Source organism: Schistocerca americana, chromosome 3, assembly GCF_021461395.2.
Source record: "Schistocerca americana isolate TAMUIC-IGC-003095 chromosome 3, iqSchAmer2.1, whole genome shotgun sequence".
Classification (NCBI taxonomy): domain Eukaryota; kingdom Metazoa; phylum Arthropoda; class Insecta; order Orthoptera; family Acrididae; genus Schistocerca; species Schistocerca americana.
The window spans coordinates 585,516,314-586,559,006 of NC_060121.1; the positions used below are offsets into that span (position 1 = coordinate 585,516,314).

The 1,042,693-nt window shown below is 43.2% G+C and overlaps 1 protein-coding gene, 1 long non-coding RNA gene and 2 other non-coding genes across 4 annotated transcripts; 3 read left to right on the plus strand and 1 right to left on the minus strand.

The window, feature by feature from the left end:
* Window positions 1-3,894: 3,894 nt before the first annotated feature.
* LOC124606242 lies at window positions 3,895-245,758 on the plus strand. The gene is made up of 4 exons (XM_047138216.1): window positions 3,895-3,979; window positions 33,427-34,123; window positions 34,169-38,269; window positions 245,540-245,758. Exons 1-4 carry the CDS (start codon window positions 3,932-3,934, stop codon window positions 245,668-245,670), a joined length of 4,977 nt encoding a protein of 1,658 aa, XP_046994172.1. The 5' UTR covers window positions 3,895-3,931; the 3' UTR covers window positions 245,671-245,758.
* A 9,414-nt stretch (window positions 245,759-255,172) lies between these two features.
* On the plus strand, window positions 255,173-596,952 carry LOC124605697. Its single transcript, XR_006978671.1, has 3 exons — window positions 255,173-255,357; window positions 566,938-567,031; window positions 596,871-596,952. It is a non-coding gene; the product is annotated as an uncharacterized LOC124605697 (long non-coding RNA).
* Window positions 596,953-938,915: 341,963 nt separating this feature from the next.
* Trnat-ugu lies at window positions 938,916-938,990 on the minus strand. Its single transcript has one exon. It is a non-coding gene; the product is annotated as a tRNA-Thr (tRNA).
* Window positions 938,991-939,392: 402 nt separating this feature from the next.
* Trnat-ugu lies at window positions 939,393-939,467 on the plus strand. Its single transcript has one exon. It is a non-coding gene; the product is annotated as a tRNA-Thr (tRNA).
* Window positions 939,468-1,042,693: the final 103,226 nt, after the last annotated feature.

Sequence of the window (1,042,693 nt, forward strand, 5' to 3'; positions counted from 1 at the left end):
TGCTTCAACGGACGAAAATCTGGTTCCTTCTAAAGAAGATCTGACCGTGGGGAACAGATAAAAGTTACATGGTGCTCGGTCAGCCGAATAAGGTGGGTGGTCCAACAATGGGACGCTGTTCTGCGCCACTAACCTCTTTAATTGTAGAGCCGTTGCGTTATCTTGATACAAAACCCATGACATGTTCACCCTCAATTCGGGTCGCTTTCATCTCATTTGCTCACGGAGTTGAGCAAAAACTTCAAGGCAGTGATTTCGATTAATAATCCAGTGAAGATACAAAATTCCGTGAGTATCGAGAAAACAATCATCCCTTTGATCTTGATTTGTTCATTCGAGCTTTCTTCGCTCCCGGTGAAGCTGGGCCTTTAAGTGGATGGCATGGTGCTTAGTTTCTGGATCGGAAGTGAAAAACCAAGATTCGTCAAATGTTATCACTCTTTCAAAAAAAAAAATTAGGATCATTTGCTATGGTATTCAAAGTGTGTATATGCTTTTTTCTTTTCTTTTCTTTAAAAAAAAGGAAGAATACACCGTCATTTAATTGTATATTGGTTTATTTTTCTTCTGTAGAATCTAAATTTGAGCTTTTACGCCATAAGAACAATGTTCTTAGACCTGTAACTCGTCATATCTGGTAAAGTCAGCCTGCTTTGGGCTGACTTTAACTGTTATGACATGTTGATGGTCTAAGAGCAATGTACTCGATAATGGCGTAAAAGCCGAAATCTAGATTGTACAGAAGAAAAATACTGTAATATACAGTCAAATGCTGGTGTATTCTTTCAAAATATATTGTGTGGGTGTCGCTCAGCACCATTGAAACGTTTTTCGTGCTTGAAGTGTTAGTTAAAACATTTTCACGAGCTTATTTTGTTGGATTGTGAGAATTTTCGACACCAGCTTGGCACACACTTTCTCATGTTAAATTGCTTATTGCCTTACGCATTCCTTGTCAATTCCTACAGATTCTTCAATCGATCGAATCCTCAACGGACGTTCAGGTAACCTACATTTTGAATAGTTTCATCTGTTTATGTTGAAGGGCGTCCTGGGTGTGAGTCACTTTCAACTTTTTCACGGCCATATTGGAAACGCTTGAACCTGTCAAAAAGTTTCATGTGCAAGTTCACGACAATTCGTTGCTGTATTATTATTACATATATCATTTCTCCGAATAAACCAAATACAGCACTTACACATACGAAGATCACGATCACCCTGATTCATCTACAGATACCAGGCATTCCGCATTCGACTGACAAAGCTTCACCTCAGTCTAACATACACTTTTGCAATACTCAGTGGTGTGACAGTTGTTCCCGTTTGAGAGCTGGAACGACACTAGTGCTCCAAGCCGTGGAAAGCAATGACATTTGTCGTAAGGATGATGTGTGTTTTATTTATTTTTCTATGTAATTAATAAAATAATTGAAATATTTTTCGTTACATGCATTTCTAAAGGAGCAACGGGCATAAATATTCGTGAAATAAATGTAAAAACAACCGAATTGCACTGATTCAGTGACATAAGCTACAAATTACACACGAGAAATACCTTCGAGTACGTGCGTAATTGCAGCTTATTTCGCTGACAGCAGTAGAATATAAAAACATATTTCATGCATGAGACGCAGGTATTTCCGTTGTTGTTTGTTCTTATTGTGATAGACACTTTCGTTGACTCATGAAAAGTGTTTTATGAAGTCTAATGATTCGTCCTTTTTTCATTTCACTCGAGTTTCTGATAAACGAATGTTTTTGTAAATGTAATTACTTATGCTTCAAAAGCGAATATCTTTAAGATCTTGCCGGTTGTGGCACAGATGTATCAACAACTGTGGAATTGGTTTCTTCCCTGTTGTGAAAAAGTTTTATTGCTTTTTGACGTTTTATAATGACGTCGATGCGATTTTCCCTTCAGCTGCAGGTGTGGTGGCGTATTTGTTGCGTCAAATAATGTGGGCATTACATTTCATTCATTGATTTGGCTGGATGTGTAGCGAACAAAACTTCTGGTGTTAAGTGGCAGTTTTTTTATTATTAAAAGGAAACGACACTCTTCAGTAAGTATCCGTGCGTCACAGGAGAATTGCAAATAAACTGCCCTGTAATCTACGGTTTCACACCTCCCAGTCTCCTTAGGAAACCAAAGAACAGTAAATTTGGTGTCTTTTTTAGTTATTGTCGATTTTTGTGGCACTAAATACGCTCCCTATTGTAAAAACTATGTTACAAATGAGCATAAACGATAGTATTCACACTCGTCCGATATCGTAGGCTGAGTGTCGCTTACTGGCCGCTTGGTGTGCTGCTGTCGAAGTGGTGACAAAAACCGGACATACTTTAGCGACTGTTGTGTTTGACTCTGGCTTCACGCTTCACAGCGACTGGTCGTTATCTTTGGCGCATGCGTACTTACTCTGTGACAATATCAGTCCCGTTGTTTTTTATAGCCACACCTCGTAGATGAAAAGATGCACAAATCTGAAGCGATATGTGCAACAGTAAACAGACCCATTAACTACAGAACATGAAAAGACACTTATTCAGGAAGAGTTGGGCAAATAAAAATAAATATGACACCAAAATAAAAGCAGCAGAGAAGAGATTCTTGGGGAGATTAAACGGCTGTAAAAGACGAGATTTAATGAAGATGTTCGAAATGAGCTGAATGTGCGTGGGGCGCTCAATAAGTAACGCATCACATTTTTGCTGAAAGCAGGGTGGTTTTATTCATGGTTCCAATACACCGTTTTATTCCCCACTCTTTTCGCTGTAAAACCCTATTTTTTAATATAACCTCCGTTCATTGTGACGGCCTTACGTCACCTTACTGACGCGACCTGTATGCCCGCATGGTACCATACTAATGGTCGACGTGTGATCCAACGTCTTGCTGCATCAATAACCTTCCCATAATCCAAGTACTGCTTTCCGCAGAGTGCCTCCTTCACTGGGCCAAACAGATTGAAACCGGAAGCTGCGAGACCCGGGCTGCAGTCTGGGTGAGGAACAACAGCCCAGTGAAGTTTTGAGTACCTCTCGGGTGCACAGACTTCTCACGGAGAAGCTCGTTTGCATTTTTGTGGCGACGAACACATTGCAGGAGTCACGTATATGGGCAGCCGGCCGGCACACGGGAGATCTGACAGGTTTGCGCGACCTTTTTGCTGTGCGGCAGACGTCTCCTCTAACGACTCGCTGTGCTTTTGTTCCCTGCCAGGTCTCGGTAGCGTAGACGTTCCACAAGCGCCTACGAATATATGCGATGCTCTGGTTTTCCGCCAAAAGAATCTCAGTGACAGCTCTGCCTGGAACGCACCTCCGTTGCAGACACCATTTTGAAGGTTGAATATAACCCCGCCGTCTATTGGAACTTCATGAAACTGCAGGAGCTGAACCGGGAATATTCCACAATGTCCCACAACAAAATCCGCGTTTTTACAACCAAAATTACCTCAGAAAAAGAAAATGCGCTACATTACTTATTGGACGACCCTCTTGCTTGCAATTAATGAGGAAATAACAATTTCAAAGAGAAATGGAAACTACGTGTGAATAGAATAAAAAGCCAAAGATTACCGATGAGAATCATGAACTACAACTGAAAGAAACAGCACGTAGGTCGACCAAGGAAACGAGGGACATAAACTTGGTGTAAACAGTGAGAACTACTCTTCGCTGTTGATCCGTTTCCTGCAAGTACTAGACTGTTTGCTGGTGATACACGTGCCGGGACGCAGGCGAACGTGAGAGCGGTTGAGGCAGCATGGCTGTGAACGGTTGTCGATGTAGGAGGACGGCGGCGGAGGCCGCGCGGGTTATAAATACGGCTCAAGGGCCGCAGAAGATAGGAGCAGCAGCAGCGGCAGCGGCAGCAGCAGAGGCGGCAGTAGGCAGCGCGCCGCCCGCCCGTGCTCACGTCGCCATGGCTGTCGCCGAGCCCCAGGGGCTCTTCGTCAAGTTCTACGTGGCGGTGAGTCGCCGCATTGTGTGCTCTGCTGTGTAGCCCCTCCCACACTAGACCAGTCGGCAGCGAGCTGCCTGCGCGCCAGAGAATCACCGCTGCGGAGTGGTGCCGGTTGATCCTCTGACGCAGGTGGTCAGTCCACGCTTCTGCGATATCCTATTGTCCTCTTACGCTGAGGTGACAAAAATCACGGGATACCTCTAAATGTCGTGTCGGATCTGCTCTCGCCCGGCGTACTGCAGCAACTCGACGTGGCATGGATTCAACAAGTCGTTGGAAATCCCATACAGAAATTATCAGCCATGCTCTGTAGCCGTCCATTGTTGTGAAAGTGTCCCCGGTTAAGATTTTAAGCACGAACTGACATCTCAACCATGTCCCATAAATATGCGTGAGATTCATGTCGCGACATTTAGGTAGCCGAATCATTCGTTCGAATTGTCCAGGACGTTCTTCAAGCGAATCGCTATCAGGTGACATGGCGCTTTGTCATCCATAAAAGTTATATCGTTGTCTGGGAACACGCATTCCGTGAATGGCTGTAAATGGTCTCAGAGTAGCCGAACATAACCATTTGTAGTCACCTGTCAATGTAAACACAACCCACACTATTATGGAGCCACCACCAGCTTGCACAGTGCCTTGTTAACAACTTGGGTCCATGGCCGTGGGGTCTGCGCCACAGTCGAACCCTGCTGTCAGCTCTTACAGACAGAAGACGGGTCTCATCTGAACAGGTCATGGTATTCCTGTCGTCTGTGGTCCAACCGATATGGTCACGAGCCTAGGCGATGCCGTGCTCATAGCAAAGGCACTCGCGTTGGTAGTCTGTTGTCATAGTCTATTAACGCCGAATTTCGCCGCACTGTCCTAACAGTTACTTTCTTCGTAGGTCCCACATTGGTTTCTGCGGTTATTTCACACGGTGTTGCTTGTCTGTTAGCACTGACAACCCTACCCAAATGCCACTGCTCTCGGTCGTTAAGTGAAGGCCGTCAGACACTCCCATGTCCGTGGTGAGAGGTAATGCCTGAAATCTGGTATTCTCGGCACACTCTTGATACTGTGCTTTTCAGAATTCTGAATTCCCTAACGATTTCCGAACGATTTCCGAAATGGAATGTCCCATGCGTTTAGCTCCAACTGCCATTCCACGGTGGAAGTCTGTTAATTACCGTCGTGTAGCCATAGTCACGACGGAAACCTTTTCATATGAATCATCTGAGCACAAATGACAGATCTGCAATGCACTGCCCTTTTGTACCTTGTGTACGCGATTCTACCACCATCTGTATACGTGCATGCCACTGTCCCATGACTTTTCTAAATTCACTGTGTGTTCACACTTTATGACTGTTTTTTACTTCTCCCCACACGGAAGCTGGTGTTTGTAGGAACGTCTGTATTCGTGCCACCTCCTCCACCTGTGGCTGGGACGAACAACGTGATCCATTAGTACTGGGACACGGCAATTTCGAAGAGGGCTGTATTTTGTCCGGCAGCGGTTTCCTGAGCAGGAAGACTTCCAAACAATATAAATATTTTTCGTAGGACAACATATTACTTTTTAGCTCAGCATTTAAAAGTGCATCACATTCGGTGGAACGCGTTAACGCATTTCGTCAGAAAAAATCCTCTGTCTGAATTAATGAAGCATAAGGCAGCAGTGGCGTTGCGACTGAAGAAGGTAGGCCAGTGCTTATCGCCTCGATGATGATGTGGTCTATGCGGTACTGCCATTAGAAATGCAGGGTGAGTCAGGAGGAAAGGTACCTGCTTTGAGGGGTGGCTGAATAAAAAAGTCATATGAACATAATGATGTACTGTTCTCAACTGTTTCCGAGGAAAGTAATGAAAGCAGTGGGAAACATAATAATTGCAGATGACAGTAAACGAAACATTGAGATGTAATGACTTGTGTTTAATGGTGCACATTTTGCATGGGGGCTTAATTATTATTAAATTTGTAAATCATTTTTTTTTTATTTTTCGTAGCTGTATGTCCGATTACGCTGTGTCTCGTAAACGGTTGGCCCTGACTAGTAATTGTACGCAATCTGACTGCATAGAATAACAACAAAGAATGAAAGAAAATTTCCGTCAACACAATTAATTAATTAAGTCCCCAGCAACTATAAAACCAACGCAACAACAAGCACAAGAGTAACTGTTCTGTGTGTGGAAGTGTGATTCAACGTACACATCTGGCACGGTTCTTCTCCAATAAGACAAGAAATTTTAAATACCTTTATACTGAAGTAATTAAAAAAAATAGAAATACTATAATTGCGCAAGAAAACCAGAATTACACTCTAATACAAGAACACAAGCCAGATGCTTGTTGACTGAACCTGTAATGACGCATTATTTAAGACACTGAGATAATAAAAGAAAAGGAAAATTTTTTTTTCTTTTACCTTCATATATTGACGAAAAGCACTCTAATCATTACAATATATCTCCACACCGACTCGCTACTACCACATCTCATCAAGAACTGACTACTGCCACATCTTGACAAGCACTCTTCACTACGACATCTCAGCAAACACTCTCTACTACGAGTTCTCAACAAGCACTGCACTCCGCTACTTCTCAATAATCACTGCCAGTGGAGGCGGCGAAACAAAACTCTCTGGCGCTGTGGCTCAGTGTAGCCACCTTTCAATTTCTCCACAGAAAATGTTGAAGTCCACCGTCAACTGCAATGCATTTTGCAGTTCTTGTAGACAGCCGCTGTGTAGCTGACCTGAGCTCATTCTGGAAGGCAAGCCGGTCCCGGATCGAAACCTCCTTTACTTGACCATATGCTTGTCAAAATACGAGCGCCAAGTTCCTCTTTTATATCCACTCTACGCTTGTAGTGCGCTCTTTAGCCAACCCCACAAACAGTAATGTAATGAAGTCAGAAGGCGTGACCTTGGTGGCCAAGAAATGACTCCAGCGACTCTCCGCTAATCAGTGAGCAAGTGAAATGCGCATCGAATTGATAAGCAAAGACAATACTGCGTATCCTAAAGTCGCATTGGTTGTATTCGCATGTGAGTGCTGGTGAAGGACACGCGACTAACGCCTGTGATTTGCAAACAGCTGTAAGTCGGATACGGATAAGAAAAGGGGATATCTTCATTTGAAGTTTTTGTTCAGAATCAGCAATACTACCACTCCTCAAACTCAAAGCATGTACATTTCCTCCTGACTCATCCTGCATAGAGTTACAATAGAAGAACGCGGATCGAATCACAGAGACATTGAATGTTCTATCTTGCGCTGCAGGAAGCTGTCAACTAATTTCACTTAGGCCGAAATAGCAAAAAAGAAGCGTCCGTTGTAATTTAGGTCACTGAATATGGTTCTCACTTTCCGCTGTACAAATTCACTACGTTCTTTAATACCACCTAATAACGTCGTTGTTACTGTTGAGATCTGTTATCGCATCGACATTTTCAACAGCAATGTTGTGTGTATCTAGTCTAATGTAGCAGTAAGCCTGAACGTACGTTTCGTTTAAGAATGCAGGGTACTTGCTCAGAGGGCTAATACGCTATAATCTCAATTCTATGAGTAATTTTTGTTTATTTTGATATTTTGTAATCTTGCATACAAGAAAAACGCCATCGTAGCAATTTTGTAATTGTGTTTGCACTGCGCGGTCGCCAAGGCAAGATGAGCGTTTTTATAAAGTTCACTATTTCTCATCTGAGTTACGTTTGTCTTTCCCTGAGTTCCTGTTGAGCTATCAGTTGCGTTGCTGTGTGCTACGGAGCGCCTGCTTTACACATCAGCGTGTAAACCGAAGCAGTTGACGGAAAACGGGCCGCGTGCCAGCAGACGGTACACATCCGGCAGATACGACATGACATGCCGTACACCCTGCAAGCTGCTGGGCTTGCACGGAACGCTACTGCGGGTAGGTTATTGGCACCAGGGAAAAGATTATAATGCCGCTATAATCTCGAAAAACAAGCTGTTTATGGTTGGAAGGAAGACTTACTGTAAAAGAAGAAAACGTCGTGTACAGAGGATATAAGGAAAGATTGAAGCTCTGCATTTTACCAGTGATGCACAAAACTTCTCACATTTTTCTCCGGTACAGGACCTGTGCTGACACTAACCCAAGAACTTAAACGTCATTTACACTTTACGTGGTGTGCAAAAATCAACTTTTTATACTTTTACTGGAGGTAATATTGGTCAAACATGAAAAAAATAAACATATGTTCAGAAACAGAAGCTTGTTGCAATATGAGTTATTCCGTTCTGTAATATCTAAATGTCCGGTGGCATTATAGGAGGTATTCCATACGGTTACTCAAAGAATTACGAAGTTGTTTGGACACCGTGGCTGTATTAAGTCCATAAGTCAGATGGGATGCTCCTGTAACTTTGTTGGTGGGCTTGGTATGCGCAAATGAGTTTGTCTCCATAATACCAGGACTGCAGAAGGTTAAGACAAGGTGAAGGGCAAAGTCATGCTACTGGAATTCCTCTACCGATCTAGACACCACTAAACGTTTGAATTAATTACTGCCGTGCGAGGTGTAGGAAACAGAATACTGCCTCATCACGTACAAACCACATCCACTGTCTTGCTAAGAGGTTGACGTTCTCAAATGGGCCCCTGTTATTTTTCGTGCATAAAAATTATTGATAAACAACACCTGTCAAAGTATCTGGAAATGTGTACTGCCTTGTAAATGTGCTATCCATACACTGACACTAAACCGAACCTCATGTCTTGCTTCAATGATTACTCGATGTTTCTATCTATCTACATGTTGTTATAGTGGTAGGTGCAATAGAAGAATATCCTAAGTAACTGAGAACTGAACATTATCGACGCGAGTACCATACTCCTCATCTGAAATGTACATATTGAAACACATAACAAAACATATATTCGTCTTGACGGCGCGTTATCATCTTGTGTGCGGCTGCATTCACTCGTCCGAACTCTTGAGAAACTCAGCTGAATAGCTGCGAACAGATAGCGGATAATGGGCAAGGACACTACAAATGTAGTGTGCGACACGTGGGAATTGGGCCTGGGCAGTAGGCGTGCTCGGATGGAGGCGGTTAAGACACCGTTTATGAGAAGCGGAGCGTCTGGGTTCGAGACCCGGTGCGGCTCAAATTTTCACCTGTCCCCGTTGAATTTTATGCAATGCCAATACGCAGCTGAGATATGTAAATTTCTATTTAATTCTTATCTGAAATGGTATTTCTTTCTGGAGATATATTTACAGGACTAATCTCTTGTAAAAATATGGGGCACTTTTTTCTAAAAAATACTTGACATAGAGTACTCGAGAAACTAACCTCATCAGAAAACTTGATCTTTTTTGAGAGCATGCAGTACGTTGTTGATGCAAATTACGAAGCATTGTTACCTAGTGACTCTCTTTACTCCAATACGGTTTCTATGTAATCATTTGTACGATTGAGACACTGAGAAAACAAACACCCAGACCGCGCGGAGTAGCGTGGAGTTTAAGACGTCATGCACGGAATGCGCGGCCCCTCCTGCCCGAGGTTCGAGTCCTCCCTCGGGCATGGGCGTGTGTGTGTTGTCCATAGCGTAGGTTAGTTTAAGTTAGGATAAGTAGTGTGTAGGCTTAGGAACCGATGACCTCAGCAGTTTTGGTCCCATGAAACCTTACCACAAATTTCCAATTTCCTACAACATATGTAAGTCACCCTAGATTATTCACTGTTCTCGCGCTCTCTTCGCGCAAACTATTAGTCCTAGAGAAAAAAAGAATGGGAACTTTTCTGTAAAAAATTTATTGTAGTTTAATTTTATAGTGCACAATGTTTTCACTGATGGGTGCGGTTTCAAGTTATTCAAAAAACTGCAGAAGTAGTGTTAAATGTATTGTATCTCGGAAACCATTGGGATTAGGGCTTATGTCCATAAGAAGTTTTTTTTTCGTTACCTCTAATACTATTACCCATGCAAGCATGCACCTCCTACCTCACCATGTATTTTCACATTCAGAGGAGAAAGTTGGTGACTGAAACGTCATGAAAAGATATCACCGCAACGAAAAACGCCTTTCTTTTGTTGACTCCCAACCCGAATCAATTATCATATCCGTGACACTTTCTCCTCTGTTTCGCGATAATAATACAAAACGAGCTGCGCTTCTTTGGACTGTCTCGATAACCTCCGCCAATCCTATATGGTAAGGATCCCTTACTACACAGCAACACTCTAGCAGAGGACGAAGGAGCGTAGTGTAGGCAGTCTCTTTAGTTGTGTATTCTAAATGTGCTGCCCATAAAATTCAGTCTTTGGTTTGCCTTCCCCACAAAATTATATGTGTGATCGATCCAATTTAAGCTGTTCGTAATTGTAATTCCTAGGTATTGACTGTAGTTGGACAAATTTGTGTGATTTATCGAGCAATCGAAATTTAAAGAATTTCTTTTCGTTCTCGTGTGGATGATCTGAAACTTTTCCTTATTCAGAGACAATTATTGCTTTTCAGACCATAGAGTTATCGTGTCGAAGTCATTTCTGCAATTGGTTTTGATGTTCATGGAAAATGACGGCATCAACCCAAAACCATGCAAGTGGGCTGCTCAGATTGTCACCTAAATCGCTTGGATAGATTAGGCACTTTCTTGGGGAACGACAGATATCACTTCTGTGTCACTCTATGATTTTCCGTCATTTACTACGCTCGGTGACCTTTCTGACAGCACATAACGGATTCAGTCGCACAACAGAGCCGATACTCAATTGGCACGCAATTCGATTACAAATTGGCGCGAACATCTTAATTAGTTTGGGAGCTACAACACGTTGAAGTTGTAGCGTACCTTTTGAGACACTTTGTACTTTAATTTCTTTTTTCCAAACGTCCTGTGTGACTCAGTTATCAACTGCCATCTCGTATACTGCGACTCCTTGGAGCGGCGGTCGCGGATGATAACCGACGAGAGAGGAAGCGCCGCACGGGCATATAGACGGCGGGGTGCCGGCGCGGCGGTCCCCTGGCGTGACCCGCGCGCCCGGAATGCGGCCGCACACTGACCTTCGCAAGCGCTATTTCTGCGGCCTCCTCACCTGGCAGCAGCCGGCCGCAGCTGACTCACCCGCTGCCTGCCCACCGTCACTCTGCCCAGTCTTCGTTTCTCTCCGTTCCTCCGTAAAACTGAAAATACAAGAGAATATCAACGGTGTAGGAAACGGTAGATCGCTACTTACCGTAAAGACGACTCGTTACGTCGCTGACAGGCACACTTAGACACACAAAGGTTTCGGCCACAGCCTTCCTCAGAAAAAGAGAAACACCTACCACTCATACACACAAGCGAGCACACTTCTCGCACACATGGCCGTCAACTCCGGCAGCTCCTCGTATGAAACTTCGTGGCAGATTGAAAAAGTGTGCCGGATCGAGACTCGAGCTCGTAACCTTTGCCTTTCGCGGGCAAGTCGCCTACCGACTGAGCTAAACAGGCACGGCTCACGACCCGTCCTCACAGCTCCAATTCTACCTCCCAAGCTTCACACAAGCTCTCCCGTGGAAACATCCCCCAGGCTGTGGCTAAGCCATGTCTCCGCAGTATCCTTTCTTCCAGGAGTGCTGGTTCTGCAAGGTTCCCAGGAGAGCTTCTGTGAAGTTTGCAGGGTAGGAGACGAGATACTGTCAGAATTGGACCTGTGAAGACAGGTTATGAGTCGTACTTGGGATGCTCAGTCGGTAGGGCACTTGCCTGCGAAAGGCAAACGTCCCGAGTTCGAGTCTCGGACCTGCCAGGAAGTTTCAGTACTAGCAGAATTGTTTATACGAAGGGAGAATTTGTGCTGATAGTTTGCTAGTTCCTTGGGTGTACTTGATGTAAGTGAGACCGTTGCGAGAGCAGATTCCGAAACCGTTTACATACAGCGAGATGGAAATGTCTGTCAGATCACTGTCCGCGAGATTTTTCTGTCGTAGTTCTGTGCGTGAATGAACAGGCTGCGATGGCAGAGCGTCAGGCTTTTGCTGCACTTTTATCACATTTAGTGGCAAAGAAAATACTTAAACGATCATCTTCGTGTGAGATAAGAAAGCGGTTTTTGTATGGGATGATTTCGGAACGTATAAGAATCTCATTGTAGAGCTTGTGATGGAAAATCCGCAATATCGAAATTTTACGAGAATGATAGCGATGGAGATGGCCGAAACGCTCTTTATAATTGGACCCAAAATTACCAATCTAGATACCACTATCCGTAAACCCATTAGTGTTAAAGACAGACTTCTTGAAACCCTAATATTTCTAGCATCAGCTATTATCTTTAATATGTGGTAAAGTAACGATTATGATGAAATAACATCGTCAACTTTTGTAGTCCTGTCGCGTCCTCAGTTGCGTGTAATACGGGATGGTGATAATTTTTACTTTTAGACCGGCTAATTACAACTGAATGAAACAAAATTTTCGTGCCATACGCGTTTCGCCTTTATTCTGTGTTGGGCATCTTCAGTGACAGGTTCCTTGGATGTTGTTCTACATGTTGTGTTTTCGTTCCATTTTTGATACTGTTCTTCCTCTTACGATTGTCACATGAAAACACACAACATATAGAACAACCACGAAACCTGCCACTGAAGATGCATTGCAAACAATAAAGGCGAAACGCTTACGGCACGAATATCGTGGTTCAATCAATTTTAATTACACAGCCAAAAAGTAAAATTTATGAACACACCGTAAAACGATCAAATAGAATTACAATTTCTTCCTGATACCTATAGAAGTTCAAAAAGCAAATACGGATGATACATGTATTTGAACGTTTTTATTTGGATTGACTTACGGAACCATTCGTAAGTTCCTCAACGTCTGGTCTTTAACACCTAACAAACTGATATAATCAATAAATACCATGTCATATAAATTTACGAAGACAGCTGAATTACTTGAAGTTAAATGGCAGTTTTCCGAGTTTAAATACTATTACTTTCAAACATTACTTCACTTCTTCTTTGTATTAATTAACCTACGTTATAAAACAACTTTGCCTGACTCGTTGAATTGCGGATATTCTGTTAAATTTCAGCCAACAAACTTTGCTTCTTATCCCAGTGCCTGTAGTTCAGTAACCGTACATTTCATAACGCTGGCCTTTCCTAGTACAAACTAATTAAGTACGCAACGCTGTCCTGTGTCCACTTCCCGGCAGCTTTTTTCGTTATTTTTTCGCCGACACGTCGCTGACATTCGCTCGCAGTGCGTATCCATTGCGACAGTAGTTTCTAATGTCCCGGTAGTGCCGGTGCACGTTATAAAGCAGGTCGTTGCGGTGTTGATGTGACGCAGTGGATAGTGCAATAGTCTTTCATTTGTATTTTCATATTACCGTGGGATAGAGTCTCTTCATTGACAGTTTTTATTTTAGTCTATTAATTCTATATATTATGTCTACGATGTTTTTATATATTATTGGCTGCGTAGCACTGTTTAAGTCTACAACTTTTGAAATAGGGTGACTGCTCGTGAACTTCGTTTAGTAGATAAAAAGGGCGATTTCGACACTCAGAAACACGTCACGGCCACATATTATGGCTCAAAACACGCAGTTTCGTGGATACTTTTATTTGATGTGTCTACGACTATGGCAAAATATAGTACCAAAGTGTGGTAGTGTACAAACTGTGAAATGCGACATAGCTCTGGGACGCAATACGGCCGCACAGCGCTGTCCGAGTAGTTTCAGCTCTCCCTACAATGCCGGTGTAGTTTTTCTTTGAGAGCTACAGCGAACAGCTCTCGATAAATGGAGGTTGCCGTCTACACGAGAGGTCTAAATTCACAGCGCGCCGCGGCTACCTGATATCTCGCACCAATCTCTGACAGCTGACTCTCTGCAGGAAGAGTGGGCGTTATTGCCTTAACATAAAATTGATGACATCGTTCACAGATCGTCCCGTCGTTTTCAAGCTAGTATTGGTGCCAGAGGTGGCCACACCCCATACTATGCACGTTAACAGTTGTCAAAATGTGTGTGCAAATCCGTTAAGTTGGAAAAAACAAAGAACATTTTTGTTTACCGTTATGCATGTTGCAGTTGATCACGTTCTGTATTCTTTACATTTTTTCTACTTTTCTATCGCCTTTTTATACTGTTTTGTGGCAAAATAAACGCAACCTTACAAAATTTCCGTTTGTTGCTTCAATTTTGGACACCAATGTATTTTGTCAAGTATGGGAAGGGAACAGGCTGTGCCCTTTCCAAGGAACCATCCTGGCATTTGCCCGGAGTGATTTGTGAAAATCAGAACTTAAATCAGGATGGCCGCAGGCCGATTTGAACCGTTGTCCTCCTGAATGCGAATCCAGTGTGCTAACAACTGTCCGTGGATGTGTTGGTACCGTTCTTGCTGTTCGTCGTCTTGACCAATCCTGAACTGGTACTATTGTACCGTCTGAGACGTATAAACAGCATGAACTCTTACCAATTGTGGCTGACTCTACAATGGATCGGTACTCGCTTGTACCTAGAGAATGAAAACAAAAAGTTACCGAGCGAGCTAACACAATGGTGAAACATTGGACTTGCGTTCTCAAGGGCGATGGTTCAAATTAGCGTCCAGCTATACAGATTTAGGTTTCCCGTGACTTAGCTAAGGTGATTGCCGAGATGATTCCTTTAAAAGGGTACAATTGATTTCCATCTTCGTACTTCCCCTATATGAGTTTGACTGTGTCTTCAATTACGGGCGACGGGACGTTAAACCCGAATCTTAGTTCTTTCCCTCTTCCCAATTTGTGCCCTTCAGCCAGCACAACATAACATTGCATACGAGTCGCTACACACATGATTTTTTGAATTAGAAGAGCTGTTGTGTTAGAGCACGAGTGGATAACCTGCGATTGATTTCAGTCCGGCCTGCGGAAGTAATCTCTGGGGGAGACAGAGAGAGAGAGAGAGAGAGAGAGAGAGAGAGAGACAGAGACAGAGAGAGAGAGAGAGACGGTCGTATTGTAATAAGTCCAGGACGAATTTTTTGTTATTTCCACCGGCGCTTGGCTCGCCTCGGGTTTGTAGCTCACGTCAGAGACCAGTGAAAGTTTTGCACACACTGCGCATGTGCAATGCCATTTCCCGTTCTGAATTTGAATAACACCCGTATGACCCGCCCGTGGCAAAAAATGGCGAATAACTCCTAACTACTTGTCGACTGGGATTGCCTATCTCGTTGCCACATTTTATTTTTCTATTCTTTCTCGTATTGATAAAAGTAAATGATTCTTGTCCGCTGTGGACGTATTAGAACACTGCAGCTGTTGATTGAAGGTAATTTTATAGACGTCTATTTTTCCATGATGACGTTTCAAGATGTCTGGCATTCCATTTTCAGATATTTATATTTATTTACGTCTCGTGAATGTTGTTTCTTTACTAGCGGCATTACAGAATTTTGCAATGGGAAGTTTCTAATAATCTAGAGTAAAACGTCATAGGAAAAGAAACAATGTTCACAACGCGTAAGTAAATGTAAACATCTGAAGACGAGACGAACATAAAATGGATGTTGTTGTGGTCTTCAGTCCAGAGACTGGTTTGATGCAGTTCTCCATGCTATTCTATCCTGTGCAAGCTTCATCTCCCAGTACCTACTGCAACCTACATCCTTCTAAATCTGTTTAGTGTATTCATCTCTTGGTCTCCCTCTACGATTTTTGCCCTACACGCTGCCCTACAATACTAAATTGGTGATCCCTTGATGCCTCAGAATATGCCCTACCAACCGATCCCTTCTTCCGGTCAAGTTGTGCCACAAATTTCTCTTTTCTCCAGTACTATTCAGTACCTCCTCATTATGTGATCTACCCATCTAATCTTCAGCATTCTTCTGTAGCACCACATTTCAAAAGCTTCTATTCTCTTCTTGTCTAAACTATTTATCGTCCACGTTACACTTCCATACATGGTTACACTCCATACAAATACTTTCAGAAACGACTTCCTGACACTTAAATCTACACTCGATGTTAACAAATTTCTCTTCTTCAGAAACGCTTTCCTTGCCATTGCCAGTCTACATTTTATATCCTCTCTACTTCGACCATCATCAGTTATTTTGTTCCCCAAATAGCTCATTTACTACTTTAAGTGTCTCATTTCCTAGTCTAATTCCTGCAGCATCACCCGATTTAATTCGACAACATTCCATTATCCTCGTTTTGATTTGTCTCAAAAACGCGTGTTTTGGGACATAATTTGTTGGCGTGTAGTGTAGGGAAAGGGGTACCCCCATAAACATTCGAGTCACGAACGCTTTACGAACTTCCAGCATGCTGGAATAGCTGTGGATCAACAACTTCTGTTAATCAGTACAACGAAAAACCAGTCCATAGTTGCAAAAACCATGTCAAAACGTTTTCCATTTTCCGAAATACCATTTTTGATTACGTTACGATGATTTGTTAAAAAGTCCCGGCCGGGAGCTAGTCATCGAGTGAATAAAAAAGTAAAATTCGCAAATTGGGACTGTTTTTTCTTTGTACTGACGAAAACTTTAGTTTTCGCGTTATGCATTAGGAGCACTGCTGTCGCTTTACATGACGAGGCGGCCCGCGAGCTTAAGTGAGCATGTGAATCAGGCCGGCTGGTCACCAAAGGTTGCCAAGCCTGTCTCGGAGAATACCCCCCTGCCATCACGGCGGAAGGGACATTTCGGTGTGTAATGTCAGTTGGACATGTTGTGCAACCTTGTACAAAACGTTGGTGTAGGATGAAAGACGCATGATATAAGCGCATCTGGTTGCACTGGCACTGGCCTTTCTAGGTTTACCGTAGTTACACTGAATCACTTCAGGGTTGTTCCTATGAAATGAAAAAGACCCATTTCCTTCCACATATCTTCCAATCCAAATTTATACGCCGTCTCTAGTTTCATCGTCGTCGTTGGCGGTACCTGAACCCATGCCGGCCGCTGTGGCCGAGCGATTCTAGGCGCTTCAGTCCGGAAACGGGGTTCCGGTACGGTCGCAGGTTCGAATCCTGCCTCGGGCGTGGATGTGTGTGATGTCCTTAGGTTAGTTAGGTATAAGTAGTTCTAAGTTCTAGGGGACTGATGACCTAAGCAGTTAAGTCCCATAGCGCTCAGAGCCATCTGAACCATTTTGAACCTGAAACCATAAAGTGAAAGCAGTGTATGTTTGATGCATGATGCTTCACAGCTTGCATAAACTGTATAAAAGTCTACTGACACACCTAAGCTGCATTACCGATTACCTTTTATTGATCAAAGCTATAGTAAGGGGTTGGAACACTCCTGTCTTTCTACCGAGCGTGCAGCTGTTCCTTGCATAATCGGCTTTTCGCAGGTAGTCTGTGAGTTGGCGAAGCCAATAAATGTGAAAGTAAGAAACCTTATTGTGGTGACCGACTTCATCTGTAGCTTAGCCTGAGGTCTAGTTTACGCTGGAAGGAGACAGTTTGGATGTGAGTTCGTAAAGCCAAAGAAGAGGAAAGCAAAAAACTACCTGAAGTGTCGTGGGATCCTCAGAAAACTCTACACATTCCATCTCTGCACAAGTGTTCCTCCGCCCAACTGTTACAAAATCGGAAGCAGGCATTTCACATGTTCAGTGGTACATGAATAACTTCAGTCCCACCGTACTGGCCTGTTCTCTCGAAAACGCTGCATCCTATTTTTCGCGGGCAAAATGCGTTTAAGGAAAATCACTAAAGGTGAACTGCTGGTGAATTTTCCATTACGTAGAAGTTGATGAAAAAATAGGCAAAATGAAATCCGTTTCAGAATTTCAGATAGTAACAGGGTTTAAGTAATGTTGGATAAAGCTTTGGAAACTAAACATTTTTGTCTAAGTAGGAGTGTTTATGTGTCGCATATGTGTCACATTTGTAAGCGCCAGTGTTTTTCTCGTAGGAGTTCTATATGATAGTAAAAGCTCACAAAAACTGATAAAGCTGACATTCGTATGTCAATGATTTACAAATTCAAACTTAGATAGCCGATACCGGCTGGTTAATTAAGTACTGTATAATCATTGGTGTTGCTTACGTTGTACCATCAATATATCTTGTAAACAATGATGTTTTCTTTTCCGTTGGGTAATGAAAGGTTGTATAAAATATACATATCATATGAAGTTTGACAGCAATAAGAGCAAAACTACGTGACTGAGGGTTCAAATGGCTCCGAGCACTATGGGACTTAACATCGGAGGTCATCAGTGCCCTAGAACTTAGAACTACTTAAACCCAACTATCCTAAGAATATCACACACATCCATGCCCGAGGCAGGATTCGAACCTACGACCGTAGCAGTCGCGTGGTTACGGACTGAAGCGCCTAGAACCGCTCGGCCAACGCGGCCGGCGTGACTGAGGGCGATGACTACAAACAAATAAGGCTCTCGTCCAGCACCACGTCCACGGAAATTACACTCAGAGTCACCGTGAAATTCTGACGGTGTATGGACCAAAAATGCGACATCGCGTCCAGCGGTAGTGAAGTTGGGCCAACTGTTCGACAAATACTGCTCAGACGTGGCTGACGCTGATCGGCAAGTCCAGATCTTGCATCCTGCCATATCCATCTTTTCGGCGAGCTGAACAAGATTTTCCAACGTTGAGGACGTTCACACAGCGTTCGCAAATGCCTCTGTGAACAAGGAGACGATTTCTATCGTCGAGGATCTGAACGATTGGTAATACGTTCCGACCGCTGTTTACAGACACTTGGTGATTATGTTGCAAAATAGTGTCAAGTACCTGTATCACTTTAAAGTGCAGTCCAGTATTCAATAAGTGTTACTTGGTGTGCCATAATAAATTGCAACTTACTTTTTCAAGTCCCCTCATACATTTTAAAATCCCACCGCACAATTTTCGTTGACAAAATGAAAATATAATAAATTAACAGAAAAGAAGTAAGGCTGCTTCTATTTAAAACCCCGTCGTAGATATGGTGATGTAACGTCGCTGTTAAGCTCACTACAGTATGGGGAAATGAGTACTGTGAATGGCCTATTGCGATATGGAACAAGGTGGAGGGAAAATATGGCTCTACATTCATATAGAGAATTATTATTATTATCATAATCATGTGTGGTGACAGCAACCTCTCAAAATAAAAAATCAAACAAAGGTAATATGTTCTAAATCACGTACGACAGCATATTTCTGAATGGAACTCGTGCTTAAGCTTACGTTCTTGAGCATTTTGGTTTATTTTGTAAAACAAATTCGAACATGAGCGAAGCTACGCACAACAGTTTTGAGGTCAGGCACACATACACGTAGCACTGTAGCGTATTTTCACTCTAACAGAGATGCACTTACGTAACAAATTTCCACGGCTAACACAGTCCAAGAGCCAGCCTACTAAATTGGTCTCTGCCCGCAAGCAGTTGGAAATGTTTGAGCACACTGCAGCCTCACTCGCATTGTCACGTCGGTTGCTGCTCATAGATGAGTCCCGTGTACGGGACGGCCAGGTAACCTGAGTGTCTGATGCAGCTGTTGGCACAGCTGTTTGCTGCCAGAGGCAGGCTCGCGATTCTCTTGTTTTGTTCACTCAAGGCCGAGGCGAGTGTGCATAGTATCTACAGACTGAAGAGCTATATGTTGGAATTCACTCGGCTTCTTGCTCTAGCATAGGAATCAATCTTCAATCGCAAGTTGTTGATATCTTCTTACAGCTAGTTCAGTATCATTTGCCTTAAGTGTTCTATAGTAGAAACGTTGTTCTCTGTTTTACGATATGTTACATACAAGGTGATTCAGCTGCCCCTTCCGATGTCGTTTTATGCAACCCGCAATGTTATAGCTGGCTTTCAGAAACCACGAGGGAGGTTTTCAAATTCTCTTGATCGCTACGCCCAGCCTATTAGACATACGGAAAAAGTAAGCAAGGCTCTTTTGTATGAAATTCAAAGTAGTTTAATTTTCGTACTGGGATACGCTTTCGCTAGAGGCCGTAGTTTTCGAGTTATTCTAGAAAAACGTACAAAAGTGACTTTTAATGGACGCCTGCTCCCACACTCATCTCCCACCGGTCAGGATTTCTAGTATGTTGATCATGGCACTCCGTCATACCAGAGTACAAAAATTTATGATTGCACGAATTATTTCCCACATTGGACGTTTTCTGATCTTCATTAACTGGCCTTATTACGCCATCGGCATAGTCGTGCATCTACAAATTGTAAAACTGACGTTTGTGTAAATTTTATGTAACAATTTTGTGAATTTTAGCAGTATAAAATAAAGACGTACATTGTTGTATTCGTCAGGCAGGCCTTCTGAGTACGAAACTACTGTGCGTGTAAGGGTTAAGTCAGGATTGAATTGACAACATAATTAGTTTTAGCATAACGTTTACAAATGTCGTATTTCTTCCATTACCCTCACTGGCATGTGTAAATTAATAACGTTAACAAAATAGACGACAATGTTACTCGCCGCGTAGTAGCCCAGTTAATAGCCCGTCTTCGTGAACACTTTTTAGTGCATTGGTACATGATGGATTATCTTAAGTTGGAAGACAGCATTCCTTTTAGTACAGCCAGGCACCACAGATTATACACTATAAATTATTCGTTGCACTCTCTTGCTTTATAACAGTGAACAGAACTTCATTTATAAAAAGTCAAGAACTTTAGCAACATCCATGCCATTCGTAATGAGGTGTGTACGCAGTGACTAAGTGAGAAATTTCTATATTTTGTTGCAATACCATTTCGATAACGACAACTCCGTAGACCAGAGTCCACAAGTCAAATCACCCATAGCTGCGGCAGTCTGGCGGTGTTATACGGTGTAAACAACCTCCAAGTGGGCCAACGGAAAGGCACGTGGCTTTTTGCTACAAGCAGCGTGGGTGAAAGTTTGGCTGCGCCCGTGCACAGCTGCCGTGCTGAGGAACAAGGGCGACCGGCAGCCATTCGCTCGTTCCGTTCCAGCCGACCACGGCGGCTTAATTTGCTGTGCGGACAGAGCAACCAGCGGGCAGCAGGTGTGCTAGAACTCCTCACTCGTTTGCTGCGGACTTATTCGCTCGTCTACATAGCTTCAGATACTCTACTTGTGTAACGGACGTAATGGAAATTGTTACCGTTTTATTGCACCCTCATCGGCTGGCATCGGTAGCGTGAAGCGATTGACTGTTGAAATATATTAAGCGTTATTCAAAGAGTAACTCTGTGACCTTAGTATATACGTTTCTCTGTTGCCACGGCATTGTCCATTCTAACGTAATATCAACAACAAGACTAGTATGGATGTATGTACCTGATTAGTTATCCATTATCGGGCGAAATGTTGCATTGGCTCAAGTACTGGACTCCCGCCTTCTGGAGGAGCAGGTTCCAAATCTCCTAGCAGCAGCCACAGTTTGGCCTTACTACATTCGCCGGAACGGTTCTGCCCCATCGAAGAGATGCTAAACTCTAGCCCTAAATTTTTACGCATTCCCGGTTCACGAGCACCAACTGGATCCTTCTGCTACCACGCACGTATGGTTCTTGAGATTCTATTACGTAAACATGGTTTTTATGGTCTATTACGAAAGGTAAACACTGTTGTGGGAAACAAAGATTTGACTACAGCAAGCAGGTTCAAACACATATAGGTTGTAGAAGCTACGTAGAGATATAGGGGCTTGCACAGCTTGGAGAGCTGCATCAAACCAGGCTTCGGAACTGAAGACCACAACAACAACAACAACAATGTCTTCCACACTCTGCGTCCGACATTTGCGATATGGAGATACGCGTTATTGTGAAGCAGCAGCACACTTGTCCACTCCAAAATGGCTGTTTTCGACAGACATGGTGCCCCATACGCATTCTTCATTCTCAGACGGATGTCTACCGCTGTTTGTGTTTGTCCTTTGGCATACAAGAAAAGAGTAACAGCACGTTGGTCCTGTTTGAGCGCATTTGGTTATAACGTCGTCATTGTTCACGTATCTGTCTTTCCCACATACGCGTCGGAAAGACGCGAACGCCACGTTAATCGCTTACCTATCCTCGCTAACGGAGGACATTTTGAACGTTTCCTGTAACAAAGTGTTTGAAGTCACGCTGGTACGTTCTGTTGCTGTGTGTTTCCATTCCACGATTAATGTGATTTGAAGAGAAGTAATAAAATGAGCTCTAACATGGAAAGTAAGCGTTTTCGGACACATGTCCACATAACATATTTTCTTTCTTTGTGTGTGAGGAATGTTTCCTGAAAGTTTGGCCGTACCTTTTTGTAACACCCTGTACACCTGCATCGTAGTCGCACGCACTACGTTGCGTACACGCTGCAGTAACGCCCACAAACGGAAACTTATTGATCGCCCCTTATGATATTGACCATTTCCTGTAATATTTTTGATTACTCACGCTGCCCTGAGAGAATGAGATTTTCGAACGGTCTGACACACTCCAGTGTAGTGAAGCGATTCACGCGTTGCTGAGCAATGCATTAAAGTGAATGTAGGCTAAGACCGTCAGATGTTTTGGCAAGGCTCAACAGACATCCGATTTAGTGCGTTACATAACGGAAAGGAGAACGTGTTTCCTTGCAGCCCGAGAACATTGTAAGAGAAGCAAATATTCGTAGTTCCGTACCTGCATGCACTGCAGCATCCAGCATCCTCGCAGATACGATGCTGTATTAGGTCATGAAGCAAATGGCGTGATTTTCTCGGCCAACAGGCGCAATATCCTCATGAGAAAGTACTGAAAATTAAATTGTGAAGTACGTGATCAGTTTTCAGACTTACCGTTCGTGTTTCTGACTAGAGAATGTGGAGTTTCCAAGGTAAAAATGGTGTGGTCACTTTAATATTAACAGGAGAGGCTGAGGCTTGGGTGCGAACAGTACCTTTAACTGCAAGATATATGATCTATATGGGCTCTTTTTTGTTTCTCGTTTCTATTTCTTTCTCTCTTCACCTTTTATATTCCCAAAAGTTTCTTTTCACATTGCATTGACGGGATGAGATTGTTGGTAACTATCAAAGACGCGTAAGAGAAAGATAAAGACATATTTTTACCGTTATCAGTGAATCGTCTTTGTCTGCTCCTGAAAACTGCACACATAACTACATTTAACTATCTACAATTCAACATAAGGTAATTTGCCTCACGGCGGCCTTGCTATGCATTTTTATTTCCAAAGGAAATCAAAAAGTTATCAGTTTATATGTGCCATTTCGTACTACTACAAGCAGTGAGAAATATTTGAAGTTGCACGGACAGAATGAATTCCCATCCGCTTTCGTTACGTGAGTTGCGTTTCGCTTAAACAGCACAGTTTGTAACGCGTGTTCCCAGTAATGCAGCCCCATACAATCAGTGAAGAATGAGACACAGAGGCGATGCAGAGGAAACATCTTGTTGTTTGAATCAGAGGCTTTCACGTGTCACTAAGAGTCGTTATTAACGCGAACGTTCATTGTACACATGCTCTCGCTCGTCCATTTTGGTGACAAATGCGTGCAATGTACTGGTGACACAGTGACTGCTAGCGTAGAACGATGTGTAACAACCATACGCTTGTTAGCATTTTAAACTTTCTAGGTGTGGTTCTTTTGTAGAGTTGCTTGTATGTACGGTTCAGCCTCGTTTTGTTTAACGTATTCTGTAAAAGTAGTGGACCAACAAGGAGACGGTAAGAACGTCGCCTCGCCAATCTGGTTCATATTGACAGCGTTCGTAGGGCACGACTAAGACTGCAACATGTGTAAATAGGAAGACGCAAATTTCAACTGTTTTTGAGAAAATTAAGCTTTAAAATTATAGGCGTGCTAATGATGTACGTTTTTTAGCGTCGCTACTGTTCACGAGGTCCGCAGCCGAGTGAGTGAGCACGTAGTCTCATATGCGCTAGGTCTCTGGATCGAATCTCCTTCCCGTTCACGCAATGATACTTTTTTCCTAATCTTTAACATGAAAAAAGGAGAAAATGTTTTCTTTTCGGCGGCCGGTGCGGTTCAAATGGCTCTAAGCACTATGGGACTTAACATCTGAGGTCATCAGTCCCCTACACTTAGAACTACTTAAACCTAACTAACCTAAGGGCATGACACACATCCATGCCCGAGGCAGGATTCGAACCTGCGACCGTAGCAGCAGCGCGGTTCCGTACTGAAGCGCCTAGAACCTCTCGGCTACAGGAGCCGGCATGGGTTCAGCTACCGCCAACGACGACGATGAAGTCACTAGAGACGGAGTATAAATTTGGATGGAAGATATGTGGAAGGAAATGGGCCGTTGTGGCCGATCGGTTCTAGGCGCTTCAGTCCGGAACCGCGCTGCTGCTACGGTCGCAGGCTCGAATCCTGACTCGGGCATGGGTGTGTGTGATGTCCTTAGGTTAGTTAGGTTTAAGTAGTTCTAAGTTCTAGGAGACTGATGACCTCAGATGTTAAGTCCCGTAGTGCTCAGAGTCATTTGAACCATTTTTGTTTTCTTTTCCTTAAGGAGATAAGAACTATGCACGAGAACTTTCAATCAAATCGGCGCAATCATTTTATTTACTTTATTGCATCTACAAGTGTTACAATTATAATGTAAAACCTATGCAGCATTGCCCGAATCAGGATCATACTGATCGTAGAAACATGGAAAATAATAATTATCGCGACATACAACAGATGTAAGGAACGCCAAATTTTTACATGACCATAGTTGTTTTTTTTTTTCCATCTGTCTATTGCCAAACAAGCTTAGTTTACATTCGTTAACGGTTCTCGGTCGTCCGACAAATTCGCGGCGTTACCACGCATGTCGAAGCGTGGCATCAAATATTGGTGCAGATAACTAACAAAAAAAGTGGTACCGGCAGCGAGATTCGATCGAGAGACTTCGCGCTTTTGAAGCTAAGCACCTACTAGTTCGTCTGCGAACTCACTGCATGTTAGTGACCGTATACGAGTAAAGTATAACAGTTGAGAGTTGCGCCTTCCTGTTTACAGAAGTTGGAGTCCTAATCGTACTCTGCACACTTCGTCAATACGAATCAAATCGATGATGGGAAGTTCGAAACGCCGTCTTGTAAGCACGACAGACCGAAAAGTACTAACAGGAAGAGTTCCCCTGCGGTAGGATTGACTTCCTGAAACCATTCAGGCTATACGGTGACATAGGTTAAGGTTGCAGTTATAACACCCTGCAGCCATTCACCCTGGTGGGCCCGTGATAGCGAGTAATCGACGAAAAAAAGTATCGAAATGCAGCATGTTGCTCTACAGCTTTAGAGAATAAGTGTTATGTAGGCTGGTTGTGTAATATAATAGTTACAGTTCAGGCCTCACATGCAAGTGTTTGCGGGTTCGAATGTCACTAAGTGCTTTGTATATTTTTATTTTTAAATCTTTATCGAAATTACTTTAATCATTAATTTTATTTGTTTTTTGTTTTACATGTGTTATTTTCTATTTCTTTGTCGCATCATTTTGATCACCATAGTAAATTTTTTAATTGTTCTAATTTCTTCGTCCTGCAATTCTTTTTCCTCGGATCCTTGGTGCATGTGATTATAAATATTTCCCTGTTTAAACTAATTTAATTTCGTCCATTTCATCATCCCATATTTTCGTCCATGCATTGTATTCACTGTTTCTATACCTCATTTTGCTAGAATATCGGTTTACTTATAATTTCTCTTTTTCTTTAACATCATCTGTGTGTGGTTCATGGTGTGGGTTCCTGTTGTCATGTCCTAGTTCATGAACCACGGCCAACGTATGAGTGGCCAAGTAAGTGGTCTCGACAGTCGGGATACCAGTTGCTTTGGAATAAGGCTGGGCATCTCTGACATATTCTGAGTCGTGGTCCCCTTTGTGCTCATACGGCAAAGACTACCAAATCCACTGGTCAGTCCCTCAACCGTTACGGGTAAAACTCAATGGGACTCGGGGCAAGTAAGGCTAGCAACCTGCTTCCCTGGTACTTTAAATATGATGCTGGCAACAATCAGAGCAAAATGCCTCTGACCATTGGAGGTGACGGAGTCCCACCTCTAACTGACAAACCAGGGACTCCTAAGATACGACTTGGCAAACAAATGGTAATGAGATGGGGAGCTATTAATATCTGTGGGGGCTACTCTGGGAAGAAGGTAGAGCTGGCAGAGGCTGCAAGTAAGATGGGGCTGGACGTTTTAGCTGTTAGTGACATTCGGGTAAGGGGTGAGAAAGAAGAGGAAGTGGGAGAATACAAGGTCTACCTGTCAGGAGTCAAAGCAGGAATAGCACAATGTGGTGTAAGGCTTTACATAAGGAAAGAAATGGAACCCAGCGTAGTTGCAATAAGGTATGTAAACGAACGACTGATGTGGATAGATTTGACAGTGTCTAGCAAGAAAATTAGGATTGTGTCAGTATATTCGCATTGTGAAGGGACAGATCAAGATAAGATGGATAGTTTTTAAGATGCACTCAGTGATGTAGTTGTTAGAGTAAAGGACAAGGACAGTGTTCAGCTCATGGGTGATTTTAATGCCAGGATTGTAAATCGAACAGAAGGGTATGAAAAGGTTATGGGTAAATTTTGAGAGGATATGGAGGCCAACAGGAACGGGAAACAACTCTTGGATTTCTGTGCCAGTATGGGCTTAGTAATCACAAACTCCTTTTTCAAACATAAGAACATTCGCCGGTATACTTGGGAAGGCAGGGGAACCAGATCTGTCATTGACTATATAATAACAGATCAGGAATTCAGGAACGCTGTGAGGGACACGCGTGTATTCAGGGGATTCTTTGATGACACTGATCATTATTTAATCTGCAGTGAAATTGGTATTGTGAGGCCGAAAGTGCAGGAGGTCAGGTCCATATGTAGGAGGATAAGAGTGGAGAAACTTCAGGGTAAGGAAATCAGGCACAAGTACATAACAGTGATCTCAGAAAGGTACCAGTTAGTTGAATGTAGTCAATTACAGTCATTGGAAAAGGAATGGACAAGGTACAGGGACACAGTACTAGAAGTGGCTAAAGAATGTCTTGGAACAGTAGTGTGTAAAGGTAGGATGAAGCAAACAGCTTGGTGGAATGACACAGTCAAGGCAGCCTGTAAAAGGAAAAAGAAGGCGTATCAAAAATGGCTACAGACTAGAACTCAGGTAGACAGAGAAAGTTAGGTTGAAGAAAGACACAAAGCCAAACAGATAATTGCAGCATCCAAGAAGAAATCTTGGGAAGACTTTGGAAACAGGTTGGAGACTTTGGGTCAAGCTGCTGGAAAACCATTCTGGAGTGTAATTAGCAGTCTTCGAAAGGGAGGTAAGAAGGAAATGACAAGTATTTTGGACAGGTCAGGAAAACTGCTGGTGAATCCTGTGGATTCCTTGGGCAGATGGAGGGAATATTTTGAAGAGTTGCTCAACGTAGGTGAAAATACGATCAGTAATGTTTCAGATTTCGATGTACAATGGGATAGGAATGATGATGGAAATAGGATCACATTTGAGGAAGTGGAGAAAATGGTCAATAGATTGCAGTGCAATAAAGCAGCTGGTGTGGATGAAATTAAGTCGGAACTCATCAAATACAGTGGAATTTCGGGTCTTCAATGGCTACACAGGATAATTGAAATGGCCTGGAAGTCGGGACAGGTTCCATCAGACTGGACAAAAGCAGTAATCACACCAATCTTTAAACATGGAAACAGAAAAGATTGTAACAACTACAGAGGTATCTCTTTAATCAGAGTTGTGGGTAAAATCTTCTCAGGTACTGTTGAAAGGAAAGTGCGAGTATTAGTTGAGGACCAATTGGATGAAAATCAGTGTGGGTTTAGGCCTCTTAGAGGTTGTCAAGACCAGATCTTTAGCTTACGACAAATAATGGAGAAGTGTTATGAGTGGAACAGGGAATTGTATCTATGCTTTATAGATCTAGAAAAGGCATATGACCGGTTTCCTAGGAGGAAGTTATTGTCTGTTCTACGAGATTATGGAATAGGAGGCAAACTTTTGCAAGCAATCAAAGGTCTTTACATGGATAGTCAGGCAGCAGAGTTGACGGTAAATTGAGTTCATGGTTTAGAGTAGTTTCAGGGGTGAGACAAGGCTGCAACCTGTCTCCACTGTTGTTCATATTATTTATGGATCATATGTTGAAAACAATAGACTGGCTGGGTGAGATTAAGATATGTGAACACAAAATAAGCAGTCTTGCATATGCGGATGACTTAGTTGTGATGGCAGATTCGATTGAAAGTTTGCAAAGTAATATTTTAGAGCTAGATCAGAAATCTAAGGACTATGGTATGAAGATTAGCATCTCCAAAACGAAAGTAATGTCAGTGGGAAAGAGATATAAACGGATTGAGTGCCAAATAGGAGGAACAAAGTTAGAACAGGTGGACAGTTTCAAGTACTTAGGATGCATATTCTCACAGGATGGCAACATAGTGAAAGAACTGGAAGCGAGGTATAGCAAATCTAATGCAGTGAGTGCTCATCTACGATCTACTCTCTTCTGCAAGAAGGAAGTCAGTACCAAGACTAAGTTATCTGTGCACCGTTCAATCTTTCGACTAACTTTGTTGTATGGGAGCGAAAGCTGGGTGGATCAGGTTACCTTATCAATAAGGTTGAGGTTACGGATATGAAAGTAGCTAGGATGATTGCAGGTACTAGTAGATGGGAACAATGGCAGGAGGGTGTCCACAATGAGGAAATAAAAAAAAACTGGGAATGAACTCTATAGATGTAGCAGTCAGGACGAACAGGCTTAGATGGTGGGGTCATGTTACACACATGGGAGAAGCAAGGTTACCCAAGAGACTCATGGGTTCAGCAGTAGAGGGTAGAAGGAGTCGGGGCAGACCAAGGAGAAGGTATCGGGATTCGGTTAAGAATGATTTTGAAGTAATAGGCTTAACGTCAGAGGAGGCACCAATGTCAGCACTGAATAGGGGATCATGGAGGAATTTTATACGGGGCACTATGCTCCAGACTGAACGCTGAAAAGCATAATCAGTCTTAAATGATGATGATGATCATCATCATCATCATCTGTGTTATTTTGTCCACAGAGCAGGAAGAAGTTTTGTTTCAAGTGTTTGTTTGACGATTACCATCCAAGAAAATTAGCATCTTGAACTGAAAAATACATTTTTGACAGCATTGCACAGTCAGTATAATTCGATTATTTCGTCTTTTGTTTTTAACCGATTGAATGCCATTTTGTAATGTATAAATATTATGATAGATAAATAAAATTAGTTAAATTCACATGGACAAAGATTCCAACTGGAAAAAGAATGATGCGAAAAAAATTAAAGCCATTTAAAAGGACAATATGGTAATTAAAGTGATGTGACAAAGGAATAGAAAGAAAGATCATTTTAACCAATTAACTGAATAAATGATGATTAATTTCGATAAAGATCTAAAAATATAGTATTTCAAGTCAGTTAAGCATTACGCTGCGCAATCCGTTTCTATACATTTTCCTCTTTTAAAGCTACAAGAATTACGCGGAATTCCGTTTCTTTTTTTTCCGTCGATTACCCGCAAACGAGGACCCACCAGGGTGAAAAGCTGCACGATGTGATGCCTGCGACCTTGACCTACAATACTGTATAGATGGTTTCAGAACAGGGGATCCCACCGCTTGGGACCTCCGTTGTGACTGGTGTAGAGCTTGGAAGGGGACGCGTCGCATAGGTTGCCTGGCGCGCTGTAGAAGACGGAGCCACGCCGCGCTGACAGGTGACCTTGCTCTGCGCCAGGACACTACGGACGCCCGAGATCCGCCTAGCGAACCGGTTCACTGCCGAATATCCCGCAGCTTTGCACGGTGCGATCTGATGTGAGCCAAGCTTGATATTTTTCAGCAGTTTGCGCCGTAAACGCTACGTGTAAATACATACATGGTAAAGTATTCCGCAGTTACATAAAGCGAAGGGCAGAGGTAGAGACTTCTATATGAACATAATTTTTCTTTTATCGGTAAATGATGGCATTGTTGGACTAGCAAGCGCAGGAAAAACTATGCGTCAAGTTAGTCTCTCAGCATGGATAGTCTGTACCTAGCACAGATGCGTATGAATATGGAATATGCCCTGTGATTCGCAGCTGAATGAGAACATAAGCTGTTCCTCGTGTCTAAGTGTAGCTCTCTTTGCGCTAATATGTACGCGTAAAACAAGTTTCAGTTACGGCAGTACTTTTACTTAATTTGTTGAGGCACTTTAGTTAACATAAACTACTCTCTATAAATCCAGTGGAAATGATGTGGTAGTTTATTTTTCTCGAAGACATGAAAAAAATCCAGAGCGTGAGTTCCTTTGGAATAGTGGTGCGGGTCTCAAGCGCTAACAGTAGCTGTCGGCAGAAGGTTATCCGTCACCGGTGTCGCGGGCCAAAACAGTTTTGTTGCTGACATCCACACAAGGTAATGCACACCAGCTCAGCTGAATTATTGTGTTAATTAAATGATAGGACATAGCGCTGTGTGCTCATCCTGTGGATTTCCCGTGATAGCTGACGTTACGACATTCCTTTAGTGCCGTTTTTATCGCGTAAATAGTCGCTCTTTACGTGACTGATATATACTTCATGCGTGAAGATATGCTGGTACAAGGTACTTGAGAAGGAGCGATACACGATTTAAATTATTTGTAAATAAGAAGTTGACACAGTAGTCGCAGCTGAGATGGTTGTTGCTTCGAAAGGTTTCCAACTCCAATCAAAGTGCAAGTGGCCTCGAATTTTGTCAGTATTTTCTCCACATGCAACCGTGCGTTACGATATTTGGTCTGATTATGTTCTCCACGAGGTATCCACCCAGAAAGATGCGACGTGCCACAGTAAGTCAGTCAATGGTGTCGTGGGTTCCAACCCGATCTCTGAAAGTTTGCACCTATACCGACGCGCAAATTAACTGAATCGGATTACGCATCTGCAGCCATGCCTCGTTAAGGATTAATTGAACTTCTGATAACTAAAACTTTAAGTGGCGGAATCAGGAGCGCGCGGAGATACTACGCTAACGATTGTATCATTCGTTGTAATTCTGTTCGACGATAATTTTGGTTAATTAATTACAAAACAGCATGACTTGTACGAAATGGTGGCATGGAATTTTCATGGAACAGCATAGTGCTCACGAAACAACTTGCTTATGGAGCAACATGGTGCTAGCCTCACTTGCAACGATATTTTCTTGTAGAAGGTTGGAAGAACGAAGGAAGTGAGAACGTAACGCCTCGTCGTCCCCCGTGTCATTAGCAACGGGACACTGCCTGAATTATACAAGGATGAGGGGATATTTCCGCCGTAGCATCTTTAAAGGCGCCATTGAAGAATTCACCAGAAAGTATGGGTCACTTAGAACGTCTGCGGAATGCTCGTAGTGTTGTAAACGATGCTCGATTATTAGTATCCGTAACTGTCACGCCATATATCACTTCTTGTGACTGTTCTCATTACGCAAGTAGTTAATAGTCTGGTTCGGTCAGCTTCAGGCCCCTAACCTACCGACGGCTAACTGAACTAATCTGAAAAAATTAACGTGTTCGCTATATACAGAATTTTCAAGCTACGTCATACTCCCCATACCGAATTACAAACCGACTGAGGTGGCTTAATGATTAAGATGATGGACGCATTCGCCAAGATTAGAACTTAGATCCCCGTCGCCTGACCACGCTAGTTTGTTTCGCCCCAACTACCTGAGACGTAACGTGCTTAAACAAAATCACGGCCAGTATGTGCCTCCACTTCCTCGTCTAATAGGAGACTGTGATCTGTTTTATTATTACTTCTGTTTTGAGCTATACGGAATGTAGCACCTAAAGCTAGCACCCCTCTTATTTCCTAACGGTTCGAGATATCGAAACGATGTTTTCGGCGAATCGTAATAGGCAGAGGTGCACGTAGTTTTGTTAACACTCTTGTACCGACCGAACTGCAACCATTGACTTGAGTAATGTGTTTCGCATTTATGCAGCTCTCAGCAGAAATGTGAATGGAAGCCCTGAAGAGATATGTGTACTTAAGAAAGTATTTTTAATAAAACGATATAATACAGTTAACGGCATTCTAAAGCTTGTTAAAACTCGAGTTCAGTGTCATAACTCTCGCAAATTTCGCATCGGAATTTCCACACAAGTATCCGAGTAATGCGGGTAAGGTGAAAGGCAAGACGTTCGTAATCGGCTGCAGTACAAACACCGCCAATTCGGGCTCTCATGTCGAGCTGCGTCGTTACATGCAGCAAGAAGGGGGCCAATGCTGCTAAGATAAAACATATTTCCTCTCGACCCTACTTATGTGTTAGCTACGATTGTTGTAGATGGAACTACATGCTAACTTCTAGCGTATCATAAAGGGCATCTGAAAACTGTTTCAAATGAGAGTACATACTTATTTTTAAGTGAAGAGCTTTTGTGGAAACAATAAAACACTCGAAAGGCTTGATACAGTGAAGGAGCCCGGCACGAGAGCTCCAGAGAGCGGTGTTTACGCTGCCTTGTCTTTCAATTTGAGCACACTTCTCGGATATTTTTGCGAGAAGTTGCGATGCCAACATCCACAAGCGTTATATCACTGTACCCGTGTTCTGAAGATCTTTCGAATGCCGTTACCGAATGTATACAGTTCCATACAGTTCCGCTAAAAAAATATCATTGCTTCTTCATCTCGTTTGATACAAGAGTTAATAGGAGCTCCCTTTGAGTACCTTCACGTGCCGAAAATCTCTTTTCGAAATCTTGAAGAGTTCGCGAAACAAAATGGGATGCAAGTTTTAGAAGATCCTCCGAATAGAGGGCGTTCCAGGAGGAATGGTCGGTATTCAGGGGTCGAGCAGGAACGATCATTCGAAGCGAAAATGTCTATTAAGCACGGGCTCTAAAATGCACACCTTAAGAGCTGTGAGCACTTCTTCAGAAGGAGAGATGTGTTCCACAGTAGCGAAGATGAGCAAGTGCTCACAGGTCTTGATGTACGCATTTTAGAGCCTATGTTTACTAGATTCTTTTGCTTCTGATGGTCGTTCCTATCGTATCTCCGAATATGAACCATTCTTTCTGGGAGCAGTGAACAGGAAATTTGATAGTGTGTGATTGAAACATGCGATCTATTTAATTTTTTTGTATTCAAGTTTTCCTCGATTTCATTTTGTGGATTTATACCAATCCGCTTTGAGTCTAATGAGTCATTATCAGAATCAGTTTCTTTCCACGATAGAAACACGTCAGTTCTCCATTTGGCGCTCATTGGGGTCACTTAAAATCAACTAGCGTGCCTGCTAACGCATCGTACTTTAAAAATAAAAAGGAAGCACTAGATGACGACTTGACGTGATACTTTCGTAACAAGATACTAGTTCTGATGGTGACTCGTTAGAGTTGAAACCGATTAATTGACATAAATCCATCAAACGAGATGTGGCATTAGCGAACATAAGTGTTTATGAGCAAAGAGTGCGGCACGTAGTGCAGCGTTTGGTGTTTGGGTTCCGCAGACTGTGAGCACGGTGCCGCGCGCGCGCCCCCTGTCGGCGCCCCGCAGCCGCAGCATGGACCGCGCCGTCGAGATGGCGGCGCTCAGCCAGCCGGTGCCGCCGCGCCACCGCCGGCCCTCGGACGAGCTGCTGCCCGACACCAAGAAGGACGCAGCCGCCAGCGGCGGCGGCTCCGGCAAGCGCTGGTCCCTGGGCGGCCTCTTCCGCCGCCGCCGCAAGAAGTCGGACGCCCCGGACACGCCCCCCGACACCAGCTCCGACGACGAGGACGCGCGCGGCGGCTTCCTTTCGCGTCGGCGCTCTCGCCGTGACTCCAAGCACGGCTCCACGAAGAAAAAGCTCGTTGGCACGTTCGACCACGTCGTCGTCAACCCTCTGGCGAGGCCGCCGCACCCGCCACAGGCGCAGCCGCAGTCGCAGCAGCAGCAGCAGCAGCACAAACAGGACCAGCGGCAGCAGGACGAGCAGCACGAGCGCGAAAACGAGCGAGAGCCGCAGCAGCAAGCGCCGGCCGTGTCTCCTACGCTAACGCCGCAAGACGTTAACGGCAACGCGTCCCCGCGTCTCGGCGACTCCCTGTCGTCACGGTCCTCGAGCAAAGACTGGCAGCCGCCACAGCAGCTGCAAACGCAGCAGCACCGCAGACAGGAGTCTAGTGGGTCGGGCTCCGTGGAAGGAGGCGGCGGCGGAGGAGGAGGTGGAGGTGGAGGCGGTGGAGGAGGACCAGGAGGGGGAGGAGGAGGAGGAGGAACGGCGACTACCACGCGCCGCGGCCGGCGCGACCTAGTGAAAGCGCGGGTGGAGGCGAGCAGACTTCGCGCGTCCGCTGCCGACTCCAGCTCGGACGAGGCCGGCCCGGAGCTGCAGCAGCAGCGGCCGCCGCGTTCCAGTGACGACAGCCTGTCCCTGAGCAAACGGTCGCGCAGCGCGCGCACCGAGCGCTACATCCGCCGGCTGGAGGCCGGTCGCTGGCAGCAGCACCAGCTGGAGTCGCCGGCCGTTTCTGCGACGCCCAGCCCCGCGCACAGCCCGTTGGTGCGACCCAAGCTGCTCAAACCCGTCACGCCGCCCGCCGACGCGGCGACCTTCCCGCCGAGTGGCGCACTGTCCGGCGGTGGCATCAAGGCGTCTCTGCTGCTCCCGCCGGGACGCGGCCCGGTCGGCGGTTCGGCCAGGGTGCTGCGCGGACCTTCGCCCGTCCGCACGTCTGCGGAGTCGTTGCTGCTCGCCCAGCACCACTCCGCAGCCGGCGGCACCTCCAGGCCGGCGTGGCACCACGCCGTGCAGACCGGCAGTCACGACAACATCTACGGCCGCGCCGCCGCCTACCACCAGCAGCCGCAGCCGCAGCAGCGCAGCCAGTCCTTCGACAGCAACATCCACCGCGCGACGGCACCGTCGCACGGTCACCAGTTGACTACGCAGCTGAGCGCGCCGACTACTGTGACGGGTGCCGACGACGTTATGGTCGTTCAGTTTCCCATCGCGAGACCTACCGGACTGTTACCCGCGCGCTCCAGTTCCGTCGGCAACCATCACCACCACCCCGGACACCATCACCAGCAGCAGCACCAACACCAGCACGCCGGACAGTCGTCTGCTTTCCCGACAGCCAAACAGGGGCCGCCACCTCCACCTCCTCGCGATCCGCAGAGGAAACTGCCGACCGGCCCGAGTGGGCAGCCGGACGTGCCGCGGCCTATGTCCTACGCGTTTGAGAGTGGGACGGACTACGCGCCACACGAGAGATTCAGACAGTACTTCCAACCGGCCCAACACGGCTCCAATTTGCAATCTTTGGGCACTGTGTGGGTGGGCGGTGGTGGCTACCAGAGAAGGTCCGGCTCTGACAACCAAATTGCAGTCTCGTATCCACCACCACAGCAGCAGAGGTTGCAGAGCTTTACTCCTACACCGACGTCGAGACCGCGGCCCAACTCTGTGACACCAGACGGCAACGGAGCTCCCGGAGTACTGAGACCTTTGCCGTCTCCTCAGAATGTCGGCCACAGAATGGTACCTCGCACACCCACAGAACAGTGCACTGCCACCTCGAGACACGTAGCACCTCAGCAGTCTCACCAACAAGTACAGTATTTTGCCGACCAGTACCCACGGAGTCGCAGGCCTATTCACGTACAGTACAACGGCTCGAGTGGCAGTTACGAACAGCCGTACCTCAGTGATTCTCAGGTTATTACGATGCCCACCAGTAAGCAGCAGCTGCCCGAACCTCGTCGTCATCCCGCTATTGTCAATGCGACAGACTTCTGGCGCCAGAAGGAGCAAGAGGCAGCTACTGGAAGACAACAGAAACTGGCATCTGCTTCTGCAAAACCACCTTTGCAACATTCGGCTTCGTCGTCTGCTGCCAGGAGTGACCGGTCCAGGTCAAATAGCCCACATCACAAGGAGAGGACGACGCCGGACAAGTCTTTCAAGCTCAGAGTGCCAAGTGCATCGTTCCCTTCACGTAGCACGGAGTCTGTCAGTTCCCTCAGTGGCCAGTCAGATCTCGCCAGTCCTGTGCAGCCAGCCAAGATTTTCACCAATGGTCCAGTTAAAGACAGTTTGGAAAGTCCCAACGGGACAGATGGGCATGAGAAGAAGGATACATCCCCATCAAACAACTTTCGGCCACTGTCCATGGTGCTGGAAAACAGCGAGAATCAAGACCGCAGTGGGTCATCTCAAGGTAGAGATGCCAGTGTACAGAAAAATCAGACGAAACCTAATCCTCCTGCTCCACCACAGAGACGTTTCTCGAGACAGAGTTCCACATCGAGCATTGAAGCTTCAGAATGGATGGGTCCTGAAGATGCCCAGGACACGAATTCACAGAAAAAGAGGAGATCGACCAATCTGGAGGACGCCCTTTCAGAACTGGAGGCAATCTACAACAGTCTGCGCCTGGGAGACGACGACCTGTTAGACCGCGCAGAGAGGCGTGATGCCGCTGTGGCACGTCAGCAGCAGCTGCAACGACAGCAGCGATGCCAACAGAATGGCGATGCACCCATCTCCGTGGCCACACCGTGGGGTCGTGGAGCAGAATCAGACTCCGGCTACAATTACGGCCACGACTCCGCGTACGGGGATAACGAGTTCGGTGGCGGCAGGCAGCGGCGAAGAGCACCAGGGCCCCGCAAGTCCGGTGTGCCCGACATCGTGACGGACGACATGGCGTACCGCAGGCTGAACCCCAAGGAACAGCGCAGCAGCGCCACTGCATCACCGCAAGACTTCAGCAGCTACATTCAAGCCACTCCAGCTCTAGCCGGGGTGACAGACCTCCCTCCTGCCGGCGGACGCCCAGACACGACACTGGACGACGTCGTCTTCCGCAACATCCGCCACACTAACAACACTCTGCGTGTCGTCGAACCGCAGCCACCGTTCGGCATACCGTTGGGACCCGTAACACCGGCTCCGAACAGTGACTACTTACACGCCACACCTTCCGAGACTGCTCCACCTACTGGCTATAGACCTGCTTCGAAATCCAAGAAGATACCTGATGTGGTCAAAGACGACCTCGCTTACCGAAATTTGAGGAAGGATTCGCACAAGGATGCTGCAGGGCTCCCATCGAATGATACGAAAAACGAGAAGAAAAAGCGCGCCGTTAGATCTCTCTCTGCTAACCTTATGGGGTTGGTGAACAGAGACGCACTGCTCCGCGTACCTTCGGCTCCAAACGATCGAGATTTCGAGAAGGCACAGAGTCTCTCCGACCTATCGGACCCACTGCAGACGGCCCAAAAATCTGCCGAGAGAAGAAACCCCGCAGTGGTCGCAGGCTCTAAAATGCGGAATGCCGCTTCGCCAGTGAATAAGCAGCAGAGTGATCCCGGTAGCGACGGCAGACGCAACAGCCTCTCAGTGCAGCAGTGTGACCACCACGACCGACACCACCGCCACCACCAACGATACAACTCCGCAAGTTGGGTGGAGCGCGCGATGCTCGACGTTACTTCCACGGCCGCAGGTGCGAGTACCAGCACCGAGACACTGACGGACAGCCGGGTGAACCTGGAAGACGCGGCAGCGAGACGGCGCAGCTGGCAACAGCGTCTCAGGGTGTTCGTCCCCGCGAGCGGCAGTGCCGAACAGTCGACGAAACAGAGCCCGTCTCCGCAAGATATTAGTGGCGGGAGGCTCCCGTTCGGCAAGCCACCTCCGTACACGCCACCGCCCCCGGCGACCGAGGGGAAACGCCACGCCGGAGCCCCGGTCGACGAGAACAACCTGGAGGACCTGCTGAGCGCACTGGCCCACGAGGCGCGGGCGACGAGTGAGAAGTTGGACCGCGAGCTGAAGCAGCTGGGCGACTCCGCAACCAACCTGAAGCTGGCGGCGCCACCGCCTCTGCAGTCGCCCAAAGCGGTGGCGAGCCTCGCCGTCAAGGAGCGACGGTCGACTCCGGCGCAGTCCGGCAGCTCGCAGAGGTCTCCCTCGGGCGGGCTCGACGATAGTGCCGGGGTCGGTTCCACTCCGGCAGACCACAGCCTGCTGCACAACATCCTATCGCGACACGAAGCCGAAGAGCATCGCGGGAGCCGCGGCGCCGAGCGCGCGACGGAGACGGCGACGGTGGAGCTGCGGCTACCGCCGGAGGAGAGCTGCGAGATCCGCAACCTGTCGTGCGACGGCAGCGTGCTCATCTCGGAGATCGTCCGGCAGGGGCGGCGGCGGCAGCGGCGGCGCTGCGTCGAGAAGGACGACAGCGACGACGACGAAGACAGTGGTCGGGACCAGCTGGTGCCGGACGTGGCGGGGGCGGGCGCCAGCGACGAGGAGGCGGACCTGGAGGTGGCGCGTGCCACGGCGGCGGCCGAGGCAGGTGAGCAGAAAGGGCTGGCGCTGCGGCGCTGGCTCCTCTGGCCGCAGGCAGCCGCCCGCGACTCCACCGAGCTGCTGGCCGCCGTGGGCGTGCTGCTCGCCGGCCTCTCCTTCCTGCTTGCCATCCTCTTCGTGTAGGGCGCGCGCGTGTGTGTATGTCTGTGTGTGTGCGCTACTGTTATCTATCTGGCTCTCACCTGGCACACCAGATCGTCTGTGCAGTTCTGTTGGTACCCGAGCGTCTGTATACAATTGTTTCGGCATCTCCTGTTCTGCCGACGATTGGAGTACAGAGCTGTCTCGTGTTTGCAAATGGGTAATGCGCGGCCAGTTCAACGTGGCAGTAGGTTGTGGGCACAAATAAACAAAAAATGATACGTGGATCAAAGTAACGATGTGATCGACAGCCGAGCACGGAAGGTGGCGATGCTGTATATTTACCACGTGCAGCGTGCGCAATATGGAACCATCTCCATTCCAATTGCATTCTTCAAGTCCACGTGCAGTATTCACTTAGCGGGATTGTAACACCGAGCGAGGTAACGCATTGGTTAGCACACTGGAAACACCGAACAAAGTAACGCAGTGGTTAGCACACTGGACTCGCATTCGGGAGGAAGTCGGTTCAAACCCGCGTCCGGCCATCCTGACTTGGGTTTTCTGTGATCTCCCTAAATCGCTTGCAGTAGCTTCTTCTCTAATTTCCAAATAATGTACATTAGAAAAAACAACGAGCGCAATGCACAACGCCAAACATTCGGTTACTCTCTGAGGTTGGTAGTGCAGTAAACGAGGCAGTACAACAGGCCCGACCTATGAAGGCATCTTGTGCAACCCTAGTTCGACTCCCTCATCCAATTACAGCTGCCACGTTGAAGAGTTCGCACAATACTTACTTACACGTGAAGTCACTTGCAAATGTACGTTTTTCATTGTAATGCAAAACGAGACAGCCGGATTTGCAACTAAAATGAATGTTTGCTTAGTCGGTGACGTTTCGGGTTGCGCCCATTCTCAAAGCAACCAATGTTTGTCAAGTAAAATGTCCGTCAAAAACTGCATTATGTAAAGTGGGCACGTATGTGTATGATTCCAACTAATGTTCGTTAACGAACATTACTTGGGACCGTACATATATGTACGCAATTTATTTATTGCTATTTCTGACGGACGCTATACTTGCAATCATTGTTTGCTTGGAAAATGGGCGCAGTCCGAAACCAGTAACCGACTAAATAAACATCCATCTGAGTTGCAACTCTGGCTGTTTCTTTTTGCGTCACGGTCTAAAAAGTGGTTTCTACCCCACTATACCCAGCGCACTGGAATTACGCAACGGTGTTTTTCACTTATGTTTACCGCTCCGCGAGACACTCTTTGTTCCTTAACTTCTTCCCGATGACAATGCCAGCAGACTTGCACTGAAGTTCTAGTGCAATATGGTGCTCAAAAGTGGCGGCGTCTACGTGTGTTTAACTCCAGGTAGTAATCACTGTACCAGCCGCCTCGATCGCTGTCGCGCACTGCTTACTGCCGAAGTATTTGCTCTCAAGTAGCTTTGCTGACTACTTGACTGCGCAGTTTGTGGCATACACGAGTGCTTGTTCCCTGCCTTCAGTTCGTAGTTCCACTCTACATCACTGCTCTGAGTTTCGTTTGTTCTGCACATTCGTTCCATGACTTCTTTCAGTTACAAGACTAAACTGCTCGTATGATTTTGTCTGCGCCATAGTGTTTGCATTGTCTTCTGACAATGTCCCATCGTTGTGCGGATCTCTGTCACTTTCCAGAGGGTGACATTCCAACTGCATTCCTGCTCGCGCTTTCTGTTGACATCAGCGAGTGTTCTCATCTCGTGTCGAAATCTGACCTGTAAATGTTTCGCAGTAATTCCCTACTGGATCAGATGTTAGAGTATATGGCGTCCACATGAGGTTCATGTCATTCATAATTAGAGCTAACGATCACGACTATATCACAGGTGATGCATAAAATCAGTATTCTCTACCTTGCAACTGCGAATATTTCTTGAATCTGAATCACAAGCATCTAACACTCGTATAAATAGATAATACGTTTTATTCAGTACATGTGTGGTTACTCTGTACCAAGTATATCTACAGGACCGTTTCGCTTACGGCTGCCTGAAGTAGTTTTCTTGTTTCTGAAACTGAGCTTTTCAGTTTTTCCGCGTTCTTTTCTTTTGACGGTTGAAAGAATTGGTTATTGTACAAAATATATATGTATATATACACGCACAGCTCATTTGTTATTTCTGATGTCGAAACGATGTTCGCGTAAACTTCTATCACGAAAAAGGCTCGTGTAAATCCCCCACATGTCACAGATCAGACTGAAGTACTACATTGTTTTGAATAAACAGTGACGTACGATTTGTTTGTTTCACTCAGAAAGAAGTCAGATACAAAAATTTGAAACAGTTGTGATTTTCAAAATTTTACATTTGGTGATAGGTACTACTGCTATACCGCAATGTATCGTACGAACATCTAAATATTGTAACTTAATGGCGCTTCCCACATAACTTGTTTGTTTTACTTAGAGGTAGAAACAAAACGTAATGTAACAGACACCTCAACTTAACGTGGAACCGTGCAGTCTCGCGCTCGGAGAAATAGGTGCAGTTGATGTAGAGCACAGATTTTGTGACTAAAAAGCTGCTTATTTTCATAATACATACATATTGTGGTTGCATTGCTAGTCTATTCATCCAAACTGTTTCTATTAGCGATGGTAAAGGATGGTAGCATTAAGCTCGTGCTTTGTATTTGAGCGGAGTTCTTTGATTTCCGAAGCATCCCAATTATAGAGCGGCTGAAACAAGTACAAAAAAAAGAAGGTAATCGTTCTGTTTGTTATTTACGAAGAAAGCACAGTGAAACCGTCTGTCACTCGGCGTCGCCGTCCTTAATACTTCATGAGGGTGGAGGCGCAAGAAAAAAAAGACAGGTAGGAAAGAGGAAAATCCAAAAAACCGAAATCTGATTGTCTAAGATTTGCGCTAGGAAAAGTATTTTAATAGCCATAAGGTAAGCGAGTCTCGCAGGTGGCTTTCAGATATTAATTGCAAGTAGACATTAAAACATGGTCTTCAGTTTCAAATTTACGTGAAAACGATCTGTGTGTAATCTCATGTTTAGAGATCAATTTTTTTTTACTTACATCTACTTACTACATAATATCCACTACACAATTCACAACGTGTTTCACATTTCTTCAAACCATCTGAAACAGTGTGTTACATTTGCCGATGTTTTATTTCTGAACACAGATATTTTTAAGCAATCTGCAAATATTTTAACCATCTTGCCCGATCTCTGGTGCCAATATTGCTTTTCTGTTTCTTTTCCGTGCGAAAGCTGTTGTTCGCTGTACGACGTAGACAGACGTATGTTCTGTGCTTTCCAAAGTTGTGTTGTTTCACATTCTGATCGACAAAGTTCGGATAATGCTCAACGTATTTCTGAAAGGACGCAGAACTAAATGACACTTATCTGTTTCAAGAAAACCAAAACCAGACATTAAGTCATCTTGTCGTAGTCCTATCTCCTCACCAACTCTCGTAGTTCCTGGTTTTGTCGTGTTCTAACCAAAATGCAATTACGTCCCAGTTTTGTCTTCTCTCCTTTTTAAATACTGTCCCAAAGGGGTCAGTTGCGATCTTTCTGTTTTATCAGTACGATATATTTTCCTTTCAATTATTTGTGCGCTTCAGACAGAGGCAGCTGGAACAAACACGTGATTAAAACAAAACTTTATTTTCATATATTATTTTATCTCACCGTTGATAGTCATTGTGATGGTGCTATAATTAAGACACCCTGTGCATATTGCTTTTGTGCAAAAGTTCGTGAGTATATTTTTAAGTGTGTATAATGTTTCTTGCGTTGCCTCATTTACGCGTAATGATGCCTATCTTATTTAATTTGCAGTTCGTGGCGAAAAGATGAAGATGGCACGAAATTCATCAGATGTATTCTTATTGTTACGCTCTTTGATTTACTTTTGAATATTGTGTTAATGTATTAATATATGTATAAAATTGTGTTAGTTTGTTACAGGCATGAAGATTGACATTTAAAGCATACCAACTTGAAGACAATTTTCTTGCATTGCTTAATTGTTGCATTTCCATGTCATGTATTTTTGTAAGACAAATGGACATACTTTACGATTTACTTTTGTTGTTGTTAGAGATTGACACGACTTTAGCTGCACTTAATGCACTGTAAGTTTGGATGCATGGAGCATGCCTGTAAATAACAAGTTAGTTACGAGTAACACTCTAGCTATTTGATCCTTTTTGCACTAAGTTCTATTCAGTTTTTAATAAGGAGAATAAAGTTGAATTGAGCACTCATAGACATAATAGTGTTTTATTTCCTCACCTCACAACTTTAACATGTTTCTGGTGTGCTGTGATTTAGTTAGATATCTCGGAATGGGTGAAAAGAGTTTGGTGTGTTCAATGTTGCGCTTCGCACGCACCACTACAAACATGGTACTTTACTTTCCTGCAAAATTGTTCCGTAGTTTTTATAATATGTGGAAGAAATTGTACTTTAATTGCTGTAAGAAACCACGTCAAAACAACAGGTGTCTGTAGGGCTCCATGTTACTTTATTATTGGGCATAGTTGCTAACAAAATTATTTTTCTTGATGGTTAATCCATCAAAAGAAATTGAATATTTTGTTAGTGAAGAAACTGATTTAATATACATTCTTTGATGGTAAACGCTTGATGTCATGTAACACGCAATAATTGTGTGTGTGTGTGTGTGTGTGTGTGTGTGTGTGTGTGTGTGTGTGTATGTATGTGTGTGTGTGTGTGTGTGTGTGTGTGTGTGTGTGTGTGTGCATGGGTGAGAGAGAGAGAGAGAGATGCTAGCTGTCCGGTGGCCGGTAGCTCATTGTTAACCATCTGGTAAGTCTCAACATTATCATATTTGTTTGTGATCAGAAAAACATTATTTGCTGTGTATGCCACCTTGACATTACAGTGTACCGGTCAACCGTATTCGTTTATAATCGTGTGAGATATCCATAAAGGTAAATACAAAAGAAGATACGTCATTTCAATAAAAGTTTTGGTAATGGAATATTACATCTGAATATGAGAATATTTTAAAGGCAAATTCACACCAGTAGGCGATTGATTTAAGTTACTTCTGTAACTTTTATTTCAAACATGTGGATCCCATACATAAATCTGACATAACTGACTAGAATTGTACGCAGACCTCAATACCGAAAATTATTTTGAAGGTTAAATTATTTTCTCTCTTGATACATTGACTCATCTGTACGCGTGCAGTAGGTTTCTTCTACAGTCTGGTGGTAGATGTGATCCGTCGAAGTTCGATTTCTTTCCGATCTAAGACCTGGAGTGAAATGGCAAATAGAACCACAGTTCATTGTGCTTGTCATAGACTTGTCACGTGCCTCCACCGTTGCTATCCACCCCTTCCCCCCCTCCCCCCCCCCCCCCCCCACACACACACATACACAGTCACTGGGAGAATCCCCAGCAGTACTGATCGGGTCATATGTGGAATTATTAGAGACAATGAAAGTCTGAAGTAGGCCAGGGGGCTTAGCTAAGGCGACAACTCGCGATAAGCAGGAAATTCGAGTTCGAATTAATGTCTGGGTCAAATTTTCTATTATTAGTACGTATTCATCACATTTCAGGTTAAGCATGTCTGAACATTTTGCTGTGAGATCTTTTCACATCATTGTATCTTCACTGATTTAATCCCCATAGATTCATTCCTCAAATTTCAGTGCATTTATTTAATTTCATAAATTGATAACCACCCGACTTGCGCGCAGTGGCATTCAACAAAAAGTAAAAGCGACGCCGTCGCGAGAGAAGGCGGCGAGGGGCCGCCCGCCGAGTAGGCAGAAACAGGTGGCGTATCAGATCAATTAGATATTGATCATGTCTTTAAGTTAATAACAATTCCATTCTACTTCAGTTGTTTCAAGTGCTTGTCAGCCGGCGCGTGGTGGTCATAACAACCTGTGAAATCAGGATCAAGAAGGGAAATTCAATACAGAAACCCTTTACTTACGAATAACAGACGCAGTAGTCATTCAGTTCAGAGTGCATAAATTAGACGCCAACAGGCAATACAAATGACAATTTACACTATGCTGCATTTTAAAACTTTTGGAACAATGTTTTATGACTGTAAGGTGATATTTTACGTATTTTTCATACTGATTACAAATCTGATTTTGGCTTTTTTTATCGCGTCAGATTTTTATACACATCACGTCTGAGTTTTTTCTGATATCACATTTGTTCTAACAGGTATTTTAAACTCCATTAGAAATAAATTATTTATTTTGTAACCTTGTATAGAATCACTACACATTGCATTAGAGCAGACAGTGGTACATATTCACTTAAAAATGCTAATAATTATTATAAAACATACGAATAACAATTTAATTTCCCTTCAGTGATCTCACAGCATCTAGTTCTTTCTGACACGGGGCAAAACGTCTCTTCCTGGGTTGTCTCCCTTCATCAGTGCCATCTCTCTTTAGCATATAACTAGTCAGCCATCATTTTGCATTCCACCTTCCTTGGTATCTCTTCTACGTCTTCTTAATGCCCTATTGGAACCCTTCTACTTGTTCCTTAGTGACATCTCTAAGATTAACGGAGAAAAAATTCATATGTGAATGCGGAATATGGAGCCTCACACTCACATTACATCCTTATTTCATGAAACCCTGCAACATTGATTTGACCATGGATTTATAATTTGGACGTCTGTTGTTGCAGAAAAAATCTACCACTACTTCGTTAAATGAAACTCAAGTCCTTTTTTTCCTCTGCCTTCATTGTTCTTTTAGACAAACTGTCTTTCATTAAATGTCTATCTGCGGCCTCGCAAAGAGCTCTTCTTTTAGCTTCTCATGAGATACTTTCGTAAGTTCAGGGAACAGTCTAAATCTTTTGGAAGTGCTTTGGTAAACTGTGTCATTAATCCAAATTTGATGTGAAGAGGAGGTAATAGTATGTTGCTTGGTTGCACAATTGGCTCATATATTATAGCCTGTGAACCGAGTGCGAGGGTTTTTCTTTCGGGCTAGTTAGTTACTTTCCAGTGGTTGTCTTTGGCTCGGATGTCCCTTTAACAAATGAAACACGACATTTTTGTGTAGCTAGATTATTGTCCAAGCATCATGCCAACTACTTTCAAATCCCCATATATTGTTCAAGAATGTTTTTCTGCGTCCTCATATTTCAAAACAGCTTTGAGGTTTTCTTACGCCTTCTTGTGGTGTATTGAATGGGCTATAGGTATTGAGCGAAAAAAAATTTCCATTATGTAAAGGAACACCTTATAGACTACTCTTTGATGAGTCTATAAACAACCTCTACAAAATTGGGCCACAAGAGGCGTTAAGTAAATTCAGTAAACCGTCAATATCACAACAGAAAGCTATATGGTTGGCTTCTTTAAATAATTTTATTAATTCCTTTTCTGTGTTGCTAGTCCAAGAGAATGGTACTCCAGGTAATAGATGAAGTTTTACTTTCCATCTTGACACAAGCTATTCGGCGGCATTTTTTGTCACTTTCAAGTCACGAGTCAAATCATTTAGTTCGTTATGACTAAATAACTAGTGCAGAATCTTCTTCTGGCTTGTAATCATCGCTTTGATTTTCTGAGCTACTCTCCTGTTGCAAATCTTCAAGAATGGTAGGTGGAGTTGGATAGGGGGAGATTCACTATGCGTAACTCGTTGTAAGACCAAATAAATAATAGGATATTTTAAATCCTACTTACTTTTTGCGTTACGACCTTCAACGATAACCATAAAAAATAAATCATATACATGGTGTTGCGGCTCGCTCCAGGCCATTGGGAATTGCCGAAGGTGTTGATTTCCTCTTAGCACTTTTCGACAGTCTCAGTCCCTCCACATATGTACGGCATACCGTTTGCAGTGCCCAGCTTTTGTCTTGATCACCAGAGCAAGTGTGGCCGACATTTTTCACGAAACTATTAACTTCCTGCCTCTTTTTAGCAGTTACGTAGCTATCACAAACATAGTGAAATCCGTTAGGGCTGTTCAAATACTTATGAGAACTTATTTCTGAGAAACTGAAAAGTACATTTAACAGCACAAATATAGCGTCGCAACACTATAGCATGTCAGCAATGAACTAACGTTTCCCGCTTAATAGCCACATGGGTGTGACAAGTTGACCAAATACTCTATTTTACTAAAATAAAATTTCTCTTACTTGCAATAAAATTTCTCTTATGGAACTTAGGTTTAAATGAAAAATGAGGCTACCTGATTTGCGAAAAAGCTGTACGCGACAGGAAGGAACCTAGTAACAGATCTGAAATTAGTGCAAAAAAGTACTAAAGGAACAGGAAAAACTATGCAAACATCAAAAATCATGTTGCATAGGGTTATTGAGCTACTGCATGTGGCGAGTTAGACAGAAAATTACCATGACATGTGGTGAAGAATCAGCATTAAATAAGGAAATGAAATTACAGTTTATGATACAGTTTCGATGAATAATTCGACAAATTACTGCACACTGTGTCTTAATTTTCAAGTGAGCTAAAGTACTTAGCCGAACTAGCCAACAAGGAATTGTCTTGGATAATTCTGTTAAAGTCTTGGACAAATTTGTCCCAAACGACCAGTTGTACAGAAGTTTTTCTTGGGGAGGTCCGAGAGAGAAATCTAATGATTCACACGGGAAGAGGTGGCACCGTGGTTAACACTCTGCACTTGTATTCCAAAGGACGGAGTTCAGATCCCGGGATTTACGTCTTCCATGATTTCCCTCAGTCTCCTTTGCTTGCATGTTTTTTTTTTTCTTTTTTTGAAAATGCCACAGCCAGTTTCTTTCATATTCTTCCCCTAATCCGAGCTCCGCTTAGTTATCGACGGAGAGTTAGACCATAATTTTTCTTCTTTCCCTACGTAGGAATGAAGTAGTCAAAAGCAAAAACTGAATTTACTATCAGAAGCGTAAAATTTACCACCTCGGTGTGCATACGAATCTTAGGTCACAGCGTCTTGTATCGCCTGCGGTTAGAAAGGAGTCTAGAGACAGGTTACCGAAAAACTTATTTGACGGGGCAATAGTTTTTGCTGAATATAGTAGGTGAACAGTGCTAAAAAACGTTTCGTAGAGGATAATATGTCTTATAAATTCGTACAAAATTATTCATTAAGTGAAAAATAAACACTGAATGCAGAAGTATCGGCTAGTTGTTTGGTTGTAGATATAGTTTCAGCTAAAAAATTCCTGAGAAATTTCTTTATTTGGGCCGCGTGGGATTAGCCGAGCGGTCTTGGGCGCTGCAGTCATGGACTGTGCGGCTGGACCCGGCGGAGGTTCGAGTCCTCCCTCGGGCATGGGTGTCTGTGTTTTTCCTTAGGATAATTTAGGTTAAGTAGTGTGTAAGCTTAGGGACTGATGACCTTAGCAGTTAAGTCCCATAAGATTTCACACACATTTGAACATTTTTTTCTTCATTTGGTTTTGTTGAACAATATTTTGAAAGTGGTATTGGCAACTATTCGATAGTCTAGCGAAGATGTGTTCATAAATTGTGCTTAATTAGGAGCAGTGATCAACTTACTCTGCAGAAAAGCGCCCCTAAGTAAAGGGTAGTTGACTATGATATGGACAAAGAAACAAGTCAACAAAGCGGACAGACGGTGTACTTTGTCTGTAGATATAGGAGGAGTAGATGAGACACTTAAAGAGGTAAATAATAAATACTGATAGGCTGCCTTAGTCGTCACCTGCACGACGTGTATACGAAATCTGGAGCTAGATCTACATGACTACTTGGCCAATACACGTTTAGTATGCTTTCAGGCTCTTTTTCTTTGTATTACTGTGCAAGAGACAGGAGCGAAAATCATTACCTTTCTTGATTTTTCGTAACTACAGATGTCTCAGTAGAAATCTGAACGGAAGTCCAGAAAGGAAACTCAAATAATTGAGTATCATGAAACAGTAACCGATGATAAGTAAAAACACTGCCCTACACACACAATCACGACGTCATATCGGTCTTACACTGCAGATGCACAGTAATGTCCGACATCTCAGGGGAATGCTGTAGGGCTGCAAGCGTAGAGGAGTAATGGACAGGGGACACTGCTCCGTAGTCTGCGGCATAGGGTTTGGGTAGGACGGGAGAGGTGCTCGGATAGGCGACCTCTCACGTAAAGCGGGGAATCCGGTATTCGAATTCCGTTCCGGCACAAATTTTCATCTGTTGCCGTTGTGTTATGTTCCTGCCTCAGTACAACAACAGTCGGAAATTTCTTTCGTCAATTAAAATTGTTGATACACCTTGTGACCTCGAGTCTCTAATTTTACCTACACAGTCTTTTCGCGATATATACACTATGTGATCAAAAGTATGCGGACACCCCCAAAAACATACGTTTTTCATATTAGGTGCATTGTGCTGCCACCTACTGCCAGGTACTCCATATCACCGACCTCAGTAGGAAAAACGTAGTGGGGAGTGACGAATCACGGTACACAACGTGGCGATCCGATGGCAGGCTGTAGGTATGGCGAATGCCTGGTGAACGTCATCTGCCAGCGTGTGTAGTGTCAACAGTAAAATTTGGAGGCGGTGGTGTTATGGTGGGGTCGTGTTTTTCATGAAGGGGGCTTGCACCCCTTGTTGTTTTGCGTGGCACTATCACAGTACAGGCCTAAATTGATGTTTTAAGCACCTTCTTGCTTCCCACTGTTGAAAAGTAATTTGGAGATGGCGATTGCATCTTTCAACACGATCGAGCACCTGTTCATAATGCACGGCCTGTGGCGGAGTGGTTACATGACAATGACATTCCTGTAATGGACTGGCCTGCATAGAGTCCTGACCTGAATCCTATAGAACACCTTTGGGATGTACTGCGACGCCGACTTCGTGCCAGGCCTCACCGACCGACATCGATACCTCTTCTCACTGCAGCATTTATGAAGAATGGGCTACCATTCCCCAAGAAACCTTCCAGCAACTGATTGAACGTATGCCTGCGAGAGTGGAAGCTGTTATCAAGGCTAAGGGTGAGCCCACACCATACTGAATTCCAGCATTACCGATGGTGGGCGCCACGATCTTGTAAGTCATTTTCAGCCAGGTGTCCGGATACTTTTGATTTTGGAAATTTTTGGAATTTGTGGTAAATTCCTATGGGACCAAACTGCTGAGGTCATCGGTCCTACTTAATCTAACTTAAACTAACTTACGTTAAGGACAACACACACACCCATGCCAGAGGGAGTACTCGAAGCTCCGACGGGGGAAGCCGCGCGAACCGTGGCAAGGCGCCCGAGACCGCGCGGTTACCCCACGCGGCATACTTTTGATCACATAGTGTATACGCAGAAGCAAGTAACATATGGGTTGATTCTTCTTGGAACGTAAGCTCTCGAAATTTTAATAACAAACCACACCGTGGCGCATAGCCATTCTATTTTAAAGGGGATGGTCAACATCATGACGCTTCCTTCCTTTTTAGACACATCTGTGACGAAACGCGCAGTTCTTCTTCGGATCCTGTCTGTGTCATCTATCAGGTCTATATGCTGAGGCCGGCCGCGGTGGTCGTGCGGTTCTAGCGCTGCAGTCCGGAACCGCGGGACTGCTACGGTCGCAGGTTCGCATCCTGCCTCGGGCATGGATGTGTGTGATGTCCTTAGGTTAGTTAGGTTTAAGTAGTTCTAAGTTCTAGGGGACTGATGACCTAAGATGTTAAGTCCCATAGTGCTCAGAGCCATTTTTTTTTTATCTGGTGAGCATCTCAGATTAACGTGCATTACTGAAGTACGGACGAACGAGGACTTTAGATCCTACTTCCTTTGTAAGAGCACTGCACTTCCTTAAGATTCTTCCAATGTAATCTCCTGGCGAAGTTCCACTAGCGTGCGTGGCCTACGTCGATAGACCTTATCTTTCACAGTTCATCACAAGTGAAAGTCCATAGGTGTTAGATCTGATGACCGTGGGGGGAACTCAATGGGCCCTCTTCGTCCAATCCATTCCCCCGGAAAATTGTCATCCAGGAAAGCTCGTACAGCTAGGTGGTAGTGTGGTGGCGCCCCGTCCTGTTGGTAGAAGACCTCTTCATCAGCTCCATAAAGCTCACGTATACCTGGCAAAATTGATGTGCATAACATTTCCAGGTACACCTTTCCAGTGAAAGTAGCATCAAAGAAAAAGGGTACTACTAAGCCGCTAGTCCACACCACACACAAACCCCTGGTAGATTCGCCGCTTTATCGACATAAACATTCAGATTTTCCGGTGCCCAGTACACATTGTTATGCCGATTTACGGTTCCATTAAGTTTAAATTGTTTCTCATCACTCGACACTACCGTCGTCACAAATTGTCCGCCATCAGTTACCATTTGCTTTGCTGATACCATTCGCAAAACTGCATTCGGCGATCAGGATCGTCATCATTATTCGCGTGCAGTAATCGTGTAATGCAAGCTTTCCGCTTTGCAGCTTTCACAATTCTTCGTACACTTGTACTGCTGACCCCCCCCCCCCCCTCCTTGATGTGCTCATTGCGTAGCAGACCTTCTGTGGAGCCGGCAGGTGCGACCGAGAGGTTCTAGGCGCTTCTTTGTGGAACCGCGCGACCGCTATGGTCGCAGGTTCGAATCCTGCCCCTGGAATGGATGTGTGTGATGTCTTTAGGTTAGTTAGGTTTAAGTAGTTCTAAGTTCTAGGAGACTGATGACCTCAGATGTAAAGTCCCATAGTGCTCAGAGCCATTTTACCCGTTTTTGAACTTCTGTGGAGAATTAACAAACGTTTCCAACACGACAGCCGACGAAGCAGGACTTGTGGCTGTACGCTGTCTTCCTGATCTTCCTTTGTGAGTATCACAAATTGTTCCACGCAATTCAGACTTGTCAGTGATGCGTTTAATTGTTAGGCGTGTTGGCGGTTCTGTTCCAAACTCCGGCCTCCACTGACGTTGCACTTCAACTGCATTATCAATCTTGAAAAGCCACTTCACAGTACATTTTCGTTGCTCGAACGTCAAGCGTGCTCCAGCCGTCTTGTTTTCTCAATACCGAGATGAAAGTCTAACATCCGATGAGCCGAAGACCATACTACATCACGCGTCCGGCCATCCTGATTTACGTTTTCCTTGATTCCCCTAAATCGCTCCAGGCAAATGCCGGGATGGTTCCTTTGAAAGGACACGGCCGATTTCCTTCCCCATCCTTCCCTAATCCGATGAGACCGATGACCTCGCTGTCTGGTCTCCTTCCCCAAACAACCCAACCCAACCCATACTACAACACGCTCGTAACTCAAATCGAAAGAAAATATCGATAACTCGATAGAGACTCTGTATTCTTCAATTAAATCAGTGTAATACAGGCAGTGGGTCAACGGCGGTGTGTAACGCAAACAATCCAGTAAATCATCCTCTGCTCTGTTCCCTCACCAAAAAAAAGTGATGTCACACCGATGGCGGTGAGAAACGCCCTGCTTAATGTGTTGTATATCAGTTAGGTTTCTTTCAGAGTATGTTGATACAATAGCTCCGTACTTAAGTCATACCTAGCCGAACGCTCATCAAAAGAGCCGTACCTAAAGACTGGAAAGTTGCACAAGTCACACTAGTCTTCAAGAAAGGAAATAGGAGTAATACGCTGAATAACAAATCCATGTCACTAATGTCGATTTTGCGGTAGAATTTTGGAACATTGTGTTCGAACAATATGAATTGCTTCATAGAAAACGATTTATTGACAACGAACAAACCACGGATTCAGAAAATATAGTTCTCGTGAAACACTACTATTCCTTTCTCCTCACTCAGTAATGAGTGCTATTGGCAGGGGATGCCCAATTGATTCCACACTTTTAGATTTGAAGAAGGGTTTTGACACCCTTCCTCAGAAGCGACTTCTAAACGAATTCCGTTCTGTGGAACGTCTTCTAAGTTCTGCGAGTGGATTCGTGAGTTACTGTCAGAAACGTGACAGTTCGTGGTAAATGGCCAGCAGTCATCGAGTAAAAGAGAAGTAAATCTGGCATTCCCCAATGAAGTGTTATAGAGGTACTGTTGTTCTTGATCTACATAAACGATATAGGAGACGAGCTGAGCAGCCCTTTTAGATTGTTTGCAGCAGATGCTGTCGTTTACTGTCTAGTAAAGTCATCAGAAAATAAAAACCAATTGCAAAATTATTTAAACAAGATATATGTAGGGTGCAAAAAGAGTGTGAACCGTGAATTTACTTTCAAAATCTTTTCTTAAAGAATTTACTTTATTTACTAACGATTCATCAAGAACATTAACACATTTAATTACACTAGGTGAGTGTGGAAGTAGTTGCCAGGGAGCAACTGATGAAAATGAAATTACCTTTAACAAATGGGAATTTTATTCATAAAAACCTTTTCAAAAACAGATTTAAAATTCATAAGCAGAAAAGCACCCTCGAATTAACAAGTTACAATTTTATTTAGAGGCAGAAAGAACAATATTGACAGTATGAGCCTTCGGGCTGAGAAGCTTGCCGCTCCCTTTCAACACGGCCGTAGTCATGACCGCTCACAACCACCTCTGAAAGACTACACAGGTGCAAATCTGCAACACACCAGATTACTTTAAACTAAAAATTTTAACAACTCACACAAACACCCCATAAGAGGAATGGAAATGGTGCAAACACTCACACTAAGAAATTATTTGCCACCGAAAGTGCAGACTCAGATGCAGGAACTCAGCTCCGACCGGGCGACCACTAGCTGAGTCCTGTTACTGGCGGAGTGGCAAGACTCTCATTTTCTGGCTTAAAGTTTGATCCAAACGACAGACATACTCACACTCCGACGACAGACAGTCACTAACTGCGAACAAGAGACAGACCAGCAACTGGTGACGCGAGACTGACCTAGCCTCACCCCGACTGCCCAACTCCGATTGTTTTTTTTTTTTTTTCTTTATTGTGATTTCATTCCCCTGTCCCATATGGGCAGGGGAGGGCTGTCAGCGGCACAATCCACCGCTCTTCAGCTGAGTGACATGACAACTAAAACAAGAATAAAATGATACATACATAAGGAGATAAAAAGGGGGAACATAAAACAGAGTAAGGGGAGAACATGGAGGTAAAAATACACTGACATTGAGTCGTTCATGGGGGACAGTTAAAAAAAGAGTCACCAGAAAGTTAAAAAACACAGTTGGCGATTTTTAAGACACAGAGAAGACACTGAATGCGCATGCACAGGTTAAAAGTCGGCCACAGTATTAAAACCACTCTGGAACAACACACTTAAAACCCACTTGGAGCATACACGACGAAGAATAAAACTGCCAGGTGGGACTTGCCGAGGGAAAGGTCAGAGAGGATGGAAAAGGAGAGGAGAGCATGGGGCAGCTGGGGAAGCGGCGGGATGAAGAGAGGAGGGGCATCAGTGGGTTCACGAAGAGGCAGGAGACACGTGGGGCAGGAGAGGAAGAGGGAAGACAGGGCAGGAGGGAGCGCAGACACACTGAAAGGAGGCACAAGAGATGGAGGGGGAGTAGGAGGGGGAAGTCGCTCAGAAGGAGGGAGGGGGAGGAGAGGGAGCCCTGAGGAGGAGGCAGGAAGATGGGGTTAGAGTTGGTAGGATGGGTAGATGTCAGGGCGAAGCTCATCATCCAGGAGGGTAGACGGTGGAAGTTGTGTTGGGAAAGAAGGTGGAGGGTGTGGAGATGGAGAGAGAGTGGGACACAACAGTAAAGGCGCGGCAACTGGTTGGGGGTGGAGAGGAAGGGAGACACAAGGGGGTGAGGAGGATCAAGGCGGCGGACAATATATAGTGTGCGGATGTGTTCGAGGAAAAGGAGAAAGTGGGGGAAGGGGATGAGGCCGTAGAGGACGAGCGTGGGGGACGGAAGGCGGATGCGGAAGGCGAGGCGGAGCGCATGGCGTTCGAGGATTTGGAGGGCTTTATAGAACCGGGGAGGGGCGGAAATCCAAGCGACGCTGGCATAACAGAGGATGGGGCGGATCAAGGATTTGTAGGTGTGAAGGATGGTGGAAGGATGCAGACCCCACGTCCGGCCGGACAGGAGTTTCAGGAGGTGGAGGCGGTTGTGAGCTTTGTTTTGGATGGTAAGGAGATGGGGAGTCCAGGCGAGGTGGCGGTCGAGTGTGAGGCCAAGGTATTTGAGGGTAGGAGTGAGGTGGATAGGACGGCCATAAATAGTGAGGTAGAAATCATGGAGGCGGAAGGAGCGAGTGGTGCGGCCTATGATGATCGCCTGGGTCCTGGAGGGATCCCAACTCCGAGCTGATAGCGCCCCTTAAATGCACGTGAACAGGCAACCTTTCCTCTTTCCCACCGGAGGGAGACACCAAAGCTGCGATTGCCACAGCGGCGCCAGCGCCAGAAACGGAGGGCGACTGCTTCACACAACGCGCTGCGGCGCGCACTTCAAAACAGCAATTTTTTTTTACCAGGGCTCAGTGTGACATCGTCCACATGAGTATTAAAACTAATCGACTAAATTTCGGTAACACGATAAAGCAGACAAAATTTAAAGACTGTAAATTCCACTAAATATTTAGGGATTGCAATTACCAGTAACTTAAATTGGAACGACTACATAGATAACGTTGTGGGGAAAACGAACCAAAGATTCCGATTTATCATCAGAACACTTCGAAAATGCAGCACATCTACTAAGAGACATTGCCTAAACTAAGCTTGTACTTCCTCTTCTAGAGTAATGGTGGTACCGTAGGAGCCGGATGAGATAGGATTGACGGAGACATAGAAAAAGTTCAAAGAAGAACAGCTAGTTTTGTATTATCGCGAAGTAGGGGAGAGAGCACCGCAGATATGGTACGCGAAGTGGTTCAAAATGGCTCTGAGCACTATGGGACTTAACTGCTTAGGTCATCAGTCTCCTAGAACTCAGAACTACTTAAACCTAACTAACCTAAGGACATCACACACATCCATGCCCGAGGCAGGATTCGAACCTGCGACCGTAACGGTCGCGCGGTTCCAGACTGTAGCGCCTAGAACTGCTCGGCCACTTCGGCCGGCTACGCGAAGTGGAGTGGCAGTCAGTAAAATAAAGGCATTTTTCATTGCGGCAGTATCTTCTCATGAATTTCCAATCGCCAAGTTTACGGTCAGAGTATGAAAATATTTTGTTGACGCCCACGTACATATGGAGATATTATCATCATAATAAACTGAAGCGCCAAAGGGACTAGTATGGGCATGCGTATTCAAATACAAAGAGATGTAAACAGTTAGAATACCGCTCCGCGGTCGGCATCGCCTATATAAGACAACAAGTTTCTGATGCAGTTGTTAGGTGATTGCTGCTACAACGGCAGGTTATCAAGATTCACGTGTGTTTGAACTTGGTGTTATAGTCGGCGCACGAGCGATGGCACACAGCATCTCCGAGGTAGCGATGAAGTGGGGATTTTCCCGTACGACCATTTCACAAGTGTACCGTGAATATCAGGACTCCTGTAAAACATCAAATCTACGACATCGCTGAGGCCGGAAAATATTCTTCAAGAACGAGACCAACGACGACTGAAGAGCCTCTTTCAACGTGGCAGAAGTGCAACTCTTGTGCAAATTGCTGCAGATTTCAATGCTGGGCCATCAATAAGTGTCAGTGTGCGAACCATTCAACGAAACATCATCGATATGGGCTTTCGGGGCCCTAGCCCCATTCGTGTATCCTTGATGACAGCACGACACAACACCGACATTGGACTACTGATAACGGGAAACAAGTTGTCTGGTCGGACGAGTCTCGTTTCAAATTGTGTCGAGCGGGTGGACGTGTACGGGTATGGAGACAACTTGGTGAGTCCATGGACCCTGCACTTAAGGAGGGAAGTGTTCAAGCTGGTGGGAGCTCTGTAATGGTGTGGGGTGTGTGCAGTTGGAGTGATATGGGACCCTCGATACATCTAGATACGACTGTGACAGGTGACACGTACGTAAGCATCCTGTCTGATCACCTGCATCGATTCGTGTCCATTGTGCCTTACGACGGACTTGGGCAATTCCAGCAGGAGTATGCGACATCCTACACGTCCAGAATTGCAACAGAGTGGTTCAGGAACACTCTTCTGAGTGTAAACACTTCCGCTCTCTACCAGACTCCCCAGACATGAACACTATTGAGCATATCTGGGATGCCTTTCAACGTGCTGTTCAGAAGAGATCTCCACCCCCCTCGTACTCTTACGGATTTATGGACAGCCCTGCACGATTCATGATGTCAGTTCCCTCCAGCACTGCTTCAGACATTAGTCGAGTCCATACCACGTCGTGTTACGACACTTCTGCGTGCTCGCGGGGGCCCTGCACGATATTAGTCAAGTGTACCAGTTTCTTTGGCTCGTCAGTATATAATAAATCAGATCTCGCACGTTTTGTGTTCGAGAGTGGAACAGTAGAGAAATAACTTGAAGATAGTTCGGTGAACCCTCTGCCAGGCACTTAATTCTAAATTTCAGAGTAATGATGTAGATCTAGATGTAAATACATAAAGCCTTTGCCGTAATCAACAAACTTATGGAGTAATTTACTGCTGCAAAAAGCGCGTCCCTCCAGACTCTGAAATAAATGCGTTGCGAGGGATGAAGACACCTTCGTTGATGAACGTGAATTCCTGAAGTACTGCGCCAGCGCACTCAGCAGTACGTGCGTCGCTCGCCAGCAGCCGCCATTCAGCTGGGCTAGCCGCAGCGCCGCGCCGTCCTCATTCCAGCTGGGAAAAGCGGCGCGCCCGGCCGCTCTGTCCGTTCGCATTGCGCTGCCGCCGCGTATTTCTTTGGGACTTTTTTCTCGTCTCGAGCGGCTCCGCTCTCTACCTCCTCCCTGCCGCCGCGCTCTCCCCGGCTGCACCTGGTCGACCACCGCGACACTCCTGTCTGCTCACCATCCCCGTTTCTCTTTCTCCGCGTCTTTTCCACACACCGCGCAGACACATCTTCACACAAGATGCCTCAGCGTTCCCACCGCAACTACATTTGTGTCAGCCTTGGCGAAGAAGTCGATTTCATCCACTTACACCACTTTTCTCTCTCGTTACACTCGTATATTTATAGCAGTAGTCTGCACACATAAGAGCAATGCTATCCGCTTGTGGCATGAGGACCTGCTCCGCAAAAAGGTCTGGTCCTCGGAGTCCCGTTGTCATACGTCCAGCTGGCCCGATCGTAACTCTAGGGGGCAACCCTAGCACGTCCGTGCCGAGTTCGGTGTGTCGACTCGTCGCAACATCTGCGCTGGACTCTCAAAGGACTCCGTATTGTGTGCGGTATTCTAAGGGGCAGTAAAATGAAAACAGAACGCCCGCCACAACGGGACCTCGGAATGGTTCCGTACAAAGGTAAGCACCACACACGTTAAGATATTTATCCCGCTGGGAGACGAGACGATCAATTACTCTTTGAAAGTATCGGATTCCCTGTGTCTCTAGCGGTGACACTAGAATGGGGAACATACTTAGCATACAACTTTCTATTCGGTTTTGCTACTGCTTTAATATCTTTATGAACTCCTTTACTTTCTTCATTCCAAAATAGCATAGTTGCCTGATTACCTGGAAATGAACTGCTAAGTTTCCCATAAATGTCGGTGAGGTAAGGAATTTTTAAGAGAAAATTTCCGTTGCTGAAACAGCCTGTCACTGAGTCTTTCCTCCTTTATCAAACAGAATACCTGCTTTGTCAGTTAATGGATTCTTTTTAGTACCTTACCCATTGAAACTCATCGAGTATTACTAAAAAAAGGAGCGATCGAGTGTGTTCAACAACTATCTCCTCACAAGCACTTTAAAAAGCCTTGTATTTATAGATTTTGATTTAATTGATTCTAAATCCGTTTGCAGTATTTCATGAAGACTTACGCTAAGTTATTTTGGGCCCACAACCCTCCCCCCCCCTCCTCCCCCCGAAGTATCATGCAGTGAGTTCATATTGTCTCAGGAGCTACAGCTTTAGCTTTTGCCAGCACTCCACCATGAATTCCAAATACTGACCTAGCTTCATCTGTGCATACTGCAGTGCACCTGTTCCATGATATCCCCAAGTACTGAGCATGTCAAAAAGTATTTCAGCTGTAGCTGTTTTCAGTATCGGCTCACAGAAAAGAAATTCCTCTCGATTGGTAAACTCATCAACGCAACGAACTAAGCAATCAAATGAGCCTCTTTATGAGTACCACTCACTTCGCCCACTTGAAGTGCAAAACCGTTGTTACGCAACGTGTCGATAAACTGCTCGAGCAAACAATCAAAAATGATTAAAATTTTTCGGTGCACTGCGTCGTTAGAGAAAAAAATACTATTCAGCTATTGGGTAAATGAGTCAGCAAATATAGTTCGCGAGATAAGCATGTGAACCATTTCCGGTGGATTAATAACCCCTGATTTGGTGCACTGGTCAGCCTGAGTGTGGTTTTTGTGCAATTTTCCTCGTTCGTTTAAGCTAATGCTGGACTGGTCCCCAGTCTCCGCTTCTGAAACTACGAAACACAACCAGTTAAAATATGACGAGACTCAGAATAAAGCTAACACAGTCGGCAGAGTGATAGCGCACAAGATTTCTATCGGTCGGATTATCTGAAGACTGTTTTGACAGAAAGGGAATACAGCCACAAAATTAAATTAAATAAATTTACCGTACCATGAAAATAGAGGACCTAGTACGACGAGATAAACGCTATGAATGGAAGACACTCTATGAATGGAAGAGACTTCAAGGGAATTCTGAGATATTGCCTTCAACAACGACACAGGTGGGTTGCTTGTCCACATTTCTCCAACCTAGAATTTGTTCCGCCTCCAATTGTTTACACGTTAATTTTCAGACCGTTAATTTTCTCCTCCACTAACCGATTAGTGTTGAGTGATTAAAATTCTTTTCAAAAATGGGATTTCCAAACATCCTTTTATTCGCTTAGTGCCATCACATAGTTGCATTTTAGCGTGCTAGGCCAGGAATTAATTTGCAAGCAAAGTTTTCGAAAGAAACACAAAGTAATAATCAAGTTCTGGATGACGGCTAGTGATTTCAGTCCAGGTCTGAAACTGTAATCAGAGTCAAGGTGCATAATGTTACGGCTTGTTGATGTCCAATGAGCAAAACACTGAAAGTACTTAACACTACCGTCGAGGTTTCTTTCCTTTTTTGTTATTTCATCCCGCTCACCCCAAATTTGAAAGGGGTGGGTTGTCAGCGGTAGAATATTCCGCTCTTCAGCAAAGCGAATTAAAAAAAATCTAATGAGACTTAGAAACAAAATGAGAACTGTTTTTTTTGTTTTAAATTAAAAGTCAAGGTCGGACAGTTAAAAAACAAAATATATACATTTTAAAACCACATCGCAGGAAGATAAAATTCTTCTGATTAAAAAAAAAATCACTGAAACAATGCACTTTCACTTAAAATCTGAAGGACCTGCACAGGTTGAGAAGTACTGTCGAAGGACAGAGTATTTTCCATAGGATAGAGGGGTGTGGGTAAAAAGATAGGGTTTAGTTAGGTAGGAAATATGGAGGTGAGAGGTAGAAGCTGTTTTGGATGGTGGGAAATACGGTTCATAGGAAAGACAGAGGGTGAGGAGTAGTGTGTTGTGTGGGTAGGGTAGTGTTTACAAGAGGAAAGGGATGGCGATGGATGGAGAGGAAAAAGGAGCCCTGATGTGGAGTGGGATAGGTGGGGAAGAGTTAAAGTTGGTAGGAGAGATAAATATTTGGACAGACTGTCGCTGCGATCGCTGTGACATCGACCACGGCCGCGGAAGAGCAGCTCTCGCTAATTACTGGGGAGAGCCCCGCCGAGCTTTGTAACTGCACGCTTTGAAATCGCCTCTGCCTCTCCGTTCATCCCAATCTCCGCGTCTCTTCATTCGAGAGGGCTGCCGGCGTTTAACGGATAAACTACTTTGCCGACTTCCTTCCTTGTTCCGTTGTACTCTTGACATTTCCTTTCCTTCTGCAGCATGCTGGGGCTAACGTTCATCAGTGAAGAACTTGTCATTGTTCCACAGGCCCTAGGTTCTTGTAAGTCCGTTTCACTTTTAAGCGGTACAAGGTGCTTCCATGCTTTGTCTTCTCAGCCACTCTTACTCTGTCTCTTCCTTTTTTCAAGACTAGCAAAAGTCTTGTAGAATTATACTGTAGTTCTACTGTATATGCACACACTATCCTGCACGTTAATGTGATCAGAAAGACATATATATTACCATCGGTGACCGTGCACCTCTCTAGAATGAAGTGATTATTAAATCAAGACCCTAAGCTGCCGACAGGCGTTGATATACATCAATGGGGACAGTTGAAAAAGTGTGCGCCGACCGGGACTCGAACCCGGGATATCCTGCTTACATGTCAGACGCTCTATCCGTCTGAGCCACCGAGGGCACAGAGAACAGTGCGACTGCAGGGATTTATCCCTTGCATGGTCCCCATGAGATCCACGTTCCCAAATTAATGTCCACACACTACATTCGTGCACACGCATTGCCCAAACTATTATGGGACTGTGTAAGATTGTCTGCCGCGCGTAATGAGTGTCATGGGCAGGGGCACTACGAATGTAGGGTGTGGACATTAAGATTGGAATGTGGGTCTCCCGGGGAGCGTGCAAGGGGTAAATACCTGCAGTCGCACTATCCACTGTGCCCTCGATGGCTCAGATGGATAGATCGTCTGCCATGTAAGCAGGAGATCCCGGGCACGAGTCCCGGTCGGGGCACACATTTTCAACTGTCCCCGTTCATATATATCAACATCTGTCGGCAGCTTAGGGTCTTGATTTAATTATCATTTCAGAAAGACATATGGCGACATGATAACTCCAGTGCTGTTACCAGCTGCACAAGATTTATCGCTTGTGGATTCATGGTGAAAACGGCGCGATCAAAGTGGTCATTCGGATTCTCGACTGGATTTAAATCTGGAGGTTTGGTAGCCAGGGGAGTACGGTAAAAACGTCCTGGGTATATTCGAACGACGCATGTACACAGTAAGCTGGGTGACATGTTGCATTGTCCTGCTGGAAGATGGCATTGTGCCGAGGAATAACAAGCTGCGTGTAGAGGTGGGACATGGTTCCCAAAGGAAAGATGCATACTTGTGTTGATCCATTGTGCCTTCCAGAACTACGAGATCACCCAGGGAATGCCACAAGAACATTCCCCAGACCATAACGCTTCCTCCTCTGGCCTGGATCCTTCGACGATTGTTTCAGGATGTTTGCTTTCGCTCCGATGGTGCGTAAAATGTGGTTTGTCTGTAAAGATCACCTGTCACCACTCAGGGGACAGCCAGATGCCGAATCCGCGTGCAAATTCCAGCCCTCGTCGCCGATGTACAGCAGTCAGGATGTTTGCATGAATCTGGCGCCTTCTTCGGGGACTCACAAGAAGAATCGTTTGCGGAAGGGTCGTTGAGGAGACACTGTTGGTAGCCCCTTTGGTTCCTCTGGGTGGCCAGTTGCCCAACAATTGCACTTCTATTCGCCCTTGCACAGCTTCATAGCCGTCTTTCACCCGTGTTATCTACGGCCCGTGGTGCACCACAATAATTGCTTCAGCGCCAGTTTTAGATAGCGCTATTTTGCCATGCACTGCATTCTTTAACCACGGCGACGCGCGAACAGTTTACGAACTAGCTCTTGTAGACGTCAGATAAATCGCTCTGTTTCCGCAGTACGACGACTGCACTGTTTTCCGCATACCCCCGGCATGCTTTGTTTACCCTCCACTGATAGTGCTACCAACTGACGTCTGTAACTGGTTATTGCATTTTCACGTCGAAAATAGGCGGTGGTCACATTCGTGTGGCTGGACTGTGTGTGTTAGCATTATTAAATGCAGATGTTCTTGCAAACAGAATGTACGTTATCCACTATCGGACAATCTGTTGCAGACTTAAGAACAGGGTGTTAAAAAAGTGCCAAATATTTTGAGAATGCATCCAGAAACATTTACTTCCTGTTTTATTTTTATTGGACTTATTTTTTTCGTTTGGATTAGTGCTATCACATTTTAAGATAATTTACACTTTTTTACACCTTGCGTAATTTTTCATATTGTTATTGTTACTTACAGCGATTTCAGTATTATTTTGCCACGCGCGAAATTAATTTCTTTCCTCCAGGAATGCCAGTCCCGTAAGGTATACATGAAAAGTTGCGTGGAGTTTGGAAGGTGGAAGTGTGAGTGTGCGAGCGGCTCCTAACTCGTGCTTCCGTAGCTCAGTCGAACGAGCCCTCGTCCACGAAATGCACAGCTCTCTGGTTTGCGGCCCCAGTCCGGCATATAGTTTTGATCTGACAGAAAGTTTCAAAAATTCTTTATCGATTCGGCGGAATAATTAAAGAGGCAACATGCTATCTATTTTACTTACTTAATACAGGAAGGTCTGTACGTTAACTGTTTTTAACATCACGGAGTATACCACATCCACCCACATCTATATACCAGTATTTTGTTGCATCCTGATTGCTATAGCACACTAGTGCGGCGGTGTTTGCCTGGAGGTAGCTGCTTCGAGTCCTGGTTGTACAAAAAAAGTCATCTGCCGTATTTGGCCAGCAAGCTAAGGAGAGGCCGTAGCATATGATTTGTGTTCGTTGATCTGTGCTCCAGTGTTCGTCACCACATTTGAAACTCTCACGTACTATATCAGAAATTAGACAGCATAAATAGCACATGAATTTTGTTACTTGGGGAGCAAAATGACAATGGTCGAAGTAGATAAGATGTGAAAGGAAAACTGACAATAGCGATGATAGCACGTCTCAAAAAGAGAAATTTACTAGCGTGGACTGTAAATTTCAATGCTAGGAAGACATTTCTCAAGATATTTGCCTGGAATGCAGCCTAGCACGGAAATGAAATGTGGCTGATAACAACTCAAACAACAAGAGAACAGAAGCTTCTGAAATACGGTGCCAAATGACAATGCTTAAGATTAAATCAGCAGATCCGGTAACTAACGAGGACGCACTGAATTTCATTGGCGAAAGAATAAATTGCGGGACAACCTGAGTAAAAGAAGGAATCGATTCTTTGTCCCATTCTGTGAGACTTGAAGAAATCATCAGTTTAGTAGTTGAGGGAAGTTAGGTTAGGTAAGGTTAGTGTTTAACGTCCCGTCGACAACGAGGTCATTAGAGACGGAGCGCAAGCTCGGGTTAGGGAAGGATTGGGAAGGAAATCGGCCGTGCCCTTTCAAAGGAACCATCCCGGCATTTGCCTGAAACGATTTAGGGAAATCACGGAAAACCTAAATCAGGATGGCTGGAGACGGGATTGAACCGTCGTCCTCCCGAATGCGAGTCCAGTGTGCTACCACTGCGCCACCTCGCTCGGTGGAGGGAAGTGTAGGGAGTAAGAAATTGTAGGTGGAGACCAAGGCTTGACTACATTAAACGGTTTCAAGTGAATGTAAGGTGCAGTAGTTATGCAGAGTTGGAAGAGGCTTGCAACAAGACAACATGGGGTGAAGGTATTTGACGGGGAAGTTACATTCGGCAGGCCCATAGTAGTGTTCAACAAGTGTAACCCGAGTTTCTTTTCCATGCGTCGCTATTACCAACGCAAAAACGAATTACAGTATACACGAATTGGTTATTCTCACTTAAACTAAGCATTTACGCTTAAAACGCACTTCACGGGGAAATGACTACAACCGTGTAAAAGGTTTCTGTTAACAGCAACGTTATTAAATTTCGCAAATGACATTTCAAGTTTATTATGATCTCGCAAGAGAGCACTGCTGACATCATGGTGATTCACGCAAGCTAAAAAGATATGGTTAGTGTCCACTTCGTGCCCTACACATGCCGAGTATGGTTTAACACCAATGCTGCGCAGATTTTTCTTGGAATATGTCAGACTTGCGATGGTATTTCTGAAGCTGCTTGTACGTCGATATTTGTAACAGGAGTAACGCAGTAGCGGTGATAATTGGAGACATCTTGCCATAACTTTATAAGGCTTTTTTCCTAATTCGACTTTGCCCTTTGCAATAGATAATTCATTTTAATGACTTATAATTTAATTGAAACGAAAATAAAGCCTACGCGTAAGACATATAGTATCCGTCATTGGGGAATAAAGTACTTCGTATTCTGCAACAAAATTTTTATTTTACATTCCTAGCTGATAGACTTTATCATGCATCATGCCAAACAGCCGCCGCAGACAATGGCCATGTTGTATATCACCCGAGGTTTTACTTACACAACTTTTGCTTTATAGATTCTCCTTTGAAAGAAATACTCAAGTGTCACGCGAAATAATTTATATGGAAATTAGTTTTTCTGTGCCTTCTTCAGGCATAATTGCAGCTGCTTTTGCTGGATGACTGGTGTTAACAAAATACACGTGGACTGGAGGCCCGGTGAGGGAGGCAGAATGTCGTGTGGGCAGGTTAAGAAGCGTAATCGGTTTTCTTCCTCCTCACGCTATAGTCCCATTCCTCGCTGAGGGTGAGAATTCTGTCTTATGTGTAGGAGGCTGCAGTGGATGTCTGTGTAGAATGGTGTTATGTTCGTGTTGTACGTTAATGAGATGCGAGAGAAGCTGATACCTGGTGCCTACTGCTTTCCAACAGCACTAAGGGAGCCGCCGAGCTTAACGTTCCCATCTGACGGGCGTACCACCATCGAAAGTATGAAATGGCCTGAGACGCCGTGGAGAAGTTTGGAATTTAATCCAGAACGTTGGCTCGAAGTCTGTCCGATCGCCACCACCTCTCCCCTCGCCGTTGAATCTGCCACTTTCGAGTCGAGCTCCATCAGACAGACGTAAATAAGCGACCCCGACTGCGGAAGTGGTGGAATGATGCCATCGTGCAGTCCTAATCACTGACAAGTGGATGAGTTTAATAACCGTAAAGTGGTAAATACGACTTCAAAAATGGTTCAAATGGCTCTGAGCACTATGAGACTTAACATCGAAGGTCATCAGTCCCCTAGAACTTAGAACTACTTAAACCTAATTAAACTAAGGAAATAACACACATCTATGCCCTAGGCGGGAGCCGAACCTGCTACCGTAGCAGTCGCGCGGTTCCGGACTGAAGCGCCTAGAACCGCTCGGCCACCGCGGCCGGCCTTAATGATCCGATCCGAGAGATAATGCTTCTATCCGACTTTTGCGCCAAACTGACTAATCCTTGCATGCTGCTTTCCTCATTCCGGCTCTATATGTTACAATTTCCAGTGGGTATCCTTGAATGAAACGCGTTTCGCCTTGCAGGCAATGTCTCACCAGAGTTGTAAATAGCAGTAACTGCTGATATAACTGCACCTCTGGATTGTCTGTAACTCAGCGTACTAAATGTAAACTGGAACTCAAGGTTAAATAAGTAACACTGACGTATTCAGTCGTGACGTTTGTTTGTTTTCAAGGAACGTGATACGATACGCACGCTCACATACTTCGAGAACTGAGTTTTCAGTGCACGCAGAAATACGGGGTCAGCATTAGATACGTTCAGCAGGACGCCGAGCTCGGGTTGCGTGCGTGGCCACAACTCGTCCTTCTGTCTGTCAAAAGCGGCTCGCTCACGTTACAGCTGTGGTTCGTCACGTCGCCGTCAGCGTTTCCGCGTCCCCCCGCCGTCCGTCGTGACCGCTCAGTGTTTTTTTTCGAGTGACTTTAACGACAGCTCGGTGAGACGAAATATGACACTCTAAAATCGCGTACAAGGTCGCTAGCGATTGCTGAAAACTTCTCGCAATACGTGGACCGCTATATACCTAATTTCGTTCAGAGGGGGAGGTTCACGATACTGGATGAGGTAAGAATGATGTACTACTTCCGTAGCGACTTATTAAAGTTTTACAGGCGATCGCATAAGAGTTGAGAAGACCACGATTGCTGACTGATGCTGACTTTTGAAACTACACAGGGTGTCCCAGGAGGAGTGGTCAATATTCAGGTATGTGGTAGGAACAAGCGTTTGAATCCAAGAACTTCATATGGACATATAACCTGTTGTGAATGTCTTCCGAGACAGAAAACACTTAATGTGCATTGTTATTAATTTTCTGTATTGTTCAATGCATTGTTAGGTTTTCACATGTACACAAGTACAACAATTAGTAAATATTACAACAGGTGTTTCACAAACTATCAGTTGAAAAATACCTGTTTTTACACATCCACCTCTAAGCAGTATCGTACACGTCACATTACAGCTGTCGTACAGTTCACAATACATGTTCAAATATCCCGCTATCAACTTCAAAGCATTTGTGCACACTCTGAAGAATATGTAGTGCTCTTTTATCCGAGTGTCTCTGCACACTCCCTAATCAGGGTAGCAGCGTTCGTGATGCAGCCAAGTATTTCATTTCGCGTATTCATCTTTCGTTAGTACACCTCGGACTTCATCCAAACACATAAACAAAAATCTAATGGCGTAAGGCCTGGCGATCTTGGTAGACAGGTAACTGTACTGTGAAGACCAATCCAGCGCTTGGGTAAGTGCGGGTGAGATGTCACCTCACACGTCTGTCAAAATGTGTGCGTCTCGGAAACCACTCGCAACAGGGAATATGTCCATAATAAGTTTCCTGTTTGGAATGAGTGTTCCTGTCATATTCCTGAACATTCACCATTCCTCCTGCGGCACCTTGTGTATGAAAACTGTTAGCTGTTGTGTCTTCGAAATTTTGTCATTCATCGGTACTAAGAGTAAGCATGGACAGCCCAAACTAATTTCAAAGTAAACGACCTGCAGATAAAGCTGTGAGACAGCAGATAAGCTACAAAGTCCTCCGTGCGAATGCGGACACTAGAATAGAATGGTGTACCCAGGTAGCTCTGTCGCATTCGGTATGACATTCAGTTGTAAAGAATGTAGGAGGGTAACAGCGTCATTTTAATGGTCAGACTACGTCGCAGTTAATTAGGTATGTATTTACTTAGTTATCTGAATTTTTGTGGACCAGGTGTAGCGGTCCATAACCAACTTAGCAAAGGAGTAAATAAACATTGAAACTGCTATAAGTGCACCTAGTTACTTAAATAGTCACATAAATTATAAGGAGTTTATGGATATACACAAACAAAAGCTGAAAGAAGCGAAAATGAGCGTAAGGAATCAATGCATAAAGCGTTCAGTGAGTTTGAAAACAGTTTCGCCGACCGATTCGACTAAAAATCCTACCAAGTTTTGATCTTGCGTGGTCGCTCTGTGGACATACCGGCACCGAAACGGAAGATGACAGAGAGAAGGCCAGAATTCTGAATTCGGTCTTCTGGAAGATCAGAATACGATTCCTTGATTCAGTCGTCACACTTAAGCTTACATGGCAGATAATGAAAGCAGTTGACACGGATGGAAAAACAAACAGATGATATATCTGTGATAGTCTACAGATATTATGCGAAAAAACTTGCTCCGCTTCTAGGCGCAGTTCATCACACGTCGCTGGAGCAACAAAGCGTACCTAGCGACTGGGAAAAAAGGGATCGGTCTTGCTTTCAAGAAGGGTCGTAATTCAACTGCACGCAATGTTATAGGCTTACGAGTATATCGCTGACATCAACCTATTAGGGAATTGTGCTTACGTATTATGATGGTTTTGGAGAACGAGAATCTCCTCTATAAAGTCGACATGAACACAGCAAACAGAGATCTTACGAAACTTGGCTCGCTCTGTGTATCAGTGATATCCTGAGAGGCGCCCAGGTTGATGCCGCTTAACTAAACTTGCGGGAGGAATATAACTCCACACTCTCGTTTAGTGAACAAAATGTGAGCTGTACCATCACACCATTGTCGGCAAATCAGTGGAAACAGTAACTACGTGAGAGTAACGATCAAGAGTGACCAAAAACGGAAAGAGCACGTAAAATAAATTGTAGGAAAAGCAGACGCCAGGCTAAAATTCACTGGTAGAATCTTAAGGTATGGAATTCATCAACGAAAGAAGTGGCTTACAAAACACTCAATGGACCGACTGTTGAGTACAGCTTATCAGCCTGGAAACCCTGACCAGGTTGGATCAATAGAAGAGATACAGAAAATTTGACGCAAGGTGGTGCGTTTCGTCACGAGATCGCTTGGTCGGCGCGAGAGCGTTGCGGGTATTCTCAACAAATTTCAGTGGCAAACGCTGCAAGACAGGCGTTGCGTATTACGAATAAATTTATTGTTGATATTCCGAGATTGCACGTTCCGGGAAGCGCCGAGCAACATATTACTTCTTGCCACATGCGTCTAGAGAAATGGCCGTAACGAGAAACTCAAACTCAAATAAATTGGAGCTAACACGGAGGTTTAGCGGCAATCATTCTTCCGACCCGCCATTCGCGAGTGAAACAGGGAAGGAGGAAAACAAAATGGTGGCAATAGTACCTTCCACCACGCACCGCAAGATGGTTTGCGGATTGTATGTGCCGGCCGCAGTGGCCGTGCGGTTCTAGGCGCTTCAGTCCGCAACCGCGCGGCTGCTACGGTCGCAGGTTCGAATCCTGCCTCGATCATGGATGTGTGTGATGTCCTTAGGTTAGTTAGGTTTAAGTAGTTCTAAGTTCTAGGGGACTGATGATCTCATATGTTAAGTCCCATAGTGCTCAGAGCCATTTGAACATCACCAAGACGTACGGGCTGGTGCAGTGGCAACACGCATAACTCTGCACAAGGAAGTAAAGTCAGGGTTTAGCGACCAGTCGACGACGAGGTCATTAGACACGAGGTACAGTCTCGGACTGCGGAGAAAAATCAGTCTGCTTTTTCCAAAACAACCATCTTTGAATTTGCGTTAAGCAATTTACGAAAGCCACGGAAAATTTACATCTGAATGGCTGGACGAAGATTTGAACCTACTTTCTCCCAAATAACGAGTTCAGGACTTAATCACTGTTTGATTCTTACATCAATTAGCCATAGTTTCGACAAGTAATTACTGCAAACCACCAATCAAAACAGCATTCAGTATTTTCATAATGTACGTTAGCATGAAAGCCACATAGTTTTTGACTGGATACTGCCAAGCAAGTTCTGAATTCTACACAGAAGAAAACGTCCGCAGTGAGCTAGCCTCCTCCAATACTAGGCAGTAGAGGACTATAAACGCATCCTATGCTGTAATAAATCACATTTTTGCTGCTACTGCAATAGTTAGGATGACCAAATTTCAAAGAGGAAAAACCGGGACACTTGTGTTTATACATTATCCTTAATTTCATTACTGCACTTTCGCTTGCCTTTCTTGTCAGTTATTGTGATATTTTCAAATCGATAGTAGGCCTATGACAATGCGGCATCTGAAAACCCATAGCAAGAATGTATCTTCAATTTGTGAATTGTAAAGGAAATAATAGGTACATTACACACAAGTAAAGTTCTTTTCCTCAGCAATACAAAAGACAAATATTACTTTTTTACTGAATGGCCAGAATACGTTTTCTGAATCGGTTAATCACTTACTGTTCTAAACAGATACAATTTGTTACTCCTAAAAATTATGTAATATTACTAGTCTGTAATCAGATACAAATAATACATATCGTCATAAGATTTACCTATGCTATATTTAAGAAAAGAATGAACTGAATCTAGCAGTTCCTTGTTGCAAAGAAGATAATCATAAAATTCTGTGCAAGATAGAATGAAACGAGTATTCGCAATAGCAATAGATGTCATTGTACCGAAACTAGCACGACCTTTTTAGTCATGCTGGTACTTGTTAATCAAAGTGAAAAATATTTCTACCGAAGCATTTGTATCTGGCAGACATAACGCAAAATTAAAATTTTTCTCTAATTTTCCAAATAAATATTGTAAATTTCGTAATTTTATTAAACATTGCAGTCAACCTCTCTTCTAGAGTCACTTTCCTCGCTACCCAAACTTTCATACGCTGTTCAATTAAGTTCATAACATGTTCAAACTCATCGAAAAATGAATTCTCATTCAAAGCAGACAGAGTAATACCGTATTGAGACAACAACCTAAGAAAATTCTGAACCTGAGTAGAATCTGAATGTTTGAATACTGACCAGAGATCCAGGTTTTTATGTAATTCAGGCATTTATCAAAAATATGTTTCGAATTATCTAAAGAACTCTTTTCCTGTAATAATTCCTTGTTCCGCAAGATTATTCAACGTTTATTTAACTGATGATGTTATGAATTTGTTGACCTACCTAGATATTAATTTCTGTATAAGACTGTCAGTCAAGTTATAAATTTCAACGAGCGAGATACTTTGACTCTCAGTTTGTTCAGTGGTAACAATAAAAACTTCTGAGCTGCCAAAAATCTCAACCAGAATGGGGAGAAGAAATTTAGTAAAATTTGAAGGCAGTTGTCAAGGAACAAGAAGTGTGACTTACGTCCTTCGAAAATATCCAGAACTCTCTGCAAGGTACGAAAACAGGCAACGTTTTTGCTGTTACTTAACAGGGGCTTTTATTTGACACCAGTAAACTGACAAAATTCTTTTAAGGCATGGGTTCAACAGCATATGTTTCAAAAAATTCGTAAATTTTGAACAAAATCACCTCAACCTCAATTCGCAGCTCGTCTGCTGCTAACTGAACACTGTTGTGCAGAACGTGAGCACCACAGCCACAGCCCACTCCAAGAAGCGATTTATTTAATTTTGCTTGACGTTTCTGGCAAGTATTACGGTTGGCTCCACTACAATTTGTATTTTCTTTGTCGGCAGGAAATGCAATTACTTTGTCCTGTAAACCATATTTTGTCAAAATTGTCTCAATAAAGTGAACTTGTGTATTCGCTGTTTCAGTTGGCACATCGCTATCATCCACAATTTTGACTTTTATGCCCAAACGAGGGATGCAATATCGAAATATTAATGGATCATTTTCATTGCTTTGTGATTTTATGTGCCAATCATTTTATAAACGTATTTTGCGTTTTGTAATTCATTAGCTGTTACTGTAAAAACATGGCGGCAAACACGTTAACAACAGTTGCTTCATTTTTTTTGTTATAGCACAACAATATTTACGCCTGCCGAAAACGTTACGAATCAAAATAGTACAGACATTTGAGCGAAGGCCGTGACTGTGATAGACGGCATGTTGCGCATACGTACCTTCTTCAGCATTAAACTGAAAAAACTGTACTCCGTCCTAACAGACCATGAAGGCCCACAGGTGCCACTGCATGCGTATATGGAGGGGCCTGTGGTCAGCACACCGCTCTCCTGACCGCGTGTTCGGACCGGAACCGCTACTTGCCCATCTCGTAGCTTCTCAATTGGCCTCTAAAGACCCGAGTGCACCTCCCCTGCCAACAGCGCTCGGCAGACGGGATGATCATCCATCCAGGTGCCAGGTGCTAGCCCAGCCCGACAGCACTTGACTGACGGGAACTGGTGATTCCTAGCAAGGCCGTTGGCCACCTTCTTCAGCAGCCAGTCTTTGTTTGGGCATTGCTGGAGCCTTTCTCTTAAAAAAATGAATTCATCTTCTTGCTACTTCTAGATGCCGATGACGCTTCTTTGTTCTTGCCTCTTTTGGCAATGATCATTTACGTCCGTTCTCCCGCCGTGACCTATTGAAAACATAGATCTGCATACCGTATATTCAACTTTACTATTTATGCCACCTTTCTCCAAGAAATGTAAATTCTTTCTTTAATGTTTCATTAAATGAACACTTCCTTTGGCCATTTTCACCAGACACCACATTTTCCGAGTTTAACATTCAGTCACTGACTACTAACAACAGCAAGTACACTAATAACTTCGTCCGCACAATTGTCCGACTTTCATTTCCAATTCAGAACTGTTGGTGTTGGTGGTTCTGAAAATCGTTGGACTTTAAATTTTGTCACTTAATGAGTGAAATCTGTCAACAAAGCGCCGCACTTTGGTTTGACTGCAGACTGTTAGTTCAAGCGTGCATAGGCGTACAAGCTAAACAATTTTCAATAAGCACTGCTAACATACGTTACATCGCTCATATTTTTCGCAAAATTATCTTTAATATGGCTGCAGCCCCGGTTGGAGAAGTGGTTTAAGTGATGCCCCTTTACGCCTTTGGTTTTGGTTTTACTTGTCTCGAGGGTCATAAAGTGGAAGGGATAGGTAACAGCTGGTTTTCTTTTCTGCATATCTCTTACTCTTCCTTTAGAAATTAGACGAGTTTGACTACTTGCGGGATATTGTGAAAATATATGTTCCTACAGATATTTAATTAAGTAAGACATATTACTGCACGTATTTTGTTTCTCGATCAAAAACGGTGAGAATTATGTGTCCCGAATGATTTTCTCGGGATAGCGGGACTGTTCCGGCAGAAACGGAACGTCCGGTCAGCCTGGCAATAGCGGCAGACGAAGACCGTATGGAGCTGTGGCTCCGATATTATAAGGCTGTTTTATCAATAGGGGAGAGAGCCATTTAATAGTTGATAATATTCTCCTATATTAGCAACGATGTATTCGTGTTCTCGACGACTAGCGTCTGCCCTAGCGCACACACACTAATTAGAAACTCCAGTGTTCCAGCACGATAGCTGATGCCAGAATCATCAGCGAATATTTAAATAAGAAAGACGACATCTCGCTCGGCCAGTGGTCAGGTAAATTCTGTAATTTAAATGTTGTAAGCCAGCCTCCGTAGCCATGATGGCTACCGCAAGTGCCGGCCGATGTGGCCGAGCGGTTCTAGGCGCTTCAGTCTGGAACCGCGCGACCGCTACGGTCGCAGGTTCGAATCCTGCCTCGGGCATGGATGTGTGTGATGTCCTTAGGTTAGTTAGGCTTAAGTAGTTCTAAGTTCTAGGGGACTGATGACCTCAGATGTTAAGTCCCATAGTGCTCAGAGGCATTTGAGGCTACCGCAAGCAAGGGGAGGAGAGATTATGATGTAAAGTTCCTTATAACCAGTCTTTGCGCCAATCACCTGGATTAAAGACCAATTCTCTTCGCAGTGTCTCACAAAATGAAGACACTGGACGCTGTAGATGGTGACACGGCCGTCCGCCGGATTGGAACGTCACGCATGGCCACCCCCTTGCTGCCATTCGAGGGGAGCGGCCTCTTTGCCGGCGCTGGTTTCTCCCTCTCCCTTAACTTCATCCGTAACACAAACCCAACACTACGCTATATTGCACGAGTACTCATCAGTCATCCGCTCGACATAGATACACAGTTGACACTTCGTTAGAGGTCGGAGAAAGGCAATGGCAAACGGCCTCCACTAGGACCTAGCCTCGAATGGCGATGCAGGATTCCGGCACCTGCTCCCCCGCGCTAATTTCCTGAATATGGGAGTACTTTGGCTTTTTGAAATATTATAAATATCCAGCAAAAGGTTAATCACAAAAATAGATGTTGATGAATCCATTGTGGACCGCAGGAGCATCTGGCGACCGAGTGTCATCACATCCAGGCGCAGCAACTGTGTCTGGCAGCACACCTGTCGTAATTTAGTCCAAAGTGAAGTAGCTGAATATTAAGGTATCGTTTCTTTGAACCTGTCCTAATTTAGTGCAGGCACTGTAGATGAGATTATGAGCTCCTTAGATATCGCTGGTTGCTGGTTAAAAGTTTCAAGAAAGGACAACTCTGAGAGTCTTACACTGCGAACTAGATACCTCCGATTTGCGAGTGACATGGGGAAGATTTGACAATTTATTCAGATGTTTATTATTGATTCAGTGATGAAGACGACTTGAACGTTGGCCCCAAGTGGAAGAGGTTGCGCTCGCAGCAGGAGTACTCTGTGTACCTGCGTTGTGTCGCGCTCGTAACTGCGAGCAGTGGGGTCTGCGTTATGTTGCCAGAGCACTCCGCGGTGGCGGGTTGTGACTTGTGGAGATAAACGGCCGTTTAGGTGCTAATGGGTCTGTTATCTGGATAATACAGTTCCTTTTTTTTACGAGGATCTACACGCTGCGTTTCTCTTTGTTTGCTGTTCTGCTGAATGACTTTTAAGAAACCCATTGTGCGCAGTCTCTTTCCTACCGTGTTTCCCATGTGTCGAGTACGCATCGTACAAGCCTTGTTGAATTCGATTTAACCAGTATTCTTGCTTCTTGCAGCATCAAATAGCAACTAAACCCGCATTCAAAAGGAACACAACATAATTCTAGATTATTTTCATTAATCTGTTTATGACGGTGTAACGTTCAAGTAGAACTGTTTCTGGAATCAGAAAGATAGTTCATAAACTCTTTTTTATTTTCTTTGGTCGCAGTTAATTTTTTTGCGTAAGGATTTCTTTTTTGGTCAAATGTTTTACCGAAGCGAAAATAGGACTCCGTAAAAAAATCACGGTGTGTTTCTGTCCCAAAAGTCGTGAGGCTACTTTTGCAAGAAAGGATTTAATTGCTTGAAATTAATCGGCGTAATGAAAGAAATTTAAAGGAAAATCGAAATACTTCACGAACGGGTGGGCGAACAGCTGCTGCCTAGCTATGTAAATCAAATGTCAAAGATTTATCTCTTCAAGGCCTATCTATTTTGCGCATAAAAAAGTTACATTAGTGTAATCCTGTATTTAACAGCCAATAAAGAAAAAATTTGAAAGAAAAATGTTTTGAAAAAAGAAACAGTCAAAAGTTTTGTGAAATGATTAGTCTAGAAGTACATTATTAGAGAAACATGATGCGCCTTTGAATGGTGCTTGAAATCACCTATAGAAAATGAGATGTCTATTGAGAATTTAACATTGAATCTTCTAATTTTAAAGAATACTAGACGATGTCTATTTGGTGGATTATGTATACAGTTCAGTCAACTATTGTGTCGCCTCGATAGATTTGTATGTCTGTGTCCGAAGAAGTAAAAGTGTTCCAATTATTTTTCACTCTAAAAATTTTTCAGTTGGCAGTCCTACAAATATCAGGAAAGACAATACATCTAGCGCAAGAAGTAATGTCTCCTTTACAAGCGCTGTTGATATCTTTGTTCTTCGTCACTCATTTCTACCGGTTAAAAAAGTGGATATTAGCAATACAAAAAATTCGAACCGCAGATCGGAGAGCAGTTCCAGCCGAACTGCAAATTTTGTATAGTGTTCTCTCTATGTCACTACATAAGCGTGAGCGCTCCAGTTGCTACGGTTCTTTGTTTCTGAGTTTAAATATTGAAAAACTTGACTTTGCACAACAATGTCAACCACAGTTTCGCTGCAGTGTTCGAAGTGAAAATTTTCAGGACCTCTAGGAAGTACTCGGTGCTGTTGTATGGCTACGACCTATTTCTTTGACCTGTATAGCAACAGAGGAAAAAAACATTCAGTAATTGTAGAGTCCGAAAAATTTTTCGCTAGAGAACCTACAACTAACAAAAATAGGAATGCGTGGGATAAAAGAAGTGGTAAGGCTCTTCCCACTGCGTAGACAAAATTTTTCTTACTCACTAACGTTTGTCAGTAGAAAAACGATAATCGAAAAAAATGGAATAAATTTGGAACCTTAGATCAGATAGCACTTGCAGACCGTTACAGAATTTCACTAAGTACTCTCCTTACGTCAGAAAAATATGTAAGTATCTCAGCTGCTATGGTTAATGATTTGCATAGAAATAGCAACTCTGTCGGAAAAAAAAACATTTTACTGCTCGACTTTACAAAGAAATAGTATTTCAGCTAGTAAAACATTGTAAACGCTTTACTTCGCATGGCGATAGTATCTCAATGTCAAACCACAGTAGACTACACGATCTACATAACAGACCAGACAAACATCTTGCAGTACTATCTAAAATTCTAAGTTGAATATTGAACTTAAAATTCTCAATCGGCGCCTCATTGGCTGTACACGATTTCGAGCATCGTTTAAGGCCCGTCAAACGTTTCTCTAATAAATTTTATATCGTTATATTAGACAAACCATTCCACAAAACATTTTCTTGGATATTTTCTTTTTTTCAAATTTTTTATGTATTCCTCTTTATCCTATTCGCAAATCTGGGACCTGTTTCCGCTTCCAGGAAATGTAGGTATCCAAAGTGAAGAATCAGATTCACGCTACAACAGAAGAGAGTCAGAGGTGTGGTTATTAAAGGAGTACAATGTTTTTATCTTGCTATGCCGTCATGATGGATCACATTTTCGACAGGCAGCGCCGTACCGATAGCGTCTTTTCCAGGGTTACATCAGTCGGCTCTCAGTGCTGGGTCGAAAACATAGGCTGAGACTTTTCTGTTATTTCCTCAACGTCCACACATAAAGCAGTGCGGATCCTAAGTTGCACTCTATCGTTGGGTTAATCGTTTGTCTGACTATACGAGATACCTGCTCTTGCAGTGGGCGCCAACCTTTCCGAAAGCATTACGCCTGGTCAAGACCACACGTAAAACGATAACGCCAACGAAGTTTAGCACCTAACTAAGCTTAAGATGAATGAATTTATTTTTGATCCCTTATATTTTTAAAATGTAGAAAGAAATAAAATAACATACACATTTTTTTGAAGTAAGAAATAATGAAATAGTGAAATAATTCATACGCCTCGTTTCTGTATTCGGTTTTGTCCCTTCTAGTTCACATCGTAAGCTAGGTTCTTAAGTTCATTCTCATTCTCGCTTTTGTTTTCATCCCAGGTGTTGCTGCAGCCCTCTTTTACACTTGTATGATATGACGGAGGAATCAGTATTTTGAAGATATTCCACCGTCATGCACTAATGATAGTATTTGAAAACTTTCGACATTTATTTGCTACTTACCTAATAAACATTGTAATTTTGTTTACTTTGTTGTGACGAAATAGTGATAATCAAGAAGATTTTTGTGGCTCTGAGCACTATGGGACTCAACTTCTGAGGTCATTAGTCCCCTAGAACATAGAACTAGTTAAACCTAACTAACCTAAGGACATCACAAACATCCATGCCCGAGGCAGGATTCGAACCTGCGACAAGAAGATTTTTGTGAAAATAATATAGTACATAACTTAACAATAGTCTAAACATTTTTTTTTTAACCCATATGGAAACTTCATTTGACATCCAGTGTGACAAGACTTCCAGAGCACTTCAAAAACACTGAGGTGCGTCGAATTTGGTTGAACAAAATAATTATTTATTTATTTATTGCTTATTTTGCCTGACCAGATTAGCACCTTAAGGCCATGTCTTAAATCTGACCAGGTACAACACACACAAAGGATATTACAAAAACATTCACAGGAACAGTAATAATAATAATAATAATAATAATAATAATAAATAATTGACACTAATAATGGTAATAATAATTGACAATAATAATAAAAATAATCGTTAACACTGATAATAATAATAATAATAATAATAATAACAGTCATAGTAAAAAGCATTAAGAATGACATAAATTAATTTGGCACCTTTGGAATATATGTTCAGTATTACAGAAGCGAAGGGGTAAAGAAAGAGGAGAAGATTAAAATGACTGTGACATGACTGTTAGGAAAGAACAGAATTTAAATAAAGAGCTGTGCCAACCTGTGGGAGGGAAAATTTGGGGAGACAGGGGGGGTGATGAGGGTTAGCTGCATAGTAGTACATGGAAGAGGTAGCTATTGCGGTAGAAGGTGGGCCGTTAACTGTCTTTTGAAGTTTGGTAGGAATTTAATTTCTCTAATTTTTTGAGGAAGATTGTTCCAAAGTCGAATTCCTAATAAAGAGAATGATTTAGAGAACATGGCAATGCTATGCGATGGTACAGAAACGATTTTGCTTTGTTCATAATGATTATTTCTGCTGTGCTATTCAGACAGTAGTGTAAGAGTTAGAAGTTAAGTAAGAGGAAGTGAAATAATTGAGAAGACGAGCGAGCGGACATAGGGTATGATAGTCTCTACGCTTATCGGCGCGCATCCCTTGCATTTTTCTAAAGCTCCGGAAACTAATGTAACTGGAATGCCATCTCTGCATCGGTCAGAGTTCCTGGGATAACATTAAGTCCATTTGTAAGTATACCTCACAAAAATAACTTTACGTGGCATGCTCAAGAGTGTCAAGTGCAAACAAGGCTGTAAATACAGGGTGTTTCAAAATGAACATACCGGTTTTACGGCGTTTTAGCATTTATTCTGTTCAACTTACACTTGTAAATAATATACCAAATGAAAGAGCAACTCAAACAGTTTTTTTCGTATACCTGCGCACGGTGGGAAGAGTATGGAATGACAAAGAGTGACTGAAAAACGTGCTGAAATACACTCCTGGAAATTGAAATAAGAACACCGTGAATTCATTGTCCCAGGAAGGGGAAACTTTATTGACACATTCCTGGGGTCAGATACATCACATGATCGCACTGACAGAACCACAGGCACATGGACACAGGCAACAGAGCATGCACAATGTCGGCACTAGTACAGTGTATATCCACCTTTCGCAGCAATGCAGGCTACTATTCTCCCATGGAGACGATCGTAGAGATGCTGGATGTAGTCCCGTGGAACGGCTTGCCATGCCATTTCCACCTGGCGCCTCAGTTGGACCAGCGTTCGTGCTGGACGTGCAGACCGCGTGAGACGACGCTTCATCCAGTCCCAAACATGCTCAATGGGGGACAGATCCGGAGATCTTGCTGGCCAGGGTAGTTGACTTACACCTACTAGAGCACGTTGGGTGGCACGGGATACATGCGGACGTGCATTGTCCTGTTGGAACAGCAAGTTCCCTTGCCGGTCTAGGAATGGTAGAACGATGGGTTCGATGACGGTTTGGATGTACCGTGCACTATTCAGTGTCCCCTCGACGATCACCAGTGGTGTACGGCCAGTGTAGGAGATCGCTCCCCACACCATGATGCCGGGTGTTGGCCCTGTGTGCCTCGGTCGTATGCAGTCCTGATTGTGGCGCTCACCTGCACGGCGCCAAACACGCATACGACCATCATTGGCACCAAGGCAGAAGCGACTCTCATCGCTGAAGACGACACGTCTCCATTCGTCCCTCCATTCACGCCTGTCGCGACACCACTGGAGGCGGGCTGCACGATGTTGGGGCGTGAGCGGAAGACGGCCTAACGGTGTGCGGGACCGTAGCCCAGCTTCATGGAGACGGTTGCGAATGGTCCTCGCCGATACCCCAGGAGCAACAGTGTCCCTAATTTGCTGGGAAGTGGCGGTGCGGTCCCCTACGGCACTGCATAGGATCCTACGGTCTTGGCGTGCATCCGTGCGTCGCTGCGGTCCGGTCCCAGGTCGACGGGCACGTGGACCTACCGCCGACCACTGGCGACAACATCGATGTACTGTGGAGACCTCACGCCGCACGTGTTGAGCAATTCGGCGGTACGTCCACCCGGCCTCCCGCATGCCCACTATACGCCCTCGCTCAAAGTCCGTCAACTGCACATACGGTTCACGTCCACGCTGTCGCGGCATGCTACCAGTGTTAAAGACTGCGATGGAGCTCCGTATGCCACGGCAAACTGGCTGACACTGACGGCGGCGGTGCACAAATGCTGCGCAGCTAGCGCCATTCGACGGCCAACACCGCGGTTCCTGGTGTGTCCGCTGTACCGTGCGTGTGATCATTGCTTGTACAGCCCTCTCGCAGTGTCCGGAGCAAGTATGGTGGGTCTGACACACCGGTGTCAATGTGTTCTTTTTTCCATTTCCAGGAGTGTAGTTTGAGTTTCTCACGCTTAGCCCCAAGAAATTTTCCAGCGGTAAGTTTATGGGCCTTTCTTTTTCGGTGAATCAACTGTAACTGATGTTACGTATCTTGATGTGCTACAGCTATGGCCCGTGCCTCAGTGGGAAGAAGCTGAACGACACGTCTTTATTTGGGAGCAAGATGGTGCGCCGCCTCACTGGCATAACTCAGTACGCGACTGGTTAAACGACGTTGTATTGGTCTCAAGGGGGCCGACTGACACAGCATTTTATGCATGACCTCCACGTTCACACACGATCTCACGCGATCATGTGTATGTGACTCCGATACCAGCTGATCTATCCGACTTTAGAAACAGTGTTATTGCAACAGTTACTCCTGACACATTGATCAAGGTTTCGGAACAACCCGCCTATCGACTCGATGTGTGATCGGTATTCACATTGAATAATTGTAAGAAAAACTGCTTGCGTTTCTCTTTCGTTTGATGTATTATTTATAATTATAAGGTGAATGTAAGCTACAATGACTTAAAAACCGTATATTCATTTTGAAACACCCTGTACTGTATAAAAATCTGATTTGCAAATAGTTTTCGTTTAACTTTTATACTCCAAAAACAAGGAAATATAAAAAAAGGAATTGTGAGAAACGGCGTGTGGTATCCAGAATGAATTTTCCTCTGCGTTGAAGTGTGCACTGGTTTGAACTTCCTGGAAGATTGAAACTGCGTACAGGTCCGGTACTCAAACCTGCGATCTTTGCCTTTCGCTAAAAAAGTGCTCTACACAATGAACTACTCAGGCACGACTCCCAACGGTTGGATATGACGAGCTGGCTTAAGTAAAGCAGTGAGGCCAGACCTTGAGTCGTGTTTGGCTAGCTCAGTCGGTAGAGCATTTGCCCATGAAACACAAAGGTTCCACGTTCTAGTTCCGGTCTGGCACACAATTTTAATGTGCCATTAAGTTTCGATATACGGTATGTTCTCCTGGTGTTTCTCGGCTAACGCTAAAAATTTGACGATTTATTTTTCAACCTGTCCGACGGAAGGAAATTAGGGAGTTTAATATCACTTAGGCGACACGGACGTTAGAGACGGAGCACAAGCTGTAATAGGATAAAAGTGAGGAAGGAAATCGACCGTAACCTCTTGAGACGGAACCGTCCTGCCATATGGCTTAATCAATTTAGAGAAACCACGGAAAATCTAAATTGACATTGCCGGAAGGGGATTCGGACACGTCTCGAAATGTAGGTCCAGTGGGTTTTTTACTGGTCCACCTCCGTCGTTCGTATTCAGAACAGATAAACCACTAGTAAAAAAAAAAATCCGTGTCAACAACTAATACAGCATCGTTGATACAGATCTCCCGTTTTCCTCTTACGTTTTTGTTTCTGACCTCGATGAGATTGTTCCTAGCGAATGAAGTAGACTGAGAAACTACGTAGCTTTAAACGTGAATTTGCTACATGAGAAGAACGACATCGCGAACTGGAGTCCATCCTGGAAAATCAACCACAGCTAACGCAAACGCTGGCTATCGTAGGATCCGCGAGAAGAGCCAGGAATAGAGACGCGAGTGGGCCGCAGGAAGACACTATTCGTGACTGCTGACGCCATGCGCAGACCAACAAAAACCCTCCAGGGTCTGCACTTCCAAGTGTCGACACCGAAGCTCTGCGTCCTACGACTTCCGGCAGACCTGTCTTGTCAATAGGACGCCCGTCGTGCGACAAATTACGCCCTGATGCGTCTAGCAGGCCGGAGTCGCAACACCACAAAGGACAGCAAATAACGAAATGCTACCAATTGTGCGCACACATATACGGTGGGAACAATACAGGATTACATTTTAAGGTGACACGGGGTAATACAGCGTGCGAAAATTACTACACAGGACGTATGGCGGCAACAATGGCTTTACCCCAGCTTGGCACCAACGGAGCTTCGATGAAGCGGAGTCATTCCACGCTGCTACAACTCTGAGGTAGGGTTTATCAGCCGCAGGGGCTAGAGAGTAGTTATGTGCCAATTTCTCAGCAACCCACGATTAGATGTGTTCATTGGGTGAGAGATGTGGAGAGCGTGGTGGCCAGGGCTACGGTGCAACAACCCCTGCACAGACGCAGGTCAGGACAATAAGGGCAGCATGCGACCTCGCTTTATCTTCTTAGAGGCTTCGAAGAAGGCCTTAACAGGTCAGAAATGTAACGGCTGCTGTCCAGACTTCCGAGTGTGTGAACCAGAGGATTGTGTACCCAGCGGCAACGTTTACTCTCACGACAGGTGCTCTGCTGGCGAACGCAGTGTGGCAAAGTTCGCTCTCTTTGGAGTCTCCAGAAACGGATACGTCCATCGTGAATCTGTATGCATAAACGTGACGCTTCTGAAAATACGACGTGGCGCTACTGCATCCTGTATTGTTCAGCACACCGCTGCGGGCACAGGTCTCTCTGCAGTAGGAATGGCGGTTATCGTTGGAACATCCGTTTTTCGGGTATCTCAGGTTTTTTTAACGGCAGTTTGAACTGAGTGTTACAACCGCTCAAAATAACCGATTTTGAAATAACCGATTTCGGTTTTTAGTTCCTATTATGTCCCGTAATAAACGTAGGAATCGAACGAAGACTGAAAAAAATTTGACTCCCTCATTTTCGAGATCTATAGAATCAAAATCGTAAATTAAATAGGCAAATAAAAACTTAGTCCGTCCATCGTTTGCTGCTTTTCTGGAAAATTGGTAAATGGCTGAATACTACAAAACATTGGCAGTATTCGCCTACTGACACAATTTTTTTTGAAACTATGCTAATAAATCACGTTCTAATCGAGGATCATACCAGATCTGGGAATTAGGAATTTCAGTGCTGAACGGTGAAAACTGAGGTTGAAAAATTCTGCCGGCCGGTGTGGCCGTGCGGTTAAAGGCGCTGCAGTCTGGAACCGCGTGACCGCTACGGTCGCAGGTTCGAATCCTGCCTCGGGCATGGATGTGTGTGATGTCCTTAGGTTAGTTAGATTTAATTAGTTCTAAGTTCTAGGCGACTGATGACCTCAGAAGTTAAGTCGCTTAGTGCTCAGAGCCATTTTTTTTTTTAAATTCTACTTTTCGTATTAATTTGTTTGTTTTTCAAAGGCTACAAACTGATAAACACATATTACGAAGACACAGGAAACAGATCAGCTACTTTCAATTTTTGCTATAAACCATGAATGAGTTGTTAAGCTATAAGTTTTCTCCTTGTATGATGTCGCAAGTTTCTTGTGGCTCCTTCCGTTCTTTACCTTTTAAGGGGGTGTAGGACGTCAAACGGGCCGGCTTGCAGCAGGAGAGGCACCACAGGACATTTTAATTTCCACTGTCTATACTTTTACAAATGAATTCATAAAACGTTGTCAGCATGACCAGGAAGGATTCAGGATTCACACTCATACCAGTGGAAGTTCAAAAACATAGCAAAATAATTTACTTACATGTGAAATTTCATCATTTTTTTACTCACTATTGGCTGCATTTGTTGCTACAGGTACCCTTTTCTTCATAAGTAAGAGACATTCTTCGATGAATTTTGTACAGCATACAAACCATACTTGCAGGTGTATGAAACTCTATAATTTATTTAATTTATGAAAAAATGAATCAGCTGTTACATTTTAAACTTCATGTTTGTATAAACTCAAATTTAATAGTTAATTATCTCAATTTTTATCATATTTTTAATAGAATTGGAAAATTCTAGTTGCATGTACCAGTAAGTATGTTTTCTATGCTGTGGAAAATTCATCGAAGAATGTCTCTTGCTTATGAAGAAAAGTGTACCTGTAGCAACAGATACACCAATAGTAAATGAAAATATGATGTACTTTCACACGTAAAAAAAAAATATTTTGCTATGTTTTTGAACTTCCACTGCTATGAGTTTGAATCCTGAATCCTTCCTGGTCATGCTGACAAAGTTTTATGAATTTATTTGTAAAGGTATAGACAATGGAAATTAAAATGTCCTGTGGTGCCTCTCCTGCTCCAAGTCGGCCCCTTTTGACGCCCCACACCCCTTAAAGGAAATGGAACATTGTACTTCACTGGCGCGGCACCGACGACGATAGCGTGAAACTGTCACATAGACAGACGGGGCAAGTCTCACACAATGCATGTACACGCGTACCGTCCTATAGGCCACACCACGTGGTAACAGGTACATTATTCTCACAGTAATGCTGTACCAATTTCGATGCCATGTGTTTGATGCTCATTCCTGTCGGCATTGTTATTAAAATAGCGTTGATCGCTTTTCCCATTTTTTAGACTAACGCAATATTTCAAAGGAATGGAAATTTTACGAAAAAAATTACTCGTTTTTTTTAAAAAAAAGGTCTATTAAAAAACCAAAAATTTTAGCAATGCTGCTACGGCTAATTGAATTCCGGTTTTTTTACCCAGTCAGTAGTAATAAATAAAAAGAAACACCCGTTACAACCGAGACCAAGAAAATATCGAAAATTACCGGTATAGGTTTTAACCGGTCGGTTTTTCCCATCTCTTCTCAGCTGCCGCTTCAAGACAAGTCGCGACAATGGCCACCGTGCTGACAATCGTAGTCTAACTATCCGTCTGTATACCTTTCCTGATGCAAACAAGCCTATTTCCTGGCTCGAAGAATGCTGCGTGACTGTTCCTGCCTGCACAGCCTAGGGAACAAATGGGTCGTCTCGGTCGCTAGTCACGTGGAGTAAAGGAGATCGGTTTGAGAGTGGCCCTCCTGAACTCATCGATTCGAGATTAGCATGACAGACGTGAGGCCTCTACCAACTGCATCTACAATATGGTGAAAAAATGAACTGCACTCTCGGTACGCCACAATCCTGGCGCTATTGAATTTCTATACACGCTGGTAAACATTTCTCTTTCTTACATGACTCGCGACACTGTCATCTCACAAACAAACAACATTCAGATGCGATTTCTGAATAGAAACACTGTACGTAATCTTTCCTTACACAGGGTTTAACGGGTATAAATGCAGATATTTCTAGATGTGGTACCTTAATGTACGTAAAAATCAGTGTGTGGGTTGCTTTTTCTCTGCGTCGGACACTCTTCTCACAAACACGTTACAAACTTTACGACCTGATATTTTCTGCACTAAGTGGACTACGCCTGTCAGTATAGACTAACAGTGTGCACACTTCAACACATGACCTTCTACGCATGGGAAAACATTAATGGCTTGCTTTTGCCACGTGTACTTGGATGTACTAACCAACCTAAAAACATACAACTTGTAATAGCTATAATTATTATTCTGAAAATGGAGTAAATACTGATGTAATGTTGTTCAGTACACTGTCCTCATTCGCAAGTAGAAATCTCTGCATGTATACCCATTACACCCTGTGTTCAGAAGATAGATGACGTTACTGCTATCTATTTAGTGTGATTACTCTAAGTGTACTACTAATACATTTTTCATGTCAGTTTGAAGTTTTTTGCACGCCTGCTTCATAGTGTTGCGCAATTTTAATGGCCGGCAGTTTATGATTATCCTCGTAGTAAGTGCATTGCGTTTTCGTCCATTACCACAGCAGTGCATTTGAGGACGTTGTTTACTGCATTTCATTCGTCAGTCGTTCTTTAGCGTGTTGTGTTGGTAAATATATCTCGAATTTACCAGATCTCGGAACACTCGTACTATTAACACTTTGCCTTCCGCACGTCTCGTACAAATTTATTCGCTTGGCGCCGGCAGCGCTAATTCGGATTACTTGACTTGTCGCAGGCCGTTTTCGACATTCTCGGGAGATAATAAATTGTTGTGTTTTACTAATCTCATCGTCAGTTCTCATAAGCTCTCAACCCTGTTCCCCTACTTTCGTGAAATTTCGAAGATATACATACGTAAATAAATACAAATTTTGTTTGTTTCATATATTTGTTTATTTGCATTGTCTTTGATACTTGGTATTTCTCTTTCATATGACATGCAGCAAAACAATCTCCAAGATGTAACGCAACTCCACAAGACTTGCACATTAAATTTGTTGTGCCTTTCTTTTGTTTTTGGAACATACATGGCAGTTTCTTCGTTTCCGTTTATTCGTTTCGGAAATAATTAGGCGTATTAGTTGGTGTTGCTTTATGTGACCGGCAAGTCTGTCAACCGGATCACGATGAGACGTACGCAATGTAGTGGCGACCTCCAAGTTTTGGTCCCCGCATTCATCGTAAATAATCGTATAGTCTCTTTCGTCTGCCATGATGAAAGGGCACATGTACTTATAAAAACAAAAAACTTGATGACGTGTGTAACTTACTGTTACCTAAACAAAACTCCAACAGAATGCAAAAGATACTAAAGTGCTGTCGCCGGCCACGCGCGATACTATGCTCACGACACCACCGTGGTGTCGCCGTCCACTGAGCGATACTATGCACACGACACCACTGTGATGTCGCCGGCCGTTGACCGCTATTTCGCGCACGACACCACTGTGGTGTCGCCGCACGGCAGAGTGTTAACTAGCTAAAGCCAATGGCAAGTAGGGAAATAACAATACTTGTGGCGTGTTATTTTCTTTTGAAGTGTAACAGAGGATATGGGGACCGCACGAAGCATTTCTGCCAATTATGGAGAGTGCAGTCTCGGAAAAAAGCACAGATATAAAATAGTTTTTTGCCGTTTCAAAGAGGTAACCATGTCGAGGTTAGTGACTCACCATGTTTAAAAAAAGATAGGAGTTTAACACCTTCTAAAATGCTATCAACCCAACAATAAGCAGATGGTAAAAAATGTAAAAGACAGATAACCATAAGCAAACGTACCTGTTAAGAGCAAATATAAATAATTTAAGGAATGATATTTTGCGCTTCACTGGTTGATCGTCACATAGTAGGTAATCACTATTGTACTTTTCTAAGACAGTTGCTACTGAGGTTATTTATTTGCATCAACATCCGAATTTAGTGAAGGTATGTCTGAGTTCAAAGAAAGCAGGAATATGTAGCAGAAATTCTCTTCCATTCACTGCATATGATTTTACGTGTCTCGTGGGTTGAGGAAGGTGGCATGTATTAAGAACTCCTGCCAAAGAATGTAAACATAGCTGCTCACATTTATTGCCAGTACCTCACTCACCTTATATCATCAACTGAAGAAAAACAACTCACAAGACTGTATCAGTTGCGGCTGAAAAACGACAACGCACGCTTTCACGTCGTTAATATGGCAAATTTAGCACCAACTACTTTAGCTTTTATATTACCCAGTTACCCGATCTTTCACATTTCTCATTATGTGAAAACATTCGCAGGCACATCCCCAAAACGAGATTATTTTTCAAACTTGTCTTGACAACTTTGGATCTCCAAAGAAAAGCATTCTCAGAGATTTACAGATAATGAAGAAAATTGTATCAGTGATAAATTTTCGTATCCTCACCGTGTGGAGAAAAGAGAGGAAAAAATCATCATAACCTACAAATGTACGGTAAGTTTTCTGGCGTCCAAACATGTAAATGATTTCACAAAAAATAGAATCGTCAACAACCCTGTAAGACAGTCAAATAACAATCCAGTTGGACAGCCAAATACATACCGCTGTCAATCAATCCGGCAAACCTCAGTAATTATCTAAAAAATGTTTCAATCAACTTAACACAATAATAATGTGCAGTGAAAGCCGCTGACTTTAAAAACAGTTACAGGGGCTTTATGTCTGCGGTGCGTGCGCTCAGATAAGCTGTTGGATGAAAGGGACACTCAACTGATCGCACTCCCTCTCGATTTTCTAGAGAGGAAAAACTGATGAGTTCTTTTTTTTACGATGTTAGCTTTGGATGGCGCGCCGTGCTTTTGATCGAGCGAGGAGGCGCAGCGACTGGCGCACTGGGCTCGCATACGGGAGGACAACGGTTCCAATCCCCATCCTGATTTAGGGTTCCGTGATTTCCCAAAATCGCTTAAATCAAGTGCTGGCTGAGTTGCTTTGAAACGGCACGGCTGATTTCCTTCCCCATCTTTCCCTAATCCGAGCCTATGCTCCGCCCCTAATGGGCTCGTTATGGACGTTACACTTACATTTCATCATACAGTCGGTATTATTACGATGTTCGTGTGCTGAGTCAACGCAATGCAAAGTGTGATCGTAAAAATAATAAGATTCCATTAATAGCAGTCACTTGCTATTCACTCCATACACTCAAAATCCCTGACTTTAGGCCACAAAATGCTGTGCATTCAACATTTTGGGAGAAATGTATGCGTTAATCCTGTGTGTCATGTTGGCGCAGCTGTGTAACTTATCCCTCACTCTGCCCTTAAATCCTAGGACACAGCATAATGCCAATACGTTCTTTTGAGCAGCACTTGTACTTCAGATATTAGCAGATATCTTTCTACAGCAGGTATGTGTCCATTTACGTACTCTGACAGAATCATTTGTGAAGTTATATCGCTCATGTAAGTAAAATTTGGGTTTTAAGTTACAGAAGCATCATAGAGTAACTCAAGTTCTATTAGGACTAAGAAATAAAAAGATCGCACGTAACACATGTCACCGAGGACGGGTTCAAATTGATTGTTGGTAAATATGAAGCGACGCGAAAATTCAACAATTGTTGAAAGCGATGACTTCGATATTTTTACAAATTCTGTAGTTTTTAAATGAGTTTCTTCTCGAATACAGCCAACCTCATGATTCCTTACACCTAAACGTTTTTATTTTCTAGCAGGATCTGCAGAAGCACAATATATATTTTAAAGTAAAAACCCTTTTATAAAATTACTTTTAAAAACTTATTCGCTATACATTGTATGCCCCGCAACATGACAGTTTCACAATAACATTTCTGTACCATGTACTGCGTTGCGAATGGTAAAGATTAATCTAACTAATTATGCAATGTATCCATTTTACTGTTTTACCTGTTTTTATCATTTGTATGTCACCACGACCCGGCTAATGCGAACAGAGTCGACATAATAAATAACGTGACTCGTGGTAATTTTCAGTTTTTATTTTATTTGTCACTAAGTCGAGACGATACACAAGTACGTTATGAATTGCCACATACGTGTCAAATCTCTCACAATTTTAATTTTATTCAGTGTCAAAAGAGAGAGAAGGGGGGAGGGGGAGAGAGAAAGTACGTTGCAGAGAATTCGATGCCAGGCACTAGAAAAAAGTGCATGCCGCTGGTCGGTGCAGATGTAACACACTGGTCTCGCTCTCCAATTGTCTCGATCTCATTTCACTATCTCTGCTTAGGAACATATTGAGAGGATACGCTGACAGAGTGCATGGCCAATGATTTCCCTCAACACCAATACGGGGACTACCTGGTGGTGGGTTTAGGTCTGAAAACTGTAGCCAGAAGTAAGCTCGGTGTCCGACGTTGTGGTTCAAATGGCTCTGAGCACTATGGGACTTAACATCTATGGTCATCAGTCCCCTAGAACTTAGAACTACTTAAACCTAACTAACCGAAGGACAGCACACAACACCCAGCCATCACGAGGCAGAGAAAATCCCTGACCCCGCCGGGAATCGAACCCGGGAACCCGGGCGTGGGAATCCGACGTTGTGTTTTCGGTGTTTTTTTACGAATAACGTAAGAAATGTTCACATGTCTGCAAATTTCTGTTTACAGTCATGTGTTCATAAATGTATGGAGGGATTTATTAACCACAAATAGTCACCCGCTTTAAAGAGCAGACGGTAGAGAGTGTAGGTCAAGTACTAGACAATCATGTGGCACTCTGCCGCTCAATTTAGTAATTGCAGTAAAGTGGCGGCCAGGTGCCAGTCGGTTGTAAGGAACTAGAGCACTATGATTTGTCGACGGAACAGAATGCCACAATCAAACCTATCAGGTTCGGTCCTGCCCATGAACATACTGTGGACGAAGCAGTTCAGCTTGTTGGTATCTCATCACTGACTAAACAACATAGTGTAATCACTGACAGCGATGTAAAATGACGTAATGACAGCGATCGTAAAAAGATCTTAATTGCGATCGACCGGAGACGAGTGTCACGCCTTATCAATGGCAATCAGTCGAATACCTCACAACAGACCCTTTGCTAATTGCAGCATATAATGCTGCACATCTTCGACCTAGCGAGGTGGTTTAATGGTCAGCACACTGTACTCGCATTCGAGAGGACGATGGTTCAAGCCCGCGTCCAGCCAACCTCATTTAGGTTTTCCGTGATTTCTCTAAATCGCTTCAGGCAAATGCCGGGATGAGTCCTTTGAAAGGGTACGGCCGACTTCCTTCCCTAATCTAATGAGAGCGATGACCTCGCTGTTTGGTCCCCTCCTCCCCCCCTCTCCCTCCCCCCCCCCAAAAAAAAATCAACCAACCAACCAAACACAAACGGACAGTAACTAAAGACGGTATTGCACGACACATCTATTGTTTACAATTAAATCTTCGATGAGATTCACGTCGGGTGATCTGGACGGCCACATCATTGGCTCGGATTGTCCAGAATGTTCTTCACACAAGTCACGAACAATTGTGTCATCCATAAAGATTCGGTCGTTGTTTGGGAACATGAAATCCGTGAATGGCTGCAAATGGTCTCTAAGTAGCCGAACATAACCATTTCCGGTCAACTATCGGCTCAGTTGGACAGGGGATCAATCCCATTCAATTCCTTGTAAACGCAGTCCACACCATATGGAGCTCGTTGACAACTTGGATCTCTTCAAGGAGTCTGCGCCACACGTCGAACCCTACCATCAGCCCCCAACAACCGAAATCGGGTCTCATCTGACCAGGCCACGGCGTTCCAGTCGTCTAGGGTCCAAGCGCTATGGCCACGAGTCCAGGACAGGCGCTGCAGGCGATGTGCTGTTAGCAAAGGCACTCGCGTCGATCGTCTGCTGCCATAGCCCATTAATGCCAAATTTCCCCGACTGTCCTAACGCTTATGTTCAAAGCCGTCAGCCACTAAATTGTCGGAGACGAGATGTAGTACCTGAAATGTAGTATTCTCGACATACTCTTCACACTGTGGATCTCAGAATATTGAATTCCCTAACAATTTCGAAATGCGATATCCCCTGTGTCTTCCTCCAGCCACCATTCCCCCGTTCAAAGACTGTTAATTGCCGTCGTGCCGCCATAAACACGTCGGACACCTTTTCACATGAGTCACCTGAGTACAAATGACAGTTGCGCCAATGCACGGGCCTTTTACACCTTTTGTACGCTATACTACCGCCATCTGTATGTGTGCATATCGTTACCCCGTTACTTGTGTCGCCCCAGCTTTTCGGAGCAGGAGGCTCGTTTATGACGTTGAGTGTGAGAGTTGATATTTTTGTAAAACTGCTTTTTACTTCTGAGTGGCCAAGGTTCGTATTTATTAAGCACTTATTTTGCAGCTGGTATGAAACTGCATTATGATTCTACCGAGGTATGTTGGTTTTATGTCGTGCTGGGCCGCGCGGGATTAGCCGAGTTGTCTAGGGCGCTGCACTCATGGACTGAGTCCTCCCTCGGGCATGGGTATGCGTGTTTGTCCTTAGGATAGTTTAGGTTAAGCAGTGTGTAAGCTTAGGGACTGATGACCTTAGCAGTTAATTCCCATAAGATTTCACACACATTTGAACACTTTTGCCGTGCTGGTATAAGCAAATCTTTATCTACGTTTCCGGTTCACAGCATTTTAGGCATGGAGGACACAATTATGTATGCAGCGTTTGCCGTGAAGTGTCCGCCTTAGTCGTTAGGAGAAGGTCAGAACGGCGACGTAATACCAACAGTAGGAATTAGATTCGACCGTGGGTGGGAAGAAGGGGTGAAGGGAGAGACGTATACTCCCTGTTAAAGGACTTGAGCCCCGAAGATCCTCGGGAATTAGGAACTTCGTCAGAAAGGATGTGCCTTGAGAAGCTGCTGTCGATCGTACCTGACGAGAGTCGTGCAAGTGACACAGTAATGGGGGAAGCTATTTGACAACAGTGCGACCGCAAAGTTGCAAAACGACTTTTACGGGCCTCAGTGGTGGCGACCGTCACATCTTCTCTGGCGCTTGTGGCTGTTCTCTCAACACTATACTTCCTGGCATGCTCAAATAATACAAAAGATGCAATCAAATCAAATACGTGCAGTACTTTCACCAATGAAAGTGTACGTGCACATACCGTAAGTAAAATTATTATCAAAATTACGTAGAAACTTGAAAACTCTGAATTAAACATTTATAGACGTACCTTACTATGGTGCAGTGTATCTAGGGGATCATACAGACACCTCCATACACACGCTTATCCTTTCTTTGCTCCTTTCCTTTTCTGCAACAATACTCTCTCATTCATTAGGTACACAACTTTTCTCAACAGCGATACTGAAATATAGAGTTTTCATTTGCTTTAGTACAGTATTTATTTAAAAAATTACTCACTGATAAATTTGTAGAATGTATCGTGCAACAGCCAGATGAGTCCGTCGTCGCTTTGGCCTGCCGCTGCTGCCGAGTTTCGTTTCGTCAACGCAACTACAAAAGTATTTTATCGATATTGTTGGCCATGCGTGGTTCCCACCAATACATTCATGTTTATTGAAATAGGAGCAAAGAGAAGATCGCCAGATTGTTGTGTGTTCAAGCATCAATGCTTTATAAACAGTTAATTGACAATGAAACAAAATTTCCTCAAAGCAGGCAGCTGTATCAAAGCTGTGATTATTTTCCTCTTGTAATCGTTTGTGATTAAGATTCGATTGTCATCTTTCTAACTGAGTTGCTACAGAGACAATTTCTTTTCAAAGAGTTTTCAGATACGGCCTCTGTAGGGCTAGAGAATACATTGAATATACACTCCTGGAAATTGAAATAAGAACACCGTGAATTCATTGTCCCAGGAAGGGGAAACTTTATTGACACATTCCTGGGGTCAGATACATCACATGATCACACTGACAGAACCACAGGCACATAGACACAGGCAACAGAGCATGCACAATGTCGGCACTAGTACAGTGTATATCCACCTTTCGCAGCAATGCAGGCTGCTATTCTCCCATGGAGACGATCGTAGAGATGCTGGATGTAGTCCTGTGGAACGGCTTGCCATGCCATTTCCACCTGGCGCCTCAGTTGGACCAGCGTTCGTGCTGGACGTGCAGACCGCGTGAGACGACGCTTCATCCAGTCCCAAACATGCTCAATGGGGGACAGATCCGGAGATCTTGCTGGCCAGGGTAGTTGACTTACACCTTCTAGAGCACGTTGGGTGGCACGGGATACATGTGGACGTGCATTGTCCTGTTGGAGCAGCAAGTTCCCTTGCCTGTCTAGGAATGGTAGAACGATGGGTTTGATGACGGTTTGGATGTACCGTGCACTATTCAGTGTCCCCTCGACGATTACCAGTGGTGTACGGCCAGTGTAGGAGATCGCTCCCCACACCATGATGCCGGGTGTTGGCCCTGTGTGCCTCGGTCGTATGCAGTCCTGATTGTGGCGCTCACCTGCACGGCGCCAAACACGCATACGACCATCATTGGCACCAAGGCAGAAGCGACTCTCATCGCTGAAGACGACACGTCTCCATTCGTCCCTCCATTCACGCCTGTCGCGACACCACTGGAGGCGGGCTGCACGATGTTGGGGCGTGAGCGGAAGACGGCCTAACGGTGTGCGGGACCGTAGCCTAGCTTCATGGAGACGGTTGCGAATGGTCGTCGCCGATACTCCAGGAGCAACAGTGTCCCTAATTTGCTGGGAAGTGGCGGTGCGGTCCCCTACGGCACTGCGTAGGATCCTACGGTCTTGGCGTGCATCCGTGCGTCGCTGCGGTCCGGTCCCAGGTCGACGGGCACGTGCACCTTCCGCCGACCACTGGCGACAACATCGATGTACTGTGGAGACCTCACGCCCCACGTGTTGAGCAATTCGGCGGTACGTCCACCCGGCCTCCCGCATGCCCACTATACGCCCTCGCTCAAAGTCCGTCAACTGCACATACGGTTCACGTCCACGCTGTCGCGGCATGCTACCAGTGTTAAAGACTGCGATGGAGCTCCGTATGCCACGGCAAACTGGCTGACACTGACGGCGGCGGTGCACAAATGCTGCGCAGCTAGCGCCATTCGACGGCCAACACCGCGGTTCCTGGTGTGTCCGCTGTGCCGTGCGTGTGATCATTGCTTGTACAGCCCTCTCGCAGTGTCCGGAGCAAGTATGGTGGGTCTGACACACCGGTGTCAATGTGTTCTTATTTCCATTTCCAGAAGTGTATTTTGGCATTATTGCTGAACAGTGCAGAATTTTTGACCAATCTTCGAATGTATTCCCAAAATTTTCTGAACATATTGTAAAAGCTTGCTGTGTCTTGCACAGTTTTGATCGTGACCGAGGAGGATGAGATTAGTGTTTAACGTCCTGTCGACATCGAGATCATTAGAGACGGAGCTCAAGCTCGGATTAGGGAAGGATGGGAAGGAATGCGGCCGTGCCCTTTCGAAGGAAACATCCCGACATTTGTCTTAAGCGATTGAGGGAAATCACGAAAACCTAAATCAGAATAGCCAGACTTTAATTTTCTGCAGCTTATCTGAAATTCCTGACACTCTACGTTGCTTATCGATGGATGTTTGTCAGCTTCAGAGATGAAATCTTCTGTAGTAACTCTCATCTCTAGCCACCAATATGACATACACGACTGTACTACCAATAACAGTGAGCACCCGTGAGCGAACTTTTAAAATGCGGTGTTATCCGCTGCGTGGTCGGTCAGCAGCACCACCGAGATGCGTTTTATGAAGGCTGTTATTCTTTTAAAATTTATTCACAAGATGCTCCTTTACACACAATTTGTGAATACTACAAGTATGTATTTTGTGTGTGTATGTGTGTGCCGTACAATGTGTTTGTAGCACGGTGTTGAGAGGAGGTAGAAACTCGGTGGCTGCACGTAGTCTACTCACGAATGACAGCAATGGGGCGCCACGCTCCCACGGACGGATCGCCATCAACCGTGTCCTCATGGGACATGCGGAAAGGTTTGGTGTTTGACCCAGGACGTTGGCGCAAAGTCTGGTGATCAGAAACATTATGCCCCTACCTTTCCTACCCTTTCCGGCTAAATACTGACAGTGAAAATTGTTTCCAGCACCAGGATTCGAACTGGTTTATCCCAAGGGTCGAGCGATACAGTACAAGCGTGCGTTAGCGACCTCTTTTTTTTAACATCTGAGTCCGCAGCTCGTGGTCGTGCGGTAGCATTCTCGCTTCCCACGCCCGGGTTCCCGGGTTCGATTTCCGGCGGGGTCAGGGATTTTCTCTGCCTCGCGATGACTGGGTGTTGTGTGATGTCCTTAGGTTAGTTAGGTTGAAGTAGTTCTAGGTTCTAGGGGCTGATGACCATAGATGTTAAGTCCCATAGTGCTCAGAGCCATTTTTTTAACATCTGAAGTTGGTATATTTGTGTGATGTCCTTAGGTTAGTTAGGTTTAAGTAGTTCTAAGTTCTAGGGGACTGATGACCATAGATGTTAGGTCCCATAGTGCTCAGAGCCATTTTTTTAACATCTGAAGTTGGCATATTTGCCACCACGTATTACAAAACTTTCAGTAGCGCCAAACATACATATAAATTGTATCGTGGCCAGAGTATAACTAATTACAGCAATAATATTCAATCATTCAATCATTTTGTCTCTATGAATAATCATAATTGTCTCATGGCACGTCAAGGTTTCGGGCTGCTCCTCGCGTTCACCGTCGCCCAAGTGCAGATTCAGTACGGTGAAGGAGAATTCCCGTGCCGCGCGAAGAACAATCGTTAGCTTGTGTATCAGTTGTTCCGAGCTACAGCTATAAAAATGTTTCCTCCGGGACGGATTCGAACCGGAGACCTATGGATTTCTACTTACAGAACCTCTACAGTCCACCTAAATTCTTCAAGTGTTTAGTTCGAATTTGATTTCTTTCTGAGTACTTTGTCATTTTCGTTCGCAATTACTTGCAGTGTCACATGACCAGCGTGTGATGGATGACATTTCACGGTTCTGCTAAGGTCTTCACGGATACGGTAGCGGCCTCGGGGCCCACGAAGTCGCCACCGTACTTTGCCCTTAGCAGCTATCCTCTACTTGTTGCCATCATGCACGTTCCACAACAATAAATTGAGCAGCTACGTTTCTCTTATCCTCCACCCGACTTTTGGAAATGGATGTTTAGCATATTTGCAAATTGTACTTTGTGATCTTTTAATGAGAGTGTACGAAAATACTCTTTTTCGATGTATGTTTGGAATTCCTGTAGGCTGTCATCTCGTTTCTTGTCAGTAATGTAATTGATATAATTCCCGAAAAGCCACACTATGCCTCTGTTTTTCACGTAGGTATAAGCTACCTGATCTGGAACAAACAGGTCGGAGATTTCTACATATTTACTATCTGTTCGTGCTAACAAAGTTTCACTTTAATGTTTTTAATTTTATGTTTTGTAATAGATTACCAGACGGCTTGGAACCCCCGGCTAATGCAGGCATTGCCTAAGTTGGTGGTCACGGTACCACTTTTTTTTTTTCTTTTCATGAGTTCACTTCACTCTTGCTTAGGATGTGGAAAACGAACACTGGTTCTCTGCTCCCCGTCCTGATGCCCCTATGTAAATGGCCAAATATAGGAAAGGGGATGGGTGGAGACAAGGTGGGCAAGGACCGAAACACGACACCTACCCCGCCTGTCACTGTGCTGGTCCCTCACGTGGACATGGTACTAAGTTGGTTTTTTATTTCATTTCTTATTTTTCATGTTTATTCATTTTTTCTCTTTATATTTGTTTAAGAAAATAAAACTTGATAGACATAAATTCCACAATTCCGGAACTCAAAAGAAAACAAATGATTTGCCTACGAAGAACACAATGAGAGAAGGGAAAAAAAGAGAAAACATAGCTATTCAATGCGTTGACGATTAAAGAGAAGGTGAAACATATTTGCGAATGAAGCACGATAACGTTCTCTTTCACTGTATGTTGGCGAAAAACACGGAGGTCGAGGTAGTTGCCACAGCTGACTACATAGTGGGCGCACTCGTACTGTCCGAGCAGCCATACGAACGAATTAGTCTTCGTCCGAGGGAGGAGAGCCAACCACGGAGGCGGATGAAGGCCGCTATTGGAAGCGTGATGACTAACATTTAATCCAATGCTTCGCCAGCGGAAACGCTTCTCAGAGGCTCCCTGTGTAGGCGGCATTAGATGCGACGTGGTTTCGCGTGAAGCCGGCCTTAGGTGCGTCGTGTAATACCGGCTTCCTGCGGACATGTAACGTGGCCACACGAGCAGCCATTTTCTCTCTTTCTAAACGATGAGAGCACTGAGCGCAGCACGAGCCCAGTATAGCGTTTAACCCACAATATGTGGAAGGCGCAGTTCAGGCCAGTGTATGGTTATGTGATGTTTTGGGGGCGTTTTTCATACCGTGACATGGACCTAGTCGTTCAGGTTATCGTAAACACGAGTCAGGATATTTATTTCAAAATTATCGATGAGCAAGTATTGCCCTTTCGTTTGCAACTTTATGATGAGCATTTTGTCTGTAGCGGAACAACATCCCTCTTTTAGTTAATTTTCCTAGTCGTAATAACCGTGTGCACACAAAAATCCAATAAAAATTTAATCGATCTGTTAATCAAAAGTGAATTCTGGCCAATAATGTTGAAACAGGGGAAGAAACCCGATCGCTCGCAAATGAAACGAGTAAAAATACGTTTTTAATTTTGGAATAACTGAAGAAATTGATAAAATGTGACTGTTCCCAAAATTTGTAAAATAGCAGCCCCGTTTCTCGTAGGACAATCATTAATACTCAAAAACACGAGCAGACAAGTTCGCTCAATGGTTCTGGAGTACTGGAATATGATATGTACTTACATATAAACAAACCTTAGGCAGAACACAAACTTTATTCAGTACTCTAGTACTGACCAAATTAGAGCTTTGCCGCTTTAAAAACGTTTTACCAGCGAAAATCTTCCTATTGTGGTATGATTGGTCGAAGCTGACTGGCGTAATGGCAAACACTTTTCGACGAGCATGTTTTACCATCACTTCGAATAAAATACTGCATAATCGGCCCAAACATACAAAAGAACAACTATATGCATAAAACTGGTAATGCCAATTTATATACAGCGTATCTCTCTAAAGAGTTGTCCGGCGCATGTTCCCTGGTGTTTTGAGGGATATTTGCAGTTTCGTTTTTGTATAGCTCAGCCGGAGTCAGCCCAAACAGTTATTACTCATCACGTCTTTCATGCGACGCCCGTTGTCGATGGAAAGCGTTAGGTTATTTCCCGTTACAAACAAAGTGATTTTTAAAGCGGATGTTTTAGGGGCCCATTCGATAAAGTGCGATGTTTGTTTTATCGAAATGTGTTGACAGGCACAGCAAAATTCGAAGAATATCCAGTACTCCTGAAGCGCCGTGCATTCAGCGCTTCTGAGCCTCTGTTGGATTGCTGTTTATTCTTTGTGTTTTAATGTCCCTGTTAATACATATCGATAAAACAAATATCGCACGAGACTAGCTTGAAAGCGCCATATCGAATGGGCATGTAAGAAAATCCGCTTTAAAAATGATTTTGTTTATAATGGGAAACAAACTAACGCTTTCTGTTGACACTGGGAATCACATGAAAGACGTAACGAGCAGTAATTAGTTGGATTGACTGCAGCCACAAGACGCAAACACGAAATTGCAAGCCAGAGAAAATGATCAATACGACTCTTAGGAAAGATATCAGGTATATTAAGACAAACCAAAAAATTAAAATAGGATATTTATTATTATTGTGGGAATTCAAGAATGTGCAATGTATGTAAGAGCTAAAAGAATTTAACGTGGACAGCCACCATCCATTTATTAGTTTGCTGTAAACGCATTGCACACTAGATTCAGGATTTAGTGTAGCCTTTGCATTACTGGGAAAATTATTGAGATGGTTTTGTTACTACATTACGTGAAGTGGGTAATAATGAGAAAACCTGCGTGTAACTTAAGCAAGTTACTTTCAACGAATGTTTATTAACCATGTAAATTCCACATGGTTTTCATTAGTGCAAGATGTCGCGTATGAGTGAGTATGGTAAGTTTCATACAGTTTTACACAGATGGAAAGTTTTAATTTTTCATCACGTCCTTGAACAATTACAAATACAAAAAAATTATTTGTTCTAAAAAAAGGTGCGGAATGAAGGGTTAATAAATTATTTAAAAAAACAAAATCGGGAGAGGAAAGACAGAAATTTAGTTGTGGAAAACGGAAGTCATTGCTCCACGTTGGCGGCCCATAAAACGTATTCCATTGATGGTAATTTTTGTTAATGTCGATGTAGTTTTCCTCTTGAAAGTGATGGCTATTGTGATGATTTGGTAAAAAAATGCATATCCTCTCTTTACTGATTGACCCGTTGTTGGTCGACGAAGTACAACATACGTAATTCGTAATGTTTACTAAAGCCACTGCATCTTCGTAATGAACACTTGTAGCCACTGTTCGAAAGTTGTATTTGAATATGATACACAGTTCGGAGTATGTTCACTCGCTAAACCTGCCCTTTTACAGTTACCTCCCTCAAATTTATCGACGATACAATAGCTCATTATAGGAGGTGCTCCGAAATATTGGAATTTTAACCTAGCTGTCCACGTTGTGTTTCGAAGAAAAGTCCCGTTAATAGACCTGTCTCTGTACTATTACAATGTCGCGGCAAAATCAATCCAGGACGTTTAACGTTTAAACATACTTTGTACATTATTTTTACAGCCCATAATACACCGGAAAGCAGTCTATATGTCCGCGGTTACCAAATCGTCACAAACGATACTCGCGTTCGAACGCACTCCAGATTTCCGAGTAAGTCGCAGCGTTCGATACAGTATCGAGCGTGTTCGTAAAATTTTACTCGCGCGGCGCGAGTGCAATGGATACGCAAGAATATAGGACCTAGCCACAAATAGGCTATGGGTCAAAAAATTTCACAATTTCGAGAAGTTCTGAAGGAAAGAGCATTAATTCCTACCACTGCGCAGACTACTGTTATGTCTGAACAAATTTACATACCGAGTCTCATACAGTACCCCTATGTATAGATTATATAAACATAATTTTATTCTGATTTTTAAGTAAGGGTAACAGACAAAGATAGTGTTGCCATTCGTCTCTATGCAAAGGGACCGTCACCGTTATGGACCTCCTTGTCCCGACATGACATGATTTTGTCCAGATTTTGAAAAATACTAACTTGACTCAAATACCATCTGTAGCACAACATGTAAATGAAGCTCCACTTAGTTTTGTTTATGTCAACATGTTCATGTTGACAAGGTCGTCTCACAGATGGCGTTGCACGCTGCGTATCCTATATCTACAATGCCGGCACCTTCTAATCTAGCACCATCGTTTGAGAAAATACCAGAGTTCTCCAGTAGTACGGCGCTGAAACTATTTATGCAGCGCCACGCGGGAGAATCGGGCAGTTCCCCTTTGACTAGCGATATGATAAGACGATTATTTCTAAAAGTAATGCGAGCAATGAGTGCAAGTTAGTAATGTCTGAAGTGAGAAGAGTATAGTGACGAGTTCTTCGATGACTAAAGTATTGTTGTCGACTGTTTACCGTCTAATACTCTTATCATAGCTTACGAAAACGCCTAAGGACAGAAAGAGCAAGTGTCACGTCTCATATGATGACACAAAAAAGTGGTATTTTGTCAAGACAAGTCGTAAGAATCAGGAAGCGTTGTGTGAGATTTATAGCTGTTTCATCTCAGTAACTCACGAAGAATCATACAAATAGATTCGCTGTAGTATCGACTTCAAAGCCTGTTTCTACATTCGTGATTAAAGAAGATACCCAGGAAGAAATGCTCGTTGCTGCTGCAGAACTAACAGCAGCTTATAAAGTTGTCAAGTATCATCAATCGTTCAGTTATCCTGACTGTACTATAAAACTGAATGCCGCAGTGTATCCCGACTCCAAAGTCGCCGCAAAGCAGTCTACAACCAGGACCAAAGCTACAGCGACTGTTAAAATATTCTCCCACCACACTCCATGTCGAAATATATAAAACTATTTCAAGAAGTTTCATTTTAAGGCATTGCCACCGACGCATCGAACCACAAGGTTGAAAAGATGTTTAAGATATTTCCTTTAGTTGTTTAATACTTTACTCAAATTGACGGAATCCGACAGAAACTGCTGAAGTTTGATTCGCTGAATCGAAACATCGGAGACCATTGAAAAGTTTTGTCTAGATTTTTTAAAGAACTACATATTCTATTAGATAAATTAATCGCTGTTTTTGGAGACAGTACCAATACCAACTTCGGTGGGTTTCATCGATGGCCAGCAGAATGTGTTTCACCAAATTAATGAAGGACTAGGAAAAAAATTTAGAAACGAATTGGATGCCCTGCATAGATTCTCCACAATACTGTATCAGGCGCTGCTGGAGTTTTCACTGTCGACATGAAAATATTTAGCCTGCCGTTGTGGCCTAGCGGTTGTAGGCACTTCTGTCTGGAACCGTGCGACCGCTACGGTCGCAGGTTCGAATCCTGCCTCGGTCATGGATGTGTGTGATGTCCTTAGTTACATTTAAGTAGTTCTAAGTTCTAGGGGATTGATGACCTCAGATGTTAAGTACCATAGCGCTCAGAGCCATTTGAATCATTTGAAAATATCTAATTATTTTTCAATACACACGGTAAGGACAGGGAAGCTGAAATAGTTCTGATTTTACGCTGATGTCAATCATCATAGTCTTCTAACTAACTCAAAATCAAAATGGCTGTCGTTAATACCCGCCGTTGAGAGAATTTTTAAGCTTTGGATTCCATGAAAAAAATTTTAGACGCCGGAAGACAGGCCACCTAAAATAATTTCAGATTTTTTCAGTAGTCTGACCAGTGAAATTACTTCATGTTTCTGGTGTCAAACTTGGCTCAAGAATAAAGTCTCGAGAATTGAAATAAGAAATATATTAACCAACACTCAGAGATGTCTGAATGAAAGGAAGACTGCTAGTTTTATTGTTATGCAAACCAAGAAGAATTTGAACAAATTAAAGCATGAGATCCCTAGCTAAGAAATAATTTGTTTTCGAAATCTGAGGATGAGACAATGGCTTTCTATACCACAGCATATGATTGCTTAGATAAATTGGCTATTTACTTTAATAAATATCAAATATTTGATTGGATGTGATACTATCGGAAACCCCAGATTTGGTGGTGACTGAAAACACTATCATATACCTGACTAAAAATGGTGTGAAGATTTCAGGCGACAGTTGTTTTCAAGAATATACATGTCTAAAGAGCTTTTTAGAAACTGAGACTGACTCGGAAGAATGGAAAAAAGGTGGATTTACTTTCTGAAGGAAATCGAAAAACCTGAACGCTAATGCCAGCTACTAAAATTATTCCCGCACAAAACTCACTGTGGAAAAAGTATTTTGCTGTATTCTGGTGGACGAATGAAAGAAATCGACTGGTGCCATGGACTCCGGAGCCAATTTTACAGTGCCAGTGTAACTACAAGCTGACTTGCATGGATTTTTTTAAACAGGTAAAACGGAAGAAAGACTTGCCAAGAAAGGTGAAATGTTCCAAAAAATATAGTGCCGCAACAAGTTCCATGTAATTCTATTCTAAATAAAAAGTATTTGTATTAAATAAATTTTTTACTTCGTTTCTACACCCCCATCCCAGGATATTCCGATAAGGTCCCAAGTAGATATTTTTAACTCTAGACAAAGACGAAAAAGGTTGTATTGCAAAAAAATATTACGTGATTGAAACCAGTATAATATTTTATTTGTTTATGAGAGAGGTTAATGATTTCCCAAGCAGGTTGGAAATGAGCTGTTTATATACTAGAACAACAGATAAAAACTTTATCACATTTCAATCAGTTAGGAAAAAAGACGGTAACATTCACACGAAACAATCAAGACAATTAATGAAGAATTAAGTACAGTACAAACGAAGTGTATCGTAATAATGTGACAGTAATTTTTATCACTAGACTGAATTACAGCAGCAAGAACCGCCTTGGAGATAATACTCTCAGACGTTGCTAGATCGCCAGGTCGTGGGACGAGTGAGGACTCAAGTACTGGACGGGATCGTGATTGCAATCTTTTATTTACACTAAAGTCCGATCCCGGGAGCTGAGTGGTCAGCGCGACAGAATGTCAGTCCTCAGGGCCCGGGTTCGATTCGCGGCTGGGTCGCAGATTTTCTCCGTTCAGGGACTGGGTGTTGTGTTGTCATCATCATCATCATCATCATCATCATCATCAATTCATCCTCATAGACGTGCAAGTCGCCGAAGTGGCGTCAAATCAAAAGTCTTGCACCCGGCGAACGGTCTACCCGACAGGAGGCCCTACTCACACGACATTTCATTTACACTAAAAAAAAGACGCTCGACAAAGGAATCATCCGAATGGGACGGAAATCGGTAGCTGTCAGAATACTTGGATGATTTATTCAAGAGAACGAGCTTCACAAATGGAGCAAGTCAATAACGCGTTGGTCCACCTCTGGTCCTTTTGCAAACAGTTGTTGGTTGTCCTCTTGGATGAATCATCCAGTTTTTCTTTTGTAATCATTTGTTTGTACATCTACATCAAATCTACCGACTTCCATCCCATTCGGATAATTCCTTCGTGGTGCGTCGTGTTTTTTTCCAGAGAGTGTTTATTAGCTGCCGTTCTTACGCATGACTTGCACTCTACAAGGTACTTCAGTCTGTGTTTCACAGAAATTTTTATTGATAAAATCCATAATGCATTAAAAATGCTGAAAGAGGTCGTCGTGATAACAACAACAAAAGTCACTAGATCGCGCTTGTTTGCCCAGTGGGGAGATAGATAATCTACAAACAGAATCCCCTTTGCATCTCAGAACACTCATGTCCTGACCTTTCCAGCCGAAGGAATTGTCTTTGCTTTCTTTGGTGGCGGAGAGTCAGCATGCTTTGATTGTTGTTTTGTCTCTGGGGTATAGTAGTGCACCCAAGTTTCATCTGTGATCACAAACCGGCGCAAAAAATCTTGCTCGTGTCTCTTAAAACGGGCCAAACATTGTTCCGATATGTCCATTCTCATGCGTTTTTGGTCCAGCGTCAAGAGTTGCGGCACCAATCATGCAGATAATTTTTTCATTTCTAATTCTTCAGTTAAAATGTGGTATACGTTTTCAGATGACATCTGGCAAACGTGAGCAATTTCACGCACTTTCGATCGGCGATCCTCCATGACCATTTTGTGCGCTTTTGCAATGATTTCTGGAGCAGTGACACATCTTGGCCGACCACTGCGCGGATCATCATCTAAGCTGTCCCAAACAAATTTAAATTCATTTGTCCACTTGGCAACTGTTGAATATGAAGGAGCACAGTCCTCCAGTGTATTCTGGAAATCGGCATGAATGCCCTTTGCTTTCATACCTTTCTTTACGAAGTACTTAATCACTGCTCGAACCTCGATTTTTTGCACCTTTGCGAATCACTGCGTGGGAACAACAACAAAGCCACGTCAGCACCAAAACTCTCTTCCATGAGCACTGACGTGGCACGTGTTTCCGGGCAACAGTCCAATGAATATTACGTGAGCAACTCGTGTTAGCGCTGACCTCTCGTGGTGATTCCGAGAACTTTTCACACCTCGCTCGTAGTGCACGGAAGTCTAAAATGACTTCACTGTGAGCCGGCCGGAGTGGCCGAGCGGATCTAGGCGCTACATTCTGAAACCGCGCGACCGCTGCGGTCGCAGGTTCGAATCCTGCCTCGGGCATGGGTGTGTGTGATGTCCTTAGGTTAGTTAGGTTTAAGTAGTTCTAAGTTCTAGGGGACTGATGACCACAACAGTTAAGTCCCATAGTGCACAGAGCCATTTGAACCATTTTTTTTTTTTTTTTTTACTTTACTGTGGAGGGAGAAAAATGCAATCGCACAGAATGTGTATCTCAAATCAGCACATCTCTGTTCTTCTCAAAGATGGCTTAAAACTATAACAATCGTTTAAAATCATAGTAAATATTACTCTTCGTAAACAGTGCCTTACAGTTCAAAATATATGTGGACGATAGCAAAGGTTATTGTAACGCAATTTGTGATTTTAATATGCTTTAAAATGTCATCACTGAACACTATGTATAGGTGCTTTGGTAACAGTTGAATCTTGACTGATACTGAATCAAGTCTTATAATAACTGCTCTCCCAAAAAATATATAGTGCCGAAATTGTGAGATCGGGACACCTGTGAACGCGTAGCTCCAAAGGACCCAGACTTCGACGAGTGATATTTCGAGCCACCTTCACTACGGAATTTCCGCTCTCAGTTAAGTCTCTGAAATAAAAAAGGCAGCTTGCCATCGCTTTCTCGTTTTTCGTGGTGGATAAAAATGACGCAGTAATGATTAATTGCATAACAATACATCTTTGCTATCCTGCGCAACCTTTAAAGAATGGCATCATACGAATCGCTAGAAGCTGTTGTAATATATCTTCAAGTGTGTGTAAGATACATTAGATGGGAAAGTAGATGGACGTCAAAAAACCATCCTTTACATTCAAAATGTGTTATTCTATGAGTATCTGTTATATGTAATGATTCGCCATGGCCATGTAATGTTTCTTACAAATTTTTATGCTTATGTAGGTACCTGATCAGAGTATCCAAACACCTATTACTGTACATCAACAAGGGGTGCGTTCACCCTGCGCCTTTATGACGTCTTGAACGCTGCTGGGGACAGTTTGAGTAAGGTATCTGACTGTCTGTAGACGAATGGCAGCCCATTCTTCCTCAAGAGCGAACCCAGAGAAGGTAATGATACTGGACGCTGGTGTCTGGAGCGAAGCCCATAGGTGTTCCATTGGGTTCAAGTCGGGACTCTGGGCAGGTCAGAGCATTTCAGGATTGATACTGTCCACAAATCATTGCCTCACAGAAGTTGCTTTATGAGAGAAATGAAATGAAATGATCGTATGCGGGGAAGTTCGGCCGCCGTATTGCAAGTTCTTTTTTAGCTGACGCCACTTCGGCAACTTGCGAGTGAATGATGATGTAATGATGATGAAGAACACACAACACCCAGTCATCACGAGGCAGAGAAAATCCCCGACCCCGGCGGGAATCGAACCCGGGACCCCGTGCGCGGGAAGCGAGAACGCTACCGCAAGACCACGAGCTGAGAGAGTGTACTGTTATGCTAAAACAAACCATCATCGTCGAACTGTTCCTCTACTGTATGCACTCCGCAATACCTGCAAAATATTTTCGTATCATTGTTTATTTAGCGTTTTCTTAAGCCCAGTAAGCGACCACACCCCAACCACGAGAAATACCCACATACTGTAAAACCACCGGCGGCCGGGGTGACCGAGCGGTTCTAGGCGGTACGGTCTGGTACCGCGCTACCGCTACGGTCGCAGGTACGAATCCTGCCTCGGGCATGGATGTGTGTGATGTCCTTAGGATAGTTAGGTATAAGTAGTTCTAAGTTCTAGGGGACTGATGACCTCAGAAGTTGAGTCCCATAATGCTCAGAGCCATTTGAACCATTTGTAACACCACCTCCTCTGTACTTCATTGTTGGCAGAAGTTCTCCCGGCGTTCGCCAAACTCAAACCCTTCCTTCGGATAGCCACAGAGCAGAGCGTCATTCATCACTTCAGTCCAGTGACATCGCTCTTTGCATCACTTCAAGTATCGCTTAGCACTGACTACACACACGTGTGTCTTACGAGGAGAGCTGCTAGACTAGTTTAAATTATTCTTTTTAACTCACTACGGACAGTCGTTGTGCCAGATGGACTGCTGGTTGCACTTTGGGACTCACTGTGGACTCTCCATTCGCAGATTTTATACAACCACCGTTTTCAGTGCTCGACGGTTACTACCCAAGGTCTGCGTGTTATTGGTTTAGATGTGTTGGTCTACATCAAAGTAACATCACCTTCAGTCGACTTGGCCGGAAGCATTGAAATGTCCAAGATGATTTTTTTTACTCAGGTGAAATCCAGTGACTAGCCCACGTTAGAAGTTACTGACCTCTCCTGAACCACCGATTCTGCTGACAACACAATATTTCTCTCCTCCTCTTTTACTGGCGGGTCTGCCTCTACATCTACATTTACATGGATACTCTACAAATCACATTTAAGTGCCTGGCGGAGGGTTCATCGAAGCACCTTCACAGTTCATTATTATTCCAATCTCGTATAGCACGCGGAAGGAACGAACATGTATATCTTTCCGTGCGAGCTCTGATTTCCCTTATTTTATCATGGTGATCGTTACTCCCTAGGTAAGTCGGCGTCAACAAAATATTTTCGCATTCGGAGGAGAAAGTTGGTGATTGGAATTAAGTGAGAGGATTCCTCCGCAACGAAAAACGCCTTTGTTTTAAAATGATGTCCATTCTAAACCCTGTATAATTTCAGTGACACTCTCTCCCCTATTTCGCGATAATACAAAACGTGCTGCCCCCCTTTGAACTTTTCCGATGTACTCCGTCACTTCTATCTGGTAAAGATCCCACACCGCGCAGCAGTATTCTAAAAGAGGACGGACAAGTGTAGTGTAGGCTGGTTGGCTCTGAGCACTATGGGACTCAACTTCTGAGGTCATTAGTCCCCTAGAACTTAGAACTAGTTAAACCTAACTAACCTAAGGACATCACAAACATCCATGCCCGAAGCAGGATTCGAACCTGCGACCGTAGCGGTCTTGCGGTTCCAGACTGCAGCGCCTTTAACCGCACGGCCACTTCGGCCGGCGTAGTGTAGGCAGTCTCCTTAGTAGATCTGTTACATTTTCTAAGTGTCCTGCCAATAAAACACAATCTTTGGTTAGCTGTCATTTTCTACGTGTTCCTTCCAATTTAAGTTGTTCTTAATTGTAATTCCTAGGTATTTATTTGAATTTAGGTCCTTTAGATTTGACTAATTTATCGTGTAACCGAAGCTGAACGCATTCCTCTTAGCACTCACGTGGATAACCTTACACTTTTTGTTATTTAGGATCAATTGCCAATTTTCGCACCATACAGGTATCTTTTCTAAATCGTTTTGCAATTTATTTTGATCTTTTGATGACTTTACTAGTCGAGAAACGACAGCGTCATCTGCAAACGACCGAAGACGGTTGCTCAGATTGTCTCCTAAATCGTTTATGTAGATAAGGAACAGCAAAGGGCCTGTAACACTACCTTGGGGAACGGCAGAAATCACTTTTGTTTTACTCGATGACTTTCCGTCACTTACTACGAACTGTGTCCTCTGACAGGAAATGACCGCTTTTGTGGTACAGTGTCAAAACCCTTCCGGAAATCCATGAATACCGAATCCATCTGAAATCTCTTGTCAAAGCGCTCAAAATTTCGTGCGAGTAAAGAGCTAGGTGTGTTTCACAAGAACGATGTTTTCAAAATCCGTATTGACTGTGTGTCAATAGACCGTTTTCTTCGAGGTAATTCATAATGTTCCAACACAATATAAGTTCCAAAATCGTGCTCCATATCGACGTTAATTATGTAGGCCTATGATTTAGTGGATTACTCCTACTGCCTTTCTTGAATATTGGCGTGACTTGTGCAACTTTCCAGTCTTTGGGTACGGATCTTTCGTCGAGTGAACGGTTGCATATGATTGTTGAGTATGGAGCTATTGCATCAGCATACTCCGAAAGGAACCTAATTGGTATACAGTCTGGAATAGAAAACTTGCTTTCGTTAACTGATTTAAGTTGCTTCACTACTCCGAAGTTATCTACGTCTCTGTTCCTTATGTTGGCAGCTGTTCTTGATTCGAATCCTGGAATATTTACTTCATCTTCTTTGGTGAAGTATGTTCGGAAGGCTGTGTTTAGTAACTCTGCTTTGCCAGCACTGTCTTCGATAGTATCTCCATTGCTATCGCGGAGAGAAGGCATTGATTGTGCCTTGCCGCTAGCATACGACCAGAATCTCTTTGGATTTTCTGCCAGGTTTCGAGACAAAGTTTCGTTGTGGAAACTGCTATAAGCATGTCGCATTGAAGTCCGCGCTAAATTTCGAGCTTCTGTAAAAGATCGCCTGTCTTGGAGATTTTGCGTTCTTTTAAATTTGGCATACTTGTTTCGTTGTTTCCTCAACAGTGTTCTGGCCCGTCTTGTGTACCAAGTGGTTCAGCTCCGTCCTTTATTAATTTACTATATCTCTGAATTCAAGCCCCATATGGTCTACACTTACATTTATAATTTGGAAGGAATGGAGATTGTCTCTCACGAAGGCGCCAAGTGAACTTTTATCTGATTTTTTGAATAGGTATATTTTTCTTTTGTTTTTGGATGATTTGGGGTTACAATGTTCAATCTCGCTATGACAACCCTGTGCTCACTTGTCCCTGTATCCATTCTGATACTCGTTATTAACTCTGGATTATTTGTTGCTAAGAGGTTGAGGGTGTTTTCACAACCTGCCTCTGGTAAAATCTAGTGCACAGTTCCGTATAGCAGTGCCCAGACACTTTTGATCAGGTATTGTACATTACAACAGTTTGAAGGTTCCACGATGCCGTTCATGAAGCGTAAAAATTACTGGTAAAGCTGCACTCGTCACTGATCGCTGAAATGAGTACACCTTCTTTCTTTAATGTGTCAGCCCTATTCAGCTACGTTTTAAATCGTGTATGCAAAGAATACTGCTCCAGTCCGCGTATTTACCTAGGGCTAGAGATCTCTTCCTCCTCCTATGCCTTGGACTAAGTACACAGTATGTAAATCGTATTGAGTTACTGTGTACGCCGTGCACGCCGAGAAAGCTGCTACGGTGCGCAGATTTACCTAACGCTATGTATCTGATCCTGCTTGTATTCAGTCGACTAACTCTTCGGCCACGCGGGATTAGCCGAGCGGTCTCAGGCGCTGCAGTCATGGACTGTGCAGCTGATCCCGGCGGAGGTTCGAGTCCTCCTTGGGACATGGGTGTGTGTGTTTGTCCTTAGGATAATTTATGTTAAGTAGTGTGTAAGCTTAGGTACTGATGACCTTAGCAGTCAAGTCCCATAAGATTTCACACACATTTGAACATTTTGAACTCTACCGTTTCGTCAATTCCCCGAACGTGACGAGGCCATGATACAAAATCTCTGTTATTTGATAGTAACATTTAGTGTACAACACATAATCCGGGAGTAAAAGTAAACAACAGCGCATGGTAATGAATGACGCCGTTGATGCTTCTTTGTACCGTTCAAATCACTAATTAGAATGATCATGGTATTTTCAGAACGTAGCAACCTCTCGAACAATAGCCCTCTGTAATTACAACGAGGAAACCTTCCGTCCCACTGAACGCTAGTGTTAGTTCCAGAACGAAAATAATACGCGAAAAGGAATTTTCTACGAGACTCGATTTCATTAATGACGCCCAATTGTGCCCCCTCCACCCGCGCTGATTAATTACACGTATCTGGTAAATTTGTCAGTCCGTCGAGCAGAGGGAGCGGTTGGGGGAGCCGATAAGTTTCCATACGACGGTGTTCTCGAGTGTCAGAGCGCGGAATAAGCTGTAACTAATGAGGCAGAGGTTTCTCGTAGAATCCGATGAGCCGCGGCAGACAAACTTCCCGTCAAAGTTCGCTGAGTGTAACCAAACATAGCAGTTAACTGTTCAAACAAGAGTACACGGAGAAGCAAGCGACAAGGCGTGATCCCTTAAATAGACACGGATGTTAGGAGCTTCTCTCAATTCGGACAAGTAAACGTACCGGGAAGCTGCTTGGGACACGGAACGTCTGCCCACGGGAGCAAAGGCACGGTGCCCACGTAACCAAATTGCGTCACGCCTGGTAGTTCTTTCTTACTTTCTAGCTGAAAAAGTTGTGTCTTTAGAAAGATCTCAGATTTCACTGGCAAGTCTAGTGTACACAACTGATTCTGACTTTTTTTCTGAACTATTCGAATAAAGACGTGGAGCAGAACGGAAATCAAAGGAGACATTGAAAATCCAATATTAAAATGATTCTTGAGGCAAGACCAGCCTGAGCGATTCTCTACGTTTCAGCAATGTGTATCCGTTCTTACCATTTCACTCTAAATATGAAATTATAGATGGTCACAAAAATGAAGAATTATGTCACATAACCAATGCTTCAAGTCAGCTCTTTGGGCAAATAAATAAATAAATAAATAAATAAATAAAGGTGGGTCTCTGAGTTCAATACAAACTTAGGAATGTGTCTAGATAGTAACAATAATTTCATGTGACTCAGTGGTCTGGTGCAAGTCTTTCTATTGGATGCCACTTCGACGTCCTGTGTATAATTAACCTACCCTGTTCTCCAACTGAGGAAAGGGGACGTACATTTTAACAAGGACACTTTGTTTCTGGCAGTTCCTCACATCATTGAGAGATAAAGGCTAGATTAAAACGAAGACTGAAAAAACCATGGCCCGACCGAGATTCGTTGCTGCGACCCCTTGGTTTCGGCATGCGCTTCACCGCTGAATCACTAGAGCCGGCAGGTATGTGGCGATATGGTTTTGACAAGTGGGTTTGTGAGTATCGAATATATGACATATTGTAAATGGATGTATCTATTGATTACGTTGACATAGAAGTTTAAATTTTTCACACCGCCAAGGGATCGTAGATCTTAGTATGTGTCGTAAATTTCAAGTTGATACCTCTACCCTTTCCTGAGAAAAAAGGACAGGCAGAAAGACGGACGGACGGACAGACCACAAAGTGATCCTAAAAGCGTTCCATTTTTACGAAGTGAGGTACGGAACCCTAAAATGCTGTTTAAAGGTGTATGAGAAAGTGATACGAACCAACATTTAAAAGAGGTGTGACAGACAGACCTCTAACTTCTCTACGGAGGCAAAAATCTGTGGATAAATAACACGTTGGCGAATTCTGTGTCATTGTTCTTGTATGACTTCTAGAATATAGTAGGACATAAATTTAAAGTTAAAACAAGTAAGGTTTGCTGAAAGTTCTGTACAGTGACCTACACAGTATCGGTTTTTCTCAGCATATCTGATACTTTCTGGATTACGATGTCAAAAGATTCAAGTTGTCGTTGTTTTATATAACGGCAGGTTACAATTAAGTAAAACGGAAATTTGTTCAGTATAACCTTTTGAACCACACTTTTCTTCAAGAGCTGAAAATATTAACGCAATCGTTGCCAACATCGAGGGAAGCTTTTCAATTAATATTAGTACCCAGAGGCGGAGAAATATTTCGACTGTACACGTAGTTTACGAAACAGTTTTGTCTACCGATATACTGAATGGAAACTGCGAATCTTTTGATAGCCATTCGAGAGCTATTGGAAAGAGGAATACGCTCTCTCCTCGCCCTTCTTTGGGTACTATGACTTGTCGAAATGTTGACTCGATATTTTCAAAGTTTCCGTCACCGGACAAAAATTAGCAGACATAGGCCTAGGCGTATAACGTCGCCTATGGTCTTGATATTTGGCTCACTGCGGCGAGGAAGACAGTCTGAAAGTTTTTACAGGTGTGTCAGTCCAGATATAGCCACGCACTAATGATTGTATGATGTTGGACTACCAAACTGCGGGAATAAGATTTACTTGCAGCGGTCTGCTAGTCGAAGTCTGAAAGGATCCCCGAGTGTTTGTCACACCAGGACCAAGATTAATATAAACATGGATCGTACACGTGCAGCCCTTTTAACATGACTTGTCTTTCAAGACTGTACAGCCGACATGTTAAAGAAATAGGTTTCATTCGTGAACTAATATTGTTCATAATGTAACGCCTCACATCTCATTTATGATCTTTGACTGTCAGAGACTGAATGGATTTTCTTTTGGTGCATTTACTGTTTTTTTGTTTAATACTTCTTGTTAATCTTAAAATCATTTGCATGTGTTTAAACTGAGAAAATCTAATGAAGTTTTGCTGTAATCACATCCTGTGAACCGGTAAGTAGCGAGTTTTGATACAGCAGTGGGAGAACGGCAGTTATGACAGTTGTTTGTAGGGCTGTGTTTGTATCCGACTCGAACTGTTCGAACAGTTTACGTTGCAGTTCGAGAAATCTCAGGTTCCGTTCGATCTTTTCGTCGGCCTGCGATCTAGTGACTTTTGTTGTTATCACAACGACCTCTCTTAGCATTAATCTACAAGGAAACAACATTGCAAAATAAAAAAAGTTTCAGCGATGTAAGTACTTTTTTCTATTCCGTTCCGAGAACTTTTCAAACCACCTTCGTAGTATATTACGCCTTTTTCGTGTTTGTAATACCATTCCTGTTTTGTTTCGTGGAAATCGAGAATGTTTCCCTTCTGACGTTTCTAAGGCTTATCTGATCACGCTGCAAAGACACTGAAATGCTGGGGGCTGTCGTCTGAAATCATCACTAGATATGAAAATAATGTCGCACTATAGTCAGAAGGGTTTGTTGAGCTGTTTTATCGGTTCTGTTAATTCGCTCGAACTGATTCATGCCCAACATTCCCTTGTGAAAATAAGTTTTTTAAATAAAATAATAGATAAAAAGAATACAGAATGCACAGATCACATCCCTTTAGAGAATGGAGGAATCAACGTAAGTGGAGACAAAGGGTAATCACGATATGTGACAGGAGCTTGGTATATTTAATTTGAACGAAAAATAATAAAACAAAAAAATGCAAGGCGGTCTCACGATCTGATACGGTGATCGTCAAACTGCGGCCCGAATCAAATGCGTCCCGCTGTTCACAGCAACTAATAGCCTAATCAAAAAAGGCCAACTAACGTTAACATGAAAAGTTCAATTTTTACTTTTTTGCGTTTTCTGAATCTGCAGACTATTACCTTTTAATAGATATATAATTTATTCAATTCCGAAGACTACAACTATTTTTAAATTTTTTTTGAAATGTGTTCTACATGGGCGTGACCCACTGTGGCGCTGTTAAACTGCTGTCAAATGGTGTTATTATTAACGTCCGTGTTCATCAGGTACATTTTAGTGATGTGAGATAAAGTATGTGTTGTGGCTAACCTGTGATGGTTCAATATATATCGCTGGTGTGATTGTCGATTGTTTCATGTTTATTTACTCTGTCGTTATCTCGAAAATATTCGTAATTAATTCTGTTTCTTGAGTCTCTGTTTTGTTGAAGTATAATAATGAGTAAAAGTAAAGTTATTAGAAATCCTCTGAAGGCTTTTAAGAAAAGGAGAAATGTTGGAAAGCCAAAGGTATGTGTTATTACCGTAAACAATAAAGACGATAACCAAGTGAGTGAACCTAACCTCTCAAGTACACCTCCCCATAGCAGTCAAAGTGGGAAAGAAAATACTTCACAGAAGAAGCTTGGTTCAATGAGTGAAAACTATGAATGTTTTATGGGCGAATCGGATGTGAATGAAATATTTGATATGTCGGTTCTCAAAGGAATTTTTTCAAACTGTGTAAGATGTATTCATTGTAGTGAAGTTGGTCTGGAACTCTCCATAATAAAGCACGTAGGACTCGCTAGTGAAATACAACTGAAATGTGATAAGTGTTCATACATGACCACCTTTTGGAACAGTGTTGCAGTAACTGCAACTGAAGAAAATGGTAGCAAAATCTACGAACACAGCAACGAGCGATGCTTGCTTTAGACAAGGAACGCCTTCGGGCTGCAGACAGGGCTGTAAAGAGTCTAGAAATACAAGCAAGAGTAAACAGGCGGAGGAACAAGAGGAAGCTGGAGGAGGAGTTTGCAGAGGATGAAGATAATCTATCCTATGGACCTGGAATGCACTAAAAAGTTAATCCAATCTTTGTCGCTCGATTCCCAAAACTTTTATTTTCTCATACTAATTACATGTTTTCTAAGGATCTCCCAAACATATTTGTTTGAAACTTTCATGAAATGTTACACAGTACCTTCTGCATAATTTAACACAGCCTTTTTCCAAAAAACTGTATATTTTTGAATATATAAATAAAAAATTGCAAAAAAATGTTGTGAATTTTCATTACAATTGAAAAAAAATCATCTTTAATAACTGAACTAAAATTTTGTAAAATCCCTGTGTTAAGTTGTAGCCCATATTCCAATAAATAATCTGTAAAAAGTTCAACTTCCTACCTCAAATATTTTGTGAGGAAAGATGTAATTTATAAGCGTTATTTTAACATTGCAAGTATAGGGCGTTCCGGAGCCCCTTAAGAGAGTAGTTTTCCTGCTCAGAAATTAACAAAAACACTTAGAGCGACAGTAATATTGCAAAAAGTGTTTAATTTTGATTGATGTTTGTGAATTCGGCCGTGAACTAAGTACTTCAAAGGCAGAAGGGTAAGTGGCACGGCCACTGTGGTGTTACAGGACGTGAGAGGGGGAATGTTTCGTTGTCCGTCTTCCACTACTGACAACTCACGGCCATGCGAGAGACTACCGATGAGCTACCATGGTATAATTTTCAAATCGTAAATGCGCATTACAGAGACGATCATCTTCAAATGTTCTTGTTTGTAGCATGAAATATGAAATCAATTTTATTTTAGTACGACACAATGAGTAGAAGGAAAACGACATTCAAAACATTTAGTAAGCATTTGTGATCGTGTCTCATAGTGTACAATGCCTTTAAAAATAAGTGCAATTATCGTTATCAGTGATTAATCATCTCTTCACAAATCCTTCGTCAGGCAATTACAGCGTCACAACTGTGGAGTCGCTGAGTGTTGCAGCAATCTGAAACAGGGAACAGTCGACACGAAGTGTCCGAATGGGGCCGACTTCTAACGATCGCGTCCTTACCCATGGCTACTGTATTGGCATTTCGTAACATACTATTTTGTGTAGGTTACCAATTTCTAAAAAGATCGCACTAATTTTGTGTAGGTTACCAATTAATAATCAGATCGGTGCATATGCGGCCCTTGGTGCCTCCCCACAATGTCAGTACTGGCTTTTGGAAAGAGGTTTGACGACCGCTGATCTAATACGTGCAGTCACAAACCGTCTGAAAGCTGGAGCGCAACTACCACGCCAAGCCGTGAGAAAGCAGTCACATGCGTTTCTAATTATGTTGTTTCTAATTATTTTCTACTTAATTGACTGAATAGTTGTTATATTTTTGGGTTATATGCCTTAGTAACTTACCAAGAGACACTAATTATCGTGAAATACATACAAAAACTACCAAAGCACTCTGATTCAATGACAGAAGCTACAGCTTATTCATGAAGTAATACCTTCAAATATGTATATATTTGTACCTAACGGCCCTGAAAGCAAGAGAATATAAACACACATTTCATGCATGAGAAGGCTGTATTTATTGTTGTCTGTTGTTATTATCACATACACTTCCATTGACATTTAAAAAAATTTATGGAGTCTAATGATTCGTCCATTCTTACACTCCACTCGACTTTCTAATGTACAAATATTTTTGTAAATGTAATCATTTTTGCTTCAAAAGCGAATGTGTTGAAGACTCCTGCCGTTTGTGGCTCAGATTTAGCAACAGTTGTGGAGTTGATTTCTTCTGTGTTGGGAAACAGTTTTATTGGTTTTGACGATTCGTTATTACGTCTGTGTGGTTTCTCCCTTAAGCTACAGGTGTGGTGGCTTATTAGGTACGTTAAACAATGTAGGTATTACATTCCAAACAAGTTTCCCATGTTCCACGTTCACTGATATCTCACAAAGCGTAACGAACAAAACTCTTCTTTGTTGGGTTTATATACGACGTCTTTCTGCAAAAGGTCAAGTCTTCTGGTGTTTACCAGCAGTTTTTTATTATTGAAGGAAAACGACATTGTGCAATAAAAATATGTATGTTACAAGAGAATTGTAAAAAAACTGTCCCGTGATGTATCCTTTCATACCCCGCCCCCCCCCCCCCCCCCCCCCGAGACCGAGACCTTAAGAAAATAAAAAATGACAAATGTGGTGACATTTTTTAGTTATTGTCGATTTTTACGGCACTGCATACACTCCCTATTGTAAAAACAATGTTACGAATCAGTATAAACGTTAGTATTCGCACTCATCCGATATCGTATTCAGAAGTATCGCTTGCTCGTCGCTTGGGGCGCTGCTATCGCTGTGGGTGACAGAAACGTCATAATTCCAAAACCACCGCTGAACTACAAAGGGAAACGCGTAAACAGGAGTGTTAGACGAAAAAAGAAAAGACACTGTATTTTATATTTTCGAGTGCGGTACGGTACCGAAAACATACTGGCAAACTAAACGAGACAAATTCTGTACACCAAGTCCATTAGTCAGCTATATGTGCATGCACAACTTCCCAGGGAAGCTGTTTCTCCCGTCGTTCCCGTTACTTTTCTGATTACATGCTCTCACGATCCTAAAAATTCAAACGAATTGTCAATAATTTCTAAGAAACGTTCTTCAACTGGTCACTTCTGCCTGCATCGACAGTCCATTTTATTGGCCGTTTGTTAGAGCTTAGGAGAAATTGGACCTACCCTACACCAGTTACGGCAACCAGTAAGCTTTAGAAGAGACATCATCTGACGTCGAACCTCTTTCTAATGTTTCCCAGGAATTTCAGAAAGTTAAGTTTTACCACAAGTTGAACGTTTCCTGTTACACAGAGAAAGCAGAGAACAGACCGTATGTATGAAAGAATGTGACGATAGACTCTATCTTGCTGTTGGTTTCCTGTGTTCATTTCTCTGTTTTTTAACTGCTTGTGTTGTGGCACGGGAGGGTTTTTTTCCAATTTCTTTATCTCTAGTTTCATTTGTGGAAAAGAGTAGTAAGATATTGTGGAGATTCATCAGTGTAATTTGTCCTCCTTTAGAAATGAAAGCAGCATCACAGCTTTAATAATAAGAGTGAAAATAATGAAATCCAAAAGAATATAGTGTCTACAGATTTGTTTGTGGATACGTTCTGACTTCAGCAAACACATTTTTTCTTCTTTTTTACCTAGTTTCGTTGAAGTTAAAGCATTATCAGTTTTATTATTTGCTTACAGGTGCTGCAGTTTTTACACCTCTCCGTACTTCGCATTATAGCTGTTTCCATTCTACAGTTGTCATTTTTAGAAGTTTCATTATTGTCTTCAATGGGCAGCTGCACTTTGAACTTGCATTGTCTCACTGTAGACGGTGCAAGTTTAAATGACAAAATGTAAAAGAGAGACAGCTATAAGTCAAAGTGCAGAAAGCTATAGACGCTGCACCATGTGTGAGAGCAGGCTTCCACAGCCGTTGTCACATTCAGTAAAATTCTTCTGGCTATGTGGCGGCATTTTCACTGTGTAAAATTCTTCGACGTTTCGGCCGCTACTGCAGATGGCCTACTTAGGGTGCTTTTGCGAGAATGCGGTCACATACCTAGAAGAATTTTATTGACTACAACATGTGTTAACAAGAAATCGTATATAAAAGTGATGCTGTAGCTTCAGCGTCACTTCAATATGAGAAGTGTTGTTTCGCCTGTCGTGGTCTCACAATTCGAGCTGGTTCCTTCCAGAAATGCTTGCGCTTTCCCTGACCCCACAGTTGTGCAAAACGTTTCGTCACAGGACGCATGCACCAGTGCCAAAGCCTTCTGTTTACAGAATATGAATTAGTAGCGAAAAATCAAACACAGCAACAATTACTTTTCCGTAACTGTTACGTTTGATGCACGATGGAAAAATTATGCTTTATCTGCTGTTGAGCTTGTTTCACAATCTTTTATCCAATTACGAGCACATATTCATATTTTGCAGTGAGTTACAATTTATTTTCTCTAATTGGAGTGGTACACATAGACATATAGACTTATTTCAAGCGCGTCTGTTCAGTCTGGAAATAAATACAAAAAAAATGATCACAGAGTTTCCCAGCTGTACAGGCTCGAATTCTAAACTGAGTACTTCGAGATAACAAACGAATATTTAGTTTTTTTGTTCACATAGACAACTTACAGTTTATAGCAACAACTTAAGTATATAGTAATTCTTCGAAGTAACTATCATCAAGTTGACTGGTGCTTAATAATGAATCTTCTCCCACGAGCTCTAATACCGTATCTGAAAATTCTACTGCGCTAATAATTCTTCGCAGGGGAGATCACAGCTCTCTGTAGTTCGAACGATCCAGTTTCTATCCATGGCAATAAATTACTTCCAATTAGGCTGACGCTTGTTACAATTTTTTCTCTCTACGTTCGTTCGGCGTTGCTGGAACTATATCCAACGCCGATGTAGTAGGTAGTTATTTGTCATCAAACATGTGCTTCACAGACATTTCTCACTCAAAGCCTTGTGCTGACTGAAATATGTATTTCCAGCAATTGGTTCCTCATCTCAAAGTATCCAGTTTAACAAATTTCTATATAATTTTCATCCTAACGATTTGGGACAAACTAGGAATGTTTTGGCGCGAGAGCAATACTCATAGTGTTTTGAGAAATATGTAACCCTAAAGCAGATATCATTTAGCACGTATAGTACATGAGTAGATAGACATGATTCCTAGCATGATCAGAATCATGGCTCTTAAAGGGTAAGTAGCAAAAGATGCACATTGTAAAGATTCCATCAGTGGGCAGCAAACCCAGAAAAAAATCGGTGCGCAGAGGGTCTGATGCTGTCTACACTCAGGAAACCTTATTCGCCATGACCTGTTATAATTTCTATCACTTCGTTTTATTTACCTATGCTGTTCAACTTAAAGACCGTTCTACACTTTATCTATTATGCAGCAGTGGGTGCTGCAATAAGTAAATACGTGTACTAAACGCCAATGTAATTTATATTTAATAATTCATGTTGCCAGAATTCCACACTTATACTTTTAATTTGCAGTTGCAGGTGAGGAATGAAAACAATGGTCGTATGGAATAATTTTGACCCGACAAACTAATCTCTCGTTTCGTTTAACTTTATCTATCTATGTGTAAATGTCGGATGTCTGTTAGCATTGTATACCTGCGGGGCAGTGCAGCAACTGCGGAACAATCCTACTTTTTTCCTATACAGTTTTTAGTAAATAGTACTGTCCTATTTATTACGTTTTCTTTTTGTTATTACGGGTCGAGTATTACTAACAAAACATGTATTCTCACCTGTGGCTTTGCATATAGTCCAGTTTGAAAGTATTTACACTGAAGCATGTTGCATGCTAGTATTGTTAAACATATTGTACCCCTACCTCACAAGAGCACGAATTTTTTTCTGTGTCAGATGTCTGTCATTTCGCATGAGCCTGTCTTGTTTAAGTGAAGCCCTTGTTTTTACTGTGTTGTCTGCACTTTCCACGGATCAGTAGCGTATAGAGGAACGAGTATCTTCCATTAGTTACTTAATATCTTTTAAACATAATGGGATCAATAAGATTCTCAGAACAATATGTGGAAGAACTCAGAAATGCATGAGAGAGTCTTATAAACATGGTCAAACACGTCGGAAATAATCTTCGTTGATCTAAACCGTATTGTCAGAAACATTTGTAGTTCACTATGGCAACTGACAAGGGGACCATATGGTAATGCGATTTTTATATTTCTGTTATGTTTATGTTACGGGAAGATCAGAACTCGAGTGTCTTTCACAAAAGTCTTCTCCAAGGAAGATGCAGTAAATATTCCAGGATTCTAATCTAGAATGACTGCCAACGTAAGAACTTAGAAGTAGATATCTTCGGTGTAGCGAAGGAGGTTAAGTCGCTTAATAAAGGCAAGGTCTCCAGTCCAGATTGTATACCAGTCAAGTTCCTTTCAGAATATGGTGATACAATAGCTCCATACTTAGCAATCATATACAACCGCTCGATCATCGAAAGATCTGTACTCTAAGATTGGAAAGTTCCACAAGTCACACCAATACCCAAGAAAGAAAATAGGAGTAATCCGTTTAATTACGGACCCATATCACTAATGTTGATTTGAAGCAGGATTCTGGAACATATTCTGCGTTCGAACATTATGAGTTACCTAGAAGAGAACAATTTATTGACAAATAGGCAGCACAGATACAGAAAATATTGTGAAGCACAACATGCTCTTTATTCTCACGAATTAATGAGTACTATCGACAGGGGATGTCAAACTGATTCGATATTTTTAGATTTCCAGAAGTCTCTGGACACCATTCCTCACAAGATACTTCAGATCAAACTGCGTGCCTATGGAGTATCGCCCCAGCTGTGCGACTGGATTCATGAGTTCCTGTCAGAAGGGTTACAGTTCGTAGTAACTGAAGAAAAGTCATCGATTAAAACGGAAGTAATATCTGGGGTCCCCGGTGAAGAGTTATATGCCCTCTGCTGTTTCTGGTCTACATAAACGACACAGGAGACAAATTGAGCAGCCCTCTTAGATTGTCTGCCGTCTTGTAAGTCATAAGATGATCAAAACCAATTGCAAAATGATTTAGATAAAATATCTCTATGATGCCAAAAGTGGCACTTGACTCCAAATAATTAAGTGTGTGAAGTCATCCACATGAATACTAAAAGAAATCCGCTAAATTTCGGCTACATGATAAATCACACAAATTCTAAAGGCTGTAAATTTAACTAAATATTAGGGATTACAATTACGAATAACTTATACTGGAGCGATCACATAGCAAAGATAGACTTCGATCTATTGTCAGAACACTTAGAAAGTGGAAAAGGTCTGCTGAAGAGGACACACTCTCTTTGCAGTGCGATGTGGGATCCCCATAAGATGGGAATGATGTAGGACATCGTAAAAGTTCAAAGAAGGGCAACTCGTTCTGTAGTATCGCGGAATAGGGGAGAGAGTGCCGCAGACACGATAAGTGAATCGGGGTGGAAGTCATTAAAACCAAGGCATTTTTCGTTCCAACAGGATCTTTTGGTGAAATTTCACACACCAACTTTCTCCTCCGATTGCGAAAATATTCTGTTGGCGTCCACCTACACAGACAGAAATTATCAGTATAAAATAAGAAAAATCAGAGCTCGCACAGAAAGATTAAGTGATCGTTTATCCCGCGCGCTGTTCGAAAGTGGCACGGTAGAGGAATAGCTTGAATGTGGTCCGATTAACACTATGCCAGACACTTAATTGTGAATTGCAGCTAATCACGTAGATGGGAACTTAGATGAAGGCAGTTCGATGAAACTCTCAATAATTCTCAAGGAAATCGTCTTTGAAGATTTGCAACCGTTTTTAATATGCTAAAGCATCGTCGATTTTTCTCGACAGGCCGTGTGTCTGTGTGGTAGAATGCTCGCCTACCACGCGTGTAGCGTGGGTTCAATTTCCAGTCCTGAAAGAGTTTTAATTAAAGGTGCAGTTTTCATTAATATTTTCCTGAAGTTAAAAATAAATGACGATTAAAAATAATTTATTTTTAGTGCTGTCTTTGAATTCAAACAATCTTCTATAAAATATTAGTGATCAAGAATTTACGATTGCAACGAAAACTGAATTTTTGTGTGCGGTATGTAAGTAGAAATAAGAAGATGTGCATATTTGATGAAAATACTAATTATATACTTGTTAATTAGCATATATTTAATGAATTTTATATTTTAATGGCATAGGTATTCGAACTGAACGAAAGAAAACGAAAAAATGAGTGAAACGAGACTCGAACATGCGATTAGCAGTCTAGAGCGGTAGTGATTTTTTCCATCTTTATGGATTTTAAACTCCAAGAAATTGCTAATACAACCTCTGTCTAAAAGTTTACATCAGCCGAGAAACGAAACTAGATCTTTGCGTGGCAGGAGAGCGTTTTACCACATAGCTAAGCAGCCTGTTCAAGAAAATCGACCGTGCTTTATCATATTAACGCCGATCGGAAAACTTCAATCGATTTTCTCGAGAATTTTTGGGCGTTCTAAAAAACTATTTTGGAAGATGTATATTTGAATTCTGAACTTCACGTACCATAAGTATAAAAAATTAAAAAAATCCGATTCCTGTACAATCCCCTTGTGAGACACGGTCGTACCACGAGTTTGGTAACGCAGTCGGTATGAGAACAGCATCTGGCAGTTCTGTAGCATAGGCTGCAAATCTTTTCGAAAGTTTTATTGGAGTAGCTTTTCGGACGACGGGTACTTGGTTGCACTGATGCTAAATATTCTACGTAATAATTTCTTCCAGATTGTCCTGTACAGACCACCAGATATTCGGCATTCGAATAACGACATATTCTGTCTAATGAACATCTGTATAGCAGTTAGTGTACAGCTGTTGTGTGCGGAAGTGCACTGATTGCCGCTATATGAACCTCATAACGTAAACAAGGCGAAATCAAATCACGAAATAAACGTAGTAATAAAGGACGAGTTTGAGAATGGTGTTTGCTTACTGACATGAGAGACTGTCTGTGATATAAGCTACTATCTCTAAAAATTACCTCTAATGTATGAAACAGAATAATGCAAAAAAACTGCTGCAAATCATAGCATTTCAGTTATGTAATGAGGTAGAACCAGGAAAGACTGTACGAGATTTCCTATGAGAAGTTCGGAACCTAGCTGCTGGTCAAAACTAAAAACAAAGCCACCCTGCCATCCTGAAACAGCCCTTCAAGTCGGAGACAAAATCGATACCAACTATACAGCTCTGTAATATACAAGGTGCGATAATTTGTATTCAAATCCTGGTCCTACTTTACTGACAGTGAATTGCTGTAGTTCTCCAAACAGGTCCAGAAAAATGCTGTGGCGTTGTCTTTGTGACTTTCGGTACGCCAAGGTCAAACACCTGAACTGATCTAGGGCTCGAAACGGAGCGAATACGAGAGGAAAAAGAAAAAGATCAAAGCAACACAGAAGTAGAAATATCAAAGAAAACTAAATCGAGTACATGCGGTTTTAATAGAAAAAAAAGGGTAGTAACCAGAAAAGTACGTGGTAACCGGGAAAAGGTGGTGATCTCAGCTGAATAAATTATCGCTTGAAAATAGTTGTGAGTGCGGAGGAGATGTGTCGCGGTATGAATACTTCTAAAGTATGCGTGCAGCTTCTTATTTAAAAAGTTCAAGATTGGCGTTTCCCGTCTCCGGTCTAAATTGACTTGACGTTTACTTTTAATATTATCATGGTGTAAGGTGCACGTTATTAGTCTGAGCTACAGAAATTGAAGACAAGCAGCATTTGTTGATCCCAAATACCTTGGCGTTACTGAGTTTAAATCGATATTTGCTGCTGTTGAGAAGGAAGCTTTCGGGCAGAAAAGGCGGCTTGTCGGGTGAATGTATCCGCCGTAAGCGTGAAGCAAGTGCCCCGTTTGCTTCCAGACTGTAATAACGAACGGGTAAATTTGGCAGAGATTCTGAGGAAAACCGAAAGTAAACTTACGAGTTTTGTGACGATGATGAAGACATCGTGGAAGGAATACATACTGCAGGGGCAGTCATAGAGTTTTAATTATCACCACGAAACATATAAGGGTACGTAATTAACGCTTTGCTTGCAGATAGATGCCTGTAGTCTTCGTACGCATAGACATCCTCGGAAACGTTGAAACTGTGTCGGGCCAGTTGGCATACTACGTTAGCCCCATGGATCTGCCCCATACAGCTGCAGTATTTCCAGTGCTGTCGAGAACGAATTACCGCACACTACTCCACCAACGTGCTGCTCCATTTCCACCAACGTGCTGCGCCATTTACACTGAAGAGCCAAAGAAACTGGTCACCTGCCAAATATCGTGTAGTGCTCCCTCGAGCACACAGAAGCGCCGCAACGCGACGTGGCATGGACTCGACTAATGTCTGAAGTAGTGCTGAAGGGAATTGACATTATAAATCCAGCAGGTCTGTCCATAAATCCGTAAGAGTACGAGGGCGTGGAGATCTCTTCTGAACAGCACGTTGCAAGGCATCCCAGATATACTCAATAATGTTCATATCTGGGTAGTTGGTTGCCAGCGTAAGTGTTTAAACTTAGAAGACGCTCTGGAGACACTCTGTAGCAGTTCTGGACGTGCTGGGTGTCGTATCGTCCTGCTGGAATTGCCCAAGTCTGTCGGAATGCACAGTGAACTTGAATGAATGCTTACGTACGTGTCATCTGTCAGAGTCGTATCTAGACGTATCAGGGGTCCCGTATTAATCCAATTGCACACACCCCACACCACTACAAAGCCTCCACCAGCTTGTCCCCTGCTGACATGCGGGGTCCATAGATTCGTGAGGTCGTCTCCATACCCGTACACGTCCACCCGCTCGATACAATATGAAACGAGAGTCGTCGGATCAGGCAACATGTTTCCAGTCATCAACAGTCCAATGTCGGTGTTGACGGGCCCAGGCGAGGCGTAAAGCTTTGTGTCGTGCAGTCATCAAGGGTACACGATTGGGCCTTCGACTCCGAAAGCCCATATCGAAGACGTTTCGTTGAATGGTTCGCACGCTGACACTTGTTGACGGCCCAGGATTGAAATCTGCAGCAATCTGCGGAAGGGTTGCATTTCTGTCACGTTGATCGATTCTGTTGCGTCGTCGTTGGTCCAGTCCTTGCAGGATCTTTTTCCGGCCGCAGCGATGTCGGAGATTTGACGTTTTACCGTATTTCTGATACTCACAGTACACATGTGAAATGGTCGTGCGGGAAAATCCTCACTTCATTGCTACCTCGGCCTCCCATCGCTCGTGCTCCGACGACAACATCACGTTCAAACTCAATTAAATCTTAATAAACTGCCATTGTACGAGCAGTAACCGATCTAACAATTGCGACAGACACTTGTTGTCTTATGCAGACGTTGCTGATTGCAGCGTCATATTCTGCCTATTTACATATCTCTGTATTTGAATGCGAATTCCTATAACAGTTTCTTTGGCGCTTTAGTGTAGTTCAGACTGCTCTGACGGTATAGCACGGTACTGGAGCGCGGAGATTTCAATGTGTATCAAGACTGCAGGCATGTGCCTCCAAACAAACAAAAAATTTTTTCACGTTCGTGACTAAAGCTATCCTCCGTATACCGCGTGTCTCTCTTACGAACCGTCAGGCACATTTGCTCTGGTATTTCGAGCGATATTTGCAATTTCATTTTTGCATTGTGTAACTGGAGTCAGCCCAAACAGTTACTGCTCGTTACGACCATCATGCGACGCCCCAGCGTCAGTTTGTTACCCACTGCGAACAAAATTATTTTTAAATTGGAATTTTACGACCGCATTCGATAAAGCGCTCCCAAATTAGTCTAGTCCGATATTCGTTTTATCGATATGTATTACAGGGACAATAAAACACAAAGAACATACACCAGTCCAGCAGTGGCTCAGTATGGCGCTGTCAACAAGGGCCAGGTAGAAATAGCGGTTGTCGTACAAAAATAGCTCTGACCACTATGGGACTTAACATCTGAGGTCATCAGTCCCATAGACTTAGAACTACTTAAACCTAAATAACCTAAGGACATCAAACACACATCCATGCCTGAGGCAGGATTCGAACCTGCGACCGTAGCAGCAGCGCGGTTCCGGACTGAAGCGCCTAGAACTGCTCGGCCACAACGGCCGGCCGCGGTTATCGTTGTACTAACCAATTTTCAGATATATCGCGTTTTTCAACGCCAGTTTAATCTGAGTGTTAAAACTGCTCAAAATAACCGATTTCCGAAATGCCCCATTTTCGGTTTTTTATTCGTGCTATTTCCTGTAGTATACGTAGAAACAGAGCAAAGACTGAAAAATTTCAAGCCCCTCAGTTACAAGGTACGTAGAATCAAAATATCAGATTAACCAGCCAAATCAAGTAAAACTTAGTACGTCCACCATTCGCTGCATTTCTTGAAAAGTGATAAGTGAATGACTCCTACCAAAAGCCACCGTTCTCCTATGATGTAATGTTTTAAAGACCTACTCAAAAAATCATGTTGTAATCGGGGTCATGTCGCTGTTTGGACATTACGAACAGTCTGTGTTAAAAGGGGAAAACTGGCGTTGAGAAATGCTATTTTTCGTGTTAATTTGCCCCTTTTGCAATGGCTACAAGCTGATACAGGCATGTTGTGCAACACAGGCAGCAGACCAGCTGCTTTCACTTTTCATCGTAAGTTTATTGTGGCTCCTTCCTTTTTTAATCTTTTAAAGGAAATGGAGCATTGCACTTCACTGATACCACCCTTCGTGAAATACTTCCAGACTAGGGATGGTGTGATTCTGTAACACAGCTGATGTCCGACTGTGACAGCGAGAAACTACCACAAAGCACAGATGGGGAAAGTCTTGCGTTTCTGGATGAGGTATCGAATATATTGCTTCCCCCTACTTATACCTCCCGAGGATATCACGAATGTAAAATTAGAGAGATTCGAGCGCGCACGGAGACTTTCCGGCAGTCGTTCTTCCCGCGAACCATACGCGACTGGGCCGGCCGGAGTGGCCGTGCGGTTCTAGGCGCTACAGTCTGGAACCGCATGACCGCTACGGTCGCAGGTTCGAATCCTGCCTCAGGCATGGATATATGTGATGTCCTTAGGTTAGTTAGGTTTAAGTAGTTCTAAGTTCTAGGGGACTGATGACCACAGCAGTTAAGTCCCATAGTGCTCAGAGCCATTTGAACCATACGCGACTGGAACAGAAAAGGGAAGTAATGACAGTGGCACGTAAAGTGCCCTCCGCCACACACCGTTGGGTGGCTTGCGGAGTATAAATGTAGATGTAGGTGTGTGTACACGAGTACCACCCAATAGACCACGCCACATGCTAACAGGTACATTATTGTCTAAGCAATGCTGTAACAATTTTTCTGCCATGTGTTTGTTTCTTGTGTCTGCCGGCTTTGTCATTTTAAAGTAGCACTGATCGCTTTTCCTTATTTTCTGTAATAACACAATACTTCAAAGCATTGCAGTTTAAGGAATAGAAATTACTCGTTCTTTAAAAAAGGTTTATGAAAGACGAAAAATTTAGCACTGCTGCAAAGGCTAACTGATATTGCGGCTTTTTATCCCGTCATGAGGAAATAATAAAAAAAAAAACATCTATTATAACTGAGATAAGGTTTATGAAAGACGAAAAATTTAGCACTGCTGCAAAGGCTAACTGATATTTCGGCTTTTTATCCCGTCATGAGGAAATAATAAAAAAAAACACCTATTATAACTAATAAAAAAAAACACCTATTATAACTGAGATGGACAAATCCCGAAAAATACCAATTATTCAGGATTAAAATATCGGTATCTGTTTTAAACGGTAGGTTTTTCCCATTCCTAGGACCACGCCGTGGCTGTCGCTGCTGCAGTACCGGTTATTCTTCTAGATGTACTGTCACTGTTAATACATATAGAATAAACGAATATCGCACTACACTGGGACTGTGCTGTCGAATGGGCATGTAAAATTTGGCTTTAAAAATCATTTTGTTTGTAACGGGAAACAAACCGACGCTGTCCGGCGACACCGGGCGTCACATGAAAAACGTGGTTAGCAGTATTTGTGTGGGCTGACTCCGACTACACAATGCTTAAACGAGATTGCTCAAAAAATGGTTCAAATGGCTCTGAGCACTATGGGACTCAACTGCTGAGGTCATTAGTCCCCTAGAACTTAGAACTAGTTAAACCTAACTAACCTAAGGACATCACAAACATCCATGCCCGAGGCAGGATTCGAACCTGCGACCGTAGCGGTCTTGCGGTTCCAGACTGCAGCGCCTTTAACCGCACGGCCACTTCGGCCGGCAAACGAGATTGCAAGTATGTGCTGAAACACCAGAGAAAATGCGTCTGACTACTCTTGGGAGAGACTCCCTGAATAGTGTGGAGCGTAATAATCGCAAGTTGATCGGCTGTGTTTTCTGGAACGTCCGCATCATTTCATATCCACTTTTAAGCAGGCTCAGCACGTTACTTAAACGACTTGCGCCACATATTCTCGTTGAAACCCACATTCTCGTTAACGGTTGTTCCAATTAGGTCTTCTTCATTTTTCCGTAGACAATACTAGACACCGTAATAAGAAAATGGTGCAACGGAGCCTGAGCCAAGAAAAAAAAAAAAAAAAAAAAAAGAAGAATACACTTCAAGACTACTGACAAAATACGAAATCTTATAGACTAGCGATACGGTGATGTTAACACATTGTATCGAAATAACTGTTCTTCCTCAGTGGACGTGAACGCTTCCTATATTTTTGTTTAAAAGTTACGTACCATTATTTAACGAAAAAGCTGCAGCCAGAAATGTGAGAAATAAATAAACCTTTCGGGCTTCGGCCTCTTCAAATATCGCTCGCAAGTACAAATATAAGATTTATTCATCTGTCTTTTAGATATAAGCGAATTTTGCAGACCATTTAACACTGGAAAGAGGTCAGGTGATTTATGAAGCTTGACGTTCCGAATCAAGTTTGCGCCTAGATCGATGTCCTCTCAAGTGTTCCATATTTGTTTTTATCTCCGTAAGTCTGACGGATTCTTATATTAGTAAGGGATTTTTAATTAAAATAAAATCACAGACAGTGTCATTCTCCGACGTAGTCTTTCTCGTGGGAGTGAAACCGTCTTTCGCACTCAAAGTGCAGTCTGATTCTAAATGAAATTTCTGTATATTAAGTAGAATTCAGTTATATTTCATCACTGATTACTGGCTATCGGAAACATATTAACAAATTTTTCCCTTGGAATGTAGTGTAAAATACTATAGATTACGTTATAAACTTGTATCTGTGGCGTAATGCAGAAATATTGTTTTATTTTTATTGTACGCTGACCGTCGAAGATACTGTACGAACAAATATGAAATAAAATATGATCTTCATTTTGCTGTGCGACTTGAGAGGAAAATGTAGCGTACCAAAAGGAAACTGATTCAACTATGGAGATTAGTAAGACAGCAAAAATGAATAAAATATTGTCATTACCTTCCGTCGCTGAACGCGACTCCACGACGTGAATAAAGTTTGTCAAGAAAAGTTTGATATTGCTTCCTAAGTAACGAGATCGTATAATCAAGTAGGCTATTGAAAAACAAATGTGTGCCGCAGTTTAGTAAACGGCAGTGGCTATGCGTTAAGTGGACTTGCCGATGCTGTGTTTGCACTTCACTATCCAGCAATAGTGATTTCGATACGGGTTCCTGATCTCGCTCTCCCCTTCACTACTTCCCGCAGCCTGACGGTGAGAAACCGAGCTTGTCAGTCTCTCATTTTGTCACTGGGAACGTGCGTAGTGGTCATGTTCATAACCAATCACTGTAAACGATAGTCGTAATGGGGCACGGTACCCGCAGAATCTTTCGGAGGATTTAAAGGCGCTGGGCTCGCATCCTGGAGGCCCAGACTTCGATTCCCCGTTCGGCCTCCCAAACATAAGTTTTCCGTCATTTTCTAAATTGCTAAAAACAAGTGACAGGTTGGTTTTGCCCGAAACCCAGTCCCAACTTGTGCCCGTCTCTCGACTGACAAGAAGTCCTAATATTCTGTCCTTCCGTGTTCTGTTGGCAAAAAAGAATGAAACGTTATTGTAGGATGTTGGAGACCATTTCCCACGACCACAAAAAGACTTTTAATAAGCACTCAATCGATACCAACGGGTTGTTAGCTGACCACCAAAGTTACTCGACGCTCTTCCACTTGATAATTATTTAAGCGGCTAGTTAACTGCCAAAGTCTGCAAGCTTCCAAGAATATTTTCTTGAGTTTTAAGTACTTGTGGAGGTATTATAGTGGGAGAGATGTGGGTCAGGTAAACATAGGGCGATACCTCACACCTAGCGATAACGCGGTAAGTGACAAGTAGTAGCCGGCCGCGGTGGCCGAGCGGTTCTAGGCGCTTCAGTCCGGAACCGCGCGACTGCTACGGTCGCAGGTACGAATCCTGCTTCGGGCATGGATGTGTGTGAAGTCCTTAGGTTAGTTAGGTTTAAGCAGTTCTAAGTTCTAGGCGACTGATGACCTCAGACGTCACATAGTGCTCAGAGCCATTTGAACCACTTGGGTCTCGCTTCCCACGCCCGGGTTCCCGGGTTCGATTCCCGGCGGGGTCAGGGATTTTCTCTGCCTCGTGATGACTGGGTGTTGTGTGCTGTCCTTAGGTTAGTTAGGTTTAAGTAGTTCTAAGTTCTAGGGGACTGATGACCAAAGATGTTAAGTCCCATAGTGCTCAGAGCCATTTGAACCATTTTTTTGAACCACTTGGTAAGTAGTAGCTATCTAGTGAGCATTCTGGCGGAGATAACAATCTCATCTCAAGTTCAGGGGTATCAGACTAATTCAAGGTCATGATATAAACCTATGTATGCGGTACATTCAAGGTCATGGCGTAATCTCATGTTGGTACATACAACTCAATATGCCGACCCATGCATCTTGCTTGGACAGTGAGATTAGTGGGAAAATGAAAGTCATCGTCTTACTCACCTTATCTCTCTCAGCCAGTGGGAACGCATTAAAATGGCGGAAAACCCCATTCAGATTCAAGCTACCCGCTCCCTCTCATCCTTTTCCTCCTCCTCATCCTTCATAACCAGAGCAATAGTGTGGAGCACCAAACAAATTAACATATGTTTTATAAATAACATTTTTTTTGCAACACAGTGTTTTACAGTAAGTTTTGTGTGTTAATATTATTTTCTTTTATGTCTTTATTTACAGAGCTATTTTACAATAAATAATTCTTTATATATGAAGACAGTAACTTGTTCTCGAAAGAACAATTACTGTTGATGACCGTGCAGCTTTTCCCTGGAATAAATGATGACTAACTGACAACCTCAGCTGCCGACAGGTGTTGTTGATATACCTCGATGTGGACAGCTGAAAATGTGTGCCCCGACCGGGACTCGAACCCGGGATCTTTGCTTACATGGCAGACGCTCTATCCATCTGAGCCACCGAGGACACAGATGAATAGCGCGACTGCAGGGACTTATCCCTTGCACGCTTCCCGTGAGACTCACATTCCCAACTGTCCACAATTCTACATATGTATTGTACCTTATAGACATTTGCCCACCCACTCATTACTCGCGCACGCTTTGGCGATTCCCAAACTCTTACGGGACTCAGTGCCACGCTGGTGAATAAATATGACTGGTATCCGAAAGTCACCTTAGGTTGTCAGTCATTTGCATTCTGCACATTGAAGTCACCAATTTCCCAGGATGTTTTGAATGTTTACCTGGCATTGCTTTCTCCCACTTACTCCAAACATTTAAGAGGACAGCGGCCGTTAGGTCCTACATCGTTTTTATCTACGGTTTTTCCATAATGAGATACACATCCTTCGCCTGCATTATATCTCTTCTGCTTGAACTTCATTGTGAGGCGCATCTCAGCCCCTCCCGAGAAGACCTCTTCGTCTGTTCTTCTGTCCTTTCACGACAGGCTTCTAAGATAGTGACAGACTGCTCGATATTACCTGAATAGCAACCAAGATTATTACTGTTATTGTTGTCATTATTCATCTTATTATTATTACTTGTACAAATATAAATGAAAGAAGATTCATATATACACCGTCAAGTCTTCAACAGCAGCCATTCAGAAATAACTTCATAATTCACGCGTTACATGAACATAATGGAATGTGCATGCACTTACCATTACATTCGTGAAACATGCTAAGTACAACAGTTTTGCAAACTTACGCATCTCTGAGTCAGGTGAGTCATGGGGTATGTACCCAGGATTCTGGTAGGAGATATGAGGATCACTAAGAATATATATATATATATATATATATATATATATATATATATATATACATATATATATTGTAAAGGAAGGAGGGAAGATTGGCTTCAACGTCCTGTCGACATCGAGTTCATTAGATACGAAGCACAAGCACGGACTGTGTTAAAGAAGGGAAGGAAATCGGTCGTGCCCTTTCAGAGGAACCATCCCGGCGTGTACCTATTGCGATTTAGGGAAATCACGGAAAATCTAAATTTGGATGGCCGGACGCGGGTTTGAATCGTCGTTCTCCCGAATGGAAGTCCAGAGTGCTAACCACTGCGCCACCTCGCTCGATCCTCTGGCTGTAATCTCGTAAAACTCTTAGCGCCTGCCATTGTAGCTGTCGCTTGCAATTAATTTTACCTCTCTCTTTCAATTATATTCCCGCAGCAGGCAGCCACTGACAGCATGAAGCATCGCCCTGATACTTGTTAAGTGAAACTGCAACTTTTTCTTGGTGTGTTATATTCCGTTAGTGACAGGTAGCGCCGATTGTCCTTAACTCAAACGTTCATAGTTCGAGGTCTAGTGATTAGCGTTGCTGCCCTGCATCAGGGGGTCCCGGGTTCCATTTCCGGCAGGGTCGGGAATTTCTCCGTCTGGGGACTGGGTATTTATGTTGTCTTCGATATTTCATCATCATTCGGGAAACGGCGCGACTGGAAAGTGAAAGACTGGGAATTTGTACGGCCGCTGATAACTACGCTGTTGAGCGCCCCACAAATCAAAATCATCATCATTATCATCAAAATACACGGTAGTGCCGCCGGTGTTCAGTGTGTTCCCCCGAGCTGTTCACTTATAAGAACCACTGAAAATCAGATTGCCCCTGTAAGGCGTTAGTTAGGCAACCTGCAAGTGGAGCTGGCTACCCATAGCCGTTGAGTAATATAAATTCCGTACAGTGGGCATCGGATTGGTTGTGCGAAGACAGAGAATGCTTGACTTCTACAGATAGATTTGATTCAAAGGGACCGTCACGAAGCGCTTTTTAGCGTGTTTGGCAGAGAATCGTTTCGGAGAGACTGACAAACACCTGGGGGAAGCGACAGGAGCAGACGGGCGCAACCGTGCCGCAGCGCCGGCGCGCCTGTGACACCGAGCCCGCTCGACACGCTGGAGAGCCTGGCTGCGTTCGCACTCAACGCACACACCGCGGCAGGGCAACTGGACTCCCCAGCACCTGCCCACTCAGCGCGACCGAAACTGGAAACCGGTTGTCTGTGAACGGCTGCGTGTGCAACGAGCGTTGCTCCGAAACATTCTCTTCCTATGCTCACTACGCCACAGTCGCCCCAAATTCTAGCGATTAGCTGGGGTTGCCTTTCTGGACACAAGGAAACCTTCAGTAAGGGAACAAACCTTTAACGTAAGACGATAATGGGGAACCTGTGGATATGGGGGGGAAAAGCAGATGTTATGGGAACGTGTTGGAGAGGAATGGGAAGGAGTTTGGCCGCTTCCTTTTCAGAGCTACCATTCTGGTATTTCGCTTGACCCTAATAATGCCAAAACATTTTCAATAACGGGGGGTGGGGGGGGGGGTTACATTTTTTTTTGCCCACCACAAAAAATACAAAATCAACTAATTTCGTTATTTGTTATAAACTCTGTTAACAACATACTTTTTAAATAAGTATTCATGTGTAAGTAGCATCCAGAACCTGAAAACAACTTTTAGCGCAATCTTTCCATAATGTGTACACCGAGGGGAGAAGTACTTTATGACCACCACAAAAAATTTAAAAAAGATGTTAATTTTCATTGACTTCTATTCATGACATGCTTTTTAAAGACATGTAGATGAGTAAGTAGGGTTCTGAATCTGAAAATGTGAATACGAAATTTGTCGTGAAGTGTCACGTTCACTGATAACACTTATATTTTTTGGTTTAAATTTTATTGAAAAATTAAAAACTATTTGGAGTAGGAAATCATTAAAATAACCCCACCCCACCCCTTGGTATTGCGAGGGTTAAGTTATTTAGAGAAAACGTAGATCTGGATGTCAGACGGAGATTTGAACCGTCGCCCTCACGAATGCGATCCACGTTCGGTGGGTGTGGACAGTCGCTCCCGTTTGAGAGTGTGAATTGAATAGTGTGGAAGAGCAATGAGGATTAAAGTATCGGGATAGGAACAGTGAGGTGGCGAAATGCATAGCAGCCTGTGGGATTTAACGTACTGCTAACTCGATTATTAGTACAGAAATCGTGACTCGTTCTCTATGTCTGCTGTTACCTAATCTTACAGCTAACGGTTAAAAAAATGTAAATTTTTGATCCTAATGTTTGGAAGACGTTGGGCATGCCTTGCCTCTACTATTGCTTATTAAGAGATACGAACAGAACAGTAAAACATAAATATAATGAAGCGGTGTTTTATACTATCTTTACTTGATTACTATACCTAGGAAAATGGGGGTGTGCGTTCGCACCACAGTCGCCTTCATCATTACTGAAGACACTAGAACCGTATTCGTGACGCGTTGAATTCAAAACCCGTCAGACCGCCCTCTCTTCTTAATAAATCACTTCAAATCAGTGTCACGATAGTTCCTTGAACAGCCTGTGGCTGAATCCTTGCTAGACAGTTCACCATCACAGCTACTTCTCTGACTCTAAATGTCGACGGAATATTTTTCACTTACAGAACAGTTTTTTGATGTATTATTTCCAGTTACGGACAAAAATATTTTATCTCAGTTGAATAATGTCGGTCTGTCATTGTCATCTTCAGACCACTGTACTTATTTTCTGTTTTACTTTTTCAAAGCCCTTTGACTCTGTCATACATCTCGCTTGGCACCTGTTTTACAAGATACGACAGAGTCTCAGCAAAAATCTACAGTGTTTTTTTTTTTTTGTATTTATTTCAGTTATTGACCATAATATATAACATCGTTTAGATTTTGTAAATTAAGTACAGTGGTGTGAAAGCAGTCATCAAACACCGAAATTAATATCTAGATGTAAAATACTGTGCCCCGTAACTGTAATAAATACAAAAAAGTGTTGCTAATCACTGTGGATTTTTGCTGCGACTATGTCAAGAATTGAGAAGCTTAAAGAACAGCGGTACCTGTTATCAGTTTGCATCATTAAATCTTGATTCGTGCGAAACTCAAAAACACAAAACGCACTCGATCCCCTGATATGTTGACGTAGTCGCAGGCAGCAAATTGAACTGAAAAACCGGTTATCGAACCGATAGACTGCAATATCGCCGCCGGAAAAAATCGCAGACTTGCCTTTCTGATTTACAGAAAGATACTAGCTGCCTGGACGTCCTCAATACATCAACCCGGCACTTTCTCAGAAACACTGCGCAAGACAACGCAGTAGATTGCATCACTCTTTTAGAGCCCCTATTGGTACTCGTTTTGCGCCTCAGGCATCCTTGCGTCTTGTACTAGAGTGTCGTTTTCGTCTTCAGTCAATCCGAACATTCTCGTGCTGGCCCACATGTTCAGTTTATTTTATCCTAATCGCAGTGTTTTCGCGAAAACATTTTCTTTAGTATCTTAACTAAGTTCTCTCTTGAGTTTCTCTGCGATCCCCCTTTTTCCTGAATCATATGAAGAGACATAGCTGCAGAGCTTTGTCTGAAAAGAACAATATTATTCAACACACCCTCTGCTGCCTTGAGTAGGGAATAAAAGATGCAGCGTTGTACCGTCACCGGGCTCCACAATGAGTAAAAATATTTTCTTCTTGTCCCCCCCCCCTCCCCGCAGCAAGTGGTGGGGGCTGCGTGTCACTAGGCACTTATTGCTTTAAGTAACTAAAACCACTGTCTTTGGAAGTTCAAGTCTCACAGGGCACCCGTAAGCCTCCAGAAGACGCACAACTTATGGTTTTCCTCCCAGAAGCACCCTGAAAATACGTGACGAACATAAAAGGTAATAGGATTTTCGATCATACCCAGAACCAAAAAAGGATTGCAGGGGTACCGAACCTCTCCGTTACTTAAGCGTTTCAAATGCAAGAGCTACAACACGTGTTAACATACTGTTTATTTTAAATGTATCTATTTTTTCTCGCGGTTTGCTGAAGACTTGTTACACACCAAAGAAAGACATACGGTGATTAGTATACAACGTAGTTTTTCAGCAGCAGCAAATCAGTTTCTTCTTCTTCTTCTTCTTCTTCCTCTTCTTCCTTTACCGTTTTCTCACGAATATGAAATGCCCATTATCTTGGAAAAACATTGTACATACTCTTATTATACGTGCTCTTTATTAAATGAGATAGCCTAATTTAAAGAAAGAAGTGAACAAATACAGCCTAATTTAAAGAAAATAGTAAACAAATACAATTTTTATCCGTAACTGGCATATGTAATTGTTAAGCACAGTGCAGCAACTTTCTCGGAAAAAAACGTCGTCCACATACACAAATTACTAAACAAAGTACAGATCTGCAGTTAAACTTGGAGAATGATCCAGTCACATTAATGTGACCACTGAATATGTTCGACGCCAGCGAGCGTTAACCACTCACAGAGAGCAGGTGGCAACATTAGCAGTGAAGGGTATATAAACGATGTAGGGGGGACGCGGTAAGCAGTGCGGAAACGGAGCGATTTATCTGACGGTCGTAAGGGTGTGATCATTGAATTTCGGGGTAAGGGTGGAAGCCTTTGCGAAACGACTAAGTTCGCGTGCCGCCGTGGTTAAAGTATACCACGGATGGCGAAATGGCGCTAGGGCTACCAACAGTGTGTACTCACCGACCGTTCAGGCAGCGTTGCTGCGTATGGGCCTATACTGCAGGCGCCTGGCTCATGCAGCGATGCTGACTGCTGTTCATAGGTGACGAAGGCCGTGATTTCCTCGCCAGTGCCGCTTCTGGACGTCCAGTGAGAGGCGACAGGTGGCCTTTGCAGCTGAATCACGATTTATGCTCCATTAGACAGATAGCAGCTGGTATATACGTCGTGAAAAGTCTGAAGGCAAAAAAAGGAAGGAGCGTTATGGCCTGGGGAATGTTTTCATTTCAGTCCCTGGTCGAGATCGTCATTCTGAAAGGCACAATGGATCAACACAAGCATGCATCTACCGTTGAGGCCCTGTCCACCGCTACATGCTGTTTTGTTTTTCCTCGGCACGATGGCATCTACCAACAGGACAATGCGACGAGTCATAACAGCTCGCAGTGTAGGTGCGTAGTTCGAAGAGTACCAGGATGTGTTCGCTGTACTCCCCTGGCCACCACACTCCCCGAACTTAAACTCAATTGATAATCTGTGGGCGCACCGCGATCGGGCTGTTCGCGCCATAGTTGCTCAACTGAAGTCGGTATGGCTCCATACCCCTGTCGGTACCTTCCAGAACCTGACTGAGTCTCTTCGCTGACGTCTCCTAGCAGTCCGCGCAGCGAAAGGTGGTTATTCAGCCTTTTGACAGATGGTCATATTAATGTGAGTGGACAATGTACGTGCCGTCCAGTACTTTCTGGAGTTTCACACCATAAACCGTTTTCTCGTGACATGGAGCATGGGAATAGCAGTCAACTACAGCGATCATTAGTTTCAGTATGTTACGTCTTCTAGTTTTAGGGAAGAATGGTGGAAGGCTGAACTTCAAAGTTCCGTTGATATCGAATTTATTGTGGACGGAGCACTAGCTGAGTTTTACAGTGAACCGGGTGTAAATTGGCTACGGATTTGTCGAAGGAATGGTCCCGTCATTGGTCTGAACTACGTAAACTACTCCCGAGGAAACCAGATCGGGACAGTGGGACAAGATGCTGAGCCTTACGCCTCTCTAATACCAGCCCAGTGTCTTAACTACTGTGCCAAATCACTTGATAAGTTTAATTAGCGTTTTCTTCCTCTAACGGGGTTTACATATACTGGGACAGCTGTTTTCAGCAGAAGTGACGCGCCTTTTACCTGCGTAGTGTTTCGCGTAAACGTTTGTTTAAGGATATTGACAGTGAAAAAGAGTGGGTTAGTCTTCCCTATTAAGTAGTGCTGAAACCCCCAGACGTGAGAACCCTGGTTCTCATCGTGCCTGAACGTCCGAGTGCTGAGGCTTCGTGATTTTTTATTCCAGTTAAGACTACAGTGCGTGGGCGACTCATTACTCCAAAACGGAATGAAGAGCCCTGCCCCCAACAGTTGGTTATCGCACCTTCAACTTCTTAAAAAGCTGATGTGCGTATTTTCTTTCTGTGTCGCAAGTAAAGGAAGTAACCAGAAGGAGCAGAGGTTCTACGATATTTCTCCGCTAAATAAAAGTTTTCAGAGACTCTCTTCGACTGGAACTAACCCTATGCATCTAGAGGCCTTCCACTATTGCCAGTGCTTCCCAACATGGTTCTTTATAGGTAAGAGCTCTGAGTAAGGCATATGGCCACCAGTATCAATGATTTTCGTTTGGTAACTCATTGGACTTTCAGGCTCATTTCCAGTACATACATATCAAACGTTAAAGCTGTAGGAACTCCGATGACGCCCTAACGGTTGAACGCATCGTTCGGATTCCCTCTAAGCATGTGGTTTTCCCTATATTCTTTTTCACGTTTTGTTTTTGGTGCACGTTAATTCATATTAGAGGTTCCATCTAAGCAGTTCTCTCGGTACTCTTAAACTTTTTTATCAATAACAATTCAAAATCACGGTGCTGAATATCCTTAATGAGCTCAAGTTAAAAAATAGATAAAAGAACTATCCAGAAAATATCATTATAGAAGTGGGTATAGAGCGTATACGGAGTAAACCGCCTAAAACTTGCCCCCGGAAGTGCGGAAAATGAAAGTGCTGTTGATGTGTGGTTTTCACGGAAGGGACTGGTAGTCAGGGACTCGTATTGTTACCCAGTCAACAGATTGTAATAATACTTAGAAAGTATATTTGGTGTGCAAACCTACACTTTTTTAATGGAAGAATGCCTGTTGGTATTAACAAACTAAAAGTAGTGTAAATTAGTTTGTCTCGGTAAATTAGTATGTCAGTGGTGTTTGTTGCAGGATTCTAGGGCGAGTCGTTTACGAGATATCGTATTCTGAAAAGTTCCCATGCTGACACACATGGTAGCACACACTAAAGGGCAACACAAGTGCATACACTAGTTGGTTCAAATGGCTTTGAGCACTATGGGACTCAACTGCTGAGGTCATTAGTCCCCTAGAACTTAGAACGAGTTAAACCTAACCAACCTAAGGACATCACACACATCCATGCCCGAGGCAGGATTCGAACCTGCGACCGTAGCGGTCTCGCGGTTCCAGACTGCAGCGCCAGAACCGCGCGGCCACTTCGGCCGGCCATACACTAGTTATGTGGATACTGACCAGTAACTAGACAACTGACCGAAGTGATCACCGGCAGTTGCAGTACGTGCTTCCAGTCTGGTATGAAACGACTACTGCTCACATGTTATTATTTCAGAGGAGATGTCCGAGTAGGCTGCAGTAATACGTCGTTGCATATCATCGACTGTAGTTGATACGTCCTTGTAGACAGCATCTTTCAGCTTTTCCCGGAGAGAAAAGTCTATAGGCGTCAAATATGAGGAACGGGTCGGCCAATGCCCAGTGCAACGTTTAGGAAACAGCTTGTGAAGAGATGCTGACTTCGTGCACTATGGACTGTACAGCCATCGTGTTGGTACCACAGGTTACTGCAAGATTGCAGAGGAACGTCTTCTAGCATTCGTGGAAGATGGTCTGTTAGGAGGCTGCGATATTGTGCGCCTATAAGCTGATGGTTCACTAACCCGTACCACACTTTTACACCCCATGGACGCTGACATTCCACCTGACGAAGCCAACGAGGACTGTCAACAGACCAGGCGTGTTTCGGCTGTTCACCTGGCTGTGACTGGTAAATGTGGTTTCATCACTAAACAAAATATGTGATGCATGTGGAGTATCAAGTCTTAATGCCCATGTACGGAACTCCACACGATTCTCATAATCCTTTCGATGCAGATCTTGAAGGAGAAAGATGTGACGGGGACGGAACCTATGTCAATGGAGAATGCGGTAGGACACTTGCCTGACTCATGCCATTTGCTCATGCGATTGCGCAGCAAGATCATTAATGTCCCCTCCTCTGTCGTCATTTATTTCCGTCTGTTACGTTGTCTACATATTACACTACCACTTTTACGTAACTGATTGAAGAGACTGATAAATTTTGCTGAGATGGTTGACGTCTATTGGGATATCTTGCCGCATGCACGCTGCAAGAACGATCTGCATTCTTCCTACACTCTCCATACACCACGAGCATGTTTGAGTTTTCTGTATCAGTAAATTCCATCGCCCACTCACTCCCAACTGCTTGGACTGTCACGCACTGACTAGCAAGTCACACAGAACGAACATACATGCACACTGTAAGCAAACGTAACAACATCGTACCCAGTAACTACGGAGTTTGAATGGCTCAAACAAGTATCAATGTGGAAACTTTTCAAAATAGGATATAACGTAAACAACTCGCACGAGAATCCTGCAATAAGCACCCTGACATTCTGACTTAACCTACTTTTACTTTATTAATGTCGATAGGCATTGATTCATTTAAAAAGTGTATGTTCGCACAAAAAGTACACTTTGTAAGTATTATTACTATATTATTACAATCTGCTTATTGGATAACAGTACGAGTCCCTGGCTGCCAATCCATTCTGGGAAAACCACACATCAATAGCACTTCCGATTTCCGCAATATCTGCGGTGCAGGTTTTGGGTGGTTCGCCTTGCATTATAACTGAAAACACGATTAAATGAGCCACAATACATTCAGAAGACAATAAAAATCCGGTATGACTTAGATAATCGGTAATACATTTACGGTGCTGACCTATATAAGTACTTTTCAGAACATTAACGTGAATGAATAATTCATGTAACTCATTTATTCAGATCATATAACACTTAAACTGCTCTATAATCACGTTAATTCATATTAGACGTTCCATTCAAGCAATTCTCTCGCTAGTGTTAAACTTTTTTATCAATAACAAGTCAAATTCACGGTGCTGAATATCCTTAATGAGCTGTAGACATAAAAAAATTCCTACGGATATCACATGCAGTGATTCAGAATAAGCGGATTATCTGTAAATAGGAACAAGTTGTTTACATAATTACAGAATAATACGAAGTATAATAACCTTGAGCTCCGGAATTTCTAGCTCTTTCCGTAGTTCTTGTTCACTTATGTTGTATATTCGCTCTTCCGTTTTAAATAAATCAGACTCCGCAGTAGCAGAAACGCTCTCAATGTGCCCGTGGTCATAAACCGAGTCCCACACGTATATTCATTTGAATACCAGTACTAATTCCGATCCTGTCTGTGGATCTTAGGGAATCTCCGACGAACACTGAAACATGGAGTGCTTTTTGTCCATCACTATACGATAATCGTCCACGAGCCTATAATACCTGGAGAACAAAAGAATTATTTTAGAATGATTTCTCTGGACGAAGGGAGATATGTGTGCACTGAGCAAACCGTGCAGCCTTGATGTTAGAAGACAAAGAGACGAAGTGCGACTTGTCGCCCCAGATGTTTACTGACACTAATTTTTAACGTCATTCTTCAAACTGAGGGAAGATACGGCATGTATCGTTTGCTAAAATTGGGAATATATTTGAAATAGGGTTACGTGAGTAAACTTCGTTGTACCTTTTGAAAAATATACACCAGTAACATTTGTTACATGTTCTGCAGCATGGTATGAAATTTTGTAGCGTAATGTGCATCTTCACTCTTTGGTTTGTCTGCTGTTTTTGATTGTCCAAGTACAAGGTTTTTTTCCGTAACCCTACAGCATGTCCCACGCCCCCTTTTCTTTTTTTGAACAAAATATTTCTCCGTTAAGATTTCTGCGGCGCATTTTATCTTTTCACAGTGTGTCCAGTTCTCCTAAAGAGTTTTAAAAGTCATAAATGAGACGCAATACATATATATTTCGAGTCCTTTTTTTTATTTTCAGCTTTCATCATTACGTAACTGATGACAGCAAAGTTTGGCAGTAATTAGTTTCTAAGCTACAGCACCATTTAGTACATTGAGTGTTTTGCGTTTCCTTCATGATTATGAGTGTGAATAGAAAATACCGGTTGGCTGTAATTAAAGTGCAGCTGCTCACTGAGGTCCAGTGTGGGCTGTAATTGGCGTATGACATCGAAATTTGGTAGATATGGTAATGCTTTAAAGGGGAACCGATTTGCATTGGAAATAATAGTTCCAGATTCGACCACCAGGTGACAGTCTGACAATGTATACTGTTTGTGTGACGTATGACAACCAAGCTGTCGTTTGACGAGCGATAACGTGAATGAACAGTATCGCTTTCGAGAAGAGAGACCGTACGCTGTTAGTGGAATTGTTTTATGTGATCGGCAGGAATTACAGTGCTACATTGAGGGAGTATCGCCGACTGAAAGGTCTGAGCACAGGCCCGATGTCATTATGCGATTTAAAGAAGATGCTAACGAAATTCGAAAAGACGGGTGAGCTCGGCATGGGACCTGCAAGAGGAAGGCGTCCTAATCCGGTGGAACTTACTGACGAGTTTGTTGTTACTGTAACCGACCATGCAGCACGTGTCCCGGGTAGTGCTAGTGCTAGTGCAGTGTGGCGAGAATTGTCCGTCCCATGGCCAACAGTACGGCAAGTTTTGCCGTCTATTTTACACTGGTGCCGGTATAAGATCCAAACGATGCAGCAACTGAAACTCATGACCCGCAACAACGTTCTGAATTCTTCTCGGTTTCCGACACGAATTTCCGACACTGATCGGGCAATATTCTATGGAGTGACGTGGTACATTTTACACTAGAAGGTGCAGTGAAAACAGAGCTGCCGAATTCGGGGTCCTGTTGAACCGTGCGTTTTGCACGAAGAGCCATTGCACTCACTCTATGTGACTGTGTAGTTGTAGACCGTATAGTGTGGATTCGCAAGCACCTTTCTTCTCGGTCCGATATTCTTTGAAGAGAGTACACCCAGAGGGCCTGTCAAGTGTACCGTGACGTCCACTCGTTACCGCCACTTCCTTGTACAGCATGTGATTCCCGGCTTTGGAAGCGTGCAACTGTGTGGAAACCTCTGTTTTCATGGAAGATGGGGCAACGGCCTCATGTCGCTCGACCAGTCGAAGATGTGCCCAGCGAAAGGTGTGCGTAATAAAATCTTCCAAGAACGTGTTATCCCCAAATGTTTTCCGGATGCATGACCTGCATCTGTGTGACTTTTGGCTCTGGGGATATCTAAAAGAACACTTTTACCAGGGATACTTTCGGCCTTTATACATGAACACGTTGCTCAGATTGCACTGGAACTGCCTTGAGCAACTGTTAATCACGTCGTTTTACAAATGCAGCATCTCGTCGACGTCTCCGGTGCTCACATTGAAGAAATTGTGCACGCGGTGATTAATAATAAAATCCAACATTATTTCTTCCTCAGTTGTTTATGGAAAAGTTTCTATGCGTCTTTCTTGCATTCACAGCGCCAGATTTACACCTGGTGGCCAAAATTTGAACTATTTCTTTCCAGCGTAAATCGGTTCCGCTTTAACACATTAGCATATCTACCATATTTCGTTTCCATACGATAATTACTGCACCCACTGGACCTCTGCGAGTAGTTGCAGTTTAATTGTAATCACCCTGTAAGTCGATATAGAAGATGAAACAATCTTACACTGTGGCCTTGTTTCGCAAACACACCCCTTTGCCGCATCCCCGCAGTACCAGCAAGCGACTTTGATAGAGAGAGTGCACGTAATCGTCTTTCCTCTGTTTACAGCTCGCGCTTTGCAGGAAGCGAGAAAGACCTTGTGGTACCGATGCCGCCACTTTCGGAAGTGATCCTACTAACAGCACCTAACAGAAAGCACACTTATATACGTCGAAAGAGCACAATTGACTTTTCTACTCAACATATAAGGACAAATTTTCGTAAAAGAAAATGAGAAAAGGTCATTGTACGCTTTATAACAATACAGTTCCTCGTATTCCTCGGTTAAAAAGTCCACTCGATGACGTGAGCCGCTACGTCGGTGTTGTATCATTACGGTTATAATGTCTTTCCTATTATGCACGCTGTGCGTCTTGTTGATTTTGTAAAAGTGTACTACAACGTTGTTTCTCTTCTGTATACCCTGATGTTCAAATAAAGTGTTTATTTTTACAGAAAACTGTATTTGCAAATTTTTATTCCCATACACTATGACAGTTTTCAGCCAATAGAAAGAGTTTTTCTAATTTTTTTTATTTCTCCTAATCAGCAGCTCAGAGCACCAAACATACTGCAACTCATTCCGAGGAATACAAGCCAGGTAAGTAATGAAACAGACTCGAATGGACACTTAAACCTCCTGCGACTTCTGGGTTCCCGTTCCACGAGTTCCGAATCCGGAACAGGCGGCAAGTACTAACCTATCTTACTTCTACATGTGCCCTATCCCTTCCTGTGTTCACTGCCCTTGGACTATCCTTAAATACGTGTATGTGTACGCCTGCAGCCTGCACTTGCTAGCGCTTCCCGCCTGCCTGCAGATGGTCCCCCGTGATCTAACCGGCAGTTGTTGTCCTTGCTGTTATAGGTGTTGTGTAACTGTGCTGCTGAGCGCACCTCCCCCACTTTCCGTGTGCTATACATCTTGTCTCTCGCCTGTGCAGGTAAAGACTCCGCCTCCATCTCTCTTAACTCTTTCTCACACACACACTCTCTCTCTCTCTGTCTCACGCTTGTGCATCGTGCTTGCATCCTCTGCACTTCTCTGACTGTAACTATTTGTGTGTCTCATACATCTGTGTTGGATCGCCTTATGGCGCTCGTGAATTGAGGTGTACGTATTGTGTGATCACTTAATTATGACCTCATAGAGAATACCGCCTAGGAACTGTTTCCGCCTCGTTACAACAGTGATCTGATGGCACGGTGTTGCAACTAGATATCAGTTGTCGTCAGCTTCCGTGGTCACCCAACGAGCTTGAAAATGTGCATTTATTGCCTGCATGGACGTGGAGAATTTGAAGACCTTTTTTTTTTTATTTTTTTACAGTGTTCAGTCTAGATCGCAAATATTTTTTCTACACTCCACCAATGTCTGTAACAAAGTGCGCTTTTCTAACCTTCCAACAACCTCCGGTACACGCTGTTATCAACCGTGATTATGTCTACCTAACTTATCGGGAAAGGCATCGATTCCCAAGGAAATACACCGACATGATGTGGAAACAAGTACGACTAATCGTTAATAAGACAAGTGATTACACTGACGTAATAGCGAAAGATTACAAACGTCCACAATTACAAAAATTAATTTTCAATATTTAGTCGAACTTGTCATTAATGAAAGAAAATGCACTTTGATAAAATTTTAATTATGTGAAGAAATAAGATGGTCACCCGTTGTAATGTAGACAGTTTCTTCCTGAAATGGTCATAAAATCAGTTAGTCAAATCCAAGTACCATTAAAAAACCTTAGAATGCTGTTAAGAACTTAAAGAAGAAATCAAAACTAAATGAACTGTTGCGTGGCACGGCAATAATAATCTTTACTGTTACTGATTTTGATTAACCACCTCTTCATAATATAATTCTGTATCAAGGTAGTCATAATTAAAAGAAATTGTTCTAAACAACAACAAAGTAACATAACAACTCTCAATATATTATAAACAAAACAACTCTCAATATATTATAAACAAAACATCGATTTATCAAAAACGCAAAGTAATCAGTATGGTTGAGAGAAACGTAAAATTCATTATGATTTACCAGAGTCAATAGTTTTCAATATATAACTTTCAAATTTATTTTATAATTGTTGTAGTTCACAGTCTTTGATTATTTACCAAGAAATGAACTTTTAATTCAGGAGAAAATTTAAGTATACTGTTGGGGTAAATTAGCTTCTTTTATTAGATTTTTTCATCCATGAAGTGATACTCGGAACTAAGAATAATGGGAATGGGCCCTGTTTATGGTGACAGCGACTTGGGATGATGGCCACGATAAAATTTTGATCAAGTTTCACACAAGTATTTTATTAAGCCATCTACAACAACTATAGGACAAATCTTGTTCAAAACCACGTATATGAAATGGTTTAGTCTTACTTCCTGCGAAGCCGATGTTGCTGCGTGTTAGTTCTGAGGCAACGATTACAATAATTATGTCTCATCCTCGACTTGCACTTTTTCCTTGTGCGCGCTCTGGCCAAACAGTGCCCTTCTTTTACAATCTGCTTGAAACCTCCTCACAAATCGTGAGCGTCTGTGTCGCATTGCCTCTCACAGCCACGAGGCACTGCTGCACGCATAGCCACTGTGTCGCAGCCACACACGCTTTTGCGTCCTTTCGCTCGCAGTTAAATCACGTCTGTCCTGTGCTCTCCACTGTCTCCCTACTTTCTACGCGTGTTCCGGAGATAAGGCGAGTTGGTACTACAGACTCAAGGCTGTATATGGCTTTGAAGCTGGCGCCGCCATATTAGTAGGCCCGAAACAGTAGCAAACTACTGTTCACTACTGCTTCATGTTCTTAATTTCTGTCGTGTCCATGCAACAGTTGTTTTAAATATACAGCGTGCTCCACTGATCGTGACCGGACCAAATATCTCACGAAATAAGCGTCAAACAAAAAACTACAAAGAACGAAACTTGTCTAGCTTCAAGGGGGAAACCAGATGGCGCTATGGTTGGCCCACTAGATGGCGCTGCCATAGATCAAACGGGTATCAACTGCGTTTTTTTAAAAATAGGAACACCTATTTTTTATTGCATATTCGTGTAGTACGTAAAGAAATATGAATGTTTCAGTTGGCCCACTTTTTTCGCTTTGTGATAGATGGCGCTGTAATACTCACAAACATATGGTTCACAATTTTAGACGAACAGTTGGTAATAGGTAGGTTTTTTAAATTAAAATTCAGAACTTAGGTACGTTTGAACATTTTATTTCTGTTGTTCCAATGTGATACATGTACCTTTGTGAACTTATGATTTCTGAGAACGCATGCTGTTACAGCGTGATTACCTGTAAAAACCACATTAATGCAATAAATGCTCAAAATGATGTCCGTCAACCTCAATGCATTTGGCAATACGTGTAACAACATCCCTCTCAACAGCGAGTAGTTCGCCTTCCGTAATGTTCACACATGCATTGACAATGCGCTGACGCATGTTGTCAGGCGTTGTCGGTGGATCATGATAGCAAATATCCTTCAACTTTCCCCACAGAAAGAAATCCGGGGACGTCAGAACCGGTGAACGTGCGGGCCATGGCATGATGCTTCGACGACCAGTCCACCTGTCATGAAATATGCTATTCAATACCGCTTCAACCGCACGCGAGCTATGTGCCGGATATCCATCGTGTTGGAAGTACATCGCCATTCTGTCATGCAGTGAAACACCTTGTAGTAACATCGGTAGAACATTACGTAGGAAATCAGCATATATTGCACCGTTTAGAATGCCATCGATAAAATGGGGGCCAATTATCCTTCCTTCCATAATGCCGCGCCATACATTAACCCGCCAAGATCGCTGATGTTCCACTTGTCGCAGTCACCGTGGGTTTTTCCGTTGCCCAATAGTGCATATTATGCCGGTTTACGTTACCGATCTTGGTGAATGACGCTTCGTCGCTAAGTAGAATGCGTGCAAAAAATGTGTCATTGTCCCGTAATTTCTCTTGTGCGCAGTGGCAGTACTGTACACGACGTTCAAAGTTGTCTCCATGCAATTGCTGGTGTATAGAAATATGGTACGGGTGCAATCAATGCCGATGTAGCATTCTCAACACCGACATTTTTGAGATTCCCGATTCTCGCGCAGTTTGTCTGCTACTGATGTGCGGATTAGCCGCGACAGCAGCTAAAACACCTACTTGGGCCTCACGATAGCAAACATCCTTCAACTCCCCCCCCCCCCCCCCCCCCCGTCCCCCCAATAGCTGAACGCTTCCTGTTTCCTTATATATATATATATATATTTTTTTTTTTTTTTTTTGTCATCAGTCTACTGACTGGTTTGATGCGGCCCGCCACGAATTTCTTTCCTGTGCTAACCTCTTCATCTCAGAGTAGCACTTGCAACCTACGTCCTCAATTATTTGCTTGACGTATTCCAATCTCTGTCTTCCTCAACAGGTTTTGCGCTCTACAGCTCCCTCTAGTACCATGGAAGTCATTCCCTCATGTCTTAGCAGATGTCCTATCATCCTGTCCCTTCTCCTTATCAGTGTTTTCCACATATTCCTTTCCTCTCCGATTCTGCGTAGAACCTCCTCATTCATTACCTTATCAGTCCACCTAATTTTCAACATTCGTCTACAGCACCACATCTCAAATGCTTCGATTCTCTTCTGTTCCAGTTTTCCCACAGTCCATGTTTCACTACCATACAATGCTGTACTCCAGACGTACATCCTCAGAAATTTCTTCCTCAAATTAAGGCCGGTATTTGATATTAGTAGACTTCTCTTGGCCAGAAATGCCTTTTTTGCCATAGCGAGTCTGCTTTTGATGTCCTCCTTGCTCCGTCCGTCATTGGTTATTTTACTGCCTAGGTAGCAGAATTCCTTAACTTCATTGACTTCTAAGTTTCTCGCTGTTCTCATTTCTACTACTTCTCATTACCTTCGTCTTTCTCCGATTTACTCTCAAACCATACTGTGTACTCATTAGACTGTTCATTCCGTTGAGCAGATCAGTTAATTCTTCTTCACTTTCACTCAGGATAGCAATGTCATCAGCGAATTGTATCATTGATATCCTTTCACCTTGTACTTTAATTCCACTCCTGAACCTTTCTTTTATTTCCATCATTGCTTCCTCGATGTACAGATTGAAGAGTAGGGGCGAAAGGCTACAGCCTTGTCTTACACCCTTCTTAATACGAGCACTTCGTTCTTGTTTAATTCCACTCCTGAACCTTTCTTTTATTTCCATCATTGCTTCCTCGATGTACAGATTGAAGAGTAGGGGCGAAAGGCTACAGCCTTGTCTTACACCCTTCTTAATACGAGCACTTCGTTCTTGATCGTCCACTCTTATTATTCCCTCTTGGTTGTTGTACATATTGTATATGACCCGTCTCTCCCTATAGCTTACTCCTACTTTTTTCAGAATCTCGAACAGCTTGCACCATTTTATATTGTCGAACGCTTTTTCCAGGTCGACAAATCCTATGAAAGTGTCTTGATTTTTCTTTAGCCTTGCTTCCATAATTAGCCGTAACGTCAGAATTGCCTCTCTCGTCCCTTTACTTTTCCTGAAGCCAAACTGATCGCCACCTAGCGCATTCTCAATTTTCTTTTCCATTCTTCTGTATATTATTCTTGTAATCAGCTTCGATGCATGAGCTGTTAAGCTGATTGTGCGATCATTCTCGCACTTGTCAGCTCTTGCCGTCTTCGGAATTGTGTGGATGATGCTTTTCCGAAAGTTAGATGGTATGTCGCCAGACTCATATATTCTACACACCAACGTGAATAGTCGTTTTGTTGCCACTTCCCCCAATGATTTTAGAAATTCTAATGGAATGTTATCTATCCCTTCTGCCTTATTTGACCGTAAGTCCTCCAAAGTTCTTTTAAATTCCGATTCTAATACTGGATCCCCTATCTCTTCTAAATCGACTCCTGTTTCTTCTCCTATCACATGCTTTTAATGTCACCAAATGTTGTTTTGACTTTCCTGTGTGCTGAGTGTGTCCTTCCGACAATCATATCTTTTTCGATGTCTTCACATTTTTCCTGCAGCCATTTCGTCTTAGCTTCCCTGCACTTCCTATTTATTTCATTCCTCAGCGACTTGTATTTCTGTATTCCTGATTTTCCCGGAACATGTTTGTACTTCCTCCTTTCATCAATCAACTGACGTATTTCTTCTGTTACCCATGGTTTCTTCGCAACTACCTTCTTTGTACCTATGTTTTCCTTCCCAACTCCTGAGATGGCCCTTTTTGGAGATGTCCATTCCTCTTCAACTGTACTGCCTACTGCGCTATTCCTTATTGCTGTATCTATAGCGTTAGAGAACTTCAAACGTATCTCGTCATTCCTTAGTACTTCCGTATCCCACTTCTTTGCGTATTGATTCTTCCTGACTAATGTCTTGACCTTCAACCTACTCTTCATCACTACTATATTGTGATCTGAGTCTATATCTGCTCCTGGGTACGCCTTAAATCCAGTATCTGATTTCGGAATCTCTGTCTGACCATGATGTAATCTAATTGAAATCTTCCCGTATCTCCCGGCCTTTTCCAAGTATACCTCCTCCTCTTGTGATTCTTGAACAGGGTATTCGCTATTACTAGCTGAAACTTGTTACAGAACTCAATTAGTCTTTCTCCTCTTTCATTCCTTGTCCCAAGCCCATATTCTCCTGTAACCTTTTCTTCTACTCCTTCCCCTACAAATGCATTCCAATCGCCAATGACTATTAGATTTTCGTCCTCCTTTACATACTGCATTACCCTTTCAACATCCTCATACACTTTCTCTATCTGTTCATCTTCAGCTTGCGACGTCGGCATGTATACCTGAACTATCGTTGTCGGTGTTGGTCTGCTGTCGATTCTGATTGGAACAACCCGGTCACTGAACTGTTCACAGAAACACACCCTCTGCCCTACCTTCCTATTCATAACGAATCCTACACCTGTTATACCATTTTCTGCTACTGTTGATATTACCCGATACTCATCTGACCAGAAATCCTTGTCTTCCTTCCACTTCACTTCACTGACCCCTACTATATCTAGATTGAGTCCTTGCATTTCCCTTTTCAGATTTTCTAGTTTCCCTACCACCTTCAAGCTTCTGACATTCCACGCCCCGACTCGTAGAACGTTATCCTTTCGTTGATTATTCAATCTTTTTCTCATGGTAACCTCCCCCTTGGCAGTCCCCTCCCGGAGACCCGAATGGGGGACTATTCCGGAATCTTTTGCCAATGGAGAGATCATCATGACACTTCTTCAATTACAGGCCACATGTCCTGTAGATACATGTTACGTGTCTTTAATGCAGTGGTTTCCATTGCCTTCTGCATCCTCATGTCGTTGATCATTGCTGATTCTTCCGCCTTTAGGGGCAATTTCCCACCCTTAGGACAAGATAGTGCCCTGAACCTCTATCCGCTCCTCCGCCCTCTTTGACAAGGCCGTTGGCAGAATGAGGCTGACTTCTTATGCCGGAAGTCTTCGGCCGCCAATGCTGATGATTTATCAAAATTTAGGCAGTGGCGGGGATCGAACCCGGGACCGAAGACGTTTTTGATTATGAATCAAAGACGCTACCCCTAGACCACGGGGGTCCTTAAATAACGTAACTATCCGGCGAACGGCCCAGACACTTGGATGATGTCGTCCAGGACATCGAGCAGTATACATAGCACACGCCCGTTGGGCATTTTGATCACAATAGCCATACATCAACACAATATCGACCTTTCCCGCAATTGGTAAACGGTTCATTTTAACACGGGTAATGTATCACGAAGCAAATACCGTCCGCACTGGTGGAATGTTACGTGATACCACGTACTTATAGGTTTGTGACTATTACAGCGCCATCTATCACAAAGCGAAAAAAATGGTCCAAATAAAACATTTATATTTGTTTACGTACTACACGAATATGTAATAATGGGGGTTCCTGTTTAAAAAAACGCAGTTGATATCCGTTTGAAATACGGCGGCACCATCTAGCGGGCCAACCATAGAGCCATCTGGTTCCCCCCTTCAAGCTAGACGAGTTTCGTTCTTTGTAGTTTTTTTATTTTATTTCGTGTGATATTTGGCCCGGTCACTATCAATGGACCACCCTGTATAAATATTACAGTGCTTTCGTGAATAACACTGTCACGGAGCCATTTTCAGATGTTTTTCTGATATTAAGAGACCTGTTTGATTCAGTAATGCGACGTATTTGGTCTCGTTAATGTAACTTTCTTGTTGTTACACGTTTCGAATACCCAAGGAGAGAAGTATGTGTTGTGGAATGGCAGCTTTCGCAGTCCAGCATTTTCCTTAACCGGAATGACGAAAGTGTTGTTCCATGTATGTCCTCCTCCCGAAAAAAAATCTGAGAATATGTTTTGCCATCACAGCTTTCAATCAGAACGCTCTTAGAGTTGTATTGATAGGAAATCTATAATCAAAATACAGAAATAGATCCGCTACAGCAAAAGTAAACAGCGGAACTAAAATATACGTATATATCTACGTCTGAGTCGCATGTCTTCAGATCCGGAGTTTATGGCGGCCAATCGAGACCTCTGGGTACCTCAGAGCCAGAATGGGGTCCCCCAAGTGCTCCTCCAGGACACCAAATGCTTCGATAGGATCGAGCTCCGTCATGCATGAACCATATCTTGTCGAAATCAGGGTCACTTTGGATAATGGGGATGAAATCATCTTCAAACCGTTTACGTACCATTCGGTAGTCAACGTGCCATCAATGAATATCGCACCGATTATTCCGTGATTGAACATTCATTGCACACAACACAGTCGCCCGTTTAGGGTGAAGAGACTTCTCGATCGCGAAATGCGGATTCTCAGTCCCCCCTCAAATGCGCCAATTTTGCTCACTGACGACCCCATCCAAATGAAATTGGACAACATCGCTAAACTAAGTCGAATAAACCATACTAATTCCCATCATGCCCCGCTGTTAAACCGTGCAGTTTGAACTTTCTAACGCAAACCTTTCAGAAGTTATGACGATTTTATTTCATATAGCTCAATAACTGTCACCCTGTATGACGGGTGTTGTTGGGTCGATTGCTCTTGTGATGTTTAATCAGCTGTCCCTGATGTTGTCTGTTGACAGATATCAGGCACCGAAGACGCTCTTTCTTCGAGTAGCAACGATATGGTGTAGCAAAAAGTAGCTCCAGCCCTGCGTTGCTGACCAATATTAAGCCCAGTATTGATACGCTTTATCTGTGGCTATTTTAGAACAAACCAAAAATGCAGTCTTAAGGCAGATGAGGAGACAGATTTATTTCATTTCATTCCCCATCACGGCCAAAAGTTCGTTACAGTGTGACTGATTCACTCGACAAGCGCTGCACGCTCCACGGTGCTGCTCTCGCGCTTGTCACGGGGTCAAACTCCCTGGTTGTTTAGATGTTAATAATTCAGTGATCACTCAGTGTAGAATTTGTTTTTGTGTGTGTATGTGTGGTTCCTGTGGACTGTGCATGCTGTCTTATAATCTTCTGCCACATGCATAATCTCATAAAAAGCACCACCCTGTCTATACATTGCCTCGATTTATCCTAACCCTACAAGGTTTTTCTTCCACATCACCTTCAGTGACAGTGTCCATAAAAAAAGATCAACATCTTGCGCGCACTATGGTCCTTAGATTCTTTGTCACAGCTTTTGGATACTACGAGTTTCTGTTTATAGACAAACTGCGAATAAAAAGCCACCAGAGGTAAAGTGCCATCAGTTGTTCGTCCCAATTATACACGAAGTCGTAAACTGAGCTGTCACAAACCCCACTTAACATTTATAGAAAAGATGCTCTTCGAACGGTAAGTTGTAGTCGCAAGTTTTGAGCATGAAGTATGTCATTTCTTGCCGTAAAAAAAAAAAAAAAAAAAAAAAACAGTTATACTTACCAGTGTCCTCCGTGTTTGCCATACTTCGTCGGATTTTCATCAAACGCAAACGGATGGACTAAAATATGTGACCGAAAACAAACAGTGTCTTCTTAGACAGTCCGTCTGCTATAGTTCTGGACTAAGTGAAACCAGTTTTTGAACCACACTGCTGTTGTTTCTCCCTATCCTGTGCATGACGAATTTAGGAAATACCCCTTTCAGAGCAACGGAAAACCACGACACTAGCTGCATCCTACACAAGCTGAAAACCGACCACATAATAATGGAAATTTATGTTACATGCTATCACGACAAAAATAACGAGAACAGTCAGAATCGTTTAACCTCGTTCCATTGTAGCAAAAGTCACAATGAGCTAACGATAATTTCTTCTTGTAATAAGCATAACCGAACTGCTTCAGTTTTTTGTCAATTGTTTACGTTCTTCGTTTATTTTCGGTTTTTGTAACGGGTTGTTGCATGTTAGATGAGAGTAATGAATTGAGTATAGCTTGCAACTAACTAAGGAAATGTAGCGTAATCGGTGTTTTGTAGATAGCTAATTAAAACCTGAAATAATGTGCTCGACGACTCAAGCAATGTGTTTGCTTACGGAAACGGAGGAAACAGTGCCTCCTGAGACCAAGTTTTGGGGCTGCATGTGTAGCCATTGCCAGCCTTCAGGCTTTACTAACGCGTGGAACATACTGTAGCATTTAACCTACTGCTCTCATCGAAGTACAACTAAGTTATTGATAAGGATCTTAGATTAGCTGCGTGTGGCCTTCAATCACCGACTAATATCGATATAACGTGTCACCATGGTCGTCTGCATGACATATATAAAATATGCACTGTTTCTGTTGTAAGAATCCAGCAGTAAAAAAATAATTCACTGTTTCTATTGTTAATTTGTATGCAAGAAGCCAACAGAGACGTCTCCTAACAACAGACCAACAGCATAACGACGCTATGTAATGATGGAAGCACAGAATAAAACATATGCACAAACTTAGATTATACAATCCTGCCAAAAACAATATTTACTGTCTTTTTGTATATGGAAAGTTGTACTAGAAAAACTCTTATGATGAATTAAAATTATCAACTGAAGACATGAAGTCTGCAAGTGAGTTCGCAATCATTTTATGTTTGGCACTTTTATTTTCTCAAGTCCGTCTTGATCACACAGATTTCTTTACACTTTGTTACCGTTTTCGGCTTACCGCCATCTTCAGATATTGTGTAAGCGACCAGGTTGAATTAGTTAAGACTAGCTAGAGTACATAGTAAACCAGTCTCGCCAATACAAAGATTAAAATGCAGTATACAATGTCTTTAGTTAAAAATTTTTCTTTCACTAAATGAGCGTCTGGCATTAAAAACATATTCTGATATACTATATGTGAAATTGCACTCATACCTGAAATCCATAAAAAGCACATACTGGCATTCATAAAAAGCTTGTATGTTACCTAACCAGGCTAAGGGCTGTATTGTATAGTACTTGTGCTTTTTATGAATTTCAAGTATGAGTCCTAATTTCACATATAGTATATCAGCATATGTTTTTAATGTCTGACGCTCATTTAGCCAAAGGAAAATTTTTTAACTAAATACATTGCATACTGCATTTTAATCTTTATACTTGGAATTCTTAAAAAGGTTGTATGTTACCTAACCAGGCTAAGGGCTGTATTGTATAGTATTTGTGCTTTTTATGGATTTCAAGTATAAGTCCAATTTCACATATAGTGTATCAGCATGTTTTTAATGTCAGACGCTCATTTAGCCAAAGAAAATTTTTTAACTAAAAACAGTGCATACTGCATTTTAATCTTTGTATTTGCGACACTGGTTTACTATGTACTCTAGCTGAAGTGCCCTCTGTCGGCATTAGGTTCCTGTATAAATACCTGACGCAGTCTGAGCATTATCAGCACGTATCATGTACTGACATGTTTAACTTGACGATGGTTTTTTATTGGAATATTTTAACGGTATGTATGGCTGCTATACAAGGCTACAAATATTTCATATTTCATGCATAATTAATACTGTGTATATTTAGTCTTAATAATTGAACTTGGTCACTTATACAATATTTACATTTACAACAGATCTGAAGATGGCGGTAAGCCGAAACCGGTAATAAAGTGTAAAGAAATCAGTGTGATCAAGACGGACTTGTGAAAATAAAAGATGAATTAAAGCACTGCACTGGTTTTTAGTGAAGCATCACTGAAAGTTGATGAAATTACAGTTCATTTTCTGTATTCTGTTTGATCTTTCTGTACGTGAAGACATTTGTGTCCACATGTGGAATTTAGAACCGTAGTAAAGAGTCGGCGAAAAAAGTTCGCTGGCAGTTGCAGCTCAACGAGTCATGTAATGTGGTTTAGTACACGTCTCTGAGGCAACACAGCACTGTTGTCACGGCGCCATAGACGACTATTCTTCGCCGATGAAATCTGTGAACGATGCGCCGAACTATCAAGCATCTCCTTTCACCGACTCCACAATAGGTATAAGCAACAAACAATTTCTTCTGCAGTTTTTTTTCAAACAGCCTAAAAGGTTTATTAATTATCACATTGTTTATCAGTTCCACCGCAGATAAATGTGTAGCCATTTGCAGTGCTGCTAGAAATTAGGAAGTGGGATATCATATAGGCCTATAAAACGTGTTTATGTACGATCTAACCGAAATCACTTCCACACAAAAAGTGAGTTTGCCAAGGCGTTACAGTAGTAGTGCAATAAATAGACCACGTTTTAAAGACATGGAATTGTAAATTAAATTTCCATGAAGATTCTGTTGTATCAAAAATTACTGAGGAATGCTAGGTGATTATGCCCATGTGTACACACAGGCAATTATATAATATTTGTGGAAATATTTTCTTATATAAAAATTAATTTTCAAATACAGCTCTTTACTTACTGTATGAAGTCGATATCTCTTTCTGCCCTTCTCGTCCAGTACCCAATCTTGGCTTGGGTAAGATATCTGATCTCCGCAGTTGTACCTTAAACACATACATAAAAATTCATGGAGTTACGTTCCGTCTTTACAAATCAATGAAAGGGAGTTTGTTTCTTGCCTCACACGTTTTGCTTGTTTTATTTATCAAGCATCTTCAGTGTTCTGCAATACGTATATGATAAAGCATTATACAGTAGTCACAAATATGTTGGTATGTAACCTTTTCTCGTGTTATTCTTTGTTATTCTTTTGCAGCACAAGTTTCGTGAGCTTAAATTATCATTTGGTGTTACACTACGGTTTCCAATGTTAATAGCCCTTGCGTGTCGTCCTGAAGATGTATTTACTCGGTTTCCATACGCCAGATGGCCGATTTTCGGCGTTTTTCCACCCCCATTGATTACAATGAAGTGTTGTTGCACTTGCACTTTTCGCTGTGTACTGAACGTCTGTGCGTTTACGGTGTGTACTGTTGCCAACTATTGCTGTGTGTTTATCTTTTATCTTTTGTTTGTGTTGTGTATGTGTGGTGTCATACAAACTGCCTGACAAAAGAAGTGAAGTGCTCGGAAGACATGCTCACATGTCAATGTAACTTTGTACATGAACATGCCATCGGTGGATAGCTGTTTTATTAGATTTTCAGTTCTCTGAGAAGAAAGACCACCGAAGTGTATTAGTGTTATTCGTGTTTAGTGTTATTATCAAGCTTGGTAGGGTGTATAAGGAGTGTAAACAGCGTCAGATGCTGAGTGATCACTGTGAAAGACACGGAGAGGCCAAATACTCGTTTGAGACAACGTTATCAGCACCTGACAGAGATGGAAAGGAGCCTTAGTAAGTGTGTTCATTTAGCCGGCCGGTCGAATCGTGCCATATTCAGATGTGACAGTGGCCCAATGTTGAACCGCATGAGACGTGAGGACAAGCGTACTCGTCGTCAAGATTCCCGTCGACCATGACTGACCGCCACAAAGACGAGCGCCATATTGTGCACCAAGCCATTCAGGAAAAAGTAATGAAACCCTTGCAACATGTCAGCCTGCACCATTGGTCGGGGAGTAGCAGCAGCCGAACAAGGAACTACCGCCCCATGCGTAGGCTGCCGTTAATACCACAACATAGACGGCTGTATTTGAAGTTGAACCGTAATGGGGAAGCATGGACTGTTGAAAACTTATGTCGCTTTGTGTTCAGCAATGAATCACGGTTCAGCGCTACCACTGATGACCATCTTTGGCGAGTATGGCGGCGACATAGGAAGAGGTACCATTTTTCCAAAACTGTGGAGAGGCCTGGCGTTGTGGTGTACTGTCGTGAGGCGTACTTTCAGTTCACGGGTGGTAGTGATGAAGAAACTCTGACAACAGTACGGTACGTCACGGATATCCTGCGTATTCGTGTGTTACCTCTTACGCGACACTACTTCGGTGCCATTTTTCAGCAGGATAATACTCGTCCACGTACGTCACAGTCCCTATGAACTGTCTGCGCGATGCCGAACTATTACCGTGGGCAGCAAGATCCTAGATATGTCCCCAACAGATCGTGTGTGGGACCAATTCGGATGTCAATTCCATCGCAGTGCCAATACCTAGGACGCGAAGAAACAGTTACGACACTTGTGGACCAGATTATCTCGGGAGAGGATACAAGGGCTTTATGATGCCATTCCAAACCGAATCAGTGCATGCATGCAGGCCAGAGGGAGGGCAACGTTGTACTGATAATAGAGCTCAATATGCCAAGTACTTTATTAATCTGACTAGATGTTGTGATCACTTCTATAACGTCACATAGTTTTTCAGCCTGTGAATTTCCGTTTCCCCCTTCCCTTCTAGGGGCTTTTTTTTTAATATATATATATTTCACGCAGCGTACAAAAGATGTCGGCAAAATTGAGAGACGCGTGTTTCTAGTATGTTGACATCACGTTGAAGGTCCTTCAGTAACAACTGAGGCGCTGATCATGAATCTGTGCTGCGAAATGTACGTTGCCGAAGTAAATACGCTATTGAAAAGACAGTAGACAGTTTTTACTATTAAGCATTGCATTCATTTCGCTTTAAAGACTGTGACTAACATGAAACACTGTAGTGTACCTGACCGTCTTCTGCAGTTACTGTTATAACAAGCAATATTTTACTTTTTTCCATGCTAAGCACATGTCAAATAGAAAATGTTTTTTCACCAGAGACGCTTCCCTGTGTTTGTAAAGCATCATCAGTGATGATAATGGAAACGTTTGGAATACATGAACATTTTTGATATTTCGACTGAGGAGCTAAAACCATTTTTGGTTCAGAATATAAAGCTTTTTACGAGTTACCTACATAGTTTTCTGTTGTTTTCCGTATGCTTTTCTGTACTTGCCAGCAGAGGCCCAAGCCGCAAACTTGCATTGCACGCTCACAGGTCAGTATTTCCGGCTTGAAGAAGGCAAAATATTACCAGTGATTGTTCAGTGTAGGTTTCCGACTACGCATTCAGTAAGGCGAAGGTTCTAATACCAGACAAGGCATCCCGTCGTAGGTTTTCCGAGGCTGCGAAGTCTACCCAGTCAGTGGCGTAGCATGACTAGGATAACAGGCGGACAGGGCAAACTTCTATTTTGCGTCCCCCCAATCCCCTACTCAGCCGACGTCGAAACGACATCACAAGGAAGTAAAAGGTGTACTATCCAATAGTTATTTTTGTATGATACAGTTCACTGCACGGAAAAACATACTGCCTAAATTCCCATTGTTTGCAACAAGAACATGATTCGTTAACTTTGTTTCGTTGATGTACGAGTACATTTTAAAGCCGCAAGAAACAAACAAAAATATACTATGTTATAAAACAGCTATCATCCACTAATTTAAAGACTTTTTTCAGCTCATTTTATTTTTCCATGCCATTACTGGTTTCGAACTTTCGTTCGTCTTCAGTTGGTTGCATTGCAGCATGAACTACTAATCAGACGTTGTTTTGTTTGCCATAGTGCTCTATTGAGGAGGTTCGAGTCCTCCCTCGGGCATGGGTGTGTGTGTTTGTCCTTAGGATAATTTAGGTTAAGTAGTGTGTAAGCTTAGGGACTGATGACCTTAGCAGTTAAGTCCCATAAGATTTCACACACATTTGAACATTTTTTTCTATTGAGGAAATATACTTACTTATAAATATTCATAAAAGAAAGGTAGATAAATGAAATTTGGAAATTGCGTAATGGCTGTTTAGCACCAATGTAATGGCTGTTTAGCTCCAATACTTACAATAGATTTGTTTTAATAAATTTGAAGGCTTGAGGTTTTGTTATTTTTCCGTATCCCATGCACTAGTATCATCGTAAATGTGTCCCGGTGTCATAGTGACTTCCACGACATCACGAAGTAAAAAACTGGTCGCCATTGGCACTTCTTCAGCGAAATATCTAATTTCAGATACACTCCACGTGTTTACCATGTACTGACGGCTTACAGAGATGGTATAAAACAAAGGTATACGCTGTTTACGTTGCTGTCGCAGATGAGTTGAAAGATATGACTTTAATATAAATAATCCATGTGTTGCAGAAAATAATTAAACACAGTTATTTTAAAATATCATATGAAATATTTTTAAAATAAAAAATTATCCATTAAAATATCTAATGAAATATTTTTAAACAAAAATACCTCTTATACTTAACGTCTGTTACATACGTAATTGTCACACATGTTCTACCGCTACCGCCCCGGTCCGGACACCGTCTGAAGTAAGCTTACGGTGTACTCAACGAATATGATGAAAAAGAGTGTAAGAAGATCTTACCGCCTAACTTTACTGTTATTTATGCCCGGCAACAGCGTGAATAGAGCACATGTACAAGAAAGAATCATGATAATATGGGGGACCGGAATCTACACTTTCGTAAACAGTTCTATAAGCTCTGATTATTTAACAGCGCGCGACTCACCGCTTTGTTAATATAGGATTGCGTGAAGCGCTTTTAGAATTTGTTAAAACTGATGTCTACGTGGAGCGTTCATACTGACAAAAAACGTAAACATAATCTCAGGGATTGTATTTCGTGTTCTCACACGAAAATATTGCTGCAGGATATCTTTACTGTAGTGAAATTTAAGTAAAAGAAATATTTTAATGAAAGAAAGTATTTCCCTTTTTTAAACACAATAACGTTAGTCTTGCCGAGAGCGGCCAATATCTGAACTTAATTGAATGTTCCTAGTTTTTACCGTAATACGACACAAATTAATATATTCACTTTCTTTTCTTTAATAATTATGGAGCGAATCTTTTACAGCGTACGACGGAACGTAATGGAATCATAATGAAAGTATTCCCACGCAAGATGTCTGCCAAGAATGGTCGATTGTTCGGCCAATCTTGTTGTTTATACCGCGTGCTGAAAACCTTACAAATAATATTTTTTCTTCAGCATGAAGGTCACTACTCACATTAAAAATGCACAATCAGCATAAATTACCATATATTATTTAAAATTTACAACTTACAAAAGGAAATGGCTGCCGTAGCATGCGTTATCTTCGAGACTAGAACAGAGAGTGAGTAATAACGCTGGTCTTTTTAGTTTCTTTCGCCAGCGAGATCTTATACAGTTATCTCATAGAGTCTGTTTGTGCCGTTATTATTTCATTTCATTATAAATTATCGTTATGACAGCTAATTGCACGCACATTTTCAGAGTTTTTTTTTACAATTTTCATTTTACTTAGTTTTGTGTGTGACTTGTCGTCGCACGATTTAATATTTCGTATCGTGTATCTGTACAGTGTCCCGACTACCATTTTCTACACAAAAAAGGATGGATATACAACGATACATAGAGAGTTATGGTATTTTCCTGCAGGATCAGTAAACCCATTTTAGCTTCTCTAGCAGTAGGTTGGTAGTAACAATGGGACTACTTCCGTGAAAATTGTGCCTGAAGTGTAACATTCCTCAACACTATAAATCATTCGTACATGGTGCGTAAGAAAACATGTGAAATCATTTTCCCGGGAAGACCGAAAGCGGTCCCACAGCGCCAAAATCACTTTCTATTGGTATCTAGTTTTTTAACACTTTCATCAATGCCTTAGTGTTTTGCACTATTCCACTTAAAAAACCTAAAATTTGAAGATGGGTTTTACACCAAATTTCATTTATACTTAAACCTAGAATTTCTAATGGGTTTGCTATTTACATTAGTAAGTCCATTTTGAACTACCAAATGTTACATGTACAACGCGAAGATTGACCTCGAGATGTCTGCAGTTAATGCTGCAGACATACGAAGCATTAACATGTTCTTGCGACGACCTTCACTAGACATACATACCTTGTAGCATTTTGGTGTTCTTTCCGTTTTGATTGTAAATTCAATCTCAATCCCTTTTATTTACTGTTGCGAGCGCTTTCGGTCATTAACTCACCACCAAACAACTGATGATAAAAAACGGTCCTCAGACATAAAATAACAATATAGTTATGGCATACTAGAAAAAACGGTCCCCAGACATAAAATAACAATATAATAATGGCATACTAGAAAAAATGAAAAAATACTTGAACAGGACTTACATTTGAGGCAGCAACAACGTAGACATCGAGTTAGTGACTAATGGTGTCTGTCAAGTGGTGAGCAGAATCCTCCTGATTGAAAAGCAGAGTCCTGGAGTTATGAAAGCTAAGCCACGTCTCCTTGCCTCACGTGCAATGTAACATAATACAGCAAGGAGTTTCTACTAGCAATAAAAGAGTAAAAAAAAACACGAAGAAATATTTTACAATTTTAGAAGGTAGAAACGGTTTTAAAACTAAGTGCCTGTGGTGTAGTGACTATGATGTAGCACTGGTATATATCAAGTAAACAAATCAAAGCGCCATCTACGTTGCTTATATAGTGTGCGATGTGGCTAGCAATGTAGGTAGCATTTTCGTATTATTCTCGATGTATCAAAACCAATAGGGTACTTCCCACTGACCTAGAACCATTAAATTTGGGGGGATGTAAGGTTTTACGCTACAAGTAAAGGACAAAAATCAGTAAATTGTTAATTTGTTGTTATATCACACAAAAAAAATTTTGCCGTTTTATGTGAAAGTCTGTGCGTCTGTTAAGACCCCCTTTTTTCACGGACGGTAGGAGTATCAAGTTGAAATTTATGTCACAAATTCACGTTCCCATGCCTATGTAAGAATTTTAAGCTTCTCAGCCATTGCAATGAAGAGATACGGCCATTTGTGTCACATAGTTTGATATCACGCGAGCATCGATAACAGGCACAAACTGTCGAAATTCTCGATTCTCGGGATGGATGAACAGTCTACACTAGTGTCCAAAATTAAAGTAACAAAAGGAAACTTTGCAACGTTGCGTTTATTTTGCCACAAAAAGGTGAAGGTGAAGTAGAAACAATGCAAAGAATATAGAACGGAAACAACTGCAAGATGCACAACGGTAGAGAAAAATGTTCGTTTCTTCGAGCTTAAGGGATTTGCACACACATTCCGGCAACTGGTTAATGTGCTCAGTACGGGGTATGACCACTTCTGGCTGCAATACAGACCTGAAAACGACAGGGTATGCTATGATGTCATCAGTATCACAGTAACGCCCGCTCTTCCTGCAGAGCTGCTCACAGTTTTGAAGGGTGGTTGGCGGATGCTTACGCGAATCAGGCCGTCTCCCTAGTGCATCCCAAACATGCTCTAAGGGATTCAAATCGGGAGAGCGAGCAGGCCACGTCATGCGTGCAATATCTTCCGTTTCCAAGAAACCATAAACCACCCGTTCTCTATGACGTCGAGCGTTATCGTGCATCAATACGACGTCTGGCCCACAGCACCTTCCAACAACTGCAAATGAGCTCCCAAGACCTCGTCACGTTACTTGACAGTAGTTGAACTTTACCGATTCACCTGTACAATTTCACAAAGAGGGGTACGAGTGGTAAATATAATCCCTGCCCATTAGTGATCCTCCTCAATCTCGGTCTCCTTCCACACTGTTTGGGTACCGAAGTCGTGTTCCACGTTTCCTCCAGATGCGAATCCATCGAGACTGACTCTCCAGACTAAATTGGAACTCATCTGTGAAAAGAACATTGGCCCACTGTTCGGCCGTTCAGGTGGCTTGTTGACGACTCCACTCTAGACGTTCCCTTCTGTGAAGACGCGTCAGAGGGAGACACACAGAAGGTCTCAGACAATGAAGGCCAATCAGTCGAAACGTTCTGCACAGCACACCGTTTGCCTCGATACAACACGTGCAGTGGATGCTGCGAGCTCACATGCCTGATGCCGCGTAGTACTAAGGTGGTACTGTCGTGCCCTTATAGCCAAATAATGGTCCTCTCTTCTGACACGTGGTCGGCGCTGCGTTGACTTCGGGATACAGTTTCGGTCTCTATAAATAGTCGCCACACCCGAGGAATAACAGAACGATTCACGTTAAGCCATCGGACCTCATCAGTTTGCGACTGTCCTGCTTCCATTCTTTCTACGGCCCTTCACCGTAGAGAGCCTGGTAGGCGTCTTCTCTGTGCCATACTGCACTGTCTGTGACTGTTACACGGTGATAGTATGATTATATCTGAAATTAGACACAGGACTGGGAAATAGCGGTTTGTTGCTTTAGTTGTGGACACCAGTGTATACAGCTAATTAAGTTCGTACAGAACCCTCGATGCCCTAGTCCCACTCACACTTACCCGGGTTCTTTATGGTGTCGTGGCGTTATTATACTATTAATCTTCAATAGTCGTCTGATGATTCTCTACCGACCTATAGCGCTCACAACAAAAAATAAACGCACTGAGGTTTGTTTCTTTTCGCATATTACTAATTTTATCTTACATGTAAACATGGAAAACACATTCGTTTTATATGATTGACAGGCTTCTAAACACAATATCTACACTATCTGATCAAAAGTATCCGAATAGTTATTAGTGGACATTAATATAGGGTGTGTTCGCCCTTCGCCGTTATGACGGCTTGTAATCTACTGGAGATACTTTCAGTCAGGTGTCTGAGTGTGTGTGTGTGTGTGTGTGTGTGTGTGTGTGTGTGTGTGTGGAGAAATTGCAGCCCTTTCTTCCTCGAGAGCAGAAGCCAGAGAAGATAGCGATGTTAGACGCTGTGGTGTGGTGTGGACTGGTGTGTAACTCATCCCAAACGGGTCCATTGATTTCAGGTCAGAACTCTGGGCAGGCGACTCAATTTCAGGTATGTTACGCGTAAACCATTGCCACATAGATGCTGCGTTATGACAGGTTGCATTGTCATGTCGATACAGACACTCTTCGCTCCGAACGGTTTTTCTGCTGTATTTATTATAGAAAGACCGCATTTAGCGTTTTCTTAAGCGCAATAAGAGAACCACCACCTCATCACGAAAAACGCCACTTCCGGCCTACTTACTGTTGGCACTACTCGTGAAGGCAGGTAACGTCCTCCAGGCATTCGCAAAACCCAAACCTCTACATCCGATCTACCGTTATTCTAAGTCCTTCACTGTTCAGTGGCGTCGCTCCTTGTACAACCTCAAGCGTCGCTTAGCATTGACTACAGAAAATACGTAATTAATAAGAAGTTGCTCGACAACACCCTAGTACAATTTTTTTTTTTTTACAACCAACCTCGGCAATCTTCTACGATCCTCGTCCATTAGTAGTACATGAGGTCTGCCTGGCCTGGGTTTAGCTGTGGTTGTCCCTTCGCGTTTCCACTTCACAGTCACATCAACAAGTGTCGCCTTCGGCAACTTTAGAAGTACCGAAAGGTTCCTGATGGATTTCTAATACTCAGGTGTCATCCAGTGACACCTTCGAAGAGTCTTTCTGCTCTCCTGATCGACTCAGTGTTTTGCTGCTGCTGCAGGAGAGCTTCTGTAAAGTTTGGAAGGTAGGAGACGAGGTACTGGCAGAAGTAAAGCTGTGAGTACCGGGCGTGAGTCGTGCTTCGGTAGCTCAGTTGGTAGAGCACTTGCCCGCGAAAGGCAAAGGTCCCGAGTTCGAGTCTCGGTCGGGCACACAGTTTTAATCTGCCAGGAAGTTTCATATCAGCGCACACTCCGCTGCAGAGTGAAAATCTCATTCTGGAAACATCCCCCAGGCTGTGGCTAAGCCATGTCTCCGCAATATCCTTTCTTTCAGGAGTGCTAGTTCTGCAAGTTTCGCAGGAGAGCTTCTGTAAAGTTTGGAAGGTAGGAGACGAGGTACTGGCAGAAGTAAAGCTGTGAGTACCTGGCGTGAGTCGTGCTTCGGTAGCTCAGTTGGTAGAGCACTTGCCCGCGAAAGGCAAAGGTCCCGAGTTCGAGTCTCTGTCGGGCACACAGTTTTAATCTGCCAGGAAGTTTCATATCAGCGCACACTCCGCTGCAGAGTGAAAATCTCATTCTGGAAACATCCCCCAGGCTGTGGCTAAGCCATGTCTCCGCAATATCCTTTCTTTCAGGAGTGCTAGTTCTGCAAGTTTCGCAGGAGAGCTTCTGTAAAGTTTGGAAGGTAGGAGACGAGGTACTGGCAGAAGTAAAGCTGTGAGTACCGGGCGTGAGTCGTGCTTCGGTAGCTCAGTTGGTAGAGCACTTGCCCGCGAAAGGCAAAGGTCCCGAGTTCGAGTCTCTGTCGGGCACACAGTTTTAATCTGCCAGGAAGTTTCATATCAGCGCACACTCCGCTGCAGAGTGAAAATCTCATTCTGGAAACATCCCCCAGGCTGTGGCTAAGCCATGTCTCCGCAATATCCTTTCTTTCAGGAGTGCTAGTTCTGCAAGTTTCGCAGGAGAGCTTCTGTAAAGTTTGGAAGGTAGGAGACGAGGTACTGGCAGAAGTAAAGCTGTGAGTACCGGGCGTGAGTCGTGCTTCGGTAGCTCAGTTGGTAGAGCACTTGCCCGCGAAAGGCAAAGGTCCCGAGTTCGAGTCTCGGTCGGGCACACAGTTTTAATCTGCCAGGAAGTTTCATATCAGCGCACACTCTGCTGCAGAGTGAAAATCTCATTCTGTTTAAATATGAATAATGCGAACTGAGCTTGTTTATTTTTGATGCCAAAATAGGCTATAATTAAAGGTTTTAAGAAAACAGATCCAAATTATGTTTTGGAAATATATTTAAGGAAAATCTGAATGTTAAGACCGTTCGTAATAAAACCACTGGTTTACAGTGTGCCGGCTGCTCAAATAATAAGACATATGCCACAGCTTATTGTAAGAGGTTTATAGACAACTATATTTACTAAGTAATGATTTAGTTTAATGTTATTTAAATAGAAGATAAACCTAACACCAAGACTTAGAATAACATCATATTATTTATCATCGGCGAACTTGCCATCGTTTGAGACCTTATGCAGCGTTACTATGTAGACAGGCACATATTAGTCGGATCCATATCCCCGTCGAGTCATCGGTTCACCTGCCAACAACAAGGAGGGGGAGCTATTTAGAGGATACGCCATATTGTTTCAGATGCTGGGACACTGTAGCCCAGTGGCTTTATAATGAACATTGTCATCAAAAATTTGAAATTTGTTTTCTTAAAATCTCTACTTGCAGTCCATTTTGGTATCAAAAATGGAAAAGCTCAGTTCGTATTATTTATCTTTCAACAGATAGCGCTGTGTTACCTCGACTTCATATCTCTATTATTTCAGTTTGCTTTCATTTATTCAAAGTCAAATTTATAATTATGTGTTTGGAATTTTAGTTTAATATTTCATATTTTATTTTCATATTTTTAGTATAAATGAAATGAAGTGCAATTCGTAACCAAAAGGTAACTAGTGCAGGGGGCGCCTTTTATTATTTCTGACATATACTATGACTGGCTGCCTAGGCTCGTAAACAGCAGCCTCAGTGTAAACTGAGCTAGAGACAGTTTCAGGTCCTTTTAGCATCTTTGGTATATTATACAGCCTTCCGAGTTTACATAATTCGCTAATAAACGATATGTTTCCCTTACCACGTAATCGTCAATCTGTACAACTGCTAAATGCTTCTAGATATCATCAATTCAATTGTCTGACCCCTATATTTCCTTATTCCTTTTAGCATTGAAAATGGCTTGCTGTAGCTGAAATCTAGATATATCTGCAGTAAAATACAGACTGATACGCAGCGGTTTGGTGCGTTCCTCCCTTATTATAATCATTTCACAGCCGCTGAGCACAACGGTTGCTAATGAAATCCAACCCGATAACGTAATTTTTCTGTAAATAATTTTGTTATTTTCAAATTGAATAACTAATTGAATGTTTTTAGCCTTGCATGTGTGACAATAAATGAAGATTATGCGGAAAGTATGTCTGGCTGATTCCAAAAATTAATATCCCAATAAATTTTTGAATACTGGGACAGGATTAGCAACGCAGCGTAACATCAACATGAGGTGAAGCCGCCATGGTACTGCACGTAGCCCAGTGACTGACAGCCTAAGTATATAAATAGAGGGGCGGGAAGGAAAGGGAGGGGTGAGTGAGGAACTAGTGATTACCAGCGGCCTAGGGCACACAATGCAACTGCGACAGTATAAAATTTGCAAAGGATCGGAACTTCAACCCGGTTTTGCCGTTTCTAATGAGCCGTTGCCTTAACCGCTTCAGCCATCCGGACACGGTCCCTGACCGACCAAAATTTCCAACTTATCGCACGCTGCAATGCAGCATCCCTCGTCCATTAACCCGCTGCTCGCAAATTATTGATTCCCGTTGGAGTTCGGACTCTATTAATGGATTTGCGTTGAAGAAAATGTCATTGAGCCGTCTATCTATGCCCGGCAGAACAGACACTCTTCATACACACTGAGGCGACAGAATTCACGGGATTCCTCCTAATGTTGTGTATGGCCCCCTTCTGCCCGTCCTAGTGCAGCAACTCGGCGTGCAGTGGACTCCACAACTCTTTGGAAGTCGACTGCAAAAAGCAGTGAGCCATGCTGCCTCTATGGTAGTCCGTAATTGCGAAAGTGTTGCCGGTGCAGGGTTTCGTGCATGAACTGACCGCTTGATTATGACCCATGAATGTTCGACGACATGCCGGGTGATCTGGGCGGCCAAATCATTCGCTCGAGTTGTCCCAATGTTCCTCAAACCCATCGAGAACAACTGTGGCCCGTTGACATTGCGCATTGTCATCCACAAAAATGCCATCGTTGTTTGGGAACACAAAGTCCATGAATGGCTTCACATGGTCTCCAAGCAGTGAAAGTAACCATTTACAAACAATTATCGGTTCAGTCGGACCAAAGGGTCGAATCCATTCCACACAGGCCACACCATTATGGAGCCATCACAAGCTTGCACAGTGCGTCTGCGCCACAATCGAACCGTAGCATCAGGCCTTACCAACTGAAATCAGGACTCATCTGATCAGGCCACGATTTTACAGCCGTCTAGAGTCCAATCGATATGGTCACGAGCGCAAGAGAGACTGCTTTGCTGGCGATGCCGTGCTGTTAGCGAAGGCGCTTGCATCGGTCGTCTGCTGCCATAGCCCATTAACGCCAAATTTCGCCGCATTGTCGTAATTGAAACGTTCGTCGTAGGTCCCACAGTGATTTCTGCGGTTATCACAGCGATTTCTGCGGTTATTTCATGCAGTGTTGCTTGTTTGTTAGCACTGACAACTCTACGCAAACGGCGCTGCTCTCGGTCGTTAAGTGAAGGCCGTCGGCCACTTCACTATCCGTGGTGAGAGATAATGCCTGAAATTTGGTATTCTCGGCACAATCTTTACACTGTGCTTGTCGGAATAATGAATTCCCGAGCGTTTTAACATGGCTGCTTTTTTCAGTGACCGTTTACAAATTAAAGTAAAAGTCATGGGGTGTATCGGAAGACTACGCACACTGATCTGTATTTGCACGCAGACAGCTGCCACCACCCTTCACAGAGGAATGGTACTTAAAACTCTAGTACATAGGGCGCGCACTATCTCTGACACAGAGAGTCTACCCCAGGAATTGGAACATCTGAGAACTGTATTTCGAAAAAATGGGTACTCAGAGTGGCAGATTCAACGTGCTCTCCGCCCAACCACTGCAGCACAACCTCTTGAGATGGATGAAGTCACGAGGGAGGAGGTAGGCACTGCATTTATTCCATACACAGGCGCACTCTCGGGGAAAATCGCTCGCATTCTGAAGAAACACCGGGTCGGAACTGTGTTTTGTCCTCCAAATAAAACTCGTGCACTGGTGGGGAGCGCCAAAGATGACCTCGGTTTGAGGAAGGCCGGCGTGTACCAGATTCCGTGTCAATGTGGCAAGTCGTATATTGGTCAGACGATGCGTACCGTCGAGGATCGATGCCGTGAACACCAGAGGCACACTCGCCTGATGTATCGGAGCAAGTCGGCGGTCGCTGAACATTGTTTGTCGGAAAATCACGCCATGGAATATGACCGCACGAGGATTCTGGTACAGACGTCGAGATACTGGGACAGCGTTGTTAGAGAGGCCATCGAAATTCGCACCAATGACGACCTCATAAACCGTGACTGTGGCTATAATCTTAGCAAGGCTTGGGAACCAGCGATCGGGTTAATAAAGAGTAAATCGAGCAACGTATAGTTGTGACGACCACGGCGGACAGAGCCATCACTCCGACGTCATCTCAGACGCCGTCGCAATCTGTTCCACCGCGCGACCGTGGCGCGGGGCGCGGACGGCGGAGGGAGCGCGCCGCGGGCGGAGGGTATTTAAATCGGCCGCCGCCGCGACCGAACCCAGTTCCCTCTGAGCAGCCATAGCGTACGGATCTCCGTGCCGGCACGTTCACAGGAGCTCAGTCCGTCAGTTCACCTGATGATGGCGACATGTATGATCGCCGAAATATTGTGCCCGTTGGACACTATAGACCGGCAGCACACCCGTGGATATTTTGACTAAAGTAAAAGCAATTAAAGCCCTCGGTCGCAAAATATAAGTCTTTTGACCAGGTTTCAACACTTCCGTGAGTGCCTTCACCAGAAATTAAATAGTCTAATTGGCCTATAACATAGGTACAAATTAATGGGGAAAAATGTTTTGCATAAAAGTGTAAGTACTGACTAACAGCACAAGAAAGAAACAGCACTTACATGTCACGTATAAGAAATATCAAGCGAGACAGGCTTTAGTCACAAAAATCTAAAAAGAATACATGGAAGGCGAGCCACTACGAGCTGCTAATACCTACAAAGCCACAGGTACCCTTTCTCGCTTGATATTTATCTTATACGTGACATGTAAGTACTGTTTCTTTCTTGAACTGTTAGTCGGTACTTACACTTTTGTATAAAAAAGTTTTCCCTTAAATTTGTACTTACGTTATAGGCCAATTTCAATATTTAATTTTTGAAGAAGACACTCATAGAACTGTTGAAACCTGGTCAAAAGATTTAAATTTTGTGACCGAGGGCTGTAATTGCTTTAACTTGAATTCCCGAGCGATTTCCGAAATGGAATGTTCCATGCGCAGTCTGTTAATTCCCGTTATGCGGCCATAATCACGTGGGAAACATCCTCACGTGAATCACCTGAGTACGAATGGCGGCTCCGCCAATGCACTGCATTTTTTATACTTTGTGTGTGCGATACTACCCCCATTTGTATATGTGCAGACAGCAATCCCACGATTTATGTTACCTCATGTATGTATACATTTCTGAGATAAGCTAGAATTCGGGAGCAAGGTTGTGGTACAGCAAGAATAAAAGTTTTGTGGTTTCACAGCTGCTCATATTGTAAAAAAAGTGTAACTGGATGTATCAAACCGACATTTCGGCCACGGCTACTGTCGCGTTACTCTGGCGCAGCAACAGTGGCCAAAACGGGTGTTTCATACATCTAATCCAGTTATTTGACAACATGACGCAGCTCTGCGACCACAAAACTTTTGCGCTAAATTTTCTTTTCAAATGCTACGAGGTGCCTAATACACCATAGGCCTAGTGAATGTGTGGAAGGTGTAATTGTAGCCAGAAATGATTGTGATTTTTTTTGTGACCAGGACATTTATGGCAACATTCTCAAAAATGGTTCAAATGGCTCTGAGCACTATGGGACTTAACTTCTGAGGTCATCAGTCCCCTAGAACTGTATTACGAATGTGCTGTAGACACTCTAATCTTCCAAGATGACAGCAGCCGTGTTTACAGGGTTGCTGCTCGTGTAGGTCCCTAGATAGCGGAACACTCAGCCACCCGATCGATTCAAATGGTTCAAATGGCTCTGAGCACTATGGGACTCAACTGCTGAGGTCATTAGTCCCCTAGAACTTAGAACTAGTTAAACCTAACTGACCTAAGGACATCACAAACATCCATGCCCGAGGCAGGATTCGAACCTGCGACCGTAGCGGTCTTGCGGTTCCAGACTGCAGCGCCTTTAACCGCACGGCCACTTCGGCCGGCTACCACCCGATCGAGGCTCCACTAGTCCGATATATCACCTGATCGTAATTCCATAGAAAATGTCTGGGACTAGCTGTAATAGCGAGTGAAACTTTACAGTCGGCACACCCAATCTTGGTTGGTCTACGGGAGCTACTCGTGAACGCATGGCTTCAATTGGATACACCGTACCTAAAGAAGCCTGTGGATTCTCTCCCTCGCCGACTCGACGCCATTATGAAACCCAGAGGCGGTGTTACATGGTATCAGCGTTGACTAATTTTTTAGCTGGCGTGCTTATGTCTGGAGAGAAATGGATGACAGTTTTATCAAACGCCAGTAAACCCCCGATTGTTTGAAGAATCTAACTGTCATGTATAAAATAGCTTCCTGAGTCTGACTACTCTCCATCTGAGTTAAGGTGTTAAATATTTAACGTTAAACTCATAAGCGAGGAAAAAGTTTAGAAAAGGTTGGAAATTATGTTTAAAGTTTGTTGCAAGTAGCTAAGTGCTCACATTATCAAACGCTGGATGAGTTTAGTGTGGGTAATTTGCGCTCAATTTTAAGCAGAAGCAACTTTTTCGCGCATCTCAGTATTATCTCTCCGGAACGATGTGTCGAAAACTTACACAATTTTGTAGGTAGGGTCAGTGGTGTATATGGATAGTGTCTGTTGTGCCGGACGAAATAACACTCTTCGGCACAGTGTTGGGTTCTTAGCTTTCCTCCAGAAGGAGGGCGAGATGATACCACAAGACATAAAATATTAAATCACTTTATTACAGCCGCCCGCTGGTGCCCGAGCGGTTCTAGGCGCTTCAGTCTGGAAGTGCGCGACCGCTACGGTCGCAGGTTCGAATCCTGCCTCGGGCATGGATGTGTGTGATGACCTTAGGTTAGTTAGGTTTAAGTAGCTCTAAGTTCTAGGGGACTGATGACCTCAGATGTTAAGTCCCATAGTGCTCAGAGCCATTTGAACCATTTTGTAGTCTGAGAAAGTTTCGTAAAAGTTTGAAATTGCAGGTAAAGTTTGTTTCAAGTCATTAAGTCGATAGTAGTCAAAAGTTTTTGCTCAAGAACCAATACTGACATTGTCGGACCGCATATGTGCCAATCTCATTATTAACTGGGAAACTACATAAATCAGGACGTTGTGAGCCCGCAGTAGATTAGTCATAGTAAGAGTGCAGAAGTGGGCCGCCACTGGCCGCCAGCTCCCACGTACACGCCGTCAAAAGTCGGCACCATTCGGGACACGTCTTGTCGACTGTTATCTGTTTCAGATTCCTGCCATCATGAGAGACACCAAAACTGTCCGACGAAGCGTCGTGTTATCTGAATGAGCGGATGATCAATTGATTGACAACAGTATCCGCCCTTACATTTAAGTGCATTACGCAGTGTGAGACACAATCACAAGTGTGCACTAAGTTTTGTGACTAGCATTTTTCTTCTACTCACTGAGTCGTATTACAACAGCTTTAATTTAATTTCACATTCCTTGCTACAAATACGAGGCGCATTTGAAGATGACCGTCTCTTTAATGCGCATTCAAGAATCCATCTTATTTCAGATTGTAATTTGTAACATACCGGATGATCTGTACAAGTGGCGCACTCTGTCAGCTGTCAGTACTGAAAGACGGACAATAAAAGGTCCTGCCTCTCACATCCTCTGACTCTGCAGTAGCCGCGCTACCTACCCATCTGTACCCATAACAAGTGACCAACTTAGCATACCTCACGGGTGAATTCATCAACATCGATTAAAATGTTACTATCACTGCAAATATTTTTGTTTCTTGCCGAGCAGAAAAATTACACTCTTAAGAAGCTCTTAACGTTAGGTGGAGTCTTTGGATTCGGCTGTTAGTTGCTAGGAGCAAATTATTATGCAACACAACTGAGAACCGTGGGCCGCGCGAACGCTTGTTTCAGGCGGCACGCGGCTCGCTGGCCCCTGCTTGACGACCGCTGCACTAAGGGCTCCCTTTGTCAAATGCTGGGGGAGTGTTGTGTGGGTATTTGCGCACGGTGAGTTACGCCACCTGAAGACAAGTTTCTAACTGTAACATTTGTCCTGTTGTATTAAATCTTTAAGAAAAGCTTGTACCTCTTAATGAGCAGATTATGACAGCACTTCAAATTTTTAAATATGGCCAATAATTACGCGTAATATTCCAAATCAAAATGTTGTTGATCCTGAAAATCGTTAGGTAGGCAACCTGCAGCTGGAACTTCGAACCATGAACCATGAATAGGGGTCGCCGTTTACTCGTAGGAATATAGACTTTTTTTTGGTGTGCGGCTAGCAAAACCATCCTACGCTTCTTTTTAATCAAATACCCGATATATGTATAACGACATTCCATTAAATTTTAGTGGTGTAGCCAGAAACATCTTGTACGAACGGTTTCCTAACGACAGTCGTGTAGGGTAGGCTGTGCTCTCCTCAGACTTATATCTGATAGAATTTTTTTTTTTAATTTATGGATCCATTGCAAAGAAACAGTTTATTCAAAAACCACTCCATAAATTGAAGTATTGCTCAAGGTACACGGCGGCGGCTCACAGTGATAGCAAACGTCTGGTGTACTTCTGTAATGGAGAGATTCTACAAGACGTCTGACCGCTAGCATCAAAGCATTCTCAGAAGTTTTTATATTATATGATTGCGATAATCCCTACCAATATTGCCACAGAACTAGAACGATAATTAGATGGATTTTACCGTTCGTTGTGGCATCTCCAACCCGGTGGTGGCGTGTGTCACACTTTTTAGAGACAATCTTGCATATTCTTACGATGTTTCTCAGGCCCTACCTGAAAATTACGTTGGCGTTCCACTGAAGTACACTGCTGCGATTTACGGTAGAACACTATCTGACGTGGCCTATTTCATCGACCAACCATTCGGCAGAGAGGAAGCAATCCTGGCTCGGCGTGACTCATGTCGCCGCCCCGTGATTTAGGACCACCTCTTCCGCTGTGCATACCTAACGGTACTCAAAACCCGAACGCAGTGTGCATTGTATTGTAATAAGAGAACAAACCTGTGCCGTCGTAACACAGGACCTGCGAGCGCTGGCCCTATTACACGTGTTGGCCACCTGCTCGTCTGGCGCTGCTCGCACCCGACAAACACGTGTAAGGACCACTGTTTTTCATCCCCCTAGCGTTCCTTCACTTGTAATGACTGCCTGAACCTCATATCACAAACAAAACACCAGCGTCACTTACGTTTTGAGTTTACACTGTTACTGCGTTTACCTCACGTTACTCTAACAGGGAGAGTCCACGACGAATTTACTTTAAACTTCGTACACTTTTAGTAGTCTATTAGGACAACATAATACGCGAGAAGTAAGGCATACTACGACGAGATTGAGAAAATCGCAAGAGAAGTTTTGTGCGTCAATGATGAACCGATGCGTTGCGACATTGTGCACGAGATGTCGGCGATCATGTGGTTAGCGTTCAAGCTCAGTAATCGCTGGATCGCCGGATTGAATCCCGCTCATGGCTATTTATTTTAATTCAAATTTTCTTTTAACGCTAGTCATTATGTCATACCTATTACATTTCAGAGGTAATATAATGAAAAGACACGTGTATTTGAACGAACTTTTGTTGAATTTCCAATGTTATTTGACTATTTACTAATTTTCATTATTACAACAAATATTATGCGACTATTTCCTTAGGCAACCTTATCAAGCTCCTTCAAACTTTGTCATGTCTGACTGACAACGAACGAGAAATTTCTTCTTGTGAAGCTGATTTTATAATATATTCTATCGTACATCGCCTACTTTTCAGCACCGACATTCACGGAAATGTTGCGTTACGCATGGTTTGCATCCAAAATGTCGGAAGAAAGAGAAATTTTTCAAAATGTCAGCGAGCTTTTTTTTCCTTAGAAACTCCTAAGATTCCTCGTGCGTGCGGGAAAACGGCATTCATTCAGTGTAAGAGACGCCTTTTTAATTTGTGTTTCCCGTGTCAGTGCGAAAAATATCATCCTGCAATTAGTAATGTCAAAAGAACAATCGACGTTTGATTGTACATTACTCTCATATTCTGGCATACTGTAACTCAATGTATTATTGCATAAAGCTATTTACGTTTTTATTTATTGATGTTTGTCTTGGGCTTTCCAAGCCTGCCCCTCGACCTTGAAACCTGTGTACGCACATCGAAGCGTGTAGGTACAAAACAATTCTCGGTACATTACCCGATTGCAGGTATAAGGAATTTCGGAAAGGTATAAGGGATTTCAGAAATCACGAGAGGCATACGATTTCAGTAAAACTTTGTGCTTTTGGTCGTTTACTTGTCGATACTTATAAATACAATACTTGTGATAATAAAAATAAACAAACAACCAAATAACATTGAAAATTCAATAAAAGTTCATTCTAATACACGTGTCTTCTCATCATGTTACCTATCAACTTTTAATATGTATGAAATAATATGACCAGGCTGAAAAAAATATAAATTTAAAAAAGTGAGCGGAACTCGATGCAGCGATCCACCGATTACAGAGCTCTAACGCTAACCACGTGACCGCCGCCACCCCGTGCTCAGTGTTGCAAAGCACCGGTTCATCACAGACGCGTTAAAATTCTGTTGCGATTTTCTCAAAATCGCCTAAGCATTACGCCTTACAACTTGCACATTACGTTGTCCTAATGAACTGCTAAAGGTGTACAAAGTTTGAAGTAAATCCGCGATCCGAACGTAGTGACCTCCCCTTGTGAGTACCAGTTCCAGCGGTATTTAACTCGATTGTAGATAACTAATGAAACCTTTACTCTCTCACATTAGTGGACGAAACAGTCGTGTGACTCATTTTGGAATTTTTGACAGTGTTAGGGATAACTGTGCAACACCCCAGCCGTCACTTATCTGGTTTTGGTGTGTGTTCACCCCAGGTAATTGACTAACAGATCAACAGAGAGTGCAAAACTGCCGCAATGTCGGATAACGCAAAGAAAGTAATAAGGCCCTGTGACTCTTGATTGAACTGCGGTGGCAGTGTTGAGATTAATTGATTCAGAATTGATCCCTTTTAATTAAAAAGGGGTGCACATTGATGTAATATTCAGCTATTGAACACCAGATGCAAATGTTGAACATAAAATTAATTAAGAAAGTGACTTGGGATTTCAACTACTTGATTGAAAACAGATGCAGTCGATTAGCACAGATTTATTTTAACTCACGACCTTCAGTCATCACATTACATGACTCTACTAACAGGCAGTGGTAATAAATTGCGTTTGCGTGGAGTAGAGCGCGACAAATCAAAAGAAATTCCTATCGACTGACCCAGGCGTAATGCGAAGTGCGAGAAGAATTCTGGAGTACACGGCCCATGAAACTCTCGTGGAAACTTTGCCGAGTGATCCAACAAATTAATCAGTGGCCGGAGCGGGCGCAATATCACCGAATTCAGCGTGGCGGAGCGGCGTCGTTGTGTGGACGTCGGCCGACCTCGTGGTGCTGCAAGGCTGCGCTAGTCTATTCACTCCTAGCTATCTTGCTCGGTACATAGCTGAACCAAAACTTGCTGTCTCCAAGCTCAATCGTTCCTAAACTGCAGAGATGCTCACTCTTTCTCAGGTAAGCTGAGTCAAGAACGCCACGTCCGTACTCTAGGCAAGCTGGGAACGGAAGACCTTTACGGAGACTTCGCACAGTCCGCTCTTCGCCTCGGTTTCCCCTCCAGCAAAATCACTTACGCCAATTGCAGCGCAAGTCGCGTTAATTATGCGTCGCTTCCCAGCGACGACCAATGCCTGCTCTGGGAAGTGAACAAATTCCCACAAAATTTCCCTTCCTCTTAACTTCTGTTATTTAGCTCCTCCCAGGCGGAATTCTGACTCCCCTCGGCCCTACGTTCCCATTGGAGGCCGGCGTATTTCATTCTGTCGCTCTTCACCTGATTTACTTCAGACTCTGCGGACCGTGAATTCAGCGTGAAGTTGCTATAGTCACGAACACGCATATTTTTATCTCTGTTGACCGCTCCACCGTAGCTTTGCGCGGCTTTCTCGCATGTTTCACTGAAAAAGGGACAACGGACATTTATCAACAGGCGTACAAGTTCTCTGTTTTCTTTCCCGGTACACCAGCATGGGGTCAACCACCAATGCTGTTACTCATGTTAAGGCGGCTGGAGATCGCGCCCCGTTACCGCTTTCTCAGAGCTTGAGCCGCCCTAAGCTGCCCATTGTCGCTTCCCTTAGCCACTCCCCCGGCGACCACGGTCAATTCTGAGTACTTCTCTGGGATAAACTAGCCTCCAGTAAATCGACGCGTTTCCACAAAGTTTTCATGTCGAGTGAATTAGTTTAAAACCATCACCCGACATTATTTATTTCAATACGTCCATACTATACCCTCTACAAGTTGCATTGTGCCTTGTCAGTCATTTTTTGTTCAGCCCTACTGTTCACTCAACGTGAGTTAGGTGATCTTTAATGACTTCATGTAAGGGGCATAGTTCTTGCCATCTTACAACTGTAAAGTCAACATTCAGAGCAGCCTGAACAATAATACGGTCAATTTAGTAATAAATGGTTCAAATGGCTCTGAGCGCTATGGGACTTAACATCTGAGGTCATCAGTCCCCTAGAACTTAGAACTACTTAAACCTAACTAACCTAAGGACATCAGACACATCCATGCGCGATGCAGGATTCGAACCTGCGACCGTAGCGGTCGCGCGGCTCCAGACCAATTTAGTAAGAGGCTAACAAGAAACGCTGGTAAAAGTGAGAGACCCAGCCTTGGTGCTAGTCATTCCTCTCATCCACGACATGTTTCATACATAATGGTAAGATAAAAGCTTCTTCACTGAAGCAGTCAAATACTTATTTATTTCCTCTGATTCCATTCATGAATGGAACTGAAAGAAGAAAATAAGGTCGCATGAACTATTTTCCACTTTTCGCTCAACAACATTTTATTGTGTAGAATTTGGATGTAATTGCACATTAAATCCTGTAATACGTTATGAGAAGAGAGAGGGTCTGCAAAATATATGAAGAATGGAAATGTCAAACGTTCTAGGTGCCATTTTTTTCACTGAGTGATGTCGTGTTCTCGGTACCTTGTTGCATGTGCATAGACTTGTTCCAAGTGTCGGATGATAGAGAAAATGTTTCAACATTCATCACTATCTGGGGCAAGCAGTATTTACGTGTGGAGTTCCAAGCTCCTTGCGTCACAGTCTTTTCCATTTAGTCTAGAGATGGTTTGAAGTGAACACAGATTTTCCAGCTGCGACAGAGATTGTACGATTATGGAGAAACGAAGAAAGGTAAAAATGCATTTGTTGCGCAAGATTTACACGATACTATTGAGTGAGCTGTAGGTAAGAACTCACTAGTTGTATTTCCATTGGTTACAGTTGACTTCATTTATTTTAAAAATGCTACTGAAACACTGACGTCAGTTCAGCCGTGCGTGATCTGTAAATGCAGAATGATCGGAGTGTCTTATGCTCATCTATCTTAAATAGCTGTTAAAAATTCTTGCTCTGAAACAGAAAAACGCAGAAATGTCAATGTATTTAAAAGAATAGAGACCGTATGCCTAATTGTACTTTATCTGACAGACGAATCATGTTTGTCAGTTTCAAAGCACAAAGGCCTGTTGACGTCTTGCCATTTCTTCATCAAGAGCACAGGGAGTTCTAAAATAAACTTCGGAATATGAATTTCTGCAAGAAACATATGTCAGTACTGAAAGATTTTTTCGTACTGGTTAAAACATTACTGCTTTATTCTGCTCTACGTGAATTATCACAGACAGAACATGGTGCCCCAGCATTAATGAAATTCGAAACAAAAACTTTCTTATTGGCACTTGAGACTGGGTCGGGTCGGTGGTATGGAACGTAGAGCTTTCTTCATGGAGCTGAACAGCATAAATCTGTGGTATCAAATTGCCTTCACAGTTGTTTGGTACAAATTAGTTATGTACAAAAAGAGATATATTGTTTTTTGACCCTCCTGAAAAACGTAATATTTAGCACTTGGAACATTTGGAAATCCCACTCTCCACATTCATTATGGCTAAGGAGCAAGACAAAATTAATCCGACGCACTGAGGTTAACTGAAATTATAGCGATACCTGGGTCTGATTAACCTAGTAATAACATTATTAATGTTGCATATCATGAAAAGGTTTCTATTTTGTGGTAATGTTGTGTTTTATAGATAGTATCAGAGGACGTATTGTTATTTAATTTTAGCGAGTTCTAAACAGCTCTTCATTTCCGTTTAGCGAACGCATCTTTTCCTAATGGTACTATTAATACGTCATTACATTGCTACTTGATTAACTTAGTTTCATGTCCATACGTAACTGCAGACATACCGACCGAAAAGTTTAATTTTAGATATTGGCTCTCTGACTGTTCGGTCTGTGTGGGCGTCGGTTCACATCGTAAATGGTCCTCTGTTACAACGCGCTAGGACGTATCGCCGTAGATCAGAATTCATATCGTTCTTCTCCTGTTATTAACGGTGTTCTTTTTTATTCGTTAAGGCCTGCAGCGTGAACCACGTTGAAATACGACATTTTACAAGAAGTCAGTTCCAGTAGCTGTAATCTAATATTTATTTGCTTGTCGCTAGATATTTCTGCGGAACGAGTTTGGCTTTCTCACTACCAGCAATCTGAAAACACGAATTCGATCCGGAAAAGCAATATTCCTAGAATTTTCGAACGCAGGAGTCTTCTAAATCCTGTCGCTATAGGATTCCTACACGTCTTGGCAGATATTTCTTCTTCGTACACAAGGCGTAGCACGAATTTCTCATGAACAACCAACATGGGATTTCTGTACGAGAATCCCGCTGCGTAATCTTTTCTTATATAGAAAATGTAGAGTGCGCTACTACTATCTACATCGACATTTACGTACGTACTCAGCAAGCCACCGTATGGTGTATGGCGGAGGGTGAAGAGTGCCGTTACTACATGTGCGAGGGAAAATCGACTGCCTGTACACCTCCTTTTGGGGCCTAATTTCTCTTATCTTCCTGGTCCTTAAGCGGAACGTACGTTGGCGTCAGTAGAATCTTTCTGCAGTCAGCTACAGATGCCTGTTCTTTAAACTTCCTCAACAGTGTTTCGCTAAAAGAACGTCGTCTTCCTTTCAGGGATTCCCATTGAAGTTCACGAAGCACCTCCGTAATACTTGAGTGTTTCTCGAACCTACCGGTAACAAATCTAGCAGCAGACCTCTGTCTTCCTTCAATCCGACCTAGAGGGGATCCCGAACACTTGAGGGTGCTCAAGAATGGCTCACATTAGTGTTCTATAAGCAGTTTCCTAAGACTCTCCCAATAAAGTCGACCATTCGCCTTCCCTGCTACCGTCCTCGTGTGATCTTTCCATTTCATGTCGATTTGCACCGTTACACCTAGATATTTAATCGACGTCACTGTGTCAAGGAGGATACAATTAATGCTGTGCTCAAACATTTCCTACTCATGTGCATTAACTTACATTTTTCTGCATTTAGAGCAAGTTGCAGTTCACCGCACAAAACAGAAATTCTATGAATGTCATGCTGTATCCTCCTGCAGTCAGTCAATGACAATACTTTCCCGTACACTGGAACATCATCAGGGAACAGTCGCAGACTGCTGCTCACCCTGTCCATCGGGTCTTTTATGTATACTGAGAACAAAAGCTGTCCTATTACACTTCCCAGGGGCATTCGAGACAATACCTTTGTCTCCGATGAACGTTCGCCATACAGGACAATGTACTGTCTTTTATTACTTAAGAAGTCTTCGAGTCATTCACAGTCTGGGACCTATTCCATAGGCTCATACTTTGGTTACAGCCTGCAGCGTGTCACCGCGTCAAACGCTTTCCGGAAATCTAAGAATATGGGAATCTGCCTGTTGCCCTTCATCCATAGTTCGCAGTATATAGTACAAGAAAAGGGCAAACTGAGCGATTCTTTCGAAATACGTGACGATTTTTGAACAGAAGCTTGTATGTCTCAAGGAAATTTATTATACTCGAACTTCGAAATTGTTCAAGAATTTTGCAGCATGCCGATGTTAAGGATATGGGCCTGTGATTTTGAGAGTCCGTTCTTTTATCCTTCTTATGTACAGAGCAACTCGGTTTCTTCCAATCGCTTGGGGCTCTGTGCTGGGCGAGAGATTCGCTATAAATGCAAGCTAAGAAAGAAACCAGTGCCGTAGGATACTCTCTGTGAAATCTATATCCGTCGGACCTGGCGACTTATTTACTTTCAACTCTTTCATTTGCTTCTCGACGCCCTCCATACGGAAGTCAAGCAAGGGCCAAACGACCATGTGTCTGTACGATCCTTTTATGTGAATGGTTCTTTAAATGCGAAATTTAAAACTTCAGCTTTACTTTTCCTGCCGTGAAACGCTCACCATTTGGTTATCAGAGAATGTAGTACACTTTATGCCAGTTTGACATTTGTTTTGGTGTTTGTAATTTTAAATGCCAGCAGTCACCTAAGGAGTATATTTTTATGGCACGTTTTGCTGCTGCGCCAATGAATAAATATCTCATGCACTGAGCCGGCCGAAGTGGCCGTGCGGTTAAAGGCGCTGCAGTCTGGAACCGCAAGACCGCTACGGTCGCAGGTTCGAATCCTGCCTCGGGCATGGATGTTTGTGATGTCCTTAGGTTAGTTAGGTTTAACTAGTTCTAAGTTCTAGGGGACTAATGACCTCAGCAGTTGAGTCCCATAGTGCTCAGAGCCATTTGAACCATTCTTTTTTCTCATGCACTGAACCAAAATACCATCAACTTAAAATAGGCATACATGTGGAATCAAAATGTCGAATTAAACCAAGCATTGCGACGGCTCTGGCGAAAGTTAAAGCACTATAACTTTTTTTTCTGGCTACTTTTTTGAACGTCAAAATGAAGATGACCTGGCTACCTAATGCCAGTTTCCCCGCCAACTGCTAACTACACAGGAGAAATTTAAATGCGTACTCCTAGTTAGACGATGCGTGCTCTTGACTGAACTTCAGTTAATCCTCTAAAACGCATAATGGGAAGATCAATAAATGTGACTGGTTACAATTATTTGTATATTTCAGCCGATATTCGTGACAGCCAATTTCAAATCCAAACTAAACTGTAGCATTTAAAGAATGTGTAGAAAATACACTTATTTCCAATCTGACTATCGCAGTTTTATTATCTGCACATTACGGGTTTCGGCTAATGTCACCCATCTTCCGATCATTCTCGTAGTTACATAGGAACGAGCTTAAAGGAAACACTTCCGAATTGAGTAAACATTACCTGATCGAAAGCTATTAACGGACATTAATGTGGGGAATTTCCACCCTTCGCCTTTACGACGGCTTGAACTTTGCTGGGGACACCTCCAGTGAGATGTCTGAACAACATTGCGTTCTTTCTCAGGAGCCAAAATCAGGGAAGGTAGCGATGTTAGACGTTGGGGTCGGGAGCAAAATCGACGTTCGAAGTCCCAGAGGCGTTCTGTTAGGTTCACGTCAGGACTCTGGGAAGGCTAGTGCAGTTCAGGAACGTTATTATCTCAAACAATTGCCTTAAAGACGCCGCTTTGCAACAGGGTGCGGCCTCATGGAGTACAAACAGTCGTCGTCTCTGAACTGTTGATCTGCTGTAGCAGTACTTGGCGTTGTAAAATGTGTTCATATCTATCTGCTTTTATGGTTCTCTTAAACGCGATACGGGAACCACACCCTAGTGCCTCTGTACTTCACTGTCGGTGTTGACTGATGGCAGGCAACCTTCTCCAGACGTACACCATACCCAAACTGTTCCATCCAATTTCCACACGGTATAGCGTGATTTATCACTCCAAATCACTCGTTTACACTCGTCCACTGTCCAGCGGTGTCGCTGTTTACACCACCTCATGCGTTGCATAGAAATGTGCGACTTATGACGAGCTGCTTCGACCATTGTACTGTCTACACAGTCATTGTGTTAGCATGACCGCTGGTAGCATTTAGGAACTGACGAGTGATTCCTTACGCTGATTTAATATTTTTCTTGCAACCACACTTCGCAGTCCTCGACGGTCGCTGTTCCTCAGTACACGCGGTGTGCCTGGTCTTGCTTTAGCTGTGCTTATTCCTTTGGCAAATTCTCAGTCACGTGACCAGCAGTCGAATTGGGCAGGTTTAGAGGGTTTAAAGCATCCCTGGTGGATTTTTTACTTAGGAGACACGCAAATTACTCGTCCACTCCCGAAGTCACTTGATCTCTCGTGACGGACGCATTCTGCTGTTGTTCCTTCTCTACTGACAACATACTCTTGATCAGGTTATGTCTCACAGTGAAACTGTTAGTGTATCCGGCAAGAGTGCTTACTCTGTAACTGTGTTTCATATACTCATGCAGTGCACTCACCTACACTCACCGAATACACATACGACACAACTCTCGCATGTCCGCAAGGAAAAGTGCCATTACGTACCGCGAAGAAAACCCCATTCAGACTAGACCAGTGGTTCCCATCCTGGTCGTCATTACCTTCTGAGGGGTAAAAAGAAATTTTCTGGCGGGTAAAAACCAAACGATTCGATTATGTTTCAGTCAATTACTTTCAAAACATCATTACTGTTATTACGATTTTGTAAGACTCTTACATTGTTTATACAAGTTATCAATAATTACTTTTTCTCAATTAGTAGCATTAATACAGTGTAGGTTACAGGTTCCTCACATAGTCCACGCACTACACACATATCTTGTACTTTGTTCCGTACATCGCCGACGATAAAAGCGAGACATATACGTTACGTATTCTAAATATCTTATTACTCGCTCTGAAGCAGATAAATGAATTAACTGACAGCACACCACAGCAGTAACTTCATAAGGTCTACTATAGTACTGTACACAGTATTATTATTATTATTATTATTATTATTATTATTATTACTAGAGTGGTTAGACACACAGCGTTAACAGCCTGAAGTCGTCCAATTTCTACCAGTTCAGAAGTGAGGAGTGCAGCTATCAAGTGATTGACAAACAGTGGGTATAGTGCACACATCTGAACCTGTTTGATTTTAAATGGGGTTGCACTGTGTAGGTCAAGCAAGTGCCGCCATGGAGAAGAGTAATACAGGGGAAGTATGTTTTGTAAGAAATTTCTACCCTCGCTGTGGATGGTTAGCTTTCTTATCTGAGAAGGAGTTCTGGGTAGCACTTGCGATGCACCACGAATTCCATTGTCATTTAGTCTACAAAACACAGACACACACACACTCACACACACACACATATACACAAACTAAACATCATTCATCTTCAGAATTTTAAAAATGAAAGTGTCCCAATAAAAGTCTTTCATTCTACAGTTTAGTTAGGTGCTTAAGTTGGTGATAATGTGCGGAAGGAGGGCCAGACAAGAGGCGGCAGGAGGAGTGACGGGGGAGGGGCGAGGATACTAAGGATACTGGTACTAGCTAGTCTCTGGTTGCACTCGGGGGTAACGGTCTAAGAAAAATTGGGAACCACTTGACTAGACGGCTGAACCTACTCCTGGGGTACTCTGTATCTACGACAACTATGTGAAGATGCTCGAAATCAGTAATTTTGAGATAATAACACCGCGATCGAAAGTCTGACGTGTATTACCTAGTAATAAGGCCCGTGTGTCAATCCCTACTGACAAATATTTCGCATCTGGATAGGGAGTATGTGTTTGTGGTGTAAACTTGAACCTGTGCTAGTTCACAGCAGAGAGCCCGGAGGTGGCGGTGTTTAGCTGTCGCAGCGGCAGGGCGGAAGCAGACTGGGACAGGACGCGAGTTTAATTAGGGCGCGCTGTGTGTGGCGCCGCAGCCTGGGATTGCTGCCCGCGGCGGCTCGAGGCGGGCCAAAGGTCAGGAGACGCGGCCGCCTCGTGTGCGCTGTCCGCGACGCTCCATTCGCCGAGCCTGGCTGGGCTTGAGGACCCGCGGGCTGGCGCCGCTTCCGGTTACAGCAGCGACCCGCAACGCGGTCGTCGGCATGCTTACCACTGCAGCTGAGTAATGCCAGTACGCGCTCGATAAATAATGTGAACCGCAACAGTTAGAAATATAGTGTGAGCCAGCTAAGACACGTCTTGCAGAATACAATGGTGAGGCGAAACACGAGCTTAAATACCGTTTTGGTCCAACTTTGGAAATCAGTACAGCAGCGATGCTGCGTGGCACGAATACGACAAGTGCATGACATACAACAGGCTCTAGATACCGGCAGCCAGGTTAATGCCATATTTCTCTGCTTTCGAAAAGCGTTCCACTCACTTCCGCACTGTCGCTTGCTACATAAAGTGCGCGCTTACGGTCTATCCGATGACATATGCGGTTGGATAGACACTTTTCTAACAGACAGGCAGCAGTATGTCGTACTGAACGGGGTGACTTCAACAGAAACAAGCCTAACTTCAGATGTGCTCCAGGGCAGAGTAATAGGTCCTCTGCTTTTTACGATTTACATAAACGATCTGGTTGAAGGTATTGACAGCGGCATTAGACTGTTTGCCGATGATGCTGTAGTATCACACGAAAGTTCTGAGCAAATCAATGAGGATTTGCAGAAAATTAATGCGTGGTGTAATGACTGGCAGTTATCTCTCAATATTATAAGTGTAACCTACTGCGCATAACAAGGCGAAAATCCCCATTAATGTACGAGTACAAAATAAATGCCAAGTCTTTGGAAGCGGTAACATCTGTCAAGTATCTGGGTGTGACTATTCGAAATTATCTCAAATGGAATGATCAGATTACACAAGGAACGGGTAAGGCGAACTCTAGATTGCGGTTTATTGGTAGAATCCTGAAGCGATGCAGTCCTTCAACAAAAGAAAAAGCTTACAATAAGTTAGTTCGTCCAGTCTTAGAGTATTGTTCGTCTGTATGGGACCCTTACCAGTTGGGTCTGATTCAAGAGATTGAGAGGATCCAAATAAGAAAAGGCAAGATTCGTGACTGGTACATTTAGCCATCGCGAGAGCGTTACAAATCTCATAGAAAGTTTGAAGTGGGACACACTTACAGATAGACGGCGCGCTAAACGGAAGGGGCTGCTCACTAAATTCCGAAATCCGATCTTCACCGAGGATGTAGAGCATATATTATTACCAACATCTTTCAAATCGCGCAATTATCACCATTCAAAGATAAGGGAAATAAGAGCTCGTACTGAGGCGTTCAGACGTTTCTCCCTCGCGCGATCCGCGAGTGGAACAGAGGGGCGGGGGGGAATATGACTTTGGCGCGAATTGTGCTCTCTGTCACACACCGCTTGGTGGCTAGCGGAGTATATACGTAGATGTGGAAGTCCGTAGCAGGTTCCCGAAATTATGTAGCACTAGAAGTTTACGCAAATGTCACGCAATTACCGTAAATAACGGTCAGTGGTTTGTGGAGGTGCAGCTGGTTCCCAATGGCGACTCATGTGTGTTCCACATTACTAAGTTCAAGCAAATTTGGTATACAAGACAACAACTTCAGCATCGTGTTCCTCGAGCCATTGTAGTACGGTTGTGGCCCTATGACGTGGACAGTTATCCTGCTGGAAGAAGCCATCGTCGTCGGGGGAGCCACCAAGCATGGGAGGATGTAGGGGGTGATCCTCAATAACCATCTCGTACTCCACAGCCGTCGCGCTATCTTCGTTTACCACCATAGGTCCGATGGAAGACAGCAAAGTAGTTCTATACCATGAGAGTTCCCACCATCGGGCCACGGCCGTTGGTTTTCTGTCTCTCATAGTAATTCGTAACATGGAGTTCGGCTTGGGCGCTGAGCAATCCCCCATTCTCGAACAGTCTTGATGTGTCTCACTGACACTCGCCAAACTGACTGTAAAGTTTCAGTTTTAGATCCATTCGAAGCTTCGTCTTGAAAACTTCTTTACTTTCTAAGAGCGCTGAAGGTCATATCTATGCTTATACGTGTTGACTTTTTGTGTTTAGTGTACAGAGCTCGGAAATATGGCACTAGCCATTCAGAATTTGAAGAACACCTCCGAGAAGAAAACCACCACCCTACCACAATAGAAACACAATGAAAATAATCAGGTTCAGCAATAAAATACATCTCCTAAGAAAACTCATAAATTCAAAAGACAATCAAAGAAAAGGAATCCCTAATAAATCAACAAGCAAACATTAGCAATGAAACGTTATTTAAACTAATAAAACATATAGTACATAAATAACAGTCGCTCTAGCCACAACAAAAACAGAGTCACATATACCAGGCAAGATACTCTTAATCACCCACCACAGTACCATAGTAAAGTAGCTTGAACAAACTAATAATTTGCGCACATACAAGTTAGGACGTATCATCTCCCATTACACAAACACAAACGCGTGTGCAGACACACACACACACACACACACACACACACACACACTCACAGAAGAATAGCAGACGCTTCACAAGCACAAAAAACAAATGACGATCGCATACTGCAACATCAAAACAAAGTTACGAGGTGTAAGTGCATCCACGCAATATGAAATTGCAGTTTACTAAAACCAAAATCCTATGTGTATAAGAACGTTTCGTGTGAAGCACCAAACATAAAATCGTGAGTAATAACAGTTATTTTATACTGTTTAACAGCATTAATATGAAACATGAGAAATGTTTACTGTCTTGGGAAATAGACTTGTAAAACAGCCACATTGTTATGGTGAGCACTGAAGATGCTTTAAAATAAAGTGAAACGCATGTGGTCTAAATAAGACTCATTTCTTATGAAATGAAAACCGCAAACAGCTGTATGTAATATCCATTACTTTGTATCACAACCAGTTTCGTAGCGTAAAGCAACTTCTTCAGTTGCGTACATAAATTACGTCATGTGAGACCCAGATGTGGAGATGGATAGAAGACCCAACATTCACTGTCCAAATAGCAGTGATCTGCCAAGTAATCGTACTGTTAGATTGTAAATACGCTGAATGGTGGCAGCAACATCTCCCTAAAATAGAGCCACGAAACCGATTGTAGTTCCAAATAAAGGCTCTTACATACAGCTCTGTGCGGTTTTCATTCCACAAGATTTACATTCACGGCTTCGGTTGCCCTGTACACAAAGTTGTTTACAAGGCGTTTATTACAGTCGCAAACTACGGTATATAACCAATAATACTTGTCTACTCTTGAGTTTATTTTTTTTTCCTATTGATCTACTGGTAACAGCCGTCACTTGTATTCAGTGCTAAATTTAACAGCAACTATGTTTCTCATGCGGAAGAGCGACAAACAAATGCCTGGTTTCTGTAGTGAATTCGAATCAGACTACAAATTTGTGGATACACTGTAAACAGATTTGGACAAAAGACCCGTGACTATTTTCGTAGAAGGCCGAAGGCTACTGTTAATTATTATCGAGAGAACATTTACGAATTTCGACTGCACTTGCCAAGACCTGTAGGTGTGGAACTAGACTTTCGTTTATGGCTGCAGTGAAAACAAAAGTTAGAAACCAAGTCAACTTGGAGACTGAATTGCGATGTGCGTTGGCCGACACCAAATCAAATACAAAGAAGACTCGTTAGAAAAAGCCGAATCATCTGTCTCAATGAATCGTCATTTCTTGGTGTAGTAGAATAAACTTACAAAAATAACCGAGATGTATTTGTTTCATCATCTAGTAAGTGTTATTTGACATTCGTTAATTAAATAAGAAAGTTTTACTTTTTTGAATCTTAAGTTTAGTTACCTGCCAAACTAAATTGAGATGTTAGCTGCTGTATGATTTTGTTCACGGCTAATGGCCTAGGAATTCGAGAACCATCTCTTTGAGATCCTGCCCCCCCCCCCTGTCTTCCCCCCACCCTCAATGAGTTTGTACAGCAATGAGCTGATCGTCAAAATCCACAGGTTCAGGCCCTTGCATTCCGCACTGCCAAGCGGGATACCACATCCCGTGTTGATGTTCTGTTCACCTCCAATGGACGGACGCCATACGTAGTAATCGACCCCTAACCCGCCACGCACTGCTTACAGAAGGATTCCCTGTGCAGTTGTGCTTGCATTGTGGTCCCGCATATCTCCTGAAGGCTTGCCTCGCGGTGCACAGTGCACAGCTTAGGGACATGAGCGCATCCCTTGCATGCAATTTCCTACCAGGAACCAAGTGGAATCCAATTTATTCTTGTAGTAAATGTCTTTATACCAATAGAATGGTAATCCCCGGATTGCTCTGTGAATTTGATCAGCTCAAAAGATGTATAATTACCCCCCAACTGCTATTTTCATGAAGTACTGGGCGAGCTCAGATGCGCCTGCGTTTATGCAGTACAAACAATCGCTTTGCCGTGTGGTTTGCCGCGTGTACAGGCGCAAGTGACTTTTCCATTACCCATGCCGGCTTATTTTTCCTTTCTCTCTCTCTCTCTCTCTCTCTCTCTCTCTCTCTCTATTTCTTTCTCTCTCTCTATTCCCCTCTCCCTTTTTCCTTCCCTTTCTGATTTCGTTATATCTATATGTATGAACATAAGTCGATTGTGCGCCAGTGTTAAACCGTCAGGGCAGACACAACAAACGTTTTAAACGTTGTAAACAGCAATAATCATTATATAAAACAACGTTGCCCTCCGTGTCAGTTTTGGCTTTCCTTAAGGTGCTTTCTTTGATTTCTCAACTAGGAAGATGTGTGCGTCACTCCCAACTTACCTCAAAATTAGTTCCAAATACGCAGCGCAACAGACTTAAAGGCTCACCTTTTCGAAACTCCGCAGTCACCTCCCATTGCGACCCAAAAGATTGAGATTTGGCTCAAAGGTGTGCACAACCTTTCTCTGTAATGGTGCAAAAGCGTGGCGACCTGCGACGTCAGCCTCGGGGTCGGCCACGCTTCGAACAGCAAGGCACTGACTCATGCGAAAAAAATTGCCACAGTTCGGAGGTTCATGTGAACTGTAACGTGGGTTAAAGATGCCACATTGACACCAAATTTCACCATAATTATGTCCAACGCCATTGGTATTTAAAAAAATTAATGTTATGGAGTTTTAAAGTGTTAGGCCTTCAGCCGATTTGAATTTAACTTATTTATTTCAGCCTAACTAAAGAACTGTTTTAAGATAAGGCTTGCCTGTTAAATTTCTGATTATGGTTGCGTTTTAAGTTATTGGCCTTCATCCGTTTTTAAAATAAAGTGGCTTTCAGCTGATAATTAAGTCCCAAGGATTGAAGCTGTTTTTTTTTATTTTTTTTTAATTGGGATCTTATAATATTTGATCAAATAATAAAGTTGTATGTTCGAGTGTAACTGAAAGTATTTATTTTGGCCCCTTTCCACAATTTATGCTATCTGTCCTGTCCTGCGGAATTAGCAGCGCGTTTCAAGGTCCATACCTGAAATCTGCTGTTATGCATTTTTCCCTTGTAGGACTTCTGAAGATACCTTAGGAAGGCGATAAGCGTCAATAAATTCTATGCTATTTTTGTAACCTGGACCGTTTTTCTTCATGGAAGTAAAACAGAGTTAGTTGTTAATTATTTTCTGTCGCGACAGCCAGCGGTGGGCTCGCTTGTTTTTGCTTACATGCACGACTATTTAGTTCAATTTTACACCATTTACTGTCGCATTTTATAAACGTGGGATCAGATATTACTGGAGCACGACTGAGGCTGTGACACGACTAACGCAGTTTTATCCCATGTCCTGCTGGTAGCCTGCCCACAGGGACAAATGCAAACGATCGTTGGATAGAGATTGATAGTATCCTAAGACGTACTCTGAATACAGGCTTTAGTTCATTGCTCAAGCTTTCTTGCCCAGAAACTGTCACAGTGTGACAGTCACCTGCACAAATATCTTGGATCTCGGCAGGGTTAAGTCCACAACATTTCTGGCAGTGAATAGCAACAAAAGTAAAATAGCGCTAATTAAGTAGAACCGAATTAAATGAGCCGATGCTGAGGGAATTAGAGAGTGAAAAGACACAGTGAAAGTAGTACATGGATTCTGTTATCTGGGCAGCAAAATAAGTGACTACGTTCGTAGTAGAAAGGATATAAAATGCAGACTGGCAATGGCAAGAAAAGCATTTCTGGAAAACAAAAACTTGTTAACATCGATTCTCAATTTAAGTGTTAGGAGTCTTATCTGAAGGAAGTGAAACGAGGATGATAAACAGAGAAGCGAATATATCTGAAGTGTGGTGCTACAGGAGAAGGCCGAAGGTTAGACGGGTAGACCGGAAAACTGACGAGGAATTACTGAATATAAATAGAAGAGACAGAAATTTGTGTCAGGACTTGACTAAGGGAAGGTATCGGTTGATGGAAAAGATCCTAAAGCATCGAGGAATCGTCAGTTTGTTAATGGAGAGGGATAAAAGTTGCAGAGGCTTGTCTTCAGCAAGCACGTTCAAATTGATGTGGGTTGCGGTAGTTACGCAGCAATAAGGAGGCTTGCGCAGTATAGGCTAGCGCAGTGGTAGTCAAATTACGCGAATCAGTTATTTGTGCGGCCCGCGATTCTCAGCGGTATTTTACAAGGCGAGTGTGAAAAGCTCGGTGAATGGTTTCAAAAAATAAAGGAAACACGATTTACAAACAAAATAGCGTTACTGACCTTCAAAGTAATCATTTTTAGCTACATCACACTTCCGACATCGGTTGTAAAGCTGGTGGAAACTGTCAGCAAACGCTTCTTGTGGAATCGCTCGAAGCACCGTGGCCGCGCACTAGGTCTGCGAAGCGCCAGCTTTTCAGAGTTAATTTAAGGAGGGAGGGAAGGAAACAAAAAGAAGTCAGCGAGCGCCAAATCTGAAAAATAAGGAGAGTGTTGATGAACAGTCACCCTGCGGTGAGCGAGAAATTTGAGAACTCAGACGATGCGGGTATCCAGTGACGCGTGACCACGATGCCCCGAGCGGTTCCACAAGAACCGTTTCTCGGCAGTTTCCAGCAACTATGCAACCCAAGTCAGAAGCCTATTGTAGCTAACTGTGATTGATCTGGAGGCCAGTAGAGGTATTTTATTTGTACATCTTGTTTCCTTTATTTCCTGAGATCATTCACCGAACTTTTCAGATGCTCCTTGGTTGACAATATGTACTTAGTAGCTAGCAGCCGAAATCAGAAACGTCAACTAACGTTAAGAGATTCCAAATACTTTTCCTATTCAGTAACAGACAAAAATACAGAGATATGCTTAATTTTCGATCGACGAAGGTCTCGGCTGTGAGCTGAAGAAAGTTTGCCGCTTATTACAAGGGCAAGAGAAGTAAGTAGTGCGGCCACTGCGGAGTTGAACGATATCAGAGGAGGAATGTTCTGTTGTTTGTCTTAACTCACGGACATGCGCGAATTGCACCGATGAGCTGCTATGTTAGAAACTTTGAAACAGAAGTAACATGCGCGGTCTGAGGCGCCTTCCCACGTTTCGCGCGGCTCTCCCCGTCGGAGGTTAGAGTCCTCTCTCGCGCATGGGTGTGTGTGTGCTGTCATTAGCGTAAGTTAAATTAAGTAGGTGTAAGCCTAGGGACCGATAATCTCAGTAGTTTAGTCCCATAGCAACTCACCGCAAATTAAAATTAAAAGTACAGAAGTAACATGGATTCGTGAATATGAATTACAGTCCTCTTAAAATGAGATACATATTTGTTGCAAGAAATATTAAGTTATGTTGAGGTTGTTGTGATACGATAATAGGAGTAGAAGAAAAACGACATTCAAAAAAATCAGTAAACGTTTGTCACAGCGTGATTCTTGAAATTTTCCCGGCGCAAATAGTGTTCCTTGATGTTTTGGGGCTGCAGCAGGATGGCGTCGACTTATTTTCACGTTACTTTGGCTGATAACCATTCAGACATCTTCCGAATGGTTGTCAGCTAAAATATCGTGACAGGAAGTCGAAGTCATCCGGCTACAATCCCAAAACGTCGTGGAATATTTGTGGTCTGTCTCATACTGCATAATCCATTTAAACAGAAGTACAATTGCTGTTATTAATCAGTCTTCCAGTCATACAGACAACACCGCTTCGTCAGACATTTATACCGTCACAACTTTTGGATTGCCGGAAAAAAAATGGTTCAAATGGCTCTAAGCACTGTGGAACTTAACATCTGAGGTCATCAGTCCCTTAGAACTAGAACTACTTAAAGCTAACTAACCTAAGGACATCACACACACCCATGCCCGAGACAGGATTCGATTGGAACCTGCGACCGTAACAGCCGCGCGGTTCCGTACTGAAGCGCCTAGAACCGCTCGGTCACAGCGGCCGGCAGAACAATCGATAGGAAGTGTTCCGAATGGGCCGGCGGCTAACTTTTCTCGTCCTTACCATAGCTAGTGTGTTGGGAGCTCACAACATACCAGTTTACCTAGGTTACGGATTAATAATACGATCGGCACCTTTGCGGCCCGAGATGCCGCGCCACAACGACAGTATGAGTATTGAGCAAAGAACTTTAACGACCGCTGGGCTAACGTCAAGAACTGCATCAAACCCGGACTTCGAACTGAACACCACCGCAACAACATTTCGCATATCGGACCTCACAGGACGCTACTTATATTCCGCAAAATGTTAGTGACCTGAAGATAGTGCGATACAATTAAGAACAATATTAAAGCTGTGTAGTCGTGTGTTCTGTCATCGTACTACAGGATGGACAGCAAAAAAAATTGGCACCATTAAGCACTGCAGATTGTCTTAAACTGCGTTCTACGAGCAGAGTTATCAGCAAAATGACAGCCATCTGCTCAAGTATCTTGCATTTCGCTGGGATTACATTTCACAAATCGGTCGCATGCGGGAAACGATAGGACACATCTTTTTTTCAGTGTGTTGGTCATCTTGACATAGGTTGATACAACCAAACAAAATATAAAAACTCTATAATCGCTGGGATTACATTTCACAAATCGGTCGCGTGCGGCACAAGGTAGGACACATATTTTTTGTTCTCAAACTGTTATTGATCTGGACACAGTTCGATACAACTAAACAAAAGAAGACAGCTGTATAACCCTAAGTTCTGTCAACAAATTGTAGGATGCAGCAACTCAAACATTGTTCCCATTAAGCACTAAAGCTAGAATGGAACTGTGGCGTTCGCTGAGAGTTTCGGCTTACAGGGGAAACTCCCTATCCCACCCCCCTCAGATTTTGTGGGCAAATGGCCCAGTGGATAGCCCGTCAAAAACTGAACACAGATGAAGGACGAAAACAGGAGGAAGGTGCACTGAACTGTGAAAAAAGAAGCAAAACAGAAACAGTGAATGGTGTAAGGTCAAGATGTGCAACTTCGAGGGGAGTGCAAGAACCACGGTGTCGTGGTTGTGTGATCACGGTGTTGGCTCTTCCTCGTGCCCTATTTTTTTTTTTTTCTTCATAAAATTATGAACTTTCAGTCCAGTCATTGCCGTGTATGTTCTTCTTCTATAGTCTTGGCAATTGTCATACTATACATTGGTTATAGAATATGAGTCATGTGGTCAGAATATATTACCGTCACACGTAAATGTGATTAATAGTGAGAGCAGGTGAGATGCCGTATAGACTTCTCACAGAAATGAAAACAACAAGTAAAACGACTGTGGACGATGTTACAAAAAAGGAATTCAGGAGTGTTAGCTTCCAAACCGGAACGCAAAAGTCATAACACGTGGTACTTGTATAGAACAAATAGGGGGTACGCACGTTTGGAGGTCCCTTCCTTACTCCTCGCTGTTGCAAGTGGACATTACACCACGACACAGACAAATTTGAATACAGCGAACGTACACATTAATGACCGGACGGAAAGCTTATAATTTTATGAAAACATGGGATATAATGGAGATCTGAACACGGGTCTCGTCCTTCGCAGTCCAACACCGTGACCACGTAACTACGACGCCATGGCTGTTCAAACTCGCCATATGTTGCACATCCTCAGTATGTACCGTTCACTGTTTCTATTTTGCTTCTTTTTTCACATTTCAGTACATCTTATTCCTGTTTTCATGACTGATCTGTGTTCAGTTTTTGACGGGCTGTCCACTGGAAGATCTTACCACTAAATCTGAGGGGATGCGATGGGGTTTCCCTTGTTAACATATTTCTAATCGAAGATTCACCGTTTTTCATCTGTAGCTAGACGCCGCTAATACACACACACACACGCACACACACGCGTGATGAAGAGCGTACGGCACAGGCGGGTGTGCGAGCGCGCCCGCACATCCGGAGACGTCAACAACGTAGTACGAACCCGGAATTTCTCAGTTATTTTTGGCGCAGGGAAATGACAGAACCGTGACTGCGGTATCAGGAAATGAAATGTGTTGTCAGCGGGACGGATCAGCGGGGCAGATCTGCAGGCTGCCATCGAAGAGATATCTGTGTGGTTGGATGTCGAGGATAAATGCTGCGGAACACCAACCTAACGTATCCAGACTCTGTAGTGACTGGTCACAGACCTGCCAATTTCAGGAGAAACTAACGCTTGTGGTTCATGCTGAAAGTTAGTGCGTTCACCATGCGAACCCAACTTAAGAAAAAACTGAAAGAAAAAAACAGCCATTCGAGAAGCATTTCATTTAGTTTCACAGACAGAACACACCTCCATGAATTTCAAAGCAACTAAGGAATAACGCAAAACGAAAAAAAGGACGATATTTCCAGTGTGCTTTAACAGTAAGATAATTAAGTTTTTGCGAACTGGTGGCACTTCCCAATATTCAGGTGATAGTACAGTAGCGTAGTACAGTTGAGAATCCAGTTAAAGTTAGCGAGGTTCGGTGCGAAAGACATCGGTCCTCATAATATAATAAAATAATGGAATAGATGATAATAAAATGTTGAAATGCGTGGCTTTTTAAAATGTATTGAATTAATGAGATTAATTTTTCGGCATGAATGACAAGCGCAATAAGCTGAGCTATGCCTGGAAATAAGTTCGTATTAGTTCACATTATTTTGCAGGGAGAAGTAGTTCCTTTCTCCGCTTTAGATTTGTGCTTACCATTCTTTATAATGTTACGTTTGGTCGCCGTGTTCACCTTTGAAGTCTTGACCGTGTTCCCATTAAGCTTATCGGATCTTCGTAATTTTCCAAAGTACTCAGGTGGGCTTCAGTTCTTGTAATTATTGTACTATTTGAAATAACAACTCACACGACCTTTCTGTTGATAAAACAATACTGTATTTTTCTAAACGGTGCACATTTGAAATACATACTCCTCACTTATTCATAGCGACCCCAAAATGGCGTCTACAATTACTCGCTAAAAATGGCGTGCTTCTCACTCGTTCACCATCTGAGCGCGAATCCTTCCTTCCTCCTACTGGTACCAGAAAAAATCCTCTGTTATTTAAGAACTGAAAGTCAATAAATACATGACGGTAGGCATAGGCTCTATGATGGGCTACCGCTTCATCTTCTCTCTTTGCCTTTAACGAAGACGAAAACATAAAGGAAATGCAAAAGGTTTATCACAAATGCCCCCCCTACTGTATACTGTCGGAAATAAGTTTCTTTATTTAGGGAGACAGTATGCAGTAGCCTTATTAACCTTGGGGCTCATAGTTCAGTCACTTGGTGCACGTCAATGGAGTTTTAATACCCTTATGCTACTACAAGTATATCTACAAAGCTCATTTTCTCGGCCATTACAAATTCATACACATTCACATATACTTATATCACGTAATTACATTCACATATATTCATATTACATATCGCACGTCCATGGCGTAGTCTCTTATTTCTCCTTACATTTGTTAAGCAGTATTACCAGGGGGAAAATGTTACATTTCTGAAATTGTCCTTTCACTATATTTTAATAATTGTTTTTCTCCTTGGCTTTTGGTTCATTAGCCATTCTGAGAAGCTGTCCTTTCGACACACGTTATCTCATTGTTCGCTGCACTTACGGCCAGCAGCAGCTCATTGTTTAACGCGCCCGACGCAGTTAACGCAAGCGCCACGTGAGCAGCAGCACTGCCCGCGCCCACACTGTCATGTCGCTCCAGGCTCGTGAAGTCGGTGTTGTATATGCCCTCCAGTCCGCAGACTGGATACGACGGATTCAGCTCCAACCGAAGAACACCAATACCTCGTCTCGCGCCTGGGCGAGGTTTTCGTCCAGTGACATTGAAGGTAAGAGCCGCACTGCAGGATACGGCATTATCTTCCGTCGTGCATTATAGTTCAGCGGTTCTCACACCTCAACTCGTGGTTGTACGGATTTCCTCTGATATCTCCGTCGCACACGCATCACACTCTCTGTATTCACTTAGCTAGACTGTAGCGTTTACTCATATTACGGCTGAGCCGTTATTTTCAACATTATTAGGCCTTAATATTTTTGTATCACTTCACACGTGCGAGTATTTTACTCGTCCGTCGCGTTGCACTTCACATACATACATAAGTTGTTCTTCTTCAAGTATAAAATCTCACATAAAATTGATAATAGTGCATACATAGACACAAACATTAACAATAATAGAGTTGGCACATAAATTTACAATTCACATTCACATTTCATATACGGACTCCATGACATGCACCCTCTTACACACTAATATGTAAATCAGGAGGTATCTTTCATTTATTCTGAATATTGGCATTTTCTGTTCTTGTCTTGCAGGACAGACCTCCTGCGCGTTTTTACGTCCACAACTACACATAGAAAAGAAGAAAAGAGTACATACATACATACATTTTACATAGACATCGACATTAACAATAATATAGTTGGAAAATAAATGTCCAATTCACATTCACATTTCGTATATGGACTCTATGTTAAGCATCATCTGACACAGCAATAAGTAAATTAGAAGAAACCTTGCACTTGTTCTGAATGTTTGCTCTTTCTTGTTATTGTCTTGCAGGACCGACCTCCTGCGCGTTTTTAAATCCACAACTACAATAGAAAATACTACATACATATTTTCATAGACATCGACATTGGCAACAGTAAAGTTGACACATAAATGTACAAGTCACATTCACATTTCCTATATGGGTTCCATGTTAGGCATCATCCATCTTACACACTAATAAGTAAATTAGAAGGAATTTCTCATTTGTTCTGAATTTTTGCTTTTCTCTTGACTTGCAGGCCCAACCTCCTGCGCGTTTTTACCACCACAAATACACATAGAAAATACGTTCCAGCACTACTCACTAAATGGAAAACAGGATTTGCTAAGGTCTGCTTCAGAGATCAAGCTGCTTCTAGGATTGCTATTTGTAGTGCGTCGTTAGTGTACTTATTCTATCCTTGGCATTTGATAAATCTTCATACTATGTATAATATTTACAAGTGCTCGTTTGTGAATGAGTGTGGAGAATGTTTTATCCCTTGGCAATCCTGCTTGTTAATCGTCGTAATATTCCACATTCGTGAACACATATTTCAAGCCATATTTCTGCCTTATTGATTCGACGACATGTACATGTTTACCTTTGTGACGTGTGACCGATAATTTTACCGATTTTTGTCATGTGTAGCTCCACTCATAATTCATTATCGCTAAATAAGAACGCGCATGTGCTAAAATAATGCTTTCGCTCCTGCATGCGTCAAGAACTCAGTGTAGAAAATATTGTTTCACTGCATTTTGTGTTCATTCCTCATACGAATCGTGTATCATATTTTCATTTATATTACCCTTATAGTTTCTCGAGCTGTAACAGTTAGTCGCTAAGGAAATATTTTTCATACTAGGTTGTTTTACATTCTGATGTCTGTGTAGCAAATCACCTTGCTATGGTGTGTTTTAAATGTTATCATGTACCATTGTTACTATCGACTTCACTGTTTCTTCTATACTCCTTACTGCTTCTTCGTGATGTTCGTTTTCATAATTACTTACCGTACATGCATCATCATACTTTGCTTTCCACACTCATACAACCATTCATTCTAAGACTTAAAACTATATAGTGTATTCTTTCTTACGTCGGCTTCGTGGCTCTTTCCTAGGTACCCTTGTAATATTAATCTTCATATTCATCGCCATATACCCATATAATTATTCATTAAAAATATTCCACATAAATCGCCATTTATAATCATGTACTACCTACAGGGTTCTCACACTAGAACCACCGCACTATTTATTTCTTCCCACAACTATAAATAAACTCGTATTACTCTAATACACTTTCATTCCCTTCCTAGATTCACTCCATGCACGGTACGTCACCACAAACGTAGATTAACTAATTAATACCTTCAATCGAATCTAATAAAACCTTTCACTCTCTCTACTTCAAAATATTATCCAGCAGTGAAATTTCATTTATTTCTCCATATTGCTTTTGTAAACATACAGTACTTAACTCAGTTCTTTTGTTTTAAGTTCATGTAATTACGTTGTGTGCGTATTGGTTGGTTTTTGTATTTACTTAGCTTATCTCCCGTGTGTTGTTCAGTTCATGTGTACAGCTTTATTTTGCTGATTATGCTATAAGGTATCGTGTAATTAATAGCAACTAACATAGGTGAGTTCTGTAATAACAAATTTGTGGATATGTATTCTCCCTGTACATTAAGCTCACTACTTCTAATGTTGTCTGTAAAGAAGTGTAGTTCTACGATATGTTATTTTATAGTTTACGTCCCAGTCACACGCACGTCTCAGTCACACGCATTTTTCTATGTTTATATCTCATTCTACCTTTCACATCGTCGCTCACTTACGTGTTATATGTAAGTCGCTTAGTTCTTAAGTCATGTGCTAATCGCGTTCTTTCAAGTGAACGTGTTGTTACTTCCCTTTTCAACTTGTCTTAATCCTGTTGTATATAGTCGGATAGGTCATTTCCTGTGTTTATTCTCTTCTACGTTGAATACTGAGAAATAAGTATAACTATGTACGTTCAATGGATTGTGTTAAGTTCACAAATTTAGCGTATTCTACTCTCCTTATAGTTTACTTGCGTCAATGCGCTCATTTTCTTAAAGCTTCATATGCTTAACTTAATGATATACTCTTAAGATTAGTGCTCTTTACAGTATAGTCGCCGACTTAGGAATAAATGTCTATTCGTTTAGTTTGTGTTGCTCATCTACGTCAGAGTAACTAGCTGATAGGTACCCCACTTCGTGTCGCTTCCGTTTTGTACAGCTAGTTGCGCGGTGTGGATGCCGATTCGCTTAAATTCTAGAATGGTTTCCGTCGCGGTGCGCAGTGTGTCTTTGCGCATCGTACAGGGGACACTGAACTCAACCCTGCTTTTTGCCTACTTGGCCCCTACGATCAGCTGTTAGCCGCTTCGTATATAATTGAGTAAGTACGCTCTGCTTTAAGCGCGGCTCAGTATACCTCATCGCTCATGCCCCTCGCTTAAAGCTCGCGCGCTGTGAATTAAGTCTTAAGAAAGTACAATATCAAAATACAAGGAAAATTTATTTTCACTAGGCTGCATCTCACTCTCTGCATGTTAGATAGTAAAAGAAAATTGAACATTCTTCATTGATTAAGCAGGATAGTAGAAGAGGGAGAGGGCACCGGAAATATAAATATTGTACCCCCTAGCTGGGGAGGAACCGGGCGCCAGTCGGTTTATTCGTCACCAAGAGCGACAAACCTCCTACCTTCTTGACACCTTCATACCAAGTGTGCAATAAAATAATAATGAACGGTTCACTACAAGTTTATCTACCAACAAGAAAAGACACTGCAAAATCACACCACATATGCTAATGGGTATGCTGGCCTGTAATTTTATAACTTTAGATTTACTCCCCATCGCCGTTACGATCTTACAGTTCTCTACAGGTAGTGTGGGAACATTTACTTCCCTCGCTATCTCTTTGAACAAGCTAGTAGACATTAGGCTTGTCGACGCGCCAGTATCCAAAACAACTAGTACATCTATGTTTCCCACCTTTACCTTTATTGTGGCTTGAATAATTTCACGTACCTTGCGTGTTGTTTCTTTCTCTTCGATAAACAAGTCTTCTTTCATTTCTGCGTCCTTATCATGCCTTAAAAATAGATTCCGGATATGCTGTATGTGTAGGTTTGTTTCAGTGTCTGCTTCCTCCTTTCCGTTCCTGTCCGTTTTAGTGTTTAAGTCGCTCATATTAGTACTGTGGCAAACCGACAGTTCATTCCCTTCTTCCTCTAGTCACGCTCGATTATTATTTCCTGGGGCCGGTAAAGGTATTGTTTCACTTTCTGCCGTCACTTCTACTATGTTTACCGTATGTTCGCGTGCTCGCCAGTTCGTGTCCCGGTTGTTTCGATTTGACTGTACGGGCTGCCTGTAATCTCTCGGATCCCTGTGTCGCATATTCCGTTCCTGGTAATTTTCATTTCCTTGTCACCTATTGTCGAAGTTTTCGCTCGAGTTTCTATTGTCTCGGCCATTACCGTACCTATGGGGCTGATATTTAGTTTCGTACCCTCGGTCACCCTGTGGCTGATGGGTAGACCGATTGTACGAATTTCCGTTGCGGCGCGGCGGTGCATACGGATGCTATTCATTCATACGCACACGACCGTTATAATTTCCAAAGCCATTGCCGTTACCGTAGTTCTTCCCGTTTGGGTTGTGCCCATTACCGTTACGATAACTAGGCGTGGCTTGCCCATCCTCATGAATCAGATCTATTGAGTCGAGCACTGAAAGAAAATACTCGAGATCATATTCGGGAACAGTTGTTAATTTTTCCCTAACATTTGCAGGTAACTTGTTCTTTAAGATTTTCAGTACATCTACATGAGATATCGGATTATTCCAGTAACGGGTCTTGTTTAGGTATTTTTCAAAATAGCTTCTTCGCCCCCCGAATTTTGAATGATATGGTACTGGGTTAAATACCTCTCGTCTTAACCTCTCCTGGATAGCTGTTGACCAGCATTTATCTAAAAATGCATTCTCAAACTGATCATATGTCTCGCAAAGTTCTGACATCTCCGTAGCCCACAAAAGGGCATCACCCTCGGTGTGTCCTACGACATATTTAATCTTTTGAGCTTCTGTCCAAGTCCCGGGCAGTACATTTCTAAAGGCTCGGACAAACACTACCGGGTGCTTCGCTTTTTCTCATTTGAGAATACGGGAAACTGTCGATGTTTTAATAAGCTCTCTTCCATTAACAACGCTGTCCAGCACGGCGGAACAACATTTCCCTGCGGTGATGGTATATTTGTTTCAGCAAAGTTTTGCCCGCTGCTCGCGTCGCGCGTCGACATGCGGTCGCGCGGCGTGGGTTGGGCATTGTTGTCCGCGCCACTGATTTCTCCCACTGGCGGATGGCTGTTTATCGCTCCGCTTACCGCCCCCGGCGATGATATTACCGTACTTTGTTTGTTAACTATTTCGTCTCTTAACCGTTGTTCTAACTGTCTGATATCATGTCCTACGCGTTTTAAGATCTCTTCTTCCTTGTCCCCCATTACTTCCTTTACCGTTTCCACATAGGTACGCTGTTCACGTACGCATTTTTCTGCGAACGTTGTATTTTCGTCCTTTGCATTGCTCTTTACCGATTCATAAAGCTGCACAATGTCTGAGTTGATCCTCCTGTGTTCTAACTTGAGTAATCCTACCTCCAATGTGATTTTTTCTACATTTTCTGGCAGGTCGTCACAGAAAGAATGTAGCTTCGCTACTTCTGATTGTACATTGTCTAAGTTGACCTGCGTATTCTTTTGTATTGCCTGTAAATTCTCTTGGGTTTCTCTAATTCCAGATAGCTCCTGTCGATACGTGTGTGTTAGTGTTTCAAATTTTTCGCCCATTATGCCTTTTAATTTCTCACCCATATCGTGAGCTGAAATTTGTACTTGTTCATTAATTTTCCTATCCACCTCCGTGGAGATTTGTGAAATCTGCTGTGTGAACTTTGTGTCCAGACTATTGAGTTCTGTGCGCAAATTTTTTACCTCGTCTGAAATGTGTGTCATGTTTGTATTCACCTTCTCGATCTCGGACTTTACTGTGGTCATGTCTGCTTTCATATTAGTCATGTCTGCTTGTATCGTTTGTAAACTTGACATTTTGGTCTCTAAACCCGACATTTCTGAATTTATGTCTGCTTTCATTGCGTTCATGCTTGTTTGTATGGATTCTGTTAAGGCAGGAAATAAGGCTTGCATATCTTCCGTATTCACTTCCGGCCTACGCCTGTCAACATCTGCGTCTGTACTACGCGTACTGCTCTCATTTAAAATATTCTCTTGCCTCGAGGTGCCATTAGTTACGTCTACTGTAATTAACGTATTGCTTGTAGTTAAATGTTCTGTATTCACGAGCGTCGAATGCAACAATGGCATGTCGCGCCCAGCATCCAAATAATCACCGCTAAACGGTTCCAAACCACTCATTGTTGCATTTTGCAAATGAACACCCACTACATTGGCATTCTGATTTTCGAATGACATTTCCTTATTGTTTTGACCCTCCATTATAGAAATCCTTATACCACTGCAGTTATCAAAATAAAAAATTTCTTTTTTAAGATTTTACTTCCGCGCTTCTTCTCACGCGAAAAAATGCATATACAGTTGTATGTAATTGTAGTCTCAACTGTTCTTCAATCAATATGTTTTCCGTACTAATAAAGAAATGTCATTATCTCTACTTGACTACCATAGCGTTAATCTCTGAAGCTTTAGGTTCTGGAGTTTAGGAAATAGGTGGATGGATTTTCTAATAGGTCTACTGGGAACGCATTCTCCATATGCATTGCGCGGTCCTACTTGATTGTTGTCTTGTAAATGGTACTTCCTCTATTGTGCTTTGTTGTGTGCTCTTGGTGTTGTCGCCTTCTTCCTTCTAATTTATTTATTATTTCCTTTTGATAGTATTTCTTCAGTATCACATCACTGTCTCCGTCACATCATCAGCGTACATGGAACATAAAGAAATTGTTAACATACATGTATATTCATTTTCCTAACAATACTAGTACTCACAGTTTTGCCCACTAAGTATCGTGCCTGTCACCTGTCGCCACTTTATAATATAATAAAATAATGGAATAGATGATAATAAAATGTTGAAATGCGTGGCTTTTTAAAATGTATTGAATTAATGAGATTAGTTTTTCGGCATGAATGACAAGCGCAATAAGCTGGGCTATGCCTGGAAATAAGTTCGTATTAGTTCATATTATTTTTCAGGGCGAAGTAGTTCCTTTCTCCGCTGTAGATTTGTGCTTACCATTCTTTATAATGCTACGTTTGGTCGCCGTGTTCACCTTTGAAGTCTTGACCGTGTTCCCATTAAGCTTATCGGATCTTCGTAATTTTCCAAAGTACACAGGTGGGCTTCAGTTCTTGTAATTATTGTACTATTTGAAATAACAACTCACACGACCTTTCTGTTAATAAAACAATACTGTATTTTTCTAAACGGTGCACATATGAAATACATACTCCTCACTTATTCATAGCGACCCCAAAATGGCGTCTACAATTACTCGCTAAAAATGGCGTGCTTCTCACTCGTTCACTAGCTGAGCGCGAATCCTTCCTTCCTCCTGCTGGTACCAGAAAAAATCCTCTGTTTTTTAACAACTGAAAGTCAAAAAATACATGACGGTAGGCATAGGCTCTATGATGTGCTACCGCTTCATCTTCTCTCTTTGCCTTTAAAGAAGACGAAAACTTAAAGGAAATGCAAAAGGTTTATCACATCCTGAAACAACCGCAAAGTAAGTAACTACATTACGTGACACTGGAGGAGATTTCAGTTGTTATTCCCGACAAGTGACGGCGAATACCTTATTTCAACATGTTTTCTACGTACCTGCAACTCCGAGTAATCCCATAAACGAAAGCTGCCAACGTGGGCTGTCTATAACTACGGCTCCAAGTAACTCCATAACCAAAAGGCGTCGAAGTGACATATGTATATGTGCGACTCCAAGTAATTCGGGAACTAAAAGGTGATCCGGAGACTGTGGACGACACTGGACAGAGAACAGCTGGAGACACATCGGCAACACCACTGAACTGGGCGGTTACGGCTGGGTGCGCGCACGTTGACGGCCGGGTCGCCGACATCAGGAGGGCCACAGTCCTGGGTGACTGCAAGTTGTTTTGGCAGCGTAACGTCGTGCGCTGTAGAGATGGCGCTCGTAATTCAACCAACTGGATCGACCTCTCTTCCAGTGCCTTTCCCATACACGCACGAGAGCCGACGGGTGGCCCGAGCAGCTCGGAAGCTCCCGGACATTTTATTTTTTCATTTTCATTTGTGCGCCATCCTCTCGATGAAGATATGGTAACCCTGACAGAAGGGTCAGTCGCCCCTTGGGTGGGGACTGTGCGAAGGACTGGTATCTGGTCCACATAAAACTCTACATTAGTAACAAAACAGAACGGAAGCCAGCCGGAATTTGAGATGATGACAAAGAAAAGGGTAGAAGATAAATGATTTGGAATCAAAGATGATATAAAAAATGAAAGAACAAGAACTTCATACAGAGTTGTCTAGAAAGGAAATTAATGTTTCTGCAATTACAGAGACAGAGAAGAGAATGCAAGGAAATAAAGGCACTGATAAATATGAAGTTATTTATAGTAAGTTCGATGTGAGAAATAGCTAGGACAGGAGTGTCAGTATTAATAAATAGAAAATGTAAGAATAAAATAATACGTTACGCCATTAAAATGAAAGAATTTTAACCCTTTGATGAAAGTAGATAGTGGTGCGGAGAAATTGGCATTAGCGACAATATTAGGCTGTGAAGTGTAAGTGGCTGAGGGATGTGACGGCCTAATGATAATTCGACAGTGACATCAACCTATTATTGATCACAATTACTAGACTGTTAAGTAACATTCACCTATAACAATTATTTAAAAGGGTACTGTAATATGGCCAAAATCTTACTGGTCAAAATTACTAAGAGAAATAACGATCCAAGTAGTTCACTATCAGTGGAACTATATTACAAGTCTGACACTTCATAAGTAGCTCTAACTCAGTAATAACTGCTATCAGAGAATGTCACCAAGTTAATACTAAAACCTTAATCTACGAGGCACAAAGTAATATTACAGTATAAATTAAATTACGCAGAATAAATGAAACATTATCAACCATATACAGCGCAAAACTGGCTTATGCCAAATATTACACTAAATCAAAACCTTCCTTGCATACACATGTGTCATCCGACAATATGAATAAGGGCAGATCAGAAGAGGAAGAGGTCCGGCCCGCCAGGATAGCCGAGCGCGCTAACGCGCTGCTTCCTGGACTCGGGTACGCGCGCTGGCCCCGGATCGAATCCGCCCGGCGGATTAACGACGAGGGCCGGTGTGCCAGCCAGCCTGGATGTGGTTTTAGGCGGTTTTCCACATCCCAATTGGTGCATACCGGGCTGGTCCCCACGTTCCGCCTCAGTTACACGCGTCGCAGACATTTGCAACACGTCCGCACTATTTCACGATTTTCACTAGACGCAAACACTTGGAGTACACTGATTCCGTCCTGGGGGGTATGGGGTGGCGGCCGGAAGGGCATACGGCCATCCCTAACACTAACACTGTCAAATCCGTTGTAACCACGCCGACCCTGCGATCGCTGCGGGACTATGGCGTAAGCGAAAGAAAGAAGAGCAAGAGGTCCCTAACATAGTTATATCTCAATCCTGAAACGTATCGTAATACCAAAGTCCGAACGAGAGAGTTTAAAAACACTGTTCCATCAGTACAAACGTGAGGCCTTCCCACGAATAGTAACGATGAGACTGAACAAGGTAGGCAAGGTCACTGTACTAACGATATTGCAACTGCAATCGCCGGTAGGACACTGGTGTGAAAAACCTAAAGACGAAAGCAACTTTCGCATCATGTATCACGGCCAAGTCACAGAGCTCGGTGAAACTGCTACAGTAAGGTAACTGAAAGAAATGCACAATGAGACGAGCGCAAACCACACTTTTATTCAATGACCGTAATTAAACGTAAGTCATCGCGCGGCTCAAAAATGGCTCTGAGCACTATGGGACAACATCTGTGGTCATCAGTCCCCTAAAACTTAGAACTAATTAAACCTAACTAACCTAAGGACATCACACACATCCATGCCCGAGGCAGGATTCGAACCTGCGACCGTAGCAGTCGCGCGGTTCCGGACTGAGCGCCTAGAACCGCTAGACCACCGCGGCCGGCGTCGCGCGGCTCGTGACGGTCCACTGAACGTTACAAAAGGTGTAGCACGGTTCTTAACGTGTTCAAGGATCTGGAGGTCTGTACGGCCATGCAACATTATGCCTGCTCACACCATAGCACCTGGACGAACAAAACTAACATGTTCCACTGCGTTCCCGGGTGCATCACGTTTCCCCACCACGGTACAATCACCGCCCAACTTCACTGCCATACTGTCTATGCATGACCATGCGCGACCGCTTCGAACTGCGCAGGTGCGGGACTCTTGTAAAGACAGGATATTCGGCGAATGGACTGGTGTGTCCGTTGCCCCGACTTCGGCCCCTTCGGCCCCGTGTGGGAGACGTAGGCCTACTGCAGCGCGTCCACAAACACCAGCGACCATCCAACAGATGTCAGCCGTGCTCGTGAAGGAGTGGGACGTCCCCACTACAAGAATTCCTTAACAGTTTTGCGTCCAACATGAGAGCACGTTGCACAGGCACCTGGTTCCATCCTTGCTGATCACACTCCATACAAAGAACCGTGCGACACCGTTTTTAATATTCAGCGGACCATATAAATCGCTATGACATCAGTATAACTGTGATCTTTGAATAAAAGCTTGCCGCGCGGGATTAGCTGAGCGATCAAGGGCGCTGAAGTCATGGACTGTGCGGTTGGTTCCGGCGGAGGTTCAAGTCGTCCCTCGGGCATGTGTGCGTGTGTGTTTCTCCTTGGGATAATTTAGGTTAAGTAGTGTGTAAGTTTAGTGACTGATGACCTTAGCAGTTAAGTCCCATAAGATTTCAAACACATTTGAACATTTTGAACAATAAAAGTTTGGTTCCTATTAGCGTCGTTGCTTATTTATGTCAGTTACGTTCTGCATACACTGTGACAGTTCTGGTATGTATGGTCCCAGTTTCATCGAGCTATGTTACTTGGCAATGACACATCATGTGTGTGCTATTTTCTTCTTGATTTTCGCACACCATTGTAGACAGTGAGCAATTAGCCGCCAAGTTCCAAGAACAACAAGCACACAACTAAAGCAATCCGCTGTGGTAAGCCACGAAATTCATAACGAGTAACAAAGATTGCTAACTGCACACCGCAGTGCTTGAAAGCTTCGTTGAGCAATCCTATGTCCAGAGCTCACATCTCTAGTCGCAGTGGCGACCGTGCACTCCGGGCGCAGTCTTCCTGGGAACCAGCAAAGCACCTTTCGGCTCGCTCTTACTGTGTTTGGCGCCGCTCTCCCGTTGTCGACAACTGAAAATTTCCCGCTCTGGCATACGTCTCCAGACGAGGCTGCAGCGCTGCCCCCCACCAGACTCCGTACACCGAGGTACAGGGCGCGCAAAATGCCGCGGCCGCCAGATGCGCAGTCGGCTGCAGAAGCATGGGAAGAGCGGCAGTGGTGCCGGCTGCGGGCAGACGCTGTAGGCCATGGAATATGCCGAGTGCTGCAGGGGAATTGCCGTTCTAAACTGAAGCCTACGTTCATATTTTTTGCAAATATTAAGTGGGTCCCCTCCACGCCGACCATTCAAAAAGATCTACTGTCACCTCTGCTTTCGTTTTTTATCTAAAAAGAACTTGCCAAAATCCTATTTCGATATCCGAAACCGTTTATCAAATATGAAGAATGTTGCGGATATTTCACTCTGGCTTTATCGCTGCTGCGGCGCGATCGCAAATGAGTGTGCTAAATCAGATCAATTTTCTCGAGATTGGTGACAGATAGATACCTCTACGCCAAAGAAACTGGTATAGGCATGCGTATACAAATACAGAGGTATGTAAACAGGCAGAATATGACGCTGCGGTCGGCAACGTGTATATAAGACAACAAGTGTCTGTCGCAATTGTTAGATCGGTTACTGCTCGTACAATGGCAGGTTTTTTATTATTTATTTTATGGCCTTCATTGGACCACTGTAGTCAAAAATACAAAGTTATAAACAATTTGTTACACAGGGATACAATTTGGCTCAACAATAACTTAATATGATATTTAAGTAATATAATTATTAGCGTTTATTCTTATATGAAAAGTGTTTTACTCTTCTGTCTGCCCAATATTTCTTCATTCTTTCAGATATTTTCTTTCTTTCTTCATTTGAGACCACTCTGCCTGTACTCCTTTTATTGATTTTCATTTGTAGTCTGGTTTGCGGGTCTTGCGGTATTCTGGTTTTCTCTGTCTTGTTTTTTCGGTCATCTACTGTAATTTGGAGTTCTTTTATATCTTCCTTAGTTTTTGTGATCCATTTAATGTCGCCCTTGCTATTCCACAATTTTGGTATTATTTTTTTTTACTAATTCTGTTTTCTGGAGTTGTCATCAGATGTCCAAAGAATGAGATGCGTTTCTTCCTGATCGTGCTCATGACTGGTTCTATTTTCTTATATACTGTTTCATTTGATGCTATTCTCCAATGTCCATTTATTTTGTAGTTTATTTATACATGTCCTAATTATTCTTCTTTCTATTTAGTATTCTGTCAATTTCTGCTGTATTAGTTGTTTTGAAGATAGTTTCAGCTGCGTACGTTATTTCTGGTTGTGTAACTGTTTTATAGTGTTTTAATTTTGCATCTATAGATAGGCTTTTTTGTTGTATGTAGTTTTGGTAATGTAATTTGCGTAGTTCAGTTTTTTTATTCTATTCTGCCATGATGGCTTCTCATTTAGATTGTATGTTATTATTTCGCCTAAATATTTAAATTTATCGACAATTTTGATTTCCTGTTCTCCTATTGTAATTTTGTTTGCAAGTGGTGGATCAGTTAGCATAATCTCCGTTTTTTTCAAATGATATTCTAAGGCCTACTTTCTCTGCTATTTCTTGTAGTGATTTCACTTGTTGCCTGGCTTCTTGAACGGTGTTGGCTAGGAGAGCAAGATCATCAGCGAATCCCAAGCAGTTTAAGCTAATATCATCTTTTGCACCTCCAATTTTTATCATCTTTGGATTGTCCTTGTACCATTCTCTCATTATGTATTCCAGTGCACAGTTGAACAGTAATGGTGATAGGCAGTCACCTTGTCTTAAGCCTGTTTTTATGCGGAATGGTTCCGAAATTTCTCCTCTAAACTTCACTTTTGATTTGGTGTTGTTTAGAGTGAGTTGTATTATTTTAATTAGTTTTGGATGGAGTCCTAGATTTCTTAAAATTTTTAATACTGAAGGTCTGTGGAGACCTTCTTAAAATCTACAAATGTTATTGCCAGAGGTTTGTTCCGTTTCTTGTAGTATGCCATAATCAATTTTAAACTAATTATCTGCTCTGCACAGCTTCTCCATGGTCTGAAACTTCCCTGATATTCCCCTAACTCCTGTTCTAATTGCTCCTTGATTCTTTCATATAGGATCTTGGATAGAATTTTGTATGTGCAATCTAGGAGAGAGATTCCTCTGTAGTTGTCTGGGTTGCTTTTAACTCCCTTTTAGTGTAGTTGGTGGATGATACCTGTGGTCCAGTGTTCGGGGAATCGTTCTGTTACCCAAATTTTTGTTAGAGCCATGTGTAAGGAGGTTTTGACTGTGTCACTTGCATATCTCCACATTTCAACAAAAACCTGATCTTCTCCACATGCCTTATAATTTTTTTGTTCTTTAAGAATTTTTTCTACTTCTTGGAAATTTGGAGGGTCTAGTTTGTTAGGTTTGGTTTTTACTGGGGTATTTATGTTGATTTGTAAGAGTTCTTTGGGTTCCTCCTGTCGGACGAGTTTCGTTTCAAATTGTGTCGAGTGGATGGATGTGTACGGGTATGAAGACAACCTCATGAATTCATGGACCCTGCATGTCAGCAGGGGATTGTTCAAGCTGGTGAAGGCTGTGTAACAGTGTGAGGCGTGTGCAGTTGGATACGTCTAGATACGACTCTGACAGGTGACACGTACTTAAGCATCCTATCTGACCACCTGACCACCTGCATCCATTCGTGCCCATTCTGCATTCCGACGGACTTGGGCAATACCAGCAGCACAATGCGACATCTCACACAGAGTGGCTTCAGGAACACTCTTCTGAGTTTAGACGCTTCCGCTGGCCACCAAACTCCCCAGACATGAACATTATTTAACATATCTGGGATGCCTCGTAACGAGCTGTTCAGACGATATCTCCCCCCCCCCCCCCCCCCCATCGTACTCTTACGGATTTATGGACGGCCCTGCAGGATTCATGGTGTCATTTCCTTCAGCACTACTTCAGACATTAATCGAGCCTATGCCACGTCGTTTTGCGGCACTTCTGCGTGCTCCTGGGGGGACCTACGCGATAGTAGGCATGTTACTATTTTCTTTAGCCCTTCAGTGTATTTTGTAAACTGCACTAAACGTAAAATCATAGCGACCCCTATTTTTCATTCAAACTTTTTAGAAATTTTCGCAGTATCTTACTTCCATGTAAATCTCACAATAATTATGAGCATTACGAAATGATGGTCACATCATCATGAACCTGACATATAAAACTTTAAGTAAAGCAAAAATGATTTTTTTTACCGACTAGGTCCTCTAAAATCGTTTGAGAAAGATTGCAGGGTGCGCGCCTCGATTCTGTCATCACTGACCGGCCGAAAGGTGGGAAAAAACGACCACAATGTCCTACTAGTATTCGGGGCCGCCGCCTGAAGTTGCCTGCAGCCATCGGCCACTGTTCTACCAGGCGCACGCTCCAAGATTGGCGGCTCCGCCGGAAGCTGACAGCTCAGCAACCAACCACTTGAGAACAAGCACGCCGGGCGGCGCGCCATCATGCATCGGGTGCCACATACAATGCTGCTGCCCACGGCGGCGGCCGGCGCTGACTTTAAAACGTCCTGCACTCGTTCAATATTTATTGACAACACTAATTTATGAAATTTTCAATGTGCTAAAGTGGCCCTCACCCTTTCATAGCTATTGTCCACATTGACAACTGGCATCGCGTACAAGGCTAAGATGCCGACCACCTAAAGGAAAACGCGTTCCGGAATTACTTTAGCTAGAGCTGGTAAATAACAGAAAACAACGAAAACAAGGAAATGGGTCCGAGAATGACTGAAAAAAGAAACAACTTGTCGTAAGTCAATTTACTGTGCAAAGTAATAAGCACAGAACGGGAAGATATCAAGGCTATTTTCGGATGAGTCCTGCATCTGCCGAAAATTTCATAATGTCGATACGACATTACGATAGAGAAGCGAAATATTTTAATGGGAGACCCAATCGCACTCGACAGTAATTCAAGTGAAACTTTGAAATATCCGGTGACAAGCAGGTCATTCAAATGCTTGACTTTTATTGCTGCAATTATCAGCAAAAACAATTAGTAAAACCTTCATAAGGGTACTGTATGTCCATCTTTTCAGATATGGTTGCGGGACTCGGTTGTTCGATACAAGATGTCAAATGAAACACCTTTCAGCCGTCTTGTTTCCAAACTTATTTTATTTGGCTACTAGTCACGGCGACTTAGTACGCCATCTTCAGGCCCCTGACCGACAGATGATGGTTGAAGTGACCGCTATAGCAAGCACAAATCTACTGATACCAGTATTGTTGGCCCCTCTTTCGACCAGAACCAAGGTGGAATCTTCCTACAGGTTGGTCAAGGTGTGAAATGCAATATTTTGTGGTTTACTTATCCTAGGATTGGGGACAACTGTGTAAGTTGAAATGACATGTTTAATGTTGCAATATTAGCACAAAAATACACGCTTTTACACAGTTTTCTTTGTGACAACAAAGAAACAGTTGTTAGGATAATGCATCTCGTTACCATCAAAAAGTGAAATAATCCTAAACACAACAATGTTAAATATTATCCTAAACACGACAATATTAAAGTTTAACCAGAAGTCTCTGTATAAAATTTTTCCTACACTTACATTATGATGTTGGTCAGTACTACGAAAATCGTCCGATTCCGGTTCAAAGTTCGGTACTATTTTTAGGATGACAATCAAGTCTATGGTGGATGGTTAGCTATGTGACAAATTGAGCAAAAGATTACCCAAGGTCGCTCGAGTTTACAGTGGACTCAAGCTGGTGAACCAACAAGTTTACGCCTCTGCACGCGGTATTTACCTTAAGCTGCCATGAGCTGTCGCCTGCTAGGCCGCTCTCTTCCGCTGAAATTCCTATAACACTGATTACACCTTTGCTGAATTTTCCAGTAGAAACTTTCCCTTTGTTTCTCGTTATGCGAGAGAACATGTACCCATCCCTAGTTTTAGAATATGGCAATATACAAGAGCATGGTTGGAGCAGAGTGCATATTATAATGCCCTCTCAGTTCTCGCAAGAACAATTAACTAATTGGCTGGTTCGTTTCTCCACAGTTGGAGCTAAACGATGCTACAGCTAATTTCTAGCTGGATATCAGCCGCTGTGAACACAGTGTTCACACAAATTACTCCTCTGCGTTGTACAGAGCGTTATGCGCTCCGTTCTGCACTTGACGCCAGTTCAGAGAAGAGTCCCCCAAATTTCTATCTTACTCATAGCCGAACTGTCTCCCCAACTGGTTTCTTTCGTTCTTCACGTCACGGCTTTTTTCGATCAATAGGAGCGTTCCTCTTATTTTGTGGAAACTCTCTGTACCAATCGCAAGGTCCCTACCATTAAACTGCATCGAAACTTTGGCTCTTTCCTCCTTCCTAGCGCGTTTCCACCAATCGGACTTTTGTGCCCGTTCTAGACTCCTAAATACGTACATTGACTCTCTCACGCGTGTAGCACTTGCTGGACACGTGATCGAAAATGCGTCACTGATCTTGTTTCGTATCCATTTGGAATTCCGAAATGCAGTTTTCTAAAAAGCTTTCTTTCCTGTCCTCCCTCAGATGGGCCGTTATTCTCTCTCTCCCCATCTGAGTCACCTGGTCGGTCATTGGACACCCCTTTAGTTTCCGTGGCACCCCCCCCCCCCCCCCCCTGCGCGACCATGCCTCTGCCCTTGTCCCTCTGAATTCCAAACTAAAATGCCTCTCACCTTCCACTCAAACATGCATTAGGAACTGTGTGTTAATTACCACCGATTGAGTGTTATCCCTTTTTGCGTTACATACTGCTGGCCAAATTTGCTCATTACTGCTGAATTAAGTCAGGTGTCATATTCACGTTTCCGTTGCGATGTATAAAACTCTTTATGTAAGGTGCGAATCTGACCTTCATTTATTCTGCCACCTTACAGAGGGCCTGAAGATGGCGTAATAAGTCGCCGAAACTGGTAGCCAAATAAAATAAGTTTGGAAACTTGACGGCTGAAAGGTGTTTCATTTGAAATCCTTCATCAGGTTACTTCCATCACGACCCTGAATGTGCTCGACGACTGTGATAAGACTTTCAAATGAGAGAGCACAGCAATCAGTAGTCCTTTTCTTGCAGGTTTTATTCAGCAGATCTAGATTTCGGCTAGTGCCTAGCCAGTATGAATGCACCATTTCATAGTATCAATGCATATTCCACGACGTCAGTCCCCTGTTGTTCTGGCTTCTGTCACAGTTCTTTCAAGAGCAGTCTGTACTGTGACAGAAGCCAGAACAACAGGGGACTGACGTAGTAGAACATGCATTGATACTATGAAATGGTGCATTCATACGGGCTAGGCACTAGCTGAAAGCTAGATTTGCCGAATAAAACCTGAAAGAAAAGGAGGACTGATTGCTCTGCTCTATTATTTGAAAATAGCAAAACTGTTATTGAAACCTCTCTGTGTTCTGTAATAATGTATTCATGAAATTAACGTAAAATATTTTTTACATTTTGTGATAGCATGGGGACGCTGAAATGTATTTCGCAGTCACCGCATATTTATGGCGAGGCCTACAACAGGGTGAAGGCTTTCACGACCTGGTGGTGTATCTGCTGGTAACCCTTTCGGGATGCGAGGTCGTGGTTCCAGAAACTCTTCTGTTCCTGACGTTTCGTCCAGGAGTGCGCTGGACATCCTCCGAGGCGCTCGTCCGCTTCCTTGCCGACTCAGTGGAGGAGCGCCTCTGAGGATGTCCGGCTTAGTCCTGGATGAAACGTCAGGAACAGAAGAGTTTCTTGGACTACGACCTCACATACCGAAAGATTAACCAGCAGAGGTCTACAATCTTTTCACTACAATAAACAAAGCAGTCCCTCATTGACTACCGTAAAGTGGTAAATTCGACTACGACTGCGTAAGCCTATTAAAACTGTTTGGTGTTAGAAGCCTGTTAAATGACTGATTGAAAACTTGAATCTTATGCTCAAAGACGAAATGAAAACAAACAGTGAAAACTAACGCCGTGTAGCTGGTTCATGAAGCTATGCCAGCATCTGAATGACGAATATTGTCAAACCGTCAATTCCCGAACTCACACGTTCAATAAGTATTTGACAATACTGAAAATATTTTGGGTCACATCAATACTGATCTTCGGTGTTTCCAGTATGCCCTCTGATACGGTCAGTATTTTGATGGCGTGACAATATTACTGAACGAGTGAGGGCCCTCTAAGTCGCGGCTGGTCCGCTGTTAGTCACACACAAGACTCCTTCCCTGGCGTCGCTCTCTCCCGCTCGTCGATGGGCGGTAGCGCCGCTCTCGGCCGCGGCAGAAAGACGTAACTAGCCTTGTGACAACTAAGTTCAGTCACTGGGGCCGCACCTAAGGGAGTGTTATACGACCATTACTTCTCACGGGATACTGTAGACGAGGACGTGCTCAAAATTAATACCTCCGAATTTTTTATATGAAACCCCTTAAGCTTTTTAAATAAAACAAGCTTTGTTAACAGTCTACATCTTTATTCTTCCTGTCTACGTAAGCTCACCGGACAAAAAATTGGTCACACCAGTGCACACGCACAGACGAATCGTTAAGCCTTCACAGATGGCGCAGCGACCGTGTCACGTACTCAGCGGCGAGCGCACTGCGTGTATTTTGGAAATTTGTGGAAAGTCCCTATGGGACCAAACTGCTGAGGTCATCGGTCCCTAGGCTTACACACTACTTAATCTAATTTAAACTAACTCCCGCTAAGAACAACACACACACACACACCCATGCCCGAGGGAGCACTCGAACCTCCGACGGGGGGAGCCGCGCGGACCGTGACAAGGCGCGCAGTGCGTGTATATGAGCATAAGGTAGTAGGGATCAGTGATAATTTTGTGTTTCAAGCAGACGTTCAAGGTAAACGTGGGTAAATGTGAGGATCTGACTGAGTTGCAAAAGGGGTAATCGTGTTTGGCCGTGCCCATGGCCGTACGATGTGTGAAGTTACTAGACTTGCTGCGTTTCGCAGCGGACTGCTCAACGTGACTACAAGCAGTGGTGCTACATGTGTGGCCACGAAACACGACGTCATTCAGAACTGTGGTCGGAAAAAGATCCTGACAGTGTGACGGGAGACGTTTTTCACAGCTTCTGGATGAAAATCGGTTCCAAACCCCGACAGGAACTGCTGCAGGCTGCAACCTTTTAGCGGGGTAACATTGCGACAGAAACTGCATGCAATGAACATTTGAAGACGGTCACATCGCAAGAGGCCATTGCTCACACAGGCACGTAAAGAGAACAACAGGAAAGTTCATCGGGCTGGATGAACATGTGACTGGTTTTCTGAACACACTACTTAAATCTCGTTTGGCATGCAATATCACCCGACTTCAGACCCACAGAAAATTCATGGGACGTGTTGGACCGCGAGTAAAATGCCGACATCAGCATCCCCACAATTTAGTGGAACTGTGCGATCAAATCCTCAGCGAGTGGCTTAACGTGAATGCGACGAACCTGCACAGCCTTGTGGACTCACATCCTAACCAAATCCAGGCGGTTACCAAGTCCACGGGTGGATCTACACGGTATTAAATTATGCTTGTAATGATTTCTCCAGGGGTGTCTAATTTTTGTATCCGTTGAGCTCATTTATTTCCCAACATAGTCACCCTGGCGGTCAACACGTTTCTCCCAACGAGAGACCAGTTTGTTGATACTCTCACTGTGAAATGTTTTACTTAGTTGACGTAGACAAAACCTCAGATCAGCTTGTTTAAAAAAAAAAAAAAAGTGTGTAATCTCCTAAGGGACCAAACTGCTGAGGTCATCGGCCCCTAGACTTATACACTACTTAAACTAACGTATGCTAAGAACAACACACACACCCATGCCCGAGGGAGGAATCGAACCTCCGGCGGGAGGGTCTTCGCAATTCGCGACACGGCGCGTCCGCTGCGAGCTTTATCACTGACGTTAAGATTTCCTTCAGATCTCCAAAAATATGGAAATTACTTAGGGAGAGATCGGAACTGTTTGGAGGATGTGAAAGGACTTCCCAGTGAAACTTCTGCAGCGTACTTAAAGCAACCTTGGCAAGATGTGGGCAGGCATTTTATTGGCAGGTTCTCACCTACACATTTTAGCTACTTTTGTACACTGTCGCCGCTCGTAGCACTGTGCAAACTTTCCAACATCCTCGTCATAGAAGGCAGCCGGCTGGGCTTTCCGCCAATTCTCTGGTGTACAGAACCAAGTGACTGAGTTGTTTGAAGAATTGGATACCAACCTCTATGACGTCATAAGATTGGCGGCAGTATGTACAAGAAACGCTTTTTCCAGCCTTTTTCCAGAGGCTGAAGGGCTGACTCTTTTCATCAGAAGCTATTTACGACGCAATATTGGTGCCAAGTGCACTCTGCATCACTTCCACCACTATTTAGTTTATTATTACACTACCTGTTTAGCACGTTTTCGTGAGCCAGTGAAGAAAACAAAAGGTATGCCATCTGCAATTCGAGCGAAGAAGCAACGCATAAGTCTAAGCGTGATAATTACGAATGCCTTATCGCACGACTCAGCTGTTTTTAGTGTTGTTATTACTGAGGTAAGAAGTACAAGAAGACTTGTAAAGGTAATGATGCCGTTAAACAAATGTTTTACCAGAACCGAGGGAAAGTTTCGTGAAGCAATGTTTCGCACTCATGCTAATCCTACCAAAAACCGTTGAAACATCTCGCACAGTCTTGGAAGAGACTCTCCCACTTGCCAATATGCAGTCAAAAATTTAGAAAAATATTTAAACGTAAGGACTCTAACTGGTAAGTTAGAAGAAATTGTAGAAATGATGGAAAGGAGGAAATTGGACATCTTGGGACTTGCTGAGACTAGGAGGAGAGGAGTTGGTGAAAAACCACTAAGTAAAGGATGTAAACTGTACTGGATAGGGAATGAGAGGGGAAGAAATGGAGTGGCAATAGTGGTCAGAGAGGGTCTGCAGGAGGAGGTGGAAGGTATCAATGATCGAATGATAAAAGCCAGAGTACGAGTGAAAGGAAAAAGCATTGAAATCATCCAAGCATATGCCCCACAGGTGGGGTGTACAAAAAAGGAGGAGGAATTTGAAGATGACATGCAAAAGCAGCTAAATGGAGGTAATCAGATTATAATAGGGGACCTCAATGCACATGTTGGCACAGACAGGAAAGGATTCGAGGAGATAATGGGACCAGAGGGCTGGGGGAACCGAAGTAGAGAAGGAAAATTGTTGCTAGAATTCTGCAAGAGGAATGGGCTGGCGATCGCAAATTCCTGGTACAAGAAGAGAAGTAGCCACAAAATAACTTGGTACAGTGGAGACTGGTCCCAAACTTCAGTAGTAGACTATGTACTAGTGGATAGGCAGATGATGAGCAGCCTCACAGATGTTAAGGTCATTCCATCTGAGGCCTTAGACAGTGACCATCGGCTGTCGGTAGCCACCCTGAGAGAGAAAAAAGATAGGAGGACAACAGACATACAGGAGAAAAGGTTGAAGACATGGATGCTGAGAGAGGATGAACGGAGGACCCAGTACCAGACACTGATCAGGAAGAAGCTGCCAAAGGAAGATCAGAGAACAGTGGAAGAAGAATGGGGAGATTTTAAGAGGGCTCTAGTTGAGGCAGCTGAGACTGTGTGTGGAAGAACTAGCACAAAGAGGAGAAGTAAGGAAACCCCATGGTGGAACAACATATGTAAAGAGGCAGTACTTCGAAAGAACAAAGCCTTTAGAGAATGGTTCCAGACCCGAACAGAGGAAGCTAGGGTAAAATATAAGGAAAGCAAGAAAGTGGCACAGACCATAGTAAGGGCGGAGAAGAAGAAGTGGATTGAAAAATGGACAAGAATGTTAGAAGAGGACAGTGAAGGGAACAAAAAAGTACTTTACACCATGGTAAGAAATAAGAGGAACGACAGAAGCGAGTGCCTGAGGATCATTGATAATAATGAAGAGTTGTGGAGGAAATGCATGAGCTCAAAAAGATTTGGAAGGAGTGCTTTGAAGATCTGTTGAATGCCGCCAAGCGGGTAACTAACAGCGATGGAGAGCCTAAGGCAGCAGACGATTTAATAGTGGGGAAATTGGTGATCTAACTTGGAATGAAGTGGAGAAGCCATAAAGAGGATGAAAGGGGGCAAGGCACCAGGTTGGGACGAAGTAACAGTGGATATGATACGAGCAGCAGGAGAAGTAGGAACCCAGTGGCTATACAGAGTGCTGAGGGTGGTGTGGAAGGAGAACAGAATTCCGGAGGATTGGAAGAAAGGAATTATAGTCCCGATCTTCAAGAAAGGGGATAAAAGGAGATGTGAGAACTACAGAGGAATCACCCTGCTATGCCACTGTGGAAAAATCTATGAAAAGATCCTGGAGAAGAGAATAAGAAGCAGTATTGAAAGTAGACTGCAAGAGGAGCAGTATGGTTTCAGACCGGGAAGATCAACAACAGACCTCATATTTGCGGTAAGGCAACTGCAGGAAAGGCACTATGAGTACGGGAAGCACTTAATCATGGCCTTCTTAGATATTGAGAAGGCGTATGACAGTATCTATAGGGACAAGCTCTGGGATGTGCTGAACGCAAAAGGGATAGATGAAGAGATAACACGAAAAGTCAGAAAAATGTATGAGGGAAGTGAGAGTTGTGTGAAAGTGGGGAGGGAACGTACTGCATGGTTCAAGCTGGAAAATGGGCTGCGACAGGGAAGTGCACTTTCGCCTTTATTGTTTATTATTGTTATGGATGAAATCCTACAGCAAGTATCAGATGCAATTGGAGATCATAAAATGAAAGCAGTGCTTTTTGCCGATGACCTGATGTTATGGGGAAATTGCGAGAAGGAGGTGCAAGAGCAGTTAGATGAATGGGAGGCGACGGCAGCACAATATGGAATGCATTTCTCTGCAAAGAAAAGTGAAATAATTGTCACAACAAGGAAGAAGAATAGGCCAAATGTGAATATAACTTGTGGAGGGGAAAAACTACAAGTGGTAGAGAACTTCAAGTACCTGGGAAGCATGATTGAAAGTGAGGGGGGAAACGCAATGGAAATAAATGAAAGGTGCAGAAAAGCAGGGCAGTTCTTCAAATGCATTAGGGGGCTTATTTGGAGCAAGGAGGTGCCACAGAAATCCAAGGGAATTATATACCGAACCTACTTTGTCCCCATATTGGCATACGGAAGTGAGACATGGCTAATGCACAAAAGCGACAAAAGTAGAATACAGGCTAGTGAAATGAAGTTCCAGAGGAGCAGGTTGAGTGTAACAAGACGAGACAGATTGCGAAATGTGTATGTGAGGGAAAGACTAAAGGAGGAACCAGTACAGGACAGGATAGAAAAATCAAGACTGCAGTGGTATGGACACATGAAGAGAATGGATGAGGGAAGAATTCCAAAGAGGATGTTTGATCTGCAATTGGAGGGGAAGAGGCCCAGGGGAAGACCAAGAGATAGATGGGTGAAGGGAGTGAAGGAATGTGTGACGAGAAGAGGAGAGAACTGGACGAAGGTGGAAGAGGAGGAATGGTGGAAAGACAGAACACGATGGAGAGGCTTGTGTTCCCGACAGACCCAGCCAGTGGCTGGAAACTGTCCAAGATGATGATGATGATTTCGATATAAATAAAACGAAAAGTTGTCATTAGTCGTGAGGAGTCTCGTAGTTCAACATGGCGCAGACGGTTATATTCCAGAAGCTTCGAGTTCGATGTTTGGTTGTTTCGCTATATTCTACATCGGTTTCATATACACTGCATTCCTCAATATCTCTACTCACAAGTCATATACATTCTGTAACTGCACAAGTACTGAAACTTTCAGCTTGTTGGCTACACCTATGTGTAATTCTCTTTCTCCGTAGCTTTGTCCTTTTCAGCCATATGTCTGTGTAACAAACTACTCAATAATTTGCGTGTGATCCAAAATAACTCCGCATTCAAGAGAAAAGTAAAACTTTTCCAATTATTGTTGGGAAGAGTTTTTGGCTCCTCCATTTTTTGTTAATAATCAGCCAACCACATTCACATATTATGTTTTTTGAGGTATTACTTATCACTTTTTCTTTTTCTGTAAGGATTCTGATCATTTTATGCAAGGGCTCTGAAGACCAAGTTATTGTGAGTCCTAGAAACATCAAATGATTGCGACAGTTGTGAAAGAAATTCTATTAGCCTAGTTATTCCATCCTGCTTGAGATTAAATTTTAGAAACAAACAGGGAATCAAGCTGTCTCTTAAAAAAGCAGCAGAAAAATGCGCAAATGGCAGATAAAACTTAAAATCCATCGCTCTGCGTTTTCTCAAACAGAAAGCTAACAATGACGACTAACTAGTTAAATTCCTACTGTCAAGTCTTAATATTTCCGTATAAATAGCCGCAGCACTTGTAGAACACTATTAACAATATTATGCTGCAATACGGAACAGTGATTCAGGAACACTGAAAGCAAGCACCATTACATTGCTGTGATAGTTTCTGCGTGTACCGAAGTCATCAATGAAATCAAAACAGCGTAATCTACGTGTATTTATATTCCCCATAAGAAAATACTAGTAAGAATATATTACCCACTGAACGAAACATACGCGTTTCTAAAGATCATTTAGGTTAATAAATTCATCTTTGGTTCACAAGATTTAAGCCTTCTAAAGTTCTCATAATTCGGTCTTTCATTTTCTGTACTATTCTTATAAGCTTTTTACAGACTTTGAAGTTCGCCTACTGAAGTAGAAAGTTTTCTATCCTTTCAGCTACTTCTGATTAAGAATTCATTACCCTTACATTCAGCTGCTTTGGTCCCTGAGCACTTCCTTCGAAACGAATAAAAACTACAAAAAGAAGATATTCGTAACTCCTGAAAAGATGAACTGTCTACTTTCGCAATTTGCGTTTACACAGCAACAGTTATCTCTGTTTCGTAACAGTTTTACAGCTTGAAATGAGCAACTGAATTAAAATTTCATTCGAAGTACCCCCTAATTCTTTGACAAGCCGACAGGCATGTGAAGTTCCCCTTTGCTTACGTATACGGGACGCGAGAAGACGATGTACAGAATGACGTGGATCACGTGGTGGAGTTTATTATTTGTAAGCTTGCTTCGTCACAGAAACACCCAGATTGGGATGCAACATACATAAACTGAAGTAAGAACGAAAGACACTTCTTTCGCTCAAGCTCTATATTCACCGCTTTTGTGGCAGTATGTTTGCTCACTTCGATTTGCTGTACCTGCCTCAGGGGGCTGATTTGAAACGGATTGAACATATTGAAATGAATTAGTATGTCGATAGGGATGAACTACTAAAGATACAATGACTTGAAATTGTACCAGTTCAGATCGATAAGGCAGGCTGAATCTGCAGTCCAGTGAATATGGAGCGAATGGAGCGACAATTGAAAAATTCGCCAGGCCAGGGCCGGATCTCATATTTCATGTTTCTCTCCAGCAATAGAGTTGACCGTCATGCTACCTGAGTACGCTTCTAGGGTGGACCCAAAATTTTATTATGACTAATGTTTACATCTTTGATTTCCAAACACTGTTATCAGTGGTACGTGGGAATAGCATTACTGGGGGAACAGTGAAGGCAAAAAGTCGAAATTCGGTTTCAGTTCCCAGTGTGATACCAAATTTCAACTGTCACTACATACTCGTTATATGTGCAAATTACCTTGAAACGGGAAAAAGGAAGACATAAAAGTTAGAGTACCAAATCCCGTTGACTGAGAGGACATTAGGGGCGGTATGAGGTCTCAGATGGACAGGAACAACGTAGAGAATTGGCTTTTACGTTTAAGGAACTATCACTGCCGTCTCCTGCAGTGATTTAGAGAAACCGAGGAAATCTTAAACCAGGAGGGATATAGGGTCTCGAATCCTGATTCTCCCAAAGGCGAATCTTGACTCGAACCGCCCAGACTCTTCCAGTTGAGTAGTTGGAGCATTTCTTGCTCATCGACATAAACCGTATCTCTCTGTTTCAGCATCTCTTGCTATTCTTGCAGAAATAGTGCACGTAAGAGTTGAATACAGAGAAAATGACTTTACACAATCATTTTTCAGGAATCATGTTACTAGTCCTGGAGAATCACTGCAGTTGGCCTGCCTGATTGACTGCTGTCTCGATTGGGACGCGCGATCGTTGCTATTAACTTCGGAAGCAAAGCAGAATTAGCCACCGACTACTCAGATGGACGAGCACTGCAACAGAATGGCAAGCATCCCGTCCGACACTCGCAAGTAGAAACCCTTTGAACTGGTCAGCAATGTTAACGACCGGGTGAGGTATATAGAGGAGTGAGTTTATATCTCCATTTAAATTTCAGTGTTGGAGTTTTATGTGGTTTCCCTGACACACTTCACGTGTTTGGATGCTTCTTGTTTCTTTTCTACACCGACGTACATACTCCGCAAGAGTGGGGTACACCGCGAATGATTCCTACCTGGTTTCATCTAAAATGTCCCATTCAGTGGTCAGAATGAAAGCGAGCCTAGTGCTCGTTTATTCTGAGTAAGTCTCAGTCAGTTAATTTAGAAACTGACGAATATTTAATTCAATTAAAATTGAAGTGAACTCTTGACAAGTTATTTCATTAATTAACATTCAATCAAACTCAAAATAAAGATTCTCGTCTGAACACATAAAATAAAATATTAAAATATCAAACAGTTATTGAGGGTGCTGATAAGTACATGGTTCTGTAAAAGTTGGGTGTGTTACACGAAATAACGATGGATTCACAATTGAGAAACTATTGAACATTTATTTACTGATTAAACAATGGAAAATCCAGGATGGAATGAAACCATATTATGAGAAGGAAATTTGCTACTCACTGTATAGCGGAGATGCTGAGTCGCAGATAGGCACAACAAAAAGACTCTCACAGTTGAAGCTGTCGGACACTTCAACAGCGGATACACACACGGCCACGCACCCACCCCCCCACACACAAACACATAGCCGACCGGAGTGGCCGAGTGGTTCTAAACTCTACAGTGTGGAACCGTGCGACCGCTACGGTCGCAGGTTCGAATCGTGCCTCGGGCATGGATGTGTGTGCTGTCCTTAGGTTAGTTAGGTTTAAGTGGTTTTAATTTCTAGGGGACTGATGACCTCAGAAGTTAAGTCCCATAGTACTCAGAGCCATTTGAACAAACGCATACACACACGCACACGCACACACACACACACACACACACACACACACACACACACACACACACACACACACAAACGCAACACATCTATTGTTGACGTAGGCCCATGGCCGAAAGCTTTAATTGTGAGAGTCTTTTTGTTGTGCCTATCTGCGACTCAGCATCTTCGCTATATGGTGAGTAGCAACTTTCCTTCTCATAATATATTTACTGATTAAGTTACACGAACGATTCCAACTGAACATCACAATCACAAGGGAATGCTGGTGCTTGGTACTCTTCATACAACACAGCACGCACTTCATTAATCGTACCTCAATGCAGGACAAGTAGAAGGGATTCGTCAAAGCAACACGCACACGCACATTCAACCAACAATCCACACAGAAACAAGAACAGAATCCATAAAGATGATTGCTTACACCAAACGTATAAGCAATATGCGAGGGAGCAACTACAATGCGCAACAAAATTGAAGGATCACTTTTTCGAGACCCCGTCAATGTCCCCCATTGCGACGCGTGTTTGAAAATTGGCTCAGAGGTGTCTACTCCATCATCTGTAATGGTGCAAAAGCGTGGCCCCAGCCATGTCACCCTCTGACTCGGCGACGCTTCTAGCAGCAAGGCCCCCGCTCAGAAGTTCGTGTGAGCTATAAGCTGGTTTAATCCCGTCACATTGGCACTAAATTGCTTCACAGTTCTGCACAACGCCGCCGTGGACGTGTAGTACGATGGAAGCTGGTCACAGCCCCTCTTACCCACATGTGACCCCGTCTTTTGACTTCTCTGCAAAGTAGGTCATAACCGAGACACGCAGCGTCGAAACCGCGCGGTTTTCGTACAGGTGGTCGAGGAAAACATTTCAGACACATCGCCGCTCAGAAGCGACGTGATAAGGCCTCAGGAGGTGGCATAAAGGGCATCAACGAAACGACACTTTTCCCTGGTGCATATATTCCCACTCATTTTGCGGTTGAAGACGACAGTTTGCAGTGCGATGACCAACAGAAAGATGTGTTTCACAGCCTTTGACACTTCTGACACCCTCGGACGTTTCAGCGCTTCTCTATGGACTTTGTAGTGCTGTGTCACCACTGAATGTGATGGCACCACGTTGGAGTGCACCACAATCGCAATTTTTGCTCTTATGTGCAGGTTGGAACCACTAGGGACCGTTCAAAACCATTCGCCAAAATCTGAACGTGACCCGAAGCAACAAAGAGTGTTTACTCTGTTTCAGCACTCCTGTTTTCCTCCCTCCTGTGGCGTGATCACGCGGGAGTGCAACATTAACATGTGCGCGATTAAAAGGGCAAAGGTTCCCTCTAACACGCACCCCCCACTTCCCAAAATCCGGCAACACCCACCGTGCCACTCACGCAGGTTTGCCGAAGACGTTACACATGTGCCTGTCAGAAACTCCGACACTAATTCAGCCTGGCGGTTCCTCTAGCACCCCACACAAGGAGTGTCGAAGGGGTTGCTTAACTCTCAGGCGCTAGAGCAGCCTCCAGGCTGATTTGGTGTGGAAATTACTGGAGATGCATTTCTAACGTGCTGAACAACGGTGCATGGGTAGCACCGGCATGTTTCCGAATTTAGGGGTTTTAGAGGGATCCTTTGCCGTTTTATTCAGGCACATGTCAATGTTACACTCCAGCATGATTCGCCACAGGAGGGCAGAAAACAGGAGGGTTGAAAGAGCGTAAGTACTGTTTGCTGTTTCGGAGCACGTTCAAATACCGTCCAATATATTTGAACGGTCCCTAGTAGTTTCAGCCTCTACACGAGAGCAAAAAATGCGGTCGCGCTGCACTCCAAAGGGGTACGATCACATTCAAAGGGTACATCCCAACAATATCCTAAGAGAAGGGCTGAAATGTCCGCAGGAGTCAGGAGTGTCAATGTTTGTCAAGAACATATTCGTGTTGCACATGACACTGCGAAGTGGTGTTTTAGACCGCGAAATGTATGAGGATCAACACCTCCGGGAAGGTATGGTTTCATTGACGCCTTTTATGCCACCCCTCTGAAGCCTTCTCTTGTCATTTCTGAGAGGCGGTGTATGTGAAATGTTTTGCTCGGCCACCCATACGAAAACCGCGTGATTTCAACGGTGGGTGGCGCGATTCGGACCTCCATCGCAGGGACGTCAAAAGAAGGGGTGAAATGTGGGTAAGAGGGGAAGTGACCAGACCCTTCATCATGTAAACGGCTCACAGTTGCTTTGAGAAAAATTATGGTGTAGTATGGTACTAATGTGACATAATTAACGCACCTTACAGTTCACACCGACATCTGAGCTTTGGCCGTTTTTCGTACGTACCGACAACTTGCTTTTGATGCGTCGCCGAGCCCAAGGGCGACGCCACGCTTTTGCTCTACTGCAGAGGAAAGTTGTAGGCGCCTTTGAGCCTAATTTCTGACTTATGCGTGGCAATGGGATTCACTTAAGTGTTTTCGATAAAGTGATACTTCATTCTGTTGCGCTGTGTAGTTTTACCGGTCAACCACGTGGTCAGTAACCTGCACAGAAATTCCCCACTTCCGGCGTACAAAAAATTCGGTAACACCTGGAACAAAAGCAATTTCGCACACGATATAAAATGTGGGTTGAACAACGAACTTGAATAAGTTATTATGGTGGGTTGAGAGCTCATGACGTATCGAGAACGCACGTTGTACAACTCAGATAAAAAAAGGCAATGTAAATCACAAAACTCGCGAAAGATATCCGTGTGAAATAAAATCACACTCACGCGGTATATTACTAGAAAGGTCACAGTAACAGAAGATGGATTAGCAGCGCTGAAGGCTCAATAGACAGCATGAGAAGCACGTGGCTGCTAATACCACCTCTCAATCTACAAGAAAGGCGAAACTAGCGAAATGAAATAAAATCGATCAACAGAAAAAGAAATTCCAGTACATACATACGAAAACACACAACACATTCTCACGTAAGAGATACACACCAGCTGAACTGAGATGTACTTTGGTTACAACACTCTTCCGGTGAATTAAAGAAACAGAACATTAATAAACAAGATACCACTTCCTAACTGAAATAAATTCTGCAGTGTGATTCGCAATGGTTACACTTCAAAGAAACATTATCACTTCAACTAAACTAATTCTTATACATTTGACTTTGTAATTTACATTACTAGAGATGAGCTGCCAGAACACCCTCACTTTCCGAAGCCCCAGAGCGCAGTGCCGCTCCACTCTACCGGACCGAGGCGAGGTCCACAAGTAACATTGGAAATGTTCAGAGGAAAAAATGCCCCATCCACCTGTATTACCCTATGCAATAGCTGCTGACAAGTGCCCACTGCTGTCTCTTTGACCCAGCAGAACTCTGCATAAAAGTTGCGCAAACCCCACTAGCATTCAAAAAACCTGTGCCCATGTATCAGAGCATATAGAAGCATCACACACAGACACCCCACGCACTCTCTCTTCCAGACGCCATACGGACAAGAAAAGAAATATAGCATTAGGAGTAGACATGTAGCATGGATACCTAATAAACGTGGTTGTAGGAGTATATAGACACGTTTAGGTGTGTGAAACGTTAAATATAAATTGAAAAATGAAAAATGGCAAGACTTGAACAATGAACTGCCGCTGTGGCTGCCTAATGAAGTACTCTGTTGTTTATCTTTCTTTGCAGTTCAAAACAAAGATGCACCGACAATAAGAGATCCTAAGAAGTCTCGGAAAGCCGAAGTCATCTCAACAGAACCAATGCAACGGCTGAGAGAGACGTTTCTATCGTAGCAATATTATCGATTTGCTTGCTTATTCCTTTTGTGTATTAAGCGAGCGATAAATGTCAGTAAGTCTTTGTACACGGCTTAATCTCTCTTTCTCATGATCCGGATGTGACATATGCGATGGTGGCAGCGTAATGATCGTACGGTCTTCTTGGAAAACGTATCCAACAGGATTTCACAAAAACTAAGCTGCTTTTCTCTCGCGGATGTCCATGTAAATTCCCCAAGCGTTTCTGTTACACTTTCATTTGGTCTAAACCGTGCTGTTACGATCGCGTCTCTGAAATCGTCCACTTTGAAAAGGACACCAAACACTGATATAGATTCTAAAAAATGGTCATACCACCGTCTTGGTGGTGTACAGTAAGATTTAGGTAGAGTGGGGTTCGGGCTGGGGGATGTACAGTCGTGGCACTCAGTTTAACAATTATTTAATTTAACTGCAAGGGAACAGAAATCACTACCCACAAAATAAAACATTTCTGTGTACCGTAAGGATCTTTAAACAGAGCTCCACACAATAAATACCCAAAATGTCTTCCATTAAATCTAACCTTGCCCTTATATATATAACCGGGCAACAACATAAAAAATATACGATACTTGATCCTCAATCATAATCGGCCATAATATCTGAGACAACTTCCACAGTGAAACATACGATGGCAAACAACTTTCAGAGTTAACTAGTATAGTGGACACCACTATTTTCGTAACCAGATACACTATGTGATGAAAAGTATCCGGACCCGTGAGTGAAAATGACTTACAAGTTCGTGGCGTCCTCCAATTCTGGAATTCGGTACGTTGTTGGCCCGATCTTGGTCTTGATGGCAGCTTCCACTCTCGAAGGCATACTTCAATCAGGTGCTGGAAGGTTTCTTGGGGAATGGCAGCCCATGCTTTGCGCAGTGCTACACTGAGGAGAGCTTTCGATGTCGGTCGTTGAGACCTGGCATGAAGTCGGCGTTCTAAGGCATTCCAAAGGTGTTCTATAGGATTCAAGTCACGACTCTGTGCAGGCCAGACCATTACAGGGATGTTATTGTCGTGTAACCACTCCGCCACAGGCCGTGCATTATGAACAGATTCTCGACCGTGTTGAAAGATACAATCTCCATCCCCGAATTGTTCTTCAACAGTGGGAAGCAAGAAGGTGCTTAAAACACAATGTAGGCGTGTGGTGTGATAGTGCCACGCAAACAAAGAGGTGTGCAAGCCCCCTCCATGAAAAACGCGATCACATCATAAAACCACCGCCTCCGAATTTTACTGTTGGCACTACACGCCCTCGCAGATGACGTTCACTGGGCATTCGCCATACCCATACCGTGCCATCGGATCGCCACATAGTGTACCGTGATTCGTCACTCCACACAACGTTTTTCCACTGCTCAATCGTCCAATGCTTACGCTCCTTATACCATGCGAGGCCTAGTTTGGCATTTACCGGCGTGATGTGTGGTTTATGAGCAGCTGCTCGATCAAAAAAATCCGTTTTCTCACCTCCCGCCTGTCATAGTATTTTTAGTGGATCCTGATGCAGTTTGGAATTCCGGTGTAATGCTCTGGATTGATGTCAGCCTATGACAGATTAGACCCTCTTCAACTGTGGCGGTCTCTGTCAGTCAACAGACGAGGTCGGCCTGTACTCTTTTGTGCTGTACGTGTCCATTCACGTTTCCACTTCACTATCACATCGAAAACAGTGCACGTAGGGACGTTTTTAGAAGTGTGGAAATCTCGCGTACAGACGTATGACATAAGTGACAACCAATCACCTGACCACGTTCGAAGTCCGTGAGCTCCGCGGTTCCGTGGAGCGCCCCATTCTGCTCTCTCACGATGTCAAATGACTAGTGAGGTCGCTGATACGGAGTACCTGGCAGTAGGTGGCAGCACAATGCACCTAATGCGAAAAACGTATGTTTTTGGGGGTGTCCGCATACTTTTGATCACATAGTGTAGTTACCACAACAATGTACACACAAGTCTCTACCAGACTACTTACACAAACGTTCTTGTACAATAATACAACAATTGATTATTCACATAAAACAAGATGGTTTCGAGGCAGAATTTTGTCAACAACTGGCAACACTCAGGGCGTTAGTTGAGTCGAAACGCTTTGGGATTAATACAGTCAAATCGTGCTCACAGCGGCCGGCCGAAGTGGCCGTGCGGTTAAAGGCGCTGCAGTCTGGAACCGCAAGACCGCTACGGTCGCAGGTTCGAATCCTGCCTCGGGCATGGATGTTTGTGATGTCCTTAGGTTAGTTAAGTTTAACTAGCTCTAAGTTCTAGGGGACTAATGACCTCAGCAGTTGAGTCCCATAGTGCTCAGAGCCATTTGAACCATTTTTTTCGTGCTCACAGCGTACGAGGTATAGCCAACAACCTGAACTGCTCTCGCTCAAAGCGCACACACTCGCACTTGTCTGCACTACCAGTAAACAGCCACAACTCGTCACACGACAACCACGGACTTTCGCGCACGGTTTGTAGCTAGGGACACACCCAGTGCTCCGCTCGTGTACAACACAGTGCACTGGATCAACCACGAAACCACAAGCGTGATCCACCACTTGCAAAAGTACTCAGGTAGTGCTCCACTTGATGTGCAGAAACACCTTTCTCCGCCTCGACTGTGACGGTTGTCCGTCCTGCTGTGAAAAACACCCTGGCTGGGAATACCGCGGCGCACCAGCTTGTTGAAGCCGTCGCTCAGGGCTCTGCCCAGAACTCGCTCGTTCGTCTACGTGCAGTTGACTGACTACAACACCTTCACGCCCAGCTCAGCTCGCGTCTCGCTTGTCCACTGTGGAGACTGCGCTGGCTGATCTCCGGAGTATGTTGCTGATTCCATTTGCTGCAGTTGACTTGACTCATCCCCTCTCATCAGCCATGCTTGCGACCATCTCGGCCACGATGGCGCTCGAGACGCAAGCCCTCGCCGTACACCCTCTGGCGGATCCAGCACGATACTCCGCTCTAAATGACTCTCTGGAAGCAGAGAAAACAACCGTAACTTTCGACACGGCGCACACGTAATTTTCTTTAAACATGTATTGACTTCCAAAAAATCTGTTTCTTTCATTTGACTTCCCTAACACTGATTTTACGCTATAGTCCAATTTCATTTTGCTTTTTAGTATTTATTACTCCAAGCTACTCATAAGATTTGAAGCACTCAACATGTTCGCCACTAATCTTGTAATCAGATACTGCCGAGTTCTTTCTCTTTGGTACAGACATCATTGCTATCTTAGTCTTCAGTCCGAAGACTGGTTGATGCAACTCTCCAAGCTACTCTATCCTGGGCAAGCTTCTTCATCTCCAAATAACTACTGCAACTTACATCCTTCTGAATCTTCTTTTTGTATTCATCTCGTGGTCTCTCTTTCTGATTTTTAGCCCCCACTCTTACTTTCAGTACTACCTTGGTGATCCCTTGATATCTCAGAATGTGTCTAATCAAACGGACTCACCTTTTACTCAAGTTGTGCCGCAAATTTCTTGTCTCCCCGGTTCTTTTCAGTACCTCCTCATTAATTACGCAATCTACCCATATAATCTTCAGCATTCTTCTGTAGCACAACATTTAAAAAGCTTCTATTTTCTTCTTGTCTAATCTGTTTATCGTCCATGTTTCACTTTCATGCGTGGCTACACTCCAGGCAAATGCCTTCAGAAAATTCTAATACTTAAATTTATATTCGATACTAACAATTTTCGATACTAACGCTTTTCTTGCCACTGCTAAATCTACATTTTATATCCTCTGTACTTCGACTGTCATCGAATATTTTGTTAGCCAAATACCAAAACTCATCTACCGCTTTTAAATCCGTGTTTCCTAATCTAATTCCCTTAGCATCTCCTGATTTTACTCGACTATGTTCCCTCATCCTTGTTTTGCTTTTGTCGATGGTCATCTTACATCCTCCTTCTAAGACGCTGTTCACTCCGTACAGCTGCTCTCCGAAGTCCTTTTCTGTCTCTGACAGAATTACAATGTCATCATCAAACCCAAAGTTTTTATTTCTTCTCCCTGAACTTTAAATCCTCCTCCAAATTTTTATTTGGTTTGCTTTACTGCTTGCTCAATGCGCAGATTGAATAACATTAGGGAACAGGCAACAACCCTGTCTCACTCCCTTCTCAACCACTGCTTCCCCTTCATGTCCCTCGACTCTTATAACTGCCATCTTGCTTATGCGCAAGTTGTATAAAACTTTTCGCTCCCTGTATTTTTACCGATGCTACCTTCAGAATTTTAAAGAATGTGCTCCAGTCAACATTGTCAAAAGCTTTCTCTAAGTCTACAAATGCTACAGACGTAGGTAGTATCTTCTAAGAGCAGCCTCGCGCCCTAAATTTCCCTGGAGTCCAAACTGATCTTCCCTGTAGTCGCTTCTAACAGTTTCGCCATTCATCTATAAAGAATTCGTGTTACTATTCTGCAACCTTGACTTACTAAACTGATCGGTATAGGCGTTACGTTACATTTATGTACATTTGAATAGGGCTGCTTCCATTATACCAAGTGGAAATTTTATCCAAGTCTTTCTGCAACTCGTCACCACCGTCCAACGACGTTAGCTTCCTGTAGGAAAAACGATCGTCAGCGAATAGTCTTCTAATACTTGTGATACTATGTGATAAATCGTTCATATATACTGAGAACATCAGAAATACTATTACGCTTCCTTGGGGCACATCCGATGTCACTTTCGTGTTTGTGGAGCACTCGCCGTCCATTACGAAGTATACGGTTGTATCAGCCAAATATTCGTCTTACCATATATTTGCGAACACAATTCGCATGGTCATATCTTGGCTAGTCGTCGATGGTGCACCGTATGGAACACCTAAGGTGCTTGAGCAAGCTTGTATAAATTCTTCACGCGTCCACACGTTTAAGTATGGTTGTACAAACATTACTTTGCTTACCAGAAAACGACCATGCGCTGGCCTTGGCAGCTTTTTGGCTTGTGTAAAAAAATATAAAAAAAAGAGAGAGTGATAATAAGTGGAGTACACAGTGGTTAAGGAAACAGAAATATTATTCCCATACTAACTGTTTCCTTCCAGGCATTGCGGTGTCTCAGACTGGTTGAATGGAAAAGGAAGAAAACAGAAAGCATACGTTTCTAACATGGAATTGGATGTACGTCCTAATCTCCCCCACCCTCCCCCCGGTCTCTGCCCATATCTTCCTCATCCTCATCCTCCTCCTCCACCACCACCACCTCCACCTCAACCTCCTTCCACTTCTCTCTGTCCATCACCTCACTCCTCATTTCTACGTTCATCTTCTCCACCACCCTCTCTCTCTCTCTCTCTCTCTCTCTCTCTCTCTCTCTCTCTCTCTCTCTCTCTCTCTCCGTCTCCTCCAGCCCCCTTACTCCATCTCCTTTCTGCTTTGTACCTGTCAACACTATGCCCTTCTGCTGTTCCCCCCTCTCTGTGACACTGAACCGTGTTTCTTGTTATTGCATACTCAGATCTGTTGTAGTATCGTAATCATAAGCTGATAAGCCACAAGTGTAACTTTCCTGTTTGCTAACAACGTTTCACTGTTATATATTTAATACGAATATATTTATATACTATAATATTGAAAATATAAAACCTACGTACGTCAGAATGTTCATTGGAGTATTGTGTAAAAATTTAAAATAATCGATCAAACACTTTTCGAGGCTTTTGATAAAAATGTTTCCTCTTTACACATTTCATATTTCTTTATATATTATATACACCTGCGTTTAAAAAATAGCCACATAAAAACACGTGCACAATCAAATGCAAAATTGTGTCATAATTTTCAAGCAGTCAATGAAGAACTTACACAGATTTTACGTTTTGAACAAGAGAACAATAGCATTTTTTATAGATTTCCCCAGTACTTATTTCGTATGTATTTATACACTGAAGAGCCAAAGAAACTGGGACACGTGCGTAATATCGTGTAAGGCCCCCGCGAACACGCAGAAGTGATGCAACAAGACGTGGCATAGACTCGACTAATGTCTGAAGTAGTGCTGGAGAGAACTGACACCATGAATCCTGCAGGGCTGTCCATAAATCCGTAAGAGTACGACGGGGTGGAGATCTATTGTGAACAGCACGTTGCAAGGCATCCCTATACGCTCAGTAATGCTCATATGTCCATGTCTGGGGAGTTTGGTGGCCAGCGGAAGTGTTTAAATTCAGAAGTATGTCCCTGGAGCCACTCTGTAGCAATTCTGGGCGTGTGGGGTATCGCATTGTCCTGTTGGAATTGCTCAAGTCCGCCAGAATGCACAATGGACATGAATGGATGCAGGTGATCAGACAGGATGCTTACGTACGTGTCACCTATCAGAGTCGTATCTAGCGTCCACCAGCTTGAACAGTCCGCTGCTGGCATGCTGGGTCCATGAATTCATGAGATCGTCTCCACACCCTTACATGCCCTTCCGCTCGATACAATTTGCAACGGACGTCCGACCAGGCAACATATTTCCAGTCATCAACAGTAGTCCAATGTCGGTGTAGACGGGCGCAGGTGAGGCGTAAGGCTTTGTGTTGTGTGGTCATCATGGGTACACGAATGAGCCTTCGACTCCGAAAGCCCATATCGATGATGTTTCGTTGAATGGTTCGCACGCTGAAACTTGTTGATGGCCAGCATTGAAATGTGCAGCAATTTGCGGAAGCGTTGCACTTCAGTCACGTTGAAGGATCTCTTCTCTCGTCGTTGGTCCCTTTCTCGCGGGGTCTTTTTCCGGCCGCAGCGATGTCGGAGATTTGGTGTTTTACCGGATTTCTGATATTCACGGCCCGCTCGTGAAATGGTCGTACGGGAAAATCCCATCGCTATCTTAGAGATTCCCATCTCTCGTGCGCCGACTATAACACCACGTTCAAACGCAACTAAATCTTGATAAATTGCCAGGGTAGCAGTAGTAACCGGTCTAACAACTGCGCCAGGCACTTGTCTTATAGAGGCGGTGCCGACCGTTGCATCGTGTTTTGCTTCTTTACGTCTCTCTGTGTTTGGATACGCATGCCTACACAAGTTTCTTTGGCGCTTCAGTGTATATTATACGTGGCGATCTAGTAGGTACGTAAAAACGTATTCCAATGCAACACTGTGTCAATATGTGAAATCAATTGATGAAGCACGTTTGAAATGTAGATTTTGAACACACGAACGTTTACATTTTTATTTATATAGATGTAAATGTTAGTTTGTACAAAATCGTAAATCTTCGGAAGTTCTTCATCGATTGCTTTGGAATTTAGACACAACACTGCATTCGAATGCACCCATGTTTTATATACCTACTGAAGAGCCATATATATTAATAAATCAAGTCACATCACTGACAAATGCTTGCACACGCCGTCTTGCACAGCATTCCTATTCTTAGTACACACACTGGAGCTTAGACTACTTTTTCCGATCCTGTAAGAAACCGACGTCAGCGATATTGGTGTGTAACTCCATGCATCTGACCTTTTACATTTACTTCTCACCCTTGCCGAAATAATCGGATGACCGGTTTCTTAATGAAGAAGTCCTCGACGAATCGCACAACTCTTCGTTGCTTCTGTTTCTCACTACTGGCGCACGTGTTACTGAAGAAGTAACTCTTTTGATTTACTAATGTACTGCGATGCGATACTGCAGTGCCTTACAAACAAGCACTGCTCGACTACAACCGTTAAGAAACACATGAAATGTTTCCGCAATTGCGAAAATGATCAACCATCAGCTGTTTAACGCAGGAACGACAGCGAAAGTTTCTACCTGACGGGGACTCGAACCCGAATTTGCCGCTTTGGCCGTCCGTGCACGACTGACGACCAGACCCAGGCTTTCTGCGTCACAGTCTCTACTTGTACACACATTTTGTACAGGTGAGGACATTTTAATTTTAATTCAATAAAATTTTTCTGTGTTTATGACCGCTTTGTTAGTATATGGTTCAAATGGCTCTGAGCACTTTGGGACTTAACATCTGAGGTCATCAGTCCCCAAGAACTTAAACCTACTTAAACCTAACAAACCTAAGGACATCACACACATCCATGCCCGAGGCAGGCTTCGAACCTGCGACCGTAGCAGTCGCGCGGTTCCAGACCGAAGCGCCTAGAACTGCCCGGCCACCGCGGCCGGCTATCTATATATATCAAGCAAAAACACTCTGAAGAAGGTCGCTTGCGACAGTGACCGGAACGTCGATAGTTTTATCTATATATGGACAATGCGGTCACAAACCCAGAAAAATTTTATTGAATGTGACTGAAATCCGTCCGAACAGACCTCGCAAGGCGCAACGGCAGCGACCGACCGCCGTGTCGTCCTCAGATGATAGGCGTCACTGGATGCAGATGGGGAGGGGGCGTGTGGCCAGCACAACGCTCTAATTCCCTCAGCATCACCCGACTTAATTCGACTACATTCCATTATCTTCGTTTTGCTTTTGTTGATGTTCATCTTGTATCCTCCTTTCAAGACACTGTCCATTCCGTTCAACTGCTCTTCCAAGTCCTTTGCTGTGTCTGACAGAATTACAATGCCATCGGCGAACCTCAAAGTTTTTATTTCTTCTCCATGAATTTTAATTCCTACTCCGAATTTTTCTTTTGTTTCCTTTACTGCTTGCCTAAGAAATAATTTTACTGTGACCAATAGTATTAAAACGATTTGAGTGTCACTAAAATGGGGAGACTGGTTTGTCTCAAAAATGAGCTACCGAAACCTTATGACCTGAATGTAGGAGTCACTGGTATTTGTGCCATCAGTAAAACATTTGGAAATTTGTCCCCTTTACGATGATGTGCTTAATGGTATTCTTCACAAGCAATGATGTGATAAAGCCAATGTCCTTGCTGCAGTGGCGACACTGGTTCCTGTCTGATCACAGAAGTTAAGTGCTGTCGGGGTTTGCTAGCATCTGGATAGGTGACCGTCCGGGTCTGCCAAGCACTGTTGGCAGGCGGTTGCACTCAGCCCTTGTGAGGTCAGTTGAGGAGCTACTTGACTGAGTAGCGGCACCGGTCACGACAGCTGACAACGGCCGGGAGAGCGTTGTGCTGGCCACACGCCCCCTCCCCATCTGCATCCAGTGACGCCTATCATCTGAGGACGACACGGCGGTCGGTCGCTGCCGTTGCGCCTTGCGAGGTCTGTTCGGACGGATTTCAGTTTTAGTTTAGATGTGTCACAACAATACGACCACCGACTTAACAGCGGTTGCTACACAGCTCAAACGCAATACAGTGGCGATATCACGTCGCATGGTTTTGACATGTCCTCGGTAGGTTTCCAAAGATTTCCAGCACCACAAGTTCACATACAGATCAAACAATTTCAGTGAGTCTGGGCCGTTGGTCTGTGAGCGCAGTGCTTCGGCCCGATAAGCAACCGTAATTTTTCTATCGGGTTCATATCATGCGAATCTGGCCTTGTGATACGGACAGTTATCCTTCTAGAAGATGCCATCAATCAGGATGCAGCTGCTCGGCAGTAATATTCAAATCCACAGCTTTCATGGTGCCTTCGATTACTACCAAAGTTCGTATGGAAACCTAGATGAATGTTCCCCATAGTAGCTGCCTCCACCGGCCACCGTCCGCATCGCAGTTTGTCATTCGAGCGTCCGTTCGCCCGTTCGCCTTCCTGTCGGCGTATCCAGACGCGACCACCCACCAGAGGCTCAAGATACGTGATACAGCCGACCAAGTGACACGTTTCCATTGATCCGCGATCCATTCTAGATGATCCCGTGCCGACTGCGGTCGTAACTGACGACGTCGTTGGGTCAGCGTGGGAACACAGTGTGGTTGTCTGCAGCGGAGCCTCATGTTCAACAATGTGCGCTGAACGGTGTGCTCCGAAACATCGGTGCCTGCATCAGCGTTGCGCTCTGTTGTCAGATATGCCGCCGCCTATCATGGTTTACAGAGCGAGCAAGCTTTCTTCTTCTGTGATGGAGCGTGGACGGGCAACACCATGTTGCCTACTTGTCGTTTCACCATCCTTCAACCACTTTCTGTACAACCTCAGGACAGTAGGGCGAGAACAGCCGACCAGCTTCGTCGTTCCAGAGATGTTCGTTCGCAGCTGCCGGGTCATTACAATCTTTTTGTCATAGTCTCTTATGCGAGTGGATTTCCCAATTTGCAATCTGTATAGAATGATTTCCCATTTGTCTCTGCTCGACTTACGCCCTTCTCATACCTCCTCACGTGGCCGCAACGCCGCCAGACGGCTTTCAGTCTCGCAGATGGTATCACCAGTGCATAATGTGCACAACATATTCGAAAATGAAAAATTTTGCTAATGAAAAAACACTCTAAGAAAAATCCCACTGGGAATTTTTACTCGTTAAATAGCCTTTTTAAGAAATACTGAAAATGCTAAACAGGCACATAAATTACAAATACGAAGGGCGTTCAATACGTGATGCAACACATTCTTTTCTCGGGCAATTTCGATTAAAAAAGGCGAAATTTGCTGTGGGACACCGTGAAATATTGTCGCCTCAGTAAGGTGCCTCGCGTGCTGGCAGGCCGCACACAGTGTGACTCCTACAATGTTGGAACGTGCGGACACTCCCATTCGAACAGATCGACCGAATACAATCGAACACCTGGCTGCACCACTGGACGTCTCCGTTGGTAGTCCACCATTTGGCGTACTGAGAGGTGCGTGCCCGGATCTCGCACCTTCCGACTTCCGTCTGTTTGGCCCAAAGAAGGCTGCACTCCGCAGGAAGCAGTACGTGTGTGACGGGGAGGTTGCAGCTAGACACTGGCTCCGACGTCGGCCAGTAGAGTAGTACCAGGCGGGCATACAAGGCCTCCCAGTAAGCTGCCATTGGACGGGGATTATTTTGAAAAGCAGCGTTTTGTAGCCAGAAGTGTGGGGAGTGATATGATGTATTGAAAACCTGAATAAAACCGACCTGCTTTCAGAAAAAAAATATGTTACATTACTTATTAAGTGCCTCTATTTCTGACCTGCAATGTTTATTGCCCAAGTCATCGAAAACTTTGAAGCAGAAGTACCTGTTTCTGTCCTTACCTTTAATTTAACTCACGAACAGTACATCGTCCATCTAAGAAGTTTCGAGACTGATTTTATTCCTGGTGTACAAGCGAAGTCAGCGCAGTAACAACGATTGTACCTTGAACTAACAACTGTAAAAAAGACTTATATTTTCGGTCCATCAGCTGAGAGCAGGCAGGATTAAGTAGCGGACGTGCGGCCGTAGTGCGTCAACGTTGTCACTGTCGCAAGTCGCAACAGCTCTAAATCAGATGTTCAAGACATTCTCCAGAATGTTGTGAAGAAGAGAAATATTGTGTGCGAAGTGTTTCCCGTACACTTTGACTCCCAGAAAAAAACAACGACGCGTGGATCATGCCGCCATTTGATTGAAATGAAAAACGCGGAAAATTCTTTTTTGGAAAAAATCATATCGGATGTTATCAATACAAACCTACCAGGAAACTAATAAGTGCAGAAAGGGTTTCTGGTGGTTCGCCAAGACCGAAGAAGGTGCGGATGTGACGCGCGAGTTGAACAGCATCCCAAGGAAGGAATTTTCTGACAGTTTAATACCGTTGTGAACATTCTGTGTTTTACTCAAGTGGGAGGGGGGGGGGGGGGTGAGACTATGAAGAAAACCTGAATCATTAAAGATGCAATCTTAACGTTTCCTCCACTTTTTATTGATTCAGTCTCGAAACCGTCTGAACTGACGGCGTTTATAGATGTACAAAATGGACGTCGGAGGTCAGTAGAGTACCACTAGCTGACCTAAGCAGGTCGTTGTGAACGTGGTCCACTTCAGTATTCATTGATCATGCGTCAGGCGTATAGACGATTGTTATTCGTATTAGTGCAGTGTACTTTTGTTTAAACATTAAAGGGATTAAAGCTAATGAAAAGAAAAATGTCAGGGCGTAGTGTCTAGAGAGAGATGCTGCAACTGTTAGGAACCTGTATCTGATTATTTGTTTCCATCACACATGCGTTTTAATTTATGCGATTACCTGCTTGAGCCGCAATAGGCCATCTTCTCAGCCCAGTTACAGTGTAAAACGTCAACTTTCTCTCGAGTACGGCTGTCTTGACATTCAAATATGAAAATTCTGTTTGTTTTAACTTGAGACAGCTGAATATCTCGGAAACGCTGCATCTTACGAGAAAAATGTTCTAGCTGAAAAGTTAAGCCGGCCTGTGTGGCCGTGAGGTTCTAGGCGCGTCAGTCTGGAACCGCGTGACCGCTACGGTCGCAGGTTCGAATCCTGCCTCGGGCATGGATGTGTGTGATGTCCTTAGGTTAGTTAGGTTTAAGTAGTTCTAAGTTCTAGGGGACTGATGACCACAGCTGTTAAGTCCGATAGTGCTCAGAGCCATGTGAACCATTTTGAAAAGTTACTATCAATAAAGGAAACATCTGTCTGTGCTAAAACAGGCTACCTTCTACCCAGCACTCCTGCGTGGGCGAGATCAACTGCATATTTTCAAACGCAGAGTTCTTTCCCCCCCCCCCCCCTCCCATTTTTTATTGCGTGTTCCGATTCTAAGCCAAAAAATACATAGGGTTCAGTCAAATGATTGTTTTCGATCCGTGGTAGATGCCGCTATAATCGACAAATATCAGTGTTCCTGTTTACGCAATTAAGTACCGAAGCATTTGGTTCTCCATTTCATCTACAATGTAAATGTATTCGCAAATCTTTGTGTTCTAACGGTTGGTATTCGTGTTCGAAATGTGATTTTGTGCTGCAAATTTGGCTGTATAGTGCAGTATGGTTAGCCGTTTCAATTTATGGTTAGAAACTACGTATAGCGTGATCCAGGAACAACGACGTGGATTTTGAAGTTTTTCGTTACCATCGGGATGTTTGCCTGTTGCAATTGGGATGCTTGACTTCGGTGATTCCCCTTGCCTGTCACCATTAGTTCTTGCAGTCTCGCCATAAATTAAAATTATTTTTATCGTTCCTGCAACAGATACAACATCTATTATGCTAGCTGTGCCGTAACAGGCTACAGGGAGGAGAAGTACCGGTACGTTCGTTGTTCGTGCTTACAAAGGGCCCAGAGCTGCAGTGTAGCGTGCCGCATGGTGGGACGCTGAGCGATGGGGCGAGCGCGTGAGTGTTTACACGACGTGTGTGTATCCACGGCAGGTGCGCCTGTCACTACCGCTTCACGGACATTTTACTTTATGACATTGGTTGTGGTTTGTGTTTCGCCGGTAGCTGCGTAGCGGCTAGCGCGCGAGTTACGGCGACTGAATGGAAATACACACAGAAATCAGTCACCCTGAGGGTGGCCACTGAAATCAAGCATTCCGCTGGTTTGGCGACTCACCAAGTCAACCACGTATGGAACAGAAAACTGTGTTACCATAGAGGTAGCTTATTTGCCGGAAATATCAATGCCTAGCCACATTGTTTGTACTGTACAGCCACATTTGCAACACTCAAGTGACTTTCGAACTTCAGTATCAACCGTTAGAACATAAGGGTTGATATATACATTGCAACTGAAGTGTAGAGCCGCGCTGAGTGGCGCGCGGTTAGAGGCGCGACGTCACGAAGCGGGCGGCCACACCCGCCGGATGTTCGAGTCCTCCCGCGGGCATCGGTGTGTGTGTTGTCCTTAGCGTAAGTTAGGTTAAGTAGTGCGTAACTCTAGGGATCTATGACCTCAGCAGTTTAGTCCCACAGGAATTCACACAGATTTGAACATTTTGAAATTTAGAATCAAATGCATCGGTTCTTAATTGCGTAAACAGCCGCACTTGATATTTGTCGGTTACAGCGCCATATACCACGAATGGAATACAATATCTTGAATAAACTGTACGTATTTTTTGGCGTAGATTCGGAATACGCAATAAAAATGGGGGGTCCCATTTGAAAACACAAAGTTGACCCTCTCCCCCACGCAGGAGGGGTGCTTAGGAGATGGCCAGTCGTAACGCAGACAACGTCCCCTTTACTAATATAAACTTTTCACGTTGAACGTCTTCTTTGTACTATGTGCTGTTTTCGAGACATTTAATTGTCTCAAGATAAAACAAACATCCTCTATATTTACATGTAATTGCCGGCCGCGGTGGCCGTGCGGTTCTAGGCACTTCAGTCCGGAACAGCGCTGCTGCTACGGTCGCAGGTTCGAATCCTGCCTCGGGCATGGATGTGTGTGATGTGCTTAGGTTAGTTACGTTTAAGTAGTTCTAAGTTCTAGGGGACTGATGACCTCAGATGTTGAGTCCCGTAGTACATGTAATTAAAGGAGAATTTCTCGTAAAAGTACAACTGGGGGAAGGAATTTTAAGTGAGATATTATAGAAGCATCCTGGAAATTAAACGAGCAGATAAAGTTCGAAGTGGAACCGAAAAGCTCACAAGAAGAAAAGTAGACAGGAACGACTGCCAAGGCGTCCAGAGACTGTTAACTCGGCGCTGGAAATGACGGTTGTGGGATATTTTTTATTCTGTAGGTACTAATGATCGATGTAGCGCCAGTGACTTTTCTGCCAGATACCAGACGATCTGGTGACGGGGCGGAGGGAGTCCCGTTGTGAATACTTAGGAAGGAATTTTCAGCCCTGGCATTTACCTTGCAACCAATGGAACCTGTTGAAAACCTTGGCCAGAACCGAGGGACGGCAACTGCTTTCAGTGTAATTCTACGGCGGTATGTCCCAGATAAAAGTCTAAAAGTCGACGACTTGCTCAACACGTGCACTGTAAATGCGTGTATTGCTGCCGATCCCAAGCGATGCGGCCTGCGGCGATTGTTGTCGTGTGTAAGCACGACAGTCGGATGTCGTGTTTTAACTGTCGCTATAAACTTCACGGCTGCATGAATTACTTGTGTAAATCTCAAATAATGAGCACTTCTGCAAAACAGCTTGTCACCCAAAAAATCAGTAAATGTAACTCAGTATTGCTAACGGCCACTAATTATCACTTTTAGTGGGTAGCAGACAATTGCAATATGGTGGTAGACAAAGCAGAACACAGGTGGCAGCAATCAGTACTACGGTAGCAGACGAAGAAAAGAACTGAATGGTAATTACCATACGTATATTCATTTCTATCAGCGTACTCACACTCAATTTCAGAGGCCATAAGAAAGTGCAAAATAGAATGTTCAAATGTCTGTGAATTGCTAAGGGACGAAACTGCTGACGTCATAGGTCTCTAGACTTACACACTACTTAAACTAACTTATGCTAAGAACAACACACACACCGATGCCCGAGGGAGGACTCGAACCTCCGGCGGGAGGGGCCGCGCAGTACGTGACATGGCACCTTAGACCCCGCGTCCACACCACATGGCGTGCAAAATCAAACAGTGGTTGATATTGCAATGAATCAAGACAATGCTTCAATTAAACCTAAGAAAATCCAGTTTAAAAATTTAAAAGAAGCTGCTTGTGTGCATTGCAGCCTTCAGTTATTAAAGTAGCCAGAAGTTAATTTCTGGTCGGGTAGAGTATTAATCCACACTGACTAGGGTACTGATAGGAAAAGAAAATGACTGTGGTTAATTTCGTAAGCATAAGGAAAACCAATATAGACGTATTCATTGTACTTTTCGTTCAGTAGAATGTAGAGCAGACAGTATGTGAGACTGTTGACAATGTTGCAGCGGCGTCACCTCTCAGCAGCTTGCAGACCGAGTCCCGCGCCGCCGTTCTTCTTGAGCGAGATTTCTCGTCGACCACTTTCCCTCCTTCTCGGCATACACAGGAAACTGCGCTTCTTGCAGGTAGTGTGTGAACATAAGTGTAACTGATTCTGAAGACCACCTTCTGAGGTCACAGCACGATGTAAATATATGTTCTGCAAATAAACAGGAGTTTTGGAACTAAGTGTTTTTCATTAACCGTAATGTCAAAATCCGCATCCGTTTCCGACCTCCAACTAACTGTGAGTCTTCTAATATCACTGGGATCTCATGATTTCCATAATATCACTGGGACTTCACGCTTTGCAGATTCATTGAAGCAAAAAGTGTTTCTGTCTTCTAGTTGATAATGTTATTTTCGACATTAATGTCTGTTATTTCTGAGAGTAGTTAGTAACAATACGCTCCATTCGTATCACTATCACCTCACACTAATGTATTTTTTCAAATGCATTAATGTCTGTTCGACAGCACATATAACTAAAGACAGAATATTGGCTCATTTGACCTACAATTACGGAAAGAGTAAGTATTAACGCATTCGAAGAAACATTCTACTCATAGTATTTGTCTAGAATGGAACCAACGATGGAATGGTCGTGATTTAGTAATAAAACTACTGTATAATACTTCGACGATAGTGTCAGAGTAGTAAGCTGCTGAAATTTTGTTTGTCCGCTCTGATCTACGTAATGTTCTTTTAATATGTAGACGGATTCAACCCTGACAAGGAATGCTCAGCTAGGGTTTCATGTGGTTCGTCATGTCAGTGGAAAGCGTCATTTTGGTTCTCATTACTAATATAAAGTTTTTAAAAACATAATTTTGTTATAAAACAAAGTTATAGGATTTACAGTCCTGTGAGTTTTTTAAAAGTACGAAGTTTCAGTGAGATTAACTCCCATCATTTTCATCTTTTCGACGACATCACTAGGCTGAAAACCCAGTACATTTAAATTAGCAATAATTTACACTTTAAGTAAATTTTCCTTGTAATGGGAACGAAAACGACGTTTTCTCGTCAGTTCACGTAGAGGACTTGATAAATAATCTTTGTTTATACAGATTAAACGTACACCTCACAAAAGAGAAATAGAAAACATTTCTCAAAAACCAGAGAAAAGACATATGTCGGCACAGTCACGTGAACAGCGAGAAGAAATGATACAATGAACTGAGACTTCACAGCGTACAGACATACGTCTTGTACATTTCTAGTTACCGAATTGTACATTCAGGTAAGGCATGTTTTGATTGCAAGTTGTGCTTCCATTGAAGCTTTTGGATGGCCAGAAAGGAAAGAACTGTTAAGCACGGTAACCAGATGTATCACAGAACGAAACAGATTTATGAAAATGGTATAGCAATGTTGTTTTGTGTTATCTACGGAACTTTCGTGTATTTGTAGTTCATAAAGAAAACGTGACTCAAGCCACTGGTACATAGTGTGAATTTCAGTACAAGCTTTAAGAATCAATAACTGTCAAAAAAAAAAAAAAAAAAAAAAAAAAACAGAAACGATGATAGTAAAATGTGTCAAGAAATGAACGGTGAGTCAGTAAAAGAGTTCTGTTTCTTTATGTTATTTCTTGCAAATCAAAGTCGACAGCACAATGCTAATGGTCCCTCAGTGATTCAAAGAAAGCGTTTACACACCGCGCCATAAACTGATGTATCCCATTCAAACTCACAGGTTGTTCAGTTGTCTGGGATGTACGCTGTGCCTGTTATAAATACCCCTTTTTCAGGTTCACAGGAATTTACTACTAAATAAGCTTTAAATTCCATAACAGAATGCTCTGTCCAGGTCAAAACCCCCTTGCCCAGTCAACCTCTTAGAGGTAATCTTGTTGAGACATCGGCGAAAGGCTTGATAATGCCTCCCAACCAATAATGGAAGACCTACTTCAAACAAGGTTGTGTATCACATTTTTGTCAAGTTGAGCTTTCACTGGAATGACGTGGAACATCACATGAAACATGTTACCACAGCAACGGATACCTTTTTCTCTTTACAAGCTGACAACCCTGGAAGAACAGCGTATATCAGTGCAAATAGCGGACGTAGCTAGTGTAAGTTTCATTTCAAAGGAGACTGTATCATTTAATAACTACTCAGAAAGAAAAATAGATCCATCAGATTGGAAGAAAAATGTCAATAAAAATAGGAGGAGCACTGGAAAATCTTATATTTCTGAAGATGGTAAAGAAATGCCTGAAAAAAAACCTTTATCTAAAGTTGCACGTACAAGAACGTTGTAAATCATTATAATGTAAAAGTTGTACATCAGAATAATTTGCTTGGTCTAGCCGTTTGATTGAGCAAAAAAACAACCGGACGATAATACTTCTGTACAACTATCTTATTTTGAAGGATATTTTACAACAGCTGGGCGTAAGTGTATTGTTTAGGGACAAAGCTTTCTGACTTGGGGCGGAATTTTTCATTACTAAGGAAAAAAGGAAGAGTAATGGATGTCATCATCCGCATTCACTTCTTCTTCCCCAAGCGAATGTAATCGCTTCTTTTCGTCGTATAAATGACGTGGCGCAACAAAACGTTCACCAAACATTTAATCTGAAACTGGATTAAAGCTAAGAAATGAGCCGAAGCTGATAGTATATGTTGCATCGCTGTAGCGATGGATTATTCATTACACAATAAAGTTTCCGACATCGTACTTACTCCTATGAGGTCTTATTTTTTTCCCTATGAGGAATCGCGCCCTGAACTTTTTGTCTGTAGATCACGTACACACTACGTCAGTAGCAAATACAGGCCATTCTGTCTATCGTTGTCACACACTAGTGCAGTGTTGTGGAATGCGTCCATTACAGAGAAGCTGGATGAATATTTGGAAACCGTCTTCAGGAATATTTTTCGTATTACATTTTCAGGCAAAAATCGAAATAAATTTACGGCCTACGTGGTGTGTTAAAAGATTAATTTAAAGTAAATACATACGTGTTTATTTCAAGATCATTACGATTTCATAACATTAAATTTATAGACGACAGTTGAAGAACCAGAGAGTGAAGGTACAAGGAGTGTTAAGCATATAGGCTGCAAGAAATGCATCAGAATCAGAGAGAATAACAGTACACTGTAGGAAGCTCAGAGAGTGGTGTCATAGGTAGCTTGAGCAAAAGCGACTACCATCTGCAGTCACATGGACAGCTGTATATGCGTAACGTGCCGTTACAATATAGTTGTGACTGTACACAATTTATGACTTGTCTGAAAAATGATTACAGGGGCAATAACTGGAATGAACAAAGTGAATCGCGAGGGATGGGAGACTGGCCTGTCTTAGGTGGTATACGGAAATTAATTGCACAGCCTGTATACACAACGAGTAGTCGCAAGCATTCCATGAGGTTTCGGATTGTCAGCCAGATGATGTCAACATCTTGCCACGATACTGTCAACCATTCAGCCATTTTCCGGTGAGGGTTACACGCTCGCCTAATGATGGCTGAATGGTCGACAGCCGATATATCTCGGTAAGATGTCGACATCATCCGGCTGACACATTCCCTGCTGACTCATCTGATCGTAAGGTCTGTCGCGTCCAGGCGCAGGTCCTATCTCCAGCGTTGAATGAAGGTGTGGCCTGGATAGCCCAACCAGGACGTTGACGAAAATACGATCTGAGGTCAATTAAGTTACCTTCAATGGATATGAGGGAGAAAGTCTCCTAGGATGCTTAGCACAGGTGAATTTAGAACGGAAAATACTATTTTCGATACTCATTGCCATACGTGAATGTTGAAACATGCATTATGATTTTACATGCAGCCATGGAGCCATTGACTAATCAATTTTGAATCTGTAAGGTCTTTGTTTACTGGATTTATTGCTTCCAAACAGTGGCAGGCAGGAAATAATTATGGATACGTGATTAGCCAGTAGCATCACTCATCCACTTACAGAATGAGACCTCTCCATGCTACCTGGTCTGGTCTGCATTAATTTTAGGATGCCGAGTTGACAACTTATCTCGTGTTCTGCAAATCCCCCAATTTCTTCTTATTGATAACCGCGCGGAGTGGCATCTGTAAGTTTCTCATCAAGGCTCCCATTCGCTCTGGTAGTGTTGTGTTCTGAACACTGCAGCTCCTGTATTTTGACATTCTCATATGGTCTGCCATTAACTACACCCATACTGCAATCTTCTTGTGTAAGAAACTTGGTGTTTCAAAGCATTGCCGGGTGTTACTCTTGTTGCAGAGATAAATCTTCTATGGCGTTCCTGGCACGTGCTGAAGTTTTAAATTGATTGCCATGAAACTCAGATTTAGTTCAAAATTTCATCACTCTCGACATTTTGAACAGCACAAAGAGAAATAAGACAGTAACATATAACATCCATTTAATTTATTACTATAAATGTAACTTAGTATTAACCTTTTACAGTATTTGTGTCTGCAATCGTGTGAATGATGGATTTTGAGCATTTGGACTATTGGATTCTTCTCCGAAACACTACGTTATTTTATAGAGAGTATAGATCCTACATTCGGAGAATACCTTGTGAATGTGAACCACAGACCAATAGATATCATCACCAGCCTAAAAAATTTTCAAATGCATCAGCAGCCTCCCACAGAAACTAATAATTGAGGAAAACTACCAAATGCAGTAAGCTATAGTTGAAGGAAAAGCAATAATGAATTAACAGCTTTCTGCAACAGAACTCAGTTTCTGCCCTCAAGGAATTGTCAAACGACCCAAACACACACACACACACACACACACACACATATATATATATATATATATATATATATATATATATATATACACACACACAATCCTTCACATAGATCAAAGTAGTGTTAACCGCAACAGTTTAACAGCTCTATTAATAAATTTTCGATGTAAATTGTAAATAACTTTCTACTTTAAGATCTCTATGGTTTCAGATGGCAAATTGTGAAATAAAAACAGCTATAACGCAAAAGACAGAAATCCACAAAAACTAAAGCATCAGTTAACAAAGTACAGGCCTGTATAAAATAAAAAAGTGTTTAAAAACTGTTCTACATGAGCAGGTAGTGAAAAGCAGTTTTATTATTATTTAGCAAAAAAATTAAAAAAAAGAACACTGATGTTACTGTTATTTCAGCGAAACTTGTCTGTGTAAAAAGAGGAAAAAAATATGTTTTTTCATGGCGGTAACCACCCAAAAACAAATTTAGTCTTTTATAATTATATTCAACACATTTCACACACAGTTAACTTCTGGGATTAGATATAGGATTCTAACACTGGTTACGTGACCATGGTCAGTAACTATCTTTGAACATACTAGGATTAAATTCCAAAATATGTCAGATTCGTGCATTTTTGGAAATCTAATGGGACAGTACATTGCTGATGGCGACATGCGTTGAGCTACGACGGTGAAGGCGTTCACTCATATTTCGCAAGTGTGGTTTTACGTATAAGTTGGTCTAGTATAATTCTTCCTTCCATGTCAAAACACCATAGTGCGCGGCACAAACACTCCGAGTTGCAGCCTGCGAGGCTGATTTGCGGAAAAGCTGCAGATAATTTAGCCTCGCTACCGCCCCAAGGCACTGACAGTCTAAGGCCAAGCGACAGACTGTCTGGCGTACCTCTGTTACTGCGTTCACTATCCGCCCTTAGCCTTTTAGTCTGGCGTGATAGCCACCTCCTGCTCACAGGGGGATTTCCCTCCAGCTTTTCCTGCCCTAAGAACACACTTCTACCTATCGATCCAGATGCTTGTACCAGTAATTTTTTCATTCATAAACGACACAAAAAATATTCATCATTATCACAAATAGTGAAAAGAAATATAAATATTGACGAACAGCCAATAATAATTCAATAGTAGTTATATTAATGACACAATGTGTTGGTGTTAACAAACAGCAAAGTCACATTCGGCAGACGTACACAACCGAGACATCACTCTAGACAAAAGAATAAAATGGCACATGTATAACTTCTTCAATACGTCTGATAATGTAGACTAACTACCAGAATTCGCGAAAAATGAGCTTTTCCATTTGCCACTTAACGAAAATAGGTGCGGCCCATGTGCAGTCTTTTATTCAAAGCGCCGTCAAGACAAATCAGTTAGTGTAAATATTAGCAAACCTTCATGTTTCTGGAATCTGAAGAGATTACTTATTGGCATGAGTCGCAAATGAACAATTAGCTGTTTTGGTCATTTTCACGACATGAATCACAAATGAAAAATTAGATATTGCCATTTTCAGTACCCTTAAAAATGGCCACATAAGTAATTACAAGCGTGACAAAAATGCATGATCAAGCACTTTGTGCAAGCATACCTATCGTTCGCGGGATAATTTTCCGCAAGCATAAGGACACTGCAAGCTGCTTGACACTCGATCGGCTTTCAGTCATGCAAGCATACCGAAGTACAAGTACGTGAGTGTGCGTGCCGACCGTGTAGGCTTGTTCAAATGGTTCAAATGGCTCTGAGCACTATGGGACTTAACATCTGAGGTCATCAGTCCCCTAGACTTAGAACTACTTAAACCTAACTAACCTAATAACATCACACACATCCATGCCCTAGGCAGGATTCGAACCTGCGACCGTCGCAGCAACACGGTTCCGGCCTGAAGCGCCTAGAACCGCTCGGCCACAACGGCCGGCTTAGGCTTGTACAAGCAAGTGTTACTTGTAAGACTATCTTCGTACCGACATTATGTCGAGCAACATGAAGTACATCAATCGCAAACTGCCGCCAAATTTGTTCGAGTGGACAAAAGCTATTCCTGCTTCAGCAGCGTTAAACTGGAAACCTAACACGTTAAGGCCAAAAGGGATGTTTCGTACCACACACTTTCAACAATATGCAAAGCCGTTGACTCTGTAAAGATAAATTATCACAGAACCAACTACAGGAGGGGAAAAAAGTCGTGGGCACCGAGTGTAATTAAAATGACGCTATTCCAAGTGCTGCAGTGCGAGCTGTATACATCGCAAGACCCTGAAACATCGTAGGTGTGTTCATTAATCGGTGCGTTGGCGGAGTATGCTGAAAAAAAAATAGTTCCACCGACTGCCACCAGGCGAAAATATGGCGCTGTAAGCAGTAAGAAAGTGATATGTTTCCTATTCTGACCTCACTGTGCTCTTTGTCACTTGATAACAGGTGTTGATTTCCTTTGTGAAGTGTAAAGGGTTAAGAAAGTTGAAGTTTTCTGTACGAAACGCAATGGCTGTTAAGAAGAAAGACCGTGCACTGCTGGCGAAGTTGTTCGTAGGAATATGGCCGACAAAAACAGCTGCGAAGAGGCCCTATGACAATAAATAGGTCAAATAATATGATCAAGAAATTTAAAGAAACTGAAGAATTAGGTGGTGCAGCAGGGAGAGGGATGCAGCCCATTTCCATGGCATTTGTTGAAGAAGTTGCTGCAGCTACAGCTGAACGTGCAGCATATGCCTCAAATCCTGCAGCCAGTCCTCGAGCTACGTCACGGGAATTGTTTCTCCAACGGTCAACAGTTCAAAAGATTTTGCGGCATGAAGCCTCAAGACACGCTACATGCCGTGACTTTGCTCTTCGTTTATTGGCACGCATGGAAATGGTTGACATGGCCAGTGATCATAGTTTTCACGGTCGAGGGACTCTTAACTCTTCACGGTACCGTAAGTCACAGAATTTTCGCATATGAGGTCCTATTCCACCATATGTTGTGCACCAACATCCACTGCATTTAGCGTATGTGACTATCTGGCGTGGTTTCACAAGCTCCTTGATTCCGATTCGTTTTTCTTCGACACCCCGGATCTGTTACGTCGTCAGTGACACCTGCCCTTGAAAAGGACCTTCTCGTGCGACACGTGATTCCAGCTTTGCAAGAACGCAACTGTGTCCACACCACAATTTTCATACAAAATGGGGCGACTCCACATGTCACTTGCCAAGTGAAAGATTTGCTTGGAGTAACCTTCGGTAACGACCGTCTCATCTCTACATCTCTTGGCAATTTCAAGATGTGTAGCCTTCCGTGTGACTTCTGTCGTGAGAATACCTGAAAGACTGTGCCTATCAGGGATGTATATCGTGTCTATCAGGGATATATCCAGACTCTTCCTGATCTGAAGAACAGCATAGTACGACGTACCGCTCTGATTACACCGGATATGCTGCTAGCAACTGTCGACCGTGCTTTATGACAGATGCAGCATTCTGCTGAGTTGGAAGACCATGTTGTAACTTGTGACCATATCCTAGTAAATGTGCCACGTGCTATCACGTCTCCTCTCCTCCTCTTGCACCCACACTACATTCTGACTGATTATAGCGCCACATTTTCATCTCGTGGCTAGAAGTGGCACTATTATTTTTTCAGCACTTTCCCCGAGCGCACCAATTAATGAACATACCTACGGCGTTTCAGCGTACTGCGATGTACACAACCCGGGACCAGCAGTCGGAACACGGTCAGTTAAGTTTAACCTCCTGGTATTTTTTATTAATACGGAACAGGAAAAGTTAGTAAATTAGTAAACTATCGCGTATTACAAATTTGTACAGATGCGTATTGACGTTTACGTAGTACGTTCACCATTCGAGAAATGTTGGTGTCAGTCTTTTGTGTGGTGTTATAGCTTCCAAATGGTTCAAATGGCTCTAAGCACTATGGGACTTAACATCTGAGGTCATCAGTCCCCTAGACTTAGAACTACATAAACTTAACTAACCTAAGGACATCACACACCTCCATGCCCGAGGCAGGATTCGAACCTGCGACCGGAGCAACAGCGCGGTTCCGGACTGAAGTGCCTAGAACCGCTCGGCCATACCGGCCGGCTTATAGCTTCTCTCACAGTTGTATCTTGCTTATTAGTCGAGGATGTTGAGAAAAATGGATTTAAAATCTGCTTCTCTATTTCCGCTGAAATAGTAATACCAGTCGTGTGGATGCGTCTTCAGCTCAGAATGAGTTAATGTGTTTTTTTTTGTTTTTTTTACTGGTGTTCACTCCACGTATCGTGCTGCGTGTTTCCTACTTGTACACAGCACGAAGGCAGTGCCGGCCAAAACAAGCAAGTTCGTTGCCGAAGTTCCACATATTCAAAGCATGTACTGATAGTTGCACAAGCATACCCGGAATGTGTGAAATCAAAGGAATTTATGCGTGCGTGGATATAAACCTTGGTCATACGTGCTTTTTAAGCTTGCAGTTACCTGCGTGCTCACCATCAGGTGTGTATACACCCGCGGACCGAGCGGCTCATTGGGACGACATTGTTTCGAGCTGTTAAGTGTCGACGAGCAAGGAAGCAGTTTGGTTTACAGAATGATCAGCTGTGGTTCTCCGCCTCGGTTTTCTCCCCCGAGCAGGTCGCGAGCATGATGCTCACTAGCGTACACGCTTCTTCACGCCGCGAGCGCAGACAGCACGTGGGCCATGCAGCCAGCCGACCGCGTGGTGGGGGAGAGCGCGACGTGCCGCCATTGGCGCCGCAGCCGAAACGGAGCGCTCTCATTGGTCGCGCTGCTGCGCCAGGGCCCGAGGTGCGGCGCAGCTGCCTCGCATGCCGACAGTCTGTTGTTGACCGTTGCGATGGGAGGGCTTGTGTGTGACCGTTGAGTGCGCTGGTTGAAGTTTTGTTCGGTAGCTTTTTGAAATTATTTCAGTAACCGGTAGGTGAATCTTCTTTAGGGCAACAGTTAACTTGTAGTGATCGTGTGTGCCTGTGGCTACATCCATGAAGAACAAGCAGACGGCGGCGGAAGGTGGCGGGGGCACCAGAAAAGGTGAGTCTGCGATCAGCTGAGCGAAACGTAACCTGTTGGTATGAGCGATAACTGCACACATATGTGACAGTGGTAAGAAGAGTATGTTATCTTGCTGCCGTATCTATAGTGAGAATACTATCCATTTTTTGTTTTATATAATCTCATAAATCAGTGCATGGCGGGCGCCGATTAATTTGGTTTCTGCGGAAGACAACCAATATTGCTATAACATTTTCGGGATGTTGCTGTTGCAAATTGATTGATCTCGAGATAATGAACTACGTTTACTTAACACAGAAATCGATTATTTTTAATACCGATATTAAGGCTCTCTCAATATGACTGTTTCGTAAACAAACTTGCGATTTTGGTGGTTCGACGGAAGGAATAAATGTTTTTTAGATTGCGATGAAAAAGTGCGTTAATATTTTATATTTTTACCTAACGGAATCCTGAGATTTTGTACTAAATTTTCCTACGTAATATCGTGCTTCGTATCTGTTAGTTTGGCATGCATCGCGATTATGTACTAGCTATGGTGAAGTGTGTGCGTGTAAGTAGGCAACGATTATTTCCGCCACCACAGCTGGAGTTATTCTGAAATAGAATATGGAGGTATATCTGGAAAAGAGAGAGGAGTAACAGTTTTGTTATTTGATTAGCAAACCTCAGTCGTGGCTAATACTGTGATTTGTTAAAGAGTAAATATTTTCATTTTGGAGGGAAGGCTGATTTTCTCGTTCACCGTGATTGGCCATTTTTAAGTTTACTTCGGCAAAGCAGTGACTTTTTCTATGCCCTTTTTGTGCATGCATTGGCTAAGTGTTTGTTTTTTTTTCCTGCTTATACAGCTTGTAAATTTCTCTGGTACGATACATTGAATGTTCATTGATCTGCTACGTCATAAACGGAGTTACTTTTTTAGTAATTCCTATATTTGCACATATGCAGATTCATTACAGTCGGCATTATTGTAAGAAAGAATCACAGGATATGGCCAACGAATGGTCGGTTTTTCCCCATTGGCAGTACGTGGTCATTGTGTCCGTTCTGTGTGTGAAAGGACAGGAGAGCTCTCTTGTCCCATTTCATTTAGAACTGCAGGTTGCTGTACTCTTCGCGCTGTGAAAACATTCGCCCGCCAGGCCGCAAGTGCAGTAATTGCGCCGGAAACGAGCGTTGTGCAACCCTCCCTCGCGTGTGATTTTGCAGTTACGTGGCCACGGCGGCTTCTGCTTTGGCTTTGCAGCTAACTGAGCTTCTCCCCTGCACCGCCGTTGCTGTTACGCAACGTGCGACCGCTTGCGACCTTGTGCTTCCGCTGTCCACAAAAACGGAAGGACGCTCTGTTAGGTGGGCCGCAGCTCCGGCCTAGGACCGTGCCACTGAGGTCCAGCTGGAATGCGGGCGGCGTTTCCTTCTCCTGCTCGCAGCATCTTTCTGCCGCTGCTAAACGAGACAGGAGTCTGATGACGATTTCCCATCGTGGGCAGAAATGTCAACGACAAAATACTGCCGTCTCCCTATCACTCGAGTTAATGCGTACTCGATCGATACAGCAAGGATTACCAAAAAACAAATAATCCAAAACGTGCAAGGTTTATACTGTTATGTACTGTCTCAAAAATACATTTCACGTCACATTTGACAGTTCAGGTATTTAGGTGTGACGGTCGTGTTTGACAATCACCTTTGCTTGCAAAATTTAACAACTACTCTTTACCTTTTTGTCAAGTTTCTAACGGCTCTCCACCCACGATGTAACGTTGTCAAACGCTACTGCGTTTGTCAAATATTTCAACTGTGTATGGTGCGGTATGACGAATTTATCAAACATAGTGTCAGAGAGAAATTATGACTGACGGAAAGTTCGACAAAATTGCGGGCCTGTTTGTTGTTTCGCCGCATATCTTTGGTGAAAAAGTGTTTAACTGCAGTTTCACACTGTTAGTTTCCACAACTACGGGACTACAATCAAGGATCAAAACAAAACAGCATTGGCAATTACCACAATGGTAGAGATGTCGTGCCTTTTCCCAGCTGTATATTACACAGGAAGAAGCTAAGAAAACCGATATTCTCCTCGAAACAATAAAAGCGGGAGTGGACCCACGTCGTCGTATTTTAATGGTCATTAGGGGACCAAATAGAGGAGCATAAATTTTCACATACTAGTCTCCTTTTTCAATGTGACTTCCAAGTATATCAAAACAATTCATTAAAAAGTTAGTCTCCATTCGGAGGAAGGTGATGTAATCATCATGTTCCTACTGTAGCGTTTCCTTTAACATGTTTTCATGTGGGTATTTCTCATGTTAAACCATTCCCTGCATTAGCAACCTGTCTTCTTCTGCTTCTTCTTATTCTGTCCCAGAGTCAATACTAGAAACATTTTATCTGCATTTGTAGACATTCCACTTCTGTGAAAATACAGCAAACACGATTAGCCTCTGCTTCGAAAATGAGGTTAAATTGACATACTTGTTGAATCGTGTCCGGGATTTTTGACAAACCCGCGGATAAAAGCGAAATTGACAAATAACTTTGGTCATGTCCGGGGCTTTAATAGTTCGCATGACTATCCCATAACCTTGGATAGTTTTGTTGCGGATACGAAGTGTGACGCAGCTTAAAGCTCATTGTCAATTATACATTTTAGACGCTGTGGTGTTTTTGAAGCATTTTACATTTGGGGTACAGCGGTGACATTAATGTAACTACGGAATGCACGATGTCAATAATAATAATAATAATAATATTGCTAATATTGCTGTGGCGCGTAAGTTGGGTTCTCCGGTCAACGGTCAAGACAGATTATAATCTTCACTAGAAAGAGCGACGGCGATGACGTCATTTTCCAAAGCAGTAATGCGAAATTCGCTAATCCCGTAGTATCCAGCCTACTGTGCAGACAGTGATTTCATACTGTGTAGCCACGATCGTTGAGAGCTGTGCACATCTATGCATATTTAAATACATAATGAAGAGAGATATTTAAAAGTTCGCTTGTAAACTGTCAGCTGCTTGCATTAGTCTGAGATACTTTGACGCTTTAAAAAGCACGTTAGGCAGGAAATAGAATCTGCGGTTTCGTCAGGCTGTTAGTCATGTTTTTCTCCGATTTGATACGTGGATAGTCTTGAAGCAACCTATAACTGGTGGGAACAAAATCCACTGTAGAACAGAACACTCTTTGCTAGTAAGTCACCCTGTATCTGCTGCAGTACGTAAAGGTATGAAACCGTTCTTGAGGGTGGACGCTCCCATGGTCTTCGATCTCCGCCGTGCGGAGTGATGTAGCACGTGGCACACGTCTGTCAGGATGTCACAATAAGCACCTCGTTTTCATTTAGCGGTTCTCTCCTTGTGAGACTCAAAGGACGCGGCGACTCTCAGCAGGACTGCGCAGTGTATGATAATTTGTTTCTCATTATGACGCTAAATTCCATGGCTACATCGTGTAATTCCTGTGCGGGGGCGTGGTACAAATCAAACAGGTTGGAGCTACACCATAAGAATTTCAAGTAAGGTCTTTTCGGGCGGCAATAATAATTATTGGAAGGTCATTAAGTAATATTGATCTTCATCTAATCATGTTTTCGTGAAGACTGGTGTTAACGTTACAGTATTTTGACAGCATCTTTACAATATGATTTTTAATATCTTCCATCATTATCAAAACTTCTTTTATCAAAAAATAGTGGAAATTGTGAATATATACTAACACCAGAAACAACTTCCGCAAAGACATGAACGTATTAACATTAGTGCAGAACAGAGTCAGAAACATAGGTGCATATGTATTCAACAACCTGCCACAGCACATTAAATGTCGTGTAGATGATGTGGTGGAGTTTAATCGAAACTGAATTGGTTTGTTGGCCAACTCTTCTCCTGCATTGAAGGGTATTTACGTGACCTTATAAATTCAGTGTTTGATTATTTTATAACTAGAATTTGCTCTGTAGTGAAATCATTTTTAGTAATGTCAAGTCATTTCATTGTGTTGAACATACGTTAAATAAATTGTACATCCTTAACTTCTCTCTGCATACCAAAGACCTAGTTCTTGATGAGAAGGGCCGTCGAAGGTACACAGTCACTGTAAAGAAACTTTTAAAGGTGCAGAGACTACTGCATGATAGATGTAAAACAAGGCAAAAGCCTATAGATACAGAAAAGCTGAATGAAACGCGTTTAGCTTCAAGAGAGCAGTGCCTGAAGACTTCAGTGACAACCATAACAGGATATTGTCAAATGATCTTTCACAAACTCCGAAGAAATTCTGGTCGTATTTAAAGGCTGTTAGTGGCACCAAAATTAGCATCCAGTCACTCGTGGATGAGAGAGGAATTGAAACTGATGGAAGCAAAGCAAAGGGAGAAATTGTTAGCTCTGTTTTAAAATAGTTCTTTGCAAAGGAAGACTCAGAAGTATTGCCCCAATCTACTCTCGTTCCATTGAAAAGATGAGTGAACTAGATATTTACATCGGTCGCGACGAGAAACAGCTGAAATCTTCAAAAGCTCCAGGGTCTGATGGAATCCCTATCAGATTCTATACTGACTTTACGACTGAGTTAGCTCCTCTTCTAACTACACCCCATCGTAGATCCCTCGAACAGAAAACCATTCCCATTACTTGGAAGAAATCGCAGGTCACACCCGTCTGCAATAAGGGTAGCGAAAGTGATGCACAACAGCTACCGCCCTGTGTTCTTGAAATAGATTTATTCGGAGCTCAAACACAATGAGATACCTTGAACAGAATAACCTCTTCCATGCCAACTATTATGGATTCCGAAGATACTGATCATGTGAAACGCAACTCACACTTTTCTCACATGACATATACTCGCTTTCTTCGAGGTGATTCATCATGTTCGAACACAGTATATGCTCCAGAACCCTACCGAAAACTGACGTTTGTGATATAGCTCTCTGATTCAGCCAATTACTCGTATTTCCTTTCTTGTGTATTGGTGCGACTTGTGCAACTTTCCAGTCTTCGGGCACGGCTCTTTCTACGGGCGAGCGGTTGTAGATTACTAAGTATGGACTATTGTATCAGCATACTTTGAAAGTAGGCTGACTGGTACACAGTCTGGGCCGGTGGTCATACCTTTCAGTGTTTTAAGCTGCTTCGCTACCCCGAGGATATCTACTTCTAAGTTTCTCATGTTGGCAGTTGTTCTTAATTCGAATTCTGGAATATTCACTTCGTCTTGTTTTGCGAAGGAATTTCCGAAGAAATGAAATAATTCTGTCTAGGAAGGAAAGATGACTGTCCAATGGATCGTACATTCTCACATGTACTTCGAAGGTTTGTGGCGAATAGGTGTACTTGTAAAGAAGACTAGTATAATGTAATGCACTGCGTTACAGTTATTGGAAGGAGAATGAATGAATCGCATGCTGCAACTAAAAGTTGATGAAGCAGGCCATACAGCTGACCACGGCAAAAGCTTGTGACGCTACCACATCATTCGGTTTGTTAGTGTTGTCGGGTAACGAAATCCAATTATATGACTGGGTGCAACTCTGGACCTGCATGATCCTCTAACAGAACTTTTCGAGTTAATGTGTCTAAATTTAGATACCATTCGTGGAGTGGTTGGCAGAGGACGTAGTGAGCGCGGATGCCGTACGTCAATTTCCTGCTCGATCCTCGACTAATTGACCTAGCCATGAGGAGACCTTGAGCCCCGAGCCGCCTTGATTGCGGCGTACTTACGCTCTGCTGCTTTTGTGAAGGGACTGGGTCGTGGCTATTAAGTCGGGTCATCGATATTCCAGCATGTAGTTACCTAGTCAGCGGTGCTCTTCCTTTCTTATTTGAGCGACACGACACGGCTGATAAAGATACTGAGGCAGCTTCAGCTTTCTCACCCATACCTGTATAGCCCCTGTCCATTAAAACAGATAACTTGCAGTTCAGGGCCGAGCACTTGACCAGCACAATGTAAGCAGTTACTAGAGTGCTTTGATGCTTCCCATTTCGTCCTTATCTTCTAATAGTATCATCTTTACGTTACTACTACGTCCAGCACTCCCTATCTCTATCTCTTCCTACTATAATTACCCTTCACTACACTTTCCGGCGCCAAATTTACTACTTTTAGATGCTGTAGCAAATTGTCGCTGATGCGTGTCTTTCTCTTGTGTGTTCTATACATCAGTTTTCTCACCTTTGACGTCTGATGCTAGCAGTTATTACTGAAATTTTCCTCACTTGTGCCAGCCTACGTGTCTTTCTTGTTTCGGTCATCTTTCCTTCCTAGACAGAATTCCTTCATTTCTTCCGAAATTCCTTCGCAAAACAAGGCGAAGTAAATCTAAGCAGCCCCATTAGATTGTTTGCAGATGACGCTGTTATTTACCGAGTTGTAAAGACATCAGTCGATTGAAACAAAATGATTTAGACAAGATATCTGTATGGTGCAGAAAAGTGTCAGTTGATTCTAAATCACCAAGTGTGAAGTCATCCACAGGAACACTAAAGAGTGTTCGCTAAAGGCCAGTTATACGATAAATTACACCAATCTAAAGGCTGTAAACTCAGCTAAATACTTGGAGATTAGAATTACGAATAACTTAAATTGGAACGATGACATAGATAATGTTGTGGGGAAAGCAAACAAATGACGTGGTTTATTGGCAGAACACACAGAAAACGCAACGGTCTACTAAAGAAACTGCTTACACCACGCTTTCCCGCCATTTCTAGAGTATTGCTGTCCTGTGTAGAATCCGCGTCAGATGGGACTGACAGAGAACATCAAAAAAGTTAAAAGAAGGGCAGCTCGTTTTGTATTTTCGCAAAACACGAGAGAAAGTGTCACGGACATGATATGTGAATTGGGGTGCAGTCAATAAAACGGACGTTTCTCGTTGTGGCAGAATATACTCGTGAAATTCCAATCGTTGCGGAAGCATTCTATTGGTACCCACCAAATAGGAAGAATTGATTATCATGATAAAGCGAGAGAAATCAGAACTCGCACAGAAAGATTTAAGTGTTCGTTTTTTCCGCGCGCTCTTCAGAGAGTGAAACGGTAGAGAAATAGTTTGAAGATGATTCGATGAACCCTCTGTCGGCACTTAAATGTGAATTGCAGAGTGATCATTTAGATGATGTTTTTAAGCAAGACATTGTTCTTTCTTTCTACTACTCACTAGCTTCGCCTTTGCTTCGATTGCCCTTAAGCCATATTCTGTGCTAACACCTTATGCATACCGAGGTATTAACCGGAGAAGAGCAAGGGATAAAAACAAAAGATTCACAATACTATTACGAGCAGGTAAGCCGGTAGAAAACTCTCGCCTGTTTGGATCTTCTGCATCTTGTGAGTCGCTGCCGAGATAGTGACGTTAATGTAGGCATGCGTCACCACGTCCTTGCGGCATCACCACCTGAACACACACGCGACCTGTCCGTGCGCTAGCGAAGTGAAACAACGACCGGTTCATTCTCAAATTCTTTTGCTGCTCTGAGTACTCCAGCACAGATGAACATTAAGTCGCACTGAAACTGTTAGGGAACTTAAGACAGATTTTCAGTAGTGAAAGATTAACTACGAGAACACGGCTAGTGCCATACCGTGGTTTTCCAGAACCTTGGACTCAGTGGAAGAGGAGTAAAAATAAGCGAACACGTGTCTCAGCTTAATCGTAGATACTCGACCACTTCCGAAAAAAACGAGAGGCAAAGTTTTTTGAGGTATTTTCCAGGTACTCTGTGTGCCTTTTACCGCGCAATATCCTCAGGTGAAATGGTGACACAGTGATTAGCGTTAGAATTTCTTATTTTCGCGCCTCGTGTTCTAAACCCGATTAGTACTTGTATTTTTGTTTTTCACGTGTATACTCAACTCTGTAGTAGCCGGCCATGTTTCCGAGCGGTTCTAGGCGCTTCAGTCCGGAAACGCGCGACTGCTACGGTCGCGGAATCGAATCCTGACTCGGGAATCGATGTGTGTGGTGTCCTTTAGTTAGTTAGGTTTAAGTAGTTCTAAGTTCTAGGGTACTGATGACCTGAGATGTTAAGTCCCATAGTGCTCAGAGCCATTTTTTTCTGTAGATCACTGCGCGAATGTTTCCCAGTCTGTTTTGATATAACGTTATCGTTATTCGTCTACCATTACCATATGTCACATGAATTAATTTAAAAATATTTTAGGTGGAATTCCTGTAATGTATCAAATTCATAAACCGTTGTAAGCGCCATTTATCAGAAAAGTTGATCCGTTTTGCAAGCTTTGCCTTAAAATTATTGCCAACGCGCGAAATCTTCACCAGTGTTAACGACGTTTCTTTCCGGAGTGAGATTCATAGGAAGAAATATCACTACAGCAAACCTCCATTCACACGATGCTCGCGCTATCCGGAATATCTTTGTTTCGAATGTTTCTACGGTCGGTATTATCCAAATTAATGTACAAAATCTTAGAAAGGAATAAACATATGAACAAAATATAAGAATTCATGTAAGAATTGGTATGAGAATGAAATACCGGATGATGAGAATTTACGAAGGTTGTAGTCCCTCAACAAAGAATAAACACATGTAATATATAATAAATGTGAAGCTTTCTGTGAATTCCACTTGTAATTTTACAAGTAATATAACGCCCTTGTATCCCCTAATTTGTTAAGAATTATTCGTGTAGTAACCTTCTGCGAACATGGGTAGATAAAAACAATTAAATAAAATCAATAATTGTTTCGAACACACGGTGCAAGATTAACAAACTGCGACGCTAACCACTGAGCCTCCATTTAGTCTGAGTCGCTGAGGATATCACACGGTAAAATGCACGTAAAGTACCTAGAAAACTTTGAACGTCGTTTTCTTTGAAGCGGTGGATTATCTACTGATAAGCAGAGTTCCTGGGGAATAGGGTGATGGCACTAGTCGTGCTCTCGTCGTCGGCTGCAGCAACCCTGCGAAATGAAACTCGTAACACAGGACGTGATGTTGAACGATTCTCACAGAGGTACACTTTCGGACATCAGTGTGGTAGGAGTTAAAGGCGAGGTAAAGCTATCAAGAGCTGCGTTAAAATCCACCTGAGCGAGAAACGTTTGGTCTGCGACAGCTGAGCAGCAGGGCGCGGCTTAACTTGCCGCGCGGAGCTCGCAAGCGCACGGGTGGCTGGCGTGTGTGTTCAGGTGGTGATGCCACACGGATGTGGTGACGCAGGCGTACATTAATAAACAGCCAGCTGCCTCAAGGTCAGCCTTCCGCTGCTATTAAGTTCGCTGTGTCTCCGGCGAAGTGTTCAACTTACTCGGTTGCTGCTTTTGTCTAGACTTTTCAGTGTCTGCATTAAACGCTGAATATGGCATTTGCCACAGATGAAAGAAAGTTGTTAGAGGGCATATGTGTTGCTAATGTAACAAAAAACAGCTTTAGATGCAATACCAATTCGCCAGGAGCGGGTCTCAACAGCCGGGGTGGACTGGATTATATCAATCACCATTGTCAAGGAAGATTCGAGAAATCCTTGCTAACGCGATTTTTTTGTTAAACGCGATACTAATCGGCACGTCACGACGACGACGACGACGACTACGACGGTTGTCACTTGTGACACTAGACGAATGGAAAACTGTGGCGTGGTCGGGTGAGTCCCGATTTCAGTCGGTAAGAGTTTGACAGGATTAGAGCGTGGTTATCCACAGAGATATGGACCCAGACTGACAGCAACGCTTTGTGGAAGCTGGTGGTAGCTCCATTATACTGTCGGCCGTTTTTACGTGGAATGGATTGGATCTCTTAGTCCACTGAACCGATAATTGACTGGAAATGGTTAGGTTTAGCTACCTGCACACCATTTGCAGCCATTCATGGACTCAATGTTCCCAAACAACGATGGAATTTCTGTGAATGACAATGCGCCATGTTACTGGGACACAGTTGTTCGCAATTCTTTTGAAGAATATTTGGGATAATTCGAGCGAATGATTTGGCGACACAGATCCCCCTTCATGAATCCCATCGACTTTGAAAGGCTTGTAGATTCCATGCCACGTCAAGCTGCTGCACTTCGCGGGACAAAAGGAGGTTGACACTGTATTAGGCGGTGTACCATGATTTTAGTCGTTTCGATGTATTGCCACGTGGTTTGGTGTGGCGACAGTAACCTCAGTGTTGCATGAACATGGTGTCGGAAGCAGAGGGTCATCCTCCGTGGAGAAGGCAGCACGATACGTCTGCTCTCTGGCTGTTCCTTTGTTGGCATCCCAGTTTGTGTCACAGGCGCGTTCCTCCCACAGGAAAGGAGGATTCACCTTTGTCGAGTGTTTCTAGTAAGGTCGATTTTACAAGAGGCCCGAGACTGACACTAATTTTGTCTTCGTCACTGCATTGAATTAACGGCCTTGGTCTCTTTTCTTGTTCTAACAAGCCACCAACACGCAGCCGAAGGCTTTGCGTGAGCAACTGTGCGTCACGCTGTTCCTCTCTGCTGTCTCCCTCGCGCAAATCACTGACAGGTTGAAAAAAAAAATACATTTGTGTCTACTGCCTCAATATCACACTATCAGCTGTATGGCGACGTGTCGAAATACATTAACGGAATAAAAAATCACAACACTAAGGAGGCGGTGTGCTACTTAAACGAAACTTGATATCTATTCGGATTTCACGCCAGTCGCTTAAAAAAGAGTTGCTAGCATCGTCACTGTGAGGATACAAATCATTGCTTTGCATACTTGCTGTAACGGTTGTGAGCGGTAGTTACCTTTGAGATTGGTCATGGTGAGTAGATATTCGTCAAGAATGCCTCTAAGACAGAAGACGTCATTATCAACACCCCGCTGTTTGAACGAGCCACGAGCTGGATGTTCTTTCCGCGATATTGCTGAAAGACTTCGTAGGAGTGTAGCTACTGTTCATGACTGCTGGCACCGGTGCTCACGGGAATGTGCGGTCGCAAAGAGACCGGACGCCGGACAGCCACGTGGCACTAGAGGGAGGGTCGGCCATCGTGTTCGACGTATGGCTCTGGCGCATACTGCATCTGCAGCAGCAATTCGAGCATCAGTTGCCACCACAGGGACGCAACCAACTATTAGGAATTGGTTAGGTCAAGGATTCCCGCGAGCCAGATGCCCTGTATTGTGTATACTGACCCCAAACCACTGCCATTTGCGACTTCAGTGGTGTCGAGCGAGAGCTCATTGGAGGGCAGGGTGAGGGTCTGATGAAAGTTGATTCTGCCTGAGTGCAATGTGTTGGTTAAGAGGAGGCCAGTGAAGGGCTTGCAACCAACCTGTCCGTGTGTTAGGTACACTGAAGATACACCTTAAGTTACGGTCTGATGTGCTACTTTGTATGACAGCAGGAACACTCTTGTGGTTATCTCATACACCGTGACTGCATCTGGTGGTTCGACCTACTGTGCTACCATTCGTGAACGGTTTCCAGGGGGTATTTTCCAACAGGACAACGCTCGCCCACACATTCAACCAATGAGCTCCACAGTGTGTCGACGTGTTGCCTTGGCCTGCTCAATTAGCGTTCGTTCGAGCACATGGGATATCTACATCTATACTCCGCAAGCCACCCAACGATGTGTAGCGGAGGGCACTTTCTTCCCTTTTCTGTTCCAGTCGCGTATGGTTCGCGGGAAGAACGACTGCCGGAAAGCCTCCGTGCGCGCTCGAATCTCTCTAATTTTACATTCGTTATCTCCTCCGGAGATATTAGTAGGGGGAAGCAATATATTAGATACCTCATCCAGAAACACACCCTCTCGAAACCTGGACGGCAAGCTACACCGCGATGCAGAGCGCCTGTCTTGCAGTCTGCCACTTGAGTTTGCTAAACACCTCCGTAACGCTATCATGGTTACCAAATAACCCTGTGACGAAACGTGCCGCTCTTCTTTGGATCTTCTCTATCTCCTCTGTCAACCCGATCTGGTATGGATCCCACACTGATGAGCAATACTCAAGTATAGGTCGAAAGAGTGTTTTGTGAGCCACCTCCTTTGTTGATGGACTACATTTTCTAAGGACTCTCGCAATGAATCTCAACCTGGTACCCACCTTACCACAATTAATTTTATATGATCAATCCACTTCAAATCGTTCCGCACGCATACTCCCAGATATTTTACAGAAGTAATTGCTACCAGTGGTTGTTCCGCTATCATATAATCATACAATAAAGGATCCTTCTTTTTATGTATTCGCAATACATTACATTTGTATGTGTTAAGCATCAGTTGCCACTCCCTGCACCAAGTGCCTATCCGCTGCAGATCTTCCTGCATTTCGCTGCAATTTTCTAATGCTGCAGCTTCTCTGTATACTACAGCATCATCCGCGAAAAGCCGCATGGAACTTCCGACACTATCTACTAGGTCACTTATATCTATTGTGAAAAGCAAGGTCCCATAACACTTCCCTGTGGCACGCCAGAGGTTACTTTAACGTCTGTAGACGTCTCTCCATTGATAACAACATGCTGTGTTCTGTTTGCTAAAAACTCTTCAATCCAGCCACACAGCTGGTCTGATATTCCGTAGGCTCTTACTTTATCAGGCGACAGTGCGGAACTGTATCGAACGCCTTCCGGAAGTCAAGGAAAATAGCATCTGCCTGGGAGCCTGTATCCAATATTTTCTGGGTCTCATGAACAAATAAAGCGAGTTGGGTCTCACACGATCGCTGTTTCTGGAGTCCATGTTGATTCCTACAGAGTAGATTCTGGGTTTCCAGAAATGACGTGATACGCGAGCTAAAAACATGTACTAAAGTTCTACAACAGATTGATGTCAGAGATATAGGCCTATAGGTTTGCGCATATGCTCGACGACCCTTCTTGAAGACTGCGACTGCCTGTGCTCTTTTCCAATCATTTGGAACCTTCCGTTCCACAAGAGACTTGCGGTACATGGCTGTTAGAAGGTGGGCAAGTTTTTCGCGTACTCCGTGTAGAATCGAATTGGTATCCCGTCAGGTCCAGTGGACTTTCCTCTGTTGAGTGATTCCAGTTGCTTTTCTATTCCTTGGACACTTATTTGGATGTCTGCCATTATTTCATTTGTGCGAGGATTTAGAGAAGGAACTGCAGTACGGTCTTCCTCTGTGAAAGAGCTTTGGAAAAAGGTGTTTAGTATTTCAGCTTTACGCGTGTCATCCTCTGTTTCAATGCCATCATCGTCCCGGAGTGTCTGGGTATGCTATTTCGAGCCACTTACTGGTTTAACGTTAGACCAGAACTTGCTAGGATTTTCTGTCAAGTCGGTACATAGAATTGTGTTTTCGAATTCACTGAACGCTTCACGCATAGACCTCCTTACGCTAACTTTGACATCGTTTAGGTTCTGTTTGTCTGAGAGGTTTTGGCTGCATTTAAAGTTGCAGTGAAGCTCTCTTTGCTTTCGCAGTAGTTTCCTAAGTTTGTTGTTGAACCAGGGTGGGTTTCTTCCGTCCCTCACAGTTTTACTCGGCACGTACCTGTTTAAAACGCATTTTATGATTGGACGATGACTCCGTCATTCACAACAGGCATGGCACTCCATCGTACAAAGTAAAATCCGGCAGATATGCGATACACTGCATGCACGTTTGCTTTCTTACATTCAGTGTTGTGGTCGTTATTAATATACCAGCATTTCACATTTGCAGTGGCTTATCTCGCGTTTACGTTAACCTGTGATCTTGCAATGTTAAACACTTAAAGGTGTTTTAGGAAAATGTATTCCAGAAATTTCATTGTTATATACTAATAATTTTTTGATGTAGCGATTTTTTTTTTCCTTCAGCGTATTCATATCAGCGCAAACCACGGCTGAGCGCTCGATGCGACGTGCCCTTCGTGTAATGTTTCCCGCGGCTGCTTTGAATCACAGCGGCCGCCTGCTGATGCGCAGCTGAGGTCTGCTGTTTGGGGGCGCGCGGTTTACGTTAGCGCGCGCCGCGCGGCAGCTGCAAACAAACGGCGCGCCTGCGTTGTGTTCCGTGTTGCGCTGCCAGCTTGGCTGTGGTCCCGGATTTCCCGATCCTCACCAAGGGTCACTCGGTGCGGCCACTCCTAGCATGTCTGGCGTTAAGGGCAAAATCCACGCAAAAAATTTCTGTTTTCTTCTGCTTGGCAGACATCACGCAAATTTAAAATTTGGCTAGCTGCATGATTCATTGTCTGTTATGCCGTGAGATGCCCTTCCTTATATCCAAGGACAATGCATTGAGGTGACAAACCACGGAATACCTACTAGTATCATGTCGGACCTCATTTTGCCCTGTGTAGTCCAGCAGTTCGACACGCCATGGATTCAACAAGTCGTTGGAAGTCCCTTGCAGCATTATTAAGCCATGGTGCCTCTGTAGCCGTCCATAATTGCGAAAGCGTTACCGGTGTCGGATGGGATTCATGTCGGGCCATCTGGGTGGCCAAATCATTCGCTGAATGCTCGTCAAGCAAATTGCAAACAATTGTGGCTCGGTGACATGGCGCACTGTCATCCATAAAAATTCCACGGTTATTTCGGAATATTAAGTCCATGTATGGCTGCAGATGGTGTCCAGGTAGCGGAAAATAACCAGGACCCAGTCCATTCCATGTAGACGTAGCCCACGTCATTATGGAGCCACCGACAGTTTGCACAGTGCCTTGTAGACAGCTTGGGCGCAGGGCTTCGGGATTTGCACCACACTCAAACCCTGCCATCAGCTCTTAACAACTGAAACCGGGGCTCATCTGACCAGGCAACAGTTTTCCAGTCGTCTTGGGTCCAACCGGTATGTTCGCAAGTCCAGGAAAGGCGCAGCAGGCGATGTCGTGCCGTTCGCAAAGGCACTGTCATCTGTCTGCTGCCATAGTCCCTTAACGCCAAATTTACTCGCACTGTCCTAACACAATCGTTATTCGTACGTCCCACATTCATTTCTGCGGTTATTTTACGGGGTTGCTTGTCTGTCAGCACTGGCACCTCTAAGCAAACGCCGCTGCTGTGGGTTGCCAAGTGAAGGCCTTCGGACACCACGTTGCCCGTGGTGAGAGGTAATACCATATTTCATATATTTTGATGCCATTTTTATATTTTAATCGTTGAAAAACACGAATGTCGAAGCGCGTAAGGCCATTTTAAAAATGAGTGTGGTCAAGACATTTGAAACTTATGGTCCATACTACCACCAGTGAAAGTTGTTTACCCTGCGATCTTAGCCACCTCAATACCGTACATGTATTCCATTGCTAGAGGTGTCAGAACGATTTAATCTTAACAACTTTAGATTCATTCGTTCACGGACGGTCCCTTACATCAATCTGACACATTTATCCTGCTCCATCGACCCTGAAAGTTCGCACCATCAACATGGAATCATCCTGTATATACATACATACAGCAGCGCCGGCGACTGTGATGGATGATGTTTCCGGACTCAGGTTCCTATCCTCACCTTGTTCATCGAGATACCTTCTAAAGCCCTTCGAAATTTGTCGCAGTAAATTTGAAACACCCTGTGTATAATGTCGTAGTTAAAGTATAAAATTCAGTCATTGCGTTTTGGAAGCTATTCCGGTAAATTAAAGTGAAATAAAGAGCATCACAACCTCTGTACTGCAGACGAGAGAGAGAGAAATGTGAAGAAATTGCTTAAAAATGTATTAATACACAGCCATGTGAAGAGAGACTTATGCTTCAGACTATTTTGAAAAAATTTTAATCGTGGAAAAGTTGTTTATTTCACTGGTATGTTCTTTCCTGCATTGCTGGTACATCAATGAGAGTAATGGCTGAGAATGGAGACGGGTGGTTCGTTGTGAAATATTTGACACTTCCTACGTGAAAAACCAACAGCTGTTTACATCACACACATCCAAGGACGTCCGGGGAATGTATTCATGAAATCTGTATTCAGCACGCCAGGCGAACACCGGTGCGTGCCTCCGTGACAGTAAACACTGACGATGGAAACAGTAAAGCCAAGCAAAGCGTGTGCCTAGACACACAGTATAGCATTGCATTTAGTGATGCAGAGCCCCACATGGGCTACACGTTCACGTTGTTTGTCTTAGGGTTTCCTTCTCCGAGGAGAAGAATGATATTATGGACTGTTGTAACACGTATGACGTTTTCCGTCTGTCATGATCATGCCAAAAGCTTCGTGAATTTGCTTTACAAACATAAACTGTTCAGCAGAGTCCACACTACACATGGCGTTTGGTCGCTGTGCATGGATATGTGAAACCATATTTCGTTGAAACATACATAATGGTTTGACCCGTCCTCCTTGCCACTATATTTAACGGGCACGGCAATTCCGAAAGAACAGAGAAAGCGGAATGTCTACGACTTGACGATTTCGCCCATAAACTTGTAGGTTCTATCAGCAATCAAGTATTACGGAGATGCTTCGCGAACTAAAGTGGGAATCCTAGAGGGAAGAAAACACTGTTCTCGCGAGGGACTGTTGAGGAAATTTAGAGAACAGGCATTTGAGGCCACCTGCCGATCGGTTCTACTGCCGCCAACATAAGGCTCGTACAGATGTTTGTAGATGGTAGTTTTTCTCTCTCTACTAGCGAGTGGACCAGGAAAGGCTGGTGGGGGTACAAGATACCCTTCATCATGCACCGTACGGTGGCTTGTGGGGTATTTATGTAGATCAGACAAGGAAATGATAGCCTGTTGATGTAGTTTGTGCGCACGAAACCATGAAGACTGAAATCGCCGAACTGGTTAGCAGCAAGGTAGACACGAAATAAGGTGAGTTCGGAGGAACACTGTCCCATAATATGAAAGAGAACAAAGCTGACACTTCATATCGGTGCAGCATCTCGAAGCTGGGATGGTCGGTTATTACGCACATAGAACATAATTACTCGGTGTACGAACTTAATTAGCTTCATATTTATTTAATTTTTGTTTTATTTTCTCGTCCTTTGATCATTCGGCACAGCGATATAGGCCACTTCAGATACATTAAATATACATAAAGTATGTACAAATTACGATGGGGTTATGCGAGGATAGGGTACGAAGTCGGCAATGGCCTTGTCCCAACTTAGCAACTACGGAAAACCATGGAAAACCGAAGTCACGATGGCCGGAAGGGGTACGAACTTAGTTCCTTTCGAATGAGAGTAGGATGCATTAACACTGTCGGTACACGATTTGGAAAGAAAACCATGTGTGTCTTGTCTACATGGAGCTTACACCATGCACAAGAAATATAACGATACAGCTGGAACATGAAGCTTCGTTACATTGCACTTCTGAAAAGTACAATCACACACAGAAATACCACTGGAAGACATTTATGTTATATCATTTAGATATTTATGTGGTATCGACGTTTGTCTGCGACGGCTTTTGAAAGCTCGATTTTAACTCAAATTCGATGCAGATTCAACAGCGAGTGGATTTTATACCTTTGTCTTAAAGGTTTATGCTTTGTCTGGACACGATGACGAGCTTACACAGACTTACTTCGAAGGCGAGCCTTAAGTGAGACAAACGAGTACAGAATATAGCTGCAGACAGCTTCCGCACTGCGTCGTGGTCCGCCGCTGGCGTTATCGCCAGCTCGGTAATGGGGAGGAATTATCACCTGCTGGCGTGACCCGCCATCGCGTGCAACATGGCGGCGGTCTGGACTGGCGCTTGCGCACACACCAGCGGCATCAGTGTTCTCCATGGAGGCCTGTGTAACTGCCGTTTACGGGCACGCAGTGCAGAAGTATAAAATACAAAAAATAGTTTCGATCCTACTAGTTGTTTAATTATAAGATCGTTAATAATAATTTGAATAGTCTTTTAAATACAGGTCTTAATGTTACCATTGTATTGTATGAAACTGGGGACCTAGAAACGACGGAGAGGCTTCGTCCCCGCCGCAGCCCTCAGTGGTTCACAACCCCACAACAGGCTACAGCAGTCCACTCACCACCCCACCGCCGCCCCACACCGAACCCAGGGTTATTGTTCCGTTCAGCCCCCAGTGGACCCCCACCCCCACCCCCTCCAGATCGACTCACACAAGACGAGTGTAACCCCAATGTTTGCGTGGTAGAGTATTTATAGTGTACGCGTACATGGAGGCAGTTTTTGCGCAGCAATCGCCGGCATAGTGTGAGGCAGAACAAGGGGAACAAGCCATCATTCGCAGAGGCAAATGGGAAACCGCCTTAAAAACCATTCACAGACTGGTCGGTACACCTTCCCGCATGGCTAACCGGCCGGGCTAAATCTTACCATAATGCTAAGTAAGCAAACTGAAATCTAGCCTTTCCTTACCATTTAGTCTTCTAGCCTAGTGCACAAATATAATAATGTTCGGTTCGGCGGCTACATACGAAAAGGTGCAAGTGTGAGCATGTGCTATGGAAACGATAGGCCCGTTAGGTAATCAACAGAAAAGCCCACCCGGTTAACCCTGCAGTCTAACGCACTGCGTTCTGGGTGGGAAGGCGTGCCGGTGCCCGGCACTGGGGGCAAAACCGCACAAACTGGGTTCAGTCTGGGGCGGCGGTGGGGTGAGTGAACTGCTGTAGCCTGTTGTGGGGTGGTGAACCACTGAGGGCTACGTCGGAAACGAAGCCTCTCCGTCGTTTCTAGTCCCCAGTTTCATACAATACAATCAACAGAAAATTTAATCATTCATCATAAGAAAATTTGAGACACTGAAATATGGTGGTTACAACTGGGTGTCTTTATGCCTCACGATGGCTCGGTATAAACACAGCCAAACAATTAGATAAATTGGAGAAGAAAGAGGAAGAATTCGGAACGAAATTGGGTCGAAAAATAAAGATGGGATTTGAAAGTTGAGAAACGTAAGTGTACCGAAAAAACTAGGGATGGATATAATGAGTGGTGGATTACATTTTATGGATAACAAGAAGAAGAAAATCTTCTATCACAGAAGTCGAGAAACCCAAATATCTCGTGGCTTATAAGAGGTCAGGACACACACAAACACACACACACACACACACACACACACACACACACACACACAGACAGACAGACAGACAGACAGACAGAGAGAGAGAGAGAGAGAGAGAGAGAGAGAGAGAGAGAGAGAAGCCATTTAATTCAGCGGAAAGGTACCCAAAATCAACTCCAGAAGAAAATAAAGAAGAAAGAAGAGAACAACAGAGTGGGGGTCGGAAATAGCCTACTTTACTGGGACTGAGCCCAGCGAGCAGCATATTACTTTCATTGCAGGCCCTGTCACGAAATAACAAAATAATCTGTGTTGCCCGATTTCACAAGACTTTATCCTCTCACATGAATCTGGATATAAACTAAGGGAGGATTTCAGTTTACGCATAGAACTAAAAAGTTCTTATTTTCAAAAGAGCCATCCTATTTTTAAGTGCGTTAACATACAACTACGGTGTGATTTTTCAATTACCTTTAGAATCAAAGTTTCCGTTCACCTTTCACAAATGTTCAATGTTTTTCCAGTGGACGCACGAAATCATCTGCACAAAGTCGACCCATAATTTTGCTAAAATGTCTCGAATTACTGCATTCACTGGTGTTGCTGTGCGGCGACTCAGTTCTCCTAAAATCGTTGGAAGGGGAGGCATATAGACAGAATGTTTCACAGATACATAAAAAATTATACAGCATGAGGTGAGGCGGTCGTGGAGACAGTGGTGTAGTGCGACATCGGTACGACCCGTAGGATCGATCCACCGTTCAGTCCGTACTCTGGACGAAAATCCCAACGCACACCTGTTAAGTGAATTACAGAAGTTAGAACAGAAAGCGCAAAATGTACTTTGTTGCTTTGTTATCGGAATCTCGACGTTCAATGGGTAATGGACCAGAGAGGCCCCTACCGGGAACTTACAACTGGCACCAAGGCAGACTTTGTTTCGATGAGTAAATTAAAAATATGTACCCCTAACTTCTGTCTTCGTTCATATAGAAGATGTAGTCGTGGGAAATAGGTTGAATCTTTTGGATCAGCTTATGTATCCGACAGAAGTGATGATTTTGGAAACATTACCTCGAGTCTTTAAACATTTAGGAGAAATAGGGAAGGAACGTCAGTCCGCTTCTTAATCCTTTTTGGCCTATTTCGTACTGTACTTGAAAAATGGGATGCTCCATTCCGAGGAATGATAATTTTTCGATCTTCTGAAATGTAGCAATATAAAATTTCCTCCAGAAATTAAAAGTTTTTCTACTTGTAATCTGAGTGGTTTTTTAAATAACCTACTTATTTCTCGTCTTAATCATCCATAAAATAATTATTGTCGTGTAGCATGTTACCCTGGCGAAAGCCTTTCAGCTCGCCAGCACTGGCGCGGACTGCGTACCAATTTCGATACTCGTCCAACTCCAGTATCTTCTCATTTGGCCTCACGATCTTGCGTTTACCCGTCCCAGACCTTCTCCTGCGGCCGCCCATGGCATCACCAGTAGCTATCGACGCTAGCTAGCTAAAACACTCCGTAGATGGGAATTTCTGACAGTTTAATTTACTTTTCGCTTAATAACTGCAGTGTCTGGTGCTCAGTACGTTGAAAGACACTACTAGTGATCTGATCTTAACAGGTCAGCGACGTGAACTGCTTTACTGGCGGTTTACTTTCTTCTGGCATAACTGCTTACGCTGTTGCACCACGTCTATGAGAAACCAATATGTCTTAAGATTGTCATCACCTACCTTGAATTTGCCGCTGCCTGCCATTGTCGATTGTTTGCGAATGCGAAATGTTGCCATCCAAAGTTGTGCCCGGTTCCGCCCTGTATCAGACCACCACGCGCATGTCCTATCACTGTTCTACAGTAGTCACTGTGGCCACGACCTTTTCTTTTCCTATGTTTCCATTTTGGATTTGACATCGCGCCAGAGTTCTGTTCAGCAGCGGCCTCTGCACCTGTGCACCATTTGTCTACACAGTCACAGAATAATACACACAATGGCTGCACAGAACTCCGTTCCTTAGCAAGAAAAATTGGAACATATTACGAAATTTGGCTCTCACGAACACTTGCAACGGGAGATCACGACGTTCGGATCACGGATTTACTTCAGAGTCTGTACACGTTTAACAGTCCATTAGGACAACATTATGTGCAAGTAGTAAGACGTACTACTTATGCGATTTCGAGAAAGTAGCAAGAGGAGTTCTACGCATCATGATGTACCGCTGCGTTGCGAACCTGTGCACGAGATGGCGACGTTCATGTGGTTACCATTCAAGCTTCGAAATCGGTGGATCGTTGGATCGAGTGTTGCTCATTTTTTTTTTAATTGTATATTGTTTTCAACATCAGTCATATAATTTCGTACACATTACATCTGAAACTTAATATGACGAAAGACACCTGTATTTGTAAGAACTTTTATTGTTGTATCGTTGTTTGCTAATTGTTGTTATTACAGCAAATATTACGGAACTTTTATTTCTATAGGAAAGTTAAAAACCTTATCAAGCGCCTTCATTGTTTCATATTTGACAACGAACGACAAACTACTTCTCGTGAAGATGCTATTGAAATACATTCAATCATATATCGCAAATTTTCGACGCCGATATTTACGAAAACATTGCTTTACGCATGGTTTGTGTCTAAATTGTCGGAAGGAAGAGAGGTGTTTCAAAATGTCTACGAGCTATGCTTTTGCTTAGAAACTCCGAAGATTTCTTGTGCATGTGGGAAAACTGCATTCGTTCGATGTAGTAGGTGCGGTTTTGAATTACGTTTGCTGTGTCTGTATGAAAAATATCGTCCTGTAACTTCTGATGTCAAAAGCACATTAGACGGTTAACCGTACGTTACCCTCATATACTAACATACCGTGACTCACTGGAATAAAGTTATTTGCACCTTTATTTCTGTGTGTTTATTTTGGGCTTTCCAAGTATGTCCCTCGTCCTTGAAACATGTGTACGCGGATCGAAGGATCCAGGTGCAAAGCAGTTCTCGGTATCTCACCAGATTGCAGGTATAAGGTATTTCTGGAACCACGACAGGCATACATTTTCAGGAAAGCTTCATGCGTTTCGTCGTTTACTTCTCGATAATTACTGCTATAAATATAGTATTTGTTGCGATAATAAAAATTAGCAAACAACCAAATAACATTAGAAGTTCAGTAAATGTTCATGGAGATAAACGTGTCTTTTCATCATATTACCTTTCAAATGTAGTATGTATGACACAGTGACTAGTATTGAAAAAATCTAAATAAAAAAAACGAGCGGGACTCGCAACGCAGCGGTAAATCACTGACGCGTACACAGTAACTTCTCTTGTGATTTTCTCAAAATCGCCTAAGTAGTACGCCCAACTACTTAAGCATTATGTAGCTCTAATGGACTACTACGAGCGTACAAAACTTGAAATAAATCCGTGATCCGAACGTCGTGGTCTCTCCTTGTTACGCGGTAATGCGTGCAACTGCATACACTTAAACTGTAATAACGACTTTAGCCCAATGGTCAGTCTCCCAGTCAGGCGAAGGCAATCATACAAACAGAAAAGTTGATGTGGTGGTAACGAGACGAGACCAGCCGTTTGGTGGGCAGTTTGAAAAGACGCTGGTATGATTTGAATTCATTCAACTCATCTCCTATTCATGCTGATGCCGGGACGTTACGGCAGGAAAATGTCGCAGCAGCCAATGTTCTGCACAACGCTTCTTCAATCCAAATTGTGCTAGGGAGAGAGAGAGAGAGAGAGAGAGAGAGAGAGAGAGAGCCCTCACTTTGTCTTTTTGAATGGGAATATATAGCGTCAACACTGATGATTCATTCGTAGCGGTATACAAGGCGAACACGAAATCCATCGAAAAAATTTGGGTGAATGTTGAGGGATATTTCCTGTGCCAAGCGACCCATGGTTTTTAGTGACTGGTTACAGGATTATTGCAGTTCGTTAGATTTCTTAGCTCATTCGTCTTTGTATCAGTATTGCACTGAAAATGTATAGAAGACGGTGCAAGTGTCGACAATATGCGCTTTTGTTTTTTTTGTAAACAAACTTGCTCCATTCACTAACGGTAATGTCCTCTTTACTCTTCGCCCTCAAGCTTGCAGTCAATACATCTAGGTTCCATTCTGGAGTTTTCCGTCAGGGATAGGTTTGCCGATGAATGGTAGGCCGACACGCACCTTGCCTGGGTTGGCTAAATACGTCTCAGGTGCGGCACGACGAAGCTATGCTCAGCGACCGCAGCCACTTCCCTCTACTTGTGCGTCTCAACTTACGTAACTCCTCATCGGTAAACATACCACACTTCTGCGTACCGCTACTAACAAGCGAGTAACACAGAGAAACAGACAGAACAACTCAACTCGCCGAAAATGAAATAAAATGTTCCAACTGTCTATGTATAATCCGCAGGACGCAGAAACTGGAAGTCTACTGTCTTCTAGAAATCAATATATTCAGTAAAAGTTCACAGGTGCAATTAACATTTTTGGAATTCATTAAATCGTAATCAGGATCCGACAAGTTGAGAGTCAAAGTATTGCTAATTATCGCTCGATCTGATGACTACAGTTAATTGCTCTTCTTAAGCGGTGAATAATCTACGCCACTTGGTACACGGCTTTCGACAATATTACGGACGGCATGCAAAACAAGATATAGATTATGAAATACAGGACTTCCAATGAATTCACTCCATGAAAGTTCACTCTTACACATTTGCATAAAGAATGCACGATAACTAATTCGATCGAAAAACACGCAAGTCAGTCGTCTTGATAGCCATCCCTGGTTCAGCGTACACGGAGCGGATAGAGCAACGCCACATTCTGAAGCGTAGCAAGATAATTCACGGGCGACTGACGAAGATCGAATGACCTACATAACTCTACAGTGATCCTTTTTAGATGCTACTCCGAAGCGGACGGCAAACGAGTACCTGTAGTAACGACGCCCTAAGCACCTACCAAATCTCATATCTTTATTATTTGAAAACTAATAACGGTTCCAATTTTTCTTTAGCAATACTTCGCTCTGTGTATGTTCGATTACACTTTCAGTTAGATAACTCTCAAATTAAGCTTCCAAAACTCTTATAACGGAACTATCTCTATGCTACAGTCTGTACCACTGTCGGGTTACATGATTTTCTTTGAATTCGGTACAGCTTCATTACTTCGAATAACGTAGTACTGTAGTTTCATTATTGTAACGTATTTCTAAGGGCTGCTTAGTGTATCATGTTTCCACAGTTTTGGTACAACACTAGAGTGTTTACTTAATAATTCGAAAAATAAGAGGTAATTTCACAGAAACCTCTGCATTTTGTTTTTGTTTAAAACTGAAATTAATTTCAAAAGTACACCTTCATACTTTTAATAATGCGCGCTTTTGAAATTTTAAAAAAAGCTAATTTTTGTGTAAACTAATCAGTGGATTGTGCTGAAACTCAAAATACGACAGTGGTATGCTTCTACATCCTCTGGCAACGTATTGTGACATTTGTATATTTTATTTCACTTTAAATTATTGTGAAATGTTTTCTCAGAGCGCCTGTGCTCCCGTTACTTCGTAGCCACACCGCTCGCTTTCCCAAAATTTGTTATGAGTTTGTCGTGCACACAAGAGAAATTGAAGGTGCTACAAAATCGATTACCTGTTAACGTTCCGAAAAACTGTACTGAGCACATACGATATTCAGGTACTTAATCTCAAATCCTTCCAAAATGCATAGTTCTCAACGCGAAATAGTATGTCATGTGTCAGACGCGAGGGTCAAGTCATCCTGAAATATACATGGATGTTATTCTTTCAACTATCGACCTACTAAAGAATAAGTGTTTGAGGAAGCCCCGTGAAAGTCGGACGTAGTCGATGTTCTTTTCCTTCAGACTGAGCAACGGGGATTTCGATTCTAAATTACACGTGGACTGCACGTTTCTGTAGGCTTACAATACAGATACAGGATTTCCAGCGCAGTGAAAACTGTAGTTACAGTAAACCAGATAGTATTATGCAACAACGTTTTGATGATAGAGCGTTTCATTTCATCCGTAGTCAGTATACTGTTAGTAGCTAAAATGGTACTGTTAATGGAGTAACATAACGACCAGTGTAACTGCAAGCTTGGACGTCATAACCACACCTCTGTCTCGCCAACGACTGCTGCGCAGACGTGGGCTGCTGCGCAGACATGGGCTGCTGCGCATATCTGTGTTGGAGCCGTGCCATATGGTGAACGGCTTAGCGAATTCGGCAGATTGGTTCCCTGACAGCAGTATTTGAGTATTGACAACTCGTAAGCAGCTTCCCGCGACGTGACAGCGATGAAATTGAATACGCCCACCGTCGAACATTTAGTGAAGTTAATTTCTGATAGCTCGTGTTTGTCTTTTCTTCTCTGTTCGTTCCGTGTGGAGCACGCATTGCACTCGGATACAGTTAGCTCACAGAATAATTACCCCTGAACCGCTATTCCTTTGCTGAATTAATTTCCTGCTGGCTGCTTGCCGCACGCTTCCATTCAGCGAGATATTCGGCGACGCGTACTACGCGTCTGACCCCTCCGCGCCAAGTGTGTCGGTGACCCCGTTCGATAGCGCAGTGAATCACGAACACTTGCGGGCCTGTGTCACCGCGTGCCGTGGCCTGGAATCACCTCAGAGCTTCTCAGAAAAAGCTGTTCGCGATCTCTTCGAAATGCCGCTTTTATTCTCTCCAATAGCGTATATCAATTCTGTTACCGCATTACTGCTGTCGGAAGGTGGTTAGCGTTTACTGTGTGATAGTCGGCTCCTATACAACGTGATATCTGATACACAGTTCGATGTTACTGATGTAGTGGCGTAGTGTTTCGTAACGATACAGTGGGAAAAGTGTTGTTTTGCCCTCAGGTCAAGCAGACGTCAAATTAAATCTATCTGAATTATTATGTGGCTACGTGTGTGGAGCAGTATTACATACTCTATAAAGCACAGCAACCCTGTGTGTGTGTTGACTATCGCAAGTAATGATAAGAAATAGCCTATCCATGAACAACTGACTTACTGATCTGTCCCCATTTGGCCGTGATAGACGGTAGCGAAGCATCGCGGCATGGACTTCGCTGTACATAGAAAGAGGTGGGGGCGCAGGGAGTTTCCCTGGTCCATAACCGCCCAACCACAACCCACAGTTCCACGGGACCACGATGCGCCTATGTTCTTCTCCCTTAATGATGGGGACAGGGGAGCCTGTTCAACATACTTTAGCTAAGAATCCCAGTAAGCTTGGAAGGGTACGCCTGTAGCCAAGTCACCTGGGAAACGTGGAGGGCTCGTACAGGCGCCATCATTACGGTGAAGTGTGCATTTCGGTGAAATTCTTCTGGGTGTAAGACTGCGTCGTGATAAAACTGCTGACGTTTCCGCCGCTGTCAGAAGCAGCTTTCATCAAGGTGATGAAACAAATGGGTACACACATGCAGACTTATTGCTCCTGTATCGTTCACTTGTGAGAGATGTTTGCAGAGGTGTCAAGGTTACGGATCAGTGCAGGCGATCTTTTTCCACGATTCCAGCGTCCAATGGGAGAGTTCTTCCTCCCGTGACTACCTGTAATCTACGATAACGTTTGACGCAGTGGTGGTGGTTGGTATGGCTGCTCAACTGTTACTGTCTTTGTTCTTGTTGCCGTCGTCCATTACTGAATTTTGGTTTGCTGTATTGTGTCCGGATTGTCCGCTGCTACTACACGCCGTAGTCGACTGCAGCCCCTGACGTCCACGTGGTGGTACCCGCGGTAGTTAGCTGCCAGTAGCCCAATATATCAGTGCAACCGAGGTGCGTGTAAAGCCCGCATAACCTCAGAATAGGGGTAGTCCACGCTCAGTGCAGCTACAATCTAGCAGCGATGAAACTAGCTGTTACACACCTCTCCATTCTCTCACTCTCACTGTCATAACTTGAAGTTGTCTTTAATCCTTTGTTTTCTATTTGTGTTCCGGTTCCACATCTGAGTGGTTAGCGTGTGTGACTGCTACAGGGGTGATCCATATTTAATTCTCCACATCGCCAAATATTTTTGCGAAAAAACTGTAGTCCTTTTCAGCATCATGAGTGAAACGGAAAAGTAACTCGAAGGAGAGTTAGTCAACAGCCAAGTGTTTGATGCCCATATAATACCTAACGGCGCCTTAAGACCATTGAGTGCTGTATCACTAAATGAGAATGGATCTCCCCAGGTCTGCCTGCTAAATCCTTCGTGCCTCGCCAGTTAAATGAGACTGACAGTAATATTTTCCTCATAGGCCACGTGGGACTGGAAACTACGCCACTCACATCTGGCTGAGGCCAAATGCCATTTTGCGTTGACGACCGAAGCTGATGGATAAGGACAAGGCGTAAATACCACAGAGACAAAATCTATCATGTGTACTACGCAAATAACAAGTTTATTTTCATGTTTCTGATTTCCAAACTTTATTGATTTTGCAAAGCAGGCCAAGAACATGAAAATCTATTTTTTTTTTTTAATTCTTGGTTTCGCTTTTTTTCTGATGACAGATCTTATCCCAGTTTTCATCACAATAGCACAACACACATTCTCTCACCCCTCTTTGTGCTGATAACTTGCACATTACAAATACCAGGTTTTCGTGTTTACGTCGAATGATGGATAAAGCAAGGAAGCGTGTAGGTACTTCCTCTTCTTTCACTGCCTCCATTTTGTGACGTAAAACAGCTACACTTCCCACCTTAGTACTTCCTTCTTCGTCAACTGCTACAGACTCGGGCCCGTAATAGAATCATCAGAAAAAAATTCATCACTGCTATCTTCTAAACACTTAAGCGCTTCCTCTTCAGTCGACTTCCACTACACATCTTGCTGAAAGTAAAGAACTTGAAACAGAAGTTGCAATCTGGGCTCAACTTCATTATTGGTTATCCAGCACCCTACATTATTGGCTATTTCCATTAACGAATCCGGTTCAAGCTAACAAAATTATTAAAAAAAAGTACGTCCCATGATGGCAGTTACATACACTATGTGATCAAAAGCATCTGGACACCCCCAAACACATACGTTTTTCATGTTAGGTGCATTGTGCTGCCACCTACTGCCAGGTGCTATATATCAGCGACCTCACTAGTCATTAGACATCGTGAGAGAGCAGAATGGGGCGCTCCACGGAACCGCGGAGCTCACGGACTTCGGACATGGTAAAGTTACCGGGTGTCACTTACGTCACACGTCTGTACGTGATATTTTCACGCTCCTAAACACCCCTAGGTGTACTTTTCCCGATGTGATAGTGAAGTGGAAACGTGAAGGGACACGTACAGCACAAAAGCGTACAGGCCGACCTCGTCTGTTGACCGACAGAGACCGCCGACAGTTGAAGAGGGTCGTAATGTGTAATAGGCAGACATCTATCCAGACCATCACACAGGCATTCCAGACTGCATCAGGATCCACTGCAAGTACTGGGATAGCTAGGCAGGAGCTGAGAAAATTTGGATCTTTTGGTCAAGCGGCTGCTCATGAACCACACATCACGCCGGTAAGCGCCAAACGACGCCTCGCTTAGTGTAAGGAGCGTAAACATTGGACGAATGAACAATGGAAAATCGTTGGGTGGAATGACTAATCACGGTACACAATATGTCGATCCGACAGCACGGTGTTGGTATGGCCAATGCCCGGTGAACTTTATCTGCCAGCGTGTGTAGTCCAAACAGTAAAATTCAGAGGCTTTTGTATTATGGTGTGGTCGTGTATTTCATGGAGGGGTCTTGTACCCCTTGTCGTGTTGCGTGGCACTATCACAGCACAGGCCTTCTTGCTTCCCACTGTTGAGCAATTCGGGGATGGCGATTGCATCTTTCAACGCGGTGGAACACCTGTTCGTAATGCACGACCTGTGGCGGAGTGGTTACACGACAGTAACATCCCTATAATGGACTGGCCTGCACAGAGTCCTGACATGAATCCCATAGAACATCTCTGGGATGTTTTGGAACGCCGACTTCGTGCCAGGCGTCACCGACCGACATCGAAAGCTCTCCTCAGTGCAGCACTCCGTGAAGAATGAAGAATGGACTGTCATTCCACAAGAAACCTTCCAGCACCTGGTTGAACGTTTGTCTCCAAGTGTGGAAGCTGTCATCAAGGCTAAGGGTGGGCCAACACCATACTGAATTCCAGCATCACCGATGGAGGGCGCCACTAACTTGTAAGTCATTTTGAACGACGTGTCCGGATACTTTTTATCACATAGTGTACACCTAATGTACACATGCTATGTCGCCATGACAATGTAATGTCACGTCAGTAGCATCTGGTTGACATTTTCTGTTACGTACACGAAGGTGACAAAAGTAATGGGAAACCACGTAATGCAGCAACTGGACGTGGGATGGACTCAAGCCGTTGGAAGTGATGGGATAATGCTGATCCATGCTGCCTCTATAGCCATCCATCGTTAAAAAAGTGTTGCCGGGGTTTGTGCACGAACGCTCTATTATGCCCCATTAATGTTCGATGGAATTCATCTCTGGCGATCCGAGGGGCCAAAACATTCGCTCGAACTGTCCAGAATGTTCATCAAACAAATCGCGAACAATTGTGGCACGGCGACATGACGCATAGGCATCCACAAAAATTCATTTGTTGCAATACAACAAGTAGCAGAACAAAATCATTTTCAGTCAATGATCCGTTCAGTTGGATCAATGTACCCAGTCCATTCCATGTGTACACTGCCACCACCAACTTGTCGACAACTTGCGTCCACGTCTTCGTGGGGTCTGCACCACAATCTAACTCTGCGATCAGCTCTCACTAATTGAAGTCGGGACGTACCTGACCGGGCCATGGTTTTTCAGTCGTGTTGGGTCCAACCAACATGGTCACGAGCCCAGGAGAGGCGGGGCCGCCGAAGGCGTGCTGCGAGACAGCGCGTCGCTCGTCCGCTACCACAGTCCATTAACACCAGATTTCGCCGCACTGTCCTACGGTTACGTGCGTCGACGTCCCACGTTGATTTCTCACGCAGTGTTGTTTCTCTATTAGCGCTGACGCTAACGCCGCAGCTCTCGGTCGTTAAGTGAAGGCCTTCGGCACTGTGTCGTTCCAGCTGAGAGGTAAGGCCTTAAATGTGGTATTCTCTGCCTACTCTTCACACTGTGGACCTCGGAACATTGAATTACCCAACGATTTCCAAAATTGAACGTACCATGCGTCTGGCTCCAGCTTCCATTCGACGTTCAAGCCTGTTTATTGCTGTCGTGCGGTCATAATCACGTCCAAAAACTTTTCACGTGAATCACCTGAATACACATGACACCTCCGCCAATGCATTGCACTTTCATACCTTGTGTACTCGGTACTACCGCCATTTATATGCATTTTACCATCCCATGACTTTTGTCGCCTCAATGTATTATGGTAAATGTTTTTCATATGTAGGTAGACAAAGGGGTTTTGGAAAGAGAAGTTGTTTCTATTTCGATAATAACAGAAAATTTACCAGGTTACTCGGAGTTCATTGAATATATAAGTTGTATGTACGCACAAACGTAATTGAATATGGGTATAATCCTACAGTATTTATATTTCTGGTCGTAAAAAATATTCGCAGAAAACACAAATTAATTCTTCAGTACTGTTATTACTGTGACATGAGTAGTTCCTATTAGTCTTGTAATACATTGTATGTGTTAACGTAGGCGTGTGTTACAACCGCGAACTGTTGTTTGCGGCGAAAATTAACACGCCACACACATCCAGATGTGACTGTCAGGCTTAAATACATTTAATAGCTTAATTTCTGGATGAACTGAGATAAACGTTCTACCTTGTTAAGTAATATTGCGCATTACGCTACACATTGTTAAATGTATCCCCGCAGATTTGATGGAATACACCTAACTGCAACCATTAATTAATTAGTCGCTGTCATTATGCTAGCATTCTGTCCAGCCGTGAGCGGTATAGAGAAGAGAAATGCTGCGAACCATAGTAAATGCAGACGTCAGTCCGGCTTTAATATTATCTAATAGCGGCAACTTTATCGTTTCCGAGGCCTGATGAGGATGGCGTTGAAAAAACTACTGCCCTTCTAAACTTTTTTCTACGCAATGATAGTGTTGATGGTATCCTTGGCTGCAGTTTTGTCAGGTATATTTTGGGGCTTGATTCTTTGTCAGGCGATGATAGTGTTTTTTTGCATTTAGTTCCTCTGTCGGATAAATGCATAGAAAACTTCACCTTCAACACTTTTGCGGACAGTAGCTACGGTGAGGATAAGAGCCATGTTGGATCCATTTTCTTGGAATTTCTGTATGATGTTGTTGATACGTATTAGGCACTGAATCGTGGACAACAAGTGAATTTATTCCAGAGTCAGGGACAAGAGCAAGACCAAACACAACGGTCACCCAGGTTAGCCATTGTATGGTCATATGTCATCCAGACCCAATTCAACCTTTTTGTTACGGAGAACCCAGTCTCTACAAGGACGTCAACAAAGCGGTGGGGGGAAAGTATAACCGAAGTATCTGAATTTCGTTTTTCCACTTTAAATGATAAACTAGTTTCGAACTGGAACTGTAACGGAAATTTAGGATGGAAGTTATTATTCCTTAGTCAACACAGTATACTGCAACAGATAAGTTAGAACGCATAAGATGGATTGTGGAGAAACACTTTTCTTTTACGGATGAGGACCTTCTTCCAAAAAATGGCCAAGGCTCGGTTCATCTGTGCATTTAGGATAGATTTTCTGTAAGCCGGGTGTGGAGAGCGACCACTTTGGAAGTATGAGTTAAATGGACAATCCGACATGATGGTATTTCCCACTCAAGTATCGATACGTGCACGACATGACAGTCGGCTGAAAAAATAGGGCTCTTGGCTATAAGGGAAAGAGAACTGAAGAAATGCTGAGTCTCATAGTCAGTTGCGTAACTTAGTATCAGTTCTTACAAAGTTTACAGAAGGTGGTGTTCATACTGTGCTTGGTTGATATAAACTAATTTGAGTAATTTACCCTGTTGGTAGTAAATCCAAAAACTTCGAGGGACACATACGAAGTGGTTCTATTATGGTGTGTAATACCTCCTATGTGTTTGTAAAATAATCACTGGTTCGGTAACCTCCAATGCGTATAATACACTGAGGTGACAAGTCATAGCGATATGCACTTATGCAGATGGCATACACATGGTATACAAGGGCAGTGCATTGGCGAAGCCATCATCTGTACTCAGGTGAATCATTTGAAAAGGTGTCAGACGTAATTATGGTCGCACGACGGGAGCTAACAGACTTTGAACGCATAATGGTAGTTGGAGATAGACGCACGGGAATTATTAGGAAATTCAATTTTCCGAGATCCACTGTGTCTAGTGTGTGTGCCGAGAATACCAAATTCCAGGCATTACCTCACAGCACGGACAATACAGTGGCCGACGGCCCTCAGTTAAAGACCCAAAGCACCGGCCTTTGCGTAGAGGCATCAGTGCTAACAGACAAGCAATGTTGCGTAAAATAACAGCAAAAATCGATGTGGGACGTACGACAAACGTATCCGTTAGGACAGTGCAGCGAAACTTGACGTCAGTGGGCTATGGCAGCAGACGACCGACGGGAATAGCTTTGGTAACAGCACTACATCGCCCGCAGCGCATTTACTGGGCTCGTCATCATGTCAGTCGGACCCGAGACGACTGGAAAACCGTGGCCTGGTCAGATGAGTCTCGATTTCAGTTGGTAAGAGCTGACGGTAAGGTTAGAGTGTGGCACAGACGCCACGAAGCCATGGACCCAAGTTGTCAGTAAAAAAAACTGCACAAGCTGGCGGTAGCTTCCATATTTGTGTGGGCTGCGTTTACATGGAATGGACTGGGTCCTCTGGTCCAACTGAAACGATCGCTGAATGGGACTGCTGGTGTCACTCACATAGCCCGACGCAAACCCCATCTAACATTTATCGGACGTAATCTAGAGGTCAGGCCGTGCACAAAATACTGCACCGGTAACACTTCGGCATGGCTCAATGTTTCTGCAGAGGGCTTCCAACAACTTGAGTCCATGCCACGTCGATTTTCTGCCACACAGCGGGCAAAAGGAGGTCCGATGCGATATTAGGAGGTATCTGATCACGCTTGTCACCTCATTGAAAATCAGGGGAGTCGATCCTTCTAGCTTACCTGGGCCACACTGGAAGAGGACGAGTATTTTTGGGCCGCCCATAATGTACGTAATACTAACAATAACCACCGAGTGATAAAAGAAGAAATCAATGAGAGATTAGCGTCGTATGACGGGCGTTTGAAACTGAAAATATTCAATTTATCATAACGTTACATAATCGATTTTTTTTTTACCAATAGTATGCTAGATGGTCACTTTTTGTTTTGGCCCGCATTCGGACCGCGGGTTGGGCAACCCTGGTGTACATCAGCCTCGTAATAGATCATTTGACACCACTATCCACTGCCGCATAAAGCCTTTCCTCTCTGGCAGGCAGCCTGCTCGACTGAGATGATCTCGAAAATCGTGGAAACACTGTACCTGTATTTCACGTCTGCGCTCTGAGAAATTACGTTTAAGTCTTCGCTGTCTCTCGTCCCACCATCTGCCATCCATTTTAATTAACCACATATTTTTTAAGCACTGGTGATTTGCTAACACGCCAATTTCTACGGTTTTGTTCAAATGGTTCTGAGCACTATGGGACTTTTAACATCGGAGGTCATCAGTCCCCTAGAGCTTAGAACTACTTAAACCTAACTAACGTAAGGACATCACACACGTCCATGCCCGAGGCAGGATTCGAACCTGCGACCGTAGCGATCACGAGATTCCAGACTGAAGCGCCTAGAACCGCTCGTCCACACCGGCCGGCTACGTTTTTGTCACGTTGTTAGACCGATGAGTTCTATCTATGACTAGAGCTGTTGTGCTGACTGTCTTATCCACGACGCATGCGAGTTTTACTGCACACAGTATGTGTCATATGGTTTTACTAAGAGTATTTCACGCTCCTGTTCGGTTAATGGCTGAAATATCAGAAGATTGAGTATTGCTGACCCTGCCACATGCCACTAAGCTCACGCAGTAAAGTTTTAGTTCGCCGAGAACGCTCCAGGCCTTTATTGCTCGGTTGTATATTTCTTTTGCTATACATCCGGTGATAATATCCATCATTCGACGTCAGTAATACATTCTGATAGCGATTGTTTTCCTGATTAGGGATAGCGACAGATAAATGAATAGTTCGTGACACCATTTTAAATGATGGAAGGAATGTTTTGAGGAAGCGGAATTTAAGTCGATGTCCAATTTCGTAGATTCCGTGAAGGAAATGCAATAAAAAAGATTTCGATAAAACAGAACTGGTGATTAAAAATTGCTTTACCACGGAAATGAAATAAATACATACCTATTAAGAACGCAAGAAACGTGTACGGCATTGAACTTCTACGTGTCATAGATTGTGTGTGTTACGTATGATGAGAAAGTTGAGATCACTATGGAAGTTAAAACTTGTAGCATCTTTCATTTAAATATGTACTTCATGATCAGGAACATATCTACCCATTAGAGTGGAGAGTTAATTTTGATTTACCGTGTATGTAATGTAATCTGTCTCGTTTCTTCTTTGGTAAAAAAAGAAATAAGAATTTTGACAGTTTGAAATTGAGCGTTGGTTTATCATTGGTCACTTTAATAACATTAAATATGTTAAATCCAACGTGGAGTGGCAGATACTTTGTGGCTACTGGCTGGAGTCTAATCTTGTTCGCGTTATCCAACTTTGCGGAAGAACGAGTTTAGTAGCAGTAGCATCTTCTGATCTGTGATGCCTTTCTGCACGGGTAACATGGGTGTGCATCAGAAACCATGAAAAATTAGCGAATATTTTGCTAGTATTCCTTAAATCGGTGGTCGCTTTTTAAAGGCGCAAGGCTTGGGTTAGACGGATCTACGAACTGCACTTTTAGGTTTGATGTTTTTTTTTTAATACTAATTACTGATATGTTGAAATATATAAAATCAAAGTTACCGCTGATACAAAAGGTATCATCAAAGAAACGTACGTGTAATTATAGATTCGGCGATTGATTATAGGAATGCAGTCCATGGGCCGTCGGAACCGGCAAGCACAAATTAATGTAGGCGCCCTGCTCGTGTTGGAGAGAGTGGGTAGGCAGACCTTGCCCTGTTTTAGGATCCTTTATCGCTAGTTACTTTAGCTGCATGCAGTTAAGCGGGTCAACATACAGCTTACCGCGAGCTGTAGAACTGCGTGTGCTCTCTACTTTATTTGGACTCATGCCGAGTCGCGCCAGTCGCTGAAAAACACTCGCTCACATATATAGTGTAGCTGGCTTATAAATTCCCGGTACAGATCAAGAGGCATTCTCCATAATGGCTAGGAAGGATGTGTTTTGGAACTGTACATATTGTTCTGTTTCCTCGTTGCTCCATTCTGGTACGTTTACACCTTCAGTTATTCCCTTTTTGTTGTTTTCTTTTCATTTTTTCATTCCTTCGCCAGATACAATTAGTAGGCGAATAAGAACAACGTTATTTCAGTATAGAGTGGAAAACATTCGTGTAGCAATCTTCTACAGATGTGGACAGATAAATGGAAAGCAAATATAAAAATAATAATCGGGTTTCGAACACGTGGTTTCAAACTGTCAACCCACGACGCTAGCCAGCGCTTCAGTTGAACCATTTGCTTACTAAACTGCACATAAAGTACCCTTAAAACTTCGATTGTCATTGTCTCATAATAGGTCGAATATCTACGGATAATCTGAGACATGTGTACGCTTATTTTGCGCACTCCTCCACCGGGAGACGTTTCTGGGAATCACTTGCGTGGTCTCCTTGTTTGGGGAATACAGCCGAGTGAAGACCTCGACATCAGCCGACAATGCGAATGGTACACTCCCCTTCCTTTTCACAGCACAAATTAATACTTCGACAATGACAGGTTGTTTACCTGTCGAAATATCGGCCGTTGTCTACGTCTTTACACAGCTGCATTCCCTTATGTTGTTTGCATATTGAAGTTATTACTGCTAAACTGAACAGGCCGCGAGTGTAGAATTTTTGTCTCTTTTCGGTTAATCTGACGTTCGAATTGCGAGCTAGATTTATTGAAGGTTGATCTTTTTCGGAAACACGTCGTCAGTGAAAAATTGTACACCTTCATGATATCTTGCCAAATATGTTTTTCTTACGTGCCGTCAGCTGCAAATAGCAATTAGTTTTCGATGGCTTCTCCGGTATACTAGCGAGTGCTCGTGTCTGATCAGACGTTCCTCCTAATGTACTTATTTGTGTATTGTGTCGCAAGCAAACAATAAACGTCTACTGGACTTTCTAATAACGTTGTAACGAATTTGTCAAGTGGCGTAAATGCGTACAGGGAGAAATGCATTCCTTTTAGTCGGAGGAAACCTCGACGGGCGCAAATCTCTTCGTTCCGTGCTCGGTAATGCTTCACATGCCTCGGATGCCTGCCCTGGTGAGTGGCCTCCCCCAGCACGACCCCTGGAAGAGGAAAGTGACGAGTGCCCAGCAAATAACGGGCGGGGGTGGGGGGGGGGGGGGAGGAGGAGGAGGAGGAGGAGGAGGAGGGGCCGGCCGCGGTGGTCTAGCGGTTCAGGCGCTCAGTTCGGAACCGCGCGCGACTGCTACGGTCGCAGGTTCGAATCCTGCCTCGGGCATGGATGTGTGTGATGTCCTTAGGTTAGTTAGGTTTAAGTAGTTCCAAGTTCTAGGGGACTGATGACCTCAGAAGTTAAGTCCCATAGTGCTCAGAGCCATTTGAACCATTTTGAACAGAAATCATAATAAAATATTTAAAAAATAATTAGTATCGAGAAGATGTCGAAGAAGGAAAAACGCCATCTTCTTAATTTTCCTTCGCGGGGCACTTAGCCTTCCCTCGAAACAAAGTTCGGGAAACTGTTGTGTATAAGATGGTATGAATGCCAGAAGACTGTAACAGTTTGCAGAACGACCTGCAGAGGACTGCAGCGAATGGCAGTTACCCCTGAAAGTCCTCGTCGGTGGCTGTGCTGTCAGCGGGGCAGATTACTAAGCGAAGGGACCCGAGTTCGATTCCCGGCCGGGCACTGGATGTTGTGTGGTCCTTATGTTCGTCTCGTCATACTCACATGGCACTTCTGAAGCGGCTGAATGGGCACGGCCCAAAAGCCAACTGAAAGATAAAACCTGCACGTAAAAGAATGTATCAGTATGCATACACTGGAAAGGAAATTCAATACCGTAAAACTACACTATTGATGACAAATTGCTGGAAACTGTAATCACCGTAAAATATCTTGGAGCATCTGTCCGGAGCGACATTAAGTGGAATGCCCACAATAGTAGGGAAACCAAATGCCAGAAGGGATTCATAGGACGAATTTCAAAGAAGCTCGTCCAAGGTGCTTGTTCAGTCGATTCTTGAGTATTCTTAATCAGTATGGAATTCTTGCCAGATAAGACTGACCGGTGAGGGAGAGGGGGACATAGGGTGAGGGAGAGGGGGATGGGGAGGGGTCCAACGAAGAGCGGCACGTTTCGTCACGGGTTCGTTTAATCGGCGCGAGAACGTTACATACATGCTACTCCAGTGGTAGACGCTCAAAGAGGATTTGTGCATGCCGGAGAGATTTACTACTCAAATTTCGAGAGAGAGCTTTCCAGGAAGAGTCGGACACCACATTACTTCCTCCCACGTACATCCCGCTAGATGTCCACGACGAGAAAATTCGAGTAAATGGAGCTAATACAGAGGCTTACCGACAACCATTTTTCCCATGCGCCGTTCGTGAATGAAAGAGGAGAAAGGGAGGAGGGAGGGAAAGAGATCAGTTAATGGTAGCAGAAGAACTCTGCTCCATACGCCTACAGGCGGCTTGCGGAGTGTTGTAGATAGATGTAGAGGCCATCATAGTGTGGCTGATGTTCTCTATTTACAATACTTTATATCAGAGACGCGTTTAACATTTCTTTGTCATCGTGATAACCTACTGTTGAAATAATCATTGTCAATATGTAACTGACGCATTTCGTAATATTTCAACCACTCGGATGAAATGTTGGATAAGCTTCACTGCCTAGCGTAACAAAACATACAATGACATCGCAGTTCAGAAAAGCTCGCCCATCAGGAATCTTCAGTTTTCCACCTGACAGATGCAGAAACAAAGCTGAAGGCTAAGACATTCCGCCATCGCTTTGTTTTCTGTAGCCACCAACATATTTTTCTGAGCTTAGAATTATCGTCACCCAGTCCTTGTGACACGGTAGAACCAGAAGTCTGTAGTTACCGAACATAAGGGCAAAATGGGCAAGGCTAATATTTCGTATGCTTTTTCCGTCTTCATACTTAAGCAGTTTGGAAAACGAAATGCTGAAGTAGCCCGATGTTTTTCAGGAGATATCGAAATTACTAAAGATAAGTACATGAAGTACCACAACATGCTTGATGTGGCTGAAATAGCATTAAATAACACATTAAAACACGCCTAAGTTTATGAGGGATCTTAGGGAGCGTGACTTTACCTCTAAAACTATGGCCGACTGTCGAATGAATGTGATCAAGGTACTACACGGTAACCAGTAAAGATCTCCGGTAATAATATTTCTATCTGACAAGACTCCAAATGGTGCCTAATTTTCTTATATCGTGATCCATACAAACTTTTTACATTTTAACAATTCGGGTAGTAAGCTTCCGAGGAAAATACAATCAGTTTTCGCATATTGAAACTAAGTATTGCTGATGTAGCGTCAAAACACGCAGAAAACAGTTCGTCCGAAAAAGAAGACATTCGTTCTTGAAAATCAGCAGAACAATAAATAAGTTGTTAGTCTTCCGTGTGTTGACCAGGGGAGGGGGGGGGGGGGGGGGATGAATGACGAGAAGCTGGCCAAATGACAGGTCATTTACTTATTTTTTCCCCATGTAGTCTTCACTTCGCAATAAAGGTATTAATTATGCGCTACTCTCTCAACGGCCACTTTAATTCCGTAGTTATCCAACAGCATTTCCGGTTTTTTTTCTAGTTTCCTTTCTTAATCTGAGCATTGTGATGCGGCGTACTAACAACAGTTTTCTGTTTATTTGGGTTGTTATTTAACAGAGTAGAATAGTTTGATTTAAAATAACGAGCTAATTATTTCGTGTAGTTCCAGACAGTATCAGTTTCAGTTTTAATAGCTGTCATTCCAAATAGGAAGAACTAAGTGTTGTTACTAGTTAATTCTCACCTCTTAGTTATCTGATGAGTTAGTCGCGCCGCTATATGTTGGTTTCTGTCTGGTGCGTCTCTTGCTGCTTTGCCTCCAAACAAAATTTACGGTTTCAGTACATACGAAATTTTATTGTTATCCCATTTTTTGTTTTGTTTTGTTTAGTAGGGGACTACTGTCTAAAGGGATATCTACCTCTACACCGTACCAACTGTTGATCGACAAAGTCGCCATTCTTCTTAATTATATGTCGCACAGCACGTGATTTTTACAAAATTTGTCTGGCGACATTATCACCCGAAATAAATGCCAGTCTGCTCCCTTATTCCAGAAGATTTTTTTATAGACTGAACATAAGATCTTTTTACACCAGCAAGAAAATGCAACATCAGATGTGCTTGAAACGAATGCCAGTTTCATCCATTGTTTTTCACGAACTCGCTCAATTTCGATGACTCTCATCTCCATAATGCATTTTCAGTTTTTGTAGAAATTTTGCTAAAAATGTTTTTATGTCGGCTGATGTAATCTCCGTATATTTTGTAATTTCAGATGCACTGTTAATGTTGGAAGCAGAATGACGACTGTGTTGCAAAAATGGTAGTATCTCTCTGTAACAGGATTTCGTGAAGAGCAGTTGTATACTGCTATCAGATCGTTTACTGTATGAGGTACCGTACTCCTAACTTTCAGAACAATTATACATATGAACACCACATTAAAATCATTTAGGTTTGCCGTCTGAGTTATCGGTCTTTTTAGCGAACGACGCGCGGGCTTCGTCCTTGTTTTACTTTTTATCCATCGGAGCAGTATGGCGAAGGCAATTTAATTTTTAGTTCTGGACCTCCGACTCTGAATGGCGTACTTGATAGACTTTTCTCAGTGTCCCTGTTTTTAGCTGTCTTCTCTTGGATTGGAATTGACGTGTAGCCGTTTCTAACTACTCTCTTTGTCTTCGTCTTCCACAATTTTGACGTGGGCGCGTGTGACCCTAGTTGTTTTAAGACAAAACCAAACCACATTAAAAAAAAAACTGATTCATCACTATTAGAAGTCAGTAGCTACATTTTGTTCGCCTTGGTGTGTAATCAGACTTCTCGAATAACGCTACAACATTCGAGGAACCCTACAAACATTGTGCCATCGGGATTTCATGTGATCAGTAATGCAGAACAAATAAATTGTTGTGCATTATATAAATATTTGTTCGTTGACAGCATCACAGAACTGATATTAAAGTAAGTATTTCTTCTTGAGACATAACGATCTGAACACAACGTAAGTAAATACCATTTCGAAAACATATTTTAACCGTAAAACGTTTTGCTTTACAAATAGCCAGTCTCACAGACATCTCATTTCATGAAGTATTTCAACATTCGTAGAACAGCGTGGTTAAAAAAAAATTCTCACCGGGAAAAAAATTGCGGTGTAATATTTTCTTCCCGATCTGAATGCCTCCGCTGCCCTTGAAGTATCTGTGTTAAACCCGAGCGTCCCAGGGGAGCCTGTTAAAAGGGCTTCACCCATTGTAATAGTAGTTCGGGAATGGCGACAGTACGCAAAGATTTTTTTAAAAATTTACTACTGAAATTCACCTACGAGAAGCATTAATACCGAAGTCGCTACGTTTGATACCTTCTGGCGTTTGATGCGGTTGTGGTCAATTTCCAGTCATTGCTGATAAAAACAGATAACAGATAAAAAGTAACGCGAAGTACTCATAAGTTTTACAGAAAAAGAAAAAGGTTACATTTTCTTGTCATAGACTCCCATGCGCATGTCCAAATGGGACATTTACATTTTCTGTAAACCGGCCGGTTCTAGGCGCTACAGTCTGGAACCGCGCGACCGCTACGGTCGCAGTTTCGAATCCTGCCTCGGGCATGGATGTGTGTGATGTCCTTAGGTTAGTTAGGTTTAAGTAGTTCTAAGTTCTAGGGGACTTTTGACCAAAGAAGTTAAGTCCCATAGTGCTCAAAGCCAGCTGTCACAGTAAAATATTTGTGGGAAGGGGGGGGGGGGGGGAGGGAAGGAGGAAGAGGGCTGTTAGTTCTCATAGTAAAGTCAATGAGGTGGCACATCAAGAGCCGTGACAGGTAAATACGAATGTTAAATTGAGATCCATGACAGGTCTAAAACTAGCACATTCGTTATTGTCTCTGAACGTTAATTCGACCATAGCGGTTAAGCAAGCCACAATATCCTCTGTAATGTACAGAGCACCTAGTCCAAAACGCAGAGAGAGAATCTGTACTGAGGCAGGGCAACCGAACGGAGTAGCCCAACAGGCATACTACTACTACGCCGTGTCCAAGGAATAGAAAAGCAACTGGAATCACTCAATAGAGGAAAGTCCACTGGACCTGACGGGATACCAATTCGATTCTACACAGAGTACGCGAAAGAACTTGCCCCCCTTCTAACAGCCGCGTACCGCAAGTCTCTAGAGGAACGGAGGGTTCCAAATGATTGGAAAAGAGCACAGATAGTCCCAGTCTTCAAGAAGGGTCGTCGAGCAGATGCGCAAAACTATAGACCTATATCTCTTACGTCGATCTCTTGTAGAATTTTAGAACATGTTTTTTGCTCGCGTATCATGTCATTTCTGGAAACCCAGAATCTACTATGTAGGAATCAACATGGATTCCGGAAACAGCGATCGTGTGAGACCCAACTCGCCTTATTTGTTCATGAGACCCAGAAAATATTAGATACAGGCTCCCAGGTAGATGCTATTTTCCTTGACTTCCGGAAGGCGTTCGATACAGTTCCGCACTGTCGCCTGATAAACAAAGTAAGAGCCTACGGAATATCAGACCAGCTGTGTGGCTGGATTGAAGAGTTTTTAGCAAACAGAACACAGCATGTTGTTATCAATGGAGAGACGTCTACAGACGTTAAAGTAACCTCTGGCGTGCCACAGGGGAGTGTTATGGGACCATTGCTTTTCACAATTTATATAAATGACTTAGTAGATAGTGTCGGAAGTTCCGTGCGGCTTTTCGCGGATGATGCTGTAGTATACAGAGAAGTTGCAGCATTAGAAAATTGTAGCGAAATGCAGGAAGATCTGCAGCGGATAGGCACTTGGTGCAGGGAGTGGCAACTGACCCTTAACATAGACAAATGTAATGTATTGCGAATACATAGAAAGAAGGATCCTTTATTGTATGATTATATGATAGCGGAACAAACACTGGTAGCAGTTACTTCTGTAAAATATCTGGGAGTATGCGTGCGGAACGATTTGAAGTGGAATGATCATATAAAATTAATTGTTGGTAAGGCGGGTACCAGGTTGAGATTCATTGGGAGAGTGCTTAGAAAATGTAGTCCGTCAACAAAGGAGGTGGCTTACAAAACACTCGTTCGACCTATACTTGAGTATTGCTCATCAGTGTGGGATCCGTACCAGATCGGTCTGACGGAGGAGATAGAGAAGATCCAAAGAAGAGCGGCGCGTTTCGTCACAGGTTTATTTGGTAACCGTGATAGCGTTACAGAGATGTTTAATAAACTCAAGTGGCAGACTCTGCAAGAGAGGCGCTCTGCATCGCGGTGTAGCTTGCTCGCCAGGTTTCGAGAGGGTGCGTTTCTGGATGAGGTATCGAATATATTGCTTCCCCCTACTTATACCTCCCGAGGAGATCACGAATGTAAAATTAGAGAGATTAGAGCGCGCACGGAGGCTTTCAGACAGTCGTTCTTCCCGCGAACCATACGCGACTGGAACAGGAAAGGGAGGTAATGACAGTGGCACGTAAAGTGCTCTCCGCCACACACCGTTGGGTGGCTTGCGGAGTATCAATGTAGATGTAGATGTAGACGCAAATGAAACTTTGTGAAGGCCCAATTCACTTGTGTCTAGAACATGTTCAGCTGGCGTCTTAGGAAAATTCTTGACCGACTACGTCAGCTCAGCCACTACGCCGTTCGTAAAGCCGTCGGCACACGTACCGTGATGTCGAACGTTAACGCTGAGCGTGCCAAGTTCAACGTGATGCTGAACGCTCAGGAACGATGCGACTTGTGCATACGGTACGTGGGCCCCAACGTGGTATACGCGATCGCAACGCACTCCAGCGGCAGTTGAGGGATGTTTCTAGTACTTCGTAAATCACACTGTTTACTCAACGTGCGTGCGTAAAATTCCCACGTTAGCTCTATTAAAACGCACATTTCCTCCATCGTCCACGAAAAAGAAAGTACCATGTCCAATCAATAAGGACACAGGCTTATAAAAGTTACATTACAAACAGCGCGGTACAAATTTGGAATACTTCTCTGCATACGATAAACATTATTTCATCATTCCCACATTTTAATAAAACCCCAAGGTCAGGCTTACTTGATCACTGTTTCTACGCAGTAGCAGAATCTTTGCAACATGTGAATTACGAAGCGTAAAAGAAAAAGGAGAAAAATAACTTTATACAAGTAGCGCAAGCTGTCCTGTAGATTAAACCAATCGAACAAAGTAACCCCTCAAAAAAAGATGAACTTATATTTACATAACATCAAATATTATAGCATATACTTACATTAAACTAATAAAGTATCAGAACCTAATAAACGCGAATGTTAGGAAAAAAAAATTTGGAAGTGTTAAGACGCGAACCACCGCCCCAATAAAAAAAAAGTTTTTCCTGGACAGAGACGCTACCCATTACGCTAAACCCCAGACTCCCTTCGTTTAATTACCGCTTCCTAAAACCGTTAATCGTAGATAATTACGTTACTAATAGAAATTTAATTATAACAAATTGTACCAAAAACAATGCGCTTTTGGTGGATCTCCAGTGTGACGCTGCCTTCAAATAGCCTACTTACATAATACGCAGGTTACAATAATTCTTTTGCCTCGAATATGATGTTTCTCATAATTTTATTGGAACGAATCACACAACTAACAACGGGTTTTCCAGTGATTCTCAATTTGCTGGTGCTCAGAAACGGCATATATACATATAGGCTTGAAATGAACGCCAATATGGCGCCTCACAACTCCGTACTGAAGGGAGACGGCGTGCGTGTGACGTAGGTGGCGTTGTGCCATCTCATTGGTCAACGCTCAGACGCACGCTCAGAATACCTGGCATGCCAGATATTGCTCTGCACGTTCGGAAAGACTCCCGAACGTGATATTCCACGCTATGACGTCAGAAACTCGGCACGCTCAACGTTCGGATGCACGGTCCGTGTGCCGACGGCTTAAGCATCAGAACCTGTGACAAAAAGCGAACACTGGAAACCTCAACAGAAGACTAAATGTCTTCCTACATTCTGTGTAGTGCTGCAGTAGATAGCGGAGTGAAGGCAGTCGGAAACATCATACGTAAGTATGTATCTGGCGGACGCGCGCCAGCAGAGGCAGGAGCGGCGAGCGGCGAGCAGCGCGAAGCACTTCCGGCCAGTGCACTTCCGGGGTCGATCGCCTCGCCTCGGCCCGGCCCCGCTGCCACAGTCTTTGCTCTTCGTGCTCGGTGCATTATCGACTGCAAGCAGCGTAGCCCAGTATCCCTGCGTTTTCGCAAATGCCCACGCAAGTTTTCTGTGGTGCTTCCTCAGTGTGCGGTCCCCCGCCATTTTTGTCAGGCATTTCTTACTTGTTTCTTATTTACGATGTTTGGGAAATAGTGTAAATGTGACTCGTGAAAATCTGTTTTACCCTGTAGGAAAATAAACGGTAAAAGTTTGTCTGATTTTGGGATAACTAATTCGTTGCAGGCAAATGCTGAAATCCTTCGTTTCAGCTCGACGAAGTGACTAATCTCTGGAAGTTAGTGTTTCCTCGTATGTATAGCATCCATGAGGTTCTTGACGCGATCATCTAGTACGCATGACGACTGATTAGCGTTACGCTTACATTGTGTCTACAACTTGAAGAATAGCATTATCAATGTTGAAAACGATCGTGCCCGTGAAACGCATATACAAAGTCGGGTCGATAGTTCAGTACTCTTGGTTTGAAACTATTTGATGCAAACATTACTTGCGTCACTCAGAGCTGCAGATACCTTCCGTACGAAGTAGAACCTACGAGCGTTGTACCTTGATTGCAGCTTGAGGCGATCAGTGTAGCGATGCGCTTAAATCAGCTACGACTTCTTCGCAAGTAAACAGTAACAAATCCAAAAGTTTGTTTGTATACCGCTTTCCATTTCCAGGCATCGTCTTAAGGAGGCGACCCTCCGCCTGAGAACAGGAACATTAATCTATTAAAATATCGTGTGACGTGTAGTACAAAGGAAGGGACTAATTAGCATCTGGACGTACGTGGTCATATTGTTGTAAAGTCCAGACCAGCCGGGGTTAGCAGCTCAGTAACCAGTGAGCCCGCGATTCTTTAACGAATCCAACTCCCATATATGTAACAGCATCAAACAGCTGATTATTTCAAAAGAGTTAACGTGTTAAATAATTGACGTTAACCATGCAAACAAGAAAAAGTTTGGAAAGGCTTAAAATGAAGCTTAAAGTTAGATGGAAACAGTTAAGCGCTCTCATTCTCAAATACTGTATGAATTAAGTCTGGACATTTGCGAGCCCTCATTTACGCTGTCTCAAGGTAAACACAGTTTGTAACTACAAAACTTCTCTAACCGCGTTAAGCTTTCAACGTAAGATCATACATCTTACTGTTAGTGAGAAGATGATGACGGCATTTTATTTATTTTTTAATTCGTCCAATAATAGCAAGAAATATTTAAAACTTTTTTCCGCCGGAAGACGTTAAATACCGAACCTGCAACTGGTACCGGTTCGGGCGTAGCGATTTAGTAATACAGATGTGAGACATTGCCCACAGTTACCAAGTTGTCATTCGTCGTTTTTTAGGATCTGAATGAATGAACCGTCCATTTTTGTCATTTTTTCAGAGATGTTACAGGCAGCTGTTGATAATTTGTTTTTCTTCCAAGGAATAAGGGTTGTGGTACCGGAAACCATGCCGAAAGGATTGTGGTAGTCGATTTATATTTAGTGTTCGTCCCATAGCCGATTAGTTTCCGGTAAAACTGAAAGGATAAACCCTACATTATTTTATTTCATTGCAAGGACTACAACTATCTAAAGAGATATATACGCATACAATCTTCACTTGAGCTTTATTCTCTTTAATTTTCCGAGAAAATTCGAGATCGCTTTAAAAATCACCGTTCAAAAAAATACTCTTAAGCACACTTAAATGCACTCAAGTATTTAAAAATATAGCTTATCCGTTTTTCGAATGGCGATGTTTTCTTTAGCGAGATCCGAGCGAAATGCTTCACTTACCAAACTACTATGTACTTCACACTTCTCGTACACTTTTGTCCATAGAACTTTTCTCTTGATGATGCACTTTGCTCCCTTTCTTCTTTCCTTCTTGCCTCCCTTCAATCGTGGTTTATACCAAGTTACATCATCTACCACTGTTTGAAACAGTAAAGAAAGAGAATGAAATTCGTCCGCCCCTCCCTCCTCAAAAATTATATCCACGTATGAAATATCAAGCAACATTTGGAATATGATGCACCGTTTCTAATCTTTCGTCGAATATCACAGTCATTTGGAATTCAGATGCCATTTAATTTTGCTGTTGCCTATCGTTACTCTTCATTATTTTCTAGCCAGACGTCCTTTCAGAGGATGTTGGATCATGCGCTGTCTTCACTATTGCAAAAGAGAACCTCTTTCTTATTTCTGGAATCTACTGATGAACTAGCGAACTCCTACTGCTTTGTGCCTGTGACATTCCACTGTAAACCTCCGCCTCCCATCCCCCTCATCCCAGTGTCATCGTTCACCAGATTTCACTGAGCTGAAACCTCAAAGCGTTTTTCACATGTGTTTCTCATGTTGACACAGTTGTATGTTGTTTGATTCTCGTTACAGATTTTCGGGTGTCGATATCTGGTATTTACTAATATGATTCCCTACGCTATTATTTTGTTACAGACAACGAAAAGTAGTGCGTGTTCTTTTCTGTAAGCGCCAGTGAATGTAAGTTGCTGAAAGGTTCTCTCTTCCAGCTCAACTTCTGCTGAGGAATTGCATTCAGCCTCCAAACTGACGTCGTCTGGCTGATGGGCATCTCACCGCTAAGGCTCGCGTAACGCAGAATCGTGCTGTATGGACGCGGCCGCGGCCGCGATGCTATGGAGGCAGTTTCCCGTTGCTGACGTTCCGTTCCGGGCGGCTCATCGATTCATGCAGCAGCTTTCACAGGCGGAGCCGATGCCGTCGCCTCACCTTTCTCTGCAGAAACAGGATCGCCCGGGTTGACCTACTCACCTACAACGGGGTCCTGTATGGGCGCCGGCGACTGCGTTTTCTGCCTCCTCAGACACACATTCTGGTGTACTTGCAGGTGCTGGACGCGGAAATTGTGCCGAATACTGTATTATACTGAGGCTCCAAAGAAACTGGTATAGGTATGCGTATTCAAATAGAGAAGAAGCTGAGTAGCACAGTCACCGTGGTGTAGTGGCCATGGTAGTAGACTGTTGCATGGAAGTCACCTGAACAGTAAAATTTTAATTTCTATATTCGGTTCGAGTACATTCTAAAAGTATCCACAAATGTCAAGAATCATTGTACTGGAATGTTCTGTAATTGCATATATACCGAATGTGTTTTGGCCGGAGGCAGTTCCCTCCGCGCTCTTGTATGAGCAAGTGCTGAATAAACCTTCGTTAAGTGAAGTTAGTGTTCGTAATTCATCTAATTACACCTCCTTATACGTGACAAAACGTAAACAGGCATCTCCGATATAGCGATGAAGTGGGGAATTTCCCGTACTACCATTTCACGAGTGTATCTTGAATATCGGGAATCCGGTAAAACATCAGATCTCCGACATCGCTGCGGCCGGAAAAAGATCCTGCAAGAAGGGGACCAACGACGACTGAAGAGAATCGTTCAACGTGACGCAAATGCAAGCCTTCCGCAAATTGTTGCAGATTTCAATGTTGGGCCATCAACAAGTGACAGCGTGCGTGTCAGCGTGCGAATCAGACGAAACATCATCGATATGAGCTTCCGGAACCGAAGACCCACTCGAGTACCCTTGATGGCTTGATGACTGCACGACACAAAGCTTCACGGCTTGACTGGAAACATGTTGCCTGGTCGAACGACTCACGTTTCAAATTATATCGAGCGGATCGACGTGTACGGCTAGGGAGACAACCTTGTGAGTCCATGGACTCTGCATGTCAGCAAGCGACAGTTCGAGCTAGTGGAGGCTCTGTAACAGCGTGGGGCGTGTGCAGTTGCAGTGATATGGGACCCCTGATACGTCGAGATACGACTGTGACAGGTGACATGTACGTAAGCATACTGTTTGTATCCATCGAGCATTCCGACGGACTCGGGCAGTTCCAGCAGGACAAAGCGACATCCCATTCGTCCAGAATTGGTAGTGTGTGGCTCCAGGAACACTATTTTGAGTTTAAACACTTCCGCTGGCCACCAGGCTCCCCTTCATGAACATTATTGAGCATATGTGGGATGCCTTGCAACGTGCTATTCACGAAGAGATCTCCACCCCCTCGTACTCTTACGGATTTATGGACAGCCCTGCAGGATTCTAATGTCAAGTCCCACCAGCACTACTTCAGAATTAGTCGAGTCCATGTCACGTCGTGTTGCAGCACTTCTGCGTTCTCGTTGGGGCCGTAAACGATATTAGGTAGGTGTACCAGTTCCTTTGACTCTTCAGTGTATTACGAAGAGGTCTTGTACGCCGTTTTTTTAAGGCTTTCCACCACATGGTTAGGAGCATATATTGTGTGCTCGTGAAAATTCAGCAAGAAAGTCGCAAAAGATCTGAAATAAAATGGTAACCTGTTTCTGTACTAATTTTTCATGTTATACACTGCCGGAAAAAAATGAAACACTCACGGACTACGTTCAGTGGTACACGGGTGAAATGGGCGCATACTGAAGGTTTATAATGTTAGCGATTCATTTGTCATGGCCATCAGAAGGCATGTCTGTGCACCCTTAGTTTTGAGTCTGAGCGCAGTAACTATGCTGAATTTAGAGTTGAAGAGCGTTCGCAACATTCATTCTAGAGTACAAACAAGCGCCACCGCCGAGTACGTACTCCTGTTGAAGAGCTTCAGCCATTTGAGCGATGTCGCCTTGTGGGCCTGTGGGAAGCTGGACTGCTTCTGGTTTTGCAGACAGTGTCGCTGCTTTCAACCGTGGTGTGTGGAACATTGCCACACCTACACTCCAGCTTCTGGACGTCCGGATAGTAGAGATGCACTTCCAGATCGACGCATTGTGCGAGGCGGTGTTGGCCGACCAACATCATCCAAAGACGAAATAGTGTAATGTTGCACCTGATTCCACACCACACCACGACGCGACACCGCTACATCACGAAGCGTGAATATTCTGGTGTCGCGAAAGAGTTGAGTGGAGAGTGGATTGATGTTCTGTTGCTTTCAGTGACGAGAGCAGGTACTGTGTATAAGAGTGTGCTATGCGTACACGCGTACGGCGTAGACCTATTCTAGATTGCATTAGCTCACGACACACATGTCGCATCCCAAGTCGTCATCAGTGACAACCTGCGGCCACATATGTTATTTCTGCAGGATAAAGTAACTAGTGCCCGCTACAATGTGCAAGTTGTTATCCATTTGCTGCTGCCATTTCTTCGACCGGAAGCTGCTGTGCTTTCTCAGCAGGACAATGCACTTCTACATTACGACTGCTGCTACGCAGTGTGTTCATAGCGGGATACAACTACTGCCCTGGCCAGCAAAATCACCAGGTCTGACTCCAATCGATCATGTATGGGACGTGCAGTGGGAACTTACTCGCCTTCCAGACGCTGTGACAACCGTTGCCGAATTGCAGCAAAAGGTGCAAGATGATCGTGGCTCTCTATAACAAGATGCAATTTGACATGCGAGGAACGCACCAGCGTTGCCGCCAGAAGGGCTAGCTGTGTACTGATGCGACTGTTTGAACACTCTTTTTCTGTGTGCTGGGTGTTTTCGTTTGTTCTGAATTAGTCATATACTGTTACAACTATAAACTATCTGTACACCACTTGCCAATGAAATGACATTGTCATTAAAGGCAGCTTTTTTGTGTTATTTATGGCAGGGGGAACTATTTGTAGGGCATGCCCGTGGTTCAGCATTCCATACAGAATTCACGTAAAGTGTCATTTATATGTGGTACTAGTGTTACTAAAAATATTCACCCGCTAATTTCCTACTGAGGGTGAACTGCGGTAGTGGTAATTACACAGTGCTCAACTGCATTTAGTTGCACGTGTTATCTATATATGATCGAATGAATGCTGCTTTCATTTGGTCCAACCACTTGGCAATCGCAGTTCGTGCAGGAGACAACAGCACGGCCCTACAGGTCTTGTGGTAGAAGCTTAACCGAACACCAGAAAGTACGAGTAGTCCTCGGAGATGACACACTACACATGTGCCGCACAGGAAGGCAACTCTGCGAGCGGCAGGTGAAACTATACCTTCAATAAAGTAACTTTCGTGATTGACAGATGGCAGTGGTTGGCGGCTCTGTTTCCGTCTTGCAGACACCCTCGATTGACAAGACTCCTACAGAGCAGTCAACACGACGAGCAGGTGACGTTCGAGGAAGAACTGCGATTGGCTGGCCGCTGGCCTCTACCAGTTAGCGCGCTAAAACGTCAGTCATAGTTACTGTAATCGAAGTATAATAGACGGTCATGGATTGTTAGTACACAAGTTTATTATACCATGCATAAATTTTATTTCTTAAACAAATAATGAACTCTTTTCAGGCACGCCGAATATTACCTGACTGTTGCGTAACACATAGCGTTGAGTTAAGTGTATCGAAGGAATGGACACTGGCTGCGAGAGGCCATTGATTTAAATCAATGGGAAAAGTTGAAAATTTCTGCCAGACCAGGATTCCAACCTGGGTCTCCTACCTGCTAGGCAGATGCTCTGACCACTAAGCTATCCAGATACAGTTGTCATCAGAACTGCAGCGTCCCCCGTCAGACCCAAATTCTCAACTCAGCCACACACTAATGTAGTGCCCCTTGCCCATTATCCTCATTGCTTGCGACATTTCGCCGGTTTCCGTAATAGTTGCGGGCATCTGGTGGCCAATTATCTCTTCACTCCAGATGCAGGATAATTTGCAAGGGATACTACACTAGTAGTGTGTATCTGAGTTGAGAATTTGTGTCTCATGGGAGGCGTGCTAGGTTAGTCCGTGCAATTGCCTGTCAAATTGCTCTCCGTCAGGGGAGAACGAATTTGTACCTTGAGCAAGCAGTCTAGGAAACCAAGGAGAAATTTAATGAAGCGGAATAAATTTCAGGGTAAAGAAATACAAACTTCGAGCATTGCCAATGACATAGTAAGGCTTCCAGAGACATGAAAGGACTTCGAAGAGCAGCTGAAGAGAATAGATAGTACCTCGAACAGGAATTATAAGGGGAACAACGGAAATGAAGTAAAGGTAACTGAATATAATCGAATTAAATCAGGCGAGACTGAAGCAATTTTGGAACAGAGAGACTAACAATAGTAGTTTTTTGCTCTATGGACAGCAAACTGTGATACCGAGGTAGAGGACATTATATGCTGACTGCTCTAGAAGGAAAAACATTTTTGAAAAAGAGGAACTCATTATCTAATGAAAATTTAAGTGTTAGTCTTTTTTTGAGGTATTTGTCTCTGTACCTTTGTACGGAAGTGAAATATGGACGATAAGCAGTTCAGACAAGAAGACAAAGGAATCTTTTGAATTTGTGTGTTATAAACGAATGCTGAATATTGGGTGTGTAGATTAAGAGGATTGGACAGGATAGAGTAACGTGAGGAGCTGCAGAAAAGTAGTCTTTCGAGGGAAAGCTACAAAAATAACTGCGAGAACCAGTTTAGATCACAGGTGAGAGACAGTTTTCTCTTAAGCACCCCCAGGTTATGAAATAACGAGAAAGCCACGTCATTGTCAACATTGAGCAAGCAACTTAGTGTGGGGGTGAAGGATATTTCTAGAGTCACCACCATTTTCCCCTTCTTCGTTTCCGCTAGCGGATGTCGCGTGGGAAAAATGGCTGTCGGTAAACCTTCGGAGAAGCTTTAGTACCTCCGCTAATCATAACGCCTCTTTCGTAGGAACAAACGGTTCTGTAAATCATGTCATTGTTGTGACAGCACATGCGAAAATAGTGAAGGGGCGGCCCAAGTTTGGTTAGAGGCGGTGCGCGGCTGGCCGCGGGTTATTTCTGGACTGCGCGCTCAGTAATCACAGCGTTATCTCCGGCGCCTGGCGCTCGTGGCACAGAAAGGGGTGGGGGGGGGGGACGGAGATGCGTGAGCGCACGTCACACCGATATCATCGTGACATTTAATCAGGAAATAAAGCAGGCGCCGGCTGGGAGAGGCTGCGTTTTTGTTCGTTCGTTAAAAAAGTTTTCGTATTTGCCGCTATTATGTGGCAGATGTCTTCAAGCGTCGTCGAGAAAATGCAGATGTTCTCGTGAGTAATAATGTTCACTTTATCACTATATATATATTAGTAAATCTTTTTCTGCATCTACATTCTCCGCAAGCAACCGTATGGTGCGTGGCGGAGGGCACCTTACCACTTCTCCTGCTGCACTCACAAATTGAGCGAGGGAGAAACGACAGTCTGTGTGCCTCCGCACGAGTGCTAGTCTCTCTGATCCTATCCTCGTGGTCCTTGGCGGCAGCAGAATCGTTCTACAGTCAGCCTCAGATGCCGGTTCCTTAAATTTTCGCAACAGAGCCCCTCGAAGGAATGTCGCCTTCCCGCCAGTGGTCCCCATTTCAGTTCCCGAAGCATCTCCGTGATACTTTCGTGTTGTTCGAACGTACCGGTAACAAATCTAGCAGTCCGCATATGAACTGCATCGCTGTCTTCCTTTAATCCGATCTTGTGCGGATCCCAAACATTCGAGCAGTACTCAACAATAGGTCGCACTTGTGTCCTGTATGCGGTCTTCTTTGCAGATGGACCTCACGTTCCCGTAATTCTTCCGATAAACCGAATTGAGCCATTCGTCTTCCCTACTACAATCCATACATGCGCTTTCCATTTCATACTGCTTTACAGCTTTACGCCTAGATATTTTATCGGCGTGACTGTGCCAAGCAGCACACTGCTAACGCTGTACTCCGACATTATGGGTTTGTTTTTGCTACTCACATGCATTAACTTAAATTTTCCAGCATTTAGAGCTATCTGTTATTCGTCACACCAACTAGAAATTTTATCTGTGGTCTGTATTGTTGTAGTTAACTCGTACATTGTATTACGAACGTTAACTGGAGCCACAATTTCCACCTTCATTTACGGTAGTTATTGTTTCCAATGATCTCAAGGGTCAGAGGAAGAAAGTGCTAATCCTCGGCAGCGGCATTTTGAGTTAGTGTACTTTATGCGTCAGTTATATGAAGAGATTAGAATTCAACGGAAATAAAGACCGGGCTGGATACCTACAGTAAGGAAGGCTTCAAAGCAGTCATAATTAGTAAGTCACCAGATGAGAACCCTACAGATCTCAAATCATGTACACCAATATGTGACATGTCATGCTGGCGAAGGTCGAGGGGAGCTAATGTGCAAGTGCCTACATGCTTATAAAACTCTCAGGGACATAAGCTCTCCACAGTTTGGCTTCAGAACAGCAAAGTCAATAGATGATCCCATCAACCGTGCACTTCAGATAGTCAGAAACGCGACAAATAAATACGCAATGGCCATAATGATGGACGTTGCAGGGGCATCAAACAACCAATGGTGACCCACAATGTTTAAATGAAACGTAACTATATTGTTCCACAGACATTTTCAAGTCTCAAACATCTATGATGTATACACGCAGACTGAAGCGATGAATGAAAATGTGTACCAAGGCTGGGATTCGAACCTATGACTTTTGCTCACAAGACAGATGCGCTCACCACTACGACATCGTGGCAGAGATTTCTGGAACTATACAGTTCAGTTTGGTTAAAACAACTAAGCCTGTGTTTCAGGAGGGTTTCCCATTTCATTCAGTGCTGAGCTACTATTCCAGTTCAGTTGGAGAGCCTCTGCTAGGGAGAACATCAATTGAGCTGAGACGTGAATAGGAATCTATAATGAAGAGGTAGGCGTGCTAGGGTAATCTGTGCACTTCTGGAAGGCCTCTGTGTCAGGGAAGCGTAGTGGTTAGCACACCTACCTAGTGAGTGAGGGACCGGGTTCGAATCCTAGCCTTGGTTCAGATTTTCATTCGTCGCTTCAGTCTGCACACATATATGAGTCACAAATGTTCAAAAACATAAATGATTTGGAGCTACACAGTCTCTGTAAAACAGCTACTGTGCAACATTTTCTTAGACTGTTGCAGATGGACAAGCGCAAAGTAATCAAGAGGGTTACCCAGGGCTGTCTACAAGGGCCTATCTGTGACACTATCTTCTGGGACATAAATATTGGACCACTCCTGCATTTATTGGATGGGGCAGTAGGCCAGATCGATTTGTTGTTGTGTGCAGAAGATCTACTGGTAATGAGCTCCATTAAAAGAGAAAGCCAAGGAACGCTACAAACCGTTAAGCAATGGTGTTACAACAATAAATTCAAGAGTGAAAAGCGAAACAACTTACACACTACTAAAGGACACTCATCAGTTAAGATCAGGAAGATAAACATCAAAATTATTCAGGAGTCGTAACACAACGTCGTCGGGTGCACGTAGACCAGAAACCAAACTTTAATAAGCGCATAAGACTGACAAAGAAACAAAACATAAAAAATGCTTGACAAATTGACAAGGTGCAATTCAGATCTCTATAGACAACCACTACTAATTATCCGGACTTACCACTGCCCTCTCTCTGAATCAGTACTATGCTTTGCAACGAGCTCATGGGCACAAAAACTGACCTTGTTCGCAAACAAGACCTCGTTCGGACGAGGACAGAGAAGTGTCGTGCTCCGACTGTCGGGGGCTTACGGCGCCACCTCAGTGGAGGCACTGTGCGTGCTGCTGGGAATATACCCGATAGCTATTACCGCCAAATACAGAGCCGCAACATACTGGTTAAGAATGGGGAGACTAGACCAGGTAAATGCAATTACCGATGTACCGATACAAACTAAACGCCGACTGAAAAGCTTGCGGACGGATGTAAGGCGAGGTAGGTGGGACGCAAGCTATAAGGGATGTAGTCTGCACGATTTTCTCCCCTACTTATGGGGACGGCTAAGAATAACACACACCGATCCCAGCCGCAGTATGGTGCATTCCTTAACTGGACCGTACCTTATCCCACGCACTTGCACCGCGTGAGTCTGACAGACACCTACCTGTACACGATGGAAAGAAGGCTCCCCAGAGCAGTCTTCTCCTGCGGGCAATACAGGAACTTCAGAAAAACACCACACTTTGATTACAGTTACACGGAATAACAAATGAGAAATAAAGAACAATGGAATCAACTGAACGCACTAACAGACAAAATATCCAAAGCAACATGTGAAGAGTGCATACGACCTTACAGACGGCGAGCTTATACGCAGCCCAGACAGATTCCAAAGGGTAGAAGAAGAAAGCAACTGACAACTGACACTGTAACTTCCAACTTTCAAGTTTGATCGACTAACAAAAAATGAAGGAAAAATAACGCAACAGTGCACACTGAACTTGTAAATAAGTTGAGATACTGTAAGGAAGTACATGCGTATTGTCGCATAAGGCAGTATAAATAAGTACATACATTAGAATAATACAGGAAACAGTCTGACTACCGCTAACCTGCTACCAACATAATGTAAGGAACTCTGACTGGTGGCCAATGACTCTAAGAAACTATTCCGAGGTACTACCACCAGTCACAATCGGTGACAGCACTAACTCATCTAATGTATATCCTATCTTGTGTTTTATTATTTTAAAAAAAACCAATTCATTTATATTTTCTGTTCACAATTACTCAGTTTCAAAACTTCTGCAAATAAAAACAATAAAAAAATGTTATAAAAGATGGCCGCCTCGACAGGGGCAACGGTATGATCGTGTGTGGGTGCCGCAGGGAGCTGTAGCACGTGCCCCTCACATTCCATAACCCACCGTAGCGGCTAAGTGTCAAACTGAAGATCCACCGTAAGAAATCATGTGGGGAGTCGTTACAAATAAATCGGCAAGTAGAAAAACTAGTCGAACAACACTGCCTGACAAAAAAGTGAAGCACCCACAAGGGTTCTAAATGTAACCTGCCGGGTTGGGAGGGTACGTGCTGTTATTTCAGTGATTACAAAGTAGTCAGGTTTACAAAAAGCAGTAAGAGACCTCCTAACAGTGCGATGCTCCACCCCATCTGGCCAGGAGCATGAAGTGATTCGCTTGGAAACGGTGTCATTGCATTCTCTTCCGAACCAAGATGGCCCACAACGTTGTAACGGATCCTTGATAACCTCAATGCTAGCGTAGGATGGAGTTGATCTCCGAGCTGGTCCTACACGTGTGCCATAGGGGCAGATCAGGCGATTCTGCCGACTACGGGAGCACTTCAACATCACGCAAACGGTTCATAGACACAAGTGTCATGTGAGGTCGAGCATTGTCCTGTTGAAAAATGGCACTAAGAAAGTCTAAGACAGTGTCAGGTAAGAGGAAAGGACGCAGGATGTGTGTGGGATACCGCTGTATCGTCAGTGTGCCTTCAGTCTACATCTACATTTATACTCCGCAAGCCACCCAACGGTGTGTGGCGGACGGCACTTTACGTGCCACTGTCATTACCTCCCTTTTCTGTTCCAGTCGCGTATTGTTCGCGGGAAGAACGACTATCTGAAAGCCTCCGTGCGCGCTCGAATCTCTCTAATTTTACATTCGTGATCTCCTCGGGAGGTATAAGTAGGGGGAAGCAATATATTCGATACCTCATCCAGAAACGCACCCTCTCGAAACCTGGACAGCAACCTACACCGCGATGCAGAGCGCCTCTCTTGCAGAGTCGGCCACTTGAGTTTGCTAAACATCTTCGTAACGCTATCACGGTTACCAAATAACCCTGTGACGAAACGCGCCGCTCTTCTTTGGATCTTCTCTATCTCCTCCGTCAACCCGATCTGGTACGGATCCCACACTGTTGAGCAATACTCAAGTATAGGTCGAACGAGTGTTTTGTAAGCCACCTCCTTTGTTGATGGACTACATTTTCTAAGGACTCTCCCAATGAATCTCAACCTGGTACCCATCTTACCAACAATTAATTTTATATGATCATTCCACATCAAATCGTTCCGCACGCATACTCCCAGATATTTTACAGAAGTAACTGCTACCAGTGTTTGTTCCGCTATCATATAATCATACAATAAAGGATCCTTCTTTCTATGTATTCGCAATACATTACATTTGTCTGTGTTAAGCGTCAGTTGCCACTCCCTGCACCAAGTGCCTATCCGCTGCAGATCTTCCTGCATTTCGCTACAATTTTCTAATGCTGCAACTTCTCTGTATACTACAGCATCATCCGCGAAAAGCCGCATGGAACTTCAGACACTATCTACTAGGTCACTTATATCTATTGTGAAAAGCAATGGTCCCATAACACTTCCCTGTGGCACGCCAGAGGTTACTTTAACGTCTGTAGACGTCTCTCCATTGATAACAACATGCTGTGTTCTGTTTGCTAAAAACTCTCCAATCCAGCCACACAGCTGGTCTGATATTCCGTAGGCTCTTACTTTGTTTATCAGGCGACAGTGCGGAACTGTATCGAACGCCTTCCGGAAGTCAAGGAAAATAGCATCTACCTGGGAGCCTGTATCTAATATTTTCTGGGTCTCATGAACAAATAAAGCGAGTTGGGTCTCACACGATCGCTGTTTCCGGAGTCCATGTTGATTCCTACAGAGTAGATTCTGGGTTTCCAAAAACGACATGATACTCGAGCAAAAAACATGTTCTAAAATTCTACAAGAGATCGATGTAAGAGATATAGGTCTATAGTTTTGCGCATCTGCTCGACGACCCTTCTTGAAGACTGGGACTACCTGTGCTCTTTTCCAATCGTTTGGAACCTTCCGTTCCTCTAGAGCCTTGCGGTACACGGCTGTCAGAAGGGGCCAAGTTCTTCGCGTACTCTGTGTAGAAACGAATTGGTATCCCGTCAGGTCCAGTGGACTTTCCTATGTTGAGTGGTTCCAGTTGCTTTTCTATTCCTTGGACACTTATTTCGATGTCAGCCATTTTTTCGTTTGTGCGAGGATTTAGAGAAGGAACTGCAGTGCGGTCTTCCTCTGTGAAACAGCTTTGGAAAAAGGTGTTTAGTATTTCAGCTTTACGCATGTCATCCTCTGTTTCAATGCCATCATCACCCCGGAGTGTCTGGATATGTTGTTTCGAGCCACTTACTGATTTAACGTAAGACCAAAACTTCCTAGGATTTTCTGTTAAGTCGGTACATAGAATTGTGTTTTTGAATTCACTGTACGCTTCACGCATAGACCTCCTTACGCTAACTTTGACATCGTTTAGGTTCTGTTTGTCTGAGAGGTTTTGGCTGCATTTAAAGTTGCAGTGAAGCTCTCTTTGCTTTCGCAGTAGTTTCCTAAGTTTGTTGTCGAACCAGGGTGGGTTTTATCCGTCCCTCACAGTTTTACTCGGCACGTCCCTGTCTAAAACGCATTTTACAATTGCCTTAAACTTTTTCCATAAACACTCAACATTTTCATTGTCGGAACAGAAATTTTCGTTTTGATCTGTTAGGTAGTCTGAAATCTGCCTTCTATTGCTCTTGCTAAACAGATAAACCTTCCTCCCTTTTTTTATATTCCTATTAACTTCCATATTCAGGGATGCTGCAAGGGCCTTATGATCACTGATTCCCTGTTCTGCACATACAGAGTCAAAAAGTTCGGGTCTGTTTGTTATCAGCAGGTGCAAGATGTTATCTCCACGAGTCGGCTCTCTGTTTAATTGCTCGAGGTAATTTTCGGATAGTGCACTCAGTATAATGTCACTCGATGCTCTGTCCCTACCACCCGTCCTAAACATCTGAGTGTCCCAGTCTATATCTGGTAAATTGAAATCTCGAACTAAGACTATAATATGCTGAGAAAATTTATGTGCATGTATTCCAAATTTTCTCTCAGTTGTTCTGCAACTAATGCTGCTGAGTCGGGAGGTCGGTAAAAGGAGCCAATTATTAACCCAGCTCGGTTGTTGAGTGTAACCTCCACCCATAATATTTCACAGGAACTATCCACTTCTACTACACTACAGGATAAACTAATACTAACAGTGACAAACACGCCACCACTGGTTGCATGCAATCTATCCTTTCTAAACACCGTCTGTGCCTTTGTAAAAATTTCGGCTGAATTTATCTCTGGCTTCAGCCAGCTTTTTGTACCTATAACGATTTCAGCTTCGGTGCTTTCTATCAGCACTTGAAGTTCTGGTACTTTACCAATGCAGCTTCGACAGTTTACAATTACAATACCGATTGCTGCTTGGTCCCCGCATGTCCTGACTTTGCCCCGCACCCTTTGAGGCTGTTGCCCTTTCTGTACTTGCCTGAGGCCATCTAACCTAAAAAACCGCCCAGTCCACGCCACACAACCCCTGCTACCCGTGTAGCCGCTTGCTGCGTGTAGTGGACTCCTGACCTATCCAGAGGAACCCGAAACCCGACCACCCTAGGGCGCAAGTCGAGGAATCTGCAGCCCACACGGTCGCAGAACCGTCTCAGCCTCTGATTCAGACCCTCCACTCGGCTCTGTGCCAAAGGTCCGCAGTCAGTCCTGTCGACGATGCTGCAGATGGTGAGCTCTGCTATCATCCCACTAGCGAGACTGGCAGTCTTCACCAAATCAGATAGCCGCCGGAAGCCAGAGAGGATTTCCTCCGATCCATAGCGACACACATCATTGGTGCCGACATGAGCGACCACCTGCAGATGGGTGCATCTTGTACCCTTTATGGCATCCGGAAGGACCCTTTCCACATCTGGAATGACTCCCCCCGATACGCACACGGAGTGTACATTGGTTTTCTTCCCCTCTCTTGCTGCCATATCCCTAAGGGGCCCCATTACACGCCTGACGTTGGAGCTCCCAATTACCAGTAAGCCCACCCTCTGCCACTGCCCGGATCTTGCAGACTGAGGGGCAACCTTTGGAACAGGACAAGCAGCCATCTCCGGCCGAACATCAGTATCAGCTGGAGATAGAGCCTGAAACTGGTTCGTCAGACAAACTGGAGAGGCCTTCCGTTCAGCCCTCCGGAATGTCTTTCGCCCCCTGCCACACCTCGAGATGACCTCCCATTCTACCACAGGTGAGGGATCAGCCTCATTGTGGGCACTATCCCGGGCAGCCACAGTCGTAGTCCGATCGGGGGATGCGTGGGACGAGCTGGCCGTCCCCGACAAACCCCCATCCGGACCCCCACAGTGATGCCCATTGGCAACAGCCTCAAGCTGTGTGACCGAAGCCAACACTGCCTGAAGCTGGGAGCGAAGGGATGCCAACTCACCCTGCATCCGAACACAGCAGTTGCAGTCCCTATCCATGCTAAAAACTGTTGTGCAAAGAACGTCTGAACTAATCTACAGAGAGCACAAACAAATCAACACAAAATTTAAACAGTTATTAAAATACAAGATTGCCTAGTAAATGCAGTAATGCTGCTACTTGCGCACTGCTGACACACTGCTTGGCGGCGGAAGGAGACTACGCGATTTTACACTATTCAGGTACTAAAACGCGATGCTACAACTCTCAAATACTATAATACGCCCGAAATGTATGAATTTGAACAATGCGAGTACCAAAAACACGCAAAGAAATTAAGAATTAAACTATGTAACAAATGAGTGGGCTAGGAGTATACGACTTTCTGCTGGCAGCTGCTTATCTAACGGCGGCAGGGCCGTGACATGTCATACCCAGTGGTTCTACACGTGAGGAGTAAAGCTGCTGCGCCACTCTAGAACATGGGAAGAATGGAACATTTTCCCAGGTCCCTGCCGTGCGGGCTACGTTTGTCGTGCGGGATAGTGTAGAACACAATGCGACGCCACTCATCAGCAGTCCATGCTACGGTTCTGCTCGACTCTACGAGCAGTCTTTTGTGTTGTGTTAAAGGAAGACTATGCACGGAACGGTATTTCCATAGTCGGGCTGCTGCTGTTTTGGGACCAATTGTGCGGGACGACACGGAATGTTACGGGGAGTTCATAACCCGCTTTCGGATGACAGGCACAGGTGTGAAGGGCTTATGACGAGCTTTGATACCGACCCTTGCTCATCGAAGTCGGACGTGGCCAACCGGGACCTTGACGACGACTATAGCTGTCCATGCAATTTGGCGTGGGGCCATTGACACATTCGAATGCCTCACAAATCTGGACGTTGGAAGATTCGACCAGCCAGCCTAATCGGGACCCACTCACTCGGGCGCTGAAACGCTCTCACACGACAACGTGACATCCTTCACAGTGATCACTGAACTCCTACGTCGTACGTCCCACATTGATTTCTTCAGTTATTTTACGCAGTGTTGCATGTCTATTAGCACTGACAAATCTATGCAAGCGCCGCTGCTGGGGTCGTCAAGCGAAGGCCACTGCGGTGTCCGTTGTGATCGGGAATGCCTGAAATGTGGTTTCTAGGCACACTCTCGACACTGTGGATCTCTGAATATTGAAATCTCCAACTATTTCCGGAATGGAATGTCCCATGCGTCTTGCTCAAACTCCAGTTGCGCGTTCAGAGTCCGTTAATTCCCGTCGTGCAGCTATAATCACATCGGATGCTTTCCGCGTGTATCACCTGAGTGCAGATGACAGCTCCGCCAATGCACTGCCCTTTTATACCTTGTGTACGCGATGCTACCGTCACCTGTGTATATGCATATCACTATCCCGTGGCCTTTGTCACCTCATTGCACATGCAGGGTCAACTGACAGGACCTGGGTCAATCACCTGTTATCGTTACGTGATCTGCATGTCGCCAACTTTACTGGGGTTACTGTCTTTCCACAGACGACTGTGTCATCTGCGGACAGCACGATCGTTCTTTTCTTTTGCGTAACACATCCATCACAACCTCTATAAAGATGATTACGTGGAATGTGGGTGGTAAGTGTGATGGAACAGCCTCTGGTCTCCGACTGGGACAGGACCTTTATGCCTGCTGGGCGGCAGCGCTGTGATGCGTGTTAGGTCCGATCCGGTGAGCGCAGCTATGCCGTGCTGCTGCTGGCCGTGAAAAGCGGAAGGCGAAAACAGAAAAAAAGTCTACTGCCAGTCTGCCACACGTGGGCGAAGCTCGCGTCGCAGCCCGGCGCGCTGCACCGGCGCTGTGTGCAGAAACTGCGCCGCGCCGTGAGTCACCGACACCTACCGCGCCCAACCTGCCCAGTCCGGCCGCCAGTGGCAAGTGGCGGGCCGGCTGGCTTTTGTGCGTGGGCGCTGCTGCGGAGAACGGGTTCCCTGCCAGCCGCACAAAAAGCCTGCATTCCTGTCGACGGATCCCTGCCCCACCTTGCTACCATTGCCGGCTGTAACTCCGGCTTGCCTCGCGTACACCATGTTCGGCTCTTTCGTTTGTGTGAGGTGACATTGAAAGCCAGTAGTCATATGCTTAGCGCCGCAACTACTTACTCTATTCATTTGCCATCAGCAGCTTTCATTCCATCCATCCATCCACCCGTCCGTTCATCCATTTTTTCCTTTGGTGTGGGAGCCACGATGGGCCACTGCTTTTAAGGGGCCTGCATAAAATTTGGTTGACACGACGTCTGCAGCTGAACACCGTGGAAGCAGATAATGAACCACTTCAGTTGTAACAGATTTATTTGTTCAATCACGAAAGGGTTTCGGGCGACTATAAGCCCATCTCGAGGCGCATAGACGCAGCACACTGGAGACCAGGCAGCGGACTGGTGACAGCCGCACTTGAAGCTAAGATACGGAATGATTGGAAATCGGCTAAAAATGGTTTTTACAAGCATTTCTGGGTTCCTGATCATCTGGCAGCGTATTACAATGTCTTGAAATTGCTCCAAACAGTTTTACTAAAAATTGAAATTCCGTGGACTAAAATGTGTCCTCACTTTGTAGGCCTCCGTATTAATTCTCAGTTTTAAAACTTTACTCCACAGAACAGTCAATGTACATTTTGAAAACCCCGTTTCCTGATCAGTTCGCACATCTATTAAAAAGATAAGGAAATGCAATTGCTGTATTCTTCAATAAAATCTTTGTAGCCTGCGGCAACCAGAATTCACCTGTCCAAACCATGACCCACTTACGATAAAATGTTAATTTTCCCTCCTCCTAAAAAAAAAAATAAAAAAAAAAAATAAAAATAAAAAATAAAAATAAAAAATAAAAAAAATTTGCTGGATTCTGAGGCCGTTATTCAAGACCTCCGTCGCATCCGTAATAATTTTCTAGGCGCTCTTTTCGCCGGTGCGCGAAAATGTATGGCAGCTGGGACGTTCTGTGAAAACGAAAAACTCAACACAATACCGTGCCTATTCACCCTAGTGCTCCCAAAACTAGTCGTGGACGATGCGAGTTAAGCAAAGATGGGCTCCGTCTTCCTGGAACACAACATCGCCACTGTTGAACAAAGATTGTACTATGGGATGGGTCGCATCAGCCAGAATGGTTTCAAAATCGCTGGCAGTAATGCCATAATGCAGAGTAACCATGGGAGTCCATGGCTGCCCAAAACATCACCGGACCCCCGCCATTTTTCACTCGTAGCATAAAGTAGTCTGCGAGACGTAGGACGGCGTACGCCAGATGTATACTCAGCCAGAAGTTGGGAAAAGGGTGGAACGTAACTCATCCCGCCAAATGACTTTCCTACAATTGCTTCGTAGTCCATGGTTCATGGTTTCGGTGCCACATTTACCTGTTAATGAAATTTGTGTCACCGATGAGTGGTTTTGAATTTTCAGCTCGCTCTTCAGCTCCATGCTTATGCAGCTCCCGTAATGTTCAAATGCTGACAGGATTCGCAAGTGCGACATTAAGTTCTGCAGTGACTTCAGCAGCTCTAGTCCTCTGATTTTTGGTCACAATCGTCTTCAATGACAGACCGTCACGATCACTCACAACACACTTCCGGATGTTTTTCCCTTATCCGTTATATGATGTATAAGTCATCGATAGTATTCTTCTTGAAACGTCGAACACTTAGGCTGCCTTGCTTACAAAAGCACCCATAATACGAGCACCAACAATATGCCCACCTTAGAGTTTCCTTAGCTCCGACATAATGAGCTCGAGATCACACAGAACACTGCTCTGCCCACGATTGACACTTGGGACGTATTGAGGACATTGCACAGGTGCCTTTCGTGATAAAACACAACAGTGCAACCTGCAGACTTGGCAGCATCTGCGTTTGTGTTCAACCATGTATTTAATTAGTAAAATTTGATTATTAAATCATGTCATCCAATAAAATAAATTTGCCCCTTGTTCCACTTTGTATGTCGCTCAGCAACGGGTTAGTTTTTCATTCTCTTGTTCGATTTAATACTTTAGGGGAATATAAACAAGCTTATATAAAAGGGCAGTTACAATGCAATTATCCTCGCAGAAAACCGCTTATCGCTTCCAAGTTAATGGTGATGTTCTCTGGCAACCAACTCTTGTGCCCCATCCAAGCATTACCATTCTTTTCTCACTTTCTGTCATCCCAAATTTGGCTCAGTCACCGCGCAGCCTCTCTCCAAAAACCATTTTCTACGTTGTTTAGGCTTGATTTTAACTTTCTTTAACTCATAAATTTTCAAGCCACTGATACACTACTTTCTACAAATAGCTTTACCATACGAACCTTGTCTCTGTCGTGGTTTTTCCGCACTGTAGATTATCTTGTGGAGCTTTTCTTTCTTCCTTATTTTAAGAGTGACGGTCGAGTGATGTTGATCAATTCACTGAGGTGAGGTCTCCTTCAGGGCAAGTCAGATTTGGCAGATCGACACACAGCCACATCATCGATGGAAAGCATGTTGCGTGATGGATTCCATTGTGTCCTCGGAGTCTTTCGCGACGGCATATATGAATAAAACGTTCTAGGTTTTCCAGCCGCGTCAATTCGAATAAAATCGTCGAGCTTTCGATGGCCATCTCCACCATCGTCGTCAGTTCACTGACTGGTGAACTCCTGACGACGATGGCGGAGAAGGCCATCGAAAGCTCGAGGATTTTATTCGAATTGACGTGGTTGGAAAACCTAGAACGTTTTATTCATATATGCCGTCGCGAAAGACTCAGAGGACGCAATGGAGGACATACTGAACAGCAATTGTTGCCCCATGGCTGCACTGTTTTCACTGCCGATCTGGTGGCTATATCTCGTGCTCTTGAGCACGTCCGTTCATGCTATGGGGAGTCGTTTCTTCTGTGTACTGACTCCTTGAGCAGCCTAGAAGCTATCGACCAGTGCTACCCTCGTCATCTTTTGGTAACGACCGTCCAGGAGTCCATCTATGCCCTGGAATGGTCTGGTCGTTCAGTGGTGTTTGTGTGGACCCCAGGAATCCCAGGTAACGAACTTTCTGACAGGCTGACCAAACAGACTACTCGGAAACCGCTTATGGAGATCGGCATTCCAATAACTCTCCTGCGTTCGTTTTGACGCCGTCAGGTTTTTCAGGCTTTGGAGACGGAATGGCATAGTCTCAGTACGCACAACAAACTGCGTGCCATTACGAATGTGTGGCAGTCCTCCGTGCGGGCCTCTCGCAGGGACTCTGTGGTTTTCTGCCGGCTCCGCATTGGCCACGCTTGGGCGACCCTCCTGCGTCGATGCGGCGCCCGGTTGACAGTGGCCCTTATTCTGGTGCACTGTCCCAGTTTGACTGCCCTGCGTCGAAATCTTCGGTTACCGGACTCGTTGCCGCTCATTTTATCTGACAACGCCTCATCGGCTGATTTAGTTTTACGTTTTATTCGTGGGGGCGGGTTTTATCATTTGATCTAAGTTTTAGCGCATGTCTTTTATCCCTCTGTGTCCTCCACCCTAGTAAGTCCCATAGTGCCATTTCTCCACCCTAGTGCTTTTAGGGTGAGGTTTTAATGTGTTGCAAAGTGGCTGGCTTCTCCTTTTTATTCTCATGGTCAGCCAGCCATGGTAATCTGTTTTGTCGTTTTAATCTCTTCTACCTGGTTCTCCCGTTTCTGTGGTTTTCTTATCCCTTTTGTCCATTTAAGTGTTTGTTGCCCTTCCGTTGTTCTTGTGATTTTTCCGTTCTATCCGTTTTATGTTGTTTGTGTTGCTTGTTTTATTCTCATCTTTGTGGCATTGTTTTATTCGGAACAAGGGACCGATGACCTAGCAGTTTGGTCCCTTGACCCCCTCTTTTAAACCAACCAACCAACCTATTAGCCAACTACACTCATGGTCATAAATTAAGGATAATTGCAGAATGTGGTGCCACACAACGTGGTACCGCACAAAACTGGTGCTAATAGGATAGGCACTTAGGGAACAGAGACGACACCGATCTGTAAGTCCGCCGGCCGCGTTGGCCGAACGGTTCTAGGTGCTTCAATCTGGAACCGCGTGACTGCTACGGTCGTAGGTTCGAATCCTGCCTCCGGCATGGATGTGTGTGATGTCCTTAGGTTGGTTGGGTTTAAATAGTTCTAAGTTCTCGGATACAGATGACCTCAGATGTTAAGTCCCATAGTGCTCAGAGCCATTTGAACCATTTTCTGTAAGTTCACGGCATTGGTGATAAGTTGAGAAAACCGTCCCGTAACACAGGTGCTACAAAACGCCACTGTTTACTGTGCATGTACCCCAATATCAATATGGGATATGATCACTATGCATACGTACACAGGCCGCACAACGGGTTGGCATACTGTGGATCAGGTGGTTGAGCAGCTGCTGGGGCATAGCGTCCCATTCTTGCACCAGTGCCTGTCGGAGCTCCTGAGGTGTCGTAGGGGTTTGAACACGTGCAGCGATACGTCGACCGAGAGCATCCCAGACGTGCTCGATGGAGTTTGGGTCTGGTGAACAGGCAGGCCACTCCATTCGCCTGATATCTTCTGTTTCAAGGTATTCCTCCAAGATGGCAGCTCGGTGGGGCCGTGCATTATCATTCATCAGGAGGTAGGTGGAACCATCTGCACCCCTGAAAAGGCAGGGGTTGGTATCTGGTTCCTGGTTCACATCAGATGAAAACCTGGCGAGAATCACTGTTCAGGCTGTAACTGGACCTTGCAGGTCTCCAGGCGAATAAACCATGTCTGTTCAGTTGTCTGCAGATTGAGTGTCTGGAGACAACTGTTTCAGTGGCTGCGGTAAGGTCCCGAGCAAGGCTACCTGCAGTACTCCGTGGCCGTCTGCGGGCACTGATGGTGTGATAGCGGTCTTCTTGTGGTGTTGTACACTGTGGACGTCCCGTACTGTAGCGCCTGGACACGTTTCCTGTACTGCTGGAATCGTTGCCATAATCTTGAGATCACACTTTGTGGCACGCAAAGGGCGCGTGCTACAACCTGCTGCGTTTGACCAGCCTCCAGTCGCCCTATTATTCAACCCCTCATAACGTCATCAATATGTGTTCTTTGAGCCATTTTCAACACACAGTCACCATTAGCACGTCTGAAAACGTCTGCACACTTACTCGCTGCACCGTACTCTGATATGCACCAACACACCTCTGCGTATGTGGACTGCTGCCAGCGCCACCGTGCGACGACCGCAGGTCAAATTCACCGCATGGTCATATCACGAGGTGATTTAAACCCGCGTTATTTCACCATTTATCAGCATCATCCTTAATTTATGAGCTTGAGTGTAATTACAACAAACACTTCTACACAAATACATACAATCTCAAGTTATTACATTGCTGTATAAGTTAGTAGTGTTATTGTTTTGTTTGTTGGTATTCCTGCTGCTATAGGGTTATTCATAGGTTATCATTTTTTATTCGTAGTTCATTGGTTCTATTTGAGTTTACATGATGGGGTTTTGTCATTTGCTGATAGCGAGGGGCGTGGTGGACGCTAGAAATTAGAGGGCCAAGTGGAGAAATGGGAACATTTCCGACATATTCTTCCGTCTAACTACAGTAGAGGGGTGACAGCAACGGAGGCAGCCAGAAACATCTGCGCAATGTATGGGGACAATGACACTGGACGGAGCACCGCAAGAAAATGGTTTTCTCGTTTTAAGAAGGGTCGTTTCGACTTCAGTGACTCTTCACCTTCAGGAAGAGCTTCAGGGTTTAATGAAGATAGTTTAAAAGCATCAAACCACAATGGCCCACGTCACTGTACTCTAGAGCTCACAAATACGACGGCTTACGATCATCTCACCATCCCACGACATTTTCATGCAATGGGGAAAGTTCTAAATTAGGTTGTTTGGGTACCACAAGCTCCAAGAGAAAAATGACAAAAACATCTCTGTTTGCTCGTCATCAATTGGCTCGTGAACAACACTGACCCTTCTTATCCTATGTAGTTACCGGTGATGAGAAATGGTGTCTTTATATTGACACAAAGAAAAGAAAGGAGTGGCTGAGCCCAAACAACTCCCCGTGCGGAGAACTGCACGTGGTCGAACTTCGACGTTGTAGTGTACTAGGAATTGCTTCCCCGAGGTGCAACTGTCACTGCTTACATTTATTGCCAACGACTGAGACATCTCGCAGACGTTGTTAAAGAGCAACGACCAGGAAGCGTGCATGAAGTGATGCTGTTCCACGACGACGCGCGCCACATTCTGCTAGGCTGGCAGACACTATACAGGAGTTGGGTTGGCAAGTCATTGCGCCCCCGCCTTATTCACCTGATCTTGAGCCCTCACATTTTAAACGGTTCCACTCTCCACCGAACAACCTTCAGGGGACATCCTTTCCGGATGAAAATGCGATCCGAATAAGACTCGACGAATTCTTCGCCTCAAAATCACGTGATTTCTACAGTCGCGGATTCGAAACGTTACCCCAGCGTTGCCAGACTTTTGTAAATAGCGAAGGAGAATATGTTATTGATGGCTAAAGTCTCTATTGTGTGTATCTGTTCTGAGTTATGGAAAAATATGAACTTACGCACCAACCTAATTATAATGGGTTCGTTGCCCTAAGTCGAGGTTTCAGGTTCTTTGGAAAAATTGTGAAGGTCTACCAGTAACATTCAGATGTTATATGATGTACTCTTTGCTGCTCTTCTCCGTAGTTACATTGAGGGGAGGGCTTCCATCCCCATTTCAGCAGCAATGCTCCACATCTTCCCCAGTCAGTTCTTATCCAATTCAGCATACACCAACGCCGCAGAATTAGATGGAAACCTGCTGGTCACTCCCGGGGAATGATGCATCAGGGAAGTTTGTACCCGCAATTGATATATACATGAATCTTGCATGGTGAAATGAAGATTGTGCAGGCTGACTGTTGCACGCCCCGGTAGTCTTCTAGACCTCAATCACTGGGGTTCTGATCATGATAACTGTGAATGAAATGCTAATTCTTGTTTTGTGTTTTTTAAATTCCTTTCCACATGTTCAGCAATGAAAGTAAGTTTCTTGATGATGGTGGTGGAATACTACTAACGACCGGTAGCCGGTGTGTGTTTGTGGGGGCGAATCCATTCCTTGATGGGGTGCATTGCTTGATTGAGCTGTGTGTGCCAATCATTTTAGTGTGAGCAATGTTTAGCCAGGGACAACAGCTTATTCCGAGCCTGATCATCAGAGGGCTGCTGCACTGGCATGTCAGGGTTTTCCTGTTAACTTCTGCAGTGTATGGTTGAGTTCCGATTTTTAACTGCCACATTCCGGAGATGGATTTTGTATGTCGGTGACCTGTCTAGGGTTCTACTCAGATATTTTGTAGTGATCCAATATTGGAGAGTTCCAAGCTTAAGTGTGATGTTAGGTTTGTTGCTCAGTTGTTTACTATTAGGTGGAAAATTGGTACAACAGTGGAAAGAATGATGTCTGAAGGATTCGCGCAACATTTTTAAGTCCGGTGTTAGTGTAGCTTGAGCGTTCCGAAAGCTTCAGTGCTGAACGATCAAAACATCATCTGTGTAAATAAATTTCTTAGACTTTGTTTCTGGGAGATCGTACGTATAAAATTAAAAATGTATAAGGTCCAAACAGAACCTTGAGAGATGCCATCATTTTTAGGATTTCATACTGCAGTTGGTAAAACCGGATCACTTTGACCGTCCATCTGACTGTCAGACTGTTGAAAAGCTCTTTTCTCAATAACAGGTACACAGATCAAGTTGAAGTTTTTGCCAGATTGCAAGGTCTACGGTCCCTTCATTGTGTAAAAAAATTAAAGCTTCTAAATCAATGCTATAAAAAACGTCGTTCATTTGTCACATATTTTGATACTTGCAAACACTCCCATCAAAACTTGTAAGTACTTCCTGGTGACCTAGAACCATGAAAGTTGACAAGAAGCAAGGTGTCACAATTTAAATCGAGGAAACAGACGAAAGTTTTTATTTGTATTCATCACACGAAAAAAATAATTTTCTGATTTTTATCAAAAATTAAAACACTCGAAAACCATGCAATTCCTTGGGCTCTTATCTTGCCAGTATCAATCTCGATACATCAGTGTCGATAACGAGCAAAAATCATAGATACTGTCGATTTCTGGGATGGATGAACTGTCTCTATAGATAGGTAAGTTTGTACGGAACCCTAGGAACGCGAGCCCTACTCCCACGTGACCATATTTTTATTTTGAGCTATTTATATTTTTTAATTTTTTTGTTAACTCTTTGAGCTGTCTGAGAACACCTAGAAGTACCTATTCAGTAAATGGTGTCGAGTTATACGTGAAGATCATCTAGCGCATTTCCCCACCATCACTTGCAGAACAAAGAGACTCTATGGTTTAAGCCTCTGAACTGGACTCGCAATATACCAAAGTTCAAACCTGCACCCGGCCACCAGTTTCCCACAGTTTCCAAAAATCAGTTTAGGTTCCTTTATTGAGACGATACTAATGTACAGTGAAGTTGGAAGGAAACATTCAATCACTCTTTTCTTACTCGTATGACATAATTGAAAGCAAGAAAAAGACAGTCGCATTTGCTTGCAACAATGTGATTCTTTTGTTTCATTGCTGATCAATGTAAAGCCCTAACAAATGAGACATGCACGCTTCCACACTTTGGTGGCTCCGTCTGGTAGCTGAAAACAACACACACATTATCGTACCATGGAGAACTGTTACTTTCTCTTCTCCCTCTCCGCATCCAGAAGGCCAACGAATTGTGTCGGAGAGCGACAGTAAACGGTTACTAGACTGTAGTACCAGTTCCTCTGCATAGCCTATGTTGAAACTAATAGGTCCCCCATCAGGGCGTGTGAACGTACACTGTGTCCAGCCGTGCTGTCCTCCAGTTTCGCGCTCGCTCACGATATATCAGTTTCACATGTGCGATCACTGAGCTTAGGAAATTCGCTCCTGTCTTGTTCGATGAAAGTGTCTCGGAAGACACAACTCAGTATTTAGGCTGTCATTTTATGATCTTCGGTTTCAGTGCCTTTGTGGTAAACGAACAGTTGAACAGGCGACTTGGATCTGTCTACTGATAACCAAGAACCAGATATGTTTAATAGTTTTTAACAATTGAACAGGTATGATTTCGCTTTCGAATTCGTTGAACGTTCGCACTGAAGTGACGCGTGTTAGCGTTCTTTTGCCGAGGGATCCTTTCTCCAGACAACCATCTGGCAGCCAAGTCATGTTGGAAGTAGGAGGTTTGCTGCAGGTTTCGGAGCGGAAGCTATAGGCGGACGCCTCAGTGCCGCAGCAGGTGTCAACAGAGGAGCGGTGGTGCGATCTCCTTCGGTGCGGCCAGTGCTCCCGGTAGCCAGTGCGTGACCCGCGGAGGACGCCTTGCGCAAGTGGCGGTAAAATTAGTGCGCCTTGTGTCCGGCACGAGAGAGGCGCGAAGGCGGCGCCGCTGCCGCTGCCGCACTTCCGCTAGGCCGTCACGTCGCTAGAGTGCCCACCTCACCCGTCCCATTGTCGTCGCAAAGGAGACTTACTCTGAAAATAACACGTCTGCAGCAAGTTCCTCAGGTGCTGAAATTCAAACGAAAGAGCAGCACAAAACCAACACTATACTGTCCATAGTTTCTCATATACATATGAAATTATGGCAGATCTTGAAAAAAAAAATTGAAGTCGAGGAACAGGATAGGAAATTTTTTTGACAAAAAAGCTAAATCAAATTTTACTGCACCTAAGTCTAAGTGCCAGTGGTAAAATTTTACCATCATAGGCAAATGTTGGATAGGAACATTCACAAGCATACCTCTAATAATACTTCAATTACCAGCGATATAAATTGCGAGAGATGACATGTAGAAATTAATGGAGACCTGGAAGGCAAAGAATTCATGAAGAAACCGTTCAGTGCTGACAGAGGTAACAGATAAAATAACGTTGAGCGAGAGAAAGAGGTTTTTGTGTGTGTGTGTGTGTGTGTGTGTGTGTGTGTGTGTGTTTTGGGGGAGGAAGGGGGGAGGGTTCACACAGGTACGTTGAGATGCAGAGGTAGGTAGACAGGTCCCAATCTGGTGAAAGTCTTTTGAAGCCACTGCGACTGCTTACTTGCGCTTTTCGGGTACTAGCAAAGGTAATATATTCTCAAGAGGGACGGCGTTCCTTTACACGTCAATCATTTGTTAGGTGTCTTCCAGTTTCTGTCTTCCCTTAATGTTTCTACCCCTCTAATGCTCCGTCTAGTACCAAAGAAGTTTCTTTATATATATTTTGTTGGTCGTCTACGTTAACCATTTAGCCAGAGAAGTGAGTAATAACAGATTTGGTATACAGTATCACATACAAAACACATACACGTTACAAATTACATTAATTCCTGGTAAACTTCATGGTGCAGTCTGTACTTCCACACACTCAACACAGTCCATACCTCACAACTTCCTACACCGGAACCTTTGAGACTGACTTATAACTGAACATACTCTGCTTACAGAAACTGGGCAACACTGACATAGTCCGTCGTGGTCAGCTGTCGAAACAAGTCCGTCACAGATGTAGGTTGAGGAATTCCTGCTCTGATCAGCGCCTTAAGAAACTTGAGGCATTGTCTGTCATAGCGTGAACATCAAGTATCACATGGTTGAGGTCTGCAATCACAGTTTGGTGGTCTTCGCAGTATGGAGGTTGCTGAACCTTCATCCTGTAAAGATGTGAAGGATAACGGCCGTGACCCGTCCGCATGTGCATTATGGTAGTGGTATTAGGTCTAGATAGCTTGATTTTGGAGAAACAATTTTTTCACGGAATTGCAATGAAGTCCCATGCTTCTTGACAGAGCGTGGGGGATCGATGCGGGAGACCCGCACCACCGTACTAGGCTAGGTCCCAATGGTGGTGTTTTGCCGTTGCCTTCCTCCGACCGTAATGAAGATGAAGACGACAGAACACCTCCCAATCATCTCCGGGCAGATGAAAATCCCTGACCTTGCCAGGAATCGAATCCGGGGGCGCGTGCTTGGGAAGCGACAACGCTACTGCCGGACCACGAGCGGTGGATTTGCTCGGAATACTCGGCTGTATTGCATATACGAGTAAATGGAGGTTATTCCATGACATGTTCATACCTGTCGTGTCATTCTGTCAGAGTCCATCACATGTTACTTTTCTCATATGTTCTGTGGAGGGCTTCATTTGCTAGCTCATAAGTCCACCTAATTTTCAGCACTCTTCAGCAGCACCATGTAACAAATGTTCAGATGCTCTTACTTTACGATTTTCCCACACTCTGTGAGTCACTTCCATACACTGCTGTGATGCAAACGAGCATTCAAAGGTATTTCTCCCTCGCATTAAGGCATGTGTTTGATACTAGTAGACTTATTTTGTCTAGGAAGGCCCTCTTTGCCTGTTCTAGTCGGCTTTATATGTCCATGTCGCTTAGTGCGTCGTATACTATTTTGCTTCCAAGGTAGCAGAATTTCTTCACTTCATTTACAGCTTGGTAGTTAAATTTGATCCTTAGCTTACCCCTGATCTCGTTTGTCCTACTGCTCATTACTTTCTTTCCAGCCAGGAAAAATATAAGGTGTTTACCATGAGACGATCGGTTTATCTACATTGAGATACCTGCTAATAACGTGTCGGGCCTCGTTTTGCACGGTGTAGTGCAGCAACTCGACTAGGCATGGACTCAACAAGTTCCTGGAAGTTCCCTGCGAAATACTGAGCCGTGCTGCCTCTGTAGGCGTCCATAATTGCGAAATTGTTGCCGGTGCAGGATTTTGTGGAAGAACTGACCTCTCGATTATGTCCCATAAATGTCCGAGGGGATTCACGTCGGGCGATCTGGTGGCCATACCATTCCCTTGAACTTTCCAGAATGTTCTTCAAACTGCGAAAATTTTGATCCAGTGACATGGCACATTTTCATCCATGAAAATTACATCGTTATTTTGGAACATGAAGTCCCTGAATGGCTGCAAATGATCAATGCTCGGTTCACTTCGACTATAGGACCCAGTCGGTGTCATGTAAACACAGTTCTCATTATTATGAAGTCACCAACAGCTTGCACAGCGCTTTTTTGACAACCAAGGCCCATGGCTTCGTGGGGCCTGCGCCACATTCGAACCCTACCATCAGTGAGCCATAGTTTTTCAGTCGTCTGCGGTACAACCGGTATGGTCACGAGCCCAGGGGCGGCGCTGCAGGCGATGTCGTGTTGTTAGCAAAGGCACTCGCGTCGGTCGTCTCCTGCCATCGCCCATTAACGCCAAATTTCGCCGCACTATCCTAAGGGGTACGTGTGCCGCACGTCCCACATTGATTTGTGCAATTATTTCATGCAGTGTTGCTTCTCTGTTAGCGCTGACAACTCCGTGCAAACCCGCTGCTCTTGGTCATTACGTGAAGTTCGTCGGCCACTGGGTGGTACGTGGTGAGAGGTAATGACTGAAGTACGGTATTCTCGGCACGCTGTTGACACTGTGAATCTCGGAATATTGAATTTCCTGACGATTTTCCGGAATGCAATGTACCATGCCCGTAGCTCTACTTACCATTCTGCGTTCAAAAACTTATTTCTCGTCGTGCGACCGTAATTACGTCGTACACATTCTCCATTGAATCATCTGTGTACAGATGATAGCTTCGCCAACGCACTGCCCTTCTATGTATGCGATGCTACTGCCATATATATATATATATATATATATATATATATATATATATATATATATATATATATATATATATATATATATATATCGCTATCCCGTGACTTTCTCACCTCATTGTAATTATAGAAATAGATACGTGTGTTTCAGTCGTGAATTTGTTCCCGGAAATGGCGTGTCAATAGCACTCCGTCGCCTCGTCGGTCCATCGGAATCTGTAGATCCGTCGCCTATTGCCCACGAGTCTTCGGCGGTAGCTGCTAAAGCACCAAGGACAACCTCGCCGTGCAGCAGCGTACAGCGCTTTAGCAGCGGGTGTCGACCCCTTCATTCGACAGTGAGCTCCTTTTGTGTGAAGCCTCCCACATAGACCTGCCCGGGGTCGTTGAACTCGGATGGCTCAAGTACGTACAGCTCGTCTGGTGCGCCACCGATATAGGCCAGGCAGTAAGGCTTGATTAATTCCTTACGTCTGACCTGAAGTAAGTATTTAGGAACTTTCGCCAGAAGGCTAGGACTTCCATGAGCAAGCGACAACTTGTCCAAAAAGACGACCTACTGGACACCAAACAAAGCAACATCTGGCGCTGCGGTCTGGAACCGCGAGACCGCTACGGTCGCAGGTTCGAATCCTGCCTCGGGCATGCATGTGTGTGATGTCCTTAGGTTAGTTAGGTTTAACTAGTTCTAAGTTCTAGGGGACTAAGACCTCAGCAGTTGAGTCCCATAGTGCTCAGAGCCAGCCAAAACAACATCTAAAAACAAGAAAAACCAAAGATACTGTGTACCCAGTGTAATATCCTTTCCCATTTGGCTTATCAATGTGATCTGATCTCTCTTAAGTTCAGTCGCCCATCCGAAGCTTGTATCACTTTCATGTCCTTATGCTTGGGTCAGATTTCGTGGTTTTCTTTTGTGTCGAACCTTGAGAAATGTATATTGTTTCTAGACAAAAAATTGCCCTTTCTTTCAGCACTTGTCTTCTGATGATAATTACAAATTTTTACAGTCCACCACCTTTATTTTATTTTGTAGCTTGAGGTTTGTACGCACAGATGGAAAACGAAGTTTAGTGTCCATTTCAGGTGTTTCAGAAACTGTGTGAATCGTGTGCTCTTTTGCGATAATCGTTTTCTATTAGCAAATTCCATCCGTCACTTTCCTGATTGGAAGATGCTAAAAATTTGTTTCATCAGGTAGTTATTTTTTAAGGTTGTTGCTGTAAGAACATAGGGCCTAGTGGTGTTGTTCTGTTTCTAAGAGTACACAGTATATTAGTTCGTATTGTTGACATATCTGTAACTGTTTTCTAGTCAGATGATATGCCTGAACCGCCATGAAAAGAGAATACTAGACACTTATACGAATCGTAAACTTCAGTGAACTTTTAATACATTAGAGAAATTTAAGCGTAGATTCGATTCGTATGTTATTACACAATTTGCGGCTAGACAGTCACGCACTTCATCCTCAAAAATTACAGTTAAATAAAATTCCATAGGCTGTCGACGTGCGTACAACGGGCACGACAAATGCGATACACCAATGTCATTCAGTTTTAAACCATTGGCAGAATAACACAAAACATTACAATCATTTATCACTATTGCGTAACTCATTTACATACAAAAAGCGAAAATATCGTAACGTCACATTAAGTACCATGTGGAGTGGAAAGATAAACACAAAGCACAAAATTGAATAAATAAAGTCGTTCATGGACCTCACAGTTTTTTAAAACGATACTTTTAAATTGTTACGTTTCTACTTTCAGTATAATATCTGACAAAAGAAGTTACTTTTACGAAGAAGTTAGTGTATTCTAGCATTGCATGTCACAAAAACTGGGTGCAGTTCCAATATAGTTCTTACTGAAGCCATTTCATACAACACGAATCACCTGCCGTTTTTCGTCGTCGCGCCGTTCTCTTACAGCTCTGTTTCCAGATAGGTTCCAGAAACATGCACTTATTTATTGCCCAGTTCGTGTCAACAACTCCGCCATTTACATTGGCCTTTTTGCATAATGGACGCATTTCTGATACAGTCTTGCTTCGCATGGTCCAGATTGCAAACTCCAGCCCATTCTTGATATTCTTCCTCATCACTGCCAGACTACGTAAAGAAAATATTTTTGTCAAAACATAGATTGCACAAATGAACAATGAAGTTCCTTTGTTGCTCAAGGAGATGAGTTGCAGTAATTCTCAAATTCATTCAAATTATAATGACATTGATTGAGGTCTGAGATTGTTGGGAATTTGCTTTCACAAGATTCCTGCTTCAATTACGTTTTTGTTTGCAGTATTAGTCACGAAACCTTTAGACAGTGAGCTGTATACTGTTTTAAGTATGTTTACGTACCAAAAAGTCACCATTGATGAGAAAGATTTAAGTACGCCTTCGTTAATTCCACACGGACTTAAGATTTTCTCCTATGTTTATGGCTTTATACTGTCGCATTGTTTACAAACGCTAAGAGAATTTAAAAAAGCTGATGACGCATTGATTCACAATGTATATTCTCATAGACCAAGAATGTTCGTTGGGGCGACGTATCATTTGTCACCCAGCAAAGCAGCCTATCGCTTGTGATGCACAGGTTTCTTGATAGTGTTTCCAGTCACATTCTGTCAAGGAAATCGACGATTTTCGTATTCTGTGACGTAAGGCTTTATGTATTTTGTTCTGTAATAGGAAAGAGGTCAACAATTCGGAGAAAACACAGGATTCTACAAGAAAGACGTTGACATAATCGCTTCTTTAATCTGAGAATGTGTTTACCTAGCCAGATACTTAAGGACCAGCAGGAAAAAATGACGATAAACGCAGAAAAAAATATTGAGAACAGGAATTCAAGCGCACAACTTAATCGTGCCGTAATTAGAGTACATTATGTAAAGGGTGCTTTTGTCGTGGTAGATTGATTTACAGCATTTTTTCAATCTCATCCAGCTACACTGCTGGCCACCGCAAATGCAACACCAAGAAAGACAAGAGGTAGCACAACAAAATTTATTTTGTAGATAACATGTTGACCAAGTATCAAATGATTACGTTTACTGACGTTTGTGACATGTGGTTCCTGCCAGAATCAGTAGCCAGAGTAGCCGCCATTGTTGGAGATCACCGCTGCCACACGTCTCGGCATTGAGTCAAAGAGACGTTGGATGTGTTCCTGGGGTACAGCAGCCCAAGCAGCTTCCACACGTTGCGAAAGATCATCTGGTGTGGCAGCTGGGGATGTAATCTGGGTCACTCGTTGAGCAACCATGGACCGCATGTTTTCTATCGGCGAAAGATCCGGAGAGCGAGCCGGCCAGGGAAGCAATTCAATCTGGTTATTGACGAAGAACCTTTGGACAATGCGTGCCACGTGTGGTCGCGCATTGTCCTGTTGAAATATGGCTGTAGCCGAGCCCTGAAGGTAAGGAAGGACAACTGGCTCCAGCACCTCGGATATGTAGCGCCGGCTATTTAAAGTACCGGCAATGCGTACTAGAGGCATGCGAGAGTAATATCCAATACCTCCCCATACCATAATACCCGGTGCAAGACCAGTGTGGCGGTGCATAATGCAGCTGTCCAGCATCCTCTCTCCAGGGTGTCTCCATACTCGAAACCGACCATCGTGGTGCTGCAGACAGAAGCGTGCCTCGTCAGTAAAGACAACGTCATTCCATTCTGCCGTCCACATCCGTCTGTCATCACACCATTGGCGACGGAGACGTCTGTGGTTCTGCGTCAATGGTAGACGAAGCAATGGACGTCTTGCGGACAGACCACTCTGCTGTAAACGGCGTCGAATGGTACGCGCAGACACTGGATGATGCGTCACAGACGCAATGTGCTGTGCTACGGTTCGGGATGTCACTGAGCGATCCGTCACTGCCATGCGCACAATTTGCCTATCAGCACGTGCAGTGGTGCACCGAGGTGAATGCGATCGACCACGTCGGTCCGTCGTACCCTCCTGCATCCAACGGTCACATATCCGCATTACAGTTGTTTGGTTTCGTCCAACACGACTAGCGATTTCTCTGTATGATAATCCACAATCTCGGTAAGCCACTATCCCTCCTCTGTCGAACTCGGATACTTGATCAAAAGATGTTCGCTGTTGTCTACGAGGCATAACTGACCGTCTTGTGAAACAACCACAAGGTAAACACACGTGCCGAACGTACACTCGTCGAAATCGCCAAGCCTTAAATGGCGCTATGAGGTGGCGCCACAGGCGCGCGTGACGTGCGTCTGCGCTGAAATTCTAATCAGTTGCATATATCATCGCTGCAAACTCATGGTGTAAATTTCACTTGATTCGGATGCTTCCTACAGGGTGTTGCATTTACGGTGGCCACCAGTGTACATGAATCTTATTAAAAGGATCAATTACAAATAAAAATTTAATGATTTTTATGTTACACGTGCAAATGATATTTTAAACAATGAAGCACCACAGACATCGGTAGGTAATTTCGCGGTAGGTGTAAGGTGATTCCTAAAGTTATTAATATATGCAGTTAGGTATAATTAACTTTATTTTTTGTAAAATATAATCTATCATAAATGGTTAATGTAAAATAAGCGCCGTTTTTTAACTTTTAAAATTAATTAGAAGCAGAATTAGCACTTACCGCAGCACAGGTATTGTGAATCAAAATTTCTTGTTCAGTGTTTGAAGACCCATTTTGCATTCCTCTTGCTTCGCCCATCTTCAGTATGCAGCCGTTCTCCAGTACCGCGATACCAGCCATCATAATCCCCCAATGGTTGCTTCTTTCGGCTTTCTCTCTTTCGGAGACACACGGAGCTAACGTTTCCCCTTCGTTGCCCTGGATAGGAGTGAGACACTGTGTCCTCCCGTTTCTTTATTTACACCGGTAGTGTCCTTGGTTTTCTCCACCGGCGCTGGTTCCTTAAGGATGTGTTGAAGGAATGACGTTTCATTTGATCTAAAATTCGTGTTGTTTTCTGTAAGCGGCGATAGCTTCTCTTGAGATGGCTTCTTTCTTTAATGGAATAATTCCAGTTTTCTTACTAGCATTAGAAATATTTTTCTGCCTCAAGGCCAGACGAAAGCTGGATTTAGGATTGTATAGATGGCAGTCCTATGGGTTTTTTCTGCTGGGTTTCCTTTCTTACAAGAATTTAGTGTATGCCAAGTGTGATCGGTGAAATTTGTAAATTCTTAACTGTAGGAGCTGCAGAAGTAGTATGCGCAGGAAACATGAATAAGATGATGCTGTCCTCTTCTCCTGTGCCAGCTGTATTATATTTCGACTTTAGTACGACACATGGAAGTTCATAAACCGGCCGTGTGGGTGGAATGGGACTTCACCTTCACTTCTGAAATTTTGTCTTTCCTTTTGGCGTATTCTGACTTTAAATACGAAGAAAGTATTTTAAGGCAGGTAATTTCGTGACATGCCCTAAGGAAAAAATATTTACGTGGACGTGAAGCTAGTTATGTAGTCAACTAATTTTCCTCAGTAAACTGTGGTCGTAAAGTGCAAAGAAACGGAGCTGTAAGGCAAACCAGTGAGCCGCTAAAAATTTCCTTTGAGTATCAACCTGTAGCTTTCGTCACGTAAATAACAAAACTAAGTGCAATACTTAACGAATTACTAACATCCCTGGTCAAGAAAATACGTAGTTTTGCCCTTATCTTAACTGGCTATCTCAAGTACTCAGTTATAGTACTTATGGCGGACATCGATGCAAACACTTTCTGTCTCGACTTTGCTCCAGCACCTTTATCAACATCATCTTGTCATAATACCAACAGTGTCGTCTCAAGCAGCTAAAAGCCAAAGTGGCTGGTGTGGTCCCAATGACTTAACAAAAAATATCATGAAATTACCTCTACCACGAAAATTCTTCCCATTTGTCACATAATATATCAGCGTGATAGGTAATAGAATATTAATTGTCAGTAATATTTTGAAAATTATTTTTTTTCTAAATTTTCCAGGACTGCCGACAGTCCGCAGTGCTGTCGTACCTTAATTTCAAAGAATGACTCAAAAGACCCGTTTGATTTTATCCTGCAACCATGCGAGGATAAACATGTAGCACTTCTCTTGCAGCAGTAGCGGTCGTCCTTCAAAAACCATCTCGACACCACAACAAAAACTAAAACAAATGTAGATTAGGTCTGCAATGAGTCACGGGAATTTAACTAGAAATGTGTGACCGAGGGCTGTAATTGCTATTAACTTTAATTTGTAAACGGTCGCTGCCTACACAGCCATGTTTAAAACTTTAACAAATTTCTTGTTTAGTTATTTTATTTAGAATGACTTCGCCTTGTGTTTTGCATGCATATTTATTTAAAGCTCGAGTCTCGACACGAGAATCCAATCGTTTCTTCGTACAATAAGAGGACTCACAGGAGCAGCCACAATTGGAAACGCTCTCGACCCCATCCCAACCAGTACGAGAAATGACAAAAGACAGAATAACTCGTAAACAAAGTGCTACGACACACACTCGCACCAGCTATATGCGTCTTTTCAGGAAAAATACAATAAATTGGAGCAGAATTGAAATGGATACACCACCTTGAGTTCTCGGAGTCCTTCAGCAACCTCAGGTGCAAAACACATAGTTTCACTGTGTAACAAGGTTTTATTAAACTGGAATATTCGGTATTACGTATTGTTAACTTCTCGCTCGTATCCAGAAAGAAAAAAAAGCTGCATTTCCATACTGGAGGACTGGTACGGAACAGGGAAAATAGGTAATCTTTCCATTCTGCGAAGTAGGAAAGTCACGTGATCTTGTCTGTGGTTATGACTGAGTCACATGACGTCAGCTGCGTTCCTGGAAGGTGAGTTGTACACGTGTGAGGCGGGCTTTGTTACAGTCGGTGACGTTCTGCCTTTCGGGACAGGTTTGTGACCCCTCACACAAGCTTCGTAGAAAGCACTACTGGCCAACAGCAGGGAACAGAAACGTTTTAACCTGAGATCAAACAAGTAGCATTATCGGTTACAACTTTTAAACCAGTCATCAGGCTTTTTGTCTTCATCGCGAAGTTTTTTGAACAGAATTGCCGGTTTCGGATATACAAGAGCCATCTTCAAAATCTACGATAGAAGCAAAAGAGAGAAAGATTACTGTCTACTATAATAAGAGATTAAAAACAAAGGAGAGAAAATGTAAACATGATTTACCTCTCATTCTGTTGCACTGCGGCAAGACATAATCGTGTAAAAGTAATTCAGAACTGCTACGCATGCTTCAACAAAGCTGTCCAGAGGTAGCTGATGCCTGCATAACGTACAGATAATTATAAAAAGTAATTAAATGATGATTGATTTAAACGTACCGTACTTTAAAATATTATCAGTTGTATTTAACGAAGCAATTTGTTGTATATATTTAACCATCTGAAAAATCTAATTGTTGAAAGGTGGCTACACTGAGTCACAGCGGCAGAGGTTGCGCCAAAGAGTTTTATTCCGTCGCCTCCACTGGCAGTGCTTGTTCAGAAGTTGTGGTGGTTAGTGCTTTGCTGAGAGGATGTTGATAGCTGTACTATTTGAGGTCATGTCGTGTGCAGTTGGTTTGATGGGCTAGACAGCAGATGTTGTTCGAATGGAGATGTTGTAATGATTAGAGTTAATTTTTGTCAATATATATGAAGGTAAACATTTTATTTTTTTTAATTTCCGAACTAACAATGCCTCTTGGTCACAGGTTCAGTCAACAAAGCATCTGGCTTGTGTTCATGTATTAGACTGTAATTCGGGTTTCTATGTGCAATTATAGTATTTCAGTTTTATTTAATTAATTCAGTGTAAATGGTATTTAAAATATCTTGTCTTATTGAGGAAGAACCGTGCCAGATGTGTACGTTGAATCACACTTCCACACACAGAACAGTTACACTTGTGCTTTGTTGTTCGTAGTTTTTGTTTCGTAGCTTTTATAGTTGCTGGGGACTTAATTAATTAATTGTGGTAACGGAAATTTCCTTTCATTCTTTGTTGTTATTCTATGCAGTCAGATAGCGTACTAATACTAGTCAGGGCCAACCGGTTACGAGACTTCGTAATCGGACAGTCAGCTACTAAAATTAAAATTATTTGCATTGTATTTAATTAAGCCCCCATGCATTGTCTTCTGACAGTTTTCAAAGCTGGTAAGAATTCAATTAAACGTTCAGAAATAAAAATTGTATACAGAAATCATTCTAAAAGTGAATACATTGTCATTGCAGTAGAATTAATACTATGAACAAAGAAGATGGAATAAACTTAGATAACATGTGTATTGGTCTGTGTCTCATATTCCAAAATGTACTGTGATAAAATTTTCATTTTTATATCAATTTCCATGCATTATCAGATGACCTGAGTCAGTCACACAGTAACTCCCGAAAGTCCAAATGAACAGTCCAAAAGCAGAGTCTCTCGGCTCACTACAAACGTGTTTTCCATTACGCCTGGAGGCAAAGACGATGGAAATACTGTACTTATTTTATTGACCAGCGTGACAAAAACATCCAGAGGTTCTCTGAGCGCTGAAAGGCATGTGACCCCTACTAATTGAACACATTTGGTGCGTATACAGATTTTGCATCATTTCTGCTGGGCTACGCACAGTGTACGCAGGAAGTGCTTAAGAGCACCTATCAGTTATTTCGCGGCCGTTTGTTTGTATTATGTTTTCGGCACCAGTTTCATCGTTGGCGCCAATTTAATCTCTGGTCGCACTGAGACCTGATGTGGTGCCTAGTGCGAGCAGAGATTAATCTGTGTGCTTCCGTTATTTCTTCAGCAGTCAGTTACTTTGCTGCCCGAGCCATTGTTGAAGATTGTCGAAAGGCAGGACTTCTTTTTGTAGGGAATTAACGTGACAAGTGCATCGCGATCATTTATTGCGACGTACTTAGTGAGCTTCTCGTTCATTGTAATTCAGTTCAATGACTGTCGTGAAACTTCTCATTATCAATAAGCGGCTCACGCACACTTGGCACCTTTTACTTCCTCAATCAACGAACACGGCAACTTGCCCAAAAATGCTCGTACTGTCGCTACCCGAACTGCGGTGCTGGCAGAAAACTCTTAATTTTTCTCATCCCATTCCTCGCAACATATCAGTAAGCTATATTGCACATTCTGGATAAATTAAGCCAGAGTTCAGTTACATTTTTACTAAAAAATTTGTTGAAAACTTAAATTGTTCTAAAAACCCTATTTGATCGAAAGATGAGTAAAGTGTTTCAAGAAATTATTTTTAAGCTAAGCTTGGTACGAAACACACGTCACTTCTGCCGTTGAACGCTTTCGAATGAATACTCGTCTTTCTTTGGGTTTCTCAGTTCTTGCTAGTAATCAGCACCAACTCTACTTGTCCGAATTCAAAAGCCATTACACTTACCAAGTTACAAAAATGTCATAAGGCGAAAGAACTCTAGCATGCTTTTGCCCTTCTCCAAATCGCAAAAGACTCATCTACTCAAATATATGTACACAATCTTGCAGCTGAATGGCAATTTCGGGAATTCAGGTAGCGGGATTGGTGGATCCTTCCTTGTTCTTTACTCAGTTGCGTTTTTGCCCGACCACTATAACGAGAACGTGATTCGTGTCTTTCGGTTGAAATATTGCACAAAAGTTATCAGGGGGGAGGGGAGAGAGAGAGAGAGAGAGAGAGAGAGAGAGAGAGAGAGAGAGAGAGAGAGAGTTGGCTGGACGCATGCATTTACATCGTATTCCGCAAGCTACCTAACAGTGTGTGGCAGAGAGCACTTCTGGTATCACCGACTGATCCACCCCTATTTCTCTGTTCCATTCGCGAATGACGCATGGGAAGAACGATTGTCGGCAGACCTGTGTATTGGCCTTAATTTCTCGAATTTTATCGTTCGTGTCATTTCGCGAGATGTGTGTGGGAGGAAGTCATACATGATCCGGTCACATTAATGCGACTACTTCTCAGAAATCTGAATAGTCACCTTCATCTCCGCGGACGTGTAAGAAGAATGTCAGTGAGGCTCTGGAAGGTTCCAACAGTGGTAGTGGAGCCAACATGGCTCTAAATCCCTATCAGCAGCGCTATGTTTTACGGATGACGATCCATGACGCCCAGAGTCCGATCGAAGTGGTCCGTTGTATTCTCGATTGGGTTTTAACCCGGGGGGCTCTGTGGTCAGGGGAGTACGGTAAACTCACAACGGTGCTCTTCGAACCATGCACATACATACGTGACGTGTTGCATTGCCCTGCTGGTAGATGCCATCATTCCGAGGAAAAACAAACTGCATGTAGGGTAGGTAGATGCATACTTGTTGATCCATTGTGCCTTCCAGAATGACGAGATCACCCAAGGAATGCCACGAAAACATTCTCCGCACCTTGACACACACCACTCAAGCCTGGACCCTTCCGACGATTGTTCGAGAGCCGTGCGCGCCATCGTCCAACTGTCCGATGTAGGATAAAACGTGATTCATCTGAAAAAGCCACCTGTCGCGAACTCAGAGGACGTCCAGTTGCTGTGTCGATGTGCAGTTTCCATCCTTCGTCACAGATGAACAGCAGTCAGCCTGAGTGCATGAACCAGCATCCTCCTGCCGCGGAGGCCCATTCGCAGCGACATTCGCTGAACGGTTGTCGAGCAGACACTCTAGATAGTGCCTCGGCTCGTCTGCTCAACATTTTCATGTCTATTCGCAAGTACGCATCCCTCAGCCGTCGTTCACCTCTGTCATCTATGGCCCGTGGTGCATTCAGTTACCTCGGCGCCGGTTTTGGGCAGTGCCATTTTCTTATGCAACATATATTTCAACCACAATAGTTCACAAACGTAGCTGTTTTGGAAATACTTCCACCCTTCGAGCGCTATATAAATCGCTCCTTTCCAGCATTACGACGACGACTGCTCTGTTTTGCACGGTCCCCTATCCACTTTATACATTTTCCTCTGCTAGTGCTGCCACCTGCCGCCTGTGAGTGGTTATTGCACGTTGACGTCTGACATAGGCAGTGGTCGCATTAATGAGACAGGCCCGCGTGTGTTGTCCGACGTTTCCCAGAAGAGCCATCTCGAAATTTCAGTAGTAAGGCTTTCCCTTAAAAACTACGCTTCGTGTACCATCTGCCACTGGAGTTCGTTGGGCATGTCTGTAACGCTCTCGCACCGACTACACGATTCAGTGACGAAAAGCGCCGCTCTTCGTTGGATCTTCTCTATCTTTTCTTCCAGTTCTGCTTGGTGAGGATCCCAGATTGATGGCCAGTAATCGAACATGCGGCTTGTAATCCACCTCCTTCGTGGATGAGATACGTGTGCACAAGGAGACACCAGCTGCAGAACGTAAATCGCAAATAATGGCAGTCTGAATTACTGTATCCCAAACGCTGTATTTCAGAGATTTTCGACAGCAAGGCCTGCTTCTGGTTTGGAAACTACCTGCTTTTTGTGCCTCGTATTTGCAGCCAAGTGCGACAAAAGGCGCCGGTGTCTAGCGGGACGCTCTCGGAACGACCTGGTTCTGCGGTCCCGCCAGAGGGGCCGCTCAGCCTGCGGAGTCCCAGAGTAACCCGCGCGGTAATTGGCAGGAACACGGGGCCCATCGCTTCTCAGCTCGGCGCGCGCCTTTCCTCTTCCCCCTGCTGCCTCTCCCCCTCCTCCCTGCCGGCCTCCCTCTCTGTCCCCCCTCCCCCTTCCCCTCCCCCCTCCCTCCAGCCCCTCCACCTTCCCACCCCATTTGCTAAGCCGCCCACCGGGTCCCTGAGAAACGCGTTGATTCTCATTTGCAGCCGTCTTGAGGAGAGCCCACCCCCTCCCACCCCACCCCACCGCACCACAGCCCTGCTCTCGCCTTACGTTAAGCCATCAGTCTGGCGTTGTTTCCCGTGCTTTGTCGACATGGCTCCGCTAATTCCCAGCTCCTTAATTTTGGTCCGCTGCACTTCCATCCCCTAGACGTTTGTTTCTCCAAATGTGTTTCCGTAACGGCTGAAACTGGTGACGGCCGTAATCTTAATGGAGATGGATTCTGTTGTAAAAGTGAGCTGGAGGTGTAGGCCTCCCCGGCAGCTGAAACGAGAAAGGGAGGCATGACGACTATTGGCGGCAACACGCGTAATCCGTTCCCCAAAAGCATTGGCATGCACTAAAACATTGGTCATGCCGTTGCCAGAAACGAACCGCACCTATGTTAATGGACAGATGAAGGTCCGAAATAAGAGGGGCAATTCAATAAGTAATGGAACACATTTTTTTTCTGAAATCAGCTTGTTTTTATTAGGATTGCAATACATCATATTACTCCCTACTCTTTCGTCTGAAAAACCCTATTTTTCAACATAATCTTCGTTCAGAGAGTCTGCCTTATACCACGTTATTCGGAGGTCCTATATGCCCGCATGGTACCACTCTGCTGGTCGATGTCTGAGCTTTTGTCTTGCTGCATCAATAACGTCCACATCATCCACGTACTGCTTCCTATGGAGTGTGTCCTTCATTGGGCCAAACAGATGAAAGTGGGAAAGTGAGAGATCCGAGCTGTAGGATGGAGAGGAGGAACAGTCCAGTGAAGTTTTATGAGCTCCTCTCGAGTACGCAGACTTGTGCGAGGCCTTGCGTTGTCATGGACGAGGAGAAGTTCTTTCGCATTTCTGTGGCGACGGACGCGCTGAAGTCATTTCTTAGATTTCCTGAGGTTGGCACGATACACTTCATGAGATGGTCGTTGCACCATGAGGGAGGACATCAAACAAAGGTCCAGAATACCGTTGCCATCACGACACCGACTGAAGGTGCGGCTTTCAACTACCACTTTCGAGGAGAGTGCTGTGGCGCCACCCCAAGGATCGCCTGGGGAAGGCACCCACGCTATTGCCAGGTGACGTTTGTAGTCGCGCCGCACAGCGTTAAGACGTGGGGTCGTGATGAGAGCTGCAGCTACCGCTACTGCAGAGTCACGCCTGGTAGCGGTGTCTGGCACCTAAGCACGACTCCGCGCAGCCATTTTCCTACCACTCTTGGCTCCGACTCCTGGGACACTGTACATTGTCACAGTATTAATAACAGGTCAACCATTTACACAATTTCGTGGTCCACCACGTCACGGTCGCTCTGTGTCCGGTAATAAAAGATGAACTATACACCTCGCAGATGACCTGAAAGAGAAATTCTTTCTGAGTACGTTTGTAAAATTTCTGGCCATAGGTCTGCCACGTTATCAAAGTGAAATTGTGTATTGCAAGTTTTCATTATAAAAACATTGAAATGCTACCCAGAATGTTAAATTACAAGATGTAACCGTTTCCTCGTACACGGAATTGAAAGTTGTGTTTATGCTGGCACTAGTCAGTACAATCCTTGTGGATATTATGCAGATTGCTGTTTATTGCCTTTTGCACTGCGTCTTTGGTAGCCTCAGTTAGGGCCTGTCTAGTGAGACAACTGGCCACTATAAGCAATAACTAACATCACCAGCAGCAGCATCGTTATTACGCCAACTTATACAGTGGGCTTGCGCAGATGTAGGCAGACTGCGCGAGTAGGTGAAAATTGTGAAAAATAAACTCACTACCTAGCTGTTGATGTTCCTGCCTGTTTTTGACAGCATTGTTTGGATGGTCATTCGGTCCGAAAAACGTGCTACCAAATTCTACACCGATGGTCATTAAAACGGCTGCTCCGTAAAAGGCCATACAACAAGCGTCAAACTACCATGAAGTGTACTGCATTTTTGTATATCCAAATGAAGAGCATTTCAGCGCAACCGCCGAAAATAGACTTGAGTACCACCACCTGCATTCTATCTACGAAGAAAGACTGCACAGCGGTTTGCTAATACGTAAATCACATTTGAATGTTGTTTGCGAAAAGAGAGTGTTGTTAATGGTATTAGTCTACCAGAACATCAGCCGGCACTCTTCGGCAGAGATGGTGGTCTGCCGAGCCTGAGGTTTGTCGTCTCGCAGTGGTGCTGCTTGCGCTCATCGGCATTCGACGAATATGACGAGAATATGGAATTGATGACCCCAGTAGGGTCATAACGCCGTTTAGGATCTCAGTGTCCCACGCGACTAGAGTTACAGATGACAGACATACATTGATCAGTCAGAACATAATGACCACCGATCCAACAGCCGGTATGTCCACGTTAGCATGGGTACAGCGGCGACGCGTCGTGGCATGGAAGCAATGAGGCCTCGGTAGGTTGCCGGAGGAGTTGGCACCACATCTGCGCATACAAGTCACCCAATTCCCGTAAATTCTGCGGAGAGCTCAGACACCACATCCCAGACGTATTCGATCGGGTTCAGACCTGGCGAATTAGGTATGGGGGGGGGGGGGGGGCGCAGCACATCAATTGGAACTCGCCAATGTGTTGCTCAAACTACTCTATTACACTCCTGGCCTTGTGACGTGGCGTATTATCTTGTTGAAAAATGTCACAGCCGTCGGGAAACATGACCATTGTAAGATACTCCTAGGCCGTCATGATGCCTTGAACGAGTTCCACTGGATAGTTGGTGCTAGCTCGAGCTGTAAACTCTACACGTATGCTAAGGAATAGATGCCTGTCTTTCTGGGGCATCAGGAATCCTGGCATCGGCCATCATGCCAGGTGGCCTTTGCTGTGGCTGGGTGGCGCCCGTGGGGAGAGCCCCTGATCAGAGTGGCTGGCATTAGGGCAGATGACCCATAATGAAGTGGACTAAGTCATCTCTTGCTGGTGACCATACGGCGCCAGCAGTCTCTAAGAAGGGCAAGATCGAGTACAATGCTGACAGATATGACCATAAATCGTTACCCTCCCACGCTACACCATGGAAGGAACTTAGGGATACAGAAAGAAGAGAGCCATATTCGCCTCAGTAAAGTCTGTGGCAGAATGGACGGGGACTCCTATCTACGGATTCTCAATTTTTTGTTAAATATCTTGAGGAGAAGTTTGAAGAAGTGACAGCGCTATCCAAGATGAGAAGCAGTGCGGTCTCCATTCAGACAGCATGTCCAGTGCAATCCCAGGCATTATTCGCTTGTAACTGGCTGCGTGATATTCCTGTCTCCGTCACTCCCACAAAAGCCTCAACATGGTCCAGGGGATTGTTTTCCATCGTGACCTCCTCTTGCAGTCTGACAACGAGCTCCGCACCAGTCTAGAGTGGCGGGGTGTCCATTTCATCTGGCGCATTTGCAGGGGACCCAAGGACAACATGGTTGCTACCTGTGCCTTCATCTTGGCCTTTGGGGGTGATTCATTGCCTGAAAAGGTCAAGGTAATGGTTTACAGCTGTGACTTTAAACCATACGTCCCTCCCCCTATGCGATGCTTTAAGTGCTGGAAATTTGGGCACATGGCTTCCCGCTGCACTTCCAGCGCCACATCTCGAGACTGCAGACATCCACTGCATCCATATACTCCATGTGCGCCTCCTCCCACTTGTATTCTGTGGAGAGCAGCACTCCCCCCTGCTCGCCAGACTGCACAGTATTCCAAAAGGAGCGGAAAAATCATGGAGTGCAAGACCCAGTACTGGTTGACTTAAACAGAGGCTAAATGTAAATTTGAATGATTGTACTCCGTTTGGTTGACGTCCACATATGCTGCAGCTATATTACCATCGCTATCACAAGTTGCACCACAGTCTGTCCCCCACGAACTGTGGGCACTCCAGGCATCCAGAATACATCCGCCACCTTGGTGGTAGAGGCAAAAAAATCTCCTTCCGTTGGTCCCAAAGTACCTACTTCAGGAGAAAAGCCCCCCTCCCCCCTGCCGGAGAAGCAACAGCCTCCTCTGGCTCCTCTCATGCAGAAGGGGTCCCTTGGGACCCTCTCTCCCAAGTTCTCCACTAATGCCACAGCAGACACTCTCCAGTGGCTAAAGGAGTCAAAAGCTTCTTGACATAGAGCCTCACGGTCTTCCTCCATGCCCGAAGCTACTTTGGAGAAGTCCCCGCCCCCTCCCTCCCCCCCCCCCCCAAGCAAGCACCTGAAACGAGAGGGCAAGCAAGCAAATAAGTCTGCTAAGAAAAAGGACCCTCAGGTGGCCCCAACACCACCACTCCCTACCAATTCTGCATCTGAGGATGAGGTGGAGATATTAGTGTCCCCTGAAGACGTGGATCTCACTGAAGCCTCATTCACAATGGGAATGGATACAAATACTCAATCGGTGGCAGCAGGTACCCTGAGGCGTAACATGCTTCTTTGCATGCTCCATGTCTTCCCAGCCTCACGATAACCTCATACTCTAGTGGAATTGCGGTGGTTTTTTCCACCACCTAGCTGAGCTATGGCAACTATTAAGCTTTACACCTGCTTTCTGCATTGCCCTCCATGAAATACAAACCCCTGCCATAAGCAGCCATAGGGGATATTATAAGAACCGTAACGACTATAACAGTGTCCGATAGTCCTGTACTCGGTATGCAGTGAACCTGTGCACCTTCAAAACCCTCTTGAGGCTGTGGCTGTCAGGATAAGGACGACGCAGGAAATAACTATCTGCAATGTATATCTTCCTCCAGATGGTGCAGTACCCCTGAAATCATTGGCTGCTCTGACTCATCACACTAAACCATTCCTACTTCTGGGAGATTTTAACGCTCATAACCCCTTGTGCAGTTGCATCGTGGTTACTGGTCAAGGTAGAGAGATCTAAACTGCTCTGTCTCAACTCGACCTCCGCCTCTTAAATACTGGAGCCTCCACATATTTCAGTGTGGCTCATGGCACTTAGTCAGCCATTGATTTATCCGTCTGCAGCCCAAGGCTTCTCCCATCTATCCACGAGATAGCCCACGATTACGTGTGTGGTAGTGACCACTTTCCCATCTTCCTGTCACTCCCCCAGTGCCATTCCCCCAGACGTCTACCAAGATGGGCTTTAAACTAAAGTCAGATCGGGAAGCTTTCACTTCTGCTGTTATCGCTGAATCTCCCCCACATGGTATCATCGTTGTGGTAGTTGAGCGGGTCACTAGAACGATCCTTTCTGCGGCGTAAAAGTCAGTACCTTGGTGGTCGCTGGAAGTCGCTGAGGCCATTAAACAGCGTCGGTGAGCCCTACAGCGGCACCCGTTCTGGAGCAACTAATAAATCCTATATTGCTCCGTTCCCGCGTTCGCCAGCTTATAAAAAGACGGAAAAAGGAATTTTGGGAGAGGTTCGTGTCGATCATTGGGTACCATACGTCACCTTCCGAAGTCTGGACGAAGATCAGACGTGTTTGTGGGTACCAGACCCCGACAGTTGCCACTGCCATTAACATCAATGGCGTGTTATCTATGACGCAAACGCAATTGCCGAACACTTTGCTGAGCGCTATGCTCGAAACTCCTCGTCGGAGAATTATCCCCCGACATTTCGCATAGTCACATGGAGGATGGAGAGAAAGCCCTCTCGTTTACTGAACGTCACAGTGAACCCTATAATGCTCCATTTACAGTGTGGGAGCTCCTCAGCGTCCTAGCACATTGCCCCTCACAGCTCATGGGAAAGACAGGATCCACAGTCAGATGATCAAACATCTCTCGTCTGACTGAAAGCGACATATCCTCGTCATCTTCAACCAGATCTGTTGCAATGAAGTCTTCCAAACACAATGGCGGGAGAGCACCATCATTCCACTGCTCAAACCCGGCAAATACCGCTATATGTGGATAGCTATCGGCCCATCAGCCTCACCAATGTTCTTTTTAAGCTGTTCGAACGTATGGTGTATCGGCGCTTGTGTTTGGTTTTGGAGTCACGTGGCCTAGTGGCTCCATGCCAGGGCGGTTCCCACGAGGGTCGCTCTACCACTGATAATCTTGTGTCCCTCGAGTCTGCCATCCGAACAGCCTTTTCCAGACGCCAACACCTGGTTGTTATCTTTCTTGGTTTACGAAAATATTACGACACGACCAGGCGACATTATACCCTTGCCGCATTATATGAGTGGGGTCTTCGGGGCCCTCTCGCAATTTTTATCCAAAATTTCCTATCGCTCCGTACTTACCGTGTCCAAGTTGGTGCCTGGCATAGTTCCCCCCCCCCCCTCCCCCCCATATCCAGGAGAATTGGGCCCTGTGGGGCTCTGTATTGAGTGTATCTCTATTTTTAGTGGCCATCAACGGTCTAGCAGCAGCTCTTGGACCGTGCGTCTCATCTTCTCTGTATGCGGACGACTTCTGCATTCGTACTGCTCCTCCAATACTGGTGTAGCTGAGCAACAGGGAGCTATCCACAAGGCGCAGCTATGGGCTCTAGCCCACGGCTTCCAGTTTTCAGCCGCGAAATCGTGTATCACGCACTTCTGTCAGCGTCCTGCCGTTTATCCAGAACCAGAACTTTACCTTAATGACGTTCCACTGCAATGGAGACATATCGATTCTTAGGACTAGTTTTCTACACCCGATTGACGTGGCTTCATCATCTTCGTCAGCTGAAGCGGAAGTACTGGCAGCACCTAAATGCCCACCGCTGCCTGAGCAACACCAACTGGGGTGCGGATCGCTCTACGCTGCTGGAGCTCTACAGAGCCCTTTTTCAATCCCGCCTTGACTATAGGAGTCTGGTTTATGGTCCGGTGGCGCCCTCAGCGTTGTGTTTACTCGACCCAGTGAACCATTGTGGCGTTAGACTGCCAATGGGAGCTTTTAGGATGAATTGGGTGACCAGCGACCTGGGTGAGCCCCCCCCCCCCCCCCCCCCCCCTGCGGGTTCGGAGGTAAGAATAGGCCCGCGGTATTCCTGCCTGTCGTAAGAGGCGACTAAAAGGAGTCTCAACCTTTTCGGCCTTACGTGATGGTCCCCTCTCGGGTTTGACCTCCATCTTTCTAAATTGTTCCGAAGAGCGAGCCACTTGGGGAAGGGCGCCTTACATGGTGCACTGTATTTGTCGTGCATTGAGACCTTTAGCCTGCTTTCTCGTCGTTGCAATGGTGTCCCGCTTGTTTTCCATCTCTTGGGCGAGGATACGTCCCTGGGTGCGATTACCATGCTGCACTGTGCAGTGTTGCTTTTAGCTGCGACGACGACCTCATACGTTTTTGCACCTAAGATCCAGCATGGTAGCCAGTCCGTTGTGGTGGGGCCGCCATGTACCCTGTTGGTTGTAGCCCCCTGACAACACAGGGATCGCTCTACTGATGCCTGCGCCGTTAACTCCCCACGTATGCCAAGGAGTAGATGCCCATCTCCCTGGGGCATCGGGATTCCCAGCAATGGCCATCCTGCCAGGTGGCCTTTGCTGTGACTGGGTGGCGCCCGTGGGGAGGGCCCTTGGTCGGAGTGGGTGGCATCAGGGTGGATGACACGCAATGAAGCGTGGCACATCTTCTCTTGCTTGTGACCAGCCACCAGCAAAGCGTTCGAGGGCCCATTTTAAAGGCAACATTTATGACCCCAAATCGTTCCCCTCCCTCGCCACACCATGGGAGGAACAAAAGGCTATGAATGAGAGCGACAGGTATTCGCCCCGGTATCTCGTCTGTACCAGAGCTGACGGGGAATCGTTTGTGTCTGTGAAGCCTCAGTTCTTTGTCGAACATTTAGAGGACAAGTTCGGGGAGGTGGAGGGCTTGTCCGAGATGCGATCAGGGTCAGTCTTAATAAAAACAGCATCCTCTGCCCAGTCACGAGCCTTGCTCGCTTGTACGAAGCTGGGGGATGTATCTGTTACTATCACCCCACATAAATAATAATAATAATAATAATAATAATAATAATAATAATAATAATATGGTCCAGGGAATTATTTTTCACAGAGATCTCCTTTTACAGTCCGATGACGAGCTGCGCACCAACTTAGAGCGACGAGGGGTCCATTTCGTCCGGCGCGTCCACCGGGGTTCGAGGCATCACCAAGTTGCAACCGGTGCCTTCATCTTGGCCTTCGAGGGTGACACGTTACCTGAGAAGGTCAAGGTGATGGTATACCGTTGTGATGTCAAGCCCTATATCCCTCCCCCGATGTGGTGCTTCAAGTGTTGGAAGTTTGGCCATATGTCTTCTCGCTGTGCTTCCAGCCTCATTTGTCGCGATTGTGGTCGACCGTCCCATCCTGATACTCCATGTGCCATGCCTCCCATCTGTGTCTACTGCGGGGACCACCACCCCCCTTGCTCACTGGACTGTAAGATTCTCCAGAAGGAGCGGAAAATAATGGAATATAAGACAGTGGATAGGCTGACCTACACTGAGGCTAAGCGTAAGTTTGAACGACTGCATCCAGTACGACTGACGTCCACTTATGCCGCCACTGTCGCTCCTGTTGCAGTTCCTATAGCTGCACCACACACCGTTAGCTGTCAGAGCCAGAGAACCGCACCTGCCCCCTTGATGGTGGGGGGTACTAAACTCCCTGTTGCTCCTGCTCCACCTACTTCAGGAGCAACACCCCCTCCAACCATCGGGGACGTCAGTTCCCCCTTCCCAGCCGGAGAAGCGTAAGACTTCTTCGGCTCCTCTCGCCAGGAAGGGGTCCCTTGGGGACCTCCCTTCGCAAGTTCCGACCAGTACCAAAGCCGACAGCCGCAAGTGGCTCAAACACCCGCCAGTCCCTGGTTGTAGGGACACACGGTCGTCGTCTGTCCCTGAGACTGACCCAGTGACGGCTTCCCAGCCTGAACCACCGAAGGCACAGCGACAGAAACAGAAGAAGAAGAAAGTCTCCAAGGCTAACGACATTGCGGTGGCACCCATCCCACCGCTTCCTACAAGCTCTGCGTCGGAAGATGAGGTGGAGATTCTGGCGTCCGCTGAGGACCTCGATCTCGCCGGTCCCTCCAACGCCATGGAAAGCACTAGCGCAGGTGCTCAGAGGCAGCAGGTGACCCAGTGGCGTAATCTGCCTTCCCAGTCCCGTCACGCCTTTCTCAGCCATGGCCAATACCATCCTCCAGTGGAACTGCAGCGGTTTCTTCCACCATCTAGCTGAGCTCCGCCAGCTTATCAGCCTTCATCCTTTCCTCTGCATTGCTCTGCAGGAAACTTGGTTTCCAGCAATGCGAACCCCCACCCTCCGTGGCTATTGGGGTCATTATAAGAACCGAGCAGCTTATGAAAGGGTGTCTAGTGGCGTCTGCATCTATGTCCTTAACTCTCTTCACAGCGAGTATGTCCCTCTACAAACGGCTTTAGAGGCTGTCGCTGTTAGGGTGTGGACGCCACAGGCTGTTACCGTCTGCAGTCTTTACCTTCCACCGGATGGTGATGGTGATGTCGCGCAACATGAGCTGGCTATGCTGCTGGCCCAATTGCCGCCACCTTTCTTGTTACTGGGCGATTTCAATGCCCACAACCCTCTATGGGGTGGGACTGTCTCCGATGACCGCGGTCGTGCCATGGAGCATTTGTTGGCTCAGCTCGACCTTAGCCTCTTGAACACCGGTGCTCCCACGCATTTCAGTGTGGCCCATGGCTCGTTCTCGGCCATCGATCTCTCTCTTTGCAGCCCTGGACTTGTCCCATCCCTCCACTGGAGGGTGCATCCTGACCTGTGTGGTAGTAACCATTTTCCCATCTATTTGTCACTGCCCCAGTGGCATTCTTCTGGGCGCCTGCCCCACTGGGCTCTCCACAGGGCTGACTGGCCGGCTTTTACTTCCGCTGCAACCATTGAGTCTCCCCCACAGGGTGACATTGAGGAGGTGGTCCGTGTCTTAACCACGTCAATCATCCCCCGCTCTTCTGGTCTCCCTCGGAGGAAGGCTGTACCCTGGTGGTCGCCGGCGATTTCTGAGGCTATTCGCGACCGTAGGCGGGCAGTCCAGCGTCATAGGCGGCACCCATTTCTAGAGACCCTCATCGCCTGTAAGAGGCTCCGTGCCTTGGCCCGTCGTCTTATTGCACGGCGTAAGCAGGAGTGCTGGGAGAGGTATGTCTCATCCCTGGGCTCCCGTGTCTCCCCCTCGCTCGTGTGGTCCCGGATCCGGCGGATTTATGGATACCAGACCCCTATGGGTGTCCCTGGGATCTCCTTGGACGGCGCTGTCTGCACGGACGCTGCCGCCATTGCTGAACACCTTGCTGCGCACTTTGCTAAGAGCTCTGCGACTGCAACTTATCCCCCCTCCTTTCGCTCTCTCAAGGAGCGAGCCGAGCAGACGCCGTTATCATTCCACACGCGTCGTTCTGAAAAATACAATGCTCCTTTCAGCGAGAGGGAATTCCTCGCTGCCCTCGCCGATTGCCCTGATACAGCACCAGGACCAGACTGCATCCACGCGCAGATGCTGAAGCATCTCTCCAGGGACTGCCAGAGACACATCCTCACCATCTTTAACCGCATTTGGAGCGAGGGCGTGTTCCCGTCGCAACGGCGAGAGGGTCTTATTGTTCCCATCTTGAAACCCGGTGCGGACCCACTGGCGGTGGGCAGCTATCGTTCCATTACCCTCACCAACGTTTTGTGCAAATTCCTCAAACGTATGGTGGGGCGGCGTTTGTGTTGGGTCCTTGAGTCGCGCGGTCTCCTTGCTCCATCCCAGGGTGGCTTCCGTCGGGGCCGGTCTGCTGCGGACAATTTGGTGCGGCTGGAAGCTGCTATCCGTACGGCCTTTGCCCGACGTCAGCATCTCGTTGCTGTATTTTTTGATCTGCTGAAGGTGTATGACACCACATGGAGGCATCACATCCTTGCTACGTTGCATGAGTGGGGTCTTCGTGGTCGGCTCCCGACTTTTCTTCAAACCTTTCTATTGCGCCGCTCTTTCCAGGTGCAAGTCGGTGCCGCCTCTAGTTCATCTTATACACAGGAAAATGGGGTCCCGCAGGGCTTGGTGTTGAGCGTCTTATTTCTAGTGGCCATTAATGGTCTGGCTGCAGCTGTGGGGTCGCCGGTGTCTCCTTCTTTGTATGCCGACGACTTCTGCATCTGCTTTAACTCCACGGCTATGGGAGTCGCCGAACGCAGGTTGCAAGTAGCCGTTCGCAAGGCAGCATCATGGGCTCTGACTCGTGGTTTTCAGTTCTCTGCAGCCAAGACTCGAGTTATGCACTTCTGCAGGCGTAGGACAGTCCACCCTCATCCTGAACTTTACCTCGACGGCCACCTGCTTGAAGTGGTGGACACTTGCCGCTTCTTAGGACTCGTCTTTGATGCCCGGCTCATATGGGTTCCTCATATTACTCAGCTGAAGCAAAAGTGCTGGCGGCACCTCAACGCCCTCCGCTGCCTGAGCCACACATCTTGGGGTGCGGATCGCTGCACGCTGTTGCGATTGTACAGAGCCCTTGTGCAGTCCAGGCTTGATTATGGGAGCCTGGCCTATGGGTCTGCATCACCCTCAGTGTTGACATTGTTAGACCCCATACACCACTGTGGGGTTCGGCTTGCAACTGGCGCTTTTCGTACGAGCCCCGTGGATAGTCTACTGGTGGAGGCCGGGGTTCCCCCGCTGCGGATTCGCCGCCATCGACTGCTCGCCGACTATGCTGTCCACGTGTATTGCTCGCCAGGCCATCCCAATCGTCGCCTGCTTTTCCCTGTCATGGTCCTCCATCTGCCCAAACGGCGACCTAGGTCTGGGCTTTCCATAGCTATCCGCGTCCAGTCCCTGCTGTCGGAACTGGGGTCATTTCCTCTTCTGCCTCCCTTCCGGGTCCGTGCACCTACGCCTCCCTGGTGTTCTCCCCGTTCGTCCGTCCGTCTGGACTTGGCACAGGGACCCAAGGACTGGGTTCCGCCTGTGGCCCTCCGTCGCCGTTTTCTTGCGCTCCTCGCCTCATTTTCAGGCTGTGAGACTGTCTACACTGATGGTTCCCTGGTTGATGGTCGCACTGCCTACGCTTTTGCTCACGTTGCCCATGTTGAACAGCGCTCCTTGCCGGCTGGCTGCAGTATTTTTACTGCAGAGCTGGTGGCCATATTGCGCGCTCTTGAGCATATGCGTTCCTGCTCAGGTACGTCCATCGTCATCTGCAGTGACTCCCTGAGCAGCCTCCAGGCCATTGACCACTGCTATACCTCTTCTCCTCTGGTGTCCTCTATTCAGGAGTCTGTTTCCGCCATTACCCGTTCTGGTCGTTCGGTGGTCTTTGTTCGGACGCCAGGTCACGTTGGCATCCCGGGGAACGAACGTGTTGACAGGCTGACCAAAGGGGCGATCGACGCCCCAGCTTTGGAGATCGGCCTCATGGCTCGCGATCAGCAGTTGGTGATGCGCCGTAAGGTGCTTGGGATGTGGACTGCTGAGTGGCGTGGCATGACATCCCCGAGTAAACTGCGGGCTGTTAAGGAGACGACCGATGTGTGGCACTCCTCCCTGCGGGCTTCTCGCAGGGACTCTGTCATCCTGTGTCGGCTCCACATCGGCCATACCTACCTGACGCACGGCCATCTTTTGCGTCAGGAGGATCCCCCCCTGTGTCGGTGTGGGTCCCGGCTGACGGTCGCCCACATTTTGTTGGAGTGTCCCCGACTGCGCACCCTCCGGCAGTCTTTTAATCTCCCGGGCACTTTGCCTTTGGTTTTATGCGACGATGCCTCCATGGCTGACGACGTTTTAAATTTTATCCGTGGTAGTCCTAGTTATGGTTCCATTTAGGGAGGTCCTGCACCTTTCCGTTTCTGTGTCTCTTGTCCTCGAGTGTCTCGTCATTGGTTGCTGTTTTGGTGTGTAGTCGGATGGTTGACTCTTTCCCTTTTTTTTTTGTTCTCGTGGTCAGTCAACCAGTCTCCGGCCATCTTCTTTTCTTCTGTTTCTTTCTGTCTGGTGTTCATCTGTACTCTTCTTGTCTGTAGTGTTTGTTGCCGCATTTGTGTTCTTTTAGTGCCTGGGGGGGAGTCTCCTTCCCCCTGGGGTTTTACCTGCTCCGCAAATTATCGTCTCGCCTGTTTTTGAAAAGGGGGACTGATGACCTCTGTTTAGTCCCCCTTAAACATCCCAACAACCACCACCATCTGGGTGACGCCAGAGTCCCTCCATTGAAGGTTAGGCGTTCACAACTACTCGCCAGTTACGTTGCACAGATTAGTAGTTGTCCAGAGCATCCGAATTGCCGTGTTCTTTGCCCACCTACGGTGGTTCATCTCCCGAATCGGAGAACCAGGTCAGGGCTTACAATTGCGGTTCGCGTACGATCTCTTCTGTCTGAAGTGGAGTCCTTGCCTGTACCATCTATGCTCGAGTTCCATTCCCGTAAACCTCCATGATGTACACTTAGGCCAATCCTTTTCCTGGACCTTTCACAAGGTCCTAAGGACTCAGTTACCCCTGAATCTCTCCCTGCCACTTTCTCTCGATTCTTGACATGTACTGGGACCATGAAGTGGTTTACACCGGCAGCTCGATGGCTGATGGTCACGTTGGCTTCACGTAAGTTCATGGAGGACATACTGAACTGCACTCCTTGCCAGATGGCTGGAGTGTTTTCACTGCAGAGCTGGCGGCCGTTTCTCGTGCTCTTGAGCACATTTGCTGATGCTCTGGCGAGTCGTTTCTTCTCTGTACGGTCTCCGTGATCAGTCTACAAGGTATCGACCAGTACTGCCCCCGCCATCCTTTGGTAGCGACCAACCAGGAGCCCATCCATCCCCTGCAACGATCCAGTCGTTCCGTGGTGTTTGTGTGGACCCCAGGCCACGTCGGAATCCCAGGAAATGTAGTTGCCGAGAGGCTGGCCAAACAACCTACACGGAAACCGCTTCTGGAGTTTGGCATCCCCGATTATTATTACGCCGCAAGGTTTTTTTAGGTTTGGGAGATCGAATGGCATAATCTCATTATGCACAGCAAATTGCGTGTCATTAAGGAGACTACGAATGTGTGGAAGTCCTCCATGCAGGCCTCTCGCAGGGATTCTGTGGTTCTCTGCCGGCTCCGCATTGGCCATACGTGGCTAACACATGGCTACCTCCTCTGTCGCGAGGACCCACCTTGGTGTCAATGTGGCTCACATATGACTGTCGTCCACATCTTGCTGGGCTGCCCACTTTTAGCCCCTCTGCGGCTGACTTTTAACCTTCCCAGCACCCTACCTTCGGTGTTGGGCGACAGTGCCTCAATAGCAGATTTAGTTTTACGTTTTATTCGTGAGGGGGGTTCTTATCGTACCTTCTAAGGGTGGACTTTCAGCCTTCCCTCTGAGGTCGCCACCCTCCCTCCATTTTAACTCTGTCGCACTTACTTTGCATTTGTCTGTCTTTTTCTTTTCGCTACATGTGTTCATCTTGCCTTGTCTTTTTGGGGTGGACATTTTAATATGTTGCAGAATGGCTGTCTCACCCTCTTTTATTATTGTTATCAGCCAGCCCAGACCATCTGCTCTATGGTTTTAATACCTGCTTCTACTTTTTCTTGTGTTACTTTTTTCCCCCGTTTTTTGTTCGTTCCATTCGTTTCATTTTTTTTGGTATGGTTCCCTTCTCCCCCCTTTTACTTTGTCAGACGTGCTTCGGGTGTTTTTGTACCTTCAGCCTTGCTTGCGGTAGGAAAAAGCGACTCATGACCCTGTAGGTGGTCCCTTTATACCCCAAACCAACCAACCAACCAACCAGCCGATGTATTTACCGCTAGTCTCACAAGGGGAAGGCCTCAGACACGGGCAACCGATTCGGCTCATATTTGGCAGATCGCTTGTGTACAACCTAAAACGAAGGAATCTAAGATATTTTGGGTCAATACCCCAGCGTTTTTGAGAAAATCGCCCCTAAAGGTTAGGACGAGCAATCGACTTAAAATTGGCGGGATCGATAGATAATTGTAAATAGAGCATTTTTCATCATCAGGTATGGGGGCCGAAAACGCATACTTTTCCAGAAATCGAGGTAAGAAACTTTTACAACTGCCGCTTCTGTACCCACATGGTAAACGCTTTTCGCCGACAGCAGCGATAGTCGTCGGCGCGGTAGCTCAGCGTGTTCGGTCAGAGGGTTAGCGGCCCTCTGTAGTAAAAAACTGCGTGAACGGCTCAACACTAAACTTGAACGGGTGTCAAGGGACATCCGCACCGAACAAATGAATCGAACAAAACGGGAACAATAAAAAAAATAGCGCAACGGCCAAGGTAACTGTCTGGGATTCGGAGAACCCGGGTTTGAATCTTGAAGAAACCTAGCGGATGTTCTTCTTTACGTTTGTATTTTTCCATATCTCAGTTGATAGGGATAGGAGGGTTAATAAGGTAAGTAAATCAATAAAGAATGATAATATTAAGGTAGCCAAATAAATTTCTCAAACGCTGAGAAACAAAACTGCCTGCTTCCGGTAGGCGCTGATAATGTATCTGTCTTGCAACACTTTTACAAACCAAAACACAGCGTCGGTAACTTCCCGCTTGCTATCGTCTGTGACAGGCTCCCAACTATATATTACAGCGCGAGTCGAAGGGTGTACATCCACCATTATTCAGGTTATGCACCTGAAAGATAAGACATCAAACAATAACTAGTTACTAAGGCATAAACAGACGAGCTACTGACTACAAACTACATACGGTACTCGTCATATGTTACTTACGGAAGACCACTGTATTCATTCACAAAACGTATTTCATTCGGCGCATTGACGATGGAAAAATCACTACATGTATCCGCGAGGTTCGCGGTAGCCTAATGACGGAAAACAATTCTTTCCGATTGACTTCTATTAGGCTCATACTGGACACCTTCACTCTTCCAGGTGCACAACTATGATACGAGGAAGAGGCAACCGGGACAACATTAACTCTCCCCGCGTGCATTCCGTCCCGTGCCTCGCTGTAAACAAGCGTCGCGCAGTTGGCTATCTGTGATCCCTCGTGAGGAATTCGCAGCACTCTTACTCGGAGTTGTTTTTATGTGACAAGGCTTAAAAGTTTAATACTTTACTAACTCGTGGCGTTTGGGAAATTAGTTTGCCTACCTCATTATTATCATTACTTATTGATTGACTTACCTTATTAAGCCTCCTATCCCTATCAATTGAGATATGGAAAAATACAAAAGAAAAGAATAACATCCGTTAGGTTTCTTCCAGATTCCAACCCGGGTTTTCCGATTCCCAGCCAGTTACCTTGGACGCTGTGCTATCGGCACTGTCGGCGAAAAACGTTTACCATGTGGATACAGAAGCGGCAGTTGCAAAAGTTTCTTTCCTCGATTTCTGGAAAAGTTTGCGTTTGCGGAACCCATACCTGATGATGAAAAGTGCTCTATTTACAATTATCTATCGATCCCTTCAATTTTGAGTCAATTGCTCATTATAACCTTTAGGGGCGATTTTCTCAAAATTGGGGGGTTGTTGACCAAAAATATCTTAGAGTCCTTCGTTTTAGGTTGTACACAAGCGACCTGCCAAATATGAACCCAATCGGTTGGCCGTGTCTGAGGCCTTCCCCTTGTAAGTCGATGATGGCACTCACAGATTTCTTCTCTATCCTGTCATCTTTCTACGGTTTTTTTTTTCAAAACAACAAAATTTTATTTATATTTCAACCACGAATTATTATTATTTTAAAAAGTATTATCCTTTGTCAAATGTTGTAGATAAAGACAAAATGTACTACCTTCTTTAAAATATCAGGTAATCGGTCTTCAAATTTGCGATGAATAAATTGTAGGGAGACTGGCACGCGATTACTCTCTGCCAGCTACTGTTGAACGACACTGGCGTAGAGATGAAGCAGCGTGGAATGACATACCCATATCTTTTATCCACGCTCGTTTCGACTCTATGCTCTGCCGGATTAGAGGCATTGTTGCTACCAAAGGTGGCAACTCTGTGTACTGTATTTCGCTCCCTTTATCCTCCCGAGTCACCTACTGGTTATGCTATAAACACACAGCCAGTAAAATTTGGTTTTTTGCTGTCCTTCCTGGTGTTACAATTTTAACGGCTAGCAGAGAAATAATGTCGCAGTATTTGAGTGAAGCTGAAGAAAAAAAAGAGCCTTTTTCTGTTAACGAGATTCAGAAAAACTGAATAAGGTTGGTTAACTTATCTACTGTTGATAGTTAGTAGTCAATATGCCCGTCCACAATGGTAATGACACTGCTAGCCACACGGAAAATGATTTAAATCCAAATAGAGGTGTTTTGCAGGATATGCTTCCTGCAACCACTTTAGAAGGAAAACAAAGACAGAGGTTGAGATGGTCAGATGAAGTTAACCGACACCTCATGTTCTGTTATTACCAAGCAACAAACTTAGGAATCAACACAACTGGATACAGATCACAAGTATAAACAACATTTATTACCAGATACCTAGAATTAAAATTTTTAACAGAACAACAACTAGCTGATCAGATCCGTGTAATAATAAAAAATAACAGGATACCCCAGTGAGAATTAGAAAACATCAAACAACAAGTACAAAAATTACTGGAACAAAATAATGTGCAATCAGAAGAAGAAGAAGAAGAAGAAGAAGAAGAAGAAAATACAGTAATGGCCCAAACATCCCAGAGCAAACAAACCAAGAACAACACGCATCAATTAAACAATCAGAGGAAAACGAAATCTTAAGACAGCCACCAGAACAAGCATAAATAGAACACAAAGTGACACACATGTTAGATATAGAAGAAAATTTTCAGCTGACATATATAGAATACAAAGACACAAATACAGACATTAGACCATTGTTACATAGACCACCAAATAACCCACAAGTCGAAACAACAATAACAACTATCAACACAATCATACACAACAAAATAAATGAAAATACAACTATGGAAGACTTACAACTACTCGTTTATATAGGAGCACTCACTACACTAAATATACACGCTAGGCGGAGGTCAGAACCAACCAACACACACAAGAAACCCACAAAACCAACATGGCAACACAGGCTACAGATCAGAATAGAAAAACTGAGTTAAGACATCAGACAGTTAACACAATTTATAAGAAATGAAATGTCATAAAAAACGAAAAAGGTTCGGTAAAATCACACAACAAGAAGCAATAGACCAATTCGATGAAAAGAAGCAGAAATTACAAGCATTGGCCAAACGACTTAGAAGATACAAAAAAAGTGCAAATAGAAGGAAACAAAACCAAACATTCATCACAAACCAAAAGAAATTTTACCAGACAATAGATAACACACACATTAAAATAGAAATCCACCAAACATAACAGACATGGAACACTTCTGGAGCAACATATGGTCAAACCCGGTACAACATAACAGGCATGCACGGTGGATACAAGCAGAAACAGACACATACAAGATGATACCACAAATGCCTGTAGTGATAATTTTGCAACATGAAGTCACCCAAGCAATTAATTCTACTCACAATTGGAAAGCCCCTGGAAAACATAAATAGCAAATTTCTGGCTAAAGAAATTCACCTCAACACATTCACATGTAACTAAATTATTTCACCGGTACATTGCAGACCCATACACATTCCCTGATACACTTACACATGGAATAACTTATCTGAAACCTAAAGATCAAGCAGACACAGCAAACACAGCTAAATATCGCCCCATAACATGCCTACCAACAATATACAAAATATTAACTTCAGTCATTAAACAGAAATTAATGACACATACAACACAGAACAAAATTATAAATGAAGAACAAAAAGTCTGTTGCAAAGGAGCACGAGGGTGTAAAGAGCAACTGATAATAGATGCAAAGGTGACATATCACGCTAAAACTAAACAAAGGTCGCTACACTACGCATACATTGATTACCAAAAAGCTTTTGATAGTGTACCCCCACTCATGGTTACTACAAATATTGGAAATATACAAAGTAGATCCTAAATTGATCCAGTTCCTAAACATAGTAATGAAAAATTGGAAAACCACACTTAATATCCAAACAAATTCAAACAATATCACATCACAGCCAATACAGATTAAGCGTGGAATATACCAAAGAGAGTCATTAAGTCCTTTCTGGTACTGCCTTGCTCTGAACCCACTATCCAACGTGCTAAATAATACAAATTATGGATACAATATTACTGGAACATACCCACACAAAATCACACATTTGCTATACATGGATGATCTAAAACTACTGGCAGCAACAAATCAACAACTCAACCAATTACTAAAGATAACAGAAGGATACAGCAATGATATAAGTATGGCTTTTGGAACAGACAAATGTAAGAAAAATAGCATAGTCAAGGGAAAACATACTAAACAAGAAGATTACATATTGGATAACCACAGCGACTGCATAGAAGCGATGGGAAAAACAGATGCCTATAAATATCGAGGATACAGGCAAAAAATAGGAATAGATAATACAAATATTAAAGAAGAACTAAAAGAAAAATACCGAAAACAGAATTGACAGCAAGAAACATGACCAAAGCTATAAATACTTATGCTATACCAATATTGACCTACTCATTTGAAGTAGTGAAATGGAGTAACACAGACCTAGAAGCACTGAATACACTTACACGATCACAATGCCACAAATATAGAATACATCACATACATTCAGCAACAGAAAGATTCACATTAAGCAGAAAGGAAGGAGGAAGGGGATTTATCGACATAAAAAACCTACATTAGGGACAGGTAGACAATTTAAGAAAATTCTTTATAGAACGAGCAGAAACTAGCAAAATATACAAAGCAATCACTCATATAAATACATCGGCTACACCACTGCAATTTCATAACCACTTCTACAACCCTTTAGATCACATAACATCAACAGATACGAAGAAAGGAAATTGGAAAAAAAACACTACATGGCAGGCACCCGTATCATCTAACACAGCCATACATCGATCAAGACGCATCCAACACATGGCTAAGAAAAGGCAATATATACAGTGAGACGGAAGGATTCATGATTGCAATACAGGATCAAACAATAAACACCAGATATTAGAACAAGCATATTATTAAAGATCCCAATACCACAACAGATAAATGCAGACTTTGCAAACAACAAATAGAAACAGTAGATCACATCACAAGCGGATGTACTATACTAGCAAATACAGAATACCCCAGAAGACATGACAATGTAGCAAAAATAATACATCAACAACTTGCCTTACAACATAAACTAATGAAACAACACGTTCCCACATACAAGTATGCACCACAAAATGTACTGGAGAATGATGAATACAAATTATACTGAAACGGAACCATTATAACAGATAAAACAACACCACATAACAAACCTGACATCATACTCACCAATAAAAAGAAGAAATTAACACAACTAATCGAAATATCCACACCCAATACAACAAATATACAGAGGAAAACAGGAGAAACAATTGAAAAATACATCCACATGGCTGAGGAAGTCAAGGACATGTGGCATCAGGATAAAGTTGACATTATACCAATTATACTATCAACTACAGGAGTCATACCACACAATATCCACCAGTACATCAACGCAATACAGCTACATCCAAACGTATATATACAACTACAGAAATCTGTAATTATTGATACATGTTCAATTACCCGAAAGTTCCTAAATGCAATGTAACATATACCGTACAGTTAAAAGGAAGTCACGCTTGATCAAGGTCCGCCTCACATTCCATTTTTGACCAGACATAACGTCTGAGAAAAGAAAGAATAATAATATAATAGCAGGAAAACGATCTTTTGGTCTTGCTGTCTCTAGGGAAAAGATCCTGAGGTCTGCATGTAATTCTGTTTATAAAATCTAGGTTAGTCTGTTCAATCAATTTACGTTAGAATGATCCTTTATCATTGGTAAAAGATGCATTTCGCAGAGGAGACCAGAACAGTAATATATCGATGCTGAATCGGCGTCTGTGGCTGGTGATCCGTTTGAAAACGGTACATATCCGGACTTTCTATCCGATTTATTTTCCCAGCTAGTGGTATGCCCTCTGTGAACTTTCAAACTGTCATAAACTTCGCCCGTTTCGTTTTTGCAACCGTACTTTGTTTTAACTACTAAATTGTCCGACTAATATTAAAGTTGACGTTTATTATTGATCTGTTCTGGACGTGTAGCTAATCGCCGGAAGATTGTATCTGTCTTCATTATCTTTCCAACTTCATAGTCTCAGCAGGAATTTATCTTTCGAGCACCACGTAAATAAGACGTGTTTCTAGAACTTGAGGTTTTAATGTAATGAAAACATTTAAGCATAGCCTTTATAAGAAAACGCCGTAAATCGTTTTACATCAACGCAAATAAAACTTAGATCAAGAGGGAACAAACTGCATGACACAGATAACTAGTGAAAAATTTTTTAATGCCCGAGTCACTTTCTATGAGCAGTTGGCTTGGGCGTAGGGTTGTCATCCGTCCCCCATATATCGGGACTGTCGCCGTTATGGACCTTCTTGTCCCGACATCCCCTCAATCCTCAATTTTGTCCTGATTTTGCAAAATACTGTTAAGAGTTTGGTTCAAGTACTGAAGTAACGCCATCTGTTAGCGCACATGTAAATGCAGCCTCAGATAGTTTTATTTATGTCAGCAAGCTGATGTTCTATCTCATTCAAAAAGAAGATGGCTGTCGCTAATGCCCACAGCTGAGAGAGTTCTTAAGCTTTGGATTCCATTAAAACAAGTTTTTGACGTCGAAGACAGGAGACCTAAAATAATTGCAGATTTTTTTCAGTGGTCCGATCAGTAAAATTTACTTGGCGTTTCATCTGCTGTCAAACTTGGCTCTGTTTGAAAAAAAAATGAAAAACATGAAGAAGAATAAAGTCTCGATAATTGAAATAGGATATATATTAACAGACAATCAAAGATGTCTGAATGAGACGAAGACTGCCAGTTTTATTGGAATGCAAACAAAGATGAATTTAAACAAATTAAAGAATGAGAACCCGGACTTAGAAATAATTAATTTGTTTTGGAAATTTGAGGAAAAGACAATGACTTTCTATACCATAGCATTTTATGACTTAGAGAAACGGGCTATTTCTGTTAATAAATTTTAAGTGTTTGATTGGTTGACGCCATCTGAAATCCCAGATTGGAAACACTATTATGTACCTGACGGACAATTGTGTGAAGATTTTAGGCGACAATTGTTTTCAGGAATATATGTATCTGTAGAGCTTTTTAAAAAGTAAGCATGACTCGGAAGAATGCAAATCTAAACACTCGGTGGAAGAAAGGTAGATTTCCTTTCTTAAGGAAACCGAAAATCCTGAATGCAAATTTCAGCTGCTAAAATTATTTGACTATTTGTTTTCTATTCCCACAAACAACGCCAATATGGAAAGAGTATTATCGGCGCAATGGATTGACGAAAGAAATAGACCACTGCCAGGGACTGTGGAATCAATCTTACAGTGCAGTTTAAGAACAATCTGACTTTCATGGAGTTTCATAAATATGTGAAAGGAAAATAAATACTTGCTGGAAACGTTAAATTTTCCGCAACCAGCTACATATACCGCAACAATTTTATGTATTTTTCTAAATAAAAAGTAATTATATTAAATAAAGTTTTTAATTCATTTCTACACCCCATCACTGTGTCCCGACTAGGTCCCAGTTAGATACGGCAAACCTAGTTGCGCTTTAACACTGCGTCCGTCACAAACATACAGAAAAACTTAAGGAATGTCTAGTAAGACTGCCAATTGTTGTCAACGCCAGTGGAAGGAAATGCACACTGAAGAAAGTAGCGCATTCCAGAGCGCTACGCAGCGTTCCGGCCGCTGCCTGTGTAGAAATATAGCGTTGCTGGAATCTGTGCACTTGCCGTGGTGCTGGCCGCCACACGCTGTATCATTCTCCTTAACTTTACACAAGAAAGGGTACGAAATCTTCGGTAGCATACTTCTGTTCGCTTGTCCTTAATGAGCTTTCACGACTAGATGGAATGTAATAAGACATTGTTAAATAAATCATTCAAGTCAGTTTGCGCTACCCCAACTCCAAATACGCCCCCCCCCCCCCTCCCTCCCCGTCTCCGGCACCCGTCCGCGCTGCGGTGTCTGCGGGACCGTTACTTACGCCGTTGTTAGCGGTAAGAAAGATGATCAGTTCATCGCGTTGGAAGCCGTGTTGTGCGACGCCGTAGAGCTGTTTAAGGGAAACCGAATATGGTGATACCGTTGTCTGGAACTGGTATTTATTTCAGGCGGTAATTTCCTTGGCAGCCGGTCGCGAGTCCCGCTGCAGCCGCGGCGACCCGCAGCAGAAGACTCAGCAGCTGTGTGTGGAACTGGCTGGGCGAGGGGAGGGCGCCCGCCCCTCCCTTCAGGCGACGCCTTTATACGCTCGAGAAGGGCCGAGTTCAATTCCGGATTGTGGCAGTAGGCTGCAGCCTTCTAAGTGGTTACGGAACACAGCTGTATCAGTTCAGCATAGACTCGTAGTGCAAGTTGCGTGTTTTGGTATCTGCATCAGCAGTGAAGAGAGAAAGTACTGTGAGCAAAGCAATGGTCGGCTGCATTTTCACTACATGTGGACGTCACATCTGAAGAACAGAATTCGTTGGTTAGTATGATTTCCTGAACTTCTCCGAAGTGAACCTCTGTTATGTGAGAGCCCCTTTACAGTGGTTGCGCGTCTGACTGAAAGAGTTTTTCCAGCTTCGCGAACATTCGCCCTATTCTTAACAATTTATGACCGTATTTTGTTATACATGTATCAGCTTGAAGTATATGTGTAGCTGCTTCCAGAGGATATTGTTGTTTGTGTTGTTGATATGAGATGAAAAGGAAAAATACGTTCCAGACAGTCAACTCTGAAATACCGTAAGGGGGATGATAATACTCATTCACTGTGTCATATTCCATCTTTCCATCTTTGACTCCTTCGGCCAGTTGAAAAGTAGCGGCGAAAATTTTACATCCCCAGGATGTTGGGCTTATTGTGTTGCTCTTACGAGGTAATTTCTGTCGTATCTTGTTATCAGAGTTGGAAATATATGTTTATATCTTTTCGTTTGAAGTTTTGGCAATCTGATACGAAATAATACCCAGAAATTGGAGTGTATCGAATATTTTATGTTTGTTTTTTGTGCTATCAGCGTTTTGCATTTATTGTGTGTTTCAGTGTGCCTTCTATGGAGCTGTTACAGCCATTCTCCAATGGCTGTTTGTTTTATGTTTTAATTTCTTGTTTGCATTTATCTTCAGAGGGTGGTAGTTAGATTGCATACCTTGCGAGACTAGCGTTTCTGGAAGAAAGACTAGCGGATAAGTGGCTTAGCCGCAGCAAAGGTTATTGTTTCCAGAATGAGTTATTCCTCTGCTTTGGAACATGTGCTCATTTGAAACTTCTTGGCACATTGAATCACCCATTTCGCCAACTATATACATTATACATTGTAACCTACTGCTGAAGAGATAACGTTTGCATACGGAATGAAAAGGGGTCTCATAACTGCTTCTTCACGCACAGCATACTTCACTGTCAATGTAAGCTCCAATATGCTGCTTACCTCCACAGGCTACTCTGTTTTCCACAAGTGACTTAATGTGCTTTGCAGCTGGTAATTGATGCGTTTGAATTGTGAAAGAAATCTTCAGACTTCTCTTTGGTCATATAATCCCCCAGTTGCTGAGTTGCTGAGTTGCTGTGATGGTAGACTTACATTTTCTAAACCCATGCTGTGCCTCATTGAATATATTATTCTCTCAGCTTTCGAGATACTTTCCACATGTATAGATAATAGCAGTTGGCTCATAATTACCAGAACACTTGTCAACACCCCCTGTAAATGGGTACAACCTTATTTTTTTCCAGATATTTAGGAAAGATCCCTTTCTCCTATGTGGGTTTATAAAAATGAAAGCTCTCGCTAAACAAGAAGTACAACATTGTACTAATTTAGTAGACATTCCATAGGTATCCTCCATCCAATGGGTTCCTTAAACTTCACCCCAGATGTTGGTCTCCTCAGCATTACACCCTGATAATTGACGCCATCTGCAAATTGTCTATACATGTACGCGGCCATTATTGTAACACACCTCGAAGCATAACTTACGCAAAAAAGATAAATTTTGGTCTCAGAATGCCAGTGGCGGCATTCACGTGCCCATAGCACTTCCTCGTTTCTGAACAGTAGAAACACGAATTTGGTTAGAGATATCGAAATGGATACCGAACATCGTAAGTTGAGAAATCCGATCACTCGGTTTGTGCGTTCAAAACGGTATTAATGCCACTGGATATTACCCAATGATGCTATTGTAAGGACAGCACGGACTGTCTTCAAAATAATGATGTACTATTCTTACGCCACAACCTGGTACATTGCCACGTTCACACATGTGGAGGAGGGGGGGGGGAGGCGGTACTAACTGTTGATTAATGTTCTGTGGTAATTTTGGGAAAACCAGAAGTGCGTGGCATTGTACTGTCGTAACACCGCGCTTGCCCATATGACACCACCTTACACTTCTGTTGAAAATCATGCGTCCAGAAAGTCATATGTGGTATCGTTTTAAGCCCTTGGTAATGCTTTTTGCTTGTGAAGTACTCGCGAAATAATCCCGAAGGATGCATATACCGAAATATTCATTAAGTGGTTTTAGTAATTTCACTGATTCACAAGTAGTGAATGGGAGTGCATTGTTTAGGGAGTATTACCGTAAAGCGGGAATTTGTATTAATTTCTCCGCACTTCTGAAGGCCAACGTAGTTACTCCGGCGATTCCCACCAAAAAGTTACGAGTCATAATATCACTGGTCATTGTTGCCATGTCTGGTTACTTACATATGTCATTAACAACATAAATTCAGGAAAGGTGGAGACAGAAATATCTTAACGTTTTTTGGTGCCTGTGTAGAGGTGCTTCGCTATGTTGTCTGGCCAACATTGCACACTGGCGATAATTTGCAAAAAATCACAACTATATCGGCATATCGAAGATAAGAGTCCAAGTGATACAACTATCATAGAGGCCTTTTCCATAAATGTTTAAGGTACGTATTTGCCCTGTTGTAGTGTCAAGATTGCCTTCTGTAGTGTTCTAGAGAACAAAGCAATACTGATATATTTTTAAAACCAGACACTTACTTGTTTTTGCTTATCTCAAAGAAAGAATGAGTAGGGCACTCACTACAAAAATTTTCCAGAATTTGTCTTTTTGTTGTGATATGAGCAGTTATGTACTTGTTTTGAGATGTTGTCAGAGCCACAATCCATTAATAGGAACAATAATCTTGTAGTATGAAAAGGAAATAATGGTTTACGTCATTAATAAGTCATTCTTCTGTTGCAGGTACGTGAATGTCGCAACAATTTCCCTACGAGCTTACACTTGGTGGTGAGGGGTGAGTGAATATATCTATATCCAAACGGTGGTAACTCCATCTTCAAAAACGTTTCAATCGTGGTAAATGCGTTTTGAAAAATCCTTACCATAAGATGATGTACAGATTCAAAAATGGTTCAAATGGCTCTGAGCACTATGGGACTTAACAGCTGAGGTCATCAGTCCCGTAGAACTTAGAACTACTTAAACCTAACTAACCTAAGGACATCACACACATCCATGCCCCAGGCAGGATTCGAACCTGCGACCGTAGCAGTCGCACGGTTCCAGACTGAAGCGCCTAGAACCGCTCGGCCACACCGACCGGCTTGCACAGGTTCCTCACACACATTTCTCTATGTAACTGCTGCGTGCGAGCAGCATTTCTGCGGAACGGTAAGTGTTGCTTTCCCAGGATGCGTAACGTACTACTGTTGTGCAACTCCTCGCTTCGAAGCCCCAAGCGAGCGTGATGGCGCAGCGATTAGCAGACTGGACTCGCAATCCGGAGAACGACCGTTCAAATCCACGTCTGTCCAACCTGATATAAGTTCGTGTTCAGCGATTATCGTAAATTGCTCCACGCAGAAGCCGGGACGGTTCCTTGAAAGTGCACGGCCGACTTCCTTTCCCATCCTTCAAACAATGCGTGCTTGAGCTCCGTCATTCGCGATGGAACGTCAAACCCTAATGCCCCTTACATCCTTGGAAGGCATAATTAAAGTTAAATTCTTTATGAACAGCATGAGAGGTTACGAAGTTTTCTTACGCAATTTCGGCAACTGCTGTATTTAAAAACTATATTTACTCAACACGTAATGAATGAATGTTGGCATTACACAGACATAAGACTACGAAGCTCTACGAGAAAAATTTCATGTCGTATTCATGAACTTTAATGGCAAATCAGTTCTAATCTGGGCAGTGGCGGCATTGCGACGAAGTCTCGCAGCAGGAGATTCGCTTTTGAGCATATAAGCAGTAGAATAGAAGTTTGTGTATATAAAACTTTTTCTGCCTTACGGCAGGTTTTGTCATGGAGAAAGCCTCGTCAGAGAGTTTCACCGCATGAGCGTCTAGGGAAATGATTCCAGTGGTGGTTTCCCGTTGATGATGAAATGATGATGACAACACAACACCCAGTTCCCGTGCGGAGAAAATCTCCGACCCAGCCGGGAATCGAATCTGGGCCCCTTGGCGTGACAAACCGCCGCACTGACCACTCGGCTATCGGAGCAAACCTTGTGTATATACTTTCATATAAATTAAAAACGTGTTTGGGCCGTAGAATTACGTGTTACGTCTCTTATAGAGATAAGACGATGAAAAATATAATACGGAGTAGATGGCTGTGGTAATGGGGGGATAATTCATGCATACTGTCCGTCTCAGGGTTCCTGGAACCAGTGCAATCCGACCCCTCGAGTCGCACCTCGCGGTACGATGCGCTTGAAGTCAGAGCGCTGAAGTGGAGGAAGCACTTCAGACCAAAGTTCTCCTTACTTGTTAGGACGGACCTCGTCTCTTAACTCCATTTTTATTCTCTTTTGCTTTAGCACCTGACACCTGAGCAAGTTACCAAGTACGTCGCAATGTTATAGATCAAAAGTCTTGTGAGCGGTCACAGCCGATGTAAATGTATTAATCATTTTCCTGCATTGGCAGTGCAAAGAGCCCCAGAGGACAGCATCCTGATTTTTGTGAAGATGGAACCGGTTTTACTGACTTCTCTATTATTTTTCGCAAAACTTCAATCCGCGGTTCTTCGGAATATGATCATAAACAAGGATACAGAATATCGCACTTAAAAAAGAGAGAAGAATTTTATTTCTGTATTGGAGCGAGAACTTGTAATGGCTGTGACATCAAGTCGAGTTATAAGTACGGCCCGCAGAGCCATGGATTGACATCTGCGCAGTACCGGTAATAATAATAATTTCTTCGCAAAAAAAAAGCCTTCGTCTATTTCCTAATCCGCAGGTATGTCTGCAGATACCCGTTACTATAATGTATTTCTGGTACATAGTTAAAGATAATAGCCAGTATTACGATTTTCGTCTATTTTGATTGAATCCTATGGGTGATGACTGCCAGTCATCATTATTATCCGTTTGGAGGCTACATTGGCTTCAATGCGCAGTGTCTTGGAAGAGGGTACGTCGGTTATTGGCATCTTTCGTGGCTCTACAGTTCCATGTGAACCTTGGTCTCTTCAACAATTCTCCTCCAGTTATGATGATCCTATACACTACTGCCCATTCTCTCCAGGTCCTCCACAACTTCATCTAACCAGTGGTTCTCTGTCGACCCCGTCCTCTTTCGCCCCCTGGATTTCCAGATAATATCCTTTTGGTCAGTTTAGCGTCATTCATCCGTGCATCGTTCCTCGTGCCCATATGAAAGTGTCTGATGCTGTTAATTTATATTTGATTTCATTAGAGGTGTGATTTGATTTTGCTACTGTCGATCCCAGATATTTAAACTGCTAAACTCTCCCAAAAATGTAACTGCTCGAAGTTATTGATGACAACAGCTCTCCTAAAGTATTTTCCCAATCGCCATTATTTTGTTTTCTTCAGTTCAGTATTCAATACCATATTCCTACTGGTGTGATAAAGTGCTATGAAAGTCTCCTCCATTGCCTTAATAGTTCTTGCAACTATATTTGTATCATCGGCATAAATATCTGCACTTATGCAGGGGCAAAGATTGTAACAAAAACTTCTGCCCAGTTTTCGGTACAATTACATGTACTTCCTGTTTCCATCATTCTAGCTGCTGCCTTACGCCGAAGTCGTATGCCGTAACGGAGGTCACTTAAGCAATTACCAAGGGCTGCCACGAAATGACATGAAGTCACTCGGTCCATTTTAACCCTTGCTTTAAGGTCTGACTCCTATAAAATTAACGAAATTAAAAAATGGACCGTGTGCTTAAATGTATTGTCAGGTACGCAATGCAACTCTTAGTACCTAGATATGCCCGCTACGATGAAATGATTTAACATCACGGTGAACTGACGTAAATTTGATAACAAACTACCTGAGATATGCGAGACGCCATAAAAATTTGTATCATGGTTTCGTGCGTCTTAAGAATGTTGAAGAGATGTTTTGTAGAACTTTCCTTTGAAAACCAATTTCCGTAATTACAGCAGGAAATTGTGGCTCATCGAACATACTAAAACAGGCTTGGATCGCGGGGAAATGTAGCAACACACGAGGAGGTACTGACAATGAGCTTCTCAGAAGATAGACTGAAGAACGACAATATCACATTTATGGCATCCATAGACTCGGAGAAAGCTTTTCACAGTGTTGACTGGAATACACTTTCGAAAATTGTGAAAGTAGAAGGGATAAAATTCAGGGAGCAAAACGTTATCGGCATCTTGCGCAGAAACCAGACTGCAGTTACAAGAGTGGGTTGTAGGCTATCGGCAATGTTGTTTAGTCTGTGCAGTGAGCAAACAGCAAAGGAAACCAGACGGAGGGAATTGAAGTTCAGAGATAACTTCGAGGTTTGCCGATAACATTTGCGGTGTAACCGACATGCTGTGGATAAATGTTGCCAGAAGAAAATAATTCGAAGTCAACATTATTGCGAAATATTAATTTTGTCAATGGTAGCTGAAATAGGTGTTCTTGAAGTTGGGTGGGCGAACCCAGTGTTTTCAGTGTAATAAACTTTGACAGAACTTACACTGATCAGCCGGAACATTATGATGACTTACCTAAAAGCCGGTATGTCCAGTTTGGCACATATCACAATGGCAACGCGTCGTGGGATGAAGGCAGAGAGGTCGCTGGAAGGAGTTGACACCCCATCTCCACTCCCAAGTCACCTAATTCCCGTGAATTCCGGGGAGGGGGGTGATGAGTTCTAATGTCACGTTAAACCACATCCCAGATGTGTTCGATAGGGTTCAGATCTGGCGAATTGGGGGGGCCAGACGGCAATTACAACTACGCACTGTCTTCCTCGAACCACTTCATCACTCTCCTGGCCTTGTGACATGGCGCATTGTGTTCTTGAAAAATGCCACTGATCGTCATGAAGGGGTGTACGCGATCTGCAACCAGTGTACGATACTCCTTGGTCGTCATGATGCCTTGAACGAGATCCATTGGACCCACGGATGCTCACGCGAGTGTTCCCCATAGCATAACGGAGCCGCCGCCAGCTTGTCTCCGTCCAGCAGTACAGGTGTCAAGAAGCTGTTTCCTTGGAAGTTGACGGATTCACAAACACCCGCCGGCAAAATGAAGAAGGTATCTGGATTCATCAGACAATGCAACGCTCTGCAGCTGCGCCAACGTCCACTGTCGATGGTCACGTGCCCATTTCAGTCGTAGTTACCAGTGTCGTCGTGGTAACATTGGCGCCTACATGGAGGCGGAGGCCCGTAGTTAGGCGCGTTCGGTGCACCGTGTGTTCGGAAACACATGTACTCTGCCCAGCAGTAAAGTCTGACGATAGTTCCGGCACAGTTCACCGCCTGGCCTGTTTTACCACTCTGTCCCGCATAGGAAGTCCGACATCTGTGAAGAGGGTTGGCCGCCTAGCTCCACGTTGTTCGGTCGTGGCTTCTGCTTGGTTCCGCCACGTGTTGAAACTCACAACACTCTTCGAACACACAAGTCATGCAGTGGCCGAACCGCTCGTGCCGAGCCCCTGGGCCTTCACAATCTGCCCTCGGTCAGACTCAGATGATCACGCGCCTTCCACGTACGGTACGCCCACTGACACTATATGCACCGTACGTGTGTTTGACTAAGCACTCATTCCTCACCAGGTGACGCTTCTATCGCCTGGACTGGTTTATATCGATAGTGGGTCGGTTGTCATAACGTTCTGGCTCATCATCGCGTCTTCATTTCGATGCTTCGCTGCAGATGACCCCTCCTGTAAGATTGCTAAGTGAAGACGGGCCAGAGAACACCATGATTCTCAGGAAACGTGTTAAGTCGGTCAATGGTCGAGTTGTAAAATTTATTACGTCACACAGCGTTGTAAAGATCTTGCATCGTATTGGACCTCCTGGGGTCTTATGTACTCATCCAATTTGTGTTGTTGCTTATAGTAAATTCTCTAATTACAATTACAGAATTTGTTGATAATCACAAAAACTGTTTTCATACGGTGGATACAAATGAAATGCATGGAATAAGATACAAAGATAATTGCAAGTCTCCTGTTCTCATCGAAAAATAAGTGAAATGATACGAATGAACAATGCTGACTACATTTTTGTTCATTACACCGAAACTACATTATCCAAAATAATCCTACAATGTTTCCTGTTTCAAATATGAGTACACCAGTTTTTAGTGTGAACAGATTTTCAATATGTAATACAGCTGCCCAAGTAAACACTGTTTACGTTGTTCATCTGGTTTCTTTTTATGAATTACGATAAATACGAGGTATTTAGATGTTATGTTAACCAATCGCTCAGTAACATGACAGTATGATAAGCAGAGCCGGCCGGAGTGGCCGAGCGGCCGAGCGGTTCTAGGCGCTTCAGTCTGGAATCGCGCGACCGCTACGGTCGCAGGTTCGAATCCTGCCTCGGGCATGGATTTGTGTGAGGTCCTTAAGTTAGTTTACTTTAAGTAGTTATAAGTTCTAGGGGGACTGATAACCTCAGATGTTAAGTCCCATAGTGCTTAGAGCCATTTGAACCATTTTGATAAACAGAGTTGTTACAGGTTTCAAACAATATAATTACAATACATTTGGTACCTTTTTTGTTACTCGATTCTTCGTACATGAAAAGCTATCATTGTAATGAAACGAATTAACAATACATGTTCCTACAAGTGTATGGGAGTATTATTAGTGAGTACACTAAAATGAAGTGGTGGGAAAATTACGTTACAGATCCCAAAAGGCGAAATTACTTACATGGGTCGTATCTAATGACGTAATAGTTAATCATGCAATCCAAATTAACTCCGAAATCGTAAGAAAAATACGTGTTATGTTTCACATTGCAGCTTTAGCAGAGACCCAAAGGAATTGGAAGAATAGTTGAAAGTAATGGTCAGTATATTGGAAAGAGTTCAAAAGATGAACATCAACAAAATTATAACGAGGGTAGTCGATGCAGTTGTTTTAAACTTGGCGATGCAGAAATTGTAGTGAGTCAAAGGTTTGAAATACAGCAAGCTGGTTCAGTTGTGAACGTCGGTTGAAGTAGGAGTGCGGAGATCGTCTTGGACAAGGTGGACTAACAATGAGATCTGCATTCAGTCATGGAACTGAAGACTGCATCATGATGTTGATTAAATGGGTGTTCATCTGCCTCTTAGTTTGTCAACGAGGTCCTTATTTAGAAGACACAAGTAACGGGGCAGGCACAAGTGTACCGTCAGAGCTCCGGCGTATCGAAAGATGTAAGATTGTTTACACAGTATACAGGGTGTTACAAAAAGGTACGGCTAAACTTTCAGGAAACATTCCTCATACACAAATAAAGAAAAGATGTGATGTGGACATGTGTCCGGAAACGCTTAATTTCCATGTTAGAGCTCATTTTAGTTTCGTCCACCTACGCTCAATGGAGCACGTTGTCATGGTTTCATACGGGATACTCTACCTGTGCTGCTATAACATGTGCCTTTACAAGTACGACACAACATGTGGTTCATGCGCGATGGAGCTCCTGCACATTTCAGTCGTAGTGTTCGTACGCATCTCAACAACAGATTCGGTGACCGATGGAGTGGTAGAGGCGGACAAATTCCATGGCCTCCACGCTCTCCTGACCTCAACCCTCTTGACTTTCATTTATGGGGGCATTTGAAAAGTTCTTGTCTACGCAACCCCGGTAACAAATGTAGCGACTCTTCGTGCTCGTATTGTGGACGGCTGTGATACAATACGCCATTCCCCAGGGCTGCATCAGCGCATCAGGGATTCCATGCGACGGAGGGTGGATGCATGTATCCTCGCTAACGGAGGACATTTTGAACATTTCCTGTAACAAAGTGTTTGAAAATCACGCTGGTACGTTGTGTTGCTGTGTGTTTCCATTCCACGATTAATGTGATTTGAAGAGAAGTAATAAAATGAGCTCTAACATGGAAAGTAAGCGTTTCCGGACACATGTCCACATAACATATTTTCTTTCTTTGTGTGTGAGGAATGTTTCCTGAAAGTTTTGGCCGTACCTTTTAGTAACACCCTGTATATGTAGAGTCAGTTCTTCCCAACATGTGCAAAAGAACACACCATTTTGATCCTGCATCTACTATGAATTAAGACAGAAGGAATTAAAGCCATTTAGCTGACAGTGTGTATTGATTTATATCAATAGGGAAAGTTAAAAATTTGTGCCGGGCCGTTTTTTTCCAACCCGTGTCTCCAGCTTACTAGGCAGCTGTGATGGTAACTACGCCATCCGGGCACAGTGGTCGCCACAACTGCGCGGACTACCCAAGTACGCGTCACGTCAGGCCGAGGACAGCCCGGCCATCGAGATTTAGGTTTTCCGTGATTTCCCTAAATCGCTCCAGGCAAATGCCAGGATGGTTCCTCTGAAAGGGCACGGCCGAATTCCTTCCCCATCCTTGACAAAATTCGAGCATGTGTCCAGTCTGTAATGTCGTCGATGTCGACGGGACGCTAAACCCAATCGTCCTTCCTTCCTTCCTTGATTGCTTCGAATTCTTACCGGACTCTGCGAAATGCCGCTAGTAATGAAGATAGTGGCCAAGGGGCACTACATCAGTAGTGTGTGGATATACTGAGAATTTAGGAGTGACGGGAGGGGTGCTAGGGTAGTCCGTGCAGTTGCGATGATCACTGTTTTCGGATTGCGTAGTGGTCAACGCATCTGCCTAGCAAGCAGGATACCTGGGTTTGGATCCCAGTCCAGAACATCTTTTCAAACTTGCCCCTTTGATATAAATGACTCCCCACTAGCACGTAATGTCTTTCATTCCTTTGTGTCTTGGTTTATGCAGTTTTAGTAATAGTGAATGTGGAAAAGACTCACGGTTGCGGACCCCTTGCTCCTGTCCGCGTAGACGTTTAGTAGCCACGGAGGGAGGAGAGGGCCGTGTGCTCAAGTGCCGCGGTGGCCCGCACTGGCGCGGCGTCCCACGCTCGAGGGCAGCCGGCCACGGCTTATTACGGACGAGCGCGTTGGTGGCCGCTGCCGCCCACGCAGCGCCGCCCCCACGCCGCTCTGCCGGCCACCGACAGCCAGTGATTTATGAAATCACTCCACGTCACCGCAGCAGTTTGTCTCGGACGTCTTGTCATCGGATCATTGATTGGCTGTTATTGAATTCACACTTTCTCCGAAATCGTTATTTCAGAATTCTGCCACCAGTGCGGACAGTCATATCTTCTCGTACCAGTTTCTGTAGCATTAAAAAAGTGTGAAGGCCGCTCTGAAATAACAGACCCTTTTGACAGTTCTGTTTTTACCCAGACATGTTTCTGCACGTAAGTGCTATCTTCAGTGTGATTTTTGTTCATTTCCTTTCTGAAAATTTATTGCTACACGTTAACTTCTTGTGTAGGTTATAAGAATTTTTCGCTGGAAATTATTTAATACGGAAAAAGAGTGATTATTTAGATATCGAGCTGCAAGAAACACCTTGTCCTATCCCTCACAAGGAAAACTGTATACATGGAAAAATGTTTGCTAACAAATCTTCCCGTGTCATCAGCTACTTCGGATTGTTTTACTGTAGTGTTACAGGCACCATCATCATAGCATATGGAACAGAGCCGTTCACATAGTTACTCGAAAGTTAAAAAATAAGCTAGTGCAGTATTTACGTGAACTCCGCGTGTGACATTGTGGTGTGTTATATATCACTTTACCCCCCACTTTCTCTAACAAATTGAAGGCAGAGATGATGATGCCGCACCGTGTGGTCTTTGAAGAGTTTGACTCGAATATACTTATAGAGACTAGAAGAAATGTACTCGCAGTTGCGAATACGAACAACTGTCAGCTGCATAAGGGAATGACAATGCAAATTTGTGCCGGATCGGGACAAATATCCCGCTTTGACTATCCGTGCTACATCCAAATCTCATGCTGTCGTTCGTGAGTCACGAAACTGTACTCGTATACACATTAATTCCTGGACAGGTGAGTACATTTTAAATGAAAGTCGCTGTCTGGTATCGGCGGATAAATACGATATTGCAGTGGCTGCGTTGTTCCTTCATGGCCGAAGGAATATTCCATCGTTCTTCTAAAATACAGGCACTGCGACACCGTCTAATCTACTTCAGGCGCGAATCAAGCAGTCAATCTGAGTATTGATTAATCAAAGCTCATCATGAGGATATAGGTGAACAGTAAGATCTGTGCACAATCAGAGCAACGGAGAGCGCCCAAATTAGTCTCCTGAGCTGAGGCGTATGCCGCACTGAAGATCTGCAGACGGGAGAGGGAGAGTATGAAGCACTAAAATCAGGAGGAAAGGTTTCACACGTGATCAAGCATCAGTTAAAAATAAAAGTTACAAGATTATACCAAAAAGTCACTTCAGGGTTGAGAGAGACAGACAGACAGACAGACAGACAGACAGACAGAGAGAGAGAGAGAGAGAGAGAGAGAGAGAGAGAGAGAGAGCGCCACTGGATAACGACAGTGTAGCATGATGGCGTGTTACCTAGCGTGTAGGTCGTAGCTTCTAGCTGTGTCAGTCACATGTCGGCCGCCGGTTGTATTCCAATAGCGTGAATCGCGTACGTCATTTGCGTTTCGCGAATAGTAAACGACGTACTCGATTTCCAAGGCTCTCACAACTACGATCATGTAAGTGCGTGAGGTGTCTGGGCCCGACTGTCGCAAATATGGCGCCTACAAGAGGGCCTCTCTGAGGGTACTGTCTATGCAGCCGCAACATGTTGATTCCACCAGGTCACAGACAAAAGTGGAGCTGAGTGCCCCTGCAGGGTCATGTTTAAAAACTCGATCCCTGTTGTAAAACAGCAGACTGTCATAGTATGCACTGTTTGCTGTAGACACCTTAAATGGTCGTTCCTACAAAAATATCTATCTTGCTAGCGAGTTCTGAGGAAACACTCCACATCTGTTAGGTTGCCATTACCTGGCTGTTCCTACCTGCTAACCACCTCCCAGGTAGGTATTCGTGCGCTCTTAGCACCTTCTTCAAATAAAAAAAGGCTGTGGAATGGGCACTGTGCGACTTTATTGGTTATAAAAGAAATAGTTGTTCTACCAAAAATTGTTCGACTGCTCTTGAGCCCCCATGTACGAGTGTACATATTATAAATTGAAATAGCCAAATAACATTGTTTCTGGTATTCAGAATGCGTGGCTGGTTTTTATGATTCGACTACGCTCTTGCCTACAGGCCAACCAGACGCATTTCTCGCGATTCCGCTCGGTATTTAGTCGCAAATGTCAATTTAACAAATAAGCAGGAGCGGTTACGCGGCGAAAAAACAGTGTGCACGTTTTTTATTTAGCGTATGGCTAATACAGACATATCGTGAAATTAAATTACATATTCATTGAGCCGTGTGCGGCTCGTGTTCGTGCCATTTATTGCTTGACATCCTGTCTTTGCGGTACTGCCGTCCCATTCCTTATTCGATTTACTGGCGTCACTAAGTTGCTGGTTTACCTGCCCGTGAGTGGCAGCAGCAGCGCTTATCGATAAGAGATCTTTCCTACTATCTTTGGAGCGACCACTAGTATTTTCCTGGTCGTCGTGTGTCAGGAGTACAGTCGGGACGGAGCAGCAGTGAGGTCTGGACAGCCATGACTCGCTCTACCGTCGTCTCGTGGGATGACGTGTATTTGGTCGCCGACCCCTTCTGGGTTCTCCTTGTGTGTCGACTTGTGTTTCGTCCTTGTTGTTCCACTGTCACTGGTTTTAGTATTGTTCGAGTTGTTTGTGGAAGTGTTTCGTGGAACCGTGAGTAGCTTGTGTGGTTTTGACTGAGCAGCTATTTTAATGCTGTCTGCGTGCTGCAGGCAGTCAGTCGGAGCAGGGAGGAACTCTGCGGCGCGGGGGCCAGGCCAGGACTGCTGGCGGTGTGCACGCCCTGTCGGATCGTGAGGCGCTAGCTGCGAGAGCGCAAAGTTCGTCGCCCACTGAATCTTGATGCTGAAGTTGAGTGATCATTAACCTCTTATCAAGCCTCAACTATTCTGACATCTCTTCGTTCATTTGCTGGTTGTTGCTCCCTGGGCCGTTCGGGCCGAGCTGCTAGTCCATGCTGCTGCAAACGACGTCGAACTGTTCGTGCAGATGGTTGTTGTCTTGCAAACGTCCCCATCTGTTGACTCGGGGATCGAGACGTGGCTGCACGATCCGTTACAGCCATGCGGATAAGGTGCCTGTCATCTCGACTGCTAATGATACGAGGCCGTTGGGATCCAGATCGGCGTTCCGTATTATCCTCCTGAACACACCGATTCCATATTCTGCTAACAGTCATTGGATCTCGACCAACGCGAGCAGCATTGTCGCGATACGATAAACCGCAATCACGGTAGGCTACAAACCGACCTTTATCAAAGTCGGAAACGTGATGGTACGCATTTCTCCTCCTTACACGAGGCATCACAACAACGTTTCACCAGGCAACAACGGTCAACTGCTGTTTGTGTATGAGAAATTGGTTGGAAACTTTTCTAATGTCAGCACGTTGTAGGTGTTGCCACCGGCGCCAACCTTGTGTGAATGCTCTGAAAAGCTAATCATTTGCATATCACAGCATCTTCTTCCTGTCGGTTAAATTTCGCGTCTGTAGCACGTCATCTTCCTGGTGTACCAATTTTAATGGCCAGTAGTGTAGGTCGGTCGCACTCGTCTATTAAAGTACTGATTGCAAAGCAGTGAATATTTCTTGTTATTTTGTTGTACAATATTGAAGCTGTTGTTGGTATTTAATGGCTGCAAGGAGGAAATAGCACATGGGAACTGGGTAGCATTCTGGCCTTGGCAGCCCATTATTTTGACACAGACGGACTACAGCCAGTCTGCTCAGTTTCTGGTGACAGAATGCCTCGGAAATGTTTCTCGAATATGACCTTTCAGAAATAGTTTGTGTGAAACTGTTGGTGGTGGCTGCTGCTGCAACTACCTTAGTGGTTTGTTGTTAGGTGACTTTGATGCGTACGTATATCTGCAATTACTCCTATTTTGTAGTTAGTGTAGCGACTACATTGAGGATTTTGAAGTCTTGCTACAACAAGCAAGTAGTTAGCACTTTGTGCTGAAAAATAAAAATATAAATAAAAACGAGTTAGGAAGAAGGCGTTGAACTATAATTACGCGCCGTTTGACAATAGGTCTAGTGGAAAGTGATAGTGAGATACGGTTTAGTGATGATAGGACTTAAGTGTGTGTGTGTGTGTGTGTGTGTGTGTGTGTGTGTGTGAGAGAGAGAGAGAGAGAGAGAGAGAGAGAAACGTGACGCAGGCCGCTAACGTGAAACGTCGTTAGGTGTAGCCTAGGTGGTGTTCCCTGGCAGCGCCTCACAAAAATGAACCTTAAGTAGTCTCCACATTAACTGCTGGCATTCGCCCATAAAGACTGGCCAGCAGGTTTGCCTACACTGCGCAGTTTCGCTGTATGTTTGTCTGGACACAATACCTTCTTCTCGCGCACATTCCACACACCTGAAATAGTTCTGGTAACAGGGAAGTAACTTAGACGGCGTCACATTGCAAGCAGATACAAAGAAGAGCCCCTTCTGTCCTTACGCTATTTTTTTTTTTGCCTCGTAATTTTCTTTGAAAGAGAAAATCAACAAATAATTGCTATTCGAACAAAGTACCTTGTAGAAAAGAGGGCCTTCAGTATCTGTTGTCAATTTTTTTTGTATGTTTAAATGTGTTAAACATCCAGCAGACGGTGCCATGAAGCACTATTACTAGTCAGTGAGGGTAAAACTTGGCACGCACAAATACGGAGATGTTAGTGACATAGAGGCTACAGCAAGATATTATTTCATTTTGGTTTCGCTCTTTGCTTTCCATTTAGTTTAGACTGTAGGCAATGCTAAAGGCACAGAAACGCAACAAAGCCCGTTCCAGTGATCTTCTGGGACTCTTTGTCTTTCCGTACCTCAGGCGCGAGTAATACCGGTGCGGGAGGGGTTAGGGATGAGAGAGAGAGAGGGAGCGAGAGAGAGAGAGAGAGAGAGAGAGAGAGAGAGAGAGAGAGAGAGAGAGAGAGAGGGGGGGGGGGGGCGGGAGGATCTTACAGCCCGTCGGCTCCCGGCAGAGATCGTAACCAGCCAGCTAAGCTAAGATCACAGCGAGATTTGACTTGTAGAGCAGCCTAGGACGTCGGTCAGAGTTAGGTTAGAGATTATTTTCCTCCGTGTTCGCAGAGTTTGTTTATAGAAGGAATGTTTCTCTCTGCAGCAAATTGTACGCTATTGTGAAGAAGTGTTGGGAGAGGTACGTGTCGACCATTGGGTGCCATACGTCACCTTCCTAAGTCTGGACGACGATCAGACGTGCTTTTGGGTACTAGGTCCCAACAGGTGTCCCTGGCGTTAACATCTATGGCGCTCTATCTGCCGACGCAAACGCGATTGCGGAGCACTTTGCTGAGCACTACGCTCAAGCCTCTGCATCGGAGAACTACCCTCCAGCTTTTCGCTACCTTAAACGGCGGGTTGGAAAGAAAAGTCCTCTCCTTCACTACAAGCCACAGTGAACCCTATAACGCCCCATTTTCAGAGTGGGAGCTCCTCAGTGCCCTTGCACGTAGCCCCAACACTGCTCCTGGACCGGATCGGATCCTTTGTCAGATGATTCAACATCTCTTGTATGACTAAAAGCGATATCTCCTCGTCATCTTCAACTGGATCTGGTGCGATGGCGTCTTTCCATCGCAATGGCGGGAAAGCACAATCATTGCGGTGTTAAAAACCGGTAAAAATCCTCTTGATGTGGATAGCTATCGACCGATCAGCCTCACCAACGTTGTCTATGAGCTGCTGGAATGTATGGTGTATCGGCGGTTGGGTTGGGCCCTGGAGTCATGTGGCCTACTGGCTCCATGTCGGGGCGGCTTCCACCAGGATCGATCTACCACTGATTATCTTGTGTCCTTCCTGTCTGCCATCCGAACAGCTTTTTCCAGATGCCAACACCTGGTTGCCGTCTTTTTGACTTTTTTTTTGGTTATCAGTCTACTGACTGGTTTGATGCGGCCCGCCACGAATTCCTTTCCTGTGCTAACCTCTTCATCTCAGAGTAGCACTTGCAACCTACGTCCTCAATTATTTGCTTGACGTATTCCAATCTCTGTCTTCCTCTACAGTTTTTGCCCTCTACAGCTCCCTCTAGTACGTAAAGCGTAAGACACAACCTGGCGACATCATATCGTTGCCACACTGTACGAGTGGGGTTTTCGGGGCCCGCTCCCTATGTTATCCAAAGTCGGTGCTTCTCATAGTTCCACCTATATTCAGGAGAATGGCTTTCCGCAGAGCTCCGTAATGAGTGTGTCTCCATTTTTAGTGGCTATTAACAGTCTAGCAGCAGCTGCAGGGCCGTCGATATCACCTTCTTTGTACGCGGATGACTTCTGCATTTCGTACTGCTCCTTCAGTACTAGTGTTGCTGGCGTCGCCTACATGGAGCCATTTACAAGGCGCAGTCACGGGCTGTAGCCCACGGCTTACCGTTTTCAGCCGCGAAGTCGTGTGTCATCCACTTGTCGGCTTCGTACCGTTCATCTGGAACCTTAACTTCACCTTATTGACGATCCACTCACTGTAGGGGAGACGCATCGATTCTTAGAACTGGTTTTCGGCGCCCGATTGACTTAGCTACCTCACCTTCATCAGCTTAAGCGGGAGTGTTGGCAGCACCTCAGTGCTCTCCGCTGCCTGAGCAACACCAACTGGGGTGCAGATCGCTCTACACTGCTGCAGCTCTACAGAGCCCTTGTTCAATCCCGCCTTAACTATGGGAGTCTGGTTTACTGTTCGTCGGCGACCTCAGCGTTGCGTTTAGTCGACCCAGTGCTCCACTGCGGCATTCGCCTAGCAACGGGGGGCCTTTAGAACGAGTCCGGTGACCAGTGTCCTTGTGGAGGACAGAGTCCCTCCATTGCGGATCCGACGTGTGCAACTGCTCGCCAGTTAAGTTGCACACATTCGTAGTTCTCCTGAGTATCCGAATTACCGTCTCCTTTTTTCACCAGCGGCAGTTCATCTCCTGCATCGGCGGCCCACGTCAGGGCTCACGATTGCGGTTCGCGTGCGATCCCTTATCCCCGAACTGAAGTCCTTCCGTTTACTACCTTCGCTTGAGGCCCATTCACATACACCTCCATGGTGTACATCTCGGCCGAAGCTTCGTCTGGACTCCCTAAACACCGCCGCTCTCCGCTGTCACTTCGCTCGATTCTTTACGTGTTCGCGGGCTCTGAAGTTGTTTACACCGACGGCTCGATGGCTGATGGTAATGTTGGCTTCGCCTGTGTATATAGAGGCCATTTTGAACAGCATTCCTTGCCTGCTGGCTGCAGTGGATACACTGCAGAGCTTGTGGCCATATCTCGTGCACTTCAGTACATCCGTTCCTGTTCTGGTGAGTCTTTTCTTCTATGTTATGACTCCCTGAACAGCTTACAAGCTAACGACCAGTGCTACCCTCGTCATCCTTTGGTAGCAAACATGCAGAAGTCCATCTCTGCCCTGGAGAGGTCCAGTCGTTCGGTGGTGTTTGTGTGGACCCCAGGACACTTCGGATCAAAGGGAACGAACTTACTGACAGGCTTGCCAAACAGGCTACGTGGAAACCGCTGCTGGAGACAGGCATTTCTAAAACTGACCTGCGCTGACACCACAAAGTTTTTCGGCTTTGGGAGACTGAGTGGCATAACAGTATGCACAACAGACTGCGTGTCATTAAGGAAACTGCGAATGTGTGGAGGTCTTCCCTGCGGGCTTCTCGGAGGGAATCAGTTGTGCTTTGTCGGCTCCGCATTGGCCATACGTGATCCACACATGGTTACCTCCTCGGTCGCGAGGACCCACCTCATGTGTCTCTGTGGCTCCGAAATGACAGTTGTCCACCTCTTGCTGGACTGCCCACTTTCTGCCGCTCCGCGACGGACTTTTAACTTTCCCAGCTGCTACTTTCCTACTTTCTCTGTTGGGCGACAATGCCTCAACAGCAGCTTTAGTTTTACGTTTTATTCGTGAGGGTGGGTTTTATCATTGGATCTGAGTTTTAGCTGATGTCCTTCGTCCCTCTGTGTCCTCCACCCTGGGGCTTTTAGAGTGGATGTTTTAATGTGTTGCAGAGTGGCTGGCTTCTTCTTTTTTATTCTCATGGTCAGCGAGCCATGGTAATCTGCTTTCTTGTTGTTAATCTCTTTTCCCTGTTTCTTGAGTCTCTCTGTGGTTTTCTTGTCCTGTTTTGTCCATTGTAGTGTTTGTTGTCCTCGTCTATCTTTGTTCTTTTGGAAAGATAAGGAAAACAAGTGTTTGAAATGTTTGACAAAGGCTTGAGATTGATGCAGACATTTGAGAAAAACTCCCAAATAAAAGGACAAGTGAGGACACGAGGGTATTGGTGTTCGGCGCGAGAATTGCGGGCTTTCCAGGTGGGCGCGTCGGCTCGTCTTCGGCCTCCAGCTGGGTGTGACCTGACTCTGGTATGGCGATTGCGTTGCTCCGCGCTCGGCTCACGCGGCTGCCGGAGCCCATCTCTTCCGTTTTTTCTCCCCTCTGAGCTGAGCTGCGCTGCGCTGTCGCCCCTATTTGGTTCCCAAACAGTCCTCGGCCGGCAAGATGAGGCTATGCGAGAAGCAGTGACGTTCATGGCCTTGTAGTCCGAACATGGTGTACTAACTCCATCATTCTCTTTTTCGACTTTATGTACTTAGTGTTAATTCCAGAGAACGAAATCAACATAACAAGGACTAAGTGTTTTTTGCTTATACGTTCCGTCGTTTTATTTGACTCATAGCTGCTCCTTTCAGCTTGGCGCTGCTAGATTCGTCCCGGCAGATGCAATGTAAACAATCAAAGCTAAACACTATCCCTTAAGCGCTACATGTACATCACCATATTGTACACTTACGTACGTCCTGATACCGTGCTGATCTCCTTTTTCCCGTCGTAGTGTAGCAACTTGCCGTGGCGTTGACTCCACCTGTCGATGGAAGACCTTTGCAGAATTGGTGAGCCATACTGCCTGTATAGCCGTCCATAATTGCGAAAGTGTTGCCAGTGCAGGATTTCGTGTACGAACTGAACTCTCAATTATGTTCCATAAGTCTTAGATAGCATTTGCTTCTGGTGATGAGGATGGCCAAATTATTCGCTCGAATTATCCAGAATGTTCTTCATATCAATCGTGAACTATTGTGGCCCGGTGAAATGTTTGGGAACAAGAAGTCCGTGAATGCAAATGGTCTCAAAGTAGCAGATCATAACATTTCCAGTCGAAGATCGGTTCATTTGTACCAGAGGACCCAGTCCATTCCTCTTAAACACAGGCCACACCACTATGGAGCCACCATTTGCACCGTGCCTAGTTGACAACTTGTGTCTATGGCTTCGTGGGGTCTGCGTCATACTGAAACCTTACCATCAGCTGTCACCAACTGTAACCGGGACTCAGCTGATCAGACCACGGTTCTCCACTCGTCTAGGGTCCAACCAATATTGTCAAGAGTCCAGGAAAGGCGCTGCAGATATCGTGCGTCGGTCGTCTGCTGCCATAGCCGCACCCTATTGATACCAAATTTCACCGCACTGTCCTAACGGACAAGTTCGTCGTACATATCATATTGATTTCTGCACTTGTTTCACGCAGTGTTTCTATGATGATGATGATACATACTTTCAGGGATGATGGAGACTGATAAATGTAGCGATTCCAGGTAGGGGACCATGTTTCGGAAACGACCGAGGCGAAATTTGTAAGCGAAAATCGTTGTGATAACTCTGTGACAATGGACCTCTTTTACTGCAAGCTCTTTGGATTCCATATTTTGGGAGCAGATAGTATGGATCAAAACAAGGAAAAATGTCTAATAAACATTGGCTCCAAAGTGCATACCTTAAGGGTTGTGAACACTCCTTAAGTAGAAGAGATATTTCACAGTAGCAAAGATGTAGTGATTACAGCTCTCAAGGTATGCGCTTTAGAGTCCATGTTTACTGGACTTTTTTTTCCTTATTGTAGTCCATACTACCTCCTTCCAGAATATGGAAAACAAGGAGCTTGCAGTAGAACAGGTCCATTGTCAGAGATATCTGAAAGCTTGTCGCTTACCTCTTTAGAGTCGGTCGTTGCCAGACAACGGTCTGATACATTTACCTTTCTTCATTATCCCTGAAAATTTGTAACTTCGCTGAATCACCCTATATGCAGCTGTCCACGCTCGTTTATCCTATGCCAGTATCTGCATAATTACTGCATCCTACATCCAATTTGCTATAGTGAAGTCATGATCTCCTCCTACAAGGCGTGTGAGAAAAGAAATGACTGACAACAGTGCGAGCGGTCTGGTATCGTTGTGTTCATCCCTTTCAAATGCTCAGTCCGAATTTCAGCTACATACAGGTTTTTATTGTATGTTAACAAAATGGAAAAGCGGAATTCAGAGCAACATCATACCGTCAAGTTTGTGTTAACCCGGGGAATCCGCGAGTGTGGCTTTTGAAAAGTTGAAACAGGCCTACGAGGAACATTCCTTACCAAGAACACAAGGTTTTCACTGGCACAAATCTTTTTGGGAACACTGAGAAGGCGTTGAAGATGAACCTCGCTCAGGAAGACCAACTTCAAAACCGACGGAAACGTCCAACGTGTGCATGCTCTTCTGACAGTGTTCCTGCGGGACAAAATGTCAACCGAGTGTTTCACAATGCTTTCTTTGAAAGACTAAGGAAAAGGGTGAACCGAGTGAGACCAAACACTGTATACAAATGGATGCCGCATCATGACAAAGCCCCATGTCACACGGTCTCTTCTGTCACGAAATTCTTGACCTCCAAAGGCATTCCTGTTAATCCATAGCCCCGATGTTCATCTTTTGTGAGTACTTCTGACTTATTTCCCCGAAATTGAGAAATGTCTTAAAAGGACGCCATTTTGGGCCTCTCAAGAGCATTCAAAAGAACGTGACCGACATGTGGAAGACCATACCAGTTGAAGCCTTTCAGCGCTGCTACCAAAACTGGGAACGACTATTCCTCCGGTGTACAGGTGCTGAAGGGAACTACTTTGAAGAAGACAATATTGTTGTCTGAAAAATAAAATAAAAACTTTGGTGGATAAAAAATGAGTCTCATTGCTTTTCTCACACCCCTCGTATAATTGGTACCCCGAACTGTCCATTGATGTCGTATCAACCTACCCGTTCTTTTTGTCACATTTTGCATGAAGGCTTTCGTCTCCCTATTCGAGTAAGTATCTCTCTAATCTACCCACTTCACTTTCATAATTTTTCTGTAGCATAGACTTTAGATAGCTTACATTCTCTTGTCTCTACTGCTTAACTTCTACATATCATTTCCAGGCAAGGCTACACGTAAGACAAATACTTTCGTCGGATGATTCCTAACACTTGAGTATATTATTAATTTCTCCATGTTTAGGGAGTGCTGTTGTTTCGCAAATGTATACTGAATCAAAGAGTAGCCGATCCAGTTGCTAATATGTCCTTTATTACAATCCGCGACCGTTTTCGGCTATGATACTTGAGCCATAGTATGGTGAATCTGAAAGCTGTGGTGTGGTGGAGCAGCGTCAAATTTATATTCCATGTTAAAATTTTTCTCTGTTATTAGAAAAACTTTTCTTGCTGCTGACACCCCGTATTTTTTATCCTCCATACTTCTGCCCTGGTCAGCTATTTTGATGCCCAAGGAGAGAAACCCTTTGTAACACCTATTTTTGACCTATTTTGTATCTTTGTCGATATTTCTGTGTCAGTTTACAGTATTGCTTTTGTAAATTTTGTATCTGTCGTGGAGATTCTTTGACTGTGTATACATGTTTCCATTATTTGAAACTTCTGAACGATGCTATTTAAATTATGCTTGTATATTTAAATAACTGAGTGGTTATTATGTAATGTACTGTAAATGACTTGGTCCATAGTTAAGGAACATAAGGTTGAATGTAAAAGATGTGGGGAAGCCCCGCAGCCACGGAAACAGCCTGGCGGAGTGGAAAAGGTGCGGTTGGCGCGCAAGTGGCAACTCGTCCTTTGTGACGGGTAAGGAATCTGGGCTGAGCAGTGCTGCGATTCCATCTCGCTAGCAGTAGCGGATCATCACGGCTCATATTCCTGGAGTTTTGAGGCCAGAAGTACTTAAGGGCAGTATTTATGGCTCTCCGGTGCTGCATTTGGTGATACCATTATCGTGACATGGTTTTTTTGCCCTAGAAATATAATTCCGACGCCAACAAGATATGTAAAAGGGCGAGGCCAGCAGTATTGCTATGGTTGCGTCGCCGCCAGGTTAATAGCAACTGCAAATTACACCCCCAACACCACCAGCTCTTCAGTAAATTGTTTATATTTGGTACTCTGTAAACGGACTAGGTATTTCTGAAATTTGGTTGATTTTATGATATTCATTTTGGTGTTGCTAAAAACTCTATTTTACACCCGTGACTATCAGAAACCTGGACAGAAATCCTGTCCTAGTGAATTTAATTCCGAGTGTCCTAATTTATTATGAGAAAGTGGTTGAACTTGAATTTAATGCTGTGTTGTTATTTGCACAACCAGTAGGTCGAAAGACTGCTTATGAAAGCACATTTGTTGTTTAAAGAGTTATAGTTTGTTGTGCTTTACTTAATTAATAATTAATGATAAGAATAATTACCATTTCTCATACATACTGATGTAGGTTTGTTAATGAGCATGGTTCTTCAAACCATGAAAATTTAAGGGATCTCATGTACTGGCCTAGTTAGTTAATGAAGCAATGCAAAGGCTCCTTCAGAGCTAGTGTTGTTAGATTTGCATTCTGTTTAGTTGCGTCAGAGTTCAAGAAAGAACTATCTACTGTACTGTCTATTCTAATGTAAGTTGATTAATGCACAGGCGTGCTCTACTAAGCAATGAAGTTATAGATTACGATCATTAGCAGACCCCCTGATAGAAATTCAGAATCATTTCAAGCTCTTCCCTGTTCAGTGTTGCTACTAGTTTCATGTGTGTTGATAATTGGTTTTATAAACTGTTACACCTAATTCATTTAATGTGCCTGTTGTTGAGAGGCATATGTTACTGTTTACTATCTCATTGGCCATTTGTTTGTTACTAGCTCATTATCTGCAAAGTTAGGTTGCTGTGTTGAGGTATGAACAGATGTAATGAAAGATTTTAGTGTGTGTGTGTGTGTGTGTGTGTGTGTGTGTGTGTGTGTGAATCAAGATTAGGTCAGCCTTAGCACTGCCTTCTGCTTTATCAATTTGCTTGACACACAAATGCCTAATTAGGTTGGCAACCGGTTTTAATATGGAATGTTACAACTTGTTTTTGTGCTGGGAGAACGTCTGTTCCAGACCCACCTGTTTACTATTGTTTATACTCTGCTGGAGTGTTTCGGGAACGAATCCCAGTTTGACTGTTCTGTTTCCATTAGGTTATCTCACGGTCACAACTTTAAAAAATTCCTGGACGAGCATCTATTGCCGTTTTAAGGTGGTCGGTGGTACCGTTACACCTTCTGCTACTTCCAGCTTATCATTTCTTAATCTTATCCCCACAGCATTACCTGATTCAGTTCTCTGATTCTCTCCATAACCTGTGTTTTACTCAATTGATGTTAATCACATAACTAGTTCTTAAGTCGCTGTCCATGCTAATCTTCGAAGCTCTTTGCCCTCTCCTGTAGAATTGCGTTGTAATCCGTAAAGCTTAAAATTTTATATACGTACGATATAAAAGTACAGAAGTTCTAAAAGCATTCATGATCGTAATCTTCACCCAACTGATACAAAATACGTTAATAGAGCTGTTAAATGTAGAAGAATATTATGTATGCTATATTTAAATTTAGTACATGGAAGATTATGTAAGTGAACCTATTCTGATTGGTTCAAATGGCTCTGAGAACTATGGGACTTAACATCTACGGTCATCAGTCCCCTAGAACTTAGAACTACTTCAACCTAATTAACCTAAGGACAGCACACAACACCCAGTCATCACGAGGCAGAGAAAATCCCTGACCCCGCCGGGAACCCGGGCGTGGGAAGCGAGAACGCTACCGCACGACCACGAGCTGCGGACTGAACCTATTCTGACCAAACAGCGTGTTACATTAATAAAATGTTAGTTCGTTAATTCATTTGTACGGCTATGGCGTACGTGTTCGACACGTAAATGTTATTTTCGAGTTACGTAAGTGTTTGTGCACCCACAAAATAGGTTTTCGTCGTCATAGGCATCTAGCTTTATGAACGGTTGCGCTTTCTTGCTCTCGCTTTCATCAGTGCGTTGTCTGCATGTACGTCCACAAACCTCCGCGTCGACTTGAAAATAGTTTCACATCGACAGCTATCTTACGAAAGATTTTAAGGCGGATTCTCACAGTTGTCACTCCGCGAATGATATGCATCTTGCAAACAAATGCGCGTCCTTTATCAATTACACATGTGACTCGTACAGTAGTTAGTACGACCGGCACCCCCACTGCGATAGCCAGGCCGCTTCTTCAGCGGTCGAGCCGCAGCAGTTGCGAGAGGGAATCCAGCAGATTCTTTGCTCTGCCTGACGACTGTTTACTGCCAGCCGCTGCGACAGGAAGCTCCCGCAAGTAGTACCTCAGTTGTAAACTCAACGATTATGAAAAAGATGGCAGAAATAGCGATCATGGGTGTGTGTGTGTGTGTGTGTGTGTGTGTGTGTGTGTGTGTGTGTGTGTGTTCGTTCGTTCGTTCGTTCGTTCGTTGTGGCTTTCTCCAACTCAAGCTCTTTACGGTGAGTAGCAATCTGTCCTCGTAGTTGTTGATATTTCAACCCAAACTCTCCATTGTTTGTATTTAGTTGTAAATTCTTTGGTCATGCGGCAACACCATTTCAGCTCCATATTGACGCGATACCTGATCTGAGAACCCATGAAATGCTTAATCACCTACAAAGACAGACGGTGTAACGAACACGCTGCCATTTGGTAAGCAGGAAGGTAGGCCCTAGTTTACGAATACAATGTAATTTCGGTAAAGTGTGTCCACAATATTAAAAATTATGATTTGTGAACCTCTTGGAATACACCAGTGTCAACAAAAAGTATCTATAATCTAATGCACGAAATGCTAGAACAAAAACTCATTCTAGGGAAATTTCTCGCCGTACTAGAGCAAAAACTGTATTTTTAACACTTCTCTTGAACTTGAATTGCGATTTACTCATAAGGCAAATTTCACCAAGTCCCCTTTACTCGTATTTTTAAATTTTTTTTTATCAATAGTAGTTACTGCATGTTTCGTGAATAACAATGATAGTGCAAAAGATAAAGTAATACATCCTGCGTACAGAGAAATCTGCTGCAGGATGCTATATGTAGTTTTAAAATCAAAATAATAGTAATGCAATGTTGATTTATAGCGAGACCTTAATCCACATTCTAAGTTGGATATGGAACAGGAACACGAATCACATCGTAGCACGCGGCGATACCCTTGGGTGTGGTGCACCGCAGCGCCTTGTGGCCGACTGCAGTTTTATATAGACCATCTACCTACTCCAGGCTGGAAAAGTGTTAGCACTCTCCTTTAATTATTAAAGACAGCTTCGAAATGGTACTTACTTTTCATACACAGTGATGTATAAGATTAATTGCAGCAAACGTAAGTTTCCCTGTGACTACATTTTTCACTGTACGCATCTCAAGTTGTGTGTGGTGGACTATTCAATAGCGAAGTGCCGCAATACCCACGAAAACCACGAAGGAGGAGCCATTTCATTGTTATGCTGCGATGTGAGACTATAAGGAGCAGTCAAGTGAAAAAGACACATTATTATATCAAAAGTAACCGCCATTACTGCTGATACATCTATCCCACTGAGAGACAAGACGATCAGTGCCTTCGTGGGAAAACGTTTGCGCTTGCCTGCGGAAGTATACAAGTGTGCACCAGTTCGATCGAAGCAAAATGACGCGCACGAGTGTTTTTCTCCAAGGGCTCCAAAAATACGGAAATCGCACGGTAAGATATTGGGACTGTACGGAGGATGTGTAAGGGGTTCCCAGCTAAACCTCTGCAGCATAGTCAGAACAACGCTGTCAGCACGTGGGTTTGGGCATTTTGTTAGCAGATTGTTCCAACTACGATGCAGAAGTTTCATTGGGAAGCCCTTACGCCTCCTTCGTACAGTCCCGATCTCTCCCCATGCGATTTCCATATTTCTGGAACGCCGAAGAAAGACATTCGTGGTCGTAGATGTGCTTCGAATAGGAACGCACCAGGTTACAGTCATGGTTCCGTAGGCAGCGGCAAACAGTTTATTAGCGAAGGCACTGATTTCTCTCATTGTGGGATACAACATAGTTACGCCGATTACTTTTGAAATCAGAAACAGTTCACTTGCTTTTTCCATCTGTCTCGTTTTCATTTGACAGCCCGCTTTGTAAAAAAGAAGGAAAATGTACCTCAGACCCGAATGAGGGAGATGACGCAGCGTAGATTAAGAATCAGTGCTCTTGAAATTTTTTAGCAAAACGTAAAAGTTTTGCTGTATAGCTACAGAGAGTGTCATAGATTTGCATTATTTACGTAAAACAAATATATTTTTAAGAGGCTGTGATGGGTTTTGTTTAAAGTTGTTGTGGTGGTTTGTACGTGCTACTATAAAAAGTATGAAAATGTAGCAGCAAGAATAATAGTATTATTTAAAAGAAATAAATAATCTCTGATAATTCTTATTTATGTGCCGCTGAGCACGACTAAAATGAATCATTTTGTCAAACCTTATCACTACAAATAAATATTGAAATGCTGTTTCATTAATGCAATAAGTGACATTAAAATGTATGCATTAAATAATCAATACATCACACCACGACCTCATGCCATAACAACACTGGTGTCATATTTTTTTTAAGTCACTGATAAATTACTCTAAGAACAATTAATCTTACGCACCAGCCACAAAAATTATTTCATTTATGTAAAGTCTAAGATTGTTCTACTGAATGTTATTTTCACTGTTAGAGTAAAGGAATAAGAAATTCCTGTGGGTTCTTGTCCTCGAAGTTCAAATATTGTAATATAGATCGAAAGAATTAATGTCTCATTTCTGCAGTTTCACATTGTCGGTTCATACGCTCAGGTAATAGACGCAGACAAAACACAGTCTTGACTGGGTATTCTTACCAACGAATGTTTCGTAGAAAATCAGTAGCCTCAACCTTTCCCTTTATGCTGGATTAAATGTCAGAATCCTACACCGTTCTGACTGTTCACAATGTTGTTGTTATTCACCAGTTACCAATAATTCAGTGTCGCCGTACCAAGCGCTAATGGCCGCTTTCCTGTTTGCTGCGAACACAGAACTAAAAAGATTCACAGCAGGTTATCTAGTTACAAATAAAAGTCCGTACACTAGAATTCCATTTAGTAAATTGTACGTTATATTTTAGATCACTTTTAGCTTACACCACCCGACTACTTTTTACAATATTTAAAAGAACAGACCTCAGTTTAATCTTTCATCTCAGCCGCTTCATACCTCATAGAGAACAATAGAAGGAAAAATTTCAGACAATATAGTGCCAATACATTCTTTTAATGGTATAATCTTTTGTTATATCATTATTCTTTGTAGAAAACTGTTTATAAAAATAATAAAACATTGTTGTTGAAATTCTTTACATTTCACAGTATTTCACACATTTTCTTTATCAGTTTTCGCATATAGGCTTAAGTCATTTCTGGAAAAATATTCATCATTTCATAAATCTCGAGCAATGTCGTATATACTGGCGACACAAAATATTGGCGTTGACATTACAAGGCGCAGCGTATGTTCGAGATTTGACTCTGTCCGTCCTGTTCCATAGCTTGCCGCGTAGTTGCGAGATTCGAGGTCTAGCCGCAAAACGTCTTCAGCTCGTGGCACGTGCCTCTGACTGGGTAGACGCTAGAGACAGGCGAGAGCCGCGCTGGCGGCGGGCAGCTGCCGCACCTGCCGGGACTGGTCGCTGATCTCAGTGCGGCCTTCGCCAGACGCCCACGCCCACGCGCTGCCTCTGCAGCTGGTACCATTCCATTCCACTGCGCTCTCTGCTCACTCGACCCACTTGCAGTTCGGGAGCTGCTGGAGCACGGAGTCGTCTAAAGTCCGCTCTACACGGTGCACGTCTGCTACAGCGCCCCTAGCGTACATTTTCTGCAGTTGCAGATTGGTACACGAAAACGCGAACGGAAAGGTAAAGTCATACGAAAAATCTGAGATATCCATGTTCGTACTTGTAAGAAATAGGGCGTCATTCTCTTACGTAGTTATCTAGGAACTGTACTGAATTTTGGGCTCAAATGTTCGTTGCACGGAAGACGCTGTTATTTTTGTATCTATTGTTCTGATAGTGGGCGTCACCGGCAGAACAGCACCACGGACGGCGACGTAAGGCCAGACAGAGTTGTATTCGACCGAGGCTGAGAAGAAGGGAGGAGGGCAGGGACATAAATTCCCTATTAATGAAAGAGCTGATGCTAGATGGTCCACGGAAATTTCGGAACTTAGTGATTTTTTTTTTTCGATTTATTGACCCTCGGGCCAATAGAAATGTCAGTTATGACGATACGAACGTAAGCACAACATAACGCAACCCAACAGGCCGTCCCCGAGCGGAGAAAATCTCCGACCCGGCTGGGAATGTGAGCAAGGCCCGTCACTCATCAATCCGCCGCGCTGACCGCGCAGCTACCGAGACGGAGTTGTTTCGATATTTCGTGCGAATAGACGGCTCTTTTTGACAAGCTGCTGTCGACGATACGGGAATGAATTCACTCAAGTGACACAGTAATCTGAGGAGCATGGAAAAATCATCGTCTGGCATTGTTGGCCGGGAGACCCCATGCGGGGGAGTTCGGCCGCCGTATTGCAAGTCCTTTTTAGTTGACGCCATTTCGGTGACTTGCGGGTCAGTGATGATGAAAATGATGGAAGATACACAACACCCAGTCCCCTGCCGGGAATCTAACCCGGGCCCCCTGCGTGGTTGGAGGAAACGCTACCGCTACGCTACGGAGGCGAACAGTGAGGAGCAATTTCACCTATTCGCAAGTGAGAATTAGACTATTTGTTCTCACATTTTGGAATCAGACTCGTTCGCCGTCTGTAACCGGTTTCTGCTTCCCGACATGCTGAAATGAAGCAAAAGATGCAGTCAATTCAAAGGTGAACTTACGTCAATTAGGGCGCTACGCTTGCGAGTCGAAAAAAATCACGCAGGTAAAGTTACATGCATATTTACTCACAAATAACAGACTTCCGAGGTACCTTATTATGACAAAGCGGGTCATTGTATAAACATGAGAATCATACTGTTAATCGTTAAACGCCTGGATTATCACGCTCAAGTCTTCTTTGTTCCATTCCAGGACAAAGAATTCTCTCTTTAACAGCAGTACATAAAAAAATTCTACGGTGAAAAATATTACATTTTTTAACCCTAGAACCATCAAGCACGGGCAAAAATTTCCCATATCTTTTTCTTTCATTAAAAAGTGCTTTACTGTACATTTTCACGGTTCAAATTTTAAAAACTCAAATACAGTTTTTGTGCTCGAGGACATCCCCTGGGTTGTTACTACCTGTAACCATAACTCAAATTGTGTCTAACTTTCCTTTGACAACATTGGCCTGCAGTAACTGCAATAATTCGTTCAGAAAACTACAGTTTCTTAAAGTAAATGTATGGATACTTCTTTATTACGTTTATGTGTTATCTCCATTTGTTTATTCATATTCACAAACTTCTCCAGATGGGGCGTTTGTCGCCAACTATACAAGTCATTCAGTTAGCCGTTTTGTGTGTAGGGGTAAACGTCATCTGCAAATGACAATGTTCTTTACAATTGAGGAGTTTTCCTTGAAAGTTTTCAATATAGCACTACTGTATTTGTGCAAGTGTTTTTATTTCTGTTTTTTTTTTCGTCATTGACAAGCATATGTTACTCAGTTATTAGATCAAAGAGTGAATAGAAATTTTGGACTTCATTTATACTTAAGTAAGGACTTTATTTCTGGTTTATATAAACTTCAATTGTCCAAGTTTTGACCATTGTTGCTCGTTATATGTTTCATCCCACTCTACATAGCGTTTTCAGTTATAGTCCCATTGAGCATTTTTAAACTGATCCTCTTTAGAAAATACATTTAAAATAAGTATTTAACACAAGATTTATACCCTACTGTAACACGGGCAAATTTTGCCATTGGTTGATGGTCCATGTAACCTACTCGTAAATTAAGCTGGTGCACCTAGGATTAATTACCGCATTTATGAAAATTTACTCACTAAAAACGCTCAGAAGCTCCAATACGAAAACATGAAGTCAGATGCTGGCCACGGATGTCGACAATAACGTTAAACAATGAACAATAACAAACAGAAAGCACACTTGAATATCCCTATATTGCTGCCTACTGCCTACTGTGTCACGCCAGTTTAGAAACTTCCGCGCGCCGATAACGTGTGTTAATCGTTAGATCCACCGTTCTGCCGCGACATGGCAGCCGTGCTGGACCTGTTTCGTCCGTGGAGGATCGTGATGTAATACCGCCTTAAGCCACTGCACTGGTTTAGAAATACAGTTCTTTATTTTATTAATGAATCTCACAAATAGGAGTACCTGGGAATATTGACAGAAAAGTGACGTGAAATTTAAGTGCAGTGTAACTACGGAAGTGGTGCGCAATAACTGCAGCTGCAAACCAGTGAAACTACAGTCCGCCTGCATTTTCTGGACATAGCAGGGCGCTGAATTGTGACGCTAACAGCAGCTTCGGTAAGACGCAGATGGCAAATGGTCGGCTGTAAGACGGGTCTCTGCACGTGTGAGCAGATTACAAAGCGACCGGAATATTAAAGGTTGCGGCAGCAACCATCCACAGTTAGGCCGTGGGATACTTTATTGCAGTAGATTAGTTACCGGTTTCGAGTTCACAATATTTTCATTGTCGCACGGCTTCCCTTATACTGACATAACATATGGTACTTTCTTTTACAAGTAAGTTGTCCTAGGATATAAACAAATTTACATTTTCAAAAGTGTGACGACGATGGTTGGGCTTCGAACTCGTGTTAGAACGCAACGTAAGTTCTTCACATCGTCTTTCTGCGACAAATTAAATTCATTTTTTTTAAAGCGATTGCCAACAGCTGTTAAATATTTTATTGAATTCACGACACGCAACTGTCTGTCTGTCCGTGCGTCCGTCCATCCTTCCTATGTCAGCGCTACGGATTTTTTCTGTTGGCCATCATCACGCTATAAAAGTGCATATGTTATTTAGGCCGTACGTATCAATTAATATTGGAGTTAAAACTGTGCTTCCACATCTGGCACTGCGCCTCTGGAGTGCGGATGCGGGCCTCGTTTTTTGATGTTCATTAGTTCTGGTGGAGCTTCATTAACAATAATACCACCTTGGTATAAAATCACTGGATACGCAAGTTATTATGATGTTTGATATTGTGATGATAATTATTAACTGAAACTGATACTGAGAATAAAGGGCAGCTGCATATACGCATTTCAGAAATAAAATTCTTATTTTATTTTATTTTGTTATCGAGCAAAACCATAGTGGCCACCATCGCTATCCTTCGTTGGGTAATGACACAAATTATCTGGTTGCACCACCTGTTTTGGTTCTCATATACGAGATGAAAACGAATACAGAGAAATTTTAAGGTGTATGAACGACAAAGTAGCTACGAACAGAGGTACTCCACAAAGGTATAGAACCACAAAAAATGCTTCCAATACACTGCTCAGTATTTACAGCTGAGATCTTCGACCTGTATGAGGCCATGCAGTACATGCGGCGACACGGCCTTTTCAATTGTGTCCTCTGCTTAGACCCTCTCGGCGCACTTCAAAAGTACCTGTGCGCTGTACACCGCCCAAGCCTTAGTGCACCGGATGCAGGAAAACTGCCACTTGCTCACTCTTGGTGGAGCCAGTGTGATGTTTCTGTGGGCTCGTGGTCATGTCGGTCTGCCAGGAAACGAGGCTGCTGACGCTGCTGCCAAGTCTGCAGTCCTCGTACCTCAGCCCGCGAGTCCCTATTAGAGATGGGCAGACTTGTACATCCTTGGGAGCTAGTTCACTGGTGATCGCTCTTTTTTAGGAACCGTTCACTTTTACTCGTTCACCGTTCATTTGTGCAAGGTATACGGTTCGTACGAAAAACTGAAAATCAATAACATACGTGACTGAAGGGTGGAAGGCACCTCCCCAATGGAGTACAGAGTTTTTATTCATTACAGAACTGTCACACACTTGTAGAAGTAATTTCCGTGATTCTGCAAAACCTCTCGTTTAGGCAACTGTAGCGTTATGTGGGTGATCGCAGTGAAACAACATAAGGTGGCGCACGAAAACCCGACCCCGAGTACAGACAACTCGCCAATTAAGCACGATTTGTTGACCACTACGAGCAGAATGGATAAACATGTAATAATAAAGCACTAAAGAAATAACAAATAAGCTAATGCAAACGACAACTTCCAAACAATAGATGGTGATTGGTGGGTGACAGTGAGCAGTCTAGTTCTCGGGCACGATTACTCGTGCGTTACCCTTACAACATTGTAGAATTTATCATATTCTCTTTACAAAATATGAGACCAGACACTCGATTATGGAGTGCGGGCTTCATTCGGTTGTAAGTCGGTCTGCCTTCCATAACAACGAACATGCTGTTTTACCCTGGACCAAAAAAAAGGCGGAAAATGGCCACTCGTGTGTGCCATGCCAACTTCCTTTGCGTTTGTAATAACAAAAAACTTTCCTTTTTATTTGTATGTCTCCTGCTGTTTATAGAAATAATGAAGCAAGCTGATATGCTCTTTTGTTACCTCAAAAGATATATATAATGTAATTTTTATGTAATTTACGTAATTTTAAAATACATTTTAATTACCGGGCGTGGACGCTGAATAGAATACGATAAGAACAAGAAGTCTAGGGTTCAAGAAAGGTTTGAAACAGATCTAGAATGGGCGCAGCGAACGAAACGAACAACTCAATACTGAGCCAACTGGGCGTCGTCGGCAGTGGAAATGCGACGAGTGGCCACGCGGAGTAGTCCGGCAGAGGGAGACAGAGACCGACGCGAACGAGACCGAGGCTGGGACGAGACCGGCCGAAGTGCCGCTGCGGGAACGAGACCGATCGTTTCCCGTTCCGGGAACTATAAGTAGAAACCAGCGACCGAAGTGAACTATGAAAGACCGTTCCTGAGAATTCCTTCCTCGCTCCTTCCGTTCATCTTGGTGAACGGTTCCTTTCGAGCCGTTATTTCGCGAACGACCCATCTCTAGTTCCTATATCCCCTCTGATGACCTCTGTGTTGCCGTCTGTGTCCCTTTGGCGGGATTAATCTCCGGCTTGTTAAGCCTCTCCCTGTGGCTTGGACGGCCACCTCTCTGCCCTCACGCCTGGAGGAGGTCATTTTAACTATGCTGCGTATTGGGCACTGCCTTTTTAGCCATTGTCGTTTCATAAGCGGCGCTACCCCTCCTCTTTGTACACATTGCGCCCAAGTTTTAACTGTCCGCCACTTCCTGACGTAATGTCAATTTTTTAACCGTTTTCCGGCCGCGGTGGTCTAGCGGTTCTAGGCGCTCAGTCCGGAACCGCGCGACTGCTACGGTCGCAGGTTCGAATCCTGCATCGGGCATGGCTGTGTGTGATGTCCTTAGGTTAGTTAGGTTTAAGTAGTTCTAAGTTCTAGGGGACTGATGACCACAGATGTTAAGTCCCATAGTGCTCAGGGCCATTTTAACCGTTTACGTGCCTGCTTAGGTTTGCCGTATGACTTAAAGGGCGTTTTAGCGGGATGTCGACCGCCTTTCACTTATTGTCCGCCACAACAATATGCCGAAGACCATTTAATTTTTAGTTCTGCGTCTCCGTTTCTCTATGGTGTATTTTATAGCCATTTCTCCAATCCCTGTTTTCAGCTGTCTTCTCTTACGTCGATTGGGATTGACATGTAATCGTTTTTTAGCTCCTCTCTGTCTACAGTTCTGATTTGGGCGCATATGACCCCCAATTGTTTTTGCACCCTAAAACAAAATAAACCAAACCAAAAAAAAATAGGCGTAGATTACTGCTAAATTTGGTCCAAGCGAGGATTTGAGATTAAATATGAAGTACTGCAGAGAGGGGGATTTACATTATTACTAATTTATTTTAGAAAATATCTTGGAAATGAATGCAAATAACAAAGCCTGCAAAACCACGCAGTTTACTTTCCGTAGGTAGTTAGAATCGCCTTCCTCTGAAAGACCGTGAAATCGTCCATGTAATCTACTTATTATAACAATTGTGACTTAGCCGGCTACCCCTTCAGACGAGGATTTCGATCCATCTCTTTCTTGTGTACTTAGAACCCCGCTTACAAGTTTCCCTGTACACATGCTACATCCCTTTTCTGTATTCGTCCTCTAAATCATATTCCTTCCAAATTCGTAACCTATAGTTACCAGAACCCTATCTACAATCACCCCATCAATTATAGAAACAGAAATCGTCATGATTGCAAACATTTACTCATTACTGTTTCGTTATAAAAACTTTAGTCTCAAGAGTGGCAGCTAATCCATTGTCAGCCAACCACCAACGAGCAATTCAAATGACAAATAAAAAGATGTCTGGTTCAGGCGTTGGGGTGGGTTCCGGTCAGTGCGTAAAACACGTCGTTGTGTGGATCGTCACGAGTCTGGTTGACGCGAGTTTTGTAAGGTCCACTAGGCCATTACTGAGACTCAGTTTGACTCGATGACGGTTCCCTTATTCGCTCGTATATGTATGGACAGTACCGAGCCACTCTCACATATATGTACCCTCATGTTCGCAAATAACAGAACACTTTGAACGACTAGAGATAGGACGTTCGTATTCACAGGAAATGTACATTAGTATGTTCTGCAGAAATGATAAACATCTGAACCATGTGGTCCCGTGGGTTCAACGTCGACATCGACACCGCGGCGCACCACTGTCTAGGGGTAAAATGTGCCTGCGGCTCTAGTTGTCGCAATAGACCGAAGGTAATGGGTCACTCTGACTTGAGTAGACGTGCTGGATGCCTCCCAGATGTATGCGCGAACAGTACCGTCAAATCAGTGAGACTGAAAGAGGGCTCATTATTGACGTAAGAGAATGTGATGTATCCATCTAGGAAATTGCCGCTCGTCTGGGACGAAGTGTTTTGCAGTGCAACAGGTGTGAGCAGAATCGTTCACGGAAGGCCGCAGGACACGACGAGGTGGGGCAGGTCGTACCACCTAGGCCACCCCACCCCACTCCGAGAAGATCCTCACCTCATCTGAAAGGCATTGCAGGAAAGACCTGCGTCCTCGTCGGATCTGGCGCATCAGTGTAACAGTGCAACACGTCGTATACTATCAGGAGTGACAGTCCGCCGCCGTTTAGTACGGCATGGGTTCCGTGCGCGTCGTCCACTTCTCCGCCTACCATTGACGAATATGCAGAAACATGCTAGACGGCAGTAGTGTATGGAACGACGTCACTGGGGTCAGTATTGGCATCAGATAGTATTTTCGGACGAATCCAGGTTCTGTTTGTTTGAAAATGATGGGTGCATTTTGGTTCGCCGCAGACAAGGGGAGCTACTTCACAGTGACTGCATTCGCACAAGACACACACTGCCAACTTGAGGCCTTATAGGGTGCGGTCCTATTGGGCATAACTACGAGTCACAGTTGGTGCGTGTCCAGGGCATTATGACCAGTGTGACGTACGTGAATGAAATACCGCGGCCCGTAGTCATACCCTTTCTGCACGACACCCCAGATTCCATTTTCAGCAAGACAATGCACGACCACATGTTGCTGCACGAGCACGTGCCTTCTTGGTGTCACAGTATGTCAGCCCAACAGATCACCAGACTTCTCGCCGATCGAAAATGTGTGTGATATGGCGAAACGACGGATGCAGCGCTGTGACCCAATGCCAACCACCATAGATGGACGTCTGGAACCAAGTGAATGCAGCATGGATGGCTATACCACAGGAAGACATTAGCGCCTTTTATGCGTCGATGCCATCAGGCATGGAAGAAGTTATCAGGGTCCATAGCGGGCCCTGTGCCTACTAGGCAACAGGACACATGCTGAAACGAGGTGACTGAAATGCTAATCCTTTGCAGAACATAACAATGTACATGTCTTGTGAATATGAACGTCCTATCTCTAGTCGTTCAAGGGTTCCTTTTTCTGAACACTAGTCAATGTGCCCGCTACGGATGAAATTTGATACTACGGAGGACGCCTGTACGCTTCCACGAGCAACAAAGCACTGGTGACCTCACAGTTTTTGACACTTCGTTTAGCAGAGTATAGGCAGTTGGCGGCATCGCTGCGGCCCACTCTCGAAGTATAGAAAATTGGACGGGGGCGGGAAGTGGGATAAGTCCTCAGATTCTCTCTTGCAGTTTACAGTAGACAAAACTGTTGATAGTGACTTGAATTATCTAAAGGAGAAGGTGGACAGTATTCGTACATAATTTAGGAAATTAGTGCATAGAATTCCGCAGAAGGGAATGATGTCTACAAGCCAATGCTTTGATTCTTTGACTGGATATGGTTCATCGGTAAAACTAAGAGGAGGATAAGAAAGCTGAAGACAGCAGTGATTAACAAGAAACGACCACTTTAGTAACACTGGTAAGGTGAAATGCATGTTATTTAGTAAATCACAGCACCGTAACGACATTATTTTGAAATGTTGAAAGCGAGGGGCTGTGTAAGGAACGCAACCAGATCCACAGCTATTTTAATAAAGTTCACTGTGTAAAATTGTTTGGTTCACATGTAGCTGTGAGTGCTTGCGGGGAAGCTAGTTAGACCGGTGACGTCTGGCCCGACTCTCTATGCACTGAAGGAGAAACCAATAAATTTTTGTTCCAGGATGAAGAACGCGGAGGAGAGATATTTCGAACGTTGTGTGACGGCGAATTAACGTATAATATAGTTTGCAGACTTTTTTAACGAAAAGTAGGAAATCATCTCCGCGAAATTCTTACTCGAAAGGCAAGTTGTATTTCACGTAGAAGACTAAGAATAAGACGCCTTGGGGGAAATGTACGCTACGAAATTTGGTCTGCTGACTGGCATTGACAGAGACGTTGTCGGCAAATCAGTTAACGATGATCTCTCCAAAGATCTGGATTTTGATTTTATACCAACCGACTTGTACAGCAGGTCATGAATATATTTGGTGTACGAAAGTCCTTCCCCTTCCCCTCCAATGAACGTATTCTATATTAGCTACGTATTTGAAGTTTCCTTAGGTATTTGCTACCAATAACGAGAAGGAACAGGTATGAAAGCACAATAAGGCATTTGTTCTAGCGATTTTACTTCTACTGGCAAATTCTACAGTTTTTCATGTGACATTCTGAAGTCATGTAATTTCTACGTCTCTTAGTTTTAATTTATTTACTAGATTGTGTGAGACCGTAGGAGCCAAAACAACTCGACGAGAAATCTTATAAAGAAAAGAATCTAATGAATTAACAAAACTCGAAATAAAAAATTGCAGTGAAACTCCTACGAGGAGTTCCTGTACTGAACAGGAGTGTGCCACGAGGAAACGTTCTGGAAGTCTGTTGAAAATGAAACTTGCTGAATAGTGTATGCCAAATAAAGTTCTACAAATCAGATTGTACGTATGTCCCTATGAATTCTAAGCCCATATTTAGATAATTTTATTTTGTGTTCTGTATAATGACACAGCATTGGCGTGAGCGTATAGCGTAACGCGCAGAGCGCTAGCTTGAGAGAGTGTAAGGTGATTCAGACGAAAATCGAACCCACACGGCGATTAACAACCGTGGCTGGTGTACGGCTAACCTGGGTGCTGCATTTAGTTGGTTTCCCACACTAGTTTCGGCAAATGATGGACTGGTCCACAATTTGCGCCTCAGAAAATACGATAAACAAACAGTAGAAATACGCTCGCTCACAGAACAAGGTTCACGAAGTTCACAGACAGGCGGCGCACGCGTGTTACGTACCTAAGGCAACTGACGGGAGCAGACAGGAATAGCATCCGACTGCAGATGTACATACAAACAAATTTGCCGAATCTTAACTATGGCGGCACCCGTGTTACGGAGTCAACGCTAAGTAAAGGAAGTGAAAGACGGCTACATCGCATTCTATTAGTATCGCTGCGACTGACTTCTATGCATTCACACTGGAAGTTTTCGAACTTAGCTGAACTCACGAGCCAGACACGTGGATGCATGAGGCTCCTGAGAACGACCGCTCGTCGATTTGAAGGCACTCTTCAAAATTATTTGATTAGCATGGGCACATCATAAGTAACTTCCAGGCAGATTGAAGATCATTGCCGGTGTAGCGTAAGTGGTACGCGATTTTAGAGCCCTTCTTTGTAGAGTACCTACCTGCACCGGTAACGCGAGTGTCGCGTATCAAACGCTGTGACTGTGATGCGTAGGACCGAGCCGGCCCATGCGTGTCGCAACTGCGTGCGGCGGCGTTAGTAGAGCGTGGCAGAGGCCGCGGAGGCCGATCAACGCCCAGCTGCGCGTAGCGACGTGGAGGGCGACGAGATAATGAGGAACAACGTGCCGGAGAATAGTTCACCATATCTCACGACTCTGGATCAGTGTTTGATTCCTAACGGAGAGAAATCTTAAGGCGTAAAAGTAACTTCTGCCGTACCCAAAGGGTGTCACGTGACCATTAATTCTCACATTATTTTGATGTTAAAACTGGAGTGAACCAAGGAGACAGCCTCTCTCCATTATCTTTCATCCGTGTCTCACGAAAGTACCCAAAGTGCAGAAAACTAAATCTCATTTTTAAGTCTGCGAACCAAATAAATTAGGAAGAACCAGTATTGGGGTCGACTGCTTAGTTTTCCAGACCACCTATCGATTCTCTTTTAGAACGTTCAAACAGCACAAGAACAAATAGAAAATCTTAAAGAAAATCTTAAAGGGTCTCCAAATACATTTGAAAAGAAAAGTTTAGTAACGATCTGGCACTAGAGTTCTTAAAGCTAAACATGGCAAGATGGAGAAGGGTCTTGCTTCGTATATTTAGGCCAAACCATGCGGGAGACTAGTCGGGAACTATTGGATATGAAATTCATTGCCACACAGTCTATAGACTTAACAGAAGATATCTTCAACAAAAAAGTTTCTCAAACAGAACAACAGTCATTAAACCAGATGGTTTTTACGGCGCTGAAACTCATTACCAGTAGAGAGATATGGAAGCTACACAAAATAGGGAACAAAAGTGAGGAAAACTTACAAATTATCCCCAGAAGCAACTGAAGACTAAAAGCAACTAAATAAATAAGTATACCAACGTTTATTCGTATATAAAAAAACGAAGACAAAAACTACATGGGCATATTAAAAGAATGAAACCAAGCATAGTAACTAAACAGGTTCTGGAAACGTACGAAAAAAATTAAATCTAAAATTGAAACAATTAAGTGAATTGGTGCAGTAAAATGACCTGAAGGAAGTAGCAAAAAACAGCTTGATATGTCAGACAGAAAACATTTTTGGCAGAAAATTCACGTCTGTACAGTTGACTTGGCAAAAAGACCAACAAACGCTGGAAGAGGTTGATCTGATGATAGTGGCTGAGCCTAATATCAGCTGTGAAACACGTGACTTTCCAGGCGCACATAATCGTAGCGTCTTGTCAGCAGCTTGTACTTTTATCTGCTTCGTGTGTTGAGAATAAAAGAAGTTACTGTCATCCATAATCTGGTGCTTCTCAGTTCATTTAGTTCAATCGAGTGCCTTAGCCGTCTCACCAGTTATTTTGCAGCGTGACTTCAAGAAAAAACCAACTCGCAACATGAGCACTACATTCGCGCTGGAGCTAAGACACTAACAGATAATCCGAGGTTAGTGAAGTATGACAGTATCCCAGTGTTCCACCTTGAAGCGGTAGCATACAACTAGGCCCCTCGCGCGTGATGTATATCCAGTTCAAAAGGTAACTCTTCAGAGGCATTTGTGGTAACACGGGGGAGCGAACGCAAAGGAGGAATCGATGTGGGGAATGGGCATTGATATGGAAACAGGCTATTATCGTCATATTCAATAGTTAGATCAGTTAACATTTGTCTTGATGAGAAACCCATACAATCCATCATGTTAATCACATTTTGATGAAATTTCATTTCAGTTTTATTCGTCCACAACTTTCTTTCCACTTTGGTATCCACTTACTGCCTGAAATGTGATGGTGAAGGCCCTGGCAATAGAGTATTAACGGACGATGAAATAGTTGCCAGTGTCATCGACAATCGACGACGACTGTGCTAGAAAAGGACCATCCAGTGGGGATACCTTCAGACAGCTATCAACAATGGACAGTCTGATGCTGTTCAGTTGCTGACTTCGAAATTTTTTGCGAGGTTTATCGGTAAAAAGTGTCTCAGCTCCGAAAAAAGCCAAGTTAAATTGCTGCCTACTTGAATACTAGAACATTAAAGGGGAGAAAATATTACATTGCTACTAAGCCATCGTAAAGTTTACTGCTCCACATTTTATCCAAAGCAAGTCTTAATTTATAAGTTAGGTATTAGTTAAGTACAGTTACTAGATCTCCAGTGGTTCGTTATATACCAAATTTAAATTAAAAAAAGTCTTGTTTTATACCCTACTGCAATCGTAAATTTTAAGAGTGTTCAGTAATTTACTGTTAATGACCGTTTCACACCTTTCAAATTAGGTTTTGTAGTAAGTTAGTTACCCGTGTTATTTGTAAGACGCGAGATACAAAATATGTTCGTACAGTTTCGTGTTAAACTCAGTGTTTCCTTGTTATAAATTTTTATAACCATCGGTTTAGTGAATTTGAATAATAAATAACCTCAACAGCTGCCGTGAGAAGCTTTATTGATCTCCTGTTGGTTCACAACAAGTTTCGCGGATATAAAGGCATATACTTAGGTGCCAAAAAACTGACCTAAATGAGGTAAAAAAATCCTTCTGTTAACCTACATAGGCTAACCATATCACACAGTTTTAATTACATTGTAAATAACAGTAAAAACCGTCCCTCAACAAAGCATAGGTTTCAATTATCATCATCCTGATTATAGCGTAAAAATGTAATCGTGAACATGATGATGGTGGACTACATACCAGATGTGACCTAGTACAAACAGGAATACTAAGAACCCAATCCCCCTGCGGGTTCGGGGGTAAGAATAGGCTCGCGGTATTCCTGTCAGTCGTAAGAGGCGACTAAAAGGAGTCTCAAACGTTTCGGCCTTCTGTGATGGTCCCCTCTTGGGTTTGACCTCCTTTTTTCCAAATTTCCGTTGTTAGTGCGTGCCATTTGGGGAAGGACGCCTTACGTGGTGTTTTTCTATTGGTCCATCATGCACCACCATCTTGCATGTTACCTATTGTCGTGTGGGGGGGATTACACCCAACATCTTCTGGGTTGTCCCCTTCTCGTCTTGTGCGCAATCCTCTTCTTAGCGCCCACGACAACTGTGGACCCTTTCAACACCTAAAATCCAGCACGGTAGCCAGTCCGTTGTGGTGGGGTCGTCATGTACCCTCTTGGTGGTAGCCCCCTGACCACGCAGGGATCGCACTACAGATGCCAGAGCTGTTTCCTCCCCATGCATGCCAAGGAGTATGTGCCCATCTTGTCTGGGGCACGGGGACTCCGGGCAACGGGTTATCGGCCAGGTACCCGTTGCTTTGGCTGGGTGGCGCCCTTGGGGAGAGCCCTCGTTCAGAGTAGGTGCAATCTGGGCGGATGTGGCGCAATGAAGCGCAATAAATCACACCGAGCTGGTGGTCGCACGGCCACCAGCGTCTCTAAGCGAGGCAGAGTAGACTTTGATGCTGCGCAATATGACGCTCAGTCGTTCCCCTCGTTGACTGCGTCATGGGAGGGTCACCGATCTAGTGCCAAGCGGGAGCCTTACGTCCCACAATACCTTGTTTGCAGCAGGACTGATGGTGACTCCTTTCTTACGACGAAGCCTCTGTTTTTTGTGGAACACCTGGAGTATAAGTTTGGGGAAGTGGCGGGGTTGTCTAAAATGAGGAATGGGTCCATCCTCCTCAAGACGTCCTCCCCAGCCCAGTCACGAGCGTTGCTCTTGTGTGATAATCTGGGTGACGTCCCTGTTACCGTCACTCCCCACAGTAGCTTAAATATGGTTTACCATCGTGACCTTTTGTTACAATCCGATGACGAGCTGAGAGCCAACTTAGAACGACGTGGAGTGCATTTTGTCCTTCGTGTACATCGAGGTCCCAAGACTAACAGGGTGGCCACCAGTGCCTTTATCTTGGCCTTCGAGGGCGATGTCTTGCCCGAGAGGGTCAAGGTAATGGTTTACCGTTGTGACGTCAAGCCCTACGTCCCTCCCCCGATGCGGTGCTTCCAGTGCTGGAAGTTTGGGCACATATCCTCCTGTTGCCCATCCTGCACCACATGTCGAGATTGCGGACGACCCTCTCATCCCGATTCTCCATGTGCGCCTCCACCTGTATGTGTCAACTGTGGGGAGCACCACTCTCCATGCTCGCCGGATTGCCCCATTCTTCATAAGGAGCGGAAGATAATGGAATTTAAGACCCTGGACCGGCTTACTTATTGAGAGGCAAAACTGAAATTTGAAAGGTTGTATCCTGCTTCCCTTTGAACATCTTATGCTGCAGCCACGTCATCATCGGCCTCGCGAGCGACAGTTATCACCTCCTCTGTGCCGCCTTCAGTGGGCCCTCGGGGCCATGCCTCTCTGTCTGCCCCCCTCATGTCTGGGGGCACGCCTTCCTCTGTTGCCCCCTTAGCCGTTGGGGGCAAACCCTCTTCTGTCGCTCCCCCCCACACTTACTTCGGGAGTGACATCTGCTCAAAAACCGGGGGGCTCGATCCCTCCCCCTCCTTCTCCACCAGCGTTGCCTCTGCTGGTTCCTCTCTCGCGGAAGGGGTCCCTCGGGGCTCTCCCTTCCTCAGTTTCTTCTCCTACCCAGCCGGATGTCAGCCAGTGACTGAAGGTTCCCCCACCTGCTGGTCGTAGGGCTTCTGCGTCGTCGTCAGCCTCCGACGCTCCTTCAGAGAAGCTCTCCCAGCCCTCTCACCCTAAGGGCAGACGCGAGAAGAAGTAACGGAATGCGTCCAAGAAGAAGGACGTTCCGGCGGTTTCAGTGCCGCCTGCTGTACATAGTCCTGGTTCCGGGGATGAGGTGGAGATCCTCGCCTCTGCCGCGGATCTCGCCCTCACAGAACCCTCGGGGGCCTTCCCTATGGCCTCAGCTGACTCTCCCCCGGTGGCAGCAGTTGGCTCTGAGGCGCCGTCTGCCTTTTAGTCGCCTTCACGCCCTCCCAGTCCCTTACTGCTTCAATTCTCCAGTGGAATTGCGGCGGTTATTTCCGCCACCTGCCTGAGCTCCAGATGCTTCTGAGTGCTTCCCCTGTTCTCTGCATTGCTCTGCAGGAAACTTGGTTTCCAGCAATGCGGACCCCCGCCCTTCATGGTTATCAGGGATACTATAAGAACCATGCTGCCTGTCAACGAGCATCAGGTGGAGTTTGCCTCTTTGTTCACCACTCTGTCTGTAGCTCACCAGTACACCTTCTGACGCCTTTAGAGGCAGTCGCTGTCAGGGTTGAGCTCTCACCAGCTATTACTGTTTGCTCTGTTTACATTCCTCCGGATGGGGAGCTCCCCCGACATGTCTTGGCTGCGCTGCTGGCTCAGCTCCCGCCACCATTGCCGCTTCTTGGCGATTTCGATGCCCACAACCCTCTATGGGGTGGGACTGTCTCCGATGACTGCGGTCGTGCCATGGAGCATGTGTTGGCTCAGCTCGACCTTAGCCTCTTGAACACTGGTGCTCCCACGCATTTCAGTGTGGCCCATGGCTCGTTCTCGGCCATCGATCTCTCTCTTTGCAGCCCCGGACTTGTCCCATCCCTCCACTGGAGGGTGCATCCTGACCTGTGTGGTAGTGACCATTTTCCCATCTATTTGTCACTGCCCCAGTGTCATTCTTCTGGGCGCCTGCCCCGCTGGGCTCTCCACAGGGCTGACTGGCCGGCTTTTACTTCCGCTGCAACCATTGAGTCTCCCCCACAGGGTGACATTGAGGAGGTGGTCCGTGTCTTAACCACGTCAATCATCCCCCGCTCTTCTGGTCTCCCTCGGAGGAAGGCTGTACCCTGGTGGTCGCCGGAGATTTCTGAGGCTATTCGCGACCGTAGATGGGCTCTCCAGCGTCATAGGCGGCACCCATCTCTAGAGACCCTCATCGCCTTTAAGAGGCTCCGTGCCTTGGCCCTACGTCTTATTGCATGGCGTCAGCAGGAGTGCTGGGAGAGGTATGTCTCATCCCTGGGCTCCCGTGTCTCCCCCTCGCTCGTGTGGTCCCGGATCCGGCGGATTTATGGATACCAGACCCCTATGGGTGTCCCTGGGATCTCCTTGGACGGCGCTGTCTGCACGGACGCTGCCGCCATTGCTGAACACCTTGCTGCGCACTTTGCTAAGAGCTCTGCAACTGCAACTTATCCCCCCTCCTTTCGCTCTCTCAAGGAGCGAGCCGAGCAGACGCCGTTATCATTCCACACGCGTCATTCTGAAAAATATAATGCTCCTTTCAACGAGAGGGAATTCCTCGCTGCCCTCGCCGATTGCCCTGATACAGCACCAGGACCAGACTGCATCCACGCGCAGATGCTGAAGCATCTCTCCAGGGACTGCCAGAGACACATCCTCACCATCTTTAACCCCATTTGGAGCGAGGGCGTGTTCCCGTCGCAATGGCGAGAGGGTCTTGTTGTTCCCATCTTGAAGCCCGGTGCGGACCCACTGGCGGTGGACAGCTATCGTCCCATTACCCTCACCAACGTTTTGTGCAAATTGCTCAAACGTATGGTGGGGCGGCGTTTGTGTTGGGTCCTTGAGTCGCGCGGTCTCCTCGCTCCATCCCAGGGTGGCTTCCGTCGGGGCCGGTCTGCTGCGGACAATTTGGTGCTGCTGGAAGCTGCTATCCGTACGGACTTTGCCCGACGTCAGCATCTCGTTGCTGTATTTTTTGATCTGCAGAAGGCGTATGACACCACATGGAGGCATCACATCCTTGCTACGTTGCATGAGTGGGGTCTTCGTGGTCGGCTCCCGACTTTTCTTCAAACCTTTCTATTGCGCCGCTCTTTCCGGGTGCAAGTTGGTGCCGCCTCTAGTTCATCTTATACACAGGAAAATTGGGTCTCGCAGGGCTTTGTGTTGAGCGTCTCCTTATTTCTAGTGGCCATTAATGGTCTGGCTGCAGCCGTGGGGTCGTCGATGTCTCCTTCTTTGTATGCCGACGACTTCTGCATCTCCTTTAGCTCCACGACTACGGGAGTCGCCGAACGCAGGCTGCAAGTAGCCGTTCGCAAGGCAGCATCATGGGCTCTGACTCATGGTTTTCAGTTCTCTGCAGCCAAGACTCGAGTTATGCACTTCTGCAGGCGTCAGACGGTCCACCCTCATCCTGAACTTTACCTCGACGGCCACCTGCTTGAAGTGGTGGACACTTGCCGCTTCTTAGGACTCGTCTTTGATGCCCAGCTCATATGGGTTCCTCATATTACTCAGCTGAAGCAAAAGTGCTGGCGGCACCTCAACGCCCTCCGCTGCCTGAGCCACACATCTTGGGGTGCGGATCGCTGCACGCTGTTGCGATTGTACAGAGCCCTTGTGCAGTCCAGGCTTGATTATGTGAGCCTGGCCTATGGGTCTGCATCACCCTCAGTGTTGACGTTGTTAGACCCCATACACCACTGTGGGGTTTGGCTTGCAACTGGCGCTTTTCGTACGAGCCCCGTGGATAGTCTACTGGTGGAGGCCGGGGTTCCCCTGCTGCGGATTCGCCGCCATCGACTGCTCGCCGACTATGCTGTCCACGTGCATTGCTCGCCGGGCCATCCCAATCGTCGCCTGCTTTTCCCTGCCATGGTCCTCCATCTGCCCGAACGGCGACCTAGGTCTGGGCTTTCCATAGCTGTCCGCGTCCAGTCCCTGCTGTCGGAACTGGGGTCATTCCCTCTTCTGCCTCCCTTCCGGGTCCGTGCACCTACGCCTCCCTGGTGTTTGCCCCGTCCGTCCGTCCGTCTGGACTTGGCACAGGGACCCAAGGACTCGGTTCCGCCTGTGTCCCTCCGTCGCCGTTTTCTTGCGCTCCTCGCCTCATTTTCGGGCTGTGAGACTGTCTACACTGATGGTTCCCTGGTTGATGGTCGCACTGTCTACGCTTTTGCTCACGCTGCCCATGTTGAACAGCGCTCCTTGCCGGCTGGCTGCAGTATTTTTACTCCAGAGCTGGTGGCCATATTGCGCACTCTTGAGCATATGCGTTCCTGCTCAGGTACGTCCATCGTCATCTGCAGTGACTCCCTGGGCAGCCTCCAGGCCATCGACCACTGCTATACCTCTTCTCCTCTGGTGTCCTCTATTCAGGAGTCTGTTTCCGCCATTACCCGTTCTGGTCGTTCGGTGGTCTTTGTTTGGACACCAGGTCACGTTGGCATCCCGGGGAACGAACGTGTTGACAGGCTGGCCAAAGGGGCGATTGACACCCCAGCTTTGGAGATCGGCCTCACGGCTCGCGATCAGCAGTTGGTGTTGCGCCGCAAGGTGCTTGGGATGTGGACTGCTGAGTGGCGTGGCATGACATCCCTGAATAAACTGCGGGCTGTTAAGGAGACGACCGATGTGTGGCGCTCCTCCCTGCGGGCTTCTCGCAGGGACTCTGTCATCCTGTGTCGGCTCCGCATCGGCCATACCTACCTGACGCACGGCCATCTTTTGCGTCAGGAGGATCCCCCCCTGTGTCGGTGTGGGTCCCGGCTGACGGTCGCCCAAATTTTGTTGGAGTGTCCCCGACTGCGCACCCTCCGGCAGTCTTTTAATCTCCCGGGCACTTTGCCTTTGGTTTTATGCGACGATGCCTCCATGGCTGACGACGTTTTAAATTTTATCCGTGGTAGTCCTTGTTATGGTTCCATTTAGGGAGGTCCTGCACCTTTCCGTTTCTGTGTCTCTTGTCCTCGAGTGTCTCGTCATTGGTTGCTGTTTTGGTGTGTAGTCGGATGGTTGACTCTTTCCCTTTTTTTTTTTTTGTTCTCGTGGTCAGTCAACCAGTCTCCGGCCATCTTCTTTTCTTCTGTTTCTTTCTGTCTGGTGTTCATCTGTACTCTTCGTGTCTGTAGTGTTCGTTGCCTAATTTGTGTTCTTTTAGTGCCTGGGGGGGAGTCTCCTTCCCCTTGGGGTTTAACCTGCTCCGTGAATTTATGTCTCGCCTGTTTTTGGAAAGGGGGACTGATGACCTTAGCTGTTTAGACCCCCTTAATCATCCCAACAACCACCACCTAAGAACCCAATTGGACTGCACACAGTTCAGTTACTTCATTTTTGTCATTTCATTAGGAGACCACTTGTTCTAGTAATGCGTCTTCATTGATAATATGTATGTGTTTGCCTGCTGTTTATCATTCTGCTAAGAAGTACATCACTGTAAATATTAGTCTGTCCACACGGTGGACGGTTTGTGTTAGGGGAATTCACATGATTTTTATTAATGTTTTCTGAGTCAGTGTTTTGTTGTACAGATGTTCCCCTACCTTCTTTGCTGGCAGGTACCTTTAATTTCAATTTAAACTGGCTCTCCACCGAATCTTACGACTACTGAGGCCACGATTTGGCTGAGGCAGGCGGAGCTTTGCGGCATGCGCGACAGGGCGGTATTGCCATTTATTACTCCCCGAGCTGTCAGTACATGCTATGCTACGGCCGGTCCGCTCCACGCACGTCCTCTCACCGCTGCTTGTGTGACCACTATCTATTACTGGTGGTTTTAAAATGGGTTCTGAACTTCCTTTCAGTAATCATTGTTTGTCACTGGGATTTTCGTATAATTTGATCAGGTTCTTAGTATCCCTGTTTGTTCTAGGTTACATCTCGCATGTAGCCCACCCCAGTTGTTGACGATGATGTTCTTGCGCTATGATCAGCATAAGGATGCGGGACATCTGTTTTATTGAGGGACAGCTTCAGTGTCTAAAAAGGTCCGTGGTCTCTCTTTTTGTTACTATAATATAGATTAACTATACATATCAGTGTTTGGCACCTGGAGGTCAATAGATGGTCAATAAATCTTTTCACAGAAGCTCTTGAGGTTTTTTGTTACTCCGCACGATTTCTACAGCTGTGGGTGCCCCACCTATCAAGTGCACTAGTTCAGTCATCCGAAAAATCATTTACCCGAATGCACTTTCCCCCCCCCCTCCCCCCCACGCAACCACTTTCACATAATCGATGCTCTACTGTAAGCACAGTACTCGATTGGTGCGCCCGTGGTGCGGAGCCGTCTGCATGCCGTGTGTAGAAGACGGCAGCGAGAGAGCTCGGCGGCAACTCTGTGACGTCAGCGGACAGCGGGCCTCCTGGGACCAGTTAGCTGCTCTGCCTTACGAATGCACGCGACGCGGCGCTCGGGACGTTGCTGCGTTCATCCTGAAGGTCGTACGCGAAATGTAAAACTAGGCTCGTAATCACTGCTATCACAGCGAGGCTGTTACGTAATTCCTTAAGGACAAGCAGGTCAGCTAGTTAATCAGTGGCAATGAAATGCTTCTTGCGGGTGAAAATCTTACACCGATCTTTTGATTGATTTTTTAAGAACATTAATAGGCCGTTATTTGTCAGTCAGAAGTAATAATACACCACAGCTTAGAAAATGTGAACCACCAAGACAGAGAGATATGGTCACATTGAAATTTATTCCACCGTTGAAGGACAGGACACTACACAATGATCAGCATTACAGACCTGTACATGCATTGTGACCGTGGAATTGCAGTACAGACTGGCGCCACCACGTGCTGCAGTCAAAGCCGCCAGACGCCGTGTCATGGAATGAAAGAGCGCCAGAATATGTTGGTGGGGGAATAGTCTGCCACTCGGTCTGTAGGCGTGTCCACATAGCATTAACTGTGGCTCAGGAGGACCTGAACGAACAACTTGCCGGTCGACCATATCCCAGACATTACGATGGGCGAAACGTCAGGCTAACGGGCAGACCAGGGAAACAGTGGTGCCCGTCGTTCTTCAAAGTAGGTTTGCACAATTCTCGCTACATGCGGCCGATCGTTGTCCTGCAGAAATACGGCACGTGGCCCCGGGCTGTAAAACCTCCCTGTTGTAGCAGTAGCTGTTCAGATTGCCCTCAACATGTAGGAGTCGAGATCGCGTGTTATTTTCAATGGCGCCCGAAATCGTCACACATGGCGTTTGTCCGCTATGTCGCTCAACAATACAATGTGCCTGATTGCGTTCACCGCGGAGACGTAGAACGCTTACGCATATCACTGTAGCTGAAGCGAGACTGTTCCTAAACAGTGCATTTTGCTTCTCAGCACGCCAGTGTAGGCGCTCACGTGTCCATTGCAGTTGCGGCGTTGTTGGTTTCTGGTCAATGGAAACGGAAGCAACGGCATGCCTCCTGCCAGTCAGCCGACAGAAGATTGCGTCATACTATCGACGCAGACCTGTCCACACCCATTGCAGTGCTCCAACGCTGTGGACGAAGTTGTCCGTTACTGCCAAGCGGTCAAGACGTCGAAAATCTCGCATTGTGGGCGCATTGTGTCGTCCGATATCCTGTCTTGCGGTGTGTACAGCCTTCTTCTCTCCACTAGTTCCATCGTTGAAGCAGCGTGCTCTGTACTAGCCGCATTGTCACGGAACGACAGATCTTTCCTGGAGATCAATCATTCTGCGCCGGTCGAAAGCACTCACGTGCCGATATTCTAACCTGTGTGATGTCGCCGAGGTGTAGTGGCACTTAGATACACGTCTCCACTTCGTATGACGGTTCCGCGCCAATTGACCTGTCTTAACACTGAACTGTCCGATCACACAAAAGAATGCGCTGTTGGGCCTACGTGCACGCCACCTTTCTGTCGTTTAAATTACTTAATATGGTTTCGCTGTTCTACACGTCGTCTTATCGTGTCATGTGGCAGACCATTGCTTCTGAGAATTTGTTTTCACAAACAGTAGTGTATGAGAAATACTTACAGTGGTCTCGTTTTCCGGCGTGGTGAGAAGTTGGATATACAGGCTATTCATAAGTAGCCAGGGGTATCAGAAGAAAACTGCGCAAAAGTTAAAAGACGTTCACAAAACACACAAATCAGTGGACAGAGCATCTCACCATGTTTTTTAACTCTCACTACAGGTACTCGATATGGCAAACGCCAATCCGTGCGTCCAATTCATTGACACGAAACTTCCTGGTGAAAGCGCGACAACAGCGCTTTTCCCATATCTGTTGCCTATCTGCTGGAGCGAACCAATTCAATGCGCCATTGCGGAGGGTTAACGATGAAATTGGAAGGCGGCACAACCTGTGCAAGCAGTAATTACAAGTATTCCGCAAAACATTACCAGGCTGGCCTTGACCAGTGGGGCGCTGATAGATAGCTGTAACATGGAGCAAATTCCCACCGGTTCTCTTACAAACTATCTGGGATAGATGCACACCACTGCTAATAAAAGAGTTAACACCTATCCGCCAAGTCCATCTTCGACCATCCATCTTTTTTTCCAGGATTTTCGCAAATGTCTTTAAACTAATACCGCGATGGTTTTCTTTGAAAAGTTAATGACTGACTCCTTTCAGTATCGCATCCACATGAGTTTCTAATGATATCAACGAAGACGAGACACTAAACTCCAACCTCTCTTATTTCTGCCTCCGTATTAACTTCACTGAAGCCAGCCACCTTGATGGTGACACTGACCCATAAGTTTCCAAAATCATACTCAAGACACACAACACTACACAGCTCAGTTGACATCAGTTAAGAATACGACATTGAAAAATCCTTGGCGCACTAAGCTGAAGAAGGCTCCAACGATACACATGGAAAATGGACAACAAATTTTGAGGTCCAGTGATAACCAAGTAAATAGGAAGCAAAGGATTTTATGATACGAATCCGAGCGATTTGCGTAACCTTTCGTATCACAGTTTTTTTATATAGTTCCTGTTGCATTCAAGTGAGTTGATTTCTTTACTTAGCTTGCGGGTAACATCCAGTTACAGCTCAGAAGAAAGGTGTTCCTGCATTTTCTGTCCGAAACAGTATGCAGGGAAAGTAATAAATAGAAAAGGACATACATTAGGAAATCAGCATCCAATGTAAAATCGACTGTGCCCTATTCAAAAATATTACCAAACATGTTCATACTAAGATACACTTATTTTGTGGCTGTTAAAATTAATATATAGATAATATTAAAGGAAACTCAATTTTAAAAATTCCATTTACTGAAAACAAATGATACGCCAGACCTTGTGGGAAGAAAACGTAATCAGTAATGACTGAAGTACTTATTCCTAAGAAGACAATGACAAGTACAAGTAACATCAATAACAGCAATAAGTGATTCATTCATTACGTGTGTCAGATAGCAATACTACACTGGATGTAACGTCGGCGGGATTGCGACAAGAAGTCAGTCCGAAGCCACAATTTTAATTAAAGATCCACCAAATAGAACTAATACGAAGCACATTGTAGGAGGGGTCGACCTTTTTGTCGGTGACTGCTTGTGGATGGGTCCACCTGACTTTCTCTACGATCAAGAGTTCACCTTGAGTGGCGCTGTTGGTGAAAAAAGGGGGGGGGGGGGGTTGTGATCGGTAACATGTTAATAGGTACAATTGTTTTAGAACATCGAATATTGGGACAGAATTACTTGCAAATTTTTTTTTTTTTTTTGGAAAATTCGTTTGTTGCAAATTTTGAGGACGTTCCTTTGCACACTCGAACTGTAGTGTACTTCCAGCTTGACGGATCCCCTCCACATTTTACAAGATGTGTGAGGGAACATCTCAACCGCAGTTATACCAATTGCTGGATTTGTCGTTGTAGCCGTGGTGGTACAATTATCTGGTCACCGACGTCGCCGGACCTTACGGCATTAGATTTTTGTGTAGGCGGTAGCATGAAGTCTGGGGTGTACAAACGAAATGTGAATGCGCAAGATGAACTGCTCGATCGCTGCTGCCCTCATCAGGGAACGTGCAGAGTCACTCAGACAAGCAATACACATGTGCGGCTCCTCGTTCTTGGACTGACACTGCTACACCGCCAAGTGTGTCTGCACCATATTCACTACCTACGAAACCATATGAAAGCTTTAGTAAAGAGCTATGTTCCATCAGTAGTGAAACTTTAAATTCAAAATAACAATACTGACTTAAAATCAGATAATAACGGGGCAAAAACGAATCCAAATTGAGGAAAAACACCGAAATGTTAACTGGCGCATGTGGAAAAAGCTCCATCTTAAATTCCTCACCAGTGACTCGAAGGTTTCCTGGCACGACTTAGTCATTCAGATAATCGTAACAATAGGAAACTTAACTTACCAGTGCCAAATTTACAAGATGGTAGACACCTTGGAACATACTTCCGTGTTTGGAGAAAAACTGAATTGTGTAAGGATCCAAAATTTGTTATTGAAACTGCATGGAACAGACCTAGCCAACATTCAGATAAAGGCGATGTTAAAATTAGAAGAAACGTTCTATCCCAGAACAAAAATAACGCAGTAAACTGGCTAATAGCAAATATGCCACGTTTTCCAATTAGAAAAAAACAAACAAACAATACAGACTTCGCGACTTACGCCCGACCGAGCGAGGTGGCGCAGTGGTTAGACACTGGACTCGCATTCGGGAGGACGACGGTTCAATCCCGCGTCCGGCCATCCTGATTTAGGTTTTCCGTGATTTCCCTAAATCACTCCAGGTAAATGCCGGGATGGTTCCTCTGAAAGGGCACGGCCGACTTCCTTCCCCAACTTTCCCTAATCCGATGAGACCGATGACCTCGCTGTCTGGTCTACTTCCCCAAAACAACCAACCAACCAACCAACTTACGCCCGAGTTTAATACAGAGTGTTAAAAGTAAAAGAAAGGTTGATGATATTACTTTCTCGTAGTTACATTAGGATTCAGCACACTAGAAATCACAAGAATAAAACACTACAGTCCTTTTTTCTTTTTTGGCCTATGTGTAAGAAAGAGTACAAGGTGTGTATAACCTGTGTATTTAGCTAGATTGAGCTTGAAGAACCGATGATAGTCAAAAATTAAATTAAAAACCTATCTAGATGTTATTTATTCTGAGGAATAAAGGAATATTGAGAAAGGGAAGAACATTGTGGCACACGAGCTCTAAAGCTCATGTACATATCGCGATATGCTTAAATCGTGAATGGTGTCTTTTTTGTTAGTGAAATAAATTTTTCCGTTGTGTCAAAGGCAAACGATGGTTATTTTTTGGATTAGCCTCGCAAGATATTTGTGTGTGCTCTTCTACATAAGAAACGAGTCAAAATAGATGAAAATTAGATCACTGCAGTGAATCAGCCCAAATATTGCAAACAGCTGGCAATATGTTAGTATAAATAACTGCTCCTTGACAACAGTATAAAACTCTGTAAGACATTCGCATAGTTCACTTGGTAGCAGGCATGTGGAGGCGTGCCACGTTGCCAGAAAGGCTGCGTTCTAGCCAGCGGTACAGTGGGGGGTAGGCGGCCAGGTGACTAGCAGGTGGGGGATCTGTCTCCCCTTCTGCTGCGGGTGGGTGCTCCACTGTTTTGCGTGAACACTGCTAGCGAGGTGTGACGATTCCAGCTTTGTTTAGGTGGAACTGGCCGCCTCTCGAAATGTCTACCGCAGAGCGCAGGGAGTTGCGACTATCAGTCTGCGGCGCCTACCACCGAAGGCTGTGGGTCCTTTGTATTCACTATGAAGTCTTAAATGACAGCACGTCGCCTTGAACGGGCCCAGCAAGTAGGGCGAGGCGCAGGAAATGACGACGTTAACGGCCGTGCTTTGCTTCCCACCGACAGGCTACAACTCGACTGCACCTGCGTTTCGCAACGCACGCCCACTGATTTCACGCCTCCGGTTCGAAACCCGGTTACACAACTGGCTGGTGTCACGACCCTGTCTGGCACAATGCACCGCTCATCTTGTACGGCTCCCGTCGCTTAAACTGCTTTCAGGACGCGTCATGTGAGGTTCTTTCGTCTCCGAAAACTGTTCTCCCCGAGCCATGTGTTCACTCCGTTTTTCTTGTGTGATAAGTTCATTTTGTGAGCTATATCGGTTCGGAGACAGTTTCACCTAGTGTCCTACTTTTTGGTTACAGGGGGGGTGGGTGTGGCTGTAAGTTGAGGAGACTTCCTAGAAACGATAGATAATGGAAAAAAAAACATTTGTTTGAACACACTCTTGGAACGCAGATTCGTAATTCGTGAGTTCGTTTGCTTCGACCACGGCTGAAGCCTTAACTGTCACCAGTAAGTACTGTGTGTGGTTTCAGCTACCAGCATGTCGTACTGACGAAGATATGTACGGGTATCGGAATAACTATATCAATCGATGAAAACGCTACTTTTCATTGTTCCCCGAAAAAAAAATCGTTTTTATGACAAATGTATGTAGTCACTAGTCTCGCTAAATTTCAGTGACAAAGTAATCTGCCTCAAAGTTCGAACACGAGACAATTAAAAGGAGAGGGTCCCATTTCTTAAGACGTGAAAGGAATCTCGTCAGAACTGATAGTCCTGTATATTGCAATACGTAAGTATAAATGACAGGACTTGCACAGACAGAGTAATGTGGAAAGCTGTGTGGTAAGTCTTCCGACTTAAGACGTCTAAAATGTTTACGACTGTAGCATTTACCTCCAATTGTGCCACAACAAACTCCGGAAGATTATAAGCCCAATGGAGGTGAAAATGGTATAAAACGAGGTAGCACCCTGGCTAAGGCTTTGGACTTGAGTTCGAGAGGAGTGGGGTTCAAATCCCTTTGTGTCTATAGTGGTAGTGTGTGTCCATTTAGAGAAATGGTGAATCACTGAGGGATACGTTCTGGACATGTCTGATTTCCTGCCCCAACATTTTCCTCGTCCAGGCTATAAAGCCAGAACTTCGCTTCTTTCTTTCTGAAACCCTCCTTTGGTCTGTGCCTCGGAGCTTCCGTGTCGTTGCGCGAAGTCACACTCCCAGCGGCCGCCAGAATCCATGCACTCTTGGCGACGTGCGGCACAAGAGACCAATGAAGCGAAGTACTGCGCCGCGGATTTAATCGGATTTTTTTAAAAAAAAAAAAGAAACAAGCAGTCTTTGTTACAGTGCACAGCAGCTAAGACTGCTTGTTTCTCCCTATCATACATACTGGTTGCTGTACCAACACCATTATGAACTTAGAAATGTTTCCTTCCTTGTGGACCTTGTGGCGGAACCGTTTTATAGTATTTCGTGACTTTAATTACTTACAAATGGTATTTCAGGTAGATCAAAAAATATATAAAACCACTTACCTACTCTCAGCGTAACAATTCGTTTGATCTCAAAAATGATTATCCCGGTTAATATTTTTCACTCTGCTAAAGAAATCTCCCCTTTACGTTGTGTAGAAATGTTGTCTGTAAAGTCGTGTGAGTGGCACTAAATTGCATATCGTTTATCAGATTTCACACAACTGTTACTTAAGATGGAAGCACTTATCTCTAGCAAAAGAAATATTTAGTCACCAAATACTACCCGCGCACAACACTGACGCATGTCTCCTATTAAAATATTTCATGTAAATCGTCCGAAATAATTAGGCTTCATACATCAGCAAATAAGAAATTGATATATATCTAACAACATTTATGTTTGTTAAAATTCTCGATTAAAAACTGCCGCGGAGATATTTTTGCTAAGATGGCGGCAGACAGACGATAGTCAATTTGTCTATTGTTATTGTCGATTCCTTTTGTATCAAGTTAATATATTTAGACAAAAGTCTTTAAGCCTTTTTCTCTCTATTCTTTAGCATTTAAAATTATTCTCAATGAAAAATACTTAATATTTTTTATACCAGCTACTGGTAAACTCCGCTGTAAGTTAAATGGCGCTAATGTCTGCGCTCCTAATTGCGGAGCTGAAAAATTAAAGCTTAAAACATTAATTAGATTGGATTACAATTGAAATAAATTCAAATCCACGTCCAGACAGTAGCCACTCTATTTTTCAAATAATAAGTAACAGTATATAGTTAAAAGTTTTCTCTTTACAGACCTCTCACGTCTCACGTCCGAACAGTTCATCGGTTAGCACAGGAAGAACAACTGAACCACAGTTATCGCAGATAACAAAAAGATTATAATTGTCGTCTATGAATGTAGTTATCTGATAATAGTTTTAATTCACACAGAAATTATTTCAGAACTAATGAAATAATTATCGTCTTTTTTACACGACACAGACTTTTTTATACGTAGTATCGATAATATTTGTTGAAGTTTGTACACTCAGTTCATTTTAACATCTTGTGGCTAGAACATAATGTCGTGGATATTACAACCTCGATTAACCCTCTGCTCTGTTATACTAACAAATCAATCTAAATAGCGGTCGCCAGTCTTTTGAGACAGTGTTAAACATCTGACTACTCCAATGCCACTTATCAAAGCCCCAGAGCAATCCATAGTACCTTCAGAAAGATCCCGAAATCCAATCACAGGGCAGCAATGTGGCCACCAGCAACTCTCATGAACAATGACTGCAGTGTAATACCCAGATCCAGTTTCTGGACATAAAACTGTTATTAACGAAAGAAAGAACTAGCTGTACGAGAGCCGCCATAGAATGGTGCGTTAACAACTGCGAATTAGTAGCTGCAAGTGTGGCAGCATATGGATCACAGTAAGAAGTAAGTATAGCCGAGCTGACTGGAAAATGACGCTGCACAGCGATAATCCTGTAGCAAGTGGGACAGTGCCGCCACACCAGGGCGAAACTCTTTTACGACAATGTGAATAGGCGCTGGGTTTTAGTGAAACAAAATGGGCACTGGAGGCACCTAAATAAGTTTGGATTTTAAGGCAGTGATCACTTCCCGTCGTCAGAAACCAGCAGGCTGCCGGCCGCAGCAGCGCAGGGTGCCAGCTCGGCAGCTCTGTCGCCCGGCCGGGGCAGCGAGGAGAGGCGTGTCTAGCTCACGTCGTCGTCCATTGAAGTCAATAAGTAATTTGTAACTGTCCAGTGTTTGCTCTGGCGTGTCACCACCACTCACTCCTCCCACAGTGTGCACAGTGCGCTTTAGCAACGACAAAACAGAAATACAGTTCATAGCCAGCAGGGAAAGAGTCACGCTAAAGCATCATCCTAAAATTTGTACGGATCAATCTCAAATTTGATGTTTGCCTCTGGATCACACTGAACTCGCATTCGGGAGGGCGACGGTTCAATCCCGCATCCGATCATCCTGATTTAGGTTTTTCGTGATTTCCCTAAATCGCTCCAGGCAAATGCCAGGATGGTTCCTTTCAAATAGCATTGCAGACTTCCTTCCCCGTCCTTCCCTAATCCGATGAGACCGATGAGCTCGCTGTCCGGTCTCCTTCTCCAAACAACCCAACCCTCCGGATCGCTTGGTCCCAAGTTCGATTCCCGGCCGGATCAGGGATTTTCCCCGCACGGGGACTGGGTATTTGTGTTGTCCTCCCCATTTCATCATCATTCGGGAAAGTGGCGAGGCTGGACTGTGAAAAGATTGGGAATTTGCACGGGCGCTGACAACAGTGTCGTTGAGCGCCCCACGAACCCATCATCATCATCATCATCATCTCCTCAAATTTGCACGGATACAATTATTGGCATGAATTAACACCAACCAAGTCCGTTACTTTTATCCAACTGCACACCGCTCTGCTTCGAGACCTCTTTATATCAATGAAGGCCATACTGACTAATCCGTAACGCTCGCCGAGAGAAACAGTAAAATGCCTAAGCAGAATTTGATGGTCGCAGACAGGATCACACTTACGAATTCTTTGAGGGTTTCCTGTGCCGGAAAAATAACAACGTTGATCACATCTGCTACGATAACCACTTCAAAACACACACTACCCCCAAAGGCCCCACGACTTGCCACCTCTACTCCACGAGGGCACCTGGCAGAATCCTCTATGTCGCCGAGTTTCAGAACTGCTCCCGAACTTGTTTCAAATATTGGTATTTCAGCCAATCAAAAACAGTAGCAGAATGTATGCTTTCTCATTCGCCATTTACTGCCCCCTCTTACAGCGCTTCTGTAAGATGTTTCCTTCGGGAAAGACTTCAAGAGCTTTTAAACACCAACCTTCCTTTTTACGATACTGCGTGGGCCTTTGTCTCCTTAACGGTTTCCTTCTATTCTGCCCTCTCGTTTACTTTCCTGCTCCATCCTGTAATTTTTAGAGCTCTGATGTTTGCTTCAACGTCATCCATCCATCGTTTACGTGGTTCTCTTTTTAATCTTCATCTTGTTTGTTTCCGTTGAAGGAATCATTTTTGTAGTTCTTGTCTCCTTCATCCTTAGGATGTGCCCCAGCCCGGCTACTCTCACACTTTTAAGTAGCCTTAAAATATCAGCTCCTTTTACAAGGCGATCACACTGATGACTGGTCCTTGCTGTCTAAGTACCATCATTATTTCAGATCGCTCCATAAATTTTCCGTAGTATTCTTTGCTCAAATATTCTGAGTCGTTGTTCAACAGTGTTGGTTAGTGTCCATGCATCCCATCCATATGTAACCACTGGCCTAATCATGTCCGTGTATACTGGTCAACGCTGACCGTTGTGAGACGTATAGGAAGTGTGTCAGCTAGAGTCTGGAAGGTACCGACAGGGCGTGGAGCCATGCCGCCTGCAGTGCCGTGGCCAGCTGCGCTATGTTCCTCGGTTGAGGATCCATGGCGGGAACAGCCCGATCGGGGTTGCCCAGAGATTCCCGATTGGATTTAAATTCGGCGAGTTCTGTAGCGAGGGGAGTACGGTAACCTCAACCTGGCGCTCTTCGAACACGTACGTACACTGCGAGGTGTGGAAAAGTTGCATTGTCCTACTGGTAGATGCCATCGTGCCAAAACAACTGCGTGTAGCGGTGGACGTGTCCCCAGGGATAGACACATACTTGCTTTTTCATTCATTGTGTCTTCCAGAATGATGTCACCCAGGGAGTGCCTCGAAAACATTTCTCAGACCATAAAGCTCTGTCCTCCTGCCTGGCCCCTTCCGATGGTTGTTGGAAGGCGTTTGCTTTCAGACGTTTCGCAACTTACACGCAAAATGTCATCTATCGACGGAACATAAAACGTGGTTCATCTGATAAGGCCAGAGGACTTCCAATTGGAGTATTGGCGGGCAAATTCCAGCCGACGGCGGCGTGAGTAGCAGTCAGTACGGGCGCATGAATCAGACACCTACTGCGGAAGCCCGTCCGCAGCAGCGTTCGCTGAATGGTCGTTGAGGAGACAGTGTTGTTAGCTCCTTGGTTCGTCTGGGCAGTCAGTTGCTCAATAGATGCACGTCTGTTCATCTGTTCACATCTCCGCAGCCGTCATTCACCCCTAACGTGGCCCTGGCTTTGTATAGCGCCATTTTGCCATGCATGGGATGCTTTAACCATGGTGGCAAGCGAACAGTTTACAAGGTTGGTCGTTTCGGAAATGCTTGAACACTTGGCCCGAAAACCAATGATATTGCCCTTTCGGAAGTCAGATAAATCGCTCCGTATTTACATTACGACAACGACCGCACTATTTCCTTGGTCCCCTCGACACGCCTTATGCACCCTTCACTATCTGTGCAGCCACCTGCCGTCAATGACTGGTTATTGCACGTTGACGTCGCTCTTAGGCTGTGGTCACTTTGTGAGTGGACTGTGTCTATATTGTAGGTTCTGAACTGTCGATTTACCAACCTAGATATCACTATCTTTTTAAATGTATAACAACACCTATTAACACTTAGAATTCGGCGTTTTATTCCAGTGGACGTGGAATTTACTTCATTAATATTAGCCCCTGCGTATCCATAATCTTCTACATGCTCAAAATTAAAACCTAGTGCTGGCCAGTTATCCAGTGCCCCTGTTCTATGCAGTTCCATATACTTTTTGATTCGTTAATGTCTAGTCACCTTGCTGTGTGGCTTCTTTCAGTTCCACCACTACTATCTACAACGGCATTCTTGTCTACTAATTACAGCAAAGGTATACCTGTGTGCTCAGATATTTTCAGTTTTCGTTAACTGGTTCTGAAGTCAAATTGGGGATCATCGTGGAAAGAGTATCACCTTGTCTGACTCGTTTATTGATATTGAAACAGTCGGTTAATTCTCCAACCACTTTCACAATTGCCTTCGAACCTTCCAAGACTGCGTTAATAACCAAAATAGATTTGGACGGTATGCCTAACAGTTGTATATTTTATAACATCTCTTCCGTCTTTATTATCGAAGGCCTGCTTGAAGTTGTAACAACTCCAGGGTAATTTTCTTTCTTCCACGTTGAGTCTGTGGATGCCGGTCTCCCAGTTAATGAATCACGCGGTACCACTTTCTGTAGATATTGGCGAAATTCTCGGCTTTTGATGGGGTGCTGCCTGTTGTTGTATTAATTTTTTTTGTATTCTTTTATCCTACTGAATAGTTACGAAAATACTGAATATGCTTATTATACAAAAGTATGTACATACTGAAAAGCTAGTCAGATGTGTATTTTTTTTACGTCCAGCTTAAACAGAATCGGTTAAAAATAATTGTCAATGCAAGTTACATTTCGCTATACTACAGAAAACACTTCTCTAATGTACAGAATTGCCACACAATCGATCAATGAAACTTCTTTCGAAATTCATTTCTGACGGAGTCTACGATAGTAATTTATTGCCTTGTGTCAGCAGCCAGTCCGTGTTAAATTACGATTATGGCTGCACGCAGTTAATTTTCGTTACTTTATCGTGAAATAATGTCGCGTATTAAAGATACAAATCTGTTTTGAACAACTATGATACGAAAAGTTTAACAAATAGTATGTTTCCATCCAAGAGAAAAACACCGAAATAAATTAGCAAGAGTGCAAGAAAATGAATGTTTCATTCATTTAAAAATCACAATCCAGACAAACGATTCGATAAGTGAATCACAGCGCCTGGATACTGAAGCGATTAAAGAAGGAAAGTAACGGAAAGTGTTTAATGTAACTACTTTTGCACAGTACTACTTTCGTCTTGCAAAAGTGATGATTCGATGAAATGCAAGAGCGTTAATTTTTTTCAATTATAGTCGCTGAACTATTATGGAAGGTAGTTTGTAAGTCCATGTAGGTATTGTTGAGTTCTGTATTATATTCATGTGCCTCGTGCTATATTTGTCTCGGTACGAATGGTGGTTCCTTAGTTGATCTATTAGGCGTAAAGCCACACTATTAGCCACCCAGTATATCTCCCAAATGTGGGCCTAGTCTTCGTAGAGGATGCGGAAATTGCAGCCGCTTGCGCTCCAGACAGAATCCATATCGGATGTGTAGGGAAAGTCGTAGGCTGAAGAAAGCGTCCTTCCCTCACAACGTGTCCCTGTCGTAGAAAGTAGCCGCAGGAACAGTACACAGGCACGGCCAGGAAATGACTTGTTACGTTTCTTCCTTTGGAAACTGGCAATAGAACATCAAATGGAAATCAGTGACAGAAAGTGACAACGTCATTTCTTTCAAAGCTAAAACTGTACGTTTACGTTGTGTAAAACACAACTTCAGTAATGTTTAACGACATGTCCGAAAGAACAGACACTACCTATATAATGAATATGTGGACGACAAATTGATCACTTCATTGCAGATGCATACTACGCTCGAACTCTTACGGGGAATCGGCGAAATGCTGCGAATAACTTGAGAATTTGGGTCTGACGAGAGGTGTGCTTGGGTAGTCGGCGCAATTGCGATGACCACTGTGTCTGGATGGCGCTGTGGTCAGCGTATCAGCCTAGTAAGCAGGAGACTCGGGTTCTATTCCCCATCCGCCACAAATTTTCAGGTTTCCCCATTGATTTACATCAATGCCCACTAGCAGGCAATGGCATTAACTCCTTCGTGTCTTGATTCATAAAGGCTGCGGGATCAGAATGTGTCTGTTCTTTCGGCCATGTCACAAACAACAGACACCACATGTGTTACTAATGTTTGAAACTGTACGAATTTATTGGTTACTAGGATAAAAACCGAGGCTTCCTTCTTTCGACAGTGAATTTGCTGTAAGTGCAACGTGGACAAATCTCGATTAGAGGGTGGTGTCGGCGCCTCGTGCTCACTGTATGTGCTGCTGTATCCAGTCCACGTAGCAGGCGACGCGCGTGAAGACGGCCGGGAACCTGCTCTTGCAGCCGGCGCCCCACGACGTCAGCCCCACCAGCTTGCCGCCCACGAACAGCGGCCCGCCGGAGTCACCCTGTGCAGGCGACCACTCTGGCTCTAGCTTAACTCTGATTCGTCTCATCGTTACCTGCGCCGCACAAGTAGCATTTACACGACACGAGTCATATCCCATCTGGGAGCAGACCGGGACCATACCTGTACGCTACAACTACGATTTTAATCGCCATATCGCCTCATTATGGTCCCCTCTTGTGAGACTCCGCCTTACCGGAGGCACATTCAGTGCTGGGCGGGAGGCTTTGCACGCCTCAGTGGCGCTGAGGGCTATGCAGGCGGTAGCAAAGCTACTGGCAGGGCCACCCGAGCCGGATAGGCCTCATTGAAGGGGTCTGACGAAGAGTCCCACAACTCAGGGAAGGGAGGACTCTGGTGTGTTGTTGTTGGTTTTTTTTTTTTTTTTTTTCCTCCAGGGATCTCCGTCGGTAATGGTTGGGTGTGGATAGGATGACCCACTATTTCCCGAGCTGAGGACTGGCCAGTGCTGCCAGACCTTTTCCACCGTAAACTCTGGGCATAATTCAGGGAGCAGTGAAACGTTGTGTGTTTCGGAGAGCGGTAGCCTTGGCTTCACCGACTGGACCGCGTGGAAGGTACATACTTCTACAAGAAAAAAAGCAATCAACCTCGATGTGTGCTTCTACGTGCTGATGATGTGAATGGCTGTAGGGGTGAAGCAGTATCCAGCGGGCAACCTCTGCTGCACCCGCCGACCCCACAGTTCTGTAAAGGCGCATTCTCACGAGTCAGGTTTAACTGAGCGATTTTATCTGATCAGCAAAAGTTCGTTGAAAAACCTAGTGAGAATCTTTTGTTTCAGTAGAGTTGATTAACTCTGTACTGGATCAAGAAAAGTTTGACTGGGGCAAACTTCATCGTTCAAGTGAGGAGTCATCTTTGAGATGAACCAGGCACTGACACGTATGTACTCTCTGGATCCTGAAACTGGCATGTCAGTTGATTTGCAAGTCGTATAGTGTGCCGGTGTTTTCTCTGTGTGGTGTTTCGCATGCCGTGTTTTGAAATATCTCACAAAATTAGTGGCAAGTCGTCCGAAAGCGTTTGAACCATACAATAAGCACGATTGTCTTAGGAACCATCGTTTGAATAATGATAAAAGTAAAGATGTGCGGGAAGACACTATGAAATGTATAATAAAAGAAGTGAACATTTCTGGTTCAACAATTTTTAAGTAGAAAACAATACACTGAACTTTCAATAGGAATTACTCAAAATTTTCTTCAGACTTTATCAAATGATTCTGTATCCTTCACTACCTTCTAACGCTAATTTCCTTAGCAATGTGTCTGAAGCTCTCGATCGGTTTCTTAAGGTCCACTGTCTCACCCAGAAACGACGCTTTCGACGATTGTTACTTGATAAATTGTTCGCATTTCTACTTGTAACAAGGACTAGTTAAAGTCGCATTCAGAGTTTGCTGAACCTCTTGGTCGACATTTGTTTTGGCGTGGTAACGGGGCACTAGTCTGCCATAACACTTTCATTGTAATCTAGAGAGCACGTATCCCGAACATTGGGCCGATTCCTGACCAGGAACTGCTGCTCACCAGCCTGCGCGTAAGACATAGCCCAGTAGCACAGGGTTTCCTCCTCTGGCAGGCAGATCTGTGAAGTTTGTGGTGTGCCACTTTCGGTTCAGCATATTTTGGCTGTGTGTGTGTGTGTGTGTGTGTGTGTGTGTGTGTGTGTGTGTGTGTGTGTGCATGCTGACATCCGAGCAGCGTTGATTTCGGTTTGCCTGGAAATCTGCAAATCTCGCCGTCATTGACACAAGTGTTACACGGGTCCCTCCTGGGGAGGTGGAGGGGGACTCTTAATACACTATAAACTACTCCGCATGTGGGGGACAGCCTCCGCGTCCCCATCGCATCTCCCCCCCCCCCCCCCCCCCCCCCGAAGAGAATGGCAGGCTGACTTATCGTCAGGGCGTTGATAACCGTGCTGTTGAGTTCCCTGCATCAAAATATCATCTCCTTAAGGTCGATTCACATGGCACGTCAGTGAAAGGGAGAGGCAGAAGACATGACCCTCAAATGGTGTACTTATATTAGACGGAGCGTCAGCTCAAAGTAACTTTTGCTCAGCCCTGTCCCGAACGGAGAAAGTGAGTTTGATACGCTAGCCATGATCCAAATAGGTCAGACTACACAGTACTATCAGAATTAAAATATCAACAATCACACTTAATAACGATTGCTCTTGATAAAGTTTGTATGGCAAACTGCTGAAAAGTGAAATAGGAAAAGTGTTTTTTAAACGTCTCAAGACATCCACATTTATTTGCAAGCAAAAATAGAAAAGAACATCAAGCTTTCAAAAGATCTACAAACGAAACGGTACAAACTGTTCTCTTCAAAACGTAATCTCTTAATACAGCATATCTGGAGGTGTTTTCACGTACGTAATGGCACCATTATTTTGTTGCAAGTTCCAGCCGCCAGAGCGTGTTAGTCTACGTAACGCCTTGAGAAAATGGCGACTACACCGCGACAGAAGAGCTGGCGTGTCCTCCGCGTAACAGAAAGGGAGTCGGTAACCGCGTTTCGACGAGCCACTTTGCAACACTTTCGCCAGCCAGGAGCCAACCAAGAGCCTCTTCTCTTATGACTGGTACGGATAATTTGAAGATGAGGGCGCTATTCGTAACCGCAAAGCTCCAGATCGGTCTCCTGTCTCGCAGCAAAATGTGGATCACGTTCGCGCAGCATTCCAACGAAACTCGCAGAAATCAACACGTCGAGCAAGTCTTGAGCTTCAGGTCCTACAAACCATTTCGAAAACCCTGCATGAACGCTTGCGCATGGGACCGTACGGACTGAAGTTGGTCCAGGCACGCACTCCAGCAGATTATGCTGCACGATGTGATTTCTGCACCGGGATGTTGGCGGGGATGGACGGTCAATTTTTATTGACGAAGCTGTGTTTCACACTAGTGGTAAACTACTCGGCACAATGTTGGTTTTGGAAAACATAAATCCCACTTTTCTGTCTGTTACATGAACGAGATTTGCCAAAAATGTGCGCAATGTCGAGGGAGAAGACATACGGCCCATTCTTTTTTGCAGGGAAAACTGTCGTAGGCATTTGCTACCATGACATGCTTCTCCTCAATTGCAAGATGATTCCAATTGCTTCATCTTGCAACAAGATGGTGCACCTCCTCGCTTCCACTTGGCTGTACGAGAACACCTAAACAAACATTTGCCTGGACGATTCATCGGCCGTGCAGGTGCCGAGGATGATGTGCGCTGCAGATGGCCACCACGCTAACAAGACTTAACCCCTTGTGATTTTTTTGTGGGGTTACGTGAAAGATAGTGGTTTTCCAAGATTCGGGAGGAGTATGAATATCATCGCGACGTTTGCTTTATGACTGCAGGAGAACGTAACGTGTTCCTGCTTCCAGAAAAGGAAAAAAACCAAAGATATTTTATTTCCAGAATAAGGCTTGAAGTGAATAAATTGTATTGTTTAGTTTGTATATACTTTCGTTAAATATAAAGTTCCCTTGTGTTCACACTGTAGACACAGACTGGCTATAATCAAAGTTCCGTGTTTGAGCCATTGTTGGCGGAAAACTATTTACCGTCTAAGCGCCCAATTTTAGAGGAATGGTGTTCAGATGGTGCGCTGCAGAATTTGCGTTGTTGGTAGTGTTCGTCTGATGACGTGCCACCAGGCGCAGGTACTGATACGGGACATTGCAACTGTAAAACGCACTGGAGCCTGTATCTCAAGCTAGTCACTGAGCGTGGGTCTGGACAAGGAGAGCAGACGTAGAGGGCGTTTACATTATCCATTGTTTCTTCCCTTGTCTGTGCTACAAATACCGTCAAAAACTACAGTATTATTTTCTCCATCAATAGAGCTGGATTTTTCACTGTTGAAACACGTCAGTCAATGTATGTTCTTATTTACACACAACGTAATACGTTTTCTCTGTCCACGTGTTGTAAAACGTAAAACCTAAATCAGTTTTTGCTTACAGATATCTGACTTTTCTCGTAGAAGACCACTCAGTTGAGAAAATATCCAGGTTGTCTCGTAACGTTTGCAATTTGTAAGGAAAGGGAATCTAAATAATAAAATGAAGACAATTAAGGTGCAAAAGCACGAAAACCACTAAAACATCAGTGAGTGCAGCGAAATTAACTTGAGATGTTAGCAGGTAATGACGCCGTTCCCGCCATCAACGTCAATGTCAGAACTGTATTCCCGAGAAACGTTAACGCCCCGTTGCCAATGCCGTCGTTTGTAATGCAGTGTGGAAACTTTGCTGTTCAGTTTCGTCAAGTACGAATCGACATTAAATTTGTAAATTCCTGTTATTACCACGAACGCAATACAGAACGCCTGAATTGAGAAAGTGACGCTTCCATTTCAGCTTAACTTTCGTCGCGCATATTTTTCGTTTTACTTTATATCTTTAAACTTTTCTCTCTTGTGCACTGCTCCGTTCTAAGGTGGTGAGTTTTAGGCTTTGCTGGAGACCAGAGTAGTGTGTTTGCAAGCCCCACCCTGGACTGGACGGTACTCCACAGCACTTACTTTGCAGGGGCCGGCGCTGCCATCCGCGACTCCGGCGCACAGGTTGGTGTCGTGGATTACGCCGTCTATTTTGTCGTAGGCTGCCTTGCAGTCCCTCCGGCTGGTTACGCGCAGCTCGGCTTTCTGGAGGCGCTCAGACGGCGTTGTTCCGCCCTCCTGCACAGCCGGTGCACTGCCGCGTTTGGAATTAGTATGAAAATATCAAAATACATTTTACCGTTAAGTGTAAAGATTACTGATAATTGACGTACAGCCGGCCGGAAATGCAACTTTCTGTTCAGAGAATCTGAACCTAGGTGTGACGAAAATGTTCTGTAGACACCGAAATAAATGTGACGGTATTCGATTTAAATAGTGCAGTCCTGTTATCGTCAGTATGTGATTAACTGATCCACGCTCACGATGTACAGCTGAGGAGGAGTAATTAACTGCGGTGACGTTGCCTGTGCAATTTGGCTAAGCTAAAAGTGGTGATGAATCTCACTTGAACAACGATACAGATATCGACTACTAAATAGCACCACAGTCACAGATCTTTGTCACAGTCGTAGACCTTTCTTTAAAGTCTGCTACAGCTCAGTGTCTACGATGAGAACGAGCTGTACGTCGTCCCTGGATCGGACCGCTAGAGCTCTGGCTTATTGGCGTTTCAGCTCCCTCCCTCCCTCCCCCTTACGCACGTCACAGTAGTTTGCAGAGTACAGATTCACTTCTGCTCTTCCACAGTGAGGGATCCATTATTTAAAAAGTAAGTAACCTAGCCACGTTTTGTTTTCTCACCCACTCGCCTTTTGATAGTGCTCAGGTCACGTATTAGAAATGATCTCTTCCAAGGTCTTAAATTCGTGGTCGCTGCCATGACCTTTCATAATCTGTTACGTCCAGTTCTTGAAGAGTTCCAGAGTGCTACCGTCTTTCACACTGACGCTTGTAAAACTGTGCGCCAGACGGGATATGCTTTTACATCTCTTGCAGGTGTGGAACGCCTTCTCTGCCGGGTATGTATTGTATGACTACGGCAGAGCTGACAGTTGTAAAGAGAGCCCTCCATTGTATTAAACGGGTCTCCCTTGTTCGTGTTCTAGCGTGTACTGACTCAATGAGCAGCCTCCAGGCTACTGACCGATGCTATTCATGACCTCCCCACTGTTGCTGTTTGTTGAGCTGCCGTTCTCTTGACCGACTGTTTGTCTAGACGAGCGTTTAGTCGCTCCTTTTCTGCCTCCGTCAGCTGCTTGATTTGCTGGTGCACGTGAGATCTCTGCTCGCTCGCAAACTGAACATCTCTTGGGCTACTGCCCCATCTAATGAGCTTCGCATAATCAAGGTGACTAATGTTGCACGATACTCTTCCTACTTCTCCCGGAAGCAATCCACAGCCCTATATCGTCTCCGCATCGGGCATGCTAGGTTAACCTACAGTTCTCTTTTGTGCGACGAGCCACTCCCACATTGTGGCTAAGGAGATTTACAGACAGTAGCTCATTCTTGGTGGAATGCCCTCTCCTTTTGGCCCACCACGCTAAGTTTGGACTTCCGGAATCATTACCTCTAATATTGGCGGACGATACACGGATGACTGAACTGGTTCTCAGTTTTCTTCGTGAAAGTGATGTGTATTCTCAGTTAAAGGTTTCAATCTATCTCAGTAGCACGGGCAGGCTGGTCGGGGATGTGGCGTCTTCCACTGTGTGCTACGTGTGGGGAATCCCCGACCCTACCTCCTTGATCAAGCTATTCTTTCACCCCACTTTTCCTCTGTTCACATCGCTTTTAGATTCGGTTTACCTCCTTCCTGCCGCACCCAAATTTTCTATACTGGGTGTCGCATTTTGTTGAACAGCGGGCGCTCGTTACAGTAATGGATTAGGGATAGGACAGCTGAGGGTAGGACGTTTCCTGTTCATACAGAGCCACAGGGGCCTCCACTTGCGGACTTCCTGTTTCTCTCATCGAGCTTTTATTACTGACGGTACGAAATATGTCGATTACGTTTGTAGCTGGCTCTCTTTTACTGTTATGAATCTCCCGACAAAATCAGAAAACGTTCTCAATAGACAATTCTACTTCCGGATGCACCTCTCTGGGCTCGAGGGACTTATAACCTCGTTCTGGTATAACAAACAAACAACCAACCAACCAACCCACCCAACCCACCAACCCACCCACCCAGTCTCGTATGTCGGCCTTTTTAAATCGCCAATGTAACTAAATGGCTCCACACTGACCCATTCTCTGTTGTTAGCACTATTATTTGCCGAAAGAGAAGGAAGGAAATAGTCTTTAGAGAATGTGCTGCGGTTCGTAATCCGTATGTCACACCGTCGACTGACCCAGTGTAAAGGCACCCTTGGTAGCAGTGAATCACGCCATACGACATGGTGTTCTGAGAGGCGGGTTGACATTCAGGGAATGTAACCTGCATGGAGTTACATTACAGTAACAAATGGTTCAAATGGCTCTGAGCACTATGGGACTCAACTTCTGTGGTCATAAGTCCCCTAGAACTTAGAACTACTTAAACCTAACTAACCTAAAGACATCACACTCATCCATGCCCGAGGCAGGATTCGAACCTGCGACCGCAGCAGTCGCGCGGTTCCTGACTGAGCGCCTAGAACCGCTAGACCACCACGGCCGGCTATTACAGTAACAGAGTGTAATAAGAGCCTTAGCGATTTGGTGTTTGTGCTGTAGACTTAATACAACAATGCCGTTTCCTAAAGGAATTACGTTCGTGTAGCGTAGCGGGGCTTACATCAGGATTTAAAACTTCTTGTTAAATAGAACTCGGCAGGTTATACTTCATTTATTGATCCACAAACAGAGAACTATTTTCTACTTCCCGCCGTGGATGTCTGACGTGACCGCTGCTGTTCATTTTGTTTGATTATATCGTAATGAATGACTGTAATCGCTATCTGCTGTTTTCTACATGGGGTGGCTGGGTATGAGGAATTATTTTCCGACAATAATGCTAATAATAGCCAGTTATATATTGTACAAAAAATCGGCCTGATGCAGAGATGGACGTCTAGTTCTTGACATGGAGAAACAAAAAATCATTCATGTGTTCAAATGTACTACCCTCAGTTGTGATAAGTGTTTTTTTAGTTTAAAATGTACAAACGTTACTAATGTCAAAGTGAATCTCAGTCCTATTGTATCATCTTGTTTCAGAATTTTGTAGTTAAACAAATTTTACTGTTCAGAAATGTTCTTGTCATAAGAAACACGCAGTTGATCAAATTGTAGGAGGTAAAACTTTCAAAGGTCTAGAGCAATCATTTCATGGCCCTGATTTTAGTGTATTTAAAAATGTATGCCCTTATTGGGAGAAAATGTTAGTTAAGAAAATATTTCAAATACGAGATTTGGTTTTCAGGACAACATAGGTAGCCTTTGTTAAATACACATGGGAGACGAGCATGCGACAAAAAATAAGCCCATAAATGTAAAAAACCAGTTTGAACGCCCTTTAAGTAATACGCAACCAGTAGCTATACACATTTAACAAAAAAATTACTTAGTTTAAGTATTGCCTGCAGCTCGTATTTTATGTCATAGTTAAATATTTGTATTTTAGCGTTTCAGGAATTCCTAGAAAATTTCCTACTCCGGTCCTTAATTAGGGTAGTGCCACAGTGAGTCTCCTCCTTGCTAAAACCGACATTTAATTATACGACTCAACAACAGAAAAGGCAATTGTTCGAGGTGCCAATGCGGCGAGGCTTACCATGCGAAAGCAACGAACATCACTTGTCAACACGTTTCGTCACGCCACACACAGTACTGAGTGTCGACAGTTTGAGTAGCAAATGTTGGCAGCTGACCTCTACGAGCCCCCAGCCGACCACGGTGGCGACGGCGTCCACAGGCACGATCTGGTCCTGCCGCGGCAGCCGCGCCGGCGCCACCTTCGAGCCGTCCAGTCGGAAAGGCTCCACCACCTGCGGCGAGGCACAGGCTGGCTACGGCACCACAGCACAGGCGGCCGGGAACACGCGGTGTAACTGCTTCTCTACGGATCTGTATTAAAGTTTTAGGAGTGGGCTTGGTCCCACTCAAAAACCTGTGTGACTTGGCATATCGGAAGTTTGTTCCCCAGGAAAACTATGCTACAGGTAGCTTACGCTCACAGACCACCAGAATATGTTGCCGGCAAAGGGCGTAGCATTGCGAAGATTGTCCACTGAACTCCAAATGGTCCCAACACCAATGCAGGGTGGTTCTGCTTTAGTAGTCCGACGTGAACATCTTCGCACTACGTCATAATCTAAGTTCCTTCTAGAGCCTTTTAGAGTTTTTAGAGACACAAGTATACGTCACACAGTTTAGAAATTGTTCCATTTCATTTCATAGAAGTTATTTCTTAACTCTGTCATAACTTTTAAAAAAAATACGATCAGTAGCAGGGCAGTTGTAAAAGCAGTGAGATTATAGAGCGCTGAGGCTGCATCTGCCATATATCGGCTGCAGGGTAAAGTAAGGCAGCTCGTTAGTAGCCTAAGAAGTACGCAATCGATAATCTGTAACTGTGCTTTAAATGTATAGCTATAAATAATATTTTTTTGTATTAATCTCTATATATTGTTAAGTAGATCTTAGTTTTAAAAGTATTATGAAGCTTTGTAATTAAAGCATGTAATGAGTCATGGCTTTAAAGAGACTTCCCCGCGGAAGGGTAAGACGGGAGAAACGTTGTGACAGGAAGTTCCAGAACAGTTCTCTTTATGAGTCGAAAGGGTTGCGAAGTAGCGTGTGGTGCGATACCCACGTACCGTATTGTGTGGTGACTAAATTGAGCACAATCATTGTTAAAGGGCCTCGGATGGACGGGAAATTATTGCTACACATAATTCTACGATAGTAAGCAGCTATTTGTCAACCAGACATAAGTGGCAATGCTACTACGAGGGCCAGCAGGAAGTTGTTGTTTGCTGTGAAGGAGGCAGACATTACGTTTCAGCAGTACCCACTCTACCGGCCAAATATTACGATGGGAATTAAGACTTAGAAGCCACTGTGTAAAAGCCGCTAAACCATCCATCGGTAGCCAAATCTCGTCAAAGGCTGCAATACGTTGCTCAACGCCACAAAAGAACTGAAGTATTTATTTCTATGGTGTAGTTCAGTATCTTCTATTTTTCATATTGACGGACATATTGTAAAACTCATGATTCGTTGTTCTCTTGTGCAGGTAATAAAATTTAATAGTTTAAAAGCAAGAAGCTTTATCACAGTGTTATTATTTCAGTAGATATTTCATCAGCAACATTTTCAGATCATAAGCTGGTTGTACTTAGGCCTATATAAAGTGCTTAATATTATCGTATTAAACAAAGCATCAATGTCTACAGAGTATCAGTTATTTTATTACATTGACAAGCGTAATAAAAGCAGTTGCAGAAGAAGGCAACAAAAGATACTGTGCGCATTTTCATTACTACAAAAAAGATTATTACTATGGTGTTCAGAACATACGATTTTACTGATTCTTGGCGTTTGACAACCTAAATTTATGTTTCTGAAAATGATGAGGAAAAGTCAGTGTAAAAACTCATTTTCAACCAATGGTCAATTCTGTGTAAAGATAATGTTACAGAAAGATGTTTATTAGTTACAAAAACTACAAATACCACCACCACAGTAGATACTGATGAAAGTGTCTTTTGCTGCTGTAACGAAAGTAATACGTGTGTAGGATCCATATTGTCCATATGCAGTGTATGTCGCTATTTCAAAGTGGTTATGATTTATATTGTGTGCTCTCCTCCCACTTGTTTGCTTGTCAAGTTACTATATTGGTTCCAATTATTCAAAATTAAAGATTTTTTGGTGACAGCTTGTGCTTAGAGCGATTAACGAAATCAACAGTGAGGTGTTGCTACACGTGAGTGTCCGCCCATTATAATTAAGAGTCCGATCGCCAACCACGGTCATTTATAGACGAAAACTGATCCATATAAGGATAGAACTAGGGGATGCATCGAAAGTTCTGCTGTCACAAGATGCCGATGAACCTATGAGTAACTTGGGTTTAACGAGAAGCTGTCTTTCTGCAGCGAGGTATTAGTGTGAACGAGATACCTTAGGGATAAATGTCGAATGAATGTACGGGATAAAGTGTTTGGTAAATTTTTGTGAATGAAATTTTAATCCCTTCTTATCCACACAGTTACTTCTTGTCCCTAGACATTCTCCACACCACTAATCTGCGCGTGGCTGTCTACGTAGATGGGTGAAATATATTCAATTTTCTCCCACATTCCGTCTAAAACGGTCTAGGAAAAGCGGTGCGTGTCACTGCCAGTATTATGGAATTACACACCGTTTTGTTGGTGAAGTTATTAAACAAGGTGACTTAAAAATCCGGTCCCATAGGACAAATGGGGCGAACCAGAACTCTGCCTACCGATTTTCAGAGGGTGTAGTATACAGGGTGGTCCATCTGAAGTTTCGGATGAGATTATCTCGAAAATTATATATCGGGTAAAAGTAGTGGGTAAGGCAAGATCGTAAGCTAAAAGGGAACATCAAATGATACTACACGTGACCTCCAGCCCCCGCCCCCTTGGGTGGGGCAGGGGGCAACTCTTAAATCTTAAAGGGAAACACCCTTTTTTAATTGCAGATTCGCATTCTCCATAAAAAGTAATCAAGTTTTGTCTGAAACATTTTTTAAACCATTGACAGATGGCGCAGAAATCGAGAAAAAAGTAAAATTAGGGGAAGAACTCTAATCTATTTAGAATTATCCGAGAAAGACGCATCAAATTGATTGAAAAATGTGCACCAGTTCTTTCGTTACGCCAAATCAAGCTATTTTTGTACAAGATGTACTGTATCCAGGAACAACGACATGGACGTAGTAGAATGATGTCCCCATGGGGTGCTTCATTAGTGTGAGTCCCCTTGAATCTCAGAATTTGGGGTGCTTAATTAATGAAATTAGACACTAAGAAATTGTTCAAAACTATTCCCATTTGCTTCAATGCATAAAGTCAATCGTCTGCGAAAGTTGTCCACAGTTTCGAGCAGCACATCCCGTGGTATGGCTGCACATGCCCTTCGAATGCGTTGCTCCATATCCTTTCGGGTTGTGGGCTGTCTTTCATAAACAATATTTCTTAAATAACGCCACAAGAAAAAAATCAGGAGATGTTAGGTCTGGTGAACGTGGAGGCCACTGAATTGGTGCGCCGCGTCCTATCCACCGACCAGGGTACCGCAAAACTAAAACGTTCCAGCCACTTTTAGCGTAATGGGGAGATGCTGTGTCCTTTTGGAACCACAATCGTTGCCTAGTTTCAAAGTCAACATCTTCCATTAGCTCCAACAAATCATCGTAGAGAAGTTGTAAATAAGATTCCCCAGTAACATTTCGGTCAAAAAATACGGTTCTATCAAGTAACCGTTTAAAAGTGCACACCAGGCCATTAACGACCGTTTGTGTTCATTGTCAACGCGTCTGTGCCAATGTGGATTGACAGGGGACCAATAATGACAATCAAGACAATTTAATTTGCCATTGTTTTTTAATGTGGCGTCATCGGTGAACAAAACGCATAAAAAAACCATTGTCACCTGTTATCATTTCCAAGGCCCATTGGCAGAAATGCACGCATATTTGCATATCTTTCGGCGTTAATGCCTGTGTCAGTGTGATATGATATACAAGATATTTATGCGCCTTCAAAATCCTCAAAACAGTTGATTTCGGCATTCCGGTTTGTCTCTGACTCGCACGACTACTAATTTCGGGATCCATTTGAACACAGGCGAGAACGGCAAGGGTACGAGCGTTATTTTCATTGTTTTAGCGATGACGAGGTGGACGGTGCATGTACCCATCTCGAGCTCGTTGAGTGCAATTTCGAAAATGTTTTCGCTTGGATGTCGTCTGTTTGGGAAACGATCCGCATAAAATTGCGCAGCTGCAGCTGCAGCGTAATTGTTATAGTATTCACCTAAAATTATCATATCAACAATCCCTGTAAGAGGATAGTGAGCCATGTTTCGCTAAAGAATAATTTACTTTCGCAATCTGAAAGTGAAGTGACGTCTGATCGCATTGCACCGACCTTTACACTGAGCCATAGTTCGCAGTTTGGCCACGGTAGCTCCTCAGTCGGGTGAGTAATCCCTAACGAGATTTTAACACCATTCCGCCTCCCCTCCTCCCCCACTCTCCATCAAAAACTGGGGCGGGTAGGATACATTTTGCAAAAAAAATAGCTTAATTTTGCACCGTGAAAGAATTGGTGCACATTTTGTATCGATATGATGCGTCCTTCTTGGATCATTCTAAATAAACCAGAGTTCTTCCTCGATTTTAATTTTTCTCGATTTCAGCGGCATCTGTTAATGGTTTGAAAAATGTTTCGGACAAAACTTGATTACCTTTTTATGAAGAATCCGAATCCGCAATAAAAAATAGGTGTTTCCATTTAAGATTTAAAAGTAGCTCCCCGCCCCACCGAAGGGGGCGGGGGCTGGAGGTCACGTGTAGTATCATTCGATGTCCCCTTCTGAGCTTACGAACTGGTCTTACCCACTATTTTTACCCGATGTATAGTTTTCGAGATAATCTCATACGAAACTTCAGACGGACCACCCTGTAGATGAAAACAAGAAAAGAATGTCGTGCAAACACGGGTCTAAACTGCATACCTTATGTATTATGAGCACTTGTTCAGTAGATGAGATGTGTTTCATAGTAGCAAAGACGAAGAATTGCTTATAGCTCGTAGAATATACAATTTAGAGCCCGTGTTTACTGTACACTTTTCTCTTGTTTTAGTCCACACTACTACTCCAGAAAGTTGTCAGATCTGGTTAACCATATTCGTCCTGTGGAACATGACATTGAAGTCAGATTTCGTCGTGTGACGAATGTGATTCAGTTCAGTCACAAAATTTAGCCATATGTGACAAAACAGGACCCCCTTCGGATGTTAATCTAACTAGAAAGGACGTGCTCATCTAATAGTGGAGGAACTATGATAAAATTCTGATTCCTCACGTAACCAAGAATATCTAACTTTTCCCAGGATTAACTGAATATTACGCTTACACGTGTAAGCAAGGCTCATGAAACCATATCATGAGTATTCCCACATCTGCCAAAATGTTTCCCCCCTGACGTAATATTTTAACAAGTCGTAGTGGGTTACGGTCTGCTACTGTGATGGCGGACACTGCACAACGCGCATATTTGATACACATGAGAATGATCCACACACAAAAACAAGACAGCCTGCAACTGCAGATAAACACTCACAAATAAAATAAATTTTTATATATGTATATGGGAAGATAACAGGCTTGCAAAGAAATGACACCTGTAAAATCAGTTGACTTACTGAACAGAAGTGGTTCTAATCATTAAGATACCGAAAAATTCAGTTCAGCGTTGAGTGCAACTTCAGTTGTTCTAGAGACAGTGGATATGAAAAAGTAACATAAATTTGACACAATTATTAAGTAGCATATAAAGTTTTTCACAGCAACAGTTCGCGTGGGCTGAGCTTGTTTATGATTAGCAAATCTTCGCTTGGCTGGTGGTGTCGGCGAATCGTCGACGTTGGTCCATAATCCTTGAGCATGCAGTCCAGTAATTATCATCGTCTTGCTGTTCTTCTTGATCGTAGCCGGCTGTTGTGAATGCAGAAGGAACTCGAGATGATGATAGAACTACCTCGTTCAGCGCAAGTATATGCGGTGACGAAAGTAGGACAAGCTTCATGAAGTTAACGCATGACGTATCCCAACGTCATAATGTTCGTCAGCTGTTAATAGTAACAGTTTTAATCCTGTGGTTTCCCGTTGGCTCACAGTCCGGTTCATTTCACAGAACCACCGCCCGTAATTATAAATCACATTAATGTACTCGTATATGCTGTATTTGTAATTTGAATTAACTCCGCGGTATGCATCAAACAACCTGTGCTGTGCGGAAGCCACCGCAAACTCAAATCAGTCGCGCGGCTGTCAACACACCCTTACCTTGGAGATTAATGTTCTTTATATCAATTCACGGCAAGAAAATACTTTGACGTATTTCACTTTAATTTAACAGTTAGCGGTGTGCATTAAACAGACCGTGCTGTCAACAGTTAGAAACGTAGACTTTGAAGCATCCACGCAGCTTAACAGGTTGCAGATCATAGCATTTAAGATTAAAATGCCAAATAGCAATTACGACTAATAAGCAACACGAAACTTACGTAATTAGATCCTTAAACACGGTACGCACCGAAAAAGCAAAAGCGTATTGCCTATCAAACAGTTACTTTGTCCGCCACGGACGCAGAACACACTTAGCACTCGCGCCCAATAACCCTCTTCTTGTTCCCGCCTTAGAATCTTTGTTCATGTTTTCCACTATAGACGTATCGATTATCGGTACCCTTCTTCACCGTCCAACGCATGTCGCTTAACACTAATGGCGTACGACCTTGTACAGTTTCAGAACAAAAATACATCATCACATTTTCGTGCTCACGGAAAATGAATTCAAACAAAGTGTTAGTAAACGTAGGTACCTGGAGCATCATAAAAATGAGAATAGCAGTTACATTCGTGACAACTGCGTGACTTACACAAATACAGTTGTACAAAGAAATAAATTTACAACACTCGTCTTGAAATACTTCTTTCGCTGTATCATGAAAATAACTCAAAAAAAGGAAAAACAAAGTACAGGAAAAGGGGAAAAAAGTATTATACTGCGGCGTAGTGTTATCTTCTCACCAACAGTGGCTCGGCAGTCACGCAGAATGGTATACTGGAGTTAATGAAAAAACACTGTAAGGTGGATAGACTTGATGCCGTATTATTTTCCCCTGTAGACAGATAAGTTCTATCGTAAGTTATCACTTGAGGATCCTCTTCATGACGTTTTTAGTGTAAAGTGGATAACCGCAGTAGACGACATTCTGCTCGAAATGGACTATCTTGTGGAAATCCGCTGAGAGTCTTGCGGTGTTACCACAATAAACGATTATGACGCTAATATTAAAAAGCTTCTTCTTCTTCTTCTTCTTCTTCTTCTTCTTATTGTTATTGTTGTTGTTATTATTATTATTATTATTAATAATACAGAGTAAGGTTACTCTTACTTCTTCAGTAATAAGCTTCTAGTGCCTATTCCAACTTCAGGTGTGCTCTGTACACTAGCGAACGCGAAAGCTGCCAGGGCCTAAGACCTGTTTCAGAATCCTTACAACGCTACCAGTGTCGGGCCTCACAATGGAAGCAACGGCTGCTCCGGTAACGCGGATTGTGAACACACAGCTCAAATGTTACGTAGGCCTCTATGACATCGCCAAGCCGGATGGAAATGCCAGAATTTGGCAGCGTCAACAGAAAAAAAAGGTGCGCAGCAGGTCGATCCAATAGCGGAAATACATTCCAGACGTCACGATTCGTACAAGAAAGTGACATACACAGTACTTTCCTTTTGAATCTACACTGTGGCGTAGTAGTTTTTGTAGCGAGGAGATAACGTTAAGAATCTTGTGTTAGTGAACTTAGATTTGAAGTTTGGCGTAAGGAGAGATACTCTCCATGGCAATTTTGTTTGCAACATATTTGTCAGTAGATTTGAAAAATGCAAGTTACCGATGGTATATATGGAATAAATAATCTAACAAGCAGTGCAAAGACAAAACTTCAGTAACGATATGTACAACAACGGAATTAATCTTTCTTTTTGGAAACCTGCCACTATTTTACATGAGAGTACACGATAGTGATGTCATTAATACCCGTTACTTGCTGAGTTATGTTTGATTTACAGTGAGTTTATGGTCGAATAAATTACAGAGCAGACGATTGGGTGCATGTAGCTAAAACACACATGTTAAAGCCAACCTTTTCGGAAAGAATATTGCGGTGCCCAAACCTTTGAAATGTATCGTAGGCTTCAATAAAACCTGGTTTAAACAAAAAGTGTTTTAAATGTATTGCTTATTTATTTTTCACTAAAACTTGTTTCTGGGAGCCGTTAAATATAATGATTAATATATTTCGTTATAAATTTACTCGTGGTCTGCTGATACTAATACTGTTACACACGTTACGTCTTCCTGCGCCTCCTACATCTCTTCATCATAAAAAAGTGTATTTTCTTCAGCAGTCTGATTCAAAACATATGTTGTCGGCTCAATTTCCTTTTGTGGCCTGAACTTACAGCTAATTTACACAGACTCTTCTCGTCGTTCTTTACTTTCAGGCACGCTACCTTGATAGTGCCACAGACCAAAAGATAAAACTAATATTTATTTTGGCTTCGTTACTAAGATGAATCCGAGTACAGTTAAGGGTGTTTAATTCGGTTCAGGATACCTGGAGGGGACTGTGCAACCGATTAATGTTCATCAGATAGCTATGATTTACTTTAGTGGACTATAAATTGCACAACGGAATTAAAGGATAACATTTTCGGAAATATCTAATGCCCACCCAATGCGTGCATAAGTTTGAAATTTGGCTCATAGGTGCGTACAACCTTCCTCTGTAATTATGCAAAAACACGCTGTCCTGCGACATCACCCTCGGGCTGGATGACGCAAGGTGTACACACAGGCGGAAAAAAGTCCATAACTGAGTAATTCATGTGACGTGTAAGGTACGTAAACTGTCACGTGGGCACCAAATTCAACCACAATTCTCCCCAATGCCGTCGCGGACGTGTCACACGACTGGAAGGTCGTCACACCCTCTCTTACCTTCATTTCACCCCTTCTTACGCCTATGCGATGGAGGTCAAAACAGCGACGCCCAGCGTTGAAATCGCACAGTTTTCGTACGAATGGTAGAGTAAAATGTTCCAGACACACCGCCGCTTAAAAACGGCTAGAAAAGGCCGCAAGGGGTGGGATAAAGAGCGACTATGAAACCACCTCTTTCCTTGGCGCGTTGATTCCCAAACATATCACGGCCGAAAAGACGTTCTCCACAACCTTTGACACTACTGACACCCTCTAGCGGGTCAACCGTTCTGTAAGGAGCTTGTGGGGCTTGCACTCCCATAGGACGTGACCGCAGCCGCAGTGTTAGCTCTCGTGTACAGCTGGAACCACTGCGTACCGTTCGAAAGCATCCGAAGCAACTAAGAGTGCTTACGTTTTTTCAGCGCTCCTATTTTGTGGCCTATGCCGTAATCAAGCATGGCTGAAACATTAAGAAGTGCACGAATAATATGGCAATGAGTCCCTCAAAGACCCTTCCCCCAGTTTAGCGTCACCTCCAGTGCCTCCCGCGCACCTTTGTTGTGTACGTTACAAATGTACGTAAAGAAATTTAGACACCAGTTCAGCCTGACAGCTGTCCCAGCGCCTGAAAGTAGGCGAACATCACCGAAGGTGTATCGAGGGGGTTTACTAAATATCTGGACACTACAGCAGCCGCCAGGCTGGTTTGGTGTCGAAATTTCTGGAGGAAAATTTTTACGCTCTTACCAAAGATGCGAAGGTGGCACCGAGGGTGTTGACGAAATCGTGGGCCCTAGAGGAACCGTTCGCCGTTTTATTCATGCACATGTTACTGTTGCATTGCTGCGTGATCAAGCCACAGGAGTGCTGAAAAAGCATAAGCTCCCTTAGTTTCTTCGGATCACGTTCAAATTTGAGTGGTCCCTAGTGGTTCCAACGTTTACATGAGAGCAAAAATTGCTGTCGCAATGCACTCCAAAAGGGGTGCGATCACCTTCAATGAGGATGCAACCTCCAATGTCCTAAGACGAGGATAAAAACGCTCAAGGGTGTCAGCGGTGTCAAAGGTTGTGAAGGACGTCTTTCTGCTATTCACCGCGCTGCAAACTGTCGTGAAATGTGTGGAAATCGACGTCCCGAGGAAAGGTATGGTTCCACTGACGCCCTCCGTGCCGCCTCCTGAGGCCTTCCCATGCATTTGCTGAGCGGCGGTGTGTGTGTGTGTGTGTGTGTGTGTGTGTGTGTGTGTGTGTGTGTGTGTGTGTGTGTGTAAAAGATCGTTACACCCTCTCTTACCCTCATTTCATCCCTTCTAACGTATATGCGATGGTGGTCAAAACAGTGACGCCCAGCGTTGAAATCGCACAGTTTTCGTACGAATGGCTGAGTAAAATGTTCCAGACACAAGTAAACAGCGCGATTTCGACGCTTGGCATCGCGATTGTGACCTCCATGGCAGAAGCGTCAAGAGGAGGGGTGGCACGTGGCTGAGACTGTGTGTGTGACGACGTTCGCAACGTATGGCAGGTCGACGATTGCACTGCGCAGAATTTGGTGCGAATGTGACACCATTAACCCACCGTACGGCTCACATCAATTTCTGAGCTGTGGCCTTTCTTTCCCTGTGTGAACGCCTTCCTATTTTAAGCGCCGCTGAGACCGAGGGTGATCTCGCAGGGCGCCATGCTTATGCACCATTGCAGAGGTTATAGTCACCTTTGAGCCCAATTTCAAACTTCTGCCTCGCAGTGAGAGGCGATTACGGGGTTTCGAAAAGTAATCGTTTGACTGTGTTTCGTAGTGCAGATACAGTAATATTGTCCCATACTCACGGAATCAGCGTAAAGGGAGCAGATATAGGAATCCTGACCCGCCGCCCATGGCAAGGTTCTAGTGGAGGTGGTCTGCCGCTGCCGTTGTCCGATTTGTTATGAAGTGTGCAGTGCGTATCTGTGTGGATCACTGTGGATAAGAGTGATGCTGGATTTGTGTTGTCATGGTTCAAAGGAGAGGAGACGGTGAAACTAGGAGCCGGTACATGGCGTAGTGCTCGCGAATAGCGGCGAGGGGTCGCCAAGCTCAACGTCACCATCCGACGAACGGATCTCCATCAACAGTGTCACATGCCCTCACTTCATGGGACACTGCGGAGAGGTTTGGAGTTTAATCCAGGACATTGAGGCAAAGACTGGTGACAAGAAACGTTATGCCATCACCAGGCTTCGTACCAGTTTATCTCGGAGTCGAGCGTCACCGCACAGGCGTATGTTAGGGAGCTCGGATACGGTTTGTGGCGCATAAGACAGAAAATTAGAATGTTATTTCCCTTCTTTTAGTCGGTTCTTTTTTCACAACAATACTGAGTATGCACGTTCTCATTAGTTAAATGTTTTCACACAGTAGTCGCCCAAATAGATAGCTACACTACATTGGCGCCACTTTTATGTAATGCTGGAAGAAATTTTTGTGTGTTGTTAATTAAGAGAACTATTAAGAACTAAACTGTCTTCCCGGCGTCGCCTTCGTCTTCAGAAAGAGAAAGACACACTAATGTCCAGAGAACAATAAATATCTTCATAATTATATCGACTTCGATTTTTTTCTACGCTGGAGGCGGCAAAATGAAATGTAACAACCGCTAACCGCACAGCTACCAGATGCCTCTTTCCAGCGGGTGCTGGAAAAGCACATGCAGTCGCAGGCTCAGCCACAACTATGCAACTGCGTCAGTACATACCAGCCCTTCACCTCAAGTGTACAGAAAAGCACCTTGCCCCGATACCGAGCACACGAGTGCGCTCAGGAAATGATACGGTAACAAAAAAGCTGATGTTTGGTACAACAATTTAATATTTTATAAGAAAAAACGTGATTCTATAGTCGCAGCCGTGGTTTGTACAGTAAAGGCCGATGCTTGTCGAGCTGTCCGGGCCTATATTTAGGTACTTAAACATGTTATTTCGTCGTCATTTGTACTTAAATTTGCACTGACCTGTCTGCTTTCGATTATGATTTGTATTGATTATTTTTGACGTCGTACCTTGAGCAGAGCGATGTCGTGGCGCCAGAAGTTCACTGGGTCATATCCCGGGTGGACGAGCACTCCACTCAGCTGATGGCGCGTGCCGCCGTAGCTCAGCGACGTCGTGCCGGACACCACCGACAGCGAGTCCACCTCACTGTGACAGGGCACAGCCGCGGCGTCACTTCCACTCGCCTCTGGCAGAGTGAGACGGCAGAGAGCGCCGTAGCCACCACTAACTACAGCTACGACCTCGTGCTGGGATGCCGCGACTGTTAGGATTATGGGATGGGCATTGGGTTGGGATGATGGGTCGGTGATCAGATGGGGCTGATGATGGCGAGGGGGATGATGGGAGTGTGGCACCAAGTTTCAGGCGCCACAGTAAAAGAAAATTGGATCCATTTGAGATTGACTGCTCAGGTCCAGAAACGACTGACTATAAAAGCTAAAGCTATGTAGGTAAATGTGTTCTCGAAAAAAACTTGAAACTGCTGTATATAAATCCAAGCAGACGTGAGATCCATTTCATACTGCATATCTATAGAATTGGCCAAAATCTGATAGACACAAATGTGGAGAGATCGTTACGCCTGATCACATCGTATTAGTGTGTTCTCTTAACAGTGATGTCAGGGGCAACGTCGCTGTAGATGTGAATCTTTGACTTTCATCAAAAAACGCTGATTTCTGGGCAGGTATAAATAAAATAAAGTCCAACAAAAACATAGGGCGATATTTAGACTTCCGAAATTGTTAACATAGTGCTGTGACTAGAGTTTTACCGAGACCGACACTTAATCAATGTATAACACTTCGTTAGAATTAATTTCGAGAACTGGTCATGGTATGTAACCTATACATTATATTTGTAACTTCATAGTGTCCTTATTTTTTCTGTAAAATCATAATATGAACCGCAGGGTGTTAAGAAGTGTCACTTACGCCTGCAAAAGCTAGTAATGGTCAAACCTAGAAATAGTGCTCCTATAATGATACGACAAAAAACCAATACCTGTTGAGATACAGGCCAACCTGGTCTCTCATTCCCATCTGCGTGTTGCTTATACGTAGACACTATAGGCAGTGCTGCGCGTGGTTACCTCGTATCCTGGCACACCCTTCGACCCTTCTTTGCAGTGTATCATACACTCCTGGAAATGGAAAAAAGAACACATTGACACCGGTGTGTCAGACCCACCATACTTGCTCCGGACACTGCGAGAGGGCTGTACAAATAATGATCACACGCACGGCACAGCGGACACACCAGGAACCGCGGTGTTGGCCGTCGAATGGCGCTAGCTGCGCAGCATTTGTGCACCGCCGCCGTCAGTGTCAGCCAGTTTGCCGTGGCATACGGAGCTCCATCGCAGTCTTTAACACTGGTAGCATGCCGCGACAGCGTGGACGTGAACCGTATGTGCAGTTGACGGACTTTGAGCGAGGGCGTATAGTGGGCACGCGGGAGGCCGGGTGGACGTACCGCCGAATTGCTCAACACGTGGGGCGTGAGGTCTCCACAGTACATCGATGTTGTCGCCAGTGGTCGGCGGAAGGTGCACGTGCCCGTCGACCTGGGACCGGACCGCAGCGACGCACGGATGCACGCCAAGACCGTAGGATCCTACGCAGTGCCGTAGGGGACCGCACCGCCACTTCCCAGCAAATTAGGGACACTGTTGCTCCTGGGGTATCGGCGAGGACCATTCGCAACCGTCTCCATGAAGCTGGGCTACGGTCCCGCATACCGTTAGGCCGTCTTCCGTTCACGCCCCAACATCGTGCAGCCCGCCTCCAGTGGTGTCGCGACAGGCGTGAATGGAGGGACGAATGGAGACGTGTCGTCTTCAGCGATGAGAGTCGCTTCTGCCTTGGTGCCAATGATGGTCGTATGCGTGTTTGGCGCCGTGCAGGTGAGCGCCACAATGAGGACTGCATACGACCGAGGCACACAGGGCCAACACACGGCATCATGGTGTGGGGAGCGATCTCCTACACTGGCCGTACACCACTGGTGATCGTCGAGGGGACACTGAATAGTGCACGGTACATCCAAACCGTCATCGAACCCATCGTTCTACCATTCCTAGACCGGCAAGGGAACTTGCTGTTCCAACAGGACAATGCACGTCCGCATGTATCCCATGCCACCCAACGTGCTCTAGAAGGTGTAAGTCAACTACCCTGGCCAGCAAGATCTCCGGATCTGTCCCCCATTGAGCATGTTTGGGACTGGATGAAGCGTCGTCTCACGCGGTCTGCACGTCCAGCATGAACGCTGGTCCAACTGAGGCGCCAGGTGGAAATGGCATGGCAAGCCGTTCCACAGGACTACATCCAGCATCTCTACGATCGTCTCCATGGGAGAAAGTTGCTGCGAAAGGTGGATATACACTGTACTAGTGCCGACATTGTGCATGCTCTGTTGCCTGTGTCTATGTGCCTGTGGTTCTGTCAGTGTGATCATGTGATGTATCTGACCCCAGGAATGTGTCAATAAAGTTTCCCCTTCCTGGGACAATGAATTCACGGTGTTCTTATTTCAATTTCCAGGAGTGTATACTCTTCCAAATATACTTGGCTCTGCTCGCATTGCATCACGTATATTTGTCACACTTTCATATAACACCTACACATTGTCGATGGTTCGAGCGTACTCAAGTGAACTTTAAAATTGTCACCACAACCAGAAATATAAAGGATTCGGGTCTGGTGAACGGGGAGACCACGATACAGAACCACTTAAACAAGTCCATCTCCCACGAAGCATTGCGGCGATGTACTGTCGCACGATCCACAGAAAACAGGGGGTACTCCGTCGTGCATAAACCACAATCGCTTTCTTTCCTCAAGGGTAACCATCAGTGTTCTGCAGATTACAGCTATTCAGACATGCGCAGTGAACTGTAACAATGGGGCGTCCACACGACCCAATACCATACAAGAAAAACTGCCCATATCTCAAAACGTATTGGTTTGAGACCATACTGTCTGTCACAGGAGAAGTAATCAGTATTCAGGGATATGACAGAATAACTTTAAAAATATTTCTTCTAGTTGTAACCAATTCTACCTATTGAATCAATATGTGACACTTTTTTACACACCCAGTATAGCTTCATAACACAAATATAGCATGTGTTCATAAGACCTGATGCATACAACCAGGGAACATGTCAAGTAAATTGGTAACCTCAGTAAATGAAATGAATGTGGAGAAAATTCTGCAGTTGAACATCAGAACTCGCGAACAGCAGTTGCTACTAAGTAATGAATTAATTTATTATGTTTCTAGTTGCTTACATTTGCAGGGTAGCCAAACCCGACCAACTTGAGTTGGAAATTACCGTAAGTCTTCGCGGATGCCTCGAAGTACAGATCTTCCACATGTTTACGTATGAAGAAACCGCGTGGATTTTATATCAGATGAACGACGTAGCAATAAACAGGATGCTCTTTCCGATTCACATTCCATGGAACGACTAACGTTGGTGTTTATAACTGTTTTACTTAAAGTGGCTCATAACCTATTACGTGCCAGGTAGCTTGTCATTGACCAAGGAGGCAGAATTAGCTAATCACTAATAGTGAGATTAAGTAAAAAAAGCAGCCTACATAGGAAAACGATTTCCATTAAGATAAACCGTATTGGACCGAATAAGTCATACTTTTTCCCCAAATATTATTCCACGAAATATTAGTGTGCTGTTTACGGGCGCGACCTTACAGATACCGGTGTATTTACTCACCATAGAAAGTTAGTCTGTAGTGATCGTCCTTTAATTAGAAATGAAGCAGATTATCGCTAATGTTTGGAAGTTAAGCGTTGTATGCAGGGTTATACTCGTATTTCCAACGTGTACAAACTCTAGGGATTGGTCGATGAGAGGATACGGAATAAAAAAGGTCTAATGAACTCATGTCCGGAAATGCAAGGTTTCTATGCTAGAGACCATTTATTCAGTCATGCGTTGTTACAGACACAGGATGCAGCTACAGATGCAGTGCCTGTTGAAAATGGTTTCCTTGTGGCTCAACCCACGCTTTTACGCGCCATAGCATGTTCTGGAGCACCATCATGTAGCAGCCACAGATCCTTCGAATCATTCATCAACCAGGGAAGACACGACTGAGATGATTCCGGACGTTAAAGGCGAAGTGGGCTGGAGCACCATGTAGCAGCCACAAATCCTTCGAATCGTCATTTGCACTTCTCCCAGCAGGGGAGACAGAGTCACTGGAAGAAACGCCGACAGTTGCGGCCTATTATGCGACGTGGAAGGAAGACTGGTCCCAAAATTCGGTCGCTAGTTATCCTGGCCCCACACATTCCGACTGCACCGATGCTGGTAATTCGCTGTTACCGTACCATAGCTGTTCTGCATACTGTTCCACAGATGTCTGTTACGAAAGTTGAAGATACCACTCTGCGTAAAGGTGGCCTCGTCTGTGAATAGATTGGATTACACAAATCCCAGAATTGTGGTTGCATGGTGAAGAAACCAGTGATTAAACTTCTCCCGATGTGGAAAGTCTGTCGCCAGTAATCGCAAAACACTCTGTAAGTGATGATGGTAATAATAGTTGTCATGGAGAATGTTCCACACGGTCGTCCGGCTTACGGTGTACTGGCGTCACATTTTCCTCGAGGTCTGCTGTCCGAACATTTGGGGTACGTCCTTCATGGTTTCCCGCTTCCTGAAACGACCCTGTCTCAGACAAACGGCGAAACACTGTTGCAAACATTGAATGCTGTGTTATTGTCGGCGGGGATAGGTCTCATGATACAACGTTGCTCCTCGCCGCCGGCTGCTATTTGCCTTTCCGTAAGAAAACACTATATCGGCAAGTTCTCGATTCGAATACCAAACCATTATGTACAACGCTATATCACATTCACTACAAGGTGAGACAGCAACAGAAGTGAATCGGACACAACATTACCATTTACTATGGCAGGAGAGGGCGCTAGGGCGTGACGTATGAGGAACAGTACCACTCTCTAGGAGGAAAGCATGCATACTGTAACTGTGACTGCATGGTACAGCGCCCATTAGACCACAGTCTCTGTAACATTGTATGACTGAATAAATGGTCTCTAGGATAGAAACACTGCATTTCCGGACTTAGGTCATTAGACCTTTTTTCGTTCCGTATCCTCTCATCGATCAATCCTTAGTTTGTACATGGTGGAAAAAATCACCCTGTATAAGGTAGCAGAGTCTCTGTCTCAGTCTTGGATCGTTGATACTTCGTTCGCTAACTCCAATCCTAAAGCTGGATGATATCAGAACGTTGACATTTCATTCAGGTATTATAGTGCTCACACTTACGCTGTTTTATAGGCAGGACAGACACAATTATTCCCTAACTACAGAACAAAGTTTAGAGTTCACCACTGGGAGGTAACATAAAAAGAAAATCATCAACAAACTTAAGAACTGGACGTAGTTATTACGCAAATTTCAAACTCGCATATTTTCGTGCACAGAGTTTTAAGAAAGTATGACTCGCTGCTGTGTGTACAGTGCCCAAGTTGGTAGAGATTACAACGCACTTCGGGAAGACAATGATGAAACAAATACTAGTTGTGAAGTGAAATCAGTGAAGACCGAAGACTGTGATAAGAAGACTGGTATTTCTGTGTAATTTACGTACATTCAACATTTAAAAAACGTGACTGAGCGTGACCATGTTGTGAACAGGTTTTGTATATGGGAGACTGGCATAATTTTTTACACACTGAGCTTCTGATTTTCTTCCACCCCCCCTCCCCCCCCTAAAAAAGGAAGGCATTTTCACATTTTCCCAGTGCTACGATCCTTGTGAAAGAAGAGTAGTTGCAAATCCTATGACGTAACTGGCAAGCGTCAGGACTTCCGCCTCATATCAAACTTGTTTGATTTGCAGTCGTGTGTTTGCTTCCACCATGTCAACAACGGGTCGGGTGATAAAACTGCAAGACTGAAACTCTGCGGTCTGGAGGAAAAACCAGTGCTGTGTGATGTAAACATGGAACATTACACAGATAATGATGTAACAAAGCTAACGACAAAGATAATTTCTAGTGCCCTCTCAATACCTAGCTTCAGATTAAGAGAGTCGAATTCATAATTCAAAAATTTGAGTAGTAGTTACTGTCAGGAGTAGAAAATCAACTGATTACGAACAGTCAGTATCCTTCACTGACTGAACTTGAATCTAGAACTCTTTGATTCCTCTAAATGAATAATTTCATTGTCATTTCTTCAGAAATGACCCACTTATTAAAATGTGATCAATAAAAAAGTTTATATAATACGAGGGCGTCTTGAAAATTAATACCTCCAAAAATTTAACTTTCTACATCTTTATTCTTCATGTCTGCCATTTTATTTCTCAACATGTCCTGGCGACGAACATATTTCTCCCAACGAGAGCCCATTTTGTTGATCCGCCACAGTGGAAAGTTAGACTTTGTTGACGGAGCCACAGCCTCACCTCTGCTTGCACCTCTTCATCACTATCAAAGTTTTGGAAACAAATGAAAATCGGACGGGGCCAAGTAGTGACCGCGTGGAGGATGTTCGATGACACTGAACCGGAGGCGTCGGGTAATTACAGATGTCGCATCCTTCGTGTGTGGTTGGGCATCGTCGTGCAGAAAGAGGGGGCGCTCCATGTGTGGACGAACTCTTCGAATTCGAAAATCGAGTACGGTACGCTGTTTCTCATGCGCCAACGTAGTTACCTTACCGCCAGGTTACAGGCCACGTTCGGCGCAGCCCTTTAGCGGCTGCAGGTTGCAACTTGCGCCAGCGAAGCGGGAAAGTCGACAGAGTGGTATGTACGGCATGTAATACCTCAACCGATATTGAGAACGGAATAAAAAAATTTTGAGCCGTTACTTTTCAGCTAGCTCTCGTATATGAAAAATAAATCTGAATTTGGCATCAGTGGTGAAATACTTTAAAGGGCAATTCAAATTAACCTACAGATACTAGTAAGTGCATGAAATCATCCGGGTAGTAATTGTTGAGTTCTGTGTCGGCTACATTACATCGGTCCGATGTCCTATTTAGTACGTACTTCCTGACACACAACCGTCTTTTCTTCCGTCATTCTTTCGGTTATTTTCTGTTCCCAAATAGCAAAACCAGAACTCACTACAGCAATACGAGCATGTACTTAGTCGACTTTCTACAAACAACAACAGTGACATCTGCGTATATATATTTCAATCGGTGTTACTACCTACGACTGGTCGAGCCTAGCACGCAAATTCAGAAAAGCTAATAACCTTGGCATACATTTGTCTATGCGCCCGATGCGAACGTAGCTTAAAAGTTCCACTTAAATTCAGACCAATACGGTGTAACAACTGTAATCTACCTGTTTGTGCTTCGTAACTAAACTATCATGCAACTTATTCAGAAAAATGACACCCCCGTCACAATCTCTCTATCCCACTCTTCCCACAGCCCCCTCTCCTAACCTCCCACTGCCCTCTCTCCCACTCCTTAATCTCCCACAACCCTCTCTCCTCCCACTAACATCACCACACAACCCCCCGCTCTTCCCTTCCGTCCAACAGTCTGCTGGCAGTGCTGTTTGCACTGCCGCTGCCAGTTGCTCCATGCTGGTGTTGCACACCTTCGACGCCCTGTAGGTCTCGGTTAGGCCGCTACGCCGTGTGTGTGTGTGTGTGTGTGTGTGTGTGTGTGTGTGTGTGTGTACTCACTGGAGACGCGGCTGCACGCAGTGCGCCGCGGTGAGCGCCCAGTGCTCGTTGAGTATGGAGGCGCCGCACACCAGCCGGTGCTGCGTCTCCTCACCAGACCTCCGGACTTGCAGCGCCAGCTGCGAACAGGAACAGCCACACGTACTGTAGTTAACAAATCAACGGCTACGTTTTAATACGACACTGTTTCCAGAAAACGAACACCGAATTTCACGAACCATTTTTTGCTGTAGTTTCACATGTTAACGCCTGAATCCGTTTGGCTAGCCATATCTAATTCTAGTTTTAGATCATTAGTAGTTTTACACGAAAGGCTTCTAAAAATCAACTGCTCAAGTTTTAGACTTATTCAGCGTGATGGTTTTTTTCTCCAAAGTCCAATATACGTCATGGATAGCTTCTTTCTCAGTCTAATATTTCTCCTCCTCCTCCTCCTCCTCCTCCACTGCAGAAAAATCAGTCCCAACAGATAAGCTGATATCTATAAAAACAAGATTGCATTTAACAACTCTCAAGCAATTTTAAAACATTGTTGAACATTTATGCGAGAGCGAAAATGTGAAAGACGGAATACGGTAACTAGAACCACATTTCTAAAAACCGTACTGGAGTGTCTGCATGACCATCCAGAAGCGGCATCTTGGAAACAGGTTTATGAAAACCTTGTTTGTTCCCCACCCCCCCCCCCCACCCCCCCTCCCTCCAATGTGAACGTAGCAACTGTGCTGATGAGTGTCTCTTAGTGGAGTTTGTAAAAAAGTTCATACAGTTCAGTTATGCGACGCCCTATTCATTCGTGGAAGACGTTCGATACGATAACATCACGTACCGAATAATGTACTGACATAGTCAACATTAAACTCTATTGTGCGCCAAGGCTTACTCTTATTGACTACTACAGAAAAGAGCACCGGCCTCATCGTCCAAAATGCAATGGTTTTGTCTCTGTTGACATTTTTACGCCCTCATCACATGTCGTAAAAATACAAGGGATCTAGCTCCGAATAACTAGTTGCAGACATGAATTGCTAATCGTCATGTGTATCAGACTTCTCTGCCAATTACTGCGGGTAAAAAAAAATTTACTGCTCTGGAATCCAGACTCACAGTCCGGTTACATTAGCGACATTAACTAGTAGGGATGTTTTTTTTGCCTGGGGACAGGGTGCTGTGTTTCCCTCATCATATCGTCATCATTCGTGAAAGTAGCTGGACTGGAGGACTTTGTACGGGCGCTGATGACCGCGCAGTTGAGCGCCCCACAAACCAAACTTCGTCGTCGTCATTAACTAGTCGGGGATTGTAATAATTCCTGTACACATTAACTCTCCTTGGCGTGATTCCATACCCGATGCAATTTTTAGAAATGAAGAATTAGACCAGAAATTTATTGACCTGAAGCCAGTTTTTATATTACGTGCGTCATGCAAAAATAGGCTTGTTAATCTCATAATTACCGCATGTTTTCAGAAGATAGCACTCTGTTAATTGTCGATCTTTTGATTTATGATGTCTTAGTTCTGCCGTCATAGATCTTAAGTTCATATGCCGGGAAATTTTGGTATAACTTTTCCGAACGGACAGGAATATGCATTACGAAGGGTAATCTTCAGCTTTAATTACCATCTCGAAAGAAACAAGCTGTGGCAGTGAAAAGCGGCGATCCTTTTAATCTTGGATTTCATACTCAACACTGTGTCATACATTACTCCCAATAATTGATTACTTTGTAGATATCTTGGTCGTAGAAGTCTTCGTTTTGGCTGTTTAGTACACGTCTCACGTCGAAAAACACATTATTCTGGAAATGCTTGTCGCGCAATGGTTTCTTCATTCGAGGAAAGATTCCAGGAGAATGCGAGGCTGAGTCAAAACGAGATAGTCCAAAGAAGCAGCACGTGTAACTGTCCTGTGCAAAATGAGCAAAGACTCCCTCTTGGACAGGTTGTCGTGGCGCTTTATCTTCTACAACGTGGACAGGATATTTCTGCAGCACGTTCCTGTGATAGTTTGCCTCCTTACGAGCATGATCTGTTAGGACACCACAATGATGGTTCTGAAAAATAATTCGAGCACATGTCATCGCTTCGTAACTCCAGCTCTGTGTATAGGGATCGGGGACGTCAGTTGCAAGTGGATGCTTCCTGTGCCCCTCCTCTCTTTGTATCGACTGTAGGGGCACCATTCCCCCTGTTCACCGGTGTGCACCGCCTTCCAAAGAGATAAGAAAATTCAAGAATACAAGACTCTTGACCAGCTCAGGTATCAGGAGGCCAAGAAGAAATTTGAACATCTCTACTCGGGTCTTTCCAGTACAGACAGAAACTAACAACTGCTGCTCAGTTTTGCAGTACACATTCACTGCTCCCTCGATATCCAAACCAGCGTGTTCTTTTTCCTGGTAGGAGCTCCATCTCCTTCAACAGATGCTCAGAACTTGAGTCACGATTACAGTTCACATACAGTGTCTTTGTTCTGAGCTGCAACTTCCCACATTGCCCCTTCTGGTCAGGGAGCATCACGTATACTCACATTACGTACCTTGTCTCGGATCTGTATCGACCTATCCTTTGGACAGAGTGAGTCCATTGACTCCACGGTTTTCCGCCACCTGTTCTTGACTGTCCTTGATGGATTTATCGGTTTGGAAGTGGTGTACACTAATGGTTCTACAAGACAAACGAACTTGTTTCGGCTGTACTCGTGCAAGCTGTCGTGAACAACGCTCTCCCTGATGAACGGATGCAGTGTATTCACTGTAGAATTGGTGGCTTCCACTTGAGCCCTCAGTCACGGTAGTTCTTGCATCGGCGAAAGTTCCGCTGTTATTCGCTGAGTCGTCTTGAGGCTAACTACTAGTGCTACCCTCGACAACAACTGGTCGTGAGTATCCAGGATTTTCTTTCTGACTTCCACCAAGCTGAATGTGGTACGGTTGGACTCCGGGGCCATCGGCCGCCTTTTTGAATTCCTGCCTAGCGGCGTCTCCGGCGGCCGCAGTGCCTGAGAGGGCGCTCCAGCGTCGGTGGCGCCCGTGCTGCGGGCAGCGCACGGGCAGAACGTTCCGGAGAGGGACGGCGGAAACACCCGCTGCGACAGAGATGACTGATGAATAGTGGCTGCAACCATTGTCCTGGTGATCCGTTGGACTGGTCGGGCCACGATGTCGGTTCCAAGCCGTTGTTGGATCCAGAGGGCACGAAGAGTTTTGTGAAGGAGCCTGCTGGAACTGCTGCATACCGCCATCCGCCGAACTGTGGCTGTGAGCGACGTTAAACAGAGACATAGAAAAAAGGGGCGATGTTGGTCGAGATGACCGTCTTCATCTGTTAGCCTATGTGGATTTGTGTGCCCGTTACGGCTGATAAAGACACGTACACTGCTCACTTGGTTGTAGTGAATTACGTTATTGGTGCACATCGTGGTTATTGTATTGACTCCATGTTTTGGATGTGTGTGCTTGTTTTAACAAGAATCATATTTATTACATTATGTTGAGTACTGTGTATCCTGCTATTCGTCTGATTATTGTTCAAAAGGTATCGCTCACGTTTTGGAAGGAGCGCTGTATGTGGGTAATGTTAATTTAGAAGCTATCAATTCAGTGTAGTAGTGGTCTTGTCTGTCGTGTAAGGATTACCTCTTACCATTTTAGTGTTATTTATTCTGAAATGCAAGATGGTGAACTCAGTGCGTAAATTTAAATCTTTCTTGTTAACTGCTAGTGAGATCTGTGTCATTATGCCTGCCATGTTAGTTAATGGGATTTCTTTTTTATGTAAAGATCATCTGTGGGCCCTTTTTGAAATGCTGTATTCTAAATGCAGGAAAGTGAAACATTGGAAATTTGTGACGAGTTCGTATGGGACCAAGTTGCTGAGATCATCAGCTTACACACTACTTAGTCAAACTAACTTACGCTAAAGGACAACAAACACACACACACACACGCACACGCCCGAGGGAGGACTCAAACCTCTGACCGGGGGGGGGGGGGGGGGGGGGGCGAGCCGCGCGAACCGTGGCAAGGCGCTTGAGATCGCACGGCTATCCCTTGCGGCCAGGAAAGTGAACCCAGAGCATAACTTGAAAGTTGTTTTGGTTGATTCCAAGTACGTTTGTCTTGCTAGTTCAATTCCCGTAAAAAGGAATGAAAGTTTAAATTCAAATTTTCCATGCTCATTGATCTTAAAAGTTGTATTTAAAAAAATTGTGTGATAAAATTGTTCTGTCGATTCTGCTGTAAGGCTAACTGGGCATTCACCTCTTTGAGTTTTCTGTTAAAATATTTGTGTATAATAAAAGCATGAAACTTCGTTAGTTGGAGTGCCATTATGTGTGCTTGTGAATCCCCCTAGCACCACCACTCCATTGCTGTGTCGGTTGTCTTTCTTTGGGCCGCATGTCACATTGGGATCCAACTGAACGAACAAGCTGACCAAGTTGGCTAATACTTTGGAGATAGGGGTACTGTAACCAGAACTTCTCTCAACTCAATGCAATCTGATCTTGGAGACTCAGAACGTGGTATTGGTGTACCTTGGTTTTCCAAACGAACTGTGAGCAATAAAGGGGACCATGACCATGTGGCAGTTTTTCCTTTGTGTTTCTCGTAGAGAATCTACTGTTTTGTTAACTTCTCATTGCCCACAATTGGCTGACCCATTGCGACTTTCTACAATGTGAGGATCCACCCCAATGTCCATGTGGTGCCCATCTGATGGTGTCCCACATCTAACTTGACTGCTCTAAATTGTCCATCTTATGGCGAAACCTTAAACTTGATGACATGCTCCTCTGGTGCTAGCGGACGACGCCAAAGTGCCTGATTTTATTTTACGTTACCCATGAAGGTTGTTTCTACTCTTTGTGAGATAGAGCACATTGGCCTCGTCAGTCACTTGAGGGATTGGTGGGGTGCCCTGTTGCTTGCTCTAACCCAGGGAGCCTTTGTATACCATTGCTCCGTGGTCCAGCCTGGGTACTGACCTTCCAGTCTTTTTTATGTGTTACTTATTCTTTTACAACTGTCGTTCAGTTACTGTCTCGTCGTCGTCGTCGTTCTCTTTCCTTAGATTTTATTGACTTTTCTGCATTGCTAGCTTTTCTTGTGGTGATGCTGGACGAGGAAAAGCCAGTCGGGTGCAAAGGTTCTCTCTCCCATCGCATAACATGTCTTCGAGGCTTCTCGCTGCTTTATGAACGTAAGAACTCACCCACCCCTCCCTCTTAGCCCTCTCTCTATTCTCCTCGCTCCTGTTTCTTGGTTGTATTGTTTCTAGGTTGCAGGATTTGGTTTCTGTGTCCTTCGTCTTTGATGACTCGTCCCAGCTTGACGAATATAGGATGAAGGGACTGATGACCTCATAGTTTGGCCTGACTTCTCAACAACCGACAGATAGGCTCGTCGATTGCTTTTTCGTTTAGTAGGTTTTTTCAGTCGAGTGAAACAAACTAGTCTGCGGGGATGTCGCTCTTCAGATTTCAGTGGCTTTTCACTTAATGTGAGACACCCACTGGCACAAGTATTTGCCTGCTACGCGAGTTATATGAATGAATGTTCTCAGTCAGTCTCTGCGATTGAGTGATTTTCACGTACATTTTCACCTGAACGTCAGTCTATTTTATGCTGAATAGAATAATTAGCTTTCAGTACATAATGAAACTAATTTGTTTACTAAGCTTATCTGTTACGGATGTCTAAGAACCTGTGACTGTTGATTCCATTTACGTACATAAAACTGCGACCTGTTGGTTTCTGAATTAGTTATGTATTCCATGAACAGTTTTTTCGAACCTTTTGAGGCTTTCAGATGGTGTACAGGAGGTAATATAGACATTTCAGAGCATAATGCTGGGTGCAGCTTGTCTTCGTGTACACCTGGGAATATGTGCACCCCGGTTTGTATTCTGTACCACCGCTTTACTTCACCTAATGAAAGTACTAAAGACTGGTTTCACTCAAAATAATAACCGGATAATTCGGTCAGCTAAACCACTAAACAGTGCGTTAAGCTGAATGGACGAATGAATATAAGCTTCAATTGACAGAAAAACTAAACATTCGTTTCATTTTAAAAGAAAAGAATGAATAACTCAATCAGTACGCAAGACACCACTGGACTATGTCGACTGTTTTCATTTGGTTGGTTTCACGTGAAGGAAATGAATGAATAAACATCCCACAGATGCGTAAACAACAGACTGATTCGATTGTTTCCATTCGGTTGCTCTCATCGACGAGTCCTACTAAGAAGAACGATTGACTAATTCAGCCGATATACAAAGCTACAACCGAGTGAGTCGATTGTTTTTCACCACAGACTGAATCTATTGTTTTCATTCCGTTGTTCTCATCACTAACGGTACTGTGACGCGGGGATTTTAATGTGTACCAGGACTGCAGACTGCAAACATAAAGTTAATTGGGTGACATTGTTATTTCGAGATAATGAAAACTTTGACTGCTCTCTCGTATAAGGCAATAGTAGTAAAGTTTGAAAGGAGAACACTGTGCTACGCACCTGGCTGGGAAATTCGGAGTCTCCCGCATTCTCGCCGCCCACCACGTGTCCGCGCACTGGGAGCCGCTCGTCCCGCAGCATGTCGCAGACTGCTGTCGCCGTGAGCTGAAACATCATCATCATCATCATCATCATCACAGCTCTCGTTTTCCACATGTCGCCCTCTGTCGCTACGTTTACACGCGACCCATATTTCGGAAACCGTTCTTCGATGTCGTTTACATGTTAAGGTCTGAAGCAGATTTGCTAGCTCAGTTAAATATGGCGCCTGGAACACAACTGTTAGTGTTTCCGATTTAGTCAGCACAGTCTCTATTTCTCTTCAATTAGACGAGGTATAAACAGCTTCAGTCTAATACTTCTACTTGCCGTCCACTGTACAAAAAGCCACTCCGTCCATATTAACAGAATTTTTTTTTAAATAACAAAACGAAACCTGACAGCCCAAACACGTTTCAGAAACGGTCGCTTTTACACGAAGCGAAAATCGATTGCGGAATTGGAAAACCGGCAACCAGAAGAGGACTTCCAGGATTGATTTTGAGGTGTTAACAGCGCCACCCAGAAGCGGTACAGGGAAATCGGTTTACGAAATCCGGTTTTAGCAGCCCCATATAAACTGGGTATGTCTGATCTGTGGCAAACAAAGAGCCACACGTTCTCAAGAACTAGAGATCGTGAAAGTGGCACTCACAGGTTACTGCAAGCTGGACAACCATGCGTTGTAAGCATTCTATGAAAACCGTGCTAGATCTAATGTGGGGAGTGCGCTAGCATTTTAAGCATTTGAATGGCCTGAGGCTTGAAGGGTTTTGGATTATACAAGCATGCACAAGGATCTATGGGTGAGAATGCTTGCCAAATTCTTGCCCGCTGGACCAAGGAAATATTGGTTCTGTTTGGTTTTGGTGGTAGTAGCATGTAAAGCGAACTCAACCACGTAGAACATGATATGCTCAAATATTGTATTCGTGTATGTGTCAGCCAATCACGTATGTTGAGAATAAATAAAATCGTGAAGAGTATCATGGTAATAAACAGGTTTGTCGCAGGGTGTGATGTATCTGATGGTCCAAGTAGTAAGTATTCAAACCGACAACCGTTAAACACTGGGTCATTTAGAAAATCACCTCCTTCAGAGTCAAGTTGGGAAAAAAAAAAATAATAATAATAATAATAATAATAATAATAATAAACAGATATAAGATTGTTGTACGCCTGGGAAAGGCATAATAAAAGTGTATAAACCCATATGGTACTATATTTTTCATTTCTTTTTCAGGACTCTTAAATAATGCGGCAGGTTTCAGGAATTACGTGTCCCAATGCTCGTTGTGCAACGACGGTCGCATATCTGAGATCTTTCTTGGTACCTTTGGGGAAAATTGTTATGTTGCTGTAAGTCCTTCGTGTGGTATTACAGCTACTCACAGCTATGCTGTTTGAATGACAAAAGGTTCAATTGCGTCTCTTCATTCATCCTCCAAATAATTATACCACGCTCATTCATTCATCTTAGAGTTAGCTTGGTGGAAAAATGATGTTTTTTTGTTATCAGTCCTTCTGTAGGCCGTACACCATACTTCCGCTTCTTTCCATCTCTACTGAGAACGCAACCAAGAAATTTTTCGTCGTTTGACCTCGACCTGATGCCCGCACACAGCTCAAACATTCTTGCCGGTTTGTGTAGTCGAGGAAGATTTGTGTTTGCACCGTAGAAAATGCTAGCACGTGCATGTTTGTCGAGATTGCGGGAACGTGTGGGGCCACTGTAAGCAACGTCGAATGTAGGCAGAGTAATCTCATGCATCTGCTGGAATAATTGTTAACTTTAAATGGCGTAAGCTTTAAACAGTTCGAAGTTATCCATTGGAGCGACAGGCGTAGTGTAATATATGAAGTCTCCAGAGCAAGCTGGATGTCCTGCCAGAGTAAACAAATCATGAGCTGCTAATCGGTAAGATGTTTGTCAAGATAAGGTGGACAGGTCTAGATAAACAGCCTACCACTCGACAGTATATTGTCAGGTGAACATAAATTCTCGTATTGTGTGACGCTGATGATGCATAATCTTCTGTCGCCTATGCTTGGCGCTGTTTCGATGATTAGGAAGTGCGCTCGCTCTCTTCCCCCCCCCCTCCCTCCCTCCTCTTCATCCCCACCACACACACACACACACACACACACACACACACACACACACGTCTTCTGGTGAAATACTGATTCTTGTCCGTAAGTACCTCATTACACGACTCTCACGGTTTTGGACTGCGTGCTCGGATCTGTCCATATGTTCTAAAGAAGTTGACTGTGTTCACATTAATTAAGCTATGTCTGTGTTTAAGAATACCCTGAAGGCTCCTCTGACAAAGTGTATACGCTACGGTAATACAGCCAGCCGCCCAACAACCACTTGTAGAATGGTGTGTGTTTGTGACTAAATTTTGCTTTCGTGCTGGTTTCTAGAGCGCCTGCAGCAGAAGGCAGCGTGGGCGAAGTGGTGTAATTTTAGGATATAAACCTTCTTGAATTCTTACTACCCTATTACGTTCCGTCTGCGTAACAAAATTTGTTTCGGGTCAGATTCCATCTGCTCTCAACTTACACAAACTGAACAAAATTTATATGATCAGCCCAGTATAGAAACATTATTCAACAGTGAGATTTCTAAATCACTCTAAGACATCCACGCTAAATTTTCTTCCCCAGTTAAAACAAACAAAAACACCAGTGGCAATACTCCATACGGCCACTGTGTTGCGGTCTCTTACTTACTTGACCTTATGGGTCTGCAATGAAAGCGTCTACTACAGTCGGTACCCACTTGGCTGGCAGATTCTCGACAATATTTGCAAGTCTACTGGGGATATGTAGAACTTCTGCATCCATCAGTACGACTCTCACATTGAACAAAGAAATTATCCGTCTAGTGGTCCTGAGTTCGGCGGGAGCTTCTCCTGCAAAAGCTCGTAACGGTTTTGTTTCCCAAACCCCGAATTGTTGCGGAAGTTTCCAGCGGTCGCACCACTTTCCAGTGGGTGCTATTGGAGCACCGAAAGAATATTAACGGGTTATCACAGTGACCCATTGTGCATTCTGTTCACGCAGTGGCGAAGTAATTACATCCAACAAGGATCTTCTGCTCCTGCCGCTATTTTTTTTTTCTCTCCAGCCTTTTTCCGTCAGTCACTGATGCCACATTCTTTTCCTACTCTTTGTCCTTCTGAAACATCACTGTATTCCAGCAACGGTTTTAATTTTATCGATCCTCCCTCCTTTTACGCCCCCCAAGCATCCAGTGAAAGATCTTATGGCTTCATCAGTTGAAATACTGCATCGTTATGTGGCCACTTCATTGACATCCAACTGATGACATTCTCGAGGATGCCCTTAGCCTGGGTCCTTTTTTTGGATGGCCTCGTTCCTCATCTTATGCCTTAGTCTGATCACCAACAATTGCTATCATTACTCTTCGTGCGCTTTGCATGACCTCTCGATTCTGACATAATCAGTTTTTCTAGACTTTAAGTTTGGACTGGTAGGACACAACCCTTGTTGGTCAGGTTATGAACTGAAGTTCTCAGAATGCTACCCAGCTCAAACAGATTCTTATTAGAATTTCTGCCTTTAAGACAGCTTCCAAAAGTTGCAGTCTATGCTCACAGTAGATGTGTTAGCAAACGACTTCAACACTTTCGTGGCCATTTGTAAAGTATTGGATGTAAGGACTGTTAGTTTCCCTCATATCTAACTACCAATCACAGCTGCATTGGGGACTCACAGTTCTCAAGCACTAACGTTAGGTCTTCACGTACGATCATGATCCCGTCAGCAAATCTGAGAAGATGCAGGTACTGGCTGTCTGTTTTGATCTCTCTTCTAAGAGCAGTCCAACCTCTGAATTCATCTTCCGTACCTTGGCTACTGTTACGTTGTCCATTATGAGGTCTCCCTTTACTCTGGTCATATTCGGTTAATTTTTGAGTATTATTAGAGTGTCTTAAGCATCTCTTACTGAAACTGGTATTCATGTGGGCTAATCATGTGTGTGACGATAAAACAACTTTTATTCACTGCCTTTCTCGTTTTTATTATCCAAGAAATTGTGTATAATATTACGGACTGCCTTCAGGATGTATGTGGCTCTATCCCCTAGGTAACTATCGAAGGACATGAAGAGGAAGTGGTTGTTACGAAGAGAATGCTTCAGGGATGTAGCCTATCGTCATTGTTATTCATTCTGTAGGCTGAGAAAGCAGTAAAGGAAAAAGAGGAAAATTGGAAAGGGAATTAAAATTGTGGTAGAAGGAATTAAAACTTCACGGTTTTCCGATGACGCTGTAATTCAGTCGGAGTTGTCAGAGGACTTGAGAAATATGCTGAATGCAATAACTGTTGTTTTGAAAAGAGATTATAAGATAGTATTGAGAATCAGTGAGAAATTTAACACCAGAATGGATGGTCACAAAGTAGATGAATTTCGGGAATTCTGCTACCTAGACAGCAAAATAACCAATGAAGGACGGAGCAAGGAGGGCATCAAAAGCTGAGTAGCACTGGCAAAAAGGGTATTCCTGCCCAAGAGAAGTCTACTAGTATCAAACATAGGCCTTAATTGGAAGAAGAAATTTCTAAGAATGTAAATTTGGAGCACAGCATTGTACGGTAGTGAAACATGGACTGCGGGGAAACCAGAACGGAAGAGAGTCGAAGCGTTTGAGAAGTGATGCTACAGAAGAAAGTTGAAAATCAGATGGACTGATACAGTAAATATTGAGATTCTTCAGCAAATAACTGAGGACTTAGGATGCAAGTGCTACTCTGAAACGAAAAGTCTGGCACAGGAGAGTCGTGGTCGGCCGCATCAAACCAGTCAGAAGACTGATGACCCAAAAAAAGATGGCTGTTAACAAAAGTAAAACTTGGGTAATGGAATGTAGTCAAATTATATCAGGCGATATTGAAGGAACTAATTAGAAAAACACTAAAAATTGTAAATTAGTGTTATTTGGGCGGAAAAATGACTAACGACGGCCGAAGTAGATAAGTTGCAAACAGGCTATAGCAAGAAAATGATTTCTGAAAAATAAAAATTTAACATTCAGTATGAATTTAAGACTTAGGAATTCTTTTTCAGAAGGTACCAGTAAACTGTAGATTCCGTAAAGAATCGAACTCCCGTGTATAGAACAGCTTCAAACGTCTGATTACTTTAAAAATGAATTTATGGGTTACATATTTGACGTTAGGCGTGTAAGCCAGAAAAAGTTCAGAAAAGGTTTGGAATTATATGTGAAGTATGGTGGGAGCCGCTAAGTGCTCAAGCCCCTGTAGGAAAGAAGGAAAAGCTGTAAGAATCATCTGAAGATGGGTTTCTAAAATTCCAAAACGGATAATTGAGTTAAACTTTTTAAAACCACAATAGTGGCTGGTTGTTGCTTAAATTATAAACCTTTTTACTCAGGGACTGAGAACTGTAAGGGCCCAAAGCACAGAGACGAAGTTCTGAGAAAAATTGATGTTTGTGATAATCGAATTTGTAGTGAAAGCACAAGTCTCGTAGGCCTGACTTGTTTTTTGAAACTAAGTCTCAACATCCTTTATTGCCTATGAAAAAAAATAATGTATCCAGTTTGTTGTGAAATACTAATTGATAGTATTATATTGATTATTACTGTAATGTTAATTCACTAAATTTCTATACGTAGGCTACTGATAAAAATTTCTTTTGACATTTGTAAAGTTAACTAGAATGAGAACATAAAGAACAGATACTAAATATACCACACATAACGTTATGACCTATTGTAATACTTCATAGTTCTCGTTATCATCCTTTCCATGAAGCCAGTCTGTTGCTTGACGTTGAGATAAAATTGCCGATATACCTCCGATTACGAAATAGTATTACGTACGTGATGTAGACAGTAAATTATGTTGCCAACCCCCAGATAACAAACGAGCAGTCCAGAGCAACAGAATTATTCTTCGTTTTTCTCCACCTGGGATGGTATCCTTCGTAGTATCCTATTGGTATCCTGTCTTCATTCATCGTATTCACATGACCCAACCACAACAGATATCCCTATCCATTTTAATCCTTTGTCGAATTACGTCATTTCTTTTCCTCTTAGTCGTCCTAGTACAACTTGAGCTTCGCCGTAAGCAATCCACGTACAATCATTTCTCCATCCACCTTCAAATTATTTACTTTCTCTGTTCCAACAGCCAAGTACTCCACCTCTTCATGTTCGTCTCCCGGTCAGCCTTAAGATTTATGTCCTAGAAATACAGTAATGGAGGGAAATTTGGATGGAGAAGTGGGTAGGGGAGAGAAATTGAAGAACTCTGCTGGGCGACCAGGGCAGGTTCAAATGACTGTATGTTGCAACAGTTAAGCAGAGATGAAGAGCGTTGCACGTGATAATGTGGTGGGCTGCACCAAATCAGTGTTGTCACGGAACATTACAATGTTATCCCAAATGGGAGCCGGGCTCTCTCTGATGATACGGGGGCTCCTCACCGTATTACGTGGACGGTGCGTGTTGTTTCGTGCTCCCCTATTGACACCCTAAGCGCCATGACTGAAATGGGACTACACATGGTCGTAATGCGTCTGGAATGTACGGGCTCCGGCTTCGGCAGAGGACCCTGCCTGCCGCTTCAGAGCGGCGGCCGCTGCTAAGCAGTGAGTGCGCGGCTCTAAGTGGCGCCGGCAGGCGCTTCGCGGCCAGGTATCCCATTGCGGCGCGGTGTCTGGTGGCAGGGCGACGGCGTAGCGCTGCACATCTGACAAGCTCCTCTCTCTCTCTCTCTCTCTCTCTCTCTCTCTCTCTCTCTCTCTCTCTCCTCCCTGTCCTCCGCTCTCCTCTCCTCTCGCCTCGTCAGCTCGGGTTTCGCGACAACTCTCGGGTTGCAGGGAGTGAAACAGAGCCGGAACGGCGCGGGCAGCTTTCCGCGTAACACGCCGGATCCGGATACACATTTCCCTCGGCAGTCGGCGCGCTAAGGCGCTTCCCTCATTCTGATCGGCTGAGCCCATCGGAATGTTCGTTCGCCTCCTTCGACGACATTTGGATTTTACAGAGAGCGCTCGTCGGCGTTGGCCCCAAATGTATCTTGCATTTTACCACGAACCACTCGCAGACTGGAAAAAACCGCAGGTGATCAGGAGATTCCCATATATAATAAAAGATGGCAGTGTTGCCGACCAATGTCGTTAATGTCGGTTTGCTGTAGAATTTTCAAAGGTAATAAATTTCTTAGACACTGAAAAGTTTCTGTCCACCAATCAGCACGGATCTAGAAAGCATCGCTCGTACGAAGCTCAGCTTGCCCTTTTCAGCGCGATATCCTGCGAATCGTTGATTAAGGGTAACGGTAGACGCCATATTCCTAGATTTCCGGATAGCCTTTGACGCAGGGCCACACTGTGGACTGTTAATGACGGTACGAGCGTACGGAGTAGGTTTCCTGATATGTGACCGACTCGAAGACTCCGTAAGTCACTCAACCTAATACGTTGTCATCGACGGCAAGTGTTCATCAGAGACAAGAGGAATGCCCCAGGGAAGTGTGATAGGACTGGTATTACATATATATGATGTGACGAATTGGGTGAGAAGCAATCTGAGACTGTTGGCTGATAGTGCTGTGGTGCACGGGAAGTTGTCGTTCAGTGACTACAGGAGATACAAGATGACTTAGAAAAAATTTTAAGCAGGTGCGATGACATGGCAGCTCACTACGAATGCATAAAAATTTAAGTTAATGCAGATGAATAGAAACCACAATCCTGGGTTGCAAAAGTAAGCATATTATGTTAAGATACAGTATTACTAGTGTGCAGCTTGACTCAGTCACCTCGATCTAATATCTAGGCGTAATGCTGCAAAGCTAAATGAAATGGAAAGGGCACATAAGGACTCTAGCGTGGTCGGCGAACCGTCGACTTTTATTTATTAGGAGAATTCTTGAAAAGGGCGATCATGTATAAAGTACGCAACATACAGAACGTTGGTGCGATCCTTTCTCGACTACCATTAGTGTTTGGGATTCGGTTACAAAGATACCTGAAGTGTTTCAAGAGTTACCATATCGAAAATCTATATCGAACTTTTTTTTAGGTGACAGTTAACACCATATTCATTCCGGAATATATGCATCAGACAATGCTGTCTTGTAATCCTTAGTTATTACTACCGATTTCGGTCACTGATCACCGTCACGATGCTATGCAGACGACAGAACAGAAGAAAAACGCACTGTAACATCAAAACAGTACACAAGATCGAAAAAGACAACACAGTCAACTTCAAATACTTACTAAAAATTACAGTAACATTACATGCTTCCAAATCTGAGGAACAACTTATAACAGTCCAAATACATAAAGCAAACATAAGAGCCATCACCAAAGCAGTATGGCTCGAGAAGTGGCAAGTATTACACTGGGTAATCAGTTACGCAGGTACGATCTAAGAAGAGATCACAAGCCAAAGATCATACAAAGAACCAACTTTACGTAATATTAATGTGGAGGTTAGTATACTGGTAAAACAGTGAAACGGCCATCTTGAACGTAAGGAGGTTTTTCCTTTCATGAGTGGAATACATGTACAAGGCGTACAGATTCTTCACATGTATGTGTCACACAAATATAATACAAAAAACTGTGCATAACCCATAACATAAGGTTTAAGATGTAAACTGACGCCAAGTAATCTCATAACACCACATAGTTAAAGATGTAGTACAATCCAACTGCATGAAAGGTGCAGTAAACAGGTTCAAGAATCCACGTTAGGTCATTAAAAATGATTAATAATACATGAATACAAAAGTGTAATGAAATTAATTACTTCAGTCCTCATTCGTTCTTGTAATGAAGTGCAACACGTCAAAGCCAACCAAACTGTGCCAAGAAATTAAATACGTCAATCATCCTTCCCTTCTACACTGAAGTACAAAATCTCTCAAACCAAGTCTCAGGAAAGTAAAAATGGACCTCGTATATCATAAGATCCTGAATAATTAAACTGGTGTACTCGTGTCATTTAACATCCATAAATATACTGAAAATCACATTGCGTTGCAAGACAACAAATGACAGTAACGTAAGGAGCTTCATAAAGTAATCATGTATCATCAGAGCACTAGCCTACTTGACACAAGAAAGAGGGGCATATGAACAGGCAACTATTACTGAAGATAATGCAGACACTGAATGTAATTACTTAATATGCACAGTGATTAATTGTAAAAAGAAAGATTCCCGTTTCAATCGCAATAGTGCGGACAAAAATAAATTTAGAGAAAAATTTGTGAAGATTTGTGAAGTATGCACAGAGAGAAAATGGGAAAGATTCAAAGGCACAAGAGAAGTAAAATTCTTGAGTACACATTGATGTTGTAAGGGAATATTTGAAGACGTGTAAGACGTGTGATGTTCTGATTGTAGCTTTTCGTAAGTATTTGAAGTTGAATGTGTAATCTCGTTGGATCATGTATTCTGTTTTGGTGATACATCTCGTTTTTCTTCTGTTTTGTCACTGGCACGGCACTATGAGGACGGCCAGTGATCGAAACCGATCGTAATACATAAGGATTACTAGACAGCTTTTGTGTCACGCATACGTTGAAAGCAGAAAAACATTGTCCGCTAAGTCGTAACGCGGACGAAAGAATGTGTCGAGCGGTCGTGACGTACGGACATTGAAGTGGACTGTGACGAAAAACAAGGGACCGACAGTTGCAGAAGTCACTGCAGAACTGAATGTTGCACTCGCGAACCCCGTCAGCACCAAAACAACGCGGAGGGAGCTCCGTAAACACGGAATTGCATGGCGAACTGGAATTCCAAAAATTGTTCGTCATTGACGCAAATGCCCCTATCAGGAAAAATAGTGCCGAGGCCGTAAGACCTGTGGTCAGTTGCGCGATAGAAGAGTCACTTGGTCGGATGAGTGTTGCTTCTCACTGCTCCCTGCTTGTGGTCGACTTTACACAGCTCGCGTCGTCCAGGACTGGTTTTGTGAGGACGAGGATGAACTATTGCGTCTCTTGGCCACCACAATCACCAGGTCTCAATATCAATGAGCCTTTGCGGTGTACTTCAGAGAGAAGGCTACACAATCGCTATCACCTCCGTCATCGTTACCTGAATTTGGCACTATTTTTAAGCAGAATGGTATAAGATTCATTTGAAATCCGTACGGGACCTGTATTTATCGATTATGAGACGACTAGAAGTTGTATAAATACCAACGGTTTTCCTGCACCGTATTAGGCAAGGTAATGTGTTGTGTTCGTGATATTCGCATATTATTGTCCACCCCCTGTCAGTCTGTTTAGTTTGGTGGTTTGTTTGTGGCATTGCTTTATTTTTTCAGTCCTGCTTCTTTTTCAATCTATTAGGCGCTCAATTGAGTAGTTACCTCTGAGCTGCCGACACACTGTTATTTGTCAACAATGGAAGGAGAAAAATAAAAAAAATTGTGTTTTTGTTATGGTAGCAGCCTTAGGGAGTGGACGCAAACCAGAAGTGCACTCGCATACTGTGTAAGACGTCCTTTAATATAGCGGTGATTTGACGAAAAAAAATGGTGTTGCCTAAATAATTTCAAATATCACCTACAACTTGTCGCTATTATATATTCAAGAAGTAAAACAGCAAAAAGAAAGCAGAAAAGATGTGCAAAATTTCGAGAGGGTAGTTAAGAAATCATTACAAACTGAGTGATAAATAAGTTTCATCGTTATAACACGTTTGTTTGATTTAAAGTTAGAAAACAAAATGGACAACATGGATGCTCCGCTTAGAAAAACAACTATTGTTCACAGGCAGGAGAAGTTAGTGCTGAGCGTCGTGAATATAATTTTTGTTTTTACTCGGATAATCTCATTGCGTTATACGGTATGTAATGTGCAGAATTGTTTGACCATCGAATAGCACGCAATGATTGGTTTCACAAGTGAAATAGGCAAACAGTCAATGTGAAATGAAGCATTATATGAGATTTATGAACATCTGTCTGATACCACTTAATCGCTTAAATATACAAGTAAACATCGGGAAAAAATTAGAAGGAATTGCATGTGGCTCCTTCTACCCAAGATGTAACGAAATTGTGTGGCAAAACTTACGGGAAACGCTCCTGACACAGAAAATATGTTATTTCCATTCTAGAATTCATTTTCTTCAACTCTTCGTATTACATTAATCATGTTTAAAAGGCAGGAAAGGAATGTACCCACATATCACACGAGACATTTCCTTACGTGAAATGTTCAAAAGGCCCCGATAGGGCCAAATGGACTCACAAATCATGTAGTCACGAACGCATTCTGCGTACTACAATTGCGACAACCAACTGACAAACGGCAGAAAGCACGCTTGTAAGTTAACGGTCTGTCTGAGCTCAAGGAACGACAGAAACATGTCTAATATTACCAAGAATTCAGGATTCTTAGAGTTTTCAAGTGTATAGATAGATGTACAGTCCCAGATATTTCAAGGATACTACACCGGAAGGATTACCGATCTTCAAGAGCAGGCTGGATTAAAGGGTCTCTGAAACTTGTGGTTCTGTAATATTAACTATGTACTGCGCTGATTGCGGGGTGTTTGTGACAACAAGATTTATGAATTTATACCTGGTAGTTCTAGAGCCGTAAAAACTCAGGCATTTAAGCGACATTATTCTTGAAACTTTATAGAAGATTAAAACTGTGTGTTGGATCTAGACTCGAACTCGGAACTTCTGCCTTTCGCGGGCAGGTACTCTACCGACTGAGCTACCCAAGCACGACTCATGACCCGTCATCACAGCTTTGCTTCCGCGAGTACCTCGTCTCCTACCTTCCAGACTTAACAGAAACTCTCCTGCGAAACTTTTAGAGACTAGAATTCCTGGAAGAAATGATACTGCGGAGACTTGGCTTATCCACAGTCTGGGGGATGTTTCCTGAATGAAGTTTCCGTTCTTCAGCGGAGTGTGCGCTGATATGGAACTTCCTAGCAGATTAAAACTGTGTGCCGATCCGAGTCTCGAACCCGGAACCTTTTCCTGGCGCGGGAAAGTGAAGTTTGGAAGGTTGGAGACAGGTACTGGCATAAGTAAAGCTGTGAGGAGGGGTCATGAACCGTACTTGCGTAGCTCAGTCGGTAGAGCACTTGCCCGTGAAAGTCATAGGTCCCGAGTTTGAGTCTCAGTCCGGCATACAGTTTTAACCTGCCAGGAAGTTTCATACCAGCGCACACTCCGCTGGAGGCATTATTTTTGGCCACTCTATTTTTTAAGTACGAGTTCCAACGAAAGGTTCTCTCTCTGTCTGTCTGTCTGTCTGTCTGTGTGTGTGTGTGTGTGTGTGTGTGTGTTTTCTGTCTTGGTATCCCAGAACAGAGCACTCCATACTGTCGTTGCTTTGAAATTTCGTGAAGACTGCAAGGAGAGGAAGGGGTCGGTGTGAGAATAAACCTCGAGGGATCGCACAGTCTCGTGCACACAGTCGGAAATGTTTTGCAGCAGTTCGCCCTCTGTAGAAAATGATGCAAAATGCCTCACGCGAGGAACATTAAACAGCTTTTATGAAAACATTTTCGTAACACGGCAGCAGTGAGGCAACAAAAGGCAGCATGCAAATGGCTCGCTGATGGGCCAGTGAAAAACCAATGAAAAAACACAGCCGACGGGGCGCCTGATGAAGCGTATTTTAACTGCGAATTCAGCATGTTTGCCAGACGTACGGCAAGAAATTTAGGAGAGCTGCCACTTTCCAGCAAGTCCTAAAAGGGCTGTCCAGAGGCATTCTGTCAAAGACAAGAGTGTTTTCATTAGTTTACGGAAACAAAAGTGCTTGTAGCCACCCATTTTACGGTTTGTGGCAACGACTCAGGGTGTTTCAGAAGTTATTCCTCACTTCAGTTTCCATTTGCGTGGTGTAACGCAGTGACGTTTTCGAATGAGACCGGACGTATTTCGGACCAACGTTTGTTCCACAATTGAGGCAGAGAGTGTGAATAAATTAGGTTACCAGAGTAAACTTTCTTCGTTTGTGGAGACAAGTCTACGGAAATGTGTAACTGACCAGCGTCGCTTCAACTCCTCTAAAACATCGATTATATGAAATCCAACTGGCCGTATTCTCACATGACATACTCAAAGCCACGGATCGAGGCAGTCAGGTAGAGGCGCAATTTCTCGATTTTCGACAAGTATTTAGCTCGGTAGAACCCCTACGCTTATTACCAGAAGTATGATAGTATGGTGTATCTAGCGAAATTTGTGACTGGACTGAGGATTGATTGTTAGGCAGGACGTTGCCAGTTACCGTGGGCGGAAAGTCATCGACAGATGTTAACTTCGTGTGCCCCGAGGAAGTACGCTGGGACCATTGCTGTTCATGTTGTATATTATGACCTTGCGGACAATATTGATAGCAACCTCAGACTTTCCGCAAATGATGCACTTAACTATAATTTACCGTCCGCTTGGGTAGCTCAGTCGGTAGAGCACCTGCCTGCGAAAGGCAAAAGTCCGGAGTTCGAGTCTCGGTTCGGCAAATAGTATTAATCTGCTAGGAAGTTCAAAAAATAATGTCACTTACATGCCTGAGTTTTTATGACTCTAGAACTACGATGTTTAAATTCATAAATTACATGTACGGTTTGAAAGTCACGTCATTTATCGCCGAAATCTCTAATTGTGTCTGGGGATCGTACAACAACCACTCGTAACGTGACAGCCAATCAGACACTAAACAGTGCATAAGGAAACACTGGCGGTTTATAATTTCATAAACGGTTTAAGCTGTGCATAAATATTGTCAAACCTTGATAAGTGTTCAAAGTGGTACAAAGATTGGCAGCTAACTTCAAATGTTCAGAAACGTAAAATTGTCATCATCATCATCATCTTGGACATTTCCAGCCTCTGGCAGGGTCTTTATGGAACACAGGCCTCTTCATCGTCTTCTGTGTTGCCACAGTCTCCCCGTGGCCCAGTCTTCTCCTTTCTTCTGGCCACCTTCCTCTACCCCTTTCAGCCATCTGCCTCTCGGTCTTCCCCTTGGTCTCCTTCCTTCCAGTGTCATCTCGTGTATCCTCCTGGGTATCCTCTTCTCCATTCTGTTAACGTGTCGCCGGCCGAAGTGGCCGTGCGGTTAAAGGCGCTGCAGTCTGGAACCGCAAGACCGCTACGGTAGCAGGTTCGAATCCTGCCTCTGGCATGGATGTTTGTGATGTCCTTAGGTTAGTTAGGTTTAACTAGTTCTAAGTTCTAGGGGACTAATGACCTCAGCAGTTGAGTCCCATAGTGCTCAGAGCCATTTGAACCATTTTTTTTGTTAACGTGTCCATACCATCTCAGTCTTAATTTCCCTATCTCCTGTAATGGTTCCATCTTCATCAACTCTCTGATCCTCTCCTTTCTTAACCTGTCTCTCTTTGTCACTCCAATACTGTTTCTCAAGAATTTCATCTCACAGCTTGTACTTTGCTTTTCTCTCTTCCTTTCATAATCCAGGTTTCTGATGCATATGTCAGGATCGGGACATATTATGGCCGATATATAACCTTCTTACTGATTTGGAGTACATCCTTGCTTGATATCAGTCTTCTGACAATCTTCCGGAATGCTTCTTCTTTTCTCCCCCGCTCGTTTATTTCTCTGTCGTTTTTTCCTTCTTCGTGTATCAGGCTTCCTAACTTCTTGAAACTCTCCATTCTCCTCAATCGTTCCCCATCTGTTGTTATTCCAGTTGTTCCTCTCAAACGTAAAATTGTAACTTCACAAAATAAAAAAACGCTTATCCTACAACTGTAATATCAGTTGGATCTGTTAACTCATAGAAATATTTGAATGTAACACTTTCTAGGGACATGAAATGGAACAATCATATAATCTCAGTCATAAATAAAATAGGTAGCAGTCTTCGGTTAATTGGTAGAATACTGTGGAAATGCAGTCTACCACGGAGGCCGCTTACTCATCATTCTTGCCATCTGTGACAGAAAATTGCTCAAGTGCATGGGACCCGTACCAAATAGGACTAACAGGGAATATCGAACGTACGGAAGGGCAGCACAGCACGGCCAAGTTTTCCAAATCATTTTCTGTATCAGGAGACCGACTTTGGAACAATCTTCCTCAAATTATCAGAGAAATTCCAAACTTCAGAAGACAGTTAATGGTTCACCTATCACAGTAGTCATCTCTCCTACATTCAGTGCAGCACATTCTCATTATTCCCCATCCCCAAAACATTTTCCTACCACTTGTCGGCAGAATTCTGTACTCCTATTCTGTGATTCCCTGACAGCTAGCTACTGCCACTGTCATTTCAATCTTCTCCTCTTCCTTTACCCATTGTATTTCTAACAATACTAAACATAGCGTCAAGGGTCCTAAGCTAATCTATACCATACTAAATGCTATTATTATTATTATTATTATTATTATTATTATTATTATTATTATCATCACAATCGTCTTTCCTTTCTCAGACGTTATGTCTGGTTAAAAATGGAAAGTGACGCGGACCTTGATCAAGCGTGACTTCCTTTTAACTGTACGGTATATGTTACATTGCATTTAGGAAATTTCGGGTAATTGAACACGTATCAATAACTACAGATATCTGTAGTTGTATATATACGTTTGGATGTTGCTGTATTGCGTTGATGTACTGGTGGATATTGCGTGGTATGACTCCTGTAGTTGATAGTACAATTGGTATAATGTCAACTTTATCCTGATGCCACATGTCCTTGGCTTCCTCAGAGAGTTGGATGTATTTTTCAGTTTTTTCTCCTGTTTTCTTCTGTATATTTGTTGTATTGGGTATGGATATTTCGATTAGTTGTGTTAATTTCTTCTTTTTATTGGTGAGTACGATGTCAGGTTTGTTATGTGGTGTTGTTTTATCTGTTATAATGGTTCTGTTCCAGTATAATTTGTATTCATCATTCTCCAGTACATTTTGTGGTGCATACTTGTTGTTGTTTGCAAAGTCTGCATTTATCTGCTGTGGTATTGGGATCTTTAATAATATGCTTGCTGTAATATCTGGTGTTTATTGTTTGATCCTGTATTGCCGGCCGAATTGGCCGTGCGGTTAAAGGCGCTGCAGTCTGGAACCGCAAGACCGCTACGGTCACAGGTTCGAATCCTGCCTCGGGCATGGATGTTTGTGATGTCCTTAGGTTAGTTAGGTTTAACTAGTTCTAAGTTCTAGGGGACTAATGACCTCAGCAGTTGAGTCCCATAGTGCTCAGAGCCATTGAACCATTGATCCTGTATTGCAATCATGAATCCTTCCGTCTCACTGTATATATTGCCTTTTCTTAGCCATGTGCTGGATGCGTCTTGATCGATGTGTGGCTGTGTTAGATGATACGGGTGCTTGCCATGTAGTGTTTTTTTTTCCAATTTACTTTCTTCATGTCTGTTGATGTGATGTGATCTAAAGGGTTGTAGAAGTGGTTATGAAATTGCAGTGGTGTAGCCGATGTATTTATATGAGTGATTGCTTTGTGTATTTTGCTAGTTTCTGCTCGTTCTATAAAGAATTTTCTTAAATTGTCAACCTGTCTATAATGTAGGTTTTTTATGTCGATAAATCCCCTTCCTCCGTCCTTTCTGCTTAATGTGAATCTTTCAGGTGCTGAATGTATGTGATGTATTCTATATTTGTGGCATTGTGATCGTGTAAGTGTATTGAGTGCTTTTAGGTCTGTGTTACTCCATTTCACTACTCCAAATGAGTAGGTCAATATTGGTATGGCATAAGTATTTATAGCTTTTGTCTTGTTTCTTGCTGTCAATTCTGTTTTCAGTACTTTTGTTAGTCTTTGTCTATATTTTTCTTTTAGTTCTTCTTTAATATTTGTATTATCTATTCCTATTTTTTGTCTGTATCCTAGATATTTATAGGCATCTGTTTTTTCCATCGCTTCTCCGCAGTCGCTGTGGTTATCCAAAAGTAATCTTCTTGTTTAGTGTGTGTTCCCTTGACTATGCTATTTTTCTTACATTTGTCTGTTCCGAAAGCCATATTTATATCATTGCTGAACACTTCTGTTATCTTTAGTAATTGGTTGAGTTGTTGATTTATTGCTGCCAGTAGTTTCAGATCATCCATGTATAGCAAATGTGTGATTTTGTGTTGGTATGTTCCAGTAATATTATATCCATAATTTGTATTATTTAGCATGTTGGATAGTGGGTTCAGAGCAAGGCAGAACCAGAAAGGACTTAATGAGTCTCCTTGGTATATTCCACGCTTAATCTGTATTGGCTGTCATGTGATATTATTTGAATTTGCTTGGATATTAAATGTGGTTTTCCAATTTTTCGTTACTATGTTTAGGAACTGTATCAATTTAGGATCTACGTCGTATATTTCCAATATTTGTAGTAACCATGAGTGGGGTACACTGTTAAAAGCTTTTTGGTAATTAATTTATGCGTAATGTAGCGACCTTTGTTTAGTTTTAGCGTGATATGTCACCTCTGCATATATTACCAGTTGCTCTTTACATTCTCGTGCTCCTTTGCAGCAGCCTTTTTGTTCTTCATTTATAATTTTGTTCTGTGTTGTATGTGTCATTAATTTCTGTGTAATGACTGAAGTTAATATTTTGTGTATTGTTGGTAGGCATGTTATGGGGCGATATTTTGCTGGGTTTGCTGTGTCTGCTTGATCTTTAGGTTTCAGATAAGTTATTCCATGTGTAAGTGTATCAGGGAATGTGTGTGGGTCTGCAATGTAACTGTTAAATAATTTAGTTAGATGTGAATGTGTTGAGGTGAATTTCTTTAGCCAGAAATTTGCTATTTTATGTTTTCCAGGGGCTTTCCAATTGTGAGTAGAATTAATTGCTTGGGTGACTTCATGTTGCAAAATTATCACTTCAGGCATTTGTGGTATCATCTTGTACGTATCTGTTTCTGCTTGTATCCACCGTGCATGCCTGTTATGTTGTACCGGGTTTGACTATGTTGCTCCAGAAGTGTTCCATGTCTGTTATGTTTGGTGGATTGACTATTTTAATGTTTGTGTTATCTATTGTCTGGTAAAATTTCTTTTGGTTTGTGATGAATGTTTGGTTTTGTTTCCTTCTATTTTCACTTTTTTTGTATCTTCTAAGTCGTTTGGCTAATGCTTCTAATTTCTGCTTCTTTTCATCTAATTGCTCTATCACTTCTTGTTGTGAGATTTTACCTAACCTTTTTCGTTTTTTTTCTGACATTTCATTTCTTAAAAAATTGTGTTACCTGTCCGATGTCTTTTCTCAGTTTTTCTATTCTGATCTGTAGCCTGTGTTGCCATGCTGGTTTTGTGAGTTTCTTCTGTGTGTTGGTTGGTTCTGATCTCTGCCTAGTGTGTATATTTAGTGTAGAGAGTGCTCCTATATAAACCAGTAGTTGTAACTCTTCCATAGTTGTGTTTTCATTTACTTTGTTGTGTATGATTGTGTTGATAGTTTTTATTGTTGTTTCGACTTGTGGGTTATTTGGCGGTCTATGCAAGAATGGTCTAATGTCTGTATTTGTGTCTTTGTATTTTATATATGTCAGCTGAAACTTTTCTTCTATATCTAACATGTGTGTCATTTCGTGTTCTATTTGTGCTTGTTCTGGTGGCTGTCTTAAGATTTCGTTTTCCTCTGATTGTTTAATTGATGCGTGTTGTTCTTGGTTTGCTTGCTCTGGGATGTTTGAGTCCATTACTGTATCTTCTTCTTCTTCTGATTGCACATTATTTTGTTCCAGTATTTGTTGTACTTGTTGTTTGATGTTTTCTAATTCTGACTGGGGTATCCTGTTATTTTTTATTAGTACACGGATCTGATTAGCCAGTTGTTGTTCTGTTAAAAATTTTAATTCTGGGTATCTGGTAATAAATGTTGTGTATACTTGTGATCTGTATCCAGTTGTGTTGGTTCCTAAGTTGGTTGCTTGGCAATAACAGAACATGAGGTGTCGGTTAACTTCATCTGACCATCTCATCCTCTGTCTTTGTTTTCCTTCTAGGGTGGTTGCAGGAAGCATATCCTGCAAAACACCTCTATTTGGATTGAGATAATTTTCCGTGTGGCTAGCAGTGTCGTTACCATTGTGGACGGGCGTAGGGTTCAAGCGTCGTCCCCGACCATGACGGCGCTTGCCCGAGGCTTCTTTAGTTCTGTCCTGAACCAACTAATCACACTAAAAGGGGGTTAGCCCTATTAGTGATTTGTTCTTTTCGTCGACTTTTACGACTGGCAGAACATACCGAAGGCCTATCCCGGCCGATTGGCAGGGCGGTTCTAGGCGCTTCAGTCCGGAACCGCGCGACCGCTACGGTCGCAGGTTCGAATCCTGCCTTGGGCATGGTTGTGAGTGATGTCCTTAGGTTAGTTAGATTTAAGTAGTTGTACGTTCTAGGGGACTGATGACTTCAGATGTTAAGTCCCATAGTGCTCAGAGCCATTTGAACCATTATTATTATTATTATTATTATTATTATTATTGTTATTTGAAGGTTTTGTAATATCTTCGGTATGTGTCGTTCTTTGTCGAGTTTAAGGGACGACCTTATTCCCTTAATCTGGTCAAGCTAAATAAGCAATAAATAAATAACGTACCCTCTGCCACATCGCAGTGTGATTTGCCCTAGTATAGACGTAGGAAAACGTATAAAGAGTTACTTTATTGACTTTAGTGAGGCTATAAGCCGGATAATATATATGGGAAGTTAAAACTGTGTGTTGGACTCTCTGTGTAAAGAATTTAACTGTCAGCGTCAACCCTGACATTGTGGATAAGCGGAACTGCTCGACATGTTCTTTCTCCTGGAGGTTTAGTCTCACAACACTGGGGGAAGAGCCTCTGCAGAGATGATAAGGAAAAGGTCGGTTGTTTTTGGGTAAGGAGACCAGACAGCAAGGTCATCGGTCTCATCGGATTAGGGAAGGGCGGGGAAGGTAGTCGGCCGTACCCTTCGAAAGGAACCATCCCGGAATTTGCCTGGAGCGATTTAGGGAAATCACGGAAAACCTAAATCAGGATGGCCGGACGCAGGATTGAACCGTCGTTCTCTCGAATGCGAACCCAGTGTCTAACCACTGCGCCACCTCGCTCGGTATAAGGTAAAGGGACGAGCCCGAAACAAGGCGAAGCTCCCAGTCAGTCCGTAGTGTGCACAGGGATGAAGTAACTGATCGTAACAGAAGACCTGCGAACTACGGAATCCGGATTCTAATACTTCCATATAGTTTCGTCATATGCAATCAAAAGGCTAGTGATACGACTCGAACAACTATATAGTTAAAAGAAAGACATGGTTGCAAGACACACCCCCGAAAAATGACTACTTAATCGAGAAATAATACTCATAATTTCTCCCAGAATAAACAGAAAGAGAACGTGTATGAAAGACGTAATCCAACTACAAACGCAAAGTAAAGGCCTACCCAAAAAAAAAACTAACCAACAAACACCAAAGACTTCATCCCATTCAGCTGTATCAATACTACAAACCAAACCATAGAAACAAACACCCACCGCCAGAATGACCCATTGGAAACAACACGATCCCCATACGAACAATCGGTTTTTCATATAAGTAGCGCTTTCACGTAGTCACATTAGCAAAAAACAGCTAAATATTTGTAAAAACCAAAGTTATAAGCACCACTATTCGTTTCGTCCACAATCATGTGAGCTATGCGCTTAGGTTCCTGCCTTACCTCAACCTCAACAATCGTGCCACGTGACAGAAACGGCCAAATAAGTGTAAGAAACAAGATGATAATTAGAATCACTAATCGTTTCACTCGCAACAGTTCAAATTGTGCCCATAAGTTCCTGCCTAATCTTAGCCTCGAAAATCGTGCCTAATATAAAAAAAAATCAAATATTTGCGGGAAAAGATAAAAATACAATCGTTACTATTTTCTTGGTCTCTGATTTAAGCCGTGCTGTCAGGTTCTGCTCTAACCAATCCCTCGTACATAAAGACATCTGGAATAAACAGCATAGTTTACTGACATCATAGAATGATTTTACTAGCTTCTAAGACACTTACAGGTCACATTTAATCTGCAACGTAAGCTCATGACCTCACACAGGACTTCATGGGTCGAAGCAGACAGATGATGACTGTGCGCTTGACCCAGTTTTTCCAGTCTCCTATAAACAGTTAGTGTCAGTATTTTGCGACCGTCACTTACTAAACTGGTAATTTGGAAATATTCTCACCTGGCTGGCGACGGCCACACGGCAGAAACTACACGAGATGTCCGGGAAGGAGGGCGTCGACCACGGACCCTGTGTCTGTGCTGTCTCCAGGCAACGACGCAACACTCGCCGGCGACAGCAGTAATGGACGCGGTGCGCTCGTAGGTTTTTTACCACATATTTTACCACAGAACATTTATTTCGTCGGCAATAATACATCCACATCTGACCTTGATTGCTGTAGAATTTGACTGTATCTTCATTCTGAATCGAAGTGTATAGTGGTGTGAAACTCTGACAGATTTAAACTGTGTACCCGACATGGACGCGAATCTGGAGCGTTATCTACCACAGATAATACTCACAACTTACCAGCTATAACGAACTGAGTAAAAAAATTCATTCTGCCAGTACCTCGCACGTAGTTTACATACGTATCAGTTGCAGAAAGAATGCCGGCCGCTGTGGCCGAGCGGTTCTAGGCGCTTCAGTCTGGAGCCGCTGGGGCGCTACGGTCGCTGGTTCGAATCCTGCCTCGGGCATGGGTATGTGTGATGTCGTTAGGTTGGTTAGGTTTAAGTAGTTCTAAGTTCTAGGGGAATGATGACCTCAGAAGTTAAGTCCCATAGCGCTTAGAGCCATTTGACCATTTTTTTGCAGAAAGGATGTATTTCTCAGTATGAACTATTTATGATTTAGTGTCAGCAGCACTATTAGTGGATTTTCTGAGGCTGCTGTTGACAGCAGGAAAATATTGTACGAGGGCTATCCACAAAGTTCATTACGTTTTCGTTTGTGTCCGTTAGGGGCGGGGCTAGCGCGGCCATCTTGGTGTCATGGCATTCCGCCGCTCAGTCGGCATCCTGCCGTGCTAGTGAGAGGTTCGTGCTGCACTTCGTTGAGTTACTGTGACAGTTTGAAATAGCGTTAATTGAAAATGCCGCGAAGTGTGAAGTGCGTGCTGTAATAAGGTTTCTGACTGCAAAAAATTGTACACCAATAGAAATATATCGGCAGCTTTGTGAAGTGTATGGGGACAACATAATCACTGAAGGTGGAGTGCGTCAATGGGTCATAAAATTTAAAAATGGCCGAACTAACGTTCAGAACGAAGAGCGAAGTGGAAGACCCAGCATACTGACTGCCGAACTTGTCGAAAAAGTCGATGCCGCGGTCCGTGAAAACCGTAATTCCACAATAACGGAACACTCTATGAGTTTTCCACAAATTTCACGAAGTTTGTTGCACGAAATCATTACCGAAAAGCTAGGTTACCACAAATTTTGTGCAAGATGGATACCAAAAATCTTGACAGAGATTCACAAAAATCAGAGAATGGCTGCAGCGTTAACTTTTTTGGACGCTTACGAGAAAGATGGCGACTCATTACTCGATCGCATCGTCACTGGTGACGAAACATGTGTTAAGCATGTGAACTGCGAGACAAAATTGCAGTCAATGCAGTGGGGGCACACAAATTCCCCCCCAAAACCCAAGAAATGCATGCAGACAATGTCGGCACGGAAGTTAATGGCGACTGTCTTTTGGGACAGAAAAGGTGTGATTTTTGTGGATTTCCTGGAAAGAGGCACTACAATAAACTCTCAAAGGTATTGCCAAACTCTGCACAACCTCAGAAGAGCAATACAAAACAAGCGCAGGGGAAAGTTGGGCTCAAAGATCTTGCTGATTCACGACAACGCCCGGGCCCACACGGCAAATGCCACTCGTGAAGTGCTCGAAGCTTTTATGTGGGAGTTGTTTCCTCATCCGCCGTACAGTCCCGACCTGGCGCCGAGCGACTTCCACTTATTCCCAGCAATGAAGAAGTGGTTGGCTATGCAGCGTTTTGATGACGACGCACAGCTTCAAGAAGAGGTAACCACATAGTTGAAGGCGCAGGCGGCCGAATTTTACGACGAAGGAATTTCCAAGCTCGTCCATCGCTACGATAAGTGCCTTAATTTAAATGGCAACTATGTAGAAAAGTAGTATTTAAGTGTGGCTTTCATCTATATATAATAAAAAAATTTCCAATACTTTATTTTTAATTCCAAAATGTACCTTGTTGATAGCCCTCGTACGATAGTGCAGAACGACGCACACGCGCACGCGCGCACGCGCACGCACGCACGCGCGCACGCGCACGCACGCACGCACACACGCGCACACGCACACACACACATCTTTACAAGATCAGCAATAAACTACTGCGCCTGTCACATCGTCTGAATATTTAAGAATGGCGACTCACTACTCACTACTTCCTCCGTCTTTACAAATGGTTCAAATGGCTCTGAGCACTATGCGACTTAACTTCTGAGGTCATCAGTCGCCTAGAACTTAGAACTAATTAAACCTAACTAACCTAAGAACATCACACACATCCATGCCCGAGGCAGGAGTCGAACCTGCGACCGTAGCGGTCACGCGGCTCCAGACTGAAGCGCCTTTAACCGCACGACCACACCGGCCGGCTGTCTTTACAAGATCAGCAATAAACTACTGCCCCTGTCACATCGTCTGAATATTTAAGAATGATACCAGGGCATAAAATATGTAGAGCACGTAAAATCAGTGGAAGGTAGGGCGAGTTTTCACTTCAACTGTCAGCTCGGTATTGCGCGTAGGGCTCAAGTATTCAGTTTGACTGAATACTTTGAAAGCATCTGGTTCTCCCCATTTCGAACACCACCTCTTTGATTTAACTGGTCCATGAGAGAAGCATAAAAGTGTTCTATAACTTTGCATTACAGAAGAAAATAAGATTCATTAGCTGTAGTCTGAGAATGTGTACCTAACGGTCGGCCAGCTACTCGAACCATATTGTTTAGTCCCTGGCTCGTGCCGCCTTCCGTAGCAGTTGACCGCGAGAATAAATCCGTACCTTAATCGTAGACTGGGTTATCCTATTCTCACCTCAAAAATTTTTTCGGTAAATGTTGTTGCTGGTTTCGTTAAGGAACACGGTTAATTGCAGATCAGAATTCCTGCGAAAAAAGAACTGCAATTATGTGTTCTTATCTTATTGAATGAGTGATTTAACTAGAATTGATTCCACGCTAGCCATCGTACCTCACTGAGGAACATGATGGATGAGTATAAAGAGCTACGAGAAAAACAAAACATATTTCCTGATAGCTGCACAGATAACCAAGAAAGACATCAAGGAACCATTGTCAAAAATACCTCATTGCCTTCTGACGTATTCGTAATGCATTCGCAATAGCCTACACGAGAACAGCCGTGCTTGTTTCAACCGTGAGTTTGCTAACCATCACAAGTTATTCAATCTCCTAGTTCCGGCTCTGCATTAGAGCCACCCGTATCGGAAGTCCAGCAAGGTTGAACTGCAAATACGTAGTAAAGATAGAATGTGTGTCGTGATTGTAGAAGAGTTTCTTATGTTTTACGTGATTGCTAGTTTATATCATTAATTACGGTCTTAAGATCAGTGGGTGCTAAAAATTGCATTAAGCATATATTTTGCCAAGCGGTGAGCCACAACCCGTAAATAAGTCATGTTTAAGAACCACCCATAGCTGCCGATGAATTAGACTTAAAAGTGCTGTTCTCGCGCTAGAATTTAATCTGACTACATTCTGTTAGCTTAATGTGTAACAAACACGCCTAATAGATCAATTTTTCGCACTCCTGCTTCCCGCCACCATTAGGCTAAGACATGTGCAGTATCGCCTACAGCAAAAACGATTACGCGATAAGTCACACAAATCTGAAGGCTGTAAATTCAACTAAATACTTAAGGATTACAATTACAAATATCCTAAACTGGAAACATCACATAGATAATGTTGTGGGTAGAGCAAACCAAAGACTGCGATTCATTGGCAGAATACTTACAAGGAGCAACAGGTCTACTAAACAGATTGTTTATACCACGATTGTCCGCCCTATTCTGGAGTATTGCTGTGCGGTGTGGAATCCGCATCAGGTGGGACTGACGGATGACATCGAAAAAGCACAAAAAAGGCGACTCGTTTTGGATTATCGCGAAATAGAGGAGATAGTGCCTCAGACATTATACGTGAATTGGAATGGCAATCATTAAAACAAAAGAGTTTTTCGTTGCGAAGGGATCTTCTCATGAAATTTCAAGCACCAGTTTTCTCCTCCGATTGCGAAAACATTATGTTGGCACCTACCTACATAGGGAGAAATGGTCATCACGATAAAATAAGAGAAATCAGGGCTCGCACAGAAAAATTTAAGTGCTCGTTTTTCCCGCGGGCCGTTCGAAAGTGGAAAGGTAGACAGACAGCTTGAAGGTGGTTCATTGAACCCTCTGTCAGGCACTTTATTGTGATAATCACGTAGCTGTAGATGTAGAGACGCGCGGTGAACACTACGTGGTTTTGAAATCCTGATGCCGTCTCAGAAAACATTGTGCTGAGGCCTACACGGTGTTACAGGAGACCTATTGAGTGTCTGTCCTTCCATGCAAAACAGCCCGAAGTTGGTCTGAGTTGTTTAAAGAAAGAGAAGTGTTGAAAAAAGGAAGGTGGAACCAGTGCTCAAGTTACTGCACTTACTGGAGAAATCATAGACTCCGCTGCTGTCTCTGTGAGAAAGGGTTTCCGAATAATATTAAGAACGCTTTCTGAAATATTGAAAATTTCATTGCCTGACACACAAGAGTTGGTGACACAAAATTTACAAGTGAGACGTGTCTGAAAGTGGTGGATCCCAAGACTGTTGATTCCCGAACAAAAGGGAAGTTGGTGTTAGGGTCCGGAGTTTCTTACAAAGGTAATCACTGGTGACGGAACTTGGCTACATCATTTTGATGCTGAGATCAAACGGCGAACACAGTGTTGAAATCTCCTTCACTAATCACCAAAAAAAAAGTGGTTGTTTCTGATGAAAAAGTTTTGGTCATCTCATTTCTTGGTCTTCGTGGTACGGTTTATCAGAATATTGTACGTGCTCACCCATCAGTAACAGGACATATGTAGTGAAGTCCTGAAAACCTTTGAAGTCCATACCCGGAAAGCTGGCTGGATGCTGCACAACGATAATGCACAGCCGCATATAGGAGTTGTCGTTACTGTACATCTTGCAAAAATCAGCGTGAAGTCCATACCTCACCCTCCATATAGTCCTGATTTATCGCGGTGTTACTTATTTCTATTCCTTAAACTGAAGAAACGCTTTAGTGGGAGACGTCTTTGAATTATCATTAGCAATAGTGAAGGCTGCAGAGGCGATTCTCAAGGACCTTTTATAAAATTTTGTACAGCATGCCTTTGCAGACTGGCTGAAACCCTTGGACACGTGCATCACATCCAGTGGAGACTACTTTGAGAAGGAAAATCATAATTATGACCGGGAGTAAAGATATGTTTTTAGGGAAGCGGATTATTCTTTACTGAATATTCGCCGTCTTTTTCACTACCAGTTTCAATTAATCATTATTAAGTAACGTCAAATTAATTACATAAGCCTGTATGGTATCGTACTTACTGTGGTAAAATAAAAACTCCTTCGTCACTAAAACTGACGTCAACAATAAAATGCATTAACAGTTAAACAACGTTAGTACACGTTCTGTATTCAGGTACCATGCTCCTCTGTGGAGTGTATCCTGCATACTGTAATTCTTTGACGCCAGAGTAAGAACGTTGCCATACAGGCCGATGGAATAATTTTATAGTACGTGATGACATTGGTCGGAACTAGTACTGAATAAAAGTTTGTCCAATTAGCTTCTCTTGATGGGTCTTAAATAAGACTCTGAATAAAAACATAAAATCGAAGTAATGGGAAATTTATTTCGCGGGCTTTTTACAACCCATTTTCAAATTTCTATGTTATGGGTGCATATTCCAGTTGTACGTTGTCATTGTCAGCTGTTTTGAAGGTTTAGTTTATTGTTGACAGTCGAAAAGATTATACGTCTTCTAGAGCATTCGGCGAATTTTTACTTTCGAAAAAGATGGATTAAAGAATTTGCATTAAATTTTGCTTGGAAATGAAATAAAGTTCAGCACCGCATTCGAAATGTTGACTGTGGCTTCCGGCGAATCTACTACGAGTAAGGCAAGAGTTCGCGAGTGGTATAAAAGTTTCAAAGAGGATCGAGAAGATGTTGAAGACGACGATCGCCAAGGGCGCCCACGCACATCAGTTACTGAGGACGACGTAGAAGTAGTAAAAGAAATCAGCCGAATCACCATCAGAGAAGGTGCTGATGATGACGGCATACACTTTGCCACATGCTAAGCAATTTTATTTTCTTCAGAGTTTTGGGCATGACACGTGTAGCAGGGAAGCTTATTTCGGAATTGTTAAATGTCGATCAAAAACGGCGACGCGTAGATATTACCAATTCAAGTCAACAACGATTCAGAACTTCTAAAGAAGATTATACCAGGTGAAGAAACATGAGTATACGGATATGACGTCGAAACCAAGGCCCAAACGTCTCAATGGAAGGCCTGAAGAGCCGAAACCGAAAAAAAGACAAATCCGATCATATGTGAAGGTTCTTCTCCCTGCTTTCTTCTATGAGATAATGCATCATGTGTTGTTGCCTTATGGGTGCACGGTCAGTAAAGAATACTACCTAGAAGTTATGCGCCGTTTGCACGAAGCAGTCAGAAGAAAACGACCAGGATTGTGGCAGAACCACTCGCGGAAATAGCATCACGATAATGCTCTCACTCACACGTCAGTACTCTTTCGTGATTTTGTGGCAAAAAACAAAAGCCGCTATGTCTCCTCAGCCATCGTATTCTCGGGACAGCAAGGAGCTGAACACCGCAATGAAACGTTTATATCACTCGTGAACTCTTGTCTCACTCATAGTGCATTCACCAATAGCCATAGTCAGCATTTCGAATGCGATGCTGAACTTTATTCCATTTTCAAGCAAAGCTTAATGCAAATTCTTTGATCCATCTTTTTCTAAAGTTAAAATTCGCCGAGCACTAGCACAATTGTTATATCCGAGGGGGGAGTACTTTGAAGGGGACAATGTTGATATTGATGAACATTCTTTAAGAAAATCAAATTCCCCTTACTTTTTGATCATATTTCGTATAATACGTAATTCTCGCGGTCGAAGACTGTAAACATTATCCAATTCAAAGTGTCCGTATCGCTGTATCTACACTGCAACCACGTCACACTTTACCAGTGTGCGGCGTGTGTCCCCGTTGAGATGGCTACAACGTACTAAATCAGACAAGAGACCTTAAGGACAAACTTACGTGACGAAGCACAGCGACAGGTAATGCGTATACAAATACGACCATAGGTTCCTGAAACCGAGCGAGGTTGCGCAGTGGTTAGCATTCAGCACTCGCATTCGGGAGGATGATGGTTCAAATCCCTGTCCCAGCATCCAGATGTAGTTTTTCCATGATTTCCCTAAATCTCTCCAGGCAAATGGCGGGATGGTTCCATTGAAAAGGGCAACCGGTTTCGTTGTCCACCCTTCGGTAGTCCGAGCTTGTACTGCATCTCTAATCAACGCGCTGTCGACGGGACCTTAAACCCTAATCTTCCTCCCTTCCGGAAAGCTGAAAAGGTGAATACTGCTGCCCTGGACTGCGCTGCTGGGACTGTTGGTGGACAGGTGCATGGACGAGCAGCACGCGCACGTGCCGCGTGCCGCGTGCTGCCACCCACACCTCTGTGCGCTTCATATCGCGTGAGAACGTGTCACAGGGGTCTGCGACTCATAACCCATATAATTTTGTGGTGGAAACATTTTCGCAATGAAATGCAATATGAGCACACGGAACAAAACATGTGTAACCCCCCAGGAGACACCATGCTAACCGTCTGACATCACTTCCAGTTGCGATAACGGCCTAACTTCGGCGATGAAGGGCGTCCATCATTCTTCAGATACTTCATATGACGCTGAAGCCACTCGTTGATTATTACGTCCCACAGACCAACCAAAGTGCGGAGATGTGGACTGGTAAAAGTTTCATCCACTGTTCCAAATAGCTAAAGACCAGGCGCGGCTCGTGGGTTCCTGATGGGGAAGACTGCGACATTTATCAATCGGAACTAATCTAGACCTCGGGTTACGCTAATGATCTGCAATGGAATTACGACAAAGATTTCAGGAGGGGGGAGGGAGGGGGGCGAACAATATCACGCTCTAGCCAAACGTTTACATACTGTATCTTCTTTTGTTTCATGATCAACTACGAGATAACAACAAAAGCTAACTCCAAGATAAAACCTGTAGGTAGCTTACTTATCCCCCAACTTCACACTTTCCGACAATTTACAGCAACAAATCGTACTAAAAGACGCATTTTGGAGAGATCTTTAATGCAGTGTATGTTAGATTCGCTGCTTGCTTCAATTTTTTTGGTATTTTGATTTCTAATCTTCAGATGTTTAATGTTTTGTTCACTCGAACCGTAGTGTATGAGTTCGCGTGACGAAACATTGATGTTTCCACGACGCCACGAATCTTGTGCTGGGATAGGTTGACCTAAGCAACCGAGCTACTGCCATGGAAATTTACAAATCATACATTTTATACTTGTATATTACAAAAATACGCATTTTAAGTGATGCAGTGCACCAACCACTCAGCTGCATTGTACATTGCTCTGTTAAAATTGTATGTATGCTCTTTCATGGATTTAAATTGTTTTAGTTCTTGATTCATGTTCACATCAGGTCTAGACGCACCAAGTTCTTTCACTTCCATCCTGCCTGCATGTTCCAGAGTTTTACTAGATAAAGTGCACACTGAACTGATAGTGTGTTGTTTTCGAACTCTTGGTATGCTGCTGTTATTCGCAAGAAAGTAAAACTCACTAAACTGATGCATAATACACTCGCAAAGGGAGACGTGACGATAATAACCCGCAGTCAGCAAGCAAGGAAACTAAAGTAACGGGACATATTTCGAGCAAGGGCTATAATTAGCGCATCTTTCTCTCCAATCATTCGTGAAACTCTCGCTAGGTGGTGATAAGTTACCGTACTCAAGTGCACTTGGCGACACGTTTCCAAACTTATTCTAGCCGCAGGTAGAACAGCAAGTGGTAGAAACAAAAAAAATGTCAAACACTTTCGAAACAATAACATAAGAAGTCAATTAAAGATGCATCAAAGCATAATAAAGATATACAAAGACAGAGATTCGATAGCGAAGTTTCAGCAACTCTGTTCATTCCCTTTTGACGTAAGCAGTGGAATGTGAAAAGTGTATGTAGGTTGTTAGGACACCGTTGGGCTGAAACACCAGAGCCTTCGGAGCTGTATTCGCAGGAAACTACGCTCCCAGGCCTTCGCTACATAGAGCTAAGGACGATTTCAAGGCGCAGCCTTAAGACTAGCTGCTGCATATTCGAAAAAAAAAGCTTTGCATCATATATCAGCAGTTCCAAAAACGGGAAATATGCTAATGCATTCTGATGATTTAAATTCTGTAATACGTTATATATAAATTTATTTTAGTAAATATTTTAGGGCTGCCCTAATTAAGAACCACACGTGACACAGACATTTTCTATGGGACTGAGATCTGGAAATTTAGCGGACCAGTCGAGCTGTGGCAGGGCGTCTTGAGCGAATGGTAGTGAAACCAGGTATGTGTGCGTGTAGCCCCAACATCTTGGCTGAGGCGAGTATCCACAGCATACTCATCAGGAAGGTGTGGAAGGAAGGACGACATTTGGTCACCAAGTATGTTGAAATAATATCGTTGGTGATGTTCACGTCAATGAGTTGACCCAAGTACGAAAAACACCCTTAAAGCATCAGAACCACGGCTGAATTACCGTCTCCATATGCTCCAGACCAAAATCCTCGTCGGTCCGTTCGTACTCTCGACGCTTTCTATCTTTCGAAGATAGGCAAAATCACGACTCGTTGGACCACAGTGCACGCCTCCAGTTACTCACTGTCAAGTTATTGTATTTCCTACACTGAAGATCTGCAGCTGAGTGTGCCATTGTATGCAACGGTCTTTAGCAATGAAAGTGTGGAGACGGGTACATCGCGGAATTTCTCTTCGTAGCGTTCGCACGGAAGCTGGTAGAGATGCGCCAGTATTCAGTGACATAACAAATCAGACAACTTCATCCACCGTAGTCATCGACGCGTCGAAACACAATAGCTCCTTTGTGCCATTGTGTCACGCCTCCGTGTCGATCGCTCTTACTGCGCTCTTTCCTTAGACCCCATTGGGATACACATACCTCTTCGATGCCATGACTTCATAACGGATCACGGTTTACTTATCAGGACTTACCTAGAACATTACTGTTAGGCCAACGGCCTACCGTTATGGCCAATTTTATGTATGCTTACACAGGGTTTTCCATGTGGAATGGTCAGTATTCAGGGATGTGACAGAAACGACCATTCGAAGCAAAAAGACTCCAGTAAACATGAGCTCCAAAATACATACCTCAAGATCTGTGAACACTTGCTCATCTTCGCTCACATTTCTACTACTAAATTGCTTCTGATCACTTGGGCTTGACATAGCAAAGATGAACAAATGCTTATAGCTCTTAAGGTATGCGATTAAGGGCCCATGTTTACTGGAGGTTTTTTTGTTGTTGTTGTTGTGAATGAGTGTTCCTGTCACATTCCTGAATATTGACCATTCATCATGGGTCACGTAGTATGTATGAAAACGTCGCAGAACTCAAGTGACGGTGCCTTCCATGAGGCCGGCGGACTTTGGAGTACTGCAGTTGGCCGATGGCAGTGTGCTCTAAGACAGCGAATCGATAATACGGCGGCAGCAAAGGAGCGCACGACTACGCTCGCTGAAGACATGAAGTGGCGTATAATTACGTTATATGCTCAGCTCATACTTGTATTGTGTAGCGTGAAGTTCAGCGCACCAGGCAAAGGCTCATATAACACTGACTGAAACTGAACTCAAAACATCAAGTAGATACAGACTGTCACAACAAAAGAAATGCATCGGTGTATATTGATCCGTAATATCTTAAAATTTGTGACGTAATTGCATTTTTCTCTTTTGTAACTGGTGGTCATTGAAGTTCTTTACATGACGAGATGGTTTAGTATGTAGTATTTCCCCCTGAACGATATTTTATTAGTGTGTGAGAAATATTTACGTGAAAGACTATTTTTTTTAAAGGATTTCATCTTGCTTTCAGCTGTTAGAATTTTATTTAGTGACTGTAATTTCGACATTAAGACGTTTTCAAGCATCTACAAAACGTAAAGAAAACAATTTACAGTGGGATTAACAATAGGTACAACAAACTTCGTAGTTTTTTAGACTTTCATATCCTGTACTTACAAGATTTTGACATACAGGCAGAGATAACAACGTATATGCAAAACTGCAGGGTAACACTCGTCTCTCAATACTTCCTGCAAACCTGACGTCATTTTGATGTCACGCATAATATCGACTACCGCAGGAAGTGCTATCGACTTTAGTTAGCGTTCGATGTGGGCCTCTCTCGCATGGGTAGCATCTCTCACATGTCGTTAGCGCCAGAAAACGCCAGCCGGAAACGCCATTGGTTTGAAGGAGGACTTGTGAGATGTTACCCGAGAAATATTTGTGACGAGGAACAGTGTCAATGTTATTGTTCACGTTTCACTCGCAGCAATTTAAACTGTTCTCTAACCATACACTCTGAAATCCCCACATGTTCAGAAATAAACAGCCAAATGTTTACACCATCTTTCGTTCTCTAATCAGATAGAAATTTTAAATAACATTGAATATTGCATACATACTTGTATTACATTCATAAGTAAGTCACAGAATGCGTTAACACGAAGATGTAAAAAAACATATTAGTATGTAGTGAGATGAGAACGTATGTTCTTAAACACTGAAAACCACTACATTATCCATTACGCTAGAGGCGATTCGTGTGATGTTTGTTTTAAGTGTCTGTTATCACAGCATCCACTGAAAGCTTACATTGTTGGTGCGTTATTAACTAACATTTCATAATAAGGGGGACGTGTTTGCGATGTATTTTGAGTGCACCGTTGCCTTAAAATGTCATACAGCAAGTTAAAATGCAAAATAACTAAATATACCAAAATAAGTATGTCACCTGCCGTATAGATTGCCGATATTGCGTTGGACCTCTCGTACGGCGCCAAAATAACGACACGATTGGAAGGAAGTGATATAAGGCGACTGTTAGCAAAAACTGCACGTCAAAGAACAATCGCAGCACGTGAAATGGAATATCGACTAATATCGCTGAGTAGTTGTTCTTTGAAGAACAGGAAGTTTCATGGTTGTCTTTGATGTGCAGTTATCAGTATTACTTTATTATTTCTGCCTATATATCAAAACCTTGTAAAGCAGAGATATGAGTGTAAAAAAACTACAAAACTAGTTGTACCTAATGCCCACTGTAAATTGTTCTCATTGCATTGTACACTGAAGAGTCAAGAAACTGGTACACCTGCCTAATATCGGGTAGGGCCACGGTGAGCATGCAGAAGTGCCTCAACACGACGTGGCATGGATTCGACTAATGTCTGAATTAGTGCTGAAGGGAATTGATACCATGAATGCTGCAGGTCTGTCCATAAATCCGTAAAGTACGAGGGGGTGGAGATCTCTTCTGAAAAGCACGTTGCGAGGCATCCCAGATATAGTCAATAATGTTCATGTCTGGGGAGTTTAATGGTCAGTGGAAGTGCTTAAACTCAGAAGAGTATTCCCTGAGCCACTCTGTAGCAGTTCTGGACGCGTGGGGTGTCGCATTGCCCTGCTGGAATTGCGCAAATTATAACACTCCACTCTGCTACTGCTATACCTTAACCTCAAAACTGGAGGCAGTTTGCAAAACAGGATTATTTTGTTATAGCAATTATGGTATAAAGCAGCAGAGCAGTGTTACCCTCTGAGAGGAATTTTGTTATGTTGACCGAGTTGTTCCTAACGGAAGTGGCTTATCGGAAATGGAAGTCAAAATTACGTACATATTGGAATAGTAACAAACAAAATTTTGCCTAGCTATATTGTTTACAGAATAAGGGAAACGGTCGCCAGCCTAATTAGGCAAGAGAAAGATTAATGTTCTCGTTTATGAAAGTAGGTATAAGTAACTATAATGGACAAACACAACCTAGACTTAGCCACACGCGAGTGCAATGAACTCTGACACACATATGTTTTAAGAGTGAAGCTAACAACTGGAGCAGCACAAACTATTTGCAAAAATTATAAGAGATACCGAAACACCCTATTACTTTCAGGCTTACATAAAGTGAAAGATCTTTATAACATTACTATTAACATGCACTTATAATACACAAGATACACAAACACTTAGCAAACTTGAATATATAATGTTCAACAACTGCAGCTTTCTCACTTTTACTACAGCGAAACACAATACTGACCGAATTGCAAGAACTGACTCACCTTTAAGAATTTACTGCAGACAATAATGTGATCGTTTGCCTTATAAGCCTCAGTCTTAAGAACTTTTAATATTGAAGTTAGCAGCAACACTTTAAATAGCAGTTTTAATAGGAAGATTATTTTGAGCAAATAACATTTACTGTAACTCACTCTATTGCCACATTAACTTTAACTTTCCCTTTACTAAGTTCAAGAGGCATTAATTAGCAAAACTCTAGGCTTTAATTTCTTTTAGTAAGGACACTCGGATATCACTTTAGCTCAAACGGAGAGGAACCTGAGAGGTGTTATGATGAGGAGAAAATCAAGGTTGGTACATAAATTTAGATATAAATTACCTTATATTTGAGCACAATAACACATCCATTAAGCTGATCCTTCACTGTACATCATTATAGTATTGCTTTACAGTGATTGCGCAACGTGGTGGCAACTGCATGTTGGTAGGTGGATTCGCAGATTGAATTGCTGGACTCTGTTATTTCTTGGTGGCGACGACAGATACAAATTCCAGAATAGTTCCAGCTAATTATCCATCCATCCGAGGCCTTAGAAAGAAGCAAGAAAAGCCTCTCTCGGAATCAGCACAATATGCACACTTTGCATAGCAGTGCACAGTTTGGTAGCTCATCTCCGACCGGTGGCTCGTCCCCGACTGACTGCTCGTCCCCGACTGACTATCAGTTCCACCTTTTCCACCTAGGCCAACAACAATTTGCGCGCGCTACACAGTTCCGTTCCCGAGGGGAAACACTACACCTTTTACATACAAACTAACTAGGAACCCTAAGTGAGGATCAGCAGTTTACATAACAGTAAACAATAATTTTAAACAAACAGAACATTTGCACATATAGACATTTCTACTAAAAATTATTCACACAAAATTACAATTATATATAGTACGTTTTGTTCACTCCAAATGAGACAAAGAGTTTAAATGAAATATATGCTACACAGCATAGAACCAACCCATGACACCAAAGTTTGTATAAAGAAAGCAGTACACAATTTTATGTTATCGATTTAATCACACACATTTACAGAAGATCAACAATGTGACATTAAATAAAGCAAAAGCAAAAAAAATAAATCCATACAGCATAAGAGCTGTGGTGTTACAAAATCCGTCGGACTGCACAATGGATACGAATGGATGCAGGTGATCAGACAGGATGCTTACGTACGTGTCACCTGTTAGTCGTGTCTAGACGTATCAGGGGTCCTATATCACTTGAACTGCATACGCCCTACACCTTTACAGAGCCTCCACCAGCTGAACAGTCCCTTGCTGACATGGAGAGTCCATGGGTTCATGAGGTTGTCTCCATACCCGCACACATCCATCCGCTTGATAGAATTTGAAACGATGCTCGTCCGACCAGGCAACATGTTTCCAGTCATCAACAGTCCAATGTCTGTGTTGACGGGCCGAGGCGTGGCGTAAAGCTTTGTGTCGTGCAGCCGTCAGGGGTATACGAGTGAGCCTTCGGCTCCGAAAGCCCATATCGATGGTGTTTCGGTGAATAGCGCGCTCTGGCACTTGTTGATGGCCCAGCACTGAAATCTGCAGCAATCTGCGGAAGGATTGCACTTCTGTCACGCTGAACGATTCTCTTCAGTCGTCGTTGGTCCCGTTCTTGCAGGATCTCTTTCCAGCCGGATGTTTTACCGGATTTCCGACATTCACGGTACACTCGTGAAATGGTCGTAGGGGAAAATCCGAACTTAATTGCTACCTCGGAGAAGCTGTGTCCCATCGTTCGTGCGCCGACCACGTTAAAACCCGCTTAAATTTTGATAACCTGCCATTGCAGCAGCAGTAACAGATCTAAAAAATGCGCCAGAGAATTTTTGTCTTATATAGGCGATGTCGACCGCAGCGCCGTATTCTGGCTGTTTACATACGTCTGTATTTGAATACGCATGCCTATACCAGTTTCTTTGGCGCTTCAGTGTACTACGTTTCGAAGATACTTGAAAATGGTTTAATGCCGAAATTGCAATTGCAAAATGAAATTCTAAAAAGCTGAAAGCAAGATAAAATACTTCAAAAAATTTATATAAGCTATGGAACCACTCTACAAGAAAATAATAGACTATTTATTTTGCGGAAGGGCTAGATGTTCCGTGAAAAGTTTTAGTGTAAGTAGCCGTGTATAGGAGCCTTCTCTCTACCCCATGCAGATACTAGAATATTTGAGCCCTTATCAGCTTTGAAAAGAGCAGTCACCACAGAATTTAATTTAGGCGCCTCGTGAGTGGCAGTGAAGAGGTGGAGCTCCGTTTGCGAGACCCGGGTGAGTTGTGCAGAGCGGAGTCGGGCGGCGCCGGCTGCCTCCGGCTTCCGCTGCTCGCTCAGCTGTGCCGCGTGCCCGCCGCGGAGGTCGGCTGTGACGCACCAAACGCGGACACGGGAGACGGGAGACGGCGTGGGCCCGGCGCGCCTTACAAGCGCCGGCCTTGGGCCGCCCCCGCGCCGCGCCGCGCCGCGCCGCGCGCACCCACCGCCGGCTCCAGTTGCGGCTGGACTGCTCCGCGCGCGGCCTTCGCCACTCCAACCATTGTGGCCTGTCCCTCCCCCACACTGCTCTCCGGCGCTCTACTGCAATTACATCTATGCTCCGGAAGCCACCTTATAAAGTGGTTGGTCCCAATTTCATCTCGAAGGCCTTCGCCGAACATATGCGTAGTGCCAGGAAATCACACTTTGGTGCACAGCGCGTCTACATATTCGTACATACTCCGCAAGCCATTGTATTCTGTGTTGCAGATCGTACCGTGTACCTTTTCTGTTCCGGTCCCAAACAGAGGGAGGGAAAAAGACTGTCTATGTGTCGTCCCACTTTCTCTTATCAACGTGGTCCTTAAGCGAGAAGAACGCTTGCCGGCCGAAGTGGCCGTGCGGTTAAAGGCTCTGCAGTCTGGAACCGCAAGACCGCTACGGTCACAGGTTCGAATCCTGCCTCGGGCATGGATGTTTGTGATGTCCTTAGGTTAGTTAGGTTTAACTAGTTCTAAGTTCTAGGGGACTAATGACCTCAGCAGTTGAATCCCATAGTGCTCAGAGCCATTTGAGAAGAACGCTTTCCCTCCAGGGATTCGCATTTGACTTCAAGAAGCATTCCGTAATGCTCGCGTCTTGATCAAACCTACGATTACCAAATCAGGCTACCCGCCTCTGAATTGTTTCAATCTCTTCCTTTAACTCAGCCCGATGCGGATCACAATCACTGTAGCAGAATAGGTCTATTAGTATCCTCTGTTCCGGTCTCCTTTACAGACGAACCACACTTTCTCGCAATAAACCGAATTCGACCATTCGCCTTCCCTAGTGCACTCGTTACACACTCGTTCCATTTCATTGATAATTAATCGATATGACTGTCTCAAGCAGCACACTGCTAATGCTGTATTCGGACAAACAAGTTTATTTTTCCTTATCATATGCATTAACTTACATTTTTCAACATTTAGCAAGCTCCCATTCATCACCAACTAGAAATTTTGTCTGAGTCATCTCGTATCCTCCTGCAGTCACTTGACGACGACGCTTTCCAATACACCACGTCATCATCAGCAAACAAGCGAAGATTTCTGCCCACCCTATACGCCAGGTCATGTATGTATACAGAGAATAATACTGGTCCTATCACACTCGCTTAAGGCACTCCTGATGACACCCTAATCACTCATGAATACTCGCCGTCGAGGGTAGCGTATTACGCTATAATGATTAAGTTGCTTTAAGTCACATGTCTGGGAACCTAATCCGTATGCTCTGACCTTCAACAGTCTGCAGTGGGACACAGTGCCGAACGCTTTTCGGAGATTATATATATATATATATATATATATATATATATATATATATATATATATATATAATGTATGTACATGGAATCTGCCTGTTTCCCTCCAAACATTGTTCGCAGGATACTGTGTGAGAAAAGAACAACTGACAAGCAGGGGCGATGCTTTCTAAAAATGCGCTCATTTGTGGACAGAAGCTTTACCATCTCAAGGAGCGGTATTATACTCCAGCTAAGAATACGGTCAAGAATTCTGCTGCAAAAAATGTTAAGGATGTTGATCTGTAATTTTGCTGTTCCATTCATTCACCGTTTTTATATAAAGGAGTCAGCAGCACTTTTGTCGAGTCGCTTGGGACTTTGCGCTGGTCGAGAGGTTTGCAATAAATGAGAGCTACGTAAGGGGCAATGCCGCATGTGGGAGTCTGTACGACGATTAAAAGACTGTATGTTTGTACGATCCTCCTGCATGAATAATTTCATAAACGCGAAATTTCAAACTTCAGCTTTTATTTTGCTCTCTTGTGCTGCCATACCAGATTGCTCAACAAATAACTGCATAGACGCCTTTCTACCAGCTTAGCGATTTTACAGAGGACAAGAATTTTCTCTGCCTCTCAGCAAGATCATTTAACAAGGTATGACAGTGGAAGATGCTGTATGCTTCGCGCAACCATCTCTGAACAGTCGCACGAATATCTACTTTCGCCTGTCGTCATTTGTGCGTTTCTTTTGAACTGAGAATGCAGAACACTCTGTTTCCTGTAATTGGAACTGGATGGGCAACTCAGTGACGCCTTCAATTTTGCAGGTACGGATCCCAGATACACATACTAGCTGAACTAGGGTTTTGTAAGCTTCCTCCGCCGCGTGGGGACTAAAATACCTCACAGTCCTTCCAAATAACCTGGCATCTGCCTTACCAGCGGTCAGGTTTATGCTAGTCATTACTCTTTAAATCACTCAGTACACATATTCCCAGATATTTAGTGCATGCAACTGTTTCCAGTGATTGTTCTGAAATACGTTACATTAGTTAATGTTCAGTCAACTGCTCTCTCTCTCTCTCTCTGAATGAAATATATATATATATATATATATATATATATATATATATATATATATATGTGTGTGTGTGTGTGTGTGTGTGTGTGTGTAAAAGCTGAAGTTCGAAATTTCGCGTTTATTCACGCAGGAGGATCGTACAAACATACCGCGCGCGCACAGGAGGAGGAGGAGGAGGAGGATGTTCTACGGTGGTGGTATTTCGTATGGGAAAACTTGCAAAACTGTAACTAAATCAGAATATCCAGCAGAAGATGATGCTTGGTGCAGCGAATGGCAGTTTACCCTCAATGTAAACAAATGTATCATATAATTATTGTTCGACTACACTGTAGGTGATCATTAAATGGAGACAATAACAAACGTACAATATCTTTTAGTAATCGTCCCGTGATTCTTGTGCAGTTTTGTTTATACATACGAAAGTGAAGGCTTGGTGTATTCTGCTTGAAATTTACGTGAATTACTATGGTAAAAAGCATTTTACTATTTCACTTTAATTTAATAATACTGTCATAATGATTTAGGTGGTTGTCTGTCGTCTGTAAAGATCCAGCAATGTAACTACACTTTTGGATTTCGGCGAGAGGCTTTAGTGGCGGACTAGAACAGCCTCTTAAGTATTTCCAGTTAGTCATTTGTTTGAGGATGCACCAGAAACGCAAAATATTTTCCCGGGGGGGGGAGGGTGCTGGAAATTAAAAAAGAAAACCTGGTGTAGTGTAGTCTGTTTCAAATTGCAAAATTCTGCATAAAAATTATTCACATTAAATATTTTTAACTATTTTGAAATCAAAGGTTACCTATAAAATCGTAAGTAAGAGGATCTTTCGAGCTGATTTTGACATGCGTGAGAACTTCGTTCCTGTAGTTATTTGTTTCTACGGAGACATTCTCTACGTGGCCAACAAATTTTCACCTTAGAATAGTACGAGAGCATGCGGACATCCCTGACACGTCGTTAATTCGCTGTGGTTCTGTTGCTCCCCGGTTTTATTATAAAATCTCGCAGACTTCTTCTAAATCAACTTGCGGCATACTGTAGTTGTAGTACTATGCTTTTAAAAAGCCTCATTACACCATACAGCTGTGGAGGGCAAAGGGCAGGCTGAGGCCGAGAAGGTTGGTGAGTATCCATTACATTAGTTTCCTATGGCGCCAAGATACCTCACCAGCACGCGACATGGCTTATTAAATGCGTTTTTACACGGCACACAACAGTACTCATTATGTAGTACTGACGTGAACACAGACCTCGTGAATCATGCAAGCGAATCGTAAACAACTACGTCGAATATGTATACTTATTACTCACGATCAGGAGAGTATATAGAAAATATTAGTCAACATCAAGTACTTGAATTTTTTCTGGAGGATCTGTCGTTATTCTGGAGGTAATTAAAGGACGTTGTGAAAATAACTCCAAACCGAATTCTTAGTATCACTGACGCTATGTCTGTATTAAAGCCAGTGAAGAACACGGAACTGGAGAATGTCTTAGAATAATTCTATAATCGCAATAGAACAGTGGATTCAGTGTTACATTAACGATAAGCTCATAGAAATGACTTCACTGAAACAAGATACAGCGAAATAATGGATGTACTGGCGATGAAAGGAACATTACCAGAGAGACATCTAAATGTAATATTATCCCTCAAAGAAGTTCATGACATCACAAAGTCCTACATTATAAATTCATATATACCGCCTTCCAGAGTGCGCAAAAGAAGCAGTTGCCGATGTTAAAAACCATCTATTTGCTTGCCATCTATCAAGGATTCAATAAGAATAGCCAATGAAGAATCTAAAGAAGTAAAATGTAAGTCTCAGTGCTTCAGTATCACCCTCTTAGGGTCCCGGTCCTCTGCTCCGGGGCCAGATGCCATTCACGTTCAGATGCTGGCACACCTGTCTCCGGCGGGCAAAAGCTTCCTTCTTCGTACCTACAATCGCGTCTGGACCGAAGGTCAGGTCCCAATGCATTGGCGTGACGCCGTCGTTGTTCCTATACCCAAACCCGGGAAGGATAGACACCTTCCGTCTAGTTACCGCCCCATTTCTCTTACAAGCTGTGTCTGTAAGGTGATGGAGCGCATGGTTCATGCTCGGTTAGTTTGGATTCTTGAATTTCGACGGCTACTTACCAATGTCCAATGCGGCTTTCGTCGCCGCCGCTCCGCTGTTGATCACCTTGTGACCTTGTCGACATTCATCATGAACAACTTTCTGCGAAGGCGCCAAACGGTAGCCGTGTTCTTCGATTTGGAGAAGGCTTATGATACCTGTTGGAGAGGAGATATCCTCCGCACTATGCACAGGTGGGGCCTACGCGGTCGCCTGCCCCTTTTTATTGATTCCTTTTTAACGGATCGAAAGTTTAGGGTACGTGTGGGTTCCGTATTGTCCGACGTCTTCCTCCAGGAGAACGGAGTGCCTCAGGGCTCCGTCTTGAGCGTAGACCTTTTTGCCATCGCGATCAATCCAATTACGGATTGCATTCCACCTAATGTCTCAGGCTCTCTCTTTGTCGATGACTTCGCGATCTACTGCAGTGCCCAGAGAACATGCCTCCTGGAGCGCTGCCTTCAGCGTTGTCTAGACAGCCTATACTCATGGAGCGTGGCAAATGGCTTCCGGTTCTCTGAAGAGAAGACGGTTTGTATCAACTTTTGGCGATATAAAGCGTTCCTTCCGCCATCCTTACATCTCGGTCCCGTTGTTCTCCCATTCGTGGAAACAACTAAGTTTCTAGGGCTCACGTTGGACAGGAAACTGTGTTGGTCTCCGCATGTCTCTTATTTGGCGGCCCGTTGTACACGTTCCCTTATTGTCCTCAGAGTTCTTAGTGATTCATCTTGGGGAGCGGATCGCATTGTCCTGCTTCGCTTGTATCGGTCCATAGTCCGATCGAAGCTGGATTATGGGAGCTTCGTCTACTCGTCTGCTCGGCCATCCCTCTTACGCCGTCTCAACTCCATCCACCATCGGGGGTTACGTCTTGCGACCGGAGCCTTCTACACTAGTCCCGTCGAGAGTCTTTATGCTGAAGCTGCCGAATTACCATTGACCTACCGGCGCGACGTACTGCTGTGTCGGTATGCCTGCCGGCTGTTGTCTATGCCCGACCACCCCTCTTACCAGTCCTTCTTCGCCGATTCTCTCGACCGTCAGTACGGGTTGTATGTGTCTGCCCTGCTGCCCCCCGGAGTCCGCTTCCGTCGCCTGCTACGACAATTGGATTTTGCCCTCCCTACCACCTTCAGAGAGGGTGAGAGCCCGACACCACCTTGGCTCCAGGCTCCGGTTCATATTTATCTCGACCTCAGCTCACTCCCGAAGGAGGGTACTCCGGCTGCAGTGTATTGCTCACGGTTTGTCGAACTTCGTGCTCGACTTGCCAGTCACACCTTTATTTACACCGATGGCTCCAAAACTGACGATGGTGTCGGCTGTGCCTTTGTCGTCGGGGCCGCCACCTTTAAATACCGGCTCCTCGACCAATGTTCCAGCTTTACGGCCGAGCTTTTTGCTCTCCATCAGGCCGTTCAGTATGCCTGCCGCCACCGCCATTCATCGTATGTACTCTGCTCTGACTCACTCAGTGCTCTTCAGAGCCTTGGAGCTCCCTATCCGGTCCATCCCTTGGTTCAACGGATACAGCAGTCCCTCCATTCTTTCGCTTATAATGGTTCTCCTGTCAGCTTTCTGTGGGTTCCCGGACATGTAGGAGTGCCCGGGAATGAGGCTGCGGATGCTGCAGCCAAGGCTGCAGTCCTCCTGCCTCGGCCAGCCTCCCGTTGTGCCCCGTCGTCTGACGTTCGTGGGGATGTTTGTAAGAGACTTGTGTCATTGTGGTGGGATGCTTGGTCATCCCTCGAAGGAAACAAGCTCCGGGCAGTAAAACCGCTCCCAACTGCTTGGACAACCTCCTCCCGACAGTCTCGGCGAGAGGAGGTCCTTCTGACCAGGTTGCGGATTGGGCATTGCCGGTTTAGCCACCGCTACCTGCTCTCCGGTGACCCAGCCCCGCAGTGCCCTTGTGGTCAGGCATTAACAGTGCGCCATGTTTTATTATCGTGTCCCCGCTTTAGTCAATCTCGTGTTGTCCTGTCCCTGCCATCTACTTTACCGGATATTTTAGCTGATGACGCTCGAGCCGCTGCTCGTGTTCTGCGTTTTATAACTTTGACTGGCTTGTCCAAAGACATCTAACCTTTTTACTTATTTTATCTGCATCTTTGTCAGGTCTTTCTGGTGTCCCCCCCTCCCCTTGAGTTTTACTAGATTCCATGTGCTCTAACAACAGTGACTGGGCGCTAATGACCTCAGTAGTCGAGCGCCCTTAAACACCACAAAAAAAACCTCTTAGGTTCAGGACTCCATGTAGATATATATATATCTGAAACAAAACAAAATCAATTAATGAAAACCTGAATGGACAGCATCTAAAATAATTCAATTGCTGAAAATCGGAATGGACGTATTCTGAAAGGAGGATATAAGATGGACCATCGATAAAAGCAAATCAAGGCAATAAAATGTAGTGGAATGAATCGGGTGACGCTGAATTTGATTAGGAAGTAATGCAGTAAAAATAGCACATGCCTTTTGGTATTTGGACACTAATTTAAATGATGGATTAACTAAAGAGGATATAAAACGCAGACCGAAATAGCAACAAAAGCGTTTCTGAAAAACAGATAATTGGTAATACTGATCATAAATGTAAATGGTAGGCACTGTTTTTCTGGACGTTATTCTCTTGAGCTTAGTCATGTCCGGAAGTGAAATGTGGACGACAAACAATTCAAGTGATAAGAGTTTAGCTTCTAAAATGGGGTGCTGCAGAAGAATGCTTAAAAGTAGATGAATATATTGGATAACCGACAAAGAGGCGCTAAATCTAATCAGGGTTATAATTTGACCAAAAGAAGGGTGATGGACACATTCTGAGACAGCAAGGGACCGTCAATTAGGTCGAGAGAGAGAGAGAGAGGGGGGGGGGGGGGGGATAAAAATTATAGAGCACCAAGGCTTGGCTACAGTGAGCGGATTCAAATGGATGCTGGTTGCAGCAGTTACACAGAGACGAACGGGCTTGTACAGGATAGCGACAGCAAACCAATCTACTGGTTGATGACTGATGCAGTCGCCAACAGTCCCGTGGGGACAATTCGATGACACAACATTTGCAACATTTCTTTTTTTAGTGTGACAATATGTTGTTATTGTGATCTTCAGTCCTGAGACAGGTTTGATGCAGCTCTCCATGCTACTCTATCCTGTGCAAGCTTCTTCACCTCCCAGTACCTTCTGCAACCTACATCCTTCTGACTCTGCTTAGTGTATTCATTTCTTGGTCTCCCTCTACGATTTTTACCCTCCGCGCTGTCCTCCAATACTAAACTGGTGATCCCTTGATGGCTCAGAAAGTGTCCCACGAGCCGATACCTTCTTCTTGTCAAGTTGTGCCACAAAATCTTCCCCAATTCTATTCAATACCTCCTAATTAGTTATGTGATCTACCCATCTAATCTTCAGCATTCTTCTGTAGCACCACATTTCGAAAGCTTCTATCCTCTTCTTGTCCAAACTATTTATCGTCCATTTTTCACTTCCATACATGCCTACACTCCATACAAATACTTTCAGAAACGACTTCCTGACACTTAAATCCATACTCGATGTTAACAAATTTCTCTTCTTCAGAAACGCTTTCCTTGCCATTGCCAGTCTACATTTTATATCTTCTCTACTTCGACCATCATCAGTTATTTTGCTCCCCAAATAACAAAACTCCTTTACTACTTTAAGCGTCTCATTTTCTAATCTAATTCCCTCAGCATTACCCGACTTAATTCGACTACATTCCATTATCCTTGTTTTGCTTTTGTTGATATTCATCTTATATCCTCCTTTCAAGACACTGACCATTCCGTTCAACTGCTCCTCCAAGTCCTTTGCTGTCTCTAACAGAATTACAATGTCATCTGCGAACCTCAAAGATTTTATTTCTTCTGCATGGATTTTAATATCTACACCGAATTTTTCTTTCGTTTCCTTTACTCTTGCTCAATATACAGATTGAATAACATCGGGGAGAGGCTACACCCCTGTCTCACTCCCTTCCCAGGCTGTGGCTAAGCCATGTCTCCGCAGTATCCTTTCTTTCAGGAGTGCTAGTTCTGCAAGGTTCGCAGGAGAGCTTCTGTAAAGTTTGGAAGGTAGGAGACGAGATACTGGCAGAAGTAAAGCTATGAGACCGGGCGTGAGTCGTGCTTTGGTAGCTCAGATGGTAGAGCACTTGCCCGCGAAAGGCAAAGGTCCCGAGTTCGAGTCTCGGTCGGGCACACAGTTTTAATCTGCCAGGAAGTTTCAAATCGTAAATAGTTTTTCGCTCCCTGTATTTTACCCCTGCGACCTTCAAAATTTGAAAGAGAGTATACCAGTCAACATTGTCAAAAGCTTTCTCTAAGTCTACAGATGCTAGAAACGTAGGTTTCCTTTCCTTAATCTAGTTTCTAATATAAGTCGTAGGATCAGTATTGCCTCGCGTGTTCCAATATTTCTACGGAATCCAAACTGATCTTCCCCGAGGTCGGCTTCTACCAGTTTTTCCATTCGTCTGTAAAGAATTTGCGTTAGAATTTTGCAGCCGTGACTTTTTAAACTGATAGTTCGGTAATTTTCACATGTGTCAACACACGCTTTCTTTGAGATTGGAATTATTTTATTCTTCTTAAAGTCTGAGGGTATTTCGCCTGCCTCATACATTTTGCTCACCAGATGGTAGAGTTTTGTCTGGGCTGGCTCTCACAAGGCCGTCAGTAGTTCTAATGGAATGTTGTCTACTCCCGGGGCATTGTTTGGCCTTAGGTCTTTCAGTGCTCTGTCAAACTCTTCACACAGTATCATATCTCCTATTTCATCTTCATCTACATCCTCTTCCATTTCCATAATATTGTCCTCAAGTACATCGCCCCTGTATAGACCCTCTATATACTCCTTCCACCTTTCTACTTTCCCTTCTTTGCCTAGAATTGGGTTTCCATCTGAGCTCTTGATATTCATACAAGTGGCTCTCTTTTCTCCAAAGGTCTCATTAATTTTCCTGTAGGCAGTATCTATCTTACCCTAGTGAGATAAGCCTCTACATCCTTACATTTGTCCTCTAGCCATCCCTGCTTAGCCATTTTGCACTTCCTGTCGATCCCAGTTTTGAGACGTTTGTATTCCTTTTTGCCTGCTTCATTTACTGCATTTATATATTTTCTCCTTTCATCAATTAAATTCAATATTTCTTCTGTTACTCAAGGATTTCTACTAGCCCTCGACTTTTTACCTACTTGATCTTCTGCTGCCTTCAGTACTTCATCCCTCAAAGCTATCCATTCTTCTTCTACTGTATCATTCTCCCATTCGTGTCAATTGTTTCCTTATGCTCTCCCTGAAACTCTGTACAACATCTGGTTTAGTCAGTTTATCCAGGTCCCGTCTCTTTAAATTCCCACGTTTTTGCAGTTTCTTCAGATTTAATCTAGAGTTCATAACCAGTAGATTGTGGTCAGAGTCAACATCTGCCGCGAAAAAGTGCTCCCCGAATTGATACACAGTCATTTTTTAGCGTCAAACTACATCAAGGCTAACATCTTTTGTACCAAAGAAGTTGATGTATCGTTGAAAGTTTTTCCGCCTGATTTACGGCCTAATTAAATAACCTTTGTTCCGACGACGCAAGCTGCGCCAACATCGCATACTCCTTGGCTCGGTGACAAAAGTTTGCTGGGGACTAGTAGGTAATTGAGAATTACTAATTAATTTTTGTATGCCTTCCATCTAAAAGTAACTCAACACGGACAAAAATGAAATTAGGTAGCTTTGAGACAACTGTCTTTGCGCATCTGATGTGTGTGATACAGTCTTGCTCCCCAATTTTGTTACCTTTGTGGGCCCTCTGGGTCTGTAACTAAAAGCGGCAATAAAAACGTAATCCGAACAGGCGTTGCCACAGGTCCGCCGAAGTTGAGTCCCTCGCGGCAAGCATCATTCCTCCGCGTCTCGTGGCGGTCTGTAACTCCTTTGGGCGCAGCCAGGTGTAGGCGACCTTCAGCAACCTGCGGTTTCGTGTCCCCTTCCCCCCCTCCACTCCGCCACAGCAACACCCTCCAACCGTCAGCCTCTCCTTCGAGGCACTCACTTTCGTTTCCTGCAGGTAATGAATACACTACATCTAAGGCGAATCTGGCAGAACCGTATTACGACCCTGCTTTGAGAGAAATATTACATCAAGCAAATAATGCTATGCTATTTCTAAAAATTGCTTTCCCATCTAATCGTAAAAATCATCTTCACATGTATACACCAAGTCATCCTTTCCAAGAACTTAGTCATGAATCCATATGAGCTGATGATTAAAAGTTATTCTCCGGGTAGGTGAAAGAGTTCCTTTTTATGATCTGTTTAGATACAACGAATTCTCATTACTTACGAAATGTGATAATTACGGCCTGTTAACTCACCCAGGTAGGAAAACCGGGAAGGGCTGCACCAGTGCGGGTTTCATACACTTCGTTCACTGGTAGAACACAAGTTTGCACAGTTCCGATCGAAAAGCAGCCAATAACTCCCCTCTTTAATTAATTGAAAGCCCAAGCAATGAGACTCATTTAAAATTCAATGCCAGTTCAAATAATTTACAGAAACTTTGAAGTTAACTTTAACCCAAGAAGACTTAATATTCTTTGAGGCAAGATACGCCCTACACAAGACACAGAAAGAAATAAAAGTGACGTCGTAATAAGGGCAGACGTAAATCTAAACAAAAGGACCACAACAGATCAGAAGGATCTTAATTACCAAATGGTGAAGATAAAACATGATTTGAACGTGACTGATAAAAAAAACTAAAACCATACTTAAAACAATGAAAAGCAGTTTAACACCATTATCTAAGCAAGATAATTTTGAGCGCAGAAACACACATCAGTGGAAGATTTAACACATTTTCCAATAACACAAGAATAATTAAGTTACAACATATGAAGGTATATGTTGGGATCCCAGCGCACATCCAAATATCCTTGGTGATTGCCACAAGCTAACGGATACAAATTCAGAATTAATCTTGGTCACAATAATTATTGCTTAATGGCCCGTTTCGCCCTTTTAGGGCATTATCAGATTTTCTACAAACAGAGAAGAAAGCAGTATATATATATATATATATATATATATATAGGAAGAAGTCAAATTTTTATCCGATTTTTTAAATTACAATTATATTTTTGCGTTTATTTTTGGTAGATCTGCATGTTACCCGCTACAACGACCTTGTGGTCACTAATGCGTGTATCCGTCATGATGCTCCCTGTGTGCTCACGATTATTTGTTGCTAAGAGGTCAAGTACATTTTCGCAACCATTTACACTTCGAGTGGGCTCCTGAACTAGTTGTTCAAAATAATTTTTTGAGAAAGCACTCAGTACAATTTCGGACAACGTTGTATGTCTACAACCGTCTTTAAACATACATTTTGGTCAACATATCGATGGTAGAGTGAAGTCACCAGAAACTATAACTGTATGAGTTGGATATTTATTAGAAGCGAGACTAGTTTTCTTTTCAATGTTAAGCAGCTGTATCATCTGAGTTTGGGGTTTGGAGGGAGGGGGGGGGGGGGGAGTTTTAAAAGGAACCAACTATTGATTTGTTCTCGATGACAAGTATTTTTACCATGCTAACTCACAGGAACTATCTGCTTTAATTTCATCACAATTTAAACTACTGACAGCGATAAACACTCCACCACCATCTGCATTTAATGTATCTTTTCGGAATAGGGTTAGGTACTTTGTCAAAATTTCGTGTCAAATTATCTCCGGTTTTAGCCAGTTTTCAGCACCTTAACGATGTGAGCTTCAGTGCTTTCAATTCTCGCTTGGAGCTCCAGCTTTTTTCCGGCACGGCTATGACAGTTTACTACTACGATACCGATTGATGCTGTATTTGATCTGAACCCTCTGTATCACTGAGTAATCGTTTCACGAGCTTTGGTTCACTATCTCGCTTGATACGAGGTTTAAGAACACTAACCAGGCAACGAACTTACTTGCCTTTCCGCTTACCGTCAACTGCTGACAACTCTCTTCCATATTGATCCATTCTGAAAATAAAATGCTTGTTACGTCTTACGCAAATCATCCGGTTGAGCATCTCGTAAGCAGACAGTCTTAGAAAGGAAAAACCATATCTCGAACGGTTGAAAGCGAATAAAAATCATTTTAAAATGCGGGCGTGCATGTGTTCTACACCGAAGAAGGCCATTTAACAGTAAAATGCAGCATTTGTGTAAAATCGATGTTTGAAGGCTAATGAGTCAACAGACCACTGAAATAAAAAACCCCTCCCTCTATCAGATTTTTTGGGAGAGAAACAGACCTGGTTGCAATAATTACTGTTTAATGACGCTTTCGCCTTTTTTGGGCGTCATCATATGTTCTGCAGACTGCCAAGAAAGAAAAAAAATGAATAGCGAGAGGTATGGTCCCTTCATGTACATCTCGAAATACAAACATCAAAAGGTTGTCTACGAATCATTAGAACGAAAACTTACGTTTGCTGTTATGCTGTAAAATAAGTTTACGTCAAGATCGCGCTAAACAGGGCGTGTTTCTGAGAAAACCTTTGAAGCGCATCGAAGGTAAGGTCTGCACTTTTTATTTTGCCCCTGGTATTGTACCAATTCCTTGTTATTTGAACGTTTTCTTATTATTTTGCAAAAACAGACATAATGTCTTATGGGATAACAGCAATCAATAATTTTATAATGTTACTAAAAATCCGTCTTGATTGCAAATTTTTTTTATTATTCATATAACCGGTTTCGGTTCATTCAGAACGATCTTCAGATCTGATATTTCAGTTACAGGAGTAACCCGTCAAAATCCAGCAACTTTCACATGTTACGTCACCTACTTATGCGTAGACCAGATGCAGCTTAAATTGAAGGAAGTAGTATCGACAACAATGGAGAGATTTATACCAAATAAAATAATAAAAGAAAACGGATTACCCGTTGTACACAAAAGAGAATACTGTTGCAGAATAACGAAGAAGCATACCAAATATAAAGAACACAAAATCGCCAATATTGGCAATTTTTTACTTAAGCTTAAAACTTTGCGCGGACTTCAATGCGAGATGTTTTAATAGCTTCCATGAGGAAATTCTGTCTCACAATCAGGCAGAAAATCCGAAGAGATTCTGGTTTGATGTATAGAACACCAGCGGCAAGACGCAATCAATACCTTCACTGCGCGATAGCGGTTGTTAAATTACCGATGACAGCGCCACTAAAGCGGAGTTACTAAACATGGTTTTCCGAAAATCATTCGACAAAGAATACCAAATAATATTATAAGAACTGCTGTCAAAACGAATAACTTAGAAGCAGATATCCTCGGTATAGGGAAGTCACTTAATAAAGACAAGTCTTACAGTCTAGATTCTATACCAATAAATTTGATTTGTTTCAGAGTTTGCTGGTTCAATAGCTCCATACTTCGGTCCCATATACAACAGTCGCTTGTCGAAAGAGATCCGTACCTAAAGATTAAAACGTTGTATCGGTCACACCAATACTCAAGGAGGGAAATAGGACTAATTCGCTGAATTACAGACCCACATTACTGCCGGATATTTCTTGTAGGATTTTGAAGCATATATTGTGTTCGACCATTATAAATTACGTCAAAAGAAGTGATCCATTGACACATGGCACGGATTCAGGAAATGTTGCCCGTGTACAACGCAACTAGCTCTTCATTCCCGTGAGGTAATGGATTTTATCGACAGGGGATTTCAGATTCATTCCATATTTCTATATTTTCAAAAAGCTCTTGATACCATTCCTCACAAGCAGCGTCTAATCAGATGCTGCGTCTATGGAGTATCGTCTGAGTTGTGACACTCCATTCGTGATTTCCTATCGAAGTTCACAGTTAGTAATAATCGGCGGTAAATCATTGCGCAAAAACAGAAGTGATGTCTGGTGTTCTTCAAGGAAGTGTTTATAGGCTCTGTGACGTTTCTATTCTACGTGTTCTGAGCAGCCTTCTTAGATTATTTGCAAATAATGCTGATATTTATCTTCTAATGAAATCATCAGATGATCAAAACCAGTTCCAAAGTCGTTTATAAAAGATATCTGTATGGCGAGAGAAGTGGCAGATGACTATAATAAGCGTGAGATGTCATCCATATGAGTACTAAAAGAAAACCGTTAAATTTCGTTTATACGATATCACACAAGTCTAAAGGTTGCCAGTTCAGCTACATACCTAGGAATTAAAATTATGAACCACTTAAATTGGAAAAATTGCAGCGATAATGTTGTGGGGAAATGGAACCAAAGACTGCGATCTATTGACAAAACACTTAGAATATGCAACAGATGTACTAAAGAGAGAGCCTACAATATGCTTGTTCGTCCTCTTCTAGAGTATTGCTGTGTGTGTCTGATCCGCATTACATAGGACTGACTGAGGACATTGAAGAAGTTCAAATAAGGGCAGCTCGTTCTGTATTATCGCGAAATAAGTGTGTTGAGTCATGGATATGATCAGGAAGTTGTGGTTACAACGATCAAAACAAAGACGCTATTCGTTGCAGGAAGATCTTTTCACGAAATTTCAATCACTAACTTTCTCGTCTGTTCAAAAATGGTTCAAATGGCTCTTTAGCACTATGGGACTTAACATCTGAGGTCATCAGTCCCCTAGATCTTAGAACTACTTAAGCCTAACTAACCTAAGAACATCACACACATCCATGCCCGAGGCATGATTCGAACCTGTGACTGTAGCGGCGCGCGGTTCCATACTTAAGCGCCTAGAAAAGCTTGGCCCCACCGGCCGGCTTCTTGCATGTAATCAAAAATATTTTGTTGTTACCCGCCTACACAAGGAGAAATGGCCATTGTAATAAAATATATCTAAGCTCGCACGGGAAGATTCAAGAGTTGGTTTTTTGCCGCACGCTTTTATAGTGTGGAACAGTAGAGAAATAGTGAGATTTTCAGTCTGCAGCAGTGTGTCCGCTGACATGAATCTTCCTGGCAGACTAAAACTGTGTGCCGGACCGAGACTCGAACTCGGGACCTTTGCCTGTCGCGGGCAAGTGCTCTACCAACTGAGCTACCCAAGCACGACTCACGCTCCGTCCTCACAGCTTTAACTCCGCTTGAAGGTGGTTTGATACTGTCAGGCATTTACAAGGGAATTACAGAGTAATCATGTACAAGCAGATGTAGATAATGCTTGTTAATATTGACGTTCAACATTTCGCAAAAAAAAAAAAAAAAAAATGTGGTCAATTTCAACACGCCAGATACCATTGCCACGTGCAGCAATCTTTCGCCTACACTACTAAGATTAAACGCGTTTGTTCTTCCCCCTATGGAAGAGATACGGGAGGGAATTATGGTTGTCGTAAGTGGTGCGGTATACGGATTTCGAACTATCGGAAGGGTCTTAGAAACCCCATTTCAAATGTGTGTACGCACTCAGCTTTTGTGGAAATAAGAAAACAGTAGAAAGTATGGGTACAACGACGGAATCTGGTACGAGAGCGCCACTTACTGGTATTTGCCTAGCAATAACAGATTATGGCTGCTTTCTCTTTACATTTTAGCACATTTCTGGAATGTTTTTGCGAAATACTTCCAAAGGGGATTAACGGGCGTTATATCTTCTGCATGCCAAAGGATAAATCATTCTATTAAAAGCGAATATTTGAATCTGTATCTCGGTTGATACAAGAATGAAGAGTATTAACCATACAGCAAAATTACGTGCTTGCTCCGCATGCTATCATTTTCCGTACCGTTTGCAAAATAAAAGGACTGTTACATCTTACACCACATACTGTATATATGTTAAGAACGGGTAAAAGAGACCGAAGCTGGCATTAGTATTTTCTTATCCATAATGCTGTGTTCGATACACAAGCTGGAATGCGTCGCGTTGGCATACCCGTCGCCCTCGTGAAACGCACGCAAGTCTGGGCCAACCGCGGGCCTCTCCTCTCTGCTGTTCCCTAACGTCACCTTGTTGAAACGAGTGTCTCGCTCAAGGCCTCAGAACCTCTTCCACCAGCGAAACATCGGTGTCACCTACTGAGTGAGTTTGCCAGCTGCTCTCAGTAACGAATCCTCAGTCGTGAGGTCACACCGAACGGCCTCAGGTCCGTGGGTCGAGGTTGACTGCATAGCTTTTCCGTCTACACACTGCTTCTCGATACCTGCTGCTGGGGAAAACACCGGGGAAATTTTCATGTGGTCACCTCAGACATTACAAGTTACTTGGCTAGCCTCAGCTTGCCGAAGGTCAACAACATAGACTGTACGAAGACAACGAGAGGTCGGTTCGTCTGTGTCACTGTGTTGGGAGACACTTTGTGATTCCCGATAAAGCCACAAGTGCTCGAGGAGAACGCTAACATGTGGATAGTCGATACCAGCTCTTATTTTTTTTTATATGTAAATTTAGAATAAAGAAAGAAATGTACATTTGCCACGTGACATCCAGCCGCTTTCGCAAGCTCGTGAAATTCACAGTTATCAGTCAATCTTCAAAGCAAGTAACGTTGATGCTACTTAAACGATTGAATAAACAGAACTTGTCATATACAAGATAAAAAGCATCTGAGTGTGATCGGCACCTGCTTGTTTCCGTGCACTCGCCTGTGTGACGTCGGCAGCCATTGTGCCATTCCAAAGACAGAAATATTTATTACTTTCTTTTTTAGGTACTGGATTAATCTCATGAGTTTCGGGGCACTGAATCCATATCGGAGATCGGTTTTCCCTTATTCAGGTACGATTTTGTCAAAACGTAACTTTCAAGTAGTAAATGAGAAAATGTAATGGAAGTGTAAAGGGATTTACAAATAGCTTTCTGTTGAGAGCAACAGCAGCTGAAGAAATTAATGTTTCTGAAATAAACCGCTTTCAGCTGCCTATGAACTTTGGACAGGAACACGACCTGTTTCGTGATTTCAAACATCTTCAGGTGTACATACGTCAGCACAACATTAAAGCCCTGATATTGAAAGGTGGGGGATTCAACTTTACCAAAATAAAATACTGTTGTCCGCAAGAAGCATTTCGTCATAGTTCAAATTGACCAGTTAAAAAACTGGCATGTTAAAAGCACGTTTACTTCATACCAGGAAGCAGCGGACAGCAACCCTCCAACCTAACCTTCTCAATGTAGGGCAACACTGAGAAGGCTCAGTCCCCTCCTACACATATCAGGCCTTAAATGCTTTACTGTCGTATGTGCACCTGAAGATGTGATTTGAAATCACGAAACCGGTCGTGTTCCTTTCAAAGCTCACATATAGCAGGAACATGTAAAGTAATGCATACCTGCTCCAGATTTCTCACTGTTGAGTGAGGGGATACTGAAACATTCTCCCTCTTTGGGCAAGGCTTTCACAATTTTCATTAGGCGCAACTCAGTGTGCAGGATGCCAGTGGAATTCGTCTTTGGATCCACAAGGTTACGCAAGAAGACGAGCCAAAGATCATGTAGTTCTTGTTAAGATAGATGCGATCAAATGAAACCACTGCCACCAAAATTTCAACTTAGTATTATTACTGTTATCTGAATGTTATGTGCAATGTCTTCATTTACGTCAGAGGTTGTGCCTTTTGATCCATTCCGTTGACATTAATGAAGCCATTCCTTAGTCCTACTCCTGCCACTAGACTTCAAACTAATTGGTTTCTATGTTTTACAGGCTACCAATTTTTAATGAAAATTCGTCCTTGCAGTAGCTGTTGTCCAGGAGAAATTATCTTACGTTAGATTTAAAACTGGCTGTCTGTCAGACATTTTATGGTATTGGGCAAACGATCAGAAATTTTTGTTGCAGCATATTGAGCTCCTGTCTGAGCGGCTGGCAGCCTTAATAATGCGTAATAAGGGTCATATTTTCCTGTAGTGTTTAGATGTTCCTCTCGAATTTTGATTGATTGTTTATGATAAATTTCATCAGTGCACGTACGTATTTTACACTATAGTTAAAATGTCGAACTTCTTGAATTATCACATTAGGATTCATCACATTAAGAAAAAGAATAATGCTCTACAGTATCATAGTTGACCAGTGGGTAATGAAGTAATGCCAAAATTTTCTTAAAGGAGACATAATTCATAGTTATTGTAGGAGTCCCCGTGAAACTGCTTATAAGTGATGTGAAAGAATTGAGAACGAAATATTGAGTACATTGTTGAGGTAATTGCAGTGCGATATAAATAAATTTACCACAGGCTGCAGACATGATGTCCATTATTTTCATTGTAGCATTTCCGATTTCGGGGCTACTACTATTAACATTATCATGGGACCGTGTTCCTGTTTTTCTTGGGTATAGGCTTTATATATATATATATATATATATATATATATATATATATATATATATATATATATATGTGTGTGTGTGTGATAATAAAAAAAATAGATTCCACATCCGAGGTCGCTAATGTGTGAGCCAGGTTTTAGAGCTTACTCTGACAATGGTTCCGAAGCATAGTGGTAGGAGAGATATTCACCAACAGAATTGTCTTGTAAAGGTAGGTTAGATACTGGCTACAGTGTACGCCATTGTCTTGGTTTAAACTGCAAACGTGCTAGCAACGTGTCATGATTTGTGCTATGTGACGCCTTTAATCGTGATCTTCTTGTCGGATTGTGACGCGTATTTCTTCTCTCTCAACTGCCTCCTCGCCGTCCCTCAATGTGTTCTGTTAAGAAATAGTAGTCCATGGGCTGAACGGAAATTTCACACTAGTTGTTCACTTTCTTCCGTTCTCAAGACGGTCGTCCACATAGTGCAGATGCAAGCTATAGACCGTCCGTGGAATACTTTTGCGAACTCAATCGATGGGAACCTTGCCAAGAAACATGGTTGAGCGGCGTATAATTCCAGCATAAAATGTTCAGAACGTTCTCTATAGTACACTGTAGGTTCCTTATGGAATTTACTAAATTTTGCATGCTCCGCATTGAGAGAATTTGAACATAGTGCCATCAACATTTTTATTCTCGAATGGCAACTTACAAACTAAGACACATTTTGTTTTTAGATAATATTGCCGATTTGGTTTTCAGGCGATTTGACATATTATTTCCTTGTGATACATTTATTGTACATTGTGTCATATTGAGTGGTGATATCCACTGTGCAATAGTTTTTACCCCTTTTTATTTTATGTGATATCCTTCAGGCAGAGGATGGTCGATATGTTTTCGGCTTCGGTTGTGCCCTTCAATATGCGACACTATTTCGGTACTCATGTGAGAAACTGTTGGCTCTGAATGCGTATATTTGTCGCATTATTGACTGTAGTTTAATAACCTGTTACATCAACGTTAGCAGACTCGCTACCTGTACGTTAATAGTCATCCAAGATATTCCTATACTTCAGCTTTCAAACTTCGCTTCCCCTACTGCGCTGTGGCCGTTCACAAGGGAGCCCCCCATTGCTGCAGCTTCACCCTCCACTACCGTGCCATCGGCGCGGGTACAGACTGACGCTCGCTCTGCCACGACAGGAGCTGTAGCAGTTCCAAACATATCGATATATACCGCTGATGCTTTTTCGCCGTTATATCGATATCGAAATGGCTTTATCGTGTGTCGTCATTTATATTTTATATTAGATTTTTTTCACAGTTTTGGATACATTTTTGGAGTTCTTTTGAAATTGTAATAGAACATAATTTCACTTTCACTGTGTGAAGGAGTCTTACTACGTTTGGAGCTTTCATCACTTCCAGTCTTTCTCTTTGACCATGTGGAGCAAGTACAGATGGCACAAAGTAGTAGTCTGATTACACTGGGGGAGGGGGAGGGGGTTAACTGAAATAACAAGACATCCTATGTGAAGAAATAGTACATCAGTTTCGTTAAGAAAGAATTTGTAACGCAACTAGTGTGTTATTTCTTCACATCGCCATTCTCAAAAAAACTGCTGAAACTGACGAACAAAAATCTAATTGACAAGATTGGGCTCTGCGGTGGATGGAGGCGTGTGAGGGGGTGTGCTGATGTAATCGGCGCTCGGTGCTCCCGTCAGAGACTGCAACGTTTAACTTCACCACGCAATTGTGACACAACAGCAGCTAGGTCGCTGGCGTTTGCAGAAATGAGAAAACAGGGACATCGACGTTAAATGTACCAAACAAAGTCGATATGTCACGAAGCCAATCGACGGACACATCGGACAAGGTTTATTCTGCCACTTACCCGCAGTTACATTGTTATCAAAGTGGTTATCGCCAAGCGTGTACGTGGATCGTTTTCCTTTCAAGTCTTGCTCTAACGGGGATGAGCAGACTGCTAGCTTGTTGATGTAAGAATATCCAATAATAAATCAGTACTTACATATACAGCTGTATAACAGGTAGTATATTTGCAATGTGCGGCCTGTACTACTTTTTCCTTTTACCGTTACGTCGATACTTTTTTTGTTATAGCGATAATTTTTTTCGTTATGTTGAGGACCGATAATGATATTTTTGAAATATCGATATATCTGATTCCCGATATTTTTTAAAATATCAATAGTCTTAGACAGGACCTAAAAAACAAAGCATCTACCACGCAAGTTTATTCTTTCGAGGTGATGATTAGAACGTTGACTGTCTCTCGTAATGGCGTAAGCATATTTTCTATACACTGGCGACTACTTTCTTCTTCCGTAACTCATTGTGCGCGTAATGTGAGGGATTGTAAATACAGACTGCTATCGGCGTTGCGCGCTGCTGTGGCAGCAGCAGCAGCAGCAGCAGCAGCAGAGCGGTGTAACGGTTCCACGGCTGGCTGGCGGCGCACTGCCCGACTGAGTAGCTGCATCGCGCCTCCGGCGCCGTTTTCTCCAGTCCTGATTGATGGCGGCCAGCTGGAGAACCGGTCGCCGCCGCCTCGCAGGCTACTGCGCATCGCCAGGGCTGCTGGACAAACTTGAGCCGGTGAGGCCAACCGAGCGGAAATAATGCGACGCGCGTCACAGACTGCAGCAGGGCGCGCGCTGTCCGTCTAGCGAGCGGTTGTGTGCGCTTGTGGGAGAGCGTTCGTTTGCTGTGTACTGCGCGCTCACAAGAAATTTGTGACATGGCCGACCGTCTAACCTCGTTAATGCGTTTATGCCTTGGGACTGAAGTGGACATTGAGCAGACGAATGTCCTCTAGGTGCGCATGCCGTGAGGATATTGCAGGCTCCATTTGCAGCTCTACGCTGCATTCGGCCTACTTCTTAAGCCGGCTACGGCTGTATCCTTCCCCCGAGCTCTACAGAGAAAAGAGCGGTAAATTTCTGTTGCCTATTTCTCCGTATGGTTTCGTTCTTTTCGTCACACCTTTAATCGGAGTTACTGAAAGTATTCTTGCAAATAAAAACGGCTTTTGATTAGTATTAGTAAAATTCGAAGTTTCTTAATCTTACGACAGTAATACTCTGACGAAAAAAATCGAAACACGAAAAAATAATTACTATAGATTCATGAAGAGTGGGGAAGACATTTATCTAGGTAACACATTTAAGTGATCGACATTGCAAGATCCCAGGTTAATGTAAGCGCGAGGTAAGCTATTGCAAATGTGAAATTCTGCTACATTAATAATCGGTGTAACCGCCAAAATGTTGAATGCAAGTATGCAGAAGTGCATGCATTCTGTTGTTCAGGTGCCGTATGTCAGTTTGTGGGATGGAGTTCCATGCATGTGCTCGACTGGACACAGATCTAGTGATCGAGCGGGCCAACGCAACATGTCGACACTCAGCACATCGGGTTAAAACAGCGGTAGGTGGGCAAGCGTTACGCTGTTGAAAAACCCGATGGAGTGCTGTCCATGAATGGCAGCACAACATGTTGAATCACCAGACTTACGTACAAACGTACGAGAGTACTCCTGCTGTCATAAGAAATCATAAGAAATAGGATCCAGTGTGTCAGTTTTGTTGCGGGGCCTAAACTCGCCTCCTCCTAACCAACACGTGGCCGTCAGTGGCACCGAGGCAGTACGAACTCTCATCAGAAAATATAACAGACCTTCGCCCTGCCTTCCAATGAACTTTCGCTTGATACCACTGAAGTCGCAAATGGTGATGATCTAGGGTCAGTGGAACGCACGCCACACGGCGTCTGGCTCGGAGCTGTCCTTGAAGTAACAGATTTTTAACCGTTCGTCGTGAGACTGCGGTGCCAAGAGCTGCTAGAATTGCTGCTGCGCATGTAGTATAGTGCGCGAGAGCCATGCGCGGAACACGACGGTCTCTCGGTAATGTCTCGTGGCTGTCCGAAGCCCGGCCTTCTTCCTACCGTCCATTCTCGTGGCCACCGGTGCCAGTAATCGTGTACAGTGGCTATATTCCTGCCAAGTCTTTCTGCAATATCGTAAAAGTAACATCCAGCTTCTCGTAGACCTATTACACGACCTCGTTCAAACTCAGTGAGATGTTGATAATAGTCGCCTGAAAGGCATTCTTGACTAACATCGCGACGCTACGTCCAGTCTCAAATGTAACTAACACTTACTGCCGTTACAGCGTGTATTTAACCAAACGTGATTTGCATCCTCAGAGTGGCGCTACATCTTTCAGATGTAGAAAGGCGCCTACCAACTTTCGTTTGTTGCACAACTCCTTGCTGCTGCAATTTTTTTTCTGTCGGTGTATAGGCCAAAAATTCGGGGCGCAGGACTATCGTCTGAACTGATCACAGCTTTGAAAAACAAGCACGGGTAACTCTTCTCGTCCCTTCTGCTGTAATAGTACCGGTGATGTGAATATTGTAATCCTTCAGTTGCCGCACTATGCAGAGAGTACTAAAAAGGTATTCCATATTTTGAAAGGTGTTAGTACGGGCCAGAACAAAGGAAAAAGTACAGTGAACGTATGATCTAAAATGCTTACCTTAAGAGCTATGAGCACTTGTTCATCTTCGCTACTGTGAAACACATTTGTTCTACTGAACAAATACTCATAGCTCTTCAGGTATGCGGTTTAGAGCCCATGTTTATTGCCCATTTTTTCTTGTTTTGGTCCATACTGCCACCTCTTAAAATTAGGCTTACTTTCTTGATACGCTGCATATGGTCTCGTAAAATTAATCATTGTGTAACAACAACACTTCGGCAGTCATCATTTTCAGTCGTTTAAAAGTGTTGCCTGTGTTATGTGTATACTTCCTTATTATTTATGATTTTTGTAATGTATATAGAAATTTCTATATATGCAATGTAAACTGTAAAAAATATTGTATGCTCCGTGTGTGTTTGGTCGATAGAATTGTAACGATAGCACGGGAGATCTCGGAGGAAATCCCCTGTGTGTTAAGGAGGCTCGGGCACACCAGTGGGAAAGCTAGTGTGTGAGGCAACTGAGGTTAGGCGCCAGTCAGTGTTCAGCCAGCATAGTGAACACATCCCGCCTTCCATACTAGACTCAAGTCTGTACAGTTACGTGGAATTATTGCCTCGGAGGTCGTTGCCCTCGCTGGTAAAGATTTGGAATGGCGAAACTGAGCTTACGACATTAACCCTAATCGGGCACAGAAATGGATTCAATGGCGGAGAGTGAAAATTCGTACTGGACCGAAACTCGAAGCCGAATTTTCCGCATTACGCGAGTGGTCGCCTTAGGCGCCTCGGCTATCCCAACGCGCTTCCTCTCAATCCAAATTCTCAACTTTTTGGACGTAACGTCCCCTGACCATTGCCATCATTGCTCGCATCCTCACATTACTTCGCGCAAGAGGTCGGATGAAGAGTGATTGCAACTGACGAATATTGAGTGCAGATGCAAGGCGCTTATATTTATATGTGTGGTATCCGTCCGAAAAAACAGGTACCAAAATATAAAAGACTTCAAGTGTTTAGTCAATGCTCCGCGGCATTTCTTTGAAAAACACTGTGTAAGCCATGTAAACGCCGAGTTTAAAACGACATAATATTCGTCGTCACCGATGCAGTGCATTGCATCTTCGCCTCTATGAAATTCTTGTCCTGGCCTCCAATCGTACATCCGAAATAGAGCGCGTATCACTTACTTGAAATGGGGTTAGGTTTCCGTTTTTACGCTCTCACAGTTGGGTGTCCAACGATATAACAAAAATACCTAGCGCTGTTTGGGCAAGTACGAGGCATTCCTTCTTCTGAATTAACAAAACACCGCAGGCCTTCACGGATTACAAAAGGAGCAGTCAGTTCCAACGATTGTCAGATCCTTAAATTTAAGATGCAAGTGGCAGGAAACAAAACATGATTTGGGTGTTCTCACTCGACCAATCGACAGTGCTGCAAAGCCATCGTCATATCCTGAAGACAGATTTCGGAAATACGGCTCACGTGTGGTAATTCCTTGCGCATACGAAGACTGTATTTCAGAATTAAATCTTTAGAAGATGCAAGTTAAACCACAGAAGAATAACCAATGTGCAACGTATAACAGGCGGAAGATTTACGATAACTCTCCGAGTCAACTCAAGGTTGAGATTCCATCTTTCTTGCAGTAATATTTATTCTGATTTTCGGCACTAAAGTACGAGGTTCAAGTTTATCACATAATTGCGCAATATGTCGCTCTCCAAATTTGTCCACAATGTAATAAAGTTCTGAATATTGCCATGTCATGTACAATTAAATTCATTTATCCTACAGATTTCATTTCACAATAACCTACATTCAAAACAGTACACGTACCTGTGTGAAACGTATACGGTATCTTTTCCATATTATTCCTAACTAATGCCACGTGGATTGATTCGCCGGCCGGATTGGCCGAGCGGTTCTAGGCACTACAGTCTGGAGCCGCGCGACCGCTACGGTCGCAGGTTCGAAACCTGCCTCGGGCATGGATGTGTGTGATGTCCTTAGGTTAGCTAGGTTCAAGTAGTCTAAGTTCTAGGGGACTGATGACCTCAGAAGTTAAGTCCCATAGTGTTCAGAGCCATTTGAACTTTTTTTTTTTTTTTTTTTCAAATTTGATTAACGTAATATGGTTCAAATGGCTCTGAGCACTATGGGACTTAACATCTATGGTCATCAGTCCCCTAGAACTTAGAACTACTTAAACCTAACTAACCTAAGGACATCACACAACACCCAGTCATCACGAGGCAGAGAAAATCCTTAACCCCGCCGGGAATCGAACCCGGGAACCTTAACGTAATAGTAAACAGAACTGTATTCTTCATTAAACTAGGAACCGTCATTATATTTAAAACACACTTAACTACTTTAGAAATAATATATCGTGATGTAAAAACTAATCATATGTAAACGTTGTGACTTGGTATATTTTGAACTTGATGAATTTATTTACGTAACTGTATAAAATAATTCTCAGCGTTGTTTTATTTCTGACAATTTTGTAAGCACAAAATAATATAATTTTACCCTAAATTGTCTAAAATACACAAACTGGATGTCACTATAATCTTAAATTTCAACAAATAGCTTCTAGATCATTCTGGAAAAATATAAGTTGACGTATAGAAAGGAAAGTACACCACAAGAGTTAGTCTCACTTTTTTTTTTGTTAGGACAAAGTGTTGCGCAATCTGTTTGAAATATTTTACTATTGTGACTGATTGAAGACGTGAACTAAAATTAGAAGAAATCGAGTTAAATATTATTTTTACTGGATAATCACTATCCGTGGACAAAATCATCTCCTAGTGGAACGACTATCACTGGATTTTTACAACGAAAAGACAAACATAAATCGTATGAATATAATATTCATCAAATTTTAGTTTTCAACATACTTTCCGTTTTATCTGTAAGTACTACGCCGAAGCTCCATAGCAATTGGTATAGGCATGCGTATTCAAATACAGTGATATGTAAACAAAACAGGCAGAATACGGCGCTGCGGTTGGCAACGCACAATATAATAATGTCGTGTGAGTAGGGCCTCCCGTCGGGTAGACCGTTCGCCGGGTGTAAGTCTTTCGATTTGACGCCACTTCGGCGACTTGCGCGTCGATGGGGATGAAATGATGATGATGATGATGATGATGATGATGATTAGGACAACACAACACCCAGACCCTGAGCGGAGAAAATCTCCGATCTAGCCGGGAATCGAACCCGGGCCCTTTGGATTGACATTCTATTGCGCTGACCACGCAGCTACCGGGGGCGGACGCAACGCACAAAGACAAGTTATCAAGAATTAAGTGTTCGGGCGTGATGTTATAGTCGGCGCACGAGCGATGTTTCGATGAAGTAGAGATTTTCCCGAACGACCGTTTCGCGAGTGTACCGTGAATATCAGGAATCCGGTAAATCATCAAATATCAGAAATCGCTGCGGTCGGAAAAAGATCCCGCAAGAACGGGACCAATGACGACTGAAGAGAATCGTTCAACGTGACAGAAATGCAACCCTTCTGTAAACCGCTGCAGATTTCAGTTCTGGGCCATCAACAAGTGTCATCGTGCGAGCCATTCAACGAAACATCATCGATATGGGCTTTCGGAGAACGGAGGCCCACTCATCTACCCTTGATGACTGCATTACATAAAGCCTTACGCCTTTTATGGGTCTGTCAACACCGACATTGGACTGTTGATGACTGGAAACACCTTGCCTGGCCAGACCAGTCTCATTATCGAGCGGGTGGAAGTGTACGGGTATGGAGACAACCCCATGAATCCACGTCCCCTGCATGTCAGCAGGTGACTGTTCAAGCTGGTGGAGGCTCATTAATAGTTTAGGGTGTCTGTAGTTCGAATGATATGGGACCGCTGATACGTCGAGATACGACTGCCAGGTGAAACGTACGTAAGCATCCTATCTGATCGCCTGCATCCATTCGTGTCCATTGTGCATTCCGACGGACTTGAGAGTTTTCCAGCAGGACAGTGCGACACCCCACAGTCCGGAGTGGCCCCAGGAACATTCTCCTGAGTTTAAACACTTCCGCTGACCACCAAACTCCCCAGACACGAAATTTATTGAGCATATCTGGGATGCCTTGCAACGTGCTGTTCAGAAGAGATCTCAAACCCCTCGTGCTCTTACGGATTTATGGACAGCCAGGAGTCATAATGTGAATTCCCTCCAGCACTACTTCAGATATTAGTCCAGTCCATGCCACGTCGTGTTGCGGCACTTCTGCGTGTTCCCGGGGGCCCTACACGATATTGGGCAGGTGTACCAATTTCTTTATTCTTCAGTGTGTATTCGCAATAAGAAGAGCAAGAGAAGTACATAATATTTATAGAGGGCTCAGAAGTGTGTGGAGACATTAGCGAGGTGCAGTGATGTAGAATAAAAGGAATGGTGTGGAATAAAAGGGGACGGACGTGCATAGGGTTGATAAACGGCAATACATCTGGTTTCGTTTCGTGCAAATTTGAGAGTGATGTTTATTGTGTGACACTCTTTCCCTATCGACTGCGAACTGTTTTCCCGTTGCCTCGTTGTGATTATCGATGAGAGTTGCTAGTAGCCATTTGAAGTGCTGTGTAGATCTGTTGTTGGTGACATTTTCCAGCACACTGGTCAGACCTAGAGATTTGTTCTTAAGTAGTTAAATAGGTACACGGCTTTTTCTTAGTGACTTGCGAAGCCGAACCCTGTCTCGCAGCTCAAAGAGAGGCTGGCGACCCTTATTAAATTAATCTGGTAATGTAGCAGTGCAGACAATTAGCCGGGTCCGCCAATAAACGTTTTCGATTAAATCTGTGGAGCAATGCGTCGCGTAATTTGTTCTGCGCGACGCCACGAAAGCTGCACAGGGAGATGAATAAAGTTACAAGCATTGTATGGATTTGACTCGGTAAAATAGGTGAATCTAACCATTTCATATGTGATACTACACAAGGATGACGAAAATTTTGTGGATCGATAAGAAATGAGTTTCTCAGCAGAAACGACGATGAAGGGACATACTGGTAAGGCATGTGTTCAGACATTGGGAAATCATTTTAGCGGTGCTGGAGAGAGACGTAGACGGCAAAAATTTAAGCGGTAGTTTGATATGGGCATATATTCAACAAATACCTGAGGACGCTAAATGTAAATGGTGTAAATGCTACTCAGAAATGAGATGAAGACTTGGTTCAAGGACAATTAAATGTGGTGCCACGCTTCAGACTAGTAGGAAGACTGAAGTCCACCTCGCCCCCCCCCCCCCCTCCCAATCGACTCTTTCTTCCCCCCAAAAAAGGCTTGTATACATAAAAAGGTTTCCAGACCTATCTCCTGCTTGATAATCGCCTTACCTTTGGATGGATAGATGAAGAAGACCGAAAGAAATCGTACGAGAGCTGATCATAGCCGCGGTATCAGTGCGAGTTGAGCTGCGCTGGGAATACAGTCGGCGCCCTTCGCGGCCGTGGCAGGGCCCGGCAGGATGAGGATGAGGATGGGCCGCTTGCCGCCGGCAGTAATTGCAGCTAGCAGCTGCCTCTGCCGCCGCAGCCGCCGGCCTTCATTACCTCATTGCGACGTCAGCCACACGCCACGTTTCGCGGCGTAAGCGCAGCGGCCGTCAGCTCGAGACCAGGTCCTCCACACTTGCAAATGCATGAAGAGTAACGGGGAAGTGACGCAGCTGCTACAGGTGACAAAGGCCTTCTGATTCCTGGAGTTTCAGTATGAGCAACATATACGTTTTCGAGGAACAGTTTAAAATCATGAACTAACCGTATGCTTGAGACAAAGGGAATAAGCCATTATATACAGGGTGTTACAAAAAGGTACGGCCAAACTTTCAGGAAACATTCCTCACACACAAATAAAGAAAAGATGTTATATGGACATGTGTCTAGAAACGCTTAATTTCCATGTTAGAGCTCATTTTTGTTTCGTCAGTATGTACTGTACTTCCTCGATTCACCGCCAGTTGGCCCAATTGAAGGAAGGTAATGTTGACTTCGGTGCCTTTACAAGTACGACACAACATGTGGTTCATGCAAGATGGAGCTCCTGCACATTTCAGTCGAAGTGTTCGTACGCTTCTCAACAACAGATTCGATGACCGATGGAGTGGTAGAGGCGGACCAATTCCATGGCCTCCACGCTCTCCTGACCTCAACCGTCTTGACTTTCATTTATTGGGGCATTTGAAAGCTCTTGTCTACGCAACCCCGGTACCAAATGTAGAGACTCTTGGTGCTCGTATTGTGGACGGCTGTGATACAATACGCCATTCTCCAGAGCTGCATCAGCGCATCAGGGATTCCATGCGATGGAGGGTGGATGCATGTATCCTCGCTAACGGAGGACATTTTGAACATTTCCTGTAACAGTGTTTGAAAATCACGCTGGTACGTTGTGTTGCTGTGTGTTTCCATTCCATGATTAATGTGATTTGAAGAGAAGTAATAAAATGAGCTCTAACATGGAAAATAAGCGTTTCCGGACGCATGTCCACATAACATATTTTCTTTCTTTGTGTGCGAGGAATGTTTCCTGAAAGTTTGGCCGTACCTTTTTGTAACACCGTGTATATCATCCCAGTGAGTATAGGACGAGACAGGTGGTCAGTCGTTGTCTGAAGTAATTTAAGAAATCCACAGAAAACCGAATTCATAATGGCCGACCAGAGCATGAGCCTGGCCCGAAACTGAGGCCAGTGTGTAACCCCCCTCACGCTATATTTCCCTGATCATTAAATGAAACTGTATTATTTGCGGCGATCGGACATAGGTAAGGGACAGTTAAAAGAACAGCGACCGTGTTGCCTAAAACGTATATCTTTTCTTCACGAATATTGATCAGCGCTTCAATTTAAGTGAAGAGATTGCTTGAAAATTGTATGTTCATAACATATTGCTCGTGTTTTGGGTTCGGAAGTAACACACTAACTAGTAATGGCAAGACACACCCTTGCTCGTCCTAGCAGTTAAATTTAGTTCCACTTTCAACCTGGAGCTCCTATTACTGTTGGGCTTTAAGAAATTAAACTATCCGCCTATTAAAGTTCTCAATAACTTCATTAACAATTCGCGTAATAAAGAGTCCGCCAAAGGATGCTACTGACTAAGAATGGCGATACTGATTTCATACGTAATTTCGAATACCCTCCGCAAATATGCCGATTAATCACCATTCGTCGGAAAACACCTGGAATCGTATTTCATCAGCAAACTGCTCTTACATTTTGGTGTGACTCGACTTGCGCACGACCATTCAACCTGAAACGCGAACCGGGACGCACATCGTCTCGCATAAAGGAGCGTGGACGATAGCGCTTCGGCGTTACTGAACGTTTAACAGTAAACCAGTCCCTCCCGCTTGGGAAGTCGCGTTCAGCTCCCAATGTTCAAGAGAAACAGCGACGCTAAGGGGGTGCGATTGACTACGTCATACCAATATCGATTGTAGTACCGCTTTCAGATACGCTACCTGTCGCTTATACTTTATTTTTGCACGCACTTAAAACAAGCTCCATTATTAACATAAAAAATAATTACGCATCGCTTGTTTAACTTAAGAACTTGCGATGTTTATTTACGCTTTTCACACTTCTCACTGTGCACAGCAGCTGATTTCAGGGCTACGACCAGCATTTGAATAAAACAAGCGTGGGAAACCCGCTAAAAACCTGATTCAGGCTGACCGGTGTGTCAGCGATCGTTTCGTCGGTCGCGCGGATTCGATCGAGGTTTGCTCACACCCCTATCTCGTAAGCGCATGCACTGTGCGTTATTCTGTACGAGCAGGTAATGTTTCCCAACAACTGATCAGTACAAACCAGAACTCGTGACTGGATTCAGCCTGATAGGTGATTTTACGTTACAACAGTATTATTTTAGTCAGTTGTTAAACTGATAAAGTCAATACAGAATTCGTCAACTTAACTTGCCAATAGGTGAGAGCGCGGTAATATAAAATTCATCCGTGAATTAGTACTAGCACTCTTTCAGCTCACCATTACAGTACATTAACAATAATTATTCTAATTAATGAAACATTTTGAAATATTTAACAAAGCTCTATGACGAGATGCAGTGTAGTCGGGGTTCACAAAAGGAAGTTGAGTTAGACAGCTTAACACATTAAATACGCTTTCCCAAATCCTTGGATTCGGTTTCCCTTGCGACAACTGTTGCGTATACGTACTGATACTCCTGCATCACAACTGAACGTGACAATAATCTATGCATTTAATAACCGCAATGGGAAATGAACAGTTGCTCTGGACAATTATGCACGGCAAATACAGTTTTCATGTGACTTTATTCAATGCCAAAACGTAACAGTGGGAGTGGCACAAATTTATTAGCGCTCTTCTCTCTGCACTGTAGATTTGAATTTGTAAAGTGGGGCGTCCACCGCTTGTGGCTTTGGATCCGTAAGGCATGGCACTTCCTGCGAAAACAGGAAGTGACGATTGTATGGTTTGTGGCGGATGTTACCATGACGAATGCGGACCACTGTGCCATTAACAAAACACCTGATAGCCTTCCTTTATCGGTTTCTTACATTCAGTATCCGTGGGTACATTCATTAGTGCTGTACATTTTCCACTAGTCTACAGCTTAACAAATAACCTTTCTTTTCTTCAGTGGTAATTACTATAGAATGCCACGTAACTGACAAGCCTACAGCCATTTCGTTCCTCTATTCTGGTCAAATTCAAGCTGCTATGTCTCAAATAGCTTTTGTCACTAGGCTAATCAACTATATTCTCCCCTCTCTCCCTCATTTCCATAGATTCTGTACAAAAGATGGATATAAGATGTGTGCGGTAAACTTCCTGGCAAGATGAAGTACTCTGGATCGGACATCGCCAAAGATTATGCTCTTAACTGTGTATTAGTTAGGGAACGCCTAAAGAGCCACTTCTCGGCTTTATTCTGGCAGTGCTGCACTCCTGTTTACCAGTCTACACAAAACCTAGCGTCCGTTCCTTATTGGACTGGAACAGGAAAGAACTGCTTGGACATAGCACTAGAGTTCTTTCCAAAAGGTCACAAACAATGTGCAGATGTGTTCACAAACTGATAGACTGAGACTGAAAACAACTTCAAAGGATCATATTTCTTCGTTTACAGAGTGCACTTGTTCAGCAGCACCGTCGTCTGTCTTCTGTCGTCGTCGTCGTCGTCGTCTGTCGTCTGTCTTCTGTCGTCGTCGTCGTCGTCGTCGTCGTCGTCTGTCGTCTGTCTTCTGTCGTCGTCGTCGTCGTCGTCGTCGTCGTCGTCTGTCTTCTGTCTTCTGTCGTCGTCGTCTGTCGTCTGTCGTCGTCGTCTGTCTTCTGTCTTCTGTCTTCTGTCTTCTGTCTTCTGTCGTCGTCGTCGTCGTCGTCGTCGTCGTCTGTCTTCTGTCTTCTGTCGTCGTCGTCTGTCGTCTGTCGTCGTCGTCTGTCTTCTGTCTTCTGTCTTCTGTCTTCTGTCGTCGTCGTCGTCGTCTGTCTTCTGTCGTCGTCGTCGTCGTCATCGTCGTCCAACATTTCTCTTCTCTGTTTGGTTATATAGTATTGCTGCTTTGTTATCCTATTATTGGACGTACGCTGGACATGGCCTTTATAGCTTTTTTCCCTTCAGTTGCAATGGGTTCTACATTTATTTCTTGTCTAATATGGGTGTTTCTTTCATGATCGAATAATGAATATTCAGCTACGAAGTAAAGGAACTTCAGATCAGTTACGACATATCACATAATCAGAGATGATGTTAGGGTCTAACATCCGCTACCATAGGATGTAAGTTGATTCACAGTGAGAAAATAATTACTGTTCATCACTGCGAACGCACTATAAAAACTGTTGGCAGCGACCATATGACAGCTGTCATACCGAGCTATTCCATCAATGAGACTGGCAGTTACCCTGCGGGTCCGGGCGTTAGAATAGGCCCGAGATATTCCTGCCTGTGGTAAGAGGCAACTGAAAGGAGTCTCACACCTTTCGGCCTTCATGTGATGGTCCAGTGTAGCGTTTGACCTCCATTTTTCAAAATTTTCTCGGAGAGTGAGCCAATTGGGCAAGGGCGCCTTACATGGTGCATCATGTCCATCGTGCATTGAGATCTTTAGCCCACTTTCTCGTCGAGACATTGCAGTCACACTCATCCTCCATCTCTTGGGTGAGGACACCTTCCTGGGTGCGTTCTCCTCCACCCACTATGCAGTATCGTTTCCTGCGCCGACCATGACCGTGGAATTCTTTGCACCCACAGTAGCCAGCCGCCCGTTGTGGTAGGGCCGCCATGTACCCTGTTGGTTGTAGCCCCCTGACTACACAGGGATCGCTCTGCTGATGCCTGCGCCATTAACTCCCCACGTACACAAAGGAGTAGATGCCCATCACTCTGGGGCATCGGGACTCCCAGCAATGGACTTCCTGTCATGTGGCCTATGCTGCTGCTGCTGAGTGGCGAGTGGGTGGCATCAGGGCGGATGACAAGCCATGAAGCGTCGTGCGTCATCTCTTGCTGGTGGTCCACCGCCAACTGTCTCTAAGTGGGGAAAGCCTAACGTCAATCCTAAGAAATATGACCCCCATCAGTTCCCCTCCCTGGCCACACCATGGGAGGAATGCCAGGCTAAGGATGGCAGTGAAGCTTATTTGCTCCTGGTTCCCGGCAATGCCGACGGCTGCCCTCCGTGGCTATACGGGATGTTACAGGAACTGTAACGACTGTAATCGAGTGTCAGGTAGAGTTGGCCTTTATGCCCTAAACTCAGTCTGTAGTGAATCTGTGCCCCATCAAACCCCTCTTGAAGTTGAGAAGCAGGAAATAACTCTCTGCGGTGTATATGTACCTCCAGATGGTGCAATATCCCTGAATGTATTAACTGCACTGATTTATCAACTCCCTAAACCTTTCCTACTTTCGGGAGATTTTAACGCCCAGAACACCTTGTGGGATGGCACCGTGCTTACTGGCCGGACCGAGCGAGGTGGCGCAGTGGCTAGCACACTGGACTCGCATTCGGGAACACGACGGTTCAATCCCGCGTCCGGCCATCCTGATTTAGGTTTTCCGTGATTTCCCTAAATCGCTCCAGGCAAATGCCGGGATGGTTCCTTTCAAAGGGCACGGCCGACTTCCTTCCCCGTCCTTCCCTAATCCGATGAGACCGATGTCTTCGCTGTCTGGTCTCCTTCCCAAAAACAACCAACCAACCAACCTTACTGGCCGAGTCAGAGATGTCGAAACTTTGTCTCAGTTCGACTTCTGCCTCTTAAATACTGGGCCAGCCACACATTTCAGTGTGGGTCATGGTAGTTACTCGGCCATTGATTCATCCATCTGCAGCCCAGGACTTCTCCCATCTATCCACTGGAGAGCACATGACGACCTATATGGTAGTGATGACTTCCCCATCTTCCTGTCACTGCCCCGGCATCGGACCCACGGACGCCTGCGCAGATGGGCTTTAAACAAAGCTGACTGGGAAACTTTCACCTCTGCTGTCACCGCTGAATCTTCCCTATTCTGGAACATCAGTGTGATGGTTAAGCAGGTGACTACACCAATCATCTCTGTGACAGAAAACGCGATTCCTCGCTCTTCAGGGTGCCCCCAGCGAAAGGCAGTCCCTTGGTGGTCGCCGAAAGTTGCTGAAGCAATTAAGGAGCGTCGGCGAGCTGTACAGCGTCATAAGCGGTACCCTTCCCTGGAGCACTTCATAGCCTTTAAACGGCTCCGTGCTCGCGTTCGCCAACTTATCAAATGACGGAAGCAGGAGTGTTGGTCGAGATATGTCTCGACCATTGGGTGCCATATGTCACCTTCCCAAGCCTGGGCAAAGTTCAAACGTTTTTTCAGGTGTTCCCAGTGTTAACATAAATGGCGTGTTACTTACCAACGCAAACGCGATTGCCGGGCACTTTGCTGATTACTATGCTCGAGCCTCTGCGTCGGAGAAGTACCCCCCAGCTTTTCCCACTCTCAAACGGCGGCTGGAAGGGAAAGTCCTCTCGTTCACTATACGCCACAGTGAATCCTATAACGCCCCATTTACAGAGTGGTATCTCCTCCATGCCCTTGCACATTGCCCCGACACAGCTCCTGGCCCAGATCGGATCCACAGTCAGATGATTAAACGTCTCTTGTGTGACTACAAGCGACATCTCGTCATATTCAACCGGATCTGGTGCGATGGCGTCTGTCCCTCGCATTGGCGGGATAGCACAATCATTCCGGTGCTGAAACCCGGTAAAAACCCGCTTGTTGTCGATAGCTATCGGCCCATCAGCCTGACCAACGTTCTGTGTGAGCTGCTGGAACGTATGGTGTGTCAGCAGTTGGGTTGGATCCTGGAGTCACATGGCCTACGGCTCCACGTCAGGGCGGCTTCCGCCAGGGTCGCTCCACAACTGATTATCTTGTTTCCTTCGAGTCTGCCATCCGAACAGCCTTTTCCAGACGCCAATACCTGGTTGCCGTCTTTTTTTATTTACGAAAAGCGTATGACAGCGCCTGGCGACATCATATCCTTGCCACATTATACGAGTTGGGTCTCCGACGTCCGCTTCCGATTTTTATCCAGAATTTCCTGCCGCTTCGTACTTTCCGTGTCCAAGTTGGAGCCTCCCATAGTTTCCCCCCCCCCCCCCCCCCCCCCCCCCCCCATATCCATGAGAATGTGGTCCCGCAGAGCTCTGTATTTAGTGTGTCTCTGTTTTTAGTGGCCATTAATGGTCTAGCAGCAGCTGTAGGGCCTTCCGTTTCACATTCTCTGTATGCAGACGACTTCTGCATTTCGTACTGCTCCACAAGTACTGGTGTAGCTGAACGGCGCCTACAGGGAGCCATCCACATGGCGCAGTAATGGGCTCTAGCAGCTTTTGGCTGCAAAGTCGTGTGTTATGCACTTCTACCGGCTTCGTGCCGTTCATTCGGAACCAGAATTTTGCCTTAATGAAAGTCCACTCACTGTAGTAGAGACATATCGACACTCTGATTTTCAACGCCCGATTGACTTCGCTTCCTCACCTTCATCAGCTTAAGCGGAAGTCCTGGCAGCACCTCAATGCCATTTGCTGCCTGAGCCACTTTATCTGGGGTGCAGATCGCTCTACGCTGCTGCAACTCTACAGAGCTCTTGTTCAATCCAGCGTTAACTAAGGGAGTCTGGTTTACGGTTCGGCGGCGCCCTCAGCGTTGTGTTTACTCGACCCAGTGCACCACTGTGGCGTTCGCCTAGCGACGGGAGCTTTTAGAACGAGTTCGGTGACCAGCGTCTTGGTGGAGGCTGGAGTCCCTCCATTGAAGGTTAGGCTTGCACAGCTGCTGGCCAGTTACGTTACACACGTTCGTAGTTATCCTGCGCATGCGAATCACTGCCTGCTTTTCCCACCCACGGCAGTTCATCTCCCGCATCGGCGACCCTGTTCAGGGCTTCCAATTGCAGTTCGTGTCCGATCCCTTCTTTCCGAATTGGAGTCCTTGCCTTTACCACCTGTACTTGAGGTCCATTCACGTGCACCTCCATGGTGTGCACCTAGGTTGCGGCTTCTCGTAGACCCTTCGCATGGCCCTAAGGACTGTTAACCCCTTGGCCCTCCGCTGCCACTTCCTCTACAGTCTTGACATGTCCCAAGCCCACGAAGTGGTTTTACACCGACGGCTCGATGGGTGATGCTCGCGTCGGCTTTGCGTCTGTCCATGGAGGACATATTCAACAGCATTTCTTTCCCAATGGCTGCAGTGTTTTCACTGCCGAGGTGGTGGCTATGTCTCGTGCCCTTGAGCACATCTGTTCATGTCCTGGGAAGTCGTTTCTTCTGTGTACTGACTCCTTGAGCAGCCTAGAAGCTATCTACCAGTGCTACCCTTGTCATCCTTTGGTAGCGACCGTCCAGCAGTCCATCTACGCTCTGGAACGGTCCGGTCGTTCAGTGGTGTTTGTCTGGATCCCAGGTCACATCGGAACCCCAGGCAACGAACTTGCCGACAGGCTGGCCAAACAGCCTACGCGGAAACCGCTTATGTAATTCGGCTTCTCTGCAATTGACCCGCTTTCAGTTCACGCCGCAAGGTTTTGCGGCTTTGGGAGACGAAATGGCATAACCTCAGCCCGCACAACAAACTGCGTGCCATTAAGGAGACTACGAATGTGTGGCAGTCCTCCGTACACGCCTCTCGCAGGGACTCTGCGGTCCTCTGTCGGCTCCGCATTGGCCACGCTTCGGTGACACACGGCTACCTCCTGCGGCGTGATGACCCACCTCAGTGTCGGTGCGGCGCCCGGCTGACAGTGGCCCATATCTTGGTGGGCTGTCCTCCTTTGGCTGCCCTGCGGCGTACTCTGCAGTTACCGGACTCGTTGCCATTAATTTTAGCTGACAGCGCCTCATCGGCTAATTTAGTTTTACGTTTTATACGTGCCTGTGGGTTTTATCGTTCTATATAAGTTTTAGCGCATGTCCTTTGTCCATTTGTGTTCTGCACTCTAATGCTTTTAGGTTGGATGTTTTAATGTGTCGCAGAGTGGCTGGCTTTTCCTTTTATTCTCGTGGTCGCTCAGCCACGGTCATCTGCTCTCTTGTTTTTACCCCTTCTACCTGTTTCTTGCTTCTCTCTGTGGTTTTCTTTTCCTGTCTTGTCCATAGTAGTGTTGGTTGTCTTTCTGCCGTTCTTCTGGTTCTTCCTTTCTCCGGTTATTGTGATGTACGTCTCCTTTTTTTTCTTCTTTCCCTTGTGTAATTATTTTACCGGGAACAAGGGACCGATGACCTCGCAGTTTGGTCCTTCCCCGCCCCTCCCATTTTAAACCAACCAAACCAACACTGGCAGTGCGTGGGCGTAATGAGTTACGCAGTCGATTGCGGAGTGTGGTATGGACTGGCTGGCCAAGAATGGAGCATCGCCACCGTCAACGAGCGTGTTATTTGTGTAATAAAAATTGGGAGATTGCTGCTAGTCACAAACATATTAGCAGTTAATCTACTCGTATGGTATGAGCTTTTACAACAGCGGTTGATGTACCTGGTGCTTCGTAAATGCGGAGAACCCGTGTAGTCATCGTCACTGTAAAAGGAAAGTCCTTTCAACACAATTCTCTTCAGTTTCCTGATTCACTCGCCACTATTTCATAGTTGGTATACCTCACTCTCCTCCTCAGCTCCACAAATAATTGTCCAGGGTCCAACTGAGTCCCTTTTACCCAGTATTTTCTGTGTTAGTTATGCATTATTTATGGCTCTGTGCAAGACCTACCTTTTTTCCTTCTGTTTTATTGATGGGTTGTTTTCCGCAGCTTGTTTTAAGGCTGTCCTTTTCGTGGCAGTCTTAGTGTCACTTACAGGCAGACAAAATACAGTTAAATGAACGCGAAATTGGCAGTAAAATTTGGCTGCTGTCTTCCGGCGAGCGTGTTTTATTGTCCACCGTACATTTCGAAGCACAGCTTCATGGTCAAGTCTTCAACCGACTACTGGAGAGTCCTCATTCCGTAGTAGTCTGTGTACAGTTCTCCACTCTAGATCGCCCTGTGCAAATCTCTTTGCATACCGCCGCAACTCTCATCCACTTCACCTGCTTGCTGTGTCGAAGTGCTAGTCTCCTTTTTCCTCATCGTCTCAGGATGCGTCCCGCCAATCTGTCCTTTCTTTTAGTTGAGATGTGCCATACATTTCTTTTCTCTACAGTCCGATTCGGTACGTATTCATTAGTTATTGGATTTATTTATGTAATTTGAGGCACACCACACTTCAAAAGCTTATATTATCATCTTGCCTATGGTGCTTAATGTCGATACAAGCCTACACTCCGGACAAATACTTTAACTGAAGAAACGGAAGACTTCCTGACACTTAAAGATAAATTCGATGTTAACGTTTTCAACACTTTCCTTGCTATTGCTCTCTGCGTTTTTTATCCTCTCTCTTCATGAAACGACAGTTGTTTTGCTCCCCAAATGACAGTTGGCCTACTGCTTTGGTGTAGTGCTTCCTAATCCAGTTCCCTCAGTGTACCCTGACTAAGTTTTACTACATTCCATTATTCTCGTTTTGAGTATTTTCACTAAATTCTTTCTGTTCAACAAATCTATGTCCTTTGCCATCCCTAACAGAATTACAATGTTCATCAAAATCCTAGACTCACAAAACTGCGGTCTGGTATCTGTACTAATTGAGGCCAATACTTCGCTCCCTGTGTTTTATCCCTGATACCTTCAGAATTTCGAACGGTGTTCTCGAGTCAGCATTGGCAAGAGTTCTAAGTCTACAAATGGTGTAGACGTAGGTTTTCATTTCTTTAGTCTAACGTAAGCCAACGAACCCGTCGTGCTTCTCGAGTTCCTCTATTTCTCCGGAACTACTACTGATCTTCGCGCGGTTCAGTCGTCACCAATCGTTTCTTTCTTCGGCAGATAATTTGTGCTAATATTTGCAACCATGACTAACCCTCACCGTCGTATTGGAACAGAACCGCGGAACCAGTGACGGCGCCGCGCGGAATGCAGAACAACGCGACTTGTCGTCGGCCCGGCCGCCTTCCTTGAGCGGACTCTGTAGGTCGCCACCCCTGGTCTAGCGGAAGGTCAAGGTTCACCGACCCGAATGTAAACGCGTAGTAGTGTGCCGCCCGGTGCGTGCTCGTCGCTACAAGCAGTCTCTGTGGCGTCCGTCGCCGTCGCTGCGTGTCTTCCCCCAGGCGACTCCAGACGTATTCGCGAAACAACTTTGTCTCTTGTAAGATGACCGCAGCTTTTCTTCGTGGCTTGTGCCGATTTATTTCGTGACAGAGTTCACTTACGGACAAAAAGGTATGGAACTTTTGTACCTCCGTTACAATAAAACAGCGAATAAAGGTTCGTTCACAGTGAACGTCAACGGAATGTGGCACCACGTCGCATCAAATCGGGACGAACTCAGTAGACGGAATGCCAACATCGTCACGTCGCACTGTTCGGCACTCAAAGGTGTAACGAGATTGAGGGACCTCCTTCGTATAAAAATTTGGAAAGTAGTATCAGCGTTAAGGAACTAGAAATAATAGTTTCTGAATTCGTTTTTGATGGAAAGAAAATAAAGGATTTTCTTGCCGAAAGTTGAATGGAAAATGTTTACAATCTTCTTAGAAATGAAGTAACATGAAAAGTATCATAGAAGCACTTACAAATACAACAATATGCCTGCGCGAGAGAATATGTATGTACAGCGAAAACTACAATATTTTGAATGTTGCACGCAACCGCTCCTTTGTGTTGTGAGCGTAGTAACTGAATGCTGCTATTAATTCTGGTCAAATATTCACGATAGCAGGAAAGTGCTGTAGTTCATAAAATGTAGCCATTGCTTCCTATTTATTACTAGTTTTATCTGGCGCTTAAAACAACAAACGTGGCAACACAATTAGGGCTGAGCAGACGATACTCAGGTTCGAACCATCTCGAGATTTTCCGATAAGCCGCAGCGCTCCATACGGTATCGAGTCTCTTCGAACAGTTACGTGACATTTGACACGCACTGCGCGAGTAAAGGGGATTGCGCCAAACTACGAACTAGCCACAACAAGCTATGGCTCTACTTAAAATTTGACAGTGTCGTGCAACTCAAAGGGAAATAGCTTTAAATCTTACTACTGCACAAACTGCTGTTGTTTTTGAACATATTTGCAATAATAGTTTTCACACACTACCGGTGTGTGTGGATATGTAAATATCTATGCAGACTGTCAAGTAAAGAGGCAAAGGCCAAAATTTGTACTCAAAATAAAAAAAAAAAACAAAGTCACTTTATTGAACGTAGTAAAATGATTTATTTGGTTATGAGATAATACTGATTTACCTAGTGGGTTGCAAAATAGTCCCTGTTTACATATTATTAGGTAAATACGTTGTTATATTTTAATCATTCTGAAAACAAAATGGCAACATGAAGATGAAACAGAAAAGAAAATTAATCAAGAATTAAAAGGCTTGATGAACGAAATGTGTCGTAGTAAACTGGCTGTAATTGCTAACTCGAGATGATAACTGAAAGACCACTCTTGAAAACAGATGTTACTTGATCGAAAGCTTGAGAATCGGACAGAAGTATTGGACCGACACGCGTTTGCAATATCTTATTTATAAACTGGCGTCGTTGTTGTTCAGACCCTTAATGCATTATAGACGCTAAGACAGGTCATGGACATATCAACAATAGTCACTAGACAGGGAACCAATCGAAAGATCTAACTGAACCAGACATTTCCAGAACTGTGGCGTAAACTGTTCGAACAGTTCAAACGCAGCTCTGAACACAGTAGGAAAACAATGTATTAAAAACGTTGCCAAGTGATACTTAAATTTGGTACAATTTAATGCCACGCGTGCCATAATACTTTTGCTAAAGAAACCATCAACGTAAAATGAGTTTAAATGCCGTTTTTATAAGCGAAAATAATTTACGTATCACAAGAAGAAAACGAAAAACGAACTTCTCACTGCTATAACCACGGGGTCAACCACATACAGCAATCACAATTTTACCTTACAAAGAGCAAAAACTATTATCAGGGAGCTGGTCTGAATGAACCTACTGAAAGAAGGTGACCAGCCTCCGCGCCTTTCAGGTCTGACAAAATAGCGTGTATGTTGTACTGACTAACGGCAGGAAGTAGAGAACCAAAGCGACTCTGTGGAACAGAAGGCGCATCAATTACTTGGCAGAACTTCACTGACAAGACACGTCGCTTTGAGATATCGAAATTAAAGCATGGGCACGTGTCATGCCTGGAATACAATGCCGGAGGAAATCTAATCTTTGTCATACCACCATGTGGTCCTCATATGACTTCGGATTAATTTGTCACTTTTTCGGGTAAAGTCACGAATATATGGTAACAAAGTGTAAAATTACTCTCTGTTCATTACCATGATTTGTCAACGATCGTGCCTCAGAGTCTCTTCGTGTATATGGTATTAAAGGCTGCAACGCTAGATTTGGACAGTTCAGTTTCCACGTCGTACCAAATAGTATTTGTTTTATTTCATGTCCCATGTGTAAATTACATATACATATGATCTGAAAACTAATTTGTGTATTTCAGTTCAATTATTTTCACGGCAAAGGAAAGTAAGTACCCAACAGTGCTACCTCAAATTTGTGTCAAGGCCACTTTCCTTTCGATCTCATCTCACGAAATGTCACGCCAAAATGTTGCACAGTGCATTTTATACGCCGGCACTCTCGTCAACCGTCGTGGGAACAGAAAGTGAACGTCAAGGATAGTACGGAAGAAATTTTTCATGTTGACAAGATAGTAGCGCCGTCTGCTGACACCTGAAGTTAAACTATTCTCGCTATGCTTACTCATGTTGAATAGCAGATTTTTTGCATCTGCGTTGTCTTAACCTTTTTTCCCCCATTCCGTTTCTGTCGATAGGAACTGTGTGACACTGAGGTGTCTCATTTGCTCATATCTTTTCCTCTAGTATTTTCATATTTTGACCATGTCCCTTTTTTACTGACCACCTCATTCATACCCGTTATCTAACTGGTTCTGCTTTAAAATCATCTTGCGTTTAACACTGCCCTTCTGAAAAATCTCTTTCTGCTGTTTCTTCGGGTTCTAAGTTGTGTATGTCTAAATATTGTTTTAAACTTCTCGCTTTCAGCTCCTTGTTATTTTCTTTTCCCAGAAACATTATAAATCTGTTTTAATGTGTTTTACTGTCTACTGACAGACATTCTGTACTGTAGTCGAAAAATTATTATGAATCAACGGAGGCGTCGCCGTGTAGTAACCTCTGTCGGCGGATGTAGGAAATTTGTATAGTGAAGAGTTAGAGAAATCAGCCGTGACCAACCGTAGAATAAAAACTGGCCATACCATGGATTGTAACTCAAAATACTTCGGCAATGTTCCGTCTTCTGGGATTGAGTGATTTACGAGGCCACTGAAATTAGGGTCGGACAAAAAGGCAGATTTGGAAATATGCACTGCTGACGAAAAGCAGAAACAAACTCGTAATGTTACGATAAAGCATTATTTGTGTCCTGCTTGACACAGTCACGTCGTTTAAACATCTACAAAGTGATATAAAATGAGACGAACATGTCAGGACTGTGTTGGCGAAGGCTGGTGGCCTACTTCGGTTTAGTGGGAGAATTTTAGATGAGCGTGGTTCATCTGTAAAGGAGACCGCATACAGGACGCTGAAGTGACTTATTCATGAGTCCTGCTTCAGTGTTTGGGATCCACACGAGGTCCGATTAAAGGAAGCCATCGACGCAATTGAGAGACGGGCTGCTAGATTTCTTCAAACAACACGCAAGTGCTACTGTGATGCTTCGGTAACTCAGATGGGAATCCCTGGAGGGAAGGCGACGTTCTTTTTCGAGAAACACTGCTCAGAACAATTTAGAGAACCGGCATTTGAAGCTGACTGCAGAACGATTCTACTTCCGCCAACGCATATTGCGCATGAGCATCACGAAAATAAGGTACGAGAAATTAGGACTCATACGGAGGCATACAGATAGTTGTTTCTCCTTCTCGCTATCTGCGAGTGAAACAGGAAAAGAAACGACTACTACTGGTATAGGGTACCCTGCGCTAGGCACCGTACTGTGCCCCGCGGAGTATTATGTGCGTATGTAGTGTGTGGACCGTGCCCGAGACAGCAGCGCAGACTGGAGACAGCAGTTCACAGCGCAGACATCGGCGGCCGCACCACTGCACTACTCGTCGCGGCGGCTGCACTGTGGACTGCAGAGAGGCAATGGAGGCGGTAACGGTTAGCTTTTACATAATTTTGACACAAGCAGAACAGCACACATCAGGAACCACCTGAAGATGACAACGAGTCTGTTTGTCGAAATATCTTGGAGAACTAACGGCGTGAACTTTATGGACAACCGGGAACTCTTCAAATATTGTACTTCTTTTCCTTATTTTTTTATTTTCTTCAAAATTTTGATTTATTTTATCGCCGATTTTTAGGAGATTTCCCAAAGTTTCCACGAAAATGTTTTATTTTTCCTTCTAGAGTTTTCTAAGCAAAAAATCTTTATACCAGTTTAACAGTGAAACCATCAGCTGTATTGAGGGATCATATTCATCTTTTACGTTAACGAGCACTCAGAAACCAAATAAGATGCTTACAAGGTGTTGAGTACCCAACAAGAGGTAGACTGCCACTACATCGCCACACAGCCTGCCGCGTATCGGCTTTGTGCAGCAGCCTCCAGCTGTCACTCGTGATCACGGGCCTCTTCCTGCTTCCGCACCACTTCGTCCAGCGCAGTTTGTACGTCCGCAGACAGTGTGGACAGCCAGTAGGGAGCGCTGTCGATTGCAGACCACAATGGTTTCACCTCGCACAGAAGGACATGTATAATAACCGACACACGACACGCCGTGGGCACTCGACCAGTTACGAGACAGCAGTTAGACACTTCAGTTTAGCGTCTGCATCCTTCTCACTACAGCTCTCAAGACTGCCTTCCTATTTAGCAGTCACTATTCGTGGAATAATTTGACTACAGTACCTGCAACATTACTTATAAGTTATAGACTGCCAAGAAACGGTAAAGTTATTAGATATTTTGTTTAGGACATCAAGTGCCACGCTAGGTATTATTGAAGAATTATATGGCGTACAAGATCAAATTTATCTGCATTAGAATCGAATTCCACAATGAGGACCCAGTAGCTTTGCCAGAAGAATAGCTACACTCATTCGCTTTATGCTGAGTAATTTCCTTGCAGTCAACTGCTGAAATGTTGCAACGCTCCTTTCCATCACTGATGCTGACCTCAATGTGGTCGATGGAAAAAATTCGTCTGTGTCAAGATTGCCCTCAGTTATGCGTTATTATTTTACATCGTGAACGTCACCCATTAACGGTGCGCGGTATGTGAACTGCTCCCCTTTACGTACCGTTTGCCCGTTGCGCGACATCCGTGTTCCGCATAGCTCCTGGCGACGGTAAATGTTGGTCATAATTGTCATGCAGCCCACGACGCCAAGCAGTACCTGCGCCCCTCCCCCCCCCCCCCCCCCCACACACACACATATATACAGCAACTGTACTGCATCTTCAGGCCACGCACGTCTGTCAACGATCTGGCATCGACCGCCACAAGGCGATTCGGTAAACGGTCGATGGGCCGTCTTGCTACTTTCTAGTCTACTTCACATTCCATTCGCACAGACCCCGCTCGAAGAGTTCGTGAAACCAGTTTTTCATTGTGTTAAATATTGTTAAGGCTCGTATTACTAATAATTGTAATCTTCTTCGTCACCGTTTTCCTCAGTTCCTATGGCATCAACTTGAGAGGGATTGCAGTTAGTTCTTTCAGAGGTACTCGTATCACATCCGGTGTTTTTATAATTCAGATTTTCCGTCGTTCGCCTAAGTCTTTGCAAGTGCACGCCCGTTTGGTTTGGTGATAAGACGTAGGCTAATTATTCTTAGGATCTTGGTCTTAATGGTTCAGGCTTCCGTCTCTGTATATCTTGATGCAGCCGTGACGTGGAACACTAAAAGCAGAATAGAGGTGTGCGTGATGTGCTGATTTAGCTTACTAATCGGGCGAGTAAACTCTTCCTAAGAAAACGTTACCTCCACGCGATACGCTGGTCTTGTCGTCACTGAAAATGTAGCATCGAATTAAATATTTACGTTTCAGTTCCATAAATATAAATCAGCGACTTCTGTTGTTCAGTATTGTTTATGACTCGGCGTTAAGTTTACGTTTCGCGACTTCTGTTGTTCGGTATTGTTTATGACTCGGCGTTAAGTTTACGTTTCGCTTTGGTCGCCACTATTTATTGAACTTCACGTGCCGTAAATCATATTCACTATAAAATATACGGTGTGGAACATGTCACTGATGCAATACCTACGAACGTATCGGTAGAAATAAACGAACCGAAACGTTATGGTCACTCTCCGATTTTCTCGGTGTGGTTGATTAATGGTGTGCTGTCGAGTGTACAGCAGAGTTGTTTCCATTTTATGCAACCATTCGTCAGCTTCAGGTGCTGTGAACCGTGCCGTTACGACACATGCTACCTGGACTCCAACCAGACTGTGAACTGTTGTTGGTGTCACGTCGCTATTTGTAGCGGTGTTCCGACTCCCGACGCCCACTACGCCTGTTCATGCTGTTTTGTTTATCGTAACCAGAACTGATATTCCGAGAAACGCACGTTCCATGAGTGTGATGACAAACGAAATCTCAGTAAATTGAATTGTATCTCTGATTACCTCCTCGTCGATGGAACGATAAACACTGATCTTTCCTCCTCTACTCCTCTCTTGGCCGAATTTAGGACTTCACTGACCTTCATAAAGTTTTTATTTGTACTTTTCCTCTTCCTTATGTTAAGTATATGTGTGTATCGCTACTAATCTCGAGGTCAAAAGGGCTTTATGCACCAATTTCATCTTTGAATTAATGTACTGCGTGGCTGTGGTTAGAGAGGTGGGGAGATGCCTACCGCGTGGATCCGTATTTGATAGGAGCTGGTTCAAATCTCCGTCCGGCCGTCTAGATTGTCTCATGCAGTGGTTTCTCTAAATCGGGAATGCTGGTATCGAAATTGACATTGCCAATTTATTTTCTTTTATTTACTTATTTAATCTTATCTGATGACAGCCATCAGGCCCCCTCTAAACATCGAACCAGTTTTCACACATACGTACATTTTTTACATCATAGTTAAGTGACAAACAACAATCCCAACATTAAAAATAGTATCAAAATGATTAATGTGTTAATGCGAGTAATATATAACGACCTTCTGGGCTAGGTGCTTTGTGTTTTTAAATATTTTATTTATGACAAACCTTTTATAGTGTGCTGATTTTTGTCCACATAACAACGTGAGGTTCAACGAAAGATCAACATGTTTTCACCACAGAAGATTTTTATTTTCAGACCTGAATATGATAGCAAAGTCTGTCGAAACCGATTATCTTAGATAAAGAAAAAAATTGTACCATTTACGCTTTTGAATGTTTTTCAGCAAGTAAAACAGACCGCACCTTCAGTACTCTCAAAATTGAGAATATTCAGTTAATATTGGCAGTACTTGCGCTACTGCAGCTGCTGCCACTAATCATGGATAATGATGATAGTGGCAGATATAAAAAGAATTTATATGTGTACAAAATAGTTGTTTTCTGTTAAAGCGAGTTGTAGGGAAACAAAATTTAAAGAAACTGTACCAGCTAGCAACGCTGCGAGTGAGGAAGATCTCGTTGGAAAGAAGAGTGCGCAAGGGGTGACGAGTGCATTTTTATTGTTGCTTTAGTAGATTTCTCATTAACTGTCTTCTGAAGCGGGAGATATTATTCAGTTCTCTTATGTAGTGGGGAAGTTACTCCAGAGTCGCGTTCGTGCCACAAAGACGATGGAATGAGACAGAAAGGATTTCGCTCTGATGGGAACGATTCTGCCATGTTCAGACGAGAGCGTTAAGGGCGAGAGAAGATATAAGGAACAGTGTTCAGTGATAAGATAGTAGAGAAGACAAAGGGTGTGGAAACTTCTGCGCTTGTCTGCACGGAAGGGCTTTTTATGTTTTTATAGGGTTAGAGAGATGCTGATGAGCTCTTACACATTGCAGTAAGTGCTCATTCGAATTTAGATTTTCATATGCTGCTAATCACTGCCCTGTGATTATCTACTGCCAGCTTTCGCTCAAGTCTCTCTTTTGCAACTAATATTTTTGGTATAGGTGGTTTCTGTGCCCTGTCTTTGCCGTACCGACCTTCATTTTGGTACGTTACATTACCAATAGTACGTTTCCTACGTATAAAGCTATACGAAATGTGGATTTCTGAAGCTTCAAGAAGATTCCCTTTTTACAAATCCATTTAGTAGCTGGGGCGTCTCTCTTTCGCTTTCACCGTACGTACCTTAAGGGTTTCGGTGGAAGGCCATGTGTAAGCAATCCCACTTGCAGTGTGTAATAAGAGTGTCTTCATAGTCTACTAAAACGATTGTTTAGCTTTTGGAATAACGGCAAAACAGGCTTAACTCTTCATAAAGCAAGATAGTTCGGCAATAGCATAATTAAGATGTCGGGTCCTTAAAAATATCTATTTGATTTAATTTTCGTCGGACAGCTAAAACATTCTATCAGTTACTGCCTTGTTCATGTTTCTACAACAAACCGCTTTCAGCCGTATATGAACTTCTACAGGAACACGATCGGTTTCGTGATATCAAATCACATCATCAGGTGTACGTACGTCAGTAAAACATTTAAGCAAGGAGGGGGACTCAACTTTCACAAAATAAAATACTGTTCTCCCCTCATTCCCTTATCAGGGCTTAAATGTTTTTGCTTATATATGTCCCCCGGGAGGTGATTTCGACTCACGAAACCGGCCGCGTTCCTGTAAAAGCTCGTATACAGGCGAAAGCGGTTTATTTTGGAAACATGGATTACTTCAGCTGCGGTTGTATTATGCACTGCTCGAAGATGGAAAAAAATTTAGTGCTCTCGTGAGAGAAGTGAATAAAATTGTTTGGAACAATGTGTAGAATTTTATTGTTTGCGATTCGAGGAAATACACTCAACTATCAAATGTCCTTGTGTCCATAATTAAAGTGTGTGTGTGTGTGTGTGTGTGTGTGTGTGTGTGTGTGTGTGTGTGTGTACACAGGACAGTTCCAGAATTGCATTTTCGAGACGTTGATTGCTGATGCAGACTTGACACAGAAAACGCGTATCTGTACAATCCAGCACTCGTGCGCCTATGTGACACGGTTCTACTGCATACTCAGTCATGTTCCCCAGGAACAGAGGACTTCTTTTTTCTTTTCAGCTGAACGTCATCCGATGAAAGCTGCAGGACGGGCCCAGTTTTCCAGTTGGTGGACTGCGTTATTAGCTCTGCGGCATGCTTCCCAAAGAAGCAGCTCACAGCCACGAGGGGCCTGTTTCTCTCTGAATTTTGTCAGCGTAATTGAGTTCTAAAACTTGCTTAAAGTTTCACGATGAGAAAAACCTACCTTGTTGACAAAGACTGTTTGTCCAAGCCTCATCGCTAGAACAGAGAGGCAGTTGGGGAACGGTTCGGAATGGAAAAAGCAAGAAATATATGATGCGCTAAGTCTTTCGCAGAGTATCCCCCCCTTCCCCATCCCCCCTCTCCTCCTCCTCCACACACACACACACACACACACAAACCACCATCTATGAACCAACTTGACAAACATTCTCCTGCTCCTCGTTTAACCCGATCCAGAATATCATTTATGACGAGATCCCAGTAAACTTTTGTCCAAACTGTGTTAAATCTTTTCAGTTGTAAATGTGAACTGACCATATCCTTCTTCGTTGGACACTATGAACCGGCAGTATACCCGTGGACTGTTCGAGCAACAAATATGCCGGGAGAAACTGAAGAATGACAGTATTTTTTTTTGTTATTAAAAATTATTTGCTACTATCCATGTCTCTCAATGCCACGCAGTGTTGCTAGTAGTGTTTTGATTTTGGTTCTTTAATCCATTCTCGATCACTTACTATTTTAAATTGTGAACGAATCAGATACCTTATAACATTTTTTTCCTTTCCCTTTTCATTGTCTTGCAGTTGCACAGTACTGAATTTTATCGAAAATATCTTGCCACGTAGTAATTTCCATTGTTAGCATTCTCCAAAGCGTTTTCCTTGTTTACCTATAAAAGATTGCAGTGTATCTGAGTAGTGACGGCACACGTCCAATGGTAAAATGCTCAATAACACCTCCTGCCTCACCTGCTTATCGGATGCTCTCGTCACGATTACAGTTGTAATAATAAAGTCAATTTTTATCACTTTCCGTAATCCACTGTTTCAGGGCCCGCAACTGAATGATAGTTGCTATAGTGACACCTCACTCAAATGCTAGGAATCTATGTTCGAAGAAACTTTTTTGTAATCCACTTACTCGGTGGAGGAATTACATGTTCTTGAAGTAACGGATTTCATAGACGAATAGAGCAGATTGTTTTCAAAGATCTTTGTTTATGGAATCCAAGTTCGTTTCTTAGAGGTGGTTTTCGTTAACCAGAAACGTCGTAATGTTTCCATTCTTCTACAACACTTTGACATCAGCGAAATAGGCGACAGAGCATGATGCGTAAAATAAGTAGTAATAATAATAATAATAATAATAATAATAATTCCCGTGGAGGCCCGGGAAAAGAATAGGCCTCCGGTATGTTCTGCCAGTCGTAAAAGGCGACGAAAAGAACAAACCACTAATAGGGCTAACCCCCCTTTTAGTGTGATTAGTTGGTTCAGGACGGAACTAAAGAAGCCTCGGACAAGCGCCGTCATGGTCGGGGACGACGCTTGAACCCTATGCCCGCCCACAATGGTAACGACACTGCTAGCCAACTGGAAAATGATTCAAATCCACATAGAGGTGTTTTGCAGGATATGCTTCCTGCAACCACCCTAGAAGTAAAACAAAGACAGAGGATGAGATGGTCAGATAAAGTCAATCGACACCTCATGTTCTGTTATTACCAAGCAACAAACCTAGGAACCAACACAACTGGATACAGATCACAAGTATACGCAACATTTATTATCAGATACCCAGAATTAAAATTTTTAACAGAACAACGACTAGCTGATCAGATCCGTGTAATAATCAAAAATAACAGGATACCGCAGTCAGAATTAGAAAACATCAAACAACAAGCACAACAAATACTGGATCAAAATAATGTGCAATCAGAAGAAGAAGAAGAAGAAGAAGAAGATACAGTAATGGACTCAAACATCCCAGAGCAAGCAAACCAAGAACAACACGCATCAATTAAACAATCAGAGGAAAACGAAATCTTAAGACAGCCGCCAGAACAAGCACAAATAGAACACGAAATGACACACATGTTAGATATAGAAGAAAAGTTTCAGCTGACATATATAAAATACAAAGACACAAATACAGACATTAGACCATTCTTGCATAGACCGCCAAATAACCCACAAGTCGAAACAACAATAAAAACTATCAACACAATCATACACAACAAAGTAAATGAAAACACAACTATGGAAGAGTTACAACTACTGGTTTATATAGGAGCACTCTCTACACTAAATATACACACTAGGCAGAGATCAGAACCAACCAACACACAGAAGAAACCCACAAAACCAGCATGGCAACACAGGCTACAGATCAGAATAGAAAAACTGAGAAAAGACATCGGACAGCTAACACAATTTATAAGAAATGAAATGTCAGAAAAAAAAAACGAAAAAGGTTAGGTAAAATCTCACAACAAGAAGTGATAGAGCAATTAGATGAAAAGAAGCAGAAATTACAAGCATTGGCCAAACGACTTAGAAGATACAAAAAAAGTGAAAATAGAAGGAAACAAAACCAAACATTCAACACAAACCAAAAGAAATTTTACCAGACAATAGATAACACACACATTAAAATAGTCAATCCACCAAACATAACAGACCCGGTACAACATAACAGGCATGCACGGTGGATACAAGCAGAAACAGATACGTACAAGATGATACCACAAATGCCTGAAGTGATAATTTTGCAACATGAAGTCACCCAAGCAATTAATTCTACTCACAATTGGAAAGCCCCTGGAAAACATAAAATAGCAAATTTCTGGCTAAAGAAATTCACCTCAACACATTCACATCTAACTAAATTATTTCACAGTTACATTGCAGACCCACACACATTCCCTGATACACTTACACATGGAATAACTTATCTGAAACCTAAAGATCAAGCAGACACAGCAAACCCAGCTAAATATCGCCCCATAACATGCCTACCAACAATATACAAAATATTAACCTCAGTCATTACACAGAAATTAATGACACATTCAACACAGGACAAAATTATAAATGAAGAACAAAAAGTCTGTTGCAAAGGAGCACGAGGATGTAAAGAGCAACTGATAATAGATGCAGAGGTGACATATCAAGCTAAAACTAAACAAAGGTCGCTACACTATGCATACACTGATTACCAAAAGCTTTTGATAGTGTACCCCACTCATGGTTACTACAAATATTGGAAATATACAAAGTAGATCCTAAATTGATACAGTTCCTCAACATAGTAATGAAAAATTGGAAAACCACACTTACTATCCAAACAAATTCAAATAATATCACATCACAGCCAATACAGATTAAGCGTGGAATATACCAAGGAGACTCATTAAGTCCTTTCTGGTTCTGCCTTGCTCTGAACCCACTATCCAACATGCTAAATAATACAAATTATGGATATAATATTACTGGAACATACCCACACAAAATCACACATTTGCTATACATGGATGATCTAAAACTACTGGCAGCAACAAATCAACAACTCAACCAATTACTAAAGATAACAGAAGAATTCAGCAATGATGTAAGTATGGCTTTTGGAACAGACAAATGTAAGAAAAATAGCATAGTCATGGGAAAACACACTAAACAAGAAGATTACATATTGGATAACCACGGCGACTGCATAGAAGCGATGGAAAAAACGGATGCCTATAAATATCTAGGATACAGACAAAAAATAGGAATAGATAATACAAATATTAAAGAAGAACTAAAAGAAAAATATAGACAAAGACTAACAAAAATACTGAAAACAGAATTGACAGCAAGAAACAAGACAAAAGCTATAAATACTTATGCCATACCAATATTGACCTACTCATTTGGAGTAGTGAAATGGAGTAACACAGACCTAGAAGCACTCAATACACTTACACGATCACAATGCCACAGATATAGAATACATCACATACATTCAGCAACTGAAAGATTCACATTAAGCAGAAAGGAAGGAGGAAGGGGATTTATCGACATAAAAAAACCTACATTATGGACAGGTAGACAATTTAAGAAAATTCTTTCTAGAACGAGCAGAAACTAGCAAAATACACAAAGCAGTCACTCATACAAATACATCGGCTACACCACTGCAATTTCATAACCACTTCTACAACCCTTTAGATCACATAACATCAACAGATACGAAGAAAGTAAATTGGAAGAAGAAAACACTTCATGGCAAGCACCCGTATCATCTAACACAGCCACACATCGATCAAGACGCATCCAACACATGGCTAAGAAAAGGCAATATATACAGTGAGACAGAAGGATCCATGATTGCAATACAGGATCAAACAATAAACACCAGGTATTACAGCAAGCATATTATTAAAGATCCCAATACTACAACGGATAAATGCAGACTTTGTAAACAACAAATAGAAACAGTAGATCACGTCCCAAGCGGATGTACAATACTAGCAAATACAGAATACCCCAGAAGACATGACAATGTCGCAAAAATAATACATCAACAGCTTGCCTTACAACATAAACTTTTAAAACAACACGTTCCTACATACAAGTATACACCACAAAATGTACTGGAGAATGATGAATACAAATTATACTGGAACAGAACCATTATAACAGATAAAACAACGCCACATAACAAACCTGACATCATACTCACCAATAAAAAGAAGAAATTAACACAACTAATCGAAATATCCATACCCAGTACAACAAATATACAAAAGAAAACAGGAGAAAAAATTGAAAAATACATCCAACTGGCTGAGGAAGTCAAGGACATGTGGCATCAGGATAAAGTTGACATCATACCAATTATACTATCAACTACAGGAGTCATACCACACAATATCCACCAGTACATCAATGCAATACAGCTACATCCAAACATATATATACAACTACAGAAATCCGTAATTATTGATACATGTTCAATTACCCGAAAGTTCCTAAATGCAATATAACACATACCGTACAGTTAAAAAGAAGTGACGCTTGATCAAGGTCCGCGTCACTCCATTTTTAACTGGACTTAACGTCTGAGAAAGTGAAGGAAATAATAATAATAATAATAATAATAATAATAATAATCATTTAAGACTGACTATGCCTTTCAGCTTTCAGTCAGGAGCATAGCCCCCTTATAAAATTACTCCATGATCCCCTACTCAGTGCTAACATTGGTGCCTCTTCTGATGTTAAACCTATTACTTCAAAATCATTCTTAACCGAATCCAAGTACCTTCTCCTTGGTCTGCCCCGACTCTTCCTACCCTCTACTGCTGAGCCCATGAGTCTCTTGGGTAACCTTGCTTCTCCCATGCGTGTAACATGACCCCACCATCTAAGCCTGTTCGCCCTGACTGCTACATCTATAGAGTTCATTCCCAGTTTTTCTTTGATTTCGTCATTGTGGACACCCTCCTGCCATTGTTCCCATCTACTAGTACCTGCAATCATCCTAGCTACTTTCATATCCGTAACCTCAACCTTGTTGATAAGGTAACCTGAATCCACCCAGCTTTCGCTCCCATACAGCAAAGTTGGTCGAAAGATTGAACGGTGCACAGATAACTTAGTCTTGGTACTGACTTCCTTCTTGCAGAAGAGAGTAGATCGTAGCTGAGCGTTCACTGCATTAGCTTTGCTACACCTCGCTTCCAGTTCTTTCACCCTGTTGCCATCCTGTGAGAATATGCATCCTAAGTACTTGAAACCATCCACGTGTTCTAACTTTGTTCCTCCTATTTGGCACTCAATCCGTTTATATTTCTTTCCCACTGACATTACTTTCGTTTTGGAGATGCTAATCTTCATACCATAGTCCTTACATTTCTGATCTGGCTCTGAGGTATTACTTTGCAAACTTTCAATCGAATCTGCCATCACAACTAAGTCATCCGCATATGCAAGACTGCTTATTTTGTGTTCACATATCTTAATCTCACCCAGCCAGTCTATTGTTTTCAACATATGATCCATAAATAATATGAACAACAGTGGAGACAGGTTGCAGCCTTGTTTTACCCCTGAAACTACTCTGAACCATGAACTCAATTTACCGTCAACTCTAACTACTGCCTGACTATCCATGTAAAGACCTTTAATTGCTTGCAAAAGTTGGCTCCTATTCCATAATCTCGTAGAACAGACAATAACTTTCTCCTAGGAACCCGGTCATATGCCTTTTCTAGATCTATAAAGCATAGATACAATTCCCTGTTCACTCATAACACTTCTCCATTATTTGCCGCAAGCTAAAGATTTGGTCCTGACAACCTCTAAGAGGCCTAAACCCACACTGATTTTCATCCAATTGGTCCTCAACTAATACTCGCACTTTCCTTTCAACAATACCTGAGAAGATTTTACCCACAACGCTGATTAAAGAGATACCTCTATAGTTGTTACAATCTTTTCTGTTTCCATGTTTAAAGATTGGTGTGATTACTGCTTTTGTCCAGTCTGGTGGAACCTGTCCCGACTCCCAGGCCATTTCAGTTATCATGTGTAGCCATTGAAGACCCGAAATTCCACTGTATTTGACGAGTTCCGACTTAATTTCATCCACCCCAGCTGCTTTATTGCACTGCAGTCTATTGACCATTTTCTCCACTTCCTCAAATGTGATCCTATTTCCATCATCATTCCTATCCCATTCTACCTCGAAATCTGAAACATTACTGATCGTATTTTCACCTACATTGAGCAACTCTTCAAAATATTCCCTCCATCTGCCCAAGGCATCCACAGGATTCACCAGCAGTTTTCCTGACCTGTCCAAAATACTTGTCATTTCCTTCTTACCTCCCTTTCGAAAACTGCTAATTACACTCCAGAATGGTTTTCCAGCAGCTTGACCCATAGTCTCCAACCTGTTTCCAAAGTCTTCCCAAGATATCTTCTTGGATGCTGCAATTATCTGTTTGGCTTTGTTTCTTTCTTCAACATAACTGTCTCTGTCTACCTGAGTTCTAGTATGTAGCCATTTTTGATGCGCCTTCTTTTTCCTTTTACAGGCTGCCTTGACTGTGTCATTCCACCAGGCTGTTTGCTTCCTCTTACTTTTACACACTACTGTTCCAAGACACTCTTTAGCCACTTCTAGTAATGTGTCCCTGTACCTTGTCCATTCCTTTTCCAATGACTGTAATTGACTACATTCAACTAACTGGTACCTTTCTGAGATCGCTGTTATGTACTTGTGCCTGATTTCCTTATCCTGAAGTTTCTCCACTCTTATCCTCCTACATATGGACCTGACCTCCTGCACTTTCGGCCTCACAATCCCAATTCACTGCAGATTAAATAATGATCAGTGTCATCAAAGTATCCCCTGAATACACGTGTGTCCCTCACAGCCTTCCTGAGTTCCTGATCTGTTGTTATATAGTCAATGACAGATCTGGTTCCCCTGCCTTCCCAAGTATACCGGTGAATGTTCTTATGTTTAAAAAAGGAGTTCGTGATTACTAAGCCCATATTGGCACAGAAATCCATGAGTTGTTTCCCGTTCCTGTTGGCCTCCATATCCTTTCCAAATTTACTCATAACCTTTTCATACCCTTCTGTTCGATTTCCAATCCTGGTTTTAAAATCACCTTTGAGCAGAACACTGTCCTTGTCCTTTACTCTAACAACTACATCACTGAGTGCCTCATAAAAACTGTCCACCTTATCTTGATCTGTCCCTTCACAATGCGAATATACTGACACAATCCTAATTTTCTTGCTAGACACTGTCAAATCTATCCACATCAGTCGTTCGTTTACATACCCTATTGCAACTACGCTTGGCTCCATTTCTTTCCTGATGTAAAGCCCTACAGCCCATTGTGCTATTCCTGCTTTGACTCCTGACAGCTAGACCTTGTATTCTCCCACTTCCTCTTCTTTCTCACCCCTTACCCGAATGTCACTAACAGCTAAAACGTCCAGCCCCATCTTACTTGCAGCCTCTGCCAGCTCTACCTTCTTCCCAGAGTAGCCCCCATTGATATTAATAGCTCCCCATCTCATTACCATTTGTTTGCCAATTCGTATCTTAGGAGTCCCTGGTTTGTCAGTTAGAGGTGGGACACCGTCACGTCCAAAGGTCCGAGGCATTTTGCTGTGATTGTTGCCAGCATCATATTTAAAGTACCAGGGAAGCAGGTTGCTAGCCTTACTTGCCCTGAGTCCCATTGGGTTTTACCCATAACAGTTGAGGAACTAACCGGTGGATTTGGTTGTCTTTGCCGTATGAGCACAAAGGTGACCACGACTCAGAATATGTCCGAGGTGCCCAGCCTTATTCCAAAGTAACTGGTATCCCGACTGTCGGGACCACTTACTTGGCCACTCATACGTTGCCCGTGGTTCATGAACTAGGACATGACTACAGGAACCCACACCATGAACCACATACATGATTGTGATTAAAAAAAAGATTAAAAAATGATTGTGATTAAAAAAAACACTCAACATACTGATACCGGTATTTCTACTGAATACAATATTTCCTGCTATACAGAATAAATGCAAGCCTTCAGAACAACTAGAACATATTCACTAGCAGAAGTGCAATGCCGCCGTCTGCTGACGAACAAACCGTTTGAAGCCAATAATGGCAAAAAGAAAACAACGTATCAAACGATTTCAGTGTAGATTTTCTGAAAGAGTCCGATAGAAAGCTTGACCTTGAAGTATTACTCTGTTCTTTCAATTTGACATCAGTTATTAATTTTCCTACTCGGGTTGTACAGTAAGATAAATTTAATCAAATAAAAACTTTTCATGTTACGAATGGTCTGCCTGATCATGATCCACAGCTAGTTACAGTATATGATATAGCTCTGTACAGTAATGCAAAACAGTCCTCCAAAAAAGTGTGTTCAAGTAACGATTTAACAATTCAAAATTTTAGGGGAAGCTTGCAACAGTTAGACTGGGATGAGGTGTACAGGGAACATGATGCTAATTTAAAATTTAATGTATTTCATGATGCCTTTGTGAGTATATTTGAAAACTGTTTCACTAAGAATACAGTGAAATGTAACTGTAAGAAACTATGTAAAAAAATCTGGCTTACTAAAAGGATAAAAATATCTTATAAACAGAAAAGGGAAATGTATCTTATAGCTAGGAGGAGTAATGATACCGAACCAGTGAAACATTATAAAAACTACTGTACTTTATTAAGAAAAGTTATTAAAAAGTCCAAAAGTATGTGCATTATGTCTGAGATTATCACACCTGATGATAAAATTAAAACAGTTTGGAATATTGTGAAAAGGAAAACGCGGCAACCGAGAGCACAGGAAGACTGTATTTCTAGCAAACACAAAGTTTGTTGACAAGAAGTCAGAAGTAGAAAACATTTTTAATAATCATTTTTTAAGTGTTGTAGGGAAAATAGGAACCAGCTGTTCATTAGAAAATGCAAGGCGTGTATGGAAGAGGCAGTATGTATGCATTTTGATAAAACTGAAATTCAACCCACCTCTCCTACTGAAATTAGGAAAATAATAAATTCACTCAAAAGTAAAAGCTCACATGGAACTGATGGCAATTCCTATAGAGTACTAAAAGCTTGTTCTCAACAAATAAGTAGGATTATCAGCCACATATTTAGTAGGTCACTGAAACAGGACATTTTTCACATAGACTGAAATATACTATTGTTAAACCATTGCACAAAAAAGGGATAGATCTGATGCGAACAACTACTGCCCAATCTTACTTCTGACAGCTTTATCCAAAATTCTTAAAAAAAGTAATGTATTCGAGAGAAGCATCACATACACTCCTGGAAATGGAAAAAAGAACACATTGACACCGGTGTGTCAGACCCACCATACTTGCTCCGGACACTGCGAGAGGGCTGTACAAGCAATGATCACACGCACGGCACAGCGGACACACCAGGAACCGCGGTGTTGGCCGTCGAATGGCGCTAGCTGCGCAGCATTTGTGCACCGCCGCCGTCAGTGTCAGCCAGTTTGCCGTGGCATACGGAGCTCCATCGCAGTCTTTAACACTGGTAGCATGCCGCGACAGCGTGGACGTGAACCGTATGTGCAGTTGACGGACTTTGAGCGAGGGCATATAGTGGGCATGCGGGAGGCCGGGTGGACGTACCGCCGAATTGCTCAACACGTGGGGCGTGAGGTCTCCACAGTACATCGATGTTGTCGCCAGTGGTCGGCGGAAGGTGCACGTGCCGTGATCGTCTAGGGGACACTGAATAGTGCACGGTACATCCAAACCGTCATCGAACCCATCGTTCTACCATTCCTAGACCGGCAAGGGAACTTGCTGTTCCAACAGGACAAGCACGTCCGCATGTATCCCGTGCCACCTAAAGTGCTCTAGAAGGTGTAAGTCAACTACCCTGGCCAGCAAGATCTCCGGATCTGTCCCCCATTGAGCATGTTTGGGACTGGATGAAGCGTCGTCTCACGCGGTCTGCACGTCCAGCACGAACGCTGGTCCAACTGAGGCGCCAGGTGGAAATGGCGTGGCAAGCCGTTCCACAGGACTACATCCAGCATCTCTACGATCGTCTCCATGGGAGAATAGCAGCCTGCATTGCTGCGAAAGGTGGATATACACTGTACTAGTGCCGACATTGTGCATGCTCTGTTGCCTGTGTCTATGTGCCTGTGGTTCTGTCAGTGTGATCATGTGATGTATCTGACCCCAGGAATGTGTCAATAAAGTTTCTCTTTCCTGGGACAATGAATTCACGGTGTTCTTATTTCAATTTCCAGGAGTGTATTTGGAAAAATGAAGTACTAACAAAATGTCAATTTGGTGTTCAGAAAGCCTATTCAACAGAAAATGCTATATATACTTTCACTGATCAAATATTAAATGCATTAAATAACCGAACATCACCCACTGGGATATTCTGTGATCTCTCAAAGGCTTTTGATTGTGTGAATCAAGTATTGTGGCATGAGTGGGATGGTGCACAAATGGTTTAATTCATATTTAACTGGAAGAATGCAGAAGGTACAGTACTGATAGTCTGCAAAAACCAGCAGAGTCCTCTGAGGAGGTATCAAGAATGGTGTCCCACAGGTTTCAGTCTTGGGGTCCTTTATTGTTCTTAATATATATTAACGAGTTGCCACTCTATATTCATGAAGATGCAAAGGTAGTTCTTTTTGCTGATGATACAATTACAGTAATCAGGCCCCTGCAAGCAAAAGTCAGCTGAGGGAGATGCAAATAATGTCTTTCAGGAAATTATTAAGTGGTTCTCTGCAAATGGACTCTCGCCAAATTTTGAGAAAAACAGTTTATACAGTTCTGTGCAGTAAATGACATAAAACCATTGATGAATATAGACTATGCACCGAAGTCTGTTGCTAAGGCAGAATACTCAAAATTTCTGGTTGTGAGCATTGATGAGAAATTGAATTGATAGAAACGCATCGATGATCTACTGAAATGGTTAGGTTCAGCTACCTATGCTATTAGATTTATTGCAAATTTTGGTGATAAACATATCAGTAAATTAGCCTACTATGCTTATTTTCATTCACTGCTTTCATATGGCATCATATTTTGGGGAAAAGTATTCAGTGCACAAAAGCATGTAAATAGAATAATAGCTGAAGCCCACCCAAGATCACCTTTCAGACGTTTATTTATGGAACTCGGGATATTCACAGTACCTTCGCAATACATATATTCACTTACGAAATTTGTCATTAATAAGCCATCCCAATTCAAAAATAACAGCGAAGTGCATAGCTACAACACTAGAACAAAGGATGATATTCACTATTCAGGATTAAATCTCACTTTGGCACAGAAAGGAGTGAATTATGCTGCCACAAAAATCTTTGGTCATTTGCCAAATAGTATTAAAAGGCTGACAGACAGCCAACCAACATTTAAAAGCAAATTAAAAGAATTTCTGAATGACAACTCCTCCTAGTCAATAGATGAATTGTTAAATATGAAGTAGTAACTGTAAAAAAAATTAATGAATTTTTTTGTGTAAAGAAAACTCATGTTAAAGTGACACTTTCCAAATTATTACGAAATGTCGTATTTATGATCTACATGATCTATGGAACAAGGGTTAATGTATCTATGTAAAAAAAAAAAAAAAAAAAAAAAAAAAAAAAACTGTCGTGAAGTTAGTGGTTGGTAGTTCTTCTTATAACATAACTTAATTTTTTAGTCACATTCTGTTTAACGGTATGCTACATGTAAAACGCACCGTGCGCGTCGCGTCGCGTGTCTGTCTAAATATAACGGAATCAGCGGCAGTGGCAGCGGTGCAAGACTTGGTTGGCAGCCGGCGGCATTTCCTGGGCTGGACACCAGCCAGTTGCACTTGACTGTCCCTCGCGCGCCTAACTCGATTCCGTACAGCCCTCTTGTCCTCTTAACACACATTCTGTTCCTCTGACCATCAGAGGACGCCTAGGTCAGTTGCAGAATACTCCCTAAGTGTGTGACCACTGTCAAAGCTCAGCGTAGTCCCATAGTTCAGGGAATGAGCTTTGGAGGAACGGATACAGAAATCTTGCATCTCCGTTCTTAACAAGGTCCTAGTGGAGGCTGTTTGTCATTACGTTCTTCCGATCTCTAGTGTACGTCTGTGTCGTGTGGATGACTGATAAGAGTGGTGTCGGCTTTGTGTTGTTGTGGATGGAGGGAAGGGAGAGAGGTTAAACCTGGTGCCGGAACACCGAATAACACCATGGGAGCCACCGAGCTTAACGATCCCATCCGGCGGACGGATCACCATTAACCGTGAAATACAGTCCAGGACATTGACTCAAAGACTGGTGATCGAGAACTTAACGCCACCATCTCTCCTTCCATTGCCTGCCAAATACTGGCATTGAAAATTTTCCACCAGCAGGATTCAAACCGACGTACCTCAGAGTCGAGCGCTACCGCACAAGCGTGCGCTACCTACCTCGGCCGCGACTATCGTCACGGCATGGAAATTTTGTTAATACATGTGTCCTATAGACAAACATATGTTAGTTTTCGCAGTTAAATTTTACACAAAAAATCCGATGTGTGTGAATGTGAAACCGGATACGCAGCTTTCTCTGTCGGCCACGTTCTTTTATGTAGAAACAGCAGGCGATGTGTAACAGAGCTTTGCCGCGTCCATTCGGTTTCAGTACATTTGTGAAATATTTCTTCTGAAATATTTCTTGACAAACATTTACATGAGCTATCTATCTTATTATCCACATGAAAGACGTCTGAAAATGGATCTGCGTAGCTTTTTTAAATCTTCACAGTTACAACCACAGCTCACTGAATAAGTGATAGTACCCATTAGACTGCAAAATGATTGTTGCTTTGCGTTCTCTCATTCCTCGCAAAATATTGTTACTAAAGTATACATCGTTCAAGATGTTAAGCTTGCCCATGACACACGGTAGTTTTTCGTGATGTCTTCCCTGACCCAGAATCTCCAACCGCAATCTGGAAACGTTTAAAAACTAAAAAAATATCCGTGACGATGAATTTCTCCACGCTCAAAAAAATATGAACTAACGGAGATCAAGATAAATTACAGGTAACGCAGTTAAACAATTGATAAAACTGACTAGAATTCTATTGTAGAGCTGAGAAATGAACTAGGAGTGACACTAGTTGCCAGTTCTATGAAGTGAAGTAGAGCATATATCTCTGTTGCTAGAAAGCTGGGGACGTGAAACCTGTCTGTCGTGCAGATAGCTTAAAATCCTCATGTTCGATCTCGTACTGATAATTTGTATCAGTCATTGGCATCCTGAACTAGCTGAAATATAGAATTAGTGTAATAGGCCAATTTCCCATTCACTTCAGTACCTATATTCAGTGAAACAGGGTCTAGCATTACGACATTGGCTGATGTTAGTGGCGTCGCCTACGAAAGCGAGCTCAATGTTGATTGTATTTGTTGATCTGGTGGTGATGTAAGAGCAACAGCAGTAGAAAATGAAAGAAAATAATTAGTACTACAGTTTGTTGCGGTTTCATTGTGTCTTGTCTGATGGCAGGTAGAGATATATTTATCCGATAACCGTAACTCAAATAGAAATGTAAACCAATCTGCTTATTAGATCCCTGAGACACTGTACACTGACACAAATGTTCATTATGATGGTGTGTTTGCGTTTTATTTCAGAAGCAAATTGCAGCACTCTTGATTTAACGCAGATAATTTGTAATTCTTGTATCAGGAATGAAGGCACTCGTATGTATGGCGAAAAGTTTCATTTGGAATGAAAAAAACTCTCTGGACTGTATACTGGAGTTTGCCTTCAGTCTCAGTTTTGGAGCACAGTGGCATTATGGCTTCATTTACATTTTCGAAGGCCGTCTTAGAGTTGTAAAGTGTTGTAGAGTTGGAGATAGGTATCTGTGAAAAGTTGCGGGGGGGGGGGGGGGTGAGGGGGGTGAGGAAAGTCAGATGTATATGGAATCTGAATGAATTTCTCTTGTGAGCTTAGGATGGTAACTGAGCGAGGAGTGCAGTGGTTAAAAATTAGGAGGTAAGTGGCTCTGGTCTGTCTGGCCATCCCAGTAATGGTATTTCTTGATTTCCCTGGAGCGCATTCTTGTTAAACTGTAGAAGCAGGTGTGGAAAGGCATTTGATATGTTGAATGGACTACATTGATTGAAGTCCTCACCCTTCTTCCTCACTGAAAGTTTAACGCACAAAACCGACGGACCTAACAGCGGTGTCAAGCCGATGACGGGGAATGAAATCCAGTATTCAACGAAACTGGATTGATCAGCGCTTTTTAGGGGTGGACTTTGCCTGAGTTTGCAACATATGACTGAAATGAAAATGTTGCCGGTAAGCTTGTTCTCGGCAGATTATAACTGTGTGCCGGACCGAGATTTGGTAGAGCACTTGTCTGCGAAATGCAAAGGTCCTAAGTTCGAGTCTCGGTCCGGCACACAGTTTTAATGTGCCAGGAAGTTTCATGTCAGCGCACACTCCGCCGCAGAGTGAAAATTTCATTCTTTTTCCTCCCTTCTTTCCTTGTTTCTTTCCACGAGCACGACGTATTTTCCCAATATGCGCTTCCTCACACCTGTAAACCTTTGATAAGCGAATCGCCGTTCCCTTCCGTGTCGCTAAAGAGGAAATCTGCGGTGCTTCGCTGTAAAAGACTTGATCAGCGAAACGCATATTGATCGTCCGCTCTCACATCCCACAGAGTAAAACACCGAAGTAGGAGGTCGTGGCAGATTTCTTCGCATACGTTGGTGAAAGCAAAGAAAAGTGAAATGGTTCTGCAGTGGGGAGAACTTAATTTAAAATGTCTGTAAGCTCCTAGAAGTAATTACTTTCGGCGAGCGGTAAAGCGGCTTATATTAATATCCCGTTATGGTGACTCTACGACTGCTTTAATTGCTCTCACTTCTTTTCTTCTCTCCGAACTCGACTGTCCTTGCTACTGAGAAAGAACCCCGGCTCAATCTGCTCCCCCCTGACACTCGCAATTTTAATTAAATGTTCTGGGGTGTGAGATCACCTCATTATTGGAAAACGACTTAGGTTTCGCTGCCGTGTCGTTAACTTCGTGAATGGATGGTAGCTACTTGGCCTTCGAATAAAATGCAGCGCGATGACTACTGCTGAAAAACTCGGGAGAACGTGGTACTGTCAAGAGGATTTGAGTCTGAGGTGGAATTTATTAAAATTAACTTTGAACCAAATCATTAGACTTCTCTTCACAGTTTTGTGATGACATTCTCACAGCTGTATCTATCCAAGTAACTAATAAGTCGGACACATATCACATGGAATGTTTTATTGCGCTTCATCTATAGTACGACCTCGTAAAGTATTCGGTCTTCCCCTTGAAATACCTCGTACAAATGAGAAACCATCGGGAGAAGACTGCAGGAAATCTGCCGCTCAGAGATCCAGATGAAATGCTGTAAGACGTCGGCAGTCCTCGTATGGTAGCGAGGTGTGGATCCCGAAGGCCAATGACATAAGCCACAGAAATCAAGATTTTGAAAGGAATCAAATGTTGCACCAGGTTACATCGCATCTGCAACCTAGACATTCTAACGGAACTGTTTTCTCTATATTAGAAAACTTCGAAAACTACGGGCAAAAATTAGGAAACGGTATACATCAAATGAGCAATGTACGGCTATGAAAGAATGTTATTTGATACCGACCGAGAGACGAAAGAATATTTTAGGGGAACGAAAGAAAATGAACTGACGGGCTGGAAGAAGGGCGTAGGCCTAACCCGTTGTGGTGGTGGTGGTGGTGGTGGTTTACTGTCACGTACTTGATCGTGATTTGTCAGATATAGATGTAACTGTATATGGGTACACCCCCCCCCCCCCCTCCTCTCTCTCTCTCTCTCTCTCTCTCTCTCTCTCTCTCTCTCTCTCTCTCTCTCTCTCTGTGTGTGTGTGTTTGTGTTTGTGTTTATGTGTGTGGGGGGGGAGGGGGGGGGGGCAGGAGCTCGCGCTTATCTTCTTTTGTCCTGTCTATAGTTGAGGGAATTGTTCCCAAATACATCACTTTCTCCGAAGTAGAAAAAATGCCACTTACTTGGTTCTTTTGAATATTTTTCTGAACCCACTAAATGTAGAAATGTGGAATCACCATAGTGTGGTTCGAAACAACAGTTCCGTTTCTCTCACTTTCCGCCATGGTTGCTAATGGTGGTGTGTTTGTGTGTCTTTCCAGGGACAGCTGTCGGGCCATGGAGGCTGGGCGAGTTCTTGGGGCCAGCAGCCTCACCTCACATAGCCGCCGCCCACCCCAAAACGCTGACGTCCAGGTTAGTCGGCACTTCTTCCTTCTGCTGTCTTCAAACGGGTGGCCGCTATCTGTTTCCTTAAAAAAAAAAAAACTGTTCAGACCAGGAACAGAAATCAAAATTTATGTCTTGCTTAGGTTCATGTAAATGTACGACCATGGTAGTTAATATTATTTTTATTTATTCGCCGTTATGTTACGATGTAATGCAAAGTCGACTGAAAAAGCTGTGTCGGCAAAATCTGGTGACAGGTGACTTGTGTAGACGCCTACTATGTCGGATCGCTGGGTAATGAACCTTACACGTAACCAGAGAAAGTGGGCACTTGATGTTAATGGCAAAATACAGCGCTGCGGAACAATTCGAAGGTCAAAATTAACAAAAAGTAAGGGGGAGGGGTGCGGGATCCCATTTGAGGACGAAAAGTTGACTACAATGGGAGCGTTCGTGGTGGATTAGGGAGAAGCCATCTTTAGCACAGACAGATACCACAGTTAAAAATATGAACTGTTCATCTGGAACTTTTTTTTTTTTTTCGTTCTGTGAGGTGTCAGTTGAACTGTTCAGCGTGCCCCTCAGATGCTATAGCCGATCCATGGTGTCCTACAGCTCCGCATAAGATTGCGCAAATTTAAGAAAAACAATGTCACGCAACGCAAATATTTTATCGAAGGAAAAACTCTAGGGTGACAAAATTAAGCATGAAAGTACGGGTATCACACCACATGTGGATACATTAATGAGGGGGCTCATCTGAACGACAAAAGAAAGAAGCAGTCACTGTAACAATTTGGTTATCAGCATAAAGCAACAAACATATGAATTACGCACTGAGATTAGTATGAAAAGATTTATTTAGTCGACAAAAGGTTATAAGTATGAAATCTAGCTTTGGTACAGGAGGGTAGGCTGGACGCACGAGCTGTATCGCGGATACGGCAATGACTGCAACTGCAAGAATGGTTTGGGTTTAAAGAACCCAGAAAAATAAGTACGGAAACTAAAAGAATCACCAAAGTGCATAATAGAAGCAACTAACTGGCTCCGAACGTTAAAACTTTGCAGATGAGCCCTTATAAAAGTTAGCCAGCCTCGCGTCCTCCTCGATCTGGTGATTGCGTCGCCAGCTCGTTCTTACCACTCCTGTACGGTGTGATTGTGGAAGACAGTGGCAGTGGCGACCGGGAATACTGAGTCCTGCTCTCCCGTTGTACCCAGTTCTGACACGGAGAAATCCTCCTGTGTGACGCCTCGGCAGCAAGCGTGTTCTCTTACAGCCCCCAGCAGCAAGTCTGCCCTCTTCCGTCGCCTGGCACCCAAGTGTTGTCTGCCGCAACTCGAAGCAAGTCGGCTATTGCTGCCAGTGTAGGAGTCTCGCCGGCCAATTGCAGCTGACCTTGCGAGCTCCAACAAATAATAATTTCGTAAATCAGTTGAACACACACCTACTCTCACAGATTTTTCTCGTGGTTAACCAATGATGGTTTGGCACGGGGAAGAAGGTAGAAAATCTCCGCAATCCGTGACAGGTTTCTAACTCCAGCCACCTGAAGGGCTTATGCATGGGCAAGAGTGCCTTTTACAGAAATAATTATTGTGACACAATTAGAGTGCCTGGTACTATGATTTTAAACGAGTACTCTTTGATGGCGTGACTGCAGAGAGACAGCCACACTCACGCTTAGCCGTTTTCACGGCTGCGCCTGTCTTCACATCTTACCTTCTGAAAAGGACTGTTTCCAGTGTCTGACACAATAGAGATTTGTGGCAGATACGCTGCTCCAAATTACCTGCAGCACTGAGGTGGTACATGGAGGATCCCCCCATCTGCTGCCTGTTCCAGAGGACGCTTTCAGCTCTGAACTCGTTTATGAATCCTCCTGAGTATTTTAGGTAAACTTCACCATTGCGCGAGCCAGCCCCCCCCCCCCCCCCTCCCAGCCACACACACACACACACACACACACACACACACACACACAGTAATAAAAAAAGGAAGAAAGAGACGTAGTAATTTGGTGAGCAACCGTCTGCAGTTATGATGTAGCGTTAAAGAATAGACAACCTTGACTTGAGATGTGTATATTGCATTATAAAATACCTTGCATGACACTTCGGGGATAAATTTCCATGTAACAATAAGATGTGTGTGTTTCGAAATATTTATTTGTTCACAGTTAAAACAAATACCGTCTATATATCGATGATGCAACCGAAACTTTGGCGCAGACAATAAAAAATTTAAAATTAACAATGCAGTTGTTAGTACACTGCAGTCTGGTGACGGCCAAATAACTGTAAGTCAGAATGAAAATGAGGTACAAGAAGCTGTTTTTACTTTAAGTAAAATAACCAGAGAATACAGACTGCACATCAGTTACGAAGACAAAATAAATGGCATTTGAAGGACACCAGCCTATGCGAGTTAAGATCAAAATTGACAATCACATCATAGAGCTAGTTAAGACACTTAAACTTTTATAGGGCAATATTACATACGGGGGAAATAACGGAATACAAAACAAGTGTTCAACGATTTCTGTGGAACTACATTCAGAACGTTGGGAAAGTAAGTCGACAGTGATTACCTCGCTTGTCTGTGGAAGTGGAAACACTGTGTAGAAGCGTTTTCAATGTTTTATCTTTCCTAAACTTTCGTCATGTTGTCTGTGCGTTTTCTTGGAGTAACGGACGGTGAGATGTGCGGTGGGAGACGCACCCTCTGCATCGCGCCAGCACCATCATCCTCCGAGGACCTCCAGCTGCACCTTGGCCAGAGCCGCTCGCCCCCTTATCCCCTTTCACTCCCTTCCTGGCTCTCCACGATTTTCTCTCTATTTTACTGTATTTTGCTTAGTCAGGTCACTCAATATTTGCTTCCTGTTTAGAGACACACATGATGAAGGGACCGATGAGCTCGTAGTTTGGTCCCTTTAACATCCAACAAACCAATAAACAGGATTTTTAAGATCCTTGAGAAAGCCACGAATCACGAAATTATTCCTCCTTGTATGAATGATATGAGGTAAGCGAAACTATTCTCAACTGATAGGTATGAATACTAACGAACTGAGGTATGAATACTAACGAACTGTCAGTTCCATGAGTTATGGTTATAAAATATTGACACATTATTTACAGAAGAATGGAAAAACTGGTGGAAGCCGACCCTGGGGAAGATCTGTTAGGGCTTTTTGAGAAATCTAGGAAAACATGAGGCAATACTGACCCTATGGCGTATCTTAGACTGAAGAAAGGCAAACCTACGTTCTTGGTATTTGTAGATTGAGAGGACGCTTTTGCAAAGTGGACTACACTGTTTGAAATATTGAAGTTAATAGGGATAAATACAGGGAGCGCAAGATTAGTTACGCCTTGAGCAGAAATCGGAACGCAGTAGTAAGAATCGAAGGACGTGGAAGGGAAGCATAGGAAAGAGGGAGTGAGACAGATTTGCAGTTTGTCACCTATATTATTCAAGTGGCACATTGAGCAAACTGTGAAAGAAACCATGGAGAACTTCAGAAAGGGAACTGTAATTCAGACAGAAGAAATAAAAACCTTTACGCTTGCTGAAGATATTGTAATTGTCACACTCTACACAGGATCTGTAAGAGCAGTTCAGTGAAATGGATAATATCTTGAAAAGCCGTTGTAAGACGGACGTCAACAAAAATAAAACACGGCTTACGGAATGTATGGAATCAAAAGATCTGCCAACAGACTGGCGGGGGTCGAACAGCAAGACGGTGGGAGTGTGAACCAGAGTACCGTGTCTAAGAGAGGACGGTGCTACGGGTGTGAAGATAGAAAAACGCAATATATTTCTTTTTGTGTTTCAAAAACCACTCAAGTTTATTTTATAAAGACTGCACATAGTGCCCTGGAGTGGTAAAACGACATGTGGAAACAGTATGTTCAAAAGACATTGTGGAGACTCTCCGTTTACTTGCAACGTTTTCGTACATGTTTTCCACTCGGCTATTCATACCTGAGTTTGGTCATCGTAGCTTACATTGTTCTTCTTCGTGTGCTATGACACACATTGTGTAACCATCTTTGTCCTGTACAGTATGTAAATGTTAGAATCACTGTGTAATTTCCTTACGTAGTAATAACCCCCCCCCCCCCCCCCCCAACGAACCATCGGCCTTGGCGTGAGTGGGGAGGCTAACGTGCCTCAGCGATACAGATACCCGTACCGTAGTTGCAACAACAACGGAGGCGTATCTCTTGAGAGGCCAGACAAACGTGTGGTTCCTGAAGAGGGGCAGCAGCCTTTTCAGTAGTTACAGGGGCAACAGTCTGGATGATTGACTGATCTGGTCTTGTGACACTAACCAAAGCGACCTTGCTGTGCTGGTACTGCGAACGGCTGAAAGCAAGAGGAAACTACAGCCGTAACTTTTCCTGAGGGCAGGCAGCTTTACTGTATGATTAAATGGTGATGGCGTCCTCTTGGGAAAAATATTCCGGAGGTAAAATAGTCCCCCATTCGGATCTCCGGGTGGGGACTACTCAGGATGACGTCGTTACCAGGAGAAAGCAAGCTGGCGTTCTGCGGATCGGAGCGTGGAATGTCAGATCCCTTAATCGGACAGGTAGGTTATAAAATTTAAAGAGGGAAATGGATAGGTTAAAGTTAGATGTAGTGGGAATTAGTGAAGTTCGGTGGCAGGAGGAACAAGACTTTTGGTCAGGTGAATACAGGGTTATACATACAAAATCAAATAGGGGTAATGCAGGAGTAGGTTTAATAATGAATAAAAAAAATAGGAGTGCGGGTAAGCTACTACAAACAGAGTAGTGAACGCATTATTGTGACCAAGATAGATACGAAGCCCACGCCTACTACAGTAGTACAAATTTATATGCCAACCAGCTCTACAGATGACGGAGAGATTGATGAAATGTATGACGAGATAAAAGACGTTCTTCAGATAGTGAAGGGAGACGAAAATTTAATAGTCATGGGTAATTGGAATTCGATAGTAGGAAAAAGAAGAGAGGAAACTAAGTAGGTGAATATGGAATGAGGGTAAGGACTGAAAGAGGAAGCCGCCTGGATGAATTTTGCACAGAGCATAACTTAATCACAGCTGACACTTCGTTCAAGAATCATGAAAGAAGATTGTATACATGGAAGAACCCTGGAGATACTAGAAGGTTTCAGATAGATTATATAATAGTAAGACAGAGATTTAGGAACCAGGTTTTAAACTGTAAGACATTACCAGGGGCAGATGTGGACTCTGACCACAATCTATTGGTTATGAACTGTAGATTAAAACTGAAGAAACTGCAAAAAGGTGGGAATTTAAGGAGATGGGACCTGGACAAACTGAAAGAACCAGAGATTGTACAGAGTTTCAGTGAGAGCATAAGGGAACAATTGACAGGAATGGGGGAAAGAAATACAATAGAACAATGGGTAGCTTTGAAGGATGAAGTAGTGAAGGCAGCAGAGGATCAAGTAGATAAAAGGACGAGGGCTACTAGAAACCCTTGGGTAACGGAAGAAATGTTGAATTTAATTGATGAAAGGAGAAAATATATAAATGCAGTAAATGAAGCAGGCAAAAAGGAATACAAACGTCTCAAAACTGGGATCGACAGGAAGTGCAAAATGGCTAAGCAGGGATGGCTAGTGGACAAATGTGAGGATCTAGAGGCATATATCACTAGGGGTATGATAGATACTGCCTACAGGAAAATTAAAGAGACCTTTGGAGAAAAGAGAACCACTTGTATGAATATTAAGAGCTCAGATGGAAACCAAGTCCTAAGCAAAGAAGGGAAAGCGGAAATGTGCAAGGAGTATATAGAGGGTACATACAAGGGCGATATACTTGAGGGCAATATTACGGAAATGGAAGAGGATGTAGATGAAGATGAAATGTGAGATGTGATACTGCGTGAAGAGTTTGACAGAGCACTGACGGATCTAAGTCGAAACAAGGCCCCGAGAGTAGACAACATTCCATTAGAACTACTGATAGCTTTGGGAGAGCCAGCCCTGACAAAACTCTACCATCTGGTGAGCAAGATGTATATGAGAGATGGAATACCCTCAGAGTTCAAGAAGAATATAATAATTCCAATCCCGAAGAAAGCAGGTGTTGATAGATGTGAAAATTACCGAACTATCAGTTTAATAGGTCACGGCTGCAAAATACTAACACGAATCCTTTACAGACGAACGGAAAAACTGGTAAAAGCCGACCTCGGGGAAGATCAGTTTGGATTCCGTAGAAATATTGGAACACCTGAGGCAATACTGACCATACGACTTATCTTAGAAGAAAGATTAAGGAAAGGCAAACCTACGTTTCTGGCATTTGTTGACTTACAGAAAGCTTATGACAATGTTGACTGGAATACTCTCTCTCTCAAATTCTGAAGTGGCAGGGTTATAAGACAGGGAGCGAAAGGCTATTTACAATTTGTACAAAAACCAGATGGCAGTTATAAGAGGCGAGGGGCATGAAAGGGAAGCAGTGGTTGGGAACGGAGTGAGACAGGGTTGTAGCCTCTCCCCGATGATATTACTCAATCTGTATATTGAGGAAGCGGTAAAGGAAACGAAAGAAAAATTCGGAGTCGGAGTTAGAATCCATGGAGAATAACTAAAAATTTTGAGGTTCGCCGATGACATTGTAATTCTGTCAGAGACAGCAAAGGACCTGGAAGAGGAGTTCAGCGGAATGGACAGGGTCCTGAAAAGATGATATAAGATGAACATAAACAAAAGCAAAATGAGGATAATGGAATGTAGTAGAATTAAATCAATTGAATTAGATTAGGAAATGAGACACTTAAACTAGAAAATGAGTTTTGCTATTTGGAGAGCAAAATAACTAATGGTTGAAATAGACAGGATATAAGATGTAGACTGGCAATGGCAAGGAAAGCGTTTCTGAAGAAGAGAAATTTGTTTTCATCGAGTATAGATTTAAGTGTCAGGAATTCGTTTCTGAAAGTATTTGTATGGAGTGTAGCCATGTATGGAAGTGAAATGTGGGCGATAAATAATTTAGACACGAAGAGAATAGCTTTGGAGATTTGGTGCTACAGAAGAATACTAAATATTAGATGGGTAGATCACATAACTAATGAGGAGGTATTGAGTAGAACTGGGGAGAAGTGAAATTTGTGGCACAACTTGACTAGATGAAGGGATCGGCTGGTAACACATGTTCTGAGGCATCAAGGGATCACCAATTTAGTATTGGAGGGCAGCGTAGAGGGTAAAAATCGTAGAGGGAGACAGAGAGATGAATACACTAAGCAGATTCAGAAGGATGTAGGTTGCAGTATTTACTCGGGGATGAAGCAGCTTGCACAGGATCGAGTAGCATGGAGAGCTGCATAAAACCAGTCTCTGGACTGAAGATTACAACACAACAAAACAACAAAGTAATAAACGACAACAGTTTCCTCAAACCCAAAGCAAAACGTGTTTGTTTACTTCATCTAGACAACCTACGTCAATGTGAAGCCCTATTGTGCTCGCTATCCTTAACAAATCAGACTGAGACGCCTTGTAGCAACGGTGGTACAAACGAACACGGTAGCAACGCAGGGTTAAGTGATACTGAAGGAAATAGAGTTTGAAACGTGACAGTCAAAGTCGTAGATGAGTTTCGTTAATGGGACAGCAAAATAACTGATGTCCGAAGTAGGGAAAACAGCGAATAGTGAGAAAAAGCAATTGTGGAATAGAGGAATTTGTTATTTAACATAAACTGGTTACAAAGTCTCTTATGAAGCACAAGAGTTGAATGCAGTGAGGGGGCATCCCATGCATGTAGGTCGCGGCATTTAGGCAGGGAAGAGGAGGGGGATAAACTAGCATGGAGAGAGCATCAAACCATTCTTCGGGTTGATGGCCACATCATGGAGACTAACCGGTTGCAGTTCGTCCCGCACATCACTTATGAATGGCGTGTGCCACACATGCAGAAAGATGATTTGCAAAACTTACATATAAATGTGGATCAAAAGAGGATGGAAGTATTCGTGCACTCAGAACATAGCGGAAAATTTTAATTATTAGTAGTCGCTTTATTCTCCGAAGGACTAACACAAAAGTTTTGGTCAAAGCTCTGTGTTTACTTGATCTTCAAGTTTATAACTGTTCGGTCGTCATACCACGCACACGCTTCATCAGCTGGCAATAGTGACCACACCTGATGTTATGCAATTGAGTAGGTAATTCTTTGATTAACAAACATTAGTTGGCAACTTACCAGTTGTGGTCGAAGGTGAGGATGGTAATCGGTTCCTGAGGTCGCAAACTTGGTCCAGGTGGTTTATCTAGCGACTGACTTTGGTTTACACCCTACGCAAATGACAGTGTCTGGTTATCTGCGAACAATCTTTCGTATATCTGTATTATCGCGATAAATTTCCGCGGCGCAACACTGCCGCCAGTTCGACGCGAGATTTCATCAGAGAAACATCACGGTAACACTACGTCCATCTTAGCGCGTCTCATATTAACCTCTGTGTGCGTGTGTTCGCTATATGCATCAAGTGAAGGAATTTGTGCGAGAAATCACTGGAAAGACCAAAAGGCAAGTACAGTACAGTAAGTTAATACTACTATCGAAATCTTACCTTGGTAGGGCTAATTTTAGTGTTATGGAAAAGATGTTAGCGGCTGCATGCATTGTATTGCATAAATGTTCTGGCATAACACGTAAGCCACCAGGTTCTTACGAGCGACAAGCTTTTCCAGATCTTAATTGTTTTGTTAAAAAGCGAAATTTCTATTCTGACTTAATTTTTTAAGTGTTTATTTCAGTTTGTCATCTTACCGGTTAAACAACGTTTTTTAAAATATGCTAGAATCTATGAATTATTACACAAGGTATCTGTGTTCTCAACAAATTTCGTGCCTTGCAAGTACTTACGGACTAACGTGTTTGATTGGAATACAATGGTAAACTTTGCAGGATGAACTACGCACAGCTGGAATTTCTAACTTTTGTTAATGTTTTCAGGATTTTTGCCACTTCGGTAGCTCTAATTAATTATATATTATTGACTGTCTGCTGAAAATTAGGATACCAGTACAGACGAAAGGCTTTTAATTGCCTCTCGTGTTACAGTTGTTTTCTTTTGTCTTGAACATCAGATCATCTAACAATTTTGGTGCTTTCATCAGTGCTTTTTCTGTAAGATGTATGTTTCAACAGTTTTAATATTACTCACTAATCCCCGAAAACGAAATATATGACGAAAATGGCAAATATATAATCGTAAACTAGAAAAGTTTCTTATTGAAAGTTTTTTAGGTTTTGAACTCCCCCGTTCGCACAAACACGTCTGTTTTTTTAAAGGGCGTAATGTTTTCCTATAGTAAATTTCAGTAAAGAGCAGTTGAGCTCAACACTAATCTATGCACCAGTAAACAGTTGCAGTTGATAAGCTGTGCGAATGTCCGTAGAGATGTAACAGAGCTATTGCAAAACCTGATATCAGGTAAGAACAGATTGATGGTTTCACTGTGTTCTTTTGCTGCCACTGGTTGAAACTCCTAAATTAGACGAGGAACAAAGGTACACTTCTTGTAATAATCGTACTTTCATAGTGGAGAAATGTACACATGCGATTCGGTGCGCGTGTAACAGACTACAGGGAAGAGCTTAGTGCTGTGACTCATGTTCCGTCAAAGACTTTCCTTTCTGTTAATTGTTGTGACTTGCACGTCTAACAAAGCTTAATGTATGTGGAAAATACAATATTGCACCAAGTTTCAGAATCCAAGCTCATTAATCCCATAGGCAACGCTAATTAAGGATTGAGAAGATCTAAGGAACCTTCTGCTACGTGAGTGGTTTACGTTCATTTTAGATAAGTCTCTTCATAATTTTGTAACTACGTCTAGCTCTCGGCAGTTACTTGTAATCTTAGATGAACAAAACGCATCCACTTGTGTCAGAGGCAACAGCGGCAAGGCAGAGGCGTGGCGAATGACGTCACTGGCTGGGTGCGTTCTGCCCAAGTAAACCGTCGCCGCCCCCCCCCCCCCGGCCACCACCCCCCCTCTCCCTCTCTCTCTCTCTCTCTCTCTCTCTCTCTTCCTCCCACGCCCGTCAGGAACATTATTACTATTCTAGCCTCCGCATTGTTTGTATAAAAGTCACTTTCCACTCATATCGATCTTCACTTCTCTGGACTACCGTATCATCGCATCCACAAAACACTGTATCGTTGCACAACATTGAAGTTTTTGTAGTTAGGTTTTATTATTTTATTTATTTACACATTAAGTTCCGTAGGACCAAATTGAGGAGCAGATCTCTCAGGTCATTGAACGTGTCAGTACATGAAATCACGACATAAAAGTAATAACAGATGAAAACAAATGTTTATGAACCCGAAAAAAGTCCAGAAGTATACGCGGTCAGCAATACAACAAGCGTCTGCTTAATTTTTCAAAGAACCCCTCGACAGAATGTAAGGAGTGACCCATGAGGAAATTGTTCAGTTTCGATTTGAAAGCGCGTGGATTACTGCTAAGATTTTAGAATTCGAGTGGTAGCTTATTGGAAATGGATGCAGGAGTATACTGAACACCTTTCTGCACAAGAGTTAAAGAAGTCCGATCCAAATTCAGGTTCGATTTCTGCCGAGTATTATATATATATAATGCTTTACAATGGGCATATTCAGTCGGCTGAATATGAAGGCTGAAAAACCATTGACAGCGCGAGGAGGAGGAGCGAGGGGAGGTTGCCGTCGTTGAGGGAGGGAGCGGGAGGCGTGATATGGACGGTTGCCGGCCACATCAGTAACCTCGAAAACTTAACAGGTAAAAATATTCAATAGCAAAAACAGAATTTTTCACCTTAAAAATAGAATAATGCAACGACACGTTACTTACTTAAAGGCAGCAAAATTTTGTGTTTTCTGAGAAAGGAATAAAAATTGTCTAACTTTCGAAACGTAAATGAACCTCGCTATTAAAACCTTGTCCTGAAGGTAAATAGTGTAACAATTATGGAGAATATTTCACTCTCCAGTTCAATGTTCAGGTGGAAATGTAGCTTTCTGGTGGTAATAGCGGCATTGAGCAAATGCTCTCTGAAATAAAGATCACATGAACATAGCGTAGTTGTCACAGTTTCTTACAGTCGATTTTTAGTGTGCTGTGTAGTATATGTCCCCGATGCTGCTTTAATGATAAGTCGTTGTAGTAAAATCGGTTTTATTATAGTGGAGCTCGCTATATACACGTATCATCACACGGCCCCATCCCAATATCGTAACTGTCTGAGGAGGACCAAAATAATAAGACACCGGGAAACAGCTGAAAGTGTGTAAACGCGACTGTGATACAGGTAATTCTTCGAACACGTCGCCGTGTCATGTGCTGTGGTTACAATAAATAACTCTCTTTGCACCAGTAAATTACCCAGTGCGTGTTATTTCTATTTTTTGTATGTTTTATTTATTTATGCTGATCACATGAGGCTCATCATGCGTTGACTTCCTTCTAACCATGCATTCTACATATTTTACTTTATGTTCGCATAACGGCACATGTTTGGTAAAGAGAGTTTAGTGAAGGATACATAGAACACTTCAAAGGAATTGTAACACAGTGGAAAGCAGAAGTAGCTACAGCAAAAGAAAGACAGAGTTCATAGTTGTTCGTGTAAAGTAGAAACAACAAAGGCCCGTTACAATAGATTGGCTCAAACTGGGGCCCTGGTAGACGTGAGGTAGGATGTGGGAAGCAGAGGAATTACATTGACGACATAAGGCTGACTCATATCGACATCCGGAAACCAGTTATTTCTACGTAAGGGAGTGGCTTGTAGAGAGCAGTTAGGTGATACCTGTCTTCGAGCAGCAGCGTTATCATCATCTGTCCTACTGCCCTCAGATACGTTAAAGATAACGGGCACGGCCGCGTCTGAGATAAGGCGGCGAGGCGTCTTTGTTGTTGTCCGCAAAGTGGCTCGTATCGTAAGCCCTTTCATGAGGCTGGCTTTCAGACAGTGTGTTTTCGCTTGTGTCTGTGCTCTGTACCGTATGCGGACAGACTCCCAAAGTACCGTGTGTGAGACTTTCTTTCAACGATGGAGGAAAACAGTAAAGACGTGCACATCTTTTTACGCTGTAGCTTGTTGCGCTGCGTTCATGACTGCACGCAAATGTTCAGAATTCGTTTTTCTTCGTATCAAATAGATTTTTTAAAATGATATTTAAGAGGTATGATCTCGCTTAGGATACGATGGCTCTTTCAGTTGAAGCAAATACCGCCGATAATCAGGGTTTCGATTTGACGTCCAACCCGAAGCACGGTTTCAATCTATGTGGAAGTTTTACAATAATATACACTCTTCTGAGGATTGAGAGGATTGGTTTTGGAATGTGTGAGTTGATGTTGTGTGAGCGAAATGCCTAAGCGAGAGGTTCGCAACCGCCTATCCACTGATCATAACGCCACATCAATATCATAGCCCGCTACGAAATTAATGCTCTTGTTCCCTGCCATATATAAATGAAATTGGACCATTTCCACCATATCCGAATGTGTAAATCGAATAATTTTCATAAGCAGACTACAGGAAGTGCATTACGCGTCCCCAACCACATCTCCTTGTCCAGGCCACTCCTTCAGCCCTCTTTTAGCCTGTTTTAATCGCTTTTAGATTCGGTTTACTTCCTTTCTGCCCCACTCAATTTTCCATTCTAGGCGTCACACTCTATGGAAGTGGGCGCTCTTGACTGTAATGGATCCGGGTGGAACGTTTCCTGCCACATACAGAGCCCTGGAGACGCCCTTTCCTATTTGTTCACCACACTTTTGTTGCTGACGCCACAAAATATGTCCGTTACGTTTTTAGCCTTTTCGCTTGCACTGATAGGAATCCCCTGTCTAGATCAGGTCACGTTCTGGTGGACGTCTCTACTTCTGGATGCACCACTGTTCGATCGTGTGACTGACCCCCTTGCTGTTTAGTCCTTTAACCTCCTGCTCCCCCCCCCCCCTCCCCCATATCAACCAACTCACTGTTACATGTGGTTCAGTCTGCCTAATCCTTAAACAACGGATGCGGTCTGTCTGAACAGATTGACATCACAGATCAATTTAGCTGCTTCGATTGCACGTTCACGCTTACTCGGTGTCAAGATTTTCATCGTGGATGTCAACACGATGTCATACGTATTAGAAGACCTGTCATCTCAAAATAGAATCTTTTCTACATGTTCGTGTTCTTTTTTCCCCCTCCATGTGATCCTAAAAACATCGTATAGTAGCTTCCTATCTAGTTATTCCCGCCTAGTTATGTCGAAGAGCAGTCGACCAGATTTGTGTCCAAAATAAAAAGGCACGGTCAAAAATATTGGACAGTTCTATCCTTTAACTAGCCAAAATTCCCACGTATTTGTAAAGGACAATTTTTTACTGTGACAAATGTCTCGATTATGTCCCCCAAACGTTTGAATATTTGGGGAATAGGATAGCCAGATTATTGTTGAAACTCCTCAAAGTGCCCATCAAATGAAGCATCGTGATTTCTTGCCTTTAGAGGGTGTCGATAATCCTATGTTTATTTTGAAGGCAGGGTGAATGAAGAGAGAACTGATAAAGTCTCTACGAAAACGATTATATCAGTCACCAGGAACTGAAATAAATAGCAGTATTAGCTGCTTCATTCATGCTGCCTAACAATCCAATCGTTTGGACCCATTCCCAGCCTCCGGTGTATTGTTAACGTGTTGGATCGATATAATAGTCAGAGGTTTGTGGTATATCCTGATCTCATCAGGTCACGTGCTTCTGTTTGTATCTATGCATGTTTTGTGTCCTCGAAGGTCACCTCTTCAGTCTTGCATTAGATAGGTAAAACCGCTCCGAACCAGAAGATGATTTGAATAAAGTAGTGATCTCCAAGCATGACTCAGCTGTAGGTGTTATTCTATTATCTTGCTCAGACATTGGGGAGAACCAGTTTCAATGGGCACCACTGTTCGTGTCATCCGATCCATCCAGATCAGTTTATTTCTTCACGTACACCAACAACTGCCAGTAATGAAAGTCACGTTAACTCTTAAAAAATTCTGTAATAGCCATTGACCCTACGGACCTTGTAAGCTGATAAGCGCAAAGGCACGAAGACATACGTGTGTCGTATATTTGTCGTAATTAGGTAATAGTAACGCGTGTGATAGTTCCGCACGTTCTTTGTCGATAACATATTGGATTAAGAGAGCGATGTTAACTTTATCTTCTTCACTTGAACGAAGAGGCCTATTTTCTCACATTTCCTATTGTGACGTATAATAGATAGCTCACCAGCCGACCCGTCAATTGTTGGGAAGATCTGCAAGGTACACAGACTCGTGTAGATGATTTTAGCAAACTTGAAACTTTGCATTTGCTAGTAAAGCACTAGTGTTCTTTTAAATTGCTGACACGATGTAAACAGATTGTGAAGTGTTCATAGTTATCCGTGGAATATCATTGACTGTAAGATATCTTCTGGTATGCTAGTAAATAAACGCTGCTGGCCTTAAAATGTTGTTTGCCGGCCGAAGTGGCCGTGCGGTTAAAGGCGCTGCAGTCTGGAACCGCAAGACCGCTACAGTCGCAGGTTCGAATCCTGCCTCGGGCATGGATGTTTGTGATGTCCTTAGGTTAGTTAGGTTTAACTAGTTCTAAGTTCTAGGGAACTAATGACCTCAGCAGTTGAGTCCCATAGTGCTCAGAGCCATTTGAACCATTTGAACCTTAAAATGTTGACACAATGAAGATGGAAAGCAAGAAACAAATTGACATGAAGCGTTGTCGTACATGCTTGGATGTGCAAATAACAAGCATTTCTGCGCTGCCGCACGAAGTAGGTAGAGTACACCATCTACATTGGGTGTGTTTAAGGTAGATTACGTCGTGCGTTCCCCATTCAGAAACCACATTTTCGTAATGGCTCTCTGTGACATGATTCTGTTATGCCTGGTATAACAAGCATAGGCATCTACCAGCGCGTGTCGGAATTCGACAGCAGCAGGATCGTGCACTACCGAGGTGTGGTTTACCGTTCCGTGATGCTGCTGCTGCTGCGCGCGTTGGTCGAGATGCGACGACTGTCCAGTGAGTATAGAATGAGCAGGTGCAGGGGGGACATAGTCAACGCCGTATACGATAATAAAGCCACGACGCGCACACTGAGCCACGAAATGGGCTTGTTTTCAGCAAGACAACTATCGACACGGACAGTACAAGGTCTTCCAGGGCAGAACGGACTGCGCGTGCCAACAATGGTGCGCCCAACGACACTATGTCGTCTGTCCAAACGAGTCTCTGTTCTAATACAGCATAACGATGGACGTATCGGTGTTTGGGCATCTCAGAGGATAACCAGTGTTGCCAAACTATATTCGACATCTTCATGCGAGCTCAGACTTGGCGTGATGATATGGTGAGCCGTTGGCTACGCGACTTGACCACCTCTGGTTAAGAGGCGGTAATTTGGCAGCAGCCATTGTACTTCTGACGTGTTACTGTCTGTGGCCATGGTATCTTCGAGGTTTCGGTGTTACCTTTCAATACGATACAACAAGACCTCACATTACCCTTCTTTTCCTGACCTACCTTCCACTGTTGCACTGGTTAGGACGTCGTCCAGACCTCTCACCCATCGGATGCTGACGTTGTTCCCTTTGTATAAATTAATTTTCCAGATTGCAAGCATCATAAAGCATCGAAAAAGGGGGAAGTGCAACTATCCTCATTGCCTCTGAAATTATTGTAAATGATGCTTGTGTATACTTTAAATGCAGTTGTATTCAATGATTCCAATGGAATGGATGAAAATGAAATTCAAACCAAAAGTCGTCGTTGATTAATGGCGCGCTCAGTGACAAATGGCCGTGTATGTAGTTAATGTTCATACAAAAGAAATTAGTTTGTTAGAAGTTAATTGGACTTCGAATAAAGGTGCAGGTTCTACTTTTGAGGAATAATAAAATAACTAACAATAGAGTGCTTAAGGTGCTCGATCGTTGCGTCACCAAACCAAGTCGCTCAAAGTTTAAATTAAACGGTCATAAATGACAAAATTTTGTAAATGGCTGGAGCAACAACTGTAAGGCGAAATCTTCATGAAGGAAATAATAACCAGCCAGTCGGTTGCAAAAAGGAAGGTTTATTTAAACCCTTCCACCACGGTTTCAACGTTTACAAAAACATCTTCTTTATAAGGAAAGGAGTGACATCCTAAATAGGTTATCGGTCAATACATGCTAAGCGTACCTCATTAATGACACAAAAGTTACTCAAACTTACTGGGTTACATGCTATAGCCGAAGTACATTGAAAATTAGCCGAAAATATAAAATTTAACGTCCATAATATTATAAACTTGCACAACATGGTCGTCGTCATCACTGAGTAGTACCCCACCGATGTACAGCTCAGGTTCTAGCGTCGCATACGGGGCGTCTGGGCCAAGGAAAGCTTCCGGCGAGAAGGGCCACTAGTAGTATGTGTGAGCAGAGTGCGAATTACTGAATGAACGTTACTGTGCTGAACATCCTTAAAACGTTAAAAATTAAAATATTGATATTAAAAAAACAGCTCATATCCTTCGTTATGATGATGTCTTTCTTCATGTTTTGATGTTCACAATCTCGAAGATAAGTTGTTTTTACCAGTCACACACGTTTTTACCATCTTCCCCCTCCCTCCTACCTCTTCCTCCATTCTCCAGATGTTATGCAGTCTATATTATTTACACTGTCACACAGTTTACATAATTCGATTTTACCACGATATACCTCTCTTGAAGGTAACTTATTCTGGGTTGCCAATTTGTTAATTTTACATAAGTTCATAGCTAAATGTGATACGGTTTTTAAAGTCATCGTTTTAACATGCATGAGCTTTACGTTGGTGATATACCAGTTTTTGCGCATATTTTTAATACTATGAACCTGAAATTTTATATTTTGCTACGTTTTTCAACTAAGCTTGACGTACCTCCGCTACAACATAGTAAGTTTGAAGAATTTTTGCATCCGTAATGACTCACTATTGCTTTTATATATATGTTGTTGTGGTCTACTGGTTTGATGCAGCTCTCCATGCTACTCTACCTTGTGCAAGCCTCTTCATCTGCGAGTAACTGTTGCAACCTACATTCCTCTGAATCTGCTTAGTACATTCGTCTCTTTATCTCTTGGCCTGCCTCTGCGATTTTTACCCCCGAAGCCTCCACTTCCCTCCGGTACTAAAACTGTGATCCATTTATGCCTGTCCTACCAACCGATCCCTACTTTTAGGGACGCTGTACCTTAAAGTTCTTTTCTCCCCAATTCTATTGAGTACATCCTCATACCGTGGTCAAGGGGCTTAAATAAACCTTCCAATTTTACAACTGACTGGCTGTTTATTGTATCTTCTCGAAGGGCAGACATTAATTGCATATTCGAATTAAAACAAAAGAACTGAGAGATTTGATGTTTTACGAACTGAGAAATAGTGTGAAATATAATGGTACCATTATTAATTGCAAATAACATCCATATCTTGCCGATGCCACAAGAAGAAGAAAAAGAAGAAGAAGAAAAAGAAGAAGAAGAAAATCTAGAATCGCGTCATTCCTCAGATGGAACAAAGATTGATATAGCATCAATGGGATACAGATATTTATTTGTCCAAGAATTTGCTTTTCTATGAGAACAACCAAAATCAATAGTTTTTTGTTGTTTACTCAAGGTAACTGATGATTCTCGCAAACCTTATACAGAAATAGTTACGTGCCAATCCATATGCAGGAATATTGATTGATATTATTATATTCATGTCCCTTAAGGACCATTCAATGAGGCACAAAAGTTCAACCTTGCGTCTTTATCAAAAAATATGTAATATTGCACCTGGTGATGGGCTGGCAAGAAACTCGTAGGCTGCTACTCGCGAGCCACTGTGACTGGTGAACTCTGGACCAGAGCTCAGGCAGCGTGGAATGACGTTCCCGTACCTGTCATTCTCAGTTCGTCTCTGCTCCCAGCCGGATTAGAGTCATAGTTGCTGCAAGTGGTGGTAGCTCTTTGTACTAGAGTTCGCATTCTTTATATTCCTAAACCACGTACAAATTTAATCATGCATTGTTAATTGCATCACTTGGCTACACGCTAAGCGTTCCTAATAAGAGTACTCTTCCAAATTGAACAGCATAGAGTCATCTGAACAATATCGATGGTCGTTTCGCCTTATTTCACATTGGCTAGGACGTAGTGCTATCGAGACTAAACATTTTCAGTTGAACCTACAGACTGTGACAGGACTTAGCTAAGCCAGTACTGGAAAATCTTGAGAGAACTGTGCAGTAGAATTAACAAGGGGACAATCTGACAGAGGGCTTCGAAACCATTGTCTGGCCGGCGCATCTCTGCAGAGCCTACTGGTGCTGCGCCAGCGCGCTTTCCCCGCGGAGAGAGCACCAGGTTTTACCCCCCCCCCCCCCCCGCCCCCCCCCCCCCCCCAGTGGGTACCACGATTGCTTCGTCACTGCTACTACTGGCGTTAGCAAACAGTGCAAGGGTGTTCTGTAGCGGGCCAACAAAATCACATTCTGCACGGGACTGGATAACTGCTCATTGGGATTCCCTAAATCCGAATATTAAGTTCAGCACGTACTGTACTTCAGCTTATTTAACTTCTTGAAAGGCTATAAAGTTTCCTTTGCAAATTCTTCCCTTGCGTGCATTCAAGTTCTAAGGCCTCCGATTTTTTTTTTCTAATTAACTACTCACCCGAAATCGATGAAACTGGCGTCACTTCTCGATGTAATCGCCCTGCAGACGTACACATTTTTCACAACGCTGACGCCATGATTCCATGGCAGCGGCGAAGGCTTCTTTAGGAGTCTGTTTTGACCACTGGAAAATCGCTGAGGCAATAGCAGCACGGCTGGTGAATGTGCGGCCACGGAGAGTGTCTTTCATTGTTGGAAAAAGCCAAAAGTCGCTAGGAGCCAGGTCAGGTGAGTAGGGAGCATGAGGAATCACTTCAAAGTTGTTATCACGAAGAAAATGTTGTGTAACGTTAGCTCGATGTGCGGGTGCGTTGTCTTGGTGAAACAGCACACGCACAGCCCTTCCCGGACGTTTTTATTGCAGTGCAGGAACGAATTTGTTCTTCAAAACATTTTCGTAGGATGCACATGTTACCGTAGTGCCCTTTGGAACGCAATGGGTAAGGATTACGCCCTCGCTGTCCCAGAACATGGACACCATCATTTTTTCAGCACTGGCGGTTACCCGAAATCTTTTTGGTCGCGGTGAATCTGTGTGCTTCCATTGATCTGACTGGCGCTTTGTTTCTGGACTGAAAAATGGCATCCATGTCTCATCCATTGTCACAACCGACGAAAAGAAAGTCCCATTCATGCTGTCGTTGCGCGTCAACATTGCTTGGCAACATGCCACACAGGCAGCCATGTGGTCGTCCGTCAGCATTCGTGGCACCCACCTGGCTGACACTTTTCGCATTTTCAGGTCGTCATGCAGGATTGTGTGCGCAGAACCCACAGAAATGCCAACTCTGGAGGCGATTTGTTCAACAGTCATTCGGCGATCCCCCCAAAACAATTCTCTCCACTTTCTCGATCATGTCGTCAGACCGGCTTGTGCGAGCCCGAGGTTGTTTCGGTTTGTCGTCACACGATGTTCTGCCTTCATTAAACTGTCGCACCCACGAACACACTTTCGACACATCCATAACTCCATCACCACATGTCTCCTTGAACTGTCGATGAATTTCAATTGGTTTCACACCACGCAAATTCAGAAAACGAATGATTGCACGCTGTTCAAGTAAGGAAAACGTCGCCATTTTAAGTATTTAAAACAGTTCTCATTCTCGCCGCTGGCGGTAAAATTTCATCTGCCGTACGGTGCTGCCGTCTCTGGGACGTATTGACAATGAACGCGGCCTCATTTTAAAACAATGCGCATGTTTCTATCTTTTTCCAGTCTGGAGAAAAAAAATCGGAGGCCTTAGAACTTGAATGCACCTCGTATTAAGACGATTCCTTGAGCGTACAAGAATACCGAGAAACGGACTTGGAAGTACTCGTTGGGGTTGCCAGCTGGAATGAAAATAATTAGTTAACGAAGTCCATCAAAGGGGGCAGAGGATTCGATCTTAAGTGCATGATTTCAGCGTTTGTACAGTAGAAAAAATAAATGCTAAAACGAATACATATGGCTTCCGTACCACGGAAACTGATTACGAAAACATAGGATCTGAAAGTATAACTTCTGATAGAAACAAATAAATACAATAGTGTTATTAAACTAAAAAAGATCGATGAGAGTCCTTGTGCCATAGTGGCAGCGCCTAATTTTTGAGCAGATAACAATAAATTCCAGCATGATGCGTAACTTGACACGATCATAGATTTAACACGACATAAAAAGTGACTGCTTTAAACATCTCGATTTCCATACTTTACCGATCAACGTTGTTGTTGTTGATGCAACTGTCTGTTGCGGACCTGTGTTCACCAAAATGTGAGAGGTGCGCTCAAAATGACATGCGTTCTGCACGTCGTCTTCCTCATGTAGTTGCCCCTTTTAGTTTTCTCTGCGTTGTAGGGCAGGTAAAGGTTACGAAGGCTTCGATAAGAGACTCGAGAGGGGTGCTGAATGTTAGAAGTGTACAGGTAAATTTATGGAAATTTGTGGTGAGGTCTTGTGGGACCAAACTGCTGAGGTCATCGGTCCCTAAACCTACACACTACTTAACCTAACTTAAAATAGCTTACGCTGTGGACAACACACACACCCTTGCCCGAGGGAGGACTCGAAACCGCACGGACCGCGTCAAGGCGCCCATGATCGCGCGGCTACCCCGCGCGGCATACAGGAATTTGGGGGAGGACGGGAGGAGATATCGAAACCAGAAGTAAACACACGCCCTAACGGTCCTTCCACGTTTCCCTGAAGTTTGCCTATAATGGTAAGTTTCCAGCCGGTGTGAGAAACATTGTCCACATCATTCAGCCCGTGCAAGGGTCCTTAAGTTGCGCTTCCATCCCAATGGTACACATTCTCTGTACCCTCCCGCCTAGCGCTACTACGAGAGAAGTTTGAATAACATTAGTACTTCCCCTCATGCGTTCATCAGATAACATTCGTTAAGCAGTACCCGTGTTAAGATGACAGCGTTGTTCTCTAAAATATGCTGAGACACGGAACTCACTCGAAGTATTTAACCTTCGATCATACTGCAAATTACTGGCTTAGCTTCTCATTGACTTCGTCGCAGTTAAAGCGAAGAAAAATTGAAACAACTATTTTAAAAAGAAAATTTATACTAAGTTTTTAAAAAGGCCAAGATTTTATTAGAATGTTGGTTCAAATGGTTCAAATGGCTCTGAGCACTATGCGACTAAACTTCTGAGGTCATCAGTCGCCTAGAACTTAGAACTAATTAAACCTAACTAACCTAAGGACATCACACACATCCATGCCCGAGGCAGGATTCGAACCTGCGACCGTAGCGGTCGCTCGGTTCCAGACTGTAGCGCCTAGAACCACACGGCCCCTCCGTCCGGCTGTTGGAATGTTCAAATTTTTTTATCTGCTGCTCGGGAAACATACAGCTTTGGGACAGGGAATATTACTGATTATACACCTTTCTTAGGCCACGATCATACAAATGTCGCCTAGGAAGTGTTATAGTGCGCTGTTATCAATGACGTACTACCACACAATATTTCACTGAATTGGCAGCCAGGAAGTGGAGAAAATATTGATTACAATTATTAAAGCACGAAAATACACTTCCAAAGCTAGTTAAAAGAAAGTAGGTTTCGCGGTAATTTGTCATCTAGTCAACGGCGCACATCGTTTGTTTGAGAAGGGGTGCTGTTGTTGACTACGAAATTTGGAGGCGGGTGATAGGGTGGGGGAAGGGGTACTTTTCACAAAATAAATGTAATACAGACGTTGTGAATGGTGGAGGTGGTGGTAGTAGTAGTAGTAGTAGTAGTAGTAGTAGTAGTAGTAGTAGCTGTTGTACGTGCTTCTCTCCAGGCAGATGTTGCATTGTAGTCACCCAGAACATTAATTCAAAGGTTTGACTTCCTTACGCGGTCAGTATCATTGTCAGGACGTGACATATGATATCAGAGTCGACAACACGGACGTAACTACTTTTAAAGCACTAAAGCACCCGATAAAATGTGCAGTCACGCTGAGAACAAGCAGCGCCTTGCCGTCAGAGAGAATGGAGGGATGAAGATTAAACAAAGAGAGGGAAAATAAAGAACAATAGAAAATAAAATCGACCTCGATATATGTTCATATGCACGCATCATGTTGACGGTCAACACCTGTACCTTGTAACTATTCATTTGAATGCGAGCGAAATGGATTTCGGCCCCTTCAGACAGTGCCAACAGCTCACAGCTATACGGAGGTTACTTGACTTGTCCAGAGCACCATCCCAGGAGAAAACTAGCATCTGCTTCGTGAAGGGAAAAGGGCTGCAAATTAAGTGGAAAGTAGCCATCCTACTCGTAGAAACTTCACAGCTGCAATCAGTTTGCTGTTTGAGCCCATCCCATGCAACTCCATTTTCAGGAGACAGCGCGTTCCTGACACTAAACACTTTACCTTAAGTCTCATTCACTAAGAGCAATGATAAAGGTAGTGTGTGTGTGTGTGTGTGTGTGTGTGTGTGTGAAAAAGAGAGAGAGAGAGAGAGAGAGAGAGAGAGAGAGAGAGAGAGAGAGAGATTTTCTACCTGAATGCCAGGAAACGTGCAGCGGCTGGTAGGAATGCAGAAGCGGGCGGCTACCCGCGTGGTGCAGTGCAGTGCAGGCAGGCCGGCCGCAGTGAGTCACTCAACGCGATAAGTCAGTATCTGCGGCACGGCTGCAGCCCAGCACGTTCAGCAGATAGTTTCGCGCCTGCAACTTTGCTTTGTGTCTGACGTCACACATCCACTACTTGTTCTTGCCAGTTCCTATTGGCCGTTACTGTCCGAATTCGCAATGTAGAGTCGTCATTTTCTACTTCTTCGTCATATTTAGAATTTTTGCCATTAAATGTCCACAACACCACTTGACTTGAGTTGCTTCAGACCTTACAATATACGTATTCTAGAGTCGGTATGCTGGTTTTGTTTTGAGAGATCAATTTCTCTGATTCGTTTAATTACACCACATTCGTTCAACTTAATTTTTCCAGGTGTTGCATATTCAACCACCGTCTGGTTTCAGATTTTGGTCCCTATTTTCATGTTTTAATCTGTGAACTGTATTACTTTTTTACCATTTAAATTAAATGCAGCACTGCTTGCTTTGGGGGTCGAGCAGCCCCACATTTCTGTAGTCAATACTGAGCGACGCCACCTGGGTAGTGGGTGACTGCGAACGAGTGATTTGGAGTGATAAATGACGCTGTACCCGTGACAATCCGAAGGAAGCTGTTCGGTTTGGCGAATGCTTGTAACGTTACCTGCCAACGTATGGAGTGCCAACAGAGAAGTACGAAGGAGATGGTGGTGTGTTAAGGGGGTGTTTCCTGTGGTTAGGGTATGATCCCCTTATTGCACGTAAGAAAACGCTAAATGTGGAAGGATATGAAGACATTTTACAGCACTGTGTACAATAGAGGAACAGTTCGGAGAGGATTGTTCGCATCAACATGACAATGCACCACGCCATCAAAGAAGCATATGTGAGGCAATGGTTTGTGGACAATGTTGTTGCTGTTGTCGTCGTCTTCAGTTCACAGACTGATTTGATGCAGCTCTCCGTGCTACTCTATCCTGTGCAAGCTTCATCATCTCCCAGTACCTACTGCAACCAACATCCTTCTGAATTTGCTTAGTGTATTCATCTCTTGGTCTCCCTCTACGATTTTTACCCTCCACGCTGCCCTCCAATACTAAACTGGCGATCGCTTGATGCCTCAGAACGTGTCCTACCAACCGATCCCTTCTTCTAGTCAAGTTGTGCCACAAATTTCACTTCTCCCCAATTATATTCAATACCTCCTCATTAGTTATGTGATCTACCGATCTAATCTTCAGCTTTCCTCTGTAGTTCGAAAGTTTCTATTCTCTTCTTGTCCAAACTATTTATGGTCCATGTTTCACTTCCATACTCTACACTCCATACAAATGCTTTGAGAATAGACTTCCTGACAATTAAAGCTATACTCGATGTTAACAAACTTCTCTTCTTCAGAAACGCTTTCCTTGCCATTGCCAGTCTACATTTTATATCCTCTCTACTTCGACAATCATCAGTTATTTTGCTTCTCAAATAGCAAAACTCATCTACTACTTTAACTGTCTCATTTCCTATCCCAATTCCCTCAGCATCACCTGATTTAATTCGACTAAATTCCATTATCCTCGTTTTGCTTTTGTTGATGTTCATGTTGTATCCTCCTTTCAGGACACTGTCCATTCCGTTGAACTCCTCTTCCAGGTCCTTTGCTGTCTCTGACAGAATTACAATGTCATTGGCAAAACCTCAGAGTTTATATTTCTTCTCCGTGGATTTTTATTCCTACTCCAAGTTTTTCTTTAGTTTCCATTACTGCTTGCTCAATAGAGAGATTGAATAACATCGGGGATAGGCTACAACCAAGTCTCACTCCCTTCCCAGCCACTGCCTCCCTTTCATACCCCTGCCATCAGGTTTCTGTACAAATTACAAATAGCCTTTCACTACCTGTATTTTACCCCTGCGACCTTCAGAATTTGAAAGAGAGTATGCCAGTCAACATTGTCAAAAGCTTTCTCTAAGTCTACAAATGCTAGAAACGTAGGTTTGCCTTTCTTTAACCTATTTTTTAAAATAAGTCGTAGGGTCAGTACTGCCTCACGTGTTCCAACATTTCTACGGAATCCAAACTGAATTTCCCCGACGTCGGCTTCTACCAGTTTTTCTATCCGTTTGTAAGGAATTGGTGTTAGTATTTTGCAGCCGTAACTTATTAAACTGATAGTTCGGTAATTTTCGCATCTTTCGACACCTGCTTTCTTTGGGATTGGAATTATATTATTCTTGAAGTCTGCGGGTATTTCGCCTGTCGCATAGATCTTGCTCACCAGATGATAGAGCTTTGTCATGGCTGCCTCTGGCAAGGCTATTAGTAGTTCTAATGGAATGTTGTCTTCTTCCGGGACCTTGTTTCGACTTAGGTTGGTTGTATGGGTCGATATATCGCAGATTTGATATTCGAAAAGTTGAGATCGATCCTCGACAACTTCATCTAGTATGCTGCTAAGCTTTGCAATGAGGAAACCACATTATCATATCAAATATTTCTGACGAAAGAATTCGGGAATAATTGCAAACAGAAAAATATCTGTGTAGTTTGTAACCATTGTGGTAGGCTCAGGTGCCATTGTTTCGATCGTGGAAGTATGTGGACTGCATGGCTACCAATTGTCTTCGTTATCTAACGGTATTCGTAACTGTTCCCACAGGCTTAATTTAATTTCATATTCATTACTTCGAAGAGTAAAATATTTGAGCAGAACCTTCCTCATTACGCGCTTTCACGTTACTTTGTTACTTCAGGGTCCCTTCTGACATTTCTACTGTAGCGCATGATCGACACGAAACGTATGTCTTTAGCACTGCACGAAGTGACGGAAACTGATTCTCCCCGCACCACCCGTCAGCTTTCGAAAGCCCGAGAGCGCCTTCCCCTCTACCAGCAATACAAGGAAGCTGGCTCTGTAAAACGTTTAGAGACTTATCACTTTTAGAATGTTGCAGTAATTTGATATTTTTATTTTTTAGGAACGTTGTGGAAAATAAATTTAAATATAAAAGGGTCCTGGTACCTAGCATGTCCCACAGTCAACAAAATTGGGGGATATTGGTTGTTGTGTATTGGTTCAGAAGAAAATAGAAATACAGAACTGAATTTTAATTCCGTTTACTTTTGTTTTGCTGCCTCAGTGTGCATGTCTACTGAGGTTATAATGCATGAATTCATGCATGTTTTACAACCTGATAGAGCCTGAGAATACGGGCTTTAGTAATTCCATGATAAGGAAAATAACTCAAGCGTATAGGGTCGGCGGAATTCCGACGTTCGTTCTTCCAAGGCATCTTCCGCGAATGAAAAAGTAACATGGTAAAAGTATTTTAACTATATCTAGAGTGCCGGACCTTAGTCATTCGGTTTTCTTTCGTAATCATCTCCTTGTGGTGTGGCTTTGCTTCTGAATTCGTCACTATCAAACTTCTTTCCTGTCGTTAGACAATATTGTATACACTGTACGATCGGATTCCATTAAATTGTTTCGAAAAATGTTTTGACGCACACGGTAAGTAGACTGCCGTCCTCTTTCGGCAATCAACAATCATTATCGTACGTGGTGTGTGAATGGGCGTGGAGGATGAGGACATTTCGCTCTTATTCCAACGACTGACATTAAAAACATGGGAAATTTTTTGAAGCAGATGAATTTTAAGGTTTCGAATAAACAAATACGAATATTTCGAAACGTTAGGGTTGGGTGATAGCAGAGAAAGATCTGATGAAGGAAAATGCTGGAACAATAAATAATGCAACTATATGGTCGTTATATTGAGACGAGGAGTGCAACTGAAATGAAAATACTTAGTCTTCTTTTAATTACGACACTTGCGGAAGACTATAGTGGTTGCTCTTTGCTGCGATGTCCACTGTCAGAGTCGTAAGGAGTAAGCTAACCAATGTTAGCTGTTACGGCTGTAGGGGTGGCAGTTATCACTGAAAGAAATGTTCTTTTTGATCTCCAGTTTAACCTCACTGTTAAACAGCTCAGAATAACTAGTTTCTGAATTAACAGATTCTTGGTTGTTTATTGCTCTTATTTCAGCAATACACGTGGACACCGAACAAAGATCGAAAAATTCTAAAACTTCTTCGCACTTTCGTGTTATCCGTTCCAAGATATATACTATAAAAATATCAAACAAATTAGATAAATGAAGGAAAAGTTAGTCTATTACCGTTCTCTCCTTTTGTTGAAAAGTAATGAGGGGTTGAATATTACAAAAAAAAAAAACACACACACACACACACACGTATTCTCCTACTGATACCAATTTTTTAAATATCTGCTAAAAAATCTTCTGGTATTCGATGATTATAACACTGTTTAGGAACTGAAAATAGTCGGTGCTAAAGGGTGGAAACTGTCGTTGGAGGACTCATTTTCGTGTTTATTTCCGAGGGCTACAAGCAGATAAAGGGCACTACGTTGATACAGGCAGCAGATATACTACTTTCTATTTATATTGTAAACTATAAGTGAATTGCTGATTTGTGATTTATTACTGTTGCTATAGCTTCCTTTTTCCTTTAACTTCATAGAAATGACAGAAAAATAATAAACTTTTGTATAAAATTTGTAGCATTCTTTTCGTTTAATTATTTCGAAAGGAAAGCTCGTTTTCTTGTTGAAGATGTACCTCGTAAAGGGAATTGGAATACAACTGATTTTTTTCTTGAGGGAGCCAAAATTCTCTTTCAGAAAGTTTAGATGAACCAGTTAGATAGTAGGCAAAGCAATTACGTGACAGTAGTTACAGTGTCAATAATGAATTAACCCATTGGCCAATATTTATTGTCCAGTCTGTTCATAGATACTTGTGTTCTAATGTGTTGATCCGTAAGTTGACTCTTTTCATTGATATCTTTCAAAGACGGTATGAATCGTTCAAAAGCTACGGAATTTCATACCAAACTCGCTTTTAAAATAAAGACTTTGTTTAAAAACTAAAAATCTTAGCACTACTAGTACCACAAACTGATACATCGGTTTTATATCTGGTTATTAGTAAAAAATAAAGATACCCGTTATAATCGAGACCAAACAAATACCGAAAAACAGCGGTATCGGTTTTCAGCGGTCGGTTTTTCTCATCCCTGTCCTGGGCTGTAGCACCACCGCCAGCTGACATGCCTAGGAACTGCTGGAACTACTACTGGCTTGCGTATAGTTGAAGTGTTGCTTTATACAGGAAAGAGTGTCAGATTCCAGGTTACGCGATTGTCGTTTTGTTTAAACTCAGCTACAAAGTCAACATTTCACGTGCATTGGCCAGATTCCGCGACATTTGTTCTGTTCCAAATTTGCAGTGTTAAATGGTATGAGATACATCAAGGAAAAGGTGAACCCGGTACTCAAGTTGTTCCAGAACAAAAGTCATGTTTATCGGACTTCGTCCGTGAAGCTAAATATATAAAGGGTAGGAAATATTTAAATGTCAGGTCGCCAGATACCAGATCAACAGCCTGTATTCGGAAGAAAATACGGTGAGCTTGATGTTAGTAATGAAATGTTCGGTGAAATTATGATCAACGGTGGCGGAACAGTCTGCAGATTACAAAAATGGCGCTGAGCGCTATGGGACTTAACATCTATGGTCATTAGTCCCCTAGAACTTAGAACTACTCAAACCTAACTAACCTAAGGACGTCACACAACACCCAGTCATCACGAGGCAGAGAAAATCCCTGACCCCGTGCAGATTACATACACAAAAATCTGAAGATTGTTATTCCCTTACCCTCATTACAGCCTCGGAGACCGAAGTTACCGCGTATGTACCAGCACTGAATATAAATCATTCTTGCAATGAAATCTCCTGAAATGGTTGTTGTATTTTCACTTTCTTGAGTATACGGCATGGAGCTTCGACACCCTTTGGAAAAAGTCATAATAGCCCCCCTGTCCCCCCTCCCCCCCCTCCACATATGTATAATGTGGACCGATATGAAATAAATTACTTACATCAACAGCAAACTCCCGTAATTAATCTCCTTGACATTAAAGCTGTAATCGACTTCTTTAAACAATGTAGCAGGCTACAATCTGGATATGAGAAAAACTAAAGTTGCACTGTGTTCCAGTATCCAACGAATTACCATAAATTTCTTATTTACAATATCTCGAAACTTTTATCAGTTCTCAGTGCTATTTCCTTATTCAAATCTTAAAACGAAAACCCTTTTTCGTCTACATAAGCTCACAGATCTACTTTCATGATTCAATAAAAATACAGAACATTTCATTTTTCTTCAAACCACAGAGACAGGTAATATTTCCATTGTTACGCATTAAAAAGCAAAAAACAATTGTCTCTTTTGTAACGGAATATGCTGCCTCATATTTTAAATCTCTGACTCGTTGAAACGTTTACGTAACTCACTCCCAGATTTCACTTTAGTCGACGTCCATGGATTCTCTCTTTCAAATTCTCTTTAGTCAGTAAACGGTTTTTTATGTTGCTGAGCAACAGTCACACAATAATTTTATGCCATTTTCGAGTGACTAAGTTTGTGATAAAGCAAGCATGATGTTCTGCAATATATGTTAATGACATAAACAGTCACTTGGAAATGGCTTAAAAGGCCGAACCATGGGTCGTAATTAAACAAACAACAATACAGCCAAACGGCGGTGTGTTCATTTACAAATCTCTTTAGTCACACCAGATGGCAAACCCTCTTCTGTCACGGATCGTCTCTTTCTTCCGCGAGTGTTACATACATTGATTTCGTGACGTGAAAAGCGAAAAAACAGAATAAAATTCTACTCTCTCTGTTCACACGTAGTTTTAAAAAACATTTCACTGAAATTGTATGACGTGTGCGCGCAAAGAAAATTACCTGCATTTCTAAAGGAAAAAAACACGCAGCTTCCGAACGGAATTAGCTCATCCCACTGGTGGAAATCTACAGTAAGAGCGTTACCTTACAAGGTTTCTGGCGCATCGCTGTTTCATTGTGTGTGGGATAGGTAGTATCTGTAGTGGTAGAGCAGCGCAGTCCGTAAGCTGACAGCAACCGTGTCTGTCCGCAGTAAGATGACCCAGCGGCCGTCCCCGGAAGCGGCGGTGGCGGCGGCGGCAGCAGCAGCCTCTGCCCCCGACTCGGCGTCTGCGGAGCGCGTGGCGCGCTACAAGGAGGAGCGCCGGCGGCAGCTGGCGGCGGCGCCCACCGCCGGGCCCGGCCCGCCCCCGCAGCGCCGCTTCATCTCGCGCGCCGCCTCCGCCGCCTCCGCGACTGCCGCCTCAGCCTCCGCCTCCTCGGGCGACGCCCAGACGGCCGCCGCGCCTCGAGTTCGCACGACACGCACCTCCCGCCTCCGCTCCGCGGCCACCGCCTCTACCGACTCCAGCCCCAACGCAGGTGAGTGCTGTGGAGTCCCACCTCCCACTGCTAACCGTCACCACGAATGGCCCCGTATTAGCCGCATTTACCCCCCCCCCCCCCAAAAAAAAAGGCCACGAAGAACTACAGTGAGGTACGTACGAAGGCTTCAGGGGCACTGCTGCGTCATCTTATAAAATATTTGCACTGAAGAGGCAAAGAAACTGGTACACCCGCCTAATATTGTGTAGGACTCTCGCTAGCACGCAGAAATGCCGCAAAACGTGGCATGGACTCGACTACTGTCCGAAATAGTGCTGGAGGGAACTGACACCGGAATCTTTAAGGGCTGTCCGTAAGAGTACGAGGGGGAGGAGACGTCTTCTGAATAGCTCGTTGCAATTCATCCCAGAAATGCTCAATAATGTTCATATTCGGGGAGTTTGGTGGCCAGCGGAAGTGTTTAAACTCAGAAGAGTGTTCCTGGAGCCACTCTGTAGCAATTCTAGACGTGTGGCGTGTGGCATTGTCGTGCTGGAATTGCCCGAGTCCATCGGAATGCACAGTGGCCATGAATGGATACAGGTGATCGGACAGGATGCTTACGTCTCACCTGCCAGAGTCGTATCTAGACGTATCAGGGTCCCGTATCACTCCCCACACCGTTACAGAGCCTCCACCAGCTTGAACAGTCCCCTTGCTGAGATGCTGGGCCCATACCCGTACACGTCCATCCACTCGATACAATTTGAAACGAGACTCGTCCGACCAGGCAACACGTTTCCAGTCGTCAACAGTACAATGTCGCTGTTCACGGCGAAGCGTAAAGCTTTGTGTTGTGTAGACATCGAGGGTACACGAGTGCGTCTTCGACTCCGAAATTCCGTATCGATGACTTTTCGTTGAATGGTTCGCACGCTGACGCTTGTTGATAGCCCAGGACTGAAATATGCAGCAATTGTCGCAAGGATTGCACTTCTGTCTCCTTGAACGATTCTCTTCAGTCATCGTTGGTCCCGTTCTTGCAGTATCTTTTTCCAGTTGCAGAAATGTCGGAGACTTGAGCGTTATCGGATTCCCGATATTCACGGTACACTCGTGAAATGGTCGTATGCAGAAATCCCCACTTCGTCGCTACCTCGGAGAAGCTGCATCCCATCGCTCTTGCGCTGACTATAACACCACGTTCAGACTCACTTAAATCTTGATAACCTGCCATTGAAGGAGCAGTAACCGATTTAACAACTGCGCCAAACACTTGTCTTATATCGGTTACCGCAGTGCCGTATTCTGCTTGTTTACATCTATCTGTACTTGAATACGCATGCTTATACCTGTTTCTTTGGCGCTTCAGTGTAAAATGCTCTAGCACTACGATGACTTGGAGTTTCGGTCTTCCTGGAAGAATATACTGAAATGTTGGTTACTTTAATATTTTATTGTTTAAAGCATTTTTTAAAGATGACGCCACAGTATACCCAGAAGGGTTTTAAGTAGATTCATGGTACTACGAATCTATACTACTATATCAAGACAAGATGGCGGCTGGTGGTCATAATCTTCTAGGTGATCAGAAGAGAAAGGTTGTTAGCAAAAATCTTATAGTTTTGTGACCGATTTGCTGCAAATTCTTACTAGATCACTATATACACGGACAAGAAAAAAAAATCCCCAGTTTCCCAGTTGAAATATAATTTTTCTTGGATAAAAACACACTATACAGATAGTGAAAGCATATTTTTCCGTGTTAAATGTCATTGTACTTTCCCTCGTAGCTGTAAAACTCACCAGCCAATGACAACAGATATTCAGGGCATAGGATGCGTTATGTAGTCAGCCAACAGCAACATCACTGATAAGTAGCGCGAACAGACGAATAGAAAAAGTTAATAGTTTACATACATTACAGCTACAAGAATAGCTAAGCTCACATATAATATTGGTCGCCGAAATTTTTTCACTATTTGTGGTATCGTAAGCACTCAGCATAAATTGTAGCAGCTGAACGTTTCTGACAATGGCGATTATAAATTTCACTGCTATGCAACGAACATTTCGTGGATTACTTGGCTGAATACCTGTCCCGTCGACCACTTCGACTTTTTCATGGAAAAGCAAGTTACAAATTAAATTGCTCAAGAACTAACTACAGACTTTTTTTTTTTTTTTTTTTTTTTTTTTTTTTTTTTTTTTTTTTTTTGAAGAATAGTTTACTTTTTGCCATCGTTAATGCATAATTTGTAACCTATGAAAGAACTAAAATAATCATGGAAGACTAACGTTATAACTTGGTCTTCGTTAGCTGATATATCCTTTAAGACATATTAAACACACATGTGCCAGCAAAATTTTAAATAATCGCTTAAATGGCTGGTCTTGCGGGCCCGAAATTTTTCTAAGTGGCTGGTCCTGAGAAGTTTTCAATGAGAGTCTAACGCTCTGTGATTTAAGAAATTCATCACACATTCTCACATGTAACGTAATTCATCCTGCGTAAAAGAAAATTTAATTTTAAAGTAACGCTTCTCAAATCACCGTTCACAATTTTTTCCCTAGACTTGTTAGAAATTTAAACAGTTGTGACGTCACTCTTATCTAAACGAGACTCACAAGGAAGACGAATCGTAAGCCGTTTGTTGTTACGGAATACTGCATAGTCTTCGACACATTTTGCTGTCGACAGACGCTTGTGTGTACATTGTGTTTTGTTGTGTCGTAAATGGCGCATTTTCCATGCAACTAAAGTTTTAGTTTGGTGTTATTCTTTTGTTTGTTTGTTTGTTTATGTTTTATTGCTGTATTATTATTCTGCAGTTGTGCTAAAGTAAATTTTTTTGTTAGAATATCAATTCTTAACAGTCAAAAACACTTTTGGGTACTACTAACAATTTTACATAAATTTTTATAATGCCTTTTCGTTTAAAATGCTCAAATACATGAGATTTCCGAAATGGGTTTCAGGATGCTCCGTGGCGATGACCAAGAACGGTTTGGTTCGCCAGGAGGCAGCGATCAGCCTGTGAGCTAAATGAAACGCCTCAGCGCTTTCCCAAACTTCACGTTTGCAAAACACTTGCCGGAGTAGCTTCCGTGGTTGTACACAGCCTGACAGAGTATGTGAAGGCCGACATGTTCGGGTGCCAGTGTCGCTTCGTGCAAGTACACACGGTCGGCTGCTGTGTAAATGATTTAGAGTCGCAGTTCTCTATGACAGGTAGAGCGCTCACCAGACTGCATTCGTGAATGCCTTTTTTGTATTGGTTCGAGTATGTGCGGTATGTAAGGGGGACGTGAAAGCTTCAGTGGTTGAGTAATCACTATGAAGGACACAGACTTGCCACTTACTCCATAAGACAGTGTTACCAGTACGTGACAATTTGAAAGGGGCCTCATTGTGGATCTCCTTTTGGCTGGCTGGTTGAATGTCCGGATTTGTGTGGTATTCGGATGTGACCACGTCTGACCACCGCAAGAGAGGATCCTTGTATTGTGCGCCAAGCACATCGCAACCCCTTCACATCTGTGCTCGCCGTCCAAGAACAAGAAATGAACTCCCTGCAACTTTCTGTGTCGCCGAGCACCATTGGTACCAAGCGAGGTGGCTCGGTAGTGAGCGCATTGGACTCGCAGTCGGGAGGACGACGGTTCAAATCCGCGTCCGACCGTTATGATTTACTTTTTCTGTGATTTCCCTAAATCGTTTTGGTCGTGCGGTAGCGTTCTCGCTTCCCACGCCCGGGTTCCCGGGTTCGATTCCCGGCGGGGTCAGGGATTTTCTCTGCCTCGTGATAGCTGGGTGTTGTGTGATGTCCTTAGGTTAGTTAGGTTTAAGTAGTTCTAAGTTCTAGGGGACTGATGACCATAGATGTTAAGTCCCATAGTGCTCAGAGCCATTTGAACCATTTGAACCTAAATCGTTTCAGGCAGATGCCGCAGTGGTTACTTCGAAAGGGCACCGCCTATTTCTTTCCCTATCCTCAGATCAATCTTGCGTTGTGCTCCGACTCTAATGACCTCGACATCGACTGACGTTAAACCGCAATCTGCCTTCCTTTTCTATTAATTTTTTTATTCACGGAGTAGCAGTAAGACAAGGAAATGACCGTACCGTGCTCAGGCTGCCGTCGACGTCAGCACCGAAATGGCTGCGTTTGGAGTGGTACCGTGACCGTTAATCACGGACTGCTGACGAATCAAGTCCCAATGTGTTCAGCGATGAATCCCGGTTCTGCACGACCCAGGCGGCTATTGTCAACGAATATGGCGCGACCTAAGAAGAGGTCCCTTTTTTGTAAGGACACAGCGGCGTTATTCTTGGCGATATGGTGTTAAGAAGCCATCGGTTTTGGTTCCAGGTCATGGCTGGCAATGATTAAGGGAACTCTGAAGGCACAACGGTACGTCACGGACATTCTGCGTCTTCATGTGTTACCTCTCACGCGACAGTATTGTGCTGCCGTTTCTCAGCAGGAAAACGGTTGTTCGCGTGACACGTGTCTCCATGAACCGTGTGCGAGATGCTAAGGTACTCCAGCGGCCAGCAGGCTGCCCAGATCTGTCCCAGATAGAACACTCGGGCGTCAACACCGTCCCAGAGCAAGCATCCAGGGCGAGTTAAACATTTGTGGGCCAGCTTGCCTCAGGAAAGGATACATCGCCCTTATGAGAACCTTCCCAACGGAATCAGTGCACGCACCCAGACCATAGAGTTTGCAGTTTCACTTAGAAAAATGGGTCCATACTACTACGTTCTCTTAAATTTGACTCCATATTGTACTCACTGAAATAACATCACATAACCTCTCAATCCGTGAAGTTTCGCTTTTTTTTTTTTTTTTTTTTTTTGCCAGGAAGTGTATTGTTACCACCAAGACGCTGTTTTCTGGGTTACGTTACACACAAAGAGGAACACACAAATCCTTGTCAGGGGCAGGATTCGAACCTGCGACCTCCAGTACAACGTCCCCTCAGGGGACTCAGCATTTATGTGCTGGGTACGGGCTTGGCGAACCCGGGATCCCCGAGCTGGGGACTGGCGTGCGCCGCCAGTCCTCTGACACCGTAAGCTCTGGGCATGCTTCAGCGACCACCGTGTGGCGCAACGGTGGAACGTTGTGTGTCGCAGGGACCGGGGATCTTGGCTTGATTGCCTGGATCGCGAGGATGGTACACACCTCTATAAAAAACCCTTCAGTCTTAAGGTGTGCTGCGCGCCGATAAGATGCATGGCTGTTGAGGTGGAACAGTCGCTAGCGGGCGACCTCTGAGGAACCTGCCGCACCTCAGTTGTATAAGGCTTACCCAGGCATGCGGGGCTCTGTCTGGGCTGACGTTTCGTTCCCTAGCTGCTCGTGGGACGCACATGGCAACCACGTATTTCCCTTCACCAACTTCGCAATCAGTCAAGCGCATGAGGGAGGCTAGTCCTCCAGATATGCCGATGGAAAAGAGTAACAGGGCTCATGGAGTCGTAAATGACAATGTTTTCATCGTGATTAAGAGGAAGGAGGGCTCATTTGAAAAAGCGTCTCCTTTCTACATACATAAAGGTTTAGAAGGAATCGCAGGTACACTGAAATCTATCAAACGCCTGAGGAATGGTACCCTGTTAGTTGAGACTACTAGGGCAAAGCAAGTGGAGCTGCTTCGGAAGTCACCCAAGTTAGGCGAGTATGATATTACTGTCGAGTTGCACAATTCCCTCAACTCCAGTAAAGGCGTTGTCACCTGCCGTGATTTAATGGATATCGATGTCGACGAGCTGAAGCAAGAATGGGCAACACAGGGGATTGTAGACGTGGACCAAAGGACACGTAGGAATAATGGAGTTATTGAGAAATCTGCCACCTTCATTGTGACTTTCAATTCGCCTGTCTTACCTGAATACGTTCTGGCTGGTTTCCTCCGACTTAGGGTTCGGCCTTATATACCTAACCCTATGCGCTGTTTCAAATGTCAGCGATTTGGCCATACGACAATGAGTTGTGGGGGTGAACCAACCTGCGGTATATGTGGCAAGGCAGCTCATGAAGCTGGGACCAACTGCACATCTCCAGCGCTGTGTATCAACTGCTCTGGGAGCCATCCTGTCTGGAGCAGAGACTGCCCCGTCTTTGCGGAAGAACGAAAAATTCAGGAGATCAAGGTGACAAAGAGGCTACCTTATGTGGAAGCCAAAAAAGAGTATAGGGCTACAAAACCCCCTTTCTTTGCCACATCCTATGCCTCCTTGGTGCACAACCGTGCGTCGCGAGTAGACGCTTCGACGCAGACCATGTCCAGCGTCGCAGTATCCTCCACCAATACCTGTACCTGCGTTTGTACCTGCCAGAGTACTCCCACTACCGATATAGCTATTCAGGCTGCTCCGCCTGCACCAACCGCTATTGCAGAGAAAGCTCCAGTGAAGCCTTCGAAGGCCCTCCAGAAACAGAGTGCCTCTCCACTTCCCCCATCCCCGACTTCCACAAAGAAAACGGGACCAGGGAAAGGGGCACGGCGTTTGACGTCAAACCTGCCAAAGGCACCATCGGATGTCGTCATGGCATCCCTGACTGATGAGGAGGACATCTTCATGGATTTTGATACCTCTTCCCAAGAACCTGGCAGCCCCTCTGCTGCCACTCGCTCTACAAGTGCCTCACCAGCGCGGCGCAAAGACAGGGGGAAATCTAAACCGAAACGCTGATATGGCTCCCATACTTCAGTGGAATCTGAATGGAGTCAGACCTCGCTTTGCAGAATTGCGGCTGTTAGTACAGGAAATCCCCATTTGCATCTCTTTGCAAGAGACACATTTTAAAGAGACTGACACGCCTGTACTTACGGGATATCACATGTACAGGAAAGACGACCTGACTGGTAATAGGGCTCAGGGTGGGGTGGCAGTGTTCATTAAGGACACATTCCACTCCTCACCTGTGACCTTAACCACAACGCTACAATCGGTTGCAGCTCGGATCCTGGCCCAGGTTAATGTTACAGTGTGCTCCTTGTATTTACCACCCGCTGAGCTCATTGACAGTGAAGCCCTCGCACGGCTCATTGATCAGCTACCCCGTCCATTTCTCATTTTAGGAGACTTTAATGCTCATAATGCATTATGGGGTTCCAACAAAACCTGCCCCAGAGGCCAGATGATTGAGCAGTTGCTCAGGACTTCCGACATCATACTGCTGAACACAGGTCAGGCCACGCATTTTAGCACCGCTTCAGGTTCGTCTTCTGCCATAGACCTCTCTATTTGTTCGCCTGTGCTTGCGGACATTGCTCAGTGGGTCGTCGACGACGACCTTCATGGCAGCGACCATTATCCTATCTGGCTCCATCTGCCAGTTGAAATGGGTCGTGTCGCACAGCCGCCGAAATGGTTGTTCAGGAAGGGAAACTGGACGCTCTACCGGCAGTTGGCTGTTTTTTGAACGGTGTGAAGGCGTCCAGGATTGGGTGGATCACATTACGGCGGTGATGCACCATGCCGCTGATGTATCCATACCAAAGTCAAAGGGAACACCTGTGAGACAGCCTGTCCCTTGGTGGAATGACGACTGTCGTACCGCCATCAGAGACAGACGGGCGGCTTTGAGAAGATTCCGTCGGTGCCCCACTGCTGCGCATCTGACAACTTTCCGAATAGCACGGGCACGGGCGAGAAACATCGTTAGGGAGAGTAAACGGAGGTCTTGGCGTGAGTTCCTGAACTCCATCAATAGGTCCACATCTTCAAGCAAAGTATGGGAAGCCATTAGGAGGATCTCAAGGCGATACTCTCGACCGCCAATAGCAGCTGTACGTGAGCGGGGGTGTCTCCTAACATCTCCAAGAGACATCGCCCGGGCGTTGGCAGAATCCTTTCAAACTATTACGGCCGATTCTAGCCAGGACCCAGAATTTCTGCGCTATCTGGGTACACAGGAGAGGGCTGGTTTTGATTTCCGTTCAAAGAACGCTGAGGAATACAACCAGCCTTTCTCTTTGTGGGAGTTGGACTCTGCACTGTCCGTATCTCGGGATACCGCACCTGGTCCAGACCTGATATCGTATAGCATGCTGCAGCAGTTGGATCTGCGGTCAAAGGAAGTCCTCCTTCAACTTTTTAATGAAATTTGGAAGACAGGCGACTTTCCTAGTTAGTGGAAAGAATCGATTTTAATTCCCCTTTTAAAACCAGGGAAGGATCGGACCGAACCCAGTAGCTACCGTAGCATTAGTCTCACGAGCTGCGTCGGAAAGACATTTGAGCGTATAGTCAATAGGCGCCTGGTGTGGGTTCTCGTATCCAGATCCTTACTTACCCGCTGCCAGTGTGGGTTCAGGAGGTATCATTCCACCCTAGATAACCTGATCCTACTCGAAACAGCGATACAGGATGCTTTCCTACGTAAGCAACACCTTATCGGGGTTTTCTTCGACCTGGAGAAGGCGTACGATACTACCTGGAGGCATACCATTTTGCGGCAGCTTTATGAGTGGGGTTTCCGTGGGCGTTTACCCACACTCATCAGATCCTTTCTGTCGGACAGGTATTTTAAGTATAAGGTTGGGAATGTCCTGTCTGACCGTTTTAAGCAGGAGAACGGTGTCCCTCAAGGAAGTGTCCTCAGTGTGACAGCTTTCGCAATTGCCATCAATAGTATTGCGTCCACAGTACGACGGCCCGTGCAGTGCTCCTTGTTTGTGGACGATTTCTCCATTTTCTGTGCGTCTTCCTCCCTCACAGCTGCTACACGCCAATTACAGCTGACACTCGTGCGATTGGAGGAATGGTCTAAGACCACGGGCTTTCAATTCTCTTTGGAGAAGACCGTTTGTGTAGATTTTAACCGTTCCCGTTCTCTTTTTAATCTCCCTGTTTTAAAACTAGGAGACACTGTTCTCCCCTTTATGGAAAAAGTGAAATATCTGGGGCTTATTTTTGACGAGAAGCTCACATGGTTGCCACACTTAAAGGATCTAAAAGTCCGCTGTTTCAAGGCTTTAAACGTCCTTAAATGCGTCAGTCATAGATCCTGGGGCGCTGACAGGGCACGTCTGCTCCAACTTTATAAGGCCTTTGTGCGACCTCGACTGGAATACGGATGTCAAGCTTATGGCTCTGCAAGACCTTCCTACCTCACAATGTTGGATGTGATTCACTGTGAGGGTATTAGGCTTTCAACGGGGGCTTATCGCACGAGTCCAGTTGCTAGTCTGTGTGTCGAGGCGGGTGAGCCTCCCCTGTCCATTCGGCGTCTTCTCTTCGTGGTACGGCACGCGTACAGGGCCAAGTCCACTCCTCTTTCATTGGCGTCCGACACCTTTTCCCGGCCGGCACTGGCACGTCTCTTCCGCCACCGTCCGGCGGCAACAAAGCCGTTTGGCATCCGTGCCAAGGAGAGTCTCGAGTCAGTACACCTGGAGGGCATTAAGGTCCTCCACCAGGGATGGAGTAGGGGATTTCCCTGGCGACTACAAAGGCCAAGATTACTTCTTGATCTGGCTGCTTACAGGAAGTATTGTACCCAGGACCACCTTTTTAACATTTAACTTACTGAGATTTTAGAACGCCATTCCGATTTTATTACTGCTTACACGGATGGGTCTAAACAGGGGGATTTTATGGGCTGCTCTGCTGTGTTTCCCGATACTGTCCATCGGATAGGGCTCCCAGAGCAGTTCTCAGTTTACTGTGCAGAACTGTTTGCCATTCTGCAAGCATTAGAGCATACGCGCCGACATCGTGGCACGAAATTCATCATCTGCTCCGATTCCCAAAGTGCTCTACACGCTCTTGAACAGATGTACCCAGCAGATCGGATGGTGCAAGAGGTGCAGGACGCACTCCTCCTCTTGCAACAGCAGGGTAAGGATGTGATTTTCTGCTGGGTTCCAGGGCACATAGGGATTCCTGGAAATGAACTTGCAGATGCGGCTGCCAAGGAGGCTTGCTCCATCCCACCTCCTGCTCGCTGTTCCGTCCCCCTGCAGGCCATTACGTCTTTCGTGACTCGGAAGGTCATGCGTTGGTGGGAGGCTCAGTGGCTGGACGTGAGGGATAATAAGTTGCGAGCGGTGAAGGATTCTGTCCGACCGTGGTTCACCTCCTTCCGACAACGACGCGCTGAGGAAGTAGCCCTTACACGGCTTAGAATAGGACATTGTCCTTTGACACATGGTTTTCTGTTACGTCGTGAGGAGCCACCAACGTGTCAGACATGTGGGACACAGTTGTCCATACGGCATATTTTAACTGAGAGTGTTTTATATGCGGGTTTGAGGGAAGGTTTCAGTTTCCCACCAGACCTACCCTCTCTTTTAACTAATAATGAGGCGAGTGTCGCTAGAGTTTTACGTTTTTGTGTGATGTCTGGCCTTCTTCCCAAAATATTGGGATTGAAGTCTTAATGTGCTGTCCAGTGGTTTGGTCACCCATTATTTGTAAGTGGTCACTCAGCCACCGTTACTTATTTTTCCCTGTTTGTACTGCTATTTTATTTTTAGTTTTATCACCCTGTTTTGATGTCCTGTGTCCAATCTTGCAATTTGAACAATACCAATTCTCTCACAATTCGGCTCTGAATTGAACTTTTGGAAACGGGCGCTGATAACCTCGCTGTCGTGCGCCCTAAAACGCTAATAATAATAATAATCATCATCATCCAGTACAACGTGTTGGTGCATTAGGCCTCTCGGCCACCAGAGGCCGGCGTGCTGGCTAACCAGCACCAGAATACCTGACTGACTTCGTAGATACAGTTCACGGAAGTCTGATTTTTCTTGCCGCCCGTGGGTGCGTAGTCATTTCTTAGCGACAGTTGTATTTTCATTGTGCGTGTGTTTAATCAAAGCGACTGCAAAACGGCTGAGGTTGAACGGCGAGAGTAACTCCTGTGCGCACATAACCTAACTGTCGATTGTGGAGGTTAAAAGATGATAATTAATGTATAAATAGCTTGTTGACTCAGGTTAAATCTTGTTGAAAATTTCTTACCAGCCTAAAGCTTTTAATGAAAAAACCATACTTTTGAGAGCACCAGTGTCCGAACTTCGTTCGCAATATAAAGAAATACTTTCATAATAACTGAAATTTTACGTCCTTTTCTTTTTTCAAACTTTCAGGCCGAAATACCGCTGTTTTTTTTTTAAACTGCCTCTTCAAAAGTCCTGATTTTATGCGTAATGGATCTCTCGACAGAACATTTCCAGATGTGCAATAACAGTGAACGTGCAGGGGTTACGTAGAGGGGTTGCGCAGTAATATTTAGAATACGAAAAACTTTCCCAATATTTGGCGTGATCCAAGAAATACTGTACCGGCTGGGGACAGTATTCTTATCAGTAACAAACGTGCTTCTTTGAATTAGAGACTATAGGCTTCTTTCTGATCACTGCGTTGTTTATTTAAAAAAACGAGTTGAAGACAAGAGGAAGAATAATTAATATTAGCGTATGTTGAAATACACTAATCGTAATTAACATTAGGCGATGTTAAGCAGTGTAATATAGACCGGAACACTTAATAGAGGTTCTCATGAGGCTGCCCACTAAATACAGAGAACGATACTACATAACTACGAGGGAATATCTTTTATAGCAGTAGTCCTTTAAGAATAAAATTCAAGAAGGAAGCCATACGACGAGGGGGCTAAAAGAAAGCAGTTTGTTTTTTGATCATTGGGGAAACAGTTTCCGGGAATGTATCTATAATATGTTACAGCATAAACACGTAAAAAGTTCTGATAACCATCCCGACTCGCTCAACTTAAAGTACCTCAACAGTTTCTCCTGTGCGAATTTTTGACGTGCTGCATGCCAATTTTTCATCCACATTTTTTCTTCTACTTGCAACAAAGTAAAGGAATTACCACAGCAGCAGCGTCGTGATTGTGCACCGTTTGAACAGGATAAAAAATTGCACATCATTCTACATTTTTATTGAGCGGTTTAGGAAAATGTTCAGTGAGATTGCACATAATTATTGTAAAATAATGTTGTCCCTCTAGGGGCTGCTTTACATCGAGCTGGAGCAACAATATCGTTAGTGTTTACAAAATAATCATCGTGTATGACAACCATGTAACAGTGGTTTTTTTATTTAGGTTGTTTACTTGTATCTTCATAGTTCATGTATTTTGCGCAACACGGTAGAGTTAGTTTTTCTCCTGTTAAAAAGTAAAATTCAATATTCACGAATAAGTAAGAGAGAAAGTAGATTATCGTCAACAAACTTTGAAATTCGACTCAGTTATGATCCAATCTCGGTTATATCGGCTAAGCTGTATCTTTGATACTTCTCTATTAGAGTAATGTTTGCACAACGTAAATAAGATTCGCTCATGGCATTGCTATCCTCAATGAAAGTGAAGAAGAATTAAAAGATCTCAGTAACGCTATGGTCTAATGAGTACAGCATATGGAGTGAGAGTAAATCGAAGAAAGACGAAAGTAATGAAAAGTAGCTGAAACGAGAACAGCAGGAAACTTAACATCAGGACTGTTGGTCACGAAGTAGATGAAATTAAGGAATTCTGCTACCTACGCAGCAAAATAAATCGTGACTGACGGAGGAAGGAGGACATAAAAAGCAGACTAGCACTGGCAAAAAGGGAATATCTGGCCAAGAGTAGTCTACTAGTATCATACACAGGCCTTGATCTGAGGAAGAAATGTTGGAGCACAGCATTGTATGGTATTTAGATACGGACGGAACAGAAGAGAATAGAAGCATTGAAAATTAGATGGACTGTTAAAGGTAAGGAACGATGAGGTTCTCCGGAGAATAGGGGAGGAAAGGAAAATATGGCGAACACGTACAGCAAGGTACGGGATGATAGGACATCAGGGGAGCCATGTAGCTGCGCGCAGTCCCGATCACGTAAAGTGAAGGAAGCAGTAATGCATGCAAACGCGAAGGAATATTGCACTGTTGTTCGGAATAGTACAGACACTGCAATATCGTACTCAGTAATTGTATGAAATACTGAAAATCAATTTTTTGTTGCCCCTGAACCGTTAGATATGCATTCTGCAAATGAGTTTGGGTACCATGCGTTGAGTTCAGAGATAGTCGTTTTCAAATACGGGGTGTACATAAAAACTGGAAACACTTTAAATTATTTACTGCGAAAGAACCAAACATTGTACAGATATCATACACGTCATTTTAAAGGGAAACCCTGAAAGTTTTTTTCGTGTATACTGCCACAGTGTAGTTCGGTGATTTGCCGATAGTCAGCGCTAGTCGCAAACTGGCGAGTTTAGGTGTGGAGCGAGCTTTCTGCGTGTTGGAGTCCGACAACAAGTAGTGTGTTGCAGCTGTTCAACGGATGTTTAGAACCAAGTACGGTAAGAAGCCACCAACAAGGAAGGCCGTTTACCAATGGCACAACAAATTCGTTAAGACGGGTTTTTTGTGCCTTGTCACGTCGAAAACTCTACGGGTCATTCTTCTTCGCCGAGAGCACTGTCACTGGATATTCCTACCTGGACATTTACAGCAAAGGATGATGCCTCAAATGCAATCGGCCTCTCCATCTTTCAGCAGGATGGGGTCTCCATTTCATTCTCATCGAAAAGTTCGTGGGTACCTGAACACGGAGCTGCCTCATCGATGGCTCGGCCGTGCTACAGAAGGGAACAGCTGCTTCATGAAATGGCCTCCCCGATCACCGGATCTCACTGCGTGTGACTTTTTTCTGTGGGGACACATTAAAGATTTGGTGTATGTACCGCCTTCACCACGTGATGTAGGAGAGCTCCGGGAGAGAATACGGAAAGCTGTCACAGTCGACGATGCCATGCTGGGACGGGTATGGCAAGAATTCGATTACCGTATTGACGTCTGCCGGGTCACTCATGGTTCGCATATCGAATGTTTGTAAAAAAGAAAAAAAAACTTCAAGAGTTCCTCTTCAAAATGCAATATGTGTATCATCTGTACAGTGTTTAGTTCTTGTGCAATAAATAATTGAAAGTGTTCCCGGACTTTATGTACACCCTGTATACAAGGTGAGTCTTATTAACGTTTAAAAACCCCCAAGGAGACAAATAATTTAGTATAAGACACATGGGGTTGAAAATGTCGGGAAATACAGCGAAAATTTGAGAAATGTTGAACATGTGATGTCAGCAGATGATGTACGTCACCGGACGTACAGCGGTTGTACTTGGGCGTGGAGGGATGTATGAGTGGTGCAGTACCTGCATTCGGGCAAACAGTGCAAATTTCGAACACCTTTTGTAAATGTGACCTGTCATAAACGTAGAAGTTAAAGAATTATTGTCTTTGCTGCAAACTTATTTTGCGTGTGCTTTGCTTTGGGCCTTCTTTTTTTATGTTTACAGTGATTATTTAGTAAAGAACACGTAGGTCATTTGCTGGTAACCACGGATTTCGGAAGCTTGTACTAACCTACTTGTGACAAAATACGGTAGACTTTTGTTGTACTGTACTTTGCAGTAAACTAGCAGAGACAGAGAGACCGGTAAATAATAAATCTTGCCTCAGTGTAAACACACAGTTTGCTAACGAAATGAAAAAAATTCTGCCTGCTAGACTCCAAGAGTCGAACTCTGAGCTCCACGTGCTAAGGTCTCGCACGTGGGTCCGCAGCCACACCGATGTGAATACTTGACTGGGTAGGGATGATCAGATGCGACTGACCGATAGGTTGAACCACTGCACGTGCGGCGAGGTAACTCTTCTGGTGACGTCACGTGTTCAGCATTTCTCATTCACTTGTGGGGTATTTCCCGACATTTGCGACCCCCAGGTGCCTTACGTTAAATTAATTGTATCAGCGTCATCTACGTCGCTTCTGAGGATTTTACATAAACAATCCGATGAATAGAGCCAGCAACGCTATGCAACTCCATGCTGATGTCCGTCTGGTACACGGGAAGTTGTCGTCGTTGAGCGATTGTTGGACGACACGGGATGAATTAGGATTTCTATTTGATGTGATGAATGGCTGCTTTTTGTAAATGTAGAAGAATTTGTGTTAATGCTCATGTGTGTTAAAAAAGATCCTGAACTGTTCGAATACAGCATTAGTAGTGTGCTTTTTGACACACTGACATCTAATAAATATCAATGCGTAACGTTGAAAAATGCATATGGAATGGAATGAGCGCGTAAGGTTAGTAGTAGGGAAGGCGAATGATCGACTTCGGTTTATTGGGAGAATTTTATGGAAGTGTGGTTCATCTGTAAAGGAGACTGCGTACAGGACATTAGTGCCATCTGTTGGTGAGCGCTGATTGTTTGGAATCGTAAAGGGAAAACATGGAAGCAATTCAAAGGTTCGCTGCTAGACTTATTGCCGGTAGGTTCGATCATCACGGGACTATTGCGGATGTACTCCGTGAACTCAAATGGGAATCCCTGGCGGAAGGCGAGTTGCTTTTTTTTTTTTTTTTTTCGCGAAACTGATAGAGAACGTTCAAAGAATTGACATTTGCGGGTGACTGTAGCATAATTCTACTGCCAGCATCATATACGTCTCGTTAATAACCGCAAGGGGAAGACAAGAGAAACTGGGTCTCGTGCGAAGGTATGTACACCGTATGTTTTCCCCTCTGCATTTACGAGTGCAGCAGGAGAGGGAATGACTAGCTGTAGGATAAGGTACCGTCCGTCAGGTACGTAGATGCTGATGGTGAACAACTGAGAAAGCCGTCGGATGTCCTACGTAGAAGGACTCTGTGAAAAGAGAATGTGATAGTCTGGGAACAAAAGTACCCCGTGTGGAGCCTATCTCTCGGATGCGACGAAACGAACGGCGGGCAGGGACAATAACGGTGGAGCGGCGCCGGCGCCGTTTTACGAGGGCCGGGCGGCGTTAACAGCGCGCCGCTCACACCGCCGCTCGTAACCCGGCACGTGGCGCCGCGCGGGGGCCCGCGCACGTGGCGCCGGCCGAAATAGCCACCTAAATAACTGAGAGCCTCTGCTGGCCTGTCCTAGCCTGCCGGCCTCGTGAAAAGTTTACCCTCTGCCGCGCCGCGCCGCGCGGGTTGCGGGCAGGGAGGAGCAACCAGGCAGCCGCGGCGCCGCGACCAATGAGGCAATACTTCTTCCTTTAATCCGATTCCTGGACATTCACATCATCTACCACCACCTCCACCACCACCACCACCACCACCACCACCACCACCACCAGCAGCGTTGTCTTCTGAGGTATTAGACGTCTCGGCATTTTCCGCCTCAGAATTGTTCAGGTCGTCTCTTCCAGGGACGTCCAGCATTTGTCTCTCCTGTTGCGCTACATACGCGGTTCAATCACATTAATGTGACCACTGCCTACGTTCGACGCCAACCTGTAATAGCCTCACAGACGGCAGATGGCAGCACCAGCAGTGGAGTGTATATAAAGCGTGTCGTGGGGACGCGGAAGACAGTGCAGTTGTTGTCGGAATGCGGAAACGGAGCGATTTATCCGAGGTCAAAAGAGCAGGATCATTGGCTTCCGCACCAAGGGTGGAAACATTTCCGGAATGGCTGAGTTCGTAAATGTTCGCGTGCCGCCATAGTTAAAGTATACCGTTCATGGCAAAATGGCGCTATCCAAAACCGACGTCCAGGCAAGTGTGATGCACCTCAGACCATCGATGACGCCGTGAACAACGCTGCAGTGATGCGCACGGGAGCATGAATCCAAGGGCTAACAACAGTATCATCGGCGACAAAGGCTGGAGTTTCCACGCCAATATCGCAACTGGACGCCCACTGGCCTTTCCAGATAAATCACGTTTTATGCTCCATCGGACGGATGGCCGTTTGCATGTACGCCGTGAAATATCTGAAATCAAACACACTGCAACAATCAAGGGCGCGGTATGGTCTGGGGAATGTTATCGTGACATTTCCAGGGTGACCTAGTTATTCTGGAAAACACAAGTATGCACATATCCTTGCGAACCATGTCCAGTTTGGTTATTCTCAGCATGGCGGCACCTACCAGCAGGACACGGCTAGCTGTAGACGTCCGTGGTTCGAAGAGCACTGGGAAGTGTTTTCACTGTACTGCCTGGCCCCCATTCTCCCCGGATTTAAACCCAATCGAGAATACCTCTGACCACCTCGATCGGGCTGTTCGCGCCGTGGATCCTGAACCGAGAAACCTAGCGCAGCTGGCCACGGCAGTGGAGTCGCGATGGCTCCACGTCCCTGTCGGTGTCTTCCAGACCCTCACTGACATTCTTCCTGCACGTCTCGCGGTGATCCGCGCCGCAAAAGGTGATTATTCAGGCTTTTGATAAATGGCGAGATTAATGTGACTGGACAGTGCAGTACTGCAGATTTATAATGGGGCCGGTGAAACAGCTTCCGCGACAGTCGACGGCCGTGTTGCCAGTGCTGCTACGCGGTTGTTCGTTGATACGCCGCGTCGGTCGCACGAATACGCGCATCACACTGGATAATTGTCGAGCCCTTGCAGTGCTGTACTACTGAAGCTTGAAAAAACGCTAATGAGCTTGGGGAAGGGTGGGGGGGGGGGGGGCAGGGTCGTAACATACTCTTCGTAATTAAAAGAAAGATAAAGATCATCATGCCTCAGTATTTTAATACGTATTTTTATGCATAATGCAGTCTTATCTGCAACTGCAAGAGAGTAGACTCTATAGTCTTCAAAAAGGGTGTAAAGCTCAGGTAATGTATTTTCATTTCATTTTAGATCATTTTTTGCGACTGTCGGGCTCGAGAATGGGGGCCTTACACAGAGAACACGCTTCGTTATGAACTGTACCCGACCATGTGCCTAATACGAACACACTTTTCAAATATTAAAGTTATTAGTTGAAAAATCTAAAATGTCGCTTTGAAATAATAGAGAGACATGTCTGATTACTTTGTTTTATTGTCCACTTATAACGTAGCACATTTCCCTAATAATTCTTATGCTCATAGTGTCTCATGCTACGATTAGGTTTGTTTCACATTCGCGCTCAAGAAACCATTGCTGCGTTACATTTCTACATTAATTAAACAGGTGGTCACTGAAAAACGAAAGCCTTTCCATTTAAGTTCCTCCACGACAATTACTGATTCACAAAGACACTATTTCAAGCATAAATCTCATAATTACTCCCGCGTGCCTTTCCGCCAAATAACTGAATTTCTCCCGTGAACCGGTGTAATGCTTTCAACTGTTAATTGTACTTTCTACCAGTTTCATCATACTGCTTATCCGGAACGCGGCTGTGTGCTACCGCTCCGTGCGTGACCCCTACTGCTGGGGCGTTGTTGCCATTAACAGCAACACAATGCTTTCTCAGAGAAAAGGCTCGCTCGGCCTCAGAAGTTCCCGAAGCCAGAGATCAGTAAGAAGTACAGTATCGATACGTTAATCATTGGGGATAGCGGTACTTCTCACAAGGGTGTCGTCATTATCCACATCTCCGATGTCATTGTCACTATCTTCACTTCTGCTGCAATCATCCCCTAATCTTATTATTAACACTTCCACTCTTTGTCCCAGTGCACCTCCTCGTTGTCATGCCTCTTCCAACATTCACCTTGTATGTTTGATAATTGTTATATGCAGCAGTAATAGTAGTAGTAGTAGTAGTAGTAGTAGAAGAAAGAGGAGTAATCGTCATCGTTTCTCCTTATGCAGCGTCATGCTGAGTTGGTACAAACATGGTATTTCTCCACTTCTCGCTGTCTCTGACATTCTTCTTCTATAACAAATGTCTGAGGCGTCACGCATTAAAAATTCGACGTCTTTTGATTTGAAACTTATATTTCGGTCTGCAACACACTATTTCGCCTGAGCCCACACGAGTTCTGTTGGACTGCAATGACAGTGAGATGGTGGAAGGCACAAGATTTTATGACCATTTGACCATTTTCTTCAGAAATTTTGTCAGTTTCATAAATATTGTGTGAGTCATACGCTTTCAGTATTTCCAGCAGTTCTGAGGTTTCCAATCTAAGCTGTCCTTTAGCCAGTCCACTGTGTCACTCTTCCTGCTGCTGCTTGTACTGACTCTTTTTAATTGAACGGAGTGATATGATGCATTACCGAATATTATGGCGCAGTTATTTTCTACGTTTGGAAATCAAGATTGCGCTAACCAGTCTTTAAATTTCGTTGTCTTCATTTCCTCACGCTAGTCCCTAGATTTCTTTGATGTAAACAACAACAACAAAGCACTTGGAACAAATGTACCAATTATTCCAGAATGTAAAAGTCGGTGCCGATTGACATTTCCAGCTGGAGCTTCCATTGTTCCTCGTGCAGTCTCAGCAGTCCGTGCACCCGTTCTGGCATGAGCAGCTCCTACGCACATTCGGCCAACCAAACAATTTCGTAAAGTTTGCACTGAGATTCGTTCCTTAAATAATGGTATTGCCAAGTAACGTTACCCTCTCGTTTATGCAGAACACTTCTTCCAGAAAATTTTGTCCATCCATACCGTATCTGCTTTTGTACCTCTGAAGGGCTTGCTTTTACTCCAAAAGGCAAAGTACCATCTCATAGTGAGAGAATCAGCTTTTCCCGCACTTAAAAGCTTCGCAGAATTGCATCCTCAGGAAAAATTATTCATTTGGTCGTTTTAGCAGCATCCACTGTGGTTTCATCTCGAGTAGAAAGAGCAGCAGTTAGTTTCCGTATACCTTCAGCACACTTCTCCCTCGTTATTTTCTCCGAAGGACATCCAAGTTTCAGAGCTGTAGCTCCTCGTCGATGACTTCCGAAAACGGTGTAACTGGCCTTCCGTTATCCCTCTCTTTCTCAAAATACCATCGCACATTGTATACGAGCTGACGGGATTGGCTCTTTCGGGTTGAGGAAAACGGTGTCACATACGTTTGAAACTGACACTGCAGACCGCATCGCTACCACGAATCGAATCGGTAACTCACGATCAGTACATGAGAGACGCTTTGCGGCCACTGTACTACCCGCGACTGTGAGTTGTACGGCAACGCTAACGAACTCCAGCGTCCGGTTTGGTGTCATCGCCCCCACTCCACACAGTACGTGAAGTGCCAGGCGCGTTCTCCAGCAGCTTCACTTGTCCTACTATTACACACACGTTCGACATGACTTTTTCGGTTCACTATCTTTTACTTTTTTCAATTACAGTTGTCACTCATTCTATAGTTAGACTATTGGTGATTTACTTTATGGTCCAGTAATGAATAGCCCTCCGCAAGGCAGAGGAACTTCATCTCTGATGACTCGGCTTGTCGTAGTTTATCAGATATTAAAATCCAACATAACCTACCATACAGCAGCAAAGGCTATTACTTTTTAAAATTTTATTAGTGTGCCTTTCTGTACATAATGTTTTAAAGTATGTTGCATGGTTCCACGGAAATGTCTAGATCCGACCAATTTTAGCTCTACATTATCGACATGTAAAATCTGAAATTTCATACTTCCGATATTTTTATGATACTATCGAATACCTGTTGTCTATACCGATAACATAGGTATCAAAAATAAGTCCATACGTTCTCACATCAGTGATAGTGGAGCAAAACAGGACAGCTGAGCAGAAGATAACTACCAATCAGCCTGAAGAACAGAATGTGAATACGTGTGGTAGAACGTAACTAATTCTTGGCCGCGTGCTAGATACAGGAGGTACACAAAATAATGTGAACACCACGCTATATAGTACACCTTGTTGCAAGTTGGCACCTCTACGTATGTGAAAATACTGTGGTACGGCTGCAGTGCACAGCTGAAGTACCAAGTCGTGCAGGTTATCTTTCAGTGTATTTTACATTTTGTTCTGCGACGATTAACACAACCGATCGATGAAATGTGTGATCTCGCAGACTTCGAAAAAGGGCAACTCGTTGGTGCGCGGTCAGCGGGAGCATCTGCGACGAAAACGGCTGAACTGCTTAACGCTTCACGATTGACAGTGTAATGTAATGACAACATATACAAAATGCGGTAACACACCATAGGAGAAGAGGAATGTTGGGCGAAAGGCGAAGTTTACTGACAGAGATCGACGAACATTAGAAAGAATTGTGCCAGGCAACACAAAACTACCGCGGCAAAAGTGACTGAAGAGCTCCGCACTCACCTGAGTAATACTGTGGCGACAAAAACAGTACGAGAGGAGATTCACAAGGCTAACATTCATGGAGGAGTTGCAACTGCGAAACCCTTAATAACGGAAGCTAACGCAAATCTGCGAAAGAAGTGGTAATAAGATCATAAAACTCGGAGGCTTGATGACTGGAAGAATGTGAAATGCTCCGATAGATCATCATTTACTTTGTTTCCTACAAACCGACGGCTTTATGTGTAGAGAATACCAAAAGAAGCGTATAATCCGGCCTGCCAGCTTCCTACAGCTAGGCACGGAGGAGTTTCCGTTACCATTTTGGCGGCTGTATCATGGCATCTTGCTGGTCCTATCATTACCCTCACTGGCCGGATTACTGCGAGTGAATATCTCGACATGCTTGACTGAAATGCTTACTGTGACTAGCGTATTGCTGCTGAACACTGCCGTATTTCAAGATGATAACGCGCTCATTTACACATAGCCAAAAATGTTCAGGCGTGGTTTGCGGAGTATAACAATATCAAACATCATCTTCCCTGCCAGAAAAATCGCCAGACCTCAACATTACTGAACACTTATGGGGAGTTATACAAGAGAGAGTTAGATGCAGATATCAAGCTCCAACATCGTTGAAGTAATTAACGGATGTTTTTGTACAAGAATGCGAGGAAATTGCGCTGGAAACGATTCAGATGCTATACGAATCTATTCCGCGAAGAATTGTAGCTGTTCTCCTTATTAATAAATACATATACATATATGTCCAGTGTTCATATTATTTTGTCCACCCTCTGTAATTTGATGCCACGGAAGATACAGGGGTTGGGAGGCATTCACCATTGTCCAGTAATGATAGGAATCTACTATGAAACCAGAGGTACCGCAGCTTAAAATGAAGCCGAACTTTTGCTGAGAAATAAATTAATAGAGCTGTGCGAAAGGCGTTCAGTGTATTCTAAAGCAAGGATTGATCTGCTGGGTTTTCAAAAGCCTAGAACGTTTAGTCCTGCGTAAAATCCGTTAATGGAACAAAGTTCTCGTCTTTCCAGATATTCGTTGACTATTACGACACCGAAGTCGAAGATGGTAAAGACCGATATATTAAAATTTGTCTTTCGAAACCGCTTCATCAGAGGAGGTCACAACGCTGTTCCCATATCGCATGATTGTGAAATAAATGAGCCCCGAATTGAAAACAGTTCTTAGATCGATCGATAGAGGAAAGGTCAAAGGACCTGATATGGTGCCCAGTAGACTGTACACAGAATACGCTGAGGAGGTCGCTGGAACAACGGGGTGCACTATTCGACTGGAAAAAGAAATCTTTACGAAATGGAGAGAGATGATTAAAAAAAATTGCACGATTCGTTTTAAGTGTGTTCAATTAGTGCGCAACGAAAACTGTCAGCAAATGAGCTGAGAGGCTTAACGAAAGAGGCTACGTGCATCCCGGAGAGCCTTAAAAGTTTCTGAGAATACACATTCCAAAATGAGCCTAAAAATTTAATACTTGCTCCAGTGGCCATGATGCTAGACTTACACACATTCACGTCCGTACGAGAGCGAAATGCTCTTAAGCTTAAGAATAATTCCAGTTCCCAAGCAAGGAGGGCCGGCCGGTGTGGCCGAGCGGTTCTAGGCGCTTCAGTCTGGAACCGCGCGACCGCTACGGTCGCAGGCTCGAATCCTGCCTCGGGCATGGATGTGTGTGCTGTTCTTAGGTTAGTTAGGTTTAAGTAGTTCTAAGTTCTAGGGGACTGAGGACCTCAGATGTTAAGTCCCACAGTGCTCAGAGCCATTTGAACCAAGCAAGTAGGTGCTGACAGGTGCGAATATTTCTGAACTATGAGTTTAGTAAATCGTAGTCACAAACTACTTAAATTATTTAAAGAAGAGCGGATGAAGTGGTACAAGTCGGCTTAGAGGAAGATTAGTTTGGGTTCAGGAGAAATGTAGGAGCATGCAAGGTAATACCGAACCTGCGGATTATCTGAAATTCTGTAGGTAACATGAATAAAATACAAACAGCCAAAGGTTATTTACAACTTGTACAGAAACTAGACTGTAGTTATGAGTCGAAGGATAAGAAAGGGAAGAAGTGGTTGAAAAGGGAGCGAGAGAGGGTTGCAGCCTATCCCCTGCTTTATTCAGCATCTACATTGAGCAAGCAGTGAAGGATATGTTCGGAAAAGGATATGAAGTTAGGGGGAAATAAAAACGAAGTAGTTTGTCCATAGTATTGTTTTTTTTCTAGAGAGAGTAAAAAACTTCGAAGAGCAGTTGAGCGGAATGGACAGGGTCTAAAGAGATTTTATGTTGAGCATCAACAAAAGTAAAACAAGGGTAATGAAATGTAGTCGAATTAAATCAGGTGAGGCTGAAGGTAGTAGATAATGATATGGAACACTAAAAGAAGTAGAGGAGTTTTGCTGTTTGGACATCAAAATAAGTAATAATGGTCCAAGTAGAGAGGGTGCTGTATAAAATGCAAACCGGCTATAGCAAGAAAAGCCTTCCTGAAACAGGGGTATATGTCAACATCTAACATAAATTTAAATATAAACGAAAATGACAAAACTTTGTATGTTCCACAGGATTAATTTACTTTGTAATCCAGTTTTCGGCTCACTATGCCATCATCAGAATTCAACTACCGTCGTTAAAGAATTGATACATTTTTCCCCTCTCAAACATCCTAGAAAGTTTGTAACATCACGGAATCACCCTACAGATACATACAGGCACCGGCGCCTTCAACTTCGACGCTCCGTAGCGCCGTTGGATGTTTCCCCACATGGATTCGTATGTAAACTCGATATGCTAAGTCCCTTCTACAACCTCTTTAAGTGTGTAACATGAATTGTGGAACACCCTATATAATGATTTAAATTAGATCAACAATCCCAACAAAATAAAATCGGTATTTGACAAGAATACTAAAGAACAGCTTGGAGTAGTACTACGTATAGAGACGTTAATACAGAAACAACGTTAGATGGGATCGACAGTTGCAACAGTAGAATATATGGAGTACAGACGCAGTCACAATAAAATAAATAATATAGAAAAATTGAGGCATAGAAAGGAACAGACAGAGTGGTAAGAATTGGAGGTTTGGGTGAAGTTTAGAATTGAGGAAGTATAGAGCTGTGTTTGGTCACTTAATATTAAATCAGCACTTTTGGCCAGATGTTTGTTGATTTCCAGTGCTTTCAAAAGGTTCAGTTTGTGTCCTTCGTTTGCTAAGTGGAGGACATGGGACTGTGGCTGGTAGTTGTGGCTCTCTCTCAGTACATTCTCAGCAAATGTGGAGTCATAGTCCTGCAACCTCCGGCTGTATCCATATTCAATTGTCATAGTTGCCATGTTTCATCGTTATCGACCAATACACGAGGGCGTGATGAAAATTAATTTCTCCGAAATTTTCATGTGGAAACTCTTAAAGCTTTCTAAATAAAATAAACGTCACTAACATTCTCCATCTTCATTACTCAAGTCCTCGTATTTGGAGCCTCTGCCGCTAGGGAACTGCGAATGGTTGCGTGTAAGTGGTGATGTGTAGCGTAATTACGTCGTTGCGTGAGAAAAACAGTGCTGCCATCGAGTTTCAAATAGGAAGAGTTCGACTTTCCTTCAGCATGACAGTGCCACACTAAGGCGCCGCGGCGTCTTCAACAGTCCGACGCCTTGGGTTCACTGTCATCGATCACCGCCATAATACCGAGTTGGTCCCATCCGATTTTCATCTTTCCAGGTCTTCATTGCGATTATGATGAAGTGGTGCAGGCAGATGTGAGGTTCTGATTCTATCAACAACATTCTATAGTGACGGGTTTCACCAAACTGGTGGTCTCTCGTTGGGAGAATGTGTTCGTCGCCAGACTGAGTTTATTGAGATCTAAATATGTAGGCATGAAGAACAAAGATGTAGCATGTTAGTAACGTTTGTTTTGTTTAAAAAGCTTTACTAGTTTCCACATACAAAATTCGGAGGAGTTACTTTTCAGCACGTCCTCGTGGTATTAGCCGCGGATACGAATTCAGCCTCTATGTGCTGGTCTTTTATAGAAGAAATGTATCTTCCTTATTAATCGACTGTAATGCACACCATTTAATCTGGTGCAAAAGTCTACAAGCAAGAGCTCTTTGCAGATGGCGTTCCGTTATCTGGTATGTTCCACGTGATGGGGAAGCAGAAACGACTGCTAGTACTACTGATTCTTCTGCGCCCGAACACAAAAAGAGATTTCTGTGTGCAGCCATCGAGAGTACTCATCAATACTTTTAGGATCTTAATTAAAACCTGTGTCCAGAGGTAGTGGTAGTTACTTTTTCTTTCACAGAGGAGTAACCGTGACCTCTCGGCTTTGTTCGTCAGATCAAAAAGGACAAAGTAAGGGTCTACAGATACTGTAACGAACTAGATCACGTGTATAACTACCCGACGGAAGAATAGTATTTACGAAATGGCCACAAAGAGACTAACGGTGTTAACTGCACACTCTTGGACTGAGAGTTACATTTATAAGTATGCATTTTCCCTGTTGTTGTTGAGATCTGTTTCTCCAACACATTGGCAGAGTATCATTCGAAAGCCTTACTTTAATTGCGTCTCTTAGTTGGTAATTGCTGCGAAAACTTCGAGGCCCAGAAAGCGTATTGAAGTTTTACTTACTGTAATCCGCCTTAACTCCAATGTAATTAACGTAGTCAGCGATTTTAACCAGTTACAGAATTTGCCCGTATTTTGGTGGCATCGCCATCCTCCAATACGAGAGAATTAGGCTGTGTGCCAGCACCGGATGAGGCAGTCTCTCATTGTTCCATACTCATCTGTAACGACAGACCTATACGAAACACACAAGCACCTCCGTGATCTCCTGGCTGGCTACGTTGGCTACTGGTGTGGATGTTTTATTTCCCGCATTGTGACCAACATTACAGACTACGGGACTGATATTGAAGTTTGACTGTAACTGTATCTACATCTACACTCCACAAGCCACCTTGATGTGTGCGGCGGACGATATTTTGAGTATCACTGTCAGTCGCGAGTAGGTCGCTGGAAGAAAGAGTGCCAGTAAGCCTGTGTGCGGGCTCGAAACGCAACAATTTTTTGTTCATAGTCTTTCAGTGAGATATACGTAGGAGAAAGCAATATACAATGATGGAAAAAAAATCGCAATACCAAGAAAGAGTTGTGCTACATAAACGCGTGTTTCTACATATGAAATATGGTGTCTGCTCGAATTTCGCGCAAGTCTTGCAACAGTGATGCTAGTAGGATGCAAATAAAATTGGATTTAAATACACTCTGTAACGGTCGTGAACGTTAGTTACATATGAGACTGGACGCGGTGAGTTTATGTTAGTCAAGAATGCCGTTAATGCAAGGAGGACGCCATTTTCAATACATCACTGAGTTTGAAGGCAGTCGTGTAACAGGGCTACGAGAAACTGGATGTTCCTTCTGCGATATTAAAGAAAGACTTGGCATAAATGTAACAACTGTACATGACTGCTCGCAGCGGTGGGCACTAGGATATATGGTCGCAAGAAGACCGGGCTTCGGACGGCCACGTGGCACTACCAAGAGGGAAGACCATCGCGTTCGACGTATGTCTCTGGCGCATCGCATTGCATCTGCAGCAGCAATTTGAGCAGTAGTTGGCACCACAGTGACATAACGAACTGTTACAAATCGGTTACTTAAAGAACAGTACCCAGACAGAGAACATGTAGCGTGGACTCCACTGACCCCGAACAGCCGCCATTTTCGACTTCAATGGTGTCAAGAGAGCGCTTATTGGAGGGCAGGGTGGAGGTCTGTTCTGTTTTCTCATGAAAGAAGGTTCCGCCTCACACCCAAACCTCCAGATCTCAGACACTCAGATCGGTACCAGTCGTTGTATGTCGATAGAGTATCAGCCAAAACAACGATTTAGTTCGTGCTGTGTGCTGTCGTCCAGTAGGACATAAACTGTAATTAAAAGTAACACCAGAACTATGGAGCACAGGAAAGGCGTATCTGTGAGTGAGTTTTGTAGATCTCGCGTGGGTGAATTAGTAGAGCGTGAGATCTTCATACCAAAGGTCCCGCGTTCAAGCCCCACCGATGATAATTTGTTTTAATTGTTTACGCGTGAGAGTGTTACATGGGAGAACAATTTCCTGGCGTGTAAAAGTACTTTTGGAGTATGTAGCAATGTTCTTTCGGCAGTCTGCTTTCGCTTGCTAGTTGAAAGTAGCAAACCTACAGAGTACATTCGTATACGTAGGTATGATGTTCTGTCGGGCATTTGCGACAGAGCAGACGCCGCTTGTGGTGAAGCAGCTAGCGCGTTTGTGGTTGCACAGAATAAACATAAACAATCGGAACAGTGGAATAAAGACACAATTTTATAACACGTGCGGAAGTATTAACAGTCCTGTATAACGCTTTCACCCATAATACAGTCAAAAAAGTTGTCACAATTGGGGTATGAACCGAGGACCCTTCGAACAACAATCTAACGCTCTACCAACTTCCCCAAGGAAGTTACAGTTACGCTTATCCTGTGCTCCGTAGCCCTGGCGTTACTTTTAATTAAAAGTTTACGCCAGTTCTGCTGGACGACAGCTCGTAGTACGGACTGAGTCGGAGTTTTGGTTGATACCCTATCGGCACACAACTTTTGGCACCGATCTGAGTGTCCGACATCTGGGGGTTTGGGTGTCAGTGACAGTGAGGGCCATGTGCTGACTAGCAGGCGGCCAGCTGAGGGCCTTTAACCTGTATGCTCGCTAGACACACTGTATCTACACCCGGAGTTATTTTTGGAGATTTCATATGACAGCAGGAGTACTCTCGCGGTTATCTCATCCTTCCTGACTGCAAATTTGTACGTCACTCTGGTAATTCGACCTCTTACGTTGCCATTCATGAACAGCATTCTAGGGTTTTTTTGCAACAGGATAACGCTCGCCCACATGCTGTTGTAACCCAACATGCTCCACAGTGTGTTGACATCATGTCTTGGCTTCCTCGATCACAAGATCTGTCTCCAATCGAGCACATCGGACGACAACTCCATCATCATCATCATCATCATCCACAAATAGCATTCACCGTCCCTGTATTGACCGACCAAGTGCAACAGGTAGGGAATTCCGTCCCACAAACTGTTATCTGGCACATGTGCAACACAATACATGAACGTTTGCATGTTTGTATTCAACATTCAGGCGGTTACACATTTTCAATCGCTTATCTCGTACTTACATTAATATGTGATCTTGCAGTGTGAATCATTTATGTATTTTACGTAGACAAATGTATTTCCGAAATTTCATTACTCTACATTTCTTATTTTTTGTGTTGCCATTTTTCTCCATCAGTGTATTTGTTGCCTCTACCGGGTATGTACACTCTCGGAATTTTAACAGTAGAACATACCGTGATGCAGAACGCCTCTCTTGCAGCGTCTGCCACTGGAGTTGGTTGAGCATCTACGTGACGCTTTCGCTCTTTCTAAAGGAAACCGTAACGAAACGTGCTGCTCTGCTTTGGCTCTTATGTATTTCCTCTATCGGTCCAATCTGGTACGGATCCCATACCGACGACTAATATTCCAGTATCGACCGAGGTAGTATTTTGTACTCCCTTGTTGACGGACTACACTTCTGTGGATTCTTCCAGTGAATCTGTCTGGCATCTGCCTCAACCACGATTAATTTTAAGTGGTCGTTCCACTTCATATCGCTCCGTGCGCATATTCCTCAATGTTTTATGGGAGTTACTGCTTCCACTTCTTCTGCAATCGTGTAATTATTCGCTCAAGGGTCTTACGCTACATTTGTTTATGTTGAGGGTCAGTTGCCACTCTTCACCAAACGGCGATACTCTGCAGGTCTTCTTGCATTTTGCTACAGTTGTAGCGTCATTCTCTCCATACAGGAGCATCTTCCGCGAAAAGCATCGTGGAACTTCCAATTTTATCTACTAGGTCATTTATATATATTGCAAAAAATATGAGCCGTATATAACTTCCTTGGGGAACGCTGAAATTACTTTTATGTCTGAAGACTTCATTCCGTTGAAAACCACGTACTGTGTCCCGTTTGACAGAAATTCTTCATCCAGTCGCACGGTGGTCTGATATTCCGTAGGCTCGTGTTTTATTAGGCGACTGTGGGGAACTGCATCTGCTGCCTCACTGACGTCAAGAAACACAGCACCTAGCACACTGGACTCGCATTCGGGAGGACGACAGTTCAATCCCGCTTCCGGCCATCCTGATTTAGGTTTTCCGTGATTTTCCTAAATCGCTCCAGGCAAACAGGCAAAGGCCGGGATGATTCCTTTGAAAGGGCACGGCCGGCTTCCTTCCTTGTCCTTCCCTAATCCGATGAGACCGATGACACCGCTGTCTGGTCTCCTCCCCCAAACAATCCAATCCAAACGTAGCACCTTTCTGAGCGCCGGTGTCTAGTGCCTTCTGGATCTCGTATGTGTTACGGTACATTTAGTTCTTATCCATCACTGGAGCTCATTATTAAACGTCGTTCAGTTCTCAGTGACGAGGTATGGAGGATTGTCAAGTAATTCCAACTTGGTGTGACGGAGGTAATATTGCAGACATGTAGTTGTCTGCTCGAATCTGAGTTGGTGGTCTCATGTACATATTTAGTGCGATAATGTTCCGTTGTGTAAAGTCTGTCATTGTGGAAAGTGATGGAAATCAATAGATGGTTAATGCTAAAATATGAAATAGGTTGTTGCGTACAACATGCAGGAAAATGACGATAGCTCATAGTAGAGAAGACATAGACTATGCATTCAGTTGTCTTTGCGGATGAAGACGTAATAGCCATCTGGTGCCGAAGTGTGTTCTGTCACGTGTGTTTTGCTAGAAATTACGGCAGCGAAAATTCCTGTCGCTGACAGGTGTGTGTAATGCTGTAAAATCAACTACCAATCAGTGAAATATGCTGAACTCCCACGCAATGCACATATTTCACATATTAGCGCAACTGAAAATAAATATTAAATGATTTTTGTTTTCTCGTTCATAGGGATGTGTGTGTCGGATGGAGGAGAAATGGTATGGGTCTGTTGTGTGTGGAGTGAAATATATATTAAGATATTTTATTACATGTTATATGCTTGGTTAAATTAAAAAATTGGACAGTAAATGCAAGAAATCAAAACAGTTTACATAGATGACAGTGCTTCCTAGCGCCTATATATGGAACTTCAATCAGCATGTGGTGCAACTTCAATCAGCATGTGGTGCACTATAGGTGCAGCAGAATACCTGTTCAGTAAGGTGGACTGAAAAATTTCAAATGATTTTTTAAAAATCGTAATACTGCGGAAAAGATGCAATTACAGAGACGAAAAAAAGCAAGAAAGCTCATTCATTCGCATCTATACGTCACCCGTGCGCTCTTAAAGCTTGCAGTATTTTGCAAAAGTTAAAATTTTTACTATTGTGTTTAGAATTTTTCAACTCGACATCGTCCAAATGTAACAGCTCAAATGTTATGTACTCGTATTACAACCGAAGATATTGTTTAAACGTTATTCTAATTTGTTAGTGTTGCTAGTTAGCGCATTTCCTTCAAAGCTCACGAAAAGTGAAAAGCAATTAATTTAAAAAGATAGATCACAGTTAAAGGATAAAACTATAAATACATTTGTTTTTTCTCGTTTATTTCACTGGTATAATTTCAAATATTTAAGAACAAATGCCTGTCTTACGATGGTTTTCCTAGATAACAGCATAGTTTATCACAACGTCACAAAATGAAACAAACTGTAACATGTTGATAGCAAAAGATAATTTGAAATGATAAGTAGAAGAGCCATTACAACACGAGTGATACAAGATGAACAAGTGTCGACTGACAGAACAATAGCGTGGAGGAAAGGTGGGGCCTCCGACTTTCTTGAAATTATCCAGTGACCACGTATGCGAAGTTCGGCTTAAGATTTTCTCAGTATTTTGTAAAACTTGACAGCGATTTAAATCACTGACCGACTGAATCAACCTTTTTTTTTTTTTTTTTTTCTACTTCGTCATCGGTTCGAATCATATTCGAATAGAGGTATTACATTTACGTTGTGGCAAGTTAAATATAAGGTTCTCCGTTAGGAGGCTATACAGTACAGAATCGGTAAGCCAGTGAGGCAACATTGCCGTGAACATTGAGACAATCATCCAATGGAGGCCCCCAGGTTGATTTGATAAATCACCAGTCCTCTGCATATGGTACTCGGTAAGTACCTGTTGCATGTCCTCGTCCCACAGGAATCGTCGACACATCGAGGCGTTTTTAAGGGACCGAAGGCGTGGTGATCCAGTATCTCCCACTCGATTTCGCGTAACTTCTGCGTTTCGGCATTTTAGATATGGGGACGTGCTTTACCATGAAGCAGCAGCACTGCTTGCCGCACTCAGTTCCACAAGAGGCTTTTTAGACAGAAATGCTGCCTCACACACACTCTGCATTACCCAATGGATGTCTACCGGTATTGGTCCTAGTTTACATTTCCGCATTTATCGCACGCACGTCGGTCAGACGCGAATGGCGGCGCTTTTGCATCCCCATCGGAGACGCGCTACGTTGAACATACGCTGCAGTGATGGTATCAAGGGGAAACTTTCTGATCGCCCCTTGTAATATTTGTTTATTTATTTACTTGCAAATCTGGAATGCATATATGACCGACAGATATGAAGCGTTTTAATTTTTCCCTTTTTTATGTCTGATTCGTGTCTTTTCCGCGGTACAGCTATCTGAAAAGGTCTTAATTTTTTTGGCCCATTTTAGCGATCAGACTAATCCTTAGTAAATTGAGGATTACCACTTTCTTTTTTGATACACATACGTACTTTGGGTGAATACATGCGGACGCTGCAGTGTCCCACACATTAGTGTTGTAGAACGTGGTCTATCTCATACAGTGAGTTGCCCTGCTACTCATTAATGATTACCTACTTGAAAAACAGAATATATCGACGCGAATCATTTCGTTGCTTTACTCTAAAACTCTTCGCTGTTGATGTGTTCGATTACATTCAAATTTTAAATTCTATCGAATGATTTGTACATTTACAACCAGTCGACGGGTTGCGCTTGAGTCTTATATTTCTGGGGTATAAAATGGGCTGCCGGCACAAAACAAAGAAACTGAGAAAGAACACTCGTTTTACCCTCGATCTGAGATGTTTGCAAACAAGATGTGGACAGAGAAAATGTTTTATATAACATAAAAATAGAGCTATTTCCCTGACATGTAATGGGCGAATTGCATAAAAAATCAATCTGCAGAGTACCACCCCGACATAAACGTTACGAAGATCGAAAGGACGCTCAGAGGACCGGTTTTCTGTTGCAAAAATGTAGAGATACAGGTTACAAACTAAAAACACAAAAACATATGACGAAATTTCAACTGTAATATCACTGAATAAACGATATGTTCTAATAAAATGTGAAATAAATTAAATTCGCTGAAGTAAAACGACTGGATTAATAGGGGATGAATTAAATAAAGGTAAACTGACGTGAAATGATATCAGTGTAAATAACTCACCTAAGCGTAACACTCAACGTAATAAAGATGTAGTGACGGTTGACTGTGCCAGATGGCGCCAGCGTTACAATGTTACAAGCAATAGTAGGAAATGTGGGAAATTTATTTTGCTTTGTAAGAGTGTCAGGATATAAATAGCAGGGTATCTCATGAGTCGACGTCAAATACTCATCAGTGGGGAAGAGGATGTACAGCAGAAACTGAAAATCAACGTTCAATACGCTTTAGATCAATATGTGCTGAACACGATTTTGGGGGATGGGAGAGACCCGTCGTGGTTCACTAGCTGTGTTAGGAAGTTTCCACGAAAGCAGAGACATTTTTACAGGTCTAGACGAAGTGAAAACCTAGCAGTCTAACAAAAGATGAACATAGTCAGAATGAGCGTGAGCGCAAATTGAGAAACGCTCAGTGGATTCGAAAGTAAAATTTTGGCAATCAGCCTGACTAAAAATCCGAAGACATTTTTTGGTGTTGAGTGAGTAAATTGACAGAAGTGACCAGACTGGTACTGAAATGGAAGCTGATACGGTGAAGTCCGCTGTGCTGAATTCGCTCTTAGGAAATTGTTTCACTGCAGAAAATTTCAATACGGTTCCTTCTTTCAGTCATCCCGCGAACGCTGGAATGGTAAATATTAAGGCAAGTGATCGCTGAATCTGTGCAATAATAAAATTGTAAAAACGTTCTATCTGTTTGTCTATTTGAATATGCTAGTCTACGAAGTTACTAGGCGAATTTTCATGGAGGTTTTCACACGTAGCTCGACCATAGTTTGTGGCGGCGTATAGGCTCTTTTTTTATCGGAATAGAATCACTTAAAAAAACATAGCATAACTTAAAGTTCAAGGAGTCTGCCCTGTTCAGTATTTCTGATGTTTAAATGACAGCGTAGCACACAAAAGAACCAACAGACGTCGCAGCTAATTTTTTTTACCTCAGTGGCAGAAGTATTTTCGGAAGTTTAAGTCCGTGACATAATTAAGCGCCACAGTCTTAACTTTACGAATACAAACTAACATTGGTTAACTTGTCTAGATACACGGATTTACTGATTTGGCTTTGTGTATTAAAAACTTAACAAAACCTCCCTATTTTGGATAGGTTTATTCGTATATGACTTCTGGGCTAGGGAAAAAAGTATTCATTGAGTAATTGACCCTATAAGGCTTCAGTTTTTACCGATTGAAGTACATAACCCTAAAAAGCGACGGTATGCAAAGGCCTTTCTTTAACTTTCATTGCGAAGTACCGGCGTATAATTAGTAGAAAACAAACTAAAATCACTAAATACACTCCTGGAAATGGAAAAAAGAACACATTGACACCGGTGTGTCAGACCCACCATACTTGCTCCGGACACTGCGAGAGGGCTGTACAAGCAATGATCACACGCACGGCACAGCGGACACCCCAGGAACCGCGGTGTTGGCCGTCAAATGGCGCTAGCTGCGCAGCATTTGTGCACCGCCGCCGTCAGTGTCAGCCAGTTTGCCGTGGCATACGGAGCTCCATCGCAGTCTTTAACACTGGTAGCATGCCGCGACAGCTTGGACGTGAACCGTATGTGCAGTTGACGGACTTTGAGCGAGGGCGTATAGTGGGCATGCGGGAGGCCGGGTGGACGTACCGCCGAATTGCTCAACACGTGGGGCGTGAGGTCTCCACAGTACATCGATGTTGTCCCCAGTTGTCGGCGGAAGGTGCACGTGCCCGTCGACCTGGGACCGGACCGCAGCGACGCACGGATGCACGCCAAGACCGTAGGATCCTACGCAGTGCCGTAGGGGACCGCACCGCCACTTCCCAGCAAATTAGGGACACTGTTGCTCCTGGGGTATCGGCGAGGACCATTCGCAACCGTCTCCATGAAGCTGGGCTACGGTCCCGCACACCGTTAGGCCGTCTTCCGCTCACGCCCCAACATCGTGCAGCCCGCCTCCAGTGGTGTCGCGACAGGCGTGAATGGAGGGACGAATGGAGATGTGTCGTCTTCAGCGATGAGAGTCGCTTCTGCCTTGGTGCCAATGATGGACGTATGCGTGTTTGGCGCCGTGCAGGTGAGCGCCACAATCAGGACTGCATACGGCCGAGGCACACAGGGCCAACACCCGGCATCATGGTGTGGGGAGCGATCTCCTACAATGGCCGTACACCACTGGTGATCGTCGAGGGGACACTGAATAGTGCACGGTACATCCAAACCGTCATCGAACCCATCGTTCTACCATTCCTAGACCGGCAAGGGAACTTGCTGTTCCAACAGGACAATGCACGTCCGCATGTATCCCGTGCCACCCAACGTGCTCTAGAAGGTGTAAGTCAACTACCCTGGCCAGCAAGATCTCCGGATCTGTCCCCCATTGAGCATGTTTGGGACTGGATGAAGCGTCGTCTCACGCGGTCTGCACGTCCAGCACGAACGCTGGTCCAACTGAGGCGCCAGGTGGAAATGGCATGGCAAGCCGTTCCACAGGACTACATCCAGCATCTCTACGATCGTCTCCATGGGAGAATAGTAGCCTGCATTGCTGCGAAAGGTGGATATACACTGTACTAGTGCCGACATTGTGCATGCTCTGTTACCTGTGTTTATGTGCCTGTGGTTCTGTCAGTGTGATCATGTGATGTATCTGACCCCAGGAATGTGTCAATAAAGTTTCCCCTTCCTGGGACAATGAATTCACGGTGTTCTTATTTCAATTTCCAGGAGTGTAGAAGGACGGCAACTGGGCACAATGAGATACCTAAGAGATTCTACGAAGATGAGACGAAAGAACTTGCTTCCTATAGCAGAAGATTTGTCTGGAGTAACGAAGGGTATCTAGCTATGGGAAAAAAGCGCAGGTTACCCCCGTTTTCGAATAGGGTTGTCGGACAGACTGCAAATACCTTCATCTATTTTTTGATAATAAATTTTCATTCCAGTTTGCGGTAATCGAATGAGAGAAAGGGGCTCGTTACACCAGAGAGACAGATGGCTGTTAAAATAAACCGTTTGTCTAAAACAACGTGCGCACTGCATTATGTAAGTACACGGAACTATATTTAACGATCGTTTTGAAATAAGTCACTCAAGTTAAACACAATTCATTATTTCACTTGCCGCAAGTTTATGATCAGCGTCTACCACGCTCGTCCAGTAGCAGTCAACGAGCTAGCTACATAAGCAAGTTCCTTACAAAAATCGTTGAAATGGCTCTGAGAACTATGGGACTTAACAACTGTGGTCATCAGTCCCCTAGAACTTGGAACTACTTAAACCTAACTAACCTAAGGACATCACACACATCCATGCCCGAGGCAGGATTCGAACCTGCGACCGTAGCAGTCGCGCGGCTCCGGACTGAGCGCCTAGAACCGCTAGACCACCGCGGCCGGCCAAGTTCCTTACATCTGGTCCGTGTTAAGAATACATCACTTAGTTACTTCAACCGATGCTTTTCAAGACCTTATTCAATATCCACATTCTTTTCACGGTTACATGTAAATAAGTTAGTCTGCATTGTGCTTCTTCAGACTGCGCATAACTCAAGCTTCTTCACAATCAGATGTACTAAATCATTTCCAGCCATCTGTAAACAGTCTCTTCTCATCCATAATCTATGCGAACTGTGTTTTCTCTTCCTGATTAACTTCTCACTCTTCCCCCACTCTTCTCAGCAGCTTCTTATGTCTCACTTTGTCTACCCGTTTTGCCCTTTCCATCCTGCTCCAAATCCACATCTTAAGTGCTTCTATTCTTCTTTCTTCCTCTTTGATCAGTGCCCACATGTCAGCTCCGTGTAGTGTCACGCTGCATATAAAGCACATTGCCAGTCTCTTCCTCACGTCCCTGCCCATGTATGCACATAGAACCCGCCCTCTCTTATTAATGCTTCGTTGGCAATTCCTGTACGCGTTTTCACCTCCTTATTAAATCTTATGTAGAGACTAGAGTTGCAGCAAATTAAAGCATATAGTAATAATTACTTACCAAATGCTCTGTCAATAATTTTTGAAAACCTAATGAAAATATCTTTGACGCTCAATCCCTACCGTCCACCATGAAAGCTGGAATGCCCGCTAGTAGGCGGCAGGGGCCAGCCTGACTAGCACTGACACTGAGCATAGGCGATATCGCTGTCAAGGCAGTTGCTAATATCGATCTTGACTAAGAGTTTTGATAATGGTTCCCGTACATGACGTCATTGACGCCGAACGGTTGTAAAAGTGAGAAACATATTTTGTGCTCACGCATTATGATGTTTGTGGCAGATGAAAATTTCACCTACAAAAATCAACAAATTCCACAAGACTGCCGGCCGAAGTGGCCGTGCGGTTAAAGGCGCTGCAGTCTAGAACCGCAAGACCGCTACGGTCGCAGGTTCGAATCCTGCCTCGGGCATGGATGTTTGTGATGTCCTTAGGTTAGTTAGGTTTAAGTAGTTCTAAGTTCTAGGGGACTAATGACCTCAGCAGTTGAGTCCCATAGTGCTCAGAGCCATTTTGAACCATTTTCCACAAGACTGTTCGTCCACAAGGTCCATAGTGCCGAAGATGACGTGCAGATTGTCGACGTGTTCGTTACTGCAGTAACCCCTTAGATTCCATTTTAGTTAAAGAATACGATCTCACCTAGTATCGGGCCAGATACTTCCAGGACTTCCTTGCAGACAGAATTCAACACGTCGGTCTCAATGGGCCCGGCCAGACAGCCGCGAGCGTTTGCAGACGGTGGCGGCAGGAAGGGTATCTGGCTAAACTACTACTGACATTGCCAAATCGAACCCATGTAGATACAAGACAGAGATTAGGAAAAGAAAACTTCTTTCTAAACGGACCACTCCAAAGGGTGTTGTAGGGTTGCTACTATCTACAATTTATGTTAAAGAGCTAGTGGATAACGTTGTAGGCTGTGTGGGGTTATTCACGGATGTCGCTGTTGCCAACAGGTGATTTGCAACGCCGGACGAACGTAGCGAATTCAAGAATACCTGCAGAGTATTGATGCTTGATCCAGGGCCTGGCAGTTGAGCCTCACGGTAGATCAACGCGAGGCGGTGTACCTGCTGTCACATTACACCAATGGCAACAAATCATAAAACAACTAACTAACTAACTGCCGCAAAATACCAAGTCGTAGGCAAGTGGAATCACCACATAAAGCAAATACGTAGAAGAAAAAGCAGATGCCGGGCTGAGATTTATAGGGTCACTCCTAATGAAATGTAATTCATCCACGAAAAGAGACATAAAAAAACACTCGTGGACGGATTCTTGAGTACTGTCAACTTGTATGGGACCGTTGTTAGATCATATGGATGGATAGATAGATAGAGAAATGATGGGGGAAGGGGGGCACGAACGAAGAGCATAAAAGCAGCGCATTTCAAAAGTGATCGTTCACTAATCGCAAGAACGTAATGGAGTTGCTCAGCAGACTCCTGTGGCAGAAGCTACAAGAGAGGCGTTGTACAGGGCTATTACAAATGATTGAAACGATTTCATAAATTCACTGTAGCTCCATTCATTGACATATGGTCACGACACACTACAGATACGTAGAAAAACTCATAAAGTTTTGTTCGGCTGAAGCCGCACTTCAGGTTTCTGCCGCCAGAACGCTCGAGAGCGCAGTGAGACAAAATGGCGACAAGAGCCGAGAAAGCGTATGTCGTGCTTGAAATGCACTCACATCAGTCAGTCATAACAGTGCAACGACAGTTCAGGACGAAGTTCAACAAAGATCCACTAACTGCTAACTCCATTCGGCGATGGTGTGCGCAGTTTAAAGCTTCTGGATGCCTCTGTAAGGGGAAATCAACGGGTCGGCCTGCAGTGAGCGAAGAAACGGTTGAACGCGTGCGGGCAAGTTTCACGCGTAGCCCGCGGAAGTCGACGAATAAAGCAAGCAGGGAGCTAAACGTACCATAGCCGACGGTTTGGAAAATCTTACGGAAAAGGCTAAAGCAGAAGCCTTACCGTTTACAATTGCTACAAGCCCTGACACCCGATGACAAAGTCAAACGCTTTGAATTTTCGGCGCGGTTGCAACAGCTCATGGAAGAGGATGCGTTCAGTGCGAAACTTGTTTTCAGTGATGAAGCAACATTTTTTCTTAATGGTGAAGTGAACAGACACAATGTGCGAATCTGGGCAATAGAGAATCCTCACGCATTCGTGCAGCAAATTCGCATTTCACCAAAAGTTAACGTGTTTTGTGCAATCTCACGGTTTAAAGTTTACGGCCCCTTTTTCTTCTGCGAAAAAAACGTTACAGGACACGTATATCTGGACATGCTGGAAAATTGGCTCATGCCACAACTGGAGACCGACAGCGCCGACTTCATCTTTCAATAGGATGGTGCTCCACCGCACTTCCATCATGATGTTCGGCATTTCTTAAACAGGAGATTGGAAAACCGATGGATCGGTCGTGGTGGAGATCATGATCGGCAATTCATGTCATGGCCTCCACGCTCTCCCGACTTAACCCCATGCGATTTCTTTCTGTGGGGTTATGTGAAAGATTCAGTGTTTAAACCTCCTCTACCAAGAAACGTGCCAGAACTGCGAGCTCGCATCAACGATGCTTTCGAACTCATTGATGTGGGGACATGCTGCGCCGAGTGTGGGAGGAACTTGATTATCGGCTTGATGTCTGCCGAATCACTAAAGGGGCAAATATTGAACATTTGTGAATGCCTAAAAAAACTTTTTGAATTTTTGTATGTGTGTGCAAAGCATTGTGAAAATATCTCAAATAATAAAGTTATTATAGGGCTGTGAAATCGCTTCAATCATTTGTAATAACCCTGTATATCACGACGAGGTTTACTGTCGAAAGACAGCGAAAGGTACAAGAAGAGTCGAGTATCACACTAGTTCTCCCCATAGGTATTTGAGGAAGAGACCACAAATTAGAGCTCATACGGAGGCTTTCCACGTGCCATTCGCGAATTGTTCAGAAGGGAGACGAAAATAGTGGTAGCAGAAGTACCTCCCCCCCCCCCCTCTCCCACACTTGCGGAGTGTTAACAGTAGACGACCAAACGTTGTCACGCCGTGATAATAGAGAGCGCTTCGATCTCAATTTGGGAACAGTCAGTCCGCCTGCTTAGCTGAATGGTAACCTGTTCGCCTACCATGCAGCGGGCTCGGTTTCGATTCCCGGCCCGGTTGGATATTTTCTCCGCTCGTGGGCTGAGTGGTGTCATCATCATCACCGACGCGCAAGTCGCGCACTGTGGCGTCAGCTGAAGTAAGACTTGCACCCGGCGGCCGAACTTCCGCGGATAGAGCCTCCCAGAAAGAAACGCCATACGATCATTTCATTTCATTTTGGGAATGGTTACATTGAGTCTTGGTCAATAACTTGGAAGCGAAAGTAGTCGGCCTGTCCTGTGAACCAACTCTGTGCGAGAGCACAATTTCGATTCCGTACGAAGAAGCGTCGACTGCCAAAACCACAGGCTTAGCGGGATCGAAATGAACAAGTTATTTGTCACACTAAAAGGCACTTTTAAGATCCTTCAATGCGTCCTGACTCCCTTTGTTCCAAGCAAAAGGCGCATTCTTCCGGCGAAAATGATGCAACGGAGCCGCGATCTGGGCTGTGCTGGGTATAATCGGGATGTAGTACGTCGTCTTCACGATAACTGACTCCAATTCCGTCACGTTCCGCGGCGCAGGTAGGTCCCGGATGGCCAGCAAATGTGAGGGAAGGGGATGAACACCTTGGCGATTGAGAACGTGGCTCAAGTACTGAATTGGTCTGAATAAAGACACATTTGGTCAGGTCTGAATAAAGGCACATTTGGTCAGGTGATACTTCAAACCTGAAGCTGCATACGAAGGTTATTGATATGTTCCTCCGCTACACCACAGTATCGTCCAAGTCTTTTGAACAGAATGAAGCTTTTTCAGTAAGCTGTTCTAAGTAGCGTTGGAATATGGTAGGAGCGGAAGCGCTTACAAAAGGGTGTGGGCAAAAATTTGAACAACTTTAAATGTGTGTTGACCACAGACACTTTCTGAGACTCCTTATCGAGCGAAATTTGCAAGTACGCATGGCGTAAGTCAGTTTTTTGAAAATAGCGGCCAGCACCAAGCCTGTCCATTAATTCTTCAGGGTGAGGCAGTGGATAAGTATCAATTATTGTTTGTGGATTCACAGGGATTTAAACACAAAAAATGTCTTTCAGAAGGCTTTGATAACATTGCTTAAGGCGAAGCCCATTGACTAGTTTGTATAGGAGCAATAACACTACTGTCTTGCCATTCTTTAAGTTCATTTCCAACTTTCCATGTAAGCGTATGAGGGACGGGACGCGCCACAAAATTAGAAAATAAATCAGGACCTTCCTCAATCAATTGAGTAATACTCTCTTATGGGTTGAAAGTAGACACAGAAAGTACATTGTCCTAAATAAGAAGACTAAACAAGTGAAAAGAATCTAACCCAACAACATTTTCACAGTCTCGCGAACCTAAAATTGTGTCACTTTTCTGGTGCGAGATTGGGATGTGGCAGACAAACTAAATGTAACAAGCATTGGAATGTCCTGACCGTTATAAGCAGTAAGGTGCGTGCAAGATTTTGTTAACTGTGGCAAGCCCAAATGTTCGTAAGTGGTACGATTAAGCAAAGTAACGGAAGCGCCAGTGTCTTAACTGAAGTCGCACACAGCGTCTGGCAAGGACAAACAGTTTTTTGGCGGTCACTGCGCAGCACGTGGGAGGGGTGAAGCCACATTCTAAATTTGGTCATTGCTAGCACCGGTAGCGGGTTTAGAAAAAACTACACTCACTGCGTGAGAAGGTGCTCCGTGCTTACGAAAGTGAACGGGGTAGAGGTCTCTCTCTGTCTCAAGATTGTATACGACCTGGCTTTCCACAAGCAAAGCAAATAGCATTCTGCGAAGCGCAGTTTTGTGTTTTATGAGTGGAAAAGCAACGGGAACATGATTTCACAGCAGATGCACGCGTTGACAACTGTTCGCTATGTCCACGGCACGGTGGCTTGTTTGCGTGCAGTTGTCAGTCGCAAGGCTGTATCTGCTTGTCAATGTGCATTACATTGCCAATGGGAGCTATCTCAAACATTTCCACGGCACCAGCCCACGAGTACTTATGTTCAATAATGTGTAACACTTGTTTCACAGTAGGATCAGAATGTTTGAGAATTTGTTCTTGAGTTCTACTATCTGGCACAGTGTACATAATTGCCTCACGAATCATTGCGTCACTACAGTAATGTCCACAGCTATAGTGCAAATGATACTGTCGTGTCAAATCCTGAAGCTCAGTGACCCACTGACGGTATGTCTGCTCTGGCTTTTTCTGCAATCGACAGAACATGTAACGAGCAGCAGCTTTCTGTACCTGCTCCTCGTAATGCTTAGTGGGAGAGGAAAGCAGATATTCTAAAAGTAGCAACTGCGGCGTGTTATTCGGGAATAACTTCTGAGCGAGGCGGTAAACTCCTGTGCCGGCCGTTGACAAGCAGTAAGAAAGTTTGACAAGGAGTAATAAAGTTTCACAGTACCTTGCTCTTGATGTGTAGCACAGTGAGCGTTGTGCTGAGCGTACCACACTTTCCATTCCTCTTGTTGTTCACTGAAAGAGCGAAACAGTGGAATGCACGGAGGCGGTGCTTGGATGTGACTGGATGTTGTGGCAGCAGCGGCTTGTGCAGTAATGGCTGCTGGACTGCCATCATCAGCTGTGACGTTTGGTAGATCTGAAACTGAAGATACTTCGTTAGATCAAAGCTAGCAACAATCGGAGGCGTAGGCGCAGGTGGTCTAGGAGGCGTGTTAGAGGCCATTTTAATAAGCGGAGTGCCGCCACAAAATATAAGCAAGATAAATAGCGGAACCTTTGCGGCTAGTCCTCAAGAAAGAAAATTAGTAGCAGTTCTCCTCTGAAAGAAAAGAGAGAAATATTACTGTCGCACTGTGACCGAACAGTGAAGAGCATAGGCAGCGTTGGTTCTGGATACCTCGTCGCCAGATGTTGTCGGCTTGTATTTGTCAGCATCGACACACACAAGGAAGGGGAGAAGCTGCGATGGCCGATGTTAGGAATCAAAAGGGTCTGTACATAACACTTTCAAATTATTGAAACACTTTATTTCTAAAAAGTATGCGACGGAACTGGGCCGACCGGAACAGGGTATTTAATTTAATTGAAAACACTGAAATATCTCGAAAACTACATATCACATTAAAAGTTTATGATTCCAATTTGTCTATGAGGGGGACATCCAATGATAACACACTCGACCTCCACCACCCCACCGCATTTTTGAGTGGCGGAGGCAACTTTGAAATCTTTCATTAGGAACCCCCGTTTTTTATTGCAGATTACGATTCTATGGCAAAATCTACATATGTTTTGTTCGAAGCATTTTCTTTGTTTGTGCACACATGGCACTGTACTTGGAGGAATATAAATGGGTACACATTGGTAATTTACGACACGCGACGATTGGCCGTTGAATATCCAGTGCCACGTCGGGCCCAAACTCCGTGCTGCGAGGGTAGGGCAGGCCAGTATTTCATAACGTCAAATTCGAAACCCCAATCTCAACGTTGCGTTCCTCAGACATAACGAACAGCATACAACTCGACGCGCCATTCCGGCCGAGGCTCGAGACGAACGCTGCTCTACTTTTCCAATTAGAGTAAGTGTTCAGAAGTAGTACCGCCAGCCTCAATAGACTTAGTGGTAAGCTTTCCAGATGACGGTATACACGACAGAAGCATATTTGCGGGACTGTCAGCACGAGCGTTTCTGATGTAGTCGACCAGTTACCGGTCTGTTGGTGCTTGCTGGTACACTTTAGCTTTCAAATACCCCCAGAGAGAGAAATCTGGTGACATAGTGGGACAATTAATAGGGTCAACTCTGCCAGTCCACCAAGAAGTGTAAACGTGGTCTAATACCTCCCGTGCTTCTATTGCGTAATGCGCTGGGCAACCGTCATGCTGAAACCACATACGCTGTCGAATGTCCAGGGCAACATCCTGCAGTAGTACCGGTAGCTCCTGTTCCAAAAACGTTCGATATTTGCGCCCATTCATCGTGCCGCCGATAAAATACGGTTCTCAATGAGTCTGTTCCCCATGGTGCCATACCATACGTTAACCGACCAAGAAGATTGATGTCAACTTTCCGTAACCAACGGGGATTGTCTACACTCCAGTAATGCACGTTATGCCGATTAACGCTGCCATGGTTTGTGGATGTAGACTCATCGGAAAATAGTACCTCGGCAAAGAACGTTGGGGTCATTCGCATTTATTGACATGCCCATTCACAAAATACTACCTGTTTATGAAAATCGGCGCCCTGAAGTTCTTGATGCAGAGACACGTGATAATGGATGATATTTACGACGATGCATTATTATGGCAATGCTACCTTCGGACGTAACGGAATGACGGTGTGATTGCCGGTCGTTTACCGGTATCTGTGGGTTGTGGTGCAGCTATTTCATTAACTTCTCGTGTAACAAGTTTACTACGCATCCGTTGGTCGGTCTTACGCTGCCATCAGACATAAAGATGTTCACAACCTTGTTGAGGAACGAACGAGGGCGAACTTTCTCTATAAAACACTCGGTAACCAAGGCAACAGCAGCCTCAACATTCCTCCTACATTCTTCGTAAATCAGGATCATTTCAGTTTTTTCTTCTGTGGTTGCAATGTTCATCGTCCACTTGCACGTCTGTTACCAAATCATAGGCAGATGTGTAAGCAATAAACACTGCGCAAGGACTGTAGTGTTGAGAGCCGCTATCTGTTCTACGTCTGCACGATATGAGAGCTCCGGTAGCAGTGTTCTGTCTGTTACGATACGTCGTAGTTCGCAACGGCCACTGTGGCGTGTCGAGTAGCCACCTGTTCGATATTCCGGCGGAATACAACGTTGCGAATGGAGTTTACAACTATAAATAACCTGTATGAATAATGGTCTGTCCTACCCTCGCAGCATGACGGTGGGGTCCTAGTCCCACTGGATATTCAAGGGCCATTGAGTAACATATCATAAATTAATATTGTGTACCCAATTCTATTCCTCTGATTACAGGACTATCTGATGTGAAACAAGGAAAATGCTTAAGGCAAAACGTACGTAGATTTTCCCGTAGAACTGTAATCTGCAATAAAAAACAGGAGTTCCCATTGAATATTCCAAAGTTGCCCCGCCACCCACGCAAGGGGTGAGGTGACGGATTAGTGTGGTGTCGTTGGATGTCCCTCTCAGAGGCAAATAACTTTCAATTATAAGCTTTTTCATCCAACGTGTAGTTTTCGAGATATTTCAATGTCTTCAGTTAAACTGAACATGCTACTTTTTTAAAAATCATACAATCTCTGACAGCACCGCATTCTTGGTCGTCTACACTAACTGAGCCGTTTCAGTAATCATTCCTCAAGAGACGGAAACTCAACTTGCTTGACCCACTTCCTCCCTCCTTAAGATACTTTTCACCAGTCTTATCTTCCTGCATACGGATTATCGACGGTGTGGCTGAGCGAGTCCCGAGATCTTTAGTTATATCCTTTTTTTTTTTTTTCGTACCACTTTTCACGGGGTCAACATCGCTTCTTTTGTGCGAAATTCTAATATGTGTACTTGTCTGAAGTTATTTTTACAGCTGATTTGTATACCGGTACTATGTAAATTTTACAATGTTGAGAAAACAAAGGAAGGCCTGAACGAGTTAAATGACGAGACAGTTATGCGAATACTTGATGAAAGGATAAGTCATCAAGTGTTAGATAGCCAGAACACACAGGATTTCTTGATTTGTTGACGTTTTATCAAGGGACTTCCGAAAAATTTCGATTTACACTAAGCTGACGAATGTAGTGGTATAGCGTAAGCACATATATAAGTGGTAGTAGTATCGCGTACACATGATATAAAAGGACAGTGCATTGGCGGAGCTGACATTTGTACTCAGGTATTAACGTGAAAAAGTTTGCGATGTGATTATGGCCGCTTGACGGGAGTTAAAAGACTGTGAATGCGAAAGTGTAGTTGGAGTTAATGCATGGGACATTCAGTTTCTGAAATCGTTAGGGAATTCAATATTCAAGTATCCATAGTGTCACGAGTGTACCGAGAATACCGAATTTCAGGGGTTACCCGTCACGACAGATAGCGCAGTAGTGGACGACCTTCAGTTAACGACAGAGAGCAGCGGCGTTTGCGTGGACCTGTCAGTGCTGACAGACAAGCAGCACTGCGTGGAAATAACCGCAGAAATCAGTGAGAGACGTACGTCGAACTTATCCGTTAGGACAGTGCGGTGAAACTGGCGTTAATGGTCTGTGGCGGCAAACGACCGACGCGAGTGATTTGCTAAGAGCGCAACATCGCCTCCAGCGCCTGTCCTGGTCCCGTAACCGTATCGGTTGGATCCTAGACAACGGGAAATCCCTGACCTGGTGAGATGAATCCCGATTTGAGTCGGTAAGAGCTGATGGTAGGGTTCGATATGGCGCAGACCCCAAGTTTTCAACAAGGCACTGTTTAAGCTGGCGGTGGCTTCACAATGGCGTGGCCTTTGTGTACATGTAATGTACTCTGTCCTCTGGTCCAACCGAAGTACTCTTTTACTGGCAATGTTTCTGTTCGGCTATTTGGAGACCATATGAATTCGTGGACTTGGTGTTCCCAAAGAATGTCACCGGGCGACAGTTGTTTGTTATTGGTTTGAAGAACACTCTGGACAGTCTGAGAGTGTGATTTGGCTACACAGATCGCCCCAAGTGAATCCCATGCGAACATTTATGGGACGTAATTGAGAGGTCAGTTCGTGTACAAAATCCTGCACCGGCAACGCTTTCGCAATTGAGGACGGCTATAGAGGCAGCGTGGCTCAGTATTTCTGGAGGGACTTGGAACGACTTGTTGAGTCCGTGTCACGTCGAGTTGCTGCCCTACGCCGGGCGAAAGGAGGTCCGGCACGATACAAGGAGGCATCCCGAGACCTCGGTCACCTCACGGTATCGAGGTTTTAATTAGCAAAAATTCGTCTGTTTTGTGGGCCATATTAAAGTCATTCATCCCTGCGGACATGTTGAGACGTCATCCGCAGGTACAAATCTCGCTCGCGTTATGTGACTGGGCGCAAGTACCAAAACTGCAGCGCGCGTGCGTGCGTGCGTGCGTGCGTGCGTGTGTGTGTGTGTGTGTGTGTGTGTGTGTGTGTGTGTGTTTTAGTCGTGAAAGATACACTTGCGTGATGGATGGCGGAAACGGCTGCGTCGGGCCGTTGTCGGAGCCGGGCAGCAACAAAAGGCGCGGGTCAGCCGCATTGTTCGGCGGTGGAGCGCGGGTCGATAGCCGGCGGCGCTTCCCGCGACCCTCCGCCGTGCAGGGGTCGCCGCCTGCCGAACAGGTGGCACGGCCGCAGGTCGACCGCGCTGCCAGGAGTCGGGGCTGCCTGCGAGCTAGGGGCGCGCACCACCAACACTTTAATCAACAATCGTCGGAAGTGGAAGGAGATTTCTTACGGGGTAGTTAAGACAAATTCCCACTTGAACTGTGTCTTATATGCAGACGACGCCACACTGCTGGCGGACTATGAACATGAACATGACCTACAAAGAAGGATACATTAATGAGGTAAGGTTTGTGAAGAGTACCATTTCACGATTTCAGAAAATACAAAACCAGTGAGTTTCAAAGGGAAATATCCAATACGGACAAAAATTTTGATCAACAATAGGTCAAGCATTTTAACTAGGTTGTGGTCTCATATACGACTATAACGAAGACGTAATGAAGAAATTACCAAATTTTGGGAATACTTGTGGAACAATTAATAGATGGCTCAAAAATATAAAGAGGAAAGAAACAAGATTTAAATATTATAAGACAGTGGCTGTTCCAATTATTGTTTTTGTAAGTGAACTGTGGCTTATAACTAGAGGTCAAGAAAGTCGCATACAAGCGACGGAGGTGAGGTGTCGAAGAGCAGTAAAGGGATTCACAAGGGCCGACAAAATCTGGATTTCGGAAAGTAGGGGGCAATTGAATACATTTAACATCCTCAGTAAAGTAACAGAAATAGGAGAAAGTGGGATAACATCTCGAAAGGAGGAGTGGAGAAAGTTTACCTCTCCAGCTAAGACGATATGAACCGGTAGTAGAAGAGGCGATGAGTACCGTAACAGGCAAAAGAAAAGAAAACGCCTATTGTTAGCAGTGAACATGACATGATGAAGATTTGTGTTTTAATGCCGAGGTGCTATCCCCCTTCTAGTGTCGAAGGCTTATTTGTCTATTCGGTTGAATCTCTCAATGTTCTGCTGATAAACTATTTGCGCCAGTGGTTCCCAACCAGGAGTATTACCCCATAAAGGGCAAATTCGTTGCTATGATCACTCTTTCGTCAGACCGTAATGTTGATTACGTAATTCCCATTAATTATTTTTTTTATTTCAACTATCTGCAGCGCCCGTCGTTGCTCGGGATGTTTACATCTGCCACACGAAGTGGTTGGCCCTGTGCCTTGTTGATGGAGGGAATTCAAGCCGCGTGGGAAACTGCCATCGGTTTAAATCGAAGGGCATATGTGAATCACAGGGCGCAAAGGAATCGACGAGTGGATACGTCTTCCCCTGCGGCATTCATAAAAAGCAGGCTCTAGGCTTCCGGTTCTGACTTTCGCAGATGTACATTAATTTCAAATCAAAAGCTCAGTAATAACAATTACACCATAGATTATGCGTAGATTCCGCTTAGATTCCCTTTTAAATTACAAATTAAAGTAACAACAATTAAGGAAAAGACAGATTTCTACTTACCGTTAAGATGACACGTTACGGTGCATACAGGCACAATTAAAAGACACTTTCAGATTACCTTTCGGCCACAGGCTTCACCAGAAAAAGAAAGAGAAATACATACACATTCATTCACATAAGCAAGCACACGTGGCGCAAAATTACCATCTCCGGCAGCTCGTAGCAGAATGAGCTGCCTGAGCTTGCAGGCATGTGTCCGTGAGATGTGCTTGCTAGTTTGCTTTTGTGTGTGTGTGTGTGTGTGTGTGTGTGTGTGTGTGTGTGTCTCTGCCTGCCTCCCTTTCGTTTTCTGGCGAAGACTGTAGCCAAGAACTAATGCGTAAGTGTCATTTAATTGTGCCTATATGCACCATAACGTGTCATCTTTACGGTAAGAAGCAACTTATCTGTTCCTTAAATTGTTATTATCCAACCTGGAGTTTCCATTGTTTTCATAAATTAATGTAAAGAACTTTGAAGAAAATCGATAAAGTGCTTCTAGAGGTTTTTGATAACATTTCCCCTTTGTATACTGCACACACATTTGTTTCGAGTCACATTACGAAATCTTACGTAGTCAGTGATATTCCCCTTGCCTGAAGGTAGTGTACAAAATTTCATCAACACCGGAATAAATCTGATTTGTATGAATTACAGACAGACAGACCCTCTTCTTTATAAACTGTATATAGATCTACAGCAAAGCACGACACAATGTGCTGAGGGTGATAGCTTGTGAAATGAATATCTGGACGTCTTATCCACATAATTCACTCAGTACACATAGCCTATATTTGTTCTGTGCATTTATGACAGTAGAACGGAGACATGTATGATATACGCTTGAATCTCATAAAAATTCCTTCGCAGAGTTGTAGGTAGTTCCCGTAATAGGCCAGATATTGCTTCGTTAGTCACTTTGCAACTATAGACGAACTAAACGGCAACATCATAGAACAGTAACTATGTAACGCTTCTACACTGCTGTAAGACTTTCGCAGTGTAATTATTATTATCATTATTATTATTATATTAGTATTGGAAGTGGTCAGATACAAAACATTGGCAGTCTGAATTACATTTCCTGTCACTTGAGAAGCAAGAACTCCAGCAATTACGTGTTTTACCTAAGCTAAACATAGTGCACACTTCTTCACTTGGTTGATTTTAAATGAGGGTGTCGCTATGTCTCTGAGTGGTACAGAGGAAGTCTACCCTCAATATGGATAGATTGATTTCCTTTCTGAGGAAGAATTGCAGTTAGCACTCACGATGCATCGAGAATTGCTACAGTTACGTATATAAACAAGGCTGTGTGTTTATTTATTTGTGATTTATACAAATCTACAGTTTCATTCCGATCTTGTTTAAATTTTAGACACTTTACGTTCAAGACAAGATGATCACTGTCTACGTAAGATTTCGTAATCTGACTTGAAATACAAATGTCTGTAATATTTAAGGGGGAAAGGTTGTTACAAAAAGCGCCTAAAAGTTCTTGGCCGATTTACTTCATATTTCTGCTCTATCCCCTACTGAATATTTCTCTCTCTCTCTCTCTCTCTCTCTCTCTCTCTCTCTCTCTCTGTTATCGTTGTTACATATGACATATAGCCTAGGAGATAATTTAGTCCATGTCTCACAGTTATTTGTATCAATAAAATCCACAGCGCCATACAAACGCTAAGGCAAGTCGTGGATATGGTACCTACAAAAGTTGCTAGATCGCGGGACAAATCATAAGATGGAACCCGATATTTCCCGAATTGTGACGTACACTGATCGAACAGTTACAGTCGTGCTCACACAGCACTATTTGAAAGAGTGAAAACTGAGCTGGAACAGTAGAAGACGAATTCTCCAAAAACGCAAAGAGATACTTATCATAAAATGTAACAACAGATGTCACAAGTAAACATCTTTTCATGCAGCCGAAGACGTATTCATTCATCGCATTCCGTCGACATTTACTGATTCAAATATGCCGTTCGATTTCAAGCGACTGCAGTTTCATGTTCGATTTACATTCGGTATTGGTATCAACAAGGCTCAGGGACAATTACTGTGTGTGGCAGATATCAAACATCCCGGGCAAAGACGGGCACCGCAGCTAGTCGTTCTATAAGAAAAGGTTGTCAGAAATAAGATGTACCAATTGCTTCAATGATTATTTGGTTCGTGGATTGATAAAAAGCACGCAAAAACTAAATATCATCAATCATTCGTCATCTCAAAGATAAGTGTTCACAGAAAATTCTTTTTCGTTGTAAAGTTTGATAAGGTGCTAATGCTAATGTTGATTGTGGTGGAAATAGGTGGGATGAGGGGTAACAACTAACTTGGTCTCAAGGAAGTTGCAAACCACTGATCTGGCAAAAATATCTGTGCGCGCACACACACACACACACACACACACACACACACACACACACACACACTGACATTAACATGTGGTGTGTCCACTGTAGCCATTATGACGACTTGAATTCTGCTGGGCACACTTCCAGTGAGGTGGCTGAGTTCATCATCAAGAGCCGCAACCAGAGGAGGGAGTGATGGTTGACGCTGGGGTCTGGAGTGAAGTCGATGTTCTAACTTAACTGTAAGTTCCATTGGGTTATAGACGGGACTCCTCTGGGCCAGTCCATTTCAGGAAAGCTAGTTACCACCAACCACTGTCTCACAGACGTTGCTTCATGACAGGATGCACTGCTATGCCGATAACAATGATAATCGTCTCCCAGTTATTCCTCTACAGTACGCAGTACACAAAGCTTTAAAATCTGTTGATGGTCTTCCACATTTAGCGTTTTGTTAAGCGCAGTAAGAGGACCGCACCACCATTCCCCCTACTATAATGACAGCTAGAACTGACAACTGTAGACAACAGATGTTCATTCGAGCAGTTACCTGCTATTTGTAAGAACAGGCCATGCTAAAGTAATGGTCCGCAACTCGTGGTCGTGCGGTAGCGGTCTCGCTTCCCACGCCCGGGTTCCCGGGTTCGAGTCCCTGCGGCGTCAGGTATTTTCTCTGCCTCGTGATGACTGGGTGTTGCGTGATGTCCGTAGATTAGTTAGGTTTAAGTAGTTCTAAGTTCTAGGGGACTGATGCCCATAGATGTTAAGTCCCATAGTGCTCAGAGCCATTTGAACCATTTTGCTAAAGTAATGGATGTGCGGCTGTAGTCTGTCAACGTTGATGTGTCACAAATCTATATGGACCAATGAACTGAAAGTCCGTAAATTATTAGAATAGATGCACCAAAATAGCTGCTTGTAATAACAAATCACTTGTAACAACAAATCTTTATTTACAACATATTGTTTAGGCATTTATCGCCTTTGTTAAGTACCTGCGAGCACAATTTTGGCGAGAACGTGTGTAACTGTGAGCTGTATAAATGTGAATGTCATTTATATTAAAGTGACTATATAGTGCTCACGTCTAAACTGATATAACGTCCAAATAACGCCGTTAGTGAACTGTCACTGTTTTTAATAATGTGGTATATGACTTATATATTACTAATGAAACCTTAATTACGGTGTGACAGTAGTATGATAGACCCACTCTTTCGACGCTATAGGGGTATCAATACAACTTGAGGTCCGTCATCTTAACTAGCTCAAAACATTGGATTTACCGCATTTATAACCCCCCCCCCCCCCCGATTGTTCACAGCGATGACACTTCACCGTGACGTTACTCTGGCCTACCCGTGCCGGAATATAATTAATTAATGCACTTTTTAAAGCCGCAAATATTAAACTAGTCTTTCCAACTAATAACAGCCTTTCAATAAAACTACGTTCCGCCACCACTAGAACGTCAAAATATGATAATCCAGGCATACATAGTCACGTGTGGCAGCTGTAAGAGCTGTTACATTGATCAAACAGGAAGAAATTTCAATTTGACATACAAGGATAACATTAAAGAGATCGAAAATAATAAGTCGAGCTTCTTTCTACACTTGAAAAATCAAAACCGCTGTGCTGATGCGATCGAAAATACAGAAGAGTATGCACAGAATACCAAAACGTTTTGCAATGAACATTCGTGAAGAATTGGAAACGTATATACACACACGAGAAAATACCCCCAAGAAATATTAAACGAGCATACAGACTTTAGACCCAAGTACTACCTCAAAACCTTCATTGAACTTGGAGAATATGAAAATGGATAAATGGGAAGTAACATAGGCAACCAAAGACAATCGTAACAAATTTTAGTTAATAAAATAATATCGCTGTTCGTCCGCATAATCTTTGTAAACATATAGCGTCGTAAGTGTGGAACTGTCAAACTACTGTCACACCATAATTAACGTTTTATTTCCAATGTATTACGTCATTTGCCACCTTATTAAAACGGTGACAGTTATAAGACAGTTCACTAACGGCGTAATATGGACGTCACATCAGTGTAAACGTGAGTACAATATAGTCACTTTAATATAAATGACATTCACATTTATACACGTTCTCGCTAAAACTACATTCTTTGGTACTTGCCAATGGCAATAAAGCCCGAAACACTCTGTTGTAAATAAACATTTATTATAAGCAGCTATTTCGGTGCATCTATTCTAATACCAGACATAGTTGTGCGTTACTCTTCTCGCCCTAAAGAAAAACTCCGAAAATTTTTTTAAGGAGGGGAAAATGTGTGCATAGTTTGTCCACACACACACACACACACACACACACACACACACACACCAAACAAGGAGAAGAGAGTACGAACCTACCACTAAACGACAAGGTGGAGAAATTCACATGAAGGATCAATCCACTGACGACATAACCAACATGTAAACCAATGTGACATGTGAGTTGAACAATATCCCAAAAAAGGATTTTCCTGACAGTTTCACAAAGTTGAGTGAACGTTCTTTGCGTTGCACTTAAGTGGTGAGAGACTATGTAGAACACCTGAAGCATTAAAAACAGAATCTTAATGTTTCTTTACTTTCTATTAGTCAAGTCTCGAAACTTTTTGGATTGACGGGGTATGTAGACCGAGGACTGTTCTCTAGCAGCAGCCTAACGTAAATATAGACGACTCGCGTGTTCTGAATAACCCATCGGCCAAGGAGTATTCAGTTTTATTATCAATGACTAAAGCGATTTAACCACACACACACACACACACACACACACACACACACACACACACACACACACACACATTTGTGTAGAGTTGTTTCGAGGGTAGAGGTTATGTACGTTTCTGTTCTTACATTTTCGGTCCTGTTCCGTGTCCCTGGTTGGCATCTCTATCAGCTGCTATTTAGTGCATTGCCTTCACTCAGTTTATCACAAATTTCCGTTCACTACTTCACCTCACATGCACTTACATAAAATTGGCGAAATGTGATCTGGCAGACACTTCTGATAACACACTGAATGAGAGGTGTCATGACATTGTCTCTGTTCGCAAAAAGAAATGTTGCTTCATCGCTGAAGATGAGTTTCTCACAAATTCCGTCCTCTTCAATAAGCTGTTGCAACCGTGCCGAAAATTCAAAGCGTCTGACTTCCTCAGAGGGAGTTAGGACTTGTAGCAATTGCAAGCGGTAATACTTAAGCTTCAGCTGTTTCCTTAAGATCTTCCAAACGGTCCGTTGTGATATGTTCAGCTCTCTGCTTGCTTTGTTCGTCGTCTTCTGTGAGCCACGTGCGAAATTCGCCCGCGCGCGGACAACCGTTTCTTCACTCAACTGCAGGCCGACCCGATGCTTCCCCCATGAAGAGGCGTCCTGAAACCATAAACTGCGCGTACCATGATCGAATAGAGTTTGCAGATGGTCGATCTTTGTTGAACTGCGCTCTAGTGTGTCGTTCAATTGTTACGTCAGACTGATGTGAATGCATTTCAAGCACAACACAACGCTTTCTCGGAGCCTGGCCATCTTGCATAACTGCTCACTGCTGCGCTCTCGTGGCGGAAATTTGAAGTGAGACTGATACCATACAAAAAGTTTTGAATTTTTATGAAAATATGTCGATTAATGTAGCTACAGTGAATTTATAACATCACAAAAATCAGTTATAATAATCTTCTGTACTGACCATTGTTTATGCCTAATCAGTAGTAATCGGTTTAGATATTGAGGAATTTACGTCAGCATTACTTTTAGCAACAATGTCCTAGCTGATTCTATCTGATAATAACATAGCAAATTTGATTAACAATGTGCGTTTGGTGTAGCTGTGTTCTCATGTTGCAGACACGCCGCTGGACGGCAGCTGCGGGAACGGAGCGGCGGCTGCGGCGTTGGCTGGGGCGGCAGCTCGGACTCGCCGTCTGGGGGCGGCGGTGGCGGGGGCGGCAGTGGGGGCGGGGTCGACCCTGCCGTCCAGGAGGTCATCCGCCGCCAACGGCACCACAGCTGAGGTCAGTACCGCAACTGTCACACGAGGTCAAGGGCACCCGAACTTCGAAAGGCCATTTACCAACCTGGTGATCCTGCCTGCTGCAGCGCGCCAAAACGCAGACCAGTCCCTGTGTTTTTATGTTACAGGTACAAGTTTCATGCGAAAAATTACCTGCAGCTGCACTTCATTGATATTGATACACCATACGTGATCGTTTTCGAAATACACATTTAATATCAGATACATCTCTGAAACCAATCACAACTGCACAGAAACTATTTTCTGTTAGTTTTGCTCCACAGCAGGTAGCATGCAACACCATAAGCGCTCACTAAAGAACACTTCTAACAGCAGCTTACGGTATTCCATCCTGTCATTTTTAAAGTTTACCAAAGCTGCGGAGCGTAACAGGCAGAAAATATTTTCGATGTAGGTAAGACTGGTTTCCCAGATTCGTCTGCTGATGAAACGCGTATTCAGAAATCGACCACGTATGTGGCATGAGTAAAGTGCAGATGGAGGATGGTAGTAATTTTTCACATATTAAGACTGTCGTGGTCTCCTGTCCGAAGACAGATTTACCGCAACCCTCTCTTGAAGTCCATTCTGTACAAGCCTCATCATCTCCGTATACTTCCTGCCAGCTACTTCCAGTTGAAAATGCTTCCTGTACTAAAACGTTGGTCTCACTCGAACTGCAGGCTCCGCGCACTTCACCCTCTAGTCAACTCCGTTACCAAATTTACCGTTCTTTGATGCCTTGGGACGTGCCCTTCTTTTATCCAAGTCGTGCCGTAATTTTCTTTTCTCCCGTTTTTGGTACAGTACCTCGTTATTAGTTGTAAGATTTACTCATTTAATCTTCGGCTGTCTTTTGTAGCACCACATCTGGAATGCTTCTATCCCCTTCTTATGTGAAATGCTTACCGTCTACGCTTCACATCTGTACAAACTACACCTCAGACAAACACCTTCAGGAAGGATTTTATATTTGATTTTAACAAATTTGTCATTTTCAGACTGCAGTGGTTTGTGAGACTGCAACATCCACAAGGAATGGTTCGATGAACTTCGAACCCGACTAATGTTTAGAATAACATGTAAAGCCGTTTCCAATCAGAAGATTCCGCTTATCTTCATCCGACCTCTTAATAGATACACCCAGCCATTTACAGAGGTACCGAGAGTAAACCGCGGTGCAGTTCTGCGTTGTTCACACTAACAAAATCATAGGCAGAGATCGACAGCGGAATCGTAAGCGGTGGAGATCCAGGATGCTACGAAAACTTTAGGGAGCTTGTTGAAAGAACCATTCAGACATTCGCCTGAATTCAACCAAGTAAAAGCAGGATGACTCAATAAGGATCTGAAGCCCGCCCCTATAGAATTTGGGTCCAGTGTCTTAACCACTGTGCCATCTCTGTCGCACTCGCCGTAGAGAATCGCCACGTACTCATAAGCCATGTTTCCAATTGGCAGGCCCGCATCTCGTGGTCGTGCGGTAGTGTTCTCGCTTCCCACGCCCGGGTTCCCGGGTTCGATTCCCGGCGGGGTCAGGGATTTTCTCTGCCTCGTGATGGCTGGGTGTTGTGTGCTGTCCTTAGGTTAGTTAGGTTTAAGTAGTTCTAAGTTCTAGTGGACTGATGACCATAGATGTTAAGTCCCATAGTGCTCAGAGCCATTTGAACCATTCCAATTGGCAGGGTGCAAAACATGTAAGTGGGACTCTCGATCCGAATATGTTTCATCCTCCACAGATTCTTGAACATCTTCGAAGAGCTTAGATCACTCAGATGTTTTAACGTCCGACTTAAGTTTTTCCCGCCAATGTCACCTATAGCATTTTATTGGTAGAAGCTTCAGTTTTCAACTTGAAGTAAAATTTGATGTGGAGTTTTTTTTAATTATACACATACCCCTACGAAAAGAGTCAGTACGTCCTTGTACAGTGCATGGCATTGGGCATTTCGTAACAATATATTCTATTCTCTATTATGCTATTCACGTACTGAACGAGAGAAAAATGACTGTCTCTTTTGGCGCCGTGATCTCGTAATACATACGTGAGATATGAAGGCCTCAGCCGTAAACAGTGATAAGGGACACACTATGAAAAACAGACCTGCTGCATGTAACACATGATACGTGGTCTGCTGTATTCATATTAGTTCATAGTTCCATGAGAAACCGATAAATGGCAGCTCTATTTCAGACTCTCAGTAATGACAACCTTGTCAGGATGTTTGCATCTAAACAATGCTAAGTGTCAAAAAGAAAGCTGCCAACAGTAGTGACACGTGCAGTGTTCGTGACAGGAAAATACTTTTAAGGGCCGATTTTTGAAAATCCGAGAGTAATGTGTATAACTATTTTGTTTTCCTCAATTTAAGTGGATTTACGTTATAGTGTGATGGAAGTAATGTTACGGACCTTCATTATTGCAAAAATTAGTATTGCAAATCTTAGTATCATAAACTGAAACACTTTGGATCTTTGGAATTTGTATTTTTGAGAGGTTTAACAGTGTTCAGTTACCTCACAAAGCAACTAAGCAGTGGTAAGTGAAATCATCCCCTGTTAAGTAAACTCAGTTTGCGAGTTAACAAGCTGAAGTACACTACGACGCATTTTTAAAAATAAATTTTGGGTAGAATTTTCGATTTCAAAGATGTCGTTACTCTAGAATTATTTGAAAACAATGAATTATTTGAAAACAATGAATTATTTGAAAAAAATGAATTATTTGAAAACAATGAACCATTTGAATAAAAAAAATCGCAGTGGATGCCCTTGAAATGTCCTATATGTAAGGTTTAATTGAAACTTTACTGCGTAATTTCTCAAACGAACCAACTTGTATCGTGCCATTTTTTCAGCCAAGATCTTCAAAATTATGACAGCAGAATAACGGTTGCGAAGTGCTGTATCCTAGCGCTTAGGCCCTCCCGCAGTGGCTTCTCGCAGGGACTCTGTCATCCTGTGTCGGCTCCACATCGGCCATACCTACCTGACGCACGGCCATCTTTTAAGTCAGGAGGATTCTCCCCCCCCCTCCCCCGTGTCGGTGTGGGTCCCGGCTGACGGTCGCCCACATTTTGTTGGAGTGTCCCCGACTGCGCACCCTCCGGCAGTCTTTTAATCTCCCGGGCACTTTGCCTTTGGTTTTATGCGACGATGCCTCCATGGCTGACGATGTTTTAAATTTTATCCGTGGTAGTCATTTTTATGGTTCCATTTAGGGAGGTCCTGCACCTTTCCCTTTCTGTGTCTCTTGTCCTCGAGTCTCTCATATTTGGTTGCAGATTTTAGTGTGTCGTAAGATGGTTGACTCTTTCCCTTTTTTTGTTCTCGTGGTCAGTCAACCAGTCTCTGGCCATCTTCTTTTCTTCTGTTTCCTTTTGTCTGGTGTTCATCTGTACTCTTCGTGTCTGTAGTGTTCGTTGCCGCATTTGTGTTCTTTTAGGGCCTGGGGGGGGGGGGAGTCTCCTTCCCCTTGGCGTTTTACCTGCTTCGTGAATTTATGTCTCGCCTGTTTTTGGAATGGGGGACTGATGACCTTCGCTGTTTAGTCCCCCTTAAACATCCAAACCACCACCACCACCACCACCACCACCACCACCACCACCACCTCCTCCCGCAGTACAGTCCGATCTGCCGGGTTGCCTACGTGGCAGATGTCAACAGCATAACCACATGTTCATAGTCGACTTGTGGAAGGCGTCTGCATCGCTGCAATCTTTCCTTACACCAGTCATGGGTACTAAAATAGAGCGGGACTACTTTATTCCGCTCTGCTGGTGTTCAGGAAGCTGCATATTGGATTGTGACTCCAGTGAAGTGAAGTGATTGGCAATTACCTGGGAATTGTAAGAGCGGTTGTCAACGGGTTGTCTAGCAGTGGTCTTCGATCACCTTCGAGTTACCTTCTAGATTTATATTCTGGTTTACAAATATTTACAGACTGCAAGCCGGGTAGCCTGTATTGGACTTTGAATCAGGCACGTATAAGTCATCCAGTGTCTATGTGATCTCTAGTGAACTTCGTATTTTATGCAGAGTCTCCTCACAAGACAGGAAATTTATATATCTGGTGGTTATAATAAAAGTGCAGCTACTCATAGAGGTCCAGTGTTAGTTGTAATCGTCGTATGGCAGAGGAACTTGATAGATATTCTAATGTGGAACCGATTTACACTGGAAAAAAATTAATTCCAGTTTTGATCACCATGTGCAAATCCGGCGCTGTGAATGCAAGAAAGACGTAAGAACTGTTTCCATATGTTACGAATTAGGAATGGGACGTGGACAGAACAGGTCAAACTAGTAAGAAAGGCATAATGTCGTTGTTAACTGCCGCTTACACAGTTTATTCCATCTGAGCGCCAGAGACGTCGGAAATATGCTGTACAGCACCAGATGTGCATCTGGTGGCCAGAATTGAATACTTTTTTTTCCATTGTAAATCTTTTCCGCATTAACGCATTAGAATATCTACCAAGTTTCATTGCTATAAGATAATTACAACGCGCACTGGACTTCTCTGACTTGCTGTCCCTCAGTTACAACTACTCTGCCTTCGATAAATGTTACTAATACTGTCATTTGTAGTTACATAGCCGCTCTGGACAAACTGACATTCGTTTGGTGTGCAATACAGCACTCTGTGACTTTCGGCACAATACAGTTTTCTCTGAATGAAACGTCCCTAAATACACGCAAAAAAGATTCGCAAGTCCTGCGGTGTCTCTTTTGAGGATTGCCATTTAACGACGCTGTATATTTCTGTTATACTTTCGTGTGGGTTATGCCGACCTGTTAAGATCGTAGCCGGACGCCTCTCAATTCGTCGACGTCTGCTGACACGCTTAATTCATAAGAACCCCAAACACCGCAACAATAATATGGAACTGGCCGCACTAAGATTTTGTATGAGATGCCCTGTAAAGATACTCTCCACTTTCCCAGACCCCTTCCAACAAATCTGTCTTTCATTCACCTTACTAATACTGACTTTACGTGATCGTCCCATTTCATCGCTTCATAACGTTCCCCTTAATATTGATAAAAATGTGACATGCTTGCCGGCCGCTGTGGCCGAGCGGTTCTAGGCGTTTCAGTCCGGAACCGCACGACTGCTACGGTCGCAGGTTCTAATCCTGCCTCGGACATGGAAGTGTGTGATGTCCTTAGGTTAGTTAGGTTTAAGTAGTTCTAACTTCTAGGAGACTGATGACCTCAGATGTTAAGTCCCATAGTGCTCAGAGCCATTTGAACCATTTTTTTGTGGCTTGCTTAAGATGTTCACTGTTAACCTTGCAGTCTTCTAATATCGATTTCTTTCTTTTCGTGAAAGGCATTAACTCGCATTTGTCAACATCTAAGGTGAGCCGCCATTCGTTGCACCAAGTGTAAAGTTTGTCGAAGTGTTTCAGCAATTCCTTACGATACTTTACTGTACACAACAGAGTCGTCAGCGATGGTGACCTGTCGTGAAGAGGCATGAATATTATGGTGCAGCTGGTTGTATATGATAAATTATTGACGTATTTTGACGAGTTTATAAGTCCTGTTGCGCTTCCTTGGTGCACAACCGATGCTATTTTATTTGTGTAGAACAAACATACTGGTTTCTATAAAATGTTAATCGAGCCAGTCACACATTTGCGAAGGTACTCCGTGTCATCGTATATTGACTATTAGTAAGCCAAATGGTACAATATCGAACGCATTTCGAAAATCTTCGAAGATGGGATCTTCCTGTTCGCCATATGCCAGGTATGCATAAACGCAAGAATGGTCTAATTCGTGCTCAACCTTCCAGTGAAACCTTTCTTTCTCCATGAACGTCAGTATTTTAGCAGCCACCTCTCACTTGTCCGTTCCCGCACACAGAGTAATACAAAGGAAGGGAACTCAGAGGAAAAGGTGAGAAACTACTGCATCTTCAAAGACGCCACGTCGATATAAATACAATGAGACGCCAACATTGGTACTCGAAGAAGTTTCTGAGAAATGTCAAAATTCTGAAATTTTGATTAACATCTTTATTCTTTGTTCGAGGGTTTTGGATCGGGGACCGCCCTTGGCCGTAGCTTATAAATCAGCTCTGTACACAGCTTGACACAGGTAATGTCAGTAGAACTTAATACGGTTACTGCAGAATTACAAATGTAGACATAATACAAAATAAAATTTAAAAATAATTTTAGATGTCTGGTTACTCACTTGATTATAGAAGGATTACAGTAAAATCAAAGTTGTCTTTAAGGAAAACGCATATGTCAAACGTGTTGGCGGCAGATCAGTTACATCTATCAACTACATAGGAGCATGAGAAGAAATCCGAAAATTAACGCAAAAACTTTATATAAGCAATGCTGCATCTCTGTTCGATTTCTGTTAAATTACGACAGTTGGATTATTTCCAAAGTTACACTGTTGTAGCTTTTTAGTCATTCGCATTTCATTAAGATCTACGTGTAAAGTCTAATTGCAGTAATACCTTACTGAGTGGTATGCTGTAGTGGCTCAAATCTCTTATGGCAAATGGCGTGATGGTTCCATTCGGAAGGACACGAACGATATCCTCCTCCAGTCACAGCTCGTATTAGTTCTCCGATGACCTCGTTGTCACCGGTACGTTAAACATCCCTCCCTGTAATATGTTTTGATAACTAATTGTAGTCGTAGAAGCTGTGTGTGTGTGTGTGTGTGTGTGTGTGTGTGTGTGTGTGTGTGTGTGTGTCATTCATAAATAATTGGTTTCTTACTGCTGCCAGTGACATTATTTATTTTGTAAAAATCAATGCTTTGCGACACGTATCAAGTCCGTTTTGTTCGTTCATCTGTGCAACTTATTTTGCGTACACTTGGAAAAAACAAAGTTAGTGACAAATCGTCTACAATCTGTGTAAAATGCAGTTGTGAGAAGCAGCCACTTCTGATGAGAAGACGGCATCTAACACCATAGGGTGTCACTTGTCCCCCTCCTCCTCCTCGGAGACATAGTTCGTGAATTTTAGTAACTTGTATTTTTCATATATATGCAAAAAAACCTATTGAAGAGCAAACCAAGGTCGAAGATTTTGCAGCGTGATAAATTAAAGCCAAGTGGGACTGATTGGAGCATAAAACAAGTGAGCTTCTAATAGTAGTGCAAGATAAGAAAGGAGTGTTGAATGGCAAGTTTACGATAGCTCTGTCTGGTTTCAAAAGGGTTTCACATAGTATTGGTCGTTTAAGGAAAGATACCATGTAACCTGTCGCGATTATATAAAGGGGACTCATTCCCTGTGTTCCACGACTTGAATTCTTTGTTGAAACATAACGTTCGATTATAATCAGCAACTTAAATTCCTCCTTACAGTGTGTCATGTTAATAGCACATTGTGTGTACGCCGACTAAGATTTCTGATTGCATAACTGCACTTGTCTCCTATTGCCCCTGTAAATGAGTATGCTATAAACTCACAAATTACTTTTCCAGTACTTCAGAACACTGTTAGAATTCGCAAGACTCTTCTACTGTGACAAATTGTTTCTTTATTTCACTGTGAGTATATTAAATAACAAAATATTGTTTTATCTACCTTACGTAACATTATAAAGGCACCTTGGTCACTGTTTCGGGAGCTTAGTCTGAATCCTGATCGAACGGCAGGTTGCCTTCCCCATGCCCCTGGTATCTGTGAAGCTCTGGACTGTCGGTTGGGCTCTCGTCTCTGTAGGAGCACGTATTGCGAAAGAAAGCCGGACGCTCTGTATTAGTTCCCTCTCATTCAGTAACCCCGCTAAGCTTCCTTTGTTATGGTCAGACTCGGACTGAGCGGGAGGAAGTCGTTAACAGCGAGGCTCCCCTTTCTGGACGCTGCAGAGACTTTCCGGTTGCTGACTCTCGGCGCTAAGTAACCACGAAAGTTCTCCCTGCTCCGTTCTGACAGATATGAGCATATGCAGTGATCCCAGCTGCGGCTTTCTGAATTTGTGTCACACAGCAGATAATAGTCTCTCTCTCTCTCTCTCTCTCTCTCTCTCTCTCTCTCTCTCTCCCCCTCCCTCCCTCCCTCCCGCCTCCTCTCTCTCTCCCGCCCCCCTCTCTCTCTCCCGCCCCCCTCTCTCTCACCCGCCCCCTCTCTCTCTCCCGCCCCCCTCTCTCTCTCCCGCCCCCCTCTCTCTCTCCCGCCCCCCTCTCTCTCACCCGCCCCCTCTCTCTCTCCCGCCCCCTCTCTCTCTCCCGCCCCCTCTCTCTCTCCCGCCCCCTCTCTCTCTCCCGCCCCCCCCTCTCTCTCCCGCCCCCCCTCTCTCTCCCGCCCCCCTCTCTCTCTCCCGCCCCCCCTCTCTCTCTCCCGCCCCCCTCTCTCTCTCCCGCCCCCCCTCTCTCTCTCCAGCACCCCCTCTCTCTCTCTCTCTCCCGCCCCCCCCTCTCTCTCTCCCACTCCCCCCTCTCTCTCTCCCGCTCCCCCCCTCTCTCTCTCCAGCACCCCCTCTCTCTCTCTCTCTCCCGCCCCCCCCTCTCTCTCTCCCACTCCCCCCTCTCTCTCTCCCGCTCCCCCCCCCTCTCTCTCCCGCTCCCCCCTCTCTCTCTCCCGCTTCCCCCCTCTCTCTCCCGCTCCCCCCCTCTCTCTCCCGCTCCCCCCTCTCTCTCCCGCTCCCCCCTCTCTCTCCCGCTCCCCCCTCTCTCTCCCGCTCCCCCCCTCTCTCTCCCGCTCCCCCCCTCTCTCTCCCGCTCCCCCCCTCTCTCTCCCGCTCCCCCCTCTCTCTCTCTCCCGCTCCCCCCTCTCTCTCTCCCGCTCCCCCCTCTCTCTCTCCCGCTCCCCCCTCTCTCTCTCCCGCTCCCCCCTCTCTCTCTCCCGCTCCCCCCTCTCTCTCTCTCCCGCTCCCCCCTCTCTCTCTCTCTCCCGCTCCCCCCTCTCTCTCTCTCCCGCTCCCCCCCCTCTCTCTCTCCCGCTCCCCCCTCTCTCTCTCTCTCCCGCTCCCCCCTCTCTCTCTCTCTCCCGCTCCCCCCTCTCTCTCTCCCGCTCCCCCCTCTCTCTCTCCCGCTCCCCCCTCTCTCTCTTCCGCCCCCCCTCTCTCTCTTCCGCCCCCCCCTCTCTCTCTTCCGCCCCCCCCTCTCTCTCTTCCGCCCCCCCCCTCTCTCTCTTCCGCCCCCCCTCTCTCTCTTCCGCCCCCCTCTCTCTCTTCCGCCCCCCTCTCTCTCTTCCGCCCCCCTCTCTCTCTTCCGCCCCCCTCTCTCTCTTCCGCCCCCCTCTCTCTCTTCCGCCCCCCTCTCTCTCTTCCGCCCCCCTCTCTCTCTTCCGCCCCCCTCTCTCTCTTCCGCCCCCCTCTCTCTCTTCCGCCCCCCTCTCTCTCTTCCGCCCCCCCTCTCTCTCTTCCGCCCCCCTCTCTCTCTCTGTCTCCCATCCCCCTCTCTGTCTCCCGCCCCCCTCTCTCTCTTCCGCCGCCCCTCTCTCTCTCTGTCTCCCATCCCCCTCTCTGTCTCCCGCCCCCCTCTCTCTCTCCTGCCCCCTTCTCTCTCCTCCTCAGTCCCACTCATCTCTGCAGTAACGAAGTTAGGTAGGACGCCGATCTGGCTCATGTAGGACGCCGATCTGGCTCCTGTGGTACATGGTGCGTCTGAAAAGTTCTGCGAATGGTCTCAGAAAATGAACAAAACATGGGTTACAAAGAAAATACCTTTTCTCGTCTTCAAAGCAAGCATCGTTGTTATAATCATTAGCTGCGACACACTTCTGGCATTGGTTGTAAAGCTGTTGTAAACTGTCAGTAAACGCTTGGTGTCGAATATCTTGAAGCACCGCAGTCATGCAGTGTTGGATATCCGCCTCACAATGGGAAATCAGACCTGGAGCTACCAATACCATCTACAGGCGAAGTGGCAGTCAGTGGCGTGGTGTTCATCGTCTTCTTCACGTCCCTCTGGTAGAAATCTGTGATGGATCAAGTCCTTGCTGTCAATAAAAGCGACAAACTTCGTCTTAACCTTTTGATTTTGTTAGCTGACTTTTTTTGCTTTTGGAGGCGGGGAAGATGTGAACACCGTATCAGAGACTGTCGGTTGGTCTTCGGATTGTGTTGATAGCACCAGGCCTCATCTTCTGCAATGATTTGGATATTCAACTACGCATGGTCACGGTGCTTTGTAAGATGCCTTTGTTGGTAGTTCCCAGCAGCTCCACAACCGGTGTCAGAAGTGTGTTGCAGCTGATGGTGGTTGATGGTCTTCAAAGTAAAAGTACTTCGTTCCCAACTTTTGTTTTCTTTATTTTCTAAGACCATTAATCGAACTTTTTGGACACACCTTGTATTACCATTTCAGAGGAGAAAAACGCGAACGGCAAAATTGAGACTCCACAAAAGATGACTCTGGATATCGTAGTCATTATCGCTTACATGTTCTGGCTCTCTTCGAATTCGAATTTACACGTCCGTCTATGTGATATGGCAGGATGAGATTTCGGCTTGCGAAGATAATTCTGTGTCTTGTGCCTACTGTGTAGACTCACGTCTAAGAGGGAAAACTTTCTTAAGCTTTGATCAATACACAGCTGGTCTTAAATTATTTCAAACTATACTGTGGTGAAGCCACCTTCGACGTATCGAGGCAGATAAACCGGTGGAACCATACTGGGCGATCTCTGTGGCTGGGTATTTCAGTGTTTAACTGTCACACTTTAAATCCAGAGATCCAGGGTTTCTCTCCAACCGGTTCTAAAATCTCTTCAATCACTAAGCGTCTCTTTTACCTCTGGCACTGGGTTATCCATGTCAAAACTGAAAAGCTGCACAGTGCGTCGGAGTCGGCGTTATACTGTAGGTCCCCCCTAAAACTAGCTGCGGAGGTCAATTTCAAGCTTGGAAGAAGGCATTGATGTACGAACTACAACAGGACCATGCCAAGTAAGGCACTGCAGTTTTCAGACTGACTTTCGGCTTGATCCACAGCTTCAGCTTAAGTTTCGAAGCAAATACTGTTATCAACCTTGTGTAATTGCTCGGTACGAATATAATCACTTTTGGGAATTGGACGATAGTTAAGTCATTGGATATTGGTATGGTTTCATTCTTGCAGACTTAAAGTATGACGCGATATACCACTATCGAAGAACTTTGAACTTTATCAAGGATATTTTACGTTCTCAGGTTTACTGTATCGTACTTTATCGGTGTCAGACACTCCTGCCAGCGTTCCCTCTCATCTACAGAGGACGGACTGTACCTTATTTATCGTGTCCGACAGAGAGCCTCATGATGTCGTACTACCACTGAAATGACACCACGCGCATCTGATCTCCTTCCAAAAGACGTCATCCTGTCTGTCATATTTAAGATGAAATGTTGGTGAGAAAACCACAATGTTCTCGACAGGTGAAAAAATACTGACACACACTCTTGATAGCCTTTATTTCATTAATGAGTAACGAATGTTCCACGACCTCTAGTAAGCGATTTGGTACTGCCATATACGTTCCATACTCGCAGTTTTTCTTTCCTTCGTGCCACCAGGATCTGTTGAAGGTGGAGTAACGTGTTTTCGTATCCTTTTCTCTATAGTATAAGAGAGAAGGCAACACAAAAGATTGTTTGTTTTTCGAAGAATTATTAAGAGGTTCTCTGAAAATGGACTTACAGTAAATTAAAAAAAAAACATATTCTGTACGACAAATACTCGTACCAACAACTGCTGCAGTACATGCACAGGAGGTAGTAAACAGAGTAATATGGTCCAAATTTTTGTTCTTCTTACTCTTGCTAGTTTTGGAAACAAACAAATCAACCTTTTAGCATAGTTCACATTTTTCTATTCATTAATGTTTTTACGGAATAATTTCCAGAATTAGCTCACCACTTAGAAAGTGGTGATTGCACAAAAGCGAACAGTAAGAATAATAGTGGTGTTCAGTCACGGACGTCATGAATGTACGTATTCAGGGAGATAGGCATTTTAACTGCGCAGCCACAGTGCATATTATTTACTCTAATGAAATTCTTCATAAATAGCCCATCACAATCTCAGAAGAATAGTGATGCCCATATCTGCAACACGAGAGGGAAAAGACAGTTATTACATATTACTAAAGCTATCTGTGACTAGCAAAGCAGAAAAATATGCAGCAACAAAAATTTTTGATTGCACAATAATCTAAAATCTTTTCTCCCGGACAACTTCTATTCCATGGTCGAATTTGCATTTAAAAACAAGTAACATCTAAAGAAATCTGATTTTCAAGTGTATTTGCATGAGTAGTACTAAATCATTTGTTCATTAAAATTAACACTAATCACGTCTACATATCCCGTAAACGGACTCGTTCCACATTATTCATGGCTGGGATACACTGAGGTGACAAAAGTCAAGGAGCACTAACTTCGCGTCGGATCTGCTTTTGCCCGGCGTAGTACTGCAACTCGAAGTGACATGGACTCAAAAGTCGTTGGAAGTCCCTACAAAAATACTGACCCATGCTGCCTCTGTATCCGACCGTAATTGCGAAAGTGTTGCTGGTGGAAGAAGTTGTTTACGAACTGACTTCTCGACTATGTCCCGTCAGTGTTCGATGGGATTCAAGCCGGGCAATCTCGATGGCCATATCATTCGCCTGAGTTGCCCAGAATATTCTTCAAACCAATCGCGAGCAATTGTGGGCCGGAGACATGGCGCATTGCTGTCCACAAAAATTCCGTCGTTGTTTGGGGACATGAAGTCCTTGAATGACTGCAGATGGTCTCAGAGTAGCCGAATATAGAGGTTTCGAGTCCGTGATCGGTTCAGTTGGACCAGAGGACCCAGCCATTCCATATAAACACAGTCTATACCATTATGAAGCCATCACCAACTTGCACAGTGCCTCTTTGATAACTTGGGTACCACGGGTTCGTGGTCAGCTGAAATCGGGCCTGATCTCATCAGGACACGGTTTTCCAGGCGTCCAGAGTCGAACCGATATGGTCACGAGCCCAGGGAAGGCGTTACAGGAGATGTTGTGCTGTTAGCGAAGACACTCGCTTCGGTAGTCTGCTGTCTTGACCCATCAAAGGCAAATATTGCCGCAGTGTCCTAACGGATACGTTCGTCGTACGTCTCACATTGATTTCTCCGGTTATTGCACGCAGTGTTGCTTGTCTGTTAGCACTGACCACTCTACCCAAATTACGCTACTATCGGTCGTTAAGTGAAGGTTCTCCGTGGTAAGGCGTAATGCCTGAAATTTGTGTTGTCGTCATTCTCTTGCAATGTGGATCTCGGAATATTGAATTCTGTATTGATTCTCATGCGTCTAGCTCCAGTTATTGCGTTCAAAGTCTATTAAATCCCGTCTTGCTGCTATAATCACGTCAAAAACATTTTGACATTAATCATCTGAGTACAGGCGACAACTCCATAAATGCTCGGCCCTTTTATACCCTGTATGCGCGATACTACAGCCCTCTGTATATGTGCATATTGCTGTCCCGTGACTTTGTCACCTCAGTGCATTTAACTAAGACGATGCTATACCATTTTTTGTGGCATTTGTAGCGCCCTACTTCTTTCGTACGTAGATTTCTATGGACCACTTTCAGACGAAAGGCGAATATCTTCAATGTTTTATGCTGATTCATGTTTCCGTTCGGTGCTTATTCCTTTGCACGATGATCCTTTCTCTTCAAACCTTTGCCGGCCGGAGTGGCCGAGCGGTTCTAGGCGCTACAGTCTGGAACCGCGCGACCGCTACGGTCGCAGGTTCGAATCCTGCCTCGGGCATGGATGTGTGTGATGTCCTTAGGTTAGTTAGGTTTAAGTAGTTCTAAGTTCTAGGTGACTGATGACGACAGAAGTTCAGTCCCATAGTGCTCAGAGCCATTTCTCTTCAAACTGTCAGTGCCATATGTGAATGTTGTTGGTATTCGGAGATGCTTGACTGTGTCAATGACATCATCTCCTCTGCACTGTGATGACATAAAGTTGTTAAAGTCTAACGCGCAGACTGTCTTCTATGCGGATCAGCCTATTTCATTTACGCTAAAGGAACTTTGCAAATACATCTCACGGCACATGCGCCGGCTTCCGATTCACTGGGCTTGCACAGCGATAGAAATTCTCTGTAATTCTTATCGACGTATCTCTGTGTGTTAAATAGAGAGATGTTTCCTGGTGATGTCTTTCTGGTCGTAACGAAGTTTTATTTAGTAGTCTAAAACATTGCAATGCCCTATGACAGAAACTGAAGCAGATGAGTTCGACTGCTCTTCAATATTTCCATAATAAAAGTGTCTCGGGCGGTAAACCAGTAGCTATGGATTTGACTGCGCTACCACTGGCTTCCACTGCGATGTGTGTGCCGTACAAAAGCCAGTTAATGAGTGGCCCGGCGGCTGAACACACGGCGGCGATGTTTTGTCACGTTTTCCTGGGATGTACCAGATCATACTACTTCAGCTTCCACCGCTAGGTAGTAAATTTTACATTGCGTGTTAAGGGTAGGCTTCGTGGCGGTGCAGTTCCGTGACACTGGATGACCACGTGCGGCCGACCGCAGTACTGATCTGCGTGATTAAAAACAGCGCCGCCTTTCTCCGTAATTGGCGGTTGTCAGCGCTGGCTGCCTTTCCGGCGATGCCGGGGACTAATTCATTAATAACAATACGGGCACCGGCTTTGTGAATATGACGTGGCTGGTGAGACAGGTGACTTTTGAAATTTGAGGACTGGCCAGAACGGCGAAAGGTCGCATCAGTAGTGCGGCTCCGTTCACTGGAATGTCAGGGGTCGGCCGGTCGCGCACTGTGCGACTTTGTTTCGCGTACCGTCGGATAGTTTGCCCTGCGGAACGTGTCTGTGTTGCTCTACAGAGCTGCGGCGGTTTAAAAGGAGAATCTGGGAAGGTACGGCGCCGAACAGACGGTACGGTATTTTCGTTTCCTAGTAGAAAAATTTGCACCTAGAAAGACGTGAACACGACGTTTCATTGGTATTCACGGAACCTTTGGCCTAAAAAAAAATACGTGTCAGAAAAATCGTTTTGGTTTTTTTCAGTATCCTCGTTACAAAGCCAAAGAGCTAGAAAAGGACAGAAAATACGATCCATATGAATAGTTCACACGGCCTTACGAGAAAAGTAGCCTTGATCAACGTGGATGCTACCGTTGGTTACGAAGTATGTGTTGACTCTTGGATGACATGGACTGCTGTACGGTTACGAAACGATTGCAAAAGAAGCCCTTGTCGTTCCAGGTTTCAAGAAGAAAGTCGCAAAACTGCATACAGTTATTGACACCTATTGCTGTTGTAGAACTGAATAATGCGTGCTCACTTATGATGACCTTTTTGGAGAATTAAAATCTCCCCTATAAAAATTAGCACGCATTATCCATTCAGAGTTGTGAAATTCAGTTCTGTCTGTCCGTCAGTGAGATAAAGAGCGTCGTAAACAGCGTTGTCCTGCTTAACGCCTTGTTCCTGTGACTTGCGGAGAGGATTCCACCGCGTCCGGTGAGAGTAGTGTGTTAGTAGTCGTTAGTGTGTGATTCATTGTTTCTGTGGCCACCGAATAGCCAATCTTTTTTCTGCCATTAGTATGACGTACGAGTAACCTCTGTAGGTCATCCTCCGCGGATACAGCGAGAAAGGCCGACATGTCAGTTTCGAGTCACCCAAGAAGTCACTAAGGTCTGCAAAGAAACACATGGCTCTTCATGTGAATAAAGCGGAGCTGTTATATGCAGAGCAATCTGATTGATGTTTTCAAAACAGCTGCATATATAAGTGGTGGTCTTTCTTCAGTGCATCGTGTGATAAGTAAGTACAAAGACTACACACTCTTTGAAGTATCCCAAGAAAGAAAAATCACGACAGAAGCTTTCAGAAAGTGTTCATGACTTCGATAGAAATGAGATCCGAAGGAGCGTACATGAATATTTCTTTTTTTCTGTTAACGTACCGTAACAATTTACCAACAGCTGCTTATTGGTTGCTGCCCTGAACGAAGATCCAGATTCGGGCAAGTTTTGGAGAACTAAGTTTTATAAATTTTTAAAAGAAATCAATTTTAAATATGTTCGGCGTGGACGCGATAGCGTGCAAGAAGGAATGACATCACTTTAGGGAAGCGGCGTTATCTACGAACCATTAAACTATTGAGAGATGAAGGAAGACCCATTTACTATCGTTGAATGCAGGACATACCCGAAGTAACGTCTGGATAGACAATGCCATAAAATCATACAAACAAGCCTTTCTGCCCGGATTATCCACCGGAAACAAGGGCCCACCGGACAAAGGCAAACGCCTGATTATCACTCTCACATTGGGATCACACACATTGAGATCCTAGCAGATTTCGTCGAATGTTGTTCGTGGATTTTCGAATCCAAAAAGTGTGGAGATTATCGTGAGGAAACGTGCGCGCGCCGTTACATTAGAGAAGCGGTTTAAAGGTGCTCATCCTCGGCTTCAGGAAAACGCAGTTATTGTTCTTAATAACGCGTTGTACCATTCTTGCCCAAAAGAAAAAGTTCCTAATGCGAATTCCAATAAGCGAGACATGTCACAATGGCTTCAATGTGAAAAATGTTCAAATGTGTGTGAAATCTTATAGGACTTGCTGCTAAGGTCATCAGTCCCTAAGCTTAAACACTACTTAACCTAAATTATCCTAAGGACACACACACACACACACACACACACACACACACACACACACACACACACACACACACACGCCCGAGGGAGGACTCGAACCTCCGCCGGGGACCTCAGTGTAAAAACATAGCCTTTGAAGACAGTATGTTGAAGAAGGAATTACTAGAGATCGCTAAAGAAAACAGAATGGTACACAACGAATACGCAGTAGATGAAATGGTTGAAAGTGTGCCACTGCGAATTAAATGCCTTGGAGTAAGTTAGAGCCAGAATCAAATGCTATGTTGAAGCAGAAAACAGCATATACAAAATGTCGGAAATTAAAAAACTTATTAGAACAAGCAGTAAGAACAGTGACTGCAGAAGAGTCGAACAAATGTGCTCTCCATTTGGTGGAAAAAGCCGAAATTCAAATGTGGAAATTAGATTGAATTAAAGATGAGAGAGAGGAGCGTTTTGTTGAAAGCCTGAATGAAAAGAGAGTTCAACAGAATGAAATTAGTTCTGTCGTTCCTTTAACATTATTGTAAGCAGCACTGTTGATAAAATCGCTTTGTTTGAATCTGTTATGCCGTCTGTCTGTTTTTGCGCATTCTTTCGTTACATTGTAGCTCAAGTTCACAATAATGGATTTCTCATGAGCGACGCACGCTTCGCTGTGACGTCAGCACGGCGACCAACTGCACGGCGCATACGAAGGATTTCAGACACCCATGCTTCTAGGACGGGCGGTGGCCAGTCACGTGAAACTTCGGTTGGTCCCAGCTCTGGGTGAATAGTAGATGATGTGAGAGGCTCCGTGCCGTTGACGCGTTCGAGGCTATTGTCTGTAGGGAGGTAGGTCTAGAAGATTAGTCTATTACGAAATACAGGAAAACTGACTAGTTAATCCTAACGTAAAGTGTTTCTGTTCTGGTGCACTATCGGTGGTAGTTCACTGGCAATACCCAAGAGTAACCGTTCAGAAGGCCCTAAAGTGGAATGATCATACAAAAGTAACTGTAGGAAGAGCTGAGGCCACGCTGAACTTAACGCGATGTATCGTAAATAAGTGTAAATCATCCACGAAAGAAGATGCGCGCAGAGCTCTTGCACATTCCATTCTGTAGTTACGCTCATCAGTGTGAGAACGAAACCAGGTTGGATTGACTGGAGCAACAGGGTGGGCGGGTGGAGGGGGGGGCGGGGCAGTGAGTTTCACCACCGGTAAGTTTTTAAGTTAGCACGAGAGAATGACAGAGATGCTCATAAAACTAGAATGGCAGGCACTGCGCATCAAGGAGAGGTTTCCTGCTGAAATTTCGGGAGGATCCGTTGCAAGAACAATAGGGCAAGGTACTGTCAGAAAACCAATAAACTGAGTTGGAATCATGGAAATCAATATGCAAATTGCCACAATCTGGACGCCATAAATGTAGTAAGCGAAATTAATGGAATGATTATAACTAGGAAAAATTTACATTTATTATTACACTGAAGCGCCAAAGAAACTGGTATAGGCATGCGTATTCGAAAACAGAGAATGTAAACAGGCGGAATACGGAGCTGCGGTGCAACGCCTATATAAGAAAAGTGTCTGACGCAGTCGCCGGCAGTTGTGGCCGAGCGGTTCTAGGCGCTTCAGTCTGGAATCGCACGACCGCTACGGTCGCAGGTTCGAATCCTGCCTCAGGCATGGATGTGTGTGATGTCCTTAGGTAGGTTTAAGTAGTTCTAAGTTCTAGGGGACTGATGACCTCAGATGTTAAGTCCCATAGTGCTCAGAGCCATTTGAACCATTTTGACGCAGTTCTTAGATCGGTTACTGCTGCTAGAATGGCAGGTTATTAAGATGTGAGTTTGAGTGTGGTGTTGTAAGTAGCGCACGAGCGATGGGACACAGCAACTCCGAGGTAGCGATGAACTGCAGCTCTTTCCGTACCACCATTACACGAATGTACCATGGATATTAGGAATCCGGTAAAACATTAAATCTCCGACGTCTCTGCGGCTGGAAAGAGGTCGTGCAAGAACGGGACCAACGACGACTGTAAAGAATCGTTAGACGTGACAGAAGTGCAACCGTTTCGCAAATTGCTGCAGATTTCAGTTCTGTGCAATCAAAAAGTGTCAGTGTACGAACCATTCGACACATCGATTTGGGCTTTCGGAGCCGAAGGCCCACTCGTGCACCCTTGATGACTGCACGAGACAAAGCTTTACGTCTCGCCTTGGCCCTTCACCACCATCATTGGACTCTTGATGACTGGAAACATGTTGCCTGGTAGGACGAGTATCGTTTCAAATTGTATCGAGCGGATGGACGTGTACAGGTATGGAGACAACCTCATGAATCCACGGACCCTGCTTGTTAGCAGAGGACTATTCAAGCTGGTGGAGGTTCTATAATGGTGTGGTACGTGTGCAGTTAGTGATATGGGACCTCTGGTACGTCTAGATACGACTCTGACAGGTGACACGTACGTAAGAATCCTGTCTGATCACCTGCATCCATTCATGGCCATTGTGCATTCCGACGGACTTCACAATTCCAGCAGGACAATGAGACACCCCACACATCCAGAATTTCTACAGAGTGGCTCCAAGAACACACTTCTGAATTTAAACACTTCCGCTGCCCACCAAAGTCCCCAGACATGAACATAATTGAGATATCTGGGATACCCTGCAACGTGCTGTTCAGAAGAGATCTCTACCCCATCGTACTCTTACGTATTTATGGACAACCCTGTAGGATTCATGGTGTCATTTCCCTACAGCCCTACTTCAGTCATTAGTTGAGTCCTTGCCACGTCGTGTTGCGGCACTGCTGCGTGCTCGTGGGGGTCCTACACGATATTAGGCAGGTGTACCAGTTTATTTGGCTCTTCAGTGTGTATCATCAACACACAAATTAAATTTTTGGGCCAATTTGACTGATCATAAACACAACTCGCAATTGTACAAACCCCAGTCACTCTCTTTGTTGTGGCAGCTTTCATGTTCCGTGGCTTTCGGATGATGCACTAGGAGGATAACCCGTTCGCTCATCCATAATGGCAGACTTAATCTCCTCAGGTGTAGCACGTTTCGTAGCCGACACGCCATTCTTGTGTACACGCTCCTGGCGTCTATGGTGTGCGGTAACCGTTTGGCAAGAATGGTGTTAATGTTACTTTTGGAGGATGTGATCAGACAAGGAAGTGCAGCCAGATGCGTAAAGACCGAAGTACTGGACCGCAAGCAAATTTTTCGTTATTGAAAGGAAAGGAATACGTCATCAAGTGATGATAGACATCGGAATAAAAGTAGAGCTCTGACTCTCTGAAGACTGAGTCGACAATACGTTGGCAAGCCTCTGAAAGAGGAACTACTGTATCTTCTGATTTCTCTGAGTGACTGTTCGCCTTCTCACCACTGACTACTATACACTTCGACTACTGACTGTCTGGTCTCTGCCTGACCACTATCTATTGACTGTCTGCTCTGTTGGCGCTCTCTCTCTCTCTCTCTCTCTCTCTCTCTCTCTCTCTCTCTCTCTCTCCTGCTCACATTGCACACTGAACGATTGACTGATTCACTGACTCGGCTCGGTCTGGTTTACCATTTACCAACTGACTATATTTTGGCTGCTCCCGCTTGGCAGTTTTGCCCATAGCCTCCCTCATTGTATCCTTCAGGCTACTTAATTTTGCGTCGGATCTTCTTTCATTGATAGGTCGAATTGCGGTTCCACCCAGTTAACGATCAACGCTGCAAAGTCACGGCGCTCAGTCTTCATACAAGGTGAAAATTTCTGATACTGGGGCGGCAGCCAAATAAACCATGAACTCCCATTTCATTCTCACGCTGTTCCTCATTGTGGCAATGCCCAGCACCGGCTGCTGTCTCCACAGCGAATAGCAAGATAGTGCTTCATGTGTTTGTTTTCCTTCCTTACTTGTCAAGAAAGCATCCGACAGCAAACCCATTTGTTTTTAATGGGAATGCCTGTGCTTTATTAAAGCGTTCGCGGGTGCTCACGACACTAAGCATCCCTCTTGCTGTCTTTCCGACGTAATCCAGTTGTCGCTCTTCCCGAGCGAGGGAGACACTTCAGTTTATCTGTATCTGTCTGACTCAGGGGAACGTTTCACGTACTTTTTGTGCCCTAAGCCTCCCTCTTGTTGTCAGCAGCCAGTGGTGCAATATTGCAGTAAACTTCCTCCTGTATCTGACGAAATGAGCATGACGACTACATAAGAGAAACTGAAGCTCTTGCAGAGACTCGCTGTCAGTTAAGGTACAAGCGATTTGAAAAGTTCGTGAAGTGGATGCAAGATGATGTACTAAATTGGCTATGTACAGTGGAAAAATGTTCATTTAACATAACCAGTTATGTAGAGCATGTTGCATCCACCTCCCAAAATTTTGAATGTTTGCAACTTCCAAAAGGAAGTCCTCGATATTTGATTTAACACGTTCATGTCGGCTCCTACTACCGGCGACTCACATCTGAGCATCTCGTCAGCCGGCTTGTACCACCCGTGGCTCGCGCTCCAGTCTGCCAATTATGCTATCAACACACTAGCGTAGAATACAATGTTATGTGACCCTTCAACGACACAACTTCTGAACAATTGAGATATCGCATAATTTGAAATTAATTTAGTGTTAAATTGTTTTACGTTATTTCTCTACTTTTAAAAGAATGGACTTACGCCACTTCCAAAACGTAAAGTCAGTATATTAAAATAATAGACTAGGGCGTTTGAATATACCGCCGGCCCACGGAAAGCAATAGCAAAAGCACCGCCGTCAGATAAGGGACCCACAGCGAGAAACATACTTCTCAGCACTGGCGTGACCGTGTTAAATTTATTGATACGTTGTAGGTTTAAGTTACTGACTTACAGGACAGAAAAAAAGTTGCGGTACAAATATTATAACTCATTGCTGTAAAGCTCTAGAAAGTAACTAAATAAATTATGTTCATAACTCCACAGAAAGGGTAACATTTCATATATTTGCATGTTTAAATACTTTTTTCACTTATTGTTTAAAAAGATACAGAGAACATAGCGTACCTGGAACAACCTCTACAAGCCACCGCAATGCTGACTGAATTGTATGAAAATTCTTCATTTCTATCCCAATCCATCCGCATATTGAGCTAGGAAAAGATTTCTGGCTATATCTCTCTATATATATTTTTTATTCTCATGACCGCCAAGGGAAATGTATGATTGTGCCAGGATGCTGGTTGCACAGCCCTTTTTTTTTTATAAGCTTCTCTAAATTTACCTAAAATGCTTTCGTGATAACATCCTCTTCTTCCAAGGATTCCCATTTAAGTTCCCAGAATATTTCTGTTGCGCTTCCTTATGGTCTATACCGATCTGTTAAGATTCGAGCATCGAGTCTTTGAATTCGATGTCTACTGTCGTGTCTTCTTGATAAGTAACCCAAACTGGAATAGTACTCTAGAATCTGTTGCACCAGCGTATTGTGAGAGATTGCATTTATAGATGTATTGCAGTTCATCAAAACCCTGACGTGTTCACCATTGATCTTGTAATCAGGAACTATCGGGTTTTCTCTTTGTTATCGGAATTATCTCACATTTTTACATATTCAAAGAGACATGTCAATTGACAATTTTTCTGCATTTCCTTACTATCGTCCAGTGACTATTCCTATTTTCCTGTAAACAACAGCATTGTCAGCGATGATGAACTATCGATAAAAGCTGGTATTTTTACATGTAGTAGTTTAATACGTATACACATTTATTGATTGTTTTTTTCCTATCCGTTGAACTTTTCCCACAAACACTTCACGTAATTTACTACCTGATGTTCTATGTACGGTCTTAATTGCATCAGTAAGCGCACTACGCCTGCCAGTATTGGCCAACTACTTTGTGTCCATGGTTACACACTTTAACACCTGACCTACTGTCCAGCGGAAAGTAAGCAATAACGGCTTGCTCTTGCCGCATGTGCTTGGAAGTACTACCCAACCTAAAAACACACTACTCCTAATAGCTATAATTATTAGTCTGCAAATGACTAATAATTATAGCTATTAGGAGAAATACGTTTTTAGGTTGGGTAGTACTTCAAAGCACATGCAGCAAGAGCAAGCCGTTATGATAACATGTTTTTCAGTACACTGTTCTCAGTAACCAGTAAAAATATCTGCACTTAAGCCCGTTACATCCAGTGTGTGTATGTAGTAATTTCACTTAAACCCTTGTAACGGAATTGATAGTGACTGTAGAAACGATCCACGTATAAACATAAGTAACTGGATTTCGCCCTGCCGTGGGTTATATAGTCTTGTGGATCGAGCCCCTGCTGATGAGGTCGTTTTGTGTTTTGCAGAAGCAGATCCAGAGCGCGCAGTCGGACTCTGGGCCTCGCCGCGAGAAGGACAAGAGCGCCAAGCGGAAGTCCAACCTGAACCGCTGCCTCACCGCAGAGGCCGTCGCGCCAGCCGTCCATTCAGGTGAGTTCACTTCTGAGACGACGCGCTGCGTGTACGCTGTTTTTACGGCGCTTATTATAACACCGCTCCAATTACTGGTGGCCATACACCAGTAAGATACCATCAAAGACACGAAAACACATTCACATCCTTCCACTAGCGTCGCTGGTACGTCAGTGGCAGTAGTTAACTGTAAAATGTCGGGGATATTGTCCATGTATACTTTTATACGAAAAGTACGTACTAATTACAATAAAACTCTTCTGATGAAAATATAGGGCATTAATATAGAAAAATTACGAAAATATGTAATAAATACAGATCATCTATTATATTTTGAACAGTCCCTAAAGTGATACAGTTAAACTGTTCCCAAGCCGCACACACTTAGTGGAAAACAAAACACTGCAATTGTGGTTCAAATGGCTCTGAGCACTATGGGACTCAACATCTTAGGTCATCAGTCCCCCAGGACTTAGAACTACTTAAACCTAACTAACCTAAGGACATTACACACATCCATGCCCGAGGTAGGATTCGAACCTGCGACCGTAGCGGCCGCGCGGTTCCAGACTGTAGCGCCTAGAACCGCATGACCACACCGGCCGGCCTACAATTGTGAACACACAAATAAAATTATATGTAAGGGCAGTCAAATGAAAGAGAGGCAGACTATACAGGGTGTTCGAAAAGTCTCATTACAAACGTCTAGGACTTAACGAGGGGACTGAGTACATAATATTTTGAACAGGAACCCGTATCCGGAAACGTAAGGTTTCCGTTCTACGACGGTTTCAATTCAAATGTGTAAAGCGTCCACTTCTGCTAAGGGAAAGAGAAAACTCTGAGTTTCTTGTCCTCGTACACTATGTGATCAAAAGTATCCAGACACCCCCAAAGACATAAGCTTTTCATATTAGGTGCATTGTGCTGCCACCTACTGCCAGGTGCTCCATATCAGCGACATCAGCAGTCATTAGACATCGTGAGAGAGCAGAATGGGGCGCTCCGCGGAATTCACGGACTTCGAACGTGGTCAGGTGACTGGGTGTCACTTGTGTAATACGTTTTGTACACGAGATTTTCACACTCCTAAACATTCCTAGGTCCACTGTTTCCGATGTGGTAGTGAAGCTGAAACGTGGAAGGAGACGTACAACACAAAAGAGTACAGGCCGACCTCGTCTGTTGATTGACAGAGACTGCCGACAGTTGAAGAGGGTCGTAATGTGTAATAGGCAGACATCTATCCAGACCATCACACAGGAACTCCAGACTGCATCAACATCCACTGCAAGTACTATGACAGTTAGGCGGGAGGTGAGAAAACTTGGATTTCACGATCGAGCGGCTGCTCATAAGCCACACGTCACGCCGGTAAATGCCAAACGACGCCTCGCTTGGTGTAACGAGCGTATACATTGGAAGACTGAACAGTGGAAAATCGTTGTGTGGAGTGACGAATCACGGTACACAATGTGGCGATCCGATGGCAAGGCGTGGGTATGGCGAATGCCCGGTGAACGTCATCTGCCAGCGTGTGTAGTGCCAACAGTAAAATTCGGAGGTGGCGGTATTATGGTATGGTCGTGTTTTCCATGGAGGGGGCTTGCACCCCTTGTTGTTTTGCGTGGCACTATCACAGCACAGGCCTACATCGATGTTTTAAGCACCTTCTTGCTTCCCACTGTTGAAGAGCAAGTCGGCTATGGCGATTGCGTCTTTCAACACAATCGATCACCTGTTCATAATGCACGACCTGTGGCGGAGTGGTTACGCGACAATAACTTCCCTGTAATGGACTGGCCTGCACAGAGTCCTGATCTGGATCCTATACAATGCCTTTGGGATGTTGTGGAACGCCGACTTCGTACCAGGTCTCACCAACCGTCATCGATACCTCTCCTCAGTGCGGCACTCCGTGAAGAATGGGTTGATGTTCCCCAAGAAACCTTCCAGCACCTGATTGAACATATGCCTGCAAGATTGGAAGCTGTCATCAGGGCTAAGGGTGGGCCAACACCATATTGAATCCAGCGTTAACGATGGAGGGCCCCACGAACTTGTTAGTCATTTTCAGCCAGGTGTCCGGATACTTTCGATCACATTGTGTATGTAACATGGTAGGCGGGGTCACGCCTACTAATTCAGACGGCACTTGATATCACTTAACGACTGCCGTACTGTGAGACCCATTCAATGCCTGTACGACTGCGATACAGTAAATATGGCTCGGTACACGATTTCCCACTTCGTAGACATGTTCCTTATGTATGGCGAAGCTCGAGGTAACAGAAGAGCTGCTAGTCGGCTGCATAACGAACGTTTTTCGCCGCGTAGTACGCCATCGCACAAACTTTTTGCCTAAGCCAACCAGCAGCTCCGAGAAACAGATACCTAATACCCAAAATGATTTCGTTCAAAGTCTCCTCTAGACTTTGTATAGTATGACTGACGGTCATCAGCTATATGCGTTCACGTTGTTCGTGCATTTTCTATCTGAGGATATCTAACCCATCCCATTCTGTTAGGTTATCTTCCGTTATACCTTCGAATCTGGCAGAGTAATATTTTGATCCAACTGTACCATCCATTAACCTGGCTATATGACGCACCCAAGTCCACTTCAGGGTAGTCACTGTCGTAACTAAGTCTGCCGTTCCAGTCTGGTTCCTTGATTCGTATGTTCATTTTCCTGTCTCTCCTGATAATTCCTGACATGAATACAGATGGGATTGACGGTACGATATCGAAAAAGTTCAGAGAAGGACAACTGCCATTGTGTTACCGCGAAATAAGTGTGTAATACAGGGTAAGTGAGTTGGGGCTAACAGTAAAACAAAGGCGTTTTCCAACGAGATTCGTTCACGAAATTTCCGTCTCCAGTTTTCCATGCCGAATGCGAGAGTATTTTGTTGAGTCTCACCCACACATGGAGTAATTAGCATCGTAATAAAATGAGAGGGATGAGAGCTCGCACAGAAAGATTTAGGTGTTCATTCTTCCCACATTAGAGAGTGGATCGTTCGATTAATCGCCTGAAAGTGATTCAGCGAACCTTTTGCCGTAGACTTCAGTGGGACTTGCACAGTAATCATATGGATGTAGATGTGTAAGGGCAATAAAAAAGTTTCCGTTCGAATGCCGCACAGCCAAGAATCGGTATGTCAATCGGGCAAAACCCCGTGAGCATTGAGGCAATCACCCCACCGACGTACCGGGTTGAAGATACCCTTTTGGTAAAATACCGTGTTGTACTGCGTGAAGAAGTCCGTAACTGTCCGCTGCGCATACACGTCCGGCAGGAATTGTCGACCCTTCGAGGCCTTGTTTAAAACACCGAAGTCGTGATAATCGCACAGGGAAAGGTCAGGACTACAGTGCGGGTGCTCGAGTGTGTCGCACTTAAGCTGCCGCAACTTCTGCGTTATGACATTTGCGATGTGGGGACACAGCACAGAACTTGGCGCTCGATTCCACAACGGTGGTTCTACCGTGTTTCTTCTTCGGCAGCCAAGAAGAGAATAATAGCACTTTGGCCCTGTTCATTTAGCGTACGAAGACGCGAATGCCACGCTAATTGCCTGCATGCTGGTGCTTCTATGCCCACATCGGAGTCGCACTGCATCACACATACACTGCAGCAACGCCCTAGAACTGAGATGTTTTGATCTCGTGTTATAGAATCTATCCGTTACTAGCTTTGCAGCTTTCGGTTTTTGACTATTTTTCACTTTAAAAAAAAGTTGATATCTCGGCGCAAGAAGTCAGAACCGGTAATGCGATATTGCATGGTTTTAGCGGAGGCCTATTTGAAGATATTTTCCTTGCTCCGCATATGATGGTATTTAGACAGCGTTAATAGCCGTATTTAGGTAATAGCAATTCTGTACTGCGTTCTTTAGTTAATAGGTAACAGCACAAGATTAGTATGCCGCAGAGAGTGTTGCATTTATTTTGTTACGGAACTAAGTTACAGGCTGAAATAAAATACACGGTGCCGTCTCATTCTGCGTGTGTGTTGTTTTGACTGCATGTTGGCGTAGGTCTGGCTGTAACACCTCATGAACTTACAGCAGTAGTACTGAGAGCTTTTGGAATAGAGTATGACGTTTACTGTTTCGCGAGACGTAGACGATCTACTTCATTGATTCGATCAGAAGACAACCACCTGCCGCCGTCTGCGCAACACGGTGAGATGCTACACTCTACACTCTACAGGTTGCTGATGCTTCACTATCGCTACGCATAGCTAATGGTGGCGAAACAGCTATTTTCTTTTCCGATAGTACTTGACTGTTACACACTGAACGAAGTGGCGCAGTGGTAAGAAGCTGGACTCGTATTTGGAAGGTCGCCGATTCAAATCCCCGTCCGGCCGTCCATATTTAAGTTTTCTGTGATTTCCCTAAATCGTTTGACTCAAGCAGGAATAGTTCCTTTTGAAAAGGAAACGTATGATTGTTCTTCCTCTTCTGCCACAGCCCAGACTCGTGTTTGGTCTCGAACGACCTCGTCGTCGACGGAACGTTAAACCCTAATCTTCCTTCGTCTGAGCCTTTGTCGAAACAACTTTTCTTTTATTTCTGCAGCTCTAAATGCGCGCCTGACTGTGTTTGAACGGCGAAACCGCACCATTTCCGACAGCTATCGGCGTTTCATCTGCAGTGTCTGCTAGTGCCTCGCCACCTTTTTGTAGCGGGCTGGCGGGCTGTTTACCTGGCAGACCTCCGCCGCCCCTGTTTGCCCTCCGTGTCGAGTTCTCCGAACAGCGGAGCGCTAATGCCGCCCTGCTGTTTCATCTCACGTGCAAACGAACAGTTCCCGGGGCACCTCTTCCGCAGGGCACCGTCGTCGTTCTTCGGTGTTTGCTATCGATTTCGCTACTACCGGAGACCGACAGTAAAAACTGGGAGGATGGAGGTCGTCAACTGCGGTCTGCGTTTGCACCGTTGCTCACCCCATCCTGGAGTTTGGGGTCTGCTAGCTGCAGACCAGATGACGAGATAGTCGGCGCTCTTGCGGCTTCAGCTGTCCATGTCGAGGTTTGAACGTGTTTTCTGAATCGTCTGCATTTATAATCCCAGTCCAGTTGCGTACTTAGCGAGTTGTCACTTTAATTTTCTAAAGGACCTTGTAATCAATCAAAAATTTACCAACTATTACTAGCTTGTCAAACTATTAGTGAATGTGCGGATGTGTTCCACGTGTTTGAGAGAAATATCGATTGATGGCCAATTTTCCAAGATATCGTACTTCTGTGTTGTGGTTTCATCGCGCTTGTTTAACGAGAAAGAGTTTTATTATAATGTATCCCACTATTGTGGAAACAGCGATCAAAGATAAAAACAAAGAAGCACTGGGAACTTTCAAATGGTAAAAGTGTTGCGTCTTTCCCAACCCTATATTAAGCGGGAAGCCAAAGAAGGAAATCGATGTTCTACGCACAATAAACAAACGGACGATGTAGTCGTAGTTTCCCCACTTCGTATTTAATGGAATTTAGAAGACGAAATAGAAGAGAACAGATTTTAGCATGACTTTATCTTATGCGATGTGAGTGCAAAGTAATTCTAAAAACTCTTTAGAAGTTTGACTGTCCATTCCGCAAAGTTGATGTAATCACAAGGTTTTTGTGTAGTATGATTTTAGCTGATTTTCAGGGGTATATTTTTCTCATAACTTCAGTCAGTCACTGGACCAGTCACTGGACCAGTCACTGGACCAGTCACTGGACCAGTCACTGGACCAGTCACTGGACCAGCATCATCTTTACACTCAGTCCAGGAAATGCTTTGTCTGCCTTGGTAGCCATTCCCACTACAGCCAAAATATTCTGCGAAAAGATATGCACATAGTGATAGCTGCTTCAAAAGTGTTCTTCTTGTTGTGGCTCTGCCACGTATAGGTGCGGGGTCGCGTTGTTGTTTAAAATTGGCTCGGTTAATTTAAGGGTGACCGGATACCCTTCCTGTCGCTACACGATTACACCCCAGGCCGGAATCTGTGTATCCAACTGTCTGCGTGTAGTGTGATCCACGTGAAAGTGAGCGAAAGTTTCCTAAATGTTTACGAATCGTGTGGTTGAGGCTGGACTTGGCTGCCGGCCCGCTACTTACCTAGGAGGATGTGAGAAACCGTCTAAGAGCCACATCCAGGTTGGTCAGCACACCTAATGTCGACGTCAATCCGCCTGGCATTCGATCCGGGATCGGCACACCTACCCCATCCGTAAAGCGGCGCTTTCACACGCACGGCTATCAGAGTGGGTTGCTTCTAGAGGTTAAATTTGACAAACTATTTTAGCTCGTCCGCGCGCTTGTTTCCAATCCCGTGAGTAGGAAACAGAATTTTACAAGTTTGATCGTTTACAGGGGTCTTTAATAATATTTTTCGTTCAATGGCTTGGTGGCTCAGTGCTGAAGTGCCGGACTACAGAACCAAAGGTCTCGGGCAATCAGTCCTACGATTTTTATCTGTCACTTACACTTGTTTTACGTCTGGCAACCGAGCGAGGTGGCGCAGTGGTTAGCACACTGGACTCGCATTCGGAAGGACGACGTTTCAAGCCTGCGTCCGGCCGTCCAGATTTAGGTTTCCCGTGGTTTCCCTGAATCGCTTCAGGCTAATGCCGGTATGATTCCTTTGACAGGGCACGGCCGATTTCCTTCCCCGCCCTTCCCTAATCTGTTGGGACCGATGACCTCGCTGTTCGGTCCTCTCCCCCAGATCAACCAACCAACAAGCCTCTGGCAATACTTGTCAATGTAAAAAATGCTGAGTTGCACCGTGGTTCGGAGTCTGCGTAAACTGTTACGTTTAGCTATAACTGACTGTGTCAGTGAGTTCAAAATGGCATACCTCCATTGAGACCATGTGTGGTGAAGATGGTATTCATACCAGCCTTCGGGTTGATGACTGCTTTACCTGAGGTCTTGAGTCTTCATCAGCAGGCCGTTTCCCAAAAACTGTGATCAGAATGGGGACGTCTGACATATTTAGGACAGTACTGCCCTAGACAAAAATGTGTAATGACGTGGACGAAAAAATGTGGGGGAACCATTAAGGGCCTGTTGAATGTAATGAATATCTACTGAGCGCAGAGTATACACGCCGCTATAACTGTTTACCTAAAACTGTCAGTCTCGACTTTTTCTACATCACTGTGATACGTTGTAAACATCCTTTAGATTGAAAATAAACCTGCGACAGGAGAAAACATTAAGGAGCCACAGGAATTTATCAAAAAAGTAATACAGGACGTGTAGAATGAATTTCTTTTATTTACGCAAATGTTCACAAAACTTTGGCCCTTAGACTACCGGTTTTGGTCAGCAATGTCCATCTTCAGATCATCCTAATACAATACAGCCATAGTGGCATCACAAAATTTACACAGCCAACATAACATCTTCGCGCATATTAAAATATGGTGAAAACTAGGACACAGTTCCAGCGGAGTCATTCTGTATCTCTCGCTGCTGTTCATAACAAACTGCAGTAGCAGATGAAGCAGAAGAATTCAGCTACCTTAGGCAAAAATAGTTCATATCGAACAAAGATAGGAGAACATGTCAGATTAGTACAGGCAAAGAGGGCTTTCCTCGCCAAAAGAATACTTGAATTAAATATGCGAGGGTTGTTTTTTAAGTAAGGGCCGTTTTTATTTTTAAAAAAAGATACAAATACTTTTGTAAAAAAACTTTTATTTTCTGATTCTACACACTTTTACCTATTTTTCTACATAGTTGCCTTGTTTATTTAAGCACTTGTCATACCGTACAACTAAGTTTTTAATTCCCTCTTCAAAGAATTCGGCCGCCTGCTCCGACAGCCGAGAGTTCACGGCCGCTTTCACTTCATCGTTGTCATTGAAGCGCTGCCCGCCAAGATGGTGTTTCAGGTACCGGAAAAGGTGAAAATCGCTAGGAGCAAGGTCGGGGCTGTATGGTGCATGGTCCAAAACTTCCCAGCCAAATGAATCAATCAAATCCCGAGTCTTTTGAGAGGTGTGAGACCTAGCGTTATCGTGCAGGAACAAAACTCCTTTTGTCAGCATGCCGCGCCTTTTGTTTTGAATTGCTCTGCGGAGCTTCTTTAGAGTTGCACAGTAGGCATCTGAGTTGATTGTCGTTCCTCGTGGCATAAAGTCCACTAGCAAAACACCGCGCCGGTCCCAGAACACAGTTGCCATAATCTTGCGCTTTGACAGCGTCTGTTTGGCTTTGACCTTGACGGGTTAGGTTGTGTGTCGCCATTCCGTCGATTGTCGCTTGCTTTCGGGAGTGATATGGGATACCCATGTTTCATCTCCAGTGACAATTTGACTCAACATGTCATCCCCTTCTTCCTCGTAACGAATCAAAAAGTCCAATGAAGTGGCAAATCTCTTCCCTTTGTGGTCCTCTGTGAGGAGTCTGGGTACCCACCGAGAACACAGTTTCTTAAAGTTTAGGTTTTCAGACACAATTTTGTACAAAACCGATCTTGAAACTTTTGGAAATTCCAAAGAAAGAGTGGAAATTGTGAATCTTCTGTCCTCACGAATCTTTGTTTCGACTGCAGCCACCAAATCATCAGTAATCACAGAGGCCCGGCCTGAGCGTTCTTCGTCATGGACGTTTTGACGGCCATTTTTAAACCTTCTAACCTATTGACGCACTTTACCTTCACTCATTGCATTCAAGCCATAAACTTCTGTTAACTGACGATGAATTTCTGCAGCTGATAGGCTTCTCGCGGTCAAAAAACGTATCACTGACCGTATCTCACACGCGGCGGGCGATACAATAATCGTAAACATTATAAAGTAGCAAAGCGATGCGTACACGTCAGCTACAGAGCTGCAACTTGAATCAGTGTGAACGGGAAGGATGCCGGCAAGTGGCGCGGTGGCTTGTTGCGGCGTCCGCGCGAACTACGGGACTATACGCGCGAACGGCCCTTACTTAAAAAACAACCCTCGTAGGTCTTAATTAGAGAAACGAGAAAGTAGCACAGAATTGTATGGAAGTGATGCATTGACTGTGCGAAAGCTGGGCAAGATGAGAAAGCGTTTGAGATGTGGTGTTACAGAAGCAAAGTGGACTTACGAGATAAGAAATTAATTAATTAATCCACAGGAAACTGAGAAAATGAAGTACGGAGAACACTGAATAGAAGAAGGAGTAACATGGTGGAGCGTCTGTGGATATCTTACATGGTACTGTAATTGAGGATGTCGCGTGTACGTGGTACTCTGAGGTGAAGAGATTGATAGAGCAGCCGAAATCGTGGCGGGCTGCATCAATCCGCTTATAAGATTAAAGGTCCAAAACGAAGTGTAAGTTTTTAATTTTCATTAAGTTTGCATTGCTAATGATATATGAATTTGACGATGAACTTTAAATTCACAAAATACGTGCACAAAATTTAGCACGCGAGTGCCCTACAGAAATTAGCAGAGCACGCTTTCTGGAAAATCTGAAACCTTAGATTAAGCTGATGTTTCATCCTATTACATTAAGGTACTGCAACCTGAGGTTCTCACACGGGGTATCTAGGGAGCTCACAACAAGGGATTGGTGTAATAGAGGGACCATGGTGTAGGACACGTGCAAGGATGTTAAATGTCTATGGAAATATTGAAAGTGTCTCACGGAAGACATTTTGATGTAAAACCAGCACAAAGCTGCTGAAATTGTGATTGTCCTACAACTAGTTTCGATACTAATGCCAGGCTTCGAAATTTTAAAATATGTAACCTATTTGGCATATTTCAAAATTATAGACACCTGATATACTACGTACCTACTCCTTGGCGATACAGCCCATGTAGGGCCTTGGCCCCTCCGATGATCACAGCCCAATCCTGACGATTTTCTGCTCGTTTCCTCTATCTCCGGACTCCAGTCTTTCTCAAATCATTTTCCACATCCTCCAGCCATCGTTTCCAGGGTCTCCCTTTACTCCTTTTGCCACCTGGATTTCCTGTGTAAACCTTTTTGCCAGCTCGATCCTCCGACATTCGCTTTACATGGCTCAGCCATCCTAATGTTACACTTAATTTCAGTCACAAAGTCAGGATTTCTACAAAGTTCTTCCAATTGCTTGTTTCTCCTTATCCTCCATTGCCTCGCCTCATTCACGGCTCCAAAAAATCTTTCTTAATACTTCCGTCTCGCATCTTCTCAAGAGCTCTTCTTCCGCTACAGTCATTGTCCATGTTTCTGAGCCATACATTACAATCGATCTTATGACTGTTCGATAGACAGTCATCTTCGATTTTTTGCTCAAGCTACGTGGCTGAAGGATCTTGATCAGGACCCAGTAAGCTCTATTTATATACTACTCAATTTAAAAAATTTTAAGTGTATCAGACGATTTCATTGTCGAATATTGTTGCAAAACAGTAAAAATTTTACCAGCTTTTTGCTGGTTTTACGTCAAAATGGCGCTTGTAAAAATCGTGGATAACAGCTTCAGAACGTATAGCCAATTAGTGGATGTTAGTCTAACCAAAGTAATGCTGAAACTGGTATTTCATAATTCAGCCAATGTAAGCAGGGACAGATTCTTCTCACTAGGGAGGAATCACTTACGGCGCTCCGTAACGCTCAATCTTAGGTCCATGTGTGTACAAGATCTACCGTCTAATACAGAACAGGCAGAATTCATTCTTTTTGCTGATGACACTAGTATTGTAATCCACACACACACACACACACACAGAAACAGAAGAAATGGTAAATAATGTTGTTAAAAGTCTTGTGGTTTTCTGCAAATTATTTCTCTCTCGAAAATTTTTCTTTTTAAAATTCAGCCTTGATCACACCACGTATGTTACAAGAACATAGGTGACCGGTTTCGGTCACATCAAATGACGATCATCAGACCCATGGCAGCCAACTGGTTGACATCACAGCAGCTGAGAAGAGTGCTCCACCTACCATCTTCGAAGGATGCCATGGGTCCGATGATGGTCATGTGATGTGATCGAAACCGATTACCTATGTTCTTGTAACATCTTGGTGTGATCAAGACTGAATTGTAAAAAGAAAAATTTTATAAATTTTTGATCACTGTTCTAAATATGTTTATTAAAATTATTTCTCTCTCAAATTAAAAAAGTTAGTTCTGCACGTCGACAGGTACTAAGCTAACAATAAGTGTAACATATGATGAGGAAATATTAACTAAGGTGGAAACATCAAAATTCTTGTGTGTCCATGTTGATGAGAAATGAAAATGTAAAAAGCACGTTTTAGAACTCCTAAAACAACTTAGTTGAGCCACATTTGCACTTAGAATCATTCCAAATCTTGCGTTGAGAGAAATCAGTAACTTATTTGCATATTATCATTCAACAATGTCACATAGAATAATGTTAATGGTTAATTCACCATTAAGAAAGTAAGTTAAAAAAAGTGCTGATCGAATAATATTAGTGCTCACCTACGATCATATTGTAGACATTTGCTTCAGGTGTTCGGCAGTTAGACCAGTGTTTCAAAGTACATTTGTTCCATCGCGAAAGAAGTGGCTTACAGATGGTTCGTTCGACCGATTCCTGAGTATTGTTTCTCAGTCTGGGAGCCGTACCAAATAGGATTAACAGAAGAGATCGTGAAGATCCAAGGAACAGCCAGCGACACGTTTCGTTCGCAGGGTCGTTTACTTGGCGCGAGAACGTCACTGCAGTGCAGACGCTACAAGGGATGCGTAGTGCATCACGGAGAGGTTTATTGTCGAAATTTCGAAAGCTTACGTTGCTAGAAGAGTAGGACAAAATATTACTTTCTCCCACATACGCTTCAAGAAAATTAGAGCTTCTAGATATCATACGGGGCTTTGCCGATTGTCATATTTCATTCATGGAAGGGGGATGAGTTAGTGGTACCGAAAGAACCCTCCGTCACACACCATAAGGTGGCTTGCGGTCTGTAGATGCTGAAGTAGTAGTTGACGTAGATGAAATTTGTTCTGAGCAGCCCAATACTGTTCTACATTGAGATTGTCTTTAGCACAGAAAGGGATGCACAATGCTGCAACTAAAGTTTTTGATCACTTATCCAGTGATACCAAATGTTTTACACATAGCAAAGTTAAATTTGAAAACAAACTGAAAGTTTTGCTTTCAAAGCTCATTCTGTTCCGTATAAGAGATCCAATTCTTGTAATATGTAAAAGGTAGCGGGTGGGAACTATTAATTCAAATCTGTATTTAAAAAAGTTGTTAAATGATGAGCACGAAGCCATATTTGTAAATGAATATGTAATGTGTCGTAACTCCACTAACATCAACGTGGAGTTAAAACAGCCACTCCATTCACCGCCATCGCCTGCCATCATGGTATGAGGGTCTGAGGATGGTCAAAAACAGCTCGAGACTGTTTGAGTCGATTTTTAAAGAACTTTTTCCAGTTTGTTGTTCTCCACGAGAAACGTTCTCGAAGAGTCCTGAATGTAAAATGGCTAGTACCACATCATAATGGTTAATCGTATAAATTATGGATGGAACCTAACGAACTGACCAACTAACTGACTGATTAATAAATGTCTCACAGAAGTTTGCTCGAGCCTGTTTGCTTAAAGCAATACTTGAGAAATGGGGCAGGCCGAAGGTAGAGTATCAGTATGGCACAAGTACTGAGCTTTTCGCCTGATGCTATTTCGTGGTACACGGCCACTTCACAGCGTCGTTGTTGACTCCGCTGATACTAAACGTTTATGGGAGAACCGCCTGGAACAAGTAGCTTCTGCTGTCGCATCTTTCATGGAGACTCCTCCATAATGGCTCTCATAGGCCTCTGTTACATCCCTGGTATCTCCCAGGTCGTTCGATGAGAACGAGCGTAAAAATATCAGCGGAAAGACTAGCTCCAAATGACTTTCCTCAGTATTTTAAAAAAAGTTTCATGGGAGAGAAACACGCCGTTTTGTTGGTGGTATGTAGAGATGATCACCCTAAACTGAATGCTTCCCCAAAACTAGGTAATCTTCAAAGTTACTGAATTGATCTCCCCTTTCCCACTCAACTCCAGCAATTGTCTGCCTGAGGGCTGTCTCTAACTGATTTTTGAACTTGTTTGACACGTTATTTTAGCAATATTAACACGCTGTTATATAGTTGTATTGCGTAACTGCCGGTGCAAACCACAAAACTGTGTTCATCACGTTACCGCAAATGTCACGTGCTATTCAGTTAAACGTTTCGCTTGTTAGAGACTTCTCACTTTCCACTATGGGCGGAGACTGCTCTCCCTCAGTCATGTACTTTTAGGAAGAGTAGATACAAAAATTTCCTGATTGTCTCGAAACGTAAATGTACGAATTAATTTTTTGTTTGTTTGTAGGCACATGTCTGCATTCAGCAGATCTGGTAGATGCTTTGGCTGCTATATCGTCGTGCTACAATACTGTTATGGGCGGTTTTCAATATGTTCTAGAGCTGCATACACGTACCTGCAACAAACAAACAATTAAATATGTAAATTAAAGTTTTCAAGGCGATCATGAAAATACGGTACGTGCCCCTTGCGCAGATACCTCTCGGCAGATGATAGCGGCCTTGTATCTGAATTGTGTGCTCTTGTTTCATCAGAGCCAATTATCAATCATTCCCTATGCTTCTCGTTAGGCAACCATTGTCGTGGGCATGCTATTACTCTTAATTTTAGCTGTCTTTTTATAAAGAATAGCCCTTGTGTGCAGGTAGATTAATCCCTACATAATCTCTCTCTCTCTCTCTCTCTCTCTCTCTCTCTCTCTCTGTGTGTGTGTGTGTGTGTGTGTGTGTGTGTGTGTGTGTGTGTGTGTGTGTTTTCATGAAGCAGCTTTGTGTAAACAGAGCAGGTTGGGCACAGAAAGCATGAAAAGTTTATGTAATGGACGAAACGAAGGAGTTTCGTAACTTTAGAAACACCACATTTCTCTAGGTTTGATCGCCAGACGCGCATTACTAATTTCGTCGAGTAAACGTGGCATGCATTTGCTTCTACTCTAATGTCAATGTACACGGTTAGGCCGCATTAATAAGACACCAGTCAAAAGCCTAATAAATAGCCACCCCTTGCAGTGCGAGATGTACAGGAGTGGTGTCAGTTATGTTCTGGGAGGTGCCAATAGGGACGAGGAGCCATAGCAATTCCTTGCCCTGGGCAGCAGCGCTAGATTGGGTTCAATTCCTGGGAGTTTGCTGATCGGGGAAGTATGTAAGCTAATCCTGGTGCTCTTCGATCCACGAACGTTCAGTGTGAGCTGTGTGACTTGCATTCTCCTGGTGATAGATACCATCGTGCCGAGGAAAACGGTGCTACATTTAGGGGTGGACGTGGTTTCCAAAGAGAGATGCATATTTGTTGATCCAGTGTGCCTTCCAAAATAACGGACTCGCCCAGGGAATGCCACAAACCATATTGATCCCTCGATTGTTCTAGGATCTTTGCTTTCAGACGTTTCACGGCGTACTCGCCAACGGCCGTCTGTCCAATAGAGCATAAAACGTGATTCGCCTGAAAAAGCCGCCTTTCACTTCACAATGGACGTCTGGCGTGCAAGTGCCAGTCTGCGTCGGAGATGGACAGCAGCCGTCATACGTACATAAACCTGGCACTTTCTGTGGTGGCAACTTTCACTGATACACTGCTGTTCGTCCCTCGGCTCATCTGTAGCACTTCTGTTCGCCCGTATATATCTGCGCAGCCGTCGTTCGCCCTCGTCAAGTACGCCCGGTGGTGCACCACAATTGCCTCGTCGCGGGTTTTGGATAGCGCCATTTCGCTATGCACGGTATATTTTATTCACGGCATCACACGAACAACTTAAAATTTTAGCCCTTTTCGACGTCAGATAAATGGGTCCGTTTTTGCATTACGACAATGACTCCATTGTTCACGCCCCGCACGCTTTACATAGCCCCACTACTAGTGCTGCCACCTGCTGTCTCTGAATGGTTACTGCCCGCTGACGCCCAACAGAGGCGGTGGTCACATTAATGACTGGACCGTGTGCTATTGCAGCTTCTTTCCAAATTTCAAATCGGTGCACAGTCAGACGCAGACTGAAAGCTCATTCCGAAAAGTACTGTTGCCTTACAGACAAGCCCAGTGATTCGTAACGGTACAAAACGTTCGTATTACCACAAATTATTAACCGAATCAGTTTTAACCGGGACAGAGAAACAGAGCGGCACCCGGCATCGGTTTAAAAGGTGTCCGGAAATTGAGTATGCATTGCGGTTGTGACGGGGGTGGGCAGATGCAAAGGCGGCGGTAGAGTAGGTCACGAGGTTGGGCGAGGTCAGCGCCGGCGCCGCGCACGCCTATCGATCGCTGGCGGCTGCAGCGGCGGCGGCGGCGGCGAAGGCGGCAGTAGCGCCGCCGGGACGCCGGCTCGCCTGTTGCCAGCCAGCCGCGCGGCGACGCCGGCTCCGGGCAACAGGTAGTCGCAGCCCGGCAGCGACGCCGCCACCGCCGCCCGCAGTCGCGCCATGACAACAGAGCTCGCAGCACGGGGTGAGTACCGCGACGCGCTGCGTGCCCTGCGCGCCGGCCGGCGACGACGGCGAACGTTGCCCACTGCCGGCCTGGTGCACGCAGCTTGGCGAGTGTCCAGCGTCCGCGTACAATAACGCACCGAGAATCTTGCGGTTAGAGGGCGCGGCTACACCGTGGCGGAACTAGGATCTTGGCGTGCGAGTTAAATGATTGTGTGAATTGCTCGCCTAAGGAGAGCTTCTGGTCGAGGCAGGTGAAAAAACCAATTCTTTCACTCAGCCCTTTATTTGGCAGTGTCGCCCTTATGCAATACCAGATTCGTATAGTGTTCGTCTTTGGGTGGGCAATGGTGCTTCCAGGCAGTATTCGAGCTCTCATAAGAAACGAGTTTTGTTGTTTCTGGTGATATGTTTCCGAATAGTTTGCAGCTATAATAGACACAGTGAAAGATTGTGTGAGCTTCAGTTAACGGTGTAGCAGTATCTTCCTATTTTGTGGCGCTGGAACAAAAACTGCTTCTAACCGGAAACAGGATGTCTTGAAGGTGAGTTGTTACACAAATGTGTTGGAACATTGCAAATGGACTGATCTTTCCTGGGAGGAGGAAGCCTGGCTTTGACTGTCGGGTGGACAAGAAGTCCAGATTAGAAAGGGAACTGCAGCTCCTGTGCCAGTGAATAATGTAAGACAAAGTGAGGGCTAAAAGGGAAGGTTCAAATGGCTCTGAGCACTATGGGACTCAACTGCTGTGGTCATAAGTCCCCTAGAACTTAGAACTACTTAAACCTAACTAACCTAAGGACATCACACACATCCATGCCCGAGGCAGGATTCGAACCTGCGACCGTAGCGGTCTTGCGGTTCCAGACTGTAGCGCCTTTAACCGCTCGGCCACTCCGGCCGGCTAAAAGGGAAGGTGTACGCCTTGTCCTCAGGGGTATTCGACTGTGAAATGTGCACTCGTCCTGTGCGTTTTACCAAAAAGGAGTTGTTTTAAGACGTTTCAAGCCAAGCAACAACATTGTAGTATTTATATTGTAGCATTCTTGCGTCTTTTGTGGGTGATGATGCGTGGAGGCTAGCGACAGCATTTTGTAAAAATGCGTTTAAAGTTATTGACGTGCCGTATACATCTAATTTAAGTAACTGTGCAAAATAAAGAGTTAATTTGCATCCCTAGCGTACATAGATTGTGTCCCAAAATGATGTTTTGATAGTGAAAGTATTTTGGAAGTAAAAGCTTGTTGAATGGAACCGTGCGCCGACCGAAATGTAAGCACCTGCAGGTGCTCAATGATTTAATTCAAGAAAATATTTAACTGGTATACGAATTTATTTCCAGTGAATATTTGCTTAAAAGCAGCACCGTTGCCCATACGAAAAATGAGAACGAGAGCTGGTACCGAAACACCTTCACTGTGGGAGCATAAACCGTCTATATGTAGATCTCTCTGTAAGTATATTCGACGAAGGTTATTCATCTGTGAACCATGAACGTGTTAAGAATCGTCGTAGGTAGGAACAGCAAAAACTTCGCAGAGTTGTCTGACAGAAAACGCGTGGCCTTCGCTGAGTAAGGAACGTCTCCGTTTGTTAAGAGCCTCGTAGGTAGGAACAGCAAAAACTTCGCAGAGTTGTCTGACAGAAAACGCGTGGCCTTCGCTGAGTAAGGAACGTCTCCGTTTGTTAAGAGCCTCGATACGGCACCAAATTTAGAACCATAACATGTTTGAAGAAGAGGAAGGATTCCTCTGTGGTCCTGAGATCGCAGATTAACCGTAAGTTTTGAAACAACTTTTTGCTTTTTTTCGTTACTCCAAACATAAACGCATTTTTCTCGAAAAAGCATTTTTCAGTGCGCTAGAGCCTCGACAGATTAAGCGATTCATTTGATTTTTCTATGTGGAGCACAAATTTTTACGGGGCCTTAGCGAGAGCTCTTTTATTCGAATTTTAAATATTTTTTGAACATTTGAAAGAAAAAACACGTCAAGAAGTGGATATATTTTTCAAACAGATCCCATTTTTGAGGTATTTTTCAAAACCTCATCGTGATGATACCCCAAATTCATTCTAATTTAAGAATTTTCTATTTTTATGGATTACGGAAACAGCCACGAGTCCGTATAACGTTTCGCACAAATCAGGACGCGCCGCGAGGCGTATACTTTGACAAGGGCTGCAGCTGCCATTTTTGTTATGGGATGAACGTTTTTTCATTGTATGTATAATCAAATGGTAAAATCCCCATTTTAATAAAATTAATCATTGTCTGAAACAATTTCTAAACTTCACCCATTTTTCGTCATATCGACTAGAACCTTCCCGTAAAGGATTCTGGTAGGACTCTTCCGTATCAGAAAACTGACATTCGGCCTCCTGATAAAATTTACACCTATATTCCTGCTCCGGGGTGGCCGCAAAACGGTGTGTTGCGGAGGGTACATCATGAATCACCAACCGCCACCCCCATCTCTACACGTCATAAAATTGTGCGCGGACATAACGGATGTCGGCAAGCGTGCTGTTGTTTTTGTTGTATCGAAGACTGATTTGATTCAGTTCGCGACTCTGGTCTGTTATGTGGAATATAATGCACAACGTCAGCAACCTACATCCACTGGAACCTTTGTACTGTATTCAATTATTTGTCACCGTCTACAATTTTGATCTCCCACATTTGCCTATATTACCAAATGTCCAACTCCTTGTTGCCTCAGGATGTGTCCTATTAAGCATTCATTTCTTCTGGTCAATTCGTGCCACTCTGCGTTTCGTGCAAGTGCTCGGCAGAGGGATCATCGAACCATTTTCAGACAATTTCTGTACCGTTACTCTTTCGTATAACAAGTGGGAAAAATGAACATCTACAAATCTTTCCTTTTGAACTCTAATTTCTCTTTTAATATAAAAGTCGTAATTTCTCTCTTTGGAGAGGGGTGCTGACAAAATATTTTCGCGTTAGGAGGAGAAAGTTGGTGACCGAAATTCCATGAAAAGATCTCGCTGCAACGAAAAACGCCTTTATTTCGATGACTGACATTCTAACTCGCTTATTATACCTGTGACTCCTCCTTCCCTAATTCGTGGTAGTACAAAACGAGCTGTCCTTTTTGAACTTCTTCGATTTCCGTCAGTATTACTTGATAAGGATCCCATGCCGCGTAGCAGTAGTCCAAAAACAGGTTGAATAAGCGTTCTGTAGGCACTTTCTTTAGTGGATTTGTTGCATTTTCTGAGTAATTTGCCAATAAAACGTAATCTTCGGTTCACTTTCCCCGCAGAAGTTTCTATGTGATGATTTCCTGGGTATTTAGTTGAATAGACAAGGTTTCCATTTGCGTGATTTATCGTACAACCGAAATTTGGTGGAACTGTTTTAGCATTCATGTGAACGAGCTCAAATCTTTTATTGTTAAGAGTCAGTTGCCACTTTTTGCACCATCCAGATATCTTAGCTAAATAATTTTGCAGTTCGTTCTGATTTATAACTGTACTAAACGGTGAACGGCCGGCGGCGGGCTATCATGTGCTAATGTACAGCAAACTGTAAACATCGGACTAAAATTATGCCGTTTCTCTTCGATTTCGTAATGGTATGTAAATAAAACAGACGAAAACCTGTTTTGTAGCGCTCTCTTCGCGATGACTATGCCGTTCAGTTATAGTTTGTAGACCTCACTGTACACCTAACAGGCCAGCGAGGTGTCATTTCCTCGGAGAAAAACTGTCAGAGAATGAAGGAGCTTGTGAAACCGCACCACACAATCACATCAACTAAGTGCAGTGGACGTTCCTGCACATGTTGCAGACTAGAACCCCATATGCAACAGGCCTGTACATTCACGGCACCGTGCGGAGTAAAACGTGCCTCGTCCGTCCGGCCACACGTCATCCATTTCCTCGCGTGCCAAAAAGCGAAGGGCAAAGACACTGCGTTATGGCCAATCTTGGGGCTTCATTCTTGCAGGGATAACAGTGTAAAATACGCTGCAAAATCTTTCGAACAGCTCACCTGAGGAGAAACGGTTATCGTGGCAACACATTTGAGCATATGCTCCATTCTCGGCTACAGCTACAATTACTTCAACACCTCTGGTAATCCGTGATTGAAAGTGGAACAGCAACCGGACACCTAGTACTAAGATAAGGGAAACAAAACCAGCGGCTGTGTTTGAATCTACCGTCATTTATTCTTTCTAATACATGCTACCAGTTTCAACAACACTTCAGGACCCGAACGTAACCTTTCATACACAACCGTTTTCATGTGCAATGAACAGAATCGTATGGAGTTAATTTTGGCCCGCTGCAGTCCCACTTTCCTTCATGGATTACCCGAGGTGTTAAAGTACTTCTAGCTGCAGCCGACAGTGTAGCATATGCCTCAAATGTGCTGTCACGGGAATCGTTTATCCTCTGGTGATCCGTTCAAAAGATTTTGCAGCGCATTTTACTCTGTTATCCCTGTAATGTATACAGCCCGCACTGCAGCTTTCGGGACACCGGCAGTTTAATTATAACCACCCGGTAGCAGTAAATTCATATACACGAGTGCGAAGCAACCAGGGGGAACTGTTATCATCCTAATATGCGCAGCAGAAGATTTAAGGTAATTTTAACGATTTCTGTAATATACATTAATTGACGCCAAAAACTTGATATTATATACATGTTTACAAAATAGAAAAGTCAGACTGTAAAATCAATAATTACCAAAGTATGTAGATAGAATTACTAGGAAAAAATTGTAAACAAATTACATGCACACTTGCAAAGCTACCAGATGGGATTGTTGGCTCACTAGTTTGCGCATTCATGGAAAGTACAAAATCTGAAGCATTGTAAATGTCTGTGACACAGACTTTTGCATCAATAAATGTCACATAGATGAGGATAATGAGTACTAAAAATTCTAAATTTTACATACACGGCTGTGAAGCACCCATAAGGAACTGGTAATTTTCTAATACGCATAACCACAGAGCACAGGAAATTTAAAATAACGTACGAATCTCAAGCAGATTGATGGCGTTACCAACTGCTTTAATGAGTAACAAAATACCAAGCAACCCAAGGGCTTAGAGCACATGAATAAGGCAGTTACAGTAGCGGCTCAATTTTGGCCGACTTCCCACACAGTTGCTCGACAAATTCTGGAATATACAGAATACAAAGTAAATTTACACAGCTAGTGAAAGACCGGCGGTAAGCGGACACACAAGCACAGTAGAAACATGAAGGCATAGAACTTCAATACATTTGGTCTGCAAGTAGCAAAAATGCTCCATGCTACTCTATCCTGTGCAAGCTTCATCATCTCCCAGTACCTACTGCAACCTACATCCTTGTGAATCTGCTTAGTGTATTCATCTCTTGGTCTCCCTCTACGATTTTTACCGTCCACGCTGCCCTCCAATGCTAAATTGGTGTTCCCTTGATGCCTCAGAACATGTCCTACCAACCGATCCCTTCTTCTAGTCAAGTTGTGCCACAAACTCCTCTTCTCCCCAATTCTATTCAATACCTTCTCATTAGTTGTGATCTACTCATCTAATCTTCAGCATTCTTCTGTAGCACCGCATTTCAAAAGTTTCTATTCTCTTCTTGTCCGAACTATTTAACGTCCACGTTTCACTTCCATACATAGCTACACTCCATACAAATACTTTCAGAAACGACTTCCTGACATTTAAATCTATACTCAATGTTAACAAATTTCTCTTCTCAGAAACGCTTTCCTTGCCATTGCCAGTCTACGTTTTATATCCTCTCAGTTATTTTGCTCCACAAACAGCAAAACTCCTTTTACTACTTTAAGTGCCTCATTCCCTAATCTAATCCCCTCAGCATCACCCGAGTTAACTCGACTACATTCCATTATCCTCGTTTTGCTTTTGTTGATGTTCATCTTATATCCTCCTTTCAAGACACTGTCCATTCCATTCAACTGCTCTTCCAAGTCCTTTGCTGTCTCTGACAGAATTACAATGTCATCGGCGAACCTCAAAGTTTTTATTTCTTCTCCATGGATTTTAATACCTACTCCGAATTTTTCTTTTTTTCCTTTACTGCTTGCTCAATACACAGATTGAATAACATCGGGGAGAGGCTACAACCCAGTCTCACTCCCTTCCCAACCACTGCTTCCCTTTCATGCCCCTCGACTCTTGGTATTCCAGTCAACATTGTCAAAAGCTTTCTAAGTCTACAAATGCTAGAAACGTAGGTTTGCCTTTCCTTAATCTTTCTTCTAAGATAAGTCGTAGGGTCAGTATTGCCTCACGTGTTCCAACATTTCTACGGAATCCAAACTGATCTTCCCTGAGGTCGGCTTTTACCAGTTTTTACGTTCGTCTGCAAAGAATTCTCGACTTTTCACATCTATCAACAGTAGCTTTCTTTGGGATTGGAATTATTATATTCTTCTGGAAGTCTGAGGGAATTTCACCTGTCTCATACATCTTGCTCACCAGATGGTAGAGGTTTGTCAGGACTGGGTTTCCGATGGCTGTCAGTAGTTCTAATGGAATGTTGTCTACTCCCGGGGCCTTGTTTCGACTCAGGTCTTTCAGTGCTCTGTCAAACCCTTCACGCAGTATCGTATCTCCCATTTCATCTTCATCTACATCCTCTTCCATTCCCATAATAATGCCCTCAAGTACCTCGCCGTTGTATAGACCCTCTATATACTCCTTCCACCTTTGTGCTTTCCCTTCTTTGCTTAGAACTGGGTTTCCATCTGAGCTCTTGATATTCATACAGGGTGTCCAGAAAAGGGCTCCCTGATTTCAAAATTAAATATCTCGAAAACAAAGATCGACAGAGGAATGCAGTAAACGGTATGTTTATTGTGAAAACCGTAAGAAGTTTATACAGCAGTTTGAAATAATAGTTACAAAAGCTGCTAACAGATGGCGCTGTACGCTGTACTGCTCATATCAGCGTACATAAGTGAAATAATCGTATGAAAACAATCTTTGCAAACAATCACATCACAATGTTTTCAAAATGTTCACTATTGGCGCTACAGAGGTGCGCAAACGAAGAATGAAATTCGCCATCACATTTCGTAGTGTCTCAACCGAAATGGATTCACATGCCACAGAGATCGCCGATTCAAGCTCGTCCAGCGTGGCGGGATGCTTCGGGTAGACCATGTCTTTCACTGTGCCCCACAAAAAAAGTCACAGGGAGTCAAATCCGGCGAATATGGAGGCCAATCCATGCCTGCACCAGTAAATTTGGGATATTCCAAAGCAATGACTCGATTCACGAAGTATTCCTCAAGAAAGCGAAACACTTGTTCGGTCCGATGTGGTCGGGCTCCATCTTCCATAAACCATTCAGTACCTGTTGGATCCTCTAACGCTTGCTGTGTGGCGCCAAATTGTTCCAAAATTGCAACGTAACGTGCAACAGTGACCGTTTCTCGAATGAAAAAAGAGCCAATAATGCCTCTGCTGCATACTGCAGCCCACACAGTAACTTTAGGAGAATACAGGGGTTTCGCTTCACACCAATATGGCTTTTCGGAACCCCAAAATCGCCAGTTCTGCCTATTCACGTATCCATTCAGGTGGAAGTGTGCTTCATCTGTAAACCAGATGCAGCCAACATAAAGTCCTTCACTATCAATCATTGTGAGCATCTGATTAGCAGAGGCAACCCTTTGTTGCACAGCTCGTACGGGTATGGCCTCGTGCGTTTGAATTTTGAATGGAAACATGTGTAGGCTCTTTCTCAGTATTTTCTGCGTGCTGGAACGCCTCAAACCAGTCTCAGATGCAATTCTACTGACGGATGACATTGGATTTCGCTGAATAATTTCAGAAACTGTGGCGATATTTTCAGGCGTAACTGCGGTTTGCTTGCGGCAACATGCCTCACTAGATCACCAGTTACGCTGCCTGTTCGTTGAAATTTTGCGAAGAGCGTAGGAATGGTTTTCGCATCGGGTCCTTTTGGAACATTAAATCGTGCTTGAAAACTTCGCCTTGTTGCCGTAGGACTCTCTTCTAACCTGTGCTACTCTAGCACCAGAAAAACCCGTTGTTCAATGGCGTACATGGTTTTAATCTCTTCCTTCGGTACGCTAACCTCCTTTCACGTTTCAATAGTGGAACTGATCGCTCTAGGCATTACGTATGGCGATTAAAGCGCCATCTGTTAGCAGCTTTTGTAACTATTATTTGAAACTGCTGTATAAACTTCTTACAGCTTTCACAATAAACATACCGTTTACTGCATTCCTCTATCGATCTTTGTTTTCGAGATATTTAATTTTGAAATCAGGGAGTCCTTTTCTGGACACCCTGTACAAGTGGTTTTCTTTTCTCCAAAGGTCTCTTTAATTTTCGTCTAGGTAGTATCTATCTAGTGAGATAAGCCTCTACATCCTTACATTTGTCCTCTAGCCATGCCTGCTTAGCCATTTTGCATTTCCTGTCGATCTCATTTTTGAGACGTTTGTATTCCTTTTTGCCTGCTTCATTTACAGCATTTTTGTATTTTCTCCTTTCATCAATTAAATTCAATATTTCTTCTGTTACCCAAGGATTTCTATTAGCCCTCGTCCTGTTACCTACTTGATCCTCTGCTGCCTTCACTACTTCATCCCTCAGAGCTATCCATTCTTCTTCTACTGTACTTCTTACCACATTCCTGTCAATTGTTCCCTTATGCTCTCCCTGAAACTCTGCACAACCTCTGGTTCTTTCAGTTTATCCAGGTCCCATCTCCTTAAATTCACACCTTTTTGCAGTTTCTTCAGTTTTAATCTACAGTTCATACCCAATAGACTGTGGTCAGAGTCCACATCTTCCCCTTGGAAATGTCTTACAATTTAAAACCTGGTTCCTAAATCTCTGTCTTACTATTATATAATCTATCTGAAACCTATCAGTATCTCCAGGCTTCTTCTATATATAGAACCTTCTGTTATGATTCTTGAACCAAGTGTTAGCTATGATTAAGTTATGCTCTGTGCAAAATTCTACCAGGCGGCTTCCTCTTTAATTTCTTCCCCCCAATCCATATTCACCTACTATGTTTCCTTCTCTTCCTTTTCCTACTATCGAATTCCAGTCACCCATGACTATTAATTTTTCGTCTCCCTTCACTATCTGAATAATTTCTTTTATCTCATCATACATTTCATCAATTTCTTCATCATCTGCAGAGCTAGTTGGCATATAAACTTGTACTACTGTAGTAGGCATGGGCATCATGTCTATCTTGGCCATAATAATGCGTTCACTATGTTGTTTGTAGTAGCTTACCCGCACTCCTATTCTTTTATTCATTATTAGATCTACTCCTGCATTACCCATATTTGATTTTGTATGTATAACCCTGTATTCACCTGACCAAAAGTCTTGTTCCTCCTGTCACCGAACTTCACTAATTCCCACTATATCTAACTTCAACCTATCCATTTCCCTTTTTAAATTTTCTAACCTACCTTTCCGATTAAGGGATCTGACATTCCACGCTCCGATCCGTACAACGCCAGTTTTCTTTCTCCTGACAACGACGTCCTCTTGAGTAGTCCCCGCCCGGAGATCCGAATGGGGGACTATTTTACCCCCGGAATATTTTACCCAAGAGGATGCCATCATCATTTAACCATACAGTAAAGGCTGCATGCCCTCGGGAAAAATTACGGCTGTAGTTTCCCCTTGCTTTCAGCCGTTCGCAGTACCAGCACAGTAAGGCCATTTTGGTTAGTATTAAAAGGCCAGATCAGTCAATCATCCTCACTGTTGCCCCTGCAACTACTGAAAAGGCTGCTGCCCCTCTTCAGGAACCACACGTTTGTCTGGCCTCTCAACAGGTACCCCTCCGTTGTGGTTGCACCTACGGTGCGGCTATCTGTATCGCTGAGGCACGCAAGTCTCCCCACCATTGGCAAGGTCTATGGTTAATGGAGGAGGGGGGGGGGGGGTAATGTTATCTATATTAGTAAATGACCAAACCGGGACATGGTCCGAGTTGTAGGTCGCCTATTTGACGGTTTCCAGAGGCAACAAAAATTTGATTTTCGGTATTTCGTACAATTATTAATGGATTTTAAATATCTTAACCTCTATCGTAATTTACTTGTTAAGAGCTACAATCTAATAACATACACACAACAAAAAAAGTTTTGCATCACCCCGGTTCCCAGAACTCCTGGAGATAGGCGTTGATTGGATATTGTATCACAGACACAGTTCCTTTGACTGTTGAGAGATGTCACTAAGCCCGCCCAAAGATGTACAACCATGCATGAGCAACGCCTGTTAGACGTGAGTGAGTCCAGTAGCCGATCAGTTCCAGTCGTTCCACCAGGAAGAAGGTACATGGCTCGTGTTGTCTGTAGTTCACCCATGCCTAGACGGTCAATATCTCGAATCAATGGCGTCCTCATTGTTACTTTGTGCCAGGAAGGGCTCTCAAAAAGGGAAGTGTCCGGGCGTCTCGGAGTGAACCAAAGCGATGTTGTTCGGACATGGAGGACATACAGAGAGACAGGAACTGTCGATGACATGCCTCGCTCAGGCCCCCCAATGACTACTACTGCAGTGGATGACCGCTACCTACGGATTATGGCTCGGAGGAACCCTGACAGCAACGCCACCATGTTGAATAATGCTTTTCGTGCAGCCACAGGACGTCGTGTTACGATTCAAATTATGCGCAATAGGCTGCATGATGCGCAACTTCACTCCTGACCTCCATGGCGAGGTCCATCTTTGCAGCCACGACACCTTGCAGCGCGGTAGAGATGAACGCGCTAAATGGACCGCTCAGGGTTGGCATCACGTTCTCTTCACCGAAGAGTGTCCAGACAACTGTCGGAGACGTGTTTGGAAACAACTCGGTCAGGCTCGACGCCTTAGACACACAGTCTAGCGAGTGCAGCAAGGTGGAGGTTTCCTGATGTTTTGGGGTGCATTATCTGCTGACGTACGCCGCTTGTGGTCATGGAAGGCGCCGTAACGGCTGGACGATACGTGAATGCCATCCTCCGACCGATAGTGCAATCATATCGGCAACATATTGGCGAGGCATTCGTCTTTATGGACAATTCGCGCCCACATCGTGCACATCTTGTTAATGACTTCCTTCAGGATAACGACATAGCTCGACTAAAGTGGCAAGCATTTTCTCCAGACATGAACCCTATCGAAAATTCCTGGGACAGATTGTAAAGGGCTGTTTATGGACGCAGTGACCCACCGACGACTGAGGGATCTATGCCGAATCGCCGTTGAGGAGTGGGACGACCTGGACTAACAGTGCCTTGATGAACTTGTGGATAGTATGCCACGACGAATACAGGCAAGCATCAATGCAAGAGGACGTGCTACTGGGTATTTAGAGGTACCGGTGTGTGCAGCAATCTGGACCGCTACCTCTGAAGGTCTCGCTATATGGTGGTACACCATGCAGTGTGTGGTTTTCATGAGCAATAAAAAGGGGCAGAAATGATGTTTGTGCTGGTCTCTATTCCACTTGTATGTACAGGTCGGAACCGAGGTGATGCAAAACCTTTTTTTGATGTGTGTAAGTTTAACGCTGTAGGGCAAGTGTTATGCTTATAAACTGCATATACTGAGGTGACAAAGCCATGGGGTAGCGATATGCACATATACAGATGGCGGTAGTATGGCGTGCACAATGTCTAAAGGGCAGAGCATTGGCGGAGGTGTCATTTGTACTCATTCGTGTCAAAAGGTTTCGGGCACGATTATGGCCACACGACGGCAATTAACTGACTTTGAATGCGGAATGGTAGTTGCAACTAGACGCATAGGACATTCCATTTGGGAAATCGTTACGGAATGCTTATTCCGAGAACCGTAGTATCCAGAGTGTGCCGAGAATACGATTTCAGGCTATACCTCTCACCACGGACAACGCAGTGGAGAGCCACTGGCTGCCTTCACTTAACGATCGAGAGCAGTGGCGCTTGCTTGGAGTTGTAAGTGCTAACAGACAAGCAACACTGCGTGAAATAACCGCGGAAATCAGCGTGGGACGAACGACGAGCGTATCCTACCGGACAGTGCGGTGAAGTTAGGCGTTAATGGGCCATGGCGGCAGACGCCGACGCCAGTGTGTTTGCTAACAGCACTACATCGCTTGCAGCGCCTCTCCTAGGCTCTGACCTGGTCAGATGATTCCAAATTCTAATTGAGCACTGTGCAAGCTGGTGATACTCCATAATAGTGTGGGCTGTTTTTACATTGAATGGACTGCTGGTCGGGTCCAACTGAGTCGATCATTGACCGGAAATGGTTATGTTCGGCTACTTGGAGACCATCTGCAGCCATTCATGGACTTCATGTCATTCAACGACGATGAAATTTTTGTGAATGACAATGCGCTATGTCACCGAGCGACATTTGTTCTTTACTGGTTTGAAGAACATTCTGGACAATTCGAGCGAATGGTGTGGCCACCCAGATCGCCCGACCTGCAACACTTTCGCAGTTATGTGCAGCTGTAGAGACAGCACGACTCAACTTTTCTGCAGGGGACTTCCAACGACTTGCGTCCATGCCGTAGCGAGCTGGCTGCACTATGCCGGGCTAAAGGAGGTCCGACACGATATTAAGAGGTAATCCACGCGGTTTTCACCTCATTGTATATTGATATGTAATTTGCTATGCAATATGCAAAGTAAAATGTGACTAGTCTAAGGAGTTTGCTTGATTTTTCGTTTTTTTTGCGAAACTGACTATTGATTTGTATCTTTGGTTCAAAATGGTTCTGGCACTATGGGACTAAACATCTGAGGTCATCAGTCCCCTAGAACTTAGAACTACTTAAACCTAACTAACCTAAGGACATCACACACACATCCATGCCCGAGGCAGGATTCGAACCTGCGACCGTAGTAGTCGCACGGTTCCGGACTGAAGCGCCTAGAACCGCTCGGCCACCGCGGCCGGCTGTATCTTTGTTGCGGTAGGATATCCACGTCTGATCATCCGTAACAGCGTGGAAACACAAATCACCTAAGTCTTGTCGATAGTGGTGCAAACAAGCTCTCCAGTTTCACATTCTTTGTTGGTCGGTAAGAATTTTCGCTAACCGCCTTGAACGTAATTTACGATGTCCGAGCTTTCCACAACAGTTAGGTAAATAATAGTGCGTCCAAAATGAGGAAATTCGTGAGTCAGCGCACTGTTCTTTGATCAGGTCGCACCTGTTGCACGATTTCATCTGTCTGGATACTAGGCCTCGCACCAAGTTTCTAGCGTTGTCTTTCGCAACAGCTTTAAAAATATTTAACAATATTCACCAAACCACACAGAAACAGTGGCGTGATTTGCTGGATTAATTATCAGTACCTTGAGAACAAAAATAGTAGTTAATTAACGTTTTCGTGTGCAAAAAGTCTCGTTGTTTGCTACTTTTTGTCTTCTTCGTAGTTTATTTGATGTATCTTGTTTGCACAGTATGTCTCGTGCCGTGATAATACGTGCTTTAATAAAATCGAGAGTTGTGTTATGCATTAAAATTTGGGATAAGTTCTTTCAAGACTTTTTCATATACTTTTCAGCACTGTTAATAATTTCATTTTAAGAACAGCCGACAGTATACACGAGCCTGTAATAACACAAATTGTAGTGTCCAATATACCCGCCTTAACACACCACCACTTACTGCAAAACTTGGCTCACAAGTTGCTGTCTCCTGTGAAAATAAAAAAAAATCAACGATAAACGTAACTATTCAAAGAGGCTATTTCACAGTCAGATAATACATCGTTGAGTCAAACTGGAATCCATTTGATCGCCATCTGCGCAGCGAATATTGAATACAAACAATGGGGAAAATAACAGCAATCTATTGTTTATCTGAGACTCTTTGGACTAATGTCACCTGTTGTTATAGGCGCTGAAGATCTATTTATGCTGTAATAAAACGACGGATTTCGCAATCGATCGCTGTTCTTTTCTCCTTTGCGTGATCGTTGAGTGTTGCACATCCACAATTTTGTTTTTAGATTTTTAACTTCAAAATTAATGCCCTAAGTATTGGTGACAGTAGTAGAGAAACATAATTAATGTTACTGATGTATTAGAGGCTACAAAATATGAGTAACAAATTTTTAGTATTACAGTCATCTATCCAAATCAACTCTCCATTACGTAGTGTTACATTCATACGTAAAGTAATTGTATTTTAATGGCCGGCCATTATGGCCGAGCAGTTCTAGGCGCTTCAGTCTGGAACTGCGCGACCTGTACGGTCGCAGGTTCGAATCCTGCCTCGGGCATGGATGTGTGTGATGTCCTTAGGTTAGTTAGGTTTAAATAGTTCTAAGTTCTAGGGGACTGATGACCTCAGGTGTTAAGTGCCATAGTGCTCAGAGCCATTTGAACCTTTTTTTTTTTTGTATTTTAATGTATGCGTGAACGGAAACGAAAATCAAATATTAATGTTATGCGAAAATTGTTACTGGATTAGGTGGTGATTTATTTATACATCTCGTGTCGTATACTACATCCACATCTACATGGATAATCTGCAAAATACATTTAAGTGGCTCGCAGAGGGTTCATCCAACCACCTCCACAATAATTCTCTATTATTCCAATCTCGCACAGCGCGCGGAATAAACAAACACCTATACCTTTCCTTGGGAGCTATGATTTCATTTATTTTATTACGCTGATCTTTTCTCCCTATGTAGGTCGGCGTCAACAAAATATTTTCGCAGTCGGAGGAGAAAGTTGGTGACTGAAATTTCGTGAGAATATACCGCCGCAACGAGAAACGCCTTTGTTTTAACGATGTCTATCCCAAATCCTGTACCATTTCAGTGACACACTCTCTCTCCCCTATTTGGCGATAATACAGAACGTGCTGCTCTTCTTTGAACTTTCTCTATGTACTCCGTCAGTCCTCTCTAGTAAGGATCCCATACGGCGAAGGACGGACAAGCTTGGTGTAGGTAGTCTCTTTAATAGATCTGTTACATTTTCTATGTGTCCTGCCTACAAAATGCAGGCTTTGGTTAGCTTTTCCCACAACAATTTTTGTGTGTTCCTTCCAATTTAAGATTTTTGTAATTGTAATTCTTAGGTATTTAGCTGAGTTTATGGCCTTTAGATTTGACTGATTTACCGTGTAATCGAAATTTAACGGATTCGTTTTAGCACTCTTGCGGATGGCCTCACACTTTCCGTTATTTAGGGTCAATTACCAATTTTTGCAGTATACAGATACCTTTTCTAAATCGTTTTGCAATTTGTTTTTATCTTCTGATGACTTTACTAGTCGATAAACGACAGCATCATTTGCAGATAACCTAAGACGGCTGCTCAGATTGTCTCCCAAATCGTTTGTATAGATAATGAACAAGAAAGGGCCTATAACACTACCTTGTGGAACGCCAGAAATCACTTACGTTTTACTCGATGACTTTCCATCAGTTAGTACGGAACTCCCTGACAGGAAATCACGAATCCAGTTCCATAACTGCGAAGATATTTCATAATGACGGATTTTCACTACAAGCCGCTTGTGTGGTACATTGTCAAAAGCCTTCTAGAAATACGGAATCAATTTGAAATCCGTTGTCAGTAGCACTCAGCACTTCACGTGAGTAAAGAGCTAGTTGTGTTTCACAAGAACGATGTTTTCTAAATCCATGTTGACTGTGTGTCATTGACCGTTTTCTTCGAGGTAATTCATAATGTTCGAACACAATATATGTTCCAGACACCTGCTGCATATCGACGTTAATGATATGGGCTTGTAATTCAGTGGATTATTCCTACTACTAGAAAAAAGCGTGCCACTGACCAGTTTCGGTATACTTTCTTCCATCACGCAAATTTTTGTGGCATTTTTAAAGTATGCGCGCAATTGTCGAACCTTTTTTTCACTCATTGCTGTAGGCCTACAAACTAGACACGGCTCTTCGCGAATCTGAGCAGCTGTAGATCCTTTTGCTCAAAAATATCGAATTGCAAATGGCGAGAGCAAGGATTTTCGGGACCATTGTTTGCTTTCACCCACAACCAAATGACTACTGACTCAAAACAATGACTCCTGTGGCTTCGTAAACAAGAAATAAATGCAATCGTGCCGCCAACGTGTAAAGCGCGTGCCGTCGCTGACGTATTCCCCGCGGTGCTGCGGAAGCGCGTCCCCGTGCCGCAGCTGCCTGCCAAGTGGCGAGCTGCGGCCGCCCCCACCGCGGCGGCCTGTGGAGCCAGCCGAGCTGAATGGGCTGCGCGATCGATGCGCTGCCGGCGGTAGACAGCGCGTGTCTGGCACGTGGAGGCAGCGGGCTGTCTGCACAAGGCGGCGCGCTCACCTCACGCAACACTGCGTCCAAAGCTGGTTGCGACTTTTGTCATTTCAGTACAGTGCGATTGTTTGGGAAACGTAGCTATCAGCGTGTGCTGACCGCGCCAGCGAGTCTGCACCAACAGCATGTCGCGCAAGCCGTTCATTCTGCAGTCTTTCTCGAACGATTTTAAAGAAACTGTTCAATAATACATTGTGATTCTCTCACATCTTACAATTCGTCATCTTCATGGTGAACCGCTTATCATTTCGTTAATATTCATGTTGTATTATATTATATTATTTATATTATATTATTTATATTATATTGTATTAGGCGAACTACTGCAAGAAATTCTTAAAGTTTGCAGTGAAAAATGGGGGTGACTATGAATTTGCGTTTGATGCGTGTTATGTCACGTGAAATGTACACAACATACTGACATGGAAAGGACGCGTACTCGTCATCGCCCAATTCGTCCAAATTCGTGGTGCATGTAGGGCGTGGTGAGAAAGTGCCCCAAGTGGGAACTTCAGATGGCCGTTTAGGAAATAAACGGAATTTTGATACGGATCTATCACCATGTGCACCTTATCAATTGTCCCTGTGACGAGGTGTTCAACGAGCACTGTTTGGCACAGCGGTAAGAGATGGATTCGTACTGAAAAGGTCGCGGGTTCGACAATGCCAAGTAGCAAATACTTTAGTGCTCCTTCTTCAAAATCCGGTAAACTGACAACAGATTTGTACCAAAAATAAAAAATAAAAACAAAAATATTGTAATGAACCCCTACGTGAAATTTCTTCTGTTGACTGACTCGTGGGAAGGACAAACAAATCCACAAATATACGACGAACTGTCCAAGATGAAAACGAATTGCCAACGTGCAGTATCAAAGTAATTCCCCCCAAATGTACGCCACTATTGCCACCCTGCGATGTATATTTTTATCGTCAGGTAAAAAATCTAATTAAATATGTCAAAACTGCACTTACGTCATCTAGAAAGAAGAAGACATCACTTCCGAGGAGCTTGCATTAAACTACATTCCATTATGCATCACCAGCTACCCTTGCACGTATTCAGCGACATGTTGCGTTACGCGTGGTTCGCTGCTGGTTTGTGCGATGAAAGAAACTATTTTCAGAATGTCAAACAAGTTTGTTTTTCTATGGAGACATAAAAAAACATGTCGCTGCCAAAAGGCGGCGTTTATAACGTGCGCAAGATGTGGTCAAAATTATTGATTCCCCTGTTTCTGTGATGAATATTACCACCCCAGTACATGTAATTGACCAATTGCAATAGAATGGAAGTATCGATTTACTTACACGATGTTCCCGCTAACTACAATCCCTTTTTAAATGTTTGCAGTCCCGCGTTTCATCCTATACCTATCCTTTTTGTGCTTGTATAAATTAATAAAATAACCTACATGATGTTCTGGTTAATTGTGATGTCAGTAGTGTACACGCATTTCCAAGGAGCACAAAAATATTTACCACCGGGCGGAGTCGAACTTTTCAATGCGAATCCGATCTCTTACCGCTGGGCCAAACACTTCATAAGCGCACTGTCACAGGGACAATTCAGAAGGTCCACATGGTGATAGATCCGTATCAGAATTCCTTTCATTTCCTAAACGCTTGGCCATCTGGCGTTCCCACTTGGTGCACTTTCTTGTCTCACCACACCCTACATGTACCATGAATCTGGAAGAATCCGGCGATGACGAGTAGGCATCCTCTCCTTGTGAGTTACTCTTTAAACGTTGAAGGATACCGCTATCTGCCGTCAATCTCGAGAAACAATGTAAATGACGAACTTATACTTTCATTCAGAGAATGTGATTTTTCATTAACTAGTGACCTGCCTTGCCCTCAGTTGCTGGTTCAGTAAACACTGTTCCAGGATTCTGCCACAATTTCAGCTGCATTAGAATGTTAGTGAGATGAATATTTGCGAACTCTGCTTGTTTTTGCAAAAGAAGAGATTTTAGTGTGGCAACAAGAGATTACATATTACTCAAAACTCGTCATAGTACTTCCTGAATCCATGTCATCTCAACTACCTTCTTGATATGGCTGGCACCTCCAGACCAGTCCTGTAGTGTAACATTTGCAATGGCTACTTTTATCAACCTTTCATCCTCGCTGAGCGTAAACTTCTGGTTGTTTTTTTGTCTCGTTACCCTTCACATGGTCCCCTATACTCAGTCGCATTTAAATGAGCGTGATACGCAGCAAGCCTGATTAAACTTTTTTTTTGCGTCAACGAGTTTGTAGGCCCGATAGCGTGAAGTTTTTACCTTGTACGGCGCTAAAAGTTCCATAAACTCCGCCTCATGCATGATAGGTTCAACTTTATCCGAGGGAACATTTCTTCGTAACCAGAGAAAAATATCCTCTTTCCTCCAATGCATCATTGGAGAGTGGTACGGCCCATTGTCCATTACTACTGTCTAACTCAGGAATATTTTGCAACAGCAACAGCACTTTCACTGCTAATCTCGCTTTCAGACTGCTGCATTGTTATTAACGTAAAGTCAACACAGAACAATTGTTCACAATACCCGATCCCCAGAAAATGTCTCTTAACGACGACAACTGACGAACACAGATGGATCTAATGCGCGACACCACGTGGTACTGTTCACCCACGGCGTGGCAACAGGGGCGCTGTACCGACCGAACCGCTGGTGGCGTCGTGTTACCTGGCCAACGGCGACACGTCCAAAGAAACCATTGATTTTAAACGCACTAGAGCCAAATTCCGTGCAGGCCGTCTTAGCGACAATTGCTCCGTTGTGTGCAGGGCTACAATGCTCGGATCTGATGCGGTGATAATGCGTGCGTCTGAAAACTAAGAGGTGCTGGATCCAGTCACTGTCGAAAACCGGAATTTTTTCTGTCTGCCTTCAGCTCAGCCTTCACCTCTCAGTAATGTGAAGACAGGCCAGTAATAAAGATGCGCTCTACCTAAACTGTTGTTCGGTAGTTTTGGTGCACTACTTGCATGACGTAGTAAATGGTAGAACTGGCGCTAGTATTGGTAGGGAAGAATGGGCAGGACAAAAAAATGGGCGTCGACGGTTTCTCTTTTCGTTTGTTTGATTCATTGACTGGCTCGTTGTTTTCCACATAATTAGAACAGCACACCATTCCGTGTTAGTCCACTGTGTATTTTACGGTATATCCTTGCAGAACATAAATGACATTTTGTAACCAATAAAAATTAGTCGTTAGCTTAACTTCTGCTTTTTTGTGTAACCAAAGAAATTACTTTTGATACAAGTGCAGTTCACATGCACAAAAATAAAATTATATATATTTGTTATTGTTACTTTGTACTCAATAGAACGTTCATCTTCATGATTAAAGGTAAGAGTTTCCTGTTATTATTAATAAATGCGAAAGGTGTTTATGAGTATCAGAAACATGTTCCAACTTCGACGAAATATTGAAGCGATGTTTGATATATTTTTCATTTACAGCGATTTTTTTTTATTTTCTCTTTTTCGTAAGGAAGTTGGGTTTTCTAAATGCTTTATGATAAACATGTATTGTCTTCTGTACTTTTACTACAACGTCCCTCTGTTTCACATTACAAATCAATGATTTTAGAGTAAAACCTCAGTTAAACATTGACAACTTCAGTTTTGCTTTAAGTACTGTTTATTCATAAGTAACAGTCAGGAGCATAACTATGTAGAACAAAAATGTTATGTAGGTTACCCAGCTCATTAGATATCCTCAGTCAGTTTCTAGACGTCTCACCGTGTCAAGTTTTTAGGGCAATCTAGTATGACACGGTTTACATACGCAAAGAAAGCAATCGTTACGATGCAATGCCCAATAGATATGAAACACAGCCATTGTACAGGTAACGGCGCGATGTCACTGACTGCGCGGCCCCTCCCGCCGGATGCATTTTGCTCCCTTAGGAATGCGCACACGCACACCAAAGTTAGTAGGGAAGCCACTGTAGCCTATGCTTACTTCAGGCAGTCTGCGGTAGCCCATGGCAGTTTCAATACTCTAGCTGCTAACCGCACGTGGTTCAGGTTACACATCAAACTGCACATCCCCTTTCCCCAATAGGGTTACTGGGGTACGTCGGAGACACGCAAGTCGCGAAATGGCGTTCAATTGAAAGACTTCCACCAGTTGAGTCACCTGAAATTACTGTTTATTTTGAGAATACGAGGGGGACCAAAAACTCCTATCTGACAATTGTTCTCTAGCTGATGAATTTTCTCACGTTGGATCCACCATTTTCCTTTACGCGTCTGTCATGGAAAGGCTTGGACATAACAAATTATGTTTAAGGTGGGAGCCGAAAATGATATAAACGGAATAAAACCGACACATGTACAGGTGATTGTTTGAGTATCCCAAGGATGTGTAAGGGCGCCGTTATCTTTCTCCCCTACCCTCTCTCTACCTCTTCCTCACCCCTTCCTCTCTCCATATCTTTCTCCCCTCCCCCTCCCTCTTCCCATAGCCTCCTCGCCTCTCCCTCTGACCATATCCTCTTCCCCCTTCCCTCTGTCCATATTGTCTTTCCCCCTCTTCCCCTTCTTACCTATCTACACACCTTCCATCTGCCTCCTGCATCTCCCCGCTTTCCTCCTCGCATCTGTCCATCCTCTATTGCTCCACTCTGTCCTTTCATCTCTTCCTGCCTGCCTTCTCAGTCCATCACACTACTTTCTGGTTTGTAGTAGGGTCGCAGTTGGCATTACTTTCAATAGGAAAAGTACATTTTAAGAAATAGGAATTAGCTCTGAATCTAGTAATAATTGTACGCGCTGGTACAGTGTCCACTGCTAAGGGACGAAGGAAATTCTCGGCTTACATATCACACTGTACTCACCGTAGCCTTCCTTCCCGTGAGAGTTCGATCCATTTTATACTTGGACATCGTTCTCACTTTAGTTAATGGGCTACAAATGTAAAAGTTTCCATGAAGCTTTCCCATAATAATCGTTACCACCCATGATCTACGACTAAAAGAGAGAGCTCTTTCTTTCAGACAAGAGAGATAGAGATATGTGTAAGAGCTCCAGAGCTCGTATTAAAAGCAACACGTACTCAGTCCTCAGTACAAGCCCTCGGAGTTTGTAAGTTGTAATTGTGAACCCCCTGTAAGTGTCGTCTTCCTCATATAATCACCTTTGGCAATTCAGACTAAACAATACAACTGGGGCTCTTTCCGGTTAAGAGACTACCGTCACACACGAGAGCAGAATGAAGACCACACTGGACAACACGTAGACTGAGAAAAGCCGTATTGAAATCCTTACCTATGTACACGGCAAAATGTAGCATGGGTTTCTTGCCGGGCATGGCTGACTGGGCTAGAAAATTCAGAATTTACACAAGGAAATAGTGATTACGAGTAAGTTTTGACGGGGAGGACTGATTTTACCCTGTTGTGTAAATGTTGCGAACGAGTAGTTAACTCTGAAGCTGCGCACTGCTGTTCCGTCACACGCGGCTGTTGTCACGTTAGCAGTGTTTACTGTGGCTCCCGCAAGCGCGATGCTTAGAAAGCGGAACGCGGAAAGCGCAGCCGTGACGGTCCAGGCTTCGTTCCGGCAGCTGCAAGAAAGAGGGAAAGAAGCAAAGCACTCCCTGCTACGTGCTCAGCCCAGAGCCGGACCACTGGAGTTGCTGGGTGTTGCGGCTTTGCATGTTGCACGTAATGTTAGTGCGTAGTTAGACCACTCAGTGTTTTCAGCTATACGCAATCCTTCGTGAAAATGAAGGTAAGTGGAAAATACTAACTAGAAATATGAATACGATGATTAAATGTGTAAATACATCTGGGAATAGCTTCCGCATTTCTAGAGGGAATTTCATAGAATACAAATCGTAGGGGACCACACTCGAATATCTCCAATACGCAACGGAGGACACTGGGTGTTAGAGCAAGTGTGGTATGAGGAGGTTGCCAGAGAATAGAAAATCGTGGCGGGTCACATCAGTCCAGTCACAAGACCGATGGCCCCAAAAAGAAGTGAAGGTTTTGGATTTCCATTACGACTTTGACTACACTCCGCGTTCGTAGCTGAGTGATCAGTGTTGACGGCTCTACATCTACATACATACTCCGCAATCCACCATACGGTACATGGCGGAGGGTACCTCGTACCACAACTAGCATCTTCTCTCCCTGTTCCACTCCCAAACAGAACGAGGGAAAAATGACTGCAAACGAGCCCAAATCTCTCTTATCTTTGCGGTCTTTCCGCGAAATATAAGTTGGCGGCAGTAAAATTGTACTGCAGTCAGCTTCAAATGCTGGTTCTCTAAATTTCCTCAGCAGCGATTCAGGAAAAGAACGCCCCCTTTCCTCCAGAGACTCCCACCCGAGTTCCTGAAGCATTTCCGTAACACTCGCTTGATGATCAAACCTACCAGTAACAAATCTAGCAGCCCGCATCTGAATTGCTTCTATGTCCTCCCTCAATCCGACCTGATAGGGATCCCAAACGCTCGAGCAGTACTCAAGAATAGGTCGTATTAGTGTTTTATAAGCGGTCTCCTTTACAGATGAACCACGTCTTCCCAAAATTCTACCAATGAACCGAAGACGACTATCCGCCTTCGCCACAACTGCCATTACATGCTTGTCCCGCTTCATACCGCTCTGCAATGTTACGCCCAAATATTTAATCGACGTGACTGTGTCAAGCGCTACACTACTAATGGAGTATTCAAACATTACGGGATTCTTTTTCCTATTCATCTGCATTAATTTACATTTATCTATATTTAGAGTTAGCTGCCATTCTTTACACCAATCACAAATCCTGTCAAAATCATCTTGTATGCTCCTACAGTCACTCAACGACGACACCTCCCCGTACACCACAGCATCATCAGCAAACAGCCGCACATTGCTATCCACCCTATCGAAAGATCATTTATGTAGATAGAAAACAACAGCGGACCTACCACACTTTCCTGGGGCTACCATGCAGAGGACCCGGGTTCGGTTCCCGGTACTGCCAGGGATTTTTCCTTCGTGGGAGAACTGATACGGAGTGTACTCGGCCTCGCGATGCCAGTTGAGGATCTACTTGATAGAGTAGTAGCGGTTGCACTGTCCGGAAAGTGTGCAAAACTGTCTGGAGAGTGGTGTGCTGGCCACATGCCCCTCCATACCGCATCCGCACGACGTTGCAAGGAGAAGGACGACAGAGTGGCCGCTAGGCACCCCTTAAGCCCTCACAGCCTGGACGAAGAGCTCATTTTTTTAAATTTTAAACTGCACTGCTAGTGATGTAGGAATATAACAGTAGTAAGTTTTATCGCAGAAGGTCTGTGTGCAGAAGAGGAAATGGTGCCTGGTCATATCAAACCAGTGGTTTGATATTGATGAAAAAGAAAAGCTTAGAAGGTGGGCGGGTGATGTGAATAACTTGTCTGTGTAAAAGGCTATTATGAGAAACTGATGAAAGTGTTTTCTGAGGCAGTAAAAAAAAGTCGCCTGATGGGACCAAATGCACGTAGTGGAATACAGATAACATTAAAAATACCTACCTTCGTATGTCAGACGTTACAAAAGACGGCCGTGGCGAGGAATTTTACTGAAAGTCTTTTAGGGAACAGCGTTCTGTGCATTGGTGCGTTCTCGTACAGTGAATTTGGGCAAATTAACAACACTACTTAAGACTCCGGCAGAAAACTTGGCGAAATGTAGCATTTGTTTTCACCATTCATATTCCCTAAGAAGCATTGTTCGCTAGAAACAGTTAGTGTCAGTTGCAATTAAAATACAGGGTTATTTTAAATGATGAACCCATTTAGAAAGTCGTATGTACTCAAGTACAAATCCAAAATGAACAAGCTTTATACCAATGAAAGAAAGCGGTATCAAAATTTTTGGCGGGTGGGCGGTGATGGTTTCAGAAGCGGCCTGTAGAGTTCGCGCGGCAATAAGGCCGTCACTCCGTTTCACTGTCAGTTGAGAGAGAGATGGCGACTGTGGAGCACAAGGTTTTTTTTTTTCTGAATTCTTGAGTTCAGGAAAAGTGAGTCGCAAATTGCAGTGCAGCGGGAATTTCGTACCAAATTCGGTATTCAACCACCAACTCGAGAAAGCATTAGCCATTGGTTTAAGCAATTTCAACAGACTGGGATGTGTGCAAAGGAAAAGGCACAGGCCGACCGCGTGTGTCAGAGTATGATGTCCGAAGGATTCAAGACAGTTCTGTGCACAGTCCCAGTAAGTCTACCAATAGAGCCAGTCGAGAACTTGGAATAACCCAACCAACTGTATGGAAAGTCCTGAGACGGCGTTTGCTGTACAAGCCCTACCGATTACAACTTGTACAGGCTCTCAACCCCGATGACAAAACGAAGCGTCTCGCATTTTGTGATTATGTGCTAGCAAAGATAGAGGATGACGCATTTCTGCAGCGTGTAATTTTTAGTGAGGAAGCGACGTTCCACTTTAGTGGAAAAGTCAACACACAAGATGTTCGCATATGGGGTTAGGAAAATCCATGTTCACCATTGCAACGCGAAAGAGACTTATCGAAGATGAACGTGTTGTGTACCGTATCCCGTACAAATGACCTGGCTCTGCACTTGCGGCCACCGAGATCTTCTGGTCTCACACCCTGCGACCATTTCTTATGCGGTTATGTGAAGGAAGCTGTTTACGTCCCGCCTCTACCAACCCCTCTCAACGATCTGCGGAACCGGATCACGAGTGCCGTGCACTCAGTAACAGCAGATATGCTTTCGCGTGTGTGGGACAATCGCGTCGATGTTTGCCGTGCAGCCAACGGTGACCACATTGAACATTTACCACATTTCTAATTATTAAATAATTACTAGTGGAACTAGAGCGGCGAAACCCCACATTACATTGTTGCCGGATGTATCCAAGATGGCGGCGATGACGTCATCCAAGATAGCGACATGTAGACTTGGCAAAAACGCGAGACTTCATCCAAGATGGCGGCCATGACGTCATCCAAGGTGGCAGATTTTGGCGGGAAGACAGGTCAATTGGGAAACCTCCACTAACCTACACCCCCTCCCCCACAAAAATGCCAGGAACTTCAAATTCCAAACGGAAAATGCATCAAACCACAGTTACCTCTACTAACCTAAGAAAATCGCTGGAAGATAGGTCACTCAGGCTACCCCCACTAACCTAAAAAGTCATCAGACTGCCATCTCTTCCTAGGAACTGCCGCCAAGTTTGAATTTTGGCTGTGAAATAGGTCAGTTGGGGTATCTCTACCAACCTAAGAAAATGGATAGAAAGAAAGCTCACCTCCACTAACCTAAGTTACCCAACAGCCACCTCTCCTAGGTATTGGTGAGGAAAGGTCTCAGCCTGCACTGGGCTGCTGGAGAGAGGAAGGAGTGTACTTACTTTATTTTGTAACAATTTATTTATGGATGGATTTTGAACAATGGTATATTTATGGCAGTGGAACAGAACACAGGCTCTGACATGCCACATAGCACACTCACCTGCAAACTGATCCAAAATAACCCCATGTATAATGCTCGGCCATGCACCTGCTAATTATAAACTGTCAAAATAACACATTGCACAGCCTACAGCCCTGCAAACTACTTGTAACTAATACATTACATTTATGCCCAGAGAGCAAAACAACTTGTAAATTGTCAAAATAATAATCCATCTAAAAGACTCTGCAATCATGCTTGCTAATTGTCAGCTCTCGAAATCATCCAACACTCTTTATTTAAACAATTACAGGCAATACCACCATCCAGTGTATTCGCCAGGAGGTCCACACTGCAACTGACCTAGTACACAGTACCACCACCAGAGGGCACTGTCGTGTGTACCGTGACGTAATCCAATAAGGCAGCCATGATGTCAGCTGATGATGCACGTACCATTATCCAAGATGGCGGCAAACGATGTTTTCACCAAGAGGTCTGGACGTAGTACACAGTACCACCACCAGAGCGCTCTGTTGTCCGTTTTGTGACGTAAACCAAGATGGTGGGGAGAAATGGCGGGAAAACGACTCTGCCTGTGCTGGACATAAGTTTTTATTTTGCATTACATCCCTCGTGTGATGTAATGCAGGATGGTGGTCTGGAGCGGGAAAATGGCGCGAAAATGACTCAGCCTGCACTGGGCTGCCGAATAGAGTAAGGAAGGAGTGTACTTCATTTATTTTGGAACAATTTATTTAGGGATGGAGTATATTTATCAAACTGATACAAAGCACATACTTGCGGTCACTCCACACAGTCCACAGACCTGTAAACTACTCCTAAATAACACTCTGCAGACAGGCAAATGGCTCTTAATTTACCAAAATAATTTGAGTATACACATGCAGACTCCTCCTAAATAATGCCGTACACAAATGTGCAGACACAAAATCAACTTGTGAAGTGCCCAAATAATGCATAGTGCAGCCGACAGACCTGCTCGCAAAATAATGCAACAGACACGCATTCAACGTATGCAGGCACCGTCTGACACCCATCCAGTAGACCGCACAGGAGGCTACCTGCAGCTCTGCGAAATGATATGGCCATCAGCTGTCAAACCACGCACAGATGCCCGCATGTATGAGGTGGCGACATTCTTTTCATATTTGACACCTGAGAAATTCCTCTCGAAAGACATGTTCACCTAAGCACCATTGTTGATCCAACCAGGCGGGAGCGCATATGCTCCAGGAACTCACGTGCCATCACAGCTGCTAGCCGCTGCCAGACGCAGGTGAATGTTGCCTATATTTTCAGGTATCAGTCAGTGTTATACTGATGTCACAGAACTTCAAGTGGCGCTCACACTGCTCCCATATGCGAGACACCTCTGAGCTGCATGTGTCTTTACTGTTGATGACAGACTACCAGAGGGCACATTGTTCCTAGCGCGACTTCAGAGACATGTCTAACTGTGCTTAACTGCAAATAGCAGTCCTAACGTGATACCCCAGTCAATCACTTGTTACCCTTCATGCTTTCAACACACACAAACATTACCACTGCTATGTAGAGGCTCCTATACCTACCTCAGCACAAAGGGTGTGAATTAATCGAGCATTATGATTAGCTCTTATCGATTTACCCGTCGAATTACTGATGCCATTGGAATCGAAGCACCATCCACCTTCTCTGTCTCTCTGCAGACGGGACTTTCAGCAGTAAAATTATTTTGCACATATCGCTAAATTGCATTGACAGCTAAACCTGCAAAGTTGTTACAGATCATGAAATATATGCTAGACTCTCAAGAATATTGGAAGCAAGGAACATATTTACCAGTGTAACTATAATTGAATATTAAGATTGCTGGTAGTCTGACACTGATCGATGTACAGATAATGTCTCCTCTTGACGGCTGTGCTTCTGGAACGAATCTCAGCATCTATAGCACACACAATTTTCCACGTAAAAAATCTCTCCCATACCCTTGTGGTTATCAACGTGCTGAATCTATATGTCTCTCATGACAGGACACACAGTCATCCTTTCTAGTCGTGCCGCAACATAAGCCTCAGTAACTTTACAATGCAATATATATACATTTTACACGAACAGTGCATTTTTATATGTGTACAGCACCCAAAAAAATTATGGTATGCCTACACTCACACCAGCTATATGTCATGATGCTCCTCAGTCCTAGGGAATCACCATCAGCCTTTCTTTCTTTCTACAGACGTGACATTCAGCGGCAATAAACGATTTTACATCGATCGCCATGTTACACTGACAACCAAACCTTGCAAAGTGCCATAATATCGTCAAATACGGAAAGACTCTTCTCAATTACACTGCTCTCCTACTGAGGACAGGAGCTTGAATATTAGATGCCAAATCCATACCTTCCTTATGAATGGACATTTCCTTTGCATATTTCGGAACACAAACTAGTACTTTATAAGCGTGATGCTCAAGACGACCCTATCATGCACCCCCTACTACTAAGTACAAGACTTCATCAATAACTGATTACCTACGATACAGAATAATACTGAGAGAAAATCAGCGATGGGTGGACATGTCTCATAAATTTTTCTTGTGAGTGATATCACTGTGTCTTAGAAAGAAAGAGAGCTGTAATCGTCTCATATGTTAAAAAACCCAATCACAACAGCAACTGTAGGTTACTGTCACAAGCAGCATTGGTTCTACAGGATCACACAAGTATCAATGTTAAAAGCTATACCCACTTTACAAATCGAGGTTCGACATTACCTCTGAATGAGCACGGACAAATCCCACGAGGACAATTGCAGGAGTATATAATATCAGACCAACATGTCCTCGATGGTGCAACGTCGTAATAAAATTACTCAGTTTTGAAGGTGATTCATCTAAGGAATGCGGTATGTAAACGGTATTTGCTACTCCCTCATTTCTATAGTACTTGTAAAATTTTCTGTCTCGATACCATGTCATAGATTCGGTGATATAACCACTGAGTTATAGGCAATGACTGATTGAGGAAGCTCACAAACAGTAGTAGTAGATAATATGCTGATTGAGGTCACAAGAAAATGAACACTAGCGTCTCAGATCTCTAGTGTTGTGCTATCCGCTAGAAATGATGTCCATGATTTGAAATCAGGTCTTTCCCTTAAAGCACCTACCTGCATTGGATCCTATTGGCAATTTCTTTAATGATTACAACCGCTACTCAATCATATTTTTGGCAAACATTTCTGTGCAAAATAATTCTGAAATTCCCATCTGCAGAAAGAAAGAGAAGGTGGTTGGTGCTTAGATACCGATGGCATGAGTATATCAGCAGGTAAATTCGATAAGAACCAATCATAATGCTCGATTCATTCACACCCTTTGTGCTGCAATATACACTCCTGGAAATGGAAAAAAGAACACATTGACACCGGTGTGTCAGACCCACCATACTTGCTCCGGACACTGCGAGAGAGCTGTACAAGCAATGATCACACGCACGGCACAACGGAGACACCAGGAACCGCGGTGTTGGCCGTCGAATGGCGCTAGCTGCGCAGCATTTGTGCACCGCCACCGTCAGTGTCAGCCAGTTTGCCGTGGCATACGGAGCTCCATCGCAGTCTTTAACACTGGTAGCATGCCGCGACAGCGTGGACGTGAACTGTATTTGCAGTTGACGGACTTTGAGCGAGGGCGTATAGTGGGCATGCGGGAGGCCGGGTGGACGTACCGCCGAATTGCTCAACACGTGGGGCGTGAGGTCTCCACAGTACATCAATGTTGTCGCCAGTGGTCGGCGGAAGGTGCACGAGCTCGTCGACCTGGGACCGGACCGCAGCGACGCACGGATGCACGCCAAGACCGTAGGATCCTACGCAGTGCCGTAGGGGACCGCACCGCCACTTCCCAGCAAATTAGGGACACTGTTGCTCCTGGGGTATCGGCGAGGACCATTCGCAACCGTCTCCATGAAGCTGGGCTACGGTCCCGCACACCGTTAGGCCGTCTTCCGCTCACGCCCCAAAATCGTGCAGCCCGCCTCCAGTGGTGTCGCGACAGGCGTGAATGGAGGGACGAATGGAGACGTGTCGTCTTCAGCGATGAGAGTCGCTTCTGCCTTGGTGCCAATGATGGTCGTATGCGTGTTTGGCGCCGTGCAGGTGAGCGCCACAATCAGGACTGCATACGACCGAGGCACACAGGGCCAACACCCGGCATCATGGTGTGGGGAGCGATCTCCTACACTGGCCGTACACCACTGGTGATCGTCGAGGGGACACTGAATAGTGCACGGTACATCCAAACCGTCATCGAACCCATCGTTCTACCATTCCTAGACCGGCAAGGGAACTTGCTGTTCCAACAGGACAATGCACGTCCGCATGTATCCCGTGCCACCCAACGTGCTCTAGAAGGTGTAAGTCAACTACCCTGGCCAGCAAGATCTCCGGATCTGCCCCCCCTTCAGCATGTTTGGGACTGGATGAAGCGTCGTCTCACGCGGTCTGCACGTCCAGCACGAACGCTGGTCCAACTGAGGCGCCAGGTGGAAATGGCATGGCAAGCCGTTCCACAGGACTACATCCAGCATCTCTACGATCGTCTCCATGGGAGAACAGCAGCCTGCATTGCTGCGAAAGGTGGATATACACTGTACTAGTGCCGACATTGTGCATGCTCTGTTGCCTGTGTGTATGTGCCTGTGGTTCTGTCAGTGTGATCATGTGATGTATCTGACCCCAGGAATGTGTCAATAAAGTTTCCCCTTCCTGGGACAATGAATTCACGGTGTTCTTATTTCAATTTCCAGGAGTGTAGAAGGCTCTACATAGCGGTGGGAACATACGTGTTTTTTTGAGAGCGGGAACGGTAACATGTGATGAATTGGGATATCACGTTAGGAACGCTGGAAAGAGTGCATTCGATGTTGTTATGCACTATTTGCATTTAAGCACAGTTAGACGCGTCTCTCAAGTTGCGCTAGGAACAATGTGCCCTCTGCTGCTTTGTCATCAATGGTAAAGACGTGCTGCCCAGAGATGTCTTGCATATGGTACCTGCATGAGCGCCCCTTGTAAATTCTGTGACATCATTAAAATACTGACTGTATATCCGAAAATCGAGGCAAATTTCCCTTGCGTCCAGCAGCGGTTTACGGCTAAACAGCACGTGCATCCCTGGAGCATCTGTGCTCCCACCTGGTTGCATCAACAATGGTGCCTAGGTGAACATGTCTTTCGAGAGGAATTTCTCAGCTATCAAGTATGAAAGGCATGTCCCCGCCACATGCGTGCAGGCATCTGTGTATGGTTTGATGACTGACTACTGCGTCACTTAGTGGGGCTGCAGGTAGCCCCATGTGCGGTGTACTGGACAGGGGGTGGTGGACGGTGCCTGCGAAAGTTGATTGCGTGCCTGTTGCATTATTTTGCGACCAGGTCTGTAGGCTGCACTTTGCATTATTTGGGCAGTTTACTGGTTGATTTCGTGTCTGCACATCTGTATTCTGCATTATTTAGGAGTAGTCGGCATGTCAGTATTGAAATTATTTCGGTAAATTAGTAGCTGTTTGCCTGTCTGCAGAGTGTTATTTAGGAGTAATTTACAGGTCTGTGGACTGTGTGGAGTGACCACAAGTATGTGTTTTGTATCAGTTTGATAAATATACTCCATCCCTAAATAAATTGTTCCAAAGTAAATCAAGTACACTCCTTCCTTACTCTATTCAGCAGTCCAGTGCAGGCTGAATCATTTTCGCGCCATTTTCCCCCTCTAGACCACCATCTTGCATTACATTACAGGAGGGATGACAGCACCCTCAGGTGGCAATGTTGTGTACTAGGTCAGTTGGAGTCCAGATCTCATGGTGGAGACATTGCCTGCATAATAAAAACTTATGTCCAGCACAGGCAGAGTCGTTTTCCCGCCATTTCTCCCCATCATTTTGGTTTACGTCACAAAACGGACAACAGAGCGCTCTGGTGGTGGTACTGTGTGCTAGGTCCAGACCTCTTGGTGAACACATCGTTTGCCGCCATCTTGGATAATGGTACTTGCATCATCAGCTGGCATCATGGCTGCCTTATTGGATTACGTCACAGAGCGGATGACAGTGCCCTCCGGTGGTGGTACTGTGTACTAGGTCAGTTGGAGTGCGGACCTCCTGGCGAACACACTGGATGGTGGTGCAGCCTCTAATTGTTTAAATAAAGACTGGTGCATGATTTCGAGAGTTGACAATTAGCAAGCATGATTGCAGAGTCTTTTAGATGGATTATTATTTTGACAATTTACGAATTGTTTGGCTCTCTGGACATAAATATATTGTATTACTTACGAGTGGTTTGCTGGTCTGTAGGCTGTGCAATGTGTTATTTTGACAGCTCACAATTAGCGGGTTCGTGTGCAGAGCATTATACATGGTGTTATTTAGGAGTAGTTTGCAGGTGTGTACGCTATGTGGCATGTCAGAGCCTGTGTTCTGTTCCACTGCCATAAATATACCATTGTTCAAAATCCATCCCTAAATAAATTGTTACAAAATAAAGTAAGTACACTCCTTCCTCTCTCCAGCAGCCCAGTGCAGGCTGAGACCTTTCCTCACCAATACCTAGGAGAGGTGGCTGTTGGGTAACTTAGGTTAGTGGAGGTGAGCTTTCTTTCTATCCATTTTCTTAGGTTGGTAGAGATACCCCAACTGACCTATTTCACAGCCAAAATTCAAACTTGGCGGCAGTTCCTAGGAAGAGATGGCAGTCTGATGACTTTTTAGGTTAGTGGGGGTAGCCTGAGTGACCTATCTTCCAGCGATTTTCTTAGGTTAGTAGAGGTAACTGTGGTTTGATGCATTTTCCGTTTGGAATTTGAAGTTCCTGGCATTTTTGTGGGGGAGGGGGTGTAGGTTAGTGGAGGTTTCCCAATTGACCTGTCTTCCCGCCAAAATCTGCCATCTTGGATGACGTCATGGCCGCCATCTTGGATGACGTCTTGCGCTTTTGCCAAGTCTACATATCGCTATCTTGGATGACGTCATCGCCGCCATCTTGGATACATCTGGCAACAGTGTAATGTGGGGTGGCACCGCCCTTGTTCCACTACTAATGAATATATCATTTAGAATAACCCTGTTAATATATGCTATTGAGTGCACGACACAGTAAATCGCACCAATGTGTAACTATAGTGGGAGATTGGGAGCTGCAGGAGTAAACAGCCATACCAGTTAAATTAACATGGAGAATGCGGTGACTATTCTGCTGTTGCATTTCCAATCCTGATAATTCTTGTGTACCGGCTTGGGTGACAATACGTGTTATGGCCTGACTGGATTCAAACCTATATAGTGTTTAAATGTAGTACTGATGTTAAAAGAGCACACACACACACACACACACACACACACTTTTTTTATTTAATTGGTGCACGTTACAATCCATTAAAACAGTGACTGATGTTTTTTGTTTTATGAACAGAGCTTATTTAGTATGATTCCTCGTGTGTTTTTCTATTTATTTATTTATTTTTATTTATTTATTTTTATTTATTTATTTACATAGTTTACGCCCACATTGGAGCACTAAAATCAAACATAATACAACAGAGTCTACAATAATTGAGTTTTTTCTTTTTATATTAGAATTAACTATATGCAATATTTTCTTGTAAAGCATGGGTCTCGAGTTCAATTGCAAGCGGCCAACAGAAATCTGGTGTACTCATCATATACTTCGCATTTGCAGAAGAACCGCAAGGGTCACAATGGGATTTCGAGAAGCAGACGCTCCTTAGTTTTTGTTAGGCCTTGAGGCACGAGAGCTATCGAACCTCAGCGCGAGTTGAGTCTTCGAACTCTCCAGAGAAGATTCGGGATATTCACTTGATATTTCAGTTAATATACAGTGAACAGTACACCTATTTAGTTCAGGAAAAGTTCATTTTGATTTCTTGCGTAGAATAATTGAGAAAAGAAAGATTAACGAAAATTGTTTGTACACTATGCTCATATTCCAATACTACCAAGAAAGAAAGGCATATTTGGAGATTAAAATTAGCAAAACGAAAATTGTGGCTTGGGATTTAAAGTCTAATTGTACGCTAAACAGTAATAGCCAAACTACTTACTCGGAGCTATAAAACAGACACGAGCTTACACAAGACACTGCAGCGACTCAAAAGTGAGCTTTAACAAGAAATGCGCCAAACAACAACGTTCAAAATGACCAAAAATATCGGTATGTATGCTACAGCATGCGTACCTAATATATTCCAAAACGCAGCGCATAAAAACTGGATTTTCCGTTGCTCATAACCCGAGTTCTGTTGTTGATAAAAAAAAAAAATAGGGTGAAGTGTTCGGAATAGCCCTTGAGCTAGAGTCATGTGTACCCAGCAGAAGGATTGTCTTTGTACCATTATGCTACAAAATAGGATCAAAGTTTGAGTATTACACACTTCGTCCAGCTTAGGCAAATGGAGCAATCGGTTGGTTCTTTCTGCATTTGATGCGGTCTGCGATGGGCTTGCTGAAACTTACAGAGGCAGCATTAGTTAATTGGCGGTTCCTCGGAAAACCCTACTAAAAGAGTTTTTTATTTTTTTACTGAATTTTCGCCATCACCAGCGGACAAAAACCCAGTCACGGATTCCAAGACGGCTATGCACTGCAAATGGCTGTAATTTTTACAGATTATTCCTAAGATCCCGATCTCTAACAACCTTGAAAATTTTCTGCATATCTTTATCCATTTCCAAGGTACAGAGGTTCAAAGTTGCCCTACTTGTAATCGTAAAATACGCACGTAAAATCCGGTGTGAGGCGAAAACGTACTTTATCAAGTAACGTAGAACGGAGAAATATGGTATAAAGTGTCTCCGTTATCATCTGGTAACCCCATGTTGTTGTACTCAAGCTCGTGCAGAATGTTTTTGCGCGTAAAATAGGGTCTAAAGTGTAAAATTAGTTTTGCGTTGTTCAGTTTCACATAAGTAAAGTATCTAACTTTTACTGACCAATTTATTTCCTTTCATATGAGTTACATGTCCGGGTGCAGCAGGGAGAAGACGGGAACCGGTTGAACAATGCTCCTATCGGAGCACAAAAAATTGAGTATGTTCCTGTTTATTAATAAGATTCTGCCTCATTCTACCTTCCTTAGCACATTTAGAAATGTTTTCTGAAATTTTGCCATGTGAACACATTTGCGCTTTTTTATGTTGAAAGAGAAGACAATCATAACCGAGAGATAGAAAAGTAATAAACGTTGGAATATAGTAGACAGTGTCTATGGTGTAGAAAGAACGAAGGAGACAATGAAATGTGAGATAAAGAGGGACACAGTGAGAGTAGAACGTAGTTGACAAGATAGAACAGTGTCAGGAAAGGAGTGGAGGAGCTAGTCCCAGAAGTGGACATGAAAAATGGGAGAGTATATGACAGTGAGAACGAGGAAGAGAGATAGTGGCAATGAGAAGACACAGCAGCAGTATCGAGGAAGGAGTGAGATATTAGCAGTGAGAGGAGACTGTGGCTGTGCCACCAGAGACAAGCAAATATAATGACAACGAGTTGGGGTGAATGTATGAGCGAGTGAGAAAGAACAACTGGGAGTGGATTGGTATGAGCGACTTACAGCGCTGTGGTAGTGGGTGTGAGTGAGTTACAGTAAGGGGAGCTTGTGGGAGTTTGAGGTGAGTTGCACGTTAAATAAAGCGTGAATATGTCCGGATGCCAAAATTTTTGGAAAAAAATGTGAAGGTGCTGACGAAAGTAGAATGAGGCAGCTGCTACCGCACTTTCCAGTCAGTCTTTTAAATAAACAGAAACATATTCACATTTTTGTGCTCCCATATGAGCATTTTTCGCAAGTTAAATATTATTCCACAGTGCAGTGAGTAGTCGCAGATACAGTGTGCTCTAATTTGGACGTTTGACTGCGTACTACTATATTACAATCCAAACACGAAAGTGAATGTGCAAAATGTCTTTCCGACCGGGCGAAACGTTGAAATTGTAATGTGCCAGCCAAGGAGGGAGACTACCCTCAGGACGATCCCAGTCCAAGAGGTCCCATAAGTAAGACCACTGTATGACCAAACTGGTTTACTGAGTATATGTTGTTGGTCTGCGTAGAGGGAGTGGTTTGTGCGAGAAATGCGCTAGTTGAGGGCAGCGACGCGTTTACAACTCGAGAGTGTACAGAGTTTGCAGATACGGGAGAACTAAACATAACTCAAGGTCTCCTAGCGTGGAGACGAAAGAGCAGCAAATATTGCTACCAAATAATCCAGATGGCGAGAGACATCGCTGCAAGGACTGATGTGAGGTACTTGGACATCAGCCGAGAAATATTGCATTAATGTGATTGTTGGTAGAAGCAAGCAATGATGGCCGGTGGGAATAACTGGGCTAACGCTCTAGGTAGCAGCTGAAGACGTTCAGTGGCTGCCACATGCCGATCCAGTCCCACTGCTCTCAAATGCTACCATCCTGAGAGCGCCGCACCAGCACACAGTTAACTGCATCTGCTAGTGACGTACACTAAAGCACTCCGGTGGAAGTTCGGCTGCCAACTTTCCGGTCGTCTCAAAAGTAACAGCTGATACCTAGGAATGAATGAATGTCGTGTGACGAGGGCCTCCCGTCGGGTAGACCGCACGCCTGGTGCAAGTCTCGATTTGACGCCACTTCGGCGACTTGCGCGTCGATGGGGATGAAATGATGATGATCAGGACAACACAACACCCAGTCCTTGAGCGGAGAAAATCTCCGACCCAGCCGGGAATCGAACCCGGGCCCTTAGGATTGACAGTCTGTCGCGCTGACCACTCAGCTACCGGGGGCGGACATACCTAGGAAGAGCGAGCCTGAGAGATTTACTGATATAATGGGCACATCTTCTTCCTTCACTTTAGTGTATGGTGGAAAGTTGTTTTTCCGTAATTTTATCAGTAGTAACTGAAGTCAACTAGCCTGTGGTACAGAGACAGACCACTTTAAAATAAATGCAGTAGTAATATGTTCTATCCATAAGCCCTGCATCTGGCGCATTTTATACTTCTGTTTCTTGTTAATTGTAAATGCTGCACTTAAGTGCAGTTATTTTATTATTAATAACCGTAGCCTAATGTTAATTAACTTCGCAACTGTCATGGCACATCATGCCTGCTTATGAATTCCTGTGACAAATAGAACGCAAAGAAAATGATGCCGTTCATTGTGCCATTGGAAGCATTTGACTCGATCCCATTTAAAGGTGGAATCAAGTAGTCAGTTTAAACAATGATTAATCGAAGCTTTTCCTGTCGATGTGCATGAACAGGAAGGGCCTTACCGCAATCTAAACAAAGGGAGGTGCCCAAATTTGACAGTTTAATTGAAATGTATTCTGCTTTCAAAATTCGAAAACAAATGGGAAAGAGATTATTAAGCGGTGGATTAGGGGGAGAAGAGTGCACTAGCATTAAATATCACGTTTCGTATGTTACCAAGGACCGACTTTCAAAGACTCCTGTCGTTCATATACTGTAAGTTTGTAACGCATTACAGCGGGACTTTCACCAACATGTCGCCTATCACGAGCTGCCCTGTGATGATACGAAATACGCGGACGCTTCGTTTTGACTGCTCCAGGACACAGACAAAAGTTAGACTGAGTGGCCCTGCTGAGTCGTATTTAAACAGTCACTCCTAGCAAGGAAACAGCAGACTTTCTGAGTAGGCACTACATTCTAATGTTTCCCTAAAAGATCATCCCTACTAAAAGCTACACTGAAGCGCCAAAGAAACTGGTATTGGCACGCGTATTCAAATGCAGAGATATGTAAACAGGCAGAATACGGCGCTGCGGTCGGCAACGCCAATATAAGACAGCAATGTCTGGCTCAGTTGATTGATCGGTTACTGATGCTTTGATTGATCCGTTACAGAAATATAATCAAAATTGTTTTTCGCATCATTTTACTCATTTTTCCGTGAGAACAATAATCAACCACTTCTGTAATTGTAATTAACGTATTCACTACTCGCAGCAATACATGAGTTGTTAGGAAGAGAACATAAGGCCCGGGAGAAATCGTGTGGGAGGCCTAGTAAGGTGTAAGATCTTGAGCAGCACTGTGTGACGTAATAAATTGTACACCTGAAACAGTAACTTACTTTTCATATATTACGAGGACCATGGTGTTCTCTGGTCTGTCTTCACTAGGACACTTAGGCTTACAAGAAGAGTCATATGCAGATTCACGCACCCAACTTTAAGAACATTTCAAGGTGACCCTGAACGGGTGAGTAAAATTCTCCGCTGAGCAGGCATCAAGACGATTTTCCGAAGCAGCAACAGAATAAAAGATATTCTTCGCACAACGAACGATGCAGTTGACAAACTACACTGGAGTTTACGAAATTAGGTGCGAATATGGATTAGTGTATGAAGGCGAGAGGGGGTGACACTCAGCACACGGATATCTGAACACGAAAGATATATCCGACTAGGACAATACATCAAGTCAGCGGTGGCAGAACACCAGGAAGAGTGCGGCGAACAGATTAATTTTGGTGAAGCTCGGGTACTGGCAAAACAGCCTCTTACTTTCAGGAGGAGGAGTAGAGAGGCAATAGAAATAGCGAAGCGATTGGCCAACATGAACAGAGGAGACAGGTACCGATTTCCGATGTCTCGACTGCCATCACTAACAGCGTTACGTGGCGACAGCTCACGTGAAGCAATAAACAGAGGCGCGCCGGAGACCGCAGCGGCTGCAGGTGCAGAGAGTACTGGCGCGTCTCAGCCGGCGCTAGAAAGCAGCAAAATAACGCCACGTCGCAACTGCCGCCTGCTTTTCCATTCGCCGATTTCCACTTATGACAAGCAGTAATGTAAACACCAATCAAAACTTCGGGTTTCCGCCAATGAAAAGAAATAATTTAAACACCAATAAAGAACTTGTAACATCTCTCCCCTTCATCCTTAACAGCCTAGCACAATTAGATAACAGCCACGTCTGCAGGTATATAAGAAACAAAGTTTTCTTATTCAGCAGTAAACAAAAACACCCTGAAGTAGTTCACTTGCAACAGTGACCGAAAGGCCGATAGTTTTACATAATGACAATGTGGTCACAAACCCAGAAAAATTTTATTGACTGTGGCAACGGCAGCGGAAGCCTACGTTTATATCTAAGAACATTTCTTTCGGCTGCTACAGACAAAGTTAATATTTTGTAAAGACTTTACTTTGAATTATTATTATTTTTTTATTGGATTTATCCACAGCAAGGAGGTTACCCTGCACCAGATTTCGTCTTTCGCTTCCGCGCCAGTCGTCGTCGTACTCGCAGTCTAGCACGAAGCTATTGTCATTTAAGAGCTCAGTCCATCCAAAACCCAGGCGCAACTGGTTGCTCATTCTAGGCTCATTAACCCGAAACATCCTAAATCCCTACCATTTGCAACCGTAAGGGAGACAAATGTCAACTTTTCTCCCTCAGCAGAGATTCTAAGAGTAAAGTAGTGAACATCCAAATTGGACAGAGCACTTGAGTGCAATGAGCAAGAAGGCGTCAGCGTGTCTCCATTCCCTACAAAAATGTAAAAAGCTCCTTGTACGAACACTTCAAATAATTATTGTTTATAGCGATATTACCCTGCAAAGAATTTCTCAGGAAAGCTCGCGGCGCTTGGAACTGGTATGAACGTCTGCGTTCGATACCTCTGTTATGTTAGTCTCTTCAAACATATTTCGTCATCATATGCACAGCCATCCTCGCTGCTTGCAGACAAGCTGAGGTATTTGCATACCCTGTCTTCTCTACTGCCTTACCGACGTACACAGTCCCGCATATCTCCCGTCGGACTTAACGCTCTTGTGTGAACAACATGACAGAAACACCCGTTCCCGTCAGATCGAAATTCTTTCTGTCCCATTCCATCGCTCACCCATTTTCTCAAAGTTCTTCTCAGTAGCAGAAACCCGACTATGGAGTGACCTCCCGTGTTATATTGCAGAAACGAATAAAATCTCCAGCTTCAGGAGACAGTTAATGACATTCCTACTGAAGCAACAATACTGATTACCATTGTCCCTGTGCGCACTCGTTGCCCCCCTGCACAACCTTCTTTCCTACTAGATCTTCCTCATATCCCAGCCTTTTTAGCTAGGGTTGCAACATAAAACATCGATTTTGAGACATCTATGTTCACACGGAAAACTATGGTTGTTAAAAAACATCTCTCTTAAAAACGATACGTCTATGTTTTTACGGTGTTTGTGTATTTTAGAAATACAAAGTATGACGTAATGATTTTATTTTTAAGTAGCATAATAAAAGATCCTTAATTTGTGTGATCAGAGAAGTTTTAAAACACAACGAAACGAAATAATCACCTATTTCTTCACATCTACCTACCTTTCCTAACGTTAAGTTAAATTAGGCGCAGTGATACCCACCGATGTCATAATTAACTATCTTTGCGTAAATCAGATTACGAAGCTACATAAAATGGATCAAGAAAATTCATTTTATATTATTAAAACAATTTATTTCTTTGAATATAGCGATTTTAATAGAGCCTTAGGAAAAGAAGCTTAGTTAATCTGTTCCCTTTTTTCCCTGGGTGATGATTACTGCGGCCTCCGAGAACAAGCGTTCGCATGGCACGTGTGTGGCGACGACGGGAAGATACAACTTACTAATTTTTACAAGCTTTGGGAAAAGTGACTTCATGCCCTCCCAGATTTCAATATGGTCTATTTTTTTCCTTGTTGTAGCAGGTGACGATATGTGCGTCCGAACTTCATTTTTATTGATGCATCCAGCAGATCTTGATCACTTATTTGTCACGTTCTTATGTGCCAACTGCTTCTAGTGTTTCCAGCTGTCATAATCTGAATCTTCTTTACCCGGTTCATCGGATGCGTCGTTCTTGATATGTTAAATTTCTGTATATATTTATTTAAGTAACTACCCACCTTTGATTTAGCGACGGCGTTTTTGAATTGCACCAACTCGAATCTTGGGTCAAGAATCGTTGAAATTGCCAGAATTTGCGAATGTTCTTAGTTGCCGAACCTGTGACCCCTGAATTTTCTTTTGTTAATTTTTAATACGGTCGTAACAGTTCCGCCAATATTGACACAGTGTAGCTCGTTGCAAGAAACCATTGGGGGAGCCTCAGGTCTAATTAAAGGTACCGCTTCCATTACGGACGCTAAACCCAGGAATCGTTCTAATATAAACAAGCACGAATTCCATCGTTTGCGAATACCACCGCACAAATTACGGGACTCAGCGCGTCGAAAGCTTGAACATCCACGAACGTAATCCATTGTTGAACGATGTCGATGGTTTTGGGCTTTTGTTGTTGGTGCATCTGCGATGCATCGCCATTCAAAACATTGATGCTAATCTCAATATTTGTGGACGAAATTCGATGCAGTTTCCTTAAATTTTCCTCCCTCAGGAATAGCTATACCAGATACCCATTTTGTACAGGGTGGCGCAAATAAAAGTGGCCCGGAGAACGGAGTTCCAGGGTACAAAGAAACACAGCAGAGGAAAGGAAATCAGAACTAACCTGATTATAGCAGGCGAAGAAGTTAATGAGTATGTCACTCGTCGAAACGTCGCAGTTTGAAGACACCGCCACACAGCTGGAAGCCCGAGAACTCTTCAACAGCTGTATACGCCGGGAAAGCACACATTCACATCGTTATTGTTATTATCATTATTACTATTATGATCATTATTATTATTGGAAACAGCAGTAGTAGAAGTACTGCCATAATTAACTTCATAAGCTCTTACCCATCCTCTCTACACTCTCTCAAATAATTTTAACACTATTTGTCATATTAATATTGTGATGTATTAGGAACCTATGATGTAAAGTAGGTGTGTCTGTGTGAAATCCTGGCTCGATATGAGAGAGGGCCTGAATGCCCTAATCTGACCAGGTTAAGTAAGTAAATACATTTCTCTGAATCACTTGTACCTCTACACGACTAATTAGGCCAATGTAAAATGGTTTATTGGGTTACCTTCCCCATTTTCCTACTGGCCGTCATACTCAGGTAGTCGGCCTTTGGAGAACACATTTTCGTCTTACCCATTTAGGTACCGTTTCCCTGCCAGTTCTCAGGTGGCTGATTCCATTGGTTTCCCACTGGACAAAGGGGGTCTCCAATCCCTACGCCATCTACACTTCCGCCTAAAATGTTAAAATTAGCACAAAAATTGTAGTTGAAAATCGACTTCATTTTATTTTGAGTGGGATGGATGAACTACCTACATACGTAATTAAGTTTGTACGGAATTCTGTGTGCGGGAGTCCTATTCACGCGGATTTTTTAATTACACTCTTACTTCGACTTTTCCTAATGCTACTTTTAAGAGTGAGACTTTCGTTAAATCGAACCGTGGTGAGCTTTGTATTATCGAGAGTCGTCTCTGTGAAACGACTCAGACAGGTGGCTTGCTGCCTGACGCTGGTTAGTGCGTGTGTGTGTGTGTGTGTGTGTGTGTGTGTGTGTTCTGAGCTGCCGCAGCCCGCGTGGTGGGTTCGCAGGAGTCGCCGCCTTTACCTGGTCAGCAGTGAGTCAGCTCAGCTGCATGCAGCGACTGCGCGCTTTCCCGGTGACTCAGCCGCCGCTGTCTGTTGTTATTGTCCGCTGCCGCCATTGTGTCTGCCGGCAGCTCTTTCCTTTGCATGTCAGCCGCGGCCTTCCCGTCAACCTTGTTTGTCAACACTTTGCAATTTCAAGAAGCTGCACCAATTTCCTTTTCGAACTAAATTATTGTGCTGATAAAAATCCTAGGTCGAGATCGTTAAAATATCGCCAGTGATTACTCATTGACGAGCCATCTTCAGATCCAAAAATACAGAAAATTGCGTAACAGACAATAACATAGTAAAGTTTAAATATAAACTTACATCCTATGTTACTTATCAATAAAAGTTATTATTTGATTTAGTGTTTATCAGGCACTACACATCGTCACAACCACTACTTCAACAGGCGATACATCTTCCGGAAGACTAAAACCTAATTTCCAAGCCGGCCGAAGTGGCCATGAGGTTTTAGCCACTGCAGTCTGGAACCGCGAGACCGCTACGGTCGCAGGTTCGAATCCTGCCTCGGGCATCGATGTGTGTGATGTCCTTGGGTTGGTTAGGTTTAACTAGTTCTAAGTTCTAGGGGACTAATGACCTCAGCAGTTGAGTCCCATAGTGCTCAGAGCCATTTGAACATAATTTCCGAAAACGTTTTTTGCTTACGTGTTTGCTGAGTAAAATATGGCCTCTGGGAAACAGTTGTTTCAGTTTCTGATTCAGCCAACACAATCGCAATACCTCTTCCCTTAAATATTAGTAGATAGCTTAATACTCGGTCTAATATTTCTGCTTCTCCTTCATTGCACATTAAGTCACTCCGTCCATATTAGACGAATATTTTGAAAACAAGACGTAACTTGACAGCCCAAGCACGTTGTGCGTTTACATGGGAGGGAAAATAGATTGTGGAAGTGGAAAACGGGCAGCTGGAATCGGATTTCCAGAATGGATTGTGAAGTGTTGAAATAATCAATCAAAAGCGGTATTCATAGATAGATTTACGAAATCCAATTTTCGGAGTACATGTAAACATAGTAATCTGGTGAGCTTCAGTACTACTGTTCTCCTCAACACACTAAGATAAGTCCTCGTGGTGCTGTAATGTACAAGGGTAACTGGTGTCTGATAAACACTGAATTAAATATTTTTTTAAGAAGGAGCACCATTTAACTGTGTGTGTGGCGGAATTGGACAGCGACCAATCTAGACTGTGGTACATCGTTCCGGGATATTTTTTGATGGCGTCGGTCGGGATTCCGTGACTATCAGGAAAGCACAGAATCGGTGCGACCCGGAGGGCCATACTCAAATCCATTTAGGATGTCAACTGTCACCCGTGATCAGCACCGGAGAAGGCACGCGTTGTTCGTTAGGCCCTTCAGGATTGTGCCTCCAATTACGCGGAACTACGCGATGTGTGGTTCAGAGATCGTACCGGAATGATTGAACTGCCCAGACACCGTCACAAACCTCTTAAGACGCGATGTAAGATTGTAATTGCCCAATGGAATGGCTATCTCAAAAATGACCGTAACATGAAATCATAATGTGGGGAATTCTTACAAAATCGCACTGAATGACTATTCGTACTCAATCGAAAAATAATAATAATAATAATAATAATAATCCCCGTGGAGGCCCGGGAAAAGAATAGGCCTCCGGTGTGTTCTGCCAGTCGTAAAATGCGACGAAAAGAACAAACCACTAATTGGGCTAACCCCCCTTTTAGTGTGATTAGTTGGTTCAGGACAGAACTAAAGAAACCTCGGACAAGCGCCGTCATGGTCGGGGACGACGTTTGAACCCTCTGCCCGCCCACAATGGTAACGACACTGCTAGCCAACTGGAAAATGATTTAAATCCAAATAGAGGTGTTTTGCAGGATGTGCTTCCTGCAACCACCCTAGAAGGAAAACAAAGACAGAGGATGAGATGGTCAGATGAAGTTAATCGACACCTCATGTTCTGTTATTACCAAGCAACAACCTAGGAACCAACACAACTGGATACAGATCACAAGTATACACAACATTTATTATCAGATACCCAGAATTAAAATTTTTAACAGAACGACTAGCTGATCAGATCCGTGTAATAATTAAAAATAACAGGATACCTCAGTCAGAATTAGAAAACATCAAACAACAAGTACAACAAATACTGGAACAAAATAATGTGCAATCAGAAGAAGAAGAAGAAGAAGAAGAAAATACAGTAATGGACTCAAACATCACAGAGCAAACAAACAAAGAACAACACGCATCAATTAAACAATCAGAGGAAAACGAAATCTTAAGACAGCCACCAGCACAAGCACAAATAGAACTCGAAGTAACACAATTTCAGCTGACATATATTGAATACAAAGACACAAATACAGACATTTGTCCATTCTTGCATAGACCGCCAAAAACCCACAAGTCGAAACAACAATAAAAACTATCAACACAATCATACACAGCAAAATAAGTGAAAATACAACTATGGAAAAGTTACAACTACTGGTTTATATAGGAGCACTCACTACACTAAATATACACACTAGGCAGAGATCAGAACCAACCAACACGCAGAAGAAACCCACAAAACCAGCATGGCAACACAGGCTACAGATCAGAATAGAAAAACTGAGAAAAGACATCGGACAGCTAACACAATTTATAGGAAATGAAATGTCAGAAAACAAACGAAAAAGGTTAGTTGAAATCTGACAACAAGAAGCGATAGAGCAATTAGATGAAAAGAAGCAGAAATTACAAGCATTGGCCAAACGACTTAGAAGATGCAAAAAAAGTGAAAATAGAACGAAACAAAACCAAACATTCAACACACACCAAAAGAAATTTTACCAGACAATAGATAACACACACATTAAAATAGACAATCCACCAAACATAAGACATGGAACACTTCTGGAGCAACATATGGCCAAACCCGGTACAACATAACAGACATGCACGGTGGATACAAGCAGAAACAGACACATACAAGATGATACCACAAATGGCTGTAGTGATAATTTTGCAACATGAAGTCACCCAAGCAATTAATTCTACTCACAATTGGAAAGCCCCTGGAAAAGATAAAATAGCAAATTTCTGGCTAAAGAAGTTCACCTCAACACATTCATATCTAACTAAATTATTTAACAGTTATACTGCAGACCCACACACATTCCCTTATACACTTACACATGGAATAACTTATCTGAAATCTAAAGATCAAGCAGACACAGCAAGCCCAGCTAAATATCCCCCCATAACATGCCTACCAACAATATACAAAATATTAACTTCAGTCATTACACAGAAATTAATGGCACATACAACACAGAACAAAATTATCAATGAAGGACAAAAAGGCTGTTGCAAATTAGCACGAGGATGTAAAGAGCAACTGATAATAGATGCAGAGGTGATATATCAAGCTAAAACTAAACAAAGGTCACTACACTACTCATACATTGATTACCAAAAAGCTTTTGATAGTGTACCCCACTCATGGTTACTACACATATTGGAAATATACAAAGTAGATCCTAAATTGATACAGTTCCTAAGCATAGTAATGAAAAATTGGAAACCCACACTTAATATCCAAACAAATTCAAATAATATCACATCACAGCCAATAGAGATTAACCATGAAATATACCAAGGAGACTCATTAAGTCCTTTGTGGTTCTGCCTTTCTCTGAACCCACTATCCGACATGCTAAATAATACAAATTATGGATACTATATTACTGGAACATACCCACACAAAATCACACATTTGCTATACATGGATGATCGAAAACTACTGGCAGCAACAAATCAACAACTCAACCAATTACTAAAGATAACAGAAGTATTCAGCAATGATATAAATATGGCTTTTGGAACAGACAAATGTAAGAAAAATAGCATAGTCAAGGGTAAACACACTAAACAGGAAGATTACATATTGGATAACCACAGCGACTGCATAGAAGCGATGGAAAAAACAGATGCCTATAAATATCTAGGATATAGACAAAAAATAGGAATGGATAATACAAATATTAAGGTAGAACTAAAAGAAAAATATAGACAAAGACTAACAAAAATACTGAAAACAGAATTGACAGCAAGAAACAAGACAAAAGCTATAAATACTTATGCTATACCAATATTGACCTACTCATTTGGAGTAGTGAAGTGGAGTAACACAGACCCAGAAGCACTCATTACACTTACACGATCACAATGCCACAAATATAGAATACATCACATACATTCAGCAACAGAAAGATTCACATTAAGGAGAAAGGAAGGTGGAAGGGGATTTATCGACATAAAAGACCTACATTATGGACAGGTAGACAATTTAAGAAAATTCTTTATAGAATGAAAAGAAACTAGCAAAATACACAAAGCAGTCACTCATATAAATACATCGGCTACACCACTGCAATTTCATAACCACTTCTACAACCCTTTAGTTCACATAACATCAACAGATACGAAGAAAGTAAATTGGAAAAAGAAAACACTACATGGCAAGTACCCGTATCATGTAACACAGCCACACATCGATCAAGACGCATCCAACACATGGCTAAGAAAAGGCAATATATACAGTGAGACGGAAGGATTCATGCTTGCAGTACAAGGTCAAACAATAAACACCAGATATTACAGTAAGCGTATTATTAAAGATCCCAATACCACAACAGATAAATGCGGACTTTGCAAACAACAAATAGAAACAGTAGATCACATCACAAGCGGGTGTACAATACTAGCAAATACAGAATACCCCAGAAGACATGACAATGTAGCAAAAATAATACATCAACAGCTTGCCTTACAACATAAACTTATAAAACAACACGTTCCCACATACAAGTATGCACCACAAAATGTACTGGAGAATGATGAATACAAATTATACTGGAACAGAACCGTTATAACAGATAAAACAACACCACATAACAAACCTGACATCATACTCACCAATAAAAAGAAGAAATTAACACAACTAATCGAAATATCCATGCCCAATACAACAAATATACAAAAGAAAACAGGAGAAAAAAATGGAAAATACATCCAGCTGGCTGAGGAAGTCAAAGACATGTGGCATCAGGATAAAGTTGACATCATACCAATTATACTATCAACTACAGGAGTCATACCACACAATATCCACCAGCACATCAATGGAATACAGCTACATCCAAACTTGTATATACAACTACAGAAATCCGCAATTATTGATACATGTTCAATTACCCGATAGTTCCTAAATGCAATATGACATATACCGTACTGTTAAAAGGAAGTCACGCTTGATCAAGGTCCGCTTCACTTTCCATTTTTGACCAGACATAACGTCTGAGAAAAGAAAGAAAGAATAATAATAATAATTATTATTATTATTAATTGAAGGAAAATAGCCGGAAGGGGTGGCCGAGCGGTTCTAGGCGCTACAGTGTGGAACCGAGCGACCTCTATGATCGCTGGTTCGAATTATGCCTCGGTCATGAATGTGTGTGATGTCCTTAGGTTAGTTAGGTTTAAGTAGCTCTAAGTTCTAGGGGACTGATGACCTCAGAAGTTAAGTCCCATAGTGCTCAGAGCCATTTTTGAAAGAAATTACAAGTTACGTCAAATGAAATACAAATAAAATTAAATTGATGTTTTGTTATATTAAAAACAGTGGTACAGCATTAGACTCTGACATGACCAGTAGAAAAAGTGATGGCAATAAAGGTACGATGCAACTGAGAGACCACTACCGTAGCCTAGCTGTACATTCTTCGACTAATAAGAGTGCAACCCACCAGTGGTTTACTGAATAATGAATTAAAGGCGCTGTGGCAACAGTACGTCCCTTTGCAAACATCAACGCCCACCTATCGGCTGTGCTGATGCATAGTCACCAGTCATAATGGTTCAAATGGCTCTGAGCACTATGGGACTTAACTGCTGAGGTCATCAGTCCCCTAGAACTTAGAACTACTTATACCCAACTAACCTAAGGACATCACACACATCCATGCCCGAGGCAGGATTCGAACCTGCGACCGTAGCGGTCGCGCGGCTCCAGACTAGCGCCTTGAACCGTTCAGCCACACCGGCCGGCCCTCACCAGTCTGCCGTGGCGGTAAGTCGGCAGTGCGTGGCGCCAATGAGGAAAAACGTTCCCGTTTTCCGTCAGTAGAGTGAAAATTGCCTTGTTTAATAAAGTCCCACCACATAATGTCTCCAGATGCGGGCCAATCAGAGCCCATCTTCGTCGCCAGTTCGCTCTAAAAATTCCTATCTTATATCAGTATGTGATGGGTGTATTGGAGCTTTGTTTATACATTTCTGAATATCCGCATTTGTTTTTTGTAAGCGATCTTCTTTGCACACTGATAACATGTCCCAGCATTCTACCAGTGAACTGAAGCCCGTCGCCTGCTTTACCCAAGTCTGCACCCATTGTTATACGTAAGTATGTGTAAGAGTTCACGGATTCCACTTTTAACTCATTGATGTAATTACTTAAAGAGCGCTGCATCTGAATACCGGCATTTTCCCAGTTTCTACTGAACAATCGGTTAATCACCGCCTATAGCCTTGACAGTGGTTTGAGTTCTACAAGACGGTCGTCAAGATTCTTCAGTTACGCTGGATTAGCCCCGTAGAGCACTCAGTTGCGGGAATGTTGATTCCTTCTTTTGAGTTCCCAACAGTTCCACATTTATCTGTGTGAGTCAGACCGGGTGATTCAGAGCTCGTGTCCAACCCAATCACCTGTGTGCAGCCCGACGAACACAGCAGCCTACATCTCGGAAGATGTTAGTGTATACAGCATACTCATCCAGTTAGCCGTCGAGAATTTTGAGTTAAGCTCCCTGTTTCGTGTTCACGGTAGCCCGAATCACTGGTCCCATGTCGTGGCACGAAAAAGATCAAAACATCAGAGAACCACCTGTGGCATGAACTACACCCTCCACACACTGGGGATAAACGCCCGATTGGGGCATCGGTACACCCCGACACCTTACACCATTTCGAAAAGAGGCAAAATCACTACTCGTCGGTCGACACTACGTGTAACTTATGTCCAGTTTCCGTCGTGTTGTCCAATTAACGACGTGCAGTTTTTTTGTGACGTTGTGAGCAGTGGTCTTTTGTGAGATACCAACCTGCAAAATTACTTTGCATGCAGTTACTTTCGCAATATTCGCTCGCAAACTGATTCAGATGGAGCTACATTCACTGACAGCAACAGTTCTAGTGTGGTTTGAAACTGTGAATGGCGAGGCGTGACGTCTCCAGTCCTTGTAGGTCAGCATATTTTTACGGCCACTGTTAGGGATGCGAGTTGTACACTATTCCTTGCAGACAGGAACAAGTTTAGCAGCTTCATTCTCGCTGTGTTGATGAGCGCATCTAAACACTACCCTCCTTACGGCGCTGACTTCATACAGGCCAGTGGCACATACACGTAGGGTTGCCAGGTGTCTCGTTTTATCCGGACATGTCCGTCTTTTTACGGTCGTGTCCGGCCAAAGGTATAGGGGATGGTGGGGTAAAGTGGCCACTGTAAGGGAAATTGAATTTCCATGGAACCATGGTTATCTATAAAAACTTACCGCCTAAGGTTTTTGAATATGCATATTACAAGGTTTCACACCAAGTTTTTGTGAGGGAAAACGAAAATAATAGACAAGAGCTATATACATTTTTCTGAAGGCTTACTAAGTGGACACTTTCAAAGGGGGGGGGGTTAATATGGTCAGTTCCCTCGCAATAGGATCCCGTGTTTATTCTTCTGATTTTCGGACATACTTCGTAGGCATCTGGATGTCGTAGTATCTGAGAAAATACCAAACGTTTTGGCCAGATCGTTTTCAATTGGATTTTTGTGTGTATATATAATAGAACGGAGCCGGTTTAAAATTATTTAGATTAATTAGAGAGAATGACAGGCGATAGCTTTTTATATGAAAGGGGTTCGAAGTAAATCTGACTTGAAGTACTGTTCGTGATATATGGAAGTAATTAACCCTTACCATGGTTATCAACTTGGCCACTTTTCCCGACGAATAATGTGGCCGCTTTTCCCCGATAGAACACCATGCAGTCGTTTGTATGTCACAGATGGATCTATCAAACAGAAACAGAAAACAGAGCACTATATTTGTAGTCCAAAAGACTTTGTTGAAACCCTGATATGGTAAAAAAAAAGTATTACTCTAAATGTGCGGTAACAATACTAGTATAACTGTTACATTACACCAGACAACTGAAAATCAGAAAATAATTTATTAAAATATAGTGGAACTCACTTCCTGTGGAAGATTCGTTGACAACAGTGATGGTGACTATTAGATCTTGTCTGACCCCTTCTCGGTAGGCAGCAGCACTATTTAGGGCAAAAAATATGCAACGGCCACTGTTAACGCCACTTTATCCCACCTTCCTGTAAAAGTCTAGCCTGTCTCGTTTTCTAACGATGAAATAGAGAACACTAATGACCCATTCGAAGCTAATGACGCAAGCACGAGGAATGAGGTGGAACATGGGATGTGCCGTAAGAATATACGTATATACGAGCCAATGCGCCGATCTGCAGACGCCAGCTCGTTCCGTCTGTGATGTTACAAAATAAAAGTGATGTTGTTATTCAATGGAAAGTTGGAAATTGAGATTTAGCTCACTGTTTTATCAATCACAATTGGCGTAAGAATCATGGATTGACCATTGTCATAAAATATTGCATTATGAGATGTGAATAGTTTTTACTTGCAGTTTCGCGTGGCTTGAGGCAGTCACAACTAGCGTGCTATTGATTAAGAAATTGCGTTACCGTCTTTCTAATTACTTCATGATCGTAGATACGATCATACCCGGTTGTGAAGTTATTGTTGTGACAAAACAATTTCCTAAGGTACCAGAAAGTTCTTAAGGGCGCAAAAACAACTGTAACATCACACAAAAGGGAAATTCAATATTAAAGCTGTTGCAAGAAGACGATAAAACAGTTTTCTTTTTATCAATGTAACACGCACATTGGACTGCTGATCTTGGTGTCTGTAATATTAGCAAAATGCATAATTAAAATGAAAATAATACTGAGGAGATAATAGGAATGAGCACTGCTAAATGATTCAGTATTCCCAGAACAAATATTTATTATAACTAAAACATATATCGTACCTTAAGTTTAGTACTACAATGACGATAGATTTTTATGTCCGTATCATGTCCATTGAGCGCTCTTTTATATAGCCATTGTCTTCTTTGAGTCGCTCGTGCGTCGTCACGGTAAGTTATAACAGTTCTTTACACTTCACTCAAATTTAGACATAACACGTTTTTATACATTTAGTAAAAATTAGATCAGACTGCCACAAATCTGCGTTCGTCTTGCTTGAGAAAAACAGTACAAGTCTTTAGCGCTCAAGGCTTCATTTGTTCTCCAGCGAACAAAATAGTGAAGGATCGCATATCTATCCGTATTTTTCTGTTTATATTGCCGCCCAAAGACGACGAATTACATTATTTAGAAAATTCCACCGTCGCCATGCGACGCCTCATTATACATTAATCATTATTTATAAACAAGTATTTGCCTTCTGGCTGAAAGTATTAACTACTCGTATGTGCTGTTTTAATGAAGTCAAAAATAGCGAATATCACACGTCCCGCCGCGCTACCCGTATTGAAGCAACTGTGTGCGAACGGCAGTTAGTCAGCGGTGCGCCTACGCTAGGAAAACGAAGAAATACTTAACAACATGTTATTGTTATTTCTATATAAGTACGACTGATATGACCAAAGTTAATGAATGTATTCCGTCACAAAAGAACGGATAAGTTTATTTTGTTTAATGAAGAACTCTGTGTATTAATCATAAGATTTTCATAGGAAGAATAGCAAGCAATTAACAAAATTTGCCATAATTATTGCTAAATTAGAAAGCTGCATATTGATTATTTTGTAGTTTAAGCACATTTGAGGTTGATCTCGCAAAAAACTGAATGTAATTGATTATTAATAGAATATTTAAAATAGCCAACTAACTCATTCTGCAAAATATCCGGCTAAATACCACGTCGAGTCTGGCTTTCCTGGTTTTGAACCTGGCAACCTTAATTCACATCGCGTTACAGCCATGACACATCCGTGGGGGTCACACCATCTCCTGGTCAACACTATGTTTTGTGCGTGAGCTGCTTATGATGTAAGGTCAGTCTCCTGCATAGCAGTCGTTCATACGAGTTGCTGCAGTGTCAAGAGAGGCGCAAGAGCGACGCCACGATAATGTCAGTTGCAGCACTATAGTAGTAGGTTGAGGGATTCCGTAAGTGAAAAAGGGGGTGGGGGGAGAGATGCGAGTAAGCGGAAGCGAACGAGTGACGTCACGCACAGTGTAGGCCTATCCCAAGTAATCAGTTATCGCCGTTTCCTCCCCCGAAGCGCGTGCGGTGCGAGGGCCCGGTTGGCATCGGCGCTGTTGTCCGAACAAAGTGCCGCGCGATAAGACGGAGACACCCGCAAGCCTGCCGCGCGCTCTCCAGTCGATATGTTGCTCGCGACGCCCCAGCTGCACGTCGCCAGCCCTGGTAAGGATGACTCTCTTATTCTGACTGCCCTTGTAGGATCTGCGATATACCTGTGTGGCTACTGATCGGCTGGCGACAACCGACAGACGGGCCAGACTTTTGACGGCAGAGCATACACGAGTCATTTGGTTGGAGGAAACTGCAATAAATAGTAATGGTGGAAAAATAAAGGCTAGTGTTGCGAGCTCGAAATTTCAGTATATATAGGTTCCGCATAAGAATAAAACGAGAATTCGTTAACGAATTTGAGGTAGGCCTATATAATCTCTCTGCAATGCATATTGTTTCAAGTCTCCAAATGTTCAATCGTATAACTGTTCGGTTACATCGAGTATCGATTATTTATTACGGATAGTTAATCTCCATAATTGATTTGTATTTACTGCTAAGAGCATGCGTTTAGTGATGAACTCGTGTATGTCATGGTAATTATCAGCAGCATCTATCAGACAGCTGCTATACGAATGATATTAAGAAGCACAAAACGTCAGCATGAAGAACGTAGACGTCTCCGCCTGCTTCACATACTTATTTAAACCCTGTTAGGGTTTTTAATTTCTAGTCTCATAAAAGCTCTTCGTGAATCGATCATCGCAGATGTTCCATCAGAACGAACTCCAGCGAGTTGACTCCACGGTAGCCTGAACATTTCGATGATGTTTTTCAGTTCAAAAATATCTTCAAGCTTAGTGGGTCCTTTTAATGGCTATAATGCTACTAATCTTCCCATTATATTGCACTCCACATCTACACCACTGAGCTGCCTCTGACAAAAAAGCGCTCTCGTCCAAGGCAATCAGAAATGCTTCGATTGTGGCAGGACAACCTCACAAACTTTCTTAAATGTTATCAATCATCGTATCAATTCGTCGAACAAGTGTTCGTTTCAATAAATTTATTTGTTCTGCCTCTTTTGCTTTATCGGGATATAGTACATCTGTAATGTCCAAGAGGCAGTCCTTTACGAATTCACCTTCAGCAAACGGCTTCAACAATGTGGCAATTTTTCTGGTTATTATAAAACCAATTTCATCCGAATTGTCATACTGCATCCTCGTTTTGGCAAACGTTTGCTGTTGTTGGTCTACATTGGAAATTAATATTTCGACTTTCTTTCCGCAATTGCCATGTTGTTGAGCAACGTATTTCTTCACAACACATAGTGATTCACAAAGAGCAAACAGTTTTATCTTTGTACACGGTAAATAAATAGTCTTCCGTCCATTTCTCATGGAGCTGACAACATTCAGCAGCATCTACTTTTCCCTAACGCCAGACATTTTGCGAATGAACTCGGCAAAGACGTAGTGAAATGCGCGAAATTAACGACTAGCACAGAACTTTTAAGCGTGGACTGACAATAGACAATTAGCGTCTTCACCAAGTTCCGGTCAAACTACTGCTGTTCAAGCGGATGGTCCGTAATTTTCGTGCCATTGTAGCCTACTACCAACGTGTGTAGCACAGACGTAGTAAGCAGTAAGGAGTAAATAACGCGCGAGCCTAGAATCTAGACAAATTTATCAAACCAAGTATGTCTAACGCATTCTGCAACCAGTTATTTACTGTTGTATATCTACGTATTGTATCTGGTGGTACACAGTACAAAATAACTCGAGTTTATCGTAGGCAAAGCGGAATTTAATATTTAGAAAAGTACTCCCGAATTGCAGGATTGAGGTCATAAGAAATGTAATGATCACACACCTACTTACTAAGGGAACGAACCAGACAGAAATTGCAGTGCGCTATACACTACAATATATGCTATCTAAAATATGCTTCTTCTTTGACCATTAAAATTCATAATTTTGGTACTGGTAGATCATGTAAATATTTCAGAATCAGGTAAAAGGTCGGTTACGAACCCGCACGCCAATAAGTGGACTTGAATAATTCATTTATTAGTTCGTTAATAACACTGAAGTAGTACCTTACAATTAGCAGTCACCTCGAATGATGGCGATAGGAGATTGTCATTTAATGTGCTATTATCACTTTGATCAAGTTGGTATTCCAGCCAGTCGAATTAGAGCAGCGACAGACATTCTTACTGATCTCGCACGTATATAGCGCTTTTCGATTTTTGTTAGAATGAAAGCAGAGATAGCAACTTCGCAAATTACGTGATCATAACATGATCTATTACAAAAGCAATTGTTTCTAATTGAATAACTGTGCTTCCAAAAATGTCGTTGAAATGACAGATTGCTTTTCATAATTTCAGCCAATGATGTCTGTATGTGAAATGAATTTCGTGTGTGCTGCAGTAGTTATCGGAGTCTGCTAGTTCATGCATGATTCATAGTCCATCAGTATAGCTAGTAGAAGCGACGCGGAATATTGCAACAGTGGGGAGACAGTTGTAGGGTTACATGTGTAATACGATGACTCATTAAAAATGGAGTGGAGTGTGGGTGTGTGTATGGCGGGGAGGGAGGGGTTAAATATTTACATTCCTTTTCTAGAGAAGGAATGAAAAGGAATAATTTGAAACAGACCGTCCAGACAAGCAACAGCTGGAGTTAACGTGGTCAAGCAATATTTCGCCAAAATAAACAGCGCTAAAAAACCACGTGAATACTGCATGAATTGCGGCACCTTCTGCACATTCGTAGCTTGTACGAATCATTTTCATAGGCCAAGTCAATAAATTATTTATGTAGTAGTGTGTTTATTACAACGGCCAGTTTAAGAAACTGATTTATATTGATATAACATTTATTAACTATAAATATGTACTTCTGTCAGATGCAGTCGATACATATTTAAGGTATTACATGGCCCAAATGCATGTCTGTACAATAAAATTGCTTTTATTTTCACACATACTTTAGTGTCACTAAAAATGAGTACCTTCAAATGGATTCACGACCAATACTTTGGGAATAGTTCTCAACACCAGGATTGTGCCCTGTCTCCCTAGCTGCTTGTGACCAATTAAAAATAGACAGAAATGAGCAGACCAGCAACGACATGTGGTCACAATTACTTCTGTCTTGCTGGAGCAAAATATCGGTAACTTCCCTTCGTTCATTCTGAGATATTTGTGGAATACAACATTAAGGGGCTACTCTTGGTCACAGTTCAAACGTCTTGCCATTAGAGCTCATCTCCTAGAGATCTAGATACTATACATTTTGGCTGACAAGTACAGTCATCTGGTGAACAGTAGTAAAAGCCATGTCCTGTCACTCTATTCCGAGCGCTTGTCGGGACAACGACCTGCGAACACGACTTCTGCCTCATCGTGCAGTATACGTCTTTTACGACCTCCTGCATCTCATAAAATTTGCTTTGTTTTCCGAAATACACAGCCGAGGCATAGCTGTAAAAAATTTTTTACGACTCCCAGCGATATAGTTGGTATGGATTCGCAGTCCTAACAGCTGCGGTAGCATGTCAGTCATTTCATCTTTAGCGGCGCGCATAACCTCAGCCCACCTTCGGGAGTCTATCTTATTTGCATTAACGTTTTTAGTATCTGCTATAAGCTTTCAGCGTACAATGAGGCATTAGCATCGTATGCATTCTTCCTCTCGTTATTTTTATTATTATTATTTCCTTCACTTTCTCAGACGTTAAGTCCGGTTAAAAATGGAGTGACGCGGACCTTGATCAAGCGTCACTTCCTTTTAACTGTACGGTATGTGTTATATTGCATTTAGGAACTTTCGGGTAATTGAACATGTATCAATAATTACGGATTTCTGTAGTTGTATATATATGTTTGGATGTAGCTGTATTGCATTGATGTACTGGTGGATATTGTGTGGTATGACTCCTGTAGTTGATAGTATAATTGGTATGATGTCAACTTTATCCTGATGCCACATGTCTTTGACTTCCTCAGTCAGTTAGATGTATTTTCAATTTTTTCTCCTGTTTTCTTTTGTATATTTGTTGTATTGGGTATGGATATTTCGATTAGTTGTGTTAATTTCTTCTTTTTATTGGTGAGTATGATGTCAGGTTTGTTATGTGGCGTTGTTTTATCTGTTATAATGGTTCTGTTCCAGTATAATTTGTATTCATCATTCTCCAGTACATTTTGTGGTGTATACTTGTATGTAGGAACGTGTTGTTTTAAAAGTTTATGTTGTAAGGCAAGCTGTTGATGTATTATTTTTGCGACATTGTCATGTCTTCTGGGGTATTCTGTATTTGTTAGTGTTGTACACCCGCTTGTGATGTGATCTACTGTTTCTATTTGTTGTTTGCAAAGTCTGCATTTATCTGTTGTAGTATTGGGATCTTTAATAATATGCTTGCTGTAATATCTGATGTTTATTGTATGATCCTGTATTGCAATCATGAATCCTTCCGTCTCACTGTATATATTGCCTTTTCTTAGCCATGTGTTGGATGCGTCTTGATCGATGTGTGGCTGTGTTAGATGATACGGGTGCTTGCCATGTAGTGTTTTCTTTTTCTAATTTACTTTCTTCGTATCTGTTGATGTTATGTGATCTAAAGGGTTGTAGAAGTGGTTATGAAATTGCAGTGGTGTAGCCGATGTATTTATATGAGTGATTGCTTTGTGTATTTTGCTAGTTTCTGCTCGTTCTAGAAGGAATTTTCTTAAATTGTCTACCTGTCCATAATGTAGGTTTTTTATGTTGATGAATCCCCTTCCTCCTTCCTTTCTGCTTAATGTGAATCTTTCTGTTGCTGAATGTATGTGATGTATTCTATATTTGTGGCATTGTGAACGTGTAAGTGTATTTAGTGTTTCTAGGTCTGTGTTACTCCATTTCACTACTCCAAATGAGTAGGTCAATATTGGTATAGCATAAGTATTTATAGCTTTTGTCTTGTTTCTTGCTGTCAATTCTGTTTTCAGTAATTTTGTTAGTCTTTGTCTATATTTTTCTTTTAGTTCTTCTTTGATATTTGAATTATCTATTCCTATTTTTTGTCTGTATCCTAGATATTTATAGGCATCTGTTTTTTCCATCGCTTCTATGGAGTCACTGTGGTTATTCAATACGTAATCTTCTTGTTTAGTGTGTTTTCCCTTGACTATGCTATTTTTCTTACATTTGTCTGTTCCAAAAGCCATATTTATATCATTTCTGAATACTTCTGTTATCTTTAGTAATTGGTTGAGTTGTTGATTTGTTGCTGCCAGTAGTTTTAGATCATCAATGTATAGCAAATGTGTGATTTTGTGTGGGTATGTTCCAGTAATATTGTATCCATAATTTGTATTATTTAGCATGTTGGATAGTGGGTTCAGAGCAAGACAGAACCACAAAGGACTTAATGAGTCTCCTTGGTATATTCCACGCTTAATCTGTATTGGCTGTGATGCGATATTATCTGAATTTGTTTGGATATTAAGTGTGGTTTTCCAGTTTTTCATTACTATGCTTAGAAACTGTATCAATTTAGGATCTACTTTGTATATTTCCAATATCTGTAGTAACCATGAGTAGGGTACACTATCAAAAGCATTTTGGTAATCAATGTATGCGTAGTGTAGCGACCTTTGTTTAGTTTTAGCTTGATATGTCACCTCTGCATCTATTATCAGTTGCTCTTTACATCCTCGTGCTCCTTTGCAGCAGCCTTTTTGTTCTTCATTTATAATTTTGTTTTGTGTTGTATGTGTCATTAATTTCTGTGTAATGACTGAAGTTAATATTTTGTAGATTGTTGGTAGGCATGTTATGGGGCGATATTTAGCTGGGTTTGCTGTGTCTGCTTGATCTTTAGGTTTTAGATAAGTTATTCCATGTGTAAGTGTATCAGGGAATATGTATGGGTCTGCAATGTAACTGTTAAATAATTTAGTTAGATGTGAATGTGTTGAGGTGAACTTCTTTAGCCAGAAATTTGCTATTTTATCTTTTCCAGGGGCTTTCCAATTGTGCGTAGAATTAATTGCTCGGGCGACTTCATGTTGCAAAATTATCACTTCAGGCATTTGTGGTATCATCTTGTATGAGTCTGTTTCTGCTTGTATCCACCATGCATGCCTGTTATGTTGTACCGTGTTTGGCCATATGTTGCTCCAGAAGTGTTCCATGTCTGTGATTTTTTTTTATTGGATTGTCTATTTTAATGTGTGTGTTATCTATTGTCTGGTAAAATTTCTTTTGGTTTGTGTTGAATGTTTGGTTGTGTTTCGTTCTATTTTCACTTTTTTTGTATCTTCTAAGTCGTTTGGCCAACGCTTGTAATTTCTGCTTCTTTTCATCTAATTGCTCTATTGCTTCTTGTTGTGAGATTTTACCTAACCTTTTTCGTTTTTTGTCTGATATTTCATTTCTTATAAATTGTGTTAGCTGTCCGATGTCTTTTCTCAGTTTTTCTATTCTGATCTGTAGCCTGTGTTGCCATGCTGGTTTTGTGGGTTTCTTCTGCGTGTTGGTTGGTTCTGATCTCTGCCTAGTGTGTATATTTAGTGTAGTGAGTGCTCCTACATAAACCAGTATTTGTAACTCTTCCATAGTTGTGTATTCATTTATTTTGTTGTGTATGATTGTGTTGATAGTTTTTATTGTTGTTTCGACTTGTGGGTTATTTGGTGGTCTATGCAAGAATGGTCTAATGTCTGTATTTGTGTCTGTGTATTCTATATATGTCAACTGAAATTTTTCTTCTATATCTATCATGTGTGTCACATCGTGTTCTATTTGTGCTTGTGCTGGTGGCTGTCTTAAGATTTCGTTTTCCTCTGATTGTTTAATTGATGCGTGTTGTTCTTTGTTTGTTTGCTCTGGGATGTTTGAGTCCATTACTGTATTTTCTTCTTCTTCTTCTAATTGCACATTATTTTGTTCCAGTATTTGTTGTACTTGTTTGATGTTTTCTAATTCTGACTGGGGTTTCCTGTTATTTTTTATTATTATTATTAATCATTCATTTTACCAGATCTTAATACAGAATCTTCTAGAACTCGAAGCTTCGGCACTGTCAACAGAGTGCAGGATGCAGTTTCGCGTCTATGCTGGGACAACGTCGATGTGGGATGTTACCATTGGGACGACTTCAGTATCAACCTAGATCTTACCTTGTCTGCTAGATCTTGCTATTTTGCCGTTTTCTCATAGCAGCTGGTTTGCACATTGAGGATTTTGAGGACAGTGGTGTTAATTAGGAGGTGGCTTCCTCATCTTCAGTGATCGCTGTTAGGTCTATTAGAATGGATTAATTCATAGATTATTATGCGGTGGTCCTAAAAAACTTGGATTTTTCGTGTCCTCCAACTTCGTATAGAGCCGACACGAACACCCACGTAAAACATTGTACTGGTGTATTCATCGGATTAACAATGTTCATTTTTGTGGCTCAACAGTTACCACACCCATGTAGTGGATGTTTAGCTATTCCATGCCATTCATATTGTATTTGGTTCGCGTCTGCCTACACTTGCTCTGTGGCTCCCGGAGCTAAGTGGTATCACTCCAACTAACATCGAAATACAAGCTGAAAAAAAGAGGAACGATATGCAAAATAGCCAATATCTAAGATGGAGGCTGATCCATCAAGGTTCTGCAGTTCAACTGAAATCTTGTCAACCGGATTAGAGAACCATCCTGCGCCTGTTAGCCAGAATTTTCAGTGCACCGACCGCCTGGAAATCGGAATGGCAATCTTCACCCTAGCAAGGCTCCTTGTAATTCGAAATGGCGCAAACTCAATCGCGTAAGATGTGTGACAGGAAGAACCGCCGGTGCTGTCAACAGCTAAGAACTGCTAGACTCTCCAAGCTGTGACTGCAGTGAAGAGCCACAGACGGTGCCACGTATCCCACTCGAGTCTAGTGACTAGACTGTCCCTTACGTGCTTGGGACGGATATCCGGAAGAACTGGATCAAACTGGTTTCGGAGCATTGGGGCGTTCGAAAATCTAGTATATTAATTAAAGAGCGAGAGGGACCGCCCCTTAGTGGTTTGTTCCAAATGAAACTAGTTATTTTCGTTGCTAGTATCGTGGATTTGAAAGAGATGAATTCGTAGGAGTTTCACTTTTATAAACACGGTAAGTAGTTAAGGAGAAATTACGGTTTTACTATTTAGGATTATTGGATCCGCAGTGTGAAACAGCTCTTCTTGATTTATTTTGTGAAACTTCCTGCGCTAATCCCCACGTAAATCAGTAGCATTGATTTGAGCCGCCAAAATATAATTGATTCAATTAAATTGTCGTCTCAGTTTTGATTTGACAAACTGCAAGTGACCCGAAGTGTAGTGGTGCGGCGTGGACACCGTAATGAAAATGGACAAAAAATGATGCTATCTAATTTATTGCAGCCACTATTTTCTGTATTACACGGTACAGATCTTCCTTTTACAAACAAACCAGGGACCAAAACTGTTCAATTCGTTGAAGTTCGTCTGCGGGTGAACGAAGTATGCAGAGATAGGCAGCTCGTGCCTGCAGGCAGTTAGTCAAGCGTAAACAATGCGGAGAGCAAACAGGCACGACCTCGGATATTCGACGTTTATCAGTCGAGTGCGTTCCAATGAATTCACTTGGTTCTTGGCACTGTAACAATCTTGACAGTTACATAGAATTTGGCTAGGTACGCACAGTGTTTTTTTTTTTTTTGGCTTTAAAGCTTCGTTCGCCTCCAGCAGGCCGCCGATATCGACGTTTGCAAGTTAACAGTTGCAAAAACAGGTGCCCATGGGCGAAATCAAATTATAATCTATGTTCACAGAATAGGAATATCTACGGAGTAAGCATTCAGATGATCAGTATATTAATTATATTTCTCGCCAGCATACCTTGCCTACAAAGTCACTTGACGTCGTGATAGTACATAATGAAAAGTAAATGTTCCTCCTTTCAGGCTCAGATTTGCGTCTGTAGTGGCAACCATTAATCACTGTGGATGGAGAGTCATCGACAGGAGTAGAAGTAACTTCTGGTGTGTCTCACGTGAGTGTGTCAGGGCCATTGTTGTTCGCTTTGTATTTCAGTGACCTGGCAGAGAGTATCAACAGTAACTTCAGGAGTCTTGCAGATGATGAAGTTACCTATAATGAAAAACAAGCTGAAAAGAAGCTCGCAGAAACTATGCTGTGAGATGATAAGATTTCGAAGTGGTGCAACGACTTGCAACTTGTTTCAAATGCTCAGAAATGTAAAACGGTGCACACCACAAAACGAAAAAAAAAAAAATTGTACTGTGAGTAAAATATCAGTCATTCACATTTGGAATTTTTTAACTCGCATCTGGATGTAAGAGTTTGTAGAGATATGAAACAGAAGGGTCAAGTAGGCTGTCGTAGGTAAGGCAGGCTGCAGATTACGGTACGTTGGGAGAATATTGGGAGAATGCAGTATAAAGAGGTGGTAGCTTACAAATCACGCAGCATTGTAAGATGGGATGCATACGTGTATTGGCCTCATACCAGATATGAATATCAAGAGATTTTGAATGTGTAAAAGAAGGCCTATATGTGTCAGAGATTGCATATACTGTCTTTTGGAAATCTGTAGGATCTTTATGCCTTAAAAATATCTGCTGCCTTTCACGGATTTCCCGAAACACACAAAATAGTCGTAATCAGTAATAGCAAAATGGCTTTGAGCACTATGGGACTTAAACTTCTGAGGTCATCAGTCCCTTAGAACTACTTAAACCTAACTAACCTAAGGACAACACACGCGTCCAAGCCCGAGGCAGAATTCGAACCTGCAACCGTAGCGGTCGCGCGGTTCCAGACTGCAGCGCCTAGAACCGCTCGGCCACTCTGGCCGGCAATCAGTAACAGCAGCTGCAGACAAAAATTTTTGCGTCACGAGTACGTTATCTTAAACATTTAGACGAACTGTGTGACAAACTTGTGTTTAACACCCGTCCGTAGCTGTTGTTCTATTGTTTGTTTGAGCAGAATTCGTGAACATATTCTGAGTTCGAATATAATAAATTTCCTTGAGACTGAGAACTTAATGTCCGCGAATCAACACCGTTGTGGAAAGCTTCGCTCGTTCTAAACTCAGCTTGCCCTTTTTTCACTTGATATACTGCTAACTATGGATAAAGGATAACAGGCAGATTACATATTTCTACATCTAAGAGAAGAATTTGACGCGGTATCCCACTGCAGGCTGTTAACGAAGGTACAAGCGAGCGGAACACGTTCCCAGATATGTGAGTTACTCGAGTATTTCTGAAGTAACAGACACGATCTATTGTCTTCGACGGCGAGTGTTCGTCAGACACAAGGATATCGTCCGGAATTCCCCAGGGAAGTGCAATAGGAATGCTAGTGTTTTCTGTATATATAAATGGTCTCGCGGACACAGTGGGCAGCAATCTGCGGTTGTTTGCCGATAATGCTGTGATGTACGGGAAGGTCTCGAAGTAGAGTGAGCGTAGGATGACGCAGACAAAAGCTCTAGTTGGTTTGATGAATGGCAGCTGGCTGTAAATGTAGAAAAATGTAAGTTAATGCAAATGAGTAGGAAAAACAAACCCTTAATGTCCGGGTCCAGCATTAGTAGTGTCCAGCTTGTCACAGTCACGCCGTTTAAATATCTGGGCGTAACATTGAGAAGCGATATGGAATTAAACGAGTATGTGTGGATGTTGTTAAGGAAGGCGAGGGGAAAGTGTGGTTCATCTGTAAAGGAGACCTCTTACAGGACGCTACTGCCACCGTTCCTGAGTATCGATCAAGTGTTTGGGATCCACACGAGGTTGGATTAAAGGAACATATCGAAATAATTCAGGGGCGGGCTGCTAGATTTGTTACCGGTAGGTTAGAACAACACGGAAGTGTTGCTGAGATGCATCGGGAACTCAAATGGGAATCCTTAGAGGGAAGGCGACGGCCTTTTCGTCGAACGCGACTGAGAAAATGTATAGAATCACAATTTGAAACTGATTGCAGAATGCGTATACTGCCACCAACATACATTTTGCGTAAGGAACCCTATGATAAGACACGAGAAATCCGGGTTCATCCGGAGGCGCATAGACAGTCGTTCTCCCCTCGCTCTATTTTGCGAATGGAACAGGAATAAAAATGACCGTAGTGATAGGGGTACCCTCCGCCACGCACTGTACTGTGACTTGCGGAATATGTACGCAGATAGTTACTGATGAAATAACTATATTCGTTTTGACGAAGATGTGGTAGGAAATCATTTTATGTGTTTTTTAACAAAATAATGGCGGTATTCCCTTTTTAAAATTTGTAGTAGTACGTAGGACTTAAGTCAGGATAGTTTGAGCAGGAATCGAATTCAGAATGTATCTTGTAATGAGATGATCTTACTGCCGCTTCTCCTTACTTAGTAACCTGATGAACGATTTCATTTGACAGGAAAGTACACAGCGGCGTGTAGTAATCAGCGCAAATGTGAAATTTTGGTAGTAAGTCTCATAACAATGTATGCAATGTAACTGACATTCAGAGTTCCTATAAATTAGTACTGTCGAAATCTAGGTTGTGTAAGTCCCAGAAAATTTACTCCTTCGTAACAATATCTGTGAGCGTGAAGCAGTTATCTCTGGGGACGGGATCTGCTTCTTTTCGGTGTCAGAGAGACAGAAACTGTTTAGCTCCTGCGTCACTCCGTGAGAGTAACCGAGTAGGCAGTAGGTGTAGCATAGAGAAAACTTAAAGTGTAAATGTAAATCGAAGGACGGATTTTGCAAATGAACTCCAGTCCTCGCAGCGTTCTTCCCATCGTGGCGTGTGTCGAGATCCACGCCACGGGGGCTAGGCGAGAACGCGCTTATTGTTTGTGCGCGGGATATCAGCAGGAAGCGTTGCGGCTTCCTGTCGGCGACTGTCGCCGTTCCAGGCCGATCTGTTCAGTTGCCGCTCCAAGCTCACTACGACAGGCTCGCTCGTTTCGTCCACGGCGTTTCACCAATGCAGGTACGGGGCCCATGTCTTCGTGGTTCGCGGTGTAGTTCCCCATACAATTTTGTTTTAGCGCTCGTTCCAGTTTACACATTACGTAGCTTTACCACTCCTCTAGTACAGTAACGATGTTATCCAGTATCGTTTGACACATTACTTTTCCAAAATCAAGTTTAAGCTGCGATCGTCGGGTAAAATTTTACTTACGGCAGCTGCGGCGTAGCGTGATGATGTTGGCATCGACCGGCCATTAAGTAAATAAATTAATGCTGTTCCTGCTCTGTGGCTGACAGATTCTTGTATGTATTCTTGTCCGTTCAGTAAATTAATTCTCAAAGCGAACAATTCATAACAAAACGTTTGCGTTAATATGAACATCACACAATTCCCAGCATGCAACGGTCGTTGCCAGTGTCAGCACACTACGCCGCCGCTGCCGTAAGTAAAATGTAACCGATCGTCGAAAATTTGTCAGCTGATACGAAATAGGAGGAAACATACACACACACACACACGCACACACACACACACACACACACACACACACACACACACACACTCTATAGGTAGTGTGTAGTCATTTCTGAAACATCGTCGAGGAGTTAGTCAAATAAATAGCAGTATTTTCTTGCCTTCCATTAAATGCAGAACTATGGACTATCGTCAAACAGCACTGTACGAAAAAATTCTCTTAGAGCAGGTGTTTCCAACCCGGTGTGCGTGTGCTTGTGGAAAAATTAAATTATCTGCTGGGTAAGAACAAAAAGGCGTTAATTGTGCCTGACAGTGCTCTAAATTATTTTTTAAGTAATCTTTATTATCACTATTGTGTTAATCCGCGTATCATTAGCACATTATGATCGGTCATTCGATACTTACAGCGGCTTAAAGGCCTCTTCTAGATTTATACGCACCACTGTCTTCAGCGATACGTATGTATTTTTGCTACTACTTAATTTGTAATACGAACACGAACTTTTCACTGTCTCGTTGTTTCTGTCTTATCTGTAGGAATGTAACAAATAACTACATGGCACACATACTATCAACAGCCTGGTACATTTCTCGCCGACTACCTTTTAATTTTACTTACGTTCATAATTACGTCTTCATCGCCAACCCGTCATGCATCTCTCCACCGCTTTCGGTGCGCTCTGTTTTGAAGATTTTCTCATGTATATAAATGCTTCATTGTCCCATGACAAACTGATAATCACTGATTGTAAATGTTGTGTCAGACACATTGGAAGTTATAACTGAAAATTCTGTTCAGTATTCCAAAAGAAGTCCGGTCCTTTTCCGTATATTTCTTTTGCTGGTTGCGATGGTCTCGTCAGTAATTCAGCTATCAACAGTTTCTCTGATCTGGAAAGTCGAGAAGTAAATGCCTGGTTTCTAAACCATTTTCATCGAATTAACTCTTATTTCCAGATAATTAAATTCCAACAAGAGCACGGTATGTGAACAACGTAAAATATTTTGTGGAATGGGTGGTCTCGAGTAGATCTTACTGACGGTAAAAGACTTGAAATTATCAATTACGTTAGTCTCAATTTGTAGATGTCAAAGAAATGTTTTGACTATGGTGGGAATGAAAGCAAATGCGAAGAAGTAAATGAACGTGGATCGTTAATTACAGTGTTGTTGTTGTGGTGGTGGTGGTGGTGGTGGTGGTGGTGGTCGTCGTCGTCGTCGTCAGCCCGAAGACTGGTTTGATGCAGCTCACCGCGCTGCTCTATCCCGTGCAAGCCTCTTCACACCCGAATAATTACTGCAGCCTACATTCTTTTGAACCTACTTACTGTATTCATATGTTTGCTCTCCCTATGTGATTTTTGACCACCACATTTCCTCCAGTATTGAATTGGTAATCCCTTGATAGCTCAGGATATGCCCTATTAACAGTTCCCTTCTTTTACACAATTAATGCCACAAATTTCTTTTTTCCCAAATTTTATTCAGTAGCTCCTCATTGGTTACATGAGCTACCCATCTAATCTTCAGGGTTCTTCTGTAGCACCACATTTAAAAAGCTTCTACACTCTTCTTGTCTCAACTGTTTACCATCACCGTTTCACTTCGATATATAGTTTATACCCCATACAAATACCTTGAGAAATGACTTCCTAATACTTGAATTTATATTTGATGTTAACAAATTTCTCTTCTTCATACTAGCTTTTCTTGCCATTTCCATTCTACATTTTATATCCTCCCTACTTCGGCCTTCATCGGTTACTTTGCTGTCCAAATAGGAAAATTCCTCTACTATTTTTAATGGTTCTTTCCCTAGTATAATTTCCTCAGCATCATCTAATTTAATTCGATTACATTCCATTAGTCCTGTTTTGATGTTTTTGATGTTAATCTTATATCCTCGCTTCAAGAGGCTGTCTACTCTGTTCATTTGGTCTTCCAAGTCCTTGCTATCTCTGACACCATTACAGTATCATCGGCAACCTAAAAGTTTTTATTTCTTCTCCCTGCACTTTAAATTATATTCCAAATTGCTCTTTGGTTTCTTTTGCTGCTCGCTCCTTGTAAAGATTGAATAACATCGGGGATGGGCTGCAACCGTGTCGCACTCCTTTCTAACACATCTGTTAAGTCGTAATGTCAGAAGGTCTATTTCCTCAAGTGTTGCCACATGAGTAAAGAATCCAAAGTGACATTCTCCGACGTCGGCTGTACAGATTATTTTTAGAGTCCATGAAACATTTCAAAAATGCGGCTCGGGTAAATGGCCAAGAACAACTTAATAATTGATACAGTATGTGAAAATCAGGGCAGACGGTAACAAGAGATACTGTGATGTGGTGTCGTGTCACAGGTTTTCGAGATTCTGTGGTAGTAATGAAACATAAACGCTATCCTTCGAGTAACCCCACAAGATAAAAATCAACGAACGTGGTGGTGATTCGAGTAACGCGTCAGATGCGATCGCTTATTGTCATCCATAAAAATTAAGTCAGGGCCGAATACACCCTTGGAAAGACGACCATGGGGAAGGAGTACGTCACAGTGACGTTGACTAGTGAGTGTACCATACCGTGTTGGAAGATTTGGAAGTCAGTACGCCCATACTTCCCCATACCACAACAGCAGGGCCACCAAAACAGTCATTTTCGACAATGGTGGACGTACTCTCAAATAGTGAGAGGTGGGAACAGTTTATACACGCGGGAGTTTCTAGCGGTTCTAGGCGCTCAGTCCGGAACCGCGTGACTGCTACGGTCGCAGGTTCGAAGCCTGCCTCGGGCATGGATGTGTGTGATGTCCTTAGGTTAGTTAGGTTTAAGTAGTTCTAAGTTCTAGGGGACTGATGACCACAGATGTTAAGTCCCATAGTGCTCAGAGCCATTACACGCGGGAACATTGTCAGCGATGATCATCTCGGTAGACGAGATGTTATGGACTTGGGAAGTAGAATGTTACATGGACATACTGACCTCCACATCTTTGAACACAATACACTCATCTGTCAATGTAGTTGTAACTTTATTCCTTTCCAATGTCCGTTTTTCCGGGGTGCATTCGGCCCTGACTTCATTTTTATGGATGACGGTACACGGCCACATCGAACTGCACAGGTGTGGCAGCTCTTGAAACGAGAGGATATTCGGCGAGTGGACTAGCCTGGCCGTTCTCCTGATTTAAATCTCATCTAGCACGTGTGGGACCCGTCGGGGTGACGTCCACATGCACCAAAATCCACCCAGCAGTGGTCAGCTGCACTGGTGGAGGAATGGAACGCCTTGCTACAAGAACTCCTTCCCAACATTGTGGGCAGCTTGGGAGCATCTTTCAGAGCAAGCATTGCCATCCGTGGCGATCAAACACGCTATTAAGGCCATTTGTAATGTCCGGGGTCCATCATACATTTTGGTGACTCCAGTGTAATCGTTGTCTTCGAATAAAAGTGTCGTTTCTGTTCGTCTCATGCGTATTCCCCCAGTTGCCTTCTGTACAAATACCGTAGCAACTATTTCTATGAATGCTTCATTTCATAGAGCTATGTTACTGGGCAGTGACTCATCATGCGAATATCACTTTCGTGCGTAAATTTTGCACGGCAGTGTATTAACTGAAAATTTATTTAAATGTTTACGGCATATCTATTCTAAAACTGTACTAACGTCCTTTGCGACATAATCCAACTCGGGCTCATGATATTTACAACGAAGAGTTATGGAAACCAGCAGTGTTGAATTTGCTTTAAAAGTGGACACACACAGGGTGGAGTTGTATCACCCGCTTCATCACTGCCCCTCCTGTCATCTTAGTAAGAGGATGGTCAAGAACTGAGCGAAACCGGTAACATTTTAAAATGAAGACGGAATTGATGGTATTCGCGAAATACAAATACAATACAGAACGCGTCTTTCGCTATTGAAAAGTGTATTGTGTAACGAAGTCACAGGTTACTTAAAAATGCTATTCCCAAACATTATTTCGGTAAGTATTTGTACACTATGTTAAATTCTCCTAAGCCGTGTATTACAAATAGAATCAGAACATCATGGAAGACAAGTGAAGCCTTTACTTAGAATTATACGAGATGGATAACAATGTTAAATCATTATATGTAAATTGAAGGGGATCAGTGCTGTCAGCTTCAGCGGGGCATTACGCGGAATCAGCGGTGGTGAGTGAAAATGTGGTCGGACCGGGATTCGAACCAGGGATCTTCTGCTTACTAGACAGATGCGTCAACGACTGCGCCACCCGGGACACAGTGTTATCGCAACTGCGCGGGCTGTTTCGGCACGCCTCACGGCCGATCCACTTTCCCATCGAGCGCCACCTATCTGCAGTCCCTGTCCGTTTTACTCACAGTCCGCTATTCTGAGATGCCCACAGGAGGTCGGATGTATTTGTGCATCCGCACTGAGGAAGGTGGATCCGTTGCCCAGCTAGGCCTATAAGAACAGACACCAATCATTCATATAAATGTTAAATCATATTTAAACAATCACTGTAAAATTCTAAGCATACTTTTCAGAAGATCAAAATGTGTGTATTTTCAAGAGAAAATGAATTTCTCCAGCAACAAGATAAGGACTCATAATGAACTGATGAAATTTTCTGCATGAGGGGTACCCCAGCCGTATATATGTTAAAAGACGTATTGGAGAATTACAGCTCGGCTGTTTTTGAAAAGTGTTCATTTTATTGCATCTTGCACGATTGGCTAATTGTCAAGTGCAGTAGATATCGATGTGTCGTACAATTATCCTATTATTAAACGGTGGATATAGCCGATCAGAAAGCGTGTGCACAACGTGCGAGCGTCATGATTATAGCCAGAAAGCCTATAGCATCCGCAGTTTAATAACAGGGTAATTGTACGACACACCGACACCTACTGCGCTTGAAAATGGCGTGTAAGGCCGCACTGGCCAATCGTGCAGGGTATGATAAAGTGATTACTTTTAAAAAACAGCCTTGGAGTGATATATATATATATATATATATATATATATATATATATATATGTCTTTGAACTGGCAAGATTGCTCGCAAATTAGAGATTTCTAAGTTTGTTTTCAAACAAGTAGGAGAATTTATGTGAGGACATTTCCTTAGTGGATAGCTTACAGATTCCAAGAGAAGCGTTACAAAGAATTTGCGGTTTGAATTCCCATTTTTAGACATGTATTAGTCGACGTACTGAGATTAATTGCCACCAGTGGTAAACAAGAGTTGCGTACAAGTACTGTTAGAAATTTCTCTGAATTACTACAAATTGACCGGTAAGTTGTGTGACAGTGTCGAGGCGAGGAGTAGATTGCTGGCGATATCGTTGCCGAGACTGGCGGCGATATATCGCTTATGTGTCGGACACTTGGTATTAAAATATAAACTTAATTGTTCTATTCGTAAATAGATTTTTTCTTTTTTGAAAACTTCGTTGTGAACGGATTTTCTTTAAATAAAAAAGTACTGGATATTGTGTAGCAAGTAGGATACTACTGTTAAGAATATGAAGTCTTTCACAGCGAAAAGTGCATAATTAAATTTGTACATTTTCCTTTGTAGGAGGGGGCGGCGTTCAGGGAAAATAATAAGCATAGCGCCGCCTAGCACATATAATATATTCTTACATGGGGAGAAGCAGTGTGGTAGCAGAAATCTCTGCATTCATCGCGCAGTGCAGCCAGTATAGCTGTTTTTCATACGCGGCATTTTATTTCGGAGTGCAGTAGACACCAGGAATTAAATAACACTTAAAGTTTTCGTGTAATCAAAGCTGAAAACGCGTAAGTAACATGTTCTATAAGGATAGTGATCACTTTATAGACGCCATATTGTTTACGACGTTTGTCGCATGTTTCTGTTCCCCTGTTACTGGTCAAAGCCGCCGACTCTCATCGAACATTCGTCTCTGATAGCGTATGTAATATTGGTTACCGCTAACTTTGGCAGTGACGTGAATCGAGACACAGAAGTTCAGAAACTTTTCAGACTAAAGTCGAATTATATGAGCTTACGTGAGAAGGTTACATGTTCTTCCTCAAAAAAACTATGTAAATGTGTGTAAAGGCAGACTTGGTTCATATTGAGAGTAAAATGTAATCCTTCTCAAATTAGTATTTCAATTTGAATGCGCTGCTGACGAATATTTCCACTGTCTGTCACCATATTAGGTACATCAATTAAATCTCGCTTAAGTAAGAAATGCTTGCTCGTTATGTGGTATGGAAAATCAGACACAGCGTTGGTCATACATAATTCTGCAGACATTCTTTACCGTTATAAGTGTAAGTGAAAGTGAATTCTTGTAGGAGATTCCACCTTTTTCCTCTTGGATTCAATGAACTCTACGTTAGTCTCCTACTGGAATCTACTTCCGGTGTCCACTGTGTCTGAACGCTGTCGAAAGGCAGTATCACGCTCAGAAATAAAACTTTGTTCTGTATTGGTTTAATTCTTTGTGTATGTACCCGTATCGGAACGTCACAGGTGAGAAATGCTTGCATACAAAAAGAGCTGTGTAAATTGAATCGTCAATTGTCGAAACCAAATAAGTCACTTTTTAGACTTTTAAGAGACAAAAAACTGAACACTGCCGTATGCATTATTGCTACATTACTGGAATTTTTCAGAACTGAAAGTGATACATTCTGCTCTTATTGAAAGGGAAATAATTAACCTAGAATACTTCATTTCTTTATTTAATGATTTCAGTATTTTGACTTATTTGTTTTCAACAAATTACATATATTTTGCTTTTTTTAGTATTTAATTGTGTGAACACTTCATAATACAGTAACATGGTGTGACCAAATAGAGCAAACTGAATTATTTTAACAGGAATAATGTTTAACTGTACATTAGCTATAATTTTAGCCGATCACTGGCAAAGAAAGCACTTCATAGAATGATCTCTCTGCAGCAGGCACTAGTTCAATGACTTTCTTCACATCTTCCATCTTCATTCTGGAAATAGGTACTTGGTATGTTGGGTAGGCCTCTGGAATGCTGTCCATTAATCCTGGAATGGTGGGCTGAAGTCTGTTTCTTAAGTGAAAGGTATGTCTTACTAATCCCTCGATGTATGGAAGGCCAACCACCTTTGCTGTCACAAGGTATTTTATTTCTTTGGTGCTAATCGGATTGAAGAAGCTTTATTTTATCGCGTTATTCTGTCACTGTCTTCCACGAAACAACACTTTTTCTAAAATATTTTGGCCACCAGTTGTCGAAATCTAATATTTCCTCTCCATTAACTAGTTTCATTGCCACGTTCCTTTTACTGCTTACTGTCAGTTCCACGTACTCATAAGGGGTGTAAATGCGGTCATGAGTTTTTTTCCTCTTACATTGTCCAAAGTTGTGACCACACGGGAGGAATGAATGGCCCCTCTCAGGACATTTATGTATTGTGCTCTTGAGTATTCCTGCTTGGACCATGCCCATACACATGGTGATTTTTATTCTGGCCGACACATCCATCAGAAAAGAAAAGGTCAGTCACATTCTTACTGAGATCGTTTCTTATGTAATCAGAAACGAAAGATGCCACTTTGGGTTGCACCTTTCTTTCCTAAGCCTTCATGGTACAAGTACACAGTGGAGTAGTCAGTTTTCAAATCATGTGTGCCAAAACAGTACCCATAGTTGGTGTACATAGAATAATATATGTTGGATTGGGATATGTGGAAACTACAAGTTTTGCATATAATCAAAAACTAATGGATCCCTGCGTATCAATAAAAATTCTCTTTGCATCCAGAAGTGAGTTGTAAAATTTAGAACTACGACGCTTAGGAACATTCAATTCCGCTCTGGCAACAAGCTACAACAGACATCCACTTGGGGTCTGCCAAATGAATAATAAAAATTGTCCCGATAATAATTACGATAAACACCATATGTTACTGTACAATGTGCATATTTGTCATGCTGTGCATTATTCGCACATTTAGTTCAGAGTTTAAATATGTTGCTTCTTTTCATGAATAATGTGAGGTTTTTGTGGGGAAAGACTTTGTATGCACGTGAATGAGTGCAAGGGTATTGTTCGATGTCTTCGTGGTTCTTAGGTTTTTCCGCGTTCATCAACAGGTGCAATTCCCTCAAGAAGAAATTTACAGACTCCAAACACGAGCGAATTCGTCACTGCATGTATATTCATGAAAGCTTTCTTGCAATCCAGTTTCCTTCAGTTCCAAGCACTACTTGGTCAAGAAACGTTGCATCCATACAGTTTTCACAACATTCTGGATCAGATTTCCAAGGACGCCACTGCTTTACTTCCTTTGCTTCAATAAGGCGCTGCAGATGTAACTCATGGGCATATTTGGTAGGAAGATCAAGAAATATTGCCAAAATATTGTTAATTTCAGTTACGTCAATGGAGTCATAACATTTCATTCTCATGCCGAAAGGAAATTAATACTGTAATACAAGATTGGTGTTGCTGGTAATATTGATATTATTTACGTCTATACAGTTTCCTCGGTTGTTCCAAGAAAGCTTGATATTTAGCTGCAAGAGTCCCTAACTGCTTTTGCTGGAACATAACCTCCTCTTTAATTTCGATAAGGCAGTCCTTTAGTACGAGCTGTCTTTACCATACGTCTGTCGTAATCTGCAGTACTACTCTTCCTTTTTGGAGCCATAGTACTACAAACAACTGCCGTTTAATGAACATTAGCAGTGACCATTAGAGCCACAACAAAGAAAATGGATAATTTTATCAACAATGTATAGCATTGGAGGAAAACAGATTCTGCGCGGGAACGAGCAGCGTCTGTTGAAACGAAATAAGTGAGTGAGTTATTTTGTTTTAACAACAAATACCGTAAAGTGCACCCGATTCTACCATTTGTAGGAGCAAGACGTTTCATTTCAACACCAAACGATAGGCTGTACTCTTAAATGTTGTATTCAGTGAAAAAAAGAAAACTGAAAATTTTGACGCATTTGGTTTCAACAATTTGCGATTCATTCATATTGTACTCCAGGCGGCAACATTGAACTGATGTTTTTGCCTGTTGCAGACGAAAGCAGCGGCGGTGGCAGCGTGCGTCGCCGGCGACGGCCGGTGAACGGCGCCGGGTCCGCCCCTGCCCCTGCCTCCGCCGCCGGTGCCGCCACCGAACCGTCGACGGCTGCCTCCAGGTCCAGGAAGTCGTTCGACGGCAGCTTGGAACTTGGCAGGAGCGCTGTCCACGCCGACACCGTCACCCTCTCAGGTCTGATTCGCCTCGGAAACATAAACGGTTCATAGAAAATGAAAAAATGCAGCGGCAGCATGAGAAAATTTGTGGTGATATTGGACTCTAACCCAGATGCTCCGCTATTCTAGAATAATTGCCTTAACCGCCTAGGCCAGTGGTCGTCAAACTGTCAAGTATTTGTGCGGCCCGCGGTTCTCAGGCAGCAAATAACAGCGGAATGTCTTATTGGTTGTCTTCCACTACTGACAACTTACAGGCGTGCGGGACTCGTACCGATCACCTACTATGGTGTAAATTTTGACACAGAAGTAACGTGGATTGCCCCGCGAAGGCCCATATGTGTACAGATTCGTATGCGCGATGTCTGTTCGAATGGACAGAAAAATATATCACACGCTTGTAAAAATCTTTCTTACCCGAAAGTCAAGCAAAGTGTATCAATAACATGCCAGTAACAAACATCTGGCTCTCAGAATTTGGAGCAATTGGACGTGGTGTACCACAAGGTTCGATTTTGAGTGCTGTGATTCTGATTATGTAAATTATCAATTGCAGTTTCATAACATGCAAGTTTTGCGTTTTTTTTGCAGGTCATACATATATAGGAATAAAGAGTAGTACCAGTCCCCATACTGCAAATGCAACTGATGAAATATTTGAAAATGTCAACAGATTGTTCAAGACACATTATTATTGCTGAATTTTGACAAGTCTCTGAATACTCAGTTCAGTACTTCTTACAGAACTCAAGAAGTACAATGAAATACACGAAGTAGAAAGTGTAAGTTTTTCACGTGGCAGATAGATAACAACCATAATGTAAATACACACTGCCTAAAATTAATGAAATGCATCGGTTGAGCTGTGTTTGCAGTATGCGTGATTACTGCTGCATTTGATAAAATGAAGAAACAATGTATTCTGCATATTCCCATCCACTAATAAGTTCTGTAACTATTGTTTGGGGGAAACTTGACTGATGCGGGCAATATTTTTGGAATATAGAAGCATGTTCCAGGACATATATCTGCTGTTAATCCTGGATATCCTGCAAAGGACTCTTCAAAAAACTAGCTATTTGACAACTACTTCACAATATCTATATTTAGTAATGATATTTATAATTACAATATTACTCTTTTTCTAAAAAGAATTGTGGAAAACATGACTAGAATGCTATCACAAAAACAACCTCTACAAAGATCACAATAAGGACAGAAAGGAGTCAGAAATATGGGTAAACTTGTGTACAGCGACCTGCCTGTGCACATTAAATGTCATGTAAATAATGTGTTGGAAAGAACTTTCTTTTGGGCAATTCCTTCACCTGTGTTGAAAAGTATCTTAACAAAAACACATAAGATTAGTGTTTTAGGTTATTTTATTATCAGAATTATCACTGTAGTACACAAGTCTGTAGTATATTTAATTTTACTGTATAGCACTGAAATTAAAGAAAAATGTACATTTTTGTTTCCACATCTAAAATGTAACTCTCCATGGGATCAATTGAATATGACTAATGCAGTGTATTGTACTGTCTGCTGTTACCTGCCTTTCATCGGCAGTGCATTCCTATTACTGCCATGTGTGGCACAACAGAGCACCTCACATACCTAGTTAAAATTTCACATATTGCAAGTTGAAACCGAGTGCTCAGATCACACAGTAAAGTGCTGTCCATGAAAGGTAGCTTTAGAGTTTTAGTATTACACACTTTCTGTTCCCTTAGTACTGAGCTCGTTTAAACTTCTCTAATCACAGCAAACTCCCAGAGGAATTGCCAAGCAGCAGTAGCAGCATGGGGAAGTATATGCTATATTGACAACTGGCAGGATCTCTACATCTACTTCTACACTGTGCAAACCATTGTGAAGCACACAGCAGAAGGTACTTCCCAGTGTACCACATATTAGGGTTTCTTCCTGCCCTATTTTGTATGGAATGAGGGAAGAGTTACAGTACACGCAGACACTTTAATGCTGTAAGTAGTCTAAGCTTGTATTCTGTCGTCCCTATGGTATCTAAGAGGTTGTTGTGCTTTCTAGATTCATTGCTTAATATTGTTTCTTGAGACTCTCTAAGGGTAGATGGCACATACCTTAGTGGTTGCCATTTCAGGTTTTTTGGTATCTCCATGATGATCCTCTCCTGAATGTCAGATAATTCTGTGCTCATTTGTGCTACCCTTATACGTTCAGTATCCCTGATTAGTCCTATCTGGTGTATCTCCTAAAAAAAGAGAGACTATATCATAGCAAGGCTCACACAAGTGTTTTCTAAGCAAGCTGCTGTGTAGAGTGATTGCATTTTTTCAGTAACCTACTAGTGAATATGACTACCCACTACCTGCTGTACCTTTGTTTAAGCCTATATGATATACATATCCTTACATACTGTTACACCCAGGTTGACTAATTCCAGTGGTGACACACTGATGTTATGGTCCTATGATACTTTGTATTTGTGTTTTGTGAAGTCAGTATGTTACATTTCTGAATTTTTAAACAAATTGCCAATCTTTGCACCACTTTGAAATCCCATCAAGATCTGACAATATTTGTGCATATTTTGTGTAATCAGTACTGTATCGTACATTACATGCATACGCACATTACATACATACTAAATAACATAAAAATGTAACATAACTGCATCACCTGCCTAAAGTGAGTTTTTATTAACATTGTCTGTCAGACAGTTAATGTATCACATGAATGGCAAGGGAGCCAATACCCTTCATTGGGGCATGCCTGGAACTATTCCTGTATCTGCTCATGACTGTCCAGCTGGTGTAACATGCCACATCATCCCCAGCAAGCAATCTTCAGTCCAGTCACAAATTTTTATTTGATAACACACATGACCGTATTTATGTTAATAAGCATTGGTTTCATGTTGGTTACTCTAAAGAACTGTTCTTTTCGCTTTATACCCGATGATAAATATTATTACTGACATACTGGCAGTACTGCTGTTTGCTCACTTGCATTAATTTTTAACCCAGATTGGCTTTGATATGAAGCTAATCAAACACAGTTGTGTGGTATATGATTAAATGAATGGAACTGATCTGGGAAAGTGTACGTGTTTATCCCCAACATTTCCCCTTCTGAACCGAGCGAGGTGGCGCAGTGGCTAGCACACTGGACTCGCATTCGGGAGGACGACGGTTCAATCCCGAGTCCGGCCCTCCTGATTTAGGTTTTCCGTGATTTCCCTAAATCGCTCCGGGCAAATGCTGGGATGGTTCCTTTGAAAGGGCACGGCCGACTTCCTTCCCCGTCCTTCCCTAATCCGATGAGACCGATGACCTCGCTGTTTGGTCTCTTCCCCCAAACAATCCAATCCAATCCAAATCCCCTTCTGATTTTTATGTGAAAAATGCAGTTTCTTTCTGATGTAGCTTCCTCTTATGTCAGTGCACTTCGTCCAGTATGTTTCCATTGATTACATTGCATCCCTAAATAATTGATTAGTTGCAAAGGTCACTCACACATGCTGTCATGGTGCTATATGAGCTGAGAGTAGGTGATAAGATTTCTTGCTGGTTGAGTAAATTTGTGTCATCACTTGTCATCATCATCATCATCAGCAGCAGCAACCACAACAACAATAACAACAAAAATTAATTAATTCTTCACATAATGTGTGGAAGCTCTCCAGAATACTTATCTATGGTTGTCTTAGTATCTTCTGTGGACAAATAGGTGGAAGTCCTGTGGTACTAATATGATAGATAGATAAATCTGCTTAAAATCCCTCAGTTTTTCCATTTGTGAACAAGTGCAGTGTCCTGATGTAGGCATGTGGTCACACATCTTTTCATTCAGTTGGCACTGAAGATTTGTGCTCAATTTGCCAGTAATTGCTTTACCTGTTGCAAGATAATCTTGAAGACTAATCCCTTTAGCATCCCAAAACTACTGTCACAATCATTCTGGTTGATATGATTGAAATTGTCTTGTTCGGTGCTTGGCAGTTAGCTTTCACTGACTGCTTTGATTGCTGTTCCATTTCTGATGTGAGGTGATAGACCTACAATGACACACCTGTGCATTAAATCAGTTCGATTCTTTTTAGGTCTGTCCCTTGTATGTTAGGTTCAGCTTGGGAAAAGATAATTGTCTACATTTGACTAGGGTTTGTGTATCTAGCAGGATGAGTCAGACTTGATATCTGACCATTAGGGTGGTCAACTATTCTTTTTGAATCAAAAAACTGTGGAAACTAAAGAATGGACTTCTATGCCAAAAAATTATTTAACTGGCTTCCAAAAATTAACAGTATGGTGGTAGTATTTGCACTTCGTAGAACACACACTCTCATGTATTAATATTATACTCTTTCTTCAATGATTCATTAATTAGGAGTAAGTTTCAGACTGCACATATTGATCCAAAATCCCTTAATAGCGTTCTTCTGTGTTTTGCTATTATAATTATATCATACTGTTTAATAATGATTTCAGTATAGATTTGAGTAACAATACAGTATATTGGTTTGTACCAAAAAAATATCCAAATCCAAAAGCAGGATTATTTATTAAATACAATGCCTAAAACTGAAAGAATGTTTATTACGGACACTAATTGCACAACCAGAACAGAACGACTACCTGGACGAAGAATGCAGCTATTTACACAAATACTGAACATTGCAGAATGCTGGTATTTATACAAATATTGACTATTCATGAATATCTGAATATACAAACATACGATATTTCCAGAACCTCCCAAAAGTCATGTTGCTGCTGTTGTTGTTGTTGTTGTTGTTGTTGTTGTTGTGGTGGTCTTCAGTCCTGAGACTGGTTTGATGCAGCTCTCCATGCTACTCTATCCTGTGCAAGCTGCTTCATCTCCCAGTATGTACTGCAGCCTCCATCCTTCTGAATCTGCTTAGTGTATTCATCTCTTGGTCTCCCTCTACGACTTTTACCCTCCACGCTGCCCTCCAATACTAAATTTGTGATCCATTGATGCCTCAGGACATGTCCTACCAACCGATCCCTTCTTCTAGCCAAGTTGTGCCACAAACTTCTCTTCTCCCCAATCCTATTCAATACCTCCTCATTAGTTAAGTGATCTATCCACCTAATCTTCAACATTCTTCTGTAGCACCACATTTCGAAAGCTTCTAATCTCTTCTTCTCCAAACTATTTATTTTCCATGTTTCACTTCCATACATGGCTACACTCCATACAAATACTTTCAAAAACGACTTGCTGACACTTAAATCTATACTCAATGTTAACAAATTTCTCTTCTCAGAAACGCTTTCCTTGCCATTGCCAGTCTACATTTTATATCCTCTCTTCTTCGACCATCATCAGTTATTTTGCTCCCCAAATAGCAAAACTCCTTTACTACTTTAAGTGTCTCATTTCGTAATCTAATCCCCTCAGCATCACCCGACTTAATTCGACTACATTCCATTAGTCTCGTTTTGCTTTTGTTGATGTTCATCTTATACCCTCCTTTCAAGACACTGTCCATTCCGTTCAACTGCTCTTCCAAGTCCTTTGCTGTCTCTGACAGAATTACAATGTCATCGGCGAACCTCATAGTTTTTATTTCTTCTCCATGGATTTTAATACCTACTCCAAATTTTTCTTTTGTTTCCATTACTGCTTGCTCAATATACAGATTGAATAACATCGGGGAGAGGCTACAACCCTGTCTCACTCCCTTCCCAACCAATGCTTCCCTTTCATGCCCCTCGACTCTTGTAACTGCCACCTGGTTTCTGTACAAATTGTAAATAGCCTTTCACTCCCTGTATTTTACCCCTGCCACCTTTAGAATTTGAAAGAGAGTATTCCAGTCAACATTGTCAAAAGCTTGATAGATGATAAATAACAAATCCAGCCAATCACTGTGTCACATTCTATGCACCACAGCTCAAGGCAGTATTAATTTGATTTTAACTATATTATTTTGATTTAGTTGACAGGGAAACCACAAAAAAATGAATGTTTCAAAAAACAAATATACATATTACCAAGTATTATGTTGCCAAAACCACTGAGCACTGCACCATGGCTCAGTATTGGGGCAATGAATAGATGATATAGTTTATATTCAGTTCCACTAGATGTCAGTTGTCTTTTCTTTTTTTGGTTACCATCACCTGTGTGAAACGCCTGCTCCACAGTAGAAATCATTTTGTATTCTTGAGTTTTCGAAGTGTAATTCCACGATTACAGTGTGAAGATGTTTCAGGTTCACTTACCAAACTGATCCTCTGAATGTGTGGAACATTGTCAGATGCTAACAGTTTGTAGATGCAGGATATGTATATAAAAGTAGTAGTCCTGGCAACTCACCTATTCATGACAAAAATGTTGCACAAATTCAAACTGCTTACCAACATAGTCCTGCAAGATGAACATGTTGCGGCAGGCGGGAGTTACAACTGGCTAAAACAATAATTTGCTGTGTTTTGAGATGGCAATTGGTTGTGAAGCATTAAAAGTTACAGCTTTTAAAGGCTCTATGTCATGATGACAAATGCAAATGTGTGGCATTTGCTGACGAGCTGCAGAATGCTGTTGACAGTGATAACACTTTCACAGTGCATAGTGTTCAGTGATGAAGTGGCTTTCCACCTTAATGGAAAAGTAAACAAACACAATACTTGAACTTGGGGCCTAAAGATCCCACATGCACAAATTTAATATGTATCAGATTCATCAAAAGTCATTGTTCATTGTTTGATATCCCCCTCCTGTGAATGGTCCATTCTTCTTTGATGTAAACACAGTTAACAGGCAATAGTATCTTGATGTGTGACAAAACTAGTTGTTTACAAGGCTGACTGAAGAAAATTTCATTTTTCAACAAGAAGGGGCACCGCCTCACTGGACTTTCCAAGTTCATAAATATGTGAATGAAACTCGACACGCAATTGGATTGTTCATCAAACAGCTAACAACTTAGTACTTCTCATCTGACCTCCATGGTCACCAGATTTGATGCCCTGTGACATCTTCCTGTGGGGTTACATTAAGGACGTCATTCATGCTCTCACACTACCACAGGAACGGTAAGAGTTGAAGAACTAGATCTGTACTGCCATAAAGTCAGTGACAGTGGACATACTGACCCAACTATGTAAGTGATAATGTTTTTGTCACTGATGGAGGACATATTTAACATCTGAAATCTAAGCTTGAGAGATTCATAAGTGTATGTCCCAGTTTCTGTAGTTGTATGTCTTACCCTTTAATAAATATATCTATTCAAAATATGTACTTTCTTTTTGAAACAGCCTGACTTCATCAGTTAACAAAAAGAAGTGTGAGGCTCACTGCATTAGTCATTAGTGAAAGTCCGCTTAATAACTGTCTGGAAAGAGATTGGTTTGGACTGCAGGTAGTCATTTTTTGTGGTTGGTGATAATCCCATTTTGCATCTTTTTGCAGCCTCTCCTGTTGGTGGTTCACCTCGTCAGCAACAGCAACACTCAAGACTGAATGGCAGTGCTTCAAATGTAGTGCCTGTCTCACCTGTTAGAAGCACAGCATCACCCAGCTTTACATCAAGGACTACATCCCCTCGGACATCAGTTACCGGATTTGTACCTGTTGTAAACACAAGAAAACCTAGCTCCCCGTTGGTCACACCTTCAAAATCGAGGCTGACAGAGTCGAGGTAAGTTTATCTAGATGCATCTTACTTGTTTGTTATACACAGAGCTTTAGAATATTGACTTTAAATTGCTTTTTGGGTTTTGATTGTTGTTGCTGGAGCATTGTTCAACAACACAGAAACAGAAAAATGTCATGGTATTTGGTGTATTAGAGACCAGTCTGTGAGTGATTTGAATATGGTCAATTTATCATCTCATTTGTCTTCTTGGTACAATGCGTAAAGATTCAAAGAAAAGGAAATTCAACCGTGTATTTCTGTGGTCTGGAGTCTTTTATTATGTGTTTGTATGGTTTCAACAGTGTAATAGGAAAATAATCTCCTTTTGGCAGAAAGACCTAAATAATTTAAGCAATATTATTTCAATGTTTTGCTTTTAGCTGAGTGAGCACACTGAAAAATATTTTTTCATTTTCAGATATTTGTCAAAAAAATCTGATATAAAAAGTGTGGATACTTCCCAGAAAGTTGATATACTGACAGCACTCACAAAAGAGTCCTTAGCAAGATTAGACAGACTTACCAATACTTCTGTGAGTGACGAACATACGTCTCGATTGACTGGAGAATCCCATCTTATTCGTTCGAACACATCTTCTACCCTCAGTAATGGCCGTGTGCAGGACCGTGCAGAACATAGCCTGAAAAAATCTGCATCTGCAGTGGTTTCAGTTGACTCCACTTCATCATTTCCCTGTGAAGACGACACTGAACTTACAGTTGAAATTCACGAAAGGAGTAAATCACCAACAAAGCCAGGATCTTCCATTTTGAAGAAGAAGTCATTGGAGGAACCGCTAGGCACAGTTCCTTCTGTTCCTGTTGTAACAGCACAGCCTGTGTCAATACTTAAGCGAAAAACCTCACAAGATGAGGCAGGCTCAAGTGCAAGTACCACACCAGCACAACCAGTAACTTTCTCCCCATCAGTAGAAGACCACGTTCGTAACTCTAGAAGACAAGGTATACTCAAAAAACGTGCAAGCCTCGATGAATCAGAAGTCGTGAGGCGTCGAAGTTGCTCACCGGATGTCAATCATAGTTGGGCTAGAGATTCTTACGAATTCAGACCCATCTTGAAGAACCAGAGAAGATCATCGATGGAGGAACTAGTGAGGCGAACTCAGTCTCCAGAATTACATCCTCATTCAATTTTAAAAAGGAAGACTAGCCGTGATGATGACACGGAAGAAAGAACTATCACTTCCCCAGAACCACAAGGAATTTTGAAGCGCAAATCCAATGTTAGCAGTAGCAGTAGCAGTGGAAGTGGTTCACCTCATGTTTCAATTTCACAGACAGTTATCATGAATGTTGCTGGAATATCTGGCACAGAATTTGGAGCTGATGCTTCTGAAGTTGTACGGCCTATACTTAAGAAGAAGAGCAGCTCAGAGGACACAACTACAGCAGACTCTTCCTCTGCAGACACCCCTAAACCCATTTTGAAGAAGAAAACGAGCACGGATGTCGACGATTCTGAAGACAGGCCAAAAAAACCTATATTGAAGTCTTCACAGAGATCTTCCCAGGAAGGCAGAGGTAGTGTAAGTTTGGATGGCACACCGAGGGAATCACCTACCAGATGTTTGAAATTACGCAGCCATAGTGCTACTGCTTCTGATTCCACATCTGGATCAGATGGGGAAGCTGTTAGACCCATACTGAAGCAATCGAACAGCAGAGAAAGGTCCTCTTCTCCCCGTCCGAGATTGTCATTTTGTGATGATGAAGATGAGGATAGGCTGATAGCACGGAGCACTGCTTCATCTGGTAGTGATACTACGAGGCCTGTCAGTCCAGTTGGTGAAGGTGCTGTTCTAAGACGAAATCTTGTGTTATGTAGCCCTGTTTCACTCGAGAGTGAGCGTGATAATGTTGTCCCCAAAAGACGTTCCTGGGAGCCGAGTTCTTCTGTAGATGCTACTGACAATGTACAGTTGATGAATCGGCCAAATTCTGATGAGCCAAGAAGTTTATCAGTTGCTGAAAGGATAGTAAACATGGAAAGTCTTCTAAGTCAGCCTGTCAGAAGCAGCTCAACAGCTGCAATTAAAACTGGAGCTGTGCCAAAGAGGCAAGGCCTTGGGAGGAGCCCCCGTGACAAGGAGCGATTTCACACTCAACCTGTTACCATGGATGAATTGGAAGCTTCTGCATTGTAAGTTACAGCAATATTTACTTTTTAATATGTATTTCTCTGTGCCATTGAAAACAAATTTCCTTCCCTTTCTTTTGCAATTGTAGCCCAAACACAGTTTTTCTTCACTTACGCTACTTCTCTCTCTCTCTCTCTCTCTCTCTCTCTCTCTCTCTCTCTCTCTCTCTCTCTAAAAGTTAATGATCCTAAGTAAATACAATAAATAATTTTCACCCAGTTACATGTCTAGTACTGCTCTCAAAAAATTTATAAATGTTGATATGTAAATAGCTTCTTAATAATCTACAATCTGACTACAGATAACACATTGTCAAAGACACAGTTTGAATTCCCAGAGGTTTTTATACCAAGACATCCATTGAGAATGCATTTAATTCATAATATGGCAAATTATAGGATTCTGTTGTATTCTGTGATTTGTCACACCAATTTGACTGCATGAATAATTTCATTCTTTTAAGTAAATCATGTTACAGTATCACAGGAAATTCTGCAAAATGGTAAAGTTAAATCTAGCAGGAAACACATGAACTGCAATATTCTGGGTGTATTACAAATAATGAATGGGTTGAGGGTATTCTAACATTTCCGACCTAAAGTGTGAGCATGAATCTGGGTTATTTTGGTTTATTCCCCTCAAACCACCTTCCACTTCTTTACGAGGTGACTTACTTGGAATTTGCAGCCACTCTTCTTTACTGGATAGCCAGCTGCTGAAAACCCTCTTGACTTCTTCTCCGTCGAATAATGCTAGGTATAGGAATTTTTAGACTCTATCTACTTATGAAATAAGTAGACATACAAACTTTGCTTTCGTCAATTAACAATGTATTTGACTTTCATACACAATAAAACTCCCACTTTCAACATATATCTATAACTTCCTGTAAGTCCCTCGTACAGTCGAATGTCAGACACAAACTGTATTACAGATAAAATAAAGTTGGCTTTGATACCATAACTTTTCTTAACAAAACCAGAAAATAAGTCTTGCCTATAGCAAGGTTACGTCAAGAGTTGTCAAGAGTTATTTTTCAACTGTCTTTGTTTTAATAACAATAGTAAATGACGCAATAAGCACAGAGCTGCATATAAACTCCACAGTTCTTCCTTACCCACTCACTAATACGTCTATGGATTGCCCGACAGGTACTTTTCGGTGCCGTTTGTCCACCGTGTCAACTTTCTACGTGTGACTGATTTTAAACCTGCACAAACAAACATGTGGCACTCAGTAGGTAGGATTCTACCATCCCACGCTCATATCTGAAATATCATGTGTTCGAGACGGTAGAAGGCTGAGTGGTTCTAAAATTTACTCAGAAATTCTCGAATCACTGCAGTATCTTTATTGCTTCCTGTTTTCAAAAACAAATGAAAGGTGTAAACAGAAAACAGTCCCATATTAAGTAACTGGTCTTCACCCAAATTTAAACTTAATTACATGTGGTGTCCCATAAGATTGCATCTTAGAGCCCAAACTTTTCTTTTCTACATCTATCATCTTTCAGTAGGAACATTTGTTTACATATCATACAAATATTGTGATAAATAGCAGTGCAAGATTGTTTTAGAAAACAACTGCAAATAAAATGTTCATTGACATTAATAAATGCTTTCTAGCTAATATGTTGTCATTAAATTGAGAGGACAGTTCATTGGGTCCTACCTTACAAGAGGTTTCCGCCAACAGTTACGTGAAGTATGTGAATTTGCAGGTGTGGTGGTGGTGGTGGTGGTGGTGGTGGTGGTGGTGTTAAGGTGTTAAGTCATCCAAATCGGCCAGTCTCCCGACTGGTGATAAAGGTCCATTTATACAGATTAGGTTCCCAGCTATATGAGTCACTTGAATACTTCTTAAGTAATAGTACTCATTACATTGTCCTTGAAGGCAAGTGATCAGCACAAACAACAACATTGTCAGGATTTCCCTAGGGAAGAGCAATAGGACTGCTCTTATTCTCTATATATGTAAATGATCTGACTGACAGGGTGAGCAACAATTTATGGCTGTGTGGTGGTGGTGGTGGTGGTGGTGGTGGTGGTGTGCTGTATGGAAAGATGTCATCATTGAGAGATCGTAAAAGGATACAAGATGACTTAGACAGAATTTCTGGTTGGTGTGATGAGCGGTAGCGTGCTGTGATTCTAAGGAAATGTAAGTAAATGTGGATGAGTAGGGAAAACAATCCTGCAGTCCTGGTGATGTTCGAATATAGCATTAGTAGTGTGGTGATTGACACAATCTTATCGACTAAATATCTAGGCATAACACTGCAAAGCGATATGAAAAGTAACAAGTGCTTGAAGTTGGTAGTATGGAAAGCAAATGGCCCACTTCATTTTATCTGGAGTATTTTGGAAGAGTGTAGCTCTTCTATAAAGGCGATGGGGCATACAAAACTAGTGTTGACCCATCCATGAGTGCTGCTAGAGTTTTAGGGTCCCCTCCAGGTTGGATAAAAGGAGACCTCAAAGCAATTCAGAGGCATGCTGCTGGATTTGCTACTTGTTGACTGGATCAGCACAGAAGTATTATGGAGATGAATTTGTGACCTCAGATGGGAATCCCCAGAGGGAAGCAACCTACTTTCCACAAGGCACTATTGAGAATATTTAGCAGACCTGTATTTGCGGCCTACTCAGAACAATTCTACTGCAACCATTGCACATTTCACCTAAGTACCACGAAGATGGACGCAGTACACCTGTACGTAGGCATATAGACAGTTTTTTTTTCATTGCTCTATTTGTGATTCAAACATGAAAGTAAAACACTAGTAGTAGTAGTAGTAGTAGTAGTAGTAGTAGTATGTGACATCCTCTACCATGCAGTGGCTTGTGGAGTGTGGATACAGATGAGGATGTAAATGAAAATGACAATAATAATAAACAATAAATAAATTAATAAGGCTTCAAGACTTCGTAACTAACAGTCTAAGAAGTTGACCTTGCCTAGGGTATTGGACGGGTCACAGGTAGTGGATAGTGAGCATTCCACCAATATGGTGGACAGCTGTGAGTGCAGAATAAGCAATCCCAGACCAAGGTAAAACAAAATCAAATCCACTTTGCGTCTGTCTTGTAGCAAGCAGCAAAGTGGTCAGAGTCTGTTCACAAGTGGTGTGGCTGAAATTTATATTCTGGAACTAATCCTTCACGTCATAACAATCGGAGTACACTCATTGAGTCTACTCAGCCCTACCTGATTCCAGGTACAATCATTATGGGGAATTTTGATAGTCAGAATATTACTCGAGGTGGTCAATCCACCACCAGTATTACTGGTGCAATGGGTCTTTCGGATCCTGGGCAGCCAGGTTAAAATGCAATGTGATTCAACAGAGGAAGTCAGAATCCTCTGGCCAACTTAAAACCGAAACAAATGCTTTTTTTGCAACACTTAACATACAAAAGTCTTTGTAACCAAGTAAACTTCATAAATTGGGAAATGCATTAAAATAACAGAAGATCAAATTTTGGCACTACAAGAAACATGGATGATGGACAAAAACACCATTGATTTCAGCAATTACCATCTTTTTAAAGTAAAACTGATAAAACAGTACTTAATAATAGTGCTTTTTTTCTAAAAAAAAGTGTGAGGGTACTCCGACATTATGTATAATTCAGCGAAAATTACTTATAACTGAAGCATGGGATGCCACCCGTCTGCTTTTAGCCATGATATCGTCAACATGTCAAAAAAAAAAAAAAAAAAAAAAAAGGTATCGGTCTCTTCAGTTGACTTTACTATAGCAGGAGAACTAGTAAAATAGTTTTTTAGTTTTCCACTCATCTGTCACCTCCAACTTAACTTACAAGTTGCAATGAAAGACAGGACACACTGTACAACTTCGCACAACTGACAAGAACGGAACAGCAAACACAAACGAATAAAGAATAACAAAACAAAGATGGCAATGAATCACAAAGGATCATGGTAGCGGGACCGTGGAGACATCTGTCGGTAGCTTGGCTTTTGAGCGTACACACATCCGTTTAGCACTACCATCGCTCACTATTAGTGGGCAAGTGAACTACGTGCTTGTCGAACTGGCTGCCAGCGATTCAGTTGTCGAGAACAATTGTCACAGCTTCGAAATGCTTGAAACAGTCAGTGGCATGCTTTTCCCACCAAAAATTGCACTGGTATCATTCGTATTGCAATTATCAACACAAAAAAATGAAATAAAAAATTTACTTCTGTGAAATAAATCTTTGCACTCTTCCAAGTTCTCAACATCGTAAAAAAACAACTTTGTTGATGAAAAAGTTTAGGGTACGCATCCCCCAGCGTTCCCCCAGAAAAACAGCACTGCCTAACAATATACCACATCTGGGAGTTGCTTTTGCAGTCTCCAAAGATATTTCAAATTCAATAAAAGACGTAGAACCCATTCATAATAGACTAATGACATTATCTCTTAAATGTGAAAAAAAAGAACACTTTAATTAATGCCTATATGCCAGTCAGTGAGGACAACCATAAAAAATGTGAAGAAGTTAATGAAGCTTGGAAAACATCAGAAAGCATCATCTTGAAAATTCCTTCAAACGATGTTAAAATTTAATGAGTGATTTTAATGCTCAATTAGGTAAAGAGAAAAAATATAAGTAAACGGTGGATGGATTTCCTGTGCATAAATGGACAAACCAAAGTGCCCAAAGACTTGTTGAAACATGCAAAAATTTTAACCTTAAAATCATGTCTACACATTTTAAAAAGAAGCCTTCTGAACAAAATACTTGGCGGGCACCCAATAAATTTATTGGGGAATTTCAAATCAATCGTGTAGCAGTTTCATACCCTAACTACAAAGAAATTTTACATGTCCAAGTTGATTCTGACCATTATTTAACACAACTAAAAGTAAAACTTCAACCTCAAAACACTTCAAACCAAAAAATGTTATGCCAAAATTTGGCACTGCTTAAGTAACCCCTACTCTAAGAAGCTAACTTGACAAAAAATACTCCAACAATAGGCAAAGCCTAAAAGGAAACATCAAAAATTCCGCTTCAAAAGAAACAAAAAACACCCTTGGTGGAAAGCGGATTGTGAAACGGCTGTTTAGTCTAGGCATGAGGCATTCAAAAATTGAAATAGTAACAAAACTGAAAATACGTGCAACACCTTTCTAATTGTAAGTAAAGAAACATATAAATTAATCCAACAGACTAAAAGAAAATATGAAAATGCTCAACTTTTAGAAATCAAAAAAGACTTCCAAAAGAACAATACAAGAAACTTTTATAAAACATGCAAAAGAAAACTAACCAGTTACCAACCTCAAAATCTTTCCTTCAAAAATGAAAATGACAGTTTGGCTCTTAACAACCAGGAAAACTGTAAGGTACTTACTAATTATTTTGAAAAACTATTAAACTCTCCAAAACCAGTGAGTAAGTCCCAACCACAGCAGGGGTATAATTGCATAACTACTAAAATCAATTGGCCCTAACACTATAAAAGAAATCACTCAACTAATAGGACATATCTGGCAAACTGAGAAAGTACCTGAGGACAGGAACACTGCCCTAATTTATCCAGTGCATAAAAGAGGGGATTGAATCAGTGTTAACAATTACCGAGGAATCTCTCTTCTCCCTGTCACATACAAAATTCTCCTGCAATGTCTACTTGATCAAGCCCGAGGAGAGTTTAAACTAAAAATTGGTGAATACCAAGAACACTTTAGACCAAACATCCTGTACAGAATAAATTCTTAATTTAAAACAAATTCTTAGGCAACAATGGATTTCTAGTAACAGTATTGTATGTACATTTGTATATTGTGAAAAGGTCTATGACTCAGTTGATGGTGAATATCTTTTCCAAATTATAAAGGAATGAGGGCTACATAATAAAACTGGGCACTGATTAAGGAAACGTTAACTGACACTAGCTCTAAAGTTAAATTCGTGAGAGAAATTTCTGAACCATGTGAAATAAAGACTGATGTTAGACAGGGAATAATGATAATAATAATAATAATAATAATAATAATAATAATAATAATAATAATAACCTCCCCCGTGGAGGCCCGGGAAAAGAATCGGCCTCCGGTATGTTCTGCCAGTCGTAAAAGGCGACGAAAAGAACAAACCACTAATAGGGCTAACCCCCCTTTTAGTGTGATTAGTTGGTTCAGGACAGAACTAAAGAAGCCTCGGACAAGCGCCGTCATGGTCGGGGACGACGCTTGAACCCTATGCCCGCCCACAATGGTAACGACACTGCTAGCCAACTGGAAAATGATGTAAATCCAAATAGAGGTGTTTTGTAGGATATGCTTCCTGCAACCACCCTAGAAGGAAAACAAAGACAGGGGATGAGATGGTCAGATGAAGTTAATCGACACCTCATGTTCTGTTATTACCAAGCAACAAACCTAGGAACCAACACAACTGGATACAGATCACAAGTATACACAACATTTATTACCAGATACCCAGAATTAAAATTTTTAACAGAACAACGATTAGCTGATCAGATCCGTGTAATAATAAAAAATAACAGGATACCCCAGTCAGAATTAGAAAACATCAAACAACAAGTACAACAAATACTGGAACAAAATAATGTGCAATAAGAAGAAGAAGAAAATACAGTAATGGACTCAAACATCCCAGAGCAAACAAACAAAGAACAACATGCACCAATTAAACAATCAGAGGAAAACGAAATCTTAAGACAGCCACCAGAACAAGCACAAATAGAACACGAAGTGACACAGATGTTAGATATAGAAGAAAAATTTCAGCTAACATATATAGAATACAAAGACACAAATACAGACATTAGACCATTCTTGCGTAGACCACCAAATAACCCACAAGTCGAAACAACAATAAAAACTATCAACACAATCATACACAACAAAATAAATGAAAACACAACTATGGAAGAGTTACAACTACTGGTTTATATAGGAGCACTCACTACACTAAATATACACACTAGGCAGAGATCAGAACCACCCAACACACAGAAGAAACCCACAAAACCAGCATGGCAACACAGGCTACAGATCAAAATAGAAAAACTGAGAAAAGACATCGGACAGCTAACACAATTTATAAGAAATGAAATCTCGGAAAAAAAACGAAAAAAGTTAGGTAAAATCTCACAACAAGAAGCGACAGAGCAATTAGACGAAAAGAAGCAGAAATTACAAGCATTAGCCAAACGACTCAGAAGATACAAAAAAAGTGAAAATAGAAGGAAACAAAACCAAACATTCAACACAAACCAAAAGAAATTTTACCAGACAATAGATAACACATACATTAAAATAAACAATCCACCAAACATAACAGACATGGAACACTTCTGGAGCAACATATGGTCAAACCCGGTACAACATAACAGGCATGCACGGTGGATACAAGCAGAAACAGACACATACAAGATGATACCACAAATGCCTGAAGTGATAATTTTGCAACATGAAGTCACCCAAGCAATTAATTCTACTCACAATTGGAAAGCCCCTGGAAATGACAAAATAGCAAATTTCTGGTTAAAGAAGTTCACCTCAACACATTCACATCTAACTAAATTATTTAACAGTTACATTGCAGACCCATACACATTCCCTGGTACACTTACACATGGAATAACATATCTGAAACCTAAAGATCAAGCACACACAGCGAACCCAGCTAAATATCGCCCCATAACATGCCTACCGACAATATACAAAATATTAACTTCAGTCATTAAACAGAAATTAATGACACATACAACACAAAACAAAATTATAAATGAAGAACAAAAAGGCTGTTGCAAAGGAGCACAAGGATGTAAAGAGCAACTGATAATAGATGCAGAGGTGACATATCAAGATAATACTAAACAAAGGTCGCTACACTACGCATACATTGATTACCAAAAAGCTTTTGATAGTGTACCCCACTCATGGTTACTACAAATATTGGAAATATACAAAGTAGATCCTAAATTGATACAGTTCCTAAACATAGTAATGAAAAATTGGAAAACCACACTTAATATCCAAACAAATTCAAATAATATCACATCACAGCCAATACAGATTAAGCGTGGAATATACCAAGGAGACTCATTAAGTCCTTTGTGGTTCTGTCTTGCTCTGAACCCACTATCCAACATGCTAAATAATACAAATTATGGATACAATATTACTGGAACATACCCACACAAAATCACACATTTGCTATACATGGATGATCTAAAACTACTGGCAGCAACAAATCAACAACTCAACCAATTACTAAAGATAACAGAAGGATACAGCAATGATATAAGTATGGCTTTTGGAACAGACAAATGTAAGAAAAATAGCATAGTCAAGGGAAAACATACTAAACAAGAAGATTACATATTGGATAACCACAGCGACTGCATAGAAGCGATGGAAAAAATGGATGCCTATAAATATCTAGGATACAGACAAAAAATAGGAATAGATAATTCAAATATCAAAGAAGAACTAAAAGAAAAATATAGACAAAGACTAACAAAAATACTGAAAACAGAATTGACAGCAAGAAACAAGACAAAAGCTATAAATACCTATGCCATACCAATATTGACCTACTCATTTGGAGTAGTGAAATGGAGTAACACAGACCTAGAAGCACTCAATACACTTACACGATCACAATGCCACAAATATAGAATACATCACATACATTCAGCAACAGAAAGATTCACATTAAGCAGACAGGAAGGAGGAAGGGGATTTATCGACATAAAAAACCTACATTATGGACAGGTAGACAATTTAAGAAAATTCTTTCTAGAACGAGCAGAAACTAGCAAAATACACAAGGCAATCACTCATATAAATACATCGGCTACACCACTGCAATTTCATAACCACTTCTACAACCCTTTAGATCACATAACATCAACAGACATGAAGAAAGTAAATTGGAAAAAGAAAACACTACATGGCAAGCACTCGTATCATCTAACACAGCCACACATCGATCAAGACGCATCCAACACATGGCTAAGAAAAGGCAATATATACAGTGAGACAGAAGGATTCATGATTGCAATACAGGATCAAACAATAAACACTAGGTATTACAGCAAGCATATTATTAAAGATCCCAATACCACAACAGATAAATGCAGACTTTGTAAACAACAAATAGAAACAGTAGATCACATCACAAGCGGATGTACAATACTAGCAAATACAGAATACCCCAGAAGACATGACAATGTCGCAAAAATAATACATCAACAGCTTGCCTTACAACATAAACTTTTAAAACAACACGTTCCTACATACAAGTATACACCACAAAATGTACTGGAGAATGATGAATACAAATTATACTGGAACAGAACCATTATAACAGATAAAACAACGCCACATAACAAACCTGTCATCATACTCACCAATAAAAAGAAGAAATTAACACAACTAATCGAAATATCCATGCCCAATACAACAAATATACAAAAGAAAACAGGAGAAAAAAATGGAAAATACATCCAACTGGCTGAGGAAGTCAAAGACATGTGGCATCAGGATAAAGTTGACATCATACCAATTATACTATCAACTACAGGAGTCATACCACACAATATCCACCAGTACATCAATGCAATACAGCTACATCCAAACATATATATACAGCTACAGAAATCCGTAATTATTGATACATGTTCAATTACCCGAAAGTTCCTAAATGCAATATAACATATACCATACAGTTAAAAGGAAGTCACGCTTGATCAAGGTCTGCGTCACTTTCCATTTTTGACCAGACATAACGTCTGAGAAAAGAAAGAAATAATAATAATAGTAATAAATTTAGTTGGAGGACTGCACCGCAGAACTTCTGAAAAACTCACAGAAAAACTTACAGAAAATCGTTGATAGCGAAATGAATGTTATCAGAGATTGGTGATGGTAAAAGTAAAGTTTCCATGCTTTGATTAGTTTCATTTTAGGATGCACCATAACTCAACAAACCAAGATAACATTTTTGGAGTGCAAAAGTCTTGAAATAACATAATTTTTGGCATGACTCCAGAAATGTATTACAAAAGCCTTAAAAAAATAACAAAAAAAACAGTGTATGTAAATACAATTTCTTCAGTGCATGACCTGTACAACCACATGCCGCAATGTCTTGACACTTGTATTCACAAACATGGGGGCTCTAGTGCCATACTAACACAAATGTTTTGTTTCCTTGTAACACAATAAATGTTAGTTCTTCAGAGCTGAAGTATAATCATTTTGTGTATGTGGCAGCATCTACGTGCCTGCCAACAGTGATCACTGTCCACTTCGTCCTTCTGGGTGCACCTCTTTTTATCATGATCATTGTTTTTTTTTTCGTTTTTTTGTAGGAGTTACTCTATGATTTTACTTGTCCTTTGACAGACTGAAAGTTCTGATTTGGATTTTTAGATTTGTATATATTCTAGTGTTACTTGCAGTAGTGTAATGCTCCTTCCGATACCTGATAAGTAGGGCCCAGATTTCAGTGATAGCTCACATTGTATTCCTGAACTTTAGGATGATTTTACAATAATTTATACATTGCTCCAGGTAGTGAAGTGTAGAAAAATATATTTTTATTATGCATATGAAGTTGTATCTACTACATTATGCAGTAATACGTCATATTTTGACCACCTTTTGCCAAAAATCATATATCTGTTGTATGTTGAAGGACATAAGAATAAAATCATGGAAATACTGCTCACATGACAATGTTTAAGGTGATACTGTCACAAATGAAAACAACAATTATCACAAGGTTTTATGTATCAGGACTATTGTGGACAAGCAGCACAACACATTGCTCGGTTTGCTAACATAAGTATTGTTGTGCAGGTCTGGCGAAATGCTCTCAAAACCAACAAGGCAGTTTCTTGCATAATAAACATCTTACACATAATCACACTATTCAGTCTGAGTATAAACCCAGCCTGGTTCAACATGCTGAAAGGAAAGTGCTCCAACAGCATGAAGTTGAGAGATTTTGTTTGTGATTTTGGGGAGAAGTTCTTCAGCACTGACAAGGAAATATTGTTTTTTAAACTATGTGAAGTTGAAGTTGGCGCAGAAAAGTGCTTTGATGTGCAGCAACACTGTAATACCACCAAACACAGCAGCTGGGTGAAAAGAAGTGCTGAAAGTGACAACAGACAAACACTGTTATTTGAGTAGACAGGTCCATCTTCAATCATTCCATCATTCTTCAGGGTCTTGTGTAGATTATAATGTCTTGCAGCATCGCATTTGAGAAGCTGTCCGCCTCAGTAGCTGAGTGGTCAGTGCGACGGAATGCCATGCAAAGGGGCCCGGGTTCAGTACCCGGCTTTGCTGGAAATTTTCTCCGCTCAGGGACTGGGTGTTGTGTTGACTTCATAATCATCCACATTGACGCGCAAGTTGTCGAAGTAGTGTCACCTAAAAAGACGAGCACCAGGCAACCGGTCTACCCAATGGGAGGCCCTAACCACACGACATTTCGTTGGAGAAGCTGAAGAATCCACACTCCAAACAGTTCTTGGAGAAGTACAGAACACATCGAGTTCCAGATGAATCTACATTGAGAAATAACCATTTGTCCTTGTGCCATAAACAGGTGTTCAACAAAATATGTATTAGTGTTGCTGACCAAAAGTCTCAAGTGTCCATAGATGACGCCTCCAGTGTGGGCAGACACTGTGTTGCAAACAATGTTGGTGTTGTAAAAATTGATGGGCCTGGAGAAATGTTCTTGCTAATGTGTGAAGTTCTGGAGAGAGCAAACAATTCGACAATTGCTGTTTTGTTTGACAGGTCTTTGATGCTACTGTGACTGTGGTGCATGTCACTTGCCTTGCACATGTGTTACACAGAGTTGTAGAAGTAGTGTGATTAGATTATATTGATCTGAACAAATTAATTTTCTGTGGCAAGAAAATCGATGAGAAATCTCCACTGTGGGTACAGAAATTAAAGGAACAAGTGCCTTCACAGCCCCTCCCCCTTCTGCCTGCTCTTGTGTGATTGGGTTCTTGGCTTAATGCTGCTTAGTATTACTACACTAGCAACCTCAGAATAAAGAGAATTTTTCATGAGGTTGACAGTGATGAACCAAGTGCTATAAAAAGTGTGAAAGAGGTCTTTACAGATACCTCATCTTGAAACTTGTCATACATCAATGCCTGCTTTTTGGTGGTACCATAAGCTGCTGGTACTCAGCTTTGTGATACTCTAGACATTGTGCAACATGTGCAGAATGAATTGGGTCGAGCTCATGGTCATGAGGCTAACAAAGTGAACAACAAATTGCGCAATGTTCTCTAGTGGAGTGCTGGGTTTTCTACAATGCACAAATTTAGTCTGTCTTTTTGGGAATACCACATTTGAAGACAGTGAACCCAAGCTGCCTGGCAGTGACGTCACTGTCTTCAAATATGCTCCTGTGATGTCCTGTAATGTGGAGAGGAGCTTTTCCAGGTACAAAACTATCCTTAGCAACAACTGTAGCTCTTTGAAAATGGAAGACCTGCAAATGAACCGTGTTCCAGTGCATCTCTGCAGAAACTGAACAATGACATGACGTGTTATCTAATTTGGAATACTTTAAACAGCGTGCAGTAGTAAAAACATCATTTTATTGTTTGGATAGGTGTTATTGTTTTCACTGTACTACATGTGCTGGTCCCGCCCCCCCCCCCCCCCCCAGACACATGCAGACACTGGTACGTAAAAAAAAAAACCAGCAAAGCATTTTTAAATGAACTTACGTAAAATCGTATTTTATTTTTTGTGTTCATATTTATTTAAGTTTTAGGGCATAGACACTTGCATATTTTGCTGTTCTTTAGATCATTAAAATCCAGGCTCTACTGATAAGCATACTTGTAGTGTTTTGAGCTGTATCTTTTGTGGGCTAGCTGGAGAAGTTCCTAAACTATGACGACATTGTTTAGACAAGGACACAGGTTAGCTGGATAAAACCTTGAACAGGTCCTGTTCTTCTACCCTTGACAACAGGTACTTAAATATGGATAACACACAACACACACATTCTATGCTTCCGATAATCAGCCCAACCGGCAGTTCCTTATATTCGCTCCCAAGTCCTGTTACAATGTAGTCCCTACCTTGGAAGACACTATCTTTTTATAATCACGATTGATGTCTGTGCAATATGCCCTGCCAGCAATCTTCATTGCCATTCACAATCTCCCATTAATCCACATTCCTGCAGCATTAAGGCCTAGTTCATCATGATTATGCCAAACAGCTCAACAAAGTGTACATTGCTCCCAGAACTCGGGGACGCTATCTTTCTCAATTCACCACCTATGTTATAAACTAGCAAGCTTCAGATGACTCGCTATGGTGGATCCTTCTTATCCATGAATGGGGGTGGAGGGGAGGGTTTGATAAGAATTTATTTCCTGGCTATGACTCAGATGAAAACAAAAAATCCTCATCTGCCTCGCTACCTACTCCAGTATGCTGCCATAATGGAAGATCCTGACATTAGCATGATTATAAAAGAGAGACTGCTAAAGGACCTAGTAAAATGACCCTCAGTCAGTTTTTCTAGGCCAAACTAGTTGTCGATAACAATAATAATGAAGATTAACCTTTAGCTTCTGACCGACTACACTATTTCAGTGGGTCATGTCATATTAGTTAGTTTCATGTTACATGGATCATTTCACAGTAAACTGAGATGATGTGGCATGAGTCATTTTACATTAACATTGCAAATTAATTTGTAATGTGGCTACTTGCTGAACAAATTTTACATAGCTGCCTGTCAAACATTTTATGTCACTGGGTATTTAATAAAAAATTTTGTGTGCAATATTGTGCAGCACTTTTTGTGCTAAAGACAAACTTAATGTGGAGTAATTGTTATTTTTCTTTCTTGTATTATACTTATGCACATCATTGTTTCTTTTGGACTGAAGTAGATTATTTATAACAATTTTCATGAGGGAATAAATATACTGTGAAGCAGTAGTTAAAATCCCAACTCTGTAGACCAGTGTCTACAGGATGATTGTGAGTGGGCACCACGTATTATTTTTGCAGGGCGAGAACATTATACCATATGACATAACTGATTAAAAGTATACAAAATATGACGTGTCTCTCCACAAGGTATGTAGTTTTTTCTTGCTTTGAGTTTAATCAAAGAAAAGACTATCAATTAGAACCCTACTATGTTTGTCCATCAACATTGGAAAGCTAATTACTAAATTAAATTGTAGGATCCAAATATGGTTTCCAGATCATTTTTCGTATCAGTGTCCTTCAGAAAATCTACATTGGAATAACGACAAAGTATTAACTGTTTGCTGACGGAGAAATAGTGTAGTAGGGAATCGAAATTCCTCACAAACAGTTCAAAATTTCCCCGTGGGGATGTGTTTGCATCATGCCAGGCATTTGTTTTGTGTTTTAAGAGCCACTTTAGTATTTAGAGCTCTCAGTTGAGTGATAACTCTTCTAGCAGCGGCAGCAGCAGCAGCAGCGCATTAGACTTCTGTGGGGTGACACAACTTCTCATGAGAAGTGACTTTAAATTTCACCAGTGTTCTTTAGCTTTCATTCCTATATTTTGTGCATGCCAGTGTATCTGTCAGGCAGTCTTTAGTATGATTAGGAACTGTGATTGCTGTGTTCAAATGCAAGTAGAGATGGTGACCTTACACTCACAGCTCCAGGCAGTGCTGTGCTGGTTTCAGTCACGCAGCTTGAGGCTGTTACGAGTGGGCATCACTGTAGGGGGCTGGACGGGACAATCCAAGTGATGCCCAACACAACCCACGTGTCCTCCCGATCAGTCTACTACCGTGGCCACTACAGGTACTGCCTGCACCGAGATTGATCCCTCACCCGTGGTCGAGTGGGAGGTCGTTCCAAGGTGTGGCCAGCAGTGAAAGTGTTTCTGAGGGGCTGATTGGAGGGCCTTCCCTGTTTGTCTGACAAACAGGTTTTGGGCACTGTCTGTTGCTGATGAAGTCCCTGAGTCAGATGAAGTTGCTTGCTCTGTTCTAGAGATATCCTCTTGGCCTGCAAGGTCAGAGTATTCACACGATTACTGGTAGTTGGGAGCTCCAATGTTAGGTGCATAGTGATGCCCCTTATGGACATGGCTGTGCAGGAGGTAAAGGAATCGAGTGTACACACTCTGTGCGTACCGGGAGGAGTAATTCTAGATGTGGAACGGGTACTCATGGATGCCTTGAAGAGAATAAGGTACACACAACTGCAGGTGGTGGCTCATGTTGGTACTAACAATGTGTGTCATTTTTGGATCAGGAGAGATTCACTCTGGTTTCAGGCGGCTAGCTGAAGTAGTAAAGACTGACAATCGTGCTTGCAAGTTGAAGGCAGAGCTCATCATCTATAGCTTTGTCAACAGAACGAACTGTGGTCTTTTCATACAGAAAAGAGTGGAGGGTCTGAATCAGAGGCTCAGATAGTTCTACAACCATGTAGGTTTTAGATTCCTTGACTTGTGACATAGGATGGTGGGTTCGCAGGTTCCGTTAAATAGGGCAGGAGTCGACTACACACAGGAAGTGGCTATAGGGGTAGCGGATGCTCTGTGGAGGGGACTGGGTTGTTTTTTAGCTTAGAAGGTCTGAGAAAAATGCAGAAAGGGCTTTGGTTTCAAATGATAGACGTTGAATACAGGAAGAGGGTAGACATAGCAACAATCAATATTGTACTTTCAAAATGGTGAAGAGCAGCAATCGGTGGTAGTTTCCACTCCACTTTATTAGAGCAGATTCAGATTTTGGCTAGTTGCCAGCAGTTATCCTAGTATGTCCATACACCTGCTGTTCAGCCTCTTGTCATAGTTTAAGTCCTTAATGAACTATGACAAGAGCCTGAACAAATGTAGACATACTAAGGCATGTATAACAACTCCAAAATAATGGATTCGTAATGGCTAGTTACTGTCCAAAATGTGGATCTGCTCTAATTAATTAGAATGGGAACAACGACCGGTGACTGCTCTCTTAGCATTTTGAAAGTTCGATCACAGTCATGGAGCATGTTCTGCTTGCTTAATGGAAGGTAATTTGAATAAATATTGTAGTTGTGAAGTACCATAACTGTGTTGGAAAAGAAGAGAGCTTCAAGCTCTAATACAACGCACTGAATCTCAAATCTTCGTAGGTATGGAAAGCTGGCTGAAGCCAGAGGTAAGCTTAGCTGAAATTTTACCAAAGGCCTCAACCTTGTTCAGAGAGGATAGATTAAATTCAGTTAGTGGTGGAGTGCTCATTACTATCAGAAGTAGTTTAGCGTGTAGTGAAATTGAAGTAGGTAGATCCTGTGAGTTAGTGGGGGTAGAAATTATACTTGACAAGCGGAATGAATTAATAATTGACCCCAGCGACTCAGATAATACATTTGCTGAACATTTCAAAAGAAACTTGAGCGTTATTTCAAAGAGAACAATTTTAGGTGGTGGTGACTTCAATGTACCCTCAATATGCTGGTGAAAATGCATGTTCAAAGCTGATGGTTAGCATAAAACATTGTCAAATTGTACTGAATGCATTCTCAGAAAATTATTGTGAACAGCTACACTGATGTCCAAAAATTAAACCAACAAACCAAAATTTTGCAACGTTGTTTGTTTTGCCTCAAAACAGTATGATCAGGTGATAGTAAAGTAGGAACAGTATAAAGAAACAGAACATAAACAACTGCAACATGCATAATGATAGACAAAAATGTTCTTCGTTTTTTCCAATTTAACAGATTTAATGGGCTCATTATGGGGTGTGACCACCTCTGGTAGCAATACAGGCCTGACAAATGATGAGGCATGCATGATGTCATCAATCTCATATTGAGGCAATAACACCCATACTTCCTGCAGCGCTGTTAACAAGTCTTTGAAAGTGGTTGGTGGATGCTGACATGATGCAGCCCATGTCCCTGGTGCATCCCAGATATGCTCTGTGTGATTCAAATGGGGAGAACGAACAGGCCATGCCATGTGTGCATTATCTTACATTTCCAAGAAAATGTCAACCACATGTGCTCTATGAGGTCGAGAATTATTGTCCAGCGATATAAAGTCTGGGCCCTCAGCAACTCGGAACAGTTGCGTATGAGGTTCCAAGATAATAGTCACCATACCTGACAGCAGTTAAACCTTCCTGATTTAACTGTACAATTTAATGAAGAGGTGTTAGAATGATCAACATAATCCCTGAGCACACCATTAGGGATGCTCCTCGGTATCAGTCTCCTTCTCCAATGGTTGGGTGCCAAAATCGTGTTCCATGTTGTCTCCAGATGCAAATCCATTGAGAATTACTGTACAGACCAAATCAGGACTCGTCCATGAAAAGAACATTGGCCCACTGTACAACTGTTCAGGTGGCATGTTGACAGCTTCCCTCTAGACGTTCCGTTCTGTGAAGACACATCAGAGGGACACATACAGCAGGTCTCCAACAATAAGGACCACTTTGCTGCAGCCTTCTGTACACCATTTGTTTCACTACAAAACATCCAATGGATGTTGCGATGAGAGATGCCAGTTGCTGTGCAGTACAAAGCAATACCGTCATCCCCTTACAGCTAAATAAAGGTTCTCTCTTTCTGATATTACTTGTGGTCGGAAATGATCTGGTTTTTGGGATTACAGTTTTCATTTCTATAAACTGTTGTCACATCTAAAAAGCAACAGCATAATTCACATTATGCCATTGCACCACATCAGTCTGCGACTGTCCTGCTTCCATCCTTCCCATGGTCCTCCACTGCAGAGAGCCTGGTAGGCGTCTTCTCTGTGCCATATTGCACCCTCTGTGACTGTGTACACAGCAATTGTGGATGTGGGACTACCCGGCAAACTGTATGCCATTTGATGAATGCCCTGATGTCATCATTGGTGTGGTTGTCCGTTGACCAGAATGCCGTCTTCTATGCAGAACATAATCGTACAGACATATGTTGACATTTTATATGATTATATAGTGAATTAGACACAGGACAGGGAAATAGTATTTGTTTCTTTAATTTTAGACGGCAGTGTTTTTTCAGGAGCCCACTTGAAGTGTCAATGGTTGTGAAAACATACTTGACCTCTTAGGAACAAATAACCCTGTTCAGATAGGGAGCATCATGACAGACACGGGAATTAGTGTAGCTAGACTGAGTACTTTAACATCCAAACCCACCAAAAATTAACACAAAATACACTGAAGCAGTAGAGAAACTGGTATAGGCATGGGTATTCCTATACAGAGATATGTGAACAGGCAGAATACAGTGCCGCGGTTGGCAACAACAATATAATACAACAAGTGTCTGACGCAGTTGTTAGATCAGTTACTGCTGATACAATGGCAGGTTATCAAGATTTAAGTGAGTTTGAACATGGTTATATAGTCGTTGCATGAGCAATGGCACACAGCACCTCCGAGGTAGCAATGAAGTGGGGATTTTCCCGTATGACCATTTCATGAGCGTACCGTGAATGTCAGGAATCCGGTAAAACTTCAGATCTCTAACATGACAAAAAGCTTTACACCTCGACTGGGCCCATAAACATTGACAATGAACTATTGATGACAGGAAACATGTTGCCTTGTCGGACGAGTCTTTGTTTCAAATTGTATAAAGCGGATGAACGTGTACAGGTATGTAGACGCTCCTGAATCCATGGACCCTGCATGTCAGCAGGGGACTGTTCACGCTGGTGGAGACTCTGTAATGGTGTGGGGCGTGTGCAGTTGGAATGACATGGGCCCCTCAATATGACTATATACGACACTGACAGGTGACATGTCAGCATCGTGTCTGATCACCTGCATCCATTCATGCCTGTTGACAGACTTGGGCAATTCCAATTGGTCAATGCTACACCCCACACATCCAGAATTGCTATGGAGTGGCTCCAGGAAAATTCTTCTGAGTTTAAACATTTCCGCTGGCCACCAAACTCCCCAGACATGAACGTACCTGAGCATATCTGGGATGCCCTGCAATGTGCTATTCAGAAGAGATCTATACACACACACACACACACACACACACACACACACACACACACACACACACACACACACCCTCCCCGTACTCTTTACGGATTTATGGAAAGCCCTGCAGGATTCATGGTGTCAATTCCCTCCAGCACTACTTCAGACATTAGTCGAGTCCATGCCACGTCGTGTTGCGGCACTTCTGTGTTCACGCGGGGGCCCTATATGATATTAGGCAGGTGTACCAATTTCTTTGGCTCTCCAGGGTACATATATTTACAAAAGCAGATAAAAATTCTCCTCACATCTTCCTAAGAGACAGTCTCCCCCCTTACAATCGGACTATGTAGGTGCAGACCAGATGTGGTTTAACTTTAAAGAAATAGTACCAATGGCAGTTGAGATTTGTGTAACAAATAAATTAATAAGAGATGGCACTGATCTCCCATGGTACACAAAACAGATCAGAACACTGTCGCACTAGCAGTCAGAAAAAGCATGGCAAATTTTGTGCCAAATTTAGAACAACGCAAAACCCCCAAGACTGGCAAAGTTTTGCAGAAGCTTGAAACTTAGCACGAACTTCAGTGTGAAATGCTTTTAATAGTTTCCACAACAAAACTTTGTCATGATATCTGGCAGAAAACCTAAAGGTATTCTGGTTGTATGTAAAATATATCAGTAGCAAGTTGCAATCAATACCTTCACTGTGTGATAAAAATAGTGACATTATTGATGACAGCACCACAAAAGCAGAGTTACTAAACATTGTTTTCCAAAATTTCTTCACAAAAGAAGGTGAAGTAAATATTCCAGGACTTGAATAAATAACAAATGGCAACATCAGTATCGTAGAAGTAGACGCCCTTGGTGTGGTGAAACAGCATAAAACACTTAAGAAAGGCAGGGCCTCTGGTCCAGACTGTATATGAGTCAGGTTCCTTCCACAGTTTGCTGATAGAGTAGCTCCATAACTTGGCAGTCATATAAAACCTCTCGCTCATTAAAAGATGTTTACCCAGAGACTGGAAAGTTGCGGAAGTCACACCAATACCCAAGAAAGGAAATACGAGTAACCAACTAAATTACAGACCCAAAACGCTAATGTCAGTTTGCGGTACAGTTTTAGAACATAGTCTTTGCTCAAACATTATGAATTATCATGAAGAAAATGATTTATTGGCAGATGGCCAACACAGATTCAGATAATATCATTCCTGTGAAACACAACTAGCTCATTATTCTCACATAGTAATGAGAGCTATTGACAGCAGAGGTCACATTCCTTCCATATTTTTAATTTCCTGAAGGCTTTTGGCACCAATCCTCACAATGATTCCTAATCAAACAGCATGTCGATGCAGTATCATCTCAGTTGTGTTATTGGATTCATAATTTCGTGTCGGAAAGGTCATGGTTTGTAATAACTGACTGAAAGTCATTGAATAAAACACAGGTAATATCTGCCATTCCACAAGGAAGTGTTATAGGCCCTCTGTTGTATCTGGTCTGCATAAATGATTTAGGAGACAATCTGAGCAGTCCTCTCAGATTGTTTGCAGATGATGCTGTCATTTACCATCTTGTAAAGTCATCAGATGACCAAAACAAAATGATTTAGACAAGTTATCTGTACTTATCAATGTTAATGAAATTCACCAACAGCTGTGTAACTTAAGGTGTTATTTTATTTTATTTTGAAGGCTAGCAGTTTCAGCATTTCACTAAGACATCTTCAGGCCCCGTATGCATCTCTCCAAATAATTTAAAAGTTCATATAGAGCCACAAATTTCTGGATGCTGTGAATTCAGTCGTTACACTAGTGCTTCATTAGAAGACTTGCTATCACGTCTTCGACTGAAACACTAGTGTAATGATTGAATTTGTGACATCCAGAGATTTAGGGCTCTATATGACACTTTTGTTTATTTGGAGACACGCATATGGGGTCCGAAGATGGCATAGGTGAGCCGTGCTGCGGCTCTTGTTGGTGCTGTTCATTGGTTTCCGCCCTCTGTTGGAGGCCAGACCGTATCCTTCAGTTGGTTTGTCTTCTTCTCGTCTTGACTGGCGCCACTCATTTTGCAAGCGTTGCATGTCCACTAGTGGCAGCAGCAGCAGTTATCGATATGTAGTGACTGTTGCCCTATCTTTGGGGCGACGTTGTTGGATTTCCATGTCGTGTGAGTGTGCTAGTTTGTTGGGAATGCAGGAGGAGCCAGGTCCGTGCAGTGTGAGAACACACCGTGACCACTGGTGGTGCGCATGGGCTGCCGGATGGAGGGGCTTGTTGCTATTTACTGCGTTCAGCTTGTTACAGTTTGTTAAGTTCAACCAGCGGTATTTTTCCTGCCTGGTGGCTGCTAACACCCCAGTTACCTGCCCTGGGGGGTGGGGTTAGTGTACGTAAAGGCAGTGTACGTTTCCTCGCCTTGCCACTGCTGTTCACCTAAGGCATGTAGTTTTGACAACTTTCTTGATTGTAGGCCATTTGTGATTCTTCTACTCTGGTGGTAGTGATTCCTTTCTTGTTCCGGGCGCTGTAAGCACTGTATTCTGGGGACATGCTGCAGACCACCGGTTCCGGCTTTGGCATATTGTTCCGTCATTGCATTTGGTTTATCAGACGCCAGGTAGCTTCGGCAAGATTATCATTAGTCATTCATTAGACTTCCACTAGTCTGAGTTACCATCTTGTGAAGTGAATATAACTTTTGGCTGCCTATCTCATCGCTCGCAAAAGTGTTTATCGGACCTTCTCAGAGGTAGATTCCTGGAGCACAGTCTGTGACTGGTCCTTGTGTTTTCTTATTGTATTATTTATTTCCATACCTTGTAATGCCTACATTAAAGGTTATGTACATCTAGTTAATAGTTCTGGTCACCTTCTGGAATAAATCTAGCAGTGTAAGGGTTGTGTTACAAGGTTTACCATCATCTTATTTCAGCCGTTTGGTGGTCAGATGCTTGTTCCTTTTAATTAATCTTTGCTTGTATTTGCTGTTTTACAGCAAGTTTCTAAAATTTTTATATAATTGCTGTTCCTGGCATGTAAGGCCTTCAGGCGTGATCATTGTTTTTTAACATTATCTGTATTTTATGGTGATTTGCTAAATTGTAACACACTGAAAACACTTATTATTTACACAGTTGTTTATTCCTTCATTAATAATGTGTGGTATTTTTTTTATTTATTGTTGAATCTGGAATTACTTTTTTTAATAAATGTGTGTAACTAAAAGGCAACCAATAGTAACTGATTACAACCCCATCCACAATCGTAACTGAATCCTGCCATCCCTTGACTATCAGGTACCAATAGGGAAATGCTGAAACTGATAACCTTCAAAATAAAATAAAATAAAATAAAATAACATCTTATGTTACAAGTGGTTGGTGAATTTAATTGATGTTGACAATTACTTAACCAGCCGATGTCGCCTGTCCATGATGGACCAACGGAGTTATCTGTATGGTGTAAAAAGTGGAAGTTGACTCTATATAAGTACTAAATGGAATCTGCCAAATTTTGATTACATGATAAATCACAAAAATCTAAAACCTGTAAACTCGACTAAATGCATAGGGATTACAATTATGAATAACTTAAATTGGACCAAGCACATAGATAATGTTGTGTTGGGAATGCAAACAAGAGACTGCAAGTTACTGGCAAAACACTTAAATGTAAGAGGTCCACTAAAGAGACTGCTTACACCATGCATGTCCATCCTCTTCTGAAGTATTGCTGTGCTGTGTGGGATACATATTGGATAGGATTGACGGTTGTTGTTGTTGTGGTCTTCATTCCAGAGACTGGTTTGATGCAGCTCTCCATGCTACTCTATCCTGTGCAAGGTTCTTCATCTCCCAGTACCTACTGCAACCTACATCCTACTGAATCTGTTTAGTGTATTCCTCTCTTGGTCTCCCTCTACGATTTTTACCCTCCACGCTGCCCTCCAATGCTAAATTTGTGATCCCTTGATGCCTCAGAACATGTCCTACCAAGCGATCCCTTCTTCTAGTCAAATTGTGCCACAAACTTCTCTTCTCCCCAATCCTATTCAATACCTCCTCATTAGTTACGTGATCTACCCACCTTATCTTCAGCATTCTTCTGTAGCACCACATTTCGAAAGCTTCTATTCTCTTCTTGTCCAAACTATTTATCGTCCATGTTTCACTTCCATACATGGCTACACTCCATACAAATACTTTCAGAAACGACTTCCTGACACTTAAATCCATACTAGATGTTAACAGATTTCTCTTTTTCAGAAACGCTTTCCTTGCCATTGCCAGTCTCCATTTTATATCCTCTCTAATTCGACCATCATCAGTTATTTTTCTCCCCAAATAGCAAAACTCATTTACTACTTTAAGCATCTCATTTCCTAATTTAATACCCGCAGCATCAACCAATTTAATTCGACTGCATTCCATTAGTCTCGTTTTACTTTTGTTGATGTTCATCTTATATCCTCCTTTCAAGACACTGTCCATTCCGTTCAACTGCTTTTCCAAGTCCTTTGCTGTCTCTGACAGAATTACAATATCGGTGAACCTCACAGATTTTATTTCTTCTCCATGGATTTTAATTCCAACTCTGAATTTTTCTTTTGTTTCCTTTACTGCTTGCTCAATATACAGATCGAATAACATCGGGGATAGGCTACAACCCTGTCTCACTCTCTTCCCAACCACTGCTTCCCTTACATGCCCTTGACTCTTATAACTGCCTCTTGGTTTCTGTACAGATTGTAAACAGCCTTTTGCTCCCTGTGTTTTACCCCTGCCACCTTCAGAATTTGAAAGAGAGTATTCCAGTCAACATTGTCAAAAGATTTCTCGAAGTCTACAAATGCTAGAAACATAGGTTTGCCTTTTCTTAATCTATTTTCTAAGATAAGTCTTAGGGTCAGTGTTGCCTCACTTGTTCCAACATTTCTACAGAATCCAAACTGATCTTCCCCGAGGTCGGCTTCTACCAGTCTTTCCATTCGTCTGTAAAGAATTCGTGTTAGTATTTTGCAGCCATGGCTTATTAAACTGATGGTTCGGTAATTATGCACATCTGTCAACATGTGCTTTCTATGGGATTGGAATTATTATATTCTTCTTGAAATCTGAGGGTATTTCGCCTGTCTTGTACATTTTGCTCACTAGATGGTAGAGTTTTGTTAGGTCTGGCTCTCCCAAGGCTGTCGGTAGTTCTAATGGAATGTTGTCTACTCCTGGGGCCTTGTTTCGACTTAGGTCTTTCAGTGCACTGTCAATGCCTCACGCAGTATCATATCTCCTATTTCATCTACGTTCTCTTCCATTTCTATTGATTGACAGAGGACATCAAAAAACTTTAAAGGAGGTCAGCTCGTTTGTATTATTGTGAAATAACTGAGAGAGTGCCACAGATGTGATACGTGAATTGTTGTGGCAATCAGAGATTTGTGATGCTTTTCACTGCAGTAGGAGCTTCTCATGAAATTTCAATCACCAACTTCCTGCTCAGATAGTGAAAATATTTTGTTAGTGCCCACCTAGTTCGGGAAAAATGATCACCACAATAAAATAAGAGAAATAAAATCTTGGATGGAAAGATTTAGATGTTCATTTTTCCCGCACACTGTTAGTGGGTGGAACAGTAGAGAAGTAGCTTAAAGATGCTTTGAAGAACTCTTTGCCAGGCACTTAATTGTGAATTGTGGGGTACTCATGTAGATGTGGCTGTAGATGTATGTACAGTTACAATTAAAAGTCAACTATTTTTTAGCGTGAATGCAGAAGTGCACACTTATGTGTGCTTCTCCCTAGAATATCTACTTGCCTCATTGTTTTTGAACGTGCATTTTGTCTAAATATATGTAACAACTTCTACTCATCCCATATTAGTTCTACATGAGTAAGATGGTATAGTGTAATCCTTTGTATTCGGTGAGGTGCTTTGTTAGGCACAGCAGTCTATCTTTTCAGACCTCTCTAATTTTTCCAGACAAGAGGCTCATTTACCTTAATACTCAGTTCTCTAATATTCTGATGAAATAAGCTAACTTTACATGCCTGTGCAGTCTTCAGCATTTTGTGGAGCTGTTACGTTAATGTAACTTCTTTCATAGCTGGGTGCCTGAATCATTATTCTAACCCAAAAAAGGTACCTTTTTGAGACGAGTAACCACAGGGATCTTGTGTAAATGACAGTGGCCCCCCAAATATTTACTGCAAGAAGCTCGACCAACCTCTTTTTCTCCATCTTACTCAGATGTAGGCCATGTCTGTTATTTCCCTTTCCCCAAATTGTAGCAACAGGCACGGAACTCATTTGCAGTGTCATTTCAGTCAGCAGCAGCAGCCTGCTAAATTCAGTTTCACACAGCTCACAGCAGTTAACCTGGTCTGGTCATGATGATTTAGGATCCCCATAAAACACATTTGTCTGTGTAGTTGCCACTTCTATTTCATCTAGATTAGAGATTAGATTAGATTAGATTAATACTAGTTCCATGGATCATGAATACGATATTTCGTAATGATGTGGAAAGAGTCGAATTTTCCAATACGTGACATAATTAGGTTAATTTAACAACATACTTAAGTTGATATAACAACTTTATTTTTTTTGTGTTTTTTTGTTTTTCTTTATTTTTTATTTTTATTGTTTTTTTTAATATTTTTGTTTTTTTTTCTTTTTTTTCTTAATTTATATCTAAAAATTCCTCTATGGAGTAGGAGGAGTTGTCATTCAGAAATTCTTTTAATTTCTTCTTAAATACTTGTTGGTTATCTGTCAGACTTTTGATACTATTTGGTAAGTGACCAAAGACTTTAGTGCCAGTATAATTCACCCCTTTCTGTGCCAAAGTTAGATTTAATCTTGAATAGTGAAGATCGTCCTTTCTCCTAGTATTGTAGTTATGCACACTGCTATTACTTTTGAATTGGGTTTGGTTGTTAATAACAAATTTCATAAGAGAGTATATATACTGAGAAGCTACTGTGAATATCCCTAGATCCTTAAATAAATGTCTACAGGATGATCTTGGGTGGACTCCAGCTATTATTCTGATTACACGCTTTTGTGCAATAAATACTTTATTCCTCAGTGATGAATTACCCCAAAATATGATGCCATATGAAAGCAATGAGTGAAAATAGGCATAGTAAGCTAATTTACTAAGATGTTTATCACCAAGATTTGCAATGACCCTTATTGCATAAGTAGCTGAACTCAAACGTTTCAGCAGATCATCAATGTGTTTCTTCCAATTTAATCTCTCATCAATGGACATACCTAAAAATTTGGAATATTCTACCTTAGCTATATGCTTCTGATTAAGGTCTATATTTATTAATGGCGTCATACCATTCACTGTACAGAACTGTATGTACTGTGTCTTATCAAAATTCAGTGAGAGTCCGTTTACAAGGAACCACTTAGTAATTTTCTGAAAGACAGTATTGACAATTTCATCAGTTAATTCTTGTTTCTCAGGTGTGATTACTATACTTGTATCATCAGCAAAGAGAACTAACTTTGCCTCTTCATGAATATAGAATGGCAAGTCATTAATATATAATAAGAACAACAAAGGACCCAAGACTGACCCTTGTGGAACCCCATTCTTGATAGTTCCCCAGTTTGAGGAATGTGCTGATCTTTGCATGTTACGAGAAGTACTTATTTCAACTTTCTGCACTCTTCCAGTTAGGTACGAATTAAACCATTTGTGCACTGTCCCACTCATCCCACTAGCTGTGCACCATGATCAGAAAGACCATTCTCAACAGGCTGAGCATTTATCTGGTTAAACTTATCTTGGTCTATAAAGAAGTTATCTATCAGTGAGCTGCTATCCTTTACCACCCGAGTAGGAAAATCAATAACGGGTGTCAAATTGAAAGAACCGAGTAATACTTCAAGGTCATTTTTCCTATTACACTCTTTCAGAGAATCTAGAGCACCCCAGTCACGTAATTTCTTTCTTTACCCCAGCTGTTCCCCACTCCACCTACTACAATAACCTGATGGCCTTTTTCAAAGTCTTCACACATATTCCATCGTCACTTGGGTAAGATTAGCACTTGGCTTCACAACACTCATGACCTGGAACACTGTTTCCTAATTTGTCCTGTACCATCTAGCCTACACCATCTACAACCTTCCGAAAGCTACTACCTAGCAGCAAGATTCTGTTCTTCCTATTCTCTTTTGTACTGACCTACACTGTTAGTGAAAAGTCTGCTGCACACTACTGTGACCTGCAGTCATGTGAGGCTCTTCCCCTCCTACTTCTGATAACAAGTCGGACTCACCAGGTACTGTAAGCTGGAATTTTGGTGAAGTTTCAGAGCTGTTCCCCTTTTGTTACTTTACCAAATTCCCATGAACTTTTTCTCCTTTCTATCTATCTTGTTCACATTTCACATATTTGAATTTAAATGGAGGGACACAAATCTTTGGCTCCTGTTTATCGATTCTCTCCTCTCTCTCTCTCTCTCTCTCTCTCTCTCTCTCTCTCTCTCTCTCTCTCTTTTTCCCCCAGGTTGACAGTTTCATGGGATAGCCACATTGGGTTCCCAATTCAATTCTAGCTAACAATCTACACATACCACTTCCTGCCCGACTACCCTACTGCAATATCCACACTTAATCACACATTGCAACACACATTAAACACTTAAAATAAAGTTCAATCACTTGACACACTTACCACTACACAAACTTTTGTAATTTACAAGCCACTAAAAATTAGGTCTACAGTTAGGTCTTCAGTTGTATGGTACAACACAAAAAGTTAATTATTTCCCCTGAAAACAATAACTTAGCACCAATTTAGCTGTGTTCACTATCTGCAGAATACAGCCTACTATATGTTAAGCAATTTGCCGTAATAATTTCAGAATGAAACCTCAAATCACAAAATCCTCAATTGCCCAGATGGAGGAGATACAAAGGAATGAACTTACATGTAAAATATGATTCACACAATCACTTTACACTATGAAAATTGCTTGCTTTTTAACAAACAAAACAAAAACAGTTACATATGGGCACCAACACTGTCAACTTGTGCAACATTGAAGCAAAAAACAATCAGGAAATGATTTTGGCTCACCATATTAGTATTTTACAAAACCTTCATAGCATACGATACATAAGAGTTGTTACATCTTTATGAAATTATATTGTTGCTCTCAAAGCATCTTTTATTGAAATCCAGTTCATATATAGAAACTGCAGCAGAGAAATTGATAGATCACTATTTGAATGACTATATCCCGCAGTGGTATGCCTGGAGAGCAGAACATAAGAGAAACTATACTTCTGAGAAAGTGAAGCCTTTACTTGGACTTTTCTTTGTTAAATATAAACAGTAAATGTTGTCTGACAACCACTATCAGAGAGAATATACAGTTCACAGAATTAGTACACTTAAATTAATAAATTTCTAGTGCCCCAAAAGACAACAACCAGCCACTTGTTGCCCAGTATGAAAAAGCTGTTTTGGGATTCAGCAGGTACATTCATTGGACATATATTACACTGAACCATCATTGTTGTCCAGCACTCTGTACTTGTAAATTGTGGTCCCTAATTAGTCTGTGATTTCTATGAAAGTTGTTTCTTGCAATTCAGAGAAAAGGTGGAGCAATTATTTCTGTCAGTTATTGAGTCTTTGTGCCAGATACTGTGTCTGTTTAGGTCTCAGAGTTTATCAGTTACTTATTATGTATAGTGTGGGGTCTCACCCACTAGTCGTTAATAGGGGCGCTACGGAATGCAGCGTTCTCAGAATGCTATAGAACAGTTCAAACAAATAACATTAGTAGTTTTATTTCTAGAAAGCAATTGACACTACTGTGAAGATTTACACATAGTAGTCGCAAAGGAGGGGCGACTTGTAATATAATTTAGAATGTTGATATGTGAACTGTTCAGGCAAGTTGACACACGTCACTGATAACTAAAGCCCGCATCACCTAGGACATTGCTTCCGTGTATAGAGGTGGAGTGGAGAGGAAGTGTGGGGGGGATGAGTACTTCGTGTGTGTGGCAGCAGAGTGTGAGAAAACAAGTCCACGTTGCCGAACTGCATTGTTGTGGATAACAGTCAGGCTCGTTTGCCTATGGTACATTTTATTATACGTTCAAATCTATGAGGGGAATAATAAATATTAAAACCACTTTCGATCAGTCGCCATGAGTGAAATATTAATTCACGTCTGTAATTCACATCCACTGCTCCACAGATTTACTCTCTGTGATGTCAGGAGGCGAGAACAGCTGACACGCTTTGTGAAGATGTGAAGTATAATTTTTCTCAAAACAACATTAAAACTGCTTACAATGATTACCATTTATTGCGATTTGAACAGCATTATAAGTAAAAATTTAATACGCAACAAAATTAACTACAAGCACAAACCGAAATCATTACATTTGCTTGACGACTGCTTCTGCTCAATAGAATTTTTAAAAATGTGTGTTAAGGTGTGTGTGTGTGTGTGTGTGTGTGTGTGTGTGTGTGTGTGTGTGTGTGTGTGTTTGATGATAGTTAAGTGTAATCACTGCATGTAAAAGATAATTAGTGGTAGAAAAGTCTGTCGTAAAATGGTCATTAAGTTGTCATATTTTTTGTTGTTAACAGGCATTGTGAGTGTAAACTAACACATTTAATATTAAAGTGAGAGCGCGCATTTATAATCCATTGAACAAGCAAACAATTAACCATCATCTGTGAATAAGTCCAGGGAATCTGACCAATAACATCAAAAACCACCAATATCTCGACAAGTATCAGTTACTGTCATTTTAGGGCCTTAACCAGTTTGTGCCTTGAAAATGACAGGTGGGAGAAGCTCAACTTCTCCTTGGACAATATGTTGAACATTATAGCCTGCATAATTAAAAGGATACAAAGCCTTATCAAACACGCTAGGAAGTTCTCATTATTATGTATGCAACTGATATATTGACAAACATTTTTTAAACTATGAGTCTTTAAAACTGAGAAATATTATTACTTTGTTCCAAAGTCTACATCGTAATACCATCGTCACTTCTATTTGAGTCTGTTTCCGAACAATTTTATTTTAAATTTACGATGATAGATTCAGGGCTTACGAGGTGCAACAGTAAAGTAATGAGACTGATGTGAAAAAAAATGTTGCTTATAGTTTTAGTCAATTTTAGTGTTGTCTCCTTCAAAGTATGAGGCATGTTTTTTAAGTAAGTACCATTTTGAAATTAAAAAAAGATGTGCTAAGATATCTCAATAATTTTATTTTTACATGAAAGCCTGTACCTTAATCTACACACTGACACCATTACAGTCTGATTCTTCCTTGTTAACATTCAGTACTGAGTGTTTAAGATGTCTCCGATAATCGTGAGTCCTGCCGACTGTGAAGTACAGGCGGTTACAAGATTTCTTAGTGCTAAAGGCCTGTGCAATGTACAGAGAAAATATTATGAGTGAAGGAATGGTAAGAAAGTGGGTGAGAGCATTTAAAGATGGCCCCACAGATGTGCATGATGAACAACGGAGTGTGTGTCCTTTGGTCGTTAATGAAAGTTTGGTGCGGGAAATGTACAATAAGATGAGAGAAAACAAACACTTTACTATTTCCTCCTTGCGGGATGACATCCCTAATGTTTCTCGTAGTGTTTTGTATGGCATTGTGACCAAGCACTTGAATTACCGAAGATTGTGCACATGTTGGATACCGAAAATGTTGACGGATGTGCACAAAACCAAATGTTTAGACAGTGCATTGACTTCCTTTGAGTGGTACCACAATGACAGTGATAATTTCTTAAGCCAAATTGTGACAGGCGATGAAACATGGGTGCCCTATGTCACACCAGAATCAAAGCAACAGTCCACGGAAGTTGAGCAAGGGCATCGTTTTGCTGCAAGACAATGGCCGTCCGCATGTGGCTAATCAGACCAAACATCTCTAGATCATCCTCCGTACAGCCCCGGTCTTGTAGCCAGTGACTACCATCTGTTCCTGTACTTGAAGAAACACCTGGGCGGTCAGCGTCTTCAAGATGGCGGCAGACTTCTATGAGGAGGGTAGTCAAAAGCTGGTACAATGTTATAACAAGTGCCTCAATATTAACGGAAATTATGTAGAAAAGTAGATTAAGGTACAGGCTTTCATGTAAAAATAAAATTATTGAGATATCTTAGCATGTCTTTTTTTAATTTCAAAATGGTACTTACTTTAAAAAACACGCCTCGTAGTTCCCTTCTGATTGCACACTCTTTTTCCAGTGCTTCTGCCATTGATGGTAGCATTTCTGGAACTCACTTTCTGTAATATCCTCTAAGACCCTCGTCACAGCTTTTTGGACATCTTGTGTTGTTTGAAAATGGTGTCCCTATACTGCCGTTTTGACTCTTGGAAATAGAAAAAAGTCGCACAGAGTGATATCTGGCAAATAAAGTGGCTGTGGTTGTACTGATTTTTGTTTTGAGGTTAAAAATTGCTGTACTGACAGAGCAGTATGGGATGGCACATTATCGTGATACAGAATCCAATTATCAGCAGTGTTGACACGGACACGAAGAACTCTTTTACGAAGTTTTTCTAAAATATCTGTAGTAATATTGGTTAACTGTTTGTCCAGGAGGCACCCTCTCTTTATGAACAATTCCCTTGGAATCAAAGAAGCACACAAGCTTGCATTTCACTTTTGACTTTGACATGTGAACTTTTTTTGGTCTGATTGATCCCTTTGAGCACCATTGCAAACTTTGGCGTTTTGTCTCTGGATTGTACTGAAAAAACCAACGCAGCTCAACAATTCTGGATTGATTTCCGTTTGCTCTAACAGATTGGCTGCCACATTTATCCGTGTTTCTCGCTGTTGTGGTGTGAGACTTTTGGGGACCATTTTTGCACAAATCTTTCTCATACCAAGATCTTCAGTTATTATTAGACGAACCATTTCTCAACTGATGTTCAGTTCTTCTGCAATCATTTTCACAGATAATCTTCGATCAGATCGTACGAGTTCATGCATCCTGGCCAAGTTGACATCCGTCTGTGAGGTTGATGGTCGTCCACTGCGGTCTTCATCTTCAATATTTGTTCTGCCTTCACTAAACATTTTATGCCAACGAAAAACTTGAGCTCTTGACATAACCTCCTCTCCAAAAGCCTTCTAAAGCTGACCGTAAGTTGTCGTCATGTTTTCACCCAATTTAACGCAAAAAGAAATGGCATACTGTTGCGCAATATTATGTGGTTCCATTTCCATGACGAGAGACACAAACACGTGTTAACTTATTACAGCACAACTCAAGACTGAGCAGTTGCATCGATGTGCCACTTGGACTAGAAGCAGCTTATAGACCAAGGTCAAAGATATTGTGCCTATGCAAGCCTACAGGGTTGCCACATCTTGCAAAGAAAATCTGTCTCATTACTTTACTGTCGCACCTAGTGTATCCATCATCACCTCCCTATCAGATTCTTCATTCTGAAGCTTTTCAGCACGCCACACAGACTGTGCCCACGCTACAGGTGGGATGTTGTCTGTTGCATCATTGTCTGTTGCCTCATGCACAAGTGATTCACTGTAGGTTATCTTGAATGGATTTTTTCCCCCACCCACATAGCCTTAAAACCCTTTGCCCAAGTTAATGCCATGGGGCTACAATGACAGTGACATGTGGGTAAACGCAAAACTGTGTGATCCCATTCACATGCAAGGAAGTCAAGTTAGAACATTCCGTCACGTGACTTGTGCAGTGTAAATTAACTAGCTGAAGGAGATCGGCATGAGTCTGGTTTATACAGTGCTTAATATTTTTATTTTTAAGCTGGGGAAAAAATCTGCTTTTCTGGTGTTTGTACTTGATGTTTTCTCTATAACAGTTGAATTATATCTGGCAATGACCGACTTCGAAGCAAGGTATGACAAGAATTGTGAATCATGTCATGAAACTGACAGCGTTCATTGCCAAATGGTAATCACTGCTGTTTTTCTTGAACATAAATACAAGTTTATTCTTAGAAATAAAACCAGAAGAAGAGTCAACATGTGGAACAATTATCTGAGAACCTATCCCTATGAGAACATTAAAACTGCTAGTACCATCACTCATTTTCCAGCAGATTTTCTCGGAATGATTCTGATTGCCCCTTGTTTCATCAAGATAATACACCATTGAGCTACCTCCTTATCTTGTATCGTGAATCTTTATATGGGATATAGTTCATGCTGCACCTAGGTCACTTCTTTGAACTAAAAATTCTCTTCTTAACATATGTTGAACCAACATTTTTTAAAATTCTTCGCCTTGATGAAGTGCTTACCATTGAAGCCTGCATAACTGTAACACGTTCTTGTTATTTTGGCCATTCATCATTCACGTGGAGCACTTTGAAACATCGTTGTTAAAACTATCCATTTGTGTTACAGGTTCCGTGCGATTTTGACGCTTTCCAGGTGACAAACCAACTGTTTCTATGGTTCCTACAGCTCTGACACTTTTCTTGACAATTCTCTTTACAGTTCTCTTGCTGACACTACATGGTTCTGGAGTCTGTTCTTGTGTTTTCCAATGTCGACAGTAGGAGACCTGCTTTCAAATTCACATTTGAAAAAGTTATAAATGCGTAAATAATCTTCCTCGCCTGCTTGTGAAGCACTTCACGTTTATTGCCGTCACCTGACTTTTTTTGAATCGCACTTAAACATTTACAAGATACACATTCACAGCTCTACTGCTGCAAGGAGAGAGGAGAAAAAAAAGAAAGAAAAGGAAAGGAAAAAAATTGATAGTTGAGTGAATAATTTGGTTGTCGTGAAGTGCGGCAACAGTGCAGCATGTAGGACAGAGATTCTCGTGTGCTAGCTGTAACTCTATACTAGAATGAATATTATTGTCTGCCAGTGGCTAATGGAGGAGGGATGTGCAGAACAGCTGAAAATTGGGCTGCCGTCTTACATGACATGAACAATGACGTCTGCGATCTGGTGGTGATCTGAACGGCCGAGGCTAGCAGGAGTGTCGCTTATATTCTCTTCTTCTCTTGGCACAGTGCGGTCCAGTTCCGCACACCATTGGCCGCCGTTTCCTCTGCTCTTGCAATCCACATCTTTGATCCAGCACATGTGGTTATGCCAGAACATAAAGTGATGAGTTGCTCTGCTATGAATGGGTGCATCATAATTTTTACTTGTGATTGTTTCTGCTTTACAATGATTGGATTTTTGCTGGTTAACTGTGTTTATTGCAAAAATATTTAATTTATTTTAAAGTATTCAGTTCAATTGCATCCATATCTTGCTGCTTATTTGCAGACAATTTTTGTTCAAGCATGTTGAATATCATAAAAGTATCAGGACTTCACTTCTGTCCACTATTCAAAACTCCACTACATCTTCAAATACACAACCAGTTAGAAATATTTCCTCTTCGTAATTACTTTCATGTAGTTGATGTTTGTCTGACAGAAAATGTGGACTACGTTCTGCTCTTTATTGTTAAGGAGATAAAGTTGAATATGAAGACTGGTCTATCTGCATTCTTATTATTCATTGCAAATATAGATCATCAACTGATTCAACATCTTTGCTATAAGGTAAGTTGGTAAATGAGGTATAAAATGGTGCTTTTCAGAAAACTTTTTCTTTCTCATACCATTACCTATTACATGTGTTCCTTTGCTGGTTGGAATATCATCATGACTGTCATGTACGAGCAATGCTGCTGTAATTCAGTTGCGTTTTTGTGTCCTTCTTCTTCTTCTTCTTCTTCTTGTTAAAGATTTTTTGTTTTCAGACATACAATAGCAACAAACAAGTATGTGGCTCTTTAAATATTCTCCAACCACAATTAACATCAATGTTCAGCAGATCCTTATCATTACCCATCATATTTCATAATACATGTATTGAAATGAGGTTTTGTGTGACCTGGCCTCATCTGTGCCACATCAAATTATTTCGTATCTTCATTTTCTTTCCTGTTATTGTTGTGTATCATATGGCATATAAGAGTTTTTGAATCACAAGAATAACTACACACAAAATTACAAAACTCACTACATATTAACACTTCATCGCAAATCTATGAGTAAAATATTGCAAATGACAATAACTGTAGTTGAATATATAGGTCTTTCATGTAATTTCACTCTGATCATCACTGTCAGCTAATTTTCCAAATGACCATTGAAGGCTAGTGAGAGGCTGGGTTATGCAGTGTGAGCAAGTGTCTGTCATTCAGCATCACAGCAACAAGATGGTTACAGTGATTTTCTTTCTTGTGGAGAGTGTCTGCTCATCTTCCATGATCTGTTCAGTTGTGATTGATAGTCCAAATTGCTTGAGGGTGGGCAAATCTCAGAGATTCTCTTGGATGTGGGACAGTTTTATACATTTGTGGAGAACAGTTTTGTTGCCAGCAGTGTTCCCATTCATTGATGGCATTTATTTCATCTCCAACAAGAAGCCTGGCCATGATAAGAGCGGGATCTTTTTTGCTCCTCAAGAATTATTGGAAAGTCGGGGTTATCGGCAATCTTCTGGTAATGAAGTAGTAGTGTGCTCTTCTATCTGATATTGGGAGGTGGAGTGTGGCTCAAGATAAGTAACCAATATGTGGGAGTAGATTGTATTGACCCACTAACAATGCACATCTATTAAGTAGTACGTCTGCCTTTTTCACATGTGGACTATAAGTCAAACAGTGTCACAGTACTTTATTGTTGAGTTCAGCAATCAGAGTGTCAGTACTAGAAAAGTGTCTGCTGACACTTGTCAATTAATGCCGCAGAGCATGTGGAGAATGTTATGTTTACTTTTGAGCTTAGTGGGTGGTTGCATGGAGTGTTCCTTAAAAGAAAGTTTGATATCAAATGTGATCCCAAGGTAGTTTGGATGCGTCTTCTAATGAAATTTGTTTCCTCAAAATAGCCATCAAGGGCTCTGTGTGCCACTCCATTGGATAGATAAAAACATCCAATTTCTATTTTGTTTGAGTTTGGTTGTAACCTCCATTTACAGAAGTAATGGCTTACGATGTCTGGATCTGAAGTTCATATTTCTTCAGTTATTTTTAATGTTTTGTGTTGGATAGTTATTGCCCAGTCATCCGCACAGCAAAACTTTCTGGACTGAGTTGGAGGAATATCAAATATTTATAAATTAAACAAGAGAGGAATGAGGACGTATCTGTGCAGCAAGCCACTATTCAATATTTTTGGACAGCTAGTTTCTTTTCCTCCTGTTGTAGTAGATGTCCCTCCAGCTAACCTGCTGTCAATTAGTTTTGGTGACTGTCTGCATGGAATAAGCTGTAATAATTTACAAAGCAGCCTGTGCCTCCAAGTGTGTTATGTGCTGAAATGAGATCAGCTGAAGTGACCCATGTTTTCTGTTTCATTTGGTGTTGTGCTTCAGTGAATGTTCTTAATGACAATACCTGATCGATGCAGTGGGTCAGTATCCAATTTTCTCAACAGGAAGGCTCTAAAGGCTCAGTGGCCTAATCTGATTGTACAGAAATCTTTGATTCCACTTACAAATAGTGTGACTGAGGGTAGTTCTGTGGCTGGTCTGATGTCTAGCTAGGTTTGAGTATGGCTATGGTTTCTGATCGCTTCATTTTTTGTGTACTTGAACCAAATGTCATAATGACGGAGAGAAATTCTGCCAGCCATAGCTTTGCATAATTCCCATATGCAAAGTATTTTGGAGTAGATTCCATTACTTCCTGGTGCCTTTCCTAATTTGTCTTAAGACCAACAAAAATTTCTGATACAGATAAAGTTGTTGCTCATGTGTGTGTCTCTTATTGTTGTTTTCTTTTTGGGGGAATCTAACAAACACATTCATCCAGGTTTCTAGCAAATGCTACCAACTTTGTTTTTCTGAAGTTTCGTACAGGTTGTGAAAATAATGATAAGAGTGAAGAACTTTTAAAATATCTGAGATACATGGTGTAATTTTGTGATACTGGAATGACCTGTGAAGGCCATGAGTTGACTGGAATTTTGCGTGTATTAATTACTGTTACTTCTCAAATTTTTATTAAAACTTCATGGATGTCACTGAGGTAAGACAGAGAGCATGGATGTTCATTCATGACTGGTGATCATATTTAAGTTCGCACTCCATAAGCACCTTAGTATGTTGCTACTGGCAAGTCAAAGCCAGGAATTTTTCCTCTCTGGTTCATTTGCAGCATGTGATTCCTCAAGAGTGACTACATCATTGTTATAGTTCGATAAAATCTTCATTAAGACTTGACCTTTGATTTACTTCCACCTTCAATATTGATTTGATAGATAACAGGTCCATAGTTTATAGCTGGAGGCTTCTGAAAAGAACTGAGAGACTCATGTTGTGTGATGAATTCATTTTAGCCAGGATTATCTGGCTGCCTCTGCTTCTCACCTTTAGATATTTATCTTGAAGTGACTGTTCTTTAGTACCATGTAGAGGACACATGACTTAAGGAATGTCATGGATGCATACAGTCGTTGTTGATCTTTTTCTTTCCCAAATGTGGTATAAGAAGATTCTATTCATCAGTGCCTAAGACAGGCTGTTTATGTACTGAAATTTTCTTCACTTACGTTGAAAAGCTCTCTGGTTTTCAGTTGGATGGCAGTGTTTGAATAACCTGCTTTATGTATTTCATTGAGTAAATATTGATAGACAAGGAAAAAATATTAGGAGATGGACTACTATTTTAGTGTGAATGCTGAAGGCTAAAGGAGCTTGGAAAGCTAAGGCCTGTTAGAGAAAGAAAACCAGACATTTGACAGAAATTGTTGTATAAAGGCCTCCTCTAGACTTTAATTTGCATTGTGGTTAGATGTATGCATCATTTTTGCTCTTGCATATTTTATGGTGTAATTTATCCACCCATTCTGGATTATGCCATTGTCCATCTTTTTCTGTTTCATACAATCAAGAAAATTTCTTCTTGATCCATCAACCCTCCACTCATATGACTATACTTCTAGATCATCCACTCCAGTATGTTTCCCAATAGATTTGTTGGTTTCACCATCTCTCTTAATAATTCCCATCATACACCTGCATTTGTGTTTGAGTAGTCTTTGGATTTAAAGTCTGTCTCTCATTCGCGTAAGTCAGAACTGCTAATGCACTGATTTTGAGCTTTCTTTGTACACACACGTCAGGAACGTGAGCCTATTTAGTGTACCAGAATCAATGTAGACAATTTCTTTTAGCTTTCATTTACTTTGCTATCCACCCTATCAGTTTCTTAAAGCGTCCGAAGTACAAAAACTCATCACTGCTCATTTTTACAGTTTTTTCAGCATATTGACTGTACATTATTTTAGTCTACTTTCAAAGATGCTCTATGATGATGGATGATCTCTTCATCCATTGCTGAAACGTATATTCACTAAATGCAAGCAGTATAATATCATTTGGAAAAAGTGGTTTGATTATGTTCTCTTAACACCAACTCCTTTGTTTTCTTGATTTAAGTATCTGAAAACTATCTCTAATGATGAGAAAAATTTTTGTTATATGGAATCTTGTTGCCAAATTCCTCTTTCAGTTCAGAGCTTATTACTTTCATGAAGAAATATTCATATAATGGAAGTTATAGCAGTTATGCATACACTTCAGTATAATAATTTAGGCTGAAGCAATAACTTGTTTTGTAGTGGCTGTGGTAAAGACTTTCTTGGTATTTGAGTCAGACTTTCTAAACTATATGAATCCCAAGCAGTATGATAATTCTCACTTACTGCACCATTATACAGTTCAGCTCACAATTAGCAAATGGTCCATTGTGCTATATTTATTTCTGTTCCTTTGCTTGGTTCAGTTCTATGTTGTTGGTGATAACTTACTGAATATCTTGTACGTTATGGATATCTCTGTACTTGTGAGGCATAATGATTACAGAATTTTCCCAGATTTTGAGTACTGTGTTCTCTTGGAGACAGTCTGTAAATAATTTTGTAAATTCTTTTTGTATTAGTTTTCCTCATCTACATCTACATGACTACTCTGGAATTCACATTTAAGTGCTTGGCAGAGGGTTCATTGAACCACAATCACACTATCTCTCTACCTTCCACTTCCGAACAGCACGCGGGAAAAACGAATACCTAAACCTTTCTGTTCGAGCTCTGATTTCTCTTGTTTTATTTTGATGATCATTCCTACCTATGTAGGTTGGGCTCAACAAAATATTTTCGCATTCGGAAGAGAACGTTGGTGACTGAAATTTCGTAAATAGATCTCGCCGCGACGAAAAACGTCTTTGCTTTAATGACTTCCATCCCAATTCGCGTATCATATCTGCCACACTGTCTCCCCTATTACGTGATAATGCAAAACGAGCTGCCCTTTTTTTCACCTTTCGATGTCCTCCGTCAATCCCACCTGGTAGGGATCCCACACCGCGCAGCAATATTCTAACAGAGGACGAACGAGTGTAGTGTAAGCTGTCTCTTTAGTGGACTTGTTGCATCTTCTAAGTATCCTGCCAATGAAACGCAACCTTTGGCTCGCCTTCCCCACAATATTATCTATGTGGTCTTTCCAACTGAAGTTGTTCGTAATTTTAACACCCAGGTACTTAGTTGAATTGACAGCCTTGAGAATTGTACTATTTATCGAGTAATCGAATTCCAACGGATTTCTTTTGGAACTCATGTGGATCACCTCACACTTTTCGTTATTTAGTGTCTACTGCCACCTGCCACACCATACAGCAATCTTTTCTAAATCGCTTTGCAACTGATACTGGTCTTCGGGTGACCTCACTAGACGGTAAATTACAGCATCATCTGCGGACAACCTAAGTGAACTGCTCAGATTGTCACCCAGGTCATTTATATAGATCAGGAACAGCAGAGGTCCCAGGACGCTTCCCTGGGGAACACCTGATATCACTTCAGTTTTACTCTATGATTTGCCTCAACTTTGACCAAAATCTCTAGGCACCTTACCTTTGCTCTTTGCCCAAGTACCTTTGTTAACAAGTTGTCCCTTTCGTCTGTGGCTGTGGTGCCTGATGAGATTGTGCACTCTGTCTGTTCTGTAGCTCTGAGTTTACTCTGGGTCTTTCAGGTTTGTTAGTACATCCTCGACTATCAACAAGAATCATTATAGAAGGTGCTAACCTTTCAATAGAGCTACCATTTGAGAACTATACTGACACACGATTCGATTTAAGAACGCTATTCTTCTGCGTATTTAGGGAAAAAAATTATATGATAATCTTTTTATGCACTTTTCCATCACGTAAGAAAAGTAGATTTGCTTAAACACAGTGTAATACTCAGTTGGGGAGGTGGCCATCACATTATGTTATGGAAGTTTGTTACAATCTTCTGTATCTCCGAGCATAGACATTTATTGTCAATGCACACTTATAGATAAATAATACAAGTAATGATTAAGTAGACTGATTATGCACAGCTGTAGTGAGTGTACCATAATGCCGTGGTCGAGTTGTGCTGCATCTGTTATGGGCTGATTATCATTAGGGGTTCAGTTCACATGATGTGGTAGTTCGTGAGACTCTCCTGCCTCTATCAATTTTGCCACTGTGTCAGTGTCAATATCCAGCAATAGAGCTCCATAACACTAAAGTTTCAAGTTAAAAAATAAGAATAAGTAGCTACATGTGGAATTCAGAACAAAAAGTGAGTGATAGAGCAGTTCGAATCTCAACTGATATGCTTTTGCCGTTGTTTTAAAAATGACAAAATTTTCCATGTGGGTTGTTATTTAATGTGTTCATTCACCATGATCATGATTTCGACCTGTTGTGCCATGCTCGAGCAACAGCACACTGTGAAATACGTCAATGGATATTGTTCCACTAAATCATACATTTGCAGTTGTTACTGCTGTGAAGAATTAATGTTGTCCTGGTAGAAGAGTATGTAGTTTTGTCCATTTTGGTTTGTATTTGAGCTGTGACTTAGTTATGGTCATAAAATATGGAAGAAAAAGCCTATATGCAGTAACAAACTATAGTTTTTAGTAGATGCATAATGCGTTTTGAGCCCTGAACACCCCTCCTTATGTGCTTACTTAACACTATTACTTGTGTATGTGTAATAGGAGCAGTGGGAATTAGGGTGTACAAGGTAGTTTGATGATACAATTACAATTGAAAATAAATTTTTGTGTTTTTTTCATGGTTGTAGCATCAATTGAAAAATCAAGTAACTTATTGTCCAACAGAATACAATCTGCTATTTCCAATGAAATCTACACAAACGATGACAAAGCACTGATCTACACATGCATACTGTATTGATGAATGGTGTCACTGAAAGTTGACAACTTGTTTAAGAATAGTAATGTATCATCCTTAACTCGCACAGTAAATATTAACACCCTCAGAAAAGTGTGTAGTGGTGTACAAAAATCACAGTGCAACAGATATATCTTGCCTTATATAAAGGGAAAATAGGAGGAATTTATAAAATACATTAAAAATAATACACTGACATTTACAGTGTAAACCACCATGAAAAAACAGCTAACCATATTTACCAAAACACACACACACACACACACACACACACATTCCAAGTGACATTCACCATTCTCATTATATTTCACACAAAAAGTAAGGGGAAAATGACAAGACCTTTTACATCGTTGTTAATATTTGTAGCCGTTCTTCCTTAGTTGCACATCATTTGCATTCATCGTGTAGATAAGAGTAAATATTATCCATGTTTTGCCACTAAAGACTGATTTTGTTTCCAAGGACGCAAGTTACACCTATTCATATTATTCTGATATCAGTAGGTGAAACAAAACAAATGTTCAGTTGTAAAAGGTGAGTAGTATTTATTCTTACCTATATTTTAGGTTTTAAATTGTAAGACATTTCCAGGGGCAGATGTGGATTCTGACCACAATCTATTGGTTATGAACTGCAGACTGAAACTGAAGAAACTGCAAAAAGGAGGGAATTTAAGGAGATGGGACCTGGATAAACTGAAAGAACCAGAGGTTGTACAGAGTTTCAGGGAGAGCATAAGGGAACAATTGACAGGAATGGGGGAAAGAAATACAGTAGAAGAAGAATGGGTAGCTCTGAGGGATGAAGTAGTGAAGGCAGCAGAGAATCAAGTAGGTAAAAAGACGAGGGCTAATAGAAATCCTTGGGTAACAGAAGAGATATTGAATTTAATTGATGAAAGGAGAAAATATAAAAATGCAGTAAATGAAGCAGGCAAAAAGGAATACAAACGTCTCAAAAATGAGATCGACAGGAAGTGCAAAATGGCTAAGCAGGGATGGCTAGAGGACAAATGTAAGGATGTAGAGGCTTGGCTCACTAGGGGGTAAGATAGATACTGCCTACAGGAAAATTAAAGAGACATTTGGAGAGAAGAGAACCACTTGTATGAATATCAAGAGCTCAGATGGCAACCCAGTTCTAAGCAAAGAAGGGAAGGCAGAAAGGTGGAAGGAGTATATAGAGGGTTTATACAAGGGCGATGTACTTGAGGACAATATTATGGAAATGGAAGAGGATGTAGATGAAGATGAAATGGGAGATAAGATACTGCGTGAAGAGTTTGACAGAGCACTGAAAGACCTGAGTCGAAACAAGGCCCCGGGAGTAGACAACGTTCCATTAGAACTACTGATGGCCTTGGGAGAGCCAGTCCTGACAAAACTGTACCATCTGGTGAGCAAGATGTATGAGACAGGCAAAATACCCACAGACTTCAAGAAGAATATAATAATTCCAATCCCAAAGAAAGCAGGTGTTGACAGATGTGAAAATTACCGAACTATCAGTTTAATAAGTCACAGCTGCAAAATACTAACGTGAATTCTTTACAGACGAATGGAAAAACTGGTAGAAGCGGACCTCGGGGAAGATCAGTTTGGATTCCGTAGAAATGTTGGAACACGTGAGGCAATACTAACCTTACGACTTATCTTAGAAGAAAGATTAAGAAGAGGCAAACCTACGTTTCTAGCATTTGTAGACTTAGAGAAAGCTTTTGACAACGTTAACTGGAATACTCTCTTTCAAATTCTGAAGGTGGCAGGGGTAAAATACAGGGAGCGAAAGGCTATTTACAATTTGTACAGAAACCAGATGCCAGTCATAAGAGTCGAGGGGCATGAAAGGGAAGCAGTGGTTGGGAAAGGAGTGAGACAGGGTTGTAGCCTCTCCCCGATGTTATTCAATCTGTATATTGAGCAAGCAGTAAAGGAAACAAAAGAAAAATTTGGAGTAGGTATTAAAATTCATGGAGAAGAAGTAAAAACTTTGAGGTTCGCCGATGACATTGTAATTCTGTCAGAGACAGCAAAGGACTCGGAAGAGCAGTTGAACGGAATGGACAGTGTCTTGAAAGGAGGATATAAGATGAACATCAACGAAAGCAAAACGAGGATAATGGAATGTAGTCAAATTAAATCGGGTGATGCTGAGGGGATTAGATTAGGAAATGAGACACTTAAAGTAGTAAAGGAGTTTTGCTATTTAGGGAGTAAAATAACTGATGATGGTCGAAGTAGAGAGGATATAAAATGTAGACTGGCAATGGCAAGGAAATCGTTTCTGAAGAAGAGAAATTTGTTAACATCGAGTATAGATTTAAGTGTCAGGAAGTCGTTTCTGAAAGTATTTGTATGGAGTGTAGCCATGTATGGAAGTGAAACATGGACGATAACCAGTTTGGACAAGAAGAGAATAGAAGCTTTCGAAATGTGGTGCTACAGAAGAATGCTGAAGATAAGGTGGGTAGATCACGTAACTAATGAGGAGGTATTGAATAGGATTGGGGAGAAGAGAAGTTCGTGGCACAACTTGACTAGAAGAAGGGATCGGTTGGTAGGACATGTTTTGAGGCATCAAGGGATCACAAATTTAGCATTGGAGGGCAGCGTGGAGGGTAAAAATCGTAGGGGGGAGACCAAGAGATCAATACACTAAGCAGATTCAGTAGGATGTAGGTTGCAGCAGGTACTGGGAGATGAAGAAGCTTGCATAGGATAGAGTAGCATGGAGAGCTGCATCAAACCAGTCTCAGGACTGAAGACCACAACAACAACATATTTTAGGAAAATTTAATGTAATTGGATTGATAAAATATGTATTCACTAAGCAGCAGCAAGTCAACACACACATAAAAAAAGTTTCAGTATGCAAGCTTTCGGAGCCAGTGGTCCCTTCTTCTGGCAGAAGGTTTGAAGGAGGTGGACTGGAGAGGTTTAGGTAAAGGATTAGAGTTCAGAAAACTTGTGCAGAACCCCAGATCAGAGGAGACTTACTGGACAGGATGGGAAGGAAAGACCGATTGTTGGGGACTGCATCAGATGAGATTTGAAAATCTGTGAGCTTGAAGGTGGAAGACGGGGTAATATGAAAGGTAGAGATTACTGTTAAAACATTGTGCATGAGTTAATTGGAGTGAAAAGCTAAGTGCATTGTATGTAAGAGAGGTGGGATGGGGATGGCGAAAAACAGACAGGTCAGAAAATGAAAGGTGTAGAAAACTGAAACAGACCGAAGAAAGTAGTAGTTACTGTGAATAAAAGCGGAGACAGAAGAAATTAATGTAAATTAAGGCCAGGTGGGTGGCGAGAACCAAGGACATGTTGTAACGTTAGCTTCCACATGCGGAGTTCTGAGAAACTGGTGTCTGGGGGAAGGACCCAGGTCGCGCATGTGGTGAACCAGGCACTAAGGTCACGACTGTCGTGTTGTAGAACATGCTGTGTGACAGGATATTGTATGTTACTGGTATGCACACTCTGCCTATGCCCATTCATCCTAACTGATAACTTGTTGGTAGTCATGCCGATGTAAAAGGCCCAACAATGTTCACATAAGAACCAGTGTATGATGTGTCATTTCCCAGGTGGCTCTCCCTTTGATAGTATATGTTTTGCCAGTTACAAGGCTGGCATAGGTGGTAAGAGTGTGCATAGGACAAGCCTTGCAGCAGGGACTGTAACAGGGTTAGGAGCAATCGGGAAGGGAGATGGGTGCAGAAGGAGAATAGGGTCTGACAAGAACATTGCGGTTGAAAAGCTGTTCTAGGTGTGGTGGGCAAAATCGTAGACTGAATAGATCTCATTGCAGGGCATGCTTTTAGGAAGTCGTGGACTTGTCGAAGTAGCTTATTAATATGTTAAAGACCTGGGTAATAATGAGTGACAAGTGGTTTTTTGGAAGGGTCAGTTGTATTAGGATTGGGTGTGTTATGGCTGTGGAAATCCACTTTTGCACTAAGCTGGTGAAGTAATTACATCCAGTGAGGACTGAGGTGAAAATAGTGGTTTATTGCTGTAAGGAGTCAGCATCCAAACAAATAAGTTTACTTCAAATGCCAAGGCTGTATGGTAGGGAATGTGTGATATGGAAAGAATGACTACTGTCAAAATGTAAGTAGTGTTGCTTGTTGGTCAGTTTAATGTGGTCAGAAGTGGGTAGCTGGCCTTGAGATCCACTTCAAGGAAAGTGGCATGGGATTCGGAATAGGACCATGCGAAATTTAAATGGGATTTAGAGATTCCATGAGTTTTTCAAAAAAAGTATTTTGAATAAACAAAATGTTTTAATTACTGTAAAGGACTCACTGCTTCCAGAGAAGAGAGGTCTAACTGTTCAAACAATAAACTTAGTCACCTTGTAAATCTATCAAAAACTGTCATCCGAACTGTTGTCACTTCTTCGAATAGAGACATGCAATGTCTTTTTATTCAGTTATTCAATGACATGTTAATATTTTTTGTAATACACCCTGGTTTTAAAAATGTTGTTATTTGTAAACACATAAATGTTATATGCAAGAACTGTGTTTTACGGTCTAAATTACACCTGCCCCAGGTCTGTCCCAACTAATACTAGTAATAGATACTATTAATTCTTGTATGGATGTTGGTTAGTCATTGTTATTTCATTGTTAAACTAACCAGTACACATATGTAATAAGGGTAGGATGAACATAATTTAGGGGCAAAGGTAACAACCCACTGAGTAGTAGAGGTTAATAAAAGCTGAACTTGTAACAGAAAGCATGGTTTGTTTCCTTCTGTGCAAAATAGCTTTCATTAAAGCATAATAGAATGAAATTATTCAATAATATTGTAGGAATCCTAAATGTACAGTGACCATTGATTACCTTTTCATCTAGAAAGAAGTCTTTGCCTTCTGTGGTATATGTTTCACTAGTCTTTGTCATCACTGTGGTTGATATTTGGGCTAGAGAGTGCAGTGATTAAATGAAGATTCATACATGATCATGAATCTTCAGAGTCATATATGTTGCATCTTACCGTTTACAGATTCTGTGCTGAAATTTTGCTCTGCTGTTAGAAACAGTTGTATATGAAACACGCCTCCTTCTGTATTTAGTTTCTTATCTATGTGTCAGAATGTACAGTCTTATTCAGAATGATCTAGATACTTTCAAGTGGCTGCAAAAAATGTTTTACTGAGGTGAGGTATTATATGGTTATAAGTGTGGAAACAGCAACTCAAGAAGAATTTTTTGTTACTATGATATACAGCAACAAGACTGCTAGACCAGTGGGAGTGGAAGTTTGCATGAATGAAGTTGTGGAAGCGTGAGTTCGCAATCACACATCAATTTAGAACTGTTTGCGCAAGTGTCTCTCACCATATGTAATGGCTTGGAGCAGCTGAATCAGATAAGTCATTCATGAAAGTGGCGAAATTGGACTGAGCAAAGGTTGGAAATTTGTACGGGCATTGATAACCGTGCAGTTGAGTGCCCCACAAAACCAAAACATATCAAACATCATCATGAATCAGATACGGTTTCCTTTGAAAGGAGTTTTTCAGTGCTATCCAAACAGTTGGGTTTGGAATTCCTAGGTCCCAACTGGTATGAGGTGTTGACTTTTGTGGACTTCTGAAGAACGTTTCCTTGATCCATTCAGACAGTTCCTGAGATGTCAGTTGCAAAACTCTGATTTTGTCTTTTTAAAGGTGGAACCTTGGTAAATGAGCCCCAGAATTTCTGATGCACTGTGGTGCCAGACTCCTCTTGCAGAACTCCATCATGCCATTGGTCTAGCAGCCATGTTCATGAAAGTCACCGTAGCTAAAAAAAAAAAAAGACTGTTTGAGTTGCTGCTTCCATACACACAACCATATAATACCTTACCTCAATACAAACATTTCTTACAGTTTCTTGAATGTGTCTTAATCATTTTGAATAACCCTGTATCGACACTTGCAATATGAAGAGGGAATGGTGGTGTCCTTTCTGCTCATCTTTTACAAAAATCATAATCTTGTGATGAACTTTGTCTTAAATTGAAAAAGATATTGAGTTTAATTGTTTCTTAGACCAGGTGTATAATTATTTAAACTTTTTGGTGAAACTTAGCCCAAAAATTTAAATCTTAGCCATCAGTGTGATTTTTCATAACAAATGTCATATTCATATTTTCAGATTTAGGACCCGTCTCACACATCTATAAATCTTTAAAAGTATGTTGTGGGTGAAGGTTAACAACAGTTAATGAAAATTGTAGTTCTTAAAATTTTTTATGTCGATCATAATGCACCACACCACTCAGTGTACACGTTATGCAGAATGTGTTGGTATTGCTAAGGTTATGCTGAAAAATATTTTCAGGTTCCACGTCCTACTTATGTCATTACTGGTACCTATTTAAAAAGTATTTTGTTAACAAAGGTTAACAACAATTACTTTATGTGTGCGCGTGCGCGAGCCTGCGCATGGGCGGGCAGGCAGGCAGGCAGGCGTGTGTGCCTGCATGTGGTGGGCATGAGGTACTCTCTTGGTAGTACACATTATGGAAAATATATTGGTATTGCTAGAGTTAATGTTCTCAATTCTCACTGCTTACTTATCATCGTAAGTTTGCCACATTGAACAATTAAATGTTAAAGATTTGTATATACATTGTAGTAAAGTTGTTGAGTAAGTAGTAACAAACATTCATGATGGAAGGTGCATATATTTTAACTGGGACAAATGAAAGGCAATGACAGTGAAAATACATAAAGTGTCAGTACAATAATTATGAAGCTGAGATCGTGGTGAGAAGATACTCATTATGAAAGCAGAAAGAATGAAAATAAGTAATAGAATAAATGGTGGTCTGATTCATGATAGTTTTGTGGCTTTATGTAATGGAAGAGTATGTAGAATTAATTCATTCCATCCTGAAAATGTTTTACTGTGCAGATAAAATTATCATAAGCTTGCTCAAAAAGTTTCAGTGACTTAACTAGAAATTCAGATGTTTTGGAATCATTATTCTATAGGCATCAAATCTATGTGCAAAGTAAATGCCAGTTTACTAAAGCTTCTTCATTGGATGCAGATGCAAAATTTTGCAGTGTCAGCATTCTGATATCTTTCTGCTTTCAGTGAGCTTTATTTATTTATTTATTATGCATGGTTTCAGTGGAAGCATAATTTCAGAGAAAATACATCAATAGCAGATATCTCTTTTGAAGTACTTGACAGCTCATAATTTGATGTCTCTTTCAGATGATCCAGTCAGAAGGTACTTAAAGTAACTGTAGCACTAAATTTGAAAGACATCTCGGATGTGAACTTATCTTAAGGCTTATTACAGAAATTACGTGACTGCAAAAAAAGTAGATATTAAGTACAGATATGGTGTTTTAGATATTTCCATTGTTCAGCATTAATTTGTAAAGTGATCATAGGAAATTACTTAGATTCAGTTTAGGTGAAAATTTTGCTGCTCCTCTGCCAAAAGTGCTGAGATTTGTTTAGCTGCTTGGGTTGCCTGCCAAGTCTAATTTTAGCTCACTTCCATCTTCTGCATGACGCACTGGCCCAGCCTGCTCTGCTCCAGCTGCCAGTGCTGGCAGCTGTTGACTGCTCTCCTCTCCTCTGCTCTGTTCACCTCTGTGGAAGCAGCCTGTGTGGTGGGGGCAGTCACCTGTATTTGTTTACATTGCCTCCGTCTGTCCAGCATTTTGTGCAAGTATGCACAAGTATGTGATGAGCAAAACTAGTGAAGCTAACAAGTTTGTGCTCTGAAGTTGTTGAAGTCATTACTTCTGGCAACATTGTGTTGTAACCTAACAACTTATTACAAGTGGGTCACTTCCTGTTATGGCTGAAGGCTTTGGAGTGAACTGATGAACTGATAATTTAGAGAAGGTATATATGTACACACACACACACACACACACACACACACAGACAGAGAGGGTGCAGTACCTTTTAATATTTGAGATGTTTTTTGTAACAGTGTTACGTGTATGTTCTGATCTCGGCATGTTCTGATCTCGGCATGAGCTTGCTATGAAAAAGGCCTGGAAGTCAGAACACCAGTTACATCTTTTGTTGCATATATTTACCATGTAATATTTTGTTTAACTTTCTCACAGGTTGGCATCTGCCCATGATTTCCACAGAAGTCTGGCAGGAAGGGGTCCATCATCCAGACCAAATGAGCTAGTACAGGCAAATGGGGATAAAGTGAGCAGCAGTACAGATGAAAGCCCAAGTGCAGATACATCTGTACCTGACTCTCTAGATGACACTCTTGCAAGTACCCCTTCTCCAGCTGCTGAAAGTGACAAGCATTTGCAACATACTCTCTCACCTTCACCCACTATGGAAGGAAGACAGAATAGTAAAGTAGCAGAGGAAAATGAAGAAAAGATGAGCAACGAAGGAGCTTCTCTAACAAAAAGCTGCAGTGTGTCTGCCATGGCATCGTTGTTTGCAAGAAAGCAGGTAAACAGTTGAAAAAAAAATTATCCATTATTTAAATAAACAAGATACAGTTGCAGTGATATTTAAATGCATTTAACTTGGTGTAGTTCTTCAGCAGTTCTCTGAGATATGGTATTGAAAATATTTATATGAAAAAAGAGACATCTCAGCAAATGATTCGTTATGGGCCTGAGACATACATGACACTGAAATTCACAGAAGTGTTTTAATTCTGTACTCATGTTTTTCAGCAGTAGTCTATATTGCGGAAATAATTTCAGGAAGGAAGGGTATGATACAAAATGAATTGTAACTGGAGAATCTAATTACATTTAATGCCCATTGCAGTATAAAATGTGAGACATTACCCATACATAAGAAATAGTAAGAAGAAAATTTATGACAATTAAAATTTTTTGAAGGCCTTATTCTGTAACCAGGGAAATAAGAAAGATTCTTCAAAGTAAAGGTTCATGTGTGCTTTGACAGTAGCTCTAATGAGACACTAAAAGTCTGACTATGATGTTTAATGTTCTTTGCCACACATTTGTAAAATGTAATATTGTTACAGTTAAGATTTGCAAAAGGCAGTGCTCCTGAGAAAACTAATTTATTATTTATTATTATTTGTTTAATGCACAGTGATATTTTTAATGATAAAATAAAAGGCAGATGGAATGTTCTAAAACTCCCCCAAATCATATGGTTATTTCTGTGATAATATTCTGTCAGAGTGCTTATTTTTTGCGTACTATGTGGTTCAGCATGTGGTGAAGTTACTATTCAAAATTTGAGCCATCTTGAACCTGTATTTATCACTTTTTGTGAGTGATTGCCTACTGTTAGCCTGCCACGTACACCTCTGATCAGATTCCAGTCCCTAAGCCTTTTGTGAGAGTTTTTGTTCTTACAAAGAGAAAAGGATGCAGAAAGCGATACTAGGACCATCAGTGTCAAATGTTTTTATTGTTACTTCAGACTGGATGCTTAAGAGTATGATGAATACATTGTTTGGGCTGCTTAAAACCACACCCAAATAATTATTGTAGCAAGTGTTCAATAATTCATTAAGGCAGCTTTTTTGAATAACTGAGTATATAATTGCACCTGTTTCATTGTCCACTAACACTATCTTGATGCTCGTACAATTTCCTATAATTTCTAGATATTCTGGAAATATCTGTAACTCTGCATCTGTCATTTTATAATACAAATTTGTGATATTTTCATTAATGTCTCTTGGTTATTCGTTGCATTTGTGTTCCATTAAGTTACTGGAGTTTATTATGTAACCATATTGTTTTCATATTTTTGAAAAATTCCAGGGTTAAATGAAAAACTGTTTGGAATTATTGTTAGTGTTTAACAGGCACAGATTGTACGACTGTTGGGTTGCTATTATGTATGTTGCATTTATGAGGGCTTAAGTTGGGGATATGGCACAGCTTTTTACTCTTTGGAGATTTCGCCAAGGAGATAGAATTTTATTAGTGCTTTTTTGAAATGCTTTGTGAATTAAAAAATATATAATCCAGGAATGTGAGCAAATTATTTATTGAATAAAATGCCTTATATAGTGCTTATCTTTTTTGGGAGTGTTCTGATGTGAGTTACATATGATTTTTGAATAGGATTTTTGTTTAAACATTCTAATAGTGTGCATTATCAGGAGTTTTGGGAGTTGACTGCCATGAATGATAATATATACAATAAGCAAGCACAAGAAAAAGTGTAGACCAGTAGTGTTTTAGTTACAGATGACTGTGGTAAAGATTAAATAGCATGAGTGTGTCATGTCTCAACCATTTGGACTGACTTGAAATGTGAATCCAGTAGGTGCCATATTTGTATAAACTGTTTGCATTTCAGGAAACTTTTCACTTGCTACAATATGAACCGTTTTCAGTATGAGGCAGACCAGTTCATCTCTCCCATCAGATAGTTGAGTGCCCTTTTTGTGGCCACATAATCACTAAATTATCATATAGAATCTCCAAATATAATGTTTTCTTTAATGCAAAATGCTTTCAACAATTTTGTCGTCAAAACATTGTTTCGAAATCTGTTGGAATTCTGGTCATATATAAAGTATGTAGTGACAAGAGCAATGATAGTGTTTGGATGATAGCACCACTAAAACAGAATTACTTAACATGGTTTCCTGAAATTATTTCACCAAATAAAATGCAGTAAACGTTTTAGAATTTGGATTAAGGATAACTGTAGACATAATTAGTTTGAAAGTAGATACCCTTGATATAACAGAGCAATTGGCATTTCCCCTTGCTTTCCTCTGTCTGATAAGATAACCTCTCTCATTTGACCATACACAATCCAGGGCACTGATGATACTGGTCTTTTGGCACTACTTCTTGCATTCTGCCCAATTTTCAAATATGATGTGGAATTTTTTTTAAATCTAGATATGGATATCCAGAGGCTCGATTACATCACAGTTTTTTGCCTGTGTTGTGCAAATGTCATCTCATTTCACCATTGTGATGTGGTCGTTTGTATCAAAATTGGAATCCAAACATACTAGAACCTCCTTTACTAACTTATTGTCTGGTTCGAAATGGTAATGCATAGTCTTGTTTAGTTGTACTGTACCTGTCGTAAAGAATCAAATTGTTTTTAGTTCTGTAAACAGTTCATATAAACAGAAAAAAGATACCAAAGCACAAGATAGGTCTGTTGGGATCGATGGCATTGACTAGCATTCCTTCACAATTTGATCCCAAAGATTGAGAATTTTCAGAGTCATCCTTCCCACAGAAAAGATCAAATTTATATTAACATTCACAATTTCCAAGCAAAGCCCAAAATTTACATAAAGAGTTAATAAGTTTCCCTTTCAGAAATTCCTTCAGAGAGTGATACCAGTAATATCTGACGATCATTTCTTCAATTGAGATATATTCATAAAAAAATCCTCCATTGTGCGTTCTCTTTTCAATGTTAGAAATCCAAAGATTGTGTTAGAGTACCAGCATACTTTACAGCATAGTTAAAAACCTTTTCCTTTCTACCATAACACAACTTGCAACAGAATCAACAATTTGTTAGGACATAGGGAGATAATGCAGTGAAGTTCTGAGTATATTTTTATCAGTGACTTGTGTTGTTAATAAACATGTTGACTCAAGGAAATGAAACTTAGAACCATTATTTCAGCATTAAGAGCCTCCACATTTTATTCATTGTTTGCAAATGGTCATGTCATGGCCAATGTGTCTGTCCTTTGCCAGCATACTGCCGATGTGCTGCTGGCAGTTCCTGCAGCTATGTATCTCTCTCTCTCTCTCTCTCTCTCTCTCTCTCTCTCTCTCTCTCTCTCTCTCTCTCTCTCTCTCTGTTACCCACTACTTGTTTGTTGTGCTGCATAAAATAGTCAAAAGCCTTCAGCTTTCCTACCCTTCAACAGTACTGCCCAATGTTTAGCAGTGAAAGATTTAAAAAAATTATAGCAGAATTGTGACACAGCATCCGGGGCATTGTGGTGCACTGTCTGGGAATCACTGATCTACAGAATCAAATGTTTTGACTTCTAAGCACAAAAGGCCACTAGAGTCGGATTTCTTTCTAATTCCATTAGAGCTCAGTTCATTAGATGAAATATTGCTTTCTCCGTAGAGGATCATTTACAGAAGACAAACTGAACAGTTTTTAAGAGGTTATTGTCGGATAAGTGGCTGAATATTCTGTTATAAACTACTGTCTCACACGTTTGGAAATGGGGGAAGGAGGAAGATATGTGTATAACTAGCACTTCCGTATTCCCCATTTAGGTGTTACTGTTCCACATTTCAGTCTTCAAGAATATACACCTTGACTTGTCTACTGATTACATTGTCAACTCAGTCCCTTTGCCATATGTACACTTGTTTGGAGTCCCATTGTCAATACAAGGAAGTTTGTGTCTGATGTTCTGTACAATTGTGGATTCTACAGGAGGATGCAAGCCGTGCTGGGAATTCGGGAGTATCTCGGTACAGAGAAAGACGGCGCTTGTGGGCTGGAGAATCACGTGTCGCAACACAGCCTGTTACACAAGTGGAGGTTGAGGAAGCAGTACGTCTTAACAGTCAACAGTCTGCACAGTCTGATGTTCCGGCGGTATCTTCCTCAGCTGCTGACGGTGAGAAAGAAGAGTTCATATGAAGTATTTAACACCATGACTTTTTTATATACTTATGTACATATTTCACCAGTGGAAAAATTTTTCTTATGTATGTGTAATGCTTTTATGTCTAATTATCTAAATGTTGCTAGACAATTTCTAGTAGTTTTAGGTTCTTTCTTGGCTTCTGCCAGATTGTAACTTTGTGGTAGTTCCTCACAAGTTGTGCATATCAGAAACTTCCATGTTCCAGCTACTTATGTTTGTCTTCTGAATGTTATTGCATGCATTTTCTGTTGAATTTAAATTCTTAATACTTGTCATTCACACAGTAACTAATTTCAGATGTTGTATAATACGACAGCATGGGCAAAAAAGGGAAGGGTGATAGTTACCCGGTTTATGCATTTGGCTATTCTTCCTCTTCCTTTTATTGTTAGTGGCTTTAAATTGCAACAAATAAGTGTGTGCGCGTGCGTGTGTGTACATGCATCATTAATTTCACTGCCCTAATGGGGCCACCATCAGAAAAATTTCCTGACTATTGAGAAAGATTAGTAGTTCATCCATCTTCAACAACTGTAGTTGTATATAATGAAATAACAAGCAATCATTGGTTTTGGGCACTTGGTGCCCTTCTTCAGAAGGTTATACCTATCATTATTTGCGAGTGTCAACAATAAAGGAGCAGTAAGTAATACAAAACTTATTGCATTAATTGATTCAGTATTGTATTACTTACTGCTCCTGTATATTTTTTAGGCATTTTGCTGTATTCTTTTTGTTGAGACTCACAAATGTTGCAATAGGCATATCATTTTGAAGAAGGGCACGGCACTAAAAGTGCCTGAAATCAGTAAAGAAATTAAATTTCTGTGAAGCAACTGTTTGCTTTTTTTTATATATATATTTAATGTGATTGCTGAAGGGGGAAAAACCTGGAACAAGTTGGTATTGCAGATACCACAGTTGCAAACAGGGGTGTGTTCTGATGTTTAATTCATGGTAGTTGCAGATGGGGTGGGATAAGAACACAGAAGACAGACCTGGCTACTGTTGGCAGACAGAAAGAAGACCTTCATAGAGGGCCATAAAATATTAAGTTGGGGCATAAGTTTGTTGAATTTTGATGTTCCAGTTGCTATGGGTTTATTTATAGATTGTCAGTTTTTATTTGTAATTAATAGTTACTAATTCAGTTTACATGTTGTCATTTTGTCATGTGGAGATAGTGAGTGGAGCTGTGGACATAGAAAATCTAGCGCCAAGTTTAGAAATTTGAACATTTCTGACATATTCTTCTGTTTGAGTTCAGTAGAGGGGTGACAGCAGTAGATGCAGCAAGAAACATTTGTACTATGTATGGCAATAATGTCATTGGACAGGGCACAGCAAAAATATTGTTTTCTAATTTTGAGAGGATCGTTTCAACTTCAGTGATTATGTACATTCAGGAAGACCTTTGGAGTTCGATGAAGACTGTTTAAATCCATAAATCCAGAATAATGTGCATCAGCCACCATTGTGCGACGGTTGCACACAATGGGAAAGGTTTGAAAATTGGGTACCTCATGCTCTAAGTCAAACTCACAGAAATCGATTGGTGCCCATATGTGCATCTCTGCTCGCTCATCGTACATTGGTTCATGAACAACACTTACCATTCCTATTCTGGTGACAAGAAATGGTGTCTTTATGCTAACATAAGTAGAAGAAAGGAATGGTTGACCCCAAAGAAAGCAGCAACTGCCCATAAAAAGACATGCATGCATCCACAAAAGATAAAGTTACGCATCTGATGGAACAGCGATGATTTGGTTTACTACAAACTGCTTCTCTGAGTTGTAACCATCACTGCCGACATTTATTGTCAGCAACTGAGACATCTTGCAGACACAATCCAAGAGCAATGGGCAGGAAGACTGGGAATTGCTGCTACTTCACAAAAACGCCCACCCGCATTTTGCTAGACTGACAAAAAACACTATTTGAGAGTTGGGTTGGAAAGTCATAAGACATTCGCATAATTTCCCTAATCTTGCACCCTCATATTTTCATGTCTTCCACTCTTTATAGAGCATCCTTCAAGGAATTTCCTTTCCAGAACAAAATGGTTTCTACAGTCATAGAATTGAAAAGTTAGGGCAGCATTGGCAGACCATTGTTAATTGTGAAGGAGAATAAATTACTGGAGACTAAAGTCTGTTATGTGTATCTGATGTATTCATTAAACTTATGGAAAAAAGCTACGAACTTGTGCTCCAATCCAATACTAGTGGGAGAACTACACCTAAATGTAGAAAATTGTTATGATTATTAGCACATACCATATGGGGTTGTTCCCCCCTGCGGGATTGGGTGTTAAAATAGGCCTCAGTTATTCCTGCCTGCCGTAAGAGGCAAATAAAGAGAGTCTGAAATGTTTCAGCCTTTCTGTGATGGTTCCCTATAGGGTCTGACCTCCATTCTTCAAAATTTTTCCAAAGAGCGAGTCAGTTGGGGAAGGGTGCATAATGTAGTATCTTGTGTCCGTCCTGCACTGTGACTTTTAGCACACTTAATCATCATGGATGTGCAACTCTGTTCATTCTCCAGCCATTGGGTGAGGACACCTTCCTGAGTGTGTTTCCTCCATCCACTGTGCGGTGTCGTTTTCTGCGCCGATGTTGATAATGGACTTGATTGCACCTGACATCCACCGCGATAGCCAGTGCGTTGTGACGAGGTCGCCATGTACCCTGACTACACAGGGATCGCTCTGCTGATGCCTGCGCCGTTAACTCCCTGCGTATGCCAAGGAGTAGACGTCTGTCTGCCTGGAGCATCAGGACTCCCGGCAACAGCCATCCTGCTATTTAATGCAAGGAAGTATGAACACCAAATTGTTCCTTGCCGTGGCTACACCATGGGAGGAAAGCCAGGCTAAGGATAGAAGCAAACCTTATTCGCCCCAGTACCTCGTATGTATAAGAGCTGATGGTGAATCCTTAATGTCGATGAACCCTCAGGTTTTTATAGAGCATTAGAGGGCAAGATTAGGGAGCTGGAGGGATTGTCCAAAATGTGATCTGGATCAGTCCTGTGCCCAGCCACGGGCATTAATTGCCTGCGCCAAGGTGGGAGATGTTTCTGTTTCCCCATGCCAGGGTATTATAGTCCACAGGGACCTTTTTTACAGTCCAGTGACTAGGTGTGTGCCAACTTAGAGTGGACGAGGTGTTTATTTCATTCGGTACATCCATAGGGGTCTGCAGGATAATCAGATTGCCACAGTTGCATTCATAGGGGCCCTCAGGATAATGAGATTGCCACCAGTGCCTTCATCTTGGCCTTCGATGGTGACACATTAACTGAGAAAGTCAAGGTGATGGTATACCAATGCAATGTAAAGCCATATATATCTCCCCCAATGTAGTACTTTAAGTGCTGGAAGTTCAGACATGTGTCTCCTTGCTGTAAATCAGGCGTCACATGTCGCGATTGTGGATGTCCATCACATCCCAATACTCCATTTTCCTGCCTCCCACCTGTGTTAACTGCAGAGCGAGCACTGTTCCCCTTGCTTGCCAGACTGATGGATTCTCCAGAAAGGAAGGAAAAATCATGGAATACAAGACCCTGGACCAACTGACCTACACTGAGGCTAAGAGGAAATCTGAAAGGCTACATCCTGTGCGCTTGATGTCCTCTTATGCCACAGCTACAACAACAGTTCCAGCCCCATCAGTACAACCATTTATAGTTGGGCTTCAGGGCCACAAGACTGCACCTGCCCTGTAGATGGTGGAGGGCATTCCTATCCCTGTTGCTCCTGCACCACATACTTCAGAAGCAATACCCCTCCAGCCATTGGGGACATCTGTCCCCACTTCTCAACTGGAGAAGCATCAGTCTTCCTTGGCTCCTCTTGCTAGGAAGGGATCTCTTGGGTCACTCCTTTCCAAGTTCCTACCAGTGGGAAAGAGGACACCCACCAGTGGTGGAAGTGGCCACAGGCAGCTGTAAAGGTTGGGGAAACTCTGCAGTAATTATAGGGAGACAAAATAGTACAGTAAACAACAATTTAAACAAATGAAACAAAATGCATCAAATAAAACTACTACTACTACTACTACTACTACTACTACTACCCTCCACGAATAAGTCTGTAACTCGGTCTACAATGATCTGGTCATGGATAGTTCTCAAACTAATGTATTTCTATTGCTAATGTGCACAAACACGACAGCCAGATGTTGGACATTGAATTCCTTAAATAATTCTTCACTCATTTAAGAGCACTCATGCTTCGTTTACTGCGTGCTGTAGTTGCGGGTAGGGTCAAAACCAAATGCAGGAACTTCATTGTTTCTTCATAAACGGAGTCTAAATCATTGTTGACAATGTACTTCAAGGGGATTCTTCGAGATAAGTGTTTTTTCTCATCAGCGCTTATGTTACACAGTTCATTTTCAAGTTGTTCTTGTTTGAAAAAAAGGGTACTATTCTAATAATTGAAGCAGTTTCAACTTAGGGAATTCTTTTTGATAGTTCGGGAAACACTTTCCGTTCAAAAGTTCAACGAACTGAATTTGGGGAAGTCTTGAAACCACCTTTTCATCTGAACAACTTGCAAATCCAGTATCTCGTAAGTTAGTGCCCTGAGAGATGTCTTTTGACTGTCACAGAATGATAAGTTGCCATTCAAACACAAGCTGCATTTAATGCATTCATCAACGAATGTTTCCGTTCTTAATTGTTGTAAGTTTCTCAAAACAGTTCTTATTTCATCGTGGCAAGCAGTTATACTGACACATTTTGACTGAAGAACATTAAAGAGATGATCAACATAAACAAAGCACCCCGGTAGAAGCAAAGCAAGTGGACAAATGTAGGATCATCCATCCATCGTTTCATTCCCACAGCACAGCTCAAAGATTCTGGGTCCCACTGAAAGTCTGTATCGTGAAATATATAATTAAAAACACCATATAGCCCTGAGAAATGACTAGATGTTCTTGAAACTGCCCTGGAACGAAAGTTCCAGCCAGTGTTGCTTGCATGTGGCAGTTTAAATCCTTTCTCAGTTAGCAATACAGTTCGGTTTGATGATTTGCTGAAAAACGAATGGAATGCAGTGAGATCACTTACAAACATGCATATGTGTCGTATGATTTTGGAGGCATGTAACAGTACCAAATTCAGTTGGTGTGCATAACAATGAATAAACAGCGCATAGGGACAGAACTGCTTCACCAATTGTTGTAGTTCTCTTTATCTGCCCACCATTACTGAAACACCATCATATGTTTGACTAACCACTTTTCCTTCCACATTCCATTCTTTCAATACTGTGTGAATAATGTTTGACAAACCTTCGGCAGTTTTATCTCCAGAAACATCGCAAAATCCAGCGAATCTTTCCTCAATTTTGTCTGCAATACAGTACCTGAATATTATACTCATTTGACTCTTGCATGACACGTCTAATGTTTCATAAAACTGAATTGAAATGAAATTGCAGTTCTGAATTTCAGATTTTATTGTCTCATTAACTGCCAGAGTTATCATTTCTATTACATAATTCTGTATATCTGGAGAAGTTCCTTTAAAGGTTGAAGATGATGACAGATTGTCTCGGATTAACTGCTCTCCTTGATCTAGTAAATCCAAAAATTCCAGATAGTTACCATTGTTACTGGAGGATTCGTCTTCTCGATGGCTGCGAAAGGCTAGTTCTTGTTCAACAAAGAAATAAAATTGCCTGAATAAGAAAAACCAATACTATTCTGCTGGATGCAACTCGTTTGTTGTATTTTATTGGTGTCAGACGAACGGCTTCAGAAATGGGGTGCTCAATTATACTTCTGCCCAATAACTGAAATGATTCTTTGTTCTGCAGGTGACGTTTTGATATCTGATGCTTTTGTGCTTCCCTGTCAAAGTTCTTTATCGTACAAATGCCCTCATTGCATCATTCCTTTTCACAACCAAACAGAAGACATATATGACAATATAATCTGTTATTAACTGCAGTCACAGTCAGCCAAGCATACTTTTCACACCAGGCTGTCTGAAAAGTGTGTTTTTGTTTAGTTTCACTTAAAACTACACTGAGTATAGAAGTAGGTTGTTTGTCCTTCAGTTCATACTTTTTTTCATACGTTAATGTAGAAAAAGGCGTTTTTAATGAAAATTCTATAAGGTTTCAGTTGCTGGCTCACTCATGTTGGCGACACAACGAAAATATGCACTAAAATCACACAAGAATTACTATGAGCACAAACTGTGTGACTGTTCACTTCCGTGTTAAAAGCCAGCATAGAAGTGGCAGAGGCTAGTCTTGATACCTGCTAGCTAGTGCAGCGCACCAGCCTACGTGGAAGAGGGGAAGTGGAGGGGAGCCGGGAATGCCACTAACACTCAGGTGCACACAGCCAGGTAAGGGAAGGGAGGCAGAGACTGGGAGCAGTCGAGTCTCAAGCAGGCAGATACGGGTGCGGCGGCGTGGGCTACAAAACTAATGTCTTCGCATATTTAGTGCTCTTAGTAGAAATTTATTTATATTTTTGTTATGAATTACTATTGCATCTTTTTTAAGCACAAATACAGGGGAGACTAAGTCTCAAAGTCTCCCCTCATACTACGCCACTGATTCTGACGTCCTCCAAGGACCTAGATGTCACCAGGCCTTCAGACACAATGGAGATCTATTGCGCAGGTACTCAGTCGGTGGCAGCAGGTGACTCTTAGGTGTCAACACAGGACAGGTCGCGAGTCATGCTTGTGTAGCTCAGTTGGTAGACCACTTGCCCATGAAAGGCAAAGGTCCCGAGTTCAAGTCTCAGTCCGGCACAGTTTTAATCTGCCAGGAAGTTCCATATCAGTGCACACTCTGCTGCAGAGTGAAAATCTCATTTTGCAGGAAGTAGCCATCTGCAATCTATAAAAAGAAAACTGAACTCCGTCTGGCCACCATATCATTCTCAGCCAATAGGCATCATGCGATGCGGGTATGGAAGGGCATGTGGTCCGCACACCGCTCTCCCAGCCATGTCAGTTTACAATACCATAGGCACTACTTCTCAGTTGAGTAGCTCCTCAGTTTGACTCACAAGGGCTGAGTGCAGCCCGAAATCTATATTTTCATCTAAATGGTGGCATATAATTGAACATATTGGCTGCGCTGATTAATCAACTCCATAAATCTTTCTTTCTTTCTTTTGGGAGTTTAATGCCCATAACCCCTTGTGCGGTGGCACCATGTTTACTTTCTGAGGTCTAGAATTTACTGTCTCAACTCAACCTCTGCCTCTTCAATACTGAAGCCCCCAACACATTTTAGTGTGGCTCACGGTACATACAAGGCCATTTATTTATCAGTTTGCAGCCCAGAACTTCTCCCATCTATCACTGGATACCCCACAGTGACATGAGTGTAAGTGACCACGTCCCCATCTTCCTGTCATTCCCATGGATGCATACTCAGATGGGCTTTAAACAAGGCAGACTGGGAAGCTTTCATATCTGTTGTCACCATTGAATCTCCCCCGCAACGATCGTTTATGCTGCAAAACGTGTGGTCCCTCATTTCTCAGGGTTCCCCAGGGAAAGACAATGCCATCTACATCTATATTTATACTCCGCAAGCCACCCAACGGTGTGTGGCGGAGGGCTCTTTACGTGCCACTGTCTTTACGTCCCTTTTCTGTTCCACTCGTGTATGGTTCGCAGGAAGAACGACTGCCGGAAAGCCTCCGTGCACGCTTGAATCTCTCTAATTTTACATTCGTGATCTCCTCGGGAGGTATAAGTAGGGGTAAGCAATATATTCGATACCTCATCCAGAAACGCACCCTCTCGAAACCTGGCGAGCAAGCTACACCGCGATGCAGAGCACCTCTCTTGCATTGTCTGCCACTTGAGTTTGCTAAACATCTCCATAACGCTATCACGGTTATCAAATAACCCTGTGACGAAACGCGCCGCTCTTCTTTGGATCTTCTCTATCTCCTCCGTCAACCCGATCTGGTACGGATCCCACACTGATGAGCAATACTCAAGTATAGGTGGAACGAGTGTTTTGTAAGCCACCTCCTTTGTTGATGGACTACATTTTCTAAGGACTCTCCCAATGAATCTCAACCTGGTACCCACCTTACCAACAATTAATTTTATATGATCGTTCCACTTCAAATCGTTCCGTACGCATACTCCCAGATATTTTACAGAAGTAACTGCTAGCAGTGTTTGTTCCGCTATCATATAATCATACAATAAAGGATCCTTCTTTCTATGTATTCGCAATACATTACATTTGTCTATGTTAAGGGTCAGTTGCACTCCCTGCACCAAGTGCCTATCCGCTGCAGATCTTCCTGCATTTCGCTACAATCTTCTAATGCTGCAACTTCTCTGTATACTACAGCAACATCTGCGAATAGCCGCATGGAACTTCCAACACTATCTACTAGGTCATTTATATATATTATGAGAAGAAATGGTCCCATAACACTCCCCTGTGGCGCGCCAGAGGTTACTTTAACGTCTGTAGATGTCTCTCCATTGATAACAACATGCTGTGTTCTGTTTGCTAAAAACTCTTCAATCCAGCCACACAGCTGGTCTGAGATTCCGTAGGCTCTTACTTTGTTTATCAGTTGACAGTGCGGAACTGTATCGAATGCCTTCCGGGAGTCAAGGTAAATAGCATATACCTGGGAGCCTGTATCTAATATTTTCTGGGTCTCATGAACAAATAAAGCGAGTTGGGTCTCACACGATCGCTGTTTCTGGAATCCATGTTGATTCCTACAGAGTAGATTCTGTGTTTCCAAAAACGACATGATACTCGAGCAAAAAACATGTTCTAAAATTCTACAACAGATCGACGTCAGAGATATAGGTCTATAGTTTTGCGCATCTGCTCGATGACCCTTCTTGAAGACTGGGACTACCTGTGCTGTTTTCCAATCATTTGGAACCTTCCGTTCCTCTAGAGACTTGTGGTTCACAGCTGTTAGAAGGGGGGCAAGTTCTTTCGCGTACTCTGTGTAGAAACGAATTGGTATCCCCTCAGGTCCAGTGGACTTTCCTCTATTGAGTGATTCCAGTTGCTTTTCTATTCCTTGGACACTTATTTCGATGTCAGCCAGTTTTTCATTTGTGCGAGGATTTAGAGAAGGAACTGCAGTGCAGTCTTCCTCTGTGAAACAGCTTTGGAAAAAGGTGTTTAGTATTTCAGCTTTACGCGTGTCATCCTCTGTTTCATTGCCATCATCATCCCGGAGTGTCTGGATATTCTGTTTCGAGCCACTTACTGATTTAACGTAAGACCAGAACTTCCTAGGATTTTCTGTCAAGTCGGTACATAGAATTTTACTTTCGAATTCACTGAATGCTTCACGCATAGCCCTCCTTACGCTAACTTCGACATCGTTTAGCTTCTGTTTGTCTGAGAGGTTTTGACTGCATTTAAACTGGGAGTGAAGTTCTCTTTGCTTTCGCAGTAGTTTCCTAACTTTGTTGTTGAACCACAGTGGGTTTTTCCCGTCCCTCACAGTTTTACTCGGCACGTACCTGTCTAAAACGCATTTTACGATTGCCTTGAACTTTTTCCATAAACACTCAACATTGTCAGTGTCGGAACAGAAATTTTCGTTTTGATCTGTTAGGTAGTCTGAAATCTGCCTTCTATTACTCTTCCTAACAGTTAAACCTTCCTCCCTTTTTTTATATTCCTATTAACTTCCATATTCAGGGATGCTGCAACGGCCTTATGATCACTGATTCCCTGTTCTGCACATACAGAGTCGAAAAGTTCGGGTCTGTTTGTTATCAGTAGGTCCAAGATGTTAACTTCACGAGTCGGCTCTCTGTTTAATTGCTCGAGGTAATTTTCGAATAGTGCACTCAGTATAATGTCACTCGATGCTCTGCCTTAATGGTCGCCAGAAATCGCTGAGACTACTAAAGAGCATAGGCGAGCTCTACAGCGATATAAGTGGCACCCGTCACTGGAGCAAGTAATAGCTTTTAAATGGCTCCGTGCCCTTGTTCACCAGCTCATAAAAATATGGAAACAGGAGTGTTGGGAGAGGTATGTCTCCACCATTGGGTCACATATCTCGCATTCGCAAGTCTGGTAGAAGATCCAATGTGTATTCAAGTACCAGACCTCAACAGGTGTTCCTTGTATATCCATCAATGAAGAGATATTACTGACGCAAACACAATTGCAGAGTACTTTGCCGAGCCCTATGCTAGTGCCTCTACATGGGAGAATTATCCCATCGCCTTTCATACCTTCAAACAGTGGATGGGAGGGAAACTCCTCTCGTTCACTACACACCACAGTGAACCTTATAATGCTGCATTTGCTGAGTGGGAGCTCCTCCTCGCCCTTGCACATTTTCCCGACACAGCTCGTAGGCCAGATTGCATCCACACTCAGGTGATTAAACATCTCTCATTGGACTACATGCGATGTCCATCTTCAACCGCATCTGGAGTGATGGTGTTTTCATGATGCAGTGGTGAGCTAGCGGTGTCATTCCAGTGCTCAAACCTAGTAAAAACCCGCTTTATGTGGATAGCTATTGGCCCATCAGCCTCACCAATGTTTTTTGTAAGCTTCTAGAACGCCTGCTGAGTCGGTGGTTGTGTTGGCTCCAGGAGTCCCGGGGCCTACTGGCTCCATGCCAAGGTGATTCTGCAAGGGTCGCTCTACCGCTGATAACTTATTGTCTCTCGAGTCTGCCATCTGAACAGCGTTTTTACCTGTCGCTCCATACTTTCTGTGTCCAAGTTTGTGTCTCCCGTAGTTCCCCCCATATCCAGGAGAATGGGGTCCCACAAGGCTCAGTATTGAGTGTCTCTTTATTTTTAGTAGTCATTAAAGGTCTAGCAGCAGCTGTAGGGCCATCCAACGACTTGCATTTCCTACTGTTGCTCCAGCACTGGTGTGCTGAGCAGCACCTACAGGGAGCCATCCACAAGACTCGGTCATGGGCTCTAACCCACGGCTTCCAGTTTCCCGCCATGAAGTTGTGTGTCATGCACTTCTGTCAGTGTTGTACCGTTCATCCAGAACCAGAGCCTCACCATGATGATGAGCCACTCACGGTAATGGGGACATATCAGTTCTTAGGACTGGTTTTTGATGCCCAGTTGACTTGGCTTCCTCATCTTTGTCAGCTTAAGCAGAAGTGCTGGCAGCATCTCAGTGCCCTCCACTGTCTGAGCAACACCAACTGGGGTGTAGATCAGGTTGAGAGTGGCCCACACTCAGTTGCACTGTCCTACTTTAGCTACCCTGGTACAGAATTATCAGTTAACTGAGCTCATTACCCTTAGTTTTATCTGACACCACCTCATAAGTGCTGATATAATTTTACATTTTATACGTGGGGGGATTATCATTCTATCTAAGTTTTAGTGCATGTCTTTTGTCAGTCTGTGTTCTCTAGCCTAGTGCTTTTAGGCTGGAGGTTCTAATGTATTGCTGCATGGCTGGCTCATCCCTTTTTGTTCTTGTGATCAGCCAGCCTCTCTTGTTTGTAATCCCTTCTACCTGTTTGTTGCGCCTCTCTCTGGTTTTCTCATCTTTATCCATTGTAGTGTTTGTTGCCCTTCTGTAGTTCTTGCAGTTTTCTTTTCTCCAGGTTTTGTGCGTGGAATTTTATTCTGTCCCTCATGAACTTGTTTTATAGGAACAAGAGACCATTGACCAAGCAGTTTGGTCCTTTCCCCCCCCCCCCCCCCCCCCCCCTTAAACCAACCATCCATATAAGGTATATTTGATAGGAAGAAAAAAACATCCATGCTTTGTCTATTATCCTCAGTCAAAACATCCTAGTACCAGTTAATCTGTGCTTCAGAAACTCGGACAATGTTTTCTTTACTTTGATAGTGCTGGCATCATTTACAAAGAATTTGTGCCTCCATAGAATTGTAAAGAAGCCAGGGGAATGTTTAAATGCTTGCTTGCTTGCACCTAGTGCAATTTCCTTGCTAAAAAGTAAATCTCACCATTCACCTTTATTCACCAGATCAGTTTGCTTCAGAATATTCTCTCTAACTGAAATTGAGAATTCACCTTAAGAGTTCAGATGCAACTCAAGGCAAGAAAATAGTTTGGGGGAGGAGTAAAGGTTTGGACATTAAGGGTGTTGGGAAGGCAGTGGATCATTCAGTTTGTTTCGTTCAAATGTGAATTTGAAGACCATCTTCTGATATTTTTTTCAGGTGTCGTAGAGCTCTGTAATCAATTGGTTTTTAGAGCAGAATTTTATTTTCTATTTGTAAGAGGCCTTTGTATTAGTTGCTTTTTTTTTCAGCTTTTCTTTTACATACTCATAATTAATTCCTGTTATCACATATCTTTTTTAGTTGTTATCTGCTGGCTGTATATTGTTTGCAACGTAATGTGGCAATGTAATGTAGCAATGTGGTTGTGTGATGAAGTGCTTACTAATATTGAATACACCGCAATAGCCTTTTTAGTATATTGCCCTGTGTATTTTGAAAATAGCTGTATCTGGTATACGAGCCTGGAGGATCGATGGGGATCATAGCCAGTTAAAATTATGATTTTATAAGAACCCAAAATTCTACCATTATTAAATTAAAAAGCAATCAAGTGATGATCGCTGCATGTCATTAGATAAATCTCAGGTTTTTATGCCTTCTTTGATAGGATATGCCGAGTGCCATGCATTGTTGTACTAAACAGAGACATTAGTTTTACCTTCAGTGCTGAATTCTCTTTGTAAAGGTCAAAAGATTTAAGTTTTAACTTGAATAATGTCTAATCTGATTGTGCTAGTAGCTTCCAGAATGTTATCTTTGCTTTAGCGATTATGCATATTAATGGTTTGCATAAAAAAATAATATCTTTTCTGTTCAGTTCCCAAAACCAAAAAGAAAAAAAACCTTTTAGTTTGTTTTTTAAAATGGAATCACATCTGACGACAACCATAAATTGATGATGTTGCTTGACCATATGCTAATTTAAATATTTTTTAAAATGCACATACAAAAATTAACATGGACCAATCTTCATATGTGATGTGGTGTTGAGTCACATAAAAAATACTACAATCCTATTAGTGCTCTAACCATATCCAACTCAAAAGGAATAAACAAAAAAAATCAGAGCAAGTGTTCAGATGTGTTTGTATTCTTAAGGGACCAAAATGCTGAGGTCATCGGTCCCCAGACTTGCACACTACTTAAACTAACTTATGCTAAGAACACCACACACACCCATGCCTGAGGGAGGACTCGAACCTCAGGCGGGAGGGGTTGCGCACTCCGTGACATGGCGCCTCTAACCGCGCAGCTCAGAGCAAGTCCTATCATAAAAAAAAAAAAAAAATAAAAAAAAGACTTTTCCCCTTTTCAGGTGTTGATTTCTAACTTGCACTCAGCTGTCTTAAACTTACTTCACAAAATATTTTACAAATTAGACACTCACATCAACATCTGAGATTTGAAGCATGCACCTTCATGAACCTTACCATATTTTAACATAAAAGCCCAGAACATGATACATCATTGTGCCTGACATGCTGGCACAGGATTAACCCTCATGAATTTCATCACACAGTCACCCATATGGATGAAGTAATACCACTCTGATCTTTACAGTAGTCTTGACAATAACAGCCTTAAAATCTTCTTGTTGTTATTGCTAGAAACCTTTCTATCACCTCTACTCTCTCAAGCAATGTTGTGCAACATCACATTATAACCTGCAAATAATATAGGCTACATTAGAATACACAGTTGTGTCAGTTACGCAAATTTTTTCAGAAAAAAATCATTAATCTGCAGCTTGATGTATTGATGGGTGGACATGTGCAAAAAAATATGGATTGAGATCTGTAGGTGAAACTGTTATTGCAGACTATCTGATCTTTCTGTTTCTCATATTGTCTCTGTGGGTATAACAAGCCATTCTCACCAGGAGTTTTGTTTCTTCTGTTTTAATACCTCACTTCTTCTTTCTCTTCTGACCCAAAATTTCATACCTGTCAAACAGCTTAGGCACCACCACTACTTTATAAAGTTTTAAGTATGTGTTTTAATTTTTTTTTTATATTTTTGTTGGCAACCTTTATAATGGAACATACCAGTTGCAGTTTATTTGATTTATTTCTCAGCTCATCGATTTAATCATAGGACATCAATTATTGTAAATAGTTAAGTGATGTGCTAACCTGCTCAGTTATGGTATTGCCAATTATGGTCTTTGAAGAATGGGTATTTCCTCTTGAATATCATCACCTTAGGCTTGTTGAAAGATGTCTGTAGGTCATTGCGTACTACTGAGTTGGTCCATGTCAATATGTGAACAATATCATTGCCACAGTTGGGCACTGAAATAAATTCAGTGGTGTCAGATGAACACTTGTACCGGACCATGACTTGAACCCAGATTTCCCACTTTAGTTGAGTGGTCACATTAACTGATTTGGCCATCCAGATACATTTCCCATCAAACTCAGATGCTTGCTTGGTCAACAATGGTGTGAGTGTCTGTATCAAAACTCCTTGTGACTTCTTTTATATGGTACAGACAGCCCTTTGCTTATATTATTGTGCCTTGAAACTTTTTCAAGTGCTTTTCTGTAGTCAGCAAATAGCATATGGGTTTCTAAGTTGAACATTTCTCTCTTCTGGATTCATTGTTTTAATATTAATAAACCGTAATCTTTTAATATCAATACACAGTAGCTACAGAAGCATCCTTTTGTGAAACCATGCTGTTCCTCTGCCAGAAGGGGCTCAATCCACTTTTTAAAAAATTGTTACAGACTTATATGATGTAGTTATTAGACTGACATTCCAGTGATTGCCACATTCATTCTTTTAGTTTTTTTCATAAATGGATATCATTTCTGAGCTTGCTCACTCTTCAGGGATTTTCTACATGCTCCAGCATACCATAAGGATATTTAATAAACTGGTTTCTGCATATTCAATGAGCTCTTTTAAAATTTTTGCAGACCTGCATATTCTTATTTTTCATAATTTAGTGGTGACATTGATTCTAGAAATGTCAGCAGAATATACATTCGGCCTATTGTTTCTGGATTCATTGTTAGGCTGGATCTTATTTTTGGGATATAACATCAGAATATTGTAGCCCCATGGGAGAAGCTCCATAATGCTGTGTGCAGGAACAGGACAAAATCATTTTGTTTCACAGTTAATATTCATGTTTTTGTATTATTTTTACTGATTTTGGTGTTACTTTCTGATTGCTTATTTTTGAAACGCCATACAGTCCGATTTTGTCTTATTTTATTATTTATTGGTGTTAAGTTGAAAATATACCAATAAGTTACAAGGGGGAGTGAAACGAAGACAACAAAAGTGTAATTAAAAATCAAAATTTCATACTATAGTTTTGTAATTTGACAGTACTCTTACCAAAGCTGTAAAGAATGCCCTACATGTGGCAGCTTACTACAGACAAGTGAAACATGGTCAAAGTACCATTTCGAAATGGCTGCCACACTTGCGACATGAACCAACGAAGGGCAGCATTCTGTCATAATGTTTTCTGGCCAATGAAGTTATGTAGCCTATTGAAATCCATCAGTTAATGAATGTTCATTATGTTCATGCTTGTCTATCACTGTAGTAAGTGTATGAGTGAAGTAGAAAGTTTGGAAATGCCGCAACTTCTGTGATGTATGCTCAGTGCATGGGTAAGGCCATCAGAGTCTACTGCAGCAGTTGAAGCCATTGTGATAGAAAATCACCATGTGATGATGGATGAAATAGTCACACATCTGAAAATTGGATGTGACTCAGCACATCACACAATTCTTGAGGTGCTCAAGTTTCACAAAATGTGTGCTAGATGAGTGCTATGGCAGCTCACTCCTGATCTGAAACAGTGACTTGGTGGTGTTTGTAAAGAACTCTTGTGGCACTTTGGAGAAGAAAGCGATGGCTACTTGGAGAGAATTGTTATGAGATATGAAACCTGGGTAGATTACAGCCAACCTGAAACAGAGAGAGCATGCAAGAAATGGCACCAGTCCTCATCAACAAAACCAAGAAGTTGCAGATGTTGCCATGTGCAGAAAAGGCTTTGCTGACACACTTTTGGATGAAATTGGTGTAGTTGTGGAACACATGGAACACAGCATGACTAGGGGAAACACCATCACTAGTGTTTCATGTTCTAAGAAGTTAAAAAATCAGATTTGGCCTGCCGTAAGATCAAAGTGATGTGGACTTCAGACTGCAGGTGTCATTTTGCAACAAGAGACTGCTGAGCCTCATACTGCCCATGCATCACTTGCAACCATTGATGACCTGCACCTCAATAACCTGCCACATCCGCTATACTTACGAAACCTCCCACTGACTGATTACAACATTTTGAAACAAACAGTCTTGGTGCAGAGTTGTAATTATTATTTATTTATCCGTGACACATATCAACTGATACAGGCATCTTCAGATTGCCTGCTATTAGATGGTGTTAGGCACATAGGATACTGAGCACACACAACATCCCAGCAAACAGTCACCTCGTCAAATGATCAGAAACATTGTGTGGTGGTGCCCTTTGTTAAGGCATGCAATGCAGACCAGTGAACGGAAAATAAGATCAGCTCTACATGGGTCTGCCACCATGTAAACATGTGGGAGGTGTAGTTGCTCTTAGTCAGCTTATAGTTCCTTCATTGTCTATTACGGGTCAGTATACCATCTCCACTATAGATTGGAAAAAGTGATTACCACACATGTGGACCACTCAGACCGCTAATGGGCGGAAAGTAATTTCGTTACAATGAAGAGCTGCAGCAGGTGGTGCACGAGTGTCTGCGCACACGACCAAAAGAGTCCCAATGTGGGCAGGAAGTGTTGAACATCAAGGAGACTGTTGACCAAAAGAGTCCCAACACAGGCAGGACGTGTTGAACCTCAAGGAGACTGTTGAAAAAAATGATACACGTGTGTTCCAGTTTTGTTCAGAATAAAAGAAAAACCTCCCCCTCATGCATTATACAGATATTGTGGACAAAACTATCAATATCATTAAAAAATGTGTCCTTTAAACCCATTAAATTTAATCATTCAAAGAAAAAATACTCACAGTTAAAAGTTTTTCAAAAGAAAGCATTGCAGTAACTTAAGAGGTATATTTGGAGACCTTATGCACTCCACCTCTTTAACGTTACACTATAGTGTGAAAACAGCCACCTGGTGTCTAAATTAGAACACAGAAGACAAACTGCCTTCAGCACAACACCAGACATTTGACAATGTTCATATATTTTGCTAACGTGGAACATTGCTTTTCCACTAAATAAAGAGAGTATATAAATACCTTTGGAATATCTTACATAGCTGAGAGCTACCACTCTACATACCCCGTACATCATGTCATCATTAATAGAGTTAACAGTTGTGGGACCATGGACACAGACTTAGATGGATCTGTGACCAAGATCTCTTGTGGTGAGTTTCGTTATTTTGGTCATATCTTCCTGAAGTATTCACACATTCATAGTTCTCAAAATTGTGCTGGTTTAATACCCAGAAATTCATTTTTCTGCGGTAATGAAGAAATCTTCACTTTTAACTTTGAATACAAGTAGTGGTGTTTTCCAGCCATGTCAGATTCCCAGTATTTTGATTTTTATGCAATAAGTCAGACCAAAAAATGACAACATTTGGAGGTATCTGTGATGGGATGCTTCAAGTAAACTGCACCTTTTTACAGTAAGCAATTATAAATATGAAAATCATCAAACATGGCAATTTATCTTCACAGATACATGAACATGCTCTGTTCAGTTTATCAACCACTCCCTACGTGGCACATGACACCAAGAATGTTTACTTCAATATGTATTCAATGTTTCATTATATTGTAAATGAGATTTGTGGTGAAAGTGTAGTCTGTTGTGTAGACGGGTGCCTAGGTTTGATTAAAATGTGCTTGGACACTACTTCTAATTACTTTTTTGCAAAATTTAAGTGCAGCATTTCCTGTTTTTAATATTTGTGCTTACATACTATGAAAATATATAGTTTGATTTATGTGCCATATTAAAGATATCTCACAAATGTGTCATTTTTCTGTATTATTGATTTTGCAAAAGTGTTAGGAAATGTCACGACTAAAACTGTTACTGGAATAGAGTATGTTTGAAGTAGGGTGTGTTTGTTTCGTGTCACATTTAGAGCCATGTTATTTATGTGGGAAATCAACAGTCATTTTAAGATTATACACAATTCTCAGAGTTGAGGAAAAAAGTCAAACTCCAGTTTCAGCATTCAGTAACTACCGGTTACCATTAGCAATAAACTGCAGCTCTCAGTTTTACCACACTTTCACACCAGAATGGTAAAAAGGCCAAATTTTGAGACATTTTGTAAACACTGCCAATTTCACATTCTTTTACTAAGAATTAGATTTTGCTTTATTGTGTGTGCGAAATTTTCGTGTGCCTATCTATAGGATGGTACTTTTAATATGCTGTATCAGAAGGATTTGGTAGTTCAGAATGTGGTTGTAGTGTCACATGGAACTGCTTGTATGGCAGGAAAATATCAAAAAGTGAAGGCAGTTGTGAGACTGGCTGTTAATTTATGAAGTAAAGATGGTTTTATAACAGGTACATTTACCATTACTGCCTAAAACTTAGAGGGAGAGGGAGAGGGGGAGGGAGAGGGGGGGGGGGAGGGAGAGAGAGAGAGAGAGAGAGAGAGAGGGAGAGAGAGAGAGAGAGAGAGAGAGAAATATTTTAATAAAAAAATTCAGACAAGATGCTACTAACTTGTTAAGTGTATTCTCTTACAAAGGGAATATTTACAATGTCATTTATAAGCAAATGTTTCAAGTGGCTCTGCTGAGACACACACAGGTTATTTCAGGTGAAAATTCACGCACATCAATAAGTGATCTTAGTAGAAATGTGTGCTTTATGCTCACTGTGTGTGTGTGTGTGTGTGTGTGTGTGTGTGTGTGTGTGTGTGTGTGTGTGTGTTTTGTTAAACTACATTTTATTATTGTCAAGTTCCATTTACAGCTCTTGGTCTGCTGTACCACCATTGACTTCAGTTGCACTTTGTAACTTGTGGACTTTGATGTTATCATGCTAACCAGAGGTGGTGTCAATATTTTTCCTCCTCTTGTTCACAGGCATTAAAAAAAAACATGTGAAATTTAAGTCATTATTTGAACTTCTTGCACCCAGTCATAAATCTTTTATTTATCTTCACAAATAATAATTTGCTGGAGGAGTGGTGATAATCTTGGAAACTGTTGGAATAAGGGTAAAAATTATGTTCATGGAAGGCTTCTGATCACATACCAAATGCATCACTGTCTGGTACATTTGTGAAGGACATTAGCTCTAAATGTTCACTATAATGTATAGAGTCCTCTTATGTTAATTAATTTTTATTTTGTACTTTACTCTTTTGTTTTGTGTTATATTTTTTGAGTTTTTTCTTTCAATTGCATGATTTTTCTTTTGGTCCTACAACTCTTACGAATGTAGATGGTAATGAGGACGATCCATCTAAGTTAAGTCTGAGTGAGCGTATCCGACTATTCAATCAGAAGATAAAGGATGAGCAAACAGTGAAGCAACCTGAATTGGGCCCACGTGTTACTGTTAAACGCACAGCTCGCTTCAAGACGCAGCCTGTCACCAATGAGGAAGTGGAAATTGCTCAGAAGAAGATTTCTAACCTTGCTGCCAGCTTTGCAAAACCACCAGATCCAGATAAATTAGGTGTGGAACATTGAACTTGCTTCAACAGTTCATTTATTCATTTATATTAAAAAAAATCGATTTTTTTATTATTTTCTTGGAGGCAAGAAAGTTGCTGGTAACAACTAACAAAAAAGTTAATTATAGTTTGTAATTGCTAGACACACTTAAGAAAGTATTCAATAATTTGTTATATGAAATTAAACTAATAACTTGATTTTTCATGCCTCAGTGAATGGGGATAACACAGGTAACAACTATTTGAAACATCGTTAGATTTTGATACTGTTTTAAGACTTGGAATTCATTTATTTTGGTATGAGGCTAAGCATGTTTGAGATCGGTGTCTTTAGATAGACTTGCAACTTCAGCTGTTTTGGTTTGGCTTACATCTTCAAACAATCTAATTTCTTTGCTAATATGAACTAATTTTGTAGCCTTTTGTCTGTTATCTTTATTATGAGCATAAAATCTAACTTCATTGCTTCTGATTTCTGTTTGTTTTTTAAGTGCATGGTGATGGTAGCGTATAGTTGCTGCTGTTTCAGAAAACAGTAATTTTAAATGTAATAATTGAATATGGATGACTGATTAGTAAAGTTTGTTACTGTAGCCTCCTGCATGCTACAGTTTTAATGTTAACTGGAATTAAATGATGCAAATAAAATGTGTTTTTGGACAGTGATATTTCTCAAGGCAGGTTACTTGTCGTATAAACGAGAAAATATTTTATCAAAATTTCGAGAAATTTAACTGTTGCTCTAAAACTTATAATGCAAGTAAATAAACTTTTGACAGAAACTGATTGATTTTTGTATGTGGCACATGGCTTGTAGTGTTCACTGGAACTTTTGTACGTAAATGATTGTATCGCAGTTGTGTCTGTAAGAAAGCACATGGAGGTGAATCCAAGGCAGCAGTTCTGGGCTTTGATGTAGTAAACTGTCGTTTTTGAAAACAGTAAAAATACACAAAACATGCACATTTATTTGAAATACGTGTGTCGTAATCATAGTAAACGTGAAAGCCCACAGAGATATGATGAGAGTGAATTATGTCTGTCTTTTGGACAAATTATTAGCAAATATTGATCTGTACTTATCATATATATATATATATATATATATATATATATATATATATATATGATATTTTTGGCTAGGAGACCCCATCTGAGGTTATTTGGCTGCCTAGTGCAAGTCTTTTCATTTGACACTGTTTCGGCAACTTTGAAGTCAATGATGAGAAAATGGTGATAAGTACAAGACCCAGTCCGTGAGTAGATAAAAACTCCAACCTGCCTGGTATTTGAGACAGGTCTGCCTACATGGCAGTGAGACACACTGACCACTCAGTTACAGAGGTGGACAATCATTTGTAGATGCATATGATAGACTACATGAATGATAACTATTTACAGCAATAACAGGTACCCTGCAGAATGCAGATATACATTATTCACAACATGTATTGTTCTCAAAATGTTAGCCTCCTTGACAAGCTACTCTATACACTTTATTACAGACCATCCAATGCCCTGCGTGTTGATACAAAGTTTCCAGTGAACTTTAACACTTGCTTTTGTATCGATCCAGTAGTCATTTCAGCCATAATCATCTTGCTTAGCTCATACATAATAAAAAGGTTTTGGTGTTGTAGGAGGTTTATCCATTCGAGCTGCTCGAGAGAAGATTTATGAACATGCTGCAAATATCTTAACAAAATCAAGTTCTGCATCTCGCCTTGGACAGCATTCTACATCTAGCAGAGATGTCTCACCCACAAGACCTCAGCTTGGTTTTCCAGAGAGTGAAACAAAACCAAGAGGTAACAGGTCTTCAGAAGCCTCATTTATTGTTTTTGGATTTTCCCTTTCATGTGTATTTTCAATGCAGCCAAATCCAATCAAGTTAAAATTTAGAAATGAAAATGGTAGACCAATTTTGAAGAAATTTGATGTACAATTTATTTCATGAAATAGTCTTTGAATACTGTGATAAGACTTTGTTAAATTAAGTTAATATCACTCATATCAGGTGATGGTATTGCTGCTCTTCCAAGTTGTCACATATAACTGAGTAAAGAAATTTTACTTTTCTGCTTTTTCCTGTGTTAGTCTCTTGAAATTAAGGTCATTAAAAACACTTGAAGTACCTTATTTAATTAATGATGCTAAAGCACACCAACTTTGACCTCTCCCAAGTAATCGCTGTTCTTTTCATCTGAAAAATTCTCTCTCCTTGGTCCGTAACTGCAACAGCTTTACCTACATGATTCAGATTGGATCCAAAAATCCTATTTGATCCATAAAAGTTATGAGAGAAGTAGAATTCTGTTCGGTATCTCTCTTTTTACACATTTGGGAAAAGAGAGAATGAGAATCAGTAAGACTCATTGTGTGACTGCGGTCAGAGATATTTCTAGAGGGAGAATAATAATCCTGAAATAAAGTCTTTGAGCTTTTCTAACAGAGTACCCAAAGTACTTATAGCAGTCATGTTGGATTATATAAATCTGATGTGATAATTCAGTAAATGAAGCAGGCAAAAAGGAATACAAACGTCTCAAAAATGAGATTGACAGGAAGTGCAAAATGGCTAAGGAGGGATGGCTAGAGGACAAATGTAAGGATGCAGAGGATTACCTCACTAGGGGTAAGATAGATACTGCCTACAGGAAAATTAAAGAGACCTTAGGAGAAAAGAGAACCACTTGTATGAATATCAAGAGCTCAGATGAAAACCCAGTTCTAAGCAAAGAAGGGAAAGCAGAAAGGTGGAAGGAGTATATAGAGGGTCTCTACAAGGGTGATGTGCTTGAGGACAATATTATGGAAATGGAAGAGCATGTATATGAAGATGAAATGGGAGATACGATACTGCGTGAAGAGTTTGATAGAGCACTGAAGGACCTGCATCAAAACAGTGCCCCGGGAGTAGACAACATTCCATCAGTACTACTGATGGCCTTGGGAGAGCCAGGCCTGACAAAACTCTACCATCTGGTGAGCAAGATGTATCAGACAGGGGAAATACCATCAGACTTCAAGACGAATATAATAATTCCAATCCCAGAGGAAGCAGGTGTTGACAGATGTGAAAATTACCGAACAATCAGTTCAATAAGTCACGGATGCAAAATACTAACGCGAATTCATTACAGACGAATGGAAAAACTGGTAGAAGCCGGCCTCGGGGAAGATCAGTTTGGATTCCGCAGAAGTATTCGAACACATGAGGCAATACTGACCCTACGACTTACCTTAGAAGCTAGATTAAGGAAACGCAAACCTACGTTTCTAGTATTTGTAGACTTAGAGAAAGCTTTTGACAATGTTGACTGGAATACTCCCTTTCAAATTCTGAAGGTGGCAGGGGTAAAATACAGGGAGCGAAAGGCTATTTACAATTTGCACCACAGAAACCAGATAGCAGTTATAAGAGTTGAGGGACACGAAAGGGAAGCAGTGGTTGGGAAGGGAGTGAGACAGGGTTGTAGCCTCTCCCCGATGTTATTCGATCTGTATATTGAGCAAGCAGTAAAGGAAACCAAAAAAAAAAAAAAAAAAATTGGAGTAGGTATTAAAATCCATGGAGAAGAAATAAAAACTTTGAGGTTCACCGATGACATTGTAATTCTGTCAGAGACAGCAAAGGACTCGGAAGAGCAGTTGAACGGAATGGACAGTGTCTTGAAAGGAGGATATAAGATGAACATCAACAAAAGCAAAACGAGGATAGTGGAGTGTAGTCGAGTTAACTCGGGTGATGATGAGGGAATTAGATTAGGAAATGAGACACTTAAAGTAGTAAAGGAGTTTTGCTATTTGGGGAGCAAAATAACTGATGATGGTCAAAGTAGAGAGGATATAAAATGTAGACTGGCAATGACAAGGAAATCATTTCTGAAGAAGAGAAATTTGTTAACATCGAGTATAGATTTAAGTGTCAGGAAGTCGTTTCTGAGAGTATTTGTATGGAGTGTAGCCATGTATGGAAGTGAAACATGGACGATAAATAGTTTGGACAAGAGGAGAATAGAAGCTTTCGAAATGTGGTGCTACAGAAGAATGCTGAAGATTAGATGGGTAGATCACATAACTAATGAGGAGGTATTGAATAAGATTGGGGAGAAGAGGAGTTTGTGGCACAACTTGACTAGAAGAAGGGATCGGTTGGTAGGACATGTTCTGAGGTATCAAGGGATCACCAATTTGGTATTGGAGGGCAGCGTGGAGGGTAAAAATCGTAGAGGGAGACCTAGAGATGAATACACTAAGCAGATTCAGAAGGACGTATGTTTCAGTAAGTACTGGGAGATGAAGAAGCTTGCACAGGATAGAGTAGCATGGAGAGCTGCATCAAACCAGTCTCAGGACAACAACAACAACAACAACAACAACATTTGTGTGATGTGGCAGTTGCAAAATGGTCGCGAGCAAATATCAAGATTTGCTTATAACAACACTCGTATGGATACTCACAACAAAATGTTATGCACAGGTCGCTTTTTCCTCACAGGGAAAAAGAGGCAATTATCATTAAAAAGAAAACTGTTAGAAAACACAATTAAATAATTATAATCCAGGTCAGCAAACTGTCTGCCATCCCATTGTGCTGGTGACTATTTTGAAGGACAGTAACACGTGCAAACATGTAACTCTTTTGTATCAGTTGTGAATAAATAGTTGCGACTATTAAGTTCCAACCCTCGTATGTACAGTATTTAACAATCGTTTCTGAGCATTGCTGGTGAATTAAATAAAAATTTAGTTTCTACAAGGTATTATATAACTTTCTTGCCAAATGCCTTTCCGAGATTGATGTCTGAAATACTCCTCTGTGATACAGACAAGGAGGAGGCTGACTCAATAATTAAATCACTGAAGACTAAGGACTCTCATTGTTATGATGGCGTGCCTAGCAGAGTATTATACTACTGCGCTGCACATGTTAGCCCTGTATTTAGCCATATTTGCAATTTTCCATTTGGGAATGGTCAGTTTCCTGAACACTTTATAAAAAGGGATAACGTAGACAATTTTAGACCAATTTCTGTGTATGTAAGGGTAATTGATCATTTTATAGTATAAGATTTGCTATCAAATGTACAGTTCGACTTCAGAAGTTGTTTAGTAACTGAAAATGCTTCATTCTCTTTTCTCTGTGAGGTACTGGGTGGGTTAAACAAAAGGTTTCAAATGCTAGGCATATTTTTTGATTTAACTATGGCATTTGATTGTGTTGATTACAAATATTGCTCCAGAAGTTGGACCATTACAGAATGTGGGGAGTAGCTCACAACTGGTTCACCTCTTACATTAGCGGCAGACAGCAAAAGGTCATTATTCACACTGTTGAGAATGGCTGTGATGTGGGGTCTGAGTGGGGTACAGACAAGTGGGGGGGGGGGGGGGGGTGTTGGTACCACTCCTGTCCCTCATTTGTGTAAATGATATGCACTCTAGTATTACAGGTAACTCTCAAATATCTCTGTTTGCTGATGACACTAGCTTGGTAATAAATGATATAGTGTGCAACATTGGCTCGGTTTCAGATAGCACAGTTCATGATCTAAGTTCATGGCTTGTAGAAAATAAACTAACGCTGAATTACAGTAAGACTCAGTTTTTACAGTTTCCAACACACAATTCAATAAAACCTGATGTTTTAATTTCACAGAATGTGCATGATTAGTGAAACTGAAAGTTCAAATTTCTAGGTGTTCAGATAGTAGTAACTGTCATGGAAAGCCCATTTTTGAATCTTGTTCAAAGACTTAATGCTGCCATTTTTATTATTCGAATGGTATCTGAAGTGAGTGATAATTCGACATGAAAATTAGCCTACTTTGCTTATTTTCATTCGCTTATGTCGTATGGTATTATATTTTCGGGTAATTCTTCCCATCCTAAAAGGAAATATATATATATATATATATATATATATATATATATATATATATATATATATATATATATATATATATATTAAAAACAAAGATTCCATGACTTACCGAACGGGAAAGCGCTGGTAGATAGGCACAATAAAAAAAACACACAAACACACACACAAAATTTCAATCTTTCGCAACCCATGGTTGCTTCGTCAAGAAAGAGGGAAGGAGAGGGAAAGATGAAAGGATGTGGGTTTTAAGGGAGAGGGTAAGGAGTCATTCCAATCCCGGGAGCGGAAAGACTTACCTTAGGGGGAAAAAAGGACAGGTATACACTTGCGCGCACGCACACACACACACACACACACACACACACACACACACACAAACACATCCATCCACACATATACAGACACAAGCAGACATGTTTAAAGGCAAAGAGTTTGGGCAGAGATGTCAGTCGAGGAGGAAGTGCAGAGGCAAAGATGATGTTGAATGACAGGTGAGGTATGAGTGGCGGCAACTTGAAATTAGCGGAGATTGAGGCCTGGTGGATAACGGAAAGAGGGGATATATTGAAGGGCAAGTTCCCATCTTCGGAGTTCGGATAGGTTGGTGTTAGTGGGAAGTATCCAGATAACCCGGACCGTGTAACACTGTGCCAAGATGTGCTGGCCGTGCACCAAGGCATGTTTAGCCACAGGGTGATCCTCATTATTGAATGTCCCTGGACTTGCGGAATGTTTGTGTATTTGTGTATAAGGAAGTCTCCCATCCTTCATCAAAGACACCAACCACTTTCTCGAATGCCTGGAATCCTTACCCAATCTGTTACCCCCGGAAACCATCCTTGTAACCACACTTCCTTATACACAAATATTCCGCATGTCCAGGGTCTCGCTGCGATGGAGCACTTCCTTTCACGCCGATCACCTGCCACCCTACCTAAAACCTCTTTCCTCATTACCTTAGCCAGCTTCATCCTGAATCACAACTTCTTCACTTTTGAAGGCCAGACATACCAACAATTAAAGGGAACAGCCATGGGTACCAGGATGGCTCCCTTGTACGCCAACCTATTCATGGGTCGCTTAGAGGAAGCCTTCTTGGTTACCCAGGCCTGCCAACCCAAAGTTCGGTACAGATTTATTGATGACATCTTCATGATCTGGACTCACAGTGGAGAAGAACTCCAGAATTTCCTCTCCAACCTCAACTCCTTTGGTTCCATCAGATTCACCTGGTCCTACTCCAAATCCCATGCCACTTTCCTTGACGTTGACCTCCACCTGTCCAATGGCCAGCTTCACACATCCGTCCACATCAAACCCACCAACAGGCAACAGTACCTCCATTATGACAGCTGCCACCCATTCCACATCAAACGGTCCCTTCCCTACAGCCTAGGTCTTCGTGGCAAACGAATCTGCTCCAGTCCGGAATCCCTGAACCATTACACCAACAACCTGATAACAGCTTTCGCATCCCACAACTACCCTCCCAACCTGGTACAGAAGCAAATAACCAGAGCCACTTCCTCATCCCCTCAAACGCAGAACCTCCCACAGAAGAACCACAAAAGTGCCCCACTCGTGACAGGATACTTTCCGGGACTGGATCAGACTCTGAATGTGGCTCTCCAGCAGGGATACGACTTCCTCAAATCCTGCCCTGAAATGAGATCCAACCTTCATGAAATCCTCCCCACTCCACCAAAAGTGTCTTTCCGCCGTCCACCTAACCTTCGTAACCTCTTAGTTCATCCCTATGAAATCCCCAAACCACCTTCCCTACCCTCTGGCTCCTACCCTCGTAACCGCCCCCGGTGTAAAACCTGTCCAATGCACCCTCCCACCACCACCTACTCCAGTCCTGTAACCCTGAAGGTGTACACGATCAAAGGCAGAGCCACGTGTGAAAGCACCCACGTGATTTACCCACTGACCTGCCTACATTGTGACGCATTCTATGTGGGAATGACCAGCAACAAACTGTCCATTCGCATGAATGGTCACAGGCAGACAGTATTTGTTGGCAATGAGGATCACCCTGTGGCTAAACATGCCTTCGTACACGGCCAGCACATCTTGGCACAGTGTTTCACCGTCCGGGTTATCTGGGTACTTCCCACTAACACCAACCTATCCGAACTCCGGAGATGGGAACTTGCTCTTCAATATATCCTCTCTTCCCGTTATCCACCAGGCCTCAATCTCCGCTAATTTCAAGTTGCCGCCACTCATACCTCACCTGTCATTCAACAACGTCTTTGCCTCTGCACTTCCGCCTCAACTGACATTTCTGCCCAAACTCTTTGCCTTTGAATATGTCTGCTTGTGTCTGTATATGTGTGGATGGATGTGTGTGTGTGTGCGCGCAAGTGTATACCTGTCCTTTTTTCCCCCTAAGGTGAGTCTTTCCGCTCCCGGGATTGGAATGACTCGTTACCCTCTCCCTTAAAACCCACATCCTTTCGTCTTTCCGTCTCCTTCTTCCCTCTTTCCTGACGAAGCAACCATTGGTTGCAAAAGCTTGAATTTTGTGTGTTTGTTTGTGTGTCTGTCAACATGCCAACGCTTTCGTTTGGTAAGCCACATCATCTTTGTGTATATACATTTCTCCAGAGACATAACAAATAGTTGTTGATAGGTTTCTTAGCAAATTGAACTGCTGTTGACCCAATTCTGTAGTTGATGCTAACGAACAAGATGGTGCTGTGGTTATCATACTAAGACTTGAATTTGGAGGATAACAATTCAAAAACCAGTTCAGCCATCCCAGTTTAGGTTTTTTATGGTTATCCTAAATTGCAAATGCCTCTATTTTTCCTTTGTAAAGGACAAGGCAGGTTTTCTTCCCCATTCTTGCCTGCTGTGAGCATATTGTACCTATTTACATTGTGTCCAATGGGGTTGATAAATGCTTGTCTTCTTTGCAGTTGCTGTCAAGTGTTAGTTTATGTTCAAATTGAGGTTTTGAGTGAGCTAGTCCAGTAAATCTACCCAACTTTTTTAAACTCATATCATGTAATAGACAAGATCATTATTTTAGTGAGGCAGAAAAGGCTCAATTGCAAACTGTTAAAATGGGTTTGCTCCAAGTATGGAAGACTTCTTAAATAGCTCTGCCTATTTTTAATAGGCAAAAATTGTGATCTGAACTCGAACAAGGAATCACACACGCAGACCATCTGGCACCTACTAGGTCCAAACATGGACATCTGAATCTTAAATCATGCCCTGACGAGTCCTTACTCGATAATACCATATTCCAGAACTGCATGTATTAATAGTGGATTGTTTGCATCCAAGCAAATTGACTTTTGTGCTCAACTGATTCTGACCAGAGAGACCTGATTATGAAAATATGGTCGTATCACCCCTGACAGGGCCCTGTAGTTGGCCTTTCTAGATAGGCTGAAATATGAGCAGTTTACAAAGATGTCTGGCAATTGGTTAAGCAGCTTATGTTACACTTTGGTGTCTCTTTACTAGAACAATGATTAGTTTTTGCTTCACATTGACATTCCTTCTATGGATCTGGACACGTGTGTCTGTAAGAGAATGAATTGTCAGCACTGCGGTGACTCATTGTGATAGAACAATAGTTATTATTATCATCATAATCATCATCATCATCATCATCTGGCTGATTTGATGCAGCTTGCCCATGACGCCCTTTCCCGTGCCAACCTCTTCATCTCGGAGTGTACCTACACCCATTGTTATTCTTGGATATATTCCAGTTGCGGTCTTCCCGTACAGCTTTGCCTTCTACAGCTTGCTCTAGCATCATGGAAGTTATTCTTTGATGAAGTAGCACATGTTATATCATCCTCTTCCTCCTTTTTGTCAGCGTTTCCCCATGTGTTCCTTTCTTCACTGATTCTGCAGAGAACCACCTCATTTCTTATTTCACCAGTATACATAATTTTCAGCATCCTTCTATAGCACTTCATTTCAAACATTTTGATTCTCTTGTGTTCCAGTATTCTCACAGTGAATTATACAGTGTTGTGCTCCAGATATACATCCTCAGAAATTCCTTCCTCAAATTAAAGCCAATGTGTGATACTAGTGGACTTTTTTCTGACCAAAGATGCTCCCTCTGCCTGTGCTGCTCTACTTTTTACTTGCTCAGTTCATTCATTGTATGTTATGTTGCTTCCGTGGTAGCACAATCTTTTCACTTCTTCTTCATTATCCCTAATTCTGTTTTTAATTTTATCATTAATCTCATTTCTGCTTCATCTCGCCACTTTGGTCTGTCTTTGATTTACAGTTGGTCCATATTTCTTGCTCATAAGACTGCTCATTTCACTTATTATGTCCTGTAATTCTTCCTCATTTTCTCTGAAGATGGCAATGTCACAGCAAAACTAATTGTTGATATTCTTTTATGCTGATTCTTAATCTCACTGTTGAGCCTGTCTTTTATTTCTGTCATTGTTTCATCAGTTTATGGATTGAACAGCTGGAGAGAAAGGTGGCGTCAGTCTCTTACATCCTGGTCTCCCATTCTTATTGTTCTCTCGTGGTTCTTACATACATAGCATATTACCTGTCTTTCACAATAGCTTACATACCAACAAGTAACTAATGAACTAACTAACTAGCTAGCTAGCTTTGTGATCATTCTTGGATCATTTTACACGAATGAACGTATTTGCTGGGTCAAAAAATCCTACAAAGACATTTCCATTTTTCTTCAATCTTGCTTCCATTATCAAGTGCAATATATATCAGAATTGTCCCTCTGGTGCCTTTACCTTTCCTAAAGCCATGAATTGTAAAATATATTCTGTCTACCCGTGTTTAATATCCTTGTGTAATATCTAAACATCATGTTTAGTAATGTTTTGGAGTATTTGAGACACATGATGTAACTAAAATTGTACTGTTTCAGCCTTATCTTTCATGCTATTTCTTTCTTGTGTTTGGCCAAATAATGTATTTTATAACTTGAATGTATTCTCCTTTCAGGAATTTTGAAGCATTCTGATTCACAAAAGGTAGAGGCTGTATCCAGTGAAGAAGTAACTGAACAAGAGTCTGAAAATGAAGTGAAGGGGATCTTGAAAAGCTCATCTGTCGTTGGCAGAATAGTTAAAACACCAGAACCAGATAGTTCCAGACATCTGAAGAGTGTTTTAAAGAAAGATACAAGCACTGAAGAACGACCATCCTTTTCTAGCACAGAGAATCTCTCTATGACTGGAGATTATCCAAAATCGATACTAAAGCCAAAGCCCAAGGAATGGGTTGATGAGAGCTCTTCTTCATCAGAGGATAGTGGGGCAGCATCAGATTCAGATTGTGAAAGACCCACAGTTACCAGTTGTAAGAGAGGTATTGATCTAATTAGTATCCTCCATGATGTAGAGGCCCAGGCACGACAACAGAGACAGCAAGCAAGTAGGCCAAACACTGGAGAAAAGATTAAAAATATCAAGAACCTCTCACAGGAAAAAGAGAACCAAGTTTTCACATGTGAGCAGATTAGTGATTCTCAGAAGAAAGAGAACAGCCAAAAAGCTATTATGGATCAACAGTATTTAAACCAGAAATTAGTCTCCAGCACAACTGTTGAAGAGAATAGCAGATCTAATGCGATGAAGCAAATAAACACAAATAATGTGAATAGAAAGCAGGTCACCACAGAGGTGAACAGGGTGCACAAGCACTTACACAGTGACCATCGTTTGTCCCTAGACTTAAATACTTCTCAGACATCGGATGGGGAGACATCATCATCTGGAGGCCGTGAAGTGAAGCGTATCATACGGAATGAGGCTGTTGCACGTCGGCGTCAAATTGCTATCATCAGGCAGAACAGGTAGGAAAACTGTTATTGCTAGCAGCATGATTCCAGCCCTGCAGCTTTGTGGAATACCAGGTTTTGTAAATAGAAATGTATTAATAGCTCACTTAAAGTCTTTAAGTAAGACATAATTGTGCATACTAATATATGAGCTTTATGTCAGAGCACTTTGTTTCCCCGTGTACTTTGCAAGCTTTTCATTATCTTCTTGCAATAGACTTGTGTGTGTTAAGTGTTTCCCACATTTCAGCTGTTTTTTTTCTTTATTTAATTTCAAAAATAATTATGTTCACGTACTTTTGCTTTCTTAATGTGCCTTTAGCTCCTCCCTATCAGCAAAGAAATGTAGATTTTTAAGTATTTTTGTCTTTGTATATAAAGACGGGGAGTACACTGCCAATTAAACTCAAAAATTAAAAGAGGAGACAAAATTAACATTACGATAGTTGTTTATAAAAATGTTATCCAGGAGAACTGTCGGTGTAAAATGTTTTTGTTAAAAGTTGTGAGTCTGGTAGAGTGTAAATTGTAATACAGTTTGTTAAATATGTAGTACTTTGTCCCACTGTCAACATTCCATAGAACTCAAATGAGAGAAATTGTTTATTCATTAATTTCATATGTTCACTAAATAAAAGAATTGCAATAAAATTCTTCATTTGCTGTCTTCGTATTTTGGTGTTTACTGTACAGAATGATGAATATATTTGTTGCATTCTAATGATGTGTGTTTACTCAAGCACTTTTAGGTGTGAATGTGTGTTAATTAGTGAGTAAGGTCTGTGTAGTATGTCAGTGCTACTGAGTTTCTGTTTTGTAGTGTACTTGCATGTGCAGCAGAACAGAAGCTCAGACAAGCCACAGAAATGGGGTGGGTTAATCCATACGTAATTGTGAAGATTTTGATGTTCTAGATATTAATTAGGAAGTTCAGACTTGGAACTTGGAGACAAGTCAAAGATTTTTTGAATACATCAACCAGTTCCAGCTAACTGCATGTAGACAGAAGCTACATAAGAATATTCAGCCAGTGAAGTGGAACTCACTTTTCACTTTGAATGCATCTGGTATTTTCCTTTTTAAACTTGTTGTTTGTGTAGCTGATGTGTAAGTGACTGTGATAAGTGTATGTGAAGTGTTGCACTATTTGGTTATGTTTGTATTGCTTACTATCAAGTTCCTTGATGCCAGTATTAGTGTACTCTATCAGTGCAATGTTCTGCCAGAAGCTCAGTTTTGTAGTTCACTATTTTGCTTACCTTATAGTTCCATCCAAAGTTCCTTCCAGGTAAGTTTACAGTGATGGTGTTAATTAATTCTAGTGCCGTCAGTGATTTTTACATGGCATGTTACATTACCATAAGCTGAACACTGAATCAAAGACTTCTGGTCCTCTAACATCCCTCTCCCCCTGCCCCTTCTCTCTCTCTCTCTCTCTCTCTCTCTCTCTCTCTCTCTCTCACACACACACACACACACACACACACACACACACACACACACACACACACACACTGACACTGTTCTTCCCTTTGGAAATTGTCTATTTGTATGAAAAGAGAAAGGTTGGTCCTTGATTCAGATTTCAAATGTATACTAGGGATGGGAAAAACCCAATACCAGTATTTTAGTTCTGACTAACCACAATTTTTCGGTATTTATTTGGTCTTGGTTATAACAAGTGTTACTAATAACCAGGTAAAGAAACCAAAATATCAATTCGCCACAGCAGCAGTGCTAAAATTTTTGGTTTTTAAATAACTCTTTTTTTAAAAAGCGAGTAATTTTTTTTCTTAAAATTTCCATTGCTTTGAAATATTGCATTGTTATAGAAAATTGGAGAAGTGATCAGTTCCATTTTAATAATAATGCTGATAAACAAGAGCAGCCAACAAGACATAGGAATTGATACAGCATTGCTGAGATAATAAGGTACCTATTACTATGTGTCATGTCAGATGGTATGTGTGCGCCTGCAGTGGGCAAGAATTACTCCACCTGGTCTGTATGGTAGTTTCTTGTTTTCATTGTCTGACATCACTTGTATTACAGAGTGGACCATCCATAATCTGGAAGTGTTTTACGAAGTGCAGCATCAGAGATCTAGAATGCCCCATTGGCTTTAAAAGATTAACAATGGAAGGAGGCACAACAGAATAGTAACATCATATAATGAGACAACTTGGAACTTAACAATTCATTTGTAGTTTGCAATAAAAATAGAAAGTAGCTGCCTGTGCCTGTACCAGGATAATATACGTTTATCTGCTTGTCGCCCTTGAAAACAGCTCTTCAGCCTCAGTTGTCACCCTTTAGGACCGACTATTCATAATGCTGAAATAGCAGTATGATTCTCGATTACAGTGTGATTTTTTAGCCGGGTTTAAAAAAATTATAATCAGAAGCAGAGTACTGGTGGTCTTTATGGCAATTTTTTGTTTTGTTTGCCTATTTAATTTAATATTCTGATTCTGTGTATTTTGAAACTTAAGGAGGCAAAATTTTTAATCTTTGTTAGATTGCTATGTTTATTACAGGAAATAGTAGGGATAAGAAGAGGAAAATCGATCATTTCAGAAACTGGTTATTTTAAGCAGTTTTAACAGTCAGGTTGAACTGGTATCAGTGGGGGGGGGGGGGGGGGGGGGGGGTGAGAAACCCATTGGTGAGACCCATCCTACTCTCCACTTGTAAGAAGTGTGTCCAAATATTGCAGGCATCACAACAGTGTGCAGCTAATCTTCATGTAGCAGGTCAGAATTTGTGTCTCCTTGTTGCGCTGATGACAGATATCTTCATCCAGCAACATACTATGCCTCTGTCCAGTGTCCATTGACATTCTGTAAATGCCTCTGAATATTCGTGATGGTCTGTTTTCTGCCAAAAGAAATTAAATAACTGCTCTTTGCTTGGAATGTACCTCAGATGCAGATGCCATTTTGAAGACTAGTATAATGCTGCTATCTCCCGTAATTACTGGAAGAATGAAATGAGTGCTTAAAGAGGTCACAAACGAAATTATTATTGTTTTCAACCAAAATTTAAAAAAAAAGTGTTACATTACTTGTTCAACGCCTCTCGTATTGTATTAAATAGTCGACTGCAGTTTAATTTTTTCTCTCTGTTCTTATTGTTGCTTTCCACAACATTACATCTGTAAATGCTACAAATTATAAAGCCTTTTTAAATACCTCTTCAATTATCATAGCTTCCTGTGGCAGTATATTATTTATCCTTTCCAAAGTTTTTGAGACGCTATTTCCAGCAGGCAGCCCTTCTTGTTAGGTTTCAGAATTCCAGTCCAGCAGGTTTGATTTGTAAGGGTTTGGTCACTAACGTCTGTATCTTTTCCTCCATTGTACATGTAAATTCCATACACCAGGTCATGTGATTGAGCTACAACATATAAATTTATTCTGTATTTATGAATGAACTGTTTCAGTCCCGACCAGCAACTCTAGCAGGTCATGCTCCTGTCTGTGGAGAGTTCATGAAGAACCCTGGATGGAACAAGTGACACTGGCAGCTGGTAATTGTTAGCGTCCTACAGTGTGTGATGTTGCCACAAAAAGCTGCCAGCGGCTCACGTATTGTTAAAGCATAGCCACCAAAAGTGCGGACTTCACAATTAATGGAGAGTTTTTTACTCACACCTAGCAGCTAACTGCTGTCACATCTCATGTGACCCACTGTAAACAAATTGAGCTTCAAAACTTTCCATGCCTGCCTACATAATGTGACTTTCAATCTGATAAAATGTCCATTACAACCATCTGTTGTAGAGCATTGTTCTGTTCAGATTGTGTATCTTCCAGTTATAATCAGCATGCCACTTCCGAACAGAATATTTCTATGCAATCACAGGAGCAGAGTAGTAGTGTAAGTAAAGCTTCCTGTACTCATTGTATGGTAGTGTTATAAAATGGGGAAAAAGTCCATGATCTAGTTACACACACAAACAAAACAATGAAAGATCTAAGAATTAAGCCTTAAGCTGACATAAAGTGATGAACTGCTGTCTCGAGTATTTATGCGTTAAAGAGGTGTAAGAAGTGCGTACTGTGTCTTGTTGTAAAAAGTGTTTTCTCCTTAGCGAGACAGAATTATGAAATATATGCATCTCAAATCTATACTGGAGATGTCTCACACCTTTTCTCTTTCAAAATATTTGGAAAATATGATATGAATCCCAAAAACCTCTTAGCATCCTTTCCCAACTGATGCTAATATTTTGGCCTTCTCAGGGTTTGTTCTCTAAGTCTACTGCACAGCCTTCATTGCTTCTTAACCTGAGACGATTGGTTAAACATTGTCTGAGATCAATCTTGAACATATGTAGAAACTGCTGGGAAAAGGTTACACTTTCCTGTACTAGGTTAGCATGTGGCACCAATTCTTCTGGCACTTAAATTATGTACAAATGACATTTTAGACATGAAATAGTGCTGCCACACAATGTTTGTGATTGTTGCAATCTTGAGAATCTTTGATTGAGAGTCATCCATCACATGTCACTTATTTTATTCACCAAACGTTGGAAAAAAAAGGAAAGAATTTCAGCAATATAAATGAGGGTAGATTGCTACTCACTGCATAAGAGGTGGCACTAAGTGGCAGACAGCCATGTTTACGGCCCAGACAAAGTCCTTCATCTCCGCTACTGTAGCCCCACAGTAGTGGGAAGATATCTCAGCTGGGATGAGTAGTAAAATTTAGGAGGAGGATAACAAGAAGAAGAGACACATGAGTGAATGCAGTGAGGAATGGGGGAGGGATAGCAGGATAGAGGTGGGGGATGTTGATGTAGTGCTGTCTGTGGGAGAGTGTAAAAATGGCAGATACAGGGATGGTGGGTGGTGGGCTGACCGGGGGGGGGGGGGGGGGGGGGGGGGATTGTTGGAGACATGTGTGAGGCTAAAGTGGGAGCAGGGAAGAGTGTAGAGTCTTGTACAGGATGGGGACTAGCCAAGGTTGGGGATGGTGTTTACAGGAATGAAGGATGTGTTGCAGGGAGAGTTCCCACTGGTTGTAATGTTGGTAGTGAAAACCTATGTGCCCTTGCTGTGAAGCAGGCATTGAAGTTGAGCACACTGTTTTGAACAGCATGCTCCTCAGCAACTGGGTGGTTCAGCTGTTTTTAGGACACAGTTTGGCAGTTGCAGACTGCAAGTTAGTGGTCATGTGTACATAGAATGCCACACAGTAATTGCAGCTAAATTGGTAAATTACATGGTCACTTTCTGTACTGTTTAGAACAATATTTTCTTTCCATGAAATACAGTAATGACAGATCATTTAAAACATCTAAATACATTGGTATTATGTCCCCCATGAAATTTATATTCACTGTGTATCAGAGGCTGCACTGAATTCTGAAAGCAAAAACTGAATACACCTCTAACTTTGAGGACATTGATTGTGACATAGACTTAGAAGTGTGATTAAAATAAATACATGTTTATGTTGTATTTCATATTTATTCATTATTTTATAAAATTAAAGAATTTCAGTTACAAGAAACAGTTTTCGGTCAATAAATGTTAACTTGACATAACAAAGGATGCATAGTGTAGGTGGTTTCGAAATGGAGAGGAGAAGTTGTTTGTCTTGTAGGAAGGGTGCAAACAATTAAGGATATGACTTCAGAAGACTTTTATTTCAGAATAGATCAACTCTCACTCGGACTCTCACATTATGACAGTCTGTTAGTCCATGCCAGCAACTCCCAGTTTACCTTTCACTATCAGTTATGAGTTCTCTGCTTAGTCCGACAATACACAATCAAATACTCTAACCACAATAGGAGATAAGTGTGAGACAGCATTCGTTCCTATCTATTTTCTGACACATGGAAAATGTTAGTTATCACTTATTGCTGCCCACTCAGTTGGAAACATTAATTCACACTAGGAGACAAATGTAAGACAGCCCTTTTTCCTCTGTATATTCCGACACACAGAAAACATTATTACTCATTGTTACTACTAGAGATACAGCTCATTCTTCATTAACAAGCAGAAATCTCGAGACGATAACTGTTCCCGGATACCCATCGGAAGCTCAGTTGCCTTCCCTTGAATGTGTACTGTGTCTCCGTAGCCTTTACTACAGCAGTATCAAAGCGTCACTCTGTAGTGACTCAGAGACTTAGCTGTAGTACTGCTTCTTTTGCTTCTCAGTTCCTACTCCGACTGTGACTGACTTGGTCTCGTGCACTAGTTCCTTATATACTGATTTTACAGGCGTTTCGGGACGAGTTTCCCTAGCAGTGTTGCTTTCCCATAAAGCTACTTAATGTCTTCCTAATTTCTGCAGAAATTCCAATCTCAATTGAAATGATTGTGAAATGCGGCAGTCTTAACGTTTGCACGTTTGCCTCAGCTTCTGACTGCTGCTGTAGCTATTGCATACAGACATAATACTGTCTGGCAGTGACCGTGGCTCTGTATGAACCACTTTTGCCTCTGTATGGAGAGACTATTATGTTTACTTCACTTCTTACTGGCCTGGCGTCATGTACATTGTGCCTTCCAAGCACTGAAACTGTGCGTTACATTAACGTCACTAACTAATAAAGTTTCTACATCTACATCTACATTTATACTCCGCAAGCCACCCAACGGTGTGTGGCGGAGGGCACTTTACATGCCACTGTCATTACCTCCCTTTCCTGTTCCACTCGCGTATGGTTCGCGGGAAGAACGACTGTCTGAAAGCCTCTGTGCGCACTCTAATCTCTCTAATTTTACATTCGTGATCTCCTCGGGAGGTATAAGTAGGGGTAAGCAATATATTCGATACCTCATCCAGAAACGCACCCTCTCGAAACCTGGCGAGCAAGCTACACCGCGATGCAGAGCGCCTCTCTTGCAGAGTCTGCCACTTGAGTTTATTAAACATCTCCGTAACGCTATCACGGTTACCAAATAACCCTGTGACGAAACGCGCCGCTCTTCTTTGGATCTTCTCTATCTCCTCCGTCAGACCGATCTGGTACGGATCCCACACTGATGAGCAATACTCAAGTATAGGTCGAACGAGTGTTTTGTAAGCCACCTCCTTTGTTGACGGACTACATTTTCTAAGCACTCTCCCAATGAATCTCAACCTGGTACCCGCCTTACCAACAATTAATTTTATATGATCATTCCACTTCAAATCGTTCCGCACGCATACTCCCAGATATTTTAAAGAAGTAACTGCTAGCAGTGTTTGTTCTGCTGTCATATAATCATACAACAAAGGATCCTTCTTTCTATGTATTTGCAATACATTACATTTGTCTATGTTAAGGGTCAGTTCTTTTCATAGCATCAATGACTCTTCTAACTTTAATAACATTTGATGGCCATAACACCTGCTACAGTGGTAAAATTTGGCAGCCATGACAGTAGTACAGAAGAAATCGGCCGTGTCTTTCCAAAGGAACTGTCTTAATAGTTCACCAAGATGGATATGTTGGCTAGACATGAATTTTAATCAATTTGAATTTACCTCACTCAGTTCCCAAGTGAGCTAGTGCTCCATTTCCAATTAGGCCTACCTATATGTTAACAGGATGTTTCTTTCTATTTTTCTTAAACTAGAATTTACAGAATGGAAGTTGTTTCATCCCGAAGACGTTTTAATGGCAGGAAGCATGCCAATGATTCAAACAAGAGAATGAGAGTGCAGTTACTGTTATTTTGCTGTAATTTGGTGTTCTTAATTTTGACGTTTCCATATGGCTGTGCTCTACGTTTGAGGTGTCAATCCTGTGACCTGGCTGCACAGTACAGACAGCCTTGACGTGCTATCTGAGGGCTCGGTCTAATGATGTTATGTGTAAACTGTCAGACATGTAAACGCAGCTCAAAGAAGACTGTAACATATAAGGTGCTGGTGCTGTCCCGTTGTTTTTTCCAGCAAAAAGCACGTGCCAGACCATCTAACACTTCCAAGAAAAAGTGATTGATCCTACTGTGAAAGATAACACATATTTGAGTGTCGTCTGATACTAAACGGATCTTCAATCAAAGCTCTGTGCAGGGAAGGAGCAAACGGCCCAGTTTTCAGGTTTTATGTGATGAGAGGAACGACGTTGTTCGACTGTGAACTCAGATAGGATAGATTTGGGCAGCAAGTGACAAAACTACTAAAATTTTATTTGACGTGACGCCACAGGAAGATGCTAAACAGGTGCGCTGAAAAAGCATAAACAACCTTTGCTGCTTCGGTTTAAGTTCAGATTTCGTCTAATGGCTTTGAACGGCCTCTAGTCGTTCTACTCTGTACACAAGAGGAAAAAGCGCGGTCGCGCTGCGGTTACAAAGGGACGCAGTCCACGTTTAGTGTGGATACAGCCCCACATGTCCTTATGGATGAGTTGAAACTTCCGGGGGGTTGTCAGCAGTGTCGAAGATTTTTGTCGCTTCTGAGCGGCGTTGTGTCCTATAAGAAAACCGAGTGATTTCGACACTGGGCGTCGTGATTATGAACATCGCAAAGGCGTCCAAAGAAGGGGTGAAATATGGGTAAGAGACGGGTTTGACGACCTTGTCATCGTGTGGACACGTCCAGGGGGTTTGACGACCTTGTCATCGTGTGGACACGTCCACGGTGCCGTTGGGCAGAACTGTGTTGACTAATGACACACCATTAACGTACCTTACACCTCAGATGAACTTCAGAACTGTGGCCTTTTTTCGTATGTGTCGACAGCTTGCTGCATTAAGCATCGCCGAGCCCAAGGGCGCCATACTTTTGAACAATTACGTGCAGACCCAAACTTCCATGTGGCCTCGTTCCCGCGTCACAACCTGTACTGCTAAACACATTATGTAATTCCCGTACAGCGGAGGACATTTAATTGAAATTCGCTGTCCGATATCGGCGGATAAATACGATATTGCATTGTCTGTTCTTGAGGATGACGATGAACGTTCTTCTTAAGAACATAGGCACAGCAATAACGCAATAAAAGAGTTTCGGAATGGCTTTTTATAAAATTATACGTTCTTGTTACAGCAAATGGAAACGTCATATTCGGTAATGAAAATAGTGTGTGGTTCAGTCTTTTTAACTAATGGTTGCACGCTACGGAGAGCATTACTCTCAAAATTTTGAGTGCTCACATTCGAAAGGAATGAAGGAAGATTAATGTTTAACATCGCGTTAACGACTGCATCACTACAAACTGAGTACAAACTCACTCTGGAACAGGAAACAGGGAGTGTCTGTTTCAAAGGAATCACCCCGGCATTTTCAGTAAGTGATTTTGAGGAATTATGTAAAATCTTAGTGTGGTTAGCCACAGGCGATTTGAACCTCCGCCCTCCAGAACGAGTATACAGTGCCTTAAGCACTGCGCCACCTCGCATGATCCCCAAGTAACAAGACGCGTCAGATATACACAGATGAGCCAAAACTTTCACCACCTACTTGAGTGTGTCGTAGTACACATTTGGAAGCCGGTACAGGAAGTGAATCTGCGTGGCACGATAGCACGATTCTTGTCTCGGGACGACCTGCTGGAAGATGCCATCCCAGTGCCCAGGTGAATGTCCCCCGCAGTAGGACTGCTAATATTTTTAGAAATGTCGAGAATCCAGTATCTCGTTATTTAAATAACTGTCATTACCGAGCCTCGATATATCAGTAAAAGATGTTGGTATATCGAAGGAAGAAATATCGATATAGCGAGGAAAAATATATAGACATATCTGCCTATAAAAATATCTGTTGCATATTGTAAATATACTATCGGTTTTAGAGTTGTATATTTAAGTATTGAGTTGTTGGATATTACGTGCATCAACAAGCTAGCAGCCTGCCCATCTCCCTTAGAGCTAGATTTGAAAGAAAAACATTTAATTTGTAAGTTAATAATTGGACTTTGTGCAATACTTTTTTGGTCAACTATTGTGTTTTTAATTGACAACTGTACACATGGTGCATTGTCAAGCAAAACTTCACTCCAGTTAACCTCACACATATAATTTTCGTAATTTGTCATTGGCCACGTGTCAAAATAAACATTTTTTTCACGCTGATCTAGGAAAATTGCATAGTGAAGATGTTGCAATTTCTATTGGTAGCGCCGATTGCTTAGCATTTCCGCCTCATACGTGTCCACCCACACAAAGGCATGTCTTATCATTTAGATTTTTGTTCATTATTTTCAGTAATTGTTTTTGATGAATGCCGATGCGAAGAAATAGCAAAGTAGTTGCGTTAAAATTGTTTTTTCATCGCAACTTGCGTGCAATTTCTTCACTTCGGAAATCTTGCTATTTATTTCAGCCCCCCCCCCCCCCCAAAAGAGCGATCGGACTACTACTTTTGTGCCACACATACTTGCTTCTCACAGTTCAAATGGCTCTGAGCACTATGGGACTTAACTACTGAGGTCATCAGTCCCCTAGAACTTAGAACTACTTAAACCTAACTAACCTAAGGACATCACACACATCCATGCCCGAGGCAGGATTCGAACCTGCGACCGTAGCGGTCACGCGGTTCCAAACTGACGCGCTTAGAACCGCACGGCCACACCGGCCGGCTGCTTCTCACAGTCAGAGAGAGAGATTCGACGTGATGAAAGCTCAAAAAATAAACTCCTTCACAGAGTGAAAGAAAACTACGTTCTACTACAATTTCAGATAATTACCGAAAATTAATAAAGTTATAATATAAAATAAAAATATCGTGGCTCTATGTTGTCATTTTGATATCGATATATCGGAGAAGAAGATATCGGCGATATGTATATCGATGTTTCCGTTGGTAATAACCGACATTATACCAACAGCCCTACTCCACGGCATAATACTGCCGCACCAGGCTGCGTCCGGGGCGTGATGCATGTTTCGAACAGACGTTTGCTTCGAAGATGGCGTATCCGACACAGCCATCGACCTAGTGTAGTACGAAACGTGATTCATCCGATCCGGCGACACGCTTCCATTGACCCACGCACGGTCCAATCCCGTGTCCACTGCAGTCGTAACTGGATGATATTTTGTTAACATGGGAAGACGTAGGGATAGTCTGTGAGGAGTACCATCTTCAGTAATGTGTGCTGGACGGTGTGCTCTGAAATACTTGCGCCTGCGCTAGTATTGTAAGAGAGTAGGCTGAAAAGTAATGTACACGTGCTTGTAAAACGTGACCTAAATGACCTCGAGAAACGGGGCAGGTGGCACGTGGAAAACTTCCCCCTGTGTACGCATGCGCATTTTGAATACGTTGCATTCATCCAGTGTATTTGACGTAGGAGTGGCGAAAGTACAGAGATGTATTCTTATGCTATGTCAACGCGAGTTAAATAGCATGTTGTTATCGAATTTTTAACTACGGAAAAAGTGACTCCTAGAAAGAGTCATGGTTTTTTAAAGGCTGTTTATGGTAGCGATGATATAGATAGCTCTTCTGCAAATCGATGGGTAGTAAAATTTCATGGAAAAGCCATAATTGTTGATGAAACAAGCAGCGGACGTTCGATCACTGCCACAGACGATAAACTTCACTAACTTGTCGAAGATTTGATTCAGAATGACAGGCGAATCACTCAAGTGTATCGCAAACCATATTGGAATGTCCAAGGACCGTGGCGGCTCCATTATTGAAAAATTAGGATACCGTAAAATCTGTATACGATGGGTACCACGCCTTCTAACAGACAAGAACAAACAGCGTCTTTATGAATGCTGCGAGCAACTTTTGCAGCTCTGCCATGACGAAGGCGACGACTTCCTTTTGAATATTGTGACGGGGGCAAGTCGTGGCTTCATAATTAGGACCCAGAAGAGAAAAAATAGCGTTGAATATCGACATCGGTCTCCTCGTCAGGCGTTAAAGTTCAAAACACAACCATCCGCAAAAAAATCTTTTGACTGTGTTTATGTGTGATTATCTGGTACAACGGGCAACGGTAAGTTATTCTCAGTACACATAGACTCCAAAGCACCTCCGACGTAGAGTTTGTCGTGTTAGAGGTAACCTAGCGCCAGTAATCATACAGCGTGTGACTACCTTCGTACTTTGTCGTCAGATCTCCACCTAACCTGTTTAACAGACCAGAAAAGCCACCGATCTCCACTCCGTGTGATGAGACGCGGATGTCCAACACCTTGTCGCCTACTCCTGGTTTCAGCGTCTTTCAACAATTTTCTATAACTACACACAACACTATCACCGACGTGCATCAGTGTATTTCTTCAATTGCGACCCGTATCTTCACTAGAATTATTCTTCATTCGTCTTTGCTCTCTTTATGTACTTTTTTCATTGCGCCGTTTGCCCGCAACGCCAGGCGCAGTAGGCTGTGGTCATGATGATTTGGTCATCAGTTTTTGTCGTGAACAGCAGCGGTCCTATCACACTACCTTGTGGTAAGCTGGACGTTACCTTTACGTCTGGTGATGTCTCCCTATAAACAACGATGTGCCGACTTCAGTGCAGTAGCATATCTGTTCGGATATCGTAATCGAGAAACGCGGCAACAATGCGAGATCTGTTTTCTGCTTCAAGATGGCGTGAACGAACAGAGCATGTAGGGCTTCACACGATCGATGCTAGCGAAATTCGTGGATTCCTGCACAGGTGGTGTTTAGTCTCCAGAGAAGGCATAATATGAGATCACATAATAGGTATAAAGACGGACATCAGTGAGACGGATCCATAGTTCTCAGTAAGGGCGCCCTTGCCCAGGGGGTAGCGGGGCGCCCTTCATCCTAGCTCCAGGAGAAAGGGAAAAAAATATAGCTACGCAGTTTTTTTCTTTCAAGAAAATTATTTAAAAGTCGTTGTTACGTAGGTTTTTAACAGTCGCAACCAGAACTTTTTAGTGGTCTTTCCAAAAATTGAAAATACTGTACCACCTGACTTAGCGGTCGTCGTTTCCCCCCACACCTCACAGTCTTTTCCTGCGATGTGCTTATCTTTTCTTAACTGCATGTTACTGCAACCAGTATTCTCGATAGTCTGATTTACATGTTGTGATATCTGTCTGCCTCTACAATACTCTCTCTCCATCGCTTTTTCCATTGCCGATATAATTATACCAGAATTCCTTAGTGATATTTCAGTGGCGTATCTCTTCTTTGCGTAGACTCCTCGTGTATCTATTCTTTATAGTGTGTCTAAATTCCGTTTTTATCATCTGCCTGTTTAATTTTCAATTCTCTTCTGTAACGCTACACATTTTGAATGCTTCCTGTTTCATCATATCTAGTTTTGTCAAGTTACTGTGATTTTTCTTAATAGTTACCAGAATCTTTCCACTCCTCCCCCCCCCCCCCCTCCCCCATAGTTGTGTTTCATGTTTAATAAGTTGTTGTTCGGTTTTCATTGTCTCGGTTTCATTTTCCTCATTGCACTAGTTTTCTTTACTTAAGATCGCAGTGATACTCATTTTATGACATTCTTCCGTACGTGATGAAAAGTCCTCGGCTTTCTAGCCGGAATACCACGAAGTCTGGGGAAATTCTCCTCGAAACGTCATGGTATTTCAGTAATGTCACAAGGAGGGAGACCTAAGAGCTTATACGCCGAGGAAAACTGCATTGACATCTTTTACCTAAGTTTTACCATTCTTCAAAAAATTTTTTTTCAAATTCTTTATTACTTGTCCGAAGTATAAATCAAACGAGAACGCCAACGAACTGCGACCTAAGTTTGTCATTTTAACACAGTATTTTTCTGCGTGTGGTAACTCCGAAAACGGAACTTCTACGCCTGCTAAATTCTGTGGGGTTAGGCTATTCTGTGTTCGTTCAGAAGACTGCCAACGTTGCTGGGTCACTTTTCCGTATTACCCCTCGTCTCTGAATTATTTTCGCTGATATTTTTGTGCAGGTAAAATGCCTGGAAAAAATTTAATTTCATGCAATTCTTTCTTGGTTTAGCACTAACTTTCGTTATTTCAGTTTTTGCCTACTGTTCATCAGCAATAGGTTAACATTTGAATTCACATCTGGTACCATGGACGCTTTGCAGTTCATTTACTGGTTACTAAATCTTTGCCTAACCACAATGCTGTGGGGATTTATGTGTTAAACCCTTCTATCGTTGATGGGGCACTAGAGAACGCATTGGTGTATTTAATTAGAAAAAATAAGTTGCCTCAGACTACAGGAGAGGTGCTGTGGATCCCTGGTTTAACGGTATACGTTATTGAAGGTGAATTGATGCCAATAACATAAGGGCCTTACGTGAACTTACACCACATCGATTCCCTGTATAAGGGACAGTCAAATGAAAATGAGACTGATGAAAAAAGTAAGTAAACTGCTTATTATTTCAAAAGTAATCGCCATAACTGTTAATACATTTAACCCACTATGAGACAAGACGGTCAATGCCTGCACGGAAAAATGTTTGCAGTTGCCTTCCGAAACACGGCTGTACCTGGGCGTGCCCATCTTCGTCTGAAGCAAATCGACGATCATAATGTCTAACTTCAGGGCTCCAAAAATATGGAAATCGAGTTGGGAAAGATCGGGACTGTGTACGCAAGATGTGTAAAGGCTTCCCAGTGAAACTTCTGCAGTATGGTCGAAACAACCTTGGCAATATCTGGCGCCGCCCACAGAAGATTCGCTGGGAAACCCTAACACATCCCCCGTACAGTCCCGATCTCTCCCCATGCGATTTCCATACGTTTGGAGCCCAGAAGAGACATTCGTTGCCATCGGTTATTGGCAATCGCAACATTTTTGCATGAAGACATTTGACCGTCTTGTCTTACAATGTGACAAATGTTTTAAGAGTTATGTCGATAATTTTGCAGCAATAAACGGTTTACTTTTTTTCCATCTGTCGTATTTTCATTTGACTGCTCCTTATATACGTATCAGGTACATCCGATGATTTTGATAGCTTTGAAATTTCTCGTATAATAAAACGAATATTTGATTACCGTCTGAGAATTCCTGTTGTCCTAATAAGGACATTTGTGTTCCCGCATCTTTCGGACTTTTCCAAGTGCAGATCGATCTTTTGCGATTTCTTGTTACCTATCGCGTAACTCCGGAATCGTTTCACTTGAACTTCTTGTATTTTTGATTCATTGTCGCACACAACTGTTGCAGTGAAAGCAGGATAGCTTATTCGGTAGTATTACGCGTCAAGAACGTACCCAGTACTCCGACTTTAGTGATCCTACTGTTCGTGGAACAGCTGTGTGTTTAAAAATAAGTCAAAATGTTTTTTTCGAGATGGTATTTCACTGTGATCAACCGAAAACGTCACCAACTCTTCCGAATGCGTTTCGTACGAAATTGCAGGTTTCGGCTGTGAGGACCTCATTCCCGGTACCAGTTGCACATAGTCTGAACTGGTTTTGCTGGACGTTCAGCTACCGATCTCATCGTGTCAGTTAGCCAGCTCACATATCGCTGCAGGTTTTGTTCCTTTTGTTCATCACTGACAACCGGTTAAGATCGTCTCTCTCTCTCTCTCTCTCTCTCTCTCTCTCTCTCTCTCTGTGTGTGTGTGTGTGTGTGTGTGTGTGTGTGTGTGTGTGTGTGTGTGTGTGTGTTGAGCCACAACATGGAAGTGTGTTGAGCCACAACATGGAACATGGATACGAATCCGTGTGCTTCCAGAATGGATTTTCATTCTGCAACGGATTTTGCCATGATTAAAAACTCCCTGTATGCTGGACCGGGATTTGAACCTGGGACCTTTGCCTGTCGCGGGCAGGAGCTCTGCCGACTTAGCTATCCAAGCACGCCTCACGACCCGCGCTTACAGCTTCACTTCTGCCAGTACCTCCTACATTCCCAACTTCACAGTTCTCCTGCATACCTTGCTCTCTTTAAAGATAAGATATTGCGGAGATATGACTTGGCCTCAGCCTGGGGGATTATTTACAGAATGAATTTTCATTCTGCAGTGGAGCTTGCTTGGATAGTCTGTCGATGGAGCGCTTGCCAACGAAGGGCAAAAGTTCCAGGTTTGAGTTCCCGATTGCGCACGCAGTTTTAATATGCCAGAAAATTTCAAATCTGTGTGCTATTACAGTTATTCCGCTATAGACCCTATCTTTTCCCAAACAGGACCATTTGGAATCTTCTTATTCGATTGCATGATTTGGAAATTCACCCAACTTGGGGTATACAGTGATAGAGGATTTGTATAAACTTTCGCCGATTTGCAAGCGTAAGAATATGCCTTATGAAAGTTCCGGCTGATAGAACACGAAGAAATTTGCTAGAGTAATAACTATAGCTTACAAACATTTGCGTTGAGGTAAGATGGCGAAGTTTAACTCATTTCTAAAATGTAAAAGAAATTGAACAGTGCTTTTCGTAATATAAGGTCTCAGGATGCAGACATGATTAACGTAAATAGTACGCGCGTTTCCTCAAGAGGTTGTCGTTGGAAAAGGGGTGAGGGCAGATAGAACTGTGACTTGATAAGTTCGATCTGACATCATAAAAATCCACACTTAAGAAATGCTTTTCTGTGTTTTCTATTTAGTCACGAAAAAGGGAAAGGGCGCGGCGGGGGGAGAGGAGAAGAAGGAGGTGGTGGAGATGTGATGATACTGAAAAATCTGACCGCATACTGTTCATTGAGAAACGTGATTAACATGCATTACACACCTCTTCTATTGATTTAGATATAATCGTTGTAATCCGATTTAAATTATGACTGACTTTTGAAGGTGGCCAACGCATGACAAAAGAGTCACGCTAAGAAGCGCATTACTGTGGTAGTGTCTAAACGAAATATAAATAACTGTATTATATCTGGTCAGACCTCTCGTTCTTAGTAGTTGTTGTTAACAAGCATCAGATTAGATCCGCGAGAGCTCGAGGAGGAAATGTCTATTCCCGTGTCTTAGGTAAAGTGAAGGAATTCCTTAAAACTTACATGAACGCCGCAATGCGTTAGCTTGATTGACGGACAGTTGAGGAACCACACCTTATCTTAATTGACGAGAGGAATAGTTAAATTGAAGGAGAGTAAGGAGGTGGTCTGACATTGTTGGGTGATCCTAAAGATGATGTGAACAGGCAAAACAAAGGAATCTGGTAACAAGTTTTACTAGTTCTTCCTTCAAACGTCAACTTGTTTACTTTTCTATGAAACAGAAATACGAATTAGATTTCGATCGAAATTAAAAGGAAAAGTCAGAGCCGTTGTTAATACAAATGAGAGGAACACCGAAATAACATTGTGACAGCGAGAAGAGGGGGACGGGAAGAAATATGATCTTGCCACGCAGCCGGCGCTTTCGCCATTTGTTTACGCCGGAGAGTAGCAGCGCGCGTGGAGATGAATGAAATCGATAATCGAGCTGGAGCACGCCGCGCAGACCGCGCGCGAACGCAGTGCGCAGGCGCGGCGTCTGTCATTGTTGGGGGTTTGGCGGCCACCTGCTGGCGCGTTCAGTACTCTGCCGGCTCGCGCCGAGGAACGTGCTGCTACACTAGGTGCTCGAGCGACGCGCTTCTTGCATTTGTTCGGCGTCGCGTCACCGCCGGACCAACGCCCGAAGGTCAGTTTATAGATAGGGCTCTAGAAAACAATTAACTGAGTCATCTTAGATCGTTGCTATCCTGCATTCCTTCCCCACAGTTAAATACCCTCGTAAGAAGTACTATTACTCAAAGTAGTTTGTTGTTAAGTTATTTTACGAGTAGAAACCACGCTTACGACGTTACTTTTAGTCAAAGCCCCAAATTAATAATAAAGCTTGTAGAACTACGCTATTTGCGTGAGCATATCTCTGTATTTATCTGAATCACTGAAATGCATCTGCAACGCTGATTCACGCGCGCGTTTCAGGCTAAAATGACAGTTGTCGAATTTCGGCTTGTGACCACTTCGATACAGTTTTCATGTCAGAAACTAGTCAATGTTGCCTGAACAATGTAATGAAGAGTTCGGTTAACAGTCGTAGAAACCACCATAAAAATAAACATGTGGTCTAATGTTTGGTGACTGACTGGTGGATGAAGTATCTAAGGAGCTGGGGATGTAATTCGAGACATAAATTACGGATAAAAACAGCTCCATTTTTCAGAACAAGATGCTAACAAATATTCAGTCTTAAAGCGGAGATCTAGTTTCTCTTCTTCGGACAGAAAGTTAGCTCAACGGTCAAGTTATTCATGAGAATTTACAAAACATACCTTGCGAACACTGTCCGTTAGTTAGTGTTTAAGGTTAATTATTTGCTTCTTACATACTAACTATAAATTATGGTGGAAGAAAGGAAAAAATCTACTTGAATGTGAAGTTTCGCAGAAAACTGTATGTATATGAGCATACTAAGCGTTGCGAACTCGTCAACGTAGGAGAACCTCTGTGGACTGGGTGCAAGGGCGCGGAATGTGCAAGGGCCTCCTGGCAGATAAATCAGTAGGCGCGGAGTTGTGTTTGCTTAGTCTTTATCAACGGTCCACAGTGCATCGAAACGCGCTTCTTATCCTGTGGAGGATATAGCGTTGCGAATCTGCTATGATGCGGGTCGTCTTGTGCTTCCAATTTTGAAGCGGTTGGTGTCACTTCAGCCTCTCCACCTTTTGATAAAGGTGAAAGTAAAAAGGCTTTTCTTACTTCCAGCATGCTGGATGGCAATAGGCAGCATCTTCCTATGATTCGATGACATTGCAAAAGAGTCAGAGTTGCACAGAAGTTTGTTCTTATTGTAAAGGAGACAAGTTACTGACTTTAGTCCTTTATCAAGCGATCCTCAAAGCCCTACCATAACGTCATAGTGTGTGTACGCTGGTCACGTTGCTTGTATGAGTGGCTAAGTGGCTACTTGCATACGGCAGTCCAGTGCACATCCAGTGATGCGTGCAGCAAAACCTACATACTGTCGCATGCAATTAGTACCTTGCACTTAGCCACTCATACAAATAATGTGGCCAGCGTACGCACATTATGGTGTTATGATAGGACTTTTGTGGATGGCCTAATAATTGACTATAGTCCGAAACTGGTTGCCACTGAAATAAAAATAAATTTCTCTGCAACTTTGACGGTTTTGTAATTTCATTGAAAAACGTTTTTAATCTAGAATATAGTCATTATGTTATCTCTGTGGCGCGATTTATATTTAAGGCCCTGCCACTGGTTCCAAATCAAGTACAGTCGTTGCTGCTGCAAGTTCACCTGCTTGGAGGATGAAGTGCGTAATCACGTTCTACACACGTCGTGAATTAAGTGCAGATGCAGTCGTCCGGCACGGCTGGGAGCTACGTCCTCGAATTATCACGCTAAACATTAAGCTTTTGCAATCGGCAGTGGTCCGACGTTTTAAGCTGCTTATGCCATTCCATAATACGGGCTCCCAGTCTGCTATACCTGCCCACCTTCAGCGTCTTCGTTGTACAGTTGTAAACAGCTATCATTTACTGCATCCCACCGATAAGCCTTCGTGTTTATCAAAATTCACACTGAAGCGAGTGCGGCATTGCCACACAGAAGACAACAGATTGCAAGGAGGATCGGTGTTATATGACCGAGCGAGAAGGCAGAGTGGTTCGCACACTGGATTCGCATTCGGCTGACGACGATTCAAATCTCTGTCCAGCCACCCAGATTTAGGTTTTCCGTGATTTCCCTAAATCACACCAGGCAAATGACGGATTGCTTCCTTTGGAAAGGACACTACCGATTTCAAACTCTAAATCTTCATTCCTTCTTTTGTTATTTGCGAAAAACTGATTGCTGACGTAAACACCATTAGTTCTATTGGCTACACGAAGTAGCTACATAAATCAAGATTAAGCTGATGAGAATGATGTTGATAATAGGATTAATTTTGTTCACAGGGTACCACCGGTATGCTTTAAGTATGCTACCAATGAGAGAACCATAAATTCGAAAGGTGCAACTGTCGACGGAATGCCATATAAAATAACTGTAGGAGCATTGAAACGGTCAGTGAATTGGTCAGCGATCGCAGGATAAAATACATGTAACTGAATTACCTTTTATCGCCAAATTCATTTTCAAGCTGACTCAGTTGATTCATTAATTGCTTCAACTCAATGCGTGTCCCATTTTAACGATATTTTGCGTAGTGAAATTTTTCTTCGGCGAAGACTGCCTGATTGCGAGAAATTTCTGTGTACTTTTTTTATGTTACATAGGAATACTGGAAACTTGCTTTCGTCGCTGAAGAGGTGATGTGACAGCTATGAATCAAAATTTGTGCTTACCCTCCCTGGGACGAGACGTTCTTATTTTCTTCGAGAGCAGACATTTTTGATCGCTGTCTTACGGCAATAGCGAAAGAAAATTATATAAAGTCAAAATTTGATGTAAAAAAATGGATTTTAATACCTCCTTTTGAAGTTCATCTTCTCGTTTGATGTCTGGAGGGCCATAACATCACAGTGACATCTCCCAGACAAATACAATACCAGGAGTCGAGGAATTTAAGCATTTTACGAAATTATTACCTAAAACTGTCTGTTTATGGGCCGCAATTTGTTGCATTACTATGGTAAAATAGTTGACAGTCGACAAATGCAGCTAATGACCCGCACGTTCGCTACTCAAATCATACAAGTAAAATATGCCTTACGGTAGCCCTGAATCCTGAATTACGTTAAGGGATGTGAGGGAGGAGGTGGTGATGACATGTGACAACCGGAGTAAGCGATGGCAGGGAAGGCAGTAGTGTCATCACGCTGAAGTCTTGTGATCTTGTAAGTCTGTGGCTGCCTGTTACAGCTACAAGCAAGGAAGACCATCCCGCCTAGCGTGAGGTAAACTGCGTTCATTTCTCTACGCCGCTTCCTTTTGGTGAGGGCCATCACTTTCACTGCAGGCTACGATACAATCTCACAGCCGGACACGCCGCGCGCCGAAGCAGACTTCCCTGAGTAGCGTAGAGTTCCCCTCTGACATTTGCAATTTCTCTTTGTTACACGCATCTCTCTTTGATGGACGGCTCGTCTGACAAGTGCTCTTGCAAGACATGGCCAAGGTTAGCCGCTCTGAAAAAACTCTACACATAGACTAGTAGCAAGTAAGGGTAATGGTGAAATGGAACTTCTATAATCTATATGATTTTCACATACGGGATACCGTGTAAAATACGCGTGCGCCGATGGTCTCTCTTCTAAACACGTGTAAGTGTGGATTTGCAAGTTTTTCGTATTGGCCAACATTGTCGACAGGTAGACTTGCGTGCGCCTATTGCAGGCTTTATCGATTACATGTACATATGTCTTTAAAATACAGATTTTCGAAAAGTTCATGTATCCTCACCGTGACAGCGATACGCTGGATATGATACTACTGCATATAAATTTGCACATCTGTTCCAACCGACAATGTACATTTTTCCTCCAAATAGCCATGCCTTTGTACCGATTTCCACTACTGTATTTGTCGGAGCGGTGGTCGAAAATGGACATCTGTGTCTAGCAGACATTTTGCCATTAAGTAACACCCAACTGACACTCTAAAATCCATCACAAATGTTGATCCCCGGCAATAATAATATTTCAGCTCAGTTTTGTATTGTATTTCAAGACGTTTTAGGAAATGAGATAATGTGCTGTTGTAGAAAGGTATTATTTTTCATCGATGACACAAATCACGCATGAAGTACCACAGCAACATCCTCCCGACAATTTTTCTTCAGTTCCTTCAAATAATCTGCACGAAGGGACGTTGCGAAAAATACAATAGAAGATGGCAACAGCAATATATCAGTAGGTTCTAATTGCGATCAAAAATAAATTTGTATTAGGTTATTCGTTTGTAGTGTGTAACTCGCCGAAATTGAGAATACTGTAGCGAAAGGTTCCGTAGCTTCCGAATAACAGTTTTGTTGTTCTTCCGAAGTGATTTGGTGACATTTCCTCGTTATAGTTTTCTTAAACACTACTCCAGAACTATGGTATCAAGACGTTGCCACAGATCTACGAATTCTAGATTCCTTAGAGATCCTAGCGAGCAGTATATATGACGAAATGTGTTCATACGTAACATATTATATAATTAGGCAACAGCCCAAAGTAACACCTAAGAAGTTATAGCAGGTCGCATTTCAACATGAAATGAGAACCTCCATGGAAAAAAGAAAAAAAAACTGTCTGGTCTTCGGAAAAATCATTACTCATTTAGGTTTGTTTCTTTATCTCGGCGCCATTACCGAACTATGGCAATACGTTCGCCCTGCACCCTCTTCGTTTTGTCTTCATGTGATTACATACGGGAACGTTCCTTTATCAATTTAAAGCAGATTTATTACTACCTCACCATCATTCAAATGAATGTGTTCAGTCAATATTTGCCTCGATAACGTGGGACGTTACGTTGCAACGGGTGGGAATATTTACTGAACGTGCAAATTATTGTTTTCTCTTAACGACGAACCTATTCGTGACGCTTAAATTCAGTTGATCACGCATCAGCATCTCATAAACAAATAGGAGTGTTATTGGGATGATGAAATTTGATTCAGATTGTAAATGAATGCTCTTCATTTTATTATACCATGATCGATTTTGTCTCTTCTAGCCTCATCATCATATGTCCCTGTTCACAAAAGAGTCATACAATAAGCCAGTGCGGCATACAAGTCATATTGTTTATGTGCTGTCAGATTTATTGACCTCTTCTGGTAGTGAAAATTATTAACAGCTGTTAAATTAATATAGCATTCACCGCACGCACTTGCAATTTTTGTACATTTTTACTACTAATATTGATGTAAGGGTCGTTAATTAATCTCGCGACAGGAAGAAGCCAATAATTTTTGTAGTCATACTGAGTATGATTGTACTTATATTGTATATTGCACTGGGTTACTCTTTGTTTCTCTTGTGAACAGGTACGCCTGATGAGGCTAGACGCCAGGCAGTCAATCGTGACGTAATGAAATGAAGATAGTTATTTGCAGTCTTAGGCAATCTCTTATTTTATAATTCATTCGACTGCGTTCCCAATAGATTCATCAAATATGGAAAGTTTAAACAAAAATTGTTCAAATGGCTCTTAGGTCATCAGTCCCCTAGACTTAGAATTAATTAAACCTAACGACATCACACACATCCATGGTCGAAGCAGGATTTGAACCTGCGACCGTAGCAGCAGCGTGGTTCCGGACTGAAGCGCCTAGAACCGCTCGGCTACAACGGCCGGCGAAAGTTTAAACAAAACAGACTTCTTCCCGTTCTTCCATTCTGAAGTTTCCATCAGCCGTGCTACGCTACGCGGAGGAAGAGCGGAATATCAATCTATTTTCAGCGGTGAAAACTTATCGGAATTCGGCAGCCTGAAGACGTATCTGATCAGTACACAGATCTGTTAGTGAAGTCCGATGGCTCACAGGCGTGATACTCTGCGTAACTGGGTAAGGTCGCGAAGTATTGTATGGAGGGCTATTTAAAGTGGCCTAGTTTGTTCCGCCTGTGTGGGATGCCAAGCACGGCGCCTGGGCCTGGCAGGTCAGATCGCGTACGAGGTTCGATTCTGTTTTTCCTGCAGATCGTAGCTGCAGTAAGTCACTGAAACACACTTCTGTCTGGTCTGAAATGTTCAGTGATACAACGCAACAACAGTGGAACTCCATCCACCCCCCCACCCCAATCCCTCTAACCTCTCTCTCTCTCTCTCTCTCTCTCTCTCTCTCTCTCTTAAACCCTCTCCCTCCTTCCCCCGCTCCTTCCCTCCTTCATTGGGAGAGAGGGCAGAGTGGCCGTTCTCGTTATGTTTACGGCCATTCATATTTTGATACGTACATGACGGAGGGTATGTGCCGAACACCTGCAGTTTTCCATATCTGAATTACTTTTAAAGACCTGATTTGGTATGAGATGGCACTTAGTCATTTACTTTCTTCCGACAGTCTCCTAATGTCTATGCACCTGTTACAGTCCAACCATGTCAGAAATATGAGATGAGGCCTTACAAGAACTGTTATTCCCTGAAGTTCCCAAATTTCAGTGATACCCTTGTCTGCTGTTAAAACTGACGAAGATTTACGCGAGGAAATTGAATAGGTAATTCACTATCTAAAGGAAGATAATCATAGGGGATTGAAACGCGCTTGTAACGGAAGGGAGTGAGGAACGTGTTACAGGACAGTATGGGCACTAGCAGTGAGAGAGACTGAACTGAGTTCTGCAATAAACTTAATCTGGTAAAAGCGAGCACAGTGTTCGAAAGCCACAAGAGGAGGGGGTGTACTTTGGAAAAGGTCGTTAGACACTGGAAGCTGGATTACTTGGTGGCCGGACGGAGATTCTGAAATCCGTTTGTAAGGCCTACCCATGAGCAAATATAAATTCAGATAATTCAGTAATGATGAAGAGTAGATTGAAATTTAAGAGCATCGCCCAGAAGAATCGGTGTTGAAAGAAATGGGATTCTGATATACGAAGGAATGAAGAAATGCGTTTGAAGATCCGTAAAGCTGTAGATACTGCAGTAGTGAATACCACAGTAAGCAGTTCCATTGAAGAGAAATGGATATCTTTGAAAGGGAAATCACAGAAATTGGACCGACAAACATAGATGCAAGGAAGAACTGCAAAAAAACCTTGGGTAACAGGAGCAATGCTTAAACTGATTGGGGAAAAAAAAACAGGGAAACAGCAATATGTCACTTAGGAATGAATTAAACAGAAAACGCACGGGAACGGAGGCGAAATGACTGCAGCAAGAATGTGGAGAAATAGAAACCGAAACGTCCATCATAAAGACTGATTCACCATGTAGAAAAGTCAAAACAAGGGCGGTAACATCAAGAATGTATGAGACTGGAGAAATACTATCGGACTTTCGGAAAAAATCTACACAATCCCGAAGATAGGGAGGGTAGATAAGTACGAGAGCTATTGCACAATCGGCTTCACAGCTAATGTATCCTAGTTGTTGAAAGGAATAATACACAGAAGAACGGAAAAGAAAATTGGGGATCTGTTAGATGACGAACAGTTTGACTTTCGGAAAGATAAAGGCACACATTCATAAGATTTGTCGACCTAGAAAAAAAGTACGACGATGTAAAATTGTACAAGATTTTCGAAATTCTCAGAAATGTAAAAAAATATAGGATAGACGGGTAATACACAATGTGTGTAAGAACCAAGAGGTTATAATAAGAATGGAAAACAAACAGCGAAATGCTCTTATTAGAGAGAGTGTAAGACAGGGATGGAGTCTTCCGACACTACCGTTCAGTGTGTACCTGGAAGAACCAATGACTGAAATACAAACCGCGCGGGATTAGCCGAGCGGTCTCAGGCGCTGCAGTCATGGACTGTGCGGCTGGTCCTGGCGGAGGTTCGAGTCCCTCGGGCACGGGTGTGTGTGTTTGTTCTTAGGATAATTTCGGTTAAGTAGTGTGTAAGCTTACGGACTGATGACCTTAGCAGTTAAGTCCCATAAGATTTCACACACAATAGAACATTTGAACTGAAATATAAGAAAGCTTCAAGCATGGGATTGAAATTCAGTGTAAATGGATTTCAATGATAAGATTCGACGATGACATTACTATTCTCAGAGAATGTAAAGAAGAATTACAGGACATGTTGAATAGAATAAACAGTGTAATGAGCACAGGATATGGGCTGAGCGTAAACCGAAGAATGACGATGATAATGAGGAACAGCAGAAACGAGATAAGGGACGAACCTAACATCGAAATAGGTGACGAAGAAGTAGACAAAGTGGAGCAAAATAACACATAACGAACGAAGCAAGGAGGGCATAAAAAGCAGACTAGCAAAGGCAAAGATGCCATTCCTGCCAAAAGTAGTATGCTGGCATCAAACATCGTCCTTAACCTGAGGTAAAAATTTCCGATAATGTACGTTTGGAGCACAGTGTTGTATGGTAGTAAATCACTATGGGAAAACCGGAAAAGAAAGAGAATCGAAGCGTTTGAGATGTGGTGCCATGGAAGGAGGCTGAAAATTAGGTCTGATGAGGAATGAGATGGTTCGCCGAAGAATCGGCGGAGAAAGGAACATATGGAGAACACTGACAAGAGGTACAGGACATGTCTAAGACACCAGGTACTGGAGGGAGCTGTTGGGAAGACAGATATTGGAATACATCAGACAAATAACGGAGGGAAAGTAGGCTGCATGTGCTACTCTGAGATGAAGAGATTGGCACAAGAGAGGAATTCATGGCGAGCCATATCGAACCAGTCACGACGCTGAGGATAAAAAGAACTTCTTTTCAACTTATTCCTCATATACACGTTGATGTATGTGCTTAGGGTAGCGGTGGCGCCTCACAGTCAAGTCATAGCCTTCTTCTGCTGTATGTTAGCAAGTTTTATAGGTACCATGTTTCTTAGAATTTTGTGCTTAATTTAGGACCGCTTGTAATTGGGTGGGTGAAAGTGTTTTGGGCAGGGGAAATGTGCAAAGACTTACTGCCGCCCACAGAATCAAGGCTTACATCGTGCGCTGTGGCGATAAAACCATGTTTGGGTTGAGGGCAGCTGTACCTTCTTTAATTTCATATTCCGTTTACCACCGTAGGAAAGAAAAGATGCATAGCTTACACTGAAGTGTCGAATTATTGTGTGTTGAGGTGCGAAAGACAAATTGTATCCGAACTCAAAATTTATCTTGTTGGCTATCAATATTTTATCCACATGCAAAGTCGTGCAGCAGAAGACGCCTTGCAGATTGACGAAAGAGCAATTCCACTCGAAGCTGGCGATAAAAGAGCAGTATTTGATCTTGATAGAACAGCGTTATGTAATTTTTAATTATTTCACCGAAATCTCACCATGTAACCTGCGACAGTACTTACCCGCTACTCACTGGCATTATGTTGTGAACAGTGGGCATTGCGAAGGCTGGAGAAGATGGTATGAGGTGCCGTTAGTGTAGCTACCACTAGAAATCTGTGCCAGACTATGTGGAAGTTTTGGTGTGTTGACAGAAACTCGGCGGCTGCCTTTCAGTGTGGCAGCTGTTCCGCAGGTCCGCCAACTCGTCTGCCGATGTCACCGAACAAAAAAGTGCTCGAGGTCGCTCGCCACTCCCACTGCGCAGTATTGTACGAGCCGTTGCGTCCCTCTCCGCGATTGAAACGGCATGCCCTTGTCTGCTGATGTGTCTACGCTCGTCGTAAAGTGAGGAAACTGGGTACTAGAACGCGTTCTTCATTACGTTGGTAAACACCGCATCGCTAGAAAATTATGTTAAGAAAACGGTTTTTCATTAATCAGACTTCGGTATTGTAGGAGGAGATGCATGTCAGGAACAATTGAATACGACGCCAAGCCGGCCATTTAAACTAGGAGAGTTGCGGATGAAATACACCTTCTCCCTCAGAGGTGTCGGCCACGTCACTTTCTGTGAGAGATTCTTATGCCCTCTCTCCATTGGGGCTGTAAATAAAAGGAATTTATATCAAAATTTTTCGTAATTGGTGGTGGCGGCTGAGACACTTAATAGCGGTGCACCTACTTTCTGTTAATTCCAGAGATGGTTGCATCCCAGTGTTAAGAGTCGTACTGTAACCAGCGAAGAAATCTGTTCCAACGTTTCCCTGTAACAAATGGCTTTCCGGCAGTCATGCACATCCAATAGTGATTAGAGTTACAGTTCTCTGAGGAAGTGTTGTTCGTGTTGAGTGTTGTTACCAGGCCTGTTAGGGTATATATGAGTCGTGAACAGGTTCAGAAGTTGAGTGATCGCTGTGAAGGACACGGAGACGCCAAGTATTCGTTTGAGACAGAGTTTGAAAGGGGCCTCATTGTGGGTTTCGATTTGGTCGCCTAGTCGAATTGTGCAGTATCCAGATTTGTAGGTCATTCGAATGTGACAGTGGCCCAATGTTGGACTGTATGGGAACGTGAGGGCAGCCATACTCGTCCTCGAGGTTCCAGTCGACCACATTTGATCACCAAAAGGGAGGATAGCCGTATTGTGCACCAAACACATCGTAACCCGTTCGTATCTACATCTGCCGTACAAGAACAAGTTATGGACTCCCTGCAAGATTCTATGTCACGCCATACCATCATTCGGGAACTAGCGGCAGCTGGACTAGCGAATTACCATCCCATTCGTAGACTGTCGTTAACATTACGACACAAACGCCATGGCTGGGAAGCGTGATCTGCTGTGATGTCTGGCATCGCACTGTGTTCAACGATGAATCACATTTCAGCACTACCCTATGGCGGCGACCTGGAATGAGATCCCATTTTCCAGTGTTTTGGAGAGTCTCAGCGGTGTTAAGCCTGGTGTCAACGGTGTGGAGAGCCATCAGGCATGACTCATGGTGACTGCTGGTAATGATTGAGGGAACTGATGACCACACAACGGTACGCCACAGACACCCTGCGTCCTCGTGGGTTATCTCTAATGCGACAGTACCGTGGTGTCATTTTTTAATAGGGCAATGCTCATCCACACACGCTACGTGTGTCTGCGTAATCTTGAGGTACTCTTGTGGCCAGTAACATCCCAGATAGAACGTGTGGGACCAGCTCGGACGTCAACTCCGCACCAGTGCCAGTATCCAGGAAATCAAGGATCAGTTAGAACAGTTGTGGGCAGTATCCTTCAGGACGGCATAAAATAGCTTTGACACGCTTTCCAACCAAATCAGTGCTGGAGGGGGTACAGTATCGTACTGATACATGGTCTCATAGTGACAACTTGTTTACATACGCTCTCAGCCAGTGAAGATGCATTCGTTTCCTACTCCCTTTCTGGGTACTTCAGTTTTGTTTGTCAACCATTGTAATTCGTGTACACATACGCACTTAGATGCTCTTCGTTGTAGTTTTTAGGGCAGAAAGTCTGTTTTGGCGTTTAGTTTGTTGGAGTTACGAACAATAGTCAGTACGAGAACGCATTCTGTCACACTGGAAAGACAAACTGAGAGGCATGCTGTCTTCAGATGGTGCTTCGCTTGACATCAGCGGCCGACAGTGTGTCAAGCGACAATAGGATTCACGGAAGAGAAGTTTTCCCACGCTGCGTATAGCCGTTATTGGACACGCGTGAAGTAGTACTCATTTGAAGGACAGCGCCTCACCTAAAGTGAGTCGATGCGGAATACCATCCCGGCACGGTTCAACGCACGGAAGGCGGTCATCATTGCAGATTGGTTAGGGAAACTGTTGTACCGACATACATCTGTCATTGTGACGGCACCATTCAATGGTAGTGCGCATTTTTTTAAGATCCGGTCCTAACAGCTGTAGAAAAAAGACCCCAATGTAAAAATTTGCCGTGGGTGTGGTTGGGGTTGTCATCTCGGCAAGTCAGTGTAAAAGTTCATCTCTTGGAAGTTTCTCACAACCAGGCTTGCGGCCATCATGAAAGCTTCCCCCCTCACCTTCAGAGAACAAATTGAAGACTCCCCAACCTGTTCCGGGTTCGATTCCCGGCCGGGTTGGGGATTTTCTCTGCCCGAGAATTGGGTGTTTGTGTTGTCCTCATCATTTCATCATCATCATCATCATCATCATCATCATCATCATCATCATCATCATTTGTGACAGTGGCTCGATTGGACCGTGAAAAATTGGAACGTGTAAGAACTGGGACTTTGTACGGGAGCTGAAGATCGCACAGTTGAGCGCCCCACAAACCAACCATCCTTACCCAACCTGTTCATGCGACTCAGCAACAGATAACACAAATCACATTCTTTCCGTGTAGCAGCAAGTCACCTTGTGTAAAAGGGCAAGAAACCTGAAACACCAATTTTCTTTACTGCTGTCCTCGCATCAGACAATACAACATAATAGTCGTGTTCTATTGAAGAAATTCTAATCTGCACAGAAAACTGCGTCTATTCCTACGAAGAGCTTCTTCGTCATATCATTGACTGTAATGGGTTAGTGCTGTATTGCTTAATCTACACCTGTTGGAAGCTGTCGTATAACCAGAAGATTAAATCACAGTATCACTACAGAATATATTAGTGTATTTGAAACTCTCCTTTACGGTTTTTTTGTTTCCTACATGAATCTGGAAGATTTACATCTGGTACGTGTTACCATGACGCTCTGTTGTAATCTGTTACTAGTTTGTATATTTGCTCACCAGACAAAACGTTATATTATTCACGCCACCCCTCCCCCCCCCCCCCCCCCGCCCCTCCCCTTAAAGGCATAGTGGCCGCTTTGAAGCGCTGCAGAAATAGTACCAGGCGATCATATGAATCACCGACCATCACGGTAGTTAAGTGCTGAGTATTTCCTTGCAGTTTTTAGCCTCTTCAGCTCCGTTTGCTACCACGTAAGGTATTCCCTGATGTCTTAACACGTGTTCTATCATCCTGTCGCTGCTTCTTGTCGGATTCTGCGGAGAATCTCCTCATTTCTTATCTTAGCAGTCCACCCAGTTTTCAGCATCCTCATATATGATCACATGGCACACTCATCAATCCTCTTCTATTCATGTTTTCCCACATTCCATGATTCACTACCATAAAATGCGCTGCTCGAAATGTACATTCTCAGAAATGTATTCCTCAGATTAAGGCAGGATCCTCTTGACTAGGAAGCCGTCTTTGCTGTCTGTACTAGTCCGCTTTTTTATGTCGTCCTCGTTCGTCTGTCATGTGTTATTTTGCTTCCACGGTAGTAGAATCACTTCACTTCGTCTGCTTCATGATAACCATTTTGATGTTAAGGTTCTCGCTGTTCTCATTTTTGCTACTTTTTATTACTTTGGGTCGTTCTGCGATTTACTGTCTCTCCAAATTCTTTACTCCTTAGACTGTTCATTCATTCAGCATATTCTGGAATTCTTCTTCGCTTTCACTGAGAAAAGCAATGTCATTAGCTAACCTTATCATTGAATAACGTCACCCTGACTTTAAATCCCACTACTTAATCTTTCTTTTATTAACGTCATTGCTTACTGTATAGATTGAACAGTAGGGCAAAAAAAAAAAAAAAAGTATCCCGTCGTAAACGCTTTTTAATCCAAACAGTTTGTTCTAGATCTAGTTTCATTGTTTCCTGTTTGTTCTTATGCGTCTTGCACACTACCCTTGTTTTCCTGCAGTTTACACGTGCTTTTGTTAGAATTTTGAACATTTTGCACCATTTTACACCGTCGAACGCTCTTTCCCCGTAGGCAATTGCCATCCAGCTATAGTTCCAGAGAAAACAGTCGTTCTCTTCCGCGGTGCTTGAAAAATAAAGGAAGGTGGCGTTAAACACATGACATACCTTTAATTAGGAGGCAAGCGGTCGTTTTGGATGTTATAAGCTTTGTCGGCGCTTGAGCGGGTCATGAGGGCACATTTCACAGATCAGTATTCGCCTATTTTTTAATTTGTTACTAGTTTAGCGCCCGCTGCTTTGTTCTTGTGGACTGAATCTTTAATCGAATTTTTAAGTAGCTCACAAGTTGCAACACCTTCTAAAATTTTCACGCTAATTAAGGCCACAGAAGCATGATTTTTTTCCGAATGTATTTCTGACCAAAATGCGATTCTAGTAGCTGAAGTCGAAAGTTTTTGTTCGTGATGCCTTCTGCTTTCCTGTGGAGTATTTCCATAGATACTTTCATTCCCTAACATCTATTTCTTTATATGAACCCGAAAAGTTAAACACCAATTCTCACAGGTCCAGTTGTAAAATTATTTTAATATAAATGAATATTTTTCATCCCCTGCTTCACACCCTTAGTGGGTTAAATTTCCAAAAACACTAAAACAATTTTTTTCGGCCGAAAAGTCAAATACAAATTTTTTTAGACGTATCTTTAAAAATGCTTTAGTAGTTGGTTTAATAACGATTCATTTAAAAAAAAAAAAAACCTTTCACTCACTATTTTACCCCGTTTGAGCTTCAAAAATTTTGCAACACATACTTCTTAATTTTTGACCCAGAAACCAAATACCAACTTTCGTGGGTCCAGCTACAAAATTCCGTTAATGGCGACATATTTTCAAAAAGCCTTTCATTTCTTAATTCACCCTCTTAGCAGGGTAATTTCGAACAATGCCTTCTCTAATGGTGCCTACAGTATAAGCTCCGCTCCCTCTCCAAATTTCAAGTTTATATGCTTAGCGATTTTGGCTGGGTCATGATGAGTCAGTGAGTCGGGACATTGCCTTCTTTTTATATAGAGATTTTACACGATGCGTTCTCAGAACAGTAGATCACATCTGAGGAATGGGATTTGTAGCAGTAAGTGAGGCGCTCGACCTCGTGCATCGGAATCCCTTCCATGCGGTCCTGCAGCCCTCAGCTGGCCTGGTGTTAATCCGCGCCGTGACGTGGGGCCCTGCTGCCCGGCAGCGCCCCTCGCCTCAAGAGTGCAGCCCACTGCCAGAACGGCCTGCGCGGCTCCGAGGCGGACGCATCACACCTGACTGCCCTGCCGCGCATGCCTATGGGTCACGCCGGCCGCGACCGGCGCACGTTTCGCTTACCACACCACTTACTGCTTGGCGAGCGAGTCATCTGTTACGTGACCGTCAGTTCAGCTTTAGGAATGGCGAAGGCACCAGACAGCTAGTTCTGACGTTGCCCTCGATAATGGAATTAAGGTTTAAGAAAAATCGAGACACCTCCCTAGCATTTGTCGACCTGGAAAAGCGTTCCATACTCTAAAATGGTGCAAGGTGTTCGAAATTATCAAGAAAATAAGACTAACTTTTTGGGAAATACGTACAATATAAAATATTTGCAAGAACCAACAGGTAAAAATGAAATGGAAGAGCAAGGACAAAGTGCTCGTATTAAAAAGGGTGTAAGACAGAGATACAGTTATCCACACACATCGTTCAATCTGTACTTCAAAGGAGGAATGACGGAAATAAAAGAAACGTTCAAAGTTGCGATTAAAATTCAGTGTGGAAGGACATCAGTGACAAGATTCGCTGATGACGTTGGCATCTTCAGTAAAAGCGACGAACAACTGCAGGAAATGAATAGTTTAATCAGTACATAATATGGACTGGGCGTAAACCGAAGAAAGACGCAAGTATTAGGGAGTAACAGAAATGAGATAGAAATGACGTTAACATAAAAATTTGGAACCGCAGAGAGGACGAAGTGTGACAATTCCGGTACCTCGGAAGCAAAATTAACACATGAAGGACGGAATAGACTGCGAGTTGCGCCGGAAGGGAAGCTGGCTCAGATGGCCGAAGCGGTCAAGGCGACTGCTCGCGTTAAACGCGAAATGTGTGTTCTTGTCGCGGTCCAGCACAAATTTCCACCTGTTACCACTGATACATTTCAGTGCCCAAATGCGGCTATCGTCTTTAAAACCTTTCAATTAAAAATAATTTTTAATTACTTGTAAGAACTTATTGTTCAGTCGATCTTGCCGATTTTCACCGCTCATCCTCGGCGATCGCTGGCAGAACTAACGTAGTTATTTTGCGCACAGCTCCGAGTAACAGGTGACAACTGTCGCTGGAGAGCGGAGCGCTGCGGTCGCAAATTGCGTTGAGGACCACTTGTCGTGTCATGTTCCAGTTCGTTTCTGAGCGTGCTTTAATTACGTTGAACACTACCGTGAGAGAGTAGTTTCGGGAAGTTTCTGATTCATGTTCCGATCCAGACATTCGGACTTAAATGCCGGTGGTTCCATCAAAACTCTTTAGGAGAATATCAAGATCATTCTCTAAAGAAATTTCTTACTTCCTGAAGAACGTGAACGAATCACTTTTCTGACGACATGGTTGGAATCACAGGCAGAAAAGAATGTCCTTACTGACGCCTTGCCGAATACATCTACTCGGAGCAGTAGATTGAGGGAGGTGCGTAGCTGAGATGGGAGGACCAGGCTGTAAAATCCTGTCCGGTCATGCAGTCTGTAAGAACGCCATCCTGGTCAGATCAAGAGCAGGTGGTTTTAAGCACTTAGACGAGTCCAACCCAAGGTTCAGCTACTGCATCTGATGACGCCGGCGTTGTTCTGTAAAATAAATTTGCCCATCATGAAACCAGCGAACCTCGTTCGGAGGAATTGACACTAGGAAAGACACTGTTGACCGCGATCTAGAGTCTCCTATGCAAGCAAACAAAAACGGAGAAACAGATGGTGCAGCGATCAAAAAAGGGTGATCGACCTTAAGAGCTGGAGCTCCGTCGATAAAGTTGGTTGAGAGACTCATCGTTAGACCTACTTCAGTGCGCGTATACACTGTAGCGACCTTACATGCGCCTGTTCAGTCAGCCTTACCGCATGTGACGAGTGCAGGCAGTCGCTTGCGTACTACTTAAGGCAGGCCGAGGTCGTCGTGCGTATACGCAGCTGCTGGCATAGTAGCGACTGGGCGCGGTATGGGAAAGGGAGGGAACGAACTAACGCCTTAAGGAACAGATCTCGAGGCTACCACTGCTGCATAAGGCTCTTGGGATGCTAGATCGCTTCCAAGAATTTCATCTCTTGCCTGTCGCTTTTCTCCACCCCCCCCCCCTCTCTCTCTCTCTCTCTCTCTCTCTCTCTCTCTCACACACACACACACACACACACACACACACACACACACACACAAAAACCACTCAGTATATGGATACAAATTTTCCGGCAGATGGTAATGCAGAGAGCACGTACTTTTGACGCTTGACCCTTGTTTAGTTCACTTGACATTTGTATAGGCAGAAAGATTGAAGTAAAAATTAACTCTAAAAGAAATGTTTTAACGGAATTTGTAAGATCTTGAACAGAGGAGCACAGTAATGTAACGGTGGTTAATGTTGATGCAGAAACTTTTCAGCAAAGCCTTCCAGAAATATGCTAAAATTGAAACGCAAAGCGGCCTGTCTCGGCTGTTGCGATGTAAACACAGCCAAGTGATGGCGTCCTGGTTGTATGCAGTAAGCAGATAGGGCTATATCATACTAAGATTAACCGTAATTCCTCTTATGCTGCTTCAAACGACAGAGAGACAAGTTCAGCTACTGTTGGTGTAACTGTACCTATACTACAAATCCCAGGAGGAATGTCAACATTCAGGAATATGGCAAGAACAATCATTTGAAGCAAAAAAATCGTGTAAACGTGGGCTCTAGAGTGCATACCATAAGAGCTGCAAACCCTTGCTCTTATTCGCTGTTGTTGAAAGCATGTCTTCTGCTGAACAAGTAGTTACAGCTTTCTCATATCCCTCTATATTGACCGTTCCTCCTGGGACACCATGTATGCTAACTTCTAACAAATCAAAAGGATCTTAGAAAAACAATTTCAAATGATTTACGCGCTCAACTGACCAGTTTTTGTGGGAGCAAGTAACAGAACACTTTGACCAGAAGCTAACGGTTGGGGCAATTAACATGGCGGACTTTTGTTTGTTTGAAAAATATATCTTTCGTAATTAAAGCCTTCGCCTAACGAATTGCAGCTGATTCTTTCACCACCGAGTCCGAAAAAGACGGATTCGAAGCTAGAATGTCGAAATTTTCTCATTACACATAGAGTGACAGGTATCGACTGGGCGCTGTGCGACAGCTTGTTTATTGGGCTGTTAGATTCGGCTGTGTCTACGGTGTTACATGCATCTCTCCTGGATTGTTCGAGCAGTTTGTAGCTTCAGTCGGCTCACTCTCAATATGGTCGGAAGACATGCGGCCGAAATATTAGAAAAAGAAAAAAATAGACTTTATGCTGCTGTACTCCCGAAATTTAACGAATGAATTATTACGCCGCTAAAACGTCAAGATGCACAAACCTTTATCATTTTCAGAATGGGGAGGATATTGAAAACTGCTTGTCTGACATTTTCATTTTATACGCCATCGCCTTCTTTGCAGTACGCCTATCTACGAGCTGTCCAGTACCTCCATTTCTCTTCCGACTCCTGCCTCTTCATGTGTTCGACTATACTGAAAGCATCCTCGGCACTTAACCACCGTTCCATGTGATGGCGAATTGTTACCGTACGCCTGCACGAACTCGGCACAGATTGCTACAGTGTTGTTCCCTGGCTTCTTTTTCTTTAGAGTTTGTTCCGCCTGGTGGCAAGTTTCGCTGAGTGAATTCGCTGTCTCCATTTTGTTCGATCGTGGACCATGTTTGGGTGATTTAGAGCCTTCATGTTCTTGTGCAGAGTGTGGGCCCCTCGTCTGCCTTGGTCGTCCCTTGGGTCTTTTTCCCATGACTTCCACTATGTATGCTGCCTTTGCAAAGATATCGTCCTCTGCGCGCAGCAAGTGTCGAAACCATCGCAAACGGCTTTTTCTCGTTTTGTTCTTGATCAGTGCGACCCCGAAAAGTTTCCTGGTAGTGTTATTCTAGACGTGATCCAGTCGAGTGACGCCACCTGTCCATCTAAGCATCCTAGTCTCATTGACCCCCAGTCGCCGTTCTGCCTCTTTTTTTAGCTGACCAACACTTTGTGCCTTAGAAAGCAACAGGACGGATGACAGTCCGGTAGATCTTTTTCAGGCGATCCTTAATTCGACGATTGGGGGATGCCAGTTGACGTTCGCCACTTCCTCTGGGCTGCCTGCGTCCATGGGCTGATCTCGTCTGTATGCTGGCCTTCGCTAGAGACTGCAGAATTGAGAGACTTAAATTTTGTTACTGTTGGTAAATCTTCTCCGTCAACGTTGATGGTCCCAGCTTCTCGCGGACGTGGTGTCGTGTACTCAGATCTGCGAGAAGCTGGGACCATCAACGTTGGCGGAGAAGATTTGCCAAAAGTATCCTTACCCTTCAAACGCGGATAATGAATTATCGCGCGATATCCCGCACTTTATCAGTGGGCAGGACCAATTTGCTTTGGCTCCTCTAATGCCGTGTTATGATACTGTGGCGCGGGGTTTTCGGTATGTACCAATACCCTAGATATGCACATACAAACAAACAAAAACAGCAATTATGGAACTTTGTTTTTTTCTATGTGGTATTAAAACGTACTCTGTCCTCCCTAGTTTCGGTAAAAGAGACAAAAAAGAGAATCTGGGACTTATTCTGTAAGTGAATGCCGCGAGCCTCGAAGGATTAAAGTAAAGGCATGATAAAACAGCATGTACTTGCACCACGCTCGTTCCTTATCTTCCTCCGCTGTGACAGAAACGAGCGGGAGTGACTCCGCACTTTATACGCAAGTGTGAAGGCAGTAGTTGCTGGGCCGTTGGTCCGTATAGAATCGCTGAGCATGCTTCCGAGCGCGGAGCAGTGACAGAGGATTGGGCAGCCCTCTGGGTGGTCCTGTTGCCAGATATGGCGGCGGTCCGCGGCGTGAACCTGTACCTGCCAGCGGCGAGGGCAGCAAAGTGGTGCGGGCTGTTCTACATTGTAACGCTGCGATAAGCGCCGGCGGGATCTCCGCTAACGCTCCGGAAAATACAGCCGTAGAGTCCCGCGGACGGTGAGTTTTCTCTCGTCCACGGACTGTGCTTGTGGGCGCCTTGTCGGCGTCCCGCGACAAATACAGCGCCAAGTAAGGACACTCTAGCAGTTGAAAAGTAGAAGCAGTAATAGAATGGTCTAATATGAGTCTTTTTCTAAGCTGGCGTTGCCAACGACCAACTATAAAAGATAATTATAAACGGTGTTTTTCTGTAGCAGTTATTTTCAGAAAGAAAATTTCACTCTGCAGCGTAGTGTGCGCTGATATGGATCTATCTGGAAGACTGAAATTGTGTGCTGCACCGAGACTCGAAATCGGGACCTGTGCCTTTCACGGGCAAGTGCTCTAACGACTGAGCTACTTAAGCACGATTCACTACCCGACCACACGGCTTTATTTCCGCCAGTGTCTCATCTCCTACCTTTCAGACTTCACAGAAGCTATCCTGCGAAACTTGGAGTGCAAGCCCTGCAAGTTTTGCTGGAGAGCTTCTGTGAAGTCTGGAAGGTAAGAGATGATGTACTGGCGCAAGTACAGCTGTGAGGACGGGTCGCGAATCGTGCTTGGGTAACTCAGTCGTTAGAGCACTTTCCCGTGAAAGGCGCAGGTCCCGAGTTCGAGTCTCGGTCCGCACACAGTTTCAATCTGCCAGGAAGTTTCAGCAATTGTTTTGATGATTTGCTTAGATTGTGTAATATTACAACATGTTTCCAGCTACAAACTCCCCACCGGGCAAAAAATGGCAATATAAAATATACAGATTTTAAAGTAGTGCCCGTAGTTAGTATTTTTTATGTGCTGTGGCCTACATGTCGAGAAAGAGAAGTATAAGTCATATGAACAATCCTTTACTTGTTTTGCTGGTATATTGCTAATACAATAAAAACTTAAATAATCACTCTCTCTCTTCATCTGAAACTACTGTCGGCTTGTGGCGTATTCAGCACCACCCATTTCTGGTGCTAACCGGATTTTTTTTGTATACTATTTACGTCCTTGTGAGGAACACACACAACGCGTTGTTTATTGTAATTTACACCACTGCGCAGTAGAAACAAGACAGTGAAGTCAAATCAAGCTTTTTGACCGCCGTCCTGTTTCTACTGCGCTTGTGTTAATTACAATAAACAACGCGTTAAAAGTGTTCAACAAGTGTGTAAACAGTGGACATAAAAAGACGATGTGGTTAGCCCCAGCAAGGAATGAAGCTGAAAACGCCCCACGGATCACTAACATTTCAGATGGATTACACTATACTTTCTCCGCAAGCAGGCCACAGAATATGCCAAGACAAATTAGTGCATCAAGATATACGTATGTTGCCAAATTTTGTTTGTCGACGTTACATCTGAAGCTTGTTTACATATTGAATACTTACATATAAATATTAAATACAAGTTAAGAAAAAGAATGTGACTTTTAGTTGTCTAGGAAGAAACCTGTTGGGTTGAAATTTAATCGAATATATAGTTTTCAGTTGTAGTGGCGTTATTGTAAATGTCAACTGTAATTAGTATTTCCAACTCAGCATTCATAAAAACTGTTCCACCGTTTTCTGTCATTGCATTTTTTTCTTGTACATAAAGAAGTTCGGAGTAACTTCGGAATATCTGTCAGTGTTTAATATGGACGGGCATTATTTTACTGCTTCAGTGCTTCATAATTATATAAAGCAACGCTGTCTTCTGCATAGTAAAACTAATGTGTAATAACCTGCTGTTCTAAATGCATTGAAAAATTGAACTAATAAAATAAGAGCACTTTCGGCGTCTAGTGGAACGAAAACAGCAAACAACTTTTTGTAGGCTGTTTATAACATCTTATTAGAATTCCGTAGGAAATTTTCTCGGAATGTGTGGGTATGTTATTAGGCACAGTTGTTTTTATCCCAAAAGTTGTGTACTCAAAGCTGCAGGTGCCAAGAACGTAAAGTTGTTTGCAACTTTCGGCGTCAGTTACAGGTCTGCATGTGATGAGCTCAGAGTCTTTACATATTTAACATTTTGTTCTTGTGAATGGATATGCTTCCTACCGTCACGTCGTCACTCATATGGGAGGAAAAATAGTTAGATGCAATCAGTCCACCTTTCGGTTATTTTGTTACTGAAGAAAGGAGTGAAGATTAGCGGTTAAACCCCATCTACGACAGCGTCATTATAGATGCGGTACATGCTCAGTGGGGCAAGGAAACGGGCGGCGATCCTTTCAGAAAACCCACCCCGGCCTTCAGCTATGCTCCAAAGAGACTGAAGATACCCCAGTGCCCGTTTCACTTCCAGTGCAATGGAGGAACGAACGAACAAAGGAGCGAAAGAAGCAAGAGGTCGGATGAGCGAATTTCTCGAACGTACGGCGCCGTCTTGAACCGTGTGTGCGGGAACTAAGTGGGGTCTTCAAAGTGTGTTGCTGAGTTGGGTCCGGCAGCGTGATTGAACTTCGGCCGGTATTTATGAAGTAGAAAATGGAAACCTGATGTCGCTATTAACCCCCATTTATCGACTTTGCATGTTAACAGGTGTTAGTTAATCAGGCCAGCGAGAGAACGCAATATTCCACTCTGTGAGAGCTCTTCAATTTCATCAGTAGATTTGCATTGGCCCCTTGTGATTGAGTTTTCGGCGAACATCTCTGGAGTGCCTACATGCATATTAACACCGCCGTTGTGCCACTTGCTGTCGGTCGACCTATATCTGCGTATTCCAAAGCGGGGCAGACGTGCTGTCTACAGACTATCGCGCAGGCAGTTCTGGTCACCCCCCACCTCCATGTTACTGAATTTATTTCTGTTTTAGTAAGCTTATAACTTAGTAAATAATTTAAAGCATTCTAATCCGATAATGGATTTTTCTTGAGCGGCATTTCCAGCAAATGGAGCAATGTGTGGTGATATGAAACCATGGGGAATAAGAGACTACAGTGTACAGCGAATTTTTGTTTCCTGTTGCCATAGTCAACAGTTCGGACAGTTTGGAACAATCAGATCGGTTCATTGAACGCTGTTACAGAAAAATTACATATGTTTCGAAAGATGCGTGTGACTAGGTTGGGTTGTTTGGGGGAAGAGAACAAATAGCGAGGTCATCGGTCTCGTCGGATTAGGGAAGGACGGGAAAGGAAGGAACCGTGTTCTTTCAAAGGAACCGTCCCGGCGTTTGCCTGGAGCGAAAAACCTAAATCAGGATGTTCGGACGCGAGATTGAACCGTCGTCCTCCTGAATGCGAGTCCAGTGTGCTAACCACTGCGCTACCTCGCTCAGTGCGTATGGCTGTGTGACCACGTTAAGGAAATATAAATACCGTTACCGTTACCGCTGACGAGACAGTCGATATCGCGCTAAAACAATTGCTTAACAGATGATACCGCCCTGTCCACGAATCTTCGCGGTTTTAGAAAGCATCGCTCCTGCGGAGCTCAGCTTGTCCTTCCCTTACACGACATACTGCGAACTGTCAGTGAAAGGCAAAGGCAGATTCCGTATTTCTAGATTTCCGAAAATTGACACAGTGCGACACTGTAGGCTGTTAACGAATCGTATGGAATATGTTCCCAGACATGTGAGTGGCTCGAAGACTTCGTAAGTAACAGAACCCAGTACGGCGAGCGTACATCAGATACAAGGGTACCTTATGGAATGCCCCAGGCAAATGTGCTAGTACCGCTATTATTCTCTATATACATCAATTATCTGACGGACAGGGTGGACAACAATCTGCGATTTTTTTTCTGATGACGCTGTGGTGTACGGGAAGTTTTAGAAGTTCAGTGATTGTGGGAGTATACAAGATTACTTAGACAAAATTTCTATTTCGTGTGGTAAGTGGCAGCTCACTCTAAGTGTAGAACGGTGTAAGTTAACACAGATGAAAAGGAAAAACAGATCCTTAATTTTCGAGTACAGCAAAAGCAGTGTCCTACTTGACACCGTCACGTCGTTTGAATATCCGGGCTTGACGTTATAAAACAGTATGAAATGGAACGAGCGTTTAAGGATTTTAGCGTGGAAGGCGAATAGTCGGCTCCGATTTGTTGAGAGAATTTTAGGAAAGTGTGGTTCATCTGTGAAGGAGACCGCATATAGGTCTCTAGTGCGACCTGTTACTGAGTACTGGTAGAGTGTTTGGGATCCCGTACGAAGTTAGATCGAAGGAAGACAACGAAACAACTCAAGGCGGGCTGCTAGATTTCTCACCGGTAGGTTCGAACAAGACGCAAGTATTATGGCGATGCTTCGGGAATTTAAATGGTAATCTCTGGAGGGAAGGCGACGTCCTTTTCGAAGAACACTATTGAGAAAATTTAGAGAACGGACATTCGAAGCTGATGGCAGAAAGATTGTACTGTCGACAACGTACATGTCGCTCAAAGACCACGAAGATACGACAAATTAGGCCTCGTACGGAGGCACACAGACAATCGTCTTTTTCTCGCGAACAGAACAGGAAAGGAAATGACTGGTTTGGGTACAAGGTACCCTTCGCTACCTACTGTACCGTGGGTTGCGGAGTATGTATGTACACATACACATACACGTACACGTACATCACGTACTCATCGTTATTCACAGAGACGGGATTTCCAGCAATAAAGAGCGTATGCAGAGGGGGGAGAGGGAGGGAGGGAGAGAGATATTGCACAAAGTACTGCCGTAAATGCCACCTTAAGGAAAAATAACGGAAAGTCGTTATTCAGCTCTGATTCATTCTTTTCATGCTGGCGAACTCTGTGATTGTTCATGGAGACTGAAACACAGAAACCAGCAACAAGCAGCAAGTTTTTTTATGGGCGTATTTATTTCATAAGCATTCAGTGTAATCAGGTTTAGCCGATTATCAGGTGGCGGCATAGTTTCTTCTAAGTATTTCGGAAGATATTGATATAACATTTGACAGCAGACTGCTTCGACAGCAAGGAAGAATGCTAGATATTTAGACATTCCTGTATAAAGAAAGAAATACTTAACAGGACCACAGTTCTATTTTTTGGACAGAAAATTACTCTTTTTGTCTTGCATGTCACTTTATATTTACTGAGACTGACGGTACTACCTATTTAGGGAAATAAATAACATTCTGGGTGAATAACGTAAAGATTCTCTGTCTTGCGTAGAATGTATAAGATTGTCTAGCTTCCTGTTTGTAACTACAAGTGAAAAAATTTACGAAAACCGACTTAATAGTCAAATATTTCTCTGCCTCGTCTTATAATGGTTAACAGACGAGCTGCCGTGAGCGATAATACTGCACAACTGGGCGGACAGGCCAGAGCCAAGGAATGAGCGTGTAGTTCCGATCCGACCCTGGTAACCTGTGCGTTCGCGACGCGGGGATAGCCTGTGTAGTACAGCAGGTGTCCAGTCGACCAGAAAATAAGCACGGCCTGTGGCATCTGGCTTATCTCGCTGATTACAGTGCTCCGTAAATTGTAGGCCTCGTTAAATACTCCTGCAGTAGGGAGCTGGGGGCGTGCTGTGTCGTCGTCGTCCGCGCCCGTTGATGATGTCTTGCTCTCGAGTCAATCGGTGTAGCATTTGCTCCGTCGATACACGTAAAATTCAAAGCGTCCTCGCCAGCTATACCATTTTGAGAAAAGATAAATTATTTGATTAACCATAGAAAAGAATAAAGCGAAAACTTGGTTTATTTCTTCGTCTAATTCTCCGATTTGAGAACTTCAGTTCCCTGTTGGCTTGTGTCGGTTCTTCGGCCGACGTTCGTTTGTTAATTTTTCTGACGTTTCGCCAGCAGAGTAGCTAACATTGTCAAAGCTTCACCGTTAGAGAGCGAAGCTTTGATAATTCCAGCCTCTCGTGCTGGAGAAAAAAAAAAAATTATCAAACAAACGATGGCCGAAGAACCCGAGACGGAAGCCAACAGGTAATTTGTCAACAAGTGGCCACGAAAGCCTTAACAAATTTGAACTTCGGTTCCGTCTGGTGTTGAGAGTAAGCAGCTCTGGGATAACGTGACGGTGTGCATGAGGGCAAAGACTGGCTGCTTAGTTACGCAGTTCTAAAACACACAGCAGTAGCAGGCTATGACTGGTCATGTCACACGTGGAAGCAAGAATTCGCATAGTATGATGATGACATAGGTTCGGTTGTAACTAAAGCAAATGACACGCGTCGGTTCATTGTTAGCACACCCAAAAACTACAGTTTGTTTTCCAAAGACTTTGTACACTCTGTCTGAAGTACCACCGATTTTGTGAAAAACATATCTGGACTGCTCAACGGGTGTTTTGAATAACATAAAGAACGGCAGTATGAACGATCACTAACTTCTTTGCTTCCCTTGTGTATGTCACAAAAGCGATCTTATGGTCGACCTATCGATCGTCCCATGAAAGGTGGATAGTACCTCGCGAGAATCTAATTAGAAAATGAAAAAAAAAAAACCTCGTACGCAATTTGTAGAAAAATATTTCACTTCCTTACATAGGCTGCTTTTGGAATGGCAGCCAGAGGCAAATAATACGTAAGTAAACGGTAATATCCTGACATGCCCTATCCGCAGAACAAGTGGGAAGCTACTTGAGACGCGTGGTCCTAGACGCCTTGCACGGTTCGCACGGCTCCCCCTCTCGGAGGTTCGAGTCCTCGCTTGGGCATGGGAGTGCGTGTTGTCCTTAACGTAAGTTACTGTGAGCTAGATCAAGTAGTGTGCAAACCTAGGGACCGATGACCTCAGCAGTTGGGTCTCGTAGGAACCTGCCACAAATTTCCAAAAACGTTACTTGATTATAATTGAAACAGAGTACCGTCTGCGCGCGCGTCGTGATGATCTGCAGACTGTAAGTAAATGAGGTATGATCTTGTACGCAGATGTAGAGTGGAGAGAGGAAGGGACTAGAGAATGCACTTCATTATTATTCTAAGTTAGTGTTCCACAGTTACTTAATATATAGTACAATAACTTAATTAAGTTGTCCATCACGTTGAGATGTTTTCGTATCATCGCATCAGGAGTCATAGCAGGTTTTGTGAATCCATCTTGTAGATGAGTATCTTGCTAATGCTTTTGCGTTCCCATGTTCAGCGATACATCTAACAATGTTTAGTGGAATAAAAGCATGAAAAGGTGTAGCGGGAATAGAATTCATGCGCGGTCGAACTTAAACTCCGAAAAAAGAAAGTGTACTGTTTTCGAGGCTCGTTTGGTCTGTTTTTTCTGAGAGTTGATTACCAGCCATTAACCCTCTTTTAGGAGGACCGGGATTTTCTTTCTCTCTTAGCCGATACGTTCCGGTTATTTAAAGGTGCCGGAAATCTTTAGCCTCAACGATAAAATTCGAGATTACAGAAGAAAATGGAACGAACATCTACAAAGAATGGAGAGTGAGAGACTTCCCTTAAAGGCAAGAAATTACTAGTGCCATGGGAGAAGAGACAGAGAAAGACCCCGACAGAGATGGATACAGTAACAGGCAATTCCTGCCTAATACCTGAAGGGAAGATGAAGATGATGAAAGAAAAAGAAAGTGTATGGAGTGTAGCCATGTATGGAAGTGAAACATGGACGATAAATAGTTTGGACAAGAAGAGAATAGAAGCTTTCGAAATGTGGTGCTACAGAAGAATGCTGAAGATTAGATGGGTAGATTACATAACTAATGAGGAGGTATTGAATAAGATTGGGGAGAAGAGAAGTTTTTAGCACAACTTGACCAGAAGAAGGGAGCGGCTGGTAGGACATGTTCTGAGTCATCAAGGGATCACCAATTTAGTATTGGAGGGCAGCGTGGAGGGTAAAAATCGTAGAGGGAGATCAAGAGATAAATACACTAAGCAGATTCAGAAGGATGTAGGTTGCAGTAGGTACTGGGAGATGAAGAAGCTTGCACAGGATAGAGTAGCATGGGGAGCTGCATCAAACCAGTCTCAGGACTGAAGACCACAACAACAACATGGCGCTTCTACTGTAAATCAATTTATCTCAGCGCACAGTTAAAACATTGTGTCAGACCGGCTCTTACATCTGGATCGCAGCCTTCGTGGAAGTGATCTGTCTGATGAGCCGTCGAAGCAAACTTAAATCTTCCGTTAGCTATTGTGTCTCATTAATGTGTAGATTATATTAAGATGTCAAGTAAAGAAAATGATTGGAACATTGAAAAAACAAAGAATGAAGCTGGTTATTGTGGTAACTTTCGTAAACTTTAGAGAACAAATTGTCTGAAAGGTGCCGAAGCGTGACTGGTGATAATGTTGGTGCCAGAGCGAAAAAATTTTTATTTCCAATGGAGAAACCGATTCTGTTTTCAAGTGTTTTCGAGAGCTACCTTGCATAATTTCTTAGAAACATTCGAGTGCGAGTCGCGTGTACATCGCACGAGAGACCATAAAGATAGCGCCTGTATCGCTACAAGATGCTGATAGCAGTGCTCTACATAGTAAAGATGTATGATATACGTAATTTGCGATCATATCTGTTGCGGGTGTTTTTCTCATTTAAGTCGTTGGTTGTCAAAGAACTTTCAGCGATGAAATTTACTGTCATCTTCAGGTAACAGTCAGTGACGATGTGATGTCGCAACAAATCCTGTAACCGAACTGTCGTAAGTAACCATGTCCAAAGAGTATAATTTCTTGTGCAGAGCGTAACGGCGGTGTTATAAATCAGCTATCTGGTGGCCTGATGGACGTACCTTAAATGTTTCTCTCTCGTGGCCAGTTTTAATTCAGTGTTTTGTCATGTCATACAAAGAATTCTCTTTGTAGGTAGTGTTAAAGACGTGAACAGCTGTCTTTTTTCAGTGTGTTTTTCTCTGGCATAAAGAAAACGATACATACTTACAGGCCATAGAAAAAAGAGCGCATTAAAGAGCGAGTAAGGATGTGAAAGTGTGACGAAAAAGCAAAGGTGGTTTCATCTGCGGGGACCGTCATCACTGCCGTTTGCTAGGATTCTCATGGTAACCATCGCCATGGTGTTACGCTTTTCATCTTAAACGTTTAGATACTACACAGAAGTAATTCTGCTGCATCACATTAACGCGCACGTCTAGAATATTTGTTGCAAAAGTGCATGATCTTTGCTTCGAAGTTTGTCGGCGTACGTCGTATCTTTGGCTCCCAGCGATTACTTTGTGTTCCTAAACCCGAATAAACGTTGAACTGGATAAAGATTCACTCCAGCTGTTGACACAAAAGTTGGGACAGTGGCTTATTTAAAACAGGTGCGTTAGAAAATAGTTAATCTGAACGTATTAATGTAAAAGTGATGCGCGGTATTAGGAGCCATCGTCTCTTCTTCGGTCACGACAAAAATACTTTGACGTCACCGTACCATCGCTTCCCCGTCATTCACCTATTTCTCTCTCTCTCTCTCTCTCTCTCTCTCTCTCTGTGTGTGTGTGTGTGTGTGTGTGTGTGTGTGTGTGTGTGTGTATGTGTGTGTGTGTGTGTGTGTGTCCTTATTCTCTCCCTCTTTCCTCCCTCCGAGGAGCTACTGACGAAGACATGAAGGAAAAATCGTAACGGTGAATGGCACAGTAAACGCAACCACGTTCCCGTGACTTGCTTCGGTAACAACTCCTGCGTAACACGCACGCCGTTAAGGAACTCCGGTTCCTTGGGGAGAGAGATTTCCGCACAGCTCAAGCAGCGCCTTGTAGCGCCACGGACATCCGCTGTTGAAGGAGTATTAGGGCGCTGGAACAACACGCACTTGGCAAACCAAGAATAACGGAAGCTGGCAGGAGGGGAGGGGGGGGGGGGCGGCATGTTACGCACCTCCTTCACGAGTAGGTTTTACTGTCTGCTGTAGAAGGGAGTTTGTTTCCGTGAGCTGTATCCTGTTAGTGGCTTACCGAGGCTGTAGCTGAGGAGCCTGAAGTCTCGAACCGTTCGGCGACGGTCTCTAACGGGGTAACTGGCGTGTACATTTCGGGCGCCTCCATAAACAAAAGTGACATCGATCATTCCACAGAGAAGCGCAACAGCACACTTCATACTCCAAAGATGCGTAAACGGTTGCGAGGCTGGATGAGCGGCACAGTCAGGTTGTTCGCTAACGATGCTGTTGTGTACAGGAAAGTGTGGTTGTTGGGTGACAGCGCGGCGAAGTGCAGGACGATTTGGACGGCAGTCACTGAATGTCAGCTCCCTTTAAATGTAGGAGAATGGAAGATGTTTTCCACAACAAACAGAAAGAACCTCTACGTAAGACAGGAAATCATTGTAAGATCTTTATAGAGGTCGATGATCATTCTTAGCACTTACACAGAATTAATCTCTATCTCACTGTATTTGTTATGTCCATGATATGTTGTGCCTGTAATCTTCAGACCAAAATAAAAACTGAATCGTAGATACAGTGTATCACGTAAACAACTGTAGTGTACCTTACAGTGGCACACTGGTACTTATCACTGTAAAATACTATACAGTTGTTGATGTAATACGATTAACTGCCCTACAGTTTTCATTTTGATCTGATGATGGCTGTGGCAGAAACGTGTCATAAGGAATAATACATTCATGCAATGTAGTCTAGTTCCCGTATAAACGACTTAATACACTCAAATACAAAAAAGTTGCACTACGAAGGCGTTTCCGGATGGGACGGAAATCGGTAAATGCGATCTACATGTACTGATAAACAAATTATTATCGCTTCAGAAAAAAAGTAATTATTGATTCTAGAGAGAGAGAGAGAGAGAGAGAGAGAGAGAGAGAGAGAGAGAGCGCTTCACAAATTGAGCAAGTCACTAACGCATTGGTCCACCTCTGCCCATATGCAAGCAGTTATTCTGCTTGAATTGATTGACAGAGTTGTTGGATGTGTTCCTGAGTTATATCGTCCCAAATTCTGTCCAAATGGCGAATTAGATCGTCAAAATCTCTAGGTGGTTGGAGAGCCGTGCCCAAAGTGCTCCAAAGGTTCTCAGTTGGGCAGAGATTCGGCGACCTTGCTGGCCAACGTGGCAAGCACGAATCTAAACTCTCGACGTGTGCAGGCGGGCATTATTTTGCTCAAATTTTGCCTCAGAATGGCCTACCATGAAGGGCAACGAAATAGGATGTAGAATATTGTCGACTTATATGAAAAGGATAACATCATTCGGGTCGTATGGCATGCGACAGTCAATCTTGTAACCCACTGCTGTTCCGGGCGTCTCCAGACACGTCTTCGGCCTGGAATCTCATTGACTGGAGTAGAATACCCTTCAGTGATGGTCCCGCTTCGAAATGAGCCCCTATGACCAGCGATATAATACAATATGGAAACATTGTTAAGAAAAATCTTGAAAAGCTCTTCACCGATCTCTTTCAAATTTTTGCACGACTCTCTAACAATCTTTTGGACGGGCATACGATTTTTTTTAAAAAAAAATACGCACATAAAAATAACGCTGTAACAAATGATCCCGACCAATTTACCCATTGATCCTAAAGGTCTCCAACTCGCAATGAAGGTTTCGTTTGCAATAACAATAAAAAAGGGTCATGGACAGAGAGACGGAGAAGGAAAAGATGGACAGCGAGAGAGGGTAGGAGATGATGAACAGAAAGACGGAGAGGAGGTGATGGATAGTGAGATGGAGCAGGTGGTGATGCAGAGAGGGGACGGAGGAAGAGAGAGACAAGTCAGGAGGAGATTAGGACGCATATCAGTTTCCCATACATATTCAGCAATTGGGAAGTTTTGTCGGATTCGCTCGTGTACCATGATTAAGGCGTAGTACTTGAAACTATATTGTCCCAGTAAAATTGAACGGTCTTAGCCAGCAAGCGGTCATGATTTTTAAGAAATCATTTGGAGATTAGTTAGCCTCGAGCTACAACTATATGAAGTTCTAGATGGTACAGTCAGTGAACATATATTTCTACGGTGTGAGTTCAGTTAAAAGTTTAGTTTGTACAGTTGTCTATGAACATAGAAAGAAAAAGAGATATGAAGCACTGTTACCATACCACACGTGCACAAAATTCTTTGCGCATTTGACAGTTCACTATTTCTGAGATCAGTAGCAACAAAATTAAACGTATTAGAAGTCAGTCTTATTTTGTAGTTATTGTGAACTTCGGAGAAAAGACAACGAATAAAGTACAGTATAAGTATACCTTCCAGTTCGGGCAGAATGTGACACAGGCAGATAACCAATCACACGTTTTGTGTGTGTGTGTGTGTGTGTGTGTGTGTGTGTGTGTGTGTGTGTGTGTGTGTACTTTCAACAGATGACGCTCCAGTAGATATAAAAAGCGAGTGTATTCGAATGCAACGTTGTCAAAATTGTAAAGCAATCGGTGAAGAACTTTCGGAGATTTAAGAGTTTGAACAACCGAACATTTACACTTTTATTTCTTTATATAAAGAGGCAGTCTGCACAAAAAGATTAGTATATGCTGGAATTAAACGTCTTACACACTCTACTGTTGTAATTGTATTTTGGGTTACTCGAAAAGTAGTGAAACCGAAATACGCGAGGTTTCTGACGCAACACGTTTCAGTACGAACTTGTTGCATGTTTAGAACATATCTTTAGTTTCTGTCCCACATAAGCAGCACGTATGTCCTTACATTTCCTGAACTGTAGTATCAACTACTCTGTTCCAACGTTGTAGAAATTTTGTCAGGCCGCTCGACCTTCATCAGTTATAATTATTACATTCTGTCAATCATCGCAGCGAACGGGGATGCTTGTTAAACTGAATTGTGTGACATCTGCACAGCTGCCTTCCTTTCAGTCCCGTGGCGGATCTTTTTCCCCGTGTCTCTCAGCGCCAGTTGCACTAAGTGGCAGTGCGATGGATCGACTTTGCTGTCGATGGCTGTGATGCGCCCCGGGCCGCCAGTCACAGCTGTCGCCCTTATCCGCTATCGACGGACTTGATGGCAGCTGCCGCCGGCGGAGCTTTGTCAGCGCTTCGTGCGGCTGTGTTCCGCAGCTTTCCTCGTGCTAATCCTCATCCCTACTGTATTGCTTTTCCCTGTCGTCGGTCCGGCTGGCCTCTACTGTAGCATTTGCCAGCATTTCGCCAGTTTGTCTGTGTTGGACTTAAGGAAGACTTGTATCTTTTTTTAGTGGATCCATCTAGTGCCGAGACTTCGTGAGGCACGTGATTTACGAGTAGTTAGTTATTCAAGCAACACGAAAGTTACTCTGCGCATACAGGTTTCAGATAAGATTTCGTGTTAGCGGTCATCAGTTATTGGTTCGTCACGAGATATTTGAGGGATACCCTGCCAAACGTGCACTTAATTTGATTTCCTAAAACGGAACAAGAGAGCGATACAGAATGTGGACATGCGACGGCCATAAAAATCGAACCCGAGCCAAAATATGAGCAGTCTCGTCCGCCATCATCTATGCTATGAGGCTGCTTTAATTTGCGCGCACGACGACCCGAATGGCTAACTTCAGTGCTAATTACATCAGAAACGGCGCGCTTATCGAACTTTTTCTTCTTAGCAATTATTCTCAGCACAACTTTCGCTGCAACGCTTACAATCTGAAAAACCAAAGCTTTTCAGATTGTTCGGACCATCCTATATAGTGCATTGTGGCACTCAAACCGTCTTCCGGTACTTATGACCAGTTCTGTCAAACCTTTTAATAGAGGTCGCGAGTACATAAACATAAAATGAAAGTGGATTGGAAAAGAACTTCAGAAGCGAAAACAAAGGGTGTTGCGGCACGAAGCAGACAAGACATGTGTAGTAATGGGTTTGTTGGTAGGATGACGTGGCTAGCGCATAACGTATCACAACCTTTAACTGCAAACAAATTACGGACTAAGCTGATACTTAGTACTCTAGGAATAGTCGGCATAGGTAATGTACGGGTTGTAAATTACGTAATTTATTTGCTTACTCAATTGCCAAGAGAGCGAAGAATTCTGCCTTAGGTCCTGTAGACTCTCTACAGTTTGTTTCGGAATAACGCCAGCGTCGGATGTCACCACGGCGATGATCTGTACAGACTTCAGTTTCCACAAGGTCTTCACCTCACCTGCCAGATCCCTGTATTCGGCTAGTTGCAGTTGCAGTTCGTTTCCAAACTGAACGTCGGATCGAGCCATTTCTTTGAGGATGGGGGCTTTGTTATTATGGTGCGGTTCCAGTAAACTTTGAGGTTGTCATTTTCTATAGAGGAAAGTATTTCATTAACTGGTACTGCTATCCTAACTTCGGGTGAATTATTTTGACATCATCATAATGTCTTTCCTAATATAGCGTGGGTACCAGGGTTTTACATGCCGATGCAATCTGTGATGTATCTCCTTTCGATCTCAACGCTTGCAGCAGCTGTCAATAATCCCTTACTCTTTCAGGGATACTCCGCAATCCACTTTGCGGCGCGAGGCGGACGTTACCCCCATACCAATGCTAGTCATTTCCTTTCCTGTTCCAGTCGCAAAAAGAACGACGGAGGAAAAATGTCTGTCTCTGTGCCTCCGTACGAGCCCTAATTTTTCTTATCTTCGCGGCCCTTACACGCAATGTATATTGGAGGCAATAAAATCGTTCTGCAGTCAACTTCATATACAGTTTCTCTAAATTTGCTCAATAATGTTTCTCGAAAAGAAAATCGCTTCCGCTCCAGGAATCTCCATTGGAGTTCCTGAAGCATCTACGTGACACTTGAGTCTTGTTCGAACCTACCAGTAACAGATCTAGCAGCCCGGCTTTGAATTGCTTCGATGTCTTCCATTAATCCTACCTACCTGGTGCGGATACCAAACACTCAACAATACTCAAGGACAGCTCGCACTAGCGTGCTACATGCAATCTCCTTCGCAGACGAACCACACTGTCCCAGAAATCTCCCAACAAACCTAAGTCGACCATTTTCCTTCCGTGCCACAATCTTCACGTGCTCGTTCCCTTTCATATCGCTTTGCAACTTTACGTCCAGATATTTAATTTACGTGACTGTGTCAGGGAGCACATTACTAACCCTGTATCCGAACATTACGGGTTTGTTTTTCCCATTCATCCGTATTAGCGTACATGTTTCCACTTTTAGACCTATCCGCCATTTATCACAACAATTAGAAATTTTGTCAAAGTCGTCTTGTATCATCCTATAGTCACTCAACTTCGACACCTTACCGTACACCACAGCATCAACAACAAACGGTTGTTTGTTGTTGATGCTGTGGTGTACGGTAAGGTGTCGAAGATGAGTGACTATAGGATGATACAAGACGACTTAGACAAAATTACTGCCCATCCTGTACGCCAAATCATAAATACTTCCGTAAGTTCCACACTGATCGTATATCACAGAAATCCATCCGTTTCTGAATGCAAGCCTGCTTGCGTCAGTTGTTGTTACTGCAGCAGCAGCAGCAGCAGCAGCAGCAGCAGTAGTAGTAGTAGTAGTAGTACAGATAATAACATTACCATTAATTTTTTATTAATCTCTTCGGCACCGTTACAGTAGTGATTTTGGCTGTAAATTTAGAGGCAAAGGTAGGTACAGGAATCAGGACCTATTGTGGGATTTAAGATTATGAATTTTAAAGAAAAAGCATTAAACAAATACATCACTGCAGATATTTAGGAAAACGTTTCCATATTCCAGATAAGTTAATTTTACTTATTTGTTACTATCAAGAAATTATTCTTTTTCACCCACAAATTTGTAGTGGGACCTGGGATTCACACGGCTTTCGAGGAAACCTAAGGCAAAGACTTTCCAGTTTTTCTCTAACCGCAGGAAACTGGACAGGCATAAAAAAAACAATACTTGTTGCATAGATATAATTTAAATTGTATTGGGTTATAACAGAAATCACCAAGTGAACTTTCCTTAATTTTTTTAGAGTATTATCTGAGTATATAAAAATATTGTTGAAAGGTTTGCTACCGTTGTTCATAATGAAAATGTAGTTCTACTAAGCAAGAGTCATTTGCCAAAGTTGACGCAAAGTGTGTGGAGGAAGCAGTTGTTAGTAAACCAGTGTAAAGAAAGCAGACGGTGCAATACACAATTTGGAAACGGCTATGATGGTAAGCGCTCTTGTTTGACACGAGATTTGATACGCGTGGGCGCTAAAAGAAAATTGTGCTACATATGCTGAAAAAAATTATTTCTAAAAAAATAAGGATCGAATTGTAGTTCCTTTTAGATTGGAAAGAGAGATACGTGCATTCGGTTCTCATAAGGTTAAACACACATGTCCAAATGCTTGGGTAGGGGAAGGACGCTCGCTCAATCCGTAGCACTCAGCATACAAATAATGCTGCTCCATATGTAGAATGAATGGAGTGAATTCCAAGACGTAATAATCTGCCAGTGTTGTTACTGCTTCTGTGCTCGCACCAGAGTTGGCAAGAGAATATCTCAAGGAAGGAAAGCGACGGAAACTAGACTTACAGAAACCGTATCATAGAGCCTTTTTCTGGTATTTTTTCCACAATGCGGGAGAAGCGTCATTGGGGCTTTATTCGACCATTGTTCTATAGTGCTATTCTCACCTCAGTCTTTATTTTTATTTTTCTTTGTTGCAGCGCATTGGCTAGTTTTGGAGTTAATAACAACGCGAACGTATCGAGTCGTCGGAGGCAATCGACAACGTAATTAATAGCTCTTTGCGGAGAGCCATTCGAGGATCGTTTCTTGTTTTGTATGCCCAGTAACGTAAGCGACGGTTCGAGTCATCTCTATCGTGACCCTATTAGCTTAATTATGAGAAAACAATCGTTCGCTGATAAGGCACTCATTTAGAGATTTATAACGGACAGCGATTTCACGCCGCTTGCACGGTAACGACTTCTGTTAGTAGTAGATTATAGATAGCGTCGACGTTTCTTGTTTTATGGCTTCTTTAACCCCAACTACGTATTGGGGAAAAAATGCTCCTCTTTCGAAATACAGCGCACACACTTGTTCGCTGCAAGAAGAGGAAAGCATGTAGTTTTAGTTATTTAAGTGTTAGGAAGTCGTTTCTGAAAGTCATTCTATGGAGTGTAGTCATGTATGGAAGTGAAACATGAACTATAACTAGTTTGGACAAGAAGAAATGGCTCTGAGCACTATGTGACTTAACTTCTGAGGTCATCAGTCGCCTAGAACTTGGAACTAATTAAACCTAACTAACCGAAGGACATCACACACATCCATGCCCGAGGCAGGATTCGAATCTGCGACCGTAGCGGTCGCTGGGCTCCAGACTATAGCGCCTAGAACCGCTGGACAAGAAGAGAATAGCCTTCGAAACGTGGTGCTACAGAAGAATGCTGAAGGTCAGATGGGTAGATCACATAACTAATGAGGGGGTATTGAACGGAATTGGAGGGAAGAGAAATTTGTGGCACAACTTGACTAGAAGAAGGGATCGGTTGGTAGGACATGTGCTGAGGCATCAAGGGATCGCCAATTTGGTATTGGAGGGCAGCGTGGAGGGTAAAAATCGTAGAGGGAGACGTAGAGATGAATACCCTAAGCAGATTCACAAGGATGTAGGCTGCAGTAGGTACTGGGAGATGCAGAAGCTTGCACAGGATAGAGTAGCATGGAGAGATGCATCAAAATAGTCTCAGGACTGAAGACCACAACAACAATGTATGATATTTTGCGACAGGTATCGAGGCTATATTGTTCTCCTTATCACATTCTTCGCCTTGCTGCGATAGTAGAGCGTTTCATTTCATAGGGACTCCGGCTTGCTCGGCAGCGGACGGTTGCGAAAAGCACGGCCTTTCGGCGTCGTTGTAGGCCGACCTTTTGCCGGAGCTCATTTCACGGGCGGCAGCGATTGCTGACATCGCCCGCTCGTGGATTGGCACGGAGGTCGCTAGGCTGTGGGATTACTCAGCGTATGCACTTTGCACCTTTTACGAAACATGCTCTGCGAGAAACGACGATAGTCGCATTCTGTTATGAAATGTGTTCCTTCTCTGAGAATTTAAATGTAATACAGACGTAAGTCAAGTCTTTTTTTTACTATAAATACGACTATCCAATCCGAATCTGCTTGGGCAACACAAAGGAAAAGGGCGTTGCTCTCAACGAAACATGTATTGTATTGTCACCGGCTATATGAGGCCCACTTCCCTTTAAGAATTGAGGCTGCTATGACCGCTGTTGTTAAATCTCTTACAGTTACACCCTTAAGAGTGTGAAACATAAAATACTGCAAACATGAAAGTGATGACGCTGAACCGAATACCAGTAGTACTAAAGTTTTAACTATCATCTCGGAGAAAAGGTACATAATTAAATTTTTGTTTGTTTTCAAGGCCAATTCAGTCTGAATTGCCCAGTTCAGAAGGCTGGATTGGCGTAACGCAAAGGAAACATTCATGCTATTGCCTAAAACAAATAACTGCACATTATTTAACAAAATCAGTGGACTGCGCCATTTTTTTCGGGCTACAGTAGTGTGGCGTGTGAATTCAGTGTGTAGCAGGAATACAAACACGTACTTGTAAACAAACGAAAGCTTTTATTAGGTCGCTTTCTTGTCTGTCTGTTCTGCACAAATTTTGGAACTGATTTTGAACTGACTTCCGGACGGGCTAGTGACTTGAAGTTTTAAACATAAGTCGGAACTGGATGCCAGTACAATTTTAACTGTTTACCTTGCTGAACAGTTCGGCAGGGGTGGGGGTGAAAAAAGATGGGTAATGCCTGATACCTCAGCTGCCCTGCTGGACTGGCGAGCTGTGCGTGTAGAATCGGAATGCGTTCCAGGCCGTATGCGAGTGGATGGGCACAACCTAGCAGACAGACATGGGGAAGGAAAAAATGGACTGACAGGGCAGGTGGGGGGGGGGGGGGGGGAGAGGAGAGTGATTTGTATGCAATATGACACATGTGTACACGAGCGATTTAAATTAAAATCTCATCAAAATGTTTAAAATTCCTTAGAAATTGCGCACACACGGGACTATAACGGAAAAAATAATTGTTTAAATAAAAATTTACACAGCCATAAAAGAAATTTATGTAATAAAGACAATATCAGTACATCCCTGGATTATAAAATATTGCACGATTCTTCGAGTTTGTGCATTTTTAATGACATGAAATGGTTCATATTTTGTAAAACTAATTTTGTATGTATTGGCTCGCCTAATTGCTGCCTGTATAACTTGAAGATGGTCACAAAATTGACCGAAATAGATTTTTAAAATAAGGAATAAATACAACTGCTTAATCATATAATGCAGTTTCTTAAATACCTAGAAGTTGTTAATCACCACCTACACAAAATGTTAAGAATATTTAGGTGTGTCCGAGTATTTGATAATCGCCGTGTCCGCAGCTCGTGGTCGTGCGGTAGCGTTCTCGCTTCTCGCTTCCCGCGCCCGGGTTCCCGGGTTCGATTCCCGGCGGGGTCAGGGATTTTCTCTGCCTCGTGATGACTGGGTGTTGTGTGGTGTCCTTAGGTTAGTTAGGTTTAAGTAGTTCTAAGTTCTAGGGTACTGATGACCATAGATGTTAAGTCCCATAGTGTTCAGAGCCATTTGAACCATTTGATAATCGCCGTTTTTTAACTGCTCTTGCGTGAGTTGTTTCCCGGATTTGAAGACGTTGCAAGAAAACTTTTCGGAGGCTTGTTGTGGGTGTGTTGTTTCCGTCCAGTGATCGGCCCAACAGTTACCCTGAGAGCAATCGGATAGCAACATTGCAGAAACCTGCCTTTAGGAGTGATGACAAATTAACCCTTGTAGCACTTCGATCTTCTTCCGTTCATAAAAATATATTCTTTTCCGACCGTGATGTAAGAAGGTGCGCCGTGTATCATCTCTATTCCACAGTACTTGGAGGTGGCTGCGGTTATTCTTTTGACTGTCGTGGAAAAGAGAAACCTAACAACGAATGTCGAACTGTTCGTCCTTCATGAACGGCTGCCTGAAATGACGCAACGAAACCGTGATGTTAGTTACAAAGGACGTCAAGGAACCACGGCTGAAAAGTCTGTTGCATGCATGGGTGCTAACGATCCAGTCGTCTGTGTACCCTAATCGTAAAACATCTTTAAGTAGCGTATGCTGTTTGTTAAATATTTTGTTTAATTTTGTTGTCGGCAAAAGTGAAGTACGTAAGTATCGGAGTGTGATTGGATTCTCATAGGACAAACAAACAAATTTAAATTGTCAACTGCGTGTTCATATATTAGCTTAGTGCATGCGCTCCTACGTTTTTCCATAAGTTTAATAAACACAACAGATATACATTACAGAGTCTCCTTTACTATTTAGAACAGACTGCCAACGCTGGGGTAACTTTTCGATTCCGACACTGTAGAAATTACGTGGTTTCGAGGCGAAGAGCCATGTTCGGAGCACCTTTTCATCCGATAAGGAAGCTCCCTGAAGGAAGTTCGGTAGAGAGCGGAAAAGTTGAAAATCGGAGGGCTCAAGATCAGGGGAACAAGGAGCATGCGATTGAGTCCCCAACCAAACTTCTGTATAGTGTTTTTTGTCAGTCTAGCAGAATGCAGCCGTGGAGTAGCATCACTTCCCGCAGTCTTCCTGGTCGTTGTTCTTGGATTGCGTTTGCGAGAATTCTCAGTTGTTGACAGTAAATTTCAGCAGTGATGGTTACACATGGGGGGAGAAATTCGCAGTACATCAAACAGTCGTTGCTCCAACAGATGCGTAACATTATCTTTTGTGGATGCGCGCAGCTCTTTGTACGGGGAGTTGCTGCTTTGTTTGGGCTCAATCGTGCCTTTCGTTTTCTTACGTTAGCATAAAGACACCATTTCTCTTCACTAGTAAGGATACAGGATTGGAATGGTCAGTGTTGTTCAAGAGCCAATTGATGACGAGCAAACCGATGCACAGATGGCCACCCGCCGATTTTTGTGATTTTTTTTTTTTTTTTTTTTTTTTTCCGCTTACAGCATGCGCACCCAAACACCCGATTTCTGAACATTTCCCATTGACTGAAAATGTCGCGCGATGGTGGAATGATCGCACCATCACATCTCCTAGTTCTCGGGTACACTGACGTGGACCGTTGTGGATTAATGCTTTTAAACGATGTTCTTCAGACGCCGAAGGTCTTCCTGAACGTAGAATGTCACTATCTCAAAACAATCCTCCTTAAAACGAGAAAACCATTTTCTTGCCGTGCTCTGTCAGATAGCATTATCCCCACACACGACGGAAGTGTTTCCGACTGTCTCCGCTGCTGTCACCCCTATGTTGAACAACTCACACACTAGAATATGTCGCAAATGTTCCGATTTCAAAAACTGGCACATCATTTTCTAACGTCCACAGCTCCACTCACTATCTCTCAATGATAAATGACAATATGTAAGCTCAATTAGCAACAGTGAACTACAAATAAATAATGACAGTCGTTAAATAAACCGATAGCAATCGAATTACCAACATGCAAAACAAAAGTGCTACGAACGTATGCACCAACCGTATATTATCTTCGAGTTGCGACTGGCGAACCATGGCAGCTGAGCGAGTTTTCTTTGGCGAGGCTGCCAAGCTCTTGCCCTGTGACCATCACGTAAATTCCTAAATAATGTGTTCCACACGCCTACACGAATCCATGCTGGCTTCATAAACCTAGCCGCGTACATTTACACAGCCGCCGTTTCAACTTTACGTAGCTGACGAAGGGGGAGGGAATGTTTTCGGGGATTTTGTGTACAGCAGCTCACTGAAAGGACATGCTCCTCGATAGGCGTAGCAAGCCAACCGTAGCAAACCAACAGTAGCAAACCTAGAAACACTCTAATGTGGAATATAGAGTAGAAAGAATAGGCTGCTACAAGAACTGCGAATTTCTGGAAATGTTGATAGATACTGAAAACTCGCTGTGAAGAAGAAAAGATATTCCCAAAACTCGTGCGCGGTGCGTTCGTATTGTGTAGTGCGTAGGGCCGAGACGCATTCAGAACCGGAGAAAGCAGAGGCAGCTCTTTGTGGCTGCGCGTTAATATGTGTGCAGTGGCTGCGCGGGGCGGTAATTACAGCCAGTTGGGCGACGAAAGCCCGGGGCGGGCGCAGGATGGGCTAGGCTGGCGGAGGCGGAGGCGACACACACACACACACACACACACACACACACACTATTACCACCACCCACCGTTTGTAACATACTAGCTGAGTGCGCTCTTTGATTAGCTATTTATCAACTAAATACACCAACGAAAAAAAAGAAGCTGCTACACCAAGGAGTACTGCGACCTAAACGAAAGTTGGTAGGCGTGTTCCTACGTCTCAAAGATGATGTCTATTCAGATTTCGCGCCAGTCGCGCAAGAGAGGCTCTAGTAGCGTCACTATGAGGATCCATATTAGGTTTGCTTTAAATACGCACTGTAAAGGTCGTGAGCGTTAGTTACCTTTGAGATCGGACGTGGTGAGATAGGCAAGAACGCCTGTAAGGCGACAAAGACGCCATTATCAACATCTCACTGAGTTTGAGCGGTATCGTGTAATAGGGCTACGAGAAACTGGATGTTCCTTCCGCAATATTGCAGAAAGACTTGGCAGAAATGTAGCCACTGTACGTGATAGCTGGCAGCGGTGCTCACGAGGACGTACAATCGCAAGAAGACGGATTCTGGACGGCCACGTGGCACTACCGAGAGGGAAGACCATCTTGTTCGGGGTGTGTATCTGGCGCGTCGTACTGCATCTGCAGCAGCAATTTTGGGAGAAGTTGTCATCACAGTGACACAAGGAACTGTTACAAATAGGTTACTTCAAGGACAGCTCCGAGCCAGACTCCCTGTAGCGTGCATTTTACTGACCCCAAACCACCGTCATTTCACACTTTAGTGGCGTCAAGTGACAGCTAATTTGGCGGCAGGATGGCGGCCTGTTGTGTTTTCTGATGAAAAACGGTTCTGCCTCGGTGCCAGTGATGACCGTGTGTTGGTTAATAGGAGGCCAGTTGAGGACCAACCAACTTGTTCGCGTGCTAGACACACTGGACCTACACCTGGAGTTATGGTATGGGGTGCGATTTCGTATGATAGCAGGAGCACTCTCGTGCTTATTCCACGCAACCAGGCTGCGAGTGTGTATGTCAGTCTGGTGATTCGACCTGTTGTCCTGCATTCCAGGAAGTATATTCTAACTCGATAACGCTCATCCACACACCTCTGTTGTAACCCAACAGGCTCCACAGTATGCCGACGACTTACCTTGGCCTGATTGATCACCAGGTTTGTCTTCAATCGAGCACATGTGGAACATTATGGGTCAACTCTAGCATCATCCACGACCTGCATTAACCCTCCCTTTATTGACTGACCAAGTGCAACAGGCAAGGAACTCCCATCCTTCACACTGATATCCGGCACCTGCACAACACAATGCAGGCACGTTTGCATGCTTACATTCAGCATTCTGGCGGTTGCTCCAGTTATAAAGGTACCAGCATTTCACATTTGCAGTGGTTTATCTCAAGCTTGCGTTAATCTGTGTCCTTGCAATATTAATCACTTAAAAATATTCACCTACACAAATGTATTCATGAAATTTCATTACTCCGCATTATTTTTTCGTGCTGCGATTTTGTTATGTCAGTGTATTTGGGCGAACACGTTCGCAGCGTTTTAGAGTGCAATGGACGTGCTTAGGGAAGGGAGAAGCCAGATTGAGGTTCATTGGAAAAAACACTTAGGAAGTCCCCCCCCCCCCCCCCCCCCCCTCACCAGAACAATATGCAGATATTTGCTGTCAAAATTTGCAGCATTTACTTTCCTGTAAGACCCACCTAATTGTAGCTTGCTGCTACATTTACGTAGGGACTTCGCAAAGTGAGCTACACATGTCGTTCCACGATAAAAGCCTATTGTGCAGCGTGAGTGGCACGTAGTCAGAAGAGGGTACATGTTTCACAGAAACAGCTCTGCTGGGGTCCGGATAAAAGGCGCTTCACAGTGTGGGACTGAAACAGCGCGGCAACTGGAAACGTACTCCAAAGCTGACGAACCCGGGACAATAAGATACTTGTGTGCAAAACATCTTAATTGCACACATACTCATCGTAAAATTCCGACGGTATGTGGACCAATGCAATGTCGCTTCCAACCGTAGTGCAATGGTACCAACGGTTAGACCAAGGCAACACAGACTTGACTGATGATTGGGAAGAAAGGCCGTCGACTTCGACCACAGAGGACGATCTCCACGCAGTCGAGGAAGAAATTTGAGGGCGGGGGGGGGGGGAGGGGGGGGGGGAGGATAAAGACATTTTCCAACGACGAGAACGTTCACACAGCGGTTCACAAGTGGTCCTTTGGTGACCAAGGAGCGGATTTCTATCGTTGAGGCTGGAATGAAGAGTTTTTAGCAAACAGAACACAGCATGTTGTTCTCAATGGAGAGACGTCTACAGACGTTAAAGTAACCTCTGGCGTGCCACAGGGGAGTGTTATGGGACCATTGTTTTTCACAACATATATAAATGACCTAGTAGATAGTGTCGGAAGTTCCATGCGGCTTTTCGCGGATGATGCTGTGGTATACAGAGATGTTGCAGCATTAGAAAATTGCAGTGAAATGCAGGAAGATCTGCATCGGATAGGCACTTGGTGCAGGGAGTGGCAACTGACCCTTAACATAGACAAATGTAGTGTATTGCGAATACATAGAAAGAAGGATCCTTTATTGTATGATTATATGATAGCGGAACAAACACTGCTAGCAGTTACTTCTGTAAAATATCAGGCAGCATGCGCACGGAACGATTTGAAGTGGAATGATCATATAAAATTAATTGTTGGTAATGCGGGTGCCAGGTTGAGATTCATTGGGAGAATCCTTAGAAAATGTAGTTCATCAACAGAGGAGGTGGCTTACAAAACACTCGTTCCACCTATACTTGAGTATTGCTCATCAGTATGGGATCCGTACCAGATCGGGTTGACGGAGGAGATAGAGAAGATCCAAAGAAGAGCGTCGCGTTTCGTCACAGGGTTATTTGGTAAGCGTGATAGCGTTACGGAGATGTTTAGCAAACTCAAGTGGCAGACTCTGCAAGAGAGGCGCTCTGCATCGCGGTGTAGCTTGTTGTCCAGGTTTCGAGAGGGTGCGTTTCTGGATGAGGTATCGAATATATTGCTTCCCCCTACTTACACCTCCCGAGGAGATCACGAATGTAAAATTACAGAGATTCGAGCGCGCACGAAGGCTTTCAGACAGTCGTTCTTCCCGCGAACAGGAAAGGGAGGTGATGACAGTGGCACGTAAAGTTCCCTCCACTACACACCGTTGGGTGGCTTGCGGAGTATAAATGTAGATGTAGAGGCATTGAACGTTTGATGGAACGTTCCGATCTGTTTTTTTGCAGGCTCTTGGTGACTATATTGAAAAAAAGGGTCATATACGTGTGCCACTTTGCGAGATTTGAATTTACTCCGAGGCTTACCTACATTCGCTCTGTCAGCGCACCTTTCTTCACGCTCTTCACCCAACGCCCTTTTCCACTCTTCATCTCAGTGTCAGTGTTCACCTTCCAATTGCAATCTGAGACGTTTTAGTTCTCTGTAACAATGAAAACCGACGCACCAGTCCCGCCAGTAATACACAACGTCGAATCATCGAACATACTAGGTTCAAAGAAGCTGCAGTGCCCCAGCTTTGAGTCAACACTAGGCGTACCATTAGCGTATGTTACGTCCATAAGCCCAAGTTGATCTTTTCCGTCCAGGAAGGAAACGATTGGTTACAGGGTGTAACGAACAACCAGTGAACTGTTTTAATCACGATTTGTTCCTGCAGCGACAGCAACCACATGTTTGCATCTGTACGTTCTCCATCTGATCAAAATTATCAGGACACCTTTAGCGGGCATGAATATGGGTTGTGTCCATCCTTCGCCTCTACGACGGCTTGAACACAGATGGAGTCCCTTTCAAAGAGGTGTCTCAATGTCTCTGAAGGAAGGGCAGCCCATTCTTCATAATGAGCCGAAATCAGAAAAGGTAGTGAATGATGTTGGATACTGGCCTCTGGAGCGAAGTCAACTTTCTGACTCATACAAAAGGTGTTCCGCTGCATCCGGTCGGGACTCTGGGCAGGCCAGTCCGTTTCACCGTCTCACAGATGCTGCTTTATGAGAAGGCACAGTGTCTTGCTCATACAATCGTCGTATCAGAACTGAACCTCTATTGCACGTAGCAGTCAGTGCTGTTAAATGTATTCATATTCTTCCAAGTTCATCATTTGCTTAAGCGTTACCACGGAAAACACCCCCATACCTTATCAGCACATCATCCGTAGTTCACCGTTGGCACTGGGTGATGACAAAGTTCTCCAGGCGTTTGTCAAATCCGGGCACTTCCATCGGATTGCCACTCGGTATAGCGTGATTCGTCACTCCAAGCCGCGCGGTTAGAGGCACCATGTCACTGATTGTGCGGCACCTCCCGCCGGAGGTTCGAGTCCTCCCTCGGGCATGGGGTGTGTGTCGGTCTTAGTTTAATTACCGTGTAAGTGCAGGGACCGATGACCTCAGCAGTTTGGTCCCTTAGGAATTCACACACATTTTAACATTTTTGAACACCACTCAGAATCAATCGTTTTCGGTCATCCACTGTCCATTGGCGTCGCTTGGCATTAGCTACATAAATATGTGGCCTATGAGGAGCTGCTTGACCATTGTAACCCATTCTTTTTAACTCCCTCCGCACAGTAATTGTGCTACCTGCACCGATTGTAGCACTTCGGAACTCACGAGTAATTCCTTCCCCCGATTTCATGCTATTTTTTACAGACACCCTCCGCAATGGTCGACGGTCCTTGTCGGTCAGTACATGAGATCTGCCTGTTCTGGGTTTAGCTGTGGCTGTTCCTAAGCGTTTCCCGTTCACAGTTACATCACTAAAACTCGAATTGGACAGCTTTAGAAGTGTTGAAATGTCTCTGATGGTTTTGTTGCTCAGGTGACACCCAGTGATTAGCCCGTATTCGACGTCACTGGTCTCTCGTGATCGGCCCATTCTGCTGTTACTTCTTCTCTACAGACAACACAGTGCACCTCTCCTTTCGTAGTTGCGGGTCCGCTTTTCGTGACTTCTAGTGGCCAATTCCGCGTTACAAAGGTGTGTCCGGGCACTTACGATCAGACAGGGTAAGTCTACTGCGAGAAATCGGACCCTTCAGTGTTCTGGTGAATTTTTTTTTTTTTTTTTTTTTTTTTGCGAGTGTGAGGGTATTTTGGCAGAAAAAGGGTTAAATATGGTAGCAAACCGAATAAATAAAAATTACATTCTCACTCTGCAAGGAGCCATCTCCGAAATTTGTCGGAGTTCGTGTTCACCCTTTAGAATATTTACAGCTTTGAAAACCTTCAGAGCTCTCCTTAAAATTTAAATACTTTTATACGTTTTATGCAGAAATTAGGTGTTTTCCGGCGGTAGTTTCCGGTAAATTCAAAGCAGAAATGACATTTAAACTCTCAGGGTTGCAACAGCCGTGCCAGCCGTAAGTACAGTACATACTAACGAGCCGACTCGAGAAGCGGCTTCGTGACTTCCGTGTGGGAACATACAGGGGCATGCAATGCCCAGAGAACTTCCGCCAACGAGAATGGCCAAGGCCACAGTTAATGGCTGGCGAGACCCCACCCCGCGGATGACGCTGTCGGCTGCAGATGCTGCCGGGCCGGCTCCGCTAGCGATGAAGTCACCGACGCAAGCGGCAGGTGCCCGCGGGATCATGTCGCAATGTACGGTTTGTTGTGCCGCCACCTAGCCTCCTACACACGTATCAGACGCGCACGTAACAACATAAGATCGGGCAGATTCGTCCAGACTGGAAGCTGTTCTGGCAACACTGTGACACTTGACGAAGTGTACTCTAGAATAGGGCAGGGGTGGCGCCTAGAAGGTGTAGAGTCCTCCGTCGGTTGATGCAGAACTTCAGTACAGAGCCCGAAGTCCACACGCTACGGTCGCAGGTTCGAATCCTGCCTCGGGCATGGATGTTTGTGATGTCCTTAGGTTAGTTAGGTTTAACTAGTTCTAAGTTCTAGGGGACTAATGACCTCAGCAGTTGAGTCCCATAGTGCTCAGAGCCATCAACCCGAAGTCCACACAACAGAAATGCAGACTGCACAAGTGATCCCGAAGGAGGGATGGCGGTTGTCGCTGAAACAACCGCATTCTTGTTAGGTTTATTCGCACGTCAATTTAACCTGACTGTTAAAACCGCTCAGAATAACAGATTTATCAGATAACCGATCTTCAGCTTTTTATTCTTGTTATTTTTTATAAATCGAACAAATGTTGTAAAATTTTGACTCACTCGAGTTCAAGATACATAGAATTATGCCGGCCGCGGTGGTCTCGCGGTTCTAGGCGCGCAGTCCGGAACCGTGCGACTGCTACGGTCGCAGGTTCGAATCCTGCATCGGGCATGGATGTGTGTGATGTCCTTAGGTTAGTTAGGTTTAAGTAGTTCTAAGTTCTAGGGGACTGATGACCACAGCTGTTAAGTCCCATAGTGCTCAGAGCCATTTGAACCATTTGAACATAGAATCAAATTATAAAATCAAATAGGCAAATAAAAGAAAACTAATCTGTTCACCGTTCGCCACTTCTCTCAAAGAGAGATAAGTGATTGAATACGACAAATAAACACCAGTATTCTGCTACTGATTTCTTTAAAACTCCGCTCAAAAATCACTTTGTAATCGGGGACAATACCACTCCTTGGACATTACGAATAGACAGTGCTGAAGGGTGAAAGATGAGGCTGAAGAACTATTTTTCGTGTTAATTTGTCCGTTTTTTGGGGTTTTAAACGGTCGGTTTTTCCCATCCCTATCTTGAAGCCACTGGAGTAAATGATGCGGTTTCGGAGCAGAAAGTTTCTGATCTGCTCCAGTTCCCTTAGTGCACTAAATGCATTGCAACAATGTACGCAGTGGAGAAAATGTTATAAACAATGTAGGGCAATCTGCTCATTCCTCAGCAGCAAGGAAAACACGTGTCATTCTGCTGGGTACGAGATCACGTGAGACTTCGGGGAAATGAGCAAGCAGATTACGCGCCCTAGGAGGCCAGCAGGGAACATGACGAGGCACAGTGTGCCATTCCCCCGCAGGCTGTCACTTCGCTGTTGAGGCAGAGTGCCATGAAACTATATCACGACGAGTGACTGAGAGTGACGTACAATAAACTGCATTCGGTGAAAATAACTATCCGGGCAAGACGTACCTCATACGGGTCACTGCGGCAGTATGAGGTGCCCCGACCCGCGTCTTCATGTGGCACTGTCCCCTATCAAATGCATTCATACTCCGGCAAGAGAACCTTCATCCCCCTCCCTCCGTCTGTGATGCCTGTGACATGCAAATACCACTTTACGCCACGTTTTAACTTAGTGCACTTTTCATTGCCGTGATAGGACAGAGAGAAATTTGGGTGGGTATCTGCCCTCTATTTTAACTGCAGACGCGACGAGTATGGTAAAGACTTCTAAAATTTTGTGTTGTGTCTGGACTCTCGCCTCAGCTTTTAGGCTGAAAATTTTAGTGTGTTTCAGAGTGGCTAGGTGGTCTTTGCTGTTCCAGCGGTAAGCCGGCCATAGCTATCTGCTATATTATTTTAATTCTCTTCTCACATTACACCGCACTGTCCATGTGTATTTTATTTTTCAAAGGTGTTCGCCAATCCCGTATCCTTCTTGTTGAAGAGTTGTCAGTTATTTTGAAAGCCGCGATGTGGTGCTTGTGGCGTAGAGATCACAGTGCGCCACATTTTACTGCACTGTGTTTTATTTTCGGACCAAAGGGCGGCAGCTCATTTGTCGACAAATTTGCCTTCTCTGTTAGCTGACAGTGAAACGAATGTGGCACAACTTTTAAAATTTTGTGAATTCCCCGTCATGTTCCCTAAAATTTAAGGACGATGTTTTTAACATGTTATTAGGATGGCTGGCTCATCCGTGTTTTTTGTTCTCGTACTTGATAAAGCAGCCACACATTCCTGTGAATATAGTTTAGTTTTCCTCTTCTCTTCCGTAGTTTTACCAACCCTGTCCCTCAAGATGTGAAGTAGTGTGATTGTGCAGGTGATCATGGGCGAGAGTGAGTGCGATATTATCTCAGATTGCAATTTTTTTTCTCTTTTCTCGGTTGTTTTTACCAACTTCGTAACGGTGCTGATAATCTCGCAGTTGAGTGCCTCCCCCTCCCCCCTCCACACACAGTATCTATTGGCATAGTTTGTGAACTCCGGGGAAAGCAGCAGGCGTGGCGTACATTTAGAGAGCAGTTCCGTTCTTAGTATGGGACAGCTGGCTTGCGGACTGTCAACTAGAGATGGGCAAACTCGGTCATCCTTGAGAACCAGTTCACGGGTGCTCGCTCTTTTTTTTGGGAAGCGTTCATTTCTACTCTTTCACCGTTTATTTGTGCATGGTATATGGTTGTTATGAAAAATAGAAAATTAGCAGCATAGGTGACTGAAGATGGAAGGCGCAAAGAGGGGGCACTTGCCTCCCCTCCGGGGTACAGAGTTCTTATTCATTATAGAATTCTCACACACCTGTAGAAGTAATTTTCGAGATTCTGCAAAACCTCTCGTTTAGCCAACTGCAGCGTTATGTGGCTGACAGCAGTGAAATAATATAAGGTGGCGCACGAAAAACCGATCCCGAGTAGAGATTGCTCGCCAATTACGCACGATTTGTTGACCGCTACGAGCAAAATAGATAAACAGGTAATAATTAGGCAGTAAAGAAATAAAGAAATAAGCTAATGCAAGCAACTACTTCGAAACAATAGATGACGATTGGTGGGCGACAATGAGCAGTCTAGTACTCGGGGCCGATTTTTCGCCGCCACCCTGTACCACTGAAATAATATTGTAGAAGTTGCCGTATTCTCTTTACAAAATGTGACACCAGACACTAGATTATGGAGCGCGAGCTTCATTCGGTTGTATGTCGGTCTGTCTTCCATAAAAATGAACATGCTGTTTGACCTTGGATCAAAAATTACGGTAAATTGCCACTTCTGTGTGCCGTGCCGAATTCCTTTTCATCTGTGATAACAAAAAACTTGCATTTTTATTAGTATGTCTTCTGCCGTTCATCGAAATAGTGAAGTAAGCCGATATGCCCTTTCGTTACCTGAAAAGATGTATTACATATCACGGAATTTTTATGTAATTTACGTAATTATAAAATACATTTTAATTACCGGTCGCGGACTCTGAATACAATATGAAAAGAACCAAAGTCCAGGTTCAAAAAAGGTTTGAAGTTGATCTAGAACGCGCAGCGAACGAAACGAAGAACTCGATACTGAACTAACTAGGAGCAGTCGGCAGTGGAACTGAGACGAGTGGCCACGCGGAGGAGGACGAGCCCGGCCGAGGGAGATCGAGACCGAGACAGACGGGAACGTGACCGAGGCTGGAATGAGACCGACCGCTTCCCGTTCCCGGGAACTATATGCAGAAAGCCGTGACCGAAGTGAACTACGAAAGACCGTTCCTTAGAATTCGTTCCTCGCTCCTTCCGTTCATCTTGGTGAACCGCTCCTTTGGACCCGTTAGTTCGCGAACGGCCCAACTCCACTGTCAACGGCCGTGCGGATGACAGATGGCCGGCGACAGGTGGGTGTCGCGTGCCCCGCTGTGCACGTGCTAAATCCCGTCACGGCCGCGAGCGAGGCCACTGCGCCGACGGCGGCGCCCACGCGCGGGAGCAGGGAAAACTCCGTCTGACGTATCTGTCTGCTCAGCTCACTCAGAAACAGTTCTGTTGTGTGTCTTCCTCGACGTACAAGCATTTAGTTCAGTTGCTACAAAACACTCTAGTGCCAAGATAGCGACACTAGCAGGGTAGTAACACTAGACGCAGCAAGATTGGGTACATATATTCCGACCCGAAAGGAGGTGGGGTGGCAGCAGGAAGGGTAACTGGCCACCCGCTTCCACTAAAATTGCCAGATCCAGAATAACATAACCGACCCAATGAAGGCACGGGATAACGAACTAACAAACTAAAAATTGAATTTTCTCGTTTTGAGTATATAGAAGGAGCGATCTGTGTTACTCGCAAAAAAAAAAAAAAAAAATCTAGAGCCAAGATCGCATAAATATTTATTTATTTAAAATGACCGATTTCGACGGGCTTTGCTGTCACCTTCAGGTCTTAAAGATGTCAATTTCCACAAGCTGCTTTATGTTTTTAAAATATTTTAGGTATGACGTACCTTTTATAATGTGCTGTTTCTTATCCTCGTGACAACTTGGCGTAAGTTCCAACTTAAAATGAACATGTTTCATAACAGAAAGATTTTTAAAACCTGAAGATAACAGCAAAGTCTGTCGGAACAGGTTGTTTGAAATGCAGAAATATTTATGCGATCTAGGCTCTACAATTTTTTGCAAGTAACACAAATCGATCCCATTCTCAAAACGAGAGAAAATTCAATTTTTAGCTTATGTTAGATGTGGCCTTATCCCGTGCCTTCATGGGGTCGGTTATGTTATTCTCGATTTTGCAATTTTATTGATAGCGGGTGGCCACATACCCTTCCTGCTGCCACGCCACCCCCTTTCGGGACGACATTTATATACTCCATCTTTCTATGTCTAGCGTTACCCATTTGAAAGTGAGAGAACGTTTTCGAAATGTTTGTGAATCTTGTAACTCTAAATATAGATAAATGTAAATTAATTCAGATGAATAGGAAGAAGAATCCCGTAATGTTTGAATACTCCATTAGTAGTGTAGCACTTGACACAGTCACGTCGATTAAATATTTGGGCGTAACATTGCAGAGCGATATGAAGTGGGACAAGCATGTAATGGCAGTTGTGGCGAAGGCGGATAGTCGTCTTCGGTTCATTGGTAGAATTTTGGGAAGATGTGGTTCATCTGTAAAGGAGACCGTTTATAAAACACTTATACGACCTGTTCTTGACCGAGCGAGGTGGCGCAGTGGTAGCACACTGGACTCGCATTCGGGAGGACGACGGTTCAATCCCGCGTCCGGCTATCCTGATTTAGGTTTTCCGTGATTTCCCTAAATCGCTCGAGGCAAATGCTGGGATGGTTCCTTTGAAAGGGAACGGCCGACTTCCTTCCCTAATCCGATGACATCGCTGTTTGGTCTCTTCCCACAAACAACCCCCCAACAACCTATTCTTGAGTACTGCTCGAGCGTTTGGGATCCCTATCAGGTCGGATTGAGGGAGGACATAGAAGCAATTCAGAGGCGGGCTGCTAGATTTGTTACTGGTAGGTTTGATCATCACGTGAGTGGTACGGAAATGCTTCAGGAACTCGGGTGGGAGTCTCTGGAGGAAAGGAGGCGTTCTTTTCGTGAATCGCTACTCAGGAAACTTAGAGAACCAGCATTTGAGGCTGACTGCAGTACAATTTTACTGTCGCCAACTTATATTTCGCGGAAAGACCACAAAGATAAGAGAGGTTAGGGCTCGTACAGAGATACAGAGGCATATATGCAGTCATTTTTCCCTCGTTCTGTTTGGGAGTGGAACAGGGAGAGAAGATGCTAGTTGTGGTACGAGGTACCCTCTACCACGCACCGTATGGTGGATTGCGAATATGTATGTAGATGTAGGGGAGGGGGAGGGGCTTGGGGGGCTGTAGCGCCCCTCCCCCTAATGGAGTATCATATTACGCTGGATAAAATGACTTCAGAAATCAGCGAATATATTACTTCAGCAGATTGAATCATTTTTTTATAATTATGTAGCAATATAGATTGCAATTTATTTCAAACACATTTTAACAAATAGCTTACTACCTAAACCAATAAATATCATTTAACTTGAAATGGACGTCTTCTTATTTATTAATATACATTGGATGTATATTAATGCACGAGTACCACTTACAATAATCATGAAAGCTAAATATGCCGGGTATGCCTACCAACACTTAAATTACTGACCCCAGACAAAAACTTCGAAATCGCCGGACATCAGGATCAAATCGTATTATTGTCCCGGGCACACACATTATGTAGACACGTTTTTTCCCTGAACACCAAAACAGTTACCAAAAACTGCTTTAACCAACACCAAATTTTACCAATTTGTCGGTGGAGAACCCCAACTCTCCTTTGTTAAGCGATATTCCATTCCCCCAAACCCCCTCCCCAACCCCCATGAGCCCTCCCCCCCCCCCCCCCCCCCCTTGAACGACTTCTAGAATCGCCCCTGGGCGAATTGTGTTGGCGACAATCGGTGCACAACCATAGTGTCGCCATGTTGAAGTCCCTAATATCTTGAATACAACAATCGGATTATGCACACACACACACACACACACACACACACACACACACACACACACACACACACACAGTGATAATTGAATCTCCATTTCATTGCTTACGGTAATAAGGGAGTTCGACTCATGGACAAGAACGCGTCGTGATTCACATTCCACATGTTTTTCGCAGTTTTTCGAAACCACTGAACGAATTCCTCTGTTTTAATAACTGTGCGCCTTGCGTTGTTTAAGAAAACCTTAAAAGTGTATTTTTTGAACACCATCATGATGTCCACCCCATATTGGCTTAAAATTCTTAAAAAAGGAAGATATTTAAGTGCAACACATTTTCGATGTTCAGATGTCTTTGCAAAATTCTGGGATAATGAAAAAAAAATTCGAAGGCTCTTTTCACAAGAAGAGAAACGGAAATTTGTCTGTGAGACAATCGTTAAAATTTGTAAAAATATACACAGAGTAAAGCAAAATTGGTTGGTTGGTTTTGGGGAAGGAGACCAGACAGCGTGGTCATCGGTCTCATCGGATTAGGGAAGGATTGGGAAGGAAGTCGGCCGTGCCCTTTCAGAGGAACCATCCCGGCATTTGCCTGGAGTGATTTAGGGAAATCACGGAAAACCTAAATCAGGATGGCCGGACGCGGGATTGAACCGTCGTCCTCCCGAATGCGAGTCCAGTGTCTAACCACTGCGCCACCCCGCTCGGTGGTAAAGCAAAATGTTAAAGATATCGATACCCATAAGATCAACCGCCAACAGTGATTTCAGAACACTGTATAATAGTGAAATTCACAGCTTTTGCAGCGAAGCAGATCCTCGTGCAACAGCCAAAACCAAAAGATCACAAGGACAAAATGAGGGGAAACTGGAATAACAGAGCACGGTGCCTCATCATTTTCTTCAGCACAGATGCATCATGGCTTGAAAAATTTAGTAAGAGTTCCAGCTGCATTGCTAGAATGTAAAGAGGCATTGGTCTCGACACGAAATGTGATATCCCGTAGATGCTACGGAGCGAGAAAGCCTAGTGGTAAGACATCGGACTCGTATGCCGGAGGACGGCGGCTCAGGTCTCGTCGGACGTTACAGGATTAGGTCTTCCTTAATTTCCTTAAATCTCAAATTGTAACGCTAATGTAGAATCCTCTGCCAAAACATATTTGAAAGCAAGCATGGACAAAATACGAACAAACTCTTGTAGCTACTTCGCTACAACTTCTGCGCCAGTAGTAATGTGCACGTATGTGTCACCTTGGGTACTCGGGATGTCACCAGTTAATGAAAGCCGAAGAGTTGGCCTTAGTGGAATGCTCGCTGGTGTTCACGAACCGGCCGGAGGGTCTGGGCGGGTATGGACGCGTTTCACTTTAGGTGCAGCAGCCGCAGCGGCGGCAGCTCGCAGAAACCTGTTCTGTGACGGCAAGGCACTGCGCAGCATTGTGGCCGCCTGGCGCGCGGGTTTCGTCAGCGCAGCACCTGCTGGACCGCGGTCTGCCGTTGCTGTGGTAGCCGACTGGCTGCACTCACACATCCGGCGGACGAGGCGGCGCTGGGCTGCTAACGCAGGGATGCCCACACTCGTCATCAGCTGTTGCCGGCGCGAGCTTCTTCCTCTGACGCGGTGTGATGCTCAGTCTGTGCGCGCCGTTTCTATCTCTCTCTCTCTTTCTCCCTCTCTCCTTCTTTCTTTGTGCTTCCACATCCAGTATTTGTTTCCTCTTCTGTCCTGAAGAAGCTACCCGCACAACAGACCGATCCACTGTGAAACGGGCGCTGATGAGAGACGTTGATAACGCGCTTCGACCTAACATGTATGCTTCTAGCCACTGCACAATATCTTATGGACAGTACCTCGAACTGTATGCCCGCGGAAGGAGCGCGGGAACAATGACGCTCATTAATGTCTCGCATCTTACTCTCATAGGCGAGATACATACTGAGGAGACGAAAGTCATAGTATACGTCACAATAATGTGGCAGACGACCTTTTCCCCTGCGTATAGTCAGCAACTGGACGTGGCCTGGACGCAACAAGTTGTTTGAAATCCCCTGGAGAAATGTTTAGCTATGCTGCCGTATTAGACGTCCATTATTGCGGAAGTGTTGCCGGTGCAGGATTTTGTGCACCGACTGACTTCTTGATTGTGTCTCATAAATATTCGATAGAATCCACGCCGGGCAATATGGGTGGCCAAATCCTTCGCTCGAAGTGTTCAGGATCTTCTTCAAATCAGTCGTGAACACTTGTGGCCCGGTGAGAATGCTGTCTTTGCTTTGGAACACGAAGCCCACATGAATGGCTGCAAAATGTGTCCAAGTAGCCGAACAAAACCATTTGCTGTCAATGATCGGTTCAAATGGATCAGATCGGCCAGTTCATTCCTTGTAAACAAGGCCTACGCCATTATGGAGCCACCACCAGCTTGCACTGTGCCTTGGTACCATGAGTTCGTGGAGTCTGCGCCGCACTCGAACCCTACCAGCTGCTGTTACCAACTGAAATCGGGTCTCATCTGACCAGGCCACGGTTTTCCAGTCGTCTACGGTCCAACCGGTGTGGTCACGAGCCCACGAGGGGCGCCGCGGGCAATGTCGTGCTGTTAACAAAAGAAACTCGCGTCAACCGTCTGCCGCCATAACCAGTTGACGCAAAATTCGAGCGGTTCTAGGCGCTTTAGTCAGGAACCGCGCGACTGCTAAGTCGCAGGTTCGAATCCTGCCTCGGGTATGGATGTGTGTGATGTCCCTAGGTTGGTTAGGCTTAAGAAGTTATAAGTTCTAGGGGACTGATGACCTCAGATGTTAAGTCCCATAGAGCTCAGAGCCATTTTGACGCCAAATTTCGCCGCACTATCCTAATGGATATGTTCGTCGTGCGTTACATGTTTATTTCTACGGTTATTTCTCGCAGTATTCCTTGTAGTACTGACAACTCTACGCAAACGTCGCTGCTCTCGGTCGTGAAGTGAAGTCCGTCGACCACTGCATTGCATCTCAGTGAGAGTTAATCCCTGAAATCTGGTATTCTCGGCACACTCTTGACACCGTGGATCTCGGAATATTGAATTCCCTAATGATTTCAGAAATGAAATGTCCAATGTCTCTAGCTTCAAGTACTATTCCGCGTTCAAAGTCTGTTAATTCCCTCGCGCGGCCATAATCACTTCGGAAACGTTTTCGCGTGTATCATCTGAGTACAAATGTGAACTCCGCCAGCGCACGGGCCTTTTATATCGTGGGTACGCGGTACTGCCGCGATCTGCATACGCGCATATCGCTATCCCATGACTTGTCACCACAGTCTACGATAGTAGAGGCTATAGATTTTTCGCATACTGATCTTCGAATGCTTCTCTCCGAATGTACCGAACAGGGTTTCGCAAGTTTATTCCAGAAATTGCCATTAAAGCTCCCTCAACATATCTTTCTACACATAAGTATGCATTGTACCGGCCTCTTGCGATGCTAGTAGCGCGTCTCCGAATCCGTACGATGTCTGCTGTCATGACGACTTGACAAGGGCTTGAACTGTTGTAGCTGAACCCTACAATACGTCGCGCTTCGGATGCTCTGCACCTCCCCAGAATTCCCCCAATAGATTTATCTTCCACTCTTCTTCCCCACTGCAAATTTCAGATGTTTCATTTGATGTCGCTTCTTAATAGTACTCATAGAAACGATATGACTGTATACCGCTTATCTTTTAATCTGGTATTATTGGGTTCTTTCTCTTCGTTACGCACACTTCGTTGCATTTATCCACATTTGAAGATGCTGCCATAGGAATGTACCAGTTGGAAATACCGTTTTAAGTCGTCCTGTGCTTATTACGACCTTCCAACTACGATACTTTCTCTAGATATCGGTGTAGTTAGTGAACTGAGTGCTACTGACCCTGTTCACTGTTAGCAAGTTATTTATGTATATGGAGATGATACTGCGCACCTTTTGGCACACCTTATTTTACATTAGTTGTTTTGAACATTCGGTTTCTAGTATAACTCAGTTCTCATAGTCCAAAATTCTTTCAGTCTTTCAGGTAATCACACATCTGTGAATGTACACAGTGTGATCGTTGTTTGCGTATCAGCTGTGCGACTTTGTGTGTGGTGTGTGTGTGGGGGGGATTGCTGTTGGGTCACCTGAATTCGTGAATAAAAAAACGCATGTAGGTTCGCAAAAACGTGATGCTTATAGTTTTCTACATAATTACTTTCTCTGGCCGCATATGGGTGCCTTTCGTGTCGTCGGACACTGTATTTCGAACGTTCGTAATGGACCCGTATCGGCTTCTGTTAAGAGTACATTCCGGTTCTGGAAGACAGACGAAGTTTGCCGGTACCAAAATTGGTGAGTACGTTGGGTGGGGAGGATTGTTTCTTGGTATCTGTACTGAAACAGAGGACAGTCACGGCGTGCTCTGGAGCTCTGTAATGTCACAAAGACGACTCCATGCTTTTGTAAAGATTGCCTCGCAAAGCTCTGGTCCTTCCTAGGGAGACAGTTCATTACGCCCCTCGAAAACGACAGGGTGCCTTTTGGGATAGAGTTTTTCATGGCCACGGGAAAACAAGATTAGCGTCTTTTGTAAATCGACTCGGCAACAAATTGTCACCTCTGTAGTCGCTGAGTTGCTCGGCGTCATTGATATGACGTTTTATAAATAGACATTATTTGAAGCACGAAGTTCGCTCAGTAGTGGCAATGAGCTTCAAGACAATGGATTTAGCTCCTGCGTTGTTGATAAAATTTGCACACTTGTTCATGTATAATCCTTTCTTTTAGCGTATAAAGACATGCTTCACTGATGTTGTGCATATGTTCCGCTTTCCTATGCATCATATAGAATGGTGTGAACGTTAGTTCTGCTAATGTGATATTCCTCTGTTAACAAGCGGAATCCCAAAAGTCTATTCTGATGAAGCAAATCGCGCACACTTTGCACGTGATTGCCCGTGGATGGCCCTATTTTCGGGTTATCGCTCGCCGAGTTACTGCGTATATCGTCGTCCGCGGTAAAAGATCGTCGAGGTACACCCGCATCAATGTGTGAAATGTTTATGATTCATTTCTCTAACATTTCAAGCAAACCTTGGGAGACTCACGCTGCCCATTTCATTGATATTCAAATAAGGTTGCACGAATAGTGATACGTGGTTTATTATGCATAGGTGGTAGATTTCGAAATACTTTCGAGAAATTGAGTTATTATCTATGAACATCTAGCACAGTTGAACATGGGTAGCGAAAGGCTCCGTCCCGAGTTTTAACGTAGTGACTTGGATTAACCGATCTCTATTGATGGATGAACGTAGATTTTAGCTTCATTTCTCACAAATACAAGCTGGACACCTTAGCCGTCGCGTCGTGCTTTCGCGTTATCAACTATTAGAGAAAAATTTTATCAAATATTTGCAGGGTATTAACTATATTTTGTCCAAGGGTCAAAGTTCGAATTGTCTAAGACTGCACTCATTGTCATTAGCACCTTGAGCACTGTATGATGAACGTATTCAACATTCATGTAGGCCGTGTGTTAGAATATTCTGCATCTCTTAGCACTTGGCCTGGAATAGGACATGTTCATATTATATAGCTTGTATAATCAGTACATGTGACTGTTAAGCATAAAGTGCTACCACGCTGTCGATGAGGAGTGAAACATAAACCAGAGAGAAATAAGTGATGCATAAAAGACATAGTTCTGACTCCCTTGTACAGATATTTCTTTCTCTCTGTGCTGACACTACACAGTTAGTCTAAGTGAGTGATGATACAAAGGTGAATACAAACCACATTTGGTTTAGAACTACCGAAGGGGATGGCACCGTGGTCTGCCACTTAAACTCGCCTTCGTGAAGACGACAAATCAAATCCCCAAGCAGACATCCTGATTTTAGTTTTCCATGGTTTATGTGAATCCTGTAGGGAAATATTATTGATAAAGATACTTTGAAAAGGATCCGGCCGAATTCCTTCCCCAAAATGAGTTTGTGGTTTGTCGTTGTCGACGAGTCGTTAAACTCACACTTTTCTTTCCTTATTGTTCTCGTTGCGAACTCATTGTGAAGAAAAGAGTAGAGAATTTCACTTCATTCATTTTGGAATAGGATATGGGAAGCCAATGTCTGGTATCAAGAGTTTTGTTTTACAATAAACAAAAGTTTATGGTACCAACAGCCACTAACTTCAGTAAAATGTATAGTAATTTCCTGTTTACCTATTTTAGAAAAAGACATATTATTTGACAGACGTAGTCTTGAAGACAGCGACATACTTAATCGCCTAATGGGAAACGTAGACCTCCTTCGCACTCAGAGGTATATTTACTTCGTGAAGTCCAAGTTGCTCTGATCAGTGTAATTGTGACGATGCTTTTACGGTTTAGCGTAGTCTTTTTTTCTGCTATTTTTGTTGTTGTTGTTGTTGTTGGTGGTGGTGGTGGTGGTGGTGGTGGTGGTGGTGGTGGTGTCAAAAGCAAGGAAGTGAAACTGCTTTTTTAGTCTCGTATGAGCTCGTATTTGTAAAGTTTTGCTCTATGTAGGTATTACTTTTCTTATTCTCGGAAATCATTTTAAGAAAGGTTCATTCATGGACTAGCCAGAAAAGTTCAAAGCGCCTTTTATGAAGACATGTACAGTACTACCTTGTTCGCAACGGCAGTGTTGACAGCGAGGATAAATAGAAAACGAGAAACTATCCTGACGGGTGAGAAGAGCATCATCTGAAGCTGTAAAACTTTCTCACGCGTGGGCAGAGCGCGTCGTTGGCGTTAAGAGAGTTACGCGCTCGTTAATTTTCTTGCACACACAGACTTCCACGACGTGAGGACGCACACTGTAGGTACAGGCACCGTCTTAGCTAGCAGCTGTAGCCAGCCGACGCCACGCAATTAAAACACAGGGAACTTGAACTGGCTTAGGTGTTGTGCATTCCGACGGCCTTGGGCAATTCCAGCAGGACAATGCAACATCTCACACGTCCAGAATTGCTACAGAGTTGCTCCAGGAACAGTCTTCTGAGTTTAAACACGTCCCGGACATGAACATTATTGAGCATATCTGGGATGCCTTGCAACGTGCTCTCAGAAGAGATCTCCACCCTCTCGTAATCTTACGGATTTATGGACAGCCCTGTAGGATTCGTGATGTCAGTTCCCTGCAGTACTACTTCAGACGTTAGTTGAGCCTAGGCCACTTTGTGTTGCGGCAGTTCTGCGTGTTCACGGGGGGCCTACACGATGTTAGGTGGGTGTACAATAAATGGCATACCTGACCGCCAGAAGCTCCGCTGTATAGATGCAGATTTCAAGTGGAAGTGCAATCATTTGATAGGTGTCATTGGGGAGAATGTCAAGATTATATATGACGGTAGTATCTGTTCCCGAAAGAACAGTTACCGTGGATGACGATGCAGCTTTGCTGGAAATGAAATGATAATTAAATGGACACCCTAGCTGCAAACAGGCGTTGATGTATTTCGTGTTGAAAACGTGTGCCCCGACCGGGACTCGAACCCGGGACCTCCTGCTTACATGGCAGACGCTGTATCCATCTGAGCCACCACGGGCACAGAGGATAGTGCGTCTGCAGGGACTTATACCTTGCACGCTCCCCGTGAGATCCCCAATGAAATACATCAACGCCTGTTTGCAGCTAGGGTGTCCATTTCATTATCATTTCATTTCTAGCAAAGCTGCATGGTCATCCACGATAACTGTTCTTTCGGGAACAGATACTACCGTCATATATAGTTAAAATATGGCTTCCCGGCCATTGACCTTCTTGTGCGAACGCACACGCTATGCCCGAACTCGTACCGGACTTGGTAGATTAATCTGCCACGAGTAATGAGTATGATGGGCAAACATCTCTTAGGTGCACTACGAATGTAGTGGTGTGGACATGTTGGGAATGTGGATCTCACGGGGAGCGTGCAAGGGATAAGTCCCTGCAGACGCACTATCCTCTGTGCCCGCGGTGGCTCAGATGGATAGAGCGTCTGCCATGTAGGCAGGAGGTCCCGGGTTCGAGTCCCGGTCGGGGCACACGTTTTCAACATGTCCCCAATGAAATACATCAACGCCTGTTTGCAGCTAGGGTGTCCATTTAATTATCATTTCAGAGTGTTAAGAAGTGGTATTCCGTTGTTCGACTCACAGTTCTATTTCCGAGCGTACTGTGGCCAATATCTTTCAATAAATTGCTCCAGTTCGTAAGTGATGTCCGTCCCGCTTTTCTAAATTGTGGAGCAAGTATGAGCCCGAGTCTGTATTAAAGATGACATCAAACTGATATTGAATGCAAGGTAGCTTCGTTTCCTTTTAGATTACTGGTAACGGATTTCGCCATTTCTCGTCGCTTCTTACAAGAAGAGGAGATAGCTTCGTGCTTTTGCTGTGAAGTGCTCATGGTCGATACTACATTTATGGACTTACGATCAGATATCGATAAAAAACTCAAGAAAAATGTCTGTCTGCGTATTTCTTCGCATCTTCAGTGGCATTTCGGAAGCTTTCAGGAATTTATATCCTGGTTCTAAGGGTTAGGGGGATCACCTTATAATGGAGAACACCTAATTTATTCAAAGAATATTTCGTCGCATTCCTTATAGCATGTTTCCGTAGCCGAAGACAGAGCGGTTGTAGCCATTACACAAAATCAATAGTATCGTACGGTCCACTCTCAACTCCAAACGCAAGCAACTGTTCTTATTACGAGGGTGGTTTGAAAAGTTGTCGGAATCACCACGAGAGGTCAGCGCTAGCGTAACGAGTTGTTCACGTGATACTCATCGGATTGTTGCCTGTAAACACGTGCCACGTCAGTGCTCTTGGAAGAGAGCTGTGGCGGTGATGTGGCTCTGTTGTTGTTCCGGCTTTGTGATTTGCGAAGATGCAAAAATCGAGATTCGAGCAGTGATTAAGTATTTCGTAAAAAAAATATATGAATGCAAAGGATATTCCTGCCGATTTCCAGAATACACTCGGGACTCTGCTCCTTCATATTCAGCTGTTGCCAAGTGGACAAATGAATTTAAACTGGGTCGGGAGAGCGTAGATGATGATCTGCGCAGTGGTCGACTAAGATGTGTCACTACTCCAGAAATCATTGCAAAAGTGCACAAAATGGTCATGGTGGATCGCCGATAGAAAGTTCGTGAAATTGCTCACGCATTCCAGGTGTCATCTGAAAGGGTATATCACATTTTAACTGAAGAATTAGAATGAAAAAATCGTCTCTAAGATAGATGCCGCGAGTCTTGGATCAAAAACGCATGAGACTGGACATATCGAAACAATGCTTGGCCCGTATTAGGAGAAACGAACAAGATTTTTTGCGCCGTTTTGTGACCACTGATGAAACTTGGGTGCACTACCTTACCCCAGAGACAAAACAACAAAGCAGTGGAAACATGTCGATTCTCCGCCACCAAAGAAAGCAAAGACAATTCCTTCGGTGGGAAAGGTCACGGCATCAGTGTTCTGGGATGCGAAGGGAACTCTGTTTGTAGATTGTCTCCCCACTGGACAAACAATTACTGGAGAACACCTTGCTAACCTCCTGGACAAATTGCAACAAAAGATACGCGATAAATGGCCAGGTTTAGCAAGTAAGAAAGTCATCTTCCATGGAGAAAATGCCCGCCCGCACACATGTGCAGTCGCCATGGCAAAATTACACGAACTAAGGTATGTATTGTTGCCACACCCGCCTTATTCACCTGATACGGCTCCGTCAGACTTCCACCTGTTCCCAAAACTGAAAATTTTTCTCGGTGGACGAAGATTCACTTCACGCGAAGAATTAATTGATAGCCAGAGTTGGCAACTATATTGCAGGCCTCGAGGAAACTAATTTTCGAGATGGAAGCAAGGGACTGGAACATCGTTGGACCAAGTGCATTAATCTACAAGGAGACTACGTTGAAAAATAAAAAAAGTTTCGTGATGTAAGTATTTTTTTTCTATTCCGTTCAGAGAACTTTTCAAACCACTCTCGTATATTTGCACATCTATCCACATTGTTTGTTAGGTACTCAGTATGATGACTGCACGTTAGTTTCCAGTTTACTTTAACTCCACGGAGATTAGTATGCGACCGTACTTGAAATCTTTATGGGCCAAGTCATATTTGCGCTGAGGTGACTACGCCTTTTCCTCGTGAATATCATACGTGATAAGTGTTACTTTGTCTTCTTCGCATCGGCGTTCCGAAACGCACAGAACAGACTGGTCGAGCCTGTATGTCGCTGTGCTGCGCGCAGCCCGGCGTCCCCCGAAAGATGTCTGCGGTCGTGAGCACGGTCGGCGTCGCGTCCGCAGGCAAGCGCGGTCCGCCCGATTGTCTCCGGCATCACTTAGGCAGATCTCAGCCCTAATGGGCCTGGCGCGCCGCCTGCCATTACGTAATCACCGGACGGCGTTCCCAACTCATAAATATAACTCGTCCGGCCACCGGCGTCTCTGGGAGTACACGGTCCCGAGGCCTATAAGCAATCGAGCGAATGTGCGACGCCGCAGTCGTGCATATCATCGACTTTTGTTGCCCGGCAACGTATATCTGTGTCACAGAGTGTAATGTCAGACTGTTGTTGTCTTCAGTCCAGAGACTGGTTTGATGCAGCTCTCCAGGCTACTCTATCCTGTGCAAGCTTCCTCATCTTCCAGTACCTACTGCAACCTACATCCTTCTGAATCTGCTAAGTGTATTCATCTCTTGGTCTTCCTCTATGAATTTTACTCTCCACGCTACCCTCCAGTACTAAATTGGTGATCCCTTGATGCCTCAGAATATGCCCTACCAATCGATCCCTTCTTGTACTCAAGTTGTGCCACAAATTTCTCTTCTCTCCAATTCTATTCAATACCTCCTCATTAGCTATGTGATCTACCCATCTAATCTTCAGCATTCATCTGTAGCACCACATTTCGAAAGCTTCTATTCTCTTCTTGTTTAAACTATTTATAATCCATGTTTCACTTCCATACATGGCTACACTCCATACAAATATTTTCAGCAACGACTTCCTGACACTTAAATCTATACTCAATGTTAACAAATTTCTCTTCTTCATAAACGCTTTCCTTGCCATTGCCCGTCTACATTTTATATCCTCTTTACTTCGACCATCATCAGTTATTTTGCTCCCCAAATAGCAAATCTCCTTTACTATTTTAAGTGTCTCATTTCCTAATCTAATTCCCGCAGCATCACCCGATTTAATTCGACTACATTCCTTTATCCTCGTTTTGCTTTCAAGACTCTGTCCATTCCGTTCAGCTGCTCTTTCAGGTCCTTTGCTGTCTCTGACAGAATTAGAATGTCACTGGCAAACCTCAAAGTTTTTATTTCTTCTCCATGGATTTTAATGCCTACTCCGAACTTTTCTTTTGTTTCCTTTATTGCTTGCTCAATATACAGATTGAATAACATCGGAGAGAGGCTACAACCCTGTCTCACTCCCTTCCCAACCACTGCCTCGATTCTTATAATTGCCACCTCGTTTCTGTACAAATTGTAAATAGCCTTTCGCTCCCTGTATTTTACCCCTGCCACCTTCAGAATGTGAAAGAGTGTGTTCCAGTCAACATTGTCAAAAGCTTTCTGTAAGTCTAGAAACGCAGGTTTGCCTTTCCTTAATCTTTCTTCTAAGATAAGTCGTGGGGTCAGTATTGCCTCACGTGTTCCAACTTTTCTACGGAATCCGAACAGATCTTCCCCGACGTCGGCTTCTATCAGTTTTTCCATTCGTCTTTAAAGAATTCGTGTTAGTATTTTGCAGCCGTGGCTTATTAAACTGATAGTTCGGTAATTTTCACATCTGTCTACACCTGCTTTCTTTGGGATTGGAATTATAATATTCTTCTTAAAGTCTGAGGGTGTTTCGCCTGTCTCATACATCTTGCTCACCAGATGGTAGAGTTTTGTCAGGACTGGCTCTTCCAAGGCTGTCAGTAGTTCTAAAGGAATGTTGTCTACTCCCGGGGCCTTGTTTCGACTTAGGTCCTTCAGTGCTCTGTCAAACTCTTCACGCAGTATCATATCTCCTATTTCATCTTCATCTATATTCTCTTCCATTTCTATAATATTGTCCTCAAGAACATCGCCCTTGTATAGACCGTCTATATACTCATTCCACCTTTCTCTTTTCCCTTCTTTGCTTAGAACTGGGTTTCCATCTGAGCTCTTGATGTTCATGCAAGTGGTTCTCTTTTCTCCAAAGGTCTCTTTAATTTTCCTGTAGGCAGTATCTATCTTACCCTAGTGGTATGCGGCTCTTACCCTAGTGATATGCGTCTCTACATCCTTACATTTGTCCTCTAGCCATCCCTGCTTAGCCATTTAGCACTTCCTGCAGATCTCATTTTTGAGATGTCTGTATTCCTTTTTGCCTGCTTCATTTATTGCATTTTTGTATTTTCTGCTTTCATTAATTAAATTCAATATTTCTTCTGTTACCCAAGGATTTCCATTAGCCCTCGTCTTTTTACCTACTTGATCCTCTGCTACCTGCTCTGTTTCATCTCTCTGAGCTACCCATTCTTCTTCTACTGTATTTCTTTCCCCCATACTTGTCAATCGTTCCCTAATACTCTCCCTGAAGCTCTCTACAGCCTCTGGTTCTTTCAGTTTATCCAGGCTCCATCTCCTCAAATTCCCACCTTTTTGCAGTTTTTTCAGTTTTAATCTACAGTTCATAACCAATAGATTGTGGTCAGAGTCCACATCTGCCCTTGGGAATGTCTTACAATTTAAAACTTGGTTCCTGAATCTCTGTCTTACCATTATACAGTCTATCTGAGACCTTCCAGTCAGACTACAAATTCAAAATCACCCAAGGTTCAATCACTGGTAAGTTCAAGATTTTATTCTGTGGCTTATCACTTCTTTCACCTCTAAAAGTGGACAGTTAATGTTAAAAAAAACTCCTAACTGCTCCGCTATTCGGAGTTCACGTTAAACTGCGTATGCTTCTGTAACTGGGTGGAGGCGCCATGGAGCGTAGGAAGAATTAGCTGCTTAAATTCCTCTGTGCGCGCTTTATTTAGTCTAATCTTGCCTTAGTGCTCTCTAGGGGAGCGACACGTAGCAATTGTGCTATAGTCCTAGATTACTCACGTAATATTAGTTCTTGAAACTTCCTAAAGTCTATTTTACACGGGACGGGTTTCTCACCACGAAGCACGCCAGACGTGGTTGCTGCACGCACTGAAACGACCTGCTACATCTCGCGGAACGTGGTCCTCACCGTATCTGCGACTTCTGCGTTCGCCAGCGGCTGGCTATAGCACCTGGTGCGTAAATTACAGAGTTTCTTTTCGAAAATGGACGCACGTAAAATAGCTGCGTTAATTCTGTTAGTGATTGCCAAGGAAAGAGGAGGAAATCGCTAGCAGACTGTGATCGATGACTTGAAAGGCGAATAATGCTGTACAAAGATCTGACAAACGTAGTTGCAGAAGTTATTCGTCAACTGAGTTTTAAATTGAATAGAGTGAAAGTACGGTGTCTAATGTCAGTTTGCGCATGCGTAATATCCACGTTCTTCAATAAAACCAATATAATAGCAAAAATTTCCACTGTGTAACGTGTGTTTACTTTCTGACATAGACTAGCAGGTACGTTAACGTTTCTGGCCACAGGGGAAACATTCTAGACAGTGGTCTTTGCTACAGTGATTGCTGCAGATTCGTTATTTACAATAAATAACGTCGACTTCTGCAGATAATACTGCTATTAACTGAATAAGAAAGACCCAGTATGTCTTGGAAAACAGAAGGTGACTGCGAATCTGCTACCTTTCTCTTCATAGTTCACGACACTATCAACTTATCAGCTACGGCTTGGACGTGGCAGTCAGGCCTCTTTGTATGGGAAACACTATCTAAAAGACGCTGTCTATAAATGCTATGTATACCTTTATGAAATATCCCCATAAACAAGCCCTCACAATTTGAGAAGAATAGTGATGTCCATACCAACAACACCAGAGGAAAAATGACCTTCATTAACTGCTATTAGAACTGTCAGTGGCTCAGAAAGGAGTTCAACAGGCAACAGAAAAATTTTTTGATGTGCCCAATAACGTAATTTTATCAAAGAAAGTTCAAATACAACCTAAAATCATTTCTTTTGACAGCTGCTTCTTGATCATGGAATAATTTTTATTTAAAAACTATAGGCTTGTAAAAAAACAGTTTTTAGTATAATTGCATGAGGACGACTCGTGCTGACAGAGTTCCCTACAAACTTGTTCATCTACATCTGGGAATCGAAAATCTCCTCGATTTTTGCCTGTTATCGACATCGATACCGGCAAGTTATTGGACCCTGGAACTGCAGTACTTTCGTGGACGTTTTAATTTCAAGTTCGAAGTCGGATAACAAACGAGAAAAGAAATATTCCTTTGTTTGAATTAACAGTTTTATGATATTTTCCTTTATTTTTGCTGTGAAACCTTGCTTCTTGCCAAATTTAATGATTGTGGGTGAACCTGAAGGTTTTTAATGTCTCAAAATGTATCAAAATATGTGACATAAATGACCGTAGTTTTTGGTTGTGTTGACTTAGAAGCTTAACGATTTTACACCACCAAGGGACTATAGACCTTAGTATCTTACGTAAATTTCGACGGGATACGTCAACCCGTTCCTGAGGAAAGGGAGTCTTCACAGACGGACGGACCGACAGACAATCGAACAATAAATTAAAAATAAATATTTTTTTCGTGTGATATCAATACAGATTGTTTTCGAATTTTTTCTGTACTTTTACTACGAAAAGTTGCTGCTTACCAAATTTCATGATTCTAACCCAAAGGGAAATAACGTATAGATTTGATGATTGAGTTTACGTGTGTCAAAATGTGCGACATAAATGGCCGTATCGTTTCCGTGCATTGATTTAGAAGCGCACATTTATTACAACGCCAAGAGACCGTAGACTTCAGTACGCGACGTAAATTTCAACTTGATACTTCTACTTGTTACTGAGGAAAACTGTTTTTAACAGTGGGGCAGGCAGTGTTCCGTTTTTACCGATTCAGGTACGGAATCCTAAAAATGATATGTTCATTAACGTTGGCAATAATCATGCATACATGTTTTGTAAACTGGCTCGTTCGACGTCATTTCGACAAAAGAACACGTGACTGACTGACTGATCCTGTCCGGAGCTCACGTCCCCGCACGGCCGTGGGCAGCTGATCCGCCTGTCGGCAGGAAGGAAGCTGCGCGCCGGTGAGCCCGCCAGCTAGCCAGTGCCCAGCCACACTTGCAGGTCGGCTCCGCACAGCTGTTTCCGGGAAGCTCGGGCTGGTGTCGGATGGCCGTATCGGGCGCCGCCAACAGTAGCCCGCCCGCGTCCTTCCTGTCGGCCGTCCCCGATGGCTGCTCTTGCGCTACGTATTAGGAGCTCGCCTCGAGGATGTGCTGTTTGCTGACTGCTGAGTCGTAAAGTAGCGCGCGGCACGTTTTATGAGCGCACTGTGTGTCCCTACCGTCCTCGCACAAACGTCTTACCCTCATCGTGGCAAGAACTAGGACCATTATCAAATGTAGGATTGCGCTGGGGTGTATTCACGATCTACTTGCAGGCTGGTCTCTGACGCCGTATTCTATTTTCTTAAAGACGATGGCTTGTTTCACGACGAGAACGCACATTCTACACAGTAGTGATTCGAAGAAAATAATACGGGTTTCGTCATCTTGACAGCGTACTGTCGTCAGTTAGAAGTTATCTTGAACGTCTGTATGTTACCGCGGAAGGTATCTAGCGATTTTCATGCTGTGGTTCCTATTGGGGGAAGCGGTAGGTACCTTCCGGCAGTTTGTATTTCCATTGCCTCCATAAACGTCTATTTAAAAAGTTTGCAATCTCTCCGCACCTACCTCGCCAATCCGCCTCCACCTCCGCCGCCGTCTTCCTTCAACCCGGTTCATGAGTTCAGATTTTCGCCATACGTAATTCACTCAACGAGGTCATAGTCGTGCACGTTTATTATTTACGTTTTTATTTGGATATTGAGGGCCAACTTCGCTGAAGATTGAGGACCAACTGCGCACGTGATTATTAAACATATTCCAAAATTACGGTGGTAGAGTGATAATAAAGCAATCACCTTCTCGCGTACTTTGCCGTTATGGATGAAGTTGGAGCCTTCGTTTCTAAGTGCCAATTTTGGGATTACTGAAATGCGGAGGGCGTAATGTTTGGTGCTACAGGACATTTGGAGAAAGTCGTATATATTTTCGTTACCTGAAACCTTTCCTGTTTGCTGAACCTGCAGGGTTCGCAGGAGAGCTTCTGTAAAGTTTGGAAGGTAGGAGACGAGATACTGGCAGAAGTAAAGCTGTGAGGACGGGGCGTGAGTCGTGCTTGGGTAGCTCAGTTGGTAGAGCACTTGCCCGCGAAAGGCAAAGGTACCGAGTTCGAGTCTAGGTCCGGCACACAGTTTTAATCTGCCAGGAAGTCTCAGGGTGTCTCAGTCCCTTTATGATGGGTTTATTTCACAATGTGCTTGGAGCTGTGGGGTTCTGCATATTTCAGCTTAATATTTACCATATTTCCATACTGTCTGCAAGAATTGTTTCAGGGTGCGCATTAAATAGTCTTAAATCATTGTACTTGAGAGATATCGAACCCCATTCAAAGTACATGACTGAATAAAAATATGGATCTATTCTAGGGTCTCTATAGTTTAAAAAAGTTGGTCTGTACGATAGAATAAGGCGTAAAGCACACGTAAAAAAAATTAGGTACAGCGAAGGTACAGCTGGTCTGCATACTTAAAGAGTGCCGTGTATAAAGTTTAATTGTAATTTTAGTACCGAGCTAGCGCAACGGTAATACACTGGACGCTTAGGTCCTTAAGGATCTCATCGTCGATGGGATGTTAATTTTTCTATCCTTTTCTAATTTTTATTACTTTTTCAAAGGGAGACCGATCACTAGCGTATAATGTATTTTAATTCTAATTAGAGCAGAAACGATTTATTGTTCAGAAACCTAGGCAACGAGGCAATGGAACCGAATATTTTGTAGAAGCAGTTGGTGTACGTAGTTAGAAACTAGATTAATATTAGATACCATAACGTCGAACACACTTAAAGATTTGCCTTGGTCGGAATAGGAGATGATAAACACAGAGGTAAATGGGCACTAAGTAACGTCCTCAAGATTATCACCACATCGTAGGACGCTTCTAGGAGTATGCATAAAAAATCTAAATTCTTATGTGACAGGAACAGTACAGAGCAGAGCGTAGGAATTTTGCGTTCGTAAGGTTTGCCACTATCAGAGACGGTACGCGGCGTCTGCGAATAGACCAGCGTGAGCGCTGAGGTGGCGCGTGGAGCCTGATAAACACGATGTCGCAGTCCAGACACCGCACTCAGAGGTTAAGGCGGCTAACTCCCCTCATTCAGGAAGACGATTGTTGACAGCACGGCAGTAGCTGCTAGACTAGCCTCTTAGTCACACTGCATGACTCATTACTGAGTGGCTGTGAAAGCTGGCGGGCTTGTAGTTGTGTGTCACACGTAGCGAGTGACTTGGCAATAAGTACGCTGGCGCAGATGTTAGTTAGTTTATGCGCCAGAATGCAGCCGCAACGTCTGGTCGCTCATTCGGACTGTTCAGCGTCATCCGAAATGCCTTAGAAAGAGGGACAGTTCTCGCTACGTCGGAACAACTTTCGAATACTTTTACGTTTTTAGAAAATTCATTAAGTATACGCCATAAATAATAAAATACACAGAAATGTGTAATTACAGGCTATATTTACATTTTAGTGCAAAAGGGAAGAAATTGTAGCTGAGGAACAGATATTGGCCGTTAGGAGAGCAAAACAGACAATTGCTATTACTATTACTTATACTGCCGCGCAGGATTAGCCGAGCGGTCTAGGCGCTGCAGTCATGGACTGTGCGGCTGACCCCGACGGAGGTTCGAGTCCTCCCTCGGGCATGTGTGTGTGTGTGTGTGTGTGTGTGTGTGTGTGTGTGTGTGTGTGTGTCCTTAGGATAATTTAGGTTAAGTAGTGTGTAATCTTAGGGACTGATGAGCTTAGCAGTTAAGTCCCATAAGATTTCACACACATTTGAACATTACTTATATTATCTCCTTCGACACCTTTTCGGCGTTTGCTGACCGCCTTATTCATTTTTACTAGTGTACATCTAATAAAGACGATCTCGATTCGATGCAGAGCCTACACAGATGTTTGTTAAAGCAAGAGAAAAATGTTTTTTCTGACCTGTTTCTTTAAAAATAATAGTATTTCCTGCATAACACTTGCGGTGAATCTTAAGTGCTTCCTTATTTTGATAAACGTGGTAAAAGTTGATTAAAATTATTTTCATTGGTTTCTTCAACAGCTATACAGCCATGTCATCAGGTTTCCTTGTTCTTTTTTTATCCATTTGAAAACCAGGGTTTGCCGAACCCTGCGAAATATTTCGGTATGGAGGCAAATACTTGCTCGTGTGATTTTGTTTTCCAATAGACTGTGTTCTTATGTAGGAAATGTGAAGAAATGTTAACTGTAGAAATGTGCTGCGTATTTGTCATGGACTCTGCTCCGTACCATGAATTAAACATCGTCACAGCGCGGAATATTCTGCCTACTACAGTGCTAAAGACGTCGATATCGTACGCCGAAACACAATAATGGTAATAATAATAATAATAATAATACACAGAGGATGCACTACTTGAAATCTTTATCGTGTTAACAGATTCTTTCTGCACATCCTGGTAGCACAGTATTGTAATATTTGCTTCGACTAATATTGTAACCGAACCCTATTTATTTGTTTTTCTACCGGTGACTGGGCAATTGAAACACATTATATTTGCTGCGACTAATATTGTAACAAAACCCTACTTATTTGCTTTTCTACTGGTGACTGAGCAATGGAAAAATGGCGCCTTATCTCGGACGTAACTCTAGTGAATTTCCATCTCTTTTATTAGTAATACCTATGTGGGACGCGGTACATCCTCCCTCTTCCCCCCCCCCCCCCCCCCCTGCTCCTTCCTCATTCGGTTACAAAAGTAACAACGTACGCAGGAAGGAGCAGTATATTTGCGACATTTTCTCCTGTGATGTCAGAGGTTATAATGCACATATTCTCGAATGTTATCGACCGGTATCGCACTAACAACGGTGGATATTAGAACTCGGGTGCGGGACCCAAGCTTCCTTTCTTTTTATTCAGGCAAAACTCCTTTCTGAATAATGCGTGTATATGTCGTTATAAAGCGGCTATTTACATGCCGTACCCATCACGAGACGTACTCGGCAGAATACAGGGTGTCACGTGAAACTTTCATGGTTTCCAAATGCACTTACAAAAGAGAAAGACGTAAATACTTGTGGTTTGCGGCATCATGTAAAACAGTTCCGTTTTGTTCAGACAATTAATCCATTCTGCCTGGGATCCCGTTGTAACCAATGAAATGTCTCGACGATATTCTTTCTAAACTTATGTGCGCAAAAGCTTATCTGGGGTGATGGAGGTTACGGCCTTCAGTTTTGGGGAGATGGACAAGGTCAAATACAAGCGAGTAATAAACAATTGTCAGTATTGCCTTTGGCAGTAAGTCAGAGATAATAATACTGTCTCTGATGATTGCGTAGTTCAATAGTATGATCATTTCTTCCATATATTTAATAAGTAATGACTACTGGAAATTTGTGCCAGACAGGGATTAGCTTATTGCTAAAATTTGCCCTAACCGTTGGTCTATTTGAGCACAACGCCATGTATAACTGGAAGTTTCGTTGTCACTAAAGTTTTCACGCATGATTTCGGAACAAGGCTAACATTGCTGACTGTGAAAGTTTGAGTTAGACCAGGACACTCATTCAACCTAGTGGCGCTCTGCTGCTACTGCTGCTTTAGCGTCTTAGGGCAGGCAGCCCTGCGACACCCCGTAGCATCAACTTGTCCACGAGCAAGCGCTAGAACAGCAGCGGACCGCCGCTTAGATGAATAATTGTCCAAGTGAAACTTCCTGGCAGATTAAAACTGTGTGATTTGGAAGACAAAGGTCCCGAGTTCGAGTCTCTGTCCGGCACACAGCTTTAATCTGCCAGGAAGTTTCATATCAGCGCACACTCCGCTGCAGAGTGAAAAATCTCATTCTGGAGTTGTCCAGGTGTCTGTACAGGTACATTTTGAAACTGTTCGAGGAAGACGTGCAGGGGGGGAGGAGGGGGGGGGGGGTCTTAGAGGAACCCTTCGCCGGTTTATTCACGCAGGTGTGAATGTCGCACCATCCTGTGATCACACCACAGGAGGGTGCAAAATAGAAGTGCTGAAGACGCATGAACATCCTTTGCTGCCTCGGATCATTTACGTCGAATGGTTTTGAACGGTCACTAATGGCTCCATACAGTGTACCAGAACAAAAACTGGAGTCAAGCTACACTCCAAAGGCTTCAGATAACGTTCAAAGGGGTTGCAGCCCACGATATCCTTGGAGAAGGGTTGAATCATCGAGAAGGTGTCAGGATTGACGAGCGTTGTCAGGAACGTCGTCTTGCTGCTCATGGCCCTATGAACTGCTGTTTTCGAATGCTGCCATGGGAATCAGCGCCCCAGGGAAAGGGACTGTTTCATTGGCACCATTTAATCCACCTCCTGACGAATTCTCATGACAGTTCTCAACGGCGGTGAGTCTGAAATGAACCCCTCTTCCACCATTAAGAAAACAGAGTGATTTCAACGCTGAGTGTCGCGCTTCTGGTCCCCGTCGCAGAGATGTCAAAAGAAGAAGTGAACTGGGGTAAGATGGGGCTGTGACACGTCCACAGTGGCGGTGGGTAGAATTATCACGAAATTTGGCGCCAGTGTGACGTCGTTAACCTACCTTCCACCTGACACGAACTTCTGAGTTCCGGCCTTCCTTTCGCATGTGTCGACACCTTGCTGTTTGATGCGTTACCCTGTCCGGGGGTGACGTCGCAGGGCGCCGTGCTCTTGCACCACCACAGAGAAAGGTTGTAGGATTCTTTGAGAGGAGTTTCAAACTTAACCGTCGCAATAGGAGACGATTATGGCGTTTCGAAAAAGTAAATCTTTTAATTGTGTTAGTGTACACTGACGTGACAGAAGTCATGGGATACTTCGTCATATCGTGTCGGATCTCCTTTGGCCGGTGTAGTGCAGCAGTTCGACGTGGCATGGACTCAACAAGTCGACGGAAGTCTCATGTAGAAATATCGAGCCATATAGCCGTCCATAATTGTTACCGGTGTTGAATATTGTGCACGAACTGACCTCTCGATTATGTCACATAAATGTTCGAAGGAATTCATGTTGGGCGGCCAAAGCATTCGCTCGAACTGTCCAGAATGTTCTTCAAACCAATTGCGAACAATTTAGGCCTCGTGACACGGCGCATTTTCATCCATAAACTCCATCGTTGTTCACTGCAAATGGTCTCCAAAAAGCCGAACATAACCATTTCCAGCCAATGATCGATCAGATTGACCAGAGGCCCCTGCCCATTCCATATAAATACAGCCCACACAATTACGGAACCACCACTAGCGTGCACAGTGTCTTATTGGCAACTTGGGTCCGTGGCTTCGTAGGGTCTGCGCCAAACTCGAACCTTACCATTAGCTCTTGCCAACTGAAATTTGGACTCATCTAATCAGGCCACGGTTTTCCAGGCTTCTGGGGTCCACCCGATATGTCAAAATGATTCAAATGGCTCTGAGCACTATGGGACTTAACTGCTGAGGTCATAAGTCCCCTAGAACTTAGAACTACTTAAACCTAACTAACCTGAGGACATCACACACATCCATGCCCGACGCAGGATTCAACGCGCGGTTTCAGACCAACCGATATGTCACGACCCAGGAGAGGCGCTACAGGCGATGTCGTGCTGTTAGGAAAGACATTCGCGTCGGTCGTCTGCTGCCAGAGCCCATTAACGCTAAATTTAGCCGCACTACCGTCGTACGTCTACTATTGATTTCTGCGGGTTGTCTGTTAGGACTGACAACTCTACGCAAACATCGCTGCTCTCAGTCGTTAAGTGAAGGCCGTTGGCTTTAGAGTTGCCCGTGTTGAGAGGTAATGCCTAAATTTAGCGTTGTCTGCACACTCTAGACGCTGTGGATCTGTGAGTATTGAAATTAGTAATGATTCCTATGCGTCTAGCTCCAGCTGCCATTTCACGTCCAAAGTCTGCTAATTTCCGTCGTGCGTCCATAATACGTCCTAGACCTTTCCACATAAATCACACGAGAAAAAATGACACCCCCGCCAATGCACTGCCCTCCGCTTTTATCCACTGTGTGCGCGGTACTACCGCCAACTGTATTCGTGCATATCGCATCCCACGACTCAGTGTGTAACAAGCTATGAAAATGCGTTGTGGCCGCGAGCTCTTTCACGTTTACGCGGCAGATCGGCACATTTAGTTGTTCCTCCAATGACTTTACAGATAACAGAATTGCAGGCTCATATTGGTCTGAACCGTGAGGATTGCAGCAGTAGGTGTGTCGTAATGGCTGGCGGCCCGCTGGCCGCAGCTGTGAGCTCGAGGCGTGGGAGAGGTGAGGAACCCGGGCTGCCTTCTCGGAATGGCAACGCACGCGCCTTATCACAGCTGGCCGAGGTGCTTAATCCGCAACGCGCCACCTCTCCTTTCCTGTCCTGTCCTGCCCTCCCCTCTCCTCTTCTCTGCAAGTCACTGCCCCGTACCAAACAAAGGCTGCGCCCACCAGTTCAGTCCTCTCTGTCGCCACACCTACGATAATTAGCGATCACTAAGAGCGGCGCCGCTGCTGCGGATAATGCGGTATTAGTTGTTGTTTGTGTGGCTGCATCGCAAATGCCGGAGATCAAATTATAAATGCTGTTCTGTAGATTAGTATTTCCATTCTTTCCCGAGCGTTACGAATTCCCTACTATCTGCTGGTAATCTTATCGCGGAATATGTTTATTATACCCATGATATTACTGTAAGTGTTCCGCGAGGCCTCCAATTTTATGGCGTACGTAGAATTGGTTGCTTTTACTGTGGACTTTGTGAGGCTTCATGTCGTGATTGTATGGCACAGAGATATCGTTATAAGCATTCAAATAGTTCATTTTTTTGATTGGCGACTCCATGTTGTCTTGTGCACTACGACCAGGTAACAGGTATACTTGAAAAAAAGAGACAGCATTGGTCTTATATTTTTTACTATTGCAAAATCGATTTTCTGTCACTGAGTGACCATCTTCAGTGCTATATTGTATAACTTAAATTGGGATGCACTGTTGTCACTAAGCTTACGGCAATCACATAGACATAGATTGCCGTAAGCTTAGTGACAACAGTGCATCCCAATTTAAGTTATACAATATAGCACTGAAGATGGTCACTCAGTGACAGAAAATCGATTTTGCAATAGTAAAAAATATACGACCAATGCTGTCTCTTTTTTTCAAGTATATAGTTCATTTTTTGCTTTAACGCATTTCTTTTGCCGTTAGAGGTGTTTATAAAAGGGTCATGATGCGTAACTTTCCATGCACGAATTTATGTATCATTTTAAATTTATTGCACTCTTGATATACTTTTTTTTGTTAGTGGCGAAATATCATTTCAGAACCAAAAAAATAATGATTGGAAAGTGTAGTCAGTATTACGCTGTTTATTTGATATACACGCATAAAAAACATGGAACTTTTTAACACTACTTTGTACAGTAGCATAGTATATTTTAGTTGAGTGATTTGGCTCTTCTATTATGTGAGAAGGGACCGTCGTTTTACATAGGATGTTTATCAGCAAGTCTGCCTTGTTTTAATTTCTTCCAGGCTCCACTTCTATTTGAATAACATTGGCCTAGAGCCTCAGGACTTCCATTTATCTTGGCAAAGAAATTGCAAGATAAACTTCACATTTATGTTTCCATGAGATTCACTCACATACGCTGCTACTACAAATGGTTTCATTTCGACAATTTCTACTGCGTTAACGATGCTGTAGTTTTTCCAGCAGATTTTTTTAACAATTGTCACTGGCTCCATATTTATTACTGTGTCTTCTTCTGATTTTTAGATCCAAAGAACTGTAGGAAAAAGATTGTTATTGTAGTTGGTGGTAAAAGACACCAGACGACGAAGTTCGTTACATGGGTGTTGTGAGTGGTGATACTAAAAAAGAGAGAACAAATAACTAAGAAAAAATGGTTCAAATGGCTCTGAGCACTATGGGACTTAACGTCTGAGGTCATCAGTCCCCTAGAACTTAGAACTACTTAAACCTAACTAACCCAAGGACATCACACACATCCATGCCCGAGGCAGGATTCGAGCCTGCGACCGTAGCGGTCGCGCGGTTCCAGACTGTAGCGCCTAGAACCGCTCGGCCACCTTGGCCGGCAATAACTAAGAACTGGTTGCAGATTCGCTAGTCAACGTAACGAAATTGAGTTACGGCTTCTAGTGAATTTTGTACGACATGAAATGACGTTAGAAGAGAACCACCATAATCATACCGTTATTTGAAAACCCGTGTATACGCTGCTCTCGGTAACGAACTCCAGAAATGACCCTCTAATTTTATAAAAGGTAATTACAGAAGAGGTTACGGCGATGTGCTATTGGGTAACCCTAGTCGGATGCCCAATCTTCGTTACAGGTCATATTGACTGAAAGGTTTTTTAATCACCCACTTTTACTAAACGCTAGGTCAATTACCTATCGTTAAAGATTGCAGAATTTTCTGACCTCTTGAGTACTAGGTGCTTGGGCTTAATAACCACAGTTGCCGAAGAAAAACGCAGACTGTTCCTACACTCGGAGCTTTTAGAGGATGGAACATTTTGTATTTTTCATGGGACGTTACAGAGAGCGGCCTAGAATCCAAATAAAACCTATTGTTTCGCTAACGTGTTATGGGCGCGCAAAGAGGACCGCTCGTAGCGTGCACTGAATTGCGTAAGGAGGACTGATAACACCGACATCTACTTAGTGGATCAGATAGTAGAACCGACTACAGAACTACAGCGGCGCCAATTTGGTTATCATGCCATGAGTAGATAGGAACTGTGGTATCAGAGGGAACGAAATCACCGACGCTCTCGCTAAGAAGGCTGTCCATAACGGGGCAAAGACCCCCTTGCCATACGTAGACCTTCTCGAAGATGGACGGGGGCAAATCATACCGTCGAGGAATAAAAAGAGGAGCTATTATAGCAACATAGAGGAAGACATTATCCACATGTAGTGTGTAACATAATTGTAGAGCCGTGGCACACATTCGTGACGAGGCATTTTGTATGACATATCCTATATCCGCACCCATCGTCTAGTGGTAGTGAGTTTCACTAGTAAGCAGAACGTCCCGCGTTCCAATCCAGACATAGTGTAAATTGTAAATAAAAACCAGCAGGAATGTCGGCCGAAGACTTCCGGCGTAAGGAGTCACCCTTGTTCTGCCAGTTGCTTTGTCAAAGAGGAGCGGACAAAGGCTCGGAGCACCCTCTTGCCCTTGGGATGAGAAACTGCCGCTAAAAGGCGGAAGAATCAGGAATGATCAACTGCATGAGGATGTAGAAGGCAATGTAAACCGCTGCATTAAAGAGACACTATGTATATCCACAGGACTCGCGGCCTGTAACTGTGAAAGTGTCTTGATGATCTCTTCATTGGCAAAAATTTCGGAATTAGTCCTCTTTGAGGATCTCTGGGAGGAATCTTCCTAAGATGAAAAAAAAAGATTAAATTGTTAACGGTAGCCGGCCGGGGTGGCCGAGCGGTTCTAGGCGCTACAGCCTGAAACCGCGCGACCGCTACGGTCGCAGGTTCGAATCCTGCCTCGGGCATGGATGTGTGCGATGTCCTTAGGTTAGTTAGGTTTAAGTAGTTCTAAGTTCTAGGGGACTGATGACCTCAGAAGTTAAGTCCCATAGTGCTCAGAGCCATTTGAACCATTTGTTAACGGTAGGGTAACATTCTACGAGCCAGAGCGGGGAATCTCAGCAGCCTGGGAGTGGCGGGGAAACCAGAGAGTTCGAAATGGCAAATGCAAAGGCTCTGTCTAGATATAGTACAGGTCAGTGAAGTGAAATGGAAAGAAAAATTTCTGGTCAAATATATGGTAGTAACAGTAGTTGAAAATAGTATGACGGGAGTAGGATTCGATATCACTAAGAAGGCAGGGCAGAGATTAAATTATTCGAGAAAAGGTACTTAAATTTTAAATTCTGTTTGATTTTTCATTGTTACCTTAGATCTGTGTTACAATAACAGTTCATTCACATTATCTGTACGGTAACAAAAATTAAAATGTGTGGAAATTAGATTTTATTATTAATTCCATTGCACCTTACAGTAATATCAGTACATCTTACTGCGTGCGGTGTTTTTGGCGTAGTTGATTTAATAATTTAACTAAACATGGCATAAAATTAACGTCCAACGTAACTAACTGTGGAGAGGAATTTAAACTTTGCCTAGCTTTGACTATTCATGCGAAACCTTTATGGTCAGCTAATTAGTAACTGCGCTCTTTAGCGTAGTAAGTATTAGCTAAGCTAGTTGATTGAGATGAGGACCCTCCCGCACACACGTCATTGATTGGCTGCCGTGTACGACCGTAACTCCATAAAGGTGCATTTCTGACTTGCGGTTGTTTGAAAATATCTGCCCGATTACATGTCCTTGACACTGACGTGGCACTATTACCGAATTGTTATTCTCTGGTCGACACGATGTTTTTTCTTTTAGAAACTCGTACCTGCGGGTAGTCTCCAACATTAGGGGAAATTGATGCTGGCTGAATACTCTCTAGAGTAAAAATGACGGATCGAGCAGCGTCAGCTGAGTGGTAGATTCGCCACCTGCGGGGGACGCCGGGCGAAGACGGCGGGGGCATCGGCGGTTAACGCGCAAGAGCCCGGCTACCTAATCGCCCCGCCTATTGTTCGGCACGCTTTCGCCAAAGCTTTATCGACGTGAAAGCTCTCCCGGTACCGTTAACCGGGAGCCTTCCTGTATTTAACCACTTTGTGCTACTGTGCCGTGTAGGAAGGTCTTTCTCCACATATCCATTACATTAGCATACTCGTGTTGTACGTGGCTGGCTGATGCTCACATCGTGCGGCGATCGCACATCAGCAGCCGATCCGTACTGTCTGTGTTAGCATCTCGAAATATTTTGCAAGCGGGTGCAATTACAGTATTTGCTGTATTTATCGGCTGGGCTGTGTTCATGTAAAGTCAGAGTTCCACGCCAAGTTTTTCTTTGTTACAAAGTAGAATATAGGGATGTTTCTAGATATTCGTCCGGTTTTTTCCTGTTTGGACATACCGAACTACACCAGCGATTCTCAGTTTGTTTTAATTTGGAAATTATGTGTAGTCTTCTGTATGTTACAGTTTTAGTGTTTCGCTTGCGAGCGCGTTCGTGGTCATAACAAGGATCTCCGAACAATAAGGCTTCACCGCTGTTACAATGCTGACTGACGAATTTTAGTGGCATTGTCACTAGTCGTTTTTAGGTCTAAGTAATTTCCGGCACTTGCGACCGCAAAAGCTGTGATAATTTCTGGCGTCATCATAATATGTTATGTAACAACATAATAGCTCATAACGTAACTAAGAGAGAATTTTGTAGAGTGTCATAGTTTTATTTCAGTTCAGCCCGTGATAGATTACGAGTATATCACTGCGTCCAGAACACAGGATTTCGAGTGCAATCTTGGATATGTTGTACTGACTAGAGATCTATAAGGAAAATGCTACCCACACCACATCAGCAAGTCTTTCATCCTCATGAACGCGCGGACATCAAAAATTTTGTAAACGACTTTAAACCGTTCGCTGTGCTGGGGCTCTCATGGTAGTCTTGCGCCTTTCCCGAGTTTTTGTCTGCTGAATTCGACCGCATAATCTACGTTATAGAGACGAACGCAGATGTCGGTCATGGTATTTTAATACAATGCAGTCTTTCACATTTTTTAAATATTTTCCTTAAGTTTAAGCCTTCTGTCTTAATTATTGGAACGGATTTAGGGATATCTCTTGTAGAATATTTATTCATCATTGCGAAGTCAATGAATTCGTGTTGCAGGTTGTGGCGCATATTGTTAAATTTTAGTCATGTAGTTGGTTCACCCTAAAGTAAGTTATTTCACCATAATGTTAAATCATCTTACCGTGCTACATTTCTCAATATATAGTAAGAGCGGCCATTTTGTCCTGTTATATAGAGGGTGTTGCGAAACCCGACGGCAAAATTTCAGGAATGTATTCCTCATATACCAAGAAGAAAAGAAGTCTAGTAAACATGGGCTCAAAAGTGTGTACCTTAAGAGCTGTAAGCACTTGTTCAATAGAAGAGATGGGTTTCACAGCGGCGAAGATCAACAAGTGCTCACAATTCTTAAGGTATGCCTTTTTGAGTCCATGTTTATTAGACTTACTTTCTTATTGTTATATGAAGAACCCGTTCCTGGAGTTTTTCCGTCAAGTTTTGAAAGACCCTTTATATCTAATGGAAACATTAACCATCTCTCGAACTGTATACAAACAGGTGTCACAATATGGGACGTAGATTCCAGTGGAGCGAGTATTGAAACAGTCTCGTCGCTTTGTGGCAGTTTACAGTAATTACGTGTGACATTTGTTACTACGGATGAAACAAGCGTGACTCAGAAGTAAGGGAGCTTGTGGTACTACGGAAGCAGGATATACGTGTCAAAGTGCGGGAAACCCAAGGTCGCCATATCTCCATCTGCAGCTCTTGCAAATGTCATCACCACATCTGCTACCTCGAGGGTAGTGCGCGTTCAAACCAAAGTAGCAGCACTGCATTTCGAGTTTGTAATAATAATGACCTAAACAACAATAATAATAATTGTTATCGATTGCTTGCAACATAAAAATAGACGAAAATCGTAATATTGTCACTGTCCTGTAACTTTTAAAAACAAATTGTTAATCCGACAATCCCCCTCGTCGGGTGCTTGTGTCCGCAATGTCAGCATCACTGCAGGTATTTGCTTTCGCGCAGACCTCTGTTTGCGTGGGCGCTGGACGATGTAAATGTCTTTTCAGGCGCCACAGATTCCATTTTTTAAAATAAAAGACCAGTAGTATAGGTATTTTCTTCTTCATTTGTGGGTGTTTGTGTCCCCATTACAAGTCACCTCTGTAGTTTAGTGATGCAGCCACCATCGCAAAGTCTATAAACTTGCCTACGTTTTTCTGAAAATACATTTGCGCTAGACGACTGCTATGACCTTCATCTCCAACATAGTGCACAGTCTGTTTTGACGTACAACCCATTTTCAGGTGGGTCTATTATACCTTGCCGCATTGCTAAATGAATTTTCATATACACCTTTAAAGATCTCGATGTTTTACTCTTAATGCGAAGGAAAACTTTTACAAGGAAATCCTTTAAAGTGTCTGACAGGCTTCGGTACAAATTAATCAATCTTTTTCAATACGTGCATTATTTTGACCTGGTATGTTTATGATGTTTCGTGGTCAGTGAGAGTCGTGGACGCGAAGAAAAAAGATTCACTGTCGTTTGTTATTCGCCTCGCGGAAGATTATTCGCATCTTGACGCCTTCATCTACAACTGCAATTAAACGACTCCTGCTCTAAACTGTTTGCTAACAATAACAGCTCACAAATATTATTTTTATCCAGTTTCTTATTTGGAGAGTATTGAGACCTTCGTGCCTCCGTAAGAGTAGCGTCCCGCTTCCCACCTTAGGCCATCAGGTTGGCAGTTCTGCAACAAAGAAACAAAAATAGTGCCAATAATGTTAACAAGTAAATATGTATAGAAATTGCGTCATAGCTCTCACTCTATTATGACCACATACGCACGCGATGCAGTTTCGTACTACGAATTTCCGCCGTCATAGCTTTAAATTAGACTGAAAATGTAGTTCACTCAACATATGAACACACAAAAGGGGGAAATTTTATCTGGACCCAGTTTAAGCTTCCCAGTTGTGCTCTCGTAACGAAGAGGTTGTGGCATAATTTACTCATGGCATTACACTTACACAATGGGATATCTTTGCTGCTAGGGCATCGAACCAATTTTGGTTTCATGTCTATTCCATAATGTACTGATAATATACAATTTTCTTTCGGTTCTATATTTTTTTTTAACACTTAACATGCTGTTTACAGTTGAAAAACAATGTGTCACTAAATACTCAGGAAATCGCACATAATGCCGTTGCTTCATGATTGGTTGGATTATTGAACCATTTATTAGTCAAAGGAGACAACGCCTACTAAGAATGTTGTTTCAGAACGAAACAGTGGGCTACCTGCCACTGTTCTTTTTATTAAATCAGTACTGGGGATTGGTTGGTAAGAGGTGCAATCAATGCAACGGAACTTCTGCTGGACCTTAGGTAAACAAAGCTTGTTAATCCTATCGTAAAGTCAAAATCAAACGGTAAGGTGCTTCTTCGGTAGCTAAGAATTTCACTTCTTCAGTAATTATTACATAAGCTGGAACTTGACTGTGGGAAAGGTCTGTAAACGGTGTGTTACGCGAGTGCTGCGGCGGAGATCCTGTTCGGGAAGCATCGCTTGTTGTGCGCGGCCATGACTGAGCTTTACATGGCAGCGGACACTAGATAGCTGTGGCTCCCGTAAGTAACACGTGGACACCAGCAAGTGCAGAGAAGGCGGAGGCCCGAGGTCATGAGAATGGTGCAATTGTGCAACACCCTTACTCGTGTGTGTGTGTGTGTGTGTGTGTGTGTGTGTGTGTGTGTGTACACACACTTAACGTCATACGATTCTTACTCCCTATCTTCAGATGATACGGCAGATACTTCACATGCACGTTTGCAAGAAATAATTGAGAAAATGAAATCAGTCGTTTTTTTTTACCTCGAGAAGCAGCGTAGAATTCAGAGAACTTGTTTTCATGCCATGCCATGCCATGCCATGAACGCGACAACATTAACAATATAATGACGTCCATTTCTACAGGACCAAACAAGGCGACAGGGTCAATGACGCTTTGGACTCACATTTAAGACAGTTGGGCTCAAATCGCGATCTGTTCTTCCAGGTTTAGATCTTCCACATCGGCGCATACAGATATGATTTTTCTAGGAGGTCAAGGCTCGTTGTTCATCTTAGCGAACTAGAACTCGGTCTCTGTTGACCTCGAAGTCACGGTATGAACTCCAAGCCTTCTGTTTTCGTTTACTAGACAAAGCGGGAAACTCTAGGACTCGTGCGCCGCCTGCTTTAGATCAGTCTCGTCGAAAAACTGAGCGCTTTCAGGCGTCCTACGAAATTTTTTTTGCTCCACCCGGGGTTCTTCAGACGAGTTCCACTGTTTCAGACCGGTTTAATAAGCTGACCTATGATCGCGGCCGAAAGGGGTGGACGATGAAGGGTCATAGGTCGTATTGCTATCGTGAGAGGTCAAACCTGTGACGTCTGACCCGCTAGACATGGCAGTTCTGACAGAGGGGGAAGGGGGTGGGGGTTAGCTCGCTCGCTCGCTTAGCCGTCCCCCGCCCCCGCCTCACCGGAGTGAATCACGCGCCCGTTGCGTCAGGAACTTGTATTTGATTTGTGGCACTACCGGAAACCCGGCCTGCTTTCGCAAATCGGCCGTGAGCCACTGTGAGCGCGGACCGTTCACTGTGAAAATACCCTGCACCGTTAACCGTGAATCGACGCTACGCATCTGACGCTTGACATGCATCGCGTTTTGTCAGAAAGGTGCTGAAGATAAACCTGATCGTCGACTGACAGAACGGACCGCAATAGTTACTGTTACAGGATGGTGAAGCAGCGTAAAACATCGTTGTGAGTTCCTGATACCTCCAATCGTCAAAATTTTCCTGTTTCACATTGAGGATCCTGCAAGGTTTTGACTTGTGACCTTTCATATCAAATAATTACAGCAGCTATGCTCTGATCCAGGCGCGCAGTTGTGCCTGATAGGAACGACTTAAGTTGCAGGAAAGCAGCAGAACCGACCGGTAGTATGATCTTCCCACGGCTCAGTTTTGCTATAATATGCTAATAAGCGTTGGTTTCCTCAACAAAAACGTGTACTGACGTATCTTTCTACTGTAATTAAGTATCCTGCTTAACTACTGACGATTAAATTTCTGCTCAGTTCAGAGTCCGTATAATTATAAATTATTCGCCGGTGCAAGGTAGTGCATTGATTCTTGTCTCAGAGGTAGCTTGTTCGTACACAGGACATTGATGCTGAAGCACAGTTCCCAGTCACCAGACTATTTCGTGCCATGAAGGTATCGGACGGATTCACCATCCTCCTTTCTTTTACTTGGTCTGTGTGACCAGAACGGATCATCCTTCTGTTTTCATACTCGTTATGTAGCAATCTCAAGACCAAATACTCAACATAGTCATCTATGCGACACTGATGTCTTATTATACATTTATTATATTTGGAACGTGTAATGCTTGTGACACGGATTCAACGGCGTCGTTGGTTGCACCAGATGTGCAGGCTCAGAGAGATTCGTACTGGACGGAAAGTAACGGTTGGTCGTCGTCTTACCGCCAGTTCATTTATACATCGTGTCCTGTAAATCCCACCATGAAGAAGAGGCTTCGCGGATATGGAGAGACTCAAGTCAAACATTCATAGACAGAAAGGACCATTGCAGGTTGCTACTCTCTCTCTCTCTCTCTCTCTCTCTCTCTCTCTCTCTCTCTCTCTGTGTGTGTGTGTGTGTGTGTGTGTGTGTGTGTGTGTGTGCTTTGACAAATTGCGCAGTAAAGTGTCAATAAAATCTCGTAAGTAAGATAGGTCAAGTACATTGTCATTTTTTTATTTAGGTAAGCCATTGTTTTCAGGTAGTTCTATCGGGACGAAATATTTTTGAAAGTGTATATTCTATCCAAATTTTATGCTTAAAAATACGTCAGTGACGACTTAACATTGTTTATTTGCAAAAGGAGTGCACTTTACGTTCATTTGTTAGCGATGGCTCACTGTTTCCTGGTGGACGAATTAACAAAACATTACTGTGAAACGTAACAGAAATACAGATTTAAAAGATCCAAATTGTTTCAGTTTATGATACTAAGATTTTCGCAACTCTTTTTTTTTTGCAATAATGAAGCGTAACAACCACAAAAATTAATATGTGATTCAGCACAATGTAAAATTAATTTTATTGTCGGCATACTACAGCACGTCAACAATGTTAAGGATGGCCCTTATCATTTCTGTCGTTACATAGTGACGCAAATTCACGTTATCTATGGTAAGGAACATTACTGATCACTGTTTTCGTGCTTAAATAATTATTCATATTTATTTGATCAGCAACAACTTGGAAAGTCCATTTGATTTAGGAACATATTCGGGATCTTTGAGTCGTAGTTATCCACATTATCCTCGGATTTGTACAAGTTGTACCTGAAAAGCATTTTCCTGGTACGAAATCCAAGCACGTTTGTACTACTGTCAGCCATATTTTTGGCACTTACTGCTGTTTACATGCACACGTCTGACTAAGTTGCCACTGGTGGGGAGGTGAAATTGGAGATAGAGCATGTTGTACATGCAAGAAATCTGTTTCTCGTCGACTGATTCTTACCACTGTTCACAGCTGAGGTCTTCAATTCTGTCCGCAGCTCGTGGTCTAGTGGCTAGCGTTGCTACCTCTGGATCACGGGGTCCCGGTTTCGATTCCCGGCTTGGTTGGGGATTTTCTCTGCCCGGGTGTTTATCTTGTCCTCGTCATTTCATAATCATCATCATTCGTGGCAGTGCCTAGATTGGGCTGTGTAAACAGACTGGAGTGTGTAAAAATTGGGACTTTGTACGGGCGCTGATGACCGCGCAGTTGAGCGCCTCGCAAACCAAACATCATCATCGTCATCTTCAATTCTGAATGAATACGTTTCACATGCGCGGCTACTCATCCTAAGGCTTCCCTCGGTTTCGCTTTAGAGGAAAACCACGAAACGATTGGTTCAAATGGCTCTGAGCACTATGGGACTTAACATCTATGGTCATCAGTCCCCTAGAACTTAGAACTACTTAAACCTAATTAACCTAAGGACAGCACACAACACCCAGCCATCACGAGGCAGAGAAAATCCCTGACCCCGCCGGGAATCGAACCCGGGAACCCGGGCGTGGGAAGCGAGAACGCTACCGCACGACCACGAGATGCGAAAACCACGAAACGCTCCATCAACAAGTCCCCGTCCGATTTTCTGCTATGGTTCATATACTTCACGACTGCTATCCTTCCATAGGAAGCAGATGCAAAAGACGTATTGCCGGCAGGTGCGAGAGGGAATGAGGCAGTGATCCCGTGCGTATCGGCTCCAGCGCTAGTGCAGAATCATTCTCAGGTGCCTGGAAGCAGTGTGTCGTCTCACTCGCGGCGCCGTGTTTTATTCAGGGAGCGCACGCATGCATCATTGAAGCTGCCGCCATGTGCCAGAGGCCGCCCACGCACTGCTTCTAATATTCACACTCCCACCACGTGGCTGGTCGGCAAGCTCTATTCGCCGTGTTCGCTTTCCTCTAGCTGATTTGTCCTGCGTTCCCTTACCTATTTTACTGCTGCTTGGCCATCGTTACTGCCGCCTCCGCTGCCGCTACCACCCACCACTACCACTACTACGCCACCATCACCATATGGATACTTTTCTCTCGTGTTTAACACCTGTTCTCTACATAGCCCTGTATTTTAGCGCTATAGTCTATTTTTTCTGTCGTATGCTAATGGTTTCAACATCATGTAACTACTTCACTCAATATCTCTACAGTGTTTCCAGGTTTTAACGCAAATTTCTTGTGCTGGCTCTTTTCGTAGCATCTGTATATAAATTAAAATCGTTAAAAAAACGCCTTTTGCATGCTGTACATCAAGCTTTTTATTTATTTTGTGCGCCCTGACGCGTTTCGCGTTCGTTACAGGGCATCTTCAGTGGGTGTTCCAAAATATTTCATTGTTTTTTCGTTTGCACATATAGTTCATCGTTTGCACTTGTAGGTTATAGATTTAAACCGGTTCATTGAGGTTTGTATAATAAAGTGGAAAACTAATTCCTTATCCTTAAGCCAAACAGCTTTCTCTTTAAGTGGCAAACTGGATGGTCACTGTCATTAACGTATAGCTCTTTAACTGCCATTTACTATGCGTCTAGTGTCAATCGTTTCTGCAGGTGTTATCAACTTTCTCAGCTTTTGCTTTCAACTGTGTGTGTGTGTGTGTGTGTGTGTGTGTGTGTGTGTGTGTGTGTGTGTGTGAGAGAGAGAGAGAGAGAGAGAGATACTGCTAAATGAAAAAGTGAATATGACTAACCACTCACTGTTTACACCGGATGTATATGAGTCAGGAGGAAAGGTATATGCATTGAGGGATGATAGCATTAGTGATTCTGAATAAAAAAAAACTCCATATGGGCAATATGCGATGTTCCGTGTTCCGAATGGTTTCCGAGATAGAACACATGTAATATAACTTTTCTATGATTTCTTGAATTACTCGAAACCCGCACCCTCCTGCGAAAATATGTCGCAGTACAAAATTACATTCAGTTTCCTACAAAAAAAGACCTATTCATGTTCTCTAGGACTTACAGTTTGCCAAAAGAGGGCGTGAGGATACTGAAAACCTGGCGCGACGCGCAAGCGCTGTAGCTTAGTAGCCCAATTTGAAGTAGGTTCCCGACATGATGGAACACCAGTGTCCTGTAGCAAACTGTTCGTCTCAGCACTACCATCGTACGTTGTGAACAAAAAGGACGTTTCAATAACACGGAAAATAAGTACCAAAGTATTATTAAAACGTTCTTTATCAGAAATCATTCACAATAGCGCATATGTCCATATGAAGTTTTTTGTTTAGAGTCACTTATACTATCACCACTCAAACCCTGTACCTTTCCTCCTGAGTCACACTAACAGAACTTTAAAAATAGTAAATTAAACGCTGTATTATAAAAACCTCAATGAACTGTTTTAAACCTAGAACCTATATGTGTAAACGAAAGAATCGTGTATTATTTCATGACACTCACTGATGATGCCATGTAACTAAGGCGAAACGCGTTTGCGTTTGAGTGCACAAGATAAATAAAAAAACTTTATGCGAAGCATACAAAAGGCGTTTCCTTTTGAACTACTGTCATTTCCAGTTTTTACAGTATTCTGAAAGGACGATATTTACAATGCTTAGAAAATTTTAGAAGATCGTGGTTTGCTCACAGCTGTATTGTCACTTTATTAAGCAACCAGCTCGGGTATAATGTGGCATCATCAATCAAATGCATGACAAGTCATAACTGCATCATACTATAAACCAAAATGGCATGGTGCTTGTTGATAGTTAGGATTTGACATAATCTCACTATTGCTGTTACAAACAATCCTTTTGGGAGAACATCCGCAACTGAGCATTATAGCAGAGGTTGAAAATACCGCTTCAGTTGTAAATTACTTTAATTTCACAGTCCGAAACCGGTCGTGTGAAAATAAGTAATTTACAACTGCAGCGGTATTTTCAGCCTCTGCTATTGCTGTGACATTATTTCTGAGGATGGTCCATTTCTAACCGAAACTGGTTGCTTAATAAAGTGACACTACAGCTGTGTACAAATTATGATTTTCCAAATATTTCTAGTTTATGCCTGCCCCTATATTTTGTCCCTACCTCTCGTGTGCTGTATGTCAACTCGATGGGTAACTTCCCGTGCTGCAACTATTCTTGCCGTAAAACGCCAACGAGTGCGCGGTATAAGTCTGGAATGACCCTTCGAGGTATGTAAACAGACTCCATAGTGTGCAACAAACCACGTTGTTCCTTTCACGCTCTGATAAACTCCACTGAGAATGCCTGTTTATTCTTACCATCATTACACAGTTAGCTATGAGTAGCGATTTCTTGTGGTCAAAAACATTGAATAAAAGGAAACTCCTGTTTGGTGTTTCGCTGTGTCACGCATTGCACTGTCCGCAGCCACAAATCCTTTAATCAGTTGGTCGCTGTTTCGTGATTGCTATTTCGACTCGATGGAACTGCGAACTTCTTATGCGGCCCTGCAACACTTCGACTGTCTATCAGTATCTTTTACATTACATGACGGCACCCATCGTGACTGCAGATACTGTCAGACGGAACTTACTGAAACTCAGTGTGCCCTGTCTTCATCGGGACTGACATCGAAGGGTGGCTTTCCTAGTTTCTGAGTCCTGTATTTTGTGTTCTGTCTCCTACTGTTAACAACCACAACCCCTACCACAGAGTAGAATCAGGTCCCGTGACGTTCAGACATAATTGTCTGCCATGCTTTTGTCAGATGAAAACCGTCAAGACGCACATCCAACGAGAGGAGGTCCTTAGCTGTCCAGCTGTCGCTCTTGTTACGGAAATGGTCCGTATCTAGAACCAATGAATTATTTTATGCCATTTGCGTTATTCAAGATGTAAGGAATTTCATCTATCCAGAGCATCGACCAGAGGAATGAAAAGCAGAAGTCATTTGGTACTGAGTGTCTATAAGACGGAGATGGATGGTACGCGTATTAGACTTTGTGAAGCTGCCATTTCTGGTTCCGTTGTTGTTGAAGAGCGTTGACAGAGTGTATATCGTAAGTTTCTCAAGAACTAAAATTATAGTTTCGACAGTGATTAAGCTCTAAAATCCGAACTTTTATGTCACCTTATGACAGTTAAAACTGTAGTTACGGCACTCGGCGTGCTTCGTGTGTGTAATTGTACTCGTGCTCAGTAACCATATCGACACACCTCCGTTTCAAAACAGTAACGTGTCACAACGTATGCGATCTGATGTCTTCCCGGTATATGACGTCTATTTCAAAAGTAAGGTCCGATCGGTCGCGAAATGGAAACCACTGTGAGAATGAAAAATATTCTGTTTGCTACAGTTACATACACCTTCCAGCTGTTTCTCTACAGCCGCTCCGACTTACAAATTTGTCCTAGCTTTGTACAACCTTTCCACTACCCTCGTCATAGAAGGCAGCCGCCTGTGCTTTCCGTCAATTCTCTACTCTTGTCGACAGCTCGTTGACTGTGCCAAAATGTTGTCTTCAAAGCCAGCGGTTCATGTGAGTAGCGATGAAACTCAGGGCATCCAGTTACGGGCTGTGTTGTGAGTCATGAAACACATGCCAACGAAAATGCTGCAGGAGCATCTTCATTGCCCCTGCAGAGTACAGCCAAGAATTATCATGAAGAAGGAACTGCATGACAATTGTGTTACGTGAGCTGCATGACAGCAAGCGAAATCTCTCACTTGGCCCTCATACATTGCGGGAGACACAGTTTAGCTAGGCATCTTTATGTGCTCACTGTACGCTCGGAACTGAAAAGAGCGACGTGGTACGATCGACGGGCATACTAGAAACACTGCCTAACACACGTGTGCAAAGCTTTATCGGATTTTCACTGTGGCTTCCATTTCGCGCCCGATCGGATATTACTTTCCGAATAGTCCTCGCATTTCAAAATTGTTGGATTCTCGATTGTTCGCCAAGAAAAAATCAGACTTGGAGCCATCTCCAGATGGATCCTGATGATTGGAACAAGTCAGTTTGCTGGTGTGTTGTGGAGAACTGAAGTAGTGACCGGGTGGACACCCCAGAATTCTACCTGTCATGATATGATTTGCCTTGTATGATTAAATTTCGGAGGAAAAGAGTACCTGTGTTGTACAACGCACGCTTCTGTTAAATTAAGAAAACATTTTTTCTACACTCCTGGAAATGGAAAAAAGAACACATTGACACCGGTGTGTCAGACCCACCATACTTGCTCCGGACACTGAGAGAGGGCTGTACAAGCAATGATCACACGCACGGCACAGCGGACACACCAGGAACCGCGGTGTTGGCCGTCGAATGGCGCTAGCTGCGCAGCATTTGTGCACCGCCGCCGTCAGTGTCAGCCAGTTTGCCGTGGCATAAGGAGCTCCATCGCAGTCTTTAACACTGGTAGCATGCCGCGACAGCGTGGACGTGAACCGTATGTGCAGTTGACGGACTTTGAGCGAGGGCGTATAGTGGGCATGCGGGAGGCCGGGTGGACGTACCGCCGAATTGCTCAACACGTGGGGCGTGAGGTCTCCACAGTACATCGATGTTGTCGCCAGTGGTCGGCGGAAGGTGCACGTGCCCGTCGACCTGGGACCGGACCGCAGCGACGCACGGATGCACGCCAAGACCGTAGGATCCTACGCAGTGCCGCAGGGGACCGCACCGCCACTTCCCAGCAAATTAGGGACACTATTGCTCCTGGGGTATCGGCGAGGACCATTCGCAACCGTCTCCATGAAGCTGGGCTACGGTCCCGCACACCGTTAGGCCGTCTTCCGCTCACGCCCCAACATCGTGCAGCCCGCCTCCAGTGGTGTCGCGACAGGCGTGAATGGAGGGACGAATGGAGACGTGTCGTCTTCAGCGATGAGAGTCGCTTCTGCCTTGGTGCCAATGATGGTCGTATGCGTGTTTGGTGCCGTGCAGGTGAGCGCCACAATCAGGACTGCATACGACCGAGGCACACAGGGCCAACACCCGGCATCATGGTGTGGGGAGCGATTTCCTACACTGGCCGTACACCACTGGTGATCGTCGAGGGGACACTGAATAGTGCACGGTACATCCAAACCGTCATCGAACCCATCGTTCTACCATTCCTAGACCGGCAAGGGAACTTGCTGTTCCAACAGGACAATGCACGTCCGCATGTATCCCGTGCCACCCAACGTGCTCTAGAAGGTGTAAGTCAACTACCCTGGCCAGCAAGATCTCCGTATCTGTCCCCCATTGAGCATGTTTGGGACTGGATGAAGCGTCGTCTCACGCGGTCTGCACGTCCAGCACGAACGCTGGTCCAACTGAGGCGCCAGGTGGAAATGGCATGGCAAGCCGTTCCACAGGACTACATCCAGCATCTCTACGATCCTCTCCATGGGAGAATAGCAGCCTGCATTGCTGCGAAAGGTGGATATACACTGTACTAGTGCCGACATTGTGCATGCTCTGTTGCCTGTGTCTATGTGCCTGTGGTTCTGTCAGTGTGATCATGTGATGTATCTGACCCCAGGAATGTGTCAATAAAGTTTCCCCTTCCTGGGACAATGAATTCACGGTGTTCTTATTTCAATTTCCAGGAGTGTATTTTTATGAACTGGATAAATGAAATGTTATATATTTGCAGCTAATGCCGTATCTATCTCTCAACTTGCATAGTTCACTGCTTCTATCCAGGTTAGAAACTAGGTTGAGAATTTTGCGTTACGAGTTTTTGTGATGGATGGATCGGAAGTCCAGCGCCAAACTCCCTGTTAGGAAGAGGAGAATTTTCTACATAGGAGTCTGCTTTCTTTAGACAATGTTGATTGAACCCGATTTTTGTACATAATTTCATAGATTTGAGTTTTAACCTCAGAATAGTGGGTACGCTATCCCACACCTGGCCGGACGGCAGTATGCCTAAGTTTAGTAACGCTGTTTAGAACTAGAAAAAATTAATACAAGCAGTTAGTGCGGATGAAATCACTAACCTTTATGAATTTTTCGATCAATATGACCTACTGCTACATTTATCTGTTGCATATTATTTGGCTAAAATGAAAACTGTATTCCCAAGGAGTGTAGATCAGTTAGATTCTTGGGTTTGAAGAAGAATAAAGCTGGTGTGAAGATGATGGACTGCTATTTATTCGATGGAATAAGCGATACTCAGACGAGATATAGAATATAATTTACTATACACATCTACCACATCGCGTTAGTGAAATATGTTACTCGGTGTTGTAACATTATACATTATTCATGCGAAGAGAGAGATATGGACGTACTCGCAACTTTCTCTCCTTTTAGTGTTCACATTGCGGTTGCCAACAGAAGTGTACAAAAGCCGCGGAGGCCGCACCGCACACGTCGGCTGAACGTCTGCCTTTTAAAGACGTCCAACAAAGAAGCCACAGCGAAGACGACTGTCTTTAATCGAACCGCACGCCCCGTGTTTTAATAACCGGCAAGGCCAGGCGGGGCGCGTGCGCCGGGAACAGCTGGCTATTATGCCACGGGCCGGGACCGCCTGTTTATTCAGACACGTTTTCGTGTGCGGCGCTTCTTCCTTAATTGCAGTCTCGGTGTTGAGTATCACCGCCTCACCTCGCGCCGTCTCTCCATCGTTTCCCGGCGCACCTGGCTCGACCGGAGATTAAGAAACAGGCACTCGGGCAATCCTTCTACTGCCCCTTCCCCTCTTTTTCTCCACTCTCTCTCTCTCTCTCTCTCTCTCTCTCTCTCTCTCTCTCTGTGTGTGTGTGTGTGTGTGTGTGTGTGAGAGAGAGAGAGAGAGAGAGAGAGAGAGAGAGACGGACGTATCCACGATCCCAGAAGATTCCAGAGTGGCCAGCAATATTCCTTTGCATACAATCACGAATTTGTGCAACGTTTTACGATATAGTATCCACAATTCTCCGAATATTATTGATTAATAAGTTATTACGCCTTACCTAGATCTTGTTCTGTACCACTACCTATAAAGTAGTCCCCCTTGGCTGCAAGTACACCGATCCCTGTTTTGCCATTCGTGAAATGCATCTTGGAAGTCTTTCTTTGTGATGGTGTTTGGTACTCTCGAGTGCGATTCAGATTGAATCTCCTACTCTGTATTAAATTTTCGACTCTTCGTGGTTTTCATTTGGAGGAAAAGAAAGGAGTCACACGGAGTGAAGCTAAGTCTAGAGAAGAGGTTGCTAACCTTCCTCAGACTATCACCCCTGAGTGAAATCCGATATTAGTTACTACACCCACCATCAACATTAGCAGATAACTAAACTTTAGAATGAACAAGAATTTTATTCGAACACTTCTATTTTTAAAATGATGAAAGACAAATCATTTATTTTCTGTACGTGTTTTATTATACGAAGAACTAGTCAGTGTCACAGACAGCCGCTTCTGTTTATGTTGTTCCACTCTTTACCTCTGTATTAGAGAAATTGAAAGAATACAAGCTGCCAAGATTTTGTGTGTGACAACTGCTACCAATATAATAATAATAATAATAATAATAATAGTTCTGTGTATGCCTTACAACTATGAAGTAGCCATAGCGCAGTTGCTATTGTGTTGTGCTGTAATTAATTCGTTTATTTGTTGCGAAGTGAACAATGAAGCAATTTCTGACCTACAAGACGGAGAAGACATATTCATGAGATATATTAGTTTTTTGAAAGAGATGCATGGTACAAAATAGAATACATGAATGTATTGGGCGGACTGTTTGAGGAAGTGATGTTCATACATTCGTTTCAATAGCTGTACACATTCTGTCATCCGTTAATGCTAGAATAAAAAAAGTAATTATTGGTAACTTATGTAATCAGTAGTGTAGTTCTACAAAGTAATGATAATAATCATGATCTCTTAATAAGAATTTAGTTTTGTGAGCGAAACACAGTCGAACGCTTTTGTTTTTACCCCTCAGGAAATTTCATTTTACCCCTTGTGGGTAATGAAACCCTGGACGGGAACCGCAAGTGTACAGAGTGTTTTCTCCTCACTTATTCTCGCAAACGTCTTACAACATTGAAATAGAACTCCCTCTATATTTTCTCCTCACTTACTACCGCGACTTTTTCTTAACCGTGTGATCAGTAGGGATAAACTACTTACTAACAAGCTCGCTAGTGGAGGTACATAGTAGCAATATTATCATTTACATTTCCTATTGTATACGCGTACTGATAGACGTAAAACTGAGTGCCTAAATGCCTCAACACGCGACCCAATCTCCACTGTTATTGCTTTTTTTCCCGTCATGAGCCCTTCGCGAAATGCACGTCAGTTGTAGAAAAATAGTCGGCCAGTTGTCTTCGAATAAGGTTCTCTAAATTTACCCAACAGAGTATCGCGGTAACTACGTCGTCTTTCTTCCAACGATTCCCATTTAAGTATCCCGAGCATTTGTGCTGCACTTTCGTGTGGCTGTACTGGCCTGTTTCTAGTCGATCTTCTTTAGCCAAAGTGAACGAGGACTCTTCCATTGGCGACGACTGGTGCTTAGTTTCAAGAACAGAGCATGAACCCAACTTCCATAGCCCTTGACAACATTTGAAAGGAAGTATGTGGCCTCTTGAAGCAGTTAAGTTCGCTGCAGACGTCAGTACGCTGCTGCTGATCGTCTTGAAGAAACTGTGGCTCAAACTTCGCCGCAATCCCTCACGTTTGACACAATGCGTTCGCAAGTAGACGTAGACCCGTCTACAGGCCCTGGTACAGACTGATCGCCGTGTCATCCTTTGGCGATGGCCTCATTGGATGCGGTATAGAGGGGTGTAAGGCCGGTACACCGCTCTCCCAGCCGTTGTCATTTCTCGTGACCTTGAGCTGCTACCACCATCTCAGCTGGCATCACGAGGCTGAGTGCTCCCCGTTCCAGACCTCCCACCGTGGAAAAGTCCCTGGCACTACTCGGAACCGAATCTGATCTCCGCATGGCACCCAGCCGCGCTGACCACTCAGTTAAGGACGTGGACACGTTCACAAGTTTCGCGACTTCTTGCAGAGGTCTTGGTCCGTCTACGATCTTGCAGAATCAGATTCCTCAGTTTCTAAACATTTTCTGGTATGACACTGCAACAACAGTCTACATTCGGGCCGTCTTTGAAGCGCTTCTACCAGTTGGAAATATATGTCGCTCTTCAAAGCGATATCACTAAAAGCTGGCTTCAACGTTTACCGTGTTTCTGCAGCGGTTTTCTCAGGTTTAGTATATTTACATAGACACGCTCCTGCTTTAGAGCGGTAATCGTAAAACTGCAAATTCACGGAACAGCAACTGATGAAACAGGCTCACCAACAACTTACCAAGCCACTTGGTTCGCAGCCGCTTGCCGCACTGATTCAGAAAGAATGTTTGGGGAGACACCTTGCGGTATTTTAGTGTACTAGTAATCATTTGCGCTCAAATTGAATGTTACGTAATTTTTGGATACCACCTTCATATTAATAAGCCACGTAAGACGCCTGCCGCAAACATAAGTAACACAATTGAGAAGCGAAGGTCAACAAACGAGAAGGCAGTAGCTGATCCGAGTGCATTAATCTTTCCAAGCGCAATAAATAAAACTTTCTGTCAGCAGTGTGAAGATAGGCTAAGTATCGGATGTTTATACATTAATTGTACGAAAGTAACCTTTAATTGTGAAGAGGGCAAATAACATACAGAAATGGTTGATACACCAATGAATGCAGTATATCTTAAAGTTTTATTCCCGCCTAACACTGTTAGTTCCCGACGTTCCTGCTACGTGGTATGTGCGAATGAGTTATTCCAAGTCGTCATCGAGTCCTATAACGGTTCATAAAGTGTGCGGTGTTGCTTATGGTTTCATGAATACAAATCCGCTGCTGCAGTTCAGAGACAATTCAGGACTAAATATCGCAAACCACCATCTCAGAGACAAACTGTTATTGATTGTTACAACTGTTTCACCGAAACTGGCTGTGTATCAAATAGGACGTTGGGTCAGGGTCAGCCAGCAGTCTCTGACATAGCAGTTGGACAAGTTTGGTAGTCTTACATTCGTAGCCCGAGTGAATGAATGAGACGTGCCCGCTTAGAATTGAATGTGCTTAGTGGTACACGAGCTGAGTTTTTAAAAGAAATGTTTAACAAAATGCGGATTGAAGATGATTTTCTTAATAAATTGTGTTCAGTAACGAAGCCGGCTTCATATCTGCGTCAAGTGAATCAGCATAATCTTTGGATGTGGGTTGAGCAGAAACCACATCACGTAATCGAACATGTACTCGTACAGTTCTCGCCTAACGTAAACGTTTTTTGCGCTGTTAGTTATAATAAGATTAACGATCCTTTCTTTTTTTGTGAGTCAAGTGTAACTGGCATAGCGTACCTGGATGTGCTTGAACTTTAGCTTATGGCCCAATTACTATAGCTTATGGGCAGTGTGTTTATTTTCCAGCAAGATGGCGCACCACGTTATTATCGTCGTGAAGCCGTCGCGTATCTCCGTAGGAATGTACCGACTTGGACTGGACGTGGTGGAAAAATATCCTGGCCACCTCGATAGTTTATTTAACCCCCGATGGACTTCTACGTTTTGAGCTACAGAAAAAAGACAGTGTTATTGCTCCTTCGCTTCCGGCAAACGTCGACGAGCTGCGCCGACTGATAACATAAACAGTTTCCACCACATATCAAGACCTCCTTCATAGGATTTAGAAGGAAACTGATTATAGATGGGGCATTTACCGTGTTACAAAACGTAGCCAAATGGAACATTGATATATTACATTGCATTGAAGATATATTGCATTCATTGTCGTATGAAACATTTCTCTAAGTTATTTACCATTTTCACAATTAAAATTTCCGTTTATATAACTGATTAATACATACCATGTACTATACTGTATTACATCATGTAGCACTGTTGGTGGTGGTGTGCTGTTGCCTTATTCCGACCTATGAAGTGACTTACCGTGACCTTCCAGTTTAACGTGGAAATCGGACGAGAGCAGAAGATGGAATTTTTTACAGAGCCGGAGCTTTTCACAGCTGAAACTCACGATTAGTGTCAGGAGATCCTGCTACAGGGGGGGGGGGGGGGGGGCGGCGGCGGAGGATCGAATTTCAAACCAACATATCGAAAGCCAAATTTCATATGTCAGCAAAGTAATGCTTACGTAACGCAACGTTGTGTGGACGAGAAACAGACAGACAGGATAAATGTCCTTCGCCAGTGCGTGCTTGAGCTCCGTCTCAAATGACCTCGTGGTTGCTGGGACCTTCAAATTTAATCTCCTCTAGTACTAACATCTTCATAATCATTTGCTATCAGTAACAGCAGTTTTCCGTTTCGTCAGAATCGCAATGTAGTATTAGCAAGGATGATCGGAAAACAGTCCAGGGTGGGAATGGGGAGTAACAAGTGGTCTAGCACAAACTTCACATTTTCCACTCGCTCCGTCACACATCTGACAAGTTCTCAGAGGAGTGGTGACCTTGAGCGACCGACGCATCTGATACATTATTCAGAAGCATTCCGAAGGAAAAAGCGTCCTATAACTCCACGTCGACCCGATCTCTGAAGCTATACAACGTGGGGTTCCTGTTGACCTGTAACATTTGCAGCAAAGCAATTGTGTTCCATCGGCCGTCCATCACTGACCTCCCCAACGCGGAACTCCTGATAGGCAGTGTTCTCCGCCTGGCACCATCGATTGCAGCGCCTGCGCATTCCCAGTGCTATTATAGCTGTCTGTCGGCTATTGGAGAAATTCCGCTGTTCGGATACGCTAAAATTGTTTGACATATACAGTAGATGTTGGCTCCGAATCAAATGGGTGCATGGTTTGTTTTGGCGTTTAGGTAACATAGCCGGCGAATAAAATAAGAATAAAATGAAGCAATTAATTCCTTAATAGCTTTTAGGGTTTGAGTTCTCATATTGCCACTAGACAGGGATGACTTGCAAAAACTTAAGAATCTGGAGAAATAAAGAGCGCCGTGTAACCATAATTTGCACACATCTCTTAAATAATAACAACGGCGACACTTCGTCGCGTACTTATCGCAATAGGTTCATTTTCGGGAGGGCGCGATTAAAAACTCTCTCTGCGAATTCTTTACATGGATTAAGTTGAATACCGGGATGGCTCCTTTGTGAAGTGAAATGCTAACTTCCTTCACTATTGACTTTTGTGTTTAACTACCTCGTTGACGCGACGTTAAACCACAGTCTTTGTTGGCGGCGACGAAGACAAAAGTGGAATCATTAGTGCGTTAGTCATTTGGTTTTACTAACTACAGCACAGATTATTTTTAGCAATGCATTGTTCGAGTATATATTGGGGTTGATTTTTGAGCGGCGTAGTCGTGTCTGAATAACACATTTCCGGGATATACACTGAAGAGCCAAAGAAAGTGGTACACCTGCCTAATATCGTGTAGGGCCCCCGCGTGAACGCAGAAGTGCCGCAACACGACGTGGCATGGACTCGACTAATGTCTGAAGTAGTGCTGGAGGGAACTGACACCACGAATCCTGCAGGGCTGTCCATAAATCCATTAGAGTACGAGGGGGTGAAGGTCTCTTCTGAATAGCACGTTGCAGGGCATCCTAGGTATGCTCAGTTATGTTCATGTCTGGGGAGTTTGGTGGCTCGCGGAAGTGTTTAAACTCAGAAGAGTGTTTCTGGAGCCATTCTGTAGCGACTCTGGACGTGTGGGATGTCGCATTGCCCTATTGGAATTTCCCAAGTCCGTCGGAATGCACAAAGGACATGGCTGGATGCAGGTGATCAGACAGGATGCTCACATACGTGTCGCCTGTCAGTGTCTTAACTAGACGTATCAGGGGTCTTATATCACTCCAACTGCACACGCCCCGCACCATTACAGAGCCTCCACTAGCTTGAACGGTCCCTGCTGATGTGCAGGGTCCATGGATTCATCATGATGTTGTCTCCATACTCGTATACGTCCATCTGCTCGATACAATTTGAAACGAGATTCGTCCGACCAGGCAACATGTTTCCAGTCATCAACAGTCCCATGTCAGTGTTGACGGGCCCAGGCTAGGCGTAAAGCTTTGTGTCGTGCAGTCATCAAGGGTACAAGAATGGTTCTTCGGCTCCGAAAGCCCGTATCGATAATTTTTCGTTGAATGGTTCGCACGCTGACACTTTTTGATGGCCCAGCATTGAAATCTACCGCAACTTGCAAAAGGATTGCACTTCTATCACGTTGAACGATTCTCTTCAGTCGTCGTTGGTCGGATCTCTTTCCGGCTGCAGCGATGTAGGAGATTTGATATTTTACTGGTTTCCTGATATTCACGATACACTAGTGAAATGGTCATACGGTAAAATCCCGACTTCATGGCTACCTCGGAGATGCTGTGTCCCATCGCTCGTGCGCCGTCTATAACACCACGTTCAAACTCAATTAAATCTTGATAACCTGCCATTGTAGCAGTAATAACCAATCTGCGCCAGACACTTGTTGTTTTATATAGGCGTTGCGGACCACAGCACCGTATTCTGCCTGTTTACATATCCATATTTGAATACGCATGCGTATACCAGTTTCTTTGGCGCTTCAGGTATTTCTGGGATACAAATTGTAAGATGCAGGTCATTTTTCAAAATATTTCCGAACTTGGAGTCACAGGAAGACTTCGATGGTGCGATAAATGGAGCCTGTGACGACGTTGTCGTTAGATAAGTCATTGTAGGGATATTGGATCGGTCGGCGATGCGCAGGTATCTGAAGCACTGCAGTTCCGTACAGCAAGTACATACGTATTTAGTAGCGATTCCTTATCTTTCTTGCCATTCTGTACATGATTTTCGCTAACGGAAGTTGAATATATCAGGTCATGAGTGGTCTGCGGGACGTAATACACTGACTGATGAACCCTTTGCTCGATCCCTTTGGAGCTTAGAGGAACACACACACACGGTACACATAATCAGACTGTGCGTTGACTCTATGCATGAGGGACATCTTCCACATTTTCCAAAGGTCCTAGCGGATTTGCTATTTGTAAACTAGGATTTTCAAAACTAAGCTTACCATAAGACTTACGGCAGTGAGACTGGATTTCTAATTAAAAAACCGTTTCAGATCTTGGGATGCAATGGAGTGATGAGTCTCGTAGCTAGGCGTATGAATAGCAGGTGGACCAGGGAAGCTTTTGCTGGATTGCTAGAGACACGAAATTACATATATAACGACCTAATGGAAATGAATATGAGAAGCGTTGATGCGAATAGTTGTATTACAAAATACTGGACTTGTGTTCGAGAGGGCGGCGGTTCAAATGTTCTTCCTCTTTCCTCCCCAATCCGACGTTGTACTCCGTGCCTAATGAACTTGACAGTTTGACGTTAAACTTTAATTTTCCTTTCTTCCCTGTCGAATAGTTAAAGACCATAATTCATGGAAATGTCTATAGGTGGACTTCACTCACCAGTGGGTGTGAGATGGTTGATAGTTGTGATTATCGGTCATTCTGTTTCCGGGCAATCTGATCTATGTTTTCCTAAATCACTGCAGGGAAATGCCGGTGTGGTACTTTCTACACGGTCACCGCTGATCATCTACTCACTTCTTATTAAACACGTGTGTATTAATATTTTGCCGCGTGGAGTGTCCGAGTGGTGTGAGGTGCCCTGTCACGTACTGCGCGGCCACTCCCACCGAAGGTTCGAGTCCTCCCTCGGGCGTGTGTGTGTGTGTGTGTGTTGTTCTTAGCATAAGTTAGTTCAAGTAGTGTGTAAGACTAGGGATCGATGACCTCAGCAGGTTGCAAATTCGCACACATTTGAACATATATTAATATTTTTGTATACGAATTATGCCTTGCTTGTAGTAAGTTGACGGATCTCATGTCAGTGTAAAATCATCCTTGATGAAATAAGTTACTGTTAATGATGATTGTGATTCGAATGGCACTAATGCAATGAAACATCTCGAAGTCTGTGGCTAAACAGTTCGCAAGTTCCGTTGACGAGTTCGTAATTACAGGCCAATAGGGATCGTAAAGTTTACTAAGGAGAGCGGCCGCGCACTTTTCTGAAGAATCATCTTGACAGTTGCCTTAAGTAATTTAATAAAAAGTGGGAAAATCCAAACACTGAGATGCAAGGATGATTCGATCATCACGTTTCTCAAATCCAAGTCTGGTGCCTTACCAGACAGGGATGGGAAAAACCGACCGGTTAAAACCGATACCGGCTTTATAGGTCTAAGTAATCGGTATTTTTAGGTATTTCTTTGGCCTCGGTTGTAACAGGTGTTTTTTTACAAATAACCGGGTAAAAAAAAAATAAGTTAGCCATAATAGCAGTGGTAAAATGTTTTGTTTGTAAATAAACCTTTTTTTAAAAACGAGTTAATTTTTATTCGTAAAATTTCCATTGCTTTGAAGTATTGCGTTATAATAGGAAAAACGATCAGTGCTATTTTAATAACACGGACAGAAACGAGTATGAATTGGTACACTGTTGCTGAGACAGTACTGTACGTGTTACTACCTCTCGTGGCCTATTAGGTGGTACGTGCGACACCTGCCGCGTCTGGTCTGTATCACAGTTTCTCGCTGTCGTCGTCGGACATGGGCTCTATTGCAGGATGGCACCATCCTTAGGCTGGAAGCATTTTACAAAGTGCGGTGTCAGTGAAGTACAATGTCCATTTGTTTTACGAGAGCCACAACATACTTGTGTCGTAATATGGGGAGAAAACTTAACGATCCATTTATAGTTTGTTAAAAACACAAAGTTGCTGACCTGCTGTCTGTGTCTACATGATATACCTTCATCTGTTTGTAGCCCTTGAAAATGGGCAAATTAACGCGAAAAGTAGTACATCAATCTCAGTTTTCACCCTTCAGCACTGACTATTCGCAATGCCCAAATAATGGTATGATCCTTGACTAAAACTTGATTTTTGAGCAGAGTTTCAAAAAATTTGGAGTCCGTAGGAGAATATAAGTTTTTATTATAGTATTCACTTATCACTTTTCGAGAAAAGCGGCGATCGGTGGACTGACAAAGTTTACTTTCATTTGCCTATTTAATTCAATACTTTGATTCCGTGTATCCTGAGACTGAGGGAGCGAAAATTTTCCAGTCTTTGCTCTATTTCTACGTTTATTACAGGAAGTTATGTCCGCCCCCCGGTAGCTGAGTGGTCAGCGCGACAGACTGTCAATCCTAACGGCCCGGGTTCGATTCCCGGCTGGGTCGGAGATTTTCTCCGCTCAGGGACTGGGTGTTGTGTTTTGTCCTAATGATCATCATTTCATCCCCATCGACGCGCAAGTCGCCGAAGTGGCGTCAAATCGATAGACTTGCAGCCGGCGAACGGTCTACCCGACGGGAGGCCCTAGTCACACGACATTGTTGTTGCACAGAAAGTTATAGGAATAAAGAACTGAAAATCGGTTGTTTTGAGCGATTGTAACAGTTAGGTTAAACTTGTGTAAAAAAAAAAAAAAGACATAACCGAAAACTGGTTATTTCGACGATAACCGCCATCTCTACTCCGCTGTGGAGCACCACGTGACTTAATCTGCCTTCCTGAAGACAAGATTTCCACATTCGTTTAGAAAGTGAGACTCGGCGGGCGTCTGCGACATAATTTGCGACGCATCGGTGTTCCCCGTCTGAAACATTCTGAACTGGGTTGGTGTATCCGTGTGCGAGTCGGAGTCCGTACACAGAGAAGCGGAAGCGACGATGAGAAACGAACGTAAGCTGCAAAGTTTGAGTATAGACGCCGTGGTGGCTGGTGCTGTAGGTAAACACTGGCGGCTCGCATACGTAAACGCGTCTGCCGGAAGGCGAAGATATTTCTGCCGCTGCGATGGGAGCAGACCGCTGCCCGCCCTCTTGGACGGCGGCCAACCTGCCGGCTGCTGCGTTTCCCCACCAAGTGTGCGCCTCGCAGGGTAGCAGTCGCCGGGGCAGGCTGCGCCAATCGACGTGTCAGGGAGAAGTTAGCTGGTGCTCCGGACATGATTTCTGGACACAGGCGCTTCCTTTTCTTGTTCATAAATTGTGAGGAAAGGTGACGATGAGCCCGCTGGGTGCAAATTGCCCGGCCAGCTTTTAACGCCAATTAGGGCGAAGCGCCGAGTGGGCGTTTCTCGGCTTACCGCCGGGTCGGCTTACTACTACGTGCTTCCTGTGTCGCAGGACACGCTGTTGGTTCCATTTTGCTATTGCAGTTTAAGAAATAGCTATTACGGGTGCCGAAAAATTTTCTAGCACTCAAACGGGCAAAGTAACTAAAAAGACCCAATTCCGCTGCATGATGGAAACATTCTTACCCATATAAACTTGAGACTGGTTAAGTTTTTTTGACAGATCCTACACACTTTTCCATAGTATTTTCTGTAAATAATGCTGCACGGCTTCAATGTATTTAAAGATCGTCGTCATGGAACCACCAAAAAAACTGTTTCCGTTTGCCTACGGAACCACGATGGTACCCAGGCGGGTACCTATTCGTCAGAATCAAATCGACGGCCGCGAATGGGCTGCAAAAATATGGAAATCGCTTGAGGAGAGATCGCAACTGTATGGAACTGTGTAACGGTAGCGAAGTCGACACAACCTTGGCGACATGTGAGCCTGCCCGCAGAAGGTTCGGTGGTACGCCCTTACACATCGTCCATACCGTTCCGATCTCTCCCCATGACGGCTCCTCCCGTCGGAGGTTCGAGTCCTCTCTCGAGCATGGCTCTGTGTGTTGTCTTTAGCATAAGCTAGTTTAAGTTAGGAAAAACAGTGCGTGCGCCTAGGGAGCGATGACCTTAACAGTCTGGTGCCATAGGAACTTACCACCAATTTTTCTCTCTCCATGAAACCAGATGGTAGTTATAAGAGTCGAGGGGCATGAAAGGGAAACAGAGGTTGGGAAGGGAGTGAGACAGGGTTGTAGCCTCTCTCCGATGTTATTCAATCTCTATATTGAGCAAGCAGTAAAGGAAACAAAAGAAAAATTCGGAGTAGGTATTAAAATCCATTGAAAAGAAATAAAAACTTTGAGGTTCGCCGATGACATTGTAATTCTGTCAGAGACAGCAAAGGATTACGATGAGCAGCTGAACGGAATGGACAGCGTCTTGAAAGGACGATATAAGATGAATATCAACAAAAGTAAAACGAGGATAATGGAATGTAGTCGAATTAAGTCGGGCGATGCTGAGGGAATTAGATTAGGAAATGAGACACTTAAAGTAGTAAATGAGTTTTGCTATTTGGGGAGCAAAATAACTGATGATGGTCGAAGTAGAGAGGATATAAAATGTAGACTGTCAATGTCAAGGAAAGCGTTTCTGAAGAGAAATTTGTTAACATCGAGTATAGATTTAAGTGTCAGCAAGTCGTTTCTGAAAGTATTTGTATGGAGTGTAGCCATGTATGTAAGTGAAACATGGACGATAAATAGTTTGCACAAGAAGAGAATAGAGGCTTTTGAAATGTGGTGCTACAGAAGAATGCTGAAGATTAGATGGGTAGATCACATAACTAATGAGGAGGTATTGAATAGAATTGGGGAGAAGAGGAGTTTGTGGCACAACTTGACTAGAAGAAGGGATCGGTTGGTAGGACATGTTCTGAGGCATCAAGGGATCCACAGTTCAGTATTGGAGGGCAGCGTGGAGGGTAAAAATCGTAGAGGGAGACCAAGAGATGAATACACTAAGCAAATTCAGAAGGATGTAGGTTGCAGTAAGTGCTGGGAGATGAAGAAGCTTGCACAGGATAGAGTAGCATGGAGAGCTGCATGAAACCAATCTCAGACCTGAAGACCACAACATGAGATTTCTATATTTTTGCACCCCATTCGCGGCTGTTGATTTGCTTGGAAGAGGTACTCGCTTGGATATCAACATGGTTCCGTAGGCAATCACAAACCTTTTTCCATGAATGCATTGACCATCTTGTCTCAGTGGGATAAATATATTAACAGTTATGGCGATTGCTTTTTAAATAACAGTTTACCTATCTTTCCATCTGTCTCTTTTTCATCTGCCTGCCCCTTACTACAAAACCGTCAGATCACTTGATAAAGTTTCCTTATTACTCCGTTTCGTCTACAGTTGTCATTGAGGTTTTTTTAATGTCGTTTAGAAAATTCTAAATCTTTTGATATCTGACGCTGGCAGTAGCCGATACACCGTAACAAATAAACAAATTTTACCAAGCGATCTACATGGTTTTATTCACATAATATTCACAGTGATCACGATTTCAAACAGGAAATTTTTTTTCCTTTATTAAGAAATTTGTTTCTACATCGAGAAAACATCCTTAACATGTAGAGTTAATCCGTGACATGAATATGGTCACTTTCCCCGCCACAAGTTGTCCGAGAATTAACGTACAACAGCATTTCGTAGTTCCATGACGCCTTTCTTTATTTAAATAATATTTTTTCCGTATTTGGCAGGAACTGTTTATATTACTAAAATTTCGGTCGATATGCCACTGTAAGGCATAAGATTCGATATCACACTACAGCATAGAAAAACGTAAAATACAGCAGCGTCCTTGTAGGGCTGTGTTGCTGCGGGTAGTAATGGAATAAACTGTCGTTATCAATGGCACTGGTGATATAATGCGTAAACTTGTGTTAGTTACATTCAGGTTGGAGTACGGTGTGCAAAGTGGGTCAGCGAGGACCTGCATTACAAGAAACCGACGTTTTTTAGTTACATACTACATCACATCACATATTGTGTCATACTTGCAGTACATTTAAGTATACTGGTTTCTGCTAGTTTCAGTAATATCGTGATACGTTCTTAAATGTACTGACGGATAAAAATTCTCAAGACCAAAAACAATTAACGTAGAGTAATGAAACTTCGGGAATACATTTGTCTAGGCAACATATTTAAGTGATTAACATTGCAAGATTACAGGTTAATATAAGTGCGAGACAAGTCATTGCTGCCGCGTGGGGTAGCCGAGCGGTCTCAGGCGTCTTGTAACGGTCTGCGCGGCTTCCCCTGTGGGAGGTTCGAACCCTCCCTCGGGCATGGGTCTGTGTGTGTGTGTCGTCCTTAGCTTAAGTTAGTTTAAGTAGTGTGTAAGCTTAGGGACCGGTGACCTCAGCAGTTCGGTCCCATAAGACCTTACCACAAATTTCCAAGTCACTGCAAATGTGAAATGCTGGTACATTAATAACCGGTGTAACCGCCAGAATGTTGAATACAAGCATGTAAACGTGCGTGCATTGTGCTGTACAGGTTCCGGATGTCAGTTTGTGGGTTGGAATTCCATGCCTGTTGCACTTGGTCGGTCAAAGAAGGGACAATTAACGCTGTTTGTGGATGACACAGGAGTTTACACCCGATGATGTCCCACATGTTTTCAATTGGAGACAGATCTAGCGACCTAGCAGGCCAAGGAAATACGTCGACACTCTGTAGAGAAAGTCGGGTTACAACACCGTCATGTGGGCGAGCGTTATCCATTTGGAAGACACCCCTCCTGAAATGCTGTTCATGAATAGAAGCACAACAGACTAAATCACCAGGTTGCCAGGTCTTTCTGCAGTATCGCAGAAGGAACACCCGGCTTTTCGTAGCCATATTGCACGATTTCGTTGAAACTCAGTGAAGTGTCGATAATGACACCTTTGTCGCCTTAAAGGTTTTCTTGGCCGACATCAACTCGCCACGTTCAGCCTCTGACGTGACTAACGCTCACGACCGTTCCAGCGTGTACTTATAACCTATCTGCGTCTTCACAGTGGCGCTACTGGGGCCACTCTTATGCGACTGGTGCGAAATTTGGATAGACACCATATTTGAGGTGTAGAAACATGCCTACTAACTTTCTTTTATGTCTCACAACTCCTCCTTGGTGTTGCGATTTATTTTTGCGTCCGTGTTAAAATAAAGCTTATGCATTTTGGGAATGAAGGAATAAGGATTACGATTCTCATATAATATGGGAAATCCAGGATGGAATGACAACATTATGAAAATGATATACTGCAGAGACGACGTTGGGTTGCAAACATGCATAACGAAAGACTGCTATACGTTTATCTTTCGGCAAAAAGGCTTTCTTCTGAAATAGAAAACACACACATATCTGCAACTCTGGAACACCTCCGGCAGTGGTCATGTGTTTGAGAGATGGGCTTGTTTGAATGTGTTTTCAACTTCAGAAGGATGTCTTTTGGCCGAAAGCTAAAGTGTGCAGCAGTATTTCGTTGTGCGTGTTCGTAATTCAATGTCTTCTCTTTACGCCGAGTAGAAATCTGTTTTTCTCATAATTCATATGTATCCTCCCCCCCCCCCCCCCCCAATTATGCAACAATTAACCTGTGTTCCCAATAGAGAATATTTTTGGCCTGACTGTACTTAATTTTTTTAAAATTTTGTTCTTACAAGACATTTTCAAAGGGAATGTGACCGTGACTGGTGAATGTGGTAAAGTGAAAGAGGGTGAGGTTGATGGTGGTGGTGGTGGTGGTGGTGGTGGTGGTGGTGGTGGTGACGATGACGAAAAGGAAGAGTTTCACTCTACGTCTACCCACAATTTTGGGAAACCACCAGTGCTGTGCCTAGAAGAAGATACTTTTTAGCTGTACCCGACGCTTTCTATTATGTTCTACTCATTCATGGAACCAGAAAGGTTCACTGGAGCTGAATGAATACACCCAGAACCAACCGTCGCCGAAACGTTGGTTTCTCCAGTATAGTTTTTTTTACGTTGTGACGCGATACCATACTTATAACTTTTAGGTATGTTCATTAAGAGGCGGATGGAAAAGACTGTGTGCAGTAAGAGACTGAGTGCGACTTAAGACACTTGTATTGTCCGCCTGCGTCAACTCGACTTCGGTTTCGCTCCAAGTGAAGCGAGTGCGTTTCTGGATGTGACCTGGATCTTGTTAAAGACGCTTGCCACGGCCCGCACGCGAGACCCGTGTCAGCCTTGCGAGGCTCCCCCGACTGCCCGCACCGCGGGACAAGTGCCCGTCTTGGCGACCAGTGTCGGGTTTCACGTATCCGCATGCGGGTGCCGGGACCGCTCGCCCTCTGCTCGCCGCTCCTACGTCCTGTACAAATACTGCCTTGTCACACTCCTTCCATTATTACGAAATGCGACCGTGAAAACTGTCTCAGTTATGATACACGAGTTGGCATGACATTAATGAGCTTTCCGATTGGGTGTAATGTTGTTCAAATCCTTTACAACGAATGTCGCCATAACGACGTCTTTGTCATTTATGAAAAAAGCAGGTTGCAATTTTTGGTAATGCTTAGACAACGATTAATCGACATATTCAGTGTGTCGAATAGAAAAGCAGAAAGGAACGGGGGGGGGGAGAGGGAGGGAAGGAGGGGGGGGGAGAGGGAGAGAGAGAGAGAGAGAGAGAGAGAGAGAGAGAGAGAGAGAGAGAGAGAGAGACAGCGCAATGAAGGAACTGAACAGGAGTCCTGTTCAAAGATAAAGTTTGACAATTGGCTAAAGCGATTTAGAAAAAAATAAAATTGTAAAAAACACGTTCAGGAAATGGTAGGATCGCTGGGGTTATTTTTTAGCTGACCGTTTCCAGTGTCGTAACCACTGAATGATCTCGCCTTGTGCAAAGAGGCGATGTGAAATCGTTGCTGTTAAAACTCTTTGTTTGGTATTTCGTCTCCTTTCTTAACTATCAAAACAATGGTGTGTCTGGAAGTGTATGAATTAGGAGATTTTATGCACTGGCAGAATTCTAATAGTACAGATTAGAAACAAAGACGGAAAGCCCATTCTGATGATCCTATCTGGTGTAGTATGACACTTTGTAAATTGCCATAGCGCGCTAAATGCAGTTTTTTGTCTTCACAAGATGAGCACTCACTGTCAGACCTGATCGCTTAATGTATCATCCGGTAAATATCACGTAACACATACTTAGGTCAAACATATTCAGTAACCTCTCAAGCGTAAGCATATGAAGTGGAACAATTCTAGGGTAGCATTGTAGGAAAGACTGAGAACTGATATTATATAAAATTATGACCTTACTCAAACTCCTATACGGCAGCGAAACTTGGAAGAGAAAAGCCAAGAATACACGAAGGCTCAGTCTGCTGTAATTTCTCAGGGAAAATAAAGGATCTGCAGTAGTAAAGAGGCTCGTAATTGACAAAATCAGCGAAGAATATTACCTATCTGACTCAAATTTGCATTCACATTTATTTTATTTACTGTCAAAATTAAAACAGGATATACTTCTACGTGTAAACTCAGCAAGTCACATTATGGCGTGTGACCTATTGTACTTCTGGCGTCACTGTTACCCCCCTCCCCCAATACCGTATTCCACTCGCGAATAATGAGTGGGAAGAATTACTGGCGGTAAGCCTCCGTATAACTCCAATGTCTCTGACTTCCCTCTCGTGCTCATTTCACGAGATGCCTGTGGCAGGAAGTAATATGTTCCCGACTGTTGTTCGAACGAACACTTTCGGTATCAGTTTTAGTAAACCACTATCCCAGAACCCGGTACCATTTGCAGGGTGTCTTACCTTACGACTTCCAGGGGAAACAAAAATTTGATTTTTAATATTTCGCGTCATTATTGACCGAATTTAAAAATTTAAGATGCTGTCATAATCTACTCATTAAGAGAGATAATCTTATGTGAAAAGTAGAACACAATACGGCACATCGTGAATAGCACATAATTCGACAAAGCACAACAAATTCAGCATTATGGGAGATGTTCGTTGATGTGACTACGTACGAGGTCATGCCAATGTGGCGGGGCTCAGTCCAGCTGAAAATGAAGACTGGCACTACTACTTCTTCTGTCAAATGAGGCAACACACACACACACACACACACACACACACACACACACACACACACACACACACACAGAGAGAGAGAGAGAGAGAGAGAGAGAGAGAGAGAGAGAGAGAGAGAGAGAGCATATCGAGATTGGTTAAGTCTGTAACGGTAATTCTGCTAAGAAGGAAGGTCCAAAATTTCTGCGATTGCTTATGGAGCAGAAGACATTAAGTTTCGGAGTATTAAGTTCATGTTCCAGAGAGGCAAGGGGTTCTCAGATTATGCATGTTCACTGAAATTCTCGAATTATGCTTGTTCACTTCGGCACTTACGTAAAATGTAGGTTCCTGATACATCACAAGTGTCCCTGCGAAACCATTAGTATCCATCCGTGCTTCAAAGTCAATGCATAATTGTCTGAATTTTGGTTTTATCGGCTGGTTTTAGCGCCTGTAACATTTAGATTCTGTTCATCTTGATCTGCATACCCTTCTGAAACACACTCGACATGTGGATTTTTGTGGAGTTTCTTTCGTTGCTCGTACGAATGTTTTCCACCACTTCATTTTCTGCCCATGCCACCATTTTGAATACTAACGCCAGAGATGAACAACAACGGCGTGATTTGTGAGAGTTAACGTTCAGTTTTTGTGTGCATTTCTGAAATAAAGTCATTAATGTAGTCGCAGAAAAACTTTGTCACATTCGTTTAATTTCCACCTGTATGTGTAATGTAAAAGTAAGGGCCCTAATTTGGGATACTCAAAACGTTACCTATAGATCTGTCGATTTCCAAAGAAAAGTCTGTCGTTGTCCTCGGCAGCAATCAAAGGCGTTGTGGCGGTGATTCAGCCGTGTCAGCCCGCACAGTACTTGTCTTTATAAGGCGCCCGGCTCGCCTGTAATTTGACGCACGGCCGTGGCCGCAATGTCCTTGTGCGGAGGCCGTCTGAAAATTGCTCTGTCCGAAACACCTGCGGCGAGAGCTCTTTATGGAATTAAAATCCTTCTCCGGACGCAATAATAAGCGGCAAAAGGGCCGCGCCGCACGAAACAGCCCGTTATCCGGGTCAGTGCTATCATCCATCACGGTTAGCTGCGACACGCCCCCAGCTCCAAGGCGCAACCCTTCCTGCCTGCCAGCCAAGCGCTGCTTCTGCGGAGGGTCTGTATCTCTTCCCGGTGGTCCTTCTTCTTGCGAACTTGATTTTGCAGGTTGCCTGAGCCACATGTTTCGCAAGTGTTGAGTTCGGTGCGTCTTAGACTGCAGGCGCGATCCCTGCTTCGTGGCGTTGACACAGTTGTTCCTTGGAATAAGAGAGACCCATTAGTGCTAAGTAAATTTAGTTCATCTGTTCTTTCTGTCACTGTCCGACAAAATGCAGAGAAACTTACCGAATTATCGGCCTCGCAGGGGCTCCACAATCATTGTGCAGCAGCAGGGTTATTAGAGGAACACAGCAGCCACATGGATATGCGAGCACATGCGTCGAGCAGATGCCGCCCTGAACATCAATTGAGTGTCGCTCCATTTCACCTACATTTCTATTGTCTATGCAGGAAAACACATGAAAATTCCTTCATTTCAGCGTAGTTCATGCAACAGAACTGTCTGGGGCAGGAAAGGGGCGGTGCTGGTTTAACAAAGAAATTACTTTGAAGGTCTTTTCCAGAACGTACGTATTTACGTACTGCACTGCTGACCATTAAAATTGCAACACCAAGGACACCAAACAACTGGATTTTACTTATTGTGTGTCTACAATATAGTGGGAATAGGTAATTAAGTTTATATGTAATTTGTAGCACATTCGGGGATGTACAGGGGGTTAATCTTGGTATATAGAGCGGCAATCTCTGGCGCGGCTTCTCACGCACCGACACAGTAACATTACACACTGTCATGTCACTCGCTACAGTTTCGAGCCGTGTAGCGGCAGAGGGCTGCAAATGTATAGTCATCAAGAATAAAGATGTAGAATGATAACGTTTGTTTTTATATAAAAATCTTAGACTTTTCACATAAATAATTCAGAACCATTGGTTTTCAGTACGTTCTCGTACTCACACAATGCGATGCGCTCCTCATATTCACAAGTACTTCTTTTAGTCCGATACTACCAGGCATTTTCTTACATTTGTCGGCGTTTATAGAGACCTGCCATTCAGTACACCAAATGGAAATTCTGTCAAAATATCTCCACATTTCCTTGCGATCGCCCATCGAAGATACTTTTCTTGAATCACCTATAGGTGAGTCTAGGGGTGCTTCCTTTAATGCACTCGCGAATAATTGCCTCGCATCTTTGTTAGAGTTAGTGCTGCGTCTCAGATGACCTAGATGTCGAAGGGTCACTTTACAAATGCTTTGCTTCTGGAGTGCCACCAGGATTCTGAATCTACCTACATGTGTAAGAAGAATATCCTGAACGTCTTGACGCCTGCAATTTCCTCTCCTCCTGAATTTATACATCCTAAATCCCATCTTCGTAGAGGAGCGAGCAAAGAGCGACGCCGTCTGTAAAGCGACAGACGTGCCTTTGGCAGGTAGCGCCCGCACTGGGGAACGGGGTCAGTGTCACCGCCGCCAGCGGGTACACCTCTGACGTTGCCATCTGCCACTACAACTTGCCCTAAATCCTCCGTCCCCCCATTGTGAACCACCGCACATAGCTTTCGCGTATGAGGAAGAGCAGGATTTTTTTACCGGACCCCTTGATGTGAAGCATGTGGGCAATGATGTAACAGATTTCTATGTTAATGTTGTTTTTGTAAATCTTCCCGAGACCAAAGTAGTAGTGGCGGTCGACTCTGAAGTAAGTGATTCAAATTGTGGCGGTGGAAAAAAGTATGTTCACATCAGGCTTCCGCCGGGAAGTGAAATAAAGGTAACAGCGTACAGTTTGTGATCACGACCATAGCACGTCAAATATCCAAGATTAAATTACGAATCTTGCGGACTGTGACTGTATTTAGATTCCGATATAGTTTAGGAGAACCTTACGTGTAGATTAAACTATTAGAGTAGGTTTCTTATAAGTGGCTTTTGAATTCAAAAATGGTTCAAGTGGCTCTGAGCACTATGGGACTTAACTTCTGAGGTCATCAGTCCCCTAGAACTTAGAACTACTTAAACCTACCTAACCTAAGGACATCACACATATCTATGCCCGAGGCAGGATTCGAACCTGCGACCGTAGCGGTCGCGCGGTTCCAGACTGTAGCGCCTAGTACCGCTCCGCCAGCCCGGCCGGCGCTTTTGAGTTACTGGTGAGGGATAACACTGAATGTTTTTTCTAAATTGGTTGTCAGGGGATCTACTGCTGTCTGATCCTTTGATTTGCTCTGCTTCTTCGTAAATAGTCATCAACGAGAAAAGTAGTGTACGAACTGAAAAGTGTGAAAACCTGCAATGCGCTGTGGTGGTGAACAGGACTTTTCTAAAAAGTGATTAAAGAAGAATATAAGCGGCAGAAATGACGTACCTAAAATCTGTTAGGTTTAACAGACCAAATTAGAAGTATTGATATAGAACAATCACTTGATGTTAAGCACGTCTCCCCTTGACTTCGGATTGGGACTTCACCCAACATTTGATCATAATAATAATAATAATAATAATAATAATAAAAATTTGATGATTGTGGACTTTCACCAAACATAACAGACATGGAACACTTCTGGAGCAACATATGGTCAAACCCGTTACAACATAACAGACATGCACGGTGGATACAAGCAGAAACAGACACATACAAGATGATACCACAAATGCCTGAAGTGATAATTTTGCAACGTGAAGTCACCCTAGCAATTAATTCTACGCACAATTGGAAAGCCCCTGGAAAAGATAAAATAGCAAATTTCTGGCTAAAGAAGTTCACCTCAACACATTCACATCTAACTAAATTATTTAACAGTTACATTGCAGACCCAGACACATTCCCTTATACACTTACACATGGAATAACTTATCTGAAACCTAAAGATCAAGCAGACACAGCAAACCCAGCAAAATATCGCCCCATAACATACCTACCAACAATACACAAAATATTAACTTCAGTCATTACACAGAAATTAATGACACATACAACACAGAAAAAAATTATAAATGAAGAACAAAAAGGCTATTGCAAAGGAGAACGAGGGTGTAAAGAGCAACTGATAATAGATGCAGAGGTGACATATCAAGCTAAAACTAAACAAAGGTCGCTACACTACGCATACATTGATTACCAAAAAGCTTTTGATAGTGTACCCCACTCATGGTTACTACAGATATTGGAAATATAGAAAGTAGATCCTAAATTGATACAGTTCCTAAACATAGTAATGAAAAATTGGAAAACCACACTTAATATCCAAACAAATTCAAATAATATCACATCACAGCCAATACAGATTAAGCGTGGAATATACCAAGGAGACTCATTAAGTCCTTTCTGGTTCTGCCTTGCTCTGAACCCATTATCCAACATGCTAAATAAATTATGGATGTAATATTACAAAATCACACATTTGCTGTACATGGATGATCTAAAACTACTGGCAGCAACAACTCAACCAATTACTAAAGATAACAGAAGTATTCAGCAATGATATAAATATGTCTTTTGGAACAGACAAACGTAAGAAAAGTAGCATCGTCAAGGGAAAACACACTGAACAAGAAGATTACATATTGGATAACCACAGCGACTGCATAGAAGCGATGGAAAAAACAGATGCCTATAAATATCTAGGATACAGACAAAAAATAGGAATAGATAATACAAATATTAAGGAAGAACTAAAAGAAAAATATAGACAAAGACTAACAAAAATAATGAAAACAGAATTGACAGCATGAAACAAGACAAAAGCTATAAATACTTATGGTATACCAATATTGACCTACTCATTTGGAGTAGTGAAATGGAGTAACACAGACTTAGAAGCACTCAATACACTTACACGATCACAATGCCACAAATATAGAATACATCACATACATTCAGCAACTGAAAGATTCACATTTATCAGAAAGGAAGGAGGAAGGGGATTTATCGACATAAAAAACCGACATTATGGACAGGTAGACAATTTAAGAAAATTCTTTCTAGAACGAGCAGAAACTACCAAAATACACAAAGCAATCACTCATATAAAAACATCGGCTAACCACTGCAATTTCATAACCACTTCTACAACCCTTTAGATCACATAACATCAACAGATATGAAGAAAGTAAATTGGAAAAAGAAAACACTACATGGCAGGCACCCGTATCATCTAACGCAGCCACACATCGATCAAGACGCATGCAACACATGGCTAAGAAAAGGCAATATATACAGTGAGACGGAAGGATTCATGACTGCAATACAGGATCAAACAATAAACACCAGATATTACAGCAAGCATATTATTAAAGATCCCAATACCACAACAGATAAATGCAGACTTTGCAAACAACAAATAGAAACAGTAGATCACATCACAAGCGGATGTACAATACTAGCAAATACAGAATACACCAGAAGACATGACAATGCAGCAAAAATAATACATCAACAACTTGCCATACAACATAAACTAATAAAACAACACATTCCCATTTACAAGTATGCACCACAATGAGAATGATTGCACCACTGGAGAATGATGAATACAAATTATACTGGAACAGAACCATTATAACAGATAAAACACCACCACATAACAAACCTGACATCGTACTCACCAATAAAAAGAACAAATTAACACAACTGATCGAAATATCCATACCCAGTACAACAATATACAGAAGAAAACAGGAGAAAAAATTGAAAAATACATCCAACTGGCTGAAGAAGTCAAGGACATGTGGCATCAGGATAAAAGTGACATTATACCAATTATACCATCAACTATAGGAGTCATGCCACACAATATCCACTAGTACATCAACGCAATACTGCTACATCCAAACGTATATATACAACTACAGAAATCTGTAATTATTGATACATGTTCAATTACCCGAAAGTTCCTAAATGCAATGTAACATATACCGTACAGTTAAAAGGAAGTCACGCTTGATCAAGGTCCGCGTCACTTTCCATTTTTGACCAGACATAACGTCTGAGCAAAGAAAGAATAATAATAATAATAATAATAATTGTACAAGTACCACATTTTAAGTACCTGGGAGAAATCATCTAGCCATCAGGGATCAACCTCAAGGCCAATGAGGAAAGAATAAAAAAAACTACAGAATGCATATAAACTCCGTGGAACTATTACAAAAAAAGTCCATATCCATTAACGCAAAATTGAGGCACTACATCACTGTCGTACTTCCGGAGGCACTGTATGCATCTGAAACAACACAAATAGATGGGGAAACTAAAATCAAAGAAATAGAGAAACAAGAAAGGAAAATTCTCAGGAAAATGTTTGGCCCGATACAAGAGCAAGGAATCTGGAAGAAGAGACCAACATCAGAATTATATAAATACACAGACAAGATTACGGATACAATAAGGAAAAGAAGAATGCAGTTCTACGGACATATCCACAGGATGAATGTAAACAGATTTTCAAAGCGAATTCTTAAAGTCATCAACTCAGGCAGGGGAAAAACAAAATGGATAAAAGAAGTTGAAGAGGACCTCAGGCAAGCACACATAACAGTAAATAGAACTGAATTCAGGAACATCATCAAAAAACATAAGTTTGACAGCACAACACAGAAGAGACCAGGATGCAAATGGACAGCGGAGCGAAAGAAACAACACAGTGAACACATGAAGAAAATTTGGGCTCAGAAAAAACATAAACAATCATCGTAAAGGAATTCAACAATCATCATAAAGGAATTCAAGTTCAAACGCTCTCTTAAATGGGAATAATCGAAAATAATAATAATAATAATAATAATAATAATAATAATGATAATTGTGTTTACGGTTGTGAGAAGATGTATATTTCATAATAAACTGCCAAACAGACAGCATTATTTCGTGCTATCTTTGTTATGTAAATAGGCAGAATCAAAATAACGTAAATGAACACAAGTTGCACCCAGATTAGTCTTCCACTAAACATCAAGCATTCGTTACTCCACAACATGGAGCATACAAGAGAGGACAAATTCTCAACACAGCGATCTGCAGCGTAATTTCCTTTTTTCCAGTATACTCAATCCATTATCTATCCAGTGGCCAGAGTACTGGGCGCGCAAATCTAGGAGATTTGGGAAATATAATTTTGCGATTACCATATCCTCTTCATTGGACATAATACGCGTTCAGGCCATACGTTTCTTTAGACATTGGAGTGGGCGTTCCAACGTATTTCCGACCACCTAAGTTTCTCCTTGCTAAAGCACATTTGTGGCTACGTATATTGTCTTGTTGACAAAGACCTGTCCGAAACGTCTTCTTTGTTTTTGAAGTGGTCTAATTGTTGCTATTTCCTACAATTTTAAGTGCCGATTGTCCAGTACAGTGTTGCGGAGGTTATCATCTGTGATCACGTTAACCGGAACGCAGAGTGTTTGTTAAGAAAACGACATTTATTTTTCTCCATCGTAATGCTAGTTCCCACCTTGCTTTTTTTTTATTTTTTAAATGGCAAATCGCCAGATGTTGTCAGTTTTCAGTAGAGCACACGCAACGTTTCGCGGAGGCAGTTTCACCTCACAGCAGTATTGCGCCTGCAGCGCGTCAGCGGGAGCACCGCTGCCTATTACGGCAGCGCGTAGCTAGCGTAACGCACTCAGACGCGAGCACGCACGCGCGCGGCGAAAGTGCCCGCCGCCATCGACGCGGAGCCCTGTTTACGGAGAAGCCGTTCTAATTATTGCGCCGCCGGGCGCTCTCACTTTCGTCAGGAACCACTTTATGGTCGTCGTGGTACCGAGCCTGTTGGGCGCATCAATAGAAAGTCCGGAAGCAATCCAGGAGGAGTTAACACTCGCTTTTACGTAAAGGCTGCAATGCATTGTCCGCGGTAAAGCCTATAGAAACATGCAATTTCGAACTACCTCAGTGGTACAGGTGCTACTCGGGACGTTCTGACATCGTTCAATTATCCAGAGGTAATGTTTTGAGGCGACCTGGAACTACATAAGTACATAGAATTAAATCTAGGAGAAATGAAAGGTTACATTTCTCGTCGACCTGTAACATTTACCTTCATGGGTTATCCGAGAGACGAATGGGGTGGAGAAATACAACTTGATAAAGGGGCAAAGCAGGGTATGAGTCGTCGCATCGAGCAAAATTTTCCAGCTAACCACAGTTGGCAAATGCATCGTGTGGAGTTACGGCCATTAAACGACAGCCAATCAGCGATGTTTGTCTGGTAAGCGAGCGTGTTTGGGTGTGCCAAGTAGTGCGGTTTTGCCAGACTAAACGAGTGCTGTCATTTCCTCGACGCTGTCAAGTTTGTAGCGAAGTAGGGGGCAGGAGTTTAGAGTTTTAGCTCTAAGAGATTTATTTGAGATTTAAAAAGTAATTAAAATTAAAATTATGTTTCCTTTTTCGCCATATCTGCAGTTCACATTCACTGATCTACTGTTCTTCTTAAAATAAGTTCATTTATGCTCACTTCACGTTCGAAAATTAAAACACACAGCGATTAGATTTCATCGTTGATAACATTGCACCTAACTGTACCCAAACTAGGGGTACCAGGTAGCGAATTCCCTACCACAGGAAGTAACTGCTGTATTTTGTTGCAACTGTCTGGATACAGAACAGTTTTGGCCAGTAGGGAGAAACAATTAATAATCAGTTATTAACATAATATGCACAATAAATATTCTAGTTTGGCGAGAAAGCGTGACAGCAATATAAAAGTTGTGAACACCGGCCGAAGCCAGCGCACTACGATGCCTAATCTAATATAGCAGTATCTGTGTTGTTCAGAAGTACGATGCAAGGATCATTGTAGGGACGTGGTTGACGACATATCGAAGTTTGGTTCTGGCCGTGAGTCGTGCTCGGATAGCCTAGTGGTAAGGCGACCGCTCGCGATAAGCGGGCAATCTGGGTTCAAGTCTCGGTCGACACAAATTTTAATTGTCGTCATTCCATTATAAAGCTGACGATTGTCCATATTCGCAACTGCGAATACATTTCATGTAATCCGATAGTAGTTCGGTGTGGACTGCTGAGTTCAGGCGCTGTTGATAGATATACACTGCGGCACTAGACGATAATTGCGTGATGATATTTGTTGATAACTGTTGGCGACTCGTTGGTAACAACAACTGCGACAATTGTTCGGCTACTGGCCGAGTGAAGGTGAGCGACCGCGTAAATCTGCGGTGGACTAAACAACGTCTATTCGCGAACTATTTAGCCGCTGAAGAAAATAATTCCTGGTGTTGTCACCCTTTATGGCGTAAGAACTAACCCACTGCTCTTCTTCGGATGTTCTCTATTTCCTCCATTGGCCACGGACGAAGGCCTTATTCTTCCCGTGTCAGTCAGTCTAGTACCCCCTACGGTTAATTTGATGTGGTGATTCAACTTTGCCGTTCCCTGCGCTTGCTCTCCGGTATTTAATGCACGTGACTGTTTTCTGTAATTATTCGACAATCGCGTAATGAAACAATAAATCTTTCCCCATGCCTATGAACAATATTTTACATTCTGGGAAGATGGAACGAATATATGAATAGTCCTGTTGCAAAATTTCCAGTAACACCCGTTACTGATTCTTGATGATGTCCGTGTGCAGTAAATAAAAAAAGGAACAAATGCAAATATTTATTTTTAAATTCTTCACCTAGCCATATAGAGCAATGGTTAAGACACTGCGCACGCATGCGCGAGGATGGTGCTTCAGAATCACGTACGGCAATCCAGATTTTGGTTTTCCGTGTTTTCCTTAAATCACTGAAGCCAAATGCGGAGATAATTCCTTTGGAACGGACACACCCGAATACATTCCTCATTGTGCTACAATACCCTCGTCATCGACGATACGTAAAACTCTAATCTTCCTTCTTTCGTTCCTTCACCCGGGTTGCTGACTGTACAAGCCGAGTAGTTTTATCTTCGCGCGGCATCGTTCTCACTCGAAAACCGCATGAGCTGATGTCGAGTACTTATCTCACATATGCAGCTCTGGTCAGATAGAAGTTGATAAATCGTAATCACGTTAACGCAATGCCGATTTCCTAGCTGTCCAGTCACATTAATTTGACTGCCTATCAAAAGCCCGAATTACCACCTTTTGCACTGCGAACCGCTGCGAGACATGTAGGAATAGAGTCGGTGAGGTTCTGGAAGATACCGACAGGGCTGTGGAGGCATGCTGACTCCAACAGCTGCGATAGGTTTCTCTGTTGAGGGTCCATGGTGCGAACAGTTCGATCGAGGTGGTCCCACAGATTAATGATCGCATTTTAATCGGGGGAGTTTGGTAGCCAGGAAAGAACGGTAAACACATCCCAGTGCTTTTCGAACCACGGGCGTATACTGCGAGTTGTGCGACACGCTGCATCCTGAACGCTTCCGACGACTGTTGCAGGTTGTTTGCAGCCTGGCTGTATGAACCAGGCCTCAGCTGCGGAGGCCCATACGCAGCAACGTTCGCTGAACCGTCATTGAGGAGACACGGTTGGCAGCTCATTAATTCATCTCGGCGATCAGTTCTTAATTGGTGAACGGCTATTCGTGCATGCACATCTCCGCAGCCGTCGTTTACCTCGTTCTTCAGACATGCATGTCTGAAGGACATTGCAGAATACGATGTAAAAACAGAGGCATTGCAATATAGTGTAGTATTATGAGGTGTTCATGTCCTCAGCCGTAATACGTCGTCTTGGGGAAACCACTGGTTTCCGGACTTAACTTTTTTAGGATTACTTGCTTCTTCAATTGTCCTCTACTCGCCCCTTTCACTTGATTAAGAAGCGATCGAAAAGTTTCTGTTCGAAGGCCGTACGGTCCAGAATCGGTACGCCAGTCAGGCATATGAGGTACAACTATGCACCATTTGTAGTGGATTCGCACTGTTTAGTATCTGTCCAGCATATGTAACCAGATGTGCTCTTGCGTACCGTATTTTTATCATGTAACAAGCGTCTGTGAGCAATATCTATATGGACACTGCCTTTTGAATTAGCTGCTGTGTGTTCTTAAATATTTTAGCGATGACAGATGTTTACAGTGTGCTGAGTTTTATCCACTTGATAACTTCTGCATGAGGCAATTAAAGCAGACCGCTCACCAGTACTCTCAGAATGAGACATTCAAAAACATTCAAAAATTCTACAAGGAAAAGGGATAGGCATCCATTACTGACGACTATATACAACTTCCCGAAACGGAGACAGCTGGTAGTTTCGAGCGGTAGAAGATGGATGTCAGCACCAGTTAGAGAGATCAACAGGTACCCGATTTGACCTGTTTACCATATTTCAGGTGCGACGAAAAAATATCTAGAATTTTTAATTTCGCGGGCTTCATACATCCCATTTTCAATGTCTTTTATCTTGCTTGTAAACATGTTCGACATGTTCCTGATGTATGTTTGCATTTTCAGTTTTAAATATTTATTTTATTGTTGACAGACAGAAAGGTTATACATATTTGTGACTGCTCGGCGAATTTTTACTTTCGAAAAATGTGGATCAACCAATTTGCATTAATTTTTCTTGAAAATGGTTTGAAGTCTAGCACAGCATTCGAAGTGTTGACTGTGGCTTTTGGTGAATCTACTAATAGTAAGACATGAGTTCACGAGTGGTATAAACGTTTCAGAGACGGTCGGGAAGACGTTGAAGACGACGACAGCCGTGGACCTAGCGCACAAATTACTGACGACAACGTGGAAGAAGTAAGGAAAATGGTTCTGAAAAATCGCCGAATAACTACCAGAGAGGTTGCTGACGATGTCGGCATATCCTCTGGCTCATGCCAAGTAATTTTTCGGAAGGTTTGGGCATGAAACATGTAGCAGCAAAGTTTGTTCCGAAATTGTTCAATTTCGACCAAAAAGGATGTCGCTTACATATAGCTAAGGAATTGCTGAATGAACTCGACAACGATCCAGAACTTCTAAAGAAGTTCATAACAGCTGACGAAACATGGGTATGTGGGTATGACGTCGAAACTTAGGCACAGTCGTCCCTATAGAAACAGTATGAAGAGCCAAGACCGAAAAAAAAAAAACGACAAATTCGGTCACATGTGAAGGTTCTTCTGTTTTCTTCGATTACGGATGGATATTTGGATAGCACATTATTATTTCCTGCCTTTTGGTCCTGCAGTCAATAGGGAAGTTGTGAGCAGTTTGCATGAAGCAATTCGAAGAAAACGACAAGAGTTGTGGCAAAACCAGTCATGGAAATTGCGTCACAATAATGCTCCCGCTCACACGTCAATGCTTGCTCGTGGTTTTGTGGCCGGAAACAACCCAGTTAAGTTGCCTTAGCCACCATATTCGCTGGACATGGCCCCCTGCGACTTCTTTCTACTCTCGAGACTGAAGAGAACCTTGAAAGAGCGTCGTTTTCCCACCATTGATGAGATAAAAAGAGAATCGCTGAAGTAGCTGAACACCGTAACGAAAAGTGACTTCCAGATCCTAGATTGGGAAAAGCGTTGGCACAGGTGGATTATATCTGAGGGGGGACAAAGTTGCTGTTGATGAGTGAATAGTTGCTTAAAGACAAACAAAAATTCCATTACTTTTAGATCACACCGCGTATGTTGTGTTTAAATGGCTCTGAGCACTGTGGAACTTAACTGCTGAGGTCATCAGCCCCCTAGAACTTAGAACTACTTAAATCTAACTAACCTAAGGAGGTCACACACATCCATGCCCGAGGCAGGATTCGAAACTGCGACCGTAGCTGTCGCGCGGTTTCACACTGTAGCGCCTAGAACCGCTCGGCCGGCTGTGTTTAAATATCAAGTGATCGAGTAAACAATCTGTAGTAAAGCTTGTAATAAGCTTCAGTAATCTTCCAGTAAGCCACGAAGGGCCGCGTCGGTGCCTTGTAAGACGATTGCAGTGCTAAGTGTCGTCGGCTGTTGTCAGTTGACTACTGGCCCGAAAGCGGACGCCGAGCAGCCGTCCGAGTTACGAGTGTCGCGGCGGTGCACGTGGCCGCTTATCTGTGCCGGCAGGCAAACACGGCTGCGCGCGCTCTCACCGGCACCGGCGTGTGTGTGGCCGCGATGCGGCGTTCGTACGCACGCGCACGCAGCCGCTCCCACCCTCACCCCACACAAAAACCACCCACCCACGCCCACACACGCTCTGACTTAGCGCGCGGGCGCCCCGATTGTTGTGTTGCTTCCGCTTTGTGATGGTGGTACACTACGTCACGCGCCAGGGAAATCACACACTGCTTCCTGTGCGAGCTGTCGTGAAAGCAGGGACAGACAGACAGTCTGTCGCAGTGTAACAAGGTCAGCTGTGTAAAACCGTGTGCTGGACCGGGATCGCACCCGGCAATGCGGGTACTGCTCTCACGAACTGTGCTATCCAGACACGACCAACGACCCGCCCCCAGAGCATATCTTCCGCCAGCCCCTCTCTCCCATTGCCCGTAATTTGCTAACAGGAAAATGGTCAAAGTTAGGGACTACAGATTTAAACTGTGCGTCGAGCACAGTTTTAATGTATTCGGCTTCAGAGCAGCGTACATACTACATGAAGTTCCGATAGATGACGGCGTTGTACGTTGCCTACAAAATGACGTCCGTAAAGGAGGTGCGTTCCAAGCAGAGCTGCCATTGAGTCTCTTTTGGCAAAAAAACCAGAGAGCCGCGGATGTTCATAGAGTTTGCAGAATGTCTACGGATACCTGACAGCGAACAAAAGCACGGTGGTCGGTGGGCGAGGCGTCTGTCATCATCTAAAAAATTTCGCGCACACGTGTCCGATCTCCCACGTGCCAATCTGCCGGACACAGCTGTGACGCCAGCAATGCTGAAACGTGCGGACGCTCTCATTTGAGATGATCTACGGATCACGTCGGCTGGACGTCTCTGTTGTCAGTGCTGACACACTCGTCCACCAGTTGGGATACACAGAGGTGTGTGCTACTTCGGTTCTTTGCGGAATTTGCGCCTTCCGACTACCATCTGTTTGGCCCAATAAAGGAGGCACTCTGCGGGAAGCAGTACGTGGATGACGGGGAGGTTATTGGTGCAACAAGATGTTGGCTCCGATGTCGATAAGGAGAATGGTACCATACAGGCGTACAGGTACTCCCAATAAGCTATTGTAATGCCGTCCCATTGAACGGAGATTATGTCGAAAAACGGGGTTTTGTAGCCAAAAGAGTGGGGAAAAATTATTGTAATGGAATCCTGAACCAGACCAACCAGCTTTCAGAAAAGAAAATGTTTTACGTTACTTACTGAACTCCCCTCGTATACACACCTTCAGTTGGTGTTCTATCTCATTAATGTAACCAAGGGGACTGAAGTATAGTAACACGGGATGGTTAATTGAAGAAAAGTGAGTTGGACTTCAAATTCCAGTGGAGACAGTTACAGACGATGCAGAAACCCAGTTGTACATGGATGGAGGACGCATTATTTTTGATAGGATACGTAGAAGATTGAAAAAACTATTAAAAAGACTCCTACACTACGCTCGCCCCTTCTGCTTTGGATTATCGCTGCGCGGTATGGGTGCCTTAGGACTACCGAAGGACAAAGAAAAAGTTCAAATAAGTGCAGCTCGTGTTTTATTTTTGCGAAATAGAGGAGTATGTGTCATGGATATGGTAAGCGAGTTGGCGTGGCAGTCATCGAAACGAAGGCGTTTTTCGCTGTGACGAGATCTTCCACAAAATTTTTATCACCAACTTTTCCCTCCGAATGCCAAAATATTTTGTTGACTTCCACCTACATAGAGAGAAAGAACCAATGGGATAAAATAAATCAGATCCCGAACGGTAGGACTTAGATGTTCATTTATCCCACGTTCTAGAAACCCTCCGAAAGCGATTCTGTGAAACCTCCACCAAACACTTAAGGGTGAATTGCGGAGCCGTCCTGTAGTTATAGGTGTATATCGGCCGCGACATTGCTGAAGGAGCCATCAGCATTAACGTAAGGTAACTACGGCAAGCTGTTGGCCCGGCGTCTACCTGAGCGTGTCAATAGTGAGGCCGCCTCGCTAGGGGAAATGGTTTCATTCGTGGCGATGAAAAAATTTCCACCAATCTGTTTGGCCGGCTATGGGAGCAGATGTGGTAGCGGTAGCTTTCGAAATTTCGTCACTAAACTGTACACCAGTGTCCTTTGTGTATTTTGCCAAATCTGTCATCAATATTCCATAGTCAGGCTGTTTGCCTCTGGTAGTGATGATCCGTCGATTGTGTGGGAACATTAAACTCAGCGGTCCTCGTGATGCTACTCAAGAACAACTTTCTCCCTGTTTCACTTCCACAATAAACCGTAACAGCGGAAGCGCTATAGAAGCAGTCACCACATGTGTACGCACTTCTGAAACACATAGTAAACACAGTACGCTGACGAAAGAACAGACGGCTATTTCATTGCATCCCACGAACAGCCTTGAATCTAGGCCACTACTATCGGTGTCGAACTAATCACTAAAAACTTCTTCCCTCCCATTTCGTGTTTACCTTGAATGATTTTCGTGGTTTGCGTGAAATTTTAAGTCACGATGCTATCTTCCAGGGCAATGACCTCAATTTGCTTCTGGAAAAACGGTCGCAACGTTTCTTTTGTTTTAAAGTATATATGAAGAAAGCGCTCCTGACAGAGTATCTCAACAGAAAATAGAGTATTGCATAATCACGCACTGCCATAATTGTCAGTCTCGCGTAATGTTCGAAAGCAATTAGAAAAAGCATGTCTATACGTGCGCCCAGAAAAGTGACGTAATGCGTTGGTCATGTAACCTAAACTTTGGGCTTCCGTTATGTAACAGATGTTGCCAGTACCAGCTTGAGTAACCCTCCCTTTGGTTTGCTGTCCTTGGTGCGTAACTGAACTCTCTCTTTTTCACTGTTACTCTGTTTTCGCCGTGGATCCAACGGCACAGTGACCCCTTATACTCGTTATCGACACCATGCACTTCCAGTTGTTCCTCGTCATCGAACATTCTCTCTCTCTCTCTCTCTCTCTCTCTCTCTCTCTCACACACACACACACACACACACACACACACACGTTCGTTTTAATTTTTGTCGTGCTTTGTTTTGATTTGAGGTTCTCCTTGCTTCTCAGGCGAAAGACGGAACTGGATATCCATTCCAGATTATTCGTAATTGGGAACCCCTCTACCCCTTCCCAGCTTAGTAGAATATTTATTGAAGAGAACAGAGTTGTACAACACTCCACCCTGATCTTTTGAGTAATGCGTTAAAAGTTATTTGACAGACTTTGACATATTTTCATACAGACATTATTTCTGCAATAAATTATTCTTATCTATAATTACCTAAGTTTGCTTCTGGCTTCTATTACCCTCCTTTGTAGCTTACCTTTCCGCATGAATCACTGTATCTTCTCACCTTTACGCATTCTTTTTGTTTCCCCTACTTCCACACTCCCCCCCCCCCCCTCCACTCCCCCCACCGCTCCTAGTCTGAGGCACCACCAGTGCGCCACGCACTTTCAATTGTTTCTCGTCGCTGTCTCCCCGCCACCGCGGCACCTCCCTTGTTGGCACCCCCACTCCATCAATCCCTGCCTGACATCCGAAACCACCATCGACGGCCACAGTTGGGCTTCTGCCCTAGCTGCCTGACAAACGGTTCCGTGGAACATCAAATTCCGGGACCGTCGCTCTTTGGTAAGTTACACGTGCTTCAGCAAAATTCGTTGTTTGCTAGTATCGTCTCCCGCAGTTAATTCCCACAAGCAACGGCTTAACAGTACCAACTACGGTGAACAATAGACGGAGAAGTGCTGGAAGCGACGTCACGTAGATTCTGCTAATGAGCAATAGCAAACATGTTTAGGGGCCCCTGCTGGCCACTGGCACAGTTGTCTGTGATTCGAATTCCTGGTGACTACTTCGAATTTTTCTGTGGTGGAAAAATCTGTAAAGGGGCTAACTCCGCCTCGTGAGGCTGCTTGAATAAATAAGCAACGAAAGTGACACGCACACCGCTGGATTGGCGTCAGATCGAAAGATAGGCACTATGCTGGAAACTACTCGTTATTTACTGTGGCGAGATCGGTAATACAGGGCTTATAAAAAAGAATGACCAGATTTTTAAAAAATTGTAACTATTATGTTATTTGAGATTAGGTGCATGAACAATGTACTGTTGGAAAGAGCAAACTGTCGAGTTTTACATGGTTCCCGCTACGTAGCAGCAGTGTGCACCCCCTTCAGTTCTAGTAAAAATGGTGTCGGGACAACAGAAAGCGTTTTGTGTTCTACGTTTTGCGTAGTTTTGTCAACCCCAAATCCTGTATCATTTCAGTGACACTCTCTCCCATATTTTGCGATAATACAGAACGTGCTGCGCTTTTTTTAACTTTTTCGATGTGCTCCGTCAATCCTATCTGGTAAGGATCACACATCTCTCAGCAGTATTCTAAAGAGGTTGGACAAGCGTAGTGCAGGCACTCTCCTTAGTAGATCTGTTACAGTTTCTAAGTGTCCCGCCAATAAAACACAGTCTTTGGTTAGCCTTCCCATAACATTTTCTGTGTGATCCTTGCAATTTAAGTTGTTTGTAATTGTATTTCCTAGGTATTTAGTTGAATTTACGGCCTCTAGATATGACTGATTTATCGTGTAATCGAAGTTTAACGTATTCCTTTTAGCACTCATGTAGATGACCTCACACTTTTCTTCATTTAGGGTAAAATGCCAGTTTTCGCACCATTCAGATATCTTTTCTAAATCGTTTTGCAATTTGTTTTGATTTTATGATGAGTTTATTAGTCGATAAACGACAGCGTCATCTGCTAACAACCTAAGAAGGCTGCTCAGATTGTCTCCTAAATCGTTTATATTGATAAGGAACAGCAAGGGGCCTATAATACTACCTTGGGGAACGCCAGAAATCACTTTTGTTTTACTCGATGACTTCCGTCAATTACTGCGAACTGCGACCTCTGACAGGAAATCACAAATCTAGTCACATAACTGATATTCCATAACCACGCAATTTCACTACAAGCCGCTTGTGTGTTACAGTGTCAAAGGCTTTCCGGAAATTCAGAAATACGGAATCAATCTGAAATCCCTTATCAATAGCACTCAACACTTCATGCGAATAAGGAGCTAGTTGTGTTTCACAAGAACGATGTTTTCAAAACCCATGTTGGCTGTGTGTCAATAGACCGTTTTCTTCGAGGTATTTCATAATTTTCGAACACAATATATGTTCCAAAATCCTGCTGCTTATCGACGTTAATGATATGGACTGTAATTTAGTGCATTACACCTACTACCCTTCTTGAATTAAATTCTGTTTAAATGTAAAGGTGAACAGTTATAATGTGAGAATATGCGGTACGGAACAACGCCATGAAGTTGTACAACATGAGAGGGACTCCCCAAAATTTAATTATTTCGTGCAGTTTCACGGGAAAAGGTGTATGGTCCATTTTTCTTTGCCGAGAACACTGTTACGGGAAGCACATATCTCGATATGCTTGAGAACTTTCTTTTCCCACAGTTGGAGACTGATTCGGACGACTTCATTTAGCAGCAGAATGGGGCCCCGCCACACTGGCATCTGGAAGTGAGGGAATTTTTAAATCGGGGGATTACTGAACGATGGATCGGTCGCAGTGGATCAAAACATTTAGCCCTACATTACTGGCCTCCACGGTCACCAGACGTGACTGTATGTGATTATTTCTTTTGTGGGTTTGTAAAAGACTGTTTATGTGCCTCTGTTGCAAACAACAACGAATGAACTGAGACATCGCGTAACAGCAGCTGTGGAAGCTGTAACTCAAGACATGCTCGCTGCAGCGTGAGAACAATTTGAATACGGCATTGACATAATGCTGTGCATTTCAATGGGAGCATATTCAACACCAATGAAAATGTATGAAAAAAAAACTTTTTAGTTTCCCGTTCATCAAAAAACAAAGTCATTGTGTATGTTTATTAGTTTCAGAAATATAGACTTGCCAAATCGGATGATTCTTTTTGATACACCCTGTATTTTCCGACCCTTCTTCATAATCAGCTATAACGTAGAATTCCACAGCGGCTCTTTCCTTTATTCGCCAAAATGTAAACCCTGTCTCGTGTGTTATGTAATAATATGTGTGTGAATTCCTAAGGGACCAAACTGCTGAGGTCATCGGTCCGTAGACTTACACGCTACTTAAACTAACTTATGCTAAGAACAAAACACACACACACACACACACACACACACACACACACACACACACACACACATGCCCGAGGGTGGACTCAAACCTCCAGCGGGAGGGGCCACGCAATCCGTGACATGGCGCCTCAAACCGCACGGCCATTCTGCGCGGCACGTGTGTTATAGTGCGAGGTAGTTTCAAATGGTTCAAATGGCTCTGAGCACTATGGGACTTAACATCTATGGTCATCAGTCCCCTAGAACTTAGAACTACTTAAACCTAACTAACCTAAGGGCATCACACAACACCCAGTCATCACGAGGCAGAGAAAATCCCTGACCCCGCCGGGAATCGAACCCGGGAACCCGGGCGTGGGAAGCGAGAACGCTACCGCACGACGACGAGCTGCGGACGAGGTAGTTTCACTTCATGTAGAAGTAGCTAATGGGCTACAGGCTAGTAACTGTGTGGGTAACTAAAAAGGACCTGAACTGTACTATGAATGGCTACACACCCACACACACACACAACACACACACACACACACACACAACACACACACACCACGTGTTCGCCGGCCGAAGTGGCCGTGCGGTTAAAGGCGCTGCAGTCTGGAACCGCAAGACCGCTACGGTCGCAGGTTCGAATCCTGCCTCGGGCATGGATGTTTGTGATGTCCTTAGGTTAGTTAGGTTTAACTAGTTGTAAGTTCTATGGGACTAATGACCTCAGCAGTTGAGTCCCATAGTGCTCAGAGCCATCACACACCACGTGTTTAGATAGTGCTGCTCACTCATGTTGTTGTTTCTCCGAAAAGTTGTTATTGTTTCCTATCGCGTCGCCTTCCTTACATGTTACGAACCAAATATGCGTTGTTTATAACCGTTCGGATGGCGTCGATCTAAAAAGCTGACGGCAAAAATGGCTGTGAGCACTATGGGACTTAACATCTGAGGTCATCAGTCCCCTAGAACTTAGAACTACTTAAACCTAACTAACCTAAGGACATCACACACATCCATGCCCGAAGCAGGATTCGAACCTGCGACCGTAGCGGTCGCGCGGTTCCAGACTGTAGCGCCTAGAACCGCTCGGCCACAGCGGCCGGCAGCTGACGGCAGTTGGGGTAGTTGTCGAGTAGTACTAAGAAAATGAAGCGTGTGACTTGAATGTACATCCCAGTATTTGGCATTTAATCGGTGAAGCTACGAACGTCTAAAACAGCTTTTTTCACCAAGTTGCATTTTTTTCAGTGCCGTGTTCGTGTCATCGACGTTCTTCCGTTAGCAAGTGTTTTCGTGTAATATGACGTACGCTTTCATTGGACGCAAGGGGACTCTAAGAGAAAGGCGGCCTGTTTTCTGCTTACGCTCATCGTTAACATTGAAAGCTTCGAACTGTATTTGCAATTCGTTGACACAGAATAAAGCAGGATGTTCACAGTTATGTTTCTTTTATTTTATGACTTTCTTGCTGACATAATTGATTGTTTGTTACCAAGGCTGAGAAATATGAGCATTCATACTTTTGTTTCGAAGACAATCGCTAGTGCTCTGTGTTTAGTGAACGTATCAAAACATGGAGCTGTTATCACTACACGTGTTAAGATGCATGCTGTTTCTTCTTGCGGCTGAATCTTTATTTCTCAAATCAGATCTAGTGCCTACAGTCTTGATTTCCGCATTAAGAAAGCTTTTTCTCACAACTGAATTTCCAGTGCGTTCATCATATCCAGGCACTCATTGTTAATTTCCGCCTTCGAAGTGTTCTGCTATGTAACTTCCTCCTCCTCCCAGCTTTCCGACGCACCCTCCGTGAATCGCAGTCACAACTTCGTTCCTCAGTCATGTTTGGATGCGTGAATCTCTTGGCTCTGTGCGTAATATACGTCCTATGCATACAACGGAAAACCCGCATAGAGCGTTTTCTCATTTGAGGCGGAAATGACAGATTCAAAGAGGAATGGCTAAACTTTGGAAGTAGTCCATACTCGATCACAGAGAAATCAAGGCAACAGAGAACTGATTTCCACTCCAAATCGTATAAGTTGATTCACCATATACCGACTTCGATGTCTCATAGCGTGATGTCCTAATACCGACTGCAAATACCTTTTTAAGTTCCGCTTCTCAATTCCTGCCTCTGTGTCAGTTAACACCCTGCGTAGGTTTTGTGATTGACTCAAGGAATCTGCGAACAATCTCTGGAACTTCATGGCACCACCTGACTTGCTATTGTTGATCAGACATCGATGTTGAAAATTTGTGCTATCACCATTCGAGTTTGCTCCTTTTCAGTTGGGCACGACCCTATGCGTTAAGACATCAGCTACAGAGATTCTTATTTAAATAGAATGAAGTCGTTAGTTACATTGTGGTAGCTCTGTCGGACGACTGTGGGGAAAGAAATCGACCGTGACTTTGTCCTTCTGTGACTTGATTTAGATCAAACAAATTATAAACCAGGATCTCCCGAAGGAAATTTTAACTGTGCCCTTCGAGGAAACTCTTCCAGTGCGCCATTCCACCCAGATATTACATAAGGCTTTTCCGCTCACATTGACCATACAGCCAGCAGTAGTTATAACTGTGCAGTGTTAATCTAAAACTTTGAGTTAAAGTAAAAATGACAGAGACAGCTTAACTTTGTGGATAGTGCAATATCTAAGGAGATTACACTGGGCACAAGTGTATTTTTACAATGGTTTCATAAGTATGTTATTCAAGATGATTTGAGTCTACATGTACACAGACAAGTTCTTAATTTTAAAAGTATATAAAGGAACAGAAATTTGAGTCGTCATATACAAATACAATAATTTAAAATATACAACGATTTATTCTAACCGGCTTATCTCCATACAATTACTTGAGCCACGTGAACTTCAATTACCAAGTTTAAATCTGTATATTAGCTTTAAGTATTCCGCTATTAAATTGTGCTTATTTACATCTTATCTGTAGAGTGAGGAGGTATCAATTGTAGGCAGGGGAAAACCCCCTTGCAACCAGTTTCCTTTACAGCAAATCTTGTGCTTCCTTGTACTCGGTACATGGCAATATTACGTGATTAAGATCTACCACTTCAGTTTTTCATCCTGATCACAACGTACAGAAACTAGCATTTTTATTCGATGTAATTGTGTGGGTTAATATCCCTATACCAGACTCCTACGAATGATGGTATGTCGCATGACGTTTGCTTATCTTCACATATTCGATCCATGGTAGAGGGGAGACGTTCTGTTGTATGGCCGCCAGGTGTCTGCCCTTAACGCTGCTGGGACATGCCATTCACGGTTCCAGACATGGTTAGCAGCTTTCTTGGTTGTAGGTTTGAAATCATTTCGATGGGCTGGTGTTACGGCATTACCCGTCAGTAATGATCCTCTTTGCTAGGTAATAGACTATGTCTTTGCGCAAAATTCCATAATGTCATTTTATCCATAGAAAGTAGACTTCAAGTCGTTATACCTTGGTGCTGTAATGGTCTACAGTATTTCCACAATGTATGTCTCAGTCTACTTGTCGAGTTTTGCATTTGATTTTGGCATAACGCTTTGGCGGTCCGTGAGTAACAATGTAAATGTCTGTGTTCCATAATAAATGGCCTCCGTTATGACCCATGTACTGGTAGAGTTTCATCTCGACGTATCTGTGTGATTAACTGGCTCAAAACAGTCGACATAACTATTATTGTTGTTTGGTGCCATTGCTAATAACACTTCTTTAAAATCTCGCTGGCGAATATTTTGTATGTGTCCTGTTCACAGTGAAATAAACATTGCGCCCGATGTTTCTCCGCGTTCGTTGGTACCTCGTCTTCCCAAGTTCGTGCTGTCACCTCGCAGCATTTTTTCATATAGTCATCTCATTGTTTTAACACACAAGACTGTCGTCTTCTTTACTTGCCATGAGTACACCGTTCACCTTGTATTCTGCGTTTCTTTCCCTGAAACATGTAATACATTCGACACAGATACTCCGATTAACTTAGACGATACTTTGAAATCTGCCGTATTCGTAGCGGTAGATTATTTCTAAAAACTTCTGAAAAATAGATAGGACAATCTTGTTTATCGTTGCTTTTCCGCCCCTACATTTCACAAAAGAACACAAATCAACTTCACACATTTTCGCAGTGCTTGCGAACGACAAGACCACATGAACACTACTGGCAGAACAGAGAAAGCAAACGTTTAACGAGATTTGAAGCAATACCTACACGAGTGTAACATTTAACACGGTGACTGTCAAAGAAATGACAACTTTTAATGTGTGCCTCATTGTGTCATTGGAGGTAGAATAACAGCGGAATTGGTGCTACGTAAGTAGAGCGTATTTCCAGTGTTGTTACAACATATGCTGTACGGACTACCAATCGCAGTGTGTGTGCTGAACTTTGCTCGCTTGCATTAGAGTGATGAACAATGTATAGTGGCTAGCGGCGCTGCCTACTAACGTGGAGGTCCCGGGCTCGATTCCCGATGACCTCAGATTTTTTTTCTGTCGTGAAGAAGCCTGGAATGGAGTCCACTCAGCCTGGTGAGGTCTAATGTGTAACCACACGATAAAATAAGCAGCAAAATTGTCGTGCTGTCCGCCGAAGTGGTGTCAAACGACAGGGCTTGCACCAGGTGATTTGTTAACGCAGTGAATTGCTTACCCGATATTACTCGAAAATTTTGTACCGGAGTAGCATGACAGTCTCATCGCTGTGTGCTCCTTCGGCTGCAGTCACAGTGGCACGGATCACGGTGGCTTCCACGGACTACCGACATCGGCCGAAGATGTCCGATCTTTTCAAATCAGTACGCCACTACTTGCGCAGTTACAATCTGGCCGATCTCATCCCCCGAATGTACAGACTTCGGAAGACAACTGTCGAAATCCAAATCAATTTGCTTTCTTTAGCCATATTAGCCGACACAACACTAAACGTGGATTGTGAAAAACAGGTAGGTTTGGTCAGAGAAGGAGTCTGTGGCATCATGAGGATAAAAATATAATCAGGATGTAGTTAGGAATATATGGACCGAAATCGCAGGTTTATTGCAAAGCACAAGTAGGCAAAATCTGTATCGGAGATCGTAGGCGTCAATTACAACCTCAAAAAAATCGTTCAAGTGAGGAGGGTTGTAAATTTTACGCTTAAAGCTACTGTAGTGGATCTTCTTCGGGTTATGGCAGGAGGATATTAGCTGTCCACAAATTATTGTTATTGCTTAGTGGCGTTTTTATGCCAGTTGGGTGGTGATACTGTTAAATGAAGTGGTTTGTAAATGTATGTTTTTCCACTTTTCAGTGCTTTAGGTGTCCAGAATATCTTATTCTAAACTTTTTTTGTCTTTAGCACTATGCTGAATGACAGTCACTGAAGGTTAATTGACGTATGTCTGCTCATCCTTAAATAAATGCAGGTCAACAGTGGGTGCGATCTTGAAAGGTCACCGCGAATATGTAACACAACGTTTCTCCCTTGATCTTATATATTCGTAAAATTTGACTGGTAATTCCAGTGAATAAGGACAGAGTATACAGTACTCGCCCTTCTCGAGCCAGATATAGCTCATTCACAAGCATTTGGCATCTTTTTATAAGCAAAAGCTGCATTGTAGCACTCGTCTCCGAGCACAGAGGCGTTGCGATATCCACTCCACCCTCGCAGGTAAAAATCTGACCTACTTTGTTTACAGAATAGATTCCAACCTAATATAGCCTCCCTAATCCCCGCACAAACTGCCTGAGGAGATTGGACACGTCAGACCAAGCTGTCGGCTGATGTTATCGGGCGACCACTGGCCACGGCGTCTGGCGACCGTTGTCGGTGCCACTGCGAACGCTCTCGCACAGGGCGCAGCTGCCACGAAGACCACAGGAGAGACGCGGATGCTCGACACTCCGTATGCAGTACCGAGCTCGCGTGCGTGCGTAGTACGTACGCGAGGCAGGCGGCGGGCGAATGTGTGCCAGGGCAGTATGTTACTGTCGCACGCTGCCACTCTTACTCGCGTCCGCTCGCTCTCCTGCGTCGCCGTACCATTAGTCTGCGGTCGCATGGTGGTACATCACCTATATGCAAAGACTGGCGTGACAGCGCTAGCCATTAACGCTTCTTTTTACAGCCGCCTCGAATGTCAATAAGTTTAAGACATTTCAATACGCCTCTCTCTTATGAAAAAGATGTTTAGCTCTGTCACTTGTATAAAAGTGTTGTACCTCACGCGTATTGTTTGTTTTCTGCAGACACACGGCAATTATGAGAAACAGAAGTGAGGAATGGAGCAGTGTCTCTAGAATAAAGCTACACTTGATAAAAGTGCCGTAGTACCTGCAAGTATCTGTAACACAGATCATTTGTGTAGAATGCAAATACATATTTAAGTCGCTCTTCCATTAAGAACTATTTGTAGGCTGTGGATATAATTTTCCTTGACGTGACCTGAGCGCCGTGTCCGAATGGCAACAGTTTCATTAATGGGCAAAAGAATAAGGGAAGACGGAGGTGGTAGTATTAGTATGGAAAGAATTTGAGGGCACTAGATAATGGAAAGGGCGGAGAGGTATGAAAGGATCGAGAGGTGATTCGAATTGACCTGCGTTGAGCAACTACTTCATAAGACTTCTCTCACCCTGGTATGGACACACTTGTTGCTATATGCAGCCAATCTTGTTATGCCAAGTGATACAACGCAACTGCTCTGTTTTGCTCGTCGAAGAAACAATAAAAAAGGAATCGCGTAAATGTTGAGAGGTATGTGACTTAGAAAAGAACCAAACGGAAAAAGGTAATTCACTATAGAATTTCTCTTGATAGCAAATTTATAAAATGATGGCCGGTTGTACTACATGTGACGAATTATTCCTTGCAAGAGTATTTGAATGGTGTTTTATCTGTCACTTTCTTTTGTTTACACAGTATCTGCAGCAAATAGCAGTACTTTGTACAAACAGTATTTTTTCCTGTCTCTTTTAGATCTTAAAATGATTGAGTAATTTAAACTGCTCACCATTTCACAAATGTGGTGTCAGAACAAGTAAATTTTATGTGAAGATTAAGATCTCTTACTTCACATACTTCACCATGAAAATTATTATAAAAATACAAAAAAATAAATGTTGAAAAATGTCATTTATTTCATTGTACAGATGCGTTGATGATCACAACAGACGAATAAAAAGGCGAAACTGCAATGAGGATTAAACAAAAAACGGCGAACATTTGGAAAGGGGGGAGGGGGCGGGGCGCGATGACTGCTCTGGGCGCCATTTATTCTAGGTATACCGCCATGTTCTTGTGATCTTGTAACTTTGCTTGTCTTGTTCGTGATTCAGCTTCAGCAGAAATAACCAAAACCTTACTTAGACTGCTTTTATTTATACTTCTATATTTATACTTGACAGGCTACCTCACGGTGTGTGGCGGAGTTTACTACTTTAATACTCCTCCCTTGTCAGTTTTCTGTCCCATTCGCGGAAGATGTGCGCGAAGACATCGGTTGGTAAGCTTTTGTATGAGTTCGATTTTATCTGTTTCTACGGTCACGGTAATTTCGCGCTATCTATATGTTATGAAGTAATGCGTTGCCTGGCCCTTCATGAAAAGTGCAATTTCACAATTTTAACGGCAAACCTTTCCATCAAGTGCACACCACCTCTGTGGCTGTGTCCGCCACTGAGTTTCGATGAGCGTTCGCACGACGCTCCCCCGCTTACTCAACAACTCACTACGAAACGTGCAGTTTTCCTACGGATCTCCTCTCCTGCAGAGGTCACGCCGACCAAGGCGGGGCAACGCACACACACTGGACTCGTATTCGGGAGGTGGGTCGTTCAAATCTCGAACGGTTATCAAATTTTAGGTTATTGTGATTCCTCTAAAACGCGTAAGGTGAATGCCAGGATGGTTCCTTAAAGGGGGCACGACCGATTTTCTTCCTCGTGGTTCTCCAACCCGAGCTTGAGCTCTCTAACAACTTGGTCGTCGAATTCCTCCCGTGTATATAAACCGCATAGTAACAGTTGCAGGGTGACGAACAGTGCTCCACTGCCGGCAGAACGAGGGTTTTCCGAGCTACAGGGGTTGGACAAAAATGTGGAAAGACCGCGAGAAATGCATGCTCGAACATAAACACAGATGCTACCCAACCTGCAGGTTGCACTGTCATTTTTGAACACGAATGGCGCGTGTGCAATGTGCTCAAGACGTTGCGAGTGTCACTCGTGTTAAGCAGTGCTGTGTGTAATTGAGAGTGCATTGTGCCGGAACAAACTGAATTCGAACGCGGGCTCTTATAGTGGATGCTGCTGTAACGAGGGTAGCCGAAGTGTTTTGTTGTTTCAAGAAGCGCCATATCTAAGATTTATACCACTTTACAGGGAAAGAGTAAAAAAAAAAAAAAAAAACAACAGCTATTTAAGTCACATCGCGGACGAAAGTTTGTGTTGAGTGATGGACGGTCACTGAAGAGGATTGTGACGAAAAATAAGGGGATAACAGCTGTAAAAGTCACTGTAGAACTGAATGTTGCACTCGCGAACCCTGCCAGCACCAAAAAAATACGAAGGGGATTGCAGACCCTGCTCGAATTCCAAAGCCAGTCATCAGTGATACAAATGTCCGTCACAGGAAAGTGTGGTGCCGAAACCATAAAACCTGGACCATGCTGCAATGGAAGTAAGCCATTTGGTCGGATGAGTCTTGTTGCACACTGTTTCCAGCTTCTGGCCGTGATTACGTCCCAAGCGTGAAACATGACGGGGGTTCAGTGATGGTTTGATCACCCATATCGTGGTATTCCATGGGTCCTATGCGGATTCTCCATTGTCGTGTTACTGCCAAGGATTATGTGGCCATTTGGCTGATCAGATCCATGATTTTTCCCCAGTGGTGCTGTTCCTAGACGGCAGTGCCCCTGTTCACACATCTCGCATCGTCCAGGACTGGTTTTGCGAGCACGAGGGTCTCCCCTGGCCACCACAGTTATCAGTCCTTAATATCATTACGGTTGCAAATATCATGCTACTGAAACTTCAACTAAGTCTGAAACTTCCACTACAGTAAAATAGTTTTAAGCCACTCATAGGGCGTTTAGCGTCTACGCAGTTTGTACGCAGTAGCTTACGTTGTGTGTTGTTGAATTTTTGCTCATATAATACGAGTGAAGAGCAGAGATTCCTGTCCGTTAATTTAACTGGCTGTCTTGTTTCTTGCCCATATTTTTCTCTTCTTCCCTATGGACGGAGATGGGAAGTTAGAGAGTGGTAGATAAAGATCTGCGCTGATGATTTTTTTCCTTGAAGGTCAGCAGTGCACGTAATCACTGGAAGCTTCTTGTGGCGATAACTTGGATCGACTCGGGAAGGCCTGAAATGAAAGCACGGGCTAGGCAGAATGGCGGGAGCCGTACGGGTCACGGGAACAAAAGCAAAAATTACTCTGCTTGCGTGAAGATGAGGTCGCCACACACCAGCTTCAAGGTTGCGCATGCGCAAAACTTTACTCCACGATCCCAGTCTCTCGTTGGAGCCGGCGACTGGAGCGAGTTACCCGCTTTACAACGGAAGGGTACTTTTATGGTTGGCACTGCAATCTGCAGGTTAGCAGTGTGCGTTTAACAGACCGGAGCTTCTGAATATGCAATTAACCGCATCGCCGCAGTTATTTAAAATCTCCACATACCGTTTTTACCGTACTTTCGCGTTTTCGACCACGCATACACGGGAGTTTTAAATCAATTACATTTGTGTGGGGAGTAATAAGTATTTCATATAGGACGGGAAATATGGTACCGCCAAAGAAGTTGTTTCTAGTCTTTGCTATAGTACACGCCCTAAACTGCATGAAACGTATCCAGGTGAGATATTCGGAATATTCTGTGTTCTCTAGTCATGGTATACAAGCGTAGCTTCCGGTCGCATGTCAGTTTCAACGAAGTGTTTGACAGCGACCGCGGCGTGATGTGAAGTAAAATTCAACCTTGCTGTAACTATTCGAATATACATTCTGACTGGTACCACGAATGTCTGCCAGCAGTACAACGCGAAACGTTTTGATTTCTCCATAAGAACACTTAACAAAAGTAAAAGACGTTTCATAAACTGAATTGTCTAGGAACCATTTCTTATGTTCGTAACGCTGAAATTATCTATTTGTTTGGTGCATTTTTGAGTAGAAGACAAGCGGAATTTAGATTCTTGAAAATGCTCAATAGCTTCAAGAAATAGGAAGCACAGAATCACATATTTTGTTTGATTTGTTCGTCAGTAGCCTAGTGAAAAATGCCGCGCAATTGTTGATATCACTCCTTGAAAGAAAGATTCGCTTAATTTGCTGAACACAGGTACGACGTAGTTGTAATTTCGCAGGACAACGGTAGGGGAAAAGTAATGACAGATGCATGCTTCTCATGTGACGCAAGCAGCGTAGAGTACATTTCCAGCGCATTCAAAGTCGTTTCCGCTGTACGCTTGCTAGGTAACATACTGTTTGATCTCTTGGCAAGTGTGGAAATATACTTACTCATCTTGTAGCTCAGATGAATGTGGAAGAATGCTAAGCTAAGGAAAAGTTTCTCTCGAGGAAGCGGTACAAAGGTCGTTGATGGATGGAAATGGCACAAAAATTCGATTTAACTATCCAGTTCCAAAGCTTCTAAGAGGAAAAATACAGTCTCATAATGCGTAGTTAACGTCAACAGCTGAAGCGCGAAACGGTGTGGGCTGTGTTGTGACTAGGAGTACAGGGGGAGGGTGCATTTTCATTCAGGGAACTTCGTAGTAAATCTTATCAGACGAATTATTTGTACAAAAACAGCGAGTATTTAAACTGGACAAAAACGTTTCCTTTCTACTTAAATATTCAATATAGTGGCCAGCGCTTCACTTGTAACCAAAAAGAGAGAGAGAAAAAAATAAATAAACTTGAGGCACGGGAGTGAAAAAGTTATCTATAATAATAGTATAAATGCGAAAGTTAACGGCTAAACAGCTAAACCAAATTTGATGAAATCCGGTATGGAAATAGCTTGAGCGCTGAGTAAGAGCATAGGCTACTTTAAAAAGTGTGCACCACAAGGTATTTATTAATTTGAAGAATATAGTACAATATATAGAACAATAACTACTCTTCGAAAAAGCTGTTTACTCTCTGACTTTTGAACTTCGTCATAATTGTGAACTTGCATTTATTGTTTGATTTGTTCTATATAGTACACTTCAATGTAATAAATACTTCCATAATTCTCAACGTGTTTAGTCCGTACTTCTAGTCTAATATCAGTCACAAGCCTGTCGCATTTTAACTACATATAGTCACGCGTCCCATAGCTTCTGAGATGCTTGAACACTCACTGTGACGTCATTTAAAATGCTGTACGACACACACACACACACACACACACGTCGTGCGCTTACATGTAGAACGTGGGACGCCTTTAGTGAAGCTACGTATATTTATGAGCGCAGTCACAGGCAACAGACGTAAGCCTGAGGGCCGCTGACGTTATTCCACGTAGAAACGTTATAAAATTCGCGCTGAATCGAACTACAAATTATTCTCTTTCTTTCTTCGTCAGTTTAACGCCATTTAATAATTTTAAGAAGTCCACATTTGAGTACCATCAACATCACTCATCATACAAAAATACTTATAAGAGTCAACTGCTCGTGGTTTTTGGATAGCGTTGCTGGCCCGTGATCACAGGGTCATGGGTTCGACTCTCAGTCGAGACGGCATCGACGCGCAAGTCACCGAATTCGCGTCAAATAAAAAGACTTGCATCAAGTGGCTGAACATCCCGAATGTGGTCTCCGTGCCAGTAAAGCCATTCGCACATTTTGTTTCGTTTTACTGATATGCAAGCGCAGCTGCCCGTAACAGCTAGTAATGAATAAATTAGGATGCGAGAGCTCGCCATGATATTACGTACAGTGCTTTCATCAGTAATGCACTTCGCTGCTCATCAACAGTTTGTTGATTGCGCACGCGGGCACGTACATACGCACTCACACTTTTTTGTGATAACAAGGTTTACTTCGATTCAAAGCATTGGAGTTTTTGAGCGCGCGCTCGCAATTTGAAATGCTGGCCAAGAATCTGTTTCACCCTTTTGTGCACAGCCACTGACGTGTTATTCAGTCATATGTCATGTGGTAGAATAATCCATAATGTTTCAGCGATGAAGTTAATTCATTCAGAGAGACTAAATGAGGGCATTGCATCACTTTTCGGCTCGTATATTAGTGCCAGTAATAACAGTGGTGAGCCAAACATTATAACCACCTGCTTAATAGCTTGATTATCCGTCTTCCCTCAGGAAAATTCTCAAACTCATATTATTCTTGGGACCGAAAGCTGACTAAAACCCGAAGTAAAAAGCTTTGAGACACTTAGCGAGTCTTGGAATGTTCATCGGAATAGCAGATTACACGCCGTACGAGGGGTGTGTGCTCATAGCCGTCGACAATAGCAGTCGACAAAAATATTCTCTGTACTGAGGCTCAAATTGAATGTGATAGTGAAATTATATGGTCGCGCATAACAGGTCTAGGTGGAACCAAGTTAACTGTTGGATGTTTTTATGACCAACAAACTCCGCTGTGACAGTTGTAGAGTCATTCAAAGAAAGCCTATGGTCAGTTGTGCATAAATACTCAGACCATGCAACAGTAGTTGGTGGTGACTTTAACCTACCGAGTGTAGACTGGGACGTGTTATACATTCATTACAGGGGGTGCAGTCAGTCAGTCTTGTGAAGTACATTTGAACACGTTTTCCGAAAACTGTCTGGAGTAGCTAGTTCGGCAGCTCACATGCAATGAAAATATTTTGGACCTTGTAGCCACCAACAGGCCGGACCTTACCTTTGGCGTCAGTATAGATACGGGGATTGTTCATCATGATGTCATCATATGATTACGAAATCATTGAAGAGGGCTAGGGGAGTGTTTCTGCTAGAAAGAGCAGAAAGCTGTTGTTAGTACCACACGTAGACAATGAACTACAATCATTTAGTGCTAGAATTATGGCCATAGAGGAATTATAGGCCAAGTTTAAACAGATTGTGAATCATGCTCTGAGCAAGTATGTGCCTAGTAAGTGGATTAAGGATAGAAGGGACCCATCGTGGTTCAATAACGAAATTCGGAAAATGCTGAGGATCCAAAGGCTGTTGCACTCTCGGTTTGAGAGAGGATGGGAAAACGACGACGGGCAAAGATAAGTAGAGATTCGTGCGTCTGTGAAAAGATCTATGCGCGAAGCGTACAACAGCTACCACCGTCATGTCTTACCTAAAGATCTGGCGGAGAACCCGAAAAAATACTGGTCCTATGTAAAATCGCTAAGCGGGTCTAAGGCTGCCATTCAGTCACTCGTAGACCAGTCTGGTTAGACAGCAGAAGATAGCAAAGGAAGGCCAAAGTTTTAAACTCTACGTTGAAGAAATCGTTCATGCAGGAGAACCATACAAACGTACCGTTGTTTGACCATCGCATACAGTCCCGTAATGATGACATAGTGATAAGCGTTCCTGGTGTAGAGAAACAACTGAAAGAGTTCAAAACAAATAAGTTGTCAGGTCCCCGGATGGAACCTAAATTTGGTTTTAAAAAGAGTAATCTCCGTCATTGGCCCCTTACTTATTTTGCATTTATGGCGAATCGCTCGACCAGTTCAAAGTGAGTCGAAAAAAGCGCAGGTGACACCTGAATATAAGAAGGGTAAAAGAACGGATCCGCAAAACTGCAGACCAATATCCTTAACATCTGTTTGCTGCAGAATTCTATAGAATATTCTGAGTTCGAATACAATTGCTTTGCTAGAGACCGAAAAGCTCTTGTCCACGAATAAGCACGGCTTTAGAAAGCGTCGCTCATGCGAAACCCAGCTTGCTCTTTACTTACATGATATGGATGAAGGGCAACCGGCTGATTCCGTATTTCTAGATTTCCGAAAAGCGTTCGATACTGTACCCCACAGCAGTCTGTTAATGAAGGTCCGTGCATACGGAATAGGCTCCCAGATATGTGACTGGCTCGACGACTTCTTAACTAATAGAACCCAGTATGTTGTTCTCGACAGTAAGTGTTCGTTGGAGATAGGGGTAACATAAGGAGTGCCCCAGAGAAGTGTGATAGGTCCGTTCCTGTGTTCTGTATACATAAGTGATCTGTCAGACAGGGTGGGGAGTAATCTGCTGTGTTGTACAGGAAGGTGTCGAAGATAAGTGACTGTAGGTTGACACAAAATGTTCTAGACAAGATTTCTAGTTGATGTGATGAATGGGAGCTGGCTCTTAATGTAGAAAAATGTAAGTTAATGCGGATGAATAGCAAAAACAAACACGTAATGTTTGGATACAGTATTAATAGTGTCCTGCTTGATACAGTCAAGTCCTTTTAATATTTGGGCGTAACGTTGCGAAGCAATATGAAATGGAACGAGGATGTGAGGATTGTGGTAGGAAAGGTGAATGATCGACTTCGGTTAACGTGGAGGATTTTAGGAAATTGCGGTTCATCTGTAAAGAAGACCGGATGTGGGAGAACACTAATGGGAAAACTTGCAGAACCGACTTTTGAGGCTGACTGCAGAGCGATCCCACTGCCACCAACATACATTTCGCATAGGGACCACGAAGATTAGATACGAGAAATTAGGGTTCACGCGAAGGCACAGAGTTCTCTCGCTTTATCTAGGAGAGTAACAGGAAAGGAAACGATTAGATAAAGTGCAGGTTACCTATCGCCACGCACTGATTCTGCGTGTAGGAACCCGACAGTTTGTTGGTAGCTTTGTGGAAGTATGTGTCGTTAGATGTCTACGCACAAGTCATGTAAATGGTGTAAATAACGGGCCGCTGATTTGCGTACGCGGTGATGGCGCCAGATAGCGACCCAGATGGTTTCCATATGATTTACATCAGGCGAATTTGGTCGCTGAGACATCAACCTGAGTTCACTCTAATGCTCCACCAACTACTGTAGCACGGTTCTGGCTCCGAGACACGGACAGTTAAACTACTGAAAGACGACATTGCCTTGGGGGAAGACATCAAGGATGCAGGTGGTTCGCAGCTGTCAGTGTCTTCGCTTACTACCACAGGTCCCATGCAACCGCAGGTGGATGTCTCCCATAGCATTACACTGCTCCCACCAGCCTGCGTCCGTGGTGCACTGCACGTTTCGAGCCGCCGTTCACCTCGATGACGGCGTTTGTGGAGACGACCATCGACCTACTGTAACAAAAGTGCGATTCACCCAAAGAGTCAACACGTTTCCATTGATCGACGGTCGAATCCCGATGGTCCCGTGCTCACTTCAATCGTAATTGACGACGTTGTTGGGTCAACATGTGAACACATACGGGTGGTCTTCTGCGGAGCTGGATGTTCAGCAATGTACAATGAACGGAGTGCTCTGAAGAACGGAGTGCTCCGAAACACTTGTGCGTGCACCAGCAGTATGCTCTTTCGGCAGACGTGCGGCAGATCACCATTTATCCTACTTTACAGAGCAGACAGACCTCCGAACCCCATTTTCTGTGAAGTCATGGACGTCCAACATTTAGTAGCTAGTGGTACCTTCGCTGTCCACCTACCTCTTTCCATGGATGCTGAGGACAGAGTAGCACATGAACACTCGACTAGCTTCGCCATTTTTGAGATACTTGTTCGCAGGCTCTGCGTAATAATAGTCTGCTCCTTGTCAAAGTCGCTTGTCTCAATGGATTTCACCATTTGCAGCCCATCACTTGGCTAGGGTGATCACTCGTCGGTGTCTGCTTCGCTTAAGTACTTTTGTTACCGCGTCAGGTACCCGCAACGGCATCAGGCGGCGTCGCGGTGGGCAGTGGTCACACGCTACGTGATCAAAAGTATCCGAACACCTGGCTGAAAATGACTTAAAAGTTCGTGGCGCCCTCTATCGGTAATGCTGTAATTCAGTATGCTGTTGTCCCACCCGTAGCCTTGATGACATCTTTGACTCTCGCAGGCATACGTTGAGTCAGGTGCTGGAAGGTTTCTGGGGAATGGCACCCCAGTCTTCACTGAGAAGAGGTATCGATGTCGGTCGGTGAGGCTTGCCACGAAGTCGGGGTTCCAAAACATCTCGAAGGTACTCTATAGGATCCAGGTCAGGACTCTGTGCAGGCCAGTCCATTACAGGGCTGTTATTGTCGTGTAACCACTCTGCCACAGACCGTGAACAGCTGCTCGATCGTGTTGAAAGATGCAATCGCCATCCCCGAATTGCTCTTCAACAGTGGGAAGCAAGAAGGTGCTTAAAACATCAATGTAGGTTGTGCTGTAATAGTGCCACGCAAAACAGCGAGGGGTGCAAGCTCCCTCCATGAAAAACACGACCGCGCGCTACCACCATCACCACCACCTCCTCCGAATTTTATTGTTGGCACCACACTCCACACTCACTGGCAGATGACATTCACCGAGCTTTCGCCATACCCCCCCCCCCCTGCCATCACATTGTGTATCGTGATTCGTCACTCCACACAAGTTTTTCCGCTATTCAATCGTCCAATGTTTACGCTCCTTGCACCAAGCGAGGCGTCGTTTGGCATTTACCAGCGTGATGTATGGCTTAAGAGCAGCAGCTCGACCATGAAATCGAAAGTTTTCTCACCTCCCGCCTAACTGTCATAGTACATGCAGTGGATCCTGATGCTGTTTGGAATTCCTGTGTGATGGTCTGGATAGATGTCAGCCTATTACACATTACGATCCTCTTCAACTGTCAGCGGTCGGTCAACAGACGAGGTCGGCCTGTACGATTTTGTGCTGTAAGTGTCCCTTCACGTTTCCACATCACTATCACATCGGAAACAGAGGGCCTAGGGACGTTTATAGGAGTGTGGAAATCCGGCGTACAGACGTATGACACAAGTGACACCCAGTCATCTGACCACGTTCGAAGTCCGTGAGTTCCGCGGAGCGTCCCATTCTCTCTCTCGCGATGTCTAATAACTATTGAGGTCGCTGATATTGAGTACCTGGCAGTAGGTGGCAGCACAATGCACCTAATATGAAAATCATATGTTTTTGGGGGTGTTGGTTGGTTGGTTGGTTGGTTGGTTGTTTCGGGGAAGGAGACCAGACAGCGAGGTCATCGATCTCATCGGATTAGGGAAGGACGGGGAAGGAAGTCGGCCGTGCCCTTTGAAAGGAACCATCCCGGCATTTGCCTGGAGCGATTTAGGGAAATCACGGAAAACCTAAATCAGGAAGGCCGGACGCGGGATTGAACCGTCGTCCTCCCGAATGCGAGTCCAGTTTTTGGGGGTGTCCGGATACTTTTGATCACATAGTGTATGTTGGCTCATGAGTGTCTCGTCTTACAAAGTGGAAAACTGGTAGATTTAGGACTAGTGTGAGATTGGAAGATCAGTGGAGCAGTGTGGATAGTGTCTTAAAAGGAGGGTAATAGGTAAATATCGACAGAAGTAAAAGAAGAGTAATGAAATGCAATCAAATTAAATCGTGCGATGCTGAGAGTTTTGGATTAGGAGATGACACTAGTACACGAATTTTGGTGTTTGCGCAGCAAAATAACTGACTGCGGTCCAAGCGGAGAGTGTGTAAAATAAAGCCTTACAACATCAAGCAAATGATTTCTGAATAAATGAGGCCAGGCGCGAGTAGGACTCTCTTGATGAAAATTCCGTACGAAATTAATTATTTATATAGACAATTCATTCCGGAAATCTAGAATATCGACTATTTTTGCCTGTTATCGACATTTATACTAGCAAGATATCGGTCTAGGGATTCCAACACTTGGCAGAATGTTTTTGATTTGAAGTTTGACATCGGATAACAAATGACAAAAGAAGTATTTTTTGTACGATGTAATTACAAGTTAAGAATTATCGGATTTTCCCCTTTACTGTTACTGTGAAAGCTTGCTTCTTGTCCAGTTTCATGATTCTAGAGCAGCAGGAAGTGCCTTGTAGGTGTAGGTTTTGGTGTGCGACTTTGAGATTATCAAACTACGTAACATAAAGGCCGTATCTTTGGTTGCATTAACTCAGCTGACATTTGTTACACGCCAAGGCCCTGTAAACCTTAGCATGTGACACCAATTTGAACGTGCTATGTCTATCCGTTCCAGGAGAAAAAGGACGTTAACAGATGGACCGACGGGTAGACAGACAGCAGATAGCAATTGTCAGGTTTTTTTTTTCGTGCGATTTTCGGATTTTTTCCTTTGGTTGCACTGTCAAACCTTGACTCTTGTCAATTTTCATGATTGCGGCCAGCGGGAAGTACCGTACAGGCTTTGATTAGTGAGCTTGCGAGTGTCAAAGTATACGTAAGTGGCAGTATGCGTTGACTGCATTGACTTAGAAGCTTCAATTTTTACCGCCAAGGGAACGTAGGCCTTCGTATGTGACGTGGTACGTCTATACGTTCCTGAGAAAAAGGGTTTTTAACAGTCGCACAGACAGATAGAGGGACCGGCGGACGGACTGACTCTTTGAGGTTTCCGTTTTTACTGTTTGAGGTACACCACCGTATAAAGAGAAGTTTATTGGCATTGAATACGAATTAAAATGTTATAAAGTCTTTTCTGAAGGTACAAGTAGTGTAGTCTTGTAGAAAAAAGAAACTGTACCGGCGAGGAGAGAAGAGAACAGAAGCGCATTTAAAATGAACGCTTTCACGTCCGTATGTCTTAGACGCTGGTAAGTCTTCATGTTTGTATGGTTGTGATTCATCTACTATTTACGGCGTAACTTGACTAAAAGAAGGGATCGCTTGATAGGACACACCCTGATGCATAAAGGAATCGCAGTTTGGTAATGCAAGGAAGTGTGGTGTATAGAAATTGTAGAACTTGACCACAGTAAGCAGTTTCAAATGGATGTAGGTTGCAGTAGATGTGCAAAACTGAAAAGGCTTGCACTGCCTAGACTAGCAGGGAGAGCTGCATTAAACTAGTTTTCGGAAGGAGAAGAAACAACGACCCGAATATTACACACGTAAAATGTACCTGAAACGTAAGTCGTAGGTTTCCCACGAGCTTTATCGTCGGCTTTCATATGGCTTCCCAGTTTCTGAGAAGTGAAAAAGCTGCAGCGAGCGATGAAGAGGGGTGGGGCATTTCGCCATATTTCTGTGGCGGATGAAAGTCTCATTGGCGTCGGCCACGGGCGTTCTCGTTATTGTCACCGGCGCGAGTGTGTGTGTGTTTAATGGCCCGTGACTGCGGCGATAGTGCTTCATTGTTTCTGCTCCGAGCCGTCGAGAGAAAAAAGCGCGAGGTAATTCGCAGCACATGCCATTTCCTGCGGCTGGGGGTAGGCGAGCCCCCGGGCAAATGGCTCGCCGCGAGAGGGCGCACTGTGCTGGGGTAGGTTCGCTCGGCGCTGCAGGGGAGGCCTGCGCCCGCGCCTCTGACACCAAGTGCGCGCTACAGGGTGGCTCGAGGGTGTGCCCTCTGCAGAGCTGAGGGGGGCACTATTGATACTGCGGTCAGCTGCCGCCCTTCATTCATTCGTTGCGCATGTTGTTTGACACTAGTGATGGGAAAAATCGATCAGTTAAAACCGGTACCGGTATTTTAGTTCTCAATAACGGGTATTTTTCGGTATTTCTTTCGTCTCGGTTATAACAGTTGTTTTTAGTTTTTGCTAAAACCGAACAAGAAAACCGAAATATCAGTTAGCCATAGCAGCAGTGCTAAAAAAATTTTGGGTTTTAAATAGTCTTATTTCAAAGAGCAAGTAATTTTTATTCGTAAAATTTCCATTGGTTTGAAATCTTGCCTTGTTGCAGAATAGGGGAAAAGCTGCCAGTGATTTTAATGACAATACCGACAGAAACGAGTAACAAACACATGGCGTAAGTATTTTAACAGTAGTTCAAAATGGCTCTCTAGTCCGTGAGACGAGTGATTGGTACTGACAGTTCCGGCGGGCAGACGGCGCTGTTGCCGAACGTGGCTCACAGCACGCGGCGCCCTGTCTGCTACACGCATTCTCTAGCAGCAGAAATAAAAGCGAGACAAAATACGAGTCGTATTGGTACGCGTGAATTTATTTAAAGTTGATGCTTGAAATATATTAACTCGAAAACTGATAAGAGTTATTTAGTACAAGTATCTAAGATGCTGAAACATAATAAAGTTATTTGTTAAACTTCACAACTGAAATGAAAACTACTTTCGCAAGTTGTTGAACATTAGCAGTTTTGGTTTCCATTGTTAAGTATTAGCATTATTAATTTGTTCTACTACAAGATACAGAATAATTGGTCAGTGTATTAAGAGTTATAATCTGAAGAAAGTACTCACAATATGATGATCTGGTTGTAGATCGATAGCAAACTCCCTCCTTACATTTCTGAATACGTTGTAGTTACTGTAATGGAAAAACACCACTCACATCACTGTCAGAATCTGATTTTACATTGTCTTCCTCAGCACTACTCGAACTATCACTGCTCTCTCCCAGATGTATAATTAAATTTTCGATGCATTCTTCCACAACCCCTTCGGTTTTGGCCGCCTCTCTGATGGCATTTGCTGTGCTGTTTACAATTTTAGCCCACGTCTCGCTTGTCACTTTATTGATAGCTGCTGGAAGGAGAGTTTCCACTTCAGATATCGTAAATTTTTTACTGTTTGCAGCAATGTAATTTTTTATCTGCGCCCACACTCCTTGAATTGCATTGAAGTGACAGTGGTATGGAGGAAGCCGAATGATTTCATGCCCGTGCCTTTTAGCAATCTCGTCAATTACATATGTTGGAAATTGGGGTTTCTTTTGTGCCACAATTTCGAGCAGTTCCGCCTTCCTTAAATCTTCTCTGAAATCTACTTTTCGCCGTTTCAGCCACTGAATGATATCGTCTTTTTTTGTTGCCAAGGTTGGTGCCTTATCGTGAACAACGGAATGATAAAGCGCATTGTCCATAACAATCACTGATGGACTTGTCAGATTCGTCATAAGCGATGTCTCGAACTATTCTTGAAATACTACACTGTTCATTTCTTCATGGTAATCTCCCGTCTTTTTTGACCGAAACATTTTCAAGCAGTTTGGCACAGAACCTTTCGATGTTCCTGCATGTAAGACAATAATACGCCCTCCTTTGCCAACAGGCACTGCCATTGTCCCCTCGGGCGTTCCATCATTCCAGCCTCTACGTAAAGAATGGCTGGCATTGACCCAAGTTTCATCTAACCACACTATACTTTCGAATTCCACACCCATGATCCTGCGCAGAAATCTGCACCGCCATGCAACTACATCTGTCCTTTCCATTAATATTTTGCGTCCGTTAAACAGTGAATAGCTGAAGCCTATGTCTTTCAACACTGTACGCAATGAAAATTTGCTCCCTTTAAAGATCGTCTTTCTGAAGCGACACCAGTAATTTAGATAGAGTGGGATGTTCCCTTCTCTTATAATAGCAGTATATATGACGACGAATAGCGTCTTTCTGAAAATCGTCCAAAGCTGTCACCTGCTTATTTCTCGGTCGCTTCTTTCGTGGTGTGCAGCTTAGTCGTGCCACTCTCGTCACAATCTACACTATACTGTTCTTTCCCTATCTTTACAACGGTGTTCTTACTTATTTTCAATGCTGCTGCAGTTCTCTTCACAACCTGAACAACAGGAATTAAGGGCCCACCTTTGTCCTTTTCTTTCTCAAAGTAATCCCTCACAGAGCACACGAATTCACGGGCCTGGGTGTGTAGCACACTTTTCTTCCTCCGTTTCACTTCTTGTGTTGGGCTGGTACTACCCGCCGCACTAGACACTGATTACAACGAAACATAAACAAAGAAACACTAAAAACAACAAAAACTAAATAAACTGCCAATTCAACTTCAGACAAACGACGAACGACCGCACCGCCTGCACGCGAGACACTAGTAAGTTTCATAAGCGCGCGCGGCCCAGTTTCAGAGCGGCAACGTGGCCCTTGCTACCCGCTCAAAGTCAGGCCGTCATTGGCTGCCTGCCTGTGGTCGCTAGGCAACGGAAAGACGCTACCGAGCTGTAAATACCAAAGACTCGTCTCCCAGACTATAAGCACTATGGGACTTAACATCTGAGGTCATCAGTCCCCTAGACTTAGAACTGCTTAAACCTGACTAACCTAAGGACATCACACACATCCATGCCCGAGGCAGGATTCGAACGTGCGACCGTAGCAGCAGCGCGGTTCCGGACTGAGCGCCTAGAACCGCTCCGTCACAGCGGACGGCTTTACATCAGTGCTGAGACAATAATGTACCCTTTCGTGGCCTAGTGGATGGTACTCGTGCACATGCAGTGTGCGACATTTGCCCCATCTAGTCTGTGTGGTAGTTTCTCACTGTAGTCGCCGGACATTAGTTCTGGGAACTATTTTAGGTGATGTGGTATCAATGAAATATACTGCCCAATTTGCTTTAAAAGATTAAAAACAGAATGAGCCACAACAAACTTGCAACATTATATAAGGAAAAAACCTGAAACACAGCAATTCATTCATAGTTTACAATAAAAATAGAAAGTAGCTGATTTGTTGCCTGTGTCTGCGTACTACGCCTTAATCTGCTTGTAGCTTTTGAAAGCAAATTAACATGAAAAATAGAGTTCTACAACCTCGGATTTCACCGTACAGTGTTGACTATTCGTAATACCCAAAATAATAGTATGATCCTCCATCACAACATCATTTTTGAGCAGCTTCAAAAAATTAGAATCAATAGGATAATACTGGCAGTTTTTTTGCAGTATTCAACACCTTATCACTTTTAGACAAAAACAGCGAACGTCGACGGACAAAGTTTTCTTTTATTTGCCTTTTGCTTCTGTGTATCTCAAAATAATCGAGAGAGTCAAAATTTTTAAATTTTTCAGTCTTTGTTCGATTTTTACGTTTATTACAGGAAATAACACGAATAAAAAACCTGAAATCGGGCTATTTTTGAAACCAGTTGCTATAGCGGTTTTAACACTCTCGGGTTGAAAAAAAAATAGATATAACCGAAAACCGGGTGTTTCCCACGGAAAAAAGCTTTCATCCACAGTCACACTTTTTATGTTCGGAAACGGCTATCGGTTTCAGTACCATGCACTCTCAGAATTAGTAACTGCGTCGCATGAGCAGCAAAGGCAGTCAGTCTAAGTGACCACCTGGCGACGGAAGGGGAAAGGGGGAGGGGGGTTGCTCACTAGATCCCCATTTGACGTAATATTTTCGTAACAAGATTCCATGTGTAGTTTTATTCTCATCTTGCACTTTTTAAATATTTTGTACCTTCTTGTATTTAATACACACACAAAAAAAAGTTTTACATCACTCTAGTTCCGAGAGTTCCGGAACCTGCACAGAAAATTGGAACAGAGATCAACATAAACATCATTTCCGCCGTTTCTATTGGTCATGAACACTACACATTGTATGTTGTACCACCATACAGCGAGACATTCAGAGGAAGTGGTCCAGATTGCTGTACACACCGGTACATCTAATACCCAGTAGCACGTCCTCTTGCATTGATGCACCCCTGTATTCGGCGTGGCATACTATCCACAAGTTCATCAAGGCACTATTGGTCCAGGTTGTCGTACTCGTCAACGGCGATTCGGCCTAGATCCGTCAATCTATCCCAGGCATGTTCAATAGGGCACTCTAGTCGAGCGATGTCGTTATCCTGAAGGAAGTCACTCTCACAAGATGTGCACGATGGGAGCGCGAATTGTCGTCCCTGAAGACTAATGCCCCGCGAATATGCTGCCGTTGTGGTTGCACTATCTGTTGGAGGATGGCATTCACGTATCGTACAGCCGTTACGGCGCCTTCCATGACCCCACATAACGCCACCCCAAAACAGCAGGGAACCTCCACCTTGCTCCACTGCCTCCAAACACGTCTCCGACGATTGTCTGGCTGAAGGCATTTGCGACAGTCACCGGTGAAGAGAACGTGATGCCAATCCTGAACGGTCCATGTGGCATGTTGTTGGGCCCATCTGTACCGTGCTGCACGGTGTGTGGTTGCGAAGATGGACCTCGCCGTGGACGTCGGGACTGAAGTTGCTCATCATGCAGCCTATTTCCCAGAGTTTGATTCGTAACATGACGTCCTGTGGCTGCACGGAAAGCATTATTCAACACAGTGGCATTGCTGTCAGAGTTCTTCCAAGCCATAATCCGTTGGTAGCGGTCTTCCACTGCAGTAGTAGCCCTTGTCCGGCCTGAGCGAGGTATTTCAGCCACAATTCCTGTCTCTTTCTGTATCTCCTCCACGTCCGAACAACATCGCTTTGGTTCACTTCGAGACGCCTGGACTTTTCCCTTGTTGAAAACCCTTCCTGTCACAAAGTAACAATGCGGACGCGATCGATCCGCGGTATTGACCGTCTAGGCATGGTTGAATTAGACAACACGAGCCGTGTACCTCCTCCCTAGCGGAATGACTGGAACCGATCGGCTGCCGGAGCCCCTCCCTCTAATAGGCGCTACTCATGCATGGTTGTTTACATCTTTGGGCGGGCTTAGTAACATCTCTGAACAGTCAAAGGGACTGTGCCTGTGATACAATATCCATAGTCAACATCTGTCTTCAGGAGTTCTGAGAACCGGGGTGATGCAAAACCTTTTTTTTTTTTTTTATGTGTGTAGTAATTTAGTATTTTTGTCTCTTTTAGATTTTTAGTTCTGATGACTCATCTGAATCCACGCTGGTGAACTTTCGGGTACACTAAATGCCATCAGAACAACTATAAATAAAAAGTACTTTCCAAAAAAGATGGCGTACATCAATTTAATGATGTCAGATTTCATTTCCTATCTCTTATACGGTGACTCCTTTTAACTCTGTACATGGACCGGTCTCCGTTGTTACTTCCGGCGGCAGTCAGCGTCTACAAGGAGTGGTCAAAATTATGGAAACATCGAACAGACAACCATATCTAATACGGTGTACAAAAACCATTCTCGTTTAAAACAGCCTTGAGTCATTTCGGAACGGATAAATACAGGTCCTAGATGGTTTTTAAGGAAATATTATACCGTTTTTCCTGCAAAATAGTAGCAAGTTTACATAACGATGATGGAGGTAGCTAGCTATCACACACCCTTCCCTCAAAAGTAGACTACAAAGGCTCAATAATATTGATGCTGACTGTGGTGGCCAAGGTACGTGCGACAAATCATTTTCGTGCTCACAGAACCAGTCCGGGATGATGTGAGCTGTGGGAACAGGGGCCCTGTCGTCTCGGAGCACAGCATCACCAGTGAGGAACAACGCTGTACCAGGGAATGGATCTCGTCAGCCAAAATCCTTTACAGTAAAGTGACCTTGCAGAATAGCCGTGGGGCCCATGGAATACCACGATATGACAGCCCAAATCATCACCAAACCTCCGCCATGTTTCATTTTTGGGACGTAAATTCAGCCTGAAGTTGGGAACAGATGGCAAGAAGGCTCATGCGACCAAATGGTTTTATCCATTGTTCCATAATCGAGTTTTTATGGTTTCGGCACCACATTTTCCTGTTACGGGCATTTGCATCGCTGTTGAGTGGTTTTGGAATTTTAGGTCGCCCTGCATTTCACTGCTTATTGAGTTCCCTTCGTGTTGTTTTGGCACTGACAGGATTCGCGACTGTGACGATCAGTTCTGCAGCGGCTTTTGCTGGTGTCGTCATCTTACTTTTCGTCATAACCCTCATCAGTGACCATCTGAAACGTTCACTGAACACACACACTTTCGTCCCCGTTGTGACTTAGCGGATGTTTTTAGGCTTCCTCTGTAGGCAGTGTAAATCTTCGATACAGTGACGCTTGAAACATCAGACATTTCAGCTCCTTTGGTTACAGAACCATCCACCACACAAGCACCAACAATTTGCCCGCGTCAGAATTTACATAGTTCCGACGTAAAGCACTTAATACATTACAGAACACTGTTCTGGTTATGGCTGACACTTGCAAGGTGTTGAGGACATTGCACAGGTGCCGTTCGTGGTCAGATACAACTGTGCATCATGCAGGTTTGGCTAGCATCTGCTTTCATGTCCAAGCTTGCATTTCTGGGCTTGTTTCCATAGTTTTGTCCCTCGACTGTATTTAATGCATATTCTTGACTTTTTCTTGTAACTACAGATACACATCTTCCTGGGTAAGCGATTTTGCGACTGCCTGCCAGGGGCAAGAGGACTTTATATTTTAATTGTGCGCTTTGATGTTTTTCATTGGGGGGCGGGGGATTGCGTGATGATGGTGCTTGGTACCGAAAATGAGAAAATAAATGTACGACCGTAGACTCGAGCAGATCCAATATTTTTCTGATTGTGTTGGTTGTTGTTATAACTGACGGTGTGTCTGTGTGAAACTGTAGGAATCGAAGCAGGTTCCCTAAGCAGCAATTGCTTGTAACTTGAGTCAGTCTGATCTTGCTCTTGGTAGGCCAAATAAAGTGTCTACGATACACTCCAGGGTTGACGCCTAGTGAACGGAACATGTGCTTGCCGAAAATTAGGCCAGTTACCTGGTTTAGTTGAAGACTTGGTAGCGAGCGATTCAGTACTCGTGTGCGTTCACAGTGCAGAGACGTCGCCGGAACAGGAAGTGAGGTCTTGTGTACAGAAAAATTGACTTGATAGGTCAAATTGCTGGAAGGCATAAGGACTCCTCTTAAAGTTTTTCATGTGACGTTCCATTTTTGTTGGTCTTAAAATTCAAGTAAAATCTCATCTTTATTAGATCAAATATTTATAAATGATATTCAAAATCCCAAAAAAGAGTCTCTAATTAATCATTTAAAATAACATCACAGTGATGTGTACAAGGAATTACACTGATAAACATAAGTGATAAATGAAATGTCCGTTTAAGTAAAAAAAATTCGGCGTTGTTCACGAAAGTCTTATTATAAACACTAACATTCGGTCTACTGACTCATATTTCCCGCTTTACTTCCTCTTCTGAGTTTACCAAGTTATAATCACCAAGTATCCATTCGTTCTATTTTCCGTGGTATTTTCTGTGAAATTCGCTAATGTCTTAGTGTTGCAACGGTACAAGAGTAAATTCGTGATGCGATGGGAAACCATTCTAGATATAACGATTCTCAGCTGCTCCATAATTACTACGAATTACTCCGGGTGAAAGACACAACAAAGTCTCCGTCTTTGTCCAAAGAAAAATAGTTCTCGGTTCGTAATTGTCTCTCTGTGGACGGATTTCAAAAGAAAAGCATTCATTCCTCCATATAAGGGCAGAAGTGCTACTCCAGCATACTGTTTTAGTCAATTTATAAGAGCTGATATCTCTAGGTTTCAGATGTTGGTACGGAGAAATGTTTATATGAAATAGACGCTATGGATTTAGAAATGTCACTCCGATAAGCAAAAATTATGTCATGCATAATAAAACATGAAATAATCTTAAAATGTTTGTACAACGTGCAGTTAAGTTAATGTTTAATTGTGCTTCACGTATAGCTACGTCAAAACACCAGAAAGTGCCCAGTTTTCGAGCACTTCGTTCTGGATTTTCGAGTTCCATTTTCCCTCTCTTGTTTCTTGCACATCCTCTATATATTCGTCAGAATTTCGCACATTTTGCACCATCTGACAAAGTCGAGCGCTTTTTCTAGGCCGATAGACTCTATGAACGTGTCTTTATTTTTCTTCAGTCTTGCCTCCGTTATAAACCGCAACGTAGAACTGCCTTTCTGGGGCTTTTACTTCTGAAGCCAAACCGATCGTGATTTAACAGGACTCAATTTCTTCTTCGTTCTCCTTCGTTCTTCCCATAGAAAAAGTTAATCTGGCAAGAGGAGGCGTTGCTTGCAGGAGAACAGCGGCTGCTGAAATTAAGTTTTGAGGACCTGTGGCTGTCCTGATAAACTTAATTGTAAAATATAACGTTTTCTACTATTTTACTACAAAATCTTTCATAAAAGAAATAGAAATAATATTGCGAATGAAAATTAGAAAATAAGTTATGCTAAAACACTACCCTATTTCTGTGGAATTGCTCTTGTTATTTTCAGTACAGTCTCATTTTTTACACAAATATCGTTCGTACAGTGAATTCGCATTGTGCTTAGCGACTAACTTTAGATAAAACTCAAAACGGCATATTCTACCAAGGAATAAAACTGTACAATAAATTACCAAAGAGATTAAAGAAATTGCAAAAAAAACACTTATTTAAAAAGGCAGCTAAAAGGTACCTATTTTATACATTGAAGGACTACTTAGATAAAACAGAGTAGGGGTTTGGTAAAAAAAAGTAATACAAATAAACAATAATAATGATTATAAATCATTCCACATAACACCTTCACACTGTTTTTTCCTTCTTTTTTGCTTTTGTAAAAAAAACTTACCCCAAGCTATGCATAGCATAGTACTAACACCTCTTCCTCTTTCTGTGCTCAACATCTTACCCATTATAGAGGGATGCTGACCCAGTTTTTCAGCATAGCAAATGGGAATTTGCGGTACGAAAATGGCCTAGAGATCACCATTGTGTGTGTGTGTGTGTGTGTGTGTGTGTGTGTGTGTGTGTGTGTGTGTGTGTAGTTAGTGAAGTGTAATGAAACAATTTGTGTATAGAGTGTGAGATTGTGAGATATGAGTGAACATTGTGGCATTACAGTATTTAATAAGTCATTTGTAAAAGAAGTATTGTATACCAGGAGCAAATCTAATGGCTGTCTCTAACTAGAAGTCTGTAAATGTATGTGTATACGAATTAGCTTATTTTAAATTGGTCTAAACTCGTAAAACTTTGACATGTCCTATATTCTTGTAAAAAGAGATCTACGGTTGAGTAAAGCTGCTGCTGCTGCTGCTACTACTACTACTACTACTACATGGAACATGTTTGGTCGTGATTGCGTGTATGCTTTTCTGCCTCTCTTGCGTCTTAGACTGAAATTGGAAAATAGGACATACTGAATTTCTGAGGGACATTTAAATCCTAATGTTAGGAATGCTATTTTTGTTTGTTTACGTACAGGTTTTTTTGCCTCCTTCGTTATACAGAATATCACACACACGCAAATCATCACTTACACTGTATTTTTTTTTACCACTATTGATTACTAAATTATCGATTTCCTTTCCTCTTGAGAAAATGTACATATTTATGAAAATTGTCACACTTATCATATGCAGGAGAAACATTAGAAGAAATTGATTCACTGACCACCTGGTTTCCTGTGACGCCCAAAACTTTAACGCTCCTCCATTAAATCCATTGTATGAGATTTTTAGAAGTGATGGAGTATCTTAAAATCTTCCATGTTTTCGAATGGGTGTCCAGTGTTCTTTATGTGTGTTGCTATTGCTGATTTTGTAAATTGGTTGTTCGTGTAACAGTTGATGTGTTCAGTGTATCTAATTTGAACATTCCCGGGGCAATTTGTCCTATGTAGTAGCTTGAACGAGATTTACATGTTGTTTTATTTATTCCTGAGACTGAGAATTTATCTTTTTATTGTTCAGTGTGTAGACTAGTTTCTGTTGTTTGTTGTTTGTGGAGAAAGCTACTTTCACTTTATGTGATAAACTTCAAGTGATAAACTTATTTCGCCGGCCGAAGTGGCCGTGCGGTTAAAGGCGCTGCACTCTGGAACCGCAAGACCGCTACGGTCGCAGGTTCGAATCCTGCCTCGGGCATGGATGTTTGTGTGTCGTTAGGTTTAACTAGTTCTAAGTTCTAGGGGACTAATGACCTCAGCAGTTGAGTCCCATAGTGCTCAGAGCCATTTGAACCATTTTGATAAACTTATTTCATCATTGTGTGGGGGGCGTCATCGAGAAAGAGTTTCGTAAAGGTTTAAAATTGTTTGTAAATTTTGTTGAAAGTACCTAAGTGGTCTCTTTCTCAAATTGCCGATGACGAAAGTATGGGTATTTGCGCGTCGTGGGCTATACTGCCCTACTTTTTTCTTTTTTTTTTTTTTTTTCCACCTCCTTCCTTAACATTTAGTGATTCTTTCCAAACAGTAAGTGATACGTGTACCAAGGCTGGTCCTGCGGCTTAGGAGATGTGGAATATACGTATCAGGGTGTACACGCCCCGGAAGAACTGGAAAAAAACCCGAAAATTTGCAATGTTTTAGTTTTCAGATAAATTTTTGTAATTTTGAATGGTAAGATCTGATACTTTAACAAAGAATTTTACTTTAGCTCGCTACTGCAGAATAATACTGCAGCAGTAAAACATAAAAGGGAGAGTAACATTCAAAAAACATTAGTTGCAGAGGAAAAAAAGCCATTTATAACAGAAAAACACAGTGAACACAGAAGCGTCTGCCGACAGCAAAATGTGTCATTCGGACGAAGACGGCGCAATACTTACAAGGGAACCTCCCCATAGCACCCCCCTCAGATTTAGTTATAAGTTCGCACAGTGGATAGGCCTTGAAAAACTGAACACAGATCAATTGAGAAAACAGGAAGACGTTATGTGGAACTGTGAAAAAATAAGCAAAATATACAAACTGAGTAGTTCATGGGAAGATAGGCAACATCAAGGACATTGGAAACGCAGGAGCGCCGTGGTCTTGTGGTAACGTGAGCAGCTGCGGAACGAAAGGTCCTTGGTTCTAATCTTCCATTGAGTGAAAAGTTTAATTTTTTATTTTCAGTTTATGTGACAAACTCTTATGTTTTCGTCACATTTTTGGGAGTGATTATCACATTCACAAGAAAATCTAAATCGGGCAAGGTAGAAGAATCTTTTTACCCATTCGCCAAGTGTACAAGTTAGGTGGATCGACAACTTATTCATGTCATGTGACGCACATGCCGTCACCAGTGTCGTATAGAATATATCATATGAGTTTTCCTGTGGAGGAATCGGTTGACCTATGACCTTGCGATCAAACGTTTTCGGTTCCCATTGGAGAGGCACGTCCTTTCGTCTACTAATCGCACGGTTTTGCGATGCGGTCGCAAAACACAGACACTAAACTTATTACAGTGAACAGAGACGTCAATGAACGAACGGACAGATAATAACTATGCAAAAATGAAGAAAGTAAAATTTTCACTCGTGGGAAGACTTGAACCAAGGACCTCTCCTTCTCCAGCTGCTCACGCTACCACGGGACCACGGCGCTCCTGAGCTGACGGTCTCCATGATGATGCCTATGTCGCCCATGATTAGATTAGATTAGATTTACTTTCATTCCAATTGATCCGTAGTGAGGAGGTCCTCCTGGATGTGGAACATGTCAGAAAAACAACAATACATGACAAATATTTACAACTAAAACAAATAAACTAATGTACCATTCCACAGGTCCCAAGTGGAATGATCGTCATTTTTAATGAACACTAAGAGTCATTTTACAAATACTAATGCACTGAATTTAAAATAAAAAACGTTTTTTATTTATTTATAAGGTAATAAACATGTAATACAACTACTGTAATACTTATTTACAATGAACACATTACTGCACTGAAATGGTGCAGAAGTTAGATTATACTTACACACACACACACACACACACACACACACACACACACACACACACACACACAAATTTTCAGTGAACACATTACTGCACTGAAATTGTGCAGAAGTTATGTTGTACTTATATACAAATCAGTTGGTTTTACTAAGAAATTCATCAATGGAGTAGAAGGAGTTGGCCACCAATAAATCCTTTAGGCTTCTCTTAAACTGAATTTCATTGGTTGTATATTTTGCTTATTTTTTCACAGTTCCACACAACTTCTTCCTATTTTCTCAATTGATCTGTGTTCAGTTTATCAAGGCCTATCCACTGTGCCAACTTATAACTAAATCTGAGGGGGGTGCGATGGGGAGTTTCCCTTGTTAGTAACAACGAACTGCTTTCGATGAGCGCGTGACGTCAAAACTGTTTACGTTTCTAACAGGTCGCGGGAAACTACTGCGAATGGTGGTTTCAAAAGCATTACTTTCAAAACAAATTTCCTTTTACGCAAGATGAATTACAGCAGGTGAATAAATCAACCCACCAGTCGGCAACGATCTAAATCAATCACATAAAATGCCAGACCACGTTAAGTGCTACATGCCGACTCGTGAGTCCGCTTGTAGCTCTTAATATGGTCTGTCACTTCATGTGATTGATTTTACTGATGGACAAGCCCTTAATTTTAGAGGCCTCTACTTTTACCAATGCATGTAGAGATCATTGCCGACACATTTCATGTGGATATGTTAGATCGCCTTACAAACTGACTGTCTGCTAATGCGAAGTTTGTTTCTTGCCCTTCTGTAGAAGACGGGTTTAAATACATTGAACCCACGGTTAAGGTTAATTGAAAACCGCCATTAATTGCATCTGGTCGGCTGTCTTTCTCTCCTGCTATTCTGCAACCGTTGTTGAAGTGCAGCCATGTCTAAAAAGATGACTTACGTTACGTGTGAGAACATGCGATGAATTTCTTATATCGCGGAGCGTTTGATTCTCATTCAAAAACTTAGCACTTTGAGGACAGTCACGTACAAAAAATTTGAGCGCAGAAGACCAGCCATTTATGCCATTGCTTGAAACTTTACTGGCAAATTTGTGTTTGATATATCTTAAGCTAAACGTTAACACACGCTAAGAAAATGACAATATTTTCTTGCATCTGTACCGTATGTACATTAATTTAAACCGTTAACTGTTCCTATTCGTGTTTCGCACTAATTAACAATAAAGTTGCTATTGGCTGACTACATCATGTGTCTATCCTACGCTCTGAATATCTGTCAGTCATTGCCTGGCGAGATCAAGTGACGTGAGCTAGGAATAACTGGCAAAAGTGCATTGCTATCTCGATCTCAGTGCTTGGGAAGGTACCATGCTGTATTTGGTGCAATTCGTATTGATACTTCTGTAATACGAAAACTTGCAGTGTACCTGTTGCTGTGCATCAAAGATCTTTCCCAAACGCGCTGTCTGGGTATCGTTTCCTAGTGTGTCGGGAAGTTCTGTGCCAGTGTATAAAATCTTTGTATTTCAAAGGATTGACAGCTTTTATAGTTCCAAGGAAAAGTAGAAGGTGATTCAAATGAAAGTCTTAAAAGTGCTATAATGTTTTTAATTGTAGCAATGAACATAAAGTTTACATGCCATTTTTCAACGTAGCCTCCCTGAAGTTGAATATACATATTCCACCACTTCAGAAGTGCATAGATACCATGATGAAAGAATTCTTTTGATTGTGTGTGTAGGCAGTCTTACAGCACTGTTTCCACCTCTCCATTGCTTCTGAAATGCCTGCCTCCCACTGCACGTTTGAGTACGCCGAACAAATGAGCATCACTAGGAGCAAGGTCTGGTGAGTTAGGACGATGTACCAGAGTGAGTAAGGAGGATGTACCAAACATTCAATTTCATTTCCTGAATAGTCTCAACTGTCTTATGGGCTGTTTGCAACCAGGTGTTGTCACGCTGTTGCAATACTCTCGAAGTCAGAAGTTCTCGTCATTTACTCCCGCAGTTAACTTTCCAGCATGTCTGAATCAGAACTCCTGGCTATTGTCACTCCCTTAGCCTTGTAATGCTCCAAAATCACTCCATTCACATCTCAGAAGAGAACGAACGGGACTTTTCCAGCAGACGGTCGAGTGCCGGTGATGAGCTGTGGCGTCATTCCTCGATTGTCCTTTTTTTTCTG

Coding starts and splice junctions, on each gene's coding strand:
- LOC124606242 (XM_047138216.1), top strand. CDS start 3,932: ATGGCTGTCGCCGAGCCCCAGGGGCTCTTCGTCAAGTTCTACGTGGCG. Junction 34,124..34,168: donor AGGCGGCGGCGGAGGAGGAG/GTGGAGGTGGAG, acceptor GGGGAGGAGGAG/GAGGAGGAACGGCGACTACC. Junction 38,270..245,539: donor CACGGCGGCGGCCGAGGCAG/GTGAGCAGAAAG, acceptor ACAATGTTGCAG/CGGCGTCACCTCTCAGCAGC.